Below are 1147883 nucleotides of genomic sequence, written 5' to 3' on the forward strand. Positions count from 1 at the left end.
GGGACAGCCGAGCAATCGGTCAGTCAGATTTATGGGCTCAGGTAAAGCAGAAATAGTTTTGGTATCTGGGTGGCCTTTGGCCCCTGCTTCTCTCTCATCCTGCAGCATCTTCCAGTGGGGCTGGGAGCAGAAGCTGCCTCTTGATACACAGAAGGTAGCAGCTATGGTAGAAACAACGTACACTCAGCTCACGCGGGGCTTCCTTCAGGGAGTGGGATATGTTTGTTCTAGGAAGGTTTACACTATTTTAGTCCCAATGAGAAGGGGCCAGGGAGCTGGGTTTTCTCTTCACATGCATGTGCTAAGTACCCCTGGAAAGTTGGAGGCCCACCCCCATACTGAGGCAAATCTGGGGGTTACACAGGGGTGTACCTATTGAGCCATGCACACTCTGGTTTGGGGCATGCAGGGAACCACATTGGGTTCTGGATGGTCACTTCCTGTAGTTGGATTTTTCTTTGGGCCACCAGCTCCCAAATAACAGCATGGAGACTTGTTATTAATTACGAAAGCTTGGCCTTAGTTTAGGCTTGTTCCACTAGCTCTTATAACTTAAGTTAACCTATATTCTTATTAATCTACATTCTACCACATGGCCTTTACTTTTCTCCCAATTTGTCCAGCTGACTCTTCCACTTCTTGATGGTGTCTCCTACTTCCCCTCTCTCTGCCCGGAAGTCCCGCCTATGCCTCCTGCATAGCTATTGGTCCTTCCGCTCTTTTTTAAACCAATCACAGCAGTATGTCTTCACACAGTGTACAAGTATCCCACAACAACGTCCTACTTCCAGGCCTCCTTGCCCTTGTCTATAAAAGACTAGGGTTGAACCAAAAAAGAACATTTCAATGATTCCATGAATATCTTAGAAAGCAAAATACACAGCTTTTCCTCTTTGGAAAAGCCGAATTTCCTTCGCCCGTGCTGAGAGGCAGGAAGCCAGCTGTGTGGGCGTTATTAAATCCTGACTAGAGTTATAGACGGAAGGGAGTTGGTGTGACCCGCCGATGTCAGTTGACTCACATAGAGAGTCAGAGATTCTAGAAGTCGGCTGTGTGCACATCCTTTGAAGTGGTGCTTTGAATCCCTTTTATGAACTGTATGTTGACTGAGAACATGTAATGAACCCTTGGCATGTTGTATTTTCCCAGACATGCTATTTCAAATGAAAACACCGAAGCCCAGTGCCTTATTTTTAGGTGCATTTGAATATCCTGTCTAGGAACTGACTGGGTTCTCTGACATTTGAAGTATAAGTTATTGAAGGCTAAGACCTCAGGGAGATAGAATGCTGTTCGGTCTACAGAAGATCTTTTTAACAGGCTGGCAGTCAGAGGCAGCCTGCTGTTCCTCTTGTTGGTGATGGTTAAACAAATGCGAGGGGCCAGCCGGCACTCCAGTCCAGGCAGGGGTTCTGCAGAATGATTTCCCAGTGTCTGCCCAAAGCAGCCTCCCCTCTTCACTGTCATACAGGACTTTCACAGTATTTCAACATTATAGTTATACCGTGTTTACATATTTAATATATATTTTGATATGCATTTATTATGTATAATAATAAATATCTACATATAATGTATAATACTATATTCATATTATACTATTTAATGCTACAGGATTTTAATATGTTTGAAAGTGCAGTGTTCATCCTTCACTCTTCTGTGGTCTTACTGAAACAAGGCAGAACCTTTGAGGGAGGCAGGTGTCTGGGGTTCTTTTACCACTCTGCCTCTCCCCGCAGAGACAGCACTGAGCAGACCCTCAGCCAACACGGGATGAATGACGTTTTGCCATTAGCTAAGGCTTCAGTAGGAACTCATCCTTTGCAGGGGTTTGGCCCTTTAAATGTCTAGCCATGGATGTTTGCGTGAGCTGCAGGGATTGTAAGTTCACGAGTTGTAGAGCATGCACAAGGAATGGGGTCTGTGGCCTCTCGCTGGCCCTGTGTCCTTGAGTGAGTCACTCCAGCTCTTTGGGTCTCAATTGCTTCATTTGTGAGAGGAGTTTTGGATTGAGTTGTCTTCCTGCCCTTTCCGGTCAGACTACTTTATGATTCAAGCACTCCGTATTTGTGCTCACTCCTCTGTTCTCAAGCTGTTTGCTCAACTCTCCTTTATTAGGGGTTCTAGGCCTGTTAAAACAGAAAAACAAAACAAAACAAAACAAAAAACCGAGTGGCCTTGGGAAGCAAACAGTAAAAACAAGTGCAAACAAATTACTGTATTCTTTATAGCAAAGTATAAGGACTACAACTAGGCTTAAGAAAGTGGACTATTTTTATTTGTTTTGAGAGAGTCCCTCTACAGAGTCCTGGCTGTCCTGGAACTCATTATGTAGACCAGGCTGGCTTCAGACTCACAGAGATCCACCTGCCTCTGCCTCCTACATGCTTTGATTAAAGGTATGCACCACCATGCCTGGAGAAAAATTGACTATTTAAAAAATAGCAATAAATATATATTTTTTTAACCTAGGTATAAATTAACAGTTAAGGATTTTTCCCCCCTGAGACAAGTTCTTATATAGCCCAGGGTAGCCTTGAATATGCTATGTAATCCAGCCTAGCCTTGAACTCCTTATCCTTCTGCCTCTACCGCCTGAGTGCTGGGATTGCTTTATGCTGTGCTGGGGGAGTGAACCAGAGTTTCATGAACATTAAGCAAGCATTCTACCAACTAAGCTTCATCCCCAGCTCAACAAATTGTTAAAACGGATACATGATAGCCACCTAGCGGAACACAGCCACAACAAAGGTAATATACTTCTCCCTCACAACTCTGAGATTGCTTCCAGGACCTGGTTGTGGGTATCAAAATCTGAAAATGCTCACGTAGCTTACAACATCCTCATAGATTCTTATTCATTCATTGATTCTGTGTGTGTGTGTGTGTGTGTGTGTGTGTGTGTGTGTGTGTGTGTGTGTGTGTGTTTTACAGGGGACTGAACCCTGAACCTCCTTTCTGCATTCTTTGGGAAGAGGTTTCCCTGTCTGTATTCTAAAGTGTTACTCAAATGCCCTCCAGAATAGCAACGAAGGCTGGACCACTTCTTTGATGAATGGGTCAGCACATAAACCGATATTCCTGTTGAGTTCAATTTAGTGGAGTAGGCTCTGTGTGGTTTAAAAACGCATAGGAAGCTGGGCATGGTGGTGTATGTCTGTAATCCTAGCACTTGGGAATCTGAGGCAGGAGGATTGACATGAGTTTGAGGCCAACCTGGACTTCATCATGAATACTATGCCAGACAGGGCTACAAAATAAGACTCTGTCTTTAAAAACAAAACAAAACAACAACAAAAAAACCAAACATGACAAAAAAGCATGGTGGAGAATCTTCATTGTCTACTGGGTGTGTTTATAAGGATGTTTCCAGAAAGGCTTAATGGAGGAGGAAAACCCATCCTGAATGTGGGTGGCATCATTCCTGTGGCTGAGGTTCTGGGCTGAATAAAAAGGAGAAAGTGAGCTGAGCATCAGCGTCCATCTCTCTGCTTCCTGACTGTGGAAGTCATGTGACCGGCTGGCTCCTGCTCCTGCCCCACAGTTAGGAAGCTCTTGCCTCCATGACACATTGTACCCCCAAACTGTGAGGCGAAATAAGCACCTCCTTCCTTAAGTTGCTTTGGCCAAATATTTTATCCCAGTAATGAAAAAAAGAACTAATTTTAGAAGGCGTGAAGGTGATCCTCACTCATAGTGGATTTACATGTTAGTTAGGAAGGTAAGACACAGTATGGTTTAGGGCTTGACCTAACTAGAGTTGATAGGGAGTGAGAAAACCACAGACACAAGCAGAAAGGCCTCCACTCAGCACTTTTTTATGAATCGCTCCAAGAGGAGGCGGGCTAGCTAATCTTGGCAGGGGGTCTCTAGAGGAGCAGCCTCAGGGGCAGTCACCAAGGAGGAGAAAGCTGTGGTTGAGACTTTCTACACACAGTTAATATCCCTGCTCTGAATGGGGGAAGACCTTGCTTTTCCCTTGGGTCTGAGGCACTGGCATCCTTGACATGGCAGGGCTCATGTCCTGAACACTCATTCATAGGGGGGTACACTTGCTCCCCACAGAAACTATTAACTAACCAGACAACTCGGTGTCCCTTGAATAACAAAGGATTCAGAAAATTCACAGGAGGAGGAGAGCTGAGCTCTGGCTTTGACTCCCTGCACTTCCTCAAAAGCTTTCACTTTCTGCTGTCTCTTAAAAAAAAAAAAAAAAAAAAAAATCGGCCGGGCGGTGGTGGCGCACGCCTTTAATCCCAGCACTCGGGAGGCAGAGCCAGGCGGATCTCTGTGAGTTCGAGGCCAGCCTGGACTAACAAGTGAGTCCCAGGAAAGGCGCAAAGCTACACAGAGAAACCCTGTCTCGAAAAACCAAAAAAAAAAAAAAAAAAAAAAAAAAAAAAAAAAAAATCAGGTATCTAGTCCCAAAAGCTCGCCATGTGGCATCAGCCACGTGAGCCAGGTCGCCTCTGTTTCTTTTAAGATGGACTGTGCTTTCCCCAGTCCCCACCACTCCCCGTAATTCCCAGGAACTCCTGAGCTTTTTCCTCAAATGATAAAAGAAACGTTTTTCTGGACTCATCTTTAGCAAAATAAAAGTAAGTACTCCTGAGGGCTGTGTGCTTTGAAGACGAGGCAATAGAGATGGGTGTGGTAGTGCATGCCTGTGATCCCAGGAGGAGGGAGTAGGAGGGACAGGAGAATAAGGTTATCCTCAACCACACTGGAAGTTTAAGGCTAGCCCAGGCCATGTGAGAATCCTGCCTCAAAAACACATCAATCAGCCAATCAATAAGCAGCAAATTGAAAAAAGCATAAAGAGAGGGCTGGAGAGATGGCTCAGCGGTGAAGAGAATTGGCTGCTCTTCCAGAGGACCAAGGTTCAATTCCCAGCACCTACATGGTGGCTGGCTCACAACCATCTGTAATTGCATCCCAGGTTATCCAGCACTCTCTTCTGGCCTCTGTGGGCACCAGGCATGCGTGGGATGCACAGATACACATGCAGGCCAAACACCCATACACATAAAATAAATAAAAAAGAAAGAAAGAAAAAGATAACAATAATAGAATAAAATAATCAAAATAAAAAATCAAAGAGCGTCATCAGGAAAAAAGTGCATTGTTTCCTGCATTTGTCAGAGCTGGGTCTGCTGAAGGGGTTTAGTCTACAGCCGCTCTCATGCACGTTCCCTGCTAGGTTCTTATGCTTGCTGTCTTTGTGGGTTATACCATAGACTGTCTAACTGAAAAAGAAGTACCACCTTAAGCATAATCCCGATAGCTGAGATTTACTAAGGGCTAAAACATGCCAGATAACATTATCTTTGCAGTATTCCCTGCCTTGCAGATAAAAAAAGAGACACACAGAGAGAGATTAACCAACATCTTCAAGATCACACAGCCACTTGAGGGCCCAGATAGGGTTTGAATGCAAGCCTCCACGACTCCAAAAGCTATGCTGATTGTTGCGACCTCTGTGTCATGAGACTCTGAGATAGAAGTCTCTGACCTAGTGTGACACATACCTGAAGTGTTTGTGTGTGCACTGTGCCTCTCCTCTAGAACATAAGCCACACAAGGAGCAGGTTTGGGGCCATTTAATCCCTGCTGACACACAGACAGTATCGGAAGAAGAGCTTGGCCTGTGACTAGCACTCAGTAAATAGCTTTGAATGTGCTTGTTGGCCAGAGGAGCCTGTGGTTGCTCAGCTTGGGCCACTGAGTAGGTCAGCCTGCTGGGGGCTCAGGTTGGGCGGTTTATGTGTGTGAGCAGAAGGAAAGCAGCAGGTGTGTCAGCCCGGTTCGTGCCACACCTTTCCGTTCCAAGTCTGATCCTTCCTTTTTACCAAGTCTTTCCTCCACCCTCCGGAGCACAAGCTGAGACAGTTGGTGGGTTGGAGAGTGAAGGAAAACAACAACATTGCTTACAAAGTCAGCTGGCCGAGCAAATCACCCTCTCAACCATGTGATGGGCTGTATCGGGAGTTTGTGCCGGGGGCAGTGGCCAGTGGCTAGTGGGCAGTGTGGGTCCAGTTGATTCCAGTGGAAGCCTGTGGGGAGGGGCTCGACGATGTGATGGACATGGGTGAGAACCTCCTTCTGGTGTCCACTTGCTTGAGGTGTTGAGAAGAAAAACCTCAAGATAAGGACTAGGGTGTGAGTTTATTGGAGAGCTCGTTCCAGGAAGCACCAAAAGATTCAGAGGGGCTGAGTTAGAAAAGAGAAGGTAACCAATAAAGAATGCCTTCCCAGGCGGGAGAGATGGCTCAGAGGTTAGGAGCACTGGCTGTTCTTCCAGAGGTCCTGAGTTCAATTCCCAGCACCCACATGATGGTTTACAACCAGCTGTAATAAAATCTGCTGCCCTCTTCTGGCCTGCAGGGATGCAGGCAGAATACTGTATGCATAATAAATATTTAAAATTAAAAAAAAAAAAAAGAATGCCTTACCAAGACAACCATCACCAGGGTGGCCCTGGGCCTTGATGCTGTTGGGAAGATCTAGAAACTGGTGAAGAATGTGTGACTTCGACATACAACACATCAGGGGTGAGAGAGCTGCAGAATTGATGCTCCGCCTCCCTCAGCCGTAGGTTGAAGGCTGCTGGGCACTTTTAGCCAGCTCTGAGGGTGGTGGGAGCCCACCGACAGACACGGGAACTGGCAGTGAGACTAGGACAGATGTACGCCAAAATGGTGACAAGGAAGGGCTTGGGTATGTCTGACTGCATCTGCGTCCCCTTGTGTCAACACAGGCTGGCCTTCACTACTGGGGTTCAGGGCTGTTGCAAAGGAGCTATCCCTGTCCCGTGTCGGTTCACTTTTACTTCGCGATAGAAGATCTCCCCAAATTTGGACTTGAAAATAACCATCTATTTAGTTTTCCATTCCGTGGGTGGACAACTTGAGCTGGGCTAAGCTGGATGGTGCTGGGCTCAGCTGGTGATCTGTGTTTGTGTGGTCAGCGGGCCAGCGGCTGGGAGCTGGCAAATTTAAGAAGGCCTCGCTCGGTGGGACAGCTATCTCCGCTCACATGATCTCTCAGGCTAGCTGGGACTTGTTGGATGGCAACAGCACTCCCAGAGAATGAGGGTGGGTAGGCAAAGGCTCTAGAGTGCTGGACTTGGCACTGGCACACCTCCTCCATCAACGTCTATTGGCCAAAGTCACAAGGCAAACCCAGAGTCATGGGGTACAGTCTCCTTCCTGATGGGAGCAATTGCAAAGTCATATTCAGGAGGGCACATTCAGGAAGAGGAACACACGCAGCTATTTTTGCAAATAATCTACCATGGCCCATGCCCTTCGGCATCTTCTGATCACGGGTGGACAATCAAAACCAGTGTACGTTCTGGTAGTTCAGACACAGCAGGGGTCGGGAGCTTTCTGGCTCCAGTATGGGAAAGTATCTGTCCTGCGTTATCGCCTTCATGACTTCTTTTAGATCTTATTTCCTTTGGCTGCTTTCCCGCCGTTTCTGAGGGATAACGTGCAGTGTGTCTGCTTACTGAGGCAAGGTCATGTGGGCAGAGCACAGAAAAGAGCTGGGTTGAGTTGTTTGGTCAACTTAATTTGCTGTTGTTGTTTTGACTGAACCTAGGCCCCTCCTGCATGCTAGGTACTCCATTACTGAACTCCATCCCCAGCACTCTTATCTTCAACGTTTAAAGAAAGCCCCTCCTTCCAAGCCAGGAGGTATTTTTGGATTATCTCTACCTGGGAAGTCAAGTGTGAACTAAGCAGGCAGAATGCAAATGTTTAGGGGTCAAAGGTTATCTGCCTGAGGGGTTCCCACCTGTGGTGCTCCTGATCTGCCTGGGAACCCAAAGAGATGTTCTTCCTGGTTCTGGGTACCATTTTCTGGAAATCTTCAAATGGCCATTGTGAGCATTGTGTGGAAGCTCTTCCCCAGCTAGGCTCTCTTGCCTTTGCTGCTCCTCATGGTCCACATTTCACATATGGAGAAGGTGAGGCTCTGGGAGAATTTGCCCAACGTGATGAAGGCGGTAAGGGCCGTAAACTCAACACACTTACTTATCATCAGACCTTCTTGTTAGTCTTCTATTGCCTCAAGCAGTGCACCGAAAGGAAATGATTTTGAGGTTTGACAGATGTCATTCTTCGGTGGCACGCACCTTTTTCCAGCCATGCTTTGCAGGGACTCATCCTCAATTTCCCTGCCTCACATCCTCAGCACATGAAACCTTCCCACCCCTCCAGCCTAGGCGGCACCTACTGTGACCAGTGCGTCAGCATCTCCCGCTTCCCCATCACAAACACTGTTGGAAATTTGGGCAACCACAGGGTTGACAGATCCATCTCTCTCTGTTGTCTGTTTCCAGGAAAGAATCGGAGCAGGGAGAATAATCAAGCCTCCCATGTGCATCTGTCTCCCGAGTAGCAGAAAGCACACTGGAAGAACCACGCTTTTCCACCTTGCAAATTAGTGCAAAGAACTCATTTACAGCAGCTGCTTCCAGAAACAGTCGGGATCTTCTAGAGTTGGGTCCATCCCCTCAGCAGGCTGTGGGGCTATTTGCTGAAATTCAACTCTCATTATCTGAATGGCTCACTGGGCATCTCCCATATGTCCTGTGACAACGGGCTTTGCTATCGTTTCGCTCACATACTCCCCGATAATTTTTCTCTTGCTTGCCACTGTTATGTTTATACTCTCCTGGACGCTCCCGGAACAATATCAGCAGCCATATTTTTTGATAGGAGTCGGGCTCAGGTGAGCTGGAGGCCGGGGAAATGCCTCACATACCAGTCTTGTATAGGCAGGGGCTGCACAAGCCTGTGCCCCGGACCTCTGTGAGCACACTGTCACTAGGTCCCTCTGGAGTTCTTGACGGACACGTCCACTTATAACCCTGGCAACAGCCTCACTTTAGAGAAGGTTCAAACCTGAAGCACAGGGCGGTTAGGAAATTTGCCCAAGGTAGCACAGTTGGTTCCAGCCCTGGGCTAGAGGACACAGACATTATCCCATTTAGTTTTACAACAGCCTTGAGAAGTAATTGGTTCTTTATTGTATTGGCTCATGAGAGCTGATTGCTAAATGTCCAGATATTTTGTGAGTCAGCCATTACTAAGTGTGAACTCACACAAATGTGAAATCATACAATTAGTTAAATCATTATTACTAAAACCAAACGTAATAACTCCCCCAAGCTCATCTCTTCCTGACTCTTTCTCCCTGTCCAACAACAAAGTAAAACAGTTGTTACTTTGGATTAAAAAAAAAAAAATCCCATTTTCTGTAGGGTGGGAAGAGGGTGGCTTCTCCCTGCCTCGGCCGGAAGCCGCTCCTTCCGGCCATTCTCCAGGGCAGATCGCAGTAGGAAGCAGCCACCCAGGCCTCGAGGAAGAAAAACACCCACTTCCCATGCTCCCAATACAGGCAATAGAAAGCTCTAGGATTGAGCTCTGAGACCTCTATCTGGGTCCTAGAAGAAACAGGCTTCTCTAGTGGGATGGGTGGGAAAGTGTGTGTGTGTGTGTGTGTGTGTGTGTGTGTGTGTGTGTGTGTGTGTGTGTGTGTGTGTGTGTGTGAAAGCATGGCCTCTATAGCCCCTGACCCAGACAGGGTTTTCTTGTGTCACTTGTACTCTGAGGTTTCAGATGCAGCTGATCCAGAAGCACCCATGGTTTTGGGTACCGGTAGACCCGAGCTTATCTCTTGGCTCTCTCTGTCTCTGTAAGGTGGGTTTCTTTGGTCAAGGCATCTAACTTTTCTGAGCCTTAAACTTTCTATCTGTAGACTGGAGAACATCACCTTTGGACTCTGAAAGGGGGCATGTTATAAAAACCAACCACGCAGGAAGTGTGTAAAGCATCCCGATGAATGAGTGAATACCAATGGCAATTGTGTCTGAGTCACTATGCTAGCCTAGGAGGATTATCACGCTGACGGTCAGAAGAGGGTGTTGGGTCCCCTAGAACTGGAGCTCCAGATGATTGTAAAGCCACCATGTGGGTGCTGGGAATTGAACCCAGGTCCCCTGGAAGAACAGCCAGGGCTCTTCTTTTGTTTGTATTTTTTTGAGACAGGGTTTCTCTGTGTAGTACTGACTGTCTTGGAACTCTGTAGGCCAGGTTGGCTTCAAAGTCACAGAGATCTGCCTGCCTTTTGTCTCCTGAGTACTGGGATTAAAGGCATATGCCACCACCACCCGGCGTCAACCAGTGCTCTGAACTGCTAAGCCATTTGTCCCGTCCAACGTAACGGTTTTCACTTGTGGATTGGTGGGATGACAATGGGATGCATCCTTTTGGAATATACAATTTCCTAACAGTGGGGAAAAAAGGATGATAAGCTGAACCACCCATCAGCACTTAAGACGCCACCATAGGTGTGACGTCTATCACTTCTATTCATGCTTCCTTGGTCAAAGCATATCACATGGGCAAATTTATTCTGTCTGAGACAAAGAGTCCAATACTCTTCCAATGATGAGTAATAAAGTCTCTGACATGAAAGGCTTTTCTTTGTTATTAAGCTCAGCCTGGTCTTGCTATGTACTTGTTATATAGCTGAGGATGACCTTGAACTCCTGATCTTCTGCCAAGTGCTTGGGCTATAGAAGTGTTTGAGGTGTTTGTGATCCAACCCAGGGTCTTGGGCACGCTAGGTACACACTACCATCTGAGCTACACCCCTAGCCCAACCATGCGAAAGGCCTTTTAGTAAGTTCTGCTTTAGACAGTGAGGTTCCATCTCATGAATATTTAAAAGACATTTATTTGACTTGATTTTGAATCAGTGAATATTAATTCTACATACTGATGGATGTTGAGGCTCTGTGTCTATATATGCATACAGCAAAAACTTGTCACATCCAACGAACCACCCTCCCTTCATTCACCTTCTCAGACACCTCCTCCAACCTCTATTCATTGCTATTCTACGTTCAGATCTACACCCCCATGTCACACATGAGAACATGCTGTACTTACCTTCCTGTGTTTGCTCAATTTTACTTAAAGTAATGCCCTCCAGTCTCATCTGTAACTTACATTACAGTTTTGCTGTAGATGACATGATGTCACTCTTCTGTATGGCTAAATCACACTCCATTGTGTATGTATGGCACCAGTTCTTCATTCATTCATCCACTGATGGGCACCTAGGCTGATGCCATACCTTGTTGACTACAACAGGGTCACAATAAACATGGATACAAAGGTGGCTCTTTCTGTGTGACTTCATTTCCTTTGGATTCACACACAAAAGTAGGATAGCTGGATCATGTGGTAGTTGTGTTTTTGTTTTTTGAGGAACTCTGTAATGGCTGACCAATTCACATCCTTTCCATAAGAGTTCCCCTATCTCCATATTCTTGCCAACATTTGTTATTTTGTTGTTTATGTATCACCCCATTCTAGTTGGGGTGAAATGGTTTTTCACTGAAGTAATGATTTGCACTCTATTGATGCTGGTGACATTGGCATATATATATATATATATATATATATATATATATATATATATATATATATATGTAATATATGTGTGTATATATATGTGTGTATGTATGTATATATTTGTTGGCAGTATTTATTTGTCATTGAGGAGTGTATGTTCAGATCATTAACCCAGTTTTGAAAAATTTATTTTTATTATTTGGCTTTTTGAGATAAGGTCTCTTTGTGTAGCCCCAGCTGTTCTGGAACTCATCACATAGATGAAGCTGGCCTTGAACTCACAGAGATGTACCTGCCTCTGCTTCCTAAGTGCTGGGATTAAGGGCACGTGCCACCACAGCTGGTCTTTATTTTTTAAAAAATATGTGTACGTGTGTGTGTGTGGTTTTTGTTTTGAGTTCCTTATAGACTCAGGACTTCCTTCAGCAGATACATAGTTGGCGAATACTTTCTCCATCCTGCAGGCTGCCTCTCCTCACGCTGTCTATTCCTTTGCTATGCAGATGCTTCTGGGTTTGATATCATCCAATCTGTCAATTTTTTTTGTCCGTTTGTTTCCTGTGCTTTTGGGTCATATCTTAAAAAGCATTGCCTGTTCCAACATCTTGAAGCATTTCCCTTATTTTTCATTCCAAGTTTCTCCAGGTCTTATATTGGGGTCTCCAGTCCATTTTGAGTTGAGTTTTGTGCAAGATGAGAGATAAGGGTCAAGCTTCCATCTTCTTAGGACTAGCCCGGTTCCCCAAGCTTTTATCTTCTTAGGACTAACCCGGTTCCCCAAGCTTCCATCTTCTTAGGACTAGCCCGGTTCCCCAGAACTCTCAGTTGGAGGGTCCTCTTTTCACTATGGTGTATTTTTAGCATCTTTATGGAGAAGCAGCTGGTAGTAGACGTGTGGGTTTATTACTGGGGATTCTAGTCCGTTCCATCACTCTATGTGCCATTTTTTCTTTCTTTCTTTCTCCTAGTACCATGCTGTTTTGGTTACTACTCCAGCCTTCCCAGTTCTTGTGCGACAGACCTCAGAAACCAGAAACCAGTTGGTGAACTTGGGATGGATTTACCAATACACGTAAGAATAGAAGAGTCTTGGTTTCTTTTGTTCACGAGCGTCTCCCAAGGGCCCCAACACATACCCTTCAACATACATTTGTTTTGGAAAGTTATAAATGGGTTTGAGAAGTCATTTGATCCTTCCTGCCTCAGGGGAGGAGTATGTGTGCCATCTCCCGAAGCCTCCTGATGTGGTGATGGTCGCATACCAGACTTCTCGGTCGGTCCGTGTGAGAGCCAGGCTGACTGCACCTCACCTTTGCCTGGGATTGCTGTTTCTGGCCATTTTTTCAGTGTAGATATGGAATGTCATAGTCTGTTGGAACAACTCAAATCTACGGTAGCCTGAGAGCACCCCAGAAACACATGCAAGCTCCCACGTTCCAAAACCAGGCAGTGCCGAGAACCGGGCGGCAGGCTGTGGTTTGCCTTCTAGTTCAGTCACAGGACTGAAGCTCTTTCACTCCCAAGTGCCCCTTTCAGAACTGCTTTTGGGGTATATACATACATAGTTCTTCTTTCTCTCATTTCCATAAAATTAAGTATCTTAGTACCCATAGTGTCACTCTCCAGGCATCTGCGCTACATATTTAGAGTCTGTGTTTCCTTTAGTCTTGACAAACATTTCCGCCTCCACATGTCTCTGACCTGGTCAGGTTTTAAATCTTGCTGCACTGTACACTTTAAAAAAAAATGCTACCTCACCCTTGACCTCCTCCAGGAAGCACCTTTGTTTTGGTGGAAGGAGAGGAGGGCAGTGGTTGTGTGAGAGCTAAAGAGCATGCCTCTCCCCTCTGCTCACTCTTCAGCTTTTCTGGGAAGTTTGGGACTCTATTTTCTTAGGGATGTGGCTCAGATATTTTTATTTCATGGAACCCAACACCTCAGATTTCCAGATTTATTTTCAGTCTGGAATCTTTCCAGGGCAATGTGACAGCCTGGGTAGCATTCATCAGCCGCCCCCTCTCTCTGGGTCAGTACCAGGCTTGTGCAATCAGAAGTCCATTTGGAGACAGGCAGGCAGTCAGACTCACCCAGGCCACATCCTTCATAGCCTTCTGTCTCTCTACACAGACTTTGAGAGCAGAGGGAGGTGGTGTCTGGAGGACCCACATGCAAACCTCCTGGCCTAGATGTCTAAGCCAGAGCCTAGGACCCCAGAGGGTACTCCACAACCTTCAGTCAGCTGACAGACTGCTACCCACCGTTTCTGCCCACCTTCTCTAGCAAGATAAACCCATCTATGCCCCCCATTCTGACAGAAGAAAGAGGGAGGTGGAGAAGGGGGTCAGGAGTCTTTCCAGCATTGACAATCAGAGACTCGGCCTTGACACGGCTTGTTAAGGTAGCCTTGGCCTCCCTTCTCCAGCTGGTAGGGATCAGTGACCTGGGAGCCCAGTCACCACTGGGGGAGGAGGAGCTGACAGGGGAAGATAAAGGGGAGAGGGGAGGAGTCTGGGTGGCTCCCTCCTCCTGGCGTTCCGGCCAAGTGGCTGCGCTGGAGAAGGAGGGCTGATAACAGATAAGCGCCTGGTTTTCCTGTGGCCTTGTTTATACAAGCTTAGGTTCTTGTTGGCTGGTTCCTGAGGTGGGGGCGGGAGGCAGTGTGGGGTTCCTGGACGAGGTTTGCTTTCAGCTAGCCAAGGCCGTCAGGGCTTATAGAACCCACCCCACTTCGGCCCTCAAACTTCCATCCAAAAGCTGGCTTGCTGGAGCCTTGAACTGAGAGGCCAGGATCTCCACCCTTGGCGTGGGGGAGGGGATCCTTAACCAAGGAAATGGCTGGCGTAGCAACTGCCTCTTCCCTGGTCTGTTGTGGATCTGTGGGTCTCAGGGCAACTGAGAAAGGATTTCCAGCGGCAGCAGAGCCAGAGATAGCATGTTTACGCTAATTCAAGAATTCCAGGAGCTTCGAGCTGCTTTCCTTTGCCTCCCCGGGACGAGCTCAGTTTGCAGTGCACTATGTCTGAGGACCTGGAAGGTTGGGAAAAGCAAGTACCATATGCTGTGTGTGCTAGGGCTCAGCCTGGAGTCATAGCCGGACAGACTCAGGCTGTCCCTTGTGGAGATTAAAAGCAGTGATGTGAGTTATTATATGACTCATGGCCCAGGCAGGGTATACCATGGAAGCCTTGGCAAGGTCCTAACCCTGGGAAAGATTGTTTTCGCTGGACGGAAGTGGAAAAAGAATTTTGAAAGGTGGACAGGATTACCGTACAGTCGGTCACCTGGGGTCCAGTGAAAGAGCCTCCCAAGCAGAAGAAATACTTCAAGAAAAGCAAAAAAAAAAAAAGAATGGGTCACTGGGGGACCCCAGAGGAAGAAGAGTGAGGTGCTGAGGAAGGAAGGCAGAAAGGGGACCTGGAGGGAGGAAGAGAGGGACTCCTGGAGATGGACTGTTCTCTGAACAGAAGCGGGGAGCACAGCCATCTGGGAGCCCTTCTCGTGGGGGAACTCCTTGAGCAGGGGCTTTGTCAACGTCACCTGGTGGTCCTTCCTTGCCAAAGTTTAGCAAATGGTGTGTTGGGTGCTCATCCATCTTAGCTCCGTCTGTGACAGGTGTTTGGGGGCCTTTACCATGATGCCGGCTTGGAGATGTCCTTGGTGGTGGTGGTGGGATCTACATCTCCAGAGCCGGAGGGCTGAGCACTGAGAGGCAGGGCCTGCTTCCACAGAAACTCTGCATTTGCCCACAATCCCTGCCTTACCCTCTAGGGTGCAGTGAGAAGGTAGTCGATCCTCACAGATGACCAGCTCAACTCCTCCATGCGCATAAATCATCCTCAAGCCATCCTCAAGGCTTCCTGGCCTCCATCTTTCCTCCCTCCCATTCTCCCCTCCCTCTTTCCACCGTATCCAACCGTTACTGAGCCTCACTCTGCATTGACTCTCCAACACCTGCACACAGTAGGTCCCTTCACTGGGTTAGACCTTAGGAGCCGTGGGTATAATATCAGATTATTGGGGTTAAACTCCCTGCTAGCTCAGTGATCTGCAGCAAATCTCTCCATCTGGGTTTCCACACCTGTGAGGCAGATGGCAGCGTCCACTACTGTACAGGCTGTTGGTGGATTGGACGGGAACACTCTTGTAAAAGGCGCTGTTGCGTCATCAGTGGTCTGTGGGTATTAGCTGCTGCTGTTCGTGTGCCTCGTCATCGTCATTGTCCACGCTGGGAAAATAATTTTATTTTATTTTCTAAAAAAATAATTTTATTTTATTTTGGTTTTTCAAGACAGGGTTTCCCTGTGTAGCCTTGGCTGTCCTGGAACTCACTCTCTAGACCAGGCTGGCCTTGAACTCAGAGCTCTGCCTGCCTCTGCCTCCCATGGGCTGGGATTAAAGGTGTGCGCCACCGCTGCCCGGCAAGGAAAGAGAAATTGTTAGGAAGGCTAGGAAGAGAGTTTTTTTTTTTTTTTTTTTAGAAAATAATGCAACAATATTAAAGATACCTACCCCCATAGCAACTCTTTGTGTGTGTGTGTGTGTGTGTGTGTGTGTGTGTGTGTACTCATTTCCAGTACTTACTGAGATCCTAATCTTAAAATCCAGAAGTCTAGAGACCTTTATTTCCTTTGATCTACTCCAGGAAATGTGCCGTGACTAGACTCAGCAAATGATCATGAATGTGGGAATCCACCGTCGTACCTTAGTTGAGGGTGAGAGCCCTGGATTTATATTTCACGTCGCTCTCCTAGGTCTTGCCTGCAGGGGATCTGGGAACCTGTTTCTCCTCATCTGTTGAATGGGAGCAGTAGTGCTAACATGGGCAAAGAGGATCAGGGAACACTAGTTCCCGGCCTCTCCCTTGGATTTAGGGTGTGGGGGGCAGAGAATGGGAGGAGCCCAGGGATGGGACCACCACACTGGCTTGAGCCCACCCACCTCCAGCCTCCCCACAGTGATGCCCCTGGGACACGTGAGTGAACAGGGGTCAGCCAGCCCGTGGTTTTTCAGTGAGAAAGGAGGGGATGTGGGAACCCCCATAGTTTCACACAGGATGGCAACAGGAGGAGGCCAGAGGAAGCCTGTCCTGGGAGCTGCTGAGATCTCTGTTGTTGGGGTGGGCCGACATCTGTTGGGGAGAGGGATCGTGGGCATTTGTGGGTAGGGCGAGCCAGGGACTGCAGGGTTCATGAAGAGTTCAGAAAGAGCCAGGCACTGGGGGAGAGGCTGCAATGATTAAGAGACTCTCATTAAAACAGGTTGGTGGGAGCTTCCTGACTAACCTGGCTGAGTTACCTCAGTAACTTCCCTTCACTCCCTGACCCCTCCAGACTGCTTCTCTCAAATGCCGGGGAACATTGTGTGAATAATGAACAATTGCCTAGGCTTGTAGAGACCAGGGCACTTTAAAAAATTATTTTAATTTTATGTGTATGGATGATTGCCTGAACATGTATCTGTGCACCACATGTATGCAGTGTCTGTGGAGGCCAGAAGTGGGTATCAGATCTCCTGGGACTAGAGTTACAGATAGCTGTGAACTTGTGTGGGTCCTGGGAATTAAACACTGTCTCCTGGGAGAGCAGCCACTGCTCTTAACTGCTGAACCATCTCTCTAGCCCCAACCAGGGCATTTTTTAAATGTCCATTTTCCAATTCCAATCCCATAAGGAGGCAGCCAAAGGGAGGCCATCATGCTCTTTTACAGAGAACAAAACAGAATTGAAAGGGCCGAGAAATGACAGGGACCTTCAGCTGGCGGGTGAGTGGGCATTCCTCAGAAACTAGGGATTTGGCCCCTAGAATAACTTAGGACTTTTCTCCATTATGATTTCGAGTCTCAGGTAAGCCTAGCTGACCTTGATTTCTCTATGTAACTGGGGCTAGCCTTGAACTTCTGACCATCTTGCCTCTGCTTCTTGGGTGCCGGGACTGTCTGTCTGTGATGTGTGCCACCTCTCTTGATTTTTTTTTTTCCTTGCTTTGGGTTTTTTTTGAGTTTGAGTCTTGTTTAACAGCCTAGGCAGGTCTAGAACTCACTGTGGAGCCCAGCCTAGCCTTGAACTTGCTTCAGTCATCCTGTCTTAGCTGCCCGAATGTTAGGATGATAGGCCTCGGTCACCATGCCTGGCTTCCCTTACACGCTGTAAAAATAGAAGTACTTTTTGGGCTTCATTCCTCGGTAGATCCACTGCTTTTGCTCTTCCGGTCTTGGGAAATGAATTTCCATGTGACAGGGCACCCGCGGGTGCCAGTGCCTCTCCGAGGCAGAGGTGAGGTGCAAACAGAGCCCGTGGATGAAGGGCATAGGACAATGCCATAGGGCTTAGAGCTGCTTGTTAATAGGTGACTAAGTGAAGCTTACGAGATCACCGCGTCTGGGCATCAGCTGTCACCAGCAGGATTAGGGGCCTCTCAGCCCTTGGAGTCTACGCTGCAGAGATCACGCTAACGCTGAGCATGGGGCCTTGGGAGGACTCCTTCATCCCTGGGGCCTTGGTTGGCTCATTCATAAGTGGATGAAATTTGTTCTCCACCTTCCCCTACCTGCCCTTCCAATTACCTCTGTTGACGTTCTGTGTACAGGCTGATGAAGCAAACATTTCCCCAATTCCTGGAAACCCATCCAGCTCTGTTAGTACCCAACAGTGGCCCTGAATCTGTCCGTTGTGTTGCTGGGTCACGGTCTCCTTCTCTGTTACGTGTATCCCGTGTATCCCGTTGCTCTTCAGGGACCTTCCAGCTCATTCTCTGGAAAGTGAGGCCAAGGGGCTCGATGGAGTGGGCTGAATGAGAGACCAATGAGTAGGCTGTAACCATAGAGGCCAGCAGAGGGGAAGGGTCTGGAGAACCCTGGTAGGGTAGGGTAGGGTAGGGTAGGGTAGGGTAGAGGCCTGGGTTGATGAGGAGGGAATCAGTGCACCAGGCTTACCTGTCAAGCTTGCTTTGCCTTCTGGCCCATCTTATAAAAGGTTCCCATGACTCTGGGGCCGGTCTCTGAGGAGGCTGGGGTCAGCTACTCCTCTTGCGTTGCAGACTTGTGGGCCATATGGTCTGCTGAGGCAGGGGAGCCCTGTTGTGGAGGCCAGTAGCCAACAGAACCTGTCCTGGGTTAACCTGAGCTCTCCTAGCCCACAGTATCTTTGTTATCTGATGTTTGGATCCCGACATGGAAGAGACAGGCAGCCAGTTGTGTTCGGAGTGTGTGGTTACTGGAGAGTAACAAAGTGGGAAGGGAGACAGCTGGCTTGCCGGAGTGACCAAAGTATTTCCTCTGTGATCTGTGTTCTTTCCCACTGGGGCCATCGCCTTTCCTGACTGAACTATCTCCCCAGCCTGGGCCACTGCGTTTCTTTAAACAAGCGTGCATAGCCAACTCCAGCCTCCATGCTTCAGGAGACCCACCAATTAACCCTTCCTCCGATGGCCCAGGGTGAGGAGGAGTGAAGGGTCTCATCTCCTGGCCGATGAGTGGGTCTATTTCAGTCCTTCCTATTTACTGTTGGTGACTCCATTTCCCTCTGTGATCCAGGGTCTCCAGCTTGAAGAGAAGGGTCCCTCTGGCTGCCCTTTCCCCCTGAAGCTCATGGGCATGTTGCTGGGATATGTGAGGTCATGTCTGCCACAGCACCGTGTGAGAGAGGCCCCAGGAATATGCCGGCTGCTTTACTTGCTTGTAGGTATTTAAGGTTTAAGAAGAGCCTGGTGGGGATATTACTCATAAGGTCCCAGCCACTAGGCTGACCCCAGGCGGGACATGGTTAGCCAGGCCCAGACTGAGCAGGAAGCCAAAGGAACAAGTGGACTTCCTTTTTACCTAATTTTTAAAAAAAAAAAAAAAAATAGTACACTTTCAGAAACTCAGGGTTCCCAGCTGTTGGAGGCAGTTCACATCCCTTCTCCTGTAGCCAGGGTGGGTGTTATCGAGGGCATTGGTTTCTGGCCATTGAATTTTCTTGGTAAATGTCCTTAGACGTTTCCATAGGCCCTAGGTGTTGTTGAAAATGTGACTGTGGGGCCATTTGCTCTGCCCACCTCCTCTCCAAGTTTAGTGCCCTCTGAGGTGGGAGGGTCAGAAGTGGGGAAGCGTGAGAAAGGAGCTCCCCACAGCTGGAGGGCAAAGTATTGAACACAAGAGTCCAAAGGCCAATCCAGCTGTGTGACCCAAGGAAGACATAAAAGGGCTCTGTCTCAGTTTCTCTTTCTGTCAAACCAAAGCCAAAGTAATAACGCATTCTTTGTATCATCATTTCAAGGACTGAACACGATCTAGAATGTTAATGGCCTCAGGGCAATGCTCGATACCCAGGTAAATGCACAGGACAGATTCGAAACGGGGAGAAGATGGGGCGTGAGGGTAAGCTAAGAGGACAGGGCACGGCATGAACTTCCCTGACCACAGCTCAGGGTAAAGGTCCCCCAACCATAGACTCAACGGCTTGGCCGATGGCATCAGGCCAGGATGTCTGGCCCAGACAACAGTATTCTTTGCATTTTGAGAACAGAAGTTTCTGAGGAAGAGTAGATTCCCAGAGGCATAAGCCTTCCTTCCCTTGGAGCCTGTAAACTCTTCAGCTGTGGATGCCCAGAGCCCAGAGGCCTTGGGGGACAGGGCTGAGGAGAGAGGGCTGTTTCTGAGGTCAGTGCCGCCCAGCACTGGACTTGAGATTTCTATTCTCCTGGAAGCTGTGGGTTCCATGTCCCAGAACACATTTCTTAGCCAGTCATTTCCAGTAAAGGGTGGAGCTGCAGACAATAGGCTTGTGGTACTTCTAGCCCTGTGAGCTTGAACGTGTCACTTGACCTCCTGGAGCCATGGTTGCTCAGCTGGAGACAGGAGTGGCTGTGAGCATAACAGGAGGCGACACCGAGACACCCCCAAGTGCATTTGCACTGGCAGGTGCACAGAAGGGGTGTCTGAGAAGAGCCAAGGGACACGGACAGGTCACCACCTGGAGTGGGCAGAGAGGGAGAGTCTAGGGTCCTCTCTATTCTAAACATGGCCTTTGGGTGCTTGGGACATCAGATGGGGCAAGGCTAAACTTGAGTCCAGTTCCCAGTTAAATTTTTCAATAACTTTAAAAAATCACATTTAATTATTTGGATGTGTGTGAGGCATATATAGAGGTCAGAAGATAGCTTGTGGGAATTGGTTCTTCCACCACGCGGGCCCAAAGGCTCTCACTCAGTCCTCAGGCTTCGTAGCCACTGAGCCGTCTAGCTGGCCCTCCAATATCTTTTGGTGCCATTGTAAGAGAGATGGATTTGAAGTTTCCGTTCATCTGTAAGTCAGGCAAACTTATCCCTGTTCCTAACAGAAGGGACAAATGAGAATTCATTAGTAAGCTGTGACTGTCCAATGTTGCTGATATTATTATTAACTTAATATGTTTGTTTTAAAGGGGGAGTCTGGCTTGCTCTAGTGTATGGTGTGAGCTGCCTGCTGGCCCTCCAGGTCTGATAGCAAAGCCTGGAGATTGTTTCCACATGCAAGTTTACGACACAGTTAGCTGCAGTGGTGGGAAGCCTTTGGGGCCAGAGGAAGATGGATTCTGATGGAGACTTTTGCATCCTTCAGATGCAAGAAATCCCTCAGCCCCGCCTCTCCCCCCAGGGCTCAGGCACTACAATGTGAAGCTGCAGGGGGTCACCAAACATGTCCCCTCTGCTATTCTGAGGGAGCGTCTCAGCTGATGAGGTGGCATGAAAGGAGAACAGGTCTTATGGGTAGACAGGATCTTGGGACATGTATACTCATATGTACCTCTGGAGTATGTATGAAATGGATCTGTTACTGTGGAAGACACAGGACACTCAGGCAGCCCTTGCACACTGCTCTGAAGGGCCTGTACACAAAGAGCTGGCCAGACTGAGGCTTAAAATGTGGGCTCGTAACGAACAGCCGAATGTGACTAAGAGGGTAGTTGTGAGCGTTTATGGTGTCTCTGCTCTGAAAACCACTTTAGTTGACTTGGCTTCAGATTCATCCATTGATCTTACTTTCCAAATGTAGAGTTTTTATATGTCTTAGTCCTTGCAAAAACTAAAAAGCAGGAACACCAGAGCAGCAATGCTTAGATTCTCAAGGATAGGCTCTGCCACTCACTAGCTGTATGATTTGGGTGACCTAACTTCTCTTTCTCTGTCTTTGGCGTATGTATGTTTGTGTAGTCTCTCTGTCTCTGTCCACCCCCACCGCCCCCCCACACTCTCTTTCTGTGTACATGCAACTCACAGACCATAGCTAGTCTGACTAGCCAGCTTGCTCCGGGGGGGGGGGGGGGGGGGGGGTTGTCTCTGTATACCGCGCACGGGTTGTCATGCCCATTTACATGAGTTCTAAGGGTCTGAACCCTGGTCCTTACACTTGTGTGGCAAGTACTTTACCCACCGAGCCGTCTCCCACCCTTCACTTAGTCAACCCCCTGTACTTCAGTTTCCTCCACAGAGTGGAGGTGAGGCCACCCCCTAGGCTCCGTTTGAGGATGAAGTTACTGTTTCTAAAGCTCTTAGATGAATGCCTAGCGCATGGTGGATGCTGAGCACGGCAGATGGCTCCTGGTTCAGCATGCCGTCTCCGGACAATGTGTTGGTGTCATTTGACACTCTGTTTTGTGGTTGTCCCTGACCCCTTGACAGCTCATAAGTTCCATGTAAAGAAGGTGTCTTGATCTGAGTACGTGAGGGTCCCTGAACAATTTCCTGTACAGAGGTGCTTCAACCTGTCTGCTGCGGTGGCTGTTCTTGGAGAGGCAGGTCTTCTCAAGCAGGTGGGCCCAGACCTACCTGCACGCACATCCTTGTTGTGTATCTGCCTTCAAAGGCATTGCCTTGAGTTGAAAAGTTCCACTATTCCTGTGGAACATGAGGCGCAGGCTCTTGGGAGAACGGCCGGGATGTTTTGGGTTGTGGTTAGCGTCTGGAAGCTTCGGGCTGTCGTGACTATCTGCTGGGCTCACTCTGCATGGTAGGTAGGCCGGAGTCAGTCTGCATCAAAAAAGGGTCTGTTGCTGACCATCTTCTCCTTCCTTGACTATTTTACCGTGACCTGTCAGTAATAAAGGTGGAAAATAGAGATAGTGTGAACAGAAGTACAGATCGGTTATCGGCAGCAGCTGTCTTCCTGAAACTGACCAGACTGTGCATCTAGATGTGTAAGTGTGTTGTATGTTTAGCCAAGCATCTTCAAAAAGTTCACATCTTGGGTATCGGCAGATCAGTTCATGAAAACCGTCTTAAGGAAATGCTGTAAAATGTGCAAAAAAAAAAACCAAAAAAACAAAAAAAACCTTTCTGCACCAAGATGTCTGCTGTGCAGTTATTTATGAAACACCAAGAACAATGGCATGTTTAGCATCTCAGATAAGGTTATAGTGAAACTATAGGCCTGTCAGTTCTGGCAGTTTCCATCCTTTCATATGTTTGTGAGTGCCTTGAAAAGTTAGGAGAATGAAGATTCCCAGCCTCTGCCACTAGAGATTCTGATTTAATGGGTCTGGGATGGGGTCCAGAAATCTGTATTTTTAACATGCTCTATGTAAAGACATGACTCCACTACAGATGTTCTGTAGATCAACATTTGGAAAACTGATCAACTTGATGGGATTTTGCCGTCATTTAAAACGATGTTTATAGAAAGATTACAATAGTGTGGAAGAATGTTTTATAAATAAAAAAGTATGTAAAACTGTATATGTTACTCTGTATCCAATTATGAAATAGCTGTATAAAGCAAAGTAAAAATAAACGAAAGTATAAACAGTGGTGGCCTCAGGGTGGTTGATATATTGGAGATTTCTTTCTACATTCTCTAAAACTTCCAAAAGTAAATTAAAAAAGAAAAGCCCAAATCCATAGGGTTGGAGAAATAGCTTGGGCAGTGACGTGCTTGCAGGAGGACAGGAGTTTAACCCCCAGAAGGCACATTAAAAAAAAAAAAAAACTAGGTGTGGTGGCACAGGCTGGAGAACCCAGAGGTGGAGACAAGTGTATCCCTGGGATGTGCAAGCCAGCTGACCTAGCCTAAATGGCCCCGTCTCAAAAAATAACACACACACACACACACACACACACACACACACACACACACACACCCCAAAATAAAAGAGGCCTAGTGGCAATACCTGTTATCCCTTGGAAAATAGAGGCAGGAGGAACAGAACTTCAAGGTCATCCTCAGCTACATATCAAATTTGAGCCAGCCTGGGCTACATCAGTCCCTGTCTCAAAACAAAACGAAAGTCATAAACCAGTTATTTTAAAACATATATTGTCCTCGAAGCAAATCAAAGGATGTTTTGTTACCCTATTTCCTGGATTTGCATGGGGGTGTGGAGGGGTTTCATTTTCTTTATAAATAATCTGAAACTAGCCAGCACTGGAACATCTTCAGTTGGGCCCAAGTCCCCATGGAAATGCTCCTGTGTGCAGCTGCACCGTAGACATTTCATAAGTTTTCTGGGTTTATAGAAGGCACAATCATCCCTTTAGTTCTCAGATAAAAAGAACGAGCCACTGGGGGTCATAGCTCAGCAGTAAAGTGGGAGCTTAGTATGTACAAAGCCCTGGGTTCAGTTTCCACCAACAATAAATAGAGTAAGCATAAATAATACATACACATATATACATAAATAGTAGATAAAATTCTTAGTCTAGGACAATAGTGCTTTTTATTTTGTAGAGTTGAATTAGGCATAATATTGAAGATTCTTTTTTGTTGTTGTTGTTGTTTTGCTTTTCAAGACAGGGTTCCTCTGTGTAGCCTTGACTGTCCTGGAATTTGCGCTGTAGACCAGGCTGGCCTTGAACTCAGATCTGTCTGCCTCTGCCTCCAGAGTGCTGGGATTAAAAGCATGTGCCACCATTGCCCCACTTGGAGATTCTTCAGATATTACAACTTGTGTAAACTAGGGAGACCTTGTGGAAAAGCAAAATCATCTTCTGCAAGAAGCATGAATTGCTGGTGCCACCATATAACACTCTGACTGACTATGGCTTCAAAAGCTGTGTTGGACTGGAAGGCAGAGGTCTGAAATGGGAGTCAGTGCCTTGTCTCTATCAACTAGCTGTGAGGGCCTCTGTTCTAGGCTGGTGCATGGCTGTTTTCTGCCTGTCTTCAAATGATCTTCACTCTGTACAGGGTGATGTTTAAATCTCTTCTTAGGAGGGTTCTATTTGTTTTGACGTCATCTTGACCCTACCAGTCAGTAAACTGCTGTGCAAGCATGAGGACCTGAGTTTAGATCTCCAGAACTCTCATAAAAAATTAGGTCATGGTGGCCAAGTGTCTGCGATTAATCCTAGCTTTGGGGTGTGGAAGGAGGTCTGGGGGAGAGAGGCAGAGATGCTGTGAAATAATCCTTCTGTACACTGTGAAAATGTGTTGTTCTCATTGTTCATAAAAAGCTGATTGGTGTATAGCTAGATAGGATTTTTGGGGAAGAGAGAATACTGGGAAGTAGAAGGGTGGAGTCTGAGGAGTCTCAAGTTAGAGGAGGAAGAAGCAACATGCCAAGTTCATAGACGAGGTAAATGAGCCTTGGGGCAGCGGGTAGAGTAATAGAAATGGGTTAATTTAAGTTGTAAGAGCTAGCTGGAAACAAGCCTAAGCTATAGGCTGAGAATTTATAATTAATAATAAGTCTCTGAATGGCTATTTGGGAGCAGCTGCCAAGACACAGAGAAACTCCGCCTACAAATGGCACCCAAACATCTGGCACCTGCATTCACATAAAACCTGAAAAAGCTTTAAAAAGGTTCTAAACACACAAAAATGAAGCCAAACTCAGCTTCCTAGTCTTGTGTCTCTCATGCTGGCTGAAGTATAGAGACAAATCTCCCAGCCACTGGTTTGGGCTTGGGCTACCAGAGCGAGTGCCACTAGAGCAAATCCTGCCAGAGCGAGCCCCTCTAACACATCATGAGCTAAGCCTCATGGTGGGTTTAAGTTTTGTTCATGCAGACAGAAAAGATTACAGATAGGCAGTAAAGACAGATCCAGACAGGGGGGAAAAAAAACCCTCTAAATGGATTACAGTGTGTTTAAAACTGTACATAGGCTTGAGAGAGAAGAGAGAAATGGTACAGACAGTTGTAGAAAATAAATAGTTTAAAAATAACAAAGTAAAGTCTTTAAAGAAAGAATAAAGTACTCTAAAGGAAAAAAGCTATATAAAGATGGAAAATACACAGGGAGTCTGGATTCTGTATGTAATTTTGCTGTCTTTGCTTTTCTGATTGCCAATGAAGGAATGACAGCTGCTAAAACACATTGGATTATGAAAACTCCTAGATTAAACCAACCTGTATTTTTTTTTTAAAGTCTTGACTTCAAAATGGAAGTCAAAAGATGTGTTACTTTGGGGAAGAGGTCATGCTTTTATTTCCACAGGAAATGAGAGGCTGTGGATTCATTCCAGGTTGATACATATCAGGTTTGATCAGGGAAGACCTCTAAAAATCCTGACTACAGATATAAAGAAATAAACCTAGAAAAACTACAAAACATATAATGTATATTTTATATGCTCAAACAAAAAACAAAAAATTCATCTTTGGCTAACTTAGGTCCAACACATAGTCTATACTTGTATTAATAAAAAAAAATGTATGTTACCTTTAAAAGTTTATGCATTTTCAGAACAAGACAGATACCAATAAAAACTGATGACCCAGGTGATCAGGCATCTCAAAATGCCTCTGTTACAGTCTCCTCAGAATTCTGCATCCAAAACAACTTCAAAGCTGTTTTGGTCCAACCTCACAAACCACTCCAATCAAGACTTAACAATTATCCTGATGTTCTCAAGGTTCCTCCAAAGATACCAGCACCCTCAAACAACAAGAAGTAGTGTAGAGAATGATGCACACATTTCCAAGAGATGAGATATGGATGGGTTTTGGTTATTCGATGGATTATGGATGCTTGCCATTGTTTAGGGAGGCTAGTTATAAGTTGTTATTGGTCATAGTCAGGAAAAAAGCTAAGCAAAAGAGTTAAATTCAAAGATCTCTTTCTAAAGGAAATAAAGGGGATATGATAGGAAAAACAGGAATGTAGGAAAAAAGGTTAGATTATTGAATCTACTTTAACCCAAAAAACAACTATCAATCTCAAAATATTGGTATGGATTTTGGTTTATTGATACAAATTTAAAGCTATTTTTGCTATATTATATGTATGTTTCTACTTTTGCTTGGGGTATTGTGTTTACGTGGCTCACTTAAAAATGTAATGTATAATTAAGAAATACAGGTTAAGCCGGGCGGTGGTGGCGCACGCCTTTAATCCCAGCACTCGGGAGGCAGAGCCAGGCGGATCTCTGTGAGTTCGAGGCCAGCCTGGACTACCAAGTGAGTCCCAGGAAAGGCGCAAAGCTACACAGAGAAACCCTGTCTCGAAAAACCAAAAAAAAAAAAAAAAGAAATACAGGTTAATAGTCATGTATAATAATCAAACTTATAGTCATATTAGGAATGTTTTCAAGGTTAAACAGATATATTTAGATAGATAGATGGTCTTCAAACGCTTCAAAGACCCACAGAATATTACATTGAAAATGTTTTAATAATATAAGCCTTTTCTTGACAGTGAGATACATCTGCTCCTGGTAGCACCAATTTACTTCAGAGAAGATACGGGGCATGAAAGAACCTTGATATGGAGTTTGCTTTCTTTGTAGCAAAAGCTAGCCACTGGGCAAAGAAACTGCCCTTTCCTCAATTGCTGAGAGTATACTATCTAAACTGGACCAGCAGGACACACAAAAAAAGTGACTGCCAAATTTGCCAAGACAAGGTAGGACAGTCTTTCAAAATTCCCTGCTTCTCAGAAATGTCTGTCAGATATGCTAGGCCTGTAGGCCAAAACTGGTTGCCCCAACATTACAGAAGAACTTTGGGTGAGTGCCCAAGCAGCCAAATGTCCTTGTTGTTAGGTAACATTACACCCTCTTGGGGTCTTTGAGGGAATTAAAGACTAAATAATTAGACTTAAAATTTTCCTTAGTTAAAATAAAAAGGTAAATTAGATATAAAACTTTAGACTCACAAAGATAAGATAGAATATTTTCTCTAAATTTGCCAAATACTAATGGAGTGGGTATTGTAACTGTAATTCTTACTTGATAACTGTTTTTGTTGTATATAATTTTATTATGTTAAAGTTAAAACCTTCCTTTTTATTTAACAAAAAGGGGGAAATGCTGTGGGACAATCCTTCTGTACACTGTGAATATGTGTTCCTCTCATTGTTAATATAAATCTGATTGGCCTATAGCAAGGCAAGATTTTCAGGGCAAAGAGATTGCTGGGAAAAAAGGGCAGAGTCTGAGGAGTAGTGAGCCAGACATGGAAGAAGCAACATGGGCAGTTCATAGATGAGGTAAACAAGCTTTGGGGCAGCACATAGATGAATAGAAATAGGTTAATTAAAGTTGTAAGAGCTGGCTAGAAACAAGCCTAAGCTATAGGCTGATCATTTATAATTAAGTCTCTGTGTGTTTATTTGGGAATTGGTTGGTGGGACCGAAAAGTCCGCCTACACAGAGGAGCATAGAAACAGGAGGATCTGGGGGTTTGCTGGCCAATAAGGCTAGCTAATTAGTGAGTTCCAGATTTAGTGAGAGTCCCTACCTCAAAAAAATAAGGTGGAGAATGAGGAAAAGCCACCTCAAATTGACCTCTGGCCTCTACATGTTTACCCCGACATATGTGCTCGTACATGCATACACCATACAAACACACAGAAGACCTCTTCTCTAAATATGGTTATGTTTTCAGGTTATCAGCATCAGGATTTCAACATATAAATTGGGGGGAGGGCTAGTTAGCCCTGGAATGATACATTACAGCACCAGCTGGTGGAACCCAGAGCTATGCAGACATCTAGGTCCCTGAAATATCAGACTCAATATGTTTCTCTTCCTACCAATTACATAACTTCTTTTTTTGTTTTTTTGTCTTTGTTTTTGTTTTTTGTTTTTCAAGACAGGGTTTCTCTGTGTAGCTTTGGAGCCTGTCCTGGATCTCGCTCTGTAGACCAGGCTGGCCTCAAACTCACAGAGATCCACCCGGCTCTGCCTCCCACATAACTTCATTCTTTATATGACTGAAAACATTTCGTTGTGTATATATACCACAAGTCACGCCATACTGATTAAGGGAACAAGAAAACAATACACACAGAGTGCTTAAACATATTTATTTATTCTTCTTAAAATGTTATTTTTACTAATTATTGGAGAATGTCATACCATATGCTTTGATTGTACTTGTGGCCTGACTCCTCCCGGATCCATTCCCACCCCCACAACCACTTGATTTTGTGTCATTTCTCTTTTTAGAAAAAAAAAATTATTTAGGGTTGGGGAGATGATTCGGTGGTGAAGAGCACTTGTTGCTCTTGTAGAGGACCCTGGTTCAATTCCCAGCACTCACATGGTGGCTCACAACCGTCTGAAACTCCAGCCCCAGGGGATCCAGTGCCTGCTTTTGGCCTCCATGGACACTAAGCAGTCATGTGGTGCACACACTTCCATGCAGGCAAAACACTTATACACACACAATAAAAAATAATAATAATAAATTAAAAAATTTTAAATTGAAAAATTATTTATTCTTTTTATTTTCCTTCTTTTTGTGTGTTTTTTATGTGTGTGATGTGTGTGGAGGTTGATGCCAAGAATCTCCTCTGTCATTCTTCTACCTTTCTTTCTTTCTTTAAGAAAATTTTTTTTACTTCATTTTACATATCAGTCATAGATCCCCCTCTCATCCCTCCTCTCGCTCCCCACCAGCCTTCTCCCTCTCCTACCCACCCCTCATTGCCTCCTCCAAAAGGGTAAGGCCTCCCATGGGGAGTCAGCAAAGCCTCTATCTTACTATTTTGAGACAAGGTACCTTAATCAATCCCAGAGCTCCCCGATGCATTTGGTCTCACCACTTAGCTTGCTCCAGGGATGCCCATCTCTGCCTTCTGAGACTGGAGTTGTAGGGAGACTGTCGTGCCTTCCAGTGTGTATGTGGCTTTTGGGGACCCACACGTGCCCTTTTACTTGTGGGACAAGTCCTTTGGTCTCCGAACTATCTCCCCAGCCCTAATTTATTTCTTGAGACAGTGTCTTTCGCTGGCCCCAGACTTGCTACTTAGCCAGGCCTTGAACTTACCGCTTCAAACCGCTGCCGGCTTTTCTATAGACTGAACATAGGGTAGGTATATCACTTAGTTATTCTCGCACTAATTGGTATTTGTGCTACTTCTGTTTCTCAAACTGTGATAAGCATGGCCACAATTAATGTATCTGCTTATTTACCTCTGAGAGCTTGTGTGAAGGGATGTCTGTAAAATAATTTTTCATGTGTTAAATAACCAGGACAAAGGGGATTTCTGTACATTTTAAAATACTGATAAATTTTGTAAACTGCTCTAAAAAGTGACTGTTGGTTTACATGCCAGATTATATGTCTGTCATTTTCAAAATTTATTACAGTGCTAGGTAAGGCCTGCTACTTAGAGCCCAGGAGTGGGCACAGAGGGACAAAGAAGCCTCTGTGCTTGTCCTGGGAGCTGTGAATTTCACGGCCCTCCCCCTCCCATGGCCCATGACCCTCCCCCTCCCATGGTCCAGGCTTTCCAGGATCTCCAGACTCTAATGTGTGGGCAGCTCCGAGGTGGGGCCACACCCTAGTCAAGAACCCTAGGGCCGGAGTAAGCCACCTTCGGAGCTCATCCATTCATGCTGCCATTGTTCATTCATTCATTCATTCATTCATTCAGTAGGAGTACTCTTCGAGGCTTCCCCTCCCCCATCACTTCATGATAAGGACAGAGGAATGAAGGCAGGCCTTGTCCTTGATCTCCCAGATAGCCACCATCAACAGCCACCAACTAGTGACCACAGTTCTAAGAGTCTGACTCACTGGAGAGGTACCACAGAAATCTAGAGGTCACAGTCACAGCCAGGCCTGAAGGGAAAAGAAGCGGAGGAAGGTGACTATTTAGTATTATCGACTAGCCATTGTTTTAGGGCCGCATAAGCGCTAACTTGTTCAGTCCTCAAGACTCTCTAACCGGAAACCATTGCCATTCTCACATGATAGACAAAACCCAGGCACAGAGAGATGAATGAACGGCTTGTCCAAGTTCACCCGGGCAGGAGTGTGATAACTACAGCGCAGATTCATCAGCACGTGGAGGATATTTACAGCAGGGGTGGGGGAGGGGATCCTCCGCACTTCACCTTTGCCACAGGGTGAGCGCAATCAGACCCGAAAGGAGAGTCCTCTGGAAGGGACCTCCAGGATGTTCCCACCTTCAGGATAGCCTTGTCAAGGAGGCTCAATCTATAATCACCCGGGAGGCTGGGGTGTGGAGAAACAGGAGGAGATTCTTCCAAAGGAAGGGGTGACCAATCGGACAGGTCGGGGGAGTAGAGACCACCTGAGAACAAATCAGGAGGTATCCCTGGGGCCTGGACAAAGCGATGGGAACCAGGCCCAGTTACAAAGACTTCACAGAAAACTGGGAAGGGACAGTGTGGCAAATCACAGAATCAAAGTCATCGGAGCAATTTTATTCTGAAAGGGAGAAGAAAAGCAGGGTACTTGCTGGCTGGCTGCAGGGCGCTACCCTTCTAACGGCTTTTGTGCTTTGGATGGGAAACTGTGGAACATCCCTGTGCAGAGTGCTTCAGCGAGTGTGGGAGTGTGGGGTGTGTGTGTATGTGTGTGTGGGGGTGGGTGGGTGGGGTGGGTGGTGGTGGGGGTGTGTGAGCCAGGGCTGTACCAGGCAGAGGACTTTAGGGTCCAGTGGAAGGCTGGCTTCACACAGGAGGGCTGTGGCACACTGGCACTCTTCCTCCAGAGCCCGCTGGCTGGACTTGCCCCTCCTCTTTGCAGAGATCTCAGCAGAGCTGTGGAGAGCGAGGGAACATTCTCTGCCCACTGCTTAGGTTGTAGAGCATCTTGGGGCATCTGTCCCCCAGGTGTTGCAGCCTTTGTCGATGGTCCAGGCGGAGAAGGGGGCATGGTTAGTCCTCTTGCTCCAGAGCTGTGAACTGGGTCGGGGAGACGCCCCTGGAGCATACAGGACACAGGTTAAGAGAGTCCTGCTGTCCTCCTCACTGCCCGCTCAGTTCTCGAATCCTCCTTTAGTCCTGCCCCCGCCCCCCCTCATCCCCACAGCAGAGCAGGCTGGGAACTGGTGCTCAGCCAACCTAAAGCATTAGCATACCTAAAACCCACATTTACATTTTAGTACTTTGTAAGAAAACCGTTCTAGGACAGCCTGTAATAAACGGAGGGAAAGGAAAATTGACCGTTTTCCTGGGAGGGGGGGTCGTTAAACCTGCATATTATTTTTTAAAACATTTTAATAAGGAAATGGTTAATGACATAAGAAGGTTTGTGGTACACTAGTTGTCTTATTTCACTGATGTTTCTGCCTCATTTACCCAATTCTTTTTGGGTAATCAAAGGAATTTTTCCCTAATAGGGAATCCCTTGATTCTATATTCAAAGCCCTCCAAATTTAGTTCCTCGCCTCTTTTTATTTGTGTATTTATCTTTGAACACAGCTGGGCTGAAGACATACTGGGGTAGGCCAGTTGTGGGCTACATATCTTGGGTCCAAACAGAGGGGAGAGAGAGAGAGAGACAGAGACAGAGACAGAGAGACAGAGACAGAGACAGAGAGACAGAGAGAGACAGAGACAGAGAGAGACACAGAGACACAGAACAGAGAGACAGACAGAGACAGACAGAGAGAGGCAGAGAGAGAGATCCATCTACAGCTCAGACTGGCCTATTTTGTGCATGGAAGTTCTGTGAAGCATATTTAAGTTAATAGCTGGAATTTGGTTCATAACCATTTTGTTAATTGATGGGAAAATCTGGACAACAGTGGGCATGTCCTTATTGCCGCCGAACACTTAAGGTGGATAAATAGTAAATCTGATATCTATTTTAACATAATAAAACGCATAACCCTCAAGTACTGCACAAACAAGATGTACGGAGCACATACAACATGCTAGTATCTTTCTCAAGTCCCTTAATAAATAGCTTTTCGAGGAGTTCTCTGTGAAGCGAGGACATTCCTACCCCTTTCCATCCCAGGGTCCAAACGCTGCATGCTTTGCACACAGCTCCTTGCAGAGAGACCCTGCCATGTAAGTTACTGTGTTCTTCTTGCAGATGCTTAGTAGAGCTTTAGAGACATACACAGCCAGTGAAGGGCCTGGGCAGGCTAACATCTCAGGCTCCAGGACGCCCGGAAGCCCTGGCATGCCCTCTCACATCTAGTCTAGACCCAAGCAGCAGGAGAATCAGAATGGTTCTCAGGAGGTGTCCTCAGCCTTGTACTCGTCACTAGAAAGACTGGAGTAGAAATATGAGCCTTGTCCTCAGGGCTGTCTGAAGTACATAGTGTGTACATCTGTACAAAATGAGTGTGTTTGATCCACAAGGAGAAATTTAGAGTAGGGGTGAGATAAACAAGGAAGATTTTCAGGGTCGGGGCCTTCTAGAAGGGAGTCAAAGAACACACAGTAGGTGTTCTAGGTGGCAAAATGATTGAATTGTGAGTTGCTACCAGTGTACATTTAACCTTGTCTGCAAGTCTGAAATCCAAGACATCCTGGTCTCTCCCCTCTCCCCATCACTTTGGAGCCAAACCTAACTTGGCAATAAAACGTGACCCATGTGGAGAGGCAACTTAGAGTCTATACTGAGACTCTCTGACAGGAAGGTTGCAGGACAAGAGCCTGACCCAAGGGGTGTGTGTGTGTGTGTGTGTGTGTGTGTGTGTGTGTGTGTGTGTGAACTCTGATTTGTGGTCCCAAGGAGTTAGATTGAGAAACTGTTAACTTTGCTGTTCAGCAGGCATTCACCAAGTACTTTTCAAACTACTTCCTATAATCCTTAGAATCACCCTGCAGGACAGGGTACATTATCATTTCCATTATATAAATGAGGAAGCTGAGACCCCACCCCCCAAATAAATAAGGTTGCCATTAAGGCTGAACCTAAAGTCTCACTGTCTGGGTGAGTAATTGCAGTAATGCCCTTGGTGTGAATGCCTTTTAAAATCAAGTTGAAGCCGGGCGGTGGTGGCGCACGCCTTTAATCCCAGCACTCGGGAGGCAGAGCCAGGCGGATCTCTGTGAGTTCGAGGCCAGCCTGGGCTACCAAGTGAGTTCCAGGAAAGGCGCAAAGCTACACGGAGAAACCCTGTCTCGAAAAACCAAAAAAAAAATAAAAATAAAAAAAAAAATAAAATCAAGCTGAAAGGCTGGGCAGACATGGTGGCACATATCTTGAATCACAGTCCTGGAGGGACAGAGGTGGGAGGAACTCCATGAGTTCAAGGCCAGCCTGACGTACATATATGGTGATATTTTATTTGTGCTGAAATGTGATTTTATTTGTATGTTAATAAATAGTTGCCTGAGGATCAGAGCTAAGAGGAAGCCATTTAGCAGAAGTCCGGCGGGTGGTAGAACACGCCCTTAATCCGATCACATGGAAAGCAGAATCTCTGTTTGTGTTCAAGGACACAGCCAAGCAGTGACCCGAACCTTTAATCTCAGTACGAACCATAGAGACCTGGAGGTCTGTATAGACAGGCAGTGACAAGGAAGTCATGTGGTTGGGTTTAGAACCAATGAGAAAGCAGAACAGAAAGGCAATACAAAGACAGGACACAGGAAGAAGGTCTCTCTCTCAGGGGAAGGACTACAGCGAGTGGTAAGATAAGGTGGTCTTAGCTCTTGGCTACTGCTCGATCTCTGGGCTTTTAACTCTACATTTGACTCTGTGTTTCTTATTTAATAAGACCGTTTAGAATTTCATCTACAAACATAGTCAGTTCCAAGCTAAGTAGGGCTATACAGTGAGACCCTGTCTCAAAACAGACAGACAAAACTCCCCACAAAAGCAAAAGTCCCTAAGCAACCAACAAAACCAAAAGACAAACAGGAGGGCAACAAAAACCAAACCCTGGCTGAAGACAGAAGCCAGGTGTGGAGGCTCCGGAGGGGAAGGCGGGGAATGAGAGGGAAGGTGGGGGAGATGGGGGTCCGAAGTGACATCTCAGATCAGGTGGGTGACCAGGACTGGAGGCGAGAAAGGACCTGGACTTCTCTGGGAGTGTAGAGTCCTGGAGAGGAGGTTTCAGTTTGGACAGCACAGCCCGGCTCCCTATCCTGGCCTTTACCCTGGCTTGGCCTTCAGCCATCCCTTCCCCTTTCCGGTGAAACAGGAAGAGGAACCTGGCTGTGATTTGGATTTTTTTCAAGAAGTCTTGCTTTGGTGTGGCCCAATGCAGCTTTTCACTTGCTGGTGGTCTGACTGTGACCACAAGTGACTGCTCCTCTGAGGAATCAACCAAGGGGACGCTCAGCCAGGGACCCGAGGGCGGGATTTCCCAGTCCCAGCCTTGTGACTCCTCAGGTGCCTCCAGTTATCTTCAGAGTGACTGGAGACTTCCCCAGGCAAAACTGAAGTACTGATATAAACATTCTACAAAGTAAACCCGTGGGGAAAAAGAAGCCTACACCAACTAGCATTTTTCCGAGAGTGGAGGGGAAAGAGAGAAATTATCTTTTAAAAACATAACAGCACTGGGTAGCCGTGGCCTTTAATCCCAGCACTTGGGAGGCAGAGCCAGGCGGGTTTCTGTGAGTTCAAGGCCAGCCTGGTCTACAGATTGAGATCCAGGACAGGCACCAAAACTACACAGAAAAACCCTGTCTCGAAAAAACAAACAAACAAATGAAAACAAAACAAAAAAACCATATCAGCTTTCTAGCTAGGAGGTGGTGGTGGCAGCACATGGCATGCCTTTAATCCCAGAATTTGGGAGGCAGAGGCAGGTGGATCTCTGTGAGTTCAAGGCCAGACTGGTCTACAGAGAGAGTTCCATGTAATCGGACATTTCCTGTCCCGACTGCCCAGTCCCAAAATACCGACTCAGAGGCTGAATATGAATTATAAATGCTTGGCCAATAGCTCAGGCTTGTTACTAGCTAACTCTTACATTTTAAGTTAACCCATATTTCTTATTTATGCTCTGCCACATGGCGGTGCCTTTATTAGCATGGCATGTTCATCTCCTGCTCCCTTTGCATCTGGCTGGTGACTCCTCTGACTCAGCCCTTCTCCTTCCCAGCATTCTCAATTTGGCTTTCCCACCTAACTTTATCCTGTTCAGCTATTGGCCAGTCAGCTTTTTATTAAATCAATTCAAGTGACAAATCTTTACAAGAATACAAGAGGATTATTCTGTAGCAGTTCCAGGACAGCCAGGGCTACACAGAGAAACCCTATCTTGAAAACAACAAAACAAAACAAGCAAACAAACAAAAATCATCCTAAAAGCATGGGCCACCAGCTTCATGCAGTGAGGTCTTGGATTCTTATTTAGTCTTGCCTCTTTCTTGGCTCTCTCCTCTCTCTTTGGATCTCTCTCTCTCTCTCTCTGACTTAGTTGTTTTTACTCTCTCCCCCTCCCCCTTCTCAACACATCCCTCTTACTTTTGTAACTGTGTGTGACCCACTGAGTTTAATTAGAGTAGTTTGCATGAGCGTGGGTGGGAGGTCATTTCCTGGAGCATGGGCAAGTTATCAGTGGCTCCATCACTGAAGAAAGTGACACCCCCCCCCCACGTCACCAATTGTCAATAGTCCCTGGGGGCGGGGCGTGGGGCCTCCTGAGCTCCTTCTCCTTTCATGAAGAAAAGTTGATGGGCCCAGTGTTGGGCAGGTCTTGTATGGTAACCATATCTGCAGCGAGTTCATGAGTGCAAATACCCATGTCAGGTCCAAAGATGTCTTTTTGTGGCATACCGCCTTAGCCTCTGGCTTCCATTCTCTCCATCCTCTCTTCTGAGATGTTTTCTGCTGTGTTTGGGCTCAAGCTCTCTTCTGTTACTTTTGAAGCCCTATCGAAGTGGGGCTGAAGATGCGCCCCCCGCCCCCATGGTTGTTGAGAGGACCAAGTCCACGAACAGGTTTTGTTTATTATCAAGCAGGCCCGTGAGAGGATGCTGCTGTTTGCGTCTCACCCCAGGGCAGGATATCTGCCTTCCTACCTGCTTTGATTCTGTTTTACGGATGGAGAGGATTTGCTGTATATCCAGGTTCCTTATTCCCATGCTTCTGTGCTCTAGGCCATTTGAGTCAGGCTGAGCCAGCCCAAACTTCGTGACAAAGACATGCTGAGTTTCAGTGGCATGGACAGTGAAGTTTGCTTTCTTGTTCTGATGATGGTGGATAATACATCTTCCCTCTGGTCATCATGCTATCCTGAATGTATCGTCTGCAGGGCAGGAGGAGGTATGGTATCTCTTATCTGTTTGGGCTCAGGACCACTTACAGTCCATTGGTCAGAGTCATTCGGACGATCCTCCCCTAACTGCAAAGCAGACTGGGAAATTCAGGGGCTCCCATGGGTATTCAGTGGGTGCAGATGCACTCTGTTTCCTTGTCTCTAAAATTGATGGTTGAACTGGATGACCTCCAAGAAGGCATTCCTTTGCTCTAGTGTTCCAGGATTGTGTGAGCCAATGGCCTGGTTGGAAGCTGGTGACCCTAGGCAGGTGATAGTGTCCCAGGTGACTACTTCCCTTCCTAAAAAGCAATTTTATCTTCCCACTCCTTCCCAGACTATCTCTGAACTCTTTTCCTTCTGTGGCACCCCCTTGAGCTCCAAAGTCCCAAATATTTCCAGCCTGTGAGATCAAAGGGCCTCAAGAAACACCAGATCAATGCATTTTTTTTTTTTTTTTAAATTTCTGAATGAAATGGGACTTTTCTTGGAGCAGGACAGTCCTGAAGTCTTGACAGCCGAGTCTCTGCAGGCTGGGTTCACTTGGAACCACCTGGCCTAGGGCTCCGCTTCTCCATTTCTTCACTTCAGGCGACTCTAAAGGGAAAGAAGAAATAATTCTAAAAGATTCTCTCATTTGATTCTTCCTTTTTCTTTATTTGTTTCTATCCCCCTCCCTAGTGTGGCGAGATCCACATTGATCACTGAAAAAAAAAATATCACCCGAGACAAAGATGTGTGTGCAGCCGGGCACAGTGGCACCCGCCTGTGATCCCAGCTGAGTGGCGGGATGAAGCAGAAAGATGATGAACTCAGGGCCAGCCTGGGTGGCTTAGTGAGACCCTCTTTCCAGATAAAAGTGTGAAAGGATATCTCAGTGGCAGCCTACTTGCCAAGCTTGTATGAGGCTGGAGGCTCAGTCCCCAGTATAGGGGACATTTGAAAAACAGTGTCTTATTGGGAAGACCAGGGATGTGTCATAGGCTCAGTATTCATGTTCCTGCAAGGACAACTGACAAGCTGTCAGGAGGAAGGATCGAGACCCAGCCATGCCTACAACATCATCATGTCACATGCTGCTGCTCGGACCTCAGGCACACTCCAGTTGTGATAACTGGGCTTCTGCCTTCCCCAGGAGTCTGTAATATCCCCCTGGATCTCTCTTCTTTTAGAAGAGATCTTTCTGGGGTCACCACAGCCACATTTATGGACTCTGCAGGCAATGTCCAAGGCTGCCATTTTTTTTTTAATCACCCATGCCTATCCTGCCAGCTGGGCACCACCTCAACTGGGCCAGAGGCTAATGGAGTCCAAGTGGTTCGGTAGGCTTCTATTATTACTCAGCTGGGGAATTCTTGGACATTCCCTCTATTAAGAGGTGCCATCTAAGTCCCTCCCCTTGAGTGGGACTGTATAGATTTGATCAGGAAAGCATGTAGAAGGTGATGTTCTGTGACTTTGGGGGCCTGGTCATACAAGACCCCACAGCTTCTGTCTGGCTTTCCTGGAATGCATGTGGAGAATCCATATGAGATGCAAGAAGCCTGAGCCACAAAGACAGGCCACAAGCAGTTCTTCATGTGGCAGTCCTGGGCGAGCCAAGCTTCTGGCCCATTTCAAGGAGGCACCAGACAGTGCATGGGGAAATCTATGGATAAGTCCAGATTCTACCGTTATTTTACCCTTCCCTGCCAGCATGGAGGGAGAGAAGCTATCCCAGGAGGGACCTGTCTACATTTCTGACTCTGGAATCCATGAATAGGAGAAAACGGATGGTCTTCTACAGCACCAAATTCGACGTCATTTATTGCATAGCCGTGGATAACTAGAAAACCACCCTGCTCTCCAGCCATCGATACAAATGTGGACGGAGTCAACTCTAGCCCTCTAATGACAGTGTAGAGGGTTCCTCAACCACACCAACAAGAAAGACCTCAGAAGAATTATTGGGAAATTGTGGGTGTTACAAATGGAGCTTGGGAAGCAGGGCAAGGGTGGAGAAGAGTCGGCTGGGTGGTCAGAACCTAGGTTCTCCCGCCTGCTGGCCCAGCTCTCTTGGCCAAGGCAAGGCTGTTTTTGACCTCTCGCCCCATTCTTCAGGAGCTCCGATGCTTAGCATCCTGCCGGGTTCTCCTGGACACTTAGAGCATCTCCCACCCGTGGAGGCCTGTCGTTCTGTGGCCAGTTGACATGGAAACACACCTCTGTTGTTCTCCCCGAAACTCAATTCCCTACCAACAACTTTAGAGTTCCTTGTTATCATCCGGCCTCCTCTGCAGGCTCCGTAATCCTCACTGACACAATTACGCTTACAGCCCAGCCATCATGACTTCTCTTGAAATCACTCTAAGCATCTCTCGTAATTTTTAGGGCCCCTCTTTCCTAACTAGAGGCTAAGCCCTAAGTACATAGAGACCAAGGCCATGATTGCCGTGATGGCCTTACTCCACCTCTCAGCTGGGATTCCTGTTTGTCAGTCATCTCCGTCTCTCACATGCTCCTGGTATTTGTCTTTATATACCACCACCATGCCCCTTATCCCTGATCATCAGCTGTCCTCAGTGATCTTACTATTTCCACTGATTCAGGTGAAGCGGGCCTGCTGTGGGCTTTATTTAGATCATCTTTATTACACCTGTGGGTAGATTTTGTATGCAGGCCTTAGCACAGGTTGACTTGTGGGTTTCCTTTTAAAAGGTCAGTGTGAAACAGGAAGTGTGACTAAGAGTCTTCTTCCTCCATGAAACCTCATTTCATTAGCTGGAAAAAAAGCATCTGTCCCCACAACCCCCTGCACTTACTCATGGCTCAAACAGACACGTTTCAAGACAGCACATATTTCCCAAAACCCTGGGACATGCAAACGGCTTCTCATGTGCACGGTGAGTAGTTATCACTTGTCAGGCTTGCTCAGTCCGTGGACCTATTCTCACGCCAACCCCTGCTGTAGTCATCACATTCTTCATAGACTCCAAAGACAAGCAGGCCCTCTTGAGAGATCCGGGAAACCTGTGGTTGATCAGTGGGGACCGTGGAGCTTAGGAGCTGGAGCATCGGGCGGTGTGCTTCCCCAGAATGGAAAATGACTCCCAGCCACTGAAGCCCAGTTTGACCAAATCTCTTTCTAGAGCATCCACAAAGGTCTCTGCATATTTCTTCTCTTGGGACAGCGGAGCCAGGATCCTAGGCAGTTTAGTATAAGGTTCCCTGTTGGGGCCTCTCTGGAAGACAGTAGTTTCTGCCCTTGGATTTCCTGGTTTATAATCCCTTCCTTCCTACCTTCCTTCCTTCCTTCCTTCCTTCCTTCCTTCCTTCCTTCCTTCCTTCCTTCCTTCCTCCCTCCCTCCCTCCCTCCCTCCCTCCCTCTCTTCTCTGTCTCTCTCTCTCTCTCTCTCTCTCTGTCTCTCTCTCTCTCTCTTCCTTTCTGTCTTTCCTCCCATAAACAGGATGCTAGTATTTATCTCATAGGGTTATTAGGAAGTGAAAATAAATGACTGCACATGAATCCCAGAGAGCAGTCTTTCCGTGAAGTGGCACTGTCAGGGTTAGATATTATTATTCTGGTGGGTTGGTTAGCTTTCTTCCATTCTATTCAACTTGAAAAGAATCTGGCACCAGGCACTGCCTTTGCTCTGAAAATGGCACATTGAAGCTCCACCTTAGCCCTGGCCAGTCTCTCAACAGTCAGTTCTTTCTTCAGGGCTAAAAGAAATTATGTAGATGCTCCAGTGCAGAGTCAACACTTGTGTGTTTGTGTGGGGGGTAGGGGATCTTTTCAGTTACGACATGCAGCAGCAAGCCCACTCCTGAGATGGCCTGTCTCAGAGTTGTGTGGAAGACCCACTCCTCAAAGACTTTTTCAGTGTCTGTTCTGGCCACTGAAGCTCTTAATGGGAGTATGGGTGGAGGGTCCAGAGCCAGGGCTCCATCTGCTTGGATCACATGCATGGAGGAAGTATGAGATGCTGGGAATAGGGGCCACAGCCCGGTTCAAGAGGTCTGGGCGCCAGGCTAACTTTCTTTCCTCTCAATGTCTTTTCTTGGAAACTTCTTGGGTTTCAGCATGAACCCTAAAAGGCTCACAGACATTTTTTTGTGCTTCGGGTTGCTTCATTTTGAACAACAGTTTCCTGATAAAATGCAGCCTTGCCACAGCAGAGGAAGGCTAGACTGCTGCAGGCCCAGGCCGTGGCTCAGCAGGAGCTGCTGCTAGAGGGTGGACCAGAGATGTGACTGCAAGAACTCAACAGGGCTGAGGACTCCCTGTTGAATGTACCAATCTGTGTACTCCCAGGGCCAGTGTGGACCTTAGGGTTCCGTGTTAGGCCCCAACTGTCTGCATATCTGGATCAGAACCCTCCTCCTGGGGGTTGGGGGCGCGGCGAAGGGTTTCCCAGGTTCAGAGACAATATTTGCACTATTATCTCCATGCAGGAGTACTCCCCCCCCCCCCCCAAATATTCTTGATCAATGGCTGAGCAGTCCTTACCTGCATGCACTGGGTGGACAGCGGCCATGATTGGCTGGCTTTGCTTTGTACATGGAGGGGTTGATGGTTGCTTAGGAATCTATTCTGTTCCTAAAGGGGTCAGAATAATGTTTCAGTTCCTCAGGGATCTGTACTTAGAACTCACCCTATCTTAAGACAAATAGCCGATGTTCAGTGAAGTGAAATTCCCGAACAAAAAAACCCTATTTTTAGAGGGTAAGCTTTGACATGGGGTTGCTAGATGGTTCCTATTTATCAGCCTAGTATTTTGAAACGTGATACCTTGGTCCTCCCAGTTCTTATTGTTGTTCCAGAGTTTCTTGTGCAGATCTTGGAAGAAACAGCAGGGGGAGAAAAGCAGGTGTTGGCTGAGGGCCTTAAGGTGAGAAAATGTAGACCATTGCAGCTCTCCACACGGCCCCCCCCACAACCCCCAACACCTCCTGAGGTTGAGAAAAATGGTTGTCAGCTGCTTGGGCGGCTCTGGAGCAAGACTTGGTTTTCTATAGCCCTTTCCTTCTAGTTCCTGAACGCCCGTTTCAGTGAAGATGTGCAGAGGTGGGTGGGAGCCTTCTTCCTGTAGCCCACACTGCTGTCTTTCCCAGTTATGTCCCCCAGGAAACAAAGCCTTATTTCTTTCCTTCCATAGTTCCCAGGCAGTGTCTGGGGGGAAGAGCCCCTTGGCAGCTCAGGGGTTAAACAGAAATCACAGTGAAGGGGGGGGGGGGAGCAAGCCAGACAGCTGCAGCGGCTCCTCAGAGCCCACTCTAGGCTAAACAGAGGCCCCAGCAACTCCTTGGAGACTTGAACCCTGGGCGATGGAATTTTCCCTTGTGTGGAGGCTATTGTCCTCTGGAAAGGGCCAGGGCCAGAGAAGGGCTGGGGAGCACTGATCTCCCCAAGAGGCAGCCAGGGAACTCCTGAGAGCCCAAGGGCTCCGTCTCACCCAGCTGGGCTTGGGCGAAAAGGCAACTGGGGTGCAAAACACGCCCCTCCTTTGGGAAAAAGGGGGGCATTGTGGGGAGGGGCGCTCCAAAGGTCTGGGCACCAGTTGTTGTCCTGCTCCTCAGCCCTAACCAGCCAGTCACTGGAACAGAATAAAAGGCTTGGTTCCCTTGGCAACCAAAGGGTCTATGGTTTTTCACAGAGTACAAGATGGGCTTGGGGGAAAAGAAGGGAGGTGGAATTAGGGGTGGAGAATGGAGGAGGGGTAAGACAGGGAGGGGCAGCCTGTTTACCATAGATGTTTGAGTTTGACTCTCAAGGGAGGCTTTTGTAGGTTCTGGCCTGGGAAATATAGGATACCCGAAGTACGGAGAATGCTCTCAATGGCGGCTCAGTTCTGAGGCACCAATATGGCCCATAATAGTAATGGATGTGTGCAGGACCTTTTGTGGACCTCAGGAACAGCCTGGAGGAGTTAATGCAGAGCTCATCTTCAGAGGTAAACCAAGCAGGCCCTCTGTTCCAACCGGAGCCCCTGAAGGTGTTGAGCGAGGCTCGGGCCCATCAGGAACTATTTGTGAGGCTGAGATTAGAATAGCAGGCGCCTGTCTCCTGGTCTGATCTCACTGGACCAGACGAAGCTATTTTTAATCTCAGGCAGAAGAGCTGCTGAAATGTGGACAAAGTGCAGAACCTGGCTAACTTTGTCTCAAGCACCAGGCTTTGTGAGGCGGCTTAAAAGCTGTCCACAGACTGAACGCACGCATTTAGGCTCAGTGAAAAGAAAAGATAAGGACAGAAGAGTTTGTCCTGGGACTTGGGGATGAGAGGTCCCAGCACGTCATCAGGAGCACAGAGGGAGGTACCTGGGACTCTTGGTGTGACCCTCTCTGAGACCTTCTCCTGTGGGTGCTCCTGACCTGGCGTTGACAGCCACACCGTCTACCATGTCTCTGAGAGGGTGGCATCCACCAAAGGAGACAAAGGATACAGAGTCTGTAAGAGGATGCATGAGCATTGTAAATCAGCACACTGTTTAAGACCCGGGACATAGCTTAGGAGCTAGAGTGCTAGCTAGCAAGCACGAAGCCCTGGATTTGCTCTCCAGTACCACATACGCTGGGCATGATAGCACAAGCCTGTAATCCCAGTACTCTGGTGGGAGAAGCACATTGAGCCATCCTTGACTCAACACCAGCCTGGGATATCTGAGAACCTGTCTTAAAAAGAAAAAAAGAAAAGTTAAAACCAAAATCAAACTTATTTTTGACAGCCAGGTTTTAGAGACAACCCACTGGGCTCCTGGCTGCTTCTGGAAGCTTCTGCTTCTATCTGAGGCCCTGGAAGTGGAGGTTGGGTGTGGAAGGTCACTGTGTTTTCCTGAGAGGTGGCTGGGGCCATCACTGTGAAGTACTTCCTCTCACACACCAGGTCAGGGTGGGTACCAGTTGAAAGACACAATTTGAGGAAACCTCGAGGGTGGATTCTAAGATGAGGAAACACCTGGGTGGCAGGGTCCTGATAAGGAAGCAGTCCTGGGGAGGCCATTGCAGCTGCTGTGTGTGTATTTTCCAACCAGACCGCAACCTGCTTTAGTGATTGCCATCAAATACTAATAATCATAGGAAGATCAAGGGCCCACATATCACCTAGTTAGTGTACTTGTCTGTTTGGAAAATACACAGAGAATGACATCCTAGGGGAAAGAAACTAACAGGAAGAAAAAACTTTTATGTGCGGATGAGAAGTCTGGGTGGGTTAACTAACTTGAGCAAGCTAAAGGTGGGGAGAACTGGGTTTGGAATCCTTTCTGATTATCTTAGATCTGTACAACAGCCTATTGTCAATCACAAAGGGCTTTCAGACGTGCAATCGCCCTTGCTCCTCCAAACTGCTTATTAAGGCAAGCTATTCCCATCTACAGCCACAGCAGCTGAAGGTCACGGGGTATAGATCATAAGACCAGTGTGTGGTGAAGCTCTGTCTGCTCTGGGGCTTGGTTCCTAGTTTCTGGTTCTATGCTCATAGGCCCAAGAAAGGTTGTTTATCCCCCAACCACTTGTTTGTGTATTCATTCAGACATCCAGCTAGTATTTGCTAGAAACCTAGCATGAGCAAAACACTGGGTTAAGGGCAAAGCAGTTGAGTCCACGCCCCAGCAATCGGTAGAAGTTTTCCGAATCCAACGTGTCAACGGACATGGTTCACTCCCAGAAACTGTTATACTTTTAATCAGGGGATGAACACATTAATAAAAGTTCATCGCGAATGTCCCCAGGTCACTTTACTCTGTAAAATTCACAGAGTAACTCAGCGAGCTTTGGCTGGAACTTATGGTGACCTCCCCTGACCAAGTGGGCCCACTTTTCACACCTGGAGGCCAAGGCTTCCTCTGGCTGTCTACATTTGCACACTACCTCACCAAGCCCAGCTTGCATGCCTGTCTCACTGCCTCCTCACAGTCTCAATTGTGAGGGCCCTCCCATGGACCAACTTCCTCCCCATATCTGATTTCATGACCCAGCTACTTCCTGGACAGGACTAAAACATTTATCTGATGCCTCAACTCATGCGGGCTAGGGTTAGTGTGTATGCTGGTTATGTTCCTGCTTACCCATCTGCACAGGATTGTAGCTGGAATTTTTTTGGGGGGTGGGAGGAAACCTCTAGCACGCACACACACACACACACACACACACACACACACACACACACACCCCTACACACACCAGCATGGAGGCTCATTACTAATTATAAAACCTCGGCCTATAGCTTAGGCTTATCCTACTAGCTCTTGTAACTTAATTTAACCCATTTCTATTTATCTACGCGTTGCCACATGACACATGGCCTTGATCTCTCCTCCTGCATGTCTTGTTCCCTCTGCATCCGGCTGGTGACCCCGACTTTCTTCTTCCCTGAGACCTCTCTGTCCCCAGAAGTCCCACCTAATGTCGTCCTGCCTAGCTATTGACCATTCAGCTCTTTATTAAGCCAATCACAGAGTGTAAAGGAATATTCTGCAACATAAAATCATGTGCTAAAAATGTTTTGTGTTTTTTTTTTTTTTTCCCACATGGAACTACCATGGGGAAAACCTGTGATAATGAAACCACAATTTGACCAGGGGGTAAGAAGCTCTTGAAAGCAAGAGGGCATGGTTGTTGCCCTAGAAAAGCTGGCAGGCTGGTTGGTGGTCTTCCTCACTGTCTGTGAGACCCAACATTCATTAAGTCCTGGGGTCCAGCTGTAGGGGGAAGGGAGGTTAAGGAGTCCTTACAAGGAAAATGGAGATACTCAAGGAATGCTGGGGCCAGGCTGCTTGAGGGGGTGGCTCGATTCAAGCATCTATTCCACAAAGTCACCTAGAGTGCTTTCCTGTGCCGTGACACTACACTTGTTTATGTGGAGCCTGTGGGTTGGAGATGGGGACCCGGATGAAGCTCTCTCAACTTGGGGGGCAATGCTCTGGGAGAGAAAGTTTTCGTGTCGAAAATTAAGTTACTGCGTTTGCATTTATTACTAACAAGTAAGAACTTTTATTGATCTGCAATAAAATTCAATGGAATGTCCCCTTGTATCTTGTCTGGCAAACCTCCCTCCTAGCCATCCATCCGCCAAGCTCTGTGAATTTATTTTCCTTTCCTGCCTGTAGGAACTACCTTGGTAGAGTGTTTTAGGGTTGATTATCTTCTGTGTGAAACAGCATCACAGTTGGGTTTTACTTCTCCCTTCTCACACATTTCAGAAAATGGAAATGTTTGTTTGTTTGTCTGATGCTTTGTTTTCTCTTTAATTCTATGGAGGCTGACGTTTGACATTTGGACTCCTAAACAGGAGTAAACTAAGCACACCAGCCAATTTTTTTTTCTGTAGCCAGTTTACACACACCTCTCATCTTTTTGGTTGCCTTTACTCAGGCCTGTTGATAAAGATTTCTGGATATATAATAACCACTGGTACCACTAATCCAGGCGTGAAAATCCAAGGAAATTATTCATTGGTAAAGAAAGTGAGGCAGGCCTGGTTCCTCCCCTGTTAATGCTCACATCAGACTCCGTGTCTGTCCAGCACACACAAAGTCAGTAAAGGCCAAGGGGCAGCCTATGCTCATGTGATAGAATCTCTGAAGTCTGTATGTTTTGCTTTTCCTGTTTTGACTTGTCTGTGTGTATGATTTGCTTTATTAGTTTAATAACAAACCAGTAAAGGAATTGAGAGATGGGGGAGGGAGTTCCATGGAGGAAAACTATAACATGGTCTTGATAATGCTTTCGGTACCAGAGGAAACACAGTCAAGGCAAGGGGCTGTGTGAGGAGGGTGAAGCTGTGGTTTTTAATTTTCATTTATTTTTTCTTAGTCTTTTAAAAGAGATTTTAAAAGTATGCATGCGTGTGTGTGTGTGTGTGTGTGTGTGTGTGTGTGTGTGTGTGTGTGTGTGTGTGTACCCTTGTGTGAGTTTATGTGTATCATGTGTGGTCCTCAGAGGCCAAAAGAGAACATTGGATCCCGAGGAATTGTGAGCAATTGTGAGCCACCGGATGTGGGTACTGGGAACTGAACCCTGGTCCTCTGCAAGAGCAATAAGTACTCTTCACTGCTGAGTCACCTCCCAAGCTGCTCAGTTAAAACTTTTTGAGACAAGGTTTCACTTCCAAATCCAGAGCCTCTTGTCTCAGTCTCCGAAGAGCTGGGATCACAGGCCTCCACCACCGTATATTTCAGAACGACAGCTTTCATTAATACTTTTGGTTGCCAAACTATATGTGATACAGTTGTCTAATTTAAAAATAAAACAAAAAGTTTTAAAGAGTGTTTTATTTTATTTTATTATTTTTTTAATGTGAGTTACCAGCCTTTCGTAGTGCTGCAGAGAGGTAGTCAGCTATTCCAGACTTAGACAGGAGGAGCACCTGAACTAATGGATTTTTGGTTAGCCTAGGCACCATCTTAAAATAAATAATAATAATAATAATAATAATAATAATAATAATAATAATAATAATAATCGAGGTCTTGCTTTTAAAATACACCTGGTTATAGAAAGAAAATATAGCATTATAAAATTATCTGAACGTGTAATGGCTTTTCAAATTTCTTGTTTTTGTTTTCTGAGTACCGTTTCCATGGTAACATGGTTGGATGGTAGGGATGCTGGAATTCAGCTGTACCTGCATGAATCCCAGGTTCTTTCCATAACACAGCAGTGTTTAACAGTTACTTTTTACAGGGGTGTATCGCATTCAGAATCCCCAAAGCGGGAGTCCCACGGAACCCAGCACTCTACTACTGAGCTCTTCTTATGCTCTGAAATCTAATCCTGCCTACTTGCAGAATCACTGATTTTTATGACACCCTTTCTTCTACACAAAATCCCTGGCTTAAGAATGAATCAGCAAGAAGACATAGATTACACAGCAGTAGACAGTGTTTCCTGGAACCCTGTGCCAGGTACTAGGATGAAATGGGAACTTCGTTGAACTAATCCTGGCCATCATCCTGAGGTTGCAGCCCCATTTTAGAGATGAGAAAACCGAGATTTGGGGGCACTCAGATTCCACAGCTCATAAATACAGGGAAGGAGGAGATTAGAAGCCTAGTGAGAGGTGAGGTTTTACTGTAGGCTGATGTCAGTCCCTCTTGAGGGCTGTAACACCAGCATTTCCCACCTGTCTTCGTAGGAGCCTTAAAAGAAGAGAGCATCAAGGAATGCTTAGGTTGAATCATCCTTAGAGTTGACCTCACCCTTTAGAAGCCCACAATTAAACAGAGAGGCAGCTTTCGGAAGGAGCCACACATTCCAGATCTTTCCAGCACACCTGGGTAACCTGCCCCTTCTCTGGCAGGCCCTGTGGAACTTTGTAATGTAGTTTGTATTGGGAAGGCTGTGGAGGACACCTTCATATCTTCCGTGCTCTCGGGAGGACCTTTCCCCCACTCCTTAACAGGGTAGCTAGCACACATTCCTGAGAATGCCTCTCCCACAGCCTTGTTATGACAGCTAGGAGGAGGAGGAGAGCCCGAGGAATGGACTGCACTGTAACCTGGGAGCATCCAGGGAAGAAACTTTTTTTTTTTTTCAAAACAAGGGTTGATCATTTCCAGGCCCAGCTGGAGCTGGGCGTCTCTGGGGATACACTCATTGAAGAGATACCTGGCTCCGTATCAACCTCTTTTTCAGAGGTGTGTTCCCAGGTTTCTATCACACTCACAGGGACCTTCTCCATCGGTGGGGCTTCCGGTCAAAGGTTAGTGTTTATGATTCATTGACTAGGTTGAGCACTTATCAACAGTTGCTGGTGTTTCATAAGCATTCCCCTGGTGTGATTGGATGTTTACTGTAGCCTCAGATTATTTTAATGTGAGATTTAAAAAGAAGTAGGATCGTTTGGCTCTATAATACAGAATTACCCTTTGTGCATTTGCACAGGGATATAAAAAGAAACGCTGTCTTAAAAACAACAACAAACAAACAAATAAAAAAGAAATTGGGAAGAAGAATGTCTATGGCACTTCAGCTGATTAAGCCTTTTCTCACAGAGACCCAATATTATTACTATTAATTATAATAATAACAATAATAATAATGATGATGATAATAATAATAATTTTTTTAAAGACAGGGTTTCTCTCTGTAACAGTCGCTGTCCTAGAACTCACTTTGTAGACCAGGCTGGCCTTGAACTCACAGAGATCCACCTGCCTCTACCTCCCAAGTGCTGGGATTAAAGGAGTGTACCACTACACATGGCTGCCAACGGTATTATTTTTGACAATTGGTTTTAGCATGATATAGAGTTCCCTCCAAGGAATTAACAATTGAGGCAAGAGTATTGCTGAGTTCTGGGTCAGCCTAGGCTATAGGGTGAGACCTTGACTTAGAAAAATGAAAATAAAAATTACATATATCTCTGTGGCTCTGTGACAGGCATCAGCCTGCTTAGCAGATAAAGAAAGATTATTGCATAATGTCTTAGTGATTTTTTTTTCTTTCCCATCAGAAATAGTTCTTGTAACTACCGTGAAGGAAGAATACCTTCACAGATTTGTTAGTAAATCATCTCCTCAAATCTTCTGGCCCCAATTAACACTGCTTAGCTGGCCGAACAATGGGTGTAAACTGGGACCGACAAACCAAATAAGGCCCTTGCCCTATTTTGCTATTTGCCTCTACCATAAAATTGCTCTGCCTGCAAGGAGAACCCAGAGGTCTTCTTGTGAAGACCGGTTTTTTAGTTCTTGTTCCCGATGGGTAGCTGAACATGAATGGAGTGACTAATAGGCAAGACCTTGAGTGTGTGTGTATGTGTGCATGTGCATACACGTGTGCTTATGAGTGTGTGTGTGTCTACACATGAGTGTTCACACGGCCCTGGGATGTGAGCTGTAGGGCATGGAATGGTGAGCTGGCGAGCGTCACAGCATATCAGTGAAGGGTTGGATCGTGATTGTTTGTGGCCAGTTCTTGTCTTCTTCCCATGATGGTCTGGATCCCTTGGCCCAGGCAGATAGAATCGGGACTTATGGTCACATCAATGGTTATATGAATGAATTGCTCTGCTATCCTCCCTGGTGACCGGAAAATACGTAAAGTAAATTAAAATATATGGCTGAGTTAGTACGATAGCAGCCTGTCTTGGTAGAAATAGCTGGGCTTATTAACGATTGGAGTCAACGATGTTGCTTGTTTTTTTTTTGGTTTTTCGAGACAGGGTTTCTCTGTGTAGCTTTGGTGCCTGTCCTGGAACTCACTCTGTAGACCACGCTGGCCTCGAACTCACAGAGAATCGCCTGCCTCTGCCTCCCGAGTGCTGGGATTAAAGGCGTGCGCCACCACCGCCCGGCTCGATGTTGCTCTTATTTTCTAAAAATACTCAAACTTTTAAAAACCCTAAAAAAGAAAAAAAAAAACCTTCCTATTCATTGACGTGTGTGACGGTTCTCCCTCCTTAACTGAGAGAACTCACGAAAGTGACTCGAAAGCTCTGTGTGTACCTTTGGGTCTTTCTCAAGAGGAGTGTGCTCTCTGACCCCTGAGGTGGGGGTCCTAGTTTTCCAGACAAGAGAAAGACCTTGGGGAAGACTCCATGTCACCGTGGATGCTGTCCATGGCCAAGCCTTATCATGGTTGGTTATATTTGGAGAGAGTAGGAATACTTAGCTTGGGAGGAAGATCCAGCAATCAGACTTTAGACACTTAGTACACTCACAGTACTGGTCATAGAGCAGAGAGAATAAACTTCAAACTATGACTGAAGGTTAGAAGTTTCCAGAATGAGTATTTGGTTTGACCTAAGAACTGTCTACCAACTGCCCAAGCATGGTGGGAAACTTCCTTGGAGGTGCTGAGAAAGGGCTCAGTCTCAGGACAGTTCACGCAGAAGACAGCAGGGGTGTTGTAATGTGAACTCCAGAAGTAGGCATGAGGTTCCACTGATGACCTCCAAGGTCCCTTCCAGCTAAGATGATATGATTCTATATCTGTAATTTTCCATTTCCTATTAAGAAAAAATTTTCCACATTGAAATTTTTTTTTTTTAGTCTTTGATTGAGGCTGTGGGATAATTTCTTCTGTTTGCTCTAGTATGGGGCTTATTCTTTTGCTCCAGTGTTTTAATAAGAAGTAAACACATTGGTGATATTTATTGGGCAGGGGTAATGGAAGTTCATTGCTAGGTGAGACGGGCCTATTCCACCCACCTAGACTGGGAACTCTGCATTTTGCCTTACCCTTAATGTCTGAAATCCTTCCACCCAAAGTCCCAGGCATTTTTTTGCTTGTTTTGTTTTAGTTTAGTTTATTTTTCTGACAAGGTCTCAAGTAGCCCAAGCTGGTATTAAACTCACTGTATAGCAGGGACAGCCTGGGATCCTCTTGCGGTCCCGTCCCAAGTGCTGGGATAACAGCCACAGCAACTGAACAAACCCAGGCATTTTCATTTTACTGTAGCTGTAGACAGTGGACACAGCACCAGGGATCTGGAGCCTCTTCGTCCCCTCGCTAGTGACCTCTCAGTTCCCACAGTTCCCTCTCCTCACAGGGTCCTTCTCAGGTGGGGTCAGCCCCAGGAGTCTCCTGCAACTTCCCAGTTTTCCCCTCCTCTTCCCCTGAATAGAAGGCAGAGCATGTGTTCTTGGAAGAATAACTGGTTATCTTTTTACTCTCCTATTAAGCTTTTGAAGAAACAAACCTTTTCTATTAAAAAAGAAAGAAGCACTAACCTACACACCCACTAAACACTAGATCAGTGGTTCTCAACATGTGGGCCACAACCCCTTTGGCAAACCTCTATTTCCAAAAATTATTTACAGTAAGATTCATAACAGTAGCAAAATTACAGTTATGAAGTAGCAACGAAAATAATTTTATAGTTGTGGGTCATGACATGAAGAACTGTATTAAAGGGTCACAGTATTAGGAAGGTTGAGAACAACTGCATAGATTGTAATATCATCTGACTTTTAACTGTGTAGTGTGTGTGTGTGTGTGTGTGTGTGTGTGTGTGTGTGTGTGGTGAATGTGTGGTGCATGCATCGGAATGTGGACATGCCCACTTCCGTGCATGCATATTTATAAACCAGAGCAGGACATCAGGTAGAAGCTTCTGTCACTACCTTACTGACTTGAGACAGGGTCTCCCCATGAGCTGGAAACTCATCATTTCCGCTAGGCTGACTGTCCAGGGAGCTGGCAGGCTCTTCTGGTCTCAGCTCTCCAATGCTGAGGCTTCAGGCATGCATGTGCACGGCCACACCTGGCTTTTTATGTAGTTGTTAGAAATTTGAACTCAGATCTTCCTCATGCCAGAGCAGGCCCTCTACCCCCTGAGCCATTTTCCCAGGCCTCTAATTTTAGCTTTTAACTGGATGGTTGCTCTGTGCCTGGATGGTTGACTGCTTTGCTGTCATTTGCTTTATAGTTACTTGAAAAGCACACTTTCTCCCTTTAGGGGTTAAAAATGTGTTAGAAAGAGTGTTTTAGGAGTTGGAACATTAACAATTTGAAAAGAAACTCAGACCTAATGATTCTGTATTAGACCTCCTTTCAACGATCATAGTGTGATCCCAGATCCTGGATGAGGCTTCCTGGGTTAGGGACCCCAGTCCTCAGACTGCCCAGTAACCCCTCAGTAAAGAAAACTAAAGGATCTCTTCAGTTAAGTTTCAGACTAAAATTAAAGAACAAGTCACTCATCATGATTAGTCACTAGAAATATTTGAGTAAAAAGTACCCTGACGTCTAGGGATGTAGTAACTATAAAATAAAATGCCTAAAAAGTACAGGCCCTGGATTTGATCCTGGAACTGCAAAATAAATCAAATGAGATAAAATGAAACAAACAGAAAATAAAGACAAACCCACCACTACCAGCCCAAAATAAGATTGAACCTAACACTAGTATTTAAAAAGATCAACATATTCATGTGCTAAGGATGCTGCTGTACAGCGGTGTGAAACACACTGGTGTGGATGTAAACTGGTGTAGCTACTTTGGAAATCTGACAACATCTGAAGCTGCAGATACCCAGCAATCCTGGTATATACCTAAGGGAGTCGAGTTCACATGCCTTCCCAAAGAAACAGACTAGAGTGTTACGGCAACTTTACTTGTGATTACCCCAAACTATAGTCAACACAAATGTCTCAAATGTCTCTCATTAAGATAATGAATGTTTAGATGGTTATATTATGGTGTGATGGGATATTCCATGGGAATACAAGAAAAAAAACTGATATGACTAATACAATGCTTTTAAAAGTAGAAAAAGCATTCCTCTTTTTGAGTGATAGACGCTAGGTGTAAGAGTATACACTCTGATTACACTGGAGAACAGGGAGATAAGGGGCAGGTGACACGTCTCAGGAGGGTCAATTGCTACCATGCCTGGAGCATGGAATCCATATAGTGGAAGGAAGGGGAGCGAAGACTCCCTCAAGCTGTCCTCTGACCTCCACATATGTGCTATGATACATTCCTGCACACTCATGTATGTTTGTGTACACACACATACCCATACACACACACACACACACACACACACACACACAGAGAGAGAGAGAGAGAGAGAGAAAAGAGAGAGAGAGAGAGAGAGAGAGAGAGAGAGAAGGAAAAAAGAACAGAAAACTAATTTATGAGAATGCTGAGCATCACTCCCTTGGGTAGGAAGGGAGGTGGACTGAAGAAAAGTTCTCTATCTCAATTGACTGAGACAACAGACTGGTTGTTTCAGTCTGTACATCAGCAAAAATGCATCAAATTTAGCACAAGATCTTGTGTGCATTCCAAAACCACAAGGAGACACCACTTTACATCCATTAGATTAGAAAATGTAGCTGTTACCAAGTACTCGCAAAGATGAAGAGAACCTGGAGCTTTCATATCTGGTTGTAAAGTGTTTTTTTTTTTTTTTTCTTAAATAAATTTGGCAGTTCCTTACAAAGTTAAGAATATGGCCAGCACATGCTATTCCTGGGCATTTATCTAGGGAATAGAAAACATATGCCAACACAAAAACCATGAACATCCATACAAGCTTTAATCATAATAAACCCTAAGTGGTAACAGTCTAAACTTGAATCAACCATGAAGGGTAAACAAAATGCAGTGTGTCCATAGTTGAATGCCATTCATCAGTAAAAGGAATGAAGAGCAGAGACACGCTATGGCATGTGTGAACTTTGGAAATGTACAAAGTGAAAGAGTTATCCTCAAAAGGCTACATATCGAATGAATCCACTTATGATATATGTATGATATATATGATAGCGGACAGAAACTTGATGAATGATTGCCTGGGAGCAGGAAATGGGGAGCAACTGCTAAAAGGTGGTGGAGGGATGCAAATGTTCTTAAGTTAAATAGTCACAGTGGCCGTACAGCTCTGTGAACATGGCAAAAACTAGTGAATCCTACACTTGAGGAGTATGAATTTTATGGTATGTGATTATCTCAAACCTATGAGTGATAAAGGATAAGAGCATCTTACTGTCTACATGCATTTACAGTGATGCTTGGGACCTGAGTAGAGAACCAACAGCTTCTTGAATCTTCTCTCCAAGTGCTAAGCTTCACACACACAGTGTGAGAGGTCAGAGCACTCCCCTGTGAATGCATTCCCAAGGGGAAGGTGAGAGCTTCTCTTCTTCAGGCTTTCAAAGCCAGCACTTGGGATTCGGGGCTATTTCTCCCCCATTACTCTGCTCTACTCGTCAGATGCTCTCCTACTGGGGGTATGGTTGACCTTGAGCCAACCTTGACTGACAAACTCATTTGATAGAACACTAGGCCCATGATGTGACTTTCATGAGCCACAGTCATGACACGGCAGAGCTGAGGCCACAGCGTAAATGCTCCTGGAGAGAGCTCTTAAGGTCCATCAAGCATACTCCTTATCAGATCTACTTGGTCAGAGGGAAATCTGGAAGGGTTCAGTTTGTAAGGGCCCAGAAGCAAACCCCCCCCCCCCCCCCCCCGCCCCCTGGGATGCTAGCACAGCAGTTTTTGCACAGGTCCTAAGCTCAGTGGTTTCAGCCTAGCTTAGGACAGTCTAGCTGTCTATGGCCAGTGCCTGGGAAGTTAACTGTTGAGCACTATGAACTACAGCTCTTAGAAGCAGGGGGTTGCATGTGCCTCCCAGAACATAGCAATGCCTTACAGCTGGAAACCAAAACCAAAACCCAAAGTGAAAAGGAACCAGGAAAGCAAACGCTGTCTAGAGCACACCATTTGCAAGTTGAAACAGCAAAGCCCTGTGAAATGGTATCACACACCCACAAGGACACACACGTATTAAAGGCTGTCTAAAAACACAGGGAGTGACCTTTGGAGCAAGGGGAACACATGGCAATGTCCTAAATCAGATACAGCATTGCTACAGTTCTTTACCCCCAAGGCCCAGAAATAAATTGGAGGGGGTGAGGGGAGAAGAGAGAAAAGCAACATTGGACTTCCTCCCTCCCTCCCTCCCTCCTCCTCTTTCTTTCTTTCTTTCTTTCTTTCTTTCTTTCTTTCTTTCTTTCTTTCTTTCTTTCTTTCTTTCTTTCTTTCTTTCTTTCTTTCTTTCTTTCTTTCTTTCTTCTCTCTCTCTCTCTCTCTCTCTCTCTCTCTCTCTCTCTCTCTCTCTCTCTGTCTTTCTCTCTCTGTCTTTCTCTCTTTTTTTTTCTTTGAGACAGGGTCTCTCTACATAGCTCTGACTGTTTTGGAACTCATTCTGTAGACCAGGCTGGCCTCAAACTCAGAGCTCTGTCTGCCTCTGCCTCCCAAGTACTGGGATTAAAGGTGTGCACTGAGCCCGGCTACCATTGGGTATTTTGTGGGGTCAGAAATTTGTCTCCCGTATTTAACAGACAGAGGCCTGAATTTATCTGAATATGTCTAAATCCAAATCTGCTTTGGGAAGGAAGGAGAGCTCTTAAGGGGATGGTCTCTAGTTGGATGGTGGCTGTTGATCTCCTAAAGACAAAGCTGGCTTCTCAAGGACAGCTCAAGGTGGACTCCTCACTGCTTCTTCCTCTGCTCTTGACATTCGTCACGCACAGACCTTTGTCTTTTCACTGAAAATAATTTTTTTCATACGATATATTCCGATCACGGTTTCCCCTTCCTTATCTCCTCCCGGATCCTCTCCAACCATCCAACCCCACACTTTCTTTCTCCCTCTTCAGAAAACACACAGGCAGCGAGGCGGTGGGTGCAAACTGCACACTCCAGGCAGAGGCAGGCAGATCTCCCTGAGTTCGAAGCCAGCCTGGTCTACAGAGCTAGTTCCAGGACAACCAAGGCTACCCTGTTTCGAAACAAAACAAAACAAACGAACAACCAGAATAAAACAAAACGAACAGAAAAAGACAAAAAAAGCAGGAGAAGCATATCACACACACACACACACACACACACACACACACACACACACACACACACACACACATAAGAACACAAAATAGGCAAAAAATGCCCAAACAAAGCATTATGAGATGAAAACATTTCCAAAACATACCATTGAGTTCATTTACACAGACTTTTTTTTTTTTTTAAAGCCACATGACATGTATTCCTCAGAAAATGGGCCCCAGTGAGGAAAGAAAAGGCAGGGAATGGGAACTGATTTGGCCAAGACAGGGGACTCCGGGCTACACTGTGTCTCCCCAAGATTAATATGTTGAATTGTAGTGCCCCTCCCCCACCATCACTATATTTGGAGAAAGGGCCCTTAAGAAGCTGATTGAGTTAAAACAAACCGGCTAGAGTAGGCTTTGACCCCATGTGACTAGCATGCGCTTACACACTAGCGTGTGCACATACAGTCAAGATCACGTGAGGACAAGCCAGGAAGAGAGTGCTCAGAATAAACCTAGCCTGCTGACTGCTTGATCTTGGGCCTCCAGGACTGTGAGGCAGGATGAGTCTCTGTCTGAGCCACCTGATCTTTGAGATGTGATTATGACCATCCTAAAAAGGAAGCTCGCAGGGACTGGCTGAGCGGGGATGAGCCTCCCAAGGGGGAGGACAAGTCTTTGGTCCTGGGTTCCCTCAGTGAAGTCACCTGGCAGGTTTTATGTGAACGAAGTCTGAGTATGTTTTCCTGCAGACCCCCATCTCTTGGGGACTGTGAGGTGGATCCATAGTAAGGACTAGGGTGCCCACAAGCTCAATCTCACCACCTTACTCCAGGAACCGGGTAGGGAAGCCAGGAGTTGTTAGCAGGCAGACAGGTCACCCTGCAGTTATCAGGGCCCAGGTGAGGGGAGTCACTGAACCCTGGGATTTGCATTCACCTGGAAGTGCCTCTCAACTGTCAAAAAATTCTTTTGCCAGTGCCAAGGGCCTGAGTCAATATGTACTTCTCCGTGTGGGCCCTTCCTAAAGATTGCTACGCAAACAAGGCCTATTGTAGGGCTCTGAAAGCCGCAGTTCCTTCAGACCAGAGATTATTGTTCCTATATCAAAGGACTAATGAAGGTCAACAGAGCTCAGAAAATGAATGGAGGGGTTGAATGTGGGTCAGTCCTTGGGACCAGGGGAGCTGTATCGATAAGGTTCACACTAGGAAAATGTCCCCAACAGGGAATGTAGAAAAAAAAATCAAAACCTACTTCCTGAACCACTGAGTTTCAGCATCGCAGAGGCAAAGAGCACTTGGTGTTCTTTAAGTAGTTTATGTTACCCATGGTCTTGCCTGGCAATTCTCGTCAGTATCCTAGAAGCCGAGGAGTCTTACTAGTAATGAATAGACATTGTGTGACTGTGTATTTATATTTGTGGGGAGACCTTGTGGCAGGGACTTTGTATGTGTGTACGTGATGCAGGCTGGGTGCTGGAGGAAGAAAGGGTGGGCAGAAAAAACCAGGGTGGGGTGGGGTTGGCGGTTCGGTGTGGGGAGCAGCCCAGCTCTTTGGAAAGTTGTGAGATCCTACTGCATTCTGAAACGCTTTCTCATCCAGTAATTGCCACTCAGGGCCTCTCTCTCTCTCTCTCTCTCTCTCTCTCTCTCTCTCTCTCTCTCTCTCTCTCTTTCTCTCTCTCTCCCCTCTTTCCCTTTTCCTTCTTCCTCTCCCTCTTTTTCTAAATTTTGCTTTATTTTTCGAGACAGGGTTTCTCTGTGCAGCCTTGGCTGTCCTGGAACTCACTCTGTAGACCAGGCTGGCCTCGAACTCACAGAGATCCGTCTGCCTCTGCCTCCCGAGTGCTGGGGTTAAAGGTGTGCGCCATCAGTGCCAGACATCCCCCCTTCTCCCTCTCCATCTCTCTCTTATTCCTCCTCCTCCTTCCCACCCTCCCCCTTTCTCTTTCTTTCTTTGTGATATGTGTGTCCCAGTGCTGGGCATATGGAAGCTGGAAGTTGATCTCCATCGTAGTTTTTGAGACAGGATTTCTCGCTGAAACTGGAGCTTACTCTTTCAGCTCAAGGGGCTCACCAGCAAGTTCTGGGAGACCTATCTCTTCCCCTCATCCAGGACTGGGGTTACAGATGTGTGCTGCTGTCCTCTTTTATATGAGTGTTGGGAATCTGAACTCAGGTCCTCAGGTTCATACAACAAGTGTGCTTTACCCACGGAGTGATCTCCCCAGCCCTTAAGTGTTTGGTTTAAGGAGATCTCTGTACTGTTCCCAAGAATCTCTCTTGTACTCTCCTCCTGTTGGCTTAGCTGAAACATCTACTGAAGATGGTCAGCTTATGTTAGCTCATGGGGTTTGTCGACTCCTTATATTGAAGGCACAGCGGCTAGGGTCCCATCGGACTGGTTCTGGGTTCAAATTCTTGAAGTGTAAGGTCTTGGTTATTATTTACATGTGCTTGCTTCAGCTTGTTCACTCATAAAATATGGAAATGCTTTTGACTTCCTGGGGCCGTTGAGTGGAAAAATAAAATAAAGAGTATGTAGCACCCTTTTTATATGGTGGGCATTCAAAAATGTTAGTTTCTGCCTAAACATGAGCTAGGCCGTGTTTCGTTCACGCATTCATTCAACACATGCCTGTCGTCCATTGGATGGTGGTAAACGGTGCCCCCTTCAGTTGTGCCGTGCTGTGGCCTAGATGTTCCCGTCCTTAGGAAATTACAGTCTAGTAGATAAGAAGCCAAGTGGAAGCAGGTGCTAGGCAGGTTGTTGGGACAGCATATTTTCTTAGCCTTGTTTTCTGATGTCGCCTCCGTTGGCTGTGCAGCTAGATGGGAATATGTGCTCGAGGGGAATTCTTTTAACAAAACCTTGGGAACAAGACCACAGTGACTCACAACAACAGGCTCCGTCCTTCCAGCAGCAAATAAAGGGCTGGGGAAGAGCTAAGAGGGCCGGGCAGCTGTCACAACAACCACCGTCAGCTTCTGTTTACGTGGGACTCTTCCCTTGCAAGCTAAGTGCTTTGTAGACATTACTCAGTGAATTCTCACAGCTTCCTTCTGGTGCAAGGAGGAGGCAGAGATGATTAGAAATGAGGAAACAGGCTTGGCAATAGGATAACCACCATGTCTGAAGTCATACAGCCGGGACTTGCTCCGGTCCATGCATGGGGTTGCTCAACCTGTAGTTCACGGGCTTATGCTGCATCCAGAGGACAATGAGGCTGGGAAGCTGTGTGACTGGGAAGCACACTTACAGGTGACAAGAAAGCCTTACAATGATGCTTCCTAGACATTGCTAATTCTCCACTCTGTTTTGCGTGGGTGGCCCTAAAGGTCATGTATAGAGAGCTATGGTATGCTTGGTCCCTTCCCTATTCAGTGAGGCTGTCCTTGGGATGTAAAGTGGTATTATGATTTTGCTTTCTGCAGCTCTGGCCACCTGGACCAGCCAACTGTGGTCCTCAAATATTACATGGAAAATTCCAGAAACGGTAAGCTTAAGATTGTATGGCGTGATGAAATCTTGCTCCAAATGAAGCAGATGACCCTCCCTCTGATGTGTCTCAGAAGGCCAGTTGTAACCTAATGCTACGTCACAACGTGGACATCACCTCATTTCGTTTCATTACACCGCCCTTACATTATCTCTCATCATCACAAGAAGTACTGGGACACTATAATAAGATAGAAGAGAGAGACCGAGCACATCCATGTACCTTTCATTACAGTGTCTTCCATAATGGTCTGTTTTATTATCAGCTACTGTTGCCATGTCTTACTATGTCTAATTTAGAAATTAAATCTTATCACAGGTATGCATATACAAAGAGCATGTGTAGAGTCGCTGCTGTGTATGATTTCAGGAGTCCACTTTGGGCCCTGTAAAGTTTCTCCTGAGGATCAAGGGGAGACACTGTAATTCACTCCAACCCATTCATGTTACAGATGAGGAAGCCAGGGAACAGAAAGAGGGAACGTGATTCACCCCAGGTCATATAGACAGTGAGCATTCGGGTCACCAGCTGCAGCTCTGTCTCCTCCACCAGAGAGGTTCCCAATCACTCCTCTGTCTTCCAGTCCCCACCCTCTCAGTTCTTGCCTCTGTGACTCCTGATATCCTGCTTCAGAGACCCAGGTCTCCAATTCAGCACTCCTCGGAGGTTAGGTTTCTAGAGCACATCTACCTCCAGGGCTATCTTGAACACTAGGCACAGAACGGTGAGAATCTGGAGCCAAGAGTGAATCTGTGAGATGGAGGATGGGAGCCGAGTTGCTCCCAGCTGCTCCCTGCTCCCTCCTCAGCATGCTGAGTCACCTCTCTGGCCGGAGCGTGGAAAGCATTCAGCACATGGGGGACAGTTTCTGATGACAGTCACTTCTCCACCATAGATGTTATCTTTGACCTTCTGAGCTTGACGTTCTCTTCAGCCCCAATGTCACACTGCTTTGGAAGTCTCCACTGATCTAGCAAAGTGACACTATCTCAGGCTAAGCGTGGGCCTGCTGCCTCGGCCCACCGACTGTCCTTCCCCCGCATGCCTTCTCAAGCTTCAGGGTAAGGTAGACAGATGTGATCATTTTGCCCTACCTGATTTCCAAGCTTGAAGTCCCCGGGTGTGAGCGTGGGAAGATGGCCTCATGCGGGAATTAGTTACTTTTGCTTTTATTTTTTCTGCCCAGTTTGTAGTTCTGAGCTTTGCCTCTCTCCTTCTTCCCAGGAGCGGGTGGTCTTCACAGCAGATCTCACAGGCTGTTTCGTTGGCCTAGGGTGGCTGCTGCTACTGTAAGCTGAGTGCCCCTGAGGTAGCACGCTAGCACACGGACCTCCTTTCTTTCCATTTCTTTGTGATCTCGGAGGCGCTTGCCCTGTGAAGAGCAGAGAAGAGGCACTTGCTCCATGGAAGCGTGGTGGGGGGGCTCGCTCTGTGGACAGAGTGGCTCGGAACTCACAGAGAGTCAGGAAAGGAGACAGGAAGGGCCTGATGAGAAACTGCCCATTTCATGGGTAAAACAAGTCTCCCCAGGGCTAGGGGGAGATGCTGGGATCCGGTAAGCAATGATGGAAACCTTCAGTGCCGACAAGCTGATGAGGTACACATAAGGCTTTGGGCATGGGAAGGGAACACTCTGAGCATGTCCTTCCTCACTGTAAGAAGGCCACAGTAGCTGCCTGTTGCTGCTTGGGGTTACACATTGCCTTGTTTCCCCGATGCTCCAAGAACTTCATGTTTATCTCACTTATCTGCACACTCAGAAGTGGGAAGCAACGGGCATTATTATTGCCCCCGGCAGATAAAGAAACTGGGGCACACAACAGGTGCAGTGTGGGGGTGGAGCCCAGGCTGAGAACCCAGGTCTGACCCCACCGTGCAGGGCATACTGATGGACAGTAAACAATCAGGGGATCACCGCATTTGGAATACAGGTTTCTCTGCTAGGGCATGAAGGGGGCCTTGCTGTTCTGGTGTTAGGATGGTCTGGGGGCTTCAGTGGTCATGGTAATAATCTTTAGATTTCGTTTCCCCTTTCCATGTTGGGTAGTGAGTAGAAGGTTGTTGTTATATTTTTTCTCTACTTTTCCCCACACATCTTAAATATTGGTCTCCGAAGTTATTCTGTCAATAGAAAAGGCAGAAGATGATTGTTCATAATTAAGGCATTTGAACTTCTCCGTCAGAGAGCAGGACTATCAAGGGTAAGAAGAGGCACATGGGGCAGCAGAAGGGATGGTGTGTTTCCAGAGAGAGGGAATCAGTTGGCCAAGAACCAAATCACAGAATTCCTCAGTCTTCCTACTTTTAATTTAATTTAATTTAATATTTTCACATTTAAAATTTTCTGCACACACACACACACACACACACACACACACACACACACACCCCACAGTACAGTCAGAGGACAACTTCAGAAGTCATTTCTTTCCTTCCATCCATCATGTGAATGTTGGAGACTGAATGAACTCAGTTTGTACAAACTGAGGACATTATGAAGGTTTTCCTAAGAACTGTTCCTCGGGGAGGACTCTTGGAGAAGTGGGTCCCCAGCTGAATCCATCTTTCAACCTCAAAGAACTCCTAGGGGTCATTTCCCACTGCACAGATTTGCGGAGCAGCTTAGCTTGCTCAGGAGGAGAGGGACCAGCGTGGAGATAGAGCTAGTGTGATAGGCTAAAACCTGACCGGGATGCTAGTCCCACCCTGGGTGTGCCCAGGGCCTGTGTGTTGTACTCTAATGAGGGGTTGGGCCAATAGTGACGTGCTTTTTCTTCTTCTTTTTTTTTTTTTAATGAGGTGCTGTTTTGCATAGATAAATACTATGATTGTAATATGGGAACCAAATGGCAGGTCATTACGCACCAGCACCCTCAGAGGTGAGATTACGGATTATGAAACCCTTCTGCTTCAGGCCTGCTGTCGGACCGTGGGAACTAGGAGGTGTCTGGTTGTCTGGGCCTCAACCTGGGCCAACTGGCTTGAGGCCCTCCTCCCAGGTCATCACCTGACAGTGGGCAGGGACAGGAAGCTTTCCTCTCTATGGTTTACCTGAGATTCAGAATCCCAGGCAGGGCAAGCAGAAAGGGAGGGACTGTGGCTTCCTCTGTTGTCCCACCAGGATGCCTGGTCTGCCATTAGTGAGATCAACACTATGCCCTTGGCATTATACGGAGCTGACTGGGTGTCGTAAGATGAGATCTGGGGCTTCTGGTGCTGTAGAAGAGGGGTCTTCAGCAGTCCATGTGTGCTGGGGGAGAGAGAACACAGGGAAAAGAAAAAGAAAAGAAAAATGGTTGGTTCTGGGTTTGTCAATAGATGCCTAGCTAGGATAGCCAACCTCAGAAGCAGGGGGTGGAGGTGGGTGGGTGGGTCCTGAAGGAACCTTCTGTTAGAACAGCCTTGGAGCAAATTAGAGCAAGCTACAGAGAGATGGAGAAAACCATGGAGCTGGCACCAGCCTTCGAATCCACAGAGGATGCTCCACTGTGCACACGAAAGTGGGACTTCATAGTTACGGGAGGCCAACCTGCGAAGGAACACTGCGTGTATGTGTGTGCTTTGCTGTACCCTGCCTTTTGTCAGGTTCTGCAAAGAGGTAGAGAAGAAACACCGCTGAGCTTCCAAGAGGTCAGATCTTGGAGATAAATACAGCCAAATCAGCACTGTCTTAGGAGGGAAAGACACACGTAGACAGGGGTGGGGTGGGGAGTGGGGGAGCGGGAGGGACTGTGTCCCAGCTGCAGCTAAGGGGGGTAAGAGCGCTCCCTATAGAGGGCATCAGGGACAGGCAGTCTCTGGGGTAGTGTCTAGCAGCCTAGGCTGTCACGCATTCATTTAGTCTCTTTTTAACCGCTTAGGTGCTTAATGATCATATCATCAGCTCTAGGAGGTGGGACTCAGCTACTGGACTCCATCACATCCTTGCCTCCACTTCCCACCTTCTTTTTGTTGTTGTTCTTGTTGTTGTTTTTTTTCAGGACAGGGTTTCTCCATGTAGTCCTGGCTGTCCTGGGACTCTTGCTGTAGACCAGGCTGGATTTGAACTCACAGAGCTCCACCTGCCTCTGCCTCCTGAGTGCTGGGATCAAAGGCGTGCAACACCACCACCTGGTGTACTTCCCACCTTCAAGTGGAGCAGCTGGAGCAGGAGCAAGATGGGAACTGAGAGCGTCAACGCCGCTCTTACCGAAGTCTTGAGACCCAATGGGCCACCTCTGGGTAGGACGCAGACATATTTCATGGTGTGGCAAGGAACATTTATGATGCAATCCAATTATGCTGGGCTGTTAATGAGCTAAGTGCTGTATCTTTATTATGCATCAAATACTGGAACACATGAGGCACCTACCTGATCTCAGGCCTTCCCCACAAATGATGCATTAAAATCACGATTCTAGAGAAGCTCATAACCCCTACTTAAAAGCTTCTTCAATGACTTGACCTTAATTGATCTGTAAAAACAAACATGACTCTTCTACCAGAGTTCTGTCAGAATTACTTAGTGGAGGATTATAATACTTGTGTTTCATAGCACCCAGGAATGTCCTTTTTGTCCTTTTTCTATTTATTCTCACTGTAAGGAACTTCTATAGATGCTCACCACACCACCAATTCCAATATTCGAAAGGAATAGGAAGGAAATTACTCAATAGAAATGAAAACTACATTCTTGTGTGTTTTTTGTTCTTTTATTAAGTTCTATTTTAAGCTTTTAAATTAAAATTTTATTTGATATTCATATTTATTTAACATTAATATGATTGGATCCAATCTACCTCTCCAATTCACTCATTCTTCTCCAATTCTTCCCCTATCCCTACCCCACTCTTCCCTCCCAACTTCATGTGCTCTCTCTCTTATACCCACTGAGTCCATTTATTGCTGTTTGTATGTGCGGGGGAGAGGGACCATCTACTGGAGCATGGGTAGCCTCTCAAGGGCCGAATCCCTGAAGAAAAGTGACGCTTCTTCCCCCAGGAGCTAACAATTGCCAATAACTCCTCAGATAGGGGCGCGACTTCATGAACTCTTCCCTCCCTCATTTATTCTGGAGCTTTGGCTGGCTAGATCTGGTGCAAGTCTGTGCACACAGTCACGGCTATTGTGAGTTCATGTGTGCAACCGCTCTGTTATTTCTGGCGAATGCTGCTTTGCTCCAGACATCCATCCCCGCCTCATCTCTTAGAATCTTTCCATCTCTTCTGTGATGACCTCTGCGCCTTGGAGGGAGAGCTTGTGATGCAGATGCCTCATTTACAGCTGAGGACTCTCCTATAGCTCTCCTTCTCCGCATGTTGGTCATTCCCATCTACTGGATAAGAAGCTTCTCTGATGAGGGTTAAAGATGCACTAATCTGTGGCTATAAAGATAAGCACTCAGGAGACAGTTTATTACTAGGTCCATTTAGCAGAATAACAGTACTAGGGTCTCCCTTGGGGTCTAGTACGCAGCCAGCCTTGGGCTTCTGGCACAATTAACAGTGCCAGGCATAGGGTCCATACACGGAGCAGGGTTTTAATACAAGCTGGGTAGTGTGACTAGCCATATACTCAACCTCTGCCTCAGAGAATAAAGTGGGAGAGTGATGAGGAAGATTTCTGACATCAACCTTGTGCCTCTACATGTGCATGCATAGTTGCACACACAGGCACGCCCACACAAATGGGAACATGTGTGCGGGCACATCCACACCCCTTATACACAGGAAAAACAATAAACAACTTAGAGCTCAGCATAGGGGAGATCTACAAAAGGAGATGAGTACATCTGTATGTGGTTGTATTAGTTAGTACTTTTTGTTACTATAACAAAATACCAGGGGTCATATTACTTTATAAAGAAAAACTTTAATTTACTGTTCTGGAGACTCAAGGGCAAGGAGCCAGAATTAATTAGCTCGGCTTTGGTGAGGACCTCATGGTGGATGGCGTCAGAACGGTGGAACTGTGTTGGGGGAAGGAAAGATAACATCACCAGACAAGGGCCAGTGAGAGACCCAGGTTCCACAATCTTTTCCAAGGACATCCCATGAGGCCTTACTGCTTAAGAGCTCCAACCTCACCACAGGGACACTGAGCCTCTAACACACGAACCCTTGGAGGACCCACCTCATATAAACAAGAGCAGCGGCATACTATATAACCATTAGGAAGGCTAATGACAGTGCTTTTGCAGAATGGGGAAGTGTTTTTAATATTGTTGTAAATGGAAAAGGTAGATATAAATAATGAGAACATCTTGTCCATCAGCAAGGTTGAATGCTGAAGGCTCTTTCTGAAAAGGGCCATTACAGTACAACACTGGGTTACAGGTAATTTCATTATTTAAAAATTAGCAGTCTGGGGATACAACTCAGTTGGTAGGGTGCTGGCCTAGTACTCACCAAGCCCCCGCAAGGTGATGTATACTTTCATTTGAACCTAGAAACGGGAGGATCAGAAGTTGAAGGTCATTTTTGGCTTCAACAGTGATTTGCAGGCCAACACTGAGATAAATTAGAGCCTGTCTCTAAGTAAATAAACAATAAAACAAAAAATGAGGGCCGGGTGGTGGCGCACGCCTTTAATTCCAGCACTCGAGAGGCAGAGGCAGGTGGATATCTGTGAGTTTGAGGCCAGCCTGGTCTACAGAGCGAGTTCCAGGACAGCCAGGCCTACACAGAGAAACCTTGTTTCAAAAAACAAACAACAAACAAACAAACAAACAGAAAGGAAGGAAGAAAAATTAAACACCTCGACCTTCCTCCAAATCAGCATAATACTGCCTGTAATTTTAGAGCCTGCTACAAGAGGAAAACAACCCTTCCAGACGTCAGCCTAACTCTTTACAGTTAATGATATTCTCCATCACCCTAAAATCTTGATCTCAAAATGAAGGAGGGGTTCTGCAGCCTTTACCCCGGTATTTAAGGTGTGGGTTCCTGGACTTCACCTCCCTTCCATCACAATCCCTGGGGCTGCAACCCAAGAGTCAGCAGCTGAGGCAAGCCTTCCGATGTCAGGACGCACATTCATATTTGAGGACCGGTGTTCTAGAAGTTCTCAGAAACATCCTGGAAACACAAGACAAAAGGGCAAACCAAGTTGCCAAATCTTCAAATTTACGAATGTTAAAATTTTACCAAAAAAAAAAAAAATGTTTTAAGCAAACTCTTCTGAAATATACTCAAAGAATATGTTCTTTGTTAACATCTGGTTGCGATCTGCCTGAAGATGTTAGTAACTATGCGTTAAGAATGTTTTAGTACTTGATCTAATGTATTCTTTATGATGTTTTGTAAACACATTCTTAAGGAAAATGAAATATTTTAATTAAAACAACACATTTGAAAGAGAAAGAATATATTTCTAAGACGACTGTATTTAAGAAAATAGAATTGTTCTAGGCCTTTGAGTTGTTGTCAAATTTAATGTCCCAGCAGTGACTGACTATTCAGCAAAATATATTCACTGAAAATGTTCATGAAGGACTTAGGAGACTCTAAGGTTTAGTGATTCAAAGAATTTCTATTCAATAAATGGTTCCTTTGGGGGTTGAACTTTTGGTGAATTGACCTAGGGGCCTCACTTTTTTTTTTTTTTTTTTTTTTTGAGACAGGGTTTCTCTGTGTAGTTTTGGCGCTTGTCCTGGATCTCGCTCTGTAGACCAGGCTGGTCTCAAACTCACAGAGATCTGCCTGCCTCTGCCTCCTGAGTGCTAGGATTAAAGGCGTGCGCCACCACCGCTGGCTAGGGACCTCTCAAGAAGCCCGAAGTATTGCAGTCCTGCTGGGGCTCAGGAGGAGGAAGAAGGGTTGGAAGGATGCAAATGGATCTCTCTCCCTCGAGATGTTCATCCATGGGGTCCTAGGAAGGCCCGTGGTTATTTTTCTCTGTTCCCAACCAGGCAAGTCTGGAGCCTGCCAGCCATTTCATCATAGGAAAGGGCAGTTCAGGCCTTTAAAGATGTGCTCTTCACACTTGGAAAGGGAGGGTATTGACTTGCATTCAATTGGAGAAGTAGGGAGAGACTGTGACGGTAGAGAAAGCCACTGGACTTCTGACCGTGTCACTTAGAGATGTGAGCTTCTCCCGGTGATGTCTCTATGTCCTGGGCACCCCTACCTTGTGGCTGCTATAACTTTGTTCTTTGTGCAAAGCACACATGGTCACCACACTGGTGAGCAGCTAGTGAAAGAACCTTCCAAAGGAGTCGGTGTCGATGCCATCAGTCACTGCCAGCTTCAGATTGTCACTGACCTTATCACGTCTCATTCACTGAGTGCTTTCTGCTAAGAGTCAATTTCGTCACCAACGTCACTCTCTGTGATTCACACAGCAGCCCTACAGAATAGGTATCATCGGCCATTTGTAAACAGGGAAACTGAGAAGCTAAATCAAGTGAGGCTTTGCAGCAACTCTGCAGTTGGCATCAGCTTTGGAACTGGGCAGCCTGGCTTCAGTGCTCCTGCCTTCTTTAGTCAGCAAGAAACGCTCAGGTTTACTGTCCGAAGCCTGCCTACCACTAATGGACGAATGTGCAAGGAGAACAGAGCATTAAAAGACATTTATGGGCCAGGAGCTTGTAACGGATGTTCAGAGTGGACCAAAGGAATTTAAATGTGCTCTGGGTTTTGGAGATCTCAGCAGATAAGAGCTAGTTGGATGTAGCTGAGTGGTAGAATGCTCATCCAGCACCATAAGGTTCTGAGTTCTATACTAGCACCACAAAACAGACAGACAGACAGACAGACAGACAGACAAGCAAAATAAGTCCCAAGGAATTCCTCTGGGGACAAGACCCTGAGATGGGTGGACAATGTCAGATACAAGCATGAGTTTTCTTTCTAAGGTTGTCATTTAAATCTGAACTTTAGGTAAACAACAACATTTTAATATGCCCATGATCCAAATATCACACGGGATATAACTTTTTTTTTGACTGTTTATGGAATCAAATTTGATCAGGAGTCTGGTGACGTCATCTGCTAAATCTAGCCATTCAATGGCGCGACAGCCCAGAACTCAGGCTGTATGGAAAGGACAGAAAGGAGGCAGAACTCTGGACTTAAACCATGCAGTGACTTTAAGGCATCCTGTGACCTTCATGTTAGGGGCTTCCTCAGAAGCTCCCTCATCCACTGCAGCTTCACCCCCACTACGTTTATAGGGGTTTCCATTAGACTTGAGCTCCTGTTTCAAATTCAGATTCAATGCACTGAAGCTGCCGTTTTAGCCTTCAGGCTTTGTGGCCCTGGGAAGTTGTCTTTTAACTTAGCATTCAAAGCTGTCATCCCCCTGGCTGTAATTCTGTTTCTCTGGGTCCTCCCACAGCTCAGTCACCCCCATTTCTGGTAAAAGTTTTGAGATCCTCTAGGGAAAAGCCCGTCAACAGCTCGAGACTATCCTGAAAAGCTGGCTTAGCTGTTCTGGGGTTCCCAGCAGAGCCACCAGACAAGAAAGGTGCGGCCCAGGCATGTTGGAAATGGAGACTGTCCAGCCTTTTCCTGGGACGGGGAGGGATGGGGCAGGTCCAGGGGGTGGGGCCAGCAGGGGGGGACGAGTCTCCTCCACCTCAGGCTGAGTCTGGTTCTCTTGGCTCCATCTGATCTTCCTGCCCTGGAGAACAGGGTGAGGTTGGAAGCCAGGGAACCTTCTGGAGTGGCCTGGAGGGAAGGCGTGCCTGGGTGGTGCAGGCACTGTGAGCAGGGAGCACACTGACCCCCTGCGGGTGTGAGTCCTTAGTGAAAGCAAGGGTTCTGAACCAGTGTTGCTGAAGGTCTTGGGCTAGGCGAAAGTGCTACCTCTTCATGCCACTTTGCAGGGGGATGAGGGAAACTTATGGAACTGACCGAGATCAATGTGCACATGGTGTCTTACAGGAAAACCAGCTGGGTGGCTTAGACCACTAGTTGACCTCTAGTTGAGGTCTTATACCTGCTAGTTGACTCTGCTGCAAGGTGACTTGAACTTCAGGGGTGAGAATGGGGAGGCACCACACACCTACCATTCATTCTCATGCTGCCTGCCAGCCTTTCCCACTGCATCCTCACTCACCACTTCCCAAGGGCAAATCTGAATCAGCCTAAAGCTCCTATCCCAGCCACACAGTCCTGTCAGTCGGTCCCCAACCTTCAGGGCCTTTGCCTACACATGCCCTGTATGTGCCCATTCTCAGGAATGCTCTAACTCCGTCTGCTTCTCGGCCTGGCAAACTCCTCATCAACAAGATGTGCTCCAAAGTTACCATCCCCGAGAAGCCTGCCTCCATTGACATCTTCTTAGGGTTCTCTTCTTTCCCTTTGCTCAGGAGTGCTTATGTAACCTATTTACAAGGAAGCCTTATGCCCCAAACCCTGTGTGAGGCTTTGTATTTAGTCCCTTATTCAGCTTGGGCCTCTGGAGCACTCGGAGTCTACCCAGAGTCTGAACTTTCTAGGGCAGCCGAGACCTAGTTCACTGGTCTCTCTGCAGCTGCCCCAAGAGTGGGCTGCTGACCAAGCAAATGTGGCCAAGCCAAGGCACACACAGCATTGTCTGTGACCAGCTCTGGATCCTTTCTGAGGCTGTAGGTTCCTTCCTCATCTCTGGAGCTCTCCCTGGCCCAGAGTTGGACTTTCTTGCTCAGTCAATCTATTGTTTCTACTTGCCAGCAGCTTGGCCAGGCTGCCCCCCTCAGAGGCGGGAGTGGGGTGTGTGTGTGTTGTGTGTGTGTGTGTGTGTGTGTGTGTGTGTGTGTGTGTGTGTGTGTGTGTGGCGCAGCGGCTTGGAGTGGCTTCTTCCTGTGAATGTTGGGGAAGAAGTTCCAGTGGTATGGAGAGAGCCGGGGAGGAGGGCCCAGGAGAAGGCAGAGAAGTAAGAGATGGGTAGGGGAAACCAAGGAACCCATGAATTGCTCCCAGCAGAGGTATTTAAAATACAAGACGTATTTTAAAATATGTTTTATATAATGGAGCATTCTTTTTCTTTCCATAGTTATAGAACACTAGCATAGGCCACTTATTTGGAACCAGGAGTTGTCACACACATTATATGCTCTCTGCCATTTGACCTTGCCAGATAGTCTATTCCCTGAAAACAAAACAAAACGAAAAACAAAATGAAACACCAGACTTAGATACTGATATAATTTGCCTAAGTCACAGTGGTAGAAATAAGTACGTCTTATTGAGACTGGAGCCAAGACTTTCACTGCCATAGCTGTTGTTAGAAAACTCTCAGGCATTGCTCACACAGGAAGGTTGCATCATAGAGGAACCTTTAAATGGCCAGTAACTCAGGAGCTCCTGTGTCTGCCTGAATGGCGCTGGTTTGGGGTGGTGGGGGGGGGGGGGATAGGACGAAGCTTTATCTGGACAGGTAGAGTTGGGGCAGAGCCTCTAGGAGAGCGGGGTGTTACGGAAACCTGCTTCTCTTAAAGAGGTGAGTCAACCTATAATGCTCCCCTCCTCCTATGTCTTACACTGGGGTGACCTGCCAAAGCATCCCACCCCTGAGGTCAATTAAGCATCCTAAAAGGGAAAATGGGAACCCTATAAGAGAGCATTGTGCCCACCCCTGAAGCTTCCAGTAGGTCTGGCCGGTGCATGGGCTGCTGTCTGCTGTCATGGACCTCAGAGGCACAGGAGGCCTGTAAACAGGAAATGGTTAAGTAGGAGCAGGTGGAACACTCCATGCTGAAGCAGGGCAGGAAATAGCTGAGCGGATGAATGGACTCACAAGAATGCCTGCCTCCTCCCCAAAGCCCTGGCGAAGCCAGGGCCACCTTCTTCTCCCAGTCCCCTGTGAGATGTGCCCAGCCCAAAGTGCCCTGACCCTCAACTGGCTTCCCCAGTTCCACCTGAAGGAGTTCAAGGAACCAGGAAGTTGGGGACTGTAGGGAAAGAAGAAGGAAGTTCCTCCTTGGAGGGCTATGGGTCAGGCCTCCTCCAGGCCAAGGTGTGAGGGGCTGCAGGATGTGAGCAGACCTGATTTTCCTCTACAGTTCCTTGTTCCCTAGAGAGCATTTCACACCGGTGGGGACTCCCCAGAGCATTCTTCCCTACCTGGGAGGAACATACAGCCCTCCCATGTCCTGGGTCTGGGCAGGGGTCAACAGCGCACGCTTCTTTCCTAGTTTTCCCATTTGCTCCTTGAAGCTATGCCACCCTCTGAGGGCTGCCATGAGAGAGCCTCGCTGGGGAGCCGAGGAGCCTGAAGGTCAGAGAAGTGGAGTACCTCCCCTGGGAGGGGGTGCTTGGCTGGGTGTCCCTCTCCCTTCACGATGCTCCCCAGGGCTTCCTTCCACATCCCAATGAACCCAACATTTAGAAAGTCTTTCTTTCTACTGCAGATCAAGCCAGTGGTATTCTTGGTCATCTCTGGACTCCTTTCTCCTGGGGACTTAGGGCTTTCCACATCCCTCTTGTGAGTGGACTTGGTCTCTGCAGAGCAGGTGTCTGGTTGATCTGGTTTTGAAGAGTCCTTGGTAGTCGCTAAGGATCCTGGAGTATCCACGTGTGTACCCCAGTTCAGATCACATCAGCAGGCGCCCTACCTTGGGCACTGGATGGTACACAGGGACACAGAGGCAGAAGTTACCCGTATCTGGTGCTGTTACTTGCTGGCTGCCACCTGTTCCCTGGCACCAAGCTCTTGGAAGCAGCAACTGTGCAGTCAGGACCATGGCTTTGGTCTCAGAGGTCCTTGACTCCTACTTGAGCATGGTAACACTTTGAGGGGAAGCAGCTTGGGTCACAGGTTTCTCCGTGCACAACACAGGTTATCTCAATCACCAAGTACTGAGAGCAACAGAACTGTATTGAATATTATTCTCTGTGTAGTATGCATTGAAATGCAAGTAGATTTTTAATCCATGAATGGGCCCGTTTAATACCAGTTCAACCCCAAGAAGACATACTGATGATCTCTGCTTCAAAGACAAGGAAATGAATGGAAGTCAGTGTCCCTACCTGTAATCCCAGTAGTGGGTTCCTGTTCTCTGAATTGAAGCGTGGGCAGCCTGGCTCACTGTAGGGCTGCTATACTGTACTGTTTGTGTGAGGGGACTTCTGAGGAGGCCCTGGGAGGCAGAGCCTTGCAGCGGAGGCCAGGTAGAAGCTAAGCACTGTAAGCACGTTGGTATTCCTGGAGGGTGAGCTATACATCACAAGGACCTTTGTTCATTCTATGCCCCTGTCCTGAAAGTCCATAGGAGAGAACATGGACTTGGAGAGGAGGGAAGACCTTTAAAATAATGCTGGGAGGAAGATCTGAACCATGTGATTTCAGAAGTTGCTGGAAAGGTTGGGTGATCAGGACAGTAAAAATGATGATAAATGTGATAAAGGAACAGAAGGGAGAGTGTGAAATACATCTACACATGCAAGATCGGGAGGTGTGTGTGTGTGTGTGTGTGTGTGTGTGTGTGTGTGTGTGTGTACACATTTATGTGTGTGTATGTATTGTGTACATGTGTGCAGGTACACATGTATGTGTGTGTATGGGCGTGTGTGTATGTGCATGTGCGTGTGCGTGTGCGTGTGCGTGTGTGTGTGTGTGTGTGTGTGTGTGTGTGTGTGTGTGTGTGCAGACCAGAGGTTGGTGTTGGACATCTCCTTCAGTCTCTCTCCACCTTACTTTTTGAGGCAGGGTCCCTCACTGAACCTGGAGCTTACCCATTTGGCTCTACTGTCTGGCTAGCAAGCTCCCGAGGTCCTCTTAGCTCCAAATCTTCATCCCTGGGAGTCACTGTTCCAGGTCTTTTTTTTTTTTTTTTTTTAAATGTGGGTTCCGGGACTCGAACTCAGGTACTCAAGCTTTCATGACAAGCACTTCACCAACTGAGTCATCCCCCAACCTCCTCAGCTGTGTTTTGACAAAGAGAAAAGAGAGTTCAGTGAAGAAAGAACTTTAAAAAACAGCATTGGAAAATTTGGATATCTATATGTGAGAAAGACGTGAAGAAGAAAAGGAGGAGGGAGAGAAAAAAATAGGAAAGAGGAAGGGCAGGAGCAGGAGGAGGAGGAAGAGCAGGAGGACCAGGCAGAGGAAGGGGAGAAAGAGGAGCAGGAGGAGGAGGAAGGGGAAGAGGAGGAGCAGGAGGAGCAAAAGGAGGAGGAGGAAGGGGAGGAGGAGCAGGAGCAGGAGGAGCAGGAGGAGGAGGAACAGGAGCAGGAGGAACAGGAGCAGGAGGAGGAAGACAGTAACAATATCAACACTGGACTACAGTTAAAAATGATCAAAATGATAACTTTACAATATAAAAAGACAAAAACACAAGAGAAAGTATAAAAGAAAAAAACCTCTGAAAGTATAGGTGAAGGACACACACAGGAGATGATCTTTGTGATTTGAGTTAGGCAAGAATTCTTAGATATTGCACTGAAAACAAATCCACAAATTTGATAAATTTGATTTCATCAAAATTTAGAATCCACATTAAAGAGATCAAAAGACAAGCCACCGACTGAGAGAAAATATTTGCAAAAACTCCATCTTGACCAAGGATGTGCATAGAAAATAAGCAAAGACCTCAAAACTCTGCAAAAAATTTCTAATTATTAGATATTTGAATATAACACTTCACCAAAGACACACACGCACACGCACACACTCACTGGGCTGGAGAGATGGCTCAGGAGATAGAGGCCCTTGTCTCTGAGGCTGACCAGTTGAGTGTGATCTCTGGAACTCAGTGGTGGGAGAGAGAAGCAATTGCAAATCGCCCTCTGATCTCCACACATATGCTGCGGCACACACGGCCCCTCCCCCCACAAATAATGTTAAAAGAAAAAAGAATATAAATCATGATATATCAGGAGCTGGGGACTGTAAAAAAAACAACTGGAATTCTTGTGCATTGCTTGTGGGAGTCCAAAATAGTACCCCCTCCCCCATTTTGGAAAATGGCTTGGCAGTTTACTATAAAAATAAGTGCAAAGGTATCACACCACCAGAAATACGGTTTCGGTGCTTACTAAGCGGAATGAAAACCTAGGTCCCCATAAAAACTTGTAAACAAATGCTGATACTGGCTGTCATCATACTGGACCCAAACAGGACAGCTCAAAGGCCTCCAGTTACTGAATGAACATACCATAATGCCTTTGTGTGGAACAGTGCTCGTGAATGAAATGCATGCCTGATATGTAGAATAAAACAAATAATTGGTGTGTTAGGCAAAGCAAACACAGCCAGGTGAATAAATACCACACAACTCCATTGAAACAGCATTTAGGAACAGACAAAACTCTAGTTGGACAGGAATTCCTCAGCAACTGTCTGGGGGTCTGTGCTGGGCAGAGCTTGACTGACAAGAAGCACTGAAGAACTTGGGGTGAAGGTCATTGTAATGGCCACATGAGTGCATGCATTTTTTTATTAAGACCCTTAGAACAAGAGTTCACTTATTTATTGGCTTAAGATTTATTTTTAATTACGTGTTTATACGTGCATGTGCATTTGGGTGCTGCAGAGGCCAGAAGAAGGCATTGGACGCCTCTGAAACTGGAGTTGCAGGTGGTAGTGAGCCACCTGACATGGATTCTGAGAGCTGACTCAGGTCCTCTGCAAGAACAGTATGCGTTCTTAACCACTATGCAGTCTCTTCAGCCCCAGAACTAGAGTTTAAAAGTAGGTAAATTTTAGTGTGTGCAAATTCTGTCTCAACAAATGAGTTTATAGACACACATACACACACCCCACAATACAAATACATTTGAGGCATGAAAAGGAGTTTAATATCATTAATCACTGAATTAAATTTCCAAGTTAATATAGTGAGAAACCACTGGACACCTTTGAGGGGGAGACCCACCTGGGCCATTCCCGATCACCACCTCCCTCGGTTTCCAAGTCCTCAGCCAGCTCCTACAGAACCTTGTTTGCGGTTCTCCACGGCCAAGAAGGGAACGAATAGTTAGCCCCTCTTTGGGTGTCAGGGCCCTTTTTTCATTAACTTCAAGTGCCCTGGATGTTGGAGCCCGCCTGGGTTTCCTGGTGGCTTTGCCCAGCAGGTCTGCATAAAGAGGATGATTGGACCACGGGCCTGAGTATCAGGTGCTTGGAAGGGTCTGCACTTGACTGTATCTCTCGAGGGGGAGGTCTTTGCTCCTCCCCTTGGCATTGTGATAAAAAGCCCTTGGGAATAAAGTTCGGGGCTGGTGGGTTGAGACCCAGGCCCTCCCGAGGCTATCCTGTGTTTCTGTCTTTCCTTTTGTCGTCTAGGTATCTTTTTCTAGCTAATATTTCTCACTTCTCCCTACTCAAGAGTACCCTGGGTCGTAAAAGTGGCAGCTGGTCCACCACACCTGGATGAGCACCAGGCCAAGGTGAGGGGTTCTCTGACAGAATAAGAGACGGGGAGGGCATGGGAAGGGAGACAGTTTTCACAGGAGGTTGGACAAGGGTCGGGTGGGAATTAAACCTTCAGTGTGGTTCCTGGCTCTGGGTTGTTCCTACTCATCCTGACACTTGGGGACAGAGATTACGTGCTCCACAGAAGGCACATGCCCTTAGTTCCTCCAGTCTTTGCTTTTGGCTTCATCCTGCAAGCCTTCCCTCCCAACCTGGCGGTCCCTCCTGGACTTCGTTCCCCAGCACCTCCTTCCTGCCTCTTGACTCAATACCCAGACAGGCTTTGGGATTCTTTTTTAAAGGCAATTAAACATGAATGGACTCTGGATTCCCAGCTTGGTCTATTTCCACTTCTCTGGGCCTTTTGGGGTTCAGATTACCCCAGGTGTTTCTGTCTTGCTAGAGGCTGCCTGGTTACTAAGAGCACTGGTTCTGTTCCAGGAAGCATCATGGAGCGGGCTCCGACGGTCTTGTCATGCAGATGACAAGGAGGGAGAATATTGACTGGGGTCCTCTGCTTGGACCCCATTGCTAAGAGTTTCCCCATGCATTGTATTTCTAAGGGACATCTTCCTGAGGTGTGAAATGCAGAACAGCCTTTCAGGTGACCAGAGGATTTGGGAAGACACTCCGAACCATGATGGTCTCTCTGATTCAGTCTTCTTACCCTGTGTACACCACTTCCCAAGGTAAAGCACCCACAGCTGGCCCATGAGTCATCCTCAGGCTCCCACCATTCTGACGGAGCTCTGCTGTCTAGCAAACCGAGGACAGTAACTAACTCATGAATAGCGTGGGTGTGACACTAGGTGACAGCAACGATTGACAGGCTGGGAGCTGACTCACCTCTGCAGGCTTTGAATCAGACCAGTGTTATTTCCCTTGGTTTCCAGTGGGCCAAGCCAGGTTCCTCAGGATACCTGTTGCTGACTTGAGGTTTTGGTGGAGTACGGTGACTTGACGGGTGAGCCTGAGGCCAGTTAGAGAAAAAAAATCACTGTCCATGAGATTGTGCTGTGGGAACTGAGGATTTACAGAACGGCTGGTGGGACAAGGGGACAGAGGAGGCCCACCTGGGTGAGAGGGCTTAGCTATGGAGCCTAAGAAGAGGTGGGAACATGCAGTGCTAGTAAGTGCAAATAAGTTTTGGTGGAGGCCCAGACAGTGTAGAGAGAAAAGATACAAACGGATGGGTTTTCTCGTGCCTCTCCATGGTTGCAAAGCAAAACCATGAAAGGAGTCCTTGGAAAGGCTGGTGCTGGATGTCTGCATTACAGTTGTCTTGCAAGTGACCTGGAATGAGACCTGAGCAGGCTGAGCTCACTGCCTACGGCTGGCAGACGGCAGGATGTCTGTGCAGGGCTGTCTGTCTACGGGCTACCAGTAACCAGGGGCTTCCTAGGGCCCCAAGGCTCTGCAGATTCCCCGGGGAGGCTACTTGGAAAGGACTCCAGGGAATCTTCTTGAAGGCAACATGGAGTCTTCTCTTTTTTCCTACGCCCCTGCCAGTGTCTTGAGCTTTACCTCTTCAAAAGAGGGTGTGGAGGGCCGGGCGGTGGTGGGCGGTGGTGGGCGGTGGTGGCGCACGCCTTTAATCCCAGCGCTCGGGAGGCAGAGGCAGGTGGATCCCTGAGTTCGAGGCCAGCCTGGGCTACAGAGGGAGTTCCAGGACAGCCAGGGCTGTTGCACAGAGAAACCCTGTCTCAGAGAACAAAATAAAACAAACAAAAAAACCAAACCAAAAGAGGGGGCGTGCGGGGACAGATACTCTCGGGACCTGCCAAGATGCCAGTGAAGAGAAGTGGGGAGGCCTTTGACAAACCGCAGGTGCCAGTCGGGGGGTACTCCTGGGAACACTGCCAGGCCCGTGTGACTGCTCGATACTTTCCTTGGGTCCCTCATCTCTCTGCAAAGAGAGAGGCTTCTCTGCTAATCTTGTAGGGTAGAGAAGTGAGTGATTCCTGTGCCAAGGACTCTGGGAGGAGAGCCTGTCCTCCTCAGTGCTTGCCTGGGGAGGAGAGGGATGGTGAGCAGAGACAGTGGCTGACAGAGTATGTGAGGCCACCAGGCTGGAAACCTGTCTCCTGTGCCCCTTCCGGTTTCCCATGCTTTATCACCTACCTGCTTCAGTCCAGTCCCCCTTTTTCTGTGTTTCCTTTCTTCTGGTCGTTCAATGATTCCTCTCTGAAGCAGTTTCTTTGTAGCTCTGAGCTAGCGGGCCACTCCATCACCACGCGTGGCTGACGTCGCTGGTGAAGTTGTGGGGGCTGTGCGCTTCGCCATTGCAGCCTCTGGAGGGGACAGACCCCCTAGGACCTCTCTCCTGGTTCCAGAGTGTTCTTCAGCTAAAGATAGATATCTGTTGGGCAGTGCTGAGGGCCCCATGACTAGTTCTGTCTCCGTGGTTCTAGTCTTTTCTGCTTGTGTGTCTCCTGGAGGGCTTGGTGGGCACCGCAGGGGCAGAAGGTGCCACCTCGCTGCAGCCTGTCCATTCTGTGTCTAGTCAGTGCCATTGTCGTCCGCGGGCTTATCACTGGTTTCCTTGGTGACCTTGGTGGAGGCACTCAGAGCACTGATCCTGGTATAGCTCAGGAATACAGATCTTGGATCTTATCAGGGTGAAACTGGGGTAGTAGCATGGCAGAAATGGGTTCCTAGACTTGGCGTTACAATCTCACCCATAACCCTGCCCTTCCAGCCTGCTCTCTTAATACCTCCATCCACATCCCCGAGGGCTAGACGCGCTGGTCTGGGGAACACCACCATTACAACCTTTGCCCCTGCTGTTCTCCTCCACTCAGAATACACTTGTCTGTCTGCTGAGTTCCCGTGCAGTGTCCAAGTTCCAATTAAGATGCCCCAAGTCTTCCCTGGATCCTCACGGAGAGGTCAGTCACGGTGGTACACACTGCCAGCCTATTTATGGGTGATGGGGTTTTTATCTTGTTTCACTGTAGTTCATCGATGGCTCTCTGGCCTCATTCTCCCCACATACAGAAGGTGCTTAGGAAGCTCTGCAAATGCTTGACTCTATGTGTGACAACTTAAGTGAATGACCTGGTGGCAAGGTGAGAAGAGGAAACACAGATGTGACCCTCAAGGGGTAACTACCCCTCTGTCTCCCTCTCTATGCCCTCAATGACGGTTAAGATGTTCTCCAAGGATGCCGTACCATCTGTCCTGCCTCTGTCAAGGACCGCTTCATGGGCTGCTTGCTTGTGGCTTTTCTGGGAGCCGACAGCAGCACTTGCATGCTTGGCCGGGACTTAATGACCGCGGAAGCTTGAGAATCAGGTCTGTGTTAAATCACGGTTAAGAGCTTCACGTTTGCAGTGAGAGCAGAATCTCTCAAGACACCGCACAGAGAGGAAGGATCTGTTCTGGGATGGGGTGGTGGAGGAAGGACCTCGAGGATCGGAAAATCACCTGTAAGGACTGAACTGAGGTGGGGCGGGAGCGCACACGATAAGATGATGACCCAGGCTGTGGAGTGAGAGAATGTGTGTGTGGTGCAGTTTCTTTGTGAGGGTGAGGGAAAGCTGGGGTTCAGAGACTGGTTCAGGTCTACGGTGGCTGAATATTAAGTGCCAGAGGCTTTGGTGTTAGAAGCAAATAAAGCAGGAGGCGAAGGAAGCTCAAAGTAGCTGGGACAGGAAACCCCCCCCCCCACTCCACCTCATTCCCCACCCCCACCCCCACAAACTAACAGACTTGGGGATGACTTGGGGCACAGCTAACGGCCCCTGGAAGACGTCGGAGGAAGCGGTGACAGGCCTTAGAATTTGGCTAGTGCCGGTCACATAGGCCGGTAGCAGTAGGGAGGACCCCTGGTGCCCCCTCCCACTTCCTAACGGCAAAAACCTCAAAAACAGGGGTGATATGGATCCTGGCTTTTGGGCAGTTTTCCCCACCCTCCTTGTGGGCAGTTGATATACTAATAGCCCACCGCACCCCAGGAGGGGGTGAATGGGGGATCCATTTGTTTTTCCAGAGTTTGACCTCTCGGGAAAACTCTTACCCCAAAAAGTGTGGGTTTAAGTGAAAGCATAAATCAGCCCCTTTGAAATGCAGAAGCAGCTTGGGGAAGGCCCCTTTGATATGCAACTTGGAACCCGGGCACTTAAAACCTGGGTTAATTCTCCCACTTTATTGGAGGCAGAGAAAGGGAAGAGGAGGAAACCCAGGGCCGGTCATTAAGTCTGGGGACTTGAAAAGCCTGGGGCAGGAGCCTGCGGCTGCAAAGACATCAGGGAAGCAAAGCGGCCCTGGGAAAAGCGACCCAGTCCTAAAGCACTCTAATCCTGGTTCCCACCCAGACAGATGAGACGCAGAGGGTGGAGAAGAGGGGGGGGGGGCAGGCATCAAGGGGAGGGGCTCCGGAGGATGGGGGGTGGTTGCTACGGAAACAGGGAGGGCGCGGGGTAGGAGAAAGCCAAGGGCTAAGTTGGCAATTTCCTGAAAAGAGCTGAGAATGCGAGAGAGTGTGGGTCTCATTCACTGGGCAGCGTGTGTTTTCAGAGGTCTGGGGGCTGTGGCCCCTTGTGGGATCCAGGGCTCTGTGGCTTGCCTGTTACCTCCGGGCAGGGTCTGGGACCTTCATTAGAAACATCTGTGGCTTGCTGACCTCTGTCACAGGGCGGGTGGAGGGGGAATAAAGCCGGGAGAACTCTGTAAGATTTTCAGACAGGGGTGCGGTCCTGAAGATGCAAAGCTTTTCCGCACCGGACTCTTGGAAGGGGAGTCTCAAGGCCATTTGGTGCTGTGTGGGGACCGCACATCCTGGGTTTTCCAAGGTGTGCCACTGTTGTCCCTACAAGCCGCTAGCTCAAGTCTTAGGCGTCTCAGCCCGCATCTGGGACAAGCAGCTGCAGGAACTTTATAGGGGAGTTGCTGAGTGTGCTGGCGGCCAGCCCTGAAATCTCCTCACCATAGCTCCCCAAGGCTGGCTGGGGCGGGGGCTATGCGGCTATGAGCTGAGCTGATTGCCACCTCTCCAGCTCTGTGGACTCCAGTTTTATTCTGGTGGATGGGAAGGGTGGAGGAAGGGAGCTGAGTAAGTAAAAGCTTGACCCTCCAGAGTTGGCCTCTTAATTTCAGTCAGGCTTGGGGAGAGGGTAGCTGATGACTTTTTGCCAGCACCGCCCCCCCATCCCCCTATGACCTCTGGGCTCTGAATTCTGGTGAACACATTAGTCTTGTTTTGGCATGAGCCCTGATTCTGTGGGCTGGAGTTTTACACACACACACACACACACACACACACACACACACACACACACACACACACACCCCTACACTCAGAGCCAGCTCAGGATCAGCAACAAGAGAGTCCTAAGCTTCTCAGCACATGTCCTGTCCCTGGTCCTCTCTCCTCATGGACTCAGGAACACACCTCCACATGAAGAAAGACTAGAAAGAATATACCCCCACCGTGACTTCTACTCACCATCTGGGACCCAGCCTGGATCCCCCAGCCCCTTTCCAGTGTCACAGCATGGTTAGAACTGTATTCCTCGATGGGTTTCAGACTACGGGAGTAACCAGCTTCAGCCTCCTTTGTTCCAAGAGAACGGAGAGCAGACCCCCAGAAGACAGGAGTCGGCTGGTTCTTCCCACATCCCTAGGACCCGTGGAGGAGGAAGGCAGAGGGATCAGAACAGAACCCAGCTACCTTTGGAGCTACTGGCCCAGCCACAGTACAATCTCGCCTCTGCGCCTCCTCACTCGGGCCTTGCCTTGAGTGGTCAAGAGGAGCAGCTCCCTCACCCGCTTTCTCCTACGCCAGCACAGGAATTGAAGATGGTTCCCCGGAGCCTTCACCCAACACTAAACCAACAGCAGCCGGGTATAACTACTGGGACTGAGCTATGGAAGCTGTATATAGAAACAGGGGGGGAGTCAGGCTTCTAAAGTGATAACTTGAGGGGAGAGTAAGACACAGGAGGCTGACTCCTGGCGGGGGTGGGGTGGGGTGGGGGGAACAGTCATTGGAAAGCCCCCCCCCCCCCCCGAGGGAAAGGAAGGATGGCGGGAAGGATGGGCCGGGCACAAAGTCCAGAGAAAGGAAGAGGTAGAATCAAGGCAGCCCCTAGGTGGTGTCTCTCATAACCAATCTTGGATCACATGAGTGAAGGCTAAATTCAAGATGTTCGAGGTGTTTCTGGGAAAAGACTGGGGGTGAGAGTATACGTCTGTGTGAGAACAGGATCCTGTCTGTGTGTGTACGTGCAGGCACACACACACACACCACACACACACACACACACACACACACACACACACACACGCACACGCACACGCTAGCTACAGGGGAGGCCTGTGCCAGCAGTCACTACATTCCTCATCACCCAAATCCAGCCCACTTTGCAAAATGCTTTCTCATGCCCGGCCTGCATGTTCTCCTCTACTGCGCCCTGCTCATTTCTCTCTACTTCCTGCAGCTGAGACCCTTTCTTCCCCGCTCTCTTTTAAAGCCACTGTATGAACACCTGCATTTTATTAATGCTGCCTGGAGCTGGGGCTGGGCCGGGCCCCCTCGGCTCTCACCCCCACCCCATGCTCAGTGAAGCAAAGCACAAGGTTTAACCCTGTGTGGCTGGGTTTCTGTCTCTGAGAAGTGGGTCCCCATGAGTTCAGAAAAGTGTCCGAGCTATGGAGGGGTAAAGGTCTTAATAGTTATTCAGACTTTCTGGCAGCCCAGGCACCTCCCTTCCCTTGACAAAGCCTTTGGCCTGTTTCTCCTATTACTGTGCCCAGTGTCTCTTGCCAGAAGACAAGGGCATCATCCTGTCTTGAAAGGCATCCTTCTTGGAGACAGTCCTCCAGACTGGCCCTTTAACAACAGAACAATGAAGTAAAGTTAGAGGCCGACCAGGACTAAACAATTCCAGAAAGAAAGGGGAAAAAAGTTGCTTTCTCCTTTAAAATATTTTAAATAAGGAAAGCATAAAGAATATAAAAATGTCCCACAATCCTATCACCCAGAGATCCCCACTAGCATTTCTTTTAATGCCATACAGGCATTTCTTTTTTAAAGGAGGTATTAGGGGGCAGGGCAGATGGCTCATGGGAAGCAGTCATCAGGACTTAAGTTCAGAGCCCCAGGACCCACTTAAAATAAAACCCGGGTATGGTGATATATACTGGTAACCCCAGCACTCGTGAGGGGAGACAGGCAGGTCAGAGGTGGGGGGCCCTAGCTAGCCAGTCTGGCAGAAACAGAAAGCTCCACGGTCAGTGAGAAAGACACCAGCTCAAGAAATAAGGTGGAGAGAATAAAGACAACATCTTAGCATCAACCCACATGGGCAAGTATGTCTGCACCCCAGTGCTCGAACACACGCACGCACGTACGCACGCACGCACGCACGCACGCACGCACGCACGTACGCACGCACGCACGCACGCACATGCACACTCACACATACACGCACGCACGCGCACACACGCACACACACACACATACCATTAAAGATATTTGACTCTTCAGTGTCACCCTCCCCAGCACAGCTGCCCCCTCCCCTTTCTCTCTCTCTCTTTTTCAGATGAGGTCTCTTTATTATGTAGCTCTGGCTGTCCTGGATCTCACTATGTAGACCCAGATGGACTTGAACTCACAGAGATCCGCCTCTGCCTCGCAAGTGCCGGGATTAATGATGCCCAGCACAGTTGCTTCTCTTAAAGACAGTGACTGTTTACAGTTTCTTGTATGTGATCCCAGAGAAATGAGTTGCTCATAATTAAAAATAAGCCCAGAATCCTTCCATTTTAACACAAGGAGGCCCGACCATTCTTGTGGGCGGCTTTATATCAGTCTACAAGACAACTGAGTCATCATTTAGTTGACCAGTGGGCATATAGGTAGCTTGTGATTCTTCTCATTTTCCTTCTTTTTATTTTAAAGTTTTTTTTTTTCAGCCAGATGTGGTGGTGCATGACTTTTATCCCAGGACTCAGGAGGCTGAGGCAGGCCGATTTCTGTGAGTTCAGGGGCAGCCTGGCTTATATAGCAAGCTCCAGGCCAGCCAGGGATACACAGTGAGACCTTGCTCAACAACAAACAAGCACAAAGTTTTATTTTATTTATTTATTTATTTATTTATTTGTTTGTTTGTTTGTTTGTTTGTTTGTTTATTTATTTATTTATTTATTTAGTGTGTGTGTGTGTGTGTGTGTGTGTCTGTGTGTGTCTGTCTGTCTGTCTGTCTGTCTGTCGGGGCCAGAAAAGGGCACTGGATCTCCTGGAGCTGGAATTACAGGCAGCTGTGAGCCACAAATGTGGGTTCTGGGGACTGTAGTCTGGTCTTTGACAAGAGCAGTATGTGTTCTTAACTACTGAGCCTTCTCTCTGGCCCTCCAGCCCAGATTTCATTTCTTCTGTGACATTTTCTTTGACTGATTCAGGAGCCAGCCCATCCTCTGCTTCACATTTCCTTAGTCTTTTTTTTTTTTTTATAAATGGCACCAAATTCAGACATTTTAGGTGTTTGTTCTATATATTAATGTTTTTGAGATGGTCCCATGTACTCCAGGCTGGGCCTCAAGCTCACTATGTAGCTGAGGAAAACATTGAACCTTTGATCCTCTTGCCTCTAACTCAAGAGTGCTGGGATTATAGGCACGCACCATCATGCCCACTTTATGGGCTGCTGGGGATTGAATTCAGGGCTTTGTGTATGCAAGGCACACACTCTGTCAGCTGAACTACATCCCAACCTCAACCACTCCATGTATTAGATCTTAAAAGAAAAAAAAAAGTTTTTCTTAAGACAGGGTCTCACTTGCTATGTAGACCAGAGCTGGCCTTGAACTCACAGAGATCTACCTGCCTTGGTCTCCCCAGACCTAGGATTAAAGGTGTACTGTATCATGCCCGGTCTCCACATTTGATCTCGATACGAGGATGCTGCTGGTTTTTATTCTGAGGCAATACTTTCCTCTTAAATTTCATTTTCTTGTGCAATTCGACTTCTAGGTGTCTACTCCCGAGAACTGAAACTAGAGGTAGAGATTTGCACAGCCAAGCTCGTGGCAGCATTATTCAGAATACCTGAAAGGTAGAAACAACCCAAGTGTCTGTCAGCTGAAGCCTGGACCTAGTCAAGCATGGTACACACATACACAATGTGATTCAGCCTTAAAAAGGAGAGAGATTCACCTTGAGGACGTACTAAGTGGGAAAAAAATATCAGTCATAAAGGGACAAATCCTACGCGACTCCATATGAGATGGTCTGAGAGGTCAAAACCATCCAGCAAAGAGCAAAATGTTAGTTGCCAGAGGTGGGAGTGAGGGGGGACGCAGAGGGTTTAAATGGGCACAGGATCAGTTTGGAAAAACGAAGCCATTCCGGAGGTAAACACACCATGGATACGACTTAATGCTACCAAACTTTGTGTTTTAAAATGGTACATTTTATGTTGTCTGTGCTGTATGTGTTTTGTCACAATAAGCTTCCTTTTGCTTCTTATGAAAATGTGCTGCTCCTGTGTGCAGAGTTGCGGGCAAGCCCCCTCTCCCTGGCTTGCCGTAGTTACCTCCTCACCTGGTGCTGTTGGTCCAGCCAGTACCAGAGAGTCCTTATCCTATTTCCAGATATTTCCAGGGCAGGGAGCCCATGACATTATTAGGCAATCTTTTCCAGTGTCTCAAAACCCCAGACATTCTTGCAAACAGGGCCTTTCCCGTTGCACCCGAAGTGGATTTTCCTTGGTCAGTAAGTGCTTTGTCAGGCCAGAGACCCTCATCACACCACCTGCAGAGTGGATCTGGAAGTATCCAGAAATAAACCCGCAAGTGGGCTCTGGAGGCCCAGTGAGAATTATCGTCAGCAGGGAGGAGAATTATTGCAGGGTTGAGAGTCCTAAGCAAAGCCTGAGACTCGGGCCCTGTGGGGTCCTAGGAGGTGGCCGGGCTACTACAGCTGTCTTCACTGAGGTTTGTTGACCACCAGAACTTCATCGTCTGTGTCCACTTCTTCTCACTCCAGTTGAAGGCCTCTTGCTGACAGACTAGCTTCCCCCAAACCCCAGGGGCAAAGCTAGCAGGTTATTTCAGCAACTCCTCAGACTCTTGTTTGACGGGAATTCATGACATATTAATCAGCTCCTTGAAAGGTGTACCTGACAGGCATGTTCCTGCACCTGGAAAATGCTGACCCCGTCAGCGTTAAAACATCAAAGGGCCACAAGGAAAGAGTGAGTTGAGAAAGACCTTGTCGCCCAGGTACGTGTGAGGCCTGGAATGACAGATTTGTTTGGTCTTGGATGAAGTGGGCCTTCTTTGGGGTGAGGCTCTGTCCCAGCCCTCCTCCAGGGCCCAGGGAGGGAGTGGAAAGGGACTGCTGTGCCCGGTGGCTCCGTGAGTCCTGACTTGGATGTGGATGCCCTGGTGACCTCCTCACCTGAGTCAGTGGTGTTCAGAGCCAGGCCTGGTGCCTTGAATGTTTGTCAAAGTGCTGGAGCGAGCGACATCGCTGATTTCAACGTATGTGTGTGTGTGTGTGAAGGGCTGAACCAAAGACGATACAGCCCTCAGGTACTGCAGGCAGTGAAAGTCAAGGTGAAGAGTAGCCCCTATGCATTAGTCTCATGACTGGGGCTTGGCATGCACTGGGTGACAGGTGTCAGCATGAACGTTAGCAGAGTCTGGGTATTAAAAGACCATCTTGGACGTTTTCCTGTCCAGCTCATCTGGAATGTTGGGCAAAGGAAATTCCAGATGCCCTGGTGGAATTTTCATCACGATCAGGCTGCTGAGGGACCACTCTCTACTTATAACATTTTGGAAATACTACTATAGCACAGGGTGTGGGTTCTTTTTTTTTTTTTTTCTGTGCATATTGATATTTTGGTACATCTCTACCCCCTTCCCATCCTTAGCTCCTGCATCCAAGGAGCTGCTATCAGGAAACTCATGAGACGAAGAAGGAATGTGGGAGGAACGGAGAAGGCTGCCCTGGCTTCCCATGCAGAAAGGCAGCATGCCTGTATCATTTGCCACTGAATTCTGGGACCTTGTATGTGGCAGGCATATAGAGGCTGCAGTTAAAATAGTCACATCGTGTGCGACAAGGTTGTGATCAGTCGTGGTTAGCCTATATAACAATGGGCCCGTTGAGTTAGAATGAAGCTGAACAATTCCTCTTGCCTAGTGATCCAGCAGCTATCCTAAGGCTGCGGCACATGCCTGACGCACACGTGCGGTAATACCGATGTAAACAAACTCACCATGCAGCCAGCTGTGTGGAAGTATAGCAATACGGTTATGTACAGTACATAATGTTTGATAATGATGATCAGCAGCTGTTCTCGTTATGTATTTACTAGATTACACTATAGCTGTCAAACGTGTACTCTTTCCTAGTTACCAAAAAAAAAAAAAAAAAAAAAAAAAAAGTCAGTGGTGAAATACTATGCCGTCCCACACTAGCAGTAGCCTCATACAACTTGTGTTTGCTGTGTGTCTGGATTACATCAAGAGGCCATGATAAGTGACCGCCCTCCACCATCGAGGTCGTCACGAGTGCATTCTATTGTGCCATACAGCGACAAGGTCATGCGATGTTGTACTCCTCAGGACTGGTCTCTAATGTTAATGACAAATGACTATTAGCTGACAAATCTTGAATCAGGAAAATAGCTACAGAGTCCAGTGAACTGTCGGAACCTCCACAGCTGATCTGTGAGCAAGGGGAAGGAGAGTGTTGCCTCACACCCTGCAGATGCATTCCCTTCAGGAGGCCGGAACCAAAGTTTGAAGTCTCCCCCGTGTACTCTCTCAGAGCAGGCTTTAGTTTTAAGAAGTGGATGAGACTATACCTCGGACAGGATCCGAGACATCGAAGGGCTGAAGAAAGGCCTGATTCTGATGAAACTGAGCTTTCCTACCACAATCTGCAGGGGACCCTGACTTGGCCTTTGGGCTGAGGAGGGAGTTCCCTTGAGCAATAGTAGCTGCATAGCCAAATGCTAGGACTCAGGTCCCTGGAGGCGTCCCTGCAAAAGTCTACTAGGCTGTTCCTGCAGAGTGTATGTGTACGTGTGTGTGTGTGTGTGTGTGTGTGTGTGTGTGTGTGTGTGTGTGTGTGTATGTAGGGGGTGCTTTCTTCTCTAGGATTAATCCAGAAAGCCCAGAAAAGGGATAACTCATCTGCCATGTTCCTGCTGTGGTGTGGACCATGTCCCTCCTTTTCTTTATTTACGTTTTAATTAGCATGCAAAATAGTGGATTTTAGTATGGCATTTTTCGCACATACTTTTATTTTTCTTGATCCTTTCCTTAAGAAGAGGGCTCCCTGCTATAGATGCAGAAGCCCCACTTCTTGGGGACAGCTCTGACAGGATCAGTCTTAGCAGGAAGGAAAGCGTGACTTTTTGAGAGTTGTTTGTACTTGAACTGCCCCCTCCCCCCCATCCTCCAGTCCTTAGGACAATGGACTAAGAGCTTGGAACCAAGGTGGTGACTGGGTGATGTTTCAGAGCACCCTGGCTGTGGTTTGGTCTCCTCACCAGGTGCTTGCCGCATAAGCGTTTTTTGGAAAGCTGAGCCAGGAAACAGTTGAAGGAAGCTCTGGTCAAAGCAGCCTGTCTCTAGAGCCCGGCCCCCATCCCTTTAACTCTTCTCTCTTAAAAATTACATAAATTTTAAAATGTTTTGGTGTATGTGCATGTGTGGAGGTCAGAGGATGGCATGGGAGTTGGTTCTCTCTTTTCATCATGTGGATCCTGGGGATTGAACTTGTCAGCTTTGGTGCTATGCATCTACTTCACTGAACCACCTTGCAGAACGCCTACCCTTTTGAACCTTGAATTCATAGGCTCAAATAACCCTCCTGCCTCAGTAGCTGAGATAAGACGCATGAATCCCTGCTGGATTTTGAGCTCCAAATTTCTCAGCCTGCCCGCCCCCCCATCTCCAAGTCATATCCTTCTCTGCCAGTTCTTATTCCATCTGCAGCCTAAACATCACAAGTATGGCTTAGACCTGAGCCAAAGCCGGTTTTGCTGAGCCCATCAGAAAAGCTGACTGTGAACGGTGAGGCAGGTGTGGTTGCTGGACCGAAGTCAGTGGCCTCTACAGGGCTCATCAGGGCTTGTGGAGCGGGTATGGACTGCCACAGGTTCACGGTGGAGCCCTGATGTCTGTCAAATAAGGATCTGCAGGGGACTGATTCCCTCTCTGGGCTCCCTTTCTTCGATTACAGCTTGCTACTTCCTGCCTTCTTAGCATCTGAGCACCTCGTGACAGCAGGGACTCTGAGAGCCGGGTGTCCAAGGACCCAGCTGTCCTTCCAGCCCGGTAGGCTCCATCGCTGTGAGCGGATTGAGAGCTTTTTCTTGCAAAGACAAGTAGGAAGAAGGTTGGAAGAACACTTCCAAGCTGCGCCTGTTTCTTCTTTATTTCCTTTCCCCCTCTGGAGCTGAAAGACCAGATTTTTTCTTCTTCTTCTTCTTCTTCTTCTTCTTCTTCTTCTTCTTCTTCTTCTTCTTCTTCTTCTTCTTCTTCTTCTTCTTCTTCTTCTTCTACAGTACATTTTGGCAGGCCCCATTTTTTTCTGACAGAAAAAAAAATAACAGGCATATTTTTGGGCGATTACTCAACTGGGGTCCTCTGTGACAGGATATGCAGCTGCGTGACTAATGGAGCTGGCTTTCTCCTGGCTTCCTTCCCCTTTCAAAGCTCTTGTTTACTGCCCTATACCAAAAAGGAAAAGAAAAAAAGATTTTTATATGTTAAGAAAAGCTTTGTGAGACACTCAAAGGCTATAAATCCTATGGATATTCCATTTCCAGAACTGCAAAGTCTCCACCCCTCTTCCCAACTTCTTTAAAGCACTCAAGCTCTTGACTCAGGACATGTGAATCTTCGCTCCCACCCCCACGTCCCTGCTTTCTTCTGAACATATGTCTAGCAGACCGTGTGTGTGTGTGTGTGTGTGTGTGTGTGTGTGTGTGTGTGTGTGTGTGTGTGTGGTGGAGAACGGAGCAGGATGGGAACCATATTTATGATGCTTAATTCAGCAACTGTTAAAGGGAAGAATAATGACTTCCAGGGGCTCAGAGCCTCCCCCCAACAAGGCCTTTGTGTTTCCATAGTCTATGGCAGTTTTGTGGTGTAAGCAAAAGTTATTAGAAAGCATGAAGCTACCTTAACGAGGAAGGGTATCTACTGGATGGGGAGGGGTTTCCTCTCAACAGGGAAGTCCAACTGGCTTTGGGATTTTGAAGTCTGGGCCTTCCCGGAGACTCTTTGAAAGAGATTCTCATTATTGTGTTTGACAACTAGAACCGGGGTTTGGGGTTTTGGAGAGACCACCAAATGGCTTTCTAATTTCCAAAGGTATCTGACCTCTGGGTGAGAAAAGCTGACCAGTTAGTTAGGTTTCATGGAGATAGAGCCTGTGTAGACACAGCACAGGATCTGTGGCTTTGGGATGGCTTTGAGTTTTAGCTGTGAAGTAGGTGGAACCAGTCATGGACCAGCTAGCTGTAGGTTTCAGTTGCTTGGATGTTGAAATCAGGTAGCATCCTCTCTTCAGTTTGCTAGCATGAGGAGGAAGATGCATGGTGGGAAGCATAGACCTTCTAGTCTCCCTCGTCCAAAGGTCTGGTTCATGTTTTCAGCAGAGGAGAGTGTCTGGCTACTTGAGGACCATGATGCCTAAAGAGGAAGCAGAGTGAGAGACCCAGCACATGTTACTTATCAGGGTGTCTGGATTGTCTCCAACTTGACTATCCCTGGTCATCATTCATGCAGCTCTCAGAACCATTACTGATCACAATCTTTTCTTACTTGAGAAACTCCCGTCCTTGTCCAACCCAGACAAAAGGCACTGCCCGACCCCACCCAGCCTGCCCTTTCTTCTGTAATGAACTCATCTTTGCAGATACTTTTGGTCCCGGGAGGGGAGCTCCAGACACTCTCTTCTCTGCCTCTCCTATCCTTTTCCTCCACCTCTCTGATAAGCCTCCTTCGTCGGCCATTTTTTTAGAAATAAGGTTCCACACACCGTTGGCTCCTGGCAGATTTTCTCCAGTTGGAGACCGTTCCACGAAGAAAGGAGGTTTTGAAATACTGTCCTTTGCCTTGACCCCTTCAGTAACTCTACAGCAGTAAACCTAAGAGTTCTTCCTAGTTTGCATCTAATGTTCTCGGCAAAGTCAAGTTGACTTGATTTGGGGAGAAGGTAAATTGAGGCTGGGGCTGGGAAGCTAATTAATTGAGGCTTTCTGAGCATGTCCGTGACACAGACGGAAATAGAACCCTACAACCCGACTCCCCTTTTGCCTGGAGTTTACAGAGACATCTTAGCCTGGCTATCCCAGAATAGCTTCTCCCAGGCTGACCAGCTGTGAAGTGATGTGTTGCAAGGGTTATTTTTTGCCTTGGCTTAACTCTTTAAAAAAACACCCCAAACTCCTCAACTCAGCCTAAGAAAATCCATTTCTCACTTGCCAAGTTTAAACAGGGTCCATTATATCAGGAGCACCCTCAGGCCACATTCTCCACTCAAGACGGCATTCTGGTACCTGAATTGAGTTCAGACATCACAGTTTATCGAAGGAAACAGATCACCAAGTCACCCCACTGGACTGAAGCTGCCGGCATTGCTTATTCGGAGATGCCAAGCATTGACTAATGTTCTTCAGTCATGTGGACCTGCACTAGCTCAGCTATGTAACAAAGGGTGCGGTCGTCAGAGGCCTGGGGCTCACGGAGCTCGTGGGAAGAGGAACAGGGTAGGGTGTACAGGGGTTGGTTAGTGAAAACTGATTTCTGAATTTTCAGGAATTTTCCAAGTTCATTGTTTAAGACAGCCATTATTAAGGAACATATTCAAAACCAAAATTGTAAATGCTACAACCTGGTTCATCTTCCCACAGTTTGTTCTAGGCCTCTTGAGTTCCACAGCCATCATTATGCATATAAGGAATACTTTAGAGTGACCTGCTGCCGTGAACCTCTGCAATTCCACATTCAGGCTCATTTCACTAGCAGTTCTAACTCAGCTGTGGTGAGAATATTTATAGCAGAGAAATTGGCAAACTGTACTAAGAGATTGATGCTTTCCCTTTGTTAATCATTTGGAGTTAAGAAAACAAGACTCAAGGAAGTGAGGGAACACTAACTAATAAGGTAGACTTAATGTGGAAGTGAGTGAACAATAATAAGGTAGACTTGATGTGGAAGTGAGCAGTGTCTACACCACTGACAATGTAAATAACATGAAACACTGAGGCAATATTCTTCTAGTTTTCAAAAAATATTATCCTGTTAGGCAGAGTCACGTATACTATGAAGAAATGAGGTTTTGAAATACTGTTGTATGGAGCATAATGACAGATATATTCTGAGAAACGTGTTGGGCAATTTCATTGTTGTATGACTATGGAGTATGCTTAAGTAAACTAAGATGGCTGCAATGTCCCTGGGAAAGACACTATTATAGGACTTCCATTGTGTGTGCAGTGTTTTCTGCCCAAACATTGTTATGTGGCATATAACCGTGAGTTTTTGCTGATTCCTGTTCCCCATACTCATTATTTTAATTAATTGTCAAACAACATTTGTGCCTGACTCATGCACATTAATTGTTAATAATTGACTAGCACACTACTGGGAATGTATGGACCACGGCCTTGGGGTTCTAGATGAAAGAACATTATAGAATACCTATAGCTCAGCAATAGGGAACGCATTTGAAGGAGAGCTATGGGGGAGCAGATACTGACTGTTGGGAGAAAGCAGCACAGATGAGGTAAGTTAGAGCCAGCACCAGAGACTTCCATTAGGATGGGTGTGAGAAATAAGACAGACAGGTAAAACTAAGCACGTCATTGGACAGAGATAGGGTTAGGTAGCAGAAAAGCCAAAATCATTCCTAAAATTCAGAGTGAGGGTTTAAGACTGTATCCACCTTGCCTTGAAGTTGTAAAGGCCTTCCTTCTGCATGAGCTCGTGTGCTCTCCAGAACTGTGAGGCAAATGATGAAGCTACAGAACAGCACCAAACCCATTTCATAGGTGGGAAATGGAGGTATTGGGAAGTTAGAGAGTTCACTCAAGGTTAGTCTTTCTACATAAATGCCTAAACTGACTCTTGATGGAGACATAAGGTTATTGTAGACTTGGGGACAGATACATCTGGTTAAAAACCTAAACCCTGGCATTACGTAGCTTTGGTAAAAATTACTATTTGAAGTGTTGGTTCTTTGAAAAAATGTTTTGAGGGCTGGAGAGATGGTTCAGAGGTTAAGAGCACTGACTGCTCTTCCAGAGGTCCCGAGTTCAATTCCCAGCAACCACATGGTGGCTCACAACCATCTGTAATGAGATCTGGCACTCTCTTCCATATACATAATAAATAAATAAATCTTTAAAAAAAAAAGAAAAAATGTTTTGAAAATTATGTTTATTTGTTTGTTTATTATCATGAGTGTGAATGTGTGAGTGTGTGTGTGTGTGAGTGTGTGTGTGTACACACGCGCACCTGTGTGCTATGATGCATATGTAGAGGATAGAGAACAACTTTCAGGAGTCAGTTTTCTCTTTCGACCTCGTGGGGCCCAGGAATAGGACTCAGATCGTCAGGCTTGGCAGTAAGCACCTTTACCTGCTGAGCTTCCCTACCAGCCCCACCTTGGTTCTTTTTACCATGCAAAACGGAGATGGCCGTGCCTCGGTCACAAGTTCGCGGTGAAGTTGGGTGAAATGCAGTTAACAGAAGAAAAGGGCCAGCATTTAGGAAGCCATCCATACAAGCTTCCTTTCTTTCCCCTCCTGCTGAGTTTTGAAATTACTTACATCGGTTATGAGTCTTTAGCCTTACGTACTTACATTTTTAGTTGTATTTTTTAGGAGTTTAGATAAAATTACTCACATAGTTTTGAGGGGCTAGGAGCCAAAGCAGGGAGGAAGGAGGAAGGGCCAGGAAAAGGGCAGGAAGTAACCAGGACAACATGTACGGCACTCCTTCCCTTGTTGGCAATGGCAGTGAATCCGTACACAGGGCACCCCATGCAACAGCAGCTAGCACCCCATCTGGGTGCCCCTGGTCACAGCTAAATTCTGTCTCACCACCAGTGAAGCGAGGGGCCCCAGAAACACTTCTGCCCTCTAAAATGCTCAATTTCACCCCTACTCTGCCTTGGGGGGTGGAAGTAAAGAACTTGGGTCATTTCTTGACTCTCTCTCCTTTTCTTTCTGGATTTATCTTTCTCCTTAATATCCATCACCATGTGGCATGCTGGGTCATTTTCTTGATTTGCAGTTCCATGAGGGGAGAGGTTTTTTTTTTTTTGTTTGTTTTTGTTTTTGTTTTTTGAGACAGGGTCTCACTATGGCCTTGGCTGTCCTGGAACTCACTCTGTAGAGCACCCTGGTCTCAGACTCACAGAGATCTGCCTGCTTCTGCCTCCTGAGTGCTGGGATTAAAGACATGTGCCATTGTTTACTCATTCCATTTGGAATCTAGGCCAGTGCTGAGACAGAGATATCTTGTAGACACATATGAAAATGCCACAATGGAACTACTTGGTGTAATTAATATATAGTAACAAAAGTATTGACCCCAAGAAGATATTAGAAGCACTATCCCACCCCCTCCTCTTTTAAAGTTCTATTTGAAAACAATAATCAACTCTTTGCTTGAGTTCAACAGACGAAGGTTTGGCTCGGTTCTCTTAAGTGTGAGCCATGGAGTGAAGGTATTGTCAGAGGCCCAAGGTAGACTCACTGAAGACACAGATGTCCTTGAGGATGGTCTGGACCTGCCCACAGGACCCCAAAGAGGGAACTGAGTTTAGTGGTTAATAGCGTGCAGATTCAAATCCAGGCCCCGAGGCTTGATGCTCTTGCTTTCTTGGCCCTTCAAACGGGGTCTTGAAGTTGCTGGAGTGATCCAGTGCCTTCGTGCATGTGTGATATCTCATACAGGGCCCTCCCCTTGGGCTCCATGACCACAAATGTACTCTGGGTGTAGGAAGGTAGGAAAGAGGGAGGAGACCACGACTGATGCCGTGACCAAGAGTAAAGGACATAAAGGATTTACGGGACATAGGACATAGAACCAAGGAGGAACAGTGGGACTCATGGAGAGGGCTGCCTAACTTCCTTTCCATGAAGACAACTTGGGAAGGGAGGTAAGAAGTATGCTAGTCCTCTATTAAAGAGGACAGGGAAGGTGGTGTGGTTTAAGTGTCAAATTCCCCTACAGCTGCACACGCTCAAATACCTGGTCCCCACATGGTGACACTGGGGAAGTTGTAGAACCTTTGGATCACGGGGTCTTGCTGGCAGACAGTGGCCTTAGGAGCAGGGCTTAAGGATCGTCCGCTGGTTCTGGCGCTGACTTCAGCTCTCTGCTTCCTGATTAGGGTTTTGAGTTAATTAGCTGCTCCATGCCCCCAATACTACAGCCGTTTTTTTTTCCCAGCCATGATGGACTATAGAGTCTCCCATCACGAGCTAAAGTAAATCCTCCCCTCCCTGCAGCGGTCCCTGTCCGTCCATCACCACCGCCGTTCAGGAGGGGAAGAAGTGCAAACGGACAGTCCAGACTGACTCTGAACTGTCATCATCACACACAAAACAGTCCGTAGGACAGGCTGAGTGTCCCGAGGACAGGTTCCCCAGGAGACCCCAGTTTAGGGTCAAAAATGTCCCCGTTCTGCTGTGGTGCTCAAGACTGTGTTATATGTGAAGACCTGGAGTAGGGGCTAAGAGATTGGGCATGAGCTTCCAAAAATCTCTTTCTAGTTTTCACCTTGAGCCCCAGTTTCCTCAACTGTGACACAAGGCGGAACATCTCTGACTGCTCTGCTGGTCCACTGTCAGCGCCAAATGAAGGGAGGGGGAAATCACACAGGCTCCTCTGCTATTCATCTCCGAGGATTATGGTTCTGGAGAGTCCAAGCTATTCTTCAAGGGCCTCTCATTTCTACAGGTTCCCCCCCCCTCCCCGCCCCCGCATCCCCCTCCCTCCGTCTAGTGTGGCCCCTGAGAAGAACACACTGAATCCTCCATGGTTAGCGCTGCCCTCCTGCTGGCCCCGCCTGCAAGTAGCGACACAATCCCTGGACGCTGGGCCAACAGGCTTGTCCCAGTCGGTGAGCTCAGGCGCCAAGCGCATGAACGAATGCCTGCAAAGCGCTTCATTTGAAAGCCACCAGAGCGAGACAAAGCTGCCTTTCCTTGCTGCATTCTTCAGCAGAAGACTCCGACGTGCCTGGTTCCTCGGTAGGCCTGTGCAGGTACAGACATGTGCCCCTTCCTGAAAGCGGGCACCGCCCTGGCAGAGTGCCGGTTGTACAAATTCCTCTCTCCCGTAGCTACCTCTGGGTCTCCCAGGCCCAGCAGCAAAGCAGAAGCCATAGGCACTCTGAAACCCCTGCCCACTGAGACCTCATTTAAAGATTGCTAAATATAGTTTTAGATTTTCTGGTACCTCTATGAGTCAGCCTGCTCTCTCTCTCTCTCTCTCTCTCTCTCTCTCTCTCTCTCTCTCTCTCTCTCTCTCTCTCTCTCTCTCTCTCTCTCTCTTTCTTTCCTCCGCCCCCCCCCCCCCCCCCGCCCTTTTTTCTTTCGAGACAGGGTTTCTCTGTGTAACAGCTCTAACTGTCCTGGAACTCACTCTGTAGACCAGGCTGGCTTCGAACTCACAGAGATTTGCCTGCCTCTGTCTCCCAAGTGCTGGGATTAAAGGTGTGTGCCACCATCGCCCGGCTCAGCCTGCTTTTTCAAACCCAATGCATCACCTGCTTTGGTTCAGCTCTGGAGTGTTTGGGCAACCTAACTGTTACCTACTATGAGGATGGAGATTCAGACTCCTAGGACGGGGGTGCTGCCTTCCATCTGATGGCTATGTAGCCCCAGAAGAGTACGTTAGCCTCCACGTACCTAGCTTTTCCTCACTGTGCAAAGAGGTTCACACTGGCACCTACCACATAGGTTATTTCATACATACTATGAACTCGTGCATTTGAGTTAGAAGTTCAGACTTTATATAAAAAGTGCTTACCCAGTGCTTGGCCCAGTAAGGAAAAAGCACAAGTGATAAACAATAGTGATAATAATTAGTATTATTATCAGACGCCACCAAATTATCCTAATAATCCCTTTTTAAAAAAGTGACTTTCTTTTTTTTTTTTTTAAAGATTTCTTTATTTATTATGTATACAGAAGAGGGCGCCAGATCTCATTACAGATGGTTGTGAGCCACCATATGGTTGCTGGGAATTGAACTCAGGACCTCTGGAAGAGCAGTCGGTGCTCTTAACCTCTAAGCCATCTCTCCAGCCCAAAAGTGACCTTCTTACCATAAGCCTGACCTTATCTCCCCAGGTTTGCTACTGGTATCAGTGCTCACAGGAGCAAGGTATGGAAGAGAGGGTGTGTGAGGCAGGTGGATTGGAGAACGCAGAAGTGGATAAGGCAAGGAGAAGACAAAGGTTATAGACAAAAGGCTGAGTGAACAGTGCTTGGGATAACTCCGAAACCTGACAGTTCAGCACAGTGGGGCGGTGTCTGGAATGTCCCCATCTTTGGGCTCTCCCAGCATCTGCAAAGTTTTATAACCAGTGCATGGCCGTGGTATTGAAGAAGTTAAACTCTTTGGGTTTGAGATCACTGGGGATGAACTTCTTCATCTTTGAATTAACTGAGTTGAATTAAATCAGCCTTGGAGAACTGGGGGGGGGGGGGCGGTAAACCTGTGGTCCCTGAGTCCCAACTGCTGGCCAGGCCTTTTCTTACTACTTCTGTTACCATATTGAGCCCATAAGGAATCAGACCAAAGTTAGCTGTCTCGTGCCTGTGTGCCTAGACATCGACCCGCTTCCTTGGGTCCGCTTCTGGCCCATCTCACGGCACTACTGTAGTTTAGCTGAACGTCTCTCCAAAGGCCCTTGTTGAAGTTTAGTCCCCAGTGCGATGTCCAGAGGTGGGGCTTTGGGAAATGGACTGGCTAATGAGGGTTCTGAATGGACTAATGTGAAGGTGGAGTTAGACTCTCATGTCAGTATTGGGAAACATTGGAGACTAGGAGGTGGTACCCGCTTGGAAGAAGTGTGTGAGTCACTCAAGAGCATCCTTTAAAGAAACTGGAAGACAGACTGATGATTGTATTTCCTGTGATATTTGTAGTGAAATATGCAAGTATATATTTGCAAGGATATATGAAAAATAATTCTACATATGATAAATGACATAACACAATATCGATCACACATTAGAACATAGATCATTGGATCATAGATCATATTAGATCATAATGGCTACTACATGCCAGAAAGAAATGCGGCAAACTATTATCAACAGTTTTCTACTTGTGGTTTGTGTGTCCTCCTAAGTTTTTGCACAGAATATTTATTATTTTTATAATGTGTGTGTGTGTGTGTGTGTGTATGTGTGTGTGTGTATGTGTGTGTGTGTGTATTTCACTCTGTATGCTCCCTTTGGTGAAAAAAAATTCTAGTTCAGCTTGTTATTTTTGTTTGATTTCTTGGTACAGATTAGCTATCTGCTTTTCTTACCATGAAAACAGGCCCAACACTTTCTTGTATTGACAGCTTCTAGATGTTTGCCCTTAGTCACTACAAGAATTGGTGCATGTGTAAGCTCAGCCAGGTCTGGCTAGTAGAGGGTGCTGCTCAGCATGATTGGGTGAGCTGTGGATAAATATTTAGAGTTGCTTACAAACAGTGAAAAAAACCCTGCCCTCTAGAGAATGTTCTGGACTTAATTCCCTTACACGAGGAACATGTTTTGCAGTTGCCGCCTGCCTTTGGGAATGCATGGAAGATAATTAATCAGAAGTGCTGTTCACAGGGCAAAGCCTGGGAATCGATGGTCAGGACCCCCTCGGATGGGGGTTGTGTGGCCATGCCCTGGCTGTCCAGGCCCCAGGGGAGATGACCACGATGATCTCATCGTTATTTTCCATCCCTTATGATCTGTGGGACTTCCCTGATGCTTGTGTCACTGTTTGTAATTTCTTCTTTGGCTAGTCCTTTTCGAATTGCTCTGAAGGAAAACAGTGTTTTCCTTATTTTTTTCTGGGTCATAAATGGCAGAGGTTTAGGTTCTTCTCCTCATAGATTTGTCTCGAGTTCTATTATCCAACATATATATATATATATATATATATATATATATATATATATATATGTTGGATAATAGAGAGAGAGAGAGAGAGAGAGAGAGAGAGAGAGAGAGAGAGAGAGAGAGAGAGAGAGGCTTAGGGAAAAAGAAAGTTCTTTTTTAAAAAATTTATTTTTATTTTACGTGTATAAGTGCTTTACCTGTATACTTGTGTATATGCACTATGTGCATGCAATGCCGACAGAGGCCAAAAGAGGGCATCAGATCCCCTGGAACTGGAGTTCTATACAGTTATGAGTTGTGAGCTGCCATGTGGATACTGGTAATTGAACCTGGGTCCTCTGAAAAGCAACCAGTGCTCTTCACCACCTACTCATCTCTCCAGCACCCCCCAAATCAAAATTCTTTAGCAGGTGAACTCTCCAGAACTTTTGTCCAAGATGTGTTCATCCACCAATAAGGACTCTTCACTGGTACGGCTAGCCCTGCCATGTCTAGAGGTCTCTGAGGACAGACGGCTTCTGTCTCTGCCTAGAATTTTGAGATTTTTTTTTTAATCTGATGGCGGTTTTGATGTAACGGCCAGTGTCACTTTGAGGCATTAGAATGTTTCTACTGATCACAAACCACCCTTCTACAAAGCAGTTTTTAAATCCTTCCCTAGTATGAGTAAGGGTTGAGAAACAATAGATGGTTTCTGCTTTCATCTGAATCACATGGAAAGTTCCAGGGGCTCCAGGGGGGAAGGATGGGAGAACAAAAACAGAACATCGGGGTCTCAGGACGTCCAGCTTAAAATATTAGCCTCTGGGACTCACCACTTCAAACACGTCACCAAGTCTATAAATACCACTCTCATCACCTGGAGTTGTAAAACTAACATTGTTTAGCTTGCCTGGATCTGCATTTATGGTCTTGTTTGATTGCAGAGCACAGTTCACCCAACTACCTCCGTCCTCGGGCCTCTGTGGGAGTCTAGGGCTATCAGGGGACTGCCTAAAGTGGAAAACCCATTATACTACTGCCCCCAAGAAGGGACCACCTGGTCCCAGGCTTACAGTTTCATTTAACTTTTTCCATAGTTCTTTATGGCTATGAATCCTTTGGTTCACTCAAAATCTGGTTTGGATAACCGGTCACATCTATAAGCATTGTCGAAGGCCTGGCAGTGTTCAGAGCACTGAAGAGGAGATGTTCCTGAGGTATACCAAGTAGTTTATGACCAGGGTGGGGACACGTAGACGCCTCGGAGAGTCGAGACCCCGTCCCTCTGCACGAGAGAACACACAGGGCGGCCATCAGTGCAGAAGGGAACAGCAGGGAGTAGGTGGGATGTGCGGGGGACGGGGGGGGGGGGGGGGGGGGGGGGGGGGGGGGGGGGGGTGGATCTCCAGGCCCCCTGAAGGTTTAGTGAGGGATGGGACGAGATTCTAGAACCCGACCTCTCAGAAGACGAGAGCTGCATCGTGGGGAGATGGAAAACTTCTTTTTTGTTTTAAGTTCCTAGATACAATCTCCTCCCCCTCCCCCCTTTTCTTCCTTGGGCTGTAACAAATAAGATTGCGTCGCAAGCACCATCTTGTCAAAAACCTGACATGCGCCCTGGGCGTCTTCCTTTTGTCCTCCGCCTCACGCTGGCCCACGGAGTGTGGAAGTCTCCAAGAGTCCTGGCCATCTCCGCATGGGCGAATTGTCTTGTCCTCATGGGCAAGACAGGCTGGCTCTCTCTTGGCAGGGAGTTTCATTTTGCCGATGGAGCTAGATTTGGAAAAGACTGGATCGAGTGTCCGAACGACGTCCCCACAGACTGCCATCTTGGGAGGGCCGGTGGCAGACGCCAGGAGCTGGCCGGCGTCAGGGTGCAATCTGGTGGCCACAGAAGAGACCCTCGTCCTTGGAGGGTCTGAGTACACACTGACACCTGTTTGGCTGGTAGTGTTTCCAACAGAGAGGAGCAGGAGGTGGGCGAGGGGCTGAGAGCTGGCCGTAGTAGGAAAGAAGGAAAAAAATCAGTTCAGGGGTACCCACCAGCCCCTTATCCACAAACGCTGCCTAGGCTGGTTTGCTGGTCAATGTGAACCCAGTTTCCCTGTAACTGTCTGAAGCACGCCAATGGAGGAGGATAAGGATTGAATGAAACTTCACTTACGTTTTCTGCATAAAAAGAGAGATTAAAAGGAGCCAATGGCCAGAAGGGCAAAGATGGACACAGATGAGACAGGGAGAGATGGGCAAGAAGAAAAGTCATTGCTGGCCATCATGTGTGACTGGAGGCTTATGGTCTGGGGGCGGGTGGGGTGGGGTGTGGGGGGACTATGGTAGCAGTTCTTGGGCCCTTTCTATATCTATGTTCTTGGCTTACTGCTGTGAACATATATTCATGGGACCGAGAGGTAAACACAAGGCAAGAAAGACTTTGCAACAGATACCCCATAAAGAAAGACTTACTCCCACTGACGCAGCTACCGCAGGGGGCTTGCTACACCTCCCTGCCTCACCATCATGACTTTCTCCCTCGAAGACTGTCCATCTGTCCAGCCGTTCCGCCAAGCCCGGCAGCCCCATGCTGACTTCCTTTGGAAGAGCCCCAGCTCCCAGGGTGACCTCAGTAACAGCCGGGCACATGGCCGGCTTCAATCCCAAACTTCCCGTTACCAGGAAGGGTTGGCCCAGGCTATGGAAGTTATAAGAACACAGTGGCTGTCTCTGAGCAGAAGCCTTCAGTTAAGTCATCAGGATGGTTCTCTCAGCAGCGTGTCTAATTTTCCCTGGCTGCCTTTCTGGGAGTTGGGCACCCAACTTAATTTGGTCTCTACACTTTGGCTCATTCCTAGACGTTCATGCCATAAATCTGAGCCCCCCACCCTACCCCCCAGTGCCTGATCCCACCAGCAGGCAGACAGTTCAGAATTAGCTGTCGTCATGGTTGTCCAAACTGACAGTCAGGGAAACTGAGGCACAGCAGGCCACAGGGCCTCGTCCTGCCTCCCACAGTGACCCAGTAGCACAGCTGCCAGCGAGGCCCAGGATTCTGGCTGGAACTTTAACTGGGGAGCTCTCATGGAAGGACGGGGGCCATGTGAATGGTTTCAAAGCCTTTGCTGGGCCCCACTTGGCTCCAGATCCCAGAACTGTGTGCAATGGGATTCTGATGGGAATGCTGTGGGGTAGGAAGTGTGCACACGCAAATTGTGTGTTGGGCTTGGTGGTGCTGTTTGAAATCCTTTCATGCCTGGAATTTGACAAGCACCAGAATAGAGGAAAAACAGAAAAACCCCAAACAATGGGGGTGAGAGAAGGGCCTTCCCAAAGCCATGGTGCAGGCTGTAGGCAAACGACTTTTTCCCCACCCAGAACCCCTGCCCTCAGGCACAGTGGGCTGGCTGGCTGGGCTGGTTTGGCCAGTCTAAGGCCAAGACTGGACTCCTGACTGCAAACCCTCTTGCAGCCTCAGGCCTCCTAGGTGCGGCCTAGTGCTCTGGAGAGGGGTGTCGGGGAGGCAAATGGGGTAGTTGGGTTTCAGATAATTTCTAGGTGCCTCAGGGGACCTACATATTTCCGACATAAAGTTCAGTCTGTTTGCAATTAGACTTCTCTTCTTCGCTTATTTCCGGAGAGATTAAAAAATAGAGAAGTCAGCCTAATCTGGGAGTCTGAGATCAACCAGGCCACCGTTTCCACGAGTATGAAAATACCAAGCAATCTCACCCATGGTCGCAGGTCATGCGTAGCAGGCCCGGTGGGCTCTGTGGGAAGGAGTTTTAAGTTGCACTCACTCATTCTCAACAGTTAAGATTCTGTTTCTAGACACACACCCCACCCCACCATAAGGACATCTTTTCAATTTCAACTAAAAAAGAAGCGATCAGCACTGCTGAGGGTCCCAAACCCTTGCTATCTTTCATGGTTCTTGATGAACTCACATGGTAGGCTCTGTGGGGAAAGGGGCTGGTGTCTGCTCTCTCCTGAGGTGTCCTCTCTCTCCTGAGGATGCTCTTTGGGTTTCATAGCTGGAGGCTGACAATACCAGGTCACAGCCTCTGATGATGCCTGTTCATGTAAAAACAGAGAGATGCAGAGACCCAGGTTGGACATCCTGGCCTAGGCCAGTAATCATAGGACTCAGGAGGCTAAGGCCGGAGGACAGTTGGAGGCCAGCCTGGACTATATAGTGAATTGAGGCTAGCCTGAATTGCAACTGAGACCATGTCTCAAACCTAACAAACAGATGAATGGATAACGGATCTGTGGTCTACACACACAATGGAATTTTGGCTCAAAAGAAAAATGAAATGTCATTTGCCAGAAAATGGATAGCATAGAATTGGAGAACATATTCTCTCTCTCTCTCTCTCTCTCTTTCTCTCTCCCTCTCTTCGTCCCTCCCTCTTCCTTTCTCTCTTGAATGCGTGAATGTGAGCAAACTCCAATAATACACGTGTATGAAAATGTCACAGCAAAATCCATTATTTTGTATAGTAACAAAAACTTTAAAAATAATGTTGAAAACACCAAATCCAAACAAAACAGAGCTCCAGTTGGCTCCATTCTCTGGAGAACTTAGATGAACACACTGGAGAGAGATCAGATTGCATTAGTGGAAGCCATTTTGTGAGAGGAGACCTTTAACTCACAGGCAAAGGGGGCAAATGGTAGTTAACAGCAGATGGTTGTGATGGGGGAGGGAGTTTCACCAGAGCCGCAATGTTCTTAGGTACACAATGTGGAGTGTTACAGAAATGAAACTCAAGAAAATAGTCTAATCTTTCAACCAACTCTGTTCTAAAAAGGTGACATTGGCTAGTAGAACTTCCTGCTTGGAGTTCCCCCATTTCCTGTCTGGGGACCATGGGTGCTGCTCTTCGGCATTAAGGTACATGACCATGGCTGTGTGTGAGCTCCTGAGTTCGCACAGTGCAGGCCGACTGCCGGCCAGTCTCCTCAGTTCTACTTAACTGCGAAGGTACTTTTAAACAACTCCTGCAGGCGAGGACTCTTTGGTTATTAAGGACTGAAAATCTGTCTCAAATTCCTTTAGCCAAAGAGAAACCCACGCAATGGAAAGATCTAGAATTAGAGTTAGTGTCAGACACACTGGATTCAGAGCTGAAATCACGTTACAGAACTTGGTGACTCTCCATCTCTCCACACTTCTCTCTGTTGGCCTCAAATCCAGGATTCATGGGAGTAAAAGGGCAGGAGCCCCAAGCTTTCTACCTCTCAGAATTTCAGTTAAAGGGAACTAGTCTCCACTCCAGGAGTCCTGGGGGAAAAAGAACTCAGGATATCTTACAGGCTCCAAAGGATCTGCTATCTGTTGCCTCACCAATCACTACACCCAAGAGAATGTAACGCCCAGACTGACGTAAGCCTGGGTCGTATGTGTCCTTTAAGTTTCGGGACTGTATGTGAGGTTGCTGTAGAGCAACTGTGGGCTGACAGAAGGAGAGTGCAGGACTTCCCCAGAAGGAGCGGCGGCTAGCTACCAGGAGAAGGTGGATGAGTGCTGGAAAGCTAAAATGATAAACAGAAAACCCTTAGTATCTATAATCCGTTTACTAACAGAAATATATCTCGGGAGCTGCACCCCTTTCTGACTGCCCAGCTCCTCCCCACACATGCTAGGTGACAGAATTCTGATGTCAAGTCTCCCTTACTAGATTTCTCTCCCAGCACCCTAATCCATTACCTGGATCTTTCACCTAGAACTTGATTTTTGACACTGACACCGGGGAGGCAGGGTATTTGTAATAAAGCTGATGCTTCCATTTCACACATGTGACCAGCAAGGATCTGATCCAGGAATAATTCTTAGAATAGCGTTGGAAAGCCCAGGCTAGGCTATAAATCATGGAGTGAAGTTCTAGCCACATCTGTTCGTCTCAAGCTCAGTTTCTACCCACTTAGTGTCCCGCCTGTGAAGCAGAGCAACAGGAGGATGGCCCCCAGCCTGATGGGAGGTCACCTTCCCATGGCATTGCCTTCAGCAGCAATCTGGGGTCAGGCCTCAGAACTCAGTGCTTGGCCCCTCACTCTCTTCTCTTTGCTATACTGCCAAAAGAGCCTTAAAAGTCATGGAAACATCTCTCTCTGGTTCTGTAACTCAAGGGATTCAGGCAACAGAGGTCAGGGAGTTGAGGGTCACATAGGAGCATGTGGAAGGGCAGATATGGCTGGACAGAACGATGCTTATCCTTGGCGCAGTTATGCGAGTGGGAGCAGGAGGGGGTAGCAGAAAGTACAGAAGGAACATGGCTGGGCTTGGGCTCTCAGGAGACACTGTGTGGGAGCATTGGTAAAGAGGCTGGGAAAAGAGTTTGTCCAGGCTGAGCATCAGGATGCGGCATCATGCGTTTCCAGGCACCTACCAAGCTTCTGCCGCAGGAGACAGCTGGTCCGGGGGGCTGAGTGGGCACAGTGGGGTTCACTAGTGCAGTCTCCAAAGTAAAGGTGGGTGTTGGAGTAACAAGCATGCAGGCCCACCAGCGGGATCAGGAGCAAGCCAGGCAGAGCTGGTGGAACACTCACGGACAACCAACACCCTGGAGGAGTGATGGGAGGACAACGTCTCTCTTCCCCTAGAAATGACTCTATTCCTCCATATCGGCAGACTTCTCAGCTTTCACAGGGCCTGACTCTTTGGGGGAATCTTGTTTTCTTTGCCATACACTGGTTAAAAATAGTGGGGTGAAATGTGACTGGCCGGAGAGCCTTTGACCTCTCTTAGATTTAGCTTTTGGACGGAGTTAAGAGAGTCCACTCTAAATCTTACTCTGTGAAGAACATCACTCGGAGGGGGGGAGGGGGCAGGAGGCGCTCTGTAAGGACAACCGAAGGGAGTTGTATTTCTTTGATTTAAGTGAGCGAGAATCACGTTTCATGATAGTGGTGCCAGCATCGGGGCGGGGCTTTAAAATCAGTCACCACAACGATTATATTGTAAAAAAGGAATTTCTATTGAAACTGAATCATAAACCTGATTATAAATAACTTAAAAATGCTTGTTTTTGCCTTCCTTTTACAGTGTGTGGGGGGATTACATGCTGTCCAAATTTCCTAGCAGCCATAAATAGCCAAACCTTGTTGCTTACTGCTAGTGTGATCTAGCACCAAAGCAATTCCCTCCATGGTTAGATTTTCTCCTAATAACCCACGATATCTCACACGTGTTACGTCTTTTCCAAATCAAAATTTAAAAAAAAATGTGCCAATTCATTCTTCGCAAATATAATCTCATCAGTTCCTGACAATGGACTGGTAAGGAAGGATTATTGTTCTCATTTTATAGAAGAAAAATTAGAAGTTTGGAGAACTTAAATAGCCCTAGCTAGACAGCGGTAGAGATTTCTTCAACTCTGGTCACCGAGACCACAGATCCTCTTCACTTGAGCCCTACTGTGTTCTTATCAACACCCACACAGCTCCCTCCATCCCTAAGCCTTGTTGAGCTTATGTTTAGGAAGTGTGACTTAAAATATGAACAAATTGGTCCTCATCCTGGCGGGAGAGAGATGGTACACTCCAACAGGGTGATTGAGGAGAACTTAGAATGGGCTACTCACAAGTTGTGGGCGAGGTAATGGACACTAGCCAGGCAAGATGAGGTCCTCGGGGGCTGGCAAGGGTGGGGAGGCTGAGAGCCAGGCAGAGAGGCATGAGAGAAAGGATCTGTAGGAGAATGCCACTCCAGAGACAGTGGCATTAGATTGAGGGGCAGCCAAGACACACAGACAAGGAAAGAGCCCAGTAGAGTGGAAACAGGGGATGATATTTTCTGACTTTGGTTCACCCTGCTTCTCTCGTTGGCATCTTGCGGATGAACACAACTGAAGCCAGAAGGCAAGGGTGCTGTGCCCACCACATCAGTCTCCTGGGGTGCCATGCAATGGTGAGGAGCTGGAGAAGGGAAGCGAGGGCAAATGGGCATGTTTAAATAAAAGATGAACAGCCTACCATGGAAAGGCTTTTGCTTCAGGGTTCAGGGGTGGCTTCTGAAGACAAGAGAAGATGCTGGTTGTTAGGAATCAGCATAGACTCACCAAGAAGAGAAACAACCTGCCTGCTGCCCTTTATTAGATTCTGGTTGGAACCCTTAAGCTGAGGCCCCAAGGCATCCATCACTGAATGCAGTAAAGGAGGTTAGTGCAGTCTGGAAGCAAAGTGGTTGGGGATGTGCTATGTGACTGGCCCCTAAGCTATTGATAGACCCATGGCGTCAGTCTAGACAGGTTCCAGCAGTATCCCTGAGCTCTTTCACAGCCTGTCTCTGTGACCTTTCACCCAAGCTTGTGAAGAATTATCAGGGCTCGGCTTACCTACTTGTTGGGAGTAGCCAACACCTTAGATAACAGAACTGGAATCCTCAGAGATCTCACAATGTGTGGACTAGTGGTGGGAAACGCAGTGACTCTCATAGAATTAAATGTACAAATGCTGTCTCTTGGAGAGTAATCTTGATGTAAGTCACTGTGTATAACTACCAAGGAAACTGGTGTGATCTTAGGTGACATTCATAGAAGAACAGTCTTAGGTGACATTAACTGAGAAACAGGTTGGTCTGTGCTTGTGTGTGTGTGTGTGTGTGTGTGTGTGTGTGTGTGTGTGTGTGTGTGTATGTGTGTGTGTGTGTGTATGTGTGTGTGTGTGTATGTGTGTGTGTGTGTATGTGTGTTCATGTGGAGGCCCGATGTCTTCCTCAACCACTTTCCGCCTTATTTTCTGAGACAGGGTTTCTCTCCGAACACAGAGCTCTACAGTCGGACTAAACTGGTTGTTCAGCAAGCTCCAGGGATCTACGTGTTTCTTTCTTACCATGCTAGGGTTGCACACATATCACCATATCCAGCTTTTTATGTGGCTCTTGCAGATCTGGACTTCAGTCCTTGTGAGGCACCCATTTTACTGAGCCATCTCTCTAGCCCCCTGCCTCACTTTTAAACGAGAGGCAAATACAAACAGGATGACATTTGGGGTGAAACTGAGAGTGGGTCGCACGGAGAACGCATGAAGGAAAGCAGAAGTGATGAATGGGAGGGGCTAAGAGGGAGGTCTTCGGGTATCTGAGGAGTGGTTATATGGGAGGGCTTTGTTTGTGAAGGGCACAAAGAAAGCAGAAAGACCAGTGGGTGTCAATCAAAAGGAGGCTGACTGGAGCATGCTCTGTGGACAGTAGAACAGCAGTGATGTGTAACTCAGGTTGTCTGAGAGGTATTAGAGACAAGTGCTGTTAGAGAGGAAACAGTATCATCATGTGAACAGGAGGGCCATGGGCCCAAAGAATCTCTGTGGACTCTACATATGAAATACATGAGAAAGGCCTGCTTTCTGTACCCTCTTTCATACTCCTGCTCACCAGCTGTCAAGAGGGGGTCATGGACCACACCCAAGAATTTGTCTTCAACACTTGGGTCATCTGGCACTCAGAGTAGGGCATATTTCTTCAAGGGACTTTTGGGAATCTTTGAAAATGCAAATTTCTCCAGCATAGAGGAAGATCCTGGTCTTGGGGCACAGGCAAACCTGGGTGTGAAGTTCCTCTTAGCCAGTTTTGACTGCAACCCCAACAGGTCTCTTGCATCAAGGGTCATCAACTCCTAGGAGAGTCTGAGGGGCTTCTGTCCCAGGGAGCTTACTGTGCTGATCTGTTTCCTGTGCTGTGATATGTGAATAGTGATGACTGCCACGCAGCATGTGGTGAGGAATGTGTGGATTAATATGTGGGAATCCTCGAGCCAAGCCATAATCAACACTCATTCATGGAGCTCAAAGTGATAGCCATAGATGCAAAATCTTGGGTACCAGATACCTACATGGGCTTTTGTGTAAAATATATGTTCTTCCTTCCTTTAAGGTTACTGTTCTATGAATAATCCTCTTATACACTGTAAAGATTTGTCACTCAGATTGGTTTAATAAAATGCTGATTGGCCAGTAGCCAGGCAGGAAGTATAGGTAGGGCGACCAAACTAAGAATGCTGGGAAGAGGAAGGGTGGAGTCAGGAGTCACCAGCCAGATACAGAGGAAGCAAGATGAAAATGCATTACTGAGAAAAGGTACCAAGCCATGTGACTAAACATAGATAAGAATTATGGGTTAAATTTAAGTGTAAGGGCTAGTTAGTAATAAGCCTGAGCTACCAGCCAAGCATTTATAATTAATATAAGCCTCTGTGTGGTGATTTGGGAAGCAGCTATCAGGCATTTAGGAGTTGCTGGTGGGACTGCTTACATTGCTGAACACCAGGCCTACAGGGTAGTTCCTTCTGAATGGATGCTCTGCTTTGATAGCCCCCAACAATGGTTGTGCCACCCATACACTAATACTCTAGAGGAGTGTCTATTGGGCACATTCCATACAGTACAGTGGCAGTGAAGGTGTGTGAATGGAAGGAGGCTGGCTAGAGCTTCCTTCCTGAGGTCCCAAGTCCTGATTTTGTGGAGTTGTCAATGTCTTAAGTTCAGTGAAAAGCCTTCCAGTTTCAGAATTTATTACCAGGCTGCAGTGACTGGCTTCCCCTATCCAATTCCCAAGGCTTCAGCCTCATACAGATAAGCCTGGTGTCTCTTTCCCGTGGACATTCTGTGCCACACAACCGATCTCCATCACAGTGTGCTCCTGTCTTGCTCTCTCTCCCAACCACAGATACAAACACATGCTGGGGGTCTGGGACAAGGCTCTCCTCTGAACCCACCTGAATGTTGGTCTCCATTTTGAGGAAAGAGTAGACGCCCAATAAAAGCTTGCTGTTTAGGCTTTCAACCTTGTCGCAAATCCCTTCGTGATGTCAGGAGCAGGAAGAGTAAACATCAAGTTTAGCATTTACTCAACTGACCAACAACATTGCGCAACTGTGTGTGGTTCACAAACTAAAGCTTCCCACAGGCTCCCCTCATGTGGCCAACACATTGTGTTTTTGTTTTAGCGATTGCAAATATTGTTAAAAACAGGAGATTTTATGGGAAGTTATGGATTTCTGGGCTCTCTTTAAAATCCAACAGAAACTGAGTTATGGCTGTCACCTATGGATGGGATTGTCTTCTTCAGATCACACAGGTCCTGTCTTCACTGCTTTGGGTGCCAGCTAGCTCCCATAGGCATCTGAGCTTGCAGCCCAAGGTTTGTTAGTTTAAAAGCTTCTGACATGAACAGGAATCTCAGGGAACATTGAATTTGGAGACACTTGACTTGCTGGGTTTATTTCCTGACTCACTGTAAGTTATGCTTTTTCCAACTTCCTCCAGCCCAAGAGTCTCTTTCCTGTGCTACAACCAAAGCCTGTTTACTAACAATGCCCACTGTGAGGGCCACGCCCCCTCCTGGTCTTCCCAACAGCTCTTCAAAGTTTCCCTCAGAGCCCTGCCCAGCTTTAGGTGTTCTAAACTAGGCAAGTGGGTCTCAGCGGGGGTTTTATTCTAGGTTATCTCAAAGGCCTCAGTAGTTCCCAGGCATGTCCAGGTTTCCCAGGGCAACTGGCTTACTTCTCCAGAACCTCTTTCCAGGGCAGTGATAGTCTGCTAGGCCCACTGTAGTGATCCTGAGATTGCCCACGCTCTCAGGAGGGAGGTCCTGTTTCCTGCCCTCTGCAGGAGCTGATTTCAAAGCCCTTCGTTCACTCCTCCTTCTCCTGCCCCCTCCCACACTCCTGTCCTCCCCAGCATTCCTTGTTTCTGTTTATATTGCAGAAAACATCTGTGAGAGTCAATGACTGAGATGAAAGATCTTGGCAAAGGGCTCTTTCTCTTTGCTTGGCTTCAAGGGGCCCAGATGAAGACTGCAGCCTCATCAAGCCTTCCCCCACCCCCTGGCCCCGGAGAGGAGAGAACCAGATCTGAAAGGAGACAGACCAGAAGGTGGCCAGGCTAGGCAGGGAGGCTGTTTTTCCAGTAGAACTGGCTGGCCTGGAGGAAAGTAGATCCCCTTACGCCCCAGATGGTTCTGTGGGGGTTTTCCTGCCTGCTCCATCCCCCACTGCTCTCGGTTTCATGGCCTATCCAGCAGTGGGGCCCCTGTCCCTCACACCTTCCCTCTCTCCTGCCTTTCTCCCGAATGGTGAGTTGTGTGTGTGCAGGGAGTGACTGCCTAGGCATTGCATCCTCTCTTCAAAGAGTTGTGTAGTTTTATCCCAGCTAATGACCTCCCTGGTTCTTCGTTTCTCCGCCTGCGAGATGAGGATCATGGAGTTCGGTTCATAGAGTTGTCACGAGGAAGAAGTAGTAAAGACCAAGGCAAGTTCTGCATTAAAATCGGTGCTGCGCGTGTGGCGGTGATGATGGTAGTGGCGGTGATGACGGTAGTGATGGTGATGACGGTAGTGATGGTGATGACGGTAGTGGCGGTGATGACGGTAGTGGCGGTGATGACGGTAGTGGCGGTGATGACGGTAGTGGCGGTGATGACGGTAGTGGCGGTGATGACGGTAGTGACGGTGATGACGGTAGTGGCGGTGATGACGGTAGTGGCGGTGATGACGGTAGTGGCGGTGATGACGGTAGTGGCGGTGATGATGGTAGTGATGGTGATGATGGTAGTGGCGGTGATGACGGTAGTGGCGGTGATGACGGTAGTGGCGGTGATGATGGTAGTGATGGTGATGATGGTAGTGGCGGTGATGACGGTAGTGATGGTGATGACGGTAGTGGCGGTGATGACGGTAGTGATGGTGATGATGGTAGTGGCGGTGATGATGGTAGTGATGGTGATGATGGTAGTGATGGTGATGACGGTAGTGGCGGTGATGACGTGGCGGTGATGATGGTAGTGGCAGTGATGACGGTAGTGGCGGTGATGATAATTGGACGAGGGTGCAGTGAAGGACAGGCCAAGCTCACACACAAACTCTAGGTAGATTTCAAACCCAGAGCTTACCCTCTGGAGGCAGAGCTGAGTTCTTTCCCTTCTTCTTGTCGAAGGACTGTGCCAGGGTGCTGGGTGCTGGGTGATCCTTGTGACCTGGAGATGAAGGAGTGATGGGGGAAACCAAGTTTCCCCATTCTTGGCTCTATGGACACTGGTTTACCTGTTGGCTTTTCTGGAGCTTACCAACTCTTCTGTCTGGCCATATTCATGAATGGAGGCCCTTGTCATCCAGATGAAGCCCCTATGCCATATACCATGATGACAGTCCTGGGGGTACTGGCTGGGGCTGACTTCCTTGGCCTAGATTTTTAATTCAAGCAGCTACCACTTACCTCTGAGAAGGCTGCAGAAACACCTGGAGAGCAAAGCAGGGGATGTGCCTGTCCTTAGTAGCCCAGGGAGTGGCCAGCTGACTTGGCCACACCCTCTCTCCTCTGTCATGGTGTCTGGCACTTCTCAGAAAGACCAGGACCAGGTCTTAGGAGTACATTAGTGCCTGGGACTGTAGGGGAACCGGTTGTCCTTTGGGAAGATAACAAGTAGATTCTCTGCAGGTGGGACGTACATCAGATAATCTTTGACTCAGGCAGAGACGGCACAGGAGCCATAGTTCAGGTAGAAGGCAGCTGGCCACTGAGAAGTGGGGGCCGGAACTTCCTACAGCCACATCACTGTCTGGCATGAGCTGTCAGGATCACCAACTGGATTCAGGAACATCTGTTCACAGAAGATGAATCTGGGGGGGGAGGGGCACAGAAGAGAAGTCCCATGCCTGACTGACAGCCTGTCCTGCAGCTTCTGGGCTTGTATATGAAATCTTCCATGTACCAGAGAGAGGCGATTTCCCCTGAGTATATAGCCTGCTGGCAGGAAAGGCTGGGGAAAGCATAGCATCCTGAGCCCTCAGCCCAACTCTGCAGGGAATGTGCCCGACGGAGGCAGTGCAGGAAGGATGGACCTGGAGTCTCCGGGCTTAGTGCCAGCTGCCCACAGCCCCGACATGCTTAGCATTGTCCGCTGAGGCCCAAGAGATCGAGCCATGTATCCTTGTCACACACACAGTGTGGCAAGCAGAGGTTGCAGAGTCAGGATTTGAACTTGAGTCAGTTGTGGCCTCAGAGTCTCAGGGACCCTTTTCTACTAAGCTGGTTCTGTCCCATCATCAGTTATCACTAGCCACATGTGGCTCTTTAAACCTAACTAAAGGAAATAAAAGGTTAGGTGTTTTTTTTTTTTGTTTTTTTTTTTGTTTTTTTTTTTGTCACACTAACTATATTTCACTGCTTGGTAGCAGCACCTGCAGACTGTGGCTGTCCCGTGGGGCAGTACAGCATGGAACATTCCATCTTCAGAGAAAGTACCATTAGCGTGGTGACTAGAATGTACGGAGGCCTGAACTTGTTTTAACACACTGGCTAAACCTGTTTATTCAGCTGCAAATCCATCTTTCTGCCAAACACCTATAGTCCCACCCCACTTTCTTCAATCCACTCTGAGATTGGGGGTGGGGGTGATTATTTATTCTGTTTTTTTTGTGAATGGGAGCAATGAGAAGAAGGGTAAGTAATTCACTGGGGCTGGGAGCCAGCACCTCAGGCCAGTGTTCTTCGCCTCAAGGTATCTTCCTAGCTGTGTCTGTGAGGATTCAAAGCCCAGCTGGTCCTCTTAGGGCCTGGGGGGCTTCGGCGGGATCTAACTCTCTCTCCCACCCAGGCAGACCCGAAGGTCACCCTGCCGGCCTGCAGCCTCCTTTCAATCACCCAGCTTTCTGAATGGGTGACTGTGAACAAGCTTTGTGCAGGAGCCCAGGAGAAAAGGGCTCTGTGTGGGAGCCAGGAGACTCTCTGAACCCCACATAGAGGCCAGCTCTGTGCAGTACTGCCCAGGCAGGCTGGGCAGGGAGGGGTGGCCAACTCCATCAGCACATCAACCTCCCTGTTCTCATCCTGGGCTCCCAGGGGATGGTCCTCGATCCTTAGGCACCCACGGAGAAAGGGAGAAAAGAGGAACTTGAGAATCTGATATAGGCTTTCTAGTTTGCCAAGGGATGGTGTCCACAGGGTCTGACTCAAATCGCGAAGCCGGCCTGGCAGATAGGTGGGTCCCTTTCAACCATCCACTTCTGCCAGGCTGAGATGAATGAGGGAACACAAAGAAACCTGCCCAGGTTACTCAGTTAGACGGTGATTGGGGAAGGAGCTGCCCGCAGCATGATGGGCAGGTCATAGGAGGCAGAGTGTTCAGATCTGATTTTGCTGTGCCTGAGTCCTCGTGGTGCTAAAAAGGCTTGCCCATTCCTTTGGCTTCTCTCTTTAACTGGAAGGCAGGGACTCTATTTGTGCTAATCTCTAGCACCTGGACTATATTTGGCTTTTGGAAAAAATTCATCAGCTGATTGATAAATGATTGTGGTTGGATGTGGCTAGAATGTAAGAGTTGGTGGTACCACTGGGCCCCTGTCCGTGGTGAGGTAATGACTTGCCTCAGGAAAAAGGAAGAGAGAGAGAGGGGGAGAGAGAGAGAGAGAGAGAGAGAGAGAGAGAGAGAGAGAGAGAGAGAGAGAGAGACTGGGGGAGTCTATGTCTACATCTCCTATCAAGCAGCAGGAGCAGAAAGGAAGAAAACCACTCAAAATTACTGGAGGGATGAGACCCAGGTTCCTCTCTGCACCTCGGCCCTGGTTGTTGGGAGCCCCCTCCGCTCCGTGAGTGGTTTCTGGTGTGGGCTGGAGTGCTCCTGGTAGGCTGAGGTTGGGTGGTAACTGTAAGCAGAGGAAGAACTGCAAGTGAGAGGGGACCTTGTCAGGATGGATGAGATCTGCCCATCTCCCCTCACCCCCTGCCTGCCCTCTTCCCCGACCTGCACAGGTTGGCGATTCATCCGCGGTCCTCACATGCTGTTCCTGCTCTCAGATGACGAAAATGGAGATCGGTCTGAAAGAAAGAAAGAAGGAGCTTTCTTCCCCCTTCCTCGTCTATCTGAGCCCCTTTCCCTCCCCCACCACCATGTGTTCCCCAAACCTGGGACTGTTCCAAGTCCTAAATGTGTTGGAAAGTGTATCCCTGAGCAGCTGTGAACCTGCTCAGGCTGCAGTGGCCCGGGGTGAATGAGAAACCGAGAGATAGGCTGCTAACAATGCAGCCCCTGTTCTTGCCTGGAGAGCGAGAGTACCATCAACATCACACACACACACACACACACACACACACACACACACACACAGGCACACACACATAGACACACACACACACAGAGACACACAGGCACACACACACAGACACACAGGCACACACACACACAGAGACACACAGGCACACAGGGACACACAGGCACACACACACAGGCACGCACACACACAGGCACACACACACACACAGACACACAGACACACAGGCACACAGGCACACACAGGCACACACACATACAGATACACACACACAGAGACACACACACACACACACACACACACACACACACACACACACACACGCACACTACTTGCCTCCTGATGCCATCTACCCACCTTGCCCACCCCAAGAGCCCAGGTATTTTCTAGTAAGCCTAAGGTAATCATTGACTGGCCCACCTGGCCAGCCTCTGTCTGTAGCTTCTTCCCTGACCTCCTCGCCGCCTTTCACTTTAACTTAGCTGAGAAGGCTGGGAGGGAGCTGAGAGGGAGGGCTGAGGGCTTGCTTGCAGCCAAATGGAGTAGCTTTGTCTCCTGACTTCCCACTGAGCTTGGGGACCCTGAAAGACAGTTGGATGCACAGCCAAGAGGGCTTTGCTGGAGCCTGAGAAGGTTTGGGAAAGCCTATTTGCAGGAAGCAGACATCCTGGAAAAAAAAAACCTTGCAGGCAAGTTTTGAAGCAGGCCTGGCTGCAGGGTTGGCAGCCGCTCAAGGCCGCGGCGGAGTCAGGGGGCCTTTCCATCAGGCCTGATTACAACCACACACGAGCTTTGCCAACTTCAGGCCTTGCATGCCAAGTCCCCACGAGGGTCTGAACCACCCACCAAAACAGCCGTATCCACTCCTACCACATCCTCCTAGGCCAGGAGCCGGGGCTTTCTTTTGTCACAAGTGGGTACATGGAGGCTCAGAGCTCCCTGACTGTTGGGGGCCGGCAATAACAAGACTAGTAGCCTGGTTCTTTAAGTTCTTTGTGCGTGGGTTCTGCCAACCTGGTGCACTCCACGAGTCTGATCATAAAGCAAGCCGAGCACAAATACTCCCTAATAGACTCTGCTGCAGAGTCTGGTCTTCCTAGATAAGGTGGGCACAACCCAGACTCTAGAACGAGACCTTTGTGTCAAGGCTAACCACGGAGAGTCTCTCAATTCTGAGGCCCTGGGGTCTCTTGCAGCTTTACCCTGTCCCCTTCCTCACTTTCCCTGGACCCGAGTTCTGTGATTTCTGTTTCCAAGCCAGCCTTCAAATACTGTCTCCTTCTCCCTCAGTTCAAGCACATATGGCCTCTTTCTAAATTATCCCTTCATATTCCCCCTTGGTCCACGGATCAAAATGCGCATGTTCTTCACATTCCTCCGCTTTAAAGTGTCCCTTCCCCTCAGGACCACATAAGCGCCCTATTCAAACAAGGCAGACCCTAGTTCATCCTCTGTTGTATCAGCTACTCCACGTTGAGCAGCTGATCCATTCTTTGACACCCTAGTGCCTTTGTTCACTCTGTTCCTTCTTCCACTTGGAATATTCTTCCTCCAGCATCATCGCTGTGTGGAAGACATGTCTCCATCCTTCAGAACGTGACTCAAATGCCTTGGACTCCAGAGCTGCCTGCCACCTTGCCTCTGTTATTTACTCCACCGGGCTAGTAGCTCTCAATTCGTGACTTTGCCTTCAGGGGACATCTGACCATATGTGTAGATACTTTTGGTCAATACAGCTCGAGTGTATATTCTTGGCCTCTAGGGAGTAGAGGCCATGGGTGCTGCTGAACTTACAAAATGCATGGGGCAATCTCTCCCCAAAGTATGTGACCCCAGATGTAAATTATTGAGTGTAAGCCCTGGAATAGGTCCCTTGGATTCCTGTTGGTACCTTTTAATCTTCAAAGTTTGGCCTAAAGAGATGTCCAATAAGTACTGGTATAACAAGCAACGGATTGGTCTGCCTTGGTAGTTATGTATTTTCTCATTGCAGGAGTGGTTCTCTTTGAGACCATCAAATTAGGTCTTGAGTTGACTATTATGCACAAGCACATTGAAAACAATGGAATAAAATATGCCCATGAATCGAATGCTTTGCTTTTAGCGTAGAAAAAGACCAATGTATCATTAGAGTATACCTCAAGTTGGGTGTGAACACACATCACTTCTTTTTAAAGTGGGGCCTTTGATAAAGTTTCAGGGAAATTGCTCCCATACACTCATGCCGCAGGAATCAAACCCTCATTAGCTGAGAGGGAGCAAACTCTACATCCTACAAGGTACGTGGCCAACTTGGAGGCTGTACAGAGAGAATCATGAAAATGATTAAACTCTGGACACCTCCTCTGATGAAGAAAGGCAAAAGGAATTGATATTACTTAACCCAAAGGAAGTGATGTTTCCAGTGTGCTCCAACCACTGTCATCCAGGAACCGGCTGTCAAGTGGAGAGAGCTTTTAGCCACTCTGGCACTGAGGACTCAAGAGGCAGAAATAGACAAGGGGGCCCACTGGCTTCTGGACCAAGTAAGTATGTGTAGGGTTGAGCACACATCAGGAAAGTTGATTGGCAGGGGTCCTATTTCCCTATCCTGCTGCCTGTACTATTAGAGGGCTGGGGATGGGGCGGTGAGGCTTTGGATCTTGACTCTAGAACTTACCTTTGAACTGGAAAGGCAGGAAAGACTAACAATTCTGGGAGGTGGGGGTGCGGGGGGGGGAGTATCAGAGAGGGATAAAAAGGTGAGGCAGAGGAGAGAGGAAAGCCAGAGCAAAGAGGCAGCTGGAGCCACATCAGGAAAATGTCGAGGCTGGCTGACGAGCCAGCATCTGGAAAACAGACTGGGGGCTAAATTTAGACTGTCATGACTTGCAATAATTTGTGTGAGCAGGGAAAGAGGAAAATGTGAAGTTGGCGTTGTCGTTTTGGGGGAGGGAATGAGTTATAAGAAAGGAATGGCTGGAGGGGGCAGGCTGTACATGAGGCCTTGGCCCCTGGCCTCTAGGAGAGGGTTGTCTGAGCAGGGCAGCCTGTCAGGAGTGAGGGATGGTGTTTACTGAGCCTAATCCAGCTCATGCCTCGGCCTCAGACGTGCCCTGTGCTCTCCACCAAGAATGTGGGGGTGCGTTCTTGGGCATGCCAGGCAGCTTGTCTCCCACAGCACCCAGATGCTTCCGGGATGGTGCGGGGTGCTCTCTGGTGGGGAAGAGGTCCCGGCAGGGCTCTGGATGTGGGGCTTACGTGAACAGCACTCTGTAAATTCTAGGAATGTGTATACATTGCAGAGGCCTTTCTCCAGCTGGATTATAAATAGAGGATTAGTTCAAAGGCAGGCAGCCTTTTAAAGTGACTGTGGCAAGCAAAGTCTGCAAACCAAATACAGTAAAACCTTCTTAAGCCCCTGTTCGTTGGCTGATTCCAAATAGCATATAAGTCAAAGTCACCGCATTTTCCTGGCTGACTAGGTGCCTCGCTGTCCTTTAGGAAGTTTCCTAAGGGGTCTGCACAAAGTGTTGGTGAAATCTCAGTTATCTAGATCAGCACACACTGATTTAGATGGCAGAATACCCCAGTCAGCTTAGTTTGTCCTTGTAAGTAACACGCTTTCAAAACGCAATCATTTGGGATCAAAGCTTGTCTTTTAAAATGTCATCTATGTAATAGATTTTAGTGCAGAATATGTTGGGATCTGTTTTGTTTTGAGACAGGGTCTCAGCCCAGGCTGAGAGTGGACTCATAAGCTCCAGCAATCGATCCTGCCTCAACCTCCTAAGTAGATGGGGCTACAGGTATGTGCCACCATATCCAGCTGGGATATTTTTATTTTAATTTAATACTTAAAAATTCTTCTTAGGGTCGTTTTAATAACTCTTAGTCAATATACTATTATTCCAGTCACACCCAAACCTTCAGATATGTGTATTTATGTTCTTTTGGGGATCCATGGGTCTTTTTTATATTAAAAAAATATTTATTTAATTTTAAATTATGTATAAATATGTATGTCTGTGTGAGGGTGTGTTTATGAGAGTGTGGGTACCGGTGGAAGCCAGAAGCATCAGATTCCCTGAAACTAATTACAGGCAGTTGTGACCTATCTGATGTGGGTGCTGGGAACTGAACTTAGGTCCTCTGGAAGAACAGTATAAGCTCTCTCTTTATTTCTTTTTAAAAACCATCTTATCTTTTCTTTTGCAAGCCAGCAGTGAATCTTTACTTTGATGTCAAGGAAAAGGTTGTATCACCTGCCGCAACCTGGTAAACCCATTCTTTTTAGTCTAATACACTTCTTTTGGTCTGTTCTGGATTGAGAAACCATCTACACAAACTTGTTAAACTTCTGTGTGACCGAAAAGGTCCTGACACCTCATGAGCAAGGAACCCAGGCTTCCCTAGTCCACAGGACTCACCCAGTCAGTCCTAAAGGGGCACAGACCATCCAGCCTCCAAGGGCACAGTTGCTTTGGTTGTATGATTTGTTAAGCACCCCAATATGGGCTTAGCTTGGGTACATTTGGCTGCTTAGACAGCTCTTGGCTCCTCTCCAGGCTCTGGTGTGATTTTGGAGAGCGAGGTATGTGGGTACCTGTGCTCTGGGTAGAGGGAACTTTCTTCTGACTTGAAGTCTACACTCATTAAACCTTTGAATTTGAAATCATTGAGGGATTTTTTTTTTCCTCCTAAACTTAATCATGTCAGGTAAAGGTACTGAGTTGGAAATTGGCTCAGAATAAAAGATAGAAACTGGATATTCAAGGTAGGTGAACATAGGCTAAGCCAATGCGGAGAGGCCTAGAGGTGTTTACGTTGTGTTCTGGGGTCCTCCAGTTAGCAATGATCAGATCCAATGCTTTATACAGTCCTCAACCAGCCAGCCTCCCCTCAGCAAAGGCCAGACATTTTTTGATAGAGAAATCAGACTCGTAAGAGGGGAGGGGCTATACTCAGTACCAGTGATTCTCAACCTTCCTAATGCTGCGACCCTTTGATACTGTTCCTCATGTTGTGGTGACGTGCCCAACTATAAAATTATTTTGTTACTACTTCATAATGGTAATTTTGCTACTGTTGTGAATCGTAATGTAAATATCTGATATGCAGGATATCTGAGATTTGACCCACCAAAGGGGTTGAGACCTATGGGTTGAAAACCATTGCTCTTTACTCTCCAAGGCTAAGAAATAAAGAGGTAACTTTAAGAAGCCCCAAAGCCAAGCCCCAGCCCAAGGCAGCTTCATCCGCATGCCTCAGAGAAACAGGAATCTCACAGGATTTCAGAGGTTGTTCTGAGCAGTTCTTACAACGTGTTCCTGTATAAAAAGTTCAGGGTCAGACTTATTTTGTTCTCATACGGTGTCATGTTAAGACACTGGCCTCTTTGCTGAAGGTGTCCATCATGGCCAGTGTGCTCACATACTGACCCAATCTGTTCTTATACCCCACACAGTCATGACCTTGGGCACATGCCTGCCCTCTCCTCTTCTTTGCCCTGATTGGGTCAGGATGCTCGAGGGTGACCCATTCATTGGCTAGCTGGCAATCATTGGTGACTGATGTGCCTTGACACTGAAAAATAAGCTAGGGTAAATGAATCTGCTCTGGGGAATCCAGAATTGAAATGGAAAGAACGTGCCAACGGGCCGCAGACACAGCAACTGGGAAGTCATGCGCAGGGTGGAGTGGGGTCCATCTGGAAGCTGACCTCACAATAAGGTGGCAGCTGGCAGTGAGACATAGTGAATGGAGAGCAGAGTAGAGTTTTAGTGGGGGACCACTTGTGGGAGCCAGAGCTGAGCCCCCCACAGCGTGTCTCCTCCTGTGAACCCCACTTATGCTCATGTGCTTAGCCCCGAATGACTTAAGAGCTGTCCTGAGTGGGTCTCTGTTCTACGGCAACAAAGCAGCCATGTCCTCTAGAAAGCAGTTGCTGTAACCCTCAGAGATCAAGGCTAGACCCATCAGATATGTCCTTCTCTAGCCTAAGGAATTATTTCTTTAACGTTTTCCTCCGAGGACCCTCTGACTGAGGCTTTTAATCTCTATGTTGCTGTTCTCTGAGCTAAAGGTCCAGCGCCTTCCTGTTCCCTTGCGATGCCTGATGCCAGGGTTGCCCCCAGAGACCTCCAGACTGACTGACTTTGGTTCACAGTTTCCTGGTCATCAATCCTAGGACAGGGCTCTGCTTGGTTTTCTAAGGACAGAGCCGCCTGCTGACTGACACACAGACCTGCTTCTTCCATAACCTGATACTCCCCACAGGGGCATCACTGTCAGTAAATGTCAGTGCAGGAAGGGGCTTGGCTGTCAGCTGGCCCAACCCTGTCATTTTAGCAATGAGGAACCTGAGTTCCAGAGAGACTGCATAACTTATTCAAGGTTCGGCAAAGCTGAACAACCTGCTTTTCTCTCTCTCTGAATGCTTTTTTGCTTTTTTTTTTTTTTTTTTTCAAGACAGGGTTTCTCTGTGTAGCTTTGCACCTTTTCCTGGAACTCACTTGGTAGTCCAGGCTGGCCTCGAACTCACAGAGATCCGCCTGGCTCTGCCTCCTGAGTGCTGGGATTAAAGGCAAGCACCGCCACCACCGCCCAGCACTTTTTTGCTATTTTTGAGCTCAATCTCGCTGATTTAAAGTGTTTTTCTGACCTCAGAGGGCATTTTGCATTGTGTGTATTTGAATTCAAACATTTATTTGTGTTTTCCTCTGGCAGATAGAAATGATTGTGAGAGCTCAGAAAGCTGAGGCAGGAAGATTGCTTGAGTCCAGAATTCTTGGGATCAGTCTGGGAAGCACAAGGAGACCTAACCCCTTAAAACAAAAGAGAAGTAATGTGCAGTTATTCCACAGAATTTTGACTGTGAAGCCACAAGTATAGTATTTTGTTATTATCCCAATGTATCCTCATTTTATAGGAGATTAAATGTTATAAGTAAGGTCATAAATAAAAGAAACTAGATTTTGGTCTTCGGTTTTTTGAGACAGGGTCTTACTATGCAGCTTTGGCTGTCCTGGAACTCACTGTGTTGACAAGGCTGGCCTCGAACTCACAGAGATCCACTTGCCTCTGCCTTCCAAGTGCTGGGATTAAAAACATGTGCCACCATGGCCAGCTTGGAATTTTTAAAATTTAATGTATAAGATTAAAGAGATACCATACCATGTATCATTGAAATACGTGTGTGTGTGTGTGTGTGTGTGTGTGTGTGTGTGTGTGTGAGAGAGAGAGAGAGAGAGAGAGAGAGAGAGAGAGAGAGAGAGAGAGAGAGAGAGAGAGAGAGAGAGAGAGAGAGAGAGAGAGAGAGAGAGAGAGAGAGATGAGGTTTCTCTGTGTAGCTCTGTCTGTCCTGGAACTTGCTCTGTAGACCAGGCTGGCCCCAAACTCAGAGATCTTCCTGCCTCTGCCTCCTGAGTGCTGGGATTAAAGGAATGCCCCACCACCACCTGAGAGAGATTTTATTTGAACAAAGCTGAGCCACATTAGTGATTTGAAGGGGAAGGGGAATTTAGAATCTTACTGTGTACCATTTCCAGAGAAACCTCTTAGGGTTTAATGAGTTAAATGCAAAACACATTAAAAAAAAATCCTACCCAGATTCTCAAAGAAAATGTAAGTGAATGGCATGCTAGTCTGTAAGAAAACCATTGTAGGCTAAAAACAATGGCAACCATATGAAAGACTTAGTGATTGAATGCATAAGATGTTTAAATGGCTTTACTTTGGAAAATAATGTAAACCAAATTAAAAGGCAAGAGTTTAAAAAAACTTGGAGAAATAAATACATAAGAGGAATATTCTTTAAGAGTTCGTACAAAGAGCTAGGAAGATGGCCTAATAGGAAAAGAGCTTGCCGCACAACCATGAGGGTATGGGTTCAAATCCCCAACACCCATGTAAAAAGCCAGGTGATGTGGCATGCATCTGTGAGACCAGTGCTGGGGAGGCAGAGCCAGGCACTCGCTGGAGCTCCTCGGTCAGCCATTCCATCTAAAGTGCTGAATTCAGCCTCAGTGAGAGGCCCCGGTCTCAAAACATAAAGTGGAGAGCATTAGGGGAAGAACCCTGATGTCAATCTCAGACTGTTGCACACACAAGCACACACATGTACGTGCACACCCACCCTCACGTGTGCACACACCCACGTGAACACATGTACACGTGCAAACACGGAGAGTTCAGATGACTTGGCAAAGAAAACAAAAAGGCCCAGGAACAAAGGATAGAAACACAGTATTCACAAACAGAAATGCAAAAGGCTACTTGTGATATTCCAAGCTTTAGGAATGACCATTGCCCACCTATCATGAAAGGAATGAAGTTTTATCAATTTTTTATATTTATTTAATTCATGTGTGTGTGTGTGTGTGTGTGTGTGTGTGTGTGTGTGTGTGTGCGCGCGCGCGCGCGCGCAGCACACGCACGCACACCATAGTGCATGTGTGGAGGTCAGAGGTCAAGCTGTGGGAGTTGGTGCTCTCCTTCCACCAAGCGGGTTCTAGGGATCAAACTCAGGTCATCAGGCTTGGCAGCGCCCACAGAGCCATCTTGCTGTCCCTTTTGTTTATTTTTAAAGGAAATAATTGAGAGTTGCCCCTCTTGTGGAAATTTGGGCCTTTTCACTTGCTCTTTGAGCAGAGAAGACCTGCCCTACTTTTCTGAACACAATGCTTTTGGCCATGTGCTGAGAACCTTGAAGATGGTCATCAGCTTTGACTCACTTCTGGGAACTGTACCTGTGATGTGGTTGTTAGATTTAGCAAATAGAAGATAAGGTTCCCAGTTAAATTTGAATCACATACAAACAATGAATACTGTTCTTATTTATTTATTTTTAGAGGCTAAATTGACTCCAGGCAATGTCTTTGGGACCACTTTTGATAAGAAAATTTTCATTGTTTATCTGAAATTCAAATTTAGCTAGGCATTCGGTATTTTATCTGGCAGCCCTTGCCTTGAAATTTTTAATGCTGGGAGTTTCTAGAGATGGCTCAGTGGTTAAGAGCGCTTGCTGCTCTTGCAGAGGGCCAGAGTTCAGTTTCCAGCATCCATGTTTGGCAGGCCACAACTGTCTGTAACTCCAACTCCAAGGGATCCAGCACCATTTTCTGGCTTCTTCAGGTTCCTGCACACACATATTACACACATTAAAAAAAAACAAACAAACTTATAAATTAAAAAGGAATTTTAATGCTGAATGGTATCTTATGCATATACTTGACCCACAGAAGGTGTTTCATAAATATTTGCTGAATAGTTTAGTTATAGACTCCTTAGCTATAGAAATAATCTAGAATCCAGCAAAGATTTATGCACACATCTTTGTGGCGGTTTCTTTTCCTGTTTCTGAGATAGAGTCTTGCTACGTAATTCAGGCCAGTCTTGAACCCGCCTTCCTCTCACCTGAGCCTCTAAAGTGATGAGATTACAGGCTTGCTGTTAAAAGATAAACCGAATGCCAACCACTGGAGAGAACTCTGCAATGCTCCCAGATCACAAAATGGAAGTAGAAGTCAACAGTGAAAAAAGAGCTGGGAAATCTTCGGACACTTGGGGGTTAAATGGTGGGCCATAAAAAGACCAGAGTCAAAAGAAAAACCCTGAGAGAAATTTAAAAGTACCCTGAGTTCAATGAAAATGGAAATTCAACTTAACCACACTTTGTGGGTTGAAACTGTTCAACTTTCTGTAACCAGGCATAATTCATACAGGAAGGAAATACACAAACTGATGGACATGCAGCTAATTAGCAGATTAAATCAAATCATTAATGATCTTTCAAAACAGAGGGCAAAACAGGTTCATAATGGCCCACTGATACATTTCACCAAATATTTAAGGAAGAAATTACATTAATTCTCTACAGTAATCTTTAGGAGATAGGGGGGAAAGTGAGTAATATTTCCTAAGTGATTCTATGATGCCAATGTCACCTAAAACCAGACAATGATACAGAAAGAGGAGTCTGATTATTTCCCGTGAATATAGATTCTAAAATATTCAGTACAATTTTGTCAAACCAAACCCAACAATATATAAAACTCACTACATATCACAATCCAGTGGGATTTCTCCCAGCAATACAAAGCTGTTCAGCATTTGAAATTTTATCAATGGAACCCATCACTTCAACAAACTAGGAAAAAATAAAAATCATATGATCACATCAACAGATGACAAAGGATATTTGACAAAATCCAGCACTTGGGCTGGGGGTGTGTCTTAGTTAGGAGACACATCCCCAGCTTGCCTTGTATTCTCAAGCCTGGGGTTCCATACTGAGCACCCATAAAAACAAATTATGGCGGAGCACTCCCGCAATCTGAGCACTTGGGAGGTGGGAACAGGAGAATCAGAAGTTCAAGGTCGTTCTTGACTGTGTAGCAAGTTTGAAGTCAGTCTGGAATATACAAGAGCAACCCACCAATTAACCCACTAAGCAGTTAACGAGCAAACAATTTAACACTCTATTCCTGACCTCCCCTACCCCCAAATTTCAGTAAATTAGGAACACAGGGGTATTTCCTCAACTTAAAAAAGATATCCATAAAAAGCCATATAGCTAACATCTTACTTATTGATGAGAAACTCAAAGCTTTCTGACCAAGAGAAGAAACAAAGTAAAGACACCCCAGCCGCTGCTTTTCAACATGTGCTAGAAGTCACAGGGAATGTAATAAGACAAGAAAAGGAAGTAAAACACACACAGATTGGGAAGGAAGAAATGAACTGGTTTTTGTTGGAGGTAACGTGATCGTCCACAGAGAAAATCCAACTGAACTGACGAAGCACTGGAACCCACAAATGATTACAAGGTTACTACAAAATTATCAACTGCTTCCCTATATGCCAGCAACAAACAAGAGGATTTGAAATGAACCCCAGTAGCACAGGGCTGGCATGTGGGACACACGTGTACATAGTTGGCATAATTATATATGGTCATTATTGGGTCTATATACAATCAATGTCATCCAACTAATACACACACTCTGGTCATCTCTGCCGTAAGACAAGAGCTTAGAGGACTGAGCTCTGAAGTATTATGGTCACAGAAGTGAAGGTACGTGTAAGGAGTGGTGTCTCCATGTGTGCACAGAATTAGGAGGAGGAAGAGTCAGAAGCAGCAGGAGAGGACAGAGAGAACACCCAACAGTGATGCAGAAGGTCCCATCTTCTTTTCAAGGGTATATCCTTGGCTACCTAGCTTCCTTTCACTAGACTCTAGCACTTCTGTTTTTCCTTTTCCTACTCATGTGTGTGTGTGTGTGTGTGTGTGTGTGTGTGTGTGTGTGTGTGTGTGTGTGTGACAAGATCTCCTATAGCCAAGGCTGGCCTTGAACTCATGATCCTCCTGTCTCGACCTCCTGAGTGCTGGAATCACAGTGAAGGGCCACCACACCTTTTGCTATGCTAGGGATCCAGCCCAGCACTTTATCCATATGCTAGGGAAGCAGTCTATCCACGGAGCTACATTCCAGCCCTAGGCCCTACCTCTTAAACATTCTACCATCTCCCAATAATGCTATGGACTGGTGCGTTATCCTGGTAAATAGCTATTTGGTTCTAGATGCGAGGTTGTCCCTCATCCCACTTCGAACCCAGGCATGTTTGTCTCCAAGTGTCCTCGAATGCCTTTGTCTTGGGGTGGGCTGCCCTTTCTAACTCTGTGACAATGCAGGGAGAGAAGAGCAAAGCAGGCCAAGGTTAGGAACACTGTGTCCTTGAGAGCAGCTAGAAGGTAAGTCGCTTCCAACAGAGGTTTCTATTGTTGATTCCACGATACAAAAGCACCTGCAGTGTGAGAGGGAGGAAGCTCACCCATGGGGGGGGGGGGAACTCAATTGAGAACTCCAGCTGACTGCCTCAACTTCCCCAGTCAGTTTCTGTCGGATGCTGTGAGGGTCTGATCTGATTCGATGGTATTACCTCCGTCTGTTGCTATGGAAGCCTCACCTCACGGCCACTGCTGTAGCCAGGGCTCTCTCTAACATGAACATGTATATGTTTTGTTTGTTTTTGTTTGTTTTTTGAGACAGGGTTTCACTGTGTAGCCCTGGTTATCCTGGAACTAGATCTGTAGACCAGGCTGGCCTCGAACTCACAGAGATCCACCTGCCTTTGCCTCTCGAAGTGCTGGCATCGAAGGCATGAGCCACCACCGCCCGATGGCTTGCTATATTCTTAGAAAGATTCACTCATTCAAAACCTAAAGTGTGGGTATTGTAGCTCATTCTCTGGACAGTACAGAACAGCCAAGGACCAAGCCTTCATCAACCCAGACCTCACTGCCTGTGGCTGAGGCTTGTGAGTCTTCCCAATGGAACACCTATCCCGTGAAACCTTCCTGTGAGGTCCAGGAATTCTGCGCCAGATGCATGCCGGTTCCTGGGTGACCCCACCTCCTCAAGCGGAAGTTGGAAGAGCCTCCTTCTCTCAGGATCCTTGAACGATTGCCTTAGCTTCACTCCACATTTGCTTTAGGTGATCAAGAAAACAAATGTCTACTGAACCATCTCCCTGCGGCTTGAGGGTCTGGTGTGCTAGCTAGCCTCGCTGGGCTTAACGCAGTCTCCCTCGCCTGTGCGTTCTTGGGCTTTTTCACACTCATGGGAAGCTCTATCCTCTACCTTATTGCCAAATTAACCTTTCTTCAGTCGATTTGGTTGTGCAGACACCTTCCCCTGCCCTAACCCTTCCTTTACCTACAGACTCCAAGACACACTTTAGAGAGAGAGAGACGTGGAGCCCTGCGGTACCATGCTTCTGCTTCCTACTCACTCTCACATTCTTGCACTCCTGTGTAATCTGACTAGAGTCCCCCCACCCCAAAGCATCCTGCTCTCTCCTGTTATTTCCCGCGCCCCCCTCTGACATTGTCTTTTAAGTCCATCTGAATCCTTCCTTTACTAAGACCCACTTTCTCTCCACAGAGTGGTCCCTCTCTGCTCACAGCCTTCCATTTGAATGCCATACCGGTCTATCAGTTGCTGCCTTGCATATAACACCCATGCTTGCACAGCCCTCCTCCCCTCCCACTGGACTGTTGGATGAATGCAAGCCTGGTCCTTAAACATCCCTCACTATGCCAGGCATAGTCTAGATATAAAGTGGGTGCTGGCTCTCCTCCTCCACCGCCTAGCAGTCGTCAATCTTCCTTTCTTGAGTGTGAGGCCAGGGCGAATGCAGCACGTCGGCAACCAGCTCATCCATTCCCTCCCCCAGCACACCCAGAGGGCTAACTGTGTGACCTTTTCCATCTGTGGGTCTCCCTCTCTCTCGCTCTCTCTCATTTTTCTCTTCAAACGCACGGTCTTGGAGCTTGTTCCGAAGCCCGGTCTGGCTGGGAGGAAGGCCACTCAGTTATATTTAGGCTAGCAGAGACATCAATTTTAGGCTCTTTAAAAATAAAGTCCCGTTTCAGCTGGATCCTCAAGCATGTTCCCACCCACTCCTTGCAAGAGGCTCATCTGCCTCCTGCATACAGGAGTGTCTCAAGTACAGACCCTTCACGTGGCCCACACATGTGTGAGCATGCGAGTCAGGATCTCAGCTAACAGTTGCCCTGCCCGCCCAATTCAAGGAAGGAGTTTTCTCTGATCCCCAGGTCTTCCTTCATCAGTCTGTTCTCTCCTTTGGGTCCCAGAGGCCTTGGTGACTTCTTTACGGCCTTTTCTCTCTGCAGGAGCCGGAATCCGACCTGTTACCGGAAAAGGTACAGCCTCCGCCCGTTTCTGCTTCCTGTACTCCTCATTCCTACACTCCAGGGTCAGAAGGAAACAAGACGAAGGTCAAAAGCTTGAAGCAGACTGTGGGACTTGCCACTGGCCTAGAATGTGACATGTGGCTTTGAATGCATGCTCCCGGTGGGTGGCCTGTGTGTGCAGGTGTGCCTATGTGAGACACACTGAGGAGGCATGAGAAGAGGCACATGTGAATGCCAGGCCGACCCTTCCCACTCCCTCTCTTGGCCCCACGGCTCTGGTTCTTTTCCATCCCCGCTGATGAAACACTCCTTTATGTCTTATTCACATCCTGTCTTGACTACCACAATTGTCTCCTTGCTGGGCCCACATGTCTCTCGTCACCAATGGGATCCAAATGTTGCTGACAAAATAATCTCACTGCCTTTGTGCTGCAATCACATTCCTCCACTTTCTCAAATTCTTCTCTCTTCCCCTTACGAGGGGAGTCACACACAGTCCGCCATCTTCCACGGCCTCCCCGCGCCCGACTCCTGGCTTTCTGGCGGCCTTTTCTCTCACCCTCCTGCTGCTCTGACATCACAGGGCCTTTCGGTATGCCCTCCCCATCCCCAGCGCTGTTTCTTCAGCCAGCAAATGCACACTCCCGGGCCCTGGAGAGGCAGCAAGAACCAGAGCTGAGGGCAGGAGGCAAACACAAACAAAGCAGTAGCATCAAGCAACAGAAACGCTTGGAAGAAAAAGGAAGCAGAGAGGGAGGGGTCAGTGAGCAACTCTTCCGTGGGGAGTCTGGGAAGGTCTCGCCGAGGCCTGGGGTCTTCTCTCCGCCTTCCTTCACTCTGGGGCTCAGGGCTGGCACAGAGGGCACTGTCCTCTTCTTCTCTTTGTTTCTTTTGTGTGTGTCTGGATTGTAAGTTCAGAGAGGCAGTGGCCCAGCTCTGCTTCAGCCCGAGACCCATTCCATTCTCAACTCACCGAAGACTCCCTAGGGCTGGAAGAAATGAGGTGCACACACACCTTCCTGCTTCCACTTTCGACCCAAGTGGTCATTTAAATGTGATTAAATGTGACTGAGCAGTGGCTCCTCTGCCTGGCTGTCCTGTCAGCATCTGGTGTCTCCCCTCCTCTAACTTCGAGAGCATCTACAGGCGGTGGTGACCGAAGCTAACTCCGTCTACTCACCTAGGTCCTCCTCTTTTTCTACAAAGGGTAGCAGGACCCATACCATGGATTCTTGGTGATAATGGACACCATGGTTACTTTCAAACAAGACAGAAAAAAAGCACCCAGTGATGGAGGCTTCCGTGGATAATTATATTAGCAGGTGAAATAACTAACCTGAAATTGGTAGTAATTACAATGTGGTATGTGTGTGCTTTTCTCCAAAGAGGTGACGGGACAGAAGAGGAGGAAGACGCAGTCAGGGCTAAGCTTAGGCTGAGAAGAAAACATGAGCACCTCATCTCCCCCCCAGGAGCTCTCTCTGGCAGCCAGCTGCCCACACAGGGTCCTTTCTCCAGGTTTCCTAGTGTGGTCTAGTGCAGATCTGCCCTGATCAGTGCAATAATTGTTACCCATATGGAGCTGATAGGCGCAATATATAAGCAAATCATACAGAAATGTACAAAAAGTGAATATAAACTCTTTTGCAATATTTAAAAATTTCAGTTGCAGGTTGAAATGGTACTTTGAGGTCAAATGAAATATATTAATTACTGATTATAGTGAATATATGATAGATATAAAATGAATTTCAATAAAGTATTATTTTAAAGAGATTTTTACATCGTGTGTGTGTGTGTGTGTGTGTGTGTGTGTGTGTGTGCACGTATAGAAGCCACAAGTTGACCTTTGCTGTCTTCCTCAGTTGTTCTCCATGTTATATTTTTTGAGTTAAAAAAAAAGTATAAGGGCTGGAGAGATGGCTTAGTGGTTAAGAGCACTGGCTGCTCTTCTAGAGATCCTGAGTTCAATTCCCAGCACCTACATGGTGACTCACAACCGGCTATAACTACAATTTCAGGGGATGTGATGCCCTCTTCTGGCCTCCAAAGGCACCATGCATGCACATGGTGTACACATGCAGGCAAACCATCCATACACATAAAAGCAGAAAACAAAAACAAAGCAAAACAATAAGTATGTGTGCGCACGCATTCATGCACGCGTGTGCAGGCATGTAGGTGCCCATGGAGGCCAAAAGAGATCATTGTATCTTCTGGCCATTTGAAAAACAGTACATGCTCTTAACTGCCGACCTATCTCTCTAGCGCCTTGACGTTAATTTTTGAGACAGGGTCTCTCCCTGAACCTGGAGCTCACCGATTGAACTGGATGAACTGACTTGTCAGTTCCAGCACTCCTCTGGTCTCTGCCTCCAACAGCATTGGGATTACAGATCATCCATGCCGTGTGTGGCTCCGTGTGCCTTTTGGGAAATCCAGACTCAGGCAGACCCTTATGCTAAGCACTGATCATGAACCATCTTCCCGATCCTTGAGATGAATTCTTAAAATTAATTTTACCTGTTTATTTATTTATTTTTCCCTTCTCACTGTGACGAGTAGAAAATTTTAAATTGCGTTTTTTATCAATAGCTGCCACTCGAGTCTCAGAACTGTGGTTTAGAAACAACGGTGTGAAGCAATTGCACTATGTGGTGGGCATGCTGTCCAGAACTCCCTCTCCTGTGTAAAGCAGGCAAAAGAAGAGCTTCCTAGGAGAAGTAAGGGCCATCGGGGCGGGGGCGGGGCGGGGGGGGGGGGGGGGGAATTACAGGGGGCGGGGATATAGGAGGAGCCGCATCCATTAGCTAGCCCTGTTCTGCTCAACTATGATTGGATCAGACTGCCCATTCATCTGAAATTGCAGGGAGGCCCTCATTCAATCACCCGAAGTGGAATCTGATCTTTATCTTGGGATAAACATTCCAAATGGAAGGTGAGTGCTAGGAGATAAGGGAGATAAGGAAACCATATGGCCCTGTCACTGGAGGCTCCCCGGGGCTTATTCCTGTAAGGATTGATGAGTCTGAGGGAGATCCTCATAAAGTCCTGTCTCTGGAGAAGGCAGAGGCTCCCAAGCCCCCATGTGGGGATGCGAATTGTCCACGGACATAGAAGTCTAGAACTCAGACCCTGCTACTCCAGCTCTCCAGTGTCAGTGGGGACCCCTGCCTGCTCTGTCCATCTCCCTTCCTTTCCAAAGGTTCAGTATTATCAACATTTATACTGTACTGAGTATCTCCAGCCTGGATCTTCACCTTGTTCTAGCAATTCCCTTCCTGCCCACCTGTACCTCCATTCTTGGTTCTGACTAGTGGTGTTTGCCAGGATGGTATTGGGGGTGGGGTGGGGAGCATTTTCCAGGTTGAGGTTTTTCTCTGCGTCTGTTAGGACCTGGAGACACATGGCAGCCTGAAATCCCAGGCATGGGGGAGGGCAAGTAATATGAACTCCCAAGAGAGGGATCTGGGACAGAGAGGAGAGGGAGAGGAGCGGGGAAGGCTGGCTTTCCAGCATGTTCTCTCTTTCCTGGTATCACCAGGCACTACTCCATCCTTTAGTCCTCCGACTTGCTGCCCCTGCACAGCTGTTCTGATCCACAGTGGACATCTAGGTACACAAGTGAATACTCCTAGCATTGGGGCAGCCTCTGACTGGGTTCAAGGTACCCAACCATCACAAGAAGAACAGCCTACAGAGACTGAGGGCCTACTTTATCTCAGTGCTCTCTGATTCTCTCAAGTCGGCATAGCTCTACAAAGTAGTTTAAATTTTACCCGGAGGAAACTGAGATTCAGAGAAGCTAAGTGAGTTCCCTGAGTCTGCATACCCAGACAGCCTGGTGTCAGACAGCCCCAAGTTAATGTGGGCAGTCCTGCCTGGCTGCCAAGCAAGCCAGTCAGAGCTGGACTTCACACTTGCTGAACAACCCAAGCCCACGAATGTCCAAACAGCCCTGGCCAGGAAGAGGCTACTTCCTGGACCCCTAGTTCCAACATATGGCAGGGGGATGTGGGAATAACTGAGGAGGGAGTTTAGGGCCCCAGAATTCCAGCCCCAGGTTTCCCTGCTTCAGGCTTGCTCTGGCCAGTGATCTTGGCTTCAGGCTTCTCTGTGCTCTGAGCACATCTCAACATTTGGAGAAACACAAGAAAGTGAACAATAGGCGCTTGTGGGCTGGAGAACAGGGCTGACTTCCCCCGGGACTCGAGCTAGCGCTGTTCATAAGCCATTCCAGCTGCACTCTCACGGTTGGGATGTCACTGGGACCTGGCTGAATTACAGCCTTGTCCTCCATGGGGCCTGCTACGGACTCCTTTCATACCCAGGGAATGCAAATGTTGGTAGGGGGAGCTGGGGCTGTGCAGAGGGGAAGGCGTGTTTTCCTGCCTGGAATTTGGGAAATCAGACAAAAAAAAAAAAAAAAAAAAAAAAAAGACACACACACATACACACACACACACACACACCCGTAACTTGGCATGGTAGCTCTGCAGGCCACCTCCTGACAGACGTGTCCTGACCAGAGATGTTTGCCCCACAGGAAAAGAATCAGCTTTCTATCAAGTGGACCCTGGGCACAGCCCCAGGGACCTCAGAGTCTGAAGGACCTGCAGAGCAGAAGTGGCTGGTGTGTGCCAGAGCAGCTCCGCCAGAAGGTGGTAGCACACGTACCCCATTGGAGCTAACACGAAGGCAGAAGGTGGGCCAAAGGTGGCTCCTCTGAGCTGGCCTCTCTCAGGCTTCTTGAGACTGTGGCTTCCCACTGTCAGCCCAGGGCAGCAGGGACAGAGTATGCAGTCAAAGTATCAGGATTAGAGCAGAGAAGGACAACACAAAACTCAGATTCCCACCACCACCACCACCACCACAACCACCACCACCACCACCATTCAGGGCCGACCAGTGACACCATCAATACCAGTAGGGCTAAATTTCCTTGTGAAGAGCTCTTTGCCTCTGTTGCCAGGACCGGAGGCAGCTTTGAGCAGTGTCCTGTCTGGGTGGCATCCCTGGAACAAGCCCTGTTTTTGAAGTGGCTGCTCAGACATCACATCATACTCTCAGGAGGGTGACCAGTCCTTAGACTCACTTGACCACCCTCCCTGAGCAATGTTTTGGAGCTGAGAGTACTTCTGGGTTGTTTGTGCCGAAGGAGAGTGGGGAGGAATTTAGCAAGAAGTCCGTGGTTGGAGGACAGTGGATGTACTTACTGAAAGGATCGGTGAAGGACCATCCAGGGGATGTGAAGAGCAGTGTTGTAAGAGCTGGGACTGGAGAGATCAGAATGGGCAAGAAGGTTCCCAAGAAGGATGTGGGTAACGAAGTGGGGGTACAGAACAAATGGGTCGACTTTTGGAGAGTAAAAGCAAGGATTTAGCACCTAAGGGCTTCAAAAGGGCTGTTAGGGCCTACTAGATTAGTGGTTCTCAACCTGTGGGTCTTGACCCCTTCAGGGGGTCAAACGACCCTTTCACAGGGGTCACGTAAGACCATTGGAAAACACAGATATTGGCATTATGATTCATAACAGTAACAAAATTACAGTTATGAAGTAGCAACAAAAATAATTTTTTGGTGTGTGTGGGGGGATCACCACAGCATGAGGAACTGTATTAAAGGGTTGCAGCATTAGGAAGGCTGAGAACCAGTGCCCTAGATAAACAGTGAGTGCTGAGGGTCTATCCTGGGAGCCTTCCCTTCCTTCCTGCTCTGCTGCACTTAGGACACACCTACAGAGGTCATTCAAGGTGAGTAGGGACTCTTACCTGCCGCGTTCTTTACAGTCAAGGTAGTGAAGTTTACATGGTGCAGGAAGAGCAGGGAGAGGTGACCTGGGGACATGCAGTGTTCAGGTGGAAACTGGACCAAGTGAGGCAAAAGCCTGAGCCGAGCCTTCAAGAGCCAGCCATGATCCGTCAGGGAGGTGGTCAGTTAGCCCAGGCAGAGGCAAGAGAGCAGGTCAAACCCGCTGAGACACGGAAGAGCTGGTGTCCAAAGAGGAAGGGGCATCCAATATCCTTTGCTATATTCCTTCCTTCTCCTGCACCAAATACTGCTGGCGACAGAATATTTTTTTATTTTAATTTTCATGAGTGTGAGTGTTTTGATTGTGTGTGTGTACGGACACTGCATGAGTGCTTGTGGAGATGAGGAGGATCCTGTGGAATTGGAGCCATGGGTGGGTGTGAGCTGCCACGGGGCTGCTGGGAACCCAACCCAGGTCCTCTGCAAGGGCATCAGTGCTCTGAACTCCTGAGCCTTTGCTCCATCACCAAGACAAGTCTTTTTTTGTAGCCCAGGCTGACCTCAACCTCTCATTCTCCTGCCTCTATCTCCAGAGCGCTGAGGTTGACCGAATGCATTCCCACACCTGCCTCTTACTCTTGGCTTTAGACTCATGAGTTTCTAACTGTTGGGCTCATGGGACTATGAACACTTCACAGTCTCTGTGAACTGAGTTCCATTCTTCCCAGCACATTAACGCAAGGCTTTGCCCCTTGCTAAGGGTGCTGGGCTGAGTCCCACAGAGGCTGTGTCTCTGGGCTCCCTGCTCATCTCATACTCAATGCTCTCCTGAAAGTCCACTCATCTAACATGCTGGAGGCAAACAGGCAGCCGGCACGCATGTTTGCAGGGGATACTCTGTTCCTAGGAAATAAACCAACATTACCACTGCATTTCTTTTTTTTTTTTTTTTTTTTTTTTTTTTTTTTTTTTGGTTTTTCGAGACAGGGTTTCTCTGTGTAGCTTTGCGCCTTTCCTGGGACTCACTTGGTAGTCCAGGCTGGCCTCGAACTCACAGAGATCCGCCTGGCTCTGCCTCCCGAGTGCTGGGATTAAAGGCGTGCGCCACCACCGCCCGGGCTGCCACTGCATTTCTTGAATCGCAGTCTCCCGGTATCTTTTCCACTGAGCTCCCCAAAACTTCTATTAAATCAACAGAGCCTTAGAATTGAGTGAATGCAGTAAATGCCTAATTTTACTCGCCTTGGAGACACAGTCTTTGACCGTGTATGTCCACAATTTCACGTGGGCTTTCCAAGTGTAGTCTTACCCCTCACAATTGAACACACAGTTGTCTGGCTTAAATCAAGTGAGCATCTGAGTTAGGCTAAATACTCTCCACTTTCGGCATGCCTAATGACTTCCATCTTTGTTTAAATTACATTAGGTTTGTGAGACCTGCCCTTCTTATCACGAACATCAGCACTTCGGCGTTCCATTTCCATTCATTCTTATAAAAGAATTAAGGTCAAAATGCAAGAAAATATTCACATTACTTACACAACCACCACGGAACAGTTAACAGGTGATGTTACAAAAATGGAACTGTTGCCTGGCAGGATCCAGCACTGTGGATACCACAAGCCCTGGTTAACCTGCCAACCTGGGACAGCCTGAATCCAGGGGTTGTCTCAAGAACTAGGATGGTGTAGTCAAGGGAAAATGCATAGTATTGCCAGGGTCAAAGGTTGAAGCCAAAGGCGACCCAGAATGATCTCATCCTACGAAGCTCAACAGGCGTAAATCCCGGCACCTACTTGGGCAAACGCAGCCATACAAAGAAGCTGTGGGTGAAGGCTGCTCTCCAAGCAGAGTGCTCCACAGATGTGTGCATAAGCATTCCAACATTTCTGAATTTGGGGATGTGTGAAAAGAGAGGGTCCTAGGACCCACCCTCCTGCTACGCCAACTAGAGAGATTGTACATGCTTATCAGAGAGGTCAGTCAACTGGCCAAGTTCTAGGTTGCCTTTTCCTAAAGCACACTGGCTCCAGGCTGCTCTGCTCACAGGGTGACAGGGGAAGGGGGCAAGTTGCTATCATCTCCAGAGATAGGGAGCTCAGGGCCAACCGAGTGATGAAAGGACACTTAGTATTCCTTGAAGACATTCTTCAGGAGGCCAGCAAGTGCCCGGAAACAGATACCCAGGAACCCTCTGCCACTTAGCAATCCAAGCAGGGATCGTACAATATGGTCCTTGTAAACTATAGTTCCAGAACACATACTGAGACCTTTTCTCCTCAAAGCTCCCTGATTATCAAGACCCTTTCATCAAAGCTTTACTCTTGAGGCAGAATCCCCTTCATGTGGAAAACATGTGAGGAAGTGATAGGCTGCTCTGTTAGAGGGACAGAACTCTATCACCCACAGGAGGCTGAACCTCCAGGCTAGCCTCCGCCGCGTCTTTCTGAGTGACTCAGGACAAGCTTTCTCATTGTCAAAGAGGGTTGATCTCTGACAGATCACCCCTATATTCAGGTATTGATTGGAATATTGGAAAAATAGGACAATATGTGGCATGGGGAAAACAAACTGCAAAAAAAAAAAAAAAAAAAAAAAACCCAAAACTAATAAGATATTTACGTTCTTCCCAGCTGGGAAATTTGTTTTTAAATCCTTTACTATTTCTTTTATTATTTTTTTGTACATTATGTGTGTGGCGGTGTGCTTTGCAGCTACACACGTGGAGGCCTGAGTTTGAAGTTCGATGTGTCACTCGGTTGCTCTCCACCACATTTTGTGAAACAGTGACGGTCACTGAACCTGGAGTTCACCTGTTCTGGTAGCTTGGTGAGCTGTAAATGCCCACCTTCTATCTTGGCTACCACAACCCCTGGATTACCTGGATTACAGACTCCCACCTCACTTTGTACACACGCGGGTCCTCACTCTAGGACAGCAAGCACTTTACCAACCGAGCCCTCTCTCAGCCTCCAGAGCAATGTAAGTTTGACCCTGGGGTTCATGAGAAATGATGAGAGGGAGGATTTGGGGCTCCCATGCAGGACTAGAATAAGGATAGCAAAACTAGCAAGCTATTTTCTAAGTCAAACAGTCCCAAGCCACGCCTTCCTCCTTCACTTGCATGTGATGCAGGCATTATTCACAAGGTGGGATATACAAACTGCCTTTTAATTAAATCTAAGACCAAACATACTTTTTCAGAGTTTCGAAGGCCCACATTTCGAGTCTGAGTTCACAAGACCTAGTTTGGAAGGGAGCTTTTGCTTGACCTTAAAATAAGACGCCGGAGTAGACAGGTGGGGTTTGTGATTCCTGTTTGGCAAGCCTCCCTAGAGACAGCCCAAGAACTCCTTCACCCTCAGCGGCAGGAAATCAAACACCTGAGCTGAGAAGGAACTACCTGCGGTCCACGGTTCAGGCCAGCCAGACCGGGGAAGGGGAGAGGCTGGGCAACTCCTGTGCCCGCTGAAAGCCCACTTTTGTTAGACCTACATCCCCATCACCCTCTATGTCTCCAGAGGAAGAGGCTGTACCATGGAAGGTGTGGTTTTCCCCAAGGGCCCACAGTGGGCCTAGGGCTGCAGGAAGTCAGCCCTGGCCTCTTGAACCTTAAGCTTAGGGGAGGAAGGACCGCCTCCCCCTCCACTGCCGCCCCCTTCCCTATTCGGGTTGGTTTGCACTGGAATGCCACGCTTTTCAAAGTGTCCGAGTGATAAGCACTTTCTAAATATGTACAGCGATGGTCAGATAAGAAACCAAGCCTGGGGCTTTGCGGGTCAACGCTCTGCTGGTACTGCCCGCAGCTGCCCAGACTCGGGATGGGGTGGCGTCCCTCCTGCAAACTTCCGCGTCTCCTTATAGGATCTGCTCCCTGCCAGGGCCCCCATTTCCCATTTTTTACTTTTGGAATTAGAAAAAATGAAAATAAGATCCCCGTCCACCATCTCCCCGCGCCTCTATCCTCAGCTCCCACCACCTAAACCCAGATAGGTGACCCTAATGGCCGAGGTCCCATCCCCACCGCCTCCCCCTCGCGCCTCGCTCGGCGGCCCCACAATGCACCCTTGTACCGGGCCTGCAGCCAGGCTGGGGGATTTGGCACAGGGATAGGGGGCAATATTCCTCAGATATTTAAAACAGAGCCGAGAGAACAAAGCAGGCCTTTGTGCGGCGCGGCAGCGGGAGCCGGGAACCTGGAGCAGCGGGGCCGCGCACCGAGCTTGGCTGGGGCATGGGCGCATGCGTGGCGCGCGCTCCGCGCGGTTCCAGAGCCGGTTCTCCCGCGTTCCCCGCGCGCTCGCCCCGGCGGGCTGCAAGAGAGGCTGCCTTTCATGTGCCCGCTGCAACATGTTTAATTGAAAGAGAGAGGAAGAGAGAAAGAGGGAGGGAGGGAAGGAGGGAAAGAAAGAAGAGAAAAAAGAAAAGAAACAATCATTTTCCATGTTTCTGTAGGAAATATAGGTCATTAAAATAAAATGATAGACCAATTGGGAACTCAGGTTTTAAATGACCCGGACTAATAGGACACTTGGGTCATGTAAAAACGAAAGCGTTTGGAAAAGACGTCTTCTTTGGATGCTAGAAGTGAAATCTTTTTGAGGGAACGGGCCCCTTTTGTCTTGTTTATGCTGGATGACCATTCTTTCGGTTTCCTGTTTATTGTCACTTGGGATTTGGGAGCGATGATGGTTATTGTCAAGGCTCTGGCTTTTGTTTGGGGGCTGTGGTCTGGCCAGCGTTTATTTATTTATTTTATTTTTAAAGGCAAATAGAAGTAAGTGGAGTTTTCATGGTACAAAAGATGAGATTTTTGTCATGAACTAAGGGATCCTCGAGGGAGGGGGCTGGTAAAAACATTTTGTTGTTACTGAAGAAGGGCTGAAGAGCTCTCCTGAGTAGGGTGGATTAAAAGCGACTTTGTGCAAGAAATATGCTGTGCAAAGTACCCCCGTCCTGCTTTGCAATAACGAAGACTGTCTCAATATACCATGGAGAGACCGACAGAGGCTGGAGGAAGCCAGCTTCAGTCTTGACTTACGAGAAAAGTAGTCTCAAACATCCAGATGGTTCTACAGCTTTCCAAACAAGGCTCCAGGACCAAAGTCCAGTGAGGTTAGCTGCACAGCCCTTACAGGGCAAGTCTGGGGGAGCAGAGGGAGTCAAAGGGACCCGAGAAGTGCTGGGTTCTGCCCACCCTGCCCTACCTGTGTACATACACGAGGCATTCATGCTCTTTCCTTTCTCTTCATAGCTCAATTGCCAGGTGGTCGGTCACAAGTAAGTGAAGAGATATTTTCCCCGTTTCTGGGCACGGAACAGAAAGCCTTGTGTATGCTAAGTGTGCACTGTGCTGCTGGGCTGCTGCCCCAGCAGAGGGATTTTTTATGTGAGATCATCCTGGCAAGAAGCTCTTTTACCATCCTTGACTTCCAGATCTCCAGGGCAACTGCTGTTGGGACGTCATAAGCAACAGATCATGACCCTTAAAGGCCACACTTCAGCACGGGCAGATAAACAATTTCACAGCGATGGTCACGTAGCAGGCTCATTCTGAAATGTGGGCTGGTTAGTTAGGATGATGGAAGTGGTTTTTTCCGCTCTCTTCCCCATTCTGGCTCCAGAACCCTGGGTCGGGGTATAGTCTAGGAATGTACCTTGGGATATGAGGTAAGGGGACAGTGGGGTGGGACTTGAGAGAAGTCCCTTCTTTTAGACACAAAGTCTTGACTTCCCCACACTGAGTCCCAAATTAAGCCCCAAACATACCCCACACTGAGCCCGTGGCTCCGTTTCTTTCTTTCTGTTTCTGTCTCATTCTTACTCTTAGTCTGTCCCTCTCCCCCTTCCCTCTCTTAGGTCATTTTGCCTTCCCTCCGCTAGGTCACAATGGCGGTTGTTGTAGAGAGACTCCAAGACGGCAGCCTGGCGTGCTCTCTCGCCTCATTGAACCTGGGTGAGCCGTGGTGATATGTTTGACCAAAAGACTGATTATTACAGAAATTCCAGACCTTCCACAACCTGGATCCGGCCGTGCGGAATGAGTGACAGCTCTGAACTGGCTAGCTGAGTCAACCTGATGATTGTGTTAAGTTCCTGAGTCTGGGCTAGTGTGTGACGTAGTGATGAATAACTAAACAGGAAGGAAACGGAGAGTGGAGGGAGAGGATCTTCCAGGGTCACAGGCACTTTGAAGAACTCTAATTTCTTAGCCTCCTTGTCTTGATGTTCCCAGTATCACCCTTCCTTTTGGAGCTACGCCTGGCATCCAGCCCCACGAAAACCTTGCCTGCTCACTTGGTGCTCTGTGCACATGGGTTTCAACACAAAGACTAGAGTGCAGGGTCTCACCTTGCTTCCTTCCTTCCTTCCTCAGTGTCTCCCTCAGTGTGGGTCGGCATGGGGATTATCCACGTCAGCAGCATTTCCAGGTGTCTGAACTGTTGGGCTTTTGATCGGAGAGGTTTGATACCTGTCATTAGATGGTCTCTGCTTGGGCTCACCCCAGAGTCAGCCACACCATGAACCTCATTCTGTGAGGTTCACATATATGGTGATATTTTATTTGTATTAAAATATTATTTGTATGTTAATAAATAAAGTTGCCCGGGGGTCAGAGCTATTAGCAAGCCATAGGAAAGCAGGGCAGTGGTAGCGTACGCTTGTAATTCCAGCACTTGGTAGGCAGAGCTGGGTAAGTCTCTGTGTGTTCAGGGATACAGCCATTATTGGATACACATGCTTTTAATCTTAATACCAATCATGGAAAACCTGGAGGCCTATACAGACAGGCTGTGAGGAGGTGGTCATGTGGTTGGGTTTACAACCAATGAGAAGGCAGGACAGGAACTCTATATAAAGACTTTAACACAGGGGTAGCTCTGGTTCGGAGAGGTAGGACCACCGCAGGAGGAAGGGTAAGGTTTTAGCTCTTAGCTCTGACCTCTTGGCTTTCTTCTTTGCATTGGTTCTGTGTTTATTATTTATTAAGAAGGTTGGATACATCTACACACATACTTTCATATTACTCATGGAAAGAGACCTGGACCTAGGGGGCAGTGCTAATCTGTTCAGATTTGTCACCAGTAAAGCCACCTCAGGGACATGAAGGGAGCCCAAACTGGGTGGGTGGGAGAAAATCCCATGTGGGGGTGAGCTCCAGCATGCCTTCATGAACCTTCTAGGGCCGGCCAAAAAACGCATCCTGTGAAGGACCCTTCTGTATGTCCTGGGTCTCCTTTGACAGCCCATCTATGGGAGTGTGTAGTAGACTATGCTGGGGTGAGCAGTGAGGATACAAGTCAACCTAGGTAGAAGCCAGTGCCCACTGAGGAGCCCCATGATCCCAGGGCATGTTCAGAGTTTGGGGGAGGGGAAGTGAAGGAATAGCAGACCATGGGTAGCTTAGGAAGGGTCCCTTTATCCCTCCAACAATCATTCTGTGAGCCAGACTTGGCTGGAGTGCTGGAAGGTGCATTGAGGAATGAGGCAGCTAAAGATCCTGTTCTTGGGCAAAACATTCGGTTTCTGGCGCATCTGTCAGTACCCAGGCAGAGCTTGACTGACGGCAGTATGGGAGGCATATGAGTGGCAGCCCCTCATTACGTCATCTTTTGACTTCAGTAAGACCTAGACTAGAACTCCCTACGCCGTGAAGTGAGAATGAATGTAGGCATCAGAGTCTCAACTCCATCACTGTTGGCTGTGTGGCCTTGGGCACATTACTCTCTCTGTAGGTCTCTAGTTTCTCATCTCTGGTCAAACAGCACTTCACTCAGGGTTGGAGGGGGATTCCACAGGATCTTGCTGCCCAGCTATCACTTAACTTGGCTCCTAAAAGTGCTCAGGAACCGCTCAGGCTTCCCACACAGCATAGAAGGCTTGTGTCTGCCATGTTCTGACATCACAACAGCTCATGCTTAGAAAAATTAAGAGATAATGGAGGAAGAGGAGGGCAGGGAATTTAGGTTAAGGGACCCGAGAGCCTCAGGAAGGATTCCAATTTTGCCTTAATCCTACCTCAAGCCCCAGCCTATGACAGCCCCAGAGGCCTCGAGAGGGCGGTGATTGGCAGCCCAGCTTCCTTCTTTCCTCTGAGCTTCCCATAGATGTAGTTCTTTTTTCCCTCAAGACAGACCGGCTGGATGGAGAGACAATGCCATGCTGAGGACATGCTTCTGAGAGAAAGCAAGGGCCCACCCATGGATCTTCAATGTCTTTGCCAAACAGCCTCCAAGGTGAAGCCATGTGCATGGCGCAAACATTTCCCTCTGCACAGGAAAGCATGAGCTAGATAGAACCTTAGCTCCTTCCCAGGCATCATGGCCACACCACACCAGCATCCAGATGGTGCCGAGAACCGCTCACTCACTCTGGGATGGAATTTATTCTCTGCTGAGGTGCTCGGATCTCTGTGGGGAGAGTCATTTTCTTGAGAAAGTGTTCCCTTCACCTTATCTTCCAGGGGCCCGTTTCCTGCTCAACAGGCTCCAGGTGAGTGAAACCCCAGCACCAGGTCTGGGCTCCATTCCAAACCCCTGGTGTTTCCAACCCAGAGGAGGCATGCCTGTTGTAAATCTCGCTTCTCCTTAAAGTGGTTCAACAGAAGGAAGACACTGAAGTCTTCCTTAGTACACCCCAGGCATTCGCTTTTCACGGTCAGCTAACCTTGGGACCCCAAAATAAAGCACAGAGCCCCACTGGTCCAGCTGATTTACCCACCACATTCTATTATCTCCTGAGAACTTTGCTTTTTTAGCATATCTGATCAACTGAGGAACAACTGGTTAAAATGTGTAAGGAAGAATGGCTTATTTTCCTCTCCAGATGCGATCCTTGGGACTCTCCACCTCGGGTCATGCTCATACGGCATCCATGTTTAAATTTATCTGAGGTACCCCTCTGTGTGGAGATAGTCATGCCAGGACACAGCCTGCCTAGATGAGCTCCTGCCCCCATCAGCTCTCTGTGGAAACACCGCCTGTATGGCTGGACATAGTGTGCCTCCACACTGTCACTGGCCCTTGCCTCTCGTCTTGGAGAGGTACTTACTGGAGAGGAGACTTTGGGGACACTCAACACAGGTTTCTGGAGGCCTAAGACCCACACCTTAGTGTGGGCATGTTTTGAGGTCTGGGAGAATTTGGAAACATTTTATGGTAAGGCTCAATTTTCCTGGGACAGAAGGCCAGCTTTTTGAAGTTAAGGTAATCGCGGGGGATGAAACAGCTGGTCGGTCTGCCATAATCCTGCCGAAAAACTTGAGAGCAAACACCTTTGGATTTGCTCATTTGGGTGCTTTCAGGGAATTCCCAAGAACTGTCACCCTCTTTTGAGAGAGGTTAGGTTCGTGGTGCCACCCTCCCTTCCTCCTCAGGAGCCAGCCTGTGGTTAGGACATCTGGATGCAGGGAGTTTGAACACAGCTCTGCTTTCAGGTCTAAATCCAGTCACCTGTCAAGAGGCTCACTTTGCCTGCTTTGATGAATCCATTTACAGAGTTCTTCATGGTGTGGTCTGGGGGCACAGGGGGCAAGCCTGGAAGGCTCCCTGCAGGATCTCAGGGGTATCGTCTTCCCCAGCTGTGACCCAGCATAAGCACCTCTAAAACCAAAGGAACCACACACAGCATGCCCACATGTACAGACTTCAGGGGGAATGATGACTTCCGGTTTAGCTCAGCGTTTTCTAAATGGACACTTAATAGACTCAGCACCAGGTTCTACCAGGAAGTGCAGAGATCCATGTTCATTCTTCACCCAGATACTAACTGAGGAGCTACCACATGCCAGCCCCGGCTCAGGCTCTGGGTGAACAGCAAGGGGAAAAAAAGATCCTCTACCTACAGTTGAAATGCTATTTCTTAACCACTAAGACCCCTCATCAGATCTGAAGTCTGGGTGCATTCCGTTTTGAGAAACAGCCTCCACTTTAGCTGCCTGATGCATTCTGCTTTCTCCACTAAACCAGCTCAGGAGGAGAGGAACCTGGTCTATAGAACTGGCACTTTTATTTGGGCCATGTTGCCCTCACTGATGTGGGCTGGCGAAATCAGTTTGTTGCCCAAACTAGAAGTCAGAAAGATATCCCTGTGATGGAAATCCAGCCTCTGTGGAGGATCTGTTGCCGAGTGAGGGTCAGGGCTAGCTGGCCAGTGATTCTAGGACCGGTGGGCCCTGGAGGTTGGAATGGCAAAGCAATAACCAGAGCACAACCAGTGAGGACATGCTTCTCCAGGCACTTGAGATCTGTGTGTGTGTGTGTGTGTGTGTGTGTGTGTGTGTGTGTGTGTGTGTGTGTGTGTATACATTAAGTGCAGATACCTGTGGAGGCCAGAAGAAGGTACTGGAGCCCCTGAAGCTAGAATGGTTATAAGCCAGCTAAGGCCAGAACCAAGAACCAAGCTCCAGTCTTCTGCAAGAGCAACAAGTGCTCTTAGCTGCTGAGCCATTTCTTCAGCCCCTCAGGGGTCCCTTAAGGTCAACAAATGACAGGTTAACACTGGCCTTTTCTCTAAGAAGATACAACACTGCATTCAAGTCTGTGTAAGACAAAGGCCGAGGAGGTATGACTCCCAAAGAAGCATCAACTGTACCTAAAGTCATAGAAGGCATTCTAAAGGAAGAGAAGGAAGAGATGTTGGTGAGAGGTGGGAGAGGTGGTGAGGCTGACTGGGAGAAGTGGCCAGGGAGGCTTTGGTGCTGTGAGATCCGGCATGGACAGGAGAAAGGCGTGAGCCAGTAAGTATGGGGAGCAAGTCAGTAAGCAGCACCCTTCCATGGCCTCTGTATCAGCTCCTGCCTCCAGATTCCTGCCCCACTTGAGTCCCTGCCCTCACAGCTTTTGATGATGAACTGTTACATGGAAATGCGCGCGAAGCAAACCCCCTCCTCCCCAAGTTGCTTTGGTCATGGTGTTTCATCACAGCCATAGAAACTCTAAATAACAACTGATAACTTCAGATAATGTGCAGAAGGCTGGATAGAACCGCGGTGAGTCAGTGAGTGAGGAAATGGATGAATGCGGTGGGCTCTGTGGTCACCTGTTCTGGAACAGGACACCTTGGTCTTGGTGAGTGAAAAGACAGACATTGCCAGGTATGGTGTCGTACGTTCGTCCTCCCAGCCCTGAGAGGGAAAGGCACGATGATCACAAACTGAAGGTCAGTTTGGTCTACATAGCAAGACTGTCTCAAAGGCAAAAACAACAGGTCGAAGAGACTTTAGGTGGAAGTTGTCAGGGCAGAGTACTGGGAAGGAAAGGACTATGTGGAAAAATCTACGTACGTGCCTCCTTGAAAATGGGTCTCCTAGTGAGATGTGCACACCAATAGTGTAGCTCTGTAACAGTGGGCATGGAGTGACCAATAGTGTAGCTCTGTAACAGTGGGCATGGAGTGACCAATAGTGTAGCTCTGTAACAGTGGGCATGGAGTGACCAATAGTGTAGCTCTGTAACAGTGGGCATGGAGTGACCAATAGTGTATCTCTGTAACAGTGGGCATGGAGTGACCAAAAGCTCCAAGAGGAGAAAGTCAGAGTTCGTACAGGACAACGACTCATACAGATACCATCCAGCTTGCAAACAGTGATTCCAAACTACCCATGGCTGGGGAATTTGGAATCCTCATTCTAATAAAGCTTTAAACAATCCCTAAAGGGAAAAGTCACATTCAGAAATTACTAATGATCAGGTAAAAACTCTATACTCTCTAAAGAAATACCTAAACGGTCAACAGTAGAACCTTTAAAATATCCACCATTCAATCAAGACAACTAGACTCGCCAAGGAAAAGGAGAATGTGACCCACACCAAGAGAATCCTCAGCTAATAGAAACGCACTTGACAGTGACAGAGCTGATTAGGCGAAGAGGCGGGCACATTGAAAGAAACATAACAATGTGAAATGCACTCAAGAGTTTAAAGGGAAACATGGATGGAATGAAGAAAGACTCGAAGATACAAAATAAGAACCAAATGTAACTTCTAGTTATGGGATTAAAAGTAAAATGGAAACTGCAGGAGAGAAAGAAGTGAAATTGAAAACATATAGCAATGGAAACTATCCAGATGGAGGCCGAGAAGAAAGACTTCAGGAAATAAAAGTGTAAGTGGAGAGAAGGGAGAGTGAATAGATTCTTGACAAAATGATGGCCAAAAGTTTTCCAAATCTGATAATAAGAATGATAAATACCATTGATCCATCTGAGAATTACAGTGGATCCCAACCATCAGAGACAAAACCACATTATGGTATATTGTAATCAAATTACGGGGCTGTGGGTTGATATTGAATTACCGGCTTGGTTGATAGAGTGCTTACTTAGCATGCAGAAAGCCCTGTGCTTAGTTCCCAGTATTAAATAAAACTGGATGTGATGGTAGACACCTCTAAGTCCAACATTTGAGAGGCAGAGGCAGGAGGGTCTCTGAGCTTGAGGCCAGCCTGGTCTACAAAGAGAGTTCCAGGACAGCCAGGGATACAGCCTGAGAAACCCTGTCCGGAAAGACTAAATAAAGCTGGGTGGTGATGGTGCATGCCTTTAATCCCAGCACTTGGGAGGCAGAAGCAGGTGGGTCTCTGTGAGTTTGAGGCCAGCCTGGTCTACAAAAGCAAGTTTCAGGACAGCCAGGGCTACACAGAGAAACCCTGTTGGGGGAGCGGGGCAAAAAAAAAAAAATAACTAAAAATCAGGAATAAAGAAAAATCTTAAATGTAAACTCAAAAAAAAACCACCCTATTATTTTATGTTCTAGAAAGAATAAGAAATATTGCAGACTTTTGACCAAAGTTAGGCCAACTAGAAGCCAATGGAACAATACCTTGAATTCTCATAAAGAAAACAAGAACTCAACCTAACATTCTGTATCCAGTGAAAATGCTCTTTATAAAAGGCAAAGGCATACTAAAGACTTTTCAAAGCAAAACTATAGAGTTTCACTACAAGTAGATCTGTACTGTAAGAAATATTAAAAGGAGTTCTTTAGGCAGGAAGCTTAGATCCACACAAAAAGAGTGAAAAGTGCCAGAGATGGTTAACACAAGGGCCACACAAACGTGAACGTGAAAGTCAGCAATGTAGATAAACGAAATATAGACAGGAATGCTCAGTCCGCAAAAGAAGAGGACAGTGAGGGGCAGACAGGACAATAGGAAAACAAACTGTAGACTATTCTATTTACATATCCTTATAGAAGAGACACCTTTAAGAATAAAAACGAAAATAGTTTCCAAGTAAAAGAATAAGATGCTGAACCATGCAGCACTTATTAGAACTCTGGAATGGCTTAATTACTGCAAAAGAAGACTACAGAGCAAAGGGTATCACTAGAGATAGAGAGACAATCTTATATAGATAGAAAGATATAGGAAGACATAATAAAACTCAATGTTTGCGTATCCACAAACAGAATTTTATAGCACATGAAAGAAAAATGGATGAAATGTAAAGATGAACCAGACACCCAATTATAGCTTTAAAAAAATTCTCAGGAATCAATAGGACATATAGAAAAATAAGAATATAGAAGATGTGACAGCGTGATCATTTGACTTGAGCTAAGACTTACAGAGTCTTCCACTCAACAACAAGACATCCATTTCTTTTCAAGTTTATGTAAGACAGTCACCAAGGTAGGTTATAGTTTGGGGCAGAAAAACACAAAAAAAGACTGCATTTGAGCTGGGGATGGAGCTCAGTGGTAGAGTACTTACCTGGCATGTGTGAGATTCTGGATTCAGTGTCCAGCCCTGCAAAGAAAAAAGGAAAAAGACCACACTTTTTTAAATTGAAAATTAATCACAAGATAATTAAATTAGAAGTAAAACCAGGAAGATATTTAGAAAACACCCAGATATTTGCAAGAAAATGAAGTAAATGTGAGGATAGTTTAGAATTTTTCTTTAGAAATGAATGGAATAAAGATAATTTTTGTCTGTTTTTAGAGACAGAGTCTCACTGTGTATCCCTGGCTGTCCTACATAGACCAGACTGGCCTCGAACTCACAGAGATCCACCTGCCTCTACCTTCTGAGTGCTGGGATTAAAGGTGTGCGCCACCACTGCCCAGCCTAAGACATAAATAATTTTAAAGTGTGAAATTCATTGGTTTTAATTACTCACCATGTTATACAGCAATCATCACGATTTAATTCTAGAACATTTCCAGTATCCACACCTGTTAGCATTTAATTTCTTTTTCCTCTTTCCAGTACCCCCCAGATAGTATTAATCTACCACAGGCAGGTCAATTCCATCCTAATCCCTGTCTATCTATGCTCTAGACCCATTCATTCCCCCAAATGTTCATTTTTGTTTGTTTGTTTGTTTGCAGACAAGGTTTCACTTTGTAGCCCCGACTGGCCTAGAATTTATGTGGACCAGGCTGGCCTTGAACTCATAGAGATCTGCCTGCCTCTGCCTCCCAAATCCTGGGATTACAGGCATGCTCCATCAGTTAGATCCTTCCCCAAAATGTTCATTTGCTGCAACGATTTACTACGTTGTCTACAGCCCTGCCTTCCTGTGTTCTATGAAGACAGATGTGTATGCAGCTCTGCCTATCCGGGCTGCTGGTAATCGCACTCATGGGATTCCTCACCATCCAAGTTAAATATGTGTGTGCTGTTTTCTCTCGCTAATCTGTGCTATTAGTTCACTCCAGTGACCCCCCCCCCAGAGGGCAAAGGGCAAAGGGCAAAGGGGACATTTTTTCCTTTTTCCCTACGATACTAAAACCTACTGGACCACATACTTTAAAATAGTGGATTTTAATCACATGTGAATTACATCTCAAAGAATATAAGAATCTGGTAGAGTCTACGCTGTGTCGCACCCTCATCTGGCCTGATTCAGGTTGACCCTCCCACTATGCAAAATCTCTTTTCTCAGAGCTCAGCCTCAAAGGACATCTGCTTGGTTCTCAGCCGTGGGTCCTGCTTGCTGCTGCCATGGCCTGCAGTGGAGATTGAACTTTGTATTTTAGCAGCCATGCTTATTTTCCTATGGTATTCGCTCTTTAGTGTCTACTGCTAACTTGCTCCATAACCAGGCACGATGAAAAGGACAAAGGATGATGGAAAAGCACTTTGCAACTCCCAGAAAGCATCTCCACACTCTCGTTCTTAAACACTTAAACTGGCCGCACAGTGGCAGGCTCTGAGCTCTGGCCCCAAGTTCTCTGGCTCCAAAAATTAGAGTCTCACTGAGAACAGCTAAATGGACCATCTCTCTGGCCTGTATTTCAGCCATTTTAAAGTGTGCAATTCTGTGGCATTAAGGACATTCACACCGGTTTGCAACCAACACCACCATTTATCTCCAAAACTTTTCATCTTGAAAAACATGAAACTCTGTTCCCACAAACCCATAATTTTCTCCCAACTCCTAGTAGCCACCATTGTACATCCTGTCTCCATGAATTTGAATAAGCTAGATACCTCATATAAGAGGAGCCACATTCCCCTGATTCTTTTCTACCTCTCCTTCTACCTCTCCCTCTCCCTCTCCCTCTCCCTCTCTCTCTCTCTCTCTCTCTCTCTCTCTCTCTCTCTCCACAACTGGGAGTTGAAGGGTCTTGTACCTCCTAGGCAGTAAGTGCTCTACCACTGGACTATATAATGTATCATACATACTATATCATATAATGTTATAATACCATTGGAGTATATGCGTGTATATGTATTTTTTTTCCACCCTCTTTTTACTTCTGCTAAATTGTCCAGACTAGCTTTAAACTTGAGATTCTCCTGCTTTGGCCTTTTGAGCGGCTGTGGTTAGAGACCTGTGCTACCAGGCCTGGCCTGCTTGCCTTTCTTGACAGCAAGGGCTCATATGGCCCTGGAGCTGACCCCTCCGGGAATCTGATGTGATAACCACACCAGGAGCAGGAGCAGGAGAGTCTGCAACACCCACACCCACCCACCCACACACACACACACACACACACAGAGAGAGAGAGAGAGAGAGAGAGAGAGAGAGAGAGAGAGAGTCCCAGACAGAATCAGGACGACTTTCTGCGCCCTAATGACAGCTGGAAATTCTTTCTGCTCTTCTGTGAGTCGAGTGCTACAAACAGGGGACTTTTCAAGCCCAATTCCAAACACAGGAATTCTTCCCTAGTCAGTCTGTCTCCTGGGCCCCACTGAGACAGCTGGCCTTCCCACGCAAGCTGATGCACTCAGCTGTGACTGCCTGTTCCTGGGTCAGCCCGCTCCAGCTCACCCTTGACGGAGAACACCGGCTCCCTGACAGCTTGAGCTCCTTTCAGTTCCAAGTTGCAGAGAGCGTCATGGAGCCTTTTCAAAATGCAGGTTAGCTACTTGCAGCAGTTCCTGCAACCTCGGCTGCCATGATCTTTTTATTTATTGAGCCAGTTCTTTGAGATTCATGACAGGATTTGAGCCTCATAGACATCCTTCTCCTGGCTTTTATGGAGGTGATTAAACAAATTACTTCTTCCAGAGAGAGAGAGAGAAAGAGAGAGAGAGAGAGAGAGAGAGAGAGAGAGAGAGAGAGAGAGAGAGAGAGAGAGAGAGAATCTTCCATTGGATTCGGCATAAAAGCACAGCAAAACTGGAAATGGGGAGACTAGAAAACAGAGGTGGGTCCAGAGGGTCCTGGGATGTCCCATGCCAAATCGGGTGGGGGAAGGCTGAGAGTGAGCCGCATTCTGTGCACCCAGGCGTGAGGACACATGGACCCCTCCTAAGTGATAGAATTTAGCTTTCTTCAAATTTCTGTGTGAGAATACTGTGTGGATAGTCACAGTGGGTTATGTCCTGCTCATCTTTTATAAAAGCTGTGGACCGATGTGTTTTCTTTCTTTCTTTCCAGGAGTTGCAAGGCTTTATAAGCTTCAGAAATCCTCTCCACTAAAGATGATGCTGACAGGAGGGTGAGAAAACCTCTTCCTCTGCAGGAGACCCAGCTAGAGGGCATGGGAAAGAGAGTGAGGGCCATGGCTTGCAGGGGCAGGAGGAAGGTCTAGGGAACAGGAAAGAGAATGCCCACCACAGAGTCTGTAAGAGGGTGACATCCGGGGCTGAAAGTCAGAAGTAAGCAATTGCCCTAGAGGTTCCGAGAACATGCTCCCTGGAGGTAACTGGAAAAAGGCTAAGTGAGCCCCCGCTGCACATCCGAGGTCTCTCTCTTCTGATTCCACCTGGTTGGTAGGAGAAAGATCATAAGAAATGTCAGCGTACCTGCAGACTCGGGGCCACTGAGCCAGGGATTCCTTAATTTTCTGGGTACTGAATCAGGGATTAGAAGCTGTTGCTATCTCCCTTCCTGACTCTGCCTACAGTTTTAGCGACTAGGAAATAATGCTAAATCTGAGAATAAGACCCAATTCAAAAGCAACTGGCTTTAATTAAATATGTGTAGGATGCATACGACGTTAAGAACTATTCTCTGGCAGGGCGGTGGTGGCGCACGCCTTTAATCCCAGCACTCGGGAGACAGAGGCAGGTGGACCTCAGTGAGTTCGAATGCAGCCTGGTCTACAAAGTGAGTTCTAGGACAGCCAAGAGTGTTACACAGAGAAACCCTGTCTCAAAATACCAAAAACCAAACGAAACCACTCCCGGAAAAAAAAAAAAAACTAAAAACAAAAAACAAAAAACCAACCAAACAAACAAAATCCCTCAAAAAAGAACTGTTCTCTGGTTTGCCAGGGCTGTACAACCAGGGAGACGACAAGAGTCAGACGTGCTTGTCACAGGGGATGAAGAAGGAGGGGAGTTGGTTGTTCCTTTGGAAGTCTGCAAGTTTCTTGGAAGGGCTAGGCCTTAAGCAAGATCGGGAAACATATGTAGCACACAAGGAGGAGGCGGCATCCAGTCCACAGCAGACAAAAACGGGTAGACAGAAAACCGGGTATGTGAGGAGCGGCCAGCTCTCAAGTGGGAAGGAGGCGGCTCTGGTCTAGACCCAGGTACTTGTTGCATAGTAGATCCCGAGCCAACAGCTGCTGGCCACAGGGGGTAGGAACTGGGCTGGCGGCAGGGCAAGGCCCTGTCCCTGGCTGGGGAACCACGTGCAGCATGGAGTCCATCTGGGTTCCCGAGAGGGAGACAGGTTGCTATGAAGGGCCCCGTGTCCAAAGACAAGTAGACCGTAAGAGGAAATGCTCAAAGGCTGAGAGAAAGGTCTAGGAGAAAGATGGGAAAGGCTTGAATTTAGATGATAGAATTGGAGTATGTGGGATAAACACACATATACATAAATATATATATATATACACACATATGCATACACACACATATATACATACATACATACACACACACACACACACACACACACACACACACACACACACACACACACACATTGAAGAAGATCATTTGGGTTTCTGGACGCTGATACTAACTTCAGGGGGGCGGGATTTCAGCCTTGTCCGTGGGAAGCTGGGGCCATAACATGGTCAAGCCGTCTCAAGCAGAGACTCGAGTCTGAGACGGTTGGATTCGTTTTTGTGCAGTTCTCCATGGTGTCTGTGCTGAAGCAGCCAAGAGCAGGCAGACATGTGGGTATCTCAGTAGCTAGAGATCTGGGGTTCACAGAAGTAGTGGCAGGAGAGATGACTCTGGATGACGGGAATGGGGGGAGAGAGCGGGGAAGGAGGCCGAGCTGGGCAGAGGGGTGGCTGAAGAGCACGTGGACAAGAAGGAAAGTGGAAATCTGGCAGAGAGAAGCCAGAAGAACCTAAGGAGAGAGTCCCTGTGGTGGTCTTGAGGCCCAGCACCCCAAGGAGGCAGCTGTGAGAACTACTGAGCCACCATGGTGACCAAGGCATGTGGAGTGGGTCTGAGGGAAGAAATAAAGGCAGACGGTGTGCAGGACCCTATGGGAAGTGTGGAACAAAGGGGGAGAAAGGGTGGTGAGCAGAGAGGAACCGGTCTGAGGGACGCCATTCCAGGCTAAGAGAAGGGTCAGCCGTGCTTTGGGTTCTGCTTCTTCTCCAGCATGAATGTGCCTTTGAGTCTCAGCAGAGCCTGAACACGCAGCTTCTGATCCGGGAAGGAGGATGGATACGACGCCATAGCCTGGAAGGGACAGGGGCTGTACTAGGCCAGGTGCTTAGGTTAGTATGCAGAGGATGTGGGGACATCCGCTGCCCTGGCATGAGGGACAGGTGGCACTATGAAGGGACTTTGAGGCGAGTAAGCAGCAATTAGAAAGGGCCTGAGAAAAGACCAGGGGCCCTAGCAAAGAGGGCCGTGAGGAGTTCTGCAGATAGCAGGTGGAGGTTGGGGTTGGCGTTGGGGGAATCTGAAGAGTGAGAATCTCAGGGTCAGTGGCCCAGTGGCTGAATCTGCCACCAACACGGTGCTTAATCTCTCCCTGCAGGGCCAGACAACTGCAGGTGCAGAGAGAATGGAATGGTTGATTTAGGTGGCTCCTTCAGGACGGCCCAGGGAAAGTTAGGGACAGAGGGACTTAGGGAACAGGTCAGGCTGGTGAGGGACACAGAAAAGCTTGAGAGGGGACATGAGAGAAGCACAGAGGGCCACAGAGACTGGTGGCTGTGAATGTCAGAGGCCAGGGCTAAAGGTGAGTGTGGGAGGGAGGTGGAGGCTCCTGGCTTTTAGGGGGGCTGAGTCCAGGGTTGGGTCTGGAGAGATGGGGATGATGCAGGAGGAGCGGCTGAGGCCGGGCTAATGGCTAGACTGTAAATTAGAGAATCAGGTCCTGACAGCCCATGGGAACGGAGTCCAGTGCCTTCTGCGGTGAGACTGCTGTGGAAAGTGCTCCTCACGGGCAGCAGTGCCTACTCTGCCACCAGGGTGCTCGCAGAGGCAGCGGGTGGGTGGGTGCTCTGCCCTCTCTCACTCACCCTATCTCCTGGGCTCCTTGGCTGGGAGGCTAGAGCTCTAGTTTCACATCTTGAGTGAGGCCCTGGGGAGGATGTGAAAGGTGACTCTCGCATGCTGCTCACCACTCCAGCCTACTCCAGCCATGTAACCCTGAGTCCGTTCTCCCGGCTGGTGTGTGTGTGTGTGTGTGTGTGTGTGTGTGTGTGTGTGTGTGTGTGTGTGTGTGTGTGATATCAACCTCTTTCCCCTCCTTACCAGGCTGGCTAGGACACCTCAAACGTCTCCTGCATGCTCCAGAGCCCAGGAACTTAGGCAAGGAAGGGACAGGCCCTTGGCACTTCCTGTCTTGGAAGGAGCCACCAGCACAGTGGGACTTCCGGTTCCTAATTTGTTCGGCTCAGTTTGACTCTTTCTTTCCCTGGTGAGCTTCCTGCGGAGTTGTCTGCTCTTCAGTAGCAGTTTACAGACACGGTGGGGTTTGGAGGGAGCTGGGAGACCTGGGAGAGGGTAGACGCTGCCGCTGCCAGAGGCTGTGCTGGCCCAGCAAGGCCCTGGGCCTGAACCCATGCCCAGCTCTCCGGCCCTCAGCTCTTGTCAGACCAACTCCAGGGAGGTTCCTTTCCAGGCCTCCCAGGACCCTTGGCCTCACACTACTTCCTGCTAAAAACTGCCACAGGCTCCTTCCCTGCAAACCAGAGTCTTCCTTTGTTTACTCTAGCCCCTCAGAACTGGGATTTCTTTGGGCCTGGCTCTCCTTTCCTATTAAGGTCTGGGAAAAAGGGGTTGTGAGGGGGGTGGCAGGCAGGGGCTGCCGAGGCCTGTCCTCCCCGGGTGAGCTGTGGTTCTCTCGTGCTACCAGCCCGGGGACAGCTCTGGCCCTTACGTGTGCCTCCTCCATCTCTATGCACGCCTATCCTTTCCTGTGTCAACTGGCATTTGTCCTCGGTGCGGAGAGAAACCCTCAAGGGCTTGTGCTGAGACCCCGGGCAGAGGGAGATAAATGGAATTTGCAATAAATCCGGGAGCAAAGTCGTAACTTGACTTGAAAACAAACAAAAGGGCCAGAACTGCACTTAAGCTCGGCAGAGGCTCATCTCCCAGTGTAAACAGAAAAGGGCAGCGGGGTTGGGGAGCCTCCAAGGGCCTGGGACAGTACGGCAGGGAGAGACGGGCGGGCGGACTTCCTCCGGAGGAGGAGAGGGCTGGGGCAAGGTTTCTGTGGCCTTGCTGAGGCTGGAGGAAGACAGGCAACTGCTGTTGTCTGCCTCTCTTTTCCCATGACTCTCCTGTTGAGAAAAGCACCCCTAGAATCAGGACTAGAAAGTCTTCAGGAGAAATGCATCTGTGATCTGTTGCTAGGCCCGGACTGGGAGTTCTACCCATCTATACCATGGCTCCTGGGCTAGATACCCAGAGGCTGACTCTATGTCCTACCACAGAGATACCAGCACGCTCGTGTTTATCGATACAGTGCTCACAGTAACAGGGAACTAGAACAAGTCTAGATGACCATCAGCAGATGACTGGATGGTGAACATGTGGTACATACATACGCAGTGGGATTTTATTCAGCTGTAAAGAGAAACCAAATTATGAAACTTGCAGGAAAATGGGTGGACCTGGAATTTACTGTATTCCATGAGGTGACCCAGACTCAGGAAGACAAAACCGTATGCTCTCTCTCATACACAGACCTCAGCCGCTGATGTTTATATATGTATACACGTGGGTGTGAGTGGGGATGTAGGCTGTGAAATGAAGAGGACCACGAGAGGGGGGAGAGAGGAACTGAGGGAGGGTAAACACTCTTGGAAAAAGGCAGAAGGGAGAGCTAGGGAGATGGCTTAGCAGATAAAAAGGTTTGCCCATGCAAGCCTAATGGCCCGACCCGGATCCTATGTAAAGAACTCAATGTGTACATCTGTAGTCTCAGGTTACGGGTCCATTGGGGGCCTTCTCATTCAAACCGCCACACTCACTGAACGTGTACCCAGGGATTGCCCACAACAAGAAGGTAGAAGGAAGAAGGCCTGAACCAGATCCTTCCTCGGGGTGCCTGGAAGGAGTCCCTGCTACCAGCACCATGTCTCCAGAACTGTGGGCGGATCCAGCTCTGTTACTGAAGCCAAGTTCACCAAGTTGGTGGAAACCAGCCCAAGACTGTCCTCCATGTACCTGAATTTGGATGCCCTTTCCTTGGAGTTCTAAGAGAGACTGTGGCCTGACCCTGCCACACCACAGAGCTGTCTGAGGAGCCAGAGTCACTATTCAGTTCTGCCTGGCACTAGTGACTTCACACCCTAGAAAAGCACAGAGAATTGGTGTGACCCATTTGGTATCACTCTGAAAAAAGAAAAGAACAAGGGAATTTCTCATTCATTCATTCACTCGTCACTGGCTTATGGAGCCTACCATAAGCCAGGATCTCAGAATACAAATGTACCCAAGGCTAGAGCCAGTCCTGTCCCAACCACATTGGGCTTGGGCCACGTGGGCCACTAAAGAGGCTGGGTCGATGTGTCTGGGAATCCTCCAGCTTTGGGATTTAGTGACTTGGAAGAAGAAAGAAGGGGGTGGGGGGCATTTTCTGTGGTCACAGATGTTGAGAGTCAGGGCTGAAGCAAGGCTGCCAGTGACATGAGCCAGTGAGGATGACCACTGAGCCAGAAGAGACCCCGTGAGGATGAGGCATGCTTTACTGGAGGGCTGAGGTAGGCAGGAGCCTGGCAGGGCAGTCACTGTAGGAGGTGAAAAGGGCCTCCTTGGCCGACGCTAACCGTTTAAAACCCAAAGTCTCCAGAATAGTTTCAGCTGACTTGAGCTTATCAAGTATCAGGCTGGAAACACCAACAGTTTGTGTAGGACCTTTTTCCAGAACACGGGGGATTTCACAAACTTGGCTGCGTGAAGCATAAGTTTCCTGGAATCCTGGCTTTCTGGTTCTGGGATCCCCCACGTTCCCACAGGCCTCCTGCTCCTGCTTTCACACACCTGGCGTCTCAGTGAAAGGCCACTTTCTAGATGGCCTCTCCAGCCACAGGACATCTGTGTTCCTCGGCTCTTTGGTTTCCTCTCCACATTTTTTGGGAGTTATATGACACTCAGTGGCGAGTGATGCTGGCAGTCTAAGAAATACAAAGTTCAGAGCCGGAGGCCGCTGTGGTTTTTCTGAAGCTCCATTTCATCTGGGCTAGAGGTGACTGCTTCCCTCCGGAGACCCCAGCAGGCAGGGGCTGTAGCAGAGTTCAAAGAACAGTCGCTTCCACCATGGCGGGGTGTTTGGCACACAGAGCCCGACAACACCCTAAAAGACAGCCTAGGACCAGTGGGCAGGGCCAGATGGACTAAAGGAGTGGCCTGAGGGGAGAGGCAGTGTCCCTGGATCCCAGGCTCCTTCCTAATGATGGCTTACAGTGGTGGCATCATTAACTCTCCAAACGCTGTCATTGTAAGCCCTACAGTTACCTGACACCGAATGTAATTAAAACCTAACGGTTTGCAGTTAACTTTCCTTTTTATGACCTCACAGATGTCTGCAAGCCCTCCATCCCAGATCACCTTATTTTCAGAGAGAAGCAGAGAGGTATGCTGAGGGGAGAGCCTGGGAGAGACCTGAGGGTGGAGCCCGGAACTCTTCAGATTCAGAAGTGAAAAGATGAAAAAAAACAAGAAAAGCACAGGTTGCATTTTTCTGATCTTAAAAGTAACTTGTGGTCATAGAAAACAAGTTAAACAATAAATAAAAAATAGCCGAGCAGTGGTGGCGCACGCCTTTAATCCCAGCACTCGGGAGGCAGAGCCAGGTGGATCTCTGTGGGTTCAAGGCCAGTCTGGGCTACAGAGCGAATTCCAGGACAGGCACCAAAACTACACAGAGAAACCCTGTCTCCAACCCCCCCATAACAACAACAACAACAACAACAACAACAACAATAATAATAATAATAATAAAACAAAAACACAACAAAGTATACATATAAAATACAAGCTAATCTGATCCACTCCTACCAACTACCGTCAGTGTTTTGAGGTCCAAATACTCTTCCTGATTCTGAAAATCTCCCCACATTTGTACCTTCAAAATAAAAGTGGATAGCTAGCCAGACGGCTCAGCAGGTGCTTGTTGTCAAGCCTGGTGGCCGAGTTCAATTGATTCCCAGGACTTTCATGGTGATAGGAGAGAACTGATGTTTGTAAGTTGTACTCTGACCACACACACACACACACACACACACACACACACACACACACACACACACACAAATATAAAAAGAACGGAGCATGTACCCAGTGGTAGGGCGTTTGCCTAATTTGTAAGTCCCTGGATTCAATCTCCAGTACCACCAAAATAAAAAGACATTTGAGTTTGAGGACACCACGGAACTAGACTGCTCAGGGCAAGGAGAGGCTAATGACCAGAGTCCCGCTGCACAAAGGACAAAAGAAACAAGAATGAGCAGAAGTCATTTGGTTTAACAACACAGGCAGGAAGACAGTGGGTAGGCAAGGTAGGGAGGCAATGTCTGCTAGACCCCGTTATGATTATATGGAAACAGAAAAAGAACAAAATAACCACTTGAATGGGTGACAGAGTTGAGTGATGGGAGCTCTGTGCATATTTGAGTAAAGAATCAAACTCAATCGTCAAGAGAGTCAGGCTTGATTCCATTAAAGATTTCCTCTGAGAACTAGCCAACTGGTAGCCTTTAATCACGCTTTATATGTATAAGGGCCTTTCTCCAAAGAACTTGAAGTGCTCACTAAATGTTAAATAATTCGCTTTCCCAGGATCCTTTAGGGGAAAGTTGGTGGCACATATTATGTTTATAGGCATGAAAACTGTTGAAGGATGAGAATGATACTTTCAACCAAGGTCACCAGGTGTCTATAGTGAGGGATATCTACCTGGCCCTCCCCTCTGCTGCTGGACCATTCTTGAATCACCAACAGCTTACTAATACTCTTGCTCGCCCTGATGTTTCTGTCCTTCCTTGGCTATGGTCAATCACAGGATCTGATGCATCAGCAGATAACCACAGGATCATGGCAGAAGGATCCTGGAGCCAGCTGTGGGTCTTTCCTATGTTTGGTGTTGGACTACAAAGGGACCCCAGCAGCTTCTTTCTGATAATTTATTTACTTAGTTGGTTTTTCAAGACAGGGTTTCTCTGTAGCCCTGGCTGTCCTGGAACTCACTTGTACACCAAGCTGGCCTCAAACTCAGATCTCTGCCTGCTTCTGTCTCCTGAGTGCTGGAATTAAAGAGGTGAATCCCCAATGCCTGGCTCTGATTATTTATTTATCACAAGCAGATGTTGGGGTCAAGGATTAACCTAAATATCAAGCTCAAGAAAACAGACGATTGCTCAGATTGTGATCTATGGGAACCCTTTCACAAGAACCTCTCCAGAGCTGTTTAGTAGCATCCCAATCCTTCTGCTCTGGGCTGTGCATGACCCAACCAGGTACTCAGAAGTCAGACTCCTGAAGGCAGAGAAGATCAGGGCACTCCACTAAGAAGATGATTGAGGGACCAAGGAGATGGCTTAGCACATAAAGGTTTTGCCTTGCAATCATTAAGGCCTGAGTTGTGCCTCGATACCAGGAAAAAAAATCGAGGCCTGGTAGCACATGCTTGTAGTCCCAACACCAGGGAGGTAGAGATAGGTGGATCCCTGGGGCTCACTGGACAACCAGCTTAGGCTAACTGATAGGCTTCAGGCCAGTGAGAAACCTTGTCTCCAAATAAGGTGGATAGTATTCCTGAGGCTATCCTCTGGTCTCCACGTGCACCACATACATGTACCATGCGTCTGAAAACACATGTGTACCTGCATATGAATGTGAGTGCAGAAACACACACGAAAAATGGAGAGGAGGAGAAGATGAAGACAAAGACATAACTGGCCACTCTGATGTTGAGTGTGGGCTTTACTAGGCTAAGAAGGAAAGGGGATGTCAAAGGTCCCAACAGCTGTGGTAGTGTTCAGAGCCTCTGCTGTGTCTGCAAAAGGCACCTGATGTAAAGTCACAAGCTCTTCCCAGGTCTTGTTGAACTTAGCTAGTAAGGACTAGCTCCTTTGGGTTGGGCCAAGCAGTTCACATTCCCAGCCTGCTACTTAGAAAACTCAAGGAGGCCACTGGCATTTGGCACTAAGCTAAGGTTTTGTGGTTGCACCAGGAGTCCCATCCCCCAGCCAAGGTGAGAAGCAACCCAAGGAGCCCCATCAACTTCTTCTGAGCCTTGCTCGTCGGTGCAAAAAAATCCTCTCAAAGGCACTGCAGCCACTAGGATGTCAGAAGACAGGCCTTATATGAGGCTCCTAACCATCTGGGTTCCCATGTTGGTCTTCTGCACCCTGTAGAACAGGGGTGCTCCACAAGGGGACAAGGGACAGGTTAGCACGCAACCCTTTTTATTCAGATTTCTATGGAGAAACCTCTGCTGTTTGATCATGAGTCAGCAAAAATATAACTAGTTCAAAGAACAGAATTATTACTATTGTCTTAGTTAGGGTTTCTATAGCTGTGAAGAGACACCATGGCCAAGGCAAGTCTTATAAAGGAAACCATGTCATTGGGGTGGCTTACATTTTCAAAGGTCCATTGTCATCACGGTGTGACAAGGTGGCGTGCAGACAGACATGGTGCTAGAGAAGCAGCTAAGTGTCCTACATTGTTTTTGCAGGCAACAGGAAGTGGTCTAAGACACTGGGCAATATCTTGAGCATATATGAACCTTCAAAGCCAGCCTCCACAGTGACACACTTCCTCCAACAAGACCACACCTACTCCAACCAGCCACACCTCCTAATAGTGCCACTTCCTGTGGGGGCCATTTTCTTTCTAACCACCACAAGTGTTAACTGAGTTGAGAGACCCAGAAGATCCAAACGCTCTAAAGGGCAGGGTCTGGGGACTGTAGTCTGAGGTCTAATCTCTGGGAGACCCTGGAAGGGAAAGATGATGAGAAGCAGTTTTAATGGAGACTGTCATGGAGTCTTTTCTTTCCTGTCTCCATTCAGCTTCTTACAGTCAAGGCCCAGTGGATCAATTGCGGGACAGGCAATCACAGTACAGACCCACCTCACCATCTGGGTCACAAGGGAGAGGAACATCTCCGTAGGGTGATGGAGATTGGTCATAGGCACAAGTTTCATGGTCTACGGGCAAGGTGTGGGAAGAGAGCTCCTCTTGCTTTGTCTTTCCTCGACCTTCCCTTTTCATTTGAGAAGGGCGGGATGAAGTCCTGGGGTGCTGGAGTCTGATGGCTTTAATGTGTAGCCCTGGAAGAGTCCACTCGGTCTACTGGCCCTGGCTCATCTACAGAACTGAAGCGAATAGATTTCCCGAATAGAGTGGGGCCTGCTTGCTTCTCCCTTCTCCTGGACCCGGGAAGTAGCACGCTAAGCTCGTGGGCACTGAGATGGTTGCCCTAGACGCTCTGTCAGAACAGCACCCAGCACATAGCAAGTTCTATAGGGTGGGATTCCCCCTCCTGCCCTCCTCTTGCACCTAGGGATGGTTAGCTGTGGACAACTGTCCGCTCTGCTCTAACCCCTGGCAGTCTCAGTGTGTTCCAGGAGTGTGGGAATCGAGCACTGGCCTGTGTCCTGCAGTGGGCTGTAAAACAGCGGCAGAGGGAGCGGCTGGTGCAGATAGGCCTGGAGATGAAAGGCGATGTGTTTTCCTTTCCAAAGTGCGCCTGTGTTCCTGAAGGCCTGCAGCTTCCTCTGCCCTGCTGGCTTTTTTTTTTTTTTTTTCTCTTCCCAGTTCCCCTCGGTGATATCTTAAGAGGCAAGCTTCCAGGACTAACAGGAGGTCTTTTGTTCTCTTTTTCTCAGAGTGGACTTTAACCTAGTTACTACAGTCTGAGTCACTGTGAAAACAAACAAGTAATAATACTTGGTTTTCTTAAAGGCTCTTCCATTCCTGTTGACCAGAAACGGGGAACCTGACACTGTCTTGGGCCAATGGGGCTCTTCTTTTAGAGGTGCAGCCTTGGAGAGGCTTCTAGAACATGCTGGAATTTGGTACTATGGCTTCTTTAGACTTCCATCTGTTTTGGGGTGGCCCGTGGACTGTGAGGAATTTGGGGTCTCAGCATATCCTTGGTAGGATTTATCCCAGACTGACAAGCACTAGTTATACTCCTGGACTGGACATACGCTCAGTTCTGGACTAGCCTCCTTTAGCCACACTTTAGAGTCTTTATATGTGAAAGTAGGGCATGAAGACATTCTGTTTTATCAGGAAAGCCTTTGCAATTGACCCTGCTCTGTTAGAAGACCAGGGCAAATTAAAGTGCTGTTCATAGTGGCCTCAGTCCAGTCAACAAAAGCTTTATGGGCCCTTACGAGTAGGGTGGGCGTCAGACGTGAGAAAGACCCACTTCCTGCCTTCGAGAAGACACACAGGTAAGTAGGTAAATGCAGAGTATTCTCATGAGGATAAGTTGGTTTTGTGCTAAGGGGATGGGATGGCCATTTCCCTGGGGAGTGCATTGACATTTTTCCCCGGAGGACATGGCATTTGAGCTGAGATGCTCAGGGAAAATTAGGGTGTTTGTGACAGATAGAAGTGGCAAGATTGGACTCATTATCATACAGGCTCTCTTTAATATTTCTTCAAGATTTTTTGCTTACATGTTTAAGCAGACCTGGACCTTCTCTTTTGCAAAAAGAGAAGTCTCTGGAAGAGCGTGCTACTACTGGCTTTGGAACTCTGTGCCAAAATGTTTGACTACATCAAACACTAAGACATGCTTTAGGCCACTAGCCCACTGGACATACTGCCCAAGGGCATAGCCAGGCTTTCCAGTGAATGGAATTCACATTCCCTAGGAGCTAGTCACCCTCTGTGTTTTTAACTCCCTAGAACTCAAGGGCATCATGCAGCACACTCATGCCTACCATGGAAAGCCAGTTCAGGTGTTTGGAAAACTGGCTCACGTTAGCCCCAATGTCTAAGCCTTCCTTTTGTGTACCTCCCTAGGATACGTGGGTGGACTAATGGCCCTTCTCCGTATTCTATGGCTCATTCTTTGCACTGTGATTTAAGCTCCATTCTTGAACACCCACCCCTACTGCCACCCCTGGGCTGTGAGCTCCCCAGACGGAACAATACTAATGTCCTTTTTTGGTTTATTTGTTTGTTTGTTTGAGTCAGGGTCTCACTATTTAGTTCTGGCTGTCCTGGAACTCACTATGTAGACCAGGCTGGCCTCAAACTCACAAAGATCTCCCTGTCTCTGCCTCCCAACTACTGGGATTAAAGGCATTCATCACTATGACTCGGTTAGCACTTTTGAATGGTCAATCTTTCCCAATATTTGTTTCATAGATGTGTAAGTGATCAGGGATATGGTCACTTACCATCATGCTTGAGAGAAGGATGGTTGGGCGGATGTGTCTTGTTCAGTCTGACAAATAACATCAACAGGAAACCTCACCTTCATCACGACTGATGATAAAATGGCCAGGCCTAGGAATCCCCACCAATCCCGACCTGGGACGGAAGAGATTTCCTCTTCTAAGAAGCCTACTGCACTTGATCATTTAGATTTCAAATCTGCCTGATATGCCAATGGGAATCCAAGATAAAGACACTTGTTTTTTTGTTTGTTTGTTTTAAGCTGATTTCTTCACTTTAGTGAACGCCAACAACACTAAAGAAGTCAGCATCAGGCCCCCGCTCTGGGTTCAGACCCCAGTCTCCTTGCACAAACCCAGCCTAGCCAGTTGGTCTCTAAGCTGGGGAATACCAGCCTTGGTCTTGGCCTGCCTTTCCTGGATTGGCTCTGAGAGGATGAGTAAAATATTCCGGGAGCAGACTTGCTCTCAGTGACAGTAGCTGGTTGATTTCTTCTGAGAAAATGGAAATCTTGGTCTTCTGATGTGTGCAGTGACAGGCACAAGAGGAATTTTCCAATACAACCAGGGAGTGGATTTTCCAAGGATAGGCCGACCAAGAAAAGCCATCATTTGACTGTGCTCCAGAATTAGGTAACGTGGCACCCCCTGGAGTACAAGAGGTAGGTGACTGGCTACTCCAGGAGGAAGGCTGTGTTCCCTCCTCTTTCTGGCGTGTCTGGTGATCTGCCACCAATGGGATTAGTGACTTCAAGACAGCTGGCTCATCTCAGTGCCATTTCCCCGTGGTGAGAAGAGACGTGATGCTGATTCTGTTTGGGAAGGAGGTGGCAGTGAAGAGCAGCTGAAAGCTAGATGGCTCTCTAAAATCTGTGACAGAAATGGTATGCACAGGGCCTATCTGTGCTGCAGTTGATTTCACAGTGGCCCAACTGTACCCCTCCATGAACTCATTCATTATTCCATATGCTTACTGGGCTCCACTCTATGGCTAACCCTGTCCTATGAACCAGACAGACAAAGCCGAATTGTTCCCGGGCCCTGGTTGCTTCTCTCTAGAGCCCTTCATCATCCTCTGCAAGAGGAGAAGGGCCATTGTTTCCCTCAGCCCCTTTCTTTTCACAGCCACGGCAGATGTTTTTCAAAGGTCTCGGGGAATAGATGCATGAAAAGACCTGGGAGAAGGGATGGATCACACTCACATTTGAAACCCCACCGAGGAGCTGTCAGGGGTTGCAAGTGTCCTCTTGGAACCCCTGGAAATACACTTAAGATTCCTCGGAGATGCTCATTACTGTCAGGGAGAAAACAGCTTGGGCCTGATCAGTTCCCAGCGTCAGGTCAAATTCTCAAAACCTTCCAGGGCCCTCACTGTAGCAGAACATTCACCTTAGTAATGTTGAAGATGTTGGCGTGGGGTTATAGTGGGACGGGCTGGAGAATCCAAGGAAAGATGTGGGATAAAAAGTAAGGGACACATCTGCTAGCCCCTCACATAATCTTTCTTTAATGATCCCCCACACACACTGATTTTGAAAAATACATGTTCATGGGAGAAAACTGGGAAAATAGAGCTAACATCTCTAAAGAAATAAAAGTAAAGCAGAAACCTATGACCCAGAGACAGTACTGTGACCATTTTCGACAGGATTTTGCACTTAAAAAAAAAAGTACATAATGCTTTCCTTAAAAACTGTTCTGTTCTGTGCAGGGTACTTCATAATCCACTTTCCCCTTTAATGATATGTTATGTGAACATTTTCCCACTGGGTTAAGCTTTTCTACTGATACAATTTTAATGACTACCTAGTATTCCATCTCACAGATGTTTAATTTAACTAACACCATATACTTGTGTCTGTTTTTAGTTTGTGTATCTTTTTCTTTGGCACTATAAATTACTTGATGTAGACACTGGGAAGGCTGACTCAGGCTGCTCTATTGTTCTGGTCAGAAGTCACTTATTTCTTCCTCAAAAGCCACTGGTCCCTTTGGAGGCCAGAGACCCTTCACAGCCCTTTCTCAGAACAGAAGGACAAATTTAATCTATTCAAGCCAAGCGCAGCCAGAATGTGCTTATAAACCCACAGAAACACCCACCAATGTAAAAAGACAGTGGACTCAATTCAGCACAACTCTATTCATAGATGTGTTAGTTCGGACAAGACTGGTCCCCTTGACTGATCTCAAGCCCTGGCTGTCTTTTCGGCAGGAAACACAAATTCCAGTACTAGGTAGCAATGGAAGCTGAATGCCCAATGCAAGGTCCACTTATAGAAGCAACTGGAAGCATGGGTTGCAAATCGAAGTGTTCTTCATGTTTAAGATTTTCAGTGTCTCTTCGGCTCCATCAGAGGAGATAATCAGAAGGGGGCTAGCATGAAAGGTCCAGGCTCTGAGCATGCTCAGAAGTCGTGGCTCACCCAGGCAGAGAAGGGAAGGCATGGGCTTCCAGAACTGGGCGAACTCACACCAGAGAATCTGGGGCAAAGTCTAGGCTGTTGGTCTCCAGTGCAGCTCACCTGCAAGAAATCTAGCTGCATGTGGGATGAGCCTCAGGAAACCTCCTGTTTCTGCATTTCTGACGGTTTGGCTCAGTGCAAGCCAGGGCAGTGTGCTCTGGAGTGGAGGGGTCAAGGGCTGTGTGCGGAGGCCCTAGAGGTCATCTCCTACTCTGTTGCCCTCTCCTTCCCGACTCTGTTCACATCTTTAGCAAGATGCTGGATGAAACCGCTAAGGAAGCAATTCTGCTTTGTCCTTTTCGGAGGCACGGAAGCTTGTAGAAGAGGTGGCGAGAGGAAGGTTTAACGGAGGGATGAGCCAAGGGGACTGGCATGAGAATGTATACAATAGCAGAGCACAAAGAGGAGCAGGCGAGGAAGACCGGGTGGCGTGAGCGGGCGTGTGCGCACACATCGCTCACTCACAGTTTAGTGGAGTTCTGAGAGGAAACCGTGGGCTCAGCTGCTCATGAAAAGCCATGGGGCAGGCTCTCCAAAGCAAGTAGGGGTGGGAGAGCCAGAGGATCATAAGCTTCCCTTCAGGCCAACATTTTTGTCTCGACTCCAAACGGTCTTCTCTTCTCCGCTGCCCTAATATGTCATCAGACACCCCTGCCCAGACTGACAGTCCCGTATACACAAACCCAGGGCCCGAGTGAACCCTTCCTTTCCCAAGCCGCTGAGGGTCTTCTGGGGGTTGGGAAGGATTCGTTCTGAGCAGATCCAGAGCTGGCCGAAGAGCTCAACTGTCTCATCCCCCGGGGAAAGATTTATTGTGCCAGAACATGGCTGCCTTCTGCAGCCCCACCCACCACCCCCATCTCCTCTTCCAAGCCTGAGTCTGGGATTGGGGAAGTTTATAGAGAGGCTGAGAACGGATCAATATTCCTGTCCTGAGTGACAAGAAGGAACTGTTCAGAGACAGAGGAAGCCTCTCTTCTTGCCCATAATTGGATGACGGTGATGCTATGATCACGCCAAACTGGAGAAATTCCCACCTTCAACCAGCCCAGGTACAAGGACCTCCCATTTGGCCTCTGGTGACGAGGAAGGGAGAGCCTGTGCCTGGTTGCCAAACATTTACACCCAGGATGTGAATTCCCTCTCTGTCCCCTCAGATGTCATCTTTCCTTCTCTACCAAGCCTCAGGGACAGGTGCTAACTGATTCCTGCCTTAGCTTTCTCTACTGCAGGGGTGAGCTAACTTCTGGCTGCAGCTCCGGTCCTTCAGTGAGACACCTTCGAAGCAATGTGAGGCTGACGGAGCTGGAGAGGCACCTGGACGGCTGGCCGTAGCAATGCTGTGTCTGTGGGCATCAGATGTACTGTCTTACTTAGTGCCACAGGGTGGGCACTAGCCATTCCTGCTCTATAGACAAGGTATTCATATGCAGGGAGGTTCATAAACTTGCCCAAGGTCACAGACAAAGAATGCTGGAATGAGAATTTGAGTCTGGCAGCCTGGTTTTTCCCTGTAAGTAGAAAAAAAAAATGGTTTCAGTCTTGTCAAGCCTTGTTGCTAGCTTGGCTCTGATCTCAATTTGGTGGCAAGATTCTATCTTGCTCCTTCTCTGGAGACCGCCTGAGGTGCTCATATTCTCAGCTACTACCAGGATGCACTGTTGTTACATACACCCCCACCTCTAGCCCACCGTGGACTCATCATGAAGGGCATGGCCAGGATCCCACATGATGACAGCCGCCTTCCTCAACTCTGTCTCCACACAGAGCCCCAGTGAAGTCCCAGTGGGCCTTGCTGCAGGAAGTCAATGCTAACACGTTGAGCACCCTCATTTCTGTGATGAGGTAGCAATAACAAATACAGAGGTTTGTGATGGCTGAGGGAATCTATGTAAGGCATTTAGGATTGTGCCTGGCACGTTGCACATGGTTAGTATGGGCCAGCAGTTCTTGATAATGTTTGTTACAGGTGCCCTTATTACCACCAGGCTCACAGACAGGAGAGCCTCGTGGTGAAGACTTTGGGCTCTGGCACTTTCACTATTCAGTTGATCTAGGTTTTGGTACTTGTGGCTCAAAGAGTTTTTTTTGAGAATTAAATGAAAAAATATGTGCCTAGCATGGAAAAAGATCTTAATCAATGTTTGTTAAAAAAAAAAAAAAAGGGCCGGGCGGTGGTGGCGCACGCCTTTAATCCCAGCACTCGGGAGGCAGAGCCAGGCGGATCTCTGTGAGTTCGAGGCCAGCCTGGACTACCAAGTGAGTTCCAGGAAAGGCGCAAAGCTACACAGAGAAACCCTGTCTCGAAAAACCAAAAAAAAAAAAGACTAATCTCTCTCTCTCTCTCTCATATAGGGTCTCACTAGATAGACCATGCTGCTTTCAAATTTTGAAACTCCTCTTGCCTCTGCCTCCCAAATGCCGGGATTAGAAGCTCGCCTGGTTAATTTTTCTCCTTCTCTCCTCTCTTCTCCTTTTTGCAGTACTGGAGATTGAACTGAGGACCTTGTGCATAATAGTTAAGCTTTCTACCTCTGGGCTGTATTTCTAGCCACAGTGTTCCTATTTTGAAACTGGGATACGTATCTTTAAAACATCATGGGCCATTGCATGCTTCTCCTGTGACAGATTCATCCTTCTCTCTCTGTCTCATGCTCTGCCTCTCTCTCTCTGTCTCTGTCTCACACTCTGTCTGTCTGTCTGTCTGTCTCTCTCTCTCATACACACACACACACACCACACACACACACACACACACACACACACACACACACACACACACGCACCCCTCTATTCTCTCTCTCTCTCTCTCTCTCACACACACACACACACACACACACACACACACACACACACACACACCCCTCTATACCTTCCCTCACATTGGCAGTGCTATTGAGTCAGCCATCCTCTACAGGGTCTCCTGGTAACAGAGGGTTTTGGTACTTTGGCTATTCCTTCACTCCCGACATTGAGGACTATGGTCTGGTCACTTGGAAATTGAGGCCTTCAGAGAAAAAGGAGAGCTGCCCTGGGCCATCAGAATGTTGCTTGTCACCAGGATGGCATGGGGCCTGCGGATGGCTGGAGCATCACTTCATATGCTGTTAACTCCGAACGGCAAGTCCAGTAGTGACTCTGGGTCTCTAAGGACGTGCTCCGTAGAACCAGAGCACCATTCAGCAGCAACAAGAGGAGCAACACCTGATGGTTTATGTGCCAAGGCCTGGCACTGGCATATGCCCAGGGAAGAGGTGTGTTAGACCCCAAGGGCTCCTGGGGCAGACATGATTTTGGCCATCCATAGGATCTCTGATTATGATATCAATAGTGGTTTCTGGGGAAGTGTCCATGTTGTGGGTGGGGGATTTTGAAGGGATTTATTTGCTGATGGAAAAGCTGAGGGGCAGCCTTCCTACCTCTTCACTGGTAGACAAGTGTGAAGTAGAGCCAAAAGCCAGGGCTGTCTGAGACTCTAGGCATGGCTGTTGTTCAGCACATCCATCATCCCTGGTCGACCATCATGCTTCTCCTGCTTCTGAGTCTTATTCCAACATCCCTTACCCACTGTCCTTATATGTGACATCAGGCTATGGGGAATCTGATCCATTTTACTGTGGCTGCCTTCACCAAACAGATTCCTCCATGAAGACGGACGTATAGTTCTGCTTCCAAACACGGACAGGGAAGAATTGTCGTTACAATGTGTTTCAACAGCAAGGAGACAGGAGAGGGTCATGGGAAAGGTGAGTGTGGTGGTACCATGGGAAAGAACAAAGGACAGGACGGTGGCCTCCTCAGGTGGGGGTAGTCACCTAATGAACACTTCACAGGGCTTGGCCAGCCCTCAGGAGAAGGCACTGAAGATGGACACCCAAAAGATTTTGCCCCACTTAGGTTCCATGGCCAACATCAGGGTGGATCTGGACAGCCCGGGGCAGTAAGCTCCAACAAGACAGGCTTCTGGGTTGCAAATCTTATACAAAGGATACAGTAAGACACAGGTCTAACCCCAGCTAAGCAGTCAAGTGAGTCAACATTTAGGACTCCAGGTAGATCAGCTTAGACCCCTGTGGGAGCCTAGACAAGAAATTCTGGTCTGCTCATCAGTCTTGGCAGGTAATAGACAGGCCTCAACCCCAGGCATACACAAACCATAAGCTGAGGTCCTGGGATAGGTCACCCCAAGCCCTGCAGGGGAGGTGACTGGGAACACCCAGTCATACCAGCAAGCTAGAGGGAATTACAGGTGTGATCTGAAGTGTGGTCGGACTAGTTTCAAGCCTGCGACCTGCCCATGGAAAACTGGTTCCATTTTTAACAACTGTCAGCTTGGCCCCACTTGAGCTCAGAGAGGCAGGCTGCCTAGACAGTTTGGGGAGAGCTGTCACTCCTGTTGATCAGCTAAAGCCTCCCCAGACGCCAACAGACTGCGGCGCTCTTTATGCTTTGTTAGAGGAACAGGCTGGGGGCTGAGGTCTATGTAAACCTTCAAATCAGCATCATGGCAGACACCCCAATAGTTCTGTGGTAACCTATGTGGGATGGACAGGCGAGAATATGAGGTATGGGTAGAGGTGAGGAGGGAGGCTTTGAAACAACACAAAAATGTCGCTGCAGTATTAATATACACATGAGCATAGACCTTAGTGCCTATGGAAGTGTGTGTGTGTGTGTGTGTGTGTGTGTGTGTGTGTGTGTGTGTGTGTGTGACTTAAAGAGCTAAGAAAAAAAGAAAAACTGGGGAAAGGAAAAAACAAACAAGCAAAAGACCCAAACTAAAACCCAGCCTTTGCTATCCCTGTAACCATTACAAAGAAAATGAAGTCTAAATTGTGTTCAGGGTTGCTGGGACAGAGGAAGAGAAGCAAGAATGGAAAAAACAGGCCGTAAAGATGCCAGGACTCCTTAAGCAGAAACATCTGTTGAAGTCATAAGACGCAGGGCCAGTCAGGCTCCTAACAAACCCAGGAAGAGGAGAGTCTGCGCTGGATCAGGATGCCCCTGGTGTCCAGCGCAGACCCCTGGGACAGCATACGTGCATGTGGAGGGGATACCTTCTCCAGAGCTCCTCCAGGCCTGGCTCCTGGCGGGAGAGGGAAGAAGAGGGAGGGGCCTGGGGCGGCCAAGGGGCAAGGACGTGACAGCAGTTTTGAGTGTGTATTTATTTAAGGCTTTAACTTACTGGGGTAGCCTGGAGAGCCACATGTCTCAACTTCTGTAGCTAAAGAAGTCGGGGGTGGGGGTGGGGGTGGGGGTAGGAGTGGGGGGGGAACCTGCTGACCTGCGCTAGCTGGGAGCTGGGAGCTCTGTTTGCTTTTTGCAAATTGCAGCCCATTCTCTGATGTACACTTTCACTCTGAACCAGCTATCCAAGGCTTTCCCGCTCTCCTAAACATCAGGTACCATTTCTCATTCAGATCATACTCTCGAACCACATTCCTGCTAAGTATCCTCTCATTTAACTCTCTGGCAAATGTATCCTTGCTGTTGGGTAGAAATATAGAAGCCTGTCTTCAGGAAGGTTCTAATATGAGTTTTACATTCCAGAAGAAAACTGAGGCCAAACACTGCTAAAGGACACTCAGGTCACCCAGTCGTGTACTCCAAGGACCATCGGAGGAGATGTCTCCTTCCTCCCACAAAAATGAATGTGAATCAGCTAAGCACTGTGCAAAATCACCCCAGCATTCATGCAAGCCTCAAGAGCCCCCCACCCAGGGGGGCTCATTCATCCCTATGCTCCATCTCATCAGCCTAGGTGTATGGATGGGACCACAGATACAGAACATGCCACCCCGAAAGGGAAACTGGCAAAATCCCCAAACGCTGTCATGGCAACAGAATCCTGCTGTCTCTCAAGAAAACACAGGTAATGAAAGAGATGGAAAACAGACCCCGTTTTACTTCCTTGTGGGAAATGGGGAAGGTTCTGGAAGACTCCATCGTGAAGGCTAGTTTTGTCTCCTCCTCTAAGAACAACTCCTTTAGCCTGGCCAGGCCTGGAACTTTCCTTGACATAGCTATCTGGTTTACATTAGATGGCTCCATCCTTCCCACGGCCCTGGGACCCTTATTTCACACCGGTGGATATACTTGAGATGAAAAGTGACCACTGTTGGCAACAGGGTTCATGGTGAGGCGGTTAAAAATACCCCCCCCCCAAAATGCAAAAATGAAACAGCTAGAGGACAAGCCGAAGCCCCAACATCAGGGTAGCAAAAGCAATTAATAGTCCCTGAGCCATGTTTAGGCTGCTATCAATCATGGGGTTGGGGGATGCTAGTGTGGGGTCCCTGCCTCACACCAACCGCTTGTGATAGGCAATATCACATCTACTCTAAAGAGAAGGAGAGAGCCTCAGACAGAGGGCTGATTTCCCTCCTGCTGCTCATTGCTGAGTGCAAAGTTGGAATCAGAATCCATAAGGCTCTTTCCCGGGGTTCCACTGTCTCACAGACCCTAATGCACGTCGTGTTACCCAGTGAGTGCATGAAAACTCACTCCCTGATTCAGTAGGGGCCTGGGATTCTGCATGAAATGAACAGGCTGCAGGCCTGAGGACTTTACTGCCCTCTTCAATGCTCCGCCCCTACAGCATTTCGGTTGGTGTCACTCTGTCAAGTAAAGCTTTCCCACCAGGATGCTAGGGTTGACCAAGAAGCCACACTATGTGACTACTCACAGGCTGTCTCAGCTGCCTGTTTAGCTCTAACACCAGTACTGAGTCACAACACCAGCAGGGGCCTCTTCAGTGAGGGTCAGAAGCCCATGACTGAAGACAGCTGCTCCCCTGGGGGCTGGCTTGGATAAGACTTTGTTATAATTTTGGTATCTTGGGATGGATGTGATGAAATCTCTTTCAGATGTCCTCTCCCACAAGCTGTGGGGAGGGGATTGCCCCACCCCCAACAGAGGAATTAAGAGTCTGCCCCTCTAATCTCGGTGGGAATAAGAAACAAAGCATTTAGAGGTCCACTGTAAGCTCAGCACTTGGGAGGCTGAGGTAGGAGAATTTCTGAGAGTTTAAGGCCAACCTGGGCTACATTATGAGCCCCTGTTTTGTACTTTGTGTGTATATATGTATTTATTGCAAGGAGCTGCTTTGTGAGCCCCAATGACTAAAGTTCCTGGTTCTACTCCATTTGAGAGAGAGAGAGAGAGAGAGAGAGAGAGAGAGAGAGAGAGAGAGAGAGAGAGAGAGAATCGTCTGGCTTTTTAGTTCTAGCCCAGAGTTTTCATTTCACCGGGGTTCGCTCTGGGCTGCAGAGTCCAAATCTTTCAAGAGGGCTGGAGTGGTCTGCATTCCACAGTAAGGAGAGGCTAGGAGATGCCTGGGGTCCAGTTTCTCCAAAGCACAAAGCTAGGCTCCTAGGATGACCCAGAACACTCCGGCCCAGGCCCAGAAGCATTTTGGGGACTCTCTTCCCTCCTTTGCCTCCGCAGAAGGGTCTCTTCTGACAGTCCATGCTAAGGAGGCCTCCTGGGTACAGGCACCCTGCTAGATGCCGGCATGCAGCCCGTGAGTGGCACTCCCTGGCTGCTGGCCCTGTGGAACTCACAGTAGAGAGAGCTGGCTTTTCATCCGGTAGCTGGCAAGTCCACAGGGGTTATAAGCCATGGGCACACATTCTCTAACTGGCTTCAGATCTACTTATTCAAATATTGCTTTGCTGACTTGAGTTTCTTCTAACCCCAATGTCCCTCCTCCCTCTACCTGGACACTACCCTTCTACAACCCACTGGATGCCTTGGTTCAAACTGGTGCCACACGTGGACTCACACTGGCATAGACATCTGGAACTTAGTGATACAACAGTCAGGAAGGGCTGTTCCTTGGGAACAATGTGTTTGCCTTAGTAAGAAGATCAAATCAAGGTGTGTGTGTGTGTGTGTGTGTGTGTGTGTGTGTGTGTGTGTGTGCAGGGGAAAGGTTGGTTGTAGGGGGTGATGAGTAAAGATTGGGGTGCACAGGAGGAGATGCTGGACCCGGAACGTTGCTACAGGGCCTTGGACTTATTCGAGGCCCCTGCCTCTAATTTTGAACAATGCTAGAGTAAATTACCACCCTGGTAACAAGGCCGTCACAGCTCTGCCTCAGAAAGCCACCATAGCGCTTTCCTGTCCCCGTTAGTGATCTTCTCTCGCCCAGGCTAGGCACTGATGAGGTGAAGGGAAGAGTCTTGGAGGAAGGTGGATTTACTATGAAGATTCACTGCTTCACAGGAACCAGATCGTGCTGAGGATGCTTTGCAGGCTCAGATGAGCCGTTGTCTTGGCAACACTAATGAAAAGCAGGCCTCAGAGAGAGCCAAGAACCCCCAGGGACTGAGTTATCACCCCCTCCACAGCTCCCCTTCACCTCCCCACCAACCATCTCAGATCAAACTCCCCGAATATTTATAAAATCTCTACCAGAAACAGAGAAAGTCAGTGGCCTGGCCAGGCATCTGCCCACGTCTTTCCGGCTGCTCGGATGACACTGTCCAACGTGGCTCATTATTCTGTTTTTCTTCTTCGAATGAGTAGGACAATGATGGAGGGGTTGGGGGTGGGGGGGGGGATGGAGGGAAGGAATGTCTGCTCTGCCCTATTACGCTGACTTTGAGTCAGGGTGTTGGCTTCAAGTCAGGGGTCTCACTGCTCTGGTCCTCCCTGCTTTTCAGCTCCCAGTGTGGTGGCTTATTTCACCCCATGGACTCCTGAAGTGCCCTGGTTGCTTACTTCCTCTGTCCCCACCAGCCTCTGCCCGGAGCTTTGGGGCAGTTTCTGAGGGAGAGTTATGTCGGGAAGCTGAAAATGCAAAGGACTGCCGGCCAAGGGAGCTGGCCTCCCTGCCATGGGGCTTATTCACTTTGAAGAAAAGGGCGGTCCTCACATGCAGCCAGCAGGGAATTAAAGCCGGTCTGAGAAAATCCAAGTGACCTCTGCTCATGACTTGTTTTGCCTGGTGGATATTAAAATGCAAAGAAGTTGAGAAACATGCAGCATGCAGAGGGGCAGAGGCGGGGTTGCAGCAGCAGGCTTTGTCCTGCTTGTAAATGGAAAGGCCCCGTTTGCCCAGTTGATGAGAATGTCATGTGGTTGCCCTTCGTGACAGCCTGGTCCCCTGGGGGAGGTATAGCACCATGTAGGGAGGCAGCAGGGGGTTGTGGGCAGGTCCTAGATTGGAGAGGTTGAGTGTAATTTGAGTGCCGTGCCCAGCTCTGCCAGACTCAGACCTCTGGCCTGGGTAAGTTAGGAAACTTTCCTCCCCGTCTTTGGAAAACGAGGACGAGAGTAGGTGTTCTCTTAAGGTCTCTTCTGTGAGTTTTATTCAGCAAGGAGAGGTTACAAATGCTATACAAAAGGCACGTGAACGTCATCCCTGGGTCAAATGTAGGGCATAAGAGGCTGACTGCGTGGGACATAAAGTGTGAGGGTGAGGAGGATTCATAGATGTGCCAGGAACCTTTCATGGAGGGAGGCTTCAAACACACAACTTAAGGATGAAAGAGTTTGGACAGAAATACGGACAACCGTTGAGTAGGGACAAAGAAGCAGGTATGGGCGGGGGAGGCAAAGCCCATGGAGGAGGCCAGCTTGTGAGGGCTGGGGAGGATGCTGGGAAGTGTAGTGAGGGATGTCTCAGGCTGTGAGGAGTATCTGTGGAGGAGAGGAGAGAGGCTTGCTCCTCTCCTTCACAGATGAATGAACCTACTTTGAGCAATATCCCAGGCAGAAGAGGTGAGAGGAAACCAGGTCAGCGATTGGAGGGTAGGACTCTTGTCCTTTAGCTCATGTGGCCTCAGGGAAACTTTGGGTTCCAATGGCTGAGGGAATCTGAACCTCCAGAGACACGTCCTTTGGTCGCCTCTCCGCCAAGGAGGTCAGCCAAGTGGCGCAGGCTGGAGGAGATTAGAGTTAAGGACTGAGAGGAGAAGACAAGCTCCACTGTGCTGGGAGCTGAGACACCTGCGTGACACCCGTGGGACCTGTGTGGAGGCATGAGGTCGTGGGCAGACATCTTGCCGTCTTAGCGGCAGGAGGCACAGGGCCCCATGAAGACCCTTCTAGGAAATTCAAGAACTCCTCTTCCGGGCTCCCACTGGCTGACCTCATGCCTGTCAGGCTCTGGCCTTGGTCTGGTTACAAGACTGGCCCGTACTGTGGTCCATATGGTAGGATTTTGCTCCAGTCACAGTCAGAGTACTCTTGGGATAAAGAAACAGATTCGACAAGAACACACTGCTGGACCGTGCTTTTTTGGATTCTGAAATTCCCTGACTGAGTTTCTGAGCCTAAATCAGTCAGTGTAGGGCTCTAATTCACTGAAGTGTGGTCTGCCAATGCGGGTGGGTTATGGCACTGGTATGTACACCCACAGGCCTTCGGGGTGACCAAGGGATAGTGTGGTCGGTGGTGGTAGGCTAGGACTCATAGTCTAAGGACTTACATGTTTGTGCATAAGACCCCTTTTAGGGCTGATGAGATGGCTTACCAGGTAAGGGAACCTGCTGCTAAGACTGAAGACCTGAGTTCTATGCCCAGGACTCACACGATGAAAAGAAAGAAGCAGCTCCCTTAAGTTGTGCTCTGAATTCTACATGTGTATCATGGTGCATATACACCTCCCCCCCAACAATAAACAACTATGAATACAATTTAAAAAATTTAAAGATCTCCTCTAGTACTAGGTGGGGCTAGGGGCTGAACTCAGTCTGTGATCAGCTCTCCCTAGGCCACCACATTCCATCTGAGTTCTTGTGACTCCAAATTCTCAATTAAAACTCAACCTTCAGGATGTCATGAAGATGTCTGTCAAGGTAGAAGAGATGAAAGACTTTGGTAGTTTGATAACTGACTTTCAGATACTTGGACATGTGGATGCTGGCTTCTTGTCTGTGCTTCAAACTATTCCAGAGTGGGTTTCTAGGTCCTAATCCACTGATGCCTTGCTCCCACGCATATCACCATTAGGCTGTGTCTTGTCTCTGAAGAGCTCCACTCCAGCAGGTCTGCAGGTTTGATGGACAGATTTAATGGGCGGCAAAGCCAATGGACTTAAGGCCTTGGTGAATCCCAAGATCTGCCTATGCCTTCAAACCATCCCTTACCCCCAGCCAGGCCCAATGGGCCATATGAGAGCCCTGAATTCTCCCAAATATGTCTTTTGGGCTTTATATCTCGAGGCTTGGGATTCTCTAGGGCAGTGGTTCTCAACCTTCCTAAGGCTGCGACCCTTTAATACAGCTCCTCGTGTTGTGGTTCTCTTGTGCCTACGCTGCTGTTGCCACACTCGAGCCAAAGTGCAGCTGACTCTGGAGGAAGGAGAGGTAAGGGGGTGGGACAGAGCAACAGTGCTTTTCAGACTTCTACATTGAAGCAGTTTCCAGGAGACTGGCAGGGAGGTGCTGCATTAAAAAAAAAAAAAACAGAGAGAAAGAGAGGGAGAGAGAGAGAAAGAGAGAGAAGGAACAGAGAGAGAGAGAGGAGAGCGAGAGGAAGAGGAGGAAGAGAGGGAGGAGAAGAGGGCTGGCCCTAGCTGGAGGCCTTGCTGTGTACAGGGAGCGTTTATTCCCTTCCATTTCTTTCCCAGATGCTCTGACAGTGGGACCAGCTGCCTTCCAAAGAAGAAGTATAGGAAGGAAGTGCACGGAACAGGCTGACTTGCAAGTTCATGGTGTGTTTACAAATAAGGTTGTTGAGTAAAGACAGAATACCCAGTGACATTAGGACTTCAGACACGTTAGGTGTCATAGGAATCACACAACACACACACACACACACACACACACACACACACACACGCACACGCACACGCACACGCACACGCACACGCACAGGCATGCACACATGTGCAATGGAGGATACTTATACAAAAACATACATGATGGAGGATATTTATAGTAAAAAAAAAAAAAAACAAACTACATTGCCCAAAATTATTTTCAGTTTTCATGACATCTGAAGGTCCTGCCCTGCCCTCAAATTAAACATCTTGAGCTGATGTCCCCAAGATATGCTCAAGGCAAAGCCAGGCCAGGTGGCATTCCTGTGGTCCAGAGGACCTGTATTAAGTCCTGAGCAACAGAAATGAAGGCTCTCTCTGAGGTGTCTCAGTTCACTGCCTGCAAAGTGAAGAAGCCCCTCCTTAGCCTGCTCTGGTAGGGCCTCTTTCTTTGAGGGGGGTAGGGAGTAGGAGAGGTGGAGTGAGTCTGACCATTTAGAATCGGCTGGACAGGGAAACTTGTGGGAGGCGCAGAGGTGACTTGTCTTCAGACCCTTGCATTTCAGGGCAGTGAGGGCACATGTCACAGGGAGGCTGGTGGTGTCTCCCCAACAAGGGACAACTGATGCCAGGAGCCACCCTGAGCCTTACTTTGTCCTCTCTATTTTACTCTTCCAGAATCACGGAAGGGGTCAAAGGGAGGGCTACTAAGTCTGAGAGGACGAGGCCAAGTGAGGTATCAGTTTAGGGGAACAGTCTGAGCCACAGACTCAATTTAGGAGCTGGAAGGCAGATGTCATATAAAGCTACTTGGCAGCAGGATTGAAGGTAGAGGAGATCCTCAGCTGAGACCTTAACTGTCTCTCCTGCCACTTGAGTAGCGACATTGAAGACCATGCCCAGAGTTCAGGGTGAGTTGGGTGGCTCCAGCAAAGGCTGACTGCTTTTGGGCACAGACTTCCTAAACCAGGAACAGGCTCGAAGTATAGGTTCAAAGACGCACTCGCGACTGTTCTACATCCCCGGAGGAGAAACATCAGAGAGACAGCAGATCTCGGTGCTCTTTTGTATTAGGAAATATGTATTTGGATTTTGCCCAGGATTACTGGCACCGAGCTCCTAAAACCCACGATAATCGTGAGGCTGAGGGTTGTAGGTAACTTCACAGTGGAGGCTGATAGGAAGTCCAAGGGGATGTGCTAGGAGTTGAATCTGAAATGCCCTCAGCAGGCTCATGTTTTGAAGGCCTGGTGGTATTTTGAAAGCTATGGTACTGTCGGGAGATGGGACCTGGCCAGCGGAAGCCGGTCACTGGACAGGCCTTTGAGGCTTAATTTAGCTTTTGGTGGTCTGAATTATTAGATCCTAAAAGAAGTTGTAGAAATTTTCAAATTTATAACTTGGAGGTCAGAAGTACTCATGGCATCTCCAGCTGTGAGACTGACATCCGAACTGGGAGGAATCTGTGATCTGGAACCCTTAAACCTGTGGCATCGGCTGGGAATTCTGAACAGTGAGTGTTATGACTGAATTGAGTAGTTAAGATTTCCAGCTGGAGTCAGGCATAGTGATGCACTCCTTTAATGTCAGTACTTGGGAAGCAGAGGCAAGCAGATCTCTGTGAGTTCAGGGCCAGTCTGGTCTACATAGTGAGTTCTAGGACAGTCAAAGCTACATAATGAGACTGTTGTTGGGGGTTTTACAATTTTGTCTCTGTTGGGGGGCCTGCCACTTAGCTCCCAAATAATAAATCACACGTGGAGCCTTATTTTTACTTATGAGTGCACGGCCTTAGCTTGGCTTAGTTTCTAGCCAGCTTTCCTTAACTTATTCTGTCTATCTTTTGCCTCTGGGCTTTTCCTGTTCTCTTACTTTTGTAAATCTTACTCTTATTCCATGGCTTGCTGTGTAGCTGGGTGGCTAGTCCCTGATGTCCTCCTTCTCTGGCTTCTAGCTCTCCAATCCCAGTTTTCTCCTTCTATATATTCTCTCTGCCTCCCAGCCCCACCTATCCTTTCTCCTGCCTTGCTATTGGCTCTTTTGTTCTTTATTAAACCATCAGGTGTTTTAGACAGGCACAGTAACACAGCTTCACAGAGTTAAACAAATGCAACATAAGCAAAAGTAACATACCTTAAAATAATATTTTACTACATGATACCCTGTCTTGAAACAAACAAAATATTATTATTATTATTATTATTATTATTATTAATCATGATAATAATGGAAGAAGAGTTCCAGCTGGTATTCAAAGAGTTTGACAGTTGGTTGGGGTGAGAGGAATCCCTGCTTTTGGTGTCTGTGCCCTGAATAAAAACCTGCATTAGGCATCTAAGGTTCTACATAGGAAGGCAGTCAATATGGAGGCTAGGTTTAGGTAGGAGTCCTCAGACCCATGACAATGGAAATGATCCTTTGCTGGTGATCAGTTAGAACCCAGCGGTGAGGAGAAGGAAGTGGATCCTAGAAGGCTGACCATGTGTGGGCGGGAAGTCGCTGTAGGGAAGGACACAGGCAGATGAAATGTGAGAAGGCAGAAAGGACCCTTGCGATGTAGGGCTAAGAAAGTTAACCAGGAAGATACGGCCTCGACTCCCTACGCCATTGAATCACACAGTAAGTTAAATATCTTAGCACTGTGCTGGCTGAGAGCAGGTCCCCTTCAGAGTGAGGACCGTTTGCAATGAAATGCAAAAGGTAGGTTCCCTGGTTTGTGCCTGAGATCAAGGACATCACGGCAATGACTAGCCAGGATTTGACTTTCTTTTGAAATTTAAAAGACTTTGTTTTTCTCTACTTATATACATGTATGTGTCTGTCTGTGAGTGTGCACATGTGCATGCAGGTGCCCACGGAGATCAGAAGAGGCCACTGAACTCCCTAGAGCTGGAGTTACAGGCAGTTGTGAGCCACTGAATGTAGGTGCTGGGAACAGAACTCAGGCCCTTGGAGAGAAGCAGCAAAGCACACTCAAATCCTATGCCTTGTCTGTAGACGCTCTTTTTTCTTTTTAGGTAAAGATCAGAAGGACAGGGAATAAAAATCACACCCACCATCATTTCCTATTTCACCACAGGAACAACTAGACTAGAGGAAAAAGAAGTTTGCTTTCCTTTACTCCTTTTTGAGGCTGGGCCTTCATCTTCAGAGGGATGGGAATCAAGGACAAGGTCCCAGGACGAGGAGGGCCCAGGGGACTTGCTGCTGATACCTGATGGAGGAGGCACCGGGTGCCAAGGCAGCCCGTCTGTGTCCCTCATCTCTCTCTTTGCCCGATGGTGTCTCCTTGTGGTTTATAGCAAATGCAGAGATCAGCTCGGCTCTGCTTCTAGGCTGAAGGTCAAGGCTAGAAAAGACTTGGAACCAAACTGAAAATCTCACTCCCCTCCCATAACTCCTGTCAGCTTGGTAAGCACTTCTGTTTATACAAGTCCTGGAGTGAGCCTCGGTCTCTCACGCTCGGACATAGACCCCGGCCTCCTAAGCTTGCTGCTTGCCAGGGGATCTCAGCAAACCACAAAAGGAATCACTCTGTTTCTTCCTTCTTTACCCAGTACTGTTTTGTTTTGTTTTTTTTTTTTTTAAAAAATACAAGACAATTAACTATTTCTCTTGATGTTGAAATATCTCCTCTCCCAGCTCCTCCAGCCTCAGAAAACTTAACTGAGAACACAGGCTCTAAGACGAGAGGAGGCACACCCAGCTGGGCCCGCTTCTGACCCTGCGCTGAACTCAGTCCTGCCCTTGCCCAAATCAGAGTCTAAGCCAGTTCTCATCACAAGCGCAATAGCATCCAGAGAAGGACTGCTGGTCTAACTGCTAAGGAGCCTCCTGCCCTCAAAGCTCTGCAGTACCAAAGCCCGAGTCCTTCCCTAGAAACACGGACCTGCCTCAGGCCCCGTCACGCCCACTGCCGAAGAGCAGAGCTGGTTACTTGTTGCCAAGTGCCATGGAGAGCGTGGATGCTAGAGACTTGCCTTCGAAGGAGGGCTTTGATTTCACGTGTCCCTAGCCTTCTTGTGTTGGGCATGACTTTCACTCCCAGGTTCCTGTGGTCTACTGAGATGTGGGCCTGTGGGTGGTGGGCAGGGGCAGATGCCCCTGTGTCTGTCCTTCTCTGTCTGGCTTCTCCGTTCAGGCCGTTCTCCCTGCTTGGCTTTGCTGCTCTGTGCTCCCTGAGGATGACTGCTAGGAACCTAGCCACCAGCTTCCGATGCTCCCTGGCTTCCTTTCTCACTTGGCCAGCGTGAGGCAGGGGTAGGAGGTCAGCAATTAGAGGGACATCCCCTTGTTGCTCTGCTTTGTCCTGGATGGGGGCCACGTCCCCCCATTCTGCAGCTCTCCCAGGTGACGACATCCTCTAGAGTCCCAGCTCTCCCCGGCCCAGCCACATTATTTCTTCCCTTGGCTCCTCTTAACAAGATGAGGGCAGCTTTCCACAGTTGCCAGTCCCTGGGGGGTGGGGGGATGAGGGGGGGGGCTCAGCATTCCTGCCACTTCCCAACCATCTGCAAGCTGTCCCATCACCGTTCTCCCCCAACTCTGAAAATAATTCTGTGTCTTGCTGAAACCTCACTTGATATATCTTTCTTTTAAACTTGGAAATGAAGGAAGGAAGGAAGGAAGGAAGGAAGGAAGGAAGGAAGGAAGACCTTCAGGATTGCTGACTCAGTGCTTTGATAGAATACCCGTGGCTGAGCAGCTCCCAGTGGAGAGACAAAGAGATGCCTCTAAAGGCTTGGCACAATACTGGGCACATCACAGATGCTTAATGAAGGTACAATGTATTAGCTAAACCCATCTCCTTGGCTTCTTACTAGAGAAATAGTCATTCTTGAGAATTTTCTTGGAAGCTGAGGTAAACAATGGTCTTATTAAAGTGGCCAGAAGATCAAAGACACTGTGCCCTGTACCTGTCCCTTCCTTCCTTCCTTCCTTCTTCCCTTTCTTTCTTTCTTTCTTTCTTTCTTTCTTTCTTTCTTTCTTTCTCTCATTCTTTCTTTTTCTTTCTTCCTTCCTATTTTTTTTTTGAATGTCGGAGTAGATTTGGATAAACAGACTTCATTTTCTCCTTGTATCTCTTCACCTTTGTCCCATCTCCCGGCAGCCTCTACTCCCCACACACACCTGAGACAAACTCTGGCAAACATCATCAGGCTTGCCTGGCCCAGGAGCTCTTGGACCTGTAGCAAGTGCCGCCTTGCTACAGCCACAAAAACACAGAAACAAACCACCCTTTGTTGGAGTAGTGACCGAGGGACGCATGCCCAGGGCTGCTACTGCTTCCGTTGGCTCTGACCCACCAACCAGGCTCCCTGGCACGTAAGCAGGACTGGTAGGCTCACCATGCCTTGAGGTGTGAGTGCCCTTAAGGGGCCAGGGTGTGGCCCTGGGTGCCCTGCATGGTGGGAGAGCAGGAACAATGACACCGAAGGCTGTAGAGGGTTTGATGACTGAGAGGACCGTGTGGACAGCAGTACCGTCAGCAGCCACGCAGCTGCCTCTTATTTCTCAACTTGCTGGAGTTGGAGTGGCTGGAGCGGAGAGTGCTGGAACTCCTTCAGTAGGTGGATATCACACACACACACACACACACACACACACACACACACACACACACACACACACCCCACTGGTGAGGATGGAAACTGAGCTCAGTCCAGAGATGTGTGGTGTGTGTTCTTGTTTGCCACTCTACATGGCATGACTGAGTGTCAAAAAACACTAAAATCTTCTCTGCAGGCTCAGCCAACAGCTTCTTCCACCTGAGTGACCAGGAACAGACATAGCGGTGGTAGCCTGGAGTCAATGCAGAACCTCAAGGTGACCTGAGGTCTTCTCTAGTCATTTAGTAAGTGCATGCAAAGTGCATTTAAGGGACTGGATGCAGAATAGAGTATAGATGCTACCCCCCATGGAGCCTTATTCCCAGTGGAAGAGAGGACCTTGAACCATGAGACACATCTCAGGTGTTGTTTGATGATACATAGATGGAGAAAATTACAGCCAGGTGAGCAGGCACACTGTTTACTTTTCTTGTATCTGTAACAAAACTGACTAGGCAACCAGAAAAGGGAAAGGTGTGTTTGGGCTCAGTTTGGTTCTTCTGTCTGGCAGGTGTCTTGGTCAGTGGGAACACACCTGTGAAGAGACACCATAGCTATGGCAACTCTTGGAAAGAAAAGCATTTCATTGGGACTTGCTTACCGTTTCAGAGGTTTAGTCCATTACCATCATGGTGGGGAGCATGGCAAAGAATTTGGTAGCGTGCAGGCAGACACAGTGCTGGAGAGGTAGCTGAGAGTTCTACATCTGGATCCACAGGCAGCAGGAAGAGAGAGACACTGGCCTGGGCTTTTGGTACCTCAAAGCCCACCTCCAGTGATACACTTCCTCCAACAAGTCCACACCCACTCCAAGATGGCCACGCCTCCTAATCCTTTTCAAGTAGTGCCACTCCCTGATGACTAAGCATTCACATATATGGGCCTATGGCGGTTATTCTTATTCAACCACCACAGCAGGGGAGGTGTGTTGGCAGGAGCATGAGACAGCTGGTCACATTGCATCCGGGTGGAAAAGCAGAGAGATGAATCCTGGTCCTCCACTAACTTCCTCTTTCTCGTGCAGTGGGACACCCCAACCCATGGAATGGTGTTGTCTGTACTCACAGTGGTCCAGTCCACCTCAGTTAAACCTCTATGGAGATGCTCTCACAGACACACTGAGAGGTTTGTTTTGTAGATGACTCTGAATCCCATTAAGTTGGAAATCATGATTAACCATAGCAGTAGTGTAGAGAGTATTTAGGTAGGGATACTAGCAAAGGCGGGCGTTTTGAGCGACAGCAAACACATCCCCAAGAAGAGACCAGGACAAACAGCCAGATATGGTGAGTGAGGAGTGTACAGTGATCCAGACAGATGGAAGATGGCAGACAAGGACAAGCGCTGTTGGGATTCTTGAGGAACAGTGAAGAGTTCCATGTGCCTGAGTAGAGGGAGAGGGAGGTGACAGACGGAGGGTGAAGGCCTAGAATGAGCAGGCCTAGAACATGGGGCTTAAGATCACTGTAACCTCTGGCTTCCTGTGTGTAAGATGAGAGCCTCCTGGGGGATGGGAGGCAGATTCGGAACCAGGAGAGGGGTGGTGGTGAAGTATGCCCAGTCCCCCTGGCTGGTAAGAATTAACTGTAGGGGCTGGAGAGATGGCTCAGAGGTTAAGAGCACTGCTTGTTCTTCCAAAGGTCCTGAGTTCAATTCCCAGCAACCACATGGTGGCTCACAACCATCTGTAATGAGATCTGGTGCCCTCTTCTGGCCTGCAGGGATACGTGCAGACAGAACACTGTATACATAATAAATAAATCTTTAAAAAAAAAAAAAAAAAAAAAGAATTAACTGTAAACAGTACAAAATAGGAAGAAGATGACTGAGGCAATAATCCAGGTTGACACAATGGCACCTTATGGGCTTGAGTCCATACTCCGTCATATATGACCCGAGTCGCCTGGAGTAAGCGAATCTCTAGGCTTCTGTGTCCTCACCTTTACAATGAGTCTGCAGAGCTCCTCATAGGGTGAAATGAGTGAATGCTCGCACAGGGCCTGGCCCACCACAAGCACTCTGTTGTTTCTGGGGCTGTTGCTATATCAGAGGCGACTGGAGAGCAGTCAAGGCCATAAGGGGGGAAACAGCATCAAGACTGAAGTCATCATGGTAAGACTGGTGACTTGTAATCCCCGTGTTTGGGGGTCAGAGGCAGGAACCTCAACTATACATCAAGTTCAAGGTCAGCCTGGACTATACGAGACTCTGTTTTGAAATAAAAGCGAAAATGAAAACCCCCGGAGGCCTCAGCCTGTACATTCATTCATAGAAGCCAGGAGACACTGCAGGGATTGGGGGTGGGGGTTGTCAGAAAAAAAAATCCGATGGTTCTGGACGAGTGGGTAGTCCGGGGCGAGGTAAGAGCGACCATGGGAGCTCATTCGGAGGCCAGTCTGCTGGAGAGCAGTGGTGGCCAGGTTCTGGGTAGAATGAAGTACCCCAGGCAAGGAAACTAGGAAAGAAGGAGTTGGAATCCAGGCAGACCAAGGATCAAGAGATCAAACCCAGAAAGTAGCAAGCAAGGGCAGCTTGAAGCAAGTACCCGGTGCCCACATCTTGTCTGGCTTCCAACAAGGCAGAAAGCAGGGCAGCTGCCAGCATTTTCCAGCTTTGAGCTACGAGGTCTGGGACTCAGTGGACAGGGCTTAAGGCGCAGGCCTGGGGCTACCGCATGGGGGAGAGGCTAAAACCCACCGCAGCCTGGGGCGCTTCCAGGGACGGAGAGATACTTAGCAAAACCCACTGGTGTATTTGGATTAGAGATAGCATCTCAAAAGATTTGGCCAGACATCCCAGCTTCTACGCCAGAGACATTGAGGACTTGAGGACAAGTTCTTGTGTGGAATATGAAACAGTAGAGCCCCGGGAGCCTGTGAAGCGTGTGGGCCAACAGTCTCCCCAGAGTGGTACGCTTGTCAGTCATTGCGATGGTGCTACTTTCGCTGATTCTGATAGACAGTGAGACCAGATCTGTGTCTGCTTCCTATGTCCACTTCAGAGGCCCATTCCTCATGTTTAGGGATGTTCAGTCTGATTTTTCCTCTTTCAATATACCTGATCATCTGTTCTTGGGTGAGGAGCTAGGAAGCAAGGTGTCAAAACACAGCCAATCAAGAGCTGGCCAGTCATCTAACCAAGCATAGTGAGGAGAGTAATAGTTCCTTGAAGATGTTTGATTCTAGTGTATGGACCTGTGAGGGTGCTCCCTTACAGGGAGATTTAAAGTTGCTAGTCGGCCGACCCTGAAATAGACTCAGCTGGTCCCAGCGTACTCACAGGAGTCTTTAAAAATGGAAAAGAGAAGCAGCAGAGGAATTGAGGTCAGAGGGAGATGTCCTTGGGGAACAACTGGTCACAGGGCTACAGTGCCAGTGGCCTTGAAGACAGAGGAAGGGGCCTAGGAGTCAAAGGATGTGGGCCACCTCAAGAAACTGGAAAGGGCAAGGAGACTCAATCTCCCTTGGTGCCTCCAAAAGGAAATCAGACCATGGCCGTCACTGATTTTTTAGCTCAGTGAGATCCAATTTGGACTCCTGACCTCCAAATTGTAGGAGACTTAATTGGCATTGCCAAACCCACTCGGTCTGTGGTGGTTTGTTCCAGAAGTGACAGAAAATGAGTATCCCGAGCTGGATCGGTGTTCTGTGTGGAAAGCCCAGTGTGGCACCATGCGTGGTTTTCACCCTTATTGTCCAACTTCAGCTCTCGTGGTTACCTCCTGTGTTTTAGACAACCAGAAGATTCACCGTTACTTTGACAGACCCTGTCAATGTTCCAGATGCTTCATGGAAAGGTCATTGGGTCCTGTCTCTATCAGGAGGCTCAGGCTTGCAGAGGGTGGATGGGATATTCAGAGGCTATACCAAGCAGGTCGGTGATTTGCGAAGTGGGAAACTATACAAACATGAACTCGTCTGTGATCGCATGTGCAGGGGTAACTCTCTAGACTTCAGGCCAAGGACTCTGCATGCCTGCAGGGCCTTTCCTTTCAGGGCCTTGACCACAGTCTTCAGTTACAGCTTCCCGTACGCAAATGTCATTCTCCTACGAGAGTTGAAGCTTCCTTGAGGCAAGGAGTGTGGACTTACGTATTTATCTTTGTTGCCTCCGTAGGGAGAAGCTGAGCTGGAGGTAAGAACAGGAATTGGTTCTGAAGCTAGAGGGTAGGGGGTTACCACAGGCTGCCAAGAGCTCTGACTCCACGGCCTGGATCGCCCACAGCCCCCAACTTTGACTCTGAGGACAGCCTGACCATACTCTATTCCTTTAAATACAGTGTGTAGTGTAGTGAGGGATTATTGGAGACATATTTGTCATAGTCCCCTACCTTGGCATTTTTTTTTTTAGGTTACTCATGACTTCTAGATCCTTCCAGTCTGTGGTTCCACTGGCCTACCTTACACAAGGTGACAAGAATAGTTTCCTGATACCTTGAGGGACCTGCCTGCCCCATGCCAAGGGACCCCTTGAAGTCTTCATTCTGAGCCCTCTGCTAATCCCGGCCTCTTCACAGGTCCACCTCGTCTGTGCTCTGCTCCAAGCAGGACACTCTCTGGAAACTTGCTGTTCTCACCTGTGGGGCAGCAGAGTCAGGACAAGGAACTCCAGGGCAGAGGGACCTGGGTGTGATGACCCAACAGCCACTAGGGCAGGCTCTCCTTTCTCATTGGCACAGCCTGCCCTATTGCTCTGGGCCACTTTAGGTAAACAAGGGAAAGAAAACAATGTCTATGGGCTACAAAATGAACCTGTCAGGAAAGGAATGTTATTGCCAAGTGTTCTCAGAGGGCAGGACAAACAAGGAAGGTGAAACTTGACTTGAACATCGGGACTCTGGTTCTCAGCCACGGTTCCAGCAGTCCTGTGAGCACAGGCCTAGAACCCCACACCCAGGGATCCTTTCTACCTGCCCCCTCCCTTCTCCAGGGTTAGCTTGGCTTGTTTCCTCAGAATGGGTGAGGGGGCTTCCTAGGAAACAGCCAGTGGGGGGCAGAGGCTGCTAGGATTCAGGATGCTGGCAGGCCAGGCTCCATCAGAGGCTGCTGGCAATCCTTTCAGCGGTGGCATTCCCATCTCCAAGGAGGCAATCGCGTCAATAAGGGACGTTCGGCATCTTGCCCTCTCGGCTGGCAGAGGTGTCCCATGGCAACTAGAGCTGTGATCTGCATATGAGAGCACATTGCTGCTATTCAGGACTTTTCTTTCCCTGCTCTCTTTGAAACACGCTCGCCCCATATCCAAGTTCCCTGTGAGCCTCATACAATAAAAACAGCAGTTGACAGGTTCCCCGTAACTTGTGAAATCTGAGTGCATCCGAGGGGGAGAAAGAGCGCTCATTACCGAAACACAAAACGAACCCCTTTCAAGGCACAGCCGGTTGGCCCTTCAGTTTGCTGCCGCTGACCCCGCTGCCCTCCCAAGCACAATGAGCAGAGAGGAGAAGAGAGAGAGAGGTCTTTACTCTTCAGGTTGCCAATTGATCACCCTCCTCACCCCTATGGGGGCTTCGTGGCCCAAACAATTCGGGTGACAGAGGTCAGGGTTCCAGCCCCTTCCTCTGGGAGATCTTAGCTCTCCCTGCAGGGACTTTCCCAGGTGAAACAAAGGCATGCTCCCGGAGTCTTAAACATGCTCCAGCTGATGACGCAGAAGGGAAACAGAAGGGAAATGAAAGGTGCCCAGAACCACAACACTGGACCTCCACCCTCTTATCCAGTCAGACCCAAGCACTGTTTGTACACTCTGGGATGGGGCCGTGCGTTGCAGAGACCCAGCTGCATCCAAGTTCCAACATGGCAGCCAATACCTGGCAGCTGGGTTAGGGAAAGGAAGTCATGGGGAGGGGGTAGGAAATAACTATTTTGCTCACACTACACACACCCCCACCCCTGCAATTAACCACACTTAAATATCCAGAATATCAGAAGATAAAAAAAGAAGAAGAAGAAAAGGGGGGGGGGTGCTGGAGAAAGAAGAAATTTAGAAGAATAAGAATGAGAATTATTACTTTATAAGGTAAGCTTCCAACTACTAAAGTTTCAAAGAGTCTGTGGAGAATGGTTGCCCATTCCAACGAGGGCACTAGAGAGACCCAGCTCTAGTCCTGGAATGCTCACTCGGCTGGGAACAAAGACACACAGAGTATTTCTATGTGAGAACAACACACGGTCTAGCTCTCTGAAGAGGAAGGAACGGCTGTGAGGATGGGTTACCACTTCCAGAAACAGTGCTTGAAGGTACACACCCCATCTTGCTGTGTCAATGATCTGCTATAGGTTTACTGGAGGCTAGCAAGCAGTCTTTTAATATTGGATTTCTCATTTTTTAGCATCAGAAAATAAACTGTATCACTTACAACTCTACTTTCATTTTGCCGGTACCAAACCTTCTCGCTGGAATATTCTCCACCTTCTCACCAGTTCCTACTGATCCCTTCCTTCAGCTAAATGTCAAGTGCTACAGCTGTCATACATATCCATGTCTTAGTATTTTTCACTGTGTTGTGATGATCTGTTTACCTAAACAATTTAAAGATCTCAATCTTTGTGTGTATGTTGTGTGTGTGGTATGCGTGTGAGTGCGTGTAGAAAGCCGAGGTCAATATCAGGTGTTTTTCTCTCTCATTCACTGCTTTGGTTTTTTTGTTTTTGTTTTTGTTTTTTTTTTTGAAATAGGGTCTTTCACTGAACCCAGTCTTCACTGGTTGACTGGACTGGCTGTTTAGAGGGTTCTGGGGATCCACCAGTCTCTGTCTCTGTCCCTATCCACCATGTTGGCTTTTATGTGGGTGCTGGGGCTCTGAACTCAAGTCCTCAGCTCTCTGTTTACCCACACAAGACTATGGTGTCTTAGAGTATGGGGTCAACCACTTTGTCCATCTTGATGTCACTGGTGTTAGCTGTTGAACAATTGCCCAAAGAACTGAACTGATCATTGTCAATGTGATTTTTATTATATTATTATTATTATTATTACTATTTTGTTTCCAGTTCCTGGATTGGGTTTTATTCAATCACCAAAGCCTATCACATTGCATAACTTCATTCACATCACGTAAACAGGACCCCTGGAGCAAAGCCACATCACAGCTCTACTTATGGAATGCCTATCAAAGGCCAAGCACAATGGTGGAATCCAAGGATCAAAGCCAACACAGAAGACACAGCAATGGCATACCTCCAGCATGTCCTGCTTGTTGATGTGTCAGGAATCTTATAGAGAGGTGTGTGGACGACAGCCATGGGAAGAGGCACGCACCGTGAGGGAGGCAGAGCTTGAACTATCCATGATGTTGACAATGGAAATGGTGAAAAAAAAAAAAGTATGCAGAACGCGGAGACTTTTTAGGGCAGTGAAACTACTCTGTATGATACTGTAAAGGAGAATACAGATCCTTACACGTTGTCCAAATCCACAGAATGTACAACTTCAAGTCCATGTAAACCGTGGATGTCAAGTGACAAGGCTGGGCCAATGGAGACTCAGTGATTGTAAAAAAAAATTGTACCACTTTGGTGGCCGATGTTGATATAGTGTACCAGAACATGGAGCGTGGGAATTCTTTATTTGATGTTCAATTTTACTGTGAGTCTAAAAAGTCTCTTAAAAAAATAGTTTATTAAAATATGGAGAAAGTATGCCGGGTGGTGGCGGCGGCGGTGGCGGCGGCGGCGGTGGCGGCGGCGCACGCCTTTAATCCCAGCACTCAGGAGGCAGAGCCAGGCGGATCTCTGTGAGTTCGAGGCCAGCCTGGGCTACAGAGCTAGGTCCAGGACAGGTACCAAAACTACAAGGAGAAACCCTGTCTCGAAAAACAAAAAACAAATATGGAGAAAGTATGAGGTGATTGGGGATACTAATGAGAAACATACGTTGAAAAAGAAGCAAGAACTTCTATCAGCAACAGTGACTTGTACCCAAGGTGGTACTAGAAGAGGGTGAGCGTGGCTGACGCCCCCAGAGGGAAGAGACCCAGGCTCACTCCCTGTTTATATGTATTTGTGTGTGTGTGTGTGTTTGTGTGTGTGTGTGTGTGTGTGTGTGTGTGTGTGTGTGTGTGTGTGTGCATGTTCCTGCTCGAGCCCCTACCTGGATCCCCATTGATGCCTCTGTCTCTGTTCTCTGAAGTGCTGGAGTCACAGGCATGTGGCCACACCCAGATTTTAATGCTAATATTGAAGATTCAAACACAGGTCTTCAAAGGGTTCTTACCCACGGAGCCATCTCCCAGGCCCTATAGCTTGGGGCTTTTAAGCAATTTTTATAACATAAAAAATAAATAAATAAATTGTTTTAAGACAGGGTATCACTATGGAGACCTGGCTGAGTTCTAATTCACAGAGGTCTTCCTGTTTCTGCATCCTGAGTGCTGAGATTAAAAGCATGCACACCACACCTGGCTTTTGGTAATATTCTAAGAGATAATACTGACACAGGCATGTTAAACCATCATGAAAACACATAGGGTGGAAGCATGAATTAATCCATTCAACATGTATGCAAGACACCAACCAGTGGGTTGAGAGGTAAACAGCAGTGGGATCAGAAGGGAGAGGCTGCTCTCTCGATGCGCCTGCTCTCCCTGTGATTGGAACCCGCCATACTGCTGCTCGTGAGAACTACTGCAGGGCTGAGTCAGTGGAGCAACCAGAGCGGCGGATTCCACCTTAGTGTGAAGAAGAACTTGCTGAAGGTACAGATTTTCCAACCACAGCCCAGATGTTTATAGAGCAGTGAGCCTCCAACCCCTGGAAGTTGGATTTCATGACCAAGGCCCCGAAGGTCTCTCAGATCCTACTCTTAGGAGGTAGAGGGCTGAAGAGGAGGAGAAAGCTGAGTCCCACCCTCATGCACACAATCACAGGAGCCCCGTATCTGATTTTGAAAATGGATTGGCATTGTCCTCTGAGTCTTCACCACCCCCAACCCCCGGCCTTTTTGTTTGCCATCATGTGTTAAATTACAGGCATTTTAAAGATTTATGAGAAAATAAAGGGCATAGTTCAAGGGCAAGATTTGCCTGGAGTTGGAGGAGTGAGGTTTACTCTCGAGAGTGGCGCAGAAACTCCCCACCAGAAAGGCCTGGACAGAACAAGATCACTGGGCTCCCTGGGTTATAATGAGTCTTCCTTAGACTTCTGAACAAATGGCTCTGAAGTCACCTTTTGCCAGGGGAAGCATGGTCCTTACAGGAGGGAATTGCATTGGCCCCTGATAAGGCAGCGCATCCTGTCTGACTCCCTGGCCACACCTTCACAGCTGGGCCAGCTGTGGTCTTTGCTGACTTCAAAGAAACAGCTTCCCTTGGATCCACATCAAGGACTTTGATGAGGAAGGGGTCCTCTGACCTTTCTAGAGAAGGATGGGACCACCTTTTGTGGAGGGGTGTGTGTGCGTGTGTGTATTCTTCCGGCCACTATTACATTTTCACACACTGGATATAAAATATCTGAAAACAATCACCGGAAATAGTCTTTCACCTGTGGCCAGAGACTGGCGTCTGGCCCAGTGTGGGAGAGGCTGTGCGTTCCCTGTTGGAGCCAGCGGCCATGGGAAGCATACATGCAAAGGTGGGTGACCGGGCTTTCATACTGGTGTTCTGAAGTCTCTCAACCAAGAGAGCACAAAGTTTCTGATTGGATATGACTTCTACCCACCTTGGGAAATATCCTCCTGGAAGAGAGAGCTTATTCTCAGACCCATAATCTGCCCTGGTCTCAAGGTTTTCCACTTCAGCTGCAACCCAACCTGACAATCAAGACCATTCCAGGCCTGAAATCCAGCCCCATCCTGGGATCTCGGGTAGGAGCTCTGTGGTGGTTGTGGTCAGTCATGTGGGGAGACAGTGGGATTTCCACCCATTCTGAGGTTAAGGCTGCTCGATGCTGACCGTGGGAAGCTGACTAACTCTGGCTGTAAGGGGTGGAGATGCTTCCCCAGCCCACGCCGCCCCCCCCCCCCCCCCCCCCCCCCCCCCCCCCCCCGCCCCATCAGCCTTTAGGAGGGAGGATTAGATCCCACTGTGTTTTGCAAGGCCTGAGCTGCAAAACCAGGCTTCAGTAGGCTCTGTTACCAGAAAGTGCTAGCAGGGGCCATCCAGACCTCTGCGGTATGACCTCCCCTGACAGGAACCTGGCCAGCCGTTGGGCCAATACCCACAGGCTGAAAGACGGACAACATTGATGCAGGAAAAAGTGAGAAGTCCGAAGATTGATAGCGGAGGATATCTGGCCCTAGCCAGGCCCCCTGCAGGCTTTCTCAGCCACTATCTGTAGGGCTTGGTTTAGAGAGTCCAGAGAAGGAAGAGAAGGCCCCAAACCGATTAGGGCCTGACTTTCTAAACAGACACAGGTCACCCTCATCTTGCCCCAAACACTAGGCAGAGCAAATGCTATTAATAACCAGGGCCTCTCTCCAGGCCACGAGTGCTGAGCCTGCTCCTCCAACGCGGCCAGCTGTTCTGAAACAGGTTTGGGAAAAGTGATTTTTGGCACATAATGAAAAGGGTGTGTGAGGGAGGGGGGTGCCCAAGAGTTCTCTATCAGGGCCAATATTATTTTTAATTGTGGAGAATCAGCCCGTGGCCGTTACTCAAGGCTGCAGAGCCCAGATTTGCCAGGGATCGGAAACCAACTTCAAGAGGAGTTGAAAAGACTGTTCATTACTGAGCTGTGGCTTCTTGTGGAAAATCAGGTTATGCCCAGACATTTATACAGTCGCCTCTCCACACCGCTTCTCGGCTCCTTTGTCCAGTCTAGAGAGGGAGCAGTGAATCTGAGCAATCTGGGAATTTTAAGTTTTCGGCCCTCCCCTCCTCCACCCCACCCAAAGCATGACCGATGGCCCATTTTTCAAGCCAAATCTCGCCCCTTGTAGGCAGCTGTCAGGAAACCACAGAAGGTACTTGAAGGAGCGCAAGCAAGGGCTGGTTCTAATCTGGAGGGGAAAAAAATGAATTAACAAGGCAGCTACTTATGGAAGAATGTTTTCTTTTCTTCAGTCCCAGCCTGCATATTTTCACAACATGTGTACTCTGTTACCTTGTCACTTCCCTGTTTTCTTTGGGTAAATAACTGGGCTCTGGACTTAAGGAAGAAAGAAAGAAACCCGGCCCAGGAGTGTCACTAGGCCGGCCTGGCTCGCTGAACTGGCAGGGAGGTAGGAGTCTGTGCTGAGGGCGAGACAGGCCAGCTTGCTGCAGATTCAGTCTGGCCTGGCTGGCAGGGGCTGGTCACTGATTTCTGCAGGTACCAGTGTGGGAGTGAGAGACCAGGGCACTGAACTGCCCAGCTCGGCCCTGTGCTTGGCAGACCTTGCAGCTGGGCAAATAAACAAGTCTTCTCCTTCACCGAGTCAACTGGGAAGCCCTCCCTGACCCCAGCAGAGTGAGCAAGGCACACAAAGGCTCCTCAGCCAGTGAGGCAGCCAGGCTGAGAGGTGTCACTCATGCTGTTCCCAGCAGTGAACCTTGGAGGGATTGGCAGGAGCCAAGACCTTCCGTAGAACATGGGGAAGGTTCTTCCTCCATAGTGAGACAGCATATGGATGTGCTGGCAATGGGTTCCATGCAGAAGATGTCCAAGGGCTTCTCAGTTGCTGCCTTCCAGGATGCTGGCCTTTTCTTGTCTCCTTGGAACCTTGCCTGTGGTATCTGTAGCCTTCTCCAGCAGAGCACAAAAGAGCCCCGGGTCACTAACAGGACATCTTTCAGAGATGCACTGTTGAGGAAAGCATGGGGTGACCCGTGTGCGGGTGGCGTTGATCAGTCAAGATCTTTTCATTATAGAATAGCAACAACTCTTGTTTAATTTTAATTACCTTTTTAATGAGTCATCTGCGTATGTGTGGGTACACATGGGATACAGAACACACGAAAAGGTCAGAAGACCGCTGACAGGAGCCAGTTCTCTCCTTCCACGCCATGGGTCCCCGTGAGTCAAATTCAGGTGGTCAGCCTTTGTGCAGACCCCTGAACTCGCCCAGTTACTTCTCCAACTGAGCAATGGCAACTCTTACTGGCCAGCTACTCACAGCTGGTGGTCAGAGGAGAAAACCAGAATTGGGAATGATGACTCATGACCGTAATCTCAATACTTGGGTGGCTGAGGCCGGAGGGTTATGACTTTCAATCCAACCTGGGCTATATAGCAAGATCCTGTACCAAAAAAAAGTTAAAGATTAAACAGAATAGAGAATCAGCAATAATAATAATAATAATAATAATAATAATAACAATAACAACAACAATAATAATGCATTATTGCTCTTGACATTATATAGCATGGAAAAGGAGTTAAGTTCGCCATGTGCCACAATGTACCTGCAGGAGAAACTGAGGCATAAGTATTCAGAAGCTGAGACTCTCATAAAGCCCCACAGTGGGCTTGGAAAAGGCAGGATTAACTAGATGCTGTCTGGGTATCTGCAGGCCTACATTTCTCTTTTCCCATCTGTCCAGAAGCCTTTGATTCCAACCTTCAAACTCCCTGTCTCACCTTGTAGATCACAGAGCCTCATAGCCTTCCTGGGACAGAGCTTTGGAGTTTAAAAGGGGAGTTTTCATTTGCAAAGGTCTGGCTCCCATCTGTTGAGCAACTCTCTCTGTGTCCCTGGAGTGACACAAATGTCCACAAGGAGGGGTCACTGGGAGAGTAAGAATGACCAGGACGATGCCTGCAGAAGCCTTGCCTGTTCTAAACTGCAGGCTGACAAGGGCCTGCAGAGGAGGAAGGGAGGGAGAGAGAGACAGAAAGAGAGAGACAGAGACAGAGAGACAGAGAGACACAGAGAGACTCAGAGAGACTCAGAGAGAGACACACAGTGAAAGTCAGACAGAGAGACAGTGATAGACGGAGAGACAAACAGACAGAGAAAGAAAGAGAGACAGAAAGCCAAAAGCCTTCTGGGAGCAGGGGATGAGGACATTTATGGTTTAACCAAATTCTTTGTGTGCTTAAATTGCACAAGGACAGCTTTAGAATGGGTCTGTGAGGAGGATGGGAGCATCCATGATAACTAGGACCATAGCTTATGTGCAAGGGGCCTCGGTCCACCAGGTTAGGGTGGATGCTTTGCACATACTACTAAATGCAACCCTGGTAAGAACCCTCTGTAGTGTGTCATCCTCCTTTTCCAGGTGAGGACACTGAGGCACAGAGCAAATATATAGCTTGCTCACACACACCCAGAGAGACCCGTAAAGTTGGGAGCTAAGCCTAGTGCTGTGGTATGCCAAAAGCAGTGTTTGTATTCAGTACGTGCTGCCTCTGACAGAGGGCAGGAGTTCCCGCCTCAGGGTGAAGACATTTGTGCTGGGTGGTTTGCTCTCTGTGGCTCTCCCACACCCTCAGGAAGACTCTCCTAGCTGTAACAGAATGCTTAGGCATCAGTTAGTGTGTCCACCTGGAGCCCATCACCTCGGTTTGCTGAACAGACACCCCGGGAGTCTCCTTGTGAGCCCTCCCTCCTGCCCACACCCCACCCCTGGCCTGTCTGTTTTTATTTGTATCTTAGCCTGTATCTGCACGTTTCTAGCTTTTGCTGCCTCCTACGTATTTCCTCTAAGTGCCCTGGGCAGGCTTTGCGGAGTTGAGGCCTGTGTAAGCATGGCCTATCTAAGTCCTGTTTTGTTTTGTTTCCTCTAGACAACCCACATAAAAATCCTTTTAGCTGCTTTATGAATACAGATTCTCAGGTTCTGCCAGAAGCCTCCATAAGCAGTGGAACAGGTTGTCTGTATTTGGGGGCGTCTCTTCAAGTGATTCTGATATGCTGATGCCAAGCCAGAGTCGTCATTTGGACACCAGCTACCCTCTGGTGGCTTCGAGGCTGTAGGAGTGAGTGCTGTAAGAATTCACTGAGATTTAGGGCACCAACACTGGTGTTCTATGGCAGGGAGGCAGGGACGAAGGAGTGTGAGAGCATCAGAGAAAGATGTAGGAGGCTGGGCAATATTTCTGTCAACGGTATGGAACCCTCCATACCGTTCCAAAGGCCCTGGCAAGAATACTCTCCAGAAAAGGTTCCAAGCAAGGCCTCCAGAGTCTATTTCAAGCATCCAGGAAGCTGGTCCATTTCCTGCTGGGACGCAGAATCTCTTTTGTCTTCTATAGGAGTTCCCAGCAAGCAGGATGGAGAAAGAAACAGGCAGAGGCATCCAGGTAGGAAGTCAAGTGTCCCCACAAGATGGAGAGAATGGTGAAGACCCAGGTACGTGGATGATGGCAACAGGAGAGAGAGAGAGAGAGAGAGAGAGAGAGAGAGAGAGAGAGAGAGAGAGAGAGAGGGAGGATTGTTGTGTGTGTGTTGGGATCCATTTCGGTTTCCAAAGTTCACTTCAGAGTCCCCAGATTCATCATTGGAAGATATCCCACGCAGCCTATTATATGCAGAAAACGAAGTTAAGTTTTAGGTCCGCCAGCTTGGAGTTGAGCGAACAAAACAAACAAAACCCTTCAAATTGGAAAGTGAAAGATTTTTTCCCCCCCACCTCTCCCAATAACTCCAAAACAACTGGCCACAAAGTGCTTTAACCTTGACCAGCAGCAGGGCCTCCGTGAGAAGTCATGGCTCAGCTCATCTGAAGGGAAACTACTGTTCTTTTTGTGATTGCCTAGAACATCTGCTTGGCGGAGTAACTGGGAGCAAAATCTGATTATTAACTGGAAAAATGAAGCAAGGAGGAGCTGGGAGGGAGTAGCTTGAGTGGACAGAGCCTTACTGGCTGAGCAGAAGCATGACTTCCTCACCAAGAGTTGCTTGTGGCCTCTGGACTTGGACAAGACTCTCCGAATTCTGGGACTAGGATTTCTCATCCTAAAGAAAGCAGGAAGCTGAGCTTGGTGATTCATACCTATAACCCTTTGGGAGGCTGAGGCATGAGAACCGCCTTCTGTTAAAGAAAAGCCTGGTCTGTACGGTGAGTTCCAGGCCCGTCTGAACTATAGAATGAGGCTTCTGTCTCAAAAACACAAAAATGAAAACTAAAGCAAAACAATACAAAAACTCCTCACCCACCCCCCCCCCACCACCACCAAACAAAACAAAACTGGGGTCTGGAGTAAATGCTCGCCTTGCAAATGTGAGGTCCTAAATTTAATCCACAAAAACCATGTTAATGTTAAAAAAAAAAAAAGTTGGGGCCTGTAGATACGGCTCAGTAAGTAAGAGCAGCGGCTGCTCTTCCAGAAGACCTGGGTTTGATTCCAGCACCCACATGGGGCCTCCTGTCTATAACTCCAGTCCTAGGGAATCCAACATCCTTTCTGGCATCCACGGGCACCAGGCACACCCATGGTGCACAGATACACACGCAGGCAAAACATTCATACACATAAAATAAAAATAATTAGGGGGAAAAAAAGCTGGGTGTGGTGGCATGTGCTTATAATCCCAACACTGGGGAGACAGAAGCAGATGGATCCCTCCCTAGGACATGCTGGTTGGCCAGCCTAGTTTACCTCTCAAATTCCAGGCCCGTGAGAGACCCTTAAAAAAACGAACAAACAAAAACAGACTTCCAAGGAACAACATTCAGGGTGTCCTCTCACCTACACACACACACACACACACACACACACACACACACACACACACAGAGTAAGGCAGAGAAGATGGCTACTCCATGGTATAGGAGATGCCTAGGCAGGCAAGCAGGGACTCTGCCTAATGCTGGAGACCTCTTCTGAGGTCCAGCCCTTGGGTCTGTGGCAAAGACAGACCCCTCTCACCATCTCTTCAACATGAAAACCACAGAGAAAATTCTACCATCTTCCTTTGAGTACTAAAATTTGTTATTAGTCAGAATTGCTTTTGTGATTTGTACTTATATTATCACACATATATTTATATAGCATCGTATACTTCTGATTAAATATGTCCTATGATGTTTATACAACATATTTTATATGTGTGTTGTATACATAATGTGTACTGTTATTAATATAACATATATTTATGCCATGGTACTTTATAAATATAAATCATAGACATTGATATAGGTATTTAAATAAATATTATAGTTATATGCAGATTTTTTGTGTGAATATTACAGTTGTAGATAGATATTTGTGTTTGCACATATAAAACACATATAAATCATAGGTAAATATATTACATGTACATACACACACATAAACAAAATAACTGACTTAGTAACCTAATAATCATTTGATTCCTGTGGTTAGCTGAATTGTGTCCCCCTAAAAGATATTCTGAAGCCTCAACTCCTTTTACCTATAGCTACGGCCTTAGGGTTTTTGGTTAGTTAGCTAGTTTTTTTTTTTTTTAATAGATTCTTCTTTCATACAATACATCCCAACCACAGTTTCCCCTCCCTCCACTCCTCCCAGCTCCTCCCACCTTCCTTCTCCTCCAGATCCACTCTCCCTTCATCTCCTTTCAGAAAAGAGCAGGCTTCTGAGAGACAACACTCAAACATCCGAACACAACACAATAAAATACAAGAAGACAAGGCAAAGCCCTCACACCAAGGCTGGACAAGGCAACCCAACAGGAGGAAAAGAGTCCCAGGAGCAGGCAAAGAGTCAAAGACGTACCCGCTCCCACAGTTAGGCGCCCCACAAAGACATCAAGCTGACAGCCACAACATAAACACAGAGGACCTGGTGCAGACCCATTCATGCCCATGCTTGCCACTTCAGTCTCTACGAGCCCCTGTGAGTCCAGCTTAGTAGATTTGGTGGGCCATGTTCTCCAGGTATCCTCCGCTCCCTCTGACTCCCACAATCTTTCCACTCCCTTTTCTTTGGGATTCTCTGAGCTCCAAGGGGAGGGACCTGATGGAAACCTTCAATTTAGACTCTCCTTCCACATAATGTCTGGCTGTGGGTCTCTGAACTGCTCTCATCTTCTCCCATCTCTGATGATGACTGGACAAGGCACAGATCTATGAGTATAGCAAAATATCATTAGGAATCATTTCATTGATTTTTAGTTTTTCTTTAGGCCAGTTGTATTTGGTTCTACTGTAGGTCTCTGGGCTATCCTGTCTCCAGTTCCTGTGTGGGCTCCGTTTTGATATAGAGTCTTTGTAGATGTATAAGATATAAGTAAGGAGGAGGATATGCAGGAGTTGATCAGCTCTTAATCCAATACAATTGCTGTCCTTAGAAGAGAAAAGACACAGAGACAGATCCCCAGGGAGGGAAGACCATGTGATGAGAGGGATGAGGCCACATGATGGAGACTGAGATGGACCTAGTGCATATGCACAGAAAGGATGGCTGAGGATGGCCAAGGATGGCCAAGGATAGTGGGAACCATCAGAAGCTGGGAGGACTCTTCTCTAAGGCTACCAGGAGGAGCATAGCTCTTCTGAAACCTTGATTTCCGATTTCTAATTTTTAGATCCACAATGCAACAAATATCAAGCCACCTATTCTGTGGTCCTTCGCCAGGGCAGTCCTAGGAAATGAATGTAACTAGTTGCAGGGTGGAACGGAGGTCACTGCAGAGTTGGGCTTGCCAGCTGCCCAGCGCCCCCTTCGTGGCCTTCTCCCTGGCTCTCTCTCAAGGGTGGTGAATGGGGTGCAGATGTCAGTTTCCAACCCAAACCAATAGGTTATGAAGGTCGCCGCCACTGTCTCAGCCCAAGCTTGCGCTCCTGGAGCAGAGAAGGAGGCCAAAACGTCACAGCTCTACCAGCCTTGCCTGACAACTTCTCAGCCAGGCCCTGAGCGCTTTGAGCTCTCAAAGGGAGACACTAATTTATGGTCAGCGTGCCCTGGATCAGAGGTCCCGCTGTCAGAGACTTCTTTCTTTTACTTTCATGGTACAGAAGAATTCCTCTCCAGTCCCTAAAACATTTGCACATCTTTTTAGAATTTGCACCTTTTTTTTTTTAAAGGCTGGTTTCCTATGGTGAGAGGGAGGCTAGGAAATGCCCAATAAATCATCTGTCTGTCCTCACTCAATTGAAAAGCAGGAAATGCAAAGAACGGCCAGGTACCTTTCCCGTTGTTTTGCATATAACAAGGAGTATGGGAAGGGGAGCGCCCGCCTGCTGAGGGCGATACTAATTCAGCAAGGCTGCTTGAGTTGGTGTGTAGGCTCAAAAGAGTGGGCATGTAGATTTGCCCCCTCCTTTCCCAGCTCTTTCCGTGGGCAACCTCGGGTCGGGGTGGGGGTGGGGGGCGCCATGGCAGCGGTGGTGGAGGGGGCGCGCTTGCTCTGGCAAGTCTATTTAGTCAGCAACCATTTAGAAACTCCGTGTGCAAAACACTGTAGTAATCTATGCAGGATTCAAGGAGTTTTAATCTCGACTTCTCATGTTAAAAAGGAATTTACATCTAGTTGATTCTACAGCAAACTCTCTTACATCAAGGTGATGCCCCTAGCCAGGGACCGGATGAAAAGGTCCCAAGGGAGAGATAAGAAGACCAGCAAAGACCTCTTGGAGGTAATGAAGGCTCTCTGAGTGGAGGCTTGGGAACCTAGGAGGAAGAAGAGGGACAGATGCAGGGGACATCTGAGAATGTCACAGATTAGAGGGCCAGAAAGTGCCCAATAAACCATCTGTCTATCCTGTATGTAGCTTACCAGGGGGACAGTGAGACTCCCAGTGGTTGTAGACCATAAGACTGAAAGTTAATGATGAGCCCTTGTACAGGACATCTCTAGAGTCTGGCCCGTGACTGTGGTTCAGGACATTACAGGACAGTGACATTGACAATGTGCTTGTAATCTGCACAAATGGAACCAGCCCTAACTTGAGGATGACCTCTAGTCAGATTTGCATTCAAAATAGCATGTGCCTGGAAAAGCCACCAGGCCCTTCTGGACTTTGGAGAGTGTGGAGGGGGAGCAGAGCAGGGGGGAGAAAAAGGGGGTGATGGGGGAGAGGGGAGGAGGGAGAGGGGAGGAGGGGGGAGGAGGAAGGGGTTGGTTCCCATGTAGTGCTTTACAGCAAAACCTTTCTCCTAGACCTCCTGGAACTTTGGCTTTTCAGCTGCCACACACCCTCCTTCCCACTCTGACTTCCCTCTTCTCCACCTGCTGTGGTCCCCTCTTGGCTAAGAGTTCTCCCTTTACTTCCTTCCCTTCTGACACCCTCCCCCCACACCTGTCACTCAGCACAGAGTACCTCCCCCTTCCTCTCCTTGCTCGGCCTGTGTGCTCCCTGGAATGATCCACATACCCTGAAGTGGAATCCTCCGGACTGACTGTAGCTTTTAGGAACCATCTAGAAGGGATCCACGGTGTGGGAGGGGGATCACAGTGAGTAGTTAGGAGAGCTTATGCTCCAAGGGAGGGCCAGAGCAAGCCCCAGGAAGGAAGAGACCACATTAAGTAAGGAGCAGAAAGTCTTCGGGGCATCAGGGGTGCCCAAGGTGGCTCTAGTGTGGATAGAATTTTATATTTGAAATCTGTGTGAATCCGAACATTGGGCACAACACTAGGCACCCACCCAGTGGACTTCCCACACCAAATAACAGGAGTTGGGGAAGGGGGTGAGGGCTGGGGAATGAGCGAATGGGCCAATAGATAATTCTGTAGCAACGCAATTGAAGAGAAAGGTCCCATGACAACTAAGAGCTGTCCTGCAAAACAGGTCTTGTCTTGTTCACTTACTCTGTTGGAGAAAACAAAGCGGAAACGTGAAAATGGAGCCTACCGTAAATGCTAAGATGGGAAAGGAATTCAGGACTTAACCTCAGGTCAGGTCAGCAGAGGGAGCTATTCTGAAACCTTCAATGGGTAGAAATCACCCTTTTGGGGCCTTAGTTTTCCCTTCAGCAAAATGGGAAGATAGCTTGGGTACCATCTATGCCCGGAAACCGGACTTTACGTAAAGCATTGGTGAACTCTGATTTGTTATAGAAAGCATTCATCTTTTCATGGTAGCAGAAACATAACTCAGGACTGTGTCCTGCTTCCAGGGAGTCTGTAAGGCCAAGGTCGGGGACGAAGTTAATTTCTCCGGTAGGTCATGGAGGCTCTGTACTGATGTGTTACAGTAATCTGATTTTGGGTGGGGAAGGATTTCATGAGGCTCATCCACGCCAGTTCCTCTGACCTTTGGCTGGCTCTGTCAAGGCCATTTCCCAAATCTGAAGTAATCTTACTCTCCTGCCTCCATCCACCTCTGCTTTTGTCTCCCAGCCTCACAGGAGAGAGTCTGTGCCAATGTGTGACCTGGACTGGGCTCCCAGCACTGCCAGACACTCCATCCTTTGGTTAAGCCCATGCTTGCATCCTGCAATATGAGCGTCGAACGTCTCTCCAAGCCCCCACACTCCTCTTCCTGGCTCTCAGCACATTGCTGTCTTCAGCTGTACTGGGAAGGGTAAGTTCAACAATTACGAGATCTCTGTGCCTGGACATTCTTTATCCACACCTCACTACTGCGTGCCCCACCCTTCTCTTCCAGGATCAGAGCCAGTGCCACCTCCCCAGTGGAGATGATTTCTTCCTGTGCTGGCTGCTAAATTATCCTTTCTAAAGAAATGATCAGAATGACCTAAAAGGATTTATGAATAAGGAACTTGATCGCTGTACATCCTGTAAAAGCATAAACTGTGAAGTAACCATTTTTTTTTCCAACAGAAGACGATTGGTCAAATAGATTAGGGAGCAGCTGTGAGGTGGCCTGGGTGATTTTTGGATGCAGTACGACTCCAATTTTGCTAGAAGCAAAACAGAATCTGCAACGACAATCCTGAATATGCATTTATAAAGGAGAAAAGACAGGAGAAAAGTATGCCAAAATTAAACATTCTTTACCTTCTTACTTATTCGTAGTACTTTGCTATCATAGGGATTCTCTACTGTTGTACTGTAGTATATATAATTAAAATGAAGATGAAAAAAAAAATACCGTAACAGCATTTCTCCATGGGAAAGCCGCAGGTGATTCTGTTTCTCTCGGCATTCCATTAAATGAAGCCTTCCTTGGGGTGCTGCTGGGCAGACATCTACACAGTAACTCTCATTATGTCTAAGGACTAGAAGTAAAGAAAACCACAACCAATTAACATCACAGTGGGAACCGAGGCGTGCAGAATGGAAATGCTTCAAAGGGAACGCATTATTACCAACTTCCCCCCATTTGGAACAGGTGTTTAAGGGAATGCACTAAATTTGCTTCAGATAATTTATTTTTGAGAGTGCTATGATTGTTGCATTTTCCTGTCTTTGTTTTCCTGGGAACTTTTGACAAGCAGAAACCATTCAGCAATGGATGTTGCATTCTGGTCCTTTGAATCTATTTAATGGAGGCTCTACTGTGTGCCTTAACTCAGGGGAGACAAGTGGTTATCAGCCATCAGCTTTCAACAGTGGATACAATGATGCCCTAGAACTTGGGAACTTGGGACATGTTTGGAGTGTGTTTGATTGTCGGGGTGACTGGGGAACAGTGCTGTTGATTGGGGGCGGGACGGTGGTGTAGGGCAGGATTGCTAGCTCCTCAGCAACATGTGGGGCAGTCCTAGAAAATGAAGAATTGTTGAACTTACCCTTCCTAGTACAGCTAAAGACAGCAATGTGCTGAGAGCCAGGAAGAGGAGTGTGGGGGCTTGGAGAGATGTTCCACGCTCATATTGCAGGATGCAAGCATGGGCTTAACCAAAGGATGGAGTGTCTGGCAGCGCCGGGAGTCCAGTCCAGGTCACACATTGGCATGTGTGATGGCAACACCTGGGGAAGGGCACTCATCTGGACTGTAGACTAGAGAAGACGGAACCCCCAAGGCTCCCACTCTTCCCTGGCCACATGAGAAAGGGCTGTGGTAAAGCCAGACAGCTGTTTCTCGGCAGCAGCCCAGCACCACCAAGCTGAGATTCAGGGTTACTGGATCTCTCAGGCTTTCCAAAGAAGCTATAAATCTAGATGGTGATGCACAATTTCCTGAAAGAAAAAAAAAAAAAAACTGCACAAGCCAAACTAAACATATGCATGGGCCAGAATTGGCCCTCGGGTGGCTAATTCACAACTCCAACGTAGGAAAAGACTCAGTCCTTGTCTTTATGAGGGGTATAACAGGGCTGTTATGAATTCAAATTCTGGAGCAGACAGACCTGGGTTCAAATCATGGTTCCATTACTCATTACCCATGTCTCTGTCCACTGAAAATTCTTCAATCCCCACTTCTCACTCCATAAAATTGGAACTAAGGATAGCACTATTGGCTTGTCAAGATGTACATGGGGGATGCTGACAAAGTAGAATAACCATTAGCATTATGTTTATTAAGACCACAGTCTGGCCTAAGCACTTGCTAAATACATACAGGTGCTCATGGGTTATTAAATATGTGTGAGAGAAAGCTCTTAGCTTGGAGATGTTTTCATTCTGGAAAGAGAGATCAATCTTGGACATAAATAACATGAGCTAGTTGGATAGAAGACTATGTCTGACATTAGACACATGGGAAACTGAGGCAGTCAGGCTTGTAAAGGAGGTGGGGTATGGCCAGGCAGAGATGGAGGAGGAGAAATGGCCTGAGCAAAGGCCAGGAGGAAGGTGATAAAATATTAATGATGGCGGCAAGAACTCCCCGAGCATTATTCCGTGGAGTGGCAGATTTGCTCCCTGAACTTCATGCAAGGCGTGAGGCTGGAATGGTCTTGGGGAAGCAGGCTCTGGGCACTGCCAGGCCAGAGCATGAGTGCTTAATTTGTTGGTGGAAGAATGAAAAGAAAGGATTGGCCCGGTTAAAACAGTGATCTGGGGTCAAGAACCAAGAGGGCGAGTGGAAGCAGATCTGTGGGCAGACCCAGCACAGCACGAGGGGGGGTCTAGGGATAGGTAGGTGGGGGTGCAGGGAAGATATTTTACCAGGCCAAATATTCGGGGTAGTGGAGTGCACTGTCCTTATCTTTTTGGTTGTGAGCCTAGCCTTTAACAGCTGAGTCATCTCTCCAGCCTGGGGTGCATTGTCAAAAGCCATCACACGCAGAAACAAGCTTTGTTTAGGAGAAGCGATTATTTTAATCATATCAACTTATGTCATTATGTGCCCCAAACATCCATAAGGTGGACGATAGCAACAGCATCCTCCAGGGATCCACACAGGTCTCAGCCTTTCCTTGATGACATGGAAGACCTTCACTGTCACGGTCAACGGTGGCAGTGGTATAGGAGGTTATGGAAACTGTGCATGCATTGAGATGGTAAGATGGTTTGGAACTCCTGTTGTATGTAGTCTCTATGACATCCTGCTTTCTCCGTCACCACGAGCATACTCTCAATACCATTTCATTGTCTATCGACTTTGCATCTTGATTATCAACGACTCTTTGTCATGAGTTTTGAAAAATGTCTTCGCTAGTTTGCTGTTATTTTCCCATCTCTCCAGAAACCCTGCCCCCTCCTTCCCTTTGGCTCTTTAGAGCACTCATCTCGGCTGGGTTATTGATGGATTGAGCATGGACAAAGTTTGCCGAGGGTTGACTCATCTGGGCTGGCTGAGCGGGAATCCCATATCACAATAGAGAGAGGTGCTTAGCAAAGACTGAGGAACAATATTTCCAGGGGAAGTTGTAAATCCTCTAAAAGAACAAACTGTCTCCAAGCATTACAACAACATCCATTTTCACTCCAACAGGCCGAGTGCTGTTTATGCTGGAAGGCACATTCATTTTTAAAAGTAGAACTGGCACACCTCTTCTAGGAAAGATTTCATTGGCTGGGATTCTGATGGCCTCTCTAGGGTGGAGGTGCTAAGACTATCTTTCTGGAGTGCCCTGGGTTCCACAGAATGCCACCCAAATTAGTCCCAAGAGCAAAGTCTCACTGTCGTGCAGCTTTAGCATAAAAGAATCCATGAATAATCACTTACACTCGCCCTACAGATAATCTGCAGACAACTGCCAGAAGGGTCCATACACTGAAGTCCTGTTAATGCCGTAGGAAAAGGTTGCTCGTTTTAAAAAGTGAGTCAAATGTCCTTGTGTCCATATGTTTAGGAAGAAAAAAAAAAGCAAGTCTGTGGTGCCTGGCACATTTAGGACCAAAAGGGAGCACCTGTGATTGTACAAGGAAGGGACTGTACTATGCATGGAAGGGAGCACCCTAAGACTGTGAATGGAAGGAGCACCCTATGATTGTGAATGGAAGGGAGCACCCTGTGACTGTGAATGGAAGGGAGCACCCTGTGACTGTGAATGGAAGGGAGCACCCTGTGACTGTGAATGGAAGGGAGCACTCTGTGACTGTGAATGGAAGGGAGCACTCTATGATTGTGAACGGAAGGAGCACTCTGTGACTGTGAATGGAAGGGAGCATCTTGTGACTGTGATTGGAAGGAGCACCCTGTGACTGTGAATGGAAGGAGCACTCTGTGACTGTGAATGGAAGGAGCACCCTGAGACTGTGAATGGAAGGAGCACTCTGTGACTGTGAATGGAAGGAGCACCCTGAGCCTATGAATGGAAGGGAGCACCCTGTGACTGTGAATGGAAGGGAGCACCCTGTGACTGTAAGTGGAAGGAGCACCCTGTGACTGTAAATGGAAGGGAGCACCCTGTGACTGTGAATGGAAGGAGCACCCTGTGACTGTGAATGGAAGGAGCACCCTGTGACTGTGAATGGAAGGAGCACTCTGTGACTATGAATGGAAGGAGCACTCTGTGACTGTGAATGGAAGGAGCACCCTGAGACTGTGAATGGAAGGGAGCACCCTGTGACTGTGAATGGAAGGGAGCACCCTGTGACTGTGAATGGAAGGAGCACTCTGTGACTATGAATGGAAGGAGCACTCTGTGACTGTGAATGGAAGGAGCACCCTGAGACTGTGAATGGAAGGGAGCACCCTGTGACTGTGAATGGAAGGGAGCACCCTGTGACTGTGAATGGAAGGGCACATCCTGTAGCTGTGAATGGAAGGAGCACTCTGTGACTGTGAATGGAAGGAGCACCCTGAGACTATGAATGGAAGGGAGCACCCTGTGACTGAATGGAAGGGGGCACCCTGTGACTGTGAATGGAAGGAGCACCCTGTAACTGTACAGACTGGAGCACTTGGACATGAGAAGGGAGTTGAAGCCTCCTCCTTCACCCTCAGGAGTGTCTCTTCCTGCAGCAGGACAATCCCTGCATTCTATCCGAGTTCCCCTAGTCCCCCACCCCACCCCACCCCCGCCAGGTCGGAAACAGATGCTGGTGTCCACAGGGGACTGTGCAGCAATAAAGAGTTGTTGGATAATGGTCAGAGCCAGCCAGAGTTTGACTCAGCTGCCTTTTGGTGGCAAGCTGCCTGTCAGAGGCAACGGAACACGAGCCCAACATCTCTCAGCAGGGAGAACAGCAGGATTCCACCCTAGTTTCATCCAAGACTTGGGAGCAAAGACATACCTATTAGACCTCTTTCTTCTTCTGGATCCTTCTATAAAAATGTTTCTGGCACATAGATTAAGCCCCAGATATGGACTAACCTTTTTTATAAGGACTGGTGATTCAGCACAAACCACTTCTCACCGGTCAAATGAGGGTTTGGGTTCAAATAAATCAAGGTCTTCCCTTCCCTCAGTGTTCATGTCCCAAGTCCAACCAAGTCATGGGTCAAGAGCCTTGAATTTAGTACCGATTCTGAGGAAGTGGCACAGGTGGCCAGGAGCATCTCTGGTGGCACTTTGATCTGATAACTCTGGAGCTCAAACTTCCCACCTCCCCCAACTCCTAGAGCCTGAATCTTTAGCCTGAGAAGCTTCTCGGAGATTTGAATTTTTAGATAGCTTAGGAGCTCTGAAACCCAATGCAAATGAAGTCTTTAAGCACTGGAAGAGGTGTAGTGGGGGGGGTGGGTAGCTAACAACCCTGGGAATTCCCAGAAGTCCCCTGGGGAGTGACAGCCCCCTATGGGGGAGCTCAGGAGAGAAAAGAAAGAAAGGGAGCTCAGAGGGGTCAGGGGGTCTCAGGCATCTCCCCTTCACCCCCAGCGTGCCCCCACCATGGCCCCGGGTAGGAGGATAATCCAGGCTGTCTCCAGCCCTGAGCATTGTCTTGCCCCATCAATGCCCCTTCCCTGCATCTCTGGCTTCTCAGCTGCCTTGCAGTGTGAGCCAACCTAGTAGTTAGTACCTAGATACACAGCCCAGTCCCTCTCTCTTCCCCTCTGTTCTGAACACAGCTTGGAGAAGAAGGGTGGGGGGGTCAGAACCAGCTCAAAGCTGCTCTTTTCCATGGGCTGTCTGACTGGCCTTGCAACCCTTCCCAATCAGGGAGTCTAAAGTTACCATATTGACAGCATCTGTGGCCAAGCCCGGCTCTAAAGGAGATGAATAGCAGTGACTGACGCAGGAGCCTGAGTGGGAGTATGCAGCAAGGCTGGCCTGGGCTGGGCTGGGCTGGGCTGGGCTGGGCTGGGCTGGAAGTGGGGGGAGTCCCAGAGGAAGAGCAGGACCATCCCAGCAGGGGTGATGGGCACTGGAGAAGGGGCCGCAAGTTGGAAGGCAGGCCAGCAGACCGCCTAGACCAGCAATGAGAAGAGAGCAAAACACTTCTGGCTTCAGAGAATTACTCCCCGCATCTGTCTCTAGCAGCCTTACTGAGCCTCCAAAGCAGGACCCCTAAGTTGAGTTTCTTGTGTGTATTTAGTGGTGGGGTCTCTGCTGGGGTTTGACTTTGGGTTGGTTTGGTAGAGTGACTGTGTCTTGTACATCCCTTTCCCTAAGTAGTCCTGGCCAGCCCGGGCAGTGTAAAGGACTCCATCCTTACCAATGACCTGAAGGGCAGAGTGATTTAGTCTCGGACACCGAGACCAGGGAGGCCAGGGAGTGTTCTCTGTCAGGGTGTCTCAATATGCTTTGCTCCAGCCTGGCCTGTTCTTTCCGAGGGAGGGAGAACATGACACAGGTGACCGGTCCCCTGTCCCTCAGAGAATGTCAGCTAGAAGGGACCCACATACACCAAGGGGGAAAAATGATAGGGGATCAGGATACTTCCCCTGCCTCCATGGTTCACCACAGATACTTGGCTTCAGAGCTCTGTGGAGTGAGTGAGTGGGTGCCTAGACTCCAGCTCTCCCCACTTCGGCTAACCCATCTTCCTGGTGATACGTTTTCTGTACCATCTTCTCTGTAAGTTTTCATGCCATTTCTGTGTCTATTTCCGTGACCACAGTAAGGGTAGACATCATTTCGCCTGGTGGTGCGTGGACAGGATGTGGAAGGTATTAGCGTGTGGCAAGAAGGAAGGCAGACGGAGCTGTCTCTGGAGATGGACCGGATGTGGCAGGGGATGCTGAGGAAAGAGACTAACCTAAAGAGAGGCCTGGATCGGTACTGACATGAGGACCAGCCCCAGAAGCATCTAACACTCCTCCTGGAACCTGGACCCAGATCTCCACATATGGGCCGTTCTCCAAGCTCCGGTGTGGTCCTTGCGTGATGGTACGAGGCAAGGAGAGACAGGAGCTGTCAGTGTTGTCCAGCTGAGGACTTCCTCACATAGGTAGAATTTTCAGTACTCAATGGCACCTAAGAATGGTCGATGGAGCAAGTCCTGATGGGCTCAACACAGTTGGGTTCTGTTTGTCTCGTGGCTCAGAACTGCTAAGTTCTCCCTAGTAACAGTGGCATGCTAAGAACTGGGCGGACTGCTCACCCGGGGTGGCGGCTCCTATACCCGCTGGCCTTTGCTCTGACCTGTTGTCAACAGAAGCTGGAAGTCTGTCTCCTTTCTCCTCCTCCTGCCTCTCAGACCTCTCCCTCCATTTCCTCCCCAGCTTCCCTTACTGTTGCCCCATCAGTATTTTCTCTAGGTTTGGGCTTCTGTTTTCTCTTTCAAATATGTTTGCTCTTCTCGAGTGACCTAATTACCCTCTGCTGGCTTCATTTATCACCCAAACTCTGTGACCCATTCAGGCCCAGGCATCTTCCTGAACTTCCCACATATAGTTCCAAATGCCTACTGGACACCTCCAGCTGGACATTCTGTGCTTTCCTCACATCACACAAGTCCAAAACAGATTTACTATCCCGATCCTTGCTTCCCATGACAGGCTGGCTCCTCGTCACGCTCTTCCCCTGTCTTTTCTATCTCAGTCAACAAAATCGCCATCCTGCCGACACCCAAATGGAGAAACCCTAAAGCCACTCTGGCCATGGCTCTCCTTGGCTAACATCTGTCCTTTTCACGTACGTCACCATAGACCTGGATTTGGCTTGTAACGCCTCTCTGCTGCGACGGATCCCTCCTCTGGGATCTCCCCATCTCGGTTCTCCCTCTACTCCGCAAACTGGAGACAGTTGTTTAAATGCAGTAGCTATTTGTGCTCAAAACTGGTGATCTTAAGGTGCCCAGGACTGCAAGAGTTCCTGTCCTCACGTAGTTTACGCCCCAGTTGTGGCACCAGCAGAAACAAACAGATGCGCAAGTAAAATGGGTAGGGAATAGTGGAGCAGGGTGGGCATCTATCTATACACTGCAGAATGACACAAAGGAACTGTTATCTAAAGGGCAGAGGACAAGCCTGGCTTGACCAACAAAGCCTAATAACCTAACACACTTGATCCAGTCTGTACAGCCTCCTTCCACATTGCTGCTTCCCTGCCCACAATCCCTTTCCTCTTTGTCTTCTTCTTTGCTTGTGTGTGTGTGTGTGTGTGTGTGTGTGTGTGTGTGTGTGTGTGTGCGCGCGCGCGCGCGCGCGCATGCGTGTGTCTGTGTGTGTATGTATATGTGTGTCTGTGTGTGTCTGTGTGTGTGTGTGTGTAGGGGGATGTTTGGTGTTTTGTCTGCACATATGTCTGTGAACCATGTGTGTGCCCGGCTAGTGCTCACAGAAGCCAGAAGAGGGTGTTGGATTCCGTGGAACTGGAATCACAGGCAGTTGTGAGCCACCATGTGGGTACCAGGAATCGAACTCGAGTCCTTTTGAAAGACAGACAATGCTCTTAACTTCTGAGCCATCTCTCCAGCTCTGCTTTTGGTGTGAGACAGAGTTTCATGTAGCCCAGGTGCTGACCTCAGAGCCACTACATAGCCAAGGATGACCTTTGAACTTTGGATCATCTTGCTTCTCTCCTCTTCCAGATCCTGGGGTTATCCACGTGCTTGCACCAGCACATGGTTCATGCAGTGCTGAGGATCCAACCCAAGGCTTCATGCATGCTGGGCAAGCACTCTACCTACTAAAGCTACACTAGCCCTCTGCCCATATCCTTTTCTGCATCCCATATTCTACTTCCTGTTGAACCCCAAGCCTGTGTGACTAGCAAATGGAAAACAAATATTTGGGAAATTGGTGTGGGGTTCCTAAGTGAAGAAGGAAGATGTTAGGCGTGGCCTCTTCCACTCCCATGTCTACTCTGGTGTCTCCTTTCCTCCAGTGTTTTTCACACCATTTCTGCCCCAGGTGCCTCCAACACCACCTTCCCAGAGGAACAGCCAAGATACCAAGGGCAAGGACAGTCTGGCTCCATTCTGAGACAATGGCTGGCACACAGTAGGCCTGAAATAGGCCCACTGACTGTCAGGGGCATGCGGCAAAGGGAAGTGACAGCTGTTTGCTGCCACCACATTCAATGGCCATACTGTTCGGATGGAAAGAGGAGGACCCGTGAAGGACACCTCTTGCTCAGGAAAAACAACTTTGTCATTATGTCTTTGCCCTTGAAAATATCCCTGTATAGCCAAAGAAGAGAACAAAGAGCCAGACACGTGCCTGTGGGATCTGATGGTCAAAGATCTGCTCTTATCATTCTGAGCAGAAAGGCATCGGGCTGGGAGCTGGTTCCATAGCTTGGCTTATCCTTTCAAATGACCTGTGCAGAACCAATTCTGTTTTCATCCCAACAACAGGGCATTGATTTCTTTTCAAGGATCTTAAGTGAAGCCTAACTTCTCAGTTGTTCCCACACCCCGTTCCTGGAATTCCCTAATTTCTATTCCCCGAGACAAGAATAATTGAATCCAGGGCTTTGTTGGTCTTTGGCAAAGTCACTTAGAATCACGGCCGACTTTGGCAGGATAGGGGCAAGGTGGACAGGTAACCAACCACAAGAAATTCCAATAAAAGTTCTGACTAAAGGTAAGATTCAGATTAAGAGTTGGATTTTTGTTGTGAGTTATTTCAGGCTGGGCGCCCGCTCTTGGGAAAGTTCTGGGCGTGTGCCAGCGTGGCTGGCATCCTCCATCATTGTTGACTCTTGCAAATTTCACACATGGTCACCTCATCTTCCTTTCTTTTTGCAGTCTCCCCAGAAAGCACCCCACCTCTGACCTAAGCATTTCATTAGTCCTCCCTCCTTAGAGGCCATTTGGGATTTTTCTTGACAGTCATTTTATTCACTCTGGTTCAGGCCTGCCAGCCCGACTATTCTCAGCCAAGCTTCCAAGGGAAACCTGATCCGCTTGCTGCGTCAGATCACTTGGAAATGGATCCGCTGGCTTGGAGTCACTCCAGGCGGGGCTGTAAAATTGCTCTCCTCCTTCTAAGTGGGTTGGGTCAAGCCCAAACTGAGGCGGGAGGTTTCCAAGGAACACAGAGCATAGGCTGTCGTAAGTGGTGGTGATGGGGTCGGTGGCTCTCTTGCTTCTAAGTCAGTGCTAACCTTCCACTGGCAAGAAGCGTGTGAAGGCGGCCTCCATGGTCTCAAGCAGAACAGTGAGGTCTTCACTGGGGAGCCTGAAACAATTTTACAAGAGTGGTAGGGACTCAAGCTTGGTGTGAATCTCTTCGTTCAAGCCAAGTTCTAGTCTAGAGTTTTGTATTTCCAAGATAAATGGAGGCTAGTTGATACGATTTTGAGAAGTATATACCTTGTGCAAAGTTTGTGAAGGTGTCTATTCTTCTACTGGGCCACACTAGCAAATACCACCCAAATTCTCCTATACATTCCAAGGTCTCCTTGGAATATTCCAAATGGGATTGATTTATTGTTTCAGTTTCTTTTTCTTTTTAATTTTAAATTTTATGTATGTGTATAGATAGTGTTTTGCCCACATGTATGTCTGTTACCAGGTACACAGGAAGTATATAAGGAGGCTAGAAGATAGTATGGATCCCCAGGAACTGGAGTTATAGGTATGGTCAGCTACCATGTGGGTGCTGGGGATTGAACCTAGGTCACTGGAAGGACAGCAAGTGCTGTAAACAGACGAGCCATCTCTGCAGCCCCTAGTTTTAAGTGTCACTGGGCTGTTTCATTCTGATGCCTGGGGGCCTGCCTGGTCTAATGAAAAGAGCCCTTGGGTGGGAGTCAGAAGTCCCAGCAATGTCAATCAAAGCAAGTCCTTTAATGCGCTTGCATTGCCTTATCTATGAAATAAGATTTGTGTACTTTGACCACCACAAAGCACTCTGTGAATACCTGGAAGAGTTGTTCTCACCTGTAGCTATGGGACTGAAAATGAAGGGATGCTGGGGGTTCTATGGAAGCTGTGGGCTGAAACATGATGGGCAGACAAGCATGGTGAGCAGGGAGGCAGGATGCTGACTGCCCCGTTAGAAAGACGCTCCAAACTCTCTGGGCTCACCTGTCAGGATTTTCATATAACTGTTCATTTTAGACAACAGAATTAAGTTGATCCATCTCATACCTAGTGGAAAAATTTTGTCCACTTTTTATTTTTTCTGCCAGGGTCACAATGACAGTTCTGATTGCCTTACACTTTTCTGGAATGATCAGGCACTGACAGATCATAGAAATCATTCCATTCAAGTCTAGGCTGGTGAGCCAAGGTGTGTACTGGGTTACAGGAGCGTGCGAAGAGGGCTCTGTGCAAAGGGGAGGGTTTGAAGCAGGCATTCCAAGTTGGGGGAATGTGAAGCGGGGAGTTGGGGACAGACGAGCATGGTAGACAGAATCTCAGGAGATGCTCTGGTGACCTGTCTCTTCCTCTCGTGGGGAATTTTTAACCACCTCATTCCTATTTCCATAGACCTGGCTACTGCCATGGTCTTCACTCATTTCTTTACCACGAACACAGGGCCAAGGTATTCTGTGCATTACCACATCATCTGCTCTGCCATGTGAGATGGTCATGTTAGGTCCAGAGGAAGCCGCTTCACTGTGACAATCCTGATATTCAACCAATTGCCTTCATTGAACAACTTCTCAGTCCTAGAGATCTGGGGAGATCTAGGAGCAAAGGTTAACTTCAGGAGATTCAGCCTTTCGGGACAGAGGAGCTATAAGTAGATAACCATGGAGAAAGAGACTGGGAAGTAGGAGAGTCACGGTTGGGCAGTGGTTAGCAGAATGTGGTCCTCGGGCCAAATCCAGCTCGTGTTCTACTTTTGTAAAGCAAGTTTGATTGGAACACAGACAAGCTCATTTGTTTCATTTGTTTGTGTGCTGGCCATGGCTGTTTCTGCACCACAGTGGCAGAACTGAGTCACAGCGACGGAGACAGCGGAAGGACTCATCTTGACTGTCAGGCTTGGTTCGATTGAAAAGGCTTGGGAAATTAGTAAAGGAAACTTCGAGGTGCTTCCCTCTGTGAGGGTGGTTCCAGAGAAGAGTAGATGAGGAGGCAGACTTGCCATGAATGTGGGTGGCACCGTCTCAGCCTGGGTGCTCCCATGCAATCAAAGAAGGGTAGGACTCAGGAGGCAGAGGTTAAGAGTGTCGTCTTGGGTTGAGGACAACATGCTCTGCACTGAGTTCCAGCCAGGGAATCATAGCAAGACCTTGTCTCAAAAAAACTAAACCAGAGTCTGGGCATGGTGGCTTACACCCTAATCCCAGCACTTTGGAGGCAGAGACAGGAGGGTCTCTGTGAGTTCCTAGCCAGCCTGGTCTACATAATGAATTTCAGGGCAGCCAGAGTTAGATGGTGAGACCCTGTCTCAAAAAAACAAAGCAAAACAAACAAAGAAACAAACAAAACCCAAATAGCAGGTCGGGGCAAGGAAGGTAATTCTCTGTCTCAGCTTCCTGGCTGCCTTGAGGCAAGCTGCTCTTCATTGTCCTGTCCTGTCTTTTGTGCCACGATGGACTGGAACTTCTCAAATGATGAGCAAGATAAACGTCTCCTCCCTGAAGTCGTTCAGGTCAGGTGTTTAGTCACAGCGGCAGGACATCTTACACTGACAGCATGACTCTCGAAGCTGAAAGTGTTTTCTTTCTGGTTTTTGAAAGAACACACCGTTGATCTCAGGCTTAAGAGAAACAAGTGTCAAAAAGGTTTACCTTGGGCTAAAGTTGAGAAGAGGAAAAACACACCCCAGTTAGCTGGAGTAGCAAGTACAGAGGAAGAGTTTCCATGCGGAGCAATGAGTTGTCTTCTCATTCGTGGACCTGGGTGACATGATGGTGGCCATAATGAGGTTCAGTCTCTTTGTGACTTCTGACTAAGGCAAGAACTATAAGAGGTATTTCAAGATACCTTCTCTCATTCACAAGATTGTGGGACATCAAGACAGAAGCATGGTTTTCAACCCAGGCCCGTCCAAAAGGATGACAAAGTTCATGTTGAAATTTCTAAGAGCCGACAGGCTAGCAAAACAACTCAGCTTCACAGAGAGAAATGTGACATCTACGCTGAACAAGGACAGCAGGAACAAGGCTCATGGTATGGTCGTCTACGGGGACAGTCACCCCAGCAAGGTGGTTATCATTAGGTCAAAACTGGACAAAGACCACGAACAGACACATGAGTGGAAAGCCAGACCTTGACTGGTAGAAGTAGAAAAAGGCAAACACAAGGCAGGAAGGACCGAGAAGATAGAAGAATGAAGTAATCTCATGTACAATTTTCATTAAAAACCGCTAATATCAAAAGAAGACGCTACAGGAAGTTTAATTTGGTTAAAAAAAAAAAAAGGAACAACTGGAGATGAAAATGAAAGATGGGCTGTGATTGAGCAGGAATGCTCCCTTTAAACCAATACTAACACGTCAGAAATCCGTCTGGTAAAGCAGGGCATCTCATTTTTCCCCCATTGGGTATCCCTTCCTCACCCAAGAAGTTTTTATGTGCCTTCAGGTATATAGCAATATGAAAGTGCTCTATAATTCAAACATTTACTGATAATAAAAAACTAAAGAGATTCATTTTAAAACAATTCTCTGGTGACCCCAGGGACAGCTCCATTGATAAAATACTTGCCTTGCGAACAGAAGGAACTGAGTAAAGATATGGGCATGTGGTGCACTTATAGACTCCCGGTACTGCAGAGGCAGAAGCAGGAGGATTCATCTGTAGGGCTTGCAGGCCAGATGACCTAACCCAGTTTGCGAGCTCCAGACCAACAAGAGACGTGGTATCAAAGGAGGTAGATAGTATTCTTAGGAATGTCTGAAGTGATCCTCTGACCTTCCTTTACACGCACACAGACATGCACACATATGCACAAACACATACACATTCAAAAATTCTTTAATAGACATGTAATTTACCATTTATTAAAGATGACAGCAAACCTGCATGTTAATGAGATGGATACATTTATTTACATAAACATTAAGTGTTGGCTGAGTATTTGATCCTGCAGGACATACAGCATTTTCAACATTTTTCAGAGTTAATTTGATTTTATAATTGTCAATGCTGAGAATACTGCTTTACATAAATACATAATGCAAAATTCTAGATGTACATTTAGGGTCATCTCAGAATTTTCGGGAAATTCTATTCTAATCGCAAGCCAAAATTTATTTAACAATTTGTTTAAATGAAACTCAAGTTAGCAACTCAAACAGCAACTTTAAAAAAAAATCAAACATCGCTGGGCGGTGGTGGCACACACCTTTAATCCCAGCACTCAGGAGGCAGAGCCAGGCTCTGTGAGTTCGAGGCCAGCCTGGTCTACAGAGTAAGTTCCAGGAAAGGCTCCAAAGCTACATAGAGAAAACCTGTCTCGAAAACAAACAAAACAAAACAAAAAAAAAATCAACCATCAGATGGGTGGTGGTGGTGGTGGCGGCAGTGGTGGTGGTGGTGGTGGTGGTGGTGGCGGCGGCGGCGGCGGCGGCGGCTGGTGGCGGCGCACGCCTTTAATTCTAGCACTAGGCAGGGAGGCAGAGGCAGGTAGATCTCTGAGTTCCAGGTTGGCCTGGTCTACAGATTGAGTTCCAGAACAGCCAGGGTTACACAGAGAAAGCCTGTCTTGAAAAACCAACCAAACAAACAAAAAAATAAACAAACATCCTAACACAATACAATCCTAATATACTAGTTTGATACTTACAGGCTGAGGGATAGCGAGAAGAAAATAAAAAAGATTGTGTCTTCTGTAATTAAATTAATTATGTTGCTACACAAGCAGGACACTGTATGTGTAGTGAAGACACTACAGCTCCTTGCACAGTCCTGAGTGTGAGCTGAGTGTTTCCCTCGTTGGCGTTGGGTGGCACAGTGGCATGCACGCTGCAAAGCGAGCAGGTTGTGTGTTTGCAACCTAGGCTGCAACGAGCTTGTGCCAGGCAGCAAGGTAAGCATGCCAGAAGCACTTTGCGTTTACAGTGTGTTTGGTTTCTTTTCAAAGATTTACTTTATTTTCAGTGATGTGTATTACGTGTGTCTGTGTGCGGGTGTGTGCATGTGCGTGCCAGGGCCCACAGAGGCCAGAGGCGTCAGGTGGATCCCCTGGAGCTGGAGTTATAGGAGGTGGTGAGCTGTCTGATGTGAGTGCTGAGGATGGGACTCTGCTCCCCTGCCAGAGCAGTTTAGGTTGCTGAGAAGAAAAGAAAAAGTGTGGAGACCGTGTCTATAGACAGTACACAGCCAACGAGATCCCAGTACGAGAGGGATGCGGTACTGCACCCACTTCCAGCCGTTTTAAAGTGCTTGGAGCTCTTGGAACAGAAACACAGACACGAAGAGATGATATTCCAAGTTGCACTCCGCACTCTCTTTCTTCTTTGGGACAAGCTAATTAGAGCTTTGCAGGGGGTGAGAAAAACCCATCCTAGGGTTGCTACATTGCATCTAGATTCAGCTTTCCCCTCTGACCTATGGGAGTTCCTGAAGCAAAGGAGTCTATCTTCAGCAAGGAGATTGCAGCCACAGGGACCACCACACTTGCTCCTGCCAGATTAAGTAGTTGAGTGTGATGGGCGGCCCAGTGGTCTCAGAACACTGGCTGTGCCGAATATGGCGACTGAGGAGGAGGCTGGTATTTCTCTTTGGAAAGGAGCCAGGTGGACCATTTACCTGCTTCATCCGTTTCTTCAGATATTCATTCCTTGCCCACCGTCAGATGTAAAGCGCGTCACCTATATTCTTTCAAGTCTTCGAGGAAAGAGGCCGGGTATGGTGGATGTGCCTGTAATCCTAGCGCTCAGGGGTGTTCCCGGCCAGCCTGGGCTACACGGTGAGACCCGGCCCCTAAGCGGCAGAGGAAGCAAGCCTGTATGAAGCAGAAGGAGGATCTGCATAGTTTCCAGGGGGTAGAGCTGAGCAGCCCGCACAGAACACACGAGCACTGGTCTGGAGGCCAGGCCTGAAAACCTGGGCTCATCAAAGAGTGCTTCCCTTTGTGAGCTCCAGGAAAGAGCACAGGCTATTCTTTTCTGTCCATCTCTTTGAAGAACATGGCGGGGGTGGGGGGGGGGGGGTGAAAACAAAAACAAATGAGAGCAACCACAATCACTTTTTACGACCACAGATGGGGCAGGGGAGAGGTGAGCAGCTCTGCCTGGCTTTCACAATCCCACATCATCTGGTCTCACTCTCTGAGGGAATCTTATTCCCCACATGGATTCTTCATGCTGACCACATTTCCCGCTCTCAAACACGCCACCCAATTCCATTTTTTTGTTCTTGGTTGAAATTCTCAACCTTGGCCCTCACAAACTTTCATCTTTTTTTTTTTTTTAAGTGTCCTTCAGTGCTATCAACCCCACTCCAACTTCCTTCTCCAGAGAGTCACATTAAGTTGGGAACCTCTGTTATGTGTCCCTGTTTCAGGTCTCCCACGACGACTTTGTTGGGAAGATGGGTCATTATGGATTTCCACAGAAATAAGCAAGTGAGGGATGGAGTTGGAGAATAAATAACTCGTGTGTCCATATGACATGGATGATCTTGAGCAGCAAGAGGACCAAGTTGAATGGGTGATAACCGATGACTAGCTTTCCTGCTTCTTGGGAACCAGAGATCATCCCAACTAGCTGGCTGGGTTCCCGTTCTGTGCAGTTTTGTTTCTTTCATTGTGAAGCCGGGGGTTGAACCCAGGCCTTTGTGCATGGTAGGCAGGTACTGTACCCAGAGTTCAAGTTCTGACAAACTCCACAGCGGGCGGGGGCTCTGTCTGCAGTGCGCTGGGGCGATTGAACCTCAAATGAGGTGCAGGAAACTCAGAACTCTGTTTCCTCTGAGTGGGTTACTTGAATTCACTCAATCTTTTATTAAGAGAGAGAGAGAGAGAGAGAGAGAGAGAGAGAGAGAGAGAGAGAGAGAGAGAGGAAAGTTAAAGTTAAAGAGAGCTGGTGGGGTGGTTCAGTGGGCAAGGGCACTTGCCACCAAGCCTCATGACCGGAGTTTGATCCCTGAAACGGGTACAGTGGGAGGAGAGAACTGACTTCTGCAGGTCATTTGCCGGCCTCCACATGTACACTGTGAAATGTCCATACACACACACCCTCCCCCCGCCCCCCCCCCCCCACTAATTTTTAAAAATAAAAGAGAGGGAAGATAAAGGCACAAGCATGCTTCCTCTCACAGCCGGAAGCACTTTGTAGAGCAGAGCCTAGTCAAGTTTGCCCGGTGGATTCTCTCTGTCCATGCTGCTTTGGTGCAGCTGCTGGGGACAGATACCAGCACAGACACGCTGTTCCGAGGACACATACCACCGTCAGGCTCACAGGGCCTGAGGGAAGTACCCCCAAGAACTCGGAGCTCACACACTCTTCTACCCCAGCGGCAAAAAGCAGCCAACCCGGGGGGCTTAGTCAACAGCGGCGTGGAGGATGTGGGACTCCGAGGCCACAGTTGAACATCTTTTCACCCAGAGGGGGAAAAGTTCCTTCTTTCTCACTCCTTCCCTCAAATTAAAACAATGAAAATGGGTTCTCATTATCCCGATGATTAAGTCTCATTCAGCCAGCTGACAGCGCCCAAAGAATGATTTTCCTGTCTTGCACAGTGCGCTGCCCTCCATGGCCCCATTCATAGACCGCTGTGTGCATTTAATCACCCTGGGCCAGGCCGAGCTAATGAAATGCTGGGGCCTTGCCCTGCCCTGACCCTGCTGCTATTTCTATCTGAGCTCAGCACGTCCTTTACTTGACAGTTGCAACGGAACAAGCATATTTTTCTCTCCCATCCACAGAGTGTAAAGAGCCTATTTTGGCAGCCTGTGGGGCTGGGGACCCCGCTGCAGAGCCAGTGAATGCCCCTGGGAGGTTAACGTGCAAAGCTGTTTTCCAGACCGAGAGGCGGGTGGGTGGAGGAGGGGGCGTGGGGTGCTGCGGACTGGACCAAAAGAGCCCTGATGGAGGAAGGGCTGAGAGAGCTCTTTTGGGGGCAGAAAGGGGAGATGAGCCTAGAAGGACGGGGCCACGCCATGGAGGGAGAGCTGATCTATCCTGACGCAAACCTGAACAAAAGCCCTTTGTTGGTTATCGCAAATCTGCCTCCCTCACTGGGGTCAACGTGAGGCATCCATGCCGCCGGGTTTTCAGTTCACATGGCTTGGTGAAAGGAGAGGATCCCCGCGGAGAGGCTGCTCTCTTGAAATTCCAGGTTGTTGTTTTAATGAGTCCCCAAGACTCAGAAGCTAGCGACTAAGTTGCCAAAATTATAGGCATCCACCCCATCTTGAAGTTTAGGAACTTAGGTTTAGCTAATGGGAAAGCCAGCTTCCAGCTTGCTTTGAGGCATGTTGGAGAGAAGAGGGCACAAACCAGGTGTTAAGTGTGGCAGTTCGGTGGCTTTATATAGAAAGGACCTATCTCAACGGAGGCCTTAAATCAGAGGTGACAAACTCAAGCCACCCAGTGGCCAGAGAGGCTAGAGGTCACCCAAATGAGTGAAGGGAGACAGGTGGGAACTGTGACCAATTAGGAAACAGGCTGCTTCTGGCTACAGCAGGCATTTGCTGCTCCAATCCAGCCCTTTCTGCATTTGGGTAGGCAGGCCCGGAATTGTTGGATTCATTCGGATTCACAGACTCATTCCTCCCCTCCTTATATGAAATCATCCTGTTGTTAATATTGGAGACAAATCCAAGAAAGTCAATGTGTTAGTCAAACGGGATCTCTGCACACTGCAAGCCCGCCCTTAAGATTTCCAAGGCCTGAACAAAAGGACAAAGGGAGGGGTGAATATCATTTAACTATTTAACAGATATAAACGAAGTTCATGAACTGTTAAACTAAGCAGGTCCTGTCTACCTACAGTGAAAAAAAAAAAAATGCCTTCTTAGAACCTGGAAGGCAGGCATGACATGAGTTTGGAAAAGCTTGGGGGTTCTGAAAGAGAGAGGGCATTGTGGGTCTGACGGGTCGGGTAGTGTGCTGAGAACAGAGTTCCCGGCCTTCGGTTCTTCTTTTCCCATTCCCAGCTCCATCCTGTGTTCCCTTGCACACCCAGTGGAAACCCCCGTCCGCTGTCTGTTCCTTTACATCTGTAAATAGCTGCCTGTCGCCTGATGCCACACACAGGAGGCGTGCAGGCCGCCCTGGAAAGAAACACACAAATGGACTTGACCACATGTGAGAGGACTCTGGAGTGTTCAGGAGGAGGATCGTGTTCTTGGTCGGTCATTTCTCTCCGGTTCATGGCACTGGAGAGGACCACTCTGAGGTCTTTTAAGGTTAGGTTTCAAGTCACCAAGATCTAAGTACATAATTGACCCCAACTTGAACAGATCTCTAATTTCCCTGATTAAATGCCTAGAAGTGACAGCATCTTGACTCTTGGCTTGGCCTAGTGTTATGACTAAACTGCATGATCGTGGGTAAAGTGTAATTTTTTTTTTTAAATGAGCAAATTTCTACTTGATAAAATGGGGTAAGGTGCTTTCTTCAACCAATCCAGTTGAGAAGTGGAATGCAATTATATCTCTGAAAATACTTAAAATAAAAAATACTGACAGAGAAATAAAGTGGGAGGTCAAGAAAGCAACTGTTCTAGGTACAGATTGTATCAAGGGAGCTAGATATGAAGAACTCACTGTATCTATCTCCTCAATATATATATATACAAAACCTGTCTTTTAATCCCAGGTATGAGCCAAGCATAGCATGCAACAGCCTGGCCTCTCTCCCTGCCTTCTTTCCTCTTTCCTGGTGCGGGAATCGAACCCACAGCCTTGCACACACTAGGCGGGCACTCTGTCACTAAGCTACATCTCCACTCCCAACGGTATCTTTCATTGAGGGTTTTGCCTGTCTTCCATCGGTTTCTTCGGCTATGTCTTCTGTCAAATCGGTCTTAAAAGGCTATTGCAAAAGCCAAGACCCGGGGTTGGGGGGTGGCTCAGACGCTTGCTGCTCAAACATGAGACTCTGAGTTCAGACCCCCAGCACCCACAGTAAAAGCCAGGCGTGGTAGTCCTTGTCTGTATTCCCAGCACTGGGCGGGGCAGGGGCAGATCCTGGGGGTCTGTGGTCCTTATAGGAGTTCATACTTCCTGGCTTCTAAAAAGTTTGTTTGTCTCCCACTTCTTCCCTCCCCTCCCCTCCTCTCCACTCCCCTCCCCTCTCCATCTCTTCCCTCTCTTCTTTTCATTCCTTTTTTTATAGTGCTGGGGATTGAATCCAAGGCCTCATGGGTACTAGGTAAGCAATGTTGTGGAATAGTCTTTTTGTACACTGTGAAGATGTGTTGCTCTCATTGATTTAATAAAGAGCTAAATGGCCAATAGCTAGGCAGGAAGAGGTGAGGCAGGACTTGCAGACAGGGAGGAGACAGGGGGGAGATGAACATGCTGTGTTAAAGAAAGGTACCGAGCCATGTGGTAGAACATAGATAGGAAATATGTGTTAATTTAAGTTGTAAGAGCTAGTTAGTAACAAGCTCAAGCTATCTGCTGATTATTTATAATTAATTATAAGTCTCTATGCGGTTATTTGGGTGCTGGCTGGAGGGACAAAAAATTCTGCCTACAAAGTAGTCTATCACTGAGCTACACCCCCAGTTCCCACTTGTTACCCACCCATCTCTGAGACTGATTCTTCAGCCTCCCCTTAATCCTATCCACCTTCTTTTTGGGGGTATTTCATTGCACTCACCCCAAGAACTGGCTCCTAAGAGCAAGTACTGACCTACAGTGTAGCTTACCAAGTGCTGGTGACTGTTCATGCATCCGGACCTAGTGTGAGCATATCTCACTGAGGGACAGGACACAGAGTCTTAACAAAGGCAGTGACACCATCCCAGGATTCCTCCACCCAGTCACACATATTCATTTCCTTTCTTCATTTTCCTGGAATGTTGGGACATTCATTTCATCCTTGGCTTCATCCTATGAGCTGTTCATAAAAATGGCCAGGACAATCACAACACTTCAAAGGGCACTCCCAGGATGAGTTCGTAGTTGGAGTCTATATAACAGTGAGTCAGCCTGGAGCTCCCAGGGCCTGCAGTCAAGTCCTTGTATCAATATTGCATGTTTGGAAAGCGCACTCCAGGGCTGGAGAGACGGTTAGAGAACTTGTTGCTTTTGCAGAGGCCCCGGGTTCGATTCCCAGCACTCATATGGTGGTTCATAGCCATCTGCAACTCCAGTTACAGGGGATCCAATGTACTCTTCTGACCCCAGGCACCAGGCATGAATGTGGTTCACATATATGCAGGCAAAACACTCATACACATAAAATAAATAATCTTAAAAAGGAAAAAGGAAATGGGTCCAAATGTTCCCAGCTTTCCTTGAGAGAAGTTAGTGGAAAAGGCAGAAGGCTTTCAGGTGTCAAAGGAAGGAGAATAATGAAAAGGGAAGTGTGTGTGTGTGTGTGTGTGTGTGTGTGTGTGTGTGTGTGTGTGTGTAGAGGAGAAAGAAGAAAATCTAGGAACTGATGTCAGAAAGTACCTGGGTCACCAGAACAGATAAACCAGAATATAGGCATGGGAGCCAGCAAAAGATCTAAGGGAGTCTGAGACCAGCGTGAGGTACAGGAAACCCTATCACAGACAGACAGATAGATAAACAAACGCTTAATGGACCTCAACAGGTTTGGGGGTGGGGGGACTGAAAGTTACCAGCAGCCTCATGTGGCAGCTCACACCTGTAATCCCAGCATTTGGAAGGCTGAAGCAGAGGGATTGTACTAAAATTCAGTATGGGCTACACAAAAACAACAATAAAGAAAGAAAAGAAATGTAAGAGCTGGCAGATGGCACCTGGTCCAGCCTGCTGGAGTCTGGGGAATTCTCCAGGGAAAGTGGAAAAACAGCTATTAGAAGGGTAGCTGATGACTGAATATTTCTCCTTGATTAGAAAAATACAAAACCATGAACTTTACAAAGCAAATCAGAAGCCGTGCGTGGTAGTACACACCTTTAAACCCAGCAATTGGGAGGCAAAGGCAGGTTGATCTCTGTAAGATCTAGGCCAGCCTGGGTTACATAGTGAAACTCTGTCCCCAAAAAAGAAAAGGAAAAGCGGGGAAGGAGATACTAAGTCCATATCTAGAGCGGCAGCAGCATTAGCAGAAGGTGGAGGGATATAACTACTCTTTGGTGCTGGGCTCCCAACACGCAATGGAACAGAAGTGAGACATTTCAAAAGGACCCCAACTGCACTGGTAGCCCGAGGCTCTGAACTGTTAGGCAACTTGAGCAAGTGTCATGGGACTGTATGCTGAAAGGTGCAGCATTCAGAGAGCTGGAAACCTGGTGGGAACCAAAGTCAACAGGGGAATGAACATTCACACAGTCTCCAAGCAGCACGCGGGGCATTGGAAAGGAGAGCGTAGCGGCAGGGCCAGCATTTGTAACAAACTCTGAAGGAATGGACAGAGGTGACCAGCATCTGAGACTCTACCAATAAAACACCATGGACAGACTGGATCCATCTGTCATCCAACCAACCAAAGGAAGACCTGGAGGGGAGAACAAGATTGCCCATCACAAAGGAACTCTAGGAGTGAGACGGGAGCTGGGGACGAACACGGAGAGATGCCATACTGAACCCAGCTGTCAGGCTGCACAGATTTCATATCCTGTATCCCCCCTACCCCCCAGCCCCGGCACTCTCTCCCCTCCACAGCCAGTTCTCCTTTGTTTAATTAGTTGCCCGTGGCATTTTAGCAGGCCAGCTTACCCTGCTCTGTTTTTGGCCCATTTTGCTTCCTCTTTCTTTTTAATTTTTTTTCTTGTTTGAGAAGCATAGAGTGGTCTAATTTGCAGGTCTCTGTGGCTCAGTCCCCTGAGAGATGGGACTTTCTGCATTACCTGGTAGCCTGTCTTTACCTATTTTTGGTCTGTGTTTAGCTAAAGTTCCCTCATATCTCTCACCTTGTGTTCCCACACTCCCCTTCTAGTACATTCCTCTCTTCTGTTTCCTATCAACACATCACTAATCACTATTCTTTTTCCCCTCCTTTTTCTTGTCTTTTCCACTCTGTGCTGGAGACTTTTATGTCAACTTGACACAATCTGAAGTCATCTGAGAGAAGGGAACCTCAATTAAGAAAATGCCTCCATAAGATCAGGCTATAGGCAAGCCTGTAGGGCATTTTTCTTAATTAGCGATTAATGGGAGAGGGACCAGCCCACTGTGGGTGGTGCCATCCCTGGGATAGTGTTCCTGGGTTTTATAACAGGGCAGGCTGAGCAAGTTATGAGGAGCAAGCAAGCAGCACTCCTCCATGGCTTCTGCATCAGCTCCTGTCTCGCTTGAGTTCCTGTCCTCAGTTCCTGTGATGATGAACTGTGATGTAGAAGTGTAAGCCAAACAAACCCTTCCCTCCCCAACTTGCCTTTTAGTCACAGTGTTTTGTCACAGCAATAGGAACCCTAACTAAGACACACACAATAACTAATATATTAACACACACAGTAGAAATGGTGTTTACGGGGTGATGGTGTTTTAGTTAACTATTACAGTAATTTCATAGCGGGTGTACCCCTGGGTACAGACTGTCATTGCAGACAGAATTCTACTCTCAGGGGAAGACTGTAGATGAAACCTGGAGCCCTGAACACAAGTCTAATAGATAAAAGCACCTCAACCCTACCATAACCTGGTCCCTCTTGAATATTGCAAACACTACCACTGAAAGAAAAAAAAGGGACTTAAATGTTAAAAATTCAACTAATGACCTGACTCCAGATGCACAAATCCTAGTGCAAAAATATGAAAAACTAAGACAGCATATCTCCTCCCAAAATTATCAGCCTTGTAGTAGTAGAAGACCTCAATGAGGGTGATAGACAAAATTTAGACCAAAGTTCAAAATAATGATAATAAAGAATCATTAGAATCAAAGTGGACAAAAAAAATAATAAAACCAAAACAAAACTCTCCTGAATGAGTTCAAACAGAACACAAAATAGCTCAATGAAACAAGGAAGTCAATCAATCCAGGAAATGAAAATGGAAATCAACAAAGACTACTGAAGACATCCCAAACCGAGGCTGAGTAGAGCGGCACACACCTGAAATCCCAGGACTTTAGAGGCAGAAGCAGGTGAAGCTCTGGGATTTCCAGGACAACTTGGTCTACGTAGTGAGTTCCAGGTCAGCTAGGGCTACATAGCAATATCTTGTTTTTAAAAAAAAGAAGAGAGAGAGAGAGAGAGAGAGAGAGAGAGAGAGAGAGAGAGAGAGAAGTCAAACTGAGAACATACAAATGAAACTTAAATAAATCAAATAAAAAGTTTAATGGAAAACCTCACAAATAAAACGGACCATGGAGTAGACAGAACAGCCAGGCCTGAAGACAAGGTAGAAGAATTGGAATAGCCAGTCAAGGACAAATATAAATTAATAAAAATACATAAATGAAACATGCAAGTTTTGGGGGGACACAGTATGAAAATCCAACTTCCTGAATTATGGAGATAGACGAAGGAGAGAACGATCATGTCAAAGGCATGGAAAACATTTTCAATAAAATCATAGCAGAGAACTCCTCAAATCCGAGGAAAGAGAGGCTCATCCAGGTTCTAGAGGCATTTAGAACACCGAGTACATAAGGCCAGGAAAGGAATCTCCCACATTATATTACAGTTTAAGTACCAAATACATAGAACAAAGGAAGATTATTGAAACTGCAAGAGAAAAGCACCAAACCATCCCATATGACCCGGATGGCAGCCGATTTCTCATCAGAAACGATAAAGGCCAGAAGGGCCTGGGATGATGTATTTCAAGTTCTGCAAACCACGTCTGCTGACCCCGAATACTACACACAACAGAGATAATTGTCATAATCGAAGGAGAAAGAAAAACTGTCGGTGATAAAAGCAGGCTAAGGGAATTTATGACCAGTCAGCCAACTCCACAGAAGACAGCGGAAGGAATTCTTCAGACTGACGAAAAAAAATAAACGCACCCCAGAGGCTCCAGGAGAGAATAAATCATGCTAGTTGAACAAATGAGAGGAAAATACCACAAAATCAACATGAGAGGAACTAATAAAAGCATTTTAATGATAATTCTGAATATTAATAGCCTCAATCCCACAGTCAAAAGACACGGACTGGCAGATTGGATCACAAAGCAGGATCTGTCCACTTGTTGTTTCCAAGCAATCTACTTGATTATCAAAGATAGATCCACCTCAGAGTGAAAGGCTAGGAAAAGACATTCCAAGCAATCGGGATGAGGAAACAATCAGATGTCCCTGTTGTATTAGATGACAAACTACACTAGGCAGAAGAGAGAGAGAAGGTCAAGTCACACTAATTAGGGGAACAAATATCAAGAGGAATTCCCATTGTAAACAAATACGCACCAAACAAGTATACCCAGTGTCATAAACCAAATACTACCAGACGTAAAATCACAGGTTAACTCCAGCTTAGTAGTGGTTGGTGACTATAAAACCACACCCTCACCAATAGACAGGTCACTCTAACAACAACAAATAAACAGAAACATTTGAGTTAAATGGCACCATAATCAAACAGATCATGGATTTTCCCTAAAACAAAGCGTACATTAGAACACAAAACAATCCTCACTGAACATAGGAAAAATGAAATAGCTTCTTGTATTCTATCTCCAATGGGAACCACTGCACTAGGAATCAACAGCAAGGAGAGCTATAAAAAAATACAAACTCACAGAGATTAAACTGTTAAATAACAAATGAGTCATTGAAGAAGTCATGAGGGCAAGCAAAAAAAATTCATAGAATCAAACAAAAATTCAGACACAACATATTAATACCTATGGGATACAATGGAAAGCAGGACCTAAGAGGAAAGTTTATGTCTACAAATGCCTAAAACATTAGAGAGTTCAAAAAAAAAAAATCCTAATGTTGTGCCTTGGGGCTTTGGAAAAACAAGAGCAAGCCAAACCCCAAACAAAATATTTTCATACATGAATTCATGAAATACAAACAAACAAACAAAACTGTGCAAGGGGGCTGGAGAGATGGTTCCGCTGATAAAAGTACCTATTGAGCAAGCCTGGGGACCTGAATTTGGATCACCACAATGAACATAAAATGCAGGCACGGTGTTGTACATAAGGCCAATGCTATGGAAGGGGCAGGGACGGGCAGGCTCCTAGAACTCCTTGGCCAGCCAGTATAGATGAACTGGTGAGCCCCTGGTTTAGTGAGAGAGCATGTCTCAAAATACGTCATAACTAATTAAGAAAATAAATATAGAAAACGGTTGATATCAACCTCTGACCTCTGTAAATATGTGCTTATGTGTGCACCTATAACCACCAGTGTATGAGCATACACATACAAACATAATCATACATTACCTCATACAGACACAAACAATATAAAGAGAGAATCGATGGAATGAAGAGTTGATTCTTTGACAAGCTCTTTACACAAACCCTTAGCAAAACTAACCAAGGAAAAGAAAAGACTTAATAAAATTAGAGATGAAAAGGGAGATACATTACAACAGATAGCAATGAAATTCAGAAAATCATAATAATATATCTTAAATATACAAGATATGGTTGAATTTCTATAGACATGTAACTCATAAAAATTAAATCAAGATAAGATAAACAATTTAAACATTTATAACAATGAATTTGAAGAAGTAATAAAAAAAAGTCTCCAAACTGAAAAGATGGATTCACCTCTAAACTCTACCAGACATGTAAAGAAGTTGATTCCAGATCCAGTCAAATTAACCATCAAGATTAACCATCACAAGTTCCCCCTTGTCAAGTTGACACCCAATCATCTCTCCTTATGTCATGCTTAATTTCCTAATGAAGACCACAACAAGGTTTCAATTCTTCCTGACATGACATAACTATCCCATGCTCAACTGAAAAATAAGCTTTTCTTCCCCCAGAATAGACTTTTGAGAAGCACTTAATATTTTAGTGTCTCAGAACTTAAATATGATCATATAGATTTATAGCACTCAGCCATTGATATATCTCAGTTGGTGTTACATTACATGATAAAGTAATAGAAGAAAGGAAACAGATACCTGCTTAGGATATGTGTACATATGCACATACCAAACATACGTGTGGAATATTAGGTGAAGATGTGTTTCATTTGTTTATGCTGTTTATATGTATTTGTTTAATGATGCAAAGATGTGTTACATTCTTTTATGCTGAGTTTGTTTAACTCTGTGGAGCTGTGTTACTTTGCCTGCCTAAAACACCTGATTGGTCTAATAAAGAGCTGAATGATCAATAGCTAGGCAGAAGCTAGGATAGGCAGGTCTGGCAGGCAGAGAGAATAAATAGAAGGAGAAAAAGATAAGATCAAGGGGTGAGAAAAGGAGAGGAAGACATCAGGGGCCAGCCACCCAGCTACACAGCAAGCCATGGAGTAAGAGTAAAGAAAGGTATACAGAATAGAGAAAGAAAAAAGTCCAGAGGCAAAAGGTAGATGGGATAATTTAAGAAAAGCTGGCTAGAAACAAGCCAAGTTAAGGCCAGGCATTCATAAGAAAGAATAAGCCTCTGTGTATTAATTTGGGAGCTGGGTGGCAGGCAACTAGGGGTGATGTTAAGTGATACCATTTCTAATTCCATCCTTTGATTCCTGGACCTGTGAATCCTGACTGTAGGAGAAACAATACCATGTACTGGGTATTGACTCAGAACATATACAGCTACTGGAGAGCCCTGCCCCACACATCCAGGCTCTTAGCACCTAGTTGGCCCTGTAACCCTGTCTTTAAAAGGCCATTCCAGTTCTCACATACAGCAAGTACTTTGCACATGAGCCTTCTCCTTAGCCCCTCTGATTGAATATCTACTAAGACAAATAATGAGGGGGAAGGAACATATCCACTAAACAACTAACAACAACAACAAAATAGGTTCAAATAGAGAAAACCTTTCTGTCATTCTAGAATTAGCTGTTAACTGTTTCTCCCTCTTCTAATTTACCCACCAGCTTATTCTTTATTGAACTTGGACTAATTAAGGCATCTGTGCAGAACTCTGAAAGTCATTTAGAAACCTTTATGTTTTCTTGAGGCTTGTGTGACACTATTAATGAAGCTTATGATGAGGGTGAGAAGCAGATGAGGAGACTTACAACCCCTGGGAAATATTCTATAAGAAAGTATGTTATTTAGTAGATATTTTAAGGTAACTTTTGCTTCTGCAATAGAAGTTAACTTTTAAAAAGGGAATGTCTGAAGAGATATTTAAGTGAGTAAGAGAGCTTGGTGCATAAGCATGTGGCCTTGTGTTTGAATGCCAGCATCCATGAAAAAAGAAAGTTGTGCAAGTAACCTGTGCTAAGCAGGGCAGAGACAGGAGGATCACTGGGGCTTGCTGGCCACAATTCTAACTCTAGGTTCAGTGAAAGATCCTGTCTCAAAGAAACAAGGCAGAGAGTGGTAGAAGACACAGGACATCCTCCTCCTGGCCTCTATATATGTGGTTATAGCCATGCTCTCTCTCTGTCTCTGTCTCTCTCTCTCTATCACACACACAATATACACACACAGACACACACAAATACACAAAGACAGAGATACACACACACACACACACACACACACACACACACACACACACACACACACAGAGAACCCAGAAAGTAGCCAGAAAAGTTACCTAGAATGACAACTATATTAAGAAACATTTATAATAGATTCCAGAGGAGTAGAAAAGTGTCTTCAAAGATCTAGAGATATAAAACTGCTAATCTAGAGTGTTATACCCAGCTAAACTAGCACTAAAGAGCAGATTAAAAACAGAAGCATTTTTTAATGAAGTTTTATTATTTTTGTTTTTGTTTTTTCTCGAGACAGGGTTTCTTTGGGTAGCCTTGGCTGTCCTGGAATGAGCTCTATAGACCAGGCTTGCCTGGAGCTCACAGAGATCCACCTGCCTCTGCCTCCAGAATGCTGGGATTAAAGGTGCATGCCGCCACCACCTGGCAAAGATTAAAACAAAACAAAACGCCGGGCGGTGGTGGCGCACGCCTTTAATCCCAGCACTCGGGAGGCAGAGCCAGGTGGATCTCTGTGAGTTCGAGGCCAGCCTGGTCTCCAAAGCGAGTTCCAGGAAAGGCGCAAAGCTACACAGAGAAACCCTGTCTCAAAAAACCAAAAAAAAACAAAAACAAAAACAAAAACAAAACAAAACAAAAACTAGTCTTGAATCTTCACAAAATGAATCATTAAAAACTGCATAACAAGAAAAAAAACAAGTCTCAAGGCAAGGGACAGAAGTGATAGTAGGCTAAGAGATGTGACATCAACAGACTACAAAACCAAAACTGATGTTTAACATAAAGAGTGAGAAATCCTGAAGGGAGAGGTAATGTTCATTAGGTGGTGTAAGTGTGCTTGCCTTGTTCACCAAAAATCTTTAGACTCTGAAAACATTTATAGTTAATTTATATTTTCCCCACTAAGCACAGGACTCTGTCTCTGAGGTTTTCTTCTAGATGCCCATCATGCCTCCCTCTTTCCACTTACTGGTCAAGGTGTTCAGTCATAGGAATTTTAACAGCCCAATCATGAGCTCCTATAAGAAATCAGGTAAAACTCCACTTATTTTGTTTATTCTTTTTGATTTACATCCAATTTTCAAAGTGTACTTGAGACAGTTTACAATAAAAGACATATGTACAATAAGTTGGTTGAGTAAGAAAGAATTTAAATCACAGAGGGAGGAGAGGAAAATAATTATGCCAAAAACCTGAGTTAATTGCTATTGTAATTGAGCATTAAATTTGTTCAAGGCTTTCTGGCAGCTGAAGGGAAAAAAGAGGAAATGCAAAGGGTAACTCGATGGCTGCAGTGTGCCCTTAACTACTTTACCAGGCTACAGTGGGCTAGAGAACACTTGGTTTCCACTGCATCCTGGGAGCACAAAGCGGGTGGAAGTCTGTGCAGATTACTGCCCACAGTGTGTCCCACCCATGTCCCACCCTTCTTTCTCCCCAAATTTAGCAACAGGCTGGACAACTTGGCTTAGTGCAAACCTGACCGGAACCAGCACTCAGACCGAAGACTTAACAAATAAAAACGCCTTTTAGGGGCTGGAGAGATAGTGCAGCAGTTAAGAACACATACTGTGTTTGCAGACAACCCAAGTTTGATTCCCAGTACCCACATCAGGCAACCTATGACTGCCTGTAACTCCACCTCCAGAGGATCCTATTCCATTTGCTAGCCTCTGCAGGCATCTATACTCACATGTACACAGTCACCACACAGACACATGTAGTTGAAAATGAGATAAAAATCTTAAGAAAACCTCTTTTGAAATGTTCAAGTATGAAATATATATTTAGGATGGCGTGACGGCTCAGTCCCCAAGAGCCCAAGAAGCTAAACTGCCTAGACTGCAGGTTAGCTCATAGGTATCCGGTGGTTTTGCTTTGATAAGTGCCTTCTGTGCTAGTCTGAGAACCCAGTTCACATCCCTGGCATCTATTTAAATGCCAGGTGTGGTGGCATCAACTTGGAACCCCAGCATCGACAGAGCCGAGACAAGCAGATCCCGGAGCTGCCTGGCCATCCTGTACAGCCAAAGGGAAAGCTCCAGGTTCAATGAGAAACTGTCTCAAAAATTAAGATGACATCAATCGAAGAAAACACCAGATATCATCCTCTGGCCTCCACACAATGTACTCATACTCACATGTACACATGCACTTGCATGGGCGTGCCACATACACACACACACACACAAGTAAAATTGAAACACCTATTTATTGAGGATTTGGAAAACGTAGAAGAGTATAAAGGAGAAAATTATACTACCTAACAATCCCATTCAGAAACAATTGTGATTATTAATAAGTTAATTTCCAGGGTGGTTTTTTTTTAGTGTAAATTTACATCAACTCATTTCTTACAATTATCTGTCTATCTAGATGATTCTATAAGTTTATGATCTTTGACTCAAGTGTTGTTTTTTTTTAATTTATAATAAACATAGCTTCTATCCATCGGCTGCCCCGTGAAGTACATCTCTTAGTTCAGGCTTTCTGTGTCTTTTCCAACAGGCGAGACGACATCTTCCCTGTGTGCAGGGCGTTATGTAATTTGTCTAAATCACACAGCACTCACTAAAGGAAGAACGAACCCACAAATCTGGGTGTGTCTGGGCCTCACATTCCCTTCAGCAGATGTTGGGTTCTCAGAAACGCAGGCCGCTCCCTCCGGCCAGCTGTGACCCCTGGAGGAAGAGTGTCTGATGGGGGCTGAGTGCCAGGGGCCCCCGTCAGCCAGTGCAGACAGAGAAGGTAGGAGCTCTCTCTGCCCCTTTCTCCTTCCTACCTTCTCCACACGCAAGAAGCCAAGAGGCTGAACTGGATAGACGGCAGGTTAGCTCACAGGGAACTGGTAGGGGTTTTGCTTTGATAAAATAATGTAACTCAAACCTTTTCCATGGGGATCAAATTAAGAGGAGGTCGCAAAACTCGGTCCTGTTGTTCTCAGATCCAGCCGCGCCAGAGAGGGTGTCGAATTTTGTTGTTGTTGCTCATACTGCGGTTTGCAGTTGGAACTTTGTGCAGATACGGTTTCTTCTCTCCTGAGCCCTCTGTTCTCCATAGAAACTTCCCTCTTGGACAAGTCATGATGGAAGCACCCTGACCAGCTCTCTAGCAGCCACTGAGGGAGACTCTTCCTCAGGTAGATCCAGGCCCAAGGTTTGGGGGAACATTGGCTGCTCCCTCCTAAGGGGACAGCCTGTTGTCAATGGCTTTTGTTCAGCACCAGCGTAACCCAGCAGTCAGGACCACCCCTGCCTGTCAGTAAGGGTGTCTTTCCCCTTATCCTTTACCACTTAGGGGCCCTGTGAGCTAAGGGCCCACTGAGCAGTCAAGCGGCCCAACTACCATGGGCCTTGAGACAAGGCGAATGTTTTCCCGTGCGAGGCACTCTACCACAGTTGAGATGAGACAGGCTGGGGTGCCAGTGGGTGGGTGAGTCAGCAACCGAAATGCCCTCTCTCCATCGTACTTACATAACTCTAAACACAGGCTTGGCCTTCCCAACAATCACTCATCTGGCGGTGGCACACCAGAGCCTATTTCCGGAAGGAGGTGTGCGTGGGAAAAATGTTTTCCAAGCAGCGTGGGCACCCAGGCTACCACACCACACCGTAGGCAACAGTACTTCCTCTCTAGTCCTGGCGGTGTGAGACCCAGCCAGGGGTGAAGATGGCTTTTCTGATGTGCCCTGTGGCAGCCGGCTGTAATGACTCCGGCTGGCAATCCCAGCACTCCAGAGGGTGAGGCAGAAGGACCATGAGTTTGAGTCTAGCTAGGGCTACATCTCAGGACCTGGTCTCAAAACAAACAAACAAACTGATCGACCAGCGAACAAATATCAAGGACAGAGAACAAGTGCAGTAAGGGCAAACACATAAAGCATTGAACGCTTGGTACACACCCTTCTCTGTACCTGGCTATGATGACTCGTGTATTTACCCATTACACAGGTGAGAAAACTAAGGCCTGGGGTTAGATGATATTCTTTCTCTCTCTTTCAGGACTGAGGATTGAATCTTGGACCTGATGCGTGCTAGGCAAGTACGCTATCGTTGAGCTGTACCCCCAGTCCTAAATGACTTCCCCAGCGTTACAGAGCTCCAGGAATTCTGGTTTCTTCACAGTTTGAAAGTCCACGTGACGGAAGTGCTAGGATTGGGAGGGATCACAAGTGCCACGTATTCTCCATCAGATAGCTTGTCAGACTCAAGGATGGCTCCCTTAGAGACTGACACTTGCCATGTCACCCTTCAGCCTTGCTGACTCCATAGAAGCCATGGCTGGCTTCCAGGAAGGGAAGAAAGTTCTCCCCACTCCTGCGCTGTTCAGCACTGTTTGGTACTTGGGGTGAGTGTGACCAGCTCCTTGTCATGCCACTGGGTCTCTGCAGAGAGGCCCTGACATGCTCTCCAGACAGGGAAGTTACTCAGCAAGAAGAGGCCCCAGCTGGGGAGACCCTGGGGGGCTGAACTGCTCACACTCAGGTGTGGCTTGGCCAGGAAGACCTCCAGGACTTCCAGCCTTCCACCAGGAAGACGCCATGGTGGTTATCATGGCTTCAAGCTCCAGGTCAGAGGACCTGCAGGAGGGTGTCCCATGACCTTGGAGTAGAAATCTGTGATACCGTAAAATGGTTTCCCATTACTGGTCTAGTGGGTTTCCAGAGTGCCTTATGGCAATGCAAACATTATTTTATACTTCTGGGGTCAAAAGTCTGGGGGCTATAATTAAGTTGGTCAGGGCCTCACTTATTTCTGGAGGTGCAGGGGTAAGATCCACTGTCTTGCCTTTGGTGGCATCTGGAAGTCACCCATAGTCCTTGGCTCCTTCCAGCCAGCCATGGCTCATGGAGTCTTACATCGAGTAACTCTGATGTGACCGTTTCTGCTGTCCTTGAGGCACTTACCCAGTTCAGGATCGTCTCAAGTCAACTAGCTTGGGTCTTCACCCCATCTCCTACCGTGATTCCTTCCCATCGTACGACATACGGATTTGGGTGTCCACAGTATCGGGACGCCACTGCTCTGCTCCACACAGGCCTCACGTGCAACAGTGAGGTCCTCTCATGATGCTCTTGTCCTAGCAGAGTAGGCTAAGTAGCGGGTGGTCTCTGCTGCACACAGTGGGAACCTGCTTTAGAGAGAACATTGGGGAAGTGTGTTTCAGACACTGTCTCACTGTGGTCAACTCATAATCCTCCTGCCTCAGTATCCAAGTGCTGGTATTACAGGTGTGTGCCATCACTCCTGGTACATGATTTGTTCCAGAAAGCTACAGACACACCCTCTTCCTTCTAGTTCATCTTTACTGCTGTTGTCTCTGCAGTCCTCATCTTTTTTCTGTGTGTGTGTGTGTGGAATGTATGTGTATATGTGTGTATGTGTGTGTGTGTGTTGTGTGGTGTGTATGTGTGTGTGTATGTGTGTGTGTATATGTGTATGAGTGTATATGTGTGTGTATGTGTGTGTGTGTGTGTGGTGTGTATGTGTGTGTGTGTGGTGTGTGCTGTGTAGGTGTGTGTGTGTGTGTGGTGTATGTGTGTATATGTGTGGTGTGTGTGTATGTGTGTATGTGTGTGTGGTGTGTATGTGTGTATATGTGTGTGTGTGTGTGTGGTGTATATGTGTGTATATATGTGTGTGTGTGGGGTGTGTGTGTGTGTGTGTGTGTGTGTGTGTGTGTGTGTGTATGTGTGTGTGTGTGTGTGTGTGTATGTCTGGGGGATCGAACCCAGGGTCTCATGCTTGGTAGACAGGCACTGCACTGCTGAAGACAGCCCTATTCTCTGCACTTAGGTCTTGGAAACACCCCAGGACTAGAGCTGCAATGTGTCTGGTCCTTATTAGAACCTAGGGAAGAAGGAAGGGCCTTCCTTCCGTGTGGCCTGGCTGAGAGAGTCTGAATTCCTCCCGAACAAAGACAGCATGGAACGGTGTGTAGGGAAAGGTGGACGATCGCCACAGTTAACCCAATTCTAAAATCTAGAACATTTCCCTAATCATGTGTCTTCGATCAGTTAGGGACTCCTTATTTAAAACCAACTTTAGCCTGTGGGCTCATTCACCTTCAAACCAGAGCTGTGATAGTCCCTCAGTTTTCTAGCTTTATCTTGACGCCGCCCTGGGAGGAGTGAGGATCCCTACCCCCCCCCCCCCTCCACATCATCCAGTCAGGACTTATGGGCTCTGTATGTTTTTCTCTCTACTCTGCTTTGATCATCTCTCTATGTTGCTCTGTGGGAGCCTGAAAAAGTTTCATTTTAAAACCGAAGCATATTTTAGAACTTTGGTATGTCTGAGCCCCTTCCGGATGGTGACAGCTGCTCCCTCTGTGGACCCTCACTCCATGTGTCCTCAGAGGGTTGGTGACCTTTCCCTGCCACCACCACCCCCATCTGCGATAAGGCTAATGACAGCACTTCCCAACAGGCCTGGAGTGGGGAAGGGTACACCAGGCAACAGCCCACGGACAGAAAAGCAGTGACTCTCTCAGATGCTATTCTTATCCAAACAAGAGATGCAGTATGAACCTCTTCTCTCCCAACCACAGAACCAGCCTATTTTTTTAAAATTTTTATTGTTGTTTTGGTTTTGTTTAATTTAGTTTTGAGACAGGGATTCACTATATAGCCGTGGCTGGCCCAGAACCTACTGTATGAACCAGGCTGGCCTCGAACTCACAGAGCACCACCTGCCTCTGCCTCCCAAGCACTAAGACTAAAGGTGTGCGCCACCATGCTGGACGGAGCCAGCTTTTGATATCACCAGAATGTTGACATTCAATCCTCCCGAGTGAACACATTTCAAAGCAACATCTCCTCTTGTTCTTTCTCTAGGAACATTATTCCTTCAAGGACTGTTTCTTACAATAAAGGGCAGACATGAAGGCGTAGTAAGTGAGTAGATGATAGGCAGATGAAGAGCGAGGCACTTATGTCAGGGACAAAATAAAGCCCTTCTGCACAGCTTGAGTTGGGGACATTCGGCAGAGTGGTTTCTCTGTGGGCTATTCGGTACCCACTGTTTACCCAGATCCTGACCCAAATTCAAACTGGAACTTCTAGGATGGCGCCACCTTGCCCTGACAGGCAATCTGAATTTATTAACTCAAAATGCCTCCCAGGCAATCTGTCTCACGACCAGATCCTGGCCAAGACCTCTCTAACCCGGGTTTCAGCCCTCTGTGCCCCAACTCACCAGTCTGCACTTTGGGTCACAACTTTGAACGCCGTGGGACTGTCCTTGAGTTCTGTTAAGAAGTGCTTGCCCTCGGATACCTCCCCACGCCAAGGCCATTTGCAGCCCTCATGGAGTGTGTCCTGGTTTCCACGCCCAGCCATGGTTACTCGGGCTGCCTCCCAAATGCCAGAAGAGCTCCAGAGTCCAAGGACCTTGACTCTCAGTGGCACACACATTCACAGATTCCTCCAAGGTACACCCCTACACGAGAGCTCTCGGTGGTTCAGTTCCTTGCCGCGGGTTTCTGCTGCGGAGGAAAAGCCTCGGAGTTAGGAAAGCTGTCAGAGACTGGTTTGCACAACATCAAACACATTCCAGGCCTTATCTAATCAGGGAGCCTTCTTCAACAGCCATGCAGAGGCTGTTCCTGCAAAACATTCCCCAGCCAGGGCCTTGGGCCTTGATTCTAAAGGCAAAGTAATGGCTCTTTTGGCACAGGCAAAGTTGGCCGGCAGCTGGAGCTTTGAGGTGACCTCTGACCCTCTCCCACAGTTCCTCCCAAGTCCCACTGCACCATTCTAAGCCACCCTCAAATCCCAGGCTCTAATTGGCTCTGGTTTGTTTTGCTCTTTCCCTTCTAGTCAGTCCTTCAAAAGGCACTTCAATAATTGTTTGAGGCACGAAAAAGGCAGGGTTCAGCTTTCCAAACTGGAATTGGAGGTAATTACTGTCTTCCATCCGCGAGCTGGTACATGCTGCAAATCACATGGCTCCGGATTGCTTTACAGCCGGTGGCCAGGCCTCTGAGCTACAGGAGGATTAGCGAGCTCACAAAGGCTCTGCTGCAGAGAGAGAAGAATCCATACGTCTCAGAAACGCTAGAGGCGTCGTCCATGTTCTTCGGCTGTCCCCCTCCAGACTGCCTGGGAGGTTTGGCCTGGAGACTATGACTTCAACTCCATCTTGGAAGTTTGGGGGTTGTTTTTTTTTTTTTTGCTTTGTTTTCTCTCAAGAGACAGGAGCTGACCCGACACATAACTAACTCCCTTTTGTTTGAAATTAATAATCATAGACTGACCTAGGCTGCCCAACCTCAGAGCAGGGCTCAACCCAGCCAGGCTAAGACCCATCTCGAAGAACCAGAATAAGAAGGATTCATTTTGTGCTTTTAAAACAGTAAACCCAAATGTGGGGAATCTCTGTGTTACTTCCCTTATGCTCCACGTGTGAACCTGGAGGACCTTGCTTAAATCACGGCCTACCTCTGATCAGCTGACTCACAGGACCTCCCCCATGGAGTGCAAGCAGGAGTTGACCCCACCTCCAAGAGTGTAAGAGGTCCATGTGAAGGGCCTGGTTTGGGGCCTGTATATACTAAGTGTTCAATAAATGTTAGCTAACATTAACTGGTCCAGGGAAGGGCTTCTTGCTGCCAAAGGAGCCAGTCTGAACAGTTTGGAGAAAGAAGCCACTGTGAGGAAAACATAATGAAGCAGGAAGAGAGGGGCACCTGCCCCCAACCCAAGATGTCTTCCCTCCCAAGACAAGTGTCTTAGACGTCGGGTTGCCTGAGACTCCAGACTGGATATCTCAAGCAGTGCGAACTAGCTGCGTTCTGAACCCTTAGCACCTCCCCACTTAGCAGCCCTGAGAAGCAACGGGTTTGGATTGAGTTGGAGACTGTTCAAAATCTGAGACCCAGAAATGGCTGTCCTGGTTTGTGGGAAGGCAGGAGACAGGACTGTATCAAGTGTATCCTGGGGGTCTTGGGTGATCCAGGGAGGAGCTGGGTCTCATCCTTGCCCTTCCTTACTCGCCATCCTGAATGACCTCATCCAGGTGGAGGGCACTGTCGTCACTAACCGATGACGCTTCCCTCTCCAACATCCTGTTCAGAACTCTCAATGTCCTCTAACCTTGACCAGTCAAGCCCCATCACAGCGAGGACTCCAGGGACGTTCTCTCAAAGCAGATGACCTTTCAAGGCTGCTGGCCTTTCTGTTTGTACCACACACTCTTCCTTCAGGGCCCTAAAGACAATGCATAAGCGCAAACTTATCTGTATATTTATTTGTTTAATATCTGTTTCCCGATAAACTAAAGTTCATGTGGATGAGGCCAAGTTTCTCTGTCCTTTTTTCTCTAACATGGGTGACTGCTTGCCTGTGAACTTCCTTTATTCTGTCTATGCAGATCTGAGCGATCTAATATGGATCTGGTAGGTTCTTTCCACATATTTGCTGAATGAATGATCTCTCTCTCTCTCTCTCTCTCTCTCTCTCTGCCTCTCTCTGTCTCTCTGTCTGTCTCTGTCTCTGTCTCTGTCTCTCTCTCTCTCTCTCCTTCTCTGAGTAGTTATAGTACTGGGAATCAAACTCAGGACGTCTGAGCATGTTAGGCAAATGTTCTACCACGAAGCTGTATCCTCAAGCCCTGAATTCATGATTCCAGAGCAGACACAGTTCCTGTAGTCAAGAAGAGTCTCTGGGTACAAAAGAGAGACTGAAAAACACTTGAAATCACATCTTGTTTTCCTCAAGTGGGCCTTTTGACCTTGCCTGCCTTGTAGTTGATGAAGTTTCATGTTTAATAACAGCCCTGAATTGTTAGGATAAACACACCAGGCACAATCGTGAACTACTGCAAGCTTAAATGCCTGAAACAGGGCGTGCCTACAGTGTAGGCACCAACATACTTGACTCTCTCTCAGTTATCTACTCCAGCGCATAATCTAATAGCCAGTAATCTAATAGTTTACAATTTAATATCCTACAGCCCCGAAAGTTTTACATGTGGTTTTAAACTACGTTTCTGAATTTGCATTGAATGTGAGTGGCTCTGATAGTTTAAGAATTCATTTGAGCTCCTCTGTCCAGTGATTGGCTTCGGTGGCCTAGTAAGGACTCTCCTGGACTCCCAGTACACGCAGAAGAAATTCTGCATTGTGCTTGGGAAGGAAGCATATTTACCTTTCAGTCACAGAAACTGGGGGTCCAAACCCCAGCTCTTCCATGTGCCAGCTCTATCTTTGTTTTTTGTTTTTCCATCACTATCTACCATCCAAGACTGTTTCGAAACACAGTCAAGCTTTTAGAAAAAAAAAAAAAAAATGAATCTGAACTGCCCGCTCAGTCGGATGCACAACCAGTCTGCAGGAGAGCTGGCCTCCCCCCACACTTTCTGTTTCACAACTGGGAAAAGATTTGTTTCTTCTCTTTCTTTTTAAACATTTTTTTAGTGTGTGTGTGTATGTGTGTGTGTGTGTGTGTGTGTATGTGTGTGTGTGTGTGTGTGTGTGTATGTGTGTGTGTGTGTGTGTGTGTGTGTGTGTGTGTGTGTGTGTGTGTGCAGACATGCATACATTTGTACCTATGTGCCAGAGACCATTCTCTCTTCCCACCATGTGGGTCTGGGAGATGGAAATTTAGGTCTTCAGCCTTGGCAGAAAGTGTTCTTACTGGCTGAACCACCTCGCCATCTCCTTGTCTCTCATTCTCTTTTTTTTTTTCTCTCCTGCCTTAATGTGCCTTCTCTTCCTGGCTCAATGGGAGGCAGTCCACGGGTCTTTGCTTTGAAAAGCATGCCTAGTTTGAAAGTTCTTGATTCTGCCTGGACACTTCTGAAAGGACCACTGTCCTAGTCTCAGGCTGGCCGAGGGCTCCCTGTGCCCTACTGGCCACACTGCAGGATGGAACTGGGAGGACTTTCTTCTTGATGGGGCATGTATCTATCTGGGCATGTGCTTGTGTTGGGTCAAAATCTCAAGGCTGCAAAGTGGAGACATCCTGAGATCCAACGCAGAGCCAATTCTGTTGTCAGTGAGTACCTCGAACCCCAGAATTCCCACCTCCTTTTCCTGTCACGAAGTTATATCTCGAGGTAAAACAGCTGCCGGTTCTCAAGCCAACCGGGACTGACGCCAGCTGTTTATTCCAGATGCCAGAGCCAGATGCACACCCACTCTCCTCTCCCACTCCCTAAGCCTGCAGTCTCAAATTTTATTGAATTTATTAATAGCCATAGGGGTTTGCTAAGGGAGCTTTCCTACAGGCTCTGCCTCCAGAGAAACAGACCTCCTTAGTTCAGGATGGCCAGGAAATCTACATGTTAAACAACAACACTCCCACCCCATCTCATCTCTCTGGAATTCTAATGTAATCCCCCTGGGAATAATATGGAGAAGGATAGATAATTGCTATGGTGGATGCCCTGGTGGCTTGGTAAATGCATGGCAATCAGCAAGGGGGTCTGATTTGCAGCTTGCCAATATCTGTGGTGCAAATATGCCCGTTGCTCTCACTTCAAACTACCATGTCACTGAGATTTGTCCCAACTGTGAAGACAGGGGAAAGTGTGTACAAGCCCACGGTTCCTGCATACCATAGGGTGGTGGCATGCCATAGAAGCTTCTGGAAGGCTCCGGATGCTGGTCCCTGCTCTTCGTGCAGAAGGTCACTATTTAGTATGGGATGCATGTCTTCTAAGTCTTTCCCTAAATCCTCAAGTCTTCTCGGGGTTTGCTCCAGTGACTGGTTTCCAGTGATCCCATGGGGTTCCAAACCAGAAAAAGAGGAAGAAGGAAGAGAAAAAAAGGGGAAGTGTAGTTAGTATGGGATGCTAAGCCTCAGCCCCGCTGCTCATCTTGTTCAGCTGGCTTCTAGCAGGAAGGGCCTCTCAAACACCTTCATCTGATAAGCTCTCTGCTCATCTCCTGTCAACCCGATCCTGTTGACCTGGAGGATGATGAAAAGACTGGGCGTCGGGGACCCGAAACTACAAAAGGGGATGGAGGGGGTCCGTGGGGTGCTCATAGGACCCAAGGTCACTGGCCTCTTAAGGCATCTCCTTTGTTTCCCGGTTTTGGTCTCATGTTGGAAGGTTTTGGTGATTTCCTCCTGCCTCCCGACCAGGCGAACAGATGTGTAAAAGTCTCCAGTTCCCAGGGCTCAGGACACGGCTACCTGCTGCCCCTGCCTGTAGACCTGGGCCTGCCCTCAGACAGAAGAGCCACACAGTCACTAACCATAGAGGGGGGAGCAGTCAGGTGTAGGGTTCAAGCCTATTCTGCATTTCTGCCAGTTAAACTGAGCAGGAATGAGAAAACAGCTCCCTGCTCTGTGGTAGGAGTCTGTAGGCACTGTGGAAGAGGTAAGGTCCCAGCCCTTCTACATAGCCTGTGGGCCTGCTGCTCTCTAGGTAGACCTTGCAGGTAATGCTGGTATGAGAACCTTGTCAGCTCGGGTCTGGAGCAAGAAGGAAACCTACTGGTTTGAAACGAGGTCTTTTCTGCATCCGCTGAGCTTCACCGCACTTCAGATGAAGGGGAGCATCAGAGCCACATAGGAAGGGAGCAGGGATTAGCTTCCTCGTCTGCTATATTTATTCAACACTGATCATCTGAGGAATTTCTCAGACTTACAAGTGGGACAAACAAAAGCATGAAGATGACCCTAAGTGACCTTAAATAAAGGGCCTATTTCATATCCAATCTAACTATTGGAAAACGCTGCTCTTCAGTGATAAATTTTCTAGCTTATAGGAAAGGTGGCTACTACAGTTGTGCACAAAGGCTTGGTACATGCATGACTTAGCACATAGCGCAGTCACCTGAAATGGGACACCTAATGCAATGCCACATATTCCTGAAAGCACTGGCTCTCATGGTGAGTCTGAAGGACCTCTGCAACCCATGAGACACTGCCGGGGTGTCTGCAAGGCTACAAATATTTTCATAATAAAGCAAGATGCTGTTTCCTTTCTTAGCATGTTGACATTTGGTTAAAATTGCTGGTGCCAGACTATTCTCACCATCATAGTAGTCTTCATAGCTACAGACTTTGGGGGTAGGTGCATGGACGCCAGGTTCATTCCAGAATGTTCTAGATGAAGCAGTTTATGAAAGCTTGCCCACGGTTCACTTGTTTCCTATTCTGTATGATGAGTTGAGACAGGTGTGGGGCCCAGCTATCAAATCCTGCTGTGAACTGACTGTCTTAGAGAAGTACATGGGGGTGCTGTAAATGAAATGAGTCACTTTCACAGAAGGCAAAAGGCCAGATAACCATGGGCAGTCAGAAGTCTATTTGGGAGACATTTTCTGAAGAATGAAAAATGGAAAGAAAGGAAAAAAAAAACGCACAGCAAAACAACTACCTGAGATTACCATACAAAAATAATTGACAGTTTATGAGGTCAACATAGAAGCTTGGAGCTAAACTTAGGATTTCTGGAAACTTCTATGTGCCCCGGAGAGCTTGGCACTTTCCCACACCCCCACACTTACAGACCTTTCTGATTAAATCAACAGTGTCATTAACAAACACAAAGTTTTAGTTTTCATCACGGAATATATCAAACTGGGAAGATCTGCATAGTTTAATGAAGCAATATTTTCCAAATGACCCAAGCATACCCCAAAGACCTGTTCAAAGTACAAGCTGGACCCAGTGGTTTGAACGTACTCAAGTACACAGAGTTCACTGCCTCGGTTTCAGAGTCCACATTGCAAATAACCTTCAGAATGCAATGAAGACCTAGTTGTCTGAAAAGGCCATTAAAGGATTCCTCTCTTTTCCAACAATGTGTCTGTGGAGGGAGGCTGTGTTTCCTTCCCATACTGCAACCAAACAACATCGGTCCAACTGATTGGCTGCAGAAGTAGATACGAGAACCCAGCTGTTTCCTATTAAGCCAGACATTAGATTTGCAAAAAATGTACAATGTACAATGCTGCCACTCTTCTCCCCAAGTTTTATTTTGTTTTAGTAAGCAGTTTTTTTTTTGCAATGAATGGTTATTTTAATTTTTAAATGAATTGATTTTTTAACAAATGACTAAATATTAAATTTATTCATTTAAATGAATAAGTATAAATGCACTCACATTATTTTCTGTCTTCATTTATAATATAATAAAAATCATTTAATTATTTACTGTTGCATAACAAAGTACCCCCCAGCCCATTAGTAAAGCAACAATACTCCTTGGTTGTTTCCCATAGCTGCTGAGACCCAGGTATGCCTTGTGTGGGTCAGGGTCTCAGGAGGTTGTAGCTATCAGAAAGCTGTACAGAGGTTAGCGCATCGGTTCTCAATCTGTGGGTCGCGACCCCTTGATGATGTCTCATATCGGATTTTTACACTACGATTCATAACAGTAGCAACATTACAGTTACGAAGTAGTAACACAAATAATTTTGGGGTTGGAGGTCACCACAACATGAGGGACTGTATCAAATGGTGTCAGCATTGAGAAGGTTGGGAACCACTGGATTAGAGGATCTTCCCTGAGTCAGCTGACTCACAGCCTGGCCAGTTGCTGGCTGTTGATGGCAGGGCTTGGCTTTTCTCCGTGAGATTTTCCAGTCTACTCAAACCACCGTGACTGGCCTTCTTCAGAGTGAGCATAGGAGACTGGTTAGAACCTGCAGGCCCTTTTATGACCCTACTTCTGAACTGCACACCATCACTCCTGTCACCATTTGTTTGTGACATGAACTGGCTCTGGGTGAGCAAACACAAGCGTGAGTTCTAGTTGATGAGAATCCAGAGACTGTCACTCCAGGATTTACCAGTAGAGAGAATCCGCACAAACGGAGACTCTTTTGGGGGTCTTCAATAAAACTTCAGGGCACAATGCAGTGGTTTGAGATGGCTAGTCTGAAGAAATTGGTCTGCATCCCTAAAGTCTTTGCTATTTACTTTTACTCATTGTCTCCTATGGTTGACAGTTAGGCCATCATTTCGGCAGCTTCTCAGTCACTTAGCCCTCCCCAAGCCCTAGCTGAGGCCCTGCTTCTTTTGAATGAAAAATAACCATTTATTGTAAAATAACTGCTTACACTTACTAAAACAAAGCACAACTGGATGAGAAAGAACAACAGCATTGCCCATTTTTTGAAAATTTCTTTAATGTCTGGCTTAATAGCAGGTTATCGAAGACTCCTTTGTGAGTCTTCAATTTTTTTTTTTAATTTATGTGTGTGTGTGTGCCTGTGTGGATTTTATGTGTACCGTATGAGTCAGGTACCTGCTGAGGCCAGAAGAGGGCGTCAGAGCTCCTGAAATTGGAGTTATAGGTTTGTGAGCTGCCAGACATGGTTGCTGTAACCCGATGCCCGATCCTCTGTCATAGCAGTATGTGCTCTTAACTGCTGAGACAACTGCCAGGCCCGAAGAAGGGAAACTTCTCTACTATACCATTGTTCCCACAACGCCATGACTCTGCTCCAAACTCAGGTTTCTGTAGCCGCAATGCAGAATATCAGCCACCATGCATCCACCATGCATACGATCAGAGTGAGCTACCTGGACCTCCCCTTGTGAGTTTTAACTCTTCCCTTTACCCTACTTGTTTTATTGCTGTGTTTTGTTTTTGTTTGGTTTCTGCATGGCAATAGCTGGGATTGCACCATCTTTAGTCCTTCTCGGCGGGGCAGGCTCCCTGGACAGTCATGGTCTCCAAGAATTGGGTCACTAATGGGCAAAGAAGAGCAGCTGTGAGGGAAGTGCTTGTAGGCACCGGAGAGCGAGCGAGCAAGCAGAGAACTAACAGCCCAAGTGAGGTCACTGCCCTCCCAGAGTTGACAGTTCTAGAAGCTGGCTGACACAGAAGCAAAAGACATCACAAACAAGCAAGCTCTGCGCTCTTCTAGGAAGTTACAAGAGAGAAAAATTGAAAAACGAAGACAGGGAAATGCAAGGCCTTGTGGAAAGTTATTGAGGTTAACCCAGATGATCAGGGCCCTGTCAGCCTCACTAAAGAAGGGACATTTGAGTGAAGGCACGTAAAGGTGAGGAAGCTAGCCAGAGAGAGCAGTTGCAGCCAGTGGCCTAGGGTGGACACACATCTGGGGCCTTCTGAAGGAAGCAAGGAGGCCAATGTGACCAGAGTGGAATCACCCAGGCCGGGGAGGGGTCTGAGCATTGACAGTGGCGAGTGATTTAGTGTCCTGGTGGCCGAGGTAGGAACTAGCTTGTACTCTGAATGCAATGGGAGCATCTTGAGCCTGTTTGGAAGGGTTTGAGGGACACAGGAAATAATCTCACTACTATGCTGAGAACACATTTTAGAGCAACTGGAAGTAGGGATAGCAGCCTGTGGGAGATGAGGGAGGGAGATGGTTAGGAGCTTCTGTAGCAGTCAACTAAGAAGAGACCGGATGTGCCAACTATGGTGGAGAAGACCAACCAGGGGGGCTGAGGCCGGGCTGTGCCAGTGGGGCTATGAGGACTGGCTGGATTCTGGGTAATTTTGACAATGGAACCAACAGGACTTAACAGAAGCTTGAAAGTGGGGGAGACTGGAGAGGACTGAGATCAAGGATGACCCCAAGGTTTTAATCTGAACAGCTCAAAGTCTGGCATTATATTGAAAAGGCTGTAGTTTGAAAGGAGAGATTTAAGACTTTTCATTGGGGGGTTGGGGATTTAGCTCAGTGGTAGAGTGCTTGCCTAGCAAGCGCAAGGCCCTGGGTTCGGTTCTCAGCTCCAAGGGAAAAAAAAAAGACTTTTCATTATACTGGGTGAATTAGGTTGTTCCCTGAGCTTTCCCCAAGACCCCGGCAGAGACCCCAGTGGCATTTGCTTCCCGGGTTCCAGTCAGTCCTCCCCAGGGCAGAGACTGGGACAGCTGGTCAGATTCTCTACTGCCTGCTCCTTGGAAAACCAAAGCCAGTCACTGACTGTGTGAAATTTTATTTCAGGGAGTGTGAGAATGTTAGTCTTGGGCCTCTCATTCTTCCCCTGTCTTTCTTATCGGAAATGAAAGAAAACAGGCAGTGGAGATAGGATCTCGGCCGAACAATTCTGGAAGGTAATTGGGAGTTGAAAACAAATCTCCCCTGAAATGCATGAAGCAGGTGGGGAGAAGTTCAGCTCCAGCTCTTAAGCCACACATTATCCTGCCCAGCAAATGACTTCCTCCCAGCCCCAGGCAAACCCCAACTTCTACCCTCCTGATGCCTGTAGTCAGAGGGGCTCTCACAACAAAAACCCAACCTGAGGAAAGGAAAGCTGATCTGCAGATAGAAGACGGCTGCTTGAGAGCCTCTTTCTAGAATGGCGCTCCCCAAAGGGACACAAGAGGCGGGACTTCAGGGTTTGGGTTGGTTTTGGTTTGTGTGTGTGTGTGTGTGTGTGTGTGTGCACATAAGCTCAGGCATTGTTTCTCAGATGCTATCCACCTTGGTTTTTTGATATAGGGTCTCTCATAGGTCTGGAACTCACAAAGTAGGATCAGCTGACCAGCCAGCAAAAAAAAAAAAAAAAAAAAAAAAAAGGATCTGTTTTGTCTTCATCTCCCTGTGGCACATACCACCATGCCTGGCGTTTTTTACCTGGGTTCCGGGGATCGAACTCAGGTCCACATGCACGTGCAGCAAGCGTTTTACCAGCTGACCCATATCCGCAGCCCTGGCTTCTTTCAGAGTATTGTGAGAGGTTGAACACCTGGCTTGAGCCAAAATGAGTCTATTGTCTTTGCAGTGCTGGGAATCGAACCCAGGGCCTTGCGCATACTAAGCAACTGCTCTGCTGCCGAGCTGCATTCTCAGCCCTTTGTGTGTGTGTGTGTGTGTGTTTTAATTTTTTTTTTTTATTTGAGACAAGGTCTTACTAAGTTGCTCCAATAGGCCTTGAACTTTCAATCCTCCTGCCTCAGCTTCCTGAGTAGCTTGAATCATAGTCCTGTGCTGTTATGCTTGGCATCAAAAGACATATTTTCATGATTAGAACTGTTTCATAGGACTTTATACCACTAACCATAGTCAAGCCCTTAGCAATGACTGAAACCTCCAGGCTCCTTTATTGAAGCATAACATGTTAACCTTTCCACTAAATAAAGCAGGACCAGAGCTCCCGAATTCTGGCTTAGATCAGTCAGTAGAGAGTTGACAGGGCAGGTTCTCAGGGGTCTGGGATTACTAAGGAAAATAAGGATCATGTTATACTGTGGGGAATGCACCCTGAGTGCCTCTTATCCCCATTTCACATGTCAGAACACAGAGGCACAGGACAGTGAGTGACTTGCCACGCAGCATGCCAGTAACAGGGTCGCATATGGAGGGTCACAAAAGTCTCAGAGGCTACCATTTTCCGGCACCTTCCATGAGCTAGGCACATACTCTGTACTTTGTATCAGCCTATTCAATGCCTGTGGAATTACATGCATGCAAAGAAGCGAAACTGGCCAACAGAAGTTCTTATCTTGAAGGATAAGTTCTGTGTTTTCATTGTCCAATCTAGGAGCCTCTGGCCCTGAGTAGCCATTGGGTGTTTGGCATGCGGTGAGTGAGCCCACGGAGCCAATTTTTAAACTTGATTTTCATCTTGATTTAAATACAGTTACACATGGTTAGTGGTTATGGTACTGGTCAGTGGCGTTCTCTGTGGCTCAGTTGACCCGGAAGCTAGTGAACTGACAAGGGGAGCCAATCTCAGGCCTGGCTGAGCTCCAAATGCACACCTTCCTTTTCCCTGTCTCCTCTCGGGTAAAGTGCCTGGCATCGTGCAAAGGGAAAAGGCATAGGAAGGAAACTGACTAGACAATATGCAATCGGCCAAAAATAAAGCCAGATCCTAAAAGGTGGGTCTGTATTTGTGCTGGAGGCCCTGAGGGGGCCAAACAACTCAGATGGAGGGTGAGACCCTGCACCAGGGCCTGTCATGGCCCTGCTGGCTGAGGGTTCTGTGACTCACCAGTTCCCACTCCCACTGTTTAAACAACAGCATTTCCTTTTTCTGGGCTTACTACTAATCAACTAATTGGTAGCAAGGTAGTGAGCGCCGAGGCTCAGCCTCACCCCATCAAAATACGTGGCCTCCCTCTAAGGCTTCCACTTGAGACACTGCCCGTGAGGTACAACTACCACGTGTTATGTGCAAACGTTGAACCCAAGCCAGAGGTCACTGCCTTACCAGTCTTTCCATGACCTTCCAGTGTTCATCTCTGCTTCCTCAGCCCTGCTCCAAGGCCTCTGAGGATATCGGTGATGCTGAGAACAAATCTGAAGTCGCCATTTCCACGGCCAGGTCCTGCCCTCTCTGACCTGTGCACCACTGCTGCCCTACCCTTCACTCTGTGCCAGCTCTTTGGTGTTCACCAGACCATCCAAACTCATCCAGGCCCAGGCTTTCACACATTGCTCTTCCTGCTCTGGACCTGGCTTACTCTCTTCACTCGGCTTCCACTCACAGGCTATACCTCTTCAGAGGGGTCTCTGAGGTCCCAGTGTGTGTGTGAAACAGTGATTGCCTACCATCATTTCTTAGCCCGTGTTAATTTACCAAGGCACTTATCACTAGCAGATAGTCATTCTCCCTATCGGCAGGTCACAAATCTGAGGATTCAACCAATTGTGAATGGAAAATATTCAGTAAGGAAGTCCCCTTCCTTACAAACAGGTACAGATCCCTTCTCCTTGTCATTATTCTGTAGAGTACAGTAGAGTGGCCATTATATTCAGTGTATTTGCATTGTGTTCAGCTTCACAAACAATGTCGAGATGACACACAGTATGTGACAGCTTGTACATAGCTTAAGCGTGAGCACTGTTTTACTACGTGTGGGTTTCTGATATCTGTGGGTGTCCTGGAATCAGTTCCCCATGGTTATGAAGTATGACTCTACGCTTGTTTGGTTACATCTGTCACCTGCAATAAACCAGATAAAGAAGAAAGAGATCTTCATTTTTTTTTTTTTTAACCCTGTGTGTCCAGGATCTAGAATGAAGTCGACGGTCACCCGGCTACTCACTGGATACTTGTGAAATGAGGGAATGGAGCCATGCACCACCGACTGCCTTGAGTGCAGGGGTGGAGGCTCCAGAGGTTAGATGTGGCTCATGCTGTGCAGATCAGCACTTCCGTGATTTGGATCCTGAGCCACGAGAAACAAAGGGCTTTGCTGCTGCTTAAATTTCTTCTGCCCTGGGAAAGTTAAAGATCACAGATAATCCAAAACGCAGTGCCAAGTCCTCTGATTTATAATCAGGGAACTAGTCGCATGGAGGTAAACAAGAACGAGGACTGACAATCGAGTGTGGGAGGAAAGTGATGCGAAGCAGATGGAGGAGGGTGTTGTGCTTGCCTCCAGGGTCCCACCCCACCTCACTCAAACTTGCATCCAGAGAGTTTCCGCCACTTTCTACAACCCTTTGAGCCGTGCTGCCTTGATGGCTGCTCAGAGTAGGGGGTCGATGATGCAAACGGTAGGAACATCAGTTAAGTCCCATCTATCATGGTACCCCATACTCCTCTGAAAGACACAACCAGAAATGACAAATGCTTCCCAAGATGCCAAGCTTCCCTGAGGAGTGGAGGGGTTTCTTTCCCTCTTCAATGGGCATCGCAGAAACTTATCCCCTTCTCCCTTTAGTGAGTTCAAAGCAGCAAGGTTACCAATGCCCAGAAGTGTCTAACACACAGCAGGGGCAGTCAATATTGAATGAATCAGTGAGAATGCCAAACCAAAGGAGAACGTTGACCTGGTGAGGAATGATGTAGATAAGCGAATCCTGCATCGAGGGTCAGGAACTGTGGGCAGGACTCCCTACACCAGCTATGTGGTTTTGTGCGCGCCTCAGTTTCCCTATGCATACTAGGAAGGCCCACCTGGACTGTAACTCTTCTCCTGGTTCTGATGCTGTCCAACTTTCTGAGCAAACCTTCACAGCTTAGCTGTGGACTAGCTCTTGTGTCTCCCTGGGAGTAAGACCAGCTGCTCTGGGGCACAGCATCATTATTGAACAGCAGTTCCCCCAGAATATTTTCCACATTCTCCACTGCAGAAGGTTCTGGAAGAGAACCATCATCAGAATCGTTAGGCAAACCAGACTGGTGCTCATTTATCACCTGAACAGAAGTCCCTGTGGTCACTCCTCAGGTGAGTCTTTGACTGGGTTGCAGAAAAAGCCTTTTATCTGAACCCAGAAGAAATCACCTCTGTAGCGTGGAGAGATTTCGGTCCACTTATTTCCTCTCCATAGCTCAGCTTGGGGCTCTGTGTACCAAGTAAAGGCCCCAGCACCAGAGGGCCACTGCCTCCCAGGTCTTTAGATACCTGTGCTGGCCTGGATTGTTCTCCTGGCCACTTGATTCAAAGCTGCCTCTGAATTTGGCATTTCCTCCCACACAGAAGGATCCCAAAGCTCCAGGTCAGCAGAATTCAGACCTCTCTTCCACTTGTATCGACTTTTCACAGCCTGGAGTCACCAAGAAGAGAAACAGTACCTGTTGGGATGTCTCAGTGGGTGCAGGACTCCAGAACCACTTCAGATGAGGACTCCTGTGGCCTCAGTTTCCCCAGGTGGGATGTAAGCACTGCCTGTCACAGCCTCATGGCCCCTTTCCCATGACAGGCATATATGAGGCAGGGGCTTTCCTTTTTCCTCACTCTAGAAAGAGAGAAACATTTTTATGATACCAGTAACCGAACAACATAAGAAAATCATGGCATCCACCAGCCGCTTGAAAACCATGGCAAAAGCCTCCATGTTCTCAAAGGGAGCCTGGGAACCCCACGCTCTCTGAAGCCTTAAGTGGCAAGGGCCTCGCTGAAGGCCTTGGGACACCAGCTGATGGCTGATGAAACGTGCCACTGAAATTCTCTTTTCCAAAATAACCACTTTGAAACCTGTTAATTACGGACACACAACTGGCCCCCAGCTCCCCACCAGGACCAGGCTCTTCCACCAGGGAGAGCAGGGTTCTAAGGCTAGAGGCTGCCATGGCGCTACACATGCTTTGTGTTGGGTGAATTAGCTTTAGGAAGAGAATCCAAATTAATTAAAACCACATGGCCACTCCCTCCACCCCCAGCCTCGCACTCCACCTCCCTCCCCTGGAGACAGAGGCTCGTTCAGTCTAATTTGGTCCAGTGTTTTTGTTTCCTAAAATCTGTCTTGGGCTCTGGGCCATTAATAGGTTGCAGCTGATTTTAATCTACATGAATCAGAAACCTCGCTTCTTTGGTTTTAAGGAGATTACAAATTGTGTGTCCCACAAAGTTGGGATGGAGGGGAAAGGCCCTGGGTGCGGGGGAGGAGGGGAGAGGGGGCGGGGGAATGCATCCTGGAAGGTACAGAATCTCTGCTCTCCATTAAGCAGCCGGTTTGAATGAGCCTGTGAGTTCTCAAAGCTGGGGGAAGGGAGCTAAAAGGCAGGAAGGGTCTTGTTGCGCTGACCCCGTGGCAGGCACACAGGACTTGGGCCTGTGTAAACAGAGCTAAAACCAAGATCTGGATAAGCAGAGGCTTCTACTCACCAGCCTTCAACAAATTAACTCCCCAAACTCTTGCTGGGCATCAACCATAAGTTAATGCTGTGAGCAGCAAACCCACGGTCCGCTGGTCTGATCAGGCCCCCAACCTGACTTTGTAAATAAAGTTTTGTTAGAACACAGCAGTGCCAATTTCCTTAGGCACTGTCTATGGCTGCTTTAATAGTTGTGGCAGAAAGCTGAAGATGTTTACTTTCCACCCTGCTGCAGAGAAAGTTTGCCAACCCGGAGTTACAGAATTACGCTGAATCTTCCCTGGCAGACACTCTGCGTTTAGGACATCAAAGGACAGATTTAGAATTCCTTCAGTTCCCACAGCATGCAGGTCCTTCCAGACATTATCCTGCAGGAAAATGTCTCTGTGTTCATTTAACCACTGGCAGTGAAAGACAGTACCACTGAGGTAAGAACGCCGAGCCCTTGGCCTCACAGCCCTCCTCTCCCATCCACACATAGAAGAGCAGTTTTGGAGAGTCACCCTTTAAACCTCTGACTAGTGCTCCTGTGGCAAACAGCACTTAGGAAGAGCTGGGTCCCTGAGCCGTACAACACTCCTGTTTGTTAGATGACATAATGCAGGGGACTAGGGTGCACAGCCCTGAGGTGTCTGTCACACTCACCAGTTCACAAATGACCTGGTGCTGGTGCCAGCCTTGGGCAAGCATGCCTTCATTTCAGAGGCAAAGGAAAATAGCTCCAGCTATTGGGGGGGAGGGGAGGGCGGAATTAGGGATAAGAATGAGACGCCAGATCTCACTCCTGAAAACCATTTCTCTCAAGGCCCCTCAGCGAGTGAGTGTTGGGCACCCTCTTCTCAGATCTGCAGGTCCTATGCTGGTCTTCCTGCATCCAGAATCTCAGGGAGCAGCTGTCTTCCCCTAGGTAACAGGGAGAAGATTTTGATTCTAGGATGGGCATGGAGACAAAGGTACATGGTGCATGGGGCAGACAGAGCAGGTGAGTCTTACCCTTTCCTGAAGACAAAAACTCTAGTGAGGAGACCCCAGTTCAGATGGCAGTGAGGACCTTCCAAGGCTTGTGGGGCCAAAGGATTCATGGGATCGTTTTGAGGACAAGCAGGGAGGTAAGAATTATTAACTGGCATCCTCCCAGGTCTAGTCAAACAGGTGGACATGTAACACCAAGAAAAGTCTGTCTGGCATGCGCAAGGATCTGCTCTGGAGCCCACTTCTGCAGGGTAGACCCTGGCCTGGACCACAGGCTGTCATCACAGTGGTTTTCAGTCCCCTGCGTATGCCCGGGCCTGGAATCGTAGATCAATAGGGTGCAACACTGCTTTGCATGGCAGGTTGACTCTTCAGGGAACTGGGCTAACAGGAGCTGGAAGTTCCTCCAAAGGACATCATTCTAGACCTCACCGTCTATCCGTTTCCACCTGGACCCCTGGGTTCCTCGCAAACTCCTCCTTGTTCTTTAGGCGTCAGCTCAGAAGAGTTCCAGCAGTTAATAAAGAAGCCCAATCTTTAGAGTCTTGCTATTGTTTGGTGGTCTCTGTGTGACTAATGACTGTGAATTGTCCAAGGGTGACAGAGGGACTCTATCTGGGCAGAGACAGAGGAAGCCCTCATCACCATGACGGCTCTGCAGCAGGTCAGGGCAAAACTTGGGAAATGACCCCATCAGAATATCTGAGTCCTCTCCCGCCCCCATCTTGGGACTCTGCTTAGCCTTATGCGGATTTAGGTGTTAGCTAGCGTTTCGCATGTTGGAAAATAAACCACAACACCTCCAGCTTCCGCATCTGAATGACCCTCAGGGCCTTCTCTAGTACTTGTGCTTCTGGCCGCACCAAGGGTCTTCAGAGAGTTACTTTGTCTAGACTTGGTTCCAGGCTGTTTCACTGAACCCAGTGTCCAGGAGATGTTTGCTATTGTTTCCTTTAGTCTAGACCGAGAAGAACAGAGGCAGAACCAGGGACCCAAGCAGGCATTTGGGCCACCTGATTTAACAAGGTCCAGAGCTATGCTAAAACAGTGGGGGTACTGTGCACAGCTGGGAACGCCGTCATGGCCCTTGCATGGAACGCAGTGCACCGTGGCTAAATGGGTGTCATCTCATGTGCCTGTGAACTGGGCACCACCTGAATGAACACAGCAAGACAGCCTCTGAAGAGGTCATATACCAATGAGTTTGTTCACAGAATGCAGTTTCTCGCCCTTTGAGGTGGTCAGAAATCCCTGTCCTCTGTCCCTGTCACATTTGGCCAAGCTCCCCTACTTACTCAGTGTGGGCCACCAGGCTGAGGATCCTGAGCCCTCACACAAAGAACAAGGTACTTTCGCCAAGCTCTGCTCTACCCTTCCGTGCCTACTAAACGAAGCAAAACAGGATGAAACAGAGAAAAAGCTCATAAACACTTCCTGGGGCTGGGCTGACAAACTCCAACTCTAAGCAGAGCAAGCCAGACGAGTTGAAGGGCACATAAATGCATCCACAAAATCCTCAAGCTGTCACAGAGGAGCAGTCTGAGTGCTTGGATGGCTCCAGAGCAAGGGAGAGGATGTGATTGTAAAAAGGGCTGGAAAAGGGGCCCAGAGCCTCAGTTCCAGGCCCACACCACAGAAAGCAAGCTTCCCCCCCAAGGGCACAGATGGGTGGGCATTGTAGATTCACGTTGAAAATTGATTTCATGTGCCCTTCAAAAGAAGCAAGGCAGGGACCTCCCTTCACACTCTCCTGCCCTGCTGAGTCACCGTGTGCTCTAGCTGCTGAGACCTGGAGTTTCTGCTATCCCCTGCGTTTTGTGTCCTGTGTAAACACAGGGCTGGTAATTAGCACAGGAAATGAGCTTCACCCGCACTCAGTGAGTACCAGCCTGTGGGATGGGGAGCTGCCAGGCTCCTCTACCTGAAAACATTCACAGGCTCTCAAAGCTTTCTCTGTGTCTTCCCGAGCACTGCCATGCATGCACATACACCCACAAACACACAACTTCCCTGGTCCCCTCTTCCCATAACAGGGACCACCGCCCCTAACCAGGACACACATCCTTGCCCCAGAACTTCCTTCCCTCAGTTCCCACATGCCTAACGGCTATTATGTGTGTGCACTTGCACGAGCGAGTGTGCACACACCCTCCCCTTCTCCTTAGACACATGGAATTTCTCCTCCCACTGAACACCCCCCCCCCCCCCCCAGTACAAAGGAACTCACACAGGAGCCAGGGCTGTTTATATCCCCATGTGTGTACATGCACGTACAAACACATGCACACACGCGCATATCCACACCCCCCACAGATCCACATCCCATCTGGCTCCTGCACAGCCATGACAGGCCTGCACTCACAGAGGAGGGCAGGAGACCAACCTCGCTAGTGGCACTTCCCTGGAGTCTGAGAAGATGGCTTTCTGAAGCTGGGCTCAGGATTACAGACAGTCACATGGCATCCCACCCCATCCCCACAGGCTATGTGCACCCCTCTGGCTGTTGGGAGGATTTCTTTATTTTGCCCTGTGGGAGACCAGGCTGGAAGGGCAGAGGCTCAGCTAAAGCACCTCTGCAATCAGACACTTCCTGGTCTTTTTCTGTTCTCGCTTTTATAGGTCCAGACTTCTTGGAGAAAACTGTCTCCTGAAAGCTTGGGTGTGGGCAGGCACCAGGTAGACAACAAGGATGAGTTTGGGTAGAAACTGGAAGAATTTATAATGGGCTCCGAGTGACAACTGCCACCCTGGGAATTTGGACCCACCAGAGAAACTGATACACAGAGAACTCCCAGCCCCTTCCCCAGCAGCTGTGGATGCTGTGCATGCTGGGTTTCCGTGAGTGTGAGATTTGACTCCCAGGTCCTAATGGAACTAATGTGTCCACGTTCTTGCATGTTGGGTTTCCGTGCGTGTGAGATTTGACTCCCAGGTCTTAATGGAACTAATGTGTCCACATTCTTGCAGTATTGATCTGGACAAGAGGTAACAGCTTGTGTTGTACCATACACAGCCCAGCTTGCTCACAGGGCAGGGCCGGGCTGCTGACGGATTATCTTCCCCATACACCCCTGAGCTGTGACAAGAGGCTGGCTGGAAGGACATGGACTCTGCCCTCGGCCTTTGCTTGTAAATTTCTCCCTACTCTCTACCCCAGCAGAGGTCAAAGAAAATCCTGCAAAAAAATGTAGTGTACAGGATTGGCAAAAGCAAGGTTAGGAAGTGTGTGTGTGTGTGTGTGTGTGTGTGTGTGTGTGTGTGTGTGTGTGTACGTGTATCTCTGTGTGTATGTGTATCTGTGTGTGTGTGTGCGCACACGTGTCTGTCTGTCTGTGTGTGTGTATCTGTGTGTGTGTGTATCTCTGTGTATGTGTCTAGTGTGTGTCTGTGTATGTTTCTCTCTGTGTGTGTCTGTGCATATCTGTGTGTGTCTATCTGTGTGTGGGCGCACACGTGTCTGTCTGTCTGTCTCTGTCTGTCTGTCTCTGTCTCTCTCTCTCTCTCTGTGTGTGTGTGTGTGTGTGTGTGTGTGTGTGTGTGTGTGTGTGTAGGGGAGTTCCATGTGCTTCTGGTCCACGATAATCCTTCCCTCATGCATTAAGGAATCTCTGAAGTCCCTTGGATACTAGTTTGAAAACCTGTACCACACAGAAGGTGTTTTCTTGGGTACTGAACTTCAGTGACAAAACCTGCTAGAGACTTGATAACCCTTTCAAATAATACTGAATTTTGCATTCTCTTGGTTCAGGCTGTGTTTGTGTTGGGATGGCATGTAGTTATGGATTTCTTGGTGACCCCACTCTTGGCCTCCCATGGGTCTTCAGCTCACCAATGGAGAATAGAGAAATCTAGAGAGGGCTGAGAAACAAAACTGAGCTCCCATTGGGGAACCAAAACACAGCTGGACCCCAGCATTATCTGGCAATGGAGAACCTCTAAAATATATACTCACATTCTCTCTCTCTCTTTCTCTCTCCTCCCTCCCTCCCTCCTTCTTCCTCTCCCCTCCACCCCATCCTGCCCCAGGCCCCAGCAGGAAATGACATAATTGAAATCGAATGAGAATCTAGCAAAATAAGGTTTGGGTTCTCTCTTCCACCTCCAGCATCCTCAGCCTCCTTACCCCAGGGTCCGAGGCCTCTTAACCTTCATGGTGGACACCTCCCAAGCCAGCTTCCTCCAGCTGCTTCCAGCAGAGGTGCTTGTTTAGTGCCGCCTCATGTAAACTGAGGGACCCAACCTCAGCACACTGGTGTACCTGAGCAGACCCACTGATGCACACAGAGGAGCGCGCCCAAATCAGAGGATACACATGTGGGCACTCACACTGTGTGTGGTCAAAGTGCAAAGCGAACTACTCACTTCTGCCCACACTCGTGTCTAGGTCTTCTGACACTCCTGGCCGCACGCATCTTAATAAAGACCTCGGCTTCCTAGGCTAGAGGCGGCATCCCACCAGGTCTGCAGAACACGGCTGTGCTTCCAGGTCCAGCTCTGGACTCTCCTGCCTTGCGGAGAATTGCCTAAGTTTTTGGTACTGGAATGTGCCAGGCCTAACGTAAGGGGTGTTGTTAATGTGGACCAGCAACTTCAGAAGGGCCGGGATGAAGGTGTAATTAGAGCCTGCGAAGGCTTTGCATTTCCTGAATGAAGGCAAAGCTGTGGCATTTTACTATCTACCTACCCTGCTTTTTGTGTTATTCTACCTCCTCCGTCTCGCCTTTGTGTGTGTGGGGGGTGTCTACATAAATTTTACTGGGTATTAATTTCAAAAAAAGGCCTCCTTGTACCTCAGAGCAGAATCTCATTTGCTTGCCTCAGAGACTTCCCTTCCAGAAGCTAGACCTGAAAGGATTCCCCCTCTGAGGAAGAGGCCACTCCCGTGAGTTGCATTTGATTTTATTTATGGAGCATCTAGTAATATCTTTTTAACCCCAAGAAATGGAGCGACCAGGACTGGAGAAAAGGTTGTGAGCCTCGGCGTCAGGTTGCTTATGAGCTAAGTCTGCCCCATGTGTTGCTGGAGACCCTGCCACCCCTCTGAATCTGTCTTGTCGCCTGTGACCTTATTCACCTCACAAGGTCAAGTGACATAAAGATCCAGATTTAGCGAGTAGCGAGCAGTGGGTGGCTTCTGGCTTCTCTTCTTTTTACGATCTGGCCCCAGATAGGGGAGAGGAGACACCTCTTTCTGGCCTCTGTTCCTCCTCCCAGAAGTCCGATGTCTAGCCTCGAACCCATTTTGATAAGAATACCACTTGGTTGGGTCTGGGCTGGTCTCATCTCCGCTTCTCCCAAATACTCAACCCGTCATGCCCTGCCTCGTCTTCCCACTCCACCCAACAATCCCAGGGTCTCCAAGTGATGGGCCCCCTCCACCCTCCCTTCAAGCCCACTCCTACGAGAGAGAAGCAGAGAGCTCTTGCATCTTCTGAGCAGGAGAAAGTCCATTGGAAGTGGCTTTGCTTTGTTGTAGCCACTTCAGAAAAAGATCAGCCTGCAGGCTCCGTGAAGGGCCAGTCCAAAGGGGGCTTCAGGCAGGAGGAGGGGCTGGTCCTGCAAGCGGGGTGTGTGGAGGCTCTGACAGAGCTGAAGGGGCAAGATCTTTACAGCTAGCCAAGATATGGCCTTTTCACAGATGGGCTCGTTCCCCTGGACCAGAGCACCTAGTCAGATAGTGCACCTAGGCAGATACATAGGCAAACATCTTAGTCTGAGGAGCCGAGTTACCGGTATCCACATAGGACCCCTTCTTCCCTCCCTAACTGAGGGTTCTCCCCCTTCAGGTTTCCCGGGAGGAGAGCAGAGTTGATGGAAGGAAGTCCTTGAATAGGCACCACTTTAATTTAAGCTTAGGAGGGGCCTCAGCGTCCCCCAAATCCCCCAGTGCACAGAGCTTTGAGGCGAGCGTTCAGCCCGTTTGTTCTTTAGAAACGGGCCTTGGAAGCCAGAGTTATTTGTTTCCGAAAGGTAGGCGCACATCAGGTGGGTGGTCTAGGCAGTTTTTTTGTGCTTTGATTCCCTGCTTTTCTTTTCGGGACCACTGAGGGGTTTATTTTCCCTCTCCCAGCGTGCTCTGCGCCTCCACTGCTGCACGCTGCATCTGTGTTGGGTTTTCCCACAGGCCCCTGCACAGGCAGCCCAGTTGCCTTCAGAAAGCCCTGGGCGGCCCCGTGGGAGGGTGGGGGGAGCTGGTTGCAGCTGTGTGCCCCCTCCCTTCTGCAGCAGGCTTTGATCAGTTTTTATTTTTGTGTGGAGGCTGTGTGCAGCGTGACCTCCCATCGCCAGCGTCTCCCAGGTGGAAAGTTCTGTTCAGCCTGTCTGTGGCTTCAAAGGCTCTGCCCCTTCGGGCCGGGACAAGCCTGATAATGGCTCCCATTTTGTTGTTGTGTGATCTCCCGGCAGCCCTATCTTTCAGTTGACAGGCTTTTGCTTGTTTGGTCGGACTGCTGCGGCCAAAGTGAAATCACCTTTCTGGTTGAGGAAGCACATTGACATCCGTCTTCTCCCATTGAGGCCCCTTTGATGGCTCAGACATGGCCTTCTAGCCCAGACAAAGGTGACCCGGCCAATGGCATCCAGGCACCTGTCCAGTCAGAGTCTGGGCATTGGGCAGGGCAGACATCTGCATGAGCCGGCGACTCGAGAGGAACACCCAGTTTGTCACTTTTAACCTCTGAAGCACACAGCTTCACGAAAGCTAAGGTTTTCTGCTCCAATTCCTTGAAGAAATTCAGCCATGGCGGCTGAAGCGGCGTTCTGTTCATCCTGTGCCTGCACTTGAACCTGGGACCCAGCCCAGGCTCCTAAAGTTGACTACGGTTCCCGGGAACTTGAGCTGCTAACTTGAGAGGCAGGTAGCGGGCCAGCGTTACTCAGGGCTTTATGTCCCTTTCTGGCCTGTTATTTCTAACAGGAATTCTCAGCCCGGGGCATGGACAACAGCTAACCCGGCCCCTCCAAAGCCTATTTCTAGCTCCTGCCCCAAACTGTTTCATCCACCGGTCCCCAGGGTTGAGTCAAAGGACAAGAGCTGGACCACCAATGTGCTGTCCTGGTCTGCAGAGAGGCTCCGCTTCCCTGGAAGGCTGGCTGACAGCTCCTCCCCGGCAGATGGGGGAAGGCTGTGCGGTGCCCTTTGGTTTCCTCACATTTAAAAGGAGGGTGGCCAAGGGCAGCAGGGGAGCATCCTCTTTCCTCAGCCTGATAGCACAGTGCTCTTCCTTTTGACTGTACTCAAAACAACCAGGACAGAACAATGACCCAGGAGGAGGCCCACGGGGATTTATCATGTGGTTGTCCCTCGGCAGTTCCCTCTCAGACTTTATCTCCTACAGAGGTCTGTGTGGGAGGAAATCTGGCAGGGCTGCATCTGTCTCTCTCCCTGGAGTGGAGAGAAGCGGCCATATTGGCTTCACCCCCGCCTCATCCATGGCAAGGAGACCCCAGCTGTCTCCCAAGACTCTGAAAATGTGTGTGTGTCCCCCCCCCTGCCCTCCCCCCCAGAGTGCAGCCCAGGACAGAGGGGACTCCAAAGAGTGTCAGTGTACCCAGGCCAAGACCAACCTAAGCTTTCCTCCCCAGCTGGGGTCCTCTCTACTCCTGTCACTGGGTGACCTCAAGGCAGGAGCTGGTGCTGTTTACTGAAGTGCTTCCCATGGCTTGCTCAGCCGGCTTTCTTATGGAACCCAGGACCACCAGTCCAGGGGTGGCACTATTCAAAATGGCCTGGGCCCTCCGACATCAATCACTCATTAAGGAAATGCTCTATAGACTTGCCTACAGGCTAAAAAGGCATTTTCTTTATTGAGAGTCCCTCTAGCAACTCTAGCTTGTGTCGAGTCTCCCTCTTCCCTGACCTGCCGACCCCCAACACACACACCGTGATGATTCTGCAGCTACCAAGCTAGGATGTAAGAAGATTATAATACAATCATAATCTTCCAGTCAAATACTACTCTACAGAACTTTAACAAGGGGTTCAGTTCCTTACGGGTGGTTTCATGAAAGTGTTCTGTGTGCATGGAAGCCATGCCTTTGGAAGGGACTCAAAGAACAAACCCTCCTTCTGATGTGTCTTACCCAACGTGCTCTGGTGGTAACCTTTCTTTATCCTCATCAACTCCTATTAATAAATGTGCTGGCTCGTTTTATGTCAACTTGACACAAGCTAGAGTCATCAGAGAGGAAGAAGCCTCAACTGAGAAAATGTCTCTGTAAGATTGAGCTGTAGGCAAGCCTGCAGGACATTTTCTTAATTAGTGATTGATGTGGGAGGGCCCAGCCCATTGTGGGTGGTGCCACCTCTGGGCTGGTGGTCCTGGATTTTATGAGAAAGTAGGCTAAGCAAGCCGTGAGGAGCAAGCCAGTGAGGAGCACCCCTCTGTGGCTTCTGCACTAGTTCCTGCCTCAAGTTCCTGTCCTGACTTTCTTTGATGATGAACTGTGATGTGAAATCATAAGCTGAATAAACCCTTTCCTTCCCCAAGTTTCTCTGGTCATGGTGTTTTGTTACAGCAATACAATCCTTAACTAAGACAATAACTTTCTTTTCCAGTGTTTTTTTGTTTGTTTGTTTGTTTTTGTTTTTGGCATTCCTCCTATTTCTGGCTTGCAGATGTCAACAAATCCTGTGTAGAATTCAGTCTTCACACACATTTGGCCTCTCTGGATCATACACTAACAGAGTCACCCCCAACTCCTGCCCTCTGCCTTCCCATATTCACTGGGACCTGGCTAAGGGTAAGGAGGTTGCTTTGACCCTACAGTCCTGAGAACAGGTGGTACTGGCGACTAACTGGAGAGTCATAATAGCTACATCTAACACATACATTGACAATGACATCTCAGGTCTGTCCCCTGCTTAGCAGAGACTGGAGATGGGAAAGGTTGTTACATCTCTGAATCACTGTGACACTTCTTGCTGAAGGCCACATTCTCTTTTTTTTCCCTTCTGTACACATATTTGTGTCTTTATATACATATTGTGTGCTCTACACGCATGGAAGCCAGCCCTTTCAAGAGTGTCACTTTAGAAGGTAGCCCCTCGAAGGATAAGAGCCGACCTTGCTGGTGGGAATGTAAATGGTTCCATCACTGTGCAAGATAGATACTGACTGGTTTCTCAGCAACTGAAAAAACCAAATCACCACATGACCTAGTAAGTCAACTCCTAGGTACATACCCCAAAAACCTAAAACAGGGGTTCAAATAAATATGCCTCTATAAACTCATAACAGCTTTATCCCCAAGAGCCCAAAGCTAGAAACAGTCCCACAGTGTCCACTCATGGATGAATGGATAAGTGCAATATACCTCACAGTGGAATAGTATTCAGTTGTAAAAGGAATATTGCATGAATCTATGCTGCAGTGTGGATGTCTTTTAAAAATATTTTAATTTATTCTTGGAGAATTTCATACATGCATATAGCATATTTTGATCATATTCACCCTACACTCCTCCTCCAACTCTTTCCAAATAACTCCATCTCTCTCTCATTTTTATGGCCTCTTAAAAAAGAACTTATTTTATTTTTAATTATCTATGTGTGCTTTATGCATGCATGCATGCAAATGAGAGTTGGTACCACAAAGGGTACCAGTTCCCCTGGAATGGAGTTATGGGCTGTTGTGAGCTGCCTGCTGTGGAACCAGACTTGAGTCCTTTCAGGAGCAGCAAGCTCTCTTAACTGTTGAGCCATCTCATATCTCTCTCTTTTTTCTCTCTTTCTCTCTCTCTCTCTCTCTCTCTCTCTCTCTCTCTCTCTTTCTCTCTCTCTCCCTTCCTTTCTTTCTTTCTCTCTTTCTTTCTTTCTTTCTTTCTTCCTTCCATCTTTCCTTTTCTCCCCCCTCCCTCCCTCCCTCCCTCCCTCCCTCCCTCCCTCCTTCCTTCCTTCCTTCCTTCCTTCCTTCCTTCCTTTCAAACTAATCCACAGAGTTCAATTAGCATTGCCCATATCCACATGGGTGTGAGCACATCCATTGGAACATGGTCAGGGATCACACCCCTAGAGACAATTTTCTCTCCTTTCCTAGTAGCCATCGACTATCAGCAGCTCCTCCACTAGGGGTGGGGGCTTGTGTGTCCCTCCCTTAGTGATGAATATTGTTAGTGGAAGAAGCCATACACAGAATATCACCTGCTGGACCTGCTCTACCTATACGGAGCATCCAGAACAGGTAACCCCAAAAGACAAAGTTTCTTAGAGCTGGGATTAGCTGCGCAATGGTTAGGGGTGGTGAGAACATTCTAGAAGTAGATTGAGGATGTAAATGTACTAAATGCCATCAAACTGTGCTCTTCCAAATGATTGGTTTCACAATATGTGAATTCTAAGGGGTACAATTTAAATGTCAAAAGGAAATAATAATAATAATAATAATCTGACTTGTGTGCTCTCTATAGACACCCCAATGCCTTTCACATTTTCTGACTGGGGTACCTGTGTGCCCATTTTCAATACCATGCACCAAACCAGTTCAGAGTGAAGATTACCGTCACACCCAGAAGATTAGCATCACTAAGCCCCATTCCCTGAAGTCCAGTGACTAAAGATGAGTCTTCACAGTGGCAAGCCCACATCCTAGCAGAGAACAATGGGTGTGGGTGAGAACACCTGAGCCAGATCGCTGTTCCTCAGCATTTGCTTTGGGGCAGTAGAGTAGGTTTGCTGGGCAAGAAGCACAGGCCTTTAAGAATTTTAGCAGGCTTCAAGAAGAAACTGAATGCAACTAAACAGGACACCTAGGGGGAAAAGGACCGGGTTGAAATAATACCACCCAGGGTTTTCTTTGAAATTGTTATTGCAGGAAGTTTGGTGAAAAGAAAGCTTACATCTAGGCTCTCTCTGCTCCCATCTCTGGTTCGTTTGAGGAGTTTTGAGACCTTTTAGTTAGGAGACTTGGGACTTCAGTGAGCAAAATGCCCAGAATGTGAACCAGGGTATGGGGGCTGTCGCATCAGCTGGGGCTAAAAGTCGGAGTCTGGTAACTGAATTCACCAATGCACTCATCCATTCACTTACTGAACAGAGCCTGCTGGCTAGAGAAGAGCCCTGATCCCATCTTGCTATTCAGACAGCTCAGTGCAAAGCCAACAGACAGGGCAGAGGCATTGTGGCCATACCGCAATTTCAAACAAAGGTATCCTGGCTGTGGGAGCTTTGAGGCATGGGAGAGGCCTCTCAGAGTTAGGGATGTTTAGGCTCGATGTTGAAAGCAGATAGATTTAGAGGGCCAACCATACAGGGGATGGTCTCAGCACCCATACCAGCCTGGAGGCGGGAAGACAGAGGGAGGAGACTACACGTCAAGGCCCTGCTGGGAAGGGCTTTGCATTCAACCTAATTCTTTGTGCTGACTTTTTCCTTTTCATAGGAACAACAGCCGTATATTTATGAAGCATCGCTTCCTGTGATCCTTTCAGTAGCCACTTTCATACGCATGAGAACAATGAGGTAGTTGAGTCAACTACCACAATGAGAGGCATGACACTGGAACCCACAAGCTCCTAGACAAGGTTTTCTAGAACCGAATGGTTCCTTTCTGGCGAGAGGGAGTGTGAGTGTGACCCAGCTTTGTGTCCCTAGGCATGGTTTCTATGCCCTTTGACAGCTGGTTCTGGTTCCATTTCAAGTGAACTTCCCTTCAGTTCCACAGTTTGCTTTTTTGGCTAGAGCATCCTGTCCCCTCTGGTGCAGCCTGGAGGAGGAGGAGGAGACCCAACCCCTGGCCTTCCTGGCCCCCAGAGCTTAAAACAAGAGCACTCTGCCATCAGACATCCTTGCCATTTCCAGCTATTGAGTGTAATCAGGTGGGCCAGGATCTGATTTCAAAGCCAAAAGGAAAGGACTCAGAGGAATCTTCTTTCCCATTGCTCCAGTGGAGGACAAAGGGCTTGAACAAACAGGATGCCAGAGCCACGGAGAGCACTCTCCAGCAAGAGAAGCAGGCAGGATGCGGGGCTGGAGAGAGGGCCTGGGAGCCTGGGTGTTGGCACGTGTAGCAATTGTGCTCCAGAGAAATGAGAAGATAGACACAGGGACTCAGCCAACAGCCTATCTAGAGGGTTCCATGCTCTCCGTCGGTGTGAGGGCTCTGGCCATTTACCTTTCACAGAGAGTGGCATCTCTAGATATCACAGAGAACCCACTCTGCCTCATAGGACAGAAGAGCGGTACTCGGGAATCTAGAGGAATGCCCCAAGTGATGGCATGAAAGTAGAAAAGAAGTCTCCTGGTTGCTGGTTGCAGCCCAAGCATGGGTCCTGAGGAATACATTTATTTCTGCATTTCTTTCTTTTTGTCCTTTTGAAACAGGGTCTCACTGCATAGGCCTAGCTGGCGTGGAACTTGTTATGTACATGAGGTTGGCCTTGGACTTGTGATATTCCTGTCCAAGCTTCCTGAGTAGTGGGAATAAAAACACGTGCCACCATGCCTTGCTCTCTCTGTGCTTTTCTATCTCTTATCCCAAATTTTGATCATTGGGCTTGGGAATCTATATGTAGTTAGCCCTCCTAAACATTGACCTGTAGAGAGTTCAGAGTCATTCAGAGAACAAGACCCTTCTTAGGAGTATATGTGCCTAGGGAATATTTCTATATTCCTTCTTCTGTTCCCACTGGCCATTGTATACGAGAGAGAAATCAGTGATGAAAATGAATATTCCTTAGGACGAGAACTGACAGTAAGCAAAGGTCATTGAGGGTGCCAAGGACAGGAAGCAGCTCACAGGAGGAGAGGTGTCCCCAGGGTGGCTGACTCTCTTGCTGATGGTGGAACTTAGGGTCATATGCCCCCAGTTCACCATCTATCAGTGAAGGGGACTTGGAATATTGTCTACTGGCATTTCTGGCTATTACAGTGACTGGGGTGTGCACCTAATGTTTCTGGAAAGATGGCTGTCTTCTACACAGGACAACCACATTTACTGAAGAACAACCCCAGCTTTTTACTAATAAAGCAATCTGGATGGAATTAGTCATTTGAAACTCAAGCATCCTAACTTAGAGTCTTTTAAAAATATATTTGTGTGTTTGGTGTGTGTGTGTGTGTGTGTGTGTGTGTGTGTGTGTGTGTGTGTGTGTGTTCTCTCCTTCTACCACATAGATTCTAGGGATCACTCAGGTCATAAAGCTTGGTGACAAGCTCCTTTACATGATGAAACATCTGGCCAGACCCAATCTAGAGTCTTTGAACATTAAATCTCTGGAAGGAATATCAAGCAGAGAATCGAATTTTAGGACACAGTCCTACACGGAATAAGTATCCCCAAAGAGAAAGCCTATGTGACATCTGTACACCATCATTTGACTTTAAAGGTAACCCTGAAACAAACTCCAAATTTTGCATGAGAGAACTGAATCTTGCACAATGAAATTTTGGACCTGCCTTTTCCTGGGCTCGGAGTTTTAGGAGGGTGAGCTACAGATGTTGCCTCTCCTCTGTGGAATGGGTCAAGGACAAGTGTTAGGTTGCTTCGTCTCTATTATGGTACATTGGTGGCATGTGACATTTCAGCAAAAGTGAGGACATAAACTCATAGCTAGTAGTGCATGTGTGGGAAGCACAATGAGCATGCTGGATATGAATGATTTCAATCCATGTAACATGAAATAGAAGCAGGATGCTTCCTGGGTATGGCCAGGGTGTGAACTCGGTGTGAAGGCTCTGGAGGAATTCTAACTACATTACATGGACCCTTCAAAGTTTCTGGTTTTAAGGTGGGTAGATACCATCTGGATTTTTCTTAAAGGAGAGATTTGATGAAGCAAATAACCTTCACAGAGACTTTGAAGTCTGGGGGAGATTTGTGTGTGTGTGTGTGTGTGTGTGTGTGTGTGTGTGTGTGTGTGTGTGTGTGTGTGTGTGTATTCATGTGTGAATATTCGTTAGCATGTGTGTGAAGGGGTGTCATTTCTCAGCACCGTTTTTTGTTGTTTCTCGAGACAGTCTCTCATGGGCCTAGAACTTGCCAAGTTGTCAATTAAGCCAGCCTTAGAGATCCATTCACCTGTCTCCACCTTCCCAGTGCTGGGGAAACAAACTTGCTTTACTATAACCCCCTCAGGTTTTTTGTTTTTTTTAAATGTAGGTTCTGCAGCCTGAACTCAGTCCCCAACTGAATCATCTTCCCAGTCCCTCTGGGGACATTTAAGTCCAAAGCTTTGAGGACTTTTAGAACTTGATTTAGGACTCCAGATGAACTGCTCTAACTCCAGGGTTGTCCTGCCCAGGTGGGGGTGGGAAAGGGAGAGCCATTAATCAAAAAGGAGACAGGAGATGCCCTCCAGGTGAGCCCACCACACAAAGGGAGGCAGTGAGCCCAGGTGGAGAAAGAACTTTTTTTCTTGTGTCCTGTGAGGCCAAGAGACAGGTCTGCATGGAGGAACCGCCAAGAGATGGTCTAACTTGGTTCTTTTTCTTTTTTCCCCAAATCTAGACTAACCAGACAAACTTGAACAAAACTGAACAAGCTGCCTAAACTTGAACCTTGGGGCTGCTGAGATGGAGCTAATTCCTGCCTCAAAGAAGTTTGCTAGGGTGATAAATTGCACGCTGACTAGCACCTAATATTTGTCATAACTGGTATAAGATATTGGAAAGGCAGTGACAATTTTGTGAGGTCACATATAATACACTGGGGACAGTTCTACCTCGGAGTTGCCCCCCCCCCCCCCACTTATATCTGTGCCACCTGGGAATCTACTGTGTGCAGTTCCTTGTTCCAGGCCTTCAGACCTCATCTTACACAGCACTTCATAGCCTCACAAACGGCTTTACACAGAAGGACAGCATCTGGAGTTTTCATAGTTGCTCATCAGAATTACAGGCATTCTGTGGCGAGCATGCAGGGATGGTGTGAAGGATCTGGAGCTCACATTGTCCTTCAACTAAAGTGACCTTTCTTGTATTGGCTTTCTATCCTGCACTCTAAGACAGATCCAGCTGATTTGCTGAAGGTTCCTAACATGTCTGATAAGGCTGCAGGGCCCTCAGGCACATCAGCAAATGGATCAAAGATGGCTGCTGCTCAGAGCCTGTATAATGGCATGGGAGATACCCAGTGAATGGTAAACACAGCAAGCTATTTATTACCTTGTGTGCAATAAGTGTTTCCGGAACATAAACATGGAGCAATGATTGTAAGCAGGGTGGGCTGCACGGAAGAGAAAATAACAGAGGCGAGAGAGTGACGCAGCATCTGGAGAGGGGAAGGGAGTGATGCGGAGACTATGGGAGAGGAAGAACAGGGAGCCATTTATTTGGCTGAAGCATGGAGTGTCTGTGCAGGGGGAAAAAAAACACAAGGAAGAAGGTGCTGGTGAGTGCCCTTTTGGGGACTGAGTACAAAGGCAGTCACCTCAGTGTTTGGGGTAGAGGAGCAAGGCCTTTGGAGTCATGTCAAAAAACAGAATGGGTCACTGCGAGAACCCAGAACCCAGGCTCCGACCTCCAGGGGAGGATGGAGGAACTCTGAGAAGCTTCAGTTTTTGGACTGTGGTCTGCTTGGGTCTCTTGGCAGATGAGGAAGGTGACTTCTGTCCTGTGCCACTGAGAACAGTTCCTTGGGGAGGTTACAGTATTATCTGAAGGCCCAGAGCTGGGCAATAGGAGGTTGTGCATTACGTCCTTATAGCGCCTGCGCTTGGTCGCAGATATGGCTGGACACTGAGGGCTGTGTAGCTTTCCTGTGTACTTGAGGATTATTCTTATGGAGGAGGAAAAAAAAAGACCATCTGGAGAGACTTTGGGAAATTGATATTTTATTTATTAAGAATATACATTGAGGGGGAAAAAAAAGAAGTTTCTCGTAGGCTTAAATCACTTTCTAAATCTTCCTGTGTGCCAATTATAAATTACAGCTGGTCAGTGAAAGTGTGTGGACGTAGACCACGTCTTCACGTTTCAAAAGATCCTTCCCTGCCTTGTACCTCAACAATGACTGATGCTTTCCACTTAGCGCATCCCACACCATATATTCCACATCCAGTCACCCAGGGAAAGAGGATACACCTGAAAAGGCTCTGGGTAGAGTGGCGACTTGGCCAGACACTGACCAGACACAGACAGACCCTCAGCCAGGTCTGGGGCTCAGGCCAGAGGGCCTTGGGGACGGGCTTCCTGGCAGGTCCAGGGCCAGAGGAAAGGAGATTCCTGAGGCAGCTCCAGGAAGGAAGAGAGGGGATGCTTTGCCTTTCCCTGTTCACAAGCTTCTTTTTATATTAGTTCTACTCTGGAGAAAAACTTGTCACCTGGCTTTGTTTCTCCCAGGCTAATTCGATGGAGCTTAGGCGATGGTTTTCTTCTCAAGGCTTCTGGGCACGCCTCTCCCTCCCCTTCAGTGGAAGGCTTACTTCCTCCACACACCTTAGTGCCTCGCTCCAAGCATCCTTCCAGCATCCTTTCCTCCCCAGCCCCCTCCCAACCGTGGGAGCACGCCGCCCCGTGCCTCATTTCCCTCCGTACCCCACCCTTTGTGCTGGATTTGAGGTTCTCAATACAATAGAGCTTTGATGATCTGCCCCAGTTGAGAAGGAATGTCCGCTGAAATTAACGAGGACTCGGAATAACAGCATTTCAAAGCTGAGTTTAGTAGCTCTCAGCCTCTGTTCCTGGGAGCAGTGGAAACATTCACATTCGGTGATAGCTGATGTTGAGAAATGGGCCATAGCGTTAGAATAGAGACCCCTTTAAGTGCTTTACCAGGAAACAATTGTTGACGGTGAGCATATACTGTTCATTTTTTATTTCTATCACTCTTGAGTTTACCAGACTCCGCACAACCTACTAGTATTAGTTTGAGATCTTCCCAATAGAGACATTTTTTTCCCTTCCAAAGTCTCCAGAAATTCTGTGAGTGAAAAATTAAAACTTTAAAAATAACAGTAAATTAAAATACTGGGGGGGGGGGGTGCTTTTTGAGACAGGGTTTCATATAGTCTACTCTAACCTTAACCCATGTAGCTGAGGCTGGCCTAGAACTACTGATATCCCTGTCTCTTTCCTCCTAAGTGCTATAATTATAGGCATGCACCTTTATGTCCAGCCCAAAATCTTAAAAATAATAAAGCCAGTTCTGTTATCCTGTTTATATCACTTTATTGAAAGCAGTAACAATGTACTATTTCTAACAAACTATTCTTTAAAAAGAAAAATCCTTTCTTATTCACCCTGATTTTCTCTTGGTTTCCTTTTAAAAAGAACACAGTAGTTGAGGGAGTTAGTGGCCAGCTCTCTGGTTCAATAACTTTGCCCCTCTCTTGGCTGCACTTCTTACCATGTCCCGCCATATTCTATCCCATATATCTGCCAGGAAAATTCACCAAGAGAAACACACATGGCAAATATTAACAATAATTAAATCTAGGTAAGGATATCTGGGTGTTCATGACACTATTTTCTCTATATAATTTTCACAGTAAACTAAAGCAAGAAAAGAAAAACTCACCAACTTTGGGGTGGGTAGGTAGACAAGGTCTCTCTATCTAGCTCTGGCTGTCCTGAAACTATCTCTAAGTAGACCAAGCTGGCCTCAAACTTACAGAGATCACCCGTGTCTGCCCCCCAAATTCCGAGATTAAAGGCATGGGGCACCATTCAGGGCCCTTACCAACCTTGAAGAAGCCATCCTCAGAGACCAGTCTAGGCAGAGTCTCAGTTATAATGCAACCCTTGTCTTGCCAGGGTTGCCCAGCCCTGCACTGGAGAAGGTGTTAGCAGCAGCCGCAGGAAGGCGGTGGGAAGAGGAGAGAGTCACACCATACAACAGAAGACCGTTCTCCACTCACAGGAACAGTAACAATGCTAATGACTGACAGAGGAGGGTACTTTGGGGTGTGAGGTGGGAGTGGGGAGTGGGTGCATGGTTCAGTGGTAAAGCATTTTCTTAGACTGTGTGGGTCCCATCCCCATTACTGCCAAAGAGAAGCAATGGCTAGAGAACATTATTTCTCATACACATTCTTCTTTTGCCCTCACAACAGTCTTGTGGGAAAGACAATTGTAGCTGGAGTTTTCCTGCCTGGCCCACAGTCAGGACAAATCTCTCTCACCTGCCAGTCCCACAGATGCTCAAACCCGACCAAGTAAACACAGAGACTTATATTGGTTACAAACTGTATGGCAGTGGCAGGCTTCTTGCTAACTGTTCTTACAGCTTAAATTAATCCATTTCTATAAATCTATACCTTGCCACATGGCTCGTGGCTTACCGGCATCTTCACATGCTGTTTCTCATCGTGGCGGCTGGCAGTGCCTCTCTGACTCAGCCTTTCACTTCCCACCTTATTCTCTTCCTTGTCCCGCCTATACTTCCTGCCTAGCCAATGGCCAATCAGTGTTTTATTTATTGACCAATCAGCAACACATTTGCCATACAGAACATCCCACAGCAGACAATGTTCTCATTTTACAGATGAGGATGTTAAAAGTCCATGGTACTAGCCACTAACACTAACTGCCAGTTCTGACTTTCTTACTAGGCAGAGAGACTGTTCCAGGTGCCAGCATGTATCCATTAATTGTACCCGTCCAACAACTTTGAGTGACGTAGATAATGGCCAAGGTTACTGAATTAGTAAGTGGTGGACTAGATTATGAACCCAGGAAGTCTATCCAGGACCTGAATAGCCACATCTATCCATCCTCACATATAATGTGGCACATTAGCTTCCAAGAGAAGACAATTGGCTCCCTCCAGGGTGCATTCAGTAGGAGAACAGGTCTGTTTGTCTTCATGGTATTTTTTTGGGGGGTGGGTTTGTTTGTTTGTTTGTTTTGTTTTTGTTTTTGTTTTTGGAGACAGGATTTCCCTGTGTAGCCCTGGCTGTCCTGGAACTCAAGTTTGTAGATCAGGCTGGCCCTAAACCCACAGAGATCCGCCTGCCTCTGCCTCCAGAGTGCTGGGATTAAAGGTGTGCGCCACCCTACCTGGCTTGCACAGTCTCTTCTAATGTTTGAATTTCAAAATTTACTTAAGACTTAAAAGATATTTTATCTAACATTCAGATCTCGGAATTTTCTCATAAAATCAGATGTTTGGGCAACCCGGAGTCAGTATCCCACAAAGTGTATGTGGCTTTTGTTCTGTTAAAAGCTTCTCTAGTCACGCCTGTTAAAAACTTTAAGGAGGGTCTTATTCAAGAAAGGACAATGTAGTGAGGTTTTTACAGTAGATGAGAAAGATTAAATGTAAGAAAGAGAAGTGGGAATTTGCAGCCAAGGAGTGGGGTCAGTTGATGAAAAGTTAACAAGAAGAGACTTGGTGGGGGATGCATATGATTCCTACTGAAAGCAGTAGGTATATGATTCCTAACAAGGCTAGGAAATGAGGAATTTGATTAGATAATCAGGATAGCAAGGGTAGGGGTTAATTTATTTATTTGTGAAATACAACAGGTTTATTAAGAACTATAGGGAGTAACAATAAAAGTACCATGTGCAACTTAAAAAAAAAAAGGTAAGGTCTTATTCTGTAGTCCAGGCTAGCCTAGACTTTACAATATAGCCCGGTCTGACCTCAAATGCATAGCAATCCTCTTGTCTCAGTCTCTGAAAAACTGGGAGCCACTCTTTCCAGCAAGGGAACGTCTAATAAATGGGCACTGCACTATTCTTAGTAAAACAGCTAATCAGACCAGGGACAGGACCCACCATTAGGGCCGAGGTACCAAGAAGGCTCATATGAGCATGACGTGGTTTTGGTCAGGCAGTCTTTATTAGTACTGATGCAGACTTTAACAAGGCATGCTCTCTCCACTGTCAGCCTCCACCATTCTGTCTGCAGCAGCTCCGTGACCTGTCTCTCATCGATACCTCAGGCACAGTGCTTGGAAAGCCACAATTCCAAAGCAGCAGCACGTGACTGCCTTGCTACCATCCATATACCACCAGAGTTACCTGTCACTCAACCTACTTCATCCAGCCAGCCATCATCCATCTTTTCATCCTTCCTGCCCAGGCATCCCTCCCTCCCTCCCTCCCTTAGCAGTCTTCCAATTGCACAGCCCCGCCTTCACGTCTTAGGGAAGGGCAGCGTCCAAGGACAGGAGAATCTGTTGAAGAGAGTGACTAATGGATTTAGAGATCAAACTACCTCACCTCAGAATTCATATCTTGAAAGACTAACGTCATGTGTGACTCTATTTGGAGTTTCCATCTTTAAAAGGAGATAAATAAGCTAGGAGTGTGGCCTCAGCACTTTGGGAGGCTGAGGCAGGAAGACTGCCACAAGTTTGAGACCCGGGTGGGCCATATAGTGTGAGGTTTGCCAGGGATAGTGCGATCATGTCTCAAATAACAACAAAACAACACTCAAATAAATGAATGAAACATTTTTTTTTAAAAAGGAGATAGAGAAGGTAAATGGTCTCACTTATCCAGAGGGCCTGGTCCAGTTCCCTGGGGGCTCCTCAGCTATTGGTTCACAGTTCATGTGTTTCCGCTGGTTTGGCTATTTGTCCCTGTGCTTTTTCCAATCATGGTCTCGATATCTCTCACTCATATAATCCCTCTTCTCTCTCACCGATTGGACTCCTGGAGCTCCACCTGGGACTTGGCTTCCATCAGTCACTGGATGAGAATTCTATCATTACAGTTAGGGTGTTTGGCCATCCAATCATCAGAGTAGGTCAGCTCAGGCACTCTATCGACCATTGCCAGTAGTCTATTGTGGAGGTATCTTTGTGGATTTCTGGGGACCTCTCTAGCACTCTGCTTCTTCCTATTCCCATGGGGTCTTCATTTATCATGGTATCTCTTTCCTTGTTCTCCCACTCTGCTCCTGATCCAGCTGGGATCTCCCGCTCCCCTAAGCTCTCTTTCTCCCGACCCTTGCCTTCCATTAACCCCCCTCACCCCCAGTTTGCTCATGTAGATCTCATCCATTTCTCTGTCATTGGGTGATCCCTACGTCTTTCTTTACTAGGTAGCCTCCCTGGAGTTGTGAGTTGCAGTCTGGTTATCCTTTGCTTTACATCTAGTATCCACTTATGAGTGAGTACATACCATGTTTGTCTTTCTGAGTCTGGGTTACCTCACTCAGGATGATATTTTCTGGACCAGGCCCTCTGGATAAGTGAGACAGTTGATGAGCTTGAACTGTTTAGGAGGCCCCCAGGCAGTGGAACTGGGACCTGTCCTTGGTGCATGAGCTGGCTTTGGAACCTTGGGCCTATGCTGAGACACTTTGCTCAGCCTTGGTGCAGGGAGGAGGGGACTGGACCTGCCCTAACTGAATCTACCAGGCTGGGCTGACTCCCCAGGGGAGACCTTGCCTTGGAGGAGGTGGGAATGGGGGGTGGATTGCGGGGGGGGGGGGGGGGACGGGACAGGGGAATCCGTGGTTGATATGTAAAACTAAAATAATTATAAAATAAAAATATTTTTTAAAAAAGAAGGTAAATGGGTCAGAAGGGTAGGGTTCTAATCCAACAGGACCGGTGCTTTCTTAAATGGAGGAGACAATGGGAACTCACGGACAGCTGAGTCATTTGAAGACACAACGAGAAGGAATGTATCTGCAAACGAAGGTTAAAGGCCTCAGGAGATGCCTTCATCTGTCTGCAAACCATGGTCACAGGCTTCAGGAGACCCCCACCGTCTTGGAATATCAGTCCCAAGAGTTCTGAGAAAGTTCATCTCTGATGTTTAAACCACGCAGTCTGCGGTACTTGCCCAGGCTAGCCTGAATAAACTACAGGAGGGAGCTACTGTCCATGTGCTCTCAGTCCGTGTGTGTGTGTGTGTGTGTGTGTGTGTGTGTGTGTGTGTGTGTGTGTCTTTCCCTCCATCCCTCCCTCCCTCTCTCACTTTCCCCTTTCTCTGTGTAAGCAATTCCCCAATGCACGAAGTCATCTGGATGAGCTACTAAGAGAAACTGTCAGTTGTGCCAGTTTGGGCTGAGGATGGCAGAAAGGCTGAGATGCCAATAAAGAAACATGAACTCGGACCCTCTCACTAAACCCTGTGTGCCAATGGGGTGATGTGGCTTACAGTTCCCAGCATAAGGAGCCTATGGAGCATAGGAGATACAAAGTCCAAAGTATCGAAGGAATACTCAGAGCTACAGGTCTCCTGAGCTGGATGATTGGGTTGAACAGATCGTTTTTAATCCAGAGATTCAGAGTCTAGCTTAAACAGTGATGGTCAGGATAATTGCTGCAACACATCATTTCCTCTCCCACCTTCCTGCGGGTCTTACCAGGTGTTCTACTTAGGCTTATGCTATCAATACAAAGATAGGTGGTTGCTGATTAACCCCGGAGGGGCCTAGAGGACCGGGAGAAAGCCAAGCTGGCTTCTGCCTTGTCTCTGCATCAACCTCCCAGCTGTCAGATTGGAAATGACTGTGGAGTTTGGATGGTGGTGCATCTCTGGCATGAGAGGCTGGACAAAGCCCAGATGGGTTCTTGGGTCCCAGAGGACAGCCAATGGCAATAGACATCAACCCCAGACTCTAAATGGAACGAGCAGGGATCTGGAAGTGGTCCAGAGGTTCTGGTTCTACAATCCTAGAGCAGCAGCTTTTGAATTGCAGCTAGTTACCTTAGCTGGCATCGTACTCCGAGAGGAGAATGCTGCAGTTTTAGTGGGTAGATAAAGGTGTCAGTCTCATGAAGAGTTGACTGATGATCATTGCTGACATACCCATGGCCCAGGGCAGGGCTCGGTTATTTCCTAACTCCATGGCCACACCGCAAGTATATGGAAATACTAGAATTTGAAGGCCGACTGCAGTGGACTTTCGGCCATCCGCTGAGGTCCAAAAGATAATCCTGTCTAGCTTAGACTAAATGGGAAAACTGAGGATTTGCAGTTCAATTTCCCCCCTAGTCCTTGGCTCTCTGAATTCACACAGAGAACAGTTGGTAACAGTTGAAAGAGGAACACACATGACTAGTCTTCCAAAATCATGAAGATGTGTGAATAACTTCAAAGAGTTCTGGGCATTTTGGAAGAACACAAATGGCAAAAACTTTACCCAAAACGAGTCCTTCAGTTGTGCTCCAGACTTCAGCCAGAAAGCAAATTGTTTGGGTGATTTTAGTGAAGAACCTGGTACCAGGTATCCGGGAGATGAATGGAGACAAGGATAACCCCCATTTGCTCGGTCAACGCTCCTGAGTGGAAGCTTCTCTTTTGCTTGTGATTTTGGGGGAGTTGGGAATCAAGGTACGGGGGGGGGGGGGGGCTCAGGAGGGAAACAGGGTTTTCTTCAGCAGAAAGGGTTTTATTTTCATCTCCATTTCCTTGTATTCTTATATAACTTATATTAACAGGGTCCATGTTAACATGGACGTCTGGGGTTGGGAGATGGAGGGAGGATGAAAATTTGGGGGCCATGACAGGGTATAAGGGACAGGTCTACAGGAACAGGAAAGGGAGGAAGAGGTGAATGAGAGAAGGGGTTGTGTAACACGAATCTTAAAAGGTCTTATAATAGAAAACCCAGAGCCAGATATTGGGGTGAAAGCTGAAAGGTCAGAGAAGCAGAGCAAGCCAGCCACAAGTTCTTACCTCTACCAAATCCTCAGTCTAAAGAGAGCAAGTTCCCGTTTCCTCACGCCTTATATACCTTTCTGTGCCCTGCCATATTACTTCCTGGGAGTAAAGGCATGTGTGCTTCCCAAGCAAAGGCATGAGATCTCAAGTGCTGGGATTAAAGGTGTGTGCCACCACTGTCTGGCCTCTGTGTCTAATCTAGTGGCCGGCTCTGTCCTCTGATCCTCAAGGCAAGCTTTATTGGGGTACACAGTGTATCACCACAGGGTAGCCCTGCAGAATCCCCTTAAAGGATATAGGATGGACCAGAGTTCATCACTGCCTTGGCCTCTCTCAACCCCTCTGATAGGCAGTCATGTTTTCAATTAACTTCTCCAGCCCACAACTGAGGCTAGCTAGTGGCCAGTGGTGCTGAGATGCAATAAGAGGAGCTTGGGTGATCAAGTTCTTTCTTAGGAATGTTAACCAAGGGTGGGGGGGCAGGGTTTGGAGGGGAGGGACGTAGCTGAAAGGTTGAATGAAGTACAGCAACCACATGTAAACTGAAGCCCCAGGGAAGCAGAACTACAGACTGCAGGACACTCAGGCAGGACAGTGAGTTCTCATATCCTTAACAACACACGTTACACTTTTTACCTGAGGGAATTTATACTTGTTTTCTGAATGAAAAGAGCCCATCTTATCTCAACGAGTGTATGCGGTTTAGGAGGTAGGTTGCTTTGAGAAGAATGCATAGGCTGGCTGTCTTAACAAACACAGCCAACACTGTAGCTTACTTGGAAGCTGTTTGAAATGAGGCTTTCTCTAGGAAAAGGTTAGGGCCTAATTTCTCCCTTTGTTCTCGGGATGTCAGAGTAAGCTAAAACCGCGCTTAGGTCCTGAAGAAGGGAAGTCTTGGCATCTACAAAAAAAGGTTGGGTCCTAAGAAGTCTTTCCTAAGTTACTAGGCTCCAGATCCATGACTCTGGGGTGGGGTGGAGGGAAGCCCTGAAACGATGTCTTTACCCAAAGGAAGCAAAGGGGTGTGGCAACTGTGTGGGTTCATCACTTCTTGTCTCTGATTTCAGGGCTCAGGAAGGCTGAACTGGATGGAAAACCAAGGACAGCTCTTGTCAATACAAGGCCTCATCTATTACGTCCGCAGCCTCTTGGAAATGTCCTCCGGCAAGGCTGCCATCAGCACTTGACTGAAAACACATGGTCGGAATCAACTCAGAGCAGGGATTCATTATTGGGAATAATAAGGGAAAGTTTTTTATCCATCCTCCCCTGTCCCCCCGCAGGGAGAGCTGCTTTCTGGAAGTCACAGGGCTCAGAGGGGATCTGAATCATGTCTGGTAAGAAGGGAGGAATGGAGGCCTTCCAGAAGCCTTTTCACACGAAGTGAGACTGTCTGGGGCAGCTCGAAGCTAGCTGTTTTCTCTTCAGAATATCAGGCAGAGCAGCAGGCCATGACTCCTTTTAACTCATTCTTCTTTCCCAGAGCTATTAGTAGCTACAAACCCGGAGAGAAAAGTACTGAGTTAATCGGTCCTCTTTGGTTATGTCTCTTTTTCCAAAGAGGTCTCCCTCCCTCAGCTCTACTCCCCAGAGATCGTTGATATATGCCACTCGATCCAAGGGGAGGGTCTACACACAGAGTGACTTTGAGAGGAAACCCCTGTTAGGACAGTGAAGCAGATGTTTGCGCCATCACTAGTATGGCGTTCTCTTGGGGAGGTTTGTCCGAGTGCTCCCTTCCGGGGAGGCTGCTTGAGCGTGAAGTCTGGGAAAAGTGGGTGGGGTGTGTCATTTCTTGGGGGGAGAACATAATGGCCAGTGCTTGGTTTCTTCATGTGTGTATGTGTGTGTGTGTGTGTGTGTGTGTGTGTGTGTGTGTATGTGTGTGTGTGTGTGTGTATGTGTGTGTGTGTGTGTGTGTGTGTATGTGTGTGTGTGTGTATGTGTGTGTGTATGTGTGTGTGTGTGTGTGTGTGTGTGTGTGTGTGTGTGTGTGTATGTGTGTATGTGTGTGTGTATGTGTGTGTGTGTGTGTGTGTGTATGTGTGTGTGTGTGTGTGTGTGTGTGTGTATGTGTGTGTGTATGTGTGTGTGCGTGTGTGTGTGTGTGTGTGTGTGTGTGTATGTGTGTGTGTGTGTGTGTGTGTGTGTATGTGTGTGTGTGCGTGCTTGCCCTTGGAGGCTAGAGAGATTGGGGGATTCCCTGGAGCTGGAGTTACAGGTGAGTATGAGCTGCCTGCTGGGGGTCCTGGGATCTGAACTTGTATCCCTTTGGGAGAGCTGCAAGTGCTCTGAGTCACTAAGCCATCTTCTAGGCCTCCTGATCACCTTTTCAATCCCCATCCCCCACCAAAGGGGCAATGTGGACAGGCACATTGACACTGAAGTGCAACATGGAGTCACCACATGGATGGGAGCCTGTCCGGAGTCTCTCAGGCTCACACAGACTTTAAGTCACTGGTATTTGGGCAGCAAAATCAAATCTCTCATGATTTATACTTGGTGACTTGTTGACTTTCTTCCCTCCCAGGTCTGTATGGGGTGATAGAAAATATATGTTCCATCTGATCTCTGTCTTCGGCAGAATTCAGAGATGCAGGCAATGCGTTTTTTTTTTTCTCACTCTCGGCATATTCGGCTGAGAATTATGATGGGTCCTTCCTTCCTCTGCAAAGAGACCTCCAGTGTTGAAGTGTGAACTCTTTAGAGGAGAAAGGGTGGTCCTTCCATAGATTTGGGACCAAAGTGATGCCCACGAGACTGAAACCAAAGGCGCAATGATGGACACTCCTGGGTGGTGCTAATACCCACGATCAGTCCTCAGAATCAGATGCTCTGTCCTTGCTTCTTCCCCATCCTTATCCTCTGTTTCCAGAATTATCCTTGAGCAATCTGAGGTTCTGTCTGTTGACAAACTTTCGCAATCCTGACTAAGGCAACTTTGCTTTGCTCACAGCACACAGACTCAAAGACAGTGTGCACAGTGTGCAGCATTTCCGGGTCAGTCTAGAGCTTCTGAATCTTCCCCAGGACTGCAGTACCTCAACAGGACATATAAAAGTACCCCTGCCCACAGAGAGGTATATACAGAAAAGAATGACATCATCAATAAAAGTAACACTAATACGAGATGTCCTGCTAGCGCATCCGTCCTGCTAGCGCGTCCTGGGTAGCACCAGCCTGGCACGTTCTCAGCTCTGCCTTCTCTCCTGTGTGTCTTTCCTGCATGTGTCTCCTAGTATTTGAACAGTGACGGGCATGAAGAAGGCAATGGAGACCCTTCTGTTATCTTCCCCAGCCCCAGGCCCAGGCTTGTGCAGCCACTACTCAGCGCACAGGATCCAACCGGTAGTGTTTCTTCTGTAATTATGTGGAAAACTATTCCTGAAGAATTGTATGTATAGTGTTGTGCCGAGTACTTTAGTGACCTGGGCAGGAATAAGAGGCTGTAGTAGCTGTGAACAGAAATACTCCATGGGCAAAGGGCTTGGGTTCAAATCCCCACCCAATCTTTCCATCAAGAGGTTGACCTCTCTTGCCTCTGCCCCCTCCCCCGTTAGTACAGAAGGAACACACTGTGACAACCCAGTTCACCAGACTGCAGAAGGGATCACTGCGACTGAGTGTGCGCAGTGTGTCACACACCATGTGGTGCTTGGTGTGAGCTGTCACAGTGCCCAGGCTTGTCCCAGCAGCATGTGGCAGAAGGTCCGGGGGATGCTCAGAGCAGGAGAGGACTGTGTGGATTTGTCAACCCCTGAGTACAGAGTTCTCAGAGTCTTTTGGGGTCAAAACCAACCAACCAACCAACCAACCAACCAAACAACCAACCAACTAACCAACTAAAGGAGTCCACAGGAGTCTCCAGGATGGAGTCACTTGGTCAGTCGTTCACATTTGGGTCAGGGGGAAGGCTTCTTTTGTAACATCTTCTCGGGCACTGTTGAGTGATCCATTGGAATGTACGGAGTGCTTCACTTTTCTCCTTTAATTCAGTCAAAGCGGAGAGCGACCCAAGTAAGAGCGGCAGAGAACAAAGAACAGTTTTCCTAAAGTGCACAGAATGCTCTCTTTTCCTCACTTGTTACAAGGTTCATGGCGGACTCTCCTCTAAAAAAGCACAGCTAGACCTGAGAAAGGTTTAGACATTTACTTACTCTTTTCTTCTTTCAAACCAAGAGATCTATTAGGTGATGCAGAACCCAAAACAACATATATGAATATGTGTGTGTGTGTGTGTGTGTGTGTGTGTGTGTGTGTATGTGTGTGTGTGTGTGTGTGTGTGTGTGTGTGTGTGTGTGTGTGTGTAAACATTGGAGGAAATGTGTTCTCAAAAGAGAGACAAAAAGATGCAGCTCTTGCCAGACCCAAGAGCACCCCCACAGAAGGGCAAAAGGAAGGAAGAAGGGAAGACAGAGACACCCTTCTGAGAGCCCCCATCACTAGGCCATGTTCCTGTGCCTCTCCAGCCTGAAAATGGCTGCCTGCATATGCAAAACTGATTTACTTGGGTACCCTGATAAGCGGAAGTGGAGCCAAGTACTGTGGACTCAAAAAGGTGAGTAAGGAGACGGGAAGAGAGGTGTTGCTGGGAAGGAAAGGGCCATCATGAATAGGTAGCTCCGGCTAGCTTTGGCCAGAAAGTCAGTCCAAACATGCTGTTGCCCTGCTAATACCAATTTGGGGATGCATGAGAAGAGATCTCTACCTCCTTCTCAACCAGGCATTGCAGGTAGATCTGGGGGAGCCGGCCCCGATAAGAATTCTTATGCAACTGGCTTTTTGTCACAGCTGTCCAAGGATCTTACCTACAGGCTGGAGTAAAGTGTCTCAGCCTCCCTGTGCTGGGCACCGGAAACTGGAGGCAAGAAACATGGGTGCTTTTTCTTTCCCCATGGCAAGACCTCTGTGGCAAAAGACAGATTAATGAGAGAAAAGCATACACATTTATCTAATATGTTCTATATGACATGGAGACCCAAAGAAACAGGAAAACATGTGTTTTTTTTTTTTTTCTTTTCTTTTTAAAGAGAGTGGGCAGAAGTCTGACTGGAGGAGAAGCAGGTGTGATCTAATGTAAGCTAGGGGCAGATACAGCTGGCCAGCTGAGTCCTAGTCTTCTCTGCACCGGAGTGCCTTTGAGAGATAAGAGCATTCCTTTCCTCTGGGCCCAGGGAGGGCACCTCTGGGATGACTTCTTTACGACTGACGTTAGGGGAAAGCTGGCTAGGTTTTACGACCTGTTCAGGGGAACAGGGGAAAGGGGGAGAGAGGGGAAGCCATCAATCTTCCCCCTGCTGTTCCCTAGTGCATACTAAACTTCATCACCACCTCAAATACTCCTCGTGTTGTCTTAAGTTAGCCAACTTGTGTCAAAAGAATGCACGAGAAACTTACATTTAATCAGCTTGGTTTGCATAAGCATTCGATGGAAAACCACAAGTTCTCAAAATGCCCCTCACTGAGAGGAAGCACAGGGCTTCAGACCGGAGCGGCTGCCTGGGCAGCTTCTTCCAGACCTACACAAATCCTCCTGACTCCCTCACGCCCGGCATGCCTGCTGGCTCCTCAGGAACACGCTTCTAGCCCAGCAAGATGTCCTTCCCTGTCCCCTGCAGCTGGCATGCCTGCTGGCTCCTCAGGAACACGCTTCTAGCCCAGCAAGATGTCCTTCCCTGTCCCCTGCAGCTGGCATGCCTGCTGGCTCCTCAGGAACACGCTTCTAGCCCAGCAAGATGTCCTTCCCTGCCCCCTGCAGCTGGCATGCCTGCTGGCTCCTCAGGAACACGCTTCTAGCCCAGCAAGATGTCCTTCCCTGTCCCCTGCAGCACGGGGCCTCACCGTCATTGACCAGGAGACTTCGTTCTGTTTTGTAGTATAGTTATTAGAATGAGTTTTCTCATGATTCATTTACTGAGGGGGCCATAGGCTCTATCGCTTTATATTGGTCTGTACTCAATAATTACGAAGTCGTTAGCAAAGCCAGTCTCTCATGCCCTCCCCTTCCTTTTTGCATAGCACTTTACTGGATACCAACAGGAGGCAGGGAATGAGGTATAATGCTTAGTCTACCTCCTATGACTACAATCTCTGAAGGGGGAGCAGGCAGTGATTCTAAAGCTTTGGGTCACCAATAATTTTGATGATAGGTTGCCAGGGGTTGGAAAGATTGTTATTAAAAAATAACTTTATAGTTGGGCATGGTGGTGTGTGTGTCTTGAATCCCAGTAATTAGGAAGTAGAGTTCAAGACTAGTCTGGTCTGTATAGCAAGCTCTAGGCCAGCCAGGGCTGCATAGTGAGACCATGTCTCAACAAAAGTAAAACAACTTTACATTTATTCTTTCTTTCTTTCGCCTTCCTCTTCCTCTCCTGCTCTTAGGTGTGTGCAACGTGTATGTGTAGAGGTCAGAGGACAACTCTGGGGAGCTGGTTCTTTTCTTCTGACATGTGGATCTAGGGATCAAACCTAGGCCATCAGACTTCGTGGCAAGTATCCTTACCCAACGAGCCATTTTACTAGCCCTAGGAAGATTCAATACCTGACTCTGAAGGGGCTTCAGCCCCCAAACATTGCACTGAACCAGCTCAATCTGATACTTTGCCTCAGAGCCTCAGGGCAGTGGGAACTGGTGGGCCAGGCATCCAAGGCAAAGAGCGGAATTATCCCATGGATCACCAGTTGATTTATTTGCTAATTGAGTGGTCCAGCTTTGGGCTTCAACTCCAAAGAAATCACTTCATCCTTTATTAAATACCGCGAGAATCTCGCTCTTTGTTCTGCAAGGCTACCCACACTATCCCAGTGGAACAGGAGTGTATGCTTACAATAGTTATAATGACCTTCCAGACAATACTAATACCATGCCTGCTCAGCTTCGAAGTTAGATTTGAGCCTGTCAGTGAGTTCTGAGGGCCTTGGCCTCCCTCTGACACAAGAGCAGACCCCCACATCCATGCCCACCTCCAGCTTCCCCCATGGTTTCACCGTTTTCTTTGTGAGTCAGTTACTCTTTGGAGACCCCAATTCTTTCACACCTATTCTTTTTCTTTGCCGGACAATACTTTATTCGGAAATGTTCTCTTCTGTAATTACAAATCTTGTTAGTCTCCTCCTCCTCTCCCCAGGGGGATTGTGGGCCTTAATTAATTAATGTGGCTAAACCGCTTTGAGGTGCATGGTTGAAAGGTGCCATGTAAGTGCAAATTCTTATTCCGGCCGCTGACATCCCATGGTGGTAAAGCCCCCAGCCCTCCACATCAGAGACTGGACAAAGGCTTCGTCGTCTTCACCTTCCCTTCCGGGTCTGAAATCACAGTTACCATCTCAACAGCAACCAACCAATTAATCCTCATTATGTTGGCTTCCGGTTCCTTTTTCCAAGCAGCCCCCGTCTTGGTCTTGTTTCATTTCACAAATCACACCCCCATCAGCTCCAGACAAAGGTCACAGTATCCCTATGGCCTCTCTTGGCCTGAAAGGAAAAAGAGAGAGAGAAAGAAAAGGAAAGTTAAAAAGAAAATGCTGTCATGAAATGTACTAGCCTCCCATTAGTAATCTAAATAAAGCTCTTTTTCTGCAGCAGCATTTCCCTCCCACAGAGCCAACCATGGCATGGCCCTGAGACACCCAGAAATGGCCCTGTCAGGGTTAAGGTCCAGCAACTCTGGCTTGATTGCCAAGAGCCACATATAAAAGGGGAAGTCTATCTGTACTGGGAAAGGATCACCCAAAGACACAGGAGCCCCTTTTTGGGTTCCCGTTATCTCCAAGATTCCCCTGAGAAAGCCAGCTGCCATCTGTAGCCTCAGGAAACCCTCACAAAGGCCGGGAGCCATGATTTAGATGTTTTATGCTACACCTAGCACACCACAACCCTTAACAAATGCCCAGGACTTCCACTATGATGATGGCCATTGAAAGCAGCCCTGTGGGGGAGACTTGGCCTCTCATAGGGACGCTGCTGACCAAAACACTCCTTACAAGGTTGTGCCTCAGGCCCTTTGTTAGAGTGGATGGGGACAAGCCTCGGGGGGTCATGTCTTCATCTGCCTTCATTTATCGTCTCTATTGAAGGGCTCCTTCAGGACATTGGTCAGTCTCTGTGGGAAATGATTTGAAGAGCAACAAAAGAATTTGGGCCCTTTGGGGGGCCTTCAGAATTCAGTAAACATCTGGACATGGAAGGCCAGGTTCTCAAGCAGTCTAGCTGGGGAAATGTCAAAAGAGAGAAAGAGCTATGTGTGTAATGCAAGCGCTTAGTTTTGTGGTGACATTTGTTGTCCAGAGGCGCAGGCGCCCCAGTAGGTAGAAGGAAGATTTTTCAAAAGCTCCTCTACGTGTCAGGTTTTGTGAGAACGGTTCATTCTTCGTTGGTTCTCATGGCATATGTGGGGAAATGGAGGTTTCGCGTGGCTGGGGAGCAGCGCGTGATGGACGACAGTCCCATTCAGCATGGCTTACAAAAAAACTAAGTAAGGTTGCATAAGCTGGTGGTGGCTCATCATTTCTGTCACCCTTGAGGTTTGTAAAGCACTTACGAGTCAAGGTAACTTACTGGATTCTCGGGATGAACACAGTTTAATTGACTAAAACCAAAAAGCATAAAGAAAACAAAACAAACAAAAAGAGAAAGAAAGAAAAGAGGAAGAGAAAGATGTGAAGTGATTTGCATTTCATCCCATGGGTGAGATTCACGACCTGAACTCTTGACTCTCAACGTTCCCTTTATTGTTGAGTCAATCCATTTAGAACACATTAGTCAGCATGATTCAACATTTGTCACTAATCAGCCTTAGTGATAGAACTAATCAGCATTCCCCAGGGTCCCCAAATCTATCCTCAAACAGCAAAAGAAATTGGCTGCTGTCAAGAGACAATGGGATGCGGTTTTTGTCAGTATTAACTAGCTGAATCCAGTTCAAGTCCCCCATGTTCTCAGGCGCCTTGCCTAGTCATCCTGAGCTGGAATGAATCTATCTCTTTACCCCTTTCAACCTCTGTAACAGGTGTCAGTTTGTTTTTGATTAAACTTATCTAACTACATCTTCTTTTGAGCTAACAGGGACCCCTCCCTGCTTTATGTCCTCTGAATCCAGAGCATGCAAACAATAGATGTACAACTAGTATGTTCTGAACTGAACTAACCATCATGGAGCTTAAATCATATTCTAGAAAGAACACCAAATCCTTTTGGAAGTGATTTTCAAAGGAAATCAACAACCTGGATTGATTTAACATCTTTTGGTATGGGCATTTTAACAAATGCAAATTATTAACTCTGCCAATGGCTTCTAGGTTCTGTAGGAGGAGCCAGCCTAACAATAGTCCAGGTATTAGAATAAAGGTTTTTCTTTCTTTCTTTTTTTGTTTTTTTCAAGACAGGGTTTCTCTGTGCAGTTTTGGTGCCTGTCTTGGGTCTCGCTCTGTAGCCCAGGCTGGCCTTGGACTCACAGAGATCTGCCTGGCTCTGCCTCCTGAGTGCTGGGATTAAAGGCATGCGCCACAACCGCCCGGCGAAGGTTTTTCTTTTCTAACCTTATTTCAACTGATATTTTGTTCAATGTTTACAGAAAACAAAAGTGTAGACAGGAAAAAATAAATTTGAGAAAAAAATGTGCTTAGTCTGTGACTTTGGACCCTAGTCCATACCTAACCCACATACTAATAGAACACACACTGAAGTTCCTGCTTACAAGAGGTTCTGTTCTGGACTGGGGTGGGGATGGGACAGGAGTTCTGAGTGTTGATCCTTGGTAGAAAAACTGACTGCTGTTGTGTACCTTATTCTTCTGCTACAGTCTCTGGAACCAAAGAGAAAGAGACTGAGAACTTTCAATACATTCAATATTTATGCCGCATTTCAAGGCTGTAACAGCCCTAGGGGCTGTACTATTGCCCCCAGAATCTCTGTAACTGGCCTCTGAAGGGGATGTGTTGTTAAAATACCTTTCTGTAATGGTAATAGAGCCCTTCGTTTACTTGGGTATAAGACCACTCAGATTAGTAACATTTTCAACTTTTCTTGTCATGTATTTCACTTATAACTTGTCAACATCATACAAGCAGAAATAAAGCGTGTAGCTTCTGGGTAATGGTCCTTAAAGGAAGGGGAACACTTTCTCTGTCACCATGATTCTCCATCAAACACAAATCCCACTGCCTGGATGAAGGACATGATGCTGAGCCATTCTGGGCTAAGACAACAATGGGATATGTGAGGTGTGATGGGGAGGTAAGCCGATAGGCTGGGTCCCTGGACAAACAGGCCAGCTCTGAGTGCATTCCTCCACAGTGCTGTGGGAAAGCAGGAGTTCTCAGCACTATGCCACACTGTTTACCTGGGAGTTATACCCAGCTAAGTTACAACCCAATTACCCTAAGGAAATTTCTCAAGGGATCATTGTATCAGTATGATGGATGCATCTTTTAGTTTAAAATATCAAGGTTCAAGATTCGGGACTGGCTTGCAGTATGTCAACAGAGGCCCAGCAATTCTGAGAAATAAATGGCTCTAGGGCGTTCCATGGCAGGGGAGGGGGCCCAAAGGCATGAATTTTTTAAATCTCAGACCCAGGCTGGATGCTTTGAATGGGCTCCAAACCCACCCTGGGGGCAGTGAACACAACTCTGTTTCCTTACCTGAAGAGGAAAGTGGTGGGTGAGACCACATGCTCCTTACAGGAAATGTGTGCACAGCTAACTTTAGGGACAGGGAGGACTTCTCATCAGTAACCACCTAGGTGGATGCCAGAAGCACACATTCGCTGTGTAGCTCTCGCTAGAGGACACAAAAGCTTACAGTCGAAAGGCAAGGTTGACAGAGGCACACCAAGTGTCCGGGAGAATCCGCAAGACCCACACAGTTGTATTCAACTGCACGGAAATGGGCTCACTTCCTCCAGAGGGTGTGGAAACTGGGAAATCTCTCCGGAGAGGAAGTTGATGTGAAAGAGTAAAAACGAGGCACACAGCCTCTGGAGGCCATTGCACTTGTCATGAATTCCTAGAGAAGCCTCATACCTGCCTATCATGAGATCGGTAAAGAGATCCTTTGCTTTAAATAATCAAAATTTAAAAAAAAAAAAAGAAGGGTGGGGAAGACTGAAGAAATGGTTCAGTGGTCAGCAGTTAAGAGTGCTTACTGCGCCGGGCAGTGGTGGCGCACGCCTTTAATCCCAGCACTCGGGAGGCAGAGCCAGGCGGATCTCTGTGAGTTCGAGACCAGCCTGGGCTACCAAGTGAGTTCCAGGAAAGGCGCAAAGCTACACAGAGAAACCCTGTCTCAAAAAAACCAAAAAAAAAAAAAAAAAAAAAAAAAAAAAAAAAAGAGTGCTTACTGCTGCAGAGGACCCAGGTTCAGTTCCTAGCACCCAGCTGGTCACTCACAACCAGTTCCAAGGGATCTGCCACTCTTCTGGCCACCTCAGGCACAGGCATGCATGCACGCAGGACACAGATAGCATAGGCACATAATATGAACATAAATAAACCTTTACAAAAACGTCCATAAATAGGAGTTGGATGGCGTCAGTGGATGGTTCCCTGAAGTGAAAGAACACGAGTTGTGTGTGTCAGTGTAGACACATCACAGAAACAAGATAAATAACAAAAGAAAAGTGGCGAAATGTGCATGAGAAAGCACTTAGGAAACTTCTAGAAGGTGCCCCGGAAGAAATCATTCCACGTGGATTCACACCTAGACAGAAAAGCGGTCAAGAATGGCGGGGAAGGAGGTATGACATGGTGAGGGACGTGACCCTGTGAGCGGTGGGGATGTGTTAGAGGAGTTGGCTTGGGGCTAGCTTTAGAGACTCGAGCGTTGCCAAGTCTCAGTCCCATAATTGAAAAAAAACCAACGAAACCAGTGGGAATTTAAAAAAAAAAACAACCCAATTCTAGGTACTACATATGTGTAAAACTCATGTTTTATGACTTCTCTATTGTTCTGTACTAAGAACGGTTTCCGGCTGAGGTTAGTAATGGAGTGCTTGCCTACAGTGAGCAGGGCACTGGGCTCTGAGTGACAGAGAGTGAGCTCCTTGAAGCTAACGGTCAGAGGAGAATAAATGGACAAGCTGAGGGTGGGTGGTGGGAACGACATGGAAGGGGACACAAAGCGAATGTCAGAAGAGCACAGAGCAGACGGACACAGTCACCAGGAGGCCTGGGGGAGCCTTTCGAGGCTGCACCAGCGCCTGGAGTGGGAAGGGTGGGGGGTGGGCAGGGACACAGTGACAGGCCAGCTCCGCCTCCCTCTCTATGACCTCTGGGAGGGGAATTAGTGTTGTCTGCTCCGCTCAATCCCAGGGCTCTTGGCCCAGTGTCTCACATGAAGGCTGGGCTGTGCCAGGTATGTGGGATGGATTTACCATGCAGACACTTCTGTACTGGGATGGAAATAAAGTGAGAATTTTCTGTGTCATTTTGAGTCCAGGAGGCAAAAAAAAAAAAAAAAAAAAAAAAAAGAGAGAGAGAGAGAGAGAGATTTAGATGGACTACAGATTCCAACTGCAGGGTAATGAGCCCACATGGCAGCATCTGGGGGAAAAGAATTCTTCAGTATGATCTCCCAAAGGGCTCAGGACTAAGAAAATGGGGTTGGAGACAGTAACCCAAGTTTGTGACAAACACACAGAGCAGATTAATATCTTTCTCCAGGAGCTCCCAAAGGTGCTCAAACAAGGCATTTTTTGACGCTAAAAGCAAGAAAGCAGGGTCACAGCTGTCCAGCTCCCCAAGGAAACAGTGTCATCGTTTCTGGTTCCATCTGAGTCTGTGAAGTAAATGGCTGAAGCTAGTTTTGTATCTCACACCTTCTCAGGCAGGACTTGTGTCGGGGTAGCTCAGTCTCCTCTCAGGCTCTCCACCCCATCTCAGCTCCTTCAAACCTAAACTAGTACAGGACAGCCCAGAGCCTAGAGCCAACATATCATGCTAGACGCTGGTGTTGTAAAAACAAGGGAAGACACACGGGCTTCTGTCTTACTGGCCAATGAAGCTGTCTTCTGTCCTGCTTAAAACAACTGGGTTTTCTGTTTTCCCAGCCACTTCCTGGATTCCTGAGGAAAGGAGAATGCAAGGCCAAGCACGAACAGTGTGCCTCGCCATCCAATCTCTGAGCCAGCTTCTTCCTTGGAAGTTCCTTCACCCAGTCATAGGCCCCCCCAAAACAGGGCTGGCTCCAGGAGGGCCAGATGACTTCTCCCATCCTGTACCCCCACCTCCAGCATCAGCAACACCCCCGGCTGTTCTTGGTGCACATTTGGCGCTCACTGGCTCATGAGGCATGAGCAGAGAGACAGGTCAAGTGGGAGTTTCCTGCAACTTCTTCCTTTCCTTTTCGGCCAGGTGCTCTGGGTGGGGGGCCACCGCATTAAACCCCACCCCCAAAGTCAGCTGCTTTTCCCTGGCCCTCAGTCCTGGCACCTCTCAGCTTCACTCAGCCCTTTGCAAACTTTTCCACTTGGTGGGTACCAAGGCATCCATGGAGGGGAAAAGGAAAATTAGATTCGCAGTTTCTTTCCATTCCCGACATTCTCATTCCGGTTGCACAAAGGGCTGGACTCCCCCTCTAACTCCACCTGGCCCCCTCCTAGAGGCCAGGCCGCTTGGAAGCTGGTGGCCAGGAGCTTGGCTCCCTCTTCTTTGGGGCCTAAGCATTTCCAGGGTCTAGGGCCTAGCGAGGAGGAGGCAGAATCCCAGACAAACGCTGGGCAGACAAAGAAGATGCAAACAGGATGATGGTATTACCATGTTAATGGCTTCAGTCCAGCAGCCTCCTGAAGATGCCTGGGGAGGGTGGTTTTCTTTCTTTTACTTTTTCTTTTCTTTCTTTCTTTCTTTTTTTTTAAAGGAGAATAGTTCCGCTTTCTATTTTACTGCAACAATAGCATGGACCGGCCCCTTCAAGTGTTTCAAAAAGCAGCTTGAGAACTCTCTCCCCAGCCCCTTGGTCTTTCCAGCCAGCCCTTTCATTGTCTCTCCCATGGCAGTGAACAAAGGGGAGGGACCGGTGTCAGGCCCGGGTGCTGCCTGCCCTCGGCATCCTAATCCTCAGAACCAGTGAGGGGAAAGGCCCGTGGAGCTGGTCAATCACATTTTGCCCTCACCTTTCATTCCCTCCCTCTGCTGTGCGCTCAGAGGGCTTCAGGTATTAGGAGTCTTGGGGTTTGCAGAGGATAAAAGGCACCGAGGGACCATTCCCACGGTCACCAACAGCCCCACCCCCAGGGCAGCCCCCAGGAGCGAACCGCACTTTCCCACCACTCCAGCCCCGCTCAGCGCTCTCCCAGAGGCTGACATCAAGCTACAAACATCAAGCACCAGCTTCTCTTGGGAGCCCAGGACCTGCCCCAGCCTCCTGCCTAATCTTCCCGCCACCCTTCTCTGTGCCCTGCAGGTCCGACCAGGAGCTTCATGCCCACTTTGGCTGCCAGAGCAGCCCCTCCCCCCAGCAAAGCTCTGTGGCCGGCACTGCTGGTATCTCTCCGGGCTTATGGCACACCGAGCAAGGCTTCTCTGCTTTCAACCTGCGGACTATGCAGATCTTTCAGAATGGGGGAAGCAAGCTTGTGTGTTTCAGCCTGTGGTGATCTCAAGGGAAGAACTAACCGCACCGAGGGAGGAGAGAGGTAAAGGGTAAGCACGTGGCCTCCCAGGAGAAGCAGAGAAATGAAGTCTGGAGGCCTTTAGAGATCGCCCAGGCTGCCTGCTGCAGTCCACGCCACAGGCCACGTGATCTACATACACAAGCTGACCACGTACATATATATGCACACACAACATCACATGGAAGGATCCCATGTATGTGTTATAACCTGGTATTCTCCCGTTCCCCTTCCTCCCCTCTCTCCCCACCTCCCTTTCTTCCTCAGTGCTGGTGACACAGCATCAGTTTCTTCACAGCTGGCTACCCAGGTTACTGTACAATTCTTAAAGCCGGGGCCCCGGAGACTTTTCTCAAAAAGCACAGCAGAGCTGGAACTGAAAACCAAGTGTCCTTTCTAATAACCGAGGCTCTTGACTTTCTGGGGAGAACAGCTCCCATCGTCGCCTCCCCCCACCCCACCCCCCAGAAGACCCAGGAGCACATGGCAGGAGAGCCGGGCCTCTGAGGTTGTGTTCAGGCCCATTGCTGACAGGGGAAGCAGGGTCTCCTAGAGAGAGAAGTGCTTCCGGGGGAGTAGAACCAAGATGGCAGCCTAGAAATCAGCCTGGGAGGTTTGGAGCCCCTCCCCCGGGCATGTTTTTATTGGTTGGGGACTTAGCATCATGACATTTTCTTGAATTTTTCTCTTTCCTGGACATATTGCTCCGGGTCCATCCCCTTCAGTAACACACTTCCTTTTCTGGTTTCTAGCTTCCTCTGTAGTTATTCTTTGCTTTACTATTATATTATTATTATTGTTGCTGTTGTTGTTGTGTGTGCATGCACACGCCCATGCACATACTTGACATAGCATGCACGTGGAGGTCAGGGAACAATTTTCGAGACATGTTCTCTTCTTCCATCTTGTTTCTTCCCTTTCTTTTCAGATTCTGTTTTACGTGTGTGAGTGTTTGGCCCGCATGTATGTACGTGCACCACCTGTGTGCCTGGCGTCCACAGAGACCGGATGAGGCAGTGGATCCCCTGCAGCCGCCAGTGCATGCTGGGAATCACACCTGGGTCCTCTGTCAGGGCAGCGGTCACAGTCCTGAGCCACCTTCCCAGCTTCTCTCCATCTGGTGTCTGAGAGGCTGGCTCTCTCTTGTTATGTCTGCCATGCTATGTACGCCAGGCCAGGCTAGCCCAGCTGGAGGGAGGGGGCAGGGGGAAGAATCTCTGCCTCTGCCTCTCATCTCTTCATAGGATTGCTGTTATTATGGGTGTGTGCCAGTGCATCCGGGTTTTGTTGTTGTGTGTTTGTTTTTAATGGGGGTTCACTCAGGTTGTTGCGTTTCTGAGATCCTCACTGTTGGTTTTGGACCTCCGCCCACCAAGTGTATACCCAGTTTCCACTCTTCTCTACACAATCCCCTCTCCTTTGTCTGAATCATGATCTTAGGAGCGGACATGAGGGAGGTAAAGCAGGGGATCTTGTCCCTGCAAACACTCTCAGTGTTATCCACTTTAGACAAGCTTAGAGATGTTTCACAGCAAGGCCTTCAGTACAAGCTTTTCTTCCTGAATTTAGCTTGCAACTTTCCTTAGACTTTCTGAAATCTTCATCTTAACTTTCTGTTTACTAGACCACTAATCTTCTAAGACAGCCTCTAAAAATGGAGCTCTCAAAATCCACACTGTTCACTAGGTAAATACAAACCCAGCTTTCTGATCGCTTATTAGTTATACACCCTTAGAGAGTATCTAACAAAGGGGCCTGCTGTTTGCTTTGCTTAATCTGGTCTTAAAATCTCTGCTTCTTTGTCAGAAAACAATATTTGCAATTGTAAAAAAAATATTTACCGAGGAACTTGGATAGCGTAAGTCAAAGGCTAAGAGCCAAAGGTCAGTGGTTCTTACCCCAAATTTCTGTGGACCTGAGAGTCTCCCGCTGGGGAGCTCGGCTGCCCGAAACAAACACACTGCTTGAGAGTCCATTAAGAAGCAGACACTCTAGAGGGGGCGGGAAGGGGGGCTGCAGCCTATTCCTCATCCAGAACTCCCCATCCTGCCCCTGCTGGGTCTCTGCAATGAAGTGATCTCCTTGGGGACACCGAAGCGACTGCCCTGTTTTACAAACCTGGGGAAAAACCCGAGTTTATAAAACCCTGCAGGGCAGACATTCCTCCATGCAAAGCAATAGCAAAGGTTCTCTGGTGGGGCAGATGCTCACCTACGCATCCCTGTGGGTGGGGTCTTTGGCCTTACAGTGGAGACAAGTGTGTATCCTGAACACTCCTTAATCCATAGAGCAGTTTTAGACATGTGACTCCAGAGGCTGAATTGCCTACGTTTTAAATTTACCCTTGCATGTTAACTATTTTCTGGAAAGACCTGGCAATGTCAAGAGCCTCTCCTAACCAGGGTACCCAGAAGCTAGGATTGAACCTCCACTCAAGTGAGTTCCAGTTCGTGGCCTGATGGGAGTTCTGCTTTGAGCAAGAACCCAGCTCCTTTAAAGGCAAGGACCATGATGTCACAAAATCCAAACTAGAAGAAGCATCTTTGGGACTTCAGCACAGGGAAGTGGGGTTCCAGGAATCCCACACACAGCCCTGCAGGTTGTGGGCTAAGAGGGAGATCTTGGCCAGGCAGGCACCCACAACTTGTTCACAGTTCAAACCACAGGATCTGCTGCGGAGATGGTGGGGGCAAGTTCTCACCAACAACCAGACGTGTCCTCAACGTTCGCCTAAAGTAAATACCAGCTTCAAAGGTGACGGCCATCTTCTTACTTACAAGATCTTTACAGGGCTGAGGAGACAGCTCAGCAGGCCAAGTGCTTGCTGGGAAAATGTGATGACTGCAGTTCGGAACCCCAGGCCCCATGTGAAAAGTTGGTGGTTGTGGCAGCCCACTAACAATCGCAGCACAGGAGGCAGGGACAGAAGACTCCCTGAAGCAAGCTGGCTGGCCCTACTCGCCAGAAGGGAGAACTCCATGTTTAGCAAGTGACCCGGCCTCAGACATAAGGCCAGCAAGGGACCCAGCCTCAGACATAAGGCAGAGAGTAATTGAGGAAGATCCCTGTCAACTTCAGGTTTCAATATGCATAGGCACCTGACTGTATACATGAAAACACAAATACATACATACATAAGCAAATATACATATGTACATATGTGTATGTATGTATGTATGTATATGTATGTATATATATATGTATATATATATATATATATATATATATATATATATATAATCTATGGTCATAGTGTTTCATATTGGTCTACAGAATCTCAACGGATTAAGCCCTAATTTTTTGTTATTGTTGTCCCATTTGGAGGGGTTTTTGTTTGCTTTTCTTTTTATTTTGTTTGTTATAATGCAACAATATAAATGAGCATTCATCCACTACACAACAGTCCCAGCCCTTCCATTCCAGTCCCGTTACTAAATCCTGTTGTTCTTCCTTCTTCCGGTCAAATTCTTGTTACAACTTGCCAAATCTCTCAATCTTATCAGGGTTAAAAACAAAACAAAAAAACCACCGGTTAATTCGCCTTGGCCTTTGAATTGTCCTGAGCTAGCATCTAAAAGGACCCAAGCAGTGCTGGCCACTGGCTAGGGCAGCACTGAGAAGAACATGCTCACAGTGGCCATTTAGCGGAAGGATCTTACCTTGAAGAACCAGGCCTTCCCCTCTGATGGTGTAGACGAAGGAGGTGAAGGGAGCCAGGGGGGATTTGGCAATGAGAATCTGCACAGAAAGCATATTTTCCAGAGTTAGACAAACGTTTAGGGTGAGCCTCTACTAGCTCCTTTCTCCTTGGCTAGCATATGACTACAATACATCGGATTTATTATGACAAATAGCTTAGAGAGTTGGGCACGACGGCGCACACCTTTAATCCCATCTCTCAGGAGGCAGACATAGGCAGAGCTCTATGTGTTCGAGGCCAGCCTGGTCTACATAGTTAAGCTCTGGGACTGTCAGGGCTATGAGGAGAGATTTTTGTCTCAAAAAAGCAATAATAACAACAAAGATTTGTTTTAGAACCAAATGTCAGAATGCATCTTAATCATCTCAGAGTGGTCAACTAGGAAAGACATTTATCCCAACCACTATGCCATTAAGCCAGTGGTTCTCAACCTGTGGGTAGCGACCCCTTTGGGGACTGAACGACCCTTTCACAGGGGTCACGTAAGACCATCGGACAACACAGACATTTACATTATGAGTCATAACAGCAGGAAAAGTACAGTGATGAAGTAGCAACAAAATAATTCTGTGGTTGGGGGTCCCCACAACATGAAGGAACTGTGTTAAAGGGTCCCAGCATTAGGGAGGCACTAAATACCATATTCTTAAACAAATTCTTCCAGAAATAAGATTATTTTTTGTGACATGGTCAAATAGTTACTATCATGGCAAACATTCAAAATAACTTGCTAAGGCAAAGCCATGATAAGCTGTTGATTGGCCCTGGCCTGGATTCCTTACCGAGTGTGCTTCTACCCTTTATCTCGTGACTCTATTTTCTCCCACTGAAAGCCTTCTCGGGCTCTTTCTGTTGGATTTTGACTGTGGGTTTGGCTACATGGTGTGTTTTGGCTTATGCCAGTTCCCAGTCTAGGCCTCAAGTATTTCCATGTGTTCTCTTCTCCTCCTGCCATAGCCAGAGGAAAACAGGTCCGAGCTAGTCAGCTATCCCAGGAGAGTCAGAGATGCCTGGGACAGAGCTAGCCACACAGGCCACCACAGGGGACCCACATGTGTGAGAGTTAAATATTGCTGCATGCCTCTGAATGTTTGGTGGTGTTGTTATGAAGCATTATTGCACATGAGTTGACCTGTACTCCTGCAAAAATGAAATTCCAGAAGTATTTGAAACAATGACATTCTCCTAAGACAAATGTCTCTTATAAAGAAGGTGATTATTTGGTAAAAATTATTTTTGTAAAATCATTTTGCGGAATATACATGCATCCCTATATACACATATATATGTATGTATCTGGGAGAATATATATATATACATATATATGTATATATATATCAAGTGCTACATGCATATACACACATATATATGTATGTATCTACATGCATATACACATGTATATATGTATATATATATCTCAAGTGCTTATCAATGGGTACATGAACTAGTTACGTGAAACACAAAAAAATCAGCATGTATTTATTTGGAATAAAATAACAATTTCAGAATGGCAAGAGGGATCACTGGGTAAGGCAGTTACTATCAAGCCTGTAACAGTCTGAGTTTGATCCTCAAGACCCAGATGGTAAAAATGAAAGAATCAACTCTTAAAAGAATTACAAAGAATCAAATCTTCATCTGACCTTCGCATGTATGCCCCAGCATGTACATGCAAACACACACACACACACACACACACACACACACACACACACACACACACCCCTAAATGTAAAAAATAAAGTTTCATTAAAAAGTCTAGAAAATAACTGGTAGATTATTTTATTATAATAGTTCTGCTCAACAGAGATATGTGTCCTGTTTTATAAGCAAAAATAACTTCATTAAAAATTGTGGCAATTTGTCACAGAATCACTTTGGTGGTCAAGGAAGCAAAGAAAAGGAATAAATGATTCCAAACCATAAAAAAGCTTCCACATATCTCTCAATCTATCTCAATTCAACATCTACCAACAGTCAATTATATACAAAGATTACAAGTTTTGGTGACAGGGTTTGAACCGCATCCTTCAGTTAGGCACCTGGGCAGAACCTACTGGTTTCTCTTATTAGTAATTCCCATTTTTCTTTCTAGTAAGTAACTTCCAAGTTCCTACATTTCTTTGCCTTTTTTGCAACTAAATGTGGCCATGTGCACAAGCTTTGATTGACAGAATGTAAGCAGAAATGACAGGTAAGACTTTGGATTGTGTTTTCATAAGAAATCAAATGCCCCTCACTTCTCCCTTCCTGCTTCCCAAGGGCAGGAACACAGCCCAACCAGGAGGACACTGGGGACGATGACACCATGTGTGAGGAGAAACTAGGCATCTGAGAGAGTGTCCGTGCCTCCCACCCAGGCCCCTGGCTTCTCAGGACAGAACCACTTGTCTTCACCTCTGTATTGCAGATGCATTTGTTATTTACACTACAGTCTGGACCAGTGTTGTGATTCTAGACGGCCGGAGTGTTTTGAATCTTAGTTTTTCTCATATAAATAAAGATTTAAAAAAAAAAACCTCTCTAAAAAGATTATGGTAAGAATTAAATAAGAAAAATGCTTGTCACTGTATCCAACACAGAGTAAGCATAAAATGAGTAAGAGGAACTCAGCCCACCACACAGGCTTCCCAAATGCCCTCTCACCACCGAGATACACTTCGCTTTCACTAAAAGGGAGTCTCTAACTGGATCTTGATCATTTTTGTAGCTACTTTGAAGTTATTTGACACACTTGCTCATCGTTCTTAGAACCAATGACGTCAAAAGCATCTCATCTGAAAGTTAAGGTGGTTCATTAGTTTGGGGATGGTTCATGTGAAGTGTAAGAACGCTCTTTCAGTGGGGAGTGGCATGGCATAAAAGAGGAGAGTGTGTTTCAGACTTGAATGTAATCACTTGAAGATCCTGTGGACACGTGGATTCTGACTTGTTAGATTTGAAAGGGGACTGAGAAGTCTGGATGGATCACCACAGGCTCCCACTAATCATACATGAGTGGCCTCACTGAAGAGTCTAAACTGGGAGAGTATGAGGTAAGAGGCCTGCAGACAGTTAGGAGGTCACTGGGGTAAGTTTGGGATGAGAATGAGATGGACCTATACTAAATTAAAGAAAATAAACAACACTGTAAACTAGGATCTTTATGGCCTATGTGTAGCAACTAGATGCAAAGCCCAAAGGATAAGATCAAATAACAATAAATACTATCATATTTTGCATGTTATATGATCATTTTTATGAACTACAGAAGTTGAGAAGTAGAAAATAATGTTCTAATACTTGATGAAGCATTGCCTTTGCACCTAAGCTTTCTGACTTGATGCCATGTCTGTTACCTTAGGGATAAGGTCCCCAGCCTGAGCTGAGGGTACAGTGTGTCTAGAAGGTCTTTCTCAAAGGCAGTCACAGGGTTTGGACAGGCCACTGGTTAAAATGCTGTCTTGGAGCAGAATTTCAGATGAGACATCACGAAGATAATCTGAGTGCAGTTAGCAAGAGGCAGTGAGATAACACAGGTCAGATGGAGCCCATTTCCTTTTGGGAGGGGGTGAAGGGAACTTTCGGACTGATTGATGAGAGGGCTATCTCCAACATGAAATTATCTAATTGTAGCAAAAAAAAAAAAAAAGTGATCAAGTTTCTTGATACCCCACTGGATAAAGTGAGGATGAGTAAGGCTGGATGCTGACAGCATTAAGTACGTTTGTAAGTGGTCCCATGATCCTTAGCAACCTCTAGCAAGTGGTAATGAACCGAGCCTTGGCCCTGTCAGGTTCAACATTTTTACTGAGACAGGTGAGGATGGTGCTGGATTCAACCACACCCTTTCACAAACATGGAGCCAGCAGGAAAGAAAGTGACAAAAACTACTGCTTCAACACATCTTCCATCCTAAAGGAGGCCAAAGGGGATACAATGAGGGGATGCGGTATGCCAGGCGATTATGTATGCTATGAAGGGAAACCCAGCAAAGAGCAGAGATGATTTGTGATCAGGGACATGGTCGGCTTTAAGTGCAAGAGCACTAACATGGGCTGAGGATCATGTAACTGAACACACTGAAGGGATGCTGAGTGGATGGGAGGTAACAAAAGACAAAGGTATAGAGTTTAGACATTAGACCAGACAACTATGGTATCTAAAGGAATCTCAATTTGGGTAAAATGTTGAGACAAATCCTACATATCTTTTAGTAAAAGGTGAAAGACTTCCATATTAAGAGGTAACCAGAGAATCCTACACATTTTGTAGGATAAAATTTCATTGAAATAAAACATCAGGTCTTCTTTTGGGGAACAGAGCACCGGTTATGGGTTACAGAGTAGGAGAGATGAAATCTGGCATTCAGAAAATGGACTAGGAGTGGTAGTGAAATGAATCAGTTGTGAGATGTTACTGAAAAACCCAGTGTGCTCTCAGGTTGTAAGCTCAGCATCGACAATGGGAGGTCGTGTCGGCAGAATACACACTTAATGACTGCAGTGTGTATGGATAGAGGCCAAGACCCAAAAGGTGAACTGACAAACGGGAAAAAACACAGGCAGTTAAACGTCCAAAGCAATTCATGATCACGAGCTCTGAGATGCAGTCATGAAGGTCGGAGGCTGAGGTGAAGGCCCACGTTACTTCTGAGTTTTCACACATAGTAGTGAGGAGAAATAAAAATTACTTTTTCATGTCCTAGATGTCAGGAAAGATAGTGATGCACGCTGTACGTCTTTGTAAATATGCAAAGATTCCTCTCTTTTAAAAAAATGACCCAATAACCCATACCTTTGCTCCTTTGGCCATTCAAATCATAAGCTAGCTCCTGTGTAAGTGTGTGTGTGTGTGTGTGTGTGTGTGTGTGTGTGTGTGTGTGTGTGTACATGATACAGACTTTGGATGTCTTCCACGATTGCTCTCAACCCTATTTTTTGACAGTGTCTCTAAGGAAATCCGGGGCTCACCATTTTGGCTCAACTGGCTGGTCATGGGGCCCCTAGGATGCTCCTGTCTCTGAAGCCTGCCTCTGAGAACTGGGCTTTCTACAGAGATTCTAGGGAACTGAGCTCAGACAGTTGTATTTCCATAGCAAGTACTTTACTCCCTGGGCCATCTTCTTAGCAGAAACTCTCCTCTGAAGCCCACGGTTTTACAGTTGTTGAGTCGGGCTGTTCTGTGTCAGAGATCCTGCCCTCTCCTGTGTTTGGAGTGCTCTAGCGTGTCGTGCATGTGGGCTGCCATCAAGTGTTGTGGTGTCTTCTCCAACACGTACGCCTGCAGGGAGGCCTGGAAACTAATAAAACCCTGAATCCTTTGTGAAAAAGTGTGATCACATGCAGTCCTGCGTGCAGCATATGAAGTGGGCTCTGCCTTTGAGGGTTCCAAGTATACCTGCAATGCCCAGTGGCAACCCCCAGTTAGGGACATACAGACCAACCTACTTCTCTGGCAGTGAAATGCCAGCCGAGATAAAATACATCATAGTAAGTAAGGGCATTCCCTCCCTGTAGTCAGGTTTTTGCACGATTCAAGACAGAAAAAAAAAGTGTGTATGTGTGTGTGTGGGTGGTAGTGGTGGTGTTGGGGGACTGGTAGGGGATCCTTGCAGTGGTGGTCTCAGTTGATCATGGCTTCCACACTGACATTCTTCCTTCTGCCTTTCATCTTTGAATGTCCAAATTTTTCATCCCCTACTGTCCTTTAAATAAATAATTGAAAGGTTATTGTATTTCGCGCGTACGGGTGTTTTGCCTCTATGTGTGTCTGTGTACCACGGTGTGTGTGGTGCCTGCAGAGCCCAGAAGAGGGTGGTGGAGTCCCTGGGACTGGAGTTGTGAGCTTCCCTGTGGGTAACGGGAACTAAATCTGGTTCCTCTGGAAGAACCGCTGAACCGTTATTGCTCATGACTGTTGCAGACTGTGATCACAGGCACCAAATCTCCAGTATTTGATGGCAGCCATGGTCATGACCAGCTGCTTCGGGCTCCCACATCTTCTAGTATGCTCTAGATATAAAACAAGTTCTCTGAAGCAAAAGATTGAAGGAATAAATGTACAAAGTGGTGACCTACCAGAGCTTCACTGACTTGTCTCTATTTAGTTTCTCCCCCAGTTAGGGGACTTAGAAAAAAAGCAGGCTTACCTCATCAATTCCTGCCAAGAGACTCAGCTTGGGCAGGACCCAAAGTCAAGCCATTGGTTCCAGCTTGCTATAGCATCATATGTTTTTCCTGGCCTGATCCAACTCCTACGAGGCTCAAAATTGGAAAAGGAGCCATAGAACAGAAAGTGCTGGGCACAGGAGGCCTTCTCCAGGATGATGACACCTTCCAGGAATAACGCCTGTGTCCTCTACTGTGATACAGGTGTACCAGCATCTGGAGCAGGTCAGCCTGGCCCTCCTCCATGCTTGGCCAGGGCAGACAATGGGGAGCAGGACCTTGGAGTGTTGGGTACAGGCTATTCTGGAGGCTGCTTTTGGAGAGATCTGGTCCTGGCAGGCTCCATCAGTTCCTGCAATACAGCTCAGCCTCAGGAAACAGTGAGTCTTGTCTTTGTGGCCTAGGAAAGCAAGTTTGAATAGGCAGCCACGCACAGAGGCAGGCTGGCACCGGCTCTTCTACTTTCTCTTCCCCAACTCCCATGCCAGGAAGGCTTCTTTTAACCCTGGTGATGAACACTTCCTCTTTTCTCTTTTCTTCCTCTTCCCACCCACACCCCAGAGTTCACAATGGTGGAGGGTGAAGGCCAGTGAAAGGGGTTAGCCGAGTTAATGTGTACGCAAAGCATTCTCCTCCAGCAGGGGCAGGTGGTTGGCTAGGCTGGATTTCTGCTCTCTCTTGTAGGATGACAGTGTAGTGTGTTCAGCTGGGGAAACAGTGGTAGGAGCAGCTGAGAGCCAGCTCAGCAGGAACACCTTGTACCCACCCACGTTTTCCTGTCCTGCGAGCTTTTTAATTTTCTCACTCTTTCCGCTGATCAGCAAGATTCTGTGGTTGTTGATGACTTGAGCTGTGGTGTGCTTGTTGGACACATCTGATCCTTACATTTGTATGCACGGTCCTACTAAGAAGCTTGGGAGAAACCTGTGGACGAACGCTGTCTTTCAACATGGACCCTATTATCTCATTTCTTCTGGAGTCTGGGCTAATAAAACCCCTTGCTAAGTTCAACAAACCTTTCTTCTAGCTCCGCCAAGTAGCTGTGATAATAATCCTGCACGCCAGGACTTTTCCTCCTTGTTGAAGACATAGAACAAGTTTTCTTCAAATGCTTGGAAGCCCAGGAAGGGAGCTGCTTAGCCTTACATCAAATAACCCAAGAGTCTTTTGAAAAACTCTGAGTCTTGACCCTTCCCCAGGTTGAGCTAAGTACTCCGAGCTAAGGGACAGGAGGGCCGGAAATGCTTCAGACAGGAAGGTCTGTGACTGAAGGAGGCTGTAAGATGTGGGGGGTTTGAAGCATACCCAGAGATCCTCGTAGGAATTCCCTGTCATTGTGTTGAAGGAACTACAGGAAAGGCGGTGGGGGCAGCTGCTGTGTGTATCTGGATCTTACTCTGATTAGAATCTGCTTCATCCATAGGAAGATCACTCTCCATGGAACACAGAAGCCTCAGCACCAACGTGGCAGCCATGAGAGGTGAACAAGGAATGAGTTTACTGCATCTGAGTTGTCTTTCCAGAGCAGAGGTGCCCAGGCGCAGAGTCATACAGTGCCGGAAACAGGGTGGAAAATGGAATGTTTCTCAGCAAGCGTGAACTTCTCAGTTTATTTCTAGTTGGCCAGCTTCTCTTCTTCCATAGGCATTCGGTAACAGGAAGTAAACTGGTCTAAATCCCCATGAAATGTAATGTTAGGTTCTAGGAAGAACGCCTGAGCAGATTTGCGCTTGAGGCTGTAATATCATATTCTGTCACAGAATACTATGATGTTCTGTGATAGCACCTCTCTAGTGGCTCTCTCCGAAGTGTTTCCTTTCAACATACTGGATTCTGAAAGAACTATCTAGAAGAGAACATGTTCCTTAAGGAAAACAGTTTCCTCAGGTCAGTGAGACACTCAGTAAATTATAGGATGGGACCAGAGTGAGATTTTCAACTCACTGCTTTTTCCTCAGTATTTCATTATTCAAAACTTCAAGTACACAACAAAATTAAGAACTTTTGTAATGAGCACCTATAAAGCAATCATCTTGCTTTGTAATTAACATTTATTATCTTTGCTTTGGTTAATCCATAGTCACCTATCAACTCATCTGCATATGCTACATTTCAAAGTAAATTGCAAACATTAGCTCATTTTTGCCTAAATACTTTCACATCCATAAAAGGAATTATAAGTTAAGATTTGTCCATACATCTTATCAGCCATGTTGGGCTTTTCTAAGTGTACATTATGTGACTTGAAAGCATTAGTGGTTTTTCCCAAATATAATAGAATTAGAGAGAATGCAGTGACTATACACATGTGATATTATACAAACTCAATCAGTAAAGCTGTGGCTTATTAATCTTTCAATAGTAGCATGTTTTATTGAGATATACTTTACCTGCAACAAAGTTATTCTTAATATAGGCATTTCATCCATAGATTTCCCTTTGAATGCCACTTCAACTATATCACATAAGCTTTGGTATATTATACATTGTTTCCATTTTCTCAATTTTCAAATTTCCATTGTGACTTATTCTTTGGTCTGTTGTTTATTTTGAAGTATGTTTCTATGTGTTTTAAACTGTGTAAGCATTTCAGAATTTTCTTAATTTCTACCTGTTATTGGTTACTAATTTCATTCCATTGTAATTGGAGAAATTTGTATGATTTCAGTTCTTTTAAATGTTCTGAGACTCATTTTATACTCCCATATACAGTTTATGCCAGAGAGTGCCCCATTCATACCCTAGAAGGAAGTGTATCTGCTGCTGCCTCAGGAAGTGATCTACAGACACCTGCTGAGCATTTGCTAAGTTCACAGAATTCTTCAAACCTTCTGTTTCTTTGCTGAAATTGTGCTTAACTGATCTCTCTATAATTGAAAAGGGGATATGTAAGTTTCCTAATATTACTGTTGAATTAGCAATAGAGTTCTCGCTTCCAATTTGTTTTTGTTTCACATATTATTTTGGGGCTTAGTTTTTAGAGGCATATATATTAATAATAGCTAAGTATTCCTGATGGAGAGAACTTTTTTAATTAATTTTTTTCATACACTATATTTTGATTGTTTTCCTCTTCCCTCAGCTCCTCCCAGATCCTCCCCATCTCCCTACCCATTGAATTTTATGTTGTTTCTTCTTCAAAAAAACCCAAAAACACACAAAACAAAAAAACCATGAATTTTGTGTTAGCCAATCACCCTTGGCCATGGGGCTTGTTCTTGAGCTGGCTGACATACCACATGAGGCTCCACTGAAGAAAACTGATTTTCCCTTTGCCCCCGGGTATCAATTGCAAATAACTTCTTGGTTAGGGGTAGAACCCTGTGTCTACTTCCCCTTTTTTTGTGTGTGATGGTTCATGCCTTTAATAAACAGAAGGTTCATGAATTTGAGGCTAGCCTGTGCTATATAGAGAGACCCTGTCTCTCTATTACATTACAACAACAACATGTCCACTTTTGTTTCTGGTAGTAGTTTTGTGTGTATATATGTGGTTTTTGTTTTTGTTTTTGTTTTTTTTTGGGGGGGGGCTTAAAGTTTATTTTCTGTGATATTCACATGTTTTTTCTCTCTTTTAAAAATTTTAGTATAGTATATAATTTTTAATCTTTGTACTTCTAACCTTTTTGTGTTTGTCTATAGGAATCACCCTTTAGAATCAAAGACACAAATAGGTTGAAAGTACAACCACTTTCAACTTACAAGTGAGTATGAACTATTTCATCACTATCTGAAGTGGGGGACTGGACTTTGTTGCAATGTTTTTGTAGGGGACAGCTTCAATGGCCAAGATTTCTCTACCTTACAGCAGGTGAATAAAATGGACCAAATAAATAAGACACCACAAAAACGGGAGCACCAGCCCATAGAGCACTCTGGACACCCAGTTAGGCAGGCCTGCCCTCCCAGATCCTCCACAGACCCACAGGAAGCAGAGCTGGATTCTCCAGTCCGGGCTTGCTAGAAACATGGCCAAGGCGAGGCAGCTCTGGCGTCAAGGGTCACAGAGGAAAGCTGTGGCTGTGTGATTATTACGGGGAAAAAGATGCCAGGAACTCAGAGGGCGTGTCTTGAATTCTGAAGCACACATCCCTGTTACATCATTCTTGGGCCACATGGGACTTCCTTTAGTCTCACAGGAATTGAGTCAAGGAAGGCAACATGTTTCTGTGTAAAGAGGCTGAACTACGGGCTGGACGCATCCAGAAACAGCTGGTCAAGGGGGACTGGCTTGTGTAATGTACCACATCCCTGGTCGTGCTGCGACGGGCGGAGCGCCAATGTAAGGAGTCCACATGCTCCTTCTTCAGATCAATACCTCGTACCACAGCATCCTTATTATTTCCCTAAAGCCCTCCTCTAGCTGAGAAAAGGTCAAAGGACAAGAAGGGAGTAACAGATTTCAGAGGGAAGAAAGGAGGGAGGGAGGGAGGGAGGGAGAGAGAGCGCCCATTCTTTCTCTATAAGATGGAGGGGAGCTGCAACTTTATTCCCATGTAGTCAGCATAATCAGAAACCTATCTGTTTAGACTTTTATATTTTTAATGCGATTGTGTCCAAGTCTCATACTATATACAAACATAGGGTGACTCATTCATGAAGTGTTCTTGGAAACTCACAGCACCTTTAGCCCATAGAACTAGACCCCCCATGCTAAAATAATTCAAGAAAGGGGGGATCTGCATGAGAAGGCCTTAGAAAGAACTCAGAAGAGCTCCACAGCGCCTGACTGGATATGTATGGAATTTAGCACACTGGGAAACCACCGGATTGCCACCTGGCAGCTTACTCCGAGCACCATAACTCTTGGCAGAGTTTGGGTAATCAGTGATGAGACCTAATGTTAATTCATTAAGCTCTCTTCCTGTGTGTCCAGGACTAGGGCATGCAATCCTCACATCAACCTTAACAGGTAAGTATTATTATACTTTTTTACTAATGAGGAAATTGGCATTGGTTAGACAAGTCTACTGATAACAGAGGGGAAGGACTGGCTGGCTGTCCATGCCTAGGACATTCACTCATAGAGCCCACCAGCCACTTATAAGCTCTGACTTTAAGGGTGCTAGGAGGTATCAAACACCCCCACCCCCACCAATGACTCTAATGTTAGCACTTTGCATTAGAATACTACATTTGGATTTCAGCTGTACAAAGAGGCATCCCACCTAGTTAATTCACACGAACTACTAGCAGAATATGTTCTCTTGAGTCAGTTAGTAGCTTCCCTTACATGGAACATGAAGCCTTGAGAAGTAAATAGGCCAGACAATGGTGGCACACACCTTGAAGGCACACAGATCTCTGAGTCTACAGGCTAGGGTGGTTTACAAGGTGAGTTTCAGGACAGCTAGGGCTATACAGAGAAACCCTGTCTTGAAAAACCAAAAATAAATAAGTAAATAAATAAAAAAACAAGATGACTATGGGCTGGGATGTGCAGAAGGGTCTTTTGTGGGGTTCTGCAGTTTGTCATTCGGCTCCCAAAGGAGGAGTGGGAGGGGTTAAAGTCCTCCTATTGTGTCCCATGTTAGGGACCTTCTAAAGATCAAAATTTTATAAGCGTTTGTATGTTTAATGTTGACTTGATGACTCTATAGGACTATATGACTCCTCGTCTTATGGAAACAGCTTTAGGTCTTTGTACTTACATAAATACCACATGTTCAAGATAGAGAGCTGGGAGAACAAAGCAAACCAGCCCCTTCTCAGCAAATCTGTGAGGAAAAACTTCATGTCTAAACTAAAGAAGCCAGTGGCACAGCATGGGTATGAACGTCTCTTACTTGAGCTCCCTGGAGTGAGGGCTAGCCCAGACAGTCCAATCTTTGAAAGACCTTGAGGGCAGAGAATGTTTTTCTGAGGTCAGCCTCAGTCCATAATCCCTTGGTAGGATCTTTCCAGGTAGGCACTTGCCTCTTGAAATGGCATATAGCATAGCATAGCAACCTGGGGCTTGGCCTAGGAGAGGAGGCCAACAGGGTGAGAAACCCTGCTTTGTTCCCAACAGGTAAAAAAACCCAAAAAACAAAAAACCCTGCTTCGTTCCCTAGAACCTCTATCTTAAATAACTCCATTTTTCCTCTTTCCCAACCAATGAATCATGTTTTAGAAGCAAATCAGAGGTCTGCCTAATGAGCACAGGACAAAATTCTACACAAGACAAGAGTCTGCAGGGATTTCCTTTGCTGCTCAGGCAGCCTCCCTAAAAGGAGGGGGAGGGATGTGTGGGATAAAAGGACCCTATTGACACCTCAGATTCCTAGGTCCAGGCAGGCAGACAGGTCTCTGGGGAACCAGTCAGTACTCCTAAGAAGACAATGGAAGGATAACAAGAGCAACAAGGAGCTGGGACAGCTCAGTCTTCTTGAGGCTCAACTGTTGGATCTCTTTTATTAGCACAAGATAAGGGAGTTTGAGCCTGAGCCTGGAGACAGATGGGGGTAGGGGTCAGGGGTGGGGACAGGCTTTAAGCACATCATTGTTCTGAGTTTGGATTTCTTTGGTCATCTGTAGTTTCCTGAGTTATCCCTGCTTTATTGTGTGTGTGTGTGTGTGTGTGTGTGTGTGTGTGTGTGTGTGTGTGTGTGTGTGTGTGTTACTGTGAGGGTAATTTTGGACCATGAACATTCTGTGCAATGTTGTAGAATATTATTTTAAGGTGTGTTACTTTTGTTTGTGTTGCATTTGTTTAACTCTGTGAAGCTGTGTTACTGTGCCTGTCTAAAACACCTGATAGTTTGATAAAGAGCCGAACAACCAATAGTGAGGCAGGAGAGAAGATAGGTGGGGCTGGCAGACAGAGAGGACAAACAGAAGGAGAAATCTGGGAGGTAAAAGAAGGAGCCAGAGAAGGAGGAGGACTCCAGGGGCCAGCCACCCAGCTACACAGCAAGCCATGGAATAAGAGTAAGATTTACAGAAGTAAGAGAATGGGAAAAGCCTGGAGGCAAAAGGTAGACAGGACAAGTTAAAGTTAAGGAAAGTTGGCTAGAAACAAGCCAAAGCTAAGGCTAGACATTTAAAATTAAGAATAACCTCTGTGTGTGATCTATTTGGGAGCTGGGTGGCACACACACACACACCCAAAGAGCAAAAACAAACAACAACAGGGCAAGCAGTCTACCACTGGGCTGTACCCCTTAGCCTCATCTCCCCTTTCAAAATCTATTGTATGAGAGAGGCTCAGTTAAGGTGGTCCCAACTAGGAGACCCTTGAAACAGTCAGTATAAAGACCTGTTCAGTTCAAGTTGGGTCAGAACACTTGCTATAGAGTCACTGATAAAAGCCTACTATACTTTTATCAATGTCCCAAGGTGGAGGGGCTTGGCTAGATGAAGCAGAGCTATTTCTGAAATGAAGGTACAGTATTCCTTTTCTTGTAACAAAAATTTTGCTGTCAATGATGGTATTCTTTTCTTGTTTGATACAGGCTCTCTTGTAGCACAGACTGGCTTCAAATTTACTGTGTAACCGAGGATGGACTTGAGCTAAGATTATAGGTGTGTCCTACCAAACCCAGTTTATGTAGGGCTGGGGCTCAGACCTAGTACTTGGTGCTCACTAGGCAAGCACTCTACCAACTGAGCTAAGACCCCAGTCTGATAATGATTTTTGGTAATTAAAAATAAAATACTTTAAGTTTTCCTGGTATAAATTTAAAGAAAACAGAATTTTGTTTTAATGCCATCATGCTTTTGACTGAATGTCTATATGTTCATTCCACAGAATACCGTGTTTCTGTGAAAAGTGATTAATAACTACACACACACATACATACATACATATATATATACATATATATATGTATATATATATATATATATAAAATATGGCAAGGATGTCTGCAATATCCAAATTACTTTAAAAGCAAGCCACATAACATTATATATAGTTAGTACAAACAGAGAAAGCCTGTATTATATCTCTAGGGAGGGTTTCCCTCTTGTTCTATGTTATTCTATATTGCCTGATTCTCTTTCCACACCTTATATGCATCACATTTTGTTTCCCGCTTCAGTACAAGCAAATAAAAACCTCATCTCCCTTCCTCAGGTAGGGAAAGGCAAGTGGAAGGGAGTGAGAACCCTGCCATATTCGGTCAGCAGTCAAACCAGGATACTCAATTTGCTCTTGCCAGAGCTTTCCCGTGGAGCAGGCCGACTCCAGCCGAGTGCCACTGACAGCTCTCAGGCCACGATGAAAATACAAGACCTAAAAAGGACAGACACACTTTGCAATTATATAAACCCATATTTACAAGAAGTATAAGCAATGGTTACTTAGAAATGAATGACTTATTTAATGTTATATTCATTCAACAAATATTTACGGAGTACCTCCTATGTCCTAGGTACTGAGCTAGACATTAGGGAAAACAAAGACGAATATGATGCCGCCTCTGCCCATAAGCAGTCAAAAGGTCCAGCTTTGAAGTAACCCAGAAGGCCTCGGGAATCCAGAGATGACACATGCTTTAAAAAAGCTCTGGCTTCTTGTTTCCTTGCATAGGGTGAGCAGCAGTCTCGGGATTTAGTGGCTTATATGCCTGTACTTCTGGCCTTTTCAGATTAATGTGAACAATATATCAAAGATGTTCTGGTAGTGTGTATGGACCATATAGCTAAATAACATCAAAGTCACACAAGCAAGGCCCTTGCAGAGAAATCAAAAGTTGATGGATTACCATGTTTATTTTTTGTTGTTGTTTGTTTGTTTTGAGACAGCCTTGGCTGTCCTGGAACTCTCTATGTAGACCAGACTGACCATGAACTCACAGAGATCCACCTGCTTCTGCTTTCCAAGAGCTGGGATTAAGGGTGTGCACACCACCACGCCCAGCCCCATTATCACGTTTTTAACGTTTTGAGCATCACCACCGGCTCCCTGCATTGATTTTTCACACCCTTCAGCAGGACCTTCCCCTTGGGGGCTGGCTTGTTGCCCCAGCACCCCCTCCCCACCTGATCATTCCTAAGTCTGACCCTGTGGGACAAACACCAGGAGACTACCTTTACTGTTTGCTCTCTCTGAATTCTGAGTGTGGTCTGTTCAGAGGCTCTAGTCTTGGCCTCAGGCCTAAGAGTTCCACTCTGTGCTTTCAGAAGCTCTTGACGGCAGCACAGTTTGGGGGCTCTTGCTCAGCTGGACTCTTACTAGGGGAGCCGTTCTAGTTATAATACTGAAATTCTGCCATTTCATTTGGCAAATAGCTGCTACCTCCAAGTCTATAAATGCCCCCATTGCAGCCTCAGTCCTAGAACTGATACAATCTGATACAATCCAGCAGCAGTGTGTATGTGTGAACTGACACCAGAATCCACCCTTCTTTCTCCAAGTCCTGGCATCTGTTCCGAACGGTCCCTTCCTATGTAGTCATTCATGTTCTCGCTATCTTCCTGCCCATCACACTGCATTATGGTCAGTGGCTTTGAGACTTAATCTGGCCAGACTGGGAAAATGATATTTTATTCGTCTTTGCCTTTTCCATAACCTAGCCTGGTTGATGGCTACTAAGTGTCGACTTGCTGTATGACCTCATTTCCCAAACCATTACTAGATTCATCTTATTTACTTGATGCTACTTTTGAACTGGAAAGAATATTTTACACCCCATCACTCATTGGTGATTAAGTGAGACCAACTCAGAAAAGGCCGTATTTCTGTAGTGGAAGCAATGACATCAGGGGCTTTCATCAAGTTTAAGATGTGACAAAGAAGCCACGGATAGAACGGCTAACTAAAATCCCAGAACGATTTTTTAAATTGCTTTTAAGTCAATATGGCTTTAAATACTTGATTTATTTACTTAACAAACGTACGTATATGAGTGTTTCTGTCTGTATGGGAACTAAACTTGGGTCCTCCGCAAGAGCAGCATGTGCTCTTACATGCTGAGCCTTCTCTCCAGCCTTTTAAGTCAGTATTTTTAACTCACTCTTCATCTGAACCTCTGCAGAGAGCCAACAAGTCTGCCTGATTTAGGTTTCCAGCCTTTTCCCTTGCTACTGTGGTTGGGACATAAAGCAAAGGCCAACAGGAAAGCAGGAAGAAGAGCAAACACATGAGGGGAGAAGAGGCAAAGACAAGACAGACCTGGAGGGTCAGAACTTGGCTCTGCCCAGTGGGAGGATAGAATCATCAATTCAACGATAACGTTTCCAATACCAGATCCAGATCCAGAGCAGGGGTGTGGTGGGGGACAATGTGGACAACCTTAGAAATGCTTCTCTCCAGGGTACATGCAGTCCCTCTGTATCTCTCCTTCTTCCTTTTTTTCTGGATGGACTTCTTAGTCATTCTCAAGGGGATTCCTTCCATATTGTGGCAAAGATGGCCCCTAGTAGCTCCATGCTCGCATAATTCTACCAACCTCATCATCCTTGTTCAGCTAAGGCTTGGGTTTACTTTAATTGGCTTAGTTTGTGCGAACCAATTACTGCAAACCAATCTCTGTAGAAAAGGAATGTGATCCTTCTGCTGGTCAGACGTGGAGCCAGTGGTTCAACGAGCCCGGCCTAGACATCCAGGTTGAAAATTGAAAAAGGGTGTTTCCTTACAGGAAAACCAGGGTTGCATGCATTAAAAGAAAGGGCAAGAGATCAAGGGCAAGAAAAATGCCAGGTGCCCATGGCACTGTTTACAGAGCAAGACAATCTACAGGCGAGATGTCTCTCTGGGAGTTTGACTCCTTTTTCTACCACTTCTTAGTTATTTTTGCTTTAGGACACACCTTCATCTTGCAGCCTGTTTCCCCATTTTAAGTTGAGGGTCACGGTACCCATTTGTAAGTGTTAGTGTGAAAACCATCTCACAGTATATTACTTCCACAGCTCTTACGTGTCTGACACAAAACTGGCAGCTGTTATTGTTGATATCACTGTGTCTTGGGGATAGCAATAGAGAGCACAAAGGCAAGAGTGGAAATGGCCAGGACAAAAGGGACAGTGCCCTAACTCTGATGCCCAGTGTTCTAGGGTCTACTAGCACTGGAACAGCATCCTTGTCTCCCATTCTCTAACCCTTGTTAGTCTGACCACATCTGTCTCCACTCCACTCCATGCGTTTGATAGGATGGATGGTCCCATCATAAGTCAATCACCTTCTCTACACCTGTCTATTGAGTTGAGGAAAGCTGCCATTTCAGGTTTCTTGAATGATATTGCCTGAAAATGGCCCATGTCCATTATAATTTAAAGTCAGTAATTAAGAAGGCTAACTTCCATTACTTTATTATCTCTGGCCTGGTGTTACAGACCAGGTAGGGATTCAGGAAAGTCAGTTAACGTTCAGACCTATTTGTAGAATTGAGTCTTAAGTTGGGGAGTACTCAGAATCACAGTCACTAGCAATCTTGCTGCTGAGTTTCTTCATGTATGAATGGGGAGGTAGGGGTAACGGTACTTACTTTACAAGATGTGATGATTGGGTGGGCTATCCATGGGAATCATTTTAGTACCTCACAAATGTCTACTACATACTCGGTAAACATTTGGCTGTTGTTAAGCATTGTGGCACTAGAGAGCAGTGATTTAGTAATTTTACTGATCCTTTCCAAGTGAGAGATCCATTCTTTCTGAAGGAAGGGAGCTTTAAAGGGACCTGGCCAATCTGCTAGGTAGAGCAGTATGTAACTGGAAAGAGAACTCTGCAGTTTCTTACCTCAATGTGTCCCTTTGTGGTAGGCCTGTGGGCCATCCTTTAAGGCTATGAGTAGAGCAGAACTGTGGGAACACATCCTGTACTCCTTTGCTGTTGCCTCTGGGCTCCACAATGAGTTCTTTGCCCAGCTCTGGACTTCATAAACAGCCATGAGAAGAAAAATTAGCCAAAGTTCAATTGCGTATCAAAGAGACCCATGGAGCCAGAGAGCTCTCCCGGGACCCACACAGCTGCTTGTCTACTGCCAAGCCATGGCCCTAATGCATGGATACGCCTGTCAGCCAAGAGCCAAAGCCACAAAGCTCTACCAGTCCAGTTAGCCTTGGCATTCTGATATACCAAGGGATCTATTATTTGGGTTGCTGTCTCATTGTCAAGGGTAAAGACAGAAACACCAACCCCATCCGTAAACCAGTGTACTAAAATCACTACCATGCTCTTCCAACTCTCCCCCCTACTGTGAGAACAGGACTGTTGCCTTGTGTGATAGAATGGAAAAAATACCGGTTTTTCCCCACTGGTTGATTCCTGATCGCTTTGCGGTCATCCTTTCCTATGAGCCTGACTTGGACCGTCCAGTTTCTATAGCCATGTGCGGAATAGCCCTGGGTCCCACGCCAGGAGTGGGGTCTGTCTCAATCTGTCTGTAAAGGGAAACAGTCCTATGGTTCAAATGCTATTTCTACCTCAGAGTACAGACAGAGGGACTCATGGGTCTATCAGTGAGATTTGCTTGTTTCTTCAAACGGTGGTTCCAAATCCGGTGATCACAACTTTCCTTTCTAGCAGCCATGATGCTTTGTGCTCTACATGGGCCTCCACTCGGAATCCTGAAGTTACAGACAGTAGCTTGTCATCCCTAGACTAGTCTATTTCATGCAAGTCAGCCAGTGTTTACTGGGCCTCTGTTCTGCGTCAGGCACTGGGATTCCACTTAAAGACAGGGACAATGGGGGCCAGAGGAAGCCCCTTGTTCTGAGGTGGGTGTCAAGAATGTAGGGGAACAGAATCACCAAGGCTAGGCCATGGGGTCAACATTGAAAAGTTCTAGGAAAGACGACATACTGCAAATTCTCAGTCAGAACATAAAATTATAAATAGGGAGCAAATTATGAGTATCTGTGGATTGCTAGAATGTTCTAAATCCATCCTACTAAAAGCACGTTTATTCTTAGAAGCACAACAATTAAAAACTAATTCTAAGTTAAAAATTTTTTTTTGACAAGGAAATGCAATCTTTACAAAGTGACTTATCCAGAGCTGGGCAAAGATTATTGTATTGAATCCTAAAAGTGGCCAAGCTGGAGGCCGATACCTCAGAATTCCCACTTTGTGCACTACCATCAGACCACCCTGCCATCTAATAAAATGAATGCCATGTCTTGGCTTTGAGCACTGGAGAACAGAAAGAAATGTGACAGGTCAAAATTTCACATTCCCTAGCTTTCTGATTCCTTGCAAATCCACACGAGGCTCATATATCACTTCTCCTCCTTCTGTCAGCGTCTGAGTCTGTTTGGTCGTCACGTAAGTGGTGAAAACTTAAAAGCCATGCTGATATGTCCAGCATGTGGGAAAGCACTCCCAGGTTCTCTCTGCCCTGAAACATCCAGAGGCCCATGTATAGGCTCTTAGACACCCAAACAGACCAATCTGTCCACTCGTGCACATATCCAACACCATTAAACACTCCTTTGAAAAACAGCATGCTATGTACAGACTTGCTGGGAAGCCACAGGCTGAGTTCTCAGTCACTAGCCAAGGAGAGATGAGATCCAACCCATCCCTAGACCACAGGAAAAAATGCTTTCAACCACAGAGCTGGCTGCAAAAATATTCTTTTTGTAGGAAACAAAATGTTTCCAGCCTTGGGATTTTTTTTTTTTTGTCCTTTTATTGCTATTGAGTAGGAAAGGAAAATGCTTAAGCAAGAGGCCAAGTAAACATCTGAGGAAACCAAAACCAGGTTCCTCTGCTGGAGAGTGCAACAGGCGGTGAATGAGCAGTTCACTGGGTGAGGCCCAGTCCCTGGGCAGCTCTGGGCCAATACTAACTCGGGCAATTCTTCACCTGTTTATGGTTTGATCCTACTTCACTGTAGCTCCATTTACTAAGCAGACTTAGACAAGTTGCTTTACTTTTCTGAGCCTCAGTGTGTTCTAATATCAAGTGTGACTACTAACAATAGCATGTGTTACTAAAGATGCGGGGCAGCCATTATAGCTCCATGGTGGGTGAGTGTTTACATAAAGCCCTGAGTTTGATCTGGAGTACAAGAAGAAAAGGAGGAGGGGATGATGATGAAGATGATGATACACATCAAAGCTACATGGTCGGCCGGGCAGTGGTGGCACACACCTTTAATCCCAGCACTCGGGAGGCAGAGCCAGTTGGATCTCTGTGAGTTTGAGGCCAGCCTGGGCTACAGAGCGAGATCCAGGAAAGGCGCACAGCTACACAGAGAAACCCTGTCTTCAAAAACAAAAACAAAAGCAAACAAAAAAAGTTACGGGGTGTGGGGAGATGGTTCAGAGTCCGCTGTGCCAGCGTGAGGACCTGAGTTCATATCTGCAGCACAGACAGAAAAAGCTAGCACATGCAGTAGTGTGTGCCTAGTGTCTGGGAAACAGAGACAGAAGTCCATGGTGCTACTTAGTCAGCCAGTGAGTTCCAGGCTCAGCAGGAGACCTTGTCTAAAAAACTAAGGTGGAAAGAGATTGAGAATGGAATCTGGAACTGACCTCTGACCTCCACAGGTACATATGCACCATATGCGCGCGCGTGCGCGCGCGCACACACACACACACACACACACACACACACACTCTCACACAATGCCTAGTACACAGTTGGCACTTAATTGTGATTTATTAAGATAGGTTCAGTAAATCTTACAAGTCACTAGAGAACTATTGTCACAGACCACCAGAACCCAAAGGTTCCTTAGAGATGAATACTTAACTCCTGTATTATATAAATGAGGAGGATGGAGAGATGAAAAGGTCTGATTAAGTCATCCAGGTAGCAGAAGGCTTGCGGATGGGAAGCAAACAGTAAAGAGAGCTAAAGTTACTTCCATCACAGAATATATACATGCTGATAGCCGGCAGTGGATCTCAGACTTTAGGTACCTAAAACCTACCCAGGAATGGAGAAACTCAGATTATTTTTTTTTTCAGGGCGGGGCACACCTTCACACTTGCTGGATTTAGCCTGGACAGGCCCCAGAGTGTGAATTGTCACATGCTGTGCAAAGAGTCTAAGCAGAACTACTCTGATCACCTGTCCAGAAACATCACACGAGGAAGTCATCGGCCACAGAAACAGCTGCACCATAGGATTGCATGACATGGCTTTGCACAAATAAGCCGTGTGGCAAGTTCTTGAAGATAGTGAAAAAATTTCTTTGTATAAAAGAGCGTAGAAAGCAGGATAGGAGATAGAATGTGACATTGCAGCTTCATTGTAGAACCAGAAAACGCCATCACCTTCAGGACCATTTCTTTCTCTAACAGAGCATAATTCAGAACTGGAAGGATGGCTCAGTGGTGAAGAGTGCACACTGCTTTTGCAGAGGACCTGAGTTCAGTTCCCAGCACACACACTGGACCGCTCACAACCATCTGTAACTCCTGCTCCAGGGGATCCAATGCCCTCTTCTGGATTCTGCAGGCACTGCACACAGATGTATAAACCATACACAGACACACATGTACACATAATTAAAAACAAAAAATCAAACTCTTTAAAAATTCAGAAGAATCTTTGACTCTGTGTTATAGAAGAGTTATCTGTCCAAGATCACATATCTCATTAGAGTCAAAGCCTGAAATTAATCTTAAACTATCATCTTTTTAGCGATTAAATATCTTTTTTTCCCCCCATGATACCTAGAGATGAAGACAGTGCCTTTTGGATGTATTTTTTTATTTTAGAATCAATGAGTTCATCTTAGCTTTTGAAAGAATTTGGAAGGCTACATTAACTTTCAGTGTACTCAAATGCTCCCATGATGCTTCTGGAGTTGATTCATGCTGTAGTATTCCTTGCAGGCTGATGAAGAAAGTATGGTTAAAAAGTCACAGTATCACACGATGCTGCACAGTTCAGGGGAATCAGGAGTCACAGTTCTGTCTGTACACTTCACCTGCTTCCTTTTTACTGGGACTCTGATCTTTAATAATTGCATTAAGTATCCTTGTTAGTGGTGACTGTATTATGTGAACTTTCTAAATAAAATCCAAATAAATGAGTAAGGAACTGGATTCAGGTCATTTTCAGAAAGATGGAGTTTTCAGCTATTACTTGTAGTGACAGAGATATGAAAATCTCTTAGAAATTTCTGAAATTCTTTTTACCCCCAGAGTAGAATGGTGATTTTCTCGTTTATAATTTAAAAAATATTTTTTAAATTATTTATTTTTATGTATACGGGTGTTTTGTCTTCATGCATATCTGTGCACCACACGCATGCAATGTCCATAGGCCAGAAAATGGCATTGAATGCTCTGGAACTGGCGTTATATATGGTTGTGAGCCACTATGAGTCCTGTGAACTGAACCTGGGGCTTCTGGAAGAGCAGCCAGTGCTCTTAAATGCTAAGCCATCTTCTTAACCCCTAATTTTTTTTTTAAATGTTGTATGTATGTGAGCTTATGTGAGTTTATGTGTACCACATGAGTGCAGGTGCCTACAGAGGCCAGGGCATTGGACTTCCTGGGAGTGGTGTTACCTGATGTGAGTGCTGAAAACTGAACCCAGTCCTCTGCAAAAGCAGTCTGCACTCTTAACCACTGACCCATCTTTCCAGCTCCAGGAAAGGTGCTTATTTGCTTAGTGTGGTGCTGAAGGATCTGAGCAGGCATGCTAGGACAGCCCCTGCATGCCTTCCTGGGAAGGGTCCTCTGAAGCAGCGGTGATCTGCATCCCTCAAGAGTCCCTCTGAGGGCCGTCATGAAGTCAGTTATGTAGCGACGTGAAAGCCATGGCCTGCTTCAAGAAAACCAAGTGTGCCTTACAGCTGGGCGATGCCTGTCTTCACAAAAATCTCAGAACACTTGGACTAACTCAGTTCATTGAGTTAGTAACTGTGGCTTTAGAGAGTATTTATTATGATTTAGGCCAATCTTACAGTTATTAACATGGGACAAATAGTCTATCCCCCCTCAATTTAATGTAGAGGTCTCCTCATTGAACAGGATATTGCCCCTGAGTTAGAATCAAAAACCATAACAAACTATAGAACAATCCCCGCAGAGAATGCTGTGGAATTGTTCTTCTTCATGTCATCAGGGCAGTTAGAGAACATCATTGCATCCTCCACAGTGAACCCGCTAAAGGATGGGAGTCTGCCATGCTTTCACCAAGGGAGGGGCAGAGTTTGGGCCTGCACATACAGATCCCTGAAAAACTTCAACGCACCTTTTTCAGAGGAGGTCTTGTTAGTTTCAACCCCCTCCCCGACCTCCCACCTCCACAAGACACAATTTCCAGTTATTAAAATGTTTCCTGAACTTAGATCCATCTGGAAAGTTTTGGAAAATCCTACAGGAAGGAGATGAGGCCAAAAGAGCTCCTCTTCTCATGCCAACCAGGAAGCACTGCACAAAATCTTTGCCCTCCAAGATAGCCAGCTCAGGAGCACAACTTGTTGGGTGAGAGAACCACTGGAGATATGAGCAGTCCTTTGGGGATCTGGAGTCTTACACAAACCATTTATCAAGAGTGGACATTTTAGAGCCAGATCAGTCTATGTCAACCAGAAGAACAGGGCTCATCCCAGGAGAGTGGAGAGAGATTGAATTTTTGGAACTGGTCACACATGCTGTGGAAGGGCTGAAAGGAAAAGAGAATAGCAATGACAAGAAGCTGTCTCCATCGCCAGGGCTGGAGGAATCAAGAAAGAGGCTCTGTTGTTGCTGGAGCCCAGAGGCTGAAGAAGTTCACCCAATTGGACCTTGGGCAGCAAAGCGATCAGAGACGTGGAACCCATACAACTACCTGAGACACTACTGGAGGCAGGGAGTTGGGGAGGAAGAGTGCATAGCTTCTTTACACCTACCCACGAGGAATAAAAAGGGAACCTTGGAGATACGAATCGCAGGGCTCAATTCTCCTGTGGTTATTAAGCTGAGCCCAGAAGGCTGGGGAACACATCGGGGAAGAAATAAGCTACTGATTGGAGTGAAGTGCAAGGCAGATTCCTCCTGACTGCCAAGCTGTAGAGAGGTGTTTTACCAAAACCTCGAAGCTGCAAGTTCTCCAATTTTGCTGCTTACCATACTCCTGACCTGAAATTTGCCAGAATTGCCTGGGGGAAAGAGGCATGTCTACCCACATAAGACCCCCTCCCTGAGAAAGCAGGAGTCTGCTGCAGAGTGTCTTCTTTCCCCTCCCCCTAGTAGGACCCTCCAAGCATTTCATTCAGATGGCTGTCTGTTGAGAAGCCAGGGCCCTAACAGAAGAATGGCCTTGAGGGTAGAGAAGAGAACAATGGGTGGGAGGCAGTGGGCAGTGGGAATGGACAGGGGATGGGGAAATTTCTACTTAAGATTCTGTGCAAATACAAGAAATCCTTCTGGATCTCTAAACTAATTCCTGATAGGAGTCGCTGAGGCCGGGTAGAAATGGAAGCAGCCACCGTGTCACATAAGCAGGGAACTACAAATGCCCCAAGCAGTGCCAGCTCTTGCCCCACCCTCCCCAGTCCGTTCTTTCTCTAGTGCTAGCCCACTTCAGAGGGTGGTAGCCTCATCCACTCACCCATACATCAGAAACAACGCCCCCTCCCCACGTGCGCACACACGTGCACACACGCACATACAGACACACACACACAGACACAGACACACACACACACACACACACACTCCTCCAGATGGCTTTTTCTGTGTTGAGTTGCTGTTGACCCTGCCTGCTCACTGTCTCGTAGCTCTTACCTTTCTAGCCCCATAGCCACTGCCTGGGTTCAGGCCTTCCTTTCTTTGCATCCTATTCCCAACCCTTCCAAATCCAAATGGCAAACTCTTGTCCGAGGAATCCCTGTGAAGTACAAATCTGACGTCACAGCCTCCAGGGGGTTCCTATCCTTGCTTTGTCTTCAGCTAAGGCCCGCCTTCCCCTCTCTTCTACCTACTGCAGACACGTATCTTCCCCAGGAACATGAGAGAAGGGCCCTCTGCAGTTCCCATCTCAGTGCCTTTACTCATGGCTTCCTCTATGTACTTGATGATTACTGACACAATTTTTAAGTTTTGTCTCACATAGCATACTTTCCCCTCATCTTTTTCCGATCATCCCCTCCTGACGAGTTCCAATCATCCCCAGCACGGAACCTGCACTAAAACCACTGCAGTCATTCCTCAGCCGCTGCTTCCACTGGCCATACGTCTACTTCCTTCTCTTAGGAGTTCTCCTTCACCAAATCGTTCTTTGGTCCAGAAAAGGGGGTTTGTTTGACTTCATATTCCCAAAAGCATCTATATCTACCTGGAAAAGATACGAAGCACAGAAGGAAGACGGAGAGAAAACAGAGGTGCCCAACAAGAACAGTTAAATCCCTTGTCTAAGTAAAGACAGAGCATTAGGGGAGGGCCTGTGTTTATGGCTAGACATACACAAAGGACTACAGTAACAATTACTAATATTTTAATGAAGTTTGTTACCAAAGGCTTTATGGACATCGCATACTACCTTAGTCTGGGTGTTGCTGCTATATCTGACTACCACAGACTGGGTAGTCGATAATGTGCAGAGATGAATTTCAGTTCTAGAGCCTCGGACATCTGAGATGGAGGGCCTGTATCTAGTGAGGGCCTTTCTTACATCATCACACAATGGAAGGACAAAAAGAAGGCAAGAAAGAAATAAAATGGGGCCAAATTCACATTTTTATAAGGGACACATTAACCTAGTCACAAAACCTTCTGGCCCAGCCACCTCTTAAATACCTTCTCTTAAAAAGAGTATCTTGTGTGCGCAAGTGTGCACGTGTGCTGGTGTGCACACACCATGAAGACAGCTGTCTCAAGGGTCTGTTCTCATCTCCCACTTCATCGAGGCAGAATCTCTCATTTCAGCTATTGCACTGCATACTCCAGGCTCGCTGGCCTTCGAGCCTTGGGGGATGATATTCCCCTCTCTGTCTTGCTGACGGAATGCTGGGATTGCGGATGCAAACCTCTGCATCTGGCTTTTTATGTGAGCTCCAGGGACAAACCAGGGTTATCAGGCTTTCATGTCTAGTGCTCTTACCGACTGCGTCATCTCCCTACCATGGCCCTGTCCCACCTCTTAACACTGGAACTTAGAGTAACCATCAACTTTCTAACATACGCTTGGGGAGAGGCACATTCAAACTGTAGCATATATATATATATATATATATATTTAACTGAGGAGAAGCAATCACATTTTAATATGTTTTAATAGCTGAAAAACGAGCAAGGCCTTACCAATGCTATGGCAGTCACTCATTTAAGTTATCCCTATGAATTTTCTCAGGAAATACTTGGCCTCTGGACAGGCACACCATGTAGCAAGAGCCTTGCTGTGAAGGAGCCCCAGAGACTGTGGCTCCCCTGAGACGAATATTCTGAACAGTGTCTTAGAAGCCTTGGCCTTCTCAAATCAATGGGATGAAATGCTGGTGGCTGTTAGCTGAGCCAGTCACAAGGATCTCAGAGCAGGTAGTGGGGATGGCAGACAAGGGCAAGGCCGGTGCCAGAAAGGAGTCACACAAGGAAATCAAGGTCAGTTACAAAGAAGAGCCAAGCATCCCAGAATGGCTCAATATAGGATAGTACGTCTAGGGAGAACATTGTATAAATGGCTATTAATAAAAGCAAACCACTTGGTATGAGAACAGCTGTTGAAGGGCTGGAGGCCATGTTGACTCTGCTAAACCTTTCATGTTCAAGGAAGCACCAGCAAAAGAACACAGGATGGCTGTCATCTCATTCTCTAAACACTGACTGAATCCTTAGTAGGGTGCTGGGACGAGACTTTCAGAAAACAGACACCTCAGAATTTAAAGGTAAACCACGAAGTTGCTTACTATGTGGGAAAAAATGACTTTTTAGGGCAAAAGTAAGGTCTCAGGCATAATTTGTCTATCATTCTGTATCACCTATGAATTGCATTTATGGGGTTTAGCATGGTCCCTGCCCATTCTCACTGGAGGACATCCTGGGCAGATGAGTAAAGGTCTGTCATAAAGACAGGCAACACTTCACAGGGATGTCCTTTCTTTCTTCATTGACAGTAAGGTGCACAACAGTGATACTGAAGTCAGTTCATGGAAAAGGTGTTGCAGCAGCAGGACCACAGCCTGGAAGCTGAGAGAGGAAAGGGTGGGGATTTCTCTGACCGAATGGTAAGATTCAGGGGTGATGCCTGAGAGCTCCTTCTCTCCCAGAACTCTTCTGGCAGCACATGGAGCCATAGAAATACAGGAAATAACTCAGGGTTGCTAGACAGAGATCAAAATAGCTTTCTCCAGGTAATAGATCATTCCACTCTTTGAAGGAATCGTTCTGTCTAATACAGCCATTTCAGGTGGTCACCCCACAGGGGCTGAACAGAGAAATTAACTCCAAGTGCATGCATGAGCAACCTTACATTAACATGGGATGTACTGAAAGATGAAGGTTAAGAACCCAGAGTGTAGATGAGGGAGTACATACGTGTGATTGGAGCTGGGCACAAAGGAGAAGGAAAATTCTGGGCCAGAAGCCATGTGATTTAGAGCCAAAATTTAAAGCTCTATAAACCTCAGTGTATTCACCTATAAATCATACCTAGAAGTGCCTAACCCATAGAGGTATTATGAGGCTTGAACAAGACAATGCCCGCAAAGAACTTAGAAGAGTAACTGGCCCAACAGAAACCCCATAAATAGCTGGGATAATAAAGCAGAGTGACCCCGAAGCAGGGCTGAGGGGACCTTGGGTGGACAGCTCCTGATTCCTCCCAAATATACCCAGGACCTCGGTTCTTTTCTGTGAGCGTTGTAAAGATGTATCTTCTGCGGTTCTGATGGGCAGTGAAGAACTCTGTTGGAGAGTGTTGCCTCATGATTCCAGCCCAGGGCCTCACTACCAGTTCTGGAGAGAAGCTTCAGAAAGTAGGCAGTGGGGTACAACCACCACAGGTCGGCTCCCCAAAGGTATTCTCAAAATCACAGTCCCTTTGGTAACAATAAAGCAGGAGTCCAAGAGTCAAGCACACACAGTCTTTGTCCAAAATGCCAAGACTCCGACGCCCTGCCAAGCCCAGAAGGAAGACTTCCAAGAGGGGACCTTCAGAGGAAAAACCTCTGTTTCAAGCATTTAAACTAAGGCAGTTGTCAGAAGCCAATGCCTGATCTAAAAATCTAGAGAAGGCTGGGGACAGGGAGAGGGCCAAGAGGGCGAAGGAAAGAAAGGAGTATGTCAACTGAAAACTCCAAATTATATAAAGCAGCAGAAACTGGGAAAGTCCAATGACTTATACTGCTCCTGACAACCAATCATGCATTTGATAATGTGTAACATATCATAAAATGTTATGGTAACATGAGACTGCATAAATTCAAACCGAATGCCAGAGACATATTCATTTACCCTCACACTTCCATCATGGAACTCCCTGTCTGCATCCGGTCCCTGCCCCCAACTCTGTAGGCTGTTCAGATGCTGGGAGAACCCCACTCCAGACACCGCTCCAGTCAGTGAGCTCAGGAAGGACAAGAATGCAAACGAGCACTGGACCTTACTTTGTACTCTCGGCCCCAGCCCCTCCAGGCCAACAGCTGAGGTCACAGGCCCAGGTAGCCTGCCAGAGCACTGTATGGATTCTCCCCGGCGACAGCAGCCAGACAGCAGTGTGATGACCAGGAGCTGCTTCAATGCAGCAAGCTGTATGGAATCACACACCGAGACAGATAGAGCAGGGAGCTTCTTCACTAGCCATTGCCAGGAGTATTTTGAAGCCAAACAATGCTAAGAAAAAGGGAAGAAAATATCAAACAGACTATCATCCCTACATGTCCCTGCTCCTGAGTGGGAGGTGCTGTGCTCACGGGTAACTCCCTTTGCAGGGAAGTTAAATGCCATTCTAGATCCAACCGTCTTTCAGGAAAAATCAGAGTGAAGGGGGGGGGGGGGAAGAGGGAGAGAGAGAGAGAGAGAGAGAGAGAGAGAGAGAGAGAGAGAGAGAGAGAGAGAGATGCGAATAAGGGTTATTAACTGTGACCCCAAAGAATCATTAAGATAGACTTCATTTTCCAGTCCTTCATTTAATTCCTACACTTAAAAATTTAAACAAGCCCGGCAGTGGTGGTGCACGCCTTTGATCCCAGCACTCGGGAGGCAGAGGCAGGCGGATCTCTGTGAGTTCAAGGCCAGCCTGGTCTACAGAGTGAGTTCCAGGACAGGCTCCAAAGCTACACAGAGAAACCTTATCTTGAAAAAAAAATTTTTTAAACAATAGTAACACCAACAAAACCTCTTATATCTCAGACAACATGGTACAAGGCAAAAAGAACATGGGCTCTGGAGCAATAAAACATGTTGAATTGAATATGACTTACTTATCTTACTAAGTCAGCTTTCCTTTGTAAGACTGGAGAAGACAAGATCTGTGTTGAAGGACTGTTGTGGGACTGACGGAAACCAGGCATATGAAAGAGTCAACCCTGAAGCCTATGACGCTGCAGGGACTGTGCACATGCTAACTCCTTCCCTCCTAGATGGTAAGAAGCTTTTAGTTCCGCCTGGAGCTCTGGGACCAAGCATGATACCCTGAGATGGCAGAAAATGGGCCACACACAGGCTGTCTCCTGCCCTGCAATGCCTTTTCACAAGTAATATACAAGACTCAAAAATGGTATAACCACAAAGTGTCTTCCACATTGGGAAAACCAAGAAAAATACCAGAAAAAGGATTGCATGACTTTAACCTATGAGGGCTGGTAACAGAAGTGTGGGGCTTAAGGGTGTCCTTCCAAGAGCACAAATGATTCTTCCCCCCCCCTTCGGTTTTTTGAGACAGGGTTTCTCTGTGTAGTTTTGGTGCCTGTCCTGGATCTCACTCTGTAGACCAGGTTGGCCTCGAATTCACAGAGATCCGCCTGCCTCTGCCTCCCGAGTGCTGGGATTAAAGGTGTGCATCACCACTGCCCGGCTCACAAATGACTCTTGCAGGACATTGTCTATAAGCACAGATCCCCTATTGGGAATTTAATGCTCACTCTGAAGTTCAACTAGGAAAAGGATACCAAGTCCCCAATCTGAGCCCAAGATTCAAAGATTGACCTTTATAATTCATTGCAACATAGAGTGAGAAGGTGCTCTTAAGAATATTTTTCTAGCCGGGCGGTGGTGGCGCACGCCTTTAATCCCAGCACTCGGGAGGCAGAGCCAGGCGGATCTCTGTGAGTTCGAGGCCAGCCTGGTCTCCAAAGCGAGTTCCAGGAAAGGTGCAAAGCTACACAGAGAAACCCTGTCTCGAAAAACCAAAAAAAAAAAAAAAAAAAAAAAGAATATTTTTCTGCAGAATTCTGTAGATTTTTTTTTTGCACTACTGAAAGTCACAGGAGATATAAATAACATATCACCTATTAGCTTAGGAATTTGGCTGGGTTTGGGAACTTGTTTTTATTTACTTATTTTTTAAACTCAGAGTCTATCTTAAAGAGTCATCAGAGAAAATGAAAACAGCAATATGCCAGAAATGAGAAGAAGTGAATTCGAATTCCATGTCCATTTCTTTTACTTGCTAGCTTCATAACTATGAATCAACCACAGAGCCCCAGATACTTACCCAACTGTGAAAAAAAAAAAGAGGTTGGAAGAGACTGTAAGCCTAAAAGTCACTACTGTAACAGTCACCAGCAGCTTGCTAAAGACCTCAGATCCCATCTCTGCTATGCCTTAACTGAATCCGTCAGTGGGGAGAGGGCCCAGGACCTCATGGACCACAGGCACCTGAGCTTACCCAGTGATGACTACAATTAGAGTGACTGGATAAACCAGGAGGTATTTCAGATGAGACACTGTCACGTTCTAGTGGAAATGCTGATTCAAATATCATCAGTTCATAGTTCATGCAGATATGGAGCCCATCTTTCCCTTTGCTTTCGCCAATCAAAGAACTGCTCCATGGTTTCTTCGGCCATAACTAAAGAATCAAGGCTGCCCAACCTTCATTCTCAAATGAGCCAAATATATTTCAGCATCCTTGACTCCCAAGCCTTGTCCAAGAGATCTCATAGCTGCTTCCTATGTTGCTTCCCAACTGGAAGCATTTTTTTTTTTTAAAGCTAGACAAACAGGGTCTTCAGTTTGGTTCCAAAGCCCTGTGTCTCTTTCACTTCCTGTAAATGCTCAGATTTCTCTAAAAAAAAAAAAAAAATCTTACCCAGCTATTTGGCCTAGTTTCCTTTACAAGTTAGAGCTGGGAGGGTCACTGCACCAGGGGATTTGGAACTAGACAATAGTATGTAAAAATAACACTTCTCAGAGCTGGAGGAGAATGAGGGAGAGAGAGGCTTATTATAGGGGATTCACCTTTTTGAGCTCTGTGAGTAGACCCAGCACTGGGCCCCTGATGGTTGGAGACCACGATCCTCAAAGAGAAAAATAAGGACACGTGAGCCCGCCACAAAAATAAAGGCATGTGGTTTAAATACATTAATAAATATATAAATATATTCTTTATTCACATATATATCTTCTGTACTTTTTTGAAATGGTGGTAACCACCAGTTTTACAACTCTACTTGACAAAAATAAAATGCTTTAGTTTTATTTAAACTCTCAGTCTCTAAGGTATTCAAAATCTCCTAGGAAAGATCCACTCTGAGTGGAGGTCCAAGGTCCATGCCCTGACACAGCTGAAGATCAGAATAAGGGATCTTCAGCCAAAGTGCCAGGGACCACTGCACCTGTGTTTTTAACGGAGCGAGCCCCTTTTACTGGGGTCCATTAAGAAACAGCAATGGCGACTGTACTGACATTTTTTCTTTTCCTTTTTAAAATGTTTACTATTGTATATTACTGTTTGTGTGCATGGGTGTTTTGCCTGAAAGCACTTCTGTGCACCACACGCATGCAGTGCCTGTGAGGCCAGAAGAGGGTGTGGGAACCCTGGAACTGGAGTTATAGATGGTTGTGAGCTGCCATGCAGGTGCTGGGAACCAAACTCGGGTCTTCTGGAAGAGCAGCCAGTGCTTTTAACAGCTGAGCCCACACAGTCTCTAGACACGGACTTTTTTCAAAGGAGGCATATCAAGTTTGTGTGTGCATATATGTGTTTGTGCGTGTGCGTATGTGCGTGTCCTTTAGGTGGTGGTAAGAAGGATATGGATATTTGTAACTTCAGTGTGGAGATAGTAATAGGAGTTGTCGGCTTGATAACTGCTGTCCTCTTCTCCATTAAGTCTGTGCCTATGCTCTGTGGCACAACTCAGCATAACTATTTGTGGTCACAACATCCTTTCAAGTAGAATTCCTTCAGAGTTTTCTTTACCTACCTACCTGGGTGGCCTGAAAAGAAAAAAAAAAAGAATCCTTTAAAAGTCGCCATTCTCCTACTTTGTTCAAAACCTGTTAGAGCATTTCTGATTGGAGAGTTTGGGCAGAGGTTCAGATTTCACACTTGAAGAGTCTGGAAAGGGAGGGAACATTTATACTCAAGGCAACGTACTTGGCTGGAATTCCATGTTCCTTTGGCAATTTCTACAGATATTTATGCTTAAAAGAATTTCCTCCCACCTAGCAGCATGGCCAAATTCTCTTTTGCACATGTGAGCTGTGAGTGCTCTCTCTCTGTCTCTCTGTCTCTGTCTCTGTCTCTGTCTCTCTCTCCCTCCCTCCCTCCCTGCCTGCCTAAAAACAGCAGGTGAGCAGATGTGCTAGAGTGAAAAGCAAAATTGGAAGCTGTCTATGGGAAGGATTTATGTTTGAGTTAGGGCAACGAAGTCTGCTCTCTCTGGAGCAGAAACCTTCAGAGAAATCTGGAAGCCAAGAGGCACAAAACTATGGCTTATAGCATCTAAGACATCATGTTAACCATTGGGTGACTGTGCGCTTAAAGTCTCCTATTAGGCCCCAAATCTACTTTAAGGACTTCTGTTTACCTTCAAGTGCTCAAGCCACCTGCCTCTGAAGGATCCCTCCCTCATGTGACATGGATGACCGCCCATGTTCAGGGCTCTGGCTTGGTTATAGAAAGGAATTCCTGCGAGGATTCTAGGGACAGACTAGACTGGCTCCCATTCTTCCACAGCTCTCAGCAGATGGCTCCTGAAGTGCCATCATGTTCAGTAGTTCGATACCACTGCCATACAGATGCTGGCTTGCAGTTGTCCGGGTCTGAAGTGAGACTTTGTAGCTGACTATGGATGCTTTAAGGAACTGCTACGCTGCAACATTCAATATGGGGAAGAGTGACTCAAGACCGGGTTCGCATATCCATCAAAGACTGTTTCTTGGATCTTCATTTGTTTTATGACATTGGCTCCCAGTCAGCCCAAGCTGGCCTGGACCTTGCATCCTGTTGTCTCAGTATCCTAAGAAGGATGTGTGTGCCTCTTTCTTGTTCACCTTCTCTCAGAACCTGTGGGTCGGACAGTGTCCTTAGCTCTGGAGCTGCATCTTCTGTGGGCTCCTAATTAGGGCTTGTGTGTAGAGCAGGAGACTCAGACGCTCGGTACAACTGTGAGCCAGAGGAAGCGGGCTCCACGAAGGCTCGTGTCTTCACAGTGACGGTGTCTGAGTCTTTGAAAAGTACAAAATGGACTCTAAGAGAATTCTATCGTCAGAAAGGAAACACTGGATACTCCAGTCCAAGATCCCAAATAACCTATGGCATTGAGAAAAGCCACAGGCCCCAATCAGGATCAGGGCCTTCAGTAATAGTATTGGTCCTGTCAACAACATATTGGCTCCTCCCTCGAGTGTTCAATAACTTTAGGGCGCCTCCTGAGTAGAAGATGAAAATATTATTATAAAGTCTATTCAAATAAACTGCCTATATGAAAAGGTCACCTACTTCTAATCTGTTGAAATAAGAGAGTCATAATATTTATTTCATCAAGAGGGTGTGAGGCTTAGCCGGGATTAATTTATTTCATTACTCCTTCTAGGGCACTTCAAAATTTATATAATGCCATATGTGGTTCGTAGGAACAGACTTCATGAGGATTTGATGAAAAATACTCTGAATGTTTCGTCAGGTTTTGCATCATTTTCAAGCATAGCCACCCACACTAGAACTTTCTGAGTTATCACAAGGAACCTGGTACTTCAAGAACTTCCCAAATGTTGGTCTTGGCCAATTCACGGTACCGACTGCTGCCTCTTTAATCATCCCAGAACCTTTATTAGTGTAGGGCCTTCTATCACCTTTATATTTACTAATTATTGATATGCATGTAGAACATACCATCCCCATGGTTGTCTTTCCAAGTAAACCAAGCAATGGGGGGGTATTGGCTACCTTTCTTAATTCTTTGATTCTAGCATCTTCCACAGGAATGAGCAGACATGGGGGTGATCCAATAAAGATCTGTCAAACAAATGCTGAGAGGGAACCTCTGCTCAGTTACAAAGCAGATCCAGTCTGTGCCACCAGACATGAGTGGCTGCCTGCTTTTCTTCTGTGCTGGGCACATCTCCCCTTCCTGCCTATCCTAGGTTATCTGGTATTTCAAACATGGCTCTCAACGTTGGTGGTACATCAGAACCACCTGGGTGAGCTTTACACATGAAATCAATTCTTAGGCCTATGTGCGCGCTCCTGCTGTCCCTTCCCAGGCAGAGATTTTGCTTTAGCTCATCAACCTGGAGCTCTGGCTTTGGTATCTTACAAAAGCTGTTATGCTGAAGCTGCAATGCAGTCAGGCTTGAGAACTACTGGTTGGAACTACTCAGGCCCCACTCTCTCCTGGTGTCTTCTCAAGGTGCCCTTGATGATTTCACCTTTCTTTGGATTCACAGTGGTTACTGTTTCAGCCATTCGCACAGGAGTAAGTCAGACACTGCCTTGTGATGGCGCTTCAGCATCCCTTACTCTGGACTCCCTCTTGATTGACACTGCCTTGTGATGGCGCTTCAGCATCCCTTACTCTGGGCTCCCTCTTGATTGACACTGCCTTGTGATGGCGCTTCAGCATCCCTTACTCTGGGCTCCCTCTTGATTGACACTGCCTTGTGATGGCGCTTCAGCATCCCTTACTCTGGACTCCCTCTTGATTGACACTGCTTTGTGATGGCGCTTTAGCATCCCTAACTCTGAACTCCCTCTTGATTATTCATGAGTGCATACATGTACCCATATAAAATCTTCCATCCCTGCCTAGAAGGCACTCAAGATCAGAACTATGCCTTCTTCTTCCTGGCATCTTTATGCTATGCACATGGTGAGCTCACATGCATTTTTGGATGATTTAAAATGCCAAAGACAACAGTAGACCTATCAGAGGCCGCTTTAATTCTCCTCTAAAGACAGGTTTTTGGTTAGAAGAAAAAGACTGTAAAATGGGTAGAAGTGGATTGGAGCAGTGCAGGGAAGGAGTAATTAAAAGCCCAGTGGAAAAGAGCCCCGAATTAGTTCAAAGGAAAACGTGTCCCAGCATCTTAAGAAGGTCCTTGGAAAACACTGAAGCAGAATAAACAAGGGATTGAACTTGTACCCTGATAAGGAGATTTCTTTCTTAGTTATATAATTTTATGAAGTTTCCAGGGTGTAAAGAAAATATTCAGCCAAGGGGGACTCCTTCCCTGGGACAATTTAACAATTTAACTCTTGGGCTGTTCAGCTTGATTTGAGCCCCTGTGATCCCAGACTAAGCCTTATAGTCAAGAGCCCTGGTGCAGGATAAAACATAATCCTCATTCCATAAGCTTGATTCCTTGGTAGAGTGGTCTCTGTTTGCAGACTGAAAACAAAACCAAAAGCAAGAAATAAAAAACTCTATCGATTATCTTCAAGTTGGTATCTCAGAGGTATGGCTATCCTACGATGGCCCTACACACTCTCCTGCTCAGAGGTACCATAAGAAGGTATTTCTAGACTAATTTTAAAGGATTGTTTGGTTGCCCATATCACCAAAAAGTCTTTTGGCTTCAACACTTTGTCATGAACTAAGACCACAGGAAAGACTGAGACAATCACTAAGCCCACTATCTGCTAAGGTGAGATGAGGTCATCAGATTGAGACATTGTTTCCCACAGAGAACATTATCCTAGGTACTAGGTCACAGATTTAACACTTTCTTTCTACAGAGAAATCAAATGCATGTTCTCTTGTCTGGATTGGTAGTCCAGTCATATTTTCATTAATAGTTCATTTTTGTTTGAAAACCAGACTTGAAGGCATTCAAGCCTGCTGCTGAGTGATCAGTAACCAGGGCAACACGTTTTCCTTTGGAGCTCACACCAATGACCCATCTAATAGGGTATGAGTTCATAGACTGTCACCGATCTATCCACACTTTGTTCCTGGTACTTCTTGTGATCAGTGGCCTGTATTTGACCCGATCAGCCAAGAGCCACCCAAATCCTCAAGTCACCAAAGACACACAAAACAGCATTTGTTCTATCAAGTATTTCCTGTTGGCTCTGACAAAATGGACAAGGATGAACATGTTATCATAAGGAAACCAAAACTACAGTTTTAACTTTATTTATTTACAAATTCTACCTAGAATTAGAAAAACTAGAATATGGAAGCCTGGATTCCACAGTACTATATGTGAGAGATTACAGAATCAGGATGTTCTAAGAAGAAAGGCATCTCAAATGAAAGGCAGAGATACTGTGGGTTTTCAACAGGTAGGGTCTAGGGTCCATGAAGTGATAGAATCAACACTGATGTTGGGAACACAAAGGCCCTTGTGCTCACAGACAAGCACTAGGGAAACCAGGAATGTTAAACACACAGGCTTGTCTCTTCAGCGGAAGGGATGTGTGTATACCTGTCCTCTACCCAGAAGGCTGCAAGTGGGTGTGGTTATAATAACCTGGTGACCTGTGCTATCTGTAGGGCTAAGCCTCACCTGAACCCCCCAGGATGTTTACTCCAGACCCTTCCTCCCACGCCTTTATCTTTAGCTTTGTTTCTCAGTCAATAGAACCCATCCTTAGGAAAGATATCACATGTACTTTATAGCCTGGTGACCTTTATGCTATTTGTATGACCACACCAGATCCTAGGCCCTTAAGCTATAGAACCCATTTTTTTTTTTTAAAATTTATTTTTACTTTATGTGCATTGGTGTTTTGCTGTGGGTGTCGGGTCGCCTGGAACTGGAATTATAGACAGGTGTGAGCTGCCATGCGGGTGCTGGGAGTTGAACCTGGGTCCTCTGGAAGAGCACTCAGTGCTCTTAACCACTGAGCCGTCTCTCCAGCCCCCTAGAACCCATTTTTATGGAAGAGGTCACATGTATTTTGCAAAAGAGTTTCAATGCAGTCATGACTTAAGCTTTATTGTGCACATGGAATTGAGATAACTGTGACCAAGAAACTGTTTTCTAAAGTTGCACCGTACTTAAGTATGTCTAAAATAAACTGCCCAGTGTCAGACCCCAGAAGTTTGAACCAACACCAGCTAACTAAATCATGTTGAATTGGATTTTCTTCTTGCCTCATGTGGATCATTACTCTGCTGGCCCTGGTGGTTACAGAGACACCACCGCCCCCCCCCCCCATACACTAAGTCACAAAGAATGCTGCTATTATCAGTGCTATATCTGATAACTACTAACAATGTTTATTTATCAACATTTACCACTTACAAGACACATCAAAGGTCATTAGGTTCTCCAGAAATCTTCTGGATGTATTCCATCAAGAAAAATACTGGAAGTAGCACCCAGGCCACTGGAATCACCAGTGAAAAGGTGTCTCTGAGGTAACAGATGTGCGGGGGCCTGAAAACACAAGAATGCTTCCTTGCATGGAAATAATCTGTTTTATCTTCTCAGAACAGGGCTGACCCAGTGACCAGGCTGGAATGTTATTTACACAGGCCCAAGAAAACTAAGAAGAATCCTCTGGTCTGTAACCAAGGACATCCATAAAGTTGTCTGGAAAAGGCAAATGCTCATATCTGTATCTGATGATTCCTGTCTCCTTGCTAAAAAGAGTCAATTTATTGCCTGCTGGTAAAAGCAACACCATCCTGCCCCATCTCCTCTGGACAGGGCCCCCAGTACCACCCCCTTCTTTATTAACCTGGATTCATCATGTATTTAGGCATCAAATCTGGCTTTGAATCCTGCCCCCATTCAAATAATCAGGGTAGCCGCCCAGTCTTTTTCCTTTGACCTCTTTTGTGAGAGATGCCAACTAAGTCTGGTCAGAAGGTGGGATAAAGTTGAGGGAGGGCATCAAGAGATAGAAACTTCCTGATTTTTGAGAAGATCAGACTATAGCGTTCTTTTCTCTGGAGTTGGGAGAGAAGATTATGAAGGCGGTGGACAGTATGAGTGGAGGGATTCTCCCCCGAGGAAGTCAGCAAACTTTCAGAGGACTCTGACATCATTTAGTACCTTAAACCACTAGCACATATGGTAATGTAAAAGTATTCAGAATCTGGGCTTATGCACTTAAAACACAATTATTTAATCTGCTCACAAACTAGCTAGTCTTCAACAATTATCCACTGAAATAATCATTTAGAGATGGAGGAGTTAAAATTCCCCCAAGTGTGGTCCCTGGTCATTCACACATGTTAAGGAGATGCTAACTCTGCAGGATCCACTCTTACACTGTTTCCCTGTGTGTGGCTAGCTCCCCTCTTCTCTTCCCCCACCCTCCCCTATCTTATTTTAGCTGCTGTTAGGACAAGCAAAGTTTCTTTATGATCCCCTTGCCAGCCAGTACTGGCCCAGGACAGAGATGGTCGCAAACACTTTCAGATACTCTCCCTTCTAGTTCATCTTAATCTCTGACCTTCACACTTGAAGAACTGGGTGGGAGCACTCACTCACCTGCCTTCTCTCTGAATCAAGGTACTGGAGAATCAGCCGGGTGTTCACACAGTGACTCCATGTGTTTCCTAGTGCGGCTACCACACAGCTGGATCCAGAAGTGCCTGAAAGGAGACAGGGCAAAAAGTAGTTTTCAGAGGCCCTTCCTTATATGGCATTTGAGCTAAGCTCAGTCATTATTCATACTCAGCGAGTACTCAAGGCTCAGTCCATCACCGCAAAAGTGGATGAATTAGAGGAGGGTGGCGTAAAGAAAGTGGAGACCAAATAAGAACCAGCGTGGGTTCCTTCAGCCTTCCTGAAAGTGACCACCGGTGGGCAAACAAAGGCATGACGAGGCAACCCAGCTACTGATGATGAAGAATCACCCCTCTACTCATCCCTGGCAGAAGGGCACAGCACCACTCTACTGTTTATGAGCGGTCTTTGTTTAGTTGAATAAGTAGATCTTTGTTTAGATTGGGAAGCATCTTAACTCAATTTTCCTTATCAATCCTGTGGTATATACATATAGCATTCCTTTGCCTTCCCTCCCCCATGTACATCCACACCCAGAAGGGGAGTCTGGAAGAGCTCAGCCTTTTGCACCCAGTCTGCTTTAGTTTGCTCTATTTCAAGAGCAACATTCCTTTACCTCCTAAGACTTTCCTGTAAGGAGGATCTGACCTGGACTCCATCTGAATTCCAAGCTTACTCCAAATTGCATGCGGGCAGCTATCGTACATCTCGAAAGCTTCACTGATCCCTTTTTGACACGACCAGGAGAAACCATCCCTGCTTCCCAACCCCCTTCTTTCTCTTTAGAGGCAAGCTGCCAAAGTCCTGCTTCAGGGAATCCAGATCCCTCTAATCACATCTGGCATATCCTGAGGTTTTCCTCCCCAATCTTGTGCCCTCTTTGACTCCAGGCCAAGGCAGGGATACTGGCCTGGGGGGGCCCTGTTGAACACTTTGACTCCCATCACTGAGATACCAATGAGGAGACCAAGAAAATAGAAGTTGAATAAATTAGCTGAAACAAAATGAGGCATGGAGCTTCTGCTCGTATTATCTCATCTGCACCCCTCATGATCAAGTAGTAACTGGTCCTCTTTCCCAGGACAGACAAACTTCAATGTAGTACCAGCTCCACAAAGCCTTAAGTTCTTGGGTCCAAATACCACAACCGAGAAATGATGTTCCGTGGGTCTTAGCTGGAAGTGATTTTGTTGGCTAATGGCTACTGGGAGGGCTACTGGCATCTAGAAGGTAGAGGCCAGTGCCATTGCTGAACATCCTGTAATGAACAGAAGAGGACTATGGCAAAGGTCTACCCACCTCACAGTACAGCAGTTCTGGAACCCCAAAGTTAGATAATGAACGAATTAGATGGAAATCAACAACAGGCCTCAGTAAGGGGATTTAAAGAATTTAGCACAGAATAGAAAAGAGTAAAATTTAGAGCGACCCTGGTTCATTGTGTACACAATTCAAAACGTGAACAGACGAAGATGAAAATAAATAATGTGGCCTGTGGGAATCTGATCACCCCGCCTCCTCCCCGATTTAATCCTTAGTAGTCCTCCAGGCCTAAAGATAAGACGTTAATGCCTGAACAATGTCTTCTGGGGGCTTTATCTTCTGCTCCTGGCCCGCCCCCACCGACATCATCTCTCTGAGTTCCCTCACTGAATGGCTTTGCTGTGACCTTTTGACTTCTCTGTCCTCATCATCCTTGACCTCTTGTCAGCAGTTGACAGAGAGTCTCCTGGCCTTCTCTGTTGACCTTTCCGATGCGGAGCGCTTCTTTACCTTCTCTTTCATCTCCCTCTTCTTACTTTGGGTGAACCCCAGGGAATTGGGCATGGTCGGCTTTTTTCCCCCTATCTAATACCAAATGCTGAAGAGCCACCGAGTGGCTATGAAATTAATGTGCATTGGTAAGAGGCTAGGTCTTTATCACAACAGAGACGGACTCAATTCCAGTTTTCTTGAGGTACACGACCTCCGAATCTCTCTTCCACTGTCCGTTTCCCCTCGAGTGATGTATGCTCTCTGTTCACGGTACTGAGTTACATAAGGTCATTGTACTTTCAGCACATTCTCCCGTATTTCTCGACCTTTTTCTTTCTTTCTTCTTCTTCATTGGGTGACCTTTGTTTAACTCTTTCCTTTCTGTATGTATGTCTTATGGACATACATGATTTTATGAATCTATATAAAATCTAGGAACCATGAGTAAGAGAAATTATGCATTATTTGCCTTTGGGGGACTCAATTTACTTAATATAAATATCTTCAATTGCATCATTTTACTGATATAGCTATTTTTCTTCATGGCTGAAAAAATTCCATATGTCTATATATACCATGTTTTCTTTACCCATTCCTCTGTTAATGGACCTAGGTTGATTCCATAATTTAGCTATTATTTTTATGTGTTTTGTCTGCATGTATGTATGTGCACCATGTGTGGGCATGTGCCTTCTGAGGCCAGAAGAGGGCATCAGGTTCCCTGTAACTGGAGTTATGGACAGTTGTGAGTCACCACGAGGTGCTGGGAACTAAATCCAGGTCCTCCGTAAGAGCAGCAAATGTTCTTAAACGTTGAGATGTCATCTTTCCAGCTCCTCTTCTGATTTTTAAAAGGAGAAGACAAAAACAAATATTTTGGGTTAATTTTCCTGATTTAAAAATGCTTGCTTGGGCTGAGGATATTGCTCAGTGGTAGAGCGCTTGCTTAGCAAGGACAAGGTCCTGGGTTCAATTCCACAGCACCACACATAAAAGTTGGCTTAGTATTTACATTTTAAGTTTTTGAAGACTTGAGAACCAGATGGGTTCATGTCCATCAGGTTTTTCTATCTGCCCATGTGGTATGGCCACATGTCTACCCTGTGTCCAAAGCTGCCTCTCAAATGCCAACTTCTCTTACCATCACAGAAATAATTAGTGTCTTCCCCCTCTAAAGTTCAATAATACTTTTTCAAATTCTCTCATTTACCTCCATTTATACTGTGGTATGTTATTTGTGCGATTTTGATTAATATGCATTATGAAAGAGCCAGAGGCATGTCTGGTTTGTGCCAGCAGGCCTGAATCACTTAACCCAAGGATGCTTACACTGATTAAATGACTAATAAGTTATTTCCACTGAATGCTGAGCCATGTTATAGACTTGTTTTAACAGCATATTTACATTCTTAATTCTACCTTAAGCTAAAATTAATAGGTTTGCACTTTTTCAAGCAAACTGTAGAAGCTAGCTGTTTATATGTCTGCTAAATGAGAGGATTAAGTGAGGCCGAGGTTTACAGTTTGCCAAGAAAAGGCTGCATGTGAATAATTAGGAGTTACTAATTGGTTAAGAACTTAAAACATTTTTTTTTTTTGGGTGGCGATAAAACTGGAGGAGTACCCCAGTTCTAAATGAAGGCAAGGAATGTTTTTAGAGATCAGAGCCACATCCAGGGCAGGAGCAACTATTTTAAAAATTCCATAAAAGGAAATAAATAATCAAATGATTAAAAAACAAAACCAGAACAAACCAAGAAAAACTCTGTACCACCAGGCCAACAAGAATGGGACAGATCGGTAGCAGATATTTGGCTGTTCTCTGGACAGGGAAACCTGGGTCCTCGTCAAGGGTCACAAGGGTAAACAATAGAGAAAAACTTCCAGAGAAAACTCTGAAAAAGTAACTTTGAGGATGCAAGTTTCAGAAGCACTTACAAGTATCAGGCCAGTGTAAGAGTAATCCTAGCAAGACCTTGAAAATTAATAATGACAAAGGCAATGTCTTTAGAGGCACTAACTATGTGCTAGGCACTACGTAAGCCTCTCAAATAGAGAGGGCGTACACCGTTTGAATTTAGTACACCATTTTTTATCCTCACAATAGCCTACAAGACAGGCAACACTATCAATTCTATTGACAGACTTAAGCTATGAGAGATTAAGTCACTTCCTCAAAGTCACATGATTGGTTAATGGCAGAGCTGGGGTTCAAAACCAGGCTGTTAACCCTACTTTGATTAGCCTTCTCTGCACTCATCATATCTCAAAGATCAACTATCTAGTTACTGTCCTGTCCACAGGGGCCCAAGAAAGGTCCTGGATTGCCCAAAGGCCCATCTCAGGGACGGCACTGACAAGCCATCTTATCTGAGCTCCGCATGTCACTCAGGTCCATGTTCTGCTTCCTTTGTTCTGATGTTCAGTGATATCCCAGGGCAAGAGGGCTCCACAGACAGCACATGCCCCGGCTTGGCAAGCTACTTAGCCGTGCTCAACTGGACTAGCAGCTGGAGTCACACAAGTCAGGTGGCCTAGAACTGACCCTCCCTGGTTAGAGGCTGAAAACTAACCACATCACAAGAGAAGAACCCTAGGTGATTGTGCTGGTAGGGTCACGGGACAGGTCGATGGGGAAGCTAGACAGCTTATACTATATATTCATGGCCTTATTTTCTTCCTGTCTTTTGAGCTCCTAGCGTTCCCATGAGAGGGCTGTCATAAGTGACCATTAATGCTGTTTATGGGAAATTTAACGTAGGAAGAATCTGCTTACTGGCTCTTTGTAAAAGGTGATTTCCTGCCCAGTGACCTAATTGGTCAGGAAACTGATAAGTGAGTCTTCTCTATGTTCATTTGAAGCGGAAGTTCTAAAAACTGGGGCACGCTCCCTTCCTCCCATTTTTGAACAACTGTGATATTTAGACCTGCCAAGGCTGTACGACTTCATTGTCTGAAATTTGGTGGATTCCAATACACATTTTAGAAAATCGAACAAATGAACTGAGATTTGGGAATGTTTTCATTATTTGGGACTTTCTATCATCACCGGCTGAGCCTGCAGAAGTGCTTGAGTAAGATCCCCAAAACAGCCAAGTTCATTCCCACAGAATCAAGGCTCTCTAAAAAGCCTGTGGGAATACTCAGAGACTCGCTTAGGTGAGTCAAAGCAAACAGAGTTCTCCTTCTGTGATTGCTTACCCATCTGTAAAATTTGAATAATAATTCTTGCCTCGAGGCCACCGAAGGTTCTTGGTGACCCTAGATGGAGATACTTGATACGGACAAACGGCAGGAACATTGATGATCAAACACAGAAGATGAAAGTTGAGGAAGAAAAGCAGTTTAACCGCCTCTCTCCCTGGTTTTCCTTCTAATCATTATTCAAGATAGCAGAGCTTAGGAATGAGGTGGTGAGGCATAGGATGTGGACTCTGAAACTGCTCCCAGAACTGCTGCTATCTTTTGGATCCAGTTCCCAACCTCTGGTGGGAGCTGGACATGAAGACACATTTCTCACACGGTCTCCCTGCGCTGCACACGCAGGGTGTAGTCCTCATGATTTCAGGCTGGAGGAGGACAGCCAAGTTGCTATGGAGCCTGGTTTCTAGAAGGTGATGGGCAGCTGGTACCATGCTGTGTCAGCGTTCAGAAGGGGCATGTTGTGTGTGTAGGGGGGAGGGGAGTGATGAAAAAGTTTCTTTTCTGAAAACATTTGAATTTACGACTTTCTGCTAAACATCTCTGAGAGGTCGGACAAAATTGCTAGTGAATGACAGAAACAGGTTTGCCCTGTGGCAGAGGTTTGCCCTGTGGCAGAGGTTTGCCCTGTGGCAGAGGTCTCAACTTGAAAAGAATAGACTTTTGCATGTTTAAAAATAATCGGGGGGGGGGGGGGGAGCGGGTATGAACCACCTCCCAAACAAACAACAACAACCTCCCCCCCAAAAATAAACTAACAAAGCAGTGACTCCCAGAATAGGAACAGAAGGGAGGGAGAAGTTCATGGTCTTAAAAGACTGAATATTTTGAATACTTGGTCCTTCTTGTCCTGTTGGATACAAAGCAACTTACTGAGACAAGAAGTAGGAAATTAAAAACACCACTTATGAATGCTGCAGGATGGGAGTCGGTGTAGGGAAGGTGGTGGGTTACCATGGGAACTTTCTCTATCATGCCTGATGGGTCTGGCCCTGTGGTTCTATTTCTGGTTCAGCTGCACGTTTTCAATGAGACCACAAGGGAGAAGGAACATCTCTAACAAAGAATGCAGGAGTGAGCTTCAGGACTGACCAGCCAGATCACTTTTCCAAGCCACAGTACCTTCACCCATGGTCAGAAGCGGTTGTTCCAAAGGACTTCAGAAGTCCCTGGGTTTACTTAAAACGACAACAGCAACAACAAAAAACCAAAAAGCCCGAGTTAATTTAACAAAAAATTGGTGTCTTATTCAGGGCCTCTTCTTTTCTAGGAAGTTTGTGCACACAGTTCTTCCATGCTGTCTTTGAATCATCGCCAGGTCCCACTCAGCAACCATTTACACCTGAAGACAGTGTAAATGTATGGTCCCTTTTCTAATAACAGATTTCTCCCCAGGTCAGGGATTTTTTTTTTTTTCCTTAAGACTGTTCTACCTATTACAACCCACGAGGACTGACTTCTGACAAACACAACTGCAAATCAACCAAGTTTAAAACACCGGAGTCTGAGTGGTAGGGTGGGAGCAGAAGGGGACCACCATCCATTTGGCTGCATTTCTCCTGTTTCTGACCAGGCCACGACTGCTGCTGAGCTGTGCATTTTCCTACTGGGTCTTCCATTTGACCTAGGGGAACAACTGGAGAATCTTGGTTCCCCCAGTGCAAGGAGGAAATAGAGGACTTCTCAGACTGCTTCCCCTCCGTTTTCCAAGTAGTCTACACTGCCTCTGTTGGAGGCTCTTCAGTTTTCACTGTCTGATGCAGAAAGACAACTTCACCAACCACAGTGGAAGAAGATGAATGGGGTACTGGCTGGGACAAAGATTCAAGGTGACCTACAAGTTCCATGAGGCCACAGGGCAAAAGTATCAAATAAAGAGAGATTGGGAAGGCTCAGACATTTATTCTCCAACAAAATTAATTTCCTTGGGGGCTTGTAGTTCACTAACTGAACCTGTGAACCAGCTGTATTTAGTGTGCACTCTACTTCCTTGGGTCTCTAAAATTGACAATTGTCTGTAGGTCAAATTCCAACGGAAGTGACATTTTTGACCTAGCTCTATAAACAGAGCACTGGAAAAAACCCATCAGCTGCACCGACTGGCCCAGGAACCACATGCTGTCTATCAAGTAACTGTAGGATCTGTGCTGCCATTTTAGACAAGAAAAAAAAAAATATCGTGTTATTTATAATCTTCTGAGTTTTGAGATTCTCAAAATACTTGGAAGCTATTTGTCTTTTGGATTTACAAATAAAGACTCTGGGGCATAAAACCATGTAACAACTGCCTCACCCAATACCATCTGCTCACAGCCCAGTGCCCTGCTAGAGGACCAGGCTGCTTGGCTTAGGGAAAGGGGAAATTTTCTTCCCCAGGGTCTCTTAGCTGGAGGAGAGAGGGATGACTGGTGCCCAGTGTCTGCTCGTATCACACACTCAGGCTGACTCAAATCTCAGTAATACTCATTGCTGGGGAAACCAAGAAACGTGCCGCAGAAGCCATAAAAGGTGGGGGTAATCAGCACCTTTGGAATGCAAGATTTAGAGGTGGATTAATCTCCCATAGCAGCAGGTGGAGCAGAAGCGGGGGTGGGGGGTGGGGGGTGGGGTGAGCTATTCGCTAGGATAGCGCCTGGTGTGCATGGGCACAAATCACTCAAACAGCTCCACTGCCTTTTGTGTGGGGAGAAGACACTTATAATTTCCCAGAGTCTTGGAACAGTCATGTAAGTTATTATCCAATCAGGATACTTTTGAAATTGAGATGGGGTAATTTTAGTCATCATGGGACAGCAGAGATAAATTGGGACTGTTTTGAGTGAACCCAGGTGGTCATTTTATAGGGACACCATGTAGGAACTGCCTGGAATCAGCTGGAGGAGGCTCACTCTTAGAAAAGGTCAGTCTGAAAACCATTCCCATTTGGCAACCAAACCCTTCTGACTGTGTAGGGCTTCTCTGCTGTGCTTACAATGATAGGCATCCGTGTCCTTAAATATAGCTAGGAAAAAATAGCAGAAGATTAGTCCCAGCATCTGAGTAGAAAGAAGCAATCTCCTCCCACTGGTTGAGCAGGTAATGTCCCCAGGAGGCTCCCCAACTACCCCCGCCCCCCCTTTCCTTCAGGAGTACTGCTTTCTTCCTGTTACTTTCTATATGGGAAAGCCTTTTTTTTTTTTTTTTTTTTTTTTTTAGATTTTTGAGACAGGGTTTCTCTGTGTAGCCCTGGCTGTCCTGGAACTCACTCTGTAGACCAGGCTGGCCTCAAACTCAAAGATCTGCCAGCCTCTGCTTCCCAAGTGCTGGGATTAAAGAGGTACACCACCACCACCCAGCAAGGATGACCTGCAACTGAGTGTCTCAACTCTGAAAAGAACTTGTGTGTGCAGGTGTGCACAGCCATGCACATGTATAGAAGGTATCCTACTGTATCACTCTGCTATTCCACTGCCACGGGCTTTTATATTGAACCTGGAGCTAGGCTGCTAGCCGCCCCCCTACACCCCTACCTCTGTGATCCTCCTGTTTCCACCTCCTCCAGTGTTGCGTTACAGGGAGTCAGGCCATGTCCAGGCTTTTTTGTTTTTGTTTTTGTTTTTTCGAGACAGGGTTTCTCTGTGTAGCTTTGGAGCCTCTCCTAGAACTCGCTCTGTAGACCAGGCTAGCCTCGAACTCACAGAGATCGCCTGCCTCTGCCTCCCGAGTGCTGGGATTAAAGGTGTGTGCCACCACCGCTGCCAGGCATGTCCAGGCTTTTATGTGGGTGCTGGGGAGATCTGAACTCAGGTCCTCATGCTTAGCAAGTGTTCTTATCTGCTGAACCATCTTCCCAGGCCCGAGAAGAAATTTTTTTTTTTTAAGATTTATTTATTTATTATGTATACAGCATGTATGACTGCAGGTCAGAAGAGGGCACCAGATCTCATTACAGATGGTCGTGAGCCACCATGTGGTTGCTGGGAATTGAACTCAGGACCTCTAGAAGAGCAGTCCGTGTTCTTAACCTCTGAGCCATCTCTCCAGCCCCAAATACTTTTTTTTGTTTGTTTGTTTTGTTTTTTCGAGACAGGGTTTCTCTGTGTAGCTTTGCACCTTTCTTGGAACTCACTTGGTAGCCCAGCCTCGAACTCACAGAGATCCGCCTGGCTCTGCCTCCCGAGTGCTGGGATTAAAGGCACGCGCCACCACCGCCCAGCCTGAGAAGAACTTTTAATTAACAATGAATTCACTTATGAGAAGGAAAACACACACACACACACACACACACACACACACACACACACACACACACACACCATCCTTAAGCTAACACTAGAAAAAGAAAGCAAACACTGAACTATTTAAAGAAACCTGAAGCACATTTTTAAGATTTTCATGCTCATTTAAAATAAGCCAGGATGTTTACATGAAATGTCCCTTGTCCTCAGATGTATTTCTATCCCCGTGCTACGAATTTTTCAGATTGCACTTAACAACTGCCTTGGTCTGAGCTTTGTTTTTCTGGTCCCATCACGGTATCTGAAGGGGCAGAAGGATATCGGAGTTGCATTCGCAGTAAATCTGTATTATGCACGGTCATCATCCCAGGTTTTGACTGTCTGATATTTGTTTCGGGGGAAACATTGGCCGATGGAGAAGGAACACAGCTGTTTGGTCTGACATCAGATTGGTTCTCCACACTGACTGCTGGAGTGAGAGAAATCACCCTCAGACATGTGTCTTTGGAGAGAGCTGGGAAAGGTCAAAAAAAAAAAAAAAGGCACATCCTTTATCAGTTTCTCTGCCTGGGGAAGACTTAAGCCACAGGGGAGAATATCTGGAAGCTGTACATATTTCAGGACCGAGTTTGGACAGTGAGAGGGCCACATGACAACCGACTTAACTGAAAAGCAAGGGGGTTCTCTGGAAGCCATGCTTTAGCTTTGGGAACTCAGCTCCCGAGGAAATGGAAATCCCAGGTCTGGGAACCAGTCCCTTCATGTTTAGCATGGATCCAGACCTGGGTCAGCAGCTCCTGCTTCATGCCTGCATCAGCCTCTTGGCTCTGCACGAAGCAAGGACAGGAGGAAAAAAGAAATGTGATTCATCAGGAAGTATATTCTTGAAGAGAAATATTTCTGTGGAACTGGTTTCAAGTGACTCAAAGATTTTAATATACAATGACATTTCAACTAAACCCAGTGTCTAATCCTGGACTCAACCCTGGAAAAACCTGCCACAGGAGCATTACTGGGGCACCTGGAAAAGCTTAAATACTGCCTGTATATTAGATTACAGTACTGTATCAATGCTAATTTCTCAGGCAAAAGAATAAATATATTATGGCTATATAAGAGAAATTGCTGTTCTTGGGTGACAAATGAAAGTCTCGGGGCAGACGACCATGACATCTACGACTTACTGTCAAATGGTGCCACAAAGACAATAACAACTTAATGATATTAAAAAGTAGATGGATAAGGACAATAAGCAAGAAAGACAGACCAGGTGAGGCAGCCTGCGAGCAGCCTAGGAGGCGGGTACTCCAGTTCACTGTAGTGTTCTTGGAACTTTCCAGCATGAAAATGTAAGTTAGCTGTGAGGGATGGACTGGGTCACATATAACAGCAGGATGTGAGGTTAGGTCAAATATGTGTTTTTCACATCAGAATCACCTGGTTAACTCTCTAAGGTGTTGAATTCTGGGTCCACCCAAATCTAAGGCACCCACATATCTATAGGCACTGTGCACACACATGCGTGTGCACGTACACACACACACACACACACACACACACACACACACACACACACACACACACCCTCATCACAGGAGTTTGCATTTCTGTTTTCCATGGCCCAGGTGTGTTTGCATTGGGAAATCTTCAGTGTCTTGTGACATGGCTCTGTATCCTTTTCATCTTGGAGACGCAGCTCGGGAGAATGCCCTTTGGCCCAGTTTAAAAATGTCATCTGCTGACTTTATCTTCCTCTTAGCTCCCAAGGGGAAAAGAGAGGAGAGATGTAAGTGCTTTTCAGAGTGGCCATAACTCATCTGTCTGGAACTGCTGTCAGAGGCGCCACCCAAAACATCCAGAAGAGTGGAGGGGGACTGCTGACAGCTAGTGGCATAGAACAGGCCAGGGCTAGAGTGGGCCCGTTCCCTCATTAAGGTCCTTCCTCAGTGATGCTCCTTGGCCTGAAGTTTTTCAAAGTGGGTCAGCTTTCAAGGGGTCCAGCCCCTGTTGTCACTCAGGCAGGAACAGTGCTACTCAGAGTCAGGATAACGAAAAGGGACAGGAGACAGATGCTCCCAAGTGTCTCTACCTCTGAGGTTGTAAGGATAGCTGATAAAGTCAACTGAAGTTTCTTTCCTTTGATCTCAAGACACAGGCACAATCATTACTCCTGTGTTGGGGGCGGGGGCGGGGGGGGGAGAGAGAGACAGACAGACAGACAGAGAGACGGCCACTGGAACCCACCTTGCTGCAGGCAGATCTGCTAGCCCAGCTGCCTCCCTTCTGGCATCTGAGAGCAAACTGCTGTGGAGAATGCTTTTAATTATCACCTAGCATGAATGTGAGGATTTATTGTTATGCTTTCCTCCCACCCATCTCAATTGCCCCTTTGGGAAGTAGAAGGACTGATAGGAATCAGTATATACTCTTGCATGGAGAGAATGGAATGTGGGCGTCACACGTGTCTGCTGCCCCTGAAGGCACTGAGAAGGGGTGAGGGGTAGGAGGAGATCCATGAAGAGTTCGAGGTCCATGAAGAGCTCCTCAGTGTCCTTGTCAGAGCATTTTCACGTCTCATGAAGCCCTATCTATGCAGGCTGCTCAGTTCCCTCAGTGTGGCCTGCCTTTTTTTTTTTTTTTTTAAACATCTGGAACAAGGTTTCCTTGAACCAAGGCTAGGAGAAGCTGCCAGACTTCTCTTTTGGAGGGTTGTGCACACACATGAGGGATCACATACATGTGAGGCTCGTCTCCCTCATATCAACACAAGGCTCACAAAAAAGGAGGGCCACAGAAGAGGGGGAGAACTCTCATTTGTAACGAACATCCCCATTGAACTCTAGATGGTAGTTGTAGCGTCCCAACAATGTGTAGACTGCTAGTGTGAGTGTGTGTGGATGTGCGCACTTGTGTGTGTACACGTCTAAGGGGTGAAGGCAGTTTTAGGCAATGAAGATCTCCTTGCTTCAACATTCTCTACTTCCCGAGAGGTGTCCCAGTCTCCAAGGTTTAGTCAAATAGTTTCAGAAAGCTGCTTCACGGCAGAAAGGAAACAGACAAGGGAAATACGCTGATGGCAGCAGGATTATTTTAACTGGGGGAACTGGTTTTAGTGGGTAATAGGCAGTCAGGGACACATCTGCAAAATATGAATTCTTAAGCAAAGCAATTTCCTTCTTCCTTATAGCCACTGTTCATCCAGAAATGGGCTGAAACTCTGGGTTTTCGGAAAATGACCAGCATTAGGAGACTGATCAAGACCACCAACCTGTGTAATGTGTCCCACATCTCCGACATCGGTTGACATAACAGTAAAGACTTATGAGGTAACATTTTAGGATAATGAGTGTGTTCCGGGTGCTGGGCTAAACACCTCAACTTACATTGTCTCTGTGAGGGAGGTACCACCATCATACCAATTTTCTAAGGGAGGAAGTGGAGCTGCCAAGAGAGTTATTTGCCCAAGGCCACTTGGCAAGTGGCAGAACCAGGGTGTGAGGCACACAGTCTCACTCATTATTTCTCCTCCCATTATTTCCTTCTGGGAGGGAGACGTTACCGACCCTCAGCCCACCCCATTCTCCAGATAGCCTCTTTTTCCTCAATAAACTGTAATATGTAACTTCTCATTTGGAGTCCTCTGTGCCTTTCCAGAAAAGCATGCTTTAATAATATTCTCTCTCTATTGTTGGGGAATTGAGTGAAGAAACTGATACCAAAGAAAAATAAACCTCCAGGTTTTTCTTTAACTGGAAATATGTAAAATAACCCCAGCTGCTAAAATCATGGCTGGCTTTCTTTCTATGTTCATAATCTACACATCTGGATCACCTGCTTTGCCAGAACTACGTGATTATGTATCTCTTTGTCTTTGGAGAGCCTGTATTTTATGACATCTCTAAGTAGAAGGGCCATGTTAGTTATCATTTCAGTTTCCATCGGTGATTTCAGAATTGCTCTTCATCGGTATCACCCCTACAATGAAAGGCTGCAGAAGGTCCAGGTGATAGAGTTAAGAGCCCTGGGAAAAGGCAGCTAGGGAGTCCCTTGGGTAAGGGCACTTGCCACCAAGACTGACAACCTGAGTGAATCCTCAGAACTCATACGATAGAAGAAGAAAACCAACTCCATGGCATGATCATCTACCACCAGCCTACCCCCATCCTCACCCCCCAAAACATTTGGAAAGCTAGTTAGCTTCTTTATCCCATACTGTTCTTGTGGGATAAGAAGATGGACAACAGCCATATCTACTGCTTACTTGCAAGCATCTGTATGTACCAAAAACTGTTATAGAAGTAAAAAGCCCTTAGTCATGTTGACAATAATATGAAGTAGATACTACCATTGTTCCCATTTTAGAAAGGATACGACTTTATTTTTATTTGTACAGCTAGCAAATGGTAGAGCCAGGATTCAAACTCCTGCTGTCTGGCTCCAAGGCCCATGTGCCAGCCTTCTGCTCAATTCTGTCAAGCAGTGAGGCTAGGATCTTGGGCCTGGATACTTTCTACCACGGTAGCTGAGTTTGATCCTAACAGTGGGTCATTACAGCTTCTGAAGCAATGATGTCCATAACCTTTCCATGATATTACCACAGGTTCATCGTATTTATGAAACAGCAATGGCACAAAGATCTCATGTGTTGGGAATAGTTTCACAGAAATGCTTAGCATTAGTCTTTAGGAAAGCCACATGGTCAGGGATGGGGCAGATACCCCTTCACATCTTCCCTTGAACTGGGGTGACTGCTGCATCTAGGGACTTGTGTAGCTAGCTGTCTATGGCTCTGTTCAAGATGAAAGACCCCCAGCAGCTCTGGCCCTAAATTCAAAACAGCACAACAGGGCCGGCGAGATGGTCCAGAGGGTAAAGGGGCTTGCCCCCAAGCCTAATGACCTGAATTTGATCCCTGGGATCCCCATGGTGCAAAGAGAGAACCAGTTCCTGCAAGCTGTCCTTTGATCTCCACAAACAACACACACACATACACACACACACACACACACACACACACACACACACACACACACACTCAAACAGTGGTACTATAACAGCAGGCAGGACAAAATAATGATATGATAAATGATACAAAGATCTCAAAGGCATAAAACTTTCCTTAAACTGGTCACCGAGGGGCGATTCTTCCAAGAGGCGAGTGTCTGCCGGAAGGAATCTAAAGTCATTCTTCTGCGTTTTTCTTCACGACTGAAAAGTTTTCTACCCTCCTCCCCAAGCCTTTTCAAGAGAATGCCCCTAACACAATCATAAACTTTAAAAGCAGAAGCTCTCACTTCAAAAAGGAATTTTAAATAAAAACTCAAAAACCCACAGTGGTCACAAACTGCTTTGAGGGTCGGGGGTGGGGGGTTATCTTAGGAGACACTACTGTCATAGGGTGGTGAAGGAGAGGGATGAGAGAGAGGAGAAAGAGGGGCGGGAGAGGATGGGATAAAGAGGAAAATCGCCGGCTTTAAAAAGCAACATTGTCCAGAGAGGTGAAAGGGAACAGATGGCCGTGGAGAATGTGGCCCTCAAAGCCCCCGAAGAAAGGGTGATGCTGACGGATCTTGCTGTTTCCCATTGACGCCTGTATGTTCTGTGTTGGAGAGCTGAGGCCAGAGTACCCGGCAGACCTCTGTTCCCAGCGGCTCACTGGGGCAGGGCGCCGAGGCTCACCGAGAAAAAGAAAGGCAGTGGGCATCAGCTGCCAGCCGCGGCAGGCCCCACAGCTTCTCTTCAGGCATAGCCAAGGAAGGTCAGCCTTGCTCTTGACTTTGCGCTGGCAGACATGAAAGACAGACAGGATAGGACAGGAGTCCAGGCTGCAGTCCCTGCCTCCTCCCCCGAGAACCTGCTGGAGGAGGCATGTCGGGGATCGAATGGATGGATATACCTTAGGAGAGGGGAAGGAAGGACGAACCCAGGCATGTTTGTAAGAACAGGGAGCCATTCAAAGAACAAACAAGAAACCTGGGGCTTTGAGAAAGGACAAAAGAGTGACTTGCTGAGGAAAATGTAAACATGGGTGAGGAAGGAGCCTGGGCCAGTGAGCCCCTGAAGAAGTGCAGGCATGGATGCGCACTTGCCTCGCACAGAACGTCGGGACAGAGGAGGAGCAGACATGTCCCTGCGTGCTTGTCTGGCCTGGGGACAGGATGCCAGTGGGCTTGATGTATGCAGTTGTACCCCACTGGGGACTGACCCTGGAAACTCACAAGTCCTTTCAAAAGTACAGCTAGTACAGGAAGCCCTGGCTGGCTGGTGAACTCTGCCTTCCAGAAGGAGAAAATCTAGCAGCCTCTGCAGACAGAGGACTGGAGAAGCAGTAAAGAGAGGGGATGGTTTGTAGAAGTAGTAATCACAAAGAGGCTTGTAAACTTCAGGGGACTAAGATGTAATCAGTGTAATTTCCTTAGCATTACTTCGATCAGGAAAATCATTGTTCCAAATGCCCCCATGACCTCTCTTTGTACCCTTTACAGGGGAATGATAAATTCAGTCCTTCTCTTGCCAGCCAGGAGTGAGCTGAATTCTTCCCACTCAATGTTCAGTCAGCCCAGCGAACTACATGAGCTCAAAACATTTTCCCAGTTCTACATTTTCTCTCTTCTGCTGGCCCTGAACATGGCAACAATCCGTTGGGGACCCTGAGTCCTGAGGCAGCGGAGTATGCGTTTGTAGAAACTGATCCCTCATCAGAACATTTGGAAACATTCCCATACATGTCAGCTTCATAAACATTTCTCTTTTGACCCTCTGTGGGTAAGGAGGGATTAAAAGAAGGCTGACTATCTTAGGGACTTGGTAAGCTCACCTTAACCTGGAGCCAGGCCCCCATTTTGACAAAGCTGAGGATGCCACAGTGGCCATCAAGTCCCACGTTTCATACTGTATGTACACTGATCTGAGGTGCTGAGAAAATTCCCAGGAAGCAGCATACTGAGAAAGATCGACCATGATAAAGACCTTGCCTTTTATTTCTCTCCTTCAGCAAAATCGCTCCACAGGCACTTTAGACTTAGAAGTTCCACTAATCAGCCATATAACCAAGAGTCTGGCCTCCACATAGAAACGACTTTGTATAGCTCCTAAGTGAAATCCCCTGGGGGACAGAAGATGCCCAAGGCTTTAACAATCGCGACATAACAGCCTCAGTATGAGAATAGAAGACAAGCATGCTCTGACATCCCAATTGAAACTCCAGGCTGAATCGGACATAGAAGAATGTAATTACCTTTTCTAGTCTGACGGTACACTAAAGAAACTGGAGAAGTGGGATACCTATTAGGTCCCCACTAATCCTCCTCCTAAATTCAAAGCAGGGCCAGTCCCTGGAATTCATTTCTGAGTATTCTTACTCCCTGCCATTGTTGGGCAGCTCAATTGGTAAGTGCTCCCAGCTCCTAATGCTCTCTGCCTAGCTCGCCCCTTCTTCGTTCCCAGCAGCTCAAAGCACTTTACAAATATCACCTCATTATTCTTTATAGCACTCCGGCGAGCCTGATAGGTGGAAAGGCTCATTATCTTCTCCTTAGCAATAGGGGAAGTAGACAAAGGAAGAAGTGACTCGCTGAGGCCAGCAGAGCAGACACTGGACTGGAAGTACACTCTGCCACTCTCCCGACTCCAAATGTGCACATGTCCCATGTCAGCCTGTAAAACCGATCTGCTGACAGGGTGGGGTTTTCTCCTAAGCACTGTTTTGTAATCTGGCATGTCTGGAGGGAGGCTCCGCACGGCGGTGCAGGGGGAAAGGGCGGGAGTTGAGATGGGGGCAGCAATACTTAGGTCAGACAAGGCTCTTCACTGAAGTCTCAGGGCCTTCGTTAGGGAAAGGAGGTGCTTAGGCTGGGGGCTCCCTCCTGCTCTCACGTGACAGGTGAGGGAAGAGTTTCAGAGGACTGTTTCTACAGCTCACCAGTCCCTCTGACCAACTAGGCCTCATTCCTTTTGTAAATCTGAAGTGGCACCCTCGTCTCTCGATAGGGTGCTCCATGCCATCCACTATCCACCTACGACAGCAAGCATCAGATCAGCCAGGGTGGCGTGGCAAAGCAGAGAGGTGGCCCTGGTGTATTATGGCTGTAAGAGATGGAGACATGCAGGGAGCAGGGAGATACTTCCCACAAAGGGAAGAAGTGAAAAACTAGACAGTGTGCTGAGCCTCCGTCTGAACCAGGGACACATCCTATATTCCGAGGAACTCATAGTAAGTCCCCCAAAGCGTCGGGAAGCCCCGGATCAACAGGACTGGATTTGGCTTTTCCAGATAGAGGATTTACCAGCCCCTCTAAACCATGTGAACAATGGCCCAGTGTCCCCTGGAGTGGCAGTTTTCCATTTACCCAGAATTTCATTTTAATGAAAAAGCACGGATCTTCAAGTTAATTAAAATTGGATTATACAAGTTTCATAGTTTATAATTTGGCGCATGAGCTCCATAAGCCCGAACCTTTAGAAAAACCTACCATATCTCAGCTCTCTGGTCTTCAACACTCACTTTTCCTAACGGATGCACTGTTGCTCACCCGACAAGGGTGGAGGGGTAAGACAGTAAAATCAACATTTGTTGTGGAAGCGGCTCCTGCCGTAAGAATAATGACCTTGGATAAGAGTAAAGAATAAGGGTTTGGGGTGATGGCGTGATTATGGGGCTCAGAGATAAAGGGCTGACTGTGCAGCCGCCAGAAGCAGAACATTTTGTAGTAATTAGGTTGTTTCCGTTGTCCTGGTCTTCCATGGAAACGGACTCAAGTTTGCTTGCCTTTCCCGCAGAGACTGCAGGACATTCTTCTTCATACAGAGTAAAAAGAATAAAGAATAAATATCTCCTGAAAGTCAGAGGCATCCAGGGGGGTGGGGTGCATTGTATTTCTATTCACATCCAGCTGTAAGGGCCACTGACTGCCAGCTCCGCTCCATCTGCTCTCTCTGAGGACTTCAGCCTGACCTTGTGGAACCTTCTTTCTGGGAAGTTAAGGAATTTCCAGGATTAGCTCAAATCTTGAGGCTGCCAACTGTGACAATCTACACAGCTCTCTTAGGTAATGATTCAGACCCCATTTCTGCTCGAAGCCAAGATGGTCCCCAGTGAACTGGAAATACTCTCATTTCCTGGATGCAGACTATAATGGGAGTTGACCCCGGAAGAATTTTGGAAGGGCAAGCCTCGGCATTTCTGCATACTACAGATGCAACAGCTGATACCAGTGACAGCTGAGATGTAATAAAACCTGAAAAGCAGGGTAAAGAGGCCATCAGAAACAAGTTTGAAAAAGAACACCACAAGAAAAGGGGGGGTGTGGTAACTTAATAACAAGTGGTTAATCTCACACGTTTAACCTCCAGGACTGCCTATTTTGGGAGGAAAAATCTGGTGACTCTTTCCTGAACTGAATTTCTGAACACTCCAGCAGAAGTCCAAGTTTCTAATCCTGATTAGATAAAATGCCAGATTCGCCTCACAATCCCAATTGGAAAGGGATGAATGGGTACTCTGTGCTAGCCCTGATAAGAGTTAGCCCTCAGATCCAGCCAGGAACAGCACTCACAGAGGGCCATCATCTTTCCCTCTGTCTCCTAAATCCTGCAAACAACTGCTGGTTGATCAAACATCAAAATAGCTCCCTCTGTGGCCTCCATAGGCCTCACTCCCATCTGAAAAACAAAGGGACAGGACTAGAGCGCCTTTACCATCCACCCTCCGTGAGACGCCCTGTAACAGTGGATTCTCTGCAGGGTTGGTTCCAGCACTTTCTGGCTACAGTATATTCTCTGTCTTTTGGGCTTCGCTGAATCCTAGTCCCCAAGCATGGCTAACAGTGTCTGGAGAGTCTCAGCTCACCACCTGAAGCTTTACTGGCCAATACAATCAAATGCTTCTCCCACCCCCACAAGGCAGAATTGACCAGGATTCTACTGACCCACCTGACCTCAGGAACCAAGGACACTCAAGTGGTCTAACCCAAAACATAAGGATGAAGACCCCAAATGTGAAGGCTTAGCAAGAAACACACACACGAACAAATGGGTCTGCAGGTTAAATTCACAGAGTAAGCATGTAGGATGTTAAGAAGGTAGCTTTTTAACACAAATGGCCAGATGTGTGCTCACCATCCAACATTCTCAACCAACCTAGCAACCCAGGTCAGCAACTCAATACATAACAACGTTTCCACAATGTTAGCTGAGGAAGTTTTAAGAATAGTCAGCAACTCCAGGGAACTTTTCATACAAGGACTCCAAAATGTTATGTAAGGATTATTGCTTATGATCCCAAACAGATGTGGGGAAGAAGCTGTTCGTCTGAGAAGTAAGGGGCATTTTACAGACTTGTCTGACGTTATAGAGTAAGCCAGGCTTGAACAGAGATTCCAACCAGCCACTTTCAGAATTATGCAGTTCTTAATCTCTAACACATTAGCAGATACCTGAGCGAGTTACACAGCAATTTAGAAAAGCCATCGAGAAAGAAGTACCTGAGTTCCCTCGTGACTCAGGAGTCACTCTGGGAACCTTCTGGAAGTCTGACTAGGATAGGCCAGATCTAGAATTTCCAAGATGATTAATATAAGTACTGACCTGTGTTCTTAGCTTAGAAAGTGAAATTATTTCCCCCTCTTTTATATCACCTTTTGGTTCAAGTCCAAATGCATCCTCTTTCTGATGACTAATATTTAGAGCATGTTGGTGTAGCAAGCACAGTGGAAAGTCACAAATAGTCTGTATGGTCTAAATTTAGAGAAACCAACCCTCACTACAAGTGTTTATATACATACAGTTTTTGAGTCAGCACCCTGCTGTGCAGTAAGTGAAGAGGAGACCTTTGCTTCCAGGCTGGCCTTGAACACCTGATCCTTCTGCCTTAGTTTCCCTGTGTTCAGATTACACACGTGTCACCGAAATGGGATCATAATCTTCATTTTCCTTCTCAGCCATCTATATTTTTCTTGTTTTACTTATGTTTTATTATACTGAGTTATATATGTTTTCGTGTAAGCATATTTTACATCAATATATAAAACAACACGGATAAACTTCACGGACAAGAGGAGTGAAAGAACTGATACCAGAGAGACAACCCGTTATGTGGCACTGTATGGAGTTCAAACATGGACGAACTAGTTTGTAGATGCAGAAGCCTACAAGTGAGTGGTTACTCTGGGGATGAGAGGGGACGGTGGGACAGGATAATGCCAGGAAGGGGAGCCTCCTGGAGACCACTGATGCTCTGCTTCATACCCTGGCTGTTGGTTGCACATGTGTGTTCATGGAGAAAGTTACTGGCACTGTAACTGTACAATGCATACTCATTTCTGCTTGTATATCAAACTTTTAAAAAGTTACTTAGGCACTCGGGAGGCAGAGGCCGGCGGATCTCTGTGAGTTCGAGGCCAGCCTGGGCTACCAAGTGAGTTCCAGGAAAGGCGCAAAGCTACACAGAGAAACCCTGTCTCGAAAAAACCAAAAAAAAAAAAAAAAAAAAAAAAAAAAAAGTTACTTAGAACAAAAAAAGGCACCAACCCAGAGGCTTCGCCACACTATCCTTTTAGGAAGTCTAGGGAATGCTCTTTGTGGGCAGGGGAGAGAGAATTCAAACCTACTTTCGATTGTGCAGTTGTTTGCTTTGAGAGGTGTTCATGACAAGGAAGAGACAATTCTACCTTCACAGCTCGGAGAAAGCTCTGCAATCTGCTTCCATTAACCAGGAAGAAAAACACGATCGGACATCAGCAAAGGGTCACAGCACCAGGAGATTAGCAGCATTTGAATCTTCCTGACAACACAGGATTGATGGCGACTCTGAAAGTCTGTGTTTTCATTCAGTGCAGGCTCTCCAGAAAGGCTGATACTGGACCAGACACATGCCATGGAGAGGCACACTTCTAGAACTAAGCCCGAATTTATGAAAATAAGGGGCTGAATCTTCTAGAAGGGAACCCCGAGAAGGCAGGGACCTTGTATCCTTCCTAATGCAAGAACAGGAGCTCAAGAAATACTTCTGACATGTGTGAATGTTTAAATCTCTGTTCAAAAAGAAAACTGGAATGTTCCACTCGAGTAGAGGTTACTACAGATAGGAAGGGATGTACTAGAATGACACACTGGATTGATGAGTATCTACTCAGCATCCCTCAAGGAAGCTAAGGAACTAACCAAGGCATGAGGGGCCTTTAGTAGCTGTACACATGTGGGAAAACTATCTGGAAGGACACCATTATCCAACAGAAATATAGTTCAGGGCACATGTCATCTAAAATTCTTATCAGCTATGTGAAAACACGTGACATAAATGCTAAGATTTTATTTCAGTTAGCACAATATGCCCAAACCACTATCAGATCAATCAATGTGTAGCCAATATAGAAGTTAATATATTTCACACTATTTCCCCCATATGAAGTCTCTGAAGTCCAGTGAGGATTACACTTAGAACACGTTCCAAGTACTCAGCAGCCGTTCGGGGCACTGCAGGTCTAGGAGGCTTCCATTTGGGGGGGGGGGGAGGGCGGAGGTGCCCTCTATGTGATCGAGGGTATACAGAAAAATGAGCTTCCGTATTTAACAGTGTTTCCATCTGCTGCTGCAGTCAACTGCATCCATCCACACCCTCCGCTTCTCTAGATACCCAGTGTCCTTGTGGCCATTTCCCCCTCTGAGTATGGTTTCTGTCATAGGCAATCAAATCCGACGGAGATAGAGAAGGCGTGCCTATGGGTACATCCTGTTGAAGGGGTGGCATGCCTGTCCAACAGCAGACACTCAATCAGCGCGGTTGAATTTATAAACTAAGAGAGTTACTAAGAAAAAGCCGCCACCATTTTATTCTCGGCTTTCTAGGGCATTTGCAGTAGGTTACACAATCCATTTGTCAGTCTCCTTTGTGAACAAATGAACCAAAGTCTAGTTCCTATTTGAAGAATTCCAGGTGCACTTGCTGTAAATTCTGAATCAAACAGGAGTTTAATAAGGTGCAGGCCTACAAGATACCGGGACACCATCCATCTGAGACTGCTACAATGTAAAAGAAATTCAAATAACAGCCGTTCTATCAGCCAGCACACTCCTGCTGCTTCTCAGCTCTTGTCTTCCCGCCAGGACACATTTATTTCTGTGTCTCCAGTTAAACGCGGAACTGGAGTCTGAGAGGAAATGGGTCAGTGGTTGATGTCTCCTGTGGGGAAAGCCACAGCCATCCCTGACACCTGGGCCCCAATCCTTAGTGATTTCACGGTGAATAAGTGTGGCTATTTCAGGACCAGTGTTCCTTTCCCTCTGAGAGACCCAGATCCACACGGACGAGGTGAAGGCAGTATGTCTCCTCTCAGCTACAGTTAGTCAAACAGAGCAAGCTTTGGGCGTTTTAGGTTGCAAAGGCTACCCTGGGTTCTAGGCTGTCTTTGCAGGTGGTATAGGGTCAACAACTTGAAAGGCCAGACCAAATGAGAGGCACAAACAATCTCCTTCCCACTGGTGGACAAGAATCCTCCTGGGACCAGGAGTGCCAAGGCATGTGCAATTCGGTGGTTTTGGAGGACTTGGGAAGGGCACAGGGGTAGGTACTAGGCATTGTGAAGGCTGAGACAGAAAGAGCAAATTTGCCACCATGTCCTATAAGATGTCTGCATTGGGCTGGTGTGCTGAGTGTGGAAAGGAGCTTAACAGAATTTACTGTAACTCAAGTTATCTAAAGAGGTGTAAGAAATTCAGTGGGTGACTTTCAGCCAAAAAGGGAACCAGGAATGGCATGTTATTGCTCCACGGGCATGAGTCAGGGCCTTGTAAATGCCTTTATCTTGCACAAATCCTTCACCAGTTAAATGGGAACCTTAATGCATTTGCCTATGAACATAGACTATAGGCAGTTCCTGGTTGGAAGGCTTAAGAGAGTCAAAGAACACTTACCCTCTAACATTCAAATGTTCTGCTCTGCTCATCCTAATTGTGAGTGGGACATATATATGCGCACGCACGCGCGCGCACACACACACACACACACACACACACACACACACACACACACATGCATACCCTGGCACAAAAGCAAGACCTTTGAGTTCTTCTGCTAGCCTGCGTGTGGCTTTTCTAAGTGCCTGCTTTTGTCTCAGGGTGCCATTTGTAGGGAAGAAGGAGGAAATGATAGCATCCAAAGGATACTGTTGATGAGTTCACGTCAGAGAATCCCAAAACTTTGGAAAGGACACAGGAAAGAGGGCAATGAAGTGGCGGAGGGACCCCGTAGGTCACCAGAGCCAAAGGCTAAGGCCACAGACTTTGGAGACAACCTTTGGGTTTCAAATCTGCCCCTGATACTTACCAGCTGTTTACCTTTGGACAAAGGATGTAACCTCTCTATGCTTCCGTTTCTTGATCTGTCACATAGAGACAGCAATGTTACCTCTGGGAACCATGCATTAGATGGGGCCACGTGTGTTCAGTATCTTGGGCATCTGGTAACATCAGCAAGTCCCATTACCCACAGCACACAGGATGTTTTCAGGATTTACTTAGAGACATGGTCTCTAGCCCAAGCTGTCTTCCAATCCTCAATGCAGCTGAGGATGAGCATCAACTCTATCCTCCTGCCTCTACCTTCCAAGTACTGGGGTTATAGGCACGTACTACCATGTTCTGTTTATGGGGTGCTGGGTATAGAGCCCAGGGCTTCACACACATTAAGCAAGCACTCTACCAACCACATTCCATCCTCAGCCCCATTTTTATTTCTTTATTTTCATAGGCTGAGACTGCAGGTGTGGGCTACTACACATGCCATACTTTTAGTGTTAAAGCTGGAAAAGACTATACAAATGTCTAGTCTTGCTTAGAAAACACCCTTTCACATTAAAAAAATAAGTCAATGAAAATGATTTGTGTATTCTCAGAGGCTCATAAGGGGAGGCAACATTTCTTTAAAAAATTTTTCTTTTAGTTTTACTTATTTTATGTATATGAATGTGTACCACATGAGTGTCTGGGAGTTAAGATGGTTATGAGTTATCATGTGGGTGTTGGTACTAAAGCTTAGGTCCTTGTAAAAGCAATAAATGCTCTTAACTGCTGAGCCATCTCTCTGGCCCCCAACATTTCTGAAGAATTAGTCTCAGAATTATTGGATGCTCTTAATGCTAGATTAGGGTCTTACCTTCTGGGGATAGTTCTGGGAAACAAATTCAGCCTTGCTTATTGGCTCTTAGCTGTGGTATGGGCTCTTTGGAGAGATACAGAAAGCATGCAAGAGTTTGCTGGCTGGTGGTACACACTGCCGTCAAGCTTCCAAGATGGTCAGCTTAAATCTATCAAGGGTGGTGAAGGGTTGATGCAAGGGACAGGAGTGCTAAGAAATGAAAGGTCAACATTCACCCCACTGCCTGGAAGAATAGTCACACCTAGGAGCTTCCATTTCAACTGCAATGGAGAGGGGGTGGGGGGTGCGTGGGGAGCGCTTCACCTCCATGGGATGTAGCAGGGAAGGGTGGCAGATCTGGCATGCTGCCCATGTGGAGGAGGTGCCACCCAGGCGAGGGGAGAGTCAGGCTGAGCAGTCCCTGTGTTCCTGGGAGATTTGGCTCAAGCTCAGAGGCAGGGGAAGTGGGGATTAGGACAATGTGGTGTCCGAGCTAATGAGTTAGCAAAACAGACAGATGGCAACTGAGTAACTTAACTCGCCCATCTCTGTCTGCAACGCACTCCCACGGCGGCGGTGTCTCCTCTGTCCTTGTGCTATCTCACTCTGCCCAGCCCTTTCAGCCACCCCAGAAGGTCATGGCCGCTGAGTAATCATCCTGTATGGAAAACAGCTACAAGCCCACTTTCTAAACACAATTGTCGCCCATGATTGGTGTATAGTGGAGTGGAATTCTTACCGATGACCTTGGAAAGATATCCCTGGTTCTAGAGGAGAAACAAAGCAATGTTTATTGAATTCTTCTTATTTTATATTTAAGATATAATTCCTTTTTTACTAGTAGACAGTATGTACAGAAGACTAGAAAATACTAGAACGTGAGGTGATAGCACTTGGGGGTAACTTTTATTCTGACTCTAAAACAGATTTCCTTTAGCCAGATCTCTAGACTGTTCAACAGTTTCCTTTACAGGCTGGTGGGAGAGGAGCGTTGGCTAGAGAACACGGCAAGTGTGTAATGCTGACGCCAGACATGTGGAGACTCACGTGGGCCAAATGACTGCTTTGTGAGTGTTCTGCCACTCTGCCCGCCGTTTGTTACCCCGCCCCCACTGCCCCCCCCCCCCCCACTAAAACTTTTCAGTGTGCGTTCATGGTGCATGCTGACACACACCTGTGGAGGTTAGAGGACAAGCTGTAGGAGTTGCTTCTCTCTCTCTATCAGGAGGGTTCTGGGAATCAAACCCATGTTGCCAGGCTTGGTGGCAAATGCCTTTACCTGATGAGTCATTCCATTTGCCCAGCCTGTGCATCTTTTAAAGTGTTTTGTTGTTGTTGTTTTGGTTTTGTTTTGCTAGAAAAGAAATGAAACAAACATGTTTTCCAATGGTCATCACTTCCAGGTGACCTGGAATTAAAGGCAGCTGCCAATTGTGAGACTTGCCTGGTGCCGATACCAGCTAAGACAGCCATTTTGGAAGATCTTTGTCTTTTGAATATTGGTTCACTTTAAAAATATTTTCTGTGATAATACAATTCCCATTATGCAAACAGCAGAAGAATATTTTTGGAAGAAGGGGAGGTTTAAAAATTAATTCCTCCCCTATGGCTATTTCGTTCAATGAGGTGATCAGAAACTTAAAAAAAATTAAGACATCTTTTTCCAGGGTCTAGGTCGGTAAATGCAGTCCTCACCCCTCATCAAGGAAACTTCTTTTTGCAACAGATGGAGACCATTAGAGAAACCACAACCAACCAAAATGTAGAGTTGTGGAGCTCAGTCCCAAATGTACCTAAGGCTCGAATCATTGCAGAAGAGAGGATGGGAAGATCATCAGAGCCAGAGGTATGGGAAGCTGCTATGAGATATAGTGTCAGACGCTACACCCATAAAGTCTCAACAACATGGCTGCCTGAACATGAGCTGAGCAAAGAGGATATCAATAGGCATGCCAATGTAGATGAGGGAAGGCTCAAGAGGCCTCGACCCTACACCAAGAACTACAGGCAACTATGCTGAGGGCAGAAGAAACAACCTTCCCCAGGGAAGAGCACATCAACTGGTTATCCAAACCAAATGGTCAGCCTGAAAACATCCACGTAAAAGTAACATTATACAGACTGAGCAGGTTGTATTTATGTATTTAGGAATACACATACACACACACAACAACAACAACAACAACAACAATTTATGAAAAAGGAGGCCATGCATTTGAAAGAGAACAAGAAGAAATCTATGGGAGAACTCGGAGGGAAGAAAGGAGAGGGAGATGCGACATAATTATATTGTAATCTCAAAAATCAAAGTAAGTTAAACTTTATTCATACAAATGGATTTTTGCCTTTGAAAAGCAAAAGATTTGACTTAGCAGAAGAAACTTGCAGTGGTCACTGAATTATTCCATAGAATGGTATCTAAACAGGGATACTGATGCACAAGCTTCACACTAAAAGACTACTCACACCTCCAGCCACTCCCTCACAATTCCTCACCCATCCATCCTCTCAGGAGTTAACTGTTCACATAGAGTTTCTGAGAGTGGGGCCTTGGAATTGACAGTGCCAAGAAGGGATGAGCTCAGAGAATTCTGAGCTACATCCAGACCACAGAGCAGGGGTAGAGTGTACTTCCCCAACACGGCTCGGTGTGAAGCTGAGCATGCCAGCTAGTGAGCTAGAAGATCTTCGAACCAATCACTCAGTTGCACTGGCTCTTGGTGGCATCCTTGGGGTCATGTCAGGAGCATCTCCTGACCCCTCTTGCCAGGTTTCATAGACAAGTTGGCCTCACACATTACCAAACACTGAAAGGGAAATAGCAACAAATTACAAGATGCATGAACTTCTAATGTGGGTGAAGCTGAGAGTGAATGAAGAAGTCTTTGGTTCTTTTCCAGGTATAACTTCTCATTTAGAAAGAAGGGTTGAGGAAACTAAAGGAATACAATACAACATAAGGGCAGGTGAAACCGCTAAGTCCAGTGTCTGAGCATGGGTCTGGGTCCAGCTGGACCAGAGAAAAAGCCAACCAAACAAAACATTTAATGAAAGCGATTTAGCGAAAGATTTTTCATTGTACTCTGAGTCTTTCAGCTTTCATGATGTTACCATATCCTAGGAATCTTCCAACATCCCACCAATAGGATTCAAAGTAGTTTTTGAGGTTATTTGTACTGGTCTAATAAATGACGTGGCTGATCCAAGTTAAAGCCACATAATGAAACACAACTTCAAGACTTTAACTTCATTAGCCCTGGTGAGCAAATCAACTCTACCGAGCAGCATTTGAATAGTATTAAATTCTAAGATCTTGTGAGAGAAGTTCTGCTTTGTGTCTGGACTTAGCAGAGAGCATGGCATGTCATTTGTAATAGCTGCCTTTTGGATGAATGAAGAACAACAACAAAATAATGTATATTTGTACCAGATAAGAAATGTCTAAAGTTCTAATTTTTGAGGTTATAATTAGGAAGGCCATTCTTATCCTCTCACAGAGTGTCTTCTGATGTGGCTTTCAAAGACAATATATCTAAGGAAGATGAATGACTCTCCATGGAGAACAATTCTCCCCTGACCCTGACTCATGGCTATTTGGTAACATCTATAGCTGTATTTTGGTTGTCACAAATGGTAGGGAGGGTGCCACTGGCACCTCCTGAGTGGGAAAAGGCAGAAGTACAGCTATCACAGAACAATGGACACGACAGCCTTCCACAATCAAGGGGTAGCTGGCTCCAAATGTCAGTAATGGTCCTGTTGAGAAATCCCAGGCCAAATAATCCACTGGAGAGCCAAAGGACTAGATATATTTCCCAATGGTCTTTGTGCCCTATTTTTGTTCTTCCTAGGTCTTTTCTTTCTTTCTTTCTTTTAAAATGTTTATTTTATTTTGTATGCACGGGCATTTTGTCTGCACATCACATGTCTGCCTGCTAGAAGAGGGTGTCAAAGCCCTTGGAAGTGGGGTATCAGATGGTTGTGAGCCATCATGTGGGTGCTAGGAATTGAACCTGGGTCCTCTGCAAGAACAGCAAGTGCTCTGAACCCAAGCCATCTCTCCAGCCCGATCTTCTCTGTGTTTATCTATCCCTCTCAAGCCTCCTGATGCCAAATATTGTACGTATTTTCATCCCCTGGCTATTGTGTCCGATTGTTTCAAAGATACTCTGAGTTAACTACAGGATAGAGTGAAGGAAACAACGACCAAGGTCCCATGAAGGACAGAAATAGAACACAAGCTGTTTCTTCTCTCAATAAAGAGCAGCCTGAAAGGATTACGGTTAGAGGCTCAACTGATGCCTTCAATTCTATTCTGGTCCATTTATCATGACACTCTTACTGCTCAGGGATATAGGTGGTGTAGGAGATTATTTATGGAGGAAACTACAGCCTTTTAGCAGAAGTTTACCATAAATGATACTGCTCTGGGCCAGGCTCACATTACTCAATTCTTCCAAGAAATAGGTTAAAACATACATACATACATACATACATATTTATAGAAGACTATTTGGTAAAGTAGAAAGACTGGAATTCTGGTGGACTTGTTTCTAACTAGCTAACTAGCTATGTGGCTATAAAAAGTCCCTGTCTTTTGGACTTGCTTCCTTCATCCAAAATAAGAGATCATGACCAGCCCCTAATTGTGATGATTGATGAGACAAGGAAAAGAATACACAGAGAAACTGGCAAGAGTGAAGGATTTGGACTAAACATGAAAATGATGTCTTGGCTTGGACTGATGGGTCTATATTTTGTTCTTTTAATTTAGAAGTCTATTAACAGGTGCCGATTACCCTGTAGTCATCGATCAGATCTAACTCCAGATTATTGGAATGCTAACCTCATTTGTTTTTATAAGACTGAAGCCATCGTTCTTTGAAACCAAGGGGTGTTTTGTTTGAATGCACAGGACTTACAACCTTGATGGAGGTGGAATTAAAACAGAGCCTTCCTTCTGAGATCCAAATGCTGAGCCTAGCACTAAAACAGTGATGGGCTCAGGTAGCAGAGCACTTGCCTTGGGTAGAACCCCAGAAATTACCAAAGAAGTTAATGAAACCAAATAGAACGAAATAGTGAGAATGTTGAAATTTGCAAGGCAACTTGGGAGGCAGAGGCAGATGGATCTCTGTGGGTTTGAGGCCAGCCTGGTCTACAGAGAGAGTTCTAGGACAGCCATGTCTGTTACACAGAGAACCTCTGTCTCTAAAAAACTACATTAAGAAATTTGCAAGGTAGACTTCTGGGTGAGTTACTGCATAGATGTAGCCAGTGACTGGTCTTTTTGCTATATTATTTTGATCCTTGTACTGGATAGTTATATGTCACCTTGACACAAGCTAAAGTCATCTGAGAGGAGGGAACTTCAATTAAGAAAATACCTCCATAAGATCAGGCTATATGGCATTTTTCAATTAGTGACTGATGTGGGAGGGCCCAGCCCACTGTAGGTGGTATTACCCCTGGGCTGGTGGTCCTGGGTTCTATAAAAAAGCAGGCTGAGAAAGCCATGAGAAATAAGCCAGGAAGCAGCACTCCTCCACGACCTCTGCATCAGCTCCCGCCTCTTGCTTGAATTCCTGTCCTGACTTCCTTAGATGATATACTATACAATGTGGAAGTGTAAGCCAAATAAGTCCTTTCCTCTCCAAGTTGCTTTGGTCATGGTGATTTATCACAGCAATAGTCACCCTAACTAAGACAGTACCTAACTGCTACCCTACTGCATCCTCAGCTCATCTCTGTGGGAATTTTAATATGATCAAATAGTCTTAATTATACACACGTATTGACATCCCAGGAATCTGATGAAAACTACCTGGCAGGAAGCATAGGTGTACATTAGCTTTAACAATCTGGATTTTGCTGGGGCATTAACCACAATCCATGAGTGAGATGTCATCTTAAGTCTGTGTGTGTGGCCAGTTAATCACACATGTTTCAGTCTGGCTGAGTGAATATGTTCTGCAACTTCACTTTGGTTCCCTCCAACATTCTTGGCTTTTCAAGATGACCAACAGCTCCTGTCAAATGAAAGGAAAAGTCACCTCCTCGTTGGCCAAGCAAAACCAGGCTTTCTTACGGAGTTCCCAGAGGTAAGTCAGGGCCACGATTTAAGCGTAAGAACCTCTCTAGAATCCCCCCTCCCCCAGGCTTCCATAGAAAGGCAACTTAGGAGAATGGCAGCAAAATAAAAGCCTGGGATTTCAGGATGTGGTTCCAGGAACAATGACTAGAGAAAAGTGAAATGGAGTCACTTTTTCCAGGCAAGCCACTTGCACAGACAATGCAGTCACAAGGCAGTAAGCAGCATTTACGAGTGTGCGAAGACACACTGCACGTTTACAGACACCACAGCAGCCGCCAACAGCGGAAGGGAGTGAGTGGAGCCATTTGTGAGCATCAGCTTCCCTCTTCACCCTGCTAGAACTTCACCGTCCCCAGGGGAGCCTAGCTTACCAGTCCAGCTAGAACTGTCCTGATTAAAATATGATGTCTTTGGCCACTGAGAGTTCTCCTGGGGAAATAATGGGAAAGCAGCCAAACCACACTATGTGAGCAGACAAAGTCTCTCCTTTCCATGCAGACATGTTCTGGCCACAGCCTCTGTCTCCCCACCAGTTCCGCTGCTCTCTGACCCATCTTCCCATGGGGCACACCTGGCTGCCTTCTACTTACTCTTCGCACCCAGTCATATGGTCATATCTGTCCTCTCTCCAGGGGAGTGACAATTTCGGTCAACCTCCCAACAAAAAGGTGCTGTTTACCATGGCCCTTTGGAAGCCTAGGAAATCAGCCCTGGACAGACAGGTAGAGAAAGCCAGAAAGGGGATTTCTTCTGCTGGCCTGTCAGTTGACCATTTCTCCTCAGTTCCCTCCTTCCCCCTTGAAGCAGTTGGTAGACTCTGAGCAAACGCTGCTGACTTTGTACTTGGAAAAATCCAGGTGGCAAAAATGACAACCAATCTACAAACTTGAATCAGGAAGATTTTGTTGGTTTGGGTTTTGAGACAGTCTCATTGATCTTGCCTCCTGAGTGACAGGATTACAGGTATGCACCACCATACCTACCAGAAGGATTTATTTTTTGTTAATTCACTCATTCATTCACTCACTCGCCATTCAATAAATACTGAACGCCTTATATGCCCAAAACTGGGCTGAGACTAAGTCAGTACTGGAGGCACATGAGTGACTCCTGGCAATGTCAGTCCACCCTTGAATGAGACACTCCATTCAAGGAGCTTGTACCCCTGGAACAGCGCAGTCGAGTGAATAACAGGAACCGAGGTGATTCTCTTGCCGTTCCTAGAGCAAGGAGCTTTGTTAGGTCATCATAATGGGCATAGATGGTCAATATAAGGGGCATCACACTACCTCATTCATTTACCAGACAATGTTATACTGAAAATCAAAAGGGATGAAGTCAGTAAGATGCCTCAGTAGCAGAGGCTCTTGCTGCCAAACCTGAAGACCTGGGTTTGATCCCCAGGACCCACATGATGGGATATGATAATTAACTCTCATAAGTTGTCTTCTGTCCTCCATATGTGCTCCATACCCACACATGCACATACACAAAATCAATAGATAATACACACAAATGCACTTTGTAAACTATGAAGTAAAATGCATAATACATAAATTCAATCTCAGGTTTAATGAACCTTTATAAGGTTCGAGAAATAAAAGAAAAGTAGTCCCAGCTAACAAGCTTGGTCAAAAATAACTTCAATGCTCTGATTCTTTTTAAATGTACATGGATTTTTTTTTCCTGCATGTATGTCCATACATTATGTGCACAAAGTACCTGAAGAGGCTGGAAGAAGGCATTGGATCCCTCAAAAATGGAATTATAATTGGCTGTAAGCTATCTTGTGGGTGCTTAGAACTGAACATGGGTCCTCTGGGACACTGAACCATCTCTCTAGCCCTTTGAATTTTTATGTGTGCACATGCATGTATGTGTGAGAATATATATGCATATATAAATATATATATGACACACATGTACCCTCACACACCCAAGCATAGACCAAGTACATACACACATATATATTCATAGGTGTGGTGTGTGTATATGTGTGTGTGTGTGTGTATGTGTAGACCAGAAGACCACCTGTCCTTCTCTGCCTGCCACCTTGTTTGAGGCAGGGTCTGTTCTTCTCTGCTTCAAATACCAGGTTCAGTGGTCCACAGTTTTCAGGGATTCTCGTTTCCCATCATCCTAACGGAGCACTGGGATCCCAGACATGTGCCAGGGTAGCAGCTTTACATGGTCTAGAGGTCTGAACTCAGCTCCTCAGGCCTGTGTGCCAAGTGCTTTACCCACTGAGTTATCACCCAGACCAATGCTCTGAATCTTAAAGAGAAAAGAGTGTATAAGAAACACACTCTTTGCAATTTAGTATATAGTCTTTGTGAAAGATAAGTATCTTGGTTATAAAAAGAAAATAAGTCCGTATACTAAAATACTTAAGCATATTGTGGTGGAAATAAAAAAACTTAAAACTAAGATTTTTGCCTCTATCTCAAATTTGATTTATAAACGGGGTTCTTTTAAAAATTGAATAATTATTTGAGATTCCCCAAATACACCCAGAAACCTCCAGGAAATGTTACATAAGTTTCAGAATCACCAATTTAAGAAAACTTAATATTTATTTTTTGAAATGACTTTCAACCATAATATATTGTCTTTATAATTAAAAAAAAATCTTTGATGGTAAGAGCATAAAAATTTTAAAAATCTCATAGAACTTGCAGACCCTAAGAATCCAAAGCCCACAATTTGAGAAATATTGATTTTTGTCCCTCCCTTGCCTTTTATGGGTGAAGGAACAAATGACTCCCCTAACCACACAGATGGCTCTTGGCACAATCCAGCCAGAAAGCCAGGTCGCCGGGTCTCTAGAACAGTACTTTTTCCTCCTTTAGACAAGGCCTCCTCTGTCTACAGCATAGCTCACTATCTGTCCCAGACAGACACTGGCTTTGTACGAGTCCAGAGACAGGGAAACAGATGGAGGCAGCAGATTTGAGGGGAAGTGCTGTGGGTGTGGCCGCCATCCCGCAGCTGGGCCTGTGTTTGAAGGGAAGGGACTCCCATGGCCACATTCTTTTGCGCATCTTTGAAACAAAGAAAAGTTGGGCGGGAAAACACAAGCGGGTTTAAAGGGGAGCATTTCTGCCTAACAAGTTTGGGCAGAAAGTCTGAAGAACGAGGTCCTGAGCTAAAGGCTGGAAGAGGAGCTCCAGAGGCATGAGGTTATAATTCAGGGTGGCCAATTTAATCAGCTCACATTCATTAAACACCCACCTACACATGGTGCTTACAGCTTACCCTTCCCTCACGCAGAAGCATCCACAGGCCTGTTTTAAACGGGCCACCCTGTTCATTTTGGGAATCTAGCCAGGATGTTAAAGCAACTGCTTCCCTTCCTAAGAAAAATAGGGTAGACTTACTACCACGAGTAAAGGTTAAAGCTTCTAGTTTTACATCCCATCTGAAAGCTGGGAGGGATGCAGGGAATTTGTTTTTCAACGTTTGTTTGTAAAACTCAGTGATATATTGAACCTTTCTATTTCAGACTGGCAACATCCTATGCCATCTACATTCCAGACTTTCCCCCTGCAGTTTCCTTGGGTGAGTTCCCTCTCTTTTATCTGAGCTGAACTTGAGCACTTATAAATATTCCCACAGAGGGACCGGAGCATTATGGCCCTTGAGTTACTTATAATTAGCCAATCAATGATTTTGAGCACTTCCGGCCCTTGGATAATGAACTCATTGCAAGTAAAGAAAGCATGTTCTTACCACGGACTGTTTAAACTGCCAGGAATGTTTTCAGCTTGAGTGATTTACCAAGCAACCTTTGATTACCATCTGATGAGAGGACTGGCTGAGGCTGTTAGCTGAATCTCCCTACGAGCTGGGTTTGGCAAACTTCTGGTAATAGGTGGTCTCTGAACGCTCTCCCTGTCTAAGGGTGTTGGCAGGTGTGGTGACTTTTCCAAGAAATCTCTAATACTTCTGCAGGTTGTGTCCCCAACAGAGAGCATCAGAGCATTAGGAAAGACGGAAAAACGGCCCTGACACCGGACTCTTCTGTTATATGATGCTATCCACTGGTAAAGACCTCAGGAAGCTGAGTGGAAGACTCCAGGTATTCAAATTATAGCTTAGAGCACAAAGTAGTCACTCAACCAAACACTGTTGTGCGCTGTGTGGCTTAGGGAGTAAGGTAGGTTTAAGAGGTAGTAGACACACAAAAAAGAGGTAGGATGGCTGATACGCAGGGGTTCTGAGTATCCCCGAAGATATGACCAGGGAAAAGGGGTGTTGCCAAGATACTTAGGTGAACAACCATATGAGTTATAAAGTAAAACACCCTTACAGTTTGTAAAATCCTTAAAATGTGTCTCCATTAGTTCTGCCATGAGTATACATGAAATGAGCAGGTTTATGTCTCTCTAGTTCAGGCGTAGCTAGGAGTCCTCCTTATTAAGAACTGGAACCTTACCAATGTGCTAGGAACATCATCTCACCCCCGACCCAAAGCTAACTTTTATTGCCAACTTGGTGACTTTCATTTAAGCTGGTGTCAACACTTCAGAAACCCTACCAGATTTATCTAGATTAAGATTCTCTAAGTCAACAAAGGCCCACAATTCTTCTATTTCTCTTTTGGTTCTGTCACCTAATTCCTTAATTCATTCAACAAATGTTTACCAAGTGCCAATTACCTATGCCAAGCAAAGACACAAGGGTTACGGAAGCAGTCAAGAGTGAGGCAGACCTGTATGTATAAGTGATGGGTGCTGTGACTGTGAAAGGGTCTCTGTGGCTGAAGTGGAGGGTATCCTGGACATATAACTGGTGGTCCCATCCAAGGCCAGGCATGAGGTTTGGGAAGGCGTCCCTAAGAAAGCACTATGGAGAGAGACAGAGGTGGAGATCGATTGGAGAGAATTCAGCACAGTGACATGAGTTGTCAACGAGGAAACAAAACCATGATTTCATTATTATAGTTTGTTTACCAGAGCCAAACCTTCCAAATGTGGGGGGGTCTCCAAAGAGAAATGCAACAAGCAATGAAAGTTTGGAAAGCACTGCTCCAGTATGGCTCTGAAGGGAGTAGGAAGCAGGGCATTCAGTGTTAACCATCACACATGCACAGATCAAAGAACACTCTTGAATCAGACAAGGTGATACCCTCTGATTTTCCTCTCCGGGCAGAGACAGGAGCATCATGCAAATTTCAGGCTAGTTAGGGCTTCATGGTAAAACAGGCTCTCCCAACCCCCCCCAAAAAAAAGAAGGGAAAAAACCCCCTATGTCCTGCCTCTTGAAGTGCTACTTCCTGCCATCAGCCACAGCTCTGCCCCACCTCTAAGCAGGGAGTGCTAATTTCTGCTTGCTGAAGCAGCTTCATCCCCACTAACCTTCACACACCATGGCTATGTCAGTTTTTCCAAGCAGGAGAAATGGATGGAAAGCCAGGCCACATCTTAATAAGGCCCTGGTGAGCTAATGGGTGTGATTATTTCATTGTCTCGGATTCATGCCAGGCCAGGCTCATCAGATACAGGCACAATCCAGGAGAAACATGACCTCACTTCTGACATGGGGCTGTGCGCACAGATGCCAGCAGGAATTTAGCGATCCCTCAGCGCAGGTAAAACTCAACTCTTTATGGTTCCAGCTAATGAGAAGCACACCAAAGTTGCCCCAAACAGTAAAGCTAATATTGACATTAGCGTGCTAGATATGTTAGGGTGAGGGAAGCCAGGAAAAACTGCCGCCGAGACCATCTGTGCTAAGTGTGTCCCATCCATAATGAGGCACATACTTAAGATGAATTGCCATCTCTTTAAATGATTAGGCAGCAGATTTCTGAAAAGCTAGAGCCCTACCAGGACCACAGGGTTGTGAAGTGGTTTAAGGCTGTAAAGGTGAGAATCTCAACATTCTAGTGTCACAAACTGTTCACTGACTTGCAAAGCCTTTGCCAACGTGTCTCAGTTTCCCCAACAACAGAAAAGCAATTCCACTACTTAAAAGGCACAGCTGTGAGGGCAGTGGAGTTTTGAAAATCAGGAACACAGGGTTTTCACGGCTGAAGTCACAGACTCTTCCCACAGTACCATCTCAACATCTACTGGAAGACACTAGGAACTATGATTCAAAGCTCCGTGCATTCTAACTGCACCTCAGAGCATGTTCACTCACTATCCAGTCAACATTTCCTCCTGAGCATCTCATATATACCAGAACCAGATCCTGTTGTAGGCATGAGAAATAATATTCTGAAAACAGACTGCCTGGGATCTGGGATTTAGCTCACTGGTATAACTAAAAAACTCAAGGGGAAAATAGACCTCTTCCCTGCTCTAACAGAGCCTAGAGTTTGCTGAGGGACAGTGCCAAGGTTGAGATTTACTCCTTTGAGAGTGATGTGGTATTGGGCAAACTCATTTCTTCGTCTGCAGAATGAAAACAACAGATACAAGCTGTTTGGAATGGGAATGTGACTAACTTATATCTTAACACGTGTTAATTCTTTCCTTTCCCTTTCCGAGTCACAAAAGGAAGAAAACGATGCTCTCTTTTTTAGCTCTTCAAATGAAAGATGCTTCATAAATGCAAATGACCAAGTGACTATTACCTCTTTCCCTACCATAGGCAGCATGGTAGAAGAGTTGTGGGAAGTTTAGCTCTCCTAAGTACTGCATGTGAGGCTTCGAACAGACTATTAAACCTCTCTGGGCCTCTGAGTCCTCATCTGTGAAATGTCAACAAAACCATAGTCTGGAGAATCAAGTAAGACAAATACAACCTGCCTAGGACAATCAGGAAGCAGAAGCAAATACGTAGCTCATTAACGAGCAATGGGGGCAGAGGCATACTGCCTCAAAGGGCTGGGGCGGCTCAGCTCTTACAGCCCGTACTTCTATTTTCTTAATTTACTTGTCAGATTCAGAGATACAAAGTGAATGTCATAACTATGAACAGAGCATCACAGTGGGATTTCTGTTGAGAAGCAGTGAAAAGGGTCGTCAAAAAGCAACGTCACCGCTTTAAAGGGGGAGGAAAGTCTGGCTTTGGATCTCTGCCGTTCTTTCAGAGATTACAGAAGAAAAAAAAATGTTGTCCTCCTTAATGTCACTATTCTCCTTAATTACTCACAAGCCCTGTTTTCTAGTTCCCAAATATGAAGCAGGGGTCTTAAAATATCAGAATCCTAATAAACACCAGCAAACAGATAACATTTGGGTGGAATCCAAATATGTTCTGGGAAGTTCTCCAGTCACCCTGTTCTTCTCTTGTCCTCACTGTTGGGTCTGTAGTACATGCAGATGGGAGAGCCAAGAGCTCTTTCACAGCTGAGAGACAGGCACAGTTTGGACCAGTCTCATCCTCTCAAGCCCTCTTCCCCCTAAAGCCACCCAAACAATCCTTTTCCAGGACTGGGGCTTTATTTCCTGCTGTATTTCTCAGCTTCCGTCTGCTTCCAGCCCCAGTCAAGTCTATGCAAATTTCTAAAAGTGTAAATAAAGTCACATCTATCTCTGTTTTAAAATCTGTACCATGTTTAGAATAAAATTCCAAGTCTTCCCCTGGCTTTACATACCCCAGCTCAGGTTCTACAGGTCTTAGAGCCTTTTAAAATCAACTTACTAGCCATACTAAACTATTGTAAATATAAAACTAGATATCCAAAGGAGGTTTAAAACTGTTAGGTGTCATAAGTAGATGCTGTTATTATTGCTATTTTTGTTGGTAGATTAGTTACTCTTTGATAGGGAGTTTTAAATATTTCTTCTAAACAGAAACTGTAATTCCTGCCCATGGCTCTATATCTTCACAGACAGATTCTGTTACAGACAAATACTTTCATTCTTGTTAATATGTTCAGGCATTATTTTCCTGCTATATATTTAACTTTGTCTTTTCCCCTTCTGGGTGTAGATGTCCTTTGCAGGAAATAGCAGCTGTGCCACTAACCCTGGACCTTATCCAAGGTCATTTCCATATCCTGTGAGAGAATCATCCTCTCAGTTTGTTTTTGCAGCAAAAAGAATAAAGATTATTTTTAAAAATATACATTGTATACAGCATTTTTTTTTTCAGAAGTGCTTTTTTGTGTGATCCAGAGAGATGACCAGGCCAACAGTCTCCAATTCTGCAGCTTGCAACAAGCTAGTCATTATGAACATTTCATCTATCACCTAAAGGTGCTCTGGATGGTACCCAGTTGTCAGAAATGGCATACCACATGTGTTAGGAGGGGAAGTGAAAGACAGAGTATCCATTTTAAAGAACAGCAGGAGTTTATGAAAGGAATTTCATCAACTAACTCACACCCAAATTCAAGGCCAAGTAGCTACCAATCAGCCCTGAGACAGGCAGAACCACTGTTTCACATCTCACCCAAGAGATAACCAACAGTGTATTGAAGACAGAAGGGTGCTCTGAGGAGCACCAAAACTACCTCCCGGGTGCTCTTGGCTTCTAAGGGAGAGTTGGGTCTCCGTAATTCAATTCAATGGGCCCAATCTATGCAAGAAGTTGTGTCCTTAAGGGCATTGCTCCCTAGCTGATGCAGCGCTAAGAACATCCTGATGGAGGCTTTCCAAAGGGCTTCTTAAGCTTTACAAGTTGCCAGACCCGCTGGTACTACACTGGTGACTTAAATCACTTTATTTTTAGATAAAAAGTCAGCAAACACTAGAACAATCTGTGGATTCACGCCATAAGTCCAATGGGTGATATCAATATGGAACCATGTCTCACCTCCCCAGAGAGATGAATCATCGGACTCTTTAGGACAAGCGAAGCACTAGCGGTAGGGAAAAAAGAGTTGGGTATGGACTAAAGTGCCTAACCAAGAAACATTACAGCCAAGACTATTACACGTGTGTGTATGTGCGCGCGCGCGTGTGCGTGCGTGTGTGTGTGTGTGTGTGTGTGTGTGTGTGTGTGTGTGTGTGTTTCCCACCTCACTCCATACAGAGAAGAAAAATACAATAGCCCAGAAGAAGAGGAGGAGCATCGGTCAAAGCAAACAGATTCTAGCAGCTCTCCTCAAAATAAGCCACGAAAAGAAACTTGAATTTGTTGTCACATTTAAGATTACACATTTAAGCTACAAACCTACTTTATTTATACTTAACTTCCCTCTCAAGTCTTAGCAAATAGCTCTCATAAATCTACTGGCCTGTTTCACTCATGCAACAACAGAGTGTTTCCCACTTTGGCCGGAAGGCATAGCACCACCTGTGGTGGTCTTTAGACGGCTTCTCTCATCTTCCACTTTCAGCAGGAAGTCAAAATCCAAAGGCTGCTTCTTTGACGAGAGACACGCAGGTCACATACTACTACCACCCCACACTGGAGCGTGTGGGGGCAGGTGTGTCAAAATTTTAACACAGCCATCTAAAACACATTATGTAGGACAGTGCAATCATTTGTTATCTCTGGCTAGAAACTACTGCAGAAGAAAAAAATAAAAATAATAATAAAATGGTCTGCCTTCACTCTAGCAGGTTCCTGCTTCTGAGCAACTTCTCTGAGACTGTTTATTCTTTTGTTACAATATAGGCAAAACATTTGCTTCACAGGTTTTCTGTAAAAGTTAAAGGAAAAAAATAAAATAAATAATTGGCTCATGACTAAAGTTAATTCCATTCCTGATTAGTTCTCTGGTATTCTAATTCTCAGAAGCAACTCTACTGTAATGGCTGTTCTCAGTTGTCAACTTGACTACATCTGGAATTAACTAAACCCCAAGTGGCTGGACACACCTGAGAGGGACTTTCCTTAATTAAATCATTTGACTGAAAATATCTACTTTTAATCCAGATCTTTTGAGGTAGGAAGATCCACCTTTAATCCACATCTTGGGCTGGCAACCTATACAAGGGATATGGAAGAAGGAAGCTTTTTCTCTTTGCCTGCTCACTCTCACTGGCAAGTCCATTACTTCACAGGCATTAGAGATTACTTCTTTAAGATTCCAGCATAAACTGAAGACAAACTGAGACATGCTGCCTCCTGGACTGAACAACTACTGGATTCTTGGACTTTCCATTGGTAGGCAGTCATTATTGAACTAGCTGGACCACAGCCTATGAATTACTCTAACAAATCCCCTTTCTGTATCTATATAGAGTCATTCTATCAGTTCTGTTACTCTAGAGAACTCTGACTAATACATCCACTCAGCTTTAGTAACATTTCATCAGTAATAAAAAGACTATCTCTAAACTAAATTATTAATAAATGAATACATAGTAAGATTCTGCTCTTTTTGAACTTTGAAATGATCTATAGCCATTAAGGTAAGAATTGCTTCTAGAATGTTCCTGAAGAGCTCTTCTGTGTGACCGCCAGAAGTTTTAGAATGCCTGTACCTGTACAGGTTTCATAAATGTTCCCCACTCCCTTTTATTCAACAAAGTGTCTCTACCACTGGTGTAACGGCCTCTGTGAGAAAAATGGCGATTTCAGCTTGCATTTTTCTATCTGGCCCAGATCAATCTCCAGGGCTGCCTAAAGAAAGTACTTTTTCCGAGCGCTGTGCCCTCTACCTGGAATGCTCCTCTCTGCTTTGCAGCTCTGTAAACTCACTCACGGTCTCCTTTGCTTCTCTCTGCACGTGCACACTCTTCAGACGCAAAGGTCCCTTCGTGTGTGTCCCTCCAACCTTCACGAACCTGCTTTTCAGATACCTTTTAACTACCTCTGCTCTATCCCACACTGTTTATACCCTGAGGCTTGCGACACACTCGATACTGATTGAGAACGTCATAAGACGATTAAAATACATTAATAAAAAGTTCTCTGATTTTCAGATGACCCCCTTACAATTTACATGTAACGTTATGTGTCTGTGGTAAGTCTTGAGGTCCCCAAACTTCTCTGTAAGAAATAGGACTAGGATGAGCTTTCCATGTAACAGACTCAGTTAATTTAGTCTGGATTATAAAGCCATGACTAAGGGGGCGACTATCAAGCACAGTTTGGAATGCCGTTATTGTTATTGTTTTGCTCATGAGCTTCATTAAGTGGCTGTTTTGCAGAGGCTCCCAGGTCGCCTGCCCGTCAAGTAGGACAGCCCACAATGACAAGGACGCCATAGTGGTCTGTAGACCCTTCCTGTATGTTATAAAGAGCACTTCACATGCTCTAAAGAAAATCTGTTAGTGTCCCAAAGCTCCTGAGAGTGAAATGCTAGAGTTAGAAGCTGCCCGAAGTTCACTTACACACTGAAGTTATTAATCCCCTTCTTATATGTTTGATATAAGCCGTAGGGCACTTGGGAGGGTGATCCAATTACCCAATTCAGAGAATTGCCCTTTTCTTTCAACGAAGTTCAGAGCTCCGAATTTTTGTTCCACCAATGACTTTTTGTTTCAGTCAAACAAGGTCAAGGAAGAGGCCAGTGTCTGCCAGGGCCAACAGGGGTTTCATTTACATGCCCACTAATTCGAGCAACAGAAGAACCTCTTGAGTGCATTAAACTGGGGTGTGGGACAACAGCCCTGTTATTTATTTACTAGCTCTCCATGCCACGACGGCCATTTCCCTGCAGTTGACATTTTTGGTTACCATTTTGGATTTGACGAGGCTTTTGTATATCTGGAAGCTGTGGTGGGATGTGTCAACAGGCAAAAGGCTCTTGGCGTATAGGGAGATGATCCCCAAAGGATGGCTGCTTGAGTCCAGGGTCCCAAGGCAAATTATGCACAGCCTGCACCTCCCTAAAGTCGGACACGTCCAAAGCTGACTAGAGGTAGAGGTTAGGGCTTCTCTTTCACCACCGACCATCTTCCACACATCATATTATTTTGGTGATTTTTGACTTATTTGAGTGTCGTTTGTTTTAGAATTAATACAAAGCCCGGGTCAGTCTGTCTTTTTACTTCCATCATGGCCAGATGTCCTATCACCTTTAAAAGAGACATACGCTATCTTTTGGAATCGACTATAGAATATTTATTACTTGAAGCTGATGAACACTACTTCAGTTTAGAATAATCATTAAACTGATAGTGCAAGGGCTGGAGCTATGGCTCAGCTGTTAAGAGCACTGGCTGCTCTTCAGAGGACCTGGGTTCAACTCCCCCCCGCAACTCCTATGGCAGCTCACAACTGTCTGTAACTTTAGTTTCAGGGGACATGATACCCTCACACAGACATATATGCAAGCAAAACACCAATGCACATAAAATAAAAATAAATAATACACTAAAAATAAACCAATAGTTCAGAGAAAGAAAACAGTATGTCAATCCATTGGTCAAAACTGCCAGGAGATCTACTTCAGAATCTGTGAAGAATTAAAATGATATAGAAGTTAAGAATTAATCTTAGAGATGTTCATTAAACTCAAGAATAACTCATTTTTTAAATGTACCACAAAATGATATCAGCCTTTGAATTGTTATATGTTTATAAGAGTATAATCAATAGACATATCTGGAAAAATCATCTTCCTGTGTATTTCACAAAAATATTCAAAATGTTATTCAAAGAAAGTCACAAAATTAAGAGGCATTAGTAAAATGTAATCAATGAAATTAATAAAATGCAAAAAAATATTATTTCCTAGTGTCCAGATCAGAAAAATCCAACAGCTTTTGAGCTTGGTAGAAGGGACAAAATTTTATATTATACACAGGAACATGATTTGTAGAAATCAAAGGAAGAAAAGGTGACCTTAAAGCAAAACTTACAAACGCAGTTAAAGAGGAGACGACTTGGTTTTGTTTCATGCGCATTGGTGGTTTTGTCTGCATGTATGTCTATATGAGGGTGTCGGATGCCTGGAAATGGAGTTACAGACAGTCGTGAGCTGCCATGTAGGTGCTAGGAATTGAACCCGGGTCCTCTGGAAGAGTAGCCAGTGCTCTTAACCGCTGAACCATCTCCCCAGCCTACAAAAGATGATGGCTCAGATCAGAGATTGTCTTAATTGCCCTTTTATTTTGCAACAGGGGGAAAGAATTTCTAGACCACACTGGTTAGTTAATAGCCTGGAAAGTAAGGTCTCTTAGTTATAATCTAAAGTTGTGCCATCAGTTGATCTCCTTGCATGGTCTCGGGAACAACTTTAATCTGTCTAGCCTCAGTTTCTTCAAATGAAATATCAAGATTGCATGGCACAGTCTGATGAACCAAGTGTGAATCCTTTTCAGTTAGTAATGTGTATTCATTCAGGCTCCATGGTTAAGCTATGCTCCACCAGAAGGCCTGAAACACTGGACAGACACATGGATAGCTTTCTTTCCTAGTGGGGCTATCAGAGTGTGGGTAGAGCACTCTCCTATCTTTCCTCCTCACACAGCTGGACTAGGCCCTGCGCCTGCTTCTCTTGTTTCCTGCACAAGCCTCCTTCTTCCTGGGCATGCCCCAGAGGCTCTGGTGTGTTCTGAGGTGGCACACAGGGCCTGCCTTCCTCTCCCTTCAGTTTCTACATTCCCTGTACTGCGAATCCTAGCCCCTCCCCTCCCATCCCCTTTCAAGCACTTTCTTGGGACTCGGGATGAGGTGGAAAATGTGAAGGAACACATTTCTCAATGCCTGCTGAGCTCCCTCAGCAGAGAGGGCAACTGGAGGCCGACAGGAGATGCGGGCATCGATGGACGCTCTGCCCCCAGCACCTGCCCATTCCTGCCTAAAACTATCCAAAGAATGCTGGGGTCCAGGGATCATGAGTGCAAAAAAGGGTAACCGAGAGAAGGAAAACACAGTTCTGGTCTCAAAGCGGCAATAAAAATAAAATTAAACCCTCTCTCACACACATAGGAGTCTTTATGTCCTCAATTGAAGTTGCCTGAGTACTTCACACTGGAACTATGGGCAAGAGGATTTTCTGAAAAAACAAACCACACACACAACAGACCTTACTGCTCCCTTGAAGGGGCTTATTTAAGGCAAAACAAGGCCTCCCATCATTCCTGTGAGAGACCATTGTCCCCCTTGTTACCACAGCGCCCTGTGAGGCTGTGGGAAACAAATGACCTCAGAGGCACTGCAGTGTGTGTCACTCAGAAAGAAAAGAGAATCTAGGGGGCTGGAGGCTGGGGGGAAGGGCGCCGCTGCCTAGCAGAACCCTCCACAGCCCGGCAGTCCTCCAATGATATCCCTCCAGGCCCAGCGGGAAGGAGGCTTGTGGGCCCCAGGAGTCTCTATCCCGCCCGTAACGGGATTAGGCTCCACTCCTCAGCCGCAAAGCGTCCTTCTAGATGTCCTGCTGCTCACGCTGGTCACTCTGGCCTCTAATTGGTCCCCCCCCCTCCAAAAAAAAAAAAATGCCTGGTAGTTGCCTGTGTCGCAGCACTCTGTTTCATGCGTGTCCTGCGTCAGGAGAAGGCTTCTTCTGAGGCCAGGGAGAGTGGTTGTGAGCAATGGGAAAGGATGAGGGGGGGGGGTAGGCTGGGGATGGGATAGGGGATATATAAACAGGGGCAATCCAGAGACCAGGAAGATGGGGGTGGGGAGAGAGAGAGAAGGGACATGGCAAAGCAAAGCTAAGATAAATATTCAGCAGGCTTTGGGGTTGTCACACAGGCTGCAAGTAGAGCAGGCAGTTCATCGTGGCCTTGCTCTCCCGTGGAACGTGTATGGAAAAGCAAGCATGCAACCTGGTCAGAAGTGTACCTTCCCATGTACAGGTCTGTCACGGGTTCTCACATACTGTGTTCTATTTGTGTCTTCTCCCTGTGTGTCTGTGCCGCAGAGCAATGCCTGAGATTCCCAGTTCACATCAGGGTGCGTCGACACAGTGGCTCAGGTGCACACATTCCCCACACGTCTTGACTTCAGGGTTCCCCCAGAGGAAAAGCTACTTGAGTGTTACACTTTACCTGCAGAGGTGACGCCAGCCCCACCCCTACTGCCTGAACTACAGAAAGGTGACATCAGCCACTGGGTGAAGGACCAATCTAGGGAGAAGCCAGAGTGCACACAGTTGAGGGAGTACAGCCATCTCCCACCCGAAGACACTTCCGATTCTATTCTTGGCCTAATCCAGAACACGCCAACAACAACAACATATTAATTTTCTATATAGTAACACATACATGGTTTATATGTGAAATTCTTATATACATGTGTTTTCTGTGGACATGCATATTGCACAGGTTTATGCATTTTTCTTAACTACTGATTAATTGTGTTACCTCATCAAACATTTACTCTATGTACGATACCAGTTTCCTAAGTATTAAGAGTTAGAAAACTTTGTTTCATTCATAGAGTTTGTTTTGGCCTCTCTGAAACACGGAGATGTGGTGTTCTTCAATGAAAGAACCTGCTAAGTTGTTGACTAGGAAAAACTGTTATGTGATAATTTTTTTTTTTTTAAGGAAGAGCCTCAACTGTGGTAATGTAGGTTTTTGTGCCAAATTGGCAACTAGGAAATACTAGTTTGAGAAAAGCCAGGTTTGGTGCAAAAAGGTTTTGCCCATTTTGAGTTGCTTATCAGAACAAATTCCCGGCTGCTTGCGCTCCCCTTGGCAATACCCAGGACAGTGCACAGCACCACTGGCATCCATCCTGATAGACAGCCATTCCCAGAAAAGACAGACGCGAGGCAATGGTGAGGATGGCTAAGCATGTTACATTTCCGTCGCGCTTCCCACATGTACAACAGAAACACGGGCCTAACCCCCTGCACCTGCTCTGCATGCCTCCACGTCCTCACCTGAAATGGGTTGCTAGGAAAAATGACCTGGGGTGGGTAGAAGTGATGTAGACAGTTCGTGTATAAGGCTCACAAAAAATAAAATAAGAAAAGCATATTTTGCAAAGGAGAAAAAGAAAGCTAATGTAAATGACCTGATATATGAAAAATCCTGCAACAACACTCGGCCAATAATAGAAATATTAATAATTGCTGATATTAATATAGTCCTCTTGGCTTATTCCCATTTAGGAATTTAGGTCCTCGAGTCACAGATTAATAAGCATGATAAAAGTTAACATTTCTGGTATTTTTTTGGGGGGGGAGGGGAAGCTCATGTGTCAGGCACTGGTAGCCCTTTCTATACATTCTGGTTGTTTTAATTTTTTTCCGTACTCCATGGGGGTCCATTTGTAGGCATTTTCTTAGGAGCTCTCTACTAATTTAAGGATGATGTGATTGCTGCAGACTTACAGAAACGGTGACTTTATTCTGGTCAGCTTAGTGTCTTTGGAGGTAACTAGAAAGACCACAAAGGAACAAGAACCAGAGATCAAGGAGAGAAGGGAAAAACAGGGACAGTCTCTCTTCTCCACCCCACCCCCATGCCCATCAAATGAGGATGAGGATGGTTGTGTGTATATGTGTGTGTGTGTGTGTGTGTGTGTGTGTGTGTGTGTGTGTGTGTGTGTGTGTGTGTGACATGAGGCACTGAAGCACTAAGGAACAAAACTCCTGGACCAAGCATAAGACTGCGGCTCCTCAAATTCTTGGCGAAGGTTCCCCACGTGCAAAAGCAATTTCAGTTCACCACTGAGCACGTCTTTCTCAAGCATCTCATACAAGGTCCTGAAATGGAGAGGAGCAAGCTCTGGGCCTAGCCACTGCTTAGTGAGGTGAGCAGCTTCATTTCAAATAGTCAAGCTTCGATTTCATCTGTAAATGGAGATCCCACCTATGGCAGTGGGGTTGTTGGGAGGACTGCAAACATTGCTTACAAAACCAGAGCATAGTGCCCCACACATGGAAAAGTAATGGAGTCATCCTGACGGCTGCTGCCCCCTCGGGCCGGACACCCATGCTTGGCTCCACTTCCCAGGACTTCAGCCAACGAGAGGGAGAAACAGAAATCGAGATACTACTATGTCTCCTCTGAGGAGACATGAGTTCAAAACAGCCTAATATGACGAAGGTGGGGATGGCTTCCCTGGGGGAAGAGGGAAAGGTCTTCTTACAGGGGTGAAGGGGGAAACAGCAGGGCCAGGAGAGGTGAGCAGCAGGAGGAAGCCTGGGAGAGGTTGGGCAGGGTTGGGGGAAGGAACAAGCTATGTCTGCCTTTGCCAGCAGTTCCAAGGCAGCAGAGACCAGACACACTTCAGGAGATGCTTCTTGAAACTGCCAAATAAATTGTTTTGATTGTTTTAAGTGTTTGCTGTTGGGGACTCAGGAGCTCAGTCCAGATGGAGCAGGCCCAGTTTCCCCTACCCTGCAAACACTGCAAAAGGTCAAAAGCAAACACATAAAAAAGGACCCACACCAAAGGCAGACTGGAGAAGATTTCCCCTTCCTTTCTCATTTTTTCCACTGCCCGAGAGGACTGGTCTCTAAACTCTTTATTCCAAACAAAAAGAACGGGCAGCCCCCGCTTCTAAACACTGGCACAGAACCACCACGTTTTCATAGAGCCAAAGTGCGCCACCCACCACACCAGCATTCAAAATGATCCCTTGAGCCCGCCAACGGGACACAAAGGTGAACCCTCACCTCTCCAGGCTGGCCAGAGGTGCCTGCCTAGGCATGAGGGTCAACCCGGCCCCTCTCTCCACAGCTGTTTGTATTTACAGTTCAGTACCTTGAACTAGGCGAGGAGATTTCCTTCCCTAGCGGTAGCCTTTCTCCTTGCCCCAGCTCCCTACGCCCTCTCCTTAAACAACAAAACCCGGCCTGCCCCGAGCTAAAGGAATCCAGTCACCCAGAAAGGGAGACTTTATGAGCTCTCTGGGAGCTCTGGGCAGACGGAAGGGATTAAAGCGAGGTGTGCTTTATGTCTTTCGTATTTTCCTCTCTGCTGCCTTCTGGAGTAGCCAATCCCCACCTCGGACAGATCTGCCTGTTCCTCTCGATGGGGTCTGTTTTCCTTTCTCCCCCCTGTGGCTTTGGGGAGGTGGAAGCAGAATTCAGGTGGGGTGGGGTGGGCTGCACCAGGAGAGGCTGGCCCAAAGCAGCCCAGGCAGGTGGGGTGGGCTGCACCAGGAGAGGCTGGCCCAAAGCAGCCCAGGCAGGTGGGGTGGGCTGCACCACCCGCAGCATATCCTCCTGACAGAGTGTGTTTGGGGAGTATTTTTTGTTTGTTGGTTTGTTTGAGCATTTCTATGGTACTTGCTTGGACTGCGACGCAAGGGCCCAGCTCAGTCCCATCCTGTCTAGGATTGGTGCATCTTTAACAGGTATTATGAATTTCTTCATTTGTAAGGACACTCCAGCTCCACGGAATACTTAATCATGAAATAATATTCTCAAAACCACTATCTGATGATTTTCAATATTTTCTTTATCATAGGATGGCACATCATATAATCTAACTGAAGGATAATTTATAGCCCCGATTCTGCATTCCATTCACCAACAGATTATAACCCTCACAGAGTGTTCAGACAGATCCAAACAAGCACATCATCACAAGAAAAATACAAATGGACAATAAATATATATATATTTTAAAAAGCCACACATTGCCTCTAGTAATCACAGCAAAGCAATTCTGAAGCCAGTGCCACATCGCTTTTACATCTAAGAGTCACAGAGGTTGAGAAACAATTAACCACCAGTTTAGTGACAGTGTGCGTGACTGAGAATTTACAGGCGCTCCTGATTGCCGTGCAAATGACATGCTGCCAACAGGCCATCTGAGAAGACATGTGAGAACGGAAAGAGTGGAAACATGTATGGATCCACCAAGGCTACTCACGGATACATCCTAAAGATAGTTAGACAAGTACACAAATCTGGATATAAAAGAATGGTCATAATCCCCCCCCCCCCCCCATAGGGTTTCTCTATGTAGCTTTGGAGCCTATCCTGGAACTTACTCTCTAGACCAGGCTGGCCTCAAACTCATAGAGATCTGCCTGCCTCTGTGCTGTGGGATGTTCTGTATGGCAAATGTGTTGCTGATTAGTCAATAAATGAAACACTGATTGGCCATTGGCTAGGCAGAAAGTGTAGGCGGGACAAGGAGGAGAATAAAGCTGGGAAGTGGAAGGCTGAGTCAGAGAGACACTGCCAGCTGCCATGATGACAAACAGCATGTGAAGATGCCTGTAAGCCACGAGCCACGTGGCAAGGTATAGATTAATGGAAATGGATTAATTTAAGCTGTAAGAACAGTTAGCAAGAAGCGTGCCACAGCCATACAGTTTGTAACCAATATAAGTCTCTGTGTTTACTTGGTCGGGTCTGAGTGGCTGTGGGACTGGCAGGTGACAGAGATTTGTCCTGACTGTGGGCCAGGCAGGAAAACTTTAGCAACAAATGGCGTCCAACGTGGTGGCAAGAGTTTCCACCTAAAAACTGAGAGAAAAGATTCTAAAACGGAGCTAAAAACAGTTCCTAATTGTCTCTCTCAAATGAGCGGCAGCTGCCAGTTTGAGCTACTGGCGGGTTACTGGCGGGTTGCTGGCGTGCGCACTCGACCTGCAGTATGGCAGGAATGAGGCCTCTGCAAGTGGCACATTAAGTTGTGTGGTAGATTTAGCCTTTGCAGGTACAAAACAAAAAAAGAGGTTTCTGGACTACACGCTGCTTGGATAAAAGCATAGACCCATGATAGCTCCCAGAGCTGGTGGTAAACCACCAACATGTTGGGAAGCTGAGGTGGGCGGAGCCAGCAGCCACAGCTGCTGCAGTTTAAAGCAATAGATTCACAATAAGACAGATTCAGATGTAATAGTTTAAATGTGTGTAAAATATACATAGGCTTGGAAGAGAGAGAAAAAGGAATATATACAGTTATATAAAGAAATACATAGTTTTTAAAAATAAAGTCTTTAAAGAGACAGTAAAATTAATATAAAAAATAAGCCACGTGAAGATGAATATTACACAGAGAATCTGGATTGTGTTGTCTTTGGGATTTTTAACTGCAGAAAAACATTTGATTATAAAAGCTGTTGAGTTATGCCAAAATGTATATTTTAAAGGTACCTTGACTTCAAAATTTGGATATAAGGATATGTTGCTTTGGAAAGGAGACTCTGCTTTTGTTCCCACAGAAAGGCAAAGGCTATGGATTTGTTCCAGATTAAGATACATCAGGTTTGACCAGCCAAGACCCCCTGAAAGGTCTCCGATGACACCATGGCCCAGATGATCCAACATCCAGAATGGTTTCAAGGCAAGTGGCTCAGACGATACAGCCTCACGGACTACTCCATGATCCTAAAATTTTCTTTGTGTCCCCATAAGATACAGCACCCCCCTCCAGCAGGAAGTAGTAAGAGAAGCTACGCCCAAATTCCCAAATTATATGTAATTTTACTTTGTTAAGGTTAAAACCTTACTTTTTTTTTAAAAAAAAAAAGGGGGGTAAGTGCTGTGGGATGTTCTGTATGGCAAATGTGTTGCTGATTAGTCAATAAATAAAACACTGATTGGCCATTGGCTAGGCAGGAAGTGTAGGCGGGACAAGGAGGAGAATAAAGCTGGGAAGTGGAAAGCTGAGTCAGAGAGACACTGCCAGCCACCACGATGACAAACAGCATGTGAAGATGCCTGTAAGCCACGAGCCACGTGGCAAGGTATAGATTAATGGAAATGGATTAATTTAAGCTGTAAGAACAGTTAGCAAGAAGCCTGCCACAGCCATACAGTTTGTAACCAATATAAGTCTCTGTGTTTACTTGGTCAGGTCTGAGTGGCTGTGGGACTGGCAGGTGATAGAGATTTGTCCTGACTGTGGGCCAGGCAGGAAAACTTTAGCAACACCTCTGCCTCCTGAGTGCTGGGATTAAAGGCGTGTGCCACCACTGCCCAGCTCACAAATTTTTAATGATATTAAAAATTGGTGAAAATGAAATGACCAACAATTGGGAAATATAAATGGATTATGGCACAGCTATTTAGTGGAATATTATGCTTTGCCAACAGAATTGATGGTGTTACTTCTTATAGACATAAGCTTGCTCACAACGGTCTTGCACAGTAAAAAAGGTCACAAATAGCTAGTTGAGTATGACTGTTTTCTAATGGGTGTGTGTGTGTGTGTGTGTCTGTGTGTGAATATAATATGCACAAGTGCTGTGGTCCCTGCTCACCAAATTCTTATTTCTCTCAGGAGAATAACCTTCATTGACTTTTCCATTTATACATTTAGTGTTTTTTCCCCCAGCACTCAAAACCAATTAACATTTCTCTATTTAATTTTTTGTCATTTGAAAAATTTAGCTTTAAATATATTTTGATCATATTCTTTCCCTTCCCAATGTTTTGTTTTGTTTTTAATTAGAAAACAATAACAATTGGTCTATTTTCATTGGGATTTAAAAAAAAACACCCACATTCCTCGAATAATCTCAACAGCAAAACTGTCAGACTGAGAAGCAGAAAGACAATCATGGGCAGTTGATATCAGGGGTTTGCTAATGTTGGGAAAAGAAGAGTGTAGATAAAGTGCCCAGGATGCAGGTGAGCAGATAAAATCAGAGCAGCTAGCAGACCCCACAATCCCAAGTTCCATGTGACCTTCTCCTGTTTCCAGATTCACCTTGAAACTGGTAAAAAAAAAATGAGGGGCTAAGCTTTTTAGGCAAAATGTCTGAGTTTTGGGTAATATTAAGATGAATTTAAAAATGTTCAAGTTACTTTGAGGATACCAGAGCTAACTGGGAACTTGATAAATTTGCAGTCCTCTTTGTGAAATATAATACAAAGAGTTAAAAGAATAAAATGAGCTATGTCCCGAAAAATGGGAAACACAGAAAATGAGGCTGTTATGGTTTGAGTGTGACTGTTCCCATGAACTTTTGGGAAGTTATGGGAACTTTAGGGGATGGGGAGACTTGCTAGAAGTGGGTCACTGGGAGTGGGCCTTAGGGCTTAGTCTAGTCCTGGTTCCAGCTTCAGGCCCACTCTCTCCCTCTCCTTCTCTCTGACGTATACATAGTCCACTGAGATAAACACAAGAAGCCTCAAGCTCCTGCCACCACATCACAGGTGACTCTCATAACTATGCCCTCTCCACCGTGACACACTGTCCCCTCAAACCTAACTATGCCCTCTCCACCGTGACACACTGTCCCCTCAAATCATGAGGCAGAAGAATTTCTTCATCCCTTTGGTCATGATGGTGAGGAAAAAAGCGAATACAGACAACTGGAACAGAGACATGGGGGTAGGGGTCACTGATGTTGCTGTGAGGAAGCTAACCATGTGGTTCTCAGGCCTTTGGAACTCCTATGTGGGAAGAATGTGGAAAGGTTGGCAACAGTGGTGTTAGTCAAGTGCTGGAATGTTGTAAGTGGAGCTGAAAGGGTGATTTCTGGTGGGAGTGCAGAAGACCAGAAGGCAGACAGCCCTGTGGACAGCGAAGGATGTGCTCATCCAACTCCAGAGGACACAGACTGCCGGGAACGGGGTTAGAAACCATCTACATTATATCCTGACAAGGAGGCTGACTACATTTTGCCTAAGTTCCGAGAATTTGAATGAAGCTAGATTCAAAAGTTATGGACTAACTTGTTTGGTGGGAGAAGTTTTAGGATAGTGACTCATTCTGGCTATGGCATGGCTGCTGGTCCCATCTTTAAGACAGGTTTACAGTGAGAACTCAAAGCAAAAGCAGAGACAAAACTGAAACCTGGGTAGTTTAGTGAGGAAAAGACTGTGAGCTCAGTTAAAACTGCAAGAAGGGCAGGTGTGGAGGAAGCAGCTAGAGTTGTTTAAGAAACTAGTGCAATTAAGAAGAAACCTAGCCAGCGGCGGTGGCGCATACCTTTAATCCCAGCACTCGGGAGGCAGAGGCAGGCGGATCTGTGAGTTCAAGGCCAGCCTGGTCTACAGAGTGATTTCCAGGACAGCCAGGGCTACACAGAGAAACCCTGTCTTGAAAAACAGAAGGAAGAGGCAGAGAAGGAGAAAAAGAAGAAACTTAAAGGGGACTGGGGGCGGGAGAGACGACAGGGGCGGGCGAGTGCTCTGCTTGCAAGCAAGAGACCCAAGTTGCATCCCCAGAATCTACAATCTACATAAAAAGAAAAGCTAGACCTGATGGTACACTCTTATAAATCCAAACACTGAGGAGGCAGAGACAGGAGGATCCCTGAGGCTCACTGGCCAGCCCGTCTAGTCTACTTGATGATCTCCAGCCAGGGAGAGGCTGTTTCAAAAGAAAGCAAAACAAAATCAAGGTAGACTGTACCTAAGCAACACCACCAGAGGCTTTCATATGTGCATATATGTGGACACACACACACACACACACACACACACACACACACACACACACTACATCCTGTTTACACATACACTTCAAGAAAACAAAAAGACACAGAGGAGAGAAGGAGGGACACACACTGAGCCCCATGCACTGGAACTATTGGAATGATGCCTCGAGGGCAAGACCCCACCAGACTTCACTATGAAAGGTCCAGGGAGTAACAATGCAAATGTGACTGAAAAAAACTCCATTTAAAATGAGAGTGCCAAAAGAGAGAGAAAAGCGCCTGAGCAGAGGGACATATCAGCGACATCCTGTTCCAACAAGGCTGCCCAAGGTTTTTCCAGGTTCGGCCTCCTGGGCACTTGGAGGTTGTCGCACCTCCGGTAAATGGGGCCCAACTGTATCTTAAGCTGGAAGCAGAACTTGGCACCATCCAGAGTTCTGGTTTTGAAGAAAAGCAAAATGAAAAGGTTACAGGGTCATTGTGGGCTTACACCAATGTTCCAGAAAGCCGCTGAAGACAGGCATGTGTGAGCACAGTTGAGTTCCCTGCATGGATCCCCTGAGTGGGCTGTGCATGACACTAAAGGGGAAGCCTAAGGTGCAGTGAAGACACCCCGGGATATTGAAGATGCCGAATGCTAGTTTTAGTTTTATGTGGCGCTGTCTACCGTGTGAGGAAAGGTCACGAGGCACAACAAAACCCACTATAAGAGTTTGTTAGGAGAAGGGACGGACAGGAAAGGGTATGCTCAGGCCTGTTTGAGACATGTGCGGAGAGGGGGGAGGGTACATGGGATCCGCCTTTTATGGACTTCCCCTGCTCAAGCGCACATGGGCCCACGTGGCTACGCCATGCCTGCGCACAGATTACATGATCACGCTGTGAGCAAATTATGTGACTACACAGCACAGGGATTACATGAGACATACGCCCCCGGAAATGACTGTCTCGCCAGAGCATGCGCGATCATGGGGGCATGGCTAGAATTCCTGTCACCAAGGATGTGGGATGTAGCCAGTGGAAGCGGCCTAAGAGAGGCTGAGTATGCTTCAGGCATTAGCGCTGTAGGGGTGGGGCTACCCAAGCTTGCCAGAGGTCAGATGAATCCACTATGAGCACTAGATCCTGGATATGGAACCGAAGGATTTAGTGTTTTCCCTGCTGAGTTTCAGTCTTGCTGTGGTCAGCTCTTCCCTCCCTTTGAAATGGGCAAGTTGATTTACTCTGTATCATTGTATGCTGGGAGGAAACAGGAGTTAAGAGATGTGAAGGCTCAGAAGAGACTTTGGACATTTGAATAGTGTTGCTACTGTAAGATGACCGAGATCTTTTACGTTGGACTGAACACATTTTGCATTATGAGATGGCTGTGAGTCTGTGGGGCCAGAGCTAGTCAGTCATGTTTTGGATATGAAACGTCCCTTGAAGACTTATTTTGTCTTTGAGCACTTGATCCCTGTTGCTCAAAGATTTTGGAAGTGATGGGACCTTTAGAAGGTCAGTCTTGGGGCTGGAGAGATGGCTCAGAGGTTAAGAGCACTGACTGCTCTTCCAGAGGTCCTGAGCTCAATTCCCAGCAATCACATGGTGGCTCACAACCATCTATGATTCGATCTGGTGCCCTCTTCTCGTGTGTAGGCAGAACACTGTATATGTAATAAATAAATAAATTTTAAAAAAAAGGTCAGTCTTTGCTGGAGGAAGTGGGTCCCTGGGAGTTACAGTGAAGTCCTACTTCTAACCCTGGTCTCTTTCTCTCTGATCTCTGGTCCAGTGAGATATGAACAAGCAGCCTGATGCTCCTGCTGACACAGGCATGCCACGCCTGCTGTGATGACTGTACCCTTAATGCTAAGCCCAAATAATTCCTCTTTGAAGTTGCTTTTGGTCAGATACTTTGTCATAGCAACGAGAAATGTAACTAATACAGGGATATAAAAAACATTTGCACTAGCCCACCAAAGCCGGAGTGCCAACTCTACTATCCCAGTGGGTATCTACTATACCCACTGGATGGCTGCCTATACTCCACAAAGATAATATCCTCTTCCCTGAGCCCATCATGGTTCCACCTTCGTCACAGAGTTCACCTTACCAGAATTCTTGCTTACATGCCAGAAGGACTCATACACTAATACTGAGCTGTTCTCTCCTTTCTCTATTTTATTTAAAGCAGGAGCTTGCTATCTAGCCCAGGCTGGCCTCCTACTTAAGTGATATGTAAAATTCTTATAATAGAATATCACCAATATATAACACCATAAGCAGTTAAGGACAATGGCTCCTTTTTTTCTTTTTGAGATTATGATATAGTTCCTTTTCCTAATATTTTTTATTAGTAATCTATGGTCAGGAAAGCATTGCCACTGCACTGAATTTTATTTGTTTGTTTTATGGAAATGGTGATAAGAGAGGATTACACACACATTTGATTATCTTCACAGGAGGTTTGAATAGAACATATATACTATTTAAGTACATGCCCCAGAGACACTGGGCTCTTCCATTAACTAATTCTACCAGGCATTCAGTTAATATTTACTTATCTATACTCACGGCTCAGTAGTCCCCTGTAGGGAAATGACTCTCAAATGCCCAGACCTCTTCATCCTCTTCACTATACTACCCCAAAGGTGCCCCAGACAATATCAGATTATAAATTCACCTCCTGCTCTTCTCAGTCCCTTCCTCCCCCAGTTTGGAACAATGGGCCATGAATAGACTAGGCAAATGTTCTCCTACTGAGATATACTCCAAGCCCATGAATACTGTCTTTTTAACCTCACCTGCATCACCTCAATGCAATTAACATCACCCACCCGGACAATCACATCTGCTTCCCGGGGGAGTCTCTTATTTACCTATCTAATCCCTTCTCTACACTATAATAGTGTATTTCCAACAAGCAACTCTCATCTTCTAATCCCTTTCATTGCGGTGAAGCAGGTCAACAGTTCCCATTTGCTCTTGAGTAAAGACAAAACTCCACTGTGTGCTGCCCCGACTCCAGTCCACGTGTGCACACGTCCTCACCCCCTTGCAGCCTCTTACACACGCTGCTGTGTACGTGACGACTTTCCTCCATGACATGTGCCCACCAATGTCTACTCCCTTTCTTAGCGAAGGCCTGGAAAGTGTGTTTGATTCTCTTGCAGCGCTCTTAGGTCCCTCAACGTACTCGTATCTTTTGAGGCAGAAACTAGGTTTCTTTGACTCATGTTTACTCCTCCTTCTGACTACAAGCTCTGTGTGTGGGTAGAGGCCAAAGGACGCAGAGGAGCTACTCCTCTCCACAGCCTGTGTTTTTCTAACGGTTGGACTTTTTTTTTTCCTTCATGCAGCAGATTCTTCCCCTCATAAGTTTAAAGTCTAGTCCCACTCCAAATGCCACTACCTCGTGTCTATCTCCCATCTCTGACACTCTCTGGCTCTGGTTTAGATCAGGGTGCCTTAAACACACAGTTGCCTTTCAGCAAGGTCCACCTCTTATCTGCCTCCACATCCCACTGCCAGCTAGACCACCAACAGGAGAGCGAGCCTAGGACAGCACCTTCCCCCGGGTATTGTAAAACCGAATTCTGCAGAGCCATCAGGGAAAGATTCCTTTTCTAGAACTGGAGGCTGACATGCTGCATGGGCACACCACTGCTTTGTCACGCCACCCACGGCTTTCCTGAAGCTGTGCCAGAAACCCTGGTAGGTTCTTTCAGAAGCAAAGTCAGACTGACGCAGATTTTGTTCTGGGGCACCTTGGTATGTGAAACAGAGCAGTAACAAGCCGTAGACTTCTGTGTCAGCATCACAGTGTAGCCAGTGGGGTTGATGAATGAAGGCGAGGGGGCTGACTAAATCCACTCCTTCACTAAATCAGGGCAACTGTCTATCTTCACTTAGCTCTGTTTACTTAAACACGAGCTGAGAGAAACGTATTGTAGTTTATCCCTCTGTCTCATGGTTGCCACAATATAATTTTCAAATGAAATTTCTAAGTGCAGACCACACACGCTATTTCAGTGGACCTAACATTGATTTATGCTAGGACTGGGGATGGGGGTGGGGGAGGGAGACACGCTGCAGAAAGATGCTTCGCCAGCGATTTTCTGCGGCCAGCCGTGGGCCTACTCGGCTAGCGAAGCATGCAGATGTAGCTTAGTGTCTCGATTACAGCTGCATCTGGCCTTCGGACAGTTAGATCATCTCTGCTACACCGAGTAAGGATGAAAAGTCAGAATCGTGATTCCTGGGACAGTTGTGGTGATGGAATATGAATTAAAAGACCCCTGCTTGCTGAGCCATCATTCGGAGAACATCAGAATGCAATTTGTTGGATAGATTCTATAATCTGCAGATGAAGGCAGTTACAGGGCTCAAGTTTATCCAGCGTTAACAAGCCCTAATAGTCTAGTTCAGCTCAGACATAACAAACGGAAATGGCTTTAAATTATCCTCCCCTAGAGACATGATTTCATAAGGGAACAAACTCTATATGTGCACAGAGAGATTTCCAATGTAAACATGTGGTGGAAGCTAAAAGCTGCAGCCGGGTTTCAAGCCTGGATATGCCAATGGCAGGGTATTTTATTTCAAAGACACCGGTTTCCTCCTCATGCAACAGTGTGCGAGCTTTTTCTGCTGACTACACTTTGAACTGCAGAATACACACACACACGCTTGCATATATATGTAATTTTATAGTTTTCTTTCTAGCTAGGATATTAATAGATTTCACTTAGCCTTTCCATGCATACATTTGACTGGGACACAGATGCTTAAGGGATAGGGTTCCTTGTGGGAAACACAAGGCTCACTCATCACCCAAGCTGTCTGAAATGGAGACTAGTCTCTGAGGGTTTGGGAAACACAGGTGAACAATTCAGCTTTTCCACGTTCATGCATGGTATCAACCAGCTTCTTCAGAGTGGGAAAAAAGTAGAGAAAAGAGAATTCCCTTTGCTTCCATATAGGACAAAACAGCCTGGCTCTTTTTTTTTTTTTTTTTTTTTTTTTTTTGTTTTGTTTTGAATGGGGGTGTGTGGACCAGCTTTAAATAGACTAAGATCAAGACTTTACAATGACAGTCCTCCAGTGTTCATCTATGTGTTGAAGCTTGCCTCCTGTTTTTATATGGCCCACCAGCTAAGAATTGTTTTATTGATTTTTTTTTTTTAAAAATTTGAACAAAGACAAAAGAAACATATTTGTGACATGTGGAGACTGTATGAGATTCAAGTTCCCAGCCTTCAGATTTCACTGGAACACAGCCATGCTTAACTGTTCACGGTCTGTGGCTGCTTTTGTGTTACAAAGGCAGAACAGAGGAACTGCCTCGAAGACCATGTGATGTGCAAAGCCTAAACTATGTATCGGGACCTTTACAGAAAGGTGTCTTGGCCTCTCAGATCTCTACCATGAGACAGATAAAGGTACTCTTCGGTTTCTAGTCTGGCCTTTCGGCGTGCTCATGCACTCTGCCTGGGGGAGCACAGGGGGTTAACCAGCCCTTGTGTTTCGACAGAATCTGCACAGACAGAGCCTTTGTTGGGCCCCCCAGGCCATCAAGTCACACATGACCCATTTACACCCGAGATCACAAAGAACCATAAGTAAGAAAACTTGATTTTTATTAACAATTTCCTGAGCTTGAAAATCTTGTGATACTGGTCCTGGCAGGCACCAGTTGCAATCTCTGAGTTAGGCCGTGGCTATACTTAACTCTGAAATATGTCTTCATTTTTCAACCATTACTTATTACTGTGGCAGGCTTTAAGCAAATTTCCTGTGCTTTACGCTGTATTTTTTTACTCTGAAATAACTTTATCATCAGAAGCTGTCATAGGAGGCGTATGTATGAGTTTCGGTGACAGTAATAGCTGTGGCTTGTGTTTCAGGAATGTCTTCACTTGCTTTTGACTATGCCTCCCAGAGTGGGACTCTGCCATGGTCACTTGGTACTTGGTGATTTGAACAGCATTCTCCACTTCACTTCTGTCTTGCCCTATCAATTTTCAGAGACAGGATGGAACACTGAGTGATTTGCTTATCTCATCCGTGCCCTGGGAAGGTACATATTTCAGCTGACCAAGAAGGATGAGGCTTCCTAAAACTTTGAAGTCCCCTCTCAATCTACAGATATCCTCAGCCTTTGGACTGCAGAATACACACACACACACACACACACACACACACACACACACACACACACACACACACGCTTGCATGTATGTGTAATTTTATAGTTTTCTTTCTAGCTAGGATATCAATAGGTCTCACTTAGCCTTTCCATGCATACTTTTGACTGAGACACAATAAGGGGTAGGGTTCCTTGTGGGAAACACAAGGCTCACTCATCACCCAGGCTCACTGGATTCCCATGCAGTCTTTCTGTGTATTACAGTTAAGACCAAAGATGCAAGCAGCAGCTTTCTGCACCCTACATGGAGTTGATGCCCAGATCAGCAGCTGAGAGCCTACTACTTTTCATACGCCTGCTTTCTGTAGCCAGGTCTCTGCAACACACAGGACCTCCAACCACTGTGTGGGAAGAGCTGATCTTTCCCCCCTACAATATAGAAGTAGAAAGAATGCTCCTAACTAACAAAAAGTCCTAAATTGTTCACCCAGGCATATGAACATGAGCTTTGTCAACATTTATAGAACATTGTAAATGTGTCAGGTAAAATGCTATATACTAAGGACAATAGAAACAGCACAGTGTGGCTTTTGTTCCCAAGGTCATTCACTCCCGTGAAGAGAAAATACCATGACAAACTGTTTTTGGGCCCCCAAACAGAGGGAAACATAGGAGCAGGATGTTTGATCTTCAAGGGACGGGTTGTGAAAACAGCTTTGTCCAGGAGGTGTCACTGAGCCTCGAACACGCGTTCGGCTTTAGGGGAAGGGGACTAGGCAAGGTAGGAAAAGGTAAATTACATGCAGGTAGACCATATGAGCCACTCTGAGTAGCACACACTGGCTCAGTGTTTGGAGGAAGGTGATAGATAAACAAGGCTAAGGAGACGTCATACGGAGAGATGAGGCTACAGGGCTCAGCTACTGAGATCCTCGGGGTCCTGGGAGCATGAGCAAGAATTTCAACTAAATCCTAGAGACAGTAGAAAGACATCAGGGAAGTATGGAGGGCCACAATCACACTATTAGGTCAGAATGGACACTTGGTCCTGGAGCAAGGGATGGGGGGCAAGCTACCACAGAGGGGAACTGTCATACTGGTCAGGAGAGAGAAGTTCCAGGCATTAATCTGGGCAGAGGGCAGGGTAGGATGACACTAAGAAGGGCCGCTTAGGGGCCGGGTAGGTGGGGAAAGGCCACAGAGGAGAGAAGCTGATTCCCGGGTTCCCAGTTAGGTGGCTGGGTAACTACTGGGGAGATTCGCCTTGTGCAGGAATAGAAGAATAGGGATTTTTGTTTTAAATACAACATAAAACTTTTAAAGAGACAGTGCCTTCCTGATTATATTCTGGGCTAGGAAACAATGCTTCAGGGATCCAGTGAGAGTCCTTTTCTGTCTGTGACTTTTGAATGCCTTGCATGAGATTACCATGTCAAAGCTGAAGCCATTGTAAGTCTGTTTTGGAAAGAGATGAAGTGTAAAAGAGTAATATACAGAATGCTAATGTTTTTATACTCTATTCTCCAAACAAACCCAGAGACAAATGTACAATTTTTGCAAAACCCCTTTCTTAAGGTTTGAGGGGCTACTGAATTAGATATCTAATATCACATGTACCTCAATATATTGGACTGCTGTTTAATGACTGGATATTGCTCCATAATTTTCTCTTATTGCCCTCTATCTCAATGGAGAGAGAGATTTGATGGGATTTGAAATGTGCAAGTTGTCTGAATAAGACGAAGAGTGCAGTAAAACTGGGTTTGAATTTTTAAAAAAGAAACAAGGGAATTTTGTCTTTGTAACAAAATATACAGAGCTGGCAAATGCCATGTTAAACAGGCCAAGCACAGAAAAGCAGATTGGGCATGTTCACATTTGTATGTGGAAACCTCACTTGTATGTAGGAGCGGAGAGTAGACTATCTGTGCCGAGGCGGGGAAGGAGGGCAGGTGGAGAGACGAGTCAGAGGTCCAGATCTTCAATTCAACAGGAGGAGTAACATTTGTTTTTTGAACTTTGGGATAGATTGCATAGTGTGGTGAATGGCAGATTGCGCAGAGTGACTAAAACAATGCACGGTAAGTATCAAAGTGGGGGTCTGGGGAGGTGATTGTCGGTCAAGGCAAGAGGCAAACGTGAGGACCAGAGTTCAACGCCCAGAGCCCACGGAAAAAGCCAGGCACAGTGGCGTGTATCCGTAATTCCAGCGCTTTGGAAGCGGAAACAGAAGGGTCCCGGGCTGGCCAGCCAGAAGGTCTAGCTGAATCAGTAAGCTCCTGCTGGAGGACAAGGCCTGACCAAGCCGCTCTTCCGTCCCAGCTTGCCACCGCATAGGCATTTCAGGCCTTCAGTGCTTTTCCACCAGTGACGTTTTCTCACTTGCCACAGGATGTAAAAGCACCTGTGTGCTCTTGTGTAACGTTTGGGTAGACATGCGGTTTTTCCACTTGACTGCCGTCCCTTCCGCGTTTCTGACCGTGGAGGCCTTCCTTGGGAGAACTGCCCTCACTCCCCTTAGGGGCCCTGTCTTCGTGACACAGGGGCGCGGGAATGCCCCTGCGAGCCACGAGGACTCCTTTGGGGGGAGAAGGGGTGCTGAATCAGTGCCAGAGAGAAACAGGCCCTCGTGCCTTCTGAGATCCTGAGTGTAAGAATCGGAGAAGCTGCTGTCCTGCCACTTGGCAAAAGTAGCAGTTGAGAAGCAAAACCGAGAGGCACCAAGGCAGCAGGCGGGCGAGCGGGAAGGGGGTGCGGCGGGAAGGGGCAGCACGCTGGAAACCTGGCTGTAGCCTCCTCCTCTCCTCACCTACACTAGGGAGGAATTCCATTGCATCTGCACCCGATGTTACCATTACTTACAAATTACTTTCCAACATTACATAAGGATTGGGTCTACTGTTCTTTCAATCTATTACTAGGTTTTTTTAGATGTACACAGAACGCACAGAGACTTCCTGCGTTAATACGTGAAGATGGGTTCTAAGAACTGCCAGTTCCTCCATGGATGACATCTGTGCTGTTTACTGGTGAAGCTTCTTGGCTGCAGTAGCACTTCCCAACTGTCAGCTGTAGCTTGAACTTCTCCTATCATGCTGTTCACGGCTCAATGATTCATTTTATCCCCCCCCTTTTTTGTCCTTGAAGCAATAGACTCATTTGGATTCTAATACAATGATGATCACGGCTTTACCTTCACACTGTCTTCCCAGATCATCTCAACAGCTTCTTCAATAACAAATCACCTCCCATTCATGAAAGTCCTTGCTTTCTACCTTCCTGGAAGGGCTAAGTATCAGCAAAATCAGAATTTTTAGGTATTCTGACTGACTAACCCATAATGAGTCCTGCTTCCCCTCTCTGTCATATAGAGATAAGACAGAGCATGTGAGTCAAAATGTGTCCTTGTGGCCTAATAATGACTGATTCCTCTACCCCATCTGAGCTCTTAGGGAGACAAGTTTCATGAATTTCTTTGGCCATCCCATATACAGAAGACAGTGGCTGGGTGGAAGAGGAGAGAACGGGAAAAGGTTATCTACTTTCCCTGGAAATTCATTCCATCAGTCCAAACCCCGTCATTTCTGTTAAAAACTGTTAGCAAATACTACCTGTAAGATTGTACTGAACACTAGCTTGTCTTGGTTAGGGTTACTATTGCTGTGATGGAACATCATGACCACAGTAACTTGTGGAGGAAAGGGTTTATTCGGCTTATGCTTCTATATCACTGTTCATCATCAAAGGAAGTCAGGGCTGGAACCCAGAAGCAGGAGCTCATGCAGAGGCCATGGAAGAGAACCACTTACTAGCTTGCTCCTCATGGCTTGTCAGTCTGCTTTCTTATAGAACCCAGGACCAGCATCCCAGGGATAGCAACACCCACAATGGGCTGGCCCTCCTCATCAATCACTAAGAAAATGCCCTATAGGCTTGCCTACAGCCCAATCCCATGGAGGCATTTTCATAATTGAGGTTCCCGCCTCTCAGATGACTTTAGCTTGTGTCAAGTTGATATGACCCTAGCTAGCACAATAGCTACGTGCCAGGCTCTTGGTAACATGAAAACAAAACAGTTTATTTATTTGTGTGTGCGTCGACGACAACTCACAGTTGGCACTCTCCAACCACCATGCATGTGGAGTGATCACACTCAGGTCATCAGACTTGGTGGCAAAGGTCCTTGCTTGCTTACTTGCTGAGTCATCTTGCTGGCCCCAGTATTTCTTTCTTTTTTTTTTCTTTTTCTTTTGAGTCTTTGTGTGGAAAAAGAAAAAGCAGCTTTATCAAGTTCCATCTCTGCATCTCCATGGTAATGAGCTCGGTCCCTTTCAACATGATTCATTGAGGTGACTCAAGGTGCACGCAGTGTAGACAATGCTGTGCCTGTGTATTCAAGCATTTTCACCCTACTCTCTACTCTTCAACTTTACTATCTAGGAGAGGCAGACTTCCCAAGGCTCTGACTTTCTCATATAGATGGTGCCATATACACAAAAGGGAGAAGGAAGCACAGAAAGAGGACTACAGCTCATAGATCCTCTTAGCAACCTCTGCAAGAAAATCCCTCTAATATAACGAGACTGTCGCACAGTCATGTCATCATCAATACGGCAGAAATAGAAACAGTCATTTGATACAGTTCTGAAGTAGGATGGAGACTATGGAAAATATAAAGACACATTTTGAGCTGGGGATGGTAGTGCGTGCTTGTAATCCCAGCACTCAGGAGGTGGAGGAAGGAAGATCAGGAGTTCAAAGCCAATCTCTTTCACATAATGAGTTTGAGGTCATCCTAGGCTATGTGAGATCCTGTCTCAAAACAAAACAAAACAGCAGTATGACACACTGTGAGATATCTAGACAGCTTTTAATCTGAATCCACACATTCAGAGGATGGGCTTAGGGGTTTGGAAGCCAGTTTATATCACATTATCTGATTGGATAAAGGGTAGACATATTACCCAGGCTAGGCCAATAAGATCCCCTGAGGAATTTAGATGGATCCATGTTAGTTTTCACCAAGGAAAAACAGGTGAGTTTAGGTCCTTGGGATGTATTGCATCTGGCTATGTGCTCACCAAGCAGTGAAAGTGGCCACTCAAGAAAAAGAAAAAAAGAAAACACAGAATCAAGTGGCTATTTGGCACCACAAGGGCTTAGGGTGCAGAGACCTGTGTGAGGACCCTGCCCCTCCAAGTAACCCCATTCTAGTTCTGGTCTTAGGAAACCCCATTGGATTTTATACCATTGTATTGTGAGTCTCATGATCCCCTATGGTAAATCCCTCCAGTTAAGATAATTTGAGTAGATTTCTGCTAACAAATGACTTTTAATCTAGGCAACAAAAGTGGTTCTTTATTCAAGTTGAGCATCAGAATGACCTAAAGAGGTTTGTAAAAACACCACCACTCTTCCTGTCCTGCCTCCAGGAATCAGACACAGATGTTTTGGGATATAGCCCTGACAAGGTGAAATCTTTAGGAGCTATGATACACAGAATGGCAACTGGTAAGTAGCAGATAGCTTTCTGCTAGGCATCTGGAAGGGCGTATCTGAACAAGATAACATCTTTCTTTCTTTTCCTATTGCTGTGATAATACCTCAGCAAAAGCAACTTAAGGGAGAAAGGGTCTACTTGGGCTCACAGTTCAAGGGTACAGCCCACTGTGGCACGGAAGTCACAGCAGCGGGAGCTGGTCAAGAAGCAGAGGGATGGATGCTAAATTCAGCTTACCTTCTCTAATTTATATAGTTCAGGATTGCTACTATCCAATTAAGACAGACCTTCCTGTATCAACAACCTAATGAAGCTAATCCCCCACAGACAGGCCCCACAGGCCCAGGATTCTAGATCCTGTCCAGCCAATGATTCACACTAATCATCAGGAACGACAATGGCAAACAGGAAGAAGCAGCACAGGGTTCACCTCTTCCGTAAGCTGAGCTGCCGTGATTCATCTCAGCATCTACTTTCACATTGACCACACTAGGCAACTTCAGCCATCTACCTTGGAAAAGACTTGAGCATCCAAAAGAGTTGAAATAATCGTCTGCCTTGCATATCACTAAACTCTTCTTCTGGGTGTGCCAATGCACACCTGCAATCAAAGCACTCAGGAAGTTGAGGCAGGAGGATTGCTGAGTCCCAAGGCCAATCTGGCCTCCACAGTGAGATCTTGTCAGAAAAGTAAAATGAAATCAACTGAAATTTTAATTCAAATCACTTTTGTGCATGGCATCAAATCTTAAAAAATATCATTTAGTTGCTAATTATAGGTTGTGATGGGTTTGGCTGGGCCCACATGAAAATGAGACATTGGGTGTGTACAAGAGGCAATTATAGGAGAATGCGAGGCAAAAATCCCCCTGCACAGGAAGAAATCCAGTCCAAAAGCTTTTTGCATTCATCTGACAGCAAGATTAACACCCAAATTATGGAATAAATTAGTAAGTAAACTGCAAGTGAAATCACCCTCTTATTACTTTGACAAAGGAATTTATTCCAGAGCTAGAACATAGATCCTTTTAGAAGTACATGAGAAAAAGTACTGGAATGTTTGTTTAAAAAAAAAAAAAACCCAACAATATTTTTTAAACAGCTAAATGAAGGACATTTGATTTTTAAAGAATTTTATTGCATTTATTTAATTTGCGTGTGTGCGTGCATGTGTGTGTGTGTGTGTGTGTGTGTGTGTGTGTGTGTGTGTGTGTTATGTGAGCGTGTGCCTGACATGGGTGTGGAGGTCAGAGGAGAACTTGTGGGGGTCGGTTTTCTTTTTCTACCATATAAGTCTCAGGGATTGAATTCAGGTGGCTTGATAGCAAATGCCTTTACCCACTGAGCCATTTCACTAACCCAGAACTTCATTATTTAAGAATTACATTGTTTAGGAACAAATAATAACATGATTAGCTTTCTTGCAGAACCTGGGAATGAATTCTTCCTGGTGCACGGATGGAGTCTGAAAGGCTTGTCAGAATTAACACGCAATAGCATTGATACAGGGAAAGTGAATGTGGCTGGGGACCTCACCCATAAAACAGAGCAAATTTGGCTAGCAGGTGAGCTCTGCACCATCTTATTATATTAAGGCTCAAGGCATTTCCATCAAATTGACTGCAGAGGTGGGGGTACCACCTTCCTTCAGAACCTTTATAACTTACAGCTAGAGTGCATTGCGACAGTAGTCTGAGTTTTGGACAACCAGACCCCCAAGGACTGGGTCCTCCACTTCTTTGGCCAACTTACCTGTCACAAATAGCCTTGCATGTTCCAAAAGCTGAGTAAGTGTGGCGTGAACTGTAGTCACTGGCATGTATTTCTGGCACTGTTCTTGGGCAAATACATGATCTTACTTTTTTGACTGTAAAACTGAGACTCATCCAAATCCAACACTTGTCCTGTTGGACACAATCCTGACAGTCTTGAGAGGTAAGTACGTGGTTTAAGGCAATAGATGAAGGGGATTTTATTAAAGCCTTGGTGTCTTCAATGGTTCTACAGATGATGTAATGATAACAGCTAACATTTGCTGGACACATTGGATATCATCGCTGTTCTCACATGTTATGTTGGTAATAAAACAGACACTATCGTTATTTTTTCTTTCACCATGAAAGCAGCAGTGGCACAGAGAGGTTGAGGAATTCAGCCCAGGAAAACAGCCAGAATGGGCAGAATCAGGATGTACGGGCAAAGCTTTGTATGGCTTCTGCCTGACACTTTAACTCTTTAACCTCTGATTCAACCTGTGTCTTGAATATATTGACCACATAAGTTTTCCACTCTCTCCTTTTATTCTCTTGAAGCATTGCTGGTCTAATGGCCAATCTCATAATCCCAGTTCCCCCAGAGGGTACCTTCTTGACACAGTGAAATCTCCCTAGACCCTCCATTATCTCCCACAGAGAGACGTCTTTGCCACAAAAAATCTGTAGTCATGATGTTTCTTGCTCCGCTTTTAGTCAGTCAACTGACTAAAGCCTGTGGAGGCCTTGACTTCCTCACAGCAATAAAGGTGGCACAAAGATCAGTGAGACCAAGCCAAATGCCATGAAAGGCTGCAGGCAAAGAGTCTAGATCTCTCCTGTAAGTCCCAGGTTGACAGGCTTTTCAAGGGGCTCCTTTGCAGAGCTTATAATCAGCACCGAGAAAGGAACTAGTTAGTTCTAGGAAGACCCTTGTGTGTCCTAAGGCAAAGGCAACTGTTCCCACACCAGAAGGGTGCAAGTCAGAAACTCACGAAGAATGGCGGAGAGCCATGCACTAGCTACCTGTACATAGGATGGCGAAAGCTTTACAACCCCCAAAACCCTGAATGCAGAATAGTACAGAGAGAAGTACCACAAATACTACTCCTATGTCTTCTTCAGCTACTATTTTTTTCTTTTCGTAGCTATTATAAAACAATGCATCAAGTTTCCAGATGTGGTGGTGTATAGCTATGTCGGCAACTGGCCATGAGGACCCTGTCACAAGACAAAACCCAAATCCTGGTGTTTTCTCCAGTGACAACCCCTTTCAAGAAATTGGCATCCATCCCTACAGTCACCTTAGCCTGCATGTCATGTGACATGTAAAACACAGAGCATCTCCAAGGCACCCATCCAGGCACCCCAGCACTGAGGTTGGGCTGCAGCCCTTCTATCTTTTTATGTAGAACCCACTGCTGCTGGGCAGTTCTGGGTGTCTGCCCCACTCTGCCCTCCCATTATCAATGTGTGTTCTAACTTCCCTGAATGTTGGGGGAAAATTGTTTCACGCTACCAAACTGATGGGTGAAAGTAGTATTTCATTTCTGCGCTAATTTTTATTTTCTTAACAACTTATGAAATAGAACGCTTTGGTTTCTGCTTCTTTTTATGAGATTTAAAAAAAATCATTATTTTAAGTTATGTGAATGTGTGTTTGTATTTGTGGGTGGGTATGTGCACATGAGTGCAGGTACCCTTGAAGGTCAAAGGTGTCAGATTCTCCCTGGAGCTGGAGTTACAAGAGGTTGTGAGTTGCCCACCATGGGTGCTGGGAACTGAACGCAGGTCCTCTGGAAGAGCAGGATGTGCTCTTAACCAATGAGCCATCTCTCAAGCTCTAAGTTACCTTGGTCTACTTTTATACAGGGTTTTGTCATTGACTTGTGGATTACTTTTACAGACTATAATACAAATGTGCCTCACTTCTTCCTCCTCCATCGTCATCATGTATAAATCTCTGTGTGTGAACGCAAGCACATGTGTTCACATGTGGAGGTCAGAAGACAACCTGAAGTGTAGAGTCTAGCCTTCTGCCTTGTTTGGAGCAAGGTTTCGTACCGATTTTTTTTCTGATACATATGGCAGTATGTATGGCTAACCATAAACTTCCAGAGACAAGAATGTGCTAGCACATCTGAATTCATACAGATTTTGGGGATTCTGTGAGATTCTCAAGCTCCTGTGGCAAGTGCTTTAACTACTGAACCCTATCATCAGCTCCTTGGTTGTGTCTAACTCCTTAAGGCCAAAAGAACCCTAGTTGTCCTGATTGTGATGAGGGGACATCCAGCTCAGTGGCTGGCTTCATGGCAGAACCTTTGGGTAAAAGCAGGAAGGGTGAGGGCAGCTACCCTGCGAAGGGGCCTGCTCACTGCCAGCTCATCTGGGTGGGCAGGCTCCTTGGCTGTCCTTCATTTGCCTAGCTACCACCCTGGTCAGTCTCCTTGATGTGTCTAGCTCCTTGTAAGTAGGAAGAAGAGCTCTGGACCAGTCATTTGCCATCATCCTCGGATCTAGGAGGAAGGAGATAAGAGTCTGGGTATTCTGGAGCTTTCAGGGATGAGTTCAGAAATAGATGACTTGGAAATCTTTCTCCCCAGCTTACAAAATGTTAAGATGAAAAGAAGCTAACCTGGAGTAAGAAGACAATATTTAGTTTTATTCTGATGAATTTCTGCATTTTTCATCTGAAAGGTAGACAATGTAGTTGGCTTTTCTACACCAGGGCTAACTAGGGAGAGCCTCAACCTAGAAACCCAAAGACATCACATCTTGTCCTCCGTCTACAGTATAAGCTCCTTCACCAGAAGAACTTGGCTCTTTTAACATGTGAACACAGGCTGCCCCATGGTGCTGCCCTTACAGTTCTCAGTGGAGAAGGGTTACCCACCCCACAGAGGGGTTGAATGAAACGAGACTGTCAAAAGCAGGTCAGTCTCCTTGGGTTTTCTTGAACTAATGATCTCCTGTCAAGCCTGTACTCTTAAAATGAATTATATTTTGATTAATGACTAAAAAACAAATGACTAAAGTGTGTGTGTTTATATATGTAGAAATGTATATTATACACAGATGGGGGGCATCTCATTGGTGTTTGTATGTATATACCAGAATGAAAGAGGCAGCTGTTTTAGCCATTTATGCTGGGGGGATAGGTGGGTAATATGGTAGATTCTGTTGAAAGGAAATTATGGGAGAGAATTTGATATCTTGAAGTTTTCAGCAAGACAGGATTCAGAAGGCAAGTAGGGAAATAAATTCAGAAACTGGCTTCTTGGTTCCCAACATGTTTTTAAAGGTAAGTGTATCCCATGAAGCATTTTGGTCAGGTTTTTTGTTTATTTTGCTTGTTTGCTTTTGTTTCTAAGTTAATTTTTTTTCATGGTTCAAATGGAAAATAGGAATGAATAGAGCCCTATAAAGTCCTTTTTCATCAAAATCATCATCTTCAGCAAAATTCCCTCAAAAACAAGTTTGCAGGGCTGGAGAGATGGCCCAGTGGTTAGGAGCATTGGCTGCTCTTCCAGAGGACCTGGGTTCAATTCCTAGCAACCACGTGGCAGCTCACACATCTGGAACCCCAGTTCCAGGGCTTCTGATACCCTCACATAGATAGACACACTCTTACAGAGGACCGGGATTTGATTTTTCGGCACCCACATGGTGCTTCTGCCCTCCTCTGCACCAAGGACACACATGGTGCAAATATACATCGCTGGCAAAACACTCACACTTCAAAATTTTAAAAAAGTCTGCAAAATAGATATTCTTTTCTCTTCCCAATTATTCCCTGTGACTTGAAAACTTCCAACCCGGAGACAATCACACCATCACCTGAATCTACCCAGAATAACAGATGATGAGGTCAGTGACAGTCTATAGTCTAGTCCTTTAAAGGCGGGCAAACCTCCCTGATCCATTACTTTCAAGTGACCATGTGGGCTGGATGAAGGGGAACTGACTGCTGGGATGGGATGTTCATGGCCCAGGAAATTGAAGAACCCGGTTATGAAGCTAATTAGTGGATATGTGGATGTATGAAGCCCTCCAGTGACAGGAGCTGTATGTGTACAAAGCATGCTGAGTACCACATGCTAGAACTTAATGAAATGGTTGACTAGGAAAATGTGGAACAACATACAGCCTTTAATAGTTTTTCTTAACTTTAGCTTTTAAATAAGTTTAGATCCAGCCAAGCAATAATACTGGCAAGAAGATTTTTCTATACAGAAAACAAGAATGAATTCCCTAAGTAAACTCTTCCCGAGCGTTCTGGAGCCCAGGTTAGACTAATTAAGTCACAGAAAGAAATATGGCCACTCCTTCCTAGAGCTGACATTAGATGCCCGAGATTCCATGTGGAACTCATTCACTTAAACAATGCCAGAACACTGCCACCATGGCTCAGCTAGCCCATGGTTTACCCCACTTGAATGGCTAACAGAAAAGCAACTGGCAATTGTTGCCCAGAAGCGAAACTGAAAGAGTACAAAACAGAAAGCTTTGCTTTTTTTTTTTTTTTTTTAAATCAAACTCACTAGTACTTTCCTTTCGTGCTTCTGGTATTTTGTTTCTGATGTGCTGTTTGTCTGCACGCTATAGCTGCCTCTTCCTAGGTGTGCTGAGTGTTGGGAGTTACTCCTGACAGAAGTGCATCCAGAGCAGAGCAGCCAGTGCCCCCTCATCTCAGCTCTGGAGACATGGCTGGAGCCACTGGAAACTTCCATCTGTTGCTGCAGAATCTCAGCGAGGAGGAACCTACAGTACAACCTCTCACCTAGTGTGAGACTCCGATCTGCTTGAAAACGCATTTCTTTCGTCTACCTGGAGTGTCTTAGGCCATTTTCTCTTAGTACACTCAATGGCAGCAGAAGACAGCTGGCCATCTTCTTCTTTATAAGAACTCTTTCTGCACCTACATATCATTTGGTTTCTTTCCATTAATAGCCCACTTTCATAGCTCTTCAGAGACCTGAATCTTCCATGCTTTTCATCACTTCAGTTGCTTTCCACATCCTCTGAAATCCCAGAAGCCCAAGCCGGGGAACAATGAGAACTCGGGTAGCACCCTGCTAACGCTGAAAATGGCAGGCCTGCTTTTCAGGCCAGTCTTCTATGAACATAGCCTAACATGAAGTTCGATTTTAAAGTGTTGTTTTTAAAAGGTGCAATTGATCCTTTACTTCAAGTTTCGGTCATAAAAACATTTTTAACATTAGCTGATTTAAAATTGAAAAGTATTCAGCTTCTTTCGAATGGTTTGAAGAAAGTCAGATCTGGACACCCAGGGTTTTACTTCCAGTTGGTTCTCTGTATCAGCTGGTTCTACATCATGGATTTGGCTAACTGTGTACTAAATATACTGGGGGAAATACATCTGTACTGAATGCATACAGACCTTTTTCTTGTCATTCGTCCCTAATCAATACAGTAGAACAACCATGTGCATATCATTTGCATCCTATTAGGTATTTATGAGTAAGCTAGCGATGATTTAAAATGTACAAGAGGAAGTGCCTAGGTTATATGCAAATACTGCATCATTTTTTGAAAAAGGTCTAAGCACCCATGAGTTTGGTACTGGTAGGGGTCGGGTGGGTCCTCTTTACTGCCCTCATACCATGGGAGACTGCATTTAATTACAGATGCTCCACACAGCCGGAGATATATTGTGTTACTAGTCCCAAGCTTGCTCCTAGAATTCCTGCATTCCATGTGTGTATCATTGTGCTTTCTGAAATCAAAGAAAAAGAATACTACTCTCAGCAGCTCTCTGGAATTCCTAGCTCAAACTGATCGTTATGGTCTGGGTCTGATGTACCTTCATTCCCACTCACAAAGCTCATGATTTAAAAGCTTGGTTCCCGGTTGGTGGTGTCTCTAGGATGTTTCTAGAATTTTAGGAGATAAAGCCTAAGCTGAGGAAGCAGGTTGCCAGGGGTGTGTCCTCAGAGGCCGGATCTTGTTCTAGGTGCCTCTCTGTCAGCCATGAGCTCAGCAGCCTCAGAGCTCCCACTGTCACCATGTTCTACCTCACCATGGGCCCAGAGTCAACAGAGCCAAAGACTACGGACCAAACCCCTAAAACCAGTCAAGAGAAAGAATCCTCCTCTTCCATTGTTTTGCTCAGGTATTTTGTCAAAGCCATCAACAAGTACCACAATGGTCTTGGTATAGGGGCTTATGGCGGTGGTGGGGCCGTGGATTCAGAAAGTGTTGAATTCTCAGATAGGAATCTGGCTTATAAGCGACAGTGCACAGACTTAGGTTGATTTGGTAAGCAAAGTAACAGGAGGGCTGAGGGATAGACATAAGGGGCCTTACGGCTAAGCACCTGAGTGAGAACAGAAAAATATGGGGCCTTTCTCCACCTTCCACCTCTGCTCTGCAGTGTGCTAATGTTCTCAGGCAGGCTCCTCCAAAGCATGGCTACACTGGTAGACAGGGGCTCCTTATTCCTGGTGGTTCTGACTAAACTCCATAAATTCATTCCAAAGCCAATCCCTGAAACCCTTGCTTGGTTGGATCTAGGTTCAGAGCCAGCCGAGAGCGTTGGAGGCTGATGTCAGCTGCATGTGAACCACATGGGTGGAGAGTAGGGTGGGAAAACTCCCTGAAGGAATACTGAGTTGCTGTTTCTAAAAGCTAGGGAGCGGAGCAGAAGATAACAGAGCACCCCTCTATCCACACCCTTAGTGTCTCACGGCTTTCTAGGAGTCTATGGTAGAGAATCAGCAAAGGTTTGAAGGATGTGTCCGACGCTAGCTTTGTGACCACAAAGACCTCTAACACTTAAGGCCACCAGTAGCGCTATCCAGAAGTGCACAGGAGAAAATGTCGGGCTGGGCTGGAGGGTGGAGAGCAGGGAATGATTTGAAAAGACAAAGTCCTCTCTGAATCAGGGAGGGAAACGTAAGACTGAAGAGAGATTGATTTCCATAGCCTTAAGAAGGGGATACACTCAGAGCTCGTGATGAACATTTCTTTGTCGCCTGAGTCAGTAACATTCTGATCAAAATTCTGCAGTGACTCAGAGCAGTACTGTAAAACAGACAGGGCAGCCACGGAACAAGACTGGACTAGTGTACACGGTGTCCATGGGAAGTGAGGAAATACACACTCCACAGAAGTAAGTGCCTATGAGGAGGCTCTAGGCAGAGTTAGCGGATACATTACATGTCTAGATGGAAGGCAGGAAAACACTACCTTTTGCGAGTGTTTTAGGTGATTTCTTGTCAAATATTGATAATAAAAGAAATGTGGGCAAGGAAATAATTAGAATAAAAATCCTGTCATAAAGCTAATAAAAATAACATGTCAAATGGGCTATAATCATGTTTACTAAGGCACATTGACTGGCTTTTAAATTTTACTTTATTGTGCCTTTTATGATATATATATATATATATATATATTCTTTTGCTATTATAAGCTGATATTTAATTTGTGATTATTCTACCTTGTTTTAATAACAATTCAAGATTCATATTCACTTGTAGTTCTTAGACATTGAAATAATGGCAGTCTGATTACCTTTGGTTCCATGTAGAGTCTTAGATTGATTATAAAAATATTTGTAAATAATAAAAAATAACCTTACTGGGGAATACAACCTTCAGTATTGAAAACTAAAGAGAAGCAGGGACTTTAGTAGGATCCCTACAGGACATTGGCTGAGAAGGGCTAGGGAAGCACCATGCTGGATGTCTCCAAAGGTGATATATTCTTAGCCTAAACACCGAAGGGGAAAGCAGAGGAGAGAAACCCATAGGGAAACGGGACGATTCCCTTTGCAAAAAGCAACATTTCCAAAGAAAAGCTGTTTTATTCACTGTTTGCTTTGGAGGAAAAGAGGTTAATTTACATACAAGTTTCTCTGGAAAAAAATCAAAACCAAACTGATCAGACAGTGAGCAAAATAATATTTGAGCTCATCAAATTGATAATGTAATAACTATGGCAGAAGCTAATAAAATTTTAGCTTGCCCAAACAGGTAAAATGGAAGCATATAGTTTACTTTTAAAATCAAGAATAAAAGCAAACTGGCCAGACTGAGTGTCTCTCCAGAACCACTCTTGTTCCCTTGCCACCTTGCCTTTGCCTTTGGAACCTGGGCTCTATGGACCACCTTAATAGGATTCTCCTGCACACAGTCCCTGGGAAACATCAGCAGGAGTCAGGGAGGTTGCCCTCAGTCAGGGATGCTGATGGGGCTCACTTGTAAGTACCCCTAAAGTACTGTGCAGTCCTATAAGTTTCTTCTTACCTACCCCTTCCTTGAACACACTCCCTCGATTGTGCAAGTCTTCTGAACCACCCTAATTAGATTATGCCATCTCTTTCCTGAAGACATCCTAACTGATACAATATGGAAGGCATTAAGTTGAAGAAGGAGACATTATGTTATAGAAAATGTTCTAATGGCAACCTGCACCTCTTTTTATGTCTAGTCCTGACATCTGTCATTCTTTTTATTAGAACTGAATGCAGGCCAAGCCCAGGCACAAGGAAGTCTCTGATCAAGAAAGCCTTCTTCTCCCCATGACCCCACATGGGTACAAACTCCTGTAACCTGGACAGCTTGGCTTTCGTCACAGTGGTCCAGGTTGGCTTCCCCCTCAAATCCCCACCTGTCCTCACAGCTTGCCACCCATTCTTTTCACTGATGGTAGAGAAAGCAGCACTTGCTAATGCTGTTCAGGACAGTACTGAGAACTTAGTAAGATCAGTTAACTAATGACTAAAGCAATTACCCAGTTAGTATTGAACAAAGGTGGGAAAGAGCAATACCTCATTGAGTACCTGCACGAGAATAATGCCTTGTTCACCTAGTCCTCAGAATGAGCAAAACGCCCAGCACTTAGTGAGTCTGTGAAAACACTTGCTGACATGAATTATGGTATTGAAGTCTGTGGGCCATGGGATGGTAAAGGTGCCGTGGGGAGCTGTAGGCATGTTCCAGCTGTGCATGTCTACTGTCTGCCCGGTTTTTCTCTCACCCTTGTCTTTTATTATTTTGTTTGTTTATTTATTTGGAGATTAAGTCTCCCTACATAGCCCAGGCTGGCCTCAAACTTGCTATACATCTCTGGCTGACCTCAATCTTCCTGCCATTGTCTTTTGAGTACTGGGATAATGAGGGTGCACTATCGTGCCCAGCTTCGCTCTTCTCAATAGGACGCCAGTGATGTCTCTGCGGTGGGTTTTGACCTATTTTTGGAACGTGGACTTCCCCTTTGACGTTCTGATGAAAGCTATGTACCTTCTCCACACCAAAAGTTAAATATAGCTCAAGGACTACAGGTTAGAAAAATAACTGAGATGTTCTGTGTCATCTAGAGCGGCCAGTTCTGATGTGGAAAAGGACAGAACACAAAGTACTCTAAAGGAAATCTGAAGATTAATGCCAGCCCAGACTTCATAGGAATGGGAAGGGTGATCGACTAAGCATGGAACTCACTGGTGCTTTATGTACAGTTTATACACAGAGCCTGAAGACTTTGTACGTAACTATTTTTAGTGGGCCTATATTTTGACTATGAGGCCAAGAGTAGAATTATCTGGTATCATGCTGACATCCAAATGTTACAGATTTTGGAGCATTTCAGAGTTTGAATTAGGAGTGCTCCACTTGGGTCACCTTCCATCGGAAGAAGCCGGAAGCTTTAGCAGCCTTGATTAGGAGCTTCACAGCACCACTCGAGAGCTCGATCTTGTAACTGCCCTTCTACCACCACTAAACACCCATTTCTTGAGTGGACGTTATCAGCAGGCACTTGATGAGCAGTGGCAGATCAGGTCCTGTGCTAGCTGCCCCGAGAGACCCCTAGACATCACAGTTTTCCCTAAAACAGTCATGGGAGCAGAATCTCTCAAAAGGTGAGGAACAACTTGGTGGGCCATAAAGTCCACTGAGACTAAGTATGAATAGACAGGCCAAAGGCAGCTGAGGGATTGATCATCTATAAGAAAAGGAAACTTGAGTATAAATACAGAGATGAAAAATTAATGGGGAGAAATGAAAAAGTGAAGCAATTAATAAAAAGAGATATAGTCATCATTAATGTATAATATGAAAAAGTTTCCCTTTTAAATTTTTATTGCATGATATGAAGGCATAAGTTATATTCTTTCATATCATCAGAAAATGCTGCTTGACAACCAGAGCAAGTATCATCTCAGCCCAGGGTCAGCATTCGTCTATAGGTGGCTTTTCCATCCAAAATGTACCAGTCTCCATTCTGGACCTATCTGTGTGCTGGACTCTATGGCAGGTATTAGAGAGAAAGGGATGAGCAGGAAAAGAAGCATAGGGTTTGGAGAAAGACAAGCTACTGTGAAATTGACTGTAAGACTCTGTGGTTTCCATGATAACAGGGATAAACAGAATTTGTAAGAGGACAACTGGCAGGTTCATTAAGTGACATCCCAGATGTGTATGAGTTGGGAACACAGGATTTGCTAAGTCTTCCTGGGCTTGGATGACCGACCCATCCTCACACCATCTCAGTGGACTTTACAGTAGAAAACCAGATGTTATTTGAGAACTGCCAAAACTGTACTAGAAGCATATCATGCACAATTTACTGACATGTGGGGCACTTGTCAAATCACAATAAGCATGCTATTTTTTTCATTCTCTGGAGCTCAGAGAACTTCAGGAGTCACTGGTGACTGGACGTACCTGTGCTAGCTTTTTCTCGGCTTCCTCCCTGATGCGTGAGGCTGCCTGTGTAGCTTATAAGGGCTCACAGTGGTTTCCTCTGGTCAACAGAGCTTCTGGGCTCTTTCTGAATGTCCTCTTAGCAGTGGAGCTCATGGCTAGAGGTCAAGCTTAAATACTCAGATGTCGTCTCTGTTCCTGCTTCCCTCGGAGGATGTTGAGCATCTGCGCATCACTTTCTCTGATGCAGGCTAGGTTTCCCAGACACCTTTTTTGTTTGTTCTGTGCCTCATGTCTGACAGGCCCAGATCTTGGACTCGATGGCCAGTATCTGGTACACAGTGAACATTCTGCATCTCTAAGGGAGTCTGTCATCAGTGGCACCAACAGTAACGGTCATCTGCCTCAGGCTGCCCAGCTGACACTAGCACCAGTCCCACCTGTATAGGACATCCCTCCAGTCCGCTCCCTTTCCCAAACCTCATGGGTTCCCTGGGAATCCCTACCTTCGAGTCAAGAATGTCTGTTTATCTCATCACCATGCTCTGCCTGGGGGAAAGCAGCTTCTGCCTGTGAGCTGCTAAAGGCTCATCTATAAAATCAGGAGATGTTTTCTTCACCTAGTGCCTTCCTTCTGAAATCCTCACGTACCAATCTACTGGTGAAGGTTATTAAAACCGTGTATCTAACAAACAGCAAAAGTACTCCAAAGTCCAGGGCATGAGCACAGTCCTTTTTAATTCTCCCAATTGTGTTTTCCAACTTTATCTTCATCATGTGAGGGTACATGGCTACATGGGTTTGCATAAGTACATTTATGACAGTGAGGATGTATGTGTCATGCTATATCAGGGGCAGAATTTGCTTTGAGAAAAGCAGTTTCTCCTACATAATTTATTTATTCAGAAGAATCTGCAGAGGCTATAAAAGAGCACACTCCCGGCTGTCTGTAGAAAGTCACCAGTGCACACAATGCTCTCCCCATTTGGCTCCACTGTGCGCCTTTGCAAAGTGGTTACCTGGGTTCCTCCAGCTCCGTGTTTACTTACTTTCCCCTCAGGCTGCAGAGCTGCAGCTTTTCAGAGGCAGCCCTTCACAGCATTATACATTTTAGCCAGCCTTTCATGGTACTGTGATCCTGGTAATTATGCAAAGTTAACATCTTACACTGTCTGCTTGCAGACAACTCTCCATCCCCTCATACTCAAATCCCAGTGCATTCCCTCACACCGCTAACCTCAAAGTGGCTCTTTCTGCCGAGACCTATCCTGGTGGTTTTAGCTATCACAGCACAAAGCAGGAGGGGCTGCCTTTCTACTGAGTATATCTGTGAAACCTGGAGGCAAGGTGCTAGCTATTAGGTGCCCCTCAGATCTACACCACACTTTCCCACTCTGCTCAAGCTCAAATCAGACAATCAAAACATATGGCTAGAATCCACCACTTGTGAGTTCTATCACTTCATGTATAAAACTCACAGAATGACATGATGATCAGAGGTGTAGGCCTCAAATCTCAATAGGACGTAAGACTTCAGGGGGAGAAAGCTTCGTGTTTAAGTAGAAGCCTGGGAGCACAGGGCCACTCCTGCGGACAGGCCACATGAGGAAAGGGAGAGCAACGGATGTACGTGGAGGGGAAGGAAGGAAGGTTGAAATGGGAATGATGCTCAAATGTACTGAGGAGTGCACCAAGGCTGGACTGACTATCAAAATCCTTGAGCAAAATTATGGAATGTGTGATTCTAATCCTTGCAAATCTACTTTGGACCTATAAGCTATCAGGCAGATGTTCAAGGCTGGTTTGTTTTTAGGCATGGATTGAAGGGAGAATGTTACCATTAATTTTTGCTTATATTACACACTTCATATAGTGTTTACCGTGTACAAACTATGTTCTTGGGGGATTGTTAACTCGTCGGCTCCTCACAGTGTCACGCTGGAGCCAGAATGATCACGTTAAAGGTCTACACTGCTGCCGCCTCTCCTGCTGACTATGGATCAAATCCTGCTGTTTGCTGAGCCCCTTAAGAGGCCACAGAATGCCAAGGGCAAAACCTAATCAATAGCGTCTTCCCAGAGCGCGTTTGAAATCTTCTAAGACTCCCACTTACTAAATTGCTCCCCAAAGCCCCCATGGCACTCGCCACATTCCAGCACTCAAACGGAGGAAACAGAGTCTATAAAGTGACCGAATTAGACCTGCACTGGGAGAGGGGTAGGAAAAGACAGAGGGGTGTGTGGAGCAGGGCCAGAGGGGAGGGGCAGCCAAGGCTGCAGTAGGCTTTGAGAAGAGAGAAGACTGCTTCCTTTCAGCTGTGGAGGGCTAAGGCCGAGGAGATTGCAATGTTAGACCTCACCACCCCTACCTCCAGTTCCCATGCTTTGACTTTAGGTTTCCTTTTAGAATTGGACGGCCTTGATTTGAAGCCCAGAGATAACAGGAGACAGGGAAGGCGGGGCTTGCTGCAGGGTGGGGTGCAGAGGGGGGTGAACAAGGAAGGCGGGGCTTGCCGCATCACTGCATGGGGAGCCAGATGAGAGAAGGGCTGTGAGTCCGGGAAGGGCTGGGAAAACTTGCAATGTTCCCTCGTGACCCGAAGAGAGAAATTCCTCCAGACCCTTGGGTCCGTAACCCACAAGCTTCAGAAATGTCACTGGGATACATGGTAGACCACACCCAGGGAGGTATTTGACACTTAACGACTTGTGGCTACAGCAGATGATGGGATGGAATGGCTAATTGCATCAACTTTTCCAGCTGGAGCAAGTAAAACATTTTACACAATAAGACCAAAATGCTGACTAGTCATTTTACGTACGGAGGAGAGAGGCGTTCAAAGAAGAAAACAGTGTTTGGTGGGTATGGGTTTTTTTTTTTTTTGTTTGTTTGGTTTTTTGTTTTTGTTTTTGGTACTCTTAACCAAGAAGAAGGGTGAGAGGGCAGAGTGGCAGGGGCAGCAAAGAGGGGCCCTTTGTCTTGGCTGCGAGCTATAGCCACGCTGTCATTAGAGCAGCAGCCATGTTTGGTCCGTCATTTATCTGTGTCAGTGCATCTTGGAGCTGGTAGCTCTTTACAGTACGCTGCTCCATGGAGTCTTCAGCTCCTCTAAGGATGGTGTCTTAACTATTGTTCTATTTCTGTGAAGAGTCATCATGACTGTAGCAACTCTTATAAAGGAAATCATTTAATTGGGGCTGATTTACAGTCACAGCAGGGCCTGAAGCATAATGGCACACAGGCAGACATGGTGCTGGAGAGGAGCTGAGAATTCTACATCTGGATCCGCAGGTAGCAGGGAGAGACACTGGGCCCAGCTTGAGCATTTGAAACCCCAAAGCCCACCTCCAGTGACACACTTCTTCCAACAAGGCCACACCTACTCCACTCCAGCAAGGCCACACCCCCTAATCCCTGTCAAGTAGTGCCACTCCCAATGACCAAGCATTCATATATATAAGCCTATGGGGTCATTTCTATTCAAACCACCCCAGATGGCAAAATGAAAACGCATTAACCAAAATTCTAATCAAGAATTTAGGGCTTTGTGTTTCTCATGGTTTAAACAATTTCATATACAACAGGAAGCATTCAGGGTTAACATTCTGAAGTGCTCAGATTTCTGGTGTATTAATTGTAGAAGTAACATAAAGGTGCCAGATGTATAAAAAAAAAAGTCAATATGTAAGGCTCAATTAAATTTACATTTCAGAAAATGCTAGGCTTGGTAGCCCATGCCTATAATCCCAGCACTTGGGAGGTAGGGACAGGAGGTCTCTGAGTTTAAGACCTGACTACATAGCAAGTTTGAGGCTGGCTTGGGTTACATGAGACCTTGGTTAAAATAAATAAATGAACAAAACTCAGGCAATGAGTGACTTTTTAATATAGGTACATCCCAGTGTAATAGCTTGGATGTATTTATACTAATTACATGTGGTTTCTCTAAAATTATAATTTCACTGAGCATCCTGGATTTTATTTGACAAATCTTAACAGTGTCCAAAAGCTTGCCCTTTTTAACATGCAAAGTGGCAAAGCCAAGCTACCCTCACCATCCATAATTAGTACTACACTAGAAAATAAAGCACAAAAACAAAATAAAACCCCCCACAATTTCCAGGTCTGTTGTTTCTCAGTAATGCAGCTCTAAATTCATAGACTTTTCTTGTGTCTGGTTTAAAAAGAAATCATTTACCCAAACTGGAATCTTTTTAATTTAAAAAATTTTTAAATTTTATCTCAGTCTAGATAAAAAATAACAATGGGAGGGGATTTCCCCTCTGATGGCATCTAAATAATTATTGGTAGGCTGACATTTAAGACATGACATTTTTAAGATTTACTTAAAATTTTTGGTTGTCTAGAAAGGCCAATAGGCTAAGACATGTTCTTCTAAAAATCTCTCTTCCTTATTCTTTATTTAAAAAAACTATACACAAATTACATTCCCCTAAATGAAGCAGTACTTTCTCTGGAAGGTTCAGTGTCACTAAATACTATGTTATTAACCTTTGGTTAATAAAGGTTAATAAAGGGCTGTTCATTGGTATCGGCCATTGTCTCCAGCTCCAACTGAGGTATGGCCATTCACGATAATCCCAGAGAGAGGTTGGCCATGTCATGAACAAGGCCACACAGTAGGAGGACCAGCAAACAAACAAATACATCAAAATTATGTTTGGTAACATCAAACATCAAAACTAACTGAGTTCATCCCCTTTCTGACCAGGAGCCAAGGATATTCCCTACTTTCCAAATATCTCCAAACAACTTACCATCTTAATTTAGGAATGCTCACCCTGGTCCTTTAAGCAAACATTTTCTGCAGTTCTATGTTTGTCTTCCCAGATCTTTTTCCTAAAGCTACTCAAGTATGAGATCACACTCTAGAAGGTAAGCAGGAGACACTGCTGTCTTTTCATGTTGAACTTCCAGGGCACAAAGGTTCACAGCCAGGCTGAACTGGACAAACAGAACTGGCCTAGCTTGCCAACCTGGCATAAATCATGTCCCACTCAAAGAAAAGCCTTTTATCTTACTTTTTAATTCATTAAATAATTATATTTCTTAAATATGTGTAAGTGGTTCGCCTGTAGCACACTATATACATGCAGTTCCAAAAGAGGCCAGAAAAGGGTGTTGGATTCTTTGGAACTAGAGTTACAGAGAGTTGTGGGCTACGGCATGGGTGCTGGGAATCGAACCCAGTTGCCCTGTAAGAGCACCCAGTGCTCTTAACCACCAAGCCATCTTTTCTTCTGGTAACATCTCCTCTAAGAAGTCTTTACAGATGACCTTTCAATTCCATACAGTCTACACAGAACTCACAATGTTATATGGAAATGAGCAGCGCTTGATGGTAGGTGCCTTGTCTCATTGAGTGCCCACAGTGCCTGAGATGAGAGGTACCTGAACAGGTGGGCACATGCATAAATGTTTGGTCAGATGTCTAGAGTGACCTACAAGCTTACTGAGGAGAGCTTCCATTCTCATTTTCTGTACGTCCTTTTTATAACCAGGCACCATGAACTGAGGCTGACATGTGAGGGAGGTTCTGCAGCAAACAATTGCTCAGTATTTTTAATGAGGTCCTGTCATTTGGAAAGCAAAATTATGGAAAGATCTTCCTATACGCAAATGCTAATCTCAGGACTTTGTGTACTCTGGGTTTGAGACTAGATGTCTCAAGTGACTTCCTGGGTGGCCCTCCCTAGATAGCCTTTCTTCTGCACTTGAGCTCCGCTTGCACTCCAATTACGATCATTGCTATTTCTGAAACCAATCCAACTAAAGTTCTAAAATTGGATAAATTTACTAAAAATCACTGAATTGTATACTTACAGGGGATGAATTTTGTGGCATATGCATTAGACCTCAATAAATCTGTAAAAACTTGTCTGAACAACAGAGGATCCTCTTAATTTTCATTTGGACCCCGCGGCCTACCACAGCAAGAGATATCTCCTTGTTAGCCGGGAGGGGAGTCCACTCTAGTGGGAGTGTGCAGGCAGGTCACCAAATGTAAACAGCTCTACAAAGGTCACCACAAAGGCACTGTTGTTCTTCTGTCTCATAGCAAAGAGGGAAAGGAGCGTCCCCACAGAATATCTACGCTTTCTTGCATCCCCTAATTAGAAACATGTGGAGAAAGGCCCACCCACAGCCAAATCAGCCAGAAAGGCCCTATTTCTTCTGCCTAATGTTGCATGTTGGCTGAAGGAAGAAGACCTTTCTCTGGGCCTGCCATGGGAATGGTTTCAAATTATGAAAGCATCTCCAAAGGCCACCATCAAAGCTCCAGTGGATTTTCACTAGTGGCTCCCCATGATTTGAAAAACATTCCCTGGACCAGCACATAATCTGGGCCAGCTTGGTAAACTGCAACCAGTTCCATTTGTTTGTCCAGCTCAGCCTGGCTGTGGACCTCCTGTACCCTGTCCAGATGCCCTTGGGTAGGCAGCAGAAGGCAGAACCTAGAAAATGTGAAATGTCTGTGGCAGCTCGGCTCAGACAATGCCTGCATTCTTTGTGACATCCATCTAAGCTGAGGATGATGCTTTAGTTTTTCCATTTTACAGATGGAGAATATAGAGTCGATACCCAAACAGTCTCAATGAGATTCAAGGAAACGATGGATAGGCTTATAAACGCTACAAAAAAATGCCCTTTATGTTTAAGATACACTACCCAAAGAGCAGTGTGACTGTTCTCATTCAGAAATACCCCACAGTATCGATTATTCACCAACTCTGGAAGACAGTGACTTATTCTAATAGTAGAAGACCAATAATAAAGTCAATGTGAATAAAGCGAAAGCTTTCCTGTGAGTAAAGAACTACAAACGCTGGCAATCCAAATTACTTATACTCACACAGGAAGGCCTCTTTTATAACAGAGGGAGCAACATGTGCAAAGACCGCCATGCTGGCCCAACATGGGGCCTTTTGGCCCATGAGCTAGTACAAGAGGTCAGCTTTGATCTGACCCAAAGCAGGCATTTAATCTATGTGGAAGAAAGCTATAGTTCTTAAGATTAACTAGTCAGCCACAGATCTGCTGCCAAGCTGCTCCAAACCTTTCCTAACGGGAAATAGAATGGCCTTTTACTTCAAACCATGTGGTAGAACCAGCTTATGCCAGAGAATATGCATTCCTTCTTCACTTACAGATACATAGAAGTCAATGCATCGTCTCTAGACTTTGGGAGCAATAATTCTGTATTCTGAACACGTTTGCTTGTTCAATACAATACCAGGGAAGAACAATATCTGATACTTGGAAAGAGATCAGTTTTACATATGGGGAGCTGACCCTCACTTGATGACTAAGATATACAAGTAAAACAAGATGAAGGCCAGAAGCTGTCTGGGAACCCACATCAAGTGTCATTAGCTGGCTTTCTATAAAATACTGACTGGGTTTTGACAATTACTGATGGCAGAGTGGGTGGAGAATAGAAGCCAAATTTAGAACCTGTGATTCTGGCTAAATTGGGCACATGTTTTAGAGGAAAGGGACCATCAATGCCCGTCACGAGACCAGAGGATCGAAACTTGGACTCAGGACAATCATGAACGAATCCTTGGCCTTCCCTTTGTCTCTGAAGTCTCAACCAGTATCAAGACAAATAAGGCCCACCAATTTGGTATGGGATGAGGTGGCGTTGCCTTTTGTCCCCAAACCAAGGTAACAGTGTAATACCACACTGCTCTGAAGTACCAAATATGTGGAAGTTGGGTTTCTGCAAAGCATAAATGCTAGGAACTACATGATCAACCACTGACATGAAATCAGACTCTCTGAATGACACAAGCACTCTAAGAGTACCTTGCAAAGGAGTTTCCCACCTCCCCAGCTGCCGAGGAATCCTGAGAAAGAGTCTAAGATTGTTTTGTTAACCTCTCCTCCAAGAGATATTTGGGCAGAGTGAAGGATCAGAATGAATGCGCGGGAGCCAGAGGCTGGGGTGGGGGCGGGAGTGGGACAGAATGGTCTTTGTGTCAAATGCTTATTTTTCTCTACTTAAGACAATTATAGTGAACTTGCCATTAGTATGCTTGAACTAATTTTTCCAGATGCTTCTCTGAAGAGTGACTCTGATCCAATCCTTCCCAAACCAGCAGTTGAAGAGGAAGAAAGAGGAGCTTTAAAAGCTAGTCCTGCCCATGGAATGGTGTTGGGGCTCAAACCCAGGGCTTTGTGCATGCTAGGCAAGCGCTCTACCACTGGCTTCCTTCCTTCCTTCCCTCCCTCCCTCCCTCCCTCCCTCTCTCTCTCTCTTTCTTTCTTTCAATAAATAAATAAGAGGAGAGAGAATGGAGTCCACCACTACCACAAATCATGAAATCAAGTTTCCCACAATTGGGGAAATCACACCCCTTGAAAGCAATGGAGGAGACTTACCTTGAGAAAATCACCTTCTGGATAATGTCATCTCCCCACCAAGTCCCCAGAATTCTTAGTAGAAAGCTATATTGACTTGTCTGACACACCCAGTCCTAAGCTTAGTCTTCTAGGTCTGACTAGGCTGTGGAAATCAGAGGCCATCAGGGTCTTTGTCTTTCTCCTAGATTTCAAATTAGCCAAAGGGGGGGAAAAAAGAAGGAAGCTAGGCACTAAAAACCCTGGTACTGAACAATCATAGCTATTGTCACCCACTCTGTATGCTTTCTATCAGCAGAAGCATTTACATCACTGTAGATCTATGCAGCTCTCACAATCTTCCCGACTGTCACTCAGCCTATGATGGCTCCAGGGGAACTGTAAGCCAGAGGTGAAGGATTCCTTTGTTTCCATCTCTATGGTAGGATGACATGTGGTCCTGAGTGCCAAGGTACTAAGATAAGAGGGGTGCTCAAAATGCCCAGATGGCTGGAGAATGAAAACCGGAATACAGAGCCAAATTTTGCACAGCAGAAAAGGGCCACTGTGGCCAGGCTGGAAGTGGGGTCCTTGTAGTCCACAGGCAGCGGAACTAAAGGGAAGTCATCCCCCAACTCAGCTGGTGGGAGCTGGGCAGTTTCCCAGCTGGAACTGGGAACTCTCAAACACATCCCTGTAAGCTACCCACGAGAGACAGAGATGCTGTTAAGAATAACACACAAAAGGAGCTGCTCATCAAGAGGACCTTCAGCCTTAAGAATGGGATCCAGTCATCCTTCCAAAGAGATGTGTGCCTGGGCCAAGGCCCAAGAGAATGACATTCAGCTGCTGGGTCCCTCTCTGGGGCCCACGTTGGAGGCACTGAAAGGCGAGGGAGGGATTCACAAAGGAGGCAGATGGGAAGGCCCCATGGCCATGCAGCGTGGTTCCCATGCAGAACACCAGCATCAACAGGTATTTGGGATCAGCTGCTTGGAAGAGAAAACAGTGTTTTGAAGAAAAAAAAACAAGACAAAACAGCAAAAGGTTTGGCAAGATGGCTCAGGGCAAAGGGAGCATACAAGCCTGACAACCTGAGTTTGATCCTTGGGTGTAAGGGAAGAACCACCGCCATAGTCAGCTTCTGACATCTACACATGCATCATGACACATGTACCTGTAAAGGGGCACGCGCGCGCACACACACACACATACACACACACACACACACACACACACACACACACACACACACACACACACACGAAATGAGCAAAGCTTTCAAACTCACATCCTACCCTTTCCCCATTAAACTCTGACAGGGATCAGCAAGCATTTGGTAACTGGTGTGCAAGGCCAGAAATCAGCAGCCTCTGATTCTGCCATCCCAGGTTCTGACTGTTCAACTATCCCAACCATGAGACCTTTTCTGTGTTTTTAAAACACAGGCATTGTAGATAGCCCACTGGCCTTAACTGTCGTTTTTCATGCTTAGTTATAGCCAGGCTGTTTGCTAACAATGCCTGCTCCATTTCTTTCCTAATACTTTCAATACCATCCAAGTTGCTCTTAGCAACAGTTTATCTTCCGCTAATTCTAAAAATAGAAAAACTATGACATCATTACATAAATCAAATAGAACAAGATGCAGAAAAGAAAAACACTAAAAGCTGGAGGATATGCTGGCAACATCTATAACTTGTAGAAAGGAACTGCTATCAAGATATTCTCAAGTAATTGAGGCCAGGACTACTTGACTAATGGCCAGAGTTGTGCTATCTTTTCTTTTTGCCCCCTTCTCCTCCCCACTCCCTCCTTTCTTCTTCCTTGAAAGTCTGACTGTCTTGTTCACTGTGCCTGATACCAGCTACTCAGACTCCCACAGGTTTACAATGGAAGGAGTATGGGGTAGGGTGGGGTGTATCTGCATGCTTCATAAAGACAGATCTTTCCTTCCTACCTTGCCTTCATGGCTGGGTAGGACAAAGATACAGCAACAGAGCTTTTCCATCTGGACTTTGGTTTGCAATGTGTTTTCAGTGGGAAGACAGCAGGAAGAAGAACAGTAGATCAGTTCTCTACTCTGCTTTGAACACACAGGGACTCAGGCAGCTGGAAGGCTCCAGGAGCTCCTCCACGGTCTTCTTACTAACTTGGCATGCTATTCTGAGTAATAGTGCAGATACTCTGAGTAATCTTACCACCAGTGTTTGTAACTTACTCTTGAGTAGAATTCCATTCATTAGCTAAAATGCAAAACAAAACTATATTGATCCTCCACTGTACTCCTGTCCCATATGGATTTGGGCCTTTTTTAGATGGAGAATAGTTACCTCCACAAATGAAGGTGTGATATGTTCAACATGAATGGAAATAACAGTGTCAAGTTTCAGTGGGTTCACTTGCTGAACTATAATGTTTGATGCCAGTATCTGCTTATTTTTCTCTTTAACTTCTACCCTCTCTTAAATGACAACATCTGTGGGGAACACACCGAAACTGTAGTGATGCCCAAGCAGTGGGAGATGCTACTCTTGAGGTGGCACAGCACGAGGACTGCAGAAGAACCAGCTGCACGTGAAAACAGAATGCGAGTTCCTCAGAAGAGCAAGAATTCACACATTCTAGGTCATGACTGCTGGCATTTCCATTTACCATGGGCAACAGAAACACTGTAGTTGAAATTTTTTTCTGGTCCTGCCTGGCCCTACAGTCCTGCAGCCACTTATAAAATAATCAGTCAGAGGCTTAATATTATTTACAAACTGTATGGCCTATGGCAGGCCTTTTGCTAGCTAGCTCTTATATCTTCAATTAACCCGTTTCTATGAATCTATGTTTTGCCACGTGTTCTGTGGCTTTACTAGTCTGCTGGCATGTTGCTCCTTGGGTGCCAGGCTGGCGTCTCTCCAGACTCCACCTTTCTCTTTCCCGTCTCTCTCCTTGGATTTCCCGCCTGCCTCTAAGCTGCCTTGTCATAGGCCAAAGCAGCTTATTTATTAACCAATGGGAACAACATATATTTACAGCATACAGAAAGACATCCCCCAGCAAAACACTGTGGCCAGAGTTCCTTGAGAGAAAGAGGGCAGTGTTCCTGAACATTCTCCTGATGTAAATCATTGTCTATTTGTAAGAGATGAGAGAAAACAGTATATACAGCTGTTCAAGCATCAAGTTTTTGGGACAGCCATTGCCTACTTCCCAACTGGCCTTATTAGGTCTCATTAAGGCATTTGGGGGTAGTTTATTAGGATGATTTTATTGCTTTTTTCCTAAACAAAACCAAACAATAAAAGACTTTTTTAGGTTGTCATTAGCAAGATTTCTATGGCATCAACAATCTACTTTGCATCTCTCCACTCCAAGAAAGTTGCTGGGGAGACTAGGTCTCACCCTGTAAAGACGAGGTGTACAAGGCTGGAAGGATGGGCAGGGAAGGGCGATGGCTGGAAGGCTTATCGGGTTTCTCTCCAATAAACCATCCAATGACTGACATGAGCTCTGGGCTAGGAGAACAACATGGTTCAAACTCTGCACGAGGAGAGGCCGTCCACCAGCCTGTGTCTTGGGAAGATCTGTGAAGAGGAAGTGAAACTGCTCACAAAAGAGCTTGTGAGCAGGGCCAGAATAGTCTAGTGCAAGTCCACAGAAACAAGGCCGCCTTCCACCCTGTGCAGTTTCATATTCTCTCAGATTAAACTCTCTCTCCTTAAAGAGAAAGAGATCTGTTCTGTTTGCTTATTTGTTTTTTTTTTAAAGACTGTTCTATGTCCTCATCATATACAGTCGGATTTGTCCGACCTCAAGTACTCAACCTTCCAATGGCCGACAGTAGCGTGGAACACTTAGTACTGTTGCTGGCCATATCTGTCCCGTGGCTTGTAGGGTTCATTGATTCACAAACAATATAAGCAAAAAGGGTGGAAAGAGAGTAGTTGAAAAATCCTCAGGTGGCATGAGGAAGCTGAGTTTGGAAACCTAAGGGGAAAATAGTTTACAGAGCTTTGGTGTGGTTCCTTCCATCCTCAGGGGCACAGGGTGTCGCATCTTAATTATAGCTGTTCTTCCTGAGGCTGCAGATGCCAGCGGAAGAGGAATTTCAGCCAGAGAGATGTGGGCATCCTCATAAGGCTTTACAAAGCCAGGAGCCATCTGTTAGGCAATTAATTGGATGCTGGTTGAAACTTCACTTTTTCATTAGTTTGTTTTGGAACAGAGTCTCATAGAGCCCAAGCTGGCCTCAGACTGCCCTTGAACTCCTGATCCTCCTGCCTCAGCCTCCTAAAGGCTGGGATTACCTGCATGTGCTACCACACTCAGGCAAAACCCACTTACTTTAAATCACAGAAAACAGGAATATAAATGAAAAAATTTCCTTGCCCGATGACAGCTCCAAACTACCATAATATTCTAGCATCAAATATCACCTTAAAGACAGTCTTAGGTTTTTGTCAAATTATGTTTCCCCATGATAGCCAGTCAAGTTAGCTTACATACAGTCTCCTATACGTTTAAAATTCCTCTGTCTTTAGCATCGCCAGATTCTACTAGGCGCCGCAGCTGGAATCTCCCCGTCATCATCTGTGTCTTTTGGCAGAGGAACTAATTTTATCAGTGTCTAATACCACTGTGTTAGTTCATGCCCACATCTTTGACGGACATCTGAGCGCCATGACCTGGGACCTTCTACAGCAACAGCAATGCACTTGAAAAAGCTCCTTTGAAGCTGGTGAGACGGCCCGTGGGCTAAAGTGGGGGGGCTTTGCAAGTCTGCTGACTTGAGCTCAATCTCCACAAGCCATGAGAAGATGGGCGGAGAGAAACCACTCCACAAAGCTGTCTACTGACCTCCATAAACATGCACGCAGGCACACAAGTACGCATGCATGCACGCACACTTAAAAAAATAAAAATAAATAAATTTTAAAAAATGCTGCTTTGCTGGGTATGGTGACACAAGCCTGTAATCTCAGCTAGTCAGGAGGCTGAGGCAGGGGGACTTTGAATTTAGGGCCTGCCTGGGTTATATAAGAACTTCAAGCTCAGCCTGGGAACTCAGTGAGATACTGTTTCAAAAGAGGGAGGGGGCTGGAGAGACGGTTCAGTGGTTAATAACACTTGTTATTCTTACAAAGGACCTAGGGCCTGTTCCCAGCACCCACATGGAGATGTCATCTGTAATTCCAGTGCCAGGGGATCCAACGCCTTCTTCTGGCTTCTGTGGGCATCAGGCATGCTCAGAGTGCACAGACACACATGCAGGCAAAATACTCATAAAGCAAATAAATAAATAAAAGAGGGGAGAGGTATGTGGGATATAGCTCAGTGCTATCAGTATTGGTACTTGAGGTGGGATACATCAGGCTGGACAGAGTGCACCTTTAGTGTACCAAGGCCATGGCTTTAATTCCATTCTTTCAATAAGAAGGAAGGAAGGAAGGAAGGAAAGAAGGAAGGAAGGAAGGAAGGAAGGGAAGAAGGAAGGAAGGAAGGGTAGGATGGGAGGGAGGGAGCGAGAAAGAGAACAAGAAAAAGGAAGAAAAAACTTCAGGGAGACTTAATAAAAGTGTTTATTATTATTATTATTATTATTATTACTATTACTATTATTATTATTATCAGTAGTAGTATTAAAATTATGTGGATGATTCTAAGTATAGACGGAGAACACTCTGCCCTTCACCCAGCCTGTAATTTTCATCTCTGAAAACACTGAAGCTATCTAGCAGGAACTACTTGGCCTCGTGATCTTGAAAGACGCAGCGTTGCTTAGAGTCCATTTGGTCCCCCCAAGCCCTTCACCTGTCTCCACACTTCATCTGTCTTCTCTTCCTACTTGATAACAAACATTCTTTACCTTTGGCTCTCCCATTTTATGACCTAGTGCTCTACACTGTGACGCGAATAAGTAAGGACCTCCCTGTGGCTCATTTCACGGCCAGGGCCAGTGTCACACCATTGAGGTGGCTCAACAGTAGACAGCAGACACCCCCACTTGACGAAGCTGTCCATCAGACCTGGACACGGGGCCACCCCGAGTTCACAAGAGGTTTGCTCTAAGAACGGCTTCCCTGGTCCACAAGCAAGACGACTCAGGGAAGAATCTGCTGACCTGTCTAAGAACACCCATCTTCCAGGGGTTCAGGAACATCCGAAAAAGGAGTGCTGGTGCAGCTAAGACCTGTCGGGAGACTGGAGAGTGAGAAGCCGGGTGCCGAGATACTGCAGCAGGATCTCGTTTCCTAAGAACCTTCCCTCCGAGGATGGCCTGTGAGTGGGCATCAGCGACGACTTTTCCAATAACAGTGCATTTGGTTTCAATTCGTTTTTATAACAGAGACTAACCCTCAGCACGATGAGCAATGTTAAGCTCCATTGTTCAGGCTGAGGATGGCTGACTTGGGTGGCAGGAAGCTGAGCAGTCTCAACTCTGGAGAAGAAAATGCCTGTGGGTAGCAAGCCTCATTCCCAAGCCTTGAAACAAAACAAACAATGCAGTTATAAGCGCCAGTGAAAGAGAACCAAAGGATCATCTCAAATCATAGTACTGGGAAGGGCCCACAAGAAATCTTCATTTGACTAAGTCAGAAGGCTTGTTTCTTAAATAATTATATAACCCCTAAGGCATTGTTATGTAATATGGACTAAGGGCAGAGCAAAATATTTGGAAATATCTCTTGTAGAGCCTTTGTATTATCTTCAATAACGAAAAAAATGAATGAGTTTTTTTTTTTTTTTTTAAGATTTGGCAGCCTTAAGCTTTGAAGGTTTGTTAAGTGGAAAAGGTAGAATGGGGCCCAATCTGAGTTTTGGCAAAGAGACTCCCCACAACACTGGTTTATGTCTCAAACCAGACACGAACCCTCTATCACTGCAGTTCTTCAAATGCTGTGCCAGGCACATTTCCTTCTCCCCCGGACAGAAAGGAAGGCACACTGGATAAGCTAATCCAGTGGAAGAATTCTGACGCACAAAATGTCCTAATGAAGTGTCCTTCGGGGTAACAAACAAACAACCCTGAGCTGGGAATTATGTAACGCTATCTTTGATATTATTTAGAAAACAACAGGGGGGAAATGCCATCTGCCTTACGTTCCTCGAGAACATCCAATCAAGGGCTCAGGCATGCTTCCTGGCTTCAGACTGGCTATAAATAAATTTAATAAGGATGAAAAAAGTCACGGCACCATTTACAGTTCTCTCTCGACTCCAGCTGACAAAAATCCAGTCCAGATGTTTGTCCTATGAGAGATCAACAGTAACTGGGTGAAACTCCCTCTGGAGTAAGAAAGCTCTAGAAGGAAGGGATTGGTTTGAAAAGAAAGGGAAAAGAGGTTGGGCGGGGTGGGTGTGGACAAACCCTGTTTGATACTCATTTAACAGAGACACAGTGCTTAACTTACTTTGTGTTTAAGTATCTTCGTTTATTAGTCCCCCTTTCTCATCCCTCATTTCAAAGCCACAGGGACTTGGCTGGTGAAGCCAGCAATGGTTGTTCCATAACCTTTGCTTTTAAATTAAATAAATGACCTCAGGTTTTGGAGCAGTTGTTGACTTGGGAGGGAAAGTATGCCATTGAAAGTGTGCCAGAAACAGATTTAATTGGTACACGTCCCAAAAAGTGCTCCAAAGAGCACAGGCTTCCCGCATATAGATTTCAGGGAGCTTACTCAAAGGCCGTGCAGCTTTGTCAAAATTTGAGATGTGAAACAAGGCAGCTGAGAGAGGCCGTATCGAAAGGGTAAATTCAATTCAGGAGATATTAATCTGATTACCTAAGTATGGCCGCGAATCGGATATGGTCCATTGTGTGCTCTTGTTCAACCTGGACAGCTGGAGGAGCCAATGGCTTCCTTTCCCCTGACATATAATTAAGTTTTAAGAGCTGATCAAGTTACGGATACAAAGTTTTAAGAAATATTTCATTCAGGAGTGGCATTTACAGTGCTTGCCTGTTGCAAGAGTCATTGTTCATTTTACTTCCTTGAGCCATGCTGGAGAGTGTGTGTGTGTGTGTGTGTGTGTGGATCAGGGTGGAGGGACTTGGTGTTTGTGTTTCAGGCTACAATAACCGCCCTCTATGCACCTGCCTGAAGGAAAAACCAGTCCAACCGCCTCCCAAGACAAAAGAGCCCTGTTTTAAGTGCTGAAAACCCAGACATGAACTGACCCTGTCAAATTCCAGCTAGAAAAAAAAAATTCAATATTTTCATCCAATCCAGGAGGCGCTGGGTTCCTTTCCCAGCCACACTTAGTTTGAGCAAGGGTGACTGGTCAACAGAACTGTACTCTTCAAATGAGTCTCCCCACCCTTCTAGATTATTCCCTTACTGAAGGCAGAACTCACAACCTGGTACACCATCACCCAGACCCCTGTCCCTCGGGGGTCCATACACATTTTCTACCTCTTTCTCTCCCAGAGCACTCGCAGTGCAATCTGACTTCAGCCCTGGAAGCACTTCTTCCCAAAGCGACGTGTTACCAACTACATGTGACAAAGACGTCCCCAAGACACACTTGTCAGAAACTGCAGGTATGCTTGCCATTGAAAGAATGCTAGCCACTAGGCCAAAGGGTCAAGACCATACTCCCTCTATTCCTATTATGGCTCTTCATGTCAGCTGAACAAAGGCCATGACTAATTTTAGATGACTTTTCCTGATTGTGCAGCTTCGACTCATACTAATTCATATCTAGAATAAATCACACCAAACTCAACTGATAACTACATCACCATAGAGGAAATGGTTTCTCGAAAAATCTGAAACAAAGTGAGGTTTCACTCTGGCATTTTATCAGAGGCATTAGCCTAGGTAACAGATGAGCAACTCAAGAAGAGAGGTGGGAAGGGGGGGGTGACTAACCTAATTTGAGACCACAAGTTGGTTACAACACCAGAAATGACCTGTGAATTGCAGTTTCCTATTTCTCTGAGTGGAGGGGGGAAATAAATTACATTATGATTCTGAAAATTACCTTAAGCTGCCATTGGTAGTGAGGCCCTGGCTGAAAATCATTTTTGAATATACGTGTTGAAAAACAAGTACACTTTCAAGGGTTCACAGCTTTTTCAAGACTGCTTCAATAGTGACTCGAAACTCCAGCCCCAAGGGGCAGGAGAACCAGATCAGCAGAGGAAAGCCAGTCTCTGACATAGCCATGGCACCAGCAGTTGCTTACTTGACTGTGTCTGGAGCTCGCCTAGGAACCAAGCAGTAGTTTATCGGATTTGGTGCTCAGTGAAAAGCTAGCCAAGAAAAAGAGTTGCCCACCTCAGGTACAGACTACACTGAGCTATGCCGGCCAGTCTGATGAATTCCCAGTGAAGCATGAAGTTGAATCACAGCCTGCCGCTTCACCGGTAGCTGTGACCAGTGCCAAAGGCTGTCTATCAGATGATATCCAGGGTGCTACGCACACTGTGACTCAAGATGAGTCAAGGAGTCTACTCTAGTTTTGTTCTGCTATCCTGTGATGGCAGTCCATGCCATCACCACAGAGGCCATGTCATCACAAAGACTTAAGGTCTCCTTCCACTCCTCTCTTCATAACACCTACTTATTTACTTATTGGCGGGCACTGTGTACCAAGACAAGCACTCGGAGATCATAGAACCATCTGGTTCTTGTCTTTTATCATGGGGGTTCTGGGAATCAACCCCAGGTAGTCGGGCTTGGCAGCAAGTGCATTTACCTGCTGAGCCATCATCCTACTGGACTTGACCTTACTCCCTCATTCTTGGCAAGGCATCAAGTGCTGCAGAACATTGAGACCTAAATTGTTGTATGTATTTGAACCTCATTATCAGAACTTTCTGTATTTGTTTATCCTTCTTCGTCTAATCAACTGAAGCACACCACCTGGTCAGCTCAGATGTAAGGTTTAGCTCATGGTATGCAGAAATTCTAAGGCTCCAATCAGACAAGTTGACCATTAGAACTGGCCGTTATGTTCTAGACAGTAGGGCCAAAGCTAAAACTGCCCTTGTTATCCTCTGAACAGCCAGCAAGAATTTTATATTATCAGTGCTCTACTCCAAGTGAACGGATGGATTAATCAACAAACAATTGCATGGTTGGAGCCAATGCTCAGATTCAGGGTTTAGAGCCAGTAAGATGACTCTGTGGATAAAGGTGTCTGTTACCAAGCCTGATGATCTGTGTCTGACCCCTGCAATCCATATGGTGGAAGGATATGACTAACTCCTGCAAATTGTCCTCTGATCTCCATACATATGCTGTGGCATGCACACCTCAAAATAACTAACTAAGTAAGTAAATAAATTTGGGGGCACAGTCTTATTCTTCATGAGACAGTAACAAAAACACGGGAGACTTTTGAACTAGACCCAATGCCAGACACACATATCCCACTCAGTGGGATGTGGGAAGCAAATACTAGAATCTTTCTCATTTGAAAACTTCCTATTCCTAATGTGTTTTATAGAACTTAACTGCACAGTTGTTTGCACTAGGCTTTACAGATAATATGCTAAATACTGATGGATTATAGATCTGAAATGCAAAGACTGCTGCTTCAGATAACCAGCATAAAACCCGACAAGGAAGGTAGCAAATGCCCGTAGAGGGTTGCTCCTGCCCGGGGTTTACTCTGCTCATCATTACAGGATAGAGAGAAAAGCCTGCCTGAGGCTCAGAGGAGGATACAACACTTGCTTTGTAAAGATGGAATGCAACTCTACAAACACTCTGAAAAAGGCCAACAGGCGCCCCTTAGTGTGACCAAGGGAAAGGAGGGCCAGAGAAGTTTAAGTGACTGGCTTAAACAGCAGTTGGTGGCAGAGGTAATCCTTGGATCCAAGTCCCCTTGCTTGAAATGCAATGCTTTGTCACTGTCAAGATACACCTCTTCTGGAATATCTGCCAATGGAGAGATTCCAGGGGTGCAGTGGGGTGATACTAGGAAGTAGCCTCCAGTCCACCCAGCTCTGGCAACAACAGACACGTGACTCGGAAGTGTCCCTGTAGTAGATCCTTGGGAGCTGAGCAAGGTGTGCTGATGCACAGCTTCGGATGCCAGACTCCAGGTTTGACTCCCGACTAATGATTGTGATCATCAGCCAGCTCAGTAAGCGCTCCATGCTTCAGTTCCTTTGCTTCCCAAATGAGGGGAATAAGTGACCCTCAAAAGGTCTTGTAAGAGTCTCCGTTCAATAATGGAGAGACAGCCAACTGAATAGGGGGAAAAATCTACCAGCTGCCCATCTGACAGAGGGCTAGTAAATATGCAAATAACTAAAAAAAAACCCAAACAAACCTAAACACCAAAAACAAACAAACAACACAATGAAAATTTGGGGCATGGAATGAAAGAGTTCTTAGTAGAAGAAATACAAATGTCTGATAATTATTAGTTTTAAATCTCCTTAGCAATTTTAAACATCAGGGATATGCAATTAAAACTACATTTTACCTCAGTCAGAATGGCTAAGATTAAAAAAAAAAAAGACAAAACCTTCTGGTATGGATGTGGGGAAAGGAAGACACTCACTGTGGGTGGAAGTGCAAGGCAGGGCAGTCAGTCACTTAGAAATCAGTTGGGAGGCTCCACAGGAAACTAGAAATAGACCTACCATATGCTCAAGCTATACCACTCGGGCATATTCCTACTACAGAAATAGCTGACTCATCCATGTTCATTGCTGCTCTGTTCACAATATCCAGGAAACAGACTAGATGTCTACCAACTGATGACCGGATGGTGAAAATGTGGTATAGTGATACAATGGAATATTACTCGGCTGTAAGAAAAAATTAAATTGTGAAATTTGCAGGTAAATGAATGGAGCTAGAAATAATCATTCTGAGTGAGGTAACCTTTCCACCCTGAAAGACAAATGTCACATGCTCTCTATCATACATGGATGCTAGCTTTAAATCTTTAGATATGTGCATATAAATTGTGGTACCCATAGAAGGCAGGAAACTAATGAGCCATAAGTGGGGAATTTTCAGGTGTCGGGGGGATAGAACATAGGTAGTATAAAGGGGGAAGGGAGAATAAAGGAACAGGAAGGGTTAAATGGGGTGGTGGGGGAGGGACAGGCAGAGTAGAGGAGTGAGTATCTGAGGGATAACTAATGCTGAAGATCTTTAAAAGTGTCACATGGAAATGTACTATGTCAGAAGCTTAAATTTTATACTGCTGCATATACATATATAAAGGAGTTTCAGTGGAGTTACTCTAAAATGACCCATGACAGGGGCAGGGGGATGACAGTGTGTCTCCCAGACATCATAGGATATCAAACAATAAGCCCAGTGCCAGATACAGGTTATCTCCTTTCTAGTTGTTGGTCAGTGGAACTTAGTAGAACACGCCCCCACACACACCTCTGGAAAAAGGCTATTGCCATTGCTCTTGGTATGGTAAGACCCTGCTGCTGAAGATACCACATACCTGAGTCATAGGACATAGCGAAATCAAACTAGTACCAACCTGGAAGTCAACCCCCTCCTCCCAATAGCTAGCTTTCTTAGTGCTGAAAGGTCCTATTAATACAGCTACCAGGGGAGAAGAGTTAGTCCTCCACAGCTGTGAACCCTGTGAGCTACACTAATGATGACCCTGTCAAGATGGTGGCATGAATGTCATGGGAATAACCAACCACTTTCTGATTAGATTGAAAGCCTGCACTACAAGATGAAACTCATGCCTGGTACCAATAACTGGGTGTCTTAGGTGACTATTGCTGTGATGAAACACCATGACCAAAAGCAGCTTGGGGAGGAAAGGGTTTATTTGGTTTACACTTCCACATCACCATTCATCATTGAAGGAAGTCAGGACAGGAACTCAAATCTGGAGGCAGGAGCTGAGGCAGAGGTCGTGGAGGGGTGCTGCTTACTGACTTTCTCCTCATGGCTTAGTCAGCCTGCTTTCTTATAGAACCCAGGACCACCAGTCTAGGGATGGCACCACCCACAATGGGCTGGGCCCGCCCTCATTAATCACTAATTAAGAAAATGCCATATAAGCTTGCCTACAGCCCAATCTTATGGAGGCATTTTCTCAGGGGAGGCTTCCTCCTTTCGGATGACTCTAGTCAAAACCCTGTGGCTAGCTAGGTCATAGGGTGGAACCTAAGACCATCCATTAATCTGCTAAATGGACAGAGAATACACTGCCCCAAGTTCTTATCTTTTTACCAATGGATTAGTGGACCTCTCAACCCTCATCAAAGAAGCTTCTTTTTGTAGTAGATAGTGACTAATACAGAACCCCAAAACTGGTAAACTATGCAGTGGACTGTGGAATATTCAACCCTAAGTGAGGCTTCAATATCACACCTCCTCCCTCCAAAGCTCAGGGATCACTGAGAAAAAGGGGGTGGGGATTATAAGAACCAGGGGTGGCGGACATCTGCAGTGAAACAGTGTTTGCTGGACACCACAGCACCGTTGCACACTTGAATTCACAGTGGCCGTGACTTGCAGGAGCTCAGGCCAAAGTTCCGGGTATAGATGAGAGGAGGGACTCACAAAGACACGTTCCCAGCTGAGGCGCCACTGGCAATGGATGGTTCCAGGGATATAAACCTGGAGAGAACACCTATCCTAAACCCATGCACACACAGGCAGCACCAAGGAGACCCAGTGTGTTGAAGAAAAAGCGGGCACGTGGAGTTGAGAGGGGAAAATGGTAGGTAGGACAGGGAAGGAACTGGAGGGAAGGTAATGGGGGTGGATTTGATCAAAACACTCTGATTATAAGTGTGTGTGAATTTCTCAAACAATAAACAAGGAGAAAAAAGACCCTCAATATAAAAGAGTGCAAACAACAACATAAAGATTCTAGGCTTGGTCACAGTACCGGGAAAACCAAACCCAAAACTGACCCTCATAAACTTACCGAGCTTTCATGGTGACTGGTAATGGTGTCTGGTATACGCCAGTCACTGGACATTTCTGTTGCAACCATTAGCCGAAGGAATGTGAGGCAAGCACGTATTTATCTCCACGGTGTCATTCAGAACTTTAAATCACTTGCTCTTTTTCTCTTACCTTCTAACAGTGACTTACAGGTAACCTGGTATTACTTCTAACCATAAGCTGCTTTGATAAATGGATGGAGAGCTGACCTGTTGTTTTGAGACAGGGACTGCTATAGCCCAGGCTGGCCCCAAACTCACTCTGTAGCTCAGGATGACCTTGAATTCCTGATCTTCCTCCCTCCCAGCTCCCAAGTGTTAGGATAACAAGCATGAGCTTCCAAGCCAGGCTCATATATCTTTTCAGAAGTCTAATATACCAAATAAGTCTCTCCTAGGCCATCGAGATGGGAAGTCAAAAGTAGACCTGGCCACTCAGGACCTAAGAAAAGCTAAAGTATACTGAAGTTCTTATTGTCAGAAGGTTAGGGTTATCCCTGCCCCAAAGAGATCAAGGTCGGAGTTCCCCGTTTCATTCCTAGTGCTTCTGGTGTGTAAATCACTACTTGAGAAGTATCTTCCAACTACAAAATGGCTCTATTACTTCTCTCTCTCTCTCTCTCTCTCTCTCTCTCTCTCTCTCTCTCTCTCTCTCTCTCTCTTTTTTTTTTTTTTTTTTTTTTTTGATGGCTGGGTAACTAGCCTCATGAAAAAAAATCAAACTGATGAGCATGATGGTGACCTTTCACAGTTGGGCCTCCACCTCTATCTATAACTCCCTTTATTCCATCATAGTTCCCCCCTCCCTCCCTCCCTCCCTCCTCTTTCCCTCCTTCCTCTCTCCCTCCCTCTCTTCCTTTAAGCCTCTGCTTGAAGCATTACCCTTTTCTTCTTAGGAACTGCCAAGGATCCTTCAAGGTCCAACTGAAGTTCCCTCTTATTGTACAATCTTCCTACAGAGCCCAATCCCCAAGCCAGGAGTTTCATGTGTTCAGAGTCTCCTGAAAACCTGTGCCATTGTGGTACCAAATACACTTTGTTACTAGTCTGTCCATTACACACATCACTACCTGTGAGCTTCCTGTCTCAGATCCCTCAGCACCCATCTGACACAGGAACTAATAGATCATAGGTGTCTAATAAACGTCCTTAGAGTATCAGAGTAAAGTTCCACAGTCACCACCCTTGTGTGAGTGAGGGAGTCCTCCTTCAAAAGCTGAGTCACTGGACTTCTGTGCTTTCTGGTCTGATACTGTCTCTGTATTCTCATTGTCACTCAACTTACAATTAGTGCTGATAATACGCTGAAGGATTTTGGGGGCACTCACGATGTGTGATGTCATTAAAAATTACAATGGTCGTCTCATGCCTTAGGCCTAAAGCTCTAAGCAAGACTTCCCCTTCTTCTGGAGGTGCCTCATTCACCCACCAGACACTTGCTGAGTAACTTATCTTTCCTGTCAATGTTCTTGTCTGTGGGGACCCGAGAGTGCACAAAGTCCTATCTCATGGAACTTATATGTTTAATGACTCAAAGACAAGATTTTCTTGCTGGTTTACTGTAATTTGGTGCTAGCAGCTCAGAGAGAAAGCTATTTTCTCAGGGTTCAGTTTGATCCCCGAAGAAACAAGCAACTTCTCCCTTTGGATCCAGGCTTTGTATCTGTCTTTGGTTATCCAAGCCACTCGGGCATTGACAGTTGTTTCCTGAGCTCTACTTCTGAAGATTTCAAGTGTATCTCTGTTAGAAATATCTTTGGGGAACACCTTCTCCTGGTAAATTTATTTGTTATTATTGGAATATATTATCTGTACAAAATAATTTTATCTTTTACACTTGCTTACTTGAGAGTCTTGGTGGGTGGCCCAGGAGGGCCTTGAACTTTTGTCCCTCCTGCCTCAGCCTCCTCATGTTGGAATTACAGGCATGCATCCTGACACTCAGCTTATTTTGACATTTTTTCAGTTTCATTCATCTATATATCATATTTAAAAACAAAACAGTCAGCCAGGTGGTGGTGGCGCACACCTTTAATCCCAGCACTCGGGAGGCAGAGGCAGGTGGATCTGTGAGTTTGAGGCCAGCCTGGTCTACATAGTGAGTTCCAGGGCAGCCAGGACTGTTACACAGAGAAACCCTGTCTCAAAAAATCCAAATAAAACAAAACAGTCTGCCCCATTAATTTCCTGACTACCTTGTTATTATCCATCTTTTATAGCTAGAAGTAATATTGCTAGGAAACATGGATTCTCTTATCTGTTTTCTTATGGGCCTAATAGATGGAAATATAATAAAGAAAATCAACAACTGATCAACACACACAAACATTGTGCATGTGTATATGCCATGCATACATGCATGCACGCGCGCGCACGCGCGCGCGCAGCGCACACACACACACACACACACACACACACACACACAAATCGCACTTAACTCGTTACTCAAGAGTCTCTCCTGCAGATAGTAATTTTGCTCCAGCTTATTTCAGATCACACACAGCAAGGGATAGAGCTTGTGGCTGTAGACTAAGGCATTGACAGATGATGGCTGATTAAGGACTATAGTTTGTGCTAGTGTGCTTCTGTCACAGAGGCAAAGTAATCAGAGTTAGGGTTAGGCCCCATATCTAAACTAACAATTAATAAGTCAGAGTAAATAGTGAATTCTAGGTAAACAAAAGAGGTCTTTCTTCCCCATGAAGACAAACTTTAGACAGGGTTTTTCTTTATAGCCCTGGCTGTCCTGGAACTCGTTCTATAGACCAGGCTGGCCTGGAACTCAGAGATCCGCCTGCCTCTGCCTCCCAAGTGCTGGGATTAAAGGTGTGCGCCACCACTGCCCAGCTTTTTTTTTAATCACAATACATTGGGTTGAAGATATGGGCTTGTGATAGGTAACTAATACTAAAATCTCAAAGAAGAGGACCCTGAGAACAGACAGGACTGAAATAATGAGAATAGTCCTGTTATCAAACTTACCCTAACACTTGCTCAACTGGGCAAAGTCCCTTCAGTAGATGTTATGCTGTGCCTGTATAAAAGGAGCCTGCCCCACTTCGTGGGCCCTCACGAAAGGAGAAGGGCACTGGACATTTCATTTGTCATAAGACTTCTTGATTCCAACAGACTGGGTGAAAGTGTAAGCAATGCATAGCATTACCAGGTCAGCTGGACCAATTAGTTCCTAAAATCAAGACAGAGCACAATGGAAAGCCAAGAGAGATGAGAGAAGAATGAATGGAATGATTCAGATTTCAGTATGTCTGACTCCCATATGACTTGGCTATATTTTGGCTCCTACTTTCATAGAGATAAGAGACTCTCAATGAAATCTTCACAGAAGAACTTGGTTAGATTGAAACGTAAATTTGGAACCAGCCTCTGTGGGTTAGAATCCTGGCTCTACCACTAACTCTGCTGCCATACACGCCCTCGGCCCTAGGTCTAGGCCCTTTGTCGGTGAGACGGGGTGACGGATACTGTCTTTTTACAGAGTTGCTGTAAGGATTCTATATGATGATGGCAGAACAATGCCAGGCACACAGTATATGGTCCATAAATAACATAACACGTTTTCATGGGCTGACCTTTTAAAAGTGAACTTCAGCGGCCTTCTGTTTTTGCTTTCAAAAGAGCCATGAAACCTTCTAGTATCCTCTCTACCGCAGCCTACAGGAAATGCCACTGGCGATGTAGTGAGAATTCAGATGAAAACACATCTGTCTTGGTACCCGTGATGCTTCCCATAGAGACTCACTGACCAAGCAGTGGTCCTCACACTGGGATCTCTGGACCGGCACTACCCTGTCCTCAACGGCTCAAAACTTGGGAGACTAATCCAATCTTTGTTCAACAGAAACTCTAGGAGTAGAAGCCTGGGAATGTGGGTATTAATAAGCCCTCTAGCGAAAGTTCAAGAGCCACCAGAAGAAAGGCTCTGGTGGAGAAATGTAAGTGCTCCGTACTTTTTACTGAAGGGCAGATCTACTCAGAGAAATCCTCCATCTTCTTTGGGCCCATGGTTCTGGAACGAGTTGACACAAACCCTAGGTCAGAGCTTGGCTGGGCTATTCTTAGGATGGACTACCTGGCAGGACCTTGTGACACTCTACCTGCTAATCCCAGTCAATCCTACAAATGCATTCTGAAAGCACTTCACGTCACGTGACAATATGAAATAAACAAATCAGCTACTTCCCCCTTCTCATGATCAATCTGACCTACTGGCCCCCCATGCCTGGTATAGAATTCTCTGTGGTGATGATCAGTAAGGATATCTTCTCAGAGATTCCTCCCAACTGGAAAGCCTCCAAGATCATATCATACTCTTTGGCCGTTACCCCCCCGCAGCTGAGGCAATCGACACCGCCAGGTTTTGAGGGCTGCATCCCTTTGATTTTATTGACCCTTAGACCTTAACAGAAACATGTGCAGATCTGGGAAATCAGACAGTAAATTCTAGATGGCAAAGAGGTCTGAGAATAAAGGGAACTGCTTTCAGATCATCTATCCCAGGGCAGGACACTGAGATGGATGACGGTAATCCTAATATCTGGGAGGTAGAGACAGGAGGATCACACATGTAAGGCCAACCTGGGCTACAGAGTGAAACCCTGTCTCAAAACAAAGTCCATAAGATGGCTTAGTGAGTAAAGCAGCTCACTAAGCCTGATGATGAATTTTGTTGTAGGATATTTTGGTCACACTCTGGCACTCCAGAGACTGACAATAAAGTTTACTTTGAATCAGAGGGCAAAGCTAGCTACTAGCTGACCAAAATTAGTCATAGAGGTTTTGGAGGACTGAGGACATATAGAGAGACACAGGAAGTAGTAGGATGGGGCTTAGAAAGATTCTTGGCCTTTTAGGGTCAAGGAAGGAGAGAGAGAGGAGGTCACTGGTCGCTTCTCCCCCACTTCTCTGATCATTCAGGCTCTTACCCTGATATCTGACTCCTGAGTTTTTATTGATAAAGAATAATTAGATAAATGCCTCAGAATTTTATCTCTGGGACCTACATGGCAGAAGGAAAGACCCAATTCTCACAAGTTCTTCTCTGACCTGCCCACATGTGTGTGTCACTGTGTCACACACATACACATGAGTGCTCACATACACAAAGAAATAGAATCGTAAAAATTCAAACGAGACCAAACCCAAACCATCTCTCCAGGTCTCACAGAACTACCGCAAACACCGTTCTTCCTCTCGGCCTGCGCTCCACCTGCATCTCCCTTCCCCGATTAAAAGTACTTCCTGGTGTTTGACTTTACTGTTTCCTCTCTCTTTGGATCCCTCAGCCATGCTTAGATTGCCTCCTTGGCCTCCTTGCTGAAAACCCTCAACTAGTTCCCTCCCTCTTGAGATTTACAGCTTTTCTGACGTTTCTAGGCTGTGCCCATCTCCTCTCAACTCCATTTCTCCTGCCTCACATAATATTTAGACATTCTTTAGCCAAACACCACACATTTCTTATGCTTTTAATCTCTTTTTTTTTCTATAAATTAGACTTTCCATGGCATCAAACAGTTGCTGGCAGTAATATAGGCACAGTCAGGTACCACAGTTCTAGAATGCAGGGGATGGGAAATGTGGGCAGATGTGTGTGCCCTTAGGAAGAGAAACCCGTGAAACGCCCTGTGTATTGACATATGTAATGCCCTGTGTGTTGACATATGTCTGTGGCTTTGGAATAAAAAACTGAAAGATCACTGGGTCCTTTAAATATCTTTATCCAAAACTCAACCCCAAGGCGCTGCAGTCTCCAAATCTAAGGTTTTGTGGGAAGCATGGTGACTTCTGTCCCTGGCACTATCCCTTCCACTCACTGTGTGGCCTTTGAGTAATTCCTGTTTCTCTTTCATGCTTCAGTTGCTCGAGGTAAACTAAGAGATTTATCATTTTAAGACATTTTATAGTACTATGGAAATGCTAATACAAATGCTGTTAATAGCAGTTGTTACTATTAACCTCAAAATCACATGGTGATACCTGATGCCAATTATACCATAAGCACCAACTGGAGCCTTCCACCATACCTCTGAAGAGTGGGTATGAACCTGTTCCACCCATGTCCTTGTCTATGTGATCCACACAAACCTATGAACTTCAGGGTGAGCTTGAACTCTGAAAGGCCTTGGAGTTAACTTGTGGAGAGTTGGCAAACTTGACCAACCCACCCAAAAGTTTGTGGTTAATGGATTACAAATTTGGGTAATGCAGAACAATAAATCACAACGAAAATAATAAAGCTGAAAGTACACACAATTTAAGCAGAAACACCAGTGTTTTTTATCGGAAATGAAAGAAACCATTGATCATAGCAACTGTCTGAGATTAGCAGGGAGCCACATTTTCAAACATCCTGCAGTAAATCCAGAGCAGATCCAGCTGGAAAGCAAGAGTGGAAATAAAACTAGAAAATTCATACCACGCTTTGAAGTCTGCTTCTTTCACAACCACGAGTCCCTGATTCGCCCCAACCATTCCGAGCTGCCTTTGCTTGCTAAATTTATTTTAAAAGACACACAAGCCACACACACTTGCATATAATCTTTCAAATGGACTCCAGCTTTTTGCAAGGGTGGTTTGTTGGGGAATTTGAATCCCAAAAATACTTTCTCTTGCAAATGAAATCAGCCATCAATTCCCCTGACTGCAACAGGAATAGAAAGGCGTTCCAGCACTAAAGCTAAAAAACATTTTGGGTTCTAGAAGAAGTGCAGTTTAGTCTTCTTTTGTTCTATCCTTGACCCTGCAGTGCACTTTTAAGTGTTAGTTTCCATGTGCTATAATCTACCCGAGACTACTAATGGAGATACAAAGACACCAACATGCCCGATGCCAGAATGCGGGACAGAAGCCTAGTAATGCCTTCCATCCCGTGGAGCCACCTGGGACTCCCCAAGTGGGCCAAGTCACTGTTGGAAAGTAACTGCTGCCCTCCTAACCCATCAGAAGGAAGCAAGAGAAAGGGTGGGGTGAGCAGAGTGTCAGTCTTGATACGACACATCAGTGTCATTTACCAACTATGTCCCAGGTCGGAATAGGATATGCATGTGTGGGCAGCTGGATCACTAGATCCTTTCCCTAATGATCAATGTGGAGAAAGAGAGACCCTGTAACTGAGACCCAGCACTGAAGGGACCCAGGTCCTTCAGTGGCACAAGGAAGAAGCAAGAGCGGAGAAACAGGAAAGTTGTAAAAACCAATGATTGAGCTCCGACAACTTATGTGTCAGGGTTTCTGCCAACGGAACAAAAACGGAAAAAGACACTTTGAATGACTTTACCCACTCAGGCCTAGGATTATGGAAAGTGTAAAACAATAAAAATCATTATTTTTACCCAGTCTCTTTTGTGAGACTGCAGGTTGGACAAATAGAACATTGCTGACGTCTTTTCCAGCCCTGCTGTTATTGTAAGGGGGTCTACAGTTCAACCCCCTGGTGGGATTTTAATTCTAGCATACAGAGTGAGGCAAATGACCTCATTGCTGAGGCTGCTCTAGTTCGTAGGGACACTTTGGTATACTTGTCACACCCCCGTATGGCTTTTTTCCTCATTCTATATATGTTTCTGGGCTTGTCTGTCTCTTATTCTCTTTGTGTCTCTTCCATACAAACATATGGAAGAGTGTGAACCCAGGGAGACCGAGAGGCACACCGGGATGGGATGACTTTGCAACCCCGCTAAGTTGGCATGAGTCCCGAAAGTTCTATTTTCTCCAATTCACGAGTTTGTGAAAGGCAGATTGCAAAATGCCGAATTCATTGAACGTGTCCTCGTAAGAATTCCTTCTCAAGGCCCAAGCTGCAGGGCAAGAGTAGGCTGAGAAAGGCCTTGGCCTATGGGGTCCACTTCTCCCTTCTTCGGCCTTCCCACCCAGGAGCCGGGTAACTCAGCACTGGAAGGAAACCTCAATGCAGGCACTCATGCCGTGGACCCAAACTGCGAGCACTGGGTGTGCTTGGTCCAGACAACAAGCCAGGCACAAAGTGAGTAAGGCAGAGGCAGCACCACACAAACAAAGACCTCTCAACTCTACAGACATTGGGAGGGCACCAGCTGGTCAGCTGAGATGAAAGGAGGAGGGGGAGGAGGAGAGCGCCTCCCATCTCCTGCCTTCTCCTCCCCCATAGCCATGCTTGTAGGCAGCCAGGACTTACTTTTATAGCCCTGTGCAGATGACCTTGTTCCAGCTAAGATAGGGGCTCCTTTGATCTCAGCAGGGGATGCTCTGGGCCTGCAGCTGGCCGATATTAATAGCACAGGATCAGCTTGGGCAGAAGAGATGGCTTGGTTGGACCGGGTCACTTGTATTCCCTTTTCTGCATCAGAGCAGAAGGGACTTCATTTCCCGGATCAGCTCCTGCTGGGTGCTCCTCTTAGGTCAACCCAGATCATTTTATTGCTGGCTGCTCTTGGCTGCCTGCTCTCCAAACTGTTTTCGAGCGAGCACTGTTTAAGCAAGGGCCTCTGCTCTGCAGCTGAAATCCATTACAGGACTCTGTAAAGCAGAAGAACCACCCGTGGCTGGGTGCTTCCCAGCTGCAGACCCTCCTCACCATGTCAGCACTGAAAACGACTCGAGCAATCTTTTACTCCTTCAAAATAACACCAGACAGAAGAAACTGAGGCCCCAAAGATCTGCCCATGGTCATAGTTACCACATATTCAAAGGTCAACAAATAAAAGCCTAAACCCCACAAGTAGTTTATTCTATTTTATGTTATGTATTTCACATCTCTTTCATAGAAACTTAGGGATCACTGCAATATATCTGAGCAGGAATGCATGTTCTAAGAAATGCTCCCCCCCATCAGTGTGCTTTTGTTTTTGTTTTTTGTTTTGTTTTTTGTCTGAAGTTCTGGGGATAGAATATCGCTGTCTCATGAGTATTAGGCAAGTGCTTTCCCCTGGCCAAAATCTGTTTATTTTAACTCACTGGTAAGTAACTCCATTATAAACTTCGGGAAAAATATTTCCATGCCCTATTTACATGTTCCCTCAATACAAGAAAAATACCTTAAAAAAACAAACCAAAACAAAACAAAAAAACCAACTGCTTCAATTCCCTCTCGGGTTTCATCACTAGGAATAGTTACCTAAGGATGAGCTAGGAACGCCCTTTCCTATGAACAGCTCATCATTTTCCTGTTGCCATTACACTAGAGTTCAAAGGCATTTCTTTTGTTTGTTTGTTTGTTTGTTTGTTTTTCGAGACAGGGTTTCTCTGTGTAGCTTTGCACCTTTCCTGGATCTCACTCTGTAGCCCAGGCTGGCCTCGAACTCAGAGATCCGCCTGCCTCTGCCTCCTGAGTGCTGGGATTAAAGGTGTGTGCCACTACTGCCCGGCTCAAAGCCATTCCTTTCCCTCCATTTTGTTCCACTTCTTTGCTTAATATAAAGCAGGGAGACAAGAAAAAGAAATCCACTTATTTTCAAATAAAGAAGCAAGATACTCTCTTCTGGTTTCCTCAGAGCTGAGCAAATTTGTGTGTGGTGTGTATGTGTGCATGTAAGGTTTGTGAGCGTGTTTGTGTGTAGTGTGTTTATGGTGTGCATGCGTGTGTGTGTGTGTGTGTGTGTGTGTTGTGTGTATAATTATAGAGATTTTTAATGGCATTCCTAGGCAGAGTGCTGGTCACTCTTCTGTGGTACTCACCTAATGTCCCCTTACTGCTTATAGCATGTCTACACCTTTTGGTTGGTCCCTGTGATAAAAACACGCACACAAAAAGAATACAGCATAGGGCTGGTTCTATATTCAGTAGTAAAGCACTTGCTATTACAATCTGCAGGAGACCCTAAGTTCCATCTCTCGCACCAGAGAGACAGATCTACCGATTTAGTTTTAAAATATATGAAAAGTTAACCTTCTTAGAGCATTTCTTTACAAATCCAAGCAGGCAGAGAGGACACAGAGGAGGGGGAGCGCAAGGCCGACCGTGCAGGCCAGGAGGCTCTATGCAAGAGGCAGTCTTGGAGCCTGGAGGCCTGGCCTTGGGAAGAGGGGTGAGAGGACAGAAGAGAAAGCCTTCTAGAGACAGGACGAAGGGCAGCAGAAGGCGGCACACTTGACCAGACGTTTGATTCAAGGACTTAGTGGGTTGACCAGCAAGGGGAGGGCTGACTGGGAAGGGTTAAGAAGGATTAACCTTGTTTAGTGGGGTTCTAGAAACTAGACCACTCAAAAGAAAAATACTGGAGTTTCTGCATTTGCTGACCCCCACGTTGTATTACACGGTTGTTACAATAAACCCCAAGTCTTTGAACATTTTCAAATTGGCACACTTATTTTAGCACATCCTCCGAAAAGACAATCTTCAGCATTTTGAGTAGGAGGGAGACACCCTGGAAGAAGGCCAAACAGCAGAATGGAAACAGAAGGTCTTACAGGGTTTATTAAAATGAGCCAATTATGAGTTTTAATAAATCACTTGATCATAACACAAATCACAAAGGAAACGAAGGGACACATGAAAGATATATTTGCAAAGAAAGCTAAAGTCAATCTTGATGAGAGGGGTTGAAGGAGAGGTGGAGTCCAGCTAGTTCAGGCTCTCAGCTGAGGCGGCAGGAGGATCAGAGAGCACTGAACGGAGAGAGAAGGGGCAGACAGAACACCTCACAGCTTTCTTAAACACGTCAGTAGTTTTCACTATGAAAAACACCACCAGGAAGCAGACATGTGGGGCTTCCAGTCTGAGACTACAGCGGTGCTGGTGCATGAAGACGACCTGGTCAGGCAGTCAGGAGCCTGTCTAGGCCTGAAAGTCCCCTGTATTCCATCATGACCAGTTCTCAGAAAGCAGAAAGGGAAGGTGGGCCTGGAAAAACTCTGTGGGTCTGCTCCGGCCCCTCGCACTGTGCCCCAAATTCAACTGCAACTAGAAAAGCTCCGAAATGTCAAGGGAGGACTTTCAACAAAACTAGAAACCACCTTCTGGCTGCTGCTGTGGTTCCCCCAACGACTCAAAGTTCACTGCCTTCAAAATCCCAGCCAGTCTGACCTTTGCTAGTAGGAGGCGGTAGAGAAAACGGGCAGATTTACAACTGTGGAGACTTTGTCTTGCTTCTTCTGTAAAGCTGAGCTGGAATGTCAGATCTCTTGCCCAGGGAACCACTGCACACTCACAGGCAGTCCAGGGGTGCTCAGGACAAATAAAAGACAAGATCGCGACGGGACCACTAGTAAAAGCAATGCTGGCCCATCAGTCTCAGAAACAGAACTGGTTAGCAAGGCACCACAGCGGGCTGACAAGACTCCCTCCAGGGGGAAGGGATGGATGTGTGTGAAGATGATTCAAAGGGAACTCACTCGGAGACCGCAAAAGACAAGAACAGATCAGGTGCCCAGCCAGATGTCCAAGCCTAAATCACCAGGCTCCAGCAGGCTGCACTGACCAGCGTCCAGTAGCCATGTCTCCCAGCTCTCAGCAGGAGGCAGGAGGCTGCATGTCAGTGTCAAGTTTCAGTCTCTCCAGGACAGATCCTTTACCTTCAGACAGGGACAAATCATCAGCCGGAGACACCAGGTCTGCTTGAGAAGGGAGGGCTCCACTCAGATGGGTCGTAATTTGATTCGTCAAGATAACCTGTGAACAGACAGGGAGAACAGGGCGGGAGGGAGAAGAAAGAGAGAAGACCAAATTAATTATTAGAGCTATCAGAAGGCAGACTGTGGTTTAGGAGGAGAGTGATAAAGCCAGGCAGGAAAACCCCAGCTCTAACTTTAACAGGCTTATCTTCAGGCAGGGCCTATCCGTATTCAAGACCCAGAAAACAAGCAGGTGGGCTTTTTTCAGAGCCAACATGGCTGAGCAGGCTGAGAAGTGTTACAATATTACCAAAGGCAGAAGAAAAACCAGAACTAAGATGCACATGCACATTTTATAAAGTTTATCGAATTTTTGAAAACTACGGTCCCAAAGCTAAGATATTGCTGGTACTGATTCTAAAGTAATCATTTAAAGTTTGGGGGCCAGTGGGTTCTTACCGTTATCCCCAAAGCCAGTTTTATTTTCAAATGTATGAAACAGAAATAAGATTCACCCCTAAAAGAACAGCAGAGGTGTCTTTTAAATTAGTTGATGAAAGCAAAGAAGTGTAGTGTCACTACGCACTTAAGGCCTAAGTTAACACAACTTTATTAAAGTCCACGGCCGGGCGGTGGTGGCGCACGCCTTTAATCCCAGCACTCGGGAGGCAGAGCCAGGCGGATCTCTGTGAGTTCGAGGCCAGCCTGGTCTACAGAGTGAGTTCCAGGAAAGGCGCAAAGCTACACAGAGAAACCCTGTCTCGAAAAACAAAAACAAAAATAATAAAGTCCACGGCACTTAAAATCCCTGGGAAGGACTCTAAACCGCTTACTTCACATGACCCAATGCTATACTACGCTTTTATATTGGTGAGTCAAGAAATTTTCTTTCCCTTCAAAAATTCCATTAGTAAAGTGTATTCTATTGTTTAACAATCTACAGAGAGAATAAAATGCAGACTCTGTTACCAAATTCCAAGAACACACTCATTTTCAAAAGTTCTGGGTGAGGTTCCCATCACGAGTAGGAACCATTGGGCCTCTTGGTCACTTGAAGGAAATGTCTCCTTGTGTACAGGCCAGTGTTTGGAACGTGTACCTAAAAGAATAGAACTGTCTTGGTCTGTTGAGAGGGTTAGCTAATGGGTTTGCCATCCTGATATGAACAGCATCGTCTCTTTTTAAAAATTTCTCATGGTGCTGGGGATTGAACCCAGGGCTTTGTGAATGCTAGTCAAGTACTGTAGCTAGAGTTTTCCGGCCTGGCCCACAGTCAGGACAAATCTCTGTCACTCTCCAGTCGCACAGTTGCTCAGACCCAACCAAGTAAACACAGAGACTTATATTGCTTACAAACTGTATGGCCGTGCCAGGCTTCTAGCTATCTAGTTCTTACATCTTAAATGAATCCATTTTTATAAATCTATACCTTGCCACGTGGCTCGTGGCTTACCGGCGTCTTCACATGCTGCTTGTCACGGTGGCGGCTAGCAGTGTGTCCCTTCCGCCTTCCTGTTCTCTCCTTTCTGTTAATCCCGCCTATACTTCCTGTCTGGCCACTGGCCAATCAGTGTTTTATTTATTGACCAATGAGAGCATTTGACATACAGACCATCCCACAGCAAAGTACTCTACCTCCAGCTCCACTGTAAGGCATTCACATTAACCAGCTTTTCTACCACACCTCTGTGACTGTCTCTTCAATGGGCCAGTGGTACATATAAATCCTGAACCAATGGCAGCTTCATCGAGGGGTCAGAGGGGACAGAGTGACAAGGTCAGGTTCAGTGATGAGGGGCTCTATATTAGCAGAGACAAGCTCTGAGAGGCACCAGTATCAGGGGCGCTGGCAGGCTCCAGCTACTCTGCAGTGCTGGTCAGGCTTTCTAGGCCCACACGGTACTGGCCACTCTCAGAGCTCATACCCCTCCTTCTCTGTGCTACTTCTCATCTAGACTGGTAAGAGTCACACCGGCTGTCTTCAATGAACACACCTAAAAATAACAACTGTTCATGTGAAAGAGTGTGAGTGAAAAATTATGTTGCCCTCTCACTTCATGATATATACTGCAAACTTCAGAGTTTAATATAGCTGGATTCAAATTGTGATCTTTGTTTTTTTCTTTTTTTAATTGTGACTTCTGAGAAGTCTAGCTATATAAGCCTTGATTTTGTTTATTAAAAATTTTTAGTAGCATATATTCTTTGTACGAAGTGATAAGTTTCAAAATGACATTTTCTTTGTTCTTTTTAAAATTTATTTATTTCTTTTGAGAGAGAGAGAGAGTCTTATTATGTAGTCCAAGTTGTCCTGGAATTCATTATGGTGATCAGGCTGGCCTTCTGAGAGCCAGGATTAAAGTGTGTGACACAGGACCAGCCCAATAACAGTCTGTTCACTCACGAATATCATTGACTACACTCCATACCCCTCTGCTACGTTATGCTTATTGGATGAGTTATCTGTGGACGTGAAGGTTGTTTCCTCTGAATTATTTCACAGTTATTTTTAGTTGGTTAGGTTTGGAATGAGGAATATGATAATAAAAAGTGAGCTTTCATTTTTGTGGGATTCTTCCAGATGATGGCTTGGTGAGAATGACTAGACTCTAACAATGTGGTAGCAGTACACACACACACACACACACACACACACACACACACACACACACACACACACACCACATACATATATACAAATATTTCACCAAATATAGTACCTATCATGGAAAGCCTGTCACCACATACACTGGGGACATTAAGAGGAAAGGGAGCAGCATGGCTTCTTCAGAATGCTATAAGTAAATGAGACAGCATCAGCTAAAATATTTCCATCTCTCTTTTTCAACGTTGGTTTTTTAACGGAAACACGTACTGAGGTGATGCTTTTACTGTATGGAAACGGGTAACAGTCTGCAAATCTCCAGTGAGCCACAGATGCTTCAAAAATAGCTCAGTGGCAGAGCACTTGCCTAGCAGCTGAGGGGATCTGGGTTGGATTCCCAGCATAAGAATGAAAGGATGGGGAGGGGAAAGGAAGAGTAGTGGAGGGAAGAAAGGAAAAATACACATTTCCACTGAAGCAGATGGAGAAGAAAACCTTGCCTCTCTCTTCAGTGGCTCTGCTGATTATCTTTCCCTTGTTATCATGTGTCTTCAAGCCAAGGCGCTGAAGGCATCCACTGCCCGGAAACTTGGGGGCTTGCTAATCACATCATCTGATGGAATTGTGTGGTTTTCTAAATCTGTGTTTAGCAAAATGATGGAACAGAAACACTTCCAAAAGCATCAATTACAAATAATCACAACTTGGACAGAAGCCTACAGATGTGTTTTTCTCTGAGGCAATCTGGAGACGTGAAAACTATGCTCTTAAAATAACTTATAAAATACTACTGCAGAGTTATAAACAGCGTCTTAACACTGTCTGGTTTCTGAAAATGAGTTCCGACTGCATTTCAGAGGGCTTTGCATAGACTCTGCTCAACTGGAGCAATCGGGGCTTCTGATATCGGACATAAATCTGTGTGAGAGCAGTTTGCACAGAGGTTGAGGGCACTGGCTTCAGAATTAGGCAGACTGGAGTTCAGAGCTAGGCTCTACTGTTGCTGGCCTACAAGACACTGGCCAGTGTAACTTCTCTTGATGTGATAATAACCCCCAGGAGCTTGAGGATTAGACTTGACAATTAAAGTCTTTAGCACAGTACCCAACCTATGACAAATGGTACCTCGTCACTGTCCCTAGCCATCCTTTGCTGGTTGGGCTTTGCTTGTTCAGAAGTCTCACGCCCAACTTTACATAGTAGCCTGTTAGTATGCACATGTATGGGTGGTTTTTTTGTATCTGTTAAAAATTGTAAAAATAGTTTCTCATCTCTAACAAAAAAAAAAAATCACAAACAAAAGTCAGGGGTGTCTTTGTACAGCATATTGTTCGCTGTTGACAAAGAACATACATTTGCTATTTATATCTTTAAAAGCAATAAAACTTCAATTGAAAGTGCATCTGTTATTTTCACCATTTCCTTAAAAGCATGGCTAATTGAAAACACAACGTAAGTACATCGGCATCAACTATAACTACAAAGCCAGAGGGGGACTCTTGGACAAAAGGGAAGATAAGAGTTTTAATGATCATAGTTTCATCTGAAATCAGGAGGAGACTGAATCTGGTTCATTGTTTACTAGGAGAACACCAGCCTCCTACTGAGAAGGGGGACAAAAAGACCTGCAAGTTATAGAGTAACTACTGTCTTGACTCAAATTTTTTTATGAAGAGATAAATGACTTGTTTTCTAGCACTGCCTTGGATGCATAAAAGCACGTTTGTATACAAAAGGCATCCGCATAGAATGGAGCATAGACCATGAGTCCCACTGCTAATACTCTCCTCACACAAAGAGGGGGACATTTCTTCCTTCAAAGGTAAGTCCCCATGCCAAGTCCACCATGGCTCTGGCAATGAACCTGACTAGAGTAGTGAGAAAATGAATAAAAGACAGACAGATGGGCACATGGACAGAAAACTGGGATAGGGCAGTTTGGGCTTCAGCTGGAGAAACCATAGCACCCCGGAATCTCATCGTGTTTATTATACACAGATGAACAAGGATGTGGGGTTATTACATACAGATAAACAAGGAGGCAGAGTTTATGGAGTAGAGCTGGATTAAGGGGACGGATTTAGCTAATCTCCAAAGGAGCAGTCTCTGGATGGGACCAGTCTCAGACTGTAAAGATCTGCGGAAAGAAAGCTTCCAGGAGTAGCCATCAAGGGTACCATAGCATACCATGAGTATCAGCATCCACTGGAGAGAACAGAATGGAGGGGTACCAGGCCCAAAGGCAGAGCCTTTGACAGACAGGAGTGCCTTCTACTAGACTCTTAGAAGACAAGCAAGAAGACAAAGCTTGTACTCAGCAAGGGTAGAAGAGGTAGAATGTAGTATCTGGTCTTGTTTAGCAGCAGAAGAAATAGTAATGGTCAGCAAACTAGTAACTCAATATTTGTAAGTCAATGAACTAGTTCTTAATTCTTTGAGAATTTCATACAATGTATTTTGATCACATTCATCTCCCAACACATTCCTCCCTGACCCAGCTCCACCTCTCTACTCCCCCAACTTTGTGTCCTCTTTAAAAACAAATTTTTTTAATAACTGATTCCAATTGTGCTGCTCATATACTCCTGGGTATGGGTCATCCATTGGAGTAAGCTGACTACCAGTAACCAGCTACCCCCTTAAAGAAAAAGGACTCTCTTTTTCCCATAAGTCATCAATTGTCCATAGCGCCTCAGGTTGGGGATGGGGACTTGTGACTCCCTTCTCCCTCCATGCTACAATGTTGACTGGCATGGAATTGTACAAGTCTTGCACAGACAACTCTAGCTGCTGTGAGTTCACGAGCATGACCATTCTATCATGTCTAGGAGACACCATTTCACTTTGGTCTTCCCTGACCTCTGGTTCTTACAAACTATCTCCTCTTCTGCAATGGTCCCTGAACCTTGACGAGGGAGTGTGATCTAGACAGACTTCTAACTTGTGGGGGAGTACTCCATTGATACTTACTCTCTACACTTTGATCAGCTGTGAATTTCTGTCTTAACCACCATTGAATGCCCAAGGAACTAACCTACAGGTAGAGAGACATGAGTTTAGAAAACAGTTTGATACTAGGTCTGTTTAGTGAGAAAATAGTAGTAGGCTCACCTTTGGGGTCTGTGAGTACCCCACCATGGGTTCTTAGCCAGATTTACAGTACCACGCATGTGTTTCCTTCTATGGTGTGGGCTTTAAATCCATTAGAAATTGTTGGTTACTCTATAACATTCATGCCACTATCACACCCATGGGCACATCTTACCATGAGGGTCATTAGTTGTCATTCCCAGGGTTCCCAGCTAATTAAGACTGTTGATGATGTTTTCTCCCTCAGTGGCCTGCGTAGCACCTGACAGTACTATGAAAGCTACCCAGGAGAGGAAGCTTCCTGGTCTGACGGAATTTCTCTACATCCTATGAACAGTGTGTGTAGCGTCTTCAGCAACAGGGTCTGATCATCAAGTTCTAGTGGACAGCTAAGAGCAATGCAAACAGCTTGTATTCTTCTGGGCGTCTCTAGGATACCTCTGATCAACAACTTGGGGGGGAGGGATCCTCTGGGCTTTTTATTTGGCTTCTGAGATGAGCATAATCCCTTGCATACATTAACTCCAATCTCTCTCCCTCACCCCACATACACACACAGATTATAAAATAGTAGGTTTCCACATGGCTTTTTCAAACAAATCAGACCTTTTTTCTTTAAAAAAAAAAATCACAAATATGACCAATGCTATTATTAGCTTCGTGTGTGGGCATGTTAGAGACAGATTTTATCATCTCCATTTTCCACTGAGTGAAGTAGTCACCTTGCTGAGTTCAACAGTCCAGACGACAAGAGGAGCTTGTAGATTTACTTGACTCCTTCCTAAACTAACAGTAGGAAGAGGAGAGGGTGTCTCTGAGCCCAGGCCTACTTAACAGGTGGCTTCTCCATGCCTTGATGTGCTGGCTTAGAGAATTCAATCTATATAGTTAGTCATGGATCTCACTAAGGGATCTCACGTCCAGACATGCACTAAAGAACTGTCCACAACCAGTTGATAACAAGCTACTAGTCATACTAATAAATAACTCTGAGCCACATAGGCAAATAGCTTCAGTTTCCAGAGAGTCAAGCATGCAAGAGAGTCTACATAAATTATGTCAATCTTTCTGATATGTGCGATCGGTCATTTCTGAGGCCACAGGTATCTTGGAAACTAAACTCTTCATGGGACTCATGTCTATACGCAGCAGAGTTCCAAGTGTAGCCTGGCAAGAGAAACCAAGAGTGACCTCAGGAATCTTGGGGAGTTCTATGCCCAGAACACTACTTCCTCCTCCGCCCACTCCTGGCGGAAAATGACCAAAGCCTGCTACACAGAATCAGTGAAGTTTCAAAATCACCTGCCTGGGCCAGGAGGACTTGGTGCAGTGGTTGTAAATAGGCAGCCCAGTGAAGAAAGGGCCAGCGGGAGAACGAGCAGCTTGACGGGGCATCATCAGCCGGGCACAAGCACAGAGCTTTCAAAACGAAGGGCCACTGCCTTCTACGGGCTCCGAAGGCATAATCTTTCTTTTTGTGCTGAAAACGGTCTATCTGCTCCAGGCAACATTATTGAAATATTACTTTTTGTACCTTAAACCATCCCAATTGTAGACACGACAGTGACCTGGCTTTTCTATCCAAACAAAGCCTTGGGTGAGTCAGACATTCTGAATTTTGATCCCAGCTCTGTTAAAACTTACAGAATGCCTTGCTCTTAAGAAGACAGAGGCCGGAACTCTCCTGTGAGAAACTGTTCGGGTTCATTGAGTCCTTCCATCACACCAGGGCTTGAGAAAGGCCCTGGAGTGGTTTCAGCACACTCTCCTCTTGGTTCCCAACCATGACAGTGTCTGTCCCAACTCTCCTGTTCCCAGAGAGCCCTGCGAGAGGGAGACAGGAAAGAGAGAGAGAGAGAGAGCAAAGAGGGAAAGCTCTGTCTGTCTGTCTGTCTGTCTGTCTTTCTCTCTCTCTCTCTAGGTGTGTGTGCGTGCGTGCGTGCGTATGCACACGCAAGAGCAGGGGAAATAAATGGATTAAGAACAGAGTAGGCCCACCATGCAGGTCCAAAGGCTACGTTCCCAGACACAGGCTCCTACCCCTCCCACTCTCTTCCTACCCACCTCCATCTTTGGAAAGAGATAACCAGCGTTTGTTGTGAGGAAAAGTCAGACTAAATATTCTGGAATTTGAGCATCACAAAAACAAATCTGGTTTTACTATTCACTGGCTTAGTTTTGCCAAGCTCTGGAAAATTATAAATCATTCCATGATGAAAAAAAAAAAAAGATCACTTTCCCTCTTCAGCTCAGTGAGTATCAACTGTCTGTTCTAGAATAAAGAACTGATAAGGCTTTAGGATATTGGTCTGCTATTCCCATCATGAAGGACTGACTGTAAGACAATAGTTATCTGGGAAAATGTGAATGCTGTCAGGGCCTTTCTTTTTGAAATATTTGTCATAAAACATCCAGCTTCAATCTGGCCTGAAGAAAACACGACTGTGGGATTCCAGCAGCCTGCCTATATTTAGTTTTGGCTCTGACATTAATCTGCTGTGCAGTTCTGGGAAATGTGCCTAACTGCTCTGTACTTTAAAGTGTTGAGTCCACAAAAGCTACGAAGAGAATTAATATATTCTGATGACTGTTGGTGGGGGAGACTGCACAGAAAAATGCTGACCATGTTTCAGTTCGAATCAATTCTGGTGTTGGACTCAAAATTCCATGACCGTTCCTGAGTCTCACCATCTTCCACCTTAAGACAGCCACCCTGCCCAGAGATACTTGGCAGTGGCTGAGGAGAAGGGGAGGGAGACCCAGCGAGGGAGACCCAGTGAGGGAGACAGCTTGGGCATGTTTGTATTTATGGTGAGAATTCTTTCACTCCAGAAAATTCACACTCTTCACACTGACCTGGGAGTGAAAATCTCTCTAGTGGACTGGCCTCCTCAACTGTTGCCCTCCTGGAGTCCCAGAACAAGAGGTGCTAATGTCAACCCCTTGAGACTAGGGAGCAACACACAAGCAACTGGAGCTCACCATATCTATGGTCACAGCACCACAGCGGCTAGCCGCAGGCTTCCCCTGGAGTGTACACCCCGGGGGAAGTAGGCCACAGCAATCCACAGCCGAACTGGAGAAGTGAGCTGCTGATCACCAGAGTCCTCGGAGGAAAGACAAGCTCCGTGACAGGCAGGTACAGGGAGGGAGGCTGACTCTCCTCAGCTTTTCACGCACACCTGTCCAGTCACAGAGGGCACCGCGAAGAGGCCCACTCCCACCATCTTGGGTCCATCGCCTCCACCACTGTGTTCGGAGGAGATGGACTGAGGAAGGACAGCGTCTGCCGTTTGTTCAAACCCAGCACACGGTACTGCACAATGGTGAGGCTTTCTCTTTGGCCTACTTTCCCCAGAATGTACGTTCCAGGGGAACCTGCGGCCAGCAACTGTGGTGCTGTGGCCATTGGCATGGCAATCTCTAGCTGCATATCAACATGTTGTTCCCTGGCCCCAGTAGGCTGACCTTAGTACCCAGGTTCTAGGACTGGTGTTGGGGGTGGGGTGGCAAGAGCGAGGAAGCCACAAGTAGCAGGCCAGTGTGCTGTTTCCACCACTAGCCCAATCCGGCGGCGGTGTTGTATCTGTGATCTTGGGCCCCACTGCAGGAAATGACACACTCTCTTGGTTAGTTGTGACAGGGTAGCCACTGCGACTTCCAATGGTGCATTTGCCAACTATAAGCAATACTGCAGTGAGCACGGGGCCAGGACGGGCTGGCCACCTCGGTGTGGAAAAGAAGCAGGCCGACGGGCAGATGACTCTGAGCTTCACACGATCTGAAAGAAACTTTCCTACCAGCTGCGCTGCGCATTTTCTGCGGCAGACTCACTTCTGCATGAAGCGTGTTTGGTTGTCTTTGCCCACTTCCTTGTCCCAGCCTACTGAGCTCTTCAGAAAGGCGGGGAGGTGAATTTCCAGAGGCCCCCCAAGTTTCTGATGACCTTTTTAGGTGTTTCTGTGACTTGCGGTGCTTTCTATTCACGTGTATGCCTTGGTGCTGGGGATTCCCCTGCCTTAGGTTTGCAAGGAGGGCTAGAAAGACACAGCCCTGTGATAAGTACCATCGCAGGCAGACGGCTGGTACTAACTCACTTCCCCTCCTTACACTCATTTGGGACCAAGAAAAGAGTTCTATTGAGTCATTTGCTCCCCCAGGAGACTGAAAATATAGTTCTTGGGGGGAGTCCAACTTTATCAACACCAACTTTGATCCTCCAGCCTCATCTATACTTATTGTAGTCAGGAGCTGAGCTTGGAGGAGCCTCAGACACCTCCTGTGGGGAACAGGCCAGTGCTCACCTCCTCATTTGTGTCTCTATGCTACCAACATGAATGGTGTGACATCCTAGCCAGCACAGGCTCACCAAAGCCACTGACTGGACAGATGCAATTATCTCTGTCTCCAGAGTGAATCTGTCGCACGAAATAAGCTCTATTCACCATCTGTTCACAGGTTGGTTAAAGGTCTGCCTAGAAATGCCCAAGTCAGCAGCTCTGTCAGATGCTCTCACACAAAACTAACTGTATGTCCTCAAAGATGGACAACTGTATAAGCTATTACTTTTTAAGGAGGAATGACATCATACTTCTATGTCCATATTTAAATGATATCAATATAGACAAACAATAACAACTCATAATTAAACAGAGTCAACAAAGGAAAGACACAAGAGAACAGGTCTAGAACAACTATATTAAGTGGCCAAATGTTTACCTAGTGGCCCTTGGTATGGCACACTCCATTATGGCCACTCGAGAGCCAGTCATATGTTACAGGCCCACTGAAGCAGGTATCCTGGCAAGGGCACATGTCACTTGAGGTACAAACCTCGGTGCCAAATAACAGACCAGTTTCTTTTCTCTGATACTCACTCTGGTGACTTGGAAATGGCCATCTGGAGCAATGTCTGAGAGGAAATGTAAGGTTCTTTCAGATCTCAGAGCTGCCAGAGAGTAAAGCTAGGTACGTGTAATGACCACTGGCTCAGTTTATCAATACTACATATTGGAGCCAATGTCTTGTACCTTCCCCTCCCTCATTTTCAGACAGCTATTGTCACCTCTCATATGACGTCATTAACATGAGTAATGGCACCGTGGTATTTTATACTTGGCACGGTTCATTCACAGACCGGTCTCAATTAAGGGAAGCTGGGAACTAAGTCAAGCAGCCATTGTGGGTGACGGGGTAGGTGGGCTCTGGACTCCAACATCCTGGCTTCCTTCTCTGAACAGTAGTGGAGTATCAGGTCTACACTTCCTCAAGTAGATTATTCGCTCTCTCCATTCCTCATTTTCCTCAACTGCATAATTGGGTTTGCAATCATCCCCATGGTGAAGACAGCTGACAGCATGTGAAGTCCCTTTCAAAAAGGCTTGACACTTACTAGTGCCTAATGAATATCACCTTTGTTGTGGTATTCTTTTTCTAACCTGTTGATGTCTCATGGTTCACTTCCTCTGGTTCTCACTCATCCCATCCCAAAAGCCCAGTCTGAAAAACACCTTCTTCTCTTCTTTAAGTTTTTGTATGTCAGGGTCCAGGTAAACTCTTGACTCTTTCACGAAAAATTTCCCAAGTATTTTAGCCTCAACTAACCTCTCAGTTCTTAACATATCCACTTCAGCATTAGTATTAAGTAACTTACTACAAGAATTTTTCTCAATGTTACATGTGTTATTTCTCTTTTAACAAGACTTAACAGAAATATTTCTCAGTCTCAGATAAGTCCAAGGAAGGGAAGTCAGTTAATACCAACCATCTATGATGGTACTCATCATAAAGCTTTGTTTTTCTAATCCTTGCCTACAGTGTAAACTTGAAGAGATTTGATGCCTTCCTGGGTCCCTGAGCCTATTCTAAATGAGGGAAGGGAGAACAGAAACTAGCTTTAATTCAGTACTTCCCACCTACAGACTCCACGCTGAACGCGTGTCTGACATTTATTTAGCTCATTTCATCCTCTGAACTCAGTGAAGTCAACATTATTAGCCTGGTTTTAGAGATGAAGAAACTGAGGTTCAGAGCAGTCAAGCAGTTTTCTGAAATCAAACAGCACCATGGGTCAGATTCAAATCAGTTCTCTATGGCTCTACTGGTTCCTAGTCTATACTGGTTCTGCCAAATAAAAGTTCTTTGCTTGAAAACTCATGGCTTCATGGACATTTGCAGATTCAGCTCCTCAATGCAAGGCATGCTAACATTAGATTAAACAAGTTCCATGTTGCTCAATGCAAAATCACATAAAGAACCCTGGGAAGATGGCTCAGGGGGTAAAGTGCCTGCTGTCCTAGTCTGACAACCTAGATTCTATGTAAAAAAACAGTTATGGAGGCTTGAGGCTGTAACCCCAGTGCTGGGAGGCTGAGACAGAAGAGACCCAGAGGCCTTGCTCTCCAGCCAGTCTTGCTAATCAGTGAGCTCCAGGTTCAGGGAGAGACCCTGTCTCAAAAAATGAGGCGGAAGCACCGCATGAACCATAGCCATGAACCACAATGATCAGTAATGGCATGATATACCTAAAGGTGCAACATTGGCACTCATATCTTAGTGGTAACCAACAGATATGTAATTGGACTGAAGTCCTGCTCAACAGGAGGGAAATCATGTCTGGTATAGGAAGTCTAGTTAACTACCTGGGGCTAGTGAAGTCATGGATCTTAGAGGAGAACCTACTCTTACCCTTTACTAGACTAGAATAATTCCAAACTGCATTCTAAATCCTTACCCTTTACCCACAGATGAGTGTAGCTCTCATCAAAGAAGCTCCTCTTTGCAGCAAACAGAAACCATCCCAGAAAATCACAACTGCTGTAAGACCATGTCTCTTGGAAATGACAGGGATGCTACACCCAGGACACCGAAATAACATGCTACCTAATCAAGACCCTAACAATGGCAATATAGACATGTTAACAAAGAAAGGGGAAATATCAAGAAGCCTCACCCCCTAGACAAAGAACTACAGGCAACTAATTGCTGCTGTGAGAGGGAGAATTAGTCTTCCCCAGGGATAAACTCCCTAACTAATTATGCAATACCAAGTGATCAGCCTTGAAATCATATACCTACAAGCAACACTAAATACACTCAGCAGCTGAATACCTCCCCCCTCACACACACACACACACAATGATAAAGAAAGGGAGGACATGAATTTGAGAGGGAGCAAAATGCAGGAAGGCGTAAGAGGGGTTGGAGAGAGGAAAGGGAAAGGGGAAATGATTTAATTACATTTTATTTATAATTGAAAAGGCAAGGTGGAAAGTGAGAGAGGAAGACACTGACATCAACCTCTGGCTTCCACACATGCACATACACACACAACATGCATGCACATGTTTACTTTTAAACAAGATGTTTAAGAATATAACAAGTTTTCAGTAGGAAGGAAGAGAGTCAGTCAGCTCCTGTCAGTAGTCTACGCAGTAGACCTGGAAACGTTGAATTTGCAGGCTAGGGAGGAAGCATGCACTCATAGGCGTGGCAAGGGAAAGGACACAGATTCCAGGATTCTATTTCTGTCTCAGCCACTAACCACTCTGCTAATATTTTCACTTCTGCTAAAATGTGATGACGGGAGTTTCGGAAGGAAGAGCTGCTACATCAGAGCAGCCAGGCAGGCAGGCAGTTAGCTGGTTACGTGCGGTACAACCTCACACAATCCTGGGGTCTGCAGCGGGGGTTCACGGCTGGGGGGGTTCACAGCTGGGGCAGATTCCATGTGGGCATTTGTCTTTCCAGTTTCACCCTGACCGGTAGAGGGTAGCTCACTTAGGATCTACGTGAGACTCTTGGATTTCTTCTTGTTTCCTTGCTTGAAGCGGTGTTTGTACTTTTCAGACTGGTTACTATATACAGTAACAATGCAAAATAATAATAAAAAAAAAAAGACGGATTCTTAGCATGTTTAAAAATCAAGTCATGAGGGGCTGGAGAGATGGCTCAGAGGGTAAGAGCACTGGCTGCTCTTCCAGAGGTCCTGAGGTCAATTCTCAGCAACCACGTGGTGGCTCACAACCATGTGTAATGAGATCTGGCGCCCTCTTCTGATGCTCAGGCATACATGCAGGCAGAACACTGACTACATAATAAATAAATAAATCTTAAAAAAATGTAAAAAAAAAAAAACAAATCATGAAATATTGTATTAGCACCGCTGCATCCTGATGGGCACTGAGCCTCATGGTGCAAATTCAGCTCGGATGGGGTGGCAAGGCAGAGGTTTGCCCTTGGCTTTTTAATTCACTCATATCAAGATGCCAGTGGTGGAGTATAGCTGTTTTCTTTTATGGCATATCATGATTCCTTAAAAAAAAAAAAAAAGTGGCAGGAAACCCATGGAGAGTGACTGTCCATTTCTACTTAGCTGATGTCTCATGGAATTCTGAATCCTAGTGTTGGGAATAAGTCCTATAGATGATTTCCTGGAAGGGATCACTGCTGAGGACAGATGTCCTACTGCTTTGGACTTGGGCGACAAGCAAGCTCTTTTCTTCCTGGTTATTGACAAAACAGCGCTCCTTCTTGTGGACTCCTGCCCTCCGCAGGACCACAGGGAAATGACTAAATTGACCTGTTGCTCCAGTGAATCCGGATACGTGAATAAGTCAATTCTCTTTAACTCTGTGGTCTCAACTTCTTGTTGGCTTATTGCAAAATTAAAGGGCGCATGGAGCAGACCCATCAATCAGTAACCAGGAGAGGAATGAGCTCTTTGTGGAATGCACTCAGAGCAGGAAAGATGAAGGGAAAAAAATGAAAAGAAACCTCATGAAATGGTCATTTGTTAGAAGATCGGAGGGGAAAAGTCCCCGTTCTCATGCAACATTATTTAGGAAAAGTCTTATTAAAGGTTTCCTATCTCACTAGGGGAGCAAGCCCTGGAATGCAAACAAAGTCCCTCAAATCAGCTGCCCTTTATTGGTGCTGGTTTTGTTTTGTTTTTTGTTTTGTTTTGTTTTAGTTTTGTTGTTTGTTTTTTGTTTTGTTTTGTTTTGTTTTTGTGTGTGTTTTTGCTGTGTTCCACAAGGCATAGCAGATATCATGGGCCAACGGCTAGAACTGTGAGTGACTCAGCAGGCCCAAGACCAGGGGAAGAGAAGCCACTATTGTTTATTAACCAAAGAATGAACGAATGAACAAACCAGCAAATATCCCTGACTCCACAGCCTCTGCTCAAAGCTGAACTTCCCCAGCACGTCTCAATTCAGAGTTAAAGTTCCCGAGCCCATGCCTTCTTTAGAATACCCGACAAATGCTATTTGACGAGCCCCAAACCCGAAAGTGCTGAAGGAAGAAAACCAATATTTACAGAGTGCCAATCACCGTGCCCAGTGTCTGTTTAAACAACCTTCTTCAGAGGCCTTGGGGTGGAGCCCAGAGATAAAGTGCTTGCCTGGCACACGCAAGGCCCTGGTGTAAACCACGGCACTGCAATAAACACACAAGCGACTGTAAGACCCATCGCAGCCCTGAGGTAGATGACATTCTCTCTCTAGTTTATGGATAAAAAATAAGGAGCAACTGGGTTGGAGAACTCAGTTGTAAAGTAAGACTTAATTCAACCCCCACATCCACATAAATGCCAAGTGTGGCGATGCCCACTTGTAACCCCAGCCCCGGGGACGTGGAGACTGGCAGACTCCTAAGGCTTGCTGGCCAGCCAGTTTAGCCTAATTGACAAGCCGGAGGTCCCAGGAAGAGACTCTGTCTCAAAACACGATTGGGCATCTCCTAAGGAACGACACCCAAGGTACACACACACACACACACACACACACACACACACACACACACAGAGCGCAAATTGCTGAGTTTGTAGCAAGCAGCAACATCATGTGACTATAAAACAACCTTTCCTAACTTAGATGATCCCATTCAGGAAATCTACTGCTGCACCCTAAATCCTAACGGAAGAAATGAACTACAGGCGGTGATGGATATGACATGCTGGTGACTCATCAGCATATACTTTCCATGCTTCCTTTCTCCAGATCAATCATTTCAGAGGGTAGAAAGGCAAGGCACTAAGGGGTGTAGGGGGCCGACTGCACTGGTAGGCCGAAGAATTAGAACACAACATGGCCATCTTCTTACCTGTGAGATGCAGCTTTGGAAACAATGTGGCCACGGGGAAGAATTCTTTAGGTTATTTTAGAATATTTTAAATGTATAACACATGTGGATGAATATACACTCTTATCTGAACCTCACTGTCAGCAATAAAGTAGACATTACAACCAGAGAGAAAGAGAGAGAGAGAGCAACTTGTCTAGAGTCTACAACATTTAAACAGAACCAAACCCGGGTCCAGCTGACACTGTATCCCACTCTTCTCGATACTCCTTGATCCCAAAGGGGAGCTCACCTCCCAGAGACAGAAAAATGCCACGAGAACGGGATCTCATTGCCTTGGATGTCAGGATGGGCTACCTGGGACCTGTATCCTCCAAGAGAACTAGGTTACTGTTGCCCTGTTTTCTCTAATGGTTACTCATTATGAACAGCTTTAGAGTACACATTGTTCCTGAGGTGGTCCTTCATCGCCAATATGAGGCTTGATAGTCATAAATTACCGCAAGCTGTCCCCGCAATTGACTTAGCCACAGAGTTCCCAAGACAGGGAAGTAGAGGCAAGAGGAGAGAGACAAGGAAGACTGAGCAAAGGAAGACTCAGTCTAAGCTTGCATGGGAGTTAAGAGTAGATCTTGTGTGTTTAAGTTATCCAGTCTTGTCCCGGCCCATTGTCCTCCCCTACATCCCCCCAAGCTCACTGTGCTCTCTGCCCTGAGCATCTCATGGATGTCATAACCCATCCTTCTCAGAGCATCTAAAGTGGCACCTCTGCAGATCTCCTCTCCTTGCAAAGTAAGCTTGGACCAGCCCGTGATCTTCAGCCATGAGCCATCCACCACTACTCAGAAGCCTACAGTCTTTTCTCCTTTTCCCTCTTTCCGATGAACCCCATCTTAAGCGTTTTACAGGTGACTCTGCTTATAGGACTTTATGCCACTGAGGCCCTAGGAACAAGCAGGTGCTCTCTACAGCAGTAACGCTGAAGGGCTGGCCCTGGGTCTGGAAGCCAGTGCTTCTGACTGCAACCATATCAGCTCCCTGCGTGTTCTTTTCTTCCTCTTTGTGAAACTGAGCATTTGACTCTACATTGGCTGACAGACTCCCTCTAAACATGTCTGAAGCACAGCTGTAATATAAAATGAATATCAGATTAAAAACAAAATTACTCAAGTAATTTATTTCATTTCATTATTACAATTAAAAATCTTTTATTTACTTAAAATGGAGCAGAGAGGTATCTTCTGGGAAGGAACTATAATGAAAGGGAACAAATAACCCTTGCTAGAAGGGAGGTGTGCCGAGATGTATGAGAGCATAGAGGCTGGGAAAGAATGAGTCCCTGCTGGAGACTCAGGGAAAAGTGTCATTGGACCTGGACCTTGAAAGGAGAGCATTTAATTGTGTGGAAGGTAATTCCAAATGGCAGAACACCTCATGTTATAAGAATTTGGAGCTGGGCGGTGGTGGCACACACCTTTAATTCCAGCACTTGGAAGGCCCAGGCAAGTAGAACTCTGAGTTTGAGGCCAGTCTGGTCTACTGTTTCGGAATATTTGTTTACACTGAAAAGATCTGTCTCTGCCTAAGGCACCTTCTGATTGGTTTAAAAGAGCTGAATGGCCAATAGCTAGACAGGAGAGATAGGTGAGATTTCTGGGCAGAGAGAGAAAGAGGAGGAGGAACCTAGGTACATGAATTATGCCAGAGGAACTCCAATGAGACTCTGAAGAAGTTGGACATACAATATAGAGCGAAGGTAACCAAGCCATGTGGAAGAATGTAGATGAATAGAAACAGGTTAATTTGAGTTATAAGAGCTGGTTGGGGACAAGTCTAAGCTAAAGGCTAAACTTTCATAATAATAATAAGTCTCTGGGTCATTATTTGGAGGATGGCAATCCAAAGATAGTCCCACAAGAAACCTTGCTATAGTCTACAAAGCAAGTTCTAGCATAGACAAGGCTACACAGAGAAATCCTGTCTCAAAAATAAAAAAAAGAATTTGGATTTGCAGAGTATTTTAGATGTGGTCCTTAAACTCACAAGTACTAGAAGTCATTGATAAAGTGACTGTCCCATCTCTTTGTACAGTTACAGAACAGACATGTTTACAGGAGTAGATCTGTATCTAAAAAGAACTCAAAACTGAGCAGCACAGTAACAAGACCTCAACTGAGAGGCACCAGGATGGACTTTCTCCTCCACTAGATACTTGTATCTGATGTCCCAGCCTTTCAGGAAGAGAAGACTCCATCACCTCCTGCCTGCCATGGAAGAGAAGGTTCCATCATCTCCTGCCTGCCATGGAAGAGAAGGCTCCATCATCTCCTGCCTGCCATGGAAGGTTGTTCTCACAGGACAGGTTCTTTTTTTCTTTACTGTTTTTTTTAATTAACATTTTTTCCTTTATTTTACATACTGACCACAGTTTCCTCTCTCTCTTCTCCTCTTGTTCTCTCCTCCCGACTCCCATCTATCCCCCTTCCCATCCACTCCTCCTCTGTCTCCATTCAGGCCTTCCATGGGCTTGAACATAGCAAGTTGAGGCAGGACCGAGCTCCTCCCCCTGTATAAAGGCTGGGCAAGGTAATCCAGCATGGGGAATAGGTTCCCAAAACCCAGCTAAGCACCAGGGATAATCCTAATCTCACTGCTAGGAGCCTTATAAACAGACCACGCTACACAACTGTCACACACATGCAGAGGGCCTAGGTCGGTCCCATGCAGGCTCCCTAACTGTTGGTCCAGAGTCCATGTGCTCCCATGAGCTCAGGTCAGCTGTCTCTGTGGGTTTCTCCATCATAGGACAGGTTCTTACAGAAAGAAAAAAAAAGTCAGCTATGAGTCCTCTTTCTCTCTCTCTCTCTCTCTCTCTCTCTCTCTCTCTCTCTCTCTCTCTCTTTCTGTGTGTGTGTGTGTGTGTGTGTGTGTGTGTATGGGGCAGGGAGGGGAGTACTCCAAGTTTCAAACTGTATTTAGAAGTCAAATTCTGCTAAAATTGAAGCAATAAAACCAAACCAACCACCAAAACATCCTCAAAGACTGTGTGTCATTGCCGCCCATCCTGGCAGCTTCCCTTCAATTTCCCCACTCAGGAAGGACTCCATCAGACCTCAGAGTTTCTCTGTCCAGGTGCAAGGGGGTGTGACAAGGCAGAGTCCCTTTACTCACTCTGGCAGCTTAAAAGCCTGTCTGCTCAGCTAGTTATTCCTCAACATGACAGGCAAGAACACTTTCCACTGTTCTGTTTATATGTTCAAGGCCAAGAGCAAAATTCAACTAGAGAGTCAAATACAAAGTGGAATCCTCGCAACTCTAAAGGTGTTACTTTCATATAAATATAGTGGTGATGTATAAATATAGGATATGAGGGTCACACAGAAACTCCCTGACTTTAATACAGATTTATAATTAGTAACATAAGTGGGCACTGATGGGGTCAGGCAGAACTGCACAAGGACCAAATATGAGTGCCACAAAATAGTGAATCTGGAGCACGATCACTAACAGATACTAAAACCATTAGGCAAACAGCTGGTGTGCACATCAGCTTATTTTTGTGGCTGAATACGATAAGCTCTCAGTCAAAACTTGATCAACAGGTAGAGCCCTGTCAGACTTCCTGACCAGCAGGCAGCTTCCTTCTCTGGAGCTTCCCTCACCCCGTCCCACATTACCTCAGGCACCATATCAATGGTCAGTTTGCCTCTGTCATTTCCTTATTATGTAATGAGGAGATAGATCACTGCTCGGTCACTTTCAGTGATCATATCGGCATTATCACATCCATTTGACAGGAAGAAAAGTGCGCCAAAGAGTTTATAAAGACAGGCAACAAGAGAGTCGGAACTGGAACTCAGTACCTGCATCCAGACCGACTGAAATAGGAAGTTCTCTCTCTTAACCAGTGTTACAGTGCCTCTATTGTGGTTGATCTCCACAATACATCTTCACTTTATAAATAAGAAAAGCAAAATTTCAGAGAGGCTAAATCACTCTCTACAGACACATAGGCAGGCAGTGGTACCCCTGGGATCAAATCCAGAGTGGTTGCTCTCCAAAGCACAAGCTTTCCCTCACTACACCACAAGACCTCTTTCACCGCGGCGGTTCATCTGCCCAGCTCCTCTCAAGAGCCCCTCTGCACCAAGCGCTGACCCAGACACTTAAGACACACTGGAATCAAGCACACAAGCCCTTCCCAAGAGGAGTCTATAGTGGAGCTGTGGGCGGAGCCAATAAGAACATCAAATGAAGAGTGATAACGCACGCTGGAAAAGTCTAACAGTCATGGGCAACCGATGAAGGGAAGTGGGTTTAGTATGGTATGGGAATGGGATGCATTTTTAGAAAGAGTTTGGAGGAAAACAATCTGGAGAGGTTGGGGGTACACATCTGGTCAGATCTATAACCACCTTCCTGAAATCTTTCCAGAGAAATCCCTGGGATATCTTATGTATTAACCATGGAAGCAGAAAAGTATAAAAGCTAAGGGCATTGGTTTTGTTCCCTCACTTGCCAAGAATATACACTGCAAGGGAAGAAAAATATATGTACATACAGCTCATCTGTCATTACAGATGGAAAGAGTGAGGAAGATGTCCCTGGAAGCAAGAAAGAAAAAGAGACCCGCCAAGAATTATCTCCCAATGTCACTGGCCTTCCCCAGGCATTGTGTGCAATGTCCCCATCAAGTCCTCAGAGAAGATATGAACATTAGAAAATGTCCCCATAAAACTGCACTCCAGTACAGTGAGTGACTGGCTGCAACCAAATTGATACCTGCAGCAAGCCCAGAGCCAGGTCTGTCACACCCTCCATACACAAGCCTAGATCATCCTGGAGCAAGTGCTCAGTGCCCTGGGAGGAGCAGCAGGGACTTCCACCAAGGACTGAGAGGGGCTGCAGAGATAACTCCTCATCCACACAGGAAGAGAATGGTTCTTCAGGAAAGATCCCGAGGACCCAGCCTTCTGTTCCAGACTTTCTAATAAGGAAGACTTAGGAGCTGACACTGGGTTTTGGTGCCTAGCTTCCCCTACAAACGGCCCTTGATTCGGCCATCTTTCCCTTCTGGATCATAAGCACCTTTGAGGTCCAACAATGCACCTACAGGGCCTCTCTTGTCCTGGCACCACAAAGTATGGACCCTGAAGAAGCAGAGGCATCTAGTTGGTGACTGAAATACAGGGTGAAAAGTTATTGGCAGGGATGTTAACACAGTATCACTAGGTCATTTGATATGTTTCTACTCTTGGCTGACCTGTCAAACCCTGGGAAAAGGTGAATGATACAATAGCTGTTTCCAATCTGTAGCTGAGCAGGACCAGAAGCTTCATATTAAGGGAACAAGTGAACCAAGGACCTCAATCCAAGGCCATGTGCTTCAGTCCTAGATCACAGATTTTCTTGATGCAGGCCCCACAACATGTGAAGGGGAGGGGGAAGGACTGGCGGGCGAGGAGGGCAAGGTAAATACCTTCAGTCCTAAGCCCCCAGTGAGTCCACACATGGGTGCTGAGCATCTACTGGGGATGAGATAACAAAAGAGAAGAGGTCAAAGAACAGCCTGGCCTTGTGGAGTGAGTGCCCTAATCAGGGCCTAACAATAAATAAGGAAACCAGGAGGTGGGCAAGAGCATTTCACATAGGATGAGAGAGAGGAAAAAAGAGGATGCTAGGTGTGGAAAATGATGGGTGGCTCTTGCCAAAAGAAGCCATTTAGGCTGAAATATGAGGGGCAGTCCTGAGTTTGCCCAGGGTTCATGGCAGAGTTCCAGAGAGAAGAGATGAGTATAAGGGTCCTAGGAGAAACAAGCTTGAGATGATCCGGGGACCGAAAGACCAGTGTGGTTGCAGGTTTGTGATTGAGGATCAGGGTGAAAGAAATGGGCGGGAGCTGAGTCAGCATCGTGAACCCCACAACGATGACTTGGAATTCGGTCTGAGGGTGGTAAAAAGCCATGGGTGGGTTTGAAAGAAAAGACTGGCATTATCTGACTTATGTTTTAAAATATGTTTGATATGAAAAGTTATAGCTCCAACATTTAGTCCCTCCCACAAAGGTACAGCTTTTGTGTCCTGTGTAACCTGCTTAAAATATTCATGAGTGCCCAATCCTTGGTATGGGAAAAATAAGAGGAAACATGTAATAGATTTCTTCTTTTTTAACAGATTTAATAGACTGCAGGCTCCTAAGAGCTGAGAGGAATACAGAGAGTGGGGTGCTGGACAACAAAGTCAGAGCAGCATAGTAAAGAATGGCCCATAAAAGGTCTCTTCGAGTTAGGGTTCCCCCACAGCTGATACCAAGGAGTATGTCTGATTATACCACCTCTGCTCCAGATGAGTCCTAACAGTATGGGCAACACAGACAGAATCCTTCCATCTGGAAACACCCAAATAGAATCCAGCTCATCTTAGACAGGGTATGATCTGACTCTTTCTTTCTTTCTTTTCTTTCTTTCTTTCTTTCTTTCTTTCTTTCTTTCTTTCTTTCTTTCTTTCTTTCTTTCTTTCTTTCTTTCTCTGTCTCTCTCTGTCTCTCTGTCTCTGTCTCTCTGTCTCTCTGTCTCTCTCTCTCTCTCTCTCTCTCTCTCTCTTTCTGTCTGTTTTGAGACAGAGTTTCTCTGTGTAGCTTTGGTGCCTGTCCTGCATCTCACTCTGTAGACCAGGCTGGCCTTGAACTCACAGAGATCCACCTGGCTCTGCCTCCTGAGTGCTGGGATTAAAGGTGTGCGCCACCACTGCCCGGCCTGGTCTCACTCTTTCAATGAGCAAGTACTTATTTCATCTCTACAAAACGAAGATGAAAAAGTGAATACTGCAAAAAGCAAAGACACAATGAGCCTTTGAGGATTTGAAAGTTCTGCACAGAAGATAAGTCATATGAGGGAAAATGTCAACAGCGACACAACGCTACCTGCACATATATGCAGCTGTTTAGAGACAGCCCAACCAGGATCTCCTGATTCCTGGTTCATCACCATCTGAAGTGAACATGCGTACAAAGTCAGTGCTTCATGATTCTGATAGTGATGGGCTGTTTTAGATGCTTGCTGGAATTGTGCAGATCCTGGTATTACCCTATGACAAAGGTCATCTACAAACAGCCACTTGGCAGAATCTACTTCAACACAGTCAATCTCTTCAAACCACCGGCCAGTTTCACTTCTCTATGGGGAAGCTACAAAATGTACACAGGGGGAAGTGAGAGTGACGTGCTGACGGCCAGTTGTCTGTTTTGAAAGTGCACACTCTACACAGTGATATATATGGGTACACAGAGGCAGCAAGGTGCACGCGCGCGCGCGCGCGCGCGTGTGTGTGTGTGTGTGTGTGTGTGTCCATGTATATTCTAATACCTCAGTTTTAAAAAGTGAGATCTGAACACACTAGTTTTGCTTACAGAACATCAGAGAAATAACCCCAGACAAAGAGGACTAAGATGACCTGGATTCTTTAAGTGGCAGGAAATGCAATTCTTTTCTTTTGCTCAAGGAAAACTAGTAGAACTCTACCAGAAGCTTGGTTAGTCCCTCTGCTCAGTTTCCAATAAAAACGACAGGGAAGTCAATTGTTCACACAGCAGTGATTTACCGCAGCAGCTGACATACTACGGAGAAACCTCTGGCATATTACTTGAAAACTTCAGATTGATCGGAGGAAAATGGAAACATAAAACTGACAAGCTCAGAATTGGGCAGTAGGTGCTTAGGCATGGCAAAAATCACGTAGTTATGACATTATAAAGTCAGCAACCACTGAGGATATTTTATATTATACTAATATCCAAAGTAAAATAAACAATCTGATGTCAACTGAGATGTACCAGGCAAGTGAACTGCTCACCTCTATTGTCAGCTAGAGACAGAAGACTGAATTATGGACCCTTAGGCCAAATATTTCAAAATATAATTTCCTCTCCATATTTGAGCACCATCCTTCAGTGGTTTGTATGGACACCAAGAAAGTTCTGACATTTTTACTCTACATGGCTAATATCTGAAAGTATCACTCTTATAAGTGAAATTAATATTTTCCAAATAGTCAGTTGAGCTGTACATAACTATTTTTCATCCACAACTTCTCTGGATTCTTCACAATGGATTCATGAGATAGAAAAATATATACCATCTCCACTTCAGTATGAAAACACCAAGGCTCAGAAGTTTCTCCATTTGTTCTCTCTACCAGATGTAAGATCTGAATCCTACATTTTGATGATGTTCAACTATCATAATTTTGATGAACAAGAAGAATATAAATTAAAATTAAACCTCAGCAAAACTATATCATCAAAAGAAAAGCAAATCCATGTTTGTCAGAGGCTAAGGAGAGAGAGAATTGGCTACTAAGGCATAAAGGGACATTTCTGGGCGATAGAAACTCTATTAGGTATACATACATGTCAAAACTCACTAAGCTATGTACTTTACTAGATGTACATAGAATTTTAGAAGACTTGATGTTAACCTAATCTTCCCGGTTCTCCTCTCATCAGTAAGAGAAATCACTCATCTGCATTTCCTTCTACTGCCTTGGTGTAAGAAACGAATTCTTTCATTTGAATTTCCCAATGCTCATCATGTTCTCTTGGTCATCACCCTTTTGATGCTAAATGTAACAACATTAAATTACATTCCTGGCCGGGCGGTGGTGGCGCACGCCTTTAATCCCAGCACTCGGGAGGCAGAGCCAGGCGGATCTCTATGAGTTCGAGGCCAGCCTGGGCTACCAAGTGAGTTCCAGGAAAGGCGCAAAGCTACATGGAGAAACTCTGTCTTGAAAAACCAAAAAAAAAAAAAATACATTCCTGGACTTGCATAGGTGATTTTTCCCCATCTAATACTGTATGTGTTTGTCTTACACAAGGTGCCCGAGTAGAAGTATATCCCCACCTTTGTATAATACTGTATGTGTTTGTCTTACACAAGGTGCCCAAATAGAGGTATGTCTCCAGTCTTTGTAGTTGTCACGGTGTTTCTATTATTAGGGATACTTTGGGGAGCTGGGTCAACTGGATTGTTCACCTCCAGAATCAAGATCTTGGCTGAAAGCACAATATTCTCCCCCTTTCAAATTTATTTTCATCCCCTGTATTTAAATACAACGGACTGAGAAGATGAAGGGTTCAGTGTATCTGTAGTGACTTACAGAATGCACAGAATTACACAATATGCTGTGCTGATGGTTCTGATAAAATAACTTTTACAGATCTTCAAAGCACTTTACAAAATATTCTCACATTTATTTCTGCCCTGGAGGCATGGCATTATGGGGATGGTAGCATATCAGTCCTATAGCACAAAGATCCCGGAGTCAGCAGAATGTCTAACTTAGCCAAAGTTATTCGGCTCTTAGATGGTACAGCCCACTGGTCATATCATCTGTCCTTTATTCATTGATAACACATTGCTGTATTAGCTACACTTAGAGCAAAAAACAATTTCTTTTCTAAAGAAATGTTGGGGTTCAGAACATGAGTCCATGAAACATGGCACCTTGTCAGAGTGAGTATTTTAAGCTAAAGAAACCAAAACATAAATAATATTTCCCCTAAAGCAGGAAGAACACTTTGTGACCTGATTCTGCCTGTCTCCTCTGACATAAGCCATTGAATTTTTTTGTTTTGTTTTGTTTTCTGACCTACCTCTTCAAGAAGCAGGCCATAAGTTTCCCATTCTAGAGAAGTTCTATCCATGTCTTAGAGACTAAACAGAACTGGAACAAACAGGCTTTGCTAGGCTGCCTGAGTTAGTACCATCGTCACGCCCTTTGACCCCTCATCAGATTCTGCCCAACAGTCCATAAAAACAGCTTCCATGAGTCTTTGGGCTTATGTGTCTGAAGTCTCCTGTGTCACATAAACCTTGGTTAAATATATTTGTTATGCTTTTTCTCTTGTTAATCTGTCTCTGTGACAGGGGTGTCACCCATGAACCTTGTAATGAGTAAGGAAAGAATATTATCTTTCCTCTCTGTTGGCTTCTGGTACTGAACAAGGGACCTAAAGCCTATTACCAACAGTACAAATACTGATTACTTTGCCAGATAAGAACTTACTCGTGAGTAAGGAAACACATGATGGGACCGTCTACCTATAAATTTAATCTGATTTGATGCCCTTCCGTCCAGAGTCATGTGTTCCCTACACTACTGTATTTACAGTTCACTTTTTTTTTTTAAACTGAGCATGCTTATGTTCACCTTTCTAAATGTGAGCCATCTATTTCCTCCTCTATGAGTTCTTTTCTGATTTTTCTGGGGTGAACTGTTTTCTTCCTCTGTGCTTCTTAATTTGTACAAACAGAATAACACTTACTATCTTCCTTAGTATAGTTATTTTCTCATGCATTTGTCCTGCTGATCCAGGAGCATTTTTGAACAATAGTCACGTCTCATTCACTGCCATTGGTATAGAATAACACAGTAGGCACCCAGGAACTGATGGCTGAAGACTCATTATGGTACCTAATACCTGCGATATGCTAGTTTGTAAACTAGTGATAAGCCTCGAGGATTAACTTTACTAAGGCCAAGTCATTTTCCCAGACATACAATAATGGCCATTTATAATCCTACATCTGCACCCGGCTTAAGAACTCTATTTTGGCCACTGATAACTGTCATTATAGGTTCATAAAAGCATATTCACTCCAGACATCAGTAACAGGAATTCCTCACAGTAAAATGAACTAGACACAGGAGTGGAAGCTGAAGTGCAAGACTATCCTAGGCATCCCAAGATGCCTGCCTGGCCACTTGCCAATATTCTACCCAATCTGCTTGCTGCAGATTATCCCTTTTATTTCACATCGAACCTTGTGATGAGGTGTATATGGTACTTAGAGGCACAAACCTAAGAGCGGAAGGTTTTCAGAGAGATAGGCCATGTTTCTCCATTTCCTCGCTTCCAGACCTATCCTTTACAATTGAATGGGTGATGTTCAGGAGGAAAGATGGGAAATGGCAAAGGAGGTTTACTGCATGCAGCACTGACACTTGTCTCTTACTGTCCTTCCATTGACTTCCTTAGACCCTGAACACTTCTGATATACCATTCAGCACTTTCCAACTCCTTCTCACTTCTCTGAAATGATCCCCGCTTCAGCATGCTTACCTTATAAATACCTCTAGGCTCATAAAGCCCTAGTGACAAGCTTGTATACACTCTACCCTTCTTTACCTCTAACACAAGGAACACCCTAACTGCTGTCATTGAGTCTCCTGAGGGGCCAGGGGTGAAGGGTGTGTTTGTTTGCTGAGCCATTCCACGGGTCTGACAGGGTAGACAATCATACACCTTTGTGTTTTGAGGTCCTTGGTTGCTTCCAAAAGAGAGACAGTAAGGCAGTTGAAAGCAAAACATTTGAATGGGTGGAATTTATCCACAAACTCGAAACACTGCTGACTTTCTCTGCATGTTGCTTCTTGGTGTTTCCTGTACTGAGTATACACTGTGATTTCTGCATTTTGGTTTCTGATGATCAAGGCTGACACTGGTGCTTATTTAAACCAGATGTTTTCCACAAGAAAATGTCAAATAAAGGGGGAAGGGCTGGATGCATTACTAAGGAACATAGGCCTTACAATGCTCTTCCTCCTAGAGACTGCTGACTTGCCTCAGGTTTCTGAACTGAAAGCTTGGCGTGTTTGGGTTTTTTGTTTGTTGGTTGGTTGGTTTGTTTTTGCTTAAAGTGTAATTCTGTGTGTTCAAATAAGAATTGGTGTCAGGAAGCAAGAAGGCACCATGAAATATGCTTTGTTGTACGTTTAGTTAGCGTAACTATGTAAGTCTAAAAATGGAATAAGTGCTCATGAGGAATCTGTATTCTTATTAACTTAACATTTACGTTAAGAAGCCATACTGAAACTGTTGAAAGTGAGTTCCCATCACTGGGACCGGCTGTCCCATGTGTCCTCGTGGCCATATGGCTTCTCCTTGCTGACTCCACCGTTGCTTCCTTTTCATTCCATGGCTGTCCCCTGGCTCCTGTCACACTGGTGAGGTTTGAGCTTCTGCGATCTGTATGATGCATCAGGATGTATGCTGCATTAGGATGATCTGTGTTCAAACTTTCTTTCCAGGGCAGTTTCTGTTAGGCTATCTATAGATCGCAAGGAAGTACGTACAGACATTCGCTTTCTCTCAACCCCACAGTGCGCTAGGGAGGGAGGGACCATCCCTATGCTCTAGGTGAGCAAACTGAGGCTCAGAGTCTTGCTTGAAAATTAGTGGCTACTACAAAGGAGGGGAAGGCTTAATTTTCAATTAAAATTAATTTAATTTTTAAATCAATGGTCAAGTGTTAATATTTTGACCTGCCCCTTGGGACCCGCCCCTTGGGGCCACCCTATGTCATGACCTAAAAGCCTCATTTTAAGGAAACCCCCCCCCCCTTCCTCTCTCTCTTCAGCTCTTCCCTTCCTCCCTGACATGAGGTGCGCACACCTTCTCTTTCCCTTTCTTCTCTCTCTCCTTTCTGTCTCTTTATCTTCCTATTATAATAAACTCTTTCCTCACGGATGCAGCGTCTGGGTTGTGAATGAATGTCCGCCACCACCACCACTGCCATGTGTCTCTCTGGCTGCTGCATCTGCCCACCATGTCTCCCTGTACGTGTGGGGTACCCTCGGGGTCTCCCGCACAATATATCATAACATATTAAGTATCTCTGACAACAGATTAACAAGAGACAAGCATATACATATTTATTGATTATAAGTTGTTGTTTTTTTAATGTGTATCGGTGTTTTCTTGCATGCATGCATATGTGCTACGTGCATGCCTGGTGTCTGAGGAGGCCAGTTGTGAGTTGTCATGTGGTTGCTGAGAACTGACTCCAGACGTTTTGCAAGAGTAGTGAGTGCTTTGAACTACTGAACCATCTCTCCAGCCCCTGGAGTAGAAGTTTTATGTACATGAAAGCCTTCAGAACTGAGGATCTGGGAAATCAGCTGTATTTTTCTGCTTAGGTTTAACTAAGAAGTGGACATTTGGAGAACTATGATTGGACAAGGGGAAACAGAAGTTAAATGGGGTGGCGAGAGGGCTTAACAAGGCCTCTTCTCTGTCCCAAGATCTTCAGATAAAAGATGTTCCTTTCCTCTGGGTCAGGGGAAGGCTGCTGCCTAGTAAGGTCTTATGACTACTTCAGAGGAAAGGGGTGAAGGAAGATAATGATCTTTCTACTTCTACAGGGTCCTGCAAATATCAGGGTACCATTTTTCTTTCCTTTTCTTTTTTTTTGAGCAGGATGTCTTTAACTCTAGCACCACTAAGTTATGGGAAGGATTCCAACTCAGGAAGATGTGACTCAGAGAGCTATTAGCCTCCTAAAGGGTTTGTGAGGGGCCGGGGGTGGGGTGGGTGGAGGGGGCAGGTGAAAATCCCACAGCAAGGGGCCATGGATACAAATTTCAATGGCACTGAAATGGAGATATGAGCTGTTGACCAGTTCTCCCAATCTCAGAGCGTTTTTGCATCTGATTAAACCACCTCTTCCTTGGGAGGGTGGGGAGGTGGGAAGAGAGTAAGGGAACAACCCGTGCTGGCTGGAAGGTTTAACCTTCACTTTCCTAACTACTCCACTATCTAGCTTCTTTGCACACCACCCCAGTCACAGGAGGGCAGAAGGTAGAACTTCATCTAAACCTCAGCTTCTTTCCCTGTGTCGTCTCCTTCTAGCCGTGCTGTTCTCTGTGTCTGCCTGTAACACTGCAAACTCAGGTGATGCACAAACCACAGCAACGTTCACATGAAAAACGCACAAACGAGTCTTCCTAGAAGGTGCCACAGGCTCAGGGGAAGGGGCTTGAAACCCATCTAGAACGGCCTACTCTCACTTCTAAATAATAGCAAGCCCAAGTTATTGTGGCTTTGAGCCCTGCGTTCATTGGAGGGAAAAGTGTGCTCCTGACCTAGCAGCCTCTCTCAGGGAGTCTCCCATCGCTGGTCTCTATCCCTGCTCTTTACCAGAATTCCTTCCACCTTGCCTGTTTTCTTCTTACAACGTCCTTTGCCAATTCACACCTGCTACTGTTTTAGGTGTAGGGTGTGACTATGACCCCCAGACCTGTTAATTCCTGCACTAGTGAATAAGCAGGGATTCTAAAGTTGGCAACAGAAGGCAAAATTAACACTGTCAATACTACCCTGGAAAAGCCCTTAAACCTCACAGTACAAGATACTTGGTTTTGCAGTTATAATGCTGCACAGTAATATGTGTATACAGTAATATGCATAGCACGTCATTTACAACGGACAAGTGTCAAATACAGTCCTGAAGGAGATTTAATTATGTAGAAGAAAGAGCACCCAGTTGAACTTGAATAAACTAAATGAGATGCTGATGCTACAGCCCTGTATCCTTCACCTCAGCTCCCACAGGCTTTTTACACACTTCTAAATAGGCTTACGGGCTCCATTTACATGAAAAGGCAGACACAGCTCCGGGAACCTTTGAGGCCTTCTCATAAGATACACAATCACCACAAAAGGAAAAGAGAGAGCATTCTTTCACACACATCTCTTTCCTGTTTTTGCCTTGTGGCAGGAACAAAAAAAAAAAATTCTGAAAGAGAAAACCAGCAAAAACTGCAGGCAGTAACTTCTGCACCAGGCTGTGGGACATGCCAAGTTTAAAATGCTTCCTTAAACTGTGACATTCACAGCACAAAGCCCAGAGATGGAGGGTCTTCGTGACAGGGTGGCCTAAAATCTGTGAAGGATGGGAAGTTTTCTCAACATAAAGTGGAGAAGCAGTCTAGCTGACATGGAGTTAAACAATGGTTAGCTAAAACCCTTAACAATTAGTGGAAGATTAATAAGCTTTGTGAATGTGCTTATTGTTTTTAAGAATTCGTGTTAGGACATCCTTCAATTTTTTTATTTGAATCTTTTCATACAATATATTTTATCATATTCTTTCCTCTCCTACACCTTCTCCCAGATCTTCCCCACCTCCCTACCCATCCAACTCTATGTTCTTTCTCTCTGTCTCTTAGAAAAAGAAAAGAAATGAAAAGATGAAACAAAACTAAAAACAAATAGAAATAAGAACATCTTTAAATGGGGTATAAGGCCAGGAATGTGGACACACACCTGTAGTTCCACCACTTAGGAGGCGGAGGCAGGAGGATCTGAATTTGAGAACAGTTTGGGCTACATGCAAGGCCCTGTTCCTCCTCTTCTCTCCTCCCCTCCCCTCCCTTCTCCCCTCTCCTCCTCTCCTCTCCCACCCATCTTATCTATTGTATTAGGTAGTTGTTTACATTGCCCACTGAACACCATCCTAAATGTAAGAATATGGCTTTATGATATGATGGCATGCAAGCAATGCCAGTTAAGGATATGGCACATTGGCATACTGAGTGAGCACTTTGAACAGAAAGAACTGAATAAACTAGGAAAGTAAGAAAGTCTCACGACCTTCCATCCTGAAGACACTGACGTGACAGCTATCTTCTCTACCTGGAAGGAAGGAAAGATACACCCACATGGCAGGAAGAATCTGAACAAACTGGCCTTTCTAAGTTCCCCTCAAGTTACTCCCAGTGGGCCATACCCTCTTTTTATCCAACCATAAATCTATACAGGTGCCTATACTTGATCAAAGCTAGCCACAAAAATCGTTTTCCTTGGATCTGGGTCTTCATGCTAGGGCAGCTAAGACTTTGGTTAAATTTGTCATGTTTTTAGATATAGGAGCCAATCAGTGGGTGAAGGAATCGCATTACTTTTCTCCCCTACGCTCCTTCTGCTCGTCCACTTATACACATACACAGGACAGCCCAGGCAAACTTCCCTTCATTCCAGCTTTTCTTCCTGTCTGAATGTTTTCCTCAGTTCTCCCCACGACTAGAGGACTCTCACATGATGTAAGTCACAGACCAACTCCTTTAGGCTTCCCCGACCATCCACTGTGCAGCAGACAGCCTCCTGCCGCTGTCACCCACTCACTACCTAGCAATACCTTGTGTTGCTTGTCATTTGAACTCTTCTACTGAGATGCAAGCTCCTTGAAGATAGGACCTCTGCCTTTATTATCACTCTCTCTTCAATGGCTAGCATATGCAGCCCAAAGAAGGTGGCCAATAACTATCTAATAAGAGAAGAAATTATTCTGAGACAAAACATGTCTATAGACATAGCCATTTAGCCATATCTCTCTGGTTTGGACTTCAGTATTCTGGCCAAGATACCATACTTAACTCCTCCAAATACTAAGAAAGGGGCCATGAGGAAAAACAGGAGCCCAGTGTATAGACCCTAAAGTTACAGAAAGCCAAGCACCACCAGGGAACTGACTGGGTTAAGGTTTCTCTGTATAACATTTCCCCTTTCTTCTTACTGAAAAGTGAAAAAGATTAGAGATGCAGAGCCATAACCTGACAGGAATATCAGGGTGTATTCTTCTCTGAGTCCTCCAAAAGAACCAATCCCCCCCGCATGCCATTATTTAAAATCTAAGGTCCTTGCACCTGTCTGGCCTAGTCAACCTCACCAAGACCACAGGGCTTTCCAGAAGCAGCAGCAAGCATGGCCACAGCTTAATCATTAGATTGATGCCTAATTCCCTGCAAGAGCATATCCATTACCTCCCCTAGATGCTGCAAAATTCAGTTCAAAAGTCCTTTGTTAAGCATGCATCACAAACCACACGCTGCAGAATGCTGTGGGAGGCACCAGGATGAGAATTAGTGAGCTCCACACAAACACCCTAATGATGGAGGCTTAATGCAAACAGAGAAACAAGCATGACTGACAGGAAATGGCAGGTGAGGCTCAAAGAGTACTGACTTCAAGATTCATTTATTACCATGACTAACAATCCATTCAAAAGATAATACACAGTCATGGGAACCGATCCTAATGAGTTTCTGTTTCCCTATACACGAAGCTATGAAAGACATTGATAGCTAGCAAGGAATAGTGTTGGGGCAAAAAGAGGTGATATCCTCCCTCAGCCATCCTAAGGGTCACAACAGAGTCTCCTGTAACAAAAGAGAGCTTAACAGGAGAAATGCATAACCCATGTACATAGTCAAAGTTCTACGTAACATGGGGCCTTCTGATGATAAAGATCCAAAGGGATACAGGAGGGCAGGAGAGCAAAGGGATGCTTGACTACCTTTGAGATTCTCTCTCATTCTCTCTCTCTCTTTCCTTCTCCCTTCCTTCCTTCCTTCCTTCCTTCCTTCCTTCCTTCCTTCCTTCCTTCCTTCCTTCCTTTCCCTCCTTCCTTTCCTTCTTTCTTTGAGACAGGGTCTTTCTACACAGCCCTGGTGGTCCTGGACTCACTATGTAGCCCAGGCTGGCCTCGAACTCATAGAGATCCACCTGTCTCTGCCTCCTGAGTGCTGGGATTAAAGGAGTGCACCACCACACCTGGCTCCTTTGAGACCTTTCAATCTTCGTTAGCTCAAAATACTTAGCACGCCAAAATGCTATACTTTGCAGTGACATTTTCTTATATTCAACAGTAACACATGATTGTAACAAACTATGATGAACGGATAAATACTATTTTTCTAGAATACATTCTAATGTATCAGATATTAATATTAATGTGTCTTAGTTATTCTAGTTGCTTTTACATGAGATATTTAATTCTTGCAATGAGGTAATTCCATTTTTATTCTTGCTTTCACACAGGAGAAAACTGGATCTCAGATGTGATAAAGGGCCAGTCTTAGAATGTGAATTTTGAGACTGGGCATTTTATTTTCCCACAGTTAGTCCTTTGATCAAGATACAGTAGAACTGGGGCTGGGGAGATGGCTCGGCAGCTAAGAGCATTTTTGGTGATGCAACATTTGAGCAGACACACGAATTTAAGTGAGTGAGATCACAAGTGGTTTGAGAAATAAACAGGAGAAGCAGAGAGAATAACCCACGGGGCAAAGGCTTTGAGGTGGGAATATGCCTGGCATACAGATGAGAGGAGTTGACAAGACAAACAGTCATGAGTGACCTACAAAAATAGTTAGAGAGAAACCCTGGAAACAAAAGCCTGAGGGGTGGGTGGGAGGGAGGAGGTCAATGAGAAAGAACAGTCTTTGGAGTTGGCTTGGGTATCTAGAGGGGAAATCTGAGATACAGGGTTCACTTCGAAGATGGAAGTTATCCCAGCATGTTTAATGAAAATCAGTAAGGAAAGGATGGGAATGACTATCATTGTGAAGTGTTTGAGGAAGGGAAAGTGGGTGGGAACTACTGTTCAAGTGAGAACCCGAGATGAGGAAGGACCTGCGCATGCACGGATTTGAAAGATTTGTTAGTCACCAATGGGAATTACCTCCAAGTCCTCAGAGAAATCAGAGGGCTGGCTGTGAGACAGTAAAGGAGAAGCATTGGAGTTGATAAAAGGAAAAGGCGTTGGATGTGTGCTTTGGAGAGAAAAGCTAGAGTGGATTCTAGGAAGGGCTGAAGGTATTCGAGTAAGAGCTTAAGGGCAGATTTTGACTGGATGTATTTCTCCAGTGAAGCCACAAAGTGGTATTACTAGGTTTAATAGTATGGAGAACTTCCTCACTGACTATAACTAAGGGAAAGACGTTGAGGGTCTATACACTCTAGTGATTATAGCAATGGGCTACTGACTGTTTTGGTTAAGGAAACAAACAAATATATAATCATGAGTTTGCCGAGATTTTAACGTAGTTGACATGTTGCTAGGCTTGAGATACAGAGTAGATGAGTTGATGGACAAAGAAAAAGGACACTTAAAACTATGACTTTAGAGAGGAGAAGGTGTAACTGGTAATATCAGGATGCAAGGTATGACCGTGAGAATTTCTGAAGTAGGATGGGGGAAAGACATACGAAGGAGACTTCCTGAGAAGTTAGCATGTTGGATGGATCATCTGTAATGGGCAATGGGGTTCTAAAGGATGATTACAGGCATGAGTTAGGGAGTCAAGAACCTAGCAGAGACCAGAAAGTTGATCTACAACTGGTTTTGAGTTCAATAAAACAAGAAGATGCATCTATCATGGGAAGACCTGAAAATTCAACTTTTTTTTTTTTAAATGATTCTTAAAGTTCAGAATCATATTCATGAAATCACACAGAACACTGAACCAACTTTTGGGTAACTTTTTTGGACGTGACTACACACACACCTGGCAAGCTAAAGAAAAGCATCTTAATTCTTTCCAAACAGACTGCTCAGCAAACATCAGATGGAGAGGGGCATGATGGGAATAGCCAGCCAGGTGGCCACCAACACGAGCCCTGCACTGCTGACAAGACTTTCCAAGGGTTAGGACCGGAGATCAGTCATCAAATTCAACACCAGGAAATCTGCATCCATCTGTCCAATTTGCCTCTCCACCCCCATCCTTGACAGGGTCTAGCCAGAGGTAAGGTGCAGCATATATTTCTTTAACTGACCACAGCCTGGATTCAGATGAACCCTGCTTTTTTTTTTTTTTTACAGTATTTATTATTATAATAAAGCAAATGGAATGTTTAGTGATGATGGGGGCAATCTGATTGGCACACACACAGGGCATTAATTCTTCCAAGGTGACTGGTGCATAAAAAGTGAAACTATACCACTCATGTAAACAATCTGTGGGTCTCATTTCCCTCCCCCAGGCACCTCGAATTTTCAGCTTATATTAACTGTAAGACGAGCTAATGTTTTTGGTGTAGAAAAATGGCATTATCCCAGACACAGAAATTACTCTCAGAAAGAAAAAATTCTATAGCCACCCAGATTATATAAATGGCATCTGCAGCCAGTGACTATTCTGCTGCAGCAGACAGGGGAGACCACAGTGCAAACACCTTAGTAACTAAACACCAACTCATTACAGGCATCAGACGTGCCACTTGGGGTGAGAAAATTTTATAACTTTTGTCCATAAAAGATAGGCACTGTTGAAACAATCCCACAGAAATGACGGCACCTCAACAATATGGCCTCATTGTCTCATTCTCTCAAAATAGGACCGCCTTGTGAGTATTTTGAAAGTCAGGGTGAGTAATTATCTTAGGAAGGAAAACTTGGAAAGGCAACTGGAAAGGCCTGTGACAAACGCAGCCTCTGACATCAGAGGACCAGAATGAAGGTCCCTTGCTTTCCTGGGGCCAGAGAAACCAATGATCTACAGGTAACTAGTGTATGCTTATCTTTAGCAAATTTTGCTCTCAAATTCTTGTTAGGATTTACTCTAGCAACCTTGTCGGTTTTTCCCTGTCTTTGAATTCATTCACCAGAAAGAGAAAAGGTTTCTTTAAAAAGAACATGTGGAACTCCTTAAAATACTAATGTTTTCAAGTGAAAAAAAGAAGGCGAGGAGGAAGAGCAGACTGAGGAAGACAGCGAGAGAAGAGAGACAGACAGACAGAGACCAAGACCCCTAAGAGAGAAGCGATGGAGAGGGCTGACGTGGAGATGGGAAAGGAGAGAAGAAACGGTTCAACTAAGGATGATGAGGGATGGGTGGTTTGTCTTCTAGCTTCTTCCCGCTTGGTCCCTCAGCCCCCGTGGGTACGCAGCCCACTGGCATGCCCAGCATTCCGGGGTGGAGGGGCCGTTTCCACGCCAATGCCACCCATTCCTTCAGTGCTCTGGGTATACCAACCCCATCTCAGAAATAGGTTTTTAAGTGCATAGAACACAACACATAGGAATATAATGGGATCAGTGTCATGGGGATAGTTTCAAAATTATTTAAAATATAGAAAATATTAAGGGATGTGTTTCTTTTTTTTTTTTTTGGTTTTTCGAGACAGGGTTTCTCTGTGTAGCTTTGCGCCTTTCCTGGAACTCACTTGGTAGTCCAGGCTGGCCTCGAACTCGCAGAGATCCGCCTGGCTCTGCCTCCCGAGTGCTGGGATTAAAGGCGTGCGCCACCACCGCCCGGCAAGGGATGTGTTTCTTAAGCACTAGAAGTATTATATATTTATAATATTAAGTATCTGTGGCTTAAAGTTCAGGTTCTGCTAATTTAAGTTTATTATGTATTTTAAGTGAAGAAAATGCTCAGTTTTAGCTGTTTATTGAAAATGGAGACATAACTCTTTATCTTTCAAGTTCATATATCACCTACATTTTTGGGGATGAAGAAGGTTAAGTGAAGCTTAAGAACTTCTTCTTATACTTTAGACTGGGTTTAACTACATAGCTGAGGCTAGCCCTTTGGAAACTTTATAGCCCAAGCTGGCCTGACCTAGCCTCCCAAGTAATAAGACTTTAGGCATATGTGTATGTATATGTATATATGTATATGCATAATAATATAAATTAACTTAAAGAGCTAGTCCTTAGTTTAGTTTATGAACTTTTAAAACTAAGAATAACATGAGATCCTACAAAATCATGCAGACTAAAGTAGGTAAGGAAATCAAACCAAGAACTCTGAGGAAATAAATAACTAAGAAACAATTGGCAGCATTGATTATGCACTTTTGAAGATGGTAAGTTGTTTCTAAGTTCCTAAAGAAGTACCAATATATGTAGGACACTGAATAACTGAATTACACGTGAGCCCACTTCCCAGGACACAGTGAGGCAAAATCCAGACTAACAACAATGAAATATAAAACTATTAAATTAGAAGAAGTGATGAATGGTTTTCTAATGATTGTTGAGACAGAGTAGGATTGTTATTGAGCCTGCAGGACACACAGCAACATAACATAATAGGCATATATATAATCACAGTCATGCTGTCTGAATTTGACTCTTTATCTCTGGCACTAATGGGCTTTGAACTTAGGACCTCATACACAGTAGGCAAGCATACTATCACTGAGCTATAGGCCCAGACCTGAATCTTATTATGCTACTTCTATGAATATGATTCCCTGTACCTTAATATCCTCATTAGTAAAATACTATAGAAAAAAAAGCAAAACATAAAAATTGTCCAGACAAAGACTGAAGGATGTGAGAATAATGTCAAGTGGAAAATGTTATCAATAGCAGGATATCCATGTTGTTGACACACACACAAAAAAAGTTTTAAAGTCTAGAAGGAAATATACCACCATGCTAAATACTCTTAGAAAGAAGATAATGAGTATAAAAAAAGTTTTTTGTTTGTTTGTTTGTTTGTTTTACATATGTTTCTGCCTTTTTTAGTGGAGAATTTGACCACATTTATACAGAATATTTCTCTCTTATAAAAAAATGAGTATGAGAGTATAGTATTACCTAAAAGAGTGGGAAACTTCAAACCACCTGTTAAGGTTAATCTTGTCAACTTGATTGGTCTTTGTGTTTCTATGAGGGTGTTTCCAGAGACAGTTTTGAGGGCTCTGATGCAATCAATGGTTTTATCTGTTGGTGAGTGTGGAAGCTGGAATCCAGCTGGAGGAAGTGGGTTGCTGATCGTGTGCTTTTGGATGCTGCAACTTGGCCTTGGCCTGTTCCTGTTCCTCCTTTTTTGCTTCCCGGCTGCATGAGGCTTTCCCCTGCCATGCTCTTTCTCCATGACATTTCTGCTTGACCATAGCCCTACGTGCACAAATACCATGGATCAAAACCTCGAACTCTGGGCCAAAACGAGCAATTTGTCCTTTTACATTGCTCCTCCCAAGCATCAGTGATGTCCTAAAAACATACATACAAGTAACAATGTACAGACTGAGCAGGTTATACTTATATACTTAGGAACACACACACACACACACACACACACACACACACACACACACACACTATCAATGAAAAAAAAGAGGCCATGAATTTGAAAAAGAACAAGGAAGGGTATGTGGAAGGGTTTGAAGAATGCAAAGGGAAATGATGTAATTATATTATAATCTCAAAAAATAAAATAAATCTCCTCCCCCCCCCTTGACCCCTGAGACAGGGTTTCTCTGTGTAACTCTGGCTGTCCTGGAACTTACTCTGTAGACCAGGCTGGCCTCGAACTCAGAGATCCTGCTGCCTCTGTTGTACCAGGCAAATCACAACACAGAGACTTATTATTAGTTTTAAATGCTGGGCCTAGCTGTTTATCCTTTCTCCTGCCTAGCTATTGGCCCTTCAGCTTTTCATTAGACCAATCAGGTGCCTTATGCAGGCAAGGTGAGACTGATGCAACACATCTTTACATAATTAGGCACATTTTTGGCTAGCTCTTTTAACTTAAAGTAGCCTGTTTCTCTTCTATCTTTTGCCTCCAGGCTTATTACCCTTCTTACTTTTGTATATCTTACTTTCACTGCTTCTCTATGTCTGTCTGTCTGGCATCTGCCTGGCTTCCTGCCCTGGGTATGTCCCTTGTACTCTCCTCCTTCTTCTCTGGAGCCTAGATTTCTCCTCCTGTTTTTTTTCTCTCTGTCTGCCAGTCCTGTTTATCCTTTCTCCTGCCTAGCTATTGGCCCTTCAGCTTTTCATTAGACCAATCAGGTGCCTTATGCAGGCAAGGTGAGACTGATGCAACACATCTTTACATAATTAAATAAATGCAGCAGAAACAAAAGTCACACATCTTTATATAGCTAAATATTGTGCAGCATGAACAAATGTAACACAATATTAAAATAATATTCCACAACACTCTACCTCCTGAGTGCTGGGATTAAAGGCATGTGCCAATACTCCAGGCAAAAAAATAAATCATTTAAAAAGACTAGCACACCACCTAAATGTCTATCAATAACAAACGAGTAAATAACATACATAATAAGTATATATTTAATGCAACAATAGGAGTTGTTAAAAAAGAATGACGTTTGTAGTTTTCCCAATAGTGCTACAAAAAGGGAAATTGTAAAATAGTTCTGTTAAAAACATTGAGCCAGATAGGGTGATGCACACCTTTAATCTCAGGGCTTGGGAAGCAAAGATAGGCAATCTCTGTGAGTTCAAGGCCAGCATGATCTAGGGGAGTTCCAGGACAGAGGGATACACAGTGAAACCCTGTCTCAAAAAAAAAAGAGGAAAGAAAAAAAATCTAGCAGTTTTCCATTGTTTGTCAAAGCCTCTTCTGTGTGTGTGTGTGTGTGTGTGTGTGTGTGTGTGTGTGTGTGTGTGTAGAAGAACTTGGAAAATAGATTAAGGCTGAAATGAGTGTATTAAATTTTCAGAATATAGCTACAGAAATATTTAAATGTAAACCCCCAAACACATACCCATGCCACATCTACATTATTTCTTCTATTTCCTCCTCTTCCAGTCACATCAATTCTCAAGCAATTGGGGTAAATAATAGAAAAGACCTACATCTGAGTTCCACTAGAGACTTCCAAGAAAATCAGGACCAAGCTGCTCTCAAAGTTACCAGAGCCAAAATGCAGTGGCATACCGTCCAGTCCTCGCTGTTTTGAACTTCCACTGCCTGCCGCAGGTACACTCAGTCCTGGAGCTGTGGGCCTGTAGAAGGGGATTTGAACTTCTTCCCTTCTGTAGAAGCTACAGAGACCCTTTAGAAACAAGAGCTTCAGAAATAAAGAAGGGACTCTGGGCCATAGAACCAAACACGATTATGTCACATAATGATGCCTAACAATGTTCTGCTAGACTCATAGATTGGTGCCTAGCCCAATTGTCATCAGAGAGGCATCATCCAGCAACTGATGGAAACAGATGCAGCCAAATATTAATCTGAGTTGAAGGAATCCTCCTGAAGAGCGGGAGGAAGGACTGTATGAGCCAGAGGGGTCAAGGACATCACAAGAAAACCCACAGACTCAACTAACCTGGGCTTATAGGAACTCAGAGCCTGAACTGATAACCAGGGAGCCTGCATGGGTCCAACCTAGACCCTTTACATATATGTGACAGTTGTGTAGCTTTGTCTACTTGTGGGACTCCTAACAGCAGGACCAGGGGCTGTTCCCAATGCTTTGGCTGGCTTTTGGGAACCTACTCCTCATACTGGGTCGCCTTGGCCAGCCGTAGTACAAGGGGAGGTGCTTAGCCCTATTGCATCTTGATATGCCATGTTTTGTCGATACTCATGGGAGGCCTGCCCCTTTCTGAACAGAGGTGGAAGAGTGGATGGGGGGGGGGATAGTCAGAGGAGAGTAAATGGGAGGAGAAGGGGAGGGTATGCAAAATAAATAAATTTAACTGATAAAAAAGTAAAGAAGGGAGAGGCTATAACAGGCATTCCTTTAAATCTTAATAAGCCCAGTTAGTTCCCTTTGCACCTTGCTGGCTAGGAAGGTTTTTCTTAATTTGCATGACTAATAAAATGGTGAGCTGAGAAGGGCACCCAGTGCCAACAGACATTAGTGTTTACAAAATGGAGACTTTTTACATACACAGATCAGTACGCCTGCCCTAAACAACACTAGTCTCTCTCAAAAAACATATTTCATACTTTTCTAATGGGCTAGACAAGGATAGCATAAAAATCTGAAAAAAAAATGCAGTTGGGGAATGGACAAGGATGTTGAACCAGTTAGGACATGGAGGCAAAGCCAGCGGTGGTGGCGGCGGCGGCGGCGGCGGCGGCGGCGGCGCACGCCTTTAATCCCAGCATTTGAGAGGCAGAGGCAGGCAGATCTTTGTGGTTTGAGGGCAGCCTGGTCTACAGAACAAGTTCCAGGACAGTCAGGGCTACACAGGGAAACTGTGTCTCAAAAAACAAAAATCAAAACCAAAAAAAAAAAAAAAAAACCACGGAGGAAGTGAATCCCTGTACTATAGGCACACATGTGACATTTGCAAGATATTGCAAAGAATAGAGTCCATCAAAGATTGACTTTTCTTTTTTTAAAAAAAGATTTATTTATTTATTATGTATACAGTGTTTTGTTTGCATGTATCCCGCAGGCCAGAAGAGGGCGCCAGATCTCATTACAGATGGTTGTGAGCCACCATGAGGTTGCTGGGAATTGAACTCAGGACCTCTGGAAGAACAAGCAGTGCTCTTAACCTCTGAGCCATCTCTCCAGCCCAAGATTGACTTTTCTTAAAATTGTCCCCTTTATTTGCTTTCTGGAACACTAGAGTCAAAGCGACACCCCCACCCCCACCCCCACCCCCCACCCCCGCCTTCCTTTAAAAGCTTTAACAGGTTTCAAGTTATTTACCAGCATCTAAAATAGCAAAGGACTGGGCCCTGTCCCTTCTAAAGCTACACTCCCCTCTAGGAAAATACCACATTTGACGCTTTTACCTTATGCTTTTAAGAAGGAATTTTAACAAGTCTCCTTGAGGTTGCTCAGACTTCGGGAAAGGGGCGATAGTAAATTAGACCTTACAGAGACGGTAAGTCCATAAACAAAACATGTTTTGGAGAAAAAAAAAAAGTAGTTCCTTCTTAAACAGTGCAACAAGGATGCACTTCCCCCCTGGGTCTGTCATGTAAGAATCAGGGACTTGTTGATGATGACTCCAGGCAGCAGGGCCTTGACAACTGTCACAGACAAAGTTGTTTGCCCAGCATTTCTCTTTGCTCTGGACACATTTTTCCTCCCAATTAATGTAAGTTATGAGGCTGTGCTGGAGAGCTCAATAAACTGACACTCAAGAGTAGTCGCTGGCTTTTTTATGCTGAAAATTGAGGCAAGCTGATGCACACCAGCTTGTGCCTGCTCCGGTGGAGGTGGGGGCTCCTGGCTGCAGCCTTGTGCTGGGGCAGTCATTGTGTTTTTCCCATAGTATCTCCCCCTGCAAAAAAACGCCTCCTGACCCCCGGCTCCACTCTGTTAGACCCCAGGCTCTCAAGTCCCTGTTCTGAGCTGTCATTCAGAAGTAGGTATGAGGCCTTCAGTGAATTAGTGCTGGTGTCCTAAGGCTATGAACAGGCCTGGACAACACTCAGAAGGCCTGACCCGGAGGACTTGTGGGGTGGGGCTGGGGGATGCCTATTTTGAGTATGTTTTTTCTTCCTGTGGAGAAAAAGTACTAAAGTCACCATCACTGTGCTGCTCAGTGCGGAAAAACAAATGCAAAGAACTCTGGAGTGTTTGAAAACACTCAATTAAAGGAAATGACGGAATTTTGGTTTATTTCCTTGAAAAAGTAAGCTACGGAGTTCTTCATCTCAGGCATTGTAGTAAGAAAATTGTGCTGCTTGACACAGAAACAAATATAGAAACAAGCTGTGACTCATTTTCACCGTCCCTCTATTCCCAAAACTTTAAAGCATGATCCACACCGTGAAGATCCACAGAAAGTTTCACAGGCAGTCTTAGGAGCAGAAGAAATCAATTGATTGGAAAAAGTGTGAAAATAAAGACAGGGCATCCTGTGGGGAGGGAAGTGGGGGGGGAGTCCAAGGAGTGACCAACAAAATCAAAACTATCATCAATTAGTAATTCAGAATGGATGCAGACTACAGGGGTGGGGCGAACTCAGGCTGCCGTCGAGAGTCTGGGCCCAGGAGTCTTCTGTGTGGCACACTCTGGTGCATGAAGAGCAGCCATCAGAGGAAACAATAAAGAGACCCCTCCCCTGGAAATCTGATCTCTGCTTTGGAATTTTTATGACATTTCTTTCTTAGGGAAGGAAAAGGTCTCACCACCGTCTCCCAGCTTCAAAGCATCACTGTGGTGGTGGCCTGCAATTAATACCCTTGGCCTGCACCATGTATGCTGTTTGAGGTATTCTCCAAAGTCATAGAGCTGATTTTAATGTAAGAGTCACAATCCTGTTAGGCAACCAAATAAAAAGAGCATGTGGAGCTTCCATCTACAGGATTACCCTAGAGTTGGGGTCACCTTGGTCACGTGCACAAGGTCTTTCAAGTCATCAGTGTTGTATGTGCAAGATTAGGATATTATCAGGACCCCCAGCTGAGAACCCAAAAATGCCATGGGTTCCCCAGTTGGGAAGTGGTATAGGGCATGATGTCAGCATTTGTACGAAGTAACAAGCCACTTGGTTTTTGGTATTAGGCAACAAGTGAGTTCCTGAAAAGTTGGGATTTAAACAGTCTTTTTTTTTTCTTTTTCATTTTTATAGATGGAATCATTTACAATTCACATCAGGAACTCACTACTCACTGTTCAATGAAATCTGATTGTGGTTTCAGCTGTGAGTAAAGAATGCTTTGTAATTAAAATGAAGATGTTTCTGTTTGGTTCATTTCCTACATTCAGACTTGGTTTTACTGGGGTCTCAAGGTGGGTACTCTCAGAGTGCTATCATCAGCTGGGATGTAATGTTCTGTGTGAAATGCTGTTCCTTCCTTCTTAGAAACAAAAACAAAAGTCCAAAGATCCAGAGAAGTATTTCTGTAACCCAAGTTCATGCTCTTTACAACATGAAAGTATACAACTTGTATTGGAGCTTTCTTTAGCTTATTGTGGCCTGTGGTGTGTGAGGCATCCAGGGTAGCAGACCCTAGTAAGTTATTAGGGGGAAAAAAAACCTGGAGGCCATGTCTCACCCTCATCCAGTAGCATTCCTAGAAGAGCTACAGCAGAATCAAGATGTTGTTGTGCAGCAAAACAAAAACCTATTCTTATATCCGAGTTAGTGGGGACAGTGATCTTAGGTGTATGTGAGTTAGTGGAGACAGTGATCTTAGGTGTATGTGAGTTAGTGGGGACAGTGATCTCTAGTGTACACTGAGTTAGTGGGGACAGTGATCTCTAGTGTACACTGAGTTAGTGGGGACAGTGATCTCTAGTGTATACTGAGTTAGTGGGGACAGTGATCTCTAGTGTACACTGAGTTAGTGGAGACAGTGATCTCTAGTGTACACTGAGTTAGTAGAGACAGTGATCTCTAGTGTACACTGAGTTAGTGGGGACAGTGATCTTTAGTGTACACTGAGTTAGTGGGGACAGTGATCTTAGGTGTATGTGAGTTAGTGGAGACAGTGATCTCTAGTGTACACTGAGTTAGTGGGGACAGTGATCTCTAGTGCACACTGAGTTAGTGGGGACAGTGATCTCTAGTGTACACTGAGTTAATGGATACAGTGATCTTTAGTGTACACTGAGTTAGTGGGGACAGTGATCTCTAGTGTACACTGAGTTAGTTGGGACAGTGATCTCTAGTGTACACTGAGTTAGTGGGGACAGTGATCTCTAGTGTACACTGAGTTAGTGGGGACAGTGATCTTTAGTGTACACTGAGTTAGTGGGGACAGTGATCTTAGGTGTATGTGAGTTAGTGGAGACAGTGATCTCTAGTGTACACTGAGTTAGTGGGGACAGTGATCTCTAGTGTACACTGAGTTAATGGATACAGTGATCTTTAGTGTACACTGAGTTAGTGGGGACAGTGATCTCTAGTGTACACTGAGTTAGTTGGGACAGTGATCTCTAGTGTACACCTGAGTTAGTGGGGACAATGATCTTTAGTGTACACTGAGTTAGTGGGGACAGTGATCTTTAGTGTACACTGAGTTAGTGGGGACAGTGATCTTTAGGCTCAGCCTGCTGTTCCTCGGAGAAGTATTCAGTTAACTCAGAGAAAGGTCTTGGGTACCTTACCATCAGACCCTCTTTGACATGCCAAGGCAAGAGTGCCAGCACCACTGGGTGCATCCATCCCAATCTGCCTTTCAAAGCAGCTGCCTGCAGGCAGTGTCTGCCCTCTGCTACCAGAATGCAATGGGGCAGAAACATTAAAATGCAAGTGAGCCAAGGGAATAAAGGAAGAAGGAAATTTAAAGACAGTATCTTGGAAGCATATGTTTTAGAATCACTGCAGCCAGTTCCCTGTCAAGAAAATATCAGCCAGGTTGGTTAGTCTAATCTCCCAGAGCCACAGATGGTCTATGCTTCATCCCTGCAGTCCCTGTGCCCCCAACTAGTGGGCAACAAAGGCAATGGGGCCTTGTGGTGTGGCTATTCTGCCCCCTAGTGTTCACATGCAAACAAGCAGCAGCTCTCCAAAACGCACTCAGTGTTTCAGAACAGCAAAAAGGGAGCCATGACTGTGCTAAGATCTCCCTTTCTTTCCAAAAATGAAGGTCTTTCAACACTGGCAGCCTGATGAGGTATTGCCAATAATTACAACAGCCCCTCAACTGGAGAGGAAACAGAGAGCATTGGGTCTGAAGTTAGGACACTGAGGAGAAAGGAAAATAACCTTAAAACTCTACTTCGGTGATCGGAAAGTCCTGTTCCCTCCACACAAGGTCAACAGCATGGATACAGCAGAACTATCTGGAACTAGGCAGAAAAAGCATAGTCACTGCAGTGTCTGGGAAAAGGAACTGCTTTAAAAAAAATTATCACTTTAGCAACTAATGCATCGTGGGGTAATGAGATAAGCTGTGGGCTTGGGCTTCAAGCCTGGGTGTGAGCCCCATCCAGCAGCTTTCTAGAAGTGTGGTTAGGTCACACATAGCTTCCAGTTTCAGTTCTGTTTTCTGGAAAACAGCTGTACTTAGATGCATTTTTCCTACTTCCTCAAAACTGCCTTGAGGATCTGTTAGAAATGTATGTGGGGGCACTTTGTACAAAAATTCTATGCAATCAGAATTACCATTGTAGTTCAAAGTTAGAGTGCTCCAAATATGACTCTTCAAAATTATGACTCATTGAGGATGCTCAGCCCACCCCTGCAAGCTGCTTCTATGACTGGTACAATCACAATATCTCTTAAAGCAACAGGAGTCTGGATTGCATTCCCTTCTTATAAACAGATCTCTCACTGTGATGGCAATCCAGACCCAAGGAGACAGGTCTTTCCTTGTTCCCAGGCTAACTTTCTGGGTGACTTCAGGAAAAGCCACATAACTGCCCTCAGTTTTAGTTTCCAAACGCACAGAACAGTCAGAGGCAGACTAAACCAGCACCTCTTTCCAGTTCTGAGATAAAAAGATGGTTCGCTCCTGAGATCCACTCTTTTTCCTTCCACAAAACAGTCGGAGGATCCACGGGAATTTCTCTGAAAGCTTAAGCTCACCACAAATCAGGCATAATGTAATTCTTCAGAAAAATCCTAAAAGCTGTACGATAGAAAAGACAGCCTTAGGGAGACAGAGGTGGTCACTGCAGTATGGATGTGTTAGTATGCATATTAGAACGCCTCAGAGCTGCTCACAAATGGCTGTGGCCTGAAACAGCTCACCAAGCTACCCACCTGGGCTTCCACATTGGCAATGAATTCCTTTACTTCCACTTAGATCTGAAAATACCCTCTGTTCTTTTTCATAATGCTTTTTTAAAAATGTCGAGAAAATTATTTCATTTATCCAGATTTCTCCCCTCCCTACAAATGTCAACACTACTTGGGAATAGGATAAAAAGAGCCTTGCTGACATGGACTGCAGACCAAAGTCACATCAAAAAGTGACCGAGCCTGGAACACGAGTGCCGGGACAGGACACAACTCACATCTATAAAAAGCCCAGTCCTGGACTTCTGTTACGACTCACAGCCACCTCAGGCTCATGGGCTCTTTCTGCCGGGCAGGTGACTTATTTTGAAGGTCCAGCTTTTCCATCCTTTGGGAGGATGCCAAGGCTTCAGCTCACAAAACACTGCTCAGCTTTGCCCAGGCTCCCTGCGTGTCATGTACATGACCCAAGCACACTGGTCTCAGAAAGTTTAGCTCTTTGCTTTTTCCCTCCTCGGCGAGGCTAGCCACCCTCTCTGACAAATGGATTCTTCTCAAGCCTTTCCAACAATCTGCCAGAGGCCGAGAAGACAGGTCTAGCCAAGGGTTGTACCGATTTTTCTCCACCAGCCAAACAGAGCCAGAAGCCTCAGTGGGGTGCTACGTTGCTTTATCTTCCCCAAGACACAATGTCCAGGGAGTCAGGGCCCATTGGATGTTCCTGTGAGCAACCATTTTTCTGGAGAAAGTTCAGGGGTTCATTTTTGCTCCAGACCAAATATACATGAAACTTTAAACTCCACAGAGCTTTTTAAAATGAGGGGCCCTGCCTCTCTGTGGCTTACAATAACTCTGAAGGCTTGTTGTGTCTCATTCCTTTTGGCTGTTTTCCAGAGCAGCTGAGAAACTGAAAATAAGCACACCGCTGTCCAGCCTCTTCCCTTCTTACACAGCCCCTGCCCAAGCTCCAACACCCAGGACTCTTCGCACACAGACAGGACAGTCAGGTATGCTCTGTGAACAGTATGGAGGTGAAAACCACCTTGGTCTCAGTGTTCAATGTTGATCTTGTGCAGTCATCCTTGGCCCAAGTGAGACTGAGACTAGAACCTTAGTCAATATTTGAGCCAGGAATTTGCCTTTTAGAGATACGCATCTAAGTCTTCTTGGAGACATCTCTACCTCCAATTCTAAATTCCCAAGCATCTCTGTCTTTTTTTTTTTTTAAATCACAACAGAAAGTAAGATTTGTGTAAGCATTGTTGCACAATTTGAACCTCTGTACTTGGGGACCTTTGGTAGAAAACTGATTTGGGAGCAGAGTACATAATATCATGCACTAGTTAAAAATAAGATTGACAGGCTCCAAGCGGAACTCCAGGGTCTCCATGCAAGGCAGTATTGCTGTGTATTAATTAAAAATCTGATCAATCAGAGCTGCGGGTCGACTGGACTTGGCATCCACTGTCAGCTCCAGGTTCCCGCATGGGTGAGGAGAAACAGACGTTCAGTGTTAAGAACTACTATCTGTCTTGTTTTGTTCTGTGTTCAGTGCGGTGGATTAAACACATGCTAAGCAACTGCTCTATGTCTAAGCTACAGCCCTCGCTCCAAGAATGACTGTCCCTGAATTACTAAGTTTATAGCTACTTTAGTTCACTGGACTAGATGATGACTCTAAGATTGCACCCAACTGGCCTGGAGGGGGTGGAAAGGATGAGAACACCAAGGTCAGGGTTTACCTAGGTGTTTCTGCCTTTGCCTCAATAGACACATCCAGCCCTTTGCATCAGGACATTCTCCAACTCTTTCAACCCCAGAAAGGATCATGAGTCTTTCATAAGATGCCCATTCATTTACCCAAATGTCAAGAGACTACTTTCTTTGTGAAGTATGCTGATTAATTGCCAAGGCAACACCTGTGCATCCCCTTTTCCTATGGGAAGCATTCTAGGAAACCCATGTACAGAGATCACCCACCCAGTGGCTTGGAATGCAGTGTGACCAAAGGCATTTCCAGAGACCTCACAGGGTACAATGGCCATGCATGGGTGGATTTACTGGATGGATTAGACAAACCAACCGCAACCTTTCCATCCTTTGTTTAGAATCCTTCCAGTAGATTGGCCTTGTTACTAATATTGATGCCAAGACTAGCAATTGCTTACAACAAAGACTTGTTGTTAACCCCTACTCCCTGCTCCATTCATCCTAATTATTCCCTAACAATACAATGGCTTCAAAAAGCTTCCAACTGCCCAGCAGACACTCTGGGCTGGAGGAATCACTGAACACAGCAGCCTATCAATAAGAGACAATCCTGGGCAGCTTCTGTTTGCATATTTGCTTCATCTTCTCAGAGATAATGGGAGAAAAAGCTCAGCAGGGAGAAAGGAAGTCTTGCTCTACAGATCTTCTGTTAGTCTGCCAATTCTGTATCTGTTCCAAGTTCTTGGGCGTGTTCTTCACCACTCCCAAATCCAGGAAAGCCGAGATTTCCGAGGAAATGCAGTTTCTACACATTTGATGAATTCTCATTGTACCCAAATCAGACTTCACTGAGGATTCTGGTTGAGATGTTTTTGTTTCCTAAGGTCAGGCATTGTATTGTAGAGCAGAGAGATGCGGGGCCCTGAACTAACACATGACAATGACTGTGCTTTCCCTAATCCTTCAAAATCTAAAGTTTAGGTGGACACATGGAACCCACCAACATATCACTGTGCTTTAGTTGTTTGTTTTTAAATAGACAACAGATACCTGTAGGTTGACAGAGTAACTGAACAGAGAAGTAATAGATTAAAAGCAGGCCATCATGAAAGGGAACCTGTTTAATGAAACTGAAGTTGAGACAATAATTCTGGAGGTTTCCAAATGGTGTGTGTGTGTGTGTGTGTGTGTGTGTGTGTGTGTGTGTGTGTGTGGGTGTGTGTGTGTAGGGACCTGAGGGATATACAGTCAGCATGGAATCAAATGAGAGGAAGCTTCTGTTGATTACAAATCAACATAGAATTAGATTGAGAGGCACCCATGGTGATGAAATGCCAGCAGAAATAAACACTGCCTGTTTACACCAGGCATTGTGGTTGGCTCTGTGTTTAGGAAGAACAGACCAACGCAGTAACCCAGAATCTCAGATACCCCAGGAGAAAGGCAATTCATTATAGCCTGTCTGAGTCACGGAATAGTGTGTCCATATGTAAAGGGGGCAGGAACCTGGACTGTGTATAGTATGTCAATTACTACAGAGCAGTTGAAGCAATAAAATCCAAGACTCCAAACCATACCCAGAGCAGAGCTATAAATAAGTGAACAAAGGGAGACTCAACTCCCCCAGGAAGAAGAGGGCCAGATCAAAAAAAATCCACAAGCTTTAGACCCCACAAAACACAAAGCAACACCAGCCATGACGATTTAATAGTGATGCTGGGCTATGAGCTTTACAAGCTGGATGACCTAAGGAAAAAAAATGAACATAGAAAACAAAACAATGCAGAAAGCCGCTATATGTGGAAAAGCCTGCAGAATGCAAGGACGCTTACAGTGGTCAAAAGTATGAGCAATGATTCGTGGAAGGAAAGACAAAGAAAAAGAAAACAGCTCCTCAAAACTTTCCGAAGTTAAAAGCTTTAATCACCTTGAAGACACAACTCTAGGCAAGAAACAGGAATGAAAACTCTGGGCATGTTTTTGAAACAGATTATCATACCAAAAATAAGATTATTAAAATGTATAATGCTAAGAAAGTGGGCTACATCAAAAAAGAAAGGAACGTCATTATCATCTATTACTTAAAGCACTGAATGACTAGAAGGTAACCAGTACCAATTTGTCTGGTGTAGTCTCAGCTTTAAGATTGCAAGCAATTCTGAAGAATACATCTTATAGGCACGGAAGTGCACTTGGGAGGTGGAGGCAGGAAGACTGTCTGTTTGAAGCTAACCAAGGCTATTTAGTAAGTTCCAGACCAGCAAATGCTATATAGTGAGAGTCTGTCTGAAAATTTAGAACATTTTCATAATGCCTGGCCATACCCCTTTAAGGAAGGATTTTATGTCAAGTATGGGGAATAGTTAGCATCAGGGTTAACCTTAGCTTTGGAGAGCCATCTTGCCCAAAGTCAGGGCCTTCAAGGGTAGATAGACACTATAACTAAGAGGTTCTATTATTGTCTATCTGGGTGGCTTTAAACAATTTATTAACTTCTTTGACCTACCACATATATAATAATGCTTTGATAATAAAATAATAACCTCAGGTGGTTGCCATGAGACTTACTTGTGATGATATAAAAAACCCACTAACTTAGCACCTAGGAATCAGTAAATTGGACCATAATTATTTTTAACCCCAGCAATTACCACAGTTTCTAATACCTATCAGGTACTCAAAAATGTGTGTAGCTACAGCCAGATGGAGTGGTACATGTGTACAGTACCAGGAAATTGGGGCAAGAGGGCTGCTTAAGTCCAAGAGTTAGAGACTAGCCTGGGCAGTGTAGTGAGATCCCCATTTCAAAGACAGAAAGCGAGAGAGCAAGCAAGAGGGAGCAAAGGGATGCAGTGCTAAACCTAGGTGATTACATCACCTACCTTCCTTGGTTTGGATGTTAGAGGAAGCTGTGGGATTCAAACCGAGGGAACAAAGGAACTTTATTCATTTATTCAAAAATATTTATTGGGCACACATATAAGAGAAAGTGTACTTCCTGCCTTCAAGAGGTTTACAATCTAGAAGAGGAAACAAAGTGTGCTATTATCCTCTATTTTCAGAGAATCCATGACAAGTACCATCTCAGGAAGGACAATCTAGGTGTTTAGATGTGACTAATAGCATCAAGGGATCCTTGGTTAGGATGGCTAAGGTGGGTACCTTGGGCGCTGGGATTTTGATGGGCAAAGGAGAGAGGTAATTATGTGCAAGCAGATGGGCTGAGCCGAGCGAAGAAAGTAAATGCCTTGGTAGGAATGCTGACTAGTCCAGGCTGGCTGGAGGACAGGGGTTGGTGTTGGGGTGTGGTGAGTGACAGGTCTAGAAAGAACAGTGTAGACTTGCCTGGAAGGGCCTCAAATGTCAAGGCACAAGTGGTACAAACCAGAGAAGCTGGAGGGATGAGGAGGAGACAGACTGAACTGACAGCTGTGTTCTAGTGGACCTACACAGAGGAGCGGAGACAGGGAGGGTGGTGTCAGACCTTAAACCTCGTAACAACTCACAAGTGCCCTCAGATGGGGAAACTAAGGCAGAGCATGCCCAAGGTTACATTATTCCCAAAAGCTAGGGCGGGGTATGAACTTGTGTGGATGGACATGATTGAGCAGGAGTTATGTGATGGTCTTTGAAATGGAAGGACAAAAACATACTGGCCAGCTTGTCTGTTGTAGAGGTAGGGAACTGAAACAGAAATTCAACATTAAAAATAAAATCTGGGTTGGTGAATTGCTCGGCGAGTAAAGCTGCTTGCCACCCAGCCTGAGGATCTGAGTTCGACCCCAGGATCTACACGGTAGTAAGAGAGAATGGACTCCTGCAAATTGTTCTCTGATCCCCACACATGTGCACACAAATAAATGTAATTTAAAAATAAAATAAAATAAAACCTAAGGACATGCAAGATGGCTCAGTCAGTAACGGTGCTTGCTATGGAAGCCTGGAAGCCCAAATAAAAGAGGGAGGAGAAATCTTACTTCACAAATCTGTCCTATGACCTCTATACACACATCAGGCACAAATACATAAATACACACTTTAAAAGTAAAGTAAAACCTGAGAACTAGAAGAACTTAAATATAAATGGTGCCTACATTCATTAGATTGAACCAAAGGATAAAACCAAACTTCTTCTCTTGACGCCACAGCCGACACTGTGAACAGATTATCACGAATTTTTGTCTCAACAGAGAGGGAACCAAGAGGAAGGAGGAAAAGCAGGCTGTGTAGCAGCTTCGGAGTGGGAAGAACAGACGTGTTTTGGGTTTCTTAGGGTACCAGGGCAACATTTAAAATGAAAGGCAAAAAGAGTCTCAGGTCAGGCGCTGGCTGGTAACCAGGTCTAAAGCCCAGACAGCACAGGCCGAGTTCATGGATAACTGAACACGCATGCGCAGATGACAAGCCGCTCCCTCTAGCGTCTTTGAAGATGAATCCGTATGAATTTAGTTTCCTCTTAATTTAATCTGCTGCACAATGCCTGAGAGATAACAAGTACTGGTTCCTTTTCATTCCCTACTTGGAATGAACAAAGGATGGGAGGACTTTTTCTTTCTCTGACAGTTTAATCTGGAAAGATATTAAACAATACTATAACTCTTGAGAAAGAAAACCCTCGCGTTAGTTCCATGGGCTAAAGCTGTTGAGTCTGAAATTCCCTGTTAGTTGAGATGGGTGACAAAAGAGTCTGTTTCCCTGAGAAAACAGTCAGGGTCTCAAGTAGCCCAGGGTGTCCTTGAACTTCTGATCCTCCCTATCTCCATCTCCTGAATGTTGAGAGAACAGGCATGAACCACCTCACCCAGTTTCTGTGACACTGGGGATTGAACCTGGGGTACCACATATACTAGTCAAGCACTCTGCCAAATGACCTACACACTTAGCTCAACTTTATCCTGAACTGGTGATCCACCCAAAAGAACAAGGTCCTGTGTCAGTTGAAACCTTGGTCTGTCCTTGAGTTTTTTAGAGAAATAATTGCCCTTTATTACCACTTGACCTCCGAGCAGCTGATGAATACGCACTCACAATGACATGAGAGGTGAGCAAAAAGCACTAATTACGTGTATGCTGCAGTACTCTGGTCACTCACGTGGGCTTTGAGTCACACTTGCCTAAGGAGAAAAGCTCAGGCTGCTCATGAATGCTCCCTTCTTTTTCTCTCATACTCCCTGGGCAGACAATGACCAGATGTTCCTGTTTATTGTCTGCCCCTTCCCCAGCGGTCATCTGTGGAACTGGAGCCATTAAAGGTTTCCAGATCCCGGAGTGAAAAGTGTCTTCTAAGTCACACACTTATCACAGATGCAACAGCCTCAGGATGTGGCCCCAAATATACACAACGAGGTCTGTTCTCCGAGGTCATCTTCATCATTTTATGATAAGGTGCCTGCAATAATAAGGGGGCCCTAAAAACCACTGCTGCTGACAAAGACAGACAGGACTACAGGAAAAGGTCAGCGTCACTCTTAGGAAAAGGTCTTTCTGCTTCCAGATGCCTTTGTGGATGATCTCATGGCCAGACCGTGGCCTTTCAGGTATCGGGTAGTTGGTTACAGACTCAACACCACCAAGTAGCTGTGGCGCTGTCTGTGGCATCCTGAGAAAGAAAACCACAGGAAAAAAATCAAGGAAGAAGAGACTGGATGGGACAAGTCATAGGAAGAGTTCAAATTCACCCACACCTGCCAGGTGCTCCCAAGGGATGTGGCAGAGGAGTTACAGGCATTTTCTTCAGCTGAGAATTCTATCTTACATGGACAATCAAGTCTTCCTCAGGAGACCGGATTCCACAAGGGCAGGGATGCAGCTTAGTCATCTATGTGGCCAGCTCCGTCAGCATGATACCTCACATGTCACGACTACTCAATAAGTGTTCATTTAGTTGTTCAAGTGCCAAAGCTCCTCCAGAAGCAATGTTTTCTGACAAAAGTTATAACTTCTGTTTGGTTACAAAACGCTACAACTTCATTACAGCTGAAAAGGCCCATAGGTGTCTACATGCCCAATTCTCCCATCCCACTGTGCAGAAACAGTATGGCCATTTTAAAGATTTTGACCCCCTGCACCCTTAAATAGACTTTACTCACAAAGGACTTGGCTTTTCACGAAGACATTATAGCCACTTTGGTGTAGTTCATCATGTAAATAGGAAGATGAAAAGTCACAGGCTTATTATTTGGGTCTACATATGTTGCTTAGTTTTACAAAGCTATGTAACTTCCTACAGATCACATTTTACCCCCAGATAGTGTGAATCCTTGAGTGACCAGGAATGTGAATTTGTAACAAGCATCCTATCAAGCTGATGGAATTCACTGCAGGTGCAAAACATATCACGACCTAGGGACATACTACATTTCATGGCATTATGTTATCTGGCGTTAGGGTTGGAGATGAGGCTGTCACCACAATCTATCAGTAACATTTCCTCAAGACACTTACAAAGTTCTATTCTGCATAGGAAGAGAAAAAAATGAATGTTTGGACTGAACCTACAATGAAACACCAACTTACAATAACAAAACAGATTAGCTATAAAGTTAACAGTAAAACTTGTTGAGAAGGATGTGGAGAAACTGGAACCCTCATATATTGTTGGTGTGGTTGAAATGGTGTGGTCACTTTGAAAAACAATGTGGTGTGGTCACTTTGAAAAACAATGTGGCAGAGTTGTTCAACATGTCAGGATACAAAGTTAATAACATATGATCCAGTAATTCCACCCCAGCTATATTCCCAAGAGGAGTGGAAATAGGTATCTATGCAAAAATTTGTATACGGATGTTCACAGTAGTGATATTCTTTTACTAGCTAGAAGTATAGAGAAATAATTCACAACCCTAGAGACAAAAGATTGGAAGTCTGAGGCTGGAGGATGGCATGGGAATGAAGGGAGGGAATACAGAGTCACTGCTAACAGAATGAAGGTTTCTTAGGGGGTAAAAATATCCTAGCCGGGCGGTGGTGGCGCACGCCTTTAATCGTAGCACTTGGGAGGCAGAGCCAGGCGGATCTCTGTGAGTTCGAGGCCAGCCTGGTCTCCAAAGCGAGTTCCAGGAAAGGCGCAAAGCTACACAGAGAAACCCTGTCTCGAAAAACCAAAAAAAAAAAAAAAAAAAAAAAAACCAAAAGAAAAATATCCTAAAATTCAACAAGGCATAAAATTTTATGTGAGTGGGGTGGGTCAAATGTCAGAAAGACAGGGAGTGATAGGGACTTTGCAAATTGTGAGTGACATGCTCATCCTAAAGGAGGCAGTGACTACTCAGCCCTTTGAACTGTCACCCTGCAGGAATGTGACATAAGGCTGTCAGTTCTTACAGTTTGGAAACAAAGCCGGAAGCCTGGATTTTATGAAGTTTCTTAATATTCAAATGCTGATGCTGAATTCACTTTTTAAAGACATTATTGATATACACAAGTAAAATATATTTATAGGCTACTGGACCTCATGGCTGCCAGCATGTGACCCTCAATTCCTCGTACATCTTTCCTATGCAGTGGAAAGTGGACTGCTTGAATTCAAGAGGCTCAGAAACCTTTGTTAACCAACCTCCACAACTTAGAGAATCTAGCCAGTTAAAAGATATTCACCATCAAACTCTTAGATGAAAGGTACTGGAAGCGAGGGTCAGCATGAAATACAAGAAGTCGAGATTCATCTTAAAAGGCAAGCGATACACCGGGGAAGGAACCAGCTCCAGCAGCCTGCACAAGGCAATTGTGCACATGGTACTAAAACCAAAGCACATGCATCCCTGCACACGGTAAGGCCCCAGCTTGGGATGCTGCAAACTGGCCCCGGACCTTCTGAATTCATTTACTTTTCATTGCTTCAGCGAACAGCAGGAGGAAACAGACTCATCGTTTCTCAATGTGCTTATGAGCTTCAATTTAAGGTACAGCTCATTCTTCAGAGTCAGAGGGGAATAGACACTTAAGTCCAGGTGCTTTGCCGGCTGGAAGATATTTAAAGCCACAAGTTAGCTCCACAGCCAAAATACTGTTTCCAATCATCCTCTTGTGAAGATATTTCCCAGGACAGGGACTTTTGAGGCTGATCTATTACTGCTCTCATAATCGAAATAGCAGGTGAGCACAAGGTGAAGGGGCAGTTGATTTGCCGGAGGGACATACAGGTGTCCTTGGATATGGACACTGCTGGGGAATCAATTTGTGTGCTTTCTCAGAGAGGTACAGAACAGATTGCTGCAATTAGTTAAGGGGTACAGATGTCTGCAAATCTATATGGCACAGGAGTTGGGAACACAGACCAATGAGAAAGCTGAGGAGAAGCATCAATACATGTTTGAGGGAACGGCTCCCCACCAGTTCCCTAAAGAAGATTTTAAAGATAACAGCCCAGAAGAGTTCAGTGTCCTGCCAGCCTCTGACAGGGACTTTTAAACCTCTTCAAAAAGTTAGTCACGTGAAGGGAAAGAACAGGATCCCAAGTGCAAAACAGATGTAAGGTAAGCACATCCCCATTTGTACCTCCCCAAACTCTGCCTCGTCACGAAGACTCCTTGACAGCAATCTTAACAGACTACGCTCTGCTTTGTCCTCTGCTTGACAGACCAAGTTGTCCTGGCTTCAAGTGTGTTAGGTATTTCTCTTTCTTGATCATACTATGGTTACCAAGGGGACCTCAACGTCCTCTCTCTAATGTGCCATCATTAAACGTAACAGAGCAATCTCAACACCCCCTTTGACTGTTTCCTTCAGGGTTTCTTGTTGAAAGGCATTAAGATTCACCTGGGCACCCAAGCCTTTAGCCGAGGGGTTATCCAAACATCATCTTCTGTTCTCAACTCCTCACTCCAGTCTGCCCACCTGACTTCTGAAGTCTGTCTGGGATCTTGTCCTTCGCCTCCCACTGATGCCACCACTTGCAGGACACACAGAAGCTTTTCATCCGCCCCCCTTGTCACCCTGTGGTCTCACTGCACAGAATCTTCAGAATTCTCTTCCTGAAACAGAATCAAATGGAGTTGCTCTTTCTTTGAAACTCCCAAATGCCCTTCTAGAACTCACAGTATTCTAGCCAAGGCCCATCACAATCTCACTTCAATTTTTACCCATGCAGGCTCCCCTTACCAGAACATCTCACCACCACACATCTCAGCACCAGTTCATACTGTTCCTTATGGTGATTCTGTGCCTTCCAACCTTACCACTCTAAAAAGTTTCTATTTGTTCTTGAATTCCCAATTCAAGGGTTTCTTCCTCCTTTCCTTTGCAGAAATAATTGCTTTGTGCTCTGTGTTTCTCCATGTACTTTGCTCACTCAGTTAAAAAGCACTAATGCAGTATATGACTTCAGGTCTGGGGTGGTAGCTCAGGTTTTACAATTGTATCTCTGATGACTAGTACACTTAGGTGCTTAATAAATGTCTGTGAACTCAAGGAATAAGTCCAGAGATTAATATGTCACAAAAGCAAAGAAGCAGACTTTCCAGTATGACTCAATATAATCATAAACTAAAATAATTTATTTTTTAAAATATAAACTTCATGGTGAGGAATATTAGCTAGACCTAATAATACAATCATTATGTATGGCCTTGGCGAAGACAATCAAAATCGACTTTTGAGTGCTGTAAACACATCTCTCGATAAAACAGAACACAGTACCTGATAAATAATCAACATTGTATACATGCTTGTCATTATCAGTGTTAGAGGGTTATACATGGGTCCACAGTCCATCTATATAGATACAAAGATAAGCTGTGATAATGGAATCCTAATGTCTAAGTTACTAGCCTATAATAATTTGCCTTACATTACGAAATGAATCCTTGTGTACACAAGTTTCCTAATGCACATGGAAATATCCTGCTTTAAACACATGAAGCGAGCCAATGGCCTTTGGCCCCAGACCATACATAGCATCTGAGGACAGTATGCTTGCTTAAAGGCTTTTGGCAATTTCTTCTAGGTTTTTCTATAGAATAACATCAAGCCAATTTATCTGACCTCCTTGATCCACCCAGCCCATCTAGTACCTTTAGCTATTTTTCTAGAAGAAGCCTGAATGAGTCAGAACAAGAAAATGATTAATCAACTTGGAGAGATTTGAAAGCTGGAACAGAGCCATCCTGTGAGTAAAGCCTCGGAGCCGTGGGGCTGCAGCAGTTGGAAAGTTAGGGGATTTCCATGGTTGGAAACATTTGGCCGGCTTGCTATGCTCCTCTGACCCTGCAATAAGACAGAACAGACCTCGCTGGGTGATTTACCTCTGACAATATCCTATGTCTGCTGCCTTTGGCTGTTCACTCTGACTTGACAAAATCAAAGTAATTCCCCCTGAGCCTTATGATTTTGGAACTGGCTCAGAAAATCCCCCTCTGCCTTTTCCTCCCAGTGGATAGCAATCTCAGTCCTTGGCTTCACTTTTAACAGCGAGGATGAAATTAGAAGTGTACACAAAGCATCCAGCACAGTGCTTGGCAATGTCAGGGGGGTCTGCTCTTCTGTCAGGCCAGGTGGGTCTCCCAACTCAGGAAATACAGCACCATCTTGCTTTTCTCTCTTTTCTTTTCTTTCTTTCTTTTTTAACCAGCTGTTAGACTGCAGGCACAACTTAAAATCACTTTTCCAGTGGAAGATTTGTATTGTTTTCTGGTGTTCCCTGTTTCATCTAGTCACATTCTCCCAACTGTTTTAGTGGGGCCATGATCTCTGTTCGTCTGTTTTGTTGTTTAAAGATGCTACTCTGGTAACACGTAACTCTTAGATCCCTAAAGTGCTGCAGACAGTGTATCTGTGTTTTCCTCCTACGTCCTATCACTGGTAATGCTCCACTGATGCAGGGGGGCTCTCGGCAGCATTCTGATGTGTTTGTCTTTACTCTTAAGTCTCTGCCTCCATTGTCTTGCCCCTTCGCATCATCTAGACTCGCCTCTCTTTCATTTAGACTAACAAATCACTTGGGTTTTCTATCCAGGTCGTTTTTGTTGCTTCTGCTCTCTGTCCTATCGCTACATCTATAATGCATCGAGTCTGCTATCAATAATGTGTCAGCAGGATAGTCTAGTCCTTGATTATTTATCAGTCCCCCGTGTCTGTTTCTCTCTTTAATGCCATTAATTTTTTATACAGCTTCTTAGGATCTCATCCACTAACTTAATAATAATAATAATTAAAAGAAGAACCCTAAAGATTTAGGCAAAACTTTCTGCTTAATGCTCTTAATTATCAGGAAAGATCCAAGTACTTCCCCATGCAGCAAACACTGCCATGAATCTCACATATTCATACAAACATACCCATGCCCATGTTCACTGCAAGAGCTCTTATCCATTGATTTATGGGCCACAAGGACCTTGTTGAGCAACAGCAGCTGCTGATTTTCACTGCATTGGCATGGAGGTGGCCTGGGAATTTTCCTTTTGGCATACAGGTCAGTAAATACACTGGAGATTTGCAGCAAAAAAAAAAAAAAAAAAAGTGAGGTTTTTTTTTTTGTTGTTGTTGGGACTTTGGGAAAAGGATCAGAAGTTACAGAATAAGCAACAAACAAGAGGAAAAAGTCATATGAGATGAAGATAGAGAAATGATTTACTAGACAGAAAATACAAGTCAGGGAAAAGAAAGCAGAGTGGTTAAGGAAAAGAAAAATCAGAAGCAGAGGTAAAGAGAGGAAAAAAAGGCAGCACACAGCTGGCCCTCTGCTTGGAAAGGAAGCACGAGAGAGACCATTCAGTCACAAGCAAACACAGATGAGAAAGCATTCCAAGTCAGTGTGTCACCTCTGTACCTGCTTTATTATTAGAACCGGCTATCCACAGCGGCTTCTGCTGGCAAATCCTTCAGCCTATGGAAGCAGAGAGCTCCTCGCTTGGTTCTTCTGAGGTTAGTCACTGAGGGAAAGCCCTCAGACTGTCAATCTACACAGCTCCAAGGTGAGAACTACAAGGCTGGGCTTCTGATACTTTCCCTCTAATGACTGGCCTTGATTTGGGCCCTCTATATATGATAATGACTTTTAATCATAGTCAGAGAATTTAAGACATCCATTCTATTCCAGGAAAATAGTAATGACCAAAGAGATATCTGGTTAATCATTGATCTATATTGTCAAGTTACACTGGAGGCAAAAAGACATTAAATCATAGCCAAGAACTCCTACGCTGATGAGGTTTGAGGCAACTGCTAAGGAGACAGAAGCCTCCGCATAACCAAGTCAGCCAAGGTCAGTTTCTTACCACCACCCACTTCATTCACTGAAAGGCTGGATTTGTTCCCCACTGTAAGACTCCAAGTAGGCATCAGGTGTCTTTGAGTCTTCCTTCATGTGAGAAGATTCTAGTGTAGGCTTTGAAACCTAGATTCACTGTGGCCATTGCTGGTAATACTGTCTTGGAAGGTATGAGGCCTTTTCCTGTCTAAGGTCTAAGTTTTTATCCAAGTCAACCACTGAAATGCTTTCTTGGGAATCTGAATGACTCAGGTAGAAAACATCTGCAGTGGATTCATCCCAATAACTGCTCCAGAGCCATCCAGAATTGTTCTTTCCCCCAAGTCAGCCAAGGTCAGTTTCTTACTTTCAATCAAAAAGCCTGAATGAACACAACCCATGTTATAGTAAATGAGAGAACCTGTACAAGATTGCCCTAGAGTTGGATACAGCTGACCATAGGCCAGGTCTCCTTTGTGCCTTCTCATCCTGGTTTATTCAACTGAAAAATTAGGAGAGGTCAAATGTGCTGGCATGCTACAAATGATATAAATTTCTTTCATTTAGTCAAAGTTAAAATCTTAGCAAGGGATGAGGAAGATGGCCTGGTCCATGATGGCACCAGAATCTAGTCATGAATGCCTTTTCAAATCCTAAGTCATTAGTCATTAGATGTGGCAGTCTTGAGAGTTGAATAGGGTATTAAGATAACATCTATGCTATAACTCTGATCCTGTGCCCAGATTTAAGAATTGCCTAACCAAAAGGTTACAGGGAGCTCCATACTGGAGCTATGCACAGTATGACCTGTCTGGAGACAAGGGAACTGACTGACCAGCTGAAATAGGAGCACTGTTCAGTATATGACAAAGGAATTCAGCTGAATCTAGAACTGGAGACCAAGCTTTGTTCTTCCCAGCACCCTGGATACAGCACTACTCTGAAAACAGCTGTGCACAGACAAGGTCTGCTCCCTAGAGTTATTTCTTCCCCATCCTGCAACACATGGACACTGAAATGACAATCAGAATGAAGATGTGTATGCTACAGACATCAATTAATGTCACAGTTTCAATTGCACTGGGAATTGTCCAAAACTCTCAAAACTTATTTCATCATCTTGGTTCTTATCACATACTACCCTAAAGTACAATGTTCCCTCTAGGGAACAAGGCACTGTTAGGAAAGTTTTATAAGAAACTCTAGCTGCCAAGAATTCTATAGGAAGGCCAATAGAACAATTAGGCCAGTAGTGACTTAGCTCTCTAGTTCCTGGACAAAAAATCATGTTAGCTCGACCAGTGAGATAACCACAAGTCAATACAGAAGATTCAGATTTATACAATGGGACACACGAGAAAATAACTACTCAGTTATTTATAAGCTTATTATCAAGTGAATTTTCAACTTATGTAATAGCACAAATATAACAAACACCATATCTAAATATGCCTGCCCACTCTGTCCACCAACAAAGGGTGGTATCAGCTAGTCTGTAATTAAGGTCTTTAGGGGCTTACAAACAAGAAGACTTTGAGATTCTCTCTGTAAATTTGGAACTACTACAGTATTTTTAGAGAATATTGGATCTCCTTCCTAAATCTGCTAGTTCCTAGGTTTCTAGATCAAGGACCAGAGAAATCATACTTTATTCCCATGTTCACTGTGTGCAGAAAGCTATGGAAGCAGAGGGTAGAGGGGACCTTGGCAAGTACTTGCATTAAATTCTCTCATTTTGCAAAGCACATTTTGTGTGCAACCCAGTCACAAAGCAGTGATAACCTAAACCCACATCTGATCCCTGACCCGATTGCCTACACTACTGTGTCCAGAGCCATCTCATCATATTGAATGCTCTAAAATAAAACTGTTTATAAGTGTGTTAAGTTTTCTTCCATTCATCTCATTCCACATGAGATTGTCAAGCAAGTTTGTTTACGGCCAGAGCTACTAAGGTATGGACACAACAGTTTCACGCTGTGGTGAAGGCAGGAGCACAAGTTCAGTCTCAGTAACAGTAACGTTTTAGAGTCAATTAAGCAATACACTGAATAGTTAGCAGAACTATTGAACATTCCCATTATGTTAATACTTACTAGTAAGTCCAGTAAACTATTCTGGACTCAGGTCTCCAGGTTAGAGACAAGATGCCCAGTCTTACCTGGAAGGGGGAAAAGAAACTTGTACTGCAAAAGGCATTGGGCACTGGAGTTAAGGCACCTGGACTGAAGTTTACATTCTGACTCTGCTATTTACTAGTTTGTGACTCAGATCTGACTGAACCTCAACCTTTTTCATGTATAAAATGGAGATGAAATTATTATATAGGGTTACTGTAAAAATTAGGTATAATGTATGTAAAGCATTTAGCTCAGTGCTGGCACAGACTAGGCCCTTCATAAAGGCAAGTAGTAATTATTGCTGTCACTTACAGTGAGACTGGCATGAAACTATAATGCACTGTCTCCTCATTTGATTAGTGTGCATGGCTACCCATAAAGAAAGTTTCTCAAAATACTAATGCAGACCTAGGGGTATAACTGTGGCAGAGGGTCTGCTTATCAAGAACATGGACAGGGTCCCAGGTTCAGTTTCCACTGTCACATCATCACCATCACACAACAGACGGGAGTCCATGAAGCCATCAATTATCTGCCATCATCTCTAAGCAAGATCCATCTTTTCCTCCAAGACAAGGACTTTCTCCCTGCTGTGAATTAGGTTGGCCTTGGACTGAGATTCTTCCCCTTCCCCTTTCCCATCTCAAAAAAGTGCTGAGATTGTCATGTACCAGCATGCCCAGCAAGACTCATCTTAAAACAACTGAGATAGGGATGGATGGATGGATGGATGGATGGATGGATGGATGGATGGATGGATAGCATGAGACGGAAATGCAATCATTTTTCTCAAGAGTTCACTCCAAGTTTGTTTGTCAGTAGACACTGCCCTATGTCTATGCTCAATCCACACTATAGTATAAGCCTCTTGTGATTTCCTCGGGTGAGATGTAAGACACTGGTCACTATGTTCTACTAAGTGGCTTTGTATACATAAAGACTGATATTAAATTGCCCTTTATCCTCCTTTCTTGCCATGCTGACTAATCCGGTTTCTTTAAATTCCCTCATAGTTCTTTCCCAATCCTTTAATCACCTTTATGGCTGAACTCTCAGCCACCTCTAGACCGAACTCTTCCACATTAATTACAAACTGCAGACCTGGGCAAAATTTCCAATTACGGCTCTGAATGTTAACTGGCAAGATGATTTTGTCATGATTCCTGCAGAATAGTACTCTAAATTCACACCCTGGGATCATGCTTGGGTTTGCATTCTTGCAGAAGCCACCTTAGTCTAGCCAGAAAGGAGGCTCTTTGTAGCACAGAAATATAAACTGGCTGCCTCTTAACTCTCAGCACACTTCTAATTACTTCTGCAAGAATCAGTAACTTTAATAAGAGTCTGGATAAGAAATAAAGAAGAAGTAAGCAGATCAGAAACCCTAAAACATGTATTCCATATAAACATGAGGGTCAGAAGACTGGCTCAGTGGATATGTGTGCTTGCTGCCAAGTCTAATGATCTGAGTTCAATACCTGGGATCGACCTGATGGAAGGAGAAAACCAACTCCTGCAAGTTGTCTCCTGACCTCCACACATGGGCCGTGGCATAAGCATGTACATGTGCGTGCTCACACACACATATACATGTACACACACACATGAGTAGGTTTGGGTTGTGTTCACCATTATTCAGTGGTATCTAAGACACACTTACTTTACTGTCCCTACACACAGTGCTTTCTGGGTTTGGCACATTTTCTCTCTAAATTTACAATGTCCGCAGAAATGTTTCTGCAGGCTTCACAATAGCATACCTATCTTTTTAAACCAGCATACATCTCTCCTGTGTCTTCTATATGTGCTGCTGACATTTAAAAAAACATAACTTTTACAGATCCTCTTGTTGCTTCTATTGAAAAAAAAAATACGAGCATGAACAATGTTCTGAACCTGATATTAGCATTAGCTTAAAAATACTGAGCATGTGCTGTGCACACTAGGTGCTCAGAGAGCTGGACAAGCTATGAACCTGAGAGGCTTTTCAGAAGGGCTAACATGAAAGCCAGACCTCTAGGGATGAGTGGGATTGTGATTGGTGCCCAAGTTAAGGGGAGACACAGCAGGCAGAGGAACCTGAGCAGAGGCAGGCAGGGTGGCATCACTTGAGCCAGCCACCATGACGTTGACAAAGAGGTGACTAGGAGGGAGTGAAGCCAGATCCGGAGGAGATGTTGTTCTTATGATAATTTTTCCAACCATGTTCTTGAGAATCTCCCAAGTCCTGCGAGAGTCAGGCCATTTCAGTGCAACCTCTGGATGAGCAAACAGCTAATGATCGAACGTTTATGAGCAGGGTGGCACTGCATTGAGGGAGTGGTTTAAAACCCAAGGAAACAGTCGCTCGGATTTTCCCTACTTTAAATAAGTTTACTCTCTGTGGATTCACAACTGTTTTCTTCATTCTGCATCAGGATTTGTTTGGCCCTGCTTGGCAAACATGAATGTCTTGGTCTGTGCATGGGTGTTTCTCAATAAGAAGAATAACAAAAATGTGGCTGAGGTTAATTTGTCATTTTTCAGTGTGGTTTTGAATCATGGGTGATATCAGCAAAGCTATAGAAATCGGCTTTGTCAGTTAAGCCTCCTCCCAGCCAGGAAGCAGCAGAGCATGAAACAGAAACCATGGGAACAATGAAGGCTCAGGGGCTTGTTCTCCAGATGCAATGACAGTATGGAAAATGGCCAACTGGGAATCCAAAGTGTATTCTCACCAAGGCCAAGACAAGGACATAGGTTAGGCTTTCTTTTCCTTTCCTGATTTCTTTTTCCATTAAAAAACAATAATAACAAAGGAGAAAGTGGTTGAGAATTGCCTGAGAAGAGTATGGTGGAATTGGGTATGCGGCTTAACTAGCTGAAAAGAACTATACATTACAGCAGAGTCTTCATTCTATACCCCCTAAACAATGACACATGCCTGCTGGCTTAGACCACGTAACAATCTCACTAGTGAGCCAAAAGTTGAAGAACTGGACAAGAGGTGGTGAACTCAAAAGGTTGTGTGAGCACGACACACATGTGCTCACAGGCACACACGTTTGTGAGTGTATGCATGTTCTTTTCATAAAAAATGAAGAAGTATAGAAAACATTCCCAAGTATCAGACATTTATTGAAAACATGTATTTTAAATCAGGCCTTGGGATAGGCAGAGATAATAAACAGTAAGTTAGGATCTCCGTATAGGAGGGGATCCCAAAGCAGATTTTAAAAGAGAAATAAACATATGACTATGAGAGATATAAGAAAGGAGTGTGTCCCGACATTGTGGCCTAGGGAACTGTATAAACACTTTTTTTTAACCAGTCAAGATGGGAGATGTGTGAGAGATCATCATTCCGAATAAAAGAGAGTTCAGATTTGAACATCTAGGAGACTCTTGGAACACATGACTTTGGAGCTCAGGAGAATAGTCTAGGCTAGTGGTAGAGATCTGGGATTGGCCATGTCTGGGCAAGAGGTAGAGAATCTGGGATTGGTCAGAGGATGGGCAGACATCACTGGACAGCCAAGAATGCTGGAACCGACAATTAAGACCTGTGTCTTGGGTGACCACTTTATGTAGTCACTCTATGAAGCATAGAGGGGCAAAGAAAATGGAATTCCAGCCCTCCCAGAGATTTCTACTCCAATGTGTATATGAGAAAGAAAAATACTTGTTTCTCGATGTCAACAGTACTTCACCTATAGCTACTCTACAAAACTTGCTACAGTAAGAAAATTAGTACTGCATACTTTGTGTACCTGTTCAGTACATTTTCCAAAGTTTGAAATTTGTAAATTGTTTTCAGATTTATTAATTTTTATTTTGTGTATGCTGTCTTGCTGGCATTTATGTCTGTGTACTTCACACATTCAGTGTCTACAAAGGCCAGGAGAGTGCTGGATCCCTGGAACTGGGGCTATAGATGGTTGTGAACTGCCCTGTGGGTGCCGGGAACCAAACATGGATCCTCTGCAAGAGCAGCCAATGCTCTTAACTGCTGAGCCATCTCTCCAACCCCATAGATTTTTGTCCTTAAGTTTAGCCTTCTAACTATCAATTTTGCCTCTACTATTAGGTATTAAGCTCTTTGATATCAGGAGCCACTATAGCATTTATATATGTTTTTAAAAATGTATAGGCTTTACATAAGACTGATAACTACCACTTACTGAACACATAACGTGTATCAGATATTATTGTTAACTGTTTTGTAGAGGTTATTTTATTTAAATAGCGCGATAAGCCAACACAGTTGATATTATTACCTCACTTTATAGACACGACAGTTTTGGATATAACTGTAAGCAATGACATAACCAAGTCACAAGCTGACATCTACTTCCTGTTCTAAAAGTGACCCCATGCACATACAAGTCCTCCGAGTGTTTCTGCATGCCTCCTCCTCAGCAAACATCTCGCCCTCACCAGAGATGGTGGGGAAACTTTATAACAACTTGGCCTCTTTCATCAAGCACTGCCTGCCCCCAGACCACCTTAGGAAACCAGTTATAAAGTTGTGAGAAGTTCTCTCCCTTAAGACAAAGGAGTGTCTGCCTTAACTTTTGAGAATGAAAACCTTCAACTGAAAAGGAGTTGCTATATACACAACCTAATGGCTGCACCAGCTACAAATGAAGTAAGTAGCAATTCTGCGCAGGTTTCCGGGCTAGTTTACTCAGTTTGTGAGCAGTACCTTGAGCAATGAGATTAGAGATTACATGATAAGTATGAATGTTTTGCCTGTATGCATGTGTTTGCACCACATGCATATATTATTATATATATATTAAAAAGGATCTTATTGGATTGCAGAATAAAAAATTAAAGAGCTAAATAAACAAGACTTCAAAACTCAAAATTAATAGAGTATTCCTGCGGGGATCATGGAGATTATTTGACAAATGAAACAAATAAGCAAGAATAAACAAAATGAGGGATGGCCGTAAGGTAGAATAGCATCCAGTGACAAAAGGAACGGAATCCTAATTCAGGATAACAAAAACCAACCTTAACATTGCACTAAAGGAACAAAGCCAAACACAAAGAGTGCTGCATTGTATATGGCCCCATTTACAGGAAATGTCCTAAATTTACAAATGCCAAAACTGGATGAGTGGTTTCCAGGAAGCGGAGGAGAAGAAATTGAAAGTGACTGTTAATGGGCACTGGATTCCTTTTTCACAGTGACGAAATGATGTGGAATTAGATGCTGGGGAGGGTTATTCATGCTAGTCACTATACTAAAAAACAGAGTTCATGTTGTAGTCTGTGAATTGGATGTCAGTTAAAAAAATACAGTCTAATAATTCAAACAGGATGATGGGATTCATAAAGAGGATCACTTAGGAAACAAATAATCTTTTTTTTATTATTATTAAAAAACAGTTCTGACCCTATGGATTGTAGCCCTACATCTTGGAATCCAGATGGTTTAAAGGAGAGCTGTAAGGCTGATTAGACTAGGAAAGTAGGATTTATACGGAAGACTAAAGTACTGGAAATGATTCTATCTGAAAATTCCAAGTCAAAGGGGGTGATTTTAAAAATTTCTTCAAGTATACAAGGATTGTTAAGCAGAAAATAGCAAGCAGCTGCTTTCCATCTTTTCCAAAGGCAGCGCAGAGAGAAGAGGCTCCAAAGATAATATAGTGGATTTAGGACAGACACAGGAAGGGTGTCCTCATGCCTAGAGTGTAACAAATGCAATGTTACCAAAGGTCTTCAAAACCAGGACACGGACACTGAAGGACTTCAAGAACATACTCAAGGGCTAGACAGGTGGCTTGGCAGTTAAGAGCACTTGTTGCTCTCGCAAAGAACCTGGGTTCGATTCCCAGCACCTATATGGTGGCTCACAAACACCCATAACCCTACTTCCAGGGGGTCCAAAATATATGCATGTGGTGCAAACACATGCATACAGGCAAAACATTCATACTTATCATGTAAAAAAAAAACCTTAAAAGAAACTTAAAAAGGATTTTTCAAAGCTGTATTTGTGAACTTGTCATTGATCATTCTCAAGGATACTTTTTTATTTTAAAACTCATGTGCCTCCATGGGATAAACAGGAAGACACGCTATGGACTAGGTGAAGTCCAATCAGATTAATGTTCAATTAAAAAAAAAAAAAAAACCTCCAAACCAAAAAAAACACATTTGCTAATTTTCTTGCCTCAAAAGAACTGAGAGGCCCTCACATCCAGCACGTAGGAGCTGAGTCAACTACACACACACACATGCTGGGAGTTTCTGCTAGAAAGACGTTCCCTTTTCTTATAAGTAGTTTTCATATCTTGTAGTTTCCACTAAGTCTGAAGTGTCCCTGAAGGCAGACTTTCCTCTGCCTATCCAGTCCATCACACTGTAGAGATGGTCCCACTGCCTTGTCACCACACTTTACTGCTCCTCTGTCACGATCCATTTCAGTGTCCATTTCTGATTGCATCATCCATCATGCATAATCATGCCAGGTTACATTGATGTATCTAAACATGCCACATCTAAACATCCTATTGAAAATCCCACAGATTCAAACTTTGATGTTACATGCAAACTAGGTTAGTTGTCTACTCTTTCAAATGAATGGATTTTTTAGAAATACAATTATGGATATTTTTTGTAACTCTCAACTGTGTATTCCATCACTGAAGAAAGACAAGTTAGGTGTTTGGCTCATGCCTGTACCTACTACTTAGAGGAGAATTAAGCTGGAGGATTGCTGTAATTTAAGGTTAACCTGGGCTATAAACAAATATACTGATGTCTTAGTTGCACATTTGAAACTCTGATTTTTTTTGTCACTTGATTAAATAGATATTAACTGATATAATACAGCATCAATTATACACACATTCAGACAACAATGAAATTATCACTCAAAGCATCAGGCTTTCCAATAAGCACAAACTTCTCTAGTATCTATCCTCAGAGGATCACAAATATCATTGGCAGTTACATAAACTGTCTTGAAACAGACTTCCAACTGCCTATGATATTTCACCAAAAGTGAACAATTCTCCTTGCTGAGGCAGGTACCAAGTTAGACCAGAAACTAACTGAGCAATATTACAACCTTTTCCATAACCTCTGGTGCTCACTTGGAAGTGGGTGGGGGTGGGGGCCACATCAAATAATCTTGACAGTTCAGAAGAGAACAAGTTTTAAAATTATTCTTTGCCCCATTGCCTGAGTCAGGGGCTCACATCAATTTTTCCTTCTGCTGTTCCTTTGTAGCAGCAGACTTTCCACGTGCTCCAATTTCCTTTCAGGGTTGTATGACATGTCTTGTAAATAGCGTGAAGTTGGTTTAATTACATAGCACTAAAGTTATAGCCCCATTAGGTCTATAATCTAAAGACCTGTTACAGATAAGGAATAGCTCCGAGCTGGCAACTACCGTGAGTTACTGAGAAACCCATTGAGGCCTTTTTGTTTTAAGACCACCTTTAAACAAGAAGGCCTCACTAAAGTATACAAAGCTGTCCTTTCAATATCCAGTAGACAAACCCTTCAGACCCTAAAACCCTAGACCTTGAGTCTTCCATGACTTCATTTTTAGAATAATACTGTTTTCCATGAATGCCCAGCTCCGCCCTACAGTCTTGTCTCATTCCTTCACAAAGACTCTGAGGCATATACGATTTCATTTGTCATGGCCACACTGTGAATACACACTAGGCCAGGGTCTGTGTTTCCACAGCAATCCCTAACTCTGAGCAGGTTAAGGGCCCAGCTCTCAATCAGACAGATGGAATCAGAACCCACTTCCTGCTAGCACAAACTCTCATCACATGGCACCAAAGAACATATGTCCTCCAGAGAGGACCACAGTCCACTTTCTTCAAGAGAGTTAGAAGAAAAAAAAAAAAAAAGAGTTAGGAGCTCCATATTAACCAGCTGTCCTTATGCTGAAATTCACTAAGCTCCTGAGATCTACACAGAACTAACAACCCAAGATCCCAGTGTAGGACTTTTTTTTTTTTTTTCAAAGCAGAGAGGGATAAAGAATGGTTGAAAAGCAGCAATGAGGAGCAAGGACATGTATATGAACGCATATACAACTGCACACACACACACACACACACACACACACACACACACACACACACACACACAAAGGAACCACTGGGATGACAGGAAGACATGGCATCCTTACCTGGGAAAACTTAAGGGTACTTCATAACATTTAGAAAATGTATTTTAGACTCCAAGGTGTAGTTCACTTGAGGGAAGCCATCAAATTTCTTTGAGACCGTTCCCTTAATCGTCAATACACCTATAATCTAGAGTTGCCTTGAGGCTGAGGCAAACGCATCACCGCATCACCGCATCCACAACACAGTTCATTCCCAACAAACACACAACTACCTCTGCAATGTGCTCCTTCTAGCCAGTCTGTGGGTCAAGTGACAGCTTCACCTTAGGCAGAAATAAGTTGTCAGTGGGTTGCATAATGCATTTAAGGTCCCTCTTCTAGAAAGAGGCCAAGCTCTTCTTTCCACTCAACCTCACTGACACTCTTACTTCTTTATCTACTACAGTTAAGATGGGAACTAATTTTCCCAAGTACATTGAGAAACATACTGTTTCTGCCAATGCCAAAAAAGTAGTAAAGTAGAGGTAACTAGCTCAAACTCATATGTGTATCTATTATACAAGAACCATGTACACTCTGAGGATGGGAGATAGTGAAGAACCATAATATAAGGAGAACACAGGCACTTGAAGACCCCATGAGAACTTAGAGTCTCTGTGGTTCTGAAAAGGTTATAAGGAAATATTTCTCTATGTTATGAGAAAAACCTTGGCTCATCTTTCTTTTGCTGCTTCTGTGTTTTGAAGAAAAAAAAAAAAAACAGTTAATGAAGACCAGGGAAGCAGCCCCACGCTGTGGAGGCATGCTAAGCACATCATAAAGACACAGGCGCTGGAATGCCAAGGCCAGGAGGCAGCCAGGGGCCTTGGAAAGGCTCATGACCTTTCTAGTGGCAATCATCCAGCAACTGAGACTGGAGAACTCAGCATCAGAAAGCTCTGGGCCTGATTCTGGTTTTTCTAGTTACCACTGTACAATGTTGGGTAAAGTTACTTCTTGAGGGACAGTCTCCCTGTACCAAATGGGGCTAACAGTGCCTACCTGAAGGAACAAGTACAAGGGGTTCAGTGTCCTACTGCAGGTGGTGGGCAACTGCTGCCCCAGCATTCTCTGTGACCTGTGCTCCCTGCTTCTCAAATGGGGACAATTACCCTGGTCTTGCCTCTCCTGCTTTACTTTCCAAACAGCACCACTTCTAACAAGTGATGTGCAGAAAACAGCACCTTATAAAATGCAAAGAACACGTAAGAACATATAATTACCACAGTGACAACTTGGAAGCGAATCAAATGTTCCTATCTGTCACTAGAAGTAACAGTGATGCACTAATCTTCTTGAAAAAATATTAAATAACAATCAAATCCTAAAGGTCTTCGTGTCCAGTTGAAAACAAACTGTTCTATATGTTCTCAGAACTCTGAGTTCTTTTTTCCATCACATAATTGGAACCCCTAAGGATTCATTTAATTCATGGTATAAAGAGAACAACAACAAAGCTCAACCAAAGGGAAGGCTGGTTTCATGGACTGTCCACAAGACTGGGAAGCCAGCCCTGCAGCACAATGTAATAAAGAGCCTTCCAAATTGAGTCCTCGGGGAAGGATGCAGCTATATTTGTTGCATGTGGGTACCAGAGCCCAGAAGTTGGCCTCCTCTGTTCTTTGAGTGCCATATGCATAAATTTGTAGACTGTCATTCCCTTTAACTCAAAACACTGGTGAACAAACAGTTGGAGCCAAGCCACTTGAGAACATGACAAGCCACAACACTCGGAACATTGACCATCTCCCATTGCTCAAACAAAGTCCTTTACTATTGACTTAACTGAGTTTTTGTTGTTTACCAATGCCTGTCTTAACGGATCTCAAGAGAATTGTGTGTATGTGTGTTGTGTGGGGGAGTTGTAGAGATCATTTAGATGCTTCCATCCCACATGCTGGAGGTCTTTTTCACCCCATTATGTACAGAGGACTAACATTTCAAAGACAAAATTACCCTGGGCTTGGTGACAAATGCCAGAGGTAGCACATTCCTCTGCTCTAAGGTTTCCACGAAGGCCCTCCTCCTGGAGTAGCACCCAGTCTTTTCAGAGGTCTTTTCTAATGAGTTCAAGAAGGATTTTTTACATTTATTTTATGTGTTTTGTTTTTAGAATTTCATATATGAATACTGTATTTATATTATCTTCACCCCATCCCCTCCTCTCCAACACCTCCCATGTCCTCCCTCCCAGTCTCTCTCAAATGACTCTCATGACTCTTTAGTTATTACTGTTACATTTTTGTGGGGCTGAGGACTTGGCTTCCTTCTCTCTTATACAGAGTAGAGTCATCGGCTGACTCCTGGCTTCAGGATGCATAATTCTCCTCCTCTGGTCTGTCTTCACAAGACAAGGCTTATTGGGACCCAGATGCCTGCCCAACTCCAGGGACATTTAACCAGAGAAGAGAAGGAAAAGAGAATGAAGGGCCATGTCCTCAAAATGGTTTTCCTGGGCTAATGCTGGCATCGTGTTCTTACTCACTCTGGTGTCTGAGTCTCTTTCTTCACAGCAAGAGTAGGGAGAAAATAAGACTTTTGGCATGCTTAAACACCAATAATCTCCACTCAATCTCCTCTCTCCCCACTCTCTCTCTCTCCCCACCTGAACCATAGCACTGCATCATAATAATGCACCGAAGACTCACACTAGTTCTTACTCTTCACAAAATACATACATGGACAGTACTGTTTCATGCTCAGTTGCCTATGAACTTGCATTCCCAGAGCTTCCTCCATTTCTTATCATCAAGCAAAGCTCTCTCCTAGTCACCCTAGTTCTAACTCTAATCAGCTATGGGACTGAGTAAATGACTAACATCTCCTTGTCTCTTTATTTTCTTCTACAATCTAATATTTAGTGATATGTATCTGAGAAAGTCATTGTGAGGACCGAATGAGAGAACCTATATAGCACACACATATAGTAGAATGTTGATTCTACTCAGCACACAGCAAGTGTTCAACAAATGTCAATGACACATGTTAGTAGCCGATCTGTCCAACAACCGACACAGATTGAAAAACTCCAGTCTCACTGGATTTATTAGTCGCCTCTTCTAACCTTGAGTCAACCATATGTTGTGAAAGTACATCTTCTGAGCAGCCATCAAAAATTTAAATGAGAAAACTGGTCAGTAAGCAAATTCCTGAGGTTTACCATGATGTCTTTTCAGTAGGACATCAACCCATCACTTGGCTCAAAATCACCAAGACACATTTGTTCAACCAGCTCTGAACCTATTTAATCAACCTCAATAACACAAGAGTATTAGTCAAATTGCTCCCAGAAATAAGAATTCATGTTTTTGCCCCATAGTCAAGCTGTGAAGGAACAAAATAGGAATGCTTTGCTTTTAGAAAGCTTGGATTGTCCCCAAATATTTTTCTCAAGAGCAATCATTTAATGATCCTAAATTTTTCTAAAGTTCTGCAAGTTCTAGAACATGCCTTCTACTCCCCTACTCTTTGAAAATTGGAATGATGCCTGTCCTTCTTCAACATTCTGGACCATATCTTATTGCTATAGTTTCTCATCAATGTGTGGTTGCTTTTCATATATCTATACAACATATCCTCTGGTACTTTTATGTATTACTTTATTTTCCATGCAAATTCTCAAATAACTCTCATGTCTAGTCTATGCTCCGCAATATAACTAACTCTGGCCTAAAAATGTCTTTGATGCATCTAACACAGCCTACTAACATTTTAAATTTCTTTTTCTTTTTTTTTTTTAAACTTTCATCAACATTCAACTGGTAGTACCTACCAAAATAGGTAATATAGCCATAAAAGTAGAACAAACATAAAGTTCTTTTTCTCATTGTTATGCCTTCTCCACACATTGGTTTCAATGGGTGGGAAAGGGTCTTGTGACCAGAGAGATCTCCACGTAGAGAGAAGGGCCTTGTGACCAGAGAGCTCTCTATGTAGAGGGACTCCGGTACTTGAACTAGAGGTGGAAAGAGTCTATCCTCAAACAAATCAGTGACCAGGCCCTGGGGAGGAAGGCAGCGGAGAAGGAGATCACAGAGAATGTTCTGAGGTAGGCCACTCAAGCTTACATATGTCTACCTAGAAATTTGCCATGGCTAGTCCACTCCTCTGGCTCTAGCATGAACTTAGAGAAATCAAGCCAGGCAATGCAAATATCTAAGCGTGGGAAAGCTGCTGAAAGAAAACAACCCTGAGAATTTGAAAGTGAAAGGGATGAGAGACAAAGGGAAACTGCTTTGTTGGTAAAGCATGGAATGTGAGAATGAAATCAGTGTTTTAGACAGGGATATTTCTCAGGACCCTCAGCTTTTGGCAACTCAAGTCGGGGAATTTTGTGACCATGTCCTCTCTACTCATTCTGGACCATCTCATGAGCTTCTGGCAAAGGGCTTCCTCCAAACAATCACAAAACTGTGTCTTTGCTTTTGCAGGTTGCTAAGGCAATTTCAAGGACTCTCTCAAGAACTTCCTCTCCATCACAAGGAGAGCTTAGCAAAGTTCTCCACAAGTTCCATTCAGGTCAATGAAGAGTTGGCTTTCATATTGTGCAAAGAGTTAGCTGTTGTGTGCAGGCTACTGAGCTGTTGCTGAGTATAGTACACCTCTCTTAGGGAGCAGTTTGTTTTTAGCTTATTATCAGCACCACACAGGTCTGATGGTCAGCATCTAGGATGGAATGTATCATCCTAGAGAGCTTTTGCAGTTGAACAGAGATACTGTAGTATATGAGCCAGCTGCAGCCCTGGGTGGAGGGTCAGATGGCCTAAGATGGGGCTCTACCATTTCCAGCTACGGAGCTACAGACATGATTCTACTCTCATGAACCTTTGGTGTTTTCCTCTGCAGAGTGAGAGGTTTCAAGCAGATAACATCAAAGATATTTTCTGTCTTCTCACATTCCATGAGTATGACAAGAAGCAACTAAAATCGAAGTTGTCATTGCTTAAACAGTGCACATTAAACAGGTTAAAACAGCAGGTCCCACAGGCATGGATCCTATGAGCAAAAGCTTAGCTTTTCCTGTGGCTGAAAGGAATTAGAAGAGTATTTTGGCTTTCAAAGTGGGCAAAAATTTGGTTTGGATTTCTCTCCAAAAAGACAGCATGTCTCAGCAGTGGAAAGGATGCCAGTAGCCACAGGCTGGGTCACTGCTTTCAGTGAGGTCCAGCAGGCACAACATAAATGTCTTAATTGCCATTACTATAACCTTTACCACATCTTGTTTTTCTTGGGGGATCTCCTGCTCAGGTAATCTGGGTTAGATCCAACCCAATTTATAAAACTTGAGGTTTTTCCCAATGTAGGTAAGATTACATGCTATTTTAGGAAACCTCTTGGGGGATGAGGAAATGTGTTGTTTTCCTTTTAAATATTATACTGCGTATCGATTCCAAATGCTAACCAAGCTTTTAAAGAAAAACATGAGTTCCCTAAAAATAGCCTGTCTACAATGCCTCACAGACTTGGGTGCTTTCTGCAGAGTATAACTTGCTTAGCATGCAATTAGAAACAAAATAATATTTGTGGACCGTATCTACAAGGTTAAGAAAAACTGTATGTAAATATCCTCCAAAGACTAAAGACATGGTAATTAATGTAAGCTGGTTTATTACTTTAAAGTTGTACTCTCAAAAGTGGCTCAAATGACTTTCTGATGTCAGATTTAAAAAAGTTGGATAATCAAATATAAAATCTAAAGATACAACCTTGGCATTCACTTCTCTCTGAGCATTCTTGAGTTCTAACTTCGTCATCACCATCATTATCTCCTCCTCCTCCTTTTTTTTTTCCCCTGGGTTTTTATTTGTTTATTTGCTTTTTAGTCAGGGTTTCTCTTTGTAGTCCTGGCTGTCCTGGAACTTGCTCTGTAAACCAGGTTGGCCTTGGACTCAAGAGCTCTGCTCCTCTGCCTCCTGAGTGCTGGGATTAAAGGTATGCACCACCACCATCCAGCTGAGTTTTTTACTTCTTAAATCTACTCCAGTCTTGACCATTATGACACTACAGAGGATTGGCTCAGTCTCCTTTTTTTTTTTTTGAGGTGGTCTCACTCTGCTGCCCAGGATGACCCAGAACTCTCTATGTAATCCAGGATCGCTTCAAACTCAAGGCAGTCCTCCTGAGTGTTAGGGTTACAGGCATGAGGCACACTGATGAGGTGCTTTTTAGTGTGCTTATTATCTTTATGTGTGTATGTGTGTTCATGTGTGTAAGTATGGCTGTATGAATACTAAAACATCCGTGAGGAGGTCAGAGACAAGTTCATATGTCTGTCCTTGCTTTCTACCTTCTCTTTACTTACTTGATTTTATTTTTTGAGACAGGATCTCACTATGTAGCTCTGGCCAGCCTGTAACTCACTATAGACTCACAAAGATCAGCCTGCCCCTGGCTCTCAAGTGCAAAGATTAAAGTAGTGAATCCCTACTCCACAGTTCTACCTTGTTCGAGACAGTCTCTTATCCACAGCTACACATAGTTATCCACAGCTAGTTGGCCTGCAAGATTCTGGGCATTCTCCTCCCTCTATTTCCCACCTGACTACAGAACTGAGATTATCGATGCATGCTGCTGTGTCTGTCTTTGCACAGTTCTGGGGTCTACGCTCAGGGCGTTCACGCTTGTACAGCAAGCGCCTTACCCTGAACCACCTCCCTAGCTCTAGCTACTTTCTGAACTTAAGTTTTACATTTCTTTCCCAGGCTATTCTTTTTAATTTCCTTCATCTCCTATAGTAGGTTTCAAATATATCTTAGAATTCAATGGATACCCTCAGCTATTTTCTCTTTCAGTATTTTTCTTAGATTCCTGTCTTTGGATTTGGCAGACTCCAAACTCTGTGTGGCTGATTTCCTAGTCTTGACCACTAACCTTAATCATCTCATGTAAGTTTCAATTTTCTGTTTCCCTCTACTGTCTGCCTTATTATCTGAAGCTGAAAACTGTATAAAACTGAATCAAGCAGTAAGAAATCTGTAAATAGGTTGAAACTGGAAGTTTCAGTGTATGATTAATGATTTCTAAAATACATATATATGTATGTTCTGTGTATATATTTATGTGTTTGTGCATACATGTTTTCCAGTTCTGTCTGTACATTGAAAGGCCCAAGAAGCACAGATACCACATAATAATGAGCACAAGTATGTCTAGAACCTGGTAGCTAATACTATTTCCACTGAAAGAGAAGTCTGGATTGTTAGAAAAATGGATTACTAGAATGCTGGAGCAAGACAAGTACAGGATATGCCTAGGATAACTTATCATGTCCAAAAGTAAAACAACACTGAAACATGATAGGGATATTATGACACAAGAACATGCCAGCTACAAAAGGGGTAATATGAACATTAAAATAACTTAATATAGTACTAACCACTGAAAAGAATAGAAATCCATGAGTCTAAGCTGGTAAGAGATAGATGGATGGGTGGATGGATGGATGGATGGATGGATGGATGGATGGACGGACGGATGGATGAACGGGTGGATGGATGGATGGATGGATGGATGGATGGACAAATAGGGTGATGGATAGATAGATAAATGAATGGTGGATAGCTGAGATAAGAAAGAACTCTTTTGCTTATAAGGAAAAAATACAGTACTGACTGGCAAATATGAAGAGAAAGTTGAAGTTGGAAACCACAATTTAACAGTCATCTCATTGAGCCTAGAGCACAGAATATTAGATCCATGTGTGTGATGAGAAGCGGGATGGTTGCTTTGTGCTTGCAAGGGAAAACCAGCAACTATATAGAGGGAGAATCAAACATGCCTTGACTCAGTGGCCAAATTTTATATAACCAACAAATGGCAGATGAACATTGTGTACCTCCAGAAATAATAACTTGAAAACAAAACACCACCTGGCTGGCAATATATAACCTAAACCAAATAATAAGGAAACATCAAATGTACTTTTAAAGAGTCTAGGGATTGGGAAAAGGCTGGCCCTAAATATTCTTCTTCTTCTTCTTCTTCAAAAAAAAAACACCCCAATTTATAAAGGTCAAAGAAGGGCTATTGGAAAGTTCTAGATTTAAGGAAACTAAATGGACATGACAACAAATTATACCAACTAACTATAAGATGTAATCCTAAAGTGAATCTATCTTGGAAGGAAGAAATGTTATGGAGGGCACTATTGTGTTACTGGGTTAGTTAATAAAACTAGAATACAAATGGTTGATAAAAAATTTTTATCAAATTTACTGACACAGATAACTCTACAATGGCTATATAAGAGAATATCTTCTTTCTTGGAATTAGATACCGAAACATTTGGGGGCTAAAAGAAAATCAAAATGCAGGTAATTTATCCTCAAACAGCTCAGAATAATTGCATGCATGTGCGTGCGTGCGTGTGTGTGTGCGTGCGTGTGTGTGTGTGTGTGTATGTGTGTGTGTGCGCGCACGCATAAAGATACATGATAGAAGGACTAAGTTATAAAACAAGTGAGTAATGGAATGCATGGTTTGTGCATCACTATTTTTATATATTTTATACTTCCAAATAAAATAAAAAAGAAGCCAAATAAAAGCCGACGACACACACACAAAAACCAGCTGAAGACAACAGCCTGGAATGAATCTTTTTCCTAGCCCTTGCTGTTTCTACCTTTTATTGCATTTATTCTCTCAACAAAATAAGTAAAATAAAATAACAAGTAAATAGATAAGAATGAATGTAAACAAGTATGTAAGTGGAAACAACAACAACAAACTTGTTCTAGAGGTTTGTGTCTCATCTCTCAGGGCTATTCACTATAGACTTCTTTCTCATACTTCCTATCTGTCCCTTCGGAATCCCACCACTCCCCTAGTTGAAACACTTAGCATTTCATGATATATTATTGTGACAACCTAGAGTCACCACTTCTGAACTTGCCTTTCTCTACAGCATCTCATATACATGTACTAAGTGTTTCCCAGCAATATGAATTCTGTTACTCATCCCTCGTTCAGAAAGGACTCTAAAATAAATAAACTCCAGAAAAATAAAGAAATGATTAAATCAACCAATAGATAACTGCGAACTTTTAAAACAGAACTTTTTAAAAAGTTGATTCAAAATACAGCATTTTCTTGGTAAAAATAAAAATATCTCAGCCTCAAATAAATGTGAGGCACTATCCTTGTTTCCATGAATCAATGCTTTTCATTGATTTCCGGTAGATATATTCACTGAACACTCTCTCTTCTCAATGTCACAGATATAAATACATTTTGCTAAATGGGCTCACAGTACAGTTAGTTTTACAACCTACCTTTTCCACTCCCATCTATATCATATTTCTCCATGTGAATAGATACTTTTACTCAATATCATTTTTATTAACTATACAGTATATTTAGTAACTATACAGCATAAAGGAATCAAATTCTTTTAGTCAACTCCTTGATGTTTATTTTTCCGTTTTTCCCTTTAACAAGCAGCACAAATGAAACACTTCAGAGGTGACACTTTAAATATTTGTGACTCCCTAAAGACTTCCTTAGGACCAAAATGACTAATTTAAAAAAAAAAAAAAAGTTTAACTGAGTGGCATCTCCCATTATTTGCTGTACACAGCACGCACTGCAAGTTTCTTTGCTTTTTAAGCTGTTCAGTCCCTTTCTCACACTGTCTCATGTCAATCCAGATCAGAAGTAGACAAACTATCTCCAATGCTTTTCTAGCAGAGATCCTCACAACATGGTCCTAGCCTATATATTCGTTCCGGCCTTGTTCTTATCACTCCTTGCTGATCACTGACACAGAAAGCCTGATTGTTTTCTGTCATTGACAAGCAGGTGGCATGTGCCTGTGTCTCCCCGATTTGAAGGGAATTTGAAGCACACCAAGGACAAGGTGATGAAATAGACTAATTCTGAATCTCTAGGGTGAACTGTGAAAACGTAGTCCCTGGGCCATGTTTTATAAGTCTAGATCTGTCTCTGTGAGGCTCTCTGAATGTGTGGTGAAAACAAAAGGTGGATGGACCTGTCTGAAGTTAGAACCAAATGGCTTTAAAATCAATTATATGCAGGAGTCCTTCTGGCTTTGAGTTCTTTCTCAAGAAACAGCACTAATATTGAAATGCTTTTCATTGTTTTCTGATGGGTATATTTATTCATACAATTATCCTTTTCTACATTATCAATATGTATTACTCTCATTGGTTAATAAAAAACTGACAGGTCGGTAGCTGGGCAGGAAAGCCAAACTGAGAATGATGGGAAGAAGGAGGAGGGAGTCAGGAGAGATACCAGCTGCTCAGGAAGCAAGACATGCTAGAGGGCAGGGAAAACCATGAGCCACATAGTAATGCATAGATTAATAGAAATGGGTTAATTTAAATATAAGAGTTAGCTAGTAACAAGCCTGAGCTATTGACTGAGCATTTATAATTTATATTCAGCCTCTGAGTCGGTTATTTGGGACCGAGCAGTCGGGATAGGAAACGTCTGGATACAGAACTGGCTAAAAAGATCATGATTAATCAGTGGTCTTATAGAACTTGATTTTAAAAATCTACACAAATGATTTATTTATAAGATCAGTAGATTATATATGAATATGAACTTTTAAGGCATATAAAGGTACTTGTGAAAAGATTTTTTTCAATAATTTCAATACAAAACCTCCTAGTGTGACTAAGTTTTAAAGAATCATGAAAAATTAGAATAGCGAAACACGAAACACAGGGACAACTTTGGACTCTGAGAACAAAATTATTATCTATTATCTATTAGCCAACAGCAATAGCATCTGGAGGCCCAGCTGATGCCTTTATAGTTACAGAGGAAATAATTGCTTCACTTCACTGAGGTCCTTCAAATAAATTTTTATGTATACCTTAAGTCACGGCAAGTTATCATAAAGTGCCTCTGAGGACCATGAAAGGGTGGCCTCCATTGACACTAAGTTAGGTGAGAATGCATTCACAAAATTTTGTTCTTCCTCACTTTACATAGTAAAATTTTGTGTACAATGTTACATTTGTAAAACAAATTTTTGATGGGCAACACTTTAAGTAAAAGTAGTGACCGATCCCTGTCCGGACAAGTCCCATCCCATCGGAGACGGGTTAAAGGGACCTGTTAGATGTCACTGCAGTAATCCCCGAATCCAAACCATCATTTGGCGGTTGTGTTCTCAGGCTCCTCCATGCTGAACGCTGAGATTGGTTTCCTGGACAAGGAAGGTCCCACAAAAGAAATGATTAAAAACAACTAGAAGACGATTATTCTTTTGTGACTCTTGCCTGAGAGGCTGAAATCTGAGCGGACTGCATCTCAGTTTCCCTAATGAATTCCTCTGCTGCTGTCATGCGGTTAATTCTCCACATTTCCTACTACCCTGATTATTAAAAAAAAAAAAAAAAAAAAAAGGAAAAGAAGCCAGCCAATATAAACATCAAAGGGCACTCCTACTTCTGTAGCCTTCAGATATTCTCCAGAGATGGATTGTGGGGACAAAGGATTTGGGGACTTTGTGGGGAGGATGTTTTCCTCTGGGTGACAACAGGCCAAGTCTACCAGACAATACTATTGCTGCATTCAGTGGTATATGGCTATGCAGCAAAGGTTTGCTCAGAGAGACTCAAGATGCCCCTTGGCTTAAGCAAGACATATCACAGCTTTTACTGAGTGGCAATGTGGAGGATGGGAGTGGCACCCTCCCGAAAGGGAGTCTTGTTGCAGACATCCTCCATGGGGCCTCAGACCAAAGAGCTGAAGAGGGAGGGCTGGGTGAGAGGAGGGAGGCCATTTGAGACACTTAAAACCAGCAGAGCTTTTCATTTCCTGAACCGAAAGCAAATAGCTGTTTGTGGTATTCACTGGAGTGTGGGTTATTTTTTTTTTTCTTCTTCTTCTTCTGCCAAGCTTGTGGACCCCACAAAAGATTGACTATAAGATTGCTCTGAAGTTAATAAGATGAGACTGAATAAGAATAAATGGAGATGCATATGTTTGGGATGGGAGGACGAACAGGCTGAACCAGAGTTCATGGGAAACAGGCGAGGGGTTGGACTTGATGGCGAACATTATATATGCCAATACTGTCGCTCGGCTGCTGGAAGCCCCATGGTGATTTAAGGTCAGACTAGCCAAAACATAGTGTTCAGAGTAAGGAAAGTACACAGTCGCACTGTGCTGGGCACTGTCTGACACAGCTAGAGGCTTGCCAAGTTTCAAAGCATATACAGAAAAACTGGAGCTTATCAAAAGAGTCACGGGAAGAGAAATGGTGTGGGAAATGATGACATGTGAAGAATAAATGCAGAAATTAGGACTGCTTCAACTAGAAAGAAAGAACTTATTAGACACTATAGTTATTTATAAACAAGAATGAGTTATTCCGTGGAAGAAAACAAAAAACAAACTTATCGCCATAAGAATTACGTAAGAACATTTTTTTCCTAGTAATTCAAACTGTCCCCAGATGGAATAGACTGTTTTGTATAATGGTTACTTCTCCATCATGGGAAGTGCTCAGGTCTAATGAACACAGCTCAGTAATGTTACAGCTGAATACTCCAGCAGTATATAGAAGCTGGTCTCAGCAGCTATCAGATTCTCTTATTTATTTTTTTAACCTTCCCCTTTTTATTTAAAATAGATTTTTTTCTTATGTACTATATCCTGATTATGGTTTTCCCTCCCTCTAGTCCTCCCAGTCCCTCCCCACTTATCCTTCCTTTCAGGATCCACACCATTTCTGTCTCTTGTTAGAAAACGAACAGGCTTCTAAGGGATAATAATAAAAAAAATGTATACGAGAAAACAAAAACTAACACACTGGACAAAACAAATGGGAGGAAAAGAGGCCAAGAGAAGGCACAGGAAACAGAGCCCCACTCATTCACACACTCAGGAATCTCATAAAAACACTAAACTGGAAGCCATAATAGATACAAAAGGACCTGGTGCAGATGGGGGCGGGCCCCACACATGCTGCCTCAGTCTCTGTGAATGCATATGTGCTTTGATCAGGCTGATTTAGGGAATCTTATTTTCCTGGTGTCCACCATCCCCTCTGGCTCTTATACTCTTTCTACCACCTCTTCCTCAGGGTTCCCTGAACCCTAAAGGGGAAGGATTTGATGGAGACATCCCATTCAGGGCTGAGTGCTCCAAGGCCTCTCACTCTCTGCATACTGTCTGGCTGTGGGTCTCTGTATTTGTTCCCATATACTGCAGGAAGAAGCTTCTCTGATGATGGCTGAGCAAGGCATTAATCTATGAGTATAGCAAAATGTCATTAGAAGTCATTTTATAGCTAGTTTTTTTTTTTTGAGGGGAGAGTTACCCTAGATCCCTTGATTATCTAGTTTCAGGTTCTTGGTCAACCAAGCAGTGTTGGGTATGGATTCCTTCCTGTGGGGTGGGCCTTAAGTCAAATCAGATATTGGTTGGTTATTCCCAAACGCTATATGCTATCATTGTACTAGTATCTTGCAAGCATGACACCATTGCAGATCAAAGGGTTTGTGGCTGGGTTGGTGTTTACTTTCTCTTTTGGTAGCTTGTAGAGTACCTTCCTGTACCAAAGACACTGGAATGTAGTGGTGAAGATTCTATGTAAGCACCAGCTCATCTTCTCCATATTCAGTGAGTGGTGTAGGTGTTATCTTCAGCCATGGAGTCTTGCTGTCAGTTTTTGGGAGAGCAAACTAGTCTTTGCAACAGCCTGGGTTGTTTGAGGATTCCCATAGGACCCCTTTGATCAACAACTCAATTAGATATAACCCAATCCTGGTCCTTGAAGCTTCACTTGGTGACAAGAGATGGCCAGCTGGAGCTCTGTCTTCCCCATTACTTGGTGATTTCATTTAGATCGCCTTCATATGTGTATGTGTTTTAGGAAGATTCTGCTGTACTGGGTTCCCATACTACTCATCAAATGCAACTTAATTTTAGCTGCCTCTCCCCATATTCCTTCCATAAACCTCCTCTCCCCTTCCCCTGTTAGTTAGGGTTACTACTGCTATGATGAACACCATGACCAAAGAAACTTGTGGAGGAAAGGGTTTATACTGCTTATGCTTCCACATCACAGTTCATTGTCAAAGGAAGTCAGGACAGGAACTCAAGCAGGACCTGGAGGCAGGAGCTGATGCAGAAGTCAAGGAAGAATGCTGCTTACTGGCTTGCTCCTTATGGCTTGCTCAGCCTGCTTTCTTATAGAACCCAGGAACACCAGTCCAAGGATGGAACCACCTACAATGGGCTGGGCCCTCCCTCATCAACACCAATTAAGAAAATGTCCTACAGGCTTGCCAACAGCTGGATCTTTCTGAGGCATTTTCTCAAATGAGGTTCCCCCATCTCTGATGACTCTAGCTTGTGTGAAGTTGACACAAAACTAATCAATACACACTCCCAACTTGATCATCCCATTCTAGCTGCCCCCACATCCAACCATAATTATCTATTCTATTTCCCTTTCCTAATGAGATCTATCTGTACCCTCTAGTCTCTTACTGTGGTTCTCTGGGTTGTAGTTTGGTTATCTTTGACTTAACAGCTAATAGCCACATATAAGTGAATAATACTATATTTGTCTTTCTGGGTCTGGGTACCTCACTCAGGATGTTTTTTCCTAGTTCCATCCATTTGCCTGCAAATTTCTTGATGTCATTTTTTTAACAGTCGAATAATACTTTGTAGCATAAATCTTAAAGAGTCTTATTAATAAAATCAAACCTGGAGCCAGGTATTGGGGTGAATGCTGGAAGATCAGAGAAGCAGAACAAGCCACAGCTACCTCACCTCGCCAGTTCCTCAGCTGGTCCTGTTTCTTCAGACTGGAAGCCTCTGAGTCCTCATCCAGAATGAATCTCAGCTGAACTGCTGCTCAAAAGCCTGAAAGCTTAACCAGCCAAATGCTTCTAGTTTCTGGTCTTCTTATATATCTTTCTGCTTTCTGTCATCACTCCCTGGGATTAAGGGCGTGAGTCACCATGCCTGGCTGTTTCCAATGTGGCCTTGAACTCACAGAGATCCAGAAGGATTTCTGCCTCTGGAACGCTAGGATTAAAGGCGTGTGCTACCACTGCCTATCCTCTATGTTTAATATTGTGACTGTTCTCTTCTCTGACCCCAGATAAGTTTATTAGCATGCACAATATTTTGGGGAACACAATACCACCACAATACTTCAGTGTGTCAATGTACCACGTTTTCTTTATCTATGCTTCTGTTAAGGGACCTCTAGGTTGTTTCCAATTTCTGGCAATTATAAATAGAGCAGCAACAAAGATGGTGGAGCAGGTGTCTCTAGTATACTGTACAGTCTTTTGGGTGTATGCCCAAGAGTGGTACAGCTGGGTCTTGAGGTAGATCAATTCCCATCTTCCTAAGGAACTGCCACACTGATTTCCATAGTGGCTGTACAAGTTTGCACTCCAGCCAGCAATAGATGGATGTTTCCCTTACTCCACATCCTTGCCAGCATGAGCTGTCACTTGTTTTATTGATCTTAGCCATTCTGACAGGTGTGAGATGCAGAATGTAAGAAGTCATTTTGACTTCTTCCCTGGTGGCTAAGGATGTTGAACATTTAAGTGCTTCTCAGCCATTTGAGTTTCTTCTTTTTAAAAATTCTGTTGAAATCTGTACCCCATTTTTAAGTTGGGTTATTTGTTTTCTTGATATCTAGGTATTAGTCCTCTATGCTTGTTGTTGTTTTTCCTTATTTTGGCTCTTTTGGGGCCACTACACAGCTCCTAAATAAATCACACACAAAAGCTTAGTCTTAATTATAAATGCCTAGCCTTAGCTTGGCTTATTTCCAGCCAGCTTTTCTTAATTTAAATTATCCTGTTTATCTTTAGCCTCTGGGCTTTTTCCTTTTCTTGCTTCTGTATATCTTACTTTGACTCTTACTCCATGGCTGGCTGTATGGCTGGGTGGCTGGCTCCTAGCATCCTCCTCTCCTTGTTCTCTTGCTCATTCTTCTTGCTCCTCCCAAAATTCTCCTTCTATTTATTCTCTCTGCCTGCCAGCCCTGCCTATCGTTTCTTCTGCCTCGCTTGCTCCCTCGCTATTGGCCGTTCAGCTCTTTATTAGACCATCAGGTGTTATAGACAGGCACAGTAACACAGCTTCACAGAGTTAAACAAATGCAACACATCTTTGCATCATTAAACAAATGTTCCACAGCACAAACAAATGTAACACATCTTAAAATAATATTCTACAACACTATCAGTTGTGTAGCTGGTAAAAGTCTTTTCCTATTTTGTAGACTGCCACTTTGTCCAAATGATGGTGTCTTTTGCTGTGCAGAAGCTTTTCAGTTCCATGAGGTCCCATTTGTTAATTGTTGATCATAGTGTCTGTACTAATGGTGCTCTAATCAGAAAGTCTTTTCCTGTGTAATGAGTTCAAGGCTATTCCCCACTTTCTCTTCTATCAGGTTTAGTGTATATGGTTTTATGTTGAGGTCTTTGATCCATTTGGAGTTGAGTTTTACACAGGGTGATAAGTATGGATCTATTTGGATTCTTCTGTATGCGGACATCAAGTTTTACCAGCACCATTTACCAGAACCAGTGGGAATTTCTGGCTTCTTTATAAAAAAAAAAAAATCAGGTGCCCATAAGTGTGTGGATTTATGTCTTGGTCTTTAATTTGATTCTATTGATCAATGTGTCTGTTTTTGTGCCAATACCATGCTGTTTTTATTACTATAGCTCTGTAGTACAATTTGAAATCAGGAATGGTGATACCTCTTACAGTTCTTTTATTATTCAGGATTGTTTTAGCTATCCTGGGTTTTTTGCTTCCATATAAAGCTGAAAATTATTCTTTCAAGATCTGTTAAGAATTGTATTGAATCTGCAGATTGCTTTTGGAAGATGGCCATTTTTTACTATATTAATCCTACAAATCCATAAGTATGGGAGATCTTTCCATCTTCTGTTGTCTCCACAAATTACTTTTTTCAATGTCTTAAAACTTTTATCATGTAAGTCTTTCACATGCTTGGTTAGAGTTACTCCAAGACATTCTATATGATCTGAGGTTACTGTGAATGGTGTTGTTTCCCTGATTTCTTTCTCAATCCATTTCTCATATGAATATAGGAGGGCTACTGATTTTTGTGAGTGAATTTTGTAACCAGCTACTTTGCTGTAAGTGTTTATCAGCTGTAGGGATTTCTTTCTTTCTTTTCTTTTTTTTTTTTTTTTTTTTTTTTTTTTTTTTTTTTTTTTCCGAGACAGGGTTTCTCTGTGTAGCTTTGGAGCCTGTCCTGGATCTCGCTCTGTAGACCAGGCTGGCCTCAAACACACAGAGATTCACCTGCCTCTGCCTCCCGAGTGCTGGGATTAAAGGCTGTGCGTGACCACCACCTGGCTTCAGCTGTAGGAATTTCCCAGTGAAATTTTTAGGCTCACTTACATATACTATTATATTATCTGTAAATCAAGATATTTTGACTTCTTCCTTCCCAAGTATCTCCTTGATCTCCTTCAGTTGTCTTATGGCTTTAGCTAAGACTTCAAGTACTATATTGAATAGGTATGAAGATAGTGGACAGCCTTGTCTTGTTCCTGATTTTAGTGGAATTGCTTTTAGTTTCTCTCCATTTAAGTTGGTGTTGGCTATAGGTTTGCTGTAAACTGTCTTTATGTTTATGTTGAGGATGTCCCTTGTATCCCTAATCTCTCCGGGACTTTTATCATGAAGGGATCTTGGACTTTGTCCAAGGCCTTTTCTGCATCTAATGAGATGATTATGTGTTTTTTCTTTCAGTTTGTTTATATGGTAGATTACATTAATTGATTTTTGTATATTGAACCATCTCTCCATCTCTGGGACAAAGCCTATTTGACTACAGTGAATGATTTTTATGTGTTTTTGGATTTGGTATTTTATTGAGAATTTTTACACATATCATAAGGAAAACTGTTCTGTAATTCTCTTTGTTGGATCTTTATATGGTTTGGGTATCAGGGTAAGTGTGTCCTTGCAAAATGACTAGGCAATGTTCCTTTTTTTTTATTTTGGGGAATAATTTGCAGAGTATTGGCATTAACTCTTCTTTGGAAGTCTGGTAGAATTCTGCACTAAAACCATCTGGCCCTGGCTTTTTTTTTTTTTTTTTTTTTTTGGTTGGGAGACTTTTAATGATTGCTTCTATTTCACGAGGAGTTACAATTCTGTTTAAATTGCTTATCTGCTTTTGATTAAACTTTGGTAATGGTATGTATCAAGAAAATTACCCATTTCTTTTAAAATTTCCAATTTGGTGGAGTACAAGTTTTTAAAGTATGTCCTTATGATTCTCTGAATTTCCTCAGTATCTGTTGTTATGTATTCCTTTTCATTTCTAATTTTGTTAATTTGCATATTCTTTCTCTCTCTGCCTTTTAGCTAATTGGATAATGGTTTGTCAATTTTACTGATTTTCTCAAAGAACCAACTCTTTACTTCATTGGTTCATTGTATTGTTAGGTTTTTTGTTTGTTTGTTTGTTTCTATTTGATTGATTTTACCCATGAGTTTGATTACTTCTTGTCATCTACTCCTTTTGGGTGTGATCTCTTCTTTTTTTGTTGTAGAGCTTTCAGGTGTGCTGTTAAGTTACTGGTATGAGATCCCTCTAATTTTTTTAAATTTTTTTTATTTAAGCACTTAGTGCTATGAACTTGCCTGATAGAACTGCCTTCATTGTGCTCCACAGGTTTGGGCATGTTGTGTATTCATTTTTATTCAACACTAAGAAGTCTTTAATTTTTCTTGACTCATCTTTCATTCAGTAGTGAGTTGTTCAGTTTCCATGAGTTTGTAAGCTTTTTGTTGTTTCTGTTGTTGCTATCCAGTTTTAATCCATGGTGGTCAGACAGGACGCAGGGTATTATTTCAATATTCTTGTATCTGTTGAGACTTGATGTGTATTCAAGTATGTGTCCAATTTTGGGGAAAGTTCCATGAGGTGCCGAGAAGAAGGTGTATTCTTATGTGTTTGGGTGAAATGTCTGTATATATCTGTTAGGTCCTTTTGGTTCATAAGTTAGCATCAGCATTTCTGTTTAGTTTTTGTCTGGATGACCTATGTATTGGTGAAAGTCAGGTACTGAAGTCTCCTACTATCAGTGTGTAAGGGTCAATATATGATTTAAATGAGAGTCGTGGTTTTTTGTTTTGTTTTGTTTTTAAACGAAATTGGGAGCCCTTGTGTTTGGTGCACAGATGTTAAGAACTACAATGTCCTCTTGGTGGGTTTTTCCTTTGATGAGTATGTAGTGCCCTTTCCTAACTCTTCTGATTAGTTTTGGTTTGAAGTCTATTTCATTAGACTGAAAAATGGCTACACAAGTTTGCTTCTTAGATCCATTTGCTTAGAATATCTTTTTCTATCCTTTTACCCAGTAGTGATGTTTATCCTTGATGTTAAGGTGTGTTTCTTAAATGCACCAGAAGGTTTGATCCTATTTTCACATCCATTCTGTTAGTCTGTGCCTTTTTATTGGGGAATTGAGAACACTGATGTTGAAATATATAAATGAGCAGTGTTTGTTGATTCCTATTTTGTTGATGTTGTTGTTGTTGTTGTTGTTGGTGGTGGTGGTGGTGTGTGTGTGTATATGTATGTATGTTGTGTGTTTCCCTTATTTTGATCTGCTGGTCTGGGATTATTTATTCCCTATGTTTTGTTGGGTGTGGTTAACCTCTTTAGGTTGGAGTTTTCCTTCTAGCACCTTTTGTAGGGCTGGGTTTGTAGTTGGATATTGCTTAAATTTAGTTTTATTATGGAATGTCTTGAGATTCTGAGCATGTGAACAACATAATGATAGAGAAATAACATTAAGAAGTACAAATTAGTGTCTTAAATCTTTTTCTAATCAGTAGAGATTTTATTCACACTGTAGAGCCTTGGGCACATATTTTGAGTAAATAAGGAAAACCTTCCCAAGTTAGAATCTTCAACTCAAGAATGCATTGTTTCTAGGATATACAACATTCTAATGACCTTTTGAATATGACTATGACCCATTTTGCCTTTTAGATATCTTGTCTAAAGATATCTAAATCACATCACATAATCGAGCCATTTTTGTATCCCCCAAACCTGCATTCTGGCAGAAGACACAGATATTCCACAAAACTCAAAAAGGCATACAGAGAAACAAAACACAGGCCTGTAATATCAGCCACTCCAGAGGACCAGAAGCTCAAGGCCTGCTGGGACTGTAAGTTCAAAGCCAGCCTTGGCAACTTAGAAAAATCCCACAAACACTGAAATAAAAGAAATACTTAATCATCAACCCTCAGTGAATAAAAAGTAGAGAAGAGAAACAAAAATTATGAGTGGTAATCTAATTTTTTTAAGAGAGTAATCTCTATCCAAAAATCTACAAGGGGTAATAGGAGTTGAGGAGGTGAAAACTAGAGGGAAAATGATTACTCCATGAAAAGGAAGGAACCTGGGTAGAGGTGCTGTGATGAAGGAAAGAGCAAAGGAGAGGCAGTGTTAGGGCCATGCAGGGCCTCATAGATGATGTGGTAGTTTCTACGCTGAACCCTCGGAGAGCAACTGGAAGTCAATGAAAGACTCCAGACAAGGACATGATATAAAGCCACCAGGTATACTATGATGAAAAGGGGACTGAACAGTTCACCCCAAGCCATTAGTGTTCATGAAATGAACTTGGATGACCATGTCAAGCATGAAAAAGAAAATGTAACTTGAAACAATACAACAATGAATCATATAGAGTAAAGACATATACTATTTCATGAATGTTTTGCTTTAGACTTACAGATCCACAGTAGCACATGACTACCACCAGTGACTATCTGAATGTGGTTCTTACAGTGACTCCCAGTGAACAAGTTTGAAACTTACTGAAAGAGGGAAGCAAACAGAAATTGCGAGACCAGTTAGGTGGTGTTGAAAATAGAGTCAGAACATTCTGGAGAGAGACATTTGAAAGAACTTGATGAGAAGGGGATGTCAGTGATGACTCAAAGTTAAATTTCTAGTGATTATTAACTTGAAAAAATTAATGAATGAGCACATGAACAAAAAAGTAATGAACAGGACATGGTAAATCTAGCTAAAGTTAGTATTTTCTTCAAAATTAACTACAGAAAGCACACATAGTCTAACAAGTTAAAATTGCAGGCATGTGCTTCACCCCTTTACTTCCCTAGCTTTGTCCGGACAGGGCCCAGGTCCCTGTCCTTATACACATAGAGCAAAAGGAATAGAAGCCTGCCAAGAGTAATTATGTGCTGGATAAACCAATAAGTGGAGCAAATTAAAATGAAAACAGACTTAGGGGGAAATTAAATTCTCTATTTTTTAAATTAAGGAAAGTAAACCAACCTAGAATAGTTTTTTTTTCTTTGAAGTTGGAACCAAAAGTCACATTTTCCAAAGCTAAGAAAGGACAGCACCTCCATGACAGTCACAGCAGTAAGCACCCTGAGTCCTTTTGCAGCAGAGTATCTGGTGCTCCAAAGCCCTCTTCTGTCACACCAGTGGATGTCATCTGTACTCTGTTTACAGTTCTGAAAGAGACTCGAAGTTCCAAGTTCACAGTTGAAAATACTGTCCTTGGTAAAGGGCACACACACACAATCTTGTTTAGAAGAAAAGGTATGGTTTGTGAGGATATCCAAGACACTTACAGCTACGTAGCAGGAGAGTCCACAGCAATCCATTCATGACTTTCTGGTCTGTAGTTTGTCTGGGGCTCTTTGATTACACCTGACTTGCACCATTTTGGTGCTGGTCTCAATCTCTATCAGTTACCTATTCAATGTTCATCCCTCAAGGGCAGTAACTGTGTCCTCTACTATTACTGTAATGTTCGTGACGTTTAACAGTTCTCAGCACAGTGGACACTGGCTAGTTCTTGGCCAATCTGACAATAAGAAGAAAACAGAGATCTCCTAACTTCAAGGACTAACAAGAACTTTGCTCCCTTCATCAATCCGCATCAATCTTGAACACATTTGCTCCCTAGTCATCCTTGTCTTTCGTTACAGAATCGCAATAGCCTCCTTCCAAACTCAAAAACATTTTCCATTGCAAGTTAGACTTGCAGCTGGGATGTTGAAATGTTCCTCCAGCAAAGATTTCTATCCTTGTTGCAAAGGGGGAAAGTGCAGTGCATAAGTTTAATTCTTTAAACAAATCCAGAAACTCTGTTCCTTGGGCCTAGACAGCCCTCTTAGCTGACTTATTTGTTCAATGTCCCAAGCCCTTTTCCCTTGAGCTCCTGCTGGTGAGCAGTCCCATGAATGTGAGCACACTGGGACAGACCATTGCTGGTATGACGGGCGTGATCCCTATTATTCTAACAGCTACCTTGCCATCCTACACAAAAAGAGCATTGAAAAGGTGAACACCGTGGAGAGGAAGCGGAGGTTAAGAAGCTAGAAGCAGCCTAAGCAAATACGTTACTCAGAAAAGCTCACTTCCCGACACTCTTGCTTCATCTTGGCTTGGTTAAACAGACTAGAGGCAAAGGGTAAGTGTATCACCTTTTACTGTGGTTGATTGTCCATTTTTATTTCTAGATACCGTAGAAAAGTCAGGCTGCTGTGTCACACAGCTGTCACTGAGCACTTGTGGTAATCCTTTTGGAAGAAATACTAACTACTTTTAAGAGAATTCCGAGTTCACTGTCAGTTTCTCTGACCTTCCTCAGAGCAGTTCTGAGAAACCAGATGCTAATGTTTCCCATCTATGGATGAGAAAACAAGAGAAATATGTAATTTTGTGCCAAGCCAGCCATTTGGATGCTGCTTGGAAACTATGGCCTTGGTCCTCAGTATGGATGCCCCTTGTTGCTTGCTGTTTGTTCGAGGAAACACGAACCCAAAAGAAGATTAAGCCATTAGGTAGAATGGAGGACTTCAGGAACAGGGCGAACGAAGTGGTACATGGAGCAGCACTGACTTTCAAGTACAGAGCAAAGGGGAAGTGGAAGGATGGAAGTAGTACTGAAGTGTTGTCTGGAAGTCGATGAGGCAAGAGGGGAAGGCTGGGGTAACAGCATCATATAACACAGAGAGAGGGGTAAAAGCATGTTGTGTTCAGGTAACCACATGGAGCCTTTGTGGCTGGAGTGGAGGATTCACATGGGATCACTGAGTGAGGAGTGAAAGTCCACAGAATGAAATCCACAAAAATGTTAGCTCTAAAAGGTAAGCATGAATTTAAAGTTTAGAAACATTCTGAGTGCCTCAAAAAGAGGAACTGTACATAATTTTTGTGCTATAAACCTGAGAATAAAGCTGATTAATATAGAAATATGAAAATATAAACTATCACTAAATTATCTGACTACAAATTCTATTCTGGTATTTATTCATAAAATGATCCTATCTAAACTCCTGGACCTCTTTGAACAAAGACAAAACTTCTGTTTCGAATTCTTACAAAACTATGTATCTACAAAACAGAGATGGGGAGAAATGGCTTAGTGATTTTTGTTCGTTTGTTTTGTAACAGCAGCAACATAAAGGTTACAGATTGATCACTCAATCCCAGCACAGAAAATGTTGCTTTCAGAAAGGCCAATACATACCACTCAACATTTTTTTGCAAGTTAACCTCAAGTCCTCTTCTCTTCACGGATACAGAGGAAGGAGTGTCCAAAAGGCCCCATGAAAGGCTCCTCGTGAACAGTGATTCTTGCTGTGTCCTCCTGATTAAGGGCTCATAAATAAAAGGACACAGCAGCTGACACTTATGATTAACCATGGTATAGTATTTCAAGCTATGAACAACAGGAGAGTTACTGGAACAAACAGAACTCTTATATTAGTTCAACATATGACCTTGGCTTTGTCTGGCCTGTAGGTGACCTGAATTGAAGAGACATGTCTGGCTTAAAATTTAACTGGGCGTCTGAAATCCTGTGTCACATGGCTGGAAGTCAGTAATGTTGCAGTTTCTGGAACCTCCAATCCTGTCAATGTGATTGGAAGGTATAAAGGTGAATTTGAAGAGAACAGTGAAAAAAAACAGTTAAGTGGTCAGTCTCAGACAGCTCCTGAATAATTCCCAAACATTTGGGGCCAGTCTAAGCAAACCATGCTTACACAACCAAGGTAATTTTATTGCCTGCCATGGGCAAGTGCCCTCTAGATTATAGTGGTAAACAGTTCTCTCTAATTAATGACATAGACTCTTTCCCTGCCCTCTAGTAAGGGCAAAACTCTCTAAAGGAGAACACATGAAAAAGTGTCAACTATTGATTTACAGGCAAAGACCAAAGTGATCCAAATTTTTTTTTCTGAGTTTGAGAAGTTACTTCTGAGTAAGACTTAGGCTTTAAAAAGAGACCACAGAAGACAAGAGGAAAGGGTCTTCCATGATTATGGAAGTTCTATGGCCTCTCCAAAACCACGATCCAAGCACATACTTAATTTTTGTCCTTAGAAAGCATTCTCTGAAAGCCATCGGAGTTCTCCAAGTTTTAGGCAGGTAGAGGGAGCTAATTCTAATTATTATCATTCCCAAGTCCTTCTGGGATGGAAACTAAAGGCAGAGCCTTACTTTTCTCATTCCAGGTGATAAGTAAATACCACTTAGTACATACTTTCTTATCACAGGTCCTTGTTATCTTTTATTGGATTGTCCATTAAACACGTTGATCACACAGTGGTTCCAAATGCAACTACATAGAAGCTCAAGCTTCCATACAGCAGATCTATGGCCTCTCCAAAACCAGGATCCAAGTACAGACACTTAATTTTGGCCTGCTTAGCCCTAGTTCAGATATTGACATTATAGTAGGTGGGTTTCTAAGTATGAGTACTCAATTTAAGATCTGAACAATTGCATTTTTCTCACAAACCTGTCAACAATCCTCTGGATTTTTCTACAAAAGAACATAATGTGTTCTTAACGTAAATAAGTCTTTCTGTATTTACAATATCCTTTTAAAACAAGGGTATTGCCTTTTAAAAGACCTGCAGCAGGCTGGAGAGATGGCTCAATGGATAAATTACTTGCTGCTCAAGTACAAGGACCAGAGTTCCAATCTCCAGAAGCCATGTAAGGCTAGGGAGTGCGGTACCCACCTCTAATACTATCACTCAGGTGTCCCCTGGCTAGACTAGCTGGAATTATCGGTCTCTGGGTTCAGCAAGTGACCCTGCCTCAATTAACAAAGTAGACAGCAGTCAAGGAAGACACCTGACATCAACTTTGGGCATACAAGTATGAGCATGTATACAAACATGTGTACATACCACACACACACACACACACACACACACACACACACACACACACACACACACACACAAATGCTTGAAGCAATACGGCATTAACTAGTGATAAGTATTTAGATAATTAATTCTAAGAACTAATGAGATATATTGTTCCAAGGGGGGGAAGCTTGTTTGAATCTTCCATTTCATAATTACCAATGAAATCTATAAAACCAACCACACAAAGAACTTAAAACTCATCAGCTATTATTTAAATCAATGGGATAACATGCTACCGCCTAGAGAGATTGTAGTTTATGATCTTGAACAGAACTGAGCACAGGGAAGATTCTAAATGAATACTTGTTTAATTAAGTCAGTTATTTAAAAGGAATAAAACTGCTTTTGTAAAAATGGTCGACAAAATTTAATACAATATCCAAGAACAAAGAACACACTGGAAATAAAAGGCACTGATAATGACAGGTTATGTGAAGGAATGAGCTCATTAATCAACTAATTAATGCAGAAAGACAATTGTATAAAACACAGTAGGACAAGCTGAGAAGAGATCAGCTATCTAGGTCCATTGGTGGTGTTTTCATATACAGCTCTCAACGAAGAGCTGAGAGCCTCAGGCAGTGCCAAGTGATTCTGTCTCCGCCTGTAGGCACAAGTAGGCCAGCCTTCTGAACTGGGAACTGTGTTTACCTCCTTTGAGCCTAATGTAAACGAAAGGGATTGATCTCAGGATCATCTTTCCAGGAAGACCACTAAGCCCTTCTGTTGAATCAAATTACTCTGAGCAAATGTTCTGTTTTCTGGCTTTAAAAAAATGCATAAGTACTTTTCATAAAAATGTATCATCGGTTCTTCATGGGAGAATTAAACCTGAAATAGAACATCATTCTATTTTTTAAAAAATCTAGATTTAGGGATATAAAAGAAGAATTGATTTTTTTTTCTGTAAGGAATAAACAATAAACCACATCTTTCTGCTTAATATCTCATCTTGAGATTAACATCTCCTAATAAAACATCAAATAGATATCAAACTTTATCAATGAATAGAAAAATGGAACCTGTGTTTTATTCATAAGTAACTCATAACTGCCACTGGAGAAATCAGTAATTTAGTTTGTTTCTCTTAAGAACTGAAATGAATGGCAATAAATGTTTAGTTTGATAAAAGAAAAAAAAAACCCGTTATAAGAAATCCACACTGGATGGAATGAGCAAAATTACCAGTCATCAGTCTGTGGTGGTATTGTGTTCCCTGAAATATTGTGTACCCTAATAAACTTATCTGGGGTCAGAGACAGAACAGCCACAATATTAAACATAGAGGATAGGCAGTGGTAGCACACGCCTTTAATCCCAGTACTTGGGAGGCAGAGCTAGGCAGAAATCCATGTGTTCAAGGATACAGCCAAGCATGGTGACTCACGCCTTTAATCCCAGGGAGTGATGGTAGAAGGCAGAAAGATATATAAGGCGTGAGGACCAGGAACAAGAAGCATTTGGCCTGGTTAAGCATTTGGCCTGGTTAAGCATTTGGCCTGGTGAAGCATTCAGGCTTTTGAGCAACAGTTCAGCTGAGACCCATTCTGGATGAGGACTCAGAGGCCTCCAGTCTGAGGAAACAAGACCAGCTGAGGATCCGGCGAGGTGAGGTAGCTGTGGCTTGTTCTGGTTCTCTGATCTTCCAGTTCACTCCAATACCTGGCTCAGGTTTGATCTTATTAATAAGAACTTTTTAAGATTCATGCTACATCAGTCATATTCATTTGAGAACTTATTGAGCTACCTCTGGAAACAGAAGAATGGGAAAACATATTTCTATGTTCTGATGGCTGAAGTTCAGGTGTAAATTCTGAGCTGATAAATCAGTCAACTGATCAGGCTTTGTGAAATTTACGGTGTGTGTATTACACTATAATACAACTAACTGAGAGCTGGGGATATAGCTCAGTAGTATACCCCTAGTACCTCATAAACAAAAATTAATTATTAATTAATTAAGACAGGTAAGGTAAAATATGACGTAACATCAGAGCCACACAAAACAAGTAGAGAACAAGGATAAAGAGTCCTCCTGGGAGTCTAGTGATGTTTCATCACAGAGCTGTGAGCATGCAAGCTTCACCAAACAGAAGGAACAAAAGGCATCCATCCTAAGAGAGGGAGAGTCAGTCAGAACATGGAGGCGACAAACAGTAAGAAACAACACGTCTAACGCACAGGCACATGGAATGGGGTGTTGGAAGTTGATATCATAGAATTAGGCCAAGAAAACCACGCAAAGCCATCTAATGAACTGGGATTGTATCCTTCACAGGGCTCGATGTTTCTCTAGATAGACAACTCATCTCATCTTTCTAGAAGACAGCAACGCCACCTCTACATTATATTAGCTTCTACAAGCCTATTGCTGGGAAGAATGTCAGAGTGGGAACTCTGTTTTTCTGAAGTCATCGATTCATGCATCACACTATCAATACAACAACCAGAAGTAATAACTGTCCAATAGGAAAGTAGATCCATGGACAAACCTAATACTGTTGCCTTTAGAAGTGTTTTCGAGTGACCTTTCTTTAAAAAACTCTTACAGAAGAGGAGGAAGGGGAGGGAGGGGGAAATAATTACCATCCAGAGCTCTTCTTTTTAATTTTCTAGACTATATACCACCCAATGGGACCATGGGATCCTGAATAAATGAGAAAGGAAAACTGTCTTAGAAAATCCTGCTATAATCTATGATGTAATAATAGGGAAAATATGAGAAACTATATAGACCACACAAGCCCATCCATTATTAAGAAAATGAATAGTAAAATGTTAACATATCCATTGAAATTACTTGAAGGACCATATACAAAAGCATGCTAACAGCAAGTGTGTTGAAAATTATGGGCGACTTTTCCCTTTCTCCATAATATATTTCTTAAAGGATGGAATTTTATGATTATGTGTTACTTTACAAACAGGAAAACATACGAAAGGTCACCTTAATTTAAATAAGATCTCTTGATGGTGGCCTGTAATCACAAAGGCTGTGGGAAGCCAGATAAATTAACTAAACGGTTCCATGTGACAGTCACCACTAACAAGCGGGTTCTGCGAATTTCCATGTGGTCGATACGACATCCTCGAGCAGGAGTTTAGGTTTAGCAGGCAAGGCTCACCTACTGTGCCTTCTACCATCCCGATAGCTTACCCCAGAACACAATGTGTGAGCTTGTGAAGATGTTCTCTCTTTGCAGCTTAAGCAGGATCATTTAATGCCGATGAATTCGCACTGGCAGCCAACCTTAAATTACTGCCTTTGAGAGAGATAAATCTGCATATGGGGCCCTCAAGACTGCAGTCTCTTGGAGGAGCACCAAGCTACAAATGCAAGAGCTTCAGGTACTCCGTGGGCCAGCTGTTCTATTTGCCTCACAGAAACTCTGAATTTCAGGTGAAGCCTAACCTGCTGGTAATGCTCCATCCTGGACTGAGTCTACACCCCTCGAGGTGTGCTCTTCCACATTGTTTCAGACATTCTAAACAGAGCACTGGCTCATGAGGTAGCCTAGGCTAAACACCACCCTTACACTTTCTGTTCTTGGTTTTCACATTTGAGCAAAGATTGGGGGAAAGGCAAGAAAATACAAAGAGAATGTATCCCAAGTCAGAAATGAGAGGGGAAATAAACAGTTATAAACAAAAAGGGAACCAAACAAGGAAGTATTCACAGTTCTACTACCATATGGAACATTCTTACTTACTTGGATATGTAGACTGCCAATATTTCCAATTATTCTCTGTAGTCTATTAGAACTGTTTCAAGATGAGTCACTTACTTACATGGCTCATCAGGGCTAAAAGCCAAGAATATTGTTTCACTGTACCTGGAAATCCCTCCTCTGACTCACCTGTCTTTCAAAATGCCCAGGTATTATAAAGAAGAAAACTTCAAATACAGCTTTTAAAATGTTCTATTTTATTTCTACTCATAAGCAAAGCTAACAATAATCTTTAGGGAGAAGCAACCGCACTATGAAAATGACTGTCAAAACTCAAATGTCTCTAAGATTTTCTTTAACTCAGAAATAATTCTAATTTTCTCTGAATAGAACTATGACCAAGAAGTCAAGAATTTGGATCAGTAGGCTATCAGATGAGGGTAAGTCAGCAAACATCCCTCTCCCAATTAGGAGTTAACCAAACTAAATTTAAAAAATAGATGTATGTAATTTATTTTATCTGTAGGAGTGTTCTGTCTGCATGGATGACTGCACACCACACGCATGCCTGGTGCTTGCAGAGGTCAGAAGAGGCATCAGATACCTGGAACTGGAGTTACAAGCAGTTGTAAGCTACCATGTGGGAGCTGGGAACCAAAGCCAGGTCTTCTGCAAGAACAGCAAGTGATCTCAATCACTGAGCCATCTCTCCAGCCCCAGAACCAAACTAAACTTGAAATCATAAACTAACATTATAAACTGGAATGAGAATCAGTGAAAGATGGAAAAGGAATCTGGATTCAGAAGAGGGAGGCTGAGCCAATAGCCATTGGTCAGAGGTTGCTAGTTGCTCACAAACCCTGTTTCCTCCCCTTCCTAGACACAAAGACAGGCCACAATTTCTAGCTCCCGTAGTTTGGTTAGGTAACTCCCAAGCAATGCAATGTGGACAGGAAGGGTGTGAGACAGCTCCCCTCCAAACTTCCAATCTGCTCTTTCTTCAGGATCTTTCTTCACACGCTCTCTTCTTCCAGTGCAACTATGGAGGTCATTTTTTTAAAAGCAGAAGAGTCACAATTTGAGAAGCCCACTCTGAGAATTACTGCTTAGAGAGGAGTCTCCTACCAATCATGATCGTTGGCATTTGATTAAACTTCACCTGAGGAAGAAATAACTTTGTAAGTACTAAGTCACTGAGATTTAGGGGAATGTATTACAAGGACAAGTGTTGTAGGTTCCCTCATGGGTGACAAATGGCTCAGCCATGTGGGCAAGGCCATATTCTATACAGTCTTGGATCAGCCTGTCTTCATGAGTCCAGGGCTGTGCCTGCTGGTCAAGCTTTGCTAGACAAATGCCAAGCCATGCTATATTATCTTGTCAGCAAACTCATACTGGACGTGAATTTCACCAGGTTAAGACTATCAACTGACATACAGAAGTGTGTTTATGTTAGAAAATAACTCGTGAAAAGGTTCACCACCCCCCAAATGCCCATTCAAGTTTGGAGAAGATTTTGATAATATCGGTGGGCCAGAATTAAAACAAATCATGGCATATAATTCTGCATGAAGAAAGGGAGTGAGGGAAGGAGGGAGGGAGGGAGGGAGGGAGGGAGGGATGGAGGGAGGGAAGGAGGGAGGGAGGGAGGAAGAAGGAAAGGGGAGATGGGGGACAAAAAGAGAGAACAAGGGAGGGAGGGAGAGAAGACAAAACTAACATATACCAAGTCTTAACTGTCCCCGAAGCTTTTACATACGTGTTTCTACTTAATCTTCCCAACAAGCCTATGTGGTTATTACCATCCTAGTTTTTGTAAAAGAGGTGGCGAAAGTTCACAGCAATTAAATGATCAACTCAGAGTTATTCATCTGCAAAGTGGCAGGGCAGCATTCAACCCTAATCTAGCCAGCTCCGAATTGATACTTGCTGCCCCTTTGCTATTTAGGTATTTGCACACATCCCAAGAGAGCTGAGAAAGTTCCCTGACCCCAACATACTTCCTGAATGTTCCCAGTACTGACCGCCCTGTCTTACTTCTCTGGATGTGCTCACTAAGTCCATGGTTAAGAAACAAAGCATGGTTGCCCCAGGAGCTGACCTCTTCCAGTTCACTTGGGGGAGGTGCCTGAGTACTCATTTCTGAGAACCGCCCTTCCATCTCCCAGCAAATGGGGAGGAGATTGAAGATTTCAATGGCTATCTTTTGCCATACACACACACACACACACACACACACACACACACACACACACACACACACACACACAGTGCATACACACACACACAGTGCACACACACACACAGTGCACACACACAGTGCACACACGTTTTAGTCATCTTCATTTTGGGTCACCTGGTCTTCAAAGCAGTCACCTATTTTCAAAGACTGGCATGTGTCCAGGGGCACACAAAAAAATCCATTTAAATGGAATATTCAAACATTTACAGTACTTATATATTATCTGTACAAGCAAATCTTGTCACTTTTAACTGCAAACATCTTTGTCTATCATATGTTAAACCATTCACTACCTTTTGAGATTGAGTTGGTATAAATTAGTAGGCAACACATGGAAAGACATACAGCAAAGTAGTAGCAGGTCAGTTGCTTACACACTCTATCACTGTCAATTTAGCTTTGGAAATATTCTCTCTTAAAGGAGAACCTCTAAATTGAATCCATGAGATGGCTGGGCTAGCGGTTGTACAGAAGGTCACAGTCCCCTGGGAACACAGGGACCACACATCAGATGTGTGGCTTCTCATTACCTTTCCACCTCAGCCACCATGTTATCATGGCAAAATACTTCACAGTGCTCTAGGGCTTGGCAATCTACAATGTACACATAATTATATTCCTTAGGATGGGATTGGGTCTAAGTGAAAAAAAAAAAAATACAGGTACTACTTAAAAGCCAATTGCACTTAGTAGCCATGACTAGAGACCAGGATGCCTGACTTGTACTCAGTTTTTCCAGTGACTCACTGTGTAATTCAGAGGACCCAGCCCTTTGATCTTTAGTTCTTAGTCTATAACCAGAGCATTCTAAATTGTGTGCCCACTCCTTTTGTGGGTCCCCCTCCAGCTTCCCCTGCCCTCAAATGAAAGCGTCTATAGACATGGAACATTGTTGTTGGGTGATTTCCTATAACCCCCTTTCTAGTGTTTCAGCTGTTCTCCTCTTACATCGGAGGGACATTGCTGCGAGATCACCACTGCACAGCAGCACAATTGAAGCCACAGGCTTAGGATTTCACCGTTGAAGGGACAGGCTCAGAAGGAACAAGTCTGGTTTTAACACCACGCATATCTCCAGTTACCAAATGTGGGTTGAAAGAATAGGAAACACCAGGAGAGAGAGAAAGGTCCCTGGTGCTCTTCAAAGCCTCCCTGTGGGGCTGTGAGTTCTTCTTTGAGCTTCCAAAACAGAGAGTCTGAGCAGCCTGCACACCTGGCGTGCATTAGTAGGCCTTAGACTCAAGGTGAAACCGGGTACATTTCACCTAGATGATTCCCACAATCCACTCTCGTAAAAGCTCACAGTAATTTCTCAGTTTAGGAACATGGCATGCTATTCATGGAGTGTTGAACCCAGGGATTACCTCCCAAAATCCTGGCTAAATCCCACTGTTCGTCTGTATAAACACACTTTCATGTTGATTATCTTGGCTCCAGGAGATGTTCATTTTGCTTGCTGTGGCACAGGGTCAAGTCCAAGACCCACCCTTAAATTCAATCATCCTCACAGCTCTCCGGAGAGGCCCTGGCGTCCCCCTTTCAGCAGCAGCATGCTCACAGCAGTGTCTCTGCTGTCTGCTCTCATTCCTCACGTGCCATGCTGAGAGATGCTAGTGCTTCTTACCCTGCCACTTACCCTACTTCATGCCAGGACTACTCCAGAAAAGTCTTACTGTGGTCACCAGCAAGCGCCAACTTCCCATGATGGCCAGAATGGCTGCCCCAGCCCAGGACAATCCTTCACCTTCCCGCATTCTTTATCTGTGCCCTGTGCCCCAGACCCACCCAGCCACTGTGATGGCTGTTACTACACACCTGCTCACAAAGCTGGCACTCCCCATGGCTACCTAGAGAAGAAGTAGAGCATAAGGGCCACAGCCTTCAGAGCCAGACTTTCTGGTTTGCACTCTGGCTCTGAAGTCCACTGCCTAGCGATGCCGTGCAAATGGTAAATAGCTACTCTGCCTCAGTTTGTTGTAAGGATGGAGTAGATGATGGGGGGTGGAGGTTAGTTTCTGTCAACTTGGTACAAACAGAATCATCTGAGAAGAAGGGTCCTCTAAAACTGGCCTGTAAGCAAGCCTATAGAGCATTAATGATTGATGTGGGCCCAAGGCAGGTGGATGGATGATATAAGAAAACAGGCTGAGCAAGGCATGCGGAGCAAGCCAGTAAGCTGCATCTCTCCACAGTTTCTGCTCATGTCCTGATTCTAGGCATCTGCCTTTAGTTCCTGCCCTGACTTCCCACAGTGATGAGCTACAAATGTAAGCTGAAATAAACCCTTTCCTCTCCAAGTTGCTTTTCGTTATGGTTTTTATCAGAGTGATAGAAACTCTAAGACAATGACCTTATCGTCTTATGAGTTAACTGAAATGTAAACGTCTCAGGAGCGACAGGTGTGGTGGTAAAAGCCAGAGACAGAGGCAGAGGCAGGTGGATGTCTGTGAGTTTGAGGTCAGTCTGGTCGACACAGTGAGTTCCAGGATAGCCAGAGACGCAAAATAGAAAGACCATGTGAAAACAGAACAAAATAAAAGGTCAGAGGAACACGGTGAGGGTTGTGGCAACACCTTCATGATCAAATTCAACTTCCCTTAGTGAGGGTGCTCCTCTACCTTTGTCTATTTTACAACCTCTCATTTAACAGAAGGCAAGATGATCTCCTATTCCCAAACCACAATTACCTAGGGGAAAATGAGTCATTAGTGAGTAAGCTGTAGGAGAAACAGATTTGGGCAAAACATTGCACTAGATCGAAGTGAAAACGAACGAGATGGTGCTCCCTACACCACGTGAATTCCATCAAACAAAACACTCTCCAACAGAGCTATGGCTCAGAGTCTGCTGAGAGTCGGAGTATTTAAGATGGTTAATATTCTGTGTCTTGACATCTTCCCTCCAAGTAAGAGGTAAAATCAATTAATTTGCCTCAGATGAATGACCTCGGCTCCAAGTGCTTTGAATGTTTTTGATAAAAAAGAGAAAGAGAATTTAAAATATTTCTTTTTAATTTGGTGCATAAAATTTATCCTATCAGGGGAAAGTCTTGCCATAAAGGGGAACACTAACAGAGTTTCATCCTAAAAACAAGCCTGAAGTCTACAGCTAGATTAAAAACAAACAAACAAACAAACATTTACCACATAGCACTTACAGGGAGAAAAATCACACACCAATAAACAATAATGTAGTTGGAAAAGGAATGTGTAACATATAGGCCAAGCGGCCCCTGTATCTTTAAAGGACTAGTAGAAGGAGGCATCTTAGAGTGCTTTGCATGAAGGTGGCACTGATTTTGCCTATTCTTTGTCAAAATGCCAAGAGGCACACACCCTCCCACAACCCTTGTACAATCAAATCCTGGGCATTCCCTGTGACTCAGACCAGAGCAGTGGTTTCTACACCTCTCCATCAAAGTGTTTCAGCTTCTTCAACATCATTGAATGCTCTGTGCTAATTCCAGCCTCAAAAAATTCTGCTTCGCCAAGTGGGATGAGCTGGTTGTAGTTTTTTAACAACCTCAAATAATATCAGGCAAGAGCCATATGAAAACAGGCAATGGAACTGATGTAGTAATTTTACCTTACCTTCTGCCAATCTGCAATATGCTAGCTATCAGCCAACACCAGGAAGTCAGACCCTCCAAATCAGTCTTCAAATTCCTTTGTTAATTTAATTGCAACAAGGGAAAACTTAAAAGATCCCTACCACCAAACTTTGAAACCAGAAAAATTTGAAAGGAATACAGTTCAACCAACTAATCATAGTCCAATTACTTGAACAACCAAAGACTTTATCCAATTTCCAAAATGGCAGCTACTCACGTGGCTATTCACAGATAGCCAACCCCCTTGTTTGTTCATGAAACTGGCTAGTAAAACAAGCCCAGAAAGGAAAGAAAGCATGCCCAGAATACTGCAAAAGCTAGAAGGGGTAAACTAACAATAACTTTCTGAAGCATATTAGTCTTCTCTTATGTATAGCAAGGTATGTGTAATTAGTGCATAGTGCACAGTCTTCAAAATGGCTGGGTGAGACTTAGGCTGCGTTAGGCTTCAAGACACAATTATGATTAACTGAGTTACTAAGAAGCAATCATTTAAAACTAGCATTGTGATAAATGGGCCCAGGGCTACATATTTTATAAAAAGTTATATCTAATTATCATGTTATTTGTAAGTTCTGAAGAGAAATATGAGTTTAAGTTCATATAGGCTGTTGTTGTGGGCAGGAGGATGTCTGGAAGGAAAGACAACTTTAGTTAAGTTACCACAAACATGCAGAATGTAGCAAGGTCACCCTCTCAATTTAGGAAAATTAGGAAAATGCCATGAGGAAGACAGTGTGGAGATGACCGATTCTACCTACTTGAATGACTGCCTTCCCTTCAGGCCAGGCCAAGGCCAGGTACACAACAGTTTAAGATGCTTGAGTATGCAAATGATGCCAGGCAAGGTAACTTGGTATGTAGTGTTCCAAGCACCGTACATCTGGTCCTCTCAATAGTGGCTCGACAACCAACAAACAGAACAGTGTAATGATTAGTCAAAGGCTAGAAGATCTGAATCATATGAATAATTTTAAGCATTAAAACATGATTTTTTTTTCCTTTTTGGCTTTTTGAAATAGGGTTTTGCTGTGTTGCCTAGGCTGGCCTAGAATGTCTAAGTAACTCAGGCTGGCTGCATACTCATGATGTCTGCCTCCATAGTGCTGGATTACAGGAGTTTCCCACCACACCTGGCTACAAGACTTTGCTTATTTGTTTGTTTATATATGTTGCCAGGAACTAAACTTTTTTCAAGTTTAATTGCCCTTTGTTTCCATTTCTCCTCTTCTTTCTTCACCTCACTAGTGCTGTAATCAATTGAAGTAGCTTGGAGAAGCTCTGTGATAATGCCACAATTAGAGCAGTCATCCATATGTTCTTGAAATGGACATGAGGTTTTTCCTAGTGAGAGAAGAGATAACCACTTGGGACTACTTGCGTGTTTTTATAGAAAAGGCCATTGAGGAAATCAACTTACTTTTGAAAGATGGGTTTGGTAACAAGGAACCAGTGAAGTGTATAATTAGTGCATTCTGGTTACGGGCCAGCATCAACGATCAAGCTAATAAAACAAGAACAAAATGGCTAGGTGCCTCCATGTGCACATCCACATGGGTATGGGTGTGCACACCCATGCAAGACACGTGAGCAGACAGAGGAAGCTGTGGAGAGGCTGAACTCCTTCCTCCCACCTACAAAAAGTGGTCCTTCTTAGGTTTAAAGGGGAAACATTACCGAAGGTGTTTGTGAATAGGATTTCATGCTGTTTGCCCCTGGAGTTCAATGTGGCACCGAACACTTGGTGGCATTCTAGTTTTTAAGAAAACCCTTTTATAGAAACAAATCTTAATCCTCTGTGCTAGGGTTCTTGGCTGGCTGTCCTGGTACTTATACTCTGGCTGGGGGACGTTCTTTGCTCACTCAGTGACGTGCCTCCATTGTGGACGGCAAACTTGACGACAATATTACAAACAGAGAGAAATTTAGAACAGATCTCTTAGAACTCAGTGTTGGCACTGTGGGTTGATTAATATGTGCTGGGCCCTTGGAATACGTAGTCTTTCTGTTCACTGAAAAAAGCCAGAGGCCTTCTTCTCTGGAAGTTACCTGGGTGATCATGTTCCATTATCCAACTCCTTTCATAGTGCTGTGACTGGATGTTTTTTGCTTGGTTATACTTAATTCTCTGAATCTGGAAATGTGAGGTCCAGAATTTACCTTTGTGTGCTTGAATCACCTCTACTTGAGAAGTTATCACCATGAAATATTAAGATTATAAGTCCACACAATCCCCATGCTCTCTGGAGATCAGGACTTCCACAGGTGCTATTAAGTTTTATTTTCTAATGCTTACTTACTCTTAAGTGACAGCCACTGTGACCCTCCCTTCCTCATGGAGAAATCGTATGACTAGTGCTGCCGCCAAGGGTGAAGTCACCGGCACAGCTCAGAAGGAAATCTAAACCTCCTGGTTCACTATCAGAGCACCAGATTTTATTATCTGATTTCCAGAAACGATGACGACGAAGGATCTGAAAGCTAATTCTTTGAGAATAGCATTGATTAAGACTAATGTTTTAGAACTGGCCAGATCAAGGTAGGAATCCCAATTCTACCTGCTCTTATGGGTCTTAGCTTAACCTCTCTGTGCCTCAAATTCCAAAGCCCCAAAGAGTAAATTAGTGTTATTGGTGTGTTTTCCCAGACTCATGCCTGAGATCAAGCCTGCCTCCACCTCATCTCCTGGGGATAGTTTTAGGGTTAGATAGTTGAGAAAGTCTGCCCACATTCAGATTCCAGACAATGGAATAGTGCATCTCCATGGAGTCCAGGCACAGTGGGAGGATCAGCCATTGCCTCACAACCCTGGAAACTCACTAATAAAGGAGTAAGCAGGCTTCCCTGCCACTGATCATGGCAGAAGAGCTAGCAAAGGAGAAATTGGTAATGTCTCAACAACAGATATTACAAATTCTATTGCAATTTTTCCAGAAAATTAATATGTAGTTGAAAAGTCCTACCCTCACTTGAATACCTGGGTTTCACAAATGAGAAAGAGAAGGCCCAGAGAGGTTCATTCTGGAGAATTCACGTGATCAGAGGGAGTAGACAGGCCTGAACCAAGGTCAAATTAGGCACACATTTCCTACCAGTATTCTGAACTTAGTAGGCAGTGGTGACTCCAAGTATAAGAGAGCTAACTTAAGGTTGCCACCTGAAATGTAAACAGACAACATCATTGCAGAATTTGAATTTGGCTAGGGAACCATACAAGAACATAAACTACTGAGGCACTGGTACCCTCAGCAGCATGCCCAGTACTCAGTGAGAAAGAAAAGTGTCCTGGAACATGTCAGCAAAAGCTCATCTACATATTAGAAAATGGGTGTTCCTTAGTCATCCTCTCCAGCCTAAGGCCTGCTCACAGTCAGCTACACTTGGGTCCTCTAGGGAACTCATCCCAAAGCAGGTGGGATGACCATGGACAGGTGCACATACCACCTCTTTGTAAGCCATGCCAACAACGAATAAAATGAAAATAATCCTTCTGGCACATTCAATACTTAAATTACTCTGCCTGGCTGGTGAAACTCAAATACTAGATCTCCTTGGTATGCTTGATTTTTACTATGAACATACCCACTATCTACAGGATCAGAAAATGAACCTTGAATTCCTTCCCTCTTCTTAAGAGCAAAGATAAAAAGGAGAGCTGGCATTATATGCTTGAGATTGAAAAACAAAACAAAAATAAAAAGCATTACAGGAAAGAAGTCATATACCAAAAGACCAATATTTCAACTGAACCAACTTCTTGCTTCATTTCATTTAAAATTTAATCTTTCTGGGAAATACTGATCTCCAGGATTCAAAATATAGCCAGAAAGAGAGAACATTCTATTCCTTTTTCAAGGACAAACATTAATATTTATATAAACTTAATACTATTATTTCAAAGGCGAATAAAGCTAAAAACTTGTGTGTGGGTTCTATCACTGAGTTCACCAACTATAATGTGAAATATTCTTGTGTAATGCAGCTCAGGCCCTGAAAAGAGGATTAATCAGCATGAGGTTTCAATTAGTTCTTTCAACTTATTCTGAGTTTAAATAGGTGGATCAGAATAGGTTTTCAGGCTTCACTGGAGAAGGTAACATTTGAGTAGAACTTGAAGTGGGTGAGGGAACTAGTCATGTGCATATCAGGGGAAGAATATTTAAGTCACTAATCTTGATTCAACTAAATGCCCCTTGGTCTTGGCCACACTGGATAGTCCTACCCACATGCTGTTGGCTCCACTCCAGCATTGTTCAGTATTACCAGTATAACCTATACTGTGTTATTTTAAAATAACGTTCATTAAAGGGCTTTAGGCACTACACCTAAGCTGCTCTTATCTTAGCCTTGAGACACTGAGGTCTAATGAGACCATATGCTTATCTTAGTCAAAATGATACTGCTTGCTTTCCCACTATCCTTATATTTATCCATCACTCATAATGGACTCTGAAATCAACGAGAAAGTACAATTCCCTAGCATCTCCATCACTCTAAACATGCAGAGTAAAAGTAGAATATACTAAATAAAAGCAAATGGCAAAATGAAGGTCATTAGGAAGACAAGGAAAGCAGGAATTAACAGGCAGCTGTTAATAATACATACCGTCACTGTGAAACCGGAAAGGACATGAAGGGAGAATCTGAGAGTGGGGCTAGTCAATGGCATAATTACAAGATGCCCTGCAGAGCATGTTTCTAGTGGCTGGGGTTCCAGTGACTAGGGGTTCCCCTTCACTGACCAATTTGTGGCTACAGATGTCAATATAAGGATCTATGTAGGAGTGATTTATGTATTTTAGCCATTTTAAGGCTTTGCTCTTCCAACACTATGTTTTTCCTTGAGTGAATATTTATCTGTGCAGTCTATTGCTCAAGGAAAGAAGCCAGAAAACGTGAATAGCATCTCATATACTGCTACTGCTCTTCAATGATGAGGAAGCTGTGTCCTTCCCAAGTTCCTTCTACTGAAGAACTAACCCTGCTCATGCCCTTGGATCAAAATCACTCATATTTCACGTGACTCTAATGCCATAGAAGATTCCTACATCTAAGGATCTAAATCCAATGAGTAATGACCCTGATCTTGTAATCTCTGAAATACTGAATAAGATTTTCTATTCAAAATCTTCAGCATAAGGGCCAAGTCTCAGTTAGGTGTCACCACACGCACTGATTGTTGTTGGGGGAAATAAGTCATGGGTTCTAAGGTGAAGGCTGCAGTAGGCAAAAAACCAAGATGACAATCATCCTTTTGCAAAGAGTACAACAGCATGATTCTAGTTCGCCACTGCAAAGTTTTCTGTAAAAAAAAAAAATGTATTAATTACAAATGACTCCAGACAACCTTAGTTGACCCTACAAATCAAAACTAAAACTATTGTCCCTGAGTCAGACACTGAGATAAATATGTAAGAGTGTACATTTGTTTGAATTCTGCTGTGGAGCCTTTGGCATGGAAAACTTCTGTAAGTTTGACTTCCTTGCATATCAAATTTAAAATCGTGATATTTTGCAAGCAATGAACTTGAAAATGCTTTTGAAACTTGTAAAGTTGGGTGTGATGGAACATGCTCTTATCCTAGCACTTAAGAGGGTGAAGGAAGATAGTTCAAGACCAACATGGGTTACAGAATAATGAACTGAGGCCAGCCCGGGCTATGTAATGAGATCCTGTCTCAAAAATGAATGAATAAATAAATAAATAATAAAATAAGAGGAACAGAAAAAAATGTCAGGAGCTCCCCTTCAGACTAAAACAAAGGTCCAACTCCCTGGGACCCAGGTGTCCCTGGGCTCGGTAATAGAGTGGTTGGAGATTTGACTCAAGACTGAGTAAACAGACTATAATAAAAGAAGGGCAAGCCACTGGGAAGGCGGCCAGTGCAGGTTAATCATTCTCGGGATTACGTGTCTTGTTTCCCTTTCATAACATAGGCTTGACTAGCTGGAAGTGAGCCCAGCTAAGCACAAGCACCACCAATGGTTAAAAAGAAATAATCAGACACTGAGGGAACTGCGCTCCCATTACCCTGGAGTGGTAGACTGGTTCAATGGGGCTGTATAGAAATTTGATTATTATGATTTTCCCCTATATAACTTCTTGCATATCATATGAATGAGCTCTCACATGCTTCTGGATTTTGTAGAGGAGTTTGGGCAAGCCTTCTTTTTCTCAGTCTTAACTGCTTGCAAGCAGTTATGTTGATTAGAAAAGTCCTTTCATCTAGTTAAGCCATTTATTCCCCAAGTTAGAAAATAGTAATTGTGAACTAGGCTCTGGCTACCAATGAGATAAACCCCATCTCTCCTTCCTTAAGCAATATATTTATATTTTGCAAAGTGACCAGGGTTCAAGTCAGTAAGAACAGGAAGAACACATTTGTAGTTGATTAAGAAGGTATGCCGGGCGGTGGTGGCGCACGCCTTTAATCCCAGCACTCGGGAGGCAGAGCCAGGCGGATCTCTGTGAGTTCGAGGCCAGCCTGGACTACCAAGTGAGTTCCAGGAAAGGCGCAAAGCTACACAGAGAAACCCTGTCTCGAAAAACCAAAAAAAAAAAAAAAAAAAAAAAAAAAAAAAAAAAAAAAAAAGAAGGTAAGGACAGGAAAACTATAAACTATAGTTTATATAGTTTATAGGATTTATATCCTCCTCTCAGTGACTCACAATATGTTTCCTAACCTCTTCTAAGTGAGAACTCTGCCTGCAGAGGGGAGGGAAGAAGGTACAGAGGGAAATTTCAGAAGGTACTATTTACCCGAAGACCTACGGAACGCCATGAAAGCATACTGAAACTGTGTGATGGGGCTGAGGTGGAGTTCAGTGAGCTGAGTGGTTGCCTAGTATGTATGCAGGGGGGAAAAGGGGGAGAGAGACAGAAGAGAGGGGAAAAGAAAAAGAGGGAAGGAGAACAGGAAAAATATCAGCTGGTAGATGTACAGATTTGAGTGGCTATAACAGAAGTGTTGAGTTTTTAATATTTCCATCAGCCTAAATTACTGATGTAAAATATAGTACATAAGATGAATGACAATTCATACCTATACCATGGTATTTAATATTTTCTCTAGAAAATTAATTTTCTAGTGAAAAATTTTATGGTCCTGAACCTTTTTTCATCAAGGAAGATTTTACTGGAGAAATACCTAATTTCCTTCCCATGCATCCTTGTTCTTACAAAGTAAGAGAAAATGATGAATCAATAACTCAAAACCTCTTCAAGAGAATGAGAGCCTCTGCTACACAGTCATGGCACCGTCAGGCCGAGAACATGTTAGAGCCCTGTTCACATGGAAGCCAAGACTTCTGCACTTGTGGGTACAGAAGGGGCCTGGATGCCCTGTTCAGAGGCTTTTTCCCATGGGCCTCACCAGATGAAAATTCATTTGTGTAGCTTGTGTTTTCCTGCCTGGCCCACAGTCAGGACAAATCTCTCTCACCTGCCAGTCCCACAGCCTCTCAGACCCAACCAAGTAAACACAGAGACTTATATTGGTTACAAACTGTATGGCCATGGCAGGCTTCTTGCTAACTGTTCTTACAGCTTAATTTAATCCATTTCTATAAGTCTGTACCTGGCCACGTGACTCGTGGCTTACTGGCATCTTCACATGCTGGCGGCTGGCAGTGTCTCTCTGACTCAGCCTTCCACTTCCCAGCTTTATTCTCCTCCTTGTCCCGCCTACACTTCCTGCCTAGCCAATGGCCAATCAGTGTTTTATTTATTGACTAATTAGCAACACATTTGCCATACAGAACATCCCACAGCACATTTGTTCTGCTCAAAGTTCATAACTAAGACGTGAAGCTTCTATCTCCTCAAGCCCTGGTCTAACACTCAGTGAAAACACCGCTCCCCATACATTTTGATTGTTTCTTTTACATTAGACTTGTATGTTCAGGAATGAGAAGACAGGCCTCACAGTCTTCCAAACTGCAACTTGCTATTTATAATCGTGATAAAATAGAAGTAATCTAAAGGTCCAACCCTCAGAAGAATGGTGATAGAAATTATGAGATCAACTATGATGTTCCTTTTACAAGAATGTTTACAAGGGAGGTTCTATTATGAAGAGAAAATATTCACAATAAAATAGTAAGTGAAAACTACTATTTAAAAATTATATAGCTGGGCAATACAATTTTTAGGGAGCACTTGGGAGATGGAGGCAAGTGGATTTCTGAGTTCGAGGCCAGCCTGGTCTACAGGGTAAGTTCCAGGACAGCCAGGGCTACATAGAAAAATTCTATCTTGAAAAAATATTATATGCAAGGGGCTGGAGGGATGGCTCAGTAGTTAAGGGCACTGGCTGCTCTTCCAGAGGACCCAGGTTCATGTCCCAGCACCCACATGGTGATTCACAACCAGAGTTAGCACCAGCTCGATGGGATCTGGTGCCCTTTTCTGGCCTCCACAAGTACTGCATGCATGTGGTACACAAGACATCCATGTAGGTAAAACACCCATACCCATACTCATAAAAATAAAATAAAAATAAAAAAATAAAATCTAAAAACTACATGTGACGTATGAGCTGAACTACATAAAATGTTTTGATTTGTATAAAATATTTCTAGAAAGAAATATGACAGATGCTATTAACAGTAGTGATTTCAGGGTGGGGCTTTGATTAATTTTTATAGCAGCTTCATTGAGATACCATGCACATTCTAAACACTTCATCCATTGAAAACATTTCAAAGGGTTGGCAGTTCTTCACCGGGCTGTGCAATCATTACCACCATCTACTTCCAACAGTGTCATCCTGTCAAAAAGGATTACAGGGCTGCCAGCACGGTCAGGAATGGAAGCCTTACTTAGCACGCAGGAAGCCCTAGGTTTGGGCCCTAGCACTTTGGGAAAGGAAAGAGGGAAGGAGAAGGGAGGGGAAGGGCAGAGCAGGGAGGTCCATATGCTTTCCCCATGACCCACAGGTTCCTCTCCCCAGGACTAAGCAGCCAGTAATTCCACTTTGGTTCTACAGATTTCCTTGACATCATATAAACTTCTCACTTCATTTTCAAGGTTCACCCATACGGACCATGTACCTATAATCCCTATCTTCCTATTGTCGAACAACACAGCATTGCATGTGTATTCCATATTTTGTTTACTCATTCATCACTGGTGAACATTTAGGTTGTTTCAACATTTTTTGACATCGTGAATAATGCTACCAACATTTTGTACAACTTATTCAGGTCTCCTAGGGCTATCTTAGGAGTGCCTGTGTAACTCTATTTTAAAGTTTTGTTCTTCCACACTTTCTATAAGGAATGGACAGGACTATCATTATCAGAAAAAAAATTACTAATAGGGAAAATATTCTCTTTATTTTAATTTCCCTGTGTCAGTACTTCCTCTGTCCAATCTGTCATTCTTTCCCCAGCTCAAGCCAGATACTTTTTAGTTAATTAACTGAAACTTTCTTAATGAATGTTTGCTCTGAACTGGACCCTATACTGGGCAAATTAGAGGATTAAAAAAAAAAAAAACAGGAAATGAGGCCTTTGCTTTCAAACAAGGGATGCTGCTAAACTCAAGGGGGCGGGGGCAGGTTTGCTTTTAAGGGAAAACTACCACGCAGAAATAGCAGTAAAATAGTAGAGTAAATGCTAGTTGAACTGGTCCTTCTTAACCCCACCCCCAGTACTGAGGAGTGAACAACTCCATTACTCAACACAAAACCAAAGTCTTCTCTCATCTGTCTGTGCTGCATCAAGGCATCATTACAGCTCCCTGTTAAGAAGGTATCTTCCCATCTTCCCGATGAGGAACCAACCAAGGCAGGGATTTTAAAGGCTCTTCCACCACAGCTAAGAGTCCACAGAACAGTATAATTTGTGACTTTTTTTTGTAAACATACATTTATACAGACACTTACACAAACAAGATTTGTCTTGTTTAGAAAATGTTGGGCTCTACCAAAGGGTGTTATACAGACTGCTGAGGGGGAAAGCCACCAACAGTTTTAGCCAGCTGCCATCCCTGTGAGCTACAATAACAACAGGCATGATAAGATATGCCCATGGAATGCCAATAGAGTGGCATGAATGTTATGGAGGTAACCAGCTACTTTCTGAATGGATTTAAGGCCTACTCTACAGGAAGAAAAGCATGCCTGGTACTGTAAATCTGGCCAAGAACTCATGGTTGGGGAGCTCATAAACGTCAGGGGTGAACTGACTACTATTATTTTGTTAAATGGTCATAGTATCAAATTGCTCTCTAAATTTGTTCTCAGTTCTCAGACCTCATCAGAGAAGCTTCTTTACGCGGTGGACAGTGGTTCATATGGAAAATCACACTCAAAGTGAAGAGAATGGGCATGAGTGGAGTGCTAAACCATAAATGGAACATGTATACTGCAATCTCTCCCCAAGGCTTGGGACCAGCAGAGGGACAGAAAGACTGGAAGAGCCAGAGATTGGAGAGGAGTAGAGTGAAACAGTGTCCTTGGACCTGGCAGGACCACCACACTCATTTACTCCCAGCAGTTATGGCTGCCTGCACAAGACCCGCACCAGATCAAGCCAATCAACATTCCAGCATGATGCGGAAGGAGGATCCTGAACTCCCTACCTCTAATTGAGGAGCTATGAAAATTGGAGGCTTCTGGAAGTGGAGATTCAGTTTCCTTTAAGGATGGGGCCCCATATAGGTCAACCATACTCTAGTGGATGGCCCCATACCCACGAGCCAATGGGCAGCACAAACTGTACTTGGTGGGGATTTTTTGGTTTTTGGTTTTTGGGGTTTTTTTTTTCTGGTTGTTTTTCAAGACATAGTTTCTCTGTGTAACAGTCCTGGCTGTTCTGGAACTCACTCTGTAGACCAGGCTGGCCTCGAACTCACAGAGATCCGCCTGCCTCTGCCTCCTGAGTGCTGGGATTAAAGGTGTGCGCCATCACCACCCAGAAGGTGGATTATTTTTTAAAAAGAAGAAACACAGGGGGTTGGCGTTATATCTTGGAAGAGTTAGAGGAAGACGTACAAACACATTGCATGCATGTATAAATTTGCCCAAGAATAAACAAAAATATTGTATTTTTTGGAAAAGGAAAGGTTGGGATGGCAGGAAAAAGCACAAGCAAGTGAGTGGTGGATTGCTATACGACGGCCAAGGAGTCTACCTAGAATTCCTAGAGCAGTGTTCTGAATTTTGGTGTACCTATCTGTTAAAAATACACACATCAACAAAATGTACCCATCTCAAGAGCCTTGCAAGAGCCTCACATGACTGAATATCACTCGTGCTCCTCAGGATACACAGGCCACAGCGAAACACAACCCACTGGAACTCAGCAATATCTATTTAGAGAGTTGTGTGTGATACACATATCAGACTGAGAAGAAGGAGAGAAAGTTTTCTCTTTTCTTTATCTTTTTCTCTATCCCACCATTCCTCGTTTCTTCCTTCTTTTCTGAGACCAAGTCTCCCTATAAAGCCCAGGTATTTTGCCACTGTGCCTGGCCGGGAGTTAACTTTCTAAACAGAATATTCTAATTAAAATGCATTTAAAAGTTCTAAAGAACAATATAATAAACATCCCTTTCCATAAGACATTAAGGTTTTAGGTCTCAAGGAACACATGAACAGAGAAATCAAATTACACCATTTTAGTAGCTAATAATAGAAACAAAGGTTACATCTGTCCTACCTAAGGGAAGCATGAAATACTTTGGCAGAATGACTTGAGTATCAAATTATAACAATAAAAACAACCAAACATTACCAACATTAAAATAAAGCGGGATACATTAGGAAGCTGTAGCCTGGCCCAAACAGGACTCTGGACTGGGCAGCCCTTTCCTCTCCACTGTATCCTTCCCTGAAACTACACCAGCACACGAACCATGTGTTATAACGACAAAGAAAACGCCCTCGGTTTGAAAGGAAAAGAGACCAACATTCACTGCAATCTCTGCCTGCTGAAGCTCCAGGGGACAAGAGCTATATCAACTGCTGTTACAGCTATTGGGGAAATAACAACAGCTAGAGTAAGCCCTCCTAAAAACTGCAGCAGGAGAGTGCCAGGAACAGAACGCTCTGGTGGAGGTGTGCCTCTGTCCTAGGACCTGGGGAAAGGTGGATTTTAAAGGGCAAGTCTGAAATACATTTGCTGAACATGACTTGCCTAGCTAAACCTGGTTTTTGTCACAGCTATTATGCCCTCAATTTCATGAACATTGTGTTCGTTTGGAAAGGAAAAAGAAAAAAAAGAAGCTGTTTTTGTAGTAATTGCACATCAATACTGGAGACCTATTATTTCTATTAAGTTAATTAACCTATTTTTGAAAAGTATACAAAATAGGTCACTTAAGTGGGTGTGACCTTGCCCAGTGAACTATGCTTTTAAACTGTCTCCAACTATTAAGATTTATAGACCCCTTTATCAACATCTTGGTTTGAAAAGGCTGGCTGAGTGAAAGGCATGCAGACCAGGCTGAAACGGCTTTGGTCCCTATCAATCAGCCTATTATAACTTAATGATATTTAGATGATGTGATTAGATTTTCAAATTGAATGCTGTTTAATCTAAATTCCAGAGTGCTTATGTAATCCTGCCACATTCTTAGCTCAGGCAAATAGTCTGAAGGAGAGAAATTTGTATCTGAGATCAATACAAATACTGTTCCTCCTAGACCGAAAAAGGAGAAAACTGCTTAACCCTGGGTGGGGCAGGGGTGGGGTGGGGGGGACAGCTTCTAAATCATCACTCATATTGTCATTGAAAGCATGACTGACTTCTACACAGCTGAGCGGCATGCTGGGTAATGAACACAAGTTCTGCCTTATAGTTTGTTCCAGATTAGATGGAATAAAAATTCCAATAGAGAGGCATTTCTATTAAAAGTAATAACATTCCAGGTACAAAGTGGTACTTCCTTTGGACCTCTTCTCATCCAAGGGTCTCTGCTGACCCATGACAGTGATGACATTTGCACTCTAATAACATCTACCGACTAAACTCAGAGCCACCACTTCCAAGTGCTCACATTCTTAGCAAACCAGCTCACTGAGAGAGTGTGTGTGTGTGCACAAACTGAGGACAAACCATACTTCATAAGCTAGCCTTAGACTCTGCAAGCTTGAATTCCATATACATGACATTCCTGTTCTTTCAAGACTTCAACTGCAAAAATTCTGCACAATGTCAAAGTCACAGCACCTCAGCTCTCCTCACCTGTTAGGGCCCCACTGGTGATCCAGGCCCTTAGAATCTGGAGCACCTTTTAGTGAAGAAGTGTGCACAGGTTGACACTTTAGCACCTCTGGGGGCTGGCGGGGGGGGGGGGGTGAGACAGGACGACTCTAGGCTTCTTGTTTTGTCTTTGAAGTTCTGGGTTCTGTTTCTAGGCCTATTTCCCCTTCAACACATCTCTCTCTGGCTTGCTTCACTCTAAGTAAACTGCATTACTTGCAATTTCCTATTTACCCTGTTATTTTTTTCCCCCACCAGCTTCCTTCTTTGCATAATTCCTTTTTTCGGAAAGACTTTCTCATCCCCTTGGGTTCAAATCCTACACACATTTCACAAGTTTAGATGTTATATCCCACATGTGCTTAGCTATTTGGACTCTGGAAAAATGAATCGAAAGGAGTTGCAAATTCAAAGACACTAGATACGGCAGAAGTTGGGGCTCAGAGAGGCACTGAACCTGAACTGAAATGAGATAAAGTGAACATTTACATCCTGAGAGAGAACACATGCTCATATCTTGTCCCTTTCTCTCCCTCAGCCCCCCAAACTCTGGCAATCAGTTGTTTTAGAGTCACTGAAAATTAGGACGTTCTCTAACAAAGAGATGGCATGACATGCTGCTGACACAGATACTTGGAAGTCCCCCACAAAACAATAGTTTCATTAGACAGTTTGAAAAAGGATCCTATCAGTTAACAAACCTGTCTCCACACCCAGGGCTGTTGTGAAAATTACTTTAACTATGTAAAGATGTGTTGCATTTGTTTCACCTTGTCTGCCCAAGGCACCTGATTGGTCTAATAAAAAGATGAGTGGCCAATAGTGGGGCAGGAGAGGGATAGGTGGGGCTGGGGGGCAGAGAGAATAAATAGGAGGAGAAGAACTAGGAAGAGAGAGACACACCCAGGGCCAGAAGCCAGGCAGCCACCAACCGTACATGAGAAGCAGTGAAAGTAAGATATACAGAAGGAAAGAAAGGTAAAAAACCCTGAGGCAAAACACAGATGAAAGGAAACAGGGTACATTATAAGAACTAGCAAAAAATGAGCCTAAGCTAAGGCCAAGCATTCAAAACTAATAATTAGTCTCCATGTCATGATTTGGGAGCTGGTTGGTATCCTAAAAGAAAAGGCCTGGTACACAGGGGTTCTAATTTATATGTGTGCATGGATCCTTACTATTGGATGTGGAAGGGTTGCCTGACATCATCAGACTTTTGAACAAAGTCTGCAACATGAAAAACAAAGAACAAATCATAACCACAAAGGTGTTAACTACCTCAAAAAAAAAAACAAACTATGTTCTCAATAAACCAGTCAAACACTTCTAAGAATACACATAAAAGATTATTTTCAATATTTGACATTTTACTTCAATAAAATCTTTACAATAGGGGCTGGAGAGATGGCTCAGAGGTTAAGAGCACTGGCTGCTCTTCCAGAGGTCCTGAGTTCAATTCCCAGCAACCACATGGTGGCTCACAACCATCTGTAATGAGACTGGTTCCCTCTTCTGGTGTGTAGGGATACATGCAGACAGAACACTGTATACATAATAAATAAATAAATTTAAAAAAAAAAATCTTTACAATAATGTAAAGGTAGAATTATTTTATTAAATTGAGCTCCCCAGAAGAGTGATTAATGAAGCAATATAAGTTTGGCTCATTTACATCATATTAGGAGCCACCCTAGGGTCACTGTCACAGAAAACCAAAGCCCAACTTCTTTGGGCTCCAAAATTATCTTCTGTCTATTCTTGAGACTAATTTTCCTTCCCAGTATAGTAGTCAAAGTTTGAATTTCTTCAGAATTCTGCTCTTGGTGAGCTTACATGAAGAAAGCTACCTGTTTCACTAATGTACACTTGACGTGGTGTGTAGCAGCAAACAGACCGATATGTCTCTCTAAGGCAAGAAGCTAAGAAGAAAAGGATGCTAGGAAGATCAGTAGATCCAGGCTCAAACTCTGTCATGACATGTCCTCAGGATGTCAATGAATTGTTCTGAAGTTATATTTTTTTTTTTATGCCAGAAGATGAAATTTATTCATTGATTTACAGAGAAAGAACATTCTACTAAACAGGGCAAGGGAAGAAACTTGAGGAAAGAACAGTATAAAGGATCTGAATACCACGAGAAAGGTGAATGCAGAATTGGGAGAGAAAGATGGGTCCACCTTCAAATTTGTGAATTAGATTCCATGGACAGATATGTAGCAAGTTGTCTCAATCTTGAAAATTGTGAAAGTACAAATTTCAAATTAGAAACATCAATGGAAATAAATTAAATGCAAATGAATACGGTAAGTTTTATAGAACATATAGAAATGCATTTTTGAGAGAGGAGGTACAGAATGACAGAATTCTTAAGCAGATATTTGATCACCGGGACTAGATTAAACATAAGTGAGTGGATTTAATATTTGCATGATTCTAAGTATTTTAGAGATTAGGAACCTTATTTTATAAAGTATTGGAGTTATGTTTTTCATGTAAACAATAAAATTTAGTACAGAAAAATACATATGGAAGTTTGAGCAATTCAAATCCCCTTTAGATTCTGAATTATTATGTCCAGTCCGTGTAGTATATTCAAGACTTAGTCTGATGGGTTCATCATATTTAATGATTCATTGTTCATGATATTTCTTCACTTTGCCAAATCAATAGCTTCATTGAGGACAGCTGTCTTTTTGAGGATATATTGTATATTTTCTTTTGGGATTCCATATGCAGCAGACATTTTCACATAGATGTCCCATAATTCTTTCCTGAGACTGGCTTCTTTTGCTTTGGTTTCTTTTTCACTCTGAATCCAGTTTTCTGGGAGAGAAGAAAATTTATCAGGGAATATCAAGAATCCTCTCATAGAAGCATCTCCACCCTGTCTTTGGTTCTGCAATAATCTCGAAGTATATGATGGTCTTAAGATGAAAGTAATAAATTTATGAAGCAGAAATGTGTAGAGTTGGCATCCGTCCTTTTGCCTGATTAAGGTCTAATATTCAATATATATATATTGAACACAAGAAATCTTGCCACGTGGCTTGTGGTTTACCGGTACTTTACATCTTCCTTGTCCTGATGGCGGCTGCAGTGTCTCCCCTGAAGTTATATTTTTTAACCTCTAAAATATATTTAATAAAAATTATCTGACATAATTGAAAATTAAGATAATGCTTATGGAAGGACTTTCTAAAGAGGTATGAGGTTTAAGGAGCTCCCTTCTACCCCCAAAGACAGGGTTTCTCTGTATAGCTCTGGCTGTCCTCGAATTCATTCTGTAGACCAGTCTGGCCTTGAACTCACAGAGATCCACCTGACTCTGCCTCCCCAGTGCTGGGATTAAAAGTGTGAGCCACCACCACCTGTAGCTAGAGTTTTCCTGCCTTGCCCACAGTCAGGACAGATCTCTGTCACCCGCCAGTCCCACAGCCGTTCAGACCCAACCAAGTAAACACAGAGACTTATATTGCTTACAAACTGTATGGCTGTGGCAGGCTTCTTGCTAACTGTAATTATAGCTTAAATTAATCCATTTCCATAAATCTATACCTTGCCACGTGGCTTGTGGCTTACCGGCATCTTCACATGCTGCTCGTCATGGCGGCGGCTGGCAGTGTCTCTTCCCACCTTCCTGTTCTCTCAATTCTCCTCTCTGTTAGTCCTGCCTATACTTCCTGCCTGGCCACTGGCCAATCAGTGTTTTATTTATTGACCAATCCGAGCATTTGACATACAGAGCATGCCACAGCAACCACCCAGCTGTTTAAGTAGCTTCTTAATAATGAATGCTCATGGTTAATTTTCAGATTATGAAATCTGTGGGTAGGTATAGGGGTTGATATGGCTGACCCTCCAATCATACCAATTAAGAAAAGACCTGCTCTATCCACCACATCGAATCCTAATCTGAATTCTTCTGAAGCCATTTCAATCCAACACTGAAAATGAGGTAAATCTGAGTAGGAAGATATGCTACAGGATTTAAATGCACTGATTTAATCAATCAACCACCTCTATCTCAGCCAATGATCTCAACATGGAAATTCAAAGATGAACAGGCAGTGGGTTAGGGGGAAAAGACACATGCAAATGCAGTGGCCTGCTGGGCGGTAGTGGCACACACCTTTAATCCCAGCACTCGGGAGGCAGAGGCAGGCCTGGTCTACAAAGCAATTTCCAGGATGGCTACTGTTACACAGAGAAACTCTGTCTCAAACAAACAAACAAAGAACAGACAGAAAGGTCATAAAATATTAAGGTGGTCAAATGCACAGATGTTAAGGGATTATGGTGAGGGTTTGCTGTCTTGAGAGAGGGGGGGATGGTGATTCTAACTGGAGAGAAAAGTAAACTCAGAAACAGGATATTAAATTTATATGTGACACTAGAAAATGTTGCAGCATAACCAAGTAGAGAAGTTGACTGGTTAGTTGGACTTATAGACCTGGAGATCAGGAAAAAGATCTGGTATAGAAATACAGATGTGGGAATAAGTTGCAGGTTACTGCTCATTGGCATTATGAGTTTTACCACATTTTTAACAGTTCCCCGCCATCACTTTAGTTAGCCTATTCCACCACATAAGTAGTATCTAATCATCTATAATCAAAGATATGTTGAAGCTGTAACTAGATTTATAGCTAAAAGGATCTTAAGTGAAGAGTTGGTGTAGATAATAAAAGAGCTCCTTCAGAAAGATATGTTATGGACTTTACTACAATCTGGTTCTAATTTAAATAGTCTCAGTACTTAGAGGGCAGAAATAGGAGAATACCTTCAGCACAGGAGCTTGGTAGGGGTCTGGGTCACATTGCAAGACTTCATATTAAAATATATATCCATACATATATAACAAAAAATAAAGAAAAAAGTAAATAGAACAAATGATTGTTAAATACAAGTAAATATAATTGGATAAAATAAATGTAATGCTTATTTAGTAAATATAATATAAAGTATATTGTATATAATATAAAAATGTTAGTAAATGTAATAGAAAATAATAAGTAGTATGGAAGAAAAATTCAGAATGTGTAAATAGTAGTAGTAGTCATATCTTTCTACTTTTTCTACTTCTACCTTTAAGCAACAAGAACTTGATACTTTCCCTCATTAGTTTAAAGGACATGCCTGTCAGGTAGGTAAATGGCTAGAGTGTTTAACTTCTCTGCACAGCTGTAGAAACTAAAACATAAAAAGAGTATAAGGAATGCACCTGGTCTCCCAGCAGGTCATTAAAGAAAAGCTGGAAAAACAAAACAGATTTCAAACTCCAGGTTTGCACTGTCTCCCCCACGCTATTAGTGCCAGTCATCACTCCTGTGACGTTCCCACTGAGTACCCGCACTACACTCACGGCTGTGTGCCAGAACACTCTCTTAGGGAGTAAGACACCAATGTGGAGATACTCTAAACGGAGACGTGCAGATAAGGTATTGTTCTCTAAGGCATTCCAGCTATGTTTTCATGCTTGATGTTTAGTAAATTAGGATTATGATATATCATGGGAAAAGACAAAGAATTTCATGAGCTACTTGCAATATCAAGTACAAAGACAACACAAAAGACATTACCTTTGGCGGAGCAGGCATGTTTTGATCCAGTAAAGAAGGAAGTGTAAATGATAGAAAAGGTGGCAGGAAACAGACGTGTTGGGTCCCCAGTGAAATCTAGTTGAGGTCTGGAGTGAATGGAAGTTACTTGGATTCCATAGTGCTGTGTTACCAAGTATGAAGTAACTGGTCTGTTCCTCACTAGTTCTCACCAGACAAGCATGTACATCACAAAATAAACACTTCAATTCTTAAAGGAATCCTTTGCTCCAAAGACAAAATTCTAGATGAGTAAAGAATGAATTTCCGTTACCTATTCCCCCTACTAGTACAAAAAGGGACCATTTTCTGAGGGCTCCATCCAAATCAAACCTTTAGAAGGCTATTATCTCTGTATGAGAAAGACAGCATGTCACTGGGCAGTCTTTCCTCTGGGATGAACCACAGAGGTTCCCAGGTTTAGACACAATGTTAACTGGTATAATGTTCCCAATGAGTTACTCATGGTACATAAGAATAAATCTCATTTTAAAGTGAGTTTCACAGTCCCCCTACAAAAAGACATCTGAAAGCACTTAAGAGATACGCCTACACCCCTGGTGGTTAAAAGAGGGTGGGAAATCCTCTCTGTCTTACTTCATAAAGGTTATTGAAAATGCCATGCGATTAATATTATTTATTTGGCATTGAGTTAAACTCCAAAGGTAACACTTAGCCACCTTCTGTTTACCAAGTTAATCACCAGATTTGTTTACTTTGTCTGATTTACTAAGACAAATACCTTGAGTGTCTGAAATGTTTTATCTGGCCCTGGGAAAGGAAAACGAAAGGAGTGTTGTGCATTTATTAATAGATAAGTGCAAACAGGCCCTATCCTATCAAATGAACAGCTAGGACCTTTGGCCACTGTTTACTGAAAATAAAATTAGCCTTGGCTGGCAGGTACCTATCAGATCTGAGAATAATTAACTACCCACATCTGGTACTCATTACTGAAAATGCTAGTGGGAGCCATTACCTTTGGTAAGGGTTTGATTTCCTGACCATAACATACTATTGGAATGTGCGCTTTCGTCCCAAACACTCTGCTGGCAGCACCAGGAACACTTCCACAAGCTGTTTCCTCAACCCAACCCAGCAGAAAGACATTTTCAGAAATCCAAAACATATCACCAAGACATGCTTGGTTCTCACAGGATGCTTACCAACTCACCACTGGGAATTCCCTGCCCCGTGGAGTCCTGGGAACTTTGCAAACAAACAAGGAGCAGTTTGAGTTAATCAATAATAACATTTTGTACTTGAAATTTTGTTTTTGTGGTTTTTAAGGGACTTCAAGGAATTTCACTGTGCAGAATAAAATGAGTGTAGTTTTCAAGGTTCAAGAAGCCCAGGAACTAACAGCTTCCATCATTAGTCAGATGAAAAACCAGGAATCAACTCAGGTGCCCCTGTGTCTAATTTATTTGTTTTCTATTCTATCAATTCCTTTACTGGGTAATAATTTTCACAATTTTATTAAAGCAAAGGAAATGCTCTGAGGCATCCATATAAATAAGCAATACATAATAAGTTCTTTTATATTCATGTAACAGGAGTTAAGAGGCAGGAAACTCAAGGCCTCTACAATTAGCTTGCTGTGAAATCCTAAACAAGTCACTTGTTTGTCAAGTGACCTCTCATCTCAATGCTCTGTAAAACCCACATTGCAACACTGGGCTGAGGAGCAGGGCCCTCGGACAGTGCTGGGAAAGGGTTTGCCAATCGGAGATAAAAATGCCAGCTCTTCAAGGCCTTTTTATTTCTCCCTCAAAGAAAACAGTAAGCTCACTAAGCTCGAATCAATAAGAAATTGTGTTGTTTTACCTCACACCATTTATTAAGGTATTTTTCTGACATGTTTTGTAGATAAATGTTGCTCCTCCTAATTCGACAGAGGAATTTACATGAAAACCGTGGGTAATCTGAAGATCAGCAGCTGCCCTGTTTCTAAGGAAACTGCAAATTGGATTCTATTAACAATGAATAGACGGCCTCTCCGGAACACACAAGCCTTACTAACACACTCTAGGTGGGTGGACACCAGATACCTTAGTGGATGAGGACATGAAATAAGAAGCTGGGAAGCCTAAGGATATGGAGCCAGTAATTAGGGGTTGAGAAACAGAAGGAGGTAGGCATAATAGGCAAGAAGGGAATTTAATACTAAGGAGGGAATAGAGGCCAAAGAAAAAGAGAAGAAACAGAAAAAACAGTGAGCACTCTGGGATTAAATGGTACAGTCAGGCGAAGGAGTGAGGCCACCCCACGGGGTGCCACAGGAGCATCAAGGGCTGAGAAGAAGCGAGGGGAGAGCAGCCATGTGAAAAGCAAGGCAAGTAGGAATTGCGGGTTGAAGTCTGAGAAAATGTTAGTTGCTCTGGATAGGGCCCAATAGGGATGAAAAGAATCCAAGAGGACTCTGTTAATGATTGTACACAGGAGCAGCCCTGAGGATTTAGAATGTAGCACTAGGAAATTATTTGTACAAAACTGGCAGAATTAGAAAAGCCTCAAATCGAACTCCAACAATAACTGTGAGTTACTGGCTGGTGGAAATTTTCTTCTGTGAATGCCATTTGTGGTATCACTGTAATCGTTCAACTATTTTACTGGAAAACTAGCTGTGGTCTGACTCCCCAGGTTTCATTTGGCTATATCTGGTCAATTTAAGTATCAAGGAGGTCAATGGTATCAACTATTTTCATGTCACTAAATATGGAGGTTGATTTCTTTGAAGAGCTAATCAGCTAGAAGGCACTGAAGTCACTCCTCTATCATTCTTCCACAAAGCCCTTGCTTTCACACGGCCAGCTTTCCTGGAGTCCTGGAGATGCCACAAAGCACCTGATTTTACATGGCCAGCTTTAGCACATGGAGTCCTGGAGACAACACAAAGCACTCACTAATAACAAGAAGCATTCTGACCATTGTCTAGCATAATGAAGTATCTTATTGTCATCAACATTTTTTGAAAATGCTTTGGCCAAGAGTTTTTAAAATAGTTGTCATGTTCTTTCCTCAAGTGGAGAATATTTAAAATGTTTAAAGGTTTCCAAGATAACATTAATTAAATATTTGTTTAAAAGCATCCATTATTAAATTTAAAATACCCCCGTGTGTGTGTGTGTGTGTGTGTGTGTGTGTGTGTGTGTGTGTGTGTGTGTGTGTGTGTGTGTGTGTATGGAGAGAAAGAGAGAAAGGTTAAGACTTAAGGCCTCATTCTTTTCATTCTGTAGCCCAGGCTGGCCTTGAATTTACTATAATAACAATAATTCTCCTGTCTCCTAAATGCTGGGATTACAGACCTGATCCACTACATTTGAGCTTAAGATTTGCATTGAGGAAAAATTATATGGCTTATTTTTGAATAAAAATTATTTCTGGGTAGTTAACTTGCATAAATTAATTTTAAAAGTAATTTATGCTCTATTTAAATTTACTCATTAAATGAGAATCAATATTCTAAAGCTGGATGCTATGAAATTTAAAGAAAAGTGACTTATAAGGCTATTTAATTTTACTTAGATGTTAAAATTATTTCAACCTTGTTCAATATTAATTCTTTCTTTCAAAACTTAGGCTAATGGTAATTAGTCTAGAAACAGAATCTAAAAGGCAGGGTTTCTTACCCTTGGCACTGTGAACACTGCAGTCCAGGCAAAGGTTTTCTTGGGAGGAGGGGAACTGGGCACTGTAGGGTGTGAAAAGCATCTCTGGCCTTTACCCACCAGCATGCCTACCACCTCCAGGCATATTTACCACAACCCAAACCATCTCCAAACATTGCCAAATATCCTCTAGGGGCAAAACCATTCCCTTGGAAAGTAGTGATGTAAGGAATGGTAATTGTCACAACCTCAAGTGTCTATAAGACACAGCAAAGCACCAGGAAACGAGAATGGCTTTACATGTAGTCAGCTATGGAGTGAAATTTGGGTTCTATCACTCACTAGCTGTGTGGTCTTGGGCTTCTTAATTTAAGGAGCCCCCAACTTCCTCAGAAGAGAAAGGGAATAATCACATTATAGTAACATTTCTCTTTGCCTGCCCAGATACCAACCCCCACACCTTTCGAAGTACTGGGAACTGAAATGAGGGTCTCACACATGCTGGGTATTCTAGTTTCACTTCTGTTGATGTGATAAATACCCTGACAAAGAACAGCTTAGGGGAGAAAAGGCTCATTTCAACTCACAATATAGGTTACAGTCCATCATAGCAGGGAAGCCAAGGGAATGAGAACTGAGAACACTGGTCACATCACATCCACAGTCAAGAGCAGAGAGAAATGGATGCATGCATGCTTATTTCTCAGCTTACTTTTGTGGTGATATTTTATTTGTGCTGAAATGTGGTGATATTTTATTTTTGCTTTAATAAATAAAGTTTGCCTGGAGATCAGAGGAAATAGCAAGCCATTTTAAGTAAACAAAGAAGTCAGGCAGTGGTAGCACATGCCCTTAATCCTATCACTTAGCAGGCAGGATCTCTGTGTGTTCAAGGCCACACTAGGGAACAGAGCCAGGAGTGGTGACACATGCCTTTAATCCCAGTACCACCCATAGAGTTCTGGAGGCCTGTACAGACAGGAAGTGACAGAGCTGGCCAGGAAGAGGAAGTGATGTAGCTAGACATAGAGGAAATCAGATGGCAGAACAGCAAGGCATATAACCCTGGGTAGACAGGAAGTCACGCTCTCTTTGGAAGCTGTGGAGTTGGGGAGGTGAGGTTAGCTCATAGTTTGTCCTGTTCCTCTGATCTCTCTCTGGGGCTTTAATTTCTGCTCCATGTTTTTTATTTATTAAGACCATTTAGAAATTCGTCTACATACTTTATACAATCAAAGAACCAACCCCAGATTATGGTACCATCTATTTTTAATTTGGAGTCTTCTCTTATGAATTATTGTAGTCAAGACAATTCCCCACAGACATGCCCACAGGCCACCTGATTAAGAGTCTTTTCTCAGGTAATTCTACCTGTGTCAAGTTGATAATTAAAACTAGCCATCACACCAGGCAAGCATTCTACCACCATGCTATATCCCTCAGCTATCTTTTTATTTTTTATTTTGAGGCCAGTCTCTATAAGTTGTCCAGAGTGGCCTTAGACTCTGTAGCTCAGATTGGACAAAAACAGAGAGATCCTCTTCAATGCTTAGGATTACAGGCCGGGACTAACAGGCCCAGCTCTGGGATCTCATATGGGAGGGGCTTATGGTATCCTTTCTTCCTTGAGAAGAATTACATCTATTCTGCTCTTGGTCTTAAGACTCTGCCCCAGGGTAGAGCACAAGAAGCATATTTGACTAGTGAAATAAATGCATCCCTAAGCCTTAATGTCTGGTTCAGGGATGGGCATGTGAGTTATGGTGGGCCAACTAGACTCAATGCAACCTCTTGCTGGAGCAATCTGAGAGGTTCTCTTTCTGCTCAACTGCCCAGCTAGTAGAGTGTTAAGCTTGGAGCTTCAAAGTGGGGAAAGAAGAAAGTAGAACCTGAAGAAATGATGCTTAATGTTGTAAGTCAGGCCTATCCCCAGACACATCAGGAGTGATGGGTGACTTAATTCCTTCATTGTAAGTCTGTGTGATTTAGACCTAATCACTTAGAAAAAAATCTTACCCAATATAATACCTATCTCAAACATTTGTTGAGAGAACCGGGCATAGTGATGAAGGTAGTAGGCCTATAAAGAGCTTCCTTCAATTCCTAATGCACACAAATCACACATACACTACTACACAAGGGCTCAAAGCACAGTGCAGTGAAGGAGAAAACAACAGATCCCCTGACTTGACTTCAACTTCTTACTCAACTCGAAAATATCCCCCAAACGTCCTTATTTATTTCAGAAGGCTGAAAGAAGGGATTTATAGTTTGTAAATTAAAGTAAAGCAACAGGACCAGGACTGGAATGAATCATTTACTAATTAAGATAATTATTTAATACAATTTTAAAAATTAATGCTAAAAGTCCATGATAAAGACAGAGTCAAGATAGCTAGCCTTTAATTTTGGACTCAGGCTCCAATATAGCTCTGGCAGGGAATAGCAAATACAATCACATTTCTAAACTGTACCAAGTGGAGACACGATCTGATGTTCAAAGGCAGTCAAGGATTCAGAAGCACGGGAGATGTAGCCTAGTTAAGAATGAAGTGAAGAAACCAAGGTTCAAGTCTCAACTTCACCAGCACTAAAGAATGCAGTGGTAACAAATCACCTAGCCTTTTTGATCTGGAGATTTTTCTTAAATAAACTGAAAGGCCTATACCTGGTTATTAGTTCCACCTAGCTCTGAGGCTTTACAATTCTACTGTAAAATTGATTGCTTTTGATGACCAGAAATAAATGACACCAAGTATGCTGTAATTCCTGTTCAACGCTTGTGCTCTCTGGGAGCTCATGGAATGACAAGTTTCAACTATTCAAGTCTACTAAGAAAAGAAAACCCAGGTTAAGCATTATTTGGGGGAAAAAGGAGGAGGGAGTGCTCATACATGTTTCAAATGCCATTCAATTAAAGGTCCTACAATAGAGAAGGTGGCAGCTTTGTGTTGTGGGTAGAGGGTGGCACAGTTGATCTGTGTCTCTAAAAGCTGAAATAATTCACAAGGCCACCCACTGACAAGTCCATTGAAGCAGAAAGCAACCGGGTTAATAAATGACAGCTTATAATTTCCAACAATTTCCAGATAGGAAAATGAAAATCTAAGATCAACAGCTACACGGCAGGGTGACAAGCAGGAGCAGGAATAAGAAAAAAAGAGAAGCAGCTTCTAACACGACGTCTGAGGCCAAGTGCTGAAAGTGGCAGGGGGCTCAATACTGCGAGCCAAAAAGGCTGCACAGGAAAAACAAAAATCTGGGTGCGGCTTCCATGCACACAAACTTTGATCAATTATTTTGGCTGAACTTTAAAAAGTAAAGAACTCGTCACTGAGATAGGTGAGCTCAGCAATTTTAAAACAAAAGTCATAATGAAAACAGGAATTATCTTTAAATAAAGGTCAATATTTACATGCAAAATGTCAAGCACAGACAACGTCCATATGGCAGGGGAAACTGCTGTCCATACACTACACTAGTTTCAAGAATGACCAACACTTGGCCAGTATTATTCCATGTAACTGCAGTACCTTTATCTAAACTCATGAAGGAATGTTCATTCTAAACTCAAATTAAGCAAATATCCTGGGAGCTTTAGTTTCCATATTTGCAAAACACAAGAAATTATTCTAAACTCTACACATGAAGTTATGAAAAATGACCACGCATTTAAAGGCTCTTCTGATTCAGTGATAGGTGATTGTTATAAAGTAAGATGGGAAATGAAATTGACTGTTGTTTAAATAGGTCTTTCTTCTAGGCAATAGAAATGTGTTCTGGGGAAATTTTATTTTTCATTCTCCCAGCACCTCTTTGTGGCCACTGAAAATATTAGCACTCACTTTTAGCATTTTACGGAATGAATCATTGAATCCATATCAAATGAAAAATCGACAGTGAAGGCAAAATAAATCCATATTTTCTGATTCTCTGTGCTCTATCATCTATACATTTTGTATAGTTACCATGCGAAAACAACTCTTTTCTCTAAATGAAATAGACTTATGCTCTAAGGAGTATCATACAGTTAAAAGAGAAGTGTGTTATATAATATATGGGCATTCGAATGCATTCACTGGCTTTAAAGCTTACTTTGTAGATACAGACAAGCACACTCCTTGCTTGGCTTGGCTCACCTAAAGAAGACACCGAGAAATAAAGGAGGAAAATTAAACACACCTGTGCTTCCCTGGAATTAAACAATTATAGCTTGCCATTTCATAGGCTTGAAACTTTAAACCATTTACTTGGCTGATGCAAAAATCACCTCAGTGTTATAGTGAAGAATTATACCACTTGGGCCCACTCCATAGTGCCCCAGGCATACCTGATGCAACTTCCAGCTCAGAGAGCTTTTACAGCCTTTACCAAATCATTAGAACTTTGTATACTTTAGACATTTTCCTTCCGATTCATACAATGGTCTTGTTCACTGAGTTTAGTCAAGGCACGTTGGGATCTGGTAGGAGAGGCAGGGGAAAGCCGTGCACAGGGTGTGGTGGGAAGTCCGTCATGAGCTAGTCTCCCTGAAAGCTGTCTGTTAGTCATCTCGTGGGATATGCCAAAAGCAGAAAGCTTTTTCTTCTATGATCTCAAGAGGAGCTGGCTGTGGTTGGGCACTGTCTTCTAGGACCATCATAGAGAAGTCACAGCTTATTAAACCCTCAGATGAGGAGTTTAAAAGGCTATTACAAGAGGGGGTCTTCTCCAGGAACTTCTCGCCAACTTGGAAAGTAATACTGTGGCTTTCTGACAAACCAAATATAAATTAACAAATTTTTAAAAAGTCCAAAACAAAGAGCCTTAAGACATATTTAAAAACTAATGTTTATCAACATGATTGCTTTCCTTTAGGATGTGGAGCTCTTGTGAACTGTTATTTCTAAAATACAACAGAAATGGGAACTAAAATCTACAGGTTCAGCTTTCCTAATCCTAAAATCCAAAACCTGAAACTTTTTAAAGGCCAAGATGATGCCATGAGTGGAAAATTTCACACCTGACCTCAAGTGACAGGCTGTCAGGCATATTATAAGTATTGTATGAAATTATATCCAGGCTGTGTGAATGAGGCATATATGAAACACAGGTGAATCGCACGTTTAGATTTGGTTCCCACTCCCAGGATATGTCATCCTGTAGATGCAAATATTCCACAATTCAAAGTAGTCTGAAATTTGAAACATTTCTGGGTGCCAGCACTTTGGGTAAGAGAGAGTCAGGCTGTGGTGGGAGGAGCAGTGAGCGGGCACTCGGGCAGCCCAGGCCCCCATCTTCATGCTGCACTCACTAGCTCTGTTGGGCAAGGTTGAAACACTTCAGGACAGCAGCTTTTTCATCCAGCAACTTACATAAGTGGTCTGAGCGATACCTGAGCTTTCTTCTCGCTGTAAAATGCTCAGATTACCTAACTCAGTAACTGTTACTATATGGCTTCTATGTAGTATCTTTATTTTTCACAATGCCGTTTAGTGTGTAAAAACTGCTAAATGTGAAGTAAAAACTGACACACAGCCCTTGTTTATGGATATGAGTAGAAAAAGGAAATCAGGAGAAAAGCAAGGTTTTTCTAGTTCTCCAAATCCCACTTGAGGCCATTCAGAGGTTCAGAACAGTCATCTATGGAGTGCTGGCCTACAATGGGCTCTAAACACTTGACTAGTCCATTTATGGAGTGCTGGCCTACAATGGGCTCTAAACACTTGACTAGTCCATCTATGGAGTGCTGGCCTACAATGGGCTCTAAACACTTGACTAGTCCATCTTTTTCCCTTTTGCTCCTCACCATCCCAACAGCAGCACACAAGGTGAGTCTTGTATAAACTACACCACCACTCTGAATCCAAGAGAAGCTACAGAGTCAGACTAGGAATGCTTAATGACAAAGGCTTACACTTTCATGTAAAGGGGTGCGAAATGGTTCTGAAGGAAAAATCAATGTTATCAAGGTTTCCATTTCGAAACTGTCAAGAATCAACTTGGGGGCACCATTATCAATAAGGAGCATTTGTAATTCATTAAGCTCAAACATATGCTTTTTCCCCAAACACTTTATGAATAAACACCACACAGTATATAATGACCCCATCAGAATGAAATTTAGATATGACTTATCATAAGGCTAACACCAAGAACAATAAGTCTTTGAGAATACTGCATATACATCTTAATTGCCAAACTATAAGACTCAAGCAGGGCCAGGTAAGCTACTAAGAGCTTCATATAGGCTAGAGATGGTTTCTTCAAAAGCTCCCCAACTTAAAAGAGGCTTCCTCCTAAAGGCCAACAGAAGGCAGTGTAACTTCCCCTACAAAGACGACAGAAAAAAACAGAACACTAACAGCCAAATGATCTGGAATTTTAAAAGTTGAAATACAAAGGCTTTTCCCGGTGGAGATGAACCTCTTCCACTGTGTGAGGGCTCCATCAGCTTCATCGACCTCAAACATTTGGTTCACAAAAAATGTGATGACGAGGGAAGTTGGGTAGAGGCAAACAAATACAAAGAAATGGCATTCTTTTGGTGCCTGGTGAAGCCTCAACAGAGAAGTACTGGGAGTAAACAGCATGCTCAGGGCTTAACTTTAAAGTCTGCTTAATTGTTCACTGCAGTCCAACACCCATGTCCCTCTCTCAGCAGTACATGACACGGAGAAAAATCTCCCATTATCTGGTTCTTACTTCGGCGACTTCTAAAACAGCGTGTGCTAATTAGTCACATAAGTGGGCAGTGTGACCTCCAAACCTTCATGGGTTACTAGCTAGGTTTAGGCATCTCTGTGCTGAGGACTTAGTCAAACCCAAACTCACACTTACAAATTGCAAAAATCTGGGTTAACACTTTGCAGTTAGTTAGTGCTACATATGAATGTCTCTACCTTTGAAACTATAAAAATACAGAAGGTTGGATTTTACAGACACTGATTTAGCTGACGTTACAAGGGGATGTAAGAGCAAGAAAAAGATAACTTGCATTTCTTTAGGTTTTTTTTCCTGTCCCCCTTGCCAAAAAACAAACAAACAAACCAAAACCCCAAAACAAAAACAACAACAAAAGTCATTTGATTCCCCAAGGAAAACCCAAAATTAACAAAATAAAATAAACACAAACAAAAATCTCTGAGCCATTTACTGTTTCAAGGTTATGAGCACTAAACTATGACATCAATGAGGATCCCTTTTATCATTCCTTCTTTATGTAACACAGTCCATGAAAACTTCCCATTCTAGTAGCTAAAGCATGTTTTTCCTCCACAACCCAATAACCTACCCACTGGTGTGGTCCACAGTGCAGACAAGGAAATCTGTTATGTAAATGTGGAGGATGTGTGTGTGGGAGGAAGAATATATTATCATAACCCTGAAATTAATTCCCTTTCTAATTCTCCATTACTGACTCTGTTGTTACTGGTCATTTCTATAATACTGAAAACCTACAGGAAGTGCCCTATAGAAGCTGAGTTTCTGACCAAGATGGAACAACAGGGATGGGACAAGACTGACCTACCATCTAAAGCAATCAAAACTCATATTGCTGTTGTCTTGAGACAAGGTCTCATGTAGTCCAGGCTGGCCTTGCACTCACTGTGTAGCTGAGGCTGACTTGAACTCTAGATCCTCCTACAACTTCCCAAGTGCTGGGATTACAGGGGTGTTTTCATCACTTTTGGCTAATGTTTGTGTGGGTGTATACCCACACACACATACCTACACATATTTTCACCCAGAAAAACAGAGAAAAAAAGAAGAGCTGCCTAAAAATTGATTCTGAAAAAGTGGAAGAAAATAAAATTCACCTAGAGTTCTATACCCAACAAAAATATCTTTCAAAAGCAAAGGTGACATTGGATAGCTTCAGAGAGAGGGAGTCAGTTTTCTTTAATGGTGTGACCGCTGTAGGGCAGGCTGTACTCCCGAGAGTAGTTCGGCAACACAGAGTGGACTCCATGGGTTTAAACAACAAATAAAAGAAGAAAATTCCAAATGGGATGGGCAGATAGGTGAGGATCTGAGAGGAGTTGGGGGAGAGAGGTAAATATGACCAAAATATATAGTATGAAATTCTCAAAGAATTAATGAAAGTATTTTAAAGTAAAATAAACACTTTAAAACATACAAAAGCTAAAAGTATCACCAGTGAGTGAACTTAAACTAGAGGATGCTAAGCCAGGCCTGATGCTGTAGGCCTAGTGGCACAAGCCTATAACGCCAGCTACTAGGGAGACTGAGGCAGCAGGACCATGAGTTCAAGGGCAGCCTGGGATACAGCTTGAGTCTAAGGCCAGCAAATACAACGCAGTTAGACCATCTCGAAATAAAAGATAGAAAAAAGGCAAGAGATACACCTTAAAGGTAGACAATATTGCCTACTACAAAAAGGAAGAAATAAAGAAAGAGAAGGAGAGATGGAAGGAATTCCTCTAGCTAAATGCCTATGATTCAGCAAACTGGTGGAAATATGGGTGTACACAAAGGTTTGGTAATCACTGGAAATGGTAGCTTTAAAAAAAAGTGTTTGTTTATTTTACGTATATAAGTGCTTTGTTTTCATCCATACCAGAAGAGGGAATCAGATCCCATTACAGACGTGAGCCACCATGTGGTTGCTGGGAATTGAACTCAGGACCTCTGGAAGAACAGTCAGTGCTTTTAAGCACTGAGCCATTTCTCCAGCCTTGGAAATGATAACTTTTGATAACTATATATTTTTATTACTTAAATATATTTCAACAGCAACTGATTGCCTAAACAAGAGTGTAGAGTAGGATTTTATAACTCACGTATAATTATCTTTAAGTAAAATATATGATTAAGTTAGCCGAGGTGGGAAGGACCACTCACTGTGGGTAGCACCACGCTCTGGGTTGGAATCCTGGGCTGTATCAAAAGGAGGATGTGAACTGAGTTAAAGCACTCACTGATCTCTTCCTCCTGACTAAGGAGGCAATGTTCCCAGTAGCTCCAAGCTACAGACATTTTGAGTTCCCTGCCCTGAGGGACTTGTAACCTCAAACCTTAACCCTCTTCCCCCTCAGAGTATTTCATCACAGGAACAATAGCTTAGAAACAACAAAGGAAGGATATAGGTAACCTGAGCTTGGCACAGAGTTTTTTGATAGGACATCAAAAACACTATCCACGAAAATAAATGACAGGTAGAGTCGTAATAAAATTAAACATTTCTCAGGGCTGTAGAGATGGCTCAATGGTTAAGAGCACTTGCTGCTCTTCCAGAGGACCTGAGTTCAATTCCCAGCACCCACATCAGGTGGCTCACAACTGTCTGTAACTCCAGCTTTTTGGGGGTGAGCTCCAACTCCCTCTCTGGCCTCCACCATCACCCACACGCATATGGCAATACGGCAATACAATAAAAAATACTAAAAGTTTTTAAAAATTAAATACCTCTTCCATATAGAAAGATAATGTTAAGATGAAGAGCAGATAATCCAAGATTGGAAGAAGTATTTTTCAAAATGCAATGATATTGGATTTATATACAAAATATACTGAAGAATAAAACTCAGAAATAAAGACAAAAGCTGGGGATAAAGCTCCATAGTTAAGAACTTCTCTCTCTCTCTGTGTGTGTGTGTGTGTGTGTGTGTGTGTGTGTGTGTGTGTGTGTGTGTGTGTGTGTGTTTTCTTATCATTTAAATGACCCTGGGTTAGTGGGTTCAATTGCCAGTCCCACACAGAAATTTGGTTAAGGATAAATAAGTATATGATACTAGATAACTGCAAACTAAAAGAACGAGAAACCACTACACATCTACCAGAAATGCTAAAATCACAGCAGCGACACTCTCGACGCCGGTGTGGATACGGAGCCACAGGAGCTTCGACTCATTCACGGTTGGAGAGAATACAAAATGACTAGTTTGGCAGTTTCTTACAAAGCTAAATATAACATCCATCCCATAATCTAGTCATTTCACTCACAGGAAAAGGAAGCATTACTTCATTTAATAATTTATAGTCAGATAGTAAAAGTGATTTTATTTATAATATAGTCCAAAATAGCCATCAACAGAAGAATGGATAGCATAGGTGATGTGTATACACAGTAAAACATTACTTAGCAGTAAAAAAAAAGAAATTCTGATGCAAACGGCATAAATAAATCTCAAAACAATTAAGCTGAGTTTAAGATTAAGACCAAAAAACTTAAACAGTCTGATCCCAGTTACATAAAATGCTTGCAGATGAAATATAATTTAGAATAACAAAAATATGCCAGTTATCTACTTGAAGAGGATGGTAGGAGTGGCAGAAGGGCAAGCCATGTAGAAACTGTTGAGGATGATGAACATATTCATTATCTTCACTGTGGTTATGATCTAATGCATATATACATACATACATATATACATACATATGCCAAAACTTACCAAGTTTTACTAATCATCCTATTTGAAATGTTTATTAGATGCCAATAATGACTCAGTACTATTGTTTAAAAACATTAAAAAGTCCTTTGAATTTCCTGTTTTAGTTCTATGTTCAATTTTTATTTTATTTTAATATATTTTAATTAAAACATATCACTTTCCCTTTTTTCCTTTTCCTTCCTCCAGTCTTTCCCATATCCCCTCCCTCCAATCTTTCCCAAATACCCCCTCACTCTTAAATTGATAGCCTCTTTTTATTTGACTATTAATATTTTACATATACATAGATATATACACATATATATGTTCACATTTCAAATAAAGCAGTTCCTGTGTCATCTCTCTCCATGATAGTCAGTTGTGTAAAACACAAATAACTATTTCTGTATTCATCATTAAATTAAAAGAACTTATGAAAAATCTATTGTACGTAAACCAGTAGACTGGGAACCACTGGATGCTATAGGAATGCTGTCAAATTATAAGGGATAAAGAATACTGATGACGATGAGGTATAATGGCAGGTGTCATCTTCTTCTCTAGAGTGTAAAACTGCTCAGGGATGACTGACCAGGAAGGCCAAGTTTACAATCCTGAACAGCTCTTGACAAAAAGCCTTAGGACATGGTTAGATCATCTGGGCATGGCAGCACCTGTTGTCCTATCAGCACCTGGGAGGCAGATGCAGGAGAATTATAGCAGATTTGAGACCAGTCTAGTATACATACATATGAGCTCTGGGTTAGCCAGGGCTACACTGCGAGACCCTGTTCCAAAAAAGAGAATGAAATGAAGGAGAAGAGGAGGAGGGGAGCAGGACAGAGAAGAAAGAGGGCAAGACATGGCCAGGTTCAACAATACGGATATCAGACAGAGAGTCTTAAAGTTTACCTTTTAATGACCTTTTCATTTTAAATTAGAGTGCATTAAATCTCAGGGGGAGGCCATGAGATTAAGGAAAAACTGATCATAGAGTGGCATCCGTATCACAGGTACTCACAATATTCTTCTCGATGAAAATTACAAAAGCATGTACTCTTTTTTGATTGAATCATTTCTCATGGGTTTATAGATCTCAGTTGAGTTTTCTAAAATTCGCCAACTTTGGACTTAGGGCCAGAAACCTCTGGCTGTTATGCCTCAAGCGGAGTAGGACTCCTGAAGAAATTCTTTTGCTACCACAACTATTTGAGTGTGGTTTTAAGTGGTAAGTCTTGGTGCTTACCAAATTCCTCTGGTCTGATCCTGAATCTGAATGAACCTAAAATATAGCCAAATAGCACCATCTACTTCCAGCTATATTTGATTATCCAATATCCCTCCAAAATCACGCCTGCTTATATCCTGAAGGAATTGCCAGGCAGAGCTCTTAATGTACTATGGCATGAGTTACAAACAGGCACAAGGGACATTCTCTGCTCTCTCCTGCTACATGTGTTCTTTCCCCTAACTAAAACTTCTATCTAAACCTTGAAGAGGTTACAGCTTCCTTCATAACCATGGCAATGAGCTTCAGGGTCCCTTGGCAGCTAGAGGTTCCATAAGAAAGACAGGTGTTTGTGTGTTACTTAACTGACGAAATAAGGTCTTACATTGATGACTAGGATGGCCTTGAATTCCCAGGCTCAAGGATCCTCCTGCCTCAGCCTCCTTGAGTTTTTTGGAACCAAAAACACGCACTATGTTGCCTAGCATGTCACACTTAATTTCTCTCTGAAAACGAAGTTAATGGAGCTCTTTGTTATTCTATCTAGTTTCTCAAAGTTCTTCCCTCTATTCAGGCTCAAGTCCATTCCAGGCAGCTGAACGTCCAGGCCGTCTGAGAAGTCCTCAGATGAAATCCCCTGGGCTTCCTCTTGGTGCTTTCGGTCTTGGCTAATTCACAGCTTTGGCTCTGTAACTCACCCTCCTGACCAATGCTATCAAACTCAGTAACTCAATCAGCTTCCTTTTAACAGAGCAGTTTTGGACACCTTTTGGATAAATTACAACTTCTTATACTCCAAACCAGTACCGACGATTTTACACTGAAACCAGTCCTCACAGAGTTCTATATGTATCAGAACAATATTAAATTTCCCAACTTCTCAAAAGCCTGAATGAAACCTTTTACACAGATTATGTCCTAGGTTTACAACGGAATGTTTGGCTAAATGAAAAGGGGAGACCAAGACCAAAGACACTTTAGATGTCTTCTTTGGGTGAGTTTAACTTGTACAGAAAAATCTGGACAAGATGCACTACGGCTGAATCCAGATGAAAGCCATAAAGAACAGGAAATGCATACACAGTTATGATATAAATAATTTCAGGAATTTATTTCCAGACAACTCACTCCATTCATATATTAACACTAAATTAGAAAACTATTATTGAACAAAAGAGGCCCAAATTGCTCAATAATAAGATGACTACTTCAAGTTATTATTTAAATGATCAGCAAACATTTATAATCATTTGTTAAACAGGATATGTATAGCAGGTACATTATTATAAGTTACATAATTTCATATTTACAGTAACTCCAAAGTATTAATGTTATTAATATTCCTAGAATACAAAGGAAGAAACAAAGTCCCCCCAAACATTCCAGGGTGACCTGCCCAAGTTACCCTGGCAGCTGGTGGCAGAACCAGATACTCAAGCCCAAATCTGCCTGGTTCCAGGGCCTGTGTCCTTTCCCATAGGATGGCCTCCTATCAGTTAGAGGAACTATTATCAGTGCTTTGGAAAATTCCTGACACATTAGACTGGGTGGCACAGTGGGGAAACCTTTGATCATGGTCATGAAGCTTGTGAGCCAGGCTCTGGCAAGTGTGTGACCTTAATCTCTTCTATGTCTTGGCTTTCTTTTTCTCATCCATGAAATAGGAATTCAGATAACTAACATCTAAAAGTTCTTCCAACTCTTCATAGATTACCATTCTATGATTCTATGCATTATGTACCACGCAAACATATGGAATTGAGGAAAGACAAAAAAGAGAAAATTTAACTGGGTACAAGACACAATACAGCCAAACCAACTGGACAGACAGAAATGACAGAAGAGACGCTTTGTAGGACTATATTACCAAGATGATGGAGAAGACATTACATAATACATACCAAGTAAACAAACCTATAAAAAGGTTTTACCAACTACACTGGTCTGTTTCAATTTAACATCAAGCAATATTTTAACTATTTAAGTAAAACACAAAATACAGACAGACATGAGGAAATATCAGACAAACCCAAGGACAAACATACTTTGAGTTTGTTTTTGGCTGAATGAGATTCTGAAAACTATGTGGATTTCCCCTTAGAAACAAGTGTGGGTTGGAGCTGGCAGGTGTAGAGCACAGCAGCTCACGGAGGCTCTAGAGAGTGGAAGAGAAGAACAATCCATTGTTTCTGCAAAAGCTCTACTCATCCACAAGATAATGCTCGGAGACTGATGACAGTGACCGTGTGGGCCTTTTGTTTGGCTCTGCTCTCCACATTGAGCCAGCAAAGACCAAGCAGGGCAGAACAATTAAAAAACTTTGGTAACACACGGCTTCTCCTTCTAAGCAGCCCAGAGTCTTCAGTCATGTTTCCTGATTCTTCCTGGGTTTTCTAAAACAATGATAAAGCGCCTCTTTGCTCAGCTGCCATCACTAAGAGCCAATAGGAGGTGGATGCAGGTGGGAGAGCATCACAGGGCAGAGGTGAAAGGCCACCACAACAGCTGGGGCTGGACAGAAAAGTGGCCCAGAGTGTGCAGGGCCTTGGGGGACTTTACGGTGTGGGACCGACTGTCCAGGCTGAGGAGGAGTCAAATTTCCAAACTTGGGAGGCCAGCAGCTCTATCTTAGTCTTATCAGTCTGAAAGTCTCTCAATAGATAAATATGTTTTGTGTGAAAGAAGAAAAGATGATGAACAGTCTGGCAAAAGAAAATAAGACAAACCAAATCTTCCACAGGATGTTCACAGACCCAGATGCCAAAGAATGTGCAGGGGGTGGGGACTCCCCAAGAGGGAGGGAGAGGGAAAAAATTAAAGCCATCAGTGCTAGCATTTGCCAAGAAGCAGTGAGAGTACCCTTGAGACCGTCTAGAAACCAGGTAGAAATGACTGCAGTTCCAGAGTCCACACACTCTACCTGTCACCATCCCCAGCAGCCTGCGCCCGCCCCCAGAAGACTGTGGTTGCTCCCTGAAGCCCCCACAAAGCAGCAGCCAGGACACAGTGACAGCTGGAAGGAAGGGAGTCAGGCAAGGGCTTGGCATAAACAGAAGTGGAGCCAGAAGGCACAAGTACGAAGGGAGAGAGACAGTTTTCCTGTGTGGTTTGGGCATGTGGTGTGGGAAGCTGAAAATAAGAGCTAGCCAAAGTGTTGGGCCTGGACAGCCCGAAGGACTTGGCAGGCTTGGCCTTTCTCATGGCAGACGGGCCAGGAAATGAAGCTTTCAGTTGTCTGCTTCGATGTTTTTCTCACTGTCACCATATTCATGTTCAATCCCTGGCCCGTTTTGTGTTTTCTTCTTCTTCTTCGGGGATTAGCACATCAGTGTGGTCAGAATCCACTTGGGTTACTCAGGGCTGCACTGTGCATCGTTTCCTCACACACCATATCTGTCAACCAAGGACTTGGAGAGTGAGAACTCATGGCATATCATAAAGCAAATAATAGGAGATGTTCTTCTCTGTACGAGACATCAGAAAGCGTTTGCCCCTACCCCATGTTCCAGACGGGCAAATTAACACTAGTTAGGAGGAACAGGGGGACTTGCTAACACCACACGAATACTTAAGAGCAGCCAAGGAGGGAGAAGCACCCAGTCCCCCCACCCTACAGGGAGCCAGGGACCTGTCCGTGAACATCACTTTTCTTCCAGGCTTCATTTCAGGCAAGAGAATCTACTCCATCCTCCTTGTTAACACTGATTTTACCTCCCCCAGAAGAAAGGAACAAATAAGCCTAGAGACATATATAATTTCACAATACCAGAAGACAATGAACCTAAAACCAAGCAAAATGCTTGTCCACTAAAAGCTGCCATGACAAAACTTATGATTTTTGAGTTTCATTTATCATATGTAATTGTCAGTCACATGAAGATAAAGTTGCTATTCAAATAAGCTATGGCCTCAGCTTTCCCCTGTCCTATTGATTTTTAAAGTAGCAGGTTAATTTCAAGCCTTGGAGACACCTTTCCAACTAACTAAGTATCTTAGTGACAAAACACCACGACCAAAGCAACTTGGGGAAGAAAGGGTTTACTGGGCTTCCACTTCACTGTTCATCATCGAAGGAAGTCAGCACAGGAACTCAAACTGGGCAGGAACCTGGAGGCAGGAGCTGATGCAGAGGCCATGGAGGGGTGCTGCTGACTGGCTTGCTCGGCCTGCTTTCTTCTAGAACCCAGGGCTACCAGCCTAGGGATGGCCCAACCCACAATGAACTGCGCCCTCCCCCATCAACCACAGCCTGCAGTCCAATCTTATAGAGGCATTTTCTTAATTGAGGTTCCCTCCTCTTGGCTGACTTTAGCATGTGTCAAGTTGACATATCACTAGTCAGCACAGTAGGTATTAAGAACAGAATTTCTAACTTAAGGAACAATTTTAAAAATCAGAGGAGGGACTGGGAAGATGGCTCCGTGGATGAAGTAAGTATGACTGGAGACTGAGTCTCTAGCACATAAAAGCTGGGCAGGCGTAGCTGCGCACCTGTAATCCCAGCACTCGGGAGGCAGAGACAGGGGATCCCCGGAGCAAGGCGGCTGGCAAGACGAGTCGAATCACTAGAGCTCTGATCAGAGAGCGACCTTCCTTCAGTAAATAAACTGGAGAGAAACAGAGAAAGACAGTGGATGTCAATCTCTGGACTCTATAGGCACACATGTGCATACATGTACACATGTACACCCTACATGTGTGAATATATATACATACACATGCCAAAATGGAATACAAAATGAAATTTGTCTTCTTTCCTCAGTCTGATTTCTTTTACTCCAAAAGAAAAGTATTTTTCCAGAACCAAAGAATCATGTTATGTGACACTGAAAAATAATACTTCAGTAGAGCAGTTAAATTACTCACGTTTTCCTTCTTCCTGTATATCTAAACTCAAATATTCTTTAATATTTTTATTATGTACTATAGCAGTCCCTTCTAACCCAGTTTTTAGTCAATCACACACACACACACACACACACACACACACACACACACACACACACATGGGAAAATATAAACAACATGCAAGGTTTACTACTGTCATTGGTTTCTGGCACCCAAGCAACATCTTGGAAAATAGTCCCTGCAGAGAAGGAAGAACAGTTGTATTCACATCTGGGAAAAATAGAAAAAAGTTTCTCTCCTGACATAAAGGCACGTGAAATTAATTGAGGAAAACCAAGATGTGAGTGGGCCAAGGCAGATTAGTAGGAACAGTGATAAAGAGTGCTAAGAAACATAGTGGGTGGGCCCTGGATCAGCCTGGCTTCCTGTCCAGGAAGGAAAACAGAAGGGGACAGCCCAAATGAAGGGGACTCGAACGAGGTAGGTTAAAATAAACAACAAGCCTTCCTGGACTGAGTGTCTCAGTGGGACAGCACATGCTGGGCATAAGCAAGGAGACCCCAGCTTCAGTCTCCAGTGCCACACACAAAAAAAGAACCCCATTTCTATTATTTTCATATTTTCTTATCTAATGTACTTACTGTACATGAGAATTTGATGTACTCCATAAACCTTTTTGAAGGAAAAATGACATTATTGCTAACTTAAAACTAAGACTGACAGGAGTACTATAAAGTTAAATATCAAGAGACAGCCCAGCTAGTAAAGTGTCTGCAGCAGGAGGACCGCTGGCACATGCACAAAAATGCCAAGGGCAGCTGGCATGTTTGGAACCACAACACCATGGGGTCAGAGACAATGGTTCTCCAGAGCTTACCGACCGGTCACTAAGTGCCAGTGGTAGTGGGAGACTCTCAAAACATAAGGTAGAGTGATCAAGGAAAATGTTCAGTGCCAACCTCTGGTCTCTGAATTCCCATGCACATGTGTGCAAATGCACATACATGTATACACACACACCAATTCAAGAGCGTAACAATGTAAATGATTGCAATACCCAAACGTCAGAGAACATGGAAACTTCACAACTACCAGAGAAGCTTGGCCTATCTATAGTTATGTGAGAACATGAGCCATACACAAGTCATTGTGGTAGACACATGATGAGTGGCTGGTCTTTCTTATCATGGAATTTATTTTATCTGAAAATCTCTTCCTGGGGAGAAATAAAGGTCTAGAGGCACAGCCTTAAATGTTGTGGAAATTACTGGAGCTCTGCAGAGATTTTACCGCTAAAGACTGTGTTTACCATAGTAGAAACCATAGCTGATAATTTTAAGGCATTTATTTTGTTAAAATCATAAAGTCATAATATAAAAGAAGCCCATAACACCTTAATACAGACAACATGTTTTATATTGAGAAAAATCTATCTTCTAAAACAAGATTTAGTGAAAGAGTAACATCGTTTACATTCTTACAAATCTGTTCAAGGTCAGCTGGCTTCTAAGAGCAGCCTTGGCATCGGGGAGAATCGTGAGCACTGCTTTGGCCTCACGGGCCTCCTGCAAGCATCTCAGTGGCCTCCAGGGATCCAAGATCACACGTTAAAAACCATGGTTCCCGGGCTGGAGAGATGGTTCAGTGGTTAAGAGCACTGGCTGCTCTTGCAGAGGACCAAGGTTCAATTCCCAGCATCCACATGGTGGCTCACACCCACCTGTAACTCCAGTTCCAGGGAATCCGATGCCCTCTTCTGACCCCCACCAGGCACCAGGCACACGTGTGGCAAGCAGATGTACATGCAGATAAAACATCCATACACATACAAAATAAGTATTAAAAAAAACAGAAAAAAAAAGAATAATAAAAAAAAAGAACTATGGTTCCCCTAGCAATAGAAGTGAATATTCAAAACTAGGCGTGTGGATTCAGACTTACTTGCAGCTTTAACATAGGGAGCAGAGTCCATGACTTCATCTTGTAATTCTAAGATTGGAGTTATCTTGTAAATAGAGAAGTTGAGCTGTGTGAATGGCCTGGTCTCTAGTACTGCGACCATTGCCTTCTCAAAAGGCTTGGGATAAATGGGGTTTAGCTCCCATAAAGAGGGTGACCATATGCCTTATTTGCTTGGGAAGTCTCAGGGTGTTTTTTTAAAACAGGGCATCTATTAAAAGAGCCCTTTAATTCTCAAAACTATCCTAATTTGGTGATAAATTTTACAGTCACCATGAAGATACCCTTTAAAAGCAATGCAAGGATTCTGCCTCTTCACCCTGTGGATAGGCAGGAAGAAGCCACACTGGATTTTGTTTAAATAATATTTCACCAACTCTGGAAGAAAACTATTGCCAATCTCTTAGTTTCTGTGCCTTTTGCCATTCTGAACAGTTCTCTACAGCAGCCCATGCTGTTTTCTTGCTCTTTACTTACTTAGAGTTTGAATGGTGGGATGTCACTTTGCTCAAATGTCTCAAATTGGTCGAAATGTAACCTGTAAATTAAAGCTACCAATTAACAGACTGAGTTAACCACTAGTCTAACAAAACATTAGGCAAAACCCTGCACACCAGTTCACCTCACCACCAGAAATTGAGTCAATACAGTAAGACAAGGGACTTCTTTGAAGCAACATTAAGTCTGCCAAGGCCTAACCCCAGGAGCACGGCAGGGGGTATGAAGAAGACTGGGAAAGAAGTGCTGTAAAATCTGATTAGTGAACTTTGAAACCGACATGAATTTGGCTTCGCGTCCCTGAGTGCCAAAGAAACCTTAGCAGTTATCCAGGGCTTTTAGTAAGGAGGGCAAAATTATAAGAACATTTTTACGAGTTGTGGCTGGCAAGCCCTAGCTTGTTAAAAGTCTTTAAAAACCAATGCCTTGGTGGAGGTAACATTTAGTGTTTACCGTAGCTCTGGTTGTCAGGGGTTACTGCTAAGGTCCTGGTTTTCCATGACATCAGCAGCATTCCAAGGGAAGTGTGTGTCAGTGACTTTCAGTAATGACTCCTTTTTCCAAGTGTTCGAAGCCTCTGCCAAGGCTGCCCTACACCTGCACACCAGCTGAACTGGAGGAAAAGGAAAAGCAGACAGATTAAGTGGGATTTTTGTCTGGATTCCTTAATGAGACTAAAGGCTTTTCTTCCTCCTGTGTTTGCTTTTTGTAATAAATCGGTGCCGGCCCTTTTAAAGTGACATGGCTCCTCTTTAACTTTCCTACACTCATCTGGTTGTCTGTCATGACCTCTCACTGCCATATTCTGGAATGAACTTTGGAGAATTTTTCTTCTGCAAGCAAGGTTTAGGGCTTACTGGGATGCCCGACCTAGCAGGCTGGCCCTCCGGGAGAGTTTTCTGAGGGAGGCATCTGCTGCGTCCCAAATTTGCAGAACACAGAAGCAGCAAAGAGACCTTGCTGTGTGGCTGTTCTAAGATTCGCCTGGCTTCCAGCATCCCAACCAGAGAACCTGTGTTCTCTCAAGGCAAAAGGTAGAACTTCTCCTATGTCCTAGCCTCACAAAAGTCAGGAGTGAGGTTGACCTGATTGGCAAGCACCTGGCGATCACTCAGGGGCCAACTCTGACTGTACACTTCGCCAAGACCTTCCTTCCAAAAGCCTTGAAGCACGCTATCAACATCAAGTCATCAGTAGCCATGACAACCACCTGAGTAAAGAGGTGGTAAATATTAGCTCAGGTGGGAAAACTGGGGTGTGGGTGAGTAGAATGTATACTCTGCTAAGAACTAGGCCATGGGAGAGCTCACAGAGTGCAGTCAGCACACAGATAGTCCACCATTTTAGCGGGCCTGCTCCAGCTCTGACTACACTACACCAACCCGCTGTTTCAGACCAATCAAGGGTTGTAAAAAATGAGCACTTTGTTCATAAGGAAAAGCTTTAAGGTATCCAAGGAAAACAGGATCAAATATATGGAATTACACCAAAGGCTGTTCTTGTAAGGGCTTTGAGAAAGCAACGGGATTTTCCCATTCAGTATCTACTTCTGTGAATGACATCTGGTACCTCAGTTTCCTCACCTACAAAAACAAAAATCATTTAGAATATATCACAGGCATTTGAAATTTTAATGATTCATGTTTGGAGTTGCACAGAGATTTTTTTTTAAATTTCTAATTTTTATTTTATGTGTATGAGTGTTTTGCCTATAGGCACCAACATGAATAGTTGTGCTCTCAAGATGCTTCTAAAATAAAAACCCCTCTAATCACACAAGAGCACTATGCTCATCCTGCAGGTACAAGGACAAATTTAGCACGGCAGAGGCAGTGTTAGGTAGTTGCAGGTGAACTAATAATGAAGGCTGCTCTGCCAGTTTCTCTTTGATTTCGTGAAAAAGGATCAAATAGACTGACTATGCATAATTTTTGGCTTCATTTACTGGATTAAACTATAAAACTTTGTGTGTATCTAGCCCATATAAAGAGTTTTTCTGGTTTTGGTTGATGGATTTTTGGGGGGTTGTTGCTTTTGTTGTTTTGGGGATTGTTTGTGTTTGTTTTAGTTTGGTTTTAAGGGAAGATCTCACTATCTGCAGCTGAGGCTGACACTGAACTTTTGTCAATTCTCCAGTCTAAGACTCTTAAGTATTATAGGCACACACGTTACCATGCCTGCCTTAGGTTCCAAGCCTCAATTTCCAGGCTTATTTTATTATTATTATTATTATTATTATTATTATTATTATTATTATTATTTTGAGACAAGGTCTTGCTCAGGCTGACCTTGAACTTGAGATCCTCCTGCCTCACCCTCAGAAGTGCTAGGATTACAAATGTGAGACTTTAACAATTTTTAAAGTGTTTTACTATGATAGCTTATTAACAAGATATTGAACCAATTAGAAACACATATTTGATTGGATGTTCTTGAACACAGGGTTAACAAAGTTCCATCTAAAACTAAATTCTACAAATTATTTTCATAAATTGGGAGGCAGGAGGGGGAGATGAAAGGGAGGGAGAAAAGAAGGAAAAGAAAGAGGCTTGTAAATCTAAAATATTTAAATCTCAAAAAAGAGAGAAGGGGGGGGCTCTTTTCTTCTTGAAGATAAAAGATTTAATGAGGTACTCCTAAGCCCTCAGCAAAGCTCCTTGGGTAATTGCCCTGTTTTTAAGCCACACCAATTTTGCTAGGAGCAATTGTTGCTAAAAGCTGTTAGAGTACACACAAAAGCAATATAACAAAACAGCAAAATATGCTTCTGATTTTGTCATGCTACCAACCTATACTTATCCAGAAATATTAAGTGCCAACCATCTTTTATCTAATTCAGACTTCATCCTTCACCACCCACCCTTCGCCACATAAAGCAACAACGTCATTTGGAGTGGAAAACTCTGGGAAGAAAAACCTAAGCTCTGGAAAAATATGTTCAATGGGAATCTGCCTCCAGCTCTGCAGATTTTCAAGCTTGCCCTTGCCTCTTGGGTCTGGAAGCTAGACTTTGGTGCCCAGAATATGGCTGGATGAGGGAGGCAGTCTCAAATCACACCCTGAGGGCTAGGAACAGAACACATAGTCTCCAGTCTTCCAAAGAGGATTGAAGGCTGGCACTATAGAGGTTCCTTTCTCATTGGCTCTTGGTGATGTCATGGCCATGTCTCCAGGGCCCAGGAAATTCACCGTGACTAATGGAGCCCTCACTTGTGAATACACATTCCATCTCAGAGGAGCAGCAACAGTCTGTCAGGGCAACACAGAGGGCCCAGTTAGGGAATGCCAGTCAGTCATGCACAGAGGGGCTCAGAAGTTCTGAAATATGCTGTTGGTTCATCTTCTCAGAAAACCTTCACCAACTATCTGGACACCCGTGGCCTGCACCTACTGCAGAACAAGAACTCGTAAACAGAAAAGCAATCATTCCAACAGGGTCGACATCCTTCCAGGGTTCAATGTAGTAAATAAAGCAGGCTTTGGAATTTATTTCTATAAAGGACCTGATATTAACAATTTTAGGGTCTGTATGCCACACAATCTTTATTGAAACTAATCATTTCTGTCAATAAGGTGCAGAGGCAGCAAGCGATGATATATAATAACCAAGCACAGTGGTGCTGAGATAAAACATGACTTACAAAGACCACTATCAGACTGGCTTTGACCCATGAATTATTATTTGCTGACCTGTGTATTTATTAAATATTAACCCACCTCTTCCCTGCCACATACGTGGACCTCAAATAAAGATACAGTTACAGGAAATGACATAAAGGAGTTCTCCACAATATGCTTTTCATGATATTCTTCCAGGCTATAAAGAAGCCAGACGGCTTCTCTGTACACTTTGAGAATATGGGTTCGAGAGACAAATGTTTGGGTATAAATGCTGTCTCTGCTGAGTATAAAGCCTTACCTAAGTTACTATGTTGCTCTAAGAGCTGGCTTCCTCATCTACAAGACTCCAAACTGCCTGCTCAGAGAACTAGGATGAAAGGTCGCTGAGATAACCTGTGAGCAAAAACTCAGCAGACTGCCCGGGACACTCCACCACTCCACAGTAACATGCAATAATGTCCGGGATTTTACAAGGGATCACAATTAACCATCCTTGACAGCAGTTCTCAGAGGGAAGCAGCAGAGACACTGTAAATGCGAGTACACTGAGAACTTCTTTCCAAGTCCATTAATTCCTGTTAATGCCACCATCACATTAATAGCTACACAAAACTCCACATTGAACACGCAACTGAACTGTCCCTATAGTTAAACAACCAAGCTGTATACTGTCTCTTGCCAGCATGGACAACATTATGATGAATGCCCCCAAACATATGCCTTTGAACACTGATTCAGTTTTATACTTGGGGCAAAGATGTAAATCTGAACAGTTTGGAGAACTGTCTGTTGTTCTGCCAATTGGCTCTCCAGAAAAGGCTGTGCTTGTTTCTACTTCTACCATTCCTGTGAGGATCCAGTTCTTATCATTCTTGACAATCCTATAACTCCTTTATTTTAAAATTGGAAAAAAATTTAAAACCTGACCTTGCTGAATGATTTGCACAATTTTAATAAAAATGTTAAATGTTTTCTTTGGCCTACAAGTTTTATGAGACATTTAATAATTATTTTGATTAATGACAGATCTTTCCAGAACTGTATGATTCATAAATATTACGATGATAATCCTACTTTATGGTGAGAAAGCTGGAGGCCAGAAACCCACTATAGATAGCCAAAGTTCTCCAGACAAAGCAAATTATATATGGGAACACAAACAAGAAATAAGCTTTGCTCTATGTTGGGCTATGCAGGGTTCACCAGAACATCTCAAGCAAAACTCAACTTTGCATAACAGAAAATCAGTGCCTTCTCATGAACTCATTTGACTTTTCCTCCTTTTAGCAAATAGCAGATGTGTGAGCCCTTTTTTTTATGTAAAAGTAAATAAGCCTAAACATCATCTTCACTTGAGTTCTTCAAGGAGAGTTATGAATTTACACAACCACTACAGGTTATTTCATTCACTCAGTCTCATTGTCTTTCTTTGCTTCTTAATATTCATCACAATTTGAAATTGCATTACTCATTTGCTTATAATACTTCCAAGTCCCACTTGCCATCTTTTCAATACTTAGAACAATACCTAGATCACAATAAATGATCTGTAATCAGTCATTGGATGAATGGACCCAGATGCCATCTATGTACTTTCCTAGCTGTATGATTTCCAAGGCTAGCCAGCTTTGGAGTGGCTATCCTGGGACATAGAATGCGTTTCAAGACAGCCTGGACAATGAATAGCCTTCAATCAAAAACCAGCTTCCCAAGTGAGAAGAGCACATTTAGGAGCAGGGTTCCTATCCAGTTGAGCCTCAATAAAATCTCCACTATTCAACCGTGCCATATGCTGACACCTTCTGATCTATCAGCATTTCTCATTTTATCCTTTACCATGAAGATGGGGTCACTGCTAGCCTTTAGAGTGTGTACATTGGTTTTATTTATTCGGTTTTGTTTGGGCCAATAATTAGAATGAAATCTAAAGACAAATGAACATTTTTTTTTTTTTTTTGGTTTTTGTTTTTCGAGACAGAGTTTCTCCGTGTAGCTTTGTGCCTTTCCTGGAACTCACTTGGTAGTCCAGGCTGGCCTTGAACTCACAGAAATCCACCTGGCTCTGCCTCCCAAGTGCTGGGATTAAAGGCGTGCGCCACCACCACCCGGCGACAAATGAACATTTTAATTGACTATCAAACACCTATTTTCTCCAGATGTTTGATCTAGTCATACATAGTCCAGTCCACTGGCCACTTATGGCTCTATAAATTGAATTTTGAAAAAATTAGTTTCTCAATTACAGCAGTCATTTTCTTTTAAGTGCTCGAAAAATGCCATGTGTGGCTAATGGCTTACTGTGTTGACAGTACAAATATAGGACATTCCTGCTATTTGCAAAAAAAGCTGTTTTGGATCAAGTGAAGCAAACAAGTCACATGATAGCTATTCTATCTTCAGTAATGGACAGTGTGAATTTAGGACAAGATGAGAATGTTGAGGCATTATGGGAGCTGGTGTAGCTAGCAAAGCCTACTTCATAAAAATGGGTAAGCACTGGAAAAAATATGGGTGTGGAATGAAACAACTGAGCTGAAGTATCACCAACTCTGTACCTTCATTATGGAATAAGATGGCAAATGTCCGTATGGCTTATGGCATTTAGAGACAGAATTTTTATGTGATACAAACTAGTAACTGAACTTTAGTTTTCACTACTCTGTAATAAAAGAACTCCAGGGCCTGGAGACACAGCTCAGCGGTTAAGAGCACTTGCTGCTCTTGCAGAGGACCCGGGTTTGGTTCCCAGCACTCACACGGTAGCTCAAAGCTATCTAAAACTCAAGTCTCAGGGATACAATGCCCTATTCTGGCCTCCACAGCTACTGCACACATAGTGTACACACAAACATGCAAGCAAAATACTTACATACAAAAAACATTTTAAAAAATTAAAAAAAGAAGTCTAAATCCACCAATGTATTGTTTAAAAGATCTTTAAGACCCCTCCAGTACACAGCATCTTCCTCTCAAATCTCAGCACACTCTCACAGACATAAGCATCTTTCTTTCTTTCTCTCTCTCTCTCTCTCTCTCTCTCTCTCTCTCTCTCTCTCTCTCTCTCTCTCTTCCTCTTCTTAATTTTTAACCTAGCACTTTCACCTTGAAATTGGAAATGAAAAAAGAAAAAATATTTTAGAAATAAGATTTCAGTCATGAAACTTTCCACTCAATGGAGGAAACAAGAAACTTCAATGACCAGAATTAGATCAGCGCCTTCACCTTACAATTAAGGGAAGTGAGGTTCACAAAAATAAAGTGATTGAAAAATAAAACAGCCCACACAGATGTTCACATCCTCGTGTCCAAATATGCTATCTTACATGGAGAAAGAGACACAATTATGTTAAGGATTTTGAGGTGGACGATCATCTTGGGTCAACCAGATAGACCCAATGCTGCTGGAGATCTCATAAGGAGGAGGGGGTGAGGCATATGCTTGGAATCCTAGTACTCAGAGGTAAAGCAGGAGAATTTCCATGAATGAGGCCAGTCTGGGACATAGACTGGGTTCAAGGACAGCCTGGGATATGGAAAAAGACTGTATCTCTAAGCAGGGGGCAGGGTGTGATGGGTTAAGAACAGAAAGGAGATGTAACAATGGAGCTAGAGACTGCAGTGGTAAGCTTTAGAGATGTGGGGCCGTGAGCCGAGAAACGCAGGCAGTCTCTAAAGCTGGCGGATGAGTAAATGAATTCTTCCCTCCAGCTTCCAACAAGAACACAGCCCTGCCAACACTTTGCCTCTAAGTTTCTCACCTCCAGAATTTTAATAGAGGAAGTTCATGTTGCTTTGTACTATTAAATCTATGGGAATGCGTGATAGGTACCAAGAAAAAACTAAAGTGGCCTTCATTGGGTTGGTTATGTAAGAGTACAAATGTTCTGACTCTGGGTCTAGTTTTGTTTCTATCAAAATTTTTTATCTACTTTGTTTTTCTATATGGCCATTCGAGTTTCAGTTCAATGCCTTTATTGTATTCCATGGGAAAATGCCTGACTAACCACAATTTGGGACGATTGAATATGTCAAAAGCAAAGTCTGAAACTAGAGGAACTAGATTTGGAGCCTACTCAGGCTCTTAGTAACTGTGTTGCTTGGAGTATGCTCCTAGCTCTGGAGTACCTCAGTTCCATCATCTACAAAATGGGACTAATAACATCTATCTTACAGGTTTATCATGAGAATTTGATTTGCGAAAACCACAAAATATATCTTTGCTACAATAATGTGAAAATCATAACGTTTGCTATATATGATCCTGCTTACAACAAAACAAAATAGTAAAGGCAAAATAAAATTGTTATTTAATAAGATAACAATTTAACTCTCAACTAAATTTCCATTTAGAACGCTAACTTTTTTTTTAAAATAGAGTCTCACTACATAACTCAAGCTTACCTTAAACTTATTATGTAGCCCAGGTTGGCTTCAAACTCAGGGTCATGCCCCTTTGTCAGTCTCCTGGTTGCTGAGATTGCAGGCATGTGGAACTACACTCAACTTCAGAATGTTCATTCATAACTAATGTTGACTTTTAGTTAATAGTTGAGAAGCTATTGTAGAATCTTTTCTTGTACTTGGGCAAATCATAACAAAACCAGACTATAAATAAGGCAGCCAGTTTATGGAAAAAGAATCTAATCTATAGGACTAAAATGGAATCAAGTTTTTATAAATGATATGGGATTAGCATCTGAAACAAAAATGTAAACTACGAAAGAAGGATTTGACTATCTGGCCCATTCAAGTGGCTGAGTTTCTTGTTATATAATAAAGGGAATGATGGGCTTTGGGGTCTCATATTTGGAATTTTCCATCACCCTAAGGTAACATATGGCTTTGCAAAAGTATTTCTCCAGCTGGAATGAGTACTTAGCGTGACAGTTTCCACCTTATAATATATCCTCATGTAAGAGTTCCTTGCTTGGCTTGGTTTTCATCGTCACAGAAGGCAGCCACCCCGAAAGCATTCAAATCATTCACTTATGGTTTAAGACAGGCTACATTTGGAAAAAGCAATGAAGATCCTGGGATAGATAGATGGCAAATGAAGATCGTCAATTGAATTGGGGAATCACTGACAGACATCACAGGCCTATGGGAAAGAAGCAGCTGCAGAATGAAGTGGTAAGCTTGCGGGCAGAGTACCCATATCTACTCTGTTCACCATCACAGTCCAGCGTGTGCAATTCCAACACACTGGAGGATGGTCTATATTTTTAGAACAGGCCAGCAGGCTCCCTTCAGGAGAGCCTGAAAGCAAAGCACATATAAACAAAGCTACATTTCTTTAGTGTGAGGTGTCTATTTATATAAGTCAGCAGTACAAGCAGAACCATTTAGTCTGTAAAGACATCTTGCTTCCTTAATGGAACTGAATTTTCCTTTCCTTCTTAAATAAAACACCACAAAAGAGAAAAACAGTGTCCCAACAGAGTCAGATATACAGATACACAACTCCATGGCATTTGAATATTGTTAATTAAATGATTTCACTCATCTCCAGTTTAACTACACCTGTATTGATAACATAACTTCTAGGCTAAAGAAGGTGGAAACTTAAAATTCTTTAGCTCAGTCATCAATGTGCAAAATCTATTTTTCATTACTTAAAATAGATATCTTTATATCTATTTTATATTTTATATTTGGCAATGCACATCTGTAATCTAGCACTCAAGAGACTAAGGCAAGAAAATAGCAAGTTCAAGGATGGAGACTGTCTTTAACAAAGGCTTTGGCTCTGTGAATGACCATATTAAAGGGTAAAAGAAAAAAAAAGAGAGAAACTATTTGCAAAGCACTTATTCAGCCAGATTTATATCTAGACTATGAAGGGAACTCTCAAAACTCAACATTAGAAACAACCCAATTAGAAAAGAAGCAGACATGTCCCCAAAGGGACATACAGATGGCAGTAAGCACACGAGAAGATGTTCAACATCAGTAGCCAGTAAGCTAGTAGGGAGGAAGCTTCCCAGTAAGGAGCAGCTTCATTTCTCCATGTCCTGTGACCAAAGTGTGAGGGTGTCCAACGGCAGGATTTTACCATGGAACTCCTGTGGACAACCAAGAACAACGGCAAAGCCTATATATTTTTGGAGGTCTCTGGGATACTCCCGAACAAAAACTCGATGAGGGGTACCTTTCCTGTCCTACAAAAAGCAGTGTGGTTACTAAGAACCTCCTAGGCCTCAGGTCTGTCCTAGGAAGGCAGGAAAACCATAGCTAAGGCTCCTGAAGTTGCACCTTGGCTGCTTTGTCCAGAGTTGAGCACCAGGGTCAAGTTCAACCAGTCTTAAGACCTTTCTCATTAAATATGACTGTGTTTCTCTGTAGTGTGGTGAGAGGGGACACTCGGCACTCACTCTGAATGGTTCACATGATGTACAGAAAATCAAGACTGCTGTGCAAGAAAACTAAGACAATTCTTAGAGAAGCAGAGACAAAAAAAAAGAGGAATAAGGCCAGCTGCTTTTGAGTCTCTGCCTCCAGTAATTTGTGAGGCCCAGAGGATGCCTGTCCTCCCACAATTTGACTGTCTAACCCTTTCTATTAGGAGATATTTATAGACTCTTTCTAATAAGTACTTAATAGTATCTTTTCTCTTTGAACAACCCTAAGGTCATGCTTCTATCAGATGTAATCAAAAGAATAACCTATGATAGATGGAAAGTCCATAACGTTACAGTGCAGCCCTAATTGCTAGAATGCTCTTCGTCATGATAGAACACAGCAAGCCTGCCTGGACTACTGCCTCCCATCCTCCCTAACCATCATTTCTATATCTGGGAATCTCTACCCTACTGAATGCAGCCTGCTGAAACTGCGGTCAAGGTGCCCTGCCTTTCTTCAACCGAAAAATGGATGTTATCTTTCTTCAATGGAAGAATTAACAAAGGTATCCAGTTATGAATTCAGAAAAGATTAAAAAAAAAAAGGCTAAAAAAAGTCACTGAGCATGTGGCTACTCCAGTACTAAAGCTAACTCAGGCATCCAATCAGATATGCCACTGTTTAGGTTAGCTAATTAGTTTAGACAGCCAGAGTCCTAACTTCCTTATATCCCCTAAGATTTTTTCCTCTCTTTTTGGGCTAAGAACTCTTTGTTGAAAACAATTTCTTATGACTTGATTTCTAATCTGTAATCTCATTTATTTTCATCTAAATCATTTATAAAAACCATTCTCCACACGTAGCAGTCACAGAAAAAATGGTGCAACCTTCCCATCGATAGGAAGAACCAAGTTCATCTTTGATCTAGCCATGCTTCTATTAATGAGCTCTGAAGTCCATGGCATATGTCATGATGGCAGATTTTTAGTTTATAGCCAGCTAAATATTAGTCTTGTTGACACTAACTTTTGTAAAAAACCAAATGCTGCCCTACATTATATCGCTTACATCTTAAAATACAACTTAAATTGTAACACTTACATCTTAACACTTCAGCCTATTACTCTTAGCTAAGTCTACAAAGGTTGACAGTTTTATTCTCTGATAGTGTGAGAAATGACTATTTACCAGTGTTCTCTAAAGGAATTCTACATTTGGATGTCTGTACTACATATAAGAATCAACTAATGGCGGGTGGGTTGGGGGGAAGGCGGGGGGGGGGGGGGGGAGGACAGGGGAATCCGTGGCTAATATGTAAAATTAAATTAAATTATAAAATTATAAAAAAAAATTTAAAAGACTAATAAAAGTAACACTTATAACCCTTAAAAAAAAAAAAGAATCAACTAAGTAGCCGGGCAATGGTGGCACATGCCTTTAATCCCAGCACTTGGGAGGCAGAGGCAGGCGGATCTCTGCGAGTTTGAGTCCAGCCTGGTCTACAGCGAGATCCAGGACAGGCACTAAAACAACACAGAGAAACCCTGTTTCGAACCCCCCCCCCAAAAAAAGAATAAACTAAGTAAACTTATGTAGAATAATCCTTGATCCACTAATATTCAAATAAGTAAAGCTAGAAAATTCCAAGTGGCTAAAGAAACGATACGGCAAAGAAAAGTCACACACACTTCAGGCACTTAGACTAGGTGTTTAAAAATGGTGGATCATTTACTTCAGTGGTTCTCACCCTTCCTAATGCTGCAATCCTTTAATACAGTTCCTCATGACCTCCAACCACACAATTATTTCATTGCTACTTCATAACTAATTTTGCTACTGTTATGAGTCATAATGTAAATGTCTGATACCTGATATGTGGTCCCTGAAGGGATTGTGACCCACAGGTTGAGAACCTCTGATTTACTCCATCACTGTCTACTATTGAGCAGCCCAAGAATTCAAATGAGAAGGAACTATCAATGTTTCACATTTAATTATTTTATTTTCAGGATATTATTTCTGTTCAAAAATTTTATATTGCTCGGAGATCTCAAAACCGAAGAATCAAATCTCACACAGAGAACGTTTCAAGAGACTGATTTAAAAAAAATAACTAGACACTAAGTTTGAATTTCTGAGAAATTCCCCCCTTTTAATGTTGATCTTAGTTTTAATCTGATATATTGGAAGAACAAGAATGATGGTAAAGTCATAAAGAGATGATGCCTAGGAGGGAAGATAAGCTGTCTGGACTGGTTCCCAACACTGTGTTTCATCTTAGTGAGTTTATCTTTAAGACTAAACTTAGTCTTAAAACCCAATCTTGTCAACAGAGCAAGAGGAGACCCACTTCAAATACATTCACAGCAGCAAATGAACACAATAACAATGCAAAATCATTAATCTCCTGGGAGAAGTTCAATTGCTGTATAACCAGGGACTCTTGAGTCAGTCAGACAGGTATATGTCTTTCCCTTGAGAGGCATCCTCTGTGGATCTCCAAGCAAGGTTCAGGAGCAGGAAGCAATCCCAGAGGATGGAAGGACAGAAGACAAGACTTCACTCTTCCAGCTGCCTGAGAATGACTACTCCAATAATAGAAACCCCCTCGGGTGAGAGCTGCTGGCCACCTCCTGGGTTTCAGTCTGAACAGAGCACTTGGCCAGCGCCGCCTCCAGATCCATGACCCCCAGAGCTCTGAGCTGTGAATGAGTGCTGTTTGAAGCTGCTCGGTTTGTGACGTCACTAGGGCAGAAACGGACACACCTATCAACGAGGCCAGGTGCTTTACTTCCCCACCTGCCTACTTCCTACTGTATAGATGTTCTTGAATTAAAACCATAAACTAAACTAAAATGGAAAACTTCATATTAATTCAAACTGAATGTCCAGTTATTTTCTTTTAAAGCCATTTTTCTAGTCCCCCAAGTCATAGTTCACCAACTAGACTACATATCATATGGGAACTTGTAAGATTTATTTTAAGTTTGAATTATGGGTATGTATGTTTACCTGTGTGTGTGGGGGGTATGTGCATGTGCATGTGGGTGCCTGAGGAGGCCAGAAGGCATCTGATGCCCTGGAGCTGGAGTTACAGGTGGTAAACCACCCAGTATGAGTGCTGGAAATCAAACCTAGGTCCTCTGCAAGTACAGCATGGGCTCTTAGCTGCTGAGCCATCTTTCCAGTCCCTTCACATAGGAACTTTTAAAAGTTGCAAATTCTGTGACATCAAGATCTGGCAACAAGGCCTCCAGCTCTGTATTCGGCAATCCCTCTCAATGACTCTAAGGCACACTGGATAAAAGTTGCTGAAGCCCACGTGGGGGAGGAGGCACTTGGACTGTGCTGCTGGAGCCAATTGCAATCTTTTCGGACTGATGCACTCTTTCCTTGGGAATGTTAATACCTGCTGTTTACTTTCCAGTCAGCTCTGTCCTTTTGGGATCACACTCTTCAAGACAAATGTTGAAAATATCCTGTGGCTTAGCACATCTGACTTCTGAATAAACCACAATCATCATTTCCCTCACTAGTGAAAAGCACACATCTTGTTTACCTGTGCTGTGTAGGTTTCCCCTACTATGTGGCTCTCTATCTAAAGAGTAATTCAATATATTTAAATGGTTTTTAGCTCTGTGTTGTCCCTTTGAAGTCTTAGCCCACAGAATTTTTACAGTTTCAGAAGCCAGTGTTTGCCTGGAAGTGAGCATCCTTCCTTGCTACATAGAGAAATCCCATGAGTCATAACAGAAAAGCAAGTATTGAATTAGCTCTCAAGAGACCTAGCCGAGGATGGGTTATGTAATCTTCCAGATTTAAGACTTGAGGGCTTCAGTTTGCTCACTGGTAAAACAAAAAGCCCAAAATGGTGGTCTCTAAAGTCTACTGTAACTAGATCTTTCTGTAGCTTCCTCAAAAGGCAGGCCAGTGTCCTTGAGAACACAAGAAAAAGGTAGAAAGTAGCAACAGTTCTGAGTGACTTGGTTCATCCCAACCAAGAGAAGAAGGCTTCATATCTAGGCAGTTATCTTTGGAGTAAAGAAATAGTTCAATGGTAAACTACTTACTACATTTTAAAATAGGGAGTTACTAAAACCAGCTTGAGAGTTTAACATTCTTCATGCTGCTGAGAATAAGAGAATTACTAAAAGATATATAATTTTAAAAAGTCATTTCCTTAAAGACATAAAGAGCAACATCTCTAAGCCCTTCACAAGGAAACTTGCACAGCTACCAGATCTGACATTGAAGTTACAGAAGATGTAATGGCTGGGGACCTTCAGGGATCCAGTTGGCTTCTCCTCAAGTTACCTTTTCTGAAGGTCTCTTTCACTGGGGAGATGTTTAAGCAATAGGAATACAAGTAAGATTAAGTTCCTAAAGGAAGAATGCAGCATCCTTTTGGGGAGAAACCTGGGAACAGCTAATACCGGACTCACATTCTAGGTCTGCAATACCATCTTCAGACAATTCCAGCATCTCTCTGCAAAGCCATTAGACCTCACCAACTCTTCCCAAACAGCAAAAAGAACTTGTACATTTGTTTGTTTGTTTGTTTGTTTGTAAACAAAGTTTCTCTGTGTAGCCCTGGCTGTCCTGAAACACACTCTGTAGACCAGGTTGCCTAGAACTCAGAGATCCACCTGCCTTTGCCTGTGGAGTGTTGGGATTAAGGGCATGTACCACCACACCTGGCAAGAACTTCTACTTTTAAGTTAAGAAATTCTATAGTTTTTTTTAATTGCTCATAGATTCAACTTAACATTTCATTCAGTAGATACTTATTGATCATCTCCCACACTCTCTAGGCACTATGGTGAGAACTTGGGCATAAGGTGAGATGCTACATGCAGGATGCTTTTATTTCTTAGGTGGGAAGATGGGAGGAACAGTCCACTTAACAAAGCAATTCTATCATTAGATATAATGGGAACTCAAAAAATTAAAAATTGTAACAATCAACTTTTAATCTTCTACAAGAGATGACAGATTATCAACTCTGGGTTTTGAAGTAAAAGGAAACAAACATAGCCTTCCTGCCAAGAGATATTGACTGTAGTAAAGCAACATACTTCTTTGGCATTTCTCCAGAGATGTACATGCATGTATATTACAAGATGAGATGGTTAACTGAAAGTCACTGTTTTGCAGTACAGCTAACTGTGGAAATAGGCCTATACCTTTCCAAATGAACATACTCCAGATCAAGCCCACTGAATGAAATCCAATATTCATTCACTAGAACTGTAATGAGTATGCTGTGTTCTAGCACTATGCTAGGCCATGGGGAAATAGAGATGAAAGAGCATGCTTCTACCCCCATGGAATTTACAGTCTAATAGAAGGGGCAGCTACATAAACAAGTCATCCCACAGTATGTGAATGGTGGGTGCTTTTAAGAACATACAATCCCAGCAATGAGGAAGCAGTGAGTAGACCCCTTCAGAGAGGAAACCAGGGACTCGAGTGGAAGCTAATCCAACACTTCGGACGTGCAGTTGGAGGAACTTAAAAAAGCAAGCCTGATGAAATTCCTACTCTAGTTTCAAAAGTGGATGGGAAAGAGACGACAGAAATGACTGAGACATGGGATGAAAGGTCAACATGCTTTAGAAAAGCGGTGTAGAGGATGACCACACTCTTTCTAACAAGGGCACCGAGACAGGCTTCATAAAAGAGGTGGCAGCTGAAGTGGCTCATCAGTTTATATTCTGGAATGTTCTATTTATACAGCAGACGTAAATTACTTCAGCCCTGCAGAGGTGATTTCAAACCGTCCTTGAGTTTAAAGTCTTCACAGAGAAACTTCAATAAGCAACTCTATTTTCTGTAGAAAGAACCCACCCAAACACCTTGACATTTTCATTCCACATACTTCACACATGGTATCTTTTATGTCTGGGAAAGGAGACTAGGAAATGGTTCGAATACCCAAGGGCCTCTAAGCATATATGCTGGAAAGTGTACCTAATTTCCAAAACAGGTCAAATTGCAGAATCCGCCGTGATGGGGAAACAAGCTGCTCACTCTTGGGTATGGACCAGATGCTGGAGGTTAGGCATTAAGGGAGGAAAAAGCACCTCAGCTGTCCTGAGAGTCACTGCACAGCCTCTTCTTCAGCTCAGCAATTGTAGACTGACAAAGGTGGTGCAACATAAAACCCATTTTCCTTTGCCTAGAACTCTTCTGGCTGTGACTTACAATAATGCCTGTGATGAGTTGGGACTACAGAATACAGATTAGTCCATAAAGACGGCAAGCGGTTTTGCAATTACTGAGCGCTTTTTTCCCGCCCCCATATACAAGTGCTAAGTGATTATTCAGAAAAAGAAAAAGGCAGTGAATGTGTTAGGAAACAAGGCCAGATTAAACAAGAAAAGGACTAAATATGGCTAGGAACATTTAAAGTTTGAAGAGAATATTTTTGTTGTTACTATAAGGAACAACAGCATCAGCATAAAGAAACCATATGACTATAAAACACAGATGTATATAATGCAGCCTCCATTTATTTACAATTATTGTGTCAAAGTCAGAGCTAACATCACAAAATCCCTGGGAAAATATATGGATTATTATTAATTATTATGCTGTTTTGACATCATGGGTAGTTAAACAACTACTTTGCAAACTCATTTTCATATGACCCCATGAGACCCCCAAGGCCTATTATATGTCTTAGGCCTTTTAAATGACTCTCAGAATGGGCTTCAGTAGAAGTGGAAGGGCTCACCATTGTTTGGTTTGGGCGTTGTTGAGACAAGGATTGACTATGTTACCTATGCTTACCGTGAACTCCTGGGCCCTCCTGCCTCAGCCTTCCCAGTGGTAGGACTACAGGCATGAGCCACCAAGCCTGTCTAGAAGTAGAACTCTAAGAAAAAGCTACCATCAAATTTCATGGCAGATTATGGGATAGTGAAGGTTGATTTACTCAACCCCCAAAAAGGGATTTGCCTTCAAAATCACATCTCTTAAATACCCCTAGAAATTAGGCAACACCCCTTCCAGGCGTATCTAGTTTACTTGGACAACCAAAATGAGCTGAAGTTGAACTGCACACATTATTCCTAAAAGCCCGGATGTGAACATGTTAACCAAATGCTTGGCCTCTGCTCGCCTTACCAGCCATGGTAACTTTACTCACGAAGCCCGGTTCCAAGAGCTATCGGATTCCATTCCCATTATACAGGGCACTGTGAATCACACTGCCAGCTACTTAGAAACAACCGCCTGTGCTTTTTCCATTGCATCTGTTCTTCCAGCTCTCATGGAAACAAGTGCTGCCACAGGCCCTTGATGAGCCAGCAGAGCCCAGTCATCTGGCAGCAACGACTGGCCTCTGGCATCTGAGAAGAGCATCAACCAGAGAAAATGAGGGGATAAAGCAAGAAGTAAACACAGGACCATCAACTCCTCACTCCCTGATGGCTTGCGACGTCAAGTGCCTGATACAGAATTAATTTCGTTTTGAATACTGTGTAAATGAATGCTATATTCACCATCCTACAGCCACACCGTTTTCTTGTGTGCCTGGGATAGGGTTCAGCGGTGTTCCCACTGGGCTGAGTGCTCTGTAAGGCATATGATTCACTGATGTAATAGTCTAAGTAAGGACACATTTCTCATCCCAATATGACATTATGTGGGAAAATTTAGCTTTGTCACCTGTTTTTCATGAGAGCTTGGGAAAGTTGCATAATCTCTTTCAACTGTACATTTATCTCATCTTTAAAACAAGAATAAGAAAACCTGACTTCTTTTTTCCTCATTATTACTATTACTGACTCGCAAGGCCTACTCATCACTCAAAATGAACAAAAACATTTGCTCACTCAGTGACACCAAGAAGCTAGTCTACTCTTCCACCTTAGGAAAAATATCTCTGTGACCTCAAAGAACCAAGCCGTCCCATGAACCATCTGAGTGCCAAGTCACATTACTGGTACACAGAGGCCTCCTTTGTCTAGTTAGAAACCGGAAGTCACCGTATCTCACTAATCTGCCACTGAATACTAACTAACACAACAATCCTACCTAACACATCCACTCTGTCACGGGGCTTGACTAAATGGGATGAGGCTGCTTACTCAGTCCTCTCACAGCTCAGTGGTAAGAATGGAAAAACAAGGCTGAACCCATCCTGTCAGGTGGGACTTCCAGTTGCAATTTTCTCTTTCCATCAAGACATTTCCAAAATGAAGGCGCTGCTCTTCATCCATGCTTGTTACAAGATGTGCCTCCACTGAAAATCACACTTCTTCTAAAAGTGAGAAAAGGTGTTCCACCCTCCAAACATCTATTCCTGCCAGATAATTTAAATAGAATGAAACAGGTCTCCAGCCCACAGACCGCTAATCACGGAACCCAGGGAGCTAATGCACCATTTCAAAATACTCATGCCTGAACATGATATAAAATATTAAGAGATAGACAGTGAAAGGCAGTTCCTGCTGTCACTTGCTTCCAGTGACCAGTTCCCCATGCTGAAATAATCTTGTAACAAAAACAAACTTTGTTTGTAAGAAAGTATATAGCTCAACAACCAGGGAGCCTGCATGGGACTGATCTAGGCCCTCTGCACATATATATTACAGTTGTGTATCTTGGTCTTTCTTGTGGAACTCCTAACAGTGCGAGCTGGGACTGTTTCTGACTCTTTTGCCAACTTTTGGGACCCTTTTCCTCATAGTGGATTGCCTCATCCAACCTTCAACTTGATATGCCATGTGTTGTCACTATCCATGGGAGGCCTACCCTCCTCTGAATAAAAATGGAGGAGGAGTTGATGGGGGGGGCAGAGGGGAGGCGGGAGGGAGGGACTGGGAGGAGAGGATGGAGGGAAAACAGTGGTCAGGTTGTAAAAATAAGTAAGTAAATAGTGTGTGATTTACACAAAATGGTAGCACATAGGTGTCTTGGTTTTGCTTTATTTACAATGCATCTTGGATTCTGTTTCCTTATTACCATAAAAAAATCCCACGTTATTGCAATAAAATTTTCTGTACTATTCCATGGCACACCCCAACCTATTTGGTCACTCACACATTGACTCCCACCCCCCCACCCCCCCCCCCCACCCCCGCAGTCCTCTGATATTCCATGCAATAGTGTAATATTTATGCTAATGTCAGGTATACCACTCAAGTGAGAGTAAAATGAAGAAAATTCCTTAAGGTAGAATTATTTAGTGAAAGGATACATGCAGTTAAAGTTAACAAGAGATCCAAAAAGATAAAACAATTTAGCACTTCATCAACAGTGTGGCACTAGACATAAACCAACCCAGTCCAGAGCAAAATTTAAGTATCTCCAATAACCTAATAGATGAATATTGATTTGTCATCAAATGATATTTGAATTTTTTATGTCTATGAGAGGAGGTAGCATCTTTTTTCAAAAATTAAATAAATTCATGTTTATTTTTCTGTGATTTTTCTCTGCTTTTTACCAAATTTGGGTCTAGGTTGTTGGTCACTATTTTCTTGCTTATTTGTAATGTCTCTTCTGCCTTAAAAAAAGAAGTCTGTGGTGGGAGGTATTTTCCCCAGATTTTCATTTGTCATTTGACTCAGCTTACAATGGATTCTCTAGCTATACATTAATCTTCTTAAGTATTTGATTATAGTCTATTTTATGGTATGTAGGTTTTGTATTATATGTGGAAAAGCCTTTCTCACGCAGAGATTATCTTAAATGGTCTGACTTTTCCCCCTAAAATACCTGATTATGTTTTCTCCAATTAAATCATTATTCTGCTCTGCTATTTGAGGATAAGGCTATCTGTCAGTACCCTACATGAAAGACAACATAACACAGTGATTAAAAGCAGACTCCAGAATGAACTTGTTCTACACATAAATTGTGTGGTCTTTCTGAAGGTATTAATATTGCTGCAGTTAAGCGGAAACTGGCTTTCTGGAGGTTTAGAGGAGTTACAGTCCACACAGTACTTAGAGAAGTACTTAAAATGTAACACGCAGTGTAGCTGGAGAGTTTTCTCTCCGAGTCCCGCCAAGGCCCGGCAGTCCCTTAGCCCACTTATAAAATAAACATACAGATGCTTATATTATTTAAACTGCTTGGCCATTAGCTCAGGCCTATCACTGTCTAGCTCTTACTCTTATATTCAGCCCATTTCTATTAATCTATACTTTGCCACGTGGCTCATGGCTTACTGGTACCTTACATCTTCCTTGTTCTGGCGGCAGCTGCAGGCAGTCTCCCCCTTCCCTTCCTGTTCTCTCAATTCTCCTCTCTATTAGTCCTGCCTGTACTTCCTGTCTGGCTATTGAAGAATCAGTGCTTTATTTATTAACACATTTGCCATACATAACATCCCACAGCAACGCAGTCAATAAAACCCATACTATCATCATGAGTCTTAGGGAGAGAAAAAAGGGTTAAGAAAGGATCTCGTGTAGCCCACTACTGGCCGTCAACTTACTGCATAGTGGAGGATGACCTGGAACTCCTGAACCTCCTGCCTCTACCATCTAAGTCCTGAAACTGAGGTATGTACTATGGTGCCTGGATATTAAGAATCTTAATCAAGACTTAAATGTTAGGCTGGGGAGATGGCTCTTAGAATTGCCATCTTGCCCTTGCCCAGCCCTTGCTCAGCAAGCAGGAGGAGGAGAGTGTCAATCCCCAGACCCCACATAAAAGCCAGGCAGGGGTGGGAGAGATGGCTCAGCAGTTAAGAGCTGTTGCTGCTCTTCCAGAGGACCTGAGTTCAATTCCCAGCAGACATCCAAAGGGTACCTGCACATGCACATGTTCCAAAACAGAAGACCTTGGATCCCCTGGAGCTGGAGCTATAGGTAGTTGTGACCCAGGGGAGGGGAGGGGAGGGGAGGGGAGGGGAGGAGAGGGAATTTAGTAGGGAATTAGAGGAAGCTGGATGAATGATATATGGAAACTATACTATTACATAACTTTTTTCTAAGTCCAAAGTATTTCAAAATAGAAATTCAAAATGAAATATCCTCACTAATTTAAAATTGCTATTTTTTTTTAAATAATAGACTTGATTTTGGAAACAAAACAAGAAAAGAAAAATTGATGTAGAATAATGGCTAAGAAGAAAGTCAGTAATCTATCTGAGTAATATATTCTTTGCAAAGGAGGGGCTAATTAAAAAATACGCAAGACTGTTTTCTTTTACAGTTCATAAATGACTTATATAAGGCATCCAAAAGACAAGTTCCAAAAATATTTTTTGTACTGACAACATCATTGGATCAGTTCAAGTGTGGCTATGTTAAAGAACAGGGCTCATTTAAGCCAGGGCACCTTATGAAATATTTATTTTTAAAAATCACTCTTCATTACCTTCTGCTCACACCTCAGGGTGTGAAAGTAGTTTCTGGATACTCTGTAAATGAAAGAAAAGCTATCTGAAGGCAATGATTTATCATGTCTCCCTCTGCCTTCTAAGGGTCATAGTTAATTTTAATTTCTTCTGTTATGGAAAAATCTGTACGTTTTACCCTTTGGGAGTTTTGAAAAATTTTTATTATTTTTTAATATAAATTTGCTTTTCTATGGGTGGAGAAGGGAGAAAAAGAAAGAGGAAACGCAGTGACAGAGCAGAAGTGGACAGCCAGTGGACAGCCACTAGTGTCAGCTCTTCCAAGCCACACCTTTGTCGGTCTCGTGGTGACTCTAGCTAGACTAAATCAAGTGTCCCCTAGTTAGTAACTAATCTGTCAGCCATGCCACACTTCATTGAGAACTTGTAACCATTAGTTAAAAGACTCGGCTCGGCATTCACTGGAACACAGGTTGGAGTCACTGAAACGCTGATTAAACACACAGAAACAACTGCCCAAGTGGGCACCACTCCCCGGTCCAGAATGGAACAGAATCATTTTATTTCTTTATCTTCCTTATGAGCAGTGTGGTTTAGGATATAAATCCAAACCTTAAAATCAGTATCTGAAGTTCTCTTCCTTTTTGCCACTTAATTTGCCTGCCTTGCATATAAAATGTAGGTAATAACATTGTTACCTTCCAGGAGACTTAAGGAAATTAATAATAAAGTTGTAAAACATTCTGCAAACACAAAATGTTATAAAAGAGCTTGCTCGTTCCTTGAATGTATTCATTATGCTGCCTCCTTTGAACCTTAATATTTGCTTATAACTCTACATTTGAGATTTCCCCAAGGAAGAAATCTCAGCTTTTCTTGCCTGTGGCTTCACAGACTTTTCCTTATATAAGCAGAGTCCAATTCAATAGGATGCAGAGCCAGGAAAACACATATGGGCTAAACCAAAGCGGACCAGTGCTGACTGACCTCTGAGCCTGTGGACATGCCGCATGCATCAAGGTGACACATTCATTCGGCATGTTCAGCTGGGAATTTCAACAGAAATGGAGGAATTAACAGAGACCTAATAGATGTAAAAGCTCTCGGTAGAGTGCCTTGGTTTCTGAACGTTCTGCTTCAAAATCAGACTGCATTTGCTCACTAGTCAATGTGTATACTCTTCTGAGGATGAAAGACAATTTTATATCTGAACAAGATTTAATCAACTCGGCTTCCATTGTTCTAACTTTATTCACTTTCTTGATGAATTACCGCCTTTACATGGCCAGACTGAAACTGTTGAGAAGTTGAAAGCCTAGTTTTATACTAAAAATTACGCACACAATTAAGTGAGATCCTATGTGGAATATCCCGCACAGCACCTGATATGTATAAACAATCAAGAAACAGTAACTTGGGATACATGTGACATGAAAGTGAAGTATGCTACGGAGGAGAAGAGGGAGGACTGCAGAAAGATGGAGGGGGGAGAAGAGGGGGAACGATGGTCAGCAAAACCAATTATGTAAGTGTCCTATGATAGAAATCATTATTTTTATGGCGTCTTAAAAACAAATGAAAAAAGGAATTGAAAAGCAGTAATGACTGGGGGGGGGGGGTGGCACACACCTTTAATCCCAGCACTCAGGAGGCAGAGGTGGGCAGAGCTCTGTGAGTTTGGGGCTAGCCTGGTCTATAGTTCCAGGACAGCTGGGTCTACACAGAGAAACCCTGTCTCAACCCTCCCCACCACACACACACAAGGAAAGGAAAGCAAAGCAGTAATGCACATAAAATACATAATTAATAATTCTATCAGATCCTTTGATGTTTAATTATTGAAGATTGACAAATATCAACATCTCTGCTTCTATACTGGATGTATGACTATGGGACACAAACTGAGAAATATTTAACCCATATTTGATAAGGACAAACCCCCAGGAAGGGATAAAGCTGACAAAACCAGCTGTCCTTGCTGTGATGCTATTATGCTGATATAAGAGAAAACAAATCGCAGACCCCATTAAGGGTAACTGCATAAGTTTTCCAAAGTCTTGCGTGTATCCCTCAAAAGCTCCTTCCTGAAGACCACCATAGACCTTCAGGACGGCTCAAGAGGAAGGTACCTGCTGCTAAGCCTGACAACCCGTAAGAGCCCCCAAGACCCACTGGGGGAAGGAGAGAAGCAGCTCCTGCATGGTGTCCTCTGACCTCCACATGTGCACCGTGGCACACACACATAGACAAACGATAACGGATGAAGAACTATCATATAAAAACAGCAGATGAAAAACGCTGTCATCCAATCGTCCTACATCGATTGCATGGTAAGGGCTTTATTCTATGGGCTAGACAGTGTGATGTCTATACAAATGGGTCAGAGGAGGATCAGCCTGCATGCTTGCAAGGGTACGGCACTGCACGCATGCCTGAAGAGGACTTGGGGTCCCCTGGAACTGGAGTTAAGGGTACTTGTGTGGTCTGGGTGCTGGAAACTGAACCTGGATCCTCTGGAAGAACAGCAAGTGCTTTTAATCATTAAGCAAGCTCTCCAGCCCCACAAATGGTTTCTGATCATGTAATCAGGAACAATTTAAATAACGTAAGTGAAAACGCTCCAACTCTACCTTATGAGTTTCAGGCATTATATACATGCATAGGTACAAAGCAAATGTGTAGTACGGGTGTAGGAGCCACCACCACTCAGGAGTGGATGTTTGTCACTAATATTTATCACAGATATTCCAGATAAAACAATAAAACAAGCAGGTGCCATAACTCCCAGCACATCAGGGGAGAAAGAGTATGTATGTACCCAAGATGGGAAGGGAAATAAAAACTCACTGCCAGATCAAATCTTTGTTGGTCCTCCATTGGGAGGCTGCAGACAGAATGGAGTTCATTATGCATTAGATTTGCTCTGCAGAGGAAGTCTAATGCAGTGTATGTGGGAAACCTTTTTTTGGAAGCCAAGCACTTAACAACCACATTTGGTTAAGACTGGAGAGGGGGCTGCAGAGACAACTCCAGCAGCACTTGCTGCTCTTGTAGAGGACCTACGCTAGAGCCCCAGCACCTAGATCGAGGGGCTCACAAGCGCCTGTAACTCCAGCTCCCGGAGGCCCAACAGACTCTTCTGGACTCAGTGGGCATGTGGACTTGAGGGCACATGTCCCACACAGACATACAGACAGACAGACAGACAGACAGATAGAAACACACACTAAATCTTTAAAAAAGCATAAATAAGAAAACAATGATATTATTTATACCCTTTGAACATATACTATATCCTATATTCTTAACTGTTTTTATTGAAGTCTCACTTCCTGAGTGTTAACTATACTGGCTTCAAAAGCATCTGTGATGTACCTGCCTGCTATAACCAAAGACTATGGCCTGAAGTGAGGTGCTGCCGCCATCTTTCCTTCGGAATTCTACTCAGATGGAACCAGCTGAGACACAGCTGCAGCCTAGCTGCTGGCTTTGATTTCCTATGGCTGAACCAAAAAGAAACACCCTCACTGAAGCACATGAGAATTAAATCCAAATTACTACAACCGAGGCTCACCATGGTAAAACATGTGAAGAATTCAGAAAGACTCTGACTGAGGAAGTACATCTAAGGTGGCCATAACTCGATCTACATACATTTTGTCATCTCATACTAAAGGACTGCTTACACTGAGATGGGTGGAGAGCAAAGGAAATATTGACACTGACATTCAGAAAAACACCTCCCCCATGTCATCCAGATCATTGGCTTCTCAAGAACAGGGGCCATAGCCCATCAGTTCTCTGACATTAGTCCTAGCACAACATCATGCACATAAGACGTGCTCAATAAAAGCATTCTGAATGAAAAGCAATGGAGGTACAGAAGTGATATAAATGGCTCTCTAGGAGATGATGGAGCAAGGGGGACTGAACTCTGGAATGCAGAGAAATCAGTAGAATGTTCACCTTTCCACTGTCTTAGTCAGTGTTTTATTGCTGTGAAGAGACACAATGACCACAGCAACTCTTAGGAAAGAAAGCATTTCACTGGGGCTGGTTTACAATTTCAGAGCTTTAGTCCATTTTCATCGTGGGTGGGAAGCATGGCAGTATGCAAGCAGACATGGTGCTGGAGAAGAAATGAGAGTTCTACATCCGGGTCCACAGATAGGAAGAAGAGAGAGAAAGCCACTGGGCCTGGCTCAAAGCCCACCCCCAACTGACACACTTCTTCCAACAAGGCCACACCTCCTAATCCATCCCAAGTGGTGCCACTCCTGATGACGAAGCATTCAAACATATGAACCTATGGGGGCCATTCTCAGTCAAACCACCACACACAGAATGGGTGCTTCAGGATACCCTGATTACTAGTAAGACTATTTGAGAGTCTACTGTGGAGTTGAACTGGGGGAAAAGGGAAAGACGCTCATGGAAGTTACCAGAAGTTACTAGAACTAAGAAGCAAACATTCACACCAACATGGCACTGGTAAGTCCACAGCTTCCTTTCAGTCAATGCCTCTGCTTTGGAAGACAGAAACCTTCAGGCACCTCTGACCCAGCTCCCACCCCGTCACTCTGTGGGGGTGAAATTCACCTGGTGAGAGCAGATGCGGAGACACAACCACCACACTGCCTTTGGTTTGCTCGCTCACACTGACAGTACAGTCACAGCGGAGAGGCGGGGGAAATGCTGAAGGCACATTTACTCCACTAGTCCTGTCTCCTGGGTGAAGAAAAGCCTGGCTCTAAAGTAAGGCCTCGTGACACTCTGGCCTCTGGCTCTCATTTCTAAATATGGCTTTATAAATGGGAAACTGCAGGATCCTGGGAGGTTCCTACAGCTCTGTCTGAATGCACCCCTGTGCTTGGTGCCATTTGCCAGTTTGCTAGAAACTCAGGAGCAGAAACCCCGGGATATACACTGTAACAGGAGCTATAAATGAGCACTCTATGATCATGTGACTTCCAATCTTAGCCCAAAGAGGGACTGCGGGTTTGCATTCTAAATTAAAAAAAAAAAAAAAAAAGAAAGAAAGAAAGAAAGTAAGACCTCCAAGGCAGGCAGCTGAGACTGGGCTCAAATGATTTACGGAAGACTAAATGGAGTTGAAAATGGAAAAAGGCAACATAAAGAAATGCTCCAGAGATAAAAGCCGCATGAGTGAAACATTATCCTAGGATTCCTAACTCTGGATGCTAACCGAATTTCCTGAGTGGATGGGTTATGCTTTAATAATAAAACCCAAAAAGGCTTTCTACAATTTCTTTTAAAGGCAGGGCCATGTATACTGCATAGGTCTGCTGGAAGGCCTGACAGAGTTCCTGTCACACGCCAACAACTATTCGAGCGGGGGTCAAGGACCTGGGTGAAGCTTCTAGTGCAGATGGGCCTTATATAATGGGCAGCAAGACCCTGGGAACAGGGGGGACATCACACAGGTAACATAGCTTTAGTACCCGGGAAGCACAAAGAACAACCCAAAATCAAAGGCTCGGTGACGTGACTGACATTCCTCATCACGGACCACCATCTGCTTTGAGTTTGTTCTGGGATACAGTTGTTCCCTTCTTGCTGGCAACCATTTCAGGAGACCTGGATGGCACCTCTGGCAAGCTGCCCAAGGTGGTCCTTCCCTGGGTGGTGTTGGCAAGAACAGAGAGGTACTGGGTAAAGGAAATGGTATGGCAAACATATGTGCATTTTCAGTTTAACCAAAATCAAAGGAAGTACTTAGGACACGGTAGTAGGTCTGGGACTGTATTTACTTCTCAGAAAAGGAAGAACTGCCACACACTTGACATGTGAAGAGAAGCCTTGAAAGCAGACACCTACCCACCGAGAACAAATAATAATTAGAGATGGAGGGGCTAAGAAGACAACAGTGTGATCCCACGAGAGCTTGAGTACGTAAATGTGCTGGCTTCTTCTACGGCGGATATCCTGTTTCTGAGCATGTATGTATTCCTAGACAATCCTCCTTTCACAGAACCCCACCGCTTCCTGACGGCTCCTCCCCAAACAGCTGGCTCTCATTGAATTTCATGTAGTGTGCAAGAGGTTTCAAGTTGCATGCCCGAGCATACTGTGCAGAATTCATTTTCTCTAGTTTCCTGGGGACCATGAAAGAATCTAACAATTAAAAAGACAAGAGTTGAACTTCGGCCTGAAATTTGGCTATCCTGCCGAAATGGTGAGTTGGGCAAGTGGTGGTGCCAGAGTTGTGTGGTTCATCACCACCATCGCCACCACCACCACGCTGCTGCTGCTGCCTCCATTGCCACCGCAGCCATAACGGTCACTGCCACTGCCACACCAAAGGAGCCTGAGCAGATCCTTTCCTTCAATTATCTTACTTGTCTTTTGTAAATCTTGTCACAAAAAAAATACACATTCTCAATAAATAAATTTGGCCCAGACCTTGTTAATTTGAAAAATGAACTTCCCTAAGATGGGAGGGGGCAAGCACAGAATTTACAAGTTTCAAAATGGAACTAGTCAGATAATAGAATTAAAAAGTATGACCCTAGAATGTACAGGAGGATAGCAAGGCAGGCGTTGGTAAAGGAACTGGCTTCTTGCCAGGTGGTGGTGGTGCATGCCTTTAATCCCAGCACTTGGGAGGCAGAGGCAGGTGGATTTCTGTGAGTTCAAGGCCAACCTGGGCTACAGAGTGAGTTCCAGGAAAGGCGCAAAGCTACACAGAGAAACCCTGTGGTGGTATTGTGTTCTCCAAAATATTGTGCACGCTAATAAACTTATCTGGGGTCAGAGAACAGAACAGCCACAATATTAAACATAGAGGATAGGCAGTGGTAGCACACACCTTTAATCCTAGCATTCCAGAGGCAGAGATCTACCTGGATCTCTGTGTGTTCAAGGATACAGCCAAGCATGGTGACTCATGCCTTTAATCCCATGAAGTGAGCCTTTAATCCCAGGAAGTGATGGCAGAAACCAGAAGGGTATTTAAGGCGTAAAAACCAGGAACTAGCTGGTTAAGCTTTTAGGCTTCTGAGTAACAGTTCAGCTGAGAGCCATTTGGATGAGGACTCAGAGGTTTCCAGGATCAGCTGAGGAATTGGCAAGATGAGGTAGCTGTGGCTTGTCCTGCTTCTCTGATCTTCCAGCGATCACCCCAATACCTGGCTCCAGGTTTGATTTTCTTAATAAGACATTTTAAGATTCGTGCTACAAAACTCTGTCTCGAAAAACCAAAAACAAAACAAAACAAAACCAACTGGCTTCTTGAAGGAGAAACGTAATACTGTGCAATTGTTAGATCGAAGGTATTCTTCATATGTCTCCATCAGCATTATTTCTTGGACACGTATACTCCAGATACTACTCAAAGTTCTTTAAATATTTTAACCAGTTGAGAAATTATTATACAATAGAGTTGTATAGATTAAGTAATGTCATTAAAGAGCTTGGCACAGTTCTTATGCTCAATGAATACTAATAATTACTATTTTAATTTATGGTCAGGAAAAACAAAATTTTCCACTAACAAAATTCTGGATCCAAAGACCTAGAAAACATATTGCTTCCCTTCCCCAAGATTCAGAAGCAACCTTGAGATGGACCTGACAGGTTCTGTTCATCCCTTTACCAATGTAGGCACAGTACGCAGAGACCAGGGAATAAGGTGACACCCAGCTTCTTTCCATAATTAATCACCTCGTCCTTAACTGCTCCCGAGCCCTCTTATGCTCATTGTACGATTCTGAGTTTTGAATGTCACAGGGTATCTTAAGAACAGGGCTGGCGGTGCCTCTGACAGATAGCTTTGTCCCTAGCCTCAATTTCTACCCTTCACAGAAGATCTAAATTTACTTTTACTCAACTTTAATAATTTCTAAGTAACTCCTGCATGTGACAGCCCTAGGATGGCAGATTTCTAGTTAGGAACTTGGGTGGAATTACAGTTAGAGTTCCTAAGTTCTAATAGTATGTTGGTCTTTCAACTAGGTAATAAAATCAAGAGTTCCCCTGTGTTTTCCTTCACATTACTCTTCTGTTTTGCTTTTCCCTGGTCTTGCTATATAACCCAGGCTGTCCTCAAGGTTGTCATCTCCCTGCCCCAGCCTTGGGGACTACAGGCTTGCAGGCATGTAACACCATGTCAAACTCTTTGACCTTCTTATGCTCAACTCAAGCACAACTCTTGAAACTCAAATAACATACATCTGAAAGGCAAATATGGAATAGCTTTTATTATTGAAACAGAATCTTGTTATATAACCCTGGATGACCTAGAATTCATATATAGACCTCAAACTTGTGGTAATCCTCCTGCCTCTGTCGCCCAAGTGCTGGGATCACAGACTTGTACCATTCTACAGTCTTGACCATAGAGTCTTGCACAAGAGAATTTTCCTTATTTAGTGGTGAAATATCTAGCACAAAGCATAAAGGAATGACTTGCTTCATACTGAGGGTACACATATTTAGTTTCTACCTAATAAAATAAGGAAGCATAAATGAGAACACTGAATTTAACCTTGTCAGAGGAAATTGATGCAAGAATTTTATAAACGCAATTTCTCTAGTATGAAAAATGACAAGTGGGATGAGTTAGCTCTTAAAGAGATTTTTTTAATTACTAGACTATTATTATCTTAGGATGTTAGCAGATGAAACATTCTGCTAAGAACAAGGTGATGACAGCTTATGACTGTACTGAAGATCAGGATGGTGTAACAATGAAATGCTTTCCAACTCGAAACCAGATCATCCTTTAGAAACTCACGTGAAGGACTAGCCATGATACCTCTCACTCCTGCTATCTTCAAAAGTTGATTAATCAAGGCCAGTTTAGGTAAAAAGGATTACTGAGTCATCTAGATTCAAAACCAATTTGAATAATAAATAGTAAAACCAATCTTACACATGCCATCTCCACTTAGAACCACTGGAACCGACAACTAAAAGGTGAGTCAAGAGCTAAGGGAGCTAAATTGGAGGATTTTATCGATTGAGTTTGGAAGGAAGACTAACCATGAAGAGGAAACACTGGGAAAAGCAAAATAGCTGATTAAACTTAGCAATTGAAATGTGGCTACAAACTGCGGCTGTGGTGTCGAACTCTCCCCAAGCAAGCCAACAATTTAGCAGGCACTGTCTATAGGGATGTTCAACATTCAGTTGACAAGAATCTAAAATACAACCTACTTTAAGAGGGAGTACCAGCAATGAAGGTGGTGTGCCAACATCTTGTGTTATCAAGTACTACTGCTCACTCTTTCCCCTCCAGCCCCACATTTTCATCACTAGTGAGGATGCCCAGGCCAAACACCACATCCAGAACCATGGCTCCTTGCTGTCTACACACCAGGCCCCAAATAACTGGTTTCTTTATCCAATCACTCTCAATAAGGAGGCATTACAGCAGAGGATGCCCAGCCACACCCCTGGGAACATGCAGCAAGAATGCCGATGGAAAAGAACTGTCTTCAGTTAAGATTTTATCTTCTGTCTTCTAAGTTCCTTATTTCCCTCAGAAAATGTTGCTTCCTGTTCTATAATGCTTTGGGTAGGAAACTCGTATTCTCCACTAGCACTGTGCCAAAGCCCTTAAAAAATAAAACCTACTTGAATATCATGTTTAAAAAAGAAAGGCAATGAATAAATTCATAACATAAGCTGGGCTTGCAGTCACATTATAAAAGTCATATTCAACCTGACTGCGTTCTATCAAACTGTGAATCATTTCTACACTGACCTCCAGGATGCCTGGGCTTTAGTCAGGGAATATTTCAAGTATGTGGTCATCAAGCACCATGAATAATAAAAAAAAATGTAGGAAAAGAAGATTCTAAATCAAATGTGTACTCTTAGAAATAACATTTGCAAATGATGTAATCATAATAGGATACTCTGGTTTGGCAATTATTATATCATTAGGGTTTAAAAAGATCAAGAAGGAAATATGACATCACATTGTCTTCTGTCAGGTTTTGCTTTCTGTCAGGTATACAATAAGGCTAGCAGGTATTAAGTAAGAGAACAGAAAATACAGATAAACGTGAAGAAAATTAAGAGCCAAGCACAATGTCACACACCCGTTATCCCAGAATCTGGGAGGAAGAGGCAGTCCAAGGGCAACCTGGACTGAATAGTGAAGCCTATCAAAAAATAAATAAACAAATAATTAAAATAATAAAGAAAAATAGAGTTCCTAATAGATAATGAAGATTGAGATTACACTGTTTGAATTGAAATAATTCATCTATAAACAGATACTTGAAATAGATTGAATCCAAACTCCCAAAGCCAAAGTAACAGGTATATTTAAATACATGTATCTATGTATCAGTTTTATTAAGATAATATAATCACGTAACATTGTAAAGTATACACTTTGGTGTTTTTAGTATATGCAGAGATTTGTAGCCATCATTAATGTCCAATTACAGAACATTTTCATAGCCCTAATTAAAATAAAACACTCACCTTAGTAGACCATTCAACAGTCTCCCCTTTCTCCAGAGTTCGGCAACGACTAATGCCTTTTCTGTTCCTATAAATTCACCTATTCTGAACATTTCATATGCATGAAAGTATACAGTGCAGTAATTGTGTGGAACTGGTCTTTCTTACATAGTACAGTGTTCATCTAGCAGGTATTATTTCTTTCATCACCAAATAATACTAAACTATGGATGTACCATACCTTGTTCATCCATTTGTTAGTTAATAGATACCTGGGTTGTTTCTACTTTCTGAATGTAACAAATAAATGCTACAATGAATATGTACAAGTCTTGTGTGGGAATGCTTTCTGTTCTCTAGGGCATACATTAGGACTTGCTGGGTCATATGGTAACTCTGACTTTTTAAAGACTGTCAAAATTTTCTCTATGGCTACACTGTTTTCCACTTCCACCAGTAATGTATAAATTTCCAGTTTTTTGTACATTTCTGCCAATACTTAATATTGCCTATCTTTTTAAATTACAGCCACATACCAGTAACAAGCTACTATTTTATTATGGTTTTACATGTATATTCTGCCAATGAATAATGCAGTTGAGTATCATTTTTGTGTGTTTAATTGGGTTTTGTGTATCTTCTTTGAGAGATATCTATTCAAATACTTTGCCTGTTTTTAATTGATTATTTTCTTTGCATTGGTATAAGAATTCTTTATATTTTTATGGATATTAAATCTTTACATGTAAATTTGTGATCTTTTATTTCTATGGATTGATTTCTAGTGTCTTGATGAGGTACTGTGAAACATAAGATAATAATTTTGATACAGTCATATTTTCATGTTGGTTGTTTGAGAGGTCATATCTGGAAAGCTATTACCTAGTTCAAAGTCATAAAGTTTACATCTATACTTCCTTCCAATAGTTTAACAGCTGCAGATCTCATATTAAAGTGTTGATCTATTTATGGTTGGTATGAAGTTGCTCAACTACATTCTTTGGCATGTAGTTGTCTAATCTACCAGTGTTATTTGTTAAAGAGATGACTCTTTCCTCACATTGGGACTCGTTATCAAAAAGCAAGTGACAGACTAGAGAGATGGTTCAGTGGATGGTGAAGAGCAGTGGCTATTTTTCCAGAGGACCTGAGTTTGATCCCAACATCCATAGAGTGGTTCACAATCATCTGTAACTCCAGTTCCAAGAGATCCAACATCCTCTTCTAACCTCTGTGCAAATGGCATACACATGGTACATAAACACAGATGCAGGGAAAATACCCATACACATAAAATTTAAATTGTTAACTTTCTCTTAATCAAATGGCCTTAAGAGGAGTTCACTTCTCAATTTTCCATTCTAATTCATCTTTTCTGAATGTCAACACCATGCTGTCGGGATGATTATTACTTTATAGTGGATTTTAAAAGCAATGTGTAATTCTTCCAATGTTATTCTTTTTTTAAGATTGTATTACGATTGTGTGGGATGTTCTGGATCTCAATAAATTTTAGCAGCAGTTAAATCTGCAGATCAATTTAGAATGTATTTCTGTGAATAAGAGATACCTTTCCTTTCACTTTAGCATCTTTAAATTTTTCAAGGATATTTTATAATTTCCAGTACTCAAATATTTCAAATATGGCGTTAATTTATTGCTAAGAATTGCATTTCTTTTGTTGTTGTTGTTCCAAGTCAGAAGTTCTATCTACTGTCCTTTCTGGTTCTCTTGCACCAAGGTTAAAGAAGAAATGTTCTTTACGAGCTTCGTAGCCTATGTTATATCCCTGACAATTCAACCACATCTATGGCCATGCATGTCCAGATGATTCTTTAACAAACACCTTAAAAAAGAGAGACAGACTACTGGTCTACCCTGAAGCGACAGAACAGAGTCGAGTACAAACTGGAATCAGATAACAGGTTAAACTAAAAGTTGGTCAGTCCCAGGCTACAGAATCCTGGAAACTGTTCTTCTTTAGGCTCTGCTAATCCATAAAATTATAATACTACCTTCTCTTGAGGGTGTTACACAGATTAGAAGCAACATGGTAAAGCTTCTTAAGAGACAAGGCTTTCTCATATTAATGATTATTATCCCTAACCTCTAACCCCTAGATGAACACCTAGGGTCTAGCAAGTTCTCAAGCATAAATAACATGCTGCTCTGGTGAAGTAAGAACTAGACTAAACTACAGTGATGCCATAATCTAAAAAGATTGGAGTCAGTCAGATACCTCAGTGCAAAAAGGTCCTTACTGCCAAGGTTGATGACTAGATTCAATTCCTAGAACCCACATGGTAGGGCAAAACTGACCCTTAAAAGTTGTCCTTTGACTGCCACAAATGAGCCATTGTGCACACACATCCATTCTACAAGTGTGTAAATATACATAAATTTAGCTAGAGACAATGCAAATCTGAGATAAATGAGAATATGAAGAACTCCACTGCAACACCAACACTGTAGTCATCTTTAAATTAAGTTAAGCTTTCTGGATATTGTTGGATACGGGGAAAGCTAGAGAATATTGTGCCAGACAAGAACCATGTTCCAGTGATCACAGAGCAACTTCAAAACCACAAAACACTACGTCTGTTTCACACTGGGTATAATGGCGTAATTACATTAGAAGTGCTGGCAAAGTGCTATTTTTTTTTAAAATGAGAATCAAATAATCCATAGGTTGTCATTTTTAGCAAATTTTCTTAAGTTCATAAAAAGAAAAGTAGAAAAATTTAAAAGAAGAAATCCACAAGTAAAATTGGCCAGACAAATCCAGTTCCTAGGGTCTTATAATTCTCAAAACCTCACAGAAATGTTCAATGTTAGAAATAAGGATACAGAATCATCAGTGCACAAACCAAAGTTCAAGTCCAGATGACCATCTACAGACGCAGAAAATGCCTTGTCATGTTTCCAATGACCACTTTTTCAAGTCCAGACGTTTTATCTTTTGAAAAAGATTGGGGGAGCTACTAGCCGGAAAACTCTGAAATGCCCTACACTTGGCTCTACTCATTACTAACTGGTTGGTCTGAAAATCACTTTTACCACTCCTACTGCATTCTCATGGAAGCAAATCCAAGATGATAAAGCTCTAAACTGTCACACATAAGCAATCAAAAGCATAAAGTAAATCTAAAAATTTCCTTCCGGGATCTTCAGGCCTATAGTCACCCCCCAAAGAAATCACAATTTATTTATTTATATTTATTTGAAGATTTATTGATTTTCTGTCTATGAGTGTTTTGTCTGGGCACCATGTGTGTTGAAAAGGGTGTCAGGGACCCAGGACCTGGAGTCACAGGTGGCTGTTAGCCACCACGTGGGTGCTGGACATTGAACCCAAGTCTCCGCTCTTCACCACTGAGACATCTCTCCAGGCCTGAAACCACTAGGTATTATTACAAGCAACTGCAAGTTTTCTGCACACAGGCAAGTCTAACCATTCAAACTTATACAGAGAAACTTAAACTTCATATTGACAAAATAAAGCACATCTCTCATTTTACTATCATTGTTGGACTCTCAAAGAGTGATCAGAGAACCTGAGAGCTAGATGTAACATTAGAGACCATTTACAGGCTCCTGTTTCATAGCTCTGGTAATGAGGCGAATTGTGCCGAGCTAGACACTCCTAGAGCTCTACTAATACCACTGAAGCCCTAGCACTTTGCTCCTTGTATGGATTCAAAGATCTTGCTGTTTATTAATAGACCCCAGAATGCTTTTCTCAAACTGAAGAAGTGACAAACTGTTCGACTTTCTTCCATTGTTTTAATGTATCTGCTTGGAGCCTGAGGCAGGAGCGAGCAACATGGCTTCTTCCAAAACAACACTTCTGCCTCCTGGGCAGACTTAACAGATGTAGTCACACCTGTATTCTCAAGATAATAAGTAAAAATCAGATATAAACCTTACGAATTTAGCTAATTCCTGAGCACACACAGTAAAATCATGGATTTAGTTTTCTCAGTTCAGTATCTTAAGAATTCAGAGCACTCACAAGCCCCAACCTGCCCGCCTATGTGATAAAAGAATAGCAGGGTCTCATTAAGAAGAGCAAGAAGGAGAAGTTCTCAGAGTCATCTGGAGTGAATGAAATCTATGATGGCTTTCTTGTAATCCACTTACAAGAATCCCATGGGTTAGATTTCACCCAGGCGGTATGTGAGAAGAGACAAGATGTCAACGGCGTCTAGAGATGCCCCTGGCCCCAATTGCTGAGTTTGCTAAGGCTCCTCGGCACTGACAAGGGACTCAGAGCCCAGGGTAGAATGTGCAGTGACTGGCAGTTGGATAACAGCACTTTACAGTGCTGCTGAGGACAACCTTCCAAGTACCGTTGCTCAGTTTCTGAATGGGACATGGTCATGTTTATTGGAGCGGCAGTACTCCCAAATCTATACGACAAAGACTTTGTTCAAAGAACTACTATCCCTTTCCGAGTTCTTTCAAGACAAGCACAAACGCACCTCAAAGCAGAACCTAGAGAGGTTCTAGAGAAGCCAGAGTTGTCATTCCCCAGTCCATGTTACATAATCGTCCACTGATGCTTTAAACCTTTCAAAGTCATACAGAAATTGAACACTACCCCTTAAGCCTGCCTGGCATACTGCACTGAAACTTCTGTAGACTGTAACAGTAAAAATGCCAAATAAAAATCTCCCAGATACAACTCTCCCTCTGTGTATGCTATTCCCTCGGGTTTCTGGGAACTCTCTCCAAGATAAACAGCACTAAAGTTACACCAAAGGAGGTCACTTTGACCCTTCTCAAAAATGACCAGGTGAACCCTGTTCCTTAACACAAACACAGGAGAGACCCCAAGTCACAATGCAAATCCTGACAAATGCCAACTAGTATTTCTAATAGAAAACAAAATATACCTAACCTGTGAAACTCCCTATAATTTTACAGCACTGATTAATTATATTGTTCATACATAATGATGATCCTAATTCATTTATAATTTAATGTTTAAACCCTTTTTTTTGGGGGGGGAGCCCATGGTGTTTGCTTATGCACACGTTTGTGTGTAGGTACATGTGTGTCCACGTGCATCTGGGGCTATCGTACAACATGGGTTTCTTCCTTAATGATGTTCCACATTATTTTCATTTACTTTTTTTAGGTCCATTTATTTCCTCTGAGTATGTGGCTGTGCTCTTGCACTGTGCTCATGTGGAAGTCAGAGGACAATCTGCAGGAACAGGTTCTCCTTCTACCATGTGGGTTCCAGGGACTGAACTCAGATCACCAGGCCTGACAACAAATGCCTTTACCAACTGAGATATCTCACCAACTCATCCACCCCACTCCCTCTTCTTTTTCGAGACAGGGCCTTTTCATTGACTTACAACTTCCCAATTAGGCTATGCTACCTAGCCTCAAGGACTCTCCTGTCTCTGCCTCCCTAGCACCAGGATTACATACTAGTACTCTCTTTGTTTGCTAGTGAGTTTTGTTTGTTTGTTTTCTATGAAGGTAGGGTGGAGGGTGGGATTGAACTCAGATCCTCATACTTGCATGACGAGCACTTTAATAATGGAGTCATCTCCTTACATCCTTACATTTAATTTTTTAAAATTTATTTATTTTTATGTGCATTGGTGTATTTGCCTGCAGGGATGTCTGTGTGAGGGTGCCAGATCTTGCAGTTACAGACAGTTGTGAGCTGCCATACAGGTGCTGGGAATTGAACCCAGGTCCTCTGGAAAAGCAGTGCTGTTAACCGCTGAGCTATCACTCCAGCTCCCCAACTTTTAAAGACTGATCCCTATCTGAATTGGTCTGTATGAATTAATCAGTACTATAGTCTCCTCTCCTTTGTCCCCTCCCTTTCTCTGTACTAACATTTTAAAATTGACTTTGTACGCTGGGAAAAAGAGAAGGAGAAACTAGCACAGGGGTGGGGCCAGACAGGAAGCACGGTAGCCAGAGTCACAGCAAGCCATCCTGTCTTCCAGTTACAGGTCCCTAATCTAATCCTGCTGCCTTTGTTCTCCACCTTTGGCTGCCGGACTTTGGGCCACTGGTTTCATTTTTTCATCATCCTACTTTCCACGCAGGAACTAAAACCACAACAAATGAGAACTCAATGTGATGATTTATTTCCTAGTTTCTTATCAAAGGTGTGATGGCAAGAGGCTGAAATGATTTTGATGACTCATGAGGTTTTGAACTGGGAATTCACTAATCTAGTCTCTATTATTAATCTAGCCTCTGTAAGTCAATAAAGTGAACTGCTGTAGCTTCCTTCACTGTACATAGTACTGAGCTCTTGGCAGTTCAGATGACACGTATTGGTTTTGAAAAAACAGTATGGGGGTCAGAGTGTGGGTGGAGGAGGTCCCACATGCCTATGCTCTGATGGAAAGTTCCTCCCCAAGCCATTAACTCTTCCTAGGGCTTCAGTTAACCCTCTACAAGGGGGAAATGACTAGGGCAGCAGGGAGAGACAGCCCCAAGGCTCTATAAACCTATGACAATAATGAATTATCTTTAGCCAGCTAACTACCTCTAAACCCCTCTGGATTATCTTTATTCATTAGATAAAACTATACATAACGATTTTTCAAGGCACAACATCAGGATGAGAGACCAAGATCTACACCCAGGAAATAAGAGGGTAACTTACTGAGCTCTAGAGAAGGCCCACACTAAAAGAATAAACCCTACCTTAAAAAAATTATAGACTTCCAAAATTAAACATTCGTGCAATGGGCCAGAATTTTCCTATGCGATATACTATGAAATCTATAAGCAAGTAAACATCAGTTGTGATTTATAAAATAGGACATTTTTGTTGTTTGTTCTATTTTTAAGGAAGAGACTTCCTATATATCCCTGGCTGGCTAACTTTCTATGTAGCACAGGCTGGCCTTGAGCTCCTGGCAGTCCTCCTGCCTCAGTCTTCCAAGTGTTGGTATTACAGGTGTGAGCTGGTTTTTAAAGCTTCATTTCATAATAAAGACCTCTATATTTGATCATGCTTCCCTTTATAACAAGGACACTAGACTCTGTCTTCTCCCTTGCCAAGAAAACTCACACATGTTTACATGGGCAAACTATTCCAAGCCTAAGTAGAATCATAAGACAAATGTCTGATCAGGAAGAGAGTCGGAGAACTTCCCTCTCCTTTGAAATGTTAACTCCTGTCCTAGCCCCCCCTCACCTCACACTCTGCTCATAAAACAGTATTTATTTATCTTTGACTCTCCTTGGGGTGCCTGGAGAAGCCTGTGGGGTGAGCTGCCTCCTTCCAGATTTAATCAGTTCCCCTCAGTTGTCTGGCAGCTCTAAACTTAGAAACCAAACCCTTTCTGCTCAAATGGGCGTTCTCAATGTGAGAGCAGAGTAACCTCGCGTGAATCTCATCTAAACGGAACAATAACAGTATTGGGTTCCCTCACATCACAATGGCTCTAGTGTTACATGTTAGGCTGTCTCTCTACCTGTCAGCTGCCACCAGAGGACAGCAACTTTGCAAATTTGCACAGGTCTCTTGCTCTTTCTCTCTCATTCTCCTCCTCTTCCTCCTCCCCATTCCCCCTTTCCCTTCTCCTTCCTCCTCTCTCTTCATCCCTATAGCTCTTACCCTTCAAGGGCATGGGGACTTATTAAAGATGAATTTACAACTTACCTAGAAGAGTACCCTTCTGGCTACTGAAAATGCCACAGAGCCTGCTGGACTGCAGTAGAAAGGTGAAGGGAGAAAACAGAATCGCAAACTATGACTGTGTGTGTGCATTTCTACTGTTGAAGACAAAGGGTCATAGGCAGGTCACAGACACACACGCTTAAGAGTTTCTTTTTTAAAAGATGTACTTATTTTTATTTCTGTGCATGTGTATTTGTAAACTTGTGTGTGCAGGTGCCCATGGAAGCCACAGAGAGAGGCAGATCCTCCAGGACTATAGGTACAGACACCTGTGAGCAGCTGAGCCACAGCAATAAATAGTATCCATATGTAATTATGATGAGGGAATTTTCTATGCATCTACAACCTGGGTCAAAACCCAGACACTGAAAATCTAACAGACGTCTGTCCACACATCCTTAAGAACGGTGATTAATACAGGTAGAGTGAGGGGTTGTAGCCTGAAGCAGTGTCCTTCATGCCCAGGGTGTCATCGTGAACCAGCAGGAAAGAATAGGAAGTGATCGGCAGCTGGGAGAACAAAGGGACTTTCCCATGTTGGGGTTTCCAACTTCAAAAACACCGAGCAATTAAAGAAACAAAGGGTTTGAATCGGGGTATATACTGTGGAAAAAGACCAGATGGCACAGTTAAACAATAAACAATGCTGACGTTGAACAGTTCAGTCCACTGCAGGCTCCAGAGCCCTTAGAACAGTGTCTGCCACTGTATAGGAATGCTTTGCTCTCTGACCAGAACCATCCCTCCCCAACGCCAGAGCAGGAACATGGCTCCTCACTTCACTCAGGATTCTGTTCCAGGGTCTCCCCTTTAGAGTTGCTTACACACACACACACACACACACACACACACACACACACACACACACACACACACACATATACACACACACACGAGAAGGGGGCAGAAAAGGTGGGTTTGTAGTAGTTCAGATAGAAACAATGAAACTAAAAACATCCATCTCTGAATTCATTAATTCTTTTCTTCTATCCAACCAAAAATTCTTAGTGCTTGCTTTATTAAGAAAGACCATGTAGAAGGCACTGGGGAAAAAGTAACCGCAAAAAATAAAAAACAGTCAACTTCAAATCTACATGTAGGTAGAATTTAAAAACCAGGTGACCAATTAGCACAGGTTGACAGGACTGTCACATATATGACATATAAGAACAGGTTCAGGAGTGCCATTTACCAAAACAGGAAATGGTGTGGGGCAGGGAAAGGCTAACTTGTAAAAAAAATAGTATCTGAAGCTTTAGATGGTCTGAAGTGTCATGTGAACACTCAGTTAGACAACAGATAAGGAATTAATTTTCTTCATGAAAACATGCTGAAAATTATTTAGTTATATATGCCTCTGTGGTTGGCATACCTTTGAGACTCCAAATTTCCCTATTTCTATGTCATTCAAAAACATACTCAATTTAGCTAAATTTCTTTGGGCAATGAGACTTATTCATAAAAGTTAAATGTGTATCTTTAATAAGAAATATGAACTAAAAACATAGAAGACCAATTTCTTTTTAGGAAAACAGCTCTTAAAATACAACAACCCTGAACTAATACACTAACTGAATGAGAAATTCAAAATTAACAATGGAAAATGAGGAAGAGAAATGTAAGTATATGACCTCCCCCCACCCAGGAAAATGTGATTTACCTATCAACTCAGGAGAATTTAATTGTCCTTCACATGCCATTTACACATTTATATCCATCACCAGCAAAATGACTATGGTAGCTTATACAAATTCACCCAACACAAATAACAGAAACCATTAGGAAGCAGCACAGACAAAAACATCAGCAGTTTAACTCCTGAGCAATTGTTAAGTGATGCCTGCAGACATAGCTCTAGTCTTCCTACTCAGCCAAGGCAAAGGAGAAAACACAACCACATGGAAGATTCATAGGAAGTCCATGAATTTTTACAAATGAGTCACTGTTTCCTGACCCTCAGATCTGGGAGGATTTCATCTTCAGGCCATTTCAATGCCAGTGTGGTGTAGTGTGGTACAATATACTATGTGGCCCCGTCGAGAGAAATAAATCACAGAGAACAGTGATTTTTTATTCATCTGTCCTATAGACTCCATGATTGAAGACTTAAGTGCCCCACTACCAAAACAAAACACAAAACAAAACAAAACAAAACAAAACAAAACAAAACAAAAAATGGAAGGAGGAAGAAGTAGGGAAGGATGGGAGGGAGGAGGGAAGGTGGGGGAGGGAGATGGATTTCCACAAAAAGTGAAAGTGGCTGACTCCAGGTACCTGGCTTTCTGATGTTATAACCTAGCCTAAAACTAAACTGCAGATAATTTAAAGACATAGATGAAGAATAATACCATTTGACATGAGCTGGTTTTTTCAGCAACTGAACAGCAGAGGTTCAACATTAGAATCTAAAAGGATCTTGAATGGAGACTATCTTCCTTCCTTTGCTCTTTTCTTCCCTCCCTCCCTTCCCACCTTCCCTCCTTACTTCTTTCCACTCTTCTGTCATTTCTTTCTTTATAAACACAGTCTCACTATGTAGACCAGGCAGGTCTGGAACTCACTCTGTAGACCAGGTTGGCCTTGAACTCACAGAGCTCTGCTTGCCTCTGCCTCCTGAGTGCTAAGATTAAAGGTGTGTACCACCACACTCAGATAAATACATATTTCTATGATGCAACTTAAATGTGATCACATCCTTCAGATCCTTCAGATATCCTTTTTTAAAATTAAGACATCTAGGCCGGGCAGTGGTGGCGCACACCTTTAATCCCAGCACTGGGGAGGCAGAGCCAGGCGGATCTCTGTGAGTTCGAGGCCAGCCTGGGCTACCAAGTGAGTTCCAGGAAAGGCGCAAAGCTACACAGAGAAACCCTGTCTCGAAAAACCAAAAAAAAAAAAAAAAAAATTAAGACATCTAATGAAAGACACCATAATACAGATATGAATTTCAGGATATAGCCCATGAAAAAATACGGTATGAGCAGGTAGAGAAATAGTAAGATTTGGAGTAAGACCTGGTTCCAAATCCCAGTCCTGCTGGTCAAAATTGTGTGAACACAGGAATCTATTTGGCCTTTCTAGACCTGCTTATTTTATCTATAATATGTAGGATGTAAAGAGTACTGAACAAGATACAATTTTAAGTGAGTATAGTTTTGGGTGTGTGAACTTCAAAATAAATGGGGATAGGAGCATGGGTAGTAGGAGAAAAGTTCAGAAAAAAAAAGCATCTGTGAAATTAAAGGTAAGAAATATGGAATCCATATCTCCAAAGATGACTCCTTAGCATGTTGCCAATAGAATAAGGCTCTATTACATACCACATCCCTCGAGTGTTAGTAGGTTAAAAATACAATTCTCAGTGTATTTTCAGGACCAAGACCTTTCACCTTCCTTCAGTTGCACATAATTAGTCAGCATTCCGTGTTTGGTATAAACAGGAAGAACCTATATATCAATGATGAATGCTAATAAAATAACTCATTCATCTCATTTCTATGAAACCACCCACATATTGCTTCTGTATATCATCAAATTTCAAATGTAGTCAAAAGGACATGTATGATAAATGACTTAATTATAAACCTGTACTTGCCAGGAAGAGAATTGTAATTTAACAAGCAACATAAAAAACAACCAGAGGCAGCTTTCCAAAGTAACTACTCATTTTGTCTCATGGCAGGTGCACACATGCTTGAAGACACATCTGCTTTCTTTCTTACAGATACCTAAGCAAGAAAGGAAGAATTACCATTTTTCCCACAAACAAAACAAAAAACAAAAAACAAAACAAAAAAACAACCCACACCCAGATGTAGTCATTTAGGAGCATTTTCTTCTTTGTAGATGTTTCACTTATGAATTGTAACACTTAAAATATTTTATTTCACCTTGTCTTCAATCCAAGTTTTTTGGCTTACCACTGACGTATTTTCTGTATCACCTCTCCTAAATTTTATTGACCCTATTTCAAATTCACGGCTAACCCTCCTCTATCCAGCACATGTTACTGCCATTCTCAATGAGACCCCTCTGTTAGGTATTTTTGTGGGTCTTATCTTTGTCTCCACTCTTCATTATTCCCTACTCTATATACCAAATAATCAAATGCTTCATTTCCTGGCATCTGTCTTTGTTTCTCTGAAAACATAAAGCAGTGTGTCTGTGTGTGTGTCTGTGTGTGTGTGTGTGTGTGTGTGTGTGTGTGTGCATGTGTGTGTGTGTGTGCATGTGCATGCATGCACAAGGGTACATGTGTACACATGTGTATATGCACATACGTGTGTGTGTGTGTGTGTGTGTGTATTAAACTTTATATATAATCATGTGCTACAGACAATCTTTTCTATATTTTTCAAACAAGTCTTCAAACTGTACCCATAATACAGTATGGTCCTCTGGTTCACACTAAACTTACATCTTATTCCAAAATATGATTCTCCTATGTCAAATAATGTCTCTATATTCAAAGGTGCCTTACAGGTAAAGTAAAGCTTAAATATAAATGTGATTAACCCTGGGGTCCTGGATCCTAAAAGCATAAACTAGAAGATTAAAAGGAAGTAGTGTGCAGAGCTGGGGAGAGTTTGTAAAGGGGCAGTGTCTGCTGTGTAAGCAGGAGGACATGAGTTTGGGTCCCCAGCATGCACATAAAAGCTGGGCACAAAGGTTAGCCTGCATTCCCAGTGTGGAAAGACAGAGCTATGCAGATCCCCAAGTTTGAGCTCAGATTCACTGAGAGCCCATCTTCAAAAATAAGGTACACATAGAGAAGCACGTGACATCAACTTCTGGCCTCCACTTGGGCACACATGGGCACATACACAAATACCTGCATGTACATATAAAACATATACACACACTAAATAAATACTTAAGAATTTTAATTTCAGTGTTAAAAAGGTAAGACGTTTAACTAACTTAAAATCAAGATCTACAAATACGTCTCCAATAAGTCACAAAGGTAAAATTAAAATAGCAAACAAATTTATAGAGAGAAGTGCTCAACTTCACTACTAAACACAGAAGTACAACTTAAATTTAAATACCATTTTACACCAATTAGTTAGGGAAAATGAGAGTCTAAATGTAAAATGTTGGCTAACAAGTACAACAGTGGAAATGTTCCTATACTATCCATGCCCTGACTCCAGGGAGCAATCTGGCAATACTGGTGATACTGAGTGACCTTCAGAATGGGATTTTGCAATTCTATTCTTCAGTTCATATCCAGAAAAAAGCAGGCTGTCTTCACACCATTGTTTGTCGTGACGGAGACCAGACAATTACTTTAAAATATAAAATGAAATGATTTAGAGCTAGACTTTGAAATTATCACTCATCTCCAGAAACTGCTTTAAAAAGAGTCTAGAGCTGGGGATGGCTGCTTAGCCCAAGCAAGGCTGTGGATTGGATCCCTAAGATCTATGTACAAAACAGCACTTCATATTTGCATACATTGTATTTTTACAGAATCAGAATGTATTTCGTTAAATTTTTAAGTAATTTATACAAGCTAAGACCCTAAATAACCCAAATACTCTTAAAAACACTATTTAGGAGTTAGTAACATAGCTCAACAGGTAAGGGGGGCATTTGCTCTCAAGCCTGAGAAAGAGTCTGAGTTCAACCCTGGAACCACATGGCTGAAGAAGAGAATTGACTCCTGAAAGTTGTCTTCTGCTCTCCATATGGAACATGTGTGCCCACATACCTACCTACCCTCATAATACATACATACATCTATACATACACAATAATAAAGTATCGTTGAAATGCAATAGCAATATACTTTGAAACTTTGCTCAAGGAAGTTAAAACAACTTGTCAAGTCCATTCAGTGGAGTCTATTACGAACTACAGAAGGATAACAATCAAAGGGTAGAAGAGTTGAGTTTTCCAGGTTAGGTAGATCATTCAACCCCAAACAGTCTCTGTGTTTACCTTCTCATGCTACCTTAATATAAGCATTGCAAGCAGTTTCCAAGAGCTGGAACATACAAATGCAAAACATTTAACAACATGCAATGCTCTAGGGACTCCAAACACCCCCCTGGAAGGGTCCAATGAGGATCACTTTCATGTCAGCATTACACTGGATTATGAAATTCATACACATGTGGCTCTGGAGCAGGGAAAGGTCTTTAGGAACTCTAGGAGAATTGGGCCACCAAGAAAAATCTAGAAACTTAACTTGAATTAGAAACATGTAACTCATTTTATGGTTTTAATTTTTAATACATGCACATGTGTGTTCGTGTACACATGAGGGCAGGTACCCTTGGAGGCCAGAGTTGTCACATCCCCTAGAGCTGGAGTTCCGGGAGGTTGTGAACCTACAGTCGTGTGTTCAGGGAAGCACACTGAGGTCCTAGGGAAGAGCAGGAGAAACTCATAGCTGCTGATCCATCTCTCTAGCCCTGTAACTCACTTTAGTGTCATAGCTTTCACCCACTTCCCTGAACTGTAGGTGCGACCCTGAGGGGACTCTCACTTGCAGTGTGAAAGCCCACAAATATCTGCTGCTGCTCTTTCTCCCAAGAAGCTACTGTGCTCATGCTTGAAAGACACCAGGTCTTACACACACACACACACACACACACACACACACACACACACACACTTCCCCGACATACAGGCCACCAAAAGCATCATATCCCAAGGAGGGAGAAGTGGGGGCTGGGAAGGCATGTGCAAAATATAAAGGAGGTGCTTGGCAAGGATGCAATTCCAGAGGCCCAGGCAGATTGGGATGTATGGCTTTGTTCCATCAAAAGGTCGTTTGAAGCACAGTATTTTATTTTTATAGTGGGGTATTGAGTTCTGAGGTCTCTGATACACTCCAGGGAACGAGCAAAGGCTAGTCTCAGCACTGTGCCAGCCCCCTGCCGGGTCACTAATGAAGATGGAGAACTGTGAGTGCACCCAAATAAAACACAGGAAAGGGCGAAAAAGGACTCCGAGTTACGTCTATTCCCTTTATTCCGGAGGGGCAACCTTTTCTGTACTGAGGGACTAATGAGTCGTGAACAGGAGGAGGGAACACATCACACAGTGCGTTTACCGGGAGGGACGACATCGGCAGGCTTTTGTGTTCAGTCCCCGGTTCAGTTTTCAGAGCAGTTCCCAGCAAGGACCAAAAGGAACGTGAACAAAGGAAACAGCAGTTAGATACTTGAACTGTCTCCATTAATACACTAGAGAATCGAGTCTGGTGCTTCAACACTGGAGTGACTGGGGAAGCCGGGGGCGGGAGGTTACAGGTAAAAGGACCCAGGAAAGGAAATGTGAAGATTCATCAAAAAGCATAAGACAATGAAAGAACTTTAAAACTTTTTCTCAGGGTTATTCTGAAGGTTCTGTCCTTTCTAAAAGACATGAACAACTGGCCGGCCTTTCAGCAAACTTTGAAAAGAACAGACACACAGCCCAAGAAGCTACTTGATTTTCCATCCTTACCACTTAATTAGGAAGGGCATTTATGATGTTCAAGGTTTTAATTGCTTTTGCCCTCCTCAGGCCCCTTCTTCAGTTACGCCCACAGACAATTGAACCAGAGCCAGACATCTGAACTTCTCTCAAGAAGGAAAAACAAAACGAAACAGCCACCAGCACAATTACCCTGCGACTACTCTCTCTTCCCATCTCTCCCACTTCGCTCCAGTTATCCAGTCCCCCCCCCTCTCCTCTCAATAAAACAAATAAATGTAATAAAGAGTTTTAAAACAGAATGAGAATGACCTCCTTGTTAATATAAGGCAGGCTGGCTGCAGGTGAGCCACAGGTAGATTCTGTGACACCTGGTAAGTCTGGAATTCTAGACTACAACTGGGCCCCAAACCCTAACCTAATGCACAATCCCAGTGCAGCATTCTAGCATAGGCCTGGAACAGAGCCATGGGCTCTGGGGAATCAATGAAATCCAGGACATCCAGAAATCATGGAGATTGTGTCCACAGTCCCAAGTCTTGAGAAAACCTCAGACCTATTATTCCCTCTGAAGGCCCCCAAATTAGAAGCCAATCAGAGCAGTAAAATATGGATCTTCCTCATCACAAACAAGACTCTGGTTTGGAGAACATTAGTCCTAAAATTCATGCTTCTCCCTACGTTCCGGATTCATCCTACCTCAACTTGCCCATCCCCATTTTCTCCTCTCTATGGACCTCTGTCTCCTTGACTCCTTCCTATGATCATTTGAATATGTTCAGGTCCACAAGCCCTCCCTCAACCCCTACCTTCATACCCTCCATTCTTCTTCCATAGACAAAACACACCAGAGCACAGCCTGGATCCACTGTGCATTTACGCCCCTCCCACTCACTCCCACCTTTAACCAAATTAACTAAATCCTTGCAACCCCCCGTATTAAAGTTGCTGAAGCTTTTTTAATTGTAAAAGTCACTGTCTTAGCTTTCACCTCACTTGACCACTCAGCTAAGTATGTAGGGCCACAAGGTATGGTCTAAGTGTAGCTGTTCTCCAGTAGAGATGATTTTGTCTCCCAGTGGGGTGCTGTTACTGCCACCCAGTGGGTGAAAGCCAGGAAGGCTGCTAAACATCAGAATAGACCCTCTAAGAAATGATCAAGTCTAACATGCCAATGGCATCAGGGTCTGCAGTTATGAAGGCAAGGCCATGGCAGCATTTTGAAACGTCACTCAACCTGAGTACGGTGACAACGTGCTTATGATGCCACTGCTTGGGGAAGTGGGGCACGAGAATCACAAATTTGAGACCAGAATGGGCTACATTGTGAGACTCTACCTTAAAATAATTAAACAAAAAAAATGCTACAGGGCGAGGCTGTCATCACGGAACAACAAACTTGTTTATTTCCTCTGTAGCAGGAGAACTGGCCACTCCTCTTTTCAGAGTGAAGGCTGGTGACTGTCTCCAATGTCAAAGGAAGACAAGACAAATTAAATAATGACTTAGAGTTTACAGAATCAGAATAAAGATGGGTACAACAACCTCTGATAACGAATTCCTTGTGGATAGCTCCTTTCTCTACCTACTCATCCTCAATACCCAAGTAAACAGTGACAAAGACCCCCAAAGGCACATAGGCACGTACAGTGTTTCATCACTCCTCCTCATACCTCTGGATAACAAAAAGATTGTTTCTTCTGCTTACTTCCATCTGATTGATTGTTTTTATTTAATAAAGCTCAATAGGGCTAGGGAGTAAAATTCATTGTCTGTAGCACTTCATGGGCTCCCTTTCCCCAAGATTAAAAGTACGTATGTAGACCTTTGTGCTTTTCTGGAGAAACAAACACAGAGGAAAAACAAAAACTCTAAAGCAATATTCTCTTCTTTCATGTTTCTCTCCACGACAAAAGAAGAAATATTCCATTTAAAACAGCAGCCATCATCCCAGTATCATGCCAACTTGTGTCTAAGAGCTTTTTTCTTTAAGAATTTTTTATTAATTTTACATACCAACCACAGATCCCCCTCTCATCCCTCCTCCCGCTCCCCGCCCCAGTCTCCCCTAAGAGCTTTTTTCTATTAGTTTTATTCCTAAATACCACATTTCAAGAAATAAAGCTTTTTGTAAAATAAGAGCAGGCTGAGAGAGCAGGAGCTAACAATACAAGTGTAAACTCTAGTGACTGACCATCACAAGCTCCCTCGCTTACTGTGATGATACTCCTTTCTCTGCTTCCTGCATATGATATGATCCACAATTAGAGCACTCTGCCACAGGCCAGCAGCACGTTACATGACTGTGTTGTCTAGCTACTATGTTCAATCACTACCTTAGGAACGTTGGCCATGAAATACACCAGCTGTGTTCTGAGCTGGGCTGTTTGAGGTAAGTGAAATAATAAACTCAGGTGTGAAATCAAAGTAGCACTGTTTTGACAGTCTGTAGTCAGCATTCCCAATAAACTGAGGTGGCTTGGGTTTTATCAGTCCTACCTGATCAATGACACAGGTTACTAATTGCACCTCACCCAGGGAGAGTTGTTTCTTCCAACTGAAATAGGGCCTATGCGAGAGGAAACAAAATCACATGTAAGAGGTTGAGACTTCCTAGTTTGCTAGTAGGTGCTGAAACCCATAACGGTTCCAACAATAAGCAACACTTGAGATGAGTTTCCCAAGGAAAGGGGCTAGCCCCAGACAGGTCAGCCTTGCCCCTTCAGAGGTGTTAGGACAGAATAAATATCCTTGGAAAAGAATCATTTTATGTGTATAGGTGCTTTGTCTGCATGCATGTCTCTGCACCACATGTGTGCCTGATGCCCCAGAGACAAGAAGAGGTCATCAGATTCTTGGAACTGGAGTTACAGATGGTTGTGAACTGACATGTGGGTTCTGGAAATTGAACTTGGGTCTTATAGAAAAGCAATAAGCACTCTTAACCATGGGGCCATCTCTCCAGCCCAATATCCTATTTCTTGGTACTAATACTGTAATCCCTCACTAAAGCTGGAAAATGAATTCAAAAGGGAAGACTAAACAAAAAGAATGTTAATAACTGAACATAGCTGTACATCAGTAGGTGCCAATTTAAAAAAATGCTTCATTCACATTATAGACATCTCAAGGAAGAGTGAGGAAGCACTTTATTTCCAAGTTCTGCTGTTTAATGAAACCAGTAGAGGGTAGGGAAAAATAAGCAAGGTTATGGTGAGCAAGCAGTGGTGTAAAAGAGGAAAAATTTATATTTATTTAAAAACACACATATCTTCTACACACATGAAGTACGTGTGAAATGAAATACAAGAGACCAGTAATTTGAGTTACCTACAAGGAAAAACTAACAGAGCGCCTTAAGAACAAGAGTTAGCAAAATGGCTCATCCCACATCTCTGAAATTTGTACCAGGTGAATACATTTATAAATTTAAAGATAAACTGTTTTTTAAAATTACGCTAAAAGTGCATACATAACACATAACCGACTTTAAAAAGGTATGTATGGCAAATTTCTTCTCTTCCAAACTCTCTTTACAAATCACAGCGGTATCTACAAAGAAAAGAAGGTGGTGGTAGGGCCGAGCAGTGTTGCAGTTCCAATGGGGAGCACCCACCACACAGTCAGTTCAGGTACCGAATACTTGGTCTCCAGGTGGTGGCACTTCTCCGGGAAGCCGCTAAGCTTTGGGAATGGGAGGCATGGCTGGCAGAGATGAATCATTAGACACAGGCCTAAGAATTACAGCCCAGCCCCACTTCCACAACGGGTCCCTGTCTACTACTGGTTGCCACAATGTGACCATATCCTCTAGCTCCACCTCAGTGGCCTCTAGCCACACCTCCACAGTCACAGTGGACTGCATTCCCTGAACACTGAGACAAAACAAACCTCTGCTTCCTTGAGGTGCTTCTGTCCGGTACTGATCACAGCAGCAAGGGAGTATATAAAACAATTAAGACTGCTAATAGAGTTCATTTTTCCTACTTTCAAAAGAAGCAACAATCTGAAGATGCGTTATCCCCGACTTATTTGTCCATTGGTAGCTTCTGAGACTCCCCAAAGCGTCTGTGACAGCTGTTACTCAAATGTCACCACAAGCTTGTGTGCCTGGTGCAACACGAAGTCCAACACAAACTTCGGAAATAAAGCTTCTCCCTTACAATTCAATGTTTATTGTGTTAGGAAATACATATATTTTGGACAAACATGGTTACACAGTTAAATTCCATAAAGTAGGCCTCAGTCATAGCTCTTCTCCTTTATGACTTAATGACAGACTAGTATGACCTAGGCACAATTCCTGTGGCCTAAAGAGAAGTTGAAGATGCCTTTCTGGATTGGGACTACAGCCCTGATGGAACATTCTAAGAAGCATCTCAGGAAGCATTTGAGTTTCTGTTTACCTTCTAACAGGAAAACACACACACAAACACACACACCCCTCATCAGTAATCTAACCCAAAAATCTATCATCCATGGAACGCTCTTTAGTACTCAAAACATCAGTACCAAACAACTGTGCCCTTTAGTTATCTTATTCTAAGATAAAACTTCCCAAATTCTATAAGCCATATCAAATTTTTTATTATTGATTTATAATTATAATCATTTAACTCCTGTCTTCAAAACCAGCAAGAGGGTAACTCCTTCCAGGCCATGCTACAAAATTCTGGGTCATCAGCCAAGCCCCTCTTGTGTCACACTGAATCAGACAGGCCCAAGGTCAGGGTTGCAGACAGCCTTGTAAATGATTATGTATTACTTTGGCTCTGGTTCTGGTGGATTTCTATCAATGAATACTATGTCTCTAAGCTTTAATGTCCTCCTTTCTGGTGTTGAGGTTTAACTATTAATAGTTTATATGAAATCGCTGGTGATACCAGATACAGACGACTAAGCTATTTTCCTTTTTCTCGGTCAATAGCAGACAGACAAGGCACATGCTTGTTGAGGATGGTGGCAAAACATCTGTTTTCCAAAGGAACACCACCAGACTTTCAGCTGATGCTCTCAAAGAGAACCCATACTGGTCAAACTCAACCACCAGTCAGAGCACCATTTCAAAAGCAAGCATGGAGGTTAAAAGGAGGCATCTGAGCAGACGACAGAGGGGCTTTCAGAAAGGGCATGCATTTTCTGAAAGTAAACCTATGGAGAGCACTCACTTTCAAACCAGTCTGCTTCTCAGACTGGGGACACCCCTCTTGCTGTGCTCTTTGATAGCCTGGGCCTGGGATTTACAGACACTCCAAAGCAAATGCAGCTATTCAAACATTTGCCCATATCTGCAGATTATCTTAGGTACTCAAGTGCATTATGAAATGTGATTAACATACTTTGATTCTGAAAAAAAATCCAGAGAAGGAAAAGAATGTAAATAAAGGAATGGAAATATATATACACAATTGGACATTACGGAATCAGACGTACAGACAGAAAATAAACAAGATTAAGTTAACACACGTGGGGATGGAAATACCAGCCCCGTTGTCCTTTAGATCCCCAAGAAGCACAAGAGAAAGCAACTCTCTATCTTCATGTATGAATGAGAAAGACAGATACGAGGTGGAAGAGAGGAGAACAGGGTTTCCAGGTTTTCATGGGAAGGACTGACAGGAACAGTGAGGACACATCACCTGCTGCCGTTCAAAACTATTTCCCCCTGTTCCAGAGAAGCACCCCATTAGCTGTTATTGCTTTTGTTCAGGGCATTTCTGGCCTTCCTAATAACTACCACGTTATAAGTAATTTTCACTTTTATGAATGCGGATTATAGTTTGGGACAGGGCTAAAAGTTACAGGCAGAAAGGGGAGAAAACATGATCACTGACTTCAGGAGGTCTGTGTGTTAGGGGGAAAGAGAGCATGCAAGTGAATGCAGGAGACAACACGCACAATCCTACACCTTTTTGGAAATAGAGGTGAATGAATAAAATCAGTGTCAAAATTGATGGCATGGCTGTAATCTCAATGAGAAAAAAAAATACACACTTGAAAAACTTATTTTTAAGATTTATTTAGGCTGGAGAGATGGTTCAGTGGTTAAAAGCATTACCTGCTCTTCCAGAGGGCCCCGGTTCAATTCCCAGAACCCGCGAGGTGGTTCTCCACACAACCATCTGTAACTCGAGGCCCAGGGGACCTGACACCCTCTTATGGCCTCGATAGCACTGCACACACACAGTGCACAGACTTACATGCAGGCAAAACATCCACACACATAAAAACAAATACATTTTTAAAAATTTAAAGATGTGTTTTATTTTCTGTGTATGACTTTGCCTGCCTGCATGTCCATGCCGTGTCTGAGTACCCGGTGCCGTGGAGGCCAGAAGACAATGATGGATCTCCTGGAACTAGAGCTCGAGGCAGCTGAGAGCCACCATGTCAGTGCCAGGAACTGAACCTGGGTCCTCTAGGAAAGCACAGTTGCAAAGGATTTTAATCACTGAGCCATCTCTCTAGCCTTAAAAAAGTCTTTTGCCTTTTATGTTTTCAATATACTTTGACTAAAGAATACTGGGCATAGTAAGGATAAGAGAAAACAAAATATTCACATTTAGTTAAAAACATAGATTTGGTAATTCTAAATTTTTACTTATACAACTAACAGTATCATATCTTTCAACAAGTAATGGAGGTGAAAACACCACCACGTGCCTCTGCTTTCTCAAACACACCAGTGTATGACTGAGACACCACCTACTGTGTGCTAAAGAGGCACCTAAACCCATCAGTGTAAGAAGGAAACAGGAAATGTTCAATGCTGCCATGAAGACCTTGAAATCACAGTGCGACTGGCAGACACTTGTTTAAATGACCAAGCAGTATGCAAACCAATGGGAGAATTCGTTTTAAATAGACATTTTAATATAATTTAATAATGATTTGCCAAGATTACATGAGATTAAAAAAAGGTACATGAGCCATAATTTACCTACAAATGTTTTGAATAAACATGTCTGAATTGATCTTTCCTAAAGTTCTATCTGCACAGTGGAAAGTTAGCACTATGTAAACAGTGGGAAACAACGTGACCAAACATTAGCCTCTAAAAAAGAAAATGATTCTTTTCAAAGAACAGGCTCTGAGAACTCTTGTCACCAAAACTGATTATCTCCTAAAACCAGAGAGATTTCCAAACCAAAAAAGGGCAGCACATAACTCCTTTGTGATACCAAAGTTTAATAACCATTTCAAACAAATATAGAATTTTAAATAGACCAAGTTATAGTTAAATGCATAGCCTTGGTAGAGCCAGTGACCTATTCAACTCAAGATCAAGTATGTCTTGCATCACAGCTAAAGCCAGGCTCTTGGGAAACATCCCAGCAATTTCCTAAGTCAGCTACTAATTATCTTTAAAGGTTCTAACATGACATTGTAACAAGACAAGTTTCTGCACCCCATCTGGGACGGTAAAGAAAGGTGGGTGATGTAAAGCCTAACACATATGTCATACTATTTTTACTTTATCGCCTTTTGTTGAAAAAGGACTCCACTGACAGAAAGAACTAAAGCTGAAAGCGAGTCAGAAATGATAGTTTTGAAACCTAAATATATCATGAATACAGAAATAAGAAATTCTCACTTACTCAATCAGAACACATCCTAACAATAAATTATATAATCATAACACTACATAGAATATCTCCACATCATGTGACATACTTGGGTTGTGGGTAGCTCGTGGGCTTAAAACTGTTATTAACTTTTATCTTATTCATGAATTAGAGCAAGCACATGTTTCAATGAGGTATATTTCAAGCAATGCAAGATAAATGGCTTGGATCTGAAATGTGTCCTATAAGTTCATGTTTTGGTTTTTTAAAAATATTTATTTCTTTTAATTATGTATATGTGGGGGGGGTACACATGAGCGCATGTACCTGTGGAGAGGCCAGAGGCAATCGACCTTCTAGAGCAGCAGTTACAGGTGGCTCTGTGTTGCCTAATGCAGTTTCTGGGAACCTAACCCTAGGTCCTCTGCAAGAGCAGTAGGTGCTCTTAGCCACCAGGTCATCTCTCCAGGCCCTAGCCTCATATTTTGAATGCGTAGTCCCCATCTGGTGGTGGTATTTTGGAAGGCTATGAAATCTTTAACTGATGGGGACTGCCTAACAGAAGTATGTAGGAGGAGCAGGCCTGTGAACTTATTGCCTGGCCCCTGATGCCAACCTATTCTGCTTCCCGATCCACAGCCATGTGATCAGCCTCTGCCACACACCTCGGCCACCACTGGCTGACCTGCACCACCATGCCTTCCCAGCCAGGATGGTCTTACGTCGTCTCAAACCAGAACAAACGATTCTTCTCAGAAGTTGTTTCCCACGGGTATTTTGTAACAGCAACACAAAAGTAATTAAGAAAACATACAGTTCAAACTTTCCTTTGTTTCAGAAGAGGAAATTGGAGCTGGGTGTATTGGTATGCCTCAGTGATCGCAGCATGCAGGAGGCTGAGACAGGAGGATTGCCATGGGTTTCAGGCCAGCCTAAGCTACATTGTGGATTCAAGGTGAGTCTGGGGTACGTGGTGAGACTTTGTTTAAAAAAAAAAAAAGGGTGGGTACTGAAATTGTTGTTTAAGCTTATGATTGCCTTTTTGGAATGATCTGTATAAAGATTACATGTGTAGGTAATTTTTTAAAAAGGCAAATGTGTTTAATATTGAACTTGGAACTTTTCCAGAAGTTTAAATGGAGCCTTACAATAAAATCACTAGGCTGTCCTTCCCATATATGAGCCAAGCCAGATGAAACTAGAAAATGAACACTCTACTTAACAAAGGGATTGTAAGAAAACACAGAACAGAAAGTATATGTCATCCTCCAACATCCTGCTCATCATTCAGCATGGCACCTTGTATGTTATGGTCTATAAGACATACTGGTGGTCTGAAACAGAATCATACAAGCCAACATCTTGCCCTGTCCACCACTGGCATTTGGGAAACGTAGTAACTTCCTTTGGGGTCTAGCCCATAACTTATTCCATTCCCCCTCTTAGAAATGCTAACAAATACTCAGACAAGAGCTGATCCCTACCCTCATTTTAGCCCTATTGTTATGACGTGGCTCTACACTTTGACCACAGCTAACTGAAAGACAGACTCATGGCTCAAACTTAGAAAACCAGAGCATGACACTTGAGAATCTCAACTCCAAGGTACTTAGGCAGGTGTAAGCTGAACCTCTCACTGGCAGACACTAAAGCAAAAGTTCTGCAGTTTTTTGAGGTATTTTAGCCCAGTGGTTCTCTACCTGTGGGTTGTAACCCCTTGGGGGGGTCAAACAACCCTTTCACAGGGGTCACATATTAGATACCTGCATATCAGATATTTATATTACAATTCATAATAGTAGCAAAATTACAATTAAGAAGTAGCAATGAAACAATTTTATGGTTGGAGGTCACCACAGCATGAGGAACTATATTAAAGGGTCATGGCATTAGGAAGGTTGAGAACCGCTGTATTAGCCCCTTGCAGGTGAAGAAGGGGCCTTTCTTTTAACGATTCCTTGAATCCTGAGAGGGCCCCATGCAGACTTCACTTTAAGGTAGAAAATGATAGAAAGGAATAAAAGCAAGTGTTAGACACGGTGGTGCACACCTAGAATTCCAGTACTTGAGAGGCTGAGGCCAGAGGATGGTTGACAGTTTGAGCCTGGTCTACATATCAAGTTCCAGGCCAGTCAGCTGTACAGTGAGACCCTATCTCAAAAAACAAACAACAATAATACGTGTTTATAAAATAAATTAAAAAGCAGATTGTTCTCTTCTGAGTCATTTAAATGCATGCAAAATATACTTGAGTTTGTCGGTTCAAATCCCTCCCACTCAGGAAACCTTTTGTAGCTTGCCTACAAAGTGGCTCAGGATAACTAATTTTTGAACTAAAGAAGCCAGTTCTGCCAGACGATAGTGGCGCACACCTTTAATCCCAGCACCAGGGAGGCAGAGCCAGGAGGATCTCTGTGAGTTCAAGGCCAGCCTGGTCTAAAATCCAGGACAGGCACCAAAACAACACAGAGAAACCCTGTCTCAAAAAAAAAAAAAAAGAAGCCAATTCTAACTGCTTGGTCCTTTTTTAGATAGATCTACAAATCTAAGTAAGTTATATTTGTATATAAATACACACATATATCATATATTTAAGACATATTTTCTTCTGTGGTTGGTATGTAAAATGAATAAAAAAATTCTTAATAAAAAAACAAAAAAAGAGAGAGATTTTCTTATAGCAAAAAACTTGGGAGGCAGAGGCAGGCAGATCTCTGTGAGTTCAAGGCCATCCTGGTCTACAGAGTGAGTTCCAGGGACAGCCAGGGCCACACAGAGAAACCCTGTCTCAGAAAACAAAACAAATTATGAAGTCAAACGACCCCACTGTGCAGCCTAAGCCTCCGCTGTTACAACATCAAGTCACACTTAGTCATTTCGTATCTCCACCCAGACACACAGCGTCGGGCACGGTCTTCAAACAAACTAAAATATTAAAAGGTAAATTTGGAATGTGCCTTTCACATCGGAAAATAATGACTTTTGGATTTAAATGTATTACACATCAGCAAATATTTCTATTAAAATTCCACTTTGTTTTCAGCATGCTCTTAGGCTTAGGAAATTCTGCTCTATTAGGAACTGCGTCAGTCTGACTGGAGCTTCTTCCCTAGTTCCCTCCTACTGCTATAGGTGCTGTGCAGGTGATTTCCAACAGAAACACAAGGCTGATTTTTAAAAATATATGAGCTCAACAGGGCTGGAATGAGTGGCTTCCGTCTAAGAACACTGGCTGCTCTTCCAGAAGTTCTGGGTTGGTTTCTAGTACCCAGAGGGTGTCTCACAACCAGCTGTAAGTTCAGCCCCAGGGGATCCACACTCTTTTGACCCCCAAGAGCACATGGTACACCAATATACATACAAGCGAAAATCCAGAGACCCAAAAATAAAGGAAAAAATTTAAGTAAATTATTTGTGCTCAAAACTGACAAGTATCATCAGAGTGGAAGCTGATGTAAGTTTGAGGGAATTTCAAATGCTTCTCCTGTAGTCACATCAGATGAAAACAAAGACAAATGTCACTATACTTGGAATAACAATACAGACAGAGGAATGTGTTACTGCAGAAATGAAAAGTAAACTCTAAGAGAAAAGTAAAGAAAGAACAGAAAATAGAAAGGGAAGAGGGGGAAGCTGTTTAATAATATTAAATGGTCAAAATAATTAGGAAAGGGTTATTTTTTTTTAACAAAGTTAGAGGAGCATGGAACAAAAGGCATTAGCAGGAACTGTTCTCTGACTACATAATCTAATTATCCCAAATACACTCACTCTCTCTCTCTCTCTCTCTCTCTCTCTCTCTCTCTCTCTCTCTCTCTCTCTCTCTCTCTCTTTCAATTTACTGTTATTCTTGATGAAAATGAGTGTCATGATATTAATGCCCCTTAACCACAGGTACTAATAAATTAGACTTCATCAAAACTGAAACCTGGTGTTCTTCAACAGATGCCATCCAGAAAATAAAGACAAGCCAGGCATGGTGGCACACACCTTTAATCCCAGCACTCAGAAGGCAGAGGCAGGTGGATATCTGTAAGTTCCAGAACAGTCTAGGCTACAAAGTGAGTTCCAGGACAGCCTGGGCTACACAGAGAAACCCTGTCTCAAAGAGAGAGGGGGGGAGGAAGGAAAGAAGGGAGGAAGGAAGGAAGGAAGGAAAGAAAAATACAATGGATGAAAGAAGTCCACCATAAGTGATATCTAGGTAAAACTTCTAATATGATAACACAAGCCAGCAAAAATATTTGGAACTTGACAATAGAAAAGCCTAAAGGGTCAACAAATACAGGAAAAGATGGTCAATGTTATAACAGGAAAATGCAAGTTAAAACTCAGTGAGATGCTACTTCACACACACTAGAAGGAAAAATAAAAAAGGATGGCAATAAAGACATAAGAGCAGTAATCAGTGGCAGAGTGACCACTGTGGAAACAGTTCATCAGCTGCTGGTAAAATTAACTACAATCCACCACAGGATCCAGCAACTTACTCCCAATTAAAACACGAATTTGTAAAAAACGCACACAAATTAAGAACCCTCTATTTGTAATGTCAAAATGGAGATGAGCAAAATGTCTGTTAGCACTAAGGAGATAAAAGACCGCCTATTTGTACACAGTGTACTATTCAGTGATTAAAAACAAACTACTCAGCGATGCCACAAAATCATTATCCTGAACAAAAGAAGTGAAACACGAAAAGAATATATATTATTGATTCCATCTGCATGAAATTCTAAAACTGCCCAAACTATTCGATTGTGATAGAAGAAGATCTGACTGTTGTCTGGGGACAGGGTGGGGACTGCAGCACAGAGACACAGGACATTCTCCGAGAAGATGGATCTGTTATTTAACTGATCATGCTGCTTTTATAAGACACACATTTCTAAGAGGTCAGTGGCCTGTATTCTGCAGTATGAATTGTAATGTCCCATCCAAGCACTAGAAATTAAAAAGTCATGAAATCTTGATTAGTTCTCAAGGAAGGGTTGTTATAAAGCAGCGTGACTGGCCCTACCTTGCTCCCTAGATTCCTGTCCTACCACATGAGCTCTCTTTTTTGCACACACTCTTGTCATCATGGCAACTACAAACATATGGCACAACCAGAGATGCTCACCAGAGTCAAACTCAGCAGACCGTCTGACCTCAGGCTCTCTGTCTCTAAAACCCTTAGCTAAGTAAACCTCTTTTCCTTAATTTAGTACCAAGCCATGGGAATTCTGTTATTATTAAAGAAAATGGACCCATACAACCAGTCATGGCCTTTTTATCAAATACAGGTTAAAAAAAGAATCCTGACCTGCTCCAATTATCTCTTTTTAGAGACAAATGCCTTTCCTTCAGTGTAGTGTAAATAAAACTGAGTATTATACAATAATATAGGAGTAAAATTCTTGCTCAAAACCAAACATCATGGCTCATGCCTCTACCTCTCAGTACTCAGGAGGATTACAAGTTGGAAGGTCAGTGTGGGCTTCACAGCAATGTCTGGAAACAAACATAAGCATTTTGTTTAGTCCCATAACAGCTTTTCACACACTTTCCCCTATAAGAGCCAGGCTTGGACAGTCGAATCCCCAGCACTTGAGATGTGGAGTAGGAGGATTACAAGTCTGAGGCCTGCCAGAGCTATACAAGACAGAAGACTGTCCCAAAAGGAAAAAAAAAGAAAGAAAAGAAAAGAAAAAGAAAACTAAAAGCTATTTGTTTGACAAAAATCTAAAAGGAAATACATTTTTTAAGTTGAGAAGATGGTAGGTTTTATTTGCATCAACATTTAATGTTTTTCTAATTATAAAAGCATGATTGATCCTATTAGGAGGAGAAGCCATCAGGGTTTCTGCTGAAGGAGAAAAGAATGCAGTGCACATCTGTGAGACTCTGAAAAAAAATTCAATATTAAATGGACCATAAATACATTCAGACTTACTTTTCAAGTGGTTATAAATGTATTTGACATATTTTATATGTTGAATGAAAATTTTAAGACTGCCCAACTTCATAACATGATTTTGATTTCAAATCTCATCTCCTATATCCAAACTAATTCGTAAAACTTTTCAGAAAATTATACACAACTTTAAACTTCATTAAAGCTGCAAGCGTATGTTTAAAAGTCAGTAACTGGCATTGAAAGCATGTTTACTGAAGTTTCCATAAACACACTCTAGAACTCAGAAAGGCAGGTCTGCTGATTATGGTGAAAGAGGCAAAGGTCGCTGGTGATGGCTTCCATCTTCCCTTGAAAGCCTTCTTCTTTCTTCTCTGGCGCTCTTTTAAACTAGCAGGCTTATCTCTTTTGTTGTAAACCAAGTTTAAACAGTTCCCGCCCGAATCTGGGGTCATTCAGAGCATCCATGTTTGTGAGTCTACTCCACCCACATTAATCAGTATTTCCTCAGTAAACACAAGGCTTTAACACTGAGCTAAAAGAAAAATTTAAAAAAAAAAAAAAAAGGCTTTGTTAACTGAAAAGAACTACCACAGAGGAGGCCACTTGAGTAATATTTTTGAGGTACAAAAACGGCCACTGAAAGTCGTCTCCAGCTCCTTAGGTAGCCCTATTCCACAGAGTCAGAAATGATCTATATAACGAATGAGGTACATTCATATATAGCTATACGGTGTGTAGCTTCCACGATCTCTGACATTTCCAATCTTCAGAGCCAGTACCACCAGATAGCATCTACTTGCCGCCGTAATTTTCCAGCTACAGGTCTTTTAAGCTGTGGATGATTTTACAGAAATGAGCTTCACCTCACAATTCAACAAAGATCCAACCCCAGAAACACCTGGCCAGAAATGTGAGCTTTCCTAAGTATTGTCATCATGTTTAAATACCATGTTGTGAGATAATTTCTTGCAAGCAGTAGGTCACTCAAACAAGGGTCAAAAATCAAATCCTTACATTTTTAAAGATCCCTACATCTAGAGCATCTTACTGATTTTGGCTGTATTACATGGCTTCTCTTGATGAAATGCTTCTGGGAATAAAAGAGCATCTGTTTACTTGTTTGTTTACACATGAACAAGCATTAGAGAAACTGATCATTCTTGCTGATCTGCAGGTAAACAGCATTAGTTTAAATCATTTACTATATATATTATGGGGGAAATCCCCTATCAGTAAAGGCAAAATTGTCCCTAAAAGAGGATACAATATATATTTATATATTCATGTTTACTGTATTGGATACACGACAGAAGTTTGGTTTTGTTTTTGAACTGGGGGTTGAACCCAGAGCTCTGCCACCAAGCTACATACCAGTGCCCTGTCCCACCACACTTTTTTTTTTTTTATGTTGAGATGGGATTTCATGAAGGGGTTGTGAACTCACTGAGTAGCCCAGGCAAGCCTTGAACTTATGCTGCTCCAACCTCAGCCTCTCCAAAAGCGGGATAACAGATCTGAATCACCAATAGAGTTTTTAATATTAAATGTGAAAAAGATATTACAGATCACATAAACCAATGCCTCCACACTCTCAGACAAGCTTTTTTCACTGGACAGGAACATCAGTTTATTCCTAACTTGTTGGGTTTGGAGGGATTGCAATAATGTATTGCTTTCATTAAGATCCAACTAATTTTCTAAATTTCTTATAATTTAACAGGGGGTGGGTGGGCATAAGTTTAACACAAAGATTAATGTAGCAGCTGTCAGCTTCCTATGGTATTCTGCACAGTGGAGTACTATTATGTTGTAAAGAAGTATGGGAGAGAGAAATCCCTATGGATGATATGGAATAATTTAAAGAAAAGATTCATTATTAAGTAAAATCACAGAATACCATTCTGTGGAAAGAAGAAAGCAAACCCAAGGACATGCTCAAATAAGAACTGTATACACCACCAGCAAAAGCAGGGACAGAAAGGGTAAAGGCGAAATGGAAGCTACAGGGTAGAGGGGTTGAAAATGGCAGGAAGGGGAGCTGGTCCTTCTCTGGGCACATTTCTCTACACAGACTTTTGAATACGTGGTGATGTGGTTTGTTTTTTTTTGTTTGTTTGTTTTGTTTTGTTTTTCGAGACAGGGTTTCTCCATGTAGCTTTGCGCCTGTCCTGGAACTCACTCTGTAGCCCAGGCTGGCCTCGAACTCACAGAGATCCGCCTGGCTCTGCCTCCCGAGTGCTGGGACTAAAGGCGTACGCCACCACTGCCCGGCCTACGTGGTGATGTTTTACACCCGCACACCCACACAGCTATCAGAGGATGAGAATAAACTGTAAAAAGAAATCTAAATGGAAAGAAAAGAACCAATTTTTTTACTTCAAATAACAAAACCACACGGGAGACAGTAAGGGGAAAGCAGAGAATAAGAACTAACCCAAGTACAATTTTAGAAAATTAAATTTATTATTACTGTGTGCACAAGATGCAGATCTATAAGTGTGCATGCTGCAGCACATGTGTCAAGGTCAGAAGACACCTCTGTGAGGTTGGTTCCAAGGGCTGAACTCAGATCGTCTCAGGTTTGCAGGGCAAGCGCTTTACCCACCGAGCCAACAGCCTGTCATGCCCTCCCCCCATAACTTTAACAGAGTTTTTGCACTAAAAATTTATCCTCAACACAAGTAATAGCTTTCTTTTTGAAATCCCATGATGGTATAAGTGCACCGCAAGTGTGCCTGGTGCCTGCACAGGTCAGAAGAAAGCATCAGAACCTCAGGAACTGGAGTTATGAACGGTTGTGAGCCACCCTGTGGGTGCTGGGAACCAAACTTGGGTCCTCTGTGATAGCAATAAGTGATCTTAACCACTGACCCATCACTGCAGCCCCCGGGATGGTTAGTTTTGTCCACTTGATAGTTGAGTCACTTGGGAAGGGAGTCTCTGTGAGTGTCTAGATCAGGGTGGCCTGTGGGCTCATCAGGAGGGAATTGTCTTGATTGGTGGGAAGACCTACCCAGTGTGGCTGACACTATTCCTTGGCCAGGGCATCCTGGATTGTATAAGGGTAGAGAAAGTAAGCCGAACACTAATAGGCATGCATTAATTCATCACACTCTGCTCTTTGCTGTGGATGTGATCTGACTAGCTGCTTCAAGTTCCTGCTCTTCAACTATGGACTGTAAACTGGAACTGTAAGACAAAACCTCTCTTCCTTAAATGCTTTGTCAGGGTATTTGCCACAGCAACAGAAAACAAAGCCAAGATGCCGCCCAAACGTGTAACATCAATCTAATGATAAGGAAACATTAGACAAACCCAAATGAAAACCTTTTACATTTTTTAATAATAGGCCTGTGCTTGAACAAAAATATTAACAGTGTAGAAGACAAAGAATGACTAATAAATTGTTACAAATTAATGTAGATTTTAAGTGGCATGGTAACTGAATGTAAGACATGACTCAAGATTTTTAACTTTATAAGGGTATTATTGGAAAGCTGGAAAATGCTGAGTAGGGTCCATAAACAACAAGGCTACTAGAGATGCTCCAGACTTGGTTTGGTGTTGTATGCTGACAAACCCATCCTAACCCACCCCACATCATAGCAACACGGGACATTGCTGAGTATCCACTGTGTGCTTATCACATGGCAGACCAGTACTTCAGTACACTGCATGTGTGCACGTGTGAATAAAGACGTCTAAAGACAGTAACCAAAGTGTTCACAGTGAGCGTTTCCTATACTCCAGGCCAGACAGATGGCTCAATGGTTAAGAGCACTTGTCCTTGCAGAGTGCCCAGGTTTGATTCCCAGCACCCACATCATTGCTCATATCCATCCATAACGCCAGTTCCAGGGGATCCAGTGCCCTCTTTTGAAATCTGTAGGTACCAGGCATGCACACAGTACACATACATACATGTAGGCAAAGCACGCATACATATGCACAAAATAAGCAAATCTCAAAAATAAGTTAAAAGAAATTCTGCATAGGAGTTGAGTTGCAGTTCAGTGTTAGGGTGCTTGCCTATCATGCATGAGGCTGTGAATTGATCCCTACTATCCCTCTTAAAGGGGAAAAAAATCTGATTAAAGAAATAAAGATCCTTGAAGTCCTGTCACATGAGCCCCCTTCAACCCTTGCCACCTACGGCAAACAAGAGAGCTAACCCTGCCCCTTACCAGATGCAGAACTAGGGAGAGTGGGTCCTGCACCTAGCCTGGGCAACACAGTAGAGCTGACCCCATTGATGGAAGTGTGGGTGAGCTAGCCCCAAGAACATGAGTGTGAGAGACTGAGTCCCGCCCCTCATCTACCATATGGTGGTGTGGGTAAGGAAGAGAAGCCCTCACCCCACCCCAGCCTCCAGGCCTGTGGTAGGTGGGAGAGCCATCCCTGAGGCCGCTAGAGCAAGAGAGCTGGCCCTGCCTCTCACCAGCTGCAGCACTAGGCAGAGTGGGCCCTACATCTTGACTAGGCAACACAGTAGAGCTGGCCCTGGTGGCTTAGGTATCGGGAAGCCGACTCCAAGGACCTGAGAACAGGAGAATCACCCTCTACGCCCTCTTGCTGCTTACTACATAGGGTGAGCTAGCCAGGGCAGTACTGGAGAGCTCACCCTGGTGTTGAGAAGGAAGGAGAGCTGGTGGGCTAACCAACCCAGCAAGCAGCCAGACCCAGACCCAGAGCTATGAGTTGGCCCAACCCATCATCCGCCCCATCTATGATCTGCTGGAGTATGTGAAGGAGCAGGTCCTGAAAATCCAAAGTTACAGGATCTCCATGACACAGGACAACAATAGGATATCCAAGAGGAGCCCCAGCGAGGGCGCAGTATTGATAATGTAGCAAAAACCCAAGACCTCAAACCAGACCAACGACTCAATGCAATGGACATTTGCAAGTAACACTACATGGACTAAAGGACTGTGTGACTCACTGTGTCACACGACAGTTTCCACAGTGATATTTGTCTTTTCTTGTCTTTTTTTCTTTCCTTTTAAATTTTATCTTGTTTTATCCTGGGGGACGGGAGGTTACAATGGTAGAGGGCAGATGGGAAGGGACAGGGAGATGAGTAGAATCAAGATGCATGATGTAAAATCCACAAAGAATCAAGAAAAGTTATACTTGGGGGAAAAAAAAACAAACAGAAAGGAAGGGCTTGAAAATGGTGACTGATTCTACTATTGCCACTACAGTTATAAAATTCATAATTTAGCAGAGAAGATGACTTCCAGAAAAAAAAATGTGTCTTCCTGTGAGATGCTGTCTCAGGGATGTACAGAGAATGGAATAAGTTAAGCAATCTGAGTTAGGAATCTGAGTTATGTTTCATAGAGGAAGAGAACCAGAAGATTAAAATGTAAAGTTTTCCAGACCTAAGGCAGCAGACACCATGAAAAACACACAAGTTAAAATCTACACCACTGGACCACAAAAGAGCTTTAAGACAGAGTAAGAAATAAAAGTGATGCATTTTGCTTACAGAGGGTCTTGAGGGACAAGCAGATGCCCAAGGCCTTCTTGGCAGAGGAATGACAGGAAAGAAACACTTTCAATGATAAATCTAGAGTCGGGATAGGAAAGGGAGAAAGAAGCACTAGAGGAGATCGGGGCTCTGGAGTCCTCAGCTGGACCAGCACAACCTCTACCCACTCTGATGTGGCCAGCACTCCTATCAGGGAGCACGAGGCTGCCCAGGGTCTCTAACAGCTAACAAGTGTCCAAGCGACTGATTCTGGACCTACTTCTGTCATATGAGCTCCAGGTAGGCTGAACTTAAACCTTTATTAAATACCTCAAGAGTGCTGATTAACCACTGTCTAAACATTGTAACATTCATTTCCTCCCTTGTATCTAGGCACTGGAGGAGTGAACACCAAATAAATATTTCCCTATCATTTTCAAAGCAGTCTTTACTCCAATTTAAAAAATCCAATGTGTTGACAAACACTGTGGGTAAGGGTTCAGTTGAAAATATCCCATTCTTTAAGGAAGATTGTTCCTTTTCCCTTCAATACTAAACCCCAAACACTCATGAAAATGTCTAGCTTTCTTTCCTCCACTTAAGACTCATTTATAGATGCTCCCTGAAACACAAGCTCAGGACTTTACAATGCCCACCTCACTTTGAGAGATGATATTTGTAAAGTGCTTAATGGCACACTGTAATTACTCAGAGTGAGAGCCAAAAATACTATAAAAACTTAGCAGGCCAAGCAAGTGTTTATTTAGCATTATTTCAGCTGTGTTACATTGACACGGACAAAGATTAGAGAGGGGGCCCTCAAGGTGGCTCAACGGGAAAAGGCCCTTGTGGCCAGATGACCCCAGTTTGATCCCCTAAACCCACGAGGTAAAAGGAAAGAACTGGCTCTGCAAGTTGTCCTCTGGCAAACACACACACACACACTCACGAACACGCACATGCGCGTGCGCACATACTAATCAATGAGTGAATGAAACAAAATTTCCTTGTAAAGATTAGAAAGAAATACACCAGCAGAAGAGTGGCTCTCCCCGGTCCCTGCCTGAGAGTGGCCAAGCATGCAGAGAGGCCAAGCCCACCTGGGTACTTTTAGGACAGTCCATCAGTTCAATAGCCAGCTCAACACAAGCCCTAGTTCCCTACAGTCAGGAAAGACATTCTGGTAGAGGCTTCATCAATGAGCTAGAGGTGGCATCAGTGGACTTCAAGACCTATGTGGATCAGGACAGTGGGGCTACCAAGGAGTGTGTCAATGTCCTACATCACCAGGGATGAGCAGCAGCAGCTACGCCACCTGCACATGGGCATGGCCACCCTGATGTCACCTCAGGGCAAGAAGAATCTCTGTGTGAGGTGTTTGTTTGTTTGAAATGCTGCCTTCCAACGGGCTTGAACCATCAGCCTGTTCCTGTTCATCAGAATGATGAAGCCACATCAAGCCAAACCACCGGCCTTATGGTGATCTGTGGAACAGTGTTAGGACAAGAAAAAACGAAACTCCAACCAGAACTACATCCTGACAGTCTCACAGCACAATGTAGAAGGCAGAGGCTGCTTTGGGTTCCAGGATGTGGGCAAAACAGGTTCGTCAGTAAGCACCACCACACCGCACACCGCTATGTCAAGGCTAAACTCCTTCATGGCTGTGAGGTCCTAGGAACCCCTTTCCCGAGTATCTGATTGTTTGTCGTAGCTGCCTTTTAAAAGCAGTAAGTCCTTCTACTTTTCTACATACACAGCAGAAGCCCAGGGACATTTTAAACGCAGCTTTTTCACAAATTACACAAATTAAAAAGAAAAGACCACTAAATGAACTCAGTAAGTTGTATTTATCTATTTCTATGTATGCATACATGTAAAAATAATAATTAAAGAAAAGGAAGGGAAAAGAAATACACTAAGAGTTAGGAGTCACTACTGGGAGTGGGGAAGAGGTAGTTGCTCTTTGTTTTTCCTTATTCTTTTCAAATTTCCCACAATGCAAATGCCTTTCTTTTATAATCACTATTTGAATAACCGATTTTTGCAGGGCTTTACACATACGAGGAGCCAGAGGGGGATTTCCCACCCTGGCAAGTACAGACTGACAGAACTTTCTCTGTTTGAAGCCTTGGCTCCCTCAAGGGTGAGGTTACCCCTACTCTCGTGAATCTTACTTTCCTTCTCTACTACTGGGTCCTTCTTCTTCAAAGGTTACCTAATTGCTAATCTTTACAGTCTTAGAGAATGATTATTTAAACTGTACACACACACACACACACACACACACACACACACACACACACACACACACAAATCGACTTTAGGCTTACTTCTAAGAAGAGCCTTCACTTATATACATACATATTATAATAAAATCTCCTGTACTGAGTATAATATATGAAATGTCTTTTAGTATTATGGGTAAACAGGAAATTGTAAATATCACACACACAGACACACAGAGACAGAGAGAGACAGAGACAGAGAGAGACAGAGACACAGAAAGGATAACACCATTACCCTTACTTTTTTTTCCTCAAAAAGGTTCGATACACTTAGTATAAATACTGTGCTTACACCAAGCCTCAGCCTCATGTCACCCAATTCACTGAGAAGTATCAATACTTAGGCCCATTTTAAAACTGAAAGCCACAGAATGTGTACCGGTCTGATTCACTGAGAAGTATCAATAGTACTATTTTTATACTGAAAACCACAGAAAGTGTACAGATGGCTTTAAACATTTTTAGAGCAGTGCTCTAAAATGTAACAAGATAAGCCAGCATTTCCCCACAATCCTTTGCTTTATGATGAGATGTGGGAGCTGCAATTTCCAAAGGAGCCACCACAGGGCTAGTGAAGCTCCCAATGCGGCACCACCGAGGAAAGAACACAGGAGAGTCTGCTTCCGAGCTCCAGGAGAGAAAACATTCATCTACTCCTTCAACTAATCATTTTTCTGAGTGTCATGAAGGTACCATGGGTTTGTCTGTCTTGCTCTTGCTTCTCCAAGTCTAAGTGACACAAGGCCTGTCTCCGGGTCACTAGTACGCACTGTAGAATAGCAATACAGAGCTAATGTATTTTTAAATATTCACTCACGAGAAGGCTCGACTTCTCGACTGTAATTGAAAAGTACAGACTACTTCAAAATGTACAAGTCAAGACATAAAAATTAAATTGAATTGCTCCTAACTCTTACACAATCATCATTAGTTTTTATTTCCAACAAAGTTAATGGATTTTGGCATAAAGCAGTATTCAATTCTGAATTATATATTCAAGGTGCAGAACTAAACCACCTGTCTTCACACTCAAAACTGAATTAAAAGCAGTTATGATTTAATCGAGCCCTCCTGTGCAAAAGCACTGTGGCAGATGAGAAGTGCAGGGGGAAAGCTTCGTAGAAAATGTCACTGAGCGTCCGTCTCTATTACCGGAGCCTAAGCCTAAGGGCTCCTTCACAGTGTGACAACCCATTTCAGCCTTTTAAAATGTGACTCAGAGACCCGCCCTTGCCTTTCAACCTCACCAAGCTGCACCCACTGCAACAGATTACAGTTGAACATGTAAAACACAAGTGTTCCCACTAGTGAGCGATATGCCCTCATTAAGTTATAATTAGTAGGAAAGGGAAGGAAGGAGAGAAAGAAAAAAGAAAAAAATCACAGGTTAAGGGGAGAAAGAGAAGGGAGGGGGTCATCATTACTTACTGAATTGTCTGTTTTAATATAACCAGGACAAAAGTTTAAAAAGAAAACCATAGATTTTTTTTGTACGCCAAAATCAAATACCCATGCATGTAGACAATGTCATAGACCTAAACCAGTGTGGTTCTCTGTAGATCATTTCATATCTGACCAGCTAAATCAGTGCTGGGATAAGATCAGGGACTTAAAAGAGACTCTGCCTTTGGGACATTTTAAGCCATTTGAAGAACACATTGATTGACACAGAGAAAAAAATCATCAAGCTTGACCCAGATAGGCTTGTAACTTTTGCCTCACTGAGAGAAGTGAAGAGTCTATGCCTCTCTCGTGTGAACAATTCAGAGCTACAATTTCCTAATACTTCCTGCTGCTTGGTTTCAAAATAATCCCATCAATTTGCCCAAAATACTTCCTTCTGCTGGAGGATCACGCACTGTGTGCTTGGAGACTGCCACGGTCACTGGAGCTGCTAGTGCTGCTTTGTCTGTGGTTACAGATGACAAGAAGCTGGTGGTGGACAAGGAGAAACCTGCTTAGTCACCACACTCGCCTGCAACCTGAGAGGCAGTCACAAGTTGGGCGCCATGTTTCACCACACCTTATCTTCTGTCTTTTAAAAGCTTAGGGCTTAATCCCCATTCACAAAGCTGCAGCATGCATCTCCTTTTCCTGCCAATGCTAATGGAAAGGTCACCTTGTGGCACTTGATGTGACTCTAGTGCTGTCAGGGTTTTGTCATCTCCAGCCACTTGGCTTTGGTGTCACAAACATTTTTGATGACTTTGGGTTTTGACCTTTTTTTAAAAGTTGTACTTATTTCCTCGAAGGCGGTGGCTTTCCCTAGCTAGCTGCTGTAAACCCTTTTAAACACGAATTTTCAAATTAACTATTGGCCCAGGGTTACAGATCAATCCTGCAATTTTTCTAAAGGTTCACAGATCGTGCCAGAGAGGTAAAGTCTGGTTTGCTCTGTGAAGATCTCCACATAGATCTGGAGACTATTCCTTAGCTAAAGATTCTAACTTCCAAATCTTACAGAAAATATTCGAGGACTGATTCTCCCAGTCTTAGAAAAGGGGGCATCAAAAAACATACATAAAACTCCTAACATTTCTCACACATCCTTTTGGAGGCAGCATTATTGTATCGTGCAAACGAATCACCAATTCAATTCCACCCAAGATATTCCTGAATTAAAATTCAAAGGAAAGTGCTTGGCAAAATGCAACCTGGAGTCTGCCAAACCCCAAATGTCTGAAAACAAATAAGACCTCTGGCATGTTTTGCCGAGTTCTAAAAACCAATGGCGACCTGTGTTTGGGAACATCTGCATGTTTCTTGGTTCCTTTTACTCACATCACAGTCTGTGTCAAAGGTCAAGAACCACCAAGCAGAGAGCTAATAAAACTGGAGCTCTGGGTAAACAAACGTCAATCTGCTGAGCTCTGGCAGAAAGATTCACACAGTTTGTCTGTTGAAAGATTTTTTTCTCCCCCATTCAAAGAGCATTTTAGCCTCTGGATTACCTCTCATCCAGCAGGGCTCACCTACGGTCTCACTCTTGTGGTTATTAGAGCAAATCACTGGTCCTGAGAAGGTGGCTTCTTCCATCTTAAACAAAACCACTCAAGACCTACAATCAGTTAATCCCTGGAAGGCTTTACAATTCCATTCCCTGACATGTTTGATAAATATGGAAATTGTAAAAATGTTCTGACTTGTTAAAATTTTTTTCAGCCTTCTTAAAGTGAGCTTTGGCCCCAACATGCACAAAGTGCTGACTTGGCATGCCAGAAGCCTCCATCACCTTCTCCATTGTGTACACACTGACAACCCCTGAAGCATAAATAAGTCACACTTCACAAAGACATGTTTATTCTGTGCTCTCAAGGGGGACTCTCCTTTCTCAGGGAAACAAAAGTACGGCGGAGAGGAGGGAGGAGGGTGTGGACTAAAAAATGCGGCAGAAAAGGAAAAAACTCACTTCTACATGATTGCAAAATCGAAGGCCATTAAAAGAAGTCTGGGCTTAGGAGAGGGGTTTGTCTGGAGTTGGCTACTAAACAAACCTCTCAAGTCTGAAATGACTGTGTTAAGAAATAACTATTCTTCGTTTCTTGCTTTGCAAAATGTAATGAATAATAGAGGGGTTTTTCCTCCACTGTTCTGACAATGAATACAAGTTTTCTTTCAGTACTTTCTTTAATTCAAATGAGCTAAATCCCTTTTAGTCTCATTCAAACTTTAAAACATGAAATACAATACATATGACCACTATGTACTATATATACCATAAATCTGGCCACCAATGGCCAAGAAAGTAAGCCCTGGTCTCAGGAATAGGCCTGATTTCTAGTCTCAAATAACTAATCATTTCTGAGATAGAACAAACAACTAAATAACCATCAAGAAAGAGGGCCTCTAAATGTAGAAACTTTTGGTACAGTTTACAAACCCTGTGGATACAGGATTCAAAGGAAAAATATAAGGAAACCAGAAAGACAATACACTGATAGAATCCTGATGATGTACCAGAACAGTTTAGAATAAGCAGCCAGCTCCATCCATCACAGACACTCAGCCTTCAAATTTCCAACACAATGACTGCTTCCAGGAGATTACCATTATGGGGTTCTAACCATCAAATTCCTCAAACTTTGACCATTTCCAGAAGACTGCATTTACAGGGTCTTCCGAGCCTGCTGATTATAGAAAACATACAATTATGAGAGAAGCAGAGAAGGCAAAAAGCAGAAGGATGCACGGTAAAAGGAGAGCAGGCCTCATGGACGCAAAGGTAGCCACATCTTTGAGAGCTGAGTGCCAGAGAACAAGACCAAGGCAGGATGACGTATGTACTATCAAAACCTTCCCAAAAAGTTGGGGTTTGCTCAGTGGGAGAGCACTAACCTACCTGAACTAGGCCTTGTATTTAATCCCCAGCATTCAAAACAATCAGGATAATAATCTAAGCTGAAAAAGAAAACCTTCCAAGAATAACCAAGAATTAGCACTTAGTCTCCAAACAATTCTCAGGGTCGATGTTTGGAGAAGGCGAGGAAAGATAACTAGGCTGTGCCAAGGGCACACACTCTGGATTCTAGGGAAGGAAACAATGGCAGGGATGACCTCTAGGCCTCATCTCGGTGCCCCAGTTACAGAAAATGGACAAAAGATGACATTAGGGGAGACAAATAATCAAAATGACTTGGAATATTATCTCCTACCATCCCATCAATACCAAATTTCTTCAAAGATAATTGAAACTCAGAAAATTATAGAACAAAGAAAATAATACTACAGGGAGTAAAAGTATACCAAACCAGGGACTAGGACATCCATCTGTCACAGGAGGGAGAACACCCAGGTGTCAGGGATCCGCAGCTTTTCATATGTGGGAGAGTCAGCTGGGGGAGCTTATTAAACCCCAGATTCTGATTCAAGGCAAGTAGAGGGAACACCAGGCTTTCATTACCAACAAGCCAAGAGGATGCATTGCAGTACTGGGCTTCTGATCATTCAACTCTTAGAACCGTATTTCAACCAATGGATGGCCCATACTTAGTCACGTACTGCACAGCTACACTATCAAGCCAGAAGATTAGGGAAAGCAAATCCTGTTAGATATAACTATTTTCCCCTCTAACATGTAAGCCATTTAAACTACCGCCCCCAAATGAGACAAATAACAGAATTATTCTCCCAAGGAAAGGGAAGGAATGGTTTCTTATATTCAGTGTTTCTCTTTTCCCACAAAGGCTTTACAATAACACTCCATGTAGATGAGTGAGCATATTATAAACATTGTACCCTTTAATAGCAATCTTTAGAGCAAAGAGGAAATCTGGGGCCATGTAAGATTTCAAAAGGAGGCATCATGTTTTAACGAGTATTGTTCTCAAAAGGAACTACATAGTATCCAGATGCCTTTGGCATCTGATAGCTGAAATGCCTGAAATAGCGCATGCTTACTATAGTTCTTTTCTATGTGGCTGATAGACTTGTTCTAGCTGGTGAGAACATGAGAACAAATGTGTGCCAGAACTTCACTCATTCAATTGTTCATAAGACGGCCACACTGTTCATGACTAGAAAACAGTTTTCAAATCCTGAAATACTGTTTGCTCAATTTTTGTTATATTTGTAAGATAACTGCCACACAGACATGATACTCTTTTAAGTTTAATACACATTATTAACACTTCCCCCATCAGTCTGAAGTCTGGAGAATAAAGCTAACAAATCCTGATTTGTTATGCTTGCTGATTTCCACAATGTAATTACTTCTACCAAGGCTGATTTGAAATGCAAACATGTCAGTGAATATGAAGCTGCGTAGAAAATCAGTTGTAAATACCATTACATAGTGATTCCAATGATCTGTACCCACAACAGACACAGATAACTTCAAACTAACAAATAAAAATAAAATGTAGTAAGACAATTACAAAATATTGATTTCTGAGTACTATTCAAAATAATTTATTTAGTGGTAAGTTTTATACTTTAATATCTAATGATAACCAGCTCATACAAATTCTGAAAGTTTAATCATTAGCTTTCAGAGACCAGAAGAGCCTAGTCTGGGCACACATTGCCTGTGAACCACATTCCACACACCAGATTTACATGCCAATTCCGACTTCTTAAAATCAAAAAATCTCTTGAATAAAACTGAAAAATTCTATGTGCTAAGGAGATGACAATCATAACAAAAAATAAATCTATAAGTATTCATGTTTTATGTACTTGAGTTTATAGTTAACTGGAAAACTTATGAAACATGTCTATCTTCCCAAATAACAAAAGTACCCATATCCACATTGGGTAGTGAAGTATCACATGAACATACTGCTCTGGGGAGTGGGGTCATCAAGCTAAGAATAAAGATATTTACACTGATTTTAACAAATAACATTTCTCGGAAAGTTTTGATTTATTAAGAGAACAAAAATCAAAGAGGTAGTTACTTAAAACACATCATAAAGATGTTTTTTCTAAGATGATTTCCAAAATGTGCTTTTGATGGCATCATTATATACAATACCAACTTTTTAATTTGTAAAAGATAAAAGAGGAAATTAGAAGCAAATCCAAAGCTATTTCACTAATCCTTTTAGGCAAAGTAAATCACTCAGTGAATTAAAGAACTTATATTGCATAAAATAGTCATTTATGATGTTAACTAGTACTTTTAAAGACTTTCAAACATGGGTCTGCACTGCTTTGGCAAATCCTTGAAAAACAAAAACCTACTAAGGCACTCCTCGTGCCCTGGAAAAGTTCAGTTACCTAGTGTTTATTACAAGGGTGGAAAGTCCACCACCTTCCATTTCATGAAGGGCATGCTTATGTGAGGACTCTCCAAAACCTACTATAAAGTCTGCTGGAGCTGTTTACTTCAAAAGTAAGTGTTCAAAGCTGAGGAACATGTTTATCTCTACAAGACGGAACATATGGAAAGATTTACAGCTGTCGAGTGCTATTACGCTGCAAAACAAACGTGCGGAAGAATAAAACGGCGCTCAAGACAGTGAGAAGCAGTCACCAACTGAAGGTGCTTGGGCTGACGGAAGCACGGGAATCGCAACCTTTAGGACACCCCTAGGACACGGTGCTCACCTGGGCTTCACAAAACACAGGCACAGCACTGGTGTAAAGCATAGGGTCAATTTGAGAAATAGACCTAAAAAAAATAAAAAAGAAAAGAAAAAAAAATGCAGTTTCTCTCTTGCACTAAGAATTCCAAATAAGTATTATGGATACTAAAATAATTATTTCAAAAAAGTAAAAACAACTGAAACTTTAAAATAAGGTTGAGGTTGGGGATTTAGCTCAGTGGTAGAGCGCTTGCTTAGCAAGCGCAAGTCCCTGGGTTCGGTCCTCAGCTCCCGGAAAAAAAAAAAAAAAAAATAAGGTTGAGTGATATCTGAATAGAGAATATCGTTGAAAACTATTTTATAACAAAATAAAAGGCAAACAGGTTAGTATTTTTAAAAACTTAAAATTTAATCTAGTTTTCCAATAAAATCCAGACTTTATACTAGGAGTAAGCTGCTAAATTGTAAGGTTAATGAAAATTCACTTTAAAATGTAGAATTTTAGGATGGGGGAGGGTGAAGGAGAGGGAGGGAGGTAGACATAGTGTTCATGTAAGAAATTCTCAAAATTAATTTTAAAAAGTATAACCTTACAATTCTCTTATATTGTGGGCCTAGTTTTGAAATATATATTGTTTCAAAAGTCTGGCTTCCACAAAGAAATATGAATTAAAAAAAAAATCAAACTTCCCCAAATTTTCATCAGCAGTGACCTGAGGAAAAAATCCCAAATCAAGCAAAAAGACAGAAAAGTGCTCCCCAAAATAAAGTCCCTCCCTGCCCAAAGCTCAGCTCAGTGCTGCTGACAGGAGGCCCAAGCGTTGTTTTCTTCAGTCTGTGACAGTAACAGGCATTGGGGCGGGGGCACACACTTTGACACATGCTACACGCCAAAGGTCTGTTTCCAGCAAGGCGGGTCAGCAGCGCCTGAAGGCTGAGGGCCAGGGTGACTAAGCGGTCTCTTTCTGCAGCTACATTTGCCTCACTGTATGATCCAAAGCGAGGAGCTTTACCTGGTCTGCACTTGGCTTTACAAATAGTCACATGGTACCAGAACAATGTGAGGCTACAGTAACACACATGAAAGCTTTGATCTATTGGTGGGGTGTTCTGACACAAAGCAGGGGAGCTTTGAGAGATCGTGGGGACATCAATGGTGGCCAAGGTAAAATGCCAGGAACAGATATTGCTCACGGGAAAATGCCTGTCGACCCGACTTGCTTATTTTCTAGATAAATACGGTCTTTGAAACTAAACCCACAAACTGCCATCTAGATTGTATCTCATTTCCACTTTCTACAACATCCACTTAAGCCCTTACTACAAATTACAACTTCTGAACAAGCCAGAGACACACAAAGAAATAGACTCGTGATTAGAAAACCAGAGGAAAATCAGGGTGCTTGATTCCGAGACCCCGCTCCTCACTTTAGAAGAAGAATTAGAAAGTTACTATTAAGACTCCATCAGGCCTCTCTACAGCCCCCTCCTGCCTCTTCCATGAGAAGTCATCACTATGTCTGCCAAGATTTCTTGGTGGGAACAAGACTTTGTAAGATGGAACAATTACACTTAATTGAAACTTAGTTTCTGGACATCTGCCAGTATTTGCATTTAAGTTATTAAGGGCTGGTGCACAGTGTTTTCCGTTGGATCTTCTCTCCAAAGGCTCTCAGGTCTGTAATTCATATAATTTCCATTTTTAACTATGAAGGTATAATGATGGCAACAGCTTAGCTCTTATGTTCCCTAAAGTTTAAGTTACAATACTCCACACATCTTAAATGCCAGACACTTAATAACTACTATATGACAAGGGGCAGTACTGTCAGGAAGTGGGGAGATGGGGAAATGTGCTGATTGCTTCCTATTCCCTGGTGAGCTCTGGATAGATTTTTCTCACAGAAACAGGATTATAAATGGCAGCTCGGATCCTTTCCTGGAATGTTAACATGGTAAAGTAATTCTAAAAGTCTCTTCTTACATATTAGTACTCAACAAGAGAAGAATCATGTAAAGCTTTTTTTATATTTATATCTCAGATGTGTTCATTTTGAAAGACACTAGTGTTCCTATATTAGTCATTTTCATGAGTATTTGAGTATGGAGATAGAACAGGTACCAACTGCTGTTACACCTTGGGGAGGGGCGGTGTGTTGTGTCCACCTCCCCTCTCAGTGCTGGAATCCTGTCTGGCTTGAACCTGGGCAGGTCTGGTGTGGCTGGCCAACCCAGAACAAACTGGGGGTATTTGGGGGGGCTTTGTTTTGGCTTTTTTTTTTTGTCTTATTGGTCTTTAAGGTCCTCATGTTGTTGAGACTGTGAGGCCTCTAGGTTCTCAGATGTAGACTCTTACCAGATAAGAGTGTAAGGAAATGGCATGGTTTGTCCTTTCCCCTGGAGGACGGGGATGGGGAACTCCTCCTGGAGGACCGGGATTGGGGAACTCCTCCTGGAGGACTGGGAATTGGGGAAACTCCTCCTGGAGGACTGAGATTGGTGAACTCCTGGAGGACTGGGATTGGGGAACTCTCCCTGGAAGACTGCCATTGGGAAACTCCTCCTGGGACTTTAAGGAGGACTTACCATTTTGGCTAAAAATTAGAACTTTATCCTAAAACTATACATGACACACTCATTATTTCCATTACTTACCTCTTTCACGTTGATTCGGAATCAAATGAGGTTATACATACACTCTTAGCATTCTTATAGGTAAACTATCCTTACTGACGTGAAAACAGCCAGGCATGGTGGCCCAGGCTTGCAACCCTGGGACTCAGGAGAAGAGGCAAGAGATGAATGAGACCAAAGGGAAGTCAGTCTGTGCTACACAAGGAGCCTCTCTCAGGAAACAAAAATAAAGAAATAAAAGTAAATTTAAAAAAAAAAAAAAGCAAAGCAAAAATGTTTAATCTTTGGGTCAATAAGTGCTGACAGGTCCTTCCCTCCAGCAGCTTTGAGACTAGAGGTATTGCTAATGTTTTAATTCAAAGTACAGCAAGAAGTGTAGCGACTCTCCCCTAAAGTACCATACCAGATACTTAAATATTAAACGTCACATCAAAAAGGCAAGGAAAACTAATATAGAGTGATTCCTTTGTATCTCAAACTTAAAAATAAATAAATAAAACAAAAGATATTTTAAGAGGCAGCATAATCAAGCACAATCAGTAAATGACTTTCTAACGTCAATTATTCAAAAATAAAGAAAATGCTTCTTTTTCATTTTATGTTGTGTTGTTGTTGAGACAAGGTCTTGCTGTGTAACTCTGGCTAGCCTGGAGCTCACTATGTAGATCAGGCTAACCTTGAACTTCCAGAGATCCTGGAATGTGCCACCACACCAGGATTAAAAAGAAGCTTCTCAGCTAAATTACTTTAATTCCCATCTCTCCCAGTGAGGGTGTGTTCCAGGATGCTACTTAAGGAGAGTAATAAACTTGACATTTACAGTGTTCCTTCCTATGCACCCTACCCATCATGATCTAATTTACAGACCAGGCACAGTGAGAGATTAACAACTAACAAGTAAACAGAACAATGGTATCAATACTCTAAGTGTTATTAAAATTTTACTATAGGGGCTGGAGAGGTGGCCCACAGTTCAAAGGGCTTACTGCCTTTCCAGAGGACCTGAGTTTGGTTCTCAGTACCCACAAGGGGTGCCTCACAACCGCTCCAGATCCAGGGATCCAGCATCATCTCCTGCATATCTGTGGCATATACTCACACAGACATAGACACATAAATAAAAAATTTTAATCTTTAATAAATTATGAATTATTTGTTTCTTGAATTTTCCATTGATATTTAATACTGCAACTGGTTGTGAATAAATGAATGCACAGAAACCACCACCACAGACAAGGGAAGACAGTGTATATTACCCAGGTCATCCCAGAGCTGTGCCCTGTCAGGGATGAGTCTGCCCCATAATCTAGTCCAGAACAGTGGTGAGTAAGAAGAAAAGAATGGCTAATCCATCAACAGGTTCGCCCTTGAACAGTCCCTGTAGCGGATAGCTGTTTGAGCCATGCCCTGAAGCACTGCCCCTAGTGAGGTAGCAGGTAACTGTTACACCTGTCTATGACCTTGAGGTACATGCCCCTGGGGCATGGCCACTGGGGGAGGGGTCCCTTAAGACCTGGGATGAACATATGCGGCCCTCTCTTCGCTACCTCGTGGCTTCGGATGCTGGAACAGACCATGGCAGAGCTCACCAGAGACAACATTGGACCTTGCCTCATCCATCCAGGATCCTGCGACAAATGTGTCTTGTGAGTTAACCCCCAAATAAGTTCCTTTGATCATTAAGCAGATTCTGGGTTGCTAGCGATATAATCCCGTTTTCTGGTGCCCAACTCCCCCATGTGGGAGCATGGGTTGGCCATTTGTGGCCTTTTACCAACCCAGATAGCTTCCACGGATCCCTGCCCACAGACTTTGTAAGCAGCCAGCGTGATTTGCCCGTATAAGCACCAGCGGCAGCGCAGATTCCTGGACTGACAGATACTGCTGTGCCTTGTTGGTTGGAAATATCCTTGAAAAAAAGAAAAAGGGGAATCGATAGGTATAGGATATTAAGGTAGATTATTGTATATACTAGTAAAGTAATTTAGTAAAATATCAGCCTTAGATAATTTGCACAGTTATGAATTCTTGTATGTTGATACAAATGTAAACTACTTTTATATTCCTATTTATGATAATTTATATATTAAGACAAATACAAAACTATATTTCTTGTATTGTACATATATTTCTACCCCTATTAGAAATATCTTGTATATTGATACAAATGTAAAATCATACTTGTCATACTGTATGTTCTACCTCTGCTTAAGATATTTTGTATACTGATACATATTTAGGATTGTTGTTATATTACATATTGCACTATACATTTCTACCTCTGTTTAAGACATTTTGTGTATTGTCACAATTTTGAGGTCATTGTCCTTTTACTGTACATTTGTTTACAGACGGTTTACCTTGTTTACATGAAGGCTTGGTCCTTAGGCTATTTAGGCAGATAAAACTTACAGATTTATAGTCACTCATGCTTGTCATTTCTATAGTTATGTTAGTTAGGTTGTCCAGATTTACAGATACATAGGTCAGATGGACAGGTAATCTTCAAATACTTCATGAACCTACAAAATAGGGCATTTAAATAACTTAGAATTCTGCTGACTTGAGACAGGATTGTGCCTGGCAGCACCAATCTGATCCCGAGAGAATGTTGGGCTTTGAAGACACTCCATTTGGAAGTTTGTCTTCTTCCTGGTGAATAATGGCCTGCTGGGCAAAGAACTGCCCTTGCCTCGACTGCTGACAGTACAAATGCTGTCCTTTCTGGACAAGTGGGACACAAGGAAATTTGACTGCTGAACTCTACCAAGACAGGGTAAGATGGTCTTTCAAAATTCCTGCTTCTGAAAATGGTCTGTCAGATATTCTAGGCCTGTAGCCAAATTGGATGCCCCAACAGTGCTGAGAAACTTTAGGTGACTGTCCAGGCTGCCAACTGTTTCTGTCTATTCTCGAAAGATTTTTGAAAATTACTTGCATGTATTTTCTCATTTTCTCAGTTATTATTCTATTCCTTCTCAGGTCTTTGATGAGGATGAAGACTAATAATTACAATTACAATCTTCGAATATCTTAGCTAGAACATATTAAGTACTAGATTCAGATTCTTCAAGATAGAACAGCTTTTGGAATAATCTATCATACCATTTACCTATGTTATGGACATCTCTGGATTTTAGTACATGTCTCTTGTTTGATGTTGTTCTTGTTGGTTGTAGTTCCATCTTGCTTAGGACATTACCTGTTATTTTTCCTGGACAATACTCAATAATCACTTCTACTGTATGTAGTTTTGTGTTAGGTTAGAACTTTCTTATTCAGACAAAAGAGGGAGATGTAGTGGGTAGCTGTTTGAGCCATGCCCTGAAGTACCAAGGTAGCAGGTAACTGTTACTTAAACTTGACTATGACCTTAAGGTACATGCCCCTGGGGTGTGACTGTTGTGGGTGGGGAGCACATTAAGACCTGGGATGCCCATATGCAGCTCTTCACTACCTCACCAGAACAGCATTGAACCATGTCTCACCCTTCCAGGATCCTGTGATAAATTCCTATAATCTGTCTTGTGAGTTAATCACCAAATAAATTCCTTTGATCACTAAGCAGACTCCATGGATTGCTAGCGACATAATCCCATTAAGTCCCCACAAGGACAGAGGCCCGTAGGAGAGGCAGTGAGGTGCCCAAATCAGAGCAGGCCACGGCCTAGATCTAGCCCCCCCCCCCCAGTGCTTTCTACTCAGCTTCTTGGAGAATCTGAGAGCTTAGTGGTTTCATTCTCTTTGAGAACATGCTGAACTGAAGACTGCACAATAGAAATTCAAAGTCTTCATTGAAAAATTTCACAAAATTACCCATATAGATACCATCCAAATATAGTAAGGTGACTAAAAGCTGGCAGAAACATTAATATCAAAAGGCATTTTGTCCTCAAAAGTGTCCAAATAGGAAAAAAGGCATCAGTGTCTGTCATTCAGAATGGAAACAAACAGAAAAGATTTGAAAGCAAGGGAAATTGTGAAAATAGAAAAATAAGGGCATGTGTTGAAAAGAAGTATTATTTTTCTCACACTTAAGCTTAGAAAAATATTCAAAACTAAATGCAAGGATACCATACGTAGCTCTAAATCTTAACATGTGCTATTATATAAGGTAGATTTCTCCTGACTAAAGAATTTGTCACCATTAACACTGTGTCTTACTATAAAGCCAGTTGCCACTCTGGAGAACAGAGCTGATGCACTGACAACCAAAAGGGACACAGCCTCTGCTCTTGGGATCTTGGGAAGAGACAAACAATATACAGTCAGCAAACGCTGTGATGGTAAGGTAGGATGGGCTAGCCATGAGACAGGAGCTTATAAGAAAGTCACTTGAGAAAATCAAGTTTAGGCTGATACGAGAATCTGGGTAAGAATCAAAACACATGGACAGTGAATGATGCAAAGGGGCTTTGTGTAGACAGCTCATAGGCAACCGACAGCTGGACGGAATGACAAGAACGTAGAGCCGATGGAACAAAGGCATGGACAGGGCAACAGGAAGACAGCTAAGAAATGAATGGGACCTAGTCAAGATGCTCTGCCTTTAGAATAGAAAAAGGAGCCGGGCGGTGGCGGCGCACGCCTTTAATCCCAGCACTCGGGAGGCAGAGCCAGGCGGATCTCTGTGAGTTCGAGGCCAGCCTGGTCTACAGAGTGAGATCCAGGAAAGGCGCAAAGCTACACAGAGAAACCCTGTCTCAAAAAACCAAAAAAAAAAAAAAAAAAAAAAAAAAGAATAGAAAAAGGAGACCCAATATGGTCAGCTTTGCGTTTTTGAGAATATCATACAATGTAATGGAATAGTTTAGCAATGGGATGAATGGTAGAAGGCTACTGCCTCAATGCTGTGGAGGCGATAGGGCCTTGGACTGGGATGATGGTAAGCAAAAGGGAGATGGAGAAAATGTTAGGAACTACCTGAAGATCACATTATCAGAAGTTTGTTTGATAATGGAATGTAGGGAGGCCAAAAGAAAAAAGACATAGGCTTCTGGCCTGGACCCGCTGAGGTCATGGGAGGCAGAACAGGCTTAAAGAGGGAGGGGTGGTGAAGTAATTAGATTAAGGATAAATTTTGGAATGCCTCTAAAGCCAGACAGAAGTGGACTCCAAAGTGAGTAGGACATAAAGAGCTCGGGGTAGCTGTGCGAAGTTACGAGAGAGATAAGTCCCCAGTTGAAGACAGACAAATTTTCTTAGTGTGAAAGAATAAGGTGGGGTCACAATATAAAGAAGGATGATCATAGGAGAAGACCTTTCGACAAACCAGCCACAGAGTTACTGCTTTCACATGTTTTATCACTGTTTATATTTTTCTAAAAGTTCGTACTCTGTTTTGCCTGCATGTATGTATCCATGCACCATCTGCATGTCTGTTGCCCTCAGAGATCCTGGAACTGTAGTTACAGATATCTTTGGGCCCCCATGTGGGTGCTGGGAACCAAACCTGAGTCCTTTGGAAGAGTAGTCAATGCTCTTAAGCACTGAGTCATCTCCCAGAATCCATTTTATCACTTTTAATATTCACATCAACCCCTGATACAGGCATTATTATCTTCATCTACACACAAAGAAACTGAGGCTAAGAGATCTCATATGCCTTGTCCAATATTTCATAATAGCAGACCTTAAACTAAAACCAAAGTGGGGACTGAGCACAGTGGCACACACCTTTAATCCCAGGACTTGGGAGGCAGAGGCACACTGACGTCTGAGTTCAAAACCAGCCTGGTCTACAGAGCAAGTTCTGGGACAGCCAGGGTACACAGAAAACCCCTGTCTAAAAAACAAAACACATACACATGCACAAAAAAAAAGGAAAAGAAAAGAAAGAATTAAAGAAAAATACCCATGTGAAGATTTGTAGACCTGACAGTAGATGGAGTTTTCCATCTGACAATTTCCTATCTTTCCACTGACATAGACTTAGTAGCTTGCTTACCATCAAAACAAAATTGTCATGTGAGATGTTCAAAAGATTGAAGTTCATTCATTCATTGAAAAAATGCTTTTGGAGTACCTACTACACAATGGGTACTATGCTAATGACTGGGTTATCCCAGTAACGAAAACAGGAAGAGAAGAAAGAAGGGGAGAGAGGGGGAGGAAAAGAGGGAAGATGGAAACAGGGATGAAAGGGAAGGAGGGAGGGAGGGGAAAGGTTCCTTTCCCATGATCTTTTTTTGTAGAGAAACATCTAGAATGAACAGTTAAACGCATAATTTTCCTGTATGATATGGGGAAAAGGAAAAGGAAATGGGCAATAAGACTGAGCATCCAGGGAAAACTGTTTTACACAAGGTGTTATGGGAAAGGTATGTGTGAGGAAGTAGACACAGCTGGGACTGGTGGAAGTCCATGAGAAACACGTTGTCATGGAGACATGAAGAGAATTATTAATGAAAGCTGATTAACACTGAGGGGCTAGATGAGGAGGGTGTCCATGTACATACAAGACCATGAATCGCCCACTATTGTTTTCTTCAATGAACTGAGCAGCTCAGGAGCAACTGGAGAAAAATCTATGTCCTCCACTGCTAGGAACTTACCAGACAGATATAACCGATAACAGGACACAAGAGTTATATTCGGCAAGAGAGAAGTCAGAGTTGCTGCCTGTGACATATAAAACAGGGCAGGGAGGGTCGCACGGAACTTATTCTGCAGAAATCACAAGGTCCCTTCAGGACGAAGAGCTGCTGCATACACTGGAAAGATATGGAAGTTACGGTCAGAAAGGGAAACGAGCCCTCACGTTCACAGGCAAAAGCATGCAGGGCGAAGAGGCGGTGGAGGACAGAAAGAGGAATGTGTCAGAGAAGGAAAAGGTATCAAAGATGGGTTTTTTTAAATTTTAGTTACATTTATTTAATTAAACATGTACATATGTGTGTACATGTTTGGGCCTGCATGTGAGATGATGGGCTTGTGGAGGTCAGAGGACAATTTGCAGGAGGCAGTTCCATCTGTCTGAGGCAGGCATGAGTAGGAGATGACTTAGCTTAGGACCCTATTTGAGTTTGGATTATAAATATACACATACATCCTCTTGTAACAATGCACTTGCCATCCAGCTCCTTCACCTGTGTGTTCTATGCACACATGTCCCTCTCCAAACAATAGACCTAGCAAGCTAAAAACCTCAGCCCCAGCCTGCATCAGGCTACACATACTCCCATCTCTGAACAGGGGTTTCTCCACTCCTAGTAGCAATCAAATTTAGACAGTTTCTATTTAAGTGTGTGCCCAATGTATTCAGATATGAAGAACAGAAGGGCCAACCTTGTCTGAACTGGTTTTGGATGATGTGCTGCAAAGCAAAATATCTAGAAAAGTTTTAAGGAGAATCCCCTATTTACCATCTTATGCCTATGCATAGCTGTGTGTGCATATTTCTAAAATCAAATACATTATAGGAAGAGACATGTGCACTAGGAAATGTCGATATATGACCTAATCTGTCAATCACAATGGAGAACCACCTGAACTACACCCCTTAGTAACCGGCCCCACCTTCCTTTAGACCCAATAAAAAGAGACCCCAAGGTGCAACCTGGGCCTGTGAGTTCCCCTCATGTGACCTGCTGTCAATTGTAACCATTTTCTAGAGGGATAGTCCATAAAATGTATTGCCTTGCTCTAAATGAAGTTATCTTGCTTCTTTTGCAAATCTTTGTGAGCCCTTACCTACTGGATCAAGTGAGAAATGTCTTCCATAGGCTCACAATCGGTCCCTAGTTGGTGGTGCTCTTGGGGGAGGTAGTGGGTGGAGCCTTGCTGGAGGAAGTACACACTCAGGGTGGGCTTTGAGAGTTACAGCCTTGCTGCACTTCCAGTTCCCACTCTCTGCTTCTGCATGTGGCTGTGATCTCTAAGTTTCCTGGAAAGATGTGGGTTTTTTTTTTTTAAAGAAAAAAGATACAAAGGGTATTAGAAGAGTCATGGGAGAACGAAGGTACAAGAAGGCAGAGGGCAGAAAGGAGTTGCTGAGTTAGAGGTCCACTGTTAAGGACTGCTGGGAGAGAAGTAACTGCTAGTTTAGCTGGGCTGCAAACACGTCCTCAAACAGAGCGTCTCCAGCAGTGGGGGGAAGTAATGATCTGAAAGTGGCAGGGAGGATTTGGGAGGATGAAGGCCCATGACACTAATTAAGAACACAGAAGACAGCAGTCATCCCCTCAGAGTAGCTGGAGGATATCAGTATTTCAGGGGACAGCCAGACCTCAACCTAGGGAGGACGATTCTGAAAGTCCTTGCCAATGCCAAGACTGGAGCTGTGCCTGCCTCAGCTGACATCCAATGCTTGTGCCTAAGAACTGCTTCTCCAACTGTGGTGCCCATGTATGCTTCTCTCCCACCCTGGTTCTTCTAACATCACAGTAGCTTAGTTGGAAAGAAATCCAAGAAAACTGAGTCTGAGAGAAAAAAAAAAAAAAAAGAACACCCTTTATATAAAAAATAAACAATTAAAGTAATAGAAAGTGCCACGTTGACCTCTGCTGAGCAGAGATTTATTTAGAGGTGACTGAACAAGCAGACACCATTTAAGGACCCAAGCAAGTTCCTGTTGCCACATCTGGTTATGTCCTCAGCCTTCTCCACGCATCACAAAGCTTTCTGTAAATCTATATTAAAAGGACGAGGCTAATGCTCCTTTTTATTTGTTCAACATCTCCTCAATAAAGGTGGTCCACCCAAAGGTTGAAGTAAATACTCAGCTACAAAACCATGCTACACATTGTTTTTATTCACACGCAAAGGTGTTCTCTTCTCATTTTTGAACACAAAAGGCACAGTACAAGATAATACAATATGCTGAGTATGGTATCGTTTTTGTAATCAATCCATGGTTTTGTTTGGTCTTCTATGGTGCTGGTGACCAGGCCGAAGGCCCTGCACGTGCAAGGCAAACAACCTATCAGTGAGCTGTGTGGCCAGCCTGGTTCTTATTATAGTTCAATATACATAAAATATATTATTTTAAACACTCTCAAGAGTACAGTTCAGTGACATGGAATACAGTTACATGGTTGTGTAACCACCACCATTATCCATCTCCAGTACCAATGATATACTATGAATATTAAATACAAAAAGATGCACGCCAAAAATGATAACAATGGACAGTTCAATTTAGGTATTTTTCCCCTATCTTTTATTCCTCTATATTTCTTGATTAGTTTTTCCTAAAAGAAAATATGTTCCCAATGTAAATTTCTAATTTTAAATGATTTTTTTAGACACTGGCAGTTTGAAAATTGAAAAAGAGAAGGTGGATTAGGAGCCACATTCATTATCTTACTTAGAATTGGACTAGAAAGTTTATGAATGATTTCAAGCACTTCAACGTTTCTATTTGTTTATAGAATAGGAAAAAAAGCCACACCAATTGCTAATATAAATACTATTAAACCATAAAAGAGATTACTGCTCATCATCAAAGAGACAGACCAGAGAGACTTCATCCAGTTGATGGGAGAAGATGCAGATTCCCACAGCCAAACACTAGGCAGAGCCCTGGGAGTTCTGTGGAGGAAGAAGGAAGGATCAGAGGAACCAGAGGGGTCAGAGACACCATAAAAACACAGCCCACAAAATCAACTAACGGACCCATGGGGGCTCTCAGAAAACAGGAAGCCTGTAGGAGTTCAACCTAGGTCCTCTGCATATATGTTGTGGCTGCATAGCTTGGTGTTCTCGTGGGGTTCTTAACAGGGGGGGCAGGAACTGTAGCTAACTCTTGCCTGTGGTAGGACTCTTTTCCTCCTACTGTGTTGTCTCACCCAGCTTCCATGTGATGGTATATGCCTATTTGGTCTTATTGTGGCTTGTTATGCTATGTTTGGTTAACGTCCCTGAGAGGCCTGCTCTTTTATAGGGGCAAGGGGAGTGTGGGGAAGAAGGGGCGGAGACTGGCTGGAGGGGAGTGAGGAGAAACTGCAGTCTGTACCAAATACATGGGAGAAGAATAAAGAGAGAGATTACTACAACATAAATTACTGTTGCTTGGGGCCCAGCTTCCCCCTTCTTCCCAGTTATGAGAATCCCCTAAAGATAGAATTTCCTGATCATCGTTGGCAGTTACGAGGGACGGGGAGTTAGACAGAGTCTCTGATAGGCAGACATGTTTCCCCAAATATGTGGACCTATCAGCCTCTCTGTTTTTGTTCCAACTGGTCAACCCTAAGTTGGGGGAAGAAGATACCGTCAGCTACAAAGACCCTTAAAGCCCCATCTACAGGAGAGGCTTCCTGAGTCTCCTTCTGCTTTGTGGAGGGTCTTTCTCTGTTTGTGCCTTGTTGTGTGTGCTTCTTCACCTCTAATAAAAGCCTTTCTTGACTGGCTGATTCTCTTGGTCTTCTGCTGTCTACTGTTTCTGAGATTTCCCCCATCACTACCTGTTGTACGAGAAAATTTCCCTGCCTTTTAATTCTAACTGGCAGAGAAAATGCATCCAATCAAGACTCCTAAATTGTAAGTTAGTTGTTACCATGTGACAAATTTTAGCCAAAGACAAGTGCTGTGTACAATTTCCAAGAAAGTTCTGAAAAGCAGGAGGCACTCTCTTGTCCTTCTCTTCCTGCTAGGAGTAATACTGAAGAGATAGAGGACGTTCTAGCGGCCATCTTGAACCACAATGTAAAACTCTAAGGCCAAGGAAGCAATAATACGATTGTCTCATTTTTGTTATATATAATTGTCCTAATATTAATTGATGCTAGTGCCTCCTAAATCATTTTCTTTCCAAGCATGTGCTACATCCCTTTACTTTATCAACAAGCTTACAAAAACCTAAGCTAGGGAAATGGATCAGTCAGTAAAATGCTTGCCACTCAAGCATGAGGACCTGAGTTCAGATCCCCAGCACATACGTAAAAGCTGTAAATGTGCACAGTGGTGTACAACTGTAACCCTAGCACCGGGGAGGTGGGGACAGGACAAGACCCCAGGGGCTTCCTGGCCAGCTGATCTAGGTCTAGACATATCTTCAAGCTCTGGGTTCAGTAACAGGCAGTCTCATTAAAAAAAAAAATGTGGACAGTGATAGGAAAAGACACCTGACATCAACATCTCTGGCCTCCACCGACAAGTACATCCAGAGACATGTACACGTGCATACTCCACATACACATACACAACATGATTATAAAAACCATGCTAACAGAAATCAGTAAAATGATCAAATCCAAAGATGACCAATTTTTCAACCTTTTCCTTATTTGACTTCACTATAGGATCGGCCATGCCAACCATTACCACATTTCAAAACCCATCACTCCACCGTCAGGTTTTCTCTTACCTCTATTCACTTCTTCTCAGTTTCCTTGCAAGGCTCCTTAACAGTCTGGAACCAACCCTCTAAACAGTTCTGATCAAGACAGTGTGTGTAAGAGTGTGTGTACGTACATGCGTGCGTGTGTGTGTGTGTGTGTGTGTGTGTGTGTGTGTGTGTGTGTGTGTGTGTGTTTAAAGGCTAGTTTGGAAATAAAATTTTGCCCCCAAACAATTATTCACTCAACTATAAACAAAAGACTGATAATTAACTAGCCCTTTACAAAATACTCATATATGCCAGGACTAGTACATGTTTTATCTACAGGCCTCTCAGTGATTCAGCAAACTAGGGGAAATTATCTTAATTTCAGAGATGTGTCTAAGGCCCAAATAATTATCCAGGATCTCTCACAGCTGGTAACTGAATAGACCAAACTTGGGATTCTTGCATATTAGTAAATAAAATCCAAAGTACTATTCGTACTGTCCACCTGACATACAAGTCTCTCAAAAAGATGACCGTGCTTCAGGAAGAGATCATCATCAAGACAAACAAAAAGTTGAATGATTCTAAAAATTAATAGCAGTACATGGAAAAAAGAAAAAGAAAAAGAAAAAGCGACAGGAGTTCCCAGGAGGGAAGAACACTGATCTCAGATCACGGAATGCTTCTGTTTCTTTTCTATAAAAACCCTAAGAATTACTTTTAAAACCAAATCCCTGTTGAAACCTGTCCACAGCAAGTCAATAAAGTGGAAGAGATATTCCAACTTTGGGATGAAGAAAAGCTTTCAGGGGCTTGCTCTGACGTTTAAATTAGTGCCTTTACGAAGTCATCAAGAAGGCACTTCCTTCTACGCCATGTGCTACGGGGATTTGCTTCATCACATCATAATCTTGAAGGGGAAAATTAGACAGAAGCTTAGCTCGTCTGCCAAAATTAACCCGTTATTGACTAAAAGGGACAGAGAGCATAGTGAAAACTATTTTCTAGAAGTGTGTGAAATTAGATTATCTGTATTTGAAGATAATTTGAAAAGATCTGAGAAATTCCTTCATGAACTGAGACAAGGTATAAATGCAAATAAAATTTTAGCCACACACAGATTAGACAGGGATGTAGAATTCACAGGACCCAGGCTGTTTTAGAACCACACACCTTCAATTTTCTTAAGTGACAACTAACTATTTAGTTACAATACAGTTTTAAAATAGCACTTACGAACTTTTAAAAAATTAAGTAGCATTTCTATAGAAATTCCAAATCCCTCATGGAAATCTCTAATCTATGGAAAAGGAATTGGACATTAATCTATTAAAAAGTCAACTCAGTTTGTGTATATTTTCCTGGCTGCTAGATTAAAATAATTAATTTCTAAAATTAAAATATATATTTTTTATAATATCCTTAAATGCAGTAAAAATCTAGGGATATTAGAATTTCATTTTATGATTAAAAGATGATACTATTTATATCATACATATGAGGAACACTAATTATTGGAAATTTAGATGACAATAAAGAGGATAAAGCCATGTTCTTACGATCTTTAAACACTAACATTTACTTCTGCTATTAACATGTTTATGTAAAATGCTGCCATTCTATATGAAGCAGATATTCAACATTCTTTTTTATTTTTTTCATTGTCATTTAAACTTATGGCATTTTCCTGTTGTTACTTCAAAGAAGTCACTTCTAATTATAGGGAGCATTCCAATGAATTTATTTAACCACAATTCACTTTAAATAATTGGGTTGCTTCCAGTTTCTTGGCTGTTATTAATAACGCCATCTGGAATATCTTTGTGCTTTATACAATGTGTAGGTGATTTCCTCAGTAGAATTGCTAGTACTGAAATTACTACCCAGTCACACAGAGATGAAGGTAGTTAGCTATACTGGGTTCATGATTACTATTTCAAACTTTTCTAAATTAATTGTTAAATACAGACAACAGTAAAAATAAAATTCTGTAAACGCACAATTATATAAATGATATCAAAGATAATAAACTCATCACTTATTTCTCATGCAACTCTACTTTCCTCTTACTTTGCTGGTGGGCGTTTGCACCAGCTGCATCTGTTTGATGGGAACAGTATATAACAGTGTTCTGCTGCACACCTCTTCACACTACATATTCAGTGACATCATGCCAATGACCTGAATTGTCCGTGTCGAATATTCATATCCTGGAAAGTGGAAAATGCTACTCACTGTGGTTTCTCGTCACCATATAACCCCCAGGAAATTGTCCTGACTGATCACATAGCGAACTATACTGGCATTTGGTTTATTTCACCCTCACACGAATATTTTTTACCAATTTATGCCTTTTAAAAACCTTTCAAGAGCAGGGGTGGTGAATGGCTCAGCAGGTAAGGGCTCTTGTCACCAACAAGCTGTGTTCAACCCTTTGAGCCCATGTGGTAGAGAGAAAATGGGCTCCTGCCGCTTGTCCTCCGGTCTCCACACATGTGCCGCGCCATGTGTGCCTTCCACATGGATGAATGAATATTTAAAATACTGTAAGAGAACTGTGACTAAAATAAACTTTAAAGAGAGGGCAGCAGCGGCTGACATCTAAGTGTTTTCTTCAGCCTGGCTCCCTGTCACTCAGTCACTCCATAAAGCATTCTGAGGGAAGAGTGCCGAGGAGCTGCTAGAAACACAGAAATGCGAAGACAGGCCAAAGCGATGACTGAAGACAGAAAATGAGACTTGCCAGACCGTAAAATACGCAAGGATTCGAAAAGAGGTAGATCATGCTGAAGAATTTTTAAATGTCTATAAAATAAAGAATTTTTAGAGTTATAAATGGTATCACCCAAAAGTGAAATATTTGTTTAAGGCTGAGAAAAAACTCCCTACTTGGGGCTGGGATGTAGGTCTGCAGTAGAGAGCTGGCCCTGCATGTATAGACTCTGGAGAGGAAAAAACCCATTCCTGTTCCTCTTCAAACACTGCCACACATCACACTGCATCCCCTCTACCAAGGCTGCACTGGACAGAAGAGACCTCTTTCTTCTCCAAAACACTCACTCATCTTTGCGTTAGAGTGGACGTTCAATAAATGTGTCTTTAATGAGTGACTGAAAACAGTTTGATGAACAAGAGTTCAGTTTCTGGGCTGATGACATGCTGAGCATTTTCATATACTGAACTATTTTTAACAACAACACCACGCATGCGTGCTATTTTTATCAAGAGGAAAACCCAGGCGCTGCACAGATGAGCAAATCAGACAGTGACTAAGAAAGGAGTCTAAGATTAAGGAGACAGCAGCCCAGTGATCTGACAATCTGGACAGTAGCTCTGCCAGGCTCCCTAGAGCCCCTGCTCTTTACCACTTGGCCATGCCATTTGGCCTAGTTTGGCTTCTGATGCTGTGAGAAAACCCTGACCAAAAGCTCTTAGGAGAAGAAACGTGCTTATCTGATCTTATAGCTACCAGGTCACAATCCATCACTGAGGGAAGCCAGGGCAGGAACTCAAGGTGGGAAAATGGAGGCAGGAACTGAAGCAGAGGCCATGGAGAACTGTTGCTTACTGGCTTGCTCTCCATGGCTTGCTTAACTTCCTTTCTCACACAACCCAGGACCACCTGCCCAAGGGTAACATCACCCACAGTTGCCTACCCTGCCCCCACACCAATCAACCATCAAGAAAATGCCACATAAATATGCTCACATGCCAGCCTGATGGAGGCATGTCCTCAGTTGGGCTCCTTCCTCTCAGGTGACTCATTTGTATCAAACTGACAAAAACTGACCCTCACACCATCTCTCAAAAAAATGTAGTGTCCATGGAGGGCTAGTGGTTAGGATTGGATTCCTTCAAAGAAATGAATGAGCAGTGTCAACTCAGTATCGAAATACAGATATCCTTTTACAAATATTCATTCTTTGTTTTAATTTTTGAAGTTTGTCCTTCTTATCCATTCTTCTAATTAAAGCATAACACAAGTGTTAAATGTAAAACTCAGTAGATGCAACACCTTACATTCAGCTCAATACACAGTCATCTCAGGAGTGTGTTCATGGTCTGCACACTCACCCTCCTCACCAAGTACCTGCCCCTCCAGCTTCCATCACTCAGAGAAGATGTGCTTGTTCTCAAGGAATTCATTCTTGCATGAATTGTGTGCTTCTGAATTATGTATGCTAGTCACTGTCAGGAGCTCATTTTCCTTTACTTCTATTTATTTTGTTATGATTTGTTTTGAGACGAAACTTCGCCCTGTAGCCCCAGCTGACCTTGAGCTCAGGAGAGGCCTGCCTCTGCCTCTTGAGTGCTGAGATTTCAGGCTTGTGTCTCCCTCCTGCCTGGCTCCCCCACATTTAAAGGGCACAGATCTCTATCTTAGATACCCAAAGTAAAGAAAATAAAGTAAAATGTGAGTCTCAGCTAGCAAGTTTTGATTATATGATTTCTTTCCTTTCCCCCTAATACAGATGGCTTTTATAGAATAGTCTTAACTTTTTAATTAGAAAGGAAATACCACTTAAATATTCGCAAAGTGTTTTAGATGATTCACTTGCGTCTATACAAGATAACACGAATACTGTTTCCTTGATGGTGTATGCTGCACTGTGTTACATACAAAGACAAGAAGATACAGGTGTAAATGTGCCACAAATGTAGCAGGATGGAAGTTACTTCATTCAGCCCATGCCTAAAATACAACATTGAGTTTTAAAAGAAGATTGGAAAAACTCCAAACAACTTGCTCCTAAATGGGTAAATCTCCAAATTTACCAGACTCAACAAATGAAAAAATGAACAAATAAGCTTTTAAATATTCCTAGCAATCATTCATACAAAGTAACATGTCTCCATCAACTGACAGTGGTGTGGGGAGGGAAGAGTCAACTGTGTCTCTGACAAAATAGCTTAATGATAATGGAAACTGAAGTATAACCCAAATTACTAACCTTCACAATCAGCAGTTTGAATTGAAAACCAACAAAGGAAAGGACAGCCATGAAGTAAAACTATCACTCTAAGACATTAATAAAAGGACAAAGGATTAATTAATTACGAAAGTTTCATAAGTCAGTCCAAGACTGCTGTCAAGTAAAATAATATTCACAACTTAATCATTTGGATCACTTCATGAAGAAATTCTTAAGCTTTTTTAAAACTTTTATTTGTATGCGGTCATGTATGTATGAAAGAGGGAAGAGTCATTTCAACAACTCAGTTAATAGACACTGTTCCTCATGTATAAGACACACAAAAGCCGAGATGCAATGCTAGGGAACCTGTAAGGACACTATTATTACCTCAATTCTCTATGCCACATACAAATAAGAAACATAAAATGCTAACAAGAAATGCCACCCTAACACTGACACTATGAAAACATATTTTCACCTTGCTTTATTGATGGCATATTTTGTATTCTTCATCATTTAATCATATTTGTGACTATTACTAACAAAAAACAGAAACTTTCAAGTGTTTCTTTTTAATTTTTATTTTTATAAACTTTATAATAAAAAGCTTGCAAATAGAAAACATCAAACACTGAAATTAACCAGGGCCAAAATCTACACATTGCAATGAACTTCATTACAGTTAGAACAGCATTCTGAATGAGTAGAGCTTCCACACCGGATTTTACACTTTCACTATCATATATATATATATATATATATTTATATTTATATGTGCACTTATGAACCACCAAAAAACAAAAAATGTATGATAGCGTTAGAATGGGGGAGGGGGAGTTTTCTTAAATGACAAACAAAAAATAATTTCAGCTTCAGATTTCTTCCATATACTATTTCACTTTTATTTAATTTTATTTCATTTTTCTTTCTTTTGTTTTCTTGTTTTTGTTTTGTTTTGTTTTTCCCTGTGACAGGGTTTCCCTGTATAGCCTTGGCTGTCTAGGAACTAACTCTGTAGACCAGGCTGGCCCTGAACTCGCCTATCTCTGCCTCCCAAGTGCTGGGATTAAAGGTTTGCACCAACAACATGCCTGGCTTATCCTCTATGTAGTCTTTTTGGCTTATTCCTCTTGGATTTTATTTGTCACAAGGATTTTTTAAATGTACAACTATTTTTACCTTACAGATTCCACAAAATATGCTGCCCTCCCAAGTTCATAATTTATCTAAGAAACCATGATAAGGTGATACTGAATAATTTAAAATTAAATTAGTAGAGTCATTCTTATTATAATTTATATAGCAGAATCTATATACCAAATTAATCTCTCTCCCTCTCTTTCTCTGTCTCTTTCTGTTCAGCCTATTATTATACACTAAAAGCACACACTTCCCTGAATTGTTTTGATAAAGAAAATGTAGGCCAAACCATTCATCATGCCCATTACAACACACGAAGTTGACACTCACTAGAATACTGTCTGAAGGAAATTACCTCTGTTGGCTCCAGCTGCTTCTCTAAGTATGTACACAGACGTGTCTGTTTGTTTACTGAGCTTTGTGACAGCCTGCTCTAACTGATAAAACACTGACTGCTTCTAGCCTTTAGAGTCTCTGCTTTGCAAGAAAATGTTTACTATTCTTGCCAGGAAATTACAGAAATTGGGAAGAAAAAGCCAGACTACTTTCATGTGTAAGTGAACTGGAATTGTTAGGGAATCATTTCCCACTAGAAATTTGTCTACATACAACTTAACAAACTCTACAGCCTTTACAGCTGTTCACAGATTGTGTCTGTCTTCTTAAACATATACATAAACTCTCTAATCACATCCCACGCAGGTTCAGAGTCCAGTTACTTAAATTGGGATTGGTAAGCCAGAACAGAGCTGCAGTTCAAGACTGCTAAGGCGACTCAACCCAAGTACAAAGTTGTTTTCTGTTTCCTCAGTGTGCCAAGGATGCTGCTCGGGGCCTGCTCCTGTGTCATCGAGGCTTGAGCCTGGTGACCTCACTCAGTGAGATGACCGGTCTAATTCCAAACCAAACACAACTGCTTTCAGACTGAAGTTCCAAATTAGGAAGAAGCTAATTACTGCAATTTAAATTGGAAGGGAAAAATTTTTGAGAGCCTATAAATCAGAAGACCCTTAGAAACTGGAATGAGTATGGGAGTGAGGAAATGAACTCATGTGTATAAAAACAAATTTATTCACTTCACTCAAGAATATAAAAATAAAGTAAAAATTCCTAAGTTGAAGTTTAAACATAGTCCTCTTTATAGACTTTAAATAGATAGGAATTGATTATTGGTAAGGAAGGCAGACATGTCATGGTAATAAAAATAAGCTGTCCCAAAGAATAATCAGATAATTAGTTAATCAGCAGAGAATAAACAACCCATTAAAATTCACAACCTTCCAATATACTTCTTCCATTACCAGAAAGACATAGAAAATTAAAAGTATTACCTCAGGGCCTCTGAATTTTTCCTATTTTGTACATCTACAATTGTTTACCCAGGAGATCATCCTAAGGTGAAATATAGGCAAAAATGGAGCAACTAAACATAGAGGAAAATCTAGCCAGTCACATAATTAACACTTTCTGAACTTACGCTACTATTTAATTGACAAACTACACATATAAGTTGTGCTTAAGCTGGGCCATCCCTTGGATGAAACCTAAGTTTTACAATACATACTTAAATGCTATAAATCTGCCAAGCTCTACTTCTCTTCATATTAATCCAATATGACTTTAGACCAAGTGCTCACAGCAAACTCTGCCCGGAAGAAAACACTCTAAGGACATTCTTTCACAGTGCTGGCAAAGGACCTAACGGTATTTAAGCAAGGATATGTGAGACCTGAATCTCCCAGCATGAGCAATACTCCCACAATGACAAAGCCGAGGCTGTAAGTCTAAATTTTAAGCTGTGTTACAAAAACAGGGAGCTACTTGGTCTGAATAACATGAATAAACAATTTGGGACTTAAACAATAACAACGTCAGATGACCCAAAGTCTCAATAATCTTTGTCTCTCAATTTCGACAGAACTTACAGGCTGAGTCACATGGTAGAGCAGGTGACTATTACTTTTAAGTCATTTTTTAAATTCTCTCCATGTTTCTTAGATCTTTTTAAAGTCACAGAGAGGTCACAGCTATAGACAATTCCTCTCCTAATTCTGCAGAAGGACAGGCTCAGGTGAGAATGGACTAGCCCTTAGTGACGCTTGATTCAGTGGACTAGGGCCAGCCACTGGAAAACAGTGACATTACAACAGCAACATTTGAAAGTATGCCAGATATTTTAGGCAGGATGGATTAGAGAAACTAGAAGAAAAACAAAGTCAAATTATAATAGTCACTACCCAGTTGTTGCAGAGATGGCAGACATGTGAGCTAATAGGGAAAAACAGATGTGAGCAGAAACAACCAAACAGATTGAGAGAATCTGCAGACAGTCAGCAGTCAAAGAATGACCATTTGTGTGGGCAGCAGTTGAGAACGACACCTGACCTCAGGCCTCCATACACACAAGAACACATGTGCATACACACCTGCACACATGATCACACACAGAGATACATGCACACTCATGTACAACTGTTGTGGGCTATTTGATCACATTGTGAACCCCGACTTTGTATTAATTAAATAAAACCTTGGGTCAGGAGGCAGAGCCAGCAACTAGTTGACAGGAAGAAGCCATAGAAAGTTAGAGGGAGCTCAGAGAAGGGATAGAAAAATGCACAGGAAGTAGTAGGGAGGGACTCTGAGTTTGACAGTTTTTGGTTGGGGACAGCAGAAGAGACTCTTTCTTGTTGGGTCACTGGCTAAGGAGGAAGGTCAGCTGGTTGCTTCTTGGCCTCTCTGAGCTAATCTCAGCAGGCTTTCATCCCAGTATCTGACTCCTGAGTCTTTATTGGTAAAAGAGAACGATATAGACTTAATTAAAAACTACATTTGGCTGCAGGCAGAGGTGGTTCTGTTAGGATGCTGAAGTCCAGCCAGGCCTGGGCCCCAGCCTGAGCAGCTGGGCAGTGATTATGGAGCCTCAGTCAGTAGCTGAACCAGAAGTAGATTCAGGTGCAGCCACTGTGCCAATGACAAAACAACATACCACACATAGACAAACACCAAAAACATTAATAATTTACTAAATAACAGAGTAAGAAAGAATGGCTGAAAATAGCTTGGTGCAACAAAGACTTAAGATCTTAATTTGCCCAAAGCACTAAAAAAAATAAAATAAAATCAACCAGTTCTCAAAGTACACATAACACATCAGGCAGACAAAGTCCATAAAAACAGTGAAGTCTGACAACGGCAAGAATTATCACATACATGTAAACAACATGTTTCAGGTCTGGAAGATGATACAATCAATCCTGAGTAGAAGTCAGAACATTTTAAGGTGAGTGATGGTGAAAGTAAACTCGTGACAAATCAGGGTACTCTCTCTTCAAAACGTATCTGGACCCACCCCCCAAATCAGGGTACTCTCTCTTCAAAACATATCTGGACCCACCCCCCAAATCAGGGTACTCTCTCTTCAAAACATATCTGGACCCACCCCCCAAATCAGGGTACTCTCTCTTCAAAACATATCTGGACCCACCCCCCAAATCAGGGTACTCTCTCTTCAAAATATATCTGGATCCACCCCCTAAATCTCTCTGTACTAACAAAGTCTAAGCACTGGCATTTTCACCTGTGATACGTCATCAAACAAACCATGAGAGCCAAGTCAATCAGGTCAGTTTCCAAAGGCTTCCCAGACACCTTTCACTGTGCCACTCTTGCTGCCCAGAGGACCCTGGAGACCACCAATGACTCTGAAAATCAATCACTTCTCTAAGGCCTCTCCCACCTTTCACCTGAGCTCCTCTAAATTCGGCCATAAGAATTCCAAATCACTCTACCCTAGTTAAAGAGATGACAGGGCCTTTTTGTCAAGATCACGGAATACTTAGCTTACGGCACCAGAAACTCTTAAGACTCCAGACCAGCTCTATCACTTTGCCATGACATAACACTGGACAAGTCCGTCTGTACTCTTGCTGATGGAATCTGAGGAAATAAAGCCAGTCTCTGGGGAGGGGAGTGATATGAGGATTTGTGTGAAGTTTTAATAGTAGAGAGAGTACATAAATGTCAGCATATTTTGTGAAGATGACTATAGATCCATATTAGGTAATATCACTTTATTACAAAATTGGCAATCAATATAAATGTTCAGAGCCTAGATAGAAAGGACAATAGATAATTGTTTAGTCTATATTCATAGACTCCGCAAGCCTGATGAGATTTCTGATTTTGTATTCCGAGTCCAAGTCAAGTCCACTGAAGCTTACATCCATAAGCAAAAGCCTAGTGAGCCTTTTAAGCCAAATCAGTTTAGAATGGCAATAACCAACCCCATTTTTGAATGTCTATAATTTGGGAAATTTTAAGCTCCTTTTTGTTGTAGAGTGTTATTTTCAGGTGTGGTTCTTTTCTTTATGTTGCATTAGTTTAACTCTGTGAAGCTGTGTGACTATGCTTATCCAATACAACTGAAGGTCTAATAAAGAACTTAATAGCCAATAGTGAGGCAGGAAAGAGAAATAGGTGGAGCTGGCATGCAGAGAGAATAAATAGAAGGAGAACTCTGGGAAAAAAAGGAAAAGGAGAAGCTTGAGAAGGAGGAGGACTCTAGGGGCCAGCCACCCAGCTACACAGCAAGCCACAGAGTAAGAGTAAGATTTATAGAAATAAGAAAACGGGAAAATCTTAAGAAAAGCTGACAAGAGACAAGCCAAGCTAAGGCTGGGCATTTGTAAGTAAGAATAAGCCTCCGTGAGTGATTTATTTGGGAGCTGGGTGGCAGGCCCCCTTAAAGAGCAAAAACAATTAATACCTTTTTTTGATGCTCTATAATTTTATGTATTGATTGGCTAGAGTCTTCCTAGCTTGTCTGTGTTGACTGTCTACAGCAATGCTCTCCAATCAATACATCTACAGTGATGATATACTTCACATGTGTACTACCCAACAGTTTTAATTTATATAAGCCTCTGTGTGTTTACTGGGGTCTGAGTGGCTGCAGACCAGGTGGGACACAGGAAAACTTTCAGCTACATACTTACAGAAATCACTATGGAAGGTTGTGATGGCTAATCTCCACTGTCACCTTGACTAGACTTAGAATCACCTAGAAGACTAATGAGGCACACCTCTGGGGGTATCTGTTGGGGGCATTTCCAGAGAGAAGCAAATGGGCTGAGAAGTCCTAGGCTGACAATGGGTAGACCCATCCCATGGTCTAAGGGTCCAGACTCAATCAAATGGGGAAAAGCAGAAAGTTCTGCCAGGACCAGCATGTTCTTTCTGCTTCCTCTCAATCGTGATGTGGTTTGCTCAGTCATGCCTCCCCTACCATGATGGACTGAACCTCCTGAAACCACAAGTCAAAACAAAAGGTTCCTCCTTCAAGTGGTTTGCGTCAGGTGGTGGTCATGGGAACAAGAAAGGGAACTAAAAACAGGCAACACTGGGATTTCATTGTATCTCCATAGCAACTTTATAAAGGATATGACATTCCTTTATTTCTTCATTCAAAAGTATAATGGTTTTCATTCATTTATTCAGTCAAAGCGCCCATACACATCTGGTAAGAAACTGGAGGTAGGGGGCTGGAGAGATGGCTCAGAGGTTAAGAACACTGGCTGTTCTTCCAGAGGTCCTGAGTTCAATTCCCAGCAACCACATGGTGGCTCACAACCATCTGTAATGAGATCTGGCTCCCTCTTCTGGCCTGCAGGGATGCATGCAGACAGAACATTGTATACATAATAAATAAATAAATCTTTTAAAAAAAAAAGAAACTGGAGGTAAAAGATTGAACAAAATAAAATCGTTGAGACTGCAGATCTTATATCTGAGAGGGAAAGAGAAATAAACAAGAAAACTACATATATGTACGTGTGTACATATACACACACACACACACACACACACACACACACACACACTATGGTGTAAGTAGTTTGAGTGATATGAAAAAAATAAAACAAGATGGAAAGAATTGAGAATGTTATTTTCTAGAAAAGGCTTCATAACAAAACCTTTCTATTAAGGTAATAGTTGAGCAGAGAACTATATATAACACAAAGATCAGCTATACGGCTATATGGCTATATGCAGGAAGAGTGTTCCCAGGAAAGGGATAGAATTGCTGGGAGCCAATATACTGAAGATCCCATACAAGATGCAAGAAATACATGAATGAACAAAAGAGATTAGGGGCCGCAAGGACTATGCATTACCATGATTCAATGAAATGCATACTGTCTCACAAATTTTAAAAAAATCAGACAGCATGGTGGCACACATGACTGTAATTCCAGCTCTTGGGAGATAGGAGGAGGAGGATCAGGAATTCAAGGCCAGCCTGGGTTGCATTTAGATCCTGTCTCAAATACAAAAAAAAAAAAAAAAAAGGAAATCAATAAATTCACTGAAGAGAAGAGAAAAATACAAAGAGAGTAAAGAGATGTTGCCTCTACTGTACAGATGAAAATACTGAGAAATTAAAGGACAAACTAATAAATTATAAGACCTACATTTAAACACACAAAGTGACACTTCATCTCACTGTTTTATTAATATGCCATTCTGTTCCTTATACTAAAAAGTCTCCAAAGAGAACCACAGGTGACAAGGACTGTCGGTAATTCTCTGAAATGCCCTCAAAAACAGTATGACAGTATATAGGAGAAAATGATAGAGGAAAGTGAAATATCCACTCTGGATGAAACATAAAAATTCCATTAAAAAGGCATGATTAAAAGGCAAGGAGATATTTGGGGGAAATTCCAGTTTAAAAACAACAAATAAAATGCACAACTTACTGGAAAATCGATGTTTTCAAAGAAGGACAAAATGAAAGAGAACTGTTTAAATAATCCAGCACTCACTCCATCAATAGAGAAATATCTAGATGGGGTTGGAAAGGGGTAAGATGGGGACTATAAGGAACAAAGAAGAAAAACAAAGTCACCATTACAGATATTAACTGAACTAGTGACCGGTTAGCAAAACACATCAGGATTTACTGGCACTCTCTGCTTCAAAATTTTCTTTGTTGTAATTCTTGGGATTTAAAACAGTTCATTCCAAAGCTGCTTCCTATCACTTAGCAATCTAGTCCACAACTGCCAACACATTAGCAAATAAAGAAAATGCCAGAACCATATGGGAAAAACTCTCACCATACCATAATAATGTGTTTAATCTGTATGAAAATATATTATTCATAAGTGTCATGCTTTTTTACTAATTACCAAACAATATATATTCTTTCTTGATACATATCCATTCTTGATTATCTAAAAAAAAGAAAGAGAAAAAGCGAGAGAGAGAGAAAAAGACTCAGAACTACAGAAAGAAGAATACATCAACCTTACTGCACCCTCAGAAGGCTATGTCTGTCAGTATGACAGATGTTTGTTTCCATTCATTTCTGTATATATGTGTGATGAATCTTGTATGTCTTTAGAAATATTTCCCAATTTTCTCCATGCTGGCTTTGAAATCATGATCCTCCTGCCTCAGCCTCTGGTGTTCTGGGGTATATCACCCCAGCTCACTTCTTATCATACTTTTAACAAAGTCTTATATCTTAACTATTTTTCAATTAACAATGGAGAATAATTTGTCTGCCTTAAGATATGAGTTTTAATAAAGGCAAAATATTCTACTATAAAGAAGCAGCCATCCTCCACTGTTGAGTCCAGATTTACCAGAGAGGCGAGGGTGAACACTGCTGTTCTTAGTACATGAAAATAACATTATCTGGGGATAGACTACAAGAGGGCTGAGGAACCATTCAGTCAAGCACTTGCCTGGCATGCACACAGTCTTGGCTTTGCTTATGAAAAAATAAACACCCAAAAAGTAAAAGTGTTGATTCAGATTATGTGTCAATCTTCGCAGGTCTCATGAAATGTGCTCACTTCCATTTCTACGACCAAACTTCTCTGAGCATGTCATCCCATACTCACCCATAAAGGGCATCAAGTTCTTCAAACATGAGATATAAGAATAACATCAAATCACTCTGATTTGATTTACTTTATTTGTGTAATATTTGTTTTCTTTCCCCCCATTTTCCAGTTATATTCTGTAATTTTTAAAAGATATATATCATGTGATCATTTTTCTATTACAAGTTAGAATTTTTTTCTCATTGACTTAAGTACACTTCAGAAATATCTATCATCTTATAAATAGTCCTATAAAGAATACTTTGAAAGTTAATTTTGTTATACTGTATGTATATTTCTACTCTTGTTTAAGGTATTGTTTGTGCAGCTCATTTGAAATTGTAATGTATAACTAAGAAATACAGATTAATAATTAGTCTCCATGATAATCAAAGTTATTGTCATGTTAGTTAAGTTTTCTAGGTATACATAAATATATTTCAATTAGGTAGGTAATCTTCAAACACTTCAAAGACCTACAGAATATGGCATTTAAAATGTTTTAAAAACTTAGACTTTCCTGGACAATGAGACACATTTGCTCCTGGCAGCACTGATTTATTTCAAAGAGGAAGATGGGCGTCAAATACACTCCATATGGAGTTTATCTTCTTCTTGGCAAAAATAGCCACTTGGGCAAGAAACTTTCTTGCCTGGACTGCTTGACAGAATATTGTACAAGTAGACATGCAGGACTCATAGGAAGGTGACCAGTGAACTCTGCAAGGCAAGATGGTCCTTCATGTTCCTGCTTCCCAGAAGAAACTGCCAGACATTCTACAGGACACAGGGAAAAGTGACTGAGAGACTAGGCTTGTAGGCTGAAAGTGGATGCCCCAACGTTGTAGAGGAACTTTGGGTGACTATCCAGGCAGCCAGCTGTCTGTGTCATTCTAGATTCTTGGAAGTTGTTTACAATGCTCTTCCCGTTTACTTAGGTAATGTTATATCCTTCTGGGATCTTTGATATAGTTGAAGACTAGATAGTTATAATTATAATTTTCCTTGGTTATGATACAAGATAAATTAGATATGAAACTTTAGACTCACAAATATAGGATAGATAGAGTATTTTAATTTTGCCAAATACAAATAGACAAGACATTATAACTATAATTGTTGCTTGATAACTGTTTGTTCTATATAATTTTGCTATGTTAAAGTTAAAACCTTCCGCCGGGCGGTGGTGGCGCACGCCTTTAATCCCAGCACTCGGGAGGCAGAGCCAGGTGGATGGATCTCTGTGAGTTCGAGGCCAGCCTGGGCTACCAAGTGAGTCCCAGGAAAGGCACAAAGCTACACAGAGAAACCCTGTCTTGAAAAACAAAAAAACAAAAACAAAAACAAACAAAAAAAAAAAAGTTAAAACCTTTCTTTTTAATTAAAGAAAAAGAGGAAATTCTGTGGGATAATGCTCTTGTACACTGGTTTAATAAAATGTGGATTGGCTAGTAGCTAGGCAGGAAGTATAGGTGGGGCAAGCAGATTAGGAGAATTCTGGGAAGAGGAAGCATGGAGCAAGGAGTTGCCAGCCAGAGACAGAGGAAGCAAGATGACAAGGCAGAACTGAGAAAAGGTACCAAGCCACATGGCTAAACATAGATAAGAATTATGGTTAATTTAAGTGTAAGAGATAGTCAGTAATAAGCCCAAGCTAATGGCCGAACAGTTATAATTAGCATAAGTCTCTGAGTGATTATTTTATAAGTGGCTGCGGAACGGTAGGGCAGGGCAGGACCAAAGAAACCTTCTGACTACAGACGCGCACACATACTTAAAACCCAATAATTCAACTCCTACGTTGAAGATAATACATGGTACATTTGCAAAAAGGCCCTTATAAACCCTATTTTCATTAGACATAACATAAAAAACACCAAAACTCCATCAACAGCTTACTACACACATAAAATGTGGTACAACAGACTGAAAAAAACACAGCTAATAAAGTACATGATAAAGCTCACAGACAGTGTTGTGGGAAAGCAATCACATACAAATTCATCCTGCCTGATGCTATTTATATGTAGTTTTAAAACAAACAAAAACCCTAATCTATGATTCAGACACTGGGATAGTGGTCACTTTGGGGGAAGGGAGTGACTGAAGGGTCATAGAACAGGGGCCTCTGGGCAATTTTCACTTTGTTGACTCTGGTTACCTGGAATTGTTTGGTTTATACAGAAAATGTGTGGATCTGCACAGTTATGACTTGTGTATGCTTTCCCTATGGGTGTTATATTCAACTAAAACATCTTTTAAGAAGAAAAGGGATGTTAACCTCAAAACTGCACCAGGAATGACTGTAAATATAGGCTTAACAATATTTTCATGAAGAGATAAATTCTGTCGCATCAAAATTTCCAAAGGACAGAAAATGAGGAAAGGCCACCGTATTTGTTTCTTTTCCCCTTGATGTGATTTAAAAAAAAATACCCTGAACAAGAGAAATTCATTATTGTGCACCATGGCAGGGAAGTCACAGAAGCCAGAGCTTAAAAGGGGTCACATTACATTCCCCCAAGCAGAAGTCAGGGCAGAGAGTGCGGGCTAGTGCTCAGCTCGCCCTCCGCTCACAGCTCGGAATCCTCCTCACAACCAGAACAGACCTTCACAGATCAATGAAGCCAACAATACAAGTGACCCACAGGCCAACCCAACCTCATTAAACCTTCACTCCCAGGTGACTCCAGATTCTACCAAGCTGACAACTGAAATCCACCATCATAGTTATGATCTATAAAAGTACAGTGCTGTAGAGAAAATCTGTAGGCCATTTCTGAAAACTAATGACAACAGAAATCCACTGACAAATCATTATATCTGAGAATGTGGTTCAATGCTAGAAAAATCTATTAATAAATTTTATACAGTAGTAGATTAAGAACAAAAGCCCGTGTGATTTATCGATGCAGCTAGAAAGACATTTATAAAACCCCACATTGTTTTATTACTTAAGGGAAGAACATTTACCAGCAACAAAACTTTCTAACATGAAAAGCTCTATGTTAGGGGTCTTTTCCACATCCAGACAAAATAAGACCACATTATCACTATGCATACTTAAAATGATAAAGTATGAGATCTGGACACATACTTTGCAAAATACAAAAGAATTTACACTGCATATGTGATTCTCCCCATGGAAAACACAAGGAAGTTTACAAACCACTTTAATAAGTTAGGAAAGTTAAGTTTTCTGACTTCAAATCTACCTACAAAAACTAATCTTTCTACATCAATTTGATTATGTAATTAAAAATAACTCCTGCTAAAAAAGAATATTTAAAATCATGACAAAATGTAACAAGAAAATAATGTACAAAGTCTTTGGTGACGGAATTCTGCATAAAAAACTCCGAAGTAGAGAATAAACCATTTTCATGACAATATCATAATCTTCTCAGCTTATGAATTCAAAGTAATTCCAATACATCTCGAAGAGGACTTCAAGTGTGAGAATTTCAGAGAGGTTGATAGACAGATTCCCAAGTGATTAGTGCCAGATACAGACAAAAACTTTTTAAAACATCAAATCCCACATTTCAAGGGTGATATATGAATTTTATTTATCCCATTTCTGGTCTTATCAGTGTCAGAGAAAACAATTCCCACCCTATTATGTCTTCTAAATGACTACAGAGCTTCAGAAAACAAACCAAATAGTATTAAGTCAAAGGTCAGATGAGTTACCCACTGAACAAATAGACCAAACAGGTCAAGAAGTCATTGATTAAATATTAAAAGGAGAAAGAACTCTTTATTTTTTTTTCTTCTTTCTTCGGTGCTGGATACTGAACCCAGGGCCTTGTGCTTGCTACTCAAGTGTTCTACCACTGAGCTACAGCCTCAAAAAACCAAATACATAAATCCTTAAGACAAATCTTAACTTCAATGAGATCAGATCCCAAAGGTTAGAACCCCATTCTCTAAGAAGCGTAGAAAGCAGGTTAGGTACAATTCCACAAAGCCCATGACAGCGCTCACACTAAGTCAATGTGCCAGAGTCTAGGAAAGCCTCTGGAAGGTTCTACATTCCCTTTCAGAAAACCTAGAGAACCGATTGTCAGGAAAAGGAGAGAACAAGGGAGGAAATGGGTAAGAGAGAAAAACTACTCATTAATGAAACCATCAGCTCAGCTCACCAGCTGATAGAAGCCTTGAATGGGGGCTCAGAAAGTACTAGCTCACAGGAATTTCCCACAGGCATTCCCAACTGTATTAGTCATGGCAGCCAACAGGAATGGCCCAGTAAGTACACTTTTATTATGGTTTAAATGTTTATTCTGTTTTTCTTTTCTACTTCTCCACTACTTTGATTTTTTTCAAGATATATTTTTCTTTTTGTTGTTTGTTTGTTTGTTTAGATAGGTCTCACTTTTTTGTAGCCCCAAATACTTTGAAACTCAGGATAATCCTCGTGCCTAGCCTCCCAAGTGCTGGGAATACAGGCATAAACTACCACACCCAGCCAAAAAATTGCTCTTCTTAAAGCTCTACACTATGCTAACTTCATAAATATATATGCAGGATTCCCACTTGTTACATGTTTTAACCCATCCATGTTCATTGAAGTTTCTTAAAAGGAGAGAGAATGGGGTTGGAGAGATGGCTTTGCAGTTAAGAGCATGTACCACTCTTGCAGAGGTCATGAGTTCAGTTCCTAGAACCCATGTGGAGAGGCTCACAGTTGCTTGTAACTCCAGCTCCAGAGAATCGAACAGCCTGTTCTGGTCTGCCCACACACCTGCATTCACATGCACATGCCCACACACAGATGTACATGCATACACATAACTAAAAATAAATCTTTAAAAAAAATAAAGTGAGTATCTATGTAACTCATGTAATGTATATCAGTATCCTATTCAACATTCAAGGCACAATTTAAATGTCAATTCTATCCTAAAAATTGTTACAGTAATAAAATTAACTGCTTCTACATCTTAAATGTACTGTAAGGATAAAGAAACCAGTAATTAAATTAGTAAATCTCTACTACATGCCAAGGCTTTACAAAAAAATTCATCTTAATCTTCTTGATAGTTCCATAAATCATTATCACTTATATAACATGATGGAAACTAAGGAAGAGAGGTTATAGAACTCAACAGTGCCACAGATTTTAGATTTAAATAAAGCCCATCTCATTTCAAAGCCCATGATCATCACACTTCATTATGCCCCACTTTGGCATTCTTATATCATAAACTGAACTAGAATGTATTTGTACACCAGCCTAATCTTGTCGGTTATACACTGTTTGAGGGCAAAGCCCCATCTAGGCCTGAATAGTCCTGTCATAATAATACGTCAGTGCTCCTGTAATGTCAGAAGTCATCTGAAGAAGTCAGTGTCAATTCCCTCATATAACTAGTTTCTATATAACTTCATGATCACAAAGTCAATAAGTACCCAAAGGACTGGGCAGATGGCTCACTTGGCATACCTCCTACACAGACATGAGGACCTGAGTTCAGATCTCCAGCACTCAGATAAAAAAGTATGGCACAGCACTATATACCGATGATTACAACACTTGGTAAGTGGAGGCAGGAGGATCCCTAGGGCTAATAATAAGAGAGAGAGGTGACTGAGGAAAACATCAGAGTGAAAAGAATTATTGTCACACATTGGACAAAAGTCAGTATAGAATTGTGGTCTGTAAAAGAATGAAAATTAAGCCCCAAATCTCCTAGAGCATGCCAGAGAATGATAACAATGTCAGAGTGCAGTCATGACATGCTAGGGCGGCAAAGTTCAGAGTTCAGAGGGCAGGGAGGACGGAATCTTGAGGATGGAACACCACAGAGCAGGGAGCTGTGCAGAGGTGAGCTCACACACCCTGCACACGGGAGACTGTGGGTGAAAACTAAACTTTATATTTACAGAGCATGCTGAGCAAAGCCAAGCAAAGGACCATGAATGGCACATTTTATTAGAAACAAAAATTTTTCAGAGCTCACACAAGATTGTGGGATATATGGTCAATTAAGGCAGAGATCTCATTCAATATCTAAAGCATTACCCAGACTTCAGAAGTCAGACCCTAACAGGAAACCCTCAGTAGATGTAGAAGAGTGACTCTCAAATGCTAGTGTGCATCAAAGCAACCTGTGATTTATTAAAATTCACACTTTTCTGCCTGCAAAGATGGCTCAGTGGTTAAAAGCACTTGCTGCTCTTGGAGAGGACCAGGTTTTGTTCCAAGCACCCCCACGGTGGTGGAAAACCTCCTGTAACTCCAGTCCCAGGGTACTGATGCCCTCCTTCCAGCTTCCACAGGCACCAAACAAACATGTGGTACACGGGCATACATGAAGACAAATTACCTCTACATATAAAATAAAAACAAATCTTTAAAACATCTGACCATTGAACCACTGAATGTGTGCAACTGTTAACATTCTGTAGGCAATGCTGGTTGTTGTTAATATTGCAAAATCTTTTCTCATTTCAAGATCCTTATTGTCCACCTAGCAATGATGCACACTGAAATTTAATCTGCTTAAAAACATATTTGGCTAAGTGAGAAAGAACACTTTACTTTGTCCTAAAAATAATAGTGGTTAGTGTGTACTTCTAAACCCCTCAATAAACATTTTTCCTTCACAATTAAAAATGACTAAGGTCTATTTTAAAATTCAGTTTGAAAATTAATGTAAATACTGAAGACACACATTGAGTGTGAATTTTTGTATGAACACATATAGTAGCTACCATATAGAACTAAGATCAAGGTTTCTGGTATTGTTTTAATACTTTACAACATAAAAAAGTACAAATATAAAGAGCAGTACTTTTTATTATTTTGATAAAAAAAATTCTTGACAGGGTTTAAGAAACAAGCCTAGTAAAAGATTTTTAAATAAACATCCAAAGAAAATATAGTAAATATCCACTTCCCTAGAGCCCAGAGGAATGACTGAAGCTCAACAGCTAACCCAACAACGTCTGTACATTAATGACGAGCAAACACAACTAATGGATGAACGGACAAGCCCGGTTCTTCTCATGTGCTTGCTTGATCTCACTGCTGCAATATGATCGCCTTGGATTTGGTGAACTGTGGAAAATATGAAGAACATTTCCTAAATTTTTTTCCCTTCTAAATTCCTTTTGACTTCAGAAATGTATTTAGAAATGCCTATACAGGAATAGTTTCTTGCAAAGCAGAGAGGCGTGTTTTAATAGCAACTACACTAATGATTCCTGTTGATCAATTTTCGGCCACAGACATTCTCTATTTCTTAGCAGAATGGTAGGGAATAGATTAATTGCAAACAAGTAGTGAGCACAGTGCCAAAATGAACAAGCCTGAATCTTACAACTCAACTTGTTTTATTTGCTATTTGATGCATAGATTTCTTTTATTGCTTCATGCCCAGAGGTAGTTCAACAAACACCCTGAAGATCGCACTATTTAATTCCCAACACCAGCACACAGGTTAGTCCACTGCCCCTTTTTCTTTCTTCCTTCCTTTTTATTTTGTTTTCTTGTTTTTTTGTTTAAGAGTTCTTTCTATGAAACAGGAAATTTACATTTATATGGAGCAAAAGGAAAATCTATCCCAGCTGGTCATCATTTTGCCTCTGGAATGTCACAATCTCACTGTGGCCTCCCTTTCTAGAATTACCCAGTAAGTATTTGGAGGCAGTCATTATGACCCTTTATAAGGCAAGTCCTTTATTCCTTAGCTTGGTCATATGAGGAAATTCCCCTTATCGTCTTAGTCATTTTCTTATAGATGTGCTTGAGACTCATCACTCTTAAAATATGACAACCAGAGTAATCTGACTCATAATTTTAAAAGGCTGTCATCAATCTGGCTCTAGACACTCTGTTAAGGTAGTCCAAGATCATAAAGCAATTTTGTAAAAGAACATGACAAAGTTGTGTATATTGAGTTTGTAGTTAAGTGAATGATGTAAGATCTTTTCTTCTACCTCTACATCTAAGCCATATCCTAACTGCAAAAAAAAGAAAACCACAGCATTATATGTTATATTATAAACACACCCTCATTAAATTTTATCATACTCGTCAAGCCCATTGGCTCAGCATGATTTCTTCTGATTTCTATATCTATTACCTAATAACTTAGCCATCTCTTCCAACTAAGATCAACTACAAATCTGATCAAAATGCCAGCTATATTTTCTTAACTTTTTTATATATAACAGGAAAGAGGAGAGAGATTCCTATAGTATCTCAAGGTCCTCTTTGTAGGCTAACATATATCAATTATCACTTCATATGGTTATTAAACCAGTTACATATAAAATAAAATGATATTATTCTTTCACTTTTTATCAGTCTCAGTGATATCATATAATAGACCAAGTCAAAAAGATTGATAACAGTCAGATTGTTATAGATTAGGAGGAAATCTAGAGAAGAATAAAACTGCCTAGAGGGTTGAGAGATTGCTCTACAGTTAAGGGTCTTACTGCTCTTGCAGAGGAGCCAAGTTTGGGTCCCAGCACCCACATTTCGTAGCTCCCAACAGCCTGTAACTCCAGTTCCAAAGTGTTCACACACACACACACACACACACACACACACACACACACACACTCTAATCTTTTTTTTTTTTTTAAACTTTATTTTATGTGCATTGGTGTGAAGGTGTCAGATCCTCTAGAACTGAAATTACAGACAGTTGTGAGCTGCCATGTGGGTGCTGGGAATTGAACCCGGGTCCTCTGGAAGAGCAGCCAGTGCTCTCAACCACTGAGCCATCTCTCCAGCCCACACACTAATCTTTTTAAAAAAGAATAAAATCAGAGGCTGGAGAGATGGCTCAGCAGTTAAGAGCACAGAGGACCCAGGTTCAATTCTCAGCACCCACATAGCAGCTAATAATCATCTGGAAATCCAGTTCCAGGGATCTGATGCCCTCCTCTGGCCACCGTGAACTCAGGCATGCACTGCGGTGCACAGACCGACATGCTGACAAAACGCTCATACACATAAAAACAAATAAATAAATCTCAAAAACCTTAAAAAAAAAAAAAAAGAATACTGTCAGCCTAATCTAGCACGCTTTTATCCTAAACTCGGGTTGACTCCTGGAGATCATTTGCTGCTTCTAAGTATTTCACAGATCTCTGTCAAATTGCCTAATCAGAATCGTACTGACGGTTCATTTCAGATTCACCAGCTACAGGGAACAAGATAGGCAACCTACATGGGCTATTGCCTGGGTGTCTGTCCCGCTCTCCTTTTCTCCACCACCTTTCTGCCTGAAGCTCAAGGGACTCTGTCCAAGGCAATTCTAGATGAAAGGATGAAAGGTTTAACAAGACCTGGCTTGAACAATATGATAAAATGTACTGAGGACAGGTTTATAGTGTAGTAAATAATGCTGTGACTTGGGAATCAGGGAGAGATAAGTTTGATGTAGGGTTAGAAAAAAGATTTAACATCTTTCAGATCCAGCAAGAGACTGCATCTCAACAAATAAGGTGGGGAACAATTATAGAAGATATTTGCTGTGGTCCTCTGGTATCCACATGCATGTGCACATATGTGCACATACATAATCACACACTCATACATCCATACATACATATTCACACACAATCAAATGTTTTAAAACTACTACTGAGGTTTCTATTTATTTGTTTGTTTGTATGTTTTTTGAGACAGGATCTTTCTACAGAGCCCTGGCTGACCTAGAACTTGTTATGTTCTAGTTTGAGGCTCAAACTCACAGAGATTCACCTGCCTCTGCCTCCCAAACACTGGGATTACAGGTGTATGCCACTACACCCAGCCTACACTGAGATTTCATCTCACCCCAGTCAGAATAGTTAGCATCAAGAAAATAAAAACTAACAAATGTTGTCAAGGATGCAGGAAAAGGTAATCCTTCATACTGTTGGTGAGATGTAGTGTAGCCACTACAGAAACTAGAATGGAGGGTCCTCGGAAATACTAAAAACAGAACAACCACGTTATCCTGCTCTACTGCTCCTGGGTCTATAACTAAAGGATCAAAAGCAACATTCGACAGAGGCATGTGTCCACCCACGTTTACTGCAACCCTATTCACAACTGCTAAGTCATGAAATGAGCCTAGATGTTCACCGGCCCATGAATAGATCAGGCAATTTGATATATGTATACAGGGGAGTATTATTCAGCCATAAAGAATGAAATCATGCCAGGAAAATGGATACAACTTAGATATCACCATGTTAAAGTAAAATAGGCCAGACTCGGAAAAACAAATATAAATGTTTTCCTTCATAAATTAGATCTTTAAAAAATAAAAGACATGAGCATGGGAGGACTCTGAAGGAATGAGAAAGGACCAGCAGGAGGTAGGGAGAGCAGGCCAGTAAGGATAATAGGGACTAGATGTTATCAAAGTACCTTACATACAAAAATGAAAATGCCAGGATGCAATCCATTACCTTACACAATTAACATAAAAAAACATAAAAATGGGCTTTCCAGATTTAAGCATCCAGTTCCTATTGCCAACTGTATTTCTTCATGTTTTCATAACGAACAAGAGGAGCGATAGTTATCTAATGTTTTGGTTTCTTGGGACTGCTTTTCTTCTCCCTTAGCTTATTATCTGGAGTTAGCAATCTTGAAAGTGGTTTCTAGCGAGGATTCCCTTTCTCACCCTCTCTAAGAAAAACCTAAATGTTCAAACCTTAACTTGGCCATCATCTAAAGCAAAAGAGTAGCTTCATCTGCAGCTGCAGGGCAACATCTTCTTCAGGAGTGGGCCTTCCATATTGTCAACTCCTTATCACAAACAAGTGCTTATTATAGACAAGCATGCTGGGATGACACAGTGCAGAACTCAGAGCACCACTGCCTAATGTTAGGTAATAAATTATGACACTCAATAATGCTATGGAACAGACTTTGGACGATAAAAGACAACCCCCTGAGCAAGCAAAAGAATTGGTTATATGGAGAAAAAAGCAAAATTCGGGGTAAAAGCACAAAAGACTATATTTGTTGACGGAATTCAGTAACTAAGCTACTGGACTTGTAGAATTCTTAGTAGTTAAAAAAAAAGTGGATTTTTTTTGTTGTGTTTTATTTTGTTTTGTTTCTGTCTGATTTCCTTATAAGAAACATGAGAAAGCTGGGCACAGACACATCTTTAAGTCCAGCACTTTCAAAGGCAGGCAGATCTCTGTGAGTTCAAGGCCATCTAGGTCTACATAGCGAGCAAGTTCCAGGACAGTGAGGGCTATGTAGAAAGACCTTGTCTCAAAAAACAAAAACAAAAACAAAAGAAAAATGAGCCAAATTGATTAAATAATGTTAAAAGTCAAATCACTCATATGACTGCCATTTGCAAATAAAGAATAACTTTGTAATTCCCCCTAGTTAATTAGGATCAAACCTAAACTCTTAAAAAGATTCATCATAGAAAGGACATAGAGCCGGGTGGTGGTGGCGCACGCCTTTAATCCCAGCACTCGGGAGGCAGAGGCAGGCGGATCTCTGTGAGTTTGAGGCCAGCCTGGTCTCCAAAGCGAGTTCCAGGAAAGGCACAAAGCTACACAGAGAAACCCTGTCTCAAAAAAACCAAAACAAAAAAAAAAAAGAAAGAAAGGACATAGAACTGCCTGAACTGGGTTAAATCCCAGGCTGAGCAAGTAAACGCAAGCAAAGCCGGTTTCAAAGAAAAACCCCCAGACCTCCAGGCTATGGTACTGGCATAACACAGGGAATTCCAAGTGAACGAACGCTCTCTACAGTGGCGCCTATGGGGGCTGCCTACTGCATAGCCCCTCCCTCAAAGTGAACAATAAAAGGCTCTTTCCGTTTTCCCCGAGCATCTCATTCTTCTACCAAACAGAGTAAAAAATCATTAACCTGCAGTATTTTTTAAAATACCCTTCTAGAAACTGTGTCTGAAATACCTATCACATGTGGAGACAGTATGTCTACCAAAGAAATCAGAGGAGAATCATAGCATTTCCTAACTGAAACTTTGAATGTCATCTAGTCTAAGGCTTTCCGTTTTCAAAAGTTCAGGGAGCTTAAGTGATTTTCCTGAAGTAAAGCTGGCAATTAGTGGACACATCAGGAAACCACCACACATAATTCTGTGGCCTCTGTAAGTCACAAACCTTAGTATATAGGAATAATACTTTGCCTAGATGCTGAAGATTTTACATTTTAAAATTCTGCTAATTCAGAAGAGTAATAGTTTTCACTTACACAAAACTAAAACATCACTCGGCAAACTCATAAGTATAGAAAAATGAGTGCTGAAGTTATTACATACTATAAACTACATTTACAAGCCACATTATAATAGCCTAAGTGTACAGTAATCAGATGTCATCACATATAATTAAAGATAAATTCAACGTGTCAAAACAAAAGATCAAAGTGCTTTTACTACTGTGGGGCCATCATTTTCAATGGCCTGTTCCTTGATCATGCCTTTAATTCATACAATTTGGTGAATCACAGAGTCTCCTCTACTGCAGTTGAAATAAGCCCCCAAAGAAGCCTATTTAAGAAAAATCACAAGCATATAAAATGTTCTCAAGTCACATCTGTGAAAAATAGTTTTCTATTAAATTTGACTCTGGGGAAAAGATAGTATGTTGTTTTTCATTTTCTACATTAGATTCTGATCTGAGTGTTTGAGTTACAGGAAGGTCCTCAGCTTCATGGTATGGCAAGAGAGTAGACATCTGAATTGCCTGGTTTCCGTCCATTTGTTAGTGCTTTCTTTGTTTGCTTTGTTTTTAATATCTGCCATGTCCATGAAACACTACCTACCTCCTAAGCACTTCAATGAAAAACAGCCAATGGTAGTATCAGTTGGAATTATTCAAATAAATAAGTAGATGCCGCACTTCAATGAAAAACAGTCAAGGATAGAGTCACTCGGCATTATTCAAATAAATAAATAGACTCCCACTTCAGTTACTTTATTCCTCTAAACTTTGGCTGAACCGCACTGGCTGTTACTTCACTGGGGAAACGGTTGCCAAGTTATCCACAGGCACATGCACACAGACAAACCACAATATGGAGAATGTCAGCCGCTACTCCTCAGACTCTGCTCAAGTATGTGCTGAGTAATGAAGAGTTACTTCTCCAGTCAGTAGAGATGGATGTGAAGTTCCAACAGAACTTCAACTGAGAAAAGATCATCCCAGATGATGGCTGCAAAAGCCAACAATGAAAAGGACCTGGCTATTCAATAATCCTCATTGAAACAGGCAAAACACTGTTAAAAGGGTTTCTGAATAATTAGACTTAAAATCCTAAATAGTCTTAGATGACAAATGTAAGCTAGCTCATCGTGGCCTTTTTCAAGCAAGTGAATGGCTTCAGGGAAATCAGGGTCTCTCACAGTTATCTTTTCAGATGTTGACTGAAATGAAAAAATGGAAATAGATACTATTGAACTTCTTGAAATTATCTTTTAAACTTTGAATTAGTCACTTTCTTAAGTTTATTTGATAACAAATGGATAATTTAAAAAACCCTTATCCCCAAGATATTTCCACTCTCAATATTTTAAAAGTCAAAAGTCTTTCTTGTTAATTTCACTGCCCATTAAAATGCTGGGTCACCTGGAAATGCTCTTGGAACCTGCCTATGGGAAGGCAGTCCAACAATACCGCAAAGGTTTCCTCAAAGGAAGAATAAAAAGGAACAGCACAGGTCAGTGAACTCAGAATTCCCAGTATTTGGGCACATCCCATGTATCATACTTTGTACTATCCACTTTCCTTCCACACTGGAAAAAAAAAAAGAAAAAGAAAAAGACCATCGTACTTCCATTGTTCCCTCAACAGCTCTTAACATCTTTAGTGCTGAGAGCTTACCAATTTGATATGTCATTCTCTGTTTGTTTTAAGTAACACCTCAATCTACAGAACAATAAGGGTGTTTGACATGGGTATATTTATTTTTTATGATACGTTATGCATTGCGTGATCTTGGAAACATGAAGAGTGAAAGCTAGCTGGATGAATCATCCACCTACTAAGAATGTATCGTCTAGAAAGGAGGACACATCATAAGCTAAAGTGTAATGTAACACACAGCTGCACACAACAGAATGAAAATCCTGAAAGAAAACGAATCAAGATCCAGTGAAGACATCTACACAAATCCCAGTGAGGCATTATACAAAAGTAAGAATTGATACTCAGAATAAATATCCGTGAGGGAAGCTAAGAATTTGATCTATTAAAGGAAGCTAAAAAGATCTGACAACAAAATTTTTCTCTCTGCCGGGCGGTGGTGGCGCACGCCTTTAATCCCAGCACTTGGGAGGCAGAGCCAGGCGGATCTCTGTGAGTTCGAGGCCAGCCTGGGCTACCAAGTGAGTTCCAGGAAAGGCGCAAAGCTACACAGAGAAACCCTGTCTCGAAAAACCAAAAAAAAAAAATTTTTCTCTCAATACTTAGGTTGGTGAAATGTTGCTACAAAGGGTCATACTAGGTCAAGAAGTAACAACTGGACATAAACTATATATTGAATAATAATATATTAAATTTGGTCACTATACCATATAGTATAAGAAAATATACTTTTCTTAAGAGATACACATTAAAGTATTTATAGTAAAGATCATAACCTCTGCAATTTACCAACAATTGGCTCAGAAAAAAAGGTACAGTACTATACATGCATGCATGTATGTATATGTGTATCTAAGAAACTGGGGGGAGGGAGATGCAGCAAACCGTTAACAATTGAAAAAATATGTGAATGGCTTATAAGACTTGATTGTATTATACTTAGAACTTTCACCTTTTCAATTTTTTTACCTTAATGAACATATAAGCTAAAATAAAATCTCACAGACTAGGCACAGGGGTGCACACCTCTAGTTCCAGCTGCTCAGGAGGCATTAAAAGGGGTCTAAGAAGATCCCTTGAGGCAGGAAGATCAAGACACCCTGGACAAAAAGAAGGAAAAAGAAGAAGAAAGATAGCTTAGTAACAGGTTTTAAAAAGTTTTGAATACAAAACCAAGGAATGTTGGGAGAGAGTGAATAAGAACAATGTATGTGTCTGAAAATGTCATACGGAAACACACTACTGTGCATGCTAACTTTAACATTAATAAAAATAAATAAAACGCGGAGGATTTACTAATTCCTTAGGTAAAGAGTGACTTTGAAAGAATTCCAGTAAGGTGTCATGAAACTGCCAATGTTTATGGATAATCCATAGACATGTTTTACGGAATAAATTTAGAGAGATGGGTAAGTTATTACTCCATTACTTACAACAGACTGCTGTGACCTCTAAGAACAAATGGAATCTTGAATAAACACCTAGCTCTGGCTAGAGAAATAGCTCGGAGAATGCATGCCACACAATCATGAGAGCTTAGTTCAATCCACGGACCCTACATGGAGGGTAAAAAGCATGGTGTGGTCTACAAGCTTGTATTCTCAGTGCTGGGAAGATGACGACAGGTAGACCTGGGGCTCGCTGGCCATCCGGTTTAGGCTAATTGGCAAGCCCTAGGACCCGGTGAGGGACTCTGTCTCAGGAAAGAAGGTAGACAGACACCAAATGGACACCACCACCCAAGGTTGACCTCTGGCTTCTACGTGTACACATGCACATGAATCTATATAAACACAAGTGCGTGTGTGTGCGCGCGCACACAAACACACACACACACACACACACACACACACACACACACACACACACACACACCAAAAGAAAAAGAAAAGAAAAACCCTAGCTCTGCCTATTAGTTTGCTTAAAGAAATTATGTAACCATTTCACATCTACCAATAAGCGACGTGCTTTTCCATTAAGGGATAACACTCAGAAATTTTTAGTGTACTCCATTTGGTTTGTAATTGTCACTTTATAACAAAATTTTTAGCTTGACACACTCTTTCTCCCAAAATATTAAAAAAAAAAAATTAAAGGTCATCTTTGGTGCTTGTTACTATAACTGAGGTAGAGTTTGGGGGGGTTAGTTTGGGGGGTTGTTTTTGTTTTTTTAAGATTAAGAACTATTAGCTCTGCCAACTCATCTTAGACAAATCATCACAGAACTTTTTAAGTAAGTGTAAGTCACTCTCACACTTGTGTTCTTACAGTGGTGGTGGTGGTGGTGGTGGTGGTGGTGGTGGTGGTGACAGTACTGCTGCTGGTGGTGATGGTGATGATGGTGGTGATGGTGGTGATGATGGTGATGGTGGTGGTGGTGGTGGTGATGATGGTGATGGTGGTGGTGGTGGTGATGGTGGTGGTGATGATGGTGATGGTGGTGGTGATGATGATGGTGATGGTGGTGGTGGTGGTGATGATGGTGATGGTGGTGATGATGGTGATGGTGGTGGTGGTGGTGATGATGATGAAAATGATGTTTAAACCCATGCCTGTGTGTGTTAGGTAAGCAGTGGACCACTGAGCTATACATTTCCAGCTCCCCATAAATATTCAGTAAATGCCATTTTATGCATAAAATAATTACTAAAAGCTTCAACAAGAGTAAAATTGCCTGACTTTCCCATAATGTGATACATTAATGGGGAGCTGTCCAGTGTTGTCATTGTTGGCAGAAATGCACTACCTCCTCTCACTCAAACTGGCACAAGAAGCTTCCATAGTATTTTTTTCCTCTTTTGTTTTTCTTTTTCTATAAAGAGGCCAATGGTATCTAGTGGCTAAATTAAGCACAATATATGAAATACAATGATAATACTCTCCTTAGCTTAATTTCTCATTATAACTACTGCATTACTTTGGTTGAGTCCTCACTTGTGGTAAAATGCAAAAATTTCTTTCCCCAAATTATACTACAAATGAGTCCCTTAACCAGTACAGTATGTCTTAGTTAGGATTACTATTGCTGTGAAGAGATATCATGATCATAGCAACTCTTATAAAGGAAAACATTTCAGCAAGGTGGCAGCTTACAGTTTCAGAGGTTCCATCAATGTTGGGGAGCATTGGAAGTATGCAGGCAGACAAGGTGCTGGAGGAGTAGCTGAGAGTCCTACATCTTGCAGGCAACAGGAAGGCGACTGAGATACTGGTAAGTATCCTGAGCATAGGAAACCTCAAAGTCTGCCCTCACAGTGACACACTTCCTCCAACAAGGCCGTATCTCCTAATAGTGCCACTCCCTATGAAATTATGGGAGCCAATTACACTCAAACCACCTCATGGTATAATAGCATTATATGGCTCCTACAGATCCACCTACTTTTTGTAAGGATTTTTGTTAAGAGACCACAATGAGAAGGAAAAACTAAAAGGCTTTCAAGAAAGTACAAATGAATATGTATTTCCATAAAGATTGAGGTGGTCTAACATAATAAAAAAAATAGATGCAATTCTTTCTATATTAAATAGAAGTACAAATCCTCCATACAAAATGGATGACCAGGGTACAGTAAATTTTGTAAATAGTCTTCTTTAATCACATTCTAACAACACCATAAAATAAAAGCTCATAAACAATCCTCAGACCTCATCCATGATATATATATGTTGTTAATTTTATATTTATATCATGTTTATAACACAATAACATAAATGGTAAATAATGTTGCTTTTATGGATGAACTGTCTCTTTACAGTATTTAAGGAATAATTCTATTGCATTATTAAAATCTGTACATAATTTAAATGTATAATTTGATAATCTTGAGTTATGTATATGCCTGAAAAATCTATATTCACAGTTAAGACAAACATCCTTAACCCCGAAAAGTTTCCTTTTGTCTTTCTGTAATCTTTCCTCTTCTCTGTTCCCACTGCAAGGGAACCATTAATCTGACATTCGCATAGATTATTTTTTATTTTCTAGAAGTTTTATATGTGAAACATAGTTTATATTCTCTTTTAATTGGTTTCTTTCATTCAGTAAAATTATTTTGAGAGTCATTCACTCTCAAAATATGTTGTTGTTATATTTAACAATAGCTCCCTATAATTGCTGAGTAGTATTCCATTGTATGTATATGCTACAATGTGTTCATCCATTTACTGTTTGTGGGTCTTTGCATGACTTCACAGGTTTAGGCTAAACCAAATAAAGCTGCTACAGTAATCACATACTGACCTGAACAAACGTATGTTTTCTTCTTTTTTTATTTAAATTTTTTTTATTCATTTTACAAACCAACCACAGATCCCCCCTCATCCCTCCTCCCACTCCCCTCATCCCCACCTAACTGCCCCCCCGAACCACTTATCCAAAAGGATAAATTCTCCCATGGGGGGACAGCAAAGCCTGGTACATTCAGTTGAAGCAGGACCAAGCCCCTTCCTATTGCATCAAGGGTGAGCAAAGTATCTGACCATACATTAAGTAATGGAATCCAGAAAGCCAGCTCATGCACCAGGGAGGGATCCTGATCACACTCAAATAGACCCAGCTACACAACTGTCTCTCATATGCAGAGGGTCTAGTGTGGTCCCATGCAGATTCCACAGCTGTCAGTCTAAAGTTCATGAGTTCCTATGAGCTTGGATCAGTTGTCTCTGTAGATTTCCCCATCACGATCTCAACTCCCCTTACTCATATAATCCCTCTTCCATCTCTTCAACTGGACTCCTGGAGCTCGACCTGGTGCTTGGTTGTGGATCTCTGCATCTGCTTCCATCAGTTACTGGATGAAGGCTCTATGATGACAGTTAGGGTATTCACCAATCTGATTACCAGGGTAGGTCAGTTCAGGCACCCTCACCACTATTGCTAGTCGTCTAATCTGGGGTCGTCCTTGTGGATTCCTGGGACTTTCCCTAGCGTCAGGTTTCTCCCTTACCACATAATGTCTCCCTCTAGCAACCTAGACACCCCTCAACCAAAGAATGGATAAAGAAAATGTGGTACATATACACAATGGAGTATTACTCAGCTGTAAAAAACAATGACATCATGAAATTTGCAGGCAGATAGATGGAACTAGAAAATATCATCCTAAATGAGATAACACAGACTCAGAAAGACAAACATAGCATGTACTCACTCATAAGTGGATACGAGATATAAAGCAAAGAATAACCAGACTACAATCCACAGCTCCAGAGAAGCAAGGAAACAAAGAGGACCCTAAGAGGGACGTATAGATCACCTTGGGGAGGGGAAATAGAGGAGATCTCCATAAGTAAACTGGGGTTGGGGGGGGCAATAAAGGGGAGGGGATGGGGGGTGAGAACATGAGGGAACAGGATAGTTGAGCTGCGGGAGGGACGGAGTAGAAGAGCAAATATATGTTTTCAATTCTCTTGTATTAAAAAATAGAATGATTAAATCACATAGTAGGTGCATAATTAATATTTTTAAAACATTGCCAAACAGGTTTTCAAAGTCATTGTGCCAATTTACATTGTCTACAAGAGAGGAGTTACGTTCTTTCACATACTCACCAACACTTTGTACGGTGAGTGTTTTTAATTTTAGCTTTACAAATAGGTGTGGCATCTCACTGTGACTTTAATTTACATTTCTCTGATACTGACACTGAGCTTCTTTTTGTGTTTGTCATCCATACATATTCAATGGCACAACTACTAAAATCTTGTGTATATTCTCAAATTACTTACATCAGGAATGTGCATAATTTTTGTTATTGGTTTCTTTTCCTTTTTAATGGCGAGAATTTGTATATTCTGGTTCTAAGTCCCCATCTCATCTATTCATATTCATTATAAGAATTGCAAATATTCTCCCCAGACTATGGTTTATCGTTCTTTTTTGGAAAGATAAAAATTTAATTTTGATGTTCAGGGTATCTATTGGTTCTTTTATAGGCTGTGCCCTGTGCTCTGAGGCAACAAAAATTTTCTTATTTATCCTTTTAAAAATTTTATACTTTTATCTATCATCCATTTAAGTTAATTTTTACATATTATACAAAGAGTAATTTGAATAATTCTCTCACATAAACAGCCAATTATTTCAGCACCATCTCTTAAAATTTAAAAGTTTAGCCTTTCTCCAGTTAATCATACTTTTGTCAATACTAAGTTGCCCATCTATTTATGCATCTCTTCCGGGACTTTCCCCACTCCACTAATCTGTTCCTCTGCCTTTACAGCAATTCTAGGCTCTGCCTTGGTCACTCTAGCCTCATCCATCTTTCAATCAGGAAGAGGAAGTCCTTTGCTTATTCACTGGTTCTCTTTGGTTCTCTCTCTCTCTCTCTCTCTCTCTCTCTCTCTCTCTCTCTCTCTCTCTCTCTCTCTCGGACCTGGTACTCTCTACGGAGTCCTGGCTGGTCTTGAATTCATGGCCATCCTTCTGCCTCAGCCCTAGACAGAGTGCTGGGATATATATCACCACACCTGTATTTAAAGCTGTTCTTTACAAAAAAAATTGTTTTGTCTGTTACTATAGTAATGGAAATTAAATAATGGATTCTCAATTCTAAATGTTAAACATAAATAACAAGTTTTAAAAGCACAAAAAGTGCAGATTTTGGCAATACTCTCCTGCAAAGTGTTAAGCATTTTGCAGAAACTATCTCTCAGCTTATATCTAATCATTTTTGTGATTTAAATAGCCCCAATTTTAAACTTAATAACAGGAAGTAACAGACTACATATGTAACACCTATTACATGCTTAATAGAGTACAAAACTACGTTCAATGACAATAGGCGACAGTGTTTCTACTGCACTGAACTCCACGTGAGAAATAAAGTACAGATATAAATTCACTTCACAAAGGTCAAAAGTAAATCAACATAAAAATAACAGAGGAAATATGTGGTCCACAAACACTATGGAAAAATAAGACCCGGTAGGATTATTATGAAGGCTCTCTAAAGGAAAGTGTAAGCTGGGTTTGGAGAGGAACGATGATGAGATTAGGGTAAATGGACTCAGTGGGAAGAAAGAGCATAACGGCGTTTAGCCTACACTGCTAACACCAGGCAGGGCAAGTGGAAAGGGGAGCAGCTGACACTCAGAAGATCACGGACAAGGAGCCTCCAGTGGCAGTTTTGAAATGCCTTGAGGTAGTCAAGCAAAAGCGTGCATTGACTTAAAATGTTCAGGCCTGTTCAAAATTAAAGTTGAATGTTCTGTTCTAACTGCACTCAATTAAAGATTTTCAAGCCATATGCAAATCATAATTGCACTTTCAAATTTCACTCTTGTGGGGTAAAAACAACTTTGCACACTTCTCTTGAACAGTAGGGAAGCCTCAGGGCTCTAGAGATGTTTACAGTGAACTCCCTGGGTTTTCATTGCAAAATCTGCCCACTTGGCAGTTTCATGTTTAGATGATAACTAGGGAGTAAAGTACACCTCCCACCCCACGCCCCAAACACACACACACACACACACACACACACACACACACACACACACACACACACACGCCCTTCTAGCAAGATAAATCCATCATCTTTCAGCATATGGAAACATTTTCATATTGTCAGCTCTGGTGGGGTAGGCATTTGCAAATGCCATTCAGTGAAATGTACACTTTCAAGTCAGCTTGATTAGACAGAGATTCATGTGGCAAACACTGCATTCAATAAATCCTTTCCCTTTTGTGCAGAAGGGAATGTTCAAACTCGTTTAAAATGCAGCAGAGTGATCAAGGAAGACGGAAACTGAGTAAAAACTCCTTCAGGACTTGGAAGATTTTTAGAAATTTGCAAGTAAATGAGCTAATTTTTATTTTAAATTCTTCATTCAAGTAATGAAGTGGTGGTCAAAGGGATGAGGCTGAATGGGGCAGCAGATAGAGAAGGCTGAGCAGAGTCCTCAGAGAGCCACACCATGCTCCTTCCTGACACTCCATGCCTGTTGCTCCCCTCACTTCTTTACCTCCTTTCCATACACCAGGGAGGGGGACACGTGCGTGCGTGCGTGAGGAGTACAGTCCTGAGGAAGGGAGCACAACCAACCGAGACATGTCAGAGAGCGCAGAGCAGCAGGGGGAGAGAGAGCAGCAGGGTGCTCCATGGGAGGACTGGCTGCAGACAGGAGGTGCCAACCGAGGAGATGAGACAGTAAACAGGCAAGGACATATCTGCTAAGTCTTGCCTTCCCAAGGACATGCTCCCCAAATAAATCATTAGCGGTAAGGATCGAAGGTAGGGTTCAAAAGGTGTAACCTTTTCTAGTTCTTAAGTTTCTCTAATTCAACTGTTTATGCAATAAAGTAAGGAATTTTTTTCTTAAACACACATATGCACAAATAACAGGGAGAGATTGGTTTTTGTTTTGTTTTGTTGGTTTTTAGTTTTGTATAAACACCAGTAATTTAGCCACAAGGAAACCAAAAACATTCAAATAATAATCTGAATCACAGACTCAAATTATAAGTAATCCTAAAACCAAGTCTAAACAGAGTATGAGATGGTGAGAATGGAAAAAGCCAAATGTTGAATCATTGTCTCACTCAGGCACCGTCAGACAAGCGGCCTCTCGAAGTCGATGGGAACTACTACGGAAAGAGCTGGACCGTGTGCTCAGGGAGGGGCTGTGGAGCACTCAGTCCTAAAGGGGCTGTCTTTATCAAACCCCTCCTCCTCAGGGCCCAGGGAACTCTCCAGAAGAGGAGGCAGAAAGACTAAGAGCCAGAGGGGATGGAGGACACTGAGGAGACACAAGAGGACTCATTCACAAATGAGCTCCAGAGAGTGCTCCAGCATGCATGGGGCCTTGCAAGGGTTGCAGCCAGATGGGGGTCCCGGCCTCGAGAAGGAGCCGTGGATACAGCAACCGCTTGCAAAGGAAAAAATCAGTTTTTTCCAATGGAGTCTCACTAGGTATATAACCCACTTAAGGCCCCATGGCCAACAGCAGACAGTCAGCACGAAACAACTTCAGCAGAAGTTTTGTAGATTTTTTTTTTTTTTTTGGCCTCATGTTGCTTTATTTGGGCATTTTTTTTACTAGCTGCTCTTTTGCTTTTATATTATGGTTTCTGATTTTTGTGTTTTTATGGGTTTTGTTTGATATGTGTCTGTGTTTTTCATGCGCTTTTTCCTTTTGTTTATTTAATGCTGGTTTATTTGGGGGTATTTATTTATTTTCTGTTTGTTTTCTAAAGAGAGAAAGAAGCCGTGGAATTGGATGGGTGGAGAGAAGGGGAGGAATGGGGAAGAGAAGGGAAAGGAAAAACAACGATCAAAATATATTGTAGGAAAACAAATCTATTTTCCATTAAAAACAGTCAAATGTGCCTCTGTATTCTCACTTTAAGCAAACATTCTTCCTGTCTTTGGGAGTGGAAAGTAGAAGAACAGAAGAGTAGATAGTGAGGATGGAGAATGAAGGAGGAGGAGGAGGAGGAGGAGATGGAGGAGGAGGAGGAGGAGGAGGAGGAGGAGGAGGTAGAGGGGGAGGGTGAAGGGGAGGAGGAGGAAAACCTGAAGAATATTAGTAGAACTAATAACAGGAATAGAGTTATGTCTTAGCAAAAACATAGAACTTAAAGTCAGCCAAAGAACCCAGGCCTTCTTCCCACTGCCTCCCCCTCTAGCCTCATTCTACAGGGCTGTATTAGAAATGCCAAGAATGTTATGGAACACAATTAGCCAAATTATTTATAAGCTATGCTTCAGGTTACAAATTCATACTATTATTATTATTTTAACTTTTCTCGGAGAACGAGAAGCTGCTGAAACTCAATTTCAGTTATTTGCCCTTTGTGTGTGTATGTGTGTGTGCGTGCGCGCATGCATTAAATTCATGAAATTTTCAAGAGGAGACCGAAGTAAATTCCGCTTATCTCAGCCAAAGGGCTAGGCCAGCTCAAACTGACGCAAGACAGGGGCCTGAGCTCCTTACTAGTTAGCATCTGTCCTGCTCCAGGCAACGTGTACACTTTTGCTTTGACAGTTCAAGGCTAAATGCCAATTCTGATCCTTAGCCAGAAGGAAAAGTTTTTCTTTAATTAATCTCTTCATATAGCAATTCATTGAGAAAATGACGAAATGTAGCCACACACTGTACTGAAGGCAGCTAATCCCCACGAACGGCTCTGGGAGTCATCCGTCATTCATCAGCAACGGAAGGAGAAGTTTTTACAGCCAAGTCCAGGTTCCTAACTTCTCAATCCGCCAGCATGCACACAGAGCACCCCACAAAAGGCACACAGGATATTGCTTTCTGAAAATTGGAATTCTCTTTGGAAAGAGAAATTAACTAACTCACTTAAACTAATTAAAAATAAATCAACTGTTTGGCATGACATATTAATACATCAGGAATTTGAAGTTTAGGAACGAGTTGGGCCAGAACTGTCTAAAGTGGCTTTACAAGAGTGGAAAGACATAATGAGATCTGAGTGGGCAGAATCAGTAAGAGTTGAAAACACGGGAGGGCAGACAGTGTAAGGAAGGAGAAAAGCAGGAAAGCTGGATTTCAGCATGTGGTCGTGGGGATCAGGACAGGGGTTATCCTAAGGTGGAAGCAATTAAGTAAAGTAGGGGTTTGTTTAAAAACAAAGAACAAAAAATGCTGAGGAGCTGGAGTGATGGTTAGAAGAGCTTGCTGATGATCACGTAGAAAACCCAGATTTGGTTCCTAACACCGACATGGTAGCTCCCAACTGTCCATAACTCCAGTTCCAGGAGATCAAAGCCCTCTTCTGCTCTCTGTGGGCACCAGGCACATGTTTGGTACACACACACACACACAGAGGCAAGCACTCATGGGCATACATTTTTAATAAATAGTTTTTTAAAAAGAAACACAGTTGAATAAATGGAGGAAGCCTGGCTTATGGTAGGATCTGGATGCCAGGGAGGCAGATATAAACCTGAAGATTAGATCAGTGAGTCCTAATTGGTTATTACCAGGAAAGCGGCGACATGAGTCTCTTTGGAAAGGATGGTTTTAAAAACCACATGTGACAAAAAGTAGAAGCCAGCAAAGCAGCTGTAGAAGCTACATACTCGTGGAGCACCAAACGCTTCAGACTGAGAGTGTCCACTTAGCAAGCAGTCGGCATTTACTGTCAACTTTATCATAAGGCTCTACATAAGACAAATGGGGTACGCCTGGTCCACAGAGACGGGGATGACAAATGTTCCTTAAGATTAACTTTGAAGCGGTTTGTTACAGCAATAGATAACTAATATGGACTGAAGCCAGCAAGTGGACATGGAGAAAGCAGGCGGGAACCAGAATTACTGCCCTGAAGACAGTGTTTGAGTGGGTTTTCTGGAAACTCTTTGTGCTCTTGCAGGAAGGTTTAAGTGTTCACCTCACTCCATACCTAATCCTAACCCAGTCCTCCATCTTAAATATACTGACCTATAGGATCCAAAATACATAATCTGGCATGTTTTTCTTCCTCAATTATCCTAAATTGGGGGTTAAAATATCAAAGGACTTTTATGAGTGATAACTACCTAAAGTAATTAGAAAACTGCTTTTAAGAGACACTTAAGAAGCATAAGAAAATAGAGTGTTTAAAAATTGATACTTAGAGTGAACATTGAATGCTCAATTTTTAAGTTTATTCAAAGAACAACAAAATTTTAAATTTTACAGTGGTCCCAAATTAATCTACAATTTTGCCACTTAAAATATAAACAGGCCACTACCAATCTTAAGAAGTTGTAATCAGGACAAATTCTTACACTGAAAATGTTTGTGGGCTCTTACACAAAACAGCTGCCCCCCCCCCCCCAGGATGACTAAAATAACACAAATTAGATGTAATTGAGTTAAAGGACCACACCAGGTTTGTAATTCAATTTGTCCTATGCGGTTTGGGTTTGGGGTTACCCCCCCACCCCCCATCAAACCACAGTTTGAAATTTTCATCAAATGAGAAGTACAGAGGAACAGATATACACAGGGAATGTTCAGCATGAACAATTTACATAAAATCCACTTCAACAGTGTGCAGAGTTTTTTGTTGTTTGCTGATTTAAGTCTGGTAGTGGCACGCATTTGTCTGTAGAAACTTCTTCCTGCCAAATTCTCACTGTTTCACAACATATCCAATCAGTAAGCTTCACTGTGATCTAGTTTCATAACTTAGCACATTCTTTACTTATAAGCAGAGAGGAGATTCCAGGTCAGATTCAAACCCTCTTGTAGGTCGGAATCCCAAACCCTCAAGGTCATTCATTCCCATGGGCAGAGCCAGAACTGTCACTACCACCATTTCAGTGGCCTCAGACAGGACTGATTGTCTCTTGTTGATAGATACGGCTAGTTACACTGTCACCACCATGTTGATATATTTTTTTCTACAGGTCTAGCTCTCATAGACCCAGCCCTAGAAGAATGTTAAACTTGAAATTAACCAATCTCTAGCCTTATGTTGGCCCAAACAAAGCAATTTGGCCATGAGATTTTCAGGAAAAGAGTTAGACCCAGAAATTTAGTGTTGCCTTTCATCATGTTCCTTCCAGTAGAAGTCGTGGGTTTCAAGCAAAATATGAGATGAGAGTTTTCCAAATGAGTGGGTTGACTAAGTAGCTCTTACTTCATGGTGTGATAATAATTCCAACCAAAAGAGTCTAATGGAGCACAGTAGTAGAATGCTTTCCTGACAAACACAAGCACAGATTTGTTCTCCAGCTACACACACACACACACACACACACACACAAAGGATGTGTACCAACTTGAAAGCTAATCAAGAAACAGACTCACCTTATTTGATATTACATATAAAGTATTTGAGTTTTTACATATATTACAAAGTCATTGTGCCCTTGGGAAGATAAAATATGTGCTGTGGGATGTTCTGTATGGCAAATATGTTAATAAATAAAACACTGATTGGCCAGTAGCCAGACAGGAAATATAGGTGGGACTAACAGAGAGGGAATTAAGGGAACAAGAAGGAAAGGAGGAGACTGCCTGCAGCCGCCACCAGGACAAGGAAGATGGAAGGTACCAGTAAGCCATGAGCCACGTGGCAAAGTATAGATTAATAGAAATGGGCTGAATATAAGAGCAAGAGCTAGACAACGATAGGCCTGAGCTAATGACCAAGCAGTTTAAATAATGTAAGCGTCTGTATGTTTGTTTTATAAGTGGGCTAAGGGACTGCTGGGGATTGGCGGGACGCGGAGAGAAAACTCTCCAGCTACAAATATGAATACTTTTACTAAAACTAACTCTGGTCTCTAAATTTTTTTACTTTGGCAAATACACACATGAAAAGAAGATAACCCAATAATTTTTTCTTGCATAACATTTCTGAATACCTTAAAGCTGACCCTTCTAAAGACTGAATTCTTCCCAGCTGTCTTAAACTTCTAAAACTACACCAAAGAAATTGTTCAGGCAATATTGCCATCAATAATGTCAAATGAGCAGGGAAAGCAATTTTTTAAACATTTTATTTTAACAGTATCAATATCATGGAGACAAAAATTTTTCTAGCTGAGAGACTATTCAGTCCTCTGCCTGAGGTTTAACACCACCTAAAGTATATGATGAACCTTCCTAAAAAACAAGATTCAGAAGTGCCACTAGTTAATTATAGGCATCTCACATAGAAATCAGATGCCAAGTACAAAATGGTTAAGATTACTATTCCAGCTAGGACATGCACAGGGCATGCAAACAATTTTAGATGCCTAACTGTTGTTTTTATTCCAGATAAAGAAACAGGCAGTAGACTCCTTAAAAGTGGAGGGATGCACTATTGAGGCAATACTAGCCTACATCTTCAATTCATTTATACTGAAGCTAGTTCTACACAGCTTTAAAAAGCTCGGTTCCAATACATTAAATGAATCTCAAATTACACAGCCATTTAACAAAGGGAGTAACTGAGGCAAAGCAAAATGATCTGATTCACCCATGGCAATGTGTTAAGACTCCACTGTAGTTAGAAAATAAACAGCACGTCTTTCCACCAAGACAGAATGCCACAAACAGTCACATGACATTTAGCAACCACACAAGAAAAAAACTGTCCCAGGAGCAGTCTGGAAAGTGTCAAGAACCAGGTGTTCTTCAGGACTCAGTGCAAGCTCAAGCCCAGTCTACTGCAGCTCACTGCCCTGCAGCCACTCTGCGACAGTAACTTGTGTGTGAGCATAAAGCTTCTCCTCATTTTACATCTGCAAACAAAGAAGAAACAAGGACGCCAGGCAAGCCCGTAGTTGTCCTCTCCAACTGCATCCCTGCTTCCTGACCGGCTCCTAAGCTGAAGGGAAATCAAAACAGCAACTTTTTTTTTTTTTACCCACACAACCATAGTCTATGAAGAACACTAAATCTGACAGAAAGGAACGTTCTATTGACATAATAAGTATAACAAACTTAAGCTGCAAACTAATCAAACACAAGTTACAGTTTTAGTTCACATGAAACTGGCTGAATAAGAAAAACAAAACAAAAAACCTTCTTACAACATCAGTTCAAAATATCGTGCAGCCACTGAGCCTGATCTGAAACATCCCAGAGTGATTTACCTCCACACTATAAACATGGCATCCTATCTCAGTACAGGTTATACTTGCAACAAGTTTCATATGTATTTAGAAATACTTGGTTGTAAAACAGACAGATTTAAATTGCAGTGTTTAATATTTGTATATGGTAACAAAATAGACCCCAGATGCAGAAAATACACAGCAAAGGCTATGGGATTTCGGGCAATCAAGTGTCACTTTTGGTCCCCAAGTCAACACCAAACACTGAAAGACCTTGGAAAGAAGAAAGTGAAAAAAGGAATTTCTTTAAACGGGTCCCTACAAAAAATATCTACCTTTATGTACAATTGTTTTTCCTTTATGAGAAAATAAACTGGTTATTTCTCATTAACAGGGTAAGAGTCTTTTTCATGGTTTTATAACAACAAGCAGCCAATCAGAAATGATAAAAAACAGAATTTAGAAGGAGAATCTGGCAGTATTTCTAACACAAAGCACATTCTACTGAGAAACGGGGAAAGTTTACATAATTTTCTATTTGGAGGGTACCTAAATGACAGAACTCATGAAGAATACTCTAGCAAAAATAAGAATACAAATATAACTTTATAGAACGCCAACAGGCAAGCAGCTAAGATGTTAGAATTGGCATGAACTAAATGCATCATAGAATGGCTGCTGCAGGAGCCTTAGGCCTCAGCGTTTGTGCAGGTTTTCATGAGAAAGTTCTATCTGACAGAAAACACTTTGCCTCCAAGAAATAAAACCTGATGACGTGCTCTGAGTACTTGCTTTCAAGAATGATCTTAAAAGCCAGGCAGTGGTGGTGTACACCTTTAATCCCAGCACTCAAGAGGCAGAGACAGGTGGATCTCTATGAGTTCTAGGCCAGCATGGTATACAGAGTGAGTTCCAGGAAAGCCAGGGAGTGCTACACAGAGAAACCTTGTCTTGAAAAAAAAAAGGATCTTAAACAATGTGATAATTATCCACCACCACCATTCAATTGCGTCTTTATTGAGGAGCACAAAATAACTCAAAGTGATGGTCTTTATCATTTCACAAAACATACTTGAGTCAGTTAAGAAAAATAATTTACCACACACTGAAATTAACGAGGAGTATTTGCAACTACAAAGTAAGAGTAATGGCCTGGGAATAATTCTCCATTTTAGGCCCCTAACCCTCTGCTCTGTTACCTGATGGTGCCTCCAAAGATTCTGACAGTCAAAACATATTGAGTGCAAACCTTTGACAAGCACTTTCTCAGAAACTCATGTTCCTCTATTTCTTAGTTTTATATAATAACAACAATCAGATAGTAGCAGTCTGATTTAAGAAAGTCAAGAGTTTGCTGAAAATAATATTGACAATTATCAAGTAACTTGGCAGGTTTGCTTAGAACATTCCATGATCATTGCTAATGTTCTTCTAGAAAGGGTAGCAATAAGTGGCAAGGTTTCATCAATTTCATCATTTATGTTCACAATTAGCTACAACCTAAGTCAACAATACAAAGTTTCAGTTTAGCAAACTATATTCTCTGAAAATATTCCAATAGCTTAAGTGAATCCCAGAGCTGTGAAAGATTACAAAAGTCCTCTCTTTTCACAGATTTCAAATTTACTTCTTGAATTAATTTGGGAATTTTTGTGCTAACAGGGCAATTGAGGGGGGAGAACTCACCGCATATGAGAAAGGGGAAAGCAGATGTAGACATACCACCAAAGTCCCAGGTATGGCTCATTTTCAGCAGCAGCAGTAACTGAGGAGTGGGGGTCTAGCAGTGTTAATCTCTCTGAACTTAATCCAACAGTGTCTAATATGGTCTAATTTTTAAGGAAAAATTTCTCCCTGAGCCAACAATTATAACTTTCTTTATATTTTAATTGGCCTCAAACCTAATACTGACTTACTCATTTTTTTCCATTTTTACCTTCTAATTGTGCATGTGCAATTACTATGAAAAGATAGAATTAAGAAAACCCCAAAGATTCTACTGTGTAGAAGTCAAAAAAAATTAAAAAAGCAATTAAACCATCCATATGCAGTCACAGGACATGGTGAAGTTATAATCTAGATTCAAAGAAAGCAAGTTTTCAGGATGAGAGTCAGAGTTTGTTTTTGTGAGGAGCACTCCCACCACGGCAGAATTGCATGCCTGAATAAGCCTGCTCATCCATTCGCACATCCTCCCCAAGTGGATGCAAGGAAAGGTCCACGGGACAGAAACCAAGCTGCAGTGGCACTGATTTCAATTGACTGTGGAGACGAAACAGGGACTGTTGTCATGACAGAGGGGAGGGGAACTTCTGAGATATTGTGAATATTTGTATATAGTAGCACACTACTTTTATAATAAAACTAGTTGTTTGAAAGACATGGATAAAAAGGAAAAGAGTTGAACGTGTTTCTGCATGAGTCAGCAAGACTAGGCACAGGTGTGAGAATGGTCCCCTTCCTCTCCAGGTCAAAGCTTCTCTTGTCCTTCATTGTGTCTATTCTAAAGTCACCATATTTGGGTCTTTTTGATACGTTGTTGTTTTGTTTGGTTGGCTATGGTTCTTTGGAGACAGGGTACTCATTCAATAGCCCAGGCTAGACTAGCACTCACTAGTACCCAGAAATTGTAGCAATTCTCCCACCTCAGCCTTCAAAACACTGGGACTAGAGGGGTGAACCACTACACCCAGCTTGTAAGGTTTGGGTTTTATTTGTTTTGTTTTTATTGGAGATAGGACCCAGTACCTCACACGTGGCTAAGCTTGTGTTTGACCACTAAGCTATATCCCTACCCCCAAAACTGTTAAGTTTTTAATGCATTAATGTGAAACTCTTGCTTCTTAACTACTCGGTGCTCCCTTGAAAAGTGAGATATGGCAGATATAAGTTTTCTCTTCATTCTTGAACCTAATCACCACCGCAGGAATCTTCTGTGGCTCTTTTCTTTCAGCTCCATCTGCAAAAATCAGAGCTGCCTCTCGATTTCCCTACAAGTCTGAAGCTGGTCTGAACCTGCTCTGACTCCTGCCTTTGATGCCCAGTGACTGTTTCCTTTGTCATATCTGGGATAATTTTATTTGTCGTTTGGTTTTGGTTTTTGAGACACAGTCTTGCTACATAGCCCAGGCTGGCCTGATACTCACTGGAGTACAGGCTGGCTTCAATTTCAAGGCAATCTTCCTGCCAAAGCCAAGAGCTGGATTACAGATATACCATTCATTCCCAGCTAACTATTCTTTAAAACCCCTGACTTCCTCGGTTCTTCCAATACTAGCAGCAATGTATTAGCCGGGGCGGAGGACTCTGTGTGCATGGGGCAAGGACAGCATGCATAACCTTTTAAGCACAAGGAAACAGTGAGCTTAGGAAACTAGGAAGACGGAAAGTAGATAAGAGGCTTGCTAAAGAACAGCAGTGAATGATGAAAAGGGTCTGTCCAAGGCAATGGTGAGAGGGAAGAAAACTTTCAAAGGCAGCTTCTGAGATAGAGGAGACAGGACTTTGTTGATAGATCGGTTGTGGAGACGAAGGGAACATGAGGACTCAAGATGAATGTGAGGTTTCCACGGAGAGGATGCGGAAGTCATTAATGAACACAGAGAATATGGGAAGAGGGCTGGTGGATGGATGACGTGTGCATGGAAAAATGAGCTTGGAGTTTGCTCAACTGCTTGCTTGATGCGAATTCTTACCAAGCTCCTAAGGATAAGGCTCTCATTTGCTAATTTCTCCTGTGCTATCTATGTACCCAGCGAAATGCCATGTGAGCTTAAGTCAAGTCTGGGAGAACGGCAATCATGCTAACCTGGGCCAGGAGAATCAAAACCTGACAGTATCAAGCTGTCTCTTCAAAGTGGTTGTGTGGAAAGAAAAGAGGAGACAAAATGGTCTGTTTCACTTCTCTGTCAAATTTCTTTTGCTTTCCAAAATAAATGTGCAGGAACAATAGGGCTTTCAGTAAGAAGTTCTGTTCCTAAGAACAGCCTGCATAGACCATAGTGCCTCTCACTACTTCACTTTCTACAAGGTCCCACAATGGAGTCACATCACCTCACATTCTCTCTCTTGCTCGGGAACCTGGACTACCACTTAAGATTCTAAAGCCTGCCACACCCACTGGTCAGACATAACCCGAGCAATTTAAACAACTTGAGGTTGAAGAAGGGGTGGAGAGATGGAAACCTCACTGCTGTTTTATTTTAAAGCCCTTGCGGGAGGTATAGAAAAAAAGGCACCATTTGCTCTGGTTAATGTTGTTGTGCAATGTTTTCTGGGGTTTGCCTTGTAGGCATGTTGAAATCATAACTAAATAAATCAGCTCCAGAAACAAAGAGGCAATATTCCCTGCCCCCACCACTCTGAAGGACTGAGTGACGGCTTCATAGAAGAAGCGAATGACGCATCTTCTCCAGGACTGCCACACTTGGGAGCAACTTTGTTTTTAACCCTCTACCAACTGAAACTTGCACTTTATTTCATCTCAGTAACCACAGTAACTCCCAAATGTTTTACAAGTGACTGCTCTCCTCCTCACCAGAAGTGCATTAACTTTCCTGTCTAGTTCCTGGAGCTTGAAGGTTCAATAACGGCCAAACAGCTAGTCTCTTTTTGTGATGAAGAAAAGGCTTACATATTAAGGACATCCCTGGACACTTGCATGGCTATACATGTGAAGGGGGCTACTCTTCGGTTCTCATCTTCTCTGTCTGCTGCTCTTACTCTTCTATTTGCTCATTTGTTTGTGTTGGTGTGCACGTGCACATGCTCACACACCTTGATGGGCACGCAAAAGTCAAAGGACGCCTTCAAGGAGACGGTTCTTGGCCATTCACCTCATTTCGAGGCAGAGTTCCTCTCATTTCTGTTGCTCTGCTCTCTACACCAAACTAGGCAGCCCACAAGCTGCCAGGCAATTCTGTCCAGCTCCCTCCTTGCTGAAAGAATCATGGGATTACAGATGATGTGTGCTACATCTAGATTTTACGTGGGTACTGGGAATCCAAACACAGGCTGTCAGCTTTACTTGGCAAGTGCTTTTACCAACTAATCCTTCTCTCTAGCCCTCTCTCTGTATTTAAAAAAAAAAAAAAAAAAAAAAAAAAAGAGCATTCATGTTTACCTTTGGAGAAACAGCAGCATAGGAAGCCAGGAGAGAGAGGCTCACTTTCCTTCACTTCCCTTGGCTGTAGGGTGTTACTTAAGAACTTAATGTTAGGAAAAGACTGATGGTTTTCAAAGACCCCTCTAACTTCAATACACTGATGCTAAGCACTGAGTTTAGCTCAGGGTGGACCTAACATGCAAAAAGATCTGGGTAAAATGCCTAGTCCACAAAAAAAGGTGGGGGTGAAATGGGGAATCTGACCAAAACCTGGTTACAATTATCTAATATGCATAGCTTTTGACTATATTCTGTGTGAGGGACTCAGCCAAGAGTTATAAATTGTTTTATTTATGAGAAAGCAGCTACCACTGAGAAAGATTCACATCCATCTCTGTCATTACGAATAAAGAAGCTGAGATGCGGACTGAAAGAAATATAGCACACCCTAAAATACCATGCTGCTGGTCAAAGTTACAGAAAGAGGAAATCATGGTCAATTTTAAAAGACAGAGGCATTAAACTGTGCAAGAGCAAATTCATTTTTTCACAATAATAAATTCACTATAGCATTTTCATTAAAGTTCCCTCATTGCAAATACTCAAATAGAATATATCCCCAAGAATGCAGCAAACCATCTAAAAATATCATCACTGAAAATATCCAGCAATCACTGAATCATTCCAGACAAAATTCACAAATGTGCACAGATAGATAGAGATGTAGAAATAAATTTATTACTTCTAGGATAAGACTGTAGTCACTTTTTCAAAAAAATCAATTCTAATTTTACTTGAAATCTACCAAAGCTGACACGAAGATGAAGTATTTAAACTTTTAAATGATTATTCACTCAACACACTAACTGTGAATAGACAGCAAATATACTTCCAGGAAGTATAGCCAATAAAGTTTAATAATATTTTTCATGAGAAACTGACTATAATAAAATGCCTGGCAAGTAGAACTTTAAAACAAACACACACACACACACACACACACACACACACACACACACACACACACACACACACTGCAGGTGCCCACAGACTCTAGAAAAGGGCATCAGATCTTCAGATCTTCTGGAACTGGAGTTACAGATGATTAGAAACTGAGGACCAAACTCCAGTCCTCTTAACCACTGAGTCATCTCTCTCCCACTGGTTCTCAACCTTCCTAAAGCTGCAACCCTTAAATCCAGTTCCTCATGCTGTGGGGACCCCCAACCATAAAACCATTTTCATTGTTATTTCATAACTGTAATTTTGCTACTGTTATGAATTGTAATATAAATGTCTGTGTTTTCCAAGGGTCTTGGGTGACCCCTATGAAAGAGTCATTCAACAGCCCTCCAGGGGTTAAGAACCACTGCCCAGCCCCTCTAGATTTTGTCTTTTCAATTTTTCTTGTCCTTCTTTGACTATGAGATCTACAAATATAAAATAAACATGAAAAGGCTCCCAAGGGTCGTCAAATTGGTTCAGGAGGTAAAGGCTCCTGTTGCCAAGACTCACCTGAGTTCAATTGCCATGACCCACATGGTAGAAGGAGAGAACAGACTCCTCTGACTTCCACACATACATGGCAAGTAACACCCACATACATAAACACACATGAACACCAGCTCAATAAAACACTTTTAAAAGTAATTAAAGGAGCTCCCCAAATAGTGGGAAGGAGCCAGGGCCTTTTCATCAAGGATGCATGTTTTTGCTTTTTAATAGGAAACAATATTTGACTCTGTCACCAGTTGACCAATGCCAAGGCTCGAGTGATCCGCCTGACACAGCTTCCCAAGCAGCTGGGAATGTGGGTGCTTCCCCTATGGCAGGCTATCTTCAGTGTGGAGAAAGAAAAGACTCTGGTTTTGAAATGCGTCCTAAGAAAGACAAATTTTGCAGAGACATTAGGGGCTGCCTGGGCTCCAGACACAATGAACATCATTCACTCCCTCAACTATGCCATGTGCTTTCACATCCAGGTGTTTTACACGGCTTTAATCATGAGTTCTCCTACTCCTTCTCAACTTAATCAAGCCAAAGGTAACCAAGCCAAACCTTACTCAACTTTCCCTAGGGGCAAGACTTTGAGTTTTGCTTTTGTACTTCTCAAACCTTTCTAGACCTTCTTTTCCCTTCTAGGCTGGTGCTTGCTTGCCAGATCCCATTTTATCTTCTATTCCCTTCTCTCAACCTCTCACAGGACTGAAAGGAATCTTCCACCCACCTCTAGCAAAGCACAAGCCACACAGTGTCTTTTTTTCTTTCTCGGCTGCTGTGATAAAATGCCCGAAGAGAAGCAACTTCAAGAAGGAAGAGGGGTTTTTGCCCACAGTTCTCCACGGAGGGGAGTTCAAGGCAGCAGGAGCTTGAAGCAGCTTTGGTCATATTACATCTGCAGCCGGAAGAAGACAACAATAAATGTAGGAATGTTGCTCAGTTTCTTTTCTCCAATTACACAGTCTAGGATGCCAACCAAGGAATGTGGTACCCACAGTGAGCAGCTCAGTTAACGTAACACAGATATCCCCACAGGCACACCCAGGCCCATCTCCCAGGTGACTCTAGAGTCTGTCAGGTTGATAACACTGTCCATCACAACTCCTACCCCTTATCAGCTTGACACTTAAACACAGCACCTTTTTTTTAAAACACAGTTCTTTTAAGCCATAACTTTCCATTCCTTTTCCCTCAGTCTCATATTATCTCAGAATGTAAAATACATTCCAACTTTAAAAGTACTCATAGTTATTAATAGTCCAAAGTCTCTTAACTGTGAGCTCCTATAAAATCAAAAATAAGCTTACAAACTTCAAAAATATAATGGCATAGAGTAAACATTCCTATTCCAAAATGGAAGAACCAGGGCACAACAAGAAACAGTCACACCAAAGCAAAACCATAACCCTGCAGGGCAAACACCAAATCCTATAGCTCCTTATCTGGCACCTAGGACTCATGACGAAATTGGCTATGCTCCAAAGAGCTCAGGAAACCTCACCCTTACAGCTCTGCTGCCTATAGCACATCTCACTCTTTTGAGTTAACTGTTCCACATAGAATTCAGCTTGCCTGGCAGAGGTCCAGGGTTCTAGCAGATCCGACATCCTGGGGCCTCCATTACTTTTAGCCTTCAACTGTCACTGCTTCGTACAATCTCCTCTCAGGACCTCTCTGTAGGGACTCCGACCCTGACACACATTGCCTGGCCTCAGCTTTTCACCATGATTCCCTCAATCTTACATCTTTCATGCCTTCAACACCAGTACTATATATGTGATCTTGTCAAGCTTGCTGCCAGCTATGCAGAGAGCCTGGTCCCCTAGGATGCATCAGTTTCTGTGTGCTGACCCTGGGGGAACATTTTCCTGGGCAGTTGCTTTCGAGGAGCAGGGAATTCCTTCAGTTTAGGCTTTCTTCTCTTAAATAAACCTGGATCTTTACAAGATGACATCACCAAAAAGTGGGATTTTGCCCTCACAACACCTTCACTAAAGTTTGTTTTTAATAGGACTGATCATTTTAACAATGACAGCTGCTTTCTCAGCACTGGCCTATACTCTACTGTCTTGAAATCCTCTCTGCCAAACAAATTAGCCCATTAATTTCAAAATCAACTTCACTTAAGTTCTCAAGACACAGGCAGAATAAAATCAGATTCTGGCCCCAAATATCACACTAATGGCCCCAGCACAGTTCCTGATAGTGTTCTTTTTCTCCCTTTCAAACCTCACGAGCCAGCCCTCCACTATACACTTTTCTCTCAGCATTCTCGTCTTTCAAACTTCCATTTAAACTCCCATTATGCCCCGCTTGCAGTACTCAAGGACTTTTTTAGCCTGGAGTTCCAAAGTCTTTCAGCTCCTCATGAAAACCAGTTCCAAAGGCCTAAGAACTGCATAGTCAGGTTCAGCAACAACCCCACTTCTGGTACCAATTTCTGTCTTAAGTTTCTTTTTCTGTTGCTGTAGTAAAACACCCTGACAAAATCAAGGAGTTTATTTTAGCCCATCATTCTGAGTACAGTTCGTCCTGGAGGGGAAGTCCAGGCAGCAGAACCTTTAAGCAACTGGTCACATGGCATCTGCATCCTGAAGAAGAGAATAATGAATGCATGCATGTTGCTCAGTCCCCTTCATTCATTTACAGCCCAGGATGCCAGTCAGGGAATGGTGACACCCACAGTGGGCAGGTCTTCCCGTCTCAATTAACATAACCCAGATAATTCCCCACAAGCACACCTAGAGGCCCATCTCGCAGGTGATTCTAGTTCTATCAAGTTGACAGCACCAGCCACCACGGCAAGCATTTAATGAAGTTTGGTGGCATAGATGAATGACAGGCCACTCATATGACTGACACAATTAAAATGTTGATAAACCTCTAGAACACTATATCCAAGTAGGGATTTCTGCAAAACTAGTAATATCTAATATTTATGCTGGGTGATATTCTAGTCACTAGCCATATGAGGCTACTCAACACTTGAAACCTAACTTGTGCAGCTAAATTTTTCACTGTATGTAATTTTCATTCACTAGTCACATATGGTTACTGATGATATTGAATAGTTTAACTCAAGAGTCTCAATAGGAATATAAAACATTATACACAACCTGGCTTGCTTACATTTTATACATACTGAACTTTGAAGCAAAGCTTACTGATATAATTCACATTATTTCATAAGTGAAATTTCTCATTACTGATTATGTGCATTCTGAGGGCAGGAATTAGATCTTGTTCATAATCATCTTGCATATACCAAATAGTTAACATTTTAAAGATATTTAGCCGGGCGGTGGTGGCGCACGCCTTTAATCCCAGCACTCGGGAGGCAGAGCCAGGCGGATCTCTGTGAGTTCAAGGCCAGCCTGGTCTCCAAAGCGAGTTCCAGGAAAGGCGCAAAGCTACACAGAGAAACCCTGTCTCGAAAAACCAAAAAAAAAAAAAAAAAGATATTTAACATTCCATTAAGCTGAATGGAGATATTTATGGCTCAGATTTAAATAATACACCATCTGTTTATTTTTTCTTGGTTTAAGAGTAAGGGATAAAAACACAACAAAGCCGGGCGGTGGTGGCGCACGCCTTTAATCCCAGCACTCGGGAGGCAGAGCCAGGCGGATCTCTGTGAGTTCGAGGCCAGCCTGGGCTACCAAGTGAGTTCCAGGAAAGGCGCAAAGCTACACAGAGAAACCCTGTCTCGGAAAAAAAAAAAAAAAAACCACAACAAAACAAAATTCCAGGAGGCAACAACAAAGAAATAGCTATGCTATCTGAACTGAGCATCCTCCGTCATATCAAGGCCCGACATTCCTCCCTTAGCTCCATCTCAGTGGATACCATTCACAACCTGACTCCATCTTCCTCATCCACATTCTTTACATACTGCCTGTTCACACACCCCTGCTCCATAAAGCACTGGTGTTAATGAAAGAGCCAAACCTGTCTCGTCCCCATGATGAAGTCCTCTCTGCTCCATAGATGTTTGAACACTCATTTTCCCTTTGCTAGATAAGACGTTCTCCAAGGGTGGATGCAATATCTTCTTAATCTTGCTCTTTCTGCAACACTTAGGATAATGTTCTTTGCTAGGTGGGATTAGAATATCTATAGAATTACTGGTCACAAAACAGCCGATGTAATTACAGGTATTGTTCAAGATGTCAAAGAACAAACCAAAAAAAAAAATAAATAAATAAATACAAAGCCACCTGTAATCCCTGTACTCAGGAGGCAGAGGCAGGCAGATTTCTGTGAGTTTGAGGCCAGCCTGGTCTACAGAGTGAGATCCAGGACACGCTCTAAAGCTACACAGAGAAACCCTGTCTCAGAAAAAAAAAAAGAGTCAAAGAATATCTGATTCAGAAATCACATTGAAAAAAAAAATGTTATTCTTTTGCTCCCAGAATCCTGAGAGAGTGGCACTCTACCGCCAACCCTGAATGTTAGACACAGTGATATTTCCAACTCTGCTTCAGTTTCCGTTCAGTAAGGTGCTGCTTCCCTCTTCCTCCTCTTCAGCTCCCCCTTCTTGCCAGTTCTTCAGAGGAACGCCGTACTCTATATTAGGTTTAACATGAGGTTGAATGTTGCTCCCACCCACCTACCCACTCTGAAGACAGCAACTATACAATCTGTCCTTCAAAGGTTACTTTTGGACATAGCCAAATGTCAAGACAAAATTTAAACCACAAGACATGCACCCAATTTCAATAAAATGTTCCTAATCTTTATAAGTGGTCTTCTTTTGCTCAGGTACATCATTTGTTAAACGTAAACACTTGATAAATGTTTAACAAAATTTATCATTACTTCTCTCATTATATGTGATATGGATTCACAACACGCCCCCACGGTTAGGCATGGTTGCGCATGCCTGGCGGGGACCTAGTCACTTCTGCCTAGTCAAAACGTCTCGCGTCACCAGGACCCCGTGGCTTTGTGTGGTTGCATAAAGCACGCAGTGCAACCATGTGATCTACACTCATGCATGGAATAGCCACACAGGCCTGTGTGAGCAGGTGCGGCCCAGCCTTTATAAGCCTGCGCCATGATTCCCGGCTCCATCTTTACTCACATGTCTTTTCCACGGGCCTGTGCACCTCTGTCTCTTTCTTTACCTTATCTTAATAAAACTCTCGTTAGTAGATTCTGTTGTGTTTTGTGATGTTTCCTCGCAGGGTAAGAGCGCCGCAAATATCCAACAATATGTCTCTTCATTAATATTACAGACACACTCTTCATTTACTCTTCTAGGCATAGATTTTATTACTGTTTGAAATATTATACTCCTGTGTACTTAATATTGACAATGATACTTCAAAATATATTACTTCATTTCAGAAGTTTCAAAGTGTTTAATTCCAGTTATCATTTTTTTCAATAAATGAAACTGGAGAAAATTTTGTACGCATAGGTTGTACATTACCTGGTCACCTAAGAAGATGACTCTTACATCTTTTGTGAAAATACTGGTATGATAGGAACAATTGAAAAAAAAGTCAAAGAGATTCTGGAATTAGCATGGAAAGAGCTGGGCTTCTTTGAAAGCCACATTTCACTCTGGCCTTCTTTGTTTCTGAGAAGGCCCTTTTCAGTACCTAAGGATACATTAGTTTAATCATTCACAAAGCATTTGCAAATATCTACTGCTTTCACAACATTTGTAAGTCACATGGGGTTATTCGTTAAAAGAACATAAGGGGAAAAAATGTTTCCATATGCTACAAAGTGGTTCCATCAGTTTAATAAGACAAGAGAAAAGTGTCACTATTTTGCAAATGAGCAGTAAGCTATGAAATAGGACCCTATGACAGTGACAATTAGGAACCTTCAGGGTGGACCATAAACAACTCAGAAACCACATGAAGTCACCTCACAAAACAAGAGCGTAGCATAACGTCAACTGTTATTTACATAAATTACCACTAGTGCTGCTAAAATATGTTCTAAATCCAGATAAGCCCAAAATATCACCACCGGTGAAGTAATGCTCTTTCTGCCTTACTCTTCTGACTCTTGGGTTGCAGGATCAAGAGCAAACAGACTCTAGTTTTCCATTTCTATCTGTGTTGTTACTCCTTCCTATCTAAGCCTTTAAACCAGAGGGCATAATCCTTAATAAAAAATGGATACTATATCAAAAGCTAAAAGTAATTCTCCTATTTTGGTAAATAAACCAATTAATACTCAACCTCTATTTTTAAAGGTTTATAAAAATTTCACTTGATAATACCAACCTACCTACATAGAAAAAAGGAAGGCCCCACATCTGTGATAAACAGAGGATGGCATTGTTATTACAACCCTCACCCAATTCCAGATCAAATGAATGGTATTGCCTTTCAGTAGATTATAAATCACAGGATTCTAACTGCATAAACAGTAAGAAAATTCACTATCGAAACAAAAATACTGAAAGTACTGTGTAGTTTGTATCTCCAGACTTTGGCTCCATTTGCCTGAGATAGGTTCCATTTCACTCAGTCCACAACATGTCCAAAGTTCATCGCACATTTGTAGAAAATGTGGAAAGAGGGGTTCTATGACCAGAGAAGTTCAAAATGTCTCCACATCCCAAGTCAGTCTTGGGTATTCCTCAAACCACGTGAATGTGCATTTTTAAAACAGGACCAGCTCTGGTCACATTCTGCCATGGCGGGCTGTTTCCTATAGTTGGAAATATCCAAGATATATTGGCAAGTGAGCTACATAGAATTTTCCTCTAAGATGGGAGAGCCAGGGGTGTTTATTTGGAGCTGGAAAGATCTCATGAGTTACAAGCACTTGCCACTTTTGCAGAGGACCCCAGGTTCAGTTCCCAGTATTCACACGACAACTCACAACCAACTGTAATTCCAGTTCCAGAAGATCCAACAAACTCTTCTTGCCTTAGAGGGCACCAGGCATGCATGTCATACACATATACATATGCAGGCAAAATACTCAAACGTTTGAAATAAAAATAATTTTTTTTTAAGTAAAATGTTTGTTTATTTGTTTGTCTATCTCCAAGTAGATTTCACTATATAGCCCAGACTGGCCCTGCAAAATAAACATTTTTTAAGTAAAATGTTTGTTTGTTTGTTTGTTTGTTTATCTCCAAGTAGATCTCACTATATAGCCCAGACTGGCCCTGAGACCCTGGGCTCATAAAATCTTCTTGCACCAGGCTCCCAAGTGCCTGGAAGGACAGACACACACTGCTGTGGCAGACTTAATAAAATATTTGAGAAACATTCTTAGCCAGGTGCAGTGGTACAAACCTATACTCCTAGCTTCTTGGGGAGCTGAGGAGAAAGATCACTTGAACCCTGGGGTTCCTGACCAGCTTAGAAACACTGAAACTTCAGGAGACTTGAATGGGTGGCAGGGAGAGCGGCATGAGACCTTACTGAAAACATAGTTGGGTTGGGGTACAGCTTATTGACAGATCAGCTACCTAGTGCATATAAGGCTCTAGGTTCAATACCCGGGGAGGGGAGGGGAGGGGAGGGGAGGGGGGGGAGGGGAGGGGAGGGGAGGGGAGGGGGGGAGGGGAGGGGAGGGGAGGGGAGGGGAGGAAACCAGACCTTTTGGCAGATTTTTCCATTATCACATAAGTATTTTAAATGCAAAGCAATTTACGGGTTGATATTAAGTACTGCCTAACGCTTATTCAGATTTAAATAAAATCTATTGTTTTTAATACCACATATTTTTCAACACACACACACACCTACAATGATTTGAAATTTATTAATTTTTGTTGAGGCTTTTTCTCCTAAATGTGAAACTGTTGGAAAGCAGACCTTAGTAAGAGGGCTTAGACCGTGTCAGCCACGCTCCCATGAGTGGATTAATGGTTTCTTGGGGGGATGGGTTAGCGACCACAGAAGTCAAAACCCTCTTTTTCCTTTACACAGCCCAGCTGCCCTATTGCTTCCCACCATTATGCTAAAGCTGCACAAAGCATTCACCAAAAGTCAAAACATACAAACACCATGCATTTGGACACCCCCACCTCCAAAATCAAAGTAAAAATAAACTTCTTTTATAAACTGCTCCATCTCAGGTATTCTGTTATAGAAACAGAGAACAAACTAACATAAACACTGCAAGTCTAAATAGTCTTAAGTTGAATTAAATATTGTCTCCCAAGTCATTTGCTTCATACAAAACAACCTCATTCCAAGAAAGATCCCATTTTAACCACCAATTCTGGTGGTTAAATTACTGATTTGACTTTCAGCAAAAATGCTAGGTATAAAAACATCCATTATTTTTTAAAGCTAAAAGGAAGACAAAGAAAAACACTGAGGAAAGTAAGTATTTAATGCAATACTTTCCTTAGTCGGAGACTAAAATGGGAGCAAAGGAGATATGGTCACAAAACAGCTATTGTCCCTGTCCTTAGAAGCTTCTAACTTATATGATCCCATTGTTAGAGTTTTGGCAAAACAAAAGAACTATATCTATATTGCCATTCATCCATGAGCAAAAGTGATATGTCTTGTAAGAAACTCTGTTCAGAGGGTTGGAGAAACAACTCTGTGTTAAGGGCACTGGTTGCTCTGATAAAGGACTCAAGTTTGATTACCAGAATCCAAATGGCAGCTCCCAAGCATCTTGAACCCAGTCCCAGAGAACCCAATGCCCCCATTCTGGCCTCGGTGGGCACTGCAGTCACATGGCACACAAATATCCATGTAGGCAAAACACTCATACACAACAAATAAAAATAAAAACTTAAAATAAAGAAGAAACTCTTTTCAAATCCCTGTCACAAGAGGCACATCAGATTGACCTTTCCTCTCCTCTACATCTGGTGGATGGTTTTTATCATTTATGCTTGACACCATCCATTCAGTCATGGGAATATACAATGTAAACGGTACTGATGATGGCAACACCAATACTGACTGCTTAGAAGGTAGTTAAGCTCCTGACATTGCACCATTTACAGTTATTTACATATCTAGTTGTTATCCCATCTACCCCTCACCAAAATCCTATTTGGTCGATACCATTACTCTGTATGACAAGCTTAGTATTAAAATATCACTGGGTTGGTTTGTTTGTATGGGGCCAGGTCTTGCCACATTGTCCACACTGGTCTCCAGTTCCTGGACTCAAGCTATCCTCCCAGAACAGACCACTGATCAAAAGTGTTCTATTAATGCTGGGCGGCAGTGGCATACACCTTTAATCCCAGCACTAGGGAAGCAGAGGCAGGCAGATGTGTGTTGAGTTCAAGGCCAACCTGGCCTACAGAGTGAGTTCAGAAGCAGCCAGGACTGTTACACAGAGATACCCTGTCTTGGAAAACCAAAAAAAGAAAAAAAAAAAAAAACTATCACAATAAGGAACTGAAATAGACCAACTAATAAAGTATAACTTCACGTCTTGATTCTTTTGTCTAGACCCAGTGTTAACTACTCAATCAGAGGTAAGGATGTAACTACAGACTTAAGTTATAAGGATCCTGCAGATCAGAGGGCAGCTTATGACAACTGGTTCTCTCCTTCCACCACATGGGTCCCAGAGAATGAACTCAGGGAGCCACACTTGGTATCGAAGTGCTTTGACCCGCTGTTTTAATGTGATGCAAATTTAAGACCTAGGAATTAATTTTTCCAGGTGTTTATTTTCCCACTATTCCCTTTCTACTTCATTTCCAAAAAATAACCATTCATCTGACTCAAGGCAGCCCTCACCTCCAAACAGGCTATCCTAAGACTGGGGGATCACACACACTTCACACCCCAAATGCACTCAGAACCTCAGGGCCTTCGTCCTCTCTACAATGTCTAATTGGGAAGAGACAACCCTGAAGCAGTGAATCATGCAGACTCTTTCAGTAAAGCCACAATTATAACTGTTAACCTTCTGAGGTTCATGAAAGTCACAGAGAACGACATGAAGGCTGCGGATTCCCTTCCCGGAACATGCTCTGAAGTCTACACCGAACACTTTCCGTAATTTCAGGAGGCCTAAAGCACGGTCAAAGGATATCAGTTAAAAACGACTGGTCTACGTATTCTCATCAGCCATGTTTCCTTCAATATCAAGAAATCCTGGTATCATATGAGAAAATAAGTTCACACTTATTCAAGAAAAGCCAATAGAAAGAAATATGTCAAATGTCCAAAAATCAAAGAAAGGGGTACGAGTCAATGTGGGGTACTCCTAGGCTGGCTGGATACCAAAAGTCTCATTAAATAGCACTAGAGAAACAATCTAAACATTGCTATAATTTTTAGACTGCACAAGTCAATCTTGTATATTTCCACTACCCAATACCTTGCTTTAAATAATGTCATTTAATCAGCAGGAAGATTAACATTTGATTCTACTTATTCTTCCTGATTCTAATCTAGAAGACAGTTTTACCTTATTTTTCTCTCATTGCTTATTTACTAATTTTTAGACTAGTACTCTGTGTGCACGTGTATGGTGTGTACATAGATTGCTGACCTATGCAGATGCCTGTGGGAAGTCAGAGGTTAACCTTGGGGTGTCTCTCCTCAGACATGTCACCTCACTTTTTAGGCAGGGTCTCACTAAACCGGAAGCTCACCATTTTGGCTAGACTGGCTGACCAGCAAACTCCCAGGATTCTCCTGTCTCTGCCTCCCAGCAGAGGGATTACAGGAGGAAGGTGTCCAGCTTTTACTGGGGTCTGGGGATTAGAACTTGAGTCTTGAGGCTTGCACAGTGAGTGCTTTCCCTTATGCAACCTCCCCAGCCCCTGATTTCATAGTCCAACTGTCAGAGTTGAGGAAGGAAGAAGGTCTTGCTCATTCCTTGGATAAAAGAAGTATATCCAAATAAATATTAGTATAGTAATACATCCGAGGTAGGTATATTCTATCTTTCTCTTTGAAGAATGTGCAGCTCCCTGACCTACTCAATAACCAGAGACTGGAACATATCTTTGTGTTATCTCCCCCCATCTTTGTGTGCGTGCGTGGGTCTGTGTGGGGGGGGGGGGGTGTTACATATGTGGGTGTGAGTATACACATATGTATGTATGCAAGTGTGTAGAGGCCATAGGTCAATCTCAGATGTTCCTCAGGTGCCATCCACTTCATTTTTTGAGACAGGGTCTCTCATTTGGCCCCAGATCTAGTAAATTTGGCTAGGATAGCTGGCCAGCAAGCTGTATGGACCCCTCTATCCTCATCTCTGCAGAGCTGAAAGTATGATCACAGGCCACTACACCATTCTTTCCTGTGGGTCCTGGAGTTTTCATTAAGGTCCTCATGACTGCGTGGCAAGTCACCTCCCTTTCCTGACCCATCTCCCTTTGTTTATGTCTCCCCCTCGCAAGGCATCAGGTTTCAAAAGAACTCCGTTGGCCATTTCATGATTGTCAGGGCCATGATGGTGGCACCCACATTAGTTTGGGTCCCTGTTGTATGCCCAGCATACAGCATGCCTGGCACATAGGAAGATGTGCTCAAAAACTGCAACTTCAATGCACAGACAGAACTCTACAGCAGCTACAGTTCGAGCACTAAGTATGAGAATTTATCAATTTACTGAGCATTTCCGATTTATCTAGAAATGGGGATAACAGTTCTCGGAGTTATTACAAAGACTAAACAAGACCAACTGCACAAAGCACACGAGAGAATTGTTTGTTTTGTTTTTTTAAATTACATTGGAGGTGGCAAGTTGGCTCAGCAGTTGAGAGCACTGGCTGCTCTTCTAGGGAACCCAGGATTTGATTCTCACACCCACAGGGCAGCTCAGTTTGCTGTAACTCCAGTTCCAGGGACTCTGGCACCCTCCTCTGGACACCAGGCATGCACACAATGCACAGACATACAAGCAGGCAAAACACCCATACACATAACAAAACAAAATTTAAAGCTAAATTATCCTGAATGTGACATATACTGTTTGAATGGGTATGTAGTGTGACTTTTTAAAAAACATAACAAATTGGAGTTACTCAAATTAACTTCATAATCACATTTTTATTAGATAACAAAAAAAAAGAGGCCAGAAAAACCTAGGAAGGGATAGAAATATTAAAATACAAAGACAATTGGGGGGAAACCCTCATAAATAAGGAAATGTTTTGAAAGAAAATAACTCTTTTATATTTTTATGGCTCAAAGCACAAGTGATAATTTCCAAGTGACAAAACTCACCCAAATATAGCAACTGAGAGATTTATTTTTGCTGATGTTATTCTCTAGCTCTATCCCCCAAAAAAGTTACTTCTTAGAGGCACGTACACAGAGAGGAGGTCTTGGCCGGGGGAGCTTATTGAAGTGTGCTCCAGTCCCTCCCCCACCTCTACCCCACACTAGGTTCTTTGAAAACTAAGTCTAAAGCGCCATCTGCTGTGTCTGCTCCATCACAGGTCTCTGGAGCAGAGAACACTGCAGAAATGAAAAGCACAGTACATTTGGGATGTCACCTGAAAGTCTTGTTCCAAAGACACCAAAGAGGCCCGTCTACCCCCAGCATATACTTCTGGATAATATTCTTGGGCTTTTCACCTTCCTATTAAATAGGACTGACAGTTAAAAAAAAAAAAAAAAAAAAAAAAAGCATCACAGTAGAGACCAGATAGTTCCTTTATATGCTAGGGGAACGGAAGTAACAACCATTGTGTTTGTTGTGTGTGTTTGTTTGCCTTTGTGGGTTTGAGGATCAAATCCAAAAATCTCTAGTTTATAGCAAAGGAAAAAGAACTGCTGAGGAGTTATTAAGCATTTTGCTGAAGTCACATAACCAGTAAGTGACGAGACGTTCTGGCCTCAGAGTAAATGTTTTAACCACAACCCCAATATTTCTGTTACTATCAGTGGATTGAAAATCATTACTAATCACACTCTGGTCACTAGAACCTCAGAGAACAAGCTCTACAACATAGTATTTACTTCAACACATTTTAGCAACTTTCTATTTTCCAATTGCTTTGTTTTGGGGTGGGAGTGTAATAGACATCTATGTTTAGAAAGTATTGTTTTATGCTGAAGATGCATTAAAACACAGGAGCCCTACTCTGGAGGTTCTAATTCAGAGTGTCAAAACCGGAATCGAAGTCATTTTTGCCTTTCTGTTCATTTTCAGTTTTTATAGTGCTGAGATCAAATGCTGGCCTTGCGCATGCTAGGCAAGAGTTCTACCACTGAGCTATATCAGCAGCCCTATAATAGGAGATCTTTGTTTTTAACAAATGGCCTCCAGTGATTCTGATGCAACCAGGCTGAGGCCTTGCATTTAGAACCATGGAGATTTTTTTTTGGGGGGGGGGGGTGCTATTCAGGATGATATTACTCAAGAAAGGAATTCCTCTACTTTTGGGTAGAGGGTCTCCTGATTTTCTCATTTTAAGTGATTTCTAGGCAGAAAACACGATGTACTAAGGGAATCTGTAGATACTGTACAACATCCCACTTCTTCTAAGAATAATGACTGAAGACAGAGAAGTAGACTGTGGAAGAGATGTGATGCATGGAGCTGGGGCTGGGGCTCAGTGGTAACATGCTCCTGACATGCATAATGTGCTGGCTTTAATCCCATGATTATATTGAGTCCATAATATAATGAAGTGGGTATGTTAAGATGGCACTATAATTTACATATTTAAATGAGTCATTTGTGAACTGTTTCAATTAAGAACTTATTCTACTACTATTACACAAATCCCCTTGCAATATCACATGGTAATTTCCTTCAGAACAAGTCCTGGAAGCAAATAATTCACTTTATTACTTTATATTTCATTTACATTTTAAGTCTATTATTACATTTGATCTTACTCAGATTCTAAATGACAGTTGACTCTTTGAAAATAAAAAAAAAAAGTAATCTACAAACTACAGAAAATAGTTAAAAGGATATATGAAGGGCCAGACCCTCCCATCAAAAGAACAAGCGTATAGAAAGTAAGTATAAAATATCCCATGGTTGTTTTGAGGGGAAATAATATCCACTCCATAGATTACTTCTGGCCTCTAAAAAGATGCTCAGCTGCCATATTTTTCCATCACTGTAGCTTCTAACTACCACCACAGCAGCTTTCACTTCCTACGGAGATGTTCTTTGTCCTAGTCTTCACATTCTGGAGACCCTAGTCTTCCTCGGGAAGGAGGGAGGCTCTGAAACTTCACTGATGTACTCTTTATATTCACATAACCTCCACTTCAAGTTCAGCGCGTCTGCCCACATTGCCCAACCCATCCACTATTTCCAATACTACAAAGCAGCTTCCCAGAAAGCCCTATTAGGATCAAGCACAACAATTTGGTGTCACCAGCAGATTTCACCATTTCCTCTGGGACTCATGAAATAACACTCTAAACAAGCAGGAGGCTGGTGTCAACTCTTGGAGTTCCTACCATGAACCTCTCTTCCAATGAAGGCAGGCCATTCTCTTCCACCTAGTGATTCCCACCATAGAACTACAATGTGTTTATTTGCTAACATTTAAATTTTGATGGCTATTTTTTAACTGAAAGTTGCAAAATGCATTACAAAAGTAAGTGGGGGGAATCTCAAAAGAAAGACCCCAAAAGCAGCACCAAGCAACAGCTCCCAGATGAGCAGTCTACCCAATCACTCAAACTGCCTCTCAGACTTGTCTGCTTCTCAAACTTTAACACAATTTTGACCTTTTCTCTCCAATTAGCTATTTTTTTACAGTTGGATGAGAAACCACTAGTAAACACTCTTGAAAAATCTGTATGAATTATAACCAGCAGGTCCAATTACTTTAATTAGATTTTCTTCTCCTTACTGCATCAAAAGAAGGAAAAGCAAACAGCCCTTACATTGAAAGTAAAAGCCCAAACTGTGTTCCACCCAAATGTCTGTACTATGGACAACACAGAAGAACAACACCGCTCTCTTTTATCCAAGTGCAAATTCATGCGGGGCTTTCTTCTGCTTCCCCAGAGTGCTTCTGCAGTGGCATTTCAAACGAGACATGGAAGTGAAAGAAAACTAGGCTGAGGCCAAAAAAGCAACACTGTCCTTCTGCAGGCTCACTTACTGTAAACACCCCTCCTCGCCTTTTCCATTCTAGCAGACCCCCCCCCAGAAGAAGGTGGTACTATACTACACCATATTGACCCCATCTCAAAGAACAACTTCTCGTGTGAGATCATGAAAGGATAAAGTCAGCAGACACCACCATCCCCCTCAGCCCTCACACACAGCCTGAGACAGTCTCTGGACCATGGTAGTTCTGGGATGCATGAACTGAGAGGCAGGATGGAATGAATACTGGAGAGACCCAAAAGGTCTCCTAAGATGCAGTGGATGAGCAGACAGAGCAGCGGTGAGCAGCAGACAGAGCAGCGGTGAGCAGAATTCCCTTGGCCTATCTTGCCCCATATAAAACCAAGTCCAAATCTTCTCCTTAAAGAGCCAAATTTGCCAAAGACTTGCAGACTTCACGTCTGACAGCACACGCACTGCATGGGAGGTGTCAGGTAACTTACAATCCCAGCCATCTACTCGGGCCACCAGTGAACCACACAGCTGAAAAGTTCACCACCTCAAAACTCAAACTCTGCTGGGATCAGAAGGGTGCTCTCAAGGGGCCGCACTCAGCTCTCATTATAACTCCATGTTATTTTAATACTGTTCCTTGGATTTTGCCCCACACACAATTCCCAAGTCCCAGAAAGACCATGAACAGTGTCCAGATGTATAAATGCAAAAATACTTCCCTCCTACTTGTGGACTCCAAGATAAACACCACAAGAAGCATGTGTGACTAAAGTCGGAGCTCGTTCCAAATTAAATACTGCATCATGTGCACAGTGTATGGCTTAAAAAACAAAACCCCACGAATATCCTACACGGTTCATGGGCCAGGCTTGGGCAAGCACATGACCACACTGAAGAAGGAAACATGAATCGGAGAGCAGGGGTAAAGGGTGAGAACAGCCTCTGTCGGGACCTTTCCCAGAAAACTGTTGCTATTTTCAGGGAACATTTGTATAATATGGGACACAGATGAAAGAGGAAACAGTGTTGTTCTGTTTGGTTGTCCCCCCCTTCCCCCCCCACAACGGATGACCCTTAATTCCAAAACTGCCTTTCAGTGGGGAAACCCTGCAAAGATTTCAAAAGCCCTAAGTAAGCAAAGCACAAACATCATTAAATACAGATACACATGCCCTCACTGAGGTAATGAATACTTAAATGTCTGGCCAGTGAGCCCAGACAGAATGCTGTTGACCTGGAAGCTGGGTCTGAGGAGAGTACATGGAAACATGGGGGCAGAGACACAGGACACAGACCATGTGAAAGCTATCTACATTACTGTTGTGTTTCAGACAAAGGATTAAAGGATTCCTTTGTCTGTCTCTCTCCACTTCCCATACTTAAGTTTCTGTTAAAACCTCTCCTCAGTAGACTGTAACTTTGCTTCAATAAAGTCCCAGTAAAAAAGAAAAGTGAATGTCTCTATAAAGGGGCAAGACAGGAGATGACAGTTTGACTAAGCCCATGTCCTCAACATTTTCTCCTGCAACTTCACATAAGCCAAAGCTCTAGAAAAACTCAGATCGGAAAATGTCTAACTGCCGAAATATCATGACTTTTTAAAAAAACTAAACATTTGATAAGTTCAAAATACACACACATTCACACACTGTGCAGGTTATGAAGCATAGCTATTAGAATACACACCTATGAACCCGCCCACCATTTTTTTTTTTTAATTAGCATTCTTCCAGTCTGAAAAGCTTAGAATGTCACTCAGTGGCAGAATATTTGCCTACCATGCCCAGGACCCTGGGTTCAGTCCTCAGCAATGACAAAGGAGGACAGGAGCTGGGGGAAATTTCCAATCTGGTAATCTGCTGTAGACTAAATTTTTACATCCCTCCCAAAAATGATCTTTTGAAGCCCTAATCTCTGATGTGATGGTGTGAGAGTCCACGAAGCTTTTGACAGGGGCCTGGTTAGGCCAGGCCTTGAAGCTGGAAGCATATGCACCGGGAAGAAGGAGGCCTCCACCCAGCACCTGACCTCATGGGACTCCAGTCTCACTCTCCGCTTACTCCGCCCAGTCCATGGTGCTGCCTCGGCTCTAGCTGAGAAGTCACAACGCAGCAGCCAAGCCATCTTCCCACACGGTGGCCTGTCCATGGTCATGCTATTCTGAATTACGCATCTATTTCATTATTGCCTCTTTTAAAAAAATGGTTTTGGGTCACAGCTATCGGGATTTCTTTTAAGGAATGTAGTATTCCTCTTACATTGTCAGTCTTGGGTCTGCCACACTACAGACATGCACATGGGTGCCTCCCTTTCTGAAGCTTATATCCCAGGGCAATGTGACACGCAGCACATGCTGGGTACAGATATGCGCCTAAAATAGGTCTGCTGCCATCCCTCCCGTGCTCCCCTTTGTGTCTATTTCACCTGGAAAGGGGATTTTAAGAGCCAGCATGTGCAGCGCCTTTCCCTCAGCACGGTTAAGTACTGGCCTATATGTCTCTCATCGTCTAAGGCCCGAGGACAAGGGATCACAGCTGACTTGGCTCTGAGTTCACAGTAACTGGCTGAGTATGAAGTCAGTGTTTCTCAGCTCATCTCAGCCCAAGTGCCTCACAGGCTTCACAGGCAGAGCTGATCAACAACAAATACTGGGCCTTTGATGACTGCTTTTCTTATGTAGCACACCTCTTCCTACCCCCAGATCCTTGTTTACCAGTTATCTCCCCAGACTGTAATCATTACAGTGGTCATCTCATCACCTCAGCACCCAGAGATAAAAAGCAGATGATTTCCTTAGTCACACACAGCTGACCTTTAGTCTGGGCAAGCACACAATCTCACGTGACAGTTTCATTTCATAGGATCTGAACTATCCTTAATCACAGGTGCCAACAGGACATGTGGCCCAAAAGGAAGCAAATAAATAAAAAAGGCCTCCCACTGAAGAACAGCATCCTCTATAAAGCAGACGATACACAGACTGGAGGAGACATCCCTGCAACTTGGCAGCCGAGAGGTCCCTAGTCATCTTAGCATCTTTACATTCTGTACTCGGGAGTCTCTTGGGGGCTGTGTTCTGAAGGAAGCCTACACCCTCAATTATGTCAGCCTTATGCAACATTCTCATGTTACGAACTTCTCAAAGGAGCAAGAGTGGCAGTTCACGCCATTTCAGACTCTAAACAAGGCTGTATGACCCCCTCCCAAAGATCGTCATCAGTGTGAAACCTTCTCTGACTCACCCTTTGTTGTGCTCAAAGCACACGACTATGTAAGGCACTTTCTGGGTGTGGAAGGAGTCAGGGAGAAAGCGGCTGAAGATTTAAACAGGTCACAGGACTCCAGTCAAAGGGATATCTGCCTCTCTTCCTCCCTTCCTCCCTCCCTACTGCCCTCCCTCCCTCTCTTTTATCTTATTTGATTTTGAGGCAGGGTCTTGTGATGTAGCCCAGGCCAGTCTTGAATTCACAATCTTCCTGCCTCAGCCTCTGGAGCGGCTGAGATTACAGGCACACCACCATATCTACTGAAAGACTGCAAATATGCACATTGTAAAGAACTGCAGCACACAACAGGCTACTTCACAAAATCTGCATCTGTTCACATACACAACTGAAAAGCCAACGTCAAAGTCCACACTGACCATCTTGATGGGCAATTCAAGGGGAAAGCCTTGAGGAGAAAGAACAACTTTTTCTATGGTCTGTTAACCATCAAACCGCTAAGGCAAAAGAGAGAAAAGCACTCATCACGCCTCTAACTAGCTGCTCATGATCAATCCTTATCCACATCGCCACTGTGTTGAGGTCAGGCTGAAGGTCAGGGAAGAGGACTCAGAACCACCACCTGAAGTACTGGGAGAGAATGGCCAGTGGGGGACAAGCTCTGGTACCCATGTCAGCAATCCACACTCCCCAAGGCCATCCAGCTCTCAATTACCAGTGGGGAAACATCTGCACTCAGACCATGCCAAGGACACAGTCCACTTTTTCCCACCTACCCCAGTCCATTGAAATACGAATCACAGTCCGTTACTCTTCTGTACCTAAAGGGAGAGAAGGACAGCAGCAGCTGTGTCCTGAACACCTGTGAGGGAACACCTCGGAGGATGCTGGCCATCCATCATTCCTGCCGGAACCAGGGTGTCACTCAGAGTGGTTTTACTTCTTAGAGACATTTCTAGCAGTACCTCTTGCTGTGCCACAAAAGGAGAAAATAGCCGTTCTTTTCTTACTGCCCTAATCTCTGCATTTAGGATAGAGGTGTGTATGTGCTAGAGGTGGCTATGTTTCACTAAGCAGTTTCCATTCCCTGTGTCCTTCTCATTGTTCTGCATCCTGCACATGTGCACAGCATCTCGGTAAAGACAACTGTTACCTCTCTGTACAACCTACTAATAGAACACTTGCTTCTAAAGCACCCTGTGTCAGCCAACATACACTATATCTATAGAAGACATTGCTGCTTCAAATAATGCTACCAAGAAAGTGAGAAGACGGGGTTCAGTGAGAGTGGATGAGATAAGAGGAGATTGGGTGAATATGATCAAATTACACTATAAACGTATGAAACTGTCCAAGAATTACTTTTTAAAAATTTTAAAGAAAGTAGTTCTAGTGAGATGACTCGGTAGGACGGGGGCTGCTGCCGAGAATGATGACCTGAGTTCAGTCCCAGCCATCCATACAGTAAGGAGAGAATCCACTACGAAAAGTGGTGCTCTGAGCTCCACTGCGCACATGGCATGCGTGAGTACATGCATGCATGCATATGTGTGCATACTCGAGTGCACGCACACTCAAAATAAATAAATAAATGTAAAAATACTTCCGTCAATAAAAAGCAAAAAGACAGACAGGGGAAAGACAATTATTTTATAAGGGACTTGTATCTAATATCTACTGTGCTCTTACTCAATAATAAAGATAACCCAATTATAAATGAACAAAATTTTAAAACATATTCTCAAAAAAAAAGATGTATAGATGACCAGTAAGCACATGACTGCCAATGTAACCAGGCACTAGAAAACGCAAAGAAAAACCCCAGGGAGATGACTACCTCATCCCCCCAATGAGATATGGCTGCAATTTTTTAGGCAGTAGTAAGTGCTAATGAAAATGTACAGAGATGGGACACTGATTTAGTCCTGGCAGTATCGTAAATGGTAAAGCCACTTTGGAAAATGGTTTGGCAGATCCTCAAATGTTGAATCCAGCCATTCTACTCCTGAGTATATAATCAAGAGAAATAAAACCGTGTGACCATGCAAAAACTTGAACATGAATGTTTACAACTCTGTAAGTCATAATACCCAAAAACACAACTGTCAATCAACTGATAAGTAGATAAATAAAATGAAGTCTGTTCATACAATGGCATATTGTTTTATAAAGAAAAAGAATAAAGCATTGATCGCATGCTACAATATAGACAAATTTTAAGTCAACATGATGTTTAATGAAAGAAACCAGTCACAATAGGGATGTTGTCTGATTCCATTTTTTGTGAAATTTTCAGAATAGACAAATCTATAGAGACAAAAACTTGTTTGCAAAGGCTGAGGGGGTAGGTAGAAATGGAGAGTAACTACTGTTGAGTCCAGGGCTTCTTTTGGCGGTGATGAAAACTCTGGAATTCGAGAGTAGTGGCAACTGCACAATCTGAGATTATCCTTAATAATGGAATGACACAGCCAGAGAGGCAATACGGCATGTGAATTATATCTCAATAGACTACTTTAGGGGCTGGGGACTTAGTTCTTGCCAAGCATGAATGAGGCCCTGGTTCCAATCCTCAGCACCATATAAACTGGGCAGGTAGGGCAGAAACTGTAACCCCAGCACTTGGGAGGGAAAGGTGGGAGGCCCAGTACAGCGAGTTCAAGGCCAGCCTGAGATGGGAAAGAAACTAGAAAAATCACCACTAGCTATTTTTAAACTTTCTGTTCTATAAAGATTCCGAAATTTGTTCTTTAGAAAATAGCATGCATTAAAGGTCTGAACTGATGTTTGTTTCTGTATTCTTGACTATAAAAACTCTGGCACTCAATGAGTAGGTGTTTGAAGTTGTGGTTTGGTCTGGTTCAGACAGGGTTTCTGTCTGGAGCCCAAGCTGGCCTTGCACTTGCCACAGTCTTCCTGCCTCAGCCTCCTGAGGTGAGGATGAACAAATCCTATCCACAGACACTGGACTCCGATATAGTTGAGCTCAGCTACAGGGAAACTGCCCTCTGCCATCTTTTGCTTATCTTGTCTTTGTAATGAAGGCTTCAGCAGGCCTCATCAGTGTCATCAGCCCCTAGTTCAGAAACAAGAAAACCACACCTAGACTGTGTATCCATGAGGAAACAACCGAACCCATATTAAAATGGAAACGAGACATATTGACAGAATGGGCACTGTACCCTGTCTTCTGGGTATCTCTAAAAATGAACCGTCTTATACTTCAAGGCAATTGCCTATACATGAGTATATGTGGGATGTTAAAGGCAGGTTTTTCTGGCATGTCTCAAAACCGCCTTTCGGAAAGGATCCTATGAGAGCTATCTTACACCAGGTATACTGTAACTAGTCAGTTTCGCTTATTAACTCAATCAAATGTATTGAACATGCACAGCCTTACAAACATGGTTATACAAATAATTCAAGTTACTAGTGGACGTTACTGTAAAATAATTCACTACTACGGAGAAACACAGAATGCTTTTTACACACATGCATGCACTACCTCCTTAGTAAGGGCTGGGCATCTGACTACATGCTCTAGAGTCTGAAACACCACCTGCCCTCCAAGAGCCAATATCCCACGCAAGTCAACAAGATTGCTTTTTAATATCGTGGGTTTTTTTTTCTCATAAGAGAATGGAATGGATAATATGAAGCAACCCAAAACAAAGGAGTTTCCTCTTCTACATTATTTAACATAATCGATGAGGAAGGACATCAACATTTTTTAAGTTCAGCTTTTAAAAACCCCTTAACCTGTAAAGTCTGAGAGGCTGGGAACAGCATCCTGTCCACCACGGTATCTCAATAGAAACCCTGACTCTCATCACACAGGTGTCGGTGAATCGATAAACTAAGAGCCAAGCCAGCTGCAAGCCACAGATGGTACTGACACCACACTCCTGAGGACGCTACTACATGCCATTACTTCCTGCACAACTCTTGGCTATTTTCTCTTCTTTTGCCCTCATACTTCTTTTCCCTCCTTTCCCTTCATTTCTTCCTTTCTCTCTTAGTTGAAATCTTTCTTAGGTTTCAGGAACTGCCACCAGCTCTTGTCACTGGCGATTGCTTTGCCACTGAGCAGGTCACAATGTCTCAGTAGTAGCAGGGATGGAAGGCATAACATTTTCTAGTTAAAAAGTGCCCCCTAGTGGTTTAGCTCCTTCTATCCCTAAGGTGTAGGAGCCTGAAAGCAGCGGCCGCAAGAATGGATTCCTGTCGGCTGGTCTGGGCTTGGTCTCCAGGCAGCATAGTCTCATCAAGACCTTTAACATCTCTAAGCAAGCTGTGAGTTACCAATGAGAAATATCTGCACTTAAACATATACTGATTCTTTCTTACCAGTGGTCACTTTCTTCTCATAAACAGCACAAGGATATGGAGACCTTTTACTTAATAGAAACTTTAAACCCTATGAAACAAAAATCTAAGCATGCTTTCCTCTACCTGCAATAATGTCCCCTGCACTTGATCACAGTTCAAGAAGAGGTGAGGTTGCAGCTGTCCTACTGCCTCAGCACAGTAACTAGGGCCCACGGGTGAGACAAGAAGCGGCGGTGGAAGGATACGACCAGCCAGGCTCTCATACCTCCCACCGAGTCCGCTGTGAAGTACTGAGCTCAGTGGGAGCATTCACCAGATCGGGAGGAAGCTGGGGAAGCTCCCCGGGCGGTTCCGGCACTATTAAGGAAATGGGCACCGCACGGACAGTGGGACAGATTCAGAGGTGAAGATGTCTACAGGAAGGAGCGTCTCAGTTCCAAGATGGCTGCTGCGAGCTGCCGGATGTGGAGGCACCGCAACACCCAGCGCACCGTCTAGAAAGACTGCAAACGGCGGACAACGGCTAGAAAAACCCAACGTCCAAAGCCCAACACAGTTCTGCCAAGGATGTCACGTGTCTGACGAGAGGACAAAGAGAGTGAGCTCAGTTTCAACGCTCCCAAGTGGAGAAAAATTCAATTACAAGGATGGGGGGAGTCTAACACTCCTGTGACTTGGACATAGCGTTCTGTATCCTTTCTGACGCGGGAGAGAGCCTGGAGAGGGGAGAAGAGGGATACCCAGGAGATGGAACTCATCCTGGGAGGAACTCTAGCAGAGAGCGGGGTGGGAAGCCAAGGTTACTGTGCCCTGTATGAGTTCTCACTGATGGAAACAGTCGTGTATTTCAGCCAGTCTACTGAAAAGGCTTTGGCCACTTCCCCTATTCTTACTCAAACATCTAAATTACATATTCTCTTTAAATAAGAGCTAGAGAGGAAAAACGCTCCAGGCTCCGAAAGGAAATGTTCCTTAATATATTTTTTTTTCCGTATTGGCAAGCTTAGAAAGTAGGATAAAGAGTTTTTACATGCTGTAACTTTAGACAAATACTAACAAGAAGAACCAAACTCCTGTGGTACAAGCATGCAATCGGATACATGTTTTATGTGTTATGTAAGAATGACACATTGCCCCTTGAGTCAAGAGGAAGGCCTTTTATGTGTCTTGGTAGGCAAGACGAAAGCTGCAGGCAGCAGGGCGCTCTGCTTACTTTCCCTCACACTCAGCCCTTTCGTGACGTCACTTCCCTCCAGCAAGGATGACTGAAGCCCATAAAGCCAGAGTAAGCAGTCCTGAAACAGCTATTGCCAAAGTCCATGGAAAACAAGCAGAAGGGAATCCCCTCCCCCCTCCAAATCCTTCAGGACCTTTCCTTTCTCAGAAATACCACAATTTACCCATTTACTAACTCAACTCAAGCCTACCCAATAAGCTTTACCCAGATACTTCAGTAAACAGCTGCTCCTGACTGCCTGATACCTAATCTCCCTTCTTCTGGGAACTAGACCCCATTTGGAAGTCTAACACCCCCAAACCACTCGCAGACACGTGTTCCTGGAGGGATGGCATCCCTGAAAACAGGAGTAGAGTGTGTCAAGTCCCCACTGACACAGTAGACACATGACACAGACTAGTCTCCAACAATCATACAGAGATTACAAAAGCGGGAGAGGATAAAACACAGATTTGGGACTTCCGCTCGGCTCGGCCCTTTCCTGTTCGGCTCGGCCCTTTCCTGTTCAGCTCATGTGGTTGAAGCGGCGATCTCGGACGCCGGGTCTCTCGTTTTCATCGCATAGACACCGCTACTGCAAAGATGGTCAACGTACCTAAAACCCGGAGGACTTTCTATAAGAAATGTGGCAAGCATCAGCCTCACAAAGTGACCCAGTACAAGAAGGGCAAGGATTCCCTGTACGCCCAAGGAAAGCGGCGCTATGATCGGAAGCAGAGTGGTTACGGTGGGCAGACAAAGCCAATTTTCCGAAAGAAGACCAAAACCACAAAGAAGATTGTGCTCAGGCTTGCGTGTGTCGAGCCCAACTGCAGATCCAAGAGGATGCTGGCCATTAAGAGGTGCAAGCATTTTGAACTGGGAGGAGACAAGAAGAGAAAGGGCCAAGTGATCCAGTTCTAAAACTTGTGTTTTCTGAGAGGAAAATACTGAAGCAGTAGGAAAATTGCCTGTTAGAAAATAAAGTTATTGTTACTGAAAACAAAACAAAACAAAACACAGATTTGGGGTTTGCCCCTTTTTTCTAAGATAAAGCTCCAGAAGCCCTTGGACTCTTCACAGTGATGAAAGAATCCTTAGTTTGATAAGAGGACTAATGGCTGGGAGCCCCAGAGAGCTTCAAGATGGGGATTACTAAGGTATACTAACTAACAGGACTGGGACTCACGCCTCTACCTCCAGAGAGGAGAAAGGGCCGAAAGTTAGTGACTCCCCGTGGCCAGTGACATGATGAATCTGCCTACATAATGAAGTCTTCATCTGAAGAGACCAGTGTTGGGAGCCTCTGGCCAGCTCAACACTGGAGGCACTTGGAGGGCAGAGTACATGTCTGAAAATGACCAGAAAGTTCCAAGAATGTTAATTTGGTGATTATGAGGAGGCAAATTCACAACACTGAATCTGTAAACAATGAGGATCAACTATATATGCACACTTGCAGGAAACATGAGTATGTTGACTCAAACCCAGCACAATAAAATACAGATGCATTTGATTACATATAAATAAGAAACCTGGAGCCAGTGAGATGTTTCTGTGGGTAAGGCCTCTGTCACCCAATGATGTAAAGCCTAACCAACAAGTTCAATCCCCAGGACCCAGACAAAGGTGGAAGGCAAAAGCTGACTCAACAAGTTGTCCTCTGACCTCCACATGTGTGCTATGGCATGCCTCCTCCCCTATCCCTGCAATATCACACACAAAGTAATAAATCATTTTTTAAAGAAAAAATTTTTTAAAAAAAAACCTTATGCATAGGGGAAAACTGGCAGTCAAAGAACAGGGAAACTGTTTGCAAAACATCGTAGGTTAAAAAAAAAAAAAAAACCACTAGGGCTGGAGAGATGGCTCAGGGGTTAGGAGTATATATTGCTTCAGGGCAGGGCCTGAACTTGCTGCCTAGAACCCACATCTGGCAATTCACAACTGCCTGGAACTCCAGCTCCACAGGAACCAATGCCTCTGGCCTCCAGAGGCACCTGCACTCCAATGTACATACCCACACAGGTACATAAAACTGAAAATAAATCTTTCCAAAGGTACACCACAAGCAAAAATTAGAGGAAAGAAAATTTAAAATCCGTTGGAAAATGTTAGTAGTTTACACAAAAAGCACAGAACGGGCTTTGTAAGGGAAGTATGGGCGAGCGCAGAGTGCAAGCACCCAACTGACCCCTCCATGGACAGAGAGAAGGTTCTTACTGTAGATATGGGAGAACAGCAGAGAAATGCCAGAGACATCTGGAGAATTCCAACAGTCGCAGCGACCTCTGGGGGCTCAGGGCAGAGAGGGAAGCAAACCGGTCAAGGTCAGGGCTATCTTGCAGGAGCAGGGGAACGTGTACGAATCATCCCAACATTAGAAGCATCTTAATGAGAGAAAGAAAATCTATTCTGTAAAAACTTGGGAAATCTAATGTTACTACAGGAATTCTTATTTAAACAAAGCACACTATTTTTCCTCTCAAAGATCTAAGTGAAATGTTATTTTTTATTTGCTGAGACTCAAGAAAACTGAGTAGTCTTCAAATGTGTGTGCTTATGCTCTTAAATGTTACCATTGCAGTGTGTGCTATGAAGCTATAATGTTTACATCGGAATGATAGAAGAGAGGAGACAGAGGCAGGGGAATAGGAGTTCAAAGGCCAGACTTGAATACAAGCCAAGTGTGGGGGCCATCTTGGGATCCAAGAGACCCTGTCTCAAAAAAACAAAAAAAAAAAAAAATAAAAAAGGAAAAGGAAAGGGGATAGGGAGACCTAATGAAAGAATTTGGGCCTAAAGGGGGGGATGGGGCTGTGGCCATGGCTTGGTGGGCTAAAGTGCTTACCTACCTGAGGACCTGAGTTTAAATCCATTCCTCATATACCACACACTACACCACACACACCACATACCACAGCACACACACTACACACATATACCTTATACTCCCCAAACAATACACAAACTACATACACCACAGCACACACACTACACACATATACCTTATACTCCCCAAACAATACACAAACTACATACACCACATACACCATACACTACCCACATATACCTTATACTCCCCAAACAATAAACAAACTACATACACCACAGCACATACACTACACACATATACCACACACCACACGCACACACCCACATTCACCACACACCATAGCACACACTGCACAATGCACCACATACTCCTCAAACACCACACGCAGACCACATACACATACCACACACACACACACCACACACAGGCACACAACCACAAAGAAGAAAAAAGAAAAGGTGGTACCAAGAAAATTATGGTTTGCAAAGTATGCAAGAACTTATATAGTTGTAAATATTTAAATGTTTTATATTTACTTATGTTCTTGTGTTTATTCATGTGTGCGTGTGTGTGTGTGTGTGTGTGTGTGTGTGTGTGTGTGTGTGTACAGGCATGTGCTCCACAGCACACACGTGCAGGTCACAGGACAACTTTCAGATGCTAGTTCTCTCCTCCCGCTGTGTGGGTTCCAGGGATGAAATCCAGGCTGCCCGGTTTGGAGGCAAGTGCCTTTACAAGCTGAGCCATCTCGCAAGCCCATGTTGTGCATACTTACTAGAAAATACTTAGCTGGTCCCTCAGTCATCTGTTGAGTGTTACTATTCTTTCACTGATATGCTTTCCATTGAGCACTTACATGTTTTAATAAGATTTTATCAGATTCCATAAGGTAATTTTAAAATGCTTTTAAATATGAACTATTTAGCATATACATTAAAAATTGAGGACAGGAAATTTCTATATGTGATAAACAGAATTCAAACTGGCTCATTTAATTGATTATGAGAGAGTAGATTTAGTGGGGGAGACATCTATGGGCTGGGGAAGTTATTTGCAGTTAAGCCAATAAATCAAAGTACAGAATAGCTACATACTGTAGGATTCCTCTTATAGGAAATATTCGTAAAAGACAAATCTACAGAGACTGACTGGTGGAGCTGGGGGTGGAGAATGACTACCAAGGGGTACCAGGAGGAGTGGGGGCAGCATTCTAGAATGAAATGGTGGTAGTGTTTGCACAAAGGTGAATGCTCCAGTCTAGGAACTATAGAGCTCAACACAACTTTTAAAAGAGCATTCTCAGTATGCTGACTTTGTAAGAAATAAGAGCAAGAATATAGAAAAGATGACCCAGAAACTTATGTAAGGGGGTGGACAGGCAGACATGATGGACAGGCAGGACATGATATGCAGGTGAATGGAACAGATGGAACTAAGAGAAGGAGGGTACATGGTGCCCGAATGCACCCTGTTGCACAATTCTGACTTTTAGATTACATTAGCATAAACACATAAAAGTGGGAGGCCAATCCTAACATGGGATGCTAATAGCACTACATTTCCAGTGTATGACGGTTGCTCTGGGGAGAGGCAACCCAAGCAACTTTTAACCGTAGTCTTTGAAATACATTCCCTGGGGTCAAAGTCGTTTGTTTTTTAACTCCAAATAAATTGCAAAATCTAAACAGTGGATTCTTCCCCCAGAGGAATAAATTAGCAATTCTGAAACTATTTTCTGTATAGTCTAAAATTGAAAAAATAAGTAAATACACTTTGAGCAGTGCGAGTGTGTCTCTTGGTCCCAGGGAAGGGAGTTACAGACATGGGGGTGGAGAGGACTAAACGAGCCGCGGTACTAGATCAGAACTGGACATGTCAGCACGAGGTCAGGACTATATAGGGAGACGTGGAAATGGGTAAAGATACAGACATACAGGTGCAAAGGAATACATGTACACACACACACAACACTGTCCCTGTCCCATCTCCATAGACAACCTAGAATCAGTGAGCACAAGTACAGCTTTGGGCTCCTGAACATTACTGTCTCCTAAACAGAACAAGGAGGCTCTAAGAACAGAGTTTAAAAAAAAAAACAAAAACAATTTATTTACTGCATTTATTTGAAACCATATGGCTTTTAGATTTCAGCATTTTTTTAAATTTGGGGATCTCTACAGATTTATAATGAGATGTCTTGGGAATGAAACCCAATTCTAATATGAAATTCACTTGTTTCATTTACAACTTATAGCTGGAGGATAATTTTATAAAATATTCCCAGTGTGGCCGTTTCTAATGTCACCCCTCGTGACATGAGGTGTGATGGGTGCTTGACACAGCTCAGATATGAAGTGACATTCCCTAACAAAGACTCATGTGTTGAAGGCTTAGTCACAGCTTGTAGACTCAATCACTGATAAGTGACTGCACCATGAGACCTCTAGCCCAGTTAGTCAATTTAAGGACCAACGACTGGTTCCAGGGCTAGAACTGGAAAACTACAAGATGAGCACAAAACACTCTCTTCTGTCAGAAAATTTTTAAAGCACAAGAGAAACAATATGACTCTAAGGTATAGGATTCATATCTGGGAGTTGGCAGGGCCAACGTGGAAGAGGTAGGTCACTGGGGGCGGGGCATATTTGAGGGTCCATGTCTTGTCCTGTTCCTCTCTACACTGCTCTGTGGTGGTCACAAGTGGACAGCTCTGCCCCTACCAACCCACCCACCACCATTCTCTACATGAACACAGGCCCAGAAACAGTGAGCTGACCTAAACTGAAACTCCTGGAACTATGAGCCAGAATACACCAGTTATGGTAGTTTAAATGTAATTGGCCCCCATAATCTCATAGGAAGTGGCACTACTGGGAGGTATGGTCTTATTAAAGTAGGTGTGGCCTTGTTGGAGGAAGTGTGTCACTGTGGGGGTGGGCTTTGAGGTCTCTTTTGCTCAAGCTGCCCTCAGTATGACACTCAGACTACTTCCTGTTGCCTAAAAGATGGAAGACTCTTAGCTCCTTCTCCAGCACCATGTCTGCAGGCACGCTGCCATGCTCTGTACTATGATGATAGTGGACAAAACCTCTGAAACTGTGAGCGAGCCACCACAATTAAATGTTTTCCTTAAAGGAGTTGCCATGGTCACAGTATCTCTTCACAGCCATAGAAATCCTAAGACACCAATCCTCCCTTTAGATTTTCTCAAGAGTTTGTCATGGTGATGAAAAAGCTAATTTACACTGTGTCCAAAATGTTCGGAATTTTAGGACATTTTGAACTGTGATATTAGGAACTCTCAACCTGTGATTTGGATGAGGAGTATCAGTGAATGCTAAAACATATTCAAAATTTGAGGAGTTATAAACACACAGTCTTAGAGTGTCTCCTAACAAAGGGGAAGGCAGTCACTTTGTAGTGTAGAAATTAGACAGGCACATCCTAAACAAAGCCATCCAGGTTAATTGCACCAGCAGGACAGATTTCAACTGTGTGTCTTTTGTTACACACTAAAAGGAACACACATCAATAGGATACCTGCCAAATAGAGGATACTTGCATCTTATGAGCAAACTCAAGCTCAGGTACATTGTACTGTTTTAGATGCCTGTTTAGGTAAAGAGGCCTTATGCATATTAGGCCAAAACTAGGATGTGTATCACAACCAACCTTGCCTTCAATACTCATCCATTGATGGGTTTTTCCCTAAATCACTACTTTTTCAGCATTTGAAAACTGATGGTCTGAAAACCTTCTATAGGTCTTCTAAATATATCAGCTGGAATTTTCTGTAAATTCCTTACTACTTGATTTCCCTGAAATAATATAAGCTTCCCAGTTAATATTATAACCTGAGTAGATGCTTAATTTGTTACTTGAATTTGCCATTCTTTCAGTAACTAATGACAGGTTGTGTTTTTTTGTTGTTTGCTTGTTTGTTTGCTTGTTTTTGGTGGCTTCAAACAAGTTAAATGTTTCAACTAGTTCTGTCCATTTTGCAGTTGTCTCTTGGTTTGAGACTCAAACTTACTGATCTTGGCAGAAAAGAGTCAATCAATGCCTTTGACGTTCAGTTTTAGTCATAATGAATCTGAAGTGTCTATGAGAGATCCAAGAAGACATACCTCAGGTACAGTCAGAAACTGCAAAGAGACCCAAAAGAAGAAAACCAATAGAAATAAAATTCTTATTCCGAGGAAATCCTAACCATCTTATAGATAGATGTGCCTAGGAGAGCTTTTTGGTATAAATAAAATTGTGAAATCATCAAATTCATCTGGTCCACCTGTGCCTCATTTTGTTTTTTCCATCCTTCTGTTTACAGTTGCCAGCTAGGATGCAGCAGACGGCTACTGCACAAAATTCCTACCCTCAGTGAACTTGGTAAGCAGCATCCTAACTTCCCTCCTCCATGTTAGGATAAAAATATCACAGAATGAAATTAATATTATAAACTAGAAATAAAAATTATATCCAGCTAGAGCAATTAGCCTTGTGTCAAGATTTGGTATTTAATAAAAATAAGATAAGAAGAATGCCATGGAATTAGAGGAGAGAAATGGTATGTGACAGAGAGTCAAAATGGGGTGGGGGGGGGCTAAGAAGAGCTGAAGAAAGGGAGAACGCAAAGTGATCTGGGTGGGAATGACAAAGTTAGACTATCTGTAAGACAAGCACTATCAGTCAGGCATTGTGGTAAATGCCTGTGGTCCTAGCACTCAGGAGCCTGAGACAAGAGAATCACAAGTTTGAGACCATCTCAAAAAAACCAAAACAAAGTACTCTGCATACGACCAGAGGAGAAAGGTAAGCACTAACCCAGATACAAACCCGTTTATTGACAATGGTGACTTGCCGGTAAGATATGCTGGTGCAATGTTGGCACAAGCTTGTGGGAGTAACCAACAATCTGATAGGATTTCAAGCCCACTCCATGAGATGGAACCCATACCCAACACTGCTTAGGTGACCGAGAACCTGAGACCAGATAGGTCAGGGACATATCTACTATTTATTTATATATTTATATAAATATATATATATATATATATATAAATACATACAAAATAAGTAAGCTGGGCAGTGGTGGTGCACACCTTTAATCCTAGCACTTGGGAGGCAGAGACAGGTGGATCTCTGGGAGTTCAAGGCTAGCCTGTGCTACAGAGTGAGTTCTAGGAAAGGTGCAAAGCTACACAGAGAAACCCTGTCTCAAAAAAAACCAAAAGAATAAAATAAAATAAAATGACTTCTAATGACTTTCTGCTATCCTCATAGATCAGTGTCTTGCTTGGCAACATCAGGAAATTTTCTCCTGCAGCAGATGGGAAAAAAAACAAAGACCTACAAGGAACAATGTATAGAGAGTAAGAATTGTAGCTGATTTTTTTCCTGTGTCCCGCCTGGTCCTGTAGCTGCTCAGACCCAAGTAAACACACAGAGGCTTATATTAATTAAAACTGCTCAGCCATTAGCTCAGTTGTCCTACTGACTAGCTCTTACACTTAAACTCAGCCCAATTTTGTTAATTTTTATGTTGCAATGTTTTCCGAGGCTTTACCTGTGTGCCATTACATGCTGCTCCCTGGACGTCGGGCTGTCTCCTTGACTCAGCCTTCCTCTTCCCAGAATTCTCCTTGTCCGTTTATCTCGCCTATACTTCCTGCCTGGATACTGGCCAATCAGCTTTTTATTTATCAATCAATCAGAACAACACATTCACAGCATACAGAATATCCCACAGCAGAGAACCTTGGAACACTTAGTCCAAAATGGGATGTCTCCATCAAATCCCTCCTCTCAGGGATCAGGGGACCCTATAGAAGAGGAGGCAGAAAAGTGTGTAAGAGCCAGAGGGGATGGAAGACACCAAGGAAACAAGATCTTCTAAACACAGCAGGACCAATGCACATATGAACATGCAAAGGCCTGCATGGGTCTAAGTCAGATGGCGTCCCAGCGCTGACAGGGTTTCCCCAATCAAAAGCCCCCATCACCAATTCAGAAGCTATCTCCAACTAATAACCATTCACAAAGGAAAAATTAGTTTTCTTCAACAGTGTCTCACTGGGTATACAAACTACTCTTAAGAACAGATCCCATGTGTTGTGGAATACTAGTTAAAGATGTGTCACGTTCTTTTATGCTATGGAATATTTGTTTAATAACGCAATGATGTGTTGCATTTTTCTATGTTGCATTTGTTTAACTCTGTGAAGCTATGTTACTCTGCCTGCCTATAACACCTGATTGGTCTAATAAAGAGCTGAACGGCCAATAGAAAGGCAGGAGAAAGGATAGGCAGGGCTGGCAGGCAGAGAGGATAAATAGAAGGAAAGAACAGAAGGGGGAAGAGCAAGAGAAAAGAGGATGCCAGGGGCCAGCCACCCAACCACCCAGCCACACAGCCAGACACGGTCTAAGAAGGAAATAAAAGACATACAGAAATAGAAATAGGTAAAAGCCCAGAGGCAAAAGGTAAAGGAAATAATAATCAAGTAAAGCTGGCTAGAAATAAGCCAAGCTAAGGTCAGGCATTCATAACTAAGAACAAGTCTCCATGTGTGATTATTTGGGAGCTGGGTGGTGGACCCCAAAAGAGTAAAAAAAAAAAAAAAACAACTACACCCATGCCCAGGAGTAGATGGCCAACACAAAATAAACTCAATGGCATTTTAGAGATTCCTTGTATCATAATGCTTTGTCTACTCATCATTTTTTTTCCTTACAGGTTTTTTGCATGTATATTATGGTTTCCTGGGTTGGGTTTTAATGGGATTTCTGTGTGTATGAATGTGCCTCTGCATCAGTATGTGTTTCTTGTGCTTTTCCTTTGGTTTTTTTGTCTGTTAGTTCGTTTGCTTCGTTTAGGTTTGTTTGCTTTTATTTCATCTTTTTTCAATTTTATCTTATTTTATCATTATTTTTAGATGCCTGTTTGTATTCTAATGAGAAAGGAAAAAAAGGGTGTGGATTTGGGTACATAGGGAGTTGGGGATGAGTTGGGGGAGGGGAAGCAGCTGTAATCAGAACATATTATATGAAAATAATCTATTTCCAATTTTAAAAAAAATACAAGGGGCTGGAGAGGTGGCTCATCAGGCAAAGAGCACTTACTGTTCTGACAGACATTCTGAGTTCTCAGTACCCATATAAGCAGATCAAAACCACCTGAAACTCCAGCTCCAAGGCATCCAAAGTCTTTTTCTGGCCTCCGTGGGTACCTGTACTCATGTGTACATGTACATACACACACACAAACATATTTATTTAAAAAAAAAGGCTAGAGAACTAGTTCACTTCTGTACAGGAGAAGCTATGGAGGGGAGGCAAAATTTTAGAGCATCCTGGCCAGCCAGCCCAAAATACTCAGCAAGCTCCCAAGGAAACACTGTCTCAAGAACAAGGGAAGGTAATAGATAAATGATTCAGCTGTTAAGAACACTGACCTCTCTTCCAGAAGACCTGAGTTCAGTTTCCAGCACCTACAGGGTAGCTCACAACCATCTGTAACTCCAGTTCCAAGGGATCTGATGCCTCTTTTATGGCCCCTGGGGGCACTGCATGCATATGGGACAAAGACATGCATGTAGAAAAAAACACTCAAACATGTATAATAAAAATAAATAAACCCGGTGGTGGCGCACGCCTTTAATCCCAGCACTTGGGAGGCAGAGCAGGCGGATCTTGGTGAGTTTGAGGCCAGCCTGGACTACAGTGTGAGTTCCTGGATTGTCTTGAAAATAAATAAATAAATAAATAAATAAATAAATAAATAAATAAATAAATAAATCAACCTTTTAAAAGAGAAAAACAAGGTGAATGCTTCCTAAGGAACAGCACCTAAAGTTGACCTCTTCCATGTGCGCACACAGACATACAAACGAGTAACAGAGGATCACTATAAAAGAGTACTTTTTCATAATGCAGGTATGCTTTCTATGCCATCCAACATTACCCACATGTGATGAACTCCTGAAATGTAGCCACTGAGAACAGAATTGTCAGTTTTGTTTAATGTATTTAATTTTAGGTGATGAGCTACCTATGGCTAAGGACTATTTTAGACACTGTAGCATTCGAATACAAATACAGGGAGGATAGGGATTTGTGTCTGCTGAATGAAAACATGAACGAACAAATGTGTTACTGAATGAGCGCTCACATGAATATTATAAAGGGTGTACTTAGGCCAATATAAGACACAATTTGCTGACTAGAAAGATGGCTCAGCAGTTATTCCAGGGGACCCAGGTTCAATTCCTAGAATCCACATGGTGGCTCACAACTGTCCAGTTCCAGGGGATCTGACCCCCTCCTCAGGTACCAGGTACACTCATGGTGCACAGATATACATACATGCAGACAAAATACTCATGTACATAATAAAAATTAATGAAATATTTAAAAAAAATTTGGAGAAAGTATGTTAGGATCACATTACAGAAGACCTTAAAAGCAACTTAAAAGTTGGACCTTTTTTATCTGATAAACACTAAAAATTGTCTTCATCCAACAAGAGTGCTTTATACTTGTAAAAATTACTAAGGTTCCCAAAGAACTTTCAGACATCTAGGCTACACATTGATATTTACCATATTTGAAATAAAAAAAATTCCAATTAAGTGCCTATGTACTTTTTTAAAGACAGAGAACCCTATATATTCCAGCCTGGTCTCAGACTTCCTGTATAGCTTCAAATGTCCTTGACTTTCAGATCTTCTTATCTCCACCTCCCAAGTGCTAGAATCATAAGCGTGTGAACTATGCCCACCTGAAATCTTTATTATTTATATGACAATTCATTGTTTAATTATTCTAATTAAAGCCTCACTGAACATTAATTTAATTAATACATCTAATACAATTTTTTTACCTTTATTAATATGTATGTTTATCTGTGCCTGTGTATGAACATGTGGATGCAGGTGCCTTGGAGACCAGAAAGTATCAGATCCCTGGAACTGGCATCATAACCTATGATGTAGGTTGGGAACTTCCTCTGGAAGAACAGTCAACACTCTTCACCACTGAGCCATTTCTTCAGGCCCCAAAATACATTTTTAAAAGAATGTCTGCAAATCACAATAGAAAACAACTATGCTCTTATTTTTACATCTGCAATCTGTTGCACTACCTTGCTTTGGCTGGTGTCTCGGAAGATAATCTGGCTTTACCTACATAGTTGGAAAAATGAAGTGTTTTGATGGCTTTTTCATATAACTACAGAAATGTTTACTTGAAAACATAGCAACCCTCAACAAGTGCCAATTTTAAAAAAGTAGTTGCCCTACCAACTCTGCAGAGAAATGAACTTATTTTAAAATCTATTGTTCTACACCTTGTACTCCAAAGAGATCTTTAACCAATGTTTTATAATCCACACACCAATCATGTGAAAGATGTTATGAAGATCTTCCTAATGTTCACATGTGTCAACCATTATCAGTCTCATCAGAAATGTTTTTCAGTGTGAGTTTTACAAATTATCACTTTTGTTTCAAAATTTAAATTTTATTATTAGCAATGAAAACTTCATTTGGGTTTTTTTAATATCTCCAGACATCAAAATCTAAATAACCAGATTGCTTTTTTTTCCAAATAAAAGTAGTATTTCAAGAAAATAAGCCTTAATACACAACCCAGACAGCAGCAAAGGTGTTCCTGACGATAATCAGACTTCAGAAGGCCACCTGCCCTGCAGCCCCGAGGAGCCATGAGCTGGGGCATGTAGTTCTAGGTTCCTGACAGGCTCTTCTGAGCTACTTCACCTTCCAGGCCTCCATTTGATCACATCTAAGATGGATGTAGAGCTTCATTTCCACAACCTCTGCCTGTGTAAAGCCCAGCACACAGGAAAACTAGCACATTACAAGAATAAAATCAATCACCATAGTCACACATTCTTTAAAAGTACTGCCTTCAGAGAAGCCTCAGTGAATTCTCGCTGCAAAACATAACACAGACGGTTTGCCATCTATTAATTACAGAATAATAGTCTAATCTCTGAAGAATTCCACGTATCCTACCTAATACTCTCAAGATCTCCAGACAGATATACAAGAAAGAAAAGCTGTAAAGATGTTTTGCTTTTTTGAAATATGGCATCTACATAAAGAGCAAAAGAAAAACTAAATACAATTTCTAGATTGCAGGTAGATTTCATTCCTCCCTGCTGTTGGTCTTAATGGACAGTCACAGCAGGAATGAACCTCTGCAGCTGAAATGCACACGTCAGCCGTTTCCACGAGTTGGTCCCTGGAGATGTATGATTCTAGAATAGAAATGCAGTTCAGAACCCTGTCTAGCTGAAATGGGAACAGAGCTGGGAGACTGTGGAAAGGAGGAATCCATAGGGAGGTAAAGTGTGATTCTCCAAGCTGACTTGCAGCAGCAGAGCTAAGCTCATAGCCCCTAACTTGCCAAAAACAACATTAAAGTCCTTTTGACCACAGTTGTAAGGACTACAGTTTTCTATTTCAACCAAAAATAACTATTAAAAAGTTTTAAAGCTATATGTCATTCAAAGTAAGATGAAAGTATGTTTATACAATGATCCAATAATTGATGTTTCTATTACAGTAGGAAATAGTGCCCTACCCTGCTTCTATGTGGTATGATGGGAAAGGTGGAGCCTCCTCAGAGGAAGAGAGTCTAGAATATTATAAGAGGATGTGTGATGGCTAGGGTTTTTTTTTTTTTTCTTTTCTTTTTTGAGGTAGAATCTCTCTGTGTAGCCTTGGCTGTCCTGGAACTTGCTATGTAGACCAGGCAAGCCTTGAACTCAAATGCTAGAATTAAAGGCTAGTGCCACTGGGCCCAGCTAGTTTTTAACCATCAACTTTCCACAACCTAAAATCATCTGAGAGCCTCACCTGGAGAATATTCGAAGTTGGGTTGGCCCATGGCATGTCTATGTTGACTTGTCTTGATTGTTGATTGATGTAAGAGGACCTAGCCTGAATGTTGAACTGAAGAAGAGTGAAAAGAGCTAGCTGAGCATAGGCAAGCCAGCAGGCAGCAAGGATAGGTTTGTTCTCTTCGTTCTTGACTGTGGACGTGATGTGACTAGTTGCTTGAGTTCCTTGCCTTGGCTTCCCTCCAATGATGGATCATAACCTAGAATATAAGCCAAGTAAGCCCTCTACTCCCTTGTGTTTCTTTTGGTCAGAGTATTTTATCACAGCAACAGAAATGAAAATAGAACAGGATGTTTCCAAGCTGCCAGTAAATAAAAGCCCAAGCTGAGGGGGCTTAAACAACGCCTCTGACGCTTTTATGCACATGGAATCAGCCAGAGACTCTGATTTAGTAGGACGAAGGGAGGGACTGAAATTCTAACAAGTCCCCAGAGGATGCTGCTGATAGTCTATGGACAGTAATTTCAGTCCCAAGAACTTAGACCACAAGAAAATACACAGGTTAACAAACATATAGGGCTGGAGAGATGGCTCAGTGGTGAAGAGCACTTACCTCTATCAGAGGGCCAGAGTTCAGATCCCAGCACCCACATCAGGCAGCTCACAAATGCCTGTAATTCCATCTCTAAAAGATCCAATGTCCCCTTCAGGCCCCAATGGGCACCTGCATACACACATGTGCATACACACATACAAAAATTAAATATTTTAAATTTTCCTTTAAAAAACATAAATGCTAACCAGAAATAAGACTTTTCACTAATGTCATCATGGACTTAGTGGTCATATACCCTTGGACATATCCTGAGAAAAAGAGTAGTATCCAACAGATCTCACTCAACAACAAGAATATCCCCAGAAGCTTAAAAGATTTTCTAACGGGGCTGGAGAGATGGCTCAGAGGTTAAGAGCACTGGCTGCTCTCTCAGAGGTCCTGAGTTCAATTCCCAGCATTCACAGGGTGGCTCATAACCATCAATAATGAGATCTGGTGCCCTCTTCTGGTGTACAAGCATACATGCAGGCAGAACACTGTCCACATAATAAATAAATAAATAAAATCTTTAAAAAAATAATAAGATAAATAATTATTTTTAAAAGATTTTCTGACATCCCACTCGCCAGAATTGGATCATATGCTCATATGTGAACTGCTGGTGGGTAAGAGAATCAAAGTGATCTTTGGACAATCAGCCCACCATGAGGATGGGATCAGCTTTCCTGACACATGTGCACAGAAGAGAAGGGACCAGGAGGAGAAAAGTCATGAGAGCACTAACAAGGAGAAAAGAACAGATGATTCACAGGCTAGAAACAACAACCAATGAAACAGACTGTTTCGTCTCCCTTTCCTCATCCAGCAACGTTATCATTTAGTTCTGAACTCACTGCATCGTCTTTCCCTATTCTTGAAATCCATTTCATTAGAACACCTTTAAGACGTGTACTGAACTCTCTAAGAAGGCTTTCCTTCCTTCATCTATTCAAACTCATGCTACGGTATGCTGGAGCTGCATCTGAAGTGACAGATGCCTGACTACCACCTAAGTGAGTCCCTGGGATTCATCCACAGCAGTGCAAATAACGCCAACATGTACAGTACAACTGATGAAGTAATTTCAAAATACTCTGTCAATGCAAAATAGCAGAGAAAGCTGTACCTGTAGTCCTGTCTACTTAGGAAGCTTATTTCAAAATATTCAAAATTATAACACAATAAAGATAGCAAGAGCAACAAGATTATCGCTATCTAACAATAAAGCAAGAAATAAATGCCTGTTTTCAGAAGTACAAATAAATAAATAAATGATTTGTAATATATGAAGTAGTCTTAAATCTATTGATTTTTTCCACAGAAGCAAAATGTTCCCCTAAAATTGATTTGATGCTATGGGAATCACAGGCTGCTTTTTGTCAGACACAATGGCACAGGCATATGATTCCAGCATTTGGGAAGCACAGAAAAGAGGAACTCAAGATCAAAGCCATAGCAAACTACAGAGTGGGTACAAGGTCAACCTAAACTGCATAACATTATCCTGTCTCAAAAGGCAAGCGGGGATATAGCTTAGAGACAGAAAACTTGTCTAGCATAAACAAGGCCATGAGTTCAATTCCCAGCACCACAAAATAAACAAAGATAGCTTTTAAAATTATTGTCCTCTAATAATAGTATGGAGAACATCTTATAAAGAAAAAAAATACTTTAGACACATATGTCATCAATGCCAAATATCATCTGTTTAATTGAAACAGTTTCGGATAAACTACATCAGAGACCCCTTTGAAAGAAATACCAAATACATGACTGTGGGCCTGGGTTTGCAACTCCGGTGGCAGGGGAATGTTTGCCTAGTTTACACAAAGTCCAGGATTCGGTCTCCAGAATCACATAAGCCGCGTGATGGAGCACCCCTGCAATCCCAAAACTCAAGAAATGGAGGCAAGGAAGAGAGATGAAAAGAGGAAAAATGAATGAGACATGCTCAAGAATGCTGCTCCACAGCACAGAGGCTCGGAATGGAGCGTCTCAGTAAAAAGCTCTCTGTTCACTCAAACAACATAAAGGCAAACATCCCAGGCATGATTAGCCCGCTGACCAGACACACTTCAAGAACTAGTAATTATAATGTAAAGGAGTGCAAGCAGATTGGGCTCACCATTCCCCGAGGATTCAGCACTAACATGGGAAAGGGAGAATTCTTATTTCAAAGAATGATACACAGTATACATTACCGTACAAGACTTTCTTCAGATGTGGGTCTATGCTTTTCGACCTGAATTTAACTGAAAACTAGTCCAGATCACTGCACAAACATGGGACATAATCTAATGAGATGAAAATTTACAGATTATCAACCTTGGCCATAAATGTTGAAAAGCAAGCGATGACAGAGAGTCAAGCAGGACATTATCTTTCTCATTGTTTTTAACATACGATACACATCACCTCCCTGCAACATGATGCTTCTTTAAACATCTATAAGTAACGCAGACCCTGAAACTTTAGTCAAACATGCAGCAACAATCGTTCCTGAAAGGGTTGTCACACAGTGCCTTTTAATGTTATATTCATATTCATAAAAGCACAATGTCTACTGTGAATAACTTGGCCTACAATTTAAAAATGGGCCGAAGGCTGGAATGGTCGAGGGAAAACTAATTTTCTAAACATCATACTTATTGGTTGATCTGAGGTTTTACAAGAGGTACTTCTAAGCATAAACATTAAATGCATGCCAAACTGGTAATAGAGAAACCATGTTATGCAAATGACCTCTTAAATGCAATGTGTGCATGGTTAACTCTCCATCAGTCCCATTTTTACTGCATGCACAACATTCCAAGGAATGAATGCAACGCATTCATTCAGGCTCTGCTCACTTCCATTCAAGTTTGTATCCATAAAACTGCAAAAGCATCCTCACTTGTTACAACGAAGAATACGTTACAGAGAGGTCCATTTTCACAGCCTAGAGTAAACTGTGCCACGCTGCCCTCCAGAAGGACCGGTGAGAGGCTCCATATCTCTAGCAGTCTCCACCTCTCACACCATAGCCGACACTGGATATTATCACCTTCTCCAGTCTTCAACATCTATAGACTCTGCCTCTCGTGCCCCTGTCGCTTGTCACTCTAGTTGGAGTCCTTGTCCCTCACATCTGGGTTATTGTAGCAAACTGCTGGTTCTCCGGTGCTGGACCCTCCCACCTATCCTCTGGAGCAGCAGCACTCGACCGCTTTAGCTCCACCTTCCACGTCCTTCAAAACTCACTGCGGAGTCTGCGGAGCTGTCGGTGTCTGCACCTACCAATATTTACTGTGTTAAAGCGAAAATACATCAAGATACAGGCAATGTGTTCTGAACAGGACTCCAAGAGTTCTGGAAATCATAGCAGGAACTCACAATCAGGACTGCATCGAATCAAAAGGCTCCTGCACAGGAAAAGGAACAACAGAATGAAGAAACAGCCTATGCAAAGTAAGAAAATCTTGGCCAGCTATTTGTCTAACAAGAGATTAAGGCCCACAAAATATTAATTTAAAAAAAAAACTCAGAAATTAGAGGTTAGACATCAGGGAAATGCAAATCAAAACTATTGTGAAATTCCATCCCACCCCATTCAGAATGGGTGTCTGTAGCAGGCTTTCTTTTAGACCACCAGCCGGCTCCCAAATCATGACACAGAGACTTAATATTAGTTTTGAATGCTCAGCTTAGCTTAGGCTCTTTTCTGGCTAGCTCTTTTAACTCAAATTAACCTGTTTCTCTTTAGCTACATTTTCCTTGGGGCTTTTACCTTTCTTTGTGTCTGTCTTACTTTCACTGCTTCTTGTGTCTGGCTGGCATGCCCCCCCCTCACTCGTTCTCTCCTCCCTCTCCCCTCTCCTCTCTCCCCTCTCCCTTTTCCCTCTCTCTCTCTCGCCTAGCTTTCTCCTCCTATTTATTCTCTTGCCCACCAGCCCCACCTATCCCTCTCCTGCCCAGCTACTGGCCATTCAGCTTTTTATTAGACCAATCAGGTGCCTTAGGCAGGCAAGGTGAAACAGCAACACATCTTTTCATAATTAAACAAATACAGCATAAACATATGCAACACATCTTCACATTATTAACAAACGCAGCAGGAAGAAAATCACACACCTTTACACAGTTAAAATAATATTCTGCAGTATAAACAAATGTAATACATCTTTGCCTAGTTAAAGTAATATTCCACAATAGGTATATCATTGAGAAAACAAAGAACAGCCAGGCGATGGTGGCACACATCTTTAGTCACAGCACTTGGGAGGCAGAGGTAGGCAGATCTCCAGGTTCTAGGCCAGCTTGTTCTACAGAGTGAGTTCTAGGAAAGTCAGGGCTACACAGAGAAACCTTGTCTCAAAAAACTAAATATTTAAAAAAAAAAAAAGAAGAAAGAAAGGAAAAAAAGAACAACAAAGATTGTACTAGATGAATGTTAGTGTTTGGCTCACTTTATCCTTTTTATTCAGTCTGGGACCTCAGCCCATGGAAAGGTGTCATCTACATTTACTCAATCTAGAAACTTCCACAGACATGCCCAGTCATCTGTCTCCTACGTGATTCTATACCCTGCCAACAGCCATTATTAACCATCAAGCAGGTTATTTCAATACAAAATGTCTTCAGTGGTGTATGTTCTTAAAAATGCCAAGTTATAAAGGGAAATGTTTGGACTACACTTAACTTTTAGGTCCTGGAAGGTGTGAGTTTCTGGATCCAGTACATTGTAGTGGATCAAGAAGGCCCTCAGTAGTTGCTAGAGACATGCTTTTGGAATTCCCAACCTCCTGAACCACAAGCTGAAAAAAAAATCTTTATTCATTATGAACTACTTAGTCTGTGGCATTCAGTTATTGCAACAGAAAGTACATTGAAACAAAAGATTTTATCATCTGGAATGGCAATATTTCAAAATTTCTCTAAAACAATGTTGGTATAGTTAAGAAATCAAATATACTTTGAAGATTCCATAGTATACAGACAAATATCAGCTAACTCCAGAGTTAAAAGTTCTCCAAACGCTGACTGGAAATCCTGCCCAAAGCTGGCTTACACAAGCACTTGCCAGACATTTACAGAGATAAACACTGTTTCAGGCTAATTAACAACTGCAGAGTACTCTACAAACACAAATGCTAAATATTTATTTTTAAATAACCACACTGAGTTATTACTAGATGGCAATCTTATTCTTAGTAAAAAGAGAACTTTGTTATAGCCCTCAAAAATGACACTAGGAACTACTACTTTTGATCATTCATAACCATTAGATGTTGTTTTTAAAGAAATATTAATACTAGTCACATAATATTTCAAAACTCTGAATAAAATGCATTAAATACATTCTCTAAGTTTAGGAAACTATAATCCATCAATCAAATAACTAAAGCTGAAAATAATCCATACTAGTCTATTACTATAAAAAAATTAATAACCAAGGCAGAGTATCGTTTTAAAGAAAAAAAGTTGCTCCAAGTGGTTGTAACCATGGTGGTTCCTGACTCTAATCCTAGACCTCAGGAGGCAGGGGCAGGAAGACTGGAGAAATCTGAAGACAGTTTGATGTACATGGTGAGTTCTAGGCCAGCCAGGGCTCAATAACAGAGAAAGAAAGAAAGAAAAGAAAGAAAAGAAAGAAAGAAAAAAAAGAAAGAAAGAAAGAAAGAAAGAAAGAAAGAAAGAAAGAAAGAAAGAAAGAAAGAAAGAAAGAAAGAAAGAAAGAAAGAAAGAAAAAGAAAGGAGGGAGGGAGGGAGGATGGAAGGAAGGAAGGAAGAGAGAGAGAGAGAGAGAGAGAGAGAGAGAGAGAGAAAGAAAGAAAGAAAGAAAGAAAGAAAGAAAGAAAGAAAGAAAGAAAGAAAGAAAGAAAGAAAGAATTGGAGAGATGGCACAGCAGTTAAAGCGCTCATTGCTCTTACAAAGGACCTGAGAGTTTGGTTCCCAGAACCACATGGGGCAGCTCCCAATCCCTGTGACCCCAGCTCCGAGGACCTAACACCCTCTTCTGGCCTACACAGGTACCTGTACACACCTGATGTGCATAAATCAATGAAAGAACACTCATATACACATAATATTCTTATTCTTTTAAAACAACTATATATAAACATGTCTTCTTGCAAAATTATATATGAAGTAATTTATAAACTGTAAAAAAATAAATTTAGTAATCCAGCAACATATTAAGTTTTTATTCATTTATTAATATTATTACTAATAATATTAGGCATCGCAATTGAGGAATTTAATCCCTTCCTACATAACGGGGCACCACGTATCAGAAAAGAGGATTGATCATACATAGAGCAGGGTCATACAGCCAGTTGTAACACATTTGTTACTGAAACGCTTATCTTTTAACCGAAAATTCTGGGTCTCTTCTACTGCATCATGCTGTTGCTATGAAATCCTTAACCATCAAAATGTGGTTCCCAAAGACTGGAAGAGGAACTTGGAAACAAAGTTGTTCTGTTGGACAAAGATCTGTTACTTCCAAAACCACCAAGCAGTCCATCCCATGTTACCAGACATTCCAGTAGACTAAGGTAAAGATCATACAGAGTAACAAAGGCAAATAATTAAAATATGGTCTAAGAAATGAACTAACTTTCATGGCTTTAACTAGAAGAATAAAAAAAACTTCATACTATAATAATTTCTTTAAAACAATATGCTTTTGGCTGGAGAGATAACTCAGTCCATATTTAGCCCAGCCTAATCAACAAGCTGCAGGCCAGTGAAAGAGCCTGCCTCAGAAAACAAGGTGGGTGGTTCCTGAGGAACAACACTTAAAGATGAACTAACTCTCTCTCTCCTCTCTCTCTCTCTCTCTCTCTCTCTCTCTCTCTCTCTCCCTCCCTCCCTCCCTCCCTCCCTCCCTCCCTCCCTCCCTCTCTCTCTCTCTCTCTCTCTCTCTCTCTCTCTCTCTCTCTCTCACACACACACACACACACACACACACACACCTCACACTCATGCACAAACACACACACATGCACATGCATACTCACATTGGTACACCAACTCTGTCTGTCTCTCTGTCTCTGTCTCTCTCTCACACATACACACACACACACACACACACACACACACACACACACACACACACACACTACCATATTTTTATCCCTATGCTATGGATATCACTTATCCAGCTCAAGTCATAACTACCCCTTCCTCACATATTCAGCATATATATACAGGAAAAAGTCTTTGAGTCATGATGACTATAAAAATTACCTTACGTTTTAAGTCCCTAGGAGCTTTAAGTTAAATTCCTAAGTAGGCCATTTTATTGGCTACAAACCATAGAAGTGAAACATCTTCTACATACTCACAGCATATACTGGGTTTTCATGAAACCTCAAAACAGGATGTTAGGAGGCCATCTAGATCTCAGATGTTCTCTAAGAGAGGCGTAAAGTCAAAGGATTTAGAAGTTATTTTAAGGTAACACATTTATCACAAGATTTAAGTTAGAACCAACATTTGCCATTTCTGTTTTAAGAATACCAAAACCCAATATAACATTTCCCAATAGACAGTGAAGCAACATTAAGAGAATCAAAATGAAAATAAGGAAATGTGAAATTGATAAGGTTATCTCTATCACTATCAAAGAAAAGCAGAGAGCAGGAGACAGGAATATAACTTGGTAGTGAGATATTAATTTAGCACATACGATATCCTGGGCTCAACTCCCAGCACCAGAAGTAAATAAATAAGTAAGTTAAGGATGGGGAGATGGCTTGGCAGGTAAAAGCTGTTGTTGTGCAACATGATGCCCTGAGTTCAAATCCCTAGAACCCACATAAAAGCAGGGTGTGGTCGTACACTTGCCAGTAACCCCACTACATAGTAAGAGGGGGAACAGGAGAATTGCTGAGGCTTCCTGGCCAGCCAACCTAGCTACAGGGTTAGTTAGCGACTGTCTCAAGGGAGTAAGGTAGAGAATGATAAAACAAGACAGCTCACATCCTCCTCTGACCTCTGTGCACACATACAGCTGTGTGAACCACTATACACACGAATGCATACACTGTACACTCACACATACACAACAAAAATTTTAATAACAGAAGGCACAGGGGGAGTAAATAAATTGTTCAAATGGGAACTATGTAACTTTTCATATGCTCTATTTTAAAGTGTCTAAGTAGTACTAGAAGAAAAACTTGTTTATTTTTATTTTCTATACATTGGTGTTTTGCCTGCATGTATGTCTGTGTGAAGGTGCCAGATCTCCTGGAAATGGAGCTACAGACAGTTGTGAGCTGCCATGTGGGTGCTGGGAAGTGAACCTGGGTCCTCTGGAAGAGCAGCCAGTGTTCTTAACCACTGAGCTATCTCTCCAGACCCAGTAAGAAAGGTTTTAAATCACAGCTGTTATGTATTTTCATTAAACTGTTTCCATAATTATTACACTCAATACATTTGTTAGTTCCAAAATTTCCCCCCACTATTTGCTGTGTATGTGATAAAAACAAAAGATTAAGCAATTTTCAAGTATACAAGACAATGTTGTTAACTCAAACAATATGTTATGTACACACATCCAAGACTGACTCATTCTAATATCTGGAAGTTTGCACCTTTGACCAATACTTCCCTGTCGTTTCCTCCAGCCCTGACAATCACCTTTCTGTTTCTAGGAGTTGGACTATTTTAGATTCCGCATGTAAATGGGATCACGTAGTTTGTACTCTACACTTGGCTTACTTAATTTAGCATAGTATCCTCCACATTCACCCATGTTATCACTAACTGTAGAATTTTTTTAAGGTTGAGTAATATTCCATCATGTGTATATACCAAATTTTCTTATCTGTTCACGTATGAATGAACATTTAGACTGCTTCCATGGCTTGGCTTTGGGGAAATGATGTTACAATGAACGTGGGAGCACAGATATCGCTTTGAGATCCTGATATTGCTGAGATGGCCTTAAACTCACAATCTGCCCACTTTTAGCCGCCCAAGCGCTGGGATTACAGGCATGAGTCACCACACTGGGCTATGTCCGTCCTCTGAGGAGGATCTACTCAGTCCTAAAACCAGTTTGTAATCAGTTTGTTTTTGCTGTTGCCCAGGCTTTGCTATTGAGTTGGAGGATTTCTTTATACATGGTGGATATTAGCTCTTTGTCAGATGCATGATTTCTAAATACTTCCCCATTCCATAGTCTGTTTCTCAGGTCATTGATGGCTATTTCATTTGCTGGGCAGAAGCTTTGAAGTCTAATACAGTCCCATTTTACTGTGTTTTGTTGCCCATGGTTTAGGAGTGAGGCATTATGGTAGCACTCTGTACAGAACACTGATGCTGAATTCTTACATTACAGTTTTTGATATAAAATTGTAGCTAACGACATCTCACAGGACTTTGAGCAGCTCAGGGCATTAGAGGAACAGAGTTTTCCAATCACCAGCCAACCTCTATGTTCAGTTGTAAAAAAGAAGTATGAAGACACCAAGCCCTAGTTTCCAGGTGATTTTGCACACTTTAGAAGCATTACTAGAGTGCTGTCCTTTCAAACAGCATAGGAATTAAATAAATATTTAATTAAATATGCACTTCAGAAATTGTATAATTAAAAGTATAAACTATCCTACAAATATGTATCGGATACCTCCTTAATATGAGACACTTTTCAAGAGAGGTAGCTATGGTGAGTGTATAGTCCTGTTTTCAGGGGCTCAGGCACAAACACACAAAAAGTTAAATGACACTGTAAGGCATATACATCCTTTAAGTTTCAAATAGAAGTTCACAATGTTTGTACCGCAATGGAAAGTGGAACTAGTTAGAAAGCAGAGGTAGACCAGCAGTCTACATGCATAGAAAAAGGCAAGACAGTCGGGTGGTGGTGGTGCATGCCTTTAATCCCAGCACTCGAGGCAGAGCCAGGCGGATCTCTGTGAGTTCGAGGCCAGCCTGGGCTACCAAGTGAGTTCCAGGAAAGGCGCAAAGCTACACAGAGAAACCCTGTCTCAAAAAAACCAAAAAAAAAAAAAAAAAAAAGGCAAGACAGGAAGAATGTGCTAGAGCCAGAAGGAAGGGTCTTCCTGAGTGCCTTATCAGGAATGCAATCCATCAACAAATGTTCTGACCCAGTTATGAAGGATATACCTGACCAAAGATGTGGAAGTTCTTGGTCCTTATTGTGCTTATAGTCTGGTACTTGAATTATACATGATACCACACACCACTTCTGCGCAGAGGATGTGGTCAGAGATAGACTTAGAGAAAGTTCCATTGCACTGATGTGTATCACACCATTATCTAAGCAGGAAACTCAGAAGCGAACCAAGTAGACACTGATTAAAAACCCTCGCTACAAGTGGCAAATGACACTACTCAATTATATAATGCGTCTAGAGTAAGTCGCCTCATTTCACTGTATCCCTGCTCTCACTGGAAAACTAAAGGTCGCCACTCAGCCACAGCTTAAGATCTTCCACCAGAAAACACACAGCACGTGGGGGACTGGGTGGTACGGCAGGGCAACTGTAGGGCTGCAACTTACTTTCATTGCTACCCTCTTCCTCAGTTTACCAAGTGCCGACCTCCAAAAAAGCACGCCTTTTCTGAATAAGGGAGAGACAGTATGGGTCAGGGTTAGTCACGAGAAAGGCTTTAACAGGAAACAGAAGGTCTCCACTCTCCCATTATTTTCTCTGTGTAATCTGTAGCCCCAATGACAGAATGGAGGTGCCACGCTTCTTACACATCAGTTAGAAACAGAAAAAGAGCAGTCGACAAGATCCTCATTCTATTCTCCGTTGTACCACAGAGAGCTATTTGTCTCTGCAGGTGACTTGTTTACAGAAGCCTTAAGGCAAAGACTATGCTTTCTTTGTCTTCGTGACCTCACTGTGCCTCACATAGAGCGCTGGACACAATTACAAAGGGTGAAACTAAAAAGGAAAAGAAGAAGAAAGTATGAGATATAAAGAAGTAGGAGATGTGGGGTACAAGAGGTTTTAGGCAGTATCAGTATCTATCAACAAAACAGAGGAAGGAACAATGAAAACTACAGCACAGTTTGTCCTTATCATTTTAATACTGTACAAATATTAGGATAGAAAGTATACAAAGCATCTGAAATGAGATAATTGCTAAAATTAATAATTAATGGCTGCCTTTCACAGAATGACCAAGTATTGGGTGAAGAACATTACAGATATCTCATTAAATCCCCCCACCTTTACAAGTCAGACATTATGCCCATTTTTCAAACAGGAAAACTAAGAGTTAGAGCCAGCATACACACTTACTCAAGGTCTTAATATAAGCAAGAGTAGACTATCACTCAATCTAACATCTACATCCAAAGCTGTTGGGGGATAATCTTTTTGTATGCTGTAGAGATGTGTCTCTGCCTTCTGATTGGTTTAATAAAGAGCAGAATGGCAAATGGATAGGCAGGAGAGAATATGCAGGACTTCTGGGGAGAGAGAGAACTGTGGGAAGAAGAGAGGTGTACAGACACCTTGGACACTCTGAAGAAGTCAAACATAACGGTACAGAAGAGGGGTAACTGAGCCACGTGTGAGAACGTAGATTAATAAAGACAGGTTAATTTAAGTTATAAGAGCTAGCTGGGGAAAAGCCTAAGGTAAAGGCCAAGCTTTCAGAATAACTAATAAGTCTCCATGTCATTATCTGTGAGCTGGCAGCCCAGAAAAAAGTCAAACTACAAACAGCCGGCGCTGCACTCTACCAGAACCCGGGGAGGCAGGACTGAGGTGGGGGAGCAGGCAGACACTGAATGCATTATGGAGATGGAGCCAGGAGGATTTGCTGAAAGATAAAAAGAGTGTTAAAAATAAGGAGGCAAGCCAGGCGGTGGTGGCGCACGCCTTTAATCCCAGCACTCGGGAGGCAGAGCCAGGCGGATCTCTGTGAGTTCGAGGCCAGCCTGGACTACCAAGTGAGTTCCAGGAGAGGCGCAAAGCTACACAGAGAAACCCTGTCTCGAAAAACCAAAAAAAAAATAGTTATTTAGGCCGGGCGGTGGTGGCGCACGCCTTTAATCCCAGCACTCGGGAGGCAGAGCCAGGCGGATCTCTGTGAGTTCGAGGCCAGCCTGGTCTCCAAAGCGAGTTCCAGGAAAGGCGCAAAGCTACACAGAGAAACCCTGTCTCAAAAAACAAAAAAAAAAAATCAAAAAAACAAAAAAAAAAAAAAAAAAAAAAAAAAAAATAAGGAGGCATCAGATACTATCTATAGAAGCAGATGGCCAAAGGGAGGAGAGCCAGTACTCAAATGCACATCCCCTTCTCCAGACACAGTCACCACAGAGTTTTTATGAGTTTGCAGGCGAACTAAGGCAAAGAAAGCACCCACTTCACCTCCTTTTTAAAAACTGCCTATTTTGCAATAATTTTAGATTTACCATAAAGTTGCAAAGAGAATACAGAGTTCTCTTCTCCCAGCTCCTCCTACCATCTCACTCACTTAGTACATCTCAGTACATCATCAAAGCTAGTGAATTCGGCTTGTTGGAACACTTTTAGCTAAATCTTGCCTGTCTTAAACAGTTACCATTAAACTATCATAACGTCACTTTGGATCCCATCAATAGATAAAATTATAATTTTATAAAAATATCAATATACAATAATAAAAATAGTTTTAAAAATATAAGCTCAGAAAAGATGTTACAGCTAAGGCTCCTTCTCTCTCCCCATCCTTTCTTTTCCCTTCCCTTGGCTATGACTTTTTTTTTTTTTTTTTTGTTTTTTTTTTTTTTTGGTTTTTCGAGACAGGGTTTCTCTGTGTAGCTTTGCGCCTTTCCTGGTACTCGCTTTGGAGACCAGGCTGGCCTCGAACTCACAGAGATCCGCCTGCCTCTGCCTCCCGAGTGCTGGGATTAAAGGCGTGCGCCACCACCGCCCGGCGGCTATGACTTTTGAGAGAGAGAGGGGGGCGGAATCAGCAAAGCAAAGCAAGACAAAGCTCAGGGAAACCAGGTAGAAGCTCCCAGTGTCCCCTCTCAGTGGAGCCACAAGGATGTGCTTAACTGTCTCAACAACAATGACGCGGAGCAACACGTGCGAAGTGGTTTTAATCAGGAAAGCTGGCTCAGCCCTTAGTGTCCAGCATTTTTATTAGGGGTCAATCAGGAGGTATGCAGCACCCACTTAGATGACCTCAGCTAATTAGACTCCAGTCCCCAGAACAAAATCAATGCTTACCACAAACCACATTGCTTGCATAAACTGGTACCTGTGGCCTCAACCCTCACACACACAAAAATACTTACTAGGTAGAATATCCCCAGGGCTTGAAGCTCATCTCCCAGGGCCCGGCCAAGGGCCAGGCCCCACAGGGAGACTTTTTTCTGGAAATGAGCTAGATTTGAGCAACTTGAGTCGGTTGAGTTACCCTTTCTTTGCTGTGAGTGTATTCCTGGGGTACCTGATTCATCCCACCACCGCATGGGGTGCACCCTTCAGACACACCAATGCTACCTCGCCAATCACCTACTCATTAACCTGTACACTGTTTCTAGCTTCTGACTTTAGCTGACAATAAAACCAAAGTTCCCAACATCAGAAAGAGCTACACAAAGTCAAGTGAAGATTTCCATGACTCCATTAGCCGATGAAACAAAGGCTAATTACTACACAGGGAGTTTAAGGCCATGGACGGCAAGTGGAAGGGTGAAAGAACATGGTCTCCGGTGTGAGCAAACAGAAGGCCCCAAGGAGCCCTCCTCATCTCCAAGTCCGAGGTGTTTGTTCTCAGTGACTCCTATGAACAGTCAGATTGAACCCCAAAGACCTGATTTCCAGAAAAGTCACACAGAAAAGATACACAGTGTGAACTCTGACTCCAGTGTTTTAATATATCAAGGATTTATGATTTCTACCTCATAGAGCAATTTCATGAGACTCTCCTAAAAATGTAAGCTCCGAAAAAAAAAAAATGTAAGCTCTGAACATTCATAGAAAGACTAAACAGCAAAATTGGGCATATAAATCTATGCCACAAGTCAGAAACACAATATGAGAATTTTGTAATTAATAAAATCTTAATTTTTTTTTGTGTTTTTTTTGGTTTTTTTTTTTTTTGTTTTTTTCGAGACAGGGTTTCTCTGTGTAGCTTTGCGCCTTTTCCTGGAACTCACTTGGTAGCCCAGGCTGGCCTCGAACTCACAGAGATCCGCCTGCCTCTGCCTCCCGAGTGCTGGGATTAAAGGCGTGCGCCACCACCGCCCGGCAAAATCTTAATTATTTAATGAATTGCCCACTAATTTAATTTTTTAACATTTATTAGTTGTCAATGATAAGGTATGATCTTCAAGTTTAAACCTACCTTGCACGATGAAAGGTAAAAGAAAAGACCAATTCTGGCTCATATAAAGTTGGGTCAGGTGAATTTGAGGGAAAAAAATCTATGCCTTTCTCAAATAATAAAATATTTAATCTTATTGTATTTTCTTCACTTAAAACAAAAAAGTTTCTTCTTCTTGATGATCCTAAATCTAGATGCCTTTAAATAGCAAAATGAGAAATACACATATTTTCATTCATTTTTCTAAAGTTTTAAGCATAAAAATAGATATTACTATTTCAAAAGAAGCCTTGACAAGCAATAAGTTAGAGCTATGCATATTCCCAAAAGCACAGAACCAAGGGCACAGAGGGCAACCACAGAAAAAATGGCCACGGTCATATCTTAGGATAATCTGAATTTTAGCAACTACAGCTGAAGAAAAAGCCATCCTCCCTTCAGTATCATCTGTAAAACAGAAAGGGGGGCTCCTGTGAATTGTCGAACCATTACCTTTCACAAGAATGTCCTAGTACCCTAACCTACGAAACTCACCATGTGGCGTGACTGCTTTGCAGATGGTGGACTGAAGTGGCAGCGGACAGGCAGTACAACCACAGTCTCCGCTGACTTTAGAAGGCAGCATCTAAATCCTTTCCTCATGTTATTTCCACAAAGCATCTATAAACACTTTCGGGATCTACTACTTCTTCCACTACCATCATGAACATGCTTTAAAGACAATGCTCCCCATAGCAGCATGCCTCTCGGCTCCCCAAAGCTTCAGAGAGAAAAATTCCACCAGACTTCTGTAACTGTGCTTCTCAAACCACAGTCTTCATGTATTCAAGTCTATAAAATTCTCTTGAGAATGTTTAATTTTATAACTCAAATCCTCCATGACATAATAATATGTGTGTTTCCAATAAAGTGGTGTCACTTAGAACCTCTTTGATGGTCGATGACTAGTGTAGACAAGAGCCATAACAGAATTAAAATATAAACACATGCATTGTCCACATGAGGTCCAAATGATGTCACCCTTGACAAACAAAAGGTTCGCTAGGAGCTCAAAAAACTGAGTCATCACATTAACTCATGGATGTTAAAATCAAAAGAAGCTATAACATAGGTTAATATATGCATATTATAAACATATAAACCTATCAAGTTATCATCTATAACATTAAATTAGCATAATTATTTGTACAGCATTTTATTGATTACAAATGCAGCCCACCTGATGATTTACTTCCATAAGTATCATTTGTTATGAAGTGTTATTCATATTTCATCATATTCCTGTGGTAATAACACTAGAGTCAGCAATGGGGGTTCAAGAGGATGTCTGAAAGAGTAGGGTGTATGGCTTGAGTAAGAGGAAACACCCGTTCACCCAACATTTGCTGTTGCTCTCAAAGGGGTGCAGAGGCCAACATGGAAGCAGTTCCAGGTTCTTGACCTTGACCATGAACAGCAAGCAGGCTGTAGAATTCCTTCACATTTGAGCATCCAGAGTCTCTCCACTCAAAGGTTGGCGACACCATAGCCACACTACAAGCACACCAAGCAAAAGAGGCTCCCCAGAAAGCAGTGAACAGTGCCACTGGGGTACCAAATGACTTAATTTGATCAGGGGATCACAAAAACAAACAAACAAAAAAACAACCTCATGCTTTGTAGAATAAAAATATCTAAACATTGAAATTGTTAATATTATGAAAAAAAATTGCAAAATATAAAATAAATTTTAAAAGGAAAGGAAAGGAAACTATGAACCTTTTGTACTGAGCAAATGTCAGGTCTAGCAAACAATGCTAAGTCTGGATTACTTGATTTAAAAAAAACAGTAAAATATAAAAACAAATGAATGTTTTATAGACTGTAAAGAAGAATTTTTCGCAAAGTACAAAAATGTAAAGCACCCCTTTCTTGGAGCTTGTAATTCTTTAACATGGAATAACTCGGGCTGTCCATTCTGTTTTAAGTAACAGAACTGATAACTGAGCACAGAAACATAATTGGAATTACAAAATTCTTGCTCTAATAAAAATTCCTTAAATGGTAAAAAAGGGGGAGTCAGTGCCTTGAAGCAATACAAGAAAATACAAGAAACCATTAGATTTCTACGTTTCCTCCCCTCCCCCTGCCCCTTTTTTTTTGACAAGAATCTCACTGTACAGCCTTGGCTGGCCTGGAATTCACTATGTAGGCAAGGCTTGCCTTGAACTCACAAGAGATCTGCCTGCCTCTGCCTTCTAGGACTAAAGGCGTGTGCACCTCCTAACTCCATAGGATACTGGTTGTGCTCAGAGCAGCATCAGATCTGGAGTCCTGGGCCTAGGGAGAAGGATCTAGATTAGGGACTGACAAATAATGTCATACGTCAGATCACAACCATGTTCATGTTCTTTCAGAGTGCAGACACTGAGGAACTGCTGTTTCCGAGAGCTCTACTAAAACAAAGAAAAGTAGAGTCCTTTTTCTTCCTCAGAAAGGTAAATTATCTCAGTAAATTGCAAAGCACTCAGGCTATAATTGCTACTCAAAAAAAGAAAAGCAAGTTTTAAAGAGTGAATTTTTACATTTTACACAGGCTTAGGTCAAACAACACTAAATTAATAAAATAAGTATGCAACTAACTAATCTTAAATTTCCATTCAGTTAAGTATCTCTTTGAAATATTCTTTAAGTTTTTCCTAGTCTACTTGAATAGGAACAATAGAAATGTAAATATATCATTTTAAGCAGCTGCAAATTTTTAAAAGAAAACACTTCTCAAGATAAACTTTGCGGTGGCTGATTTTAACCTAAATTATGAGTTTCAGAGCCATTAAAATACGTAGAATGTACATGTATGACATCTACTCCCTGACTTCCTGCTTGGCTTTGCAAACAAAAGGCTGCATGGTGGCTCACATAATTTGTATGTATCATTTTTGATACCAAGACCCAAAGTTTTAATTTCCCCAAAACAAATGAAAATTATAAAGTCTCAAGCAAATTTTATCTCAGGTTAAAGAGTTGCTTTGTCAGGATGGGACATGGTTGAAACTGAAAAGCCTGGCAGTGTGTGGACCCCACACCTGTAACCCCAGCACTAAGGGAAGGCAGGAAGGTGTGGGGAGGACGGCCAGGGCCGGACGGCAAGACTGTCTAGAAAAAGCAAAGGAAAGCCTAACAGTACTCAGTGTTCCTGAGGCTGCAGAAGCAGTTCAGCCCTCCCACATGCAGCAGCCGAGGGGGGTGGAACTTACTATGCACATCTGTGCTGTCAACTGTGCACCCCAAACCCAGACAATCCCCGCTCAGATGTCCTGATCACAATGCCCACAACAGAAAGCCATTCCAACAGCTCTTTTAAGGTTTTATTTCTAGTCACGGCTGACCTCTGCCCACCAGAAGCAAACCAAAACAGCGCTAAACACAGTAACATCTGACCAAAACCTACACGACTGAATTGACAAAATCTCCAAGGTACCCTGCCACTGCAAAGAGAGTTCACAGAAACAGATCCAGGCAACTCTGTGGGCTGCACTGCTTCACAGTAACCTCAGCATGACAGATGTGATCCGAAGCATCCAGAATGAGGACACAACAAGAAGGAATAAAGAAAGTGGTGATGGGAACTGTCCAAAACACTGCAATGTGACCCAGCGTCACGTTATAAAAGGGGGAAACAATCTCAGCAGACAGAGTAACTTACGAAACCAGTTATCTGCTAGAGCAATCCAACTTGAAAAGGTCACCTGCTTACTAGTCTTCTCTAAGTTTATTACTCGATCCTGTGAGGTCACGACCTTCAGAAAAAGAAGGAAAAGGGACACTTACTGGGAGCGAAAATTCCTCAGCCAGGTACTTCAGTAAGGATGCTTCTCTGGCCAAGTACTTGTTCCTTTCCTCGATGTTGCCCTGAAGCTGCGAATCGAACTCCTTTCTGACCACAGAAGCAATGGAGTCAACAATCACGAGCTTAACTCCTTTGGAAATAATCTCTTCCTCCAGAGATTCAAGCCTAAGAAAGTAGAATTTATAAAATAGTGAACAAATTTAAGACATGATTTATTTATTTGTCTTTGTTTTTAGAAGGAAGATGGAAGAACATTGTACTAGGGTTTAAGAGAAAAGCTAACCACAGGATGGGCAAGCTGTAAATCCTGGCAGCTTCTGGGAGGAGGGAGCTAGGGAAGAAGAGAGAACATCATGCCCTTTGAGTTAGGGTCAGCAACGGAGGTCTACAAACATCTGTGAGGTCAAGGAAGGGTCAGATAAAACACTGAGAACACCCAGAGTTTGAGAACAAACATGACTGGGATTTTTTTGGTTGGTACCCAGGAAAGAGACAGAAAGTGGGGGAAGGGAAAGGCATGCTTTTGGATTAGAACTCAGAAAAGCAAGCAGGCTTAACATCGAAGATCTGGAAGCAACTGCCAAGACATCATTTTTACAAACAGAGCTAACAAGCTGGAGAGATGGCTCAATGGTTAAGAATACTTGTTACAGAGGACCAGGTTTGGCTGCCAGCACCCACATGGTGGTTCCAGGGGAGTCCTAGCCCCTCTTCCAACCTCCAAGGGCATCAGGCATGCAAAGGGTGTACATACAAACATGTAGGCAAATAATACTCATATACATAAAATATAAAATAAATAAATCTAAAACAACAAATACCCATATACATAAAATATAAAATAAATAAATCTAAAACAACAAATACGCATACACATAAAATATAAAATAAATAAATCTAAAACAACAAATACTCATATACATAAAATATAAAATAAATAAATCTAAAACAACAAATACCCATATACATAAAATATAAAATAAATAGAGCTAAAACAACAAATACGCATATACATAGAATATAAAATAAATAAATCTAAAACAACAACACTAAAACATTAAAAAGGTTAATGAGCTTTAAAACAAGAAGCCAGGCCTGGGGACACAGATCTGTAGTCCTCACTACTCAAGAAGCTGAAGAAAGAAGTTTGCAAGTTCAAGGCTAAACTGGGCTGCAGTGGGAGTACAAAGCCCAACTGGGTAATGTAAGCATGATCCTGTCTCAAAACAAAAAATTTAAAAAGGGCTAAGATGCAGCTCTTTGGGAAAGCACTTGCCTGATACACACTGGGCCCTAGGTTCAATCCTAGGAACACACACACACACACACACACACACACACACACACACACAGTCCACACTGGTGACTGTGAAATTCAGCACACATAACTTAGACAGCACTCCTCTCATATCGCATTCTTATGGAAACAGAGAGAGTGTTTTCATGTTGTCCTACAATGCTATACAAGCTGTAATTTTAAAGTAAAACTACTTGTGGTAGCCAGTCACCAAAATGGCCTCCTCTCCTCTTGTTGCCATTTCCTGGTATGTCACATCTTTGTATGAATATACCCTCCCCGTGCGTACATGCCCTCCCACACAGTACAAGAGTTGGGCCGTGTGACCAAAGCTTTGACAACACAGTGGTACTCTTGTTCCAGACAGTAGGCACAATGACTACGTGTAGGAAAGCAGGCCTCCCAACGTCCCAGGAGTGAGGCTGGAAACAGGTGCCAGGCCCGCTGGGCCATGAGATGGCTCCAGTCCTGGACAAGAGCAGGGCAGGAAACCCAGCTCAGCCACTCCCAGGGGCCCAGCCCCCAGAAAATATATATTTGTTGTTTTAAGCTGCTACATTTTTTGAGGTAATTTGCTAACAAAACAACACATAATTAATAAACCACTTAGATTCTAAAATACTCATTTAAATGATTTTTCCATTTTAAAGAAACATTTCAAAAAACTACAACAAATAAAGAGTACAGAAATAAGTATTTCCTTAATTCTATTATATAAGAATTCTTTTACTTAGAAGCTGAAAATGCGAAGAAGAAAAAAACCTTCAAAGCATTACTAAAACATCAAAATCTGAAACTGCCTACCTGTGTAGAACTCCCTCACAGGTAAGTTCCCGGTGAAGATGAACTTTACTGCTCATCAGAAGCAATTTTTCTTCAGTGTTAAAATGCAGTGGAAAACGGGATTCTGCGATCTCTACCAGTCTATGGAGGAAAGGGAGAAAAATACAAGAGAAAGCGGTAAATACTGAAGCCACACTGCTAAGTCTCCATTCTACATGGGAAATCCCTAAGCCTTTCCACCCGTCAGGTGTAGGCCAAAGGCTGCAAACACAAGCTGGAATGCACGTGTCCTCTGCACGTATTAGCAGAGGTCAGCTGTCAACAGAAGCTAACAAGGCCTCTGGGTCTCCCCAAACTCCAACAAGCAACATGTCTCCAAGATTTCATTTTCAGGAAATTATATGTTTACAGGAACATTTTTGTCTAGCAGCTATATTAACATATTTGAAATTAGAAAAAGCTTTCCGGGGTTGGGGATTTAGCTCAGTGGTAAAGCGCTTGCCTAGCAAGCGCAAGGCCCTGGGTTCGGTCCTCAGCTCCAGAAAAAAGAAAAGAAAAGAAAAAGAAAAAGCTTTCAGTTGCTTAAATGAACAAAGTCTATTTCAATAAATATAGTATATTATCTTAATGATAACTTTTATCTAAGTTGGCATGTCTCATTCCAGAAAAACATGTTTTCTCAATTAAAATTTAGTGTTATCTAGCAGTTCCTTGGAAAACAGAAAATTATTATTTAAACAACTGCATGTTATTCAGTTACTTCTCAGTAAACAAAAAGTTATTTTTTAAATACTGAATTCAGACCCCAGGGCTAAATATAATATGGGGCAGGTCAAGTGAAGAGTGATAAATCAAAACAGAAATGATATCATGAGGCACATGAGGTATAAAAGCATTACTAAAAATTACAAATGTATAGGATTTAAAAGTCAAAAACAAAACTCTGGTTATAACTGTATCCCAGTTAAAATGACATCTGTCAGCCCTTCTTGGTCACGCAGGGGACCTGGAACAGAAACTGTAAACACTGGGCCATCCCATACTCAACGTTCAAGTCAGAGACACAGAAGTACAAAAGATCAGGGTCCAAACAGTTACAGGGTTCTGAGAAGGCTGAGAACTTCAAGTAGATAAACAAAACAAATCCCTTAACTATGCTACAATCAGAAGCAAGGGTGGGTGACCTAAAACAGGAGAAAGAAGAGAAAAATAAAGACCGTCAACAACCTTTTAAGTGTATTTTCAGTAAACCGAAAAGAAAAATATACCATTTGGTTCAATAAGACAAGATTCAAAATGCTTCAAGAGAAAAACTACTATTTAAAGAGGTTTTCAAGTGAGGAGTGCTTGACAGAGGCAGAGGTGCTCAAGAAGGAGAACAGGAAGTAAGGAAAGCAGAGAAATGACATGGCATTGGCCATGGAAGATGGGCAAGTCGGGAAGGTTTGTTAGAAACATGTAGTAATTATCATTATTATTATTGTTATTGTTATTATTATCCAGCTATGCAGTAAGCTCAGCACTCAGTGTGTGGATAGGAGTTACAGTTGTTCACATTTGCCATGCTGAGTAACTATACTGAATAGTCAGCAACATACCAATCAATATGTTACAATTTCCTATAGGTTTCCCCAAATAATTTTTATTTTAGGAAACTCTTTAAAAAATAAAAATCAAAGCTAAATATAAATTAAGTTTTCTGCATGCCTGGTATTAATCCCACTAATCTCCCAGTGGTCTGTGACAATCCTCACAAGACCTTGTTTTTCAGGGGAGTCAACAGAAAAATCTCTTTTCCTCCAACATAGCCACAGAAAGTTTGGAAACAGTGCCACCTACTGGTTATCTTTTAATAACCGCATTCCTTAGATTCATTTATAATTCAGTCAGTCAGTCAGGCTTGATGGTGCATGCTTTAATCCCAGCACTCGGGAGGCAGGGGCAGGAGGATCTCTGTGAGTTTGAGGCCAGCCTGGTCTACAGAGTAACTTCCAGGACAGCCAGGACTACACAGAGAAACTCTGTCTCGAAAAACCAAAAACTAATAAGAGAAAATACAATTCATTCATTCAAGATTTACTGAGGACCTACACCCTGTGCCAGGCACTACTGTAAGTACTGAGCATATGGCATTACAACATCCCAAAAGAGGAAATGAGGAACACGGAGAGAAAGGAAGCTACATTCTCTGTGTGCTGGCTAGATTTATGTCAACTTGACACAAACTATAGTCATCTGAGAGGAGGGACCCTCGACTGAGAAAATGCCTCCAAATGATTGGGCTGTGGGCAAGCCTGCAGAGCATTTTCTGAACTAGTGATTGACAGGGGAAGGCCCAGCCTATTGCGAGTGGGGCCATCCCTGGACAAGAGGTCCTGGGTTCCATAAGAAAGCAGGCTGAGCAAGCCATGGCAAGCCGGTAAGCAGCACCCCTCCACAGCCCCTGCATCAGCTCCTGCCTCCAGGTTCCTGCCCTGTTTGAGTTCCTGTCCTGACTTCCTTTGATGATAAACAGTGTTGCAGAAGTGTAAGCCCATTAACCCTTTCCTCCCCAGCTTCCTTTTTGGTCATGTGTTTCATCTAACACAGACACTCCGGACAGAGAGAAAAGCAAATAAACATGTCGGAGGCGAGCTACAGCGCTCTAAGAACACTGGAGTAAGACGAGGGAACAGAAGGCGAAAACAAGTGGCATTTCATGCAGAGCTGTGCAGACATTTGAGCAAAGATTAGAGAGGAGTAAGTGAAGCATGCACTGTCTGGAAGAAGAGAACTGCAGCAGACATGACCCCCTGCAGCACCGGCAGAGGGAAGAGGTAAAGAGAACAGAGCTGCAGCAGATATGACCCCCTGCAGCACCGGCAGAGGGAAGAGGGTAAAGAGAACAGAACTGCAGCAGACATGACCCCCTGCAGCACCGGCAGAGGGAAGAGGTAAAGAGAACAGAGCTGCAGCAGACATGACCCCCTGCAGTACCGGCAGAGGGAAGAGGGTAAAGAGAACAGAGCTGCAGCAGATATGACCCCCTGCAGCACCGGCAGAGGGAAGAGGTAAAGTAGTTGGAACACAGGAGCAGGGGAAGGTTAAAAGAAAGCCAGACAGGCAGCCAGAGATCAAGGTCCCCTCAGATCCTCAGATCTATGGTCATCTGTTTGGAGTTTATTAAGAAAAATGAAAAGTTTGGGAGCAGAACTGGCATCATCAGGTTTACTTTTTTAACAGTCCGTTTGTTACCTTAACCTTTCAGCCACCACATCCCAATAGGTTTCTTCAAAAATTAAAAAAATACAAATAAAAAAATAAAAAGACTGCTGAAGGGTAGTTTAGTGCTAGAAAGCACCTGCTGCTCTTTCAGAAGATGAAATTTATTTCCCAATACCCAGATGGTGGCTCAAAACCATCCTTAACTCCAGATCTGGGCTGGGGGCTGCCACCCTCTTCTGGCCTCCACTGCATCAGGCACACATGTTGCTCCTACATGCATGCAGGCAAAACATTGATACACATAAGGTACAAAATAATAAATAAATCTCTCTTTGTTTTTAAGTGTTCTCTAGAGTCTGAGGAGATGGCTCAGCAGGCAGGAATGCTTCTATACAAGCATGAGGCCCTGAGTTCAAATCCCCACTATGGAGGCAGAGACTGGAGGATGGCTGAGGCTTGAGGGCTGCTAGCCTAGCTCCAAGTTCAGGGAGAAACCCTGTCTCAAGGGAATTAGGGAAAGAATGGTACATCAGGACACCAACATCCTCCTCTGTCCTCCATAATCAGTCAGTCATAGGCACACGCTCCTACACACACACACACACACACACACACACACACACACACACACACACACACAGTTTGCTCTAGATGTCAAATGGAGAAAAGGCTATAGAAAGGGCAAGGATAAAAACAAGATGAACAAGTATCTCAGTCCACACAAGAAATGATGCTGACCTGACCTAGGGAAATAATACCTCAGATAATTAGAAGTACCTGGATTTAAAGCATAATTCAAAGGGGGAGCAGGAAGAACTCGATCAATTGGATGAATATCTAGAAGAATGGAGATTCAGTCAGGAGTTTAGTTATTGGTGTTCTTCCTGTGTTCTATTTTTTTAGGGGGGAATCCAGAATTCATCTTCAGATATATCAAGTTATCCACATATGTAAACATAACTATAACATGCTATTATGTCACGTGGCAAATATATATAAATCTGGGGTTGAAGGAAAGCTCAGAACATGAACCCATGATCCTTGTGCCAATTAAGAATCCTGTTAAAATCATGAGATTGGATACCGGGGACTGAGGACAGACAGAGGAGTTCTAGGGTTCCCCGAGGCTCAGAGGCTGAAACACTGAGGAGGACGCAGCAACACTAAAGAAGTAGTCCGAAGACAGGGATCCAATCAAAAGAGACTGACGGCTTCTGAGAAGCTACTCAAAGGCACAACTGCTCAAGAGGAGAAATCAACAGGGCTACAAGACCACACACATGCTGGTTCCACGACGGACTGAAAAAGGCCCACTTCCTAGTGATGTCACAGCCAACATGCTGTCCACGGACAACACATTTTTCATGGGTTTATAGTAATATTGGCGTACATAGACTCACTAGATTATCAGCCATGCAAAAGCACAGTATGTACGATTATGCACAGTATCCAACACTTGGTAATGACAATGGACAGCTATGATTCTGGTTGTGTTTACTCCACTAGCAATCATTACTATAGCACTTTTAAGTTCTGTAAAACACAGTGCAGCAGCTTCATATTATTTCTGCTCACCACGTCTCTTGACTGTATACAGAGGCCATATCCATGACAAGCACACACTATGTAATGGACAGTGTACGGACACTGTAACAGAATCACAGGACAAACTGTCCAGTGATAGAGTTCTCAGACCATACCACCACCATTAAGCAACACATGGCTGTGTTTTAAATACTACTGAGTTAAAGTTTTAAAAATCAGTTTCACTCTAGGGCTAGGAGATAAAGCCAGGATGGAATGAATTCAAAACAAAATAATAGGGAGATTTTTACTTCTGTGTACAAAAGATTAACTGGCTTGGGAATGGCCCTGATAGCCTCAACAACTGGAAAAGCAGACAAAATATCTGAAATCACAGTTTCACACACTGAACAATAGTTCAAAACTGACCCTCATGAGAAAGGAAACTAATAAAGGAACCTGAAGTGTGTCCCGGGCTCACACCAGAGGCACTTTCCATTCTACAAAACAAAAAAGGGAAGCCAAAGCGAGGCTGGTGGGACCTGAGCGAAGATGAGATCAGAGTTTGGGAAAGCCAAGCTGGTAGGACTGAAGGGCAGAAAAAAGGAGGTGTGAGGTCTGGCGGGGACTTGTGGATCGGTACACTCTAGAACTAATACACATAATGGATGGAAGGAAACTACTCAGGAGGGACCAGGAGACAACACAGAGACTAAACACTTCCCAGAACCCACACACAATGAGAACAGTGCAAGTTCCCACGTCAACAAGGAGTGCAGAGATCTCATTATACCCTAGGCAACTGACGGAGCCCTCAGAGGGCTTCAGAGTACTGAGGCTCAATCATTCTCAAAGACCACTTGGGATCTGCTGTAACAAATGTGAAGAAGGGCCAGCTTTAAAATAATCAAAATAATCTTAACTGTATATTAAAACAAAAATCTAACACTTTAAAGCTGTACATTTAAGTCCAGCATCTAACATAATATGTCTAACAACCAATTTAGCAATTATTAAGAAAGGGGCTGGAGAGATGGCTCAGCAGTTAAGAGCACTGGCTGCTCTTCCCAAGGACTCGGTTTCAACCCAGCACCCACATGCTGGCTCACATTCATACACATAAAATACAAAATAACAAATCTCTTTTTTTACGTCTGCTCTAGAGTTGAACCAAAGGACTCCGTTTCAACCCAGCACCCACATGAAAGCTCACAGCTTTCTGTAACTCCAGTTCCAAGGGATCCAATGCCCTCTTCTGGCCTCTGTGGGCACCAAGGACTGTTGCACAGATGTACACATGCAGGAAAGCACTCATACACAGAAAGTTTTTAAATGTTTAATTACTAGGCATGTAAACCACTAACAAAAGACCAGAAATTCTGCAGATGATGGCATTATTAAAGCCCTCAGAAGCAGCTATTTGCAATCTCATAAATTTATTTAAATTTATGTAAGTAAACAGAGGTTGTCAAACACTACGTACTGTAGACCCAAACCAGAAAATAACCTGGTTTTGTTAATAAAGTCTTATTAGAACACCTATTTGTTCACTTCCTATCACAGCTGCTTCTGCACTATGACAGCAGAACTGAAGAGCTACAGAAGACTAAGAGCTGGAGTGGCTCAAGGCCTTAATCCCAGCACTATAAAGGAAGACGGAGACAACCTGAGCTATACAGCAAGACTGTGTCAAAAACGAAGAGAAGGGCTAGGGCGATAACTCAGTTGGTAAAGTGTTTGCACTACAAGTGTGAGGTCCTGGGTTCAATCCTCAGAACTCATGAAAAAGCCAGGAGTGATAGCGCAGGCTTATAATCTCAGAGGTGGGGAGGCAGGGACAGGCAGGTCCCTGGGGCTCCCTAGAGAGCCGGGCTAGGCCAGTGAGAGACCTTATCTCGATGAAAATAAAAAATGGGGGTGGTTCAGTGGTTAAGAGCACTTGTTGTTCTTCCAGAAGACCCAAGTTCTATTCCCAGCACCCACACGGCAGCTCACAACCATCTGTAACTCTAGTGCCAGGGGATCCAGTACTCTCTTCCGACCTCCTCGGGCACCAGGCACACAAGTGACAGACATACATATAGGCAAACACCCATAAGATAATTTTTTTAAAGGGGATCGATAGCACCTGAGAAATGGTACCCAAGTGTATCTGTCATCTGGGGTCCACATGCACATAAACACACATACACACAGACACACAGACACACACACACACACACACACACACACACAAAACTAGCACAGATACTCACATACCTATATATGCAACTGCATGCACACACTCTTGACAGAATCAAGAACTAAAATAAATAACTAATAAATAACAAAATCAAAACAGCTATAACAGATGCCTACTGAGATAATACTGTTTCTGAGATACATCTCAAACAAGAACATTCAAACCACTAATGAACCACGCTTAAGGCAAAGCATGTGTGACCTTGGGCTTTCACTTCATCAACCCTCCTCAGCCATGAACTTGAATAATGCACCAGCAACCACCCCACAATTTCACATACAAAATAAATTCCTTAAGATAAGAGAAATAAGCAAACCAGCTCTTTCCTTTTACTTAGTTTTTAAACGGAGTTCACCTTTGGCCCTGGTTATAAATTACATCCTTTGAGCAATGTAATTCCACAAGCCACAGATCATACATACAGCTATTGTTAAGACACTTGGGGGGTTCTCCTCTCCCTCTCACGTCTAAAGAATGCAGTATCTCCTTGTCCTAATGAATCCCAACCCTGCTACCTGCTGACTCACGGTGAAAGTCTTTCCGCAGCTTGAGTCAAATTCCAGCCACCGCCAGTGAAGGTGCCTCAAGGAGAACTCTTCAGGCTAAAGTCAGCTGCGTTCTCAACACTGCTACCAGTCCCATCTTTTCCTACTTGTCATCAATAAACCTAACAGAATGCTTACTCAACTCATAGGCACAGGAATTCTCCCAGCTGTCAGACTTCCATAGGCTGGAATACAGAGCTGGGCCAGTGGATTATTTACTTACCCATATTGTCAAGATGTACCTAGCCCTACGGCATCTAAAACTATGCTGTGTTTTAAGCAGATGTCTAATAGGTAAAACAAATAAAAACAGGCATTTTTCTGATTAATCCAGAGGATGGTGTCCACAACTCAGCGTCTCTGCACTTTCTCAAATTCCTTTTGAGCCTCCTATTCCCTGATCTATCTCTCCTCTAAATCTAGAAAGAATCTAAGCTATGGTTAAACATTGCAACTTACCGGCCCAACCCACTTCCAGTTCCTCATGCTATGAGTCTCACTTTTATTCAAACAGCGGTACAAACAGGTCCTCACAACTCATCGTGACTGCTAGATAATCTTTGCCCTCGATTTCTCATACTCCCACAGAAAAGTGGTCTAGTGAGAAATCTGCAGAATTACTGTGTCTAAGAAAACATCTGCAGATAAGAAGATGAGAAAAACAGGTATCCTTTAAAAAAGGAGGGGGGCATGATGCTCCTCTTTAATCCCAGCTCTCAGGAGGGAAAGGCAGGCAAGTTCGAGGTCAGCCTGAACTACATAGTGAGTTCTAGGACATCCAGGGCTATGCGGAAACACTATCTCAAAGATAGATAGATAGATAGATAGATAGATAGATAGATAGATAGATAGATAGACAGACAGATAGATAGACAGATGATTGGTAGATAGATGATGGATGGATGGATGGATGGATGGATGGATGGATGGATGGATAAATGGATGGATGATAGATAGATAGATAGATAGATAGATAGATAGATAGATAGATAGATAGATAAATAGATAATAACCAAAATTTTTTAAAGGATATTTTACAGATGAAAGGTGTGGCTAGGCTAACTTAACTATTCTCACTAACAAGCACAGAATGGATACAGATGCCTAAAATAAACCAGCCTTAGGTCCCTGTCATAAATGAACAGCTGAATCAGATCTTTACATGTGAGAAAAATGAAACCATTTTGTTCAAGCCACTGTTCTTTGAGTGTTCCGCTTATTTGCGGCAGAAAGTTTACACAATTCACTGACCAACCTCCTCCTGTACTTCTAACAGGGTTGAACAGACCTGCAACAGAACACATAACACATACCCAGACACTAAAGAGCAGGCTCCATGCATGATCCACCACAGCAGACTCCGGAAGGTGGCCACACCATAGGCACTGCAACTCGGATTCCACCTTACCCTCACCAGCTCTCAAAACCTAGTCTATGTGGGAGCGACCTCACCCCACTTCTCAAGCTCTATGAAGAAGGCAATAAAAAACTAAAAACAATGTAAGTTTTCACCCCATTCTCAAATAACCTTCTTATGAACTACGTAGCATGAATTAACATAAATATAAAGGGACTAAAATTATACCTGCTTTCCACCCTGCCTCTGATGTAAGCAATAACACTACATAAAGGCAGAAAAAAGATGGAGAAATAAGTAAATATGAAAAATCCAAAATACAATCAAGGACAAATGCAAAGGGAAGAGCTACAGCCAAACAGCCTCACAAACCCAGAAATGCAGAAGACTGATGCCTCCTGTCGCTGCCATGCTGCCTGCTACTTCCTCCACACTGAAACTGGAGGAAGTAGTTCCTGGAGCGGGGAAGAAGAGGCAGTTCAGAAAGCTTACAGGGCCCAAACGGCTAAAGAAATGTACGCTCTGAAATTCCCTTGTGTGTCAGTTACCTTTCCTGTTGACAGGACACCTGGCAAAAGCCACTCAAGGAGAAAGGTCCGTTTGGGCACAGTTCAGAGCATGGCAAGGAAGTCCTGGCAGCTGGTCCCATCCCACCCACAGCCAGGTGTTTCGGGATATTTGTTTACACTGTGTGAAGATGTGTCACTGTGATTGGTTTAGTAAAGAGATGAATGGCCAATAGCTAGGCAGGAGAGACTAGGCAGGACTTCCGGGGAGAGAGAAACTCAGAATCTCGTGCAGCAGTGAGACACTGAAAAAGTCAGATGTATAGAATGAGAGAAAGATAAAAAGACATGTGGTAGAATATAAATTAATTTTTTTAAAAAATGGGTTAATTTAAGTTATAAGAGCTAGCTGAGAACAAGCCTAAGCTAAGATCAAGCTTTCATAATTAATAATAATTCTCCACATCATTATTTGGGAGTTGGTGGTCCAGTGAAAAAGTCTGACTACATAGGGTGTCCAAAGTGGAGGCATGAATATCCACACAGGACCTGAGAAAGCTTTTAAAAAAGAGTTCCAAACACACAAACTGGAACTAGAGCAACGTACTAGTCCCATAGTCTCTCAGGCTGGCTAGTGCTGATGGCATACAGAGGTGTGGCTCCCAGCCACTGCCTACAGGCTTGAGGCTCAGCTCTCACCAACCCATGGGGGATGGAGCCAGCTGCCAGAGCCATGTGCTAAGCAGAACCATGTGGCAGATTGTCTGGCCCTTTAAGGCTTGGCTCACATGGTCAGAGAACACTGCATGTGCCCAGCAAAGCCAGGCTCAGACCCAGAAAACTTCTGAACAGGTACAGTAAAAACTGGGTATGGACAGTCATAGAAAAAAATTGTTTTAAAAATAATGAAGTTTTTAAAGAGAGAGGGAAGTAATATAAAAAGAATAAGCCACATAAGGATGGGAAATATTATAACACAGGAAGTTTGGACCTTATATGGTACTTTGTTAATTTTAAATTTTTTGAATGCTAATGAACAGAGAACAGCTACTGAGAGACATTGGATTGTGGAAGGGACTGCTGAACTAAGCCAGCCTATATATTTTGTGGATGTCTTAACTTCAGAACAGAAGTCAGGAAATGTGTTGTGATGGGGGAGAGGTTATGCCTTTGTTTCCACAGGAAACAAAAAGCTATGGATTCCTTTAAAATTAATAGGGATCAGGTTTGATGGGGGAGGGGACTCCTGAGGATCTTGGCTACAGATACGAGGGAGAAGCCAGGAAAGATTACAGGACAAGTGATGTGTATACTCATCCCTCTACATGGGAGCAGCTCTGAGACTGAAAGAGATATGATAAATCTTGTTGGCTACAGAATCCTCATGACTTATTATTACATGCCATCCTTTCATATGGCATGGATGGAGATTTATATTACAGTTTGGTTATGCAGTCCAAACAGACTTATAAAGTTGACAGATGTCTTTTACCTACTCAAACATAGAGCATAGAATCATCTTTAGCTGATTTGTACATATCACACATTCCATACTTGTGTTAATGCAGATATGTATGTTACCTTTACAAGTTTGTGTGTTTTCAGAAAAAAAGGACCAGATAACAATGAAGAAAAGTAGCCCAGGTGATCCAGCCTCTCAGAGTGCCTCTGTTGCAGTTTCCTCAAAAATCTGCATTCAGAGCAACTTCAAAGTGGCTAGCTAAGATGATCCAGCCTCACAGACTATTCCAGACAGGATTTCAGATAAGCCCTGCACTTTCCCATCACACAGAAACTGGACAATAAATGTTACAGGTAGTTTTCTCAGTACTTGACAAATATCTCAATGCTCTCAGGATTCCCTAAAGATGCTGTCATCTCCAGTCAACAGGAAGTAATTTTAAGAACATGATGCTCACATTCCCAAGAGGTGGGGTGGGTGGTTTTTCTGTCATTCAGTGTTATGGATATTTGTCATTGTTTAGGTGGGGTTACTTGCAAATTGTTACTGGTTATGGTCAGGGGAAAAAAAAAACTAAGCAAAGGATATTAAATTTAGGGATTTCTTTCTGAAAAGATAAAAAGGGGGGATAAAGGAATGACAGGATAAAAGGGTAGATTACTGAATCTACTTTTAAACTAAAAAGCAACTACTAGTCTTCAATATTTTACATTGGTATGGATTTTTGTATACTGACACAAATTTAAGGTTATTTTTGTTAGAGGACACTATATACATGTTTCTACTCTTATTTAAGTACATTGTTTAAGTACTCTTGTTTTTGTTCATTGATACAAATTTAAGATTATTTTTGTTTTAACATACTATATATATGTTTCTACTCTTGTTTAAGGTATTGTACCTATGCAGCTTATTTTAAAATGTAATGTAATGTTCTAGTCCTTAAAAGCTATTATTATAAACTCTTTAGAATAATTAAGAAATGTAGGTTAGTAGTTAGTCATCTATAACAATCAAACTTGTAGTCATGTTAGGTATGCTTTCAAGATTAAATAACTATATTTTAGATAGATAGGTGGTCTTCAAACACTTCAGAGATTTACAGAATATGGCATTTAAGATATTTTAATAACATAAGGCTTTTCATGACAGTGAAATAGGTCTGCTCCTGGCAGCGCCAATCTAATTCAAAATAATAATAATAATAATAATAATAATAATAATAATAATAATAATAATAATAAATGATGAGCATCAAAGAACCTCCATATAGAGTTTGCTTTCATATGTGCCAAAATTAGCCACTGGGCAAAAAACTGCCCTTGCCTGGATGGGCTGACAGTATGCTGTCCAAATTGGACAGGCAGGACACAAAAGAAGGCGACTGCCAAACTTTGCCAAGACAAGGTAGGACAGTCCTTCAAAATTCCTGTTTCACACAAAAGTCTGATGGATATTCTAGGCCGGTAGGCCAAAGATGAATGCCCCAACATTGCAGAGGAACCTTGGGTGACTGTCCAGTGGCAGCCAGATGTCTCTACCATTTCTATAGTTTTGGAAGTTGTTTGATCTGCACTTCCTGTTTACTCAGGTAATATTTTATCCTTCTTAGGTCTCTGATGGGGTTGAAAACTAGATGGTTATAGATGAATTTCTAAATGGTCTTATTAAATAAAAAACACAGAGCCAGATATAGGGGTAAAAGCCTTAGAGAGATCAGGGGAATAGGGAAAGCCACAGTTAACCTTACCTCACCAACTCCGCAGCTTCCAAATGCGAGTTACTTCCTGTCTACCCACGCCTATATGCCTTTCTGTTCTGCCATCTGGTTTGCTCTCTCTGTCCAGCTACATCACCTCTTCTTCCTGCCCAGCTCTGTCACGTTCTGTCTGTCTGTACAGACCTCCAGACCTCCATGGTTAACTAGTGTTGGAATTTAAGGCATGTGCTACCACACCTGGCTCTGTTTCCAGTGTGTGGCTTTGAGCTAACAGAGATCCAGGCAGATTCCTGCCTGCCAAGTGATAGGATTAAAGGCATGTGCTACCATTGCCTGACTACTATGTTTACTTATAATGGCTGTTCCTATTTCTCTGATCTCCAGGCAAGCTTTATTTATTAAAGCACAAATAAAATATCACCACATTTCAGCACAAATAAAATATCACCAGAGATAGTTATACCATTTTCTTTGTTACCAAATTCAGAAAAGAAACTTCCAAAAAGAGATGTAAAATTTATAAAGATTGGTAGACAAAAAAGTTTAAGTTTTTTATCTAAAAAAATGTTTTAAGGTTTAAAAAGATATGTTTAGGTTGGTAATACAAGTTATAATAATTGTTCTTATTTTATATAATTTTAATGTGTTAGAGTTAAAAACCTTTCCTTTTTTATTTAGACAAAAAGGGGGAAATGTTATGGGATATTTATTTACACAGTGTGAAGATGTGTCACTGTGATTGGTTTAATAAAGAGCTAAATATGGGACTTTTGGGGAGAGAGAGAAACTCGGGTTAAATTCTGGCACAGCAGGAGACACCAGTGAGACACTGAGAAAGTCAGACATACAGAATGGGAGAGGGGTAAAAAGACATGTGGTAGACTATAGATTAACTTAAAAAAAAGGTTATTTTAAGTTATAAGAGCTAGTTGGAAACAAACCTAAGCTAAGGCCAAGCTTTCATAATTAATAATAAGTCTCCATGTCATTATTTGGGGGCTGATGGTCCCAAGAAGAAAGTCTGACTACAGTCAGGAAGCCCAGAATGATAAACACTCACTCACAGGTAGCTTTCTCCTTTTTTATTCAGTCCAGGACTCAGTGGTGCCACACTACTTTAAGGTGAATCTTCCCACCTCAATTAACCTAATCAAGATAATCCTTCTCAAGCCTGACCAGAGAGGCTAACCTAACCTAGATAATCCCCCACGGGCATACATGGAAGCTTGTCTCCTAGGTAATTCCAGATCCTGCTAGGTTGAAGATCCATGTTAAATATCATACCTCATCAGATCCATTTTGATCTACTAATATTCAGGGAGAAATAAAGAAGAGAATTGTTCATAATGATGTAATGACAAAGAGCCCAAAAACAATACCTACAGTGTATCTTGACTGAGATAAGAATTGATCTTCGTATGCATAATCTCCTATTTGATGAATGTCCATTGACCAAGACTTTACTTCCTTCTAGAAATAACGTGTAAAGCAGCTTACCCTTTCCTCTTTAGTCTTCCCTCTTCCCCATTTTCTACTTAACATCCCCCCACCCCCACACTCCATCTTCATCTTGTTTCTTCTCAACCTTCTACAAAACAGAGCTTACACAGGAACCCCAATGAAACCAATAAGAAGGGGATAGAAAAGGAAGAAAACGATCTGCTTCCTGTATCAATTTCAAAAGAAAAAACCCCTTAAAAACAGTATCTAGCACCCTTTGTTCTTAAAAATTAAATGCTGACCTATTTATAAATGCCCCATGGTGCGTAGGAGCTAGAAAAGCAAAGTATTATAATGGAAAATACAACAACCTACCTTTCAGCAGTAAACGCAGACTCGGTGTCAATGTACACAACAGCCCCTTCTAATCCTCCCATGTTGGTGGGTAATGTAGCTAAAACACTCATCATGATACAAAACTGAGTTTTTCCACAACCTGGTGGACCTGTAATCTAAAAAACAAAGTGCATGTTATCTATAAAATTTGTATAAACACTATAAGCTAGCCAAAGAAAATTATTTTAGGATTTGTTGAAAAAAAAAAATCCAATGAACCTGGGTTCCAGGAGAGAATTAAGTCCTACTTCCCTAAGACACTCACTGTATGTAACAAACTAACTTCTGCCTTATTGGTGTATCCTTGGGATATATATCTTTGGGGGCAATGTGAAAATGCTCAATTAATCACCTTCTATACTTCGTTACCAGATGTGAAGCTACAATGAAGAAAGGGTAGAAGATGCACTCACTCACTGTATACACTGGTATTGATAAATAACACTGAAAATACTACTGAAGACTCATTTATTGGTGGGGTCTTTTAATCTTCTAGGCAGCAGATGGCACAGGTACTTGTCATTCAGAGTCGGCAGATATGACATAGCACATAGCTTCTCTGTCCTTTCTCTCTTTTTATTTTTTTATCTTTATTTAAATTTTGAAAGAGGGTCTCACTACATAGCTCTGGCTAGCTCAGAACTTGCTATGTAGTCCAGGCTGGCCTAGAACTCACAGAAATCTGTCTGCCTCCACCTGAGTGCTGAGATTAAACGAATGTGCCACCACTTCCAGCTGCTTATCATATGTGTGTGTGTGTGTGTGTGTGTGTGTGTGTGTGTGTGTGTGTGTGTGTATGTATATAAGTTCTTCCTTCTGTCTGCTCAACAGCTCTTTCACAGTCTTTGCTATGAATTGTGCTTCAGTGGATTTTCACCATCAGTCCTCATCTCCTGACAGTACCACAGAGATTCTATGTTTCACAACCCGAGTGTTCTCCCAAAGGCTCGCGCCCTTAGAACTTTGTCCTCAGTTTGAGGAGGTGGAAACTTTAACGGGAAGGCTGATGGAAGATAATTGGGTCAGACAGGAGAGCGGGAGGGTTATTGTGCCTCTCATGGAATGTGTTAGTTCACAGGCCCGTTCTGCACACAGTATTTTCCTCCTTGCTTCTCTGCCAGATTGTGACACAGCCAGGTGAGTTTTACCAACAGGACATTGCCATGTTGTTTGGATCTTCTAGCAACTATATCATGAGCCAAATAAATCTCTTTACTATATACAACGATCCAACCTCCAATATTTTGTTATGGTAAATGGTATAGTAATAAACTCAAACAGATTTTTATAAAATCTAGCAAAACTGGCATCATTTGAAATACTCTTTTGCCCATCTAAAATTAACTTCTGTGCTGTCAGTTGCCTAAGAATAAATGTTAAAATGCATTGTTTTACATGTCACAACAAGAGAAACTCTAGTCCGTAAAAGTTGCATGTGAATCCATACACCCACCCGCTGCACTCAACAATTACCATTTTATTGTATTTACTATGCTATCTTATGTCATATTAATCTGTCCATCTTTCCACCTATTTATTAAGACATTTTGGATTGCTTTCTTTTATATTTCAAAGTAAGCCAAAGACATCAACATGCTTTCTCCCAACAATTCTGCATACATATTCTCTAGAGTTTAATATGTATTGTGTTTTTCCTTTTGAATTTCTCATAATAAAAACTGCAAATACTTGATGACTACTAACAAACATACACATATGCTATCTATGAATTATTTGCTTATGGTACTAGGGATTGAACTTAGGGGCAATGTGTGCTAATCAAGTATTCTAATGCTTGAATATAACTCCAGCCCAATATATGCAATCTAAATTCCTATCAAATTAAATATTACTACTCCCAGGAAGTGCCCTCACACATTATTTTCTAATCAAGAAGTCTCAGCAGGTCTGGTGGTAAGGGCTTACAATCCTAGCTACTTGGGAAGCTGAGACAGAAAGAATCAAGGCATATCTGAACTACAGAGTGAGTTCAAGGCCAGCCTAGGCAACGTTATATCTCAAAATGAGCAGTGTAAAAGGAAGGCAGTAGATGTAGCTCGGCAGTAAAGTGCTTGTCTAAGCACGTCCAGTGCTGCAAAAACAAAACAAAGACCATCTATGTGCAGGAAGTCTTTCACTTTTGAGGATATACCTTCCAGGTCAACATTTTTATCTCAAGGACATATGCTCAAGAAAGTATTTCTTAACGGATTTCATTTTCTGAAACAGAATTTAGCCAATCAGATAATCTAGACCATACTAGAAAAACATTTATACTTTACAATCTTTATTATTTCTACCATTATTAGTATTGTCATCATCATTATTATTACTCTTGCATATTGTACACAGCCCACATGTATTATTGTTGTTATTATTATAATTATTATTATTTCATATTGTGCACAGCCCACATGTGAAGGTCAAACAGGAAACTTAGCCAGTAGGTTCTCTCCTTCCACCAGATTTGGGGATTGAACTCAAGTTTTGGCTTGCGTGGCAAGCACCTTACTCTCTCAACCATCTCAATAGGCCCCCTTTAAAGTCTTTTATGTTTTTATTTTAAAGCAATGTCTGGCTAGCCTAGAACTCACTATGTAGACCAGGCTGACCTTGAACTCACAAAAACCCAACTCCCTCTGTCTCCTAAGTGCTGGCATTAAAATCATGTGCCACACCTAGTCATAAATATTTTTTGAATATACTTTAAATGTATAGTGTTCTCCCTTTGATTGATCAAAACTGAACCATCCGTTTTGATCACTGAAACTTCACAGGTCTTTACCATTACCAAAGGCAACACAGATCAACTAGTTCATTATATGTCACAAGAGAAACTCCAGTTGGTAAAAGTTACACATGAATCTTAAAACCAAAGAAATGTGTGCATGTTAGAGTGTGAATGGATGGAAAAATGGAGGATTGGATGTCTTCCTACGAGTGTTGTCTATAGCCAGGTCTTGGATATATTCTCTGATTTAATGAGATTAAAACTGCTAAATGCTTGGTGATTTTTGCGGAATGTAATTTAGATGACATATATGAAATTATTCAGTAAAGTATCAGGTACCATGAAAGTGTACAGTATTAATTTTACTATTCCCTCTTCTAAACTATCTACCTAGAAAGCTGAAAAGTTAAGTGTCATTTTCTCTCACTAACTGCCTTCATACAGTCTGGGAAAACACAATATCATATCTGGGTTTGTTTTGGCTTTTTCAAGTTTGAATTAAACTATAGTAACTATTTCTAATATATTCTTAGTATATTTTTCTTCTTGCTAGCTGTGTGTGTGTGTGTGTGTGTGTGTGTGTGTGTGTGTGTGTGTGTGTGTGTACACACCCATATACAATTTTATGGACTGCCAGGAGTTAGATTTCATTATTTTTCAGGTTTACTTATTGGGGGAAAATATCTCAACATTAATAATTTTAGCTGTAGACAGTTTAGCCCTGAATTCCAGCATCCAAACCACAAGATTTCAAGCTGTGTTCAGTTTCCAGCTTCAACCCAATGGTGGTTAGAAAGAAAAAAACCTGCCATGCCAGAACAGCCAAAAGTCATTTGCTTCTTGGAAACTCAGAGTGAATGAAACATTTGCACACAGAAACCCTGCAAGATACAACCAGTTGCATAGTTAAGCTGACACCTTAGCACCTCTCCATGAGAAATGCAAACACGTCTGAAGGAAAATCCTTAGTGATTCAAATATCAGCAAGAGAGCAAAAACTAGTGACTCGCTTGAGGAGGAAGCATGTTCTTCCCAATAAAGAGAATCTAATTACCTTTTTAAAAAAAGAAAGGAAGGAAGGAAAAGAAAAACAGAGAAAGAGAGAAACCAACTCACTTCAACCTGAAGTTCACGGTGGAAGAGGATGTGGGGAATCTCCCGTCTAACCAAGTTAACTCTGCACATTCAGGACTGGGGCAGCAAGATGGTGAAATCTGCCAAGCTTGGTAGAAGAAAATGAAGGCGTTTCCAGCCCTGACCTGAAACAAGACAGCTCCTGGGAACTTCTCTTTTTCTCTAGTGACCCAACATCTAAGAACATGTCTGTATTTGCTCAAGAATTATGCAAAAATATGATTAGGTCTTCAGACCTACATAACTCATTTTTTAACTACCTCTCCCAATCCTAAAACCAAAAATAAAGAGCCAGGAATCTCACAAAGGCTGCTGCACTCTGCCTTGTGAAAGAAAACTGGATCTCAACTTACAGAACGTCAGCGTGTGGAAGTTTATAGCCAAGACTCTCTCCACCATTATTATATATTGACGGCTACTCTGTGTGTGTGTGTGTGTGTGTGTGTGTGTGTGTGTGTGTGTGTGTGTGTGTGGACCAGAACAGGAAAAAGGAAGATATGGAAATGACAAACATTCCAAGTTGCACAATAAAAATCAAACAGCATGAAGACAAATGGCCATTCATTAAACAGCATTTCCCGAACACGCTATGTGAACAATCCTAAGAAACCATTAGAAGTAAGTATATTTCTAAAGTAAGAACGAGCAAAGAAATCAACAGTGCATGCTAACGTCTTGGGGTGCCTGGAGACCGTCACAGAAGTCAGTCGGGCAAACGAATCATGAGTGTATCATCCATAAGAGATCCTCACCTGAAATCACTCCCTACTTCTTCCACCACTACAGCCACAAGTGGGCCACCTGAACCCAACTGCGACTGAACAAGACCAAACCCATCTCCACAGACCTGGAGGTCCACAGCAAGAAACATTAAGATCGGCTGCAGCAGTCAACAGCCAAAGTCATCTACTGACCATGAAAACCTTACCCTTTTCTATTGTAGGACCTGCAGGTATCTGGGTCTACAAGCCTTGCTCTACTATCTCCTGGCACCATGTAGGGCACACTAATCTGTCAATGAGGGGGGAAAAACCCTGTAATATGACTTTCACCCAAGGGAAAATGGGGTGTCAAATCAGGACTCTGGTTCCTTTTGGGAACATTAGAAGAATCTATCCCAAATCAAACCTGCCCCCACGGAAGGAATGCACTGATCTCAAATCATGAACAAAAGTTGACAAAACCCAGGAAATACAAACAATGCAAATATTTAGCAGTGCTCACAGGCTGGTCTTCTAGAGGTACTCTTTGAACCAAGATACAAAGATGTGACCATCTTTTGACTGACAAGAGCTTGAACCAGTTCCCTAGACTGTAATCTCTAGATTATAAAATGAAACTACCAAACTGGGCAGTGGTGGCGCACGCCTTTAATCCCAGCACTCAGGAGGCAGAGGCAGGTGGATCTTTCTGAGTTTGAGACCAGCCTGGTCTACAAAGTGAGTTCCAGGATAGCCAGGGCTGCGAAGAGAAATCCTGTCTCGAAAAACAAATAAACAAATAAATAAATAAACAAATAAACAAACAAACAAACTGAAACTATATTTTGGTGATACTTTTTTAAATTTCTTTTACATTTATTTATTTATTAGGAGTACATCAAAGTGTGTGTGTGTAGAGCTCTGAGGACAACTTGCAGGAGTCAGCTCTCTCCTTCTACCATATGGGTCCTAGGGATGGAACTGGAGTCAGGAGACTTGGCGGCAAGCATCTTTACCCACTGAGCCATCCTGCAAGCCCCTGGCAACACCTTTAAATACAACTCTAATTCCACCTACTCACAATAGCATCTATCTTATGGACTTTTAGCAGGGGTAATATTGACCTGAGGTGAAACCTAGGTTTTGAGAAAACAGTGGCTTATTCTTTTACATTAGCACAGATAGACACAAAGTACAGAGACAAATGCAGTGTATCTACAGCATTTAAATTTTCATGGACAATGAAGACAGAAGAGGGTTAGAAAGGAAAAAAAACATGTAAAAGGCTCTTTAATGGATGACAATGTGAAAATGGTTGATAATCATTGACATACTACAAACTTCTGAAGCTTATGCTTCAAACTTATCTTTACTGTTCCTTTTCCATTATAATAGATCCAGAATTACTTGCCTATATATTCCACAAGCAAGGAATCCCTTTTCGGTCAGGCAATAAGACAAAGCCCTTGGCTCACTCCCTTAGCAGTTCAGCAGGACTGCTGTCTCTGAGCTCCCCTACCCCCCCACTCCCCCCCACCCCCCCCCACCCCCCGCCCCGCATGAGCACGCCTCTGATTCCACTTCCTGTCTTGGATGTAACTAACCAGACCCAGATTCAATGAGTTCGTGCAAGCTAAAATTTAAAGTTAAGAAAGGGCAACTACAAAAAAAAAAAAAAAAAAAGAGGAGAGAATGTTTCCAGATATACATTTACTCCCTCAATCATCTTCAGAATGAGAACCATAGATAGCACAATGCAGGCGGAGACCTCCGTCCATACCTGTACCACTCTTCTCCTGCCATACCCCATCAGCATGGATTTTAAAAGCATGAAAGGACACCCGTACGTTATCTCAGAGTTTGGAGGTCAGAGTCCTGACAGCCTTGACAGAACTCTGCTCAGTGTCTCACGAGGCTGAAATCAAGGTATCAGCTGCACTGCACTCCAGTCTGGAAAAATCAGTGTCAACTCCCAAGCTCAGTCAGGCTGTTGGCAAAATCTGTGCTACCGCTCTGGTCTGAAGTTTCTTTCTCTCTGCCATCCGAGAGCTTGGGACATCCTTACTGCTCCTGGTGACCACATGCACTCCTGCGCATGCGCCCACTCCAAGCCAGCAGCACCAACAGTCCTCCCCATGCTTTTATTCTGTCCTCTACGTAGCAGTGTGAGAATGATCACTGCTTTGGAGAGTTCCCAGGACGAGAGCTATGTGCTTTCCTATCTGAAAGCCACTGTGCCATCGAATATACCTTAACCATGGCAATGACATCTCATCATATTCCCAGGACCAGGGCTGAGAATGCAATGTCATTGGGAGGTGTCTTAGTCACTGTTTTATTGTTGTGAAGAGACACCATGACCATGGTAAAAGAAAGCATTTAACTGGGGGCTGGGTCACAGTTTCAGAGGCTTAGTCCATTATCAGGGCCGGAAGCACGATGACAGCCAGGTGCGGTGCTGGAGGAGTATCTGAGAGCTACATCTTGACCCACAAGCAGAGAGAAGGAGGGGGAGGGGGAGGGGGAGGGGGAGGGGGAGGGGGAGGGGGAGAGGGAGAGAGAGAGAGAGAGAGAGAGAGAGAGAGAGAGAGAGAGAGAGATGCTGGGCCTGGCACAGACTTTTGAAAACTCAAAGCCGACCCCAGTGACACATTTCCTCCAACAAGACCAGACCTGCCCCAACAAAGCCACACCTTCTAATCCTTCTAAATTCTCAAGTAGTACCACTCCCAGATGACTAAGCATTCAAATACATGAGCCTATGAGAGTCATTCTTATTCAAACCACCACAGGAAGCCACTTCAGAAATTTTGCCTGACATAATGTCTCTGAGAACTGAGACCTAGTATCTTAATAAATTAAGGGTTTTGCCAGGTGTGATGGCACATGCTTTTAATGCCAGCACTTAGGAGGCAGAGGCAGATGGAGCTTTGTGAGTTCGAGGCCAGCCTGGCCTACAGAGCGAGATCCAGGACAGGTACCAAAACTACACAGAGAAACACTATCTCGAAAAAAAAAAAAAATGTAAGGAAAAAACGCCTATAAGACTCACTAAATGTTCATCACAAAAATTTGGCTGGGCAATGGTGGCACACGCCTTTAATCCCAGCACTCTGGAGGCAGAGCCAGGTGGATCTCTGTGAGTTCGAGGCCAGCCTGAGCTACCAAGTGAGTTCCAGGAAAGGCGCAAAGCTACACAGAGAAACCCTATCTTAAAAAACCAAAAAAAAAAAAAAAAAAAAAAAAAAATTAAGTGCACTACTTCGATAATTTTAAAACAAATTTACATAAATTATTATTAAATGTATATAAATAAATATTAAAAATAGACTATTATACTCTGGAATTGTAATAACATTTAAACCATCTAAAACTGGCCTGGAAAGATGGATTGGCAGTTAAGAGCACCTACTGCTCTTGTAAAGGAACCAAGTTCAATTCCTGGCACACACATCCTCCTTTAACTCCAGTGCCACAGGATCCAACACCTCCAGCCTCTGAGGTTACCTGCACTCATGTGTACATTCCTACCTACACACACAGACCTTTAAAGACTTTTTTAAAAAATCTTTACAATAAAAAAAACTCCTAAACCTTGCTAATTACAGGATCAAAGGGAAGGGTGTAGGATAGGCAACAGGAACCAAATCATCAGAGTAAACAAGAACTAGACAAGTGTTAAAAATAAAGAAAGAAGTCAAGCATGCTGGCACACACCTTTAATCCCATTACTCAGGATCAGAGGCAGGCAGGTCTCTGCATTCAAGGCCAGCCTTGTCCACATAGCCAGTTCAGTTCCAAGCCAGCCAGAGATACATACAGAAAGAAAACAAAGAAGTTAAGAAAGAAAACCAAACACCTTCATTTAATGGGCATTTATTAAGTACCATGTATGTGTGTTAATAACGTAACTGGACTAAGAAGAAACTAATAACACAATCACTGCCCCATGACATTTACTGTGCAGTGAAAAGGATACACATTAACTAATCACATGAATAGTCAAAGTGTATGGGGACAAGTGCTACACAGAAGAGCCATGTCCTTCATTTCTCCAGGAATACATGGTAATTCTGAATGTCTTTAATTTAAAATGCTCAAAATATGTACAACAAAAAGAAAAAAAAAATGTCTATCCAAAAATGAAATGGGCTAAATAACTCTCTCTGAAGAGGTATTATATCAACTTGGGAGGGATCAATAAAGATAAAGTAAAGTAGATTTAAATAACTTAAAATATTTATTATTATTATTTCCTTTTACATATATAGGTGTTTTGCCTGCATAGCTAAGGACCATATATGTGTAGTACCCATGGAGGCCAGAAAAGGGTGTTGGATCTGTGGAAATGGAGTTGCAAATGGTTGTGAGTGGCATGTGGGTACTGGTTATTGAACCCAAATCCTCTGGAAGAGCAGCCAATGCTCTTAACTGTTGGGCCATCTCTTCAGCCCTTGTAAATAACTTTTAAAGGACATGCATAATTTAATGATCACATACAGAGCAACCAATAATTAGCAAACAATTATTCTGTCTAAGTACATATGGAACAACTACAAAAGCTAATCTGTATTTTTAGACTTAAAAAAGTCTCAGGGGCCAGGAACACAAACCTATAATCCAAGCACAGGAAGAACCCCAGATAGGAAGACTCCATTTTAAGAAAAAAGAGAGAAATATCTTCACAAGGGACTTTGGAGAATCCTCAACATCACATCATAATCTGACAAAAATGCAATCAAGGCAAGAATTTAACTAATTTTTTAAAATAATTTAAATTTTTTAAATTCCAAATAAACTCGTGAGGCAAATAAGTAACCATAACAGAAACTATAAGATACATTTAAAACTGGATAAAAATGAAAACACTGTGCATGGAAGAACATCTGGATTGGGAGGGTAGTTCCCTGGCCCAACACATTCCCCAAAAGACAAACTTAAATGTAAGAGTATAAAACAAAGAAAAACAGAACAGTAATGTATTGAATGTTTAAGAAAAAATTTCAAAGAACAATAATTACAAAGAAAGGTAGTTGGAAGAAAACAAAAAATAAGCAAAAAAATAAATGAATAGAAGACAAAGGAATTAGAAGTCCAATAAGAACAATAACAAAAAACCTGAAGACTATAAAATATTCAAAATCTGACTATATCTTTTTTGTTTTTGTTTTTGTTTTTTTGTTTTTTTGTTTTTTCGAGACAGGGTTTCTCTGTGTAGCTTTGCGCCTCTCCTGGAACTCACTTTGTAGCCCAGGCTGGCCTCGAACTCACAGAGATCCGCCTGGCTCTGCCTCCCGAGTGCTGGGATTAAAGGCGTGCGCCACCACCGCCCGCTATATCTTTTTTAAAGTGTGAGAGAAAAGACAAAATAAGTAGAATTGAGAATGGAAAAGAGAACAAAGCCAAATATAAAATCACATTTAAAGCATAGGAAAATTAATAACTTTATGATAATAAATTTGAAAACTTAAATATGTTAGCCTTCATAGTCATAGGAGTGGTAGATACACCTTTTATCTGAGCACTCAGGATACCGAGGCAGGTCGATCTCTGCGGGTTCCAGGCCAGTCTGGTCTACAGATAGCCAAGGCTACATACCTATCTCAAACACACACACACACACACACACACACACACACACACACTCACTCACTCACTCAAATCCTAAAAATATCATTTGCCAAAACTACTCAGAAAGAAATAGAAACTGTAAGTAGTCCTATAATCATTAAAGGAACTGAATTCTTTTCTCTTTAATCTTCCCACAAAGAAAAAACAATACCAAATAATCTTTGAGGCTCTGAAGAGCAAACAATGTTAATTGTGTGAATGCTATCACTCAATGTAAAAAGGAGACAACATTCCACAATCCATTACACCAAACTAGTATAGATTCTCATGCAGACAGTCACTACTAGAAGGGATACTTATATCCCAAGATCCACCATGAGTATTGATATAGAAATGTCAAATTGGGAGGCAGAGGCAGGCGGATGGATCTCTGTGAGTTCGAGGCCAGCCTGGGCTACAAAGTGAGTTCCAGGAAAGGGGCAAAGCTACACAGAGAAACCCCGTCTCGAAAAAAACCAAAAAAAAAAAAGTCAAATATCAGAAAACTGAATCTAAGAGTTAAAAAATAATAGTATGTCATGATCAAGCTGAGCTTGTCCCAAAGGACAATGATGATTTACTATTAGAGGACCTGGAAATGTTACTGACTTCATGTTAGATCAACACAGAAAATGCTCATTTCAATTCATGCAAAAAAAGGCACCTGGTACAAGTCAACACCAAACTAATACAGTACCTAGGAAAAGAAGAAAATTTCCTTGAATCTGACCAAGGATAAGTCTCAAATACCTACAGCAAATATTATGGGTTGGATGATTTTCTTTCACTTTCTATCTGGAAATTTAAACTTATAGGAAAATTGTAATAGTAACAACAGAATATCAGAAGCCATTTGAATTCATTTCCCATTTTTTTTATCCTTTTTTGCCCTCTCTCAAGTCTACATATGTATGTGTAAGATACATATTTCTCTCAACTATCTGAGTTAGCTGTATGTATCAAAGTTATTCACTAAATATTTTAGTGTGTGTTTCCTAATAAGATTTTTTTTACATAATCATAGTACAATTAATTAACAGCTTCAGTAACCTAACATTGTTCAGCTTGCTAATTTCTATCACTTGATTCAGTAAGACTCACCATCATTTTTAATGATGAAATATGAGAAGAGTAATCCTTTTCAAACCAGGAAGGGTATGGCTTACTACAGCAATTATTTTAGTTAATTTGTGTATTATTACTGTGTCTGTGCACACATGTGGAGGTACAGAGAAGACTTCCTGGAGATGGTTTTCTCATCCATCTCTATGTGGGTTCCTGAGATCACACTTGGAACACCAGGCTGAATGGCAAGCTTCTTTAAACAGTGAGCCATCTCACTGGCCCCAATACAATTTTAACCAACTATATTAACAATTCAATTAAAAGTTACAGATATAAGCCGGGCGGTGGTGGCGCAACTTTAATCCCAGCACTCAGGAGGGGCAGAGGCAGGTGGATCTCTGTGAGTTCGAGGCCAGCCTGGTCTACAAAGCGAGTTCCAGGAAAGGGGCAAAGCTACACAGGGAAACCCTGTCTCAAAAAACAACAAAAAAAAAAGTTACAGATATGAAGCTGAACGGATAGCTCAACAAATAAGAGCACTTCTGCTCTTGCAGAGGATCTGAGTTCAGTTCCCAGCATCCACATGGTGGCTCACAGCTATCTGTAACTCTAGTTTCAGTGAATCTAACTCCTTCTTCTGGCCTCTGCAGGCACCAGGCACGCATGTACACATACACACATGCAGGCAAACACCTATACACATAAAATAAAAACAAGTTTAAAAAATAAAAGCAAAAGATGATTCTTAGAAAATAAAGAAGCTGGGTATGATGGTGCACACCTGTAATCACGTAGGAATCAAGATGATCACAAGTTCAAAGCCAGCCTGAGCTATATGGCAGATGCCACAATGAAAGAGACAAGCAGACATAAAGATGAACACACTGGAGAAATACAAAACAAAGCCACAGAGAAATAACCCATACATTCATGAGAGGAACTGAAATAAAACACAAACAGGCATTGGTGCACACTGACATAGATGTATGGCAGCCTGTGTACTTAGCATGTGTGAGGGCCTAGGTTCAAAACTGGCATCAAAAAAAAAAAAATGCTAAGTGTTGGTGAGAGTGTATTGAATAAAAACACTGTGCATTCCAGTGAGGATGCAGAATGCTACCGTCACTTTGGAAACCCGTCTGGCGGATTCTCAAAGAGCCAAGTACATTATACGATCCAGTCTTTCCATTCACTCCTAGCAGAGTATTTACCCAAGACTAACAAAAACCAATTTTACACAAACATACCCATAAATATTACATTATTTATGATAGATAAAAACTGGAAATATCCAATACCTGTCAACTAATGAACAGTAAACAAAATATGCCCTATCTGTGAAGTGGAATATCAATGGTTAAAAAGAACAAATTCCTTAGATGTGCTACAACATTTAGTTACCTTAAAAATGCCATGTGAAAGAAACTAAACAGAACTGACTACGAATTGCATGAGTTCATTTATGTGAAATGCTTACAGGAAGCAAATTATAGAGGATGAAAACGGATCAGTGCTTGCCTGGGCCTAGGATGGAAGTGAGGATTCCCTGCAAGTGGAACAAAGAAGATGGAGGCCTCCTGAAGGAGACCGCAGTGGGGACCGCACAGATGGACGCTGACAAAGCCTGGATTCTAGGTATTTAAATTATACCTGGAGAGAGTTGTTTTTAAAGTCTCCAAACGACAGCTAAAAGATCAACAGTCGGTAGGAAAAATAAAACTAAGATCTAAGGATGGACAGAATTCTGACTGTACCAAGGCAAGAAGACAGAAGCCTGGCAGGATGTCTGCACTTGGTTGGTGGGAGTATGAGCCAGCACAGCACTCTGGAGGACAACTGGTCCTGACTGTGTGAGGTTACCCATGTGCACACACTGCAACCACTAAACCACTCCAGGCCAGACACTCCAGGCAGTGGCCACACAGAAAATCCTTCAGGCTTTGCATACCATATGGTCTCTGTCACAACTAACTAAACTCTGCCCTTATGTCACAAGACAACCACACACAAAATGTAAACAAATGAGCTTGGCCATAAAACTTTATTTCCACAAACGGGCAGTGAGCTGAATTTAACTGCTGGGTGGTGGTTCTCCAATCCCTGACCCAGCGGGAAACTTCCCTATGCTATCCAGCAGCCTTGCAAAAGTTTTCACAGGACTTATTCCTATCAGCAGCAAATGAGAAACAATCCAAACGTTCACTAATAACAAAAGCAGTACAATGTGACATAGTCTCAAAATGAAATATAACACAGCAGCAAAAATTATGTTCTTGCTACCTGAAGCAACATGAAAAAAAAATCTTAGAAATAACATTAAATGAATAAAGCAATTTATAAAGGAGACATGAGAGATGACTTAATCACAGATACATGATTTTTAAAGTTCAAAAATAAGCAAAACAAAAACTGTATACCTCCCACGTAACTATAAAGTAAAAGGAAACTACAGAGAATGGTAAAAATTCAGGATGCAGGTAAGCTATTCCCTGAATTCAACTGGAAGTCCCCAAAAGATTTTAGAAATGAACTACACCAGGGCAGAAAGTAAAGAATTCGTTACTAATCAGCCTTATAAGCCAGCTAGACGGATCATTACAAAACACCCAAAAGGCTTGTAACTTCACTTGAATTCAAACAATTTGTAAGTGAAGTGAAAGGAACAAGGTGGGGGAAATCACTATAAAACGCAAGGATAAAACACATGCACTGGTCAATCATCTTTAGATTCAGTTGGTTTTTGTTTTTGTTTTTGTTTTTTTCTGTATAAGTAAATTTACAACTCCATCAGCTATAGTCCTTAATTGACCTGGTCCAGCCAAACCTCAAAAGGATTGTGTGTAAAGTGTAATTCTGGCACCATCTGGTGGCAATCAATGACAACAACAAGCCCTTCAATTAGCTTATTCATTCATCAACTATTTATTTAATAGGTATCTACTAGACACAGCAGTCTTTAAATCTCTCTAGGAATAAAGGAAATAAAATATTCCCTAAAACAGGATTCCTATCTTTAAGAAAAAAATTACAATTAAATTATGATTATGAGAACTATAAGAAAACACTGGGGATGTAGCTCAGTGAGTCAGACATTGCATAATATGCTTAAGGTCCTGGGTTCGATACCGAGGAACACGAACACACACACACACACACACACACACACACACACACACACAAACACACACACACACACACACACAAACACACACACGAACACACACACACAGTGGGTCTGCTCTTAGAAGTTTGCTTCTGAAATTTTCAGGCAAGAGGTTCTCAGGATACTGATAAGCAGCCTACAGATGCCACACCCATACACACCAATGCCCCTTTCAAGGAAAAGAGCCACAGTGCTCCTGAAGTGCTCTCTGCTTCCTGAAACTTCATTCAAAGGACAGAGCCTAAATTTCCTTTCCCTGACCCTGAGCTGGGCTTACAGCTCACTTACAATGAAGAGAACCTGTCATAAGCAATGGCGTAATCACCAAGGACACCACCACTTCCATCTTGCTCTCTTTTGGCCAACCCACCCTGTGTGAAGCCAGCCAGGATGTCATGAGAAGATACAGGCTGTGAAGCCCCCACTTAGGGAAGAATTGCCAAAACACAGCACCAGCCTGCCAGTGAGTGAGCCCCTGGGAGTCAGCTCCTCTGGGCATCTTCAACTGTGGCTGACTGCAGGCACTACCAATGTCCCTAAGCTCAGACACTCCCAAAACACTGTGAAGTCGGTGTTCCTCGTTGCTTCAAGCCAGTTAGCTTGAGGACAATTCATTATGCAACAAAATAAAATAATATAGTAAGTGATTGCTTCCTAGAATCAAATGCTACCAATAGCAGGAAACAAAAGTAGCTCCCTATAGTTTAATATATTATTTGCTCAAATATTATCAAAATTGATTCGTACTAGAAATTTCCTAAGTAGTAATCCTTTTTTCAATCCACTCAAATTGTTTCCTAATACTATTTCATAATATTGTGGTTGCATGCATGTGTGTGTGTGTGTGTGTGTGTGTGTGTGTGTGTGTGTGTGTATTCATGCACGTGTGTACATGTGCAGTTGTGTGCACATGTGATTGAGGCCTGCGATCAACACTCAACATCTTCCTCTGCTCCTCTCCATCTTGAGTTTTGAGACAGAATCAGCTCCTCTCCACCGCACTGGCATGACAGACACACACCACTACAGCTGGCTTCGACACCGGTGCTGGTGACCTCGACTCAGGCCCTCATGACTGCAAGGCAAGCAGAAGGACTCTGCCCACTCAGACACCTCCTCAGAGCCCAGTACTCACCACTTTCTGAAGCAATTCAAAGAAACAAAAACCGGGCCACATGTAGTCAGTCAGCAGGATTTGTGTAATGCCTCCGTTTATAAAGCAGCTACACTGACCCTGGCTGGAGGACTACCCCAGCAAAGTACTTACAACTTAGTTCACATTCGTTTTCATGAGGTCATTTTTGTCTTTTTTAACTAACCATTCCTCCTGGCTCTGACACTTATAGAAGAAGGTACGGGTTTCCTTTACCTCTGTGAGCGATCCACAAGCCACACCACCATGCAGGACTTCATCCAACGCAGAAAGGGTAGTAGACAGGAAGGCTGGGGAGAGATCAGCAGACCTCCGCAGCTTTATCTCATAAGCCTGAACAAGAAAATCATTCAGTTCCACTCAGTTGTTACAAACCAACTCTGTAACCATAACCCAGCCTTCTTTCCTCTATTACTCATTTGACTAGTGAATATTTACCCAGTGCCGATGACCGTGCTAAATTATAAGGATGGACAATAACAGTTACCTTGCTCACACAGGCTTATCGGAAAACAAGGACTATGGGATTCAGACACTGGGTGACTACAACATTGTTAACTTACAAACTTATTAGACTTACAAACGAATTACACCTGGCCCAGACATGGTGGTCTGGAGGGCTTCACTGAAGAGCTAGATATCTGTGCAAAACTCTGAATCCACTGTTAGATAAGCAAAAGGAAAGTGAACTCCTGCCAAAGAGGCGAGGACGCATACAGAAAGACCGAGAAGTGGGGGAGCAGAGAAGCTAAGGGAAACTGCAAACCACAAAGAATTCAACGGAGTTCACTTAGGATGGCTGACGGACAGACTGGGACAGCAGAGCAGCTGTGACAGGCTGGAGAAGCCAGCAGGAGCCTCACACCAGGAGCTCTGCGGCAGAGGCAACACGGCCATGTGATCATTTCGAACTCAGGTTGATTTGTGGAGCACAGCTTGAAGGAGGCTGGAGAGATGGGTGAGAAATGGCCCCTAAAAGATACCCACACCAAATCCCTGGAGCCTGTCTCTGAATGTCACCATATTTAAAGGAGAAAGGCTCTCTACAGATGTGACTAACTTAAAGATGGTGTGATGAGGAGACAATCCTGGATTATGTGTGCGGACCACAAATGCCAACAAAAGTGTTCTTCTAAGACAGAAGCAAAGGCAGCTTCAATAGAAGACAATGATGTAAAGACGGAGCAGAGGGAGAAGTGGCCACAAGCCAAGGCATGCCAACATTCTTCAGCAACTGCAAGAGGCGAGGAAGGGATTCTCCCCTAGATACTCTGGAGAGGGTGCGGCTGTGCCTGAGCCAGACTATGAGACAACAACTTTCTCTTCTTAAATCCATGCATTTGTGGTAAATATAACAAATTACCCTATTTTTGTTTAATTTTTATTTTGTGTAGATGGGTGTTTCGCCTGCATGTATGTCTGTGTACCACATGCATGCCTGGTGAGTGAAGAGGTCAGGAGGAGGTATTGGATCCCCTGGGGTTGGAGTTATGGTGTGAGCTGCCATGTGGGAACTAGGAATTGAACCTGGGTCCTCTGGAAAAGTAGCCAGTGTCCTTAATTGCTGAGTCATCTCTCCAACCCCACCAATTATCATTTTGAGGAAACACTGTTGTTGGCTTAGAACAGAGGTTCTCAACCTGTGGGTCGCAACCCCTCTAAGACCACCAGGAAATATAGATATTTACATTACAATTCATAACAGTCGCAAAATTACAGTTATAAAGTGGAGAAGCAGGAGGAGTGCTGCACCTGAGTGCTGCACCACAAATCTGAAGGGTTTTTAACACGACCAATTCTTTTTTTTTTTTTTTTTAATTTGCAAATCACCATCAGAAAGTAATGAGTTTAAGCACGCTCGCACACTCTTGGCTCATAACAGAACAAAAGAGTGAACAGAGGGAACTCATGCTACACCATGCTTCACAAACTGGCAACAGAGAAAGATGGACTGAGGGAAGCAGAGGAGCTTGACCGGACTCCAGGGAGCCTCCAGACTCTTCACTTAAGGTCACCGCAGCCATGGCCACAGTGAAACGCTTGTACCAAGTGACTCTCTGTATTCAACCATCATCTACAAAGGTTCTTTTGGGTGCCAGGCAGCGGTTCCAATTGTGGATCGATCCTCTGTGACCGTCAGAGCCACTTGACATATCTACCCCAACTTTTCAGTTTGAGCCAGTATACAATCAGATATCCAAAGAGTCTGCATGCCATGCAGACAATTCCCCTTTGACTGTAGTAAATCCAGGTTGTCATGGGCAGTGGCAACCAGGAAGGGGTAAACCGGTGTTATATTAGGGGACTAAACATTAGGGGGCATCTCTCTCCCTCTTTCTTTTCTTTCTTTTAGGTTTTACTCTTTCATTTTAAGTCTCTCTCATCTGTGAGACTAAGACTTTTTTCCTAATAATCCTCCCTCCTAAACTGCTCTCATAGTGATCAGCGCTCCAGCCTCTGCTGCAATACCACACGAATAGCCCGTTACCATTTCCAGAACAGAGTAACAGATATTTTAGTAGACTCTGAATATTTTCTTGCTTGTTTTCCATGTGCGTTCAAGACCTATTTTTTTCAAATGCACCAACTGTCCCCTTTTATGATTTACCACTTTTGGAAAAATGTCCCAAATCTGTAGCATGGTCTGCAAGACCCCACGCTGCCTCCTGCTTCTCAATGTTTTCTTGCTTGTTTTCAATGTACATTCAAGACCTATTTTTTTTTTTCAAATGGACCAACTGTCCCCTTTTATGATTTACCACTTTTGGAATAACGTTCCAAATCCTCAGCATGGTCTGCAAGACCCCACGCTGCCTCCTGCTTCTCTCACTGGCTGCATCTCTGCAACCCTCTTCTTGACTGTGTTCCACTGGCACAGCCTTGGCTGATCACTGAACAAGCACCTTTCCCAGAGCCTGGGCATTTGCTATCCCAGCGGCCAGACACTTCCCCACCGCTCCTCCATCCCTGGTGTCTCCGCCTGTCTCCCTGATTCATCCTGCCCATCTGAGCTAAAGCGCTGCTTTCACGGGGGAGCTGTCCACGTTACACAGACCGTTTGCATCTGTGGAGCACAGGCCCTGCTGACCACACACAGAAGCTTGTGGACACCTCCATAACTCAGGCCAGTCACTCTCATAAGTTCCAGCGGGGAGAGACCTAAGAAGTCCTAAAAAAGAGAAAAAGGAAAAGTAAATATTTAACATGCATGTGTAACAAAGATGTAAGAATGAAAAAGAAATTTTCATCATGGGCTCTTTTTGTTATTATTTTAAAAGAAAAGCGGATGTAAAACAAAAAGAAACTTCCAGTTGCTGTTCATCTCTAGGCAGAGGTGAAATTTGTTGCAGACAGAAGATGTATGCCTCTTTTACATCCTACCACTGAGTTTCACCCTACATATGCCTCAACTCAGGGATGTGAGGCAGTCTTACGCTCTTTTACACAGTCTAGGCAGCATGTCTCAGAAGATACACCAAGCAATGCCACACACAGCACCACCCAGTCCAAGTTCAGATGAGCACTGCACTTGAGTATGGGTCCAAATGTATGCCCAAAAGAATCAGGTTTAAAAGTGTTTGTTTTCTAGGCTAAAAGTTAACTCAGAGAAAAGTCTTTGACTACTGAGAGAATGGGGATGTTTAATGTTTAATTTAGAATACAGAATAAAATGTTGAATTCATACTTTTAAACCATTTAAAATATAGACATTACTATTAAATATATTAACAGAATAAAGATATCCCGAAAATAAACAATTCCCAAAAATTGTATGTTGTGAAAATATGTTCATTAAAGACAAAAATCCTAAAATAAAACTTTAACCCTAATTTACCCTCCTAAGAGGGACATTCTTCTTTACTGTACTTAAAGATGTAGCATGAGAAAAAGAAAAAAAGAAAAAAAAGCAACTTCTGTTGTATACATTTATCAAGCCAGTCCTAAAAATTTACTGCTGGGCGGGGGGTATAACTCAGCTGCAGAACACTTAAACCTGGGGCTCAATGCCTAACATTAGTAAATCATAATAATAACTCTAATTATTAATGTCTCTCCTAAGAGAAATCATCCTCGCAGTAATCTCATTTAAGTCATATTTCTCAAGTAATAATAAAAAAAAAATTTAAGTGGATGAAACTTCTCAGGAACCCCAAACTAATGACACAGGCATTCTTTCTTATGCCATGATCATTCTCACCCAAAAATACAAAACCATTGGACTTCAGTGCATAAAATTCCAGCTGCAAATGCAACCTAAATCATGTATAGGGAGCACCATTATTTCACTTGTTTTTGTACATCTACGTTTTTATTTCTGTATTGTCTAGGCATGTGGAGGCGAGAAGTCAACACTGGATGTCTCCTTCAGTCACTCTTTAAGATCTGACCTCTGAGACAGACGTGGAGGTCACAATTTGGCTACACTGGCTACCCGGCAAGCCACAGGGATCCTCCTGTCTTTGCCTCCTTAGAGTTGGGAGTTGAGGTGTGCACTGCCAGGCCTGGCCTTTTATGACAGGGTTGGGCATAAGAGCTCAGGTCCTCACGTTTTCGTGGCAAGAACTTTACTGACTCTGCCATCTCCCCAGACCCTACAACCCTAAGCCTTCATAACCCAAGTTTAACAGTTACTAACGTAAACTTAAAATTAATTTGTACATAAAATGTATCTAAAAATACATAAATTTTTACCTGACAATTAACGATCTGATGTCTGCTCAAACGGTCACACAGCTCTTGTGATAAACCCACTCGTCTTAGTTTCTTGCTGCTCATCTTTCCAGATCTCCCAAAGAAGAATCTTGAAAAACATCAGAAAGTAATAGAAATGATAGTGGACAGACTATACAAAACACCCTATAAAATAAGTCCTTCAAACTTCTCTATGTGCAAAACAAAACACGGAAAAATCGCTAATGAGAGTAGGAGAGACACTTGCTTATCGACCATGTACACAGAGAAAGAAAGCAACCTCAGAAAACACATTCCATGCAATTCTTTGATATTACATGACTTTAACAGCACGTCATATTTACATTTCAGTCTAGTTTGCCTTCTGTGGCTGTGATAAAACGCCGACCAAAAACAACTTGGGAAGAAAGGGTTTACTTGGCTAACAAACTATATTCCATTGTCAGTGGAAGCCAGGGCGGGAATTCAAGGCAAGAGCTTGAGGCAGAAACAGACGCTGAGACCACAAAGGAAGGCTGCTCAGTGGCTTGCTTCCCTGGCTTGCTCACTGGGCATTCTGGCTCAGGAGTAGGACCACGCAAAAGTGAGCTGAGCCCTCCTCTATCAAATAACAATCAAGAAAATGTCCCCACGGATAATCTGATGGAGGCAATTCCTCAACTGAGGTTCCCTCTTCTCAGGGGGGTCAAGTGTCAAGCTGACTACCAAGATGAGCCATCACCTGTAACAATCTTAAGAGATTGAGCGTTATTTACACATTTCATTTGGCTATGTAATCTTCAAGACACATTTCCAAATAGCAACTCTGCATTGAACTATAACAAGGACAAAGAGACATCTGTTACATACCAACCATGCTCTAAACAAGAATAAACAGACATATTTATTAATATTCTCAACAGATTATAATGAAAGTAGGTTGTCTTTTTTACACATGAGAAAGCTACTCTGCAAATGTCAGCTACCCCACTATCATCAGAAAAAAACAAACAGCCGATTTAGAATTCCATCCAGGCAGTCTGACCAATCCTCTTAACCACTGTTATTGTAAGACCACAAATCTTATTTAACCCTTGCTTTTTCTAAGAGTCAGAACAAATCTCAATCAAATGAGACTTTACTATTATAAGTGTTAGCAATAAAAGTATTCTTTATCATACTAGCCGATTGCTGTCTCATGTGGAATTGAATTCTGGTCGTGTACCTTGCTAACTGAGACTCATGAAGTACTTGTCTTTGGGGGAGTTAGAACTGCTGTAATCTCTGTAATAATGCATGCAAAGAAGAGGCTGTGTATGTCATTGATATGGCAAAGTGTGCTCCAGAAATACTAGAAGAGGAACTCATTAGTCCATGAAATGATGTAACAACAATCAATAACTATAGGTCAAAGAACAAATCTATATACAAGAACTAAGATATCTACTACCAGCACTATAGCCCAATTCTGTTTAACACTTAAATTATCTGAATTACATGAAACCCCCTCCTCTCTCTCTCCCTCCATCCTTCATCTCCTACTTTCCTCTCTTTTGTTTTCCCCACAGAAACAAAACATATTCCCTTTATTTCTCTCTATGGGAATTTCTTAGGGCTGATTGCTTCCTTAAGAGAAAATTCACCAAGGAACATTTATCTGCTATTCTGCTACTTACTGCATTTCAGATAAGGCAGTTCTAGGCAATAACATCACTGAATGAGTAAGTTCAAGCCAAACAACAACAACAAAAAAAAAAAAAACCCACAAGCCAAAATTACAAAGACCTTAGCAATAACCACTGTGATTTAATATTACCACTCCCATCACTTGCCCTCACTGTTTATGGCTTCGAGTTATTTCCCTATTCTCCCAAATATAATATAAATTCTCTCAATATAACATTCTCAATTTGTTTGTTTCGTTCGCCAATATTTCTTAAGCACATATTTCTGCTGAGCCCAGTGGTTTAAGAACCTTTAAACTCATTTCCTCTCTTTTTCATACTTACAACTGAAAGGTGGAGGGATATACACTCAAATAACTACAACTATGCCCCAAGTATAGTTGTAGTTGCTGAAGAAGCAGACGGAGAAAAGTCGCAAATTGGCCTGAAAGAAAAAAAAAAAAAAAAAGTAGGTTGAATGTCACAATCCTGCTAGAAGTAGCTTCCTTAAAAGTCAGTTCCATTGCCTAAAATGTCTCACGGGATCACCAAACCACATAACAATTCCAAACTTTTAGGATCACATTAAAAAAAAAAAATCTTGAAAAGGGGGGTCCCTTCCTGGCAAAGATACTTCATTTCCTAGAGCACTGTTTTCCTCATGTGTAAAATAAGGGCAATTCTAGTTTCTACTCCAGAGCTAGTGCATAATGCTCAGGGTAGGCAGTTGTCATAGACAAACATGTGGTACTTCTAACACGACCATAGGTTAGATTAGGTTAGGTTAGGTTAGGTTAGGTTAGGTTAGGTTAGGTTAGGTTAGGTTAGGTTAGGTTGTTAGGTTAGGTTAGGTTAGGTTAGCCTTCCACTTCCACACACAAAGCCTTGACAATCAGTCCCTTCTTTTCCAGTGCTGCTACCACACTTGGCACTTATATCTTCCTTAATCTTATCTGTGTGTTATTATAGCTTATGCCTTTCTTCCTGCTCTGTGTGTGTGTGTGTGTGTGTGTGTGTGTGTGTGTGTGTGTGTGTGTGTGTGTCCATCTGTCTTGGAGACAGAGGAGATGGCAACTCAGACTGAGTTTATGTTAGGCGCTCAATAAAAGTAGGGAAGTAACAAAAACAGCTGTTTTGTGGGGGTTGGGGGATTATTTGTTGGGCCCTTAATACGCGTTTTAAACTTTGGTTTAAAACTCTAGTTTTAAATGCTTCTGATGTTTTTAATTCAGTTTACACATAAGGATACTCTGACACACTAAGCTGAAAACCGAGCAAACTAGCCAGGGATGGAGCCAGCTTTCGAATCCAGAGATCTGAGTCCAGATTCCAAAAGTGTGGCAGTCCCTAAACTTGCCTAGATCCCTAATTGCTCCGAAGCGGAGGGAGAGACATCAAGAGGTAGAAAACCTCATGCAGAACGCACTAATAAAACAGGGCAGCTTCCAAGCATCACCCACCCCTGAGAAAGCCCAGGACCCAAGCCGAGTTTGCAGGGACGAGCCCTTACGGGAAGCAGAGGGCGTGCCCGGTACCCAGGACTCTCTGCCACCCGGTATCAACATCCACAGGCCCGGAGAGAAGGTACGAGATAATGAGCACACCCACTTCCCCACAACTGCCCCCCTCAGAAAACTCCAGTACCGGGTCAGCAGCATCGAACTTTCAAACTTTCCCCCACCCTCACATAATTACCCGCGAAAAGCGCGCACAGCAACAACTGGAGTGCTGGTTGGTCGGTACTCTGCCAACTCATCCAATCAGAAGCAGGCAAAAGTTCGGGTTGGCCCCGCTGCGTTCTGGGAATTGTAGTTCATACTCTCAGCCTAGCTTCTTAATCCAATTAAATTTCTCCGTTGTAGTGATTATCAAAATCGAGGAGTAAGAACCTCTCAAGACGAGTGTGAAGCAGGGAAAACCTTGCCTGGAAATTCTTTTCCTTATTGAATCGAATTTTAAGTTACTTTCTGGGCCAAAGAAACGTCTTTGGGGGGCTGAAGAGTTGGAGAAAGGATGGGCTAGCTGCCTATTTCAGTTTTGGAAAGAGAGCTTAGTGTTCGTTTTGCTTTGCACTTTGAAGCTAACTGAAGCTCCTCAAACTAAAATATACATTGAAAAAAAAAAACACTGAGTGTAGTTGAAAAAGAAATAAAGGAAATCAAGTAGGTTTAATAGTAAAGCAGTCGCGGTAAGAAAAACTTAAGAACTGTCTTGATTACTGAATTTGTGAAAAGCCTTTGCTCACTCTTGGCTTTCGGTTGCACAACTCTTCTGTGTCGACCTCGGTCTTCTGATTTATACATAATTATATGTTATAATATATAATATATGCATGATAGCTATGTATAAATGAATATATACCCCAAGTAGATGGAATAATGATGCAGGAGGATCCAGGACTCCTGTAGACATCCCCAGCATCTGTCACTGGCTGGCACTGAGATAGTGGCGGGGCTGTGGAACACAGCTACTCCCGGCCTCAATTTCCCCCGAAATGCGTAACTAAAGGTGTTGCAAGGAGAAGCAGTCATGATTAGGAAGGGTCCTCAGCCCGGTAGCTAGCGGACTTAACTCTTGCGTAGCTTCACCCTAGCGAGCCGGTGCTGTCACGTGACTCAAATAACTATGGTCCTTGATTTGCATCTTCCTTCTCCTAAGCCAATAGGAGTGGCGCTCTCATTCGTCATCCCAGCGCCTTCCACCACTCTTCGCAATGGGATCTGTCACCTGACTGGGCTCAAACATGGCTGCCCTGGAAGCGAAAATGCTTTTGACTCCCGGAGCAGGTGAGTGTAAAGCGCAGGGAAGACGGCAAGGGTGCTGTCCACGACCCCGCTAGGGGGAGCATCCCTGTCCCCCAGCCTCCCGGCTCTCCATTTCGGTCCCAGATTGATCTCGTGGTCTTTCATCCTCTGCCTTAACAGAAGGCTCAAACCAAAGGAGTGCTCATCCTTACCAACAAAGCACCCACCTAGAGATTTGTAATCCGACTGACAAAATGTTCAGGAGCGAATGCGGAAGTAAATTTATGTGTCTGCGCTCCAAGCTAACGCAAATATTAAGATTATTATGTATTGGGTCCGCGTTAGGAGATGGGATCCACCCCTTTAGAGAAAGAGACGGATCTCAAGAGGAGTTAGTAACAGGTCAAATTAAACCCAAAACAATAATTAGAAAAGTAAGTTCTGCCTTTTTCTTTCGGGCTAGTAGCTGGTGGTTTATCCAAACAGTTTCGTTTCTTCTCAGCTGGTGTCTTGTTTCTAGGAGGTACTCCTCGCATGAGAAAATTAAAAATGTATTCCGCATAAGGCCTCTCTTTCTACCTCCCTGCACTCTGTGCTGGGAAAATGAGTTACCCATTTGGAAAAGAGGAAACCGCTACCGAGGAGCAGCTTTTTGAATTTTTCTGTGAGTGCCTGCGGAGGGGCGACTGGGAGTTGGCACAGGCATGTGTACCTCAGCTACACAAGGGACAAGGGGATATCCCCAGAAAGGTGGAAGACATACTACAGGCGCTGGTGCAGTGTCCCGTTCTGCTAAGGTAAGCGACCTCCCTTCTTACCAGGATCTCAGAGAGGAAGACACAATGTTCAGTATTTGGAGTCTGGTCTTTATGCCCCCAGTCAACTACTCAATTAAAAATTTAGCATAACTAGCCGGGCGGTGGTGGTGGCGGTGGTGGCGCACGCCTTTAATCCTAGCACTCGGGAGGCAAAGGCAGGCGGATCTCTGTGAGTTCAGCCTGGGCTACAGAGTGAGTTCCAGGAAAGGAGCAAAGCTACACAGAGAAACCTTGTCTGGGGGGGGGGGGGGGATTTACGGAAAGGTTTCTGAAATCACTCCTTGTTTATTATCAATAGAAGATGCTGTAACCGCTTCTTGTCACCAAAAGACAAATCTACCCTCTCCTCTTACTTGTAAGAGTAATGTGGTGTTGCTTTACCAAAGAACTGAAAGTGCATTAACTGAAAACTTTGTATTTTGAAATAATTGTAGACCCACAAAAATTTGAAAAATAATCGCGTTCAGGGTACACCCTTTTCCAGCTTCCCCAGTTGTGACCTCTCATCCAGCTGTAGTAAAATATCACAATCAGGAAATTGACCTCAGTACATTAACTACAGTAAAGATCTTACTTGATTTTTACTGTGTTTAACTCTATATTTGCTTTTTACTTGTAATTCTGTGCAGTTTTACCCATACGAGGATTGAGGTAACCCCAATGTAATAAAAATACAGAAGTACTCACCACTACATATGAATTCTCTCACTCCTTGCTCTTATACTGTATATTTACACCATGGCCCCTCCTTGCCTCTTGGTAACCACAATTCTCCATTCTAGATCTTTAAATTCTTAGCAGTGCTGTGAACTAGTGTCATAGGAGCCAAATGTACTATTTTGTTCCTTCTGTTATCAGCCTGTGGAATTATTGGATTAGCACATAAAAACCAGAGAAGCAGCTCACTCTTCTGTTGATTTTTTTCTCCTTAAATTTGGGTCCTAGGCTGTTACTCCCCAAACGACTGACTTCAGTCAGGCTTATGAATTCCTATAACTACATAGTTACAAATGAATTTCTATGAACTCCTTTTATTCTTTTGTATTTGATTAATTTTTGGTATTCAAAAGTACACTTCGGGGCTGGGTATGGTAGTTATAACCCATGCATCCCAACTGAGGCGGGAGGATTGCTATGAGTTCAAGACCAGCCTGAACTATGCAGTATGAGACCCTGTCTCAAAACAGTGAGTGGCGGATATATTTCACATGGACTGTGACTTTCTCTGTAGGAGTGTTCCTACAGATAAGACTGAGCCAGGTGTGCTGAGGCGGTGGCTGTAGCTCCGGACACTCTGGAGGCTGACACAGAGGAGAATCACCTGAGCCCAGAGTTCCAGCCCAAGAACACTCCAGCTGGGAAGATAAAATAGGATTCGATAAGGTGGTCCAGACATGAGTGGAAGCTGGAAGTTACAGGGTTCTGTTTTGTTGAACTGTTCCTTGCACTTGAGAATTTCCCATGAGGACTTGCCTGTTCGGGTTTAAAACAGACTGAAAACTGAAATAAAATCTCGAATCACAAAAGACAAAGGGTCAGGTGAAACTCCTCTTTTACTAAAAAATTCTTTTCCTTTTCAGATGCAGGCCAGATATCAACCCTCAAAGATTAGCCTGGCTCTGGCTTCTCGTACTGGAAAAATGGTTGAACCAAGAAAAAGTACGTGGGTTTACATTTAAATCTTTCCCTGAGGCCAGGACTGAGAAGAACTTAGGAGTTATGTTTTTCCTCCTGTCTGTTACTTCCTTTATTTCGTGGTTGGTTGTGGTCTTTCTCAGTTTTGACTGTGGAAATGATTTGCTTATTAATTTACCCTGGTACCTTAGCATATAATATCATTAGGAGTGATAGTATTTTGTTAAATATCTCTAGAAGTCTTACTCTTTTTTTTTTTTTTTTTTTGAGACAGGGTTTCTCTGTGTAGCTTTGCGCCTTTCCTGGAACTCGCTTTGGAGACCAGGCTGGCCTCGAACTCACAGAGATCCGCCTGGCTCTGCCTCCCGAGTGCTGGGATTAAAGGCGTGCGCCACCACCGCCCGGCGAAGTCTTACTCTTGAAGAGAATTTTGTGGAGTTCAGTGACTATGCCAAGACGGGTGGGGTGGGAGGCACAAGCCTGTCATCCCAGCACTCAAGAAGCTGACACAAGAAGATCACCAGAGTCCAGGAGTTCAAAGCTGGCCTGGGCAACATAATGAAACTGTCTCAAATACACACACACACACACACACACACACACACACACACACACACACACACACGGAACATTTGACTCAAGAAAATGACTCCAGCAAAACCGGAGATGAAACCAAGATCTGACGTACCCCAACCCCTGTCTATTTTCCACTTCAGCATTATATTTAGCCTACATGGACTTCAAAGTAAGAAATTCAATTTTTAAATATCCATCATTTTTTCCCTTGTATTTATTGCTTTTACTCATCAGGATTATTTTGTTTGTTTGTTTAGTTCCATTTTTTTTTTCACATTTGTCTCACCCATAACTGTACCAAAAATTCCTGATCTAAATCTTTTTTGGTTATTGTTTTTCAAGACAGGGTTTCTCTGTGTAGCTTTGGTTCCTGTCCTGGAACTCACTCTGTATACCAGACTGGCCTCGAACTCACAGAGATCCTCCTGCCTCTGCCTCTCTGGTGCTGGGATCAAAGGTATGTGCCACCACCACCCGGCCTAAATGTATCGTTTAGACAGACATTTAGCTGGTTGCCTAGCAAAGAGAAATTACAGAAAGACTAGCAGAAAGAGCAAGTAAGAGAAGCAGAACTGTAAAATAATGAAACCGAGGATAATTAAGAGTCAGCACTAAAGGGAGAGAAAGGTAACAAAAATGAGGTAAAGTAGAAAAGAAAAAGAAAAGTTTCGCTTGCATCTTGGAAGGGAGGGGGATGGGGGGGCTTTGTTACTGAATAAGGATCTCCCTATTACAAACACGAAGCCCGTTGAACTAACTGACCTTTCCTCTGGGGGGAGAGGTCTGCTGGCTTGCTTACGTGCGACCTCATTGGCTGCTTATTCTCTGGAAGGTTGCTCAACAACATCAGGTGGTGGATTTCACTTCCCTGGCTCCTTAGGCCAGACAGGGAATTGTTCTTGTTTTGGCCAATATCAGACAGATTGCGTAGTCCTTAAAGCTCCAGTGATTCACTTCTTTAAACAGTGCTAGGACTAGTTGTGTTGTTTGGCGAACCATAAACTGTTTGGTGAGGACCAAGACTTCGGGTGCACTTGGGAGTACTAGAGAGCCAGATGTGGCGTCGTGCTCTGGACACGCAGAGCTGCTTGCTTTCCCAGGCTCCCACGGCCTGCCAAGGGCTGCCTTCTAATTGTTAGGTGAAGCAGTCCTGCTCTTTTCCTTTCCTTCATTCACTTTTATCTTCTGTCTCTTTATCTTGCAGTGGTTTAGGCCTACATGTGTAAGCCTGTGTATAAAGGTTTAGCTACAAGACGTTTGCTGATAAGCCACTACTAAGAGAGGAAAGCTAGAAATAACCCTCATGTCCATGGGACACAGGCCTGGTTAATAAATGGAAGCATATCTATATGCAATACACTATGCCGCTGTTCAAAATTATGTGGTAAATGAATTTTTGTTTGTTTGGTTGGCTGGTTGGTTTTTTGAGACAGGGTTTCTCTGTGTAGTTTTGGTGCTTGTCCTGGATGTGGCCCTGTAGACCAGGCTGGCCTCAAACTCTCAGAGATCCGCCTGACTCTGCCTCCCAAGTCCTGGGATTAAAGGCATGCGCCACTACCGCCCAGCTTGGTAAATAAATTTTCAGTGTCATTAGTCATACTTCTCCTTCATTGATTTTAAGTTTTATATATTACAGTTGTATTATAGTTTACCTAATTATATTTTTTAATTTTTCTAGATTAAAAATATATCACTAGGTTGGGCAGTGGTGGTGTACACCTTTAATCCCAGCACTTGGGAGGCAGAGACAGGTGGATCTCTATGAGTTCAAGGCCAGCCTGGTCTACAGAGTGAGTTCCAGACAGGCTCCAAAAAGCTACAGAGAAACCCTGTCTCAAAACAAAACAAAACAAAAAACCTAAAAAGAAAAAAAAGAAAGAAAAGAAAATATATCTCTTTTTAAAATTTTTATGTTTGGAATGATTATAAAATACTCTTTAACCATTTCACTTCCAGTAAGGATTATTGTTTAAAACATATGGCTTCAGCCAGGCAGTGGTGTCACACGGGAGGCAGAGACAGGCAGATCTCTGTGAGTTTGGGGCCAGCGTGGTCTACAAAGTAAGTTCCAGGACAGCCAGAGCTGTTACACAGAGAAACCCTAGCTCCAAAAAAAAACCAACCAAACAAAAAAAAAAAACATATAGCTTCATGCCATGGGTTTCTTTGATTTGGAAATGAAATACAGCACCCTCTGCCAGGCATGCATGCTAAATAGACATTAGATCCTTCCCTTTAGTTTTGTTTTGGTTTTTTCTTCAACAACTGGTATACAAAGGATAGTGAACACCAAAAGCACGGTTGGATTAAAGAGGATTATGAGGACATGCCCTCCAAGGCTTCCCTGTAGCTGTTTTGCCCACAGCAACAAAAATTCTTGATGAAAAAAAAAAAGAGTGATTTTTCAAAAAGAGGGAGTCAGGTTATGGTGTCGGTCTCATCCCAGCAGGAGGAAAACAGGGCAAGAGGACCTAAGTACAGGACCAGCCTGGGCTACCAGGCAAGACCGTGTCTCCAAACAGAGAAACAGGAAAAGAAAGGCCACATGAAATGAACAAACCTTGGGGTTTAATCAGTATAGGCTTTAACTCGTGTGTGTGTGTGTGTGTGTGTGTGTGTGTGTGTGTGCGCGCGCGTGCATGCGCGCGGCTTACACAAAGCAGTCGAAAATCAACATCAGGTCAGTTAGGTCTCTTCCTGCCTCTGTTTGTTTGTTTGTTTGTTTGTTTTGGATTTTGGTGGTGGTGGTGGTGGTGGTGATTGGTCGGTTTGGGTTTTTTGGGTTTTTTTGTTTTTTGAGACAAAGTCTTTCATTGAACCCTACACTGATCAGTTTGGCTACACTGGCTGGCCAGAAAGCTCCCAGGACCCTCTTGTGCTGGGATTGTACACATTTAACCCTGGATATTTATTGTTGTTCTTTGGTTTGTTATTGTGTTGTTGTGATGTTTGTGTTTATGTATATAAATGTACATATGTCTGTGCATCTTAACAACTGAGCCATTTCTCCAGTCCAGGTATTGTGTTTTTGTTGTTTTGTTTTGTTTTGTTTTGTTTTGTTTTGAGAGACAGGGTCTCACTATAGCTATGCCTGACCTGGAACTCACTATGTAGACCATACTGGCCTTGAACTCACAGAGGTCTGCCTGCCTCTGCCTCCCAAGTGCTGGGACTAAAGGCAGGTGCTGAGATTAATGGTATATACCACCACACCTAGCCCTTTTTTTTTTTTTTTTCAAATGTAGGTGCTAGGGATCTGAACTCAGGTCCTCATGCTTGTGGGGCAATCCCTTTTTGAACTGAGCCATCTTTGAAAGCCCCTGCATGTTAATTTAAAGAATGTTCAAGTTTAGCCAGCTTTATTTCCAAAGGAAAGCATCTAAAAACATGGCCAGGAGGGCTGGAGAGATGGCTCAGAGATTAAGAGCACTGACTGCTCTTCCAGGGGACCTGGGTTCAATTCCCAGCACCCACATGGCAGCTCACAACCATCTGTAACTCCAGTCTCAGGGGATCTGATTCCTCTTCTGGCCTCTGCAGGCACCAGACTTGCACATGGTGCACAGACATACATAAATCACCCATATACATAAAAATAAAATAAATCTTATAAAAAAAATTGTATCCAGGGGGTAATGGCTAAAGGTACTTGATCTTAGAGAAGTAGCAGAAATAAGAGTAACTAAAGAGGAACTGTATTTGTTAGGCAAAGCATATACCTGACCTCTGTAATTGCTTATTATTCCTCTAGAAATTACTTTCTGCCGTTTTTCGGAGGAAACTTGAGTTTCTTTTTTTGTCAGAAGACCTCCAAGGTGACATTCCAGAGAACATCCTCAAGGTAAGAGAGCCTGAGGCCATCTGCAGTCACTGAACAAGGTCAACTTTCAGGGCCGTAGGGGAGACAGGTCTCTTAAGACATTGGCTGTCCTTTGTTTTCAGAGAAGCAATAGACAGGCCCCTCCAAGGGGAGTTTAGAGTGAGTATAACTTGCCTGGTTTTGGAATTCTGGAAGCAGATTGCCCAGCAGTACTGATCATAGCAGGCACTCACTTGTTCTTTGCATTTCACCTAGACGGAACTCATTACTTGGGTTTAAGATTTTTGAATCGTTGACCAGTAGATCATAGAGAGTTTGAGGGAAGGAACTGATATTGATGGACTTGTCTTCTATAACAGGCACACTAGTGTTTTATAGCTAATCATTTCAACAACTTTCTAGAGGCAGATTCCAGCTAGATGTTGTCTTTGTCTAGATAAGCATGATTGTATATGCCAATAATCAAGAATTTGAGGCCAGCCTGAGCTACATAGTAAAAACCTGTCCCTATTGCCACCCCCCAGAAAAAAGTTAGCAATCAGTAGATAGATAATATGTAGATAGATATCTTTATCTATAGGTAGGTATAGGTAACTATATCATCTATCAGATTGCTAGCTTTTTTCTATAGAGAGATATAGTTAACTATATCTATATAGAAATTATATATATATATAAATCAGTTGCTTCTTAGGTGTTTAAGACTCAATACTTCATTTATTTATTTTAACTCTTGGTAGCATCAAACCCAGGGTCTTACACATTCTAGACAGTCACTCTGTCCTTGGTCCACACCCCAGCCCGTTATTTGTTTTCTTAAGACCCTGCTTCCAGATAAGACATATAGGACTTATCTAAGAACTGACTTTCGTTAGTTCAAGGGCTCATAGACTAGCAATTAATAAAAAGCCATCCCTGAACATTATCTACAGATGTGGGAAACAGTACACATCCTCATGCCCCTTTCTTCTTCAGTCTGCCCATACAAGCAGACTATAGAGAATCATGCTTTTAACCGTCGAGCTGAAGAGGTAGACTCAATACCTAATTGAACTAATACATCGGAGACATATTTTTAATGAACCATACGGTACTCATTTAATTGTTCGAAGGTGTGTGGATTAAAAACATTAAGCGAGTTTCTCTGATGTCTGTTGCTAAAACTAAATACCACAGGCTGGGTAATTTGTAAAACAGAGATTTGTTTAGTTCGTGGTTTGGACACTGGGAAGAATAACATAGCACTGGTGTCTGCCCGGCATCTGGAAGAGCCTTCTTGCTGCACCATAACATGGCAGAGGGCATCACAAAGTGAGAGCGGACAGGTGTGCTAACTCAGGGGGTGGTGGGGGGTGTCTCTGTTCTTACAAAGCTGCTCATATCATGGGAATTGGCCTTGAGATTAGATCCCGTCTAATCTGAACTCTCGTCCAAAGGCTCAGTCTCTAAATATTAACATGTGAAATTGGGGATTACGTTTCCAGCACATGAGCTACTTTGTTGTTGTTTGTTTGAGACAGTGTCTTGTCACATAGCCCAGTCTGGCCACAAAGTCTCAGCCTCTCAAGTGCTGGGATTCCAGGTGCGTGCTACATGCCTGGTTACTGACACGTGGACTTTGAAGGTACACAGTCACACCATAGCAGAAGGGCTTTATGAGAGGATAACAAATGGACTGTGCCTTAAAACATGGACAGAGTTCAGAGCAGTAGTTAAAAGCTGATATGTAGTATTCTTTCAAAAATAAATTGATTTGCCGGGCGGTGGTGGTGCACACCTTTAATCCCAGCACTCGGGAGGCAGAGGCAGGCAGATCTCTGTGAGTTCGAGGCCAGCCTGGGCTACAGAGTGAGTTCCAGGAAAGGCGCCAAAGCTACATAGAGAAACCCTGTCTCGAAGAACCATAAATAGATAGATAGATAGATAGATAGATAGATAGATAGATAGATAGATAGATAGATAGATAGATTTGCTTTTAGGTGTGCATAATGCCTTACCTACCTAGTCTATAAGTGTATAGTCTTAATTTAGGTCACCAATATACACTTTGAGGAGAGTGGGGTGGGACTTGGGTAACTGAGCTAATCGTTTTTAACCTCAGTCTCATCAGTAAGCTGGGAATAACTATAGTATCTTCCTCTGGAGATTATCATAATGGTTGATTTGGTTCTTCCGTGAAGAGCCTTGAACAGTGGCTAGCTATGCAAAATGCCTATAGAAATGTTTGTTACTGCTGCCGAGCCCTCAACACAGTCATGTTGGTGGCCACTACAATCCCTGTCTTCATTCTCCACCCAGGAGCTGTTTGAAACCTTAGCCCGAAGCCCAGCAGGCAATATACCTGACAGACGCCAGAGGTGGGAGAGCGGGGCCCCTCAGCTCAGCCCTGAAGCTGTCTCCGTGCTCTGGAATCTTCTGAAGCAAGCCCCTCAGCCAGCCCAGGCCCTGTTGGAGCTCCTGCTTGAGGATCACCACAGCGCCAGCCTCTGTCCCAGTCCTCTGCAGAAGACCCTGCTGGGCCTCATTCGAAAGGGACTGCAGACCCTCCGGGACCCTGCCCCTCAGCCGCCTGGGGTGGCCGACGCTGTCTATGGAGCTCTGCAGGCTCTGTGTTGCACTCTTGAGCCACCGGAGAGTGAATGGCGTGTCCTATGTGAGGAACTGTTGGAGACCTGCAGGACTGAGGGCAGTCCCCTGCAGGAGGAACGTCTGCTTGGTTGCCTGTTGCACAAGGCCGGACGGAGCCTACTGTCCCTCTACGGCCAAACCTATGCAGAGAAGGTGGCGGAAAGGCCACCAAAGGCCACACTTCTAGGAAAAGGTGTGTTCCTTTGGCTGTTTCTCCTTGTGCTTTAGTAAATTCCAATGTGCCCTCTGAAGCTCTGGACTAGTATTGTACCTGCTTGTTGTCCAAGACAGGAGAGGCTAAGCATAACCACATAGCACGTTTTGTTGTTAGTGTTGTTTTGTTTGTTGTTTGTTTAAATCAGAGCTTAAGAAAAGAATAGGAACAGAAAAGAGCTTTGCAGAAGCTACTAAGAGGAATGAAGCATCCTTAAGATAAAGTGTAAACAGTTGGGTTTAACTTTTACAAGAGTCTACTCTTGGGCTAGAAAGATAGCTCAATGGGTAAAGGTGCTTGCCATACCAGCCCAGTGATCTGAGTTCGAGCCCCATAACCCACGTAAAAGTGGAAGGAAAGAATGAACTCCATAATATGCACAGGCACACACACAATATAAAAATAACAATAATAAATTTTAAGCAAATAAATACAAGCGCCTGGTCTCAGATTGGTTGGTTTTCAGTGTGGACTATAGCATGAGAAAAAGAGGCTCTTAATTTCCTAGTAACCGTCCTGGCGTGCTGCTCAGTGTCCCCAGATCATCCGGATCCTGAGCGGGCAATGCTAGCCCTGTTCTCCACTCCCGACCCAGCCGACGCTTGGAAAATGGCCTTTTTCTACTGCCTGAGCAACAACAAACACTTCCTGGAGCAGATCCTGGTAAGTCAGGCTAAACTACTGTCCGTCATAGAAGAATCCAGAACCTCTCTGGGCTGTTTCGGTTTCCTGGTTTCTCTCCCACTCATGTATCTGGCTCCTGCCTTCTAATCAGTGACAGATCATCTGGTTGTCATCCCCAAGTCCCTAGGGTGAGAGGGGCGTCTGAGAACATCCAGTTCCAGTCGTAACTGATGCTGCAGTCACCTCATGTGGAACCTTTGGTAGGAAGGAAATGCCGGCTATGTGTCAGCTCTCTGGAGGATGTAGAAAGCAAAGGCCACGGCAGCAGTACAAGGCCTAGCTGGCAGGGAAATTTAATTACTCTGAATCTTGCCTTCCAAATTGCAACTGAACCTCATTTACTTCAAAAGATAGTTGTGAATCCCAACTTGTAGGTTGTATGCTACGCTAAGAGACGGGAATACAACAGAAGTCTGTCCCTCACTTCAAAATGCTTGGAATGTTGTACTTTGGTGAACATTTCTTTTTATGTAACCAACTACCCTAATGAAACTGGAACTCATTCTTTCAAGTTCGGGTAACCAGGTGACCTTTGGCTTACAGGTAACAGCGCTAACCCTGTTGAAAGAGGAAGACTTCCCAAGCCTTGGACGCCTGCTTGATAGAGAATTCAGGCCTCTCAGTCACCTGCTCGTACTCCTGGGCTGGACACACTGCCAGAGCCTTGAATCAGCTAAACAATTACTCCAAACCCTCTACAGGACCCAGGTAACTCATTCAGCACCTCAGGGTGCTCCAGAAATGAATGCCAAGGGGCTTTGGGCCTAGAAGAGTTCAGCGTCTCACGTCAGCTACAGTACCTGACGCCTGAGTCAGCGTTTGTTTCTTCTGCACTGATGTAGGACCAAGGCCATGACGAGCTTCTCAGGGATGCCTGTGAAGGACTGTGGGCTCATTTAGAGGTCCTGGAGTGGTGTGTACAGCAAAGCAGGTATGTCCCTATCAAGCCGTTACCATCCCTGGGACACACTCAACCCTGTGCTCTATTTCAGAAAAAAAAAAAAAAAAAAAAGGATAATGTTGAAATAATTGTTCCATCCGTTAAACCAGGGGTTGGAGGAAGTAATGATTAGCTTCCATTTGTGACCATCACATCACAGCCAAAGGATAATTTGGGGTCTGAAAAAACAACAGCTCACAATCACTAGGCATGTACTACAGGCCAGGCCTTGTTCTAAGCCCCTTACAACATTCTGGTGAAGTAGATACAGACGTGATTCTTGCTTTGAATATGGGATGCTAAGGGCCACTCATGGTGGCTCACACCTTTAGTCTCAGCACCCTGGAGGCAGAGGCAGGCAGATCTCTGAGTTCACAGCCAGCCTGGTCTACAGAGCGAGTGCCAGGCCAGCCAAGGTTACGTAGTGAGACCTGCCGTCGCCTAGATCTGAGTTTCCATTTTGTTCCTTGTTCTTCTCACCAGTGCTTCAGAAAGTAGTGGGAGGCATGAGTAGAAAGGGACTCTCACTCAGAGTAAAGCTGAGGAAGCCTGTTTCAGAGCTACAGAGAGAATAGACCTTAGGATCTTCGGATCTTCGGGCCCTTCTTAGACTCCACTGGTCAGAAAGGCCCTTCTTAGATCCTTTCTAGACAAGCAGCTAACTTGAGTTATATAATTCCTTCAAGGATAAATGTTACCTTTTATCCTAGACCTAGTAAAATATAGTTTGAGAAAGTGAAACTTGGAATATTATAGGCCAGAAAAGAAAAACAAGAGGAAACAGAGTTGTCTCTCTGCAGGGCAATAATAAAAACTGCCTCCCTGTCCATCCTTCCGACCTTCTGTTGCAGCAGCCTCATACCAAAGAGAGAGCTCTTGTGTCACTTACATGGCGGGGACAGCCACTCAGTGCTCTACACTCTCCATCACCTTACAAACCTTCCAGCCCTCGGAGAGGAAGAAGTCCTCAAGCTCTTACAGAAGGTGCCAGCTAAGGACCTCCAGCGAGAGCATGGTGAGTTGGCCGTAGTGTCCTCACATTGTGTCGCCCAGGTCAGGGACCTTTCTCAGGTGAGAGCAGATGTTTCCAGTAGGGAGATGTTTTGATTTGCTTTTCAAAAAGACCTTCCACAAACCACAAAAAACGGTGTTTCTACATTCCTTTTTTTTTTTTTTCTTTTCTCCCCACCCCACCTCCAGAAAGATGGGCAACTTGTTTGGCAAATTTCCTAAAAGAACTAGAATTCTGATTCCCACCTACAAGTGTCAAAGGCTTCCAATGATGTACTTGACATTTGGCCATGTAAATCCATTGAGATGTACTTGGAGCTTGGCACTGGACTTGAAAAAGGGCAGTAACAGGACCATGACTGGGGTACAAACCATATGGAGTATATAGTTAGCACCCAGGTAATGGAGGCCATGCATCATATAGAAGGAAGACTGGTACAGAAAAGCAAAGAGGACAGAGCTGGTACTGACTAGGGGAGAGGCCTGGGAAGGTGCAGGTCAGACGCACAGGACGCTAAGAACTGCAGATCAACCTGCTTTCCTTCAGCCGTGCTTGCTGCTCGTGCCTGAAAAGGTTAATTAACTCTGAAGTCCTACCTGTTTCTCGGCTTCAGGTACCCAGGATGCCTCAGTCCCTGAGCACCTGAGCCAATGTCAGAGCCTGACCCTCTACCAGGGCTTCTGCGCCATGAAGTATGCCGTCTACGCCCTCTGTGTGAACTCACATCAGCACTCTCAGTGCCGGAACTGCAGAGACGGCGCCTCTGAGGAGCTGGCCGTGGTGGAGTCAGGCAATGATTGCCTCCCCTCCGCAGGTACAGAGCTTCCCTGTCCCTGGCATATGCAGACACCCTCCCCCGTGACCGCTGTGTGTAGTCACTGTTCCCTTCCGTGATGGAGCGCCCTTGATTTGAAAGCACACAGGAATGGTCTTATCCACTTATCAGCGTCTGCATCAAAGGGACCTGCTTACATCTTAATGGATCTTACTCTGATCATCTGGCATGGTATTTGCCAAATATTTCCCTTTGTGTAGCTAGACACCACCATAAGAATAGCATTCCGGGGGCTGGAGAGATGGAGCACTGGCTCAGGAGGCAGAGGCAGGTGGATCTCTGAATTTAAGGCCAGCCTGGTCTGCAGAGTAAGTTCCAGGACAGCCAGGGCTACACAGAGAAACCCTGTCCTGAAAAACAGGAGAAAAAAAAGAGAGAGAGAGAGCCCTGTCTGCTCTTCCTGTCCTGAGTTCAACACCCAGCACCTACATGGCAGTTTATAGTCATCTGTAACTGTGGTCCCATGGAATCTGATGCCCTCTTCTGATGTCCAGGTGTACATGCAGATAAAACACCCACATTCATGAAATACTTAAGTTAATAGACTAATAAGTGCATTTATGTATGTGATATATAAATTGAAGCTTAGTTTTAAGAAACAGTACTCCAATTAGAAAATACTTAGGATTTTTTTTTTCCTTTTCCCTCCCTTCCTTCCAAGTTGTACTGTGTCATACAAATAGAAATTGATGTAGCCTAGTTTGGCCTCAAACTCTTAAGCCTCCCAAACACTGGTATTATAGTCCTGAAATACTATGCTTAATCCTGCTTCCTCCTCCTCTTCCTCCTTCTCCTTCTCTTCTTTTAAATTTATTTTTTAGATTTTTTTTTTAAATACATGTAGGTGTTTTGCCTACATGTATGTCTGTGCACCATGCACATGCCTGCTTTCCACAGAGGCCAGAACAGAACATCAGATCTCCTTAAAACTGGAGTTGCAGAGGTTACGAGCCATCAAGTGGGCACTGGGAATCAAACTCAGGTCCTCTGGACGAGCAGCCATTGCTCTTAACTGCTAAGCCATCTCCCCAGCACCTTCTTTTTTATGGCAGAGTTTCATTCTGTAGCTTAGGCTGGCCTTAAACTTGTGGCAATCCTCCTGCCTCAGCCTCCTGAATGCTGGGATCCGAATTGTGCTACCACACCCTTGTCGAATATCAAGTGTTAAGAGACCTAGGTAGCCTGAGGTTGTTGTTATAGTAACAGGAGGTGAAAACAGAATTGAGGGGTAAGGAGTCCATGTTACCTTCATCCCTAGAACTGAAATACGGTAAGGAATGTCACAACTGAAGAGCAGAACCACAGGGCGTGTTCAGTGGGCTACGCTTTTTAATGTTTCCCTCTCTCTTCTCTTCCTCTGGCCTCTTCTCTATTCATCCTCCTTAGGTGCTTCCCATCTCTTCCCAACATACCTGGCCAGGTGCCGACAGTATTTACGCAGTATCCCCGACTCTCTGTGCCTGGAAATTCTCGAAAACATCTTCTCTTTGCTCCTCATTACCTCCGCCGACCTTCACCCAGAGCCTCACCTGCCAGAGGACTATGCCGAGGAGGAGGACATCGAGGGGAAAGGCTCCTTGGGTTTGAGGTCTCCGTCAGAGAGTCCTCAGCACATAGCCCTTCCTGAGAGGAGGTCAGAGCGGGGTTCCCTGGGGGGACCCAGGAGCCTTGCTCACACAATGCCAAGCTGTCCAAAGGCAGAGCCAAAAGACAGTTCGCCAGGGCCTCCTAAGCACAGCTTTTTGGACCTAAAGCACTTTACTAGTGGCCTGAGTGGATTCCTGGCTGACGAGTTTGCAATGGGAGCGTTCCTCAGCCTTATTCAGGAGCAGCTCGATGAGATCAGCAGCCACAGCGCTCCCGAGGACACAAAGCTGCTAGAAGGCCAGAGCTGTTCCGCGGGCAGAGATGGACTGCAGAGCCGCCTGCACCGGTTCTCGAAGGTTCTCTCGGAGGCCCAGTGGCGGTACAAGGTGGTAACAAGCAACCAGGGCTCAGGTGAGAGGAGGGAGACGGAACTAGAAGGCCTAGAAAGTAGGAAAGGAGAAAAGTTCCGGCAACCTGGGCAAGGGGCAGGCACGTGGGAGCCACACCCTAATCCAGGGAATATGACATCTCAGAGCTTAGTGAAGATTGCCCCTGCCCGTTTCCACAAGGCGTCACATCACGGCTGATCACTGTGCCTGTGTTTGCTGTTCCAGAAGAGCAGCCTTCCCGAAGATACCGGCCCATTGCCACAAGGCACTCTAGTCTCCGCCGAGGTCGTCGGACTAGAAGGACCCGGGCAGGTGATCCACAAAACTCTCTCCTCAAGTCTTGTTCTCATACACCTGGCAAAGAGGCATGCTGGCACTTGTCTAATGTTCTTCTAGGCAGAGCACACGGTCAACATAACAAAAGTGGAAGATCCTCCTAGTCCCACCCCTTCCCAAGTCAGGTCATAACAGTTTCTTACCTAGCCATCCAGAAGTTTCCCACACAAGACAACATGCATATCCCTTCACATATGCATAATAACACACACACACACACACACACACACACACACTAAACACTCTGGTTGAGGTGAAGGACAGCATGAGAGAAACCTGGGAAAACTACGTGAAGTCTCCCAGTTGATTGGTTTGGGACACGGGCCGAGTTTGCGTCCACCTGAGTCATCCAGCCCCAGAACATGCATTCCGTTTCCTTTTCCACAGAGCAGCCTCAGCAGCGGGCCAAGGGGACCCCCTTGATGGGTGATACAGCCTCCACAAGGCCACCCTAAGGGACCCCCAGCCTCCATTGGCAAGTCTCAGCACTTTGGAAAGCTGATGCTGAGCCACTTCTCCTCCTGGGTTTAACCAGGGTGGCCCTTGTCACCTACCTTTTCATGTTTGGAGACACGTCCTCTATGTCAGAAAACGTCATGACTCCTCTTTGTGCCCTACTGTTTCCTAGTCATGGTTAGTTGTGCTTTTATTTTACCAAGCCATTGCTAGTACTTAGCAGATGGTGATCACTAGCTCTGAGGACTCTGAGACCCCACATGGTAAAAACTGCTGGTATAGACTGCTACCCAGAGAGCTCCGGGACCGCATCGTACCTGCCATCCATCCTTGCTGTGGTCACCCTTTATCCTCAGTCTACCCAGATCTCGGCGTGTAGGCTGGCTTTGCAGTTTACACACTATAAGGAGTGGGTGACCGAATTTCACTCTTCTACCCCTAGATGGCCGGGAAAGAGGCTCCAACCCACCATCCCTGGAGAATACAAGCAGTGAGCTGAGTACAAGCACTTCAGGTATCTGGGTCCCACCCTGCTACTGACTGTAGGCGGCTCTGCCCGTGTCCAGACTTGCCGTTCCCTGCGGTGTAAACACCAGAACAGAACCTCTGTTCAAGGTTCATTCTGCAGACAACGGAGCGGATGTCAGCCCAGAAAAGAGTAAAGGCTTTCTCTGTCAGTTAACTTACCCAGCAGCAGAGAGAAACAGGTGGCTAGTCAAGGAAGGTAGTTGGTACTTGTAATGGTAATAAATGTTTACCTTTCATTTAAACAAAAACCAAGACCCATTTACAGATCTTTCAGAGGAAATATAGGCGTGAGGAGGGAGGTGACAAGTCCGTGTTTTCTCCTGACTGTGTCCAATGTTCTTACACCCAACAGAAGGGAGTCTGAGTGCTGTGTCTGGGCAGGTGGAGCTGGAGAGCCGGTTGCAGCCCCAGCCTCAGAGTTCAATCATCCCCATGATGTTCTCCCCACCGGAGTCACTGCTGGCATCCTGTATCCTCAGGGGGAACTTGGCAGAAGCCCATCAGGTAAAGGGAGACTTGTCATGGTAAAGCATGCTAAGTCAGCCCCTGATGGGCTGTCATATTGGGCCTCCGGGAAAGCTAAATATGCATGTGACCCCAAAGGTACTTGAGTGGGCTTCCTGGGGGTCACATTGAGCAGAAAAAAAAAAAAACAGAAAGGAATTTCCACATGTGCAGGCCCAGTGCTTGGCACTGCGGGTTTAGAGGCATTGGGTTATTTGTGGGGTTTTTTTTGGTGCCTGTCCTGGATCTCGCTCTATAGACCAGCCTGGCCTTGAACTCACAGAGGCCTGGCTCCCGAGTGCTAGGATCAAAGGCATGCACCACCGACGCCCAGCATTATTTGTGTTCTTAATACAAGCAGCATTTTAACAAAATAAAATAGCCACAATCTCACCACCTCCAAACAGAGAAACTTCTGTTTCTTTCTTCATACTCCTGTGAACATATCTGTGTTTCTATATAGTTAAAAATCATAATGCGATAGCTTTTGGTAGTATACAGAATGGCAGTTCAGTTCAGCGTACAGCATCGGGGCTAGCAAACTGGAGTGCCTGGAATAGCAGTCAGAACATCTCAAGCTCTGTGAGCCTTGATCCTCTGTGGACAGTTGTAGCTCAGTATAATTCTTGCATCTCCTGCTCATAGTAAGGTTAAGAAGATTATACAGGAGCCGTGAGAAATGCAGGAATCCTCTCTGTTGTTGAATCTCAATAGCATTAAGTACCACTCTTCTGTGCTTCAAACACTCCAAGAGTTTTTTGAAACTTAATGCTGGTCCCTGAATATCTAGGTTAGAATTTTCTATGGCGCGACTCCAGGTATTAAGTAGATCTGGGGGAAATCTCCATGCTAAGATGATCTTTCCTTAACTCCCCCTGTTCCTTTTAGAGTTCCTACTTTCATGATTAGGATTCTCTGGACAAGGCAGGGGATCCCCACACTACATGCTTTCCTTTGTTGTTCTTTCTGTAGTGCTGAGACTTGAACCAAGGCTCTCACACGTGCTGGGCTTTACAGTGAGTTAACTCCTGGATCAAAAACAGATCCTGGTCTCACTGTTCTGTTGTTGCTTCCCAGCCTTTCTTCAACCTGAACAGCTAGGAGCTTACATGGTGCTTTCTCCCCTAAATACCGCACATTTGTCTCTCTTTCCTTAAACCTTGGTGTGGGTGTGGTGTGCGCGCTTTATTTTCTTAACCTAGTTACAAAACAAGTTCTACATATTACAAACAGTATTAATAAGAAAATAAAATTAGTTTTAACACTATCATATAGAAATAACCGATGTTAGCCAGGTGGTGGTGACACACACCTTTAATCCCAGCACTTAGGAGGCAGAGGCAAGCGGATCTCTGAGTTCAAGACCAGCCTGGGCTACAGAGTGAGTTCCATCCAGGACAGCCAGAGCTGCACAGAGAAACCCTGTCCTGGAAAACCAAAACGAAAAAAAGAAGCAACCAGTGTTAAAGATGTGTATATCTTTCCAATGATCATCATCACATTTAAGTCATTTTCTGTCCAACACACAGATTATTTTCAGCATTATAATAATGCTCTGGAAACATGATCACCCTTATGTGTAAAGCCTTTGGAATTATTTCCTTAAGGAAAGTTCTCATAGCTGGGTATGGTGGCTCACACTGGTAAGCCCAGTACTGAAGCAGGAGGACTGCTGTGAATTTGAGGCCAACCTGGGCTATAGAATAAGAGCCTGGCTCAACAAAGGGGTGGAGTGGGAGGATGGGAAGGGAAGGAAAGGGGTCTCACCTAAATTATTAAGTCAAAACACATTTTAGGGCAAGTAAAATGTCTCGGTGGGTACAGGCACTTGCCACCCAGCCTGAAAACCTGAATTTGACCCCTGGGATCCACATGGTTGGAGGAGAGAATTAACTCCTGCAAGTTCCTCTCCGACTTCCACGTGTGTCCTATGGTACTCATGCACCCACACACATTCCCTCTAAATAAATAAATAAAGAAACGTAATTATTTTAAAAATATGTTTAAAAGATTCCCAAACTATCCCCAGCAGTTGTGGCGTACCCCTGGAGGGTCTATTCTTACACTTCATTAGTGTGTTAGGTATTAAGTAGTATCTATGCAGGTTTGTGTCAACTGGACACAAGTTAGAATCATCAGAGACAAGGGAGCCTCAACTGAGAAAATGCCTCCATAGGATCGAGCTGTAGGCAAGCCTGTAGGGCTTTTAAATTAGTGATGGATGGGGGAGGGCCCAGCCCATTGTGGGTGGTGCCACCCCTGGACTAGTGGTCCTGGATTCTATAAGAGAGCAGGCTGAGCAAGCCAGTAGGCCGCACCCCTCCACGGCCTCTGCATCAGCTCCTGCCACCAGGTTCCTGCCCTGTTTGAGTTCCTGTCCTGATTTCCTTCAGTGATGAACAGCAGTGCTAAAGTGTGAGCCAAATAAACCCTTTCCTCCCCACGCTGCTTTGGTCATGGTGTTTCATCACAACAACTAAAATAGTATCAGTTGCTTAAATTCCTGGTCAGGAAATAGTATCAGTTGCTTAAATTCCTGGTCAGGAAATAGTATCAGTTGCTTAAATTCCTGGTCAGGAAGAAAATGTTCTTGTTTGTGTATTTCCTATAGGTTTCTCCTCTGAAGTCACCGGTAACATTTGCTATTTCCTTCTGACCTCTGGTGATTTTATTTATGGACTTTTATGAGCTGTTTTTTATTTGGTCTCTTCTTAACATTCAGTCCTAGCTGGGTGTAGTGGCACATGCCTTTAATCCCAGCACTTGGGAAGCAGAGGCAGGTGGATCCAGGCTGCCCTGGTCTACATAGTGTGTTCTAGGACAGCCAGTGCTACACCGAATAACCGTGTCTCTAAAAGAAAAACCCGATGCTCCCTGATGCTCTAAAATGGCCATCTTGGGACCATGGTCTCCCGAATCGGCCCAGCATCCTATCGCTAGATGTTCCCAGACTGTGTGGACCCACCACCGCCACACCCCTCCCTTTCTCGTAACAGGTGGTATTCATGTTCAACCTCAAGTCCTCCCCGAGTGCCGGGGAGCTGATGTTTGTAGAGCGTTACCAAGAGGTGATCCAGGAGCTGGCCCGGGTCGAGCATAAGATTGAAAACCAGAGTTCCGATGTGGGTAACAACACCGTTCGGCGCACTGGCAGTGGGCGCTCCACTCTGCAAGCCATTGGCAGCGCCGCAGCGGCAGGTCAGTCTTCCACGCTGACGTCAGAGATGGAGAGGTAGCTGGGGTGGTGGCGTAAGGGAAGAAACCACCCAAATCGTCATGAGAAGTCGCCAGAAACGGAAAGCAGGACACCCGTCCCAAAAGCTAGCGATCCCAACACATTCCAAGCAGTCTCCTAGCTGCACCCAGCCTCCCTGACTAGGTGACCACAGGCCTGTCCCTCAAGCCAATCCTGCTTATCATCCCCAACTTAAGTTAAAGAACAAGAGTGTTGGCCCGGTGCATTTTGGGATCCCTCACTTGGGCATTAGAGGACTGTTAGGAGTTGTTCCTTTCTCTTGCAACTATTCAGCGGTAAAGCATATTTATTACTTGCCGTTCCTAAAGTGAAAAATCGCTGGTTAATGTTTGTAGCCTGGGGGCCACCTGTCAGTTCCCAGCTGTGGCCGCCCACTCCAACAGCTGCCTTCCCTTCTTTCTCGAAGCTTGTGCCACATTCTCACCTCTCCCGTTGCTCCCCAGACCCCATGTATCAGGTTACCATCATGTGTTGCCCCTTACAAATGCTTCCAGAAACTTTCCAGGCCTACTTAAAATACATACCAGGTCCTCGTGCTTGCTCAGCAGGGGTCATCACCCACTGCGCTGGCGCTGGCCTCTCCCCGGCCCCCTCTTTAAAACATACTTCGGCACATCTTTTCAATGGCTTTGCTAGAGAGGGGCTCTTACAGCAGTAATGCTGTCTACTTTGCTTTCTTAGCAGTGTGCTTAGAGAGTGTTTCCACTTGCTCTACCCTGATCCGCGTCTTTCTTGCCTGCATTAGCTCCTATTGGGAAGAAGCGCTCCTTCATCGCTACCTCCTGGGTTTATTGTGGCCTTTTTTTCTTACCTTTGTTTTGATTCTGTAAGAGCGGGCCCTAATGAAAGTGTTAATGTGTGCAGATCCTGTGCACAAAAACCCCAGACAAACCACTCCTCATACTACGGTGGTAGCTAGACTCATCTAACCCTTGCTTTTTGCTCTTCACTGCTGCCATGTCCAGGAATGGTGTTTTACTCCATCTCTGATGTGACAGACAAGCTCCTCAGCCCCTCCGAAGACCCCATCCCCACACTCCAGGAAGATTTTTGGATAAACGCTACTCTGACGGAGCCCACCACTCCTCTTAGAGAAGTTCTGGAAGACCTCAGTCCCCCTGCCATGGCTGCCTTTGACCTGGCTTGCTGCCAGTGCCAGCTCTGGAAGACCTGCAAACAGCTCTTAGAAACAGCCGAGCGGCGACTGAGCAGCAGCCTGGAGAGCCGGGGTAAGTGGGGGTCGTCACCTCTCTCCATTCCTATCCATTCATTCATTCATTCATTCATTCATTCATTCATTCATGTCAGCTGTAGCGATGAGCTCAGCAAACCCTAAGAAGTTGTGGAGAGAGTAAAAGGAGAAAGAATTATTGATGCCCTCATCCTAATGGCATAAATACAGATGTTGGGTGGCTCATATTCATAGACAGCAGTCTGCAGTCACTCGAGGAAATTCTTTTCTAATTTATCATAAAATTGAAGGAAGAAACATACATTCATGAGGGAAGTCCAAGGGCAGCTAGGCTTGCAGGGAAGAAGGCTCCACAACAGGAGTAGAGAGAGGAGGAGCAACAGGAGAGAAGTGCAATGGCATGTGGTAGGAAGATGCTAGGAAAAAACCCACCAACTGGTTCTTTTTAAAAAGAAGGAAAGAGGGCAGGGCAGTGGTGGCACACGCCTTTAATCCCAGCACTTGGAAGGCAGAGCCAGGCTTCTCTGTGAGTTCAAGGCCAGCCTGGTCTACAGAGCAAGATCCAGGACAGGCACCAAAACTACACAGAGAAACCCTGTCTGGGGGGGGGGGGGGGGGGGGGGGGGAGGGGGCGGGGCTGGCGGCTGGGGATAAGGAAAGAAACATGCTTTCAAGGATGATACTAATGGGTGGGTGGGGGTGTAGCATGCTTGTGCCCTGGGTTTGATCTGTTAACATACAAAAACCAAGGGACAAGTGAATGAGTGCCATTATACTGCAATCCCCTCCTGGGTGAAGGCCTTGACCCTTGCCTGGGACTGCCATGACTCTGCAAACCAGGGTAAAGGGAAATGTCCTAGGAGCTGAGGTTCTCAACCTGTGGGTCACAACCCCTTTGTGATCACACAACCCTTTCACAGGGGTCGCCTAAGACCATCAGAAAACACAGACATTTACATTATAATTTATAACAGCAGCAAAATTACAGTTATGACATAGCAATGAATTAGTTTTAAGGTTAGAGGTCTAAATTGATGCTAGAAACATCTCTAGCATTGGCCTAACATGAGGAGCTGTGTTAAAAGGTCGCAGCGTGAGGAAGGTTGGGAACCACTGGCCTAGAGGAATCAGGTATGGAAGTATGAAGTATGATGATCTCCTGGGGCGATTGGAAAATAGAAATCTGATTCCAGCTCAAGTCCATGGCTGAAGACAGTCGGAAGGCAAATAAATCCACAGCAAGTGACCACCCATTTGTGGTCAACAAATGCCACAGAAATGCCAGAGATTCTGAGTCTGCCATTGACAGCTGAGGCAGTCCTGGAACCTCAAGCATGGCATACACCAGCTCTGCTTGTTGTCACCCAAAATGACAGTGTGTACCCCACACTTACTCTTAGAAAAGATCAAGTTACACGAGGAGCTGGGCATCCGCCTCTGGAAATCCATTTCTTCCAGCGTCCCCCTTCCTTCTTCTATTTCAGGTCGACGCCTAGACCAGGTTGTCCTCCATCCCGATGGTATTCGAGGCTTTCCTGTTGTCCTTCAGCAAATTAATAAGATTCTCAATTATCCACTTACCTTAACGGGACAAGCGAAAACTGGTGAGATGCTTTACTACACCACCCTGTCTTCCACTTTTGTTCTTCTCTGGACTTGGAACAGTGGGTCAGCAGACCTTGTTTTCCTCTTCCTTTCTCGCATGTTTTCCATAGACACTCTAGAAGAAAGGGGAGGAGGCGCCCCACGGTGCAGCATCTCCGAGCTGCTTCAGACATGCTGGCCCAGCCTCACCGAGGACTGTGTGGCCAGCCAGACCAGCCTTTCCCAGCAACTGGATCAGGCTCTCCAGTCACTGCGAGAGGCACTAGCACTACCAGGTACAGGTCTGCCTGAACGGAGACAGATAAACAGAACTGAGCATGGGAGGTGATACAGCCGAAGATGTATGAGCATTTTGGAGCAGAGGCTCTGCACTCTGGAGCTGGGCTTGGTCAGCCTTTTGTAGCTAAGCAAGGCACATTCAGAAGCACACTCCCCTCTTCCCCAACTCTCAATTGAAAGGATACTTAACACTCTGGCTAGCAGGTACATTTTTTTCACTGCTGGTGAGAAATATACCCAGCTGGTAGTTAGTTGGTATTGGTCAACCCTCCCCGAAAGTGTTCTTCATAAGGCTGCTTCACCCCAGAGACAACAGGGTAAAACAACTACATAGTCTGATGGCTCTAGACTCCAGGTTCTTCCTGGCTGAGATCGCTTGCCCACGTGGTTTTGTTTTGTCTGTCCACCTTCTAAGTGTGGGGCTCACATAGTCACCTATGTCCTATAGACACCCAGTGCACTCTGTAGGAAGCTCAGTTTACACACTGGGTCAGAAGTTGACCCAAAACTGAGGGGCCAGAGTGATGGCTTAGTGGTTAAGACTACTTGCTGCACTTCTAGAGACCCAAATTTAGTTTTTTTAGCCACACTGAGTAGCTCACAAACAACTATAATTCTAGCTCCAGTGGGTCCTACATCTTCAGGCCTCTGTAGGAACCCCAAATCCACATACACATGCACCTATATAAAAATAAAAAATAAAATAAATATTTAATTTTAGAAATTAACCCAAAGCTAGAAGCAGAGGCTAAAGCCGTGTCTCTTCTCCCACCCTCATTCCCCTCAGAGCCCAAGAGTACTCCACTCACTTCCCTAGTGGAGCAGGCGGCCCAGAAGGCCCCCGAGGCAGAGGCCCACCCTGTGCACATCCAAAGTCAGCTCCTCCAGAAGACCCTGGGGAAGCAGGTGCTGGCAGGCAGCGGGCAGGCTGACTATGTGGGAACCTTCTTCAGCTACTGCAGCACCCTGGCTGCGGTCCTTCTTCGGAGTTTGAGCTCCGACCCTGGTAAGTAGTGGGAACAATATGGAGTCATCAGGCAGTTGTTTAGGGAAAGGAAGAGAGGGCGTGCTGGGCTCACTCTAGGTACACAATAACTAAGGGTACCAGACTTGTAGCATTCTCTTACCCAACTGTCTATCTTTTGCATCTTTGTGTTAAGTAAAATTATACAGCACATGGAAGTCCTCAATAACATTTCATGGAATTGGTGCCTCAAAAACGTCCTTGAAGCCAGGTGTGGTGGTGCACACCTATAATCCCCACACTCAGGGGGCAGAGGCAGAAGGATCAGAAGTTCCAGGCCAGCCTGGGCTGTGTAATACCCTGTAACAAAACAGAACAAAAATTCTGTAAGACCTGGGCTCTACCATAGATTTGAGAGTCCAGCAGAAAAATCAAGCTTTTGACATGAGTCCCAGATTCTTTGAGTTCTTAGCAAGTTCCAGGTATATGGATAAAAAATCTGAAGTCTTAAATTTTTCCAGATCCCAAACCTTTTTAACCACCAACCTGATGCCATAAATGATTTGACAGTTCATAGTTAAAATACAGATATATGAAAATACTATCTAATCTTACCTTTGGGTTCTGTATATAAGATGTAAATGAAACATCAGTGTGTAGACTTAGATCCTATCCCACGATACCCTAATCTGTGCATGCAAACATTCCAGGAGCCGAAACACATCTAGTCCCAAGTGTTGCGGAGACAGGATGCTCAAACTGTCTACTTCAATTTCAGTCAGGTTGGAGTGAGAGCTGCATGTTGTCTGTAGTTAGACGGCACTGAAGTTTGCTGGGTTGGAAGTCTTTAGCACTGTAAGATGTAACTAAACTGGTATCCAGGGTCACGTTGGGAATACCTTTAACCTACTGTGAGTCCACAGAAGGGATCTTCATGTTGTCATCATTGCCATTCACAATGTGACTAATCCATTCTCTGAGACAGCCCTGAACGGTTGCAACCCAGCAGGACAAACAAAGATCCTTTCTTTCCTTTCTCAGATAACGTGGAGGTCAAGGTTGGAAATCCCTTTGTTCTCCTGCAACAGAGCTCTTCCCAACTGGTGTCCCATCTTCTGCTTGAGAGACAAGTTCCTCCAGACAGGTAGACATCACCAATGGTGCTTTTACTCTTTTATAGTATGTTAAAATTCAACATGCTCCAAAGCCACACAGCAAAACCCTGTCTCGAAAAAACAAAAGAAAAAAAAATTCAACATGCTTCTTTTCTTTGTCCTCTTGCCACTGCTAGTGTGTGTTATAGGTAGGAGGCTAATGGTGAATCTTCACTCACAGATGAGCAATAGCCAGAGGTTCAGCAACAATGGCCATGTAGGCTATAGAAAAATAGCATGCACAGGCATTGCTGGTAAGGTATAAAAGTTGCTGTAACTCCCATGACAAATCATCTTCTCAGTACAAATTGATCACAAATGACCAATAAATATTTGTAAAAGTAGTCAGCATCCTTAACCATCAGGGAATAGTAAATTGGAACTCCTTTGAGGGTCCATCTCACCCTAGTCTACTATCTACTAAATGACAACAAATTCTGGTGAGCATGTGGGAAGACAGGAGTCCTATTCAGTCTGGTGGGAGGATAAACTGGTACAGCCACTATGGAAATCAATGTGGAGGTTTCTCCAAGAGCTAAAAATGGGACTGCCATATGACCTCTCTACACCACTCCCGTGCATAGAGCGCTCTCTATCCCCCCACAGAGAGACTTACAGTGTGGTGTTTGTTGCTAACCTATTCACAAAAACAGGGAAATGAAATCAGTTGAGGTATTCATCAAGAGGTGAATGGACCATGAAAATGTGCTACATGTACACAATGGAAGCTAATTGTCTGTAAAGAAAAATGAAATTTGCAGGAAAATGGATGAATCTCAGATTATCATATTTAAATGAGACAACACAGATTCAGACAAATGCAACATATTCTCTCCATGTACAGATCCTAGCTTTTAAAGTGTGTGTGTGTGTGTGTGTTATAGGTAATAGTATATACGTATGATCGTAGATCATAAAACTAGAAAGGGGACAAGGTGGGAAGAAGAGGTTGGGGGGCAGTTGTACCAGTGATGGTGCACTGTGATGGGCCTTTAATCCCAGCACTCGGGAGGCAGAGGCAGAAAAAACCTCTGAGTTCGAGGCCAACCTGGTCTTCAGAGTGAGTTCCAGGACAGCCAGGGATATACAGAGAAACCCTGTCTTGAAAAACCAAAAAGAAGAAGAGGAGGAGGAGGAGAGAGGAAGAGGAGGGAGGGGACTACTAAAGTTGAAAGGGTTGGGAATCAACAGATAGAGAAGACAAGTCAAAGAGGATGGTCTACAAAATAAACTATAAAAACACCATAATTAAATCTATTATTTTGTATGCGATTTGTAGGCAGAGGTGGGGCACCCCTTTAATCCCAGCACTTGGGAGGCAGAGGCAGGTGGATCTCTGAGTTTGAGGCCAGCCTGGTCTACAAAGTGAGTTCTAGCATAGCCAGGACTTCACAGAGAAACCTTGGCTCAAAAAAAAAAAAAAAAAAAAAAAATTAAACAAATTGATAGGGCTTTTTAACATGCTTTTAGCAATCCATGTAGGGAAATTTATCCTGACTCTTGGTTGTACAGATGAAAAGTGGTTCCATGTGCAATAGACCAGAAGGCTCCATGATCTGCTAAGATGGGATAAATTATGTTATATAATACTTTATACTTATAGAAAAATCACCTCCCTATAGAGGGCTGTGGACAGATCTCTCAGATTATGAAGTGATATGAGGCTAAGTAGTATGTCTGGTGAACTGCCTGTTATATTATTCTTCAAAGAGAATGATTAACTGCCTTTATTTCTCTTTGCTATGTGAAGACACCTGCCTGAAGCCCAGCACTTGGGAGGTAAAGGCAATAAGTTTGAGGCCGGCCAGGACTACACAGCATGACCTGGTCTAGAATGAATGAATGAATGAATGAATGAATGCATTTGTAAGATTGCGAATGGTGCCTATGTGTTCAGGCCTCACATGTCTTCTGCTTCTTTTCCTCCAGGTTGGCAGCCCTTCTTGCCCAAGAAGGTCTCAGCCTAAGTGTGCCCCAGGTCATTGTCAGCTGCTGCTGTGAGCCCCTTACTCTCTGCCCTTCTCGACAAAGCCAGCAGGCCTCATCCCTCCTGACCCAGCTGGGCATGCTGGCTCAGGAGCACGCCTCTCACCTTCTGGATGGCCTGCCCCTCTCTGTGCTGGACTCCCCTAGACCAAGCAAGAACCCCTCATCAGAGAGAAAGTCTTGTTCCTCCCCAAAGGACTCCTCCCTCCCAGCCTTCACCTCCTCTGCCTTGGCCTTCCTTAAGTCTCGCTCAAAGATACTGGCCACAGTGGCCTGCCTGCGGGCCTCCCGAGGGACAAAGGTCAGCAAGCCTAGCCTGTCTTGGAAGGAATTGCGTGGCCGCAGGGAGGCACCTCTGACTGCAGAGAAGGTAGTCCAGGAATGTGAGCACCTTCTGGAACAGTTTCCTGTGTTTGAGGCTGCCCTCCTGGCTGCCTGGGGGCCTCTACGCCAAGCCTCCGAGCCGGGACAGGGTCTAGCAGCCAGTCTCTGTGGACAGGCCAGTCTCTCCACTGTACTTCTGGGCCTGCATTCTCCTGTGGCCCTGGATGTACTAACTGAGGCCTTTGAGGCAGCTTTGGTGGCCAGAGATTGGCCACGGGCCCTTCAGCTTATTGAAGTGTATGGGCGAGACCTGGACGACCTGAGCAGTGTGAGGGATGCGGTGCTGAGCTGTGCTACAGCATGTGGTAAGCAGAGCGCTCCACCTCCCTCACTGTGTCAGGAGCACATTTAGTCTTCACAGGAGCTCTAGGGAGAGTGACTGTGTCACCGTAATCTCACTTTCCTGGGACTAGACTAAAGATCAGCGGGGTTAAAAAATTTACCCGGGATCGTGAGTAGAGTGGATTCGAGAACCCAAGCCTGTGTGACTTAGAATGGGTGTCTAGAACTAGTTTCAACCTTTCCAATCCTGCGTATCAGAACGATTGTCAGATGTATAAATGACAATCTGGGTCCTGCCTTCAGAAGTCCAGGATGGAGTTCAATTAAGTGGTAACTGTAGAAGAGAAGTTAGCAGTCTTTTTCTGCAGAGTACTTTATAGGTCACATGACCTTTGTTCCAGCTAGGCCATTCTGCCAGGACAGCATAAAGGACTGGAACATCCACATGCTAATGAACCTGAGCTGGCCTGGTGGTCATTGCTTATAGCCCAGCACTTGGGAATTTGAGGCAGGAGGATAGGAAGTTTGAGGCCAGCCTGTCTCAAAACAAAACAAGGGGCTAGGGAGATGGCAGGGTGGGCAAAGTGCTTGCTGCTCAAGCATGAGGACCTGAGTTTGGATCCGCAGCATCCACGGAAGAGCCAGGTGTGGTCCAGCACACGTTTGTAACCCCAGTACTTGGGAGACAGAGACAAGTAGATCCTGGGGACTAACTGGCCAGCAGGCCAAGCCCAACAGGGTGTTCCAAGTCAGTGAAAGACACTGTCTCAAAAAATAAGGTCTGAGGCTAGTAAGATGGTTCAGCTGCTAAAAGTGCTTGCCACACAAAGCCTGGTGAGCTCAGTTTGATCCCCAGAACCAACAGAAAAGTAGGAAAGAGCCAACTCCCAAGGCTGATTTCCACCATGGCGTGTGTGCAACTGCACTAACATACACACATACCACACACACTATAATAAGATTTTTTTAAAGCTGTGGTAGAGATCAATAGAAGATACCCAACGTCAACCTCTGACCTCCAAGTGTATATACACACACACACACACACACACACACACACACACACACACACACGAGATTCTCATGTATAATCAAAATAGAAAATCAATGAGCCATACTCCTCCACTAGAGAGAGCAAAAGCCAGATGTACGGTACAGGGCAGCTTTGTAGTAGAGGCCGAGCCGCCCTTTGAAAGGAGAACGCCCCCAAGAAGGTTAAGAAATTCAGGAAAAGAACTGTATGATAGTAATTGCTTGGGCTCTATCTTTTTGTGTCTCCAAGATCAGATTTATGAATGGGTGTGGGAAAGAGAGAGAGAGAGCCACCTAGTGACAGGATATTTAGGGAATGAGGCTCATTTACTCCAATAACTTTTATATAGGATGCAGAGTGGAAATTCTGCAGGGAACACTCAAGCTTTACTGACAAGATGAGTTTGCAAGGGTACTAGTGTGCAGCAGGAAAAAATGTGGGAAGCATCCCTGTCTCCCCTCCCTTCCTCTCCTTTGTCCTTCCCTCCTTCTCTTCCTTCAGAAAGTACTATGCCTGTGATAGGTTTGCGTAAAGAGGTACTAGGAGTAGAGGGTTTCTTCCTGTCATGTAATATACCAGGTATAAGACCTAGTTATAGTCACATGGATTGCCCCCTCTTCCCTTCCTCCCCCCCACCCCTTGCAAGCTCCTGGGTCATAAGATAGAACAAAGCCCTCTTAAGTAATTGGGGGTCTTTAAGCTCCTTCAGGGCGGGCTTGCTGAGCATTGTTTTGTCCTATAGACGAAGAAGGTTGGCAATACCTGTTTCCTGTGAAGGATGCGTCTCTGAGAAGTCAGCTGGCCCTACGGTGTGTGGACAGGTGGCCCCTGGAGTCATGCCTGGAGATCCTGGCCTACTGTGTTTCAGACATGGCTGTCGAAGGAGAACTAAAATCTGAGCTGCAGAGGAAGCTGACGGAGCTGCGGGTCTATCAGAAGGTACAGGCTGTGGCGACAAGAGTGGAAGGCGCGCCTCTTACCCGCCGTCCCCGCAGCCCGTTCTCTTATGATGGGCTATTGTAAGAAACAGAAAATGTAGGCTGGGCTTTTCCTCTGCATCAGGTTCTTACATGAATGAAGGGAGACCTTTTATCTAACTCTGAGTTATTACTCTTACTGTTTTAAATACATTTGCATCGAGGAAGGATAGCAATAAAATTAACATTGGGATGCTGCTGCACAGTTCACAAAGGTATTTTCACATGCATGGATTGAGCTTTGTGTAAATCCTTTCATCGTGTCTGTTCTTAGAGATTATTCTAAAGCTCAGCTAAATTTCCAGAGCTGTTTTGAATCTTTCAACAGTGAAAGATTCTTGTGGGACTTGTGTTATGCAAGCTGATGAGGCTCAGGGAGACAGACTTGGGAGGTCTGGCTGCCTCACCAGTGTACAATGTATGCGAGCCTTCCCCCGTGGCCTGGAGCAGAGCCTGAGGCTCACCAGGCAAGGTGAGCACAGTGAGGGGAAGGTTTCCTTTCTGTGCCTCTCGAACAGTTTTCATACTAAGCTAAAATGCTGTGGGAAAGATGATTCACGGAACATTCAGGCTGGAAGAACTCCTTGGGTAGAGCGCTGAGGTGGGACCTCAGGAGGCGGGACAGGCTTTGAGCCTCTGCGAACTGTCCTCACCAGTGAGAACTTCTGTCCTAGCTGCCGGTCAGACTTTCCCCCAATTTTACTTCTGAAGAGGTTTATTGTCACCAAACAACCTTTACCCTTCTGTTTTCTTCCCCCACTTTCCTGGAAAGTTCAGACAGCTTGGCTCTGGGGCAGAGCTCGAGGGATGGCGCTTCCGTGGATGTACGGATGACTTGTTCGCGGAGGGAGAAGTTGCCAGGTGGTTTATGGGTTTGCCTGTCTTTCCTTAGGTTCTAGGTTTGCAGGATCCCCCAGTATGGTGTGACTGGCAGACCCTGAGGAGCTGCTGTACCGAAGACCCATTGTCTGTCATGAACATGATTCTGGAAGCACAGGTAACATTTTCCAGGATTGGTTTATCTTCCTTCCTGAACTGTATTAGCTCCTTAGCTGGTTGTGTGGGTAGAGTCCTTTGCAGGTATCAATATCCACAGGTTTTTATAACTACAGTATAAACTTTCCTTCTTTTAATTGTGAGATTTGCCAAAATACAGGAAGATAGAATAATACCATCACCATGGCATTCTTGTGTGAGATTTTCTACACTGTGAGTGGAATGTTCCTGCACATGGAATTGCTGTTCATCATGAGCATCCCTTTTTGCTAGGATCAAGTCTCATCAAATCAGATGTCAATTCTCACTTCTACTTCCAATTACTCCATGTCCTTGCCAACTCTTTCTACTGTCCAGTGTGTGTGTGTGTGTGTGTGTGTGTGTGTGTGTGTGTGTGTGTGTGGGCGCGCACGCCAGTAAGGTGGTTTCTTATTGATCCAAGTTGCATTTCCATGATTGGTCATTAGTGAGAATCTCTTTCCTGTGTTTTTTGTCCATTTTGGCACTAATAGAAATGTATCTGCCTTTTAAGAAGCCGATGCATCATAATTCAAAATGTAGAGGCTCATTCGAACTGTCATTCATTCAGGAAACATTTCGAATGTTGGTGGGCACTGTGCTAAATGAGACAAAGATAATTAAGCTTAGTTGTTGCCCTTGAGTGACTCACATTTTAGGGGGAAAGGCAATGTAAGGTGTATCTGAGGTGATTCTGATATAAAATATCAAGTGACAGAACTTAGCCCAGAGTCAGACAGGGCACCTGACCAAGAAGGCAGACCAGGACAGAGGCATAGAGAGGGATCCTAGACAATGTTATCACGCTGGATATGGGGGCACACACCTTTAATCCCATCACTCAGGAGACAGAGGCAGGTGGATCTATTCGAGTTCAAGGCCAGCCTGGTCTACAGAGTGAATTCCAGGACAGCCAGGGCTACATGAGAGAGAGACCCTGTCTCAAAAAACAGGAACAGGAACAACAACAACAAAAAGAATGTTAAGCTGGGCAGTAGTGGAACACACCTTTTGGATCTCTGTGAGTTCGAGGCCAGCCTGGTCTACAGAGCAAGTTCCAGGACAGGCTCCAAAGCTACACAGAGAAACTCTGTCTCAAAAAAATTTTTTTTAATTATTTTAAAGATTTATTTATTTTTATTTTATGTGCATTGATGTTTTGCCTTCATGTATGTCTGTGTGAGGGTACCTGGAATCTTGTGATCTGCCACGTAAGTGCTGGGAATTGAACCTAAGTCCTCTCGAAGAGGAACAGTACTCTTACTGCTGAACCAACTCTCAGCCCCGACCATTAATAATTGAAAGGAGTTGATTGACAGCGTGTGTTTCCTTCCAGGAGTATGAACTATGTGAGGAGTGGGGCCGTCTGTACTCCATTCCAAGGGAACATTTGATCAGTCTGCACCACAAACATCTTCTCCACCTGCTAGAAAGAAGAGATCATGAAAAAGCTCTTCAAGTAAGCTCTGAGTCTCTACGGTTTTCATCAGGGGAGGGGCGGGGCTAGTCTTCTCATGTGCCTTCTTTCCTCCTGAATCCTATGCAAAGTCTTGGCGATTGCAGACCTCCCCCTTCCAGGCTGCAGGATCCACTTACACTCATTTTAAGCTAGGTACCTAGGTCTACCTTAGTGCCAGATGGAGCATCTGGGTCCTGTCAAAGCCACAGCGCATTGGTAAAGTATGGGGATGACAACAAATGAGTGGAGAAAGATAATTAGCCCCAAATAAATGAACCTAAATGTTATCTTCTCCCACCAAACAAGGCTGGCCTGAGAGTTCTGCAGGGCTCACCTCCTTCCCTACCCTCTGCTGCAGCTCCTGCAACGCATCCCTGATCGCACCATGTGCCTTGAGGTCACAGAGAGGTCCCTTGACCAGCACCCTAGCTTAACCACTTCACACTTTTTGGCCAACTACCTCACCTCCCACTTCTACGGAGAGCTGACCACCAACCGACACCATGAAATCCAGGCGCTGTACATGGGATCTAAGGTGAGGAAAGGGGTTGGAGACAATGATGTTTGAAGCGGGGATCGCTGGCCTCACTTCGCTTCAGAATCTGTCCATGTATAGGCTCTGGTGCCAGGCGCCTGCCTGCCACCCTTGGCCTGTGCTGTATAAACACTTAACCTGGCAGCTCACCGTGTCCTAAGTGAGTGTTCCAGGACTTGTCATAGTCTTTCTGCACTTCCTCCAAGGAGAGATTTGCCCGGTCATCTCAGGCTGTCCTCAGGCTTTCTATGGCACGTGCTGTATCACTGTTTCCTCAAGCCTGACCAAGTATTAGGATCACTGGCCTTTTAAAAAAAATATTGGTAGTTGACGTGCACACCAGACCAATTAAAAGTGGTCATGGGACAGGGACTAGTTCTCTTCCAAAAGAATTTGGATGTAAGGATTTAAAACTACTACTTGAGGGGCTCAGAGATGGCTCAGTGATTAAGAGCATTGGCTGCTCTTACGAAGGACCTGGGTTCAGTTCCCAGCATCCCTGTGAGGCTGCGCACAACTACGAGTTGTTCCAAGGGATTGGATGCCCTCTTCTGGCCTCCACAGGCACTGCATGCATATGGTGCATCATAGACAAGCAGGTACACACACACACACACACACACACACACACACACACAAATTGTATGATAGTACTGCATGATAGTCTATACTCATGGAAGAGGGTTATTTGTCTCAACAATTAAATGAGAAAATAGGTTAGAGACACCAATAGAAGATATTACAAACAAGACTCATTAATCCAGTCACCCGGGGTTTGGAGAGACAATGGGACCATCAACTCTTTTCTAATTCTGACTTTTCATATATACTGCCCACAAAATGAACAAGTGCCAAGAGTGCCATGGCACAGCCCTCAGGAGATGGTTTTTCCTTTTCATTTTTTTTCTTTCTGTTTTTTTTTTTTTTTTTGTGTGTGTGTGTGTGTGTGTGTGTGTGTCAATTTTGGGGTTGTTAGGTTTTGGCTATCTGTCCATTTGTTTTTGGTGGCCCAGTCACATGTAGCCCAGGCTGTTCCCGATCCTTCTGCCTCCACCTTCCGTATGCTGGGGTGTCAGGCGCCATCCACCACGTTAAGCTCTTCTTTTTTATTCATGTCACTTAATTAGTTGAGGGGAAATGGGGAAATGGTAGTCAGCAGAACAGAACCAGTGACCCCGTCTCAACCCTCGTGACCGACCGCTAAAGGGCATTTAGGTCTTCCTTTTATTAGGATGCTGGAGCTGCCAGGATCGGGCACCCTACTAACGTCACCTAGTATTGTTCGTTCTAACTAAAACCTCACATAGAATGATAGCATGGGTTAGGCAAAGCCCAACGATGCCTGGAGGGTCTAGGCCAGGGGGTCAGCTGGTGACCACCTGTAGGCCAGGCCTAGACCTCAGCCTGTTTTTTAAGTCAAGTTGTGTTGACACAGAACACATCCATTCATATATCCATTTGCCCGTGCTTGCTTCCATGCTACATTGACTGTTCATGCTGAGTAGGTTTTAGGTCCTAAAGTCTAACATATCTACTCTCTTACCCCTTACAGAAAAAGATTAGCAACCCCTTGTCTAGGTAAAGGTCCTAGGACACGTCTCCGTTGCCACCCAGAGGACTCAGAAGCTCAACCTTGCTTCCCAAATGACCCTTAGCGGGGCCGCAATAGGGCTCTGTCTCTGTAACCCTTTCACTTCCCTGCAAGCAAGCCTCTCCTGAAATGTGTGTATGATTTTCTTCGCTCTACCCTGCACACAGGTTCTCCTGACTCTGCCTGAGCAGCACCGGGCCAGCTGTGCCCACTTGTCCTCCAGCCCCCTGCTCATGCTGGAGCAGCTGCTGATGAACATGAAGGTGGACTGGGCCACCGTGGCCGTGCAGACTCTGCACCAGCTGCTGGCCGGACAGGAGATGAGCTTCACCCTGGACGAGGTTGACTCCTTGCTCTCCAGATATGCAGGGAAAGCCCTGGACCTCCCGTACCCTCTGAGGGAAAAGCGATCAGGTGACCGGCTGCGTGCTAGACAGCACTTCTACACTTCAGAAGAAATGCCACGCTACCCTTGGGTTCAATCTTCTCTCCTTACTGACTGAAAGGGAGATACAGCTCTTTGTTATTTAGGCAAGATCTGGATCTGAGGAGAAGGCTCAAACACTGTGTGCATGATAACACATAGGGGTTGAAAACGAGACGTTGCTGGAAAAATGTGCCTGGCTTTGACAGTGGGCTCCTAAGTGCTCTCATTTTTAGTGGGGTATGCTTCATTTCCAGGGTCACGGCAGACATCAGTTGTCTGGGAGCTGATTTAACTTCTTCTAGAATGAAGAAAAAATACTAGATGATGCTCCTGGCTGCCTTCCTATCCTCCAGGGGCATCATTTATTTAAGCGTCTTCCGCTCTCTCTGGGCATTTTTAAATTTATTGAAAAATCTGCTCCGTTGTCACATGTGCCTCAAACATGGCTTGATGGTTGTCACGTGTGCCTCAAACATGGCTTGATGGTTGTCACGTGTGCCTCAAACATGGCTTGATGGTTGTCACGTGTGCCTCAAACATGGCTTGATGGTTTTGTTTGCTTTTTGTGAAATTTAAAAAGCGTACATCTTTGCCTTAGAAGAGTTTTTGTTTGTTTGTTTGTTCTTTTTTTGGCTTTGGCTTTGGTTTTGGTTTTTTGAGACGGGGTTTCTCTGTGTAGCCCTGACTCTCCTGGAACTTGCTCTGTAGACCAGGCTGGCCTCAAACTCACAGAGATCTGCCTGTCTCTGCCTCCTGAGTGCTGAGATTGCCACCGCCCAGCCAGCTTAGAAGTTCTTTTACCATTCTGTTTATATTTAATGTAATCATGATGCCACAATCAACAAAGTCAACAGAGGCTTGCACTAAATGTATAGCATGGGAATAAAGATGCTTGTGGTAGACCAGCTCTTTCTCTTTCCACAGATTCTGTGATTCACCTCCAGGAACTTGTCCACCAAACCTCAGATTCTGAGACCCTGTCTAGATCATCATCAGCTGAGTTCTCTGCTGCTGCTGCTGCTCCTGGTAAGAACGTCTTATTCTGACCACCTCGTGCTTTCACTCTTTCTCTATTCCCACTTAAGAAATTCTTCTTTTTTTTTTTCATAATTTACTCCACTTTTTTACTTTTTTTAGTAGATTCAGCATACAGATGACTCATTATCTGTGACAATGGGTCTATAAAAGTCTCTGCAAACACTGAATCAGTGAGCCCTGAGATGTTACTCCAAGAGGAGGAAACTATGCATATGGGCATGTATACACACACACACACACACACACACACACACACACACACGCACACACACACACACACACACACACACACACACCCTACATAGATTATCTTATTAAAATCTAACAAAGTAACTCACCCTAGTAGATTCTATGTTCTCTGCCTCACAAAAGAGGCTCAGAAGTGACTTGCCTCGCTGACAAGTACCCAAGTCGGAATTCAAAATCTGTCCGTCTGTATGGAACCAGAGTTGCTTGCCCAGCCCTACCCTGCCCCCCACTATTTCCATACTCTTGTCACCACCTCCTGAGAGCTGAGACAAGAGGAAAGAATGTCACCTTAGTCAGCCTCTACTGAGAACCTGAATGGTGGGTGACTGAAAACTCTCTCCAGTCCAGACATGCCCACAAGTAGCTGTAATCGCCGAGGGAGCATTGATTTTGAGTTGTCTTAGTTTGCTTCTGAGACTGCCGTAAAATACTTACCAAAAGCAGCTTGAGAAGGAAGGAAGGGGTTTCCTTTATCTTACACTTCCAGGTAGCAGGTCATCACTGAGGGAAGTTAGACCAGGAACTGAAGCAGAGACCATGGAGAACACTGCTTACTGGCTTGCTCTCCATGGCCTACTCAGCTTGCTTTCTGATACAGCCCAGGACCATATGCCCAAGGGTGGCACAGTGGGCTGGACTGCACACACACACACACACATACATACACACACACACACACACACACCCCAATCATTAATCCAGAAAAGACCCTACAGACGTGCCCACAGGCAGTCTAAGGGAGGCAGTTCTTTAATTGAGGGACCGTCCCTCTTCCCATGTGACTCTAGTTTGTGCCGAGTTGACAAAACTAGCCAGCACAAGAGTATTGATTCTGAGGTTGCACATTAGGTGACTAGAAACATTATAAATGTGGAATCTGTTACTGAGGAGGATTAGCTATAGTTAGCCCTCATGAAAATTCTGGTGTCCGCACAACAGGCCTCCTTGGAGGCCTGAATTAGGCTTTGTCACCTTTCCACCTCACCCTTCTTTCCCAGTCTCCAGCCTGCTGCACGATGACCCTTATTTAGAAAAGGCTCAGCAGTTGTTTTGCCGAACAGTGAAGAGAGCAGGACTCTGGGCACTGCTAAGAAGCACTGTTTTCAGCTCTCCTCAGTTTCTATGGGTGGTGAAATTGCTCTTCTAGACAATAGAAATCTTAGATACCGTAAAGCAAAAACCCTGCCGTTTCCTGGCCATGCTTCACAATAACCTGTAGGCCTGAAGGGAGGGCCCAGACCCTGGGTATTTAAACAGCTTTGAGGCAACTCGAGCAGCTTTGGTGTGTGTGTGTGTGTGTGTGTGTGTGTGTGTGTGTGTGTGTGTGTGTGTGTGTTCTTGTTTCGTCTGTGTGCCTATCCTTCTAATGGGTTGTTTTCAAAAAGATCTCAGATATACATTATTTCACTTGTAAGTATGCTGTTATAAATTCCCAAAAGGCAAATGCTTTTACAGTATAAACCATTGAGAGCTGGAGAGATGGCTGAGCTGCTGAGAGCATGGACTCCTGTTGCAAAAGACCCAAGCTCAGTTCCCAGAACCCACACTGGGTGACTCACAACTGGTGGTAACTCCAGCTGCAGGGGAGTTAGCACCCCCTTCTGGATTCTGTAGGCACCTGCACTCACATGTGTGTATACCCACACATAGACACACACATAATGTGAAATAAAATAAAATCTTTTAAAAAAATCAAACCACAATGCTATTATTGGACCTCAACTCAAATTAAAAATGATTGTTATCAAATATCTAGTCAATATTGAAATATCCTCAGTTGTCACATCCTGTTGTTTGTTTGTTTACAGTTGTTTTGATTCTAAATCCAGTTCCAAATAACATCCACACGTGACATTTGGCTAAAGTATCTCACATCTGTTTTAATTAATTGGTCAGCCCCACCTCTTTATGAAAGAAACTAGGCCATTTATCCCAAGTGCTGGATTTCTTTTTTTTTTTTTTTGAGACAGAGTTTCTCTTTGCAGCCCAGGCTGTCCTGGAACTCACTCTGTAGACCAGGCTGGCCTCGCACTCAGAGTTCAGTCTGCATCTGTCTCCTAAGTGCTGGGATCACAGGTGTGCGCCACCACCCCTGGCCCACACGCTAGACTTTGCTGACTTCCTTTTATGACAATAAGGGTCTGTGCCCCTAAGTTTCCAGTGCACTGGTAGTGAGATCTAAGGCTTAGCTCAGTGTGGGCTTAGTGTTTTGTAAGTTGCATTTCTTTTCATTGTTAAATGATTAAATGATACGCTGTAGCACTTGTCAGCTCTCTCCCTCTTCCAGTGTGGTTCCCGGGGATCAAACTCAGGCCATGAGGTTTGTCAGCAAGCACCTTTTACCCACTGAACCATCACTGCCCCCCGCCACCACCACCACCACCCCGCCCCCCGCAAGGCTTAATGGTTTTGATTAATCATATTTGATAGATTTTGCTGTACATTTCCAATGGGGGACACACAATGACACCTGTCTCTCTTTTGTGACTCAAGCAGCCACTGATTATCACCTGGATCGATCACTCCAGGAGAGCCTTGTAAAATCGTAAAATTCAGTCTTTCCTTTCACTTAGGAGATTTTTTTCTCTGACTTCTCACTCCAGGAAGTGCCTTAGTCCGTTCCCCCAGTCCCAAGGAGAGGACTTCCCCTCAGACTCAGCCGCTGCTGGAGTTTGTGCCCCCAGAAGCACCCCCTGCCAGGGATCAGTGGGTCCCAGATGAGACTGAGAGCACCTGTATGGTCTGCTGCAGAGAGCACTTCACGATGGTAAGCAGCATCCTTCCTCAGCAGCACTCCAGGGAAAGAAAAGCAAAGTGCCAGGTTGTGAGCTTGAGTTCACGGTCACCTGTCCCCAAGAGGACCGTGATGTTTTCAGATCGCCAAACCTATGACTGGATCTACCTTTGACCTGACCTGAGTGTGTTTTCAGGATCCATTTATGAAGTAGGCATCCTCAAATAGCCTTAAATTATAAAACTGGCATTAATTAAATTATAAATTATAAAATATAAATTAATTAAATTATAAAAATGGCATTCTCATTGGATAATAAAGACAGGCAGGAGTCACCAAGTCTTTGGAGATTTCATATTTAGTTCCTAGGTCTTTCACAATAAGACAGTGACCTGGTAGTGGGTTATATATACTAATTCAGAAGAAAGAAGACTCAATTCCTCAGCTCTACTTCCTTTTTTTTTTTTTAAGATTTATTTATTTATTTATGTATACAGTGTTCTATCTGCATGCATGCCTGCACGTCAGAAGAGGGCACTAGATCTCTCGTTATAGATGGTTGTAAGCCACCATGTGGTTGCTGGGAAATGAACTCAGGACCTCTGGAAGAACAGGCAGTGCTCTTAACCTCTGAGCCATCTCTCCAGCCCCCTCAGCTGTACTTCCTAATAGCAATGTGACTATAAACATTTTTATCTCATAAGCCTATTATAAGCTACAGATGACATGTGAGTTGGCTCATGGACCTGTTAAAACTACATATGATTGCATATGATAGCACAGTTAATACCAGCACCTGTCTAGAGGATCAGTTCAGCACTGATGTCAGCAGTAGTGATGTAATTTCTCTGTATCTCTTCATCTATGGAAGAGTACAGAATGATTATCAACCTCCAGAAATTAAATGAAGCAATACTTCCTTAAAAACAAAAATAGTTGGAGGGGCCTCTGTATGCAGCTCACTTGGTAGAGTGATGGCCTACCATGGACAAAGCCACAGGTTCAGTCCCAGTACCACTTAAAATGGATGTGATGATCCACATCTATAGCTCCCATACTCAGGAGGTAGAGGCTGGAGGATCAGCAGTTCAAGGTCATCCTCAGTGATGTAGTGAGTTTGGGGCCAGCCTGAGCTACAAGAGACACTGCCTAGTTAGATAGATAGATAGGTAGATACATACATACATACATACATACATACATACATACATAGATGCTGGAGAGATAGCTCAGTGGTTAAGAATGCTTGCTGTTCTTACAGAAGACCTGAGTTCAGCTCCTAGCACCTATACCAGGCAGCTCACAACTTCTTGTAACTCCAGTTCTAGGGGATCTTGTGCCCTCTTCTAGCCTCTTTGGACACCGATCTCACATGCACAACCCCCTACCCAAAGACAAAGACACATAAATGAAACTATAAAAAAGCTTTAAACTTTTAATGTCCTAAACCACTTGGTAAAGGCTGCCTTCTCACTTTACCATCATCAGCTATGGAAGCATGATCCTCACTGGCTAAGCAGAGCTCTTCTTCCTTACTGAATTTTCAAATTTGTATTTGGCTTACTAAACGTGGAATCTGTTAATAATGAAGATTAGCTATTTTCAGTGAAGATCCGCTGTCCGCACAGACCACGAGCTCCTAGGAGGCCTCAGCTATGCTTCAGTCACTGTTTCAGCACCCCGTTTCCCCAGTCTCCAGTCCCCTGCACTATGGCCACATTCAGAAGGAGCTCAGCAGTTATTTTGCCAAATGGTCAAGAGAGCAGGATTCCGGGGTCCCCTCCTGGGTTTTGCTATAGTTCAGGCTGGCTTAGAACTCTCTGTTTAGCCCAGGGTAGCCTCAGAGTCTCAGCAATCCTCCTGCCTCAGCCTCCCAAGTGGTGGGATTATAGGTGTGAGCGACCATGCCCACCCTCCTGTTGCTTTTCGGAATGTCTCCAAATGTTGCTTTGGAGCCGCCCTTCTTAGGAGCCGTTGACGGCAGACTGCCCAGGACTTGGAACACTTGTCCCTCAGTTTGGAAGGCTTTTGTTTGTTTTGTTTTTCTTTTCTTTTGTGTGTATGGGGAAGGGTGTGGGGACCCACAGAGGCTCCCTAGTAAGGCCTTACTTAAGGTCAGAAAGTCTGAGCTTGCTTTGCCCATCAGGGCTGCATAATTGGATGATTTGGCCAGGGGCATGGTTACCAGGTGTTTGGATGGGTCTACACTTGGCTGTACGTTGTGCTTTGATCTTGAAAGGGGGTCCCCTTGGTAGTGTATAAAAAGGTCCATTAGAATAAATCTCAAGAGGACTGGATATCAACCCAGGGCCCTCCCGAAGCTATCCTGTGTCTCTGTCTTTGTCTCCGTCTGTATTTCTACTATTACTTCCTCATTCCTCTCTCCTCCCCACCCAAAGAACCCTTCACAGGTCAGAGCTGGCCTCCAACAGAAGGAGGAGGCGTTGAGGATCAAACCCAGGGCTTTGTGCACTAAGCTAAATCCCCAATCCCCTAAACGTGACTTTTTGAGGACCAGGGCTAGTGTACTAGCTCATTTTCAGTGAAAACCCAAGTGCCTGGTATTCTTAATAAGGCATGGTTGACAAAAACCAAGTATACATGTACGGGCAGTAATCTCACTTTCATCCCTCCCCTTTCCTTCCGTTGACTGTCCTCAGTTTAACAGGCGTCATCACTGTCGCCGCTGTGGGCGTCTAGTGTGTGGTTCCTGCTCCACTAAGAAAATGGTGGTGGACGGCTGCAGAGAAAACCCTGCACGCGTGTGTGACCAGTGCTACGGTTACTACAACAAAGAGTGAGTGTCTGCAGCAGGGCTGATGCCGGCTGGACCGCTGTCATCACCCCAGGGTCCTAACATTCCTGGCACTCCCACTGGGCAGTGTATTGAACCTGTTACACTCACAGAGATGTTGTTTAACATGCACACTGGCAGCGTCGTTAACTGTACTGTGAAATGCTTACAGAATGACCTTGTCAGAGAAGCTTCTGCATGGGAAGTAGGGATGAGAAGGAAGTGTTCAGAGTTCTTGCAGGCTGGTTTTTCTGAAACCAAGACACTCTGGTCCTTGGCTGTTCCACACACTGAGGTCACGATCTCACTCGGCCACCTCTCCTGCTTCCTGGTCACTCCAGCTTCATGTGGCTCCAGTTGGACTCAGGACCTGTCCACACCCACTGAATGTTTGGGCTCATTTGCTTCAGCTCTAAACTGAGTAATCCTCCTGGCTGGTGACTCCTAGACCAGCCCTTACACTTTCTTACATATGGTTAACTTCCAGATACATTTCAGAACCTGCCCCTCCTTCTGGCAAGGCAGATGGATGAAGACGTTGTTTTCTGACTTGGATTTTTTCCTACTACTTCTCAATGAGAGTGGGAAGTGTAAGGCTCGTAGGGCACCTGGGGGAAATCATCCATACAAAAGCAATATTGCTTTAGATTCTTATGTTTTATTTCACTTAGCAAACTTAACTAGATTTTTTTCTTCTACTCATTAGCAGTGTGGGCCATTATTTGCCATAATGAGTGTTGATTGCATAGGAAGGAAGACATGCCATACACATTGTACAGTTCCTGAAACCCTAACCTATCACGTTGTGCCTTCCTCTGTCAGGTGTAGGACAGGGGTTACCCAAACACCGTCCTTACTGGGTTGTAAGTGAGCAGTCAATATTGATGGGGATTCTTTTACCAGCGGTCACTCTGCAGTAGTTAATTACCCTAAAGGAGCCCCTTTAAAGAGAGACAGCCAATAAACACAGTACAAAGTGGTTGGGTAAGTACAGTGATGACTGTACACACAGATTGGCCAGATAGTCGGGAGAGTTTCCTGGAGGGGACCCCAGGAAATGAGTCTTCGAGAATGAGGAGTTGGTAGGAAAGAAACCTGAAAAGGAACAGAGCGAAAAAGAAACATTATGCCCAGAGGTCGGAGAGACACATCAAAGGCAGAGAGAGGCAGGAGAAGAAATTGACCATTTGAGGAGCTGTGAGTAGGGAGGTGGCAGGATAGGGTTCTGATCAGCGAACCCTATATTAAAGCTGGCAGCTGAATCCAGAAGACCTAAACACTGGCACAAGACTTGGGCTTGCTCCCTGGTGCCATCATGGACTGAGGTTGGCCAGCATGCCCTTTGTACTCATTTTAAACTTGATCCTTGGTGGCACCAGTAGAAGCTGACCAGAGCTGATGGTGGAGCAAGGGGACCTTCACAGCTTGAGGACAGGGCATGGGTGAAAGGAGATCGCTAAAGAGATAGTCAGGGCAGGTCTCAAGGACCTTTCTCCTCAGCTGTGAATGTGGAGTCCTTTCAACCTGAGCAGCTTCTGAAGGATTCTTCAGCAGGAGCAGAATGAGACCAGATTTGAATTCTTGAACTCTTGCTACAGCGACAAGCAGAGGCTAGGTAGTCAAAATCAGAGAGTTACTGCCAATAAAAAAAAAAAAAATGGTGCGGTCCCCCTCAGACACAGAGAGATGGGGACATTTAAATGGCTATGTAAGAGATAAAGTGGAGAGAGCAGGGCAAGAGATGGTTGTGACCAGTGGGGGAGAGAAAGAGTTAATGCGTGATTGATCCCCTGATCAGTGACCGATAGAGCAAATGTTGCTGTCGTTCACTAAGCCAAAGCAGAGAAGCAGTGGTTGAGGCATTTCGTTTTTCTTTGTGTTTCTAGTGCACCAGAGGAGAGCCCGTGCCAGTCAGAAGGTAAGGCCCGACTGCATTCTCTGCGGCTCTGTGTATGGGCAGGAGTTGGCTCCCTTGCCACTGCACCAGCCTCAGCTGATAGCCATATGGCACCTCAGTCCACTTGGTGGCTTTTCTATCGCTGTTTCCCTTGACATTCTTCACATTAACCGTTCTCAAGGCCCATTAGCTTCCAGCACCAGGAAAGCCAAGGACCAATGAATTCGGTGCTTATCTATTGTAAGCTACCCCATCTGCTGCACGCCCGCTCCCCTCCTCCATTGTCCTGTCATCCAGTTCTTTGTCCTTACCCTCAGATGATCACTGTTAACAGTTTGGCCAATATCTTTCCACAGCAGGTTAGTTTTTTTGGAGTAGCCAACGGTTGAGCCATATCTTTCAGGGTTTCTTGTGTGAAGCATCAGTCATGTCACAAATACTGTGACATTTATCCCAGACCTATGCCTGGGGAAGAGGACCTGAAGTATCTAATGGCGTTTCTTAAAGAAAACAAAAGGGAAGTGGGGAGGGTGCTAGAAAAATGTCTTAGCAGTTAAGAACATTTACTGTTCTTGCAGAGGACCCAGGTTTGGTTCCCAGCACCCAAACTGAGTAACTCAACTGCCTGTAACTCTTAATTCCAGGAGATCTGATGCCCTCTTCTGGCCTCTGCGGGTACAAGCAGACACATGGTACACATAAAGTCCTGCAGGCACACACACAAACAAGTAAACAAATCTTTTAAAAAGGAAAGAAAAGGGACCAAGGAGAGAGAAAGGGACCCTCAGACAGCAGGTAGATGTCTGCCTGTGACACGCACCAGCTTGTCAGTCTGCATGACCACCGAGTGACTGACATGTGATTGACAGCTCCCTTCTTTAGTTTCAGACAGCTCTAAGAATGAAAGCCCTCCATATTCAGCTGTGGTGAGAGTCCCCAAAGCAGCTGAGGTGGAATGGATCTTGAGTCTAAATGAGGAAGAAAATGAGCTGGTTCGGAGTGAATTTTACTATGAGCAGGTAATAACAATAAAATGTGATGGTCACTTGAGTTTCTTTATGACGTCTAACAGTATAACAGGGAATACAGAGGTTCTAACTACAGCCTGGTCCTTGCTTGCTTATTATACAATTATATGAGAGCTACAACAAGTAAACCAGTTAGGCAGAATATGAGGAACATCTCGCGAAATGTACAGGAAGAAACCAGGAAGAGGGGTAAGAGTGTGGTGAGCAGAAATTCGGAATTGCAAGGGGGTGAAAGTAGGGGAAGGAGAGGGCACAAACTGAACTGTGTGGGGGAACGGGGAGATGGCTCAGTCAATGGTAAAGTGCTTCTCATGCAAGCATGAGAACCTGAGTTTGGATCCCAGCATCCACCAAAAAAAAAAAAAAACCAAGTGCAACATCATGTGCTTATATAGTCCCAGCCCTGAGGAGGCAGAGACAGGCAGAACCCTGGGGCTTGCTGCCTAGCAAGCTCTAGCTGAATCAACAAGTTCCAGGTTCAGTGAGAGACCCTGACTCCAAAAAAAATAAGATGGAGAGCCATTCAGGAAGATACCCAATGTCAACCTCTGGCCTTGACACACACATGCACACACAAGTGCATATGCACACCTTCACACGAATGCATAACCACAACACAAACACATACACACCACCACAACAACAAAACTAAACTAAAATATCTGAGCCAAGGCACTGAGTCAAAAATCACAGGGCATGATTAGGACATCAGAAGATAGTATTGATGAAGTATTGGTAATGTGGTAAGATTGAGAAAGACTATTTATATATAAAACTATGAATTCTTAGGTAAGAAATGACTATTTGATAGGCATGAGCACCTAGGAAATTTTACAGATATGCTTTAGAGTTATTGATCTGGCAGCAGCGTGTTCAGGACTTGAAACGGTGACTTCAGCTAAGTGAGTGACTGTTGTCATCTAAGCCACTGAAAAGAACAAGCATGATTGCAATTGTGGGACAGGAGACCAGAAAAAGGAGGCCACCTGTGGATATTGTCAAGAAGTAGGAAGTGAGTTCCCAGACAGCCATGGCTATGTGGAGACTATGTCTCAAAAAAAAGAAGTAGGAATCGTAGACATAACTGTCCTCTTTCCACAGTGTGACAAAACCTAGCAGCCAGAGCTCCGGCAATGAAACCTTGAGCATCTGAAATGTGGCTGGCTCTGCTTCTGCTTTGCTGTGGACTATGCGGTTTCTTCCTGCAGTGGTTTCCAGCCTTTTGAAGTGGGAATGGTGATTTCTGCCACACAGCGGCCTTTTCAACAACGCTCTCACTGTCTTGTTCTCCCTTCCTGCCCTGAGCAGGCCCCCAGCGCCTCCCTGTGCATCGCCATCCTGAACCTGCACCGAGACAGCATTGCCTGCGGTCACCAGCTGATCGAGCACTGCTGCCAGCTGTCCAAGGGCCTCACCAACCCAGAGCTGGATGCAGGGCTGCTCATAGACATCATGAAGCAGCTGCTCTTCAGCGCCAAGATGATGTTTGTCAAGGCTGGCCAAAGCCAGGACTTGGCGCTTTGTGACAGGTACATAAGAATGAGCCTCCTTTCTTTCTTTATTTCTTTTGTTTTTCGAGACAGTGTTTCTCTGTGTAGTTTTTGTGCCTGTCCTGGATCTCGCTCTGTCTGTAGACCAGGCTGGCCTCGAACTCACAGAGATCCGCCTGGCTCTGCCTCCCGAGTGCTGGTATTAAAGGCGTGCACCACTGCCGCCAGGTGAGCCTCCATTCTTCTACCTGGTGGCAGTTTTTATCTGGCTTCCTCTTCTGACCCTACTATGACTTTTCATCTTCCCATCCTCTCTAACAATGCATCTCATTTTGGTGTTAATGAACTATAAGTACCTGGTTGTCCTCGCCCTTTGTCAGCCTATGTCCTTTTCTTTTTCAAAACCCTCAAAAACAGATTGTGTTCATTTGCGTTCTATTACTATGACAAAACACCATGACTAAAAGCAATTCTGGGAGGAAAGGGCTTATTCAGCATACGGTTCCACATCACAGTCCATCCCAGAAGGAAGTCAGGGCAGGAACCTGGAGGCAGGAACTGAAGCAGAGGCCATAGAGGAACACTGCTTACTACACTGCACATCCTTTCTTCTACCACCCAGGACCACCTGTCCAGGAGTGGCACCTCCCCCAGTGAGCTGGGCCCACCCACATCAATCATTAGTCAAGAAAATACCCTACAGACTTGTCTAGGCCCATCTTCTGGAGGTATTTTCTCAATTGAGAGTCCCTCTTCCCAAATCAATCCAGCTTCTGTCCAGTTGACATAAAACTAGCCAGCACGTGGTTTCCCTGCTTACACCTTAACTAGATAATTTGTCATTAAAGTCATTTAGGGAAGTAGCTTTTGTGTCTGTGGAACTCTCTGGTTTTTAGTGATTAACCTTACACAGAACTCCACCCCAGTCTTGACTGTGACCTCTAGGACTTCTGGATAAAGAGTCTATAAAAACATTTTGGGGCCACCACGCCTCACTCCCTGAAGTTGATCTCTGGGACCCACATGGTGGAAGGAGAGAACCAACTCCCACAAGCCCTGTGCCCTCCACACACATGCTGTAGCACCAGCATGCTCCAACACACACACAAGAAGAAAGAAATGTTTTGTTTTGTTTTTTTTAATTGGGGAAGCAGTGGGCTCCTGATTCATGGTAGGATTGTGAGTCATCTGTGGAAATAGGGAAGATGTGACTGGTGCTCAGACCTCTGTTCTCCCTCAGATTCCTGCGCAACCTGCTTTGACTCCATTCATTAACCTGACAATAAAAACTCCTAATTCCTCCTTACCCACCCAGATACATGACTCACGAAGTGAGGCCAGCACCAGTTCCCAACAGCCTCGGGAGCCAGGGACAGAGAGTGCTTTGAAGCATAAATGTCTCCCTCAAGCTCAGAGCACAGGCCTACTCCATCACCTTTTAACACTCGAGCCTCAGACAAGGCTGCTAACCCCATGGGCCCCTATGGGTGGCGGAGATGGAGGAAGCCCTCACTCCCACAGAGTTCTCACCCCTGCAAGCAGTTGTGGGATTCCTGGACGATTTACAGCACTGACTTGAAATCATACCTTCTTTCTCCCTCACCCTACATTCACATACATTTGTATGATGACTTCATGTCATTTTCTCCATGGGAGAGGACTCTTCTCTGCTGTATATTACCATACAAACCAAATTATTGTGTTTTTAACTATGTCCCCTTCTGATGGATAAACAGATAAAAATGAATGTATTTCAAAACCAACAAACAAAAAACACATCATCTAGTTCAAATGTTTTCGTTTTCCAAATGGAGAGTTATAGTATGGCTTCGAATCTGATTTTACACACTGTCCTTTCGTATCACTAAAGGTGTGGAATCCAAGAAAACTGCTAAGCAGACGAGTCAGGAGCCACAGGTTTTCTGCTGTAGTTCTGAGACAGAGCCAGGAACCGTGGGTGTGAGCTTGCCACAGCAGGCCAAATGAATGGTGTAGCCCTCCGGACTCTGTATCGATAAGGTTTTTCCAGTCCTCGGGTATCAGGAGTAAGCTTGCCAAAGGGGTAAGGAGTGAGATTGTCAGTGGGATATAAGGAAGGCCACTCTTGGCATGGGAGAGAGAGAATCTGAAGTCCAGGAGCCCAGACTCGAAGGGGCCAAGGTACCTCTGCTGGTGCCGGCTCCACTGTCCAGACCAGGAATGTGGGTCAGTGGGTGTTGTTTTTTGTTTCTGAAGAATGATTTTTATTTTATATGCACGAATGTTTGTCTGTGTGTGTATGTGTACCACAAGTGTGCCAGGTGCCCACAGAATCCAGAAGATGGTGTCAGGTCCCCTGAAACTGAAGTTACAGGAGATTGTGAGCCATCATGTGGGTGCTAAAAACCAAACCCAGGTCCTCTGGAAAAGCAGCCAGTGTTTCTAACTGGTGAGCCATCTCTCCAGCCTGAGTCAATGATTCTTGTTCCATATTCTCTTGAAACCAAGTAAGTTTCCAAAGAGCCAAAAGCAAATGGGTAACTTGTGAGCTCCAGTATTCAATGTAGAGGCCTTGTCTCAGACAGAAACCCAGGGCATCCCTACTCAAACATAAACTAACAAGTGCTACCAAAGTTCCAGACGCTATCCGAAGCTCTTCATTTGACACATTTCATTTTATACTTAAAAATTTCTGCTTTATATCCACTTAACAGGTGAGTGAGTTGAGGTAGGTCTCAGAGCTATTAAGTTTGAAGTGGGGTTAAAAGAGTCTGACTCTAGAACCTTTGGAGTACCTAGTCTCATGATCACAATTAACATTGAAGATGCTAAAGGTGTGGAACCTTCAAGCAACGATTGCTCCAGAACTCCACACGGCCTCATTTGCGGTGCCCTCTTTCTCCCTGTAGTTACATCAGCAAAGTAGACGTCCTGCATATCTTAGTCACTGCTGCCTATCGTCATGTGCCATCTCTAGACCAGATCTTGCAGCCAGCTGCAGTAACCAGACTGAGGAACCAGCTCCTGGAAGCTGAGTACTACCAACTGGGTGTTGAGGTGAGGCAAAGATAAAGCATCCTTCTACCCTCCCCCTCTGTCACGAATGGCCTTTGCTCAGCCTTGGAAACGGGCCTCGCCATCTCTCCATTGTCCGGATCATGGATGCATCCAGGGCACAACCAGCTTGCCAGTGTGAGAATTACAGCACGTGGAGGGTGGGCAGGTGGTTGGGGCAAAGGAACAGAATGGCTTGGGAAGACTCCTAGACCTGAATGTAGACACTTCTCACAGATGGAGCAATTTTTTCCTCCAGGTCTCTACCAAGACCGGGCTTGATTCCACAGGGGCGTGGCATGCCTGGGGCATGGCCTGCCTCAAAGCTGGGAACCTCACTGCTGCACGGGAGAAGTTCAGTCGCTGCCTGAAGCCTCCCCTTGACCTCAATCAGTTGAGTCATGGCTCAAGGCTTGTCCAGGACGTGGTTGAGTACCTGGAGTCCACAGTGAGACCCCTCGTGTCCTTGGTAAGAGCAAAGCAGGCACAGTGCCCATCCAGTAAGAGGCTAGGAACAGTAAGAATCCAGGGAGAGGACTGGCTTCAGTTCAGTTCATAGTGCAGGTTTGGACTCAGAGGCTGCTAGGCTGGTGTGTGTGTGTGTGTGTGTGTGTGTGTGTGTGTGTGTGTGTGTGTGTGATGTGTAGTTAAATAAGTGACTATATGGTTAGATAAGTAACCCAAAGTCAATATTTTAAAAGAAACTATAGAGGTACAAAAAAAGTCAAAATCACATACCCAGATTACTTAGTTTTAATATTCAATTTTTTTGGGGGGGTTATTCATTTTTTCAGTTTGTGCATTGAGTGTATTGTAGTGTATTCGTGTGTATACATGTGTACTCACCTATTCTTGCATGTGTGGAGGGCAGAGGTTGCTGTTAACAGTCTTCTTCTATCACTCTTTACATTTGTTTTGAGTGTGTGTATGTGCCTGAGCCCATACACTCATGGAGGTGAGAGGACAACTTGCAGAGTCAGTTCTTGCCTCCCACCAGTGAGCTCCCAGGATCAAGTTCAAAGGTCAGGCTGGTTTCAGATGCCTTTACTGGCAGAACCATCTTGCCACACTCCACTTCGTTTTCTTTCCAAACAGGGTCTGTCACTGAACCTGGCACTCACTGTTTCCAGTAGACTAACTCTCCGGTTAGCCCCTAGCCCCTAGAATCTGCCTATCTGAACACTGGGTGATAGATGCACACCAGTATGCCATCCTTGACGGGGGTGCTAGGGTCCACAGACTTACAGCACTCTGACCACTGAGCCATCTCCCAGTCCCTGGCTTTATTTTGTATAATCCAGAACAGCCTTGAACTCATGAATCCTAGATCTCAGCCTTGTGCACACTGCCACAGCCCATCGAGTGTTAAGATTTGTTGAGAGCCAGGCCTAGTGATGCACGCCTCTAGTCCACACTGCTTGGAAGCTGGGGATGGGAGTGGGGGTTGGAAGAGGGAGAACCGCTTCTTAACTTCTTAAGCCCTGGAGTTCAAAGCCAAATTGGGTAACACAGGAAGACTGTCTCAATAAACAACAAAAATGGAACTAAATTTCTTGTGTTTATGCTTTTGAATGAAACTTGAGTGGTACCCTATTGGAGAGAATTTTGTGTCCTACCTGTTTTTCTACTCCTAAAACCGCAGTATTTTTCCTCCACCCTGTTAAATGTCCCTCAGGCCTCACATAGAGGCACGTGGGCCTCCGCCCGCCTCTAGCGGCTGCGCAGACTCAGTGCTTTCCACCTTTTCTCTCACATCCTCTTTTCCTGCCAGCAGGATGACGATTACTTCGCCACCCTGAGGGAACTGGAAGCCACCCTGCGAACCCAGAGCCTCTCCCTCGAGGTGATTCCTGAGGGAAAGATCATGAGCAACACCTACTACCAGGAGTGCCTCTTCTACCTGCACGACTACGGCACCAACCTGGCCATCGTCAGCTTCTACGTGAGACACAACTGCCTTCGGGAAGCCCTGCTGTTCCTGCTCAACAAGGTGGGGCGCCCAGACGCGGCGGTCCGAGGGCAGTGGCCGCCCGCCTTGACCACCCCCGTAGACTTAACTCAGTGTCCAGCTGTGAGGTCAAAAAGGCTCGGTCTATACAGTCATCTGATGAGGTCTGCAAGTCTTAAATGACATCCCAAGTTTCCCTCCTGACCAGCAATACCAAATCCATCCCTTCCCCCACAGCGCAGTCGTGGAATCTCAGGCACATCGCCGAACCCCTTGGTTTCCACCTGGCCTAGGAGAGTGTGTACCTAGAGCTGTTACAGAGATGAGCACCCCAAGTGTGTACGTGTGTACGTGAGGAAGCAGCACGGCCTCTCCTTGTTTTTCTCTCACTCCCCTGCCACCTCCCACTGGAGGCAAGATCACCAAGAGCATTACTTGCTTGGTCACTACCCTTTTGTTTACTTATCTAGAGGGGGGTGGGTGTCTGTACACAAGGGCCATGGTGCATGTGGGGTCAGAAGACAACTTGCAGAAGTCAGTTCTCACCTTCCACCTTTGAGGCGGGGAGTCTTGTCTCTGCACTGTTCTGTAGACTCTAGGCTAGCTGGCCCATAAGCTTCTTTCACTGCCTCCCATCTCTCCATAGGGGTCCTGAGCTTACAGATACACGCGCCTGCTTATTGCATGGTTCCAAGGACCAAAGTCAGTGGTCAGGTTGCATAACAAGACCTCTTACCCTCTGAGCTATCTCCTAGGTCTGGAATTCCTATTTTATCTCAACATTCCAATGGTAACTTTCTGACAAAGTGACCGATATTTACCAAATTCCATAGGAAACTGAAGGAGCTTACCAGACTAACGTTGTTCAGCCATACTAAATCAGGACAGCATCCAACATTAGTTTGCAAATAGACACTTCTTCTAGATGACTCCAAGAGAAATCCAGCATCATAATCAGACCCTTACAGGACAGTGAAAGGGAGACTGTTGCGTGGCTACTACCGTGTGTCGGCTGCTAACCTTGTCTTAAGAACTGTGTTGAATGAGTCTGATTATTTGGAATTTAATATTCCCTTTCCCTCTCTCTCCACGTGAGTTGGGAAGTAAAGATGTTTCTACCAGGTACAGACTGAGAGTGTAAAGCATCAGGTCCTGTTGCCTTGGATAAGTGCAGCCAGAGGTACACTGCTTATCTTGTTGCCCGAGTGGAAGCTGACAGCAGCACTGCCCTTGCTTTGCAGTTGACAAAGCCAGGAAGGAAGCCTGCTCCCTTGTCCCCGTCATCAGCTACCCTCGAACTTGTTCACGAGCCCCGCCTTTGTCCTCATGCAAACAGGGGTGCAGAAAGAAGAAGGCACCGAAAATGACACTTGAGCACCTACTGTGTTAGCGTTTCTGTGTGTTCCTTTTCCTGTCACACTGCCCTCCGTGTAAACTTCCTACACATCACACCCTCTCCCCAAAGGGCCTTCGCAAATCATTAGGGTGAAAGCCAACTCCTTAGCATGCAGCTGGACCTCAAGATCTATCTCCCATATTTCTGATTTCTTTTTCACCACAAATGCTATTGATACTCCATATTCCAGACTCACCAAAATGTCAACATTGTTATCTTTATTAGTCTTCATGCACTGTTCCATCTATCCAGAATGCCCTGCCCCTCCTTGTTTTCTTGGGAGAAATTCTGTTCATCCTTTCAAGTATAACAGAGGTTAAACATCCATAGAACAGGAGCACACACTTGGGAGGCAGAGTCAGGCAGAGTTCTGTGAGTTCAAGGCCAGCCTGCTCTATATTTCAAGTTCCAGGACAGTCGGGACTATGTAGAAAGGCCCTGTATCAAAAGAGGAAGAGGAGGAAGAGCATGAAAGAAGAGAGGGAGGCAGAAGAGGGCAGAGGCCTAAAGGTAGAGAGGGGACAGGGCAGCAGAGGAGGCAGACGAAGAGTAGGGTTACAAAATATTAGATGGGGTGCCCGAGGAGGTGGCATCTGAGTAAAGGGCTGAAAGACACAAGAACAACTGGAGGAATTGTGCTCCAGGCAGAGGACGTAGCAAATACAGAGGTCAGCGTGGCTGAAGCCAGGAGAAAAGGGGACAGGGTAGTGTCGGGTACCATTGGGAAGGCAATAGCTAGATCATGTAGTACATGTAGACACTGTGAGGATCTGGCCTGTATAGTTAATGAGAAGCAAAATCACTAGAGATCATGAACAGAAGAGTAACTTTATCCGACTCAGGTGTCAACAAAATGGATTTGTTGACTTTCTATGGAAGAGACAGAGTGGGAGATGGTAGAGCATGGAGAGGGCTTTTTCGATAATCCAGGTGAACGTGATGGTGGTGTGCGTCACCTTGTGGGTGTGAGACGTGGGCAGCTTCTGCGTGTGCTTCAGTGGTAGAACCTGCTGATGTGTTTTTTATCAGAGTTTGAGGAGAAAAATGGTCCTGAGACTTTTGACCTGAGCTACTGGAAGGATGGTATCATGACTGAGAAAGGGGAGAGTGTGGGAGGAGCAGGTTTTGGAGAACAATCAAGAATGCAGTTTTTGTGTGTTGGATTTGTTGGCTTTGTGGGAAGTCATGTTGAGAGGCAGCTGGGTCCCACAGGAGATGCAGTTTAGGAAGTCCAGGGAGATGAGCAGGCTGGAGATAAAGGTGTGGATATCATCACACACAGCATGGAAAGTCACGAGACTGGATAACATCACTAGGAAAGTAGAGATAGAAAAAGAGTCCTACACGGATGAGAGAAACCAGCCAAGGAAATTGAGTGCCCAGAGATGTTGAAAGAAAACCTAGAGAGGCTGGTTTCTAGTGAAGAAAATTTTTTCTCAATTAAAAACGAAAATTATCAGCTTAACGTTTTTTAGGGAGGAGGAAGTCATTATTCTGTCAAAAGCTGCTGAGCCCACTGGGGACAGTAAGTCAGTCTTCTAGCATGTGAGAGGCTCTGGATTTGATCCTCAACACCACAAAGAACTGAAACTGATAGAATTAACAGTGTAGAGATTCCTTATTAGCTGCGTGCAGTGCCAATTGCATTTGGGGGCAAAAATGATATTGGGATAAATCCTAGGAGAGGAAGAAGAGCAGTGAGTGTAGAGAGCCATTCAAGGAAGGAGTGGAGCATCGTTGGAGAGGGGTTCTCAGAGGAACCTGTGATGCAGAGGTGAGGACGCACTGCCCTAGGAGGATGCTGAGGTTCAGAGCAAGTCCTAGACTGCCAGGACCAGTCCCACGCTTGTGGCTTTTTACCTTCCTTCTCTCCTGCTCCAGGAAAGCCCTCCAGAAGTCTTCATCGAAGGCATCTTCCAGCCGAGCTATAAAAGTGGGAAGTTACACACTTTGGAAAACCTACTGGAATCCATTGATCCAACCTTGGAGAGCTGGGGAACATACCTGATGGCCGCCTGCCAGCATCTGCAGAAGAAGAACTACTACCACATTCTGTATGAGCTGCAGCAGTTTATGAAGGTAAGTAATAACAAGCCATCCTCCATTCCATTCCGTCACTGGTGCTTTGTCATGCAGGAGAGGCTGTGCAAGATGAGGGAACAGGACAGTCATTTGATCCCTGACCTTGGTATTTGACCCTATGGAGCAAATAAATCCACCGTGCTCTTCAACATTGTTAAATATTTAGACTTTCATCCTACACTTAGAGCCAAACTTTAATCTTGTCCATAATAGCATTCTTCAGAATACAAAAAATATCAGGCTGGACAGATGGCTCAGTGGTTAAGTGAACTGCCTGCTCTTCCAGAGGATCCAGGTTCAATTCCCAGCACCCACGTGGTGACTCATAATCATCTATAACTCCAGTCCCTGAAGATCTGATGCGCTCTTCTGACCTCCTCGGATGCCAGGCATGCACGTGGTGCACAGACATACATGCAGGCAAAATACTCATACACATAAAATAAAATAAAAATAATTTTTAAAAAAAAGAACTCAAGGTGAACAAGAATTAGAAGAGGAAAAGAAAGAAAAAAGGAAGGAAGGAAGAAGATACCGAATCCGTAATGAATGATGTTCTGGAAAGCTAAAATTAGAAGAAATTAACGAAAGGAGGAGAACCCAGTTTCCCCTCTCTGTAGATTCTCAGTACTGTAATCTCAAAGAAATGAGATCATCTGATGCCAAGTTAAGACTGAATTTGTACTTAATGGAGAATGGGAAGGATCTTCTTTGAGAACTCTACAGTGGTGAGATAATATCCCACCCAAGAGCTTGACAGGCAGTTCACTTTAGGGTCTCTGGGCCCCTGTAATCACTGACGTAAAATGCTGCTCAGCTAGTGATAGGGTCGGCACTGGTACTTATCAGGGAGAAAGCGAGGCTCTAGGGATGAAGACATGACAGGGCCAGAACCTGAAGGTCTGCTTTATCAGGGAGAATCAGATCAGGATGCTCATGACACCCACCCTACCACCCCACCCCCGACACCTCTGATCTCTCCTAAACCTAACATTCACTTTCCAATCCTAGGACCAAGTCCGGGCTGCCATGACCTGTATTCGGTTCTTTAGTCACAAAGCAAAGTCCTACACAGAGCTGGGAGAGAAGCTCTCGTGGTTGCTTAAGGCCAAGGACCACCTGAAGATCTACCTCCAAGAAACATCCCGCAGCTCTGGAAGGAAGAAAACCACCTTCTTCCGGAAGAAGATGACTGCTGCTGATGTGTCCAGGTATGGCAAGGCTGGGGAGATGGTCAGTGCAGGGCATGTGTCCAGGTATGGCAAGGCTGGGGAGATGGTCAGTGCAGGGCATGTGTCCAGGTATGGCAAGACTGGGGAGATGGTCAGTGGAGGGCATGTGTCCAGGTATGGCAAGGCTCGGGAGATGGTCAGTGCAGGGCAGGAAGGCTGGGGCCGAGTGTCACTGGGGATGAAAAGGCATCAGCCTTGGATGATAGTATCTGCTACAGCCTGGAAAGCTACTGTAGGAAGGGATTAGGATCCCATGCTACAGCCAGACTGAACCCCACATTCCTTACAATGAGCAAAAAAGGTCCAGCACAATCTCTCTCTGATCTCTTTTCTTCCTTGGTACACGTCCGCCACTGGCCTCCAGCATCCTTGACCCAAGTGCTTTCTTCTTTTATGCTGGTCTGTTCAGAACATACTATCTAAAGTAAACGCTTAGCCAGGCATGGTAGTACACGATGAAGCAGGAGGGTCAGGAATTTGAGGCCATCAGTGTAGCTAGATCTAGTCTCAAAATAATAATAATAATAATAATAATAATAATAATAACAACAACAACAATAATGTAAACAAATCTTCCACCACTCTACTTTATTGTCTTCTTAGACTCAGTCACTAAACCTCTTCTGTGTCTGGTTACTGTCCATCTCTCCTCAAGCCCGTGAGCTGGGCGAGCAGGGCGCAAGCCTCCCCTCTCACTCTTGTACCTGCCACGAAGATACTCCATTAATATTTGTTGATTCAGTGCCGGAACTTTGTCCAGTCCCACAGTGCGCCCTAACTATTGTATGTCTGGGGGGGGCCGGTCTTTCCTTTCTGTCTACCCATAGCTGTTTGGAGGGTATTTCAAGTCTCTTCCCTTCATGCCATTTCTTTGGTCTTTCCATTGCCATCTTCTTGTGAACCAGTCACCCAGCCCCAGATACCCACTCCTCTGAGAGCCGGATGAGGCTAGTCCATGCCCGTCCTGTCCCCATAGGCATATGAATACACTTCAGCTACAGATGGAAGTGACCAGATTCTTACATCGGTGTGAAAGTGCTGGGACTTCTCAGATCACCACTTTGCCTCTGCCAACACTCTTTGGAAATAACCACATGAAAATGGAAGTGGCCTGCAAGGTACATGTAGTGTTTCTCTGACAGACTGCTCGCATCTTTCAGAATGCTTATCCCAACTGTAATTATCTGATTCTTTCAGTTGTTTGTTTGGTGGCTTCCTCCCCACTGAAATGCGTGCCTCAGGTGGGAAATAAAGTCCACTGGGTCACTTGTATCTCTGGTGCCTGGATGCTCAGTAAAGTCTCAGCATGTATTTAATAACTGAATAAATGGCGTGTTGGCTCATATCTGTAATTCCAGCACTAGGGAGGCAGAGGTAAAAGAATCACTGTGAATTGAATTCACAGTGGATCTACATAGTGAGTTCTATTTTTTTTTTTTTTTTTTTTTTTTGTTTTGTTTTGTTTTGTTTTTCGAGACAGGGTTTCTCTGTGTAGCTTTGTGCCTTTTCCTGGAACTCACTTGGTAGCCCAGGCTGGCCTCGAACTCACAGAGATCCGCCTGGCTCTGCCTCCCGAGTGCTGGGATTAAAGGCGTGCACCACCACCGCCCGGCCATAGTGAGTTCTAAACCAGCCAGGGCTGTGTAGGGAGACCCTGTCTCCACAAAAACTTGATGGTGATGATGGTGGTGATGGTGATGATGATGATGATGATGATGATGATAAAGATAAATAGGGACCCTGATTTTTTTATTGAGAAGTTATTTTAATAATTATGATTCCTGGGGCTGGAGAGATGGCTCAGAGGTTGAGAGCACTGGCTGCTCTTCCAGAGGTCTTGAGTTCAATTCCCAGCAACCACATGGTGGCTCACAACCATCTGTAATGAGATCTGACGCCCTCTTCTGGTGTGTAGGCAGAACACTATACATAATAAATAAATTAATTAATTAATAAATTAATAAATAAATCTTCTTTAAAAAATATTATGATTCCTTTAAGCATATCTCCCTCTCCCTCCAGGTTATGCTGGGAGGGAAAAATGTGGAAGAGGGATTTGGAATTGCGTTCCGTGTTCTGCAGGTATGATGTATTATTCAAGAGTATGGCAAGGGAACCCACACCTGACGTTTCTGGGAAAGGCTGTTCTTTAGAAAATATTCTTGTCCCAGGAAGAGCAGATTTACATGTACGTTAAGGAGGAAATCAGAACTGGGTCAGATGCCAGAGTCTGTGCCACTGTGCCAAAAGTCAACCTTAGCATTTCAAAAGGTGTCAAGGAGCACATGTAAGACAGCTCCCCACAACTGGTTTACTGCAGAAATGTCACTCATCTGCTCAGCAGAACATGTCTAGAAGGAGTAGCCGGGACATCCCTGCCAAGCCCGAATCCTGTGGCATAAGGGCTAACCAAGACTAGGTTTAAGACATTTATCTGACAGGTTTCAGCAGTGAGTCTTGATAATCTGTTTCAACACTTGGGCAGCTGTTAACAGACAAACACCAGCTCCATGCACCGTTTCTCAGAGAAAGGTGAGTCAAGGGAGAGAGAATTGGTCTTAGGAAGTAAGTAGAACATCTTTGAAAGTCCATGGAGCCAGGCATGGTGGCACACCCTGGAATCTCAGTGTTTGGGAAGTGGAGACAGGAAAATCAGGCACTGAAGTCCAGCCTTGACCCTGTCCTGAAGGAAAGAAAGGCCCATGGAAGCAAGCAGGACGCACCATTTCGTATACTGAGGAGGCGGTTTTTATACTCACTTCTGACATGTTTGCCTGACTCCAGAGAGAGCCTTTCTCGCTTCCGCCTATCTGTGATATTTGTGTTCCCTGCGGTGACTGCTGTGACTGCGGTCACTTCCCACCGTGGGCATCTCCCGCTGCCTGAGCCCATCTTCCCACGTTCTGTCCTAGGACTTCCAGCTGGATGCTGCTGCGACCTACTGCAGAGCCGCCAGGCAGCTGGTGGAGAGGGAGAAATACGGCGAGATCCGACAGCTGCTCAAGTGTGTCAGTGAGTCGGGCATGGCAGCCAAGAGCGACGGCGACACCATCCTCCTCAACTGCCTGGAAGCCTTCAAGAGAATCCCGCCGCAGGTGCGCCCACTCCTGGACCTCTTGGGTCCACTATCTGCTTCAGGATCATCCCATCCTCATCCTCCTCCTCCTCCTCCTCCTCCTCCTCCTCCTCCTCCTCCTCCTCCTCCTCACTACAAGATCTATTTCTCTTTCTGACTCTCTGCACTCATGGTCTCCTAACAACTCTCTCCCTCTGTAGAGGTCCTGATTATGATGTCTGTCTCCAGAAGGCATCCCTCAGCATACTCTTGTCCAATAGTGTGTACTTGGAAATGTCTGTGTTCTGATGAGATAGATTGGAGGGGCCCTTGAAGCATCCTGCCTGCAAAACTGTTCCCTGTGACATGCTCGTGGGGTGAACAGAGCCACATCCATTTGTGAAAGCTCAGCTTGGGCCTCTTAGGAGATGTTGTTCCTTCTGCCCCAATCCCAAGCATGGTATTGTCATTAGCCATCACTCATTATTCTTAGAGTGGGAACTGAGGTAGTGAGAGGATTCAAGCGGGCAACCCCACCTCGGACCGGCTAGAGCCCAGGCTCCCAGGTGGGAGGTTCTTCTCCCTTTCACAGCTGCTCTGTCTCTGTCATACACAGGAGCTGGAGGGACTGATCCAGGCCATACACAGCGATGACAACAAGGTGAGCAGAAGTGTCTCCTGGCCCCAAGTGTCTCCTAGCCCTGGTGATGTTACTGAACGGATGCACGGAGGCTTCCCTTGCCCCCTACAGGCTTATGCTTCAGTTTCTTTGCTATCCAGGACCTAGACAGTACTTTAAAAGCTCCAGAGGGATAGAGAGAGGCAGATGAACATTGACTGCCCAAGCCTTTGCCTTCCCAACTCTTTATCCCTGAGACTGTTTTTAAATCTCCGTGTTATTCTGAGGTCTCTCATCAGATAGCCATAGGCAATCTCAGTTCCATCTTCAGGCTAACTGACTGTATGAGGTTCCTGATGGGGAGGGGGTCTCCTTATTCTGGAGAGAAAGAGAGTGCAATAAGAAAAACCCACTGTATTAGCTACTGTTCTCGTTGCTGTGACAGTATACTTAACGGGAAACAATTTAAGGAAGGAGAGATGTCTTCCAACTTAGAGTTTAAGGGATAAAGTCCACTGTACTGGGGAAGGAAAAGCAAAGTGGCAAGAGGTGGCGGCTGGCTGCTCACATTGCACCCAAAGGTAGAAAACAGAAAGGCTGGGTGGTCTTGGCACACACCTTTAGTCCCAGCACTCAGGAGGCAGTGGCAGGTGGATCTCTATGAGTTCAAGGCCAGCCTGGTCTACAGAGCGAGTTCCAGGACAGCCACCCTGTCTGTGTTTAAAAAAAGATAGAAAGCAGAGAGAGACCAGAAAGTGGGATCCTAAAACTGCAATACCCACCCCAAGTGACAATTTCTTCCAGCAAGGGTCCACCTTCCAAAGGTGCCACAACCTTCTAAATGGCACCACCAGTTACAAACCAGTTGTTCCACCACATGCCCCTGTGAGGTGTATTTCACATTCAAACCAAAACATCCACTCAGCCCTTTGGAGGACAGTGCTCCCTCGGGGCCCAAGAACTCTGCCCTGTTTGGGAAATGACGGGACCTTTTGCTCCACATTACCTCTGTGAGAAGTGCCAGCCAGTTTACCCCTTCATCGGTGTCACTGATGTGGCTAGTCGTGGGCGCCATCGTCCTGCCGTCTTCAGGAAGGCCTCCGGGCTAGAAGAGTCCTGAAAAAGCAAAGCCAGACCAGCTGACCATCAGGAGACAAATTTTCCAGCTGTGGAGTCCCTCGTGGTGAAAACTAGTGTCAGGCAATGGCTTCTTCTCCTACCCCAGAGCTGCTCCACTGTTCTTGCCAGGCCCCAGGCAGAACCTGCTGACCATTTTGTCCAGTCTAGATCCTAAGGAGAGCATGTTCTAAACATTTCTTCACCATTTGTACAACATCCCAGTGAGGTCCTTGGAAAGGATGAAATTCCCACATCCAAAACAGCGGTTACTTTTGTACAATCCGAATGAGAACCCAGGAGTCAAGAGAAACAGTTGTTTCTCTGAGTAACTATTCTAGGGTACTTTCAGGACCTCAGGGCACAGGTCTTGCCAAAAACTGGTTTGATCCATTTTTTTTTAAAGATTTATTTATTTATTATGTATACAGTGTTCTGCCTGCGTGCCAGATCTCATTACAGATGGTTGTGAGCCACCATGTGGTTGCTGGGAATTGAACTCAGGACCTCTGGAAGAGCAACCAGTGCTCTTAACCACTGAGCCATCTCGCCAGCCCCCTTGATCCATTTTTTTTATTCTAGATTTTCTAGCAATAGCATTCTCTTGAATGCTAGATGAGGGCTCACTCCCTAGGGTGACCTATCTGTCCCCCAACAGCAGTACCCAATTGCTTCAGTGAGCTCACCGCACACCAGATATTTTCTGTACTGAGAAGCTATCTGAAATCAGCCCAGAGAGACTGGCCAGCAAGACCCACACACATCCCAAAAAGATGAAGCATTTTATACAGAGCAAAACAATGTCTCCGACTGAGAAATAACTGTTACAGCAGAAAGGAAGCTGCCCGTGAGAGGTCAGCTACAGCTTTTGGAGACCTTGTTAGTGCTCGCCCAGAGTGATGAAGGCCTGGTGGAACCAGAGCCAAGGAGAAAGGGTTCTTGAGTCGTGAGATGGAGAGTGTGGAGATAACATTATCCCGCACGCTGAGCTGCCTTAGCTCCAAACAAGAGGAGTCCATTCCAGTCTCACTGGGGTGATATCTTAACTAGACCTTTTCTAATTGTGTGTATCCATTTTTCTCCCCATGTTATCTGTCAGTGGGCTTTCAATTCGAGACTGGGAATAGCTCAATGGTAGAATGCTTACCTAGCATCCATGGGCCCCAGGTGCAGTCCCCAAGGACCACCCACCCAAAGGTTTTTTTGTTTTGTTTTTGTTTTAATTCAGCGTGTTCAAAATAGAAAGGGGGAATCTGTAAACCCTTTGCAAAGGAAGGTATGATTATTTACTCATCCATTCACCCACGTAAGGCCCACTTATTGAACACTGACTACATGTGAAGCACAAAGGATATGCTGTTCTTGCTCTCATGGACCTTGTAGTCTAGTCAAGAATATCAGTTAATCAACAGATACCTATAAAATCACAACCTGTAGAGACTGGCAGGCAATTCTAGTTCTGATTCCAAAAAGAAACTGGAGGAATAGAGACCCAACTCTGCCTGCCCGCTTTGGTTTTTCAATTCCTGTCTTATCTGTGGTAGCTCCTTACATCAGAACAGAAAGCCATTCAATAGCTTGATGTCTAGAACATTTCAAGTTGTTGGGAAACAATAAAAAGCAAGGACCTAGCTATGAAGTTGGTGAGGGAGAAGAATTGTTTATCTGCCAGTTCTTTCTGGTGCTCTCTATGTCTGTTGATCTTCCTTTGGTGATCATTTCTTTTCAACTGTCTCGTACTCAATCACTAGGTCCGAGCCTACCTGACATGTTGCAAACTGCGGTCTGCCTACCTGATCGCCGTGAAGCAAGAACACTCACAGGCCGCCGCCCTCGTCCAGCAGGTGCAGCAGGCTGCCAAAAGCAGTGGGGATTCTGTAGTGCAGGACATCTGTGCTCAGTGGCTTCTGACAAGCCACTCCCGTGGTGCCCATGGCCCAGGCTCCAGGAAGTGACCCTGGGCAGCAGAACCCAGAGACCGCAGCCTGGGAGCTGTGGCCACAGGCACAATGCCACACAATGCCCTCCATCTCTGTCTTCCTGTGGAGTGGAACTTCTGGCCCTGCCCTAGGTTGGAGTGAGCAGGATGGACCCTACTTGCCTGTGTGGGCAAAAGCAGGTCCTTTCACACAAGTGCCCTGTAAAGTTGGAGAATCTGTGTTTGTCTGGAGATAGCCATCTTTCTACCTCAGAGTGACTGTGTGTGTGCATGTGTGCACTCATGTTTACACCCAAGCATTTTCTGAACAAATGAGACTCCTCTGTTGAAGAGAGGCACTTTACTTTCTACTTTCCGCTGGTCTGAAAACCTTCCCTGCATTTTTGGTTCTTAACCCAGGTCACCCTGTTTGTCCACAGTCCCTCCCTACTGTGCAGACACACTTTAGCAGCCCCTCTTTTTTTTTTTTTTTTTTTTTGGTTTTTCGAGACAGGGTTTCTCTGTGTAGCTTTGCGCCTTTCCTGGAACTCGCTTTGGAGACCAGGCTGGCCTCGAATTCACAGAGATCCGCCTGGCTCTGCCTCCCGAGTGCTGGGATTAAAGGCGTGCACCACCACCGCCCGGCCTAGCAGCCCCTCTTAGTCGGAGGGCTTAACAGAGAATTACAAAGCAATGCCAAAAAGATTGCCTCTTCTCCCTTTCCACAATTCCGAGAAAGCATTAGGAGTATGCCGTGGAATGTGACAGCTTTCCCGGCAGCACCTCTTACAAGCACAAGGTTTTCAGGTGCAGGCATCTGAAAGCTCTGGTGACAGCATCAATGGTAAGATCTGGGGATGCGGAGGCCAGGCCCCATCCCATTCATCCAGAGGGGAGGAAAAGGCAGAGCTGGCTCTTATCAGTATCCCTGCTGCAGGGTGGATGGGTAAGAACACATGACTTTTTTTTTTCAGAGTCTAGGGAAAGAGATGGTAGCCAGGATCCTGGGGATGAATGAATGGACGGACTCCGCCTATTTGAGTTCCATTCCTGTTTGTTCTTCTTGAATTAGTTAAGAAACCATTTCTCTATCCCTTATGCTTCCCTCCAGTCTCCTCAGGATCATGGGCTGGAATATGCAAAGACCTGGCTCATTGAGGCAGCAGTACACTAAGGGAATGGGGTTCACATCACAGTTAAGTCTATAGATGAGTCAGAACAAGGGGGTAAGAAATAAGTCTCACCCAATGGTGGGGGACTAGATGAGGGTTTAATAAGCATCTGCTTATCTTCCCACCTAAGATAAGTCAGTGCTCGAGAGGAGGGGTCTGTCATTCAGTGACTGATTTGCAAATGAGAGCCCCACGTCTCCCACCAGGCAGACCTCAGCCTGTTGGTCTCCCCTTTACTGCCAAGGCAACAGGAACTGGAAACTGAAGTCAATGTCTCTGGTGCTTTGAAGCCCTGTTCATTTCTTCTGAACCAAGTTTTTCTTAATAAACAACTGTTCATGGACATCTGTCGGAGTCCAAGCTTTGGTCCTATTGGAGAAGAAAGGCTGAAGTAAAATACTAGATCTCTTAAGGGTGCAGTCTAGCAGTGGCTTTCCCTAACTTGAGTCATAGAACACACCACCCAGCTCCTAAGAACCCCCATTGCCTGGTGTCCGCTTACTCAAGGCTGACCTTTTTGCACTGAGAATAAGCACTTTACACAGCTGGGTTGTAAGTCACAGCCCTTGATTTAGGGTGTCACAACCAGATTTCCCTGACTTTCCTAACTTGAACTGTAAAATAGGTAACCAGGTTAACAGAAGACTGCAGACCTAAGACATCACACTGTGGTCTCCAGCAAAGCAACAGTAACATCAGAACAATTGTACATGTCGAGGAGTTGTGTGTTCCACTACAACCAAGCCACAATAAACTGTCTGTCCTACCTATTCCTCGGCTTCATGGCTTTATTTATATAAACACAGGTTTTTAAAAGTTTTGTGTGAGTGCCTGTATGTCTATATGTGTACCACATCCATGCCTGGCACCTGTGGAGGCCAGAAGAGTCACAGAGGTCCCCAGGAACTTGAGTTACAGGTGGTTGTAAGCTGCCTGATAGGGTTGCTGGGAACTGAATCCAAGTCCTGTGTAAGGACAAGTGCTCTTAACTACCTAGCCATGTCTCCAACCCATGACTTCTGTTTGTTTTGAGACAAGGTCTCATGTAGGCTAGGATGGCTTTGAACTTGCTGTATAGCTGAAAATGATCTAGAACTCCTGATCCTCTTGCCTCCGTGCTCCTTGTTTCCGGACTCTTGCCTTTTGCTCATGTGTCCTGTGGAAAGACAGGATGAGAGGGAACGAAAGTTCTACTGACTGACTTTCTCTTGAACAATTCCTGTAGTGACTAGTGACTTTTCATTCAGTTAGGGTTTTCTCCAATTCCCTATGTATTTAAAAAAAATTTTTTTCTAGTGGGCTCCGGAAGTGTCTCAGTGGGTAAAGCGCTTGCCACGCAGGCCTGACAACCTGAGTTTGGTCCCTGACACCCATGCAAAGATGGAACGAAAGAACTGACTCTTCAGATTGTCTTCTGACCTCCATATACACACCATGGCATGAGTGTGTCTGTACACACACACACTATCCACATAAATATTAGTACATTTTAAAACCTTAAAAAGGGGCTGCGCATAGTGGTACACACCTTTAATCCCAGCACTTGGGGGGCAGAGGCAGAAGGATCTCTGAGTTCAAGGCCAGCTCTTCTACATAGTTCCAGGAAAGCTGCATAGTGAGACCCTGCCAAAAAAAAAAAAAAAAAAAAGAGGAAAGCTCCTGCTCAGCTCCCTTTGGGCCTGGAGAGATGGCTGATGGGTTAAGAGCACTGGCTGTTCTTCCAGAGAACCTGGGTTCAATCCTAGCACCTACCTACAGACTCACAACCATCTGTAACTCTATGTGGAGTCCCCTTTTTTTCCCTCCTGGTCCATTGGCCAGCAGTCCACAAGGACAAGGGGCAGAAGCAACAACAGAAAGCTTTGGATGACCTGTGACCATGGCGGAAATAGCCTTCCACAAGACAGCTTCAGTTGAGACAGCTCAGCTTTATTCCAGAGTGGGGAATAAAGAATGGGGGCAGTGCCTGGGGCATCACCTAATTTGCACCAAACAGCACGTTCCTATCCTAACACTCCTAGTACAAGTCTTAGTGATCGTCTGTGGAAGCACGGTCCTATCATAGTGCTCCGAGCACTGTGTAATTACCATATGGGCAGCAGGGGGCCAGCATTGCAGGGAACTGTGTCAAGGGTCACACTTATCTCCTCTATAAATCAGGCATCCGGGCTGAGACATTCTCCAGATAAGGTCAGATAGAGAGCAGGAAGCACCCTCCTCCAGGCAGAGGGAGTCCTCCATGTTGCTGAGCTTGAAGGGAGCGGCCAGGCCATGGCAGATTATAACCCCTAACCAGGAGGGCCTCCCAACAACTTCATATCCGGGGAATATGACACCCTCTTCTCTCCATCAAGGGCACCAGGCACAGACATACGGTGTACAGACTTATATGCAGGCAAAACACCCATATACATAAAAAAATTTTAATTATTTTTATAAAGTATTGTTTTATTAATGTGCTACAAATGTGATTCAATGTACAGCGGTTATCTGGCATGTGTTCCTGGGTTCAATCCCCAATTCCACCATAAAAAAAAAAAAATCTAAATTTAAAATCCTCTTAGTGTACCCTTTACCACCAGAAAACTTAGTATGTTTCCTGTCTGCTTTGGGAGAAGTGGTGGAGACAGGTGATACAGTAGGAGTAGAAACAAGACTGAAAAGTCCTTCCATCTCTGTTGCTCCCAGAGGCGACCAGTGTTACCAGCGTCTGGTGTTTAGTCCCAGGGCCGGGGTGCAGGGGTATTTTTCCACAACAAATTATGCTGCAATGAATGATGCTGAGTCAGAGGATATGTGCATTTGATAAACAATGCCACCTTCCATAGCAGTTTACTCTCCCACCAATGGGGTAGAGGGTGTCTGCTCACTCTACCACTCCCACCATTCTTATCCCCCAATAATTCACAGACTTCGTGGATTTTTGTTGTTGTTGTTGTTTTTGAGATAGGATCTCAAGTTCATAGATTCTTGCTCAGGTGATGGGAGACAGATGACATCCTGAGACCTTCTTAAAAGCTAATTGCCATTTTTCAAACTTTGTGATTCCTAGCATGACAAAAAAAAAAAAAATAGCCAACTACGTTTTTACTATCAACTGATCTATGGATTTTTTTTTTTTTAACTACCTGTATGGTATTTGAGAAGAGCAAAACTCAAGCTTAAAACTACTTGTCTTTCTCTTTGGGTCATATGTTTGCAGAATGATACCTGAGCTGAGGGCATTCGCATGGCTGCTGTTACCGTCTTTCCCCAGAAATGTGAGCCCATCCGAGTTCTCGTTCAAAACAAAACAAAAACAAATACATCAAACAAATGCTAAGGGTGAAAGGAGACCTGGAAGCATCTGCTGTGGCCCTGACACAAAGACATGTCACAACAAAGAACACTGGAACAGTCCATCTGCATGTAAGACAGATAAGCACTATATTTAGAAACCCGAGACAGGCTAAGTTGCCAGATGTCTTTGGCAGAGGCTTAGGCAAAGTAGATCACAGGCAATTAGACTCTTAATACCCAGGCAAGTAAATATCAATAGTCACATTACCCTAGCAGAAACGGACTCTTCTTGGTCTAACCCTCTCTCCTGTGTTGCGTTATTTTTCTTGGAGGAGATGTGGAAAGACATATATTCACCTGTCCTATGGTACTGATGGACAGAGCAAAGAAATAATTCCACTGAAGTGTAGCTAGGTGAATCAGTGAGTGTACTGGGGTTACTAAGAAAAGCATAGGGAGATCTCTGGCTTGAAGAGCCCATTGTGGCCTGGGCAATGACTCACAAAAATTCCCCCACCCCCTGGTAACCCCTCCACTGGCTGGACTCTTTGTCTCTGTGAAATTGACTATTTATATGTAGGTACCTTGTTTACCAAAACACCAAATATAGATGTAATTTCCTGAGATAGAAAAAGAATTATTTGTAAGAAAGTGAATAAAATGAAACTTGTTTAAATCAAAGCTAAAAGGGTACTGAAATGAAAGCAAGAAATAAATTTTATAAAATAAGTTTTTGACACCTTGTAAATCAGACAGGGCTATAACGATTCAGCTGGACATTACTGGTTCTCACGCTTCCTTCTCCACACAGACCATCCAGTGGAGAACTCAAGGACTTGAGGAGCAGAATACTAGACAATACTTTGAATGCTGGGAGGAAGCTGTAGAGAGGTGGTGCGTAGCCTGGGGGCTTGTTGCTGAGGGAGGCTATGGCCCAAGGGAGCACAGGAACAGCAGAGAAAATGATGGAGCCTGGCCTCTGCTACACATAGAGAATGATCCATGATAGCCATGCTTTTGGTTTCAAATGAGTAAATATGTTAAATATATAGCAAACAAAAAATAAAAGAAAAATAGCATGGCAGGACATCAGGTTAGGCGCTTCCATTATCCAGCAGAACAGCTCAAGAAGGCAAGAAAACAATCAGTCGAGTCCCTGGTTTATGACAAGGTTCCAAGCAGAACACCTTTCTTTCTTGTGAGACTTCCAATTAGCTATTCCCACAAGCGTTTTTATATTATATTTTATATTATATGATTACCTCCAGCTGTTCTTAAGGGCACAGATCAACTGACTCACCCTCCTGTTCTTAGGGACATCATGTTTTCACTGTCTGGCTGTTTCGCTGTCCTCCTTTTTCCTTGACACAAGGCCAGCCTGTCCTGGACCATGAATTTTAGGGGACACTTTGGGACAAACATGATTGGGTCTGGAATGGAGGGAGAACTACCTTGCTTCCAGAGCCAGCTTCAAACATAAACAGCATGTGGCAATTTATAAACATAATCTCCATCGCAGCATCTAATGCTGACTTCAATAGGAATATGATGCCCTGGGTTGGGGAGCCAGAGCAACTGGCTTCTTGCAGCCCACACACAGCTTTGTCTCTTCTGTCTCTATCTATCCCCCTCTGACTTATATGTGAACCCCACCTCAAGCTTGTCCTCTGCGTCACTGTTCACACTGCACCTTTTAGATCTCTTAGACCTGGCAGATTGCCTGGGACTCACGTGTGAACCTTTACACACATACATACACACACACACACACACACACACACACACACACACACACACACTCATGGTGTGCTTCACCACACAGACAGTAACTGGGTGTGCTTGCTTTCCACCTTCCGTGCTTCTGAGTCTCTGTTCCTGTTTCCAGCACAGAGAGGACATTCAGGGTCATCATCAATGCAGTGCAGGAAGTACTACTGTCTCTTCTGTCTTGTCTTGACTTTGAGCCTTGAGTTCAACGTCTCTCTCTCACACACTCACACACGCTCTTACACACACACACACACACACATACTCACATTGCACAGAAAGAGAGACTGGGAGAGAATAATAAAAGATTTTAAAGGCTACTCCCAGGGCCAAGAGAATAAGTGTGGATAAATATGATCAAAGTACCTCATATACATGTGTAAAAATGTCATAAATAAACCCATTATTTTTTACAATTAATATATACTAATAAAAATTTTAGGGCTATGTTGTATTGAAGAAAAGAGAATATTTATCACCAGTTGCCCTTCGGATGCCTCAGATCTGGGATCAATAAACATGGCTTCTTGGGCCAATGGGTTGTAACATTAGCCACATCTGCCCACCTCTTCTGGGTGACCTTCAGCAACAAGGTCGTGAGGACCACAACACAGAAGAACAGGAGAGCCAGAGGGAATGAGAGCCGTAAGTTTAGGGAGACAGATTGGAGGGGGCTTGCTCTTTTGGTACCTACATGCCAAATCTATCTGGTCAATCCATGGTGGAGCTGAAAGGCTCTGTATTTTAAGCCACACCTCTCACTTCTCATAATAAAATACTGGCATTGAAAGAAACCTGAGTGAATGCCTCACTTGCCCATCTTACTCTGTACCCAGACGAAGTGTTCTAAGAAAGTTCTGGATGGATGGGTGAGTGGCTCAGGAAGATGACATATGCCTCACTAGACTAACAGGCTGATTTCTTTTCTTCCATTTCTCCCTGAGAAAATACATGAGGCAATGAGATGAACACAAATCTTTATTTCTCTAAAAATTGAGGTAAAGAGAATGGTTTGGGGCGGGGGGGGGGGGGGGGGGGGGGGTGTTGTGTTGGTGGGGGAGGGAAAATATACATGGTGGAAAACAGGAAGGCCCAGCTTCATGCAATGGCTCCAGGATGCTCAAAAGGAAGTTTGGTCAAAGTGAGCCATTTCTTCCCACGTTGGTCCAGACTTCAGGGTCGTGACTTGTGTTTCATTTCAAAGAGAAGAGAGGCCAGTCTAGAGCTTGAGGCTATAGTTCATAGAAATGTGCAACGCCGGTGATCCTGGGAGCATGTAGGCTAGTGTTTATGGTGCTGGTGAGGAAACTGACCTGATTTCCTAGGTTCCTCTACCACCCCCATGTCCAGCCTGGCATCTACATAGACCTCTTGACCCAGAGAGTTGTGGATTCTCGACGTCTTTCAGGAGAATAGTCTGTCGGTGTGAATATCACTCTGTACTATGACCCTGCCTCACAGAAAGGTCTTGTGTATAAAGTGTTCTAGAAGATTCTGAGTAGGCAGGAGTCACAGCCGCAGCAGGCCCGGAGGATAAGCCTTTTGGGCTGGCCTTCTTTTTTGTCCCCTTGCATCACGGCATGGATTGAGCCTGAAAAGGCCATGTTCCTCCGGGCTACTATTCCCACTGGATCCCTAGAAGCTCACAACTGACATTCCACAGGCGCTCAGCTGTTTTCTTATTCCGGGCCCTTGGGGACACCCAGGTCCTCTTGCAGTCACTGGTGGGCGTAGAGAGTGAACATTAGAATGAAAACTGACAATCTTGGAACACATTTCTCAGAACAGAGTTCTAATTACATAAACTATGTGCACTGGACTTAAGGAAACTCCATTGAAATGAATTCCTAAGTATTTCAGGGTCAAGTGTAGTGGTGCAGCCTAAATAATCCTAGCCCTTAGGAAGCAGAGGCAGAAAGATCGGAAGTTTGAGGTCATCCTTGGCTACAGAGTGACTTATCCCGGGCTACAATTAGGCCCTGTCTTGAAAAAACAAAATACAGGGGCTGGAGAGATGAGTTGGTAGTTAAGAATGTTTGCTGCTCTTCCAGAGGACCCAGGTCTGGTTCCCAGCACCATGTCAAACTGCTCAACACCACCTGTAACTCCAGTTCCAGAGGATCCAATATCCTCTCTGGCCTCCCTGGGTACACACACACACACACACACACACACACACACACACACACACACGCATATACACTCACACAGAAACATGCAAATTTAAAGATTTAAAAAACAACAACAACAAAATATAAACATGTATTCACTTATACATGTATACTTAAACTTTGAAATAGTAATACATAGGCTTTTTGTTAATATGGTCTACAACAAGATGTAATACCAGAACTGATACCCAACTATTTCAAAGTAATTGTAAGCAAAAGACGCATTATGAAACATTTTCAATAATTCAATGTGGTATGAAAATACCTGTCACCCTGTGGTGACAAAGTCACAGATAATACTACATTGACTTTCTTACTAAATTTAGAGAAACTCTGAATTCCATCCCAAGTCACTTGTGCCCAGTGAGACTTAAGCACTGCCCTGTTTTAGAGTGAGCAGAGGGATCAAGGATGGGAGGGATAAGAGATAGACTACCCCACTGGAGTCTACCTTTTATAATTATGATACTTTTATATGATGTTTGGAAAATACAATTCTGATTAAAAAAAAAGAAGAGCTTATCATTTGACTAGCCTTATTCTTTTCCAACCTTGTTGTTTATATATAGATACACATAAATGTATATGTATTTTTACTTTTATACAAAAGTGGGATCATGTTGTATTTGGTTTGGGGAAGAAGTCTTTTTTTGTTGTTAAAATGCATTTTAATGATATAGATAGCAAATGTATGTATGACCCTCCAAAACATTTTAAATAATAAGGAAACAGGTAGAATAAGAAGTGGCAATCCTCTTTCACATCCTATCTGACTCTTCCTCAACTCCTAGAAGTAGCATTACTTACTACCCACTAACTGGTTTTTCTAGAATATTTACTATGTATTTGTAACAAAAGTTTATATGGTTTTTTTTAAAGATTTTCTTTTTCACTACATGTATCTAAGTGTGTCTGTGTGAGAGCTTGTGCATATGAGTGAAGGCCTGTGGAGGCAAGAAGAGGCTCTCAGACCCCCTGGAGCTGAAGTTACAGGCCGTGTGAGACACTCAGCACCGAGAACTGACCTGGGGTCCGCTGCAAGAGCAGTAAGAACTCTTAGCTGCTGGGTCATGTCTCCAGCCCCTATCATTTTGTTTTTGTTTTTGTTTTTGTTTTTGTTTTTGTTTTTGTTTTTGTTTTTCGAGACAGGGTTTCTCTGTGTAGCTTTGCGCCTTTCCTGGATCTCGCTCTGTAGACCAGGCTGGCCTCGAACTCACAGAGATCCTCCTGCCTCTGCCTCCAGAGTGCTGGGATTAAAGGCGTGCGCCACCACCGCCCGGCATCAGCCCCTATCATTTTATAGTCTAGGTTTTTTGCCTGTTTTTGTTTGTTTCCTCATATTGTATTATGAAAAATCCCTTATTAATTAAATATTATCTGAAATCATATTAAATGACTACATAATATCTGTCACATTCATAAGACAGTAATGTAAACACTCAGACTGTGGGATAGATTTGTTCAATAAAAATAGGATGTATAAACCAGGCGGTGGTGGCGCACGCCTTTAATCCCAGCACTCGGAACTGGGCAGAGCCAGGCGCATCTCTGTGAGTTCGAGGCCAGCTTGGTCTACAGAGCGAGATCCAGGACAGGCTCCAAAGCTACACAGAAAAACCCCATCTAGGGGGGCGGGGGGAACCGAATGTATTCCAGGCATGGTGGTATACACCTTTAATCCCAGCACTCAGGAAGCAGAGGTGAGCTTTGTGAGTTAAAGTCAGCCTGGTCTACATAGTTAGTTCCAGGACTACATAGAGAGACTTTGTCCCCCAAAAAACAAACAAACAAACAAACAAAAAAAGGATGCAAACCAAAATTATGAGCCACATACATAATTCAGATTTTTTTTTTAATGGTCCCATTTAAAAGAAAAAAAGAAGCTAGGCATGCTGGGACATAGCTGGAATTCCAGCACTCTCAAAGACTGATACCAAAGAATCATAAATTTGAGGCCAGATTGGACTTCATAGTGAAAAACGGCCTCTAAACTAGATCGAGAGCTGGCCATGGTGGCACACTCCGCTAATCCCAGCACTCTGGAGGCAGAGGTAGGTGGAACTCCTGAGTTTGAGGCCAGCTGAGATGACTGTATGAACTAATACACGCTTAGATGAGGGTCAAACACATTCCAAGAGCTCAAGCCACATGGCTTCTGCCATTCACCCATTCCCTGCTACACTAAAGGTACTCCTGGCACTCCACTTCATCAATGGTGCGTTGCTTAGCAACAGACAGTAGAGCAGACTGGGCCAGTCATGGAAAGGGAAGGAGCCTTGATCTTGGACTTCTTATTTGAAAGCTCTAGAGTTGTGTTTACATGTGGTACTGAAATTTCTATCCCTACACAGCAACAGGCAAGGCCAACTCTGACAACACTGAAGTAAGGGTTCACACTGAGCAGACATGACCTCCCCCACCCCCCAGCACTTTATGCCAAAGTGATTTCAAAGAATTAAAATGTCCCATCAGCTGGTCTTTAAAGGAAAATAATTCAGTCCAGAGGGCCGGCTAACACTCTTGTTATATAGCATAACCAACAGGGAAAGCCGTCAGCGGCTTTCAGTAAACAACGGTGCTCATAGGAACATGGCATTCTGAAATAAAACAGTATCACAAAAGCAATTCTTTCTAACCTAAGTTTCTTTGGAAAGCTCATAACAATCTGTTTGCAGACCCGACCCAAGCCTGGACTCCATCATCAGGCACAAAGGGTCTGACCAGGGCAAAGCTCTGGGGTGCTGTGATTCGCGGACACACAGGTAGTGGAGACCCCCTGCACTGCTAACATGTACCTGAAGTACTTGCCGCTCAGGGGCTCCAGGCCTTCCGCCAGGGCGCAGTGCAGACTGGTCTGAGCTCCCTGCCGGGTGGACTTGAAGAAGGGTGAGAAAAGCCTCCACAACAAGCACATCAGGAAGGAGTGCCTGACGATCTCAGACATGACGATACCTGGGTGTACCACATAGGCGGTGACCCCCGTTCCTAGGACAAAGAGAACACAGTAAGACCAAGGACACACTCTGAGCCCTGCTGCAAAATACCCAAATGAGAAGAAGGGACTTGCGAAACCCTCCAGGGTTCAAAATTCACTCTGCCCAGTATTCATGAATTGATCTCTTCAAGAGAGTTCAACATAGCCTTCTCAGCTTTCTGTGCTCCAAAAGAAGAGTCCTGTTTCAATGTTATCTTATATGGGGGCTTACACACCACTAATAAAAACATGTGGGAAATAGTGGTATTAATCATTAATAGCAGTATCTTTGCTGTTTCCATGGGAGGAGCTTTGGGACAACAATCTGTTTGAAAGGTTTGGAGTAGAGACTAGTTGGGCAAGCACATTTATGAGGTGTGGGTGGAGGAGTGTTGATGGGAATTATGGGACATTAAGCAGCCCCCAACACGACTCTGGCACCAGCTCATTTTCAATACTTTTTACATGCAAGGGCTGTACCGTGCCCTTTCCCTGTGCTGTTCCCTTTCTTTTTAGTCTTTTGGTTTACACAACTACCTGAAGGAAAATAAATCAGTTACTAGAAGAGTTATCATTGGATCAATCAGCCACCAATGGCTTGCCTCAGCTATTCAGTGAGATATTGAACTGTATGCTGGAAGATGGGCTAAGTAATAACTCCAAGTCTTCTGGCAATTGAAATGAAAACTACCAAAGTTTTGAGATTCTAATTTGGAATGCAAAGGGTGTTTTGATTTTCAGTTTCTACTCTGTAAAGAGTAGGCCACTCCACTGACACATGTAACTTATATCACATTTCTGCTTCTGATGGTGCTATAAATTCAATATGGTTCTCCAGCCATATCAGTCATGAACGTAAAGTATATCTTCAACAGTGGATGCCTTAAACAAGGACAGGCGAAGCTAGACTATTGTTCCCTCCTTTAATGTGACAGCAGAGTATTTCTCACAACCAAGTCAAAGTGAAGATATTGGCCACATAATGCATATGTTCTATTAAAAAGGCCCCATCTTAGGCAACTTGTAACTATTTTAGAAAGTAGTTATTGTCCAAAGCCGGAAGAAAATAAAATAAAGGTGAGGTCTGACAGGGGAGCAGCTGGGTAAAAAATATCAACACAGGAGCAGCAATTCAGACTCCATTCCAGCTACAGTGCAGGTTCTTCTGAGTTCAGGGCAACACTGCATGGCATCCTTCTGGAGTCTGTTCCTGGGATGTGCTCTCATCTGTAGCCCTGTCTGTTTTGTAGATTTATGCAATCTCTGGCACGAGGGGGGCATGCGAGTTTGGATCACTTAGCAGTGGACAAAACGGATAAGTTAACTTAGGAAATAATTCAAGCAGGAGACTACTGTGACCTCAGAATATTGAGACAAATGATGCCATTACTGTTACTATTCAGATGATAAATCTGGTTGTAAATGCAGCCTTGGCTAGTGGAGAAGGGTAGCCCTATGGGAAAATAAAGACGACAGTGATTTGGCATGGACTGTCATCAGGTTTCATAATTGTGGCTTGTCAAAGAAACATCATCCTCAACTGACCTGCAGAACACTGTGGGGGAGGGTTATGGGCCAAGTCACTATGTGCCTTATTAATCCATTTCAACAGCTCGTCTGAGGTTCTCACCTGGCTCCCCACTACCTCAATATGTCTCCAAAGGTCTGATGATGAGAGGATGTCACTTCCTCTCACACCAGCTCTACCCAGCACAGGTGTCACACCAAGGTCAGGCAATTCTGTGCCATCCTTTTCACTCTCTCTTTTGGGATAGCCCTTCTTACTCAACTACTCAGAGGCAGGAGGATTTGGAGAGCAGGGGACAGAGGCCAGTCATGTCTCGGTTCTTAAAAGAGGCTTGTGCAGAAGGTAATATTAAAATGCCCATGTAACGCTAAGGAAACTGAGACACAGAGAAACTAAATAAACTGCCCAAGGTCATACTTAGCAGGCTGCAGACCAAGCTCTGATGCCCCACATAGAGTAAAGAGTCTTAATCCCATTGCTAGATTCTTGAGTGAGGACTGTCTCAGCGAGGAATCGTACTTGAACAAATTCCTCAATACAGCTCTGCCTTTCTCTTTGTCTGTAGACAGAGGAAAATATTAATGCTTATCTCATAAGAATGTTTTGGGGCTTATGCGGTGCCTGGCATACAAAGCTCTCTATTATTTCTATTTATTGCCATGATTATCTTATTCTTCTGCCTTGGTATTTTGATACAGACCATTCTTCCCCAATTCTGAATTATTCACAATAGCCAATAGTCCCCTAGACTCAGAGATGTCAGAGCTCACAGATTATCTAGACCCCAGGCAAGAGCAGAATTATTAAGGATCAAGGCCTCATTTTATAGCTGAGGAGACAGTCAGGGAACTTAAAGGAACGTGTCTACATATACACAAGCTTAGAATGTGCAAGGGCAAAGACTCAGACCCAGGAGCCTGAAATCCAGCCCTATCTCCCTGACGGAAGGCACAGACCCCTTTGGAGCTTGGCAGAACTTAGTGAGAGATACACAGAAGGAAGAGCTCTGGGCTTAGAGCAGAGAGCCCGCATTCCAGTTCTGACTCCTTTACGAACTCTGGAAGTAATCCCTGAGGTACAGTCTGACGACTCCATTTGTCATGTAAAGTTGAGCTAGCCTTTTCCATGGATTTCAGTTCTGATCCATAAAATAGGAGTAATAACACCCACTCTGACTGTCACAAAGGGTTGTTTGTAACAACAGAATGAAATAATAGGAGGCAAAAAGGCAACAAATATGAGGCAACTTTACAGAGTTCCAACACCTCCTTATGACGGTGCTTCCTACGGGACAGTGACTCCATCTCATTCTCCCCGGCACACCAAGTTCCTTCTTGTAATGTCCATTGTACTGGTAAATTTTTATGTTCTGTTTGAACTCCCTGAGAAGCCAGCTCTGGAGTCGGGGTTGCCTCCCCTTCAGCCTCAAGCATGTTTATGTCAAACATCTTCCAAACCCCCCTGTCCTTTCCTAGGTCAGGCTGGCCCCTGGCTCTCTAATGGGAAGAGGGAAAAATGGCAAGCAGCTAAGAGCGTTAAAAATGTGTTCTTGAGGACAGCTAGACAGCAAACTGTTTCCAGCCCAGGTTACTATTGTCTATCCAGTAGCATTAAAACGCCTGGAGTAGGAACAGGGAGTCCAAAGTTCAGCTGCAGGAAGCTCGTCCATGGGGAAAAGCTCAACAGGGAATCCCAGCTGCCTGCTTCAATTTCAATAGTTGGCTTCTGCTGGCTGGTGTAGGTGCCTGCTTTGATAATGTTATGTTTATCTGAAGCTATTTGTTCTTTTACTTGGAAGCAATTTTATGCTCTATCCAGTATTCTCCATCGGAACTCCAGCTGACTGTCACAGTGGGGCTTCCTCAGTGAATTTCCAGTAGATGTTTGTAAGCCCCTGATGCGACGACCTTACCTTTTATTTGCTCTCTCAACTGGGTGACTCCAGTTGTCTCTGCTAGATGTTGTTAGTGCCCAATCTGATGTTTTAGTATCCATTCGCTGCTTCTATCTGTTCCCACTATTTATCCTTTTATTTTTGCCTGCTACATATTTAATAAACTCACCCATTCAAAACAAAAAAACACAGCTATCATAGATAGCAAACATAGCCATCATTCTCTGGACCATACAGAGTACAACTAAAATGTGTATGTTCAACAGCCTGGTTACAGAAGTTTCTATGAACCTACAAGCTGGGACAAGGATCCTGTTTTTTATTATTTAAATAATCAAATACTTTATTATCTCTCCGCACGTACCTTGGAGCCGCTTGGCCAGCTCTCGAGTGAAAAGCACGTTGGCCAGCTTGCTGTGGCAATAGGCAAATCCACTGCAGTAGCGCTTCTCGCCGTGGAGGTCGTGGAAACGGATCTTGCCGCCAAGGTGGGCCACCGAGGATAGGTTTACCACCCGTGAAGGAGCAGACTCCTTCAATCGCCCCAAAAGCAGGTATGTAAGAAGAAAATGGCCTACGAAGAAATCCGTGTCAGCTCACTGTCTTCTGAGGGTGAGTAAAGTCTGATAGCATGAGTCACTCCGTGCTACAGGGTCCCTTACTCTTCGGTTAGTCCATTCTCCAAAGCAAGGGCCAAAGCTAGACTGTAATAATGATATTTAATCTATATATATATTTTTTTGGTTTTTTTTTTCCGAGACAGGGTTTCTCTGTGTTGGTTTGCGCCTTTCCTGGAACTCACTTGGTAGCCCAGGTTGGCCTTGAACTCACAGAGATCCGCGTGGCTCTGCCTCCCAAGTGCTGGGATTAAAGGCGTGCGCCACCACTGCCCGGCCTTAATCTATATTTTTGTACCTATTGTTTATATACCCGTCTGCGAGCCTCCAATTTCTCTGTATAACTGTGTGTCCTCGTATACTCATACAGAAAGAAAGCTCTAGTAGTCAGGGAAAGTAACGTTTGCCTAGGACCCAAGAATATGCCACATGTTTCTCTGACTAAAACCTTAATCTTGAACTCTAAACACCAATCTATCTTGTATGCCAACTTCTCGAGGTTCACTCACCCCTGCATACCAGCCCAAGGCTTGCTTCGGTTCTCATGTGGATGTTCCTTCCCCTGCCTAATCTGGATTCCTGCATACCCACAGGTTGGCCCTGCCTAGCAAGCCCTGCATTGCCAATGCCTCATCCAAGGATGACATTTTTCTCCCTAGGATCTTCTGAGATTGGGGGCGGGGGGGGGGGGGGGGGGGGGCGGGCTTCTAAATAGAAACATAGAGTCACATTTTGGATTGCTCAGAGAAGTGCAAACCAGCAACGTGTCTTATGTAGAGGAATCCTATAAGGAGTCTCGGAGGCCCTATGAGGATCAGTGGAGATCCTGAGCACTGGTGCAGGGCATCTTGCTATAGAGGACAAGGTGGATTATAACTCACGTTTCAGCCACACAAGGATACTACTCACCCAGGTGGTTGACTCCCAAGTGCATCTCAAAGCCATCTGCTGTCTTAGAATATGGATACAGCATCACTCCTGCATTGTTGATCAGAAGATGGAGCTTCTTTTCCTCTGTTGAGTACAGTCAAAGAGGGCCTGTGGCTGGCGATGCATCTTCTAGCCACCCGTCCCTGTCTCGAGTGTCTGCCCCTCCCCCCACGCTTTCATCTGTGAACACTCTTTGCTATGCAAGATTATCGCTCATCTTCCTCCTGTCTTCTAAGATAGGATGTTGCCTCAGAGGTCAATAGCCATTCCCCATGTGGACCCGTCTGTGTGATATGGAATCACCACTGTCATTGGGTTTCCGGTTTTACTTGCCGATATCTTCCTGCACACCATTTGTTCATGTATATGGCCACTGTGGACTAACCACCAACTCTGGACAAGGCCCACACTGATGGGCCCTGGGACAATGAAGACATGGTAAAACAAGGCACACCTAGACCTTGTCCCTCAAGGACCTGTAGTCCTTGGTAGATGCTGGTAATTTCCCAAGACATGGGAACATTTTGACAACGGCACAAACTCATCTTGTGCCTGTGGCCACAGAAGGTTGATTTTTCTGGATGAAAGAAAAGAGCAGCAGCAGGACCACGCCTCATGCCAAGGTACAAGCTCAGACATGGAGACGAAACCTCCAAGATTCCCTATGGGGAGCAAAATGTTGATAAAGATCCTGCCCAGCTTGTCCCCCTGCCATCCCTTTGCCAATTCCCTGTCCTGCTGGTTCATGTGGCTGAACCTGTCCAGTGGGATCATGGGTATGATGCAAGGGCCATAGATGGTCCTGGGTGGGGCAGCCATCCCTACACTTAGTTTCCTGCTTTCCCGGCTACTCGCTGGAACCTTACCTGCCAGGAAGCCCTCAGCAAAGGCTCGGATGGATTTGGTGTCTGATAGATCCAATTTCCGCACCAGCACCTGGGAGTTCTGGGTATCTGCTCGAATTTCACTAGCGGCAGACTCTCCCTTCAGTACATCTCGACAGGCAATGTATACTCGTGCTCCTGGGGCCAAAGCAGAAGGGGCAATGTGTGCAGAGGGACAGGAAGTGAGTTTGCAGCTGTTGGGTAGAGCATACTCACAGCTGTCCCTACGGAACGGCCACACTGCCACTTCCAGATTTTCATGGTAGAGCTGAGAACCCTCGTTTTACACTCTAATGTTTAATGCTGCTTAGTATCTACCTTCGAATAACTGACTTGACCAATATTACACAGAGACATCATTCTCCTTACTCCTTGAAGTAGGGAAGGGAGTAGGGAAGGTACAGGAAGGGAGTCGGGAAGGTACAGGAAGGGAACAATGCTGAAAGCCAGAGTGAATTAGTGTCACATTGGACTTGGATTCCAGTTTCCTTGAATTCCCATCAGGGCCCCTGAGCCCAGGAAGGAAGACAAGGAAATTGAGGCAGGACCCCGGTGAAGTGGGCAGGAGGTGTGGCCCTGAGGAGACAGAAGGGGAAGGACTCACCTCTTCGAGCAAGCTCTCTGGCTGTCTCCTTGCCAATGCCGGTGTTGGCACCTGTGACGACCACTACCTTCCCAGGAATCTGCACAGTTGTTGTACAAACTCCACCAGCAAAGAACTTCCTGTCACCAAAGGGAGGAAAACCAGACACCATTTTCCCGATCTCATGCTGAGATGCATAAAGTGAGGCCACATAACTCCAAAGGTGGAGGGCTTTAAATTGGAGTCATAAAATTTTTGTCATCTTAAGTTAGTTTGAGCCAGGCAGTGGTGGTGCGTGCCTTTAATTCCAGCACTTGGGAGGCAGAGACAGGTGGATCTCTGTAAGTTCAAGGCCAGCCTGGTCTACAGAGCTAGTTACAGTACAGCCAAGGCTATGCAAAGAAAATCTGTCTTGAAAAACAAAACAAAACAGAAAAAGAAGCCGGGTGGTGGTGGTGCACGCCTTTAATCCCAGCACTCGGGAGGCAGAGGCAGGCGGATCTTTGTGAGTTTGAGGCCAGCCTGGTCTACAGAGTGAGTTCCAGGAAAGGCTCAAAGCTACACAGAGAAACCCTGTCTCGAAAAACCAAAAAAAAAAAAAAAAAAAAAAAAAAAAAAAAAAAAACAGAAAAAGAAGTTAATTTGCATGGGCTACTATTTGATTGGGCAAGGTAGTGACCAGCTCATAGTCATAGATGGGCTCATGTGTCCAGAAGCAGAAAATAGTCACCTGAACAAGCAGAGAAAGGGCTCCCGAGCCAGGGCCAATGGAGGCATTCCTTGTCAGGTAACAAAGATATCAGTCAAATCTCTGGATTCCCATAGGTCAGCTTCCTCCTCTGACCCACATTGGAAACACACGGGTGATGAACACTAGTGGAATCAGTAACCCTGAGCCCTGGGGCTCCAATAGTCACCACAAGAACTGGTGGACAGCATCTGGGCTGACACATGTAAGTATCACCCCTCAACTGTCTCTTCGGTTTTAGAGAGTAGAGCATCTTGAGAGACTTTCTGCCGCTGTGTTAAGGATTTTATTCAGGCAACTGGCAGACAGAGAAAACTTTCTTGTTGGAAACAAGACCAGAGAGGCTACAACACTTCCTGAACATCATTAGCTGACAGACACTGAGCTAGACACTTTCTATACACTGTCATTTCTAGGCTAGAAACTTCTTACACTCACTATCCACTCCAGGCTAGACTTTCTGCACTTAATATCTATCCCAGGCCAGACACTTTCTACATTCGCTGTCTACCCCAGGGTAGACCGTCTCTATACTCACTGTCTTTCCCGAGCTAGATACTGTCCATACATACACTCTTCCCATGTGTAATTTATTTTATTCTCCCCAGCCATTTCAGTATTATTTCTACATCACAAAGAAGAAAACTGAAGCCCAAAGATGTTCAAGTCATTTCTAAAAGTGGCCAGGATCAAGTATGACACTCTGACACTCTGTCCCTAATATGTCTATCTAATCTCTTTTTGTGGGTGGGGGTGGGGGTGGGGATTCAAGACAGGCTCTCTCTATTTAGCCCTTACTGTCCTGGAACTCACTCTGTAGACCAGGCTGGCCTCGAACTCACAGAGATCCACCTGCTTCTGCCTCCTGAGTGCTGGGATTAAGGCCTGTGCCACCACTGCCCGGCTCCTATCTAACCTTCTTTTTTTTGGGGGGGCGGGGGAGGACAGGGTTTCTCTGTGTAGTTTTGGTGCCTGTCCTGGATCTCAGTCTGTAGAGCAGGCTATCTAACCTTCTTAATCGTTGGCAAATTTTTAATTCTCCACTCAGAATAGTTCTTTCTTTGGTACCTCCAGAAATCCCCAGTGAAAGGGCCATTTCCAAAAACATTTATTGAGAGAAGTATCATGGGAAAGGAGTTTGTTTCCTTCCCAAAGTGCCTGCTACTCGACAATGAGTCCCTCAACAGTGACACCCCATCTTACCTAGGGTCAGAAAAGAAAGGGAAAGTGTCAGAGAACCTTAAAGGGATCAAAGGAAAGATTCCGGACAGCCATCCCTCAGCCTTCCCTTAGCATCAGCATTCAAATCAGCCCCACCTCCACCCGCCCAGGTGCTTCCTCCTCATTTTCCACGGCGGCGGCTTCCATGACCTCTCCTTTCCTGCTTGCTGCACTCATCTCTCCTTTAGCAGTCGCAGCCAGCTACCACTGCAGGGCTTTGTAAAGTAGTGTTGAGTGGCTGGATTAAGACATACCTGATGGACGGAGCTGTCAAGTACAAGATCGAGAGGAAAGACGTGAGCAGTCCCAAGATAAGCAGCATCTTGTCAACCTCCTTGGTTGCTGCTGCTCCAGATTCCTCCCTCAACCTGGCCTCAGGAGCCTTCTCTGGCTCCAACTCCTGGCAGCTCCTGCTGACTCTTGGCTCCTCTCACTCCAGGGCACTCTGCAACAGGCTGGTTTAAACGGAGCCCAGAATCTGACTTAAATCCGAGAGCGGCCAGAGCACAGCCTCCTGGGAGTTGTAGTTCTGGAGGGGTGGGGCTTAAGGGAAGATTAGGGCTTCACCTTTTACCAGTAGAGAGAATTTGGCGAAACTGGGAGTTCCCCTAACCATCGTATCTTCAAGATAGAGTATGTTAAACGTTACCAGCAGACTTCATAAAAAGCCATACACAGTGACACGCTCTTATAATCCAAGTTATTTGGCAGGGTGAAGCAGGATGATCACTTCAGCCTACAAATTCAAGACCAGCCTAAACAATATAACAAGACACCCTGTGTCGAAAAACAAAAACAAAAGCGAGCATGCAGACACACAAACCAAAAACCCAAGACCTAATGATACTTGAAATATGCGTGATTTAACATAGAAGAGTGAGGGTCGGGGAGGGGGCTTGGGGGCGGGGGAGAGCACTTTCCAAGCAAGCCTGTTGACCTGAGTTCAATCCCCCAAACACATATAGAAGCCAGATGTGGTGGCTCAGGCCAGAAGAGGCTTCCAGCTGTTATCACAGTCATACTGACATAACACAGACGCTTGAAGCTCAGGGGCCAGGGAGCCCAGAGGAACTGAAAGTGCAGCAGAATCAAGAGGTACCTTGCCTCAAAGAGAAGGCACAAGGAGAGAGCTGACTCCAGCAAGATTGTCCTCGGATTTCCATATGCATGTACTCACAAACCCCAAAATAAACGAATAGGCCAGGGAAAATGGATCAGCGGGTTTCAGCAAAAGCAAGCAGGCTTGATGTTGATGACCGGAGTTTGGTTCCTGGGTCCCACAAGCCGATTCCCAGGAGTTATCCCATGCCCTCTACACACACACACACACACACACACACACACACACACACACACACATACACACACACACACTCACACAGACGCCGTGGCATTTGCATTCCTGCACTCACAAACGTACACAATTATATAAGCAAAAGTTAAAAATAAATAAATTGGCCGGGCGGTGGTGGCGCACGCCTTTAATCCCAGCACTTGGGAGGCAGAGCCAGGCGGATCTCTGTGAGTTCGAGGCCAGCCTGGGCTACCAAGTGAGTTCCAGGAAAGGCGCAAAGCTACACAGAGAAACCCTGTCTCGAAAAAACAAAACAAAACAAAAAAACAAAAATAAATAAATTGAAGAAATAGGATGAAGAGGAGGTGGCTGAAGGTCCTGTGGGGCTGCTAGTGTTCTATCCTTTGATCTGTGCGCTAGTACAGAGGTGTGCTCGCTGTGAAAATTCATTGAGTCAGACACTTGTGATTTCAGCGTTTTGTGTGTGTGCTTTATGTTACACTTCAATGACGTTGACACACCCGATGATATGTCAAGGGAAGGGTATGGTGTTCAAGTACTTTCGAGCTAGACTTCCTGGCTCAAATTCCAGGTCACCGTGCCACAAGCTCTATGGTTCTAGGTAAGTCACCAAGCCTCTCTGCTCCTCAGTTTACTGTTTATCCAAGATGGGAGTGATAATGACTTGCAAGCCTCCGTAAGGACACTGTGCCTTGCTCACCTCAGGTGATTGACAGGTCAGCCAGGCTCCTAGGATGACACAGCAGTCGGGCCTGCCAAGGTCATGCTCTATGAAACACAGCTGGGAAGCTGCTCTCTGACTTGACATTTGCTGGGAATTTGTCAAGTGGAGTCACTTGACACATGAGCTGTAGCTGATGTCATCACTGTCCTCGATATTCCTTAAGAACAGAGGCTGCAGAATCAGAGCAAGTGGAGAAACTGTAAATGCCTCTTCCTCCTCTTCCATTCTTCCTTTCTCCCTGTCTTCATCCTCAAATTACTGATCCAGGAATCCAGATGAGAAAAACGGAAGCCTAGTACTGCCCCCAACAGTTTCCCTAAAATACCTTTTGTACAGTAACATGCCCATTTCTAGGCATGAGCAGTCTGCTGCCTCTGTCTGCCTCCCTACCCAAAATTAAACCAAAATGGAAGTGTGTTTTTTGGCTTTGTTTTGTGTTTTTTTTTTTTTGCCCGGGGATGGGGGTGTTTGGTTTGAGTCAAGGTCTTACCATATAGCCCTGGCTGGCCTGGCACTGGTCTACTCTGGAGACCTGGCTGACCTCAAACTCAGAGTTATTCCTGCCTCTGCCTCCCAAGCACTGGGATTAAAGGTGTGCATCACCACGCCTGTTTGTATCTATTTTATTCAATAATGAGTTATTGTTCCTCTTCCTCAATATTTTTAAATTTTATTTTAAATTATGTGTATGGGAGAAGATACATGCCCATGAATGCAGGTGTCCACAAAAGTAGGCTTCAAATCTCTCTGAAACAGGAATTTATATGTGGTTGTAAGCCACCCAGTGTGGGTGCTGGGAGTTAAACTAGGGTCTTCTGCATAGCAGTACATGCGCTTAACCATTGGACCATCTCACCAGACTCTCTTCTTGATCTTAAAAGGTAAAATAACACATCACCTTTTTTTCTCAAAAAAAAAAAAAAAAAAAGTTCGCTGTGAGTGCTAAGTGCCATTGCCATTCCTGTATAGATGGCAACCTCTACCTTTAACCTACAGCAGATACTAGTACCATTTGGGGTTGTAAAATGGTGAAGAACTGTTCTGTGCAGCAGATAGTGTTTAGCAGGATCCCTGGACTCCATTCAGTAAAATGCCTATGCACTACTCCTGCAACAACCGGAAATGTCTCCAGACACTGTCAACTGCCCACTGTGGGCCACAATCACTTCTGCTGGGAAACACTGTCCTTCGGGAGGTAGGATCTATGGGAGAATCCTGTATAAGGTTTTGGTCCTGATGCTGGAGAATGAACACAGAGCTTCACCTATGATAACTTCATTCTCTACCACTGAGTTACAGTCCAGCTCTGGTATGTGTGTTATTGAAACTGAAAGACCCCCGTTTGGAGTCTTCCCTCTGGAGAGACCCTCGCCCAGAGATCACACCGAGACCACAAGTCAGATGCAAACAGCAAGAGGCTTTATTCCGGAACACGGGTACCCGGGGCGATACAGTCCCTCCAGAGGCTGAAGAGACTGGCGCGCCGACGGGCTGGAGTGGAGGGTTTTTATAGGGTCGGGCAGCGGAAGGGCGGGTACAGAAGCAGGAAGCATAGTTTACAGGGTTCTGATTGGACGATTCGTATGAGGCCAGGTTCAAACTCAGGACAGCTCGTGGTTTTTCGCCGAGCTCGACACGCCTGCTGACTTGGCTCTTATCTAGGGTACAAGTTGTTTTTCTGACCTTTAGTACCCTGTTCTGGGGCCAGGTGGCCGACCGCAGACACCCTGCTCGTTCCTGCGCCCATGTCCTTCAACTGAACCCTCCCCGTACTCCTCAGGCCCTGCTCAAAATGGCGTCAGGCCAAGCAAGCATGCTGGGGCCCCTCAGCACCACCCCAGAAGAGTCCCGGGGTCCCGGCCTGCACCTCCCTGCAGGGCTCCCCAGTCCTCAGGCCGCGCCACCCCCACAGGGTCCCCGAGTCCCCAAGCTGCGCCACCCCGGGGGTACCCGGGTCCCAGTCTGTACCGCCTGGAGGGTCCCCGGCCCTTGGCCTGCTCCACCCGGCAGGGTCCCCTAGTCCTGGCCTGCTCCATCCCGCAGGGCCCCGGGCGCCCGGGTCGCGGCCCGCACCACCCTCGCCGGCGGCGGCACCGGGCGCTGGCGCCGGGCAGCGGCGCCAATCGGGCTCGAGGACACGGCGGGCCCGGGCTGGGAGCCTGCGGTCTCCGCCCGCCGCGCTACGACGCGGGGCCCGGGCGCGCGGGCCGCTGCGGGGCGCGCATGGCGGGCGCGGGCGGCTGGCGCGGGGACGGAGATGCGGCCCGGCCTGCGCTGCCCGCGGCTCCGCTCCTGGCGGCCTTTCAAAACAATCAGAGCACAGCAAAGCTTCACTTAGATCCTGTGCATTTTACTCAGGTCAAGCCAAGCTAATCTGCTTACAGTTTGCTGCAAATGACTAGTTTCTCTCAGGGCCCAGGATGCTGATCATCTACTAATCATTTTGACCTTCCAAACTTTATTCCTCACACTTTAATTCTGTCTACCACTGGTCATTTCATTAACCTACAATATCTGGTATCTGTGCATATGAACAGGCCAAAACCACATCTCTCCAGCTAATGAGATCGCTGATCAGGTAACAATACTTGCTACCAATCCTGAACTCAATCTTTAGGACCTAAATGATGGAAAGAGAGAATCAACTTCCTAAAACTGTCCTTTAACTTCCACATGCTTTCTGTACCATATGGTCACATACACAAAATACACACATAATATAAATGAATGGATAAATGTAATTTTTAAAAAGCTAAAGCCATACCTCTCATGAATGACCTTCTTGGATGATAGGAATGTTCTGCCTTGGTAGAGGTTTGGGTTGGACTTTAGAGTGGCCAACCAGATGGCTCACTGGGTAAAGGCACCTGCCGCTAAGCTTGATGACCCGAGTTCAATCCCTGGGACCCATAATGGATCTATGTATTGGTCAAAATAGAAAACACACATTTAAAACTTTTATATTTCACCATATGTAAATTTCAAAATAAAAAACTAAAGACATTGAGCTATAGTTTGTGATATACATGCTGAGGTTTTTAGAGTAAATTGATGCCTTTAATTTACTTTGTACTTAATCTACTTAACACAAATGCAATAAGATTTTCTGGATTTTGTGATATTTGGAGCAACTGTTGGTTTGTTAAAGATTTGTAATATGCTCCTGACATCTTTTTAAAAGATTTATATTTATTTTATGTGTATAAGTGTTTTGTCTGCATGTATGTATGTGTACCATGTGCATGCCTAGTGCCCAAGGAGGCCAGAAGAGGACATCAGATCCCCCTAGAATTAAAGTTACAGATTGCCGTGAGCCGCCATATTGGAGCTGGGAACTAAACCTGGTTCCTCTGCAGTAAGCTCTCTTAACTGCTGAGCTATCTCTCCAGTCCTGATATTGACTGGTTTTTTCAAAGTAAAAAAGGTTTTAGGTTCACACAATTTTGTGAGTCGTATAAGAATTTGGTTCCAACAGGAGCAGATGGCAAGCCAGGGATTGTGGCTCATGCCTACAGCCTCAGTTACTGGTTGAAGGGGGGAATTCGAAGCCAATCTGGACAGCATAGGTATCTTAGTTAGGGTTTCTATTGCTGTGAAGAGTCACAATGACCACAGCAACCCTTATGAAGGAAAACATTTAATTGGGGTGGCTTGCTTACAGTTCAGAGGTTCAGTTCATTATAATCATGGTGTAATGTGGTAGCGTGCAGGCAGACATGGTGCTGGAGAAGTAGCCAAGTGTCTTACATCTCGCAGGCAACAGGAAATGGTCTGAGACACTGGGCTGTATCTTGAGCATATATGAGTGTTCAAAGCCCGCCTCCACAGTGACACACTTCCTCCGATATGATCACACCTACTCCAACAAGGCCACACCTCCTAATAGTGCCACTCCCTTTGGGGACCATTTTCTTTTAAACCACCACAATAGATTGCAGAGAAGTAAATGGTGAAGCCTCTCTCACAGAGGATAATTAGAAAACAGACAACTGGGCACCAGGGATTGGAATGGGATATAAAGTGGAAAAGATGATACTGAGGAGCTGGGGGTTAGCTCAGTTGGCAGAAGGCTCACTTGGCATGCACAAGGCCCTAAGTTTGATCTCTAGGACTACAGAAGTTGGGGAGAAAGGAAGGAAGGAAGGAAAAGAAAGAAACTATGGTGAGTGGCTCAGAGGTGGAGGGGGGAAGGCTGTCCAAAACTTCTGCCAACTTGCGTGTCCACAGATATCAGCAAAGTCCTTAGGCACCATGCCTCATTGATTGCTTTAAAACAATGCATTTTTCACTTGGGGCAAACCAAAGAATCTAAGGAATAATATGGAGAATACTCACAAGCACCTGGCACATCTGGAATCCCACACATGGAATGCTGGGAGAGGAAGACTGAGTTCCAGTTCTGCCTGGACTACATAGCAAGACCTTGTCTCAGAAAGAAGAAAAAGAGATAGGAGAAAGGAGGAAAGGAGAGGAGAGGGGAAAAAAAAGAGAAAATCAAGATCAAGAATGCTGGGCAGGTTGCTTTTATGTCCACTTGCACAAGCTGGAGTCATCTGGACAGAGGGAGCATCAATTTTGAGGAAATGCCTCTGTCTTAGTTAGGACTTCTATTGCTGCAATGAAACACCATGACCAAAACACAAGTAGGGGAGGAAAGGGTTCACTGAAGGAAGTCAGGGCAGGAACTTGAACAGGCAGGAACCTGGAGACAGGAGCTGATGCAGAGGCCATGGAGGGGTGCTGCTGACTGGCTTGCTCTCCATGGCTTGCTCAGCCTGCTTTATTGTAGAACCCAGGACTGCCAGCCCAGAGACAGCACCACCCACCATGGGCTGGACCCTCCCCCATCAATCATTAATTAAGAAAATGCCCTACAGGCCTGCCCACAGCCCAATCTTAGGGAGGCATTTTCTTACTTGAAGTTTACTGCTTCCGACAACTTCAGCGTGTGTCAAGTTGACATAAAACTATCTGGTACAGCCTTCATCAGACTGGGCTGCAAGCAAGTCTGTGGAGCACTTTCACAATGGACAGTTGATGTGGGAGGACCTAGCCCACTGTGTGTAGTGTCAACTCTGGGCAGGTGGTCCTGGGAGGTATGAAAAAGCAAGTCGAGAGAGCCAGGGAGCAAGCCAGTGCTCCTCTGAGGTTCTTTTTCTTATCCTTTGCTGTGTGCTTTGATGAGCACGTCTAATAATAAGTATTTTATAAACAGAATTTTCTATAGAGAGACTGAGAACATATATTCAGCCTTTCCTGCATCATGGCTGATCAAATTTGTTTTGTAAAACATCTTACTTTGAAATACTACAGAAATACTAGGGGGAAAAAACACACAGAGCATTTCTGAACACCCTTCCCTTAGTTCCACTAATCTTACCATCATAAGCCTTAACCAGCTTAGAAACTCCCCCATTACTTTGCTTTTGTTTTTTTGTTTTGTTTTGTTTTTCAAGGCAGGGTTTCTCTATCACCCTGACTATCCTAGAACTCGCTCTGTATACCAGGCTGGCCTCGAACTCACAGAGATCTGCTTGCCTCTGCCTCCTGAGCACTGGGGTTAAAGGTGTGCGCCACCACGCCCAACCACTTTGCTTTTTTGACTTTAAGCAATCAACTACCTTGAGACAATACTACTAAACCCTCCCTTTGCCAAATGGGCTGTTGCTCAGATAGTAAGGCTGTTTGTGCCCCTTAGAGAAACTGCTGTAGCTTGAGTTTTCCTGCCTGGCCCACAGTCAGGACAAATCTCTCTCACCTGCCAGTCCCACAGCCGCTCAAACCCGACCAAGTAAACACAGAGACTTATATTGGTTACAAACTGTATGGCCGTGGCAGGCTTCTTGCTAACTGTTCTTACAGCTTAAATTAATCCATTTCCATTAATCTATACCTTGCCACGTGGCTCGTGGCTTACCGGCATCTTCACATGCTGTTTGTCATCGTGGCGGCTGGCAGTGTCTCTCTGACTCAGCCTTCCACTTCCCAGCTTTATTCTCCTCCTTGTCCCGCCTACACTTCCTGCCTAGCCAATGGCCAAACAGTGTTTTATTTATTGACTAATCAGCAACACATTTGCCATACAGAACATCCCACAGCAAACTGCTTTCTAGCTTTCAACTGCTTTTTCACAAAGAAATTGTAACAAGGCAAAGACTGTATTGTTTTATAACCACTATGCTTTGCAATCTGACAGGTGATGGATAAGAATGAACTTTTCTCCCAGGAAATGTCTCCAAAGACCAAAATGACCAGTAAGTACATGAAAAGGCCTTCTGCCTCTTCAATCATTTGGGGAAACTAACCCACAAGAAAGGTTAAAATCAAATACACAATGGCAAGTGTTTGCAGGGATGCAGAGAAATTTAAACCTTCATACTTGCAAATGAAAATATATAATGAAATAGCTTACCTGTAAAGTAATTGAGCATAGAAATAAGAGATGCGGGCTGGAGAGATGGCTCAGCCATTAAGGCTAGGCTCAAAACCAAGAATATAAGAAATAAGAGATGGCCGGGCGGTGGTGGCGCACGCCTTTAATCCCAGCACTCGGGAGGCAGAGCCAGGAGGATCTCTGTGAGTTCGAGGCCAGCCTGGGCTACCAAGTGAGTCCCAGGAAAGGCGCAAAGCTACACAGAGAAACCCTGTCTCGAAAAACCAAAAAAAAAAAAAAAGAAATAAGAGATGACCCAGCAATTCCACTCCTGGGTATATAGTCAAGATGACGGAAACACGTCCACCCAGAAACCGCACACAAATGTTTATAACAGCATTATGTATGATAATCAAAAAAGTAGCAGAAAAACCAAACTGCATTAATTGATGAGTGGCTGAACAAAATATTTACATAGTGAAATATTTCTCAGCCATTAAAAAAAAGAAACTAAATATTAATACATGCTAGAAAATCATTAATCTTTAAGAAAACAAAAACAAAACCTTCTGCTGGGGGGCTGGAAACATGGCCTAGTAAGTGGTTAAGAGTACATACTGCTCTTGCAGAGGGCCTGAGTTTGGTTTCCAGCACCCACATCAGGTGCTCACAACAGCCCATAACTCCAGCTTCAGGAGGATCCAATGCCTCTGGCATGCCCCCACACGGGCATGCACACATACACATAATTAAAAATAGTAAAAATAAAACTCTCAAAGATTATGCTAAATGAAAAAGGCCAGATTTAAAGGGCCACACGCTGTAGGATTTCATTTATACAATGTGTCCTAAATAGGTAAATCCATAGAGGCAGAAACTGATTAGTGTTGGGAGGCCAGAGGCGACTGTCAAAGGTGGTTCTCTCCCTCTGCCCTGGTTGAGGCGGCACTGCATACCGCAGGCTACCTCGCCCCCGAGTTCCCCACTGATTCTCCTGTTATCACCCTGCCACCTCTCAGTGCTGGGATTAGAGATGTCCACCACAAAATCTGAGCAATCTCCCCATCTCTAAATTGTACTTTAAAATAAATTTATTTATTTTTATTTTCTGGGTATGAGTGTTTTGCCTGCATGTATGAAACATGCCTGTACCCGGCTCACAGACCTTAGCACAACCAATGCAATTCAGGCCTCTGTGGAACCCAGCATGTAGGCGGCAACACCTTACCAAAAGGAGAACAAAGACCTAACCCATCCAAGTCCATAGTTCTGGAAAAGTCCATAAATGTACCAACTTTGCGTTTTGGTTCTGTAGTTCTGCTTCTGGCTAACTGCTCCTGCTAACTTAGCTGTGTCAACCCAGGATGTGGGGTTGTGTGAGTGTGTGTGTGTGTGTGTGTGTGTGTGTGTGTGTGTGTGTGTGTGTGTGTAAAAACTCATGTGAGAAAGGTTCTGAGCTATACTGGGATCCTGAACACCCAGTGTAGTTTCCGGCCAATTAATAAGAACTTTCTATAGGCTTGAATCTGTGTCTGAGTGGTCTTCTCTGGTGGGTACCTCACAACATGCTTGTCTGCTACCTGCAGCGAGCGGCCTGAAGAAGGTGCCCGATCTCCTGGACCTGGGGTTAGGGATGATTGTGAGCCACCATGCAGGGGCTGGAAACCCAACCCTGGTCCTCTGCAAGCACCCTTAACCAACGAATTATCATCTTACCAGTCCCCAAAGTTTACTTTTTAAAAGGATGAATTAATCACAGTACTCAAGAGGCTGCAATGAGGATCACTTGGGCTCGGGGTTTGGAAACCATCTTAGGCAAAATAGATTATACATCGTTTAAAAAAAAAAAGAAAACAAACAAAACCAAAAAAGGTGCATTTTTTGTATAACTATATAACAAACAAAAACATAATTCATTGATTAAAAACAAAAACAAAAAACTTTAGGGGGCCTGGAGGGATAGCTCAGCAGGTAAAAGCACTTCCTGTTCTTCTAAGCTATTCAACTTCAGTTCCCAACACCCACACTGTATGGCAGCTCATAACCACTTAGAACTCTATCTAGCTCCAGGGGATCTGACACCCTTTTCTGGCCTCCACAAACACCTACACACAAGTGGCATACAGGACACACGGACACAGATACATACACATAAATAAAAAATAAAATGAATCTTTAATAATAAAAAAAACCAAACCATTTCGGTGGTGGGATGGCTCAGTAGATAAAGCTCTTGTCATAGAAGCCTGACAACCCAAGTTTGAGCCCAAGCACCCACACAAAAGTAGAAAAGAGCTCGTAAAAGTTGTCCTCTAAGCCAGGCAGTGGTGGCGCATGCCTTTAATCCCAGCACTCGGGAGGCAGAGGCAGGCGGATCTCTGTGAGTTCGAGGCCAGCCTGGGCTACCAAGTGAGTTCCAGGAAAGGCGCAAAGCTACACAGAGAAACCCTGTCTCGAAAAACAAAAACAAAACAAAACAAAAATTCCCAAAATAAGAGAAGAAAACAGATAGGAGGAGAAAGAAGTGGAAGAAGGAGAAGAGGAAGAGGTAGAGGAGTGGGAGGAGATGATGGTCAACCAGCATTCTAGGAGGACCGTAGAGCAGTCCTGAGACTACAAAGAGAGAGTGACCCAGCCCCACCCAGCTCAGCTTCTGGTTATTCCTGCCAAAACTTGAGACATTTGAGGGATACCTTCTTGAATTTCCCCAGACCGACCCACAAGTCAGTTGTACCCCATGGAGCCATCACAGTCAACTCCATAGGGCACAGAAGAATCACCCTGTGAAGCCCTCCTGGACTCTTAATCATGACCATTGTGAAGTACATTTTATTTAATTCCTAAGTGTGGGTGGAGTGTTACCCAACCGTGGAACAAAGGTTTGACAAAACTGCCCTAGAGAACTATTACTTAACTCACATTTGCAAAATAAATACCTTAAGCAATAAAACAAAGGTCCCTTACTAATGACATCTTGCTACCCTTGAGTCCATGCCTATATGTAAACTTGAAAGAGAATGATAGTAATTTATAAATCAGTTCTATCTGGAAGCCAGTTTGTCACCTAGGCCATAAGCTTGTTCATTTCTTTCCAAATATCAGTTGAACACTTAACCAGTATGGATTTGTAGCTAGAGTTTTCCTGCCTGGCCCACAGTCAGGACAAATCTCTCTCACCCCGCCAGTCCCACAGCCGCTCAGACCCAACCAAGTAAACACAGAAACTTATATTGCTTACAAAATGTATGGTTGTGGCAGGCTTCTTGCTAACTTTTCTTATATCTTAAATTAATTCATTTCTATAAATCTATACCTTGCCACGTGGCTCATGGCTTACCGGCATCTTCACATGCTGCTTGTCATGGTGGTGGCTAGCAGTATCTCCCTCACCCAGCTTCCTGTTCTCTCAATTCTCCTCTCTGTTAGTCCTGCCTATACTTCCTGCCTGGCCACTGGCCAATCAGTGTTTTATTTATTGACCAATCAGAGCAACAGATTTGACATACAGACCATCCCACAGCATGGATTAGTGAATGTGATGTTGGATTACAGTTGCTGAGGGGTGATTTGCCAGATCCTAACCTATCCAAAGTGAAAGACACTCTTGAACAGCACACCCTTCAGGCTCTCTATAGATACACAGAAGGATGGTCCCAGTCACTCAACCTAAGGAACTCATGGAGAGGACCAGGATATCCAGATAAAGAGGCTGTTGGGTAGTGGGAAACATAGGTCTGGCACTCAGAAGTCTGGGAGGGAGAAATGGGTGTGTTGAGTGTTGTGGGGGATGAGTTGAGCATTGTATTTCTTTAGGGGGATGAGTTGAGCATTGTATTTCTTTTTTTTTTTTTTTTTGGTTTTTCGAGACAGGGTTTCTCTGTGTAGCTTTGCGCCTTTCCTGGAACTCACTTGGTAGTCCAGGCTGGCCTCGAACTCACAGAGATCCGCCTGGCTCTGCCTCCCGAGTGCTGGGATTAAAGGCGTGTGCCACCACCGCCCGGCTGAGCATTGTATTTCTTTAGGGGGATGAGTTGGGCATTGTATTTTTTGGGGGGAATGAAACAGAACATGACCTCTGTGCCTCATTTTTTTTTTTTTTTTTGTTTAAACCCTTCACTGCTTGATGTAAAAGTGTAGCTCTAGCTTGGCAATCCAGGCCTATCATGTTCTCCCGGGTTTCTATCTGTGCCTCTGACCTTAGTGGCCATCCCTTGCCTGTACCACCCTTCCAAATTATTAAATTAGCAAACAAGATAATAGGGTTCATTATAGTATTTTCACATATATTATCATACCCTTTATAATATGAGCCCTTCTACTATCTCTCCTATCCCTCCTCCCACCTCACTCTCTCCCCAATGCTTTCTTGTGTGTGTGTGTGTGTGTGTGTGTGTGTGTGTGTGTGTGTGTGTGTGTGTAGATAGATAGATATACAAGTAAGTACATAGATAGGATACTTAGGTGTGTGTGTGTAGATAGATATACAAGTAAGTACATAGATAGGATACTTAGATAGGTAGATAGGAGGAGAGTTAAATCCAGATTCCGTAAGAGAGAAGATATGTACTATTTTATTTTTCTCTCCCACCCTCATTGGGGAGGACTCTGTCTTGTTCCTCTCTCTGCCCTTCTTCCCTTTCATAGTCTTCCTTATATTCATATCATATATATGCATTGCCATATTTATATTTAAATCTAGATTATTATATATTAAATCTAGATTATGCATGTGAAAAAAAGAGATATTTGCTTTTCTGAGGCTGGCTCATTTCACTTAACATGATGATCTTTAGTTTCATCCATTTTCTAGAAAATGACGTAATTTCATTCTTCTGTATAGTTGAATAAAATTCCATTGTGTCTATCCATTACTGTGGTGATTTGAATAAGAATGGGCCCCATCGGCTCGTATATTTGAATACTTGGTCCCCAGATGGTGGAAATGTTTGGGAAGGATTAAGAGTTATGACCTTCATAGAAAGAGGTGTGTCACTGGGGTGGGCTTTGAGGTTTCAAAAGATTCATGCTATTCCCAGTGTGCTCTCTGCCTCTTGTTTGTGGTTTGAGATGTGAGCTCTCCGCTGTTCCTGCTGCCATGCTTTTGCTCTACCATCATGGACTCTAACCCTCTGGAACTGTAAGCCTAATAAAATGCTTTCATGTGTAAGTTGCTTTGGTCATGGCGTCTTATCACAGCAGTAAAAAAGTAACTAAATCAACCACAGTTCCTTTAGCCATTCATCTGTTCCTGGGTACCTAAGCACTTCAGGATCTTGGCTATTGTGAATAATGCAACACGCATAGATTTGCAAATATCTCTGCTCAAACTACCCTTTGATCCAGATTGAGCCACATTCTAGAAAAATCTGTCTTAGTTAGGGTTTGTATTGCTGCATCGAAACACCATGACTCAAGCAACTTGGAGAAGGGGTTTATTTGGCTTACACTTTCACAGCAATGCTCATCATCGAAGGAAGTCAGGGCAGGATCCTGGGGGCAGGAGCTATGCAGAAGCCATGGAGGGGTGCTGCTTACTGGCTTGCTCCCATGGCTTTGCTCAGCCTGCTTTTTTTTTTTTTTTTTTTTTTTTTAAATAGAATCCAGGACCACCAGCCCAGGGATGGCACCACCCACCATGGACTAGACCCTCCCCCATCAATTAAAAAAATGCCTTACAGCTGGATCTTAGAGAGGACTTTTCTCAATTAAGGTTCCCTCCTTTCAGATTTATCAAGTTGGCATAAACTAGCCAGGACAATTGACCTCTTGTCAACTTGACACACAAACATATCACTGTTTAACCATAACCATTCCTTTCTTGTTCACCCCCAAGATCACACATTAACATCAAAATCACAACATAAAACATTTTACAAATGTTAAAAGTCCCACAGTCTTTAAAAATCAAACACTTTAAAATTCAGTCTCTCAGGGCTGGAGAGATAGCTCAGTAGTTAAGAATAGTTGCTGCTTTTAAGAATAGTTGCTGCTCTTCTGGAAGACCTGGTTCAAATCCCAGTACCCACATAATGACTCACAACCATCTACAACTTCAGTGCCAGGGGATCCACACCCTCTTCTCTGTCCCCCCACACCCTGTGAACATCGCACGAATTTGGTACACAGACATACTTACAGGGGAAATATTCATACACATGAAATAAAAACAAATCTTAATAAAAATTCAGTCTCAACCGTGGGCTTCTGTAAATCAAAAAAATAAATATTTCCTTACTTCAAGAGGGAAGAACCAGGGCACAGTCACAATCTGAACAAAGCAAAAACCAAACTCTAACAGTGAAAATAACTCAATGCCCAATGTCTAGGTTCCACTTCCGATCTTCTGGGCTCCTCCAAGGGCCTTGGGTCACTTCTCCTCCACCCTCTGCAGCGCACACAGCTTGTCTTCTAGGCTCAGGTGGCTCCACACCACTGCTGCTGCTGTTCCTGGTGGTCCTCCCATGGTCCTGGCATCTCCAAAATGCCGAGGCCTTCTGCGGCAACTGGGCTGCACTTTCACCAACAGCCTCTGCTAGGCTCACTTCATGGTGCCAAGCCTCATCTTCTCTGTATGACTCCTTCAATCCTGGCTACACCTTCATCGGTGGCTGCTCTGGGCCTCTCATAGCTCCCAGCCTCAGCTGTTCTCCATGGCCTCTCCATGACTTCAAAACCAGTACCACCTGGGTGCCTCTCGTACTACCAAGTTTGGCTGCCAGTATAAGGTACAACCTTGGCCGCCTCTGGAACACGGCTTCTGTGTACTGACTCTCAAGAACCACTTCCCAGAAAATTTTACCTCAGTGATGCTGGTCTCTACTTAATCATCACCAATTTCTTAGCTCCGGCTAGCCATTGTCCCAGTAATGCAAAGATTCATTTGTCTGGTCTCTTGTTAATCATGGCTGCTTCTTCAGGCCCAGCTGACCAGAATGACAGAATATTAACTCAAAATAGCGAACGACCTTGATAGAGTCTGTAAACCTCCCTCTGAAACTTCATAAGCCAGGCCTCCATCTCTCTCTCTCTCTCTCTCTCTCTCTCTCTCTCTCTCTCTCTCTCTCTCTCTCTCTCTCTCTGCAGATTAAACCTGATACATCTCCAATTCTCTGGCCTTTTTCAGTCCCACTCACCACCACCGTTTCCTTCCTTTAGTGATCCTCCAGGTTCTCCTCTGAAACAGTATCTCTAAGGAACTGACCCATCCTATTATTATTATTACTGCTGTGGGGAGTTTGAGATAAGTTCTCTCTGTGTAGCCCTGGTTGTCCTGGAACTCATTATTTAGATCAGGCTATCCTGGAACTCATAGATATCCAACTGCCTCAGCCTTCTGAGTGCTGGGATTAAAAGTGTGTGCCACCATACTCAGTTTTTGTTTTTTAATTCTTATTTCATGCATATGGGTGTTTTGCCTTCATGCATGTATCCGTATCATGTGTGTGCCTGATACCTGAGGAGGCCAAAAGAGGGCATTGGATCTCCTGGACCTGGAGTCCTAGACGGTTGTCAGCCACCCCAAAAAAGAATGCAAAGAGTTGGAGCTGAAGACGCGGTTCAGTGGCTAAGAGCACTTGTTGCTCTTGCAGGGGACCAGGGTTGAGTTCCCAGCACCCACATGGTGGCTCACAACTGTCCGTACTTCCAGTTCCAGGGGACCCAGTGCCCTCTTCTGACCTCCTTGAGCACCAGGCATGCACATTGTGCTGTTGGGTGTTCTGTGTTGCTCGGGTCCGTTGAAGAAAGAGGGTCACTCCAAAATGCAATTCAGGCTGTGTCACAGCAGGGAGGAATAGTTCCTATGAACTGACTGAGCCCCAAACAGCCAGCAAAGGTGTATTTATTGATTGTTACACAAAGTTGTGTTTTGGGTAGAGCAAGTTCCTCATACAAAGTTCCTGATCTAAACTGTATGTTTGTTGTTGTTTGTTTTTGTTTTTTGTTTTTGTTTTCTTTCGAGACAGGGTTTCTCTGTGTAGTTTTGGTGCCTGTCCTGGATGTGGCTCTGTCGACAGGCTGGCCTCGAACTCACAGAGATCTGCCTGGCTCTGTCTCCCGAGTGCTGGGATTAAAGGCATGCGCCACCACCACCCGGCCTAATCTGTATGTTTTCTGAAGGAAAACAACACACTCCTGCAACCTTGGTCCTTATTGTGTACTCTTTGCAGTACCCAATAATGCAAGACACCCCAGGTGTGCCAGGACTGTCCTGTGACCAAAGTCATGCAAAGGCTGTAAAGCTCCTTCAGAAAAACAACGCTACAGATATCAGAAAAGTGTTTCCCACAATGATTTCTTCAAGACGTAAGTACTTCGAGAAAACAACTGTTCATTCATTTGTTTAGCTTAGATTCAGTGAAAACAACTATTTCATTCTAACGTTTACCCTAGATACAATGACTCTACTAATTTTTCCTCTACATCGCATACATACCTGCAGTCAGACAAAACACTCATGTACATAAAATAAACCTAAAAGCTTTTTTTAAGAACTAAAAGAGCTAATGTATTTGAGGTTAGCTGAGGCAATTTAGCAGTGGGGTGTGGGGAGAAAGAGAGAGAGGGAGAATATAAAGGGCTTGGCCCTGATCTGGCACATAATAAGCCCTATAAAATAAACATTGACAAGTGTCATTTCTGGCTCTCCTCCTTGCCCCCAAGTCCTCTGCACTCTGCCCTGCTTTTCCCGAGCTTGGAACCCTTTGGTGTGTGTGTGTGTGTGGGGGGTCTTTCCTCTGTGAACTCCTATGTGTTGACTGCATTAATCTTGACCTCCTCTGAGGCCTCAGCTCCAATGCCATTTTCTTACTGATATCCAGAGCGGGAGAGCCCTGCTTTTCGTCAACTGCCAAAGCTTTCTCTATTCTCCTCCACAACCTTCCCATGATCGATTTAAGGTAATCCTCCTTTAAGACTTCCCCTGACATCCTTTAAGCTCCGAGAGGGCAGAGGTTATGTCTGCCTGGCTCCCTCTGGGCCTCAGCACAATCCAGTTCACGGTAGGAATGCCTGAAACCTTTGCAAGATGAATAAGAAACAGAGCACATAAAAGGCTTTTTTCTTGAGCTGCAAGCTGCTATCCAAAAAACTAAACAGCACAATGACAAAGTGACAAAAGCTAATGATTACTGGAGAAATCCGGTGCTAAATCTGTAAGAATATGTATTTTGTAAAGGAACCTCCTCCTCAGTTGCTATACAACATATTGCTTCAAGTTGGTCATGCAACAAGTGTCTTCCAATCAAATGGAAATTAATTAAGCAAAAGAACCAGAAACTACTAGTGTAGCTGGGAAATCACAGATAGATAATGACTTGTTAAAACTTAATCCATGTTCATCCCCACAAAATAGACCTCAGATGAAAGAAAGGTTGAATAGGGAGCCTGCCTGATCCCAGAGAAATATTAACTGCCCATAGTTCAAGACAGGATTAAATATTTTCATAAACTGGCAAAACCAACCGTGCCAATCTGAGAAATCCATTGCTAGTTTGAGGACTAACTCGTGACAGTCATAAAAAACAACTATTATTTTATTATCATGCGATGATCAAATACTTGGGAAACTATGATGGATAGCATCATGGTTCAAAGTAGGCGCGACGGTGATTCTCTAGGGGAAAGTCTTACATGCTTTGCCCCCATAGGACCAAGGTAGTCTCTGAGAAGGGATGCTTTCCACCTCACCAACGGTCAGACTAACGATTCCTTTCCTGTGTAATCGGCCTCAGAATACTTACCAGACGCTATCTCCGGACAAAATATGGTAATTTCCTAGTCATGATTGGGGAAAATTGAGCAAAGCACTGGACTTGGGCTCCAGGAAAAAAGCAAACTGGGGCGATTTCCAAAGCATCACTAGTGGCCAGAGGGCAGAAGTAGGGCTGGTTCAATGATCCCACAGGACCTAGGCCATTGGATACTGCCTCTCCCCATTACTGTGTTATTCAATAGTGCTTGGAAGCATCATTCTGAAAGTACGCCGCCAGGCGGCAGCCAAATCCTGGACTACATTTCCCAGAGGGCTTTGCTCCTGGGCGGTTGCAATTGAATCGGGGTGTGACTAGGAAAGAGAAGCCATAGTCTGCCAGCGGCTTTGGAGCATCAACCTCCTCTGGACTACGGCGGTGCTGAGATGGTTGTGCTCCTGCTGCTCCTCTGTCTTCCCTTCATCCTCTACCTGGCCACGCCAAAAATCAGGTCTGTGCCAATGTATTGCCTTTTCTCACCAGGTCTTTTTGAGAGGACAAGAATCCCCACTGAAGCTCATCCTTTTTTCTCCCCCTTTAAAAAAAAAAAAAAAGACTAGGAAAACTCCCCGAGGAGCCCTTTAGATAGTCAGAATCTAGAGCTCAGTGGACTGCAGGCGAGATCCTTTTCCCCTGATGTGGGCATGGAGAGACGCCAGACCCCAGGTGGTCGTGAACGGGCTCCGGGTCGCCAGCATCCGGCTTTGCTCCTCTGGCCTACTTTTTCTCCAGCACCACCTGCTTCTGGCTTGGGGGGGAAGCCCGACAGCATGGCGGGTTTCAGACCCTAACATGGGGTGCAGCTCTCAACGCTATTTCCTCTACTTCCACGCTTAGAACCCACCTTTGTCTAGCTGCTTGCTTTCAGCCCTTGAGGTAGTAGAGAGCGCTTGCTTGCACTTTTTGCTATCTGAACCCGACGCGAGTTTTATCCGTAGCCCCACTGCATGCTCTCTTTAATGTTATTCACTCCTCCCTGCAGATGTTAAAGGAAGAATTGAAAGGGGGAGATTGCTTTCTTTTGCCGTTGGAGCAGGGGTGTGTGTGTGTGTGTTTGCCTGAATTAGACTCCTAGGGACCAGGAGAGGAAGGACGGAGTGAAAGAAGGCGAAATGGTCTCTTGACCAGGTGTCAGATCAGCCCAAAGCTGGCCATATACCGCCGGAGAATCAGAGGCGCGCTACACTAGGGGCAGCCCACTGATTGGTTCCGAGTAAGTCACCAGGAGTGACGGAGGACTAGTAATAATCGTCTCCTTCTTTCTAGCAGCATGGCTGTAGTTCCTATTGGACATGAGGCTGTGCCCGATCCTCCTGTCATTTCTTACCGTAGTAAATGGTTTATTAACACCGGCTTCCCTCTCTTTTTACGTTTCCTTCTCTCCCTGGTGGCCTTCCGTTCGTAGTTTTCCTTTCTCTCTGAATACTCACGGATCCCACATGTAGTAGGCACACATGGACCTTGTACTCAGATGAAAACATGGATTTCTTTCCACCACCAGATAGATCTTCATATCCACATAGAATCTGAACCAAGACTTGAACCAGAACTCCGTCCAGGGAGATGTTTCTGAGAAGACTACCCTCTAAGGACTTTATTATCCCCATTGGAGCTTGTGGGAGTGGGGCCAGAGTTGGGCTTTCGTAGTTGATCGGATCTTTTGTTTTTGCTGATTACCGAGAAAGAACCAAGCACAGGTCCTGAGGATTTGACGGTGTTGACGCTCAATCTGAAGCGCTGTGAGAGACAGAGACAGAGGCCTGACCCCTGAGCAGAGTTGGCACCAGGCCGTTAGTTTTCTTTAAGCAGTAGCCTCAGTGGCTGTTTGCATTTAGCAAGTTCAACGGAACAGGTTGAAATGCTCTTTCAAAACACACCTCTTAGTCAACGGATGCTTTTAGTCCCAAGATTGTAGAGAAAAGAAAAACCTGAGGGTTGTGTTTGTGCCTCACCCGTTTGGAAAGTCTGCAGAGCATACAGCATAGGACCAAGAACTCCTATTAGACAAAAAAGATACAAATCCTCACGCTTTCTGTGTTACTCTGTTCTGTTGCTGCTATTATCATCATTATTATTATTATTATTATTATTATTATTATTATTTTGGTTTATCGAAACAGGGTTTCTCTGTGCAGTTTTTGGTGCCTGTCCTGGATTTCACTCTGTAGACCAGGCTGGCCTCGAACTCACAGAGATCCGCCTGGCTCTGCCTCCCCAGTGCTGGGATTAAAGGTGTGCACCACCACCACCCGGCTTATTATTCTATTATTAATGTGTGACCTTAGTAATCAAACCTGGGGCTTTGGACATGCTAAGAACATACTTTTACCCCAAGCTAAATCCCTTGTCCCTTTTTTTTTTTTAAGGTATGCACCAATACTTCTGGCTATATATATATAATATATATGTGTGTGTGTGTGTGTGTGTGTGTGTGTGTGTGTGTATGTATATGTATATATATATATACACATATATATATTAATTTTATGTGCACTGGTGTTTTGCCTGCATGTATGTATGTCTGGGTGAGGGTGTCAGATCCCCTGGAACTGGAGTTGCATATAGCTGTGAGCCATTATGTCTGTGCTGGGAATCGAACCCTGGTCCTCTGAAAGGGCAGTCAGTGCTCTTAACCACTGAGCCGTCTTTCCAGCCCCTGTCTCATTCTTAAATGTTTTTTTTAAATGTGTGAATGATGTGTTATCTTTTTCTTATTTTTGACCTAGATTCATAAGCTTATCTTTGAATTAGATTAGCCATTCTCAAGATTATAAAATGCCATTTGTCACAGATTGGCATACAAAGATGAAATTTCTTCGACTTGAGTATTGTGATTTCTTTTTTTTTTTTTGGTTTTTCGAGTCAGGGTTTCTCTGTGTAGCTTTGTGCCTTTCCTGGATCTCGCTCTGTAGACCAGGCTGGCCTCGAACTCACAGAGATCCTCCTGGCTTTGCCTCCCTAGTGCTGCGATTAAAGGTGTGCGCCACCACCGCCCGGCGTCTTGTGATTTCTTAAGCCAAAAATGCAGGTCTTGTGCTTCAGGGAGCAGATAAAACTTTGTTTGTTTTAGTTTTTTGAGACAGCATCTCTACATCATCCTGGCTGTCCTGGAACTCACTATGCAGACCAGGCTGACCTCGAACACACAGATCCCTCTGCCTCCCAAGTGCTGGGATCAAGGGCATGCGTCACCATGTCCAGACAGATCTAACTTTTGTCTTTAAAATGCTATCACTTTTTGTCCTTAAACAAGAGTGCTGTGGGATGGTCTGTATGTCAAATGTGTTGCTGATTGGTCAATAAATAAATTACTGATTGGCCCGTGGCCAGGCAGGAAGTATAGGCGGGACAAGGAGGGAATAGAGCTGGAAAGTGGAAGGCTGAGTCAGAGAGACACTGCCAGCCGCCATGATGAGAAACAACATGTAAAGATGCTGGTAAGCCACGAGCCATGTGGCAAGGTATAGATTAATGGAAATGGATTAATTTAAGCTGTAAGAACAGTTAGCAAGAAGCCTGCCACAGCCATACAGTTTGTAACCAATATAAGTCTCTGTGTTTACTTGGTTGGGTCTGAGAGGCCGTGGGACTGGCAGGTGAGAGAGATTTGTCCTGACTGTGGGCCAGGCAGGAAAACTTAAGCTACACAAGAGCATAAAATTTTTGTTTGTTTTCCTTCTTGAGACAGTTGCTTAGTAGCCCAGGCTGGCCTTGAACTCAATTCTTCTGTCTCCTAAGTGGTAAGATTAGATCTGGCTTAAGAACAGAGGGCTGTCTTCTTTCTTTCTTTTTCATTTTTTAACATTTATTTGTTGTTTATATGTATTTATTGTATGTTGGGCAGGCGCACATGTGTGTACCATGGCATATAAAATAGGTGGAGGTCAGAGGACAACTTCCAGGAGTCAATTCCCACTTTCCATCATGTAGGTCCTGGAGACCAAACTAATGTTGACAGGCTTGGAGGCGAGCATGCTTATCTGCTGAGCCATCTTGCTGGCCTTGTAACTTTTCAACTTAAGCTTATAAAAGAGTAACATTGAAAAAATAAAAGCAAACTTAGGATTGGAAGGCAGACGGAGTTGCAGGAGCCCTCAGCAGGAATGGATAATGAAGAACTGATATGTTTTCCTATGATTCTAGGAAAATGCTGTCCAGTGGGGTGTGTACATCAAATGTCCAGCTTCCCGGAAAGGTAGTCATAGTCACCGGCGCAAACACAGGCATTGGGAAGGAGACTGCCAAAGACCTGGCCCAAAGAGGCAAGTGCAAGTGCGCCTGCTCCCACCTTGCCCTGCTGATGTTTTGCCCTTCACAGTGATTATCATATTCATTGTTTCTTCCCAGACTTTGAATGTAAGAATACTCCAAGTACCTCGTTGATTTCCTCTTATAGACTGAATCTAGTGTGATGCTCTACATATAATGGGCATTTAACAAAAAAAACTTAAAAAATAACAAATATCACTTCTATTTTTTTCTTTGCTCATTTGCTTCATATACCACTGTTGTGACGTAAGGGACAAAAATTGCTGTTTTGTAAAATATCAGGAACAGTCAGCATCTGTGTTCAGTCACTCAAACCAGTTGAAAATAGAGCTGACAATTTTTCCTTCGTTTGGTTAACAGGAGCCCGTGTGTATTTAGCTTGCCGGGATGTCCAAAAGGGGGAACAGGTGGCTAGTGAGATCCAAGCCACCACCGGGAACAATCAGGTCCTGGTACGGAAACTGGACCTAGCTGATACCAAGTCTATCCGAGCCTTTGCCAAAGACTTCTTAGCTGGTAAGTGGAGACAAAGACTATATTATGACCACTGGGACATAATTTTATTTGTATCATTATGTCAATATATTATGATCAAAGGGACATCTTCAGGATGCAGAAACAAACAGAGGACCTATCTTAGTTACTTTTTTATTGCCGTGATGAGATACCATAACCAAGGCAACTTAGAAAAGAAAGTGTTTAATGTTGTAGGGGGTTTTTGCTCTTTTGCTCTTTGGGGGGCTTACCACCCAGCTCCCAAATAAATTCACACACGGAAGGCTTATTATTACTTATGAATGCTCAGCCTTAGCTTGGCTTATTTCTAGCCAGCTTTCCTTAACTTATCCTGTCTACCTTTGCCTCTGGGCTTTTCCTGTTCTCTTACTTCTGTAATTCTTACTCTTATTTTGTGGCTTGCTGGTTATGTAGCTGGGTGGCTGGCCCTTCATGTCCTGCCCTTCTCTGGCTCTTTCTCCTTCTCTCTTTCCAGGTTTCTCCCTCTATATATTCTCTCTTGCCTGCCAGCCCCACCTATCTTTTCTCCTGCCTTGCTATTAGCTGTTCGGCTCTTTATTAGACCATCTGGTGTTTTAGACAGGCACAGTAACACAGCTTCACAGAGTTAAACAAATGAAACATAAACAAAAGTAACACACCTTAAAATAATATTCTACTACAGTTTAATTTGGATTTCACAGTTCCAGAAGGCTATAGTCCATGACCATCATAGCAAGGATCATGGCAGCAGGTAGGCAGGCATGGTGCTGGAGCAGTAGCTGAGAGATCACATCCTGATTGTAATCGCAAGGCAGAAATAGTTAATTGGGAATGGTATGGGCTTTTGAAATCTCATAGCCTACCCCCAGTAACATACCTTCTCCAACAAGACCTAATCCTCCTAATCCTCCTAATCCTCCTAATCCTCCCCAAAGAGTTTCACCAACTAGTAATCAAGTATTCAAATATATGAGCCTGTGGGAGCCGTTCTCATTCAAACCACTACAGAACCCCAAACCCACAACTGTGAGCAAGAACTAAAGTCAAACTGTAGCAGGAACATCAGAACTCAATGTGGGCTGGACTTGGTAGGGTCTGTCATAAACATCCATGCTGGGATAGGAAAGCGATGAGGCCTCAGGCCTTTGAGAGCTGGAACTGTATAAAAGGTTGAGATTCATAGAGAGCAATTTGGTCCTTTATATAAGTACTAACAAGAAAAACAAAACCCTGGCTACCACCTTGGGGCCATAATAAAGCAGCCTACTCTTTCTTAGTATATTGAATACTTTTCTTTTGCTGTGATAAGATACTATGACCAAGTCAACTTACAATAGAAAGCACTTAATTGGGTTTACAGTTCCGGAAGTTTAGAGTCCATTATTACAGAGCAAAGGCATGGCAGCGGGAACAACTGAGAGCCACATCTTGAACTATAACCAGGACACAGAAAGTGTCCTGGGAATGGCATGAGTCTTTTGAAACCTCAAAACCTGTCCCCAGTGACATACTTCCTCCAGCAAGGCCATACTGCCTAATTCTCTCCAAAAAGCTACCAACTGGGGACCAGGTATTCAAGTGCCCGAGATTTATGGGGGGCTTCTCATTCAAACACACACTTAGATCTGGATCGATGAAGGAAGGAAGGATGGTGATCTGCAAGAAATTAGAATCCAAGCTGCTATCATGAAGTCATTCTACTAAGCGTTGTAGCATCTTAATTTAAAAAAAGCCTGTGGGGCCAGCGAGATGGCTCAGCAGGTAAAGGTGCCTGCTTCCACGTGGTGAAGGGAGAGAACTAACTCCCACAAGTTGTCCTCTGATTGTACACACGCTCCATGCCATGTATTCTCTCTCACTCAAATAAACAAGTGCAGTAACATTGTTTAGAAAGCTGTGGGTATTTCACCAAAAGTAGCCCCAAGAGTGCTGTGCGGGTATTGCCCCCCCCCCCCCCCCCATCACCCAGGGATCTAGACTGCTTAAGGAAGGCAGCTTCCACCATAGGAGTTTGCAATCATGAACTACAAATCACACAGGAAATGAACTACAAGAGAGAAGTGGCAGGTTTCTTTGGGGGCCCAAATCCTAGACGTATCAGTGCTTACAGAGCATCCTTTTCCTGCTGACTTCTACATCTTCCCATTCCGCTTGGGAAGTCTTTCTTTTGGGAGAGATGGACAGAACACTTCCCCCAAGACATTGAGTAAGGAGCTTTTGGAGAGCCTGGGCATAACTATTCAGTGGTGGGAAATAGAATTTTGCCCTGTAAAAGTGTGTGAGATCAGCCCTAGTCTTACAATAAAAAACAATAACAAACTGAAAGGGGAGATGGAAAACCAATACAAAGTAGCAGGAGGGGATATAGGGAGAAGGTGGAGTCTTACAACCCTGCTTTCGTTCCTCCTCCTTGGAGACCTAGGCCTGGGTTGTGAGGACGATTTCCAAGACGTGAAAGCCATGGCTGTTTTCTCTTCCTGCAGAGGAAAAGCACCTCCACATTCTGATCAACAATGCAGGAGTGATGATGTGTCCCTACTCTAAGACGGCAGATGGCTTTGAGATGCACATTGGAGTCAACCACCTGGGTGAGAAGTCTCTCCTCAGTCCAAAGCCAGAGGGGACCTAAACTCTCCCGGAACATTCGGGGTCAGATCGAACCTTCTCTGTGGAATCATTGGGGCTCAGGGCTATAATCAACTATGCATGCATAATAGTTGAGAACTGCCTGAAAGCTGAGGACTAACCAGCCCTGAGGCCTGCTCCAAGTTCTGCCTGCTGTACATACATACACATATACATACATACATACATACATACACATATGTGTATTTCTGTGTGGGTGTCTGCTACATGTATATATGTGTCTGTAGAAGCGGAAAGAAAGCATCAGATCCCCTGGGAGCTGGAGTTCCAGGTGGTTGTGAGCCTCCACATATGGGTGCTGGGAACTGAACTCAGGACCTTTGGAAGAACAGCCAGGGCTCTTAACCCCTGAGCCATCTCTCCAAGTCCTCTCCCTACTTTTTAAATCTGTGATTCCGATTTGGCTTCTGCTGGGGGTAGAGTTGAATGGCTTGATTAGATTGAGGGATATGTTGCCATTCTTATGAATAATCTTTATGGTCAGCATCAGGTGGAGGCCATGTTCTCTTCGTGTTCATTTGTTGGGGGACAAGGTCTTGCTATGTAGCCCAGATTACCCTCCAGCTTGTGCTCTTTCTGCCTCAGCCTCCTGAGTGTGGGCCGCTGTCTGCTCTCCAAGAGTGGCCTGCTCAGCGCTGTTGCCATGAAACAGGATTCATATCCATAGCACAGAGCTGCCTTGTATAAGGGTGTCTCATGTCTTTGGCTGCTTCTATTTCCTTAAATCCCCATCTGAACTTGTTCTCTAATTTACAATGGAAAGTTGCAGTGGTGGGCCTCGTGCCCGAGTGCCACCTCACCTCTCACCGAGCTGAGCTCTGCTGGCCACTGTGCTGCTTACCCCACCCGGGTGCCGAACAACTCTGATAACCCTGCTTTCTCCTGACAGGTCACTTCCTCTTGACCCATTTGCTGCTAGAAAAACTGAAGGACTCAGGCCCATCAAGGATAGTCAATGTGTCTTCCTTGGCACATCATCTGGGAAGGATCCACTTCCATAACCTGCAGGGGGAGAAGTTCTACAGTGCAGGTCTTGCTTATTGCCACAGCAAATTAGCCAACATTCTCTTCACTCAGGAACTGGCCAGGAGGCTGAAAGGTGAGTGTGGGAGTGAGTAGTATGAGAGGCAAGAGTGAGTGGGAAATAGTGACAAGCCACAAGGTGGGGACTCTTTCCCAGAGCCCATCACCTGGACAGAAGCCGCTTCCATGAGTATAACGGTATGGTTTTGTAAGTCGCCCACACTGACAATTGGAGGTGGCTGGCTGGGGTCAGGGAAATTCTGACTTTGAATCTGAAGACTTGGCCCCACTGCTTACTGCTGTGTGGCCTGCAGCAAGTTACTGACATTTCCAAGATTTAGTTCCTCCCAGGTACAGTTTGGACTGCTTCCTGGGTTGCTGTCAGAATCCAGTCTGTCCTCACAAGCAAGTCAGTTTCTCACTTCTAGTGAAAAGTGAAATGGAACTTAATAACAGACATTAGTATGAAACATGTACTGGGATTGGTGGACACGGGCATCTCTCTAATAGCAAAGGTCAAATAAGGGGCTGGAGAGATGGCTTAGCAGTTCAGAGCACTTGTTGCTTTTGTAAAGGACCCAGGATCAGTTCTCAGCAGCCACATGGTGGCTCAACCATCCACAATTCTAGTTCCAGGAGATCTGATCCCTTCTTCTGACCTCCTTGGGTACCAGACACCCATGTGGGGTATATCCCTGCAGGCAAAACACTCATAACAAAAAAAATAACTTTTTAAAAACAAAAGGGAAAATATGCTTGAGAAGGGGGATCTCTAGTCCTAAGTAAACAGAGGTCGTTAGCATCGTCTACTGTGCATTTCTGATAAAGGGAAAGGGAATCTAGGGTGGGCAGTGCTAGGAGTTGAGCCAGACAGAATTCAAGCTCGAGGAATCAGGAGCTAGAGCCCCACCGTTGAAGTAGTAATCAGACCACACGGACCGCGGCAAAGTAGGAAGGATGAGAGGAAGGAATCCAGTGGTCAGCTGAGCCCCGATGCCAAGTCTGTGCCCAGGGCCAGGCATCCTTTGTCAGCCCAGGATGGGTCAGGAGAAACGATAGTAAGAACCACCAAGGGCCGGCTAGGAAGCTAAGATGACCCAGAGGGAGAGACCTGCATCCAGGGTGAGAGTTAGGTAAAAGCAGAGTGTACGCCAGTGAGGGACCCTAGCAGTTGTGATGATTTAGTGGAAAATAGTGGTATGATACAGGAACCCTGATGCCAGGGAAGATCCATCATCCATCCCACAGACGTGCATCCCATGTCCTAGTTAGGGTTTGGGGATGAAGCACAGGCCAAGACAGGCTCAGGTACTTCCTTGACTTGGCTTACATCTAATGGGGGAAAGAGACGTTAACAAGTGTTTGTATAAGCCACACATGTAAAGTCACTCTAGTTCTGTGTGAATAGCACTCACTGTAAAGAAGTTCAGATAGTTTAGATGTACACTAAAGACAAAAAGCCTCCATTCATCCCCATCCTTCCAGTTACCACTGTCGGCAGCTGCCAGTCATTTTCCCAAGCGTTTTCTTCTCTGTGTGTGTGTCATACATGAGGCACTACTATTCTAACAAGATCTCAATGGTCTTTCCATGTAATCCATACAAATTTACCCCCATTCAAAGGAACAATTTGGGGTGTAGATTTATAAATACAGCAGTTAAGAGTTCTTGCTGCTCTTCCAGAGGATCCAAGTTCAGTCCCTGCCTATAACTCCAGCTCCAGGGTATCTTCTGGCCTTTTCATGCACCCACACACAGGGCATACACACACATATGCAAAATAAAATAGAAATAAATCTTTTTAAAAAGTGTCAGCATCAGCCAGGCAGTGGTGGCGCACGCCTTTAATCCCAGCACTCAGGAGGCAGGACAATCTCTTGAGTCTGAGGCTAGCCTGGTCTATAGAGTGAGTTCCAGAATAGCCAGAGCTACAAAAGAAAATCCTATTTAAAAAAAAAAAAAAAAGCATGAGCATCATAAAATTGTAAGATGTGTGATGTTACCACAAGTGTAGATTTTTGTTGGGGGTCGGGGGGTCGTATGTGTCTTCCCATGCCTTGCTCTCTTTGGCTAGTTGGTAAAATCGAGTCTTATCTTCCTTCTTGACATGACCCCCGCCTGCACCAGGCTCTGGAGTGACAACATACTCTGTCCACCCTGGCACAGTCCACTCCGAATTGACTCGGCACTCGTTGTTTATGAGATGGATATGGCAGCTTTTCTTCCTTTTCATCAAGACCCCTCAGCAGGGAGCCCAGACAAGCCTGTACTGTGCCTTAACAGAAGGTCTTGAGAGCCTAAGTGGCAGTCACTTCAGGTATGAATGTATCTGTCTTTGGAAATGAGTTGTTATTGCTTAAGGGAAAAAACGTGGGTTTGTCTGGTGTGTTATATGCTTTTGTATAAAGTGTATTTCCCAGAGTTGGAGACATGGCTGTGTCAGCACAGTGGTCCTGGGTTCCGTTCTCCACACCAGTTACAACTGTCCGTGACTCTAGTTCCTGGGAATCTGACACTCTCTTCTGGCCACCAAGGGCACCAGGCATGGACATGAGCACAGACATACAGGCCGATAAATAAATACTCATACTTATGAAAATAACAATACATTTTAAAAAAATCTAAGTACATTTCTTAAAATAACGTTTGTCCTTTGACTCTAAGATTTTTCTTTTAAAAGGAGAATTGGCCTGTTCACATTTTTTTTTTTTCTCCAAGACAGGGTTTCTCTGTGTAGCTTTGCGCCTTTCCTGGAACTCGCTTTGTAGACCAGGCTGGCCTCAAACTCACAGAGATCCCCTGCCTCTGCCTCCCGAGTGCTAGGATTAAAGGTGTGTGCCACCACCGCCCGGTGCCTGTTCACATTTTTGTAGTACCTGCTAGGTTTAACTTTATCTTTATACTATCTTTTATAGTAATAATTATGTTTTCTCTGTTTCTGTTCTCTCTTTCTCTCTCATGTCAATCCTGTTTTCCTCCTTTTTTTGGACCCCGACTTCTCTTTTGTTTTTAATCTGTATTTCTCTATTATCTTCAAGATTGAAATAGTGTCAATAGATTCCCTTCCATTTTGTTTTATTATTTTCTCAGTGCTGGGAATGGAAACCAGGGCCTCTTGCAATGTTAAGGCAAGTGCTCTATCTTTGCTATATCCCCTGCCCTGATTTGTTTTTTTTGGGTGTGCTGTATGCATGTTAGTGTGTGTAAAGGTACATGTGTGTCAGTACATGTGGAAACCAGAGGATAGCTTCAGGCCATCCACCTTTTGAAGAGGCTGGGACACAGAACGACAAGATTTCTCTTTAGCTTGAGACATACCAAGGTAGACTAACTGGCCAGTGAACCCCAGGAACCCACCTGTCTCAATCCCCCAGCCCTGAGATTACAAGCACGTACCACCACATCTGGCTTTTTTTTTTTTTTTTTTTTTCACATGAGTACTCATGCTTGCAAGGCATGTATACACTTTACCAACTAAGGTAATTCCCCAGTCCTATTTTCTATTTACTTACTTATTTTTTGAGACACAGTCTTTCTGTTTAGCCCAAACTGACCCCAAATTCACAATCTGCCTGCAGAAGCCTCAACTTTTATCGTGGAATGTTTTGAACATATGCACATGTAGAATAAATAGCATATTAATCCCATCTATACCTGCTATCCAGCCTCAGCTGTCAATAACCATGGCCAAACCTGCCCCATCCCCATCCTCAGCCTGTCACCATATTTTTAGTAAGAACATAGTAAGAAAACATAGATCAAACTTCTAACGTGTTTTACCTCCACCTTCAAGATATTGTTGAAATAATCTACATTTTTGAGAAGAGGCTGTGGATAGTATTAGATTGGAAAGATGAGTAAGCAGATGATAAAAGCTAATAATGCCAGACTTGGGGAGGAGCCCTAGAAGTTGGTTCAACAGAGAGACAGAATCTGATCTGTGCTTTAGGGGAAGTAAAAGAAAAGAGAAAGCTTTTTTTTTTTTTTTTTTTTTTTTTTTAATAAATGAATGAACAAGTAACCCAGTAAGACACAGAGTTTCAAGTAATGAGAACTGGGATGAAAACGAAGTTTACAAGGGAGAGGTCTGAATTTTAGTGGGTGCCTATGAGTGTGGGGCTGGAGGAGGATTTGGTAACCCAGTTTCACAGCCGTGGTACCAGGAGGTTGATGAGAACATGAACCAAGAAACATTATGGGAAAAGAGTACATGTGACTTAAAGATCTTGAATTCCAAGGCAGTGGGCATGGAGTCTGGCTGACAAGGCAGAAGGAAATGTACCACAGTGTTAGAGGGGATGATAGCTCTACGTCTACAGAGAAGACCGCAGGGCCGACTTGGAATGGTCAATGAAAACTCCGCTGTCTGACACACCCCACTGGGAACTGTTTTGGGAGGGTGTGACACCAACTGTCGAGTCTTAATTCCACTGTTTCCTATTCACTCTCCAAAGAGGACAAGTTTGGTTAGGAGGGTAAGCTTGCTATTGCCAAAAAAATTAAAAATGAAATGGATAGTCAGTTGAAGTGAAAGTTGAGACTGTATGTGTCTCGGATGTGATATCCGCATGCCACACAATGTACAGCAGATAGTGGGAAATGAAGATCTGAAGTTTAAGAACTATATAAACTATAAGAGAACCATACACTAGACAAATACATAGCTCTGTGCATTGGAATGATTTTTTTTTTTAGACATGGTCTCACTATGTAGCCTTGGCTGGCCTAAAACTTGCTGTGTAGACCAGCTGACCTTAAACAGAGGCCTCTACCTCTCACAGTGCTGGGATTAAAGGTGTGCATCACCACACTGGCCTCTTATTTATTTATTTATTTATTTAGAGACATGGTCTTTTGTAGCTCACGCTGGCCTGAAACTCACTCTATAGATGAGGCTGGCTCGGATTACAGGTGCGCACTAGCACATGCTGTGGACATGACTTTTACTTCATTTGACCTAGCAGCAGTCATGTAGATCAGTACCTAGAAGCGAGCGTAGAAGTCTGTTTTAATTGAGGCCTTGGCTATTTTAGTGGCTATTCCCTCGGCCTGGTTTTACTAATCTACTTTCTATCTCTAAGGATTTGCCTGTTCTGGATGTTCTCTATAAATGGAACCATACAACTAGAATCCTCTGTGTCTTCTTTCACTTACCCTAATGTTTTCAAGTTTCATCCATGCCCAAACATGTGTCATTATTTAATCACTTTTTAATTACAAAGAATATTTCATTGTATGGACACAGCATCATATATCATGCATAAAGTGAACATACTATTCTGCTTTCTGACTATTTACATAATACTATAAACATTCATATCATTTTTATTTTACTATTATTATTTGCTTGCTTTCATTTTAGCTTTTCAGACGGGGCTGGCCTGGAACTTGTGGCAGTCCTCCTGTCTCAGCTTCCCAAACGCTGGGATTATAGGTGTGAGCTACAATGTCCCAGCTCTGTTTTTTGGTTTTGTGTTTGTTTTTGAGACAGGTTTTTACTCTGTATTTTGGCTGGCCTTGAACTTGCTAAGTAACCCAGGTGGGCCTTGAACTTATGATCCTCCTGCCTCTGCCTCCTGAATACTTGAATTAAAGACATATACCACCATACCTGGCCCATGCAGAAATTTTCGTATGGACATTCCTTCTGGTTCGTAGTGGAATTTCTGAGTTAACTGCAGAGGAACTACCACCCTTTTCCAGGTGGCTGTTGTATTTTGCCCACCACTGGCGGTGTATGACAATTTTGGTTTCTCCACAGTCGTGGACACTTGTCCCACCTCCTCGTCTTAGCCATCCCGGTGCATATGCAACAGAAGCTTGTTCTTGTCCCTTCCCTGCTGCAGATGTTGAGCGTTTTTGTGTGCTCTGTCCATTTGTGCGTCCTTGCTGGAGAATTGTCTTTTCAACTCTTTCACCGACTTTTAACTTGGGTTTTGTTTTGTTTTGTTTTAATTGTTTGGTGTTCTTTATAATATAGATAGAAGTCCTTTATCAGATATATGATTTACATATATATTTTCATATTTTGTGAATTATCATTTCACCTTTTTTAATGGTATCCTTTGAATCTTAAACACATTTAACTTATGGCGTGCGTGCGTGCGTGCGTGCGTGCGTGCGTGGGTGTGTGTGTGTGTGTGTGTGTGTGTGTGTGTTTTTTGCTAGGATTGAACCCAGAGCTTCAGTCACTGAGCTACATCCCTAATCTAAATATTTAATTTTAATTTTGACTAAGTCCAATTTATCTTTTTTCTTTGTCAGATGAGTTTTTGGTGTCATATCCAAGAAACCATTGCCTAATCTGAGGTCACAAGTATATACTACTGTACCGTATTTCCTTCCAATCATTTTACAGCATTAATATTACAGTGAGGGCTAAGATCCATTCAGCTAATTTTTTAATGTGGCACAATATAAAGGCCCATGTTTGTGACTTTCCTCCTCGCTGTGACCAAGTAGCTGACACAATGGAGGAAGGGTTCCCAGAGATGCACAGTTCAGAGAGGAGTGACTAGGTCCTGGAGAACAACACAAATGCCTACTTACCTGTGGCCAACCTTGCAAGTTGAAAGAACTACTGATTCTATTTTTACCCATGTTAGGGAGGAAGTCTTGCTGGGTAAGGCTTTGAACCTCCTATAACTGTCGGGATGAGGTCGGAGTTGCTCACTCTTGGTGATATGGGGAGGTCAGCTGTCCTCAGAGGAGTCCTTTCTAACTGCAAACAAAGTTTAAATGTAAAGCAGAGTTTCTGAGCCGCAACACTTGTCCTTTCTTGTGGGAGGCTGCCCCGTGCACAGTAAGATCTTTGGCAGCCCGCCTTCCCCCTACTCGATGCTGGTAGACCGCTGTCCATTGTGAAAACCACAACCGTAGTCAGACATTACCAAGTTTCCTTGAGAGGGATGTCACCCCTGATTGAGAACTACTGCCCTGGACAAAGCAGGGACAAAGGACAAGGACAATCCCAGCATGAGGATGTACTAGAGGGGACAAGGCGGTTGCTCAGTTGGTAAACACTTTGGGTTTGTCCAGAGTTACTTTGCTCGGTGTTCCTACCAGCATTTCTTGCAGGATCGTTGGGCAAAACAACTCTCATTTAACAAGCACATCTCATATGAGGACCTAAGATCATTCACCAGAGCCCACAGAAAAGTCGAGTGCAGTGGTACACACCTGTAATCCCAGCACTGGGAGGCAGAGACAGGAAGATCTCTGAGGCTTGAGGGCCGGCCAGTCTAGCTGAATTGGTGACCTCTAGTTCAGTGAGAGACCCTGTCCTAAAAATAAGGTAGATTGAGGAAGTCATTTGACATCAACCTCTGCCTTCCACATACATGAATACACACTTGACATGTACACACATGCACATGAGTATGCACACACATACACACATATATGCACACACAAAATGTACTAGATGCAGAGAATTTTAAATGACTAAAAGAATTGTCCTTGCCGGGCAGTGGTGGCACACGCCTTTAATCCCAGCACTCGGGAGGCAGAGGCAAGCGGATCTCTGTGAGTTCGAGGCCAGCCTGGTCTACAAAGTGAGTTCCAGGAAAGGTGCAAAACTACATAGAGAAACCCTGTCTCGAAAAACCAAAAAAAAAAAAAAAAAAAAAAAAAAGAATTGTCCTTGATACAAAGCTTGGATACCTGTCCTGCAGAGTTATGGCTGTGTCCTCAACACAACAGTGTTGACCAGAACCATCAAGATCGGTATTATTGCCATTATTACAGAGTGGATTTGGTACTATGAAAGTGGCTTCCTCTCACTCCTGCCCAGGTCCCCTTGTGACAGGGCTTCAAGCAGGCCAGGCAGTGCTCAACCACTGAGCCAGCTCCCCAACCTTCTTCACTCATGCACTGATGCCTTCTGCAGCCACTGTGAAGAGCGGGACCTTGGCTCCTGCACACTGTCTGAGGCCTTGAAGGGTAGACCTTGCGGCCTCATTCCAAGTAGATGGAGCTGCCCAGGTGTCAGGGAGGCACCGATCACAGTGTATAACAGACAACGCATTCTGAGTAGAGATGGTATAGGGAGAAGATAGAAATATTTTCTTGGGGGAAAGACTGGAGAATAGGTTGGATGTGGTGGCACAATACCTATAATCCTAGCATTTCAGGGGAGGGCATAGAGGCAGACAGATCATGAGTTTGAAGGCAGGCTGGGCCACAGAGCAAGGGTTCCAGGCCAGCCTGGGCTACATAGAGGGATGCAAACCAACAGAAGGATCAGAGAATGAGTGGGACATCACTGTCCCTGTGAAGTACCTGAGGGCCTGTGGACACTAGACTGCTTTCCTGTCATATTTTTTATTCTAGGCAAAAAGCAAATTCCATTCTCTTTTTTTTTGGGGGGGGGGGGAGTGTTTCGAGACAGGGTTTCTTTGTGTAGCCCTGGCTATCCTGGAACTAGTAATGTAGACTCAAACTCACAGAGATCCACCTACCTCTGCCTCTCGAGTGCTGGGATTAAAGGCATGTGCCACCACCACCCAGCACAAATTCTATTCTTAACCCTCTGTTCAAATCTCTGTTTCCCTTCCAGTGATTGTCACTTGACATGGGTCTCCGGCCAAGCTCGTAATGAGACAATAGCCAGGCGGCTGTGGGATGTCAGCTGTGACCTGCTGGGCCTCCCTACGGATTGGTAAGTGGTGGTTTGGACTCAAAGAAGATTGGAAGAGATGATTGTTCTTCAAAGGGGCCAAAACCTTGAGCATGAAGAGCAGAACTTCGAGCCTTGCCTGCTTGGTGTCCATCCAGTTAAATCCCAGGACACTGCCAGGTTCCTGGAAACGTTTTGAGTTTGTACTGACTTACTTTGTTCCTGCACCTGCCGACATTTCTAGTGCTATCTATCAGGCACTAAGACAGAGGACCCTCAAATGACCTACGCAGCTCCTGTTTTCCTTTGGAAACCCATTCCTAGGAGAATGGAAACCCTAGAAGGATCGGTGCATGGCAATATGGATTAGATATAGCTCCTCCCAGCCAACCAGACTTTCCTTGAAGAGCTCCATTGCAACCCCAGCTGAACCCCCGGAGTCCAGTGACTTGGCTCGAGAGCAAGCCTTTGTGGCCCCAACGTCTGGATACTTAGAGGAAAGTCTTCACTAAATCTGGCAGTCTGAAGCATTTGCTACTGAAACACTTTCCCATGTCCAGATCACAGATGAGCTTCCTTCTCTAAGAAGTTTGTGGAATTTGAAGGGCAGAAATAAAAATAAAGTCAAACTGTCATTTCTCACTGTTTCTCAGCCCAGTGAGGAGGTAATGACGCGTTATGAAAAGATAGGTCACTTGGCTTCAGTTACTGACTCCAGACCCATAGAGGCCTCTTTTTTGTACTTTTGTTTCTCTTAGGAAACAGGAAAGGCAAGGCCTTTTCATTATCACCGTGCTGGCTTTGTGTAGCTCCTTGTGCATTCATGCAATAGAGTGTTTCCACAAAATTCACAGCAGCTACAAACGAAAAGTCCTAAGTCAGACTATAGTTTAAACAAATGACCAGAGGTGGAGCAAACCCATGTGGAGTCTTTGATATTAACGAGTATGGCTGCAAAGAGAGGGAGACACTGTTCATGTTGTAATCAGTCACTGAGAAGCACAGACGTGGCAGGGAAGAAGTTTTAAAGAAAGAAAAATCCTGGGAGGTAATCCATGATAGGAAGGGATCAGTTAGGAATCTAAAACCACAACTGAAAAACAGTAATAGACAGCTATAGAAAGCTCACTATCAGCCGGGCGGTGGTGGCGCACGCTTTTAATCCCAGCACTCGGGAGGCAGAGCCAGGCGGAGCTCTGTGAGTTCAAGGCCAGCCTGGTCTACAGAGTGAGATTCAGGACAGGCACCAAAACTACACAGAGAAATCCTGTCTCAAAAAACCAAAAAAAAAAAAAAAAAAAAAAAAAGAAAGAAAAAAAAGAAAGAAAGAAACAAAGCTCACTCTGTGTGTGTGTATGTGTGTGAAGAAAAAGTCCAAAGCACAAGAGTGAAAAATTAACAAGTCTTTATTTAGAAAATTTATCCTAAGGACTGACACTGGTAATTATAGTCAATACATAATCTCTCAGAGCATATCTTTATACTAGCTTAACAATATTAAGGTGTCAATTTGGGGTGGGGGGTGAAGAGATGAGATGAGTTAGCACTGGCCGCTGCTCCAGAGGACCCTGGTTCAATTCCTAGGACCTGCATGGCAGCTCCCAACCATCTCTAAGCCTCAGTTCTAGAGGATCCCACACCCTCGTCTACCTCCATGGGCACTGTACAGATGTGGTGCACTGTGCAGGTGTGGTGCACTGTACAGATGTGGTGCACAGGTGCACATGCAGGCACTCACACATGCATCATTTTGTTAAGAAAAAAAAAGATGTCAATCTCGGGAATGGAGGCCAGTACTTTGCTGGCATGTGGGAGGCTCTGGGTTGGATCCCAGCACTGGGAAAGAAAGCAGAGATCGCTTCCACTGACTTAGAGTCTGTGCTTCATTTGAGAGCTTTACCGGCAAAGGGAGTCAGGAATTCCTCTGTCCCATCACTTGTTTGGAGGATGTTATATTAAGAGCATTTGCCATCTTCTTGGGCTGACAATTATATTTTAACTTGAATAGGTAAGACTGGTAGGACCACAATCTTTAACGTCTAATATCTGTAAATTAATAATTTTGGTGGTTTTTTTCTGACCATTAAACTATATACTTAAAAATGAGTTTATGGGGAAATTGGAAAACTTTTGGTAATGCAGCAAATAACTGAATTAATATTTTACTTAATTTATATTCAACTGTCAATGAAAATAAAGATTCTTTTCAATTATCATGTTTTTAGTTCCAGATTATAACTGTAAAACTTAAAACAAAGTTTAATTGTAGTTTAAAGAAAACACTTACTGTGGATATGCAGCGATTTCCCATTCTAATGGATGATGTGTCCCAGAATCATTACAGTACAACTGCAATTCACATGCCTTAATTTGGGTTGTGATCATCAGGACCAATCATGAAATCTATTTCCTACTTACCTTTCATGCCACTATCCAAAGGTCACTGTTTCCACAGCTCTTGGTCATGGCAGGCTCTCCTTGTTTGTGCCTCTATTTCTGTGACAAAAATATGAGGCTTGGTGCTGAAGAGAAGGCATAGCTCTTAGGATCACACGACTCTTACATGCATGACAGGCAGCTCACAACCACCAGTAACTCCAGCTCCAGGGGATCCAGCGCCCTCTTCTGGGCTCCACAGGCAGTACACTTGTATGCATACATATACACATACACTTAAATATAAATATTTTAATTTTATTTTTGAGGCAGGATTTCTCTGTGTAGCACTGGCTATCCTGGAACTTGCTCTGTAGACCAGGCTGGCCTGAACTCAGTGATGCACCTACCTCTGCCTCCCAAGTGCTGGGATTAAAAGTGTGTGACACCACTCCTGGCCTATCTTTTAACTTTTAAGAAAAAGGAATATAAGACTTTGCACCACCACTAACAATCCCAGATTTTATCTCTGCACAATGCATATTACATTTTATTTATTGAATTCAATGATTATTGAATTCAAGCTAGTAAAACCTAGGGCCTCAAAGACAAAAATCACCAAAACATTCCCCAAGGAACCTGCTCCCCTACACATCTTGTAAAATGGAACATAAGACTTTGCTTATGCTAGATAAGCGTTGTACCCTTCAGTTGCACCCTCAGCCCCATATATATCTTTCCATGCATAAATACTGAGCCCTCACACAAACTTTTGCGAGCAGGCTCTTTGTGCAAACCATACCATCAATATACATAGGAACTAATTAATACCCATGGAAAGTCAGAAGGGACTTCAAGATTGTTGATATATTTCACTTAATGGCAGGTAAGACGCAGTAAGACGGGTCTGCCTTCCACACCAGATCATAAATTACCCAAGCGCAGAGACAAAAATCTATTTTGTTCAACATACGACTTGGCCTTTGCACAATGTCTGTGCTTAACCTGTTGTGAGAGCCTAATGAACTAGACCCGCTCAGCCCCTGGAAGCTGTGACTGTATTTTGGGATCACACAGCCCAGTTTCCTCTTCTGAAAGCATGTGACCCTGGCCACTTAATCTCCCCAATATTAGTGTTTTACCATCCGAGGGCAGGCATGATTCTGCTCACCTAACAATCTAGGGCCAAGAATGAACATTTAGTCGAAGTCAGGGGACAGAAGGAACTGCGGTGACAGCGAGGATGAAGTAGAGGTTCCTGTGCTTTCCAGTCACTGCGCAACAGGGCTGGCCTTCCACGCCCCTACACAGTGTGACCCATCAGCCGAGCTCCCTCACTCAACTACAACCCCCAGCATGCACTGCAGGGCCGGCGGGCCCGGATGAGGCGGCCGAGGCGCCCGTCCCGCGGGCCCCCTCGGGCATCTTCGCCTTGGTACCTCCCCATCCCCGGCTGGCTGTCTCCAGGTCGGCGACAGCTGCTCGTCCCCCGCGCGGCGCCGGGCCCCTGAAGTAGCGGGGAGTGGTCCCCGCCCGGGCTTTCCGTCAGGCTTTGGCGCCTGGCGCCCGCGCGGTGACAGCAGGGGGAGGGCGTCCGGCTTGGAGGACCCCGGAAGCGCCTGCTTCCGGGCCGCCCAGGTCCGGCGGTCGCGGTGATGGCTTCGGGACCGGGCAGCTGAGCGCCGAGGTGGGAGTGGGCCCTGCGCCCGGAGTCTCAGAGGCCGACGCTCACGGGCAGCTTGCGCCATGGCCACCTCCGCCGCCTCCTCCGAGCATTTCGAGAAGCTGCATGAGATCTTCCGCGGCCTCCTTGAAGACCTACGAGGGGTGCCCGAGCGGCTGCTGGGGACCGCGGGGACCGGTGAGGCGGGGGCGGGACCAGACCAGGAGAACTCCGCCCGGTGCTGTCCTCCCAGAGGCGAACCCGGGTTCCCCGCTTCCCGTTCGGACACGCCCCCTGCTGCAATCGGTCCCGCGACGCCCAGGGTCTCCTGCAGCCCCTTGGCGTGACAGGGGGCGTGCAAAGGGATAGACATTAGGGTGTCGTCTCAGGGATCCTCTCTTGTCCTCAGCCCCCCCAATTCTTAGTTATCTGCCTCTCCCAGGAGCATCGGAGGTTCTTAAATCTGCGGACCCGTGTTTCAGTATGATGACTTTTAAAAAAAGAATCGTAAGATTGGGGGTTGGGGATGTAGGAGTTTGGCAGTTTGGTAGGCAATGCAATAATTCTATGGTTAGAATTATTTAAAAATAATAAATAGGTGAGACATAGGAGGGAGGTGAGGGAAGTCAAACAGCCACATTGAAGAGGAACTTGAATGTCTCACATGAAGACTCTTTTGATGTCTTAGGGGAAATCAGTAAGGACCATACGCAGCTGAGTCATGTGGATTTCATTTTAGAAGCAAGGCTGCGGTAGCTGGATAGAGGATGTGAGAATGGATATAAGGCTGTGTTAGGAGCTTCCGTGGCAGTGGACTAGGTAAGCATGGGAATCTGGAGAGTGAGCATTAAACCCAACAGGTGGCTCTGAGGCAGATTTATGAGACTGGTGTGTAAGAGTAGGAAGAAAGATTGAAGAGTGCGTGTTTTCTCACGTGATCAGTTGAGTGTATGAACGTAAATATGAGGAGCAGATTCGTTTGAGTTGTAGATGAGACTGCCTACCTGTGGAGTGTATTCTGTATCTAGCCTGACAAAATATTCTTCTGCCATTAAAAACATTATGAAGAATTTATTAAATAGTAAAAACCAAGAATTTGCCAGTGGCAAATACTTTTAATCCCAGCACTTGGGATGTAGAAACAGGAGAATCTGTGTGAGTTAAAGGCCAGCCTGGTCTACCTAGTAACATAGAGCGTTCCAGACAAGATTTTATATAGTGAGACACTATCGAGGGACGGGGGGAGATAAGGAGGGAATGGAGAAACAGAGAGGAGAGACACTGTCTTCAGACTGGCTTGATAGCATTGTGACCTTGCCAGTTATTTTAACCAAAGCAGTTTCCTCTACAGAATAAAACATAGTGTCTAACTTCATGGGCGTTTTGTGAAGAGTAAATGAGTTAAGATACGTAAAGCCCTTAAAAATACCGTCTGGCAATAGTAAGAGCTACTAGCTTTTGTTAATATATGGGAGCTTGCTGTTTTATTTACATTTAAAATATTAGCTCTTTATACAGCTATTCTTAGGATGCTCTTTTCTGTTTGTTGGGTTTTGGTTTTCTTGTTTCTCTGTGTTGCCCTGACTGACCTGGAACCTAATCTATAGACCAGGCTGGCCTTGAACTCACAAATACACCTGCCTCTGCCTCCTGAGTGCTGGGATTAAAGGCAAGCACCACCATGCCTGGTCTCAGAACACTTACTTTCTAATGTTCTCAGCACTTTGTATATTTATGATATAGTAGATTGTTTGTCTTTCTGTTACTAGAAAAGGAGTTTGGAAGTGTGGTCTACAAATCGGCACCATCAACACCACCTGGGACCTTGTTAGATGCGCACACTCGGGCCCTACCCAGACAAACAGAATCAGTAACTATTGTGACAAGCAGTCTGTCTTAACTGTGCTCATAAAGATTTCTGGTGCTGGCTTAAGTTTCAGAACCAATGTGTTGGTTAAACGGTGCTGCTGCTCCTGGCTGGCCATGCCGGCGGAGGAGAGTGCTGATCGGAAGAATCACAGCCTTTTTAGGCTTTATTGGGGGGGGGGGGAGAGGACAGACTGAAGGAAGGAGCGGAAAGGAAAGAGAAGAAGGGGGGAGAGGACAGACAGAAGGAAGGAGCGGAAAGGAAAGAGAGGGACGCACAGAGGATCCACCCACTTTTTAGGCTGGGACGCCGTAGCAGGCTGATGACATGATTAAGGACAATTCTTACACAAAGAACTAGAAATAAAATAGTATTTTGTTCTGTTAGCATGTATCATAAACTCCCAGGAATAGTACCCAACACATCTTTATCTGAGTGTCGTAGTGCACGCTCAGGAGGCAGAGGCAGGGGATGGGTCTCGATGAGTTCAAGGCCAGCCTGAATTCAGACAGTGAGACTCTGTCTCAAAAAAAATAAACTACATAACAAATAAAATAATTTGTTAAATTATTTTAAATATCATTTTTGGTTGGTTAAGGTACTCAGTTCTTAGAAGAAAATAGCTGAGTAAGCAGACTATTTCTATTTTTTTTTTCACATTTTCATTACTCTTCAAGTTGATGTACACACCTATTAAAACAACCAAAGCAACAGAGATACTTATTTCCCCAAAGTGTAGTCTGTGTTCTCTCTTGGCCCTTGAAGGATCGCTGTCACTTGTGTCCTGGTTTAGGAAGTTTTTTGTGGCAGTGGCAGTCTTACCATGGATGATACTCATTGATCTCTTTATACCATTCATCACCCACAGCCTTGCATCCTCTGAAGAGCTTTCTCTAAAGCCTCAGAGTGCTGCAGTTTGTCACCTAATTGGCCTGTTGAATGAAGTTTTGATTTTGTGGTACCTGTAGACATGTGTCCCTGGGATAAAATGATGGACAGTTTTCTGTTTTCATTTGCTTGAATTCTAGTGTCTATCCCCGAGTCCCGGTTTTGTTTTGTGTATATGTGTGTGGAGATGAGAGGGCAGCTTATGTTTTCCTCGTCCAAAAACATGGGTCCTGGGGATTCAACAGGTTACCAGGCTGCAGCAAACACTGCAGCCTGCTAAGTAGTCCTGCCAGCCCTGTCTGTATTTTAAGAGCTAGGAAGGAAACTTGAAGTACCACGCCCATGCCGAGCAGTAAACACTAGTCACTCACAGGTTACAGAATTTTAATTACTTCATCTCTGGTGAGTTTTGTTGCTTGTTTGTTTGTTTGTTTGTTTGTTTGTTTGTTTGTTTGTTTTTTGCTCTGGGTCTCTGGACTACTGTGAAAAGCAATGGTAGTTCCTAGTATTTGAAAGTTGACTGTGCCTGGTACTTGCTAAGTGCCCTCTGAAGTCAGTATTACTCATGGCACTTACAAATGAAACAGGTTGAGAGAGCTGATGTTTCTGTTCTCTTCCATCAGATAAAGTAAGCACGTTGTTAGTCTACAGATAGACTCTGTAGGTCATAGAAATGCCACACTAGGGCGCTAAAAGCAAATGAATCCTGTGTTTTCAAGATCTTGGTGAAACTGAAGTTTTTCTCACTGTCTAATGAGGCAATATTCTGTAAAGAAAGGGTGCCAACCTTCATAGTACATTAATTTGAGCCTTTTCTGTTTTTCAAAGCCTGTTTCCATTTTATTCCAGAATATGGTGCTAGCCCATTTATCAAATGAAACAGTTGATCCCTTACCCTTCGCTCATACCTGACAGATTAGGTGTGTGCACATTGCTTCCAGTGGTTCACTCTTGGTTTGGGGGCCCATCCTTCCCACTATACAATTCTGCTTTGTGGTTGATTTTAGCATGCATTCTAGTTCCGCAAAAGGAGTAAGAGATTTTTTGTATTTTAGCATATTTTTCTGGTTAAGGATGTATACTTTGAGTATACCAACACCCTTCAGTTGTACACAGCCATGTCAGAAGAATTGGCTTCTGAGTCAAGAGACTTGCTTCTTAAAGCTAGTGTCCCCATGTATTCCTGTGGCCTTAGATGCCTGAGATCTGCTTCAGTGTGCGGTTCGGGTCCCAAAGAGGATGTGTGGAGTGGGAGTGGAGGTGGGGGGCTGGTAAAGGAGATGATACTATCTGAGGGTCAATCTGAGGGTCAGTCGGGGGATCCGCTTGGCTGCCAGCAGCCTTTAATTGAGAAAAGATGACACCTTTTCTACTGTATAGTTACACATAGGATTAAATGGGAGACAAGGGGCATGTGAGCTGGAGTGTAGCTTGAGGAATCTAGCATTGACCTTGACAATAGGCCCCAGTCATATGTAATGGAAGGGCCATAAGTTCCTCTTGGCTAAGAATGACTGCTTTATCAAACAGGAACTTTCTTCAAGCTCCCAAGGAAATGGAGACCCTTATCCAAATGCCTGACCTTAGCAAGAGGACTTCTGGGGAGCAGACGCTATCCTACAGTTTCTTAGTCTTACTGTATGGGCCTGTCCCCTATAACACTCCCAAAAGGGAAGGTCCTGTTGTCCTACTCTTCTCCCATTATACTGTACCATTCTGATTTCTTTACATTTATTAACTAAATTCCTGCCCTTAATGGCCTCAGGCTCAGGATCTCAATCGTAGGCATTTCATTCTTGGGATCAGGTGTCTAGTAAATCTCGTAACATTCCTGTTCTTGGTGTAATTAGGAAGGCACAGTGGAATTCCTGGTTCCACACTGGTGGAGATTTTTTTTCCAAAGAATTATTTTGTTTAGAGAGGCTACCATTGTACACATTTTTATCCTTTACAAAATTTCCCAAAAGGAAAGGCATTAATAGTGAGAATGATTAAAAATGAAAGTAAAAAGGTGCTGGAGAAGTGTGGTCTGCAATGTTGAAATGCTGGAACTTTGGTCAAGCAGCGATGGTCACCATGCAGTCCACGCCACTTAGGGGATATACTTAGTTGTCCAGGTTCTAGTTTCTATAGCTGTAAAATGAAGTTGATAATCTCTGAGATCCATCCTAGCTACAGTGTTGATTGGAGGGTAAGACTGAAGCATAAAAAAGCAGCTAGTGGCCGCTCTGTTGAATAGAGACAAGCCTCTTTTGACTTCTGAATATTTGCTTTTCTAGCATCTGTTTTTCCCAGATGTTTTTCTGTCCTAATGGGCTTTGGTGGAGGTCGAGGGGCAGCACCAGGAGGTCTAAATCATGGTGGGGGGTGTTAGGTCTCCTGGCTTCACAAGACTGACTCCTGACTACCTTGCTGTGAATGGTACAGTTCCCACAGTAATGCAGCTTGACATAGAGTTTGGGACACACGTAAGCATCAGACACTTGCTTTGAAAATGTCCCTGACGGCAGCCTTTTCCATGTTAACAGAGAAAAAGTAAGACTGACACAGCTATAGAAAATCCAGGCAGGAAAGGGACACAGGTATGTACACAGTTCTGCGGCCGTGTGCTGTCTAGCTTGGGTCACCAAGATCGGTTCTGTCATAGGAGTGTTATGCCCAGATCGCGGGGACCCCCAAAGGACCACCACGGAGACCGAATCCCGCATGTAAAAGCAGAGAGCCTTTATTTCAAGCTCCAGAGCTCAGTCCCTCTGTCTGTCCGACACAGCGGTGAGAGCAGAGAGCCCTGAGCTCAGGTGGGGCAGAGTTTTTATCATAGCAGAGGTTGGTGTGAGGGGATTTCCAGGGTCCAGGACCCTGATTGGCTGACATTTGTCTAAGGGGTATCTGTAAAACAAAAATAGGTGTGTGCTAGACTCAAGGATATCTGACCATCTTATCTAATAATTGGAATGTTTGGGCTGTCAGGTACTTCCTCACCCCTGGGTGGATCCCAGGGTGGTATCAGTTTAAGGCTTTTCCTGGATCTGGGTGTTGCCTGCCAGTAAGCCTGTCACAGAAGCTGTGTCTGTGCCCCTAAGTCTGTCATGGTCAAGCTGATTTGGGGCCCCTCCACAGGAGTAGTGACACTCAACTTTTTGAGGCACATTTATTACAAAAGAGTACATTATTGCTCTGTGCAAGTGGCCAATCTTGATGGCAAGTATTACTTTTTTTCAATATTGGTGGCTCAGAGCACAGCCCCTCAGGAACAGGAACGTGCTTTGGTGTCCATATCAGTTACATCACAGATGGTCAAGATGTGTGCACCATTTGCCAGGGCTAACCTTTTCCCCGTTTTTATTGTTGTTGTTTAATTAATGGATCCTTGGGTTTGGTTTGGGATTTTCATTTGTTTTGTAAGCAGTATGAAAAATAGTTCGCCGGGCGTGCCTTGTGTATGTTGGGGAGGATCAAACAACAGGGGTGGACATGGGACATGGTGAGTCGGGAGGTGGGGGCAAGAGGATCAGAAGTTCAGGGTCGTGCTTGGCTACACTGTAAGTGGGGAGTTTTGAACTATAGGAGACCCTGTCTTAAAACAGGGAAAAATGAGTTAAAAAACTATTGTAACAATGGTAACTTTGGTTTTTTGGTTTGTTTGTTTTTGTTTTTCGAGACAGGGTTTCTCTGTAGCTTTGGAGTCTGTTCTGGAACTCGATTTGTAGACTAGGCTGGCCTCGAACTCACAGAGATCCACCTGCTTCTCCTTCTGCTGGGATTAAAGGCCTAAGCCACCACTGCCCGGCTGTAACTTTGTAATGAGTAGATTATGTGTAGATTTCCATTTGTAGCTCTTTCAGGGGAATGCTTTTTTTTTTTTTTTGTTTTCGTTTTTGTTTTTTTGTAGCTCTGGAACGCACTATGTAGACCAGGTTGGCCTCAAACTCATAGATCCATCAACCTCTGCATGGCGTTAAAGGTGTGAGCCAGCACAGTGAATGCATACATTTTTAAAAATTCAAATTCTTCACAAATGAAACTGATTGCTGCTTGTTAGATATGAAGGCATGATCTGCTTTCTTGTTTTACAGCCATAGAAATGAAGAAAATTACCCAAGCTTTCATGTTAAGGCAGGTCCAATCCTGGTTCTAGAACCTAGTCCCCCTGACTAACCAGAGCTCTCCCTTCTACAGAAGTTCACCAGCATTCCAAGTACCTTAATAATTTTTACTATGTCAGGTGCCATTTTTATTGTCATTTAGACATTATTCCTTTATCAGTGTGTTCAAATAAAATATATGTGTCTAATATATTAGTTAGCTTCAAAGGAAATGTATGTTTTAAGTGGAAAATCTTCATATTATAAATGATCAGAAGAAACATAGTAAAGGTGAAATAATCTTCATTTAGATATTATTACTTTGAAACTGAAGCTTTTTCTCTTATTGCTAAAAGGGAAGATCAGGAATTTCTGTTAAAGACAAAAACCAGCCAGGAGTGGTTATAGTCACCCATAACTCTAGCATTTGGGAGACTAAGCCGGGAGGATTGCAAATTTGAAGGCAGCCTGGCCAGCATAGGGAGAGCCTAATTAAACAAACCAATAAACAAAGAAGTGCAGCACTTAAGATGGCATGCAAAGGACTGGAAGGAGTGACCGTCTCATAACGAAGTCATTATCCATGCCACCATGGGTGAGAGAGAGGTGTCACACTAGTGAGCAGAGGAGGTGAATTTTGAGTTTGTTTTTCAGAATAGTGGTGGTTACAGATTTGCTTTGGAAACCCAGTGTTGGTAGACATTCATATTGATGAGAGAATGCCTGCCCCTCCATGAGGATGGGGAGGAGAAAAGGTTACAAATGATTATTAATTTAAACCTGTAGTAGGGATGCTGTTGGCCATAGAATCAAATAATTGTTAAGCTAGACTTTGTCCTCAGCAGGAATATTTCCCTGGGTACTAAATGCCAATGCAGTAGGCATCCTTCAGGCACAGTGAGAGCAAGTCTTCAAATGTTTCTAAGCCTCTGTGGAGCAGGGGGTTAAGTGTTGCCACCCCACCCAGGGGAGAATGGGAAGGTGGTTCTAAGCAGAGGGAATGGCCTCTGCAAATGCACAGAAGCAGTAATAAATGTTTGAAATGTGCTTGTCTTTTCTAGAAGAGAAGAAGAAGCTGGTTAGAGATTTTGATGAAAAGCAACAGGAAGCAAATGAAACGGTGAGGACAGGGAGCAAGTCCTTGTTTCTTGTACTTGGTTTTGATCTTTTCTAGAAATACTGTGACTTCATAACAGGTAACCTTTTCCTGTCTACTGCCTTGGTTTTGACTGTTTGTAACTCTTAGGTTCTCCTTCATTATTGTGATAAAATACTCTGACAAAGGGGCCTGAAGGGAGAAAGGATTTGTTCTGGCTCACATTTCAAGGGTACAGTCCACTGTAGCAGACAAGTCAAGACAGCAGGTCACATCACAGAGAGTGATGATGGATACATGCTGCTGCTCAGCTCCCTTTCTCCACTCAGTCCCGGATGCTAGGTAGGGAATGGTGCCACCCACAGTGGGCATTCCTTTGCTTCCTTGAGTAATGCAATCAAAATCATCCCTTAGAGGCTACCCTAGATAACAGGTGTGTCCAGAAATTTGTCTCCTAGGTGATTCTAGATCCTGCCAAGTTAACACCACTAACCGTCACACTTATTAAATGTGGTTGATGGGTGGGAATGGGTGTTGAGGGGGCTTAACAAACACAAATAGGTAAAGTTTGAAGATTTCTGCAGTACAGGCCTTTGATAATGCATTCCTGATATGAGTAGTAGGGGCATTCCCATACCTTTCCTGAAGCTGACCACTGAGATCAGTTACTGACCTTTGTTAAACTTATTTGCACAGAAGATGTGTACTTCATGGGGCATGCATGTGTGTGTGTGCACACTTGTTTGCAGTGTTAGGTATAGAGCCTAGGTCCTCACACATGCTTGGTATTGGTAGGGAGGCACTCTCCCACTGGTACATTCATCACATGTTTGTTGTGGAAGTACACATGTATATGTGGGTACACATTCATGTGATCTCATTCTTCAGGTTCCATCCACCTGCCTTTTTCTTTATTCTTTTGAAACAGGTTCTCTCACTGGCCTGGAATTTGCCAATACTGGCCAGCTAGCACTGGAATTATAAGTACATACTACCACCCCCAGTTTTATTTACATAGGTTCTGAATTGAATTTAGGTCCTCGTATTTGCAAAGCAAGCACTTTACTGTCTCTCCAGCCCCATAACATACTTCCTTGAGTGAATGTCTACTAGAAACTATTTCAGGCGCTTAAAGTGAACATGGTGTTTGTGGCCCCTGTCACAAAATACAGTTGCTATTTTAGTAGCCTGTGGTAAAGTTTAAACTAAGCGTATGCCCAGGTTAGGGGAAAACCAGGCTGTCCACTTATCCCTTTCTGCCTACCTAGTTGGCAGAGATGGAGGAAGAACTACGGTATGCACCCCTGACTTTCCGTAACCCCATGATGTCTAAGCTTCGAAACTACCGCAAGGACCTTGCTAAGCTCCACCGCGAGGTGAGAAGTACACCTTTGACAGCCGCACCTGGAGGCCGAGGAGATGTGAAGTATGGCTCATACGCCTTAGAGAATGAGCATTTGGTAAGTGGTAAGCGTTTGGTAAGAATGAGCGGTGGTAGCTGTTCCTCCTTTAGGGCCTGTGGTACAGAACTAGATGGGCAACAGTTACATCGGTGCAGGTTGGAGTCTCGGGGGTTTTATTTTCCTGCCTTTGGCCTCTTTCCTGCATCTAGTCCATTCTCCCCACTGGTACCTGCTCTTTCTAATTCAGGTCTTCTAGACTTCTTTGTGTGCATACATATATAGAGATATAGAGCAGTACTTTGTTTCTAGCAAGCCTAGCTAGACTCTATCTTGACCTATTGCTCTGATTCCTTTTCTTCTTGAACTTTTATTCTTTTATATAAATTTTAGAATCATTTTCTCAGATATATTCCCAAAATCCAGTTTGGTTTTAAGTTTTCATTTTGTTTTTGAGGTAGGGTTTTGTATTAGCTCAAGTAATCATCCCATCTCGACCTCCTGAGTAGCTAGTCAGTTAGGATTTTAATTCATCAGAGTTTTTGTTTTTGTTTTTGCAAGATTAATGCAAGCTTTCTGTTAACTTAATCTCAAGATAGCTCAGTAACTGATAGAGAAGAAACACGGTGCTTCCCAATAGGGCCATTCTGACGCCCTAGTCCTGTAAAGTCAGCTAGAATGCATCTAACACAGAGGATTCTGACATAAAATTAGACTCTAAGAATCCATATCTTGCCAGGCGGTAGTGGCGAACGCCTTTAATCCCAGCACTTGGGAAGCAGAGGCAGGCAGATCTCTGTGAGTTCGAGGCCAGCCTGGTCTACAGAGCGAGATCCAGGAAAGGCGCAAAGCTACACAGAGAAACCCTGTCTCGTGGAAAAAACAAAACAAAACAACAACAAACCCATATCTTACACCCTTAGAGAAGCTGGCTAGATAAAGGAATAGAATAAAAACTTGACCAAGATTAAGTTTAGTGTGCTGCACTTGGATTATATTCCACAGAGAACAAAGTTGACATAGAATTTTTACAAGAAATGGAAAGGGATCCAGCATGCAAACTTAACATCTATAGAAAGGCTAGCAGTAGAATTTTAACTGCTGCTCTATGACAGGTCTTCATTAGAGTTTGAGAAACAGAGTGATACAGACTTGACCTTGCTGGTGTTAAAGAACAACATTTAGGAGTAATGTAAAACTTTGAAATGGAGGCAGGTACAGTCAAGGTAAGAGGCTGGGAACCCACGTCATGGAGCAGGTGAGGGATGCTGTACAGTGGATGAGCTCAAAAAGTTCACGGTGAGGCTGCTGTCAGTGCTCCTGTGCAAGGTCTATGAATGCATGCCTTGGGACCCCAATGCAGGTGGACACCATAGATGTCACTGACAAGCTTATAAGCTTCTGTCTGGAGGCATATGGCATGGAGCTCACAGTGATTGTACTTGGAGACATAAGCATGTGGGAGGTGGCCAAGCAGCTGGAAATGGTCATTATCAGAGTCTGATGCTGTGTCAGCTGTGACCTGTGCTCCTCCTCAGATGGCAGCCAGATCAGCACATTTTGTGTACCAGCCCAGGCAAGCGCTCACTGCCAGGGTCCCAGACTTTGATGGGGTGCCAGTTGCAGAACAGTACCAGGCACTTTGCACAGAGACCACCAGCCCAAGCTAGACAAGGGAGCTCTTCAGCTTTGCTCCAGCCTAGAGCTGCAAATACTTGCTCCTCAAAGCCCTGAGGTATGCACAGCCCTGCTTGGTGGCTGACCTGCAACAGAGCTGAGGTATACAGCAACAACCCCTTATCATGCACAGTTTAGCTCCTGCCTTATCATACACAATTTGTGAATAATAAAAAACTGAAACAACTTTGAAATGGATACATGTGAGTACACCTGTAAAGACAGGCTGGAAAAGGCAAATAGAATCTGTTAAAACAGAAATTGTAAAAATTTCTCTGGTCATTTGCTACTTTCTCCTCAAAAACAGGAGGGTTGACAAGTTCAAACATTTGTTTTAGATATATTAATTTCAGAACTTATAAGTTCTCTTGAAGGGGGGTTCTCACTGTGTTGCCCAGACTGGCCTCAAATGCCCAATTGAGCCTCCTGATTCAGCATTCAGCTGGGACCATAAACCCAAGTCCATATGTCATTGTAGATAACACATATTACCTTCAGTAGGATTATTCAACATCTAAGGTTGATTTATGTGATGTCATTTCTTGCTTTCTTTAGACTAATTATGTAAAACTTTGTTTTATTTAAATTTTTTTTTTCGAGACAGGGTTTCTCTGTGTAGCTTTACGCCTTTCCTGGAACTCGCTTTGTAGACCAGGTAGGCCTCGAACTCACAGAGATCCGCCTGGCTCTGCCTCCCGAGTGCTGGGATTAAAGGCATGTGCGCCACCACCGCCCGCCCAAAAATTTTTTTTCTTCCTTTCAGCTAATATAATTGTAGTTTATTTTTTAAGATCTATTTTTATGTGTATGGGAGTTTACCACATGCATGCAGCTCTCTCAGAGGCTACCGTTCTCATGAGGGTATTGGATCCTCTGGAACTGGAGTTCCAGATAGCTATGAGCCACTATGTGGGTGCTAGGAATTGAACCTTCCAGGTTCTCTGGAAGACAGCCAGTGCTCTTAACCACTGAGCCATCTCTCCAGCCCTACTTTGTTTATTACATTGTTTATTTTGTATGCGTGAACAGGCACATGTGTGGAAGTTTAAGGACAAAATTTGCAGGAGTCTCCATAATTGAACTCAGGTCTTCAGGTTTGGCACGGAGCCACCTCACTAGGCTCCATGTTTGCTGGGCTGGACCTCACTATATTGACCAGGCTGGCCTCAGAATTTGAGCTGTCCTCCCACTTCTACCTCCTGCTTGTTAAGATTATAAGCATGCCTCACACAAAATTGGTTTATTTGACCCTTGGTGATTTCTTCACTTACTAGTCTGTATGCTATCTGTGAAGTAAACGTTCTGCTCTAAGAATCTACTTTAAAAAAAATTTGAGACAGAGTATATTGTCCTGGAACTTGCTATTATAGACCAGGCTGGCCCTTAGCAGAGATCTCCTGCCTCCTTCCTGAGTACTGGGATTAGCAGTGTGCATCACCCCAAGCCCAAGAATCTCCCCACCCCCATACAGGGCTTCTCTATGTAGCCCTGGCTGTCCTGAATCTCAGAGATCCACCTGCCTCTGCCTCCCGAAAACCGAATTCAAGATGACATCTTTTGCCATTTGCCGCCTGTCCTGTAATGAGCTCTGTGAGCCGAGCCCCTCTTGGTTGTGTGTGCTTCGAACAGATCAGAACTTGGTACTGCACCCATCCCTGTCCCTAGTTACTAATTCTGGCCTAGGCTGCTTTTGTCGGCATGCTGTGCTTAGGATTATAGATAAAGGAAAAGTTCAATGGGGACTTTAAAATTTAGAGCTCCTGGGAGTTAGGGCACCTAAGAAGCTTACTTGAGGCCCAGATTCTACCTGCCCTGTGAACACATCACCAGTGTGATCATTTTGGAGTGTTGTTTGCCATGAGGTGAAGTTCACCAACAGAGTACAGCCACATAAGCTATTTATTTATTTATTTATTTTTTAAGAATGTGGCAATGTCTCTGGCTTTTAATGACTTCTGTGCGAGAAAGCATGCTTTATATGGTCCCCAAGTCCTCAGTATCCGTCAAGCCCATCTTCAGTGAACTAATTTTCCAGAGTTTTAGAGTTAGTCGTTTACTTGTGGCACTATTAAAGTTCAAGGGTAGCCGGGCATGATGACACGCTTGCAGGTCCAGCACTCGGAGGTTGAGCCAGGAGGGTCATGATGAGTTTGAGGCCAGCTTGAATTACAGCGACTGTCTCAAAAAAACAAATGTGAGTAAATATTTAAACAAATAGTTTTAAAGTTGCAGGCTCTTTGCATTATCAGGTCCTTTTTGCACCTCCCCTGCCCAGTCCGGTTGTTGACTGAAGTTTCTAGTAACCAACCAGTTACGTGTTCATGATAGATTTTAACTGGTCCACAGCAAACTGCTCCAGCTTTCAGTTTGTTTTGTTTGAGTCTCTTCTCTTGCCTCACAGAAGTATAGCAGGCAGTGGGATGCACCTCTTTAGTCTGTGACCTTGAACAGGATCTGACAATTCATTAGTATCTTTGATTCTATTTTAGAAGCACAGCTGGCCAGCTTTTCATACTCACTGCAGCTGAATACTCAGCCTTGAGTTGAAAATATTTTTTAAAAATATTGTATCTACCCTGGTGTGGTGGCCCATACCTGTTTTATCCCAGCACTTGGGAGGCAGAGGCAGGTGGATGTCTGAGTTGAAGCCAGCCTGGTCTACAGAGTGAGTTCCAGGACTGCACAGTGAGACCGTCTCAAAAAAAAATTCTAACTGAGGGATCCTTTGCCTTCTTTTGACATCCATGGGCACTTTGGTGCATACATACATATCCTTGCAAACTTCCTCATATATGCTGTCATCATTCTCTTGAACCATAACTATTTACATAGCATTTACCTTTCATCAGGTATAATTAATCTAAAGATAATGTGTTGGGAGGATGTATATATGTTAATATGCAGATACTACACTATTTTACATGTGGACTGCAGCAGGAGTGTCCTAGAACCAATGCCCTGCAGATATAAAGGAAAAACTAATGAAATGATTGCTCATTGTGACCTTTTACACTCACAAGGACTGTATTGACAATAAACTTAGAATGACTAAAGATGTCTAACACGGCTCTTCCCTACTTCTGTCAGAATCGGCTACAGTCTCAAAGAGCATTGCTTCTACAAGGCACTGAAAGCCTGAACCGGGCCACCCAGAGCATTGAGCGTTCTCATCGGATTGCCACAGAAACTGACCAGATTGGTACAGAAATCATAGAAGAGTTGGGGGAGCAACGAGACCAGTTGGAACGTACCAAAAATAGAGTAAGTCTGGGCAATATGTGAAGTAGGTGCGTCCTCCATACAAAGGCCAGACACTACAGCAGGACTGAATTCTGGGAATAACTTTGTTCTTCTCCCCACCCCTCCTCCCACATACAATATACTTTTCTTAATTTTTAAATTGCTTGGCTAAGAAATTCCCCCTTAGAATTAATTTTACAGAGCTAGGGAGATGGGTCAGTTAATAAAAGTAGCAGCTCATATCTGTAACCCCGGAGTTAGGGGATGAGGATTAGAAACAGTTGGATCTTTGGAGCTTGTTACTAGCCAGTGTGGCCAGGTTTATGTGAGAGATCCCTTTCTTAGTAAGGTGGAGAGCAGTCCAGGAAGGCACCCTCCATTCCCACACAGACGTGCACATACAACACACACACATACATACCAAAAAAATACATGTATGTGTATATATTTGTGACTGAGTCTCATTTAAGCCTGGCTGCTGGCCTGGAATTCAGTGATCCTCCTGCCTCTGCCTCCTGGGATTAAAGTTGTGTGCCACCATGCTAGACCACAAAGAAGTAATTTTTATCTTTAAGATTTAGAAATCATTAGAAGTTTTGTTTCTGAAGAATCTGATTTATGCCACTCCGTCTCCTACTTTATTCATTACAAGAGAATGTGAAAACACATGCAAGGATTCAGTGTCATCAGCATATTTTAATTTCAGATCTAGTGGCATATTTTTCTGTTCTTAAAAAAATAAATGTATACAGGTCATTTGCCTGCACATATGTCTCTGTACCACGTAGGCAAGAGGAGGACATTGGATTCCCTGGGACTGGAGTTAGATGGTTTTGAAGCTGCCATACAGGTCCTGTCAATCAAACCTGGGTCCTCTGATCGAGCAGCAAGTGCTCTTGACGGTTGAGCCACCTCTCCAGCCCTATTTCTCTACTCTTATGAAAACACTATCCACTTATGTGACTATTTTTAACGCAAAGCCTCTTTTTTCCCACATGTCAAAAACAGTACAACTGATAGTTTATTGGTTTATAAATTATAGTTCAATCCCTTTAACCTAAGGTAAGTTGCTCCATTGAGGGAAGAAAGCAGAAATGTAGGTCAACTGATGACTGACTGTATTGAGCTTCTCTGGTCTACTATGATTGTAAGAGGCTTTGGGAAATTCCTTTTTCCATTATATAAATGGGATAGTTTACTTCAAATTTAAAGAATAAAGAAATAGTTTGCCTGTTGAATGTTATATATATTTATTTTTCTCTTTTTTTTTTTTTTTTTTGTTGTTGTTTTGTTTTTGTTTTTGGAAACAGGGTTTCTCTGTGTAGTTTTGGTGCCTGTCCTGGATCTTGCTCTGTAGACTTGGCTGGCCTCGAACTCACAGAGATCCACCTGGCTCTGCCTCCTGAGTGCTGGGATTAAAGGCATGCACCACCACTGCCCAGCTCCTGAGGCAAATCTTAACTGAAAACATTGTAGCCAGGATTTGGACAGAAAAGTACTAGCTCATTGTGAGGATTTGATTTCTTGTACATCTTATTAAAGGGATTCCTTCCCCCCCCCCATTTTCCTATTTTGTGCAAATTCACAATAAAGTGCTACTCTCAAGGCAAATTGCTAATAGATTGTGTAAGTTTTGGGTCTTGAATATACTTTGTAGATTGGTTGAACTTAAAACACCAAAGATTGATCTGAGAGAGTGACTTACCAAGGCCACAGAGCAGCAGTAACAGATAGCAAGTAGCATCAGTGAAATGTCCTTCTGCTAACTAGATTAGGAACAGGTAATCAAATGAGAAAGGTACACTGGGGCTAATTCCTTTCTCCATTCAATATAACTACTCAAGCAAGTAAAGAAAAAAAATAACCAAGATCCTAAAAGCAGGACTAAAGAGCAGCACTTTCTGCTCTTGCAGAGGACCCAGATCCAGGGGATCTGATGCTCACTTCTGACTTGGGTGAACACCAGACATGCACGTGGTACACATACATACATTGAGGCAAATACTCATACATACAAAATAAATCCTTAAAAAGAAAAAAATAAGTGAACACCAACTCAAGAGGCTCTCCTAGTGTTTGATGAGATTCACATCTTAAATTGTCCTGCAGTCCCTGGCCAGGTACAGATGAAGCCTTCCTATTTGGCAGTCAGAAAGGTTTGGTGCTACAACTGTGGCACTGTTCTTTTTTTTTTTTTTCTCCTAAGACAGGGTCTCATTTGGTAGTTCTGGCTGTTTTGGAAATCACTACGTAGACCAGGCTGTCTTCAATTCACAGAGCCTGCTTCTGCTTCCCATGTGCTAGGATTAAAGGTATACACCGCCATGCCTTTAGCCTTCCTGTGTGCATAGCCAGGTTGAAGGATTAGTTTCCTCGCATCTACCCACTCCTACAGGAACAATGAGCCACAGCCATTCCCTCCTCGATAAGCACCCACATGCCTTGACCTTTCTAGGTTCTTTCACTAAGACTCAAGTATAAGCCATTAAATCCATTGCATTTCTTTTTTTTTTTTTTTTTTTTTTTTTTTTTTTGGTTTTTGGTTTTTCGAGACAGGGTTTCTCTGTGTAGCTTTGTGCCTTTCCTGGAACTCACTTGGTAGTCCAGGCTGGCCTCGAACTCACAGAGATCCGCCTGGCTCTGCCTCCCGAGTGCTGGGATTAAAGGCGTGCGCAACCACCGCCCGGCCCCATTGCATTTCTTAACGAAGATGTTTTAGTACCCACTGTTCAAATTCTATAGAATTTTTTTCAAAGGAGAAGGAAATGATTGTTATTTTCTCTTTCAGCTGGTCAACACAAATGAAAACTTGAGCAAAAGTCGAAAGATTCTCCGCTCAATGTCCAGAAAGTAAGTTAAAAAACAAAACAGAACAACAAAACCTCAACTTCTTGAGACTTAATGTATTTCAACTAAGAAAGCTTAAAACAGTAACTTAACAAATGTCCTAATAAATAACCTTAGTGCTATACAAGCGCTCCACCCAGCACTCACCATCCAAAGAAGAACGTAGGTTGGTGCAGTTAAAATCTCAGGATAGAGTCCTTTGTTAAAGCAGTGGGAAGCTTGTCTGCTGGACACTGTTAACGTCAGTTTCCGTTTCTCAGAGGAGACCTAAGGAACGGATAGGCTTTTCTACTCCCTGAGCAGCTTTGTCAACGCCCAGTGTGAGCACTGATAGTGCTTAGTTCCTGCCTTTCATGGCAGACCCTTTTGGGAGTCCTGTCCTGTTAGCAAGAAATATTAAACAAGCTGGCAGGTGGTAAAGGTGGTTGTGGGATGAGTTGAGGGGGAGAAGCATCTCCAAAGTTGTCCTCTGACTGCCACAAGTGAACTGTGGCGGTGCACACATATGTGTGTGCACACATGTGCTAATTAGAACAACACAACCAATCTGAGGTAAGTACTAACAGCAGCAAAAACAAGGCCAAAGGGGAGGTAGTGACGCTGGGCTAACCTGGCTGTATAGTAGTGTGGCACGTCTTTGTGTACATGCGAGCTAACAAGAACTATAATAATCTGGTCATTTAACTAGCAATTGGAGTAGAATTTTCCCAAACAGTGGTAAATTCCTTGTGAGATAAGGAGAAAGATGATAATCTGAAGTAAATTTTTTAGAGTGACTGTTCAGGTAGCAGAGCAGAGGGAGAGATGAGGAAGGGAGAAGTTACAAGAGACTAAAAAGCAGTACTCAAGGCCACTAGTTACTTGACCTAAAAGCAGGACCCATCCATGAGCTTAATGAACTTTGAAACTGAAGTATACCTCAAACCCTGCTTCTAATGTGCACTCAGAGCTGTATGTATAACTGATAGGACCATATTTAAAGCAGCAGAAATACAAGTGGAGGATATTTTTAGAATTAAGAAGCCATGTTTATGTTTTGGTATTTATATTCCTGTTTTCCACATGTCTGATGTACTAAGTGATGTCCTTCAGTTACAGCTGAAGAGCACCATGAATTGTCAGTAGCCCAAGGACTTAGGCCTTGGTGCTAAGTGACTGTGAATGAACACAGACTTCATCTGCCTCACTGTATCCAGCATTAGAAACAGCTAGACCTAAGGCTATCCAGACTCATGTCTGCTTACTCTGTCTTTGTAGAGTGATAACCAACAAGCTGCTGCTTTCCATCATCATCTTACTGGAGCTAGCCATCCTGGTCGGTCTTGTGTACTACAAATTCTTTCGACACCATTGAACTTCCTGGAGGGAAGGGCTTGTGGACCAGAACCTTGACTCTGAAGGAACGGTGTTAGGCATATATATTGCTGCTGTGGGCTAACAGTTCAAGAATGCATTGTGTAGCCAGACTCTGGGGGGGCGGGCCATGGAAAACCACATCAATGTGAAGGAACCGCAACAAGACCAGTATGATATACTAAGGTAATAAATGCTGTTTATGACTCCTTCAGATTTACACGTATAACATTAATATCTTGTAAACTTCAAAAAGAAACAAAAAACCCAAATACTTTGACAGTAGTAGTATTGGTTACCAAATAGAGAAGGGGAATTTTACAGCTGTGAGTGCACAGATGTTCGCATTAAGGCAATATTGCTCCAGACAGCTGCTTATACTTGTCCCCTTCACTGCCTTGCAACTCTGAATGCCGTTGTGAAAGGTGCAGTTTACAGTATTTCCTAAATTCTCACACGTTCTTCATTTTCTGATTCATCTGGCGAGCTAGGAGTAGGAAGGTGGTCATAGACAATATGTCCTCCTTCTCTTGTCTGCCCGAAACTTGAAGCAATCACGTCCACCGCTAGGCTGGCTGTGGCCTTGGCCTCTTCCTCTGAAGTGGCCAAGTGAGGATTGACTTCAACAAGATCCAGAGCTGACAGCAACCCTGGAACAATAAAGGTAGGAGAAGACCTTAGAAAACTCCTGCTGGGCGGTGGTGGCGCACGCCTTTAGTCCCAGCACTTGGAGGGCAGAGGCAGGTGGATCTCTGTGAGTTCAAGGCCAGCCTGGTCTACAAAGCGAGTTCCAGGACAGACTCCAAAGCTACACAGAGAAACCCTGCCTCGGAAAACCAAAAAAAAAAAAAAAAAAAAAAGAAAAAAACCATTCCCTACTGCTACTTCCATTGAGGGCTGTTCCACCTGGTAGAAAATCCCAGGTAAATTCCCAGCACCCACATGGTAGCTCAGTAGTGTCTACAGTTCTTAATTCCAAAAGATCCAACACCTTCAGATCTCCATGGGCACCAGTCATGTGGGTATTCATCCATATATGTAGGCAGAACACTCATACACACTCACAATGTGAAGCCCTTTGCACCTCATCCACTTGACCACAAGTGTAAGTTAAAAGAATAACTGCATTAGGACTGAAAAATTATAAAGTCGACACCTGTTCAACTACTGTAATAAGCGCTGTCTGTCAGGCTTTCAGGCATCTTATCTGTTTGGGATTTTTATTGGTCCTTTTCCCTCCCACCCAGTGCTATGGATTGAACCCAGGGTCTTATGCATCCTTTACCACAGAGCTGTATTCCAGCCCCATCAGTACTTTTTACCCTTTTGTTAAGGTGTGTATGTTTGTGCTCGTGTGTGTGTGTGTGTGTGTGTGTGTGTGTGTGTGTGTGTGTGTGTGTATATACACCTGCCACTGTGTGCATGTGGAGATCAGAAGACAATCTCGGGTATTGGTCTTCATTTCTACTTTGAGATGGAGTCTCTTCAGTTGCACATGCCAGGATATCTGGCCCTCAAGTTTCTGGAGATTCTCATGTCTCCATCTTGCCACAGGAACATGGGGATTACAGACATGTGCTATCTCTGGCATCCAAACTCAGGTCTTCATGTTTGTGCAATTGATTTACCAAACAGCCATTTCCCTATCAGTATCTCTTAAAGTACCACCCCACATGCCCCAAGTATAGTAACTGCTGTTAACTTTCTTTGTTCTGAGACAAGGTCTTGCTATCCCAGGCTAGCGCAAACTTTCATGACTCGGTTCTAAGAAGAGTTTCCACATATGACACAAATTTTGTCTTATCTGACTGGCCTAGCGCCTTGGCATTTGGTCAAAGAGAAGGATCCAGCCATGTGTTGACTGGTTCAGTCTGGATTCCAGTTGCCTTCTCTGAGGTTTCAGTTTGTGCCTCAGCATTGTTCATTTGTCTGGAGTGGGCTGAGGGAAAGGAAAGAGCCTCTCCCTGTCTGCCTTCCCCTTCTTTCCCCCCTTATCTGGCCTACTTCCCTTCAGACATTTTCCCCCAGGACAAGGTTTCTCTGCATGGCCATGCTGGAACTCACTCTGTAAACCAGTCTGGCCTCAAACTCAGATCCACCTGCCCCTTGAGTGCTAGGATTAAAGGCATGCACCACCACTGCCCAGTGTGGTGATGTATTGTGTACCCTAATAAACTTGCCTGAGGATCAGAGGACAGAGCCAGCCACTAGATTAGACATAGAGGTCAGGCAGTGGTGGCACACACCTTTAATCCCAGCACTTGAAATCTCATGCCTTTGCTTGGGAAGCACACATGCCCTTAATCCCAGGAAGTAATATGACAGGGCAGAGAAAGGTATATAAGGGGTGAGGAAACAGGAACTCTCTTAAGGCTGAGGATTTTATAGAGGTAAGAACTAGTGGCTGGCTGCTCAATTTCTCTGATCTTTCAACTTTTACCCTGATATCTGGCTCTGGGTTTTTTATTAAAAGACAGTCTAAGATTTGAATAACAGCCCAGCACTTCCTGGGTTTAGATTTTTAATTTAGTCAGTTACTCTGGGTTAATCTACCTCTTAAAGAGTGATCTGAACAAACTAGAATTCATTATCACAAGTATTTAAGAATATTTAGAGTGGCTATAAAGTCAAAGTATATTCTAATACCTGATGGTTTACTTATGGTACATTATGATACGTGACAAACTGTACAGTGGTTCTTACGTTCTTAGTGATGCATAGTTGAGTGTATTGTACAAAACTACAATGACCAAGGATATTAACATTGCATTGTCATTATTTCCTGCACAGGTAACTTGTGTCCCTAGTGATTTGTGTCTTATTCCTACTGGTTGAACCTAGCATCTCTAGCATATCCTAAAGTATCCTAAAGAGGGTTTCAACCATCAAAAAGAAAAAAAAATGTATGTTGCCTATGTTTCCAGACTACTGCCATCCTGCAGATTAGTTTAAGCAAATTGTTGTCTTTGTTGACAATGTCACGTCAACAAAACAGAAGGGAAACAAGACACACCACTGCCACAACTGCCTGCTAAGTTTGTTAACCCCGCCTGAATGAAGCAACATGAAGTATTGAACTTCCAAGTTCTGTTAACTAAAAGATCATTGTCAATATTTATATTTGTGTATTAAGAGTAAGTGTCTTCCTTATTCTATCAAAGATTTGCTATTTATTTTATATATATGAGAGCTCTATCTGCATGTACGCCTTTATGCCAGAAGAGGGCATTAGATCCCACTATAGATGGTTGTGAGCCACCATGTGGTTGCTGAGAATTGAACTCAGGACCTCTAGAAAAGCAGCCAGTGCTCTTAACCGCTGAGCCATCTCTCCAGCCCGTCTTCCATATTCTAATAGACAGTTCTCACCTAAGGTTCTAGTAGACTCTAGGACCCAATCCCCATTTCTGTCCTAGCTAGTTAAGGGTTCCTTATAGGGCTGGTGAGGTGGATCAGCGGGTAAAGGCTTCTGCCACTAAGCTTCACAATCTGAGTTCTATTCCCAGGAGTGACATGGGGGAAGAGAGTTGACTACAAGTTGTCCCCCGACTTCATGTGTGTGCATAATTCCTAAAGGGTTCCTCGTCAGTTGTGAGGTGTGCACCTTTAATCCCAGCACTTGGGAAGCAGAGGCAGGCAGATGATGAGTTAAAGGCCAGCCTAGTCTATATAAGTGGGACCCTGCATAAAAACAAAGGATTCCTTATAGGCCTTGGCCTTTGAATCTTGGGGTTCTGGTTGCTTTTGTCTCCCAGTTTCATGAAAATATTAGCAAAGTGTATCATGTGGTAGTTACTCTTGATAATCTAGAATTCACACTAATTCTTTATCAGTCATTCTTATAAAGGTATCCTCCTCCTTATTAAAGTTACCAACAAGCTCCAGGAGAAGGCTTAGATTAAAAAGAAAAAAGATATTAACTTAAACTGCCTTCAAAATTGAGACTGGGGAGATAACTCTAGTCAGAGTGCTTGTACGAGCATGAGGACCTAAGCAGAATCCTCAGAGCCTGTGTTAAAAAAGCCAGGCATAATGTTGTGTGATTATAATTCTAGTTAGGGAGGCTGAGACAAGTGGATCTTGGAGTTCATTGGCTAGTCAACTTGCCTAGTCGGGGAGTTCCATGTAAGTAAGAGATCTAAGAAACAAGATGGGTGGCACCTGAGAAACAACACCAGAGGTTGACCATATTAAAAAAAAATTTTTTTTTTCAAGGGACCCTCTTAAAAGCTGGCCATGGTGGCTGGTGCATGCCTGTAATCTCAGCAGCTGGGAGGTGGAAGCAGGATATGTCATTCAGTCATTGCCTCTCAACTACATGAGTTTCAAGTCAGCCTTGACTACATGAGACCTGGTCTCCAAAAGAAGGCTGTGGCAGGCTTAACTCCAAATCCCAACTCCTAGTGCACAAACAAGCCCTTACGACGAGAGAAAATGAGCTACTTGGCTTTGTTTATCTTAATCTGCCTTTAGACAGCTTGGACACTGGGACTGCATGCTTGGCATTCTGTTCGTATATTAAATCTAAGTGTGAGTGACACAATTTCTTGTTCAGTGTTAGCACATTTTGGTACAGTCCAGATCTGAAGATGCCTCTAAATATCTATATCCTCTATTAACCTGACCATATGATTTGGGGCTATAAAAGTCTAACCAAAAACAAATTCAGTGACACAGAAAAGAGCACCTGCAGAAAGATTTTGGCATGTTCCATATATGTAGTTAACAGGCTGCAGAATTGAATACTACATACCTGTTTTATGTATTTCTTCAGTAATATACATTCCTTCTCTATAAGTTAATCCCCCTACAACAGGGGTTCCTGTGGCTGGTGCCAGTTTAGGATCAAATGCATCAATATCAAAACTCAGGTGGATTGGCTTCTGTCTTCTGGAAAGGAAAAGGACGAGAGAATACGACACTGGTTATGCTTGCTCCAAGCATTCTGTGGCTACAACTTGATTTTATTCTAGTCCTGGTGCTTTGCTAGTTCAGCGTATTTCTAGATTTTCTATTCCTGGAAATTACTCAGATTGGCACATTAACTTCTTACATTGTACTTTAAGATATTGCTGTTTATTTTGCATGCCTCAGAAAAACCCCAGTGCATATTTCTGGGTTACCTAGGGCAGAGAGCCTCTCACACTAGTAACTGCCGGTACAAGGAATTCTTCACTTCCATGATGGACTAATTAAGTTAGCTTCATTTAGGTTATAGTTGTTGCAGATGAACATAATCCAGTTTTCTGCTTGCAAATTTATCCTCCAATTCTAGCTTGAGTATAGATATCCCATGACTGAAACTAACATACAACATCCTCAGAGCAAATGACTAACTTCTTAGTGGCTTAGAGAGTGACCTAAGACGGCAGTTCTGACCTGGACCCCCCAGAAGGCTGAGAAAATTGTCCTAACTAGCATGCAGTTTTATGCTTAATACAGAACTCAGATGAAGTAATGAGACAGGGAAGACGTGAGACCACTGGAACAATGAATCTCCTCATCCTAAGATCGTAATAGAGGACAAACAATTCATGAGAAGGAGGATGGGTCAGCGACTTAAAGGAACCCCCCCCCCCCAAGTCCACAAGAATATGATTTGTTTGACAGTTTGCCTTCTGAACTATTGGAAAATATATGCACGTTTTGCTTTTATTTAAGAAGTGCATTTACTGTGTTCAAGATACGGGCTTAAGTGTGCTGCTCTTCCAGAGTCTGCCCATCTTCCCCCGGGACCTAGAAGTAGACATTTGCTGTTTTACTTACTTGCCAATCAGCAGATCAAATGTCTGTTCCATGACCTTCTGGATACCAAGTCGATCAATGTCTCTCATGGAGAAATACTGGATGTCATAATTCTTTAAAATAAAACTGGTGAGATAAAAGGAAAGACTCTGGTTTTAAAAGCAGTTTTAATAAACGTGTATTTAGGAACTCTCACCTTCATATGTACCTACAAGAAGTAGGCAGGACAGGCCCAAAGCTTAACTCCTCTACATCAACTTACTGTTCAGGAGGGTCCACATCTCTTAGGCCAATGTACACAATACTTGGGGAAGAGAGACAGGGTTTGACCCAGGAAAATCCTGGCAGTTGTGGTACCTGTGAAGAGAGGAAATTCTTACTCTCACTAAAATAACTTTGATCCTGAGAGCATGCCATTCCTTTCCTCTCCTGTCCACTGTATGTTTAAAATGACACAAAGCACACTTGAGCTAGAAGAGAAAACTGTCCAATGGAAATGTTTCAGAAGGGAAGCCGCAATTGCAGGTTTCTTGAGAACGTTAAAAAAAAAAATTATTCTGCTGGGTGGTGGTGGCACATACCTTTCATCCCAGCACTTGGGAGGCAGAGGCAGGCGGATCTCTGAGTTCGAGGCCAGTCTCGTCTACAGAGTGAGATCTAGGACAGCCAGGGCTACGCAGAGAAACCTTGTCTTGAAAACAAAAACAAAAAAGTCTTCTAAGGTGATCTGGTTTCTCATTAACCACCTACGTAGCAGGAATATGCTGGCTAGTCCTTCCCATCCCTTTGCTCATTACAGATTGGTTCTTTAACTTGTCCCAGCTTAGCTTGGCTTTTCACTGAGTGGAGGGATGTAGAGTCTTGTCTGCCTAGCATAGACTCCCTGTCTTTTGAAGAGCTCAGAAGAATTTTACCCAAAGGCAAGCACAGTGCCACGGAGCCTCCAGGTCAGTGTGTTTTAGTGTGGGAGCCTGACTTAGCCCCTGGCTAGGAAGTGTCCAGCACTACAGTTATCTACTACTACAAACTGAATTTCCTCAGCAGTTATGAGCCCCACTGAGAACAGAAACCTAGTTATCTTTGTAGCCCAAGCATCCAGCTGACTGTCTGGTCCTTAATAATGTGAATAACAAGTGAGGGAGTTGAGTTAGCCACATTCAGCCCACCCTTCATCCAAATCTCAATTAGATTCCCCAAGTCCCAGAATAATCTTGCAAGCCATTCCCTGTCTCATTTTGTCTCACTTACCTTGTCTTGTAGTTCTCTAACAAGAAAGGAAAGTGGCTGTCCATGGATATTTCCAGATACAGTGGTGAGGGGTGTATTAATGTCGGCATGAGCATCAACCCAGATGACACAGAGATCTGGGCGGTGCTGGGCGTGGCCGCTAATGGTACCTATTGCCAGGCTGCAAAGAACAAATATAATAATCTTCAAGGCCTTCTGCTTGGCAAACAGATAACCTCAGCCAACATTGCTTATACTCTGCCCCCAGGGCAAAGTCAGGGTCTGGCCTGAGGCTGGGTTCCAGGGAGACAAAAGTCCCTCAGTTGCACTTCCCAAAGATTAACTTTTAAGTGGATTAGACCGGAGAAAGATAAAGCTTTAAAGAATCAGTGCCCTAGTCCTAGGGGATCCAACACCCTCTTCTGGCCTCTGAGGGCACTCTACTCAAGTGGTGTATAGATATGCAGGCAGGCAGAAGACCGTACACATAAAATTAAAGGTTAGGGGAAAGAATGCTGATGATTGATTGGCTGTCCCTGCAGTGAGACACATGTCACTGCAGCTCCCAGGCCCCTGGTAATTTGTCCATTAGCCCTAACCCAGAAAAAGAGCTCAAATATTAACATTTGTCCAGTGGATGCAATTTAGTCGAGCAATGGGGTCTAGTCTAACAATTTGCAGTAAAGCTGCTTAATTCCTTTAATTCTAACTTCCAAAGAATCTGGGACACTGAAGGGGGTTTTATTGTTTGGTTGAGATGGGTCTTGCATGTTGCCTAGGCTGGTGTCCAAGGAATTCAGGCAGTCCTCCCACTTCAGCTTCCCAGGAAGCTGGGGCTACAGGTATGTGCCACTACATCCAACTTACATCAACTTTTTTTTTTTTTTCCAAGACAGGGGTTCTCTGTGTAGCTTTAGCTGTCCTGGAATTCCCTCTGTGACCAGACTGGCCTCAAACTCAGAGATCTACCTGCCTCTGCCTCCTGAGTACTGGGATTAAAGGCATGCACCACCACCACCCAGTCTACATTATTTTTTTTAAAGGTAAAAATTATGACACCGACTTGCAGGTGTAGCTAAGTAGCCCTGCATTTGCCTTAGTATGTGTGAAGCCCTGAGTTTAATTCCCAGCACAACACAATCAGCTGTAAAAGCTGGTTTGTAACACTTCTTAAAACCTGAAAAGTGGGGCTGTGAGACATTAAAGTTGCAAGGCAACCTCTGTTGAGCTCGTGGACACCACTGTATAAAAGTCATTCAAATTATACATTTATTCCTGCCTGCTAGAATTTAACAGACTCTAAAACTCTGGCAAGTTTTAACTTTGAACTGGAAATAGTTGAGTAACCTGGTTACTGTATATACAGCTATAGACAAAAAAAAAAACAAAAACAAAAAACCTAAAGGCTGTGGCTGTCACATTGATGAGGTCCCCAGTGAGACTTGACCTCAAGGGGGAAAAAAAAAAGGTTAAGCATTCAGAGGCAGGACTGAGGTAGGAAGCAAGAGAGCTGCCCTCTTCTCTGGTTGATTCCCCTGAATGCCCAGTCATCTCTAGAGCACCCAAGTCTGACCTGTTTTTTTCCCTGCCTGAATCTTTATTCCTAAAGAGGAATCTACTTGCTCTGCACCCGGAGCAAAGGTTTAACTTCTGGTAGTTATCTAGGAAGTTCTCTGAACACCTCAGGGAAAATTGCTAGGCTGAATCAAAAAGAGAAACAGTGGATTTGGATGCCTGCTCTGCTACTTCCTGGCGCTAGGCCTTGAGCAAGTTATCTAACTTGTTCAATAAATGAGATAAAGCCCTATCTCCCAGGTGACATTGTTCGGATAGTCTAACTGAAAGTACCAGTAAGTGTTCAATGCTAGTACCACAGAACCTCTTTCCACTTTCACTGCTTAGCTCATTCCACACTCCCTGGTGAACTGACTACACTAGCCCAGACCTCTCTCACCTCTGAACTACTTCTGTAGTATTCAGTACTTTACAGTTTTTCATGTTACATGTATTTAGTTTATCTAGTCCTAACAGATCCCAGTTGGAAAACACTATTCACTAAGAATGATTGAAAGGAGTGTGTCTTTATTAGAGAGAGAATATATTAGCATCCCAAGGAAGGATCACTAACAAATATAATAGCAGAAATGCTTATTAAAAAAATCAGTATGGATGGATCAAAACAGCTCCATGAAAGTCTTGAGACATGGATCAGAACAGCTCCATGAAAGTCTTGAGACAGTTTCTCAAGAAACTTGCTTTGTCTACCTCTACACTTGCATGCATAATCTTGTCTGTCGTGTATTTTTCTCCAAGTAAGGACACTGAGATAAAGAAGCCCATCACTAAGCCCAAAGCACCCTTGCTCCCGGCTTACCTGTGGTCGCCTCCTATGGTGACACAGCTGTAACCACCTGACACAGCTCTACTAACCACCTCAGACAGTTCCTGGTTGGCAAGGCCCACTGAGCGAGGATACACTACCAGATTATTGTACGGATCATCTTTGGGGACTTGAGTAAAACTCAAATCTCCGAAGTCTTTTAGGTGGCATCCTGAAACACATGGAAAATAACAAAATGAAAGGTTGATGCCATTCCAGCTTCTACTGGCCTGGGCTACAAGTAATCACTGGCAACAAAGTCAGGACATATCAGCCTCATTTTGTCAGAACAATTCCTGGTGTCATCTGACTGGCAAGGTTGGCTCAATCCTGTGAAGTAGACCCTCTTAGGAACACCATTTTCCAGAAGCTGCACGTTGGACAGTGAAATCCAGAGCCATTATTAACCTAAGAATCACCAGATAGGTAACAAGCAAATAGACCTCACATCTCAGAATTATAAAATGTAATTCAAATAAAAACCCATCAGGCTATAAGGAAAATTACGTACTGTTAATTTAAGACAAAAATACATGTGTAGAAATTCCCAAGGCCCTGGTTTGAGCCTCAGCGGGGCAAGAAAACAAATTCTCATTTTTTTTCCCCTAGAATAAAAGATCAGGAGCTGAGGCTGGAGAGATGGCATAGTGGTTAAGGGCACTTTCTGCTCTTCCAGAGGACCTGAGACAGCACTTAACCTCAGCTACCTATAACTACAGCTCCAGGAGATCCAGTTCCCTCTTAAGGCACCGGAGCACACACAGAGTATTGCCTAGCCTGTACAAAACCCTGTGCACATGGTGGCACTCCTCTTGGGAAGTGATAGCAGGAGGATCGGAAGTTATCACCTTGGTTACATAAACAAGGTCAAGGCCAGCCAAGGCTATAAGACTTGTCCCAAAATAATAATAGTAGAGGACATAAAGAGAAAAATATCTAACGTTTACTCATTACTTATAGGGGCTTGCATCCTGTTCGAATTGCTTAACATAAATTTTTATTTCAGACTTAAAATAATGAGGCAACTAAAATAATGCCTAGTGCATAGATGAGACATCAAAGAAGGAACTTGCCCAAGGTCACACACCTGCTAAGTGCCAAAATCAAAATCTATAGCTAAGAGACCCGGAAAGTGTTTTTGTTTGTTGTTGTTTATTTTTGTTTTGTTGAGACAGGATCTCATTAAATATCCCTGGGCCTGGAACTCACTATGTAAATCAGCCTGGCCCTAAACTCGCCGAGATCCACCTGCCTCTGCCTCTGGAGTGTTGGGGAAAGCCATTCATCTTAACATTTGCAGAAGCTGGTTAAAGATTTGGATTATGACCAGTACAGATTTATCAGGAATTTAAAGTAGACAGTTTAGGAGCTTTCCTCTTGAACTCAACTCATCCTAAAATAAAACTTGGAGAGAATGTAAAAATGAGAAGCATTAACTCAAAATATAAAATCATAAGGCCAAGAATGACCTGGGACATTAAGACCAACCTTACTCCTCAACAAAAATGAATATTGGAAGCAAAACAAAATTTTATCCTTTCTCAAAAGACATATCTTGGCTAAAATTTTTATGAACCTTTTAATCCCTGCATATTAAGAAATAATTATAAAAGGCCCCAAGGAGATCTAGTCAAGTAAAGAAAGGAGACACAGGCAAGTAGAAGAGCACTGCGACAACAGGCTGAAGACACTGAGAACTGTTCTCGTTTGCTTGCTGTTGTTGTGATAGACACCATGACCAAAATCAACCTGGGGAGGAAAGAGTCTATTTGACATACACATCTCAGTCCATCACTGAGGGACATCAGAGCAGGAACTCAACGCTGGAACCTGGAGACAGGAACTAAAGCAGAGACCATGAAGGGATGCTGCTTACTAGCTTGGTCTCCAAAGCTTGCTCATGTACAACCCAGGACCACCTGTCCAGAAGAGGCACCACTCACAGTGAGCTGGGTCCTTCCACACCCATCATCATTCAAGAAAATGTCCTACAGCTGGGCATGGTGGCACATGCCTTTATTCCCAGCACTCAGGATGCAGAGGCTGGTGGTTCTCTCTGAATTCCAAGCCAACCTGGTCTTCATAGGGCATTCCAGGCCAGCCAAGGTCACATAGAGATTCTGTCTCAAACGGAAAAGAAGAAAAGAAAAGAAAATGCCTCCATAGACTTATCTACAAACCAATCTAATGGAGACAATTCTTAATTGGCATTCCCCTTTCCTTGATGACTCTAGCTTGTGTCAAACTGACAAAATAACCAATAAGTTCAAGAATCAGCAGAAAAATGACCAAATAAAACAGTTGTTTGAAAAGGCTTATGGGCAGGGGGCTGCTGGAGAGATGACTCGGCAGTTAAGAGCACTTGCTGCTCATACAGAGGACCTGTGTTTAGTTCCCAGCACCCACATGGTGACTCATAACCACTTATAACTCCAGTTCAAGGGGATCTGACACCTTCCAGCTCCTGCACATATGTGGTGCACATACACACACTTGGGCATACACATAAATAAGTTGGGAGGAGGGCTGGGCAAGGTGGCTCATTATATGCACATATGTACACTTGGGCACACATGCATGTAAATAAAGTTGGAGGGGAGGGCTGGGCAAGGTGGCTCATAGAGTAAAGGCTCTTGTCCCCCAAGGCTGACAACCTAAGGCTGATCTCTGACTCTGAAGAGCTGTGGTGGATGGAGAGAACCAACTCCCAAAAGTTGTCCTCTGACCTCTACACATGTACCACAGCATGTATGTGCTCACATACATATACACAATAGATTAATGTAAAAAAAAAAAAGTTTGAGAATTCATAGACCAAAAAAAAAATATTTTTCACATTTGTGTGATTGGTGAGGTGGCTGGTCTTCCAGGAAAAAGGAGTTCTGTTCCCAGTGCCCACATTGGGCGGCTCACAGCCTCGTCTAACTCTAGTTCTGGGGCATCTGAATCCTCTTCCAGCTTCCCAGACACCTGAACACATATGGCACACAAACAGACATACAGACACTCTGAGGCTAGAGGAGGGTGTAAAATCCCCTAGAGCTGGGGTTACAAGAGGCTGTGAAGCCATTGTGGATGGTGGGAATTGAACTCTGGTCCTCTGGAATAGTTAGGTGCTCTTAACCACTAAGCCATCTCTCCAACTCAGCTGGACAGATCTTGAATGATTCCCATTCTAGAGCGTTTCTACCTCCTTGTTTGTCTCAGTGACTTCCTTAAACCTCATCAAGCATGAGGGTCTTAATGTGGTATAAGAAACCAGAACATACCTGGCATTTTGTAAAACTACAATATTCACTATAAAAGATGTGGTGACTGTTTTTGGTTGTTAACTTCTCCACATCTGGAATTAACTGAAATCCTAACAGCACACCTATGCGGGATTTTTTTTTCTTCTTAATGAAATCATTTGAAGTGGGAAGATCCACTTCTAATCCAAATCTTTGAGGTGGGAAGATCCACCTTTAATCTGGGCCGCATCTTCTGTTGGCAGCCCATATAAAGGACATGGAAGAAGGAAGCACTCTTCCTTTCTGCGTGCTTGCTCTCACACTCGCTAGCAAGTCCCCATTCCTTCACTGGCCTTAGCGCTTACTCCTTCAAAATTCTCGTGTATCCTGAAGAGCAGCTGAGACATCCAGATTCATGGACTGAACAACTACTGAATTTGTGGGCTTTCCTTTGGTAGACAGGCATTGTTGGACTAACTGGACTACAGCCTATAAGCCATTCTAATAAATCCCCTTTCTAAATACACACACACACACACACACACACACACACACACACAGTCATTCTATAAGTTCTGTTTCTCTAGAGAACCCTATTATAACAAAAGGTTATAATAATGTTAATATTAACTTTCAGAACTACTTGCCAAACCTTTAACTCATAGAAAAACAAGGACATTAAAGTTCCAGTGGATAAGATAAGTAATAGAACTTAAGGAACACTCAAGCCCAATCAAGGATACCAGGGTGTAAACTGATACAAGCCTGATGGAAAACAGTATTCTGGTCACAGGCGCTTAACAGAAAGGAACTGCGCAAGGTCTGAAAGGAACCTGGCGATCTTGCTGCAGTACTCCAGAGAAGACAGACTGCATTTCACTAGAGGATTTTGGTCATTAAATGTGCAGCCCTGGGGCTAGGCAACAACTCTGGGGTAGAGCAATTGCTTAGCATGCATGAGATCCTGGATTTGATCCCAGACACTAATCAATTGCTGGAGGTGGTTCAACAGATTCACTTACAGACTGAATGTGGACTCTAAGATTACCAACTCTGGAGGACTGGATAGATGCCTCAGTGATTAATAGCACTGACTGCCCTTCCAGAAGACCCAGCTTCAATTCCTAGCACCCACATGGCAGCTCACAACTGTCTATAACTCCAGTTCTAGAGGATCTGATGCCCTCTCCTGGTCTCTGCGGGCACCAGGCATGTAGGCGAAACACCCATAGATATAAAATAAAAAATAATTTTTTTCAGGCATGACTACCCACTCTATTTACCGATTCCTTCTTGCCAAACAGCCTGTTTGTGGCTCACTTTCCAGATGCCTTACCCACAAGGGCTTCTTGACAGTGCCTACTGGAAGGAATATTTCTCAGTCTAACTATGCCCAGCTGCATGCACTTTTGATCATTTACATGGTCAACATAAGTCTGGCCATGAAAACTTGATGAGCCATGCCTTGTGTTTCCCCAAAACTAAGAGGCAGACCCTTATGGGGCTTGTATCTTGAAAAGCTATGCCTAAGTGGGCCTACTCAATATGACTGCCTCCCTAACCTGGCTCTTTAATTTTCACGATATAAATACCACGTAAAAAGTAGAGACAATGAGTGCTGGAGTCGAGGAAGGGCCTTCCAGAAGTACAATTTGTACCAATGCTGTTTTGTGTGTATTTCTCCTCTTCCCCTATAGGCAATAAAAATTCTCTGTAAGAATGAATAAGTATCTAACAGTACAAGCTCCCATGTTACTCCCCAAACCTGACAACTGTATTCTTGCAGACCTTTATGCATAATACATAATTTTTTTAAACAAGATTATTAGGTGGAATAGGTTAAGTTGTTACAGCTAACTACTCAAAATATGGCTCAAATACAGCCATGTCTGTGTACTATCCAAGTAAACAGCAGACTTTCCTCTGTAGTGATTCAGGACCTGGCTTGTGGCTCTGTCATACCTAGGGTTTTGCTCTTTTGTGTCTAAGGATAGGTCTACCCAGGTTCAAGACAGCAGGAACAGAGAAAGGCATGAAGAAGCCCTTGCAAACCTCGGAGACCACACCACAACTGCAGTGCCTCCAGGAGATATTGGTCAGCAGAAGGGCCCAATTCTCCCCAACAACGCCTCACTGTACATCACAAGGCCAAGGCTTCAAAAGTTGAATCAACTGAGCAATGAAGTTCTGCCTCATCCACCATGTTCATCTGACCTCTCACCATCAGACTGCTACTTCTTCAAACACCCTGACAACCTTTAACACAGTCAGCAGGATGCAGGAAATGCTTCCCAGGACTTTGTCAAACCCCAAACCAGGAATTTTCACACTGCAGGAGTAAACAAACTTATTTCCCTGTGGCAAAAATGTGTTGATTGTAATGGTTCCTATTTTAACTAGTAAATGTGTGTTTGAGCCGGGCATGGAGGTGTTTGACTTCAATCCCAGCACTCTGAAGGCACAGGCAGGCAGAGCTCCAAGTTCCCGCTGTAGTTTGAGGCCAGCCTGGTCTATGTTACAATTCCAGGACAGTTGGGGCTACATGGTCAGACCCTACATTAAAAAAGAAAAAATGTATGAGCCTGATAATAGACTTAAGATTCATGGTCTGAACCGATACCCAAATATGCTGGGGCAAGAGTCCCAGTCCTCTGTCACCAGACTTCATAGAAGAGTGGGGATCTCAAAGGGCAGTGAGTTTCTAAGCCCTTCCTGCCGGTTGTGTTAAAATGGTAACAAATAACAAGGAAGGGCAGGACATACTAGGGGTTACATGAGGCATCTTTGTGGTTTTTCTCTCCATCCTTCCTCTTGTGTTTTCTTTGAAACCAATGTTGTAACCTAAGACTTCCCAAAATTTGTTTATCATATGTCTGCATCATTTTTGTTAAATGGTTGTGAGTGAGAAGACCCAACACACAGAGAGAGACACACAATAAATAAAGGTAAATACACTTGCTATTCGAGTTACTGACTTGAGTTTCATTTTTTTAAAAAAATCATTACATGGGGCCTAGAGAGATGGCTTGGGGCTTAAAAGGCACTTGCTGCTCTTGTAAAGGACCTATGTATGATTTCCAACACCCACAGGGCAGCTCACAACTGTCTATAACTCCAGTTCCAGGGGATCCAATGCCCTCTTCTGACTTCCTCAGGCACCAAGCAGATATATAATGTACATCCATACATGCAATCAAAACATTCATACATAAAATTGATTTAAAAATTTTTTCTAATTCATTACATGAATTTGGGCTTCGATTTTGGGCTCTGATATAACTCTAAACATAATTCTTCTACTTGATGTTACATATTTATGTGAAGCAGCATTCTTAAAGTTGGTGATCCTAGAATAAAAATAAAAATAAAAATATCGAATCGACTTTGAAAAACATTGACAATAACTATGTCCTGCAAAATCAAATATTCAGCCAAGACTGATTTTTTTTTAATACAGAGTCCTACATTTGTACCCAGATTTACCCGGAACTATGTCCCTTGACAGCCTCAAACTGTTAATGATCCCCTTGCCTTGGCCTCTCAAGCACTAGGGTTATTTACAGGCATGAGCCAGCATGCCTGGTTCAAGATTTAATTCTACATGTAAAACTAGACACATCCATCTCATTAGTGTATGGATTTGCTGTTGTCTTTAATAAATGTTAAAATAAGTATACTAAGGGGTTGTTTTAAAACAAATTTATGATTATCAGAAAATGCTTGATTTGTAGACCTATATATCTAGAATTGCATAGAAATTTCTCAGGTGAAAAGGAGAGACAAGCAGAAGTTTAAGCCCTAATATAGAGCTTAATGGCATGGCTGAGGGTCAAAATCTGGCCTTCCGTCCGCAGAAGATGTTCCTAGAAACTGGACGTGCCCACATAACCAGTGCCAGCCAACAAGTATGTGGAAAGAAACGCCCTGCCACGGCTTCTTAGAACGGGAAACATCCCCTTGTGCCTCCTTTGTTCGCTCATTTATCCTGCTTCCAGAAACCAGCACACAACCATTAAGTAGAGGTCTTGCCAATAGCACAAATAAGAATCCAGGTCTGAGGACAGAGCCACCAAACCAGTTCCAGACCTCCCTCCAGATTGTTTACTTGGAAGTAAAAAAAAAATTTTTTTTTGGTTTCCAGCTGCTGACATCTCAGGATCTTGTGTAACCTTAGCTACCCAACACAGGGCCTGGATGCAGACTTAGAAGAGGGAAAACTGGCTGTGGTTATTACAACTAATTTGGGAGATGACAAGGAGAAGTTAGAGTTTGTATCTGAGCTGGTAAGGGCTTGAGATTATAGATAAGGAACCGTCACAAGGAATGCGAGCATGTGAGCATGAATACAGTAGGCTCTTCAGAGGAAGTTGGTGTTGAAGACCATGTGTCTTTTTTTATTTTCCGACCAAACCGGCTTCTGCCTCAGCCTCCAGGGTACTGACTGGGTTTATGGGTATGCACTACTGGGCCTGCTAGATTGTACAAGTGGTCCTCTGACTTTTACAAGCAAACTGTGTACAAACACAATTAAAAATGTGGGGTTTTTTTGTTTGTTTGTTTGTTTGTTTTCGAGACAGGGTTTGTCTGTGTAGTTTTGGTGCCTGTCCTAGGTCTCGCTCTGTAGCCCAGGCTGGCCTCGAACTCACAGAGATCCGCCTGGCTCCGCCTTCCGAGTGCTGGGATTAAAGGTGTGCGCGACCACTGCCCGGCTTAAGAATGTTTTTTTAAAGGGCTGGAAAAGACAACTTAGTAAAGAGTACTTGTTGCTCTTTTAGAGACTCCAAGTTGGATTCCCAGCACCATCTGTAACTCCAGCTCCAGGGGATCAAATGCCCTCTTCTGGCCTCCAAGGGTACCAGACACCCATGTGGTGCATACATACATGCAGGCAAAACACAAAATAATAAATGAACAAACTTTTTTTTTAAGAATGGAAAAAAAAAAGAAATAGATCACTAATACTAACATTCGAGGTATGACAGAGTAGGGAAGCCTAGAAAGATGGTATTCCTCAGCTCCTAGTTCCTTAGGACAGATGGCCCTTCCCACAGGGGTAGTGGGACTCAGAAAGGTCCAAAGCAGTGCAGTATTTTGGTCTCGTTCTAAATTCTTGCTATGGTTTTGAATGTTGCCCTTCAAAAATTAGGTGTTGAGAACTTAATCCTAATGCACCAATTCCCGTGCTGGGAAACAGGGCTTAATGGGAAACATGTATATATCGATCATGAGGTCTTCCTCATACCCAGTGTAAAGAGAGTGGGAGGCTGTAAGTTGATTCTGGTTCTCTTTTGCCATGCTTTCTGCCATGTCAGGATACAGTAAACTTAGGCCTCACCAGATAGTGTAGTCTCTCAGTCATGGACTCCTCAGCCTCCACCCCTAGAGCCAATACATTTCTATTCATTATAAGTCATCTAGTGCTGGAGAGATGGCTTAGTGGTTATAAGCAGTGGCTGCTCTTCTAGAGGACCAGAATTCGAATCCCAGCATCTACCTAGCAGCTCATTATAAGTCATCCAATCTCGGGCACCCTGTTAAAGTAATATAAAATGGACTAACACAGTCAAAGTAAAATACAAAGCCAAGTCTCTGGCACTGGATCTTCCAAAGACCAAATGATGTTAGGGACAAAGCAGAACCCAAAACTTTGAAGACATTAACTTCAACAACTTAGCTTCCAAGCCCACATCCAGGCCTACACTACATTATGCTGGATTCCTTTTTTGACAGCTGCTCTGCTTTGATTTCCTTCTCCCTGCATAGGCAGATTGTCTTTTTTTTTTTTTTTTTTTTTTTTTTTTTTGGTTTTTCGAGACAGGGTTTCTGTGTAGCTTTGCGCCTTTCCTGGAACTCACTTGGTAGCCCAGGCTGGCCTCGAACTCACAGAGATCCGCCTGGCTCTGCCTCCCAAGTGCTGGGATTAAAGGCGTGCACCACCACCGCCCGGCCAGATTGTCTTTTTTAAACAAAAAGTAACTACATACTGCTCTACACCCTCCAGTGATAGCAAATTCTAAGGTCTCCTATTTGCTACTGATGCAACCTTGCAACCAATTTTTGTCCCAAAGATATCCCAGTGTTATTCAAACAGCATCCCAAAGACGTTAATTTCATCTTTTTTTAATATAGAATTTTTTTCTTCCCCTCCCCCAAAACTAGAAATTGTACATTGATAGCCTAAGATCTAGATCTGTCAACAGACATGATTTGTAAAGTCTATGCAAAAAAATTTGTAAAGCAAACACCATGTAAGAAAACATGCAGGTCACAAATCCCATACCTCCTTTCCAGTCACAGAAGTCTATAGTTTGATAGAGATATAATTTATATTCCATGAGATTCATTCTTAGAATTTACAATTCAGTGGTTTTTAATATATTCATCAAGTTGTGAAAATAGCAATACTATCTAATTCTAGGATGCCTTCAGTTCCCTTCCTCCCCAAAACCTAAACACATTTGTCAGTGATTCCTTATTTCCTCAGTCCTGTTTCCTCCAAAGAGCTGCCCTCTCTAGACATTTCACAATTAAGGAGCCAATAAGTGGCCTTTTACATCTGCCTTCTTTCAAAGCATAATGTGTGGGGACTCACAGAGGCTCCCTTGTAAGGCCTTACTCAAGGTCAGAAAGTCTGAGCTTGATTTGCCCAGCAGGGCTGCATAATGGGATGATTTGGCCAAGGGCGCGGTTACCAGGTGTTTTGAAGGGCTACACTTGTTGTTACTTTATACCTCGACCTTGGAAGGGGGAAGTCTTTTGCCCATCATAATTAAACTTGAGGCAGCTGGGTACTGACTCAGGGCCCTCCCAAAGCTATCCTGTGTCTCTCTCTGTCTTTCTTATTGTCTCTGTCTATATGTCTACTTTCTCATTCCTCTCTCTTCCCAGATACCCTTGGACAGGTCAGAACTGGCCTCCTACAATGATCTCTTCAAGGCTCACAGTTTTGATTTTGATGAAATCCAGTGGATCTATTTTTATTTCTGTCATATCTGATTTTGGTGACTGGCTAAGATAGCTAAGAAACTACAGTCTGACCCAAATTCACAAAAATTCACACTTACAGTTTCCTCTACAGTTTCATAACTTCACATTAAATTTAGAACTTTGGTACATGCCAACTTTTAAAAGTTATTTAAAGACTTGTTTATTTTTATGTTATATGCATGTGTGAGTGCCAGCATGCATGCATGTGTGTATGTATGTATGTGTGTATGTATATGGACTATTGCATGCCTGGTGCCCTTGGATGTCATAAGAGTGCATTTCATCTCCTGGAATTGGAACTACAATATGAAGACACATATGGATGTTAGGAACTAAACCCCAGTCCTCTGTAAGAACAGTCAGCACTCTTAACCACTGAGTCATCTCTCTAGCCAGAGCTAATTAGGAATTTTGATAAATACTATGGAGGGGGAGTCCTTTTTAAAAATTTATCCAGGGTGTCCAGTTGTCCTGACACCATTTATAAAAGATTCTTTTCCCTATTGACTTGTGTCAGTCAAGTAAAAACCTTATAGAGCATTCTAAGAAGCTACTGGAATCGTCAAATAATGACAATTTCCTGGGAACTGTCATTGATGAGGCTAAAACCCCGAAGTAGAAGGTCAACCCCTCTGAACACAGCAATCTTGGTTAGGGCTCGGGAATGGGTTCTGTTCCATTAATATTCTAGATCTGCCTCAGGGTCTTTGTACATGTTGTTCTCTCTGCCTGAAATAGTGTTATTCCAAATTTGCTTAGACTCCTTTCCTTCCTGCCCGGGTCTGCTCACATCCTTTTTTTCAGTCAAGTCTCCTATCTAAGGTACAGTACGTACCCTTTGCTTTTCCCATCTCTGGCTTCTGCTTACTCTGTTAAGTGCTCATGACCACTGACATACTTCCCTCAGTTTTCCATTTCCATTTCCAATCACACCTCATTAGCACATTGTTAACAGGAATTTGTTTTGTTCACTAGCGTTAAGTCTAGCATCTGGGATTTAGCAGCCCTCTGATGCAAATACAAGCTATTACAACTTTGCACATACACATCAGTAAATGAATACACTCATCATATTTTTGTTTTTGCTTTGAGACAGGCTCTTGATAGCTAGCCTTCTAACTCACTACCTAGACCAGAATGGCCTCAAACTCAGAGATCCACCCACTTCTGAGTTAAAAGACGTGTGCCCCCATGCCCAGCTTATTATAGTCTTAGTGCCTAAAAGCTGCTGTTAAGAAAAATAAACTTAGCTGGACACAGTGCCACATGCCTGTAATTCCTAACTCAGGAGGCTAAGGCAGGAGGATTGTGAGCTTGAGGCCAGCTGGGATACATAATGATAGCTACTGTCAGAAAGAATGGGCAGGAGGGAGGAAAGAAGACACAGAGCAAAAAAGAAACTTCAAGATGTGGAAATTTTTCAAAACAGATTTGAAGCATACTTTATATTAATTCACATTTTTAAGTTCAATTTGTTTTGATGGTTATATAGTCCTATAACCACCACCACACTAAAAACAGAATGGGGAAAAAGTTCCAGTCACAAAAGGTGGATTATTATTGAGAACTTGATATCTGTAAGCAAATCAAGACTTTAGACTGCTGCTTCCAGAAGTCATATTAAGGAATGTGACAGTTCAGAAATCAAAGCACCTACCAGAGCAGGAAGTTGCTGAAATACAAAAGAATTAAGATAGAGTCCAAGATTAAAGGCCACAGAAACCAAACTAGAACACTGGATTAACTCACAAAAAGATTGTGTAAGGAGGTGGGGGCAGAAGACCAAAAATTTGCAATCAAGGTCTTCATAGTAATCCGTCTCTCACCGGCACTTATGAACTAGTTTGCTGGTTAGGAGGTTTTAAGATGCAAACAACAGAAACCTGCCTAAGCAGGAAAACAGCATATGAATCTGAGACTTTCCCGGAAATCATTACAAAGAATCATTAAGAATTTAAATCTAAAGCCAGGCACGGTGACACCGACCTCTAACCCTAGGGAGGTAAAGGCAGAAGGGTTGCTCCAAGTTTGAGGTCACCCCGGAGTTCCAGGCCACCCAGGGTTATATAGTAAGACACCAACTTCACAAACAAACAAAACCCATCTACTGACACCCACAATACAAAATGTTCCAGTGAAGGTATTGTCACAGTCCCTTCTGGAATTTCAAATCAAAATTTGCTATGCATGCTTTCCTTGGTGGAACCTAGGTCAATCGGCCACAGCTTTAGCAGCGATGAAAACAAGGTGGAATGTGCCAGCTGGAGAACCTGAGAGAGAAAGAGGCACTGCTCTGTCAAGGCTCAGAGGCGTCCGTCTGTCCGTCCGTCCGTCCGTCTGCTCCAGGGTCTACTTAAGCTCTGACCACCGTGGAAATCTACTTCATGTCATTACAAGCAGAGTGAATGTCCTGTGCTTAGAGGCAGCAGCAAGCCTCAGTGAACACTTCTAGGTCTCACGTTGTCATGATGGTAATGTGACACAGCCATGACAGCGAAGAGGCCACAAGTTACTGAGGCTGCTGTATAAAAACCTGACAGTGTTCGCCGGCCACAGGTTGCTGGGATTCAAGAAGCTGCCTGGGAATGTTCTGCTTCCTCATCACAAAGCTCACCTTAATTTTCCTAAGACATTTCTTCTTGAATCCACTTCCCACCCCCCCCACCCCCATAGCAGACGAGGAATCTGTTTTGGTGATGCAAGAACAGTCGACAGAGAGTCTGAGGTAGTCGTTGAACATTAGAGATGTTAAAGTATGAGAAGAGGTATCTGTGAAGTTAGCATCTGTGTGTGTTTCCAGTGGTTAGGAGACCGTCAGGAGGCACACGCTGAGCTGCACGACCGTGATGGCTCAGCCCGGCTCTCTCCCACTAATCTACTGAAATTTTCATGCTCACATCCAGGGATCCGCTATCCTTTATTTTGCTGGACTTCTTACCACACACACAGCTGCTTGTTTTGTTCCCAAAACATCCTTCTCTTTAGGTCAACACCTCACTCTCTTCCTTGATTGGTCCTTCTGGGTCCCTTCCTGGGAGACCCTCTTATCCAAAAACACACAAATGATGTGTCTCTGGCATTTGTTCATTATGACAGACTCAGATAGCCAATCACATTTTATGTATGATTTTTTTTCTTTTTTACGTGTGTGTGTATGTGTGTGTGTGTGTGTGTGTGTGTGTGTGTGTGTGTGTGTGTGCATGTGATACAGGCCAGGGGTCTTGACTGGGTTCATTTTCTGCCAGTTAAAGAATTAAGAGGCAGGGAAATCTGAGCACAACAGGTTACAGCAGAGCAATCTCAAACACAACAAACAGGGACAGACCGAATCAGTGACTGAAGAAAGGTGTTTATTGGGGGTGAGGAGACATACACATGTAGCAGACACACTGAGGAAAAAAAAAGACCCTTACAAAGTCAGAAAAATTCAGTATCTTCTTGAGGGCTGGGGGTTTTAAGTCTCTGAAGAACTGGTCGGTTTGTAGAAAGAGGATGGTTAATTGGCACACAACTGCTGTATAGCATGTCCTGGATCTGGCTTTGAACTTGCTGAGCCAGTCCATCAGCAGGAGGCCTGCTGGTGGGGGAAAAAAAGCCTACAAGGCCTTTGTTTTAAGCTGCCAGGCTTTTGATTCAAGTCGGGGGGGGGGGGGGGGGGGGGGGGTGAGGAAAAAGTCTTGGAAATTCTCCATGGCTCCCTGTCAGTCTACCTACCACAGAGGCTTGTGCATGCCTGGGGCCCATGGAGATCAGAAGAGGGGCATCAGATCCCCTGCAATCACAGATAGCTGCGAACAGCCATGTGGATGCTGGGAACCAAACCTGGGTCCTCTCCAAAAGCAGCAAGTGCTCTTAATTCCTGAGACATCTCAATCCCCCTCCATTCTCACAGCTCTGCCCCAACTCTGACCCTCCTTTAGGAAACCAGGCTTGCTTCTCCATCTTGGTTCTAGTGCCTCATTTTCCTTTTTAAAAACCCATCAAGTTCCAAACCAAGTTTATTTCATCTTCAAATCTGCTTTTCTGCCAGGCGTGGCAGCACACAACATCTTTAATCCCAGCACTCTGGAGGGAGAGGCAGGTGTATCTCTTCAAGTTCAATGCCAGCCTGGTTTACATAAGTTCTAGGACAGCCAGGGATACATAGAGAGACCATGTCTCGAACAACAACAAATTCTGGGTTTTTTTTGTTTGTTTGTTTTTGCTATCTTTTATTTTCTGTCTAACACAATCACCCATAATCTAGTTACTCAAGTCCATTCAAAGACATCACAAGTCTCTATCTGGTCAAAGGCCTTCCTTCTCTCCTTTAAAATTTGACCCATGCTAATTTGAAAGTGCTCAAGTGACTACAGTTATTTCGATACTCAAACTAGAATGGGTTCTCAGTCATGCAGCTGCCTTTGAGTCCTTGTGTTCCTGTGAGTAACCCCTCACCCATCCTCCCATAACTCCTCCCAATACATTCACTGGCTCACCAACGTGACTTCGGTGTCATCTTCACTTCCATCAGTCTTCTGTTCCCTATCATGGTCCCACAGAAAAGGGACGAGTTAGGTGATTTCATTATTCCTGATTTTGGAAGATGAGCGGCCCCTGGAATGGCCTCACAAATCAGCAACTGTTTCATAGTAAGAGTGGACAAAGATTCTGTAGTTCACCCAGATTCTGCATTCCCATTGCCAGAGCTCTCTATTCACTGAAAATAAATTTCGTATTCACAATACCGGAAAAAGACTTGTGAATGGTCCTAGTGACAATAGAGGACAAGCTAGAGATATTTGGGTTAGAGACCATACAGGTACTGAAATTTGGTACCTTGGTACTAATAGTTCTCCATTACTGTAGACATCTTGGGTTAGATTTACTCCTGGTCCTAAAAACCTAAATACCACCTCAATTACAAGACAGAAACGTGCAAATGAGACTACAAGGTGCCCTGTGAAAATGCACAGCTCCATCAAGCCCCTGCCTGAGATCCGGGGAGTCAGAACTCTCCCATGGGGGAGTTTAGGAGCTGCTGTTAACAAGTCACCCAAGTGATCTCATAATTAGGTAGTTTTGAAAAAAAAAACTCATCTATGTCCCGATGACAATAATACAAACCTGTTAATCCCAGAGAGGGAACGGTTTGGAGCGAGGCAACATGTGAGACTGGTAGCTCAGAAGCGTCCGAAGACGGAGTTAGGAAAGCTACCATGATAGCTAGCCATGATAGCGTAGTCTCTGATGGCTGGACCCGGCTGATGGCTGGACCCGGCACTCCTTTGTTCCGCACCCCCCCCCCCCACTTTACACTGTTTGCAACAAGACTTCCCTGAAGACTCCCTGATGTCTCTATCTGCAGAAGGAATCTGAAGGATACCAGATGGCGCAAAAACACTTCCAGGTGCGAAGCTGATACCACAGAGCCAGGATAGAGGAGACAGAATTCTAAACAGGTCTCGTTTCCATTCCTGAACATTGGAAATCCAACCACTTACCCAATACGGAGAGCCTTTTCAGCAAGCCCGCTTCTCTAATGGCAGCTGGACCATATTCCACTCCTTTCTTTTTCTGTGAATAATACAAATTCCACAGATATAAGGAAAGGTTGAGGAAGGGCCAGGAAAACTTGGACACAGTGATGCTACACTGAATTCCTAACAGCTTCCTCTGCAAACCAGCCACAGCATCCAAACTTCCACCGCGGGGGGGAGGGGGGGGGGTCATTTCATTAAATGCTTAATGGATGGAGGAGGCAAAATTCCATTATTGAAAGCAAATCAACCTTCTGAGTCTCTCACTGAGAGCCGGGCCAGAGGAGTCCCAGATTGGGAAGGGGCTGAGTGAGGCTATGATCCGGTGGCTGGGATGGCAGGCTGGGCTTTCCCATCAGTGAGCGCGCCCTCCCCGACAGCAGGTTTCTTTCTTTGAAGACAGAACAAAGCACCTCGGGTCCTCCCGCAGCTGGCGAGGCCAGCATTGATTTCTTTCCAGGTTAATGCTCTTTAGGCAAGAATAGATCCTGAAGCCTTCCTTAATACCCCGGTCGCAGTCTCTAACCTCTCCAACAATTTTCCAACGACCCCGGTTTTGCCTTCTCCAGATCCTCCATGGAGTCCTCTCCTCTCCCTTTTTCTCCCCTTCACCACCCCAAGCTGGAAATACCGATCTCTCCACCGTCCTGGGGAGGCCGCAGGAGCCTGCCCTCTCCATGCCCACTGCCCTCTCGATGCCCACTGCCCTCTCGATGCCCACTGCCCTCTCGATGCCCACTGCCCTCTCGATGCCCACTGCCCTCTCGATGCCCACTGCCCTCTCGATGCCCACTGCCCTCTCGATGCCCACTGCCCCCTCGATGCCCACTGCTCTCCTTCACCCCTCGCCTTCCATCCGTCCCTCATCTGCATCTGGGTCGGGGGGAAAAAAATCCCAAGTGCGCTCCGGTGCCAGCCGCGGGAACCCACGAGCTTCCCCCGTGGCGTTTCTCTTCATTCCCACCTCCCGGCCCCACGCCACTCTCTCGGGGCTCCCTGTCCCGCCAGCTCGGGTCCCAGCTCTCACCTGTCCCTGAGAGAAAGGGGCTCCGACTACAGCCACAGAGTGGACAGATCTCGTCAGGACGCAATGGACTTGCGCGCGGAGGAGACTCGAGGCGCTGCTCCTCAGGAACATGATTGGCAGGGAGGGGATCACCATAGGAGAAGTGACTCAGTGCGACTCAAAATCTCGAGTGAGCTCCGCCGCCCCCAGCTCCACTGCCTTACTACGCGAGCGCCCCGCCCTGTGATGTCAGCATCGCTTGGACACGCCCCCAACCAGCCCCCGGCGCACCTTCTCCGAGGACCACTTCTCTCCAGAGCTTGGGACACGCCCGCTGTTGAGTCACCAAAGAGGGCGTGTCCTCTCTCCCTGGACGCGCCCCCAATGCCTAAGCCTCGAGGACCGGATCCAAATAGGCCTTGGTTGGGGTGGCAGGTGTGTGGTTTCCCGGGAAGCGCAGGTGAGGTCCTCGCCAGTTTGGAGACCTCAGTGGAACACGCGCCTCGACACATGCTCTCCAGGTTTTCTTCACACATATGTACCTGCCGCAGGCGCTATCTCGACTGAAGACTTGGTGCTGGCCATGGTCTGGCTGCCAGGCGTCATCTGCCAGTCCACACCAAGCCAGCTTCCATCTACTGCTTTCCATCTCCAGCTTTTAAGCATCTCCAAAGCTTAAAAATCTAGAAACATTTACACCATCTTTGAAGAGTCAAAACTCAGAGCAGAATCCACTGGGTCCGGCTTCTTAGTAAAGACTGATCTACCTTGGGTATTCCTGATGGGGAAGTTAGGATTTACCAAGCAATTATTTCTAGGTGTTTTTAATTCTTTTTTTTTTAAACAGTTGTTTCTTTTTCAGATGTATGAGTGTTTTGCCTGTCTGTGTGTTCCTGCACCACGTGCGTACATGTGCCCAGGGAAGTCAGAAGTGGATATTGGATTTGCTGGAACTGGAATTACAGATCGTTGTGAGCCACCCTGTGGGTGCTGGGAATCGAACCCAAGTCCTTTGAAAAAGTAACAAGTGCTCTTACCTGCTGATCCGCCTCTCCAGCCCCTGTTTTCAATTCTTTACATGAATAATGAGAAGACTGGTTATTAAAGGTCAATTATATCAACACACTTGGACCATTCTAAACTAAAAGGAGGCTAAAACAAACCCCAAAAATACCGAATAACTACTCATGGCTTTAGTAGTAAAACGTGTTTATTGGGTTTGGCAGTTAAGAGCACACACTGCTCTTGCAGAGGACCTGAGTTTTGTAGAGTTTTGTCCCCAGCCTGTAATTCTAGCTTCTGGGGAATCAGGTGCTTCCTGCCTCCATAGTCACTGCAAGGGAGGGGAGATAAAAAGATTTGAATTCTTTGATGTAAGCACAAGTTTGCAGTGTTTGATAGAATAGACATATTTAATGTTTCATACAGCGACAAGGACTAGGAACACCACACTCTTAACAGTAACACTATAGCAAGCAAAAATCTAGACCTTATTCTTTCCCAAATCCATTTTTCCTAAAGATGTCTGAAATTTATTTCACCTGATGCCAATTTACATGCTTCTTTCTAAAGTTGTTCAGAAGTCTCCATAGCAACACTAACTCCAAGGCGCTTGGTATAAAGTGTCTTAGGGGATAGGTGGTATATGTGTCTCCCCCTGCTGGCTAAATAAGGACGTCTTGTGCTGAAAGCAAAATCAGCCCAATATTACGCGAACCTGGCAAGGCTGTGGTTAAGCGGCTTTGGTTCTTGTTTTAAGATTTATTATGTATACAGTGTTCTGTCTGCATGCATGCCTGCACACCAGAAGAGGGCTTCAGATCTCATTATAGACGGTTGTGAGTTGCCGTGTGCGGTTGCTGGGAATTGACTCAGGACCTCTGGAAGAACAGTCATTAGTCAGTTAACAGTTCTTAAGTTCTGAGCCATCTCTCCAGCCCCCAGCGGCTTTGGGTTTTTATTGCTGTGATAGAACACTATGACCAAAGCAACTTGGGGAGAAAAGGGTTTATCTCAGCTTATAACTCTCAGGTCACACTCCGTCACTGAGGGGAGTCAGGGCTGGAAGTTAAATGAGGCAGGAACCGAAGCAGAGGCCACTGAGGAGTGGTATTTACAGGCTTACTCAGCCTGCTTTCTTATACAGTTCAGGGCCACCCACCCATGGGTGGCACCGCCTACAGTGGTCTTCGTTAGGTAACAAACCTAGCACAATTCTCAATATCTGTGGCTCCTCCCAGCACTTCGCCTCGCCTCCTACTCTAAACCTCTCAGCCCAGGGCCTGGACTTCTCTTCTCCCAGCCTTGGACTCCTATATAATCTCAGCCATTTGGGCCATGCTGGTCTCTAGGTCTCTTGGCCGCTTGTCCTACACCCCCACCCCACACTCCCAACCCCACCTCTCTCTCCTGTCACGGCCCCATTCAGTCTGGACCCTTCCAGATGTTTCTGGTTGTTTTTTTTTTTTTTTCATTCAGACTTGGCCTCCCTCATCAATCACTAATAAAGAAAATGTCCCTATAGACATGCCCATTGGACAATCTGATGGGAGCATTTTTTCAATAGTTCCCTCTTTCCAACTGACCCTAGCTGGTGTCAAGTTGACAAAAGACTAGCTACCACACCACATCAGAGCATCTTAAGCTTTTTTTTTCAGTTCACAACCCTTTATTTCCAAAGAATTTTGTTGTTGTTTTGAGACAGGGTCTCAATATTTAGCCCTGGCTGGCCTGGAACTCACTTTGTAGACCAGGCTATACTTGAACTCACAGAAACATACCAGCCTCTGCCTCTCGAGTGCTGGAATTAAAGATGTGTGATACCACCCTGGCCTGAGAATTCTTTTATGTAACCCCAGCTATATAAAATAAACATAAAGTTCTAGGAGATCTGATGTCTATTCTGGCCTCCACCTGCACACACACACACACACACACACACACACACACACACACACACACACACACTAAAAATAAAATCATTTTAAAAGGTAAGTATACAAATCAAGTGTTTACTGATGACAAATCACAGATTTATGTTAAAAATAGTTATTTGGCATACACATAATTTTACCATTTATTAAAAATGAAAGCAGATTTGCATATTAATTAGATGGATGTGGTTGTTTAATTTTACATAAAGAAGTAAATCTTGGCTGCATATTTGATACAGTATAGAACATTGTGCTGGTTAATTTTTGTCAGCTTGACACAAGCTAGAGTCATCTGGGAAGAAAGAACTTCAATTGAGGAATTGCTTCTATCAGACCAGCCTGTGGGCATGCCTGTAGGGCATTTTCTTGATTAAGGATTGATGGGGGAGGGCCCAGCCCACTGTGGGTGGTGCCACTCCTAGGCAGGTGGTCCTGAGTTGTATAAGAAAGCAACTGAGGGACTGGGGAGAAAACTTAGTGATTAAGAGTACTTGCAGAGTACCTGAGCTTAATTCCTAGCACTCATATAGTGCTATGAGCCGCAGGAGTGTAGTAAGAATTCAGCTCAATATGGTAAAGCTATACCTGGAAGAATCAAGGAATTCTTCCAGAGGAAAAGCCAGATCTCAAGGAGTATTTAGTGTTATTTGGTTTTTAATATATCAACTGTTATCCCAGCACTCGGGAGGCAGAGCCAGGCGGATCTCTGTGAGTTCGAGGCCAGCCTGGGCTACCAAGTAAGTTCCAGGAAAGGCGCAAAGCTACACAGAGAAACCCTGTCTCGAAAAACCAAAACAAAAAAAAAACAAAAAAAAACAAAAAAAAATATATCAACTGTTTCCTGCTATGAATTTCATGTGCACCCTCATAGCTTCCCCAAGAACTTCTAAGGTATTCGGATACAGTCACAAAGGCAAGGGTTCCTGTCTCCGGGCTTTCTGCTTTTCTTTTTTAGCATTAAAACCAGACATCTCCTTTAGCTACATCCAAGGACAAATGACAGACAGAAATAGCACTCTAGACCACCATCTGCCGGTCTCTTGAATTAAGGTAAATTCCATATGGAGACACTGCCTAGGTCAGGTGGACCTTAGGTACATAGCTTTGTTTCTTGTGCAAATTAAGCCCAGACCCTCCTTTTTATACAGCCTTAGTGGTATTTATACTAACGTTATAGACTCCTAACATTTTACCTAACCACTTTCAGGAATGTAGTTTGAGCACATAATTTCCCTTTTTATGATATATTAACTGATTTTAGCTCTTAGTTGACCTCCTCCCTTAACCACTCCCCTTTTGGGTTGTAAAAGAAAGCCTGACAGTCACTGACTGAGGAAAACTCTTGTTTACCTTTATGACCCTGTAAGAATTCAAGCCTGTGACCTTGCCTTAGCCAGAGCATTGCTATTGCCTGGGTATATAACTGTAAACCTCAGAGACTTGGGGGACTAGAGTGGAGAACTGGATGGAGAACTAGAAGGACAAGATGCGAGATGAGGAAGAGCCTGATGGGCAAGAACTAGGTGGGTAAGAACAAGATGAGAAAGACCAAGATGGGGCAGAACTAAGATGAAGAAATTAAGGTAGCACTTAGAGGGCACAGCAGAAAAATGTGGAATCAGGCAAGAAAGGAACTAAGTCCGAGAGCAGAAAAGAAGCTGTGTAGAGAGAAATGACTCAGAAGAATAGTGTGTGGACAAAGAGTTTCGTGTGAGTAGGTTTATTAGTGAACCCTTCAGATGAATCTGCTGCCGGTAGCGTCTCTTCTGGAATTCTGGGTGAAGGCTATCGAGGGTCGGGACCCTAATAGCTTTTGTTAATATAAGGGCTCACAATTATCTATAACTTCAGTTCCAACATTTCTTCTGACCTTCTCAGGTACCAGGCATGCACGTGGTACACATGCACACATGCAAGCAAAACAGCTATACACATACAAATAGAATAATTAAGTCTAGAAAGAAAGAATTGTAGCTGAGCAAGACCTGGAAAGCAAGTAGCTTCTTCCATGGTTCCGGCTCCAACTCCTCTCAGTGATGGAGCCTTTCTTCTCAAGTTGGTCCTTGTGCTGGCTAGTTTTATGTCAATTTGACCCAAGCTAGAGTTCATAACTGACTCTTGAATTCCATGACTACCAGCCTACATTCTATCTTTCATAAACTTCTGGGAGTAGAAAGGGGTTGAGGGCTTGGAAAAGGGGTTGAGGCTCGGTAAAATCTAACTGTGGTGTTTGCTGATTTCCGTGGTGTAAACACTCACTGATGCTGTTTCAGACTTCCTACACAGAAACCAAAGATATCATTGAGAAAGGAGTTCATTATGTAAAAATTTCACCATGTAGATGCAATACACATAAATAACCTCAGGAGCATAAATAATAGTGATAGTTTTTTTTAAATGGGCAGTAGTATATTGTCCTTATTTATTTACTTATTTATTTGTGTGTGTGTTTCCTATGCCCGTGTGCATGCACCAGCGCATGTACACACACACACACACACACACACACACACACACACACACACACACACACACACACACACACAGGGGGTGGGGGACACAGGGGAAGTCCTTCTCTATCCCTCCCCAATTTTATTCCTTGAAACAGGGTTGTGGAATATTTGTACACTGTGTGAGGATGTATTTCTGTGATTGGTGTAATAAAAAACTGAATGACCAATAGCTAGGCAGGAGACTTCTGGGCAGAGAAGAACACTGGGACGGAGAAAGGTGGAGTTGCCAGCCAGAAGCAGAGGAAGCAGGACATGCAGGAGGAGAGGTAAGAGCCATGAAACACATGGCAGGATGTAGATGAATAGAAACGGGTTAAGTTACAAGAACTAGTTAGGAACAAGCCTAAGCTATAGGACAAGCTTTCATAATAAGAAGTCTCCATGTCACTTTTGGGAGATGGCTGGCAGGACAGAGAAAGACTCGTTACACAGTGTCTCTCACTGAACCTAGATCTGGTGGGTACTTTGGCTAGGTCGGCAATCCAGCCAGCTCCGGCAAGCCCTTCTGTCTCCCCTCAGTCCCACACTCAGTGCTGAGGTTGCAGCTTAGCTCTTCACATGGGCACGGGGCACCTGAACTCATAAACATGTGCTTATGTAACACATGCCCTTGCCCACTGAGCTACCAACCCAGGTCTCAAGTGTCACAGGCTGGATTCAGTCCAGCTGTGGAGCTGAGGCCGACCTTGAACTCTTGATCCCTGGCCTCTGGCTCCCAAGTGCCTCAGTCATGCCTGTATTTTTAAATTTAAGTTTATAAAACTTGATTTTTAAAGAAGGCAAGTTTAATAATTAGCTTACAAATTTCCCAAAAATGACAAGCTGCTAAGAACAAGCTTCAAACTGTGAGTCCGAGAGAACTGAGCAAAAACTAAATTCTCAAAGGCAGGGACTTGACTCCTTCTGGCCATCATTTTATCACTTCCTGCGTATAGTGATCAACACGCAGCTGGAGCAAATAGCAAATAAGACAACCTGAAAGTCCTTATTCACAGTCCTAAGTCTGTGGCTCAGATACGGAAAACCGAAGCCCCAGGAAGCTTTCTATACTTCCTTTATGTGCTAGTTACAATCATCTACCACACTTTAGAGCTTTCCATAGTTTTCAAAATACATTCCTTCACTTGCTGCAGTTGTTGACTGAGTACCTGCTGTGTGCAAGGAACTTTCCTACGTGCCATCAGCACGTACGGAGACGGGGAAATAGTTCATCACCTGTGGAGCATTTAGTTGGGCAAACAGTCAAATAATTTCAGATGGGGGCTGGAGAGATGGCTCCGTGCATAAGAGAGCTTGCTGTACAAGCATGAGGGACCTAGTTTGGATCCCAGCACCCAAATGAAAAACCAGACATGGCCTCACATGGGCCTACAACCCCAGCATTGTAGTGGGTGGGACAGGAGGGTCACTGGGGCTTGCTGCCCATAAGCCTTTTATAGGTCCAGTGAGAGACTCTGTTTCAAAGAAATAAAGAGGAGAGAGGTAAAGCTGGCCACCAGACAGCCTCCTCTGACCTCTGCACATGTGCATCAACACCATAGACAAATTAATTGATAATGAAGTAAAAAGAAATTCATAAGTAACAATTCAGATGGTAAGACATGCCATGAAGAAAATAAATCAGAGTAATAGGTTAAGAGGCCAAGACATTTAGAGGATGTCAAAGGGCCTCTCTAAACTTATATTTGAGCCAGAGACCCAAGGAAGGTGAGCCTGTTCCTTACTAAGGGACAGCAAGCTCAAAAGCTCTGTGATGAAAATGCATTTGTAGGACCTGGAGAGATGACTCAGTGGTTAAAACCACTTGCTACTTTTGCAGAAGACCTAGGGTTAGGTTCCCAGCCACACATCGTGGTTCATAACTGTAATTCCAGTTTCAGGGGATCAGACACCCTCTTTTGGCTCCTCTGGGTATCAGGCACACATATGATGCACACACACACACACACACACACACACAATCATAAAATGAATAAATCATGCCTTTAATCCCAGCACTTGGGAGGCAGAGGCAGGTAGATCTCTGAGTTCCAGGCCAGCCTGGTCTACAGAGTGAGTTCTAGGACAGCCAGAGACACACAGAGAAATCCTGTCTCAAAAAGAGAGAGAGAGAGAGAGAGAGAGAGAGAGAGAGAGAGAGAGAGAGAGAGAGAGAGAGAGAGAGAATGAGAATGCATTTGCAGGTCAGTGAAAGAGCCGGAACACCTATGTAACCTGGATGTACAGAGCAATGGGTGTGTGGTAGGTCAGTTCAGGGGGACTGGCAGGGGCCAACCACCAGACAACACTGAGGAGCAGAAGGGCTGCTGGTCTGAAGCAACACTAGACATTGAGGACTTTTCTTGTTCTTTCATATCTGGGTGGAGACAATTGATACCACCCTAGGAAAGAGTCAAGGGAACTGGCCTAAATGTGCTGTGGGATGATCTGTATGTCAAATGTGTTGCTGATTGGTCAATGAATAAATCACTGATTGGTCAGTGGCCAGGCAGGAAGTATAGGCGGGACTAACAAGGAGGAGAATAAAGCTGGGAAGTGGAAGGCTGAGTCAGAGAGACACTGCCAGCCGCCACGATGACAAACAGCATGTGAAGATGCCGGTAAGCCATGAGCCATGTGGCAAGGTATAGATTAATGGAAATGGATTAATTTAAGCTACAAGAACAGTTAGCAAGAAGCCTGCCACGGCCATACAGTTTGAAACCAATACAAGTCTCTGTGTTTACTTGGTCGGGTCTGACGGCTGTGGGACTGGCAGGTGAGAGAGATTTGCCCTGACTGTGGGCCAGGCAGGAAAACTCAAGCAACAAATGGCGCCCAACGTGGGGCAAAAGTTTCCACCTAAAACCTGAGAAAAGATTATAAAACGGAGCTAAAAACAGTTCCTAATTGTCTCTCTCAAATGAGCGGCAGCTGCTGGTTTGAGCTACTGGTGGGTTCCTAGCGAGTGCGCTCGACCTGCCGCCGTATGGCGGGAATGAGGCCTCTGCAAGTGGCACATTAAGCTGCATTGTGGATTTAGCCTTTGCTAGTACAAAACAAAAAAAGAGGTTTCTGGGCTACACGCTGCTTGGATAAAAGCATAGACCCACGATAGCTCCCAGAGCTGGTGGAAAACGTAACACCACCATGTTGGGAAGCTGAGGTGGATGGAGCCAGCAGCCACAGCTGCTGCAGCTTAAAGCAATAGATTCACAATAAGACAGATTCAGATATAATAGTTTAAAATGTGTGTAAAATATACGTAGGCTTGAAAGAGACAAAAAAGGTGATATATACAGTATAGAAACAAATACATAGTTTTAAAAAATAAAGTCTTTAAAGAGACAGTAAAATTAATATAAAAAATAAGCCATGTGAAGATGAATATTACACAGAGAATCTGGATTATGTTGTCTTTGATATTCGTAACTGAAGAAAAACAGTTGATTGTAAAAGCTGTTCAGTTATGCCAAAATGTAAATTTTAAAGGTACCTTGACTTCAAAATTTAGATATAAGGATATGTTACTTTGGAAAAGAGGTCCTGCTTTTGTTTCCACAGAAAGCCAGAGGCTATGGATTTGTTCCAGATTAAGACACATCAGGTTTGACCAGCCAAGACCCCCTGAAAGGTCTCTGATGACACCATGGCCCAGATGATCCAACATCCAGAACCGTTTCAAGGCAACTGGCTCAGACGATACACCCTCATGGACTACTCCATAACCCTAAAATATTCTTTGTGTCCCCATAAGATACAGCGCCCCCCTCCAGCAGGAAGTAGTAAGAGAAGCTACGCCCAAATTCCCAAATATACCAAGCTGACTTTGGAGATGTGTAAAGGTTAAAACCTTCCTTTTTAAGAAAAGAAAAGGGGAAGTGCTGTGGGATGATCTGTATGTCAAATGTGTTGCTGATTGGTCAATAAATAAATCACTGATTGGCCCGTGGCCAGGCAGGAAGTGTAGGCGGGACAAGAGGAGAATAGAGCTGGGAAGTGGAAGGCTGAGTCAGAGAGACACTGCCAGCCGCCACGATGACAAACAGCATGTGAAGATGCCGGTAAGCCACGAGCCATGTGGCAAGGTATAGATTTATAGAAATGGATTAATTTAAGCTGTAAGAACAGTTAGCAAGAAGCCTGCCACGGCCATACAGTTTGTAAGCAATATAAGTCTCTGTGTTTACTTGGTTGGGTCTGAGAGGCTGCGGGACTGGCAGGTGATAGAGATTGGTCCTGACTGTGGGCCAGTCAGGAAAACTCAAGCAACATAAATGTTTGTGTTTCCAGACTCATTCATGCAAGTCCTAACTCCCATCAAAAGGTAGGGTGAGCACTCCAGGGAGATGATGAGCTCACCAGAGTGGAGCCTTCATAAACGGGGCCGTGCCTGCATCAGTTCCGTGTCTCACTGCTGAGACGTAGCACCTGACAAACCCTTAAGGAAGGAAGGGCTGATTTTACCACACACTCTGGGGTAGGGGGGAATCATGCGAGCACAGACTTGAGGTGGGTGCTCACTTTCCATCCAAAAAGGCAAGAAGGAGAGAGGTGTGAGTGTGTGTGTTCAGCTTGTTTTCTCCTTTTTATTCAGCCTGGAACCCTACCAGTGGAACTGTGCTCCCCAAAACCCCCACCCTTAGAATAGATCTTACTACTTCAATTAACCTAAACTAGATAGATATTCCTCACAGCCAATCCAGAGATTGATTCCCATGGTAGTTCTAAATCATATTCCTCACAGCCAATCCAGAGATTTGTTCCCATGGTAATTCTAAATCCCAGCAAGTTGACAAGATAATGAGCTGACAAGACGACTCAGCAGGAAAAGGAAATTTTCACCAAGCCTGATGACCAGAACCCACATGGTGGAAAGAGGGAACTGACCCCCATGTGTTGTCCTCTGACCTCCACAAGTACGCTGTGGCTTGCATACCCATACACATCCTCACTCAAATATGAGAGAGAGAGAGAGAGAGAGAGAGAGAGAGAGAGAGAGAGAGAGAGAGACAGAGAGAGAGAGAGAGAGAGAAAGGAAGAAAGGAATGCAAAATAAAGATTCATCATCACAGTGCCTATGACAACATGAGATGCAGGTATCCTGAATGATCTGTTAGAGTTTTCAAGTGCAGGTCCTGATGGTAGGCAGTCTTGAGTGTTACTTTGAAGTGGTCTCAACGTGTCCAAGTGTCCAGGCAGGACAAACTATCCTTGAGTCCAGGACCAACGCGGAGGTCTTTTGCTCTGGTAATTTTCCTGGACAAGGCTTATGAATCATGACTAATGTCCTGTTTTTTTATTTCCTGTTCTGTGCTAAAAAACACCCTCAGAAAAGCAACCTAGTGGAGAAAGGCTTTCTTTGACTTACAATTCCAGGTTACAGTCCATCATTGTGGGAGATCAAGGTAGTGGGAGCTCAAAGCGGTCATGCTACATCTCCAGTCAAGAAGAGAGAACAGTGAATTCGTACATGTACGTGAGTGCTCAGCTCCTCCTCCTTTCCATTAGTCCTGGACCCCACCATGAAATGGTGCTGCCAGCATCCAAGGTGGGGCTTCTCACCTCAACTGACCCAATTAAGAAAATCCTTTATAGACCGGGGGGGGGGGGGGGGGTGGTGGTGGTGGTGGTGGTGGTGGTGGTGGTGGTGGTGGCGGCGGCGGCGGCGGCGGCGGCGGCGGCGGCGGCGGCGGCGGCGGCGGCGGCGGCGCACGCCTTTAATCCCAGCACTGGGAGGCAGAGCCAGGCGGATCTCTGTGAGTTCGAGGCCAGCCTGGTCTACAAAGTGAGATCCAGGAAAGGCATAAAGCTACACAGAGAAACCCTGTTTCAAAAAACCAAAAAAAAAAAAAAAAAGAAAGAAAGAAAGAAAGAAAAAGAAAAAGAAAATCCTTTATAGGCATACAAGCCAACCTGTAATTTCTCACTGGGCTTCCCTTCCCAGGTGGTTCTGTATTATGCCAAGTCAGCAATCAAAACTCACCATCACAGTGAGCAACAAAGGGATGGTTCAGTGTCTACCACTTCTCGGTCTTGGTGGGCTCCGTTCCATATGTCCCAGGGGAGGGCCATGTCTGGTGACACCAATAGGTATAGTGGGTAGCTGTTCCAGCTTTGACCTGGAAGTACTGCCCCTATTGAGACTTCCAGTAACTATCATTGCCTATGAGGCAGGGTGGAAAGAGGAACCCTTAAGACCCGAGAGCCAGATGTGCGGGTTCTCTTGGTTCCTGGATCCTGGACGCTGGAGGTAGACCGAGCAGAGTTCTCCAGAGAACACCACTGGACTGCATTACACCTTTCCCGGACCCTGTAACCTATCCCTTCACTTGTGAGTTACCCCACAAAATAAATCTCCCTTTTAACTACGTGGAGTTGCCTTAATACTTCAACCAATAAATAGGTCTGTGTTTCTCCTTTGGTTTGATACATTCACAGGTGTAATTCTTTATTGGCACAAATAAACCACCAGTTTGTGCCTCCTGGTATGCTGGCAGATGGGGTTTACCTGTGTAAACAAGATGTAGAATAATTCTGTCTTTAGCCCTTCTACTCCAAATGGAGTAACTCCGGTTAAAACAGTAGCTTTCAAATGGAATAACAAATATACTTAAAACAAAGAAGTCCAAGATCATCCTTGTCTACACAGTGAGTGCGAGGCCAGCCTGGGAATATGTGAGACCCTAGGGTGAGGGGGAGCGCTCTTTTCCTACAAAGCCCATCTTGGCAGTCCGTTTATACATATGGTTGGTGGTAGTCTCAGGCTTCTCCCAGCTGATGATCAACAACCACAGAATTGGGGGTGGGGGATATCTTCCCAAAGCAGGTGGGCAGATGACGCACACTTGATCCCTACCAACCTAGTCATACGGTATTTTTCAGTTTTTTTTTTTTTAATCTCAAGAACAAAGGTCATTATGTCTAGGGTTATTCTTATCACTGATTGGCTTATGCCTATGCTATTTATATCGCAAAGGGCAGGCCAGATGGGACAGCTGCCCCACGGCCCTGTTGCTGATTGCCAAACGCACGGTAAGGAATGGAAACACACTTGGCACTCCACTCCAGTTCTCCACCAACTGTCAGATGTCTATTTCACGGTCTTCTGGCCCTGGACTTTCAGTCTCAGACCAAGCTACCCATACTGAACAGAGGCAGGGAAAGTGTGTTGAGCTGGGGATTGAATATGAGTGGTTGATTGGTGGCAGGTTTTTCCATTTGGGTCATAAAATACTTTATCACAGATGGGGAATCATGCCCCAGGTGGCTTTGCTAGTGAGCACCCAGGCTACTCTCCACCTGTTATTCCGGTGTTTTGATTTACTCTGGACGTTTTGCTGATAATGAGAATCCACCTCTAGTGGTGAAATAAACCATGGAGACACAATAGAACTCACTAGTATTAGCCTCTCATTTAGAAACCGGGCCCCTGGGGCTGGAGGGATGGCTCAGAGGTTCAGAGCACTGGCTGCTCTTGCAGAAGGCCTAGGTTGGGCAACCAGCACCAACATGATGGCTCACAACCATCTGAAACTCCAGTTCCAGGGGATCTGACACCCTCTTCTGGCCTACCTAGGCACCAGATACACAAGTGGTACATAGACATGCGTGCAGACCAAACATCCATGCCCATGAAGCAAATAAATCTTTTTTAAAAAATTGAAAATGAAATCACTTTAAAAAATTAAAAATTGTATACCTAATTCTCAAATGGACATACATATTATAAATATAGCCACCTCTATCATCTCCCATTACATCCCAGTCTCCTCGATAGTATATTTAATTACTGTTACTTTATGCTCCTCGATAGTATATTTAATTACTGTTACTTTATGCACCATAGTTTTAGGATAGTCCTATCTTCTTTCCTAAACTTTTACTTATTTTTCAGCATTTTTTCATACTCATTCCTGGTCAAGAGATCCTAACAGCCAGATTCATTTACCCAATTTAATCAAAGAAAAGGCCTAAATTTATAGCTCATTCATATTTAGACTGTTTAGAAAAATGCAAATCAACTTAAAACATTTATCAAATATGGATGTCAGAGGATAGCCTTGCATGTTGGTCCTTAATCCCTACCTTTTTTTTGAGACAGAACCTCTTTGTTGTTCCCACTAGCTCGCAGGGATTCTCCTGTCTCCACACACTTCCTCACTGTAGGAGCAAAGACGTTAAAGATTTGATGCCGTGCCAGGCTTTATGTGGTGGGGCAGGAGATTTGATCTCAAGCCCTCACAGTTGTGGGGCAAGTGCTCTGTCCACTGAGCCGTCTCCTCTGCCCCAGTCGCAGGAGTATTTTTGTTGCCATTTACTTATTTAGTATTTATTTAGGGCTAATGCCATAGCACGCATGAAGTCAGAGACAACTTGTAGGAGGCTGCTTTTTCCTTGCACCGTGTGAGTCCCACGGATGAACTCAGGTCATCAGGTGCAGAACCAAGTGCCTTGACCCACTGGCCATCTTGCTGCCCCTCCCCCAGGCACAGTTTTAACTCAGATGAAAACTTTATCCTTCCATGCATCTGGATAGCCAGGTAAACCAGATAGAAAGCAACTTTCTGAGAATAGTTTGAAGCCGGGTGTGGTGGTGCTCGCCTTTAATCCCAGCACTCTGGAGGCAGAGGCAGGTGGATCTCTGAGTTCAAGACCAGCCTGGTCCACAAAGTGAGTTCCAGGACAGCCAGGGCTCCACAGAGAAACTGTGTCTCATAAAGCACACACACACACACACACACACACACACACACACACACACACACACACACTAGCTTGAAGTTGCCATCACTGGTCCCCTGGGTACAGAAGTTTATATGATGGAAACTGACCTAAAATAACGATATTTAATTTTAAATATCCTCCATATTTAAAGTGGGAAACAAAGTGTTCCAGATGCCTGAAAGGATCTGCTGAACAGAACTTTAAGTGGGCTTGATTTTAGCCCCCTCCAGGAAGACACCCTAACACAAACAGGCCAAGAGGTAAATCTTGGCAAAAGTTGTTTTGTTTTCATCATTTTGCTTTTGAAATGTATTGTGAAATATTATTTTAAAGTGTGTTGCATTTTTTTCCTGCTGCTTTTGTTAATAATGCAAAGATGTGTTACGTTTGTTTGATTAAGTAAAATTAACCTGCGGGCAGGAGGCTGAATCAGCAAGTAGCTGACAGGAAGTGGTAAGAAGGAACCACATGTAGCTAGGGTTCTTAAGTGGGGGCTGAGAGAAGGATGCTGGGTTTTTTGCAGGCTAAGGGAGAAAGTTAGCTACTTGCTATTCAGCCCCTCTGAGAGAGCAGAATTCCACCTCAGCCTTTGAATTTTGAGTTCTTTAGAGGGATAGAGAATTAGATAAGTTCCCTTAGTAGCTTTGAAAGAGTCAGTGCCTGAGGGAACAGAATCCCCTCAGGCTGCGGCCCTTGCGGCTGAACCCTTGCTAGTAGCAGCAAAGTTGCAACCTCTGATTAGGACAACTGTTGCTTAAAAGGCAGCCACAGTTATAAAGAAAAACAACAGGAATGTGTCTTAGTTACTTTTCTATTGTTGTGATAAGACACCATGACTAAGGCAACTTATAGAAGTAAGAGTTTATTTGGGGCTTACAGTTTCAGAGGGTGAGTGTCTTAGTTAGGTTTTCATTTCTGTGAAGAGACACCATGACCACAGCAACTCTTATAAAGAAAACATTTAATTGAGATGACTCATTTACAGTTTAAAAGGTTCAGTCCACTTCATCATGAAGGGGATCATGGCAGCATTCAGGCAAATGTTGTGCTAGAGATGAGGGTGCTACATCTTGCAGGCAACAGGAAGTCGACTGAGACACTGGGCAGTTATCCTGAGCATAGGAATCCTCAAAGCCTTGCCCCCACAGCGACACACTTCCTCCAACAAAGCTACACCCACTCCAACAAAGTCATACCTCCTAATAATGCCACTCCCTGTGAGATTATGGGGGGCAATTACATTCAAATCAACCATCATGGCAGTGGGCAGGCAGGCTAGAAGAGTAGCTGAGAGTTACACACAAGCTGAGAGACACACAGATACACACATCTGATCCACACACACGAGGCAGAGAGAGCTAACTCAGAATGGTTTGGGCTTTTGAATCCTCAATGCCCACCTCCAATGACACATCTCATCAACAAGGCCACACCTCCTAATCCTTCCCAAACAATTCTACTAACTGGAGACCAAATGTTCAAACATATAAGTCTAGGGAGGGTCATTCCCATTCAAACCACCACAAAATGCAAGCCAATCTATTGTCACTCCTTACCCAATTTAGCAGCCCAAACCAGGGCATTATCTCTTTTAATACAACCCTGACTACTTCTGAGGGCATTTCCATGTCGGTGGATATGAAAATGTGTCTAATTTCCAGGGATGATAGGCATTCAGTAGTTGATTTGTTGTGTCATACTCTCATCTGTTTTGGCCAAGTTTTTGCATGTTGATGAATGACCAGAAAGACATACCTAAAATCTGTGCAGGTTTTCACCTTCTTCCTGGCTGACACTTGTAGGGTCGTTGTCAACACTGAATTTTGCCTTTATTGCTGATGTCTCAGCAGAGGTTTTTGCCTTTATCCCTTGGTCAGTCAAGGCATATAGCCCATATGGTATAACCCAGAGCCCACACTCTTGTTCCAAGAAGTTCCATCCAACAGTGAAAAGTCCCCTGCCTGATTGATTTGCCAGGGCAGTCCTGTTGTACTAGGCTAAGTCCACAGTTTTTAAACAATTATGACTTCAAGCAGCAGTCATATGAAGTGTACTATAGACTGATATTTGCCTGTCATTTTAGCTCTTTTTTTTTGGGGGGGGGGAGTTCGTACAGGGTTTCTCTGTGTAGTTTTGGTGCCTGTCCTGGATCTCGCTTTGTAGACCAGGCTGGCCTCGAACTCACAGAGATCCGCCTGGCTCTGTCTCCCAAGTGCTGGGATTAAAGGTGTGCACCGCCACCACCCTGCTGTTGTTTTAGCTCTTAGCCAATTAGCACCACTTTGCTCTAAAAGTCAGTACCTGGTGGATAAAAATTATTTTTTAATGGATGTGTGTATGAATGCATGTGTGAAGGGCATGTGTGTGGGTGTGTACACAGCTAGAGGTTGACTTTGGGTGTCTTCCTCTTTCACTCTCCACTTACACAGAGAGGCAGGATCTCTCACTTGAGCCCCAGGCTTGCTGATTGAGCTAAGCCAGCTTGCTCCAGGGATTCCCCTTGTCTCTGCTGCCTCTTCTACTGGACATGGGAATCTGAACTCTGCTGTTTACACTTGTTGTGGCAAGTGCTTTCCCTGCTGAACCATCTCCCCAGGTCCCCAGGGTGAAAAGTTTAGCATCCAGTAAATTGCAGTGAAGGGCAGCTGTAGCTCAGCCATGGGAACCATCCTTCTGCCGCTTTCCGAGCCGTTTGAAGTAAGTGGTAAGCTTACTTCAATTAACTGGGGAACATCCCCTAGCGTTTGGATCAGCATTCCAGTCCAACTTGTTGCCTCTTGTCCAGCTAATGAGCATGGGTTCACTTTAATAGACCGGAGTCCAAACCCTTTAAAGCTTTATGGAATGGCACACTATTAGTTTATAACTGCAGTCTTAAATCTAGCAAAAATCCAGCAATACCAAGGAAATCTAACAGTCCTCTAGTGGTTGAAGTCTTTTCTTCCTCCTCCTCTTCCTTCTCCTTCTTCTCATCCTCCTCTTCTTCCTCCTCCTCATTAAGTAGTCTGTCTATTCCATTTGATTTTTACCTCTGTTCTTTCTTCTACATCATAAATTCTCAGGTTTGGCCTTTCATGTATCACAGACTTCTTGGAAATAATCATTCATGCTCCTCAATTATTTTCCTTATGTATGTCTGTTTTCTTGATTTTTGTCTTCTATTCCTGAAATTAATTCTTCTGCATGATCTTGTCTGCTAATAGTGATATCTGTTATGGTTTTTATTTGCTTGATGATCTCCTTCATTTCAAGTGTCTGTCTGTTTGTTTTTCAATGTTTCAACCTTCTTGCAAAAATTTTCCTTCATATTTTGGATGCTCATTTCCAATTTACCAATTGCTATGTTCTCTTTGAAGACTGTCTTGTCAAAGTCTTGGATTGATTTCCTAAATCAACGCATCTGTTTGTCTGACTTTTGTATGTATGTGTTCAATAATTCTTTTGAATAGTAAGTAACACTCTAAATTTATTTTCAAACATTCCAGCTATCTCTGTAACTTTGGAATCCCTTCCAGGGGAATTGATCAGTTGATGATGGGTCATGAATGGTAATTGTGTCATGTTTTTTGTGTTCTTTGTCATGTTTTACATATCTGTTGGAGTGGGTTTGTTTTAACTTCTTCTTCTTCTGGGCCTATTGGGATATTCTGGTTTCTGTAACTCATCCTAGAGGACTGGTGAAACTTGGTATTGACTGTCAAATGAGTTAATGATGTGATCCTGTCTTTATGTGCCATTATGACTAAGGGGCTGGACATTCAGCACCAAGGTGACCAGATGGAGTCACAACCTTGGTCACAGCTTGGGTTCCGTGAACCTGATGGCGGCAGGATACAAAACTTCAGACCCAATAAAGTCTGTCTATGCTCCAGGGGCTGTGGTGAGTGCCACAGGCCCAAAGTAAACTCTGGAGCGATAACAGAATAGACTCCAGGTCCTGAAGTGACCCTTGGAACCTCAGAAATCAAAGCCCTACATCCATAATGACCTCAGAGACCACTGGAACCAAAGCTCCTGTCTTTGTGGGACCCTGAGCCCACTGGAGTTGAAGCTAAGGTCCTGCACGGACCTCTGAGGCCATTGGACTGAAGTCCTGGTGACAAGAGGCCCTCTGGTTCTGCAAGAGTGGAAAGGCTGAGCACCGATTCTCTCTGATCCTGCAGAATCTGGAGGCCTGGTCCTACGTCTTTCCATATGTAACATTTTTTTTTCTCTTTATCCAAAAGTGATGTTCATGCTGTGACTGCCATCTCCAGAGAAAAGATATTTTTAAAGGGAGAAACGTATGGGCTGGATAAGTGGCTCAGAAGTTAAGAGTACATATGGGTTGCTCTTGCAAAGGACCTGAGTTCAATTCCCAGCACCCACATCAGGTGCATCACAACCACTTGTGACTCGAGCTCCAGGCCTCCTTGGGCACCTGTGCTTATGTGCACATACCCATACACAGCTGCATACATATCATTAAAAATAATAAACAAATAAATGTTAAAAAGAGAGAAACATGTGCCCCTCCCCTTTGGCTATCAGAGTATTGACAATGGACCCAAAAGAATTAAAATTTCCTCAGGAATCCCAAGCTGGACGAAGGGAAAAGCAGAAACCCTGGTACCATTTGAAGGAGAGACTAGCTTTGCAGGAAGAGATTTTACACAGTTTTGACAACTTAAATTAGCAAGCACATATTTCCTGGCTTTTGTTTTAGCCTATCATTGTAACACTGCTACAGAAAAGGCAAAAAGAAACTGCATGAATTACTTTTCTATTGCTGCGATAAAACAACATAACCAACCAAACGGCAGTGGCGCACGCCTTTAATCCCAGCACTCGGGAGGTAGAGCCAGGCAGACTCTGTGAGTTCGAGGCCAGCCTGGACTACAGAGCGAGATCCAGGACAGCCACCAAAACTACATGGAGAAACCCTGTCTCAAACCACCCCCCCCCCCAAAAAAAACACGCAGCATAACCAAGGCAACTGGTAAAAGGGGTTTATTTGAGCTTAAGCTTCCAGAGGGTCAAGAGCCTATGGGGCAGGGAGAGCTGGCAGCAAGTGACAGGCAGGCATAGCAGCAGGGGCACGCTGGCGAACAGAGGGAGCCAACTGAGAGTAGGGCAAGGTCCGAAGTTCTCCAAGTCTGCCCCCGTCACACACTTCTTCCTGCAAAGACACACCAGTACCACCAACTGGGGACCAAGGATTCAAATGTCCGAGACTATGGGGGCATCTCATTCAGCCCTCCACAGACGCCAACAGTCTGGCTCTCTCAGGTTTGGCCAAACTGTAAATAAGTCATTTTCCTTTACCACTTTGTCTCCTCGCTTCTTTTAAGAAGCAGTAGGTTTGTAAACACGAGGTCCTCCTGTGTTTGGAGAGCCAGGCAGGAGGTAGGCCATAGGTGATCAACAGCTCTCTGTGGCTGGACTTCAGGGAAGCCCCAGCTGTGGAAATCCGTCTCAGGATCTCTGACGCTTGGATGTTTGCTGCTAAAAATGTGTGGTGATGAACTGGTGAAGACGAGGGGCCCTTTTGGATTTGTGAGCTGGTTTTATTTGCAAAGAGGACTCTAGTTCTCCAGGGTTATGATTTGGAGAATACCTGGCAAATTTTTACCATCTAAATCTTAGTCTGTTTTGTGCTTTTGATGCCTTGCAAAGAAGGTTGGTTTCTAATAACTGTCATTTTTTAAAAAAGATTGTTTTGAAATTTTATGTATATGAGTGTACATCGAGTTGTTCTGTCCCACCAGTCAGCTCTGTCCCACCAGCTGGCTCCCAAAAAAACACACAGAGACTTATTAATTATAAAAGCTCGGCCAGTAGCTTAGGCTTATTACTGACTAGCTCTTACAACTTAAATTAACCCATATTTCTTATCTACGCTCTACCACATGGCAGTACCTTTTATTTTATTTTATTTTTTTAGCACAGCATGTTTATCTCCTGCTGCTTCTGCGTCTCACTGGTGACCCCCTCCCCATCTCTGCCCTTCTTCTTCCCAGTGTCCTCTCAGTTTGACTCTCTAGCCAAACTGCTTCCTGTTTATCTATTGGCCAGTCAGCTCTTTACTAACAATGAGAGCAACACATCTTCACAGTGTAGAGAAGGATATTCCACAGCATATGAGTATTTTGTCTGAATATGTATTGAAGTAGAAAAAATTCCTTCTGATCAATAGAGTCTCTAGTCTGTGTGGAGATATAATGTACCAGTTGGATGGGTCAATCTCCTGGCCAAAGGACCACACTTGGGAAGGCAGGCTCCCCTTAAGCCATGTTAAAGAGATAGGTTTTTAGCTTAGTTTGGCATTTATCTTTAGATTTTGGTTTAATGCTTATCTCTCTGTGTGTTTGAGGCATGAGAACTATTTGGATTCTTCTTGAGTCATTTTGAAGTACCAGTTCTTTAATAAGCACTATTATTAATTATGAAAATCATTAATGAGAGGTTTTAGCATTAATGAGAATTATTCAGAAAAGCATAACTTTTCTGCTCTTTGTTTGTTTGTTTGTTTGGTTGGTTTTTTGAGACAGGGTTTATCTGTGTAGCCTTGGAGCCTGTTCTGGATCTCGCTCTGAAGACCAGGCTGACCTTGAACTCACAGAGATCTGCCTGCCTCTGCCTCCCAAGTGCTGGGATTAAAGGTGTGCGCCACCACCGCCCAGCCACTTTCTCTTTTCTAAGAATGCTTTCCTTAACATTTTGGGTTTACCCAACATTTTGAGCTTCTTTACTCTTTCTCTAAAGCTGCCTTCCCTGCCATGAGGCTGCTTCTCTACCATGCATCAGACCTCCACGACAGTTTAAATAGCATAGTTCCCCTCACCCACTCTATTCTAGGAGTAGGAAAACTGATGTTTACAGTTTGCCTGCCAGAGGGGCTTTTCTTTTAAATGCTAATAAAATTATCCTGAGCTTCCATTTGAGTCTATTTTAAAATTATTTTATTAATGAGAATAAGAACTGTAAGACAGGCACCCAGTTTCCCCTGTATCACCTGATAACCATGAAGGGACCTCAAAATTCCAAATCTGTATGTGCACCACATGTGTGTCTGGTACCTTTGGAGGCTGGAAAAGAATATTAGATCCCCATAGAACTGGAGTTACAGATAGTTGTGAACTACCATGCGAATGCTGGGAACCAAACTATGTCCCCTGCAAAACCGACAAGTACTCTCAACCACTGAGCCAATTCTTCAGTTCCAAATGGCTCAACAGGTAAAGGAGTTTGCTCCCAAGCCTGATGGCTCAAGTTTACGCCCATGTGAGTAATGATCTCATATGGAACTATATCAGAATATACTCCGTTCTTGGATAGAAGGAACTCTAGCGGCTTGTCTCAGAGGTACATCCCTTGGTGTTGGGACTTCCCAAGACATATTAAGAGGGGAACTCCGGGCCGGGCGGTGGTGGCGCACGCCTTTAATCCCAGCACTCGGGAGGCAGAGCCAGGCGGATCTCTGTGAGTTCGAGGCCAGCCTGGGCTACCAATTGAGCTCCAGGAAAAGGCGCAAAGCTACACAGAGAAACCCTGTCTCAAAAAACAAAAAAAAAAAAAAAAAAAAAAAGAGGGGAACTCCATCCCCTGGTGACTCCCTGGGAAGCAATTCCCAGTAATCACCACACATCACTGACCTTAAACAAATTCCTTCATATTAGCTCTTCATTTAGCAATGAGATGAGCCTATAACCTAAGATTCCATCTATCCCGAGAATTTCTAAAACTAACCAATGTGCCTGTGGCTACTTCCTCTTTACTGTATTTTAAAAAATTCATTGCATGATAAAAATTACTATTCTTTGTATGTCTAATCTAAAATGTGATTTCTGGATTGGGGCCAGGATGGTCACCTGACTGTATCCCACTCCCACACTACTGCCTCTTGAAAACCTGGTGTGGCCTAACCAAACTGTAGATACTAAAATGTTGATTTTTGATCTTCTAGGTAGATAGCCTTAATCTGGTGCTTTTAAATGTCAGTTCTGAACATTGAGGCTGGAAAAGAAAAAGGAAATCTTGCTGTGGGTTTATAAGATTGATAACAATGATTTACAACAAAAATGTAAAATAAAAGCAGATGACTTTATTATAAGTATAATTTGGATTTAACTCTGTGTTCAAAGATCTGTTAAATCTATCCTGCCTTACAAATTTAGATCCTCTTCTTTCTTAACAATTTTTTAAAGACTTATTTATAATTTTATGTATATGGGTACTTTGTCTGTATGTACATCTGCACATCAGAAGAGGGCATTGGATCTCATTGTAGACTACTGTGAGTCACCATGTGGGTGCTGGGAATTGAACTCAGGTCCTCTGGAAGTATAACCAGTGCTCTTAACCACTGAGCCATCGTTCTAGCTCCTCTTTTTAAAATTCTTTCATTATTTATTTTATATGTATGGGTGTTTTGCCTGCATGTATGTCTGTATACCATATGCATCCCTGGTCCCATGGAGGTCAAAAGAGAGCATTGGATCCCCTGGAGCTAGAGTTACAGACAGCTGTGAGCCATCATGTGGGTGATGAAACTGGAACCCAGGTCCTCTGGATGAGCATCCAGTGTGCTCTTAACCATTGAGCCATCACTCCAGCCACCTTGTTTATTTTTTGACAGTCAAGGGTAACAGAAAATGAGAGGACATAGAAATGATTTCTATTAGGTAGGCATGGTGTCTTAGTCACTTTTCTATTGCTGTGATGAGACATGACCAATGAAACTTAAAGAAGAAAGAGTTTATTGGTGACTTACAGTTTCAGAGGTCAAGTCCATGGCCATCATGGAAGGGAGCATGACAGCAGGCAGGCAGGCATGACACTGGAGCAGTAGATGAGAGTTCACATCTTATCACTGCCTGGAGGACCAGCCTCCAGCAGCACAGGGCTTGAAGGGAAATCCATAGAGCCAGCACGTACTAGACTTTTCTATCTGAGTACGTTAGGGATAAAGACACTCACACTCTCTCGATAGTTTCTTTCTTTATTTTCTATTCTTCATTTTGTGTTCTACAATCTCTTTTCTTATCTCTATCCAGAAATGTCCCTTCTGTCTCTCTTGAGGTTTTCCTTCTCCTGCTAACTCTCTTGATGTTCTCCTCCTAATTCTCTCATTCTTGATATTTTCCTTCTAACCCATTTTAACTCTATTCTTTCCCCTTACAGTTTATATATTCCAGCAAAATCTTTCAGGCAATATAAAAATTACAATGTGGTCACATTCTGTTTTTCAAGGGAATGATTACAATGAGTTTAAGTAAAACACAGCATGTTTTCTGTATCCCTTACATGATAAAACATTTTACATATTACACGTGAAAAACAAATTATCCCAAGAACCCACGTACATTCATACCCAAGCAACTTGTTATAGATTAACTGTGTAGGTAAGCAGGATATTCTTCTCGGTCAGGTCTTTTACTGGTAGGCTGCATTTTGCAGTTACAAATAAAAATATTTATTTGTATTTTATAAATAAAAATATTTATTTTATTACTGGACAAACTACTCCCCCAACTTAAAACATGACCAAGTCTTCAGGTTAAAATGTTGAACTCCACGTGGTAGGATTGCTTGATGACCCACAATTCAGTATAAACTGTCTTGTCATTGTGTGAATCCTTACAGACCCAGTTTTGTTCTCCTCCAGTGTCTTCTCTTGGAGTTGTACCTTATTTTGTTACCAGTTTTCATCCGAATCCACTGAGGAATAGGACAATTTTGCTTTTGTTTCTTGGCCAGGAATCACTTGATCCTGAAAGTCTTGTGAGAAGACATGGTGAGAAGCCAAGTCAGGAGCCCACCGCACGATGGAGGAGGAAAGGAGAAGAGGAGGTTCCGACCAGAAGAACACGATTAGAAGACCAAAAGGTAATCTTATAAGGAATCTTAAAGGAACCACAAACCTAAACTTTTATATATCAAAAACAACAGTCAGCTCTACTTTAAACCTTGAGGGTGTGTAGCATGAATCTCTAAAGGTCTTATTAATAAAAACAAACCCAGAGCCAGGTATTGGGGTGAATGCTGGAAGATCAGAGAAGCAGAACAAGCCACAGCTACCTCACCTCACCAGTTCCTCAGCTGGTCCTGTTTCCTCAGACTGGAAGCCTCTGTGTCCTCATCCAAATGGGTCTCAGCTGAACTGCTGCTCAAAAGCCTAAAAGCTTAACCAGCTCTAGTCCCTTGTCCTCACGCCTTATATACCTTTCTGCTTTCTGCCATCACTTCCTGGGATTAAAAGCTCACTTCCAGGGATTAAAGATGTGTGTCACCATGCCTGGCTGTTTACAGTGTGGCTTTAAACTCACAGAGGATCTCTGCCTCCCAAGTGATAGGATTAAAGATGTGTGTGTCACCATTTTCTGGCCTCTATATCTAGTGGCTGTTCTGTTCTCTGACCCCAGATAAGTTTATTAGGGTGCACAATATTTTGGGGAACACAATACCACCACAAGGGTGTATACCCACTCATCAATAATTTTTTTATATAAGGAAATTGAGGGCAGAAATGGGTACAAGGAATTAATCATCACCTTTGGTCATCAACCAATCCTAGCAAGAAAAGTGCATCAACTAGTAATAATGGGGTTACTTTGTTCTTGTTCCCTGACCTTAATGAGTTCCTCATTTAACTATGTGCCTTTCTAAAACTTTAGATTGTCTTCTTGGGTTTTTCACCCCAAAGCTATTTGACAAAAACATCTTAGTCTAACTTTAAGTTATTTTCAAAGCTTTGTTTCAGCTATGAATGCACTCTGTGAACACATCTCCCAACATTGAGATTAGAAGAATTTAAGCTAGCTGGGCTACTGGGACTCAATTGTTTTTCTTAATCATTAACCTAAGCCACAGTCTATACAGCTCCTCAACTAAAAACTCATGTGTTGTAGCAGTGTGACACTTTCTTGTTTTATTTTTTTATCATAAAAACTCTGTATAAACTGACATTATCTATTAGATAGTACAGCTTAGGAAGAAATGATCTTCATAGTAATCCACAGGTTAAAATGCCCATTAGAATGGGATGTTTCCATGAGAAGAACACACTACATTATAAGCATTGGGGATCTCCCCACATCCATTCACACCATGCCAGATACCAGAGGAAGATGGCAGGGGCAAACATGTAAAGGCAAGAAGAAATTGTGGAGGCCCACAAAGGTTTCCTAGTGAGATCTGAGCTTGCTTTACCCAGCAGAGCAGCAGGGCACTGGAAATGATCGCACCCCCTTTGCCTAGACAAAGTAAGGTCAGTCAGTCTTCCCCGTGTCCCTCTCCCACAGGAAAACCTCTGCCTTATGGGCCTGATGGCCAAAGGAGATTGATGCTGTTCTGATACTTGTGCCTCCAATGCTATGCAGACCTGGGTATGGGCTGGTCCCTGTCATTTATAGAATTGGAAGCTGCTTGGTCTGCACTCAGATATAATTTATCCTTCTCAGATCTCTAATAGTACTAATGGTTAGGCTAGCCGTAACGTTGTCAGCTTGGCGGCATCAGACAACCAGGTCCTTCTGCAAGGCTATAGCCAGCTTGTTAGCTCATTTTAAAGACAAAGTTCCAAGATATAAAAGTTTAAATAAGCCATAAAGGTTTAAATATGGGTCCAAAAAGTGTCTGAGGATATGAAAGCTTATAAGCTTTGAGGATCTCAGAAAATGATTTAGATTATGAGAAATGTTTGAGATTGCTCTTCCATTCTATAACAGTTCAGAACTTAACTGAATATATTATATTCAATGGAGTTCTGATAAGCTGGTAGAGCAATGGCTACTTACTGTTCAGTCACAAACTCAACATTTTAGATTTATTTTAGTTGTCATCTAAATATAAACTTAAAAATGCTTCTCATCAGGCCAAAAAAACTCTGTCCAATTTATACCTGGCTCTCTGGACAGAAGGAAAATGCACAAGCTTTAAACCAAAATCTGTAGTTCAGGTATGAGTCTACTTCTGCTGTTTTATAGATACCCATTACAAACTATGTCTATGATATAGATATCAGTACAGATTGGTAATACTAATGTATCTAAAACTTTTTTTTTTTTTTTGTTTTTCAAGACAGGGTTTCTCTGTGTAGCTTTGCGCCTTTCCTGGAACTCGCTTTGGAGACCAGGCTGGCCTTGAACTCACAGAGATCCGCCTGTCTCTGCCTCCCGAGTGCTGGGATTAAAGGCATGCGCCACCACCGCCCGGCTTAATGTATCTAAAACTTTTATGTCATTTTGTAAGATAGTTTATGTAGGTCTCAGAGGATTAAAAGAGTCATAAAACTTGGATCCATTTCACCTCTGTCGGAAGGACCCCAGATAAGAACAGCTTATTCCTAAGGATGGTGTTTTTTTTTTTTCTCTGTCCTGGTCTTGGGACTCCTGCTCTTCCAAGTTACTAAGAATGTGGTCCTAAGGGTTCTAAATAAGTTCATAAATTTTAACTTCTGTTCCTAGTTTAAATTTGTCTCAACAGATTTCTACTTAAGCTTCAGTTGCTGACTCCACTGCTCCAGACAGATATGAGCTCCAGACACACTAAAAGCTGACATGGACCAGCCCAGCCAATGTGATTGTTCCCTGCCTCTACAGGGTCAGATAGCCACATGCTTCTGACAAATGCCCTATTGCTCAGCCTTTGACCAGCCTTGCAGATTTTTTGGGGCCCTGACAACAATGCCCCAATGCCAGCTTGAAGCAGTTACAGAAGAGAATATGTCATCCCATGGTCCCTGTCCAGAATAAGGCTGAAATGCTGGGTCAAAAGGAAACTCCCTGGCATAGAGGCAAGATGGCCAACTATAATGCCCATTGACATACCAGGAAAATAGGTTCAGAATTGTCAATTGATAAATTTATTAATAAGATAAGACACTTGACCTTCTTTGTGCAGAACCAAAGGGATATTACTCAAAGATCAGAACTACAGGGCCTTAAGAATGGCATCAGATACAGATGTCACTGTATCTGTTAGCTAATGGTTCTTGGGTCCCAATACCCTTGAACTTCTGGACAGGCAGGTCTCATGATTGAGTTCTGTCATTAGAACTTGTAAACTGGGGAATGTGAGGGCAATACAGACTCCATCTTAGGGAAGGGCCACCATCTTAGACCACCTGCTCTACTCAGTTCCCAGGAAGGACCTCAGGAATGTGCCATGACAACTAGAACAGATATAGAGCAGTGTGCTCCTATAGACATTCTGTCTGCAGTTTATGGCCCTTGAAGATTTCTAGATAATCCTGCTGAGCAGCTCAGGTAATCCTGCTCAGCAAGTGTGGTTTCCTGCCAAAAAGTCCAACCCAATAGTTTCAAATATGGTTTTGTGCCAAAAGACTAGACCAATAGTTTCAAAAAAAAAAAAAATCACCTTGTCCCATGTCCCTTCTACCCAACCCCAAGTTGCCAAAGCATATAATTCCCAGTTTGCAGCTTTTCCCTATAAAAACTCTCTACCCCTGGGCCCACTGCCACTGCTGCCACTGCCACATTTCCCTCCATCTGCCCAATGGTGGCCCAGGTTCGAACCTGACAATAAAAGGACCCTTATGTGCTTGCATTGGAAACTGGCTCCTTGGTGGTCTCTGGAGGTTTCTCAAAATGGATACAACACCTGACATGGGCACCAGGAGCTCCTGTAACTGCTGAGCCATCTCTCTAGCTAACCCCACCTCAACATCTATTTTTGTGTGTGTGTGTGTGTGCGTATTTATTTGTGTATGTCAGTGTGCTTGCGTTTGTCAGTGTATGCCACATGTGTATTTGCCACATGTGTGCAGGTACCCAAGGAAGCCAGAAGAGGGCATCAGATCTTTTGGAGCTGGAGTTACAAGTGGCTGTGAGCCTCTGATGTAGGCACAGTAAACCTAACTCAGGACCTCTGGAAGAGCAGCAAGTGCTCTTAACCCCTGAGCCATCTCTCCAGAAGTATGTCAATGTATACAAACTTTCCTGAGGGTCCCCCAAAACAAACAAGCAACAGGAAAAAGAAAAACAGAACCAAAAATTATGTGATGCTCCTCTTTTGTCTTTTTTTTTTTTTTTTTTGGTTTTTTCAAGACAGGGTTTCTCTGTGTAGCTTTGTGCCTTTCCTGGTACTTGCTTTGGAGACCAGGCTGGCCTCGAACTCACAGAGATCCACCTGCCTCTGCCTCCCGAGTGCTGGAATTAAAGGCGTGCGCCACCACCGCCCAGCTCTCTTTTGTCTTAATATCCCAACAGGTGGGCTAACCAAAGTGAACACCTGCTCTGGTCACTGCCTTTGAGGGACACTGGTGTCCAGCCTGAGTCTCAGCAGCCCATAAGAGGCTGAAAACTCCAGACACGTAAGATACTCAGCAGCAATTCTGTGTCCAAATATACCAGTCTCTCAGGGGCTTTTCTTTAGCAAGATGTTCATCTAGTCTACCGGGGCCTTTTGATGTCCTGATTTTTATTGCCCCCTTAGTACTGGGACAACTCCCATCCCATTGCCTGTTGTCACAAGTTTGAGGGTCTTTAATCAGAAGTGTCTCAGTTCTTTAAAGAGTGCCCAGAGAAGCTATTGCAAAAACATAGTAACCCTTGGCCACGGCAGCGACAAAAGTCTCTGACTCAATGTCTGAGAATAAACTTTGGATCACTCCTGTCACACCTCCTGCAGTCACTTCAGAAACATCTCTTGACTATCCAAATAAGGTCCCAAGTGGCTAATTGGACCCATGTTCAAAATAAAGTCTGGTTGCTATCTTCCAAAGTGGGGTCACCCAGGTACTCTGTGTTCCTGGAATGATCACACTGAACTTTGCAGCCCTTGCCCAGGCAGGTTCCTGTTCCAGCTGCCAAGGTAAACAGGCTCCAGGAAGTCCCTTGTGCCACCTGTGGTCAACTTTCCTTTTCCCCCTGTGATGCAGGGAATGGAACTCAGGGGCCTCCAGCATGCTGGGCAAATGCTCTACCCCTAAGCCGGCCCTCCCCACCACCATCCTGTAGTCAATGCTGACCAGTCATTCCTAAATATTTGGTTTGCGTAGCAGGCAGAGTGGGAAGCCAGGGAAGACATTTCTCTGTACAAGCCAGTCCTTCTCTGTTCCTTCAGAGCGCCACCTCAGCCACGCCTCTGAAATTAATGAATAACCTTATATAAAAATGACTTAGGTAGTCATTTTACATCTCAGGAAAACTCTCCTACCCCCAGACACGGTTTCCCTGTGTAGCCCTGGCTGTCCTGGAACTTCCTCTGTAGACTAGACTGGTCTCAAACTCATAGAGATCCCCCTGCCCCTGCCTCCTGAGTGCTGGGATTAAAGGTGTGTACCACCACTGCCAGGTTCCTTATTTAAATAGAACTACTTTATTTTTTATTTATGTATATATACGTGTGTGTGTGTGTGTGTGTGTGTGTGTGTGTGTGTGTGTGTGTGTGTGTTTATCCCACGTGTGTGGGTACCTGTGGAGATCAGAAGAAGATGGCAGTACCCCCTGGAACTGGATTTTCAGGCAGCTGCTTCACATGGGTGCTGGGAACCAAACTCAGTTCTTCTAGAAGAGCAGTAAGCACTCAACCACTGAACCATCTCTTTGCCCAAAGACAAAAATACTTAAAAAAAAAATACTTCAAGTGTCCAGTCTTTTGTTGTTGTTGTTGTTTGTTTTTCAAGACAGGCTCTCAATGTGTAGCCCTGGCTGTCCTGGAATTCACTCTGTAGACCAGGCTAGCCTCTGAACTCAGAGATCCACCTGCCTCTGCCTCCTGAGTGCTGGGATTAAAGGCGTGCGCCACCACCGCCTGGCTCCAGTATGTTTTTTAACGCTTTGTGTCATCACATCTTAAAACATACAAAAACACTTTCGGCGCTTGTTATAATAATGAAACTAAATTTTATGAAACAAAAAGCACACACATAAAAACAAAACAAAAAACAAAACCATGGAGATCATTTTGTGTTGGCCAACTCCTCCTGGGTGTGATTGACATGCCCAGTGTATTCAGTAGCACTCCATTGGAGAAAATGGTTTTCCCCTTTACCAGCAGGAATCAATTGCAAATAGGTTTTTGGTTAGGGATGGGACCCTGTGTCCACTTCCCCCTCTTAGTGCTAAGACCCTGTCTGGCTTGAACCCATGCTGCTATGGTCTCTGTGAGTTCTTGTGTATCAATCCTGTTGTGTCTAGATTCATCCACCACCTCTAGCCCTTAGGATCATTCCTCTCCTCTTCTAACTAGATCTCTGAGCCTTTGGGGAAGAGATTAGATGAAGACATCCTATTTAGGACAGGATGCTCCAAAGTCTCTCCCTGTCTGCACATTGTCTGGGTGTGGGTCTTGGTGTCAGTTCCTGTCTACTGCAAGAAGCTTCTGCGATGGAGACAGGCACACTGACCTTTGAGGTTTTCATTTGACAGCCCAAGTTTTTCTTTCCAGCTTTAGTTCAGTTTGAGTTTTCTTTAGTGATTCTATTTCTTTCTTACATTCTTCTTTAATGACTTGAATCATTTTCATTCAACTATTTGTGTTTCCAAGGTCTTCCTTAAGGCATCCATGTCTTCTTTAATGACCTTGAACACATTCAGATTTGCTATTTTGAGTCCTTGTCTTATGCCTCAGCTAAATTACTTTTCTTGGGGCCTCTACAGGCGGCCTGTTATCTTGGCTGTCCATGTTTGTGTTTTGTAATGAGATGTGGGTATCTGGACTTAAAACATTTGAAGTGTTTCTTGGCTTAGATCTGGTCTTTTTGTTGAGTGTGTATTTGGTCTTTGGTTGCTGTTTCCCACTCTGGCTTCTAGCCAAGGGTGATGGCTGTGGGGTCCCTGGTAGAGGGTGCTTCTGTGGGTCAGCAGGTGTCACAAAGGAATGGAGATGAGCTAGAAGGAAAGTCTGAGGGGTGACGGGAAGGAACCAGGAGGATGTGGGGTCTGTACCAGGAAGCATAGTCTACAGGGATTAGTTAGAAAATTTTGCTCCAGACCAGAAGTGTATCCAGGCAGGTGTGTATACCATACAACAGCAAGAGCAGTAAAGCCCAGTTAATGACCTCATATTTCAAAAATAGAAGGCGATTATTTACTCCAAGTTACAGTAAGAAAAGCTTTCAGAGTGGTGGTGTTAGCCTTTAATGCCAGCACTTGGGAGGCAGAAGCAGGGAGGTCTCTGAGTTTGAGGTTAGTCCAGTCTACAGAGCAAGTTACAGGACATCAGAATTATACAGAGACTTGAAACACAACAAAGACAGAAAAGAAAAGCTTCCAGCACTTGTGAGGCGGAGGATGGCGGAACGCTGTAAGTTTGAGGCCAGTCTGGTCTATACAGTGAGTTCCAGAAAAGTCAGGGCTACACAGAAAAACCAAGCCTCAAAAAAAAGGGGGGAGGAAGGAAGAAAAAGAAAGAAAGAAAATACTGATATCAAAGTACAAACAATTACCAGTTTAAAATATATTTAAAATACAAAAAACAACAAGAACACAGAAGTGAGGATGATTTTCCTGTCTGACTCAAGGGTTTTGGTCTTTGTATTTATTGTGTTGGTTATATTGACATCCAGTAGAATTTCTTACTATATCTGAGGACATCTTGTTCTGGTTTCATGGGGTAGAACTTTCCCAGGAGCATCTCGATCCTCGTCACTGAACAGTTTCAAAGTGGTGCAATATCACTGTGACTAGCTGGGGCTTGAGGATGTGTGCAGTGTCCTGTGCAGCCATAACTAACGTGGGATTGAACACAGTCGGTTGCCAGGGCTCCAGTATGTGGAGCAGCATGAGCAGCAGGAGCAGCAGGAGCAGCAGGAGCAGCAGAAGAGTGCTTCTCTCTGGTGTGCACAGTGCTTTTTATAATAAAACCTTCCTTCTTTTGTTAATTTTTTTTCCTTGTGAATGAAACTACCCTTCATAATAAACCAATAAACACAAGTAAATTGTCCCCCTGAGTTCTGGAGGCTTCCCTGACAAATTAATCAACCTCCAGGAAGGGGGTAAAAGAACATTATCTTATAGCTGATTAGTTGGTCACTGCAGAAGCCCAGGCTTGTACCTGGCACCTTAGGCATGTAGCAGCCCCATAGAGCTGAGTTCTTGACTTCTGGGATCTTATACCTCTTCTGGATAATAGCAGAACTAAATCGTTTGGTGTGTGAGAGTACGAGCCCCACACACCCACATTTAAGCACAGGTGTGTTCTGTGTTTTGAAGGTATGGTGGAAGAAACAGGCCCTAGGCTTGGTGTTTTTAGAGATGACTCAATCCATAGTTAGGAACACTTGCTGCTCTTGCAGAGGACCTGGGTTCAATTCCTAGTACCCATGTGGTGGCTCACAACCATCTGTAATTCCAGTTCTAGAAGATATTCTTATGTCCATGGGCACCAGACAGTCATATGGTACACATACAAGCCTGTAAGGAAACCACTGATACACATAAAATAAAAATAAATAAATCTTTAAAGAAAAGAAAGGAGGGCCCAAAGAAATGGTCCATGACTGGCCACAGATCACTGGACTTTGCAGCATCTCCATCCTGGAACTTATCAGCAGCTGGATACACTTTGAAACAAATACCTGAACTGTCCCAAAAAGAAATGGCCTTGAGGCTGGATAGATGGCTTAGTGATTAAGAGCACTTGCAGAGGACCTCACTAGGCTTCCAGCACCCACAAGGCTTCACATCCATTTATATCTTGAGTTCCAGGGGATCCAGTGCCTTCTTCTTGCCTCCGGGGGCACCAGGCTTGTACATGGTGCACAGACATACATGCAGGCAAGCACTCATGCACACCACATAAAAAAAGAGAAATTCCATGACTAGGAAAAGAATGACTCAGCACCAGATAAAACTAATTTTGTTTTCTGTTCGTGCCAAATAGGTCAAGAGAACCTCCCAGTCCTTTTTTCACGGAGGTGCAGAGCCGCCCCACTCTCTTGTCTTTATAGCTATACTTTTATCTGTCTCTTCAGAGTTATTCATGACTGAGCCGTAACAGGACTCCAGACCTTAGCACAACTGACTCCATGATGCAAGGACCATTCAGGCCGTAAAACTCAGCACATCGACAGCACCACCTGCCAAAATGAAAACAAAATCCCAATCCATCAAAGTCCATAGTTCTGGAAAAGTCTCTAAATGTATTAACCTTGCCTTTTGGCTTCTGTAGTTCCAATTTCTGGCTAACTGTTCTTGTTAACTGAAGTATATCAACCCAGGATGTAGTTTTTTTTTTTTTTTATGTTTAAAATCTCACCCTGAGAAAGGCTCAGGACTACACTGGGATCCTGAATATCCAGTGTAGTTGCCGGCCAGCTAATAAAGACTTTCTATTGGCTGAAGTCCATGTCCTAAGTAGTGTTCTCTGGTGGATACCCTACAACGGAGCAACTCCCCGACAGTGTAAATAACCCTCTGTTGTTACTCTGCGTCAGTCAACAATCAGGTGTCTACCCTCTAGACAGGTGGTTCTCAACCTTCCTCATGCTGCGACCCTTTAATACAGTTCCTCACGTTGTGGTGACCCCCCAACCATAAAATTATTTTCGTTGCTACTCCATAACTGTAATTTTGCTACTGTTACGAATCACAATGTAACTATCTGATATGCAGGACATCTAATGCGTGACCCCTGTGAAAGGGTTGTTTGACCCCAAGGGGTCGCGACCCACATATTGAGAACCAGAGACTCTGGACTCTGAACTGAGGAGGGCCAAGGAAAGGATTCCTTCCTGACAGAGCTCAACCCTGGCAGCCCCTTAAATGGAACACGAGAGTTTTAGAGAATACTCATGTCCGAATCCTTTCATTCTAATGGCGAGGTGGATCCAGACATAGGTTTTTAAAGTTCCTCAGCTGACTCCAGCTTGCGGCGAGGTAGATAATCTAGCATTCAGAATTCTATGCCAGGCACAGTAGCGAGTGATCTAATCCCAGCACTCGGGAGGCAGAGGCAGGCGGATCTCTGTGAGTTCGAGGCCAGCCTAGGCTACAGAGCTGAGGTCCAGGACAGCCAGGGCTGCATAATGAACTCATAAAATTGAGCTGAAGTGCAACCAGCCTGTCTGGCAGGAATAGATGTTCTAAAGAAACTTATATGCTCCTTTCTTTGGTTGTCAAACCATTAAAATGTGGACCTCTAAGAAATTAGAATTTCCCCAGGAATCTTCTGCTGGAGGAAAATGGAGAAACCCTAATGGCAGCCAGAGGAAGGAATTTGTCACCAAGAGAAAGATTGACAACTTGTCTGATGACCTCGCAGGAGGTAAGACTAGAACTAAGACTGTGGCTGGAGGACCACACCCTGGCCAGACTACATAGTTATACAAGTCCTGCCTTCTCCTTAAGCCTTACTACCTACATGCTGGGGTCATGAAGATGGACTTGGCTGGGGTGGGGGCCACTGGGTCTCTTTGCCCCTCTTTCCAATGTGGCCATATGTAATAAATCTCTTCTTTTTGCTTCTCACCATTAATTTGGCTCTTTTAATTGGCTAATGGAAGGTGAATGGCCGAACCTGGCCTGTTGGGGCACAGGCTGTGATTATAAGTCCTGTAACAAAAGGGTTAAGATCTAGCTGAATCTACGTATCACTTATGTTTAGATCCACTTAGGATTTTTATTTTTATTTTTTTAAATTTATTTATTTATTATGTATATAGTGTTCTGCCTGCATGTATGTCTGGAGGCCAGAAGAGGGCACCAGATCTCATTATAGATGGTTGTGAGCCACCATGTGGTTGCTGGGAATTGAACTCAGGACCTCTGGAAGAGCAGCCAGTGCTCTTAACCTCTGAGCTATCTCTCCAGCCCAGGATTTTTATTTTTTGAGACAGTCTCCCTACATAGTTCAGATGGACCTTGAACTCAGGACCTGCCTCCCACCATCTCCTTAGTGCTGGGATTTCAGGTGTGAGCCACTAAGCCTTGCTAGGTTCATCTTTTTAAATACATTTTCCCTTAAGTTTGGTTTATTTCATCTAAAAGCCTGTAGAAGGTTTGAAGCTGTTATTCAGCGGTAGATCTCTTGCTTAGTATGTACAAAGCCCTGAGTTCAATTCTCAGCACCATAAACCAACCAAAGAAACAACCAAACACACCGAAAGCAAACCTAGCACTTGAGTGTACAAGGACACAGGCATCCTGATATTAGGGGGAGAGAGAAACTTTTCACACGAAGACAGATGTTCCACAAATTAAATTGAAACTATCAAGTGTCACTATCGTGGAAGGCCACAAGATGGCGTTGTGATTCCACAGAAAAGAGCTCCGGTTTCTGCACTTTCTGTTTTCCTTTCTTCCCACCCCTGACCTTCACCATCACCCTGAGTGTGTGGTATATGTGATGTATATAGTCATGTGTGTATACACAAGTGTTTGTGCAGGTGAACGGACATGTGTGCATATGTGTGTAAAATCCCCATGTTAAAGCCAGGTGTTTTTCTCAATTGCTTTCTACCTAATATATTGACAGAGGGTCTGTCACTTGGACCCTGAGCTCCCCAACTTGAGTAGTCTAGGTGGTCATCTTGCTCTGGGGATCCCTGGTCTCTAGTGTTCTGGAATTACAGATGGACCATCATGCCCACCAGCAAGCTTCGGATCTGGATTCTGGTCCTCATGTTTTTGCTCAAGCTGAGAAATATTCCTGACATTCATCATTTTGATTTATTTTGTTTGAGACAGGATCTCTGTGCGGCCCCAGCTGTCCTGGAACTCACTATGTAGACCAGGATGACCTTGAACTCACAGAGATCTGCCTACTTCTGCCTCCCGATGCTAGGATTAAGGGTTTGCACCAGGCTCTTTTTTCTTACATAGGCTAATTACTAGACTTTTTCATTGAATGGGAAAACAGTAGAACAACAGTTTAAAACAAATAAGGGTACTGTTTTAACAGTGTTGTTTTTGTTTTGGGGGTTATTTTAGACGTAGTCTCACTAGGTAGCTCTGGCTGGCCTGGAACTCACAAGTTGGCTTTGGACTCAGTGTTGGTCTCTTTATCACTACTCTATACCTTGCCATTACTTTTGTCTTTTGCCTTGTGTGGGTGCCTGGACAGGCCAAAAGAGGGCATGAGGTTGCCTGGAGCTGGAGTTGCAGGCAGTTTGACCACCTGATACAATATGAACGCTGGAAACTGATCCTCTGAAAGAGCAGGCAACACTCTTAATTGCTGAGTCATCTCTTGGGCCCCTAAATAAAGGGTAGGGTGGTGCATAACATAGAAACCAAGACCAGAGGACAGCAGTTCTCTCCCTCCACCATGTGAATTCTAGGTATTGAAATTAGGGTGCCAGGCTTGGTGGCAAACTCCTTTATTGGATAAGCCACCTTAATGGCTGATACATAGCTATTATTTTTGTTTTTTGTTTTTTTTCGAGACAGGGTTTCTCTGTGTAGCTTTGCGCCTTTCCTGGAACTCGCTTTGGAGACCAGGCTGGCCTCAAACTCACAGAGATCTGCCTTCCTCTGCCTCCCGAGTGCTGGGATTAAAGGTGCCTACCTGGCTGGGTATGGTGGCACACGCCTTTGATCCCAGCACTTGGGAGGTAGAGGCAGACGTATCTCTATGCCAGGCCAGCCTGGTGTACAGAGTGAGTTCCAGATAGCCAGTGAAACCCTGTCTCAAAAAAAAAAAAAAAAAAACCAGTAATAATAATAATAGTTACAGCTTTCCTTATTAATCCATCTTTGGTTATAGGCATGTTGGCCATGAGCTTTGTGACAGGTAATTGAAAAGGCATTACACCCTTTCGCTCCTGTAGACTGGTCAGGGATCCTGGGCCTGAGGAGTAATAGAATGCTTCATTCCATGATTTTGCTTTTTCCTTGTGTACCTCAGACCGATGCAAAAGAAAAGAGTGATGTGTCGATGCCAGTAGACACACACACAAAATGCATGGAGGAAAATCTGCTTCCTCCTGCCAGAGGAGAGAGACAGAAAACTTTAGACTATAACTCTTCTTGCCAAACACCACAGGAAAAAGTGGGTCTCTCACTCCCAGCTCTGTCAGTAAAGGCTGAGACCCAAATCTTCACCAGTTCTAAAGACTTGCCACATGCCACCACTAGGGTGCAGCAAAGACTTCCATCCGTGTGGAGCAGTGGGAGCCCCTTCTAGTCCTACCCCAGAGAACACTCAGGAAGACAGACTTCCACCCAGTCACTGAGTACAAACACTACCTCCCCAGCCAGGCTAAGGGGAGGCTGAGCGACGAGCCTGAACTGCTTTCCACCTCTACTCGGTGATAATGTTGTAGGGACCTCTTTCCTTGACACACTAGTGGCGGAAGAGTCCTAGCATAACATTTAAATAAGGCCACAGATTTCAAAATATCCCATACTCCCAGGTTTCAGTTGAAAGTCACTCATTATACTAAGAGACAGGGAAACAAAACAAAAGAAATAAACAAACAAACAACAACAAAACCACCGGCATGCTTGAGGGCCTAGGTTCAATCTCCACCACAAGTGTACACACACACACACACACACACACACACACACACACACACACACACCTCTCTGAGAATCAGAAAAATCTCAATTTAAATGAAATAGACAATTTACAAAGTCAGTTCGGAGATGAAACAGATGGTAGACTTTTTTTTTTTTCCACTGTGATGGTTTGAATGAGAATGGTCCCCATAGACACTTCTATCGGAATACTTGGCCTCTAACAGGTGGGACTATTTGGGAAGGATTAGGAGGTGTGTGGATTTGTTGAAGAAGGTGTGTCACTGGGGGCTGACTTTGAAGTTTCAGAAGCCCACACTGTTCCAGTTGGTGCTCCCACTGCCTTGTGCTTATGGATCAGAGGTAAGCTCCAGAGCCATGCCTGCCTGCCTATCTCCCACCATGCTCCCTGCCAGGACAGTCATGGACTCTAACCCTCTGGAATGGTGAGACCCAATTAAATGTTTTCTTGTATAAGTTGCCTTGGTCATAGTATGTTGTCACTGCCATAGAAAAGCAACTAAGATACTTGCATATATCTTAAAATGCATAAAACAGTTCAACAGAAGCCAGGCATTGTAGTGTATGCCTTTAACTGAAGTGACTAAGGAAATGTCACTTGTCCTGATCTTACACTGACTCCATTTTATGTCTGTTCAGGTGATTTTCAGCCCCTTAACCCATAAAGAGTCATGTCTGCCTTGGTAACACATTCAGCACCTTCCATGACCCTGACCATGGTTCAAATGCATAACCAAAATATCTGCTGAATGTAGAGCCTAAACAATTGTCACCAGGTTCTCTGACCTACGCCTGACGGTGATGTCACTGTGGATTTTGCCTTTAAAAAATGCTATGACCCTAAGCTTTGGGCCTGAGAGTTTGTCTGAGGCTCTTCCTGCTCGTGGTCACTGGCCAATAGGACTCTGGTTTGGCCTTATATGTATGGTGGCCTGTAGCTTTCTCACATGAACTACAACATGCCCCCAGCACCCTTCAGAGAAGGCTGAGGCTGAAGGATCTCAAGTTGGAGGCCAGCTTGGGCTATAGAATGAAACTTGTTTTGAGATATCTCTCACCAAAATCAAATAAAATAAAAGCTATACTATAAGACAACATTCTTTAAAAAATTTTATTTATTTATTTATTTATGTGTGGGTGCATGCATGCCATAACCAGTGAGCATGTGGCAATCAGAGGACAACTTGTGGGAGATGGCTTTCTCCTCCCACCATGTGGGTTCCATGAATCAAACTCAAGATCTGAGCCTGGGAGGCAGGTACCTTTACCTGCAGAGCCATCTGGATGGCTCCTAACACAGTATTCTTAGAACTACTAAGTCTACACATGTAAGCGAATACTAAAGCAGGAGCTCCATAAAAAGATTTTAAGAACCCAGTCTGAGCCTCAGAATGAAAAGTCAGTTGAATCATTTGATTACATTTGTTTCTTTATTATTCATATTTATAGTGTCTCAAGCTCTCAGAAAAATTTGACAGTAGAAATAATTACCCATCATCAGAAGTAAAGATTACTTTCATGTACTGTATATTGCCTGACTCTTTTTTTAAAAAAAAGAGTTATTATGTATAGTGTTCTGCCTGCATGTACACCTGAATGCCAGAAGAGGGTGCTACATCTCATTACAGATGGTTGTAAGCCACCATGTGGTTGCTGGGAATCCAACTCAGATCTCTGGAAGATCAGCCAGTGTTCTTAAAGGCTGAGCCATCTCTCCAGCCCCAAAAGCCACTTTATAATAAAGACAAACGAAGTTCATTCCTATTCATGATTAAACCTGTTTTTCAAGGACTGGGCTATGCCCCACCTGTAACCTTAACTACAAATGGTTCTGTACTGCCTGTTCCAGGAATGGCAATCATGTCTTTGTTTGAAAAAGTTGTTTGTAACTGTCTTGCAAACCTACCTTTGTTTCAAAAGGTTATATGAGCATCTTGCAACCTTACCTTTGTTTCAGGAGGGACTAACTTGTTATGCTTATGTCCTGCTCCTGTAATCCCACCTATTTTGTCTGCCAAATCCCCCATTTGGAAACCTCCACTCTTGAGCTGTAAAAGCCTTGTCTTCCTCACAGCCCACAATGACCCTTGAACCCTGCCTTAGGGGGAGGCAGCCCTGTAGGTGAATGAAAAAGCTATCTTTAATTGTTTGCTTTAGTTAATGTGGCCATGATGTGTCTGTGGTCTTTCTCTTCCTATCTTTGGAATTAACATACTCTTAACAGCTGAGCCATCTGTCCAGTCCAAACCCGAATCGTAGTCCTACCTACATTCCTAATTTGTCTTCCTGTGCATACTAGCTTCTCTAGTTTTTATTTATTTATTTACTTTTATTTTTATTCCTGTGACTTAACCTTGTTCCAGCCTCCGAGCTTTACCTTTTCCTGGTCCTTTTTTCCTTTCTGGAGGCTTTCTCCCCCAACATCCCCAGACCAGCGTGGCCCTCATCCTTTTAGGTTTAGTGATGAGACCTTTATTTAAGGTGGCCCAGTCCTTCTCTACCCGTCTGAACATTTTTGCTAATAATACTACGTTATTATTACGTTATGTCCACATCGCTTTTTCCTACTAGAAAAGAAGCTATGTGGGGACAGGGATCTTCAGTACCTAAAACGCCTTCGCAAGGAAATGAATGCGTGAAATGAATGAATATACCTGTGGGCCCTTTCTTGGGGCTCACTCTGGCGTAGCAATATAAATGAGTCAGTCGAGCGAACAGCGATCTTAATCTGTCCAAAACTGGTGCCACGAATCTGCAGAGTCTGGGCTACGGACGAACCGGGAGAACCAGCTTCAAACCCCTAGCAGCCCTGCTCTGGGTGCGCAACTGCGGCTGCGCGGAGCGTGTGGCGGGCGGGGCCGAGCCGCTTCCGGAAGGGTCCGGAGCCAGCGAGACGTCGGTCCTCCTGGTGGGCTAGAGCGGCGCCACCGCCGGGCGCCCGCGGCCATGGAGGACGAGAAGAGCTATTCGGATATCTGCGGCGGGCGCCTGGCCCTGCGGCGCCGCTACTACTCGCCGTACTGCCGCGAGTTCGGCCTCAGCTCGGCTCGGCTGTCGCTGCGCTCGCTCACCGCGGTCACCTGCGCCGTGTGGCTGGCGGCCTACGGCCTCTTCACCCTGTGCGAGGTAAAGGCCGGCGCTCGACCCTCGCAGGCGGCCGGCTTTAAAAGGTCTCGGGGCTCACCCGTGGACCCGGGCCGGAGGGTGGGGACTCCCTGGATCCGGGACGCCATCTCGGGGCTGGACTGTTCTCCCCAAGAAGTTTGTGCTCCTGGGCGTTCTCCCTCAGTGGGTGGCTGCCCTGCCCATCCCCAGAGCGCACCTCCGCAGAGAACTGTCAGTGCGTGCTCCTCCTCCATCACTCCTCAGTGCCGGTGATAGCCAGCTTAGCACAGGATTCCAGAAAAGTGCTCTTGGCCCGCACAGCTGTGCACGTGTGTCTACGGAAGGAGCGCTCTGTTTCTTCCTAATCTCTGCGTTTCAAAGCCATGTAAACTGCCTCCCCTCTCCCAACCCTTCCCCAATTTAAGTGCACCAATTTAAGAATGGCCAGACTTAAGACATGCGTGTTTCCTGTGCTCGGTTTCTGGACTTTGTAGTGTTTTGTTGTTGTTTTTTTTCTGAGCTTCATTTTTCACATGTCTAAAATGGCATTAATGTTTCATAATATTGTGAAGGTCAAATGCTGTGAGTTTGTGACAGTTCTCAAGTAGAAAGAATCTTCCAATTGGCCCTTGCTCAGGATGAGTTCTAGTTCCCTGTACAATGCCTTGAAATAAATATATTATTCCAGGTGTAGTCTCGCCAGAGCTAAGTACACCAGAACTGTCTATTGTTTTATTCTGTAATTTGCATATTGTTTGTATTAGAACATCCATTCGCTCTTTCTTTCTTCCTTTCTTTCTTTCTCTCTCTCTTTTTTTTTAGGGTCTCAGTATACGTAGTACTTAGGCTGGCCTGAAACTGGATTATAGGCCAAGCTGTGTAGAGCCTGCCTCCGCTTCCCTAGTGTTGGGATCAAGGTTGTATTTTATCACACCTGGCCCATTAGCTTTTATACCATCAAAGCATATAGCAGAGCATAATAATTTACATAGAAATAGATGAAATTAAGACCACTAATTTAGGGCCGTGGGAATGGCTCAGCAGGTAAGGGCTTCTGCTGCCTCCCCGATGACCTTGGTTGAAGCCCCAGAACCCACATGATGGAAGGAAAGAACCAATTCCCAAAAGTTGTCCTCTGACTTACACACAATAAATACATGGTATGCTGGGTGTGGTGGTGTACACCTTTAATCCCAGCACTAGAGAAGAAGAGGCAGGAGCATCTCTGTGAGTTCGAGGCCAGCCTGATCTACATCAGTCTACACCCCTAGCTCCAGAACAACCAGGGCTACACAGTGAGACCCTGTCTCAAACAAAACAAAACATATAAATAAATAATATATTTTAAAGACCCTAATTTGTTTCTTAAAGTTTCTTCACAGGTCAGTTGAAGTTATTAAGTTGACCTAACCCTCCCCCCAAATTTATAATATAGTTGAATTTTTATTCTTTTTTTGGGAGGGGTAGGGGTGTAGATGGAGTTTCTCTGTGTCCTGGCAGTCCCTCCCAAATAACCACAACAGAGACTTAATTATAAATGTTTGGCCAATAGCTTAGGCTTATCTCCAGCCAGCTCTTACAATTTAAATCAACCTATTTCTATTCATCTATGTGCTGCCCCAGGCTTGTTTACCTCATCTGTGAACTTCCCATGTTGCTTCTGCTTCTGGCCCTGGACTCCTCAGACTCCGCCTTTCTTCTTCCCAGCATTCTCTCTGCCCCGAAAATCCTGCCTAGCTATGGGCCAATCAGCTCTTTATTAACAATGAGAGCAACACATTTTCACAGTGTGCAGAAGGATTATTCCACAGCAGAGGGGCATTAGTGTCTCACCATGTAACCCTGGCAGGTTTGAACTCATTATGTAGACAAGACTGGCTTCGAACTCACAGGCATTCACCTGCCTCTTTCTCCCTAGTGCTGATGTTAAGGGGATACATCACCATGCCCAGTTGAATTTTTAATGCTAGCCTAAGTTCCAGATACCTATGCAGTTATCTGAAAGGAGGAACAGATGTTTATTAAATGCCCAGCATGCCAGCTCTTTTGCTGAATTTCTTACTTCAACCTTAGAAGAAAACAGAGGTTCAGAAAGAGTAATAAAAGAGTAATAGTCTTGATATTGGCAAAGTGGCAGATCTGGGCTTCAAAACTAGAGCTGCTTGACTTTGAAATCCCTTCCCACTGTACTTTAGTCTAACAGATCTCAGGCAGTTATGTTTGTTATTTGTTGGTTTGTTTTGAGACACAGGGCCTTGTTATGTAGCCTAGGCTGTCCTCAAACTCTCCATCCTCCTGTCTCAGCCCCTGTCAAGTGCTGGAATTACAGGTGTGTATACCACCCCCAGCTCAAAGTTGGTTATGCCAGCTCCCTACTGTACTCATCTCTCTCTTGCACGTTTACCCTAATGTCCCCCAAGTGCAGAAGTCATGCATGCTCCCTTACATCCAACACTTCCCCGGGGCTCTGTGTGTCAAAATTTCAGATCTTTGCTGCTATTCAAAATTGTTCATGAAGGTAATGAATATCTGCAGTGAAAAGAACTCTCAAAGGAGACATTCAAACATGTGGCTTACCCCTGACTCAAATGAATGGTACTTTGTTAGAATTTTAGCCAGAAAAATGGACTTTGAGGGATTATCTGAACAGAAAGCTGAGTGGGTGGAATTCCCTAAGCATTTACTGTTCTTTATCCTGTCATGCTCCTTGCTTTCGAATTTCGAGTTCTGTGAACATTATTCCAATCTGCGGGGCTTCAGTCCTTCAGCAAAGTGTACCCATTCAGTGTGCACTACCTTCTCTGCGCTCATGAGGTCCTGCTCACTTGGAAGTCTTCATGGAACAGTCCTGTGTGCTTCCATCTTTCTCTGTCTGTCCCTCTCTTTTTCCTTCTCTGTCCTTTTATGCCCCTTCAGCCCTCTCTCTCCCTCTGCCCCTTCTCCCTTTCCACTCCCTTCTTTTGACACTTACAATCAGTAACACAGCATTCTAGACTCTTTTGTGTTTCAATCTTGCATCTGATAAACCTGTAGAGGGCTCGGTTTTATCTTGCCTTTCTTCCATAATGCTTATTCAATTTGGACTGTTTACAAGACACTGCCCTACACCTGGAAGTTAATTACTTGAAACTAGATGTTTCTGGGTCATCAGAGGCCCAGCTCTAACTCCTATTTATCAGCCAAAAATAACTATCTGAACAGAAGTCAGCAAGCCTTTTCTTTAAAAGGCCAAATTAATATTTTAGGCTTTGTAGGTGTCTGTCCCATATTCTTTTTGTCTTTATTATTTAAATTTTATGTGTATGGGTGTTTTGCCTGTATGTTTGTGTACCACATATGTGCCTGGTGCCCGAGGGGGTCAGAAGAGGGTGTCAGATCCCCTGGAACTGGAATAACAGACAGTTGTGAGCTACTATGTGAGTGCTGGAAATTGTGGAAAAGCAGCTAGTGGAGAGCTGTCTCTCCAGCCTGTTTTTTGTTCTTTGTTGTTGTTTGTTTTTTTGGGACAGAGTCTCACTGTGTAGCCTTCTTTGGCTTCAAACTCACAGATCTGCCTGTCTTAGCCTCCGGAACGCTAGGACTAAAGGAGTGCACCACCATGCCTGGCTGGGTTTTGTTTTGTTTTGAGACAAGATCTCACTATGCAGCTTTGGCTGGCCTGGAACAAAGATCCATCTGCCTCTACCTCCCCAGTACTGGTATTAAAAGCATGCACCATCATACTTTTCCATTTAGCATTATTGCAGAAGGTAGATGCTACAGTTTAGATTTGATATATCCTCCTAAGTCTCTTGTTAAAAAAACAGAAACAAAGCAACAACAAAACAAAATGTGGAAATCTTAAGAGATGGGGCCTGTGGAGGGTATTTAGTCACTGGGGTTTGCTCCAAAGGACATTGTGATCTGATACAGTGCATGTGATGACCTCTCTTACTCAGCACAATTCCTGACTGACAGAGCAGTTCAAGCCCATTAAAGACAGATGCTGAGGTCGTAGACTACTTAGAATCTGAGTCTGGTTAGAGTCAAGCTAAAGGGGGCTGATGGGTACAAAGAGCAAGACACTTCCTGGCTTCTTGAATGTGGTCCAGAGTTACTGAATTTTACTGACTCTAGGTGTGCTGGTTAGTTTTTAATGTCAACAACAGAAACTCGAGTCATTTTGGGAGAGGAAACTTCACTTGAGAAAATGCCCCTACCAGATTGGCCCATGGGAAGCCTGTGGTACATTTTTTCTTGATTGATGATTGATGTGCGTGGGCCCATCTCACAGGGGTAACCTTGGCTGGGTGGTCCTGAGTTATATAAGGCAGGCTGAGCAAGCCATGGAGAGCAAGCCAGTAAGCAGCACTCCTTCATGGCCCCTGCATCAGCTCCTGCCTCCAGGCTCCTGCCCTGTTTGAGTTCTTGTTCCTTGGCTCCTCTCACACAGATGCCCCCAGTGTACTCTCAGTCCTCAGCCTGGCTGTCTTTGTGGAAGAGTGTACCCACCAGAAACCACTAACCTTCTAATAAATCTCTGCACCAGTTAAGTCCTGCCTTATAGGCTATTCCTGGATGCTTTCATCTTAATGCCCTCTGCACCTCCCCAGCCCCGCTTACTTACCTTTCTCTATTTTTCTACTCATCTTTTAAAAAATACAATTAATCAATTGGCCTCTTCTGTAGATTCTGACTACCACATCTATTGGCCAGGGTTGCAACATGCGTCCACTTGTAAACCAATCAAAATTTATTCCAAAATTAGGAAAAAAGTCAGTGGCTATTTATCATTCAGGGGTTAGCATCTGCTCCTGTGCTGAGCACTTCACAGTTGCTCTGTCTGCAGTTTTGTGCTATATGCTTTGCAGGGGGAATGTGAGAGGGAAAGCTCTGGGTCCTTAAGTTGTAATTTTGGGAAGATTTTCTGAGATACATGTGATGTCGGATGTTTTGCTGGGAGCTTCCCAGACCTATTCATTAGTAGTCTGGATCCTTTTCATTCTACGTGCTGTTCAAACAATTCAGGAGCTCAAGAGAAAGTGATTTCCCCTTCATGCATTTTCCCTCATCTATTCATCTCACAGCATAGTGACCAGAGCAAAGGCCTTCTCCCCTGTCGTCCGTTTAACATGCTGTGTGGCGTAAATACTTGCATAGGAGCATTTGGTAATCTTCCTGCCTGTCTGGCTCTCTCTTCAGAATAGCATGATCCTATCTGCTGCCATCTTCATCACCATCATAGGCCTGCTTGGTTACCTCCACTTTGTGAAGATTGATCAGGAGACTCTATTAATCATTGATTCACTTGGCATCCAGATGACTTCATCCTATGCTTCAGGCAAAGAAAGTACCACCTTCATAGAGATGGATAAGGTCAAGGATGTTATCATCAATGAGGCTATTCACATGGTAAGTGTTTAGGTGGTAGCTCTGGGCTCTCCAGAGGAGGCAGTCAGCTCATGGAGTGTGCTGGGATCTAAACTGGTGTACATAGCAAGTTCCAGGCTAGCCAGGGATACATAGTAAGACCCTGTCTCAGTAAAAAACAAAACAAAAAGATTTTTTTTTTATATAAAATAAAAATAAAGGATGAAAATAAACTTTTTTTCTACTTCAGAAGATGTCAAATATTTCACTACTTAGATAATTTGTGAAAAGGATTTTAGTCTTCCCTTGAAGAAAAAAGAAACAAGGCAAGTTTCACTGAGCCCTCTGTCTGGTGTCTTTTCTTACAGCAGAAGGTGATTTACTACCTCTGCATTTTATTGAAGGATCCAGCAAAGCCACAGGAGATATCCCAAGTAGTTCCTGTCTTCCAGGTGAGTGCAATATTCTTCCTTTCTCCTGTGAAATCCTTTTTCTCTGTCTGCTCACCCATGCCTCTTTTGTTCAGTTGGACTTGACTTTCTGTTGTCAGAGTATTGGAGATGAGTAAAAGTTAGGATCTTTTTGGATCTCAGGAGCCCCCTCTTTGATGAGGATACACTTTAAAAAATATTAGTAAGTCACAAAAATTTTAGAGAAGACTATTATCAATCATATAACCACTTCTGCTTACAAATCACATTCTTCTACTTCGTCTGTCAATCTACCATTGTATAATTTTACATTGATATTAGCGAGGTTGAGATATTTTATCTATTTATATCTATCTGTCTGTCTGCCTTTTCTATCACAGCCAGTATACTTATTTTAAAAGATTATGTTCTATTCCATTATTTTGTTTATTTAACTATTTTATTGCTAGGTTTAAATAATGTCTAGATTATCTTTTCTTTTGATTTTACAATAAAAAATGACTGGTGGCACAAGCCTGTAATCTTGGTTTTAAACTGTCAGTTCCCTCTAGCTGAGTAGAACCTAGAAATCAGTTATGTATTTGTAATAATTTTGTGCTGTTTGAATAGTAAACATTTATTAAATAGACTTTCTGCATATAATTTTCCTATTCTGTGCCTTGTCTTTTAATTTTAGTTATGTTACATTTTATAATACAAAATCTTTTCAGAATGTACATATTAAACTGCCCATATTGTCTCTGAGGTGTATTTCACAACTTGTAACACTTTTTGAGATAGTCTGTCTCACCGTCATATAATTTTGTCGGGCTAAAAGCTGTATTTTGCATGCCTATAATCCCAGCATTTGGGAGGCAGAGGCAGGCAGATCTCTGAGTTTGAGGCCACCTTGGTCTACATAGTGAGTTCCAGAACAGCCAAGATACACAGAGAGACCCTGTCTCAAAACAAAACAAAAAAAGCTGTCTTTTTATTTCCCACGAAGGCCAGATTTGGGGACTTCCCAGCAAAGTGCTCAGAGGCTTGACCTTGTGTCTCTTAGCTCACTGTGGTACCATGGTGTACGTGGGAGATGGAGGCTGAGGTGGGTTCTTTTTCTATTCTCCTTGACTCTCCATTTCTCCCCTTTGGAATTCAGAGTGCCAAGCCCCGGTTGGACTGCTTGATTGAAGTATACAGGAGCTGCCAGGAGATTCTGGCACACCAGAAAGCCACATCAACAAGCCCATGAATCTCAGCATTCAAAGACCACTATTGTCTTTATGGGAGAGGACTCCTAAACCATAGTGGCTGGTTTATTTTCTGTACTGTCAAAACCATTAGGTGGACACAGTCCTGGGACTCAAAATGGATGAGTAGACCTCAGAGCCATAGAGGAGGCAGCTGGAACTTGACTCAGTATTTTGATGTCTCATAAAGTTACCCTGCTGGGCAGTGGTGACACACACCTTTAATCCCAGCACTCGGGAGGCAGAGCCAGGCGGATCTCTGTGAGTTAGAGGCCAGCCCGGTCTACAGAGTGAGTTCCAGGACAGGCTCCAAAGCTACACGAAGAAACCCTGTCTTGAAAAATCAAAAATAAATAAAGAAATAAAGTTACCCTTATAGGTTTTATCTACATTACTAATCAAGGGGAGACCTTAAGGATTTTGACACTAGGCCAGGGATAGTGGCACATGCCTTTAACCCCAGGATTCAAGAGACAGAAGCAGATGATTTCAAGTTTGAGGCCATCCAGGCCTACATAGTGAGGACTGTTCCCCTGCACCCACCCCAAAGGTAATGTACAGGAGGAGCGAGCACTCGGTGAAATTTCTAAGCACATTCATATTTGTGTTAAAAATCTATGGACTATTGAGAGTGGTACCAGATTCTACAAGAAAAGTATAATTTCTATCTGCATGAACTCTTGTCTAAAAGCTAGGAAAAAAAATAAGTCACGTTTTCTTATGTATGAATTAGCAGGAGTAAAATGCTTTACAGGGCTAGCCTCTGTCCACCTAGCTCCTATGATCAGTGCAGGATGATTCTTAATCCATGGCTTAGTGAGGGGTGGTGTGGATGCCAGTAATCCCAGCACCCGGGAGGTGTCAATAGGAGGATTGAAAGTTTGAGGCCAGCCTGGGCTCCATGGTGAGGCACTGTCTCAAATTCTAAAATAAATAAATAAATATCCAAAACACATAGTAGTTGCCTGTTTCACTGACAGCTTTTTATTGACAAGAATACATAGCATTTCAGCCTTGGGTGTCGAGCATGTTAGTACCTTCCTGTTACTTGGTGTTTTCTATTGCTTCAAAAGCTGCTTTGGCCAAGAGGGCTTAGGTAAGAGTGAGAGAGATTTCATGTTGGTTCCCAGACATGGGACTGTCATGTTAAAGGATGAAGAAGGCAGCTTCTTAGATTCCTAGAGCTCAGGAAGGAGAAGAGGAGCTGGGCTAGGTGGTGCACACCTTTAATCCCAGCACTCGGGAGGCAGGTGGAGCTCTGAGTTCAAGGCCAGCCTGGTCTACATAGTGAGTTCCAGGACAGCCAGGACTTCCTAGTGAGACCCTGTCTTCAAAAGGAAGGAAAGGAATGAGAAGAGGAAGAAATTTTAAAGAGAGAGAAAAGGAGGCAGCTAATCTGACCTCCAAGTCTAGTGCAAACAGTTCCATTCTTTGGAACTCTATTCACAAAAGCAACTCGAGAGTAGGTCACATCCTGTTTGGCTTTCAGGGCCACTTGGGATGTGGCCCACTGGAACTGCACTCTGCCTTTCACACTGGCCTTGAAGGAGTGGTCCAGGACCTATAGTGATGTGGCTTGAGGTAGACCTGTGTCGACTAGAACCCCAGTTCTGGGGCACGAGTTGGGGCTGGAACAGACATGGCTGCCTGCCTTGCAAGTCAGGCTTGTTTAGACCTTTTAAAGTTCCTTGTCAGTTCAAAGGATGAGAAAAGGAAGATTACAGCAGCTGAGGCATCTGGACAAAGTAATTCGGGCTTTGCAGTTTCTTGTAGTGTGTGTCACACACACTGTTGGGTTAAAGGCTTATTTCCTGGGGGCTGATCTCATCCCCTCATCCATGTTACTGGGAGATGATAGAACTGCTCAGAGCTGCACAATAAACTTAGTTTTTTTCATATGTTGGAAAATCAAAGTATGAACTTTTGGTTTTTATTATTTTTTGGGGGGAGAAGGTAGAGATAAAGGTCATCTTCATCAAAATCAATTAGAAAGTCTGAGTTGAGAGGGATTATGATGTTCTCAGGAAGACAGAAGTTGAAAGAAACTTTCTACTTCACATATTACTAGGGCAAATATTATATACATGTTCTGTGCTTCCACCTAATTTCCAGAAGGTATCTACCAGAAGTGTTGGTGAGCAGTCCGGCCTTCCGGGAATGGAGGGGTCTTTAGTGTTCCCGGTGTGTTGTCTCCTGGTGTGTTGTCTCCTGGCCTCTAGAGCAGCAACAAGCAAAACTCACATGCTTGGTCTTTCAGAGGATGGGGGATGATGACTACCTCGTCCTTCAGTAGTGAGCATAGCCTTCACTCCTCCCTGTCGGCCTAAAATGACACAGGGAGGTGCAGCCTGGTTCTGTCCCTCCTGTGCTAGTCCAGTGTGAGAGAAAGGCTTGACTCTTAACAGGAATAGTGTGCTGTCCTGGGAAGATTAGAGCTGCTGCCCCCCCCCCGCCCCCAATAGGGGCATAGCAAATGCCTCCTCACCAGGAGGGGGAAGCTTGTCATTTTTTCTCTAGTTCTGCCAATATTTCCATTTAGGAAAGTTGTCCAGTTTTAGAGATTTGTAGGCATCTGCCAGAGTTTAGGTGAATTAGGAATTTTAGTCCTATTTTGTTCAGGGATGTTCGGAAAAGTTCAAGTATAAGCCCCCACATAAGGACCACGTATAATATAAAAAGAGAGCTTCCCTGAGTATCAGTGCAGAAGCCCCAAATACAGTACCACTGCCCTGGTAACTATGGGCCATCCCTGTCTCAATCTAGAATCAGGTAGCATCCAGAGTCAGTATTCTTGTAAAAGAAATAAGTGGTTTTGATGTTGGGTCTGGATTTTAAAATGTTGAGCCTTAAAAGCTAAGGCACCTAACGGGTACAAAGGTTCCAAGGACCCTGAAATCTGCATTTCACAGAACAGTCTGGGGAGGGTCATTAGACCCATCACAGTAGTAGTATGCTCCAGGATAGAAATCTAACCCCAGAGGCACCAGTGGTGACAAGGGTGGGGGGAACGTTCACAGCAAAGCTGGCCCCTTAGTGCAGGAAACAGAAGGGAAGAACTGTCCATCCAGGTCTCGGGGCTGGCGGGCTGCAGGCAGCCTGGTGGGTAGGTTCACAGTTGCAGAACAGTGGTTCATGTAGCTGGCCATCATGAAGGTAGTTTCTGTGATCTGAGGACAGAGAAATGAAGAAATGGAACTAGCCTTGTCTTGAACGCTGATTTTCTCACTGGCTATAACATTGGGTACACATGGCCTTCCTGGGCTCTGCTTTCTCTCTCAAACTGCTCACTCGGGAGAAAAGCCCCAAAGAGACTGCTGTGATGTTTAGAGGCCCAGTAAAATGTACCTCTGTTGGCCTAGAGAGTCTCTGAGATGCACAATACCCTCCTGAAGAAAGGAACAGCAGCCAACGGCTGAAGCAGGTAGTTCCCACCAGGTGCCAGCTCAGTAGTGAGATGGACATGCTACTCCACCTGAACCCTTTGGCATGCTGCTCACAGCAAGGCCAACGGTTGTGTGTGGGGCAGAGCCTGTCCAAAGCTTCCTCTCTGAGCACCAAGCTCACCACATCACACCAGGCCAGCTGTAGGAGCAGCCGTCAGACCCACCTTGGGAGCAGGCATTCGGAAGATCAACTTGTCAATGTGGCTTTTTCCAGAGCTCTGGTCTGGAATGGATCTAATCACAAGCATGAAGTCATCCCTGCAGCCACCAAACGTCGTCACTGAAGAGTAGGGATAAGTGATGTGCACTTGCTGTGGAGAGGAGCCAATTGAGTTCAGGGGAAACTCCATACCTGTTTCTTCTAGACACAGGGAGCCTTCCCCAGGAAAGGAAAACCCCATAGTGGTGCTAATTTGGAGAGTTAAATCCTGATGTTTATACACCTTGTCTAGACTAAAGGACAGCACTGCTGGGGCAGAGTTTAGAAAGAGGGGGACCATACCACGGCCACTTAGTTCAGGCCTCTTAAATCCAGAGCAGAGAAGATAAGACAAGAAGGATTGGAAACAGCCTTTTCCTCTCATACCATAGTGTGGTGGTCCAGGATGCTGACACCGTCCTCATTCACAGCAATCCACACCAGAGTCTTCTCCTTAGGAGACGGCTGGTCAGGCTGCAGAAACAGAAAAAGCCTATCAGACCCACCGTTAGAGATGCTGAACGTAGGTGCTTTCTGAGGAAGAAGGTACGTCCAGAGAGTAGTGGGCCATCACGTCATTGTGGAAAACAGAAAGTAGCATTTATACAGCATAGGGAATGTTGTGGCAGGAGGCTTTTGGCCTTGGGGCTCTGCCACCCAACATCTGACAGGTAGAGGGAATCACACCTGCCAGAACAGAGTGGAAAGCTCTGAGCAATGGGACACTGGCCAACCCAGAGGCTGGGTATGTGGCTCGGTTGGTAGATGTTTTCTCCTGCACCCCAATCTCCCACAAGCAAAATACAACTTTCTTTAACCAATTTCCCTGGGACCATAAAAGAAATAGGAAGTCAAGAGTTCAGTGGGATGGGCTTTAGGTCCTCTCAGTGAGTTTGTGACTATTTGGTAGCCAATTCCTGGGTGTTTCCTTCAGGGCTACAGTGAAGTGCTCCAGGTCTCTCCCCAAAAGCCTGTGGGGAGGAGAGAGACAGATACCTCCCCCCTTTTTTTAAAAGGCTAAATTCATTTTTTAAGATTGATTTATTTATTATGTATACAGTGTTCTGTCTGCATGTATGCCAGATCTCATTATGGATGGTTGTGAGCCACCATGTGGGTGCTGGGAATTGAACTCGGGACCTCTGGAAGAACAGCTAATGCTGTTAACCACTGAGCCATCTTTCCAGCCCAGATAACCCTTTTTTAAAGCTTTTTCCAACCTTCCAGGCCAGTTGCATTCTATTATAATAGCACTTTACTTGTACTGCACAGCACTTGTGACCATTTGTGTGTGACCATTTGTGTGTGCATGCATACACACACACACACACGCACGCACGCACGCAGGTTGGAGGTATAGCTTGAGGGGGCAGGAGTATTTTTAGCATGTTCAAGGTCCTGGTTTGGTCTCCAGCCTATCCCCAAAATTAAACAGAGTAGATTAATGGTGCTTAGAAAGATTGAAAAGAAAAGTGAGTATGAAGAATAATGCACAACTCCCCAATTGTCCTGTTCCCACTAGTTGGAAAGCCTCCTGAAGAAAAGGGATGGATTTAATCATTTCTTTAAATTTTTTAAAATTTATATTTAGTATGTATGGTTGTTTTGCCTGCGTGTATGTCTGTGTACCACATGTGTGCCTGTATCCAAGGAAGCCAGAAGAGGATGTCGGATCCCCCGAGACTGAAATTACAGACAGTTGTGAGCCACCATATGGGGGCTGGGAATCAAACCCAGGTCCTATGGAAGAACCCAGGTCCTGTGAGCTATCTCCCCAGCCCTTGTTCTTTTTTTGTAACATTAAACAGCTAGAACTCGAAATACTATGTATTCAACAACCTATCTGTCTATGCTAGATGAGTGGATGTCCACTTTCTGATCTGTAGCTGCAATGATGAGGACCTAGATCCAGTCTCAATGTCTGATTATAATGTCTGGTCACAGGGTAATGCCTGTGATTATCTGTGAAGTTCATGCATACCAGACACCTACTAAGGAAAACTTCCAGCTGAAATTACTGTTTGCCTCTTGGTCTTCATGCAGAAGTGAAAGCAACTGTGGTCTGAGTAGTCTGACTCCCCTGGGCGGTCCCTCTCTCTACTTCTGGGCTTTTGGGTGGCCGGTAGAGAGGAGTGTGTTTAGGTTTTACACTGTGTTACCTTTCCGACTGGTAAGTCTGAACCCTCACGTGTGAGTTAGTTGAGCCTGTCTTTGCAGGAGAAGCACTGCTGAGTCAGTAAAGGAAGCCTGAAGATAACCAAGGGATTGTAACTCCACTGTGGACCAGGGAGCCCTGGAGCAGCAGAGATGGGTGGGGAGATGGCAGTGAGGTGGGGGCTGCAGACTGGACTGAGGGCCATCTGAGCAGAGAAGGGAAGGAAGCTCCAGGAGAAAGAGCGTTCTGGGGGCTTGGTAATTCCTTTTCCCGTCACTCACCTGAGCAGCAAAGAGCTTAGCACCAAAGAGAGGCCATTTCCGAGCCACAGTCAGGTAGATGCGGATGCACTCAGAAGGGGAGCAGCCTTGTAATGCTGCCCACTTGGTGGCCATCGTATCTGCCAGGTGCCTGGTTTGGGTGGACGGAAAGAAATGGTGTCGGTAAAGGGCCCACCTGCTTTCATCACAGCCCTGAGGTTCCCCCACAGGCTTCCTCTCAAGACCTGGCCTCCAGCCTACCTCAGCTGCTCAGGGGGTGCTCCATTTCGATAGCGCCTTGGGTAGAACCTGTCGAGGACCTGCTGGAGGAGATGCTGAGCTTTGGCAGGAGGTGTGCCCCCAGGACCTGGCAGGATAGGCTTCTCCAAGTCCCCGTACTCCACCTGAGGTAGAAAGAGATAACAGTCACAAGTTTGGGGGGTGATGGGGCTGCTGTTCAAGAAGTAATCAAGCCCTTACCACATTACTGCTGCTTATCACTTAACGATGATAAGAATTTATCCCATGTTTCATAGACACTAGAGAAGCATCCTTAGGGTCCTAAATATTAAATCGTCTAGACCAGCTCTCATTTTTAGCTAACTGCTTGAAGGGAAGTTGCCACAGACTGTAGAGGGCAGAAGAGGGCTTGATGTCAGAAGCTAGCCCGAGCATCAGCTCTGCCACCTAGCAGTTCTGTGTCTTTGTCCAAGTTATTTAAACCGAGTGCCAACTTCCTTCTCCCAAGTGGAGACGAATGCGTGTGGCTTGCTGTAGTATTCATATTGATGATTATAATTATGACGAGCCACCACGTAGCCCAGGCCGGCTTCGAACCCAGACTGGACTTGAATTTATGCCAACTCTGCCTCAGCTCTCCAAGTGCTGGGATTGCAGGTGTGTGCCACCACATCTGAATAAATCTGCTCTTACAGGAACCATGGACGTATCCTAGACACCCCATGCAGATAGCCGCCTAAAGGAATACAAAGGAGAATCATTCTGAATGTGTGCTCTTCCTCGTTTCCTACTTAGAATGTGGGGTGGTTCATAAAGGTTATCACGTGCATTGTGTCACATACACCAACCTGGAGGCAGGGAGGGATTGTATTTTCCACATACATGTGGAAACTGAAGCACTAAGAAGTGGCTTGGCCAAGCTCTCACACTGGAGGAAGACTGAGACTTAAGGCCAGTTTTCCAGTCCCCAGTCCCGTTCTCACACAGCCTCTGTGTGCGGTGAGCAGGGAGTCACCTCTCCGTACTGCAGAGTGCCTCTCCTTGCTGCCACAGGATCTGCAGTCTCCTGTGAGGTCTCACGGTGTTTCTAACAGAAGAAACTTACCTGGGCCATCAAGGCAGCCATTTCGAGAGCCAGCTCCTTGGTGACTGGAAATCTTCCTGCCACTATTTCTCCACTGGTTTGGAAGGCAAGCAGCAGCCGCTCTCGCTCCGTCTCCCCCTTGACTTGACTTCGAAAGTATAGCCTACAGGGAAGACAGTAAGAAGCCGGGTCTCAGCTGGTCCCCCAAACAAGAACGAGAAGGCTTCCTCTGAATCCTTACCTACATCCCTAAAGTGAAGATAACTGCTCCTGTCATCTGTAAGCCTCTTTTCTACCACCCAAGAAACGTGTAGCCAGGCCTGACCTAGCTGTGGGCATGCGGTCTCACTGCAGGAACAGGTGGTCAGTTCTGAACATACCACTAGACTCTGCATTTTGCACGAGGAATCTGGTCCCTGAGATGACAGCTTCTTAGGGTCTGGATGAGGTAAGACTCCAAGAGACTAATGGAAATTACTTGCCTGGAGACATACTAGGACAGATTTCTCCTATTTAAATGGGTAGAAAGTACTTGTGGATGTCCTAAAATTGATAACAGGAACATTTTATTCTTTAGCCTTAAATATCTGGTGCTTGCACAAAACTGTTCTCTCACATAAGATAACACACAGCCATCCCATGACATTGGTATGCTTTTGTGGTATGTACGCATACACATGTCTGCAAGGTAGTACAGAGGAGGCTGACAGAACACCTGAGCTACTAGAATCTCATGAGGGAGCAGGAGCAGGGCCAGCCTGCAACCCACCTGATGACTGCCACTCAGGGTAATTATAGGCCCCTCTGCCTTATTGGGACAAGCCATCATGTCTGGGAGGTGATGAGCTGGTGCCCAGTGGCAGCCCTCAGGTTCACCCCACCCTCAGGCAGCTCCCAGGACCTGTTCTTATACATCAGCTTCACGACGCGTGTCCCACCGTCAGACTTTCCTGGGTGCAGCTCCTTCAGCGTTTGTTCCCACTTGGAGATGGCATCACAGATCTTGAAGAGACAAAAGTCTAAGGTCAGAAAAGCCCCTTGTGTGGAGAGTAAGATCCAGCCAGAGCTGGACTCTAGCACAGCTGAGTGAGGGTTCTGTCCCTAGAAGGTTGCCCTGTGAGGCCTCAGGCTGCCAGGATGGGAGGTGCCTTTCTATGGAGAGGAAGATGGCACCAGGGATGTAGTGAGCATCAAGAAAGGACTGCTGCCTCATTGGCTCTGTGAGGGCTGGCCTCTTGGGGACCTAGGCAGGCCCCAGTGGAGTCCATGGCATCATGGCTCCATGTCTGTTTCACTCACCACATTCTCCTTTCAATAAATACACCCAAATGCCTGCCGTGACCAGAGCCTTACAGGTACCCACCCATACATTTACTAGGAAGATATGTGGCAATTTTTTTTTCATGCATGCTAAAGACTAGCCCTTGTTCTAGAACAGCAAAGGAAGCAGATGCTAGAGCCAAATGCACCCATCCAGTGTGGCAGTACAGTCCCACAGATGCTTAACCCCCTCATGGCACTAGCCCCAGACCACTGTGCAGATCAACTGTCTCTTTCAAAGGCTTTCCCCTACAGAGGTACCATGAGGACCTACCTCCCTAAACTATGGTTGGATCTATAGGCATACACCTATAAGCATAAGCAGACAGAATAAAAGCTAGGGGATAGAGCACAGCATGACACCCACTGGCTCTACACTATAGCTGTTGACCTAAGTGGGCAGATACAATTGGTGGCAGTCTCGGCAGGGCCTCCTTGTCCTTACACTGAGCTAAGAGGCTCTTTCCCTGAATACTGCATAGTCCCTTGAGGGAGACAGGACTATGAGGATCTTGTCTCCAGAGTCAAGGGTACATGTAGCTTTCCCTGCATGCACAGATACATTTTAGGATGGCACAGAAATGCTGGCCTGAAGAGATCATCTTGGTCTCCACACCAGACAGGCCACTGGCCAGTTAGGCACATACTGGATGAGATCTGTGCCCACCACCTATATCTGCGTTAAGAGGTGCTTGCATGTGTGTGTGTGGGGGGGGGGGGGGATGTTTACCTTGACACGCCCTTGAAGACAGTGCTCCAGGTCCCTGCCAGAAGGATCATCTGTGAAGAGGGCAAAGCCAGACTGGGATGGCTTCCTCATGCCTGTCTCCTGGTTCAGCCGCTGGAGGAACTCATCTACTGTGGAGGAGCCATCAAAACCAACCACCTGGGAATGGGAAGAGGCACCTGAATTAGCAAACTCCCTAAGGGACTGTCACGGGGTGGTCCGGGGTGAGGGCAAGAGGTCAAAGGCAGCTGGTTTCCACATTCACGTGCAGAGGAACCTGAGCCTGCCCACTGTAAACTGGAGCTGGACAGAAGCCCAGTCATTCCTTTACAGTCAATGTTCTGAGGGTGCTATCTCAGGCTGCTTTCTGGCCATGTTTCAGCTTCCTTGTTCATGCAGTGGGTTCAGAAGACCTACCTGTAAAGCACCACATAGTAAAGCACTCTGGGATTCCAGCTCCTTTGTCTATCCCCACACTAGTCATGCCACTCCCACCTCAAATCTAGGCCCATCCCTTTGGTTGATGTGCCTATTACCATAAGACTCAGCGCACTTAGAAGTAGTCTCTGGACAGTGACATGGGAAGTCTTGGGGTAGGAGTCCTGCTGTCTTCCTTACCTGATAGGTCCCATTGGCAAAGTGCACAGGGATGCTGAAGGGTAAGGAGTGGTGGAAGGGGTTTCGCAGCAAGATGGACACCACTTCCATACGTGAGGGCCTGGCCTCCCGCTCTCCTGTCTGCAGGGTCCGCTCCACGGCTCGCTGGCAGTAGGTGGCATACTGGCCAGTTTCACTCCTAAAAACAGACGGCAGTAGTAGGAATTCCTTCCTCTTGGCACCCTGAGGTGCATACCCAGACTTAGCCAGGATAAAAACTAACTGGATAGGGCATGGGGACCTAAAACTAGTATGGGATGTTACTACATTTTTATTTCGGGAGGAGGCACACCTGTGGAAGACAGAGGACAACTTGAGGAGTTGGTTCTCTCCTACCACGTTGCTCCTGAGGATTGATCTCAGGTTGCCAGCCTTGGCGGCAAGCTCCTTTACTCCTGAGCCATCCTACCAGCTGCAGCTTGTCCCCGAGGACCTATCTGCAGCACATGGCTGCCATGAGCCTTTTCTTTGTTTCTTTTTTTAAAACTAACTAGGGAATCTAACCCAGGGCCTTGTACATGCCAGGTAAGTGCTCTACCACTGAGCTACACCCCCATCCCTGCATAGATATATTCTTGCAGAAACCAGAAGCACACGGAATAAACATTTGGGGATAATTTGGGATAGCATGGCTTCACATGAGGGTGTTCCCCAAATACCCAAGGACACATGGATTGGTGTCCAAAGCAGCTAAAGTGTGCTCAGATCTCCACCTGCTCATGTGTCCATGGCGATGGGTGAAGTCTCTCAACCCCAAGCAAGTCTGAGGGGAGATGGCGTCAATCCAACCTCGTCTTCCCCCCTCATCCCTTTGAAACATGGCAGTCAGCAGTGTAGGGGTGGCAGGGAAATGCTCTCACTTACCTGGGATCTGCATGGCGTTGAAGCTGCTGTTTGACGTACCAGAGGAAGTGATGCTGAGGCAGGAAGAGCGGAGCACACAGAGCCAGGAGCTGCCAGCACTGCCACGGAACACAGGCAGTATGGGGTGAGTGCTGGGATCCTGCTCTTGCAGCTTTGAGCTATTCTTTCTCCACACCAGAGTCTCAACTCCCTTGTCAGGCACTGCCCAGGACAGCACTCGCATTCTGACCATGCACAGATCAGCCAGCCATGCTCAAACAACTTGGACAAGAAGCTGCCCATGGGCTAGGATCGGAGAACACCTGCCCAGGCACCTGCTACCACCCTCCCACCCCTTAAACAACTCTTATACGTGGTTCCAGCCAGTTGCTATGTCCCCAGTGTGTGCCCACCTGCATAAGAGAGTACTTCTGAGGCGGGCGGCAGCTGGTCTGCTTCATGAGCTGGCAGTAGATCTCACTCTGGAGCTCAGGGTGAACAAGGCAGACCTGCAATGCTGTCTGTGCCAGGGACACGTGGTAGTCCACTGAGGCGGCCTCCACAGGCACGTTGATGAAGAGCTGGCAGGACTGGAAGGAGCATGGACAGTGGGCACAGGCAGGGGCAGCCCAGTGGTTATTCTTGGGACATGCAATGTGCAGCAGAGCCTCAAGGAAGATTCAAGTTCACGGACAACCAGCCCTTTCTAGAGGGAGCGCTGTTTCTGCTTGTGAGGCTGAAGGGGGCTAGTGGAGGGGCAGAATCGCCCCTTCTTTAAATGTGATGTTTCCAGTACACAAGCCACACATAAGCTTGCCTGTATCCGCAGAAAACATTTTTTGCAAGACAGGGTAGCACAGACTGGCATTTAACTCCAAGTCCTGCCTCTGCCTCCTGGGTGTGCTGTGATTGTGGGCATTTAGCACCACACTAGCCCCTAGCAAGACGCTTTGTTTTGTTTGTCAGAAAATGCAGATGGGCACAAAGAAGACTAAACTAGGTCAGAATCTCTGACGTCCAGAAGTCGTGCAAACCGGACCTTTTCTGTTGTTACTCGAAGGGGAAGGCAGCTCCTCAAGGGAGAGCTTTGGCTGCCATTTCCAGAGCCCCAGAGCTTCCTCCTGGCCTGCAGAAGGGTTATATTCCTGCCATAAAGGAAGCCATAAAGGGGACCCTGCGGGACTTCCTCTTCCTCGCCACAACCCTAGGACCACCCCATAACCACATAGGTCTCCTTTCCTGTGATGGGCTCAAGGTGTGCCAAGCAGAGCCTGAGCACATGTGGGCACCAAGAGCCAACAGGCCTGGGCTCCACTGTTACCTTGAAGAGCTTGAGAGCCTCCGTCTGCAGCGCCTCGGAGGGCAGGGTGGTCAGGGAGGTGCAGAGCCCATCTCGGCTGTAACACAGCATGGGGTGCCTCCAGAGCGGGGAGTCTGCACAGAGCACAGGCAGAGGGCAGCGGCAGTTACTACAGAGCAAAGAACTCGCCTCCTACCCTACCAGCCCCAACTCTGATTCGCAAGGAAGACAGTGGCTTAACTTTGGGAAACACGGTTTTTTCTGGGTTGATCATCTACAGACTGAAGGCCACGGAAGTGTGGACTGCAGACTCCACATTCCCTCACACGACTGTGGAGGAAGGCAGCCAGAGCTTTGCTGAGCAGGCACAGCCAGGCCAAGGAGATAAAGCTGCGAGTGCTTCTGAGCACAAGTGTCTACGTGCAGGGACAGCCTTCCTTGCAGTACCAGGTTGGAGGAACAGATGTATCCACCTGAGACAGACCAGCCCTCAGAGCAGTAGTAAAGAGGTATGTGTGGTGTGCACCTCTGGGTAGTTCATGGGGGTCCTGAGAATTAGTTGCCAAATAAGGACCCCCAGACATCCCAGGATTAGGTTAGTCTGCTCCAAACTGAGGCTTCATTTATTAACAAACTCTTAATTATAGATTAACCAGCTGCCTCCCCCGCCCTCCCCTCTACCCCCAAGTCTTCTGCACAGCTAGCAAAGCTACAGATTAAACTGAGTAGAACATTTACCCAGCTGTCTGGAAAGTCTGTTTCCCAGGGTCCCACACATACAGTGATTACCTCAGTAGACAGAGAGGCCCCGGAGCATGGGATGGGAATTCCCCCAGGCATGTTTAATACTGCTTAGGTACCACAGTGCTCTCTTCGCTTCTTGTCCAATAAGCACCCTGCCACCTCCCTTCAGCCCAGGCAGTAGTGGCCACTCTTGCCTTACCTGGGTCTCCCTCGCCATCCATCAGTTTCCCAATGAGCTGCTCATAGACAGTGCCCACCTTGGTACTGCTGCCACCTGCAGCCACTGTGAGGTGGTAAAGCCATGTATCCTGGAAAAGGGCAGGAGACAATCAGATGCTAATGAGGTAGGAAGAGTGGCTGGCGGCAAGAGTTGGATTTGGGGCAGGAGGTGTTGCTCGGTGACAGAGCACTTGTCTAATGTGTGAGGCTCTGGGTCCGACTCCCGCCACTCCCCTGAAAAAGGAAGTGTGTAATTTTAAAATGGGAGCCGAGGTGTGCACCTGTAATGATGTCACAGCAGGAGCTGGGGGGCTGAGGCAGAGGGATCTCAAGCCCAAGGTCGGCCTGGGCTTATGAGACCCTGTCTTGAGGGGGAAAAGTAGACTTTCACTAGTTTGGCTAGCATGAGTCAAGGTCACCGCTCCAAAGAGAAAGACAGGATCAGGTGATATCAACCCACATTTCCAAGTGTGTGGCACTCTATCATGGCCTATGATGAGGAGATGCTGGTCACTTGGAATGAATCCACAAGATATTCAAAAGTAACAGTCCCATTCAGTGTCCAGGAAAAAATAAACTTGATTAGAAACCTCAGCGGAAAGACAGAGAACCCAGGTCCAAGCTTGGCCACAAAGGTCCAGCTCCTCACTTACCTTCTCATGCTTGGTGCGGATGAGGAGGTAGGTGGGGCTGTGCTCTGGGGGGTGGATCACCAAGGTGCAGTGTGAGGAGAGCAACCGGCCAGTTCCTCCAGCCTCATAGTCTTCGTCTGAGTCACAGGACCGATCTACTTCCTCTATGTGAGCATCCTGCACAGGTAGGCAGCCCAGGGGTCTCTGCGGACATGAGCCTTCCATGAACAGGACAGCAGGTGGACAGGGGAGTCTCCTTTTTATGACTGCTTTGGCTGTGTGGGGCTGGAGACCATAGATGTGGATGGAGGGCAGGATGAGGAGGTGGACGCTGCAGCATGGCAGCCAGGCCAGAAGCAGATACTGTGCTTTGGAAAGGACCAACTGCCTACACTGGCTGTGATGCGGACATCACAAGCTCTGGAGGGAGCGGGACAGCTGACCCTTGTATCTGCTGTAGGGTTTGTTGTGGTAGAAGGCAGAGCTGGGGACTGCCATCAATGGTGTGCACTGTGCACAGTTTGGAGGAGGCGCTGTTAGGGGGCTGATGAAATACCTTGTCCTCGTGGCTCCGGTAGTAGTAGAAGGTTTTCCCAACAAGGGCACACCAGACCAGCTTGGAGTGGCCATGCTTTACCTGTTAAGTGAATGACTTCATTGGAACCAGGGCTCCAAAATAAATCCAGGGCCAGCCAAGACAGGCCACGGGGAAGACTGCCAAAGTCAGGTTTCCTTTCACAGTAAGACTGCCACGGTATGTACTCTGTGGTAACCTGGCCACTCAGGGACCTATGACCTGCCACTGAAAGACTATCCAGGAAATCAGAACATGGATATGGGAAGAACCCACTAGTTGGCATAGGTCAGAGGTTTTTTTTTTTGTTTTTTTTCTTTTTTTTTTTTTTTTTGGTTTTTCGAGTCAGGGTTTCTCTGTGGATCTCGCTCTGTAGACCAGGCTGGCCTCGAACTCACAAAGATCCACCTGCCTCTGCCTCCCGAGTGCTGGGATTTAAGGTGTGCGCCACCACCGCCCGGCAATAGGTCAGAGTTGTAAGGATGCTGCAAGGTAAATAGAGGCCCTGGCAGTCTGGAACCTTAAGTAAGGTACTGTAAATCACAAGGGAACAGCAACTGAACACTCACAGAGATGAAGGATGGGCTGATGGGAAGCAGCAGCTCGGAAGGAAGGAGTCTGAGCCCCGAGTTTGCTGGGCACAGTAACTGTTCCTGACCTAACCCACAATAACTAACCCTGTTAGTATGCTTCCTAGTTAACTTCCCTTTGCTGGACTTAACCAGGGTCTCTGCTTCCTGGTTAAAATGTGTTTAGGCAAACCTGGGATACCAGTCATCGAATGGCAGTCCCACTGGCTTTACCCAAGCCTTTCCTTTGTACTGTTAATCCTAACACAGCTAGTTACACTGTGGGGGGCAGTGCCTAACGTCCTAAACATCAAGTGAAAACATTTCTTTCCCTTCTGTCTTGAGAACAGCCCCCATCTCTGTTTCCAGAACCACCAACATCATTTTGTGGGCTCGAACCATGTTTGAGCCAGCTGGCTAAGCACTGGGGATGAGTTCTTGGAGAAAGAGCCCACCATCTCTGGGCACTCCCATGCCTGGCTTCCATTGCTTCCCTACCAGTTCCACCTTGTACCTTGGTCAGCCAGCCCTTCACGGTAGGCTTGGCGCCCCCTTGATGCAGAGCTGGGGGTCCAGTGACCTGCACCTTCAGCAGGCTCTGGAGGACACGGATCCATTCTTCCAGGAGGCTGGGGGACTCTGCTGTTAGGTAGTAGGTCTTGTTCTCAGAGATGAGCTGTGGGGGTGGAGTGAGGGGGGTGGTGTTGAGAGCCAGTGAAAGACACAAATCCTTCAACCCATTGGGCCCTTCCGAATGGCCACCTACGCTCTCCTTCCTTTCCTTTTTGACTTTCTTCCCTTCACCGCTCACTCTGGCTCTTCTTTCTCATGCCCACAACCTACGGTCATAGCCTACTCCTGGTATAAAGGCATCCATCCATGCTTATGTTTGCCTCATCTCTGCTTCAGTCACAGTCATATCTAAACCCTACACCACACTGTACATCTACAATCCAGCTGCTGCGAGCAGGCTCACCTGGAATGTCTGCGCTCCTTCCCCTCGAACAATTTGGCAGTGGGAGTTCAGATCCACTTGCCCTTGAGGTTTCCGGATGACATCACTCTGTAAAGGAGGAGTAAGGAGGAGAACACTGGAGTCTGAAAGCTTCTCGGATCATCATTTTTTACTCCAAGTTACAGGCACGCAGTGGAAAGTGATTCCCAAGCCTCCCTGGCCAAGGTACAATGAGTGACTTGTTCTGTATTCTTCTTCTAGCCAAACAAAGCCATAGTTAGGAATGTGGGACCCTCTAACGCAGGCCTCAAAAGGTCTCAGAAACGAGAGTGAGCCTCTAAAATAGGATCAGAAGCTACTAGGTTATTAGTGATCTAGAAAGCCACCCCACTCCTTTGACTAAGCTGTGTGGTGAGGAATGCCTACAGTCCCAGCTACTCAGTAGACCATGGCAGAGGCTGAGGCTGGTCCAGGCAACAGAGCAAGACCCATCTCAAAGAGAAAACAAAACAAAACAAAACGTTTCTCTTCAATCCTTATGCCCACAGGTATGGTAAATTAAGTGGCACACAAGTCACCACCATCCTTTCCAGCATCACTACAGACATTACTAATTGATAGTGGCATGTTTCTCAGGGAGGAATTTAGGCCCAGAATCCTTAACACAGAGCTGGAGACAGCTCCTACCAAGCAAAAGACAAATCGGTTTTATCTCTTTAAAACATTACGGTTGGTTCTGCCAACCTAGTTCTCAACAGTTGAGGCTTTCAATTCCAGGCAGTGGAGGAAGAAGAAGAGGAAGCAACGGATTTTTCTGTTAGAACAATCCAGAAAAGGTAAGGGCAGCCTGGGAACATCCTTTTACAAGGCCAGGCATAAGAAGAAATCAGTTTAGAAGGAAGAGGAAATGACCAGCCAACTGACCTAGGACTGCCTTGGTAGCCTTCCCAGGATGTTTCCAGAATAGGTGACCACCCGAGTCCCCTGTGTGGCCCAGCACCTCCAAGGCCAGTCAGGCTGCCAAGTCCTCCACCCGGCAGGCCTGAAGTCACACCGCCCTTCCTCCAGCCCCGTACACAGTGTGGGTCTGGGCTGTGGCCCTGTGGTTATGCCCTGGAGAGGGTCTCACCGGAGACTTGTAGTACAGGATTTGTCCCTGTCTCAGGACAAACCAGCGCCTCTTCCATGTCTTCACCCGGCTGCCCATTTTCAGCAGGTAGCCTGACTTCTCCAGGGCCTCCTGAAGTACAAAACAAGGAAGGGAGAGGGGACAAAAAGGGAGAGTCCCATGAGGCTCCCGAGGGTCAAAGGCAAGCAGGGAAGAGGGGACAAAGAGGAAGAGTCACATGAGGACCCTGAGGGGTGGAGGGCAAGCGGGGAAGGGGGATGAAGGGGAGGTCACATGAGGCTCTGGACACCACTCAGGGCAAATGGTCTAGACCACCACTATGTCAGTTTTTGTTAAGAAAAAACTTATTGACCACCTATGGGTGTCTATTTCCAGACTGTACACTGATGAGATCCAGAGAGAATTGATTAAAGTGTGGCAACCCTACCATGGGAAGGATCCCAATGATGACTGGGGAAGGAACACCTAGCCCCCACCACGAGAAGGTGGTAGATCAGGGCTGCACGCAGGAGAGAAGCTGGCCAGGGAAGGCTTCAGGAAAGAGCGGCATCTAAACTAGCCTATAGACCAGTAGTTCCCAACCCTCCTCAGGCTGCGGCCCTTTAATGCAGTTCCCCATGTTGTGGTGACCATCAACCATACAATTATTTCGTTGCTGCTTCATAACTGTAATTTTGCTACTGTTATGAATTGTAATGGCAATATCCGATATGAAGGATATCTGATACGAGACCCTGATGCGCTAAAGGAAAGGCCAGATTCTTTTACCAAGACCAGCTGAGAAGAGGAAGGCCATTCAAGGCATCAGAGGCGGGAGGAAGCAGGCAGCTCTCCGGGCCACAGGCTTCCCATCCATAAAACCCAGCAGTAGTCATGAGGACCATGAGGCAAATGAGCCAGAAGCACGAGGCAGGCCCTGAGGCAGCACCTGGCCTGCTAACGCTCAACTGTTAGTCATGGCAGCATCTGAGGGTCAGGGTGAGGACTAGACAAGGTGCCAGGCGCAGCCCTCATGGGCTCTGAGAGTTCCCTGGACGTGGACTCTGTCCTTCTTCAAGCGGGTCTGTGCACAGCTCTCTCTAACACCTGAAGGGCCCCCTTCCCTCTCCCATCTCCGGGCCCTTCCTCTCTCTCGCTGCTCCCTGTATGGGTACTGAGGGCCGGGCAGCCTCTGCTCCTACACAGTGCCCCTTCCCCATTCACACCCAGGGCTGTGGGCTCAGCTCACCCCATCAGTGGAGTAGGATGAAGTACGCTGGAGTTTGTGTTCAGGCTCTGAGTAGTCACTGTCCAGTGAGCAGGCATCAGGAGGGATGGCGTAGTCACCCTCGGAACTCAATGAGGACATGGAGACTCCTGGCCACGGGGGAAGGAATCAAGGCTGGGGTCCCACACCCCTCCCCACACCCATGCGGCCAGAAGATGTAAGGCTCCTGGGTCTGGAGCTGAGGGTGAAACAGGTAGGAGCCCTAGCAGAGATCAAGCAGGGAAAGCACCTCTCTTGATGGCCCGGGGGCTGCCCAGTCCACCGGTCTTCCTGTACTCAGAGCAGGGGGCTGACACCCGGAAACTCGCTTGAGAGCTGCAGTCGTCTTCAGACCCAGAGGACTCATCCGCAAAAGGCACACTGCTGAGCTGTGTGGCTTTCTGCAAGACAGTTCGGGCTTCAAAACCAGCCCCCTTCCACACAACAGCTGTTCCTAGTTCAGTATGTCCACGTAGCCTGACCGGGGAAACATGAGGCCCTCACCCAGCTGAGGCACTCACTGCAGGCTAGACAGTAGTCCCAAGCAGTGTGAAGTCCCTTCTGACCTCCATGCTGCCCTCTGGGTTCCCAACTCCCCTACCCCAACTTCTACAGTTCTCCAGAGAGCTCCTGCTTCTTCCACTAGGGGGCCAGAAAGCCACGCCACAGGCCAGGACACGGAGATAGGGAGAGCGACTTTGCAAACACAAGGACAATCCTTTCAATGTTGTAAGAGTGTGGCAGGAGCAGAGCCAAAAGGTGGCTACCACGGTGGGGCACGCCTTTAACCCCAGCACCCAGGAGGAAGGAGCAGGCAGATCTCTGAAGAGTTCGAGGCCAGCCTGGGCTAGATGACAAGTTCCAGGCCAGTCAGGGATACACAGTGAGACCCTGTCTCAAAACAACAAACAAAAAACTATTGTGACAAAGCATTTGAATTACTGTTTTTGTTTGATCTTTTTTTCTTCATTTTTTTTTTTTTGGTAGTTCTAAAGATAGAACACAGAGCCTTACTCTTTCTAGGCAAGTGTGCTATCACAGAGCTACATCTCCAGCCCACAGCCCACAAAGTGCTCTTAGAAAGTAATTTGGCAGAACCTATCAGAATCTAAACATTCATAGAACCTGCCCAGGAATTCCATCTCTAGAACTGTGTCCCCCAGAAATGTAAGTGCGCAGGGTACATACGCCCGATGGTGCTCCTTGCCACATTTACTATAGAAAGAGATGGATACAACCTCCTCTAAGTCGACAGAGGGAGACCCAAGCTAATTAGAGTGCTGTCTACACCAGGGATAACACACAGAAGACACAGAAGGGCAGGCTGACACATGGGGAGGTGAGTAACCAGGTCATAGGCTAATGTGTATAGGATCCCTTTTTGTGAGAGGAAGAGAAATGAGAGAAAGGAGAGCATATGTACAGGTCCACATGCACAGTTGTACAGGTCCACATGCACAGTTGTACAGGTCCACATGCACATGTGTACAGGTCCACATGCACATCTGTACAGGTCCACATGCACATCTGTACAGGTCCACATGCACATCTGTACAGGTCCACATGCACATCTGTACAGGTCCACATGCACATCTGTACAGGTCCACATGCACATCTGTACAGGTCCACATGCACATCTGTACAGGTCCACATGCACATTTGTACAGGTCCACGTGCCCAGTTGTACAGGTCCACATGCACATGTGTACAGGTCCACATGCACATCTGTACAGGTACACATGCACAGTTGTACAGGTCCACATGCACGTTTGTAAACCATCTGCGACTGCATCAGACGGCCTCACGGAGTCAACACCAGCGCATTAACAATAGCTGACTTTGAGGTTAGGAACCGGGAGAAAGCAATGTGGGAGAAATTTTTACTTTTACTTTTGTGTTTTTATTCTCCTAAGTAAAGCATCTAAGATTTAAACATGAATAGCAAGGGCTGGGCGTGTGGCTCAGTGGTACAGCACCTGTCTAGCAAAAGGAGGCCCTGTGTTCTGACTCACGCACTGCAAAACCAAACAAAAACCAGTGGCGAAAGATGAAAATCTCATGTTGCAGTTACATGCTAAACTCTTATAAGAAACTATAAATCATGACCAAAAAAAGGCGGTGCTCGTTACTCCCTCGCTTGTTACCCCCTGCAGTGATCTAATAAACTTGTTTTCTTCCAAAAAGAAACACACACACACACACACACACACACACACACACACACACACGGTGGGCCGAGCAGCCTGACCATGGTTACTGTGTGAAGACACCTGACCCTCCAACTCCAGCGCAGGCACTACCCTGGGACGAGGGGCTTCTCCTGATGGGGACATCCCCTCTTGCGGTGGCAGTTTCTTACCCCCTTCAGTGCTGTGTAGACAGGCACGGTGACATTCTTGTAGACGAGGCCAGAGAAAGCCCCAGGGAGTGCGAGGGCGGGAGGGCCTGAAGCTGAGGGAGAACACAGGGAAGAGGTGAACTCGGAGGCGCAGCTCAGCCAGAGGCTGGGGGAGGCAGAGAACCGGCCAAAGCCTTCCCATCTCCTCTCCCCACTTTGTGTTCCCGTGACTCCCTGGGGATCTGGGTCCCCATGGATAAAGGACCCAAGGGCTACCCTTTCTCCATTTCCTCTCCAGGAAGCTTGCGCCTTGCCCACTCTTGCTGAAGTGAGTTATGAGTGTGTGCCTATCACTGCAGATGCTATGGGTGGTCAGTGACTCTTGAGCCAGGGGGCAGTGCCCATCTGAATCAGGGGCTCAGGGCTCTTCTCCCCCAGTTCAGTCCTGCGCAAGGCAAGCACCGAGAGATGGAAGGCAGGACTTGAGGAGCCTTCCTTGCTGGGTGATAATCTGAACTTATACAACCCCCTTTCTAGTTCCAGGCAGCCCTCCCTCCATGCCTGCTGTACCCCAGCGGATGGGAGCCAGGCCCACCAAAGACATTTTAGGCCCCTGATGCCCCATTCTGCTCACCGCAGCAGGCAGCGTTACTTCGGGACGACACGTCTGACAGCTGCATGCCCGATGTGGCCATCGCATAGATCCGGCTCTCCTGTAATAACAAGTCCCAGGTGGTCAAGGACTGCTCACCTCAGTCCCCCCAAGGCAGTGGAAGGAAAACATGACATAGGGGTAGGCAGACCTGGGGTCACTGCTCAGGACAAGCTGGTCACTGGCTGAGGAGTTTTAAGCAAATTTCTTCGTTTCTGAGCCTCATTTTCCCCAGCTCTAAACTCCTACTGACCTTTTGAGGGACTGATCAATGGAATCAAATGAAGTAGTTAATTAACGTATAATATAAATGTATTTATAAACATGTATAATATAAACATTTCATGCCTGGGACATAATCCATGCCCAGCAGATATTCACTCCCTCAGGCCTCCACGGCAAAGGAGGTTCAAAGAGAGCTGGTCAGTAAACTGTCTCTCCATTTCTTGGATTCTTGCCTATTTTAGCGACGCCTGGGTCCCTGGGTCTCACCCCAGAGGTTGAGTGTTGACAGTGAGGAAGGGAGAGCCCCAGGGAGAGAGATGGACGTTTGTAATTCAGCTGTTTGAGGGCTAGGATGCATAGCTTCCTACAGTAGCAGGGTGCATGTGTTAGCCTTCTAAGGCCAACCACAACAGGGCTCCAGACCCCGAAGGTAAAACACTTTGGCAGAAAATTCTGCCACAAACTATGCATGCCTTTGGGTCTGAAGCGGACTCAAGGGGAGGAGAGTTTTGCTCCCAACAGCCGGGGAGGACTTTCCCAGGCTGCCCCAGAGCTGTTTGCTCTACCAGCCCTACAGTGAATGCAAAGCTCCTCTCAGGCAACTGGTGAGTCACAGGCACTGACCAGGAAAGTCAGCCATGCTGGACCAGAGAAGCAACTAAGGGCCACACTGGAAGGGACTGGGATGAATACTGGGGTGTGGCCCCAGAGCAGCTCAGCTAGAGGTGATGAGGAATGATATGCTGAGGTAACCAGAGTTATGGCAAGACAGGTGGAGGACAACAGAGAGACACTCAGGCAGGGCAGTGCCTGGGGCAGGATGCCTATGCCCAGGCGGAGCAGATACATTAGTGTGAGGAGTAATTGGATGTAGATATCTCTGCCCATACTGATCACGGACTTAACACCGAGGACAGGCTCCCACTTCACAAAGGAAACAAAACTCAGGGTTGAGGGAAGAAGGTCAAAAAAAAAGATAGCTCTGTTGGACAAAGGGCACCGAGTGTCTCCCTCATGAAGTTGTTGAAAGGGCTAGAGAAAGAGAGCTGTACAAACCCGAAATGCAGGCGTACTGATCCACCAATTACTTGGACTGAGAATGCCCTTCTCTGAATTTCAGGCTTTGCTCCTGACCGTTCTTGCCTGGCTGGCCCTGCCTGAGGGAGACACCTAAGCTTCGCTAGGGAGCTTGGGGGAGCTGGCAGTATGTCTTCTTTCCCTCAGGAGCAAGTTACAAAGGGGACTGAAAATAGACAAGTTCTCTCAAACGGCACTGCTGATGATGGGGTTCCTGGATGCCAGCAGGGAGGTCAGTGTCAGGCCTGACGCTGAGCCTTATCGCCTTCACCCTGGAGGGCAGCTGACCACGGGCCACACTTGAAGCATTCTGCTGTCGATGGATTTTTGAGACGCGGTCTCATTGTGCTGTTAGGCTGGCCTAGAACTCCTGGGCTGCTTCTCTTGGCCTCCTGAGTGCCGGGACTTCGGGTTCCCAGCTCATCTGCCTAAACATTTCATTTATCTTTCCTATCCTTTACTCTTTCCCTCTCGTACACACACGTACACACACCTGACATGTCTGGGCCAAACATAAGAACCACTCTTAACCACCACCTGAATAGCTACATTCTGGTAAAATAGCAGACGTGAACGAGTTCTTTTGGATAACACCTACTGAACAAATGCTCCTTTCCACAGCCCTGTCTGAATGCTCCCTTACCCGGGTCTAGCTCCAGGGCTGCAGAAGAGGCCAGCAGTGAACAACAGGACCAGCAGCCACGGTCTAAAGTAGGGTCGGCCCCCAGGGATGCCACACTTCCGTACCTACTGTCCTAACTTCCGACCTTGTTCAGCACTGTGACTCGAGTCTGGTAGGTGCTCTTGAAGCAACCCACTGGCTGGCCTGCAGTCACCGTTAAAGGTTCAGTCAAAAGCCTGGGCTCGGAGCCCCCTTGAACTAGCACTTCAAAAGGAGACCCGGGAGTGTGCTGCTGAAATTTAGGGGCCGCCAACCCACCTGAGAGTATCCTGTTTTCTCTGCTGCCAGGAGCAGATGTCCTTGCACATCTGCAGCATTGGGCTCGATGAAAAGATTGACAATTGTGCCCGTGTCCCCAGGGGCAGTGCCCCTAGAATACAGGGGCTGGGCTTCAAGGCAGCCAGACCTCTACGGGAAGCCTAATTCCTTCACTACCATGACCTGGGGAAGTGGCTGAACTGCAGACAGCAGGTTCCTATCTTTCAAAGGGAGAAACAACACTAATCCCTCTGTGCCAGGCCTCCATGTCATGCTCACCACCGACCTGCAATATCACACCTCCCTGTTTTTATTTTAACCTTTGTCACGGATGTCAGACAAAGACGTAGAACAGTAGAAAGAATGACCTCCGTCCCCATCACTCGTCTTCACCTGTACTAATGTATGTTCGGTCTTACTTTATCTGGATCCCCACCTCCACTCTAGACATCATGTCGTTGTATAGAATGTGACCCATAAGGGAGCTAAGGCTCACAGGCAAAGATAGCGTCGTGATAGACCACTAACCACTCACAAGCACTTACTCAATACCTAGCTTAATTAATGACTTAGTATGTAGGGAGGCTTGTCTGGATGTGTGTCTGTGCACCACTTGTGCATGTGGTACCCGAGGAGGCCAGAAGAGGTCATTTATCTCCTGAAACAGTTGTGAACAGGGACCATGTGAGTGCTGGGACTCGAACCTGGGTCCTCTGGAAGAGCTGAACCAGCCCTCCATCCCACCAGTATACATTTAATCCTCCTAGGAACCCTACTAGTAGGATCAGCAAGATGCCTCAGTGGGTAAAGGTACTTGGCATCGGGCCTGACAACGTGGGTTTGAGTCCCAGAATCTGCACGGTGGAGGGGGAAACTGACTCCTGCACGTTATCCTCTGATCTTCACACGGACGCCATGGCACATGACCCCCCCCCCCACACACACAAATTAAATGTAAATAAGTAAAGAAGCACTTCTAGCGGTCACTATCACCCTCATTTTGGAGACAGGAAACTCAGGCCACGGGCTTAGTAACTTGCCCAGGTTCGCAGGTAGTTCAACAACAGCGGCCTGATGGAGGGAGGGCAGAGCTCTCCACTTCCACACATGTTGATTCAGGATCAAAGCGAACTGAGAAAATCACAAAGCACCCGGCTTGGCACATGGCACATATCACTTCCAATTCTGACTCTGCCCTGCCTAGGTGAGCGGGTCAGGCAGGCCTGTCCACCACCCCCCCCACACACACACACAATGGCTGTGAGGATGAGCCTTATCTCATGGGCCCTGGATATTCGCAGCGAAGACCATGCCTGTGGTTGGCTCTGCCCAACCCTGATGAAGTCACTTACCCAGGATGGAAACCGGTGCAGCGGGGGTGTGGGTGGCTTGTTCTCCAGTTCCGCTTCCTGCAGCTCAGCCCTGGGGGGCTTCGGGCTCTCTCCTCCTTCCTGTTTCCCTGTTGGAGGTGGCTCCTCCATCTCCATCTTCTCTGCTTCTTCCCGGGCTTTAGCTCTGACTTCAGCCTTGGAGAAGCCAGGTGAGTGGAGGGCTGACAGGGCCCCAATCTTCATGCTTACCATATGGTCAAAATGCCTGGGACCCACCTGGGGTTGACTGTGGTGCCTTTTGGCTACTTGGAAGCTGTCCCGGGGGTTGCTGGGAGCCCGTACCTTTGGCAGGGTCAAACTACTCCCAGGGCCACCTCCCCTGGCAGAGATCTTAGTGCCAGGGAATGTCCCTCCCCGAGCAGTGACCAGATCTTCCCCGTAAGAGGCTGACCCATGTTTGGGGCTGCTAGGCTTCACGAACAGCTGGCTGGGTGAACCCTCTCTTTGAGGATGAGATTTAAGGACCTTGGCCTCTGCTATTTCCCCAGGGTAGGCCATGCTGAAGCTCAAATCCTCAAGATTTCTGGCTTCTGACACAGAGTCCTTGTTCTGCCGGGGACCCAGGGCAGGTGCAGGCACAGCCACCTTCAGAATTTGAGTATGGGGATTACTGTCCTGCTCCACAGGCTGGGCTCCGAGCCCTGAAGGGACAGGACTCCCCTCTGGGGTTCCCTCGGGGACCACTAGCAGCTTCTCTGAAGGTGTCATCCGCAGATCTGTGGATGAGACAAAACCAGACGCGCCCATTGAGAAGGTCTTCCCTTCTGTCCCACACCCTACTGTGCCACAAACACCCGTCCACCTACCCTCAAGAGCATCCTGAAGGGCTTCCACCTGCTCCGATAGCTGCTGATTACAGGCCTTCAGGTGCTCATTCTCTGTTTCAAGCTGGACAAAAAGAAAATGAAGGTTTAGGGGGGCGTGTCACTCAGTGGTAGTGTGCATACCTGGGATGCCAGAGGTCCTGGGTTTGATACCTAGCAGTAAGGAAATAGAGATTTAGAATGCCCAACCCCTGCTTATTCATATATTAATCCAAAACAAGCCTATTTTTGAAAAAAAGCGCGTGGTACCATTGGCAGCCCTTTGGTACACTTTCTTTTCTAGTTCATTTTCATATTCTCTCTCTCTCTCTCTCTCTCTCTCTCTCTCTCTGTGTGTGTGTGTGTGTGTGTGTGTGTGTGTGTGTGTGTACATATACAACATGACTTGGATACATTGCAGTTAATTTTTTTTTTTTTTTTTTGGAGGCAGAGTCTCTCTATGTAGCCCACACTGTCCCGGAACTGTTTATGTGTTTTTGTTTTTAATTGTGAAAACTGCATCTCACTTCAGCTTAAGTGACTCTGAAGCTGCTGCTCCTGTGGCCGCCTTGCAAGCTGGAGCAGTGTGTCAGCAGCACCTGACACTCGTGACTTGCCCCTTCCCAGTCACACTGTTTCCCCCTCCCCGCCCAAAAAAAGACAACAGGTCTTCTCAGCTTAGCGGATCCTCCTGCTCTCTGCATTTTCCAGCTGCAGTCCGCGTTCCCGCACATCAGTTTAGCTGGACCCACATTCACTAGGGACCCATGTTAGCTAGGTAGTTACACAGGGTGTGTCTACTCAATCCACTTCGTTTCTCTCACTACGCTATCTGTGAGGTCTGTCCTCGTGGTGGCTGTGTTTGCTACTAAATTAATTAAGCCCAGGGCTGGAGAGATGGCTCAGAAGTTAAAAGCGCTACTGCCTGCTCTTCCAGAGGACCTGAGTTCAATTTCCAGCAACTACATGGTGGCTCACAACCATCTATAATGAGACCTGGTGACCTCTTCTGGCATGCAGGTGTACATGCATGCAGAACACTGTATACGTAATAAATAAATAAATCTTTTTTTTCACAGAGATCCACCTGCTTCTGCCTCCCGAGTGCTGGGATTAAAGGTGTGCGTCACCACCGGCCGGCAAATAAATCTTTTTTAAAAATTAATTAATCCCAGCACAATTTTCTTGAACACTTCGAGCAAGGGCCAGATGGGGGTTTGGGACATTAGTTCATTTTGTCCCCAAGAACTCACAGTCCAATGGGACCCTCCGTTTAGAAAGAGCTGTTTGCTTGCTATTAATGCTTTCACAGCTGTAGCCAGTGACAAACTACAAAATACACGGATAGAGCGGAAGAGGGGCTGAGAGAGGAGAGAACCAGAGGTGCTTGGTGTGAACAAAGCTTCTGCCTGGGTGAGAAGCAGCTTTGGAAATAGGTGGTGGTGATGGACACACAATATGCCATACTGTATGTGCTTAGTACTTCAGCACTTGGGTACTTAATGAACAGTTAAAATGGCAACTTTTATGTATACTTTACTACAATTTTTTTTTGAGACAGGGCTTCACTGTATATATAGCCCAGGTTGGCCCCAAACTCACAGAGCTCTACCTCCCAAGTGCTGAGATTAAAGGTGTGTGCCACCACATCAAGCCCGACCACAATTCTTTTAAAAAAGATTTAGTTTTAGTTGGTATTTGTGTGTGCGTGTGTGTGTGTGTGTGTGTGTGTGTGTGTGTGTGTGTGCGTGCACGCGCTTGTGAAGGCCAGGGAGTTAGAACCCGCAGAACTGGAAGTATGAGCAGTTGTGAGCTGCCCAACTTAGATACTGGGATCCAAACTCAGGCCCTCTGCACACACCTTCTTAACCACTGAGCCATTTCTCCAGCCCAGACTTTATAAAAAAAAAAAAAAAAAAAAAATGAGAAAGAATAAATGGCATTGTGATGTGCTCACTAAAAAGAAGTTGAGAGGATTCTCAGGAACTTCCAGATACGAATCCATCTCCTCAGCCTCAAACCCAGCACTAGGCTAGAAGGAGGCTTCGGAAAAGCTGCGCAGGACAAAAGGGAAGGAAGTGATGAGAAGGAGGAAGTGAGGAGAAGGAGGGTAGAGAAAGGGAAAGTGGGACTGGCTGTGTCTGAATTTCCGCTAGGCAGGACTGTGGCTCAGGGCGGTGAGACGGCGGAGGCAGGGCCCTGGGCAGGGCCAGGCTGAGCTGCCAACTCACCTCGGCTAGCTTCACTGTCACCCACTCCTTGATCTTTGCAGCCTTTTCTTGAACAATTCTGGCTTCTTCAGCCCTGGTCTGCTTCTGCAAGGAGAAAGCCTCTGGTGAATCACAGCCGTCAGAAAGGGACGGGGGAGCCAGGAGAAGAAGGAACCTGTGACAGGATGGGATGACAGAGCAGAGAAAATGAACTCTTATAGCTTTTAAAAACATTCTTCCGGGGCCTGATCCTGCACACTGACAATCTCAGCACTTGGGGAGCCGAGGCAAGTGGATCCCAAGTCCAGATGGACCGCACAACAAAATCCTGCAAGAACAGAACTTTAAGTGGGAAGGGCTTTTTCCTACATGTAATACAAATCCCAAAAACCTACTGAGGAAAAAGCTAAATAATAAACCCATACACCATCTCTATGAATTACTGTGTGACAAAAGCAAAATGGTTAAACAAACTAAATTACCAATGGAGGGCCAGCCGTGGTGGTGTACACCTGTACACTCATCTACGCACGAGACTGAGGTGGGAAGGGCAGTTTAGCACAGGTTCAAGACCAGCCTGGGCAAATAGGGAGACCCGTTTTCGAAACAAAAGACCTACTGGAGAAAGATTTGTAACAAAAACAGCACACATACAGATGGCTATTTCCCATGAACTATCCAATAAACATGCAAAACATGCAAAGGATATGAACAGGAAGTCAACAAAAAAAGACCCACGAGGTTGTGAAGCGCAGTCATAAATATACAGACATACGGGACCTCATTTCCTCTATCAGACTAGTTTGATATTACCCTCAAATGTCAAGACTACTGGGAGCAACTCTCACACAAACTCACAAGGCCTCTGTGGACACGATTAGACAACATCCACCAATGTTTCAAACACACATACCCTTGGTCTCACAGAGCCACTGCATCAGATGCACTCACCGCAATACTTACCATTTGAGAAAGCAACACAACACAGGAACCCCAAACCTAAACTGGCCTGAGTGCCTACAGACAAGAGTTACTCAAGTAAGCACGGCACAACCACAGAATGAGAGTCACTGATGAGCTTTGATACACAAGAGACCAGTGAGAAGTGGAAACAGAGCCCTGGGGAGAGGGAACTGCTGCTTATCATTTTAGACCCTTCTGGAGGTTCTGCTCTTTACTATAGCGTACATTATGCTTACAATTAAAAAAAAAAAAAGAGCTGACTGATCACAGAAGTAGAATTTCTCAAAATAATCAATAGTTGAAAAGTTATTCATCTAGCCAGGCCTTGAATTCCAGCACCAGGGAGACAGAGGCAGGCAGATGCCTGAGTTTTGAGGCTAGCCTGGTCTAGTTCTAGGACAGCCATCGCCATATAGTAAACTTCTGTCTCAAGAAAGAAAAAGTTTACATCTAAAGGCAGTGAACAGACGCTTACCATGCATTAAGAGTGTAAGTCTGAGTATCAGTACTGGTGGAGGAGGCTTAAAAAGAACTGTAGAATAAAATGAAATATGAGTTTTGATTCTACGTGAAACTTTCTTACTGTAAAATATTAGGCACTGAATCTAATCTCTCTGGCCTTGAATCTGCACCTCTAAATGAGAGATAAGATAGCCCCTCTTGCTGGGCCATTCTGCGGGTGAAATAAGAGTCCAGAGTTCGGAGCTTATAGCACAGTTATCAGTCAGCTTAGGATGAGAACTATTTCCGAACCTCAAAAGCATGGAGCAAGTGGTGACCCCAAGTTGTTCAGAGATGAGCAAAAATGACTCTTGTTAAACTTCTAGGAAATACTGCTTGACAGTTCTCAGACGACAGACAGACTCCAAAGCAGAAGCCTGTGGAAAGGAGCTGGGAATGTAAAGACCTCAGGACCGTATTTCAGACCTGGAAAGACCATAAGGTTACCTAGTTCAAAACTGGTAAACAATGGCCCTGAGGCCAAACTCAGTCTTCCCTGTTTGTCTCCCACATATTTTTATAAATAAAGCTTTATTGGAACACAGCCATACCCACTCATTTACCGATTATCAATGTTGATTTTACCCTGTGACAACACAACTGGGCTGCAGCACTGACTATGTGGCCTGCAAAGCCCAAACCAACTGAATTCCTCAGCCCTGTACAAAACGCCAGCGGACTCCTGACATCCTCTCAGTACAGTCATGGGAACTGAGGCCCAGGGATGAAATGCAACAGCCCATCTTCAACCAGCCATGACCCAAAGAACAGCATTCTTTCTCATCTGGTCTTCACCTACTGATTATAACTACAAACGATATTTTTTCTAACCTGGGATCAGATCAAGTCATTCTGTCCCACCAACCACTTCTTCCAACTCTGAACGACTCAAAGGGAAAAATATCTCTAAAAATCAGTGGATAAAATTCTATCTTCCTGGACACAAGGTGTCCAACTGCATAAAAGGCACATCCAGAAGGAAATGTTCAGTGGATGCTGACAGTTATGATGCACCCACAATGACTGGAAGGAACTGTGGGGTCAGCTGAAACCTTTACAGAGAATGCACACGGCGAGAAGTCAAAGTCTCCTGACCCCAACACTGGCCTTGTGATTGGGGATGGATGGGACGATGGCACCAGGGGAAAGCTGGACAGATGAGGCCAGTGAGAAGGGAGATGGAACCACGATGGGGAAGACACGGTGGTGTGTGTCTACAACCCAGCACCTGGAAGGTGGAGGCAGGAAGAGAAGGAGGTCAAAGCCATCCTGGGCTGCATGCTGGTGGTGACAGGACTATGAAGAGGAGGAAGTCTGGGCACAGGAAGCAGCAGAAGGCCAGGGGGGTTCTCAAGTCCCTAGGAGCAAGAATGCTCACTTGCTGCAGTCCCGGGCAGTGGTCTATCAGGCTTCTATTTCAGGCTCCCATGAACTCGTGAGAAGTCTCCATTTTCAGTGGCAACTCTATTCTCTGCCTGCTCAGCTTCACTGAGAAACTTCGGCCAACCAGCCGAGCAAGGCTGACCATCCAGTCCTATGCCGTTTCAGTCACACTACAGCCAAGTATCAAGTAGCACATGCTGGCCTGGCACAAGGCCACCCCAGAGAAGGAAAAGATCTCCTTACCAAGCCCCGACCACGTGTCTGATATTATACACAGATACCTAGGGGTAATTATACCTCAAACCTCAGAGGTTTCATAACCTCTATTGTATGAAGCTGTAAAGTGAGAATCAGTGAGTCAGGCAATTTCCCCAGAGAGCAGCAGGCAGCAAAGGTGGCATTCCCTACCCCCACCCCCAGATCAGTATGCCTCCAGGGCATACTGCATTCCCCTAGCTTCTAATGAACAGATGTGAAGAAGACACTAACGATCAGCATACACAAGTACAGTTTCATGAAAAATGAGTTCCCCATCACTCAGGGTTCAAGCACAGGGGCTAGAGACACCGAGGCCAACTGAAACAGATGCTGAGTGGGGAATCAGGCTCTGCCTCACATTAGCCCCTACCTGCTTCTCCAGCTGTGCCTCCAGCTGGCTGATGAGCTCATCTTTGCTTTGCATGGCTTTCAGCAATTCTTGGTACCTTTGGTGCAAGCTACCTGGGGAATCCACACTCTTCAGACTGGACAGTTTTATCTTCTCTTCCATCACACCCACCTGAAAAGTGCCGACAAATCCTCATAAGGTCTCAGATCACTCATGTAGCGTGTGCAGTGGCCAATACAATATGGAATGGGCTAACCCCTTGATGGTTCAGAATATGCCTCCTAGGCAGAGCCCTTACCCAGGGCAATCTGGACCAGTTAATGAAGTGACCATTGATGCTTTTATCTGAGCAAAAGAAGGAACTGACAACAGAGGGATTCATCTTGGCTACTCTGAGAAGACCAGCTACATCTTGGGCCACAGTCTTTGTGTGATGGGGAGGAGGGGTGATGTTAGGAAGGAGCTGAGCAGTTGGGTTCGGGAGGACATCTGCTCCCACCCCACTGGAGCAAAGATGCTACTCAGAGCACACCCATGTACGGTGATATTTTGTTGTACTCTAATAAAATTTGCCTGAAGACCAGAGGACAGAGCCAGCCACTAGATTAAACACAGAAGTCAGGCAGTGGTGGCACACACACATTTAACCCTAGCACTCGGAAGGCAGAGATCCATCTGGATCTCTGTGAGTTCAAAGCCACCCTGGACTACAGGAGATTAATCAGGTCTAAAAGAAACAGAGCCAGGCGGTGGTGGCACATACCTTTAATCCCAGCACTTGAGATCTCATGCCTTTGCTATCAGTGTTTGGGAAGCACACACGCCATTAATCCCAGCACTAGGAAGGCTGAGACAGGAAGTGATATGGCTGGGCGGAGAAAGGAGTATAAGGCGGAGGAGACAGGAGCTCAAGCCTCTCGGCTGAGGACTCAGGGGCGTTCAGTCAGGGGGTTCATGGAGTTGTCGAGGTGAGAAGTAGCTGTGGCTTGTTCCTTTGTCTCCCTGATCTTCCAGCATTTACCCCAATATCTGGCTCTGGGTTTTTATTATAAGACCATTTAGGATTGGTGCAACATCCATGGGCTTCCCTATATTTCCTAACCCTCTTAGAGTTAGTCAGGGCCATGCCGTTCATCTAACCAAAGGGCTGTAAGTAGAAAGAACACATCATTTCTGGGCTGAAGTGTTTACAGTTTTGTTGTTTTTAAGATAAGTCTTTCTCTATAGCCCTGAATGACTTGAACTAGCTATACTGGTCTCAAGTATTTAAAATCTGGTACCAATTTCTATCCAATGGTAACCAAGAAGGCCGTGTGTTCCAGGCAGGAGCGTCCAAACACTGACATGGTAACATGACAGTGTCACCCACAAATCTGTTGTGCTCTCCTGGGATGCATGTGGCCCCTATAGGTTGTAATGCCTGTGTAACCAGCTAAAGGACAATGGACCCTCTTCCGGCCTGGATTCCTGAACCACAGTGGAAGCTGACCCCATGGTTAATCCTGGTGGAAGTGTACCAGGCATGAGGACTAAACACAGTAAAACACAGAGTGCAGGTTCTGTTTGTTCCTGCAGCCCAGCCCAGCACAGCCAATCTGGACTAATACACCCATTCACCACGCCAAGCCTACCCAAAGACCCCTGCATTGGCACAGAAAGCTCCTTGTACCTTAATGTGTTCGGGCTGCAGGTTCTTCCTGAAGAGTATGCCCACATGACCGTGGGAAGGGAAGACCATTTCCCCTAGCCCTCTCCCTCCACTCCCCATGCCCTTACCTGAGTCTCCGCATTCTCAGCTCTCTGCTCGGCCTCCAGCAGCCTCTGCTCCAGCTCCTGCATCTGTTCAGAGAGGGAGGGAGATATTCACGCCAGGTGCTGCTGATGAAGGTGGCATCAGGGCACTCAAGTGCACAGACACCACTGAAGGCCACACTTCAACCGCCTGTCTAAATGGCTCCCAGATGGGCTGGAGCACTGGCTCAGCGGTTAATAGCACTGGCTGTTCTTCCAGAGGTTCTGAGTTCAATTCCCAGCAACCACATGGTGGCTCACAACCATCTGTAATGAGATCTGGCGCCCTCTTCTGGCATGCAGCCAGAACACTGTATACATAATAAATAAATAAATCTTAAAACAAACAAACAAACAAACAAAAAAACCAACCAAAAAAAAAACAAAAAACAAAAAACTAAATGGCTCCCGGAGATCAGGGTAAAGATTTTCATGGCAATTCTCAGCTCCCTGATCCCAAGTTTACAAAGGAGATGAGCTGTCTACTGCTGTTATCACTACAGGATAGAAAGCCCCCTTGCATAGGATGGCAGGTCACGGTCATTCTTCCTGAACACCCTTGCCCCAACCCTGCCTCAGTCTCCTCTCCGGTGCCTCTTTCCACTCTACATTTTTGGGTGATGGGTAGGGCCACACTGTCATCTGCCCATGTACCCAGCATGGAGCATGCTCCTCCACACACCCACCTTCTGCTACTGGTAAGGGGATGCTTCTTCCACCCTAAGTGTCCTACCAGACGGAGGAAAATGGCATCCATGAGTATCCTCTTGATTGATTTCATTAATTTTCTTTCGTTTTTCGAGATAGGGTTTCTCTGTGTAGTTTTGCGCCTTTCCTGGAACTGACTTTGTAGACCAGGCTGGCCTCGAACTCACAGAGATCCGCCTGGCTCTGCCTCCCGAGTGCTGGGATTAAAGGCGTGCGCCACCACCGCCCGGCTGATTTCATTAATTTTTTTTTTTGAGTTCATTTTTTTTTTTATTTTGCAATACAATTCAGTTCTACATATCAGCCACGGATTCCCTTGTTCTCCCCCCTCCCGCCCCACTCACCTTCCCCCCAGCCCACCCCCATTCCCACCTCCTCCAGGGCAAAGCCTTCCCCGCAGACTGAGATCAACCTGGTAGACTCAGTCCAGGCAGGTCCAGTCCCCTCCTCCCAGGCCGAGCCAAACAATCCTGCATAGGCCCCAGGTTTCAAACAGCCAACTCATGCAATGATCACAGGACCCGGTCCCACTGCCTGGATGCCTCCCAAACAGATCAAGCCAATCAACTGTCTCACCCATTCAGAGGGCCTGATCCAGTGGGGACCCCTCAGCCATTGGTTCATAGTTCATGTGTTTCCATTCATTTGGCTATTTGTCCCTGTGCTTTATCCAACCTTGGTCTCAACAATTCTCGCTCATATAAACCCTCCTTATTCTCGCTAATTGGACTCCCGGAGCTCCACCCGGGGCCTAACCATGGATCTCTGCATCCAGATCCCTCAGTCATTGGATGGGGTTTCTAGCACGACAATTAGGGTGTTTGGCCATCCCATCACCAGAGTAGGTCAGTTCGGGCTGTCTCTCGATGATTTCATTAATTTTATAGAAATAGAAAAAGGCCAGGCATGGTGGCACAGGCCTTTAATCCCAGCACCTGGGAGGCAGAGGCAGGTGGATTTCTGTGAGTTTAAGGCTAGTCTAGTCTGCACGTCATGTTCCATGCCAGCTAAGGCTATACATTAGGATCCTGGGGGAATGGGGTAAGAAACAGAAAAAGATACTCAAGTATTTGTATGTTTGTGTATGTGCTGGGGATCAAATGAAACCCAGGGCCATGATGACCCCGCAACCCCTATACTTAAAAGAATTTTAGCAGCCGGGCGGTGGTGGCACATGCCTTTGATCTCAGCACTCAGAAGGCAGAGCCAGACGGATCTCTGTGAGTTCGAGGCCAACCTGGGCTACAGAGCGAGATCCAGGACAGGCTCCAAAGCTACACAGAGAAACCCTGTCTCAGAAAAAAAAAAAAAAAGAATTCTCACTAAGTAGGAGGTAAAAGTGTTTGCTGTGTAAGCCTGACACCATGAATTCCACCTCTGGAAACAGATGTGGTGGTTCGCAGCTGTTATCCCAGACTGAGTGCAGTGGGAGGCAGAGACAGAACTGGCAGGGAATGAGCCGGCTAGTGCAGTGATGGCAGCAAGAGGAGGGCAAGGACCAGCTCCTTAAAGTGTACACACACACACACACACACACACACACACACACACTCACATACACACACACACAGACACACACACACGTACACACACATGCACATATACACATATACACACGTACACACAGACACACACACGCGCACACACGCACACGCACACACGTACACACATGTACACATGTACACACACGCACATACACACATATACACATATACACATACACACACACACACACACGTGCACACACGCTAATAAAATGAAGCTTTAAAATTCTATCTTGTACAGAGCATAGCAGTGTACAATTGCAATAACAGTCCTGAGAGATGGAGACAGAAAGATACACACACACACACACACACACACACACACGATAAGCACATAGAAAATTCCTGACAGCTTGGGCTACACAAGACCATGTCCTAATAAATAAGTAAGTAAATAAATAAACTAAAACAAACACTAAGAACATATATCCTGGGTCAGCCAGATGACGCAGCAGACGAAGGGCACTTGCTGTGCCTGGTGATCTGAGTTCAATCTCAGAACCCATAAAGGTAGGAGTTGGCTCCACCAAGGTGACCTTTACCCTCCACATGGGCCATGACATGTGCATCTACACAAACACATCATGCATGCACATTTTAAAAAATTAATGAAAATAAAAACCATCTACCTACCTGCCTGCTTTGCTGGCTAGAAATATAGTACCATGGTAAAGCACTTGCCTAGCTCTGGAAGCACACATTCCCAGAGCCATAAAAGACAGGGGCCAGGGAGACAAAGTTTTTATGTCTGAGGTCACCTTTTTCCCGTTCTTTCCTTTTCTTTTCTCTTTTTCCCTCTGGGGAAAGGGTCTCTCCACATAACCCTGGCTGTCCTGGAACTCTTTGCAGACCAGGTTGACCTCAAACTTAGAGATCTGGCTGCTTCTGCCTCCTGAGTGCTGGGGTTAAAGGCATGCACCACTATACCTGGCTAATTCTGGAATCTTATTCTGGGGCTCATCAGGGACCAGATCTAAGCTGCAGCCTAAGGAACTGGTCATGGCCTACAGGGCATTCCTTTGCAGCCCTGCAAGCTCATAGCTTAGCAAGTGGAGTACAGGTTCTCCCTCAGCTGACACACCCCTATGTGCTGCATAAACCACTTACACAAAGCACACGTTTTTATGACTGACTCATGTCAAGGGTCCTGTGCCTTCCCTGAGATAGTGCCAGCCACTCCCCCTCCCTCCGCCCCAGGGCAACACACCCACATTATTCATTCATTGAAGCATACTTCACCCTTGTCCTAATGCGGCCCGACAGAATCAGTGTCCCCTGCTTTCCAAGCTTCAGCCCTCACCTCACTGTTCACTGAGGATTTGACTTCTCCAGATAGATATTCAACCTTCTCTCCCTTGGTCTAGACCCTGGCTTGCTACTTATCAGACAGACAGTAAGCAATTCCCTGTATCTTCTCATGGGCCCACCTCAGCTACAATTCCACTTTCCTTGAGCAAAGATGTAAAGGGAAGAGAAGGAGCCCTGCTAGCAAGGGACAGGGGAAGTTACACCAGAGCCACAGGTCATGCTTGAGGACCTGAGGGTCTTTTTCTGAGGCTGTCCTTCCCTGGTCCGTTTGTCCATCTTTTCTAGGGTCAAGAAGACATGGCTAGGGCTGGTGAGATGGCTCAGAGGTTAAGAGCACTGACTGCTCTTCCAGAGGTCCTGAGTTCAATTCCCACATGGTGGTTCACAACCATCTATAATGAGATCTGGTGCCCTCTTCTGGCCTGCAGTCATACATGTTGTATACCTAATAAATAAATAAATCTTTTAAAAAAAAAAAAAAGAAGAAGAAGAAGACATGGCTACTTTCCGTATCCACTGCATCTGAGGAGCAGCCGGCAGGATGTTCCTCCAATGGTCCCAGGAAAACTCAAAGACTTACGCCCCACAGGTCTCCCATCACGTGGAGAGGACCGAGGGTTCGTCCACTTTTTCCTCTTCCCACCCTCTACTGAATTGAGTCATCATGACCAAACCTTTCAACTCAAGCTAGGAGAGAGGGCTGGTTGTGCCACTCAGGCATCAGTTAGAGCCTGGTGGACTTTCTCAAACCAGAGAAAGTCCTAGGTCCTAGGCCAGTCCTGGGGTTCCCTGACCTTCAGGCGGTCTCACACAGCACAGACCAATACTACAGTCATAGAAATGGCTGTCCGGCCCATAAAATTCTCCTAGGTGGCTGGAGAGAAGGGCTGGCTGATGGAGAGTGGTACTGACCAACTCAGTATTAAATAACTCTCCCTTCAGCACTGGGCAGGTTAAATCTCTGCAACTCGGAGACCTGGAATCAAGAGACTGAGGCCAGGGAGCTGCACAGAGGTGTAAGCCTCACCATGTTGTTGTGGAATATTAGTCTAAAATGTCATGCATTCACTTATGCTGTGGAATATTTGTTTAATGATGCAAAGATGTGTTACATTCTTTTATGTTGCATTTGTTTAACTCTGAAGCTGTGTTACTGGGCCTGTCAAACACACCTGAGTGGTCTCATAAAGAGCTGAATGGCGAATAGCTAGGCAGGAGAAAGGATAGGCGGGGCTGCCAGACAGAGAGAATAAATAGAAGGAGAAAAGAGGGGGGCTTCCAGGGGTCAATGACCCAGCTACACAACCAGTAACAGAGTAAGAAGGAAAGAAAGGTATATAAAATAGAGAAAGATAAAAGTCCAGAGGCAAAAGGTGGATGGGATCATTTAAGTTAAGAAAAGCTGGCTAGAAACAAGCCAAGCTAAGGCCAGGCATTCGTAAGTAAGAATAAGTCTCCGTGTGTCTATCTGGGAGCTAGACAGTGGGCCCTCAAAGATCAAAGAGTTAAAGAAACCAACTACACCATGTCATGGCTGTTGGATGGAAATGAAGACCTTCCTGCTGCCCTGGTCCTTCTAACAGAGTTCCTGTTTGCTTTGGCTCCCCAGTGTTGAGGATTTTGCCTTCCTGAAAGACTCGAATTGATGCAAAGACTGGGAATATTTTAGAATACATTGAAATACTGAATGATGGGAAGGTCTCCTCAACAGGTTCCCCAGACGGTTAAACTGTAGTCCTGCTCTGGGGCTCAGAAGCCACAGGCTTTTCATGGGAAGTGATACTTCACATTTATGACCCTCCACGACTGTCTGACACTTTCTAATTCTGTCCCACGGCAAAACTTGTCTAACCTCCTGACAGAGCGTTTTCACTTGGGGCAAGAGTGGCCATCCGGAGTCAGGCACCTCCTGTCGGCCATGGGCAAGCCCCACAGCTGCCGACGGTCCTTTGCTGCCAACCCTCCCTGTCATTATTTTTCTGGACACTTGGCACTCAAGAGAAATTTGCATTCACTTCTGTGCCTCTTTTGCGGGGAGAAGGGGTTCCTAAAACTCGTTTCTGAACATTGAAACATTTTAAATATCTAGAACTTCCAGGTTTTTTTTTTCATTTTCTTTAAAGATTTGCTTTTTATGTGTATGTGTGAGTGCCTAAATACATGTGTGTGTGTACCACGTGGGTGCCTGGTGCCTGTGGAAGCCACCAGAGGGTGTCAGATCCCCCGGAGCTGGAGTTACAGGCAGTTAGTTACAAGCTGCCAGATAAGTATACTAGGAACTGAATTCAGGTCCTCTGCAAAAGTAGCAAGTGCTCTTAACCCTGGAACCACCTCTCCAGCCTCCCCTTTTTAAAAAGAACCTTTGAGGGATGGAGAGATGGCTCAGCAGTTAAGAGCATTCGCTGCTCTTGCAGAGGACCTGGGTGTGATTCCCAGCACCCATATGGTGGTTCATAATTGTAACTCCAGGTCCAGGGGATTCAATTCCCACTTCTAACCTCTGCAGGCACATACATACATGTAGGCAAAACACTCATACACATTTAAAAAAAATTTAAAAGAACTTTTATTTTTGTTTGGTTTGTGAGATGGGGAGTCTACCTATGTAGCCCAGGCTGTCCTCAAGCTCACAATCCTCCTGCTCCAGACTCCTGAGTGCTGAGATTAAAGGCATGCACCACCACACTGAGAAGTGTTTTAAGGAGAAAAGCATGATGCCTATCCATGCATCTTTTATTGTAGTCATCAATTATGAACATTGGCCTTGAATGTAGAGACAATTTTAAATATTTCTGCTTTTAGGAAAACAGATTTTCTCCATTGCTTCTGGAGTGCTCACAGGTGTGATCAGGCTGACACGTCACTTTTCTCTGCCTACTTTCCCATGAGCTGCAGCAGATGTGGCTTCTCCACGCTTACTTAAGAGGCACACCTGGAGCCGTGAGGGCCGGCTCTGCGGGCAGGCCACCCTTTCTTTGGGCTCTGTTCTTGCTCTCAAGGGTTCCCTAAGACCAAGTCCTCAGCTCTCCTCTCAGTGTGGGTCTGCAATGCCGTGCCAGCCAAGGAGGTGTCAGGTTGACGCAGCTGTTGGGGCTCGACTTTCACCAGCTGCAGTTAAGGTTCATAAGCTCCCAAGAACTTGGCTGTAGCAACCTGATGAAAAGCACTTGGCACCAATCTGGTATTCGACTCTCCATGTCCACAGCGACTTGTGACACGTGGCAACACTGTGCAATGCCAGCCCCATGGCAGCAGGATGTCTTCTGCACTCAAGCACAGCACTGCCATGCCCTTTAGGGTTACCTGAGCTACGAACTACGTCATCCTGGGTCTCAACCGTCCCCTTGAAAAGGGGACTCAAGCCAGGTGTGATGGTGCCTGCCTATCATCCCAGCACTTGGGAAGTGGTGGCAGAAGAATCAGGAGTTCAAGGTTATCCTTGGCTACTTAGATGTTTAAAGCCAGCCTGTGCTCTGTGAGACTGTCTAAAAACAAAAAACCCGCAAAAGCTGAAGGTATAACTCAAGAGAAATGAAGCACTGCTTATTACCACATATAAAGCCCTGGGCTTGGTTCCCAGCATCCCAAACATGGGTGTCCAACATTCTTTACCACCTTCTACCCACTGGACAAAACAGCAGAGGTGAAAGCCAAGGTCTTGGAGCCTAGCTGATGCCCTCAGTGTGGCTTTAGGACACAATTCATCCGTCTCCTGAGCACAGTGATCCCAGGTGGGCACCAGCACCTGACTAGAATACTTCCCATTTCTCACACATCAGTACTACAATATGTATTTCGTATATGTCACCTATGACTAGTGTGTCTAGATTTACTTCTCCCATTGCATTTTGTCCCTTCTAGAAGTCCTCTCCCCTTTTGTTTGCTTTTTGAGACGAGGTCTCACGTCGTCCAACCTTGACCTGATCCTTCTGCTTCCGCCTCCCGAGGCCTGGGATTACAGGCATGCACTACCACCATACCTGGCTTAGATTGCCCTTCTCTGTACTTCCTTTCCTATTTGCAGTCTGTACTCAACGGGACTTTCTTTAATTCCCTTTCCTCACGGGAGCAACCTGAAAGTTAATGCACACCCCAGTTTTATGCATGATCACATCTATTATTCTAGACTCAAAGGCAGCTGGTAACCGAGGAGGTAACTTGGGGGGCACAGTGCTTGCCTGGCATGCCTGAGTTCCCGGGTTCTATCCCTGGTACCACAAAATGAGAGGGAGGGGGAGGGAGGGAAACAGCTGGTTGTTGTGTGATGGGTTCTCTCCTCTAGAAAATAAAAAACCCAACTTTTAGCTGAGCACATGCTATTGGGAATAAAGACATTTCCCAGCCTTCTGTGATGCTGAGTATAACCACTAAGATATGGCCAGTGGGATCTGGGCAGAAGGAACACATGCAACCTCCGGATCATACACGGAAAAGGAGAGTGGGGCCACAGGCACCAGGGCGAACCCTCTTTAAGCTCAGGGCTGGACTGCTTCTGTATGGAAAGTTAAACATGGCAGACACAAGAGCTGGATTGCTTCTGTCTGGGGAGTTACACATGGCAGACTTAAGAGCTGTGTGGTCTAAGCCGCTGTGCGGGTTCTTTCTTACAGCAACCACACTATTAAGCAGCTAAAACAGAAGACAGTGATGTTTAAATTTTTTATCCTGTTCTCATTCCTCTGCCTTCTGAATCTGGGGCTTCACCTCTCTTATCGAGTTTGGAATGTTTTGGGGCACCGTCTTCTCAAACAATCCCTCTCCGTCATGCTCTTCTCCATGGCCATTATAGAGTGTGATCTGGAACATACAGATTCTCATTGTCCTGGCATCCATATCTCGTTGTATCTTTATTTGTCTGGGTTGCCTTCTTAGTGGTTTCCTCTGGTGTCTCTGCCTGTTCATATCTTCTGGGCAAAGCACCTGCCTTCCATGCATAAGGCCCTAGGTTTGATCCCTAGTAATAGAGAGAGTCCATCTTGTGGTGCCAACCTGATGTTTAGTCTATCCACTGAAAAACTAATTTCAGTGAGAACACTTTCTCAGAGGTCTAGCGGTTTTCAAGTCTGCCTGGTCCTTTTGGATGCTGTGTTGTTCTTGTCTCAAGCTTTTGAATTCTTTATTCCGTCATCAGTAATTTTTAAATGAACTAATTTATAGTCTCTTGTCCATGGGTCTATCATGAGAAGTCCAATCATTTCTTGTGTATGTGAATTCCTACTAACTACAGATCACCCCTTCCCCCTGGGCACTAGTCATTTTTGGGTAATAATTCCGTCTTCACTAAGGCTCATTTTGATTCCTGGGGCTCCTGAGTGACCTGGATTGAAGTCTTGTTCCTCCAAAGAGATTTGGAATCTGTTCCTAGAGTTTCTCCTGTGTCACCCTTGACCCAGAACTCGGGTTCTTAAATCACACGGCTATATAAACCCAGCAGTACACCATTGTTCTTCCCAGAACCCTCAGTCTGAGAAGCCGTGGCCATCTCTCGGTGCTGGTGGGTGATTTTCTTATCTTCACCTGCCTTGTAATATATTTATAAATATATAAATAGTCCAGATTACAGAGGAGACTCAAGTTTTAGCTCAAGTAGCCAAACCTCATCTGACTCCAAAGATGTCAAAACTCAAACCGTATGTGACTAAGGGGAGGCTGGCCACGTACCCCGTCTCACTCAGGTCCTAAAACTGAGCACTCCTGTGTTGTCCCTCTCTAGTTGACTCCTCGGGGAGCCTCTTGCTTTTCTCAGTGTTTACCTCACACTTCGCAGTGCGTTTTCTCCATCGTCAGCGTCAGCGTTCCTAAGTGCTTCCTTCAGTCTTTGTTGTTTGAGGCTGCTTTGTTGTCCTGTTTCCAGAGGTCATCTCCCTGAGATGTGTCTCAGCCACTTGGCTGAGTGAGTATCTTTTCGGTCTGAGCATCCTCCCCTACCCCCCAATACCACGGTCTAAGGCAAGGTCCTCAAACGTCATAGTGACAACCATTTTCTAGCAGCCTGTTAACCACAGATTATTAACAGCACCTCAGAGACTTAGAACAAGAGGACTAGAGTGACCTCAGAACAGACACTCTAGCAAGCAGCTCCCCAATATGATTCTGGCAAAGTGGTTCTGACCCACACCATCCTTAGGCCTGCTACCCTTTCCCTCAGGTTCCTGAAGTCTTACCACTCCACTGGCAGCACCCGGCTGGCACCCACAGGAACCCTGTGCTGTCTGAACTAAGAAAGCAATGCCAATAGACCCAAGGTTCAAGAGTTCAAGTCCAATCTCATCCAAGGCCACGCCTCAGCCATGGGAATGCCCAAGTGACACCTGACTGCCTCCCCAAACCCCAGGGTGTAGGGCTATCAGAAGGGCAGGTCATGTGTTCCATTCTTTCTAGCTTTACTAATCATGGCTTGGACCTTTAAAAGGGTGAGCTACACTTTACCTTTGTACTAAGAAAGGGTTAGCTAAGCACACTGATACTGTAATCAGAACTGCCAAGACAATCACCTGTCGTGTTCCCCCACAAACACATTTTAACTGCAGGTTTCCACTCTCTCAACAGGCTGTACCTCTGAGAGCTAGCCACTTGAACGTATCTTCCAGAGAAGTGAGAGGAAAGAGGTGAGTTTTGCAGACCGGCCCACCTAAGCTTAAACAGATAACACCTGTTCCCATTACTTAGCGTCCGCACCCTTACGTAAGCCATCAGATACCAGTCTCAAAATATCCGAGAGGTATACATCATGTCCTGGCCTAAGAGGCGGAAGTTCACAGAGCCAGGCAGGGCTGACTCCAAAGCTTGTTCGCTGTCCCTAGAAAATCAGGCACTTGCTGAGGCTCATCTGCTTATATAGGGAATGGGCAGAAGGTTGGAGATTTTCAACGTTCTCCTAAAAAAAAATCCATCCAGCCCACAATGAGAATGAAATCAATGTTAACAGCAGTAGCAATAGTAAAATAAATAATGGTGAAGTGACCCAGAGGGACTCAAAGTGACAGAGGACTAAGATGATTGTATCATGTTTTAAGCTTTAATTGTTTGTCTCTGACAGGATCTCACTCTGTAGCCCAGGTGGGCCTCAAATTCCTTAGAAGCTGGGAGTGGCCTTAACTCAGAGAGCCCTGCCTGCCTCTGCCTCCTGAGTGCTGGGATTAAGGCCGTGCTACACCGTACCCAGCTGTGAGGCACCTGAGGTGGGCTTCAGCCCTGATGTGAGGGAACTGGAGGCTCTGTCTCCAGGGACTCACCTTATCAGCCAGCAGCTCCCTTATCTTACTGGCCTGAAGGCGGAAGCGGAAAAGCTGTGTCTCCAGGGAAAGGCAGCGCTTCTGCCAGTCTATGCCGGCCACCTCCACCTTGACTTCGGCCATGATGGAATCCAAGTCTTCCTGGGAGCACACTGAGAAAGGGAAAGGCAAGAGGGTGAGGGGTGGGAGGGAAGGAGGAAGAGGAGAGGACCGGGGGGGGCAGAGAAATCAGGGTGGGGGAAAGAGGCGGGTCCACCTCTCCGATGGTGTTCCCTCTTCTCTCAGCCCAGGGTGTCTGTCCAGCTGCAGGACCAGGCAGCTGAGCACCTTCAGGACAACCCCACGACATCTTAAGGAGAGTCGGGTTTCTTTCTCCTTTTGTGACAGTTTGAATACATTTTAGTGAGTGGTCCCTATGAAGAGTTTCTCTTGGGCTTTAAATCCTCTTAATTAGCATACAAAGCATTTAAAATTTCTTAATTAGCATACAAAGCATTTGAATCCTCTTAATGTGCACACAAAGCATTGTGGTATTTTCAAATAAAAACTGTTTTTGTCGATTCTCCTTCTCCGACCCACTGCCCCCACTTGGAGCCACAGGAACCAGCTTCACTTTCAGGTCACGTGATTCTGTTCCCCACCCCACCCCACCCCACCCTCCTCAACACCTTTCTCCCCTTTCTTGTTCCCTTTCTCGGTTCACAACTGTTGCTGGACCGCCTTCCCTGGGGAGATGTAAACAAACACCAATTCCCTCCTTAGAGGGATAATTCCACCGAAGTCCAGCTTGGGAAACCAATGAACTTATCAGGCTTACACAGGGCACGAGTAAATGGGTACTTCCAGGCATGTGGGTGAGCACACAGCAGTCTCACCCCAGCGTGCATGCCAACTTCCCCGTAGCTGCATAGATGGCGTCTCCTCACTCCAGTGAGCACTCCTGTCTACACCCTAGCACCACGAGACCTTGTGAAACAGGGCATAATTACAGACAACTGGCCAGGAGGTGAGAAGGGAGCTTCAGGAATCTCCTCAGGGGAGGGCCCAATGACCCTCCCCAACCCCTCCTTCTATGTGGGAATGTCAGCAGTCTACAAGCCCGGTGGGTGGGGGGTCACTTGCAAACAGTCACAGCTGTTGTGATGAAATTATGGCTGTTAAACTTTGGATGATAGCGCTCTACAATAATAGCATATACCCACACTTGCTCAAAACCTGCACGTGCACACACACTGAAAGCTAAGGTCCACTTGTGAGAAGACAGTTTTTCTGAGTCTAGGTCACCTTGCTTAATATAATAATATCCAGATTTATCAATATTTCTACAAATTTCATAATTGCATTTTTATTTATAGCTGAACAAAACTCCATTTGGCATATGCCACATTTTCATTGTCCACTCATCTGTTGAATGGAGCATGAATTTCAAAACGTCTTATTAATAAGAACAAACCTGGAGCCAGGTACTGGGGTCAAGGCTGGAAGATCAGAGAAGCAGATCAAGCCACAGCTTCCTCACCTTGTAATTCCTCAGATGATCCTGTTTCCTCAGACTGGAAGCTTCTGTGTCCTCATCCAAATGGATCTCAGCTGAACTGCTGCTCAAAAGCCTGAAAGCTTAACCAGCTCTAGTTCCTGGTTTTCACGCCTTATATACCTTTCTGCTTTCTGCCATCACTTCCTGGGATTAAAGGCATAAGTCACCATGCCTGGCTGTTTCCAGTATGGCTTTGAACTCACAGAGATCCAGATGGATCTCTGCCTCTGGAATGTTAGGATTAAAGGTGTGTGCTACCACTGCCTAAGCTCTATGTTTAATATTATGGCTGTTCTGTTCTCTGACCCCCAGATAAGTTTATTGGGGTGCACAATATATCAACCACAGCTGAACGTTTATGTTGGTTCCATTTCCTTTGTATTATGAACAGTACAATGAGAAACATGGATGAGCAAGTATCCCATGAAGTCTTTTGGGAATGCACCCAGGAGTAGTATAGCTAGGTCATTTAGAAGTTCTATTTTTAACTTTTTTTATTACATTTTAAAAATCAACCAGCCTGTAATTCATGGTATTCATATACTTCTGGGTGTGCAGCCATTCATGGTATTCATATACTTCTGGGTGTGCAGCCATCCACTGGAACATGATGCACCAACCAGGAAAACCGTCCATAGCTCCTCAGTTAGGGGTGGAAGTCCATGAACTCCTTCCGTGTTTCTAATCTCTTGAGAAACTTCCATGGTGATTTCTACATTGCATTAGTTTACATTTACATTCCTATTAGCAGTGACTAATGAATGGTCCCTCTTGCCCCACATCCTCAGCAGCATTTTCTGTCACCTGCTTTCTTGAGAGCTAGTCCAGCTGTAGCAAGAAGTGAAACATAGGGCTCCCTTGTTTTTCATTTAATCATCTACTCAACGGCCATACTGTCAGATACTATTCTAGCTCTGCAGTTGACCAAGTCCCTGCCGTGAAATTTTCCACTATAACATATGCACAGTTGACAGAGGAGCAGGGAAGGGAATGAGCAGAGGGGTGGGAGCCTCGGTGTTGAGGGAACCTTAAAGGAAAACAGATTCACCCAAGGTCACACCGCTAATTGGAGGCAGAGCTCTGGCTCCCACTTCAGTCCTGACTCTGTGTATCTCTGTGGCTGTTAAGTGGGCTGAGAGTGGACAAGAAATACGCTCTGGGTTTCCCTGACACTTTTCTGTTTAGCTGGGATCTTGCCAACTGTCATCAGTTCATCCTGACTGGGGACAAACTCTGGTTCTCTCCTCCCCTCTCATCCAAGTCGTAAGATGCAAGCCAGGAGACTTCTAGATGCTTGGCTCCAGCCTCTGGCGAAAGTCACCTTTCATAACCCCAGCCAGGGGAATTTAGCCAGATGCCTCCTACCTGTAGTTTAGACAAGAAAAACTGGGTCAAGGATGAGGAAAGAAGCAGGCATGAGTGTGTCTGAGCTTGGGGACAAGAGGCACAGGGTGAATAGGAGAGAAAAGCTGGAAGGTTCGATCAGCATCGAGACTTGTAATCTCCCAAGCCACTGTTGGTACTCTCAGCAGCAAGCATAAATAAATAAGGCCTGGCCCAAACCATGATATATGGTCACCTGCATACCAAATCACTATAAGAAATGACTGTTAACAGTTCTAGGTTGATAGTATTCTTTAATGTCTCTTGTTAAGTGTTACATAGGATTTTCAGTGAAAATGGTAAAATACCCTCTGGCCACACAGTGGGTCAAGGAAGATTTGTCAACATAGTGACAGTTGGGGGCTGGAGAGATGGCTCAGCAGTTAAGAACACTGGCTGCTCTTCCAGAAAGCCCGATTTAATTCCCAGCACCCATATGGTGACTCCGAACCATATATAATTCCTGTCCCAGGAGATCCAACTCCTTCTGGCCTCTGCTGACACCTGAGCTTGGAGACAGAGGCACAGGGTGAACAGGATGGTGGACACGCATGTGGTATAAACACACATGCAGGGAAAACACACAAATACATAAAAAAAAATTGTGACAATTGTGACCGGAACAAGGAACACACACACACACACACACACACACACACACACACACACACACACACACACGTAAAAACATGGATGAGTTTAGAGAGAATAAAGGGAAGAGGGAAATGATATAATCTCAAAATATGTTTTAAATAATTTTTAAAAAACAGTAGCAAGTGTGTGCGTATGTGTTTGTGTCTGTTGCTGGGAATCGAACCTAGGGACTCACGCTTGCTAAGTGCCCTCCCTCCCCTCAGCTACACCTGAGCCCTAACTGCTGATGATTTGGGAAGCTGGGTGGTCAGTCTATGAGGTCTGTTACACTGGTCTTTCTACTTCTGCTTGGCAATTTCTACAATGTGTTGTGTTTTGAAATCCTCTTCTCTGATTCTTCAGGAGCCATGTGGCCTTTCCCAGAAACGTCCTGTGTTGTTGCCAGATATTACCTGGGAGCAAGAGTGAGTCACCTGCGTGGCTGATCACCAGTGCTGTTTCTCCCTTTCACTCTTGACGTTGATTAGTTGGTTTTTCTCCCATTATGTTTTTTTGTTTGTTTGTTGTTTTGCTTTGTTTTTGAGACACAGTTTCTCTGTGTAGCCCTGGCTGACCTGGAACCCACAGAGATCTACCTGCCTCTGCCTGCCTCTCCCATTAGGCTTTACAAACAGCTGTCACCTCTTGAGACCTTATTGTATAGCAGACACATGCCATCTCTTTAACCCCCAGGTCAACTTAGAAGCCACAGGAAGACTCTACTGTCCACACACAGAAAGTCACCTGGAACAGGGTCTGAGTAACTTCTACAGACCGTTCCATAGCTGGTCAGCAGTGGGGCTGACTGGGGTTCTGGTTCTGAATCCCATTCACCACCACCACCACCACCACCACCACCACCACCACCACCACCACCCCAAAAATGGAGAGAGGTTGATGGTAAGGACACTAGCAGTACACCCGCTTGCCTAGCACACTTGAGGCCCTGGGACTGAGTGGGGCAGTGGTGGCCGGAGTGGGGGTGGCGGGCATTCTATTCCTGACTCCACAAAAAGTAAGATAAACTGTGAAGAACAAGAGAAGTTCTTTCAAAAGCCTTAGCACTAAGATAAACCTATAGCCCAGATTTCCCAAGCCATCCGAGACTCAGCTATTCTGCTACCACAAACCTTCACAAGCACAAGATACCGGCCATGTGAGTAGGCCTGGGGAGAAGGGCTGAACAATTTCACCACTGATAGGTCTAGTGTCTGATTCTTTTGGCTCTGGGGTCCTCTGCACACTGGGTCCATGACCTAAGCCCAGAAGTGTCATCCTGGACAATAGGGACATTGTGACCTCCCAGCCATTCCCACTTCAAAAGACTGGGACCAACTGGAACAAGCAGGAAGACAAAGGACCGAAACAAAACACGGCCTTATCTGAGCTGAGATCGTTGCTGTGAAGACAAACAGAGCCTAGGAGGACTAGGAGAAGCTGGGAGGCTTCGTGTTTGAATCACCGTGTCCTTCAGGAAAATTTTATTTTTCATCCTGTAAACAGGAAAAGTGGCAGATCTGAGGCTAGGACTTGGGGAGTCTCGTCCTCTAGTCCGAGCTAAGAACCAAAGTACCCAAGAAAAACCCAGGGATTGGGAGCAGGAGACAGGAAATTTGGTGACTTGAGTTTGATTTAAATACTTAAGTCCTTTTTTTTTTTGATTGTCCAAACTGCTGCAGAGATGCTGTGGGGATGGGGAAATGCCAGATTATCAGTCTCCTAGAATTCTGGAAATGACATGTATCTAGTCTCTGCCTGGCCCTGACAGCTGAGGTTACCCTTAGACTCCAGGAGTGCTCTCTCCATGTCAGCAGCTTCATGACTTGATAGTTCTGGACTATCAGGGAGAAGGTTAATCCTTCTCCCTGCCTTAGCGAGGCTGACAAGTCCTAAGAAGGCTGGGGCTCGTGCTAGGCTTGCCTTGGCATGTGAGGGGATTTAAGGGTTTGGAATCAGATCTAGAGTAAGGTATCTACTGCCAAGTCAAAGGCCCGGGGGCTCTTCAGGCTAAAGCAGGTGGTAGGACCAACAGCTATAAAAGGAGGGATGTTAAGGGAAGGTGCTAATAAACTGAACTTGGCCTGCTAAGTGTCCTTGCACTTGTTCCACCCAAAAAGATGTTCGAGGATAAGCAGACGCACCACAAGAAGTAAGGAGACGAGCACAATAAATTCCCATGCGTCCCACCAGCAACAACAACCACCTCATCACCCCATGGCCACTCTTCTAAAATCTGTTCTCTTGCTTTTACTGGAGCCCAGAAGGCTGAGTTCCTGACAGATGGGCCAGATGATTGCCAGAGCCCTACCTGCTGTTCCGAAGCTCAGCAATCCCAGCCTTAGAGGCCCACAGGGGCATGCTAGAGGCAAGGGCTGCGGGTAGAAGAGGTTGTGGGGAAAAAGACCCAAGAACAGTTTGGTGACTTTGGACTCGGCCTGTAACCGGGAAAACATAAACTTGCCCTGGGATCTTCGGAGGCAAACTTGCGGATTTAGTCAGAAATACACAAGATGCTGAGATTTATTTAATTTAATTCAGCCAATTTTTGGTAATTCCTATTTGCAATACTGAAACGGTAATGCTGTTAAAGATCTCCGATCTTGCAAGCCTTCAAGTCTGGTCACTGCAGACCCAGGAAAACAATGCTTCCAATAACATTACCAGAAAGAAGGTAAGGAGAGCCAAGAAGAAAGAAAGAAAGAAAAAAAGAAAGAAAGAAGGAAGGAAGGAAGGGAGAGGAAGGGAGGGAGAGAGAGAGAGAGAGAGAGGGAGGGAGGAAGGAAGAGAAAGAAAGAAAAGGTAGAAAGAAAAGGATGATATAGCTTCTCCCTTCCAGAATGTGAGGACGTGGAGGGCCTATGTGACTTCAGTTTCTAAGGATGGACTGTCACCTACTATGAGTGAGTGCTGCTCTTTTGAAAGCCAACTGTGGGAAAGGAAGGTCTCCATGCCTCCTTCCGATGCACCTGGGAGGAGATGGTGAGCAGACAAGAGGATCCCTCTGATCTCAGCACTGCCCTCGGAGCAAACCAACAGTAAACACTCCACCTCTACTGGGTGTGGAAACACTCCACCTCTACTGGGTGTGGAAACACTCCACCTCTACTGGGTGTGAGCATCACCCTTCAGACAGCATTGAGGAGATAAAGGGAGAGCATGCCCTAGCCCTTGAGAACCTAAATATCAAAAAGAGAAACAGCATAGCACTCAAGATCCCAAGCTGAGGTCAAACCACATGGGTCAGAATACTGGCTCAGACACTGAATAATCCACCTGCTTAACTTCTCTGGTCCTCCGTTCCACTTTGAAATCGACAGCAATATTTGAAAACGAGAACAGTGATATCAGTCGAGACCTATGAAGCTGTCAACCTTTAACTATCTTTTTGACCATCAAAACAGCAATTTCAGGCTGGGCGGGGGGTAGTTCAGACCTGTAATCCCAGCACTCAGGAGGCTGAGGCAGGCAAACAGCCTCAAATTCCAGGACAGCCTGTGCTGGGGGGTGAGACTTTGTCTTAAACAAAGGTAATTTCATCCGGGTGTGGTGTCCTGTAATCTCAGGGCGTGAGAGCTGGAGGCAGTAGTAGACTAGTTCTAGGATAGCCCAGGCTCAGACGGTGAGGCCAGGGTGGGGGTGGGGGGTGCAGGGTGGGCAGCAATTCCAGGGCTGTGTGTACTTATGTGTGAGGGCCTGGGTTCAATCTATACCTGAGACAGCGGAAAAGAAGGGAGGAAGGGGTGGGGGGGAGACACTGAACAGAACTTCCTTGAAAATTGAAAAGAGTATTACCTAAGTCTGACCCCTGTTGTGTATATAAGCACCCAATACCTGACAGCTGATGTTGCGGCCTACAAAGAAAGCTGCAGTTCCCCGGGCATGTGAGGGTATGTGGTTCATGAACATGCTCTCTGCCATCCCCACATGGTCATTCTTAACAATTACATTGTCTTATTTTTCAATATTAAAAAAGAGAATGTAAGTGCACAGTAAGGCTCCTTCCCACCCCTCATACTTAGGCAGTAATTATTTTTCTAGAGCTACCCAGAGTACAGGCATTCATATACATGCTACACACACACACACACACACACACACACACACACACACACACACAGTCATAGCATGTATACATATAGTGTGTGTGTAGGTTCATGTATGTGCTGGTATCCTCAGAGGCCAGAAGGGGGCGCCAGATGGAAGGGAGTTGGAGTTACCATGGTTGTGGATGCTGGGAAACAAACTCAATCCTCTGCAAGAGCAGCAAGTCCTCTTAATTTCTACAGTCTGATACACGATCTTCAGGGTGCTTAACGGAAGAACTTTGAGCTCTTCCTCTCAGCACACATCCTTACCGTGTTCCCTAACCCCCAGGCTTTTCAAGAACCTTAATGCATTCTATTGTGAGGCCATTACATGATCTTACTTAAGAATCCCTTGTTGATGGACATTTGTTTCCAACCTTTTGCTAAAATAAACAATACTACAATGAATATTCAATGAAGGTGCCTAATTTTAAATGTATCAGTGTATATATGAAGGATAGTCCTAGCAATGGGATCATAGGATTAAGTAATGTACATTGTAAAGTGCTCTCCCCTGAGGCTCTCCTAATTCATACTTCGGCCAACAGTTAAGTGCCTATTCTCCAAATCAGACTTCAGCTTTTGGTTTTTCTCTCAGGGTCTTATTCTGTAGGTCTGTAGCCTAAGCTAGCCTGGAACTTGCTACATGGTAGACTTGTTTTTAAGCAGTGATCCCCCTTCCTGACCGTTCCAAGTACTGAGATTATAGGGGATGGGCCACCATGCCAGGCCACAATATCAGTTTGGAACCAGCTATCGGTAGAGGGCAAGACAGGGTTAGACAGCTTATTGGTCCACCCAGAGACTGCAGGGTGGTGGCTCAGCAGCAGCCTGCAGGGAGGGAGAGAATCCCTGCATATCTTAACATCCCTTAACTAAGGTCCACACGCATAACGCATTCTCCACCCTCTGAGGAGCACAGATTTCATACAGATGCACAGCCTTGTAGAGATAAAGAGAAAAATAGAGGGATGAGTAATGTCAGCACTAGAAAGGCAGAGCTGGAAAGAAAGAGAGAGGGAGGGGGGGAGAGAGAGAGAGAGAGAGGAAGAGAGAGAGAGAGAGAGAGAAAAGAAGAAGAAGAAGAAGAAGAAGAAGAAGAAGAAGAAGAAGAAGAAGAAGAAGAAGAAGAAGAAGAAAAGAAAAGAAAAGAAAAGAGGAGGGACGAGGAAGAGACAAACAGAGATAAAGAAATAAAAAAGACGAAAAGAAAAAAATACACCATGAATGAGAGAAACACACTTCTCTCCTATTGCTGGTGACTTTTTCAGCCAGAAGGGTAGCACATTATTTTAGGCTAATAGTTAATTTTCCTAAGTTTGGGACCAAAGAGTGAACAGTATCACAGCCCAGCTCTGAGTAGGTCCCCTAAGCAGCTAGGGGAGGGCAACGGACAATATCCCATTTGGAATCTAGACGGCTTAGATTTGAGTCTTGTCTCTACGTGACCTTTACAGTCTTTCACTATAACCTTGGGCAAGACACAGTTTTTCTGAGTCCTAGTTTCCTCCTCTACAGTGAAGGGTAAAGAAACGGATGAACTGAGTGACGGCTCCTTGCACCACACAGTGTCTGACACAGAAGACAGTCTAGAAAGTCTGGTGCTGAGGAATTGATAGCTATTCCATTGGGGAGTGGGGGCTGAAATTCAAATCAGGATCTTTCGAGCGTTCTCCTGGAACTGAGACTTTGTCAGTGTCAGGAAGTTTTATGAGGTGGATTCACAGTAGAAGCTGATGGAGACAAAATCCTGACAGGGAGGAAGTATGTGGAAGGAGCAACAGGGAGAACATTCTATTTCCACAGGAGGGTCTCCGCTGCCTCTGCCAGCCCTCCGTGGGAGACGTATTCCTAAGACTGCTAGGACACAAAGCCCCTGATGTCGCTCGGCGCCCAACCTGTGCTCTTTTCTGCTTGGCCGACGTGTCACTAGGGGAGTCCAGCCTGGTGCCTAAGACTCCTAGGAGAGACACCCAGAAATCACATCAGAAACAACCGAGGACGAGGTGCTGAGCGTGGAGCGGAAGGGTTGAGAGCGGCGAGCCCCGGGGGGTGGAAGGAAGCCCGCGCGTACGTCCCGGGGGCCCTTCCCAGGAGCAACTGGATCAAGCCGGTCCCAGATGGCAGGACCTCCCGCGGGGAGGCTCGTCACCGCCTCCCAGTGCGGGTGTCCCGGAGCTCCGGGTGGCCTGCGCCTGTCCCGCGGCTCCCAGGTAGGGAGGCACCTGCTCCGGAGTCGCCCTCCCCGCCGCCGCGAGCAGTCAGCCCAGTCCGCCCCGGGGCCGAACGCCCACTCCGGGCGGCACACCCCCCCACCGGCCCTCCCGGCCCGCCCCGATCCCCGGGGCCGCTCACCTGAGCGAGCTGCCGGGAGTCCCGCCGCGACCCCGGCCACCACGCGCGCCTCTGCCCCGCAGCGGCTCCAGCCGGCTCCCCGGTGGCCGCCGGGTCTCCGCTCCCCGGCCGCAGGGGTCGCGGTGGGCGTGGCGGGCCGAGGTCGGACCAAAGGAAGGTCCCCGGGAGCTCCGCACAAAGCCCGGCTGCAGCGCCGCGCCCGCTCTGTCCGCACCGCGCTCGGCGGGCAGCTCGCGGCCAGGCACAGGAAATGACCTCAGCAGCCGCAGCCTCCCACCGCGGGGCGCGGCCGGGGCGGCCGGGAGAAGGCTGCGTGCCGCCACCCCCCCCCCCACCCCCAAAACAGCTGGGACCCTCGCGGGATGCTCACAAGACCCGACCCTGCCCCTGGAAGGAGGTCCCAGCGAGTGGCTAACCACCTGTAAGAAAGTACCGCCTGGTTGTTGGGCGCAGTCCGTAGAGCTGGTTTGTAGTTTGGAGGAGGACGGAGGGAGCGTGTCCCTACAGCTCGCAGGAGAACTTGTTGGCTTGTGTATGTATTATCTGTTTTAAAGGCGACGGCCAGGGAGGCAGAAAGGCAAGCAGCCCTTGTTGCAATACCTTAACTCACACATCCAGAGGGTATGGGACACTTGATGCAAGTGAAGGAGCCTAGCAAAAGAGCTGGGAAGGATCTGCTTTGGAATACTTCTTTTGACTGGGTTCTGTTCCCAGCACCGGTAAAGAAAAGACACAGACCTGGCTTTCCCAATTCCATAGACTGAACAGAAACAAAACACCCCCAGAGCCTGATTCTCCAAGTGGGTGCTGAAATAGTCGCTCCAGGCCCCACAAAGAAAAGTCCCTGACCCCACCCCAGGTTTAAATCTGAATCTGGGGATGGGAGGGGAGCCGGGGAATTGCCCTCCTCAGGCATTCTCGTGCACAATTTTGAAAGCTCAGGCACTGAGGAACGCAGTTAAACTGGGTGGGCGCAAGTGGCTTTATAGGCAAGACCTCCGGGTTTTGTAAAGGGCAGACTCATCCATTCACTTTGAAGAAGCAATCGTGAGTGTAAGGTGAATTTCAATACAGAGAGCTAGCAGTAGAAACCAGATCTTTCTCCCGTCGGGTCCTTTGTCTGGCAGATCAGCCCTACCCGAATACAACTACTGTCATTATGTATCTATTGTGTTATATACACATATTCATTTATATGTTCATGTGCATTTGTCTATATCCATGTATATGTGTTTACAGTCTACTTTTAACACTTATTAAGCAGCTCTTCTTTTCACCTCTCCCCATTCTCTTTTTTATTAATTAATTTTTTTCATTTATTTTACATCCCAACCACAGTTTCCCCTCCCTCCTCTCCTCCCTCCCCACCCCCTGCCCCCACCTCTGGTCTATCCCCCTCCTGTCCTCTCTTTCTCTCTTTTGACACAGGATCACACTATGTAGCCCTGGCTGGTCTGGAACTCACCCTGTAAACCAGCCTGGCCTTGAACTCATGGAGGTCTGCCGGCCTCTGCTTCCAGAATGCTGGGACTGAAAAAACGTGGGCCACCCCATCCAACTTCCTTTTTACTCCTGTCCTTATCGTTGTTGACACAAAGCGTGATATGTTAATGCGCTTATCTTTGTAATGACGAACATTCAAACTTTCGATTGCTTGATGTTACAAGTGACCGACACTGAAAGCTGGAGCTGAGAGGTGGGAAGAATGTCACCTTGGCCTCAATGATCCCTTAGGGCACCCTTGAAAGATGAGGATGAAATCCAGTCTGAACCAATTTGGCCCCTTGGTAATGGCGGAATTCTGGTACTAGCAGCAATGGAACATGAGCGGAGGCCACGTGTAGTTTTACACATTCCTACAGGTGAGATATTTAAAATGTCGGAGACCAAATTAGCTAAATGTTGGAGTATCGGCAAGCAGGCACAAAATAGCCACCTACCTTACTTCAAGGCAGGCTGACAGTCAGCCTGCTCTGATTCGTTCAAGGGCAGCAGGGCCCAGATAATCGTCCTGGCTGATTCGGTGTCATGAAAACCACTTATTTTACGAAGGAAAGATTATTTCTAGTATCTCTCAAGCACATTAAGGCCTTGGGGATAGGTTTTGATGGCCTTTGAAGTGCTTATGTAACCAAGCTCTGGAGTGCAGGTTTGAGATTAGAGCACTTCAGATGCTACCCCCACTTCTAGGGGTAGAGAAGGAGTCTGTTCTCGTATACACACGCTACAAGGCTGAGGTGGGAATGTTGACTAAATCCATACAGAGTCAGTGTAATAGTATCTGACTCTGGGCTTAGTTTCCTGGACAGCACTGTGGCAAAGAAGAGAGACATCAGTTCAAGTCCATACTTTGTCACTTTGGTGGCCATGTGATCTTGCTAGATTTTCTCTGTTAATTCTTCTTTTGTAAAGTGTTGTTAGAAGTAAATTCTTTAGAAAGAATTAATTGAGGGGCTGGAGAGATGGCTTCGAGGTTAAGAGCGCTTGCACTCCTTCCAGAGGACCTGAGTTCAATTCTCATCACCCACATTCTCTAGTGGCTCACAACCGCCTGTAACCCCTGCTTCCAGGAATGCAACACCCTTTTCTGACCTCCTTGGGCACCCATACACATGGCATACACACACACACACACACACACACACACACACACACACACACACACACAGCCATAAATAAAAATGAAAAGAAAATCTGAAAGAACTGAATGAGATAATATGATATTTGACATTTAGCAGGTGACCTATGCATGGTAACGTCTGTTATTCAATCTTTGAACAATATTTTCTGGAGGTCAGATGTTTACCAGACACTCTACTGGGTCTGGGGTGGGAGGGTGTAAAGATGGTCAAGACAAGCAAACTGCTCTTAAAGAACAGGACTGCAATCCCTGTCTCTCCTGGATGGAGAAACAGAACTCTAGAATTACAGAGTGATCAACAAGTCACCTCCTCATGAGACTGCCTGTCTTCTCTGATCAGGGTTCCAGGCTGCGAAGACCACACCCCTTGTTTCACTAAAACCTCCGCAAATCAAAGTAGCCCTCCTTCTGCCTGCTTCTTTTAGAAGAAGAATAGAGAGGGGCGTGCAGAGGAGAAAGGGGAGAGGAACCCAGACTTCTAAGAATGGGGAAGTAGGGATAGTCCTGATCTGACCTCCACCTCATAGCCAGGGGTAGAGCATGGCAACCCTTAGGGAAGTCAGGAGGTCATTTACTGCTGAACCTTTGGGAGCAGCTAGGGGAATGAATTATGGGTTGAGCCAGAGAAGTCTGAGGTCACCATCATAAGGGGGGTTAGAAGGGCAGTGATTGGGCATGAAGAGAAGTGTCAGACTGAAGACCTGGGGGTGCGGGGGAGTATGAATAAATGTTGAAGGCAGATGAGCAAAAGGTATCCTAACTTCCAATATTCCCTTTTCTTCCATCTACTCGTTCAGCTCTTCACCAACACATACAACTTAACTACTTGCTATTTTCCAAGCATTATGCTAAGAAGACACATGTCACCCAGTGAACTCTGGGTATAGACTTTAGAGCTCCGTATGCTGGCCCTAGACTCTTGGCTATTCCCAGCAGGGTACACAGGATGGACCTGGCCTCATAACTAGCTACACATGACCTGTGGAGCCTGGCAGAGGATGGGGAAGGCAGGGCTTTTCCTCTGTAGAACAGGAATCAGTTGCTTCCTAAAATGGTATTTAAAAGGCAGAGATCAAAGGCCTGTCCTCGAGTCTGGCATATTATAAGCATGTACGAACTGTTAGTGAATTTAGTGAATGAAAAGCAAGCCTGAAGGAATGAAGGCAGAAAGGACTAGCATGATGCCTAAAGGTAATGAGAAAGAATGTGATGGGAAGGGAATCTGGTCAAGGAAGACCCCAATGAGTGAATAGACAGAGTCCCAATCCTACTTCACATTATAACATCCCAAGAGCGCTGATTAAAACCATAGATTCCAGGTCCCAACCCTGACCTTTTGAATCAGCAGGCCTGGGGGTGTGTAGGATGCTGTGTTTTCTCTTTCTTAGGACCTGTCTGGTATCTGTATTGACTAGTAAGGCATACATCATATTCTGACATTTCTGTGATTGCCTCAGAGAATAGCAACTCCAGAGGGAAACACAGGGTAGAACGGATATAATTACAACATTATGTCAATGCAAAATGATCTGCTGAGCGCAGCTGTGGACAAGAAGGAGCCAGGCAGGGGCAGCCCAGTGGACTGAGAACAGAAGAAAGGGAGAAGGGAAGCTGAGTTGTGGGCTAGCGCTCAGAAAATGAGGGTCAGGAGAATCTGGCTGGTTCTAGATCATTGTAGAGCTTGCATCACGGTTTTATGTGGTCTTGTTTCTCTATCAGTGTTCATCAATAATGAAAACAGTGGCTGTTCATATCCATTGGGGGAGGGATGAGCTGGCAGGGACCAGTTCTAAGTGGATGTCAGGTTCTCCAGCAGAGAAGCCCGTCTGGGGAGAGACCCTAGGGATCTAAAAGAAGCCAAGAAAACTCAAGTCAATGACAGAGCTGGCCGTGGTCTTTGGCTCCTTTTCAGTGGTAAATATATGGCAGCATCGAGTATATGAGTTTCCAGAGGGCACCATGTAATCTCTGGAATCCCACTTCCAGAATCTAAATTGCTGCCTTAGCACTTAGCTTAGTTCTTGGCACTTAAAAAAATGCTCACCAGATGCTGACCCCTCTTATCTGTTCAGCTGATGACAGACACAAGCTGAAGAAGTCATCTTTCTCTCTCTCACCCCCTACCTCACCAACTCAACTCCACGTCAGCCTCCACAAGCTCATCTGGGATAACAGTGCAAGAGGTCTGGGGAAGGAGGGTTCTGATTTCACATGTTCAAGTCATGTTCGCTGCACATCCACTCTGGGCCAGGAGAAGGAGAGTGTGGAGCACAGCCCAGTCCCAGGCAGCTGGCCTTGCAGGATCTCACCATGCTCTCTGGCCTGCCCTCCCCTGAACCCCTGTTTTCTCCAACAGGAAGAGCCCTATGATCTGGGGTGGGGACTTACACAACACACAGGGCTGTGTGTACCAGTTCCTGCTCAGACTCTCTGTTGTGACCTGTGGCTAGCCCCTCCAAGTCCCCATGCCTCTGTTCACCTGTGAAACCAAAGCAAGGCTTTGATGGCTCCTGTCCTAATTGAGATGGACACTTCAGGAGGGCCAGGGTCTGGGAGGGACACAAAACACCCTGCTTACTAGTGTGAGAATTACCAGATGGGAATCAAAGCCATGTCACTAAACATACCTTGGACACAGCCAGGGCACCGAGAACAAGGGAGACTCGCTCTGATTTTCTCATTGAGAAACATGTATTTACTGCATGTTCCTCCAGGTTTCTGCTAAGTGATTTTTTTTTTCAGAGCTGAGGACCGAACACAGGGCCTTGCGCTTGCCTAGCAAGCGCTCTACCACTGAGCTGAATCCCCAACCCCTATCTGCTAAGTGTTTTATAAGGCCTTTGATTAAGAACATCAGGAAGGAAAACAAGGAAAAACATTCTGAGGAGTGATCTTAGTTCTCACAGTTCTCTAGGCCTGAAGCCGCTTTTATCTCCATTTTATGAGTAAGCTGAACTAAGGGGGCAGATATGCAGCCAAACCAGGCCTCAAGCCCTGCTCTGCCTGACCCATTCCAAGGAACGTGCCTTTAGTCACTCTCGGGGCCTACCTCAGGGGTTGACAGGTCTGGTCACGCTGGTTTAGTCAGAAGCCAACAGGGCGGCTATCTCCTTCATCAGGTCACGACTTAAGCCGCCACATTCTCCACTCATCAGCCTCAAGCCTTCCTGGACCCTCGGCCTGCTGCTCCTGGTGATCACCTCAGATCTAGTCTGTCTTCCCTCTTCTGAGCATGACCCAGAGGGAAATGAGAGGCTATCTCCCAGTGCCATCTAGTGGCCACCGTGGCCTGTGTGATCTCCCAAAGGCCCCAGAGCTCCAACACTCTGACTCCTAGCCCTGCCAAGGGCCAGATCAGTTCCCTTTTGATGTGACCATGGTGTACTTACATCACCTTCAAACACAGACGGGAGTGGAGCTTTAGGCGCTGCTTAAAATGCAGGTGTTTTATTTTTTTAAAAAAAAAGTCTCATGTGGCCCATTTGGGCTCAAATGACTTTGAACTTTTGATTATCCAGTGTATACCTCCTGAGTGCTTCCTCGGTTTATGTGGTACTAGAGATTGAATCCAGGGCTTCGTGCATGCCGGGAAGGCACTTTACCTACCGAGCCACATCCTTAACTGGAAGTGAAGACTTTTAAAAAACTCTCTCTATTGTCCCTACTCTCCCTACTCCTCTACCTTTTTTTTTTTTTTTTTTTTGGTTTTTTGAGACAGGGTTTACTCCGTGTAGTTTTGATTACCTGTCCTGGAACTCACTCTGTAGACCAGGCTGGCCTCGAACTCACAGAGATCCGCCTGCCTCTGCCTCCCGAGTGCTGGGATCAAAGGCGTCTGCCATCGCCGCCCGGCTCTGCCGATCTGGGGATTGAACTACGCCTCCATGCTCCCACCATGACACGGACTGAACCTCTGAAACCGTAAGCAAGCCACCTCAATTAAATGTTTTTCGTATAAGAGTTGCTGTAGTCATGGTGTCTCTTCACAGCAATGAAAACCCTAAGAAATACACATAACACAAAATTGAAGATAAATCTTTAAATTTTTTTAAAAAATTGAACATGGAGTGTCTAGATGCCTAGGCTCTGAGTTTCTTAGTTCAAGTCCAGAAGAGACATACCACTGCTTCCCTTTTGAGGCAGCACGGCCATCAGGTAGATAGCAGACAGACCCCCACACTTACAGAAGGAGGTTGTAGGTGGAGCAGAACAGGCAGCTCCCTAGGCCGGCACTGTTCTTGGGGTGACCCAAGTCAGCCGCTTCTTTCAAGTCCTCCTCAATGCACCATGTTCCACTGGGGAATGCTCAGGTGCCTTCCAGGGTGTTCTGATCCTGAAAACAGGTTTCCTGGACATAAGAGTGCATACTTTTGTGGACCCAGGGTCTCCAGGACAAAGGACACTCGTGTGAAAACTGTGATTCACTGGAGAAGCAAAATTTTCAGTGTTGAAATAAACCCATTGCAATACTGAAAATAAGTTTACCTAAACGTATTTGCTACGCATGCCCATCAAATGGTAATGGACATGCGCAGGAATGTATCTAAGACCAGAGCTTCTGTAAAAGGAAGATGACAATTTTTTCTAGGGTCTTTATCTTAAACCTCTGCTTTCACTGACATGTTATTTTGTGATCATTGTGCCCTTTCTTGAGCCAGATCCATTGACTATTTCCCATACATCATGTGTTTAGATACTTTCTGTTGCTGTGATATCACATCATGAACCAAGACAACTTATAGAAGAAAGCATTTAATTGGGTTTACAGTTTCAGAGGGTTCGAGTCCGTGGCGGCAGAGCAAAAGCATGGTAGCAGGGACAGCTGAGAACTCGCAGCTTGAAACTGCAGGCAGGAGGCAGAGAACACACTGAGACTGGCAGGAGTCTTTTGAAAACTCAAAGCCTGCCACCAGTGTGACACGCCTTCCCCAACAGGGCCACACCTCCTAATCCTTCCCAATCAGTTCCACCTACTGGGGACCAAGTATTCAAGCATGTGAGCCTATGGGGGCCGTTCTCATTCAAACCACCATATCATGTTAAGAGAAGACGGAGGGATCTCCTTAGTATTTATAACAGCAATAAGAGCAAAATGAAGGGAAGGGGAAGGATGCAAACCTTCAATTGTAGCCTAGTAAATAAATATTATTATGGTGATTCAACTAGAAAATAAAGACCATATAGTATTAAAATTTAAGGTAAAAGATTATATTTATTGATATGGGAAGATTCATTACTCAATGCCATGTGAAACAACTTCTTTAAAAGTATGTAGAATAAAAAAAAGAGAGAGAAAAGGCCTAGAAGAATGGCTGAGCAGTTTGGAGTGTTTATTGCTCTTGTGGAGGACCTGGGTTCAATTCCCAGCACCCATACGGTGGCTATAAGCATTGCAACTCCAATTCCGGGGAACCCAGCACCCTTTTCTGACCTCCCAAGGCACCAGGCATGCATGAGGTGCATAGATATACATGCAGGCAAAACATTCATACACAAAAAATAAAGTAAATAAATGTAAAATAAATGGAGTTGGGGAGGGGAATGAATATGATCAAAGTGCATTGTAATAAATTCCCAAAGAATTAAGTAAAATATTTAAAAATAAATAAAAGTATATAGAATATGATTTATAAGCATATATGGAAGACCCCCCCCCCCAAACACACATACCCATAATGTTATGATGGCTTTTCTTTGGATAAAGAAAGTTCAATATAAGCCCCCCGGTGGTGGCACTCAGGAGGCAGAGGCAGGTAAATCTCTTGAGTTTGAGGCCAGACTGGTCTACATTGGGAGTTCCAGGAGGGCCAAAGCTACACAGAGAAACCCCATCTGGAAAACAACAACAAAAAATTCAATATATATATTTTTTTTAGTTTATGTTTTGTTCTTTTCTACATTATATAAACATTTTACAAGAAGCATGAATCATTTTTCTAATAAAAGCTACTAAAATGTTTAAGAAGTATTGATCTCGTGAGTAAGGGAGAAAGCTGAGATTCAGGGAAGTTGACAACCAACTCAATAAAGCCACAGCCTCCCTGTCCAAGAGCAAATGCGGCCCCATCCTTCAGGTTTAGCGCCAGCCCTTTACGTCCTGTCTCCAGCTGAATGAGATACTGGAGAGGAATATGGCAACAGGGACCCGGGGGAGTTAGGAATCAATTTTAGGTCAGAGGGGACTCACATGCCTCTAATATTGTGTGGATCCCCTATTATCTCTTCAAAGCAATTAAACTATGACCACAACAGCATTACCGGGTTCCTATTATACACTGTGTTCTTGTGGTCTGGCCGCTGCCCAAGGACTAAAGAAGCAGCAGACACAAGTCTGGGGACAGAGTTAAGCTGGCCTTTTCTTTCTAATCCGAGTCCATCTCACGTCTCACCAGGGAAATGCTCTTTTCAGCCCCTTTCTGCACTTGAGAAAAGAAGGAAGCCAGTGCTGGTTGGGTGTGGCCCAGAGGCCTAGCTTACAGAGGTTCTGGGGAATAGCACAGCCAGTGGTTTCTAAGGAGGAAGTCTTGAATCTGTCTCCCTTGTCTGCCTCTTGTCACCCTTTATAACCACCCATATTTGTCCTTACTCCTCACCACCTCCAGCCCCCTGATTCCCTCGTGGTCCTTCCTTTGATCTTAGTGCCAGAGTGTCATCAAGCTCAATCCAGCAGTTAGGGTAGGGGTTGGAGCCCACAAGGTCTAGTGTGTTTCTAGAACATGAATTTAGATTGAAATGGTGAAAAATAAAGGATGTAATGAAATATTAACAGTCTCTCATACATCCTGGAGAACACCAGGTGGTCCTCGCGAGCCATTGAACAAGCCATTGGTTCTGTTTGGTTATTTCGAGGCAGTCTCGTGTAACTCAAGCCGACTCTAGCTGGGTGTGTCTCCAGAGCTGATTTTGAATTTCTTTAAAAAAATTGTTTTGCTTTAAGTGATTTTGTGTATGTGTTGTACGCATGAGTGTACACTTTTGTATGTGTGAGTGCGGGTGCACGCATGCTGTGGAGCATGTGTGTAGGTCAGAGGGCAGGCTTTGGGTTTGAGAGAGGAGCTCTTGGCTGCTCCATACATTGGAGCAGCTAGCTGTCACACTCCTGGAGGTTCTCCTGTCTCTACTTCCTGTTTCTGGTGGGGCCTCTGGGGTTACAGACGGCAGTTACAGGGACCCAAACTCAGGTGGTTAGGCTTATATGCAACAGGGTGGTGTTTTTGTGTTTTGTTTTGTTTTTGGTGCTTTTCTTCTTCTTCTTCTTCTTCTTCTTCTTCTTCTTCTTCTTCTTCTTCTTCTTCTTCTTCTTCTTCTTCTTCTTCTTCTTCTTCTTCTTCTTCTTCCCTGAGCTGTCTCCCCAGTTCTGGCCTAGAACTCCTCATCCCCCTGCCTCCACCTCCCAAGTGCTAGGATTACAAGCAAGCACCACTACACCAATTTTGTTTTTTTGAGATAGGACCTCACTCTGCATACAAGGACGGCCTCAAACCAAGGTGATCTTTTGCCCCTACTCCCCGAAAAGCTGGGGTTACAGGAGGGTACCCCACCGGGTAACAGTTTCCTTTTTTGGCTAGCCTCTAAACACACATCCATTACAAAAGACACACCCCATTGCGCTCTATCTCTGAGTCACTGGAAACCCTGAGTTTTCCCCTCCCTAATCCCAGCCCTCCCCCTAGTCTCCCAGGGGGAAGTCACAGATCTGTATATTTGACCGTCACTGCTCAGGCCTATAAAGAAGGGGGAAATATCCTACCAAAGACCTTACTGTGCTTTCCCCAAACCTGTATTTTGTAAAGAGTATATCTGACCTTGACCTAAGATGTGAGCCAGAAAGAGGAACAGTAGTGTTTTGAGGGAAAGGAGGTGCCTTGATGTGTAAACGCTGGTCACTTCGGAGCTCTAACTAGAGAGTTTACTCTGCAAACAAAGTGTATTAAAAGAATAAGGCCTGGCTGTGGAATCAGCCCTGCGATAGAACACGAATAACCACAGGCTCTTCACTGCACAGAAGGAGAGAATTGGAAGCATTCTCTTGGAGTTGGGGTAAGTTACAAACCATCTTGTGCAGAATGCATAGGTGTAAATCTTTGTTACCTGTGGGATCTCAATCTTTAGCAAAATGTATAGTACATCAATGGACGTGAATAGAAGTTTCTAGAACCCAGTCCCCCAAACAGCACAGTCTTAAGCAAGAGAGGACAGTGAATGCATATTTATTAATCAATTAGCATCTGAAGCTAATGGGATGTCTCAGGCGAACTAGTTTCCCAGGCAAGATAGACTCTGTGGGATCATCAGCTTCCCAGAATTATGCGGCTTTTCCTAAGGTGACTGAGTTCTCCACGGGCCAAGATGAGGAGGGTGGCAAGCATGGAGCCGGGTTTTACCTTACTTGCTGTGATGCAATCCACACATCTTGGTGCCCCAGGCTAGTCTGCTCTCAACCAGCTCCTGGGGAAGGAATCTCAGGACTCAGATCTGCAAAAAAATATTTTCCCATTCTACCTCATCCCAGGACCTAGTAGAGCTGGTGGTGATCTGGGCTTGGATGAGATGTTGTGATAGAAATTCTTAGCCTATTAATGTTGCCAAGTCCCAAGATACCTTTCTGTAATCGCTATGTCTGGCTGAAATTTCCCTTTGAACTGATACGGTAAAGTTGGGACAAGCACACAATGTCCCCTGGGGGGCGGGGTGTAGAATGGCTGAGACAGCGGCATAAAAGCTTTTAGTTGAGAAGCCTTCTCACAGCCATGCTCTCCTTAACAATACTCCTTTGTCCCTCCTCAGACTGACTGAGCTCCCTGTATCCTGGCAAAGGGAGGCACAGAGGGGAGGGAAGTGATCAGCTTAGAGTTGGGTTTTTAATCTCCAGGGCGGAGATTCTGCTCAACGTGGCCAGCGTCTGGATTGGCTGGATCAGAAAGGACCGCAGGGTGGAAGTACATGTGTGTGTGTGTGTGTGTGTGTGTGTGTGTGTGTGTGTGTGTGTGTGTGGTGTGTAATGGAGCTCTCCCCATGATTCCTACGTGTTCTAGTCAACTCTCTTCCCAGTTAAACCCACACTTAGATGTCTGAAGTGATGTGGTTTCGATGTGTGTTCCTATTCTCGTTTTACATTTTCCCCTTTTATATCATATTTTATTTATTGATTTGAGGCCAGGTTTTACTCAAGGCTGGCCTCAAACTTGCTATATAGCCAAGGACAACTTGAATTTTTCTTCCTGCTCCCCTGTTGTAGAATACTGTTTTAAGGTGTGTTACTTTTTGCTTATGTTGCATTTGCTTAACTCTGTGAAGCTGTGTTACTTTGCCTGTCTAAAACACCTGACGGTCTAAGAAAGAACTGGCCAATAGCAAGGCAGGAGAAAGGATGAGCAGGGCTGGCAGACAGAGAGAATATAGAGAGGGAGAAATCTGGGAGGAGAGAAAGAAGAGCAAGAGGCATCAAGGAGGAGTACATCAGGGGCCAGCCACCCAGCCACCCAGCCACCCAGCCACCCAGCCACCCAGCCACCCAGCCACCCAGCCAGCCACAGTGTAAGAAAGAAAGACAGATATACAGAAACAGAAAAAAGGAAAAAGCCCAGAGGCAAAAGATAAATGGGATAATTTAAGAAGAACTGGCAAGAAACAAGCCAAGCTAAGGTCGGCATTTATAATTAAGAATAAGCCTCCATGTGTGATTTATTTGAGAGCTGAGTGGTGGGCTCCGCCAAAGAATAAAAGAGTAAAAACAAAACAAGACGAAATCAAAACCAACAACACCTCCACCTCCCAGAGTGCCGGGATTTCACAGGCTAAGGTTACAGGCATGTCCCACCACTCCCAGTTTCTGTGGTGCTGGGGATCAAACCCAGGACTTGGTGCATGCCAGGCCAGCACCCCACACACTGAGCTACACCTCTAGCCCTTGGCTTTCATTTCTTTAGCTTTGACCTTGTACTCCCTTAATTTTACTGCTACCCTTTTGAACCTGCACTAATTTTCAGGGTTGTGACTAATGTTTTGTTGTTATTTTTTTTTAACTTTCATTTTATTTATTCTTTGTGTCTTTCACATCATGCATCTCAATCCCATTCTTTCCCCCATCCCTTCACATCTGCCCTCTGACCTTGCAACCTCCCCTCAAAATAATAAAATAAAATAAAATTCAGGAGGGAATAAAAAGGAAAACGAAATCTTATCAGGGAAGCTGTAGTGTGACACAGTGTGTCATCCAGTTAACCCTTTTGTCCACATATCTTTACTTGCAAGTGTTCATTGCAAAGAGTTATTGGTCTGTTTCGAGGCCTCTGGTTTCTGCTGGGCCCTCACTGGGACTCCTTTTGGATATCCTGCTGTTGCCCTGTGTCGTGGAGATCCTGCAGCTTTGGGTCTGCAGGACCAGTCCCTTCACATGCTCCAGCAGATCACAGATGGGGTGGATGATGAGGTGGACCAATTTATAACTGTGATTCTGGGCCTGGGTAGTTGCAGGATTGGTCAGCCTGTCAGCTCTCCCCTGTCCTCACCACCAGAGTGAGCTCTGCAGCATTGCCCTGGCTAGTTCACCCTTTGCAGAGATGAGCCAGGGGTTGGGGGTGGGGGTGGGGGGGCAGTTCTCCTGTTTTCCCATCTTCAAGGTAGGCTCTCCCACACCTACACTATCAGGGCCAGCTCTACTGTGTTGCCCAGTCGAGGTTCAGGGGCCACTCTCCCATTTGCTGCAGCTGGTAAGGGGAAGGGTCAGTTCCCTCACCCACCACAGGTGGTAGGGGCAAGGGGTGAAGGGCATCTTTCCCTCACCCTCACCACCACATTGCAGATAAGGGGGGTTTTGGTCAGCTGTCCCACTCTGACACCCTGAGGGACAGCTCATTCTCACCTCTGCCAACAGGGTCAGCTCTACTGTGCTGCCCAGGTGAGGGGAAGAGCCATTTTCCTGAGTGCTACAGCTAGGGGGAGGGTCAGCTCCCTTGTTTGTCACAGGCAGTGAGGGGTGAGGGGGGGAGCATCCTTCCCCCACCCACACCTCTGCATGACAAAGGAGCAGTGAGGACAGCTCACAACTTCAGGCCTGGCTCACTCATACCTCCGCCAACAGGGTCAGCTCTACCGTGCTGCCCAGGCAAGGTGCAGGGCCTGTTCTCCCAAGTGCTGCAGCTGATGAGGGGCAGGGGCAGCTCTCCTGCTCTTGTGACCTCAGGGGCAGCTTTCCCACTTGCCTCAGGCATAGAGAGGCAGGAGGAGAGGAGAGCATCTCTCCCCCACCCATGCCACCATAGGCAGATGAGGGGCGGGGCCAGATCTCTCATGCTCACATTCTCAGGCCATCCCACCCCCACCCTCATCAACAGGGTCAGTACCGATGTGCTGCCCAGATGATGTGCAGGGCTCGAATTCCTGAGTGTTGCAGCTGGTGAAGGGGAGGATCTGCTCCATCACTAGCTGGAGGCAGCAGGGGTGAGGTGGGAGGGCATCTTTCCCTCGCTCCCACCACAACACTGCAGATGAGGGAGGTGATACCAGCCAGGTCCCTCTCACACCCTTAGGGCTGGCTCACCACGCCCCTGTCTACAGGGTCAACTCTACCGTGGTACTCAGGCAAGGCGAGGGCCCATTCTCCTGAGAGCTGAAGCTGGCGAGGGGTTGGGTCAGGTCCCGCCCCCACTTGCTGCAGGTGGAGAGGACGAGGGAGGCATCTTTCCCTCATCACGTGGCAGGCACAACCTGCTCTCCCATTCGCACAGCCTCAGGGCCAGGCGTAGGACCCTCTGTCCTGAGTGCTTCAGCTGGTGAGGGACAGGACCAGCTCTCCTAAATGTTGCAGCCAGTGAGGGGGCGGGGCCAACTCTGTACAGCCCTATCCTCTTGGCCTTTGGTGGTATCAGGAGCCAAGAACATCAGTACAGACCAAGGCTACATCAGGGCCATAAATCCAGACGTGGGCCTTGGCATCAGCCCAGGCTCAGACATCATCATGGCCCTGGGTGGCAGTCAAGTCACACATGTCAACCCAATCCTCATCACTTTCACCTCTTCAGATATGCCTCTGTCCTCAGGACAAGAACCCATTCTCCCCACCCCCAACCCCGCCACCGCCACCCCCATATCACACCAGACATTTTGCTCACCATAATTGTGCCTGTCTGCTCCCTCCTCGGAGCCCTGATTAATGTTTTCATGCTTTATGGATAATTCACATTAGCAGAGAACCATAGGTTTTTTATTTTCAGGCTCAAGGGGCACAGTTCTTATCCGCTGCATTGTCTTTCTATTAATAGAAAGGAAGGAAGGAAAGGAGAGAGGGAGGGAGGGAGGGAAGAAGGAAGGAAGGAAGGAAGGAAGGAAGGAAGGAAGGAAGGAAGGAAGGAAGGAAGGAAGGAAGGAAGAGGACATGACTTCTAAACATCTGAAGTAGCCAGGGGTGAGGGTATACCTGTAATCAACCCCAGTACTCTGGAGGCTGAGGTAGGGAGGTTGTGAGTTTGAGGACAGCCTGGGTACGTAGTGAGATGTTGTCCAAGGGTTGAGGGAGGAATATACCCCCAAAGTATATTATTTTGATATAATGCATTATTTTGAAAGATGCATTATTTTTGAGCTCTGTGAAAGTGTGCATTCCTGTCCCTACAGTCACCTCGATCATGTCCCCAAAGCCTAACACTTCTTTTTTTTTGCTTTTTTTTTTTTTTTGCCTAACACTTTTTATCTGACCATGGATTTCTCTTTTCAATCCTCTGATACTTTATAAACATTCGATGACTCCCTGACTGACATTTTGCATTGGCTTCTCCTGTAGAAATCCACTCATACCTGAGCATAAGGAGGGCGAAACCCACACATCTGTCTTTGGAATGTAATTTATGAACTTCCCTAATAAAAATGATGAGCTCTGGCTGGTAGCTGGGTGCCACCCAGCTCTACGCCGACTTCCACAAGATGAACGATATTGGTCATCAACGACGTCAGAGCCTCCTGCTGCCTGCTTGAGACTTAACTTGTTCTCCCTTTTCCTCTTGTAACTGAGAGCCACATGGAGAACAGGGATGAGAGGCCACTACACACCTGGTAGAAAGGCCCCAATCAAGAGCACTCAAAACTCCTAATGCTACTGGGAGTGTGAAGGAAAAGTCTCATTCATTTTTAGTAGGAATACAGAACGGTATGGCCAGTTTAGAGGGCGGTTTGGAGACTTCTCAGACCACACATACTCTCACTGTGTGATCCAGCCCTTCAGAGCCTTGGTCTTCACCCACAGCAGCTGAAAAAAGTATGCCCATACCCAAACCCACACATCATTTCTATTGCCTTTGTTCTTATGTATTTATTCAGTTTGAGGGTCTCACTCTGTCACTCTGGTTGGTCTGAACTTGCTATGTAGACCAGGCTAGACTAACTCACAGAGATCCTCCTGTTTCTGTCTTCCAAGTGCTAGGATCAAAGACAGGTGCCACCATGCCTGACCCTATGTTTGACTTTTTTTGTATTACATTTAATTATTTATTTATTATTTATTATTTATTGGGGGGCACATATGTGGAGGTCAGAGGACAACTTGTGTGAATGAATTCTTTTCCTGCACCCTGTGGATCCCCCATGTAACAGGCACGTCTGCCTGCTGAGCCATCTCACTGACACACACACACCCCCCCCCCCACCCCCCGTTTTCCCTCTGGAGTACTGGGACCTGTACCACCACACTCAGATTGTTGTCACGGTGTTGCGGATTAGGCTTGCTCATTTGAAGCACATGCCTACAGCCCCAGCCCTAAGAACCTTGTTCCTAATAACCCAAAGGTGGAAACCACAAGGATGCCCTTTTAGTAGGAGAGTGGAAAAGCAAACTGTGTATACACTGGCAATAGGATATTATCTAGTATTTAAGAATACAGTATCAGGAATGATATGTAATACCTAATATTTACTTTAAAAACTATATAGGGGGAGTTTGTGGGTGTATAAATGAAGTAAGATTTGCCACAATGAAGCTAGGGTATGGAATATTTAAATTCCTATGCCAAAAAATGTGCTACCAAACCATAGGACAATATGGAGAAGATGTAATTTACATATTACTAAATGGAAGAAACCTATTTGAAAAGACTACATAAAGTATGGTTCCAAATATATGAAATTATGGAGAAGGCAAGACTTTAGAGGCAGTGAAAAGATTCGTGGTCACCAGGGGCCTAGTGGCAAAGGCAAGCACAGAGGACTTCTGTGGCGGTGAAAATATTCTGTATCATAAGCTACGCTGCTAGGCACACATCCTTATCCGAACCCCTGAAATGTGTAAGTGACCCCTCATGTGAACTATGGACTTTAGTAATAAAAATGAGCTGAGGTAGTGTCTTAGTGTTCTATTGCTGTGAAGAGACACCACGACCAAGGCAGTCTATAAAAGAAAACATTTAGTTGGGGGCTTGCTTACAGCTTAAGGTGAGTCCATGATCATCATGGAGGCAAACAGCGTCAGGCAGTCACTGCTCTGAAGCAGTAGCTGAGAGCTTCATCCTGATCTGTAGGCAGGAAGCAGAGAGAGGCTTTTAAACTTCACCCCCCAGTGACCCACCTCCTTCAATAAGCCACGCCTCCTCATCCTTCCTAAAACAGTCCACCGACTGAGAAACGAAACTTAAATACATGAACCTATGGGGGCTGTTCTTATTCAAACCACCACAGGCAGATTGTGGTAGATGTGCCATCCTGGTGGAAAGATGTGGCTGTGGGTGGTGTTAGGCTTGGGTTGTCTTGGGATATATAGAAAAACCTCTGTAACGTCTGCTCTGTTTTGCTGTAAACCAGAAAACACTTCCAAAACGTAAACTTTAAGGCTGGGAGTACAGTTCCATGGCACCATGCTTGTGTAGCATGTGGGAGGCCCTAAGTTCAATCCCCAGTACAGAGGGTTGTGGGAGAGCTCAGAGTGGTTGTGCACACCCGTAATCCTAGGTACTCAAGGCACCAAGGCAGGAGGATTACTTGAGTTCTGGAGAAGTCAGACTAGGCAATGCAAGACTCTCACGTAAAACCAAACAACAATGATAAAAATTGAATTGCGTTCCTAGCCACTGTGCCAGAGCTACCTTTAGCTCTCTCCAAGCTGCAGCCGAAGGAGAAGTGGATAAGTTAGGGGGTCCCTCCTACATTGCCTCATACAGAGCATCCAGGAAGCAACTGACTACAAAAACCGTATGTAAGAGTGCGCCCTCTACTGGAGGGGTGAAGAATCATGACAGGCCTGGTATGGTGGAGCGGGGAGAAATTAGAATGGAGTCACAGACTCTTCCTGCAGGGCCTGGTATGAGAAAGTCCTCTAATCGTCAAACCAGATCTGGGCATCCAGAACACAGCCCTCAGTGCTTTGCAGAAGGCAAAAGAGACCTCTCTGGCGAGGCTTTTTGAAGACACCAACCTGTGTGCTATCCAAGCCAAACATGTAGCCACAGTACCAGAAGACATCCCTCCCTAAGGCTAGGTCCATTGTGAGGGGGGGAAAGAAAATCTCATTTTGAAAACAAGTTTTCCCTTTTCCTCCTGTTACTGGTAGTTATGAACATTAGGTTTTCTTCTTAAACTTTCAGTCAAAAGGTACCTAAGTATATGATTGTAAAGGGAAAAAGAGGAGACAGAAATCATCTATTGGTAGTTTCTTCCCCCCTCATTCATTTTTGTGTAAATGTTTAATATAAATGCAGGATGTAAAAATGTTAATGCAAGTCAATGTTTCTGTGAGCAAGGTTCCAGAAATTTTTTTTTTTTTTTGGTTTTTCGAGACAGGGTTTCTCTGTGTAGCTTTGCACCTTTCCTGGAACTCACTTGGTAGCCCAGGCTGGCCTTGAACTCACAGAGATCCGCCTGCCTCTGCCTCCCAAGTGCTGGGATTAAAGGCGTGTGCCACCACTGCCCAGCAAGGTTCCAGAATTTTAATAAACCTGATAAAATTTTCTAGACAATGCCAGTATTTGGATTTGTAAAAAAACAAAAACAAAATAAAATTTCTTATTGATGGCAACTAAATGGTATTTGTAGCAGATTCCATCTGTCCACTATACTTTTCTGAGTTGTCCTACAGGCAAGCACTGATTTTCTAAATTGTATGTGCATGTGCTGTGTGTGTGTGCTGTGTGTGTGTGTGTGTGTGTGTGTGTGTGTGTGTGTGTGTGTGTGTGTGTGTGCTGTGTGTGTATGGGTGCTCCTGCCACTGAGTGTGTATGGAGGTTGAAGGACAACTGGCGGGAGTCTGTTTCCTCCTACTACGTGGGTCTCAGGAGTCAAGCTGGAGCCCTCAAGCCTGGTGGCAAATGCCTTTGCCCACTGCGCCATCTCTCCAGCCCTCAAGTACACGTTTTGCTTTTTGTTTTCTTTTTATTGTCAGTCTTCTGTGCCGCCCCTGTAATTTTGCTACTAAGATACAGTAAACTACAGAATTAATTAAATTAATAAGACAGAGATAAAGTAGAAATGAAGGAAGGTGGGAAAGAAAGAAAGAGATAAAAGAAACGGGCACGAACTGCCGGGCGGCAGCGGCGCTCGCCTTTAATCTCAGCACTCGGGAGAGAGAGGCTGGGGGGTCTCTGAGTTCGAGGCCAGCCTGGGCTACAGCGTGAGTTCCAGGACAGTCAGAGCTACACAGAGAAACCCTGTGTCAGAAAACAACAAGAAGACAGCATTAATTTAGAGGGCACCAGGTCAGAAGTAACTCAGAAATAAAGCTGCTTGCTTGCCCTCTCAAGGACGTTGGCCATCTGGAATCCGCTCAGCAGCTAGCTGCCTTTCCCTTCATGTTGGTAACAGACTTCCGACTTCCGTTTCGCCGCTCACCTCTCACCTACAATGGCTGATACCCCGGAGGACCCTGCTGGGACTTTCCATGGCCAAGAGGAAAAGTGTGTCTGACCTAACACAGGAAAACTGTGAACAGAAACAATAAAAGGTTGGGATCTAGTGTTTCTGGTGGCAGAAGCCTTGAGGAGACAGATCTCAGTTACTTCTCATGGGCTTCACTCCCCAAATTGACCTAGTCTGAACTGCATGCACACAAGTGACTTTGCTTTTTTTTTTGAGGCGGTATCACTCATTGACCAGGAGCTCATCAAGCGGGCTAGGCTACCTGTCCAGTGATTCCCATCGATCCACCTGGCTACATGTCCCAGCATAGCAATGATAAACCCATGACATCATGCCCAGTGCTTGTTTTTTCTTCTTTTCTTTCTGTGTGTGTGTGTGTGTGTGTGTGTGTGTGTGTGTGTGTGTGTACACGATGAGGGCTCGAACGCAGCTTTTCATGTTTGCCAGGCAATCATTTTACCAACTGAACATTCTCTCTGGCTCCTCATCAGAATTCTTGCAAACTTTAAAAACAAAAAACAAAACAAAACCATAAACCCAGACATGGTGGCACATGCCGTTAATCCCAGCACTTGGAAAGCAGAGGCAGGAGGATGTCTGTGAGTCTTACTTAGGCCAGCCTGGTCTACACGATGATTTCTAAACCAGGCAGGGCTACAAAGTGAGACCCTGCCTCAAACAAATAAAAATTAAAAAAAAAAATGATGTGCCGGGCGGTGGTGGCGCACGCCTTTAATCCCAGCACTTGGGAGGCAGAGCCAGGCGGATCTCTGTGAGTTCAAGGCCAGCCTGGTCTCCAAAGCGAGTTCCAGGAAAGGCGCAAAGCTACACAGAGAAACCCTGTCTCGAAAAACCAAAAAAAAAAAAAAAAAAAAAAAAAAAAAAAAAAAAAGATGTGTACACATTGGCATGTGTGCTAAGACATACATGTAGAGGTCAAAGGTCAATTCTGTGGACTTAGTTTTCTCCTTTTACCTTTACGTGGGTTCCAGGGATCAAGCTCAGGTCCTCAGGCTTTCATGGCAGGCCTTTGCCCACCGAGACATTGTGGCAAGCTTGTTTTTTTTGTTTTTTTTTTTTTTTTAAATCAATAATCCCTTCTATCTGTCAACCTCCTGATCACCTATGTATCATCCTAATATTTATTATTTTTGGATTTATGATATCTATAAACTGCACATGGTGGCATACATCTGTCATCCTAACACTCTAGAGTTGGAGGTAGAAGATCAGAATTTCAAGGTTGTCTCCAGCTACACAGCAAGCTGCAGGCCAACCTGACCTATGGGAGACCCTAGTCAAAGAACCTTAAATGATACAGAGTCATAGTCCTTAGCCTCTTTGGGTATCCTTTCTTTCCTTTTTGAAGAAAAGTTTGTTAGTTGGAAGTGGTGGCTCATGCCTATAATCTCAGCTTGTGGGAAGTTGAGGCAAGAGGTATGCCATGAGTTCAAAGCCAGACTAGGCAATAGAGTGAGACTCTATCGTAGAAAGAGTTCCTTTTTGGGGGGCCCAGGGCGTTGCACAGACTCCCATTTTTAAATGCCAGCATGTTATCTTGACTCTCACCAAGAGCAATATATTCCTCTCTCTCTCTCTCTCTCTCTCTCTCTCTCTCTCTCTCTCTCTCTCCCTCCCCTAACTTGTTTTCCCATAAAGCCCATCCGAATATGACGTTCTTTCTGCTCTGCCTCACTTCTTTCTTATCGCAGCATCTTCAACAGACTGCATGTGGTCCTTTCCCGGTCTCCAGTTTCTGTGCCCAGACTCTTTCTTATCTGGCTACAGGCCAGTCTCGGCAGAAATTATTCTCTTGAGCCATATCTTTCCTGACTCATGGTCAAAGGGCAACCCCAGGGAACTAGCCCTCTCTAACAAGCATAAAGAAATCTTTCTGAATCCCCTCAAAAGTCACCAAGAACATTCCTTATGCCGGAGACGAGAGTAAGTCCTTTGTGGATGGTTTGCTTTATAAGAAGAGCAGAAGTCCCATGTCCTTCAGAAAATATGCCCAAGAACTTAGTTTGCACAATACATTTTAAAGGCTACATAGATACTGTCTCAGTTAGGATTACTGTTGGTGCGATGAAACACCATGACCAAAAAGCAACTTGGGGAGGAAAGGGTTGATTTGGATTACACTTCCGTAGTGATGTGCATCAGCAAAGGAAGTCAGGACAGGAACATAAACAGGGCAGGAACCTGGAGGCAGGAGCTGATGCAGAGGCCGTGGAGGGGTGCTGCTTACTGACTTGCTTCCCCTGACTTGCTCAGACTCTCTTATAGAACCCAGGACCACCAGTCCAGGGATAGCACCACCCACAATGGGCTGAGCCCTCCCTCACCAATCGCTAATTAAGAAAATGCCTTACAGCTGGATCTTACGGGGGCATTTTTCTCAGTTGAGGTTCCTTCCTTTCAGATAACTTTAGCTTGGGTGTCAAGTTGACATTAAGACTAGCCAGCACAGACACCTGAGGCATTTTTATTCTTGCATCATGGGGGTAGAGAGGAGGTGTGGAGGTAACTTTTGACTGTGGCAGGGACTTTCCAGGACGGTGTTATTGGTGCTATTAGGTACTTTGTTTCTGGCACCACACAAGCCACCTTTTTACATATCCTCTTACTCGCACGACATCCTAGAGTGGGTACCGTCGCCCTGTTCACTCTGCAGAGGAGGAAACAGGCTGAGAGAGACGAGCTGCTTAAGATACCAACTAGGATGTGGAGTCTGAATTCAAATCCAGGCCTGCAGGGCTGCAAAAAATCCTAATTAAGACCCCTCCCCCATTTTTATGTGTGTGTGCGTGTGGTGTGCATGTATGCATGCATTTTTGTGCGTAAACCTGTGTGCCTGTGCATGCGGAGGTCCTAGGCTGATTTCAGGATCCATTCTCTTCCACTTCATTCATTGAGGCAAGGTCTTTCAATCAAACTTAGAGCTACTGATATGGCTAGTCTTGCCTGCCAGCTTATGGTAAAGATCCTGTCTTTGACTTCTTGGGCTGGAATGACAGGCAAGTTCTCATGCCCATCCAATGTTTGTGTGTCTGGGGATCCAAACTCTGGTCCTCAGGCTTGCATGGCAAGTACAGTCATATCCCTGGACCCAAGGTGTGTGTGTGTGTGTGTGTGTGTGTGTGTATAGATAATGCCTATCATTCCTACTTGTGTGTATGTATATATGTACACACACACACACACACACACACACACACACACACACACACACACACATATAGGACAGAACTGTGAGTGCAAAATATATGCCTATATGGCCCACCACACTGCTCCATTGGCTTTTGAAGACAAGGAAGGAAAAGGGACTGGCATTCTCGGGCCGTATGAGTGTGGGTTCTTGGTCTCTCTCAGGGCCCCTCTACCTTTAATGCATACTTGAGTCATACAGCCATGATTTTATGGTGCTTACCTTCAGCTGGGGCCGCTCTCCCAGCTCCTCGCCACGACACTGCCCGAAGGTCTCAGCAGCATTCTTTGGGTGGAAAGCCTGGGGACCCACTCACTGCTGTGGACGCTGTTTATCGGTTCCCTGCTGCAGCAGACTGCTCTGTCCTGGGTATGACTGCTTTTATTTCTCATGTCGGTGCTGGTGGAAAAGACCTTGGTTAGGGCGCTGTAAGCCCCGAGTTTGAGTTATATTCTCCTCTTACCGGCAGTATAACCTTGACAAAGTTACACAGATTTTATTTCCCCATTTATGTAATGAGAGATAGAAATAGCTGCCCTGCCCAAGGAGAGGTCAGCTGTGTAAATGGTCATTAAGAGGAAACGATCCCTTTTAAAGAAGGGAGGAAAATCCCATGGGAATGGTGACCCAAGATGGCACAGCGCTCAGCCCGTGTCTCTGTCCCTGACTCTTCCTGTGCGTTTTTGCCACTGGCATCTTGTTCCAGACGAAGGATGGAAATATTAATATTACATGAAAATGTTTTCTTTGACCTCAAAGTTTATTTTTTGCATCCACTTTTGTAAAGAAAAGAAAAATGCATTTTGTGGGCCCTTAAAAATATTGCTGGCACTAGGTACCTCCTGTGCTTCCTGGACCTGATACCTAAGTTGCCGGGAATTCAGAATGCGGCCAGTTAGCTCTTCACACCTCCCTCTGTGCAGTGCTGCCCTCCAGAGCCCAGCAGAGAGCCACACTGCTGCCAAACACAGAGAGACCTAGGAGGCTTTGGTCCACGGCAAGAGGGGCAGAGGATGCCCACCCACCCCCATCAGCTCAACCTTGCTGCTAGGTTTTCTGAGGTCACTCTGGCCAAATGTCTGTCAGGGGGACAGTCTTAGGTCTTTCTGACAAGGTCCAGGGTCTAGCCCGCATGAGTGCTTGTAATCCTTCTCCCTGCCTTACTCACAACAGAAAACGATTCCTGTTACTGAAAGGCTACTATATGGCTAAGGACTCCACGTGCATTATGTCATTGAATTATTGCATCATAGTTGTAAGGTAGGTAGGTGATGGTGTCTCTGCTACACAGAGGATAATGAAGGTCAAAAGTTCTTATCAGTGGCATCGCATGGCTATGTACTTCCTCTACTGGTTTGAGGAGCCCAAGATAATGCCTATCATTCCTACTTGAACTCCAATGCTTCCTCCATGGTATGAGATGGAATCCAGGTCCTTGCACGTACTAGGCAAATACTCTACTACAGAGCTGCATCCTCAGTCCCAGTGCAGTTTCTTACAGAAGAATAGATTGTCCAGGTCAAGAACAGAGTATGTATGGCGATGGGCTTAAAGCCCCTGGTCTGCACTGCCCACTCCAGTTTAGAGATGTTGTTCATCTTTGAATACCCTGGCTAGGGGCATAGACTGATGGAAGCTCTATGGTCTCATCAGGCAATCAGGCAGAGACATGGCATCCAATTAGGTTCAGAAATTAGAAAGCAGCCTGGCTTCTTGTCTTGAGTGGGGCAAGTCTTGGTTGGCTTGGACTTCTGAGACCTCTTTGGTTATCCCGCACATTATAAAAAAGGGGTAAATGGAGCTGGAGAGATGGCTCTGCAATTAAGAACATTTGTTACTCTTGCAGAGGACCCAGGTTAGGTTCCCAGCACCCACATGGTGGCTCACAACACTATGTAACTCAGTGCCAGGGGTCCCAATGCTCTTTTCTGGCCTCCGAGAGCACTAGGCACGAATGTGGCACACATTCATGCAGGCAAGCGCTCAAATGCATAACTGTTTGTTTGTTTTTCAAGGCAGGGTTTCTCTGTGTATTCTTGGCTGTCCTGGAACTCACTCTGTAGACCGGGCTGGCCTTGAACCCATAGAGATCTGCTTGCTTCTGCATGTCAAGTGCTGGGATTAAAGGCCTGTGCCCACCACTGCCCGGATAATTTTTTTTTTTTTTAAGGAAGTGAGTGATACAATTTCTTTGGTCATTGGGATGGATATTCTTGGTTGTCAAGTTAACAGCATCTAGAGTTAACTAAAAACTCAAGCAGCTGGGCACACCTGTGAGGGATTTTTCTTGATTGGATCATTTGAGGTGAGAAGACCCTTTCTAAATCTGGGCCACACCTTCTCATGGCAGCCCATATAAAGGACATGGAAGAAAGAAGCTTTTTGCTTTTTGCCTGTTTGCGCCCCCATTCTCACTGTCAATTTCATCTACTCTGCTGCTGAGGCATTCCTTCACTGCTACTGGAACCTACTTCTGTGGGATTCCAATGTATACGAAAGGCCAAGTGAGACATCCAGCTTCCTGGACTGAACAACTGTTGGATTCTCAGACCCGTCTGTTGGACGAGAGCCATTTCTGGACTAGCTGGACCACAGCTTGTGAACCACTCCAATAAATCCCATATTTTTTTTCTATCAGTTCTGTTCCTCTAGAGAACCCTAACTAATATAGTTGTGCCTCTCTCTCCCTAAATGTTCCTGTCCCCTCTAGGTCCATTTGTGTGCGCAGGGGCATGTGCAAGGCCCACACCTACGCGCAAATGAATGCCCACTGGAAGTTGAATCTTAGGCCTCCAGGAGGCTCTTCTATTGAGCTACAGTCTCAGCCTAGAGAAGCAACCGTCAAACCCTCCGTTCAGGCCTAGGCACTCATAGGCTATGGGAGAATTGTGGAAGACTGCTCCCTCTGGGTATTTTAAAAAGGACATCCCTCCACTTCCATGTTAACCTGTAATCCTAGCATCGGGCAGGTGGAGGTTAGGACAGGGAGTTCAAGATCAGAGCTGGCTAAAAAAAAGAAAACAAAACCTCCCCATGTGGCATTATAGACTTTCAAGATCATTGGTTCCCCTTGGCTGAAGTGCCAGGACTCAGGGTTGGTGTGGAACGGGAAATTCATTCCGGTTTCCTGCAGGACCCACGACTAGTTGAGAGGCCTATCTGACTTTGGCTTCACGGAGCTGACGTTCTGTATTCTGAATCGCCAGGGATTTTACCGTGACATCTCTTGTTTTGCCCCTCCTAAGAGGACCTCAGAAAGAACATATTCCATTTAATCTTTAGGAACCAAATCGTGGACCTTGGAGGTTCAGGCCTTGATTGAGGCAAACTCTAGTTTTTCACACGCTTCAGTTTCTGCATCTTAGAAATGAGAATAATAACAACGATGATGATGACGATTAAAAACCAAACAATCCGATCTGGTCTGGCTGCTTCAATGATTAACTTGCATGGAACATAATATGGGCACACAGTGGGTATGCAACACCGTGTGAAGTGTGGACCTCTGGCAACCTGAGCCTTCATGATAAGCAGAGGGAATGTTGTGCAAGCGACTCCCTACAACTCCTGCAAATCGGGAGGTGACCCTCACCCCACACCTGGAATGCAGAAGTGGCCTGGGCAGGGAGGGACAAGGAATCTTCACCGCAGCCACCTGAGTCACCTGGGCTGCGAGGTGGGGGAGTCCTGGCAGGGCAGACTGGAGGCTGAGGATGGGTGGCGGGAGGCGGCTGGGTCGGCGCGGGCAGCGGGCCCGGCGGACACTCGGGCGCCGAAGGAGTTAAACAGGGCCGGGGGCAGAGCGCCTGTCAGACGCGAGCATGTGCAGTTTGCGCCGCATCCGTACTATGGGTGAGTGCCGCCGTCGCCGCCTGGGGCTGGGTTCCGTGGGGCAGCAGCCGCTGCAGCTCCCCGGGCCCCCGCGCCGCCCCGGCGGCCGCGGACACTCTATGCGGGAATAGTCGCGGGAGGGCGGGCGGGCGGGCGGGCGGCGTGGGGGAGGCTTGGCGGGTCACCCGGCGCGGGGGGAGCCCGAGCGCCGGGCGTGGGGGCGGGGAGCAGGCGGCGCAGGAGAGCGCCCCGAGTCCCGGCGCGGGAGGAGGAGCGGGAGCCAGCCCGAGAGACCGCGCTCCTGGCCGCACCTGCGTCGGGCAGACGGTCGCCCGGCCCTGCCCTGCCCTTGCCCTACCCTCGTCCCCGGCCCCGCACCGGTAGGTGCCCGCGATGTCCGCAGAGAGGCCTTTCCGCCGCGGAGAGAGGTGCCTGAGCGGGGCGGGCAGCGCCGAGCGCGGGGGCGCGGGTGATGGGGCGGTGATGGAGAAGACCCGGCGACCCCGTGTAGGGACACTACCGGATCCCGCTTCTTCTTTGCTTTCGGTTTCGAAGCGGCTGCTGGGGCTGGAGAGAGAGCCGCAGATTAGATGGTGTGTCTGAGCTTGGATTCCCTGCGGGGGATGGGCGCACAGGGGGGCGTGTTGGCGAAAGGGGTGCACACTGGCAACTTTCCCTGCCTGAAACAAAGGGGTGCCGGGTTGAGGCGAGGGTGAAAGATCCGGCTGAGGATCTCAGACCTCTGAAGGTTGACACCTCCCCCCAACCAGTGGAGTGCACCCCGAGGCCCTCTGGAAAGGACAGAGGGGGGCGCCAGACTGGATGGAAGCTGGAGAGCCAGGTCTTGGGAGTGGGAACCACAGACTCTCCTGACTTTGCTGGTCAAAAGGACCCTATTGCCTTCTCTTCTGTGTGCATGAAAGAACTGGGTGATGGTGGGTTGCACTTTTGGCATTCTTTTTCAGGTGGGTGCCTAGGTCAGTGTCCAGCCAGTTCTTCATCTGCATTCATCATCTCTGTTTCCTGGTGGCAAATGGAGGGCTGGGATGGGGAGCCACTTAGCCCTGTTTCTGGCAAGGCCAGGGATGTATTGGAGTCTTTCCCAAGTGTCTTCTTTTCTCCCTTTCTATGACCAGTCAGAAACTGACCCGGTTCCCTTCTTTCGCTCACTGCTCACCGTTTCTCCTTTCTTCCCTGGGGTTTCTCAGGAGGTGGATGTATGATCGCCTCAGGCACAGTTTGGTGTCAGGCTGTTCTGACACTGGTTAGACTTTCACTGGAGGACTCTTGGAAGCTGCATACCAGTGTAACCTTGGGGCTTTGCTCATCCATTATCCCTGCACCCCTATAACAAACGATCTTCCGACTAAGGTCCCCAGGAAGCCTAAATCTCCACCCCCATCCCCACCGCGTACCAGGAAGAAGGGTCAAAGAGAGGGCTGGTGGACCTGACTTAAGAATGGTATAGGATCTTTCTCTCTGGAAGACAAATGGGCAGTGTTCCAAGATCCCAATCCTCAATCTTTGTCTCCAGGAACCGGGTTCCTCCAGTTTGCAGAGCGCTTGCATGTGACCATTGGCTCTTGTCCTATGGCAGCACCGCCTTCCAAGAGCTCAGGTCCTTTACCTGGTTGGAAGGCAGAGCAACATCTGCTTCTTTCTGTCTATGGTCTGACTGGAGACAGGCAGTGCTGTAAGCTCTGGACTTCTGGTTGATGCTCCTGTGTCTCTGTGGGTGAGCTAATGACACATGGGGTTGGACCAGGGGTGGGTCTGCCAGGACAACCAGGTTTAGAGACATGGAGGAGTGGGCTGAGATGAAGCATTCTTTGCCCTTTTTGAGACGCTGTGTTCTGAAGCAGAGACAGAGGGGCAATGGAACGCTGGTCTTCGGAGAGAAATGACAAGTTGATTTAGTGTTGACTTCCGGCCACTTCAAGATAGGGTCAAGGAGGATTCCAGGACTTGTAAGGGTTTGCAGGAAAAAAAAAAAAAGGAAGTGCCCCTGAGTATTCGATCTGTGGTCCTGGAACTAAAGTGGCCAAGGTTAGGTCAGGTGGCGAACTCAGATGGCACAGACAGCCCCACTTCTGTAGAGCTCCACCCTCCAGCTAGGCAGGGTTGATTGTTGCTCAGTTCAGGTTGGGTTTGTCCCAAGCTGTTGATTCAGAGCTGAGGACAGTGGTGCTGGCCTGACCTCCCCAGCAGAAAGGGTGCAAGAAGGCTTTTCTATGGGCAGACTGTTCCCCAGGTCCCACACTGGGAGGTAAGAAGATGGAGCTCCTTGGACTCCCTCTTTGAAAGTGATGAGACATGACTTCCTACATGTATAAACTGATTTAAGAGCTGGAGGTTCTTGAACGGAGGGTATTAGAAGAGTCTTATACTACGCTTATTTTCTCTGAGTCCGAATTGCATCTTGTTTCTAAAGGGAAAAGTGTCGTTTTACAGGGAAGGGCGGAATTACAGCGTTTGCGATAGGGGAAGGTCGGTGTCGGTTTTAAAAGTGTCGTTTTTTTTTTTTTTTTTTATCAGAAAAGTTGCTCTAGCACACAGGCAGTGGGGTGGCTTTTCTGTCTGCGTCTGTTCATGGGACATCGTGGAGCTTTCCGACAAGAGGACAAACCAGGACGTTAGTGACAGTTGCCCTCAGAGCTCTGAGGAGGGTCTCTGCTGTGTGTGTGTGGGGAGGGGCTCTGGTATCACAGGGAGAGAGCTGGCTCAGGGCAGTAAAGTGAGGCAGCGTGGGCTTAGCCGAAGCCATATCAGATCTGGCTGTCCTTGAGAGAGAGAAAGGATAGCTAACCCTCCCGCTGCTGCCCGACTGCTCTCAAATTTGTGTCCATTTAGTTAGTCCCCTCCTCCCCGTCCACCCTGTAATTGCAAACAAGGTGTTTTGGAGTTTAGTGGGTTTTTTTTTTTTTTTTTTTTTGGTTTGGTTTTGTTTTTTAATTCAAGAACATTCCTTTTAAAGTGTGAATAATTTCAGCCTTGGCACATTCTCGGCTCCTTTTGTTCATACCTGGCCCGGGGGTCGGGGGGGGGGTTTCGGAAAGGGATTAAGATCATCTAAAACTGGCTATACTTTTGGCTTCTTCCCCCAGGCCTCCTGAGGAACCAGAGTGTTTGTTACCGAAAAGTAAAGTGTAAGCCAGTTTGAGGGGAAGGGACAGGAGCCGGTGTTTTTGGTTATGGTTCTTAAGTCACACTCGATACACTGGCTGTGTCTACTAACATTCTTTTCTTGGGATTTGAGAAGGTTTAGAATCAATTATCTTATGATTCGTGGGTTATACTTTTCCAAGATGCATGAAGAGAATTTTGGAGCTGTAGGTTTGGTTCAAGATGTGCATTTGGGTTGAGCATAGTGGTAAAAGCCTGTAACCCCAGCCCTTAGGAGGTAAAGGCAGGAGAATTTGAGGCCACCCTGGTCTACACACCGAGTTCCAGACCAACCAGGGTTATATAATGATACGTTGGCTGGGAAAAATAACACACCTGCCTTATGAGGATCAAGCTCTGGGATGCTCTATGCTGCTGTCATTTATGGAAAAGGAGATGGTTTCTCCCTCGGCATACTTATCCACCATAAAACTGAGGCTGAGTGAGTGACCCTGCTCATTTTCAGACTTACATGGAAAGCCTGCTTGCTTCTCTTCACTCACACGAATTAGGCTGCAGGAGTGGGCTCCTGTACGTCTCCACACGAAGGTTCTACTTAACGTTCATTTTGACACCAGTTCCCCTACCTATAAATTTAGTGGGGTTGAAATTGTAGGGTGCTATTGGCCCGGTGTGCCTTCAAAGAATGGTCTCAGAGGAAACTTTCCATCCCTTTTTTTTTTTTTTTTTTTTTTTTTTTTTAAAAAAAAAACCATTTATTTGTTATGTATACAGTGTTCTGCCTGCATGTCAGAAGAGGGCACCAGATCTCATTACAGACGGTTGTGAGCCACCATGTGGTTGCTGGGAATTGAACTCAGGACCTCTGGAAGAGCAGTCAGTGCTCTTAACCTCTGAGCCATCTCTCCAGCCCTCCATCCCTTTTTATTGCTGACAGTTTGTGATGGGGTTGGACATAGTCAAGTCTAGCAATCTAAAGAATAAACACAGTTATTGCCACTTGCACTTCCGAACTTCTAGCCCCCACCATCTCCTTCTCTGATGGCTCCCGGGGACTTTGAGACCTTGTCTCTGGCATTTTGGTGTTGTAGAAAAGACATTAATAGTATGGCAGTCTACATGGGCAGGACTTGGGTCTTAAAATTGTTCTTTCTTCTGGAATCTTGGCAGCATACAAAATTTCACTGGCCATGTGATAATTGATAGGAGATCTAATTGATAAGGGGGCATAATTGGTGAGAACATTTCTGTCACACCTCTCCTCTCCAGAGGCCTCCCACATTCAGGACATACTGGGCCATCCCTTCTGACTACTTTTGTAGTTGGGCTCGGATGATGAATGACTTCTAGTTGGCCTGTCCATTCATTTCCGTTTTTAAGAGGTGCCTCTGCCACATGAGCTTCAGAACTGGTCCATCTTCACAGGAGAGGTTTTGATACCAGCCCTGGTCTAGAGATGCCAGCCAAGAGATTGAAGGGCCACAGAGAGAGGGTTCTTCTCTGAACTTCTGAGGAAGCAGTTCATGCTTTGAGATAAACGTCCACATAGGGCTTCAGTCAGTGCAGCAAGAAGCCTGACTTCTAGGTAATAATGGCCATTCTATGGACCACCGGCAAGGGATCTGTTTTGTTATCATTTAAAAATTTTGAGGATTTTATACATGATTACCGTATCCACATCATTTCCCTTCCTCTTCCCTTCCAGCTACTCCTGTGCCCCCATTCTCTCTCATGACTTCTTTAACTATTACTGTGACGTATATAACCTACCAAGTCTATACAGTGTTGCTCACTGTAGATGTGGCTAGGGCTGACCACTTAGGTTTGGATAAATCCAGGGCCTCCTCTCTAAAGAAAACTGATTCTCCCTCTCTCCGAAGCCGATGATTGCCTGTAGGTAGGACCTTAGGAAATTTCCCTTGCCCATGTTGGTATGCTAAATGGTGTTGCCATTATGCAGGTTTTGTATAGGCAACCATGTTGTTGAGATTTCATGGGTGCAGTGTCTCTGTCATGTCTGGAAGATGCTATCTAGTGGCAGGCATTCTGGTATTCTAGTTCTTAAAAATCTGTTCACACCCGATTCAGTGATTTGCTCTGACCCTTAGGTCTAGGGCTTGTGTTGCGGATGCATCAGTAGGGGATGAGGACCATTCCAGTCATCTGCTGTCTACATTGACACTTGTGGATCTCTGTAATGGCCTCCACCTGTTGAAGCTTTTTTTTTTTCCCAATGAGGGTGAGAGCTCTGCTTCTCTGTGGGTAGAAGGCTCAGCATTTAGATTACTGTTAGGAATCATACTGGTTTAGGAAACTGGCCGTGGCAGGTTCTTCTCTAGGACCTGTGACCTCTCCAGCTTTGAGTAATTGGCTCGTTTGCAGTACCTGGCATAACTTCCTTCCTGTTAAGCAGGCCTTTAAGTCCAATTAGATAGCTGTTGGTTACCCCCAAGATAGAAGTGCAGCAGCTATTGCAGCATTGGGCATGTCTTGCCAGGCCAGTCATTGCTGTGGTTCCCAGCCCTTACAGCTGGGTCGGACTATTGATTGCTTCTCTCCGTTGGCAGCTTGCATGACACCAATACTATGAGAGTTAGTCCTCAGGGAGGATCGTAGATCGGTTTCTAGCACATGCACAATCCCCATCGTCTGTCTAGAGGTGTTCTTAGCTAGTCTCCATCTTAGTTCTTAGTCTTGAGAATCTCCCTTCTTGTTGTTCCCAATTCTCTCTCTCTCTCTCTCTCTCTCTCTCTCTCTCTCTCTCTCTCTCTCTCTCTCTCTCACACACACACACACACACACACACACACACACACACACACACACACAGAGAGAGAGAGAGAGAGAGAGAGAGAGAGAGAGAGAGAGAGAGAGAGAGAGAGAGAGGAATAGGAACCTGGACATTGGCCACACTTTTATCTACATCATAATACAGATATGGACAATAAATATTGCTATCATTGGGCAGCATAAGCAGCCACTCCAGAGTTTTCTCTGGTATTGAGCAGGACTTTTTTTTTTTTTTTTGGCTTGCCCAGAGCAATGAGGCGACCTTCTTATACTGACCTAATATAGGCCCCTTCAAACTTCCCTATGCCTGCACAGTTCCTGGCATGTGAGAGCACTTATTAAATCACCAGCTGTGATAGTTGGATGTCCTCAGACATCTAGGCTTCTGGGTCACTGGACAATGACCTTGTTCTAAGGAAGTAATGACTGCCAAACACCTCCAAAATCAGGAAATCTGGGAATACTCCCCAACTCACTTGCTCGGTTGACCTTGGGTGACCCATGTCAGGGCTCTGAGACTCCTCCATTCCACAAATGGAATTTCAACTGGCTTCAGCAGTCAGAGCATTAACAGTTGGCAGTCACTGTGTATTGAATACTTACTGTATGCCAGGCATTGGACTAAGTACTTTTCATATGCTCTCCTCTCACGTCAGTGAGAAAGCTACTATTGATTATCCCCATTTTACAGCTGGGAAGACTGAGCTTCTTCAAGAGTGATTGCACCTTCTCACACAGCTAGAAAGTGTCCGGACTGGGACTTGAACTGAGACCTGTTCTGCTGCAGCTTGTGAGCGTTGAGTGGGTGGAGTGGTAGAGCAAAGGCTGGTGAGTGACTGAAAGTGGAGCCAGTGTGAGCACACAGCAGCGAGAGGAAGATGGAAGTACAGATTCACGAGAACTAGCATCCTCGTGAGTGTTCAGGAGAGGGTGAGGTCTGTACCCTGCAGCAGAGAGGTAGACCAGATGGTCTGGAAGTTACGGTAAAGGGAACAGGCTTTCTGCTCGGCATAGCACTGTATCTTATAAAACCCCGTTGGATTCTGATACTAACATTTTCCTCTTGCTTAACAGGCTCTTCTTGGGCATCATTTTCCTCTCTGTTGTCCTCCTGTCTGTCATAGCGGCTCATCTTAGCAAATTCTTGACTCTAGGCTTTGCCCACCCAGCCCCTCCCTTGTCCATCACTATCCATCTGGGGAATTCGGTTATGACTTGAATCTCAGATATACTTTGCAAAGTACAGAAAACATTAGACTAGGGGTTCAATCCCCAGCATTGAAAAAAAAATCAGTTTACTTTGTGTCCATACATTATACCAGATTACCCTATATCCATCAAGCTATCTTATTCTGAGAAAGGATTTAGAGATAACCAGCTATTTCAGTGGTAACTGTCTTCATTCCTAGACAATTTGACTTTATGTCTCATATCATTTGGGGGTGATTATGGAGAGGAATGAGGGCTATGGAGGTGGCCTGGGAGAGATGGGCTGACCATATTTGAGTTGCTGAAATGCTATTTGATAGAATCACATGTTGTTGGTTGTTTTTGTTCTTTTGGGGGGCCCACCACCCAGCTCCCAAATAAATCACACACAGAAGCTTATTCTTTTTTTTTTTTTTTTTTTTTTTTTTTTTTGGTTTTTCGAGACAGGGTTTCTCTGTGTAGCTTTGCGCCTCTCCTGGAACTCACTTGGTAGCCCAGGCTGGCCTCGAACTCACAGAGATCCGCCTGGCTCTGCCTCCCGAGTGCTGGGATTAAAGGCGTGCGCCACCGCCGCCCGGCCAGAAGCTTATTCTTAATTATAAATGCCTTGCCTTAGCTTGGCTTATTTCTTGCCAGCTTTTCTTAACTTAAAATTATCCCATCACCTAGGCTTTCTCCTTTCTTATTTCTGTATGTCTTACTTTCACTCTTACTCTGTGGCTGGCTGGGTGGCTGGGTGGCTAGCCCCTTCCTTCCTTGATCCTTGATCTCTCTTGCTCCTTCTTTTCCTCCCAGATTTCTCCTTCTAGTTATTCTCTCTGCCTGCCAGCCCCACCTATTCTTTCTCCTGCCTTGCTATTGGCCATTCAGTTCTTTATTAGACCAATCAGGTGTTTTAGACAGGCCCAGTAACACAGCTTCACAGAGTCAAACAAATGCAACATAAAAGAATGTAACACCTCTTTGCATCCTTAAACAAATGTTCCACAGCATAAACAAATGTAACACATCTTAAAATAATATTGTACAACAATCACCTGGTGGGGACAGGGAGACGAGTTCTGGTCTCAGTTTGGTGAGTCTGTACATGGGATGTGAATTCTCTGGCTTTTGGTTTCCTTGTGTATAAAATAGGAAATGCCGACCAGGCTGTCTCTAACTTCCCTTCTAGGAAGTGTGCTGGATGATCCGGTGGGCTGGGAGTAATTCTGGCCTTTCTGGGGGAGAACTCAGCTCATCTGCAACTGAAGGAAGTTGGAGCTGGGGAAGCCGGGGCGGAGTGGAAGGAGAGCGGAGCGAAGCCATACTGGAGGTTAAGGGACAGGCCAGAGCGGGAGTAAGAACTTCCTAGTGGAGGGGTATCTGGACGGGTATTCACCTTTGTCCTACTGAGGCAGCAGAAAGGTGGTGTTTGTGTGCCTTTCCTCCCCTACTCCCCACAGCACGGTGAGTGCCCCTTTGCCTCCTCTTAATCCTCAAGCATCCCCTCTCACCATTCCAGGACAGTCTCCAGGGACTGTCTACAGCTGTGTGTGTGTGTGTGTGTGTGTGTGTGTGTGTGTGTGTGTGTGTGTGTGGATGCTTCACATTCTGCATTTGGGTTTGGCCGAGTCATCTGTCCCCCTCCCCTGCTGCTTCCTATGTCTCCAGGACTTCAGGACCTGGCTGGAAACGTTCTGGGTAACACAGTGTTTGTGAGGCCCCACCTCTTCGGCTGCCCTGTCTCCGCCTGAAGGAGCAAGACCAAACCATGAACTCAGCCTGACCTCTTCGCCCACAGAATTGAGCCATCTGAGTCTCCTTTGCACAGGGCCATGTATTTAAGGGTCTAGCCACTCTCTCATTGTCCTTTTACGTCCTCTGCTTTTATTTTATTGTATTTGAGGTGGAGGAGCAGGTGAGATCCCACCGAACCCACCAAACCGATCATTTCTGTCCCTGCTTCCTCGACTTCTCCCTCCTTGCTCCCCATTTCCATATGCCATTTATTTCTAATAGTGATCACCCTACCTCTGAAGGTATGAGAGGCTTTTTTAAAGTTTTAAATTGAGTTTTGCCTGTGTGTATGTCTGTGCCACCTGTATGTAGTACCCATAAAGGCCAGAAGAGGGCAGTGGATCTCCCTAGAACTAGGGTTACAGAAGGTTATAACCTGCCATGCGGATTCTGGAACTCTAACCTGGGTCCTCTGGAAGAGCAGCCAGTGCTCTTAAGCACTTGGCTACCCCTCCAGCTCCACGGGAGGCCATTTTAACTACAAGGATGAACATTTCATTCTAATAGCTATCCATGAAATAGTTCTGTGTCCCATGATGCCGTTAGGTTTACTCAGTGAGCCTAGTTCTTTCCCTGCCCGGGAATGAACAGTCAATCAGGCTTTCTAAGTTTCTGGTTATTTGTAGGCAGTCGAAGGTCCTGCGGTCACATTTGAGTCACACACCTCGCCTCAGTTCAGTACTGCATATCTCCATGTCTTTGTCACCCAACTGCAAAGGACAGGGAACTGTTCAGTGACCAGCACCATTGTTTTCTGGGCCCTGCATGTATTTAATGCTGATTCTTTCTCTTGTGCCCACGCTCATGGGTTTCTCAGAGAGCACTCTTTGCCCAGCTGCTGAGATATTCACAATGGAAAATTTATCACTGGACATGGTGACTCACGCTTACGATCCCAGCATCAGGGAGGTTGAATCAAGAGGTTTTACCAAAAGTTCAAGACCAGTGAAGGCTGCATAGTGAGTTCCAGGATAGCCTGGGCTAGAAAGTGATACCTTGTCTCAAAACAAACAAACAAATAAAAAAGAGCAAATTATCCTTCATTCCATATTGGTGCTCTTGCCTTGGGGTCCCCAAAGCCAGTGATTCACCTCCAGTCTCTTTCCACTAAGTCTCTTTAGTCTGCTCAAATAGGTTCTCTGGATGAGACCTGTACTCACCCACTCATGTCAGTCCTAGAAACCAGTCCTATATCCTTTGGAGCAGTGAACCTGGAGTACAGGCTTACTCCCAGCTCAGCATCCCTCCATCTTCCAGCAGCTGATGGCCAATCTGGCTCACCATCTGCATATCCCTACCCTGTCTTCTCACTTGCAGGGAACAGACACCAAGTTTCCCGAGTGAGCAAATTCTCTGTGGTGGGAGGGTGAGGCCATAGCCCAGGAGCAGCACCTTCCACATTCCTCTGCACAGATGCTCTCCAGTATCTGCCTATTCTGACCGTTTGTACCCTCGGTGTGACGGGGGAGCTTGCACACTTTATTTTTTAAACGTTCATCCTTAACTGGTGTCACAATGGAGAACACCATACCTTTTGTATCTTAGTGTCTTAGTTAATATTTCTGACTTAACATCTTGTTATGTGTATTTCTTTAAAACCATAACTGTCAGGCCTGGAGAGATAGATGACTCAGTAGTTAAGGGCACACTGCTCTTCTAGACGACCCAAGCTCTGTTCTCAACAACTACCTACAACTCCAGCTCCAGGGGATCCAATGCCTCTGATTTCCATGAGCACTGTAACTCATTTATGTATACCCACACACAGGCACATATACATACATATAATTAAAAAAATATTCTGGGCGGTGGTGGTACACACCTTTAATCCCAGCACTCAGGACGTAGAGTCAGGAAAATTTTTGAGTTCAAGGCCAGCCTGGTCTACAGAGCAAGTTCCAGGATGGGCAGGGATATACAAAAAAGCCCTGTCTCAAACAACCAAAAAGCAAATAGACAACAACAATAACAACAATGAAATCGTAACTGTCCAGTTGGGTGTGGTAGTATGTACTCAGCACTCGGGAAACTGAAGCAGGAAAAAGGATCGTGTATTTGAGGCTGGGAAGATGACCCCATTGGTAAAGTGTTTGCCATGCATGAGGACCTGAGTTTGGATCCCTAAGCCTGTGTAAAAGTGAGACACCACAGCACACATCTACGATCCCAGCACTAGGAAGGCAGAGCCGGTGGATCCCTGGAGCTTGCTGGTCAACCAGCCTACCTGAATCAGTGCATGGCAAGCTCAGTAAGAGATTCCGTCTCAAAAATAAGGTGGAGGAAGACTAATGTCAACCTACGGCCTCTACACAGATGTGTTTGCACACATGCATGCTCACACACACTCACATGCACACACATGAATACACATACACAGAGTTGATCTAATAGGTTAATGAGAACAGCTAACATTCACTGAGTTCTTACATAGTCATCTCTCTATATCCAAAGGTTATGCATCTATGGATTCAACCACTTGCTAATCAAAACTATTCAGAAAAAAAAAATATTGTTTATACTGAACATGTATAGACTCTTCTGGTCCTTATTTTCCAAACAATACAACGCAGCAACTGTTTATGTAGTATTTATTACGTATGATAAGCACCCTAGAGGTGATTTAAAACATGTGGAGGATGTGCCTAGGTTATACACATTTTGTATAGGGGAATCTGCATTTCTGCAGATTTTGGTACCTGTGGATGTTTCCTAGAAGCGGTCGCCTTTGGACACAAAGAGGGCCACTGTAGTGCTAAGTGTCGGTTTTCGTACGGTGTACATGCACTCTCCATCTCTATTTTACAGACGAGTAAGTGAGGCAAAGGGAGGTTAAAGCAATCTGTCTAAGGTCACATAGTTGGGATTTAAATGGAGGAGATCTATCCCCCGAGCGCGCACTTTTAAACCACAACGCTCTGCTGTTTCCTGTAAGGGCGGGGCCATGAAGATGACACACGTATGATTGACAGATGCTGGTTTCGGAGGTGCCTGTAGGTTCCTCACTCTGCACGGGGGCTCTCCCCACATTGGTTTTTCTCTTTCCCCACTTCCCCATTCCAGCAACTCCGTCTGTATCTTTTATTAGAGTCGAATCCACCTGCCTAAATGACCCGTCATGCACCTGCCCTCACTGCCTCCCACGGATGTGTTGGCTGCAGGGCCCTCATCTGTCTGTCTGTCTGTCTGTCTGTCTGTCTACATTAGAACTCATCTGAGCCGCAGAGGTATATTTGGCCCGAAGCACTTCTGCTTGTATCTTTCAACTTCTCTTGTCTTTTCATCGCGAAGTTATTGCATGCTCTTATGCCAAGGGCAGTGAACAGGAAGTTGGCAATCCTAGCTTCTCATCTCTCAGTGCCACCAGTTGCCTGTCACTAACCTAGGCAAAGCCCTGGCTTCTCTACGCCTTTGCTCCATCACCTTTAAGCTGTGGGTGTGGATTAGGTCCCTTGACCTATGATTTTATTTACCCTTTAAAAATGGTGTGTTTGTGTCTGCCCGAATGTATGTGTGTGCACCACGTAGATGGAGCCTGTGGAGGTCAGAAGAGGGTGTCGAATTCTCTGGAACTGGAGTTACAGGTGGTTGGGAGCCGCTGCATATTATTTAACCTTTCATTTTTTTTTTTTTTTTTTTTTTTTTTGGGTTTTTCGAGACAGGGTTTCTCTGTAGTTTTGCGCCTTTCCTGGAACTCACTCTGTAGACCAGGCTGGCCTCGAACTCACAGAGATCCGCCTGGCTCTGCCTCCCGAATGCTGGGATTAAAGGCGTGCGCCACCACCGCCCGGCTAACCTTTTCATTTTCTATTAACCTTTAGGATCCTGAGGGTACGAGACTCTGCACAAGGTTCACATGCAGAAGATACGTATAATATTAGTTGGGAAAATAATTCCTGCAATGTCTGTTCTAGACTTGACCGATTTTTAGAAATCACATTCTCCAGGTGATCATGGTTTTAGGTGAGGGCTCCGTGGATTTAGTCACTTTTCAGAGTGAATTTAAAACAAACACTCCAGGTCCATTCCGCTGCCCTTCCCCTTTCAGAGACCTAATTAATTCTCATAGTGCCACAGGTCTCTTTAATGACAATGAAATGTGAACATTCCTAAACTGGGAGTTAACTATGACAGTAGGACCTGACCTGGACTAAGAAAGTCATCGATGGCTAGCTGCTCTCCCAGCAGAGTGTGTGTGTTCATAGCTGTCACGGCAAGGATGTTAGTATGTTTATCTAAAGGAAGATTCCCTAACCCCTGCCATGGGCATTGTGCCATTTACAATATGTGCTCAGAACTTTTTCAAAAATCTAAAACGTTCTGACTTCCAAGGCTGTGGGATATTTTGTTTCCCAGCAGAGCTGCTGTTGGTTCTGACGGTGGGGCAGGTCCTTGAACTCTTCAAATGTTACAGAACTTCAGAGAAGTCTCTACTTCATTGACTTCTCCTGATCCCAGCCCTGGTTCCCTTGAAGCTGCTGCCGTTGACCATGGTTTACTGAGTTTTTAAAATGTTGCATTAAAGTACTATTTATGGTAGCTGGAAAAATGGTTTACCAGATTCAGATCCCAGCACACATGTTAGGTGGCTCACCTTGACCTGTAACTCCAGCTCCAGGGGATCCCTTGCTCTCTTCCAGCTTCTGGAAGATGCATATGTACACATAAATTACACACACACACACACACACACACACACACACACACACACACACACACACAATCTTCATTCCTAAGTTGCTTTAAATTTTGGAAATTAAGCAAGTGGTATTAGTTCATTTTTGAGCTGAGGTTTGCTATGTAGCTCCAGCTCCAGCTCCAGCTGGCCTTGAACTTGAAACCTTCCTGCCTCAGCCTCCCGAGTGTTGTGATTACCACCAAGCACTACAGTACTAAGCTGCCAGTGCCTTTCTTGCTTCACCTGGTCCTGCCCTACAGGTTGGTCCCTGAAGGACTCTTGGACCTCTAAGACTGAGGCTCCAAGATGAACTGGGGCACATCTGCTAGAGGCTATGCCCTGTTCCCTACTTGGCATATTAGCTCACATGAACAGGCTTAATGTTTTCTGGAAGCATCTCCTGTACTTGGGTGTTTCTTTGGAGCCCCAAGACCTCTTTTTTTTTTTTTTTTTTAAATTTTCCGGAGCTGAGGACTGAACCCAGGGCCTTGTGCTTGCTAGGCAAGTGCTCTACCACTGAGCTAAATCCCCAACCCCATGATGCAACTTCTTATTGATCATCAGTTTGCTTATTGATCACTACAGTTGTGTTGACTGGGCATTTTGTTATTCATTTACTTAGATTAGCTGTTTGAGATAAGGTCTCACTGTGTAGTCTAGGCTGGCCTAAAACCCATGGTGCTGTGATTGCCTTCCTCCTCCTCCCAAGTACTGGGAACTGCAAGCATAAGCCACCACTCCTGCCTGATCAAACATCTGAAAATTAAAAAGGAGATTCAAATGCTCATGGGAAACACAAAAACAACACAGACGTGCAAAAATGATAGAATGTAAGATATCATTGTGTCCTCTTTCTCCTCTGCCTCTTGTTCATCTTTTTGCTAGGAAACTGGGAGGAATTAGGATGCAAAGTTGCACATTGACGGGCCATAAGCCCTGATTCCGGACCTTCTGTAAGGCAGGTCCTTTCCTCTCCTTTCCACTTGGCCCCTACATATCCCTCGGGTTATGAGAGTCTATCCTTTCTCACTCACAGGGCATACACCCTTCGACTTGTCCCTGTTGAGACCTGATGGCTAGGCCTGTGGAAGGTCTGGCCATGTCCCCTGACTATTAATTAATCCGCCCCTCTCTAGAGGCTGAGCTGCAGGCATTTCTAGCTCTGCCATTTTAACCCATCGGGAGCTTTCTGGGCTGCCCCCTTCTCTGTCCCTATTCCTGTCCACAATTCCTCACGGTATGGCATTTTCCATAAATATCCCTAAGCATCCTCTTGCATACTGTGTACTCATCTTCTTGTCCATTAAGACATGAAGATATCCACAGACTCAGCTTGGCACCTGTTTCTTGGACTTCCTCTAAGCACATCTCTGCCTCCAGATACTGAACATCTGTCATCTCCCTGCCCTCTCCAGAGCACTTGTGAGATTTCTATTGTTACACTGAGCTGGAAAATGCTGAGATGCAGCATAACTTGAATTAGTTAGATAAATGACTTTTCCCAAAGGTGCTCAATGGAGGACTGGCCATATCATCCATATATTGATCATTTGGGAGCTCCAGGCTGTATCAGGGAAAGACCAGCATCTTTACTCTGAGGGGCAGATCACTTGAATCGACTCTAATGCTGTCCACCTTCTTGTACCCCTGGCATTTCAGTTTCCTTTACTTTTAAAGACACAGCCTACAATGATACACCCTTTTAGCCAGCTAATTTGTTAGTGCCTCTGAATTACTCTGAATAAACTTCACATAATCTGAATAAAATTCACAGACACTAGGAGGTGTGTGGGGAGGCTGGGGGGAGTGGGAGGAGGGATGAGAGGGGGAATCTGTGGTTGGTATGTAAAATGAATAAAAAAATTCTTAAATAAAAGAGTCACAGACACTGACACCTACCTATATATACACAAACTTTTGTCTATTTTCTCAGTGAGATCAAACTCAGGGCTGTACATGAAAAGCTAGTGTAAACCACTGAGTTACAGCCCCAGCCCTTGTTTATTATTATTGGTTCTCTCCTCTCTCCCTCTCTCTCTCTCTCTCCCCCCCCCTCTTTCTCTCCCCCCACCCCGTGTGGGGGAGGGGGGTACTGGAGCTTGTCCCAGTACTTTGCCACTGAGTCATAGCCCAAGCCCTTTTGTATATTTCTTTTAAAGCAGGGTCTCACTGAGTTGCCCAGGCTTGTCTTAAACACACTTTGTAGCCCAGGAAAGTCTTAAACTTCTATCCTTCCTGCCTCAGCCTCCCAAGTATCTGGGATTACAGGCGTGAGCCACCACACCAGGCCTTTGGAGTTTTTGTTTTGTTTTGTTTTTAAGAGATAGTCTTGATCATCTCAGGCTAGCCTCGAACTGTTGCCCAGGCTGACCTCAAACTCTCCCACATCTCTAGCTTTTGCCTCCCAAGTGCTGAGATTACAGGCAGGTACAACCATACGTCCTGCCTCTATATTAAGTTTTTAAAGTCAGTATAAAAGGTCAACTCTAATCTTAAAGAGAAATAAAGGAAGAAATTGATTGTCCTGTAATATCATGATATTTAGTGTGCAATTGCTTTGACATAATCACCTGGAAGTCAGAGGCTGAAATCTTTACATAGTAACCACTGAGAATGGGATGATCAGACATGAGATACAGGTGTGTGTTGTGGGTGACTCAACATACCCGGAAAGCTGCTACTGCGGACTGATGTCATTCTCCAAGATGATGAACATTTCTTGGTAGCGTTCCAAAGAATATAAAGTAGGATATCCTTTCAATTTACATGTTAGTGGCATTCCTGGCCAATGCAGCATTCAGCAAAGCCACACTATGGTTGGGTGTGGTGGCGTGCGCCAGTGGTCCCAGCACTTAATAGGCTGTTAGCAAGAGGACTTTTATTGGAGGCCAGCCTGGGATACGTACTGAGACTCTGTGTCAACCAAACCAAAATAAAATAACAAAAACCATGCAAAAGGGACGGGGAATCTGTCTCAATGGCCTGTTGCTTGCCTAGCATAAGGCAGCCCTGGGTTCAATTCCCAACACCTCAAAACAAATATAATTACAATCATAATTTAGAGTGTTCTCTTCCTTAGAACACTCTAAAGTTGTGTAGGAATTGCAGAATCTTGGCAAATGGGTTCCCACTTCTCAGAACCTGTAGCACCTACTGTGGTGTTGATACATGTCCTCTAACTCTCCTTCCTGGGGAGGAAGAGCCAAGGACCAGGCACTGGCTACTTGGGTTCTAGGTTTAGCTTATAGTATCACAGTATTTGTATGACCTTACATAGGTTACACTTAATTCTATAGGTCTGGGTGTCTTCTCTGTCAAGAAGATTTGAGCAATATGCATGTGGGAAAGATAGGGTGGTAAGTACCTCTTAGCCTGTGAGAAAGCCTGGGTTCATCTCCAGTACTACTGCTACTACTACCACTACTACTATTACTATTACTACTACTAACAACAACAACAACATTAATAATAATGAATTAAGATAAAAAATAAAGTGACACATGTGTCCTGCCTACTCTGGGATTAAAGCTTACTATGCTTTCTTTATAGATGCTCAGGCCAGTCCAGGACATCTGTGTGAGCCCCACAAGGTACATCCCATTCATGGACCCTCCCTCACTGTGATTTCTTTCTAATACTCAAACACCCTAAACTTCTCTTGTCTTCAAAGGGAGGGGAAGGGGAGAAAAGGAAAGGAGGAGAAAGGGGAGGGGAGATGGGGACACAGGAAGGGAGGGGAGAGAAGGAAGAAGCGGGGGTGCCTTCTCTTGTCTACCTCAGCAGCTTTTCCTTCATGAGCTGATTTCTCAAGTCCTCAGCACATTCCTGTGCCGGTCCAGCGGCCATTTCCGCAGCCATACCTTCCTAAACAGTCTCCAGTCTTTGCTGAATTTTTTGTCATCCCCTGGACAACTTCCCTCTGCAGCTGGCCGCGGCCTCTGGCAGTCTCCCGCCTCCACCCCCCCAGGGTCCCGGTGTCCTTTTCTTGAGTATGCTCCTGCTTTCCTGTGTCTTCCTCTGGCTCCTTCCCAGGGCCTCATCCTCTGCTAGCCTCAGATGTCACCCTCCTCCTGAGCATGCTCCTCCTCTGCTGTGCTCCATCCTGTTCAGGTCCCAAGGCCGTGTCCAGCCTCAAGCTGGCTCCCCTATTGGCGTCTCCAACACAAAGAGCATCTGAAACACAGCTGCGGTGGGTCCCCAGAGCTGCACCTCTCCCTGGATCCCCTTCTTTCAGAATGACACCACCATAGCCAGGGGCAGAAGTCGGGGTGCCATCTTCAGCTCCTCCTAGCTAAGCACTCATAAGTCCTGTCTGTCATCTTTCATTATGGCTCCGCACTAACACGGGTTGGGTTTCTTAATAGTCTGAACTAGCGTGTTGGTTGCTCAATCCTCATTAGCATTTGGGATCACAATTCCTAATTTCACGACTAGGCTGGATTAAGATTTTTGGAGGCCTTCAGAATGGATATCTGGTCTCTCGTTATGCTGGGGATGAAAATTGGGCTTCAAACACGCTGGACAGATGTTCTGCCACCGAGCCCACCCCAATCCCATTCATTAATTTTCTCTGGTGCCTTAAGCATGTATGAGTGTTCCTGATAAAGTGTCAAGACATTGGCCTGGGCTAGAACCTCTGAGTCCATGGTCTTTGCATATACACACCTGGTGGAACAGATAGGTACGGAGTGGTTGTTTAGTAAACATACCGATGAATACATGGGTAATAAGATGAACTTAAAAAATCCCATTATTACAATGGAAAGCACTGTAATAAGGGAACATGTTTTTGGTTTTCTGGGGTTTGATATATTGCACCCTCGTGGAAATCTGTGGGAGTTCAGCTCTGACCTGTTGCCACCTTTCGAAGGGTTCTTGGGTGGAGGGGAGAGGAATGAGGAAATATTAGGTAGAAAGATAGAAAGAGACACAGGATAGCTTTGGGAGGACCCTGAGTCAATACCCAGTCACCCAGAGCTTTATTCAAAAGGGCTTTTTATAATATGCCAAGGGGAGAGGCAAAAGACCTCCCCCTTGCAAGATCAAAGCACACCGTACAGCCGAATGTAGACCCTGGTAAATACGCCCCTGGCCAAATCATCCTATTATGCAGCCCTGCTGGGTAAAGCAAGTTCCAATTCTCTGACCCTGAGTAAGGTCTCACTAGATAACCTCTGTGGGCCACCACACACCCTCAGCCCTCTAAAATTTTGTTTTAAAAACGGCCAGTTTTTAAAACTGAAGAGATGGCTCAGTAGTTAAGAGCACTGGCTGCTCTCCCAGAGGTCCTGAGTTCAATTCCCAGCAACCACGTGGTGGCTCACAACCATCTATAATGGGATACGATGTCCTCTTCTGGCACGCAGGCATCCATGCAGACACAGCACTCATACATACACAAAGAAAAACAAAAAGAGCCAGCTTCCCTGTTGTGCTCCAGCATTCCTGCTCAGCCTGTTTATCATTCATCGGTCTGCACATTTGAGATGCATCTAAGGATTTCTGCATCACTAAGTAAATGCATCTGTGCAATGGGTAGTTTGCTCCATCTCCTGTTGCACTCCCATGAACCTCTGTAAAGACTCCACCATCTGGCCTTGTGTTTATTAAAGTGGCCCACACAGAGCTAGGCAGTGAACCTGAGGAGGGGATGGTACCTGCGGTGTGTGGGCGGGTTATTTAAGAATTCGGTGGAGGGGATGGTAGAGGGTGTTGGAAATGGAGCATCACCCTAGAAAGCCCAAGTGAGACCTCCAAAGGGAGAAGAAACATGGCCTAGAGGCAAGTGTGAATGAGACTAGCAAGTTTTTGAAACGTCAAAAGCTCTGGTTTTAACCAGTAGCCTGACTCACTTTTAGGGGTGGATGGACCAAACAGCTGTCAGAATACATTGATTACACATAGAGATAGCCCCAAGAGTTTAACCCCGTCTTCCGGCTTTCGAATACACACCACCTGATCCTAGGAAGAGGAAGGAAGAGAATGAGGGAGAAGCAAGGGGAGGGGAGGAGAGAACCGCTCTCCAGGGACACTTTGGCAGATGATTGGCATCCCAGGGTGGAGTTCTTGTGTCTGGAGAGCCTGTCTCTTGTTCTTCCTTCTCTCTGGTTTGTTCTCACATCTGTTCCGCTCGGATCCCCAACCAGCCAGCGTGTGTCTACGGGTATTTCTAATTAGCCCACCGGGTCACAGGTATTTCTGATTAGCCCAGTGGGTCAGAGTTCAAAAAGAGCCTGACTGGGCTGAGCCTGGACCCACTGAGTCACGGCTTCTCCACGCCTGTTTTCCTCATCCTTCTCCCATCAGTGGAAGCTGATTTGTCCCTCATGCAGATGGCATAGAAGAACATGGCTGCTGATGTTACTCAGCTTTATTGCACACAGTGGGATATTAAAGGAGCCCCGGAGCCCTCTCTTTAGCTCTCTACCGCCTACCAAGACAAGACTTGAACCTACTGAAAGGTAAGAGGCCTGGGAATTGTCAATATTGTGAGCTCACCGCACAGTTCGACCAGCGCTATCCTGGGACCCTGGAGAATTAGGAGACTTTAGGAGTTTGGGGACTGGACTGTGGTGGACTCTTTCCACAGAGAGGGATTTTTTTTTCTTTTTGTTTGGGATAGTAATCTTTGAGTGTGCAGGGAAGGACAAGTAGGTGAAAAAAGACAAGAGACAGGGACATTCCAGATGGAGTGAGGGGTGGGAATTCTGAGCAGAGACCCGAGAGGCTAGAATATATGTTGAAGGGACAGCCCTGGTGAGGCCTGGTTGGTGTAAGACAGGGCCTAAAGCTTTCAATTTGTTCAGCAAAATCCTATTAAGTACTTGCATCATGCTAGCTATTCTGAAAAGTAGCTTCTGGGGCCAGCTAAATGGCTCAGTGGGTAGAGGCACTTGCCACCAAGCTTGATGACCTGAGTTCAATCCCAAGGAGCACATGGTGGAGAAGAGAACCGACTCTTATCTATCATATTTTCAATCATTTCATCCTGTTGTCTTCGTTGGTTCATTTTTGCGTGACTACTGTGTGTCCATTTCTTTCAAGTTTTCTGGTCGCTTCTCTAGGAGCGTCAGTTCTGAGCAGTGGTGCCAGCCACCACGGTGCCGTGTTATTTCCAAGAGGACAGGATACGCCTGCTAGGTAGCGTCGGGGTCTAGATGTCTCCTGGCCTCTCTACCCCAGTGTCCATCTCTGCTCCCCCACTCAAGCGTCCCACATGTGCTCACTTTAAATATGGACCCTGGAAAGTGCCCCTCTAGCAGAGCAGAGAATCTGTAGCCGTGCTCACGTGTGTTGCCATCGTAACCCTAACATCTGGAGGAAGTTTCCTCTAGAGACTCTGGGTCTCTTTGTATGGAGGAGAGACAGTCATAGTCTCTAACTCACAGGATTTTTGTAAGCGCTGAGTGAGATAATACACAGCAAATCCTTGGAACGATGCCCTCACACGCGCTTTTGAATGTCAGCTACGGTTATTGCTATTTCATTGTTTTACTGGGAGGGGGCGGTTCTCCTCAACGTATTCTTGCCTGCCTTCTGTCTTCAGGAAGTCCTTGTGATTCCTTCTTGTTTTCTGGTGCTTTACTGGCTTAACTGTTCCTAAAAAAAATGTCTTTTCTGTCGTGCCCAGGGCCATGAGGAGGTCGATGCATACCCTTGGCCTCCAGCCCTCCCCCTGGTTGCTTTCTCCCTGTGCGCATGTGCATTGCTATTATCTGTAACAGACACATGGAGGTATCACACAGTGTCACAAACATCCACTCACCCAGCAGCCTGGCCCAGGGCAGGACTTGCCACTCGGTCTGAGTCACCCAATGCTGCTGTGCCATGGGCAGGACTAGGTGATGAGTTCTATTTTTCAGCCTCCTCGGGCTGGCTTGAGGCTGCCTTAATGAATGTAATGGGTCCTCTGTTTCCTTTGTCAAAAGGAATGTTAATTATTTTCAGCAGTCTAATTATGTGGCTAATGAGAGGCTGACTGAGATAACATTGCCTTTAATTACTCTTGCCTAACTGCTGTTTGGAGCCATAATTTGAGCATGTTGCAAGGCTGGGCGCTTGCTCAGTAGATGGAGCTGTCCAGCAAGAGGCCGAGGGAGGGGCCGGGATTGCTGAGCTCATGGCTCTTGATGAAGGTGCCTGAGGTGGCTGGTGTCTGCTTTGCCACGTGTCTGACGACCTTTCCTGCGTGCTGTCACTTAAAGGACATGGGCCAGATGGAATCAGGTGGAAAGCACTCAAGGTTCCACAGATGAACCATCAGTTTTCTGTCCATGCCCGTCACCCCAGAATACCTGCCCTTCAGGCTGCTTTTGGCCCAAGTTCCTCCTTCTCGGAGGACACACACCTGCCTTCCCTCCAGGTTGACAGATGGCTACTCTGTGCCAAGTGCTGTCTAGAATTTGGGAATGCAAAGATAAGGGACCTGTGGGCCAGAGAGCTTCCTAAAATAAATTTGCATTACAGCCTTTTCCTCTTTAACCTGGAGTAATGTCATGCGCCCTGTCTTCTGACCCCTGTCACCATCACAGATTTATCTTTCATGCTGCGGCCTTCCTGTGGTTGTGGTGTGGTGCCTTCCAAGCCTTGCTTGGCAGACCCTTGGGAGGCGGCTCTTCTGGTCCTATAGGTGATCTCCAGTAGCTCACACGAGATTGTCTTCCATGAGGAACTGTTGTCAATTATAAATGGCCCATTGCTATAGGCAAACCGAGTCCTCCTAGGATTTCCCCTTATTCTCACTCTTCCATGAGTGATGTGTGTGTGTGTGAGTGTGGGGTAGGTACCAGTAGAGACTTCTGCCCTCCAAGGTTTTAGCTGTAGACTTAAGCGAATCTTTTAACCTCTTTGAGCTCCATCCTCCCAAATCAATTGGGGTCTATGCATGTCTCATAGACTTGTGTAGAGTCAGATGAGATGGCCTGTTGGACACTGTCTGGTATGGAAGAGCAGCAATAAATGATTTTCAACACTCGAGACAGTACCTGTAGTCTGAGCTATAGGCAGAGACCCAAGGCCTGGCCTCATTCATCAATAGCCATGACTGTCTTCTGGTCTCTTGAATAGAAATCACTCTTCAGAGCTGGGTGGTGGTGGTGGTGGTGGTGGTGGTGCACACCTTTAGTCCCAGCACTCAGGAGGCGGGGTCAGGTGGACCTCTGTGAGTTCAAGGCCAGCCTACAGAGTGAGTTCCAGGACAGCCAAGACTACACAGGAAAAAAAAAAAAACTGTCAAAAAAATAAACAGACAAAAAGAAGTCTCTCTCCAGACAGTAGATGGTGACTTTTATGAAAGGTTAACCTTCCCTTCATTTCAGATGGTAGCTTTGGCCACCTAGACCTGTTTCTGATTTGGTGAGAGAATGCAGATACCTGTTCAGAAGACCAAGAATCCCAGAACGAAGGGAGTGGAACTCAATGTTAGCAGATCTAGAGCAGTGCTATCCAGTGACATTTCCGGCGACATCGGAAATATTCCATATCTGCTGTCCAATAAGGCAGACAAGGGCCACATATAGCTTTGAATACTTGCATTGTACCTAGTTCATCTGAGAGCTTTATTTTTCATTTTCATTCACTTTTACTTATTAACACTTAAATAATCTCCTATGTGTAGTGACTGTCCAATCAGACAGTATATTTTTGGAATTTTCAGGAAAAAAATATGAATTTGTGCATTACCTGTTCTTGGCTGATGCCTCATCTCTGATCCCCATGAGTGCTGTTTCCAGGGCATGGTCAAGGTTTGCTAGGTTGCTGGCAAAGGGAAGCTAAATTTTCCCCTCTACCAATTGAAGTCTAGACGATGACCAGAAGGGAGATTTGGAATGTCTGAAGTGACAGCTGTTCTGCTCAAACTGACTCACCATGTTTGGGGTCTGACCTCTCTCCCATTCTCCATGTTTCCCTTTCTGTCGCAAGGAGCAGAGCCACCGCTGTTGGAGCAGTATAGGTAGACATGTGGAGGTGTGATCCTCACGCCTGTCTGAGGATTTTCTTGATTGTCTAGGTGGACATGTGGAGGTGTGATCCTCATGCCTGTCTGAGGATTTTCTTGATTGACAGTGACAGAAAACTAATATTAGCTTGGATAAAAAGGAACATTCAATAGCCAGGTGGTGGTGGCTCACACCTTTAATTCCAGCACTTGGAAGGCAGAGGCAGGTAGGTCTCA

The 1147883-nt window shown here is 44.6% G+C and overlaps 10 protein-coding genes, 4 long non-coding RNA genes and 1 pseudogene across 39 annotated transcripts in view; 7 read left to right on the top strand and 8 right to left on the bottom strand.

The window, feature by feature from the left end:
* Positions 1-113078: 113078 nt before the first annotated feature.
* On the bottom strand, positions 113079-115485 carry LOC128111166 (uncharacterized). 2 transcript variants are annotated; one of them, XR_008218509.1, is made up of 3 exons: positions 115386-115485; positions 114659-114732; positions 113079-114560 (listed from the first exon to the last, which is right to left on the bottom strand). It is a non-coding gene; the product is annotated as an uncharacterized LOC128111166 (long non-coding RNA). The 2 variants fall into 2 exon arrangements; XR_008218510.1 differs by having other exon boundaries at positions 115323-115429.
* Positions 115486-123917: 8432 nt separating this feature from the next.
* Positions 123918-150836, bottom strand: LOC128111167 (uncharacterized). The gene is made up of 3 exons (XR_008218511.1): positions 150638-150836; positions 148129-148164; positions 123918-124083 (listed from the first exon to the last, which is right to left on the bottom strand). It is a non-coding gene; the product is annotated as an uncharacterized LOC128111167 (long non-coding RNA).
* A 41752-nt stretch (positions 150837-192588) lies between these two features.
* Positions 192589-217562, top strand: LOC128111168 (uncharacterized). 2 transcript variants are annotated; one of them, XR_008218513.1, is made up of 5 exons: positions 192589-193189; positions 197500-197596; positions 203510-206520; positions 207202-207282; positions 212384-217562. It is a non-coding gene; the product is annotated as an uncharacterized LOC128111168 (long non-coding RNA). The 2 variants fall into 2 exon arrangements; XR_008218512.1 differs by having other exon boundaries at positions 203510-207282.
* Positions 217563-283547: 65985 nt separating this feature from the next.
* Rad51b (RAD51 paralog B) lies at positions 283548-829513 on the bottom strand. Its single transcript, XM_052739453.1, has 12 exons — positions 829287-829513; positions 827271-827370; positions 825283-825391; positions 823646-823759; positions 820807-820923; positions 805013-805149; positions 790659-790778; positions 788539-788722; positions 447605-447701; positions 336333-336436; positions 297502-297580; positions 283548-286707 (listed from the first exon to the last, which is right to left on the bottom strand). Exons 3-12 carry the CDS (start codon positions 825364-825366, stop codon positions 286691-286693), a joined length of 1053 nt encoding a protein of 350 aa, XP_052595413.1. The 5' UTR covers positions 825367-825391; positions 827271-827370; positions 829287-829513; the 3' UTR covers positions 283548-286690.
* On the top strand, positions 756689-757144 carry LOC128111170 (60S ribosomal protein L36a-like). Its single transcript, XM_052739454.1, has one exon. The coding sequence runs from the start codon at positions 756746-756748 to the stop codon at positions 757064-757066; it is 321 nt and encodes a 106-aa protein (XP_052595414.1). The 5' UTR covers positions 756689-756745; the 3' UTR covers positions 757067-757144.
* Positions 829514-829640: 127 nt separating the features above from the next.
* Zfyve26 (zinc finger FYVE-type containing 26) lies at positions 829641-894340 on the top strand. 6 transcript variants are annotated; one of them, XM_052739455.1, is made up of 42 exons: positions 829641-829711; positions 830190-830466; positions 832068-832146; positions 836450-836539; positions 838817-839339; positions 839893-840023; positions 840588-840752; positions 840887-840975; positions 841836-841999; positions 842610-842810; positions 844218-844829; positions 845033-845119; positions 846042-846113; positions 846480-846631; positions 849628-849829; positions 850853-851116; positions 852564-852683; positions 852795-852959; positions 853751-853969; positions 854969-855071; positions 857011-857756; positions 859509-859705; positions 860636-860740; positions 862094-862216; positions 862575-862751; positions 864510-864756; positions 865694-865795; positions 868660-868823; positions 871451-871587; positions 873471-873502; positions 874364-874500; positions 875818-876038; positions 878888-879035; positions 879292-879501; positions 880804-881022; positions 884258-884455; positions 885470-885669; positions 886667-886808; positions 887713-887772; positions 888603-888785; positions 889362-889406; positions 892232-894340. In XM_052739455.1, the coding sequence occupies exons 2-42, from the start codon at positions 830273-830275 to the stop codon at positions 892433-892435; spliced, it is 7629 nt and encodes a 2542-aa protein (XP_052595415.1). In that variant the 5' UTR covers positions 829641-829711; positions 830190-830272; the 3' UTR covers positions 892436-894340. The 6 variants fall into 6 exon arrangements, with proteins under 6 accessions (XP_052595415.1, XP_052595419.1, XP_052595418.1 ...); XM_052739459.1 differs by having other exon boundaries at positions 880807-881022; XM_052739458.1 differs by having other exon boundaries at positions 841839-841999.
* A 5318-nt stretch (positions 894341-899658) lies between these two features.
* Positions 899659-912661, bottom strand: Rdh12 (retinol dehydrogenase 12). The gene is made up of 7 exons (XM_052739462.1): positions 912421-912661; positions 910219-910337; positions 909597-909752; positions 908710-908814; positions 907548-907757; positions 903583-903772; positions 899659-900337 (listed from the first exon to the last, which is right to left on the bottom strand). Exons 1-7 carry the CDS (start codon positions 912486-912488, stop codon positions 900235-900237), a joined length of 951 nt encoding a protein of 316 aa, XP_052595422.1. The 5' UTR covers positions 912489-912661; the 3' UTR covers positions 899659-900234.
* Positions 912662-915602: 2941 nt separating this feature from the next.
* Positions 915603-916356, bottom strand: LOC128110567 (uncharacterized). The gene is made up of 2 exons (XR_008218255.1): positions 916174-916356; positions 915603-915863 (listed from the first exon to the last, which is right to left on the bottom strand). It is a non-coding gene; the product is annotated as an uncharacterized LOC128110567 (long non-coding RNA).
* Positions 916357-930643: 14287 nt separating this feature from the next.
* Positions 930644-948015, top strand: Rdh11 (retinol dehydrogenase 11). The gene is made up of 7 exons (XM_052739464.1): positions 930644-930778; positions 934471-934589; positions 934957-935112; positions 937578-937682; positions 938630-938839; positions 940891-941080; positions 947321-948015. Exons 1-7 carry the CDS (start codon positions 930714-930716, stop codon positions 947424-947426), a joined length of 951 nt encoding a protein of 316 aa, XP_052595424.1. The 5' UTR covers positions 930644-930713; the 3' UTR covers positions 947427-948015.
* Positions 948016-951144: 3129 nt separating this feature from the next.
* On the top strand, positions 951145-970086 carry Vti1b (vesicle transport through interaction with t-SNAREs 1B). Of its 2 annotated transcripts, none has more exons than XM_052739465.1 (6): positions 951145-951617; positions 959321-959379; positions 960624-960815; positions 965520-965693; positions 968461-968522; positions 969777-970086. In XM_052739465.1, exons 1-6 carry the CDS (start codon positions 951503-951505, stop codon positions 969871-969873), a joined length of 699 nt encoding a protein of 232 aa, XP_052595425.1. In that variant the 5' UTR covers positions 951145-951502; the 3' UTR covers positions 969874-970086. The 2 variants fall into 2 exon arrangements, with proteins under 2 accessions (XP_052595425.1, XP_052595427.1); XM_052739467.1 differs by lacking the exon at positions 951145-951617 and adding an exon at positions 952136-952238.
* On the bottom strand, positions 970055-996228 carry Arg2 (arginase 2). The gene is made up of 8 exons (XM_052739463.1): positions 995988-996228; positions 994925-994997; positions 979219-979396; positions 976866-977025; positions 975880-975974; positions 975639-975743; positions 974626-974762; positions 970055-970522 (listed from the first exon to the last, which is right to left on the bottom strand). Exons 1-8 carry the CDS (start codon positions 996120-996122, stop codon positions 970317-970319), a joined length of 1089 nt encoding a protein of 362 aa, XP_052595423.1. The 5' UTR covers positions 996123-996228; the 3' UTR covers positions 970055-970316.
* A 23379-nt stretch (positions 996229-1019607) lies between these two features.
* On the bottom strand, positions 1019608-1019892 carry LOC128110568 (60S ribosomal protein L39-like; annotated as a pseudogene).
* Positions 1019893-1036393: 16501 nt separating this feature from the next.
* On the top strand, positions 1036394-1087608 carry Pigh (phosphatidylinositol glycan anchor biosynthesis class H). 5 transcript variants are annotated; one of them, XM_052739470.1, is made up of 5 exons: positions 1036394-1036670; positions 1041831-1042040; positions 1042370-1042450; positions 1086945-1087003; positions 1087435-1087608. In XM_052739470.1, exons 1-5 carry the CDS (start codon positions 1036491-1036493, stop codon positions 1087472-1087474), a joined length of 570 nt encoding a protein of 189 aa, XP_052595430.1. In that variant the 5' UTR covers positions 1036394-1036490; the 3' UTR covers positions 1087475-1087608. The 5 variants fall into 5 exon arrangements, with proteins under 5 accessions (XP_052595430.1, XP_052595433.1, XP_052595429.1 ...); XM_052739469.1 differs by having other exon boundaries at positions 1036404-1036670; positions 1042367-1042450; positions 1087435-1087596; XM_052739472.1 differs by lacking the exons at positions 1086945-1087003; positions 1087435-1087608 and adding an exon at positions 1043568-1044615 and having other exon boundaries at positions 1036404-1036670.
* Plekhh1 (pleckstrin homology, MyTH4 and FERM domain containing H1) lies at positions 1044620-1097842 on the bottom strand. 2 transcript variants are annotated; one of them, XM_052739468.1, is made up of 29 exons: positions 1097624-1097841; positions 1087631-1087782; positions 1076821-1076883; positions 1075066-1075215; positions 1071612-1071695; positions 1069384-1069465; positions 1068539-1069293; positions 1064927-1065005; positions 1064314-1064405; positions 1062205-1062355; positions 1061937-1062064; positions 1060709-1060819; positions 1059601-1059687; positions 1059139-1059300; positions 1058038-1058118; positions 1057503-1057685; positions 1056830-1056938; positions 1055908-1056020; positions 1055000-1055176; positions 1054608-1054705; positions 1053705-1053882; positions 1053090-1053245; positions 1051941-1052041; positions 1051061-1051202; positions 1049977-1050119; positions 1049737-1049866; positions 1047688-1047774; positions 1047266-1047412; positions 1044620-1046825 (listed from the first exon to the last, which is right to left on the bottom strand). In XM_052739468.1, exons 2-29 carry the CDS (start codon positions 1087751-1087753, stop codon positions 1046670-1046672), a joined length of 4068 nt encoding a protein of 1355 aa, XP_052595428.1. In that variant the 5' UTR covers positions 1087754-1087782; positions 1097624-1097841; the 3' UTR covers positions 1044620-1046669. The 2 variants fall into 2 exon arrangements, 1 of the variants encoding a protein (XP_052595428.1); XR_008218514.1 differs by lacking the exons at positions 1044620-1046825; positions 1047266-1047412; positions 1047688-1047774; positions 1049737-1049866 and having other exon boundaries at positions 1050008-1050119; positions 1051978-1052041; positions 1097624-1097842.
* A 26194-nt stretch (positions 1097843-1124036) lies between these two features.
* The window catches only part of Tmem229b (transmembrane protein 229B), a 45059-nt gene continuing 21212 nt past the window's right edge, over positions 1124037-1147883 (top strand). For 4 of the 13 annotated variants that reach the window (XM_052739485.1, XM_052739474.1, XM_052739487.1 and 1 more), the window contains exon 1: positions 1124315-1124516. The gene's annotated coding sequence lies outside the window, so the exon portion shown is untranslated. Of the gene's footprint in view, positions 1124158-1124313; positions 1124565-1124596; positions 1124730-1141005; positions 1141066-1141258; positions 1141300-1144015; positions 1144171-1147883 lie in introns of those variants that run through there. The other 9 variants (XM_052739479.1, XM_052739480.1, XM_052739476.1 and 6 more) reach the window with 7 other exon arrangements.

Source organism: Peromyscus californicus, unplaced genomic scaffold (assembly GCF_007827085.1).
Source record: "Peromyscus californicus insignis strain IS unplaced genomic scaffold, ASM782708v3 Scaffold_15__1_contigs__length_86483966, whole genome shotgun sequence".
NCBI classification, from domain to species: domain Eukaryota; kingdom Metazoa; phylum Chordata; class Mammalia; order Rodentia; family Cricetidae; genus Peromyscus; species Peromyscus californicus.

What these genes read in the sequence shown, in the direction of transcription:
- Pigh (XM_052739469.1), top strand. Translation starts at nt 1,036,491, where the DNA reads ATGGAGGACGAGAAGAGCTATTCGGATATCTGCGGCGGGCGCCTGGCC. An exon ending in TCAATGAGGCTATTCACATG is followed by an intron (nt 1,042,041 to 1,042,366) that starts GTAAGTGTTTAG and finishes CTTTTCTTACAG; the next exon opens with CAGAAGGTGATTTACTACCT. An exon ending in AAGTAGTTCCTGTCTTCCAG is followed by an intron (nt 1,042,451 to 1,086,944) that starts GTGAGTGCAATA and finishes CTCTCTCAACAG; the next exon opens with GCTGTACCTCTGAGAGCTAG.
- Arg2 (XM_052739463.1), bottom strand. Translation starts at nt 996,122, where the DNA reads ATGGTGATCCCCTCCCTGCCAATCATGTTCCTGAGGAGCAGCGCCTCG. An exon ending in ACCATAGGAGGCGACCACAG is followed by an intron (nt 977,026 to 979,218) that starts GTAAGCCGGGAG and finishes TGTTCTTTGCAG; the next exon opens with CCTGGCAATAGGTACCATTA. An exon ending in GATGTGGACCCTCCTGAACA is followed by an intron (nt 975,744 to 975,879) that starts GTAAGTTGATGT and finishes TTATCTCACCAG; the next exon opens with TTTTATTTTAAAGAATTATG.
- LOC128111170 (XM_052739454.1), top strand. Translation starts at nt 756,746, where the DNA reads ATGGTCAACGTACCTAAAACCCGGAGGACTTTCTATAAGAAATGTGGC.
- Rdh11 (XM_052739464.1), top strand. Translation starts at nt 930,714, where the DNA reads ATGGTTGTGCTCCTGCTGCTCCTCTGTCTTCCCTTCATCCTCTACCTG. An exon ending in CAAAGACCTGGCCCAAAGAG is followed by an intron (nt 934,590 to 934,956) that starts GCAAGTGCAAGT and finishes TTTGGTTAACAG; the next exon opens with GAGCCCGTGTGTATTTAGCT. An exon ending in TGCCAAAGACTTCTTAGCTG is followed by an intron (nt 935,113 to 937,577) that starts GTAAGTGGAGAC and finishes CTCTTCCTGCAG; the next exon opens with AGGAAAAGCACCTCCACATT.
- Vti1b (XM_052739465.1), top strand. Translation starts at nt 951,503, where the DNA reads ATGGCCACCTCCGCCGCCTCCTCCGAGCATTTCGAGAAGCTGCATGAG. An exon ending in AACAGGAAGCAAATGAAACG is followed by an intron (nt 959,380 to 960,623) that starts GTGAGGACAGGG and finishes CTGCCTACCTAG; the next exon opens with TTGGCAGAGATGGAGGAAGA. An exon ending in CCTTAGAGAATGAGCATTTG is followed by an intron (nt 960,816 to 965,519) that starts GTAAGTGGTAAG and finishes TACTTCTGTCAG; the next exon opens with AATCGGCTACAGTCTCAAAG.
- Zfyve26 (XM_052739455.1), top strand. Translation starts at nt 830,273, where the DNA reads ATGAGTTACCCATTTGGAAAAGAGGAAACCGCTACCGAGGAGCAGCTT. An exon ending in GAGCCCGTGCCAGTCAGAAG is followed by an intron (nt 873,503 to 874,363) that starts GTAAGGCCCGAC and finishes TCCCTTCTTTAG; the next exon opens with TTTCAGACAGCTCTAAGAAT. An exon ending in TGAGACCCCTCGTGTCCTTG is followed by an intron (nt 879,502 to 880,803) that starts GTAAGAGCAAAG and finishes TTTTCCTGCCAG; the next exon opens with CAGGATGACGATTACTTCGC.
- Plekhh1 (XM_052739468.1), bottom strand. Translation starts at nt 1,087,753, where the DNA reads ATGGCCGAAGTCAAGGTGGAGGTGGCCGGCATAGACTGGCAGAAGCGC. An exon ending in GCACCCCCTGAGCAGCTGAG is followed by an intron (nt 1,049,867 to 1,049,976) that starts GTAGGCTGGAGG and finishes CACCCAAACCAG; the next exon opens with GCACCTGGCAGATACGATGG. An exon ending in CTAAGCTCTTTGCTGCTCAG is followed by an intron (nt 1,047,775 to 1,049,736) that starts GTGAGTGACGGG and finishes CTGTTTCTGCAG; the next exon opens with CCTGACCAGCCGTCTCCTAA.
- Rad51b (XM_052739453.1), bottom strand. Translation starts at nt 825,366, where the DNA reads ATGAGCAGCAAGAAACTAAGACGAGTGGGTTTATCACAAGAGCTGTGT. An exon ending in CTTGTGGATCGCTCACAGAG is followed by an intron (nt 805,150 to 820,806) that starts GTAAAGGAAACC and finishes TTTGTTTTTTAG; the next exon opens with ATTACAGGTCCACCAGGTTG. An exon ending in TCTGCGTTTACTGCTGAAAG is followed by an intron (nt 790,779 to 805,012) that starts GTAGGTTGTTGT and finishes TTTCCTCCATAG; the next exon opens with ACTGGTAGAGATCGCAGAAT.
- Rdh12 (XM_052739462.1), bottom strand. Translation starts at nt 912,488, where the DNA reads ATGCTGCTTATCTTGGGACTGCTCACGTCTTTCCTCTCGATCTTGTAC. An exon ending in CTTGGGAGTCAACCACCTGG is followed by an intron (nt 907,758 to 908,709) that starts GTGAGTAGTATC and finishes ATTTCTTCGTAG; the next exon opens with GCCATTTTCTTCTTACATAC. An exon ending in GCTGGCCAAGCGGCTCCAAG is followed by an intron (nt 903,773 to 907,547) that starts GTACGTGCGGAG and finishes TCTTTGTCCTAG; the next exon opens with GAACGGGGGTCACCGCCTAT.